Source organism: Lycorma delicatula, chromosome 1 (assembly GCF_047948215.1).
Source record: "Lycorma delicatula isolate Av1 chromosome 1, ASM4794821v1, whole genome shotgun sequence".
Taxonomy (NCBI): Eukaryota; Metazoa; Arthropoda; class Insecta; order Hemiptera; family Fulgoridae; genus Lycorma; species Lycorma delicatula.
Window position 1 is genome coordinate 283,517,741 of NC_134455.1, and position 843,118 is coordinate 284,360,858.

Below are 843,118 nucleotides of genomic sequence, written 5' to 3' on the forward strand. Positions count from 1 at the left end.
CACTAAATGAATATTTTTAGGTTTTAGAATCAACAGGCTGGTGCAAAAACCAACTAGCTTACAAAGATATACAATTTTAAATGCTATCAAAGAGTTGATAAAGGATTATGAAGATATAGATTATTCTGAGTAACATGTCAAGTCTATACTTAAAGGTATAATTTAATCTAATTAGATTAGAATATTAATAAATTTATTAAAGTGAATTTTAAGATTATGTGAAGGTTGATATAAGAATGTAATTTTACAGGTTAAGTGGAATGAGTGCCATTAGTGACAATCACTGAAATTATTAAAACAATGGACAACCGTATCTCATGATTTTTACATTTTTCAAAGGTGATAGGTAAATAAACTATTGAATCTCTTAAAAAATTAACTCTACTGTATCATTCGTTATAGATAGTGGAAATCATTTGATACTAATCAAAAAATTTAAGATATTTTCTTAAGGTTATAATCTGTTACCATCACTACCACGCAAACAAGCCAAATTACATATTAAACATATTCTAGCAGTTATTTATAAAAATGGGTTTTGAAATGTTGATAAGAATGTTTTAATATGCAAGTAACCTGGATGTAAAGTCATATTATAGATTATATAACATTTAGAATCTAATTACCATATTAGTAAAAAAATGTGTCCCTTTTAGGATGTCCAATGTTAAAAAAAAAAAATGTATTTAAGGGTTAAGTGCTACAAATTTTGAATTAATATTTTAAATTATGTATGCAAATGTTTTAATGTGGATTATAAACTTTTTTCTGGAAAGGAAAAGTTTAAAACATGTTTCTGAAAAATTGGTGATGAAACTTAATAAATTTTATCTACACTTTGACAATGTCTTATATACCGCCTGTTGGTTACACCAGTATTGATTTGGAAAGGCCCTTTAATGTACATAACGCGTTTGAACATATGATGTACATAACTTGTTAGAACACAGAGAAGTAACAAGAAATAAAATTAAGCAGACATCATATCAACGAAACTTTTTAAATTTTACGTTAAATGATTTCACCCTTCCTTAGTTTCGTCAAATCGAAGTCATGCATGTCGTAGTCGCTACTGCTTCCTGGCTTTTTCCACATTTTCATTTCGATAGACTCTATTTTTGTTTCTAAGTGAGCTCTTCATTCATCGTACAGTTTATGCGTTTAACTCCTATCTTTGCGCTGTTTTCACGAACCGTCTGTTTTTCCTGTGGTGCCCCTGATGGGAGTGAACCAGTGACGGCTCCGGCAACGATTGAATAAACTATGAGATGCAGGCGTACGATCACTTAGGCAGCAATAGATTGAGGCGTCACCAATGTTAGATGACGGCATACAACAGAAATGATCAGACGACTTGCCCGACTCAATGTACGATGACATCGGCATCTTGACGAAACACTGTGACTGTGGCAAAGTCCTTCACTGGCAGAACTATTGTGTCGGGATTGTTTTAATAACGCATCTAATTGTTTGACCGGTCTCTTCGGTCCAGTCTGAACAACTGATATAATGGTTATAATTATAGAATGTTCTGCTTTTTGTCTGTCCTGATAGTATTAAGCGGGTCGCCTTGCTGTAAATCAAATCCCATTGATAAGATTTGCTTGTCGGTTTTAAGTCGGGTGTTCTACAAAGTCGGGTGATAATCTACAAACATGTAGATCATCAGTAATGTGCCCGGTGTGAGATGAAAACTTTCATCGTCGATGTAATCACAATATTTGTTAAAAGTGATCGGTTTTTCTTCGATGTTCATGATCCTTAATTTTTTGTATTATAGGATCTAGCGTTTATTTTAAGGAGAACAACACATGCTAACTGACGTTTATTACCCTCCAATTAAAGTGTTTTTTACCCGCTTGTTTACCTTCAGCACAGGTATCATATTGCGTAGCCCTTTCAATGTCGCCATCCGCCTCTTCAATATCGTCGTCATTTGAATCATTCGACAATTTAATTTTATACAAGATCAGTAGAAGACCTTTTCCGTTCGATCCTTTTAGTTTTTAACGACTTTTTCATTCCTTTCAGCGTTCAAGAGCCTAAACTCATCAGCCTTGGTCATGTTGTTCATATGCCGTAATGGTCATATTGTTCATATGTATAATGGTTAGTACTCTGGACTCTGTTTATATGCCGCATGTTGGATTTTCATCCAATCTTACAGCTTACCCATTTATAAGTTTAACTTCTCGTCCTTCATCATGATCGACATTATCTTATATGAAAAAAGAAATACAATTAACCTGATTTTTATCTGATCAGCGGTCGGACACCGTCAATGTCAAATGGATGACTGGAGTTAACGTCAGATGGGTCAACGGATGAATGGTCGGGCACCGTAATCATTACTATTATTTTCTTTAATGCTTTTTATGATGTCATTACTAGCGATAAATCTATCGAAAGCGATCCTTCCTCAGGACTCTCTATTAAACAAGTTTTCTTTGTCTAAGACGATAAGACGAATGCATCCTTATTCTGCGCCAAGGAGCATATACCTTTGAAGTCATCCGGTGACATGTCCGGAGTCATTCAATTTTATATGAGCTACAGTCAAGGTCATCCTGTTTGAATACGATAAGAAAGTTGCAGTTGTCTAGAATCAGGTTTTTGGGTGAATTGTCTTAAGACTGCATTAGGTAAGTCGATCTGTTTGATCTTGTCGGCCTCTGGGAAATTACTCGCTTATGTTCTGCTTATATTCCTCTACGACGTCGTTAAATATCATGACAGAGTGATATTGGATTCCTTCGAAAATATTACCATATCGTTTCAGAGTACGTCAAGAAGCCGATAGTGTTTTTTACTGACCAGCAGCGGTATAAACGATTAAGCATAACGATTTTAAATACAAGCAATTTTTTTTTGTATTTAAAGTTGATTTTTAAATATTCTGCATTTTTATAATTTTAATTTTTGGATAGTCAATCGCTAAAAAAATAATCTTAATGTTGCTATATCAGAATTATTTATACACCCTATAAAATGAAATTATCATAATTTTTTAAAATACAGATTATTCAATTTATTATTTCTAATCCATTGGGGAGATACTTTTGCAGTTTGATGAAATGGATAGTTTAACAAATTTATTATATTTTTTTAAAATATTTCATGAATTAAGGGGAACAACACAAAAATATACTGTATATATAATGAAATAAATTTATAGGATTTTAGACTAGTAGAAATAATGCAGACTTTATGATCTCACCGCCTCGCTATCATTCAACCTGAGTCTAACCAGTTTCTTTATTTTTCTCTTAAATGTCTACTCATTCTCTAAATTAATTTTTATTGTGTAAATTAATTAAATAAATACAAAAGTCGTTTAATAATTGAATTCGTGGATAGTTCAAATTCAATACTGCTTTTAAGATTTAAACAAAAAGAAAAAATTAAAGCAAAGTAGAATTTATCATGCAACAGGAAAAAGAAAACAATAGTTTATCTTAAAGAATAATAGAACAACCTACTGTTAAAATATTTAAATATTAATGACTAATTAAATTAGTTAATTAATACCGTTACCAAGTAAAATAAGAACTAAATATTATAGTATAAAATTACTCAAGCATTGTAAAAATATTGTTTGTAGATGGAGAAAAACGATGTTATTTGGAATGGAATGGAATGCAAAGTTGGCGGGAGTTTGTAAATTCTTCCTACGGATTGCAGAGCCTGGACAGTGTCCCTTGCTGCTGGATGATTCTATCGGGCGTGTTTTTAAAGGTTTATTTTATATATATAACTGGTCTAATTTTTCAATTTTTGTCTTATTTTATATTTTGATTTTAAGGACGGATTTAATTGCATTCCAATCCATTGTTAAACCAGCGTTATCGAACACATTTCATGGGCCGACCGCGGAAGGCTAGGCTTTTGAAACCTGTCCTCCCGACGTAATTCCCCTTCAGACCGTCCACTGAAGTCCTTTCGGTGCTAACGCTTCATAGGCTAGCAGGAATACGCCACAATGGGGCACTAACTGTATGGAGGGAGCAATGCGCCCCCTCCTCCGGAGGAGTCGCAATTGCTGATTTAAGTTAATTTAAATGTAAGTTTTAAAAGGAGAGGTTGAGTAGAAGCTCTTCATCCACTTCTGTGATGGCTGCCTTTCAGGACGCATCTCTGCTGGGCTCTTTTCCGGACTCCTGTCCGTGATGTTGGGTCGAATAGAGGGTCTTCCTTCTTCTTCATCTTCTTCCTCTTATTCTTCCGATGACCTCTTCATTCTTCTTTGGCCTGCACTTTCCGAGAATTGGCAGTAACCGAAGTTACATACCATTAACCTTAGTATTCCCGTGGCCCCGAAGGGCTGAACGGGGGAAAGTGCAGGTTTCTTCTTTCTTCCATGCTGTCAGTGGCTGTTGGGCAGGTGACTGCTGGGCTGATAGCTGCTGGGCTCGTTCCCTCATTCTTCTTTCTTGAAAGGAAAGGGAATAGGGAACTTACAAATTTAGCAATACCTATTCGCGATCGCGGTTTTGGGGCGGCGATCGCTTTTTCAGAAGAAGTAAATAGAAGTTCTTTGCGCTACATAATATTAATCTCCAGACATACGTGTGTTCGGGAAGGGTTTGGGAAGACCGCGTGGCCGCAGTGAAGAAACCATGTTTGTTTGTTGTGGTGGCTGCTGTGAGTATCTGCAACAAAAGAAACAGAACACACACACACGAAAAAAAATAAAAAATTGTTAAATTAAAAAAATAAAGAATTTTAAATTAAAGTTTTATTTCGTGTACTCGTATTGTAACTAAGAGATAGTAAGAAACGTAACTTATGCACATTTAATACCTACATTGTTAAATAAAGTAATTTTTATTTTATTATTTTAAGAGAATTATTTAAAGGTTGATAAAAATAATGATGTAAATTTTGGTTAAAATTGATCATAACAGTTTACAAAATGAGATGAGAAAGGACTACATGATAAAATTAATAAGAACCCTCTTTTGATTTCTTTTCAGATGTTAGTATCGTTACAAGCAATTAGGATAATTTTTTGAATTCCGAAGAGAAACGCAAGATAATTATTTCTGATCAGGTCATGCCGAAATTAGACTGTCAAAAAAAAAAAAAAATTGGAAATAAATAAAAAAAATCATGTGATCAATCGTTTACGGTATCAATGCTCTAACTTACATTTGGAAAAATAGTTATTATTAAAAGAATTTAGCACATTACAAGAATCACCATCCTCTTGTTTTAAAATTAATTTAGATGTAGTTAATTTTAAAGAAGTTTTTGCAGATTCGGGAAGTTTTTTACGTCTTTTACATTTATAAAGTAGATATAATTGTTACATCTTCAGATGTTACTCTTTATATCCTATCCTTTTTATCAAGGAAAAGTGTAATCTTGAAGGATTTTTTGTTCTCCCAACCTACCGATTTTTGTAAAATAGAGTTTAGTCCGCAATAACGTTAACATTTTTGAATAATATAAAATGATAAAATGATTCAATTTAATAACGATTTTTATTATAGAATTAAATTGGAAAGAATTTGGTAATCCCTCCCTGTTTGGATTCTTATTTAACATTTTCATGGGTAATATTCATGGATAATAAAGAGAACTTCAATATTTACCTGTAGCTTGGCTAAAACACCGGATAATGTTTTTCTGTTTTAAATACCGAATATATAGTAAAATGTTGTTAACTGTATGAACTAAACCATTAAATTTACCAAAGAATATTTAATGGTAAATTAAAATATTATATTATTTAAAATTAATACGTAAAGGTAATATTCGTAGAACAACTTGATACATGTCGATAAAGTACGCACTTTGATGCGTGTATCACCAACTATTATTTTCTTTCTATGCAACATAAGATGTACTTCTAATACTACGGTTTACAGAAGAAACCGGGTACCGCTTGATCTGGAGGCTTATCGTAAATAAATGATTTATATTAAAAATACAATTAAGTTCAGTGGTTTTACAAGAAATAACACTCACAGAATGAAGAAAACAATCTACAAAAAATTTAGCAAATGTTGCAAAACAACTGTAGTTGAGAACAACAGAGAAGGAGGAGGATCGGAGAAAGCACGGACAAAATTGCATACTACCCTCCGTACGGCAACAAGGTAAAAAATATTTTAAAAAGTCATATCTTATGTTACCCTGGTTACGACTAATAAACTGACCTTTGTTTTCAGGAATGCTAAAAACAAAAATAAGCCGATCTAAAGAGCAGACATTTCTAAAGCCAATAAGTGGGATTTAGGATACGTAGGGCGATCTGAAGATATGTAATAAATACCATTTTTATCATTATAAATGTAGAAAACCAAAAGAACAGACCGTAGACCAGCCATCATTGCCTAGAAACTATTCACAAAATTATTATGTTACAAAAAACTATTTTAGAAAATGTTCGTAATAAACACGAATTAGATTGTTAAAAACTTATGATATCAATAGTAATGCATAAACTACAGGAGACCATTAAGTAATAGCTTTTTTAATTTAATAAAATCCTTTGGTGAAAGTTTTCAATTATAACGTTAAATGTTTACTCCCTACCTTAAATTTTCTTTCATCGTTGTGGATAAAACTCTTTGATTGGTTTGAAGGTCATGTTGTCTTATAATTTTTCAGCTAGGTTTCGTATATATACTCTATACACGAGGATTGAAGTCGTAGTGGGCAGCCTACCTGGAGGTTTTAGAGGTTCTTGTTTTCATGTTTTCAAGCTTGATTACACTTTGTATTGGAATTGTCTAAAATTAATTAGTTGTTTTATATTGTTTCGTGACTACTGATTATTTGGAAATTATTATTATTATTTTCTCATATTTTAATTGATTTATTATACTTTTCGTAAGTATCCAGTGATGGTGGGTTTACAGTCAATATAATCGTCTAATTTTGGATTTTAAGTAAATTTTTTGTAAACGATTTTTGATTGTAACTTTGTTTTCAAACCTACATTTCTAATAAAATGCATAAACAATGTTTAAATTTTCTTCAATAACTAAAGCTGTAATTTAATTATAAGGCTAAAATTAAATTATAAGAATAAAATTACGTTATAGTAAAAAAAAAAAGAAAAAAAGTTGCTCAAACTACTTCTAATCAGGTTTTTTACTTTTAAGTTAGAAAATAAAAAAAATGAATGTAGTAGTCAAATAAATTCTAAAATTAGTGACTTTGACTGTTATAATCTGTAAATTAACATTATCAGTCTCTAAGTTGTTACTGGTAAATAAATACGAAATAGTTTAATAAAGGATTTTGTTCCTTTTATGAAAAGAAGTTAAATTGAAAAAAATAATTATTGAACTAAAAAAAAAATTTAATTCGTAAATGCGCTTACAAAAATGTGATAAAAATTTACCATTACAAACGAAATTTAGGAAATGACTGTTGTAAACGAAATAAAAATCCTTTGGCAAATAAATTTACAGTTATATTAGAAACTATTCTTCATTAATTTGGATACGTGCAGCACCGCTAAAAATTATTCAACATAATTATTTTTCAGAACGGTAATATTCAGCTAACATTAAACTACGTCATTGTATCTGTTTAGGTTTAAAAGTTGCAAGATAATTAAATCTATTTTCGAAATGTTTATTTCTCACGCGTAGGAAATTCAAAAATACTCTTAGAAGAAATAAAATAACGAATTGTTGGCAGGTCTACATAACCTTTCAGGTATAGTAAGATGCTATTTATGACAAAGTTTATTTATGCAGTTTATTTGTATATCTGCTAGAACTAAGGCGCATGAACTCATTGTTCTGATGAGATTCAACGTGACAAATTACGTAATTCAAATTATAAGTGATTTCTAGTCGATTTTTACCAAATGGAAACCTTACAAATGAAATTAATTAATATAATTTGGTATACATTTAATTATATGCCAAATAATCATAAACTTAAAAATAATTATAATAAACATGACTATGTAGGAAAAAAGAGTTAAAATTTAATTCTTAGCATTGAGGTGACGATGACTTATCATCTGTAAGAGTCGGTAAATTTGTATTTAGCGATCTTCTAATTAAATAATCATAGATAATAAAATAAAAAAAGTAATAATTTTAAAGTTACGTTCTTTATAACAATTTTCTAAAATAAATAAATTTAATAGAATATGCACGCGCGCGGACACACACACACACAGGGATGATTCAGTAGGAAAAGGAAATAATTGCGGAACTGATTCTAGAGCTTTAAATAAGGAAAATGTTCGTACAAACATTTGTCCAAAAACACTTTGTTATCGAGTTACGGCTTGCGAAACATTTCCCTTGGATTTCAGTTCCCCCAGTGAAATGAGGTCATAGTGAAATTTTTAAGGCGTTATATAAAGAGTAAACTTGGTTTCTGTAGTTATTTCATCTGAAAAATCAAATAAAACAAATCCCAGACGTGCATATCCCGTAGTTTTTATGATACCCAACGTAAAACAGAAAAATTTGGTGAAAGAAAACAGGATTTTTTTAGCTGCGAAGTACAATAACTTTGTTAAATGATAAGTTTGTAAATTTTATAATAAAACCTTGTAGAAAATTTATGTATAAAGTCTACGAAAAACAAAAAAAAAATCAAATTTTATTAAAAACAAAAAACAAGTTATCGGAAAAATGTTATGATTTATAAAAATTAATTCCTGAAGTAGGAATCTTGAATTATTAAGCATTCCGCCAGGATTATTTTATATTACCGTTAATGAGGAAACGCTCTTGTCTTTGAATAATAAATAGATGTACTCTAGTACGCATTAAGAAATGACTCCTGGAAAGGGGCAGCTGTCCTTTCAGTTGTTGGGAGATCGGTTAAATAATAGTTACAATGGCTTGAACACCAAAAACCTGGGTTAGACTTTGAATACTGCACGCTGAAAGCAATAAATAATTACGACGATAGTTTTCTTGAAAATGGTTTTCTTCTTTCTAGAAACAGTAAAATGGATATTTTCATAAATGAATTGGATAAAAATTGAATTGATTAAATTGGAAATGAATTGGATTAAATATCCAGGAGATAGGAGGCCCAAATCAAATATCTGAATGTAAAACACTCAAGATGAGGCCATGTATTAGATTGTTGACATGTTTTGAGTTGAAATATTAGAATACTATAGCTTTAAACAAGGTTGGTAGATTAGTTACTTATAAAAGGTTACTCATCTAAAGAGGTTTAGAAATTGTGGGAATTAGCAAGATAACATAGAAATGGATCAGAATATTATTATTTTTTTTTTTTTTTTTTTTTTTAGTGATATACAGGATCCCTAAAAAATTTCAAAATTATTACTTATAATTTTTTATATATTATTTTGTATCGTATAAACGTTTTTATCATATATAACGATGGAAAAAGAAAGGATGAAGATAAGAAACAGAGTGCTTTATTAAAAACGACAACCATAGAATTACTCTAGTTTGGATGTATTCAGTAACCAAGCCAGCTATTCTACAGATTTTCATTTAGTACAAGATGCAGAAATAGAAAATATACATGAAGAAGTAGATGACTTAACCAATGTGTAGGAGTGAGGGGTGAAATGTAATAATAGTGGAACTGTGAAATACTACATTAAGCAAACGAAAATTTTCTAGGCATTTGGTTCGGATATAGAAATTGAAGAATACTTCAGAATTACAGTACACCATCTTTCAGAATTACACTAACGGCGAATACCCTTAATTATTGAAAGAATACAAAACTGTGTGTACATACCAAAAGCAACACATAGGTCATTTACAGAAATGTCGAAGTTTTGAGCTGTAGCAAGTTGATAAAAGTCAGAAAAATAGGGGTCGTTATTTAAGAGGCACAATAGGTGTTTGTTTACATTGCTTCGAGTTCCAAAAATCCTATTTCAGAAAGACTGCCACACCTTCAAGAATGCGAAAAACGTGAAATCGTATAAATTGATAACCTTTTTGTGAAGGTATAGGTCAGGTTCAAATATTTTTTACATAAACAGGATAAAGTTCATTGCCTCTTAAAGTTCTCCGACAAAATCGTTCTAAGTTCCTACAAAGTTCTTCTAAGACAGTCGGGATCGTAAATCACGAATATTCTGCTCGATCATTTTTTTTCATTAATCAGATAATATATAAAACTGATTTTCTTTTTGGTATTATCATCTAAAAATGATTAGATAAGGTATTCCTGTAGAATCTTCCAAAGGCATGTCTATACTAGTCAGGAGGATTTTTCCAGGATTCCGCCAACGGGAAGGTTGGTTGGATAATTTTTTATTTTCGTTCGTCTTCATCGAAAATTCTACATGTATACAGAAAATCTTACGTTACGTTTCGACAAGTCTTCCTACCATCAAAACGTAAATCTTTGTTATAGTACGAGGACTCAAGACAATCACTCCATTCATTCGATATGGCGAAAGATAAGATCGTTCTGAAATCTCCTTTGTTTGGCATTCTTTCCTTTCTTATTAATATTTTTCCCATACGATGTCGATGTACGATATCCACCTTAATCTTAATTTTTAATACAAAGACTGTTCTTCAATGGATTAAGATTGACTACCTGAGTGTCCGTTCACTGCCCTAGACTGATAGTAGTAAAACCCAGACGCTGATTTCAGTGACAAGGATTTAAGTGATTAACATAAGGTCTTAGGAAAAAAATATCGTTTTTATCTACCATCTAGTAGTTAAAGTTGAGCATTTATAATTTCTATGAAGTGTTCTCACCAAATTAGGAAGGAGCATCTGGACGTCCTATCTGAGATTTTATTTGTCAAAGTCTAAAGCAGATTATCGCAACCTTTCCAGGATGGAGTGGTGGAAGGAGATGAAGTAAAAAAAATAAGTATAATCATTGATGTTTGATGAGCATAAGTCTTTAGTAACTCTGGATTTAATACCTATTCCAAACTTGTAATCAGTAATCTCAATATAATGCGTAACCTTTCGTAACAGGAGAAATGATATTTAAAATACCAACATTCGAAAGCAATCACCAAAGTTATAATGCGATGAAGAAATTAATCAAATTAATTAAAACGATATTTCAATAACTTATTAAAAAAAACGAAGAAATAATTCAATATATATAATTTTTGAAAAAAATATTATTTTTAAATTAGAACCGATAAAGTAGGTCACGTAGGAAACAACATAATCATTATTATACATTTCAGTTAAAGTGATTATAACCATAAGACTGTTTACCTAAGAAAACAAGTAGAAACATGTATGGCTGATTTACGAGGGTTTTCTTTGTAATAATACTTTATATTGTAATTAAATTTTTTACATTGTTCAACATTCAGATGTAAATTAGAATTGGCATGTATAATGACACGATACGGACTTTCTAAAAAATTGTAGAATATATTTTTTTGCAGTTGCTTGAAGAATTTTATTTAGTGATTTGATACGTCTTCTCAAACAATGTTTTGTCTATTTTTCAGCCTAAAAATGTAGGTTTTCATTTATATCTGTGTTTTGGTGTAAGGTTTAACTTTATTTTCTTGCCCGAATATTTTCTGTTTTTGCTGAATATTAATTGTATATCTTCAAATGCTGGTGATGATCAGGTAATACTTAGTAATTACATTTTATGTAATTTTTTTTGTCACTATTAAGATGGTATGAATAATTCTGTAGTCAGTACTTAACTCCTTATAACTTCTTTAATTATTAAATTAAGGAGAAGCTTTATTGATTTTTGAGTGGGTATAATTGAATTTGCTCGTTTATTTCATTATTTGAAAGTTCCATTTTTTAAAGTATGTTCGTGAAATAAATTGTGGGTTGTTCATTCAGGAAACAGAAGGATTTTGGGAGTCGGCTCTCTGAACTTGCCACAGTGATTTTGTATATCTTTCATATCAGTGGTGGCGTTGGATGGACTAGATTAAATGGTGTTATGACCGTGGCACTCATTTACGTAACGGTGACATGATTCACGCTTGAAGGTAGAATGATATTCATTTGTCTGTAGGCTAATTATACGGCATTTTAGAATGAATGATGGCGTAAAGTCAGTTTATCTAAAATTGACATTAGTTTAAAAAAATTGCCTTAATTATTTATTTTTAAAGGGCGAATGCAGTATTTTAATTGATTTATTTTCAATAAAAGGCATTTATGTAAATAAACATTCGTACTACAGAGTTTTTTCAGAAAATAAATGTGGTGTTTTTCTTATTTAATCTAATTTGTCCTAAAGAGAAGCTTACTTCTGCAGAGGCCTATTTATTTTAGTCCTTTTTCTGGTTAGTTCATTAGCTTTTGCTACATTAATGATTACGAGTATTATTTTACGTTAATGTCTAGTTTTTAATTTGTACAAATAAAACTTCATCTCTATAAAAATGCCGGAAAAATTTGAACAATATTTATTGCGACTGAAAAAAATTTACGTGAATATTTTTTTATTCTTATATACGTATACATAAAATACTGTTTGTTTTCATTGTTAGCATATTTATTTATTTACTGTTCTGCTATAATGCTATTCAACACATATTTTTGTTTGCCTCAGGTTCTGTATTATTGATTAGATTAGAACAGTAATGTATGCCATTAGGAAAGCAGGGGTCTGCGGAACAAACGACTAGGTCGGCGGGGGCCTACCGCATGGAATACGGCAGAGACACCATGGTTGGGCGTGAGGCAGTTTTGTGATCACGTGATGAGGTTTATGTTTGTAAACAAGTTGAAGTCGGTTCAAACAAAAAGTAACCTACATAATGCGCATCTCTTACAGCGCAACGCGATCGCGACGCTCGTTTCAGTAGTGCGTCGTACTCGTTGGCGTGTGGATGTCGTTTCCGTTCGGGATTTGTTAATTGTTGTGATGAAGTGATTCAGTGTTACCACCGGCATGCCAGTTCGCAGGGGGCATGTTGCCCCTCGCACGACTATCATCGAAACTATTATTCGCAAGTTTGACACACACAGTCAGTATTTATTGTAATTTTACTTTGCTGTATGTAGATCGAATAAAGCTTCATCCTTTTTCTGTACTACTATGCATTACCATTTACGTAATGATTAAAAAAATTTAAACAATCTTTTTCTTTACAGTTATTATTTATCAAATTTCTAGAAAGTGTTACGCCTGCAGTGATCATAATGAAAAAATATGATCAAATATGGTGAAATAATTGTGAAAATGGTGAAATCGTAATAGTGACAATTGGCTTTACTTCTGGGTCGAAAAAACTGAAGAATTGCTTTATTTTGAAAGCTGTGAAATTGATAAAAGAAATCGTATAGAAGTAAGTAATGATCTCCGCCGGATATATTTGCCTCAGTGGGAGTTCTAATTGATGCACTTCTTGACAAATTAAAGGCTCATCTTTCAATTGGCTTACAGTGTTTGAGGCACTCGAACCTACTTAGTGTAAAAAAATTTTTTTTAAAAATAAATGTCTCCGAACAGATCCTAATCTGTTACCACTGACTTTATAGTAATTATAAAGAAAAAAAATCGCAGTAACTATGTTATGTTAAAAAACTTTTAAACAGCGTAATCGTATATATTATTATGTCTCCAGAGTATTTATTACAGTTCCTAGATCCACAATTGATACCTATAACTAATCTTTCCTTGTATTTTATTTATGTTCAATTAAAACAGTTCAAAATGTTAGGTGATATACCGGGAAAATTCATAACTTTAAAACGTAAAACTGTTTTATTTTCCGTTTTGGGGCATGATCTCTGTCAACTGGTAAGAGGAACCTTGTTATCTTGGGTATCCTGAAAATTGAACAATGTTGAGAATTTTGGGTATGTACGGAGAGTTCGTATATTTTGCCGTGTGTGTTAAGTGCAGTTATTTTAGACGGAATGTAATAATGATTTTTGAATCAAATCTTTTAGTAAAAGTATTATAAGCATAATTACAAACATATCATAAATATACCGTATCTTTTACTTGTTTCTAAAATAACATTTTGAAAGACGCAATTTTTTTCAATAATTTTGAAAAATATGTCGGCTCTTGTAAAAAATTGGTGTAAAAATATATTATTCAGAACAAAAATAAGCGTGTTATATTTTTACCTAGTACGAACAGGTTTTTTTAGAATTTTCATTATGAAACTACATTTCTGATAAATATAAATAAATATTTTTCAACAATTTTTTGAATGTTAATTGCAGATACAGAAATTTGCAAAAATGTATTATTTGAAATAATTAGGATTTAAATGTTGTTTATGCAACATTTTTCTATGAATTCATATTTAGTGGTTCGATTTTTTATTCATTAAAATGTGTTCATAAATAACAATCTATCATTTGCTGGGAAAAATTAATGAATTTTATTATTTTTTTTTATATAACTGCATTATTTCAGTTTGCATGCTAATCAATAAATATTTTAATTCAAGACAAGAACACTTAACTTAAACAAAAATTTCCTTTGTTTCAAATATGCCGACTGCTGAACGGTTCAGTACATTTTTTGGTAAGAATACTGCGAAAAAATGATTAGAAGAAAACTGTGACTTTATTTTAATAAATAAAACTATAGTAGAAAGATACACCTTTAATAATTGGACCAGTCATTTAATAAAATTAAATATCTCTATTTCAGTTATTATTGATAAACTGAAAATACATTGTTTTATTAAAAATTGAGTTAATAAAGTTTCCAAAACTGATTTTTTAAATTTTGTTTGAAACGTTTTTCAGTTTATTATTTTTTAAGGTCCCATTTTTTTAGTATTTTACTTTTTATATTAAACACATTAACAAATACTGAACAAAAGAAAGAATAAGGATCTTATTTTCTTTACTTTTATGGTAAATTTAATATCATAGCTTTATTAAAATAAAGCACTATCAAAATAATACAGGTATTTTCATAGAATAGCTTCGTTCCGATTAGTCTGTTGTACAACCTAGGCTTTTCTGATAAGAGCGTGGTTTAGTTTTAAATAAATAGCTTGCTTTTAAAAATTTTTTATTTTAATTGTTTCAGTTTTAAATTTGCATCTCTGAAGTGCAGATATTTTTATTATTAAAATTTAGAAATTCAATTTGTAAAATAGGTTTTTCATAAAAAATGTCATTTATTTACTTTTAAATTTAATTAGCTGTCATTATATTCCTGTTTTTAGACCGAGGTGAAGTAACCTAATATCAGGGCATTATCACAGGAGTGTCTTAAACTATTTTTCTTCTTTATGAACTATTAAAGTAACGTTTTTTGGTGTTATGTATATTAATTTTACGAGTAACGTTTATTCTTCTCCGACTAATAAATTATAAATATTATAAAAGCTTTTTTTCAATTCCAGTACATCATCGCAAACAATACGATTAATTGTATTTCAAAACTTTTTATATATCGTTAATAATTATAATTAGTGTTTATTACAGAGTTTATAAGAAATTTTATTAATTGAATAGTAAACAAGGCGTTATTAATAGATGAACTACGATTTGGTGGTTATTTAAATAAAAAAAAATAGAAGTTAAATAATTACGAGTAAACATTACTGATGGTAAGATATAATTTACATATTGTAAAAAAATGCACCGTGAAATTAAAACCATTATACATAAATCTTCATCAAGAATGGAAGGTGATCATTAATCACTACTGCTGTGATTCTTGGGAGGGGAGTGAAAGAACGCAAAAAAAAACTAAGTTTACTATGTAAGTAATCTGAAGGGTAAAACTAAATAAAAATTTTAAAACCTTTTAATCATTAAAATACGTAATAAATTATTGGTTAACGTGCCGCAAATTATAGGAAGAGATGATTTTGAAAATTTTTCTTTGAACGTCCTTGTTAATAGAGGTAACGATAAAATCTAAAATTTTGAATACTACAAATAATCATAAATAAACAGCATTTTCAGAAATAATGATTTGACGTTATTTATTAATCAGCAGTCGATTTTACTGTTGAAAACAGAATAGAATAATATTAAACAAATTTGGAATGGTAAATGTTAAATTCAAGTTTTAAATCGAAAAAAAAAACAGTTTTTGTTATTATTAAAAAAAAAAATACATTAAAATATTATAAAAATTAAGCTCATATCGTTGAAATGTAAAACAGTCAAAATGTATAAGAAGTTAAAAAAAAAGCTACAGTAAAAAATTAAAAGAGATTACATGAAAACTTTATCAAACGATTGAGGAAATGTAAGTTTGGCTCTGAAATGAATTTACATTCTAAGAAAGTTAGAACAAGAGATTGTTTTCAATAATAAAGTCGCTCTGCTTTACTTGAAAGATATTTAAGGTAACGCTTACAATCAGAAAAGTATGACAAATATATTACAAAAGTCATATTACTAGGAAAGAAAACTAAATGTTTTTGGAATTTGGAAGATTTTGTTGTACATGTCGTAAAATTAAATTACGTTAAATTATTTTCTTAACAGGGACAAAGTTTATTTTATTTCAGAAGTATCTTTGCGAACGGTAATTTTAAGCGATACTTTGAAAGGTAATAGGCTTACACAAAAGTACTCATTCGGTAAAATTATACAACACTTAAATAATTATTCGGTTTACACTAAAATTGGTTTATATGTGTAATACTAATTTTACGTATGTTTGTATAAGTAAGTAATGTTAGTTTCATCAAAGTTTTTTTTAGTTTTATTTAAGTTTAAATTAGTTTTCTTAAATTCTTAATCAATTATAACCGCGAGGTCACTACTTTATCTCATTCTTCGTCACTTTATGTTGATATGTTTTATAAGATGACTGTAGAAATATTACTTGATAATATTTGCAGTAATATTTTTTCAGTGAAACAGCCGGTTCCTTTACCAAGTGAATTTCATCAGCTACAGCCAGCCCTAAGTTGACTGTCCGATCCAACTGATGTTTTGAGTTCGTACTTCAATCCCACTTGAATTAGGACAATTCCACGTAGAGAAGAAAATTTTTTCCTTTAGGAGAATTATTTCTTTCTTTTTGTTTTTATATATACTTATAAGACAAATTAGTCTTGAGAGTGTAGATTAGTTTGAGAGTGTAATTAGTGCATCCGAACGCCGGTTTTTCGTATTTACTATACGAATCTTACTATAGGAACTTTTGCTTCACAGTTGTCAGTTTGTGGTAGTTGTTATTTTTAACTGAACAGAAATCAACCATTTCTAATCTGATTTAGAGAATAATTATTTTTGAATAAGTTTATACATACTCTTGGAACTGAGTTACGTCTTACGTGATAAAGTGCTGCATTGCTGCGGTACTTCTCCCTAAAGAAAAGGTATATAATTTAAAAAAAAAATCCTTGTGTCCAGTTGCTTTCTGCCATAAAATTCGTATTTAAATAGTTCACTTATGATTTTTCTCTACTAATTTCCGTAGGTACAAACTGTCACTTACACACACATACACATACACACACACACACACACACACACACACACACACACACACACACACACACACACACACACACACACACACACACACACACACACACACACACACACACACACACACACACCACATTTATTTATATTTTTCTGTCAATTTCTTGTATCATGAATTTACCCCGTTAACTGCACTTATTTCTATTGGCAATAAGGATTTTTCTTTTGTCTTCCATAATTTTTGTTTGTACTATTCATATTTACTGAATTTTCTTTCTGCTAAGGATTATGGATTTATTTTAAAAAGCAACAATTTTTGGTTTTGCCTGAAAAGTGTAACAGTATCATTTCTTTTCACTCATTAAGATTACCGAAATCACTAGTAACACTATACAAAATTATTCAATAAATAATGTTTGTTTTATTTAATAATAAAAAATGTTTTAGGTAGGTAACACTGAAACTCGACCTTGTGGCACGAAAATTTATTGTAACTCGGACAGTGCCGTATCTGTAATTTTTTTAATTCAACGTATTATTGTGTATATAATTAAGCAGAGAAAAATTAATTAAAAATTTATTTAGATGAAAGTATTTCTACGGCTGTCCTGGACTAACGTTACATAATATAAATTACTTTCGATTTGCAACTTTATGCTCAATCGTAAGATGAACGAAAATAGGCGAAGGAGCTTTTGATCTTTTTAATGCCCATGTTCTGGCTCAAAATTGGTAATATTTTCTTAGTTTTAATAAAATTACAATTTTCCATGAGAGTTGTTATTGTTGTTTTCTTAATGAGGTGCATAAACCTATAAAATCCCTTTTTTTAACTTTTAAATAATTTACATTAACATGAATCGACGTGATTGACAATATGTATTCAACAACGTCTCTGAGAATGTTTGAGACTGTTGAAAATCCAGTAAAATATACTGCGTGGTGCAACGTTATCCGAACTTTGAATTACTATTACTTGCTAGTCTGCCTCCTAGCTAGTGATGTTTATATCACCCCAGCCTTTCAGAAGACGATTCTGTAAATGGTTAATCAGCCAAAAAAATTATTTACATAAATAAAATAAACAATTAAATTAATTTTTTACTAGAGCCAGTGTGCAAGTGAGTAGATTGATCAAACTTTAATCTGTGTGTAACAGAAGAGTCACATTTTACGAACTACATTTGGGGATAATCGTGCGCCGTTTACGTTCATTGAACGATTATCCAACTGCAACCTTTTTTCTTCGATCCAACAGGGGAAAATATAATATAAATTTAAATTTATCTTATTGTAAATTATTTTAGAACATTATTAATAGGCTTTTTATTCTTTTAAGGAAGCACGAATTATTGCAATGGTTGTATATTTTTGAACGGATTCAGAAAGACCCAACAGTAGAAGTGAAAATTTCATGTTGGAGGTAAGGGCTGCTGGTTACAAAATTTGATTTTCAACTTTGAAACTGGTATATTTGCAGTTCTCAATTCTATCAGATTACCATTTAATGAATTTCATTTTTCTTAACATTCTGTCCCAGCAACGCTAAAATTGCAATAGTGTGAATTTTAATCAATCATTAAACCGATGTAAGAAGCATAATGTGGAACTGGTTGGCTCAAAATATGGAAGAGGTTGTTACATTTGTACAGAAAATAAAAAATTAGTAACGGTATTTTTACTTTTATACTAAAATAATCAAAAAATACTTTCCTTTCTTTATCTTGTTTAGCCTCCGGGAATTACCGTTCAGGTATTACTTTAAAGGATGAAATGTAAGAGTGTAAATGAAGTGTAGTCTTAGTTCGACCATTCCTGAGATGTGTGGTTAATTGAATCCCAACCACTAAAGAATACCGATATCTACGATCTAGTATTCAAATCCGAATAAAAGTAACTGCCTTTACTAGAACTTGAACGCTGCAACTCTCGACTTCCAAATCAGCTGATTTGGGAAGACGCGTTCACTACTAGACCAACCCGGTGGGTAAAAAACTAAAAATACTAAAACATAATAAATACACTATACAATAATAATATTTTATTTTTATATTTTAAAATATTCATTAAAAATAAACATTCTCATTACAGACTGCAACAACGATTAAAGTTAGAAAACATAATACTTTAACAAAAAAAAAAAATGTTGATTTTATGTAACAGTATAAAAACCACTTATTTATAAGAAACTAACAAATGGAAAGAAAAAGAAGCTTTGATTTTATAGATTACAAAGAAGTGTAATTTAAATGTAAATTTTTTAAATTTTTTGTTTTTGATTGTTGAATTAATTCATCACATAAACTAACAGGGAAGCTTGTACGTGGAATATAGAAAAAGAATTTTTTAGCACATAAAGTTGCCATGCCTGCCCGGGATTCGAACCCAGTATTCTCAGATGAAAGATCGAGACACTACCACTCAGCTATGAAGATCAGTAAAGAGGTGGGATAGAGATATGCAATATCGGAAGTTCAATTGATCCATTTTTTAATGTAAGTTTTGCGTTTTGAAGTAAAATAAAACATAAAATTGTATTAACTTTTCGTTTCGTTATTTAAAAGATTATTCACTTTCAAAGGAAATTTAAGTTAGTTTTGACATATTAGGTAAACCAAAAAGTTTTTTTAATGGTTGCAGTTTTAAAGGCGAAACGCTGAACCCTTTTTTTACTTAGTCGGCCATTTTAAAAATGATTTTAACTTGCGAAACAAAAGGGAATGTTTTTATTTTCTGTTTTCGTTTCCTTTTATAGGATAAACTATGCGTTTAAATCGAGAAACAATGTTGAATAGTGTCATTTTACTAACAAAATTACGAAAAACAGTCAGTGGTATTTTGTTAGTGGTCAGTGGTGCTTCCAGCATTTTTCGCTATCGCTATATACGATGATTTTTTTATCTTAGCCCAACATTGCTTTACCCAGAGACTGAAATAATGATTTTTTCTTGCAGTTTTACGTTCTTTTTTGGATTAGGGTTGAAGTAAATTTTATTTACGAGTATTACGACCTAGGACGAATAAATATATATTTTTAACGAGGAATATAACGTGGATAATACTACGGGTGTAAAAATCCGAAATACCTGCAGTGAATAAAACCAGAGACCGGCTAACTACAGGCCGTTATCATTTTCTTTACCATCTTACCGGCTAAATGTTAATAGCCTACGGATTCTTCTAGAAAAAAGTCCGGAATATACATCTGAAACCTGAAAATATATTCTTTTTAGAATTGCTTTTCTGCTTTGTCAGACAAAATTCTTAGTATTATGAATTTAGCTAATGGAGATTAAAGGAAAGCCTACTTTTTATTAATAATGTTAATTGTGGACGCTCATTAATTTTATCCAAGAGAAAATTAAATTATGTGATATCTACGTGTAGTTTTGAATACAAATATATTCTCCCTTTGCATTTCTCAATCAGCTCTAGCATAACATCTGATGGGAATTTATCTTTTTCGTTTCACATAAAACCGAAAAAGGATTAAAAAAAAAAGACGGATTGATTACCACTCAGTACAACCACTTTAACAGTTTATTTACGCTTTAATAACATATTATCATTTATTTTTGTGCTTGAATAATTGTTACTTGTTCGGCTTATGATATATTCGTATGCAACTTTATGCTACACGCTAAAATATTGTAAAATATTTGAATATGGTAACAAATTTTCACCCACTATTTCTTGTTAGAAGCCCAAGTGTAGATAAGTTATTGTTATTATTCGGCGCTACGTTAGTAATTTATAAATTCTAACTGTTAGACATATATACTATCAACAGATTTTTTACAACGCTTAATTATTGTATTATTTCTCCCAATGCAGCCTTTGATTGTGTCCAGTATGAATTTTATCGGGTTAAAATTGCTGTTATGGAGGAAGACGCAACACAACACAATTTTTTTTTTAATTTTGCTATTTCATCTACTTTAAAATGAATATATATTTTTTAACTGATTTTACTAATCTTATAATTCTAGTTTTAATATGTCTTCGGAGTATGCGATTTTCTTTGATTTTAATCATTCGGTAATTAACGATTTTCGGGTCGAAGCGTTTAGAAGTTTTTCAGTTTTTAGACAATGGTACGGCGCATTATCCATTACTATGACTGAACCTTCAGGGAAAAATTTAGATAATTTTTTTAAACCACTCATAAAATTGTCACCATCCATTTCATCGTGATTCTCTTGGGAAGATTTGAATTTAAATACCAATGAACCACCAATCAATCAAAAACCTGTTTTCACTTCCTACGTGATTTAATATTAATCGTTTACATTTTCCAGCCGGGGTTTTCACCCCAGTTGACAAACCTTTCATAAAACCGTCTTTTGCGTTTTTTATTTCCTTATCCACCCATATCTATTCTCGTACGTGTTCCGCATTAACCCAAGTTTCAGTAGGATAATTTGTCTTACCCTCTTCACGAAGTCGCTTAATTTCTCTTAAATAATCCCTGCACCATAAAATAATATGTTAACGTTCAATCAAAAAATAATTATTTTTTCTGGACATGAAACGAAAATTCATTCACTGATTTTAAAACAGTATACAATGTATTTCTAAAAAAATCGGCAGTTCAGAGTCGGTATTCACGGCATTTAATATATTGTTCAAGTTAGGAAGCTCGTTATTGAAATAAAACAAATCATTTTTTTTCTGGTAGAGGTTTTAGTAAAATCGTCTAACTTTTCAGTCGTTTTTACACGCTTTCGAGTCTTTTTAGGACTAACATGTTTACCATCAATTTTATGTTTTTTATTATATTAAAGATTGTTCTTTCACTAACGCCTGTTACATACTACTTGTTTTCTGAGCAATGTCTTCGATTGCAGTTTCAGGGTCATCTTGTTTTAAGGTTATACATACGTTGTTGATTATTTTTTTTCGGAGGTACTTAAGGATTTTCCCGGTTTATGTTTCCCGACAGAATTACTCATCGTTGAAACCCGACTGGCAAAAAACAGAGTAAATTAAAATTAATGAAAATAAAACCGTTATAAAAATGAAATATAAAACTGTATCGTACTGAACCACAGACTGAAATACTTTCTTTCATTGTTCTGATAATGATGTGAAGCGTTACATATGATGTTATTGTTATTAAACATCAATAACAAAAACTCCAAAAAAATTTTTAATTGCTTATCATCGGCATGTCATGGCGCCAGACAATTGATAGCTTACAGTACAATATTAATTGTACTTGCACGTGGGAGTGACAGAATGATTCAGCCAAAACTACTGAGATGTAACATGCAGAATTCATACTTATATCTGCTGCTTTGTTTAGTGTCACAAGGGTTAGTACTTTATTATAAAATAATTCAAAAAGAAGCCAGTATTTGGATTATAATGTTATCGATTAGATAACATTATGTGACTTGGTAGATGGACTTTATTGACAAATTTTGTGACATCAGTTAAAGAAGAAAGAAAATTAAAAGAGATAATTAAAGAGATTTTTTTCTTTTTCGAATGATAAGATTTATTGTCATGTATAACCTAGCAATTTTACGAAATTATATCACAAATACTTACTTATTTTGGCTATTGTAAAACAATAAATGTAAAATTAAAATTATTATTTTTTTAATTTATTTCAAACTACCGAAAAAATTTTTATTGCAGTGTTTAGGCATTTCAATTTGAATCTTTATATTTTTTTAAAATTTTATTTGTAATGTAAAATATTATTATGTAACAATTCAGGCACCTTATTTTTTTCAGTTTGGAAAACATGAACTTATTCAAATGCAGTACACGAATTTCAATTATCGATCAGTTGTTAATAATGCTAAATTACAAACCAAAAATTTCTCAATTAATTATTTCAAAACTATTTTTAAATATTCTAAATATTTTTAACACAACGTAATAGAACTTAAATAATGCTGTTAAACTGTGATTTTAACATTCAAATGATTCTTGTTTTGTTTTAAAATTATAATACAGTACAATATTTTACCTTGTTTTGGTCAGTTTTTTTAAACAATCAAATTTCTTAAACTCTTGTTCATGTTCAGTTGACATTACTTACACAGACATTCTCAGAATTAAATACTACTATTCTGTTTTTTGTAATTTAATTTCTTAGGTTGGCTTATTCATCAATTTGCTAGTAATTTACAAATACTTGTTTTTGTTATACAGTGTATTTACGTTTACATTATAATACGTAAACAAAAATTACGTATAATTTAATATCACATAATATCAGTGATTTGTAGGAACTGTTAAATGAAAAAGTTTCCTAAATTACTGCAGAAAGTCAGAGGAAACAGAGCAAAAACACATTGTAAAACTGAAAAAAAGAATGCAAGAAACTGCATAACTTACGGATGATCTTGATGATTAATTTGTAATTGATAAAGTAATTCTGGTAATAAAACCCAACCACCAAAGAACATCGATATCCACGATCTAGTATTCAAATCCGCGTAAAAATAACTGATTTTACTAGGACTTGAAAGCTGGAACTCTGGACTTCCAAATCAGCTGATTTGGGAAGTCGGGTTCACCACTAGACCAACCCGGGGGTTAGGAAAAACAACTGTACTTTAACAACAGTACAACCAGAAACCCCTTGCTTGTCACTTTACATTAGGGTACCAGTGGACATCTCAATCAAAATAAAGAACATAATGCACATTATTTTTTGTTCTACAAACAGAGTGTAATTATATTAGTGTTACATTTTTAAAAAAAATTGAAAACATAAAAATATACTTCAAGTTTATTTAGAAGTAAAAAAGGAAAAAAAATAACTGTTTTAAGAAGTCCTCAAGACAGATGATTTTTTTTTGTCAGATTAGTCTGTGAGATTTTTTCTCATTACAATACCCCCTCCCCTGAGTCGGACCCACAGTTAAGTATAACGCAGCCAAAGGGAATGTCCTTTAAAGTCTGTGAGATTTAATTTTGTACAACCTAAAAAATAATTATATTTACTAATAAATAAATTAAAAAATAACAAAATTAATAATATGAAAATGCTACTACAATCAATAAACAATCTTAGAAGCTACTGTTTCCAATTTAATTTATTAATCTTGGATACTTCTGGAAAGTTCATAGTTGAACATTTACGCTTGGTCATCTTAAAATTAAATCTTGGTTGTGCTTACAGAAACGCCAAGAATAACTAAGGAGGAATACAATGTTGAGCTTTAACCATATAATGTTATATAATTTTTCTTACGTCTACATGCACTAGATTTGTATGTATGTTAAATTTTTACTTTTATAGCAAGGACCTTTGGATAATTCTAGTGAGTCTATTGTGTGTTGAGCATTTTAATCAGCAGTTTTCTGCAGAATTTCTCTCAAACATACTTCTGCCTGAGTAATAATTAGAATTAATTAATTAATAATTAGAATTATATTCTGCCTGAGCATTAATTTCATCAGTTATCACATTTCAAAATTAGTTCTTCATGTTAGAAAACTAAGTAAGAAATTCAAATTCCAAATATCTGAACTGCAGCATTCGACTCGACTAGTGTTGTTTTATTTGGGTATCAGCCAAATGGAAATCTCTCTGGCAGCTATCTCTCCTCAGCTAGACACTATATATACCGGTAATTTGTTTTATGGTGGTTTGTTTCATTTTGAAATGCGCATTAATTCATTTTTTTATATAGTTAATATTACAAAATTTTATCCGTCAAAAAACGATAAAAAACATATCTTTAACAAAATTTTAAACGATTTTCAGAAACCGCTTCCTAAAGTTCACTTCTCTAAAATTTCTTCGTATATAATTGGATAAAAGAATGTAAGAAATAAAAATATGTTGAATTCGTATTTAAAGTTTTACAAAACGGTTTAGATCAACAAATATTTTTTTTAGTAAACTGCTCTTACTATCAGGAGCACACCGAATAAACAGAAATAAGTATTCAGAAAACAAAAATAATAATAAAACCAGCTATATCGGCTGTAAGCTCCTACCACTGAATCCCGTTTCGCGGATCTGGGATTATATTTTACAGAAATGAAATATAAAAGAAAAAATTACCGATTACTTCTATATTCGATAAAAATAATTCCTCAAAATAAGCGATTTTACCAAAAATTGTTCTAGTTTCAGGTAACATTTTTGTTTATGTTAGTCTATTATTAGTCAGCTCTATTAATTTCACAAACATTAATAAAGGATTAAACGTGTAACAATAGAAACATTTTTTTCTCTATAAGAAAGGCTTAATTTTCCGCAGTGTGTAAAAGCAAAGTAATAATTGTTTTTAAAGACTTTCTGAAGCAAATTTATAATGTGACGGAAGGATTTTACTCGAATTAAAACGTTTAACTAGGCGAGGGATTACAGCTGTTTTTTTTTTTGCTCCGTTTCAGATTCGGCTGATGCCTTATTATAGATTTTTGAATTGTGATGATTTGTATTTACTAACGTGAAAAATGTTATAATTTTAAAACGTGTAAGTCATACGATATTAAAATACTTAGCAACTAATATAACGCAATCTAAATTTAAAATCTGAAATCTACACACTACATTCAAAAATGTGTTCCTATCGAATAAAGTTATAATACTTGGTACTTTTAGATATATGTCTGGTAGTTTAGATACTATGGTATTTTAGATTCAAATACCTGAATAATCGTTATTTAGGTAAGAGAAATTGTGGCTAGTACAAGCTTTTTTATTATTGGGCATTAGAAACAATTAGTAATTAATAAACATAAACATGTTAATTAATGTAAATATAAAATATCTACTAATTAAATCGTATTCACTCTTCGCTAAATTGAACGAGAACCCGTTCGGGGACGCGTATCGTATAGTCATAGGCAGGTTTGGGACGGCCCTGCCTAGACGGACCGGGGCTCAATTGGGGAAATCCTTCAGGAATTGTTTTCCCAGGATGGCAATAGGAGGCTCCGGAAGATAGTAGCTGAGGAGATTCCTCGGTTTACGGCGAAAGAGCTAGAATATGCTGTCACTATGCGCAGCCCGCATAAAAGTCCGGATCCTGATAAGGTCACAGCCGAAGCCCTGAAAGTGATTGTGGAGGCGTCACCCATGTCACTATTGGAACCATTTAATCAGGCCATATGTAGGGAGAATATCCTGATGATATGGAAGGCGGCCAGACTGGTTCTGATCTGATGATGGGAGGTTTCGAACCAATTTCCCTAATTAATACGTTGGGGAAGTTGTTTGAGGTTTTCCTTGCCAGGAGATTGGATGTGGAGTTGGAATTGGATGTGGGGTGGGCTGTACTGAAGATAGTATGGCCTCAGGAAGGGATAGTCCACCATTGACGCATTAAGAGTGTTATGGAATTAGTCAATAGCGCTACAAAGAGGGGACGAGGCACATTAGGAAGATATGTTTAGTAGTCTTAGTCGACACTAGAAATGCATTCAATAACATTAAGTGGAATGCTATTTTAGATAGTCTCACCAACCGAATCTAGATATCGATGAATTGAAATAGAGAGTAGAAGAGCTCATTGAAGTCGTCCTGGGCAGCGAGTATCCATGCATACTCGGCAGCGAGTAACCGACTTCGACGTCCAATGTCAAGAATGGGGTTGCAGTACCACTCACCGTAGAGGTGCCATCCTATTAGAAGCCTAACTTGCGGTCTAACATGCCATCCTATTTGCCATCCTATTTGGCGGTCTAACATGTGCCAACGAAGAAGCGGTGGCCACTTTTCAGTAGAGGGGATACGTTGAATATCCTTAATTATATCTTTCTCCAGGAGGGGGGGGACAACAGACTTCGAGGGTGGAGAGTATTGCAGGAGAGGACTCTGAGTAACGACCTTTACATTGACTTCGGGATAACACTGGCCAGGTGTGGAATGGAAACCCGCCGGGTTGGTCTAGTGGTGACCAAATCGTCATCGCAAATCAGCTGATTTCGAAGTCAAGAGTTCTAAGGTTGAAAGCCTAGTAAAGGCAGTTACGTTTATATGGATTTGAATTCTAGCTCATAGATACTGGTGTTCTTTGGTGGCTGGGTTTCAATTAACCACACATCTCAGGAATGGTCGACTGAGACTGTACAAGGATACATTTCATTTACATTCATACATATCATTCTCATTCATCCTTTGAAAAAATACCTTACAGTGGTTCCAGAGGCTGAACAGAAAAAGAGAGAGAGGTGTGGAGTGGAGGCGTTTCCCAGGGCTTGGAGACTGAAACCCAAGGACATAATACCATACAAGGGAATATTAAATGAAAAGCCTATGGAGGTTCCGTAGATGCAGACTGACTCGCAGAGGTCGTAAAAGAGACGCTTATTGGTGGAATGCAGAAATCGCTAGTCTCCGGTAGGAATTTACAAAGGCCAGGAGGGCCCTCCAGAGGAAGAAAAGTGCTGGCATCGACACCTCTCAGTTAGATGCTGGCTCTCCAAATACACAGCTGATATGAGATTGACGATTGAACAGTCCAAAAAGAAGTGGTGGAACTATGCGAGAAGGTCAATGAGATTTATTCCAGGTGAGTGGAAGTGTGCCAGCTTAGTCTTGGAAGAAACCTGATAGAGTTGACATGGACCCAGCAGGTTATAGACCACTGTGTCTATTAAACACATTGGGGAAACGTTTCGAGGCGCTCCTATTGAATAGACTTAAGAAGGAAGTTGAGGCGGCTGGTGGTTTCTCAGATCACCAGTTTATCTGTCGGGAGGGGAGATGAACAATTAATGCACTTAAAAGACTCAACTCCATTGTTAACACGACTTCGCACGTTTTCAGGCATACCAGGAAGTTACCACTATTAGTCTTCTTTGAAGTCCGTAACGCGTTAAATGGAAGGCCATAACAGAAGAACTAGATAGAAGAAACATCTTCCCTTATTTGAAGAGGCTGATACATGACTATCTGTCGAACAGGAAGATCCTTGGTTCTTCCTCCGAAGGAAGATTGTAGATAAAACCATAATTGTAGAGGTAGATCACACCAATGTGCGGAGTATGTAATAAAGCATTTACGGGTAAGCATCTAATGGAAGAGTGTACCATATATGAGGACCTGAGAAAGATGTTCGGTCTAAGAAATAGTATTGCTACTCGCCTGCATGCAAGACCGCATCCGTTAATGACATAGGTGATCCTTGTGGGTGGACGGAGGGCGCGGGGCAAAGAGTATGCGCAAGGCATGCCTGGAGCCAGGTAGCTCAGGAGCGGGAAGGATAGTCTCCTCGCCGAGGGGTTCTTTGGCCGTCCTGAACAGATGATCGAATTGCTCCTATGACGTGGGGGGGGATGGGTTAAGTTCCACGGGTCAACTTATAGGAGGCTAGTCAACTGCTATGGCATCCTGGGGCAACTAGTGTAATGCTTAACGGCGGTTCATTTGCCCGGAGGTGGGGGGGGTGCTTAAAAATAGAAAAGGGAAAAAGAGAATATTGATATTGCGACGATATTGTTTTTTTTAAAAAAAAAGGGCCCTTTACACCTTTAAATATGACGAACCTGATGATGATTTAAATCCCTTTTAAAGAATGTGACGAGGGCTAATGACCTTAGAAGTCAATGACCGTATAACACACAATAATGACGAAGTCATTATAATGAAGTCGCGTGCCGTAGCAGAGTTTTGGCTGATTAATATCCGCAACAGGATAATTGTCATTTTTTGATCGAACCGTTGCTAGAATCAATCTAATGAGGAATGTTTTCCCAGCTCCTCCTGGCGCATCCAAGAAGAAGGTCCCCCCAACTCCGGCATTTATCATTTGCATTATCCGATCATAAATGCCTTTCTGTTCACGCGTTAATTTTGGAATGTTTGATTGGACATATGACTGAAGATCACCAATGTTGTAACTCTGTTCACGGTGTAAATCCACATCAAATGAAGCAATGGGTGCTGGCATTCCCAATTGACTAAGAACTTTATTTGCAATAGCTAAGCACTTGTCTTCAATATTTATCAATGCTTCGTTGTAAATGCCTTCTGTAAATTCCATGGTCTTATTGGTATTTTCTAGGCGTACTCTATGCAAAATATCCTCAGCCATATGCGATCGATATCTTTCCCATAACTCTGTGGGAGATGAAGGGAAGCAAACGGTCAATATAATTGCGAATAATGCGCGAATTTGGTTTGGATGTGCAGTGTTGCACGCGTCATTAATACATATATCCCACTGTTGGTCGTTTACTAATAAATTCAGAGCTTGGTGAAAGGCGCAGCTCAATCATGACATGATCACACAAAAGTACTTCGATTAAAGTGAATATTTAATTCAGATTGTATAATAATCTGAATCAGATGCAAGTGGAGATACGTTTTTTTTTTTGTTAATAAACAATGTAATTGGGAACAGGTATTGTTCCACATGTGACTGCGGTTGTCGTTAGCTAGTATGCTTCCAGTGACCGCGCGATCTGCTTCCGGCAGATGGCGCGGTCACTGGTACACAGCTGACCGTTAAAAAAACTGTTTTCTCGCGGTCGCGGGTATGTGACTGATGCGAAAAATAGATAAAAACAATCTTTGATGCAGGTTATATATCGTGCTAAAATTTGAGCCCAATCGGTGCAGAACATTTTGAGTTTTTGAAGCGTACACAAACGAACTTAACATTTTTATTTATATAGATTACTTAAAAAATGAACAACTTAACAATGTAAAGCCGTGTATGACGTTCCAGCAACGATGGTAAAGTTGTTATTTTTAATGGTTATTTTTTGTGGCTTAGTTCAAAAGGAATAATTTTTGAAGAGGTTTAAGTTAATGTTCAACCATTGCAAAGGGCTTCGTGTATTAAAAGTAATTATAGTCCGTATAAAATTGGTTTGACACACAACGCCATATTGGTAAGTCGTGTTTTTATTCGGCTCCTAACGAATATGTTTGCCGGCCTCCGTGGCGCGTGTGGTAACGTCTCGGACTTTAATCCGGTGGTTCCGAGTTGGAATCCCGGTCAGGCATGGTATTTTCATACGCTATAAATCATTCATATCATCATCTGAAGCAATGCATAACGGTGGTTTCGGAGGTTAGAAAAAACCAAAAAAAAACCGAATACTTAGTTGTGTGGTTTCAGTGTTACTATTTGTGAATTTTGTTCTTTGCTTTTACATAGCAAAGAACGTTAAATGACCAAAAAACGATTGTTTGGTCATATATATGTAAAACGTTAACCTAACAAAGGATTTTTTGGTCATTATGTAAGGATATTATTTTCTGTATATTTGGTTATTTCGACTTTTTTTGTTTGCATAGTCTTAAGTCTATCTGGGCTATAAGAAAGTTGGATGTTTTAATTTATTTACTCTAAGTCATCCTTGTTGGTGGTTTTCCTTTTTGTTTTGGTGTTTTTTTTTTTAATAAAATACAGATGTTTTAGCTTTTAAATATAATTCAAAGAAATTTGTTACTTAATCAGTTGTGATTTTGTTTACATTGGCAACGGCCATACGGGCTCTTTGTGATTGGTCATTCTGTTTGACAGCGGCCATCTTGCATTGATCTGATTGGTTTTCCTTTGTTTACATTTCCATCTGATTTATTAGCCTCTTATTTATTAAAAAACTGTACAAATTAAAAATAGATAGATAGATTTATTAAAAATAGATGAAAACAATCTTTGATGTAGGTATATATCGTGCTAAAATTTGAGCTCAATCGGTGCAGAACATTTTGAGTTTTTGAAGCCGTACACAAACGTACTTAACATTTTTATTTATATAGATTACTTAAAAAATGAACAACTTAACAATGTAAAGCCGAGTATAACGTTCCAGCAACGATGGTAAAGTTGTTATTTTTAACATGATTTTTTATAATAGATAAGTAAAGAAGTAGGCAATAAATTATCCACTATTATTTTTATCCTTGTGCAGTACAAATGAAAATATAGTTTCTATTATTTTCTTTTTCTTGAGGGGTGATAGGGAAATATCCTGTTGCTTTCTAAAAGAACTGAGTAGTTTTTTCCTTAGTTTCGATTGTCTATTGTCAGATCCTATCGGAGCTCAGTCTCTTAGAATCTGAAATTTCCCAATTTCAGCTCTTTCGGTCCCGAAAAATGACGAATCGTGAACGTGATAATAAAATAGGTTGAATCTGCTGTTTGATCCAAGTGCAACTTTCAGGGTTTTATTGCGACATAATGTTTTAAAGTATACTTTTTTCTGTTTTTGCTCCGGGAATATCGTCAAGTATTACTTTAGAGGATGAATGAGGATTTAAAGTACACCTGCAGATTAAGATCTGCTCCTTATACGATTAACCCTTAGTGATGTAATAATAGGTATTAAAAACGATGATAAGTTTTGTATTCATTTTCAAAAATTTATAAAATAATTTTCATTTATCTCATTTATTTCGTGGGGAGAGGCGGTCAGATAATCTAGGCAAGGGCTGATCCCGGCAAGTATAAATGTAAAAATATTTTTCAAGATTAGAAAATAGAGTGCAATTTATCTGAATGTCTTCGGAAAGTAAACAATAACGTACATTAAACTATGTATGATTTGTTATATGTTATCTTCTTATTTATATTTCAAATTAATTACGTCTCCATCATAAAAATACAAAGTTCCAAGATTTTATTGTTGTTGCAGTAGTGAATATAGCGATCGTTGATAATTCAAGACGCTTGTATTTTCCTTGGGTATTTGTTCATCTTGCTGCGCTCATGCGATTCTTTCTCATTTAAAATGGAGAAAGTGGGCAGCGAATTGACATTTCCTAACAAAACTATCTTAAAACATTTAACAATATTAATAGTTTAATAAAGTTATTATTAGATAATAACTATTAAGTAATAATTGATTTTATTTTGTGTGAAACTGTTCTACTGTTTAATTTAATTTATTTCTTTTAAATATAAATACTAATCTTTGAATGCTTGCTTGCTACATAACAAAAATGCTAAAAACTTAAAAGAGAGGAATACTGAATGGAAATCAAGGAATTTAATATGCGTTGTTTTGAGTATTGGTTTCAAACATAAAAAGAAGTTTACAAATCTAGGTATACTTTGTTTCCCGATAGATCTATAATTTTTGACTCTGCACTCACAAATCGTTCTTTACTAAATGTTTGCTTATTTTTTTTGTTTGCTTTACAGAAATCGATACCCTTCGAGCATCAGTTTTACGGTGAAGATGTGTAAATTTGTTTATTTGCTTGTAAAATATTTAATTTCTATTTAATATACCTTTTCCTTGGGGTAATGTTATAGTACACATTTATAAAGAAAATAATTCATTTTTGCTTGAAAAGTTCTTACTTTAAGAATCATTAGACGCTTTTGTATAGTCCAAAGGCCTTTCTGCCATTACTGTATATATATGTGCGTGTGTGTGTGTGCATGCGCCCCCCTCGCGCGCATAATTATTTTCAAAAGAACCGTATAATAATCTTCATTAATTTTTTTATCAATTGCATCAACAAAGAAGTTTTGGTAGTATTCAATTTAATAAATACCGTTTTGCTTACTACCTTGAATGTGGTCTCTTCTTAAAATGAGATCTCTGCTGTAATCAATTTTAAAGATTTCTGCAGACGACCTATCTGTTTCTATCCATTTTATAGTTAAGTATTTTTTTTCTTGTTTTTGAACAACTGATAAAACAGTTTTTTGTTTATTATTCTAAATTATTCAGGCACATTTTCTGATATTAATCTTATTGTCTTCTTTTATTTTATTTCCATTTTTCTTTATCGGATATTTCTAATTTTTGTGTTTAATCGAAAAATGAATAAATTTTGATCGCCAAAAGCAGAGAGAGGAAACTGCTGTAAACGATCTTATTTTAATTAGTTTTGAATTTATGAACAATATTGATGCAATAAGAATTCATATTTCATAAACTAAATTAAAAAAAAAATGTATGTACTAAATTATACAGTAGAAATGAAATATCCGTATAACATTATGAATAGATTTTAAAACTTTTGTACATTAAGGTATAAAAGGTTCCTGATATTGTTTGTCATTCATAGAGTCAATTCTAAATTTGAAAAATTAGCAGTTGAGGGAGCTAATCTAGTCATTAATAAGAGCTTTCAAATATGGAGAGAAGGGTTGTTATTCATTGTAAAAATTTGGTTCTATGATATATGCGATTGAAATATAAATAATTTTGATATAGGATACATGTAATGTAGGATTTTAATCACTGCACAAATAGTTATCTAAAGCAGATCTTTCTCGTTAAAACGTTGTTAAACATGTGGTAAATAAATAATGTAACATTTTATTGAGCAGTGTGTTTTTGTGGTTTTTTTTCTTTCTTTTTTTTAATATATACCGGTACATACCATCTATAAAATACATTTCCATTTTGGTTAACAGATATTATTATTTCATTAAAATTTAATTATTTTTTAATTACTAATTATTTTTTTATTTGGATTGTATTATTGTTTATTCACTGGTGAACTATGTTTCACAGATATGCTCGCTTTAGCATTTTTGTATTGTGTCCGTGACAGGCCCAAATTAACCTCACATTTATCTCTAATGGACGTTTGAATTTATACATCTGCATTGTACTATTCTGAGTAAAAGAATCAATTCCTTCCCTCCTTTATTGCGGAAATAATAGTAACGGAACTAATAAATTTTATTCAGTAAATCTGACCAAGAAGCCATTTGTATCGATTCTTATTATAAACAGAAAACTAGCTCGCTGATTTAGTTCATTTTATTCCTTTATAAAACGATTTGGTGCATTTTATGTATTTATTCGTCACAGTATATCAGTTTCTAACGTGAAAAGGTAATATATAATAACAGTAATAGTTTAATATACATTTCTATTGTATGATCAGTTGACTGTTGGTTGAAATATTTGTTAGTAAAACTCTATAAGGTAAAAAACTTCTCATTAAATACATTACCATTAATTCTATGAACTTAATGATTGTTTTTCTATGAACTCAAGTATAATCATCTGACACATGTGATAATTTTGAATTTCAAATGAGCGGTATGTAAAAAAAAAAACTTTCATATTAATACAGCCGAAAAGGGTAGAAACGACTTCGTCCGTAATCTGTTCACTGAGGAGCTGAAACATAAATCGTTTGCCTGATTTTTCAATGCAATAGTGAGATAAAAATCCTTTTTATAAGGCTATAGAGTGAAATATATTATGCTGTTGTGCAGAATTATTTGTTTGAAATGTTCGACATCGTTTGGAGTTGAAAATTTAAATGTTTTATTCAATTTGCTGATTAGATTCTAGTGTATTCATATTTTATTCTTGTTAGGCCGTTGTAAGAAAGTAAATTCGCTGAAGATGTGAGCATTTCAGCAATTCCTAAGAAAATATTAATGCCCTTGTCACTGTATAAAAACGGTTGATTTTAACAAAGTGTGTTTATATCCTATAAAGAAATTAGGAATAAAATATGTTTATAATTATGAGAATATTTATAGACTATTGTATATTGAAACAAACATTAATATATAATGAAATCCAATCAATCTCTGTAACTAATGCATTCTTATCAATTGGTAGACCAACCGATATTCAGGGCTTTCAGCTTCTGAGAATATGGATCGAAGCGATCCGTGGGATATGGATTAGCTGCAGTCATCCTTCAACTGGTTGCAGCTGTATCCACATCGCATACAATAATTACAAATCATACACATATTTAAGCCTAAAAGTACCTTAAACTAAATATCTTTTCTTTTTCTTATTAACATTTCGTCTGGGGTTTTTATCTTGAGAGTTCGTACGCCCTCTATAGATATAAATATAGAAAGCGACGCCAAGAACTGGAATTGGTGCTCATGCTATTAGAGAAGTATTTTTTTATTGGTTAAGACCAATTTTTAAGCCAACTTTCCGCTTTCAGCTTCAGTTGTAAGAGAAAATTAAGTCAGTTTCTATTAATTTTTCCCTAGGTATGAATTTGACTTTGTTTTTGCAAGGTGGGTTAAATACCTAATGAGGAATTTATTTTTCATACCGTTTTCAATTTCTTTCTTTACATTTTCCATCCTTCTTTTGTATGACTGTAATCCATAAAATAACTTTGTACAAGCGGTATTACTATAATTACTTTCTGTGAGAGTTTTTTGTTCTCTAAGAATGTAATCTTCAGTTTATAGCCATTCTCAATGCTGACACAATCGATTAAGGCACTAACGCAGGATCTGTTAAGGCATTACATTTTGGTATCCAGTACATTTTTATCGAAACGTAATACAGAAGATACTTCCATTTAAGCATCCTAATGTTCCCGATTGACTTAAATCTAAATTAAAAAAAAAATCCTTCTACAAAGTAGGAAGAAAGAGAAAATACCAATTTTATAAACATAAGTTTTATGTTCTTTATTTTTAAGATGCCTGTGTCCTTTTTGGGATTCTTATAACTTAAGCAGGTCATCCAAAGTTGTCTGATTATGGAATCGGTCAGAAACACAGTTTCCAAGTTACGAACATCCTTGTGTGTGGTAATGGAGTATTCGTTTTTTGAGAATTTTTGGTAGGACACGTCGCTGAAGTAATTTTCTTTACAAAGTAATTTTTTTCATACGTCTTTTTTTAATTTATACTCGTTTTCACTAAATTATTCGATGTATGATGTTTGATAATGTATGATAGTATATTTTATTTTCATTAAAAAAAAAATTAAAGTTTATTGCCGGACTAAAAGGTTTCTACTTTGTGTTTGGTTCCACTACGCCCGTTATGATTTAATATAATACATAATGTTGCCCTTTTTATGTGACTATCTTTATTGATTTACCTCCTCTTTTAATTTTTTTTTCAATCATCAAATAATTTATTGGCGTAATAAGTGTTGTAGACGAAAAATTAACTTAAAAGAAAATTTATAACTTATAAATCAGTTTGTCGCACTGCGTACAGTTGAAGTTCAGCAGACTGCCTCGTTTACTAGCGAGTCACACAATCAAGGTTTGCACTGCTGAAGCTTTGATTTATTCATATTCTCAGTGGCTCCTTATTCTTTTCCCGGTGGATTTGAGAGAATTTTATTTCAAAGGTTGATGAAATTGTTCTTGTATTCCCGTGGCCGTTTCGAGTCCCATTTTATTGAAAAAGTAGAATAATACAATTCAGATGTAGTTTCCGAGATGCTTGAAGTTTATGTAACAGATTAAAGATATCTTCATCATCTGTCTAATATAATTAAAAACATAAACTATTCTTGATAGCGGTTTATATTACTACATAGTAAGTATAAGAACGACTGAATTAACGTAGTGGATGCCATTTCTGGTACTTAGCTTCGAAGTAAATTTTCATGTTCATTCTACCAAAATCAGCATTTACTATAAATTTATCTATAAAAATATAGAAAAGGCAGGAATAATAATAATTGAGTATGATTTATTCATTCTTCAAATCAATCCTTAGTGAATTTTTATAAGATATATTTAGAATTCTGATTAATTTTCTCATATGTGTAATGTCTGAGGCTTGTTACCACTGAAAAAGGAATATGAAACCTCTAATACTGATAATTATATCGGTTAACCTTGTCCATTCAATATAGATCGAAGCTTTTAAGTTCAAAGTGGGACTTCTAGGTAGACTATTTTTGAGAAATTCAATCATTTCCTCTCCATCAATCCTCTGAATTTTCAAGATATTTCAAAAGACACGCATTCGATGCAGCGTTATTATTTGTTATTAAAAAAATAAATTTATGTAATTGGAATTACATAGCATTATTAACAAGATAGAAGAGTTAAGAATCATACAAATTATCAACTTATATAAGTAAAATACAAAAGCATAATATAAATGTAAATGAACAGCCTGCCATTGAGACAGTTATAAGTGAAGTGAAATGAAAGATGAATGGTTGTGCCTCTGCTTTGTTAATTTATTTTATTATTTAAACTTAAAATTTCATTCGGCTTTAGTTTGTAATTGAAGAAAAATCTTTTGCTTATCATTTTTATGTGCCAGTATAATTAAACATTTATACTGAGAATGCATTTCATTAATACATTTAAACTGATTCCGATTTTCTACTTTTATAAGAAGACATGTTGTTAGCTATAATTTTGTAAAAACATTTACCATGTGTAAGTTTCCTCAGACCCTTATTCTTAAAATTTAAATGTGCATGCATATTTATTATTAAGTGTAGACTGTGTTATTTATCGGTTCCAATGTAGCTTGGAGGCAGGCTAAAAACAGGTAAAAAGTTTACTCGTTCACTCAGGCAAAATAAATTTGATTAGAATAAATAAAACACATAATTTCAGTAATAGAAGTTATAGGCTATAGCAAATTTCCTACGATCAGGTTAAAAAATTACAACAGGCACAAAGATTAAAAAGAAAGATTATAATTTTTAAAAGTACAGATTGGTTTCAATCATAATACAGAATCATCGAAAAAGGTTGCAGCAAAAAATAAGTTTTGTAATATTTTCAATTTTTTTAATTCTCTTTCTATTTATTATATAGAGTCATCGTAAGAGGTTGCAGCAATCTCATAGATTGCTAGAGATAATCAAACGAGTACTTTATTTTAATTCACAAACTCAAAAAGTTTTTTTATATACCTTAGATTGTTTCAATATCAGCTCGGTTGGTCGCTCTCCAAACATCCAGTCGATAATGGACTTCTGCCCAGGTCCGCTGGATCATCGCAAGCATAACTATGGCAATAACAGCGGTGATCCGTTGTCTTAAATGTTTTGGCGTAATTTTAGGATATGGGGTTCTCAGCAACCCAATGAATTTATCGAGTATGTAAGAGATTCCCCAAAAATAAACGTGTAGTGCAGTTTGATGTCCGATGGTGTGATCGGCCCATTCTTTTTTCATGAGCCTACAATCACAGGGAATGTTTGTATAGACATGCTACAACTGTACGTTTTCCTGGAATTTTACAAAATTGAACAAGAAAGTAACTTTGCTGTAATGTTTCAACAAGACGGTGTGCCACCACACTTTAGCCTAGGCGTTCGACGCGCTCTCAGTGAAAGAATTGCAATCGTTGGATTTGAGGGTCTTTCCTGTGCTTTGGCTTGAGAGAAGCCCAGATTTGACGCTCCTAGACATCTTTCTATGGGGGTATGTTAAAAATATTGTCTACAGTGAAAAAAATCGTGGTTGTACAATATTTAAGACAACGGATTACCGCTGCTATTGCCACAGTTATGCCTGCGATGATCCACCGGACCTGAGCAAAAGTCGATTATCGGTGGAAGTTTAGAGAGAAACCAACGAAGTTCATATTGAAACATACTAAGAATGCAATAAACCTTTTGAGTTAGTGGATTTTTTAAAAGAATTCTAGGAATAAAAGGTGTTTGATTATCTTTAGTAGTTTCTGAGATACGATTTTTTGAAATTGCTGCAACCTCCTACGATGACTGTATAATAGAAAGAGAATTAAAAAATTAGAAAATGTTACAAAACTTATTTTTTACGTCATTTATACTTACAGATTAGCTACAGTTCTGGAAGAAAGAAACAGTGTGATATATTGTATTCTAGATGGTATTTAAAAGTTATCAAGATGTGCATGAAATTTCATCTGTAAGGTTTAAGGCAAATTTACAGTCGACAAACGAAAAATATTTTACATTGAAAACATGAAGAGTTTTACTCTAGATAATTTGTCATAATACCAGAAGTTTTCCCTTAGTTAAATTGTATGATATTGGTGATAAAAGTTAAATTGGTAATTTTTTGGACAGATCAGGACGTACATGAAATGTGGGTGTGTTTAGTTTTAAGTTGCGTACACAATCTTTATAGGTTTATCTTTAATACAAACATGTTTTAAAACAGCTGGTGATTTCGTTGCTCACTGCTGAAAATATTCCATTTGACTTGTGACTTGCGTAGAGAATGGATTGATTATCGCAGTGGATTCCAGTTGACTAAACGTTAGATTTCAATTAGTAAATGCAGTAAAAATAAATAATATTTTTTCACAGAAAAGCATCGTGGAGATGATCACACGATCACCTTATGCAACCTGATTGTACTATTTTTATTACTGAAGGCCGAGTTCTGGATGGCGTGGGTAATTTTTGAACAGAATCTGTTTTATTTTTACTGTTTTGAATGACTTGACCGATTTATGAGCTATAAATTATTACGAAAAATAACTTGCACTCTAAGGACAATTTTAAAAACTGAAATATTAGAAAATATGTTCTGTTTTTGAATTAGTTTTCCATGTGATTTAATTTTGATAACAGCTCCTCATGTGAACTTTGCATCCTGCCAGTCTCAGCTCTGTTCCTCGCTATTAAGTATTCTTCCGCGCACGCCCATAAACAAATTAAAAAGTAACAACATTTTTTCCGGTGTGGTTATTTAAATTTTCTTGTATGCTCTCTTTCAATGTACTCAATATATTTGAGGGATTTAGATTGTTTTATTATCTCATTGTGTATACTTTAATAGTCGAGACAGATTAAAGTTGTTTATATGAACAGTAAAATAAAAATGTATATTCATTGGTGCATTCAATTTATATAGCAGTAAAATAAAACATATAAAGATAATAAGTTAAAATGTAACTTACCTCTAATACACCTCTGATACATTCTCTATTTAAAATCAGGATCAATATTTAACAGATATGGTAACATGCAAGTTACATAATACGGTTATTACAATATGTGATTTTACACGTAGAGTTTTTTGTTAATATTTATAATATTACGCAGAAACATAAAAATTAAAAGCTTTTAAGAATATAAAGACTCTTTGTCTATTACTGACGCTTTTTACTTTTACGAATAGTTGTATTTCCTGTTAGGTTTTATCAATAATTGTATTATACTCCAAATAGAATGTTTCTTTAACTAGGTGAAAAGATGCTATAATTAAACACTCCAATAAATAACCGTAAAAGTACAATTATACCATTTTTTTATGTTCTCAGATTACACAAGTCAATTGTTCTCATTTCAAAACACAAATAAATCAATGATATAACTGTTGAATGAAATTCGTTTGCAATTGTAAATTGGATTTTTAATTAAAAAAATAAAAAAAACTGTAAAAAAATAATAATAGTAGTAAGAACTAACTTGAATGTGGTCTTTATTTGAAAAGCGTTACTATAAATTAATTATAAGCTTTTTTTGACAGAAATTCCGATTGTTGTTGATAAATAACTTATTATCACCCAAATATAAAAATATGGCTAACTAGTTGATTTCCTTTGAAGAATTTTATTATTTTTCAGTGTTTTATTTAGTACTAATTATTTTCTTTAAGTTTATTAACGAAAGTATTAGAACGTTTAAAAAAATTTGCTCAAATGTCCAAATATTTTTCTTTAGAGTATATTGTTAAAGCAGTATTATTGTATTCAAGTCATGTGAAATTTATTAATGTTTTGTGTCGAGTAATATGAGTCAGGTGTGGAGTCACGCAACCAACCAACAGTGCATTATGCATACTGTTCTGTTGTTACTGTCAGCGTCACCTAGGCGACCAAATTGTCAATTGATCCATAATAAATAAGTAGATAAATAATAAATTTATTTTTTCCATCTCTACATACACTAACAATGAAATAATTTTTTCATCGGGTAATGTCAATCGGCAGGGCTGAAATTTCTGCAGACACTTTTATTTGCAGTCCTCGCAGTTTCTCGAGAAGTTACGATTTGTCTCGAACATTTTGGAACGTCTACGCGACCTTCTGCGCAAAAGTGTATAGATGCTGCACCTCGTTCAATTCCAGCCAGTCTCAGTCGAGTCGATCCTTCTATCGCTATCGAATATATCGTGAATTTGTATGCTGTAATTTGCGTGTTAATTGCATTTCACGGTATTAATTATTCACTGCAGAAGATTTATACAGAATCATGGATAAATTTTTAAGTGGGCGTAAGCGAGCAGTAGACGATAGTGAAACATCAAGTGCGGTTGCGAAATAAAATCAAGGAAATGTTCTCAAGAATAATTAAATTTTGGATTTACCAGTATTAAAATAAATGAAGAAGAAATGCCCCTGTGTGTCATTTGCTCAAAAATTTTGGTAGCAATCCGTTGAGGCCAACCGCTCTTCTAAATTCTTGAATGCCCCGGCCTCAGCCTTCTTTGCCTTAAGGAGTTGTAAAACTTGTTTTCCTTGATTTATAGGACCAAAACTTTTCTCAGCTAGTCTCACATCAGAGTCTGAGTCAACTGATGTGTTTGTGTCATTGATGTAGTACATTCAGCATTACTATTTTCTTGCGAGGCAAGAGGAAATTTTTGCAACGTGTTTATGAATTAAGAGATGAAATCGCCATTTTTCTGGAGGAGGAAAATCGACCGGAAGCTGAGAAGTTTCGTAATGGTTTATTTGTCATGGAATTGAGCTACTTGGTAGACACATTCGAGAACTTAAATACCTTGAATCTTCAAGTCCATTGACCAAATACACATGTGTTGGATACGAGTGATAAAATTATTGCTTTTTGTAGAAAATTGGAATTGTAGAACAGAAATTTAAAGCAAAAAACCTAAAAATCTTTTCAAATGTGGATGAATGTGTTAAAACTTACAAGGCTAAAGAAGAACATGTGATAGTTGTTTTTGCAACCATTGAAAATCATTTATCCATGCTGGCAAAGAATTTTAAAAAGTATTTTCTTGTTGACGACAGCTTGGTAGCAAGTTACAAGTGTGTTAGGAATCCATTTAAAAATACTCCCGAAGGGCTCTGAACTGCCAAAGAAGAAATCTTCATAGACTTCACGGCAAGTGGCGAAATCAAATGACAATTTAATAATAAATCACTCTTTGAATTTTTGGCAGGGGTGGATGAGTTTTCTGCACTGAAAACAAGAAAATTTCGTATACTGTTGCCATTTTCAACCTCCTACCTTTGCGAAACCGATTTTCTGTGGTGGCTGCTCTGAAGACAAAATATAGATCTTAGCTAAATATAGAAAAAGAGCGTCTATTTATAATATTAAACCTTCCTTATTTTCGATATGCTCGCGCTTCCTATTTAGTGTTATCAAGCCCCCCCCTAGGGGGTGCGCCCCATAGGTTGAGAAACACAGCTGTAGGCTAATTTTCTATTCTCTCCTTCCGTATTTTACAAGTATTTATACGGTAATGAACACAAGTTTGTGTTAATCTCCTTCGAAAAAAATTATTCCAGGTCGTTACATTACGAAAAAAGGTTATTGTAGACAGCATGGAGGTATTAAACGAGACTTATTTCCCACAATCATAGTATCGTTCTCAAACTAATTATGTAAAAATAGAAATTACATTTTTCGGTTTACCCATGTAATACTCGTCTTCAGTGGTAAATCTGTCCTATTTCGTCAGGGAATCTCGGCGTACAACCGTTCTACCATGGAACGATAACTGCAAAAAGACCGCTTTCTGAAGAGATTTACGGAATTTCAATAGAAGATCTACCTCTGTGTATAATAGAAAATAACTTTATGCCGAAGCAGTTTGTCATAAAATTTTCGAAGAATTACGTTGTTTATTGTTTAGTCAGACATTAAATCGATTGAAAATTTAATTTAATTTTTAGGAATCACAGATTTTACTGAAGTGCTCTGATGAAACTGCACCTAAAATTGATATTATTTTTCAAACATGTAGTTCCATCTTTCAGATATTTCGTTAACAATTTATTAAGTTCTATGGAGAATTTATTTTACCTAAATTACGGCGCAAGATATTTTTAGTCCCTGTGTAAACCCAATAAGAACAAGTGTTTCGTCTGGTTTTACCGTCTCAAATCTCGAACTAGAATTTAGTGTTAACTGATGGAGAGAACAGTGTCCGCAATCTAGTGGGGAATCATGAAAAAAATATTTTTGCACACTGCAGCGATTAGAGTTCAACGAGAAAGATTTCCCACATTCATAATGTCATTCTCGAACTAATTAAACAGGATGCTTTTATTTTTCGTCAACGCCTTGTTGCTGCTGATTTATTTACTTTGAAGGATGCGTACGACCTGATGTGCAGAAGAGGCATAGACTTAAAGAGCGGGGTGCTGTGCGTAATCAAACATAACTCAGCAATCGAAATTTTGTTGTGCTATTTAGGACTGTTGTTTCCAGGTATTTTTCCTAAGAAAACAGTGCAACTTAAAAAAAATTATTTAAAACTTGCAGTATATACAGTCGAAAAAAATTAAAGTAAATGAATAAACTGTCATGGGTTCAGTGTGTTGATTTTACAATTTAAATTGTCACTTCGGTCTATAGTAATTGCTGGGCGTTTGTCCCAAAATGTATTATTTTCGTTGGAAGTTTTGGCATAAAATACTTAGTTAAGATTTTTAACTTAGTAAAATAAGTGTATAAATTTCCCGTTTTTACAACTATTAAAAAAATAATGCACTTGAAAATTTTTAAATTAACAATAAATCTTTGTAACAACCATGTAATTTGTTAAAAATCTATATTCTGAAGAATACATGACGAGGATTAAACATCTGAGGCAAGTCATTATTCAATTTTTAAAAAGTTGATATGATTACGTGATCGGAATGGTGTTCTTGCATGAATTTTTAAATTCTGTTTAGCTTTGATGAAAATTCGGCTAGATTGTAGTTCGGTTTTACATTCCCATGAGACTAACGGTCCTGAGAATGTTGAATGCAGTCCGTATCAGCTTTCTCGTGCTTGCCACAGATGCATTTCAATGTAGTCCTACGGTAAACTCTTTGTTGGAAAGAGGCGAGTCTGCCGTATGGCGAGTACGAGACAAATTAAAAACGACTATATACGACACATTTAAGAAAACAGCCTATGGGTTTTCGAGCTCACCGTCTATCATCTACCCTTGGGATATTATTTACGGTTAATACATGTGATTTAATCGGAAATGTATTTTATCTCCCACTAATTCTTGAAAATTTCTACCAAAGGACCGCTATCTAAAGTATCTTTTTAAAAAAATAAGAAATACCAAGCGTATGGTAGGTATATCAATTAAATGGCTATTTCTATTTATACTAATGTATGTAGTCCACCAGACTATGTTTCCTTTTGTTCTTGATTCAGCAGCGTTTGTTTTTTTGTGCTCGGTCATAGTATTTTATTGTTAATCTACCTTGACTATCAAGCACCTTGAGATTGAGCTTGACTGTCAAAAAACTATTTACTAGAAAACCGTTTGCCATAACAAAATAAGTAATCGTAAGTTAAGCTGCATCTCATTGAGATCGTCCTTTGTTGTTTACATCTGACCACACCAATTATGGATACTTCAGTCAAGTCTTCTGATGATGCTGACGTATGTCTTTTCTTTGACTCTCGCGTATCACTTATAAGCATGGTATATGTATACGTATTTAAAAAATATTACTTTTTTGTTTTAATTACTTTTTCATAGTTTATCTCATTTTCTGGCATTCTGTTGTTTAGTTGATTTTTCAGTGTTATACAGATTTATTACCCAAATTGATTTTGTTACTTCTGTTCGACTCATCTATTTATAACTGTTAATTTTTTCGTTTGCCCTAAGCCGTCCTTCCAAAAATTTGTCTCCTTTTATAAGCATTATATTTACTATTTTTTTTCATAACTTACATAAATTTTGTTGATTATTACATTTTTATGAACATTCGTTGATTTCGAGAACTAATAACTTAATTAGTTTTCCTCCTTGATTAAAAACAGAATGAGTTTCTGTTGAATCCCAAGCGACGAAGGAAATCAGTTTAACTCCAGTCAATTAAATCGAGAAATCAGTTTGCATCAAGTCGATGCAGCTGCAAACGAGCTTGTATTCAGCCGGCCTTTATGAAGCGCGATGTCCATTTCGATTATATATACGAGTGAAATGTCAGTTGAGGGCATTGCAATAGGTCTTTATAAAAAAAAGCTTTGTCACATTAAAAATAGTTTTCTTCAGTGGAAATTGTTAATGCAAGGTGCCTTGAAGAAGTCATATTTTACCGTCTGCGTTTGAATCATATCAGATTGAGGTGTAAATTCTTTTTGTCATCCAGAGTGATATTGCTTCGGAAAAACTGCAATCGGAGTTAGACCTCGTTAGTGAATGGCCAACTAAATGGAAGGTACATGTGAATACTGTAAAGCTGAGTCATGTGACCTTTACGACGAGGAGAGCAGTTTGCTCACGTGTCTGCCTAGATAGAATTCACATTCCTCATTCGGACAACGTACAATACCTAGGACTTCATTTGGACCGCCAACTAGCATAGAAAAATCACGTGAGAGAAAAGAGAAAGCAATTAAATATCAAACTTTTGCGGTTTAACTGGTTACTAGGAAGGAGGTCCGTGTTGTCGTTAGATAACAAACTGTTATTATGTAAGGCGTGTTTTGAGCCAATATGGGCCTAAGGGATGAAATTTTGGGATACGTAAAGCAACAGCAATGTAGACTTCATTCAAAGGTTCCAGAACAAAATACTGAGGATTATATCGGAGGCGCCATGATTTGCGAAGAATAAGGAGATCCATGATTACCGAGGGATGCCATTTATTCGTGCAGAAATTCACCGGCTAAGTTTAAAATATGTATTTAAGCCTAAGTGCACGAAAACCATCTGGCTGTTAACATTCTGTATAATGGTGAAGGAGTGACACGACTGGAAAGGCTGCATGTGTCTAGACGCTGTTGTTGAATATTATCCTTTTCTTACTGAAATTTTGCTGATATTAATTATGAATTTTAGCTTAATAATATGGATTCTTTTGTCTCGTTGTTTATAAATTATGAATTGTTTAAATTTACTGAATTATTTTGTTTCGTGGTTTTAACTTTGTTTCTTATATATGACCAGTATTAATTTGTTTTGTCTTTCTTTGTTTCTCATTTATGACTAGTGACAGTTTGTTACATCCAATTACTTGCTCTGTCTTGCTAACCATTTAAATTTATTGTTTACCATAGCTGTGTTACGTTATGTTACCTTTAAACTTGCGTTTTTTATAGTTAATTGTTGAATTGTGTTTGCTTCGTTACGCTCAGTTATATTTTTTACCTTATAGTTCTTATTGTATTTTAATTTGTTAAAAACCTTTCACGTCAAACCTGTTAAAACCTCCCTTTCACGTCATTGTCGTGAAAATGTAAAATGTTTCATTATTCACGAAACAGATTATAAATAAGTTGTATACAAAAAACATATAAATTAGGGAAGAATAACAATTCTAATAGTTCAAATGCGTGGGTGAAAATGCATAGAGTAATGTACGTACCAAATTTCACCTAATAACTAATGGCTACTTTAGTTGAACTAAACTTAACTCAAAAATTAAACCCTAAAAGGTCATAAATTAAATAAAAAACTCAATTTTTTAAATTTAAAAATAACGACAAACATTTATATTTACATATAAATCTTATTCGGCCAAAAATATGAGCAACAATATTATTATAACGTTAGTCAGTTTTCTCTAGCTGATTGGGTAAAACGATTTTAATTTAAATAATTTCAATAACTTTTCTTTCCAATCTTTTTGGTGGCCCTTTTTAAGTAATTCGGTCTTGGAAATATCTATTAGAAATTTAAAATGCGAGTTACATAACTTTCGTTGAACTTTGCAAACCGTAGCTTGTACCTTATTTTATGTTTAATAACGAAACTTTGAGAAGTGTATTGGATTTTTCCGGTACTCATAAAATGTAAAAATGTTTTTATGTATGCGTAAAAGTTTTGGAAAAAAATACACTAGTCTTCTTAGTCACATGTAGTTCCTCCTGCAAAACTTGTTGCTTCGAGCAACAACATAACATGTTATTTATCCAATTAAAAAAAAAAAAAAATACTAAATTTCATTTTATACTAAAACAATTTCAAAGACGGTTTTGATTTTGTTTATTAATGTCTTCAAAGCAATTTTACGATCTTATTAGCCTTTCTTGTATATTCCATAAATAATTTTAAAACATTTTTTAATTTTTCGTGTAGGGAGAAATTTGACTACATAAGACTTTTCATACGAAACATTGACTGTTATGAAGTAAGTAGTAAAGCATAGTTTGAAGTAACAGTTGTAATCTTCTAATAGTTGTTGCTTTGTTTTATCCACCAGTGTTTTAGATACATGTTAGGTAATTAAAATATCAAATCAGGTGTAATGAATAATAATGAGGTAATATAAACAGAAGGAATAATAACAATTTCAGCTAAAACGTAAAGTGGTATGATAAACTTTTTATTCATAAAAGGTGGCTAGGATTATTTAATGAATAATGAGCGTGGTTTGTCAATCTGAAAGAGAATACAAATGAGTTGAAATGTTCTTTTAGAGAGTTACAAAGCCATCTTACTAAGAAGTACGTGAATAGCGTTCTTTAAAAGGAAATTTTCATTGAGCATGAAAAGTGTGAAGACTAATATTTTAGCGAAATTTAATTCTCATTGTGGTCTTTTTGTAAGCCCTTGATTGCTAGAAGAATTCAAGGTTACTGACGTTACATTTATTGTAATTTTTTGTTTGTTTTTGCTCTGTGATTTAAAGGCTGTAATTGCCGATCAGTGCTTAGCGTATGTTCTGTTATTTTTATTTGTATCATATAAAATACTACAAAATTCATTTTGATAAATTTTAATAGAAAATGGTTGGAACGAACTTGTTGCTTAAATGCAGGATAAAAGTAAATCCGAATAAGTCGTCAAATTAACTTTGCATTGAGAAGGGGTGACTGCCTTGAAGTCCATCTGGAGGGGGGGGGTCATCATCCCGCCCTCTGACCGGGTTCGGTACTTTGGGCTCCACCTTAAAATTGATTGTCGTTTAACATGGAAGTATCACATGAAAGACAAAAGGAAGTAACTTAAAACCCAAGCGTAAGAAGCGGTTGTTAGGTAGGAACTCGCATCTGTCGTCCAATAAACTTTTTATATATAAGATGATTCTAAAACCGGTTTGGACACATTCGCATGACGTACAACTATGGGATACGAAGTGCAAAAATAACGTTGAGATTAAACAGTGTTTTCAAAATAAGTTGGGGAGAACCACAGAGACACCTTGGTTCGCTCTGAACGAGGAAATTCACGACTATCTTGGAATGCCTTATGTTCGTGACGAGATCAAACAGTTTGGTTTAAGTTACAGAGAGCGATTAGACAATCATGTGAACTTTCTAGCAGTAAATTTCCTAGACAACAGTGAAGATATCTGGAGACTGAAACGCCAACAGCGTTGGGCTTTTTTTTCTCTGGTGAGGGGAGGAATCCCATTTACGGATGAAGTGTTGGGCTCGCTAACAGGTTCCGCAAGATGTTAAAGTGCGTATGTATACCTGCACCTTACCAATTAAACCTCTACCTCACCGCTTCCTTCCTGTGGTCGGATCCGCAATTAAGCATAACAGCTCCGGGAGGTGCCTTCGAGCTCGGAGAATCTAGAATCCCCATGTATCATCACCGTCGCCTAACCACGCAAGCGCCGACGAACGACGGCTCTACAGGAGGCTGTTCGGTCACCCCGCTGTTCACCAGCCTTTGTTTTCACCTCTGCCCTTGGAACGTTGAACTTGGGATATCTGAATGACACTTGAACTGGTTCGGTATCAGACATGCTTTACTAAGCCTTAGTGTGAAGTCTAGTTTCTTCTGTTTCTTTTCGTAAATTTTCTTATGCTACTATTTTGTTTATCTCTTTTTTAATAATGTTGTGGATTATTTTTTGGTTTGTGTTTTCCCTAAAATATTGTGATCTATTGAATCTTTGTGACTCTAATTAATGTAAAGTATTTGTTTTTATAGAATTTACGTATGTGTAGTTTATTTATATATTTAAAATATTTGTATAATGTTTACGTATGTATGCTTTATTGAGGGTGTTCGCTGGAAACTACTCTTCACATGCTTTTATTTAATGCAATTTACTTGTGGTTCCTTAATCGGGGCCGACTGTAAATATACGATTTGTGAGACAAAAAAAAATTGCTACTTTCCATTGGCTGTTGAATATAGAGAACATTAAATGTAATTAAGATTATTAAAAGACATCATAGTGTGTTTTTGAGTAATCATTGTGAAGCAGAAAATGATTTAAACTGATAATTTCAAAAATTAGAATTTGTTTTAAGAAGTTTCTAGGTATACTATACTACAGTATGACGATCAGCATATTTCATCAGTGCAAATTCATTAAAATCAAGTAGAAGTAGCTAGTATTTTCTGAATAAAAAGTAGTAGTAGAATACAAAGCTAGCTTACAAAATACATTCCGTAAAGGCAACTTATTTCTTTCTCTGCACTCGGTTACTGATGGTTCTAATAACTGTCCCTAAGTGCACCTTTAATTGTTCAGAACTTATGCCGCTGGATCATGAATATCTTTAAATAAAGTCCTAGTTAGTCTGATCAATATGTATTTTGTTTATATTTAATTTATAACACATTTAGATACATTTTCACTATATTTTTATAATTATTTATAATATTTAAATATTATATCATTAGTAAATTATCTCATATTGTTAAGTTTAAAATGTGCATGTACAATATTAATGTTTAAAGAGTGGCCGGACTTCATGGCGCGAGTGGTAGCGTCTCAGCCTTTCATCCGGAGGTCCCGGGTTCGAATCCCGGTCAGGCATGGAATTTTCATACACGCTACACGTCATTGATCTTCATTCTCAGAAGATTGCCTAACGGTGGATCCGGAGGTTAAAAAAATGTTTAAAGAGAATAATTATTAATGTATTTATATTTAGTTTCACATTTTAAGTTACAACTTTTAGTCATTGATTTAAACTTAAAATACAATTAGAAAGAAAAAAATATATATAGTATAAAAAACAGCTGTTGAACTCAACTAAGATAACAAATTTATATGCTTTATATAAGTAAGAAGAAGAGCGTTACATAGTTTATTTACCATTAATAAGGAGGACATGAAAATGAACAACTGAAACAATTTCAGAATAAATAATGAACAAATCTTCATATAATGTTTTTCTCTCATAATAATACAGAGTTTAGTACTTGAATTATTTTGCTGATTGAATTGTGAACAAAAATAACAATCTTTGAAAAGCTGATTATGAATTGCTTGCCCAGGAATGTTAAGTCTTTGCTGACGTTCTAAAAATACTGTCATCAAAAGGTTAATTTTTTGTATGGGAGACTACATGTGCTGTATGTCATCTCAAAGACAACTAAGTGAAAAATAAACTAACAATCGCATATACTATTTTTTTACTAACAGCTGTAAGGTAACGTTCTCTTACTTTTCATGTATATTATACACAACCGGATTCAGGAACAAGCATCCTTCAAAATGTACTACATCCTATGCTTTAACTTTCACGATTTTAGATTCCTACTAAATTTTTCAGAACTTTCACGAATAATATACAAAGTTCTAAGCTAAGCTGGTTACAATTTAATGACTTTTTTAATAAATAATTGAGATAAAAATGAACCGTTTACGGAGTGATTTTAAATTTAAACGAAAAAATGTAAATACGGAAAAATCTGTAAAAACCTTGCACTCAATTAAAAATTTAGTAGGAATCTTTAACTATAAGGAAAATACATATTGAAAGTTAAATAAGTTAAATAAGCACAAAGAACAGTCGATGTATTGGCCATTGATGTGGTAGAAATTGGAAAAAGATTCAAATCCTTGATGTTAGATGTTTAATATTAAATTTTGATATATTTTCTATTAATTTTTATTTTTCTCCTTTACTTTCCATTCTTGATTAGTTCCGTATTTTTGTGTAATCTATTCTGAATAATTTTATTTATTTTTTCTATTTTGTTATTCATTTTGTTTTTACTTACTTAACTTTACTTTTTTGTAATTTATTTATTTTAATAGTGGACTCTGTATACATTTTGTTTTCAAAACCTATTTAGTCAGTGGGGTTTCTTTACAACTCCTACCTGAATTAGCTGCACAACTACGAGTTTTTACACCAGGTTTTACACCAAAGGACTTGTATTAATTTATGCATACATTGCTTATAAATTGTAAGAAATTATGATTTTGCTATTTTTAAAATTATTTTCTAAGTACTGTATTTTAAAAATTGGTTTCACAGCTTCCCAAAAATTTAATCATAATTTGAAGCAATATGGCGTACCGTTACTCAGAATACCGCGATGGTAATCTATCTGATTGTTCGCCTTTAAAAATGAATGTAGGTTAAACAAATAAAGAAAAGATTCTACTTTTTCATGTATTCTGTAAAAGGAAAATGTAATTCAGCTATATAAGCAGCTAGAAAAAAAAGAAGGAATAGGCTACGAATACTGTTAAATTTCATCTTGCTAACTAAAAAATTTTTTGATATGCTTAACAATGATAATAATCCACTATAAGAGAATTGATCAGGACCAGCTGAGATTATCAAAATCATCATACTCTGAGCACTACCACAGAGTGGCAATAACTATCCTCATTGATAAATATTCCTTCTTCATTATTGCTTTTAAAATGAACAGAAGAATTTTCCGTCCTTAATATTCAAGATAAAATGGAGGCCTTCAATATTTTATAGCAACATTTTTTTATTTTTGTCAGATTAGAAGGCATAATATTCTGTATCCTATGAGTACTTTAACATTAGGCACTCTGTGAATCCACTAGATAGAAAAGAGGGGTGACAGGAGGCTATCTACAATATCACCTCAGGAATGCACAGGGTCCATAGATCTCGGCATTCTTAGCACGGAATCTTTCAGAGAAAAGCTCAATGCCTCTTCTACATGCCAACTCGTCCACTATCCCCAGGGTGGGTAGGGGATTTTTATTCTTATTGAGGGGAAAAATTACTGATAAGCGATTTTACTTTGATCAGTTTAAGTATACATTATTACAAAATATTGCTTTTACTCTACAAATTAAAGATCGGAGAACAAGTTTCTAAAGAAAAAAATGAACTTTTCCTTCTCAAGAGTGAGTAGCAAGTGAAGTATGTAACTGAATTTTGAATTCGTTAGCCCGATCCGCTGGAAAAGTTTTGTTGATTTAACTATGAAGTCTTTACAATTATAATTTCTACCGATTCTCGTATCAAATTTTTAGGAATTTCATATGCTTAAAGAGAACTTTTTATTTAAATATGTGACCAAAACGAAGATTTAGAGTTGTTAATTTCAGATTGCTGAAGAAACATGTCTAGAAAAGTAGTTTTAATAATTTTTCAGGCCATGGCAAACATTTATGAACGCATTAATTTTCCTTGTTGGTCAGAAATTGTTGAAGTTTTCATATAGAAAATGTTCTGTACGTAGAGTATATTATTGTCATTAATTGACTACTATTATGCTTTTGTTGAGGTCTTTGGATGAGGCTCAAGTTTGTTATTATTCTAAATTGATTTATTTTATAGTGCTTTGGAGCTTTATAGTGTTTTGGAAATACTGCCGCTTTTCTATATTGTTTATTTATTTTAAATGCAATATGTTTCTATTTTTAGTTTAAAACATCACAGTTAACAAACAAAATCCTAATATTCCTTAATATTATTGGGTTAGAACATTTAATCTGATACTTTTGTTAATCTACAAAAAATTTGAAAAAAAGCTGTTTAATAAATAAATATAGGTGCACTGCTGCGTTATTAAGTTTAAATTGTATTGTGTTGTTAATTGTGAATTAAAATTGCATGAAATCTGTTTGTACTTTGTTCTTCGCTTGACGAAAGAGAAGAAGAATGTAGTGATTGGTGTGAGTTTGATTTATTGCTTCCACTAGGAAAATCGTTAGGGGTAGTCGTTTAATCATTTCTCTGGTTCACAGAATGAAAAAAGCAATAACGTTGATGGAGATTACTGCTAGATACAAATCAATAATGGATGAACAAGAATGTTAAAAGTACCACTCTTAGTAACAAATAATTTTATATTACTTGATTAATATTTTTCATGCTATTTGTTCAACCTCTACCTACACTGTAATATGAGTGATTAACTTACGTAATGCGTACTGTGTTTTTTAATATATTTTAAAGTAAAAGTTGAAATATGATTTTTAAAATAAAGCCAAATATAAATTTAAATTGCAAATTATAAGTTAGTCTGCAACGACCTTCCTTTTCTGCTATTGTTTTTGTTTAGAGATAAAATCAGAATCTTTAAAATTTATTTGAACCATGTTACATTCTTGGACTTGCCATAAATAAAACGTTTTCTAGTGATGAATTAAAAAAGAAAAGATAATTTCAATCCAGAATTTTCCTAGGGAACTCTACAGAGTTAGTTTGTGTGAGTGATTCCGCTCCTGTGGAATTTAAAAAAAAAAATTAAAAACAATTTGTCCTTAAAAAATTTTAATAACTCGGTCTTAAAATTTCTTTAAGAACAAGTTTATATTTTTCCTTGAAATTTGACAGTGCATTGATATAAACTAATGGTCTTTATTAATAATAATAAGTTATTATTAGCTGAGATATTAAGTAGTCAATCCCGAATTTAGTCATTATTCATTGATTGTGAATTGGCTGTCGTTGTTGGTCCTTTGACTATGGTTTTCAATAAGTTGCTTTTCGCTGGGCACTTCCAAGCGCAATGGAAACGTGGTGTGTTGAAACTGCTAGGGCGGCGACAAGGATCCCACTGTAAGTTTCTCTTACCGTCCTTTGACGCTCTTGCCTGTAGTAGGTAAGGTTTTCGAGAAGGTCTTGTACCTCCGCATTAACAGTAGGTTAACCATATGCTGATGGACAACCAGTATGGTTTCCGCCCCAGTAAGAGCACAGAGGACGCACTTCTTAGAGTGATGGATTTGGCTTCAGCCAGCGAGTGCAAGTATATACTCGGTGTCTTTTTGGACATATCCGGGGCGTTCAACAACTTGTGGTGGCTATCTGCTTTGTTAAAATTGCAGCAGAGTGGTTGCATGCTAAATGAGATTAGAATCTTCTCGAGCTACTTCAGCGACAGAACTGTTATACTTCGTGACGGCAGTTCGGGGGTAAGAAAGAACCTATCTAAAGGTTGTCCACAGGGAAGTGTACTAGGTCCTTTCGTTTGGTTTAAAATCGGCATATTACTTAATTTCTTTTGGAACATGTTGCTTTTAGATTGGCTAGGTTTAGGTTGGTTGACTCCGGCTTGTGTCCGGACTGTAGGGTCGATTACATGGTGGACCATGTCCTGCATGTCTATCCACGGTACGAAGCTGAGCGTGCCAGAGTTATTAGGGAACTTGAGAGAGTAAACTTCTTCTTTGATCTGCGAGTCAACTGGAGGACTCACAGAGACTGGACAATTTGGCCTGCTTCCTGCGATTCCTCGTCCAACGTAGAGCGGCCGAAGGGATTTAATACAGTAGGAACCCGGGCGGCTAGGGTCCACCTGGACAGTCTGATTGACTGAAGGTAGGCGCTTTGGCAGCGAGCCACGGTTAGTTAGAAAGAGGCGACTTTGATTTTTGAAGCTGTCAGCGAAACGGCGACTGCACTGCCAGTGGGCATATGATGCTATGCAGTTGTGAGGTGTAGCGGCATCTCGACGATTGTTTATGAGGTGAATGTCATGTGGGACTCTGCGAAGGAGCCGAATGGGAGAGGGGGTTCTGTCCGGCTCTCTCTAGTAGACCAGACCGACGTGCATAATTTAACCTAAGTCTGAGGTTTATTAAATTTAGCTGAATTTCACTAAGGGAACTAGGACTAAATTTCGTTTTTGCGATCAACATGTTTGGTGGTTTGTTGTGTTTATTTTGCCTCGAATTCCGAGACATTTACGAAATTGGCTCATAAAAAGTAGAAATAGAAGCGGGGTTCGCGTTTCCGCGAGCTCGGTTAGCTAGCTTAGAGGGAAACGAAGTAGGACATTCAGGATGTCCGGACGAGGCCTTCAGCGAAGGCAAAAGCTGAGTCCATAAATCACCGATGTAAATACCTACCAAGGCATTTACATCGGTGGCATCCCAATGAGGCCAGGCTTATTACTATGAGATGTTAAAAGTCAGAGGGTGATAGACGACTCCCGTTAAAGCCCATCATGGCAATTTCCCGGCGGGTGGGGGTTCGACCGGAAGTGTCACAAGGCGGGTGTCTTCCCCTACAGGTTGGGATGTTTAATTCGGATTAAAGATTAAGCAAATAATGAAAAATTTGAGATCAAATGAGAATTCGTTTACATCCATGAGCTGTACCATTAGAATTTAAATTTATACTCTCAGATTTTAGGAGCCGGTTGATTTAGAGAAGTGAATTTCAGATAGGAGGACAATAAGTACTCTTAATAAACATTATATTCTTTCTTTATCATATTTTATGATATTTTTATCATATTTTTCTTTTTTTATCATATTTCCAAAATACCTTTCAATTAAATAAAAGGTGTTTCAAATGTTTGTACATTAAATGCCATATTGATTTTTAAGTTAGGTGTTAAATAATGTGATGACAGGGAATATGAGCTTTTTGCGTTTCTGCGATAAAACTGTTTAGTCAAGTTGAAAGCATGTGAATATTTTGAGGGTTTTGGTAGTAAGTATAATCATTTAATTTTTGATTGCAATTAATATAATCTGAACGATATTGTGGTCTACTTCCGTGATTATGAAACAATTTAAATTATAAATAGATCCACGGTTAGGCATTCTTCAGAGCATGAGATGAATGATTTGTGTAAAAATGCCATCCCGGTCAGGCAAGGCATTTTCATACACGCTACAAATCATTCATCTCATCCTCTGAAGAATAATGCCTAATGCTGGATCCGGAGGTTAAAAAAAAAGTAATAAATAAATAGATGGAAGATTAATTATTACAGCGCCCTGAACTATTATTATTATTGTTATCTGGCTGTGTATTTTACAAGGTATGTGTCAGATTAGTTGTAGCGTTGAAAACTTATCTTTTTTTTTAGATCTCACAGCAGAAGAATAAGAAAAATATTTTCTACACTTTCTGGCCAGAGAGATGTTATTTGATGTAAATTGAATTTTTTTAAATAGTCAAGACTTTATTTGTTGGTTTGGAGATGTACCTCTGGTTATGTTAAGCTAATGTTGAGGGTGAAATTGAAGATCTCTGTAAACAGCACAATGGTTTTAGTTGGCTGGGCGATTTCCTTGACACAGTAAGTACACGTGGTCTTGAAGTGCCTTTAGCACACTCTAATATTAAATGTACAGAAATACATTTGACACACCTCGATATCTGGTGAGAGTAGGTCTTGACTATTTAAAATTCGACATCTAGTAAATACATCATGAGTCATGACTGTCTGACTCAGTAGCGAACATGATATTTAATATAATTTTTATAATCTGGTGTAATTATAGTTTTTATATAGTAAAATTTTAATCTCAGTATGATTATTTTAGTATGATGAAAAATAGAAGGAATTTCAGTTATTTAGTTTTTTCTTTCAAAGCTTTCCTTAAGTAAATTTTGCTGGTTCAATCTTTAAGATAACAAAAGTTTAAATTTACAACTTTATGGTATTGTTACCGATTTTTTCTGAAAAATCATCATTTATTAGCTCTTTTGAATTGTTTTCGCAAATCAGCTGTGAATGGTTGAAATATGTGGTCGTAATTAATAAATTACGAGATCGAATTCTTCGCCATTCTATCTGTACTTAAAACTTTTTAATTAACTTAATTGTCTAACAAAAATTGAATATTAAGAAATAAATTACTGTTTATTACCAAACACTCGTTGGTAACAGCGTTATTGTTTTAGCGGACCTTTAAGAAATACTTAACGAAAGTTGTACTATCTACTTATTTATCTAAATTGATATAAAACTTTTTATTTGCATATTTTTATAGCTTATAATCTTCAATAGATCCCAGGAAAGCTATTAGTTCGTGCACCATGTAAATAATTGAATATATAATGTAAATAATCTCAATATTTAGTGAAAATAAATATTAACCATACTACACTTAATTAATCAATAAACCCATTACAATAATACAACAATCACAAACTGATAATATCATACTAATAGTCATTTTAATGAAATTTAGAACACATTCCTGCTAATATTAATTTAATTAAGTTACTTATATTTATGTGTGTGCATTTATTATAGAATAATGCCGCGTCAGGACAACGTCTGTCGGGTCCGCTAGTATATATATATATAATTTTATCCAATGATGATTGGAAACTGTTATTAAAAATATGCTCGTTATTATGGTTCTATCTGTATTCGGATTAGGTTTATTGGGCTATGTTAGAATTCACGTGTTTTTGCCTATTATCTTAATAATGGTATTGTAAAAATAAATCTTCTTAATTAAAGTACATACGCATATATATTTTAAATAATATTAATGATATATACATACAATTATTATTTTTTATTTTATAAAATCGTATTGAAAAGTACAATTATAACTTAAAACTAATCACACAGCAAAAAAAAATGGTTGATTTTGAAAAACCCTGACAGCTTTTATGAAACCAAGAATAAAAAGATTGGTGGAGTTATTTTTGAATAAATAATCTTTTCATTGTGGTAGAAAATATTATACAATGTAGTATTTCCTATTGAAAACAACAAATTAACAAAAAATTATCGTTCGATGTATTTGTAAAATAAGAACTGAAAGATATGTCAAAGCTGTGTTGCTCAAAACCATAAGGAGTTATGTAATCTACAGGAAATAAGAGTTAAAAAATTAACTTGAAAGCAAGGTATACGGACTCTAATCATTGGTTTCTTTTAAATTGTTGTCATCTCTGACTGACTGAACCTTACAAAATCCCTTAGCGCGCTTTATTCTCTTCAAATAGAGATAAGTAGAAATAAAGTAATTTCATGTATTATCTGAAAACGTGAAAAAACTGTGTAGTTTGTTATGTAATCCACAGCTTTAACAACGGGAGTTGCAAATAATTAATAATATCTGATTAAAAATTTATGAAACTACAATTTCGTTGTAGGAAATTAATTATGTTAAATTTAGCGTTTGTGTAAAAGTATTTACACAATAATGAAATTTTACAAAATAACTAAGTTACGATATAGATTAATTTATTAGAAACCTAACGTACTTTGTCTCAGTTATATTTTGGATCGTGATGCAGTTATTTAATCCGTTCAAAATTCGGAATTTCATGAAAAGCAGTTTTATGAACTCCTAGCAGTGTAAAGAGTTAACTGATATTACTGAATTTATTATGTTAAGGGGAAATACATTTTTTACTGGAACGGAAGAGTTAGATTTTAAGATCTTTGAATTGAAATGTAATGCGAGATCAATGCAGAAATAAAATGCGTGTTGTTAATAATCAATACGACTCGCTGTTTGTGCAGTGGTTCCCATCCTTTTCAAATTGTGAAACTTCTGATTGTTGTAATACTACACTTAAGATAGTATAATTAAATATACGAGTATAATTTCCGTATGAATATTAATTATTTCGAAAGAAAATATTCATTAAAATTAAATCAGTCTTCAACTTAGAAAAACCTATTAGAAAAATTTTAACGGTTGTGTTAACATAAGTATCAGTGAACTTAGTTTTTAACGATTGGCGATTAAAGATTTTAGGTAAAAAATTAGTTTACAAAAATTAAATTAAATTTTTCGAGGAAGTTCTTATTAATAGTAACATATACTATTTAATGGCCTAATCCATTGTTTTTATTACGACTCTTAAGTATTTTTACTCTTCCTAGCATGTAAATTATAACTGCTTTGATGATCTGTCAGCATGCGTAAAGAGAGCTGATTTCTGCACTGGCAATTTATGTGTGAAAGGTAAAACGTCGTAAATTGGACATACTGCAATCTGACCGAGCAAATCGCGATCTATCAGTTTTGTCAAATCTCAATGTACTTTTGTATTGCGAATTGTGTTCAGAAAGATCGATATAATTTTCGGTCAAAAAATCATCTTCGGTCAACTCGTGATTCAACCTAACCTTAATTACCGAAAGCAACTTTTATCCTACTTGAATTAAATAATTATTAGCCACGGTGACCGTATTTCCTCAGTCTAAATGAATGTTTCATTTACCTTTTATTAATAACTAACGGCGTTATTTAGTAAAATAAAGGTAAAACACTGGGGGAAAATATTTGAAAATAAACATTAATAAACTTAAAGGAGATAAATGAAGGACATAAAAAATTTAGAAACCGTTGAATTAATTCCTTTGGTAAGAAAGAGTTCAACTAATAAATAAAAATAATTTGTAGTTAACTGATAACATTAACATGATAAACTTAAGAGTAGTATAAACGCCAACAGATGTAGTATTTACCAACAGATGTTTGTAAATATAATAAAGAAGAAAAAACTATATGTATTAAAAATATGTAAGGATTCGCAGTTTGTTGAAACACGGAAGAAATATAAGACATTTTACTTTATTTGCATAAGTAACCTATATATTGTAAAATGAAGAAAGTTGAATAATAAGATTAAAAAATCTCATATCTTTGAGATTTTTGTTTCTTTAAAAATAATATTACTCATTACATAACGTGAAGATACCGTTAAAAAATTATTTACCAACATTATATTTACCTGCAACAATGTCTGTTTTATAGTATATGGAATATATGTATACATAGTTTAGTGACGTCAGTTGACTTAAGCGCTTTGTAAATTTAAATATTCAATTTAGAAATTTTCTCTTTGTAAAAAAACGTTGTGAAATTGTATGTAGGGAGATAAGACGACGGATAACTGCTGATAAGTGGCGAGGGAGTAAAAAAGGAAGATGAGAAAGATATAATGTAACAGTTTTGTATGTTTGTGCGCATGTGTTTATACGTGTAGAAGAAAGAAAAAAATATCAGCATAATTTTAGTTAGTTTTTGAACAATCATTTCCGAAAATAAATCCGTATATTAAAAAAAAATTAAATACTTGAAGTTTTAATACCGCATTAAAATAATATTTTCTTCTGTTTTATGGTATTCAAAAATACTTTGGTTTTGTTAATTTGAGTTCGTTGTATAGTCATATTTTAACTCTGTATAATATTATATATATTACAGGATGTATTTTTGTAGTTTATCATTCCTCTACACAGAATACAAGGATTCTTTGAAACTGCTGTAGAAATATCTTCACATTGTTAGATACACTAATTGAACATTTGTTGACGATGTGAATGAGGAACACAAATTTCTCTTCCAATGTCAGTACATAACGGGAATCTTCTACGACGCAGAGACAATTTGTGAAACTTACAAATCGAAAACTGAGAGAGTATTTTTATTTCTTGCTTTGCATGTAACTTCTCCTTCTCTGTAAATTAATAAAAGAAGCTTTGTAAATGTAAAATTTTTAAGAAAAAATACATTAATAATTAATGAGGAATTAAATCTTGCAGGTTGTGATTTTCGTCTTATGGAAAATTAATTATTGCTCATTTAAATGAATGGATATCAAATGTATAGAGACGACCGAAATGAAATTTTTCAAATCGGCAAAACCGATCCCTGTCTTCTCTTGAAACACAACGGAAGACAGATTCAGAACTGTACGATAAATAATCGGCGTCGATCTATGTCACAGATATAGGTGATAAGAAAGAATAGTTTCACAAAAAATTAGCTCAAATAAAGAAAGGTGATTCCAGTGATTTCTCACTGAAGAAAATTATTATCAACAAGTGAGTGACGTGGAATACTACAGAAAAATAAAACGATGTTTAAACAGTAAATGAGACAAAGAAATTAATTGTTCCAACCACAAAAACTAAAGGAAATAATTTATTGTGTCCACGAGACCACGAATTTTGATTGTTCATTTAAAAATACGCCACGGTGGTCGAAATTAAATATTACAACGAATCTGATTCCAGTGCAAAACGAGCAAAAATCTTGTAGGATATGAGTTGTGCCGTGAAATTACTATCGAGTGTGACAGAATTTTTAAATCGGTTCACGAGGCGTGCGCAGTAAGAAAAGATAGAAATTGTATTGTGTGGAATGTTACATTAACAATAGACATTTGAAAACAAAGACCGAAGCTTTTGAAAGCTGGCAAAACAGAAGAAGAAAATGAGATTTTCAAGTGAAAAAGCGTTTCTAAAACTGGCAGTCGGATCAACAGCAAAAACTTCAGCTTTTAGCTTTCGAAATGATTCTACGTCATAACAATTACGGCTTTTTATATACAGCTTACAGGGTTTAATATGTTTGTTGCAGATTCTAGTTACAAGTAGATGTATCAGTCGATACATAGATAGCTTTGATTTTTCTCATGATATACTTCTAAAAATCAGACATCATTACATGTAATTATTTTTCAGGAATTGGCACTAGATGTGTCCGACTCTACCAGTCTTTTAGTTTTTCTTCTTATCACTGTGCTAGTTAATATTAGAGGAGTCAAATACTGATTACTTGATATTCCTGGTCATTTTAATTTACTTAAATCTTTTTATCCATCCCTCCCGCGCTTTCTTTAAATAAAATGTAGTACTGAACAAGTAAAGAAAGGGGTAAATTATAACCCATATTTATAATGAAATTAATGTATTGGCACGTTCGTAGCAATGCTTGACTGCAGAAAATAACAAGATATGCTCTTCATTATGCGCTGAGATATGTTTTAATAATAATCCCTTTACGTCATAACTTGCAAAACCATCTATGTTCACATATCGCAATTTAATATAGGCTTATTTTGCCACTCGCCGGCCTCCGTGACGCGTGTGGTAGCGTCTCGGCCTTTCATCCGGAGGTCCCGGGTTCGAATCCCGGTTAGGCATGGAATTTTCACACACGCTACAAATCATTCATTTCATCCTCTGAAGCAGTACCTAACGGTGGTCCCGAAGGTTAAAAAAAAAAAAAATATAGGCCTATTTGAAAATTTACCGTGGATTATGAGTAATACACATCTAATGTGGTTACGTATGGATGTTTATATATGATAAGCTATCGTTTTATTAACGCTGTTAATAGCTTCATGATTTATTTGATGAAACGTTCAATTTTCATGTTTAGGTAGATTTTAACTTTCATTATCAGATGTTTCCAAAATTTTATTACATTGACGAATTTCTTTCATCACAGAATTTTGACAAAGCTTAATGTAACACAATTAAAAAACGAAAATTTTGTTATTTAATATTACATGATTTTCTTTACTGAAAACCCTATAATATTAAATAAGATTAAATTTACGAAAAAATTTAATTAAAATTTCAACTATCAAATAACAATCAAACAGAATCATAATACTTTAAGCCACAGAAATAAAATTTATAGAATTTTTCATCAACTGATATTTGTAATACCATTTAAAATATTTTGTATAACGTATCAATTTATCTCACTTTTTCTGACGGAAGGAATTTGTCATAAATCTAGGATCAACATTAGTGTTACTATTTTTTATCAACGTTTTCTCGTATTACTCAGCCGAATGAGAAAAGTAAATCTTTTATTAACATTAAGAGTATTCTTAACTAGTCTCTCTTTTGTGGTTTAGGTGTTAACAATTGTTAAATAAGCTTCCAAACCCTTTTATAACATTTGTCTGTCGCACAATTTAATTATCGCATATACAAAATTGTAAAAAAATATCCTATGTTTTTAGTGGCTTTTATATTTTAAGGAATTCTAATTATATAAAACATTGTTTATATACAAAATCTTTTTTCCCTGGTAGAGATTGAAGTAATTTTGAGTGAAAAACCGCTTAAACAGCAATTTCAGAAAACTGATGCACGGCTATACTGAAAACATTAACACTTAAAAATTGATCCTGCATCTGTGATGTAATCTACTGATTTCTGAACTGTAAAAAGCCTATAGCTGTTATGACACAGATTCTTTTCGAACGGTTACAGAAACAAAAGGCAGAAAACAAACTGAGGACAGTTTTTCATCCCAATTTATTCGACTGAAAACTTATCTACTGGTACAATACAAGGATAAATATATCTCTTTAACTGGTATTATTTATTTAGTGAATAAACTACTGTTGAATGATTAACCTATTTTAGAGTTTGCTGTTTTCCGTTCAGTCTAATCAACAGTTTAAAATGATTTGAAGAAAAAAAATAAGTTAAAAATTTAAATTATAAATATTTGTAAAAATTCAACTTTTTTGTAATTTATTCTATTCACTTGCATGTTAAAATATGTTTAAAGATTAAAATTAAGTAATTAATTCAACAAGCAACAAATTTTTTGTGAAAGTTTATTGGCACAGTTTTTGTAAAAACTGAATGCTAGTCAAAAACGTTTATTGTACATGCACATAATATGGAATTATGCAAACAGCAATTCACTTAAACAGCATGAGGTATGCAGAAATGCTTTGAACATTTAAATTAATATGAACAGATAATACTGAAAAGTTACAGTTAATTGACGCTTACATTTTTTTTGATCAAATAAAGGTTCTTTAATTTACTTATATTAGTTTTAACGACCATGTAGTGTGACAAGGTTAATTTTCGGTAGCGAGTCAAGTTTCATTGTGCTATTTATTACGAGTTTGATAATTGATTTTTTTTTTGTATATAACGTATTATCTCCATCGATCTACTCCTTTGACTTTTTATTATAGTCTGCTTAATAATATTGAGTCATAGTTTTACTGGTATTTATAAATAAGAAATAAAAAAATTACACACGTAAATACTAATCCAAATTCAGGTTTAACCGATTGAATTAATTGCAGTTATTATTAGTAGATGGAGTCATTTTTGTAATCCATTTTATTTTTTACACTGTGTTTGTTTGATGTTATTTAATTTTCATTTGAAGGGATGTGTTTATAGCTTAAAAATTTGACAAAATATTTTATTACAGATTTAATCTTCTGACACAGTATTTAAAGGAAAATAAATTATTTTCGATTTGTAACATTCCGAATAACGTGAGTAAATATAAAATAATTTTCATAATTTAGGGCGGTGTAGATTTTTACTATAAAATTCCGTTCGTTTAACGCAAACAGTTAATTAATTTTCTTTTAATTACTCAGTGAAATGCACTGCACAAATTTACTTGTAAAGTATTATTTTCTGTACAATTTCAAATGATAGTACTGATTTCATTATTTTTTCCTCGTTGTTATTTCTATTTGTGTATAGTAGTTTTGAGTTGGAAACTGTTGTAAAATTTTTTTTCGAGCCCGTTGTTAGAATTTATTGTTACCCTTAAATAATAGTTAGAAGGTAATTTTTAATAAAAATGAAAGTTTTATTTTTTGTATATTTACCTAATAGGTTGAACATTTTTATATTAATCCATTTTATGCGATTAAAGTAGTAAAATTAGTCTATAGGTTAGTTTGTCGTTTTTATATGAAAAAAAAATGGAAGAAATTAAACTAAAATATTATCATTTTTAAAGATGGAAAAATTTAGCAAGAAAAAATACAGTATTTAAGGAAGTCCGAAATAAAAATAAATTTACTTATTAATAAAGTGTCATAGCTCAGAATATATTTTCTACTCTTGAAACTCAAACTACCTTACATAATTGCTTTTCAACGTGCTATCATACACCTTAGGAACTTCCACTTGCTCATTATCACTTTCAGGCAAGTAGATCTGAAAAAAGTACTTTTATATGGATTTGAATACTAGTTTTTTTTTTTTTTATAACCCCTTAACTCCGAAGGCTGTCCTCACCATCAGGCACTTTTTAGTCTTGGGAGGGTGCCTTGTAACCTCTAACATCACAAGTGCGCAAACTGGCCCCGGCTATGCTGTTCCAAGCAGTAACACCCGATCCGCCGGTCCTTTAATTGCCATGCCTCAAATGGGCTGCCCCAAAGGCTTCCCACTGGGACTCCGGTCTTAACAAATCCCTATCATCCCCAGGAGTCCCCGTTCACTCGTCAGAAATGAGACGCCGGAGCATTTCACCTCTCCTGAATGGTCTGTCCATCCAACCATTAACCACCTCCATTAACTCCTGTCATTAACCACCTTCCAATTATTTTCGCTGTGAAGCATTGCCTCTACTATACTACCTGGGGTAACCATACCACTTTGCGATAAACTTTCTGCCTCTCTTCATTCCATCTCGGGCAATAAAAAAATTGTATGCTTTACTGTATCATCTTCATTACAGTAGAGCCATACATCAGCCCTCCTCCTCTTGCTTTTAAATAAGTAACTATTAAAACAGCCGTGGCCCATCAAAAATTGGGTGAGCTGAAATGACAGCTCCCCATGTCTCCTTCTATACTACGGATTAATGGACGGGATCAACCTCCGCATCCACTTCCCGACCTCCGCTCCCTCCCTCGATTTTGTTTCTTCTCTAATAATTCTTCTCTTGGAGTTTTCTTACTCTTCCCTTCAACCTCTCCATTCTCTTCATCTCAAGAGGAGGCAACGGTGCCACAACCAAAAGGGCCTCTGTAGAGACCGTCTGATATGCACAAGCTACCCCCGGATACCCAGCCGCCTCTGCAGCACATCCAACTTCCTGTCTGACTTCTTCTTTCCTAAGGCTCTACTCCATACAGAGACCGCATACAGGCTGACGGACCATACCATCACGGCTAACATCCTACGCTTGGATGTACTTGATCCGCCAACCCTACTCGTAAGTCTGGAGACAACTGAAAAAGTCCTGCTGGCCTTAGCAACTGCCTCCATCACATTCGGCTGAAAGGTACGTTTGGAGTCAATCCAAACTCCCAAAATTTAGCCTTCTTTAATGGCACTTTAGCCACTCCTCCAACCGCCAATGTAATTTCTTTCAGACTCCTCCTCCTCCTTGCCATTACCACTAACTTTGTCTTCCTGCCACAAGACTGAGATTTCTTTCTCTCAACCAATTATCCACCATACTGTTTGCCAAGTTCCTCTTCACATCACCTCCTCCTCTCACTTTCCAATGATCACAGGAACGGTCGACCTGAGACTGTACAAGATTACACTTCATTTATATCATCCTCATTCATCCTCTGAAGTAATACCTTACGGTGGTTCCGAAGGCTAAACAAAAAAAAAGAAAAAAAGATCTGAGAAAAGAAATATTAATCACTAGGGTTTTGAAAACTTCTCTTCCACATGACCCTGGATGAAGTGATTTGCAATGATTTGTCTAAGCATGGTAATTGCGTTTCATTTTTTTGTGAACTGTCAAAGAATTTTCGGTCTACCACATCAACAGAGTTGTACTGTATGTTTTTCAATGTATTGAGAATATATTCTCTCATATTATGTTTTGCTGTTATTCAGTAATTGCTATTTATGTAACATGTGACATCCACTATACATGAAATTATACAGAAATTCCTGCTTCTACATATATTCTCATTAACCCCAAAAACAAGTGTAGTTTCTGCTTGTAGGAATAGCAGGGATCAAACATATGGAATAGTAGGGATCAAACATATGCTGAGGAAGTTTGCATCTAGAAAAAATTCTTGAAGCATATTATCTATCCTGGTTGTGTAGTGTCTATACTAAATGGCAGTAATGCTCGGCGGATTGAGTGGTTAAACATTTTGTCAATAACCTGTGTATCATTAATATGTTGTATTGCCATGAAAGTAGTATGATTGAGAAAGTGGCTTTTCTATGTTATTTGTGTTTTGGGTGATAGTTTGTTTGAAATATGATATTCCTCATTTAGCAAATGATAGGTTACCAACACGCCTCTTGAAGAGCTGGCAGTATTTTAGTGATTACTACATTTTTGAAATCTGCTAAGCTTTTGACTGAATTTTATTATATTTTTCAATGAATTTTCATTTTTTGTTTGAGTGTATGTCAGTAAGTATATGTATTAATTATGTGTGTACATTTATGTTAGTATTCTCTTTCTTAAGTATGTTCCTGTTTTTATTTTTACAGGTTTCTCATAATTTCTTTGGATAGTTAAGTTTTATTAATTATCTTTATATACATATATTTTTTTTTTTTTAATTTTATGAGTTCGTTTTGGAAACCTTTTAAGTTATATGCCGAACTTGAAAAAATAAACACTAAAATGTACACACACACACACACACACACACACACACATACAAATACACACATATAAAAACTTTTATTTTTATACATGTCTTACCTTTGGTGGTATTTTTATAAATGTTTTAAAGATGTTTAAAAATAATTTTTTCAGTGGTAATTAATTTTGTTATAAAATTTTTGGATTTTTGAAAGTTATATTTGGGAGATGAGATGATATTATATTAGGATTCAAAACTTTGTTTCCTGACTGAATCAATCACATGTCAGTACAGGATTTTTTTTAATATTGAGGTTTTTTCTGTTGTTTTCCTATTTATAATCATGATTTTACTAGATATTGTTTGATGATATTTATTAAAGTTTAAACTTTCACTTTATGGAAAACAAAAGTTTCTGGAAACCAAATCTAAAACTAAAATATCTAAAAGATTTACTATTGACTGTGGCAGTAGGTCTGCAGTTTCATATTCTGTAATTTACAAAAGAGATCAGTTGTCTAATTTATTGCGGCTTTATTTTTTTTTATTTATATTTTACGTCTTTTTGCCATGTTGTTGCCTGGTACTTAAATTGCCAAGCCAGCACTGCATTACAATCAATATAGTCCTACTTCTCATTTTTACTGGCAAAATACCATAACACTTCAATGAGAACTGATACTACTTCTATATCCACATAATCTATTTTTTGCAATTTTATGTATTTTCATTAAAAAAAATTTTAATATTTTACTTAATTAACAATAAAATTTACTAAAATAATACACTTCTGATTAGTAATAAGACTTTTGTAACTGTGGACACATTTTTTTTGCAGTGTCTTTTTTTACAGATTAAAAATTTATACATTTTCTTTGATTGGTTATTTTTTTCTATTACTGCAGCTGTGGTTTGACTAAATTGCGTGCTCTTGATATACGTAAAAGATTGCAGTTCAAGGTTGATTACAAAATAGGAATACAAGCTAAGAAAACATTCTACAATAGAAGAAAAATGAAGCCTGTCACTGTCCAATTTAATGTGATATGATTTTTTTTACTTTCTCTATTTAAGTTTTGTAGAATATATCTTTATGATTCAAAACTATAAAGCTTTTAAAAGTACAGTTTATAATATTAAAAATATTGAATACTAAAAATTTGTATGGAACCGTCAATTATATCACATGTCAATTCTTTTGTATTGCCGTAAATTAGTCTTAGAAACTCTCTATATGCTTGAATTTTTGTTTTGTATCTGTTCTTTAAGAGGTACATCTGGCATTTATTTCTTATCATAATGAACTCGGTAAAATAATGTTTTCTATTGGTATTTTGGCTGTTATGAAACAGCCGTCATAAAAAAGTGATTGCATGATTAGGAAAACAATTACTCAACTCACCCCCTTTTCCCTCAGTTTATAGAACACAGATTATAGAATCAATTAATTGTCAAATTCCGATGTTTTAATAAAGAGTGGTGTTTTAACTTAATTGATTTTTCAAAATCGCTGGTAATAGCTACTTCAGTTTCGTTTTTTTGAGTATAAGAGATATGTCACTGTTGATTTTTATGTTGTGTGTGGCTGATATCTCAGTTGTTTACTAGCAAACACTGTAAGAGCAAAATAATTTGAACAAACTAATAATTTTCTCCCCGATTTAGGATCTATGAGAATGGTTCTTACTACATTAAGTTTAAATCAGGTTTTGTAATTTCTATTAATGTTGTATATAGTAGTCATTTTACTAAGAATTAAATGGTCCAGTACAGATTAAATTTTCAAACTTTTTTAAGAAGTTACGACCCCATTGTACTATTTTAAGTTTGAAAATGCTACATTTCAGGTGACAGAGATTAATTTTTGTTTTAGCTGTAAATAACTACATTGTTCTAAAGAAGTGCCAAATATTTTGTTTACAGGATGTCACTTAACCTGCGAGCAGTATCGTTCACTGACATTATGTGATCAGTATCGTGTTAGTAACGTTTTCTAACACACGTTTTTGTCATTTACTTTAAAATATTTATCAGAACATAAATTCTTTTCATCTTCTTTTATATTTTTTACTTAAAATAATACAATAAAGATAATATTTTGTCATAGCTTTTTATTAATTACAAGTGATAATTAAAAAGCTGTTTGAAAAATGTATATTACTTGTATAATAAATAACTGTGCACAGTAATAATTCTCTACAGTATTAATGGTAAGTAAGTATTAATGGTATTACATAAGTAATAAGTAAATATGGTAAGTATTTCAATACTATTAATATAAAATTATATATTTGTTGTTATTATCCAAGTTTTAAAATAAAGTGTGATATGCACCATACATTCAGAAATGTTCATTTAAATGATATGTACACATAGAAGAGGAATATATTGATTTAATTTTAGAACGCAGGTATTCTTTCATTCACACAACCACAGAAAATAGTTGTCATGTTTCCGATGTATTCTTTATATGTTGGGTGCAGATGTGAAACTATATTTTTGGAAGGACAAAAAATACCAGTTTTTTAAACTTTTGATGCTTTTTATAAACTTCAACAACTTTTGAATACGCATGAAGATAATCTTCTTAAATATTTTTGACTTTCCGCTTCGGAGAAAGCCACAAAGTTGGAATGGAAGTTTGTTTGACGATTTGCAGTGTTGCTTGAGTATTCGATAGTTTAGTAAGAAACTGTCATGATGTAAATTTTCCACGGTTTGTTTTAAAGATTATTTGCAAATTTATTGCGGCAATACTCTGTAAGCCATGGAATATAGCAGCTGGCTACCTATTACTGATTCTGAACATGGAGTATTCTGGTTTTAGTTTGTTAACAATGTTTACCATCTTCACGAGATAGTAAAATTTTATCTGATTATTAGTGTCTCCAGATTGTTCATCAGTACTTCCACTGGTTTTCATCATCAATATTAAATACATTTTTGTTGTTTTCTTTTTGACACATATAATATTAACAAACATTTGTTTAACTTCTTACTAATAAACTTGTGACTTGGTTTTCTTAACACGTAGGAATTTGAAAGGAATTTCAATCTGGCAAAGTTGTTAACTACCGACTCCTGATATCCTGGTTGAGACACTGTGAGGCTTTTAACATTATTCTAAGGTTAATCGAAGTTAAGATAAAAAACACTATTTGTTAGTTTTTTTTAATAGTGATACTGGTGATGGGTTAATTCTCTTAACAGTTATAATATGTTGAAGAAATAATTTTTCCTATGATTAAGAACAAAATATATATATATATATATATATAATATTAATAATAATATGTGTAACATTAAATACTGTAATGTATGAATAAAATAATATTCGTTTTGTAAAAACATTCTTAGGAGTAAGTGTAATTACTAAAGTGTTGCTAAACTATTTAACACTATTAAGAGGAAGCTGTAAACGAAGTCAATTAGTAGATTGTATATAATTGCTGGCCTACGTGTTGCTAGATATAGTCTCTGCATTTCATCTGGAGGTCCCAAGTTCGAATCCGGTCAGGCTTGGCATTTTCACATGCTAAAAAATTGTCATTTCCTCTCATCTTCTGAAGCAATACTTAACGGTGATCCCGGAGACTTAAAAAAGAAAATAATAAAAATAATAAATTGTATATAATTTAAGAATTTTGTATGTGGTAAGTGTGTTGATGTTTATAAATTAGCTCATAAAATAAAATAATGAGAATTTCTTGTTTTATGTTACTGAGAACTATGAAATATATATTAATAGATATTTTAGTAAAAACTGATTTTATATAAATATATCTGGAGACCATCAGAATATCATATAAATCAATAAATTAAAGTACATTCTAATGCTTGGATGAAAATGTTTATTTGTTATGTTTAAGAAAACCCCATAACCCTATTCAATATAACCTTCTTCTCCTTTAAGTGAGTGTAAAAATTTGAAAATGGTGATACGCAGAATGCCTGTTATAGGCGTTTAATAGTAGGAATATATGTTTAGTAGTAAAGATTATAGTACAGTGTTTTCATCATTATTTAAGTACAGTCAGTACAAAGGTAAGTGAACAAAATAATTAAGAAAAATAAATACCAACATGTAGTTAGAAATAGTTACTTAGTTGTTGTGAATACGTAAATAAACACGTTCATCTTTAAAATTAAAAAAAAAAACAAAAAAAAAATGTGTAATTAGTTATTTAAAACTAGTGTTTTTTTAATGAATATAGCCACATGCACATGATCTGAGTGAACTAAATATTTTATAAGAAGTACAAGGAATTTTTACTGAACTGTTCTTGCGATTTAATTTTCTGTTTTTTCCTTTTTATAAAAGTACTAAAATTCATTACTATAATTTTATTTTATTTTTTTCTTTGTTTACTGATTCTTATTATTTCCTTTTAGCAAACAAAACTGAAAGAAGTGACTATTCATGTATTAAGTTGGTACGAGTATTAAAAACGTTTTCTTAGTCCAAGTTCTTGTTGGGTATTGAGATTAAAAGAAATAACTCCTTTACTGGCAGAAACAAAACAAAGTAAAAGAATTTGTAATTTCTTAAGTATTTTGCAATGAACCACTGAACAGCAAAAAATTCCAAGGTATTGTTAGCAATCAGAAAATTTTATTTTTAATTATTGAGGAACAATAATGAAGAGAAAAGTAATCACAAAACTTGTGTGACTTATATCAGTATTACAAATTATGTCTGCCGCAATTTTCATGAAAAGTCAAACTATCAGACATGAATGAAAATCCTTAAATAGAAAATTTTCTAATTTCTCCTCATGACACCAGAATTTTAGAAATCTTTAAAAGAAAAATCAGTTATGTTAATGAACACAGATTTTTCTTCACTGATTTGGTTATCTCTTACAAGTAAAAAAATGATTTGATAAATTATGTATTATGTAAATAGATAATGCAAAATAATTCTGTGTATGCAGGCATATATTTGTGGATGCAGATTTGCGAGATATATTAATCAAAATATTCATTTTATTTGAAAAATTCATTTATAGACAAATAATAATGTAAATAAATTAAAAAATGAGTAAGTCTTATCTTTAAGATAAACCTTTTAAGATCTATGATTCTATGAAGAATATAAATGACATTTAGTTATGTTTAAAAATCTTAATTAGGACCGTCACAAGAGGAATGGCTTAAAATTTGTGATTACCAAAATTTTAAACTTTTTCAAAATTATTAAATAATACTTGAATATAGAATATTTAATTTTTTTATTTTTGCATTTGTACCAGGTGAAGACCAGACCCGGTTTTTAAGTTTAACTCAGTCCCCACCCTGCAAGAGGTCACCATCTCTACAACATAACAGCCAACCCTAAAAATTTTCGTCCACACAATGGCAAATACTGGTTCAGTACAATTTTCATATACTGAACAATGTTATGTTCCATTTTTCCCCCCTTTCATGGAATAGTGAAGAACGAGAAGCAGGAAGTTTAATCAAATGACAACACCTTAAGTTGATTCCATCAGTTTATATAGAGGAGCCCCTTAGGTCCACAAGCAAACATGCAGGGGGATGAACAAGGATCAGAGAACCTCTACTCACCCTCGTTCACGCCTTTCTACCACGAACAATAGTTTCCACCATGACAGCTACGGCTTTCACTGACAGTCACAGCCACAGTTATAAGACTGCTTCTGGCGATCTACCCCTGTACATGTAGAGGCAAGGTGACCATTTTCGCTACACCGCAAGCAGCGCTCCTCAGATGATCTTTTCGAGACCCTACAGAGTATCTACCCTATCTTTATGTGGCCTTACTCCACCAGAATGTTGTCGATCGTTTTTCCTAAAAGAACGGAGGCCATCTTAGTGCTCCCAAACGATTTCCACAAAGAGGAGACCTTGACTGCCCCACTGTCGACACCTACAACGGTGGCAATACCAGCTCTCACCTCCTCTTCCGTAGCAAGCTCATTGAGATCCTTCACTAGAAGGATTACGTGGTGCTCCCTCTTTCCACCTTCCACCACCTTCACGTCGGGGATTTCTTTGTTATGACCTTCCTTAGATTGGTAGCTGCTTTCTTCTACCCTTTAACCTTAATACGTAGCTGTTCATTTATGCCTTTTCTAACAGATAGCCCCTCCTCTGTCTCCTCGTTAGCGATACTGCTCTTTACATCACGCAGCAGATCCGCGTAAGTCCGTCCCTCCGCACCAACCACTAATGTCTGAGTCTCTGTAGTAGTCGCTTGCTCCTTTTTAGCAGAATTCATCACATCCCTAGCACTAGCATTTCTCGTCCTCACTACCAACACCTTTATCGAGGAGATTTTTTACCTCCTCAAGTCCCTTGTTGGACGTAGTCTGTGTGGCCGCATCGATGGCCATCACATGCTCACCTGTTTGTCTGGCAAGTTCAGTTCAGCAAGATCGAAATTTAATTCTTTCTTGATACTGCGATCAACATGCTGTAGCATGCTGATCTCCTTACGGGTTACCTTATCCACTGTATCAACGGACGGATCAGCTTCTACATCGTCCTCCCCATCCATCCCCTTCCGGTCAAGGGAACCCATACTCTTAGGCAACTTAACCAACAATCTTGTTGCCCTCAGCTTATTTATGAGTGAGTTTTCTTCCTTATCTATTGCCACCGACTCCGTAATTTTCGCAAAAAACCGTGAAATATTTTCCGGACTCTAAAAAACCAACCTGACTGTTTTAAGGCGCTTCATTATTTCCCCACTTTTTCTGGTGGTAGGAACCTCGAAATACTCTTACAAGACTTAAAAACTGCCTCTTCTCTAATTCCTGTTCAGTTGCAAACTGAAAATTTTCTCGTAAACAAAATTGCCGAACACTCTGTAATTGTGTCGTGCAAAGAACCCAGAAGCATAAAACTGTCCCGGGAAACATTTTTCCACCTGAATGGACAAATAGAAAAAAGTTTGTCACAGGAGCGACAAAATCCCACTACTTGTTAATTTAGGATTAACCGTCAACAGAAAAGCTAGCGCCAACAATAAAGGACAAAAATAATGAGGTAGAAGCTCTTTAAAACACTTAAAAATACATAAAATCTAGAACTACCACCCACGCAGTGCGTACCAGACCAATACCCAACCTACTGAATTATTCGTCTCGCTCTAGGCAGACGCTAACCTGTATTCCGTATGTGAACGTAAACGACAGATACAGCAACCTCGTGATAAGTACTTATTTTCTCTCGAAAATCGTCCCTGGGGGGGGGGGGGTTAGGCCCCAAAATCGGGAAGTATTACTCAGTCTAATACGACAAAAAGATTGTTTAAATTTATCCGTACGTAATCGCAATTGCAAAATTTCTTTATTCTGTTTATTTGTTTAATTACAGTAAAAAAACGCGTTATTTTTCTCTACTAAATTCTTTATCAGTAAACCTAAAAATTCATCGATAATGCAAAAATTGATGAAAATAGGCATTAAAAACTGGTTATATTTCAAGAATATTGCCGAAGATGTAGAAGTATGTGCAAAACTTTTAGTATTCTTATTTTTTTTAAATCGTGTGGAGCGTACTTGAGAAATTTGCATTTGAAATACAGATCTTAATATTTAAAAAAATGTAAATAAATAATTACTTTTACCTTACTTAATGAAAATGACAGGAACGTGCAAAATTTATGACAAACTTTTATTGTTTATTTATTCGTACTTTAAATATCTTTTATTATATATGAGGATATTGACCACCAATGTATTAAGTTTCTTCTGATTTATGGAACCGATTTTAAAATATTCCAAACTTATCTTGCTTGTACAGAAGTAGTTACTGTTTCATACGGCTTAGGCTGGCTTTCTAATGATAATAACTATTCTTAATAAAGAAAAACTTGATCAGAAGCATAACTTTCTTTATAAAATTTTCAAAGTGGAATATTTTTGACAGATAAGCGATAACCGAAAGGAAACGATTAATAACGAAAACGCTAAAATTCAAATTAAGGGGAAGTTTGATAATAATTACCCAGAGTTACGAAGCCATACATAACTCAACAAAGAAGAAAGAACTTCTTCCTATGGGAGGGTCAAGCAAGTGGTTTACCGATCAAATATTTCTCTAGGTCAACCAAATGTATATGAGGATGTTCTTTAAGAAGCCTTAGACTCCGTTGTGTGAACCTCCATTGAACTTCCTTCGGATGATCTAAGTCTTTCGCAATTAAATTCGATCGATATATACTGAGGTAAATTAAAAAAAAAATAACTTTTCTTTTAGAGTTTAACTTAATATCAACAATACCATGTATTTAATTCAGCTAACCTATTTAAGATCTTATTATTTAGTATTTAATTAATTTTTAAAGTAATTTTGTTTTTTATTTTACTGACCTTAGATTATTTTGATAATTATTAAGATTTTGAAAGTAATATGTATGTTTTATTTTATAAGGTTTATTTCTAATTTTTATTTTAAGCTACAATTACAGATTAATAAAAATAAGATTTCGATCTGTATTTGTGCGTTTGCATTGTAATTTTTATTGATTTCGCATTACGGACCACGTTAAAATTTTTTTCACCATACTCTGTTTCTATTTTTCCAATATTCCTTCATCATTTCGTTGTTTCTTTCTTTCTTTTCTTCTTCCTTTCTTTCGACCACTTGATCTTAATTCCATGTTTTGGTTTTACTTGGAAACAAATTAATTTTGACTTTTAAATCTTATCTTGTTTCGAGGATGATTAGTATACGGCTCAATTCAACACGGTATTTAACTTTATTTATTTATTTATCATTGTATTTCTATTTATTTCTCTGTTCTAAACATATTTTTGGTTAACATATAACCTAGAGAGAAAGCAGTTCCAAGTAAAACAATCAATCCAAGAAAAACAATCCGGCCACAAACTTGTTAGAGACCATTTTGTGCTTGATGTGATAGATATTTCTGACAGCGAAAGTGATACTCTTACCTAAGACTTGCTGGTAGCTTCTGTACCATGACAAACGATACTAGGTTTGCATCCCAAAAGGTTTCATATTCTCATTCTTCCGTTGCTTCCATCGATTTGCCATTTTCAGATCGTTTTCAGGACCTTCCGATGAGGACATTGACGTTACCATCGGTGTCTGTTAAAAAAAAGTCATTAAGCCCCAGCCGATTATCCTATATGGCATCATCGATGTTATCCGGCTTTATGATTTAATTGAAACCGTGGTTTAAAAGTGTAATTACAGCGTAAGAATATTCAACCCTAAACAATTACGTAATTGTTTAGATCTGGTAAAGATCGCTTGTAAAGTCCTGGACGTCTACAAGCGGATTATTGACTTGGTACTAAGGAACTTTCATTATTCCGTTTTGACTGGTGTTTTTAAAGAAGAGCTTGGGAGACATGGTCACGCAGTCCAGTGTAGTGGGCGGCGACTGGAACGCTAAATATTTACTCTAGGGCTCTAGGCTTGTAAGTAGCGCTTTAAAGGGATACATGTTAACATGTACCTGAACGTAATCTCTGGATTGGAACCGACCTACTGGTCATTAGATCCAGTTAAGATGCCTAATTTATTGGACTTTTACATCACTTCAGGTGTTTTCTCATTGTATACCAAGGTTAAAAATAGCTACGACTCGAAGTCTGACGACCACTTCGCTGTTCTTCTGATAGTCAGAACGATGGCGATAAGAAGGGAAACATCGCCTATCCTCCACCGCATCAACATTGACTAGCATTCATATCGCAGCTGGGTTGAAGAAAAACTGATAGTGCCTGTTCCACTGAAACAATGACGCGACGCGAATGTTGACCTCAGGAAACTGTCTACTGCTCATCACCCGAAATTAGACGTGAGGATAACGATGAAATTGGCAACCCAACAGAGCTGATGAATTTTTTTGCTGCAAAGAGGAGGCCTAGGAAAGAATGGCAAAGCTACAGGAGGCCTGAAGATAGAACATTCTTGATCAGGACAGAATGAAATGACTACTTAAATCTTTTTAAAACGAGTCATTTAGAAATTATTTTGAGAGTTTACCCCCTTCATGTAGAGTTTCTCATTCACTTAGCTACGATGAGCTTTCGACGACCTCAACCCTGGTTTCCACCTTTGAAGAATTTAAATGGGTCGTGGGTTCGAAGTGACGAAGAAAAGATAAAACTATCTGCTGCTTACTTGAGAGAAGTTTTCAACCGCTTAATATGCGGGGTTTTTTGAAGAAGAATCTTAGATTTCTTGAGCATCCCGATTCCTTTGAGTCTACCTATTAAACCATTTTCTATAGCAGAGGTTCTAAAAGTCATCAGGAAGGGACAAAGCTCATAGAATGCCCATGGCTTTGGCTTGATTACTAATAAAATTATATTTATGCTTCCTACCAAACCCATCCAGTAAATAATGGACCTTTTTAATGGTATTCTCTGGATGACTTACTCACCTACTGAGTGGAAATTTTCACAAAGGATTATGGTCTCGAAACAGGGAAACCCTCTTCATGATGTTTTCTCGTACAGGCCAATAAGCCTATTGTCTACTTTGTCGAAAGTATTTGAGAGGTAATTTATTCGAAGGATGTGGCTTACTTTGGAGCAGAGTCATGTTATTCCAGATCACCAGGATTATTCCAGGATTTTGATGTGAGCACTCCACTATTGAACAAACGCACAGATTTGTTAACATCATCAGCAAGTGCTTAGAGGAGAAAAAGAGATACAGTTCGGCCGCGTTCTTAGATGTCCATCAGACCTGTGACAAGCCTGGGCTTTTATAAAAGTTGAAAAAAAAACCTTCCTAATCTTATTACTTTGTTCTTCGTAGCTATCTGGATGGGCGTTTCTCCCAGGTAAAATATAACAAGCAACATCTGCATTCTTGCACACTAAGTTGAGGGTTCTGCAAGGGTCAGTTTTGGAATCTGTTTTATACTCTAACTTCACCACCGTCCTTCCGGTTTAGAATAGAATCACTGTCGCTTTTTTTGCCTATGACACGACTATTCAATCTGTTGATGAGAACCCAAGTTTGGTTTCAACTAAGCTACAATCCGAAATCAATCTAATCAGCAGGTGGTTGGGTACATGAACGATATGGATTAATCAAGCTAAGTCGAGCCATATAACATTTACAATGACAAGAGGAGACTGCGCACGGGTCCGCCTTGAAGGCATTTTAATCCCGCATACTGAGAATGTAAGATACCTGAGTGTTTACCTGAATCGTCGTTTGACGTAGTTCACGTGAGGGAGAAGAGAAAGCTATTTAACACGAAGCTCAAAGAAATGTAGAATTGCTGGGCAGGAGGTCAGCGTTATCTTTGTTTAATAAGCTACTTTTATACTGAAACTAATATGGAAGTGTATGGCTCTCAACTGTAGGGTACGGCAAGACAAATGTTGAAATCATATAGCGGTTTCAGAAAAATCTAGCGAGATGTATAGTTGAGCGCCTAGGTTTGCTTAAAATACTGAAATCCACGAATATTTGAGTATTCTTCCGAAAGTCACATTTTATTCTGAATTATTTTCCAAACCCTTATACCTAAGCGGCCTTCCATCGTCGCGCTCATACATAGCAGATAATAAGAAAAGATATATCTTTGATAGTTTTCCTATGTACTTTATAAGAAGATTACCTATCTATAACGAATAGAGTTCTCTTGACAACTTGAAGTAGTGTTCATAAAGCTCTGTCTTACTAGAGAAAAGGTGGGAAGCAATTTATTGCCTTACATAATCTCTTCCAGTTTTTCTTATTGCTATGATGCATGTAAAGCACCTGCCAAGAGATTTTTTTCTGAGATCAATGATATTTTCTATACGTCTAATCCCTGTGGTAAAGCTGTTATTTAGAATTGAATATCACCAGCTTGTAGGTGGGTTTTCCGTACTAGTATGCAACCGGATAATTGGTTCAATGAAAACGACAATAGAAAAACGTTTCATACATTAGTAAGCCGAGCAACAGAAGCTTGTCATACTTAAAATTACTTTAGGTTATGTAATTTTTAGAAATGTCAGTCGGTGATGGTCACGTAAGTAGTTACGGTTGTGGCAGTTAATATGCACACCGAGTACTTTTCGATTTCAATGAAATTCAAAATTTAGGGTATAAACGTTTTTGGTATTTTATTTAATAATGGTCTTCCTAGATATTTATTTTTCGTTGAACCTTTTAAATAATAAATTAATGAATTACAAAAATAATATTTTCCTTTTTTATGCCGATAAATACTGAACACAATATACAGAATGTATATTGTGTTCAGTAATGTCGTGCTAAACGACATTACTGAGATCGATTTGAATTATCATGAGCATTTCACAACATAGCAGACCATACACTCATTTCATGATGCAATTTATGCTCTTTTACACGAAAGTAAAATAAATTTCATTTTAAATAACCAACCTGTAGAAATAAATTTATTTTGGTAGTGTATTTATTATTTCGTCAAGAAATTGATCGTCCAAAATAAGGGATGATAAATATCAAGTAAATCAGACATGCTTCAGAATTACGCCGATCTAAATAATAATGTAATTTAAAAAAATTAAAAGAAAAAAATTGATAAATCTATTCTTGAAGAACTTGTTTTAATTTTTTTTTTTTAAATTTCAGGTGAATGGCAAAAATTTATAATTATTTTTTGTAAAAACAACTTTTTCAAATAATTTTCTACAGTTTAACTTTTATTTCATCAAACCTGTCAAAACGATTTGGTAGAAATGCTTTATCATTAAAATAAAATTGATCCTAATTAGTTCATAAAATGTTTAAATGTACATGCAATTTGTGGACTATAGATTGCAACATAATGAAATATGTTGAATTAGTTTATTTTGACATATTATTTTAAGTTTTCATTAATAAATATAATGTTGCGATCGTTACTACCTTCGGTAACGCTCACCTCAAGTTTGTAAGTCTAATATAAAGAATGTTATTGAATAAAACATTATTCAGAATTATTGTAAATAGTTTTAAACAGCTAATTGTCGTACATTCTTGGAAAAAAGAACTTTCCTTTCTTGATGCAATTTTTGTTCTTTAGTATATATACATTTAGAACTCTATGCGTAATATGGCGTTGGTGAGGGGGCTTGAGTGCTCAGGGATACAGAGTAGCTGGACCGAAGGTGCAACCATATCGGAGAGGTATCTGTTGAGAGCCAGACTAAGGAATGATTCCTGAAAGAGGGCAGCAGCTCTTTCAGTAGTTGTTAGGGGCGTAAGTCAGGACGACTTAAACGGCCGTATCAACATCACTCAGTCCTCTGAGTACTGCGCAGCTGAAAGCAATGGAAAACTACAGCTGCTTTTTTTCCAAGAAAATGTGGCTCTGCATTTTCACATATACAATAATGGAGGCGCCTTCCTTGGTAAAATATTCCGGAGGTAAAATAGTCCCCCGTTCGGATCTCCGGGTGGGGACTACTAAGGAAGGGGTCACCAGAAAATTAAAAAATAACATTCTACGAGTCGGAGCGTGGAATGTTAGAAGCTTAAAAAAGGTTGGTAGGCTAGAGAATTTAAAAAGGGAAATGGATAGGGTAAACGTTGATATAGTAGGAATTAGTGAGGTTCGGTGGGAAGAGGAAGGCGACTTTTGGTCGGGTGACTTTAGAGTAATTAACTCAACGTCAAATAATGGGCAGGCAGGAGTAGGTTTCGTGATGAACAAGAAAATAGGGAGGAGAGTGGAGTATTTCAAGACGCGTAGCGATAGAGTCATTGTAATAAGGATAAATTCAAAACCTAAACCGACAACGATTGTTAACGTCTATATGCCTACAAGCGCCCATGATGATGATGAGGTAGAATGTGTATACGAAGAGATTGATGAAGCAATTAAACACGTAAAAGGAGATGAAAATTTAATAATAGTTGGAGATTGGAATGCAAGCATTGGAAAAGGCAAGGAAGGAAATATAGTGGGTGAATACGGGCTGGGCAAAAGGAATGAAAGAGGGGACCGACTTATAGAGTTTTGCACGAAGTATAATTTAGTAATTGCCAACACCCAATTTAAAAATCATAATAGAAGAATATACACTTGGAAAAAGCCAGGCGATACTGGAAGGTATCAGATAGATTATATCATGGTTAAGCAAAGATTTAGAAATCAACTCGTTGACTGCAAAACTTACCCTGGAGCAGACATTGATAGCGACCATAATTTGGTGATAATGAAATGTAGATTGGGGTTTAAAAACCTGAAGAAAAGGTGTCAGATGAATCGGTGGAATTTAGAGAAGCTTGAGGAAGAGGAGGTAAAGAAGATTTTTGAGGAGGACATCGCTAGAGGTCTGAGTAAAAAAGATAAGATAGAAAATGTAGAAGAAGAATGGGAGAATGTTAAAAAGGAAATTCTTAAATCAGCAGAAGCGAACTTAGGCGGAATAAAGAGAACTGGTAGAAAACCTGGGTTTCAGACGATATATTGCAGCTGATGGATGAACGTAGAAAATATAAGAATGCTAGTGATGAAGAAAGTAAAAGGAACTATCGGCAATTAAGAAATGCTATAAACAGGAAGTGCAAACTGGCGAAAGAAGAGTGGATTAAAGAAAAGTGTTCAGAAGTGGAAAGAGAAATGAACATTGGTAAAATAGACGGAGCATACAGGAAAGTTAAAGAAAATTTTGGGGTACATAAATTAAAATCTAATAATGTGTTAAACAAAGATGGTACACCTATATATAATACGAAAGGTAAAGTCGATAGATGGGTGGAATATATTGAAGAGTTATACGGAGGAAATGAATTAGAAAATGGTTTTATAGAGGAAGAAGAGGAAGTTGAGGAGGATGAAATGGGAGAAACAATACTGAGATCTGAATTTAAGAGAGCATTAAAAGATTTAAATGGCAGAAAGGCTCCTGGAATAGACGGAATACCTGTAGAATTACTGCGCAGTGCAGGGGAGGAGGCGATTGATAGATTATACAAACTGGTGTGTAATATTTATGAAAAAGGGGAATTTCCATCAGACTTCAAAAAAAGTGTTATAGTAATGATACCAAAGAAATCAGGGGCAGATAAATGTGAAGAATACAGAACAATTAGTTTAACTAGTCATGCATCAAAAATCTTAACTAGAATTCTATACAGAAGAATTGAGAGGAGAGTGGAGGAAGTGTTAGGAGAAGACCAATTTGGTTTCAGGAAAAGTATAGGGACACGGGAAGCAATTTTAGGCCTCAGATTAATAGTAGAAGGAAGATTAAAGAAAAACAAACCAACATACTTGGCGTTTATAGACCTAGAAAAGGCATTCGATAACGTAGACTGGAATAAAATGTTCAGCATTTTAAAAAAATTAGGGTTCAAATACAGAGATAGAAGAACAATTGCTAACATGTACAGGAACCAAACAGCAACAGTAGCAATTGAAGAACATAAGAAAGAAGCCATAATAAGAAAGGGAGTCCGACAAGGATGTTCTCTATCTCCGTTACTTTTTAATCTTTACATGGAACTAGCAGTTAATGATGTTAAAGAACAATTTAGATTCGGAGTAACAGTACAAGGTGAAAAGATAAAGATGCTACGATTTGCTGATGATATAGTAATTCTAGCCGAGAATAAAAAGGATTTAGAAGAAACAATGAACGGCATAGATGAAGTCCTACGCAAGAACTATCGCATGAAAATAAACAAGAACAAAACAAAAGTAATGAAATGTAGTAGAAATAACAAAGATGGACCACTGAATGTGAAAATAGGAGGAGAAAAGATTATGGAGGTAGAAGAATTTTGTTATTTGGGAAGTAGAATTACTAAAGATGGACGAAGCAGGAGCGATATAAAATGCCGAATAGCACAAGCTAAACGAGCCTTCAGTAAGAAATATAAGTTGTTTACATCAAAAATTAATTTAAATGTCAGGAAAAGATTTTTGAAAGTGTATGTTTGGAGTGTCGCTTTATATGGAAGTGAAACTTGGACAATCGGAGTATCTGAGAAGAAAAGGTTAGAAGCTTTTGAAATGTGGTGCTATAGGAGAATGTTAAAAATCAGATGGGTGGATAAAGTTACAAATGAGGAGGTATTGCGGCAAATAGATGAAGAAAGAAGCATTTGGAAAAATATAGTTAAAAGAAGAGACAGACTTATAGGCCACATACTAAGGCATCCTGGAATAGTCGCTTTAATTTTGGAAGGGCAGGTAGAAGGGAAAAATTGTGTAGGCAGGCCACGTTTGGAATATGTAAAACAAATTGTTGGGGATGTAGGATGTAGAGGGTATACTGAAATTAAACGACTAGCACTAGATAGGGAATCTTGGAGAGCTGCATCAAACCAGTCAAGTGACTGAAGACAAAAAAAAAAAAAAAAATGCGTAATATAAAGCAAGATAAAAGAACACAACAGCAACTAACTCAGAAGGGTTAACTCATACTTTACGGGTCTGAGTAATCCTGATTATGGGACGCGGACTCAGAAAGAAAGAAGAAATATTGCCTGAAATTAAGTATTAAGGTTTAGCCCTTTCAGAATTCATCCTTTTATATTTTATGTTCTTTGAAAAATATATAAATAATAATGGAAGTACAAAATCAGTTGTTAGTAAAGGATTGTCTTGAAAAATCTCAGATACTACTAAGTTGAAAGAACATTCAAAGAAATTTCTTTAAATAATATTAAAGAAATGTATATAATTTTAAAATATATTTTTTCCTTTTTTATTAACGAAGCCAAAATCGTATTATAAATTTTATCTTTTAACATCGCTGCCTTTCAGAAATTCTTGCATGTCACACGCTATATTATAATATTTCTAATGCAGTACAAATTAAAAACTTATAGTAAATATGAATAAATTGTAATGATAATATAACTTTTTTACATAATTTACATTTCGTATAAGTTTTGTTCGTTTTTTAGAAAATTGTTAAACTCATTTTTAAGTGTCAAAGATAATTCTGGAAAGAAATAGAAATTGGATGATGATTTACGCTAGTTTTCGGCTTTATTTTATAGGGTTATTTTCAAACTGTACTTCAGTTTCTTATTTAATAAATATTTCAAACGGTGTTACTATTCTAGTAACTTTTAAAAACGATTGAACGACTTGATAATTGAAATAATTTTTTATATGATTGTATAAATAAACGTCTTTAATATAATTGATTTTTAAAAATAATTATCTACAGATTTCATGGTATCATTTGTTGATTCTGAACTATTCATGAAATGTTTTAGTATAAAAATAATTTTTAAAATATTGCTCGCCGTATTATTTAATAACTTTTATTTAATTTTTAAAGAATATTGTGCATTATTATTGTTTTTTTTTTCTTTACAACAAATGTTGCTATCAGTTAATTTAAACTTTTATTTATTTTATTTTTAAACTTAATTTTTTTAAGAGGAAAAATTGTTGTTAAAAAAATATATTTAAGATTCAGAATATCGAAAAAGCATGAGATATTGCTGAAGTATATTATTACTTTTTTTGGTTATTTCATAATTTCTTAGTTTCTTAGACAATGAACTGAATATATACTTTCACCTTTGCATAACTGCTCTTTCAGTATCAACTCAAAGAGCAGTACTGAGTGTACTGTTCTCACTAGCAGTACACTCAAATAAACTTTTGTATTCAATGCAATGTGTACTGCTCTCAGTAGCAGTACACTCAAATATACATATTTGTATTTAATGCTGATTTTCCTAAAAATCAAGAGACATTACTTGGTAAAAATATAAAAGTGAATATAGAAAAGAGTGACAAGGATGTGGTCTGTTTCCATTACCTTAAAACTGGGAAGTAGATGAAGCAAAAAAGGAATTAAACCTAAGAATCGAATATAAATACAGAAATTAGGAATAAAAAGTACTGTAAAACATTTGTTAAGGACACAAAACCTAGAGATTAACTATAAACAAAGGAATTTTTTTCAATCTCCCATTCTTTGAAATAGGGTTTTCTAATGAATAAAGGATAGTCTACTATAATAATAAAACAGTTTTTGCTATTGTCTCATTTAAAGTTTTTCCTTAAATCTTTTTAAGCTGTTAAAAAAGTGAATTAAAGAAACTGTCATTACTGAGAATAAATGGCTGATTTTATCAGTAATCTAAGTGACAGAAAAAATGAAAAAGAAGTATAACAATCATAGAAAAAAATAACAGTAATTCCTTTAACTGTTTCCACTATATTGCAATCGTTTCAGATTTAGAAATAAAGAACTGATGAACAATATCATTTTAATAAAAAACTTGGTACAAGCACAACCAACGTTATTTTTTTATACGTTAACGGCATTTGTTTTTATTAATTTAAATACTCGCCTCTTTTGTGAAGGCTATTGCATACAGGAATATAAAGCGAACAATTGTCAAATTTTATATGTCCTGCAGTTAGGCCAAATTACAGTGAACTTGATGTCCCACTTAGAAAGACTCTCCACTCGTAAAATAAGATTTTGTTATCAGTACGTTTTAATAACAATTTACTTACCTCTATTTACGTTTTACCTATAAAATTATCCCACAACTTTTTGGTAAAATAATTACAATTTTAGAGCTCTATTTAAATTATTACCACTCTTTTAGATAAAGAAAAAAACATTTTTTTATCTTAAAAAAAATGTAAATGTTAAAAGATATTTAAGTTTTTTTCGCCAGCAAGAAGTAAGCATTTTTGGTACGCGATTCTTTATTTTACGATAAGTTACCGAAATAAAATAATGAAACAGCCGAGAACTAAGATATTATAAACACCAGAACCTAGATTTTCTTCTTTTTTTTTACTTTCTACGCTCTATTTCTACTCTCTTTCCTTATCTATCGCATTCTTTTTCATTTTCTCTTTTCATATCTCACAGAAAGTTATCAGAGTACTCAGTAAATATGAATAGAGTTTCAGACGTCGAGTAGAAGATTATCTCTCCCGGGTTAAACCGTTTTCCTTACACTCTTTCTAAGAAAGAGATAAATTTAAATAAAAATAATGGTAAAATTGTATGTCCTCTTTACGCTGTTTGAATTTTGACACTTGTCAATGTTTTTGGTCTACTACTTTATGACTTTTGCTTTAGATTAATGTTTTATTTTATCATTAAAACATCGCCTCATCTGAATATATAAGAAAAGTAATAAACATTTAAAAAGTAATAAGAAAAATAATTCTTCATAAAAACTTATTTTTAATGAAAAGTAAACTATAGATCTTAGTTTATAAAAATTGTAATCATATTTATTACACAAATATGGAAAATGAGGTACGGTTGTGGAAACCGTGTGCAAAGCGTTATCCTCATCTAAAAATGTAAACATGTAAAGTAAAATATTTTAACTGGTTGTAGCGGTAACTATATTATTAATCGACATAGTAACGGCTAAAAATGCCATTGTCCGTGTACAGGTAGCAAAACGTTTACTCAAGTACAATAATATTTTAATCATACTGAATTCTCAATAATTTTAACCTATCTCTAAGAAAAAAGTTGTCAAGTATTTTATGATTTTCCTGGCGGTTCATAATAAACATTAAGAGTTAGAGCAGAAAAAACAGAATATGTATTTTTAGAGGTGTGGAATAAATTTTAAGAAAACGTTTTCTAGAATTATTCGTATACAGGTTAAGCTTAACAAAATTTTTTTTAATAAAGTTTTTTTCTAAATTTAACACCCCTTCAATAAAGGCTAAAGTAAGAAAAATAAAATTTTTAGGTCCGGGTCTATAATTTAAAAAAAAATTGTAGACATTTCTTGGGAGCTCTATATATGATACATAAATTAAAAAAAAAGATTTGAAAAATATTTTTACCGAAGGGAAATAGAGCAAAAGAACAGAAAATACATGTTCAATTTTAAGAAGTAGGGATAATTTTTTTAATAATTTTGTTTTTGGATTCTTTAAATTGGATTTTGGAGTAACAGATATTGTAATACAAAAAATAAGTTACTAGGCTTACAAGAATGTTGTTAACAGTTAAATTTAAATCTTTGTTACTAATCTAAAATGTGTTACTACATAAAACAGTATAAAAAAATATTCCTGAAGAAACATTTTATTACAGAGTAATATAACAGATTTATATTGTATTGCTGAGTATTGCGAGTCTTTGTTAAATATAATCGAATGATGTTATATTATGTGTAAAATTCATGTCGGGGTCGAAGAACACAAGTAAATTGTCATGGCTAGAGCGTACAATAGCAGTGTTGTTTGAATGTACTGAACACAAAAATTATATTATAATCGTACTTGAAACGCATAAATATTATTTTACTAATATTTATTTTGTTATGCAAGTTTTATCATTTTTTGTTATTTATAAAATTTTGTTCATTACTATATTTGAACAGACATTTTAAAATTAATTTCTTGTATTTGTGCAAATGTACAATAAAAAATGACCCGTTCAGTTAAAGTTGTCTAACATGAATTTTTTTTTCTTTACCTTCATTCGACGATAATTTTATCGACAAAGAGATGTGTGATATCATCGTGCACGTTGGGATCATTATGCTTTACGAATTTGGTACCAGATGAAGAAATTCATTAATTTCGGTTGATAAAGCTAGCGAAGGAAGTAGAAACCTACCAAAAATTACAAACTAGGCAAAAAAAATTGAAAAATGCATCGCTATGTTTATAATTTTTATCTACCTACTAACTACTTATTTGCCTATTAATTAGTATTGGCCTTTTTACCTAGTTATACCTACTTATCTACATGGATTAAATCTTTTATATTGTGCTGTATTATTAGTAAAATTGAGTTTTATTTTGTTGTCAGTGAAGGAATTAGAGAGTGGTTAAATTGCGAAGCATGAATTATACGAGCTACAACCATTGTGCAGTTAGTCCATTTGCGTTTCGATACGTAACCTGTCAATTGTGAACCGCAAAGTAATAAATATTTTATGATCGTCAGAGTAAGATGATTAACTACCTGTTTGAAAAATGTGGGTTAATGTTTTGCAGGCAAACTGGTACTGTTTCACAAAATTAATATTGTTTACTAAGCGTAAGTGTAAATAACATTTACGAGATACATACACACACATATATATGTAATTTACTATCTATTCTTCATATCAACCAGCAACTTCTCAAGTACATAAATGACAAATAAATGTGTAATATGAATTGGAATAATTTTTAAAAGCAAAGGTATCTTTACAGATATCCTAAAGATATCTTCAAGTAAATATTTTGTAGCATAATATTACTCATATGTAGTGTGAAATACAATTTTCTTCAGGGCTCAGATTTTTACCCTCTTTGTACAACATTTAAACTGCTGATATGTCCGTAAAAATGTAAAGCCTTATACTCGTAGGTTGATCACACATGTGTCTAAATCTTCTGAAAATGCAGTTAACTTTTCGGTATGAAGGAAATTTTTATGTGACTGCAGTTTGGAAATCTATGTAACCTCTTTAAAATTACCAAACATAAGCTTCTCTCTGGATCATGTCCTTCAGATTTTAATAACGCCGCTACTTCACACTGTAAATAGTAAAATATGTAAATATAATTTGCACGTAACCTAGACTACACCCGTATACAACTCAGATTTAACTTCCCAAAAGTTTAGGTGGGACGTATAGGACTCGTACAGACCCATATTAGCATTATTAACTTTGAAAAGTTAGGCATATTATTCTAGCTGCTGCACAAGATATTTACAAAGCGGCCTCTTTTTTTAATGTTTTCCTTACACATTCCTCTGAATTTTAACAAATTATTTTTCAGTTTTACAGAAAGAAATACAAATTTTTATTTTCTAATTTCTTCGCTGCAGTTAATTTCTTCGGAGAAGAACTTTTTAAAAATATATTTTTCTATATTTTACCGTAATCCTATGTTAAAATATAATGATTATGTTCAGAAACATGTAAATAAATAAATATATGTGTATATATGTAATTGAAATACCCCTTTGGGATACTGAGAAAAATCTATTTAAAGCTACGAAAACCTAATACAGAAAAGTCCCGTAATACTGAGATTTCTGTTTCACACTGAGCTTCCAGATTCTTTCTGGCTTATGCTTTTTTCCTAAATTTCCTCTTTATTTCAGTTATGACTTTGCCTACCTCTACTATTCGATTTTGGTATATTTTCTTTAATACTCATACTAATTATGGTTTGATTGCAATCAAATGTTTGCATTTTATCACAGTTACAACACTGAGGCAATTATTTGGATCATTAATTTCAGATTCCAAGGTTTGTTACGAACTCATGCATCGGTTTCGAGACCACTACGAGTAATAGTATTCAAGAATTTGTTTGCATTTGGAAACCTCCTTGTAAGCACTTTTTAGAAATACTGGGTTTTATGTCTCTAAATGCAGGTTTGATGCTTGCATCTTTTTTTTAAAGATGTATATAAATGGGAAACAGTATTTAACAACATTTTTTTAGGTCTCTAAACACATAAATGAATGATTTTATGTCTAAATACGGATTTGGCTGCTTGCATTTTTTTTAAAGATGTGTGTACTGAGTTTAACATGGGAAACAGTGTCTTCTATAAGAAAATTATTTTTTGGTCTTTTTAGTAAACGCTCTTTTTTACCGTACTTCTAAAAAGTTTAGAATATCAAAGATTTCTAATAGAAGAGAAACTTGTCTCCGAATGTAAACAAGTCTCTGAATATTATTACTTGTAGTGGTCTCGAAACCGAAGCATGAGTTTGTAACAAGCCTTGGAATTTGAAACGTATAGTTTGGCAAAGCTTTGTCACAATGATTCTCTGCAGGAGACCCAGTCCATGGTGTAGTTGGTTTTCAGTTTACCACAGAATATACGTAGTAAATTAACATGATGTGTTCTGTTCGTGAGGAATGCAAACAAACAATATCCGAACTTTGTATCATAAAATAGAGTGATACAAAAACAATATCGTCAGAATTTAAATTCGCAGCTTGTATCAGACAACTTTTGTAGACGTTAAAGGAAGAGTAGAACTGAGAACATTTGCAGGAGTAACAGCAAAAAGAAACTTATAATAATTAATCCATTATTTAGTAGTTTTAGAATTATGCTCATAATCTATTTAACTTCACTAAGATATAATTTAGCACTAGTATAAAATTTTGTAAGTATTTGAAGAACTTGTTTATGGGCGTTTTCCTTCCTACTGTCCTACTCTTGCCACTCACTTCATTGGTCATTTAGTTAGAAAATTTTCAGTTGTATATAGTGAGCAGGAAAAAATAAATAGTGAGTTAAAAATAATATAGAATTGTGGTTGTGTATCTAACTCTATTAAAAATACAGCGTAGAAAAAGTTATGTTATAAATAATTTAATTAATTGATTATTGAAATTATTTCTTGGTTGGAAAATTGATTTTTCAAGACTTAGAATTTACCTTTATTGATTAATTTAACAAATAAATTATTCATTAATTAAATTTTTAGCCTACAATTTATAAAAATTTCTTCTTTGCATTTAGCCTAATGTTATACAGCTGCATTAAGTAAAGTGTTAACACTGCATTTCATCTTTTTGCTTTGTAGGAATGTGCTACAGGTCCTTGAATTGTTAACTATTTTATTTATTTATTTTTTTTGTCTTCAGTAATTTGACTGGTTTGATGCAGCTCTCCAAGATTCCCTATGTAGTGCTAGTCGTTTCGTTTCGGTATACCCCTACATCCTACATCCCTAACAATTAGTTTTACATGTTCCAAATGTTGTCTGACTGCACAATATTTTCCTTCTACATGTCCCTCCAATATTAAAGCGACTATTCCAGGATGCTTAATATGTGCCCTATAAGTCTGTCTCTTCTTTTACCTATATTTTTCCAAATGCTTCTTTCTTCATCGACTTGCCGCAACACCGATACATTTGTCACTTTATCCACCCATCTGATTTTTAACATTCTCCTATAACACCACGTTTCAAAAGCTTCTAATATTTTCTTCTCAGGTACTCCAATCGTCCAAGTTTCACTTCCATAAAAAGTTATACTTTCAAAAATCTATTCCTGATGTTTAAATTAATTTTTGATGTAAACAAATTATATTTCTGACTGAAGGTTTGATTCGCCTGTGCTAGTCGGCATTTTACATCGCCCCAGCTTCGTCCGGCTTTAGTAATTCTACTTCCCAAATAACAAAATTCTTCTACCTCCATTATCTTTTCTCCTCCTATTTTTACATTTAGTGGTTCATCTATATTATTTCTACTACATTTCATTATTTTCGTTTTGTTCCTCTTTATTTTCATGCGGTAGTTCTTGCGTAGGACTTTCTCCATGCATTGTTCCTTCTAAATCTTTTTTACTCTCAGCCAGAATTACTATATCATTAGCAAATCGTAGCATCTTTACTTTTTCACCTTGCACTGTCACTCCGGATCTAAATTGTTCTTTAACATCATTAACTGCTGGTTTTATGTAAAGATTAAAAAGTAACGGAGATAGGGAACATCCTTGTCGGACTCGCTTTTTTATTACAGCTTCTTTCTTATGTTCTTCATTTATTACTGATGCTGTTTGGTTCGTGTAAGTGTTAGCAATCGTACTTCTATCTGTGTATATTTGAAACCTAATTTTTTTTAAATGCTGGACATTTTACTCCAGTCTACGTTATTATTTTATTTAGTGGTTTGTATAAAGTAGGCAATGTTTACATCACTACAAGGTTAGATTCTGTAACCTTGTATGTACAGTCTGTATATTACTCGCGAAAATAAAGCTTCCCTAGTAACTAAAACCGCCGCTAATGACGCGATTATGTGCATGGCCATTATGTTGAGCTTATTTCCATCAAAGTTTTTACTTTAGTGGTTGCTTACGGACATATGCTGTGAGATAACGACATCAATTTTCAACCTCTTTTGTAAAAATAAGAAGAATCCTTCTTTTCATAGTAAATAAAAATTAAATTTTTGTAAAAATTTGTTAAATGCTGTTAGATTCATTAACGTACTAAAGTTTTTCCTCGTTGTTAAACGTTTTTTAATCAAATCCCTAAGCGCACGAAGTACAATATTAAACTTGATTACAGTAATACACTTAAACAAACCAATTCTTGGGAGCGCGCCCTCACAAATTATATACACCTTTTTAAGTTCCACGCTATATGAAACGTACAAAAATAATTGTTATTAAATAAAAATTACGTTCTGCATGAAGAAATTATATTGATTCAGTTCTCAGTTTCTCAATCGGGTTTTAATGAATTTTCCCAGTTTATTCTAAATAAAAGTTTTTTTCTAACTTATTCCATTTAGAGTAATGGACTTCAACAAATAATTACTTAATAATAATAATTACTTAATGATTATTTCTTCTACGTTTTAGCAACAAAATAAAACAAAATCAAAATGTAATAGAAATTTTATCAAAACTTTGAAAAATTATTTTTCATTTTTTACTTTATACGACACATGTTCCTGACGATATCTGGATTAAAAAATTTAATTGCAAAATTAAGTTATAGGTATTTGAATGCTAGTGTTTCTAAATGTCATATTTTATTTGTGAAAATTATCTTAGAGATGTTAATAATTTCACAGACATCTTTTTATCGCCCAAACAATAGATTATTTCATCAATAATAATTGAAAACGTTTTTTATTAACTTCTTAAAGAGTTAGTTTATTACATTTGTAAAGCCAGAAGCTTTATTTTAAGATAAAAAAATAAATTTCTTACCTTCAGTCTTGTTCTAATCTAAATTTGCTAACCAACATTGTTTTATCGAATAAATTCATTACAACAAAAAAAAAAAAGAATTATGCTTGTATAAGAAAACTTTATGGCAGTGATAGTTATTTAAATCAATATTTTTAATATAATTTTTCTCTACATTTAATTTTACATCACTAATTAAACATTTCCTTAAAAGTAATCCCCATTGAGTTTTTACAAAATAACATTTTTTTACAAAAAAAAAGTAATACACTTGCGTGAATTTTGGATTTGTAACTAGAATAAGTTTTAAAAAAACATAACAATTTTGTTAAAATTCTACCATAATTTAAATGTTGATATTTCAATGAGCATATTGTTAAATTAGCCTATTTACTTTGGTGAGGAATTTGGTCTTGTCAAATTGTTTCTAGTGATTGGCTTTATACTCGGGTAGTTTAGGTTGCAGGACTTCGTTGGTCAGCGATTTTTAGTGTTTGCAGATGATTTATTCCGTTAGACGTTTAGAAAACGCTACAAAAAATATATTTGAGCATTCAATCACAAATTCACTTCACTCTAAACTTAAGAAATATATGTCAAAAGTAAAAATATAAAACAGAATTAAAGTTATTTCGGTAAGACGCCCAGGGCCATATAAAATAACAAAATTTAACTCTTCTAAAAAGAAAATGTATGTAAATAAATATATATATATATAATGTGTGTGTGTGTGTGTGTGTGTGTGTGTGTGTGTGTGTGTGTGTGTATATACAATGTGTGCGCCCGCGCGTATATATAAATGGCCTGAGCATAAAGTTCTATTGAAAGATTAACATAAAAGAGTTATTACAAAAAAAAAAATGAAAATTGAAGTTCGGCCATCAGGTTGGTCACCGGTATTTTTTCTTTAACTTAATTTCCGATGATTTGTCACATAATGTTCAAAGTTAATTGAAATATGGCATATTAGGAATATTATACAAGAAATTATTCACTTTGGTAGACTTTTAAGGGTGTGCGGTGTACAGGCAGTACCAGGCAGCAGTAATAATTGATCAAGTGAATACGGAAGTGTACCGTGAGCACATTTTTGTTTTTTGAGTGAGTAGACTGGCTGCCCGTGAATGAGTGTAATATTAATATTTCAGTTTCAAATATCAACGATTTATAAAACGTTATCTTTTGAGATGTACAAAAAAAAGTGATGTCATTCCATTGGCGAACTGACATCTTACAGAAATCCCTTGCTTAGGTTCTTCTGTGTGTTATCAAATCATTCATATAAGCCTTCAATAATAGTCTTCAAACTCCTTATGAAATTCTGGAATACCAGAAATCATCAAATTGCAATTTTCTATTCACTAATGAGTTACAAGACTTAAAATAAAGTGCAATGCGGGAATTTTCACGTATTTAAAAAAAAGATCTATAAAGTGGGGAATGAGCTGGTATTTTGTTACTTTATTTAGAGAACCGGATATACCTACTAAAAATCGTATCAAACCCTCATAACTTCAGTCGATTACAACTTTAAGACGGTTCACTACGGTAAAATCTGTACAGTCAGGACTTAGTGTACTGCCTATTCTGTGTACAGTCTGTAGTGTAGTGTAGTGTAGCGTAGTCTGTAGTGTAGTGATGATTATATGTTTCTTGAACAGACAAATAAGGTTTATTCTTTATTGAAAATAATGTTTAAATTAGTTTTTTAAATTATTATTATTTATTTGTTTATTATTAATTATTTATTTTTAAACTAATTTAGAGTATGCTTTGTTATGTCTGCAAAAAAAATATGCTACTGTTAATTTATGTCCATTTGTTTATTTCTGATAAATTTTGAAGATATATCTTATTATCTCGTATATCTGGTAAATTTGTTTAGTATGCCTTTTATTCAGAAACATTTTATTCTTCAATATGTTAACTTGTATTTATTGTGTTTAAAGAGATGATACTACTGATTAAAAATATATGTTTATAAAGTGGGAACTCATTGACATACTTGTTTCTTGATAAAAACTATTGTGTATCGCTTATAAACTGAATTAGTAGTTGAACTGAGCTCAAATATCCCATTTTCATATTTCACTGTGAGAATATTAATACATATTTATTAATGAATGAAAAAGGTTCAGTATCAGGTATTCTCAAAAATAAACTTTTTTATATATGTATTCAGAATTGATTTGGGACTCAAAAATCTTTATTTAATTTTATAATTCCAAAACTGAAGACTTTCCTATATCAATTTGTTATGATTTTTATTTATATAACAGATTGTTTTTTGCGAATCAATCCGCGCGATTCTTAATTTGTGATACTATTCCAACTTATATTGAAATAAATGGATTTTCGGTCAAATAATACATTAACTGGAAAGTGTGTAGATATATACTCACTAAAAATAAACCGATGTATTCTGTTACCTAAGTTTGGTTTATGTATCTGCTATCTATAGTTTTTTTCCTAACTGAAATTAATCTTTTTAAATAATCTACGGAGTTTTGCCGCTCTGTAACGGAGTTATAGCGTTTATCTTACATCCGAAAGGTATTGAGATTGAATTACACTATCTTGGTATTTTCCTGTGCTAAACAACTTTTTTATTATCTAATAATGGTGGGTGTAATTGAACATTAACCTGTTCTTGCCGATACGAAAAAAGTAAACACTTTGTTAGTTACTCAATGGGAATATATTTTTGAGAAGGCTTTATAGGTATAGTTTTATTCTACTGATATTTTTATAATAATAAAGATACACATTCAATACAGATATCCATATTGACTAATTCAATTTACATACAGTATTTATTGTAAGTAAGCTGAAAATTCCTTTATATTTTCAATTTTAACTCCTCTGTGTTTGTCTATATGTAGGTTATAATAAAGTCAAGATTTGCATACGGAAAACATGCAAACAAACCAGCACGAATATGAAAATTCTCTTTGCATAAAAAAAAATCGATAATTTTTGTTTCTGGTACACTTAGATTATTTATTTTAATCAATTCAAGCACACCGAAAACTCGTAATGAAATTTCAGAGTAGTATCAAATTTAAAGTCCTTCAAACCATATTATTAAATCGTATAAACTAAATTATTTTGTTTTAAAAAGATTATTTTTTTTTTTTTTTAAGAAAAGTACGATTTTACTTTCGTTCGAATGGTGGGAATGGGGGGTGAAAATAAATTTTCTTTACGTTTTGATGTATGAGGAGTACAAAAATCCGATTACTTAAATTTGGGTTTTCTTATATATTTATAAGCCTGTATATTAATTTTATGGATCAAAAGTCTTCAGAACTACTGGATCAATTTTATTGAAATTAGATATTCTGTAGTAATGTATCTGAAATTGTGATGTCAAAAGTTGATGAAAATTGGTTGAGTCGTTCTTGAATAACGCTCAATTTTATGTCTAAAAAATTTGAGCGGGGCAAGTTAGAAGCGTGATTCGTTACGTACTGCAAGTTGAAACAATTGCAAGTTTGACATCGCAAGTTAACATTTCTTTTCTGCAGTGTTTATTGTTAGCAAAATAAAACGAAATTAAATTAACGAATAGTCGATATTCTTTCGCAGATCTACATTAGAGTTTTTTAATTTCCAAACAGTTAATAATGATAATCACTTTCGATATTCTGTAAGTGGAACATCTAGAAATTACAATTCTGGTGTAATGAAATAGGACTTCATAGTGAACAAAAAAAAAGTTAACTTTTTTCTTTGTAAAGGCTTTATATTTTGGTTATTTATGTCAGCATATTTGTTTTGTAGCGTAATCTTAGAAGTGCATTTTAATAATCACTACTATGTTTATCAGTTTTTAATTTAATAACGGTGTATTATTTTATGTGATTATTTGAAGTCGCACCAGGATAAAGCGTACAGTTGTGTCAGTCGCCATAGCGACGAGACGGTTATATTGTGGGTGCATTACAGACGCCGTCGAGTCTTCATGGCCCGTCTTTGGTCAATATCAGTGGCCGTTTTCTGAACCGACCTACTTCACGCAGATCCTCATTAATTCTACAAAAAAAAATTTCATCACTTTTATTCTTGAAAGTTGAATTGCATTAATTTAAATTAGCCAATGAATAACTCATACCAGGTAGCATTAATGATTTACAAAGTTAATTTATAAAATTATCGTTCTAATTTTAAGAGAGTAAAATATTGTAAATCATAAACATTTTAATCGTGTTTTCTGTGATTTATTTTAGAGCAAATTTTGCGTTTTTAGCAGCTTAGAATCATTTTCAATCACAAATAAAAAATTACCGGATAGCTTTATCTTCTGGGGAACAACGAAAACTCGTTATCAACTCCCGAACACAATATTATTGTAGGAAACAATAACTTGACAAAAACAAACTTAGAAATCAATAACAGTAATATAGGATTAAAACAAAATTAATAATTAAAACGCGTAATATCATTCCGAAAAGTACTGAAAATCTAATTTAATACAACAAAATTACCATCTGGCATACGCCAAATGATATGAATAGATGAAACACATTAGAGTAATAATGAAATATTAGAATAGAGATGCACGGCCTTAAGAAGTAGTACGAAATTAGATAACACTGTGATATTGTTACCTAAAATATTTCGGATGTTAGCCCCTAATTTAAATTTCCGACGCAATGCTGCATAACAGACAGAAGATGTGGTGTGTCGTTAGTTGGCACTCACAGCAAACACGAATGGGTGCATCGGTCTGACTCATGAGTAAGTTTAGTGTGCCCGATTCGCAAACGGCAAATAATACCTTCCTCTCGACGGTTATTCCTACATGAACATCTCGATGGACACAGTGTTTTTAACTATATGAAATTTATTATTGATGGTAGCGTTCAATTCGCTTAGGCACTAATCACGAATCACCCTCTCAGAAAACAGGCAAGTTCATTCGAAACAACACGATTAATGAAAGGAGGTTAAAAACAAGCCTCTTTTACCGCACGATCAGCGCACGCATTGCCTGAAATTCCAATACGGCTGGGAATCTAGCAGTTGAGTCATTTAAGAAATAATAGACTGTTTGTCACAGACAACAGGGTGTTGGGATACATGTCACTAATCAACTGCATTGAATCTAAACGTACAAGTTCGTGTAAAAATGTTGGACTAATTATATTTAAGGCTTTATTAATAGAATACTGCTCCACCACGAAAACACTGACGATGCTGGCAAGGCCAAACATGTATGTTCTATTGTCAAACGCTAAAGTACAACAGAATTATCGTGTTTAGAGCTGTCTGTATAAACTATAGCATCAGGATTTTCGCTATTTACAGCATTATAAAATTTTCCTCTGAAGATAACTGGACTCGTATGCTTTTTTTGATATCAAAAAAGAAAGATTAAGTAATAATTTACGAGATAAGACCGTCAAGAAGGTAATAACATTTACTTCCGTACGAACTGGAGGTAATTCTACATTTAGACATAAGAAAAGGCAACGAGCTTTGATGCCGGCGAGACAGTAGATCTCGGTTGCTCCTGATATCGATTAACATGCTGATTGGAAAACACCATGGCAGAGGTTGGATGATCTTGTCTCAAATATTATGATGACGAATATTTCTTGTCTCATACGTTATCTTATAATGTATTTTTTTTTTTATTTCTCCATATTGAAATTATTGTTTTCCCTTTTTTTTAGATTATGAATTTATTTTATTTGATTTTAATGTAAAATTAAAGAATTTTACATTCTGGCTCTATGTATTTTTTTAAAATTAATTTTTCAATTTAAATTTTGATGTTTTTTTATTTTTATGAGTATCAAACTACAAAAATCATGTATTTTTATTTAATTATATTTTATTTGTAATTAGTTATTATTTTAAATTAGTTCTTTTACTAATCATCCTGTTATAATGATATGAACTCGCGGGTAGCCCTCAAGGTTGCTTTTGCTACCTACGTCAAGCATAAAATGTTGAAAAAATTGTATATGTAATTTTCAATTGACAATAAATAAATTATTATTATATTTGGATGCGCTTTAATCCGAGCTACAAAAGGAGCAGACTATTGGTTTCGTCCAAACCAAAGAGATGTTGTTCATCACAGACCACTAGAAGACTTACTAGTTGACCAACGAATATTAGATAGAACTATCAGCATGTATAGCAATTTTAGACATTTTATTTTTTAAGACTCAGGTCTCATTTCCTCCTTTTTTATTAGTAAAAATAATAATTTTCACTTTTTTTTTACTCTTATTAAATGAATTTTCTAATGCTTTATTGGTAATCAGTCTTGTTCCATTCTTCAAAGACTCAACATGTGTTTATTACGAATGTATAATTAATTAATACAATAATGTTTTATATATAAGAATTACAAGTTCAAAGATTATAATAAAAATAATTTATTATAAACGAAATTAAGACTTTTATTTATTTGAATGAACCAGCGAGTAATAAAATATTTACATGAACCTTTCTTTTTCCTGTTTAGCCTCCGGTAAATACCGTTTTTAGATAATACTTCAGAGGATGATTGAGGATGATATGTATGAGTGTAAATGAAGTATGGTCTTGTACATTCTCAGTTCGACCAATCCTGAGATGTGTGGTTAATTGAAACCCAACCACCAAAGAACACCGGTATCCACGATCTAGCATTCAAATCCATGTAAAAATATCTGGCTTTACTAGGACTTGAACGCTGGAACTCTCGGCTTCCAAATCAGCTGATTTGGGAAGACGGGTTCACCACACGTTTTTATTTAGTTTCAGTTAGTGGCAAAAAAAGTATGTAAAAATATTATGGTCTTTTCTTCTTTTCTTCTACTCACGTTAAGAAGTGAGATTTCTACAGCCAAACGTTTATATATTTTTAATTCTTAACCTTAATCTTGTTGTTTCACTCCTGTTTCTACTTTTTTAATAACGAAAAATATAAAAATACATATACTTATAAATATCGAATTTAAACGAATTAGTAATTAAAAAAAAAAAAAAAATTCTGTCATTTTTGTTATGAGATTTCTTAATGCGTTTATAATAATAATATTAATGAATAATAATATTTTTTAATTCTTCAATTGTTTTAAACATTTATTTAGAAAAACTAATAATATTTTTCTTATTTTAAGCATTAAAATTTACTGAACTCTTATGATACAGCTCTTAGTAATCAGAAATCTATGATTATTCCTAATAATTAAGTTTTTTTTGGATTTGATTTTACATTTAGGTTTATCATTTCCATTTTTTCTGTAAAGAAAGATCTTAATATTAAAAGTGACATGTATTTCAATCTAATCTCATTCAATTAGCTTGGTTAGAAAATCATTATTTTGTAGATTAAGAGACTATTAATTATTATTAAAAGGGCACTCTGCAAACAATAGGTTATAAAAGCTAAACTTTTTAAAGTAAATCTAAAAACTCACACATTGAAATTTACTTCAGTTTACTTAGGTAATGCAGTTAGAATTGTTTGACTTACATAGACAATTATTAGTATGCTATTTTATAATAGTCAACATAAAAAATAATATTATTTTGAAAAAGACTTCAATTAATGGTGGCATTGATTGGCGTATACTAAAAACATACGCCAATATTTTTAGTGCATAAAAATATTGGCGTACGCCAATATTTTGGAGACTATTGGCGTATTTTTAGTATTTGTGAGGCTTTATATTCGGTGAGCCTTTACTGGTATATCAGTTTTCGAGTCAATGTGCTGGATAGCAGAATAATCCGTTTTTGGTGGCTAAGTATCGAGTTATAAATCATGAAGTTGCTTCTTATTCCAGTAAGGTTGGTTATTAATTATTTAAAGATCTTATCTCATGGTCGGGGCTGGGATTTTGTAATTTATGTTTATCAGCAGATTAAATATGGAATTTACAAAACACTTAGACTAAGTAAATACATATACGCTGAATGTAAATGATTTATAGAGCGTGATGACACTTACTGACAATGTGCCTTGTAAACAGTATATATTTTACCAATCATTTCTACGAATGAAATGGAATATGTTCTAAGAAACGCAGAACATCAGTCGCCCATTTTACTGAAAAGTTATAAAGTTATTACTAAATATAAAATATAGTTCTATATTAATAATAATAATTTATATTTAAAATTATTTGTCAGTAGAAGTAACGATTTTTTTGTGACGAATCTATTTAAGTAAAATGTAAGAAAGCCTGAAAATTTTTTTTAAATTGTAATTTCAATTGCTTACTCTCGTTCGTGAAGTAAAAAACATTGTTGTTTCGATCATACGGTTATAAAATATCACTTTCCTTCATGATAATAATAAAACTTGTTATAGATTTAATGAAGAATTTTGAAACTAGAATAATAAGTTATAATTTCTTGAGAAAGAATATAATCTGTTTTATTAAGTTAGCTGGATAAAGACACTATTTCATAAGATTTTTTCTAAAAGCAATGATCCTTCCAGGGTGTTGCTTTGCTAAATTTAATCTTTGCTAGATAGGTAGGTGAAAATTCCAATTTCGAATTTCTGTTACTAGTACAAAAGTTTTGTTATATAAAACACAAAAAAATTGTTCAAGAGAATTTAAAACCTTAATGTCCTTTGTACGACCATCACTATTATTTTTTTCAAAATAAAATGCAGTTGACGTGGATATCAAAGAGAAATCACCATTCCGGATAAAATTGGTATATTAGCAGTTTTGCAGAACAGTTGAAAGATAAGATGGAAACGCGATTTTCCATCCCTTTTTTGTTGTCTATATTAGACCCAATACATGTTGGTAATAAATTAAAAAGTAAAAAGGTGTATAAAGAAAATAATTCAGATTTACAAAATAAAAGTCATTATATCTTATTTTACAAAATAAAATAAAATAAACAGATTTTTTTGGTAGAGTCTATTTAACTGAAATATAAGAAAGGGTAAACATATTTTTAAAAATGTTCAGGCTTTTTCTGTACCGGTATATAATTTTTCATTCGTAATCGATTTTATATAGCTGCAGACGTGTTTTATGTGGATTAAGTTTCACACAGTTAATGACTGGAGAAAATTTAATTATTCCTTTTATTCGGACATGATAATTTTATAAATAGAAAAATAATAATTTATAATTTTTTTTGCATAAATTTGTGAGTAAAAAGTAAATATCTGAAGTTAATTGCTTTTAGAATATCTAATTAATATTTACTTACGTTTTTCTCTTATTAAGAAAAAAAACATTGCAAAATAACTATTAATCTTATATAAGTTATTTGTGTGTTTGTATACACACACACACACACACACATATATATATATATATATATATATATATATATATATATATATAACTGTATTAAAAACCGTTAAAAAAAATATATATATATTTTTAAAGGTGTTTTTAACGACTAGTGAGCTTGCTAATGCATTTTCTTCATTAGAATTATTGTTCTCGCAGGAAATAATCTGATAATTAATGTTTAGTACAACCTTTGAAAACTGTATGTTTGTATGTTCGTGAAGATAAAAATGTTAATTGGATTTCTGTAGTCTATTTTTAGATTTTTAAAGAGAAAATATCTAAAATAGGCTATAAAAAAATCTAATTTGTAGATTTACGTTACCTAGTTTTCTGTCTGATTATAGAAGTGATTAATCGTCTATTAATTTTTGTTTGAATATATGTGTCCTTTTATAAAAAAATTATCCGGGAGTTTTAAAGTAGATATTCACTTCAAAAATAAACCCTATAGCAGGTTACCTATCTACCCTGATAATTGTTTATCACCTGACGAATAGCTAGTAAAAATTATGGATTTAAATCGTAATCGTAATATTGTTTTTCGATCTCAGGCTCTAGTAAGCATTTAATAGTTATTCTATTATAATCCATAATCAAATTAATGTCTCAATAGACATATTTTTACATGGGTTGAGTTTCACACAATTATCATTTCAGAAATATACTTAACATTTTTTTTTTTACGAGAAGAATAAATTATTTATAAATCAAAGCATTCTAAGTTTTCCTCTTTTTTTGTTGTCTCAATTCTGTTTGTTGTTTAAGTGACGATGATGCAATCAGATTAAGATCATCATTTATCTTTTGAAAGAAAGGACGCCTCTATATTGGCTTTTATAGAAATATGATTTTTTAGTTTTAAATATTAATAGAGTAGTAGCTTTGTCTTAAACAGATAGTAAATAGCCTCGTTGAAATCATTGATACTAATCCGGTTTGCAAGCGTTTTGTAAAATGGGAAACAGTTTCGGACTACGTACATAACATTATCATTTATCTATCATTTTATTCGTGTTAATATTTTAGCGTGGGGTCTTTCTGATGTCTTTAAATGTTTTTATGTTTATTTGAGTATTTCTTTGAAGTGGAATGGTAGGATTATAGTAATTAAACAATTTTATAGATCGTTTGTAATAAAAGGATTTCTTTTGCCACAGCGATTAAATTGTACCTTGACAGTTTCTGTTAAAATAAGTTAAGAGTTTCTAGTCGTTGTGATTACAGCAGTGCCATGACTGTATAACGTGACCTGACCTAGCACGTTGCGTTGACGTGACTGCCTTTTTATCAAACGTTGTGTACCTTACCGTATTAGCTGCTTCTTATCTTAAACAGGAAAATTTTGTATTGCGTGACTGGCAAGGGAGTCAAACCCTTCAGTTGCAAATATCTTACTTCTGAATTTTCTAGAATTTTTTTATTTATGTAATGTGTTTTCCCCCTGTTTAATAACTATTCATAAATTATTGAGCTATATTTGTTTTTCGAATATTAACGTAGTCTTATTATTTCATTCCATCGTTATTAATTATGAAAATTCATGTAATTTCATTATATATAATAATAATATTCTTGCAGTTTACAATTATTTTTTGCGCGTAATATATTTACAAAAAAAATTATTTTTGCACGTGTAGATATGCAAAAGAATATTTGAAACAGTTAATTAAAGAAATCAACGGCGAGTTGATTTTTTGTTGTATTATAAAATATAATTTTTTTATTTTTATAAGTAATATATCTATTTGAGGATGTTGGGAATGAAGTGATAAGTAGTTGTCCTACATCCTACCTGTATCCTTTACGAGGATCTATTGCAAAACAGTTGGAATCTACGGGCAATCATATACTCTAATATATTATTTCAGTTAGGTATTTTATACTACTGGGCTAAAAAGAAACGTAAATCCACATCGTAAAAAAATTTGTTTTTGGTGGTCTAATATTAGCACTGAATGACGTGAGATAGGTATGATAATCAAGCAGTACTAACCAGGAAAAGGCTGCTACTATAAAATATTGATCCAGAATTAGAGAGCAGCTCTGTAAAATATTTCTATGAAATTTACTGGTTTTTGAAATCGAAATTCGAACGTCAGATACCCTCAAACGAAAGTAATTAATAAAATAAATAAATTAAAATTTAGGATTTTGTGATGTCACGATAGAACATTGAAGAAGTGGATGGACAAAGTAACAGATGAAGTCCTTTATCTAGAAATGGAAGAGAGAGAGAGTGCGAGAGAGAGAGAGAGAGAGAGAGACTGATAGAGTGAGAGTGCGAGAGAGAGGTTTGAAGCAACCACACAGAAAAAAACATCGTCAGTTAATTGGTAAAAAAAGGAGAGTAACTGTTACGATGTTTAAGTGAAAATTACGATTAGAATACATATATCAGGCCGCTGAGGACGTAAGGCTTTGTGAATATATGAGATTAGCAAAACAAAACATAAGTTTAACAGAGAATAGCCAATTAAATAACCGATACCCAAATGTAAATATGCATAAATATAGCATCTATATTTCTACAGTAGTCATATAATTCTCAAATAATAATTATTTTGTTTAATATATGTGTTCAGATTTGTTTATGATTAAGCTTTGTCTCATATTTTAAATGAAGTTATATTGAATTTTATAATTTTCCTTTACCGAAATAAATGTAAATATCAGAGAAGTAATTGATATATTGCTGTTTATTTAATAATTATTATTCTGATTTCAGTACATCACCCTTATGCAGCTTTATAACTCGTATCAGAAGGAACTACTTTTCTTATTAGTTTGGTATATAAGTTCTACTTTTTCATAGACAATGCCCTTTTAAAAACACGACAAACATAGCTTTATTGTTATCAAAATATGTGATTAACAATATAAAAACAGTCCTCTGTGACATATTGATGTAGAATTTTATATTTATAAAGATGGATTTAAACTGATTGTTATATTTATTCCTTTCGTTATTTTAAAATTTCACATAACATAATTTTCAACGAAGGAAACTATTCTACGTTCCTTGACGCATTTCAGAAACACCTTTCTGAAGGCAGGATTCACACATTCTACAACTGAAGCGGTAGGCCGTGCCACGCGTTGCGTTTGTTGGATCGAGGCCAGAATCCATCGCGCTCCCAATAATTATTGTACCTAGCGGCACAATAGGCATTGACCTTTGCCTGTCGGATCGATTTATAGCTGACATTTTTGTAGCCTGCTCAAGTAAGTACGGCTTGGCCTCGTGCATAAGTTTTTCCTCAGTGTTTTTTATTTATTATTTATCTGACGAGTCTTTTCTTAAATCTTGGACTAAGTTTTTATTATTTATTAAGACCGTATATATGTGTAGTATTTAATTTTATAAAAATATTTTTTAAAAATAAAATTATTTACCTGGTGAGATTTAAAATTTTATTTTTATTGAATTTAGTGTACATAACTTTTTATGTCTTTTTGAACTAAATTGATTTTTTTTCTAATTTCTCTTCAATAGTATTATTTACATTCATTTTTTTTAATAAAAAGGGTAATACTAATTCTTTACTATTAATATCAACCGTTTTATTGCATAAAGTATGCTCCTTTTTAATTTTACAAAATCTCAGATTTTGTGTGACAAAATTCATCTCCTCTGGTAATTTTCATTACGGGAATGTTTTATGGACTGATCAGTATTCCTTATACTTTTTTATGATGATTTAGTCGCATAATAAAATCCCTTCTCTTGCATAATAAAATGTGTTTCATCTGAATAAAGCACTTTTGCCCGATCATCCGCAGTCCAGATTTTATAACGTTTAGCCCTGTAAATGTTTCTTCAAAATTTCTGTTAGTAGCTGCTTCTTTGCGAACACATTACTTTTGGCCCAGCCTCCAAAAATGTTGGGCGAACAGTTGAATGATGAATATTAAGACTGGAATAATTTAGTTACTTGTCATTTCTCCCGCCATCACCCCATTCGGTCGCCCTAAAGCATAAGACCGAATGACTGTGCCACAAACGGCTTCAGCCACGAAACAGTTCAGCAGCCAGTGTCCTAACTAGCTCCTAGAGCTAACCTAAAAGTATGAGCGGAGTAAGCGTGGTACCATACACCACTCGCTTGCGTGTCCCACCGCCCACTTGTCATATATCACTAAAGTGAGTAGGCGCACCCCAACTACTTAAACATATATGACTATTTATCCCGTCAAAAACAGCAATTCGCTTCCACGCCTAGGCCGCTGAATGCCAGCAAGTACCTGTCCACCATTAAAGCGCTTGCAGCCTTAATCTGGCAGGCCATATCTCTCGGTTAGCTTCCTACAACTGCGCGGTAGTAGTCTTTTCCCATAGGTAAACTTATGATGTCGGTTGAACAAGACAACCGCATCAAGGAACCCACACGGTCCGACAATGTGGCTCTCGCAACATTGACTCGCCGCTTGTGAGTGGCAAATTTTCCCTTTGACCTCTAAGTTCCAGGGGACCTGAGTTCTGGTCCCCCCCCCCAAGAACTATGCATCATGTGTTCGTTCGACTGGACCACCCCGCAGACGCACAGCTCATCAGCTGCCAGGCGGAACTGGAACCAAAACAAATATTGGTTTAAATTTACATGGTTGGAGAGCACTCACTTCCGTTGCCCTTACAAACGAAGAAAAGGCATACCATCCCTCCCAGATCCTGAATAAATTTATAGAAGAACCTTCCCTTAGTGGTGCTGTGCCATTCTTGTTGCCATGCTTTCATTGTCTGGCTGTAAATCCTCCTCCGCAGGGGAGATGAGCAACTGTTTGATATTTAGGTGATCGCCGTTCCTCTCTGGTACTGGCCCGGCTCGAAACCGCATCCCAAATACCTCGGCCTCCTGGCCTCTTCGCAATTTCCACATGGCCGCCCGAACTTTCACCACTAAATCGATTGGGAGAGCCTTTCCCAATACAGTAGTAGCCTCGCAGGAGGTTGTTCTAAAAACACCAGTGCATACAATTAAGGGTCTGCACTGGGTACTCTTTAAATTTTGAATAAGTGCTCGATTTCTTTCCTACCTACGCGCCCAAACGGACTCCGTGTAACAGGTAATACTTTCGAAGACACCTTGTACAAATGACCCCGTAATCCTTTCGAACAATTCTCCTAAGTTGTGCATCACAGAGACGGCGCCCGCCGCTACTTGCCTAATGTGTTTGCTAAACAGCAACTTCTCATCAAACAAAACACCTAGATACTTATGAACACTTCACTCGGCTGTTTACACAGCCTTTATACTTAATACGGGGTTTAAGACTGTATGATAATTTGTATGCACCCTTTAGAAGCATAAACTTCATCTTGTGTACAGAAATCTTTAAATTTTGAATGCCCATCCAGCCTTCTGCGGTTGACAAAGCCGCCTGCGCTCGGTCCTCTAGCTGTGGTGTCGTGAGTTACCACAAACTTACAGGAGAGTCATCTGTAAAAGCCTAAGCGGTGACCCCTTACGGGAATGCCAGTCCCGGAACGGATCCCTGCGGGCTTCCCCTGCTAACGGACTTTTCTACAACTAGGTTCGCATCTTTAAACAGAACCGTGCGGTCAGACAAGTAGTCACGTACTACGGCCTGCAGGGTTATGGGAACATTGCGGCGTTCGAACTCACAGAGGACAGAACTACAACACAAGGAAGGAAATGCTGCCTCTATGTCAATAAAAATTGCCAAAACATATTCACAGTACCCTAACAAAAGCCACTTTCCAACTTGTCGGAAAGCAACCCCAGCTTAGGCACCCCGAGAACAGCCTACCAAGCGACTCTATTATGGCAGGCAGCGGATAGAAAATATCCGGGTCAATTTGGTCAATTCCCGGTGCCTTTCCCAGTGTCCTTTGAGAAACCACTCGGTCATAACTACGGGTCCAGAGCCCAGACTGGAATATTAACAGATTAGGCTAATTCATTATGTAGGTTAAAACTAACGCAGTTTTGATTTTTTTGTTTTTTAAAATAGAATCATTTCTGGCAGTGGTTTTTATTTTTCTTTCACAATCCCCACCACAGAAATTTAGGAGAAATGCAATCAGTTTCTTCATAAACTATGATTACATGAGATGATTTATTTAGCAGATAATGAACTTATTTATTGATCTTTTGGATCTTCGTAAAGGTAAACGTTCTGAAAAATCAGAATACTGAATTTTTCAATTAGAGAACTTTTCAGAATTATGTATGAGTCATTATGTCTCAGCTTAGTTTAATTTTTAAAGTATAATATTTAAATTAAAGTTGGTAGTTTAATTTTTAAATTTAGACCACTCAGAAAGATTATTCGATATGATTCTGATTCGATATCAGGAAAAAAATTATACTGTACATAAAAAAATATGATAAAACATTCTACGCTATTGCTCAAAAATTGAAGTGAATATTTCCCTTGAAACGGGTTTTCTCAACCAGTGATATGATTAAAATTATAGAATATAAATATTTTAAGAAACCTTTTTTTATTATCGAATTTTTTTTGTTGGACCCATCATTTCTACGCGTTTCAAAAAAATCCTGTCAAAATGTGTAATATTAGACCGCTTTTTAAAATGGTGGCGAGATCTTACGAAATTTAAACTTTTATGAGTAAATAGTAAAACTGTTTTATTTTGTTTACGGAAAAACGCTAAATGATTAGTAAGTTTTAAAACTAGGCTGTAGATAAAAAATTAAGAAATATGCCTAGCAAACACAAAACATATAATTGACAATAACTAATTCGAATACAATACAGATTGCATTAATATAGTCTTGGTCCACCCTGTTAACACGGTGAAGGACGTTCAGATTAATCAACGTGGGTAAATGGGATCTAATGCGGTGCCATTAGCGCTCATGTAGTTTTGTTTTATTGTGCTTTGTTAACAAAATGTAAGCGCAAAGATGTTAGCTATCTCGTAGTTTACGCTCCTTCTTGAAAGCTAAGATTTCTCAACGTTGGTATAACCAGCAAAGATTAGCCTTCAATTTATTTTTCTCATTAGCTTAAAGGGTTCTTTTAACGTTCGCTCATTTAACTAAGGACAAACAATCTTTTGTCTTTAAAAATATATGAAATAATTATTAAAATTAATAATTTTTGCGTGACTGGGATTAGGTAGCTGTTTTGTGGAGCCTATGCGGAAAGAACAAATTGTATTATTAGATTTTGGTAAGTTTATAAAACATGTCAAGCATGACTTTTTTCTGTTTGGTACAAGGTTCTCGGTCGTATGTTGAAGAAAGCATGTGCTTTGCTCTATAAAAAACAAACATTTTGTAAATATTTGATATTCTTACATTTTTTAATATGGTATTATATTTTATGCTGTTACAGACACGGCATTTGATCAGTGAATAATTGCTGAAATTAATAATTTTTGACGTAACTGGGGTCGGCTAGTTGTTTTGTGGAACGTAGACGGAAAGGACGACTGCTGTTGTTGGATTGTGGCAAGGTTGAAAGTTCCCTCTCCACTGCAGCGTCTCTTGTGATTGATGTTTTATGATCAAATGTGGGTCGAGATATTTTTATATATATTACAACAGATTCGACTATTTTTACTCTGACAGGCTGCCTATAAAATATTTTTAAATCTGTTCCAGACTAATCTTTTGTTAGTGAGATATCATTAATAATATAATACTTTTTCTAATTTAACAGACGTTGGAAAACTGCAATTTATGTAAATATCAAAACACAGAATAAAAATTCTCCGCTGATGTCTTGCACAAAATAATAAGTAATAACATGAAGGTAAGAAATGTAGGTTTTTAGAAAATTATTTATTGTCAGGGAGGTTGCGTTTCTTTATTTATTAATTCTGGACTTAGTAAGTAATATCACATAAGTGCACTATAAAATATTTTCATCTGTCCTTTTCTTGAATCTAGGGAAGGAAAGCAGAATTTTTTGTGCGCATGGTACAAAGCTAATATGTCATGTTCCGATAAAGTGTTAGGAAAATGAGTGAAGACTTACTGTAACTTACAGACTTAACAAAGCCTTACGGTGATTCATTATCAAATTCTTGTTTTACATACTAACATCGTTCCTGCTAAATGAATTAAGTAACCAGCCAGGTACTTTGTTTTTAGGATGCTGACTTTTAGAATAGCTGGTCCTGGCAATAGTCTAATGTTTTTCGTTATCATTTAATTTATTATCTCAGTTTTTTTATTATAGTAAATTCAACCGATGCCTGAAGACATAGTCACGAAAAAAACATTAATGATAAAATTAAATAAGTGATTGCTTCTATTACGGTATTACTATTTCGTATTCACAAAGCAAATTCACCTACGGAATTATCTACTACTTAAAATCAAACAGATCTAACAGATAAATCTTATACTTAAGAATTTGTATGCTTTCGTATTGCTACAGAATATCTTTCAAAATACTTAACTTTTTACTTTCACTTCTAATTACTTTCAAAAAGCTTAAAATTTTATACTTAAAGGATCTTATTTACGTCAGATAACCCTCAAAAATTGCATTTAATCCTTTGATATTACATTTGTCTAAATACAATACACGTAATAGGCTACACTTTACTCACTATTAGCTTTCTTTTTTATCATACGAATTTCTAACAATAACGATATTTTAAAATTTTTGATTAACAATCCATACATCAACAATATGATGATCTACCTCCAATGGATTAAATTAAAAAGTGATGCCGGCACTGAAAGAGCTGGAAAATTTAAACGTGGCAGGGATATTACCCGCTTTCAGCAAGTCTCCACAAGAAGGGTGGTATCCTCGCTCACCTATGATTAATACCAACAAATTTAAAATAAAAGAGTTTCCTTCTCCTACTGAGATGTAACCTGAAGTACGTATATCAGGAATGTTTACTCTAACGATACTCGGAGTACAATATTTTTAGGAAATTTTTGAATGTGTCTTAAAAAAGCCCTGAGTTAGTTAAACAGAATTAAAATCATATTTCCTCATCTCGTACCTCAATATATCAGTTATGTTGGAAGCTATAGATACAGTTCAGATGATAACTTCAATGTTCTCTCTAAACGAATGTCGGTTTTTCCTTTAAAACATCACTGGTGATTTAAAAATTAAGTATAAGTTAAATATGAAAGTCACCGGTAGTGGCAGAAATCGTAATAAAAAGAAAAAAGAAATGTTAATTGCTAAGGCTACGTAGAAATGAAGAAAAAGGCAAAGAATAGAAAGGATAGAATAAAAACTGATTGACTTAATTGGCAGACCAGTCCACAGATTGAACACCTAAAAAGAAGAATAAATTAGAAGTTGGCTCTGAAACAAACTCTAACAATACCAAAAATTAGAGATTTATTTTTAACCTGCTCAAAAGGAATTATAATGATAATCATTTTTATTGGAAAAATAAAATTAGATATATAAGAAAAATATAATTAGATATGTTGTCTGTGATTAGATATATTATATGATGTATTAGATTATTATAATAAGTTTATCCTTTGATAATCTATTCCGAGTTTTTCCCTTTAAATATGGTAGATGATGAAAAGTTTGTCTTTAAAGAACAGGTATTTCTAGTACAATTTCTGAGCTTACTTGTAAGAAAGGTTCGTGGAAAGAAAACTTTAACATCAGAAAAGGCACAAAGAAATAAAGAAGAGATCCGAAAAATTCAATATTTGTGTTTGTTAATTCAGCTAAGTTTAAAGTCATTAAAAATATAACATTTAAAAATTAGGGCGTAATATATTTATTTAATGTAATTCTTTACAATAATTTTTTCTGAATGTTGTAATATAATTAAGTATCTATTTGCTATTAATATTTCTTAAAAAAATTAGTGAGCATACGCTTCGCATGTTGTTAATTTTATTATTACTTAAAAAAAAATAATAATAAAAATATTACTGTACGCATAAATTTGATCCTCGTGTCATTCATTCTGTGTGAGAATAGTTACTGCTACTAAATATTTAAATGATTTATCACTAACAGAATTATGTCAATTTGATTTGCAGATTTTTTAACTAATTTTCAAAAGATTCTATTAACCAAATAGAATCTATTGGTTACCAAATAGAATCAAGGAAACAATTTACATATGATTTAAAATTGGATTTGCTACTGAAATTCTTCTTCAGTTTCTATACAAAGTACGTTAATGTAATTTATTTAAGATCCGTCATTATCTTCTTTCTCTTCAGATATCTGAAAATCATTTTTGAAGATTAACGATTATTATGAAAAGTGCAATATTCAAAGTTTCAAGGATGTTCTGACACATGCTTTCCCCTGCAGTAATAACTGTCTCTTTGCTTGGTTGGAAATTGCAACCTGGTTTCGGATTACGCTTTTGCGAGGAGAAGCAGCAGGGAAGAGGAAATCCCCGAAAAAAGAATTTCCATTTTTACCGAGAGTCGGAAGAATTTATTTATTTAACTTATTGCCGTATTGAAGCCATTATCGGAACAGTTACAAAATAAGGAAACAACAGATAAATTATATATTCTTTAAAATAATTAAACACTGTGAGTTTAAATGTAATTTGTATTCAAAATCGTGAAACGTTCCTTTAGTATTTTAATGCGTTCTTTACAGCTTTTTTCAACAAACTACTTCGGTTTGAAGCATCGTTTCCTGCACGTTATCTTCTAGTAAATTTAAACTTTCAAAAATAACACTGACGAATAACCATTAATAAATTATAAAACTTCATTTCTTCAATCCGAAGGTTTTTGAGGTGTAGCTTTTCAATATAAGCGTATAAGCGTTTTATTTTTTGACGAATATTAGAAATATTAATACATTCCCCGTACCCCTTTTCAAGTAACAGCTCAGTGAATAATAGAAAGTTTTTCCTAATTTTTTGTAGATTCTTTTACATTTGCGCAGCACGCACAAATGCACACACGTTTCTATCATGTTAATGATAACGGATAAGGTTTGCCCTAGCTCGACCCTCCAAATACGTAGAAAAGTTTCAAAAATATTAGTTTATAGATATAAAGTAATATAGATATATTATTATAACAAAGGTATAAGAAAATAAAATAGACGTATTCCAAATAAAATGCTAGATAGTGCTTGACATAATTTTCTTAGAATGTACACACCTAAACACCGCGATTAAGTATACTATCGCGGGTTAAGTTTTTTTGAACATAACCGACAAACCGGACTACTTTAGATTTCTTTGTGAACAAAATTGAGTCACATATTATATTATTATTCATTTATTTATTTAGATAATATTACGTATAGATATCAGTATGGGAAACGTATAATACATTTTTCGAAGTTTACAAAATGTTTTAAGAAATTAATAAAAATGTTTTAAAAATAATTCTTAAAATTTTCTAAGACTTTTATTTCATAAAATACAGTACCTAAAATAATACTTAAAAAAAAGTGGAACCGACATCAAAATGCGCTAAAAAGTAAGAAATAATTTCATCCAAATAATTAATTAGTTCCTTAGACACTTTTTGAATCTGCGCCTGCTTCTAAAAAATTAATTTCTGAATATAATATAAATTTGTTCTATAATATTATAGATCAATCGATTTTACATCAATGGAATTCATATATATGTGCTTTTATTGATTATCCGTTTGCGATTATTACGTCTTTTTATATACCCATGAGTTGAAAAGTTTAGAATTAGCGAGGATGTTGGTACATCAACACCATTCTCTCTTCTCATAATCCTCTGCATTGCCGTAACTGACTGCGGTTACAACTCATCTGTTTTTCAGATAAATCCATGTCAGCCGAGTCACAGTGTTTGCTGAAATTCGGCGTCTTATGGGGCTCCATTACCATTCTGTCTTTCCCTATATACGAGGGTAAGTCAAAAAGTAAAGGGAAATTTTGATTTCCCTTCCAATCACCTGTATGGCAGCAATGGTTGTTCTGCTATAACTCATAACCTCTATCAGCTGTTCATTGAAAGTATTGTTTCATTGTTTGTTATTTGTGATTGTGTTTAAAAGTCTGTTTAAAATGATTGCTCCTTTGTCTGATTGCACCAAGGAAAAAATGCGAGCAGTGATACGTTTCCTCAGTTCAGAAGTGATGAAACAGCAGAGATTATTCATCGAATGAAGCAGCAATATGGAGAGAGTTGTTTGAATGGAAGCAAGATGTACGAATGGATTGATCGCTTTAAAAATGGTAGGATTTCTCTCTGTGATGAACAGCGGCAAGGTCTTCCACTTAAAAGACTTAAAGACAATATTGAAGTGGTTAAACAAATGATTCTCGGTAATCGTCGAATTACAGTTGATAACTTTGCAAGTGAGTTGAATATAAGCTTTGGCTCAGCATTTTCAATCATCCATGATTTTTTAAACTTTTGAAAATTTACTGATCGTTGGATTCCACGTCAATTGACCAGCATCCACAAATAGAATCGATTGTAAATTTCCTAGAAGCTTTGGAATCGTTACGAAGATGAATAAGACTCATTTATTAAGCGAATAATAACCGCTGATGAAACATGGGTCCATCACTTTGAACCCGAGAGTAAGGGACCGAGTTTATTGTGGAAACATCCTTCATCTCCCATAGCAAAAGAGTTCAAAACTCTGATGTTTGCAGGAAAGGTGATGATGACGATATTCTGGGATATGGACGGTTCATCTTTGGTTTACTTCACATCTGAAGGTCAATCAATAAACAGTGAAAACTACTGTGAGCTACTACGTTTACTGGAGCGAAAAATCAAATCCAAAAGACGTGTTTAACTTTCAAAAAACGCGATTTTGCTTCAGGATAACGCTCGACCTCATACTTCCAAAGAAACAGTCCTTTGCCATCATGTTCTCGGTTTTGAGCTGCTGGACTCCCATACATTCCGGACCTGGCTCCAAGCGTTTTTCATCTTTTTGGCTTATTAAAAGAAGAGTTACGAGTGAATCATTATCGATCTGGTGAAGAGGCCATGGAAGCGGTGAAAAGTTTTCTACACACCAGACCGAAAACTGTCTTCCAGGAAGGAATTCAAAATCTCGCCAAACGAGGGACTAAGTGCATAGAAGTAGGACGGGATTATATTGAAAAATAATGCATGTATCATTTATGTAAGAACAAATAAATATTTTGATTTTTTGAATTTCACTTTACTTTTTGATTTACCCTCGTATTTAAGGGCTAGCAGTTTTCGACGTTGTTCCTCATTATTTTCTTCAATAAGAAGGACGCCACTCGTCAGCTTTTGGACGGATTTTGGAGATCTGCAAGGAAGGATGAAACTTTACCAAACAATATACTCTACTGCAAGAAACCTTACACAGGAAAATTTCATCCCGTTTGTAACGTTTCTTGTCTCCTCATTACTGTCTAAATACTCGGCCGACAACGTCGGTCGAAGTCTTCCAAAATTCACGTTTGCTGGTTTTTTCAAGTGGATCAACAACCACAGAAAGATTTTTAATTGGGATAGACAAGAAGTTCTTACGAATACAGGCGATATAACGGATCACACAGTAGAGCGTACAAGTACTGGAGGAGCTAAACACAACTGTATTCGCCCAGGTCCCCAAAGGACATCGTTCGAGACTCTCTACGTAGAACCATGCACAAGTTGGCACGATAGTTTCCACCTTGGGTTACAGCTGCGTTTCGTAAGGTGTCGGAGTACCACCGAGTGTGGCTTTCTAAGTGTTAGAAAAAAATAGTGTAGGATGTTTTTGTGTGGCTATATAAGGGTATATATTGTAATTTATGTTGTGTTTGTAGTGTATGTGTATGGAGTAAAAGGTTTAGCAGCTCTATATGTACTGGGAATAAAAGTACCCCAAAGGCTTTTCTTCAATTAGCAGAGGGTTCAAGAGTTACGTTAAACGTAATATATGGATATCTGATGGTTTAGTTAATGGCTATGGGAAATATAAAGAAATTCTATTGGCCTGATCTACACAGCGACTAACTGAAACGGACTGAGTTAACAAATACTGCGTTAATAAAATTTGTTGACGAAACAATAGGTAGAAAAATGAAAGATAAATATGTTGTGTATCTATTACACTAGTAAGTACAACGTTTCAAGCTACTAAAGAATATAGAGAAGTAGAAAGACGTTTTCTGCCTTTAATTTTAAGTTGGGCTTTAACAATGCACAAACTGCAATGTACAATATAAAATAGAGCTGTAGTAGATTTGAGGGAAAATTATTTACAAACATAAAATATTACGTTGCTCTAAGACGGGTCTAAGTTTAGATAGTTTAACAGTGAGTGATTTAGACCCACGTAAGTACCGTATAGCCCACACGATAAAAAAGCACTTGCTGAGGCGGAACGATTGATAAACCATGCACTTTATTGGATAATGTGCTAACTTTGAAACGTTGATTACTAATGATATATCAACAGTGAAACGAATATTATGAAGAAATTTAGTTCAGATCATTTAGTTTAGATTATGTAATGTGATGCATCTATATAGACTTCCCACTGTCCCTATGGATGCTGTGTATTATATATAATGTATATTGGGATTGTAAGGTTTAAGACGAGATACCTCGATTTTTGTATATTTCATTAACGGTGCTAGATATCTCGCGGAGAAACTCACATTACCTGCCCTACAGAAGACTATATAACATCATCTACGTGATTTATATATAGAGAATATCATAATTCCTCCTACTGTCCCTACCTACCGACGGACGGCATAAAAAGTTTTTTTTCAATATTCAGATCGATTTTTTTTTAGCTAAAAACGTTTTTCAGCATTATGGTATAACCGCGAAAAAAAGCTGCATCGATTGCAATACGATTTACTTCAATCAGATTAAAAGGGAAAATGTTGTGCGCGAACAAATATAAAAAAATGTAAGGTTGAATACATATTCTCCATTTTTGAAGTCGGTTAATTATGATTAATTCAAATTTCTCCAATATGAAATAAAAACCCGTCAACTAGATTCAGAGTAAAAATAAAGAGCTTCACTAACATTAAAGTTATAAAATGCTCTAAAAACTTTGCAAAATAAGTATACGAGTATACTAGAGATAAATAAGAAAACTAGATACGTATTTCAGTTTTTCAGAAATAATTAGTAAAAAAAAGCAAAAAAAAAACCGATATAAGAGAAACTAACAGTGATATAAAAAATAAATATTAATAACTAATCAAACAATATTTACAATACCCTTTTTTTCTTTTCTTTTTTTTTTATGAGTCGGAGGAACCCCATTTACAGGCAGTGTCGGACTCGCAACAGGTTCCGCAAGATCTTGTTTAAGTATCTATGTATACCGTTTGTTTTCTTTTTTCTGTTTAGCCTCCAGAAGCACCGTCAGGTATTACTTCAGAGGATGATATGTATTAGTGTATGAAGTGTAGTCATGTACAGTCTCAGGTCGACCATTTCTGAGGTGTGTGGTTAATTGAAACCCAACCACCAAAGAACACCGGTAACCACGATCTAGTATTCAAAACCGTATAAAAGTAACTGCCTTACTAGCATTTGAACCATAGAACTCTCGACTCCGAAATTATCTGATTTGTGAAGAGGCATTCATCACTAGACCAACCCGGCGGGTTGTGCATGTGCACTTATGCCTTACTGACCTGATCACGTTAATTATACATTGTGTCATAATTAGCACACAGATGATTTTTATGATTTGGTATCATCATTATTACAACAAAAATACTATTTATGGAGGATATATTAGTTTATTATAATAAAGAAAGTAAAAATAAAAAAGAAATAAAACCCCTTAGAAGTTCACAAAAGCTTTTGCAAGACTTTTCTCAATCTACTACTACTATGACATACACACACACACACACACACAAACATATATATATATATATATATATATATTGAAGAGCACTGTTAGGAATTTAATTAATCTTGTTAACGTAAAATTTGGAACAGAAAAGGGTATTCTATATAGTACTTTAAATGCTGAATCTGAATATGTATTCTGAAACAGCACATCATGTAATGTTCTTAAGTTAAATCCCCTTGAGTTTATTTGTTCCATCATTCATTGAACAAACAATACAAATAAGTTAGTACGTCTGTATGTTTGCTTATTCACATCTGATTTATATTTTGATGCATACTGTAGGCCTATATTTGATATATAACAGTTGAATTATGTAATTTTATGTCAAGTCAGACATGTATAGACATGTCAGTGAGTCAAGTAATAAGAAATTCAACGTGATAAAATTTACTTCAGTATGAGTTTAGCTCTTGGTGTGATTTACTATGTTCTTTAGTTGTGGTAGTGGTTTTATCATACACATATAGAACATATAATAAAGATTGTTTCATAAGTAATGCCATAAATGTCATTAGTGATACCATAAATTTAGTGAAAGATTTTTATGACAGAACAACTTTTGGTATTATTTTATTGAACATCAAGATTTGTTAAGTTGTGTGAGTGTGTGTGTGCACTCATGCGTGTGTGTATATGTGTGTGTTTTGTGCTGTGTTTTATTGCATTCCATGGTGAAACAGTTTTATGAAGTAGTTTAAGTAATTAAGTATTTATAAATTAAAATTAATTATTTTTATAATTAAGTAAGTATTTCTGTAATATCACAATTTTCATTATTAACATTTTGAATTTTACAATGAATAAAAATCAGGCTCATAAAAATTTTTCAAATATCTTTTGTTACATTTGCAGAGAATTCAGCATGAAAAGTCAATGAAAATCTGCTAATAGCTGCTTACAAACATTATTTTGACTGTCCCTTAGGAGACCAAGATAAATCCTGGGTTCCACATTTACATGGATCCAAGTGCTATGTTCAACTAACCCAGTGGTTAAAAAAAAAAAAGCATTTGCCTTTTGGCATACCTACGGTTTGGCGAGAACCACTAATTGTTATGATGACTGCTATTTTTGCTTAACAAATGTTACTGGTTCCAATTCAAACAATAAAAGCAGTATTGCATACCCAAATGTTCATTCAGCTATGAGACCAGTACTTCATGGTGTTTATTTATAGATTGCTCCAACTTCTTGGAAAGAAATTTCTGATTACTCAGAAGGCTCAATCAATGAATCCTCAACTTCAATGGATATTAATTACATTCCAGAAGAATCAAATAATGAACCTCTCCTCATCACACAAACAGAACTGAATGACCTAATTCTTCACTTGTATTTGTTGAAACAACATGCAGTACACCTAGATTCATGTCTTAAAGAATGGAATTTATTAAACAAGGATACTAAAATTTTAGTATATAGAAATCAAAACAAAAGTTTACTGAAATACTTCAGAAGAGATGGTTTAATTTGTTCCTGGTATGATGTTAGGGGGCTGATGTCTGAACTAGATGTTGTATATGTTATTTATAATTGGTACTTCACTACTTTATGATGAAATATTACACCAAGTATGATGAACACTCATGGCAAATCATTGGGAACCTGAAAGTGAAAGGGCTTCTTCTTGGTCTCCAGAGTGGCTTTAAAAAATAGATTTTTTCTTGTGTTTTTGGGATAGTTGGGCTACAGATAAACACTGCACACCTAAAGACTGGCCAAAAAGAAATCAGATTACCCCAGGAAAGGAAAATGTTATCAATATTACCCTTGTCAAAGGAGATTGCATTATTTTATCATCTCTATACATAAAATTAGGAATGATGAAGAATTTCATAAAAGTATTAGATAAAGATGGAAACAACATTAAAAATTTAGCTGAGAATTTTTAACCGTTAAGTGAAGCCAAATTAAAAGAAGGATTATTCACTGGGCCACAAAAAATAAAAAAATAAATTCATGAAAACTTATTTGACAGCCAACTGAATCCTAAAGAACTAGCAGCATGGAAGTCATTCAAAGATGTCATTACTGGTTTTCTTGGAAACAAAAAAGCTGAAAACCATGGTCAAATTAGCTCTTAGTGAACTACAAAAATCTAGCCTGCAGAATGTCATTGAAAATTCATTTTTTATGTTCTGATTTGGACTTTTTCCCTTTAAACTTGGGGCACTTGCCTTTAAACATCAGCAATGAACAAGAAGAAAGTTCCACCAAGATATATTGTAGATGGAACAAGGTTATCAAGGCAGATGGGATGAATGTATTATGAATGACTACTGTTGGATGATAAAAAGAGAAGAGTTTTTTGAACACAAAAGACAATTAAGATCAATCTAAATGTCTGAAAAATAAAGGTAGGAATTTTAATTGTAATTATTATTATTATATTTTATTATTTAAGAAGTTTCTTAATATTTTAAAGTGTCATAACTAAAAAACTGAGGGTGATGATGAAAAACTGATTTCATTTTAAGATTCAGTATAACAAATACATTGTAAATCTCCTACACTTACACAGTTCCAAATTATTATTTTTTTGTTGACCTGTGTTATTAGACATTTCCTGACAATGATCCATCATGCATGTAGTAAAAAAGTGACAAAAAATTTTATCTTTTTCCTTGTTTTTATTAGTACCTTATAGCAAAATGAAAAAAGAAGGTTAACATAGAATATTAATTATTACCTGATCAACATGAAATATCAATCTATAGAAAAAACTACACATTATATTTTCTTATCAGTATTTTATTGTATCACGCACAGGGGTTATGATATAATATTTTACTTTTATCCTTGGATTTCTTCTCATTTATTTTGATTTTGTTAAGAACTCTTATCTTACTTTTATTTTTTAATAAGTTTAATTTTCTGGAGTGAGTATATTATATTCATGTTATAACTAAACATTTGGCAAAATTTTTTTAAAACTATATTTATATTTTATTTTTGGTCCTGAAAATGAAAGTTCTTATTTTTCTATAATTTCAACCAAAATCCTTGTCACCTAGTATGTTATATATGCATTACCTGACAGTGTAGTTAGTTTCAAATATTTATGATACATTTTTTAATAATTATGCTATGCTATTTATAATTTACTGCCAAGAAAAATAATTTAAGTTTTAATGTAAATTTAAGCTATAGTTTTTACAAAAATGTATTCTGTTACATTTGCAGATTTGAAACACAAAAAAAGATCAATTGAGAAAGTCAGCAACTGATAAAAAAAATTTGAATTAAATATATCTTTATTTATATTTATTTTTAATTTTATGACTTCATTTTAGGATGCAAAGTTAAGAAACAACTGATTCTGTTTAAAATTTGTATGAATAAATGTATAATTCATTAAATAAACCTATTTTCTCTCTCTCTCTCTCTCTCTCACTATATATATATATAATATATATATATTTGTATACGTTAAGATATAAGCTTAAATGCTAGGATCCGAATACAAGAGTTAGTTGCATTAACATTGTTACTGCATAAATGCCAAACGCAATATCTAACACTCGTTAAACTTGACTAGAAAGCGAAGCAAGTATAGGTTAAGTTTGGTTAGATTATATTTATAATATTATTTGTTTATTTTCTTATTTAAATATAGTGTTTCAGAGGCCATCTAAGAACTAACTAATGAACTACAGAAGCATTGTGGGCATGTAACAGATTTTGACCATATTAAATGAAGAGATCATGGTGCTCTATACATATTTATTAATGAAACGAGACCCTGTTAGATCAACTGGTTAAGATCATCTTCTTCTATAATATGAACTGCTGGTGATGTAATAATAAATGAGCAATTAATAATTCAATATTCTGTTAAAACCTTTTAATCTTCATCATGAATTGATGAATTTACTACTAATGTTCTTATAATCTTATGTTAATATTTAATGATTCAAATTATGATTTACATTCTTAAAATATAAATGTTGAATAATTGTTTTGTTTGAAATTTTCTCTAATATAAAATGATGTTTACGTTTTATTTTGAATTTGAATTTTTTTTTTCTTTTTTTTTGTCTTTAGTCATTTGACTGGTTTGATGCAGCTCTCCAAGATTCCCTATCTAGTGCCAGTAGTTTCATTTCTATATACCTCCTACAGCCTAGATCTCTAACAATTTGTTTTACATATTCCAAACTTTGCCGGCCTGCACAATTTTTTCCATCTACCTGTCCCTCCAATACCAAAGTGACTATTCCATGTTACGTTAATATATGGTCCATAAGTTTGTCTCTTCTTTTAACTATAATTTTACAAATGCTTCTTTCTTCATCAATTTGCCACCGCAACACCTCTTCATTTGTCACTTTACCCACCCATCTGATTTTTAAAATTCTCCTGTAGCACCACGTTTCAAAAGCTTCTAATCTTTTCTTCTCAGGTACTCCAATTGTAAAAGTTTCACTTCCATACAAAGTTATGCTCCAAACATATACTTTCAGAAATTTTTTCCTGATGTTTAAATTATTTTTTGATGTAAGCAAATTCATTTTACATAAAATAAAGACTTGCAGTCTCTGATTAGTTCTCACCAAATACATTTTTCATTTGTAGAAAATAAATTTCATAATAAAAATCTGCAACAAAACAATAGTAAAGTGTATATTATTGCATAATGTAATCAATATAGTATATTTATACATACACAAAAAAACTACAGATCTATTCAAAGAATGATTGCTATTATATTAAAATTCACATAAAACAATAATTGGAATGATTGGTTGTTTTTTGTTTCTTCAAAGAACATTGAGCCCAATTTTGTGTAAAAATAACTTTAGGTATAAAAATTATATAATTTTATTTTGTGCAACCATAAAACGTACTTGCTGTGAATTTTAATGAAACCATTTAAACTATAATAAGCATTATTTCTTAGTGTCCTTATATGTGATTGATTTTGAACGTACCAACTGTTGACTTATCTTATGTAATACACGTTGTGTATTTGAGCAGGTAAAAAGATGAGTCTTATTTTCATAGTTCATCATGCAGTGTTGATTTAATTAATAATATGAAAACACTATTATTAAAACAAAAATATTTCTTCTAAATGTCAATTTAATAAAAAAAGAAGATTTTTGGTCTATAGGTTTTTGATTACATTAATTTATATATACCTGTATGAATTTCTTTCTTTTAAAAACCCTACTTCATAAAAACATTGTAAGATAAAGACCAGGATCAGGATCAGTAACAATAAAAATACCAGTACCAATTAAATTTCAATTCAATTATATTATTAAAATTGAATTAGTTGATACTAATACTAGGAAGTATTCGATTAGACCGCCAAATCCAAGATTGAAGTGAATGACGTCAATGATGGCGGACATCGTATACGCGGTAGTTGGTTAGAGCGCCAATGAGCTTTTGTTGCCACGACACTAGCGCTGCGGTGGATTACAGGGGTGCTGATATCACTGAAATATAGAAATACTGGAATGGGCACTAGCGTTAGAAATCCGTGCCAACAAAGATAGCTGATTTAGAGGTATACCTCTCTTTGTCTACAGTCCGTTCAAAAAGTTTGTGACGATCTCTCTCATCACAAATCAGAAGTTATCTTTCATAATTCAAGTTATTGTAGAACGTTTTTATAAAAACATTTATATGATACAATGATTAACTCAACATTTATTTAATATTCATAAGCATTGAAATTTTTCTATTAATTAAATAGAATTATGAAATTTTATCACTTAATATTAACTACAATTAAGTTTTATGGAATCACTTTCTGAAGGGACAGTACGTTAGGTACAATGCACATGCGCTGCACTGTGCGACAATGAAAACTATACCTCTAAATCTATCTGTCTCACGTTCGTTTTCTGCTCACGTTGGACATAGGCAGTGCCCATTCCAGTATTTCTATATTTCAGTGGCTGATATAGGCAATAGCGCTGGTGGATCATATATAATCTAGATGAAGGCATTAGCGCTGTGGTGGGTGAGAATTGAACTAGATGGTAGGCATGGTATATAATATTTCATAAACAAAACCCGACACAGATTATCAAAACTTTACGAAATAAGGAGTGGTATGCAGTACTGCAAAGCCTCTAACGTATGCTAAAGCAAAATGAAAACAGAAATAAAATTCACTGTCCACGGTCTATACAGCATTAAAAAAGTAACCTAAAAAAATAAAATATACCATCCGGCATACGCCAAACGGTATAAATAATTGATAAGAACCGTATAAATAATTAAGTTCTTAAATCAAGATGCAAGGTCTTTATAAATTGCAAGACAGTCGATAACATCATTGCATTGTTCTCCAACATATTTCGCATGTCAACCCCTAGTTTAAACCTGCAACGCAATGCCGCATAACAGATACAATCCACAAGGATGTGGTGCACTGTTTTTTGGCAGTTGCAACGTCACAAATGGGTATATCTATTTGAGTCTTCAGATATCATGAGTGTGCCTAGTGTGCCCTATTCGCAAACGGCAGATAATAACTTCCTCTCGACGGTTACTTCTGCATAAAGAGCTCCACGTTGACACAGTGTTCTTGATTGGATGAAGTTCATTGTTAATATTAACATCCGATTCAGTTCAGAAAGGTTAGTCAGAAAGGAGGAAAATATTAAAATTTGCCTCTTTGGCCGCACTATCTGCACGCTCATTGTCTGACATTTTAATAAGGCTGGGGATCTAGCAGAATCTCACTGTTATATTACATGTAGTCATTTGCGAAATAACACACCGAATTTCAGAAACAACAGGATGTCTGGAGTTCACGTCACTAATCGCCTGTAAGGCCGCCGTAGAATCCGAGCTAACAGTACATGTTAAAGATGTTGGGGTAATTTTACTTAACGACTTAGCAAACAGTCCGCAACGAAAATACTGGTGATGCTGTGGAGGTCAAACTTATGTGTTGTGTTGCCAATCATAAAAGCACATCCAACAGAATTAACGGTTTTAGAGCCAACCATATAAATTTTAACATAAGGATTCATGCTATTTATAATTATTAAAAAATTTGTTTCGCAAAATAACCGGATTTGTATTCCTTTTATTATACTGAAAAGATGAAAACATTAATTAACAAGAGAAGGCCACCAACTAAGGTAATAAGATGGAGTAAAAGTAAGAACTGGAGGTAGTTGCATATTTATAGCGGAGTAAAGGTGATGAGATATGTTGCTTAGTGGAGCAGTAAATCTCGGTTCTTCCTGGTATCGATTAACGGACTGGTTGGAGAACACCGTATCAAAGGTTAAATGAGCTAGTTGCGCTTTAATTCAAGCCACATAATAGCATATTCCGCCTATAATTCAAGTCACATAGTAGCATTTTCTTCCACCTGTTCCAAAGAGATGGTTCACCACTGTCCACCAGCAGACTTACTATGGGGTTTGAGCGAAAAGCAATCGTGGCAAGACAGATGAATTAATGATGGACTGTAATGTGGCGACGAGTAATCTCCGCAGCTGTATTAGAAGCGAAAACGAACTAGAGTTTGGTAGAACTCTGATCAGATAGCGCTACATAAAAATTCTGGTGCGTAGCGCAACGTGCTTTTGCGATTGGCTCCCCAACGGGTATTAGGTAGAATCCTCAGCATGTCTAACAGTTTTAGACACTTTATCTTCAGCTCCTTCAAATGTATTACTCATTTTTGTGTACCCACATTGCATACAACCGCTCAAACTTATATTAATAGAAAGCGTTGGTGTATACGCGAGTTGAGATGTAGCGAATAACTACGACTAATAAAAACGGACGCGGAATCGCATCATCATTTGGCAATCTTTTCAGTACTGCCGTGAATAAGGCTGTAGGTTATCTACCGGTAGACGTCCACTTACCCAGATATCAGTACTACGGTCCTGGCAGGAAGTTGGAGAATAAATTGAAAAGAGGATATCCCGGTATAAATAAATTGGACCAGACATGCGAATTGCACGACATCGCTTATGATAAGTACAAAGATAACGCGTCCGGAGCGAGAGCTGATAAAGAGTCGGCTGAAAGGGCTTGGTAGCGGGTGACGGCGCCCGATTCGAGTTTAACAAAAAAAGCAGCCGCACTGGAGGTTACAAATGAGATGAAACTGATATCGAAAATCGGCAGTAGGGTGGAGAATACGATAAAGAAAAGTAGTAGTAGTTTAAATCTTAAAAATAAATTGGGTGGAAGACTGAATCTGAAACAAAAATCAGGTAATTGATCAAACCTAAAGCTGTGGTGGTAATATATATATATATAAAAAACTTACACACAGATAATATATCAATCCGTCCATTGCACGACAAGGAATTGTCAAATACACTAGAAAATTAAACATACCTTAGTTTAGAGGTGTGTTTATGCAATATAATTTACCGAATCAGTCGTGGAAGGAAGAAGCGGCTATAGTCAATCTGGATACAACTAAGGGACCTGGTACCCATTGCGTCTGCTACAGGAAGGAAGACCAAGCAGTAGGTTATTTCTATAGTATTGGAAAAATGCCCTCTTTCGTTAGAGCTGATGCGCTACTTCGGCGAGAACAACGCTATTTCCTATAACTATATCAGCTATCAAGCTAGGATGATAGTGTATGCGGCCATTTAAGCTTAAGTTTCTCGTGTTGAATGGTATCGAAGGATAGTATGTAAATACCTTATTTATTTTATGATGCATTTTTCACTACTACAGAATGATGTCATTCTCCTTATCATTCGTCAGTGAAGGATCTTCAATCACAGACACGTTCTTTCTGGAATTGGACCTGCCTCCAAGCCAATGGGAAACGACAGTATATTTACTGATAACAGCATAGCGTTGAAGAGGATGTCAATAATATATTTACGTTCGCGCTTCCGGAAAACACAAACAAAGATGAAAACTTTATAAAGCAGAAAAGCATCGTCGCTATTCGTGAGTTGTGGACGATGTCGTAGAGTATATTGAAAATCAGATGAAAGATTTATGACAGGTCGTACACATCAGAGCCAACAACAATATATTGCAGACGGGAATAAATAGCACCGTATTTTTAGATTTCACTAGAAACACAGCTTAGCTCGTTTGTTGGATTTTAAACCAAAACTGCAGTCGCCTAATGTTATGTACACATCTGAAAACCCTGTAAACATAGCGTCTATCACTGTTATCCGAGTAAAGTGTAACATTGTCAAAGGCAATTACGTCAACAAGATTATGCCAACAAGATCGAGTACTTTCGTTCATGAAAAGATTATACATAAAATAATTAAATGATAGAAGATTATACATAAAACACCTGGAAAATAAAAGCAATCAGATTAGCGATGACAGTTTCCTTCAAAAAACAGTTGCACTCGAGTATTATCATTAAATTTTAATAAAATAAAAATATTTTGAGTATCTAAAATATATTTTAATCAATGCAAATATTAATTATTTTAATCAATACTTAATATTTTAATCATTACTAGTTATGAAATCTGTTTTAATTTTCAGAATCTTATAATATGATACAGCCCTGCTAAGTAAATCAAACATAAAGTTATGATAGAATTGGCAGAATTATGTAGAAAGTGCGTAGTTATTATACAATCTATTTTACTGCATTTTTTCCGATCTTTATACAAAAAAAGAAAAATATTGCATGCTAATGTAATGTTTGCATGTTAAATAATTGTAGTTTTCCAACCATTTAATTAATTTAGATCGAAAATATAATTGTTCTTTGCGTTCCAACGAAAGGGTCTGAAAAAAGGTTTCAGTATTATTCACTAGCCATTGTAAATTAGAATTCCTTAAACGAATACAACAAATTAGATTTAATTGCAAGTTTCATTTTTGTAAAAATTTATTAATTTAGTTGTAAATGAGAATTGTTTATCATTTTTTGAAGCTGCTGTATCTTTATGTTATCAAATATTACAATTCACAATAGGGGGTTTTGTTTAGTTATTTTGTTCAATAATCCAGATTGGGATAACATGTACAACCTGCAAGTAGCTTTGCAATTGAATTACAAAATCTCTCTTTTGATTAATTTACATAAAAATAAAATTTATGGTATTTGGGACCAACAGTAGTAGGTAAAATATTGGTTTTTAAGTATGAAGATTTGATAAAATATATTTTATTTTTAGTGGTTATTAAAAATGCAGAAATTTTAAAATATTTTCAGACATTTTGACATATCCAATCAATACCGTTATATCTTTTGAAAATTTAAGTTTGTGGTTGATATTCTGTAATATTCAACAGAATATTCTATAATATGAATACTATATAATATTTGTAGTGTCAAGAATGCACATAAAATATTAACAAAAATTTATTGAAATCAGATAAATTACTAAAATATGTACACATTTCAAAATTACGTATAAAATGTCAAAAGCATCGCTTTATGAGAACAAAAATAAGCATTGAGGTTTTTTAAAAAATATGGCGTTAAAACAAAATATTGAAATTATGCGGGGGTAATGAAGAGTTTAAAAACGGAGCAAATAGGTATGTGTCAGTGTCATGCAGCAATAAAACAAAAAAAAAATTATCAAGCTCCTAAAAACTATATGAACATTAAAATATAGAAACTACGTTATTAAGAATGAAGGATATTGAAAATATTAAAAATAATAAGGTAAGCCACATCAATAAGAATAGAAAGTATCATCAAATTAATCAAATGTTTTGGGCAAAAACACAACATAGAGTCATTCTAGTCAGATTAGCTTTCTCTGAAAGCCATTACGTTTATTAAACAGCCAGTTTCTGTGTATAGATTTAAGGTGTCACACGTAGTAATTATTATCTCTAGTATTTCTTTGAGTAACGGTAGTTGGGTTACTGAAGAAAGAAAGAAAACACACTTACATACACCACACTTTTCCTACAGTGCCTAAAAATATTGCTTAATATATTTTAGAATTATCTATGTAGATTTTGGGAGCAACTGGAGCCTTCGTCTGCAATCGTTACAGTTATGGCGCTTAACAGGCTATATACAATAAAAGGATTGTCTAAACCTAGTTACTAAAACTAAACTTTTGTGATGTAACAATCGGTTTTGTGTCATACTAAAATAACTGGGCATAATTCTATCGTGTTGAGCAAATGCAAGTGAGTTAAAATTCTTTAATATTTAAAACATCTTTAACAATTACTAGTGACGAAATCAGATGAAGTGTGAAGTGACTTATTCAAAACCCCTTATTAATACTGGCCTTTTTCATTGATGCATAAAGAGATACTTAATCAATATTACAGAAAAAATGTTTGTATTAATCTTGTATTTTGTGTTCCTGATCCGAGGCATGATTTCAAAAACTCAAATTTTTATGAAAAATTAAACCTTTTTGGTAACTTGTTTTTGGAGTTTAAAAGGTTCCTGATGTTGCAAGAGGACCAGTATAACGGAACAGAATATCTTCCATATAAGACGAAATAAAGAGAAAATAATAATAATAATAATAATTAAAAGAAGCATCTAAGAGGAACTAAAAGGGATTCTTTTCTTAGAATAACGGATCCATTTAATGATATTTTCTTTGTAATACGAAGAATGGTATCTCCAAAAGCTCTTAATCGACCAAAAGGGTTACCAGATCGGAATAAGAATTTACAGATAAATGTAAAGACGAAAATGAAAATTAATACGCTCCAACAATTAAAGAAACGAGTCGGATACTGGTTCTGTAGACCAAGGGATATACTCGTAAATACTGCCACGGACAAACGGAGAGAGTCAGTAGTTCTGCGAGAACGTGTTCTGCGCAGTCGTTATAACAGCGATATCAGTAAGCGTGTGGTAACAGAGAAGGAATAGAACATCGCAAGTATTCCAATGTGGACAATGGGTGAAAACAAGAAGTTGTTCGGTGAGTTAATGGTAAACAGTAAAGAAAGTGACCGTTCATAAAGTGTAAGGTACTTCCTTAATAAATAGTAAAAGTAATTGATTTAAAAAAGAAAGTGAATTGATTTCTATTGTTATTTTGTGTTATTGCAATATTAGTTTCCAGGTTATTATAATTAGTTCATTATAACGCTTTTTACTAAAGTGATCCGTATTTTTGTATTTGTTAATTTAACTGTCATTAGATCAATATTATTACTTCCTTGTTCGAAGTAAAGGAAGTATTGTGATCGCGAAAAATTTCGGTTTTCAGATTTCAACGGAAGTATCCGTTTAGACCATACCTGAATCCATGTTGACTAATTTCGGCATGACGTCTGTACGTATATATCTGGCATAACTCAAAAACGATTAACCGTAGGATGTTGAAATTTTGGATTTAGGACTGCTGTAACATCTTATTGTTCACCTTCCCTTTTGATTGCAATCGACTGAACCAAAAGTGTCAAAAGTAGACCAAAATCCCCCAAAAAATTGGATTTTTTCAACTGCAGTTAGAAGCCCTCATTGAGAGATTTTCACCGAAATATCAAAAGTGGTAATTATTTTCCTTGGTTCCACAGTTATAGCCAAATAAAATATTATTTTTTTTTGTCTTCAGTCATTTTACTGGTTTGATGCAGCTCTCCAAGATTCCCTATCTAGTGCTAGTCGTTTCATTTCAATATACCCTCTACATCCTACATCCCTAACAATTTGTTTTACATATTCCAAACGTGGCTTGCCTACACAATTTTTTCCTTCTACCTGTCCTTCCAATATTAAGCGACTATTCCAGGATGCCTTAGTATGTAGCCTATAAGTCTGTCTCTTCTTTTAACTTTATTTTTCCAAATGCTTCTTTCTTCATCTATTTGTCGCAATACCTCTTCATTTGTCACTTTATCCACCCATCTGATTTTTAACATTCTCCTATAGCACCACATTTCAAAAGCTTCTAATCTTTTCTTCTCAGATACTCCGATTGTCCAAGTTTCACTTCCATATAAAGCGACACTCCAATCATACACTTTCAAAAATCTTTTCCTGACATTTAAATTAATTTTTGATGTAAACAAATTATATTTCTTACTGAAGGCTCGTTTCGCTTGGGCTATTCGGCATTTTATATCGCTCCTGCTTCGTCCATCTTTAGTAATTCTACTTCCCAAATAACAAAATTCATCTACCTCCATAATCTTTTCTCCTCCTATTTTCACATTCAGTGGTCCATCTTTGTTATTTCTACTACATTTCATTACTTTTGTTTTGTTCTTTTTTATTTTCATGCGTTAGTTCTTGCGTAGGACTTCATCTATGCCGTTCATTGTTTCTTCTAAATCCTTTTTATTCTCGGCTAGAATTACTATATCATCAGCAAATCGTAGCATCTTCATCTTTTCACCTTGTACTGTTACTCTGAATCTAAATTGTTCTGTAACATCATTAACTGGTAGATCCATATAAAGATTAAAAAGTAACGGAGATAGGGAACATCCTTGTCGGACTCCCTTTCTTATTACGACTTCTTTCTTATGTTCTTCAATTATTACTGTTGCTGTTTGGTTCTTGTACATGTTAGCAATTGTTCTTCTATCTCTGTATTTGAACCCTAACTTTTTTAAAATGCTGAACATTTTATTCCAGTCTACGTTATCGAATGCCTTTTCTAGGTCTATAATCGCCAAGTATGTGGGTTTGTTTTTCTTTAATCTTCCTTCTACTATTAATCTGAGGCCTAAAATTGCTTCCCTTGTCCCTATACTTTTCCTGAAACCAAATTGGTCTTCTCCTAACACTTCTTCCACTCTCCTCTCAATTCTTCTCTATGGAATTCTAGTTAAGATTTTTGATGCATGACTAGTTAAACTAATTGTTCTGTATTCTTCACATTTATCTGCCCCTGCTTTCTTTGGTATCATGACTATAACACTTTTTTTTAAGTCTGACGGAAATTTCCCTTTTTCATAAATATTACACACCAGTTTGTATAATCTATCAATCGCTTCCTCACCTGCACTGCGCAGTAATTCTACAGGTATTCCGTCTATTCCAGGAGCCTTTCTGCCATTTAAATCTTTTAATGCTCTCTTAAATTCAGATCTCAGTATTGTTTCTCCCATTTCATCCTCCTCAACTTCCTCTTCTTCCTCTATAACACCATTTTCTAATTCATTTCCTCTGTATAACTCTTCAATATATTCCACCCATCTATCGACTTTACCTTTCGTATTATATAATAAAATATTAATTAATGAAATATTTTGATCTTATAACGCACATCGGTCGAATCAGACTTCATCTCCTTTTTTATAAAATTTTATGTACTTTTCATTTAAAAAAATTTATATATGTAATTTAATAGGAGTACAAGGAAGTCATATGGTGTCCACATCAGATTTTATTTTTATTTGAATTACTATTTTGTATGTTATATATATATATATATATTTATTGTTATTATAATTTATTTTATTTTACATACTTTTAGAATAATAAATTACATTTACAAGACATTTTTAAATTTGTTAGCCTCTGTATATCCTTGTCAAAGCGCAAACACGCGACATTATAAACATCAATTTTTTTTTTCTAAAGTTACAAAATTTTCTTAAATATTTATTTACAATCGTTTGATTCCTCTGAAACGGATTGTTTGATCAGTTGTCAGCTCTAGTATTGGTAAAATCTCTCACCATTTGCAACTAAGGTGAGAAAAATAAACACGTAAAAGTAAATTCTGTCACTTTTATTATCGACAGTAAAATTGTAGGTGGGTTGGTAAAATTATATAGTGTAGTTATTTGAAAGTCTATTGATTGATAAAAGATCTTCCTTTCATTGATTTTGTTTTGAAGATTTGTTTTAGGGAAAGTAACTACTTAGATTATTCTTATTTTAGGAAAAAAATTAAATTCGAATGGAGAAACACACCAAACTTATCAGGTGACCGATGAAAACAATTAAGAGCATCGTTCTAAAATATAGGGGGTTATTTTCTTACGGCCATATCTTCTGAGCTTAAAAACTATCCAATATATCTCAGATATTACGTGAATTATTTATTATTAACAATATTTTATCAGTTATAGTTTTATCTCATTGTATCCATTGGATACATCGTCGTCATATTCAACACATTTATCAAATAAAAGAACTTGTTATAAATAGAGGTGAATTCATGAATTGTTCATAAAATACCGTTATTATAAACGATATGTCGTAATAATGTGGCTTTTTCTCTAAATCCGCTCAAAAACAAAGAAAACTTCTTCTATTTACCATATGTGAAGTTTTATTCTAGATTAGTTTTAAACCGTGCCATATTTTGTATATTATAGTATGTACTCAACGTCCTATTTTAAACTATAATACCTTAATTATTATCATTACTGAAAACATGTAATAATGACAAATTATGAATTATATATTTTACAAAATTCTATTGTCATTTTTTTAGTCCCTCAAAAACTTGCTCATTATTACTTTGTCATGAATTTTATTTAGTCTTTTTTATTCATAATCTATTTAAATTAATTAATTTTTTTTTTTAGCCTGTGAAGGGAAAAAATTATGTTCTGCTAAACCTTTATTACAATTTACTTATATCTACTCCCTTTTATAGCGTCAGCGACTTGTTTTATACCATTAAGCGGTATAGGTATTGAAGAAGAAGAATTATTTCTTCATGAAATATACTCTTTTCTGATTTTTTTCTTATAGGCTATTTTAGTTTCAAATTCATTATTTTCGTTTTATATTATCCTATTTTTAACCGATTATGTTTTATAAACGTATAGTATTCTATAGTTCATAAAAGAATGCAATGAGAATGGATTAGACTATTAGTACGGTACAGAATTACTACTATCTCTTGCTTTGATATTACAAAGAAAAAATAAACAGCATTTGTAAATTCTGGGTCAGAGATACTCCAATACATTCTTTTGATTACTTCCCCTATACTAACACATATGTGATACAAATTATGCTAACGGTAAACCGGTTTTATCAATTAAATTGATTATTAAATTAATACAAAGGTAGAGAGCAAATCAGATGGCCACCTTTACTTCATTTATTGTGATTACTCATTTCATTATCTGCGATGTTATGAAAATGAAATGAAAAACATTCCCGTGATCTTTGTGATATCTTAGTGTTTATTGAAACTTTTGGATGCGTAAGTGGTTTGCTATTTCTCAATTGATTGTTAATCGAGACTACTGTAAAAGTCTTCTTATTAAACGATAATAGGCAATTTTTAGCAGATTTTTAACAAAGAATTTGGAAATTACTATTGCGCTTGATCATGTTTATATAGGTACATATGTATGTATATGATTTTTTCGTCCGCTCTACGGAAAATCTACAGCGACTTTGACAAAACTTGGGGTGTAAAACGTTTGGTAATAGAGTCTTTTTGACTTTCAAGCGAAACGGTTCACAGGAACCGGAGTTAGAGCCAAAAAACCGACTTTTTGTTATTTTATTTGGATCTTCTCTGTTATCTGTCACCATTGAATTAAATCATCTACTTATACAACTGATTTCATGAAAACTACACATCCGTTTAAATATATACTAAATATTAGGTTAATTATTCAATGCATTGTATAATAAACATTATCTTTAAAATTATAACAATAATATGACAGAAAACGAAAATAAAAAAATTTTGCAAAAAGCTTTGGTAAAATGTACTTTCAATAAAATTGTATGTGCTGCGTTCTACAGTATTTGATTTATGCTTAAATGTAACTGTATTTTCATGAAAACATTAGTTTAAGTGCATGATTTTACTCAGTGGCGACAGATAACGGAGAAAATCCCAAAGGCCTATATACGCGTGTCTTCTTCTTCTTCCTTGCTTTATTAATATACATAATGACTAATATTACATATATAATTCCTGTTGTGAGACAAAAGTCTCCAGGGTAAGCAGTAAAACAGTAAAATTTCAATTCAATTTGGTCTCATTGAACGAGCCTATATACTCGTGTATATATATATATATATAAAGAAAGCCCAATTTAAGGTAATGGAATTTTCGTACTCTCCATATCTCAAAACGTAAAGAAAATTCATTTTCCCCCTTTCCACTTCCAACATGCAACCGAAAGTAATTCCGTACTTTTTTCCGAAAAGTCGGTAAATAAAAGCAATTACGTTAAAAAAATAAACTAGTTTAGCTGCAGTACTTGAGTTAGGTAATAATGCAAAATGTGATATGGTATGGAGAAAAGGGGTTGGTTCCAAAAAATCAGTTTTAACCGTTATAATCACATTATAATAACATAACATAAAATACAAAAAAATAAAAAAAAAACACCAAAAAATACCGAATGCAATATTACTTTCAAAAATAATTTCAGCAGTGGAACATTATTTCTTTCTAACTAAACCGGAAATCTGCCCTTCAGACTCACTTACTGCGACAGAGTTTTTTTAACACTGCGATACCATAATGCTTTTTTTTTACGTTACATTAAAAAATTTTTAATGTTTACTCATATGAAGATAGATAACCAGTAACAGATAAATTAAAAGCCGACTGTAGCTACGATGACATCAAATAAAGTAGCAATACTGGTTCAAACTACAAGAGATTTAGTATTAATGTAACCTAAAACCATCACGTAAAAACCTAAAACGTATATATAATAGTGTAGACCAACAGTCTTATACAGTCGGTATGTAGGATTTTTTCTCTTTGATGTTTTAAGTTTTAGGTTCTCTTAAATGAATTTGAAGGTGGAATTTTGTACAGTTTTCTTAGCCCTAGTTTGAAATCATAAAATAATTTTATTTTCGGTAATTATATAAAATTATTGAAAATATATGTATGTCCAAACGATGATTTTGTATAACCTCGTAAAGTCTATTGATATTTTACAGCTTACTGAAAATTTGATCTGGACCAAGAAACGTACGCATATCTCCGTAAGTCAATTCGGTTGGATTTTTACGAATGTTCTTTAACAGTGTTAGACAGAATTAAGTTTTACTATAAAATCTATGAATGTTCATAACAGATTAACTTTCAGAGAAATTTGTTTAATACATGAGTAAAATATAAACTCGGAGTGATTAAAATGAAAAAAAAAAAAAAAAAAAAAAACAATTGGTTGATATTCTTTATTTGCGATAAAATGGACTTTAAAAATTAAAAGAAAAAGTGAATATTATTATGACCTATTATTAAATAAAAATGTAATACATTACATTTTTCCGGATATTCTGAACCATAGAATAATAATTATCATCCCGTTTAATAAAACTTTATATATTTATAATGAAACATTATCATATTTATATTTAATTTACGAAAGAAAATTTAACAAAGGGAAAATAATTTAACAGGTTAGAATTTAATAAGACGGAAAATGAAACACTGAATTTTCTTCTGCTTTATCAAATCAATGAATTTAAAATATTCATATCTAGAATGCTATTGTGTAGCGTTATACCGGTTGGGCTACATTATTTCAATGTCGTAATACTTAGTTTTGTACTAACTCAGATATTACGAGTAGCAGAGACTTTTAAAAATTGAATTGTGTTGTTTATTAAATGAATACGGTTAAACAAAAAGAATACCGTTAAAAAAATAACGATTTATGTTAGAAAAAAATTCACTGCAAATTTTTTATAATTAAAAATTTTCTTGGAAGTGTTTACTGTTGCCGTAATCCAAACGACAATTGAATTGGAACTCCGCAAGCCCGTCTTTAAATTTCTCCCAAACAGAATTAAGAGTAAAATCTTTGAATTTTATGTATTTATGAGTTTTTATCGTCTGAAATCCTTCTGAATTGATTTCTTGGAGGTATATCAATAATTTTTACTTCCTTGTACGAAGTAAAGGATCGCGAAAAATTTCGGTTTTCAGATTTCAACAGAAATATCCATTTTGACCATCCCTGAATCCATTTTGACTAGTTTCGGCGTGACGTCTGTACGTACATATGTATCTCGTATAACTCAAAAACGATTAGCCGTAGGATGTTGAAATTTTGGATTCAGAACTGTTGTAACATCTAGTCGTGTACCTCCATTTTTGAATACAATCGATTGAAACAAAAATGCCCCAAAAAGCCCAAAATCCAAACAAATTAAAATTTTTAACTTTTTCTTAACTGCAGCAATAAGTCCACATTGAGAGCTTTTCAACGAGTATCAAGTGGTACTTATTTTCATTGATTCCAGAGTTGTAGCTATATGAAATTTTAATTAATGAAATATTTCGATCTTATAAGAAGAAAGCACATAGATTCGAATCAGACTTCATCTCATTTTTTTAAACTTTTTTTTAATTGAAATATATTGATTTATTAATAATTATTAACCTCTGATTGTAAAAACGTTTAAGGTAAAAAAATAAATAATTCTGTAATAACAATAAAAAATAGTATCAGATGTTATTAATGAAATAAATTTTTACGGACTTTTCATTAAAAAAAAAAAAATATATATATATATATTATGTAATTTAATAGGTATACAAGGAAGTTAAATGTGCCCACATCATATTTAATATTAATTGTCAATCTTAATATTAATTAATGTCACATAACATGCTATTGACGTTTTGGCAAACCGTTTACTTCATAATTTTAATTTATTGGATTTTATTTTTTTAATTTTATTTCCTTTTTCATTCTATTATTTTCATAATTTAGTGAATTTATACTTTCATCTAAATATTTATTTATTAAATATGTTTTTTGTCATTATTTAAAAATATTCAGTACTCAGTTTAGGAAAATTTCGATTACTTTCATAAAACTAACAAAATTCGAAGGAAATTTTTAATGATATTTCCACGAATAACGTAACAAAGCTCTATATTTATAGTAAAGAAAATCATACCTGAGTAGATTAATTTATTTTTTGTTATTTTATTTTCTGAATGTTATTTGTTGTTTATAACTTGATAACAAATTATTACGTTCAAATTATTTTCAACAAAAATCCTAGTTATAAAATATATGAACCTGTTAAAATTAGCTCAAAAAAATTTTCTTAAGTTATATTTTGGCTCAAACTTCAACATCAGAGCAATTGTTATTTCATTAAACAATGACTGCAGCATTTAACTTCTTCAGGTGCTTTTTCCGTTTCTTGAAATGATATATTCTCTGTGCATTTCTGCAGTTAATATTGGCTTCGGCTTATCCTGTGAGTTGTATTTATACGATTTGTATTTTGTAAGAAACTTAACAATGATAGAGAAATCGTCGTCGAAGTTTCTAAAATCTCTCTCCTGACGAAGTCTAAAAACGTCGTTGATATTATTAAAAAAAATTCCACTAATTATATACAATTAATATTAACATATAATTATATATTTTCTGTACTACTGTATATTTATTACTTGGCAGTAAATTACCGTAATCATTTTAAATTATCGGAGCAATAATATAGTTATTTTTGTTAAATTTTAATGATATTAACTGATATTTTTTTCTATTGCTGTTAAGTAGACATTTAATTCTTGGAATAAATGTTTATTTTTTTAGATTCAGAATTCCGATTTTTCTTCATTAATCACTTCAATGTTGCAAGTACTGATTGGAGATATGCTTCTGTACAGACTCTTATTAGCATATTAAGAACTCTTTATTCTAGTGTCATTCTTATGTCGTTGTACTGGAGAAATTGTCATCTCTGACATTTATGGAAATATTCCCCCTTATTTTAAAGGACCATTCACATACCGTTCATTTTTTTTAGAATTTACCCTTTTCACAACATAATTTTAAGTGATTTTACCCGTAATCCATGAGCCACTTTAGACGTTAATTCAGAGGTTGTTTTTGTTTAAGTTTTTTTTTTGTCTTATTATCTGTATGGGTGTTAGGCAGAGAATATGTTCGTTAATTTTAATTTTTTTATTACTAAAATTTAAAAAAGCTGACAGCAAGGTTGTTGTAATACTTTCCTGTCATTGGTAATTTATTCTTATATGTGGAAAACTAACGACACATGAAAATATACAAAAAATAGTTTTTTTTTGTATATTACACACACGTACATAAATACAAACATTACCCCAACCTTTTTTGTTTTTTGGGGTCTGGGTCAAGAAACGAGACATGCAAAAAATCCATACTCCACTATTTGACTGATTACCATAATTTTCTTCTTGCTGCGTAGCTCTAGAGCTACTATGCCAGGAAAGTAAAAATATTTTATTTTAAATACGAGTGTATGTATGTTTATGTTTTCATTCTTATTCTCAATCTGAATGTAATATTTTTTAATTTATTATTTATTTATTAGTTTTAATTCATTTTATTGGAAAAACTAAGTGGTTTCAGGGTAAATATTTTGTTCTATCAATTTATTTATTTTTATTATATCCAAATTTCATCTTCAAGAAGGGTTTTTCATGCCCTCGTTCACATTTTTACTTAGTTTTTTATTTATTTACTTTTTTATACTTTATTATACATTCTTAAATTTTTCAAATTTATCCTATTTATTTTTATCTCGTAATTAATGTATTGTTATAATTACTTAGTGTATCTTATCTCAATAAACCTCATAAATATAACAAATTTTTCAAGCAATTGTTACCTCGAAAAATATGTCACCAATCGATATTTAACGATAACCTAAAGGTTAAACACTTGAAAATAGTAGCTTACCGTTTTATCTTTACATATATGAAAACGGTTATTTTATAGTATCCATTTTAATCCACTGATTAAAAACATATCTGCTGGCTATTATAATAAAATACTTTAAAATATGACCCAGTGAATATAATTCTTAGTAAGAGAATTTTTATAATTTCATTTTGAGAATACAAATTTTGCATATTTTTGCTGAGATATTTTACTGAGAATGTGTTTTATTCTCTAATGATTTGTTTATTTTTCATATAGGTTCTAATTGATCTAAATTATTTATATGTTTTTATAATTACTGATTTATATTTTGTATTGTTTATTCATCTGATCTCACTTCTAACACTTTTAAATTAGTGTAAATCTATTGATAACTTTGTACCCTTATAAATTAATCATAACTTAATAGATGAGTTAGCATAAAAGTATTTTGTTTACATAGTAAAAATGTTCACTACAAAATTAATTATAATATTAAAGAAATTAATCGGTGTGCAATTAATAAGACATCAAAATAAAGAAACAAAAAACCTATAAATTATCATAGTTAACATTTAACCTGATGCAGACTTATAGCAACTTATACAAATTATCCAGCCTATAGCATTTAACCTGGTGCAGATTGTAATACCTTGATCACCTTATTTATTGAGGGAGGGTACGAATGAAAATATAGGATTCTTTTACCCGAGTACAAATTGCTCCTTCCTTCCGTTTCATGTTACCCTGTGCTTATTTATTGATTGTACGACTAATAAGCGGTACAAATGGGTACATTGAATCAACGGTAATGTAAGAAAATTGTTACAAATTCCTGGAATATTTTAAATGTAATACAAATTATTTCATGAATAAAAATATATTTGTCAGTAACCATTTATTAAAATTAATAACATTTGGTTTGTCCAGAATGTAGTGTTTGTAAAAGTAATTTTTCCTTCTAAAATAATATATTTTACATTTTTATTTCGTGTTTAGTTACCAATTTAAATAGATCGTTTAAAAATGTATTACATTTAAATACTAAATGAGAAGGAAATTTTTTTTTTCTAATGAATAATATTTTGAAATAATTTTAAGAAGAGATTGTATTAGACGTAATTCTTCTGTAGTATAAATCACTGATTATTAAGTCGATCATTTATTGTTATTTGATTTCGTACATTATTATGTTGATTTCGAATATTTATTGGGCATTGAGATTACGGAGCTAAAAGAAAAGTTAATCCATTCAAAATTGAGTTTTAAGCAAGTTTATATTGCTGAAAGCGTGATTTTTTTCCGTAAATTAAAAAAAATTAGTTGCTTTTCATGTAGAATGCATTAAAATACTTCTAATGATGGCCATTTTTAAAACAGAAAAGACACTGTGTAAAAAGTTTGACAAAATACGAATGAAGGTAATGGAATTCTACTTTGCTAACAAAACAGTGCACTATATTAGACATGATAAATATAATAAAGTGTAAAATTATAATAATTATAAATTATTTTTGGAAAATCAAACTAATTTACAAAAATTTGCTTGTGTTTCAGTTTGCGAAGCAATTTAATTAATTTTTTTTCATAAATCATATTAATGTACCCATAATTGCATTATAGAACAAGGGAACTGGACTCCTAACTCCTTGCAATTTCATAACTGTTCGCTACACTTTATTTTGAACACGGTTTTAGAGGTAATAATAGAATTGATAAGGTACATATCTCGGACAGTTAACTGATTTCGCTTTTTACTGTTGTTACCTGCTGAGACCGGCAACTCATTTATTTTTGTTTCATAAAATATACAGTATATGAGTATTAGCATATGTTGAATAAATAATTATGTTTATTTTACTTTAGACGATTACTAGCGAGTGGGATTGTTCATTCGATTAATAAACCCTAATTTTCATTTTCTATATTTCATATTTTATCGAAAAATATCTGCATATATTAATAGATTAATGTATTTAATAACACTATTTTTTGATGTAATAAACTTCTATGAATAAATCATGCTTTAGAAAAAAACCAAATTTTCATTATTAGAATTTTATTATTGTCAAGGTATATAGTACGCTACATTAGTCCGAAAAGTGAAATGATTGTTCACCAGTTCAAATGATTCTTTCTTTATTAGATTATAGGTTTTTGCTTAAATCCTTTTTTTTTTGTTTGCTCATGATTGAAAAAAATTAATTGTTGCCCTTCAATTTTACACTGATGTAACAAGAAACTAAATATAGGCTTAGCGTTACACTAGCGATTTCTAGTACAAAGATCTATTCCGTTTAACTTGTTTGGCTTCATTGGATTAATGTACTGAACCCATACTCTTTCGGTGAAGTAGGGTTTCGCAAAGTTTAATTGAGTGCACTTTATCGCATTCATATTTGTAAGACGAATAGGTTACCTGAAATCTGGAACCACCTCATTATAAACTGCGGTGAGAAAATAATTATTTTTCTCGTGAGTAAGCTTATTTCTAGCGATATAGAAATCTTGTTTTAGTCTGATTAAGCTTCTCAGTCTGGTGATGGAGAGAAAGAAAAATAGATGCATAGATGAAGAGAGAGAGAGAGAGAGAAAGAAAATGAATGATAAATTAATTTTTCTTTATTTAACGTTAGAAGTACTACAACATAATTAAATATACATACCACAAACAAAAACTGTGAACTTATTGAATGTTGGGAATAAAAAATTTAAAAAAGGCAAGTGATGTATGATTTAAAATTACATTTTAAATTAAACGTAAAAATAAATAAAAAGATAATTTAAACGAAGAGAATAATATAAAACAAAAGAATAATGTACCAAAGTAACCAACCATGTGAAACTTTTAATATTTTGAATAAATAGATGATTGATAAATAAAGGAATTGATTATAAAATAAATTGTGGATATTGCCATTTTAAAAGCAGTAACTGTCGAACTGAAAAATATACATTCTGGAATTGAATTTTAGGAACTTGTAGATAAAAGAAGCTGAGTCCTAAAACGAAAGTTCGGAGCATGGAGGAAATTTTCATGTGATGCTCTAATATAAATTAATCAGTTTAGCGTGAATTTTAGACGTAGTAACTTTTGAAGTCCAAAACTTTAACCTCAAACTATAAAACACCTTTTCTGACCCCTAAAATTCAAATATCGTAGTTGATCAAAAGTGATTTGACGCTTTTAACGTGATTACCAGGTCGAAAAGATAAAGTACAAAGAACCCAATGCTTAATGTTCTTTTCAGTAGCTCTTTCATTTCCTCCTTTGAATTGTATCCTGCACAGTGACAGTCAATGATACACTTATCCTCTCTTAAATGAGATCGAACGAAAGTTCACAGCTTTATTATGCTTATGGATTCTATAAAATACTACATAATGTAACGTTTGTGACCAGAGGAAAGATTTATCAATTTTGACTTCAAACATATACACCCTGTTTTTATAACGTAGTTCATAGCCTTCTTGCTCAATACTTAAAAGATTCAGTCTATCACAATTAATGAGAGTTCGTATTGGTATAAAAAATTGTTTTTGTTGCTTTTTTTTGCAAATTATATAAGTTTTATCGGCATTAATAATTCGGAAATAGAACCATTTAAGTTTCATAAAGTATACTTAATTCAGCTACAATTTTTAATAAAAAAAAACGATACATTTTGAAATGATAGGCGCAGAAACAGTGAAAAGAAGAGCATAGAACCATTCAAATATAATTGAAGAATTTTAAGAATTTGTTAAAAATCATTTGTTAAAATTCAATTTGTTTAAAGTTATTTGTTAATTAAAACAGAGAAAAATTGGATTAGAACATAAAAAGTTAATAGAATAATAGATTTAATTACAGCTCTCTTGTGGAAGTATTCAAACATTTCTCCTGAAGTCTCCGATCAACCTGATGTAGATTCTACAGGTAAGAAGGAAAGTCAAATAAAGCAGACGAGGTGCCAAGAATTAGTAAATTATTTTGAAGAAGATGTGATCCAGTATTAAATTTATTACTAACACATATAAATATCACTAAACTTAAATAATATAACCACCAAATTATCAATCGATGCTAGTAATAACAAACAAGCATAACTTTATGAATAAAATAAGTTATTTTAATAATGCTAGGTAGTGCTGTAATCATGTTAATAGCTGAGCTAAAATTAATAAATACATTTTTAATGTCAATATATATGCCAATGAAAAATTCTTCATTCTTAATAGATCTACATTAACATGAAGCGGCTGAATTTGACCTTTTATAAATAGTATAACTAGGTAATATTTTATCTATTCCAATTTTTAATATTTATTAGCATTAAAACACTAAATAAATATAGTTTTGTGTAAAGAATGGTTATGTAAGTAGGAATCGATATATCATCGACTCTTCAAAGAGATTTCCTCACTAACAGAATAACACGGTAATACGAGTCTTAAGTAACGTAAGATAAATAGAATTATCCATTTGGACCATTTTAATGAAATCGGTTAATGATTGCTGAGAGTAATCAGCAGAAAAAAGGGTTAGTGATTTTTATTCTTAAGCCAAGAATTATTTATGTTCATTCAGCTGTATTGTAAGGTCTGTATGTACACCCAACAATTGTGAAACTATAAGGGCTACTGTAATTCTGCAACATATTGCCATTCTTTAGATTTAATTAAATCTAAGTTCGCAATATTTCCACCACCTCTAAATTTGCATATTTGACGAAATGATTTTACGAATTATTATGATCGTCACATCCTTGGAGTGTTATTGTTTTAACTAAATACTTATTAAAAATAAATAGTTTAGTTTTAATAGTGAAAGGGAGAGGGAAAAAAATGAGAGCTAAAATATTTCATGTAATTCAGTAATCTACCTACAATATATTGTTCTGATATTAAAATTATAAAAAACTTATATTTAAAATAATTTAATTCAAATGCAGAACGTTAAGATTCATTAAAAAATTCATAAAATGAAATATATAAAAGAGTGTATATGTTGTATGCAAAAGTAGAGGCGACGCCGCATCTGCAAGTCACTGCAATTTTTTAACAATATTTTTACTATTTTACCTGATATTTATTAATTTTTACATTACAGGAACGGAAAAGAATGCTAGGGTGTAATGATTTCCCTATGTACTATGAAACATATATATTTACAAAAGGTATGGCTGGATTATTCTCTTTCAACCGAATCTTTCTAAAAACTGTTTGGAATGTATAAAACGTTGGATAATCATAACAAATGAGTGGATAGAAGGAAGGTGTTTCCGTCTGAAGTAGACCGTAGAAATCTTTCTATGTGTGGATGTCACTTGTTAGTTTAGCCCGTCTACAAGAAATTTCTTTTCAGACTATTCGTTGAAAGCCATATAGCTTTTAATACCAAATGAAGATTAGCCAAATTGCACTCTACTCCCTAGTTCTAGTTCTAGTAATAAAAAAAGTTACGATTAAAAAATTAAACTGAAAAAGGAACATTCTTTTCATAGTAAGAGGTGTGTAATGGTTGTAGATAGCGGGAGGCCTGCTAGTCTTTATTGAAGGTAGGTGAAAAGAATGATTGATAACAAGAATGATGTGATAACAGTCACTGAACTCAGACCCAAATATTAATTGCAAAGTATTATCATATTGAAATATTCACTTTGAAATAAAAGAAAAAACTTTTGAATTACGTTTAAGATTTAATAACAATATGCTTGTAAGTAATTGTTTTAATTCCAGTAGACATTTAATTTATTTTTACTATGTAGTTTCTTAATTTTAAATACGTTATTTTTTGTTATTCTCACGTGTTACGAAATCATCTAGGCCTTTCTTTAAAATCTTCTTTAAACAGCTTTTTTGGCTTATAAGGCTTACTGAATATCCAGATTCCTCCAAATTTATTTGATTATCTGGAGAGTACTTATAAAGCTAAATATAAGTATCTATAAGATACTTATAGGTAAAGACTAAAGCTTAACAGTGGATAAAAGAGAAAATTTCTACAAGTCGTTTATAGAAAATTTAAACAATTTTTTATTATTTATCATTTATATATATTTATTAGTTTATTATTAAAAAGTATTGAGTTAATTCTGAGTTTCACGGAAGAAGGTTTACATTCGTGCTGTTACACCATGTGATATCGATCAGAAAAAAAATATGCCAAGGCTTAACTTGAATGTTTAAATATTAATGATAGTGGTATTTGGTATTTTTTACAGTATCTAATATAAAAGGTAAAAAATGGAAAGTATTGAATTTTATGGTACCTTTTTTTACAACACCAATTTTATGTTAATGACGAGGTAACGAATGCAAATGTACGTTAGTCACGTAAAGCATTTGTTATAGAAATTATTACGATTTGACTGGAGCATAGAAAGTCTTAAATCTTTAAGTAAGTTTAAAACATCTTTAATAGAAACATTTTTAAAGTGTCTGTTAAATACCATATATGAAATTTTGTAAAACTGCGAATACATTACTTGTAATTATTTTATTATTATTGCGCCGACCTCAGTGATAAAATGAAGCCTCTCTGTCTTTTATCCAAAAGGAACTGATTTTAAATCCCGATCAGACTTGGCATTTTCATACGTTAGAAAAGTCATCATCATAAAGTAATTGTAATTGAGCCTAAGCGTATTAGTACTTTGAGAATAAATATATAAATGATAACCGTACCAGAAAGTCAAAACGAGAATATGTAGTATTAAAAGAATATTGAACTAAATATTAAAATTAGAAATTCGTGTACTAACAACTAAAATTCTGATAATAGAATTAGTGATAAATCTTGCCCGTGGTAAGTTTGTGCTTTTGGACCGGTGTTGATTTATTTGGAAACCTATATACGATACTACAATGCTTTTGAGTACGCTATTATGGATAATTTCAATAAATTAAAAAAAAAAAAAGTAAACAATTCTTGATTTTTTTCTAAGATTATGTATTTAATATGATTATTTATTCTTTTTGCTGCGGTTGCAAATGCTATATAATGTTGATGACATTATACAGAATGTCTCTTATAAAACGCAACCCAACCTTATATTGGTAGGTATTGAAATAATAAAAAGGCATGTGTAAATGTAAATGTAATTTTTATTATTACCATCCACTACCTTACATTTAGAGTAAATGTTAGAAGTTGCCGCCATCTTCTTGAATACAAGCTTCAATTCTTTTTACAGCGTTTCTTGCAACATTTTTCAAAGTTTGTGGCTGGATATTTAATACAGCTTGTTCAAATTGACTTTCAATTGTTCAAGTGTTCGTGGTTTGTTGCTGTAGGCTTTTTCTTTGAGGTAACACCGTAGAAAAAAATCCGCCGCAATCAAATCTGGAGATCTTGGTGGCTACAAGCCTCGACCGATAACACGATTACCAAAGAATTCCTCAACGAAATCAGAAGTTGAACCTGCGTAGTGCGATGTCGCACCGTCATGTTGTAGCCAGCAGTATCTGTCTTCCTCTTCCAAGAGTGCGATGAACTGAAAGAAAATATCCTGATATCGTTCTGCATTAATGGTGTACTCGAAAAAAATAGGACCGATTATTTTCTTCCGCGATATCGCGCACCACACGCCCAACTTCTGCGGGTGTAATTGTTTTTCGTGATAAACGTGGGGATTTTCAGCACTCCAAATTTTACTGTTTTGGCTGTTTACGTAGCCATCCAAATTAAACCGTGCTTCATCTGTGAAAAATAACGAATCCATAACATTAATTCCCTCACGCAGAAATCGACGGAACCATTGACAATATTGTAGCCGTTTTTCTTTGTCGGGCTCAAGAAGTTGATGAACCGTTTGAATGCGATAAGGTCGTAATTGTAATTGTTTGGTCGCCCGATTACAGTTGATTTAGACAAATTAAGTTCAGCAGACAAACGTCTGATCGATTTATTTGGCGAGGCGAGTAATCGGTCTTTGGTTTCAGTGACTGTATCTGTATTCAACACTGACGCAGATCTTTTGTGTTCCTTGTTATTAACAGAACCGGTCTCTCAAAATTTTGCAACTAACCTTAATACTGATGTTTTGTTAGGAGCTGGTTTATCTGGGTACTGGCGAAACAAATCTTGCACTGCAACCACTGATTTCGTACTGAAGTACGACTCAACAATGAAAACACGTTCATCTAGTGAAAACACCATCTTGTCTCTAGCAATACACTGAACGTTATGATTGCATTGTTGTTACTATCGGTAGTGTTCTACCGCGTCGCCGCGATGTTCAGATGTTGGAGGAGTCCATTTCAGTAACGAGTAGGGGAGTAAGTTTGACTTTTGAAATTTCATAGATGAGTGATTGATGGGTTGCGTTTTATATGGGAGACCCTTATGAATTTCAAATGCAAAACCTTCGAACTTAAAGAATTTTACTTCAGAAAACTACTTTTAGTTATGCTTGACTAAACATAAAGCTCGTAAATTTGTTTAATGATTTTTACAATTACGTATTTTGCTTCTCAGGAATACTGTTGACGTACGGTTAGTCTTACTCGAAACAGTACGTTTACAGTATAAAGCGCTGATTATCCGTTCTAGGAGAATCTGATTAATACTCATATCAGTTACTCTTGAAAATAAATATTTCCTGTTCTTAAAATAAGTGTTAATTCTGTTTTTGTGTGTGTTTTGATTAAAAAAAGATAATCATTGTTTGAACAGGTATTTATTTAGTGAGTATTTTTCGTAAATATTAGTAAACTATGTATAACTTGTTTGATGTGCATGCCTAGAAAGTTACATACAACGATAACAAACTTGTAACATGAATTTTCTGTTTTGTATTAAAACCATCACTAATTGGCAAACTAAGTGAATACTGTATACAATTCGTTTTTATTTACTTTTGTAATTGACTTTTTTAGCTTCTTGGAAATTTAAAGAATTAATATTTTTTTTTTACCATAACTAAATCAAATAATTGGGACAGTACTATATGGTTCTCTTATTTACAAAACTTACCCCTAAAGTGAATAAATTTGTTATTCACTTTAGCAGTATAGTTGTTATTTAACTAACGCAGTTGACACTGTACTCTACAATTTAGTAATTAAACACAATCTGGTTGTAAATCTTATGTAACTGAACAACATGGTACAAGTTTCGAGTAAGTTAAACTAGTTACTATATTTAAATTAACCGAACTACAGCGTAATATTTTCAGATATCTCACTGATTAAGTAGAACTTTAAAGAAAAATATATAAATAAAATTTATGAACTAAAAAACAAGGGGAAAAAATTCGTAAGTGTTTTTTTACTTCTTTGTACGAAGTAAAGTATTGCTATGGCGAAAAATATTGGTTTTCAGATTTCAATAGAAATATTCATTTTGAACATCGTTGAATCCATTTTTACTAGTCTCGGCGTGACGTCTATACGTACGTATGTATCTTGCTTAACTCAAAATCGAAGAGCTGTAGGATATTGAAATTGTGGATTTAGAACTGTTGTAACATCTAGTTGTGCACCTCCTATTTTATTCCAATCAACTTAACCAAAAGTGTACAAAAGAAGCCCAAAATTAAAACAAAATTGGATTTTTGACTTTTTCTTAACTGCAGTAATAAGCCCTTATTGAGGGCTTTTCAACAGTATATGATAAGTGGTACTTATTTTAATTGGTTCTAGAGGTATAGCCAAATGAAATTTTAATTAATTAAATATTTGGGTCTATTAAGGGGAAGGCACATCGGTTCGAATCAGACTTTATCTCCCTTCTTTTTTTTAATGTAAATATTTATTTTTTTATTTATTAATATTAACCTGTGATTGTAAAAAAAATTACGAAAATAATAATTCAATAACAATAAAAAAAAATTATGAAAAAATATCAGAAGTTATTAATGAAATATAATTTTATATACTTTTCACTTTAAAAAAAAATGTGTATATGTAATTTAATTGGCGTACAAAGAAGTCATATGCTGTCCATATCTGATTTTTTATACTATGAATTTGGTCTCTTGCGTGTTTTTACTTTATACCTCAATTACACTAGTGAAAAGATTTCTGCAGATCCAAATTCTCCTTTTACCCTTTACTTAACAATATAGTTTGCGTTTCAAATTCCATATTAACAACAAAATTCATAAAACACTATTCTCTAAACAAGGAAACCAGGCAGAAACCCAAAATTAATTGCATAGGAAGCTGTTCGATCATGACCAACTTAGTTTCGATGCAACCCTCATAATTAGGTCGACTGATTGTTCTGGTATTACTCTTATAAATTTGTAGAACTATTTTGGTTGAAACGCTATCGAGAACTTCTTTTTAATTGTATTTTTTAATCATTCACTTTTACTACACTTAATACTTGTATGTTGGACCGATTAATTTTCTGTCTTTTATTTCTAACTATTTGTAGAATAGCTGATGGATTTCTACGATTGTAGCTACGAGTATTATTTTATTTCAATATAATAAAGTACATTTTATATAATCTAATACAACCATATTTTAATTTATTACAAAAAGAATTTCATACTATTTCAATCACTGCAATCAAATCATAAAATCATTCTTTGCTTAACTTTTTTTTCCTGTTTGGGCGAAAAACATTATTTTGTTATCATCGTCCGGAAAACAAAAATATGAAATGTAAAAATAAAATCTAATAAAACAATAACAGAAATCAAAACAAAATAACAAAGTAGAAATTTAAAAACCAAATTTAAACTTAAACTAAAATATTAAAAACAAAGACGAAAAATAAAAAGCTTAAACTAAAATATTAAACACAAAAACATACAATTACTGTAAACAAATTGAACAAAACTATTAAAAGATATGTACTCCGGAGAAATTAAAACACCTGGCTCAAAAATTCTTTATTATTGCCCAGAATTTAACTAAAATTGCTGGGAAATTTTAATTTACGACCCAAGGCCAAATAACATATGCAATCCACGGGGATGTGATACACAGTCAAGCGGCACTTGCATCGTACGCATATTGATGCAGTTTTTTCTGATATCAGGTACCCGTGAGTAGCTCTCGTAGGTTCTATCCGCAATCGGCAGAGGATCACTTCCTCTCGGCAAATTTTCCTGTGAGAGGAATCCCATCGCAAGACACTATCGTTGACAGGTCGAAGTTTGTTATCTACTGTGGCAATCCAGTCATCTTGCCACATCGCGCGAAGTGTGAGTTTTACACAGTTAATAAAGTCGGATGTAGTAACACGAATTTGGTTTGCTTGGCGTTCCTCCCGCCACCACCCCATTCGGTCGTCCTAAAGCATAAGACCTAATGTCTGTGACACAAACGGCAACTGAGCCTCGAACTGATTAACGACCAGTATCCTTACATAGCTCCTACAGCTTACCTAACAGCGTGAACGGACTAAGCATGGTGCCATAAACCATCGGCTTATGTGTCTCAACCTCTCATTTGTCATATATTTGCTAAAATGGGTAGGCGCACCGCGTCAACTACTTAAGATATATATGACATCCGTAATAAAATTTATTTTGTTTAGGCAGCAATTCGCTGCCACGCCTAGATCGCTGAATTCCAGCAAGTACCTGTCGACCATTTTATAGTGCTTGGAGCCATAATAATTACCTGGTGATCAGATACTCAGAGTTAGCTTCCCAAGGCAATGCGGTAACAGTCTTTTCCTTAAGCAAACTACGGATTCCGGTTGAACAAAGCAACCGAATCTAGGAACTCCCACACGGTCCAACAATGTGCCTCCCTCCGCATCGACTCGCTGCTTGTAAATGGCCAATTATCCCCTTGACCTCTAAGTTCCAGAGTGGCCCGGTATCTGGCCTCCCCAAGAGCAGGGCAGTACAACGTCAGGTGTTCATTTGACTGTACCTTCCCGCAGACGCACAGCTCATCAACTGCCAGGCGGAACCGAAACAGATATTGGTTCAAATTAACGTGGTTGGAGAGCATCCGGGCATCCGTTGCCCTTAAAAACAAGCTCGAGGCATACCATCCCCGCAAATCCTGTATAAACATATACAAGGGTCTTCCCTTAATCATGGTGTCCCATTCCAGCTGCCACGCTTCAATCGCGAGGCTCTGCTGCCTCTTTCGCAGGCGGGAGATGGGCAACTGGAAGAAATTTAGATCCGATGTATTGTGATCGCCGTTCCTCTCCGGTACTGGCCCGGGTCGAAACCGCATCCCAAATACCTCGGCCTCCTGGCCTCTTCGCAATCACCACATGGCTGCCCGAACTTTCTACACTAAATCGATTGGGAGGGCTTTTGCCAATACTTTTGCCAGGGGTTGCGCTGCAATTCAGCATGGAATCTTGTCATAAATTCAGTCTCGCTTCCTTTATGGCATCAACATACAGCGCACGGTAGATCCGCAGACCCTCAGCGCGCACGTCATCAACGATAATCCTCGTTAGGGAGCGACGATGGTATCTTCTCCTAGCGGACCTAACTCTTGGGTGCAGCCCGGAAAGGTCAGAGGACCACCACTTTTTCCCGAGTTTCCGCCTGCGTTTAACAGGCGGCTCCCCGGAAGCAGTGATCATGACAGCTTCAGACATTCTCGGATCAGCGGACTGGCCACTACTTAAGGGTCCGTCCATTGGCCGAGGCCGCCATAGAACTCCATCGCAGCCGGTCTTGATGGCCCAGCCGTTCAGCCATCAACCCACCTCCTCCCTATGCTATTACAATCCCAGCAAGGCAGCTGCGAACTCGCGCCGCAGCCTGTCCTGATTCAGGCCCCTTAGGTTACAGCAACCCTAATCTGGATCTCTTAGACCGCCTCCGTAAACGATCTCATAGGTTATAAGCCTATGATCGCTTACACTTGCCTCGGGCCAGACAGTCAAACTAATTGTACTTCGTAGCAAGATGCCCGTCATCAAAGTGACGTCGTAACTTTTCCCCAGTTTAGTAGAAAACGTTGGCGGTTGTTCTGCGTCGTTAATCAAGTAGAGGTTCCTGGATTCAACGAACTGTTCGAGAACAGCGCCTCTGGGGTCAGTGAGTGGTGAATACCAGGTGGGGGACTTGGCGTTAGGGCCTAGAGCAACCAGCACTCTGATGTCCGGGAGACCGTCCAGAATGCTGCCCAACTTCGCCAGCAAGTCATCAATACTTCATCCAAGCTGGAAGTATCCCAACACCACTATGACATCGAGCATACCCCTCGTGATTCGCACAACGGTGAATTGCTCATCATACAAATGGGGCATCCAGAAGATACCCAACGAATCTGTACCAACCACAATCGAGGAAAGCGGTCGTCCCCCACGAGAATGAATTACATCCACCCCGCGGAAACCGACCACTCTATCCCCAACCGCGCACGGCTCCTGGACCAAGAGGACCTCGAGTTACTCCTGAAGGAGCCTTATGTATTCACTGGCAGCCGCACGGGCATGATGCAGATTCAACAAATCCAAGCGCAAGCGTTCAACAGGTGGAGTCTGTCCTCAAAGATTTCCCCCAATTCAGCCGTCGCCATAAATTGTGTTTTTTACAGCTCTCGCACGTGGTAAATCATACGCCCTGCACTGCCTATCCCCTACCCGGTAACCAGCATCGCTGCCTTTCACCAAGGTACAGGCGGCGCACTTGGCAGGCGCAAACTTGGCAGGGCAAATGGCTGCCCTCTTTCCCGGAAGAGCATAGTGATCACACATTTCTGACTGCGCTCTGCCGCGGAAAGAGATGTGACCAAAGCCCTGACACTTGTAGCATCGGGCGACCTCTGTATGGACGACGACCTTACATGAGGTCCACCCGAAAAACAGACGTACACCTTCCACCAAGATCTGCCGGATCTTTGGCGAGGTCTCCAACACCCAGTGACTCTATCAGGCTTCCTTCCTACCCCAGTTGCCTGACCACCTTGCTGTCCCGAAGGAAATCCTCGACGTACATATCCAATGTAGGATTTTGCTCGTGGGCCTTCAGGGCGGTTATCAAAACACAACCATAGAAATCTGACATCAGGAGTGATCGCAATTAACTGTCACGGTGAAAGACTTGCAGAATAAAGAGTTTCCACAGGCGAGAAAAGACTACACATATTGTTTCCTCAGGTGAAAACTTGAAGCCGATAACCCTTGCCCAAGCTTCAAGGTAAGATGTAGCGTTCTGTTGTGTTCTTTCTGCTGTGGGTGTTGAACGGAACGCAATGTTAAGTAGCAATCGTCAACAAATAAAGAATATGATACAGGAGGCTGCACACATTTAGTAATACTGTTGACGACTATAGAAAATATGGTGGCACTTAATACACTTCCTTCAGGTACTCCATTTTCCAAGGTGAGTTACCCGAGAGAGAATCTTCAACACGAACACGGAAAGTTCAGTCATTTAAGAAACCCCTAAAAAAAGCAAGAATATTCCCTTTTATTCCCCGTTCTTTGATGGTGTTTAGAATACCATGTCGCCAGGCTGTGTAGAACGCCTTGCTCATATCCAAGAAGATAGCGACGAGGCGCTGGCGTAGTAGGAAATCGAATTGAGTAGATGTCTCCAATAACACTAAATGGTTAATAGAGGATCATCCTTGTCGGAAACTACACTGTTCTTGAGATAAAAGCCTATGTCTCTCTAAGTACCACGTAAGTCTGCGGTTCACCATTCCTTCCATTACTTTGCATAAGACGCTTGTCAAGGAGATAAGGCGGTATCTTGAAGAGCTTGCTTTGTCTTTACCAGGTTTAAGCACTGGTACAATGGCTTCTAACCAAATGGGTGGGAAGACTTGTGCAGAGAATAAATAATTATAAACGTGCAATAGTGTTGTAACGCCGAATGAGGAAAGTGCAGCAGCATACTGAGACGAATGTTGCCAGGTCCAGGGGAGGCGTCACGTGAGTTTCTAAGTGCGTGTGACAACTCGTTCAATGCAAACGGAACATTTAATTCACCGATCGAATCACCAATATTCAACAATAACACCTCCCTCAGTATCTTGTACCTCTGAAATTCGTTAATATATAATGAAGTGAGAGACACCGAGCGGAAAGAATTTGTTAAGGCACTTTCCACTGCAGAAGATGATGAAAGGAGTTCTCCTTCATAAATAAGTCCGAGAATAGATTGTGTTGGTGAACCGCAAATTGCGCGGATATTTTTCCACTTAACATCCAAGAATTTCCGACGACATACCGCTCTAGCCTTACGGTACAAATCTAGATGTTCATTTATTGACCTGCTGTTAAATTTACGCAGTGCCTGCCGTCGTTTGCTAATAGCGTTTTGGCAACCATCATTTTACCAAGGGACGGAGGGAGGTCCAGGGTTTCCCGATGTTTATGGTATATATCTTCTAGCATTCACAAGTATCATGGACTTAAAAGAGGAAAGTTGATCAAGGACTCCTGTGCCACCATCATACTGTAATGGGAAGGCTTTATGGTAACCGTCCTAATCCGCCTTTTAAACAGTCCATCTCCGTAGTCGTTTGTTCACCTCACGGTCGACATCAAAAGCAATAATAATTGTCCTGTGATGACTGTCGTGAAAGTTATCACCGAGACCAATCAAGTCGAGGGAGCAAACTCGGCGAGCATAGGGAGTGGTCGATGTTGGAAAATGTACCAGATGATAAGGACATGAATGTGTGTGACTCATCATTCAGTAGACAAAGGTCAAAGTCTCATCTCACCCTGATTATCAAATTTCCTCGTGAGGAGCAGAAATATGAACCCCAGGAAATATGGTAAGCATTGAATAAGCTGTATGGCATATGCTGTATAGCATCCTACTATTAACGACGGCGATGGCATTTACTGAGGAGATTTGACAGGTCTAGAGCATTGGACGCAGAGTCAGGCGAGAGATTCAAATTGCAGATATGCATTTTAAAGGGGTTAGAGTCCATCACAGCAACAGAAGAAATATGGGTAGCTAGTGGTATCCTTGTAGCTGACAACTCATTTCGCATGAAAATACCAATCCACCATCTCTCTAATCCATTAGACAGTCACATCTCTCACAGAAATAGCCTCTGAGTGTTATTTCAACTTTTTGATGAAGATACGTTTCTTGGAAGCACATGATCAATAGTTCATATGCGCGCGCCAATACCCTAATATTTTAAATGCGGGACCGAAGACATCTAACCTTTCACTGAGTCATGTTCATAAGTAAAGGTAGTATAGATACAGAATTTTTGGAAAATATATAAAAAAATTTTTGTATGTGATCCGGTTTCTCTTTTTTGTAGTTTTGATGGTAAGGAACTCCGATGCCCTGGCGTCGGGCGGTTCCACAACCATATTCTCCAGTGGGAAAGCGTAGATGACATCCCAGAGGGAGTAGTTGTGGGGGAAGTTAATTACATAAGTGTCAGCTTACATCTAAAATTATCGCTTTCATTTTTCGGATTTATAATACATTTGAAAACATTACAGTATTACATATAAGAAAACCTTATTTTAATCATAATAAAATCTTCACTTTTTTCTGTTGTAAATGTCTTGTGATTTTTCTTTTAAATTAATTGTATAACATAGCTTGTTTCTTTCTCTACTGCATTCTAGATCAAAATCAGTAGTTTCGTAGTAAAAATAAAGCTATTAGGCCTTAATTTTGGTAAATGTTTTGAAGGCCTTATACCTTAAGAATCATAAGGGTTAGTTTTTAGCCCTCTGCTTTTTAAATATTTTATAAAAGAAGATAAAAAAAAAAAACTTGTACAATTTTGAAATGGACCATGATGTTTTTTACTTTCGTAAATGGTTTTTACCTTAGGGTTAATTACATAAATTTAAACTAGGGTAGTAATACTTTTGAGAAATTTAATATTCTTCCAATAGCACCGTTAAAATATGCTACTGTACAAATAATAAGTTATCTTGTAAATCAAACGTGAGGTTTGATTTCCATTATCCACTTTTGTCGCAAAAAATTATATTCTCACAATCGACTCCAATGTAAATATCGTTATCAGAAAAGTTATAGTTTCTTTTTTGTTGAGAGGATTGTAAATTAATAATTATTATTCAAGCATTTTAATCTGTTAGCTAACAAATTTAATTAATAAATGATAATATAAAAACATGCTTATCTTCACACATATCCAAATTTACTTTTGTAATACCGGTATTGGAAATGGATATAATACTGCAATTAAAGTTCTTTAAATTCAAACTAATTTACGTTTAAATATACTAATCTAAATACATTTAAATTTTAGTTTTTAAATGACTTTACATTTTATTAATTTCTGGGTCAACTAGACAAGGAATACCAACCGTTTGCTAATAATAATACAGATGAAAACACACATTACACACACACACACACACACACACACACACACACACACACACACACACACACAACACGATCTGTTTTAAAAGTAAGACTTTTTAAATTGTTTTTGTGAGTACATAGTTATTTATTTTTACAGTAAATTATTTTAGGCGATTTATTAGTAATTGATGATATTTATTACATTTTTATTTTGTTTAGTAGTAATCAGTTCATATTTTTGGTAGTAGTTATTGTTAAATTCATAGTTACCAGTATTGATGAAAAACAAAGTAAATTGTCTTTTAAGTTAAAACCTTAACAATTTTTTTTGACTATGTTTTTATTTAACATCGCGTAATTAATAATTGAAGCAATACATTTAATAGTTGGTGGAGAATATATTTTAACCGAAAGAAATTATTGAATGCTTTAAGAATAAGCTAAAATTACGTGCAGCTGAACTCTTGGAGAGAATGAAAAAGTCGTTAAGAAGTACAATTTCATATTTCTTAAGGAGATTGATTTAGCTTAATAGACGAAATAATAACTAAATGGACGTTTTCAGAAAAAAATTATATTTTAAAGAAATTCAACTGAATCAGCTTTATTCTATAATTTTCTTATTAAAAAAAAAATTGTACGTTACAAATTACACTCTTATATAAATGTTAAAAAAAAATTGTACAGGTTTAAAGCATATATATATATATATATATGTTCAAGTATATAACTTACATTGTTGTGGTGTTTTTTTCATTGGAAAATATAGTAATAGTTTGTATGTAATAAACGTAGTAATTGTTTGATCTAAATGATCAACAACTGAAGAGAATTTTCAAGTTTATTAACTTAAATTATTGTGAAATTTTCTGAATGATGAGACTGATGTAGAAAGTATTAATTTAGTGTATTCTTAATTATTTTTCGTTGTATTCTTTTTATGTCTGGATGCCACTTCCTTTCAAATCCAGTGGTAATTCGATAGTTGGTCTTTTAATCTCAGTTCGACGATTAATTTGATATTGCCATAATTACATCCAAGGAACACATGTACACAGTTACATAAGCATAACAATTAAATTAAAATAGATCTGACTATATCACAACTGAATTTAAATGAAGTAGGGGAATAAATACAATAAGTATGAAATAAATCAATGATTTATGCTCGTTTAAATATTTTATTAATGTTTAAATGTTGGATTATTTTTTTAGCTATTAGTAAATTCTTACTTATTCATGTATTTATTACAATTACTCTTTGTTTTTTAAAAAAAAAGAATTCTGTAGAAATTTTCTTCAATAACTTACCGGTTAATTTAAGTAAATTTTTAAAACAGCTTAGAATTTCTTATTTTTCAATAAAACATCTTAGAATTTATTGTTATTAATAACCATTCTTTTGATAATGACATGTAGAAGTGTGGAAGTTAAGAAATATGATGCTTCTCATTTTATGTGCTCTTGTCTTATTTCACAATCAGTATAAATATTGTAACTACATAAGTATTTTATGGTTTTGTTCGAACTTGTGCAAAATAAAATAGTAGAAAAAATAAAACTTTTACATTTTTAAAGGGATTTGTTTACGGAAATTAACAATTTTATGATTATTAATTTTATGAAGGTGGTTAAATAACCGATAAATTAAAACTGGATACTTGTTTAAGGAAAGTAACTTAGACTTTAAAACTGGACACTACAATCAACCATTTTGTACAGCCACCGGTAGTCCTTAATAGGCTACGTAGAGTAAGTTGTAATATTAGTACTAAATGAGAGGGAGGTAGAGGTTCAAGAAAGTCAATAATATAGCGTGCAACTTGGTGATCAACACACAAATCACGCTAACCTCTGCAGGAAGGTACATGACCACCGCAGCAGTTCCCCCATTTAAACCACCGGTACTCACTCATCATACTTTAACCTCTTTACCCCTCTATGGTTTCAAAACGTAGCATTTCATTCAATTTAATATCACTTTTAACAGACAAGTTACTCTCGTCCATAATCTAATAAAATAGATTTTATACTTAATTGTCTACTATAATGAAAATTAAGGTTAGATGCCAAATTAATTTTATTTTCATGGTAAGACTTCAGCCTAAATACCAAACTTTTCAGCTTGTATTCTTACACCTGATTACAATCGAAATCAATTTCTATTCATATCTACTTTAAAGGTACATTTTCTGGTGAATAATAGTTTTCCAATGTATAATGAAAACTTGTTTTAAGCAAATTCGAGATATATGAAAAGGTCAGTTCATGACCTGATAGCTGTACTCGTAGTTTAATTTATGTAAAAAATCTAACATTCCTTTAGCAAACAAAATATTGTGTATATTGTACGATTGTCAATTTAAAGTTCTTATTTGTAAGATTGTTTTGCTTTCATATTCAAGAGTTATTTTACTACCATTTAATATGTAAAATTGCTGCTGTTCTTATAAGACATTTAAATTGGAAAATATTAAAAACATTTTTATTTTTTGGTAGATAAATAAGTGTTTATTTTGAGTTTTTAAAATATAAAAGAAGTTTCTATGTTGAGTTTGTCGTATAATTTTTTACTGATCACACTCATCTCAACTTCAAATTTAAAATTCAAAGTTTTTAAAAACATTTTCAGACTTGATTACACTTTATGAATGCTTATTTAATAATTTATGATACAATTTTGTTTTATTAATTTCTAATTCAAGTTATTCTTTATTATTCATTCTATTTTGTTCCGTTTCATAATAATTTTTTTTTTGAAAGTTTTACATGTTTTATTTAAAAGTTTTAAAATTTTAAGCCTTTTTTTAGAAACCATGTTATTTATTCCAAAAGTAATTGGTATTTGAACTGTAGGTTATTGACAATAGTGTAACATGTAACTAACAGGTAATAACAAGTGTTGAGTTGGAGTTTATAACAAGCGGACGTGTCTGTCGTACTGCCGCTTCTTTGTAGTTTATTATTGGATTTTGATGTTCTTTTTTGGTATGACCGTGGACAAAGTTTAAGGGAATATTTTGGGAAGTGTTTTTTCACTGTTTGTATGAATTGGATAGCTTAACTTAAAAATTGGATAACTTAAAAATTTTTGAGGTGTTTTTATCACTTTAAACTTATTTGCTAGTAGACGATAAGAATTAATATTGCTTGTCTTAACATTTAGTAGTAAACTGTAAACTTTTAACTTCTAAACTTGTACATTTCTAACTTTTAAACTATAAGTTTATTACTGTGTGTAGTGTGCATTATTTTATTGTTATCGACGGTTTTCTAGAGAATAGTCTATTGTAATCTTATCTGAACAATAGCTAGGGTGGTAGAGATAAGCAGATGGTTTTGTCATTGCTTGGTAGCATTGGTAGGGCTATCTTTGTTTATATTAGTCGATATTAATTATTATTCCATTGTGTATGTTTCGCGATTAAACTTTAATTTAATTAGAAAAATAGAAAGGTCCAACAATTCCTCTGTACCTCCTGGTTTTGCGACAGTAGTCGGTATGGGAGGTATCTGCGTCAGTAGTGGTTGCAAGTACTCCAGCTTCCAACCGTGGTCAAAAGAAGCAGGAGTCAGCAACAATAAGCGTTTCAATACGCCTTATTGACTCCACAGATCGTGTGGTGGCTGGTGACAAGAGCAAAGATAGTAGGAAAAGAAGCCGATCTCGTAAGCCGAACTTCAAAGAGGCTGAGAAGGGTGTAATGGCGAAGAGGATCGGCACCCTACAAGAGAAGCTCATAAGCGTAAGCACTACTCTATTCAAGCACGCAGAGAAGAGTCACATGGCCTGCGAGCTGAAGGAGCTCGCGGCCAACATGAAGAGAATGGTTACCGCTTTCAGAAAGTTTGCCGAATCTAACCAGTTCGCGAAGAAGGCGGAAGGAATTGAAGTGGCATGCCAAACAAGATACACAGCTAAGAAAATTGAAGAGAGAGTTAAGAACGAAGGCTTAGATGTCCTGTTAGCGGAGAAATGGGAAAGAGAATGGTTCCAACGGACGATAGGTTTGGCAGACCCGGTATTTGACGAAAGAGAAAGGTACACAGCTGTAGCATTCTACCTAGCCAAACCTAAAGGTAGGTTTTTGGAAGCGTTATATAGGTGGCTCCGAGAATAATGGACTTGCACACGAAGGGACTGCTCAAGGTAGGACAGCAGCTCGCATGTGCAGAAATGGCAACTTTATGAAGATGTAGTTGATTTTGATCATGATATATTCACCATAATTATTAACTACAATGTGAAATGTGTGGAAGAAGGCACGCGGCTTGTATGACAAGAAAATTACAAGAATATGCGGGCCACCGGACTGATCGTTCGACTTTACATAGGGAGAACTAAGTATAACAAACAAAGAGAAATAGGTCAGTAAGTAGGACACCGGCAGATATACCCAATACTTTAGTTGTGAAAGCAGTTGTCAAACAAGAGAAGTCTTTTGCGAACTTCCTAAAGGAGGAAAAAGATGGAATCCAGGAGGGAGACCCTGAGATCCTCTCTGTCCGTAAAGGACTGTGGAAGGATCTCCTGATCAGAGTAAGGGACGAAGCAGAAGGGCTCAAAATCCCACAAAAAACTCCAGGAGGATGTTAAAGAGTTCGGTTGCTTACAAGAGAAAAGGTGAATTCCATAAAAGTAAACATACAAGATATCGATGCACCTATCACTAGGGAGGAGGTAATCAATGTGGTCAAGAATATGGCCAGATTAGAGGAAGAACAAGAATTGGCTGTTAAGGTAAGACATGCTCATTCAGGATCGCAGGTGGTTTCCCTGTTGATGAATGACGATCAGGCCGAGAAGCTTTTGAAGTGGGGCGCCTGCGGGTCGGGATGGTTTCATGTCGAGTGACTCCAGAGGCAGAGCAAGAATGATGTTTTAGATTTTGTGACCTTGGTCACAAGACTTCAAAATGCCAGGGTTCCGACATATCCCGCAGTTGCATCAATTGTGGAAAGGACGACCATTTCAAGTCCGGTTGACAGGAGCCAGCAATATGCAGAAAATGTGGTGCGGAGGGCCACAAACATGGCAGACCACTATCCAGAGCTCAATAAATATACTGCAGTTGAACGCCAACCGGTCAAGGCGATCGCATAACTTGCGATGAGCCTTGGAAAGGAATTAAGCGGACTTGTTGTGGGTTGCAGAACCGAATCTGAGGCTCTGCAAAGCCTGTGTGATGGTATGCGGATAAGGATTGCTCGTGTGCCATCGCCACGGTCCCAAGATATGACACCGTTTGCAGTAGCAGCGGTGGAATAGGGTTCTCAAGGGTTGAAGTCGCTGGCAGGACGATCTATAGTTGTTACGCCTCACCCAACATACCATTAACAGAATTCATAAGCAGAATGGATGAACTCGCGGGTGAGACGAAGAGGACTGGAGCTGGTGGACGGGGACTTCTTCACGAAGTCCCGCGAGCTGGCTTGTAAAGAAACCAACAGGTGAGGGAGAATTATGGCTTAAGCTATCACCCTCCTTCATAGGGTGTGTGAACGATTTTGTAGATCACACATACCATAGAGGTGACAGAAGTTTTACGTTTAACCTCTAATTTGTCAAGAATATCTGGATGACAGTTGTGAGTTGGCGCATTCTGGACAAGGAGACTCCTAGCAACCATCTGTGCGTAGGGATGGTCGTTGGGAGGTAAAGAAATAATGAAGTTCGTGCACAGTGACCTTGAAGAATAAGATGGTCTCAGATTCCAAAGTTAAGAACCATATTTGTAGAGAAGGTGGCGACCCAGAGTCCTGAGGATATTGAATTGAAGGACCTTCATGGCCTGATGATCCAATCCTGTAGAGAGACCCTTGGTGAGAGAAGTGTTAGAGAGAGCTGTAAACAGGTCTACCAATGGTGCCTGGAAGTGGCAATCGCACGGAGGAATTGTATCCAATTTAGGCGGCGGCACAAGAGAGAGGAAGGGTGTTGACATATCAGCTAATGAGATTATAAAACAAAGGAATATAAAGCAAGCTATGAGATTATAAAAAAAGCTCGTAATGAACTGAAAAAGCTGATCCTCAGATCGAAAAATGCCAAATGGAAGGAAATATGTGACAAATTAGAAGAGAACACCTTCGAGGATGCATACAAAGTGGTGATGGGCAGGTTTGGAAAATCAAGGCCGAGGCTATCTGCCGCCCAATTGAGATAGGTTGTGGAAGAAATATTTTCCAAAAACCATAAATGGAGGAGGAGAGAAATAATAGCAAGGGATATTTCTCGGTTCACGGCGAATGAACCATGCTTTGCAATGGATAAACTAAATCCAGTACGTGGTTAAAGGTGATCTGCCAAGTTTTTCAGGTTGGAATAAGTTTTCGTTCAGCAAATCCGCTGTTTTGTGCAGGAAGTCTATAGATAGTGTCTTCGTACGGCAGGAATCTGACACGCATCACATCGTTTTTAAGCTTGCCGTGAATGGTTTGGATCTGGTTATAATTAGCTTTCAGTACAGTGATCCCACTGAACAACACTTGGAAAGATGGGATAGAATTGTTAGGTTGATAGCGGGTCGTCCTATTCTAGTAGGAGTTGAGGTGAATGCCAAATCGCTTCTTTGGCACAGTGAATCTCGGATGATGGCGGCGAATTGACTACCTTCGCTAGTAAAGTCGGTTTGCGGAGGGTCTTCCATGGTACCAACATTGATGTTACCATAGGTATGGATATCCTCGGTAGGATTCACAACTGGTCAGTGGTCGATGTTTGCAAGAGCGATCACCAGCTAATATATTTTGACTGGTAGGTGGGCTGCCCGATGTCATCAGCGCGATAGAAGTCTTTTCCCTTAGGTAAATTACTGATTTCAGTTGAACAAAGCACCCCAGAAGCGGCTAAGAGGTACAAATAGTGACAGGGGAATAACGAAGGTCTCCAGCTATCCGTGGCTCGCTGCGGGCAGTCGTCACATCCGTGGGTTCGCCCAGTGTTTTAGTAGAAGGAATACAGCGAGTATGTCTCGTCCAGAAAGTAGGCAGGCTAGGGTATCTCTGGCCAGTCTTGATGACCAGTAGACCATTACCTGGTAGGCTGGTAAGTTCGGCCTGGGCTCAAGAGGAGAGCGGAGGTTTCACCGTTTCCCTCTTGCTCGGAGAGTGAGCTCTTTGAGGTAGAGATGGTAAGGGCTCCCACCCGGGAATATAAAAATGATCCTTTAGTGGAGGATTTCTTGGCTGCCCGGGTTTAACCTGGCAACTCTGGAGCTATGCTGGCAGCGGCTCAACAGAGCCTAGACTATCTCTTCGATTTTATCGAAGGCCCCAAGAGCGTTAGCGCTAGTGCGAGGGGCAGAATGTTGCCGCGATTGCGGCAAGTTAAGGGTGTGCTGTCTGCCTTGGCAGATGGTTACGAGAAGTTGGCCTCTAAGCCCGCAGAGGTCAAAGTAGTTACTGTCCCGACGCCTGATCCGAGGCAGCAAAGGCGTTTCGCCAATGTTGTCAAGGGGAAGCGTCAGGCTAGTCAGGCTTCCAAGCAGCCCGAGATACTATTTGTAAATCAGCCTGAGGGGTTTACTAAAACAAGTAGCAACAAGGAGGACTTTCAGGTCGGTCTTCGTAGGGACCGAAAGAACCTCAAGATTAGGGAAATTAAAGAGACCAGCAAGGTTCTGGTAGTGGTTGCAAACGATAAAGAGACAGTCCGAGTCATCCAGGAGTCTCAAGAGGTGAAAAAGCTCGAGATTCAGGTCGACCCGAAGCGCAAGCGTAGGCCCCGGGTCACTGTCTACGACATTGACCGGCGGCTATCCGATAAGGAAGTTCTGTCTCTCGTGAGGGAGCAGAACACCGAGTTGGATGAGGCTGCATTTGCAAAAGAGTGTAGGCTAATCTTCAAGACCGGACGCCTTGAAGCTCAGCGGTATCACGGTGTTTTTGAACTCGGTGCTGGTCTCTTTCAGAAGTTTGTGTCTGGGGGTAGGTATGTATGTATGTTGACTTTACTTCCTGTAGGAAGTAAGAGAGGAAGTAAAGAGTACGTTGATGTGCAAAGGTGCTTCAAGTGTTGTCGCTTTGGTCACAGGGCAAAATTCTGTAAATATGCGTTGGTCTGCGTGCATTGTGGTCACAAGCACGACGACTGTCCACAGAAACCCGAGGCTCCATCGTGCGTTAACTGTAAAAGGTTGGGCAAAGAGTGCAACAATTCGGTCAACAGCTGTTACTTACGTGCGGTAGAATTGTATTTCAATTCACTGGATAGTTAGTATCCTTCCTTGAGGCATAGTATTTGCACACAGAGTAATGAGAGTTGTTGTTGGAGTCTCGGTGTTGATTTTCAACACCGCTCATCGTTAGTTGGGCGATCTGCCAGGTCGTTTACTTGTTCTTTTAACAATGATCCACCTCATATCTAATGCGGAAGGCTGTATGTTTTTGTTACTGCGAAGCCAAATCGCTTCTCGGGTGGCTAGGGCACCGCCCAGGCCGTTTAACTGGCCAGAGATAGGCGCTTTGGCACCGGCCTCGGTTAGATTAGTCTCAATGGAAGTTGTATCCGGGGAGTTCGCTCCCCGAGCATGATTTACTAACTTTGGCATGGCGATTTGTCGGATCGGAGTGCACACTTATGAAGGGGGTAATGAGTGAAATTGGTTGCAATCGACCAGGGTGTTTTCCTAGCGGCCCTCTAAAATGGAGCTGTAGTGGGAGATTAGAGGTTATACTCAGCTCCCGAATTACCAGACTTGAGGACCTCTGGGACTAGGTTTATTGTTTTCTCTGTGCTCCAATCGTTTAAATTCTTACGATCCGTTTGCGGTGACCGAATTTGCTGATAGATATGCTGTCGTGGCATGCTTGATGCATTTATGCACTAGGGGTGTAGTGTAGTTTAGAGCTGATTGTGGTTTCTTCTCCGCGAGTAGGCTTTTGCTTAGTTCCTGAGGGCAACGTGGTAGCGTTAGGTGTCAGCTGTCTTCTTCGGAAGGCAGAACTCATTACTATCTCTCGTGGCGGATTAACGCTGTAGATGTCCCTCGGGGCATCTGCATCGGTGGCATCTCACCGTGGCCAGGATGAACACTGTTGGAATGTGATCAGTTTGAGGGCAAGAAGATGTCGTCCGTTAAAGCCATTACTGGCAAGGAACGGAGGGGGTGGTGTAGCGACCTGACACGCTACGAGGCGGGATCTTCTCCCCTCGGGGGGAATTGATATGAACAAAGCAACCGTATCAAGGAACTCCCACACGGTCCGACAATGCGGCTCTCACCTCATTGACTCACCGCTTGTGAGTGGTCAATTTTCCCCTTGACCTCTAAGTTCCAGGGTGGCCTGAGTTCTGGTACCTTCAAGATCTGGGCAGTGGAACATCATTTGCTCGTTCGACTGGACCTCCCCGCAGACGCACAGCTCATCAGCTGCCATCTGGAACTGAAACAAATATTGGTTTAAATTTACATGGTTGGAGAGCACTCGGGCTTCCTTTGCCCTTAAAAACGACGGAGAGGCATACCATCCCCTCAGATCCTGTATAAATCTATACAAGGCACACCACAACTTCCCTTAGTTGTGGTGTGCCATTTTTGCTGCCATGCTTCCATTTTGAGGCTGTAAACCCTCCTCTACAGGTGGGAGATGGGCAACTGTTCGAAATTTAAAACCGGTGCATTGAGATCACCGTTCCTCTCCAGTACAGGACTGGTTTGAAACCACATCCCAAATACCTCGACCTTCCTGACTCTTCGCAATTTCCACATGGCTGCCCAAACTTTCACCACTAAATCTATTGGGAGAGCCTTTCCCAATACAGTGGTAGTCTCGTAGGAAGTTGTTTTAAAAACACCAGTGCATACAATTAAAGCTTAAGTTAACAAATAGGAGAAGTAATTAAACACTGAGAGAAAAAAATGAAAATAAGAATAAAATTATTAACAAAAAAATAATAAATAAATTGAATGAAATGAATTAATGAATTGATTGGTAACATTCAGTTGGTGCAGCTTAAATTCAAATCAAATAAATACACTAAGGCTAAAACAACTCCACATATTGAATATGTGGAGTCATTTTAATCTTCTAATGTTTTTACTGATGTGTGGAAGATTAATTGATAAGTAATTCACGTGTTTGTTTAGTTGTAGTTTATACTTTGCATCGAATTTCTATTTTCCTCTCAAACTACGGTAAACCCAGATATTTGTGTATCACACTGTGTCTTTTGAATCAAGGTACTTCTGTTATGCTCCTCAGTAACTTGCTTTGGAATCACATTATACCTCAACATTGCTGCTGCATTCAGTACCCAAAAACTAGATCCTATAAGTTCAAGAATAGCTGTGTACAACAACTACTTGTTAGATAGTAAACACTGTGATGTTCAGCAACCAGTATATTTCCTTAAACTTAATATTCAGTTGTTTTCATTTTTCCCTTACATGGACCATCCACATCATACAGTGATCAAAGTGAAATCAAGGTACCACATGCTTTGGGCATGTGGTATGAAAACACCATCAAGATCGACTCATAGGCAGTCTCCTTTCCTCAATACAAATGTGTATAACGACTTCACTTGATTAACCTTAATCTTCCATCTAGATAGTCATTCGTTGATTTGGTTAATCAGATTGTAGTTTACTTTAAACTAGAGTTTGGTCACATTAACAGCCAAATTAGCTGAGTCATCGACAAATAAAGTGACTGTGACACAGATCGGTGTTGGAAGGTCTGCTGTGAAAATGGAATAGAAGACAGGTCCTGAAACTGAGCCTTGAGGAACTTCCAACTTCAAAGAACACAGATAACTCTTTATTATGCTTTACCTGTGAAAATAATCTGTCCAGCTAACTACTCAGAGCCAAATAATATGGTTGAGGTAGGCTCTTTTATAATTTATATAACAGACCAGGCAGCTAGACCTTGCCAAAGGCCCTTGATGATAACCTTAAAATGTCTATGCTTCTGCTAATATTAATGACCACTATTAGCAAACTTGTATTCATAACTTCTGGTAAAATAACTACTTTTAATTTCGATCTATGTAACAGATGGTTTCTTATTTTTTTCAAAAGCTGTAATTTTCAGGAAAAATTGTCTAAAATCTAATTAAAGAAAATCAAATTTTGATTCTCCATTGTGTATTCATGCAATTGACAGTAATGATGCAAATTCAAAGGTTTGAGAGTATATAATTCAGTTTCTTTATTAATTAATTTTTTTTTTTTAATTTATAACATTGCTCACTTGAAGTAAATTGAAAAAGAAGCATATTCCAAATCATAATTGTTTATTGTGTGTTCAATAATATATTTACTGTTTCCATAAGAAATAGGTTGTAGGTGAATCAAAATATAAAAATCTAAGAATCTCCTAAAAATAAATTCTGAAAAATCATGCATAATAATATCGTTAAGGAATTATCTTAAAGATCACCAGTTGTAAAGATCAAGATTTTTTTATAGTATCAGTCTGTGCATTTCATCATGATTTGAAACATTTCACCTTACACACAAAAGCTTAGCAGAATTATATTTCAAAAGTAAAGCCTATTATAACAATTTCTAATTAATTTAATTATTGTTAAGATAAGACAAATGGATATAATCTCAGAATATTTGAAATTGTTTGAAGTATTTTGCTTAGGAGTGCAGCCACTGATTTTCAAAAAAAAAATATCTCCATAAATAACTCTAACAATTTTTTGAGTTTTCTCAATAGATGAATGGCCCTTTCTAAAGCCAAATTGATGATCTGGGATAATATTATTATTGTCCATAGTCTTTGAAGGAAGAACCTCTCAAAGGCCTTAGAAAGTATAGCAAGTTAACTGTCTCAAGTGACACATGATATATTGAAAAAAGGAGTAGCAACTATTTTTTATATCATAAATTAAAAAAATAAAAATCTAATAATTACAAAGAAATAAATGTTGTAGAATTCCTCCTTCATGCTGATTTTAAAAAGTTAAAAATATTTGCAGTTTCATTCACTATGTATCAAACACTCGGTCTTTATCAATTGTCCACCATGCATTTTTAAACAAGTAGATTAGAGATTACGAGCTAACTGAAGTAGAGAAATCTTTTTTATAATGTCTTACATTATTTTCAAATATCTAGTTTATAAAATCAGTATCAAAAAATTGATTTTAAGTACCTGACTCATCATACCTTTCGTTCAATCAAACTGAATTTTCTACTTTTCTATGACAAAGTCCACTTCAGTTCTATGTTCATAGACAAGTAAAATGACTGGACACAGGGCACACTGTTTCTTTGAAAAAGTTTAATATCCTGAAACTCATCCATTGGTTTTACAGTATTTGTATAGCTGTAGATTTAAATTTCTTTTTTTTTGTTTTTTATTTACAATCTGTTTCTTAAATACTTTGAAGCCATAAGTGAATTATGTTATAGTTGTAACATTATGTTCTAAAACTATGATATAATTTTCACAAATTATATTAAGATGAAGACTATCAAATGATATTCCTTAGCAGATAAAAATATTAATGATATATGTTACTACTCAAGAATAATAAAAATGAGAGTGTACCAACACAATGACAGAAAACAGAACAAATAAAAATAATATATTACTAAAATTAAAAAAGTAATTAAGAGATTTCAACATGAATTGCAAGTAACATAAAAAGTAACAGCAGTAAGTAAGATAATAAAATCAAACTTCTGGCACCAAAATGATCAATGTTAGTACGATTGAACACAACACAAATAATATTTCTTAATGTACACATTCAAGTCGAATAATTTCAAATGACAGTTGAATTCTTCACCATACTCATCACCATATAAATATTATTTAACCGTTAACATAAAAACCTGCAACGATAGATGTAATATAGAAACCAATTTGCCAAGAATAATTGACACCATAGTTGCCATCACAGTCTATGGATTTAATATCCTGTCATCATATATCACGGACATCAAGGTTTAACATATGGAGCCTTTTTCATCATCTAACATCCCCACTATTATGCAACACATTCACTGCTAGATGGTTCACATGTGTATTCAGTGTAGATATGTATTATAGTTTGTGCATACCCTATGGATTTCCTTATGAATATATGGGATCCTTAGATAGGATCCTTATATGGGATAGTCATAGACCTCATTGTTCCTTGAATCACTGGATAACTTCAATGTTGCTGTTAGAAGTTGTTCCCATAATTGTTACCATAATTTCATATTGGTTTCAGGAATACCTTAAATACTAATAATTTATTTGGCAGAGATTAATGAGATTTCCTACCCTGATAAACCATCCCTGATTTCCATCCACATAAACCTAGCTTTAATTGCTTCCTCTTTTATTTTTTATGATCCTTCAGATCATATGATGATCTAGATGTAAACCCATGTACCATGCAGTGTAACATAGTCTGGACTGGGAAGGTCTGCAGTGAAGATCAAGTGTAAAATCTGACCCAAAACTGAACCTTGTGGAACCCTGACTAAGTGTCAGTGTAGTTACATAATTCCTGGTTATATCTTACATGTAAAAAAGTCCATCTAGGTGGCTGTGTAGTACAAAATAAAATAGTTGTGATAGGCTTGACTTTAACTTGTAAAGAAGAGACCAGGTAGTCAAACTCTATCAAGGCTTGCTGCACACCTAATAAAGCTGCCAAACAGTATTCCTTCCATTCCAGACATCTGTAAATAACTCGTTTTTTCAATGGAAGAATGGCCCTTTCTAAAACCAGATTGATGATCTGGGATAATGTTATTATTTATTATAATTGTCCTTAGTCTGCTGTGGAAGAGCCTCTCAAATAGCTTATAAAAGAATAGGAAAGAAACTTATATGAGTAGTTATATAAAGACACATCATTTACGGATTTATCTGGCTTGAAGACCACAAATATTTGTGATACATTTCACTTTCTTGGGTAACACACTGTCTGAAGGATTACATTAAAAAGGTGAGTTATGTAAAGTAAAACTATTTAAAGAAATTAAGGCAATTATAAACTAATTAACATAAATTTGTAAAAATAAAATTCATTAATCCATAGTCCACTTAGGTTTAAATCATTTCTGATATAATTTAATCAAGTTCAGCCATTCAAAATTTGACTTATTTTTTGATTTCCTAAAACCTTTCTCACAAACCAAAATTCTGATGTGGACATCACACGACTTCCTTGTACACCTATTAAATTACATATTTTTTTTAAAATGATAGTACATAAAATTTTATTCTATTAATAACTTCTGATATTTTTTCATATATATTTTTTTGTTATTATTGAATTATTATTCATCGCAATTTTTTTTTACAATGAAAGGCTAATAATAATTAATAAATCAATATATTTAAATTAAGAAGAAAGTTAAAAAAAAAAAGAGATGAAGTCTGATTCAAACCGATGTGCCTTCCCCTTATAAGACCGAAATATTTCGGTCTTATATGATTTAAATCAAAAAGATTTAAATTAAAATTAAAGATTTTGATTTAAATCGGGTACGTCTTTCCTTCCATTCATCTTAACATATTTTCATTTTTGTAAATTAATGTGTCACTGCGCTTATCAGCTTTCTTTACCATAAATGTGGAACAACACCTGGGTTATTTATTTTTCAAGGTCCGATCGGTCGCGAAATAAAAACCCGCGTAAAAATCGGATGAACCTTTGCGCATATGTGTTGTACAGCGTCTCTAGTATGGCCTTCAATCACGCCGCGTCACTCCGTTTAGTTTTGAACACGCAGCTAGCACGTAAACATGTCTACAACAATAGAATCTCCCGCCAGGTGTGAAGTGCGTGCGGTAATTCGATTTCTTCAGGCTGAGGGGTGTAATGCAGCTGAAATTCATCGACGAATAAGTAATGTGTACGGTGAAACTTCAATGAGTTACAGCAAAGTGCGACAATGGTGCAGGAACTTTAAAGCAGGACGTGCAGATGTTCATGATGCAGCCGGTCAGGGAAGGAAGCGAGTGTCAACCGATGATCTTGTTGAGCGAGTGGATGAGGCAATTCGAGAAAATCGTCGGTTCACAATTTCTGTATTGAGTGATTCGTTTCCTGAAATTTCAAGGTCAGCTCTCTACACCATTGTGAGTGAGAGACTTCAGTACCGCAAACTGTGTGCGAGATGGGTTCCCAAGATGCTGTCCGACCACCATAAAACATTCTCGTAAATGGGAATAGACGCCTCCCTAACGTTTCTCCAGCGCTACCATAATGAAGGAGAAGATTTTTTGAACAAAATTGTCACAGGGGACGAGACATGGGTCCATTTTGAAACTGAAGAAACAAAACAACAATCCAGACAGTGGATGAATTCTCATTCTCCCAGAAAACCAAAGAAGTTCAAGCGAACCTTCTCCAACAGAAAGTGTATGGCTACTGTATTCTGGGAGCGGATTGGAGTTCTCTTGGTGGAATTCATGGAACGTGGCACGACCATCACAGCAGCCTCATACTGCGTGACTCTTCAACCTCTACGAAGGGAAATTCAGAATAAGCGGAGAGGAATGTTGTCATCACGCATTGTCTTTGTCCATGACAATGCTCGGCCGCACACTGCAGCTGTAACAAAGAAGCTCCTGCAGCGATTTCGTTCGGAAGTGTTTGATCACCCACCATACAGCCCGGACTTGGCTCCATCCGATTTTCACCTCTTTGCTCACTTGAAACGTTGGCCCAGACATCGAGCTGCAGACCAGGGTAGAAACATGGTTGAAAATACAGGCGGCTCCGTTCTATGACGAGGGTACTGGAAAGTTGGTACCACGCTACGACAAATGTCTAAATTGGAGTGGCGACTATGTAGAGAATAGAAATATTACTATCTAAGTACTTGTTACAAATAAAAAACTTTTTATTTTCACTGCGGTTTTAATTTTGTGACCGATCGGACCTTGAAAAAAAATAACCCTCGTATATATAGTTCTAAATTTCATCTCAGCATTTTTTGAAAAATCCAATATTCCTATTTACAGTAATTTCTGGTAAATATTTAGGCAACCAGTTGTAAACACAAATTGATTTAGTTTTTAAATACAAAATAATTTTTTTTTTTTTTTTGGGAGCCTAAATATCATTTGAAGAAAAAGATTTTAAAAACGATCTACAAATTCCCTATGCTTGTTTCCCCAAATCTGAACTCCTTATTGAACAATAAACTTATTTGCAGCTTCAAACTCTTTTTTTGTTTGAAATTGGTACTTTATCTTTTATTTGAAATTTATACCATTAACTAATTTCGGAGGATTTTGTTGCTGCATTCTTACTTAAATTACCTGAAATTGATGAACAAGTATAAAGTTGGGACCAAAGAGCCTTTATGGATTCACATAAATTCCATTTCATTTCACTTTTAGTAGTTGTAGCCGCTTTCCAACCTAAACAACGTAACTTTGGACAAGAAATTCAGATTATCCTAAGATCCACCTTCTTATTCCAACAATGATGGTTAAATATCTCAACCTCACTGAGAAAGTTTCAAAAAGGTCTGACTATGCAGCTTTTGTTACAAAGCCTAGTTTAGGAGGATCCCCGGACTTGAAATACAAGGCCATTCAGTAGCAGTGCAGTCCATATTCAAGTTATATTATTTTTTCTTAACTTGACTCCCCTGAGACTGGCAGGTCTGCTGCGACGTGTCCTCCACGGGGCGATGGACACATCGTATAATTCGGCTGGTCGAGCCTTGTGTCAACCGCAGCTTTGGTGAAGTCACCTACTGGTTGACCTAATTTTTATCTGGCCACGGCGTGTTTCGGGAGTACTTACATGCCAACCACTATGATGTTTTTGAAGGGCCGGCTAGCCGCAACTCGTCATCCGCGGGTTGTGATGGGCAGCCTTCCAATTAGGTATGTCACTGTTCAGAAATATCTGGGTGTTATCCTTGATGAGAGGCTTCTCTTCAAGGAGCGCTTTCAGCACATAGCGAAGAAGGCTGTTGATGCGTTCTTCGGCGTCCGTAGAGTTATCCATCCCGATTGGAGGTTGAACTTTCGTACTATGCGTACTCTTTACAAAGGTGTCTGCGAGGCCATCATGCTGTATGTTGCGCCCATCTGGGCTCATCGTATGCAATACCAAGGCTATAGGGATTGTTTAACTGACATTTCTCCCGCCACCACCCGATTCGGTCGCCCTAGAGCATAGACCAAATGTCAGTGCCAAGATACGGCTACTGTGCCTCTAAAACAGTTTAGCGACCTCGTTACCTAAAAGCTCCTAGTGAGCTATTTATCAGCGTGAGCGGATTAAGCAGGGTGCTATTCACCACCCGCTTATGTGTCCCAACCGCTCACTTGTAAAACTAATCTAGATTGGGGAGGTGCACCCCTTGTTTCTAATTAATAAAAAGTCAAAAATAAAATAATAAAAGTTAATAAATAAATAAAGGAGAACAATTTAAGCTGTCACGCCTCGGTCGCTATATGCCAGCTAGTGCCTGTCCACCATTTAAAGCGCTTGGAGCTTGAATTTGGCTGGTGGTTAGCCATTATCTCAGGAAAAACTTTCCACAGCGGCGCTATAGGAATCAGTAATAACCCAGATTAATTAAAAAAACTCTAGCGATGACGGTTGAACATCGCAACCTGACGGAGGAACGACAACCGGACGGAGGAACTCCCACACCGTCCGACAATGCGGCTCTTGCCACACTGACTCGCTGTTTATGAGCGGCCAGTTTTCCCCCTGACCACTAGACCACTAAGTTCCAGGGTGGCCCGGTCTCTGGCCCCCCCAAGAGCAGGGCAGTCGAATATCATATGCTCGTTCGACTGGACCTCCCCGCAGACACAAAACTCATCAGCCGCTAGGCGAAACCGAAACAGATATTGCTTCAAATCCACACGGTTGGTGAGGACTTGGGCACCCGCCGCCCTGGGGGCACCATCCCCCCAGATCCTGTATAAACCTATACAAGGATCTTCCCTTATTCGTGGTGTGCCATTCAAGCTGCTATGCCTATAGAGAGAGAGCCATCCCAAGGCTATAGGGATATTTTATTAAGAGCCTAGCGTCTTCTTCTGTTAGCTGCTGTCGGCGGTTACAGGACCGTCTCGCGACAGGCAGTAACTGAGATCGCAGGCACCAAACCCTTGGATATTTCGGCTACGGAACGTAGCCAGCGGTATACTGCAAAGAAGGGAGGCCTTCTTACATCAGTGCGTATGCGTGAGATTGAAGACCAAGGTTTTGACTCTTGGCAAGCTAGGTGGAACGATTTTTCTACTGGTCGTTACACGCATGGTATATTTCCTAATGTAAGAGAGTTGTGAGCAATTAGCTGGGTATTCCCAATCGGCATACAACGCAGTTTCTTTCCGGACATAGTACCTTGGAAATGTTTGGCTAGGTTTAGGTTGGTTGACTCCGGCTTATGCCCGGACTGTAAGGTGGATGACACTGTGAACCATGTCCTACACATTTCTCCCAGGTACGAAGCTGAGCATACCAGAGTCAGTAGGGAACTCGAAAGAGTAAACTCTTTCTTGGATCTGCGAGTCAACTGGAAGACTCGCGGTGAATGGGTAATTGTTGCTGGCTTCCTTCGCTTCCTCGCCCTGCTCAGGACTGCCGAAGGCATTTAGTAGGTAGCAGGAACCTGGGTGACTAGGGTCCGCCTTGGTAGTTGACTGGCCGAAGGTAGGCGCTTTGGCGGCGAGCCACGGTTAGATTAATAAGAGGTGTCAATTTAAGTTGAATTAAGCTGTCGGCGGAGTTGTGGCCGCTGCAAACGGGCATGATTCCATGTTCTGGGGGGTGCGGTCTGTGCTTTGACGAGGGCGTTTATTGAGCACGTGACAGTCGTCGAGGCGTGGCTGCATGCCACTTAGGTGGCATGTGGCGGCGTTTCGACTGCGCTTAATGAATAATGAACGAAGGTGAATGTCACGCGGGACTCCGCGGTGGACCTGAGCGGGAGTAGGCGTTTATTCTCCTCTCCCCAGTAGACGAGACCGGAGTCTGCATTTAATTTGCACTCATGATGAGTTTTGTAGCTGGGTTTGTCAAGGGAACTAGGTCTAAATTTCGCTGTTGCGATCAACACTTTTAGTGGGAAGTTGTTGTGGTTATATTGCCTCGATTCTCGAGACATTCACGTAATTGGCTCATTAAATTGGTAGAACTAGGAGCGGGGTTCGCGCTTCCGCGAAGTAGGCTCTTAGCTTAGTTCTAGAGGGCTACAATGTAGCGTTAGGTATCCGAGTCTTTTTCGGAAGGCGATTGTATTGCCGCGAAATTACTGATTTAGATGTCCCTCGGGGCATCTGCATAAGTGGCATCTCCCCGAGGCCGGACTGAACATTGTGGAATGTGATCAGTACGAGGGCAAGAAGATGACCTCCGTTAAAGCCACTACTGGCTCGGAACGGGGGGAATGGTGTAGCGACCGGACACGCTACGATGGCGGGATCTTCTCCCCTCCGGAGGGAATCGAGATGTACTTACATGCCAGAAGGAGAGCTGCCAACACCTTTTGCCTTTCTTACGGAAAGCTCGATACACCGGAACACGGTCGTGTTCGACTGTCGGACGTGAGCTACTGAACGTCGCTCCTGTAAGTTGGTGACTGGGCCCCTTACAGTTGATACAATCATAGACTGTATGTTATCAGGGGCAGAGAGGTTTCGTGCGGTAACTGACTGTGTGACACGGATACTTCAGCACAAAGCCAGTGTGAAGGGGGGGCGAGGGGTTGAGGGACAGCTCCCTGCGGAGCTGCCGTTCGTCTTTGCTTGCACGGATGAGGCACTGGGATCCCTTCGCGAAAAAGACCGAGACCCGATGTGAGTGCCCTGCACAGGGTGCTCTCACTAGAGGCATTGGCATCAAGACAGAGTCCTTGAACGAGTTCAGGGAACGACATAATCGGGCTTGGATACCCCGCCCTAGGGGTTAGAGGCAGGCAATGAAAAGATCTAACCGGCTGTCTGACCTGACGAACTAGACTTATGACCGGCCCGTTTGAGTAGACAACCTGAGGTTGTGCTTTGCTTTGTTGTGGATCCGGTCCGGGGGTAGGGTGAAAAAATCAAAAAAAAATCTTGACTGCCCCTTTGGAAATACAGATTAGCCAAATCAAAGTTAAACTTCATAGCGTATTTAAGGCAGAAGCTACAGGTTGACAAAATCACAACAGCAACTAGAAATCTTAAATGAAAAGCTTTTAGGTGCTATAAACTGTTATTTGTCCAGTTAATTTTTATATATTTCATATTTGTCTGAAAAAATTAAATTAAAAATAAGTTATTCTCTTTCATAGCAGCTATAGGTGGTACATTAGAAAACATACGGTTGCATCTCTGTACGAATACACACACCATTCTGTGGATGAAGTAGTCTACTTCTAATGTGGTTCTGATTCCAGGGCTCTATAAGGGTAGTACAATTTATCGCTATGCAAATTTAAACGACTACTGCATCAGTTACAGCAACTGTAGTAGTAATTATTACATTTGGTAATTCAACAATTTTCAGTCAGTCAGAGTATACCACCACCTCCTGTCTTCATAAAATAACTAAATAAAGTAACTTAAAACATAGAGCAAAGCGCTTTAGCAAAAGGTGGAAATACTTACTAGATTAAATAATTAGACATGATTTTGTTTTCTACAAAAATGTGTAACCAGATATGCAAGAAATAAGTAAAATTAGAACGATACTTAGTCTTTCTTTCCTTTATTGATTTATTTATTTTTATTCTTTTAATATCTTATATTTTCTATTATTATTCTTATTTATTAGTTTATACATAAACAATTGAATTCAATATTGACGATGCTGAATAGTAAGCAAATAGATTATGCTGTCATCACCTCCTGTAACCATACTGGTGTTTTTTTTTTGTTTTTTTTTTTAATGGTAACCCCTGCTGTGTATTTTATGTGAGGGTTGTCACCAATTTTATTTTTTCCTTAACTTCCAGCATAATATACTTGTAAATTGTCTTAACATAAGCATATTAAAATTCTGGATTAAGTAACGCTTCTTCAAATGGATAAGTATTGCATTTTTAATGTTCTTTTTTGAATTTCTACGTATATTCAACTTTACGTTTTTTTTTTAGTTATTTGATTTTTTTTTGAGGGACAAATTTATGTGGTCCGAAGAAAATTGATTATTGTAACTGGGTACTTTTAAAATTATCTTCATAGCTGAATATAATTTTAAGGATGTTTTATCCTTTTTTGTAATATATTATTACAGTGTAGCTAACTGAAATTTATTTACGTTTATTACAATATATGAAATTACGAAGAAGAATTTCGGACTTATATTTACCGATTAAATAAGTTTATACTCTTTTGGATTATTTTAGGTAGAAAAATAAAAACGTTTCTCTTAAAATGTGGGTTAAAACCTTTATCCGCAAATCGGGTCACAACATAGAATAAAAAGAAAGGAAATGGACATATTTAACATTAGAGCCTTGATATATAAACATTAAAATAGAATGAATAGAGTGATTAAATGTTTTAAGCGTTTTAAAATAAAATAGAAATAACGAATTATTTCTATTCTTAATAACACATAGATTACACGTAAACTGCGATTGGTATCTCGTGTAATTGCAGATAAATATGCGATGTTACAGTTATAACAACTCGGTAATTAACCATCAGTTAATAAAATTATCCTTAAACCTACACAATAAATTAGTTAAATTTATAACTGATATATACTTTTAAGATTTCACGTCTTGAAAACTAATATTAAAATATACCTCTAGTCTAATATATGTAGGTTAATATTGCCATTGAAGAATTAGTTATCAATAAGAAGTGATTCATATTGAAATTAAATGGTACTATGTAGAGATGATTCCAGTCCTCAATGATTTATAAATTATATTTCGATTTACAGTACGTGTTTCTAGTCGTAGCGCATGTGAAAAGATCCCTGGTAATCGGAAAATATTATTGAAATAAACATCCAAATATATTTATTGGTTGATAAATGGCCTGCAATATCTTCTTGCAGGCCTTCTTGCGCAGCGTTATCTTATTACGTTAGATATTAACGTAATATCTAATTACGTTAATGTAGTGAAAAAACCTCTAAAAGATTCTTATCTAGTTTTTACAGTTGTATAAAACAAAATTATTTACAGTGAATAATCGCCTTATCAAAATTTCTGGCATAAGGAGATCTGAGGAAAATATTTCATTTTATTTTAAACTCTTTATAGTTAAACGATGCGTTTTATTTTGTTTATTGACTATTACTATTTTTATTAATTGCATAACAAATAATGAAAAATTCCTTTATACCATAGCAGTTAACGACATTACAGTTATTTTTATGGGTTAGCCGTTGCAGTTTATGTACTTTATTAACTAATAAATTCAACTAAAATTAAACACTCCTACGATGAATAAGAACGTAAGTGTTTTTACTAATGCATTCTTAGATTCATTGTTATAGATTTTATTAAAGGGTAATATTTTTATTTTATTTTAACTGAAAAAACAGTTCGGTTAATAAGAGAAACCAAAGAGTATAGAGAAACTGCATTAAAGAAATTATGAGCTGAATAAGAAAATGATATGTGGCTACTAAACAACTGTATCCAACCTTATTGAGTAGATCAGTCACTTGCATGTTGTGAAAGCTCTTATATATATTTTATTGAAACAATCTAAGAAAGTAATTTTTTTACTGGTACAGGTGCTGCATAAATATAAGAGGACCGTGGGAAGGATTGAGTTATATGATACAAAGTGAGGGAGATATCATAAAATAATGAGGCAGGCTTACAGCAATGGAAATGGATATTTTGGGGCGAAGTAGTTGTGTGATAAAGTACTACAGAGCTACAAATAAATTAACTACAGAGCGAATGGGTTTATCAGTGGACGTAGTTGATACAATACAAGCTAAAAGATTGAAATCGTATGGATATACGAAGTACATGAGGGAAAATAGAGGGCCAAACAAGGTGTGGAGCTGGTTTCACGCTCAAAAAAGGAAGAAAGAGTGCCCAAGACTCAAAAAATCGAAAAATCCACTACTTAAGTCAAGAAAAAAAATTATTCAAGTTCATGTTCACAGGTGTTATTGGACTGGATTAAATGTTTGCGTTATAAGTTTCTTCGCAGTGAAATCCCTGTAAATGATTAAGAGTATTTCATTTTCATATCTTCAAAATTTTACTTCACTCAGGTTCTAATTAGAAACCGATAAATTAACTCTGCTATGGTATTTATTATTTAAAGAGGAATTAGAAAGTTGATTTTATTAAAAATTCAGTATCCTTTTTAGCATCTTGTATGATTTGAAAATGATTGCGGCCATTTATTCGTTCTTTTAATTGTATTCAGTTATATTTTAACTTTGTAACTGTATAACATGTAAAAAAAATTATGATTGTATTTTTCTCTTAACTTAAAGCTAATAATTTTTTTTTCAGATCGGAGTTTTTTGGTGGCAAACGCTCAAAGCAATTCGTGCCACATTATATATTGCTCAGATGGATTCTGCCGGCTGTCAGGGTTTTCGCGAGCAGAGGTAATGCAACGACCTGCCTCTTGTGATTTCTTGCACGGTCCGCTTACATCGCAACAAGCAGTTACCGTAGTAAAAGAAGCGCTCGCTGCTGGTGTGGAAAAACACTTTGAGATACTTTACTACCGTAAAGATGGTATGTTAATATATATATTTTAAAGCATTATTCTTTTAGATAAATTTTGAGTTAGTGATATCCATTTATTTGGAGAATTATTTTGTAAAATAAAAGAATATTTATCTTTCTTACTAAGCCTTGGATAATAAAAGTAAAACATTAAAACTAATGCATTTATTTCTCACAAGGTCGTTTCTTGAAAATGGTCTCTATTGGCCATTTCTTTTGTTTCTAATTTGAGGTTTTAAAATGTCGATAGAGATAAGAAGAAAGGAGGGTAGAAAAGCTTTTAATCAAAAATGATTTAACTAATACAAAAAGTATACCCACAAAAAAATATTACACTTGTTCATTACTATAATAAGTAACGATATTTCTTTACAATTTCTTTTACATTACTACGTAAAAAAAAGTCGCGTCAGTTGTGGACATTGTATAAGTTTGAGTAGATTTTATATGTTCAGTATATAAGGGGGTTAAACAAGCCAAAATTATAAAATAAATCCAAATATCATAATAAAACAAATTAAAATCTATTAAAATAATAACTTTATTTTAAAATTCTCCTTTGAATTTTTTCTAAAATTAATACTACTGAATATCACGAAAACTGTTTCTCTCAAACGGTGAGTAGAGGTTTTGCAGAATTATTTATACCAATGATACTAAAAATGTGATGCACTACTGAAAACGTTTTACTTGCTATTTTGTAGTTAAAAAACTTTGTTAAAGAATCTTATTTGATTAAATTCCGAAAAAAGTTATTAGTGGCAGTTTTGACCCCCTCACACATATTTATATTAAAAAATTAATTACAATCAGGTGTTTTTAACGTCTGCGTGCCTGTATGTCGAGTCGATGGTCTTGCATTATGCCGCCACACGCCTGAATATATTTATTCTTTTAAATGAAGTTCAAGGACTTATTTATAATCCATCTTTTAATATCACACACACACTCATATATTTCGTTTCTCAACAACTGTAACTCGCACTTCAGCATTTTTCCTTTTAGATTATTTCGATACGCATTTAAAAATGGAGTTTATCATCACTCGGAAAACAAAGGAAAGTTAGAATAACTGAAAGTAAGTAAAATTCCGAAAGTTCGAGTTGTGCGTCTGACACGTACGGACGTACGTCAGACGCACAACTTGTATCATATGACTTGTATCACAACTCTACACATGACTTGTATCAGTTTTACTGTTTATTCATTTGGTTTGTTCTTGTTCCTGTTCTTGTGTTATTTTGTTTTCCGTTTTGTTGTGTTCTTCACGTTTTCTTGAGTTTTCTAGTTTAAATTACAATTTTTAATCTGAGTTCTCCGGTGCTATGGTCATAGACTGTGGAACATTTTTCGTTATATAGCATTATGTAATGGATTTTTTTTACATTTTTGGGTCTGTTGACGTTTACCTAGATTGGGTTCGGCTTCGTTTTTTTATGCGTTCCGGTGTTTGAAAATTGTTTTTGTTTCCTTTTGGAAGTTTTTTACGTGGACTGTTATGATGTCTGATTTCGAGGACAGTGAATCTGATAAGGGTTGTCATTTGGCCCTTGTGAGTGGAGAGGGCCCGGTGGGAGATGAATTGTCCCATGATTTTCTACTCAGCGTCGATGAATCTGGGCAGCCTGTGCGAGGCATTGGTTTACCCAAATCGAAGAACTGTAGTTCGTATCTCGCTGCGGCCGTTGATGTGGAATCCGGTCGAGTCGTTGATCCGTCGCCGCTAGTGAGTGGACATAAGTGTGCTCGGAGCAAGATATCTGAAAATAACCCGCAGGTGCCATCTGCAGTTGCATCCCCGAGGTCATGCAATTCTTCCAAGAGTGAGAGCATGCAATTGGGCTGCGAAGTGGATATGGGGGAAGGCGGTACCGTATCGACACCTAGGCACAAACTTAAGAGGCCGAAGCCTTTATCACCACAAAAGCTGGAGTCTAAGAAGAGGTCCTGCGCGAGTGGCGTGCATCCCCGAATTTTAAGAAAGGGTTCAGACACAAGATGTCCACCGACATCTGGTGGAGGGACTCTCCATATGTCAATGATGGTAACGGCACCGTGTGCCGAAATGACGGTATCGGACGAGCGATTGATTTGGACTTTGGATCGGTTGTCCAGCTTATTGTTTCACAGATTTCGACGATACTGTCGCTAGTGGCGAGGAGTCGAAACATCAAACGAGAGATTAGGCAGAGTGCCGATATCTTGACTAAGTTAGCAGGACGGGTGGTTGGAGTCGTGTCGCCCTGCACTACTTGTACAACCAAGTCGTTGGAGCAGGAAGAGGTGTCCACGCAGACTTGGAGAAGAGGTAGCGACTTAAAAGCGATACTGACCCAAACTTTGACAGAGGATGAGCTGGTTGAGGCGGCGACTGTGAACTGGCCGACCGAGGTTATGAACAAAGTACGCCACATAACGGATCTGTCAAATTTTTCGTCTGATATATGCCGTTTTACTGACTTGTCGGGTATACGGTCCTCCGAGAATCTGTCGTTGCTACAGAAAGGGATCCGACCTGGTGATGTTGTCGAGGATATTTTTCGAAGATTCTATAGCGAGATAATGAGTCACTATCAAGGCGGGCACTTCCCCTATACTTTGATTCGGCTGCTGAAATGCAGGCCTCGCTAAGGATTATTCTGCGGTTCCCGCGGAATATTCGGAGGGCGTCGTCGGCTCCCGTGTTTTTACTACCGGTAGGCAAAGTTGGACACTGCATTGAACGGTTAGTCTTTTACGTCTTCGGGAGAGTAGGGAACCCGGTCAGCATTGTTCTCCCTCTCAAGAGAGTGTTGCTGCTTCAGATGTTAAGGTGCGGGAGATCAAGATGTCGATCCCGGTAGTGACTGAGAGCCGCACGATCGTAGTAGGCAGCCGGTAAGATGTACGCTGAATTGCTGAAAACAATGAAGGACACAGTATCGAAGGAGGAGGCCGGTGATGTCCTCTCAATCCGGAAGGGGACTATGGAAGAGCTCTGTATCCGGATTAAAGGTATGCAGAAGGCTGAGGAGTTGAAAGAGACTCTTTGTAGTAAGGTGACTGATCTTCATGTTACTTACAAATCGAGGGGTGGTAAAAGGTTGGTCGTCCGCATTCAGGACATAGAACCTGAATCCTCTGTACAGCAGATACGGTATGTGGTGAAGCAAGTAATTGGAGCCTCATAGGAGTTTAAGATAACTTCAAGCATACGTGTGGTCGGCATACGGATACACAAAAACGCCACGGTCACTAGCCAGCATCGGCTAAGAAGCTGAAGAATGAAAGCATCAAGATCGGCTGGGTCCACTGTCGTGCTTACATAAGGAAGGTGCAGGACAGATATTTGGTCCTGGGGGATGGGAGATGTCGCGTCGAGTTGCTCGAGCCCGGATAGAACTGATTTATGCTTCACCCGTGGGAAACCGGGTCACTGGTAGGAGCGATGCACGGAAGCGACGTGTTGTGCGATGTATGGTATAGAGCCAGAGGATGACCGACTAAGAAATGAGGTTCCTCCAATACGTTGGAAACAGATGTAGACAGACCATGGACCTGTGCAGGATAGTAGCTCAACGGGAGGCGGTAGATGTGATCTGACCCCGAACAAGGCGGTGGTGGGGGGTCCTCGCTGAATGGTGGATCGGACTTCTGGGACGGCCATTCAGCTCCCATCGGCTAGTGTGCCAGTGATCAGCCGAGGATCAGAGGGAGGCTTTTTATGTGCTGATCTCGGTGGCTTGGTCGTGTACAGCTGCTACCACTCGCCCAAAACCGACATAGAGGATTTCCTTACCTTCTTGGACGATATGAGTGAAGAAGTCACCAGGAATAGGAACAAAACTGTTCTGGTGGTGGGGGACTCACCCCACCACCAAAGGTCTCAGATATGCCATTAAACAGGCGAAGAGTAGGTGTTGGAGAGAACTGTATGTCAGTGTTGACGTTGACCCGGAGAGCGGGGATACCGGGATGTGACTAGGAGATTTGGATAATCGCTGGCGGGTTTGACGGAGGAGCAGGTGTGGGGCAGTGTAAGAGCGTCTATGGGGTCTTTCGTTCATACCTGTGTGGACGAAAAAGAGCTGAAAACTCATTCTGCCTCTACTGTCGGGAGTTAGACACACCGGAACACGTGATATTCCAGTGCCCGCGGTGGAACGAGGAGCGCCGCGACTGTACTGCCGTAACTGGACATCTCGAGATGGGGACCATCGTTAGAACTATGTTACGCAGTCCGGTAGACTTCGATACTGTGTCGGGGTTCGTGTCGGAAATACTGGAAATGAAATACCGGAAGCGAGGGGGTGAGGGACAGCTCTGTACACAGCTGCTGTTCGCCCGTGTTTACACAGCTACGCGGTGGTGATAAAGTACGGGGACTCTCGAGCCCCTGACCTAAAAGACTGAGTCCCGGCGGAGCCGTCTCTCCAGGGGTGTCCCCAATAGAGGCGATGCACAAAGGACCGTGTCCCGGTTGCTGGGTGATGGAGGCCGGGAACGGCATAGCCAAGCCTAGCGTTTCCCTCGTCTGGCGACTAGAGGCAAAGGCATCTCCCGGAACCGTGTTCATACTTGATTGGAGGTCTGGTTCCGGAAGGCAGGGGAAAAAAAAAGAAAAAAAAGTAAAATTTTGAACGACACCATTGACGTAAGTAGCTATGAAGTACATAAAAACTGCTGAGTAATTAGCAGTTAGGGTTTGATATCACAAGCAAAAGACGAAACGAATTAACTAGATAAATTAACTCTCTGGTACCCGTATAATCCCTTTTCACTACGCCAACCTTGAAAAATATTAGTTTAAATATTTATTCAAAAATTTTTAATAAAGAACTAGTTAGCAGATTATTAAAATATTTGTTATATCAATAAAATGTGATTACGCGATTGTGGTGCAAAGGAGTGGTAAATCATTTTTACCCATTAAACATTTTCTTTGCCTGAAGTACGTATAAAATGCGTTTGAAAAGTATCGATACATGAAGATTATAAAACAAAACAAAAATAAAGGATATTCGTTAATTAAAAGGGATCAGGGTGCGTAGGATGTCTGCGAGAAAACAAAATAGTAAAAACTCTTCAACACAATAAAACTGAATTGTTTGTTGGCTCCTTGAAGCAAAACACTTTTTTAAAAAGAACATGTTAGATATTATGATATTTCAATTTCTTCTATTGAGTCATAGGATTTCATATTGATAAAAGCTCCTGGCTTCTTAAAAACCATTCAGTTTTTGTTTGTGACGGTGGAACACGTTTTAAAGAGGAATGGTTAAAATATCGCAACGTTAATATTTTTCTCTATTTCTCTATTTTAATCTGGCAGGAATATTTTTCTCTAATGGAAAATGTCATGAATATTGTGGCGGAAGACGCGTTTTTACAAAACTTGGTGTTAATTATATTCTTGCGTTCAAGGAATCAGATTGTAGAATTTGTTAATTTTATGATAAATAATTTTCTTGCAAACAGATTTTATTATAATTCATTATGTATCCTGCTATAATGAATATATGTCAAACAGGAAGAATTAAATAAGGAAGATAATTAGACACATTAATAACACACAGTAAAGAAAGCTTTTAAAAACTGAAGGAATTAAAAAAATCTTTTTTCCTGTGATTTTCCCGAAATTGATGTATTGTGCGAAAAAACAAACAAACCAACTCCGTTTATTATATAATCTTATACAATTTTAAACGATGAATAATTACATAAATCGATAAACGTTTGTTCTAGTCCTGAGTTAGCTTAAATGACAGATTTCGTAACCGTAAACAAATACTGTACAATTATGTCTAATGTGCTCGTGATAACAAAATTGTAATTCAGTGGAAGAAATTAAAGTAATATTATTTTAATAATCTCAAGCATTTTCATTCGGTCTATTTCTATGTAACTTTGGATACTATAAACAGGAGAAATATGCAAACTAGGGGAAAAGAAATTAGAAAATGTAATATTGTGTTAAGACTGGTTTTAAAATTTAATTTAATTTAACGGTTCTGTTTATATTTATGAAAAAATTGACTTTGAAGTTATAAAGATGTGTAAATATAAACCTTTGCGATCTGTAAAAAAATATATTAATACTTTTTAAATGGATTGGTATTAGAATATCATGCAGGGAGTTAGCCTATTTAGTGACTTTGTACATAAAGTAAAATATGAATCATGATATTTAAAATTTTCCTCACAAAACAACTGCTAAATTATTGACCTTTATAAAGGTCAATATTGATCTGTAGTATTAATCACTCATAAAATACTAACGTCGGCGGTTTGTTTTCTTTTGTTATTCACTTGGATTTTTTCTTTTCTAATGAATTTTTATTTTGGAAATTAATTTCTCGAGTTTTTAATTTCACATTTTAACTTCGACTTTTAACTTTTTACCTCAATTTGATATGTTAACTCTTGATGATGGCTTTCAAGTAACCTGAAAAGTCTAGAGGATATTTCAATGTGCTGGTAAGGTGAATTTTAATAATTGTTTATATTATTTAATTTTAAGGAAATATTTGGAAATAATTTTCATTTCATCCAGATTATCATATTTTACCTTCTAGTTGGAGGTTTGATTAAACGGCTACATTAACGTGGGTATTTCAAACCAGACGATGGGATCTATGTGGGAGGAAAACTTTCTATAAGTTATTTCTATAGGTTCTCGAATGTCAAATAAAACTTGTATGTTATCGGATCAAAAGTCTAGTAATCTGTAGATACAGGTTGCGTTCCATTGAATATTTCACGGAAAATGTCGTGGACATTGATTAGCTTCAACACGGAGTAACAGGAATTTGATTCTCATATTATGAAAATAAAGTAAATTATTTATAAGCTTGAGTAAAAAACTTAAAAAGCAAACTGAAAACAGTTTGGTTTTCTGCCTAAGTATAACCTCTATTAGAATTTACTGATTCGACTGTTTCAGATTTTTGTGTTTTACTGATTCTAGGCCCTCCGGGCGGGTTTCCCTTTGGCGGGCGACATTTCAGAATGGTATTATTAGGTGTTCAAAATTGATTTCCTCTTGTGTAAAAATGTTTTTTTTTTAATAATGAATATTGATCAAGGAAAAGCGAAAAAAGGGTTTGTCATCCTTCAGTTAAGCACCCTTCCTCATTAGGAAATAAGTTTTAGGGTGAGTTACCATCATCGCGCTTTCTAAAACCGAAATAAATTCAAAACAAAATATCCACTTGCACTTTTAAACTCTTCTCCAATAAAAAAAATCACTATTCCACTTATCTATCTAAACCATCCAAAATTACTCTAAAAACATAATTTTTCACTCGTTTATCTCTATGCTCTGGATGCAATTTCATATTTACTCCACCCCATGCTTTTACTCTTGATAACGCAACATACAACTGTCCATCCGCAAAAACTTCTCAAATTACCAACATAATGGTAAAACAGCAAGCTCGCAATGCGCTGAAACTGGAACAAAAACTGGCGTCAACACAATCTCAAAATTAACTAAATCTCCAAAAATATACCTTCAAATCAGAAAGCAATTATCTTCAGTCATCTAGGGAGAAATCACAAGCACTTTTATTCCACTTAATGCGCTCGCAAAACTTCAAAAACTGTAAAGCAGCACGTCATTCATATATCAGCTGAAGCTGTTTAACTGATTGATGTCTTCCATCTGCAAAAGAGTCACTTCCAGCACATATCTAACAATATAAGAAATGCACACTCTCAATATTTTCATCATGATCCATAATATTCATATGCAAATTCACTCACGAGTGCTGGAAGCTTAAATACAAATTAAATTAATTAATTTATTATTTATATCTTATATTTAATTTGTGAAACAAATTATCGTAATATGAAACTAATTTTCCTTGACACAATAACAAAAGAGAAATTGGCTTCAAAATCAATAAATCGCTAATGTGGATTATTAAAAATTCTTCTAATTTTTATTGATGTTTACCATTTGATTTGACCCACGTGTTTTACCTACTTTTTGGTTACAGTTCATTATCTTATGAAGAAAAACAATGACATAAATAAAACAATATGTTATTAATTTATATTTCGCATATATATCAATATATAATAATATAAAAAGTATACATCTGATCACCATGAGACATGTACTAACGAATCGGGATTTTCCGCTAGTGATCGGGCATTCGGTGCTAAGCTAAGGGAGACGGACACACACATAGACAGACACTCATACAAATGCCCTTTAGTAGGGTGGGATAAGAGACCATCCTAAATTTTAGCCTTTATTTAAAAACTTGTTTCCTCTAATTCGGGTTAATTTTTATCCCTTTCTACTACGTACAGAAATTATAGAAGAAAACGAATAATTTATAGTGAAAATAATAGGATATTGTCCGTAATTTTTTATATCAATAACTAAATAATTCTGTTGTAGTTATGAACTTAGACGTGCAACTCATTTGTTTTATCGAAAAATATGAAATTTATGATAATAAGTGCTAGTGAAAATTCCAGTCCCTTAACTGGAATCGATTCTGCACCAGCTGATTTAAACAATTGCATTTTAATCATTGGTCCATTGGTGTAGCAGTTACACCAAATTACGATATTTTGTCTAAAAATATGTAAAAAATATTTATTTGTAAACTAATAAAAATTAATAACAAACATTGATTCGGTTTTATTTTTGTAATGTGATTTGTAATATTTAGGATGAATTATTTTTTTAATTAATCCAGTAGAGTGGAAACATAAACACTGTATAAGAAAATCAGATCAAAATTTGATCATTTTGTGCAGATTAAATGTCATGGGTTTGGCGGTGGGTCATAGTGCGCTATCCTGTTCTACTCCTCTCTCTTCTAGTTCTACCCATCCTTATAATAATAATTTTCTTAAATTTATCTAATCACCTTTCCTTGGTTTTCCTCTTCTTCTCTGCTCATTTACCTTACGATTCAACATGTTTAATACTATCCTTTGTTTATTATTTATTTAAAAATTCTTTTGCTACTGATAATACTCTTTTAAACCTTTTAAACTGTAAAACTCAACGCAAAAAATATTCACGTTTATAATAATTTAAATAAACAAATAAGAATAAAAAAAAATCTAATACGTATTAATTATTACTTTTACTTATAAATATTATTCATATAAGCTGCGTTGTTTCAAACATATAACATTTTTTTTTAAAAAGATAATATAAAAATTCAAATAAAATATTCGTCTTTCATTAAAGACTGCAGTGTAGCTATACATTCAATCACTACGTACAACATAGGTACACATACTATAAAGAAAATTAAAAAAAAGATTAATATTTAATTAGTTCATTAATTTCAATAACTATTTTTTTAAACGCTATTGTTTGCCCAGCTGTAAAGCTATTCTGTACAATTTACTATTGTATAATCTAATTGGGTTTAAAATTTAGCACGTTGTGGGGCAGAGAGATACGGAAAAAATTCACTTCATAAATGGGTGAAGCAAAAATCCTTTTCTCTTTTTCTGGATTCAAAGCCAAATTTTTAAAATAGTTAGATGTTACATTATATTAGTATGTCACTTGGGTTACATATGTGGGCAATTTCATTTAGGGTTGGGGTAAATAGCCTGATTTATTAAAAGTTTTTCTCGGTTATCGATTTGCTTGATACCTTCAGACAGGTTAATCGATTTTTATAATTTTTTTTACGATGACCCTAAATGTGAGTTGTTGATACTATTTAATTTTGGGAACACTTAATTAAGGGAGTGGGAAGGTTCAGCCACCCAGAATTTCGTATCCCAAATCTTTACTTAGTAATAATTTTTGTACAAAAATTATTTACTTGCATACCTAAAAGGTTTAATGTTCCACTTAATTTTCCTTCTAATAAACAGTCTGTCGAGAGCTGCATACTGAGCTGACTAACTGAAGCAGCATATTTTATTACTTAGGCATTAGGACAGTCAATACTAAATTTATAATTTCCAAAAATAGACAGTATATGATAATTTAAATTGACTACGTTTACTGTATGAAAATAAGATTGTTTTAGTAAAGTTACTTAACTTTCGTGTGCATTGTGAGTACCTGTTAGATATGTTTGGCCAGATATATCACATCGGCTATAGATTTTAAGATATTTATTTAAGGACGATACGGAGTCTTGATCAAGTTACTGGAATACTTAGTACAAACACAGAGTCGAGAATTGAATGAGGCATTTCATTTTAGTAAGGCCGATGCATAGATTCTTTTTAGAAAATTCAGAGCACTTCTGAGAGACCAGCGTACTTCGACTTATATTTTTATGTTATTCATCAAATATATTTTTCATTTCTTCTGATGTTTTTTTGAACGCTGACAATCTGAAAATTTTTATGATGATTGCAAAGCAGCTCTGGAGAAGAATATCGAAAAATTTGATAACAGACTATGACTTTATATCTTCTAAAATGTTATAAAATGAAAAATTCATTTTATTCTTCTACACTGAAAAATGTTACAGATAAATTCAAGGAAATCATTAGAGAAAAATAAAACTATTTTATTCAAGTAAAATTAATAGGTTTATTTTAGAATTTATGATAGATTAAGGTTTAAAAATTAATAAACACTAAATTAATAGAAACTTCCAGTATTCTTACGGTATAATCAGACTGTAACAGATATGTGTCAGATGAACTGGATTAAAAATCTATAATCAGGAGTACTAACATAAGTGTCGACTAATGATAAGACTGATATTGCGCAAAGAAATATCTTGAGACATTAGTGTTTTGAGGGATCATCATTGAAGAACCTTTGAGGATCAGTGCAACCAAAATAACCAACAACCTACTTTCCTTGAAGCGGAACAAAACCACTGTTGATCTAGGCTTTGTAGGAATATATTTCTGAGAAAATCTCAATTACGGGAGCTAAAGTAAATCACAATCAATCAGGAATACAAGGTTCTAACGGAATGGTGGCTGAGACTCTGTTGAGAACGTGTTCTAGTAAATCTCCCAAATAATTGTTATTGTTTGGTAATTGTAACTATAAAGAAGACCACTACCTCTATATCATAGTAAACTGTTGATTACATTTAGCGATCATTTTATATAATGAAAATTATAAATTTATTCGATTGGTTTTAAATTTATGAAGATGACAATAGATAAAAAGGATTTATTACAATTACTGAAAAACTTTATGAATGATATTAAAACTAATGGTAAAATATAATTATAAATAAAATTTGTAAATTAAATAGTGAATCGTTATTTGAAGAAAAATTGAAAAAAAATTTCGGGTTCATTAATCCCAAATTTTTTTCTTAAAGGTAGAACAATTTTTTCATTAACCTTTACTTGCATGCCAATATATATTAATATTCTAGTTAAATTTACTGATAATTTGTAGTCGGTCGTGGGCGATGTTCTCAGTAGCCAGAGTTGCTGCTTAACTGCTAATTGGATAACTTTCCTGGCTAAGACGGGTCAAATAAAAATACTACTATGTCCAAAATAAGCAAACAACAGATACTCATGATGTGACTTGAGGAAGATGGCCTTCTAACGGGATGTAATTAAATCTTTTGTAAGATTACATATTTTAAGAATCATTATTTATTATTAAAATCGTTTTCTATTGTCAGTAATTATCACTAAGGTCTGATTTGTACTTATTACTGGTTTACACGTATTATTTATAAAACTACCATTATTATAATTATAATACCATAATTTATTAAAAAAGTTGTAATAATAACGACTTATCATCCTGAAGACATAGGGTAAAATGGTTGTACTTATGCACAATTAGTTACATTATTTTTACAGGTTTTATATTTTGCACATTTGTGTTACTAAAAACAAAATGAAAGCTGTTAGCCCCGTTATTTCAAACAAAGTAAAAAAAGTAATAAACCCATTAAATGTAACAGAATGTGTGAATTTGAAATAAAATATATATGTGTTCCTTTATATTAGTAATAACAATATAGAGTTTGCTCATTTGGGTATTCCCTATTTCCGTTTCGGCCTCACTCTGGATATAATGGTTAATTTGATCTATGAGCAGAATTAACTAGTGTTCCCAATGCTTGCATGAAATAGGCCAGCTGGATGCCGTCCTAAGGGACGGTGTTCAAGCGTAGTGTATCTATATGAAACTAAATCCAGTCTGGAAATAATTCAGCTGTTTTCATTAGAATTACCTGAAACAATTAAACTACTGTTAACGGCAAGTTTCATGAAGTTGGAATTGAGTTTATTCTGCGAGTGATTTATAGATGGAGTTTGTAATACTAGATTTTTTTACGAAGAATTCTATAATTAATCATATAGAAAACGATGCAAAAATTTTTTAGAATCAAAAATCTAACTTTACACTTCTTTTCTTGATTTTAAAATCTATTTATTCTATTTTTATGAAGCGGATGTATTTTTTGTCATTCATTTCTTTACCACTTACAGTTACATTCTTCCTAAGTTTGTCCGTAAGTAACTATATTTATTTTTGTATAAATTAAAGTTCTATTTATCAACAATTTTAAGAAATACATATCCGAGTACTCTCGGAGCCGTTACTCCGTCATCAGGGATTTCCCGTAACATGCTAATTCAAATTCAAATATATAATCATATTTAAATTAAAAATTGTTACGTTCAAATTAGTCGGTCGTCAAGAAATAAAAATTAATTTGTACGTCATAGTCGTAAACATCTTACTGACATGAGGTTACAGTCTTATTGACGTAAAAATTAATTTTATTCCTGATGACCGACTATTTTGAACGTAACGATTTTAAATTTAAATATGATTATACATTTGAATTTGAATTAACATCTTATGGGGAAAATCCGTGATGATGAAGTAGCAGCTCCGAAAGTATTCGTATATATATTATTTTTAAAATCGTTGGTAAGTGTAACTTTAATTTATACAACTGTATTAATACTAACGGTGCCAAATGTTTAATAAATTATATTTATTTTGTTGTTTAAGTTTCCTAGCAAATACTTTATTTCTTTCTGAGGCCTCTCTTTTCCACACTAATAATTTCAGTTTTTAAAACTGATGCGCTTTCAATAACTGCTTTTGTATCGAACCCTGTTATTATAATTTGCACGTACTTTATTATTTGTATTTAATTGTACGTATTTTTTGCCTGTTCTTGTTTCAGTTCAAAACTGTACACCAATAATCAGTTAAACCCAAATATCTTTTAAAAATTACTGCTGCCCCTCGTCAGTACCATTCCCTCGTCTGGTTTCTTCAAATACCTTTCTTTGAAATAGTACCAACAATAAGGCAACCTGTTTTCAGATACAAGCAATAAAAGAGTTTTCATTACCAATAAAAAGCTCCAGGGGAGAGCACATTATGTGAAAAAACTTTTGTTTTTAAGTTAATGTTATAAGTAAAACACTTTTCGATTACTTGGTTTTTTGTATTATTTGACTTTTATACTTTGACTCTTATATTGTCAAAATACTTCCTCATTTGGATTCTATTTAAAATAAGAGCCACGACAAAAAATAATTTATATTGAAGAGAAAAAAGATAAATAAATTTCAGTATTAAACTAATAAAAACCTTTGGAAATAACTAAGTCGGGTGTTCATAAAGAGGTAGCCTAAACACTTAAACCGATATCTGAAACTTTGCAACCTAATGTCAGTAACACTATTAATACATAATGCGGTTTGCTTGTGTAAACTTCAGCTGTGAAATGTATTTAGATGGAGTTGTAAATTACGCCAGCAGAAACGAAAAGAAAAATGTTTTTTTTCTGTACCACTTCTTATATCTTACGTTTCTTAAAATTACACCGTTAGTATATTATTTTCACAATTAGTTTATTGCAGTTAGCTGAAACTATTTTTTTATTTCTATTAATTTTTAAGGAGAATACTCTGTATAAACATATTGTACTGTATATGTCTGTTGTATCCTGAAAGCGCAGAAGGAACTAAAACTACGTTTGACAGTTTCCACTTTAACATTACTAACTAAATTTTTTGAATCGCATAAATAAAATCAAATTGATTATATCGGTATCCGATAGTAATGTATAGATGTATACAATGTAATTTATCAAAAATTAAATAAAGCTGCAGTCTACGTACGTATCAGTATATATATTTATATTGTGTACACTAATATGTATAGAATGTGTATACCACTCTATGATCACTAATAAAAAAAATTATTTTAGATCTACTATATTCACAAATAAGTTGCAAAGTGTGGAAGTAATTTAATCACTTCTTGTAATTCTTTTCTTTTTCTTTGAAAAAATCCATTTTTTTTGTTTCTTAGTGTTGTTATTTTGCTTGATTAAGCTATGTGTTGATATTGATATATCGTGTATTGTCAGAAAATGACAGTCTTAATCACAATTTCTTAATTAAGTATGCAGAAAATCTAGTGGCAAACTTATTCCTTTAATGTCAGTTTCTTATTATAAATGCTAACCGACTTTTTTTAAGTTCTTTGAGTGTTGATTTTATTTAAATATATTTTACTTAATTTATATAAAAGATTATATTATAAGGAAAGAAGGTATAAAAAGAAAATGTTTGCAGTAACAGTGAACAACTTTGGTTTTCACGGAATATTTTGATAAAATCGTTTCAAAAAACAGAAAAGCGTTCAGATTAATCTTATCATGAGAATGTGCTCTCGTGTTGATATATCTAAAGGTGAGGAAAGGATTCTTTACTGTAAATTTTCTTGCAAGTGGCAAATTCATTGCAGACAATTCTATAAGTCACAGAACACAAATCAAGCTCGACATAACGTGTAAAATATACCATGAATTTTGAATCGGGGTTAAATTACGCGACTAAGAATAAAGTAAATACGTGAGAACACCCATGCCTTAACAAATTTTCATACGTAAATTTCTACACATTCATCTATATAGCCAAATATAACAAATCATACAACATACGTACAGATCATTAGCCCGAATACTGCTGGAAATAGCTAGTGCTGGTGTCAATAGCTACATAAACCCTGGGCCGAATTATACGATGTTTCATTTCAAACAAACCAACTCAATTAGATTGGTTTTGAAAAACTTTTAAGATAAGATAATAGTATTAATCTTCTAAATTTTATTTATCACTTACTAATTACCCTAAACTCTGGCAAATAAAAATGTTATTACGAACTAATTCTTAAATATTATTGCTATCATATTTTAATAATTAAGCATTATTCAGATATCCTAATAATCGGAGATGTGTAAACTGACGCAAAACTGTGTTTACACCTTGCATATTATTCCTTGGAGATAGTAATTTATTCATAAACCATGATAATTTTAGTATTTTAAAAATTGTATAACAAGATTGTACATAATTAAAAAGTGCCCGTGGAACATGGTGCTGGTTGTAGAAATGTTTTACCAGATCGTGGTGGATGTATATTTTGTTGAATACACTTTTGTTCTTCCGATCATCAATAATTACTATCCAGTATTCTACGTTTTCGATCTTAAATGCCTGCACTACCGCTAAATTTCTTGTACTCTTTACCTGAGTATTTTAAACTTACAGTAGACAATTAAGTACATAATATCGTCTTATAACAATAAATGCATTTATTTCATTATAATCGCAATAAAAATTTATGCAGCTGTTAACACATGAGAGCACTTAATTTTTTTCCGAGTATAATTTTTGCGAACTTATTTATCTGTTTAAGGCACAAATTATTACAAGTATTTTTCAATATTTCTATCACAAAGCTAATTTTGGTACGTTATCTTTTTTCTGGATTTTAACGAATTATTTCGTAACAATTGCAGTGTTACGGACGATATAAAATAGAGCTGTAATATAACTAGTATATATCAATAAATGTCAATCAGTAAATGTAAATTTTCAGTTACTTTTAATGTTTGAATAGTTAAAAGTTTCGATTGACTTCACAAATACATCGACTGCTTATTCAGGCGTAGTCGATTTGAGTCCAAAAAAGACTAATGACTGACCTGTGATTGAGCAAGTAGCACATTCTGTCCATGGAAATGTAATAATTATAAAAAACCAAACGTTTCATGTAATTGTTTTATATGAAAAAAAACAACTTATTATCTGTGCAATTTGTTTAATAGTAATACTGCAAGGCCGTAATAATAATTTTATCTGTTTTTATTAATTAAACTAATTGATTTAATTAGTTTATGTAGATTCCTGACTTTCTTGATTTTGAATGGCTATAAACCTCTATATATCCATTTCATTATTCTTTCAAAAAGAAATTCATTTTTGAATGTTATGAACAATAAACAACGTTGAGATTTGTACAATAAACATATAAAATGTATTTTTCTTCCTGACCCATCGTATATATTTTATTAAGCTTACCTAAAATTCTACTGTTGTATTCACAGGTATTAAGTTCATTTAAGTAATTAGTCCTTACAACATTTTAGAATACTAAAAATACAAAATAATATATGAATCTAAAAGTATGTTATTTTTTTATTCAATTTTGCTGATTTATTTATATATATATATATATATATATATATATATATATATATATATATATTAAAATATATATTATATATTATATTATATATATTATATTAAAATTCTTTGATTTACTAACAGGTTGTTACTTTAGAATATTCAATTTTGTTTTTAATGTAGTTTTTTCTAATACAAAGGTAAAGATAAATTTTGCAACAACATTTATGTAGTAACGTTTCTTCCAATTTCCATTTTTTTGTGGATTTAGAATGCTTAAGGATTGAAATAGCGGTCTATGATATATTATATTCTTTATTAATTAAAAAATATATTTTTTATTTATTAAAATATATATATCAATAATGATGCTGTATGAAACTCTTCCTAAATTTAAAGTATCACTATACTTGATCGATTCAGTTTGATACTATTCTTGTCTAATCTGAATATGAAGCAGTAATTTTTTTCTGTTTATTTACATTTGCTTATTACAGACTGCTACAGTAATTACAGTTTAGTAGTGATATTTTCCAGCCTCATGCCTTCTTTTCCTGAGGATATATCATTAATTTAAGCTCAGTAACCAAAGTTCTTAGGAAACTTAGGGAACTGAATTCAGAAAAAATTGGAAATTTTAAATTGAAAGAATATACTTCTGTTTTGTGGAAAGAGACCTCTGTTTTTATTAAAACACTGTAACGACTATTTAAAGGTTTTATATCTTACTTCTTAATACATTGTTATCAAATAATGTAACTTTCTAATCAGACTTGAAATCTTACAGTTTGAATTCAATGGTTATTAAGAAGATTCATGTTATTTTTAGTTTATTGCAGCTTTTAAAATGATACTGCAGTATTTTATTTGTTTAATATCTTTATTCAGAAATAATGGGGGATAAGATGTTTCAATTATCCTCATTTACAGTATTCTGAAAGAGTTCAGAAAGTTATAAATCATTTTTTGACTTGCTCATCAAAATTTACTTAATTTCTAATGAGTTCTGTTTAAAAATTTTCATTCATCATAGCAGTATTACTAGAGAAAACACTCATAATAGAATAATAATGACTAAACTCAGTATCATTTTTGAAGTTAACATCTGAATTTTAACAAATGAAGTGTTTGGTATGACCAGAAGTGAGTAGAGGGCATGCTGTGGTTATATTTACACAGCCAAGATTAGCTGACAGTTTGAAGAGATGCTTTGCTGATCAGACCGATTGTTGATGTTCTGCTAGATTAGTGTTTCTAAAAATACCTTAACGATTTATGGTAGTTTAAGTTGCAATAAGTTACTGTATTTCACAAATGGCTCATTTATCTATATAACGTTACACAGATACAACTATTTATATGCCCTGTTGCTTTATAAATAAAGTAATATTAAAATGACTACATTTCATTATTTAAAAGAAAAGAAGGTACTATGGGAAAGTACTTTACAGACATTTTCATACAGAGTACAAAAATTAAAATTATGAATGATTTTGAACGACAGAAACGATCAGCTAAAAGCATTCAATAATGTATCCCATATAAAAAACACCTAATATGCTTCTCACATGAATAGAAAATATACGAATAGCATTAAAAACATAACTGGTATTATTTGTATTTGTTGTGATGTCGATGGGAAGCCCTTGATCAACAACGTAGCGGTAGATTTTAGACAGAGGGTGGACTGTATGTGTTCATAGGTGATGAATGAAGAAGACAACACCTTGTTGATTACTGAAGGATTGTTTAATTGTACGCCATCTTGGTGGTTTAAAATTATTTTATAACATAACACTTGTATCTTATAACTTAACTTTAAAAATAGCAAACATAAGCTAAATAAAACTTAAAGTAGTTCATCCGAACAAGAATGAGAGATTCCATGCGAATGCGACCGCCTTGGGTCAGGTATGAGTGCAGACTGGTATAAGACGATACATACAGTGCTCGAGGGAGCAGCTAGTGATATAGGTGGTGTGATGGTCTGGTGTCCATAGTTTGCTGTTGTACCCTAGCCGCCACTAGGTTTCAGCACCCGACAACAAGAGGGGTTGTTAACGTAACAGTATTAATTCAAAAATATTCCAGTTAGATTCAAAATAATCATTACAATTAATTATTTAATACATGATAAGATAATAAGTTTTCAATATAGTATTGCTTATTGTGGGATTGATATTTGAATTATAATAAATGAGTATGTGCATGTATCAGATTTTTGCTTGTAATTGTCCATTTGACACTGATTTCGGCTATAAAATCAAATAATTTTTAATTAAATTATATTTTATTTTGTGAAAAATTAAGTTTTTAATGTAAATATTTAAAGCGATGTAGTTAAAAGTGTTTTTTTAATTTTTGTTAATCATAATTCAAGTTTGCTGCTCACTAAAAGTACTACCTACTGAAAAGGAATTTCACGTAACTCTGCTTTATACCGCTCAATGGTCCGCCTCTCCTTACATTATGGATTTAATATTGCCAACACAAAAAGCAAAACTCGCTAGTAAAAGTTGATAGTATGCATATTAAATATTTTATTTCAAGTTTTAGTGCTTTATTCTTAGTTATCTAACGTTGCAGTCAGTCAATATATTGTTGTACCTCTTCACAAAAATATTCCTTTAGCTTTTATTATGCTGTTAATATAATCCTTTTTAAATTATTTGGATCGTATTGTGAATTTTTCTATGAAATTCTTTTTTTAAAAATATTATTCATCATAATTCTACAAATAAATGAAGACCGTAATTAAATAAAATTGTAACAAAAAAATTCTAGAATTTTTCTATAATAATTTTCTTATAGACATATGTTGAACTCCTGAATATATTTCAAAATATCATTTTAAAGATTTTTATACAGAAAAAAATGTATTTATTTGAAATGGAAAACTTTATTAAAAACATAATAATATTTTATAAATTATATTATTATAATTAACTATTAATTATACACAATATTTGAAATAGACCCTCAAACAATTATATAAATGTTATATAATATAACAGCTGCTGTTAATTAGAGATCTTAAAACAAAGATGATGACTCTTTTTAAACCACTTCTCATTGCTCGATGATGTACCTTCTAGAATAACACCAAAAAATCTTTTTCATAGCAACTTCTACAGAATCTTTAATTTCTAATGTCTATCAGCAGTCATCTGTTTATTTACTTCATATTTATTAATATATTTCTATTTTCTGGGTTAACAACATGAAATGATGTTTGTCACTTGAAAAACAAAACTCCGTACTATATGTAAATTACAAAACAAACCTAATTTTAAAGAAGAGCTGGATTTATAGTAGCAATAAAGTTACATAAAAGATGTTTTGCCAGTAGTGGTATATAGAGAAATTGTAACTGAAGTTGTAAAAAGACTCCACAGACTCAAAAAAAAATTATGAAAGAAGAAAGTATTTAAAACAAGTAACTATTACATAAATCTTTACTGACAGAAATTGAGTTGGATGTTAGGTAGGGCTTCCACCAACAATGAAAGGAATCATAAATAAATAAAAATTGAGTAAATGTTGGACTGATTCAAGTATTCTAAAGAGTTTTTAAATTCATCTACATTATCACCTAGAGTACTATCAATTCTATATGGTGATATGAATATTTGCCCTATTAAGTACATAATAAAAGAAAATGACGATTGACATACAGTAGTTATCTATGGGATATATTAAATTATCATCAGACGACATGTAGAATTCAAATGTTAATCTGGTGAGTTCAAAAGCAAATGACAAAGGACAACTTCCTCACCATAATTGACTTTGTTTTGAAGGCTATACAGTCTCTTTAATGTTACACAGATTTATTTTTATTTTCAAGCATTCATTTTGCAAAGCTGTCTTTTATTGGACAAAAACTATTTTAAGGGGAAATACTGGATTTTAAGGGATCAACCATTACTGTAATACACTTCAGCTCACTTAATACACTTTCAGTTCACTTAAGTGAACTTAAATTTTGTTAATAAAACAAATAGGATGAAAGTGGTAGAGTAAACCAATTTTCACTGCAGTATAGTTAGGAGGAAGTTTCGCATTAACTATAATATTTCTTATTGTTTAAGGGGTATTTTAACTGATGTATTTCATTATTGATCGCTATTTGAAAGAAAATATAAGAACCAGGTTTAATTTAACTGTTAAATTCTTTGATTAAAGTAAGATACAAATATTGCATAAAGAAATGTAAAACAAGAGTATAAGAGTATGCAGTTATAATTTCAAATCTTAAAATTTGAATAATATATTTTTTGTTTGGTTTCACAATACTGTAAGGTACCAGTATTGTAAATACTGGTACTTACTGGTATTTGAAAATAATTTCAAATATAATTTTATTACTAAAAGCTGAATCAAATTTTTGATTAAGGTTCTAATTACCCTGCCGTGTCTAACAAATCATCTACCGCAAAATTTTCTACGAAGGTCTGAGTGAAAGGTTTTGATAGCAAAACCTGTTTTGAAAAATATATTAATGAGGTTTTATTTGGTAATGGTTTTTATTCTACAAGTAAATTCTTTTTTTTTCTTTATAAACTTAATTTTTATGTTTAGATCATTACTTAAAATGTAATTTTTTTGTAAGTATTTATTTGGCCATTACAAGGTTTGATATTTTACTTTGACTAATGCTATTGTTCACATAAATTCAATTTAGCTGGAAATGAGTGTTGTAAAAACGGACCTTCCTAAAACAGGAGTAAATTTCTTAAAGTTGTTCCAGTTTCCCGACTTGGCAACATCTATTTTCACAAAAAGCTATCTTAGTAAGCTTGGCTGCCACTTTATCTCACTACCATTTTGTATAATACCACACCCTTACTGTCCTACTTTTCACATTATCTGGAAAAAATCCAGATATATTACATAAATTTTCCAAAATATAATTTTCATAGAATATATGAATATATTTTATAGTAGTAGAGTACTTCTAAAAAATTGTCATCAGATGCAATCATCCATAATCACTATCTGAGTTCTCATAAAAACTTATATTTCCTCATGTTCAATATATCTCTTTAGTTTTTTAATGGAATTTTTTAATATAAAGTTAAATGAAATTTTTATAGAAAGTTTACCTAACAGAAGAGATTTCCGAAAAAATCATGTTGATTTTTACCACTGTACCGTAGATTTACTATAACTTATCAAAACTTAAACAACAAATTTATTATCTTACTTAAGTTTTTTTATAACATCAGTACCCTAATTATAAAGATATTTCCTGATTCCTCGTTTAATTTATGATTACATTTATTGTGGGTAATCCGAAGAAGCCTGTAAAATTTTGGTTGTGGAATTTTTTTAACTTTTGATTATTGATTCCTATATATTTTTAGCGCTGAATTCGAAAAAAAATTTCATTTTTTCCATCACGTCAGAATTTTCCGTAAATCGAAAATTAAAAAAATTGTAAAAAGTTGAAAAATTGAGACAAATGTGAAATTCATGTCTGACATGAAACGTGTTTTTTAATATATATTAATGTAATACATCCACTATTTTGACTTACAGTATGCATTGTTATAGCTAAACAGTTGAGTGGTCATGTGGTTGTTCGGGGGGGGGGGGGGGGGGTTGAAGATGACAAGCCAGTGGGAGGGCTTGGCCGACAGGTTGTGACAAGATTTAACAAGATAACAAGATGTAAATTGTTTATTGTAAATTATCCGCGCCACTTATGCACTACTACCAGTATTGTTTAAACCATCAGCCGGCGTAAATCGAATTTTTTCCGTCTTCCGTGATCAAACGCATTTTGTCGGTGGAAAATATATTTTCAGGCCATAAAGCAAACTTTCCTTTTTCAAAATGGCATCAAGAGGCTATAGAAATTTTTCAGATTTTTTTTGTTACTTTTGTGGTGAATTAATGGTGGAAAGGCAAAAAAATAAATATAACAAGTTTCATTCAGCAAATTTACCTCATGTATTTGGGCGTGAAAATCGGAGATCAAGACAAAACTTGGGTAATCAATACGTTTGGTACACATGTGTTGAAGGACTTAGACGATTGTCAAAGAGTGAACAAGAAGCGTGCAGAATTGAAGTTCCAGTGGTGTGGCGACAGCCACGAAATCACAACAATGATTGTTCAACTGGTGTTCACGGTTTAAATTTGAAGAATAAAAAAAGAATCGTCTATCCAAATATGCCATCCGATTTATCTCAGTACCTTATGGTCCATATGTACCAGTGGCATTTCCACTAGAAAATTTACCTGAAATAGACGGTTCCACAAGTGATTTAATTGAAAATAACATCGAGGAGTACGAACCCGGAGATAGCTGTGCACCAGAGCTTTATTCACAGTCTAAACGATTTGGTTCGAGACTTACATCTGACAAAAGAAAATTCAGAATTTCTTGGTTCGAGGCTTAAAGAGAATAACCTGCTAGCAGCTGGCACCTCATTTTTCTGGTTCAGGTACAGAGATGTCAATTTGAAAGAGGGTTACAGTAATTTGGAGATCGTTCTCGATAAAATTAAATACGTTAATCATAAGTGGATTACGTGCGGCGATCTCAAAATATTATTGATGCTGCTCCTAGAACAGCAAGGAGGATACGCAGTTTCCTTTTTTTGTGTGAATCGGAGAGCAGAGACAGAAAAAATTATTGGATAAGGAAAGATTAGCCAAAAAAACCTGTGATTAGAACCTGGAAGCAAAAATGTGCTCCGAAAAGCTCTTGGAGCACATATGGAAGGAGAAATTAAATTTCTCCTTCCACCTCTGCATATCATGTTAGGCTTGTTGAAGCAATTTGCCTTGCCAAAAGAAGGTAAATGATTTTAATTCATCTGTGACAAATTTCCAGTCTCATCAATAGCCAAACTAAAAGAGTGTGTCTTTATTGATCCTGACATTAGAAAACTTTTCAAAGATGGTAATTTCGAGAAACAAATGGATGTTGCAGAAAAAAAGCCTGGGGAGCCTTGAAAGACATAGTAACAAAGTTTCTGGGCAGCAAGAAGGATCCGAACTACAAATCAATCGTTGAGAACATGCTGCACAAGTACAAAAATTTAAGCTGTTCAATGAGTTGAAGGTCCACTTCCTCAATTCCCATGTGAAATATTTTCCGGAAAATCTGCTTGCCGTTAGGGAAGAGATCGGTGAGAGATTTCATCAGGACATGAAAGAAGTGGAAAGGAGGTATCAAGGAGAATTGATTACTACGATGATAGCAAACTGTTTCTGGTTGTTACACCTAGATGAATCCTATAATGAACATGAAAGGAAAAGCTCGAAGCAATGTATATGTAAGCTGTCCAAAGAAACTTCGACACATGGAATAAAATTTTAAGTATTTTACATATTTCATCATTACGATTTGCTTAAGAGGGAGAGTGGTTTCCAAAGGCGCACCTCATAAAAATTAATTAAATAAATTAAAAAAAAAATACAAATGCACTATAATAGAAATTAGGCTTAGTTTGTAGCAATTTTAATTAGAAATTAAGGGGTCAATGACACCCCCGCCCACCACTTCAGACCCGTTTAATTTTTAGCTATAAGACTGCAAAGTATAAGCCAAAAAAATGAAAGCCAATATTTTTCAACTCTTTACAAATTTTTGAAATTTTCGATTTGCGAAAAATCCTGATGTAATGGAAAAAAAGGAAAGTTATTTTCGGATTCAGCGCTAAAAAATACATACGAATCAATTATCAAAAACTAAAACCCACAACATACGAGTAGTCGCATGCTTGTGATTATTATATAAATTTCATTATAGTAGCTTTGATCTTGTTTTATTCTGTGCTGAGAAAAAAAAATTAAAAGTAGGAATAACTTCAGAATTCCTGCTAGAACTTAAATTATAGTTGTTTTGCAACTCTGTTCTTCATTCAATTGGCTATTTTTTTTCTTAAAAGTAATAAAGAGTCACTTTTGTCACGCAGTTAATGATTTTCATAATGAAAGTTTGTTTGTAATAAGCATTCTAAATCTTTCGGCTTACTTGGAAGCCATCATTAGGAAATAAGCCGAAAGATACAGAGTACATATGAACGTGCTGGTAAGGTGGATTATATTAATTGTTAATTTATTCATTTAACACATAAGCGATACCATGTTTGAGAAATTAAGTATATATGAATTATTATTACCAGTGGTCGTTTTACAGTTGTTGAACTCATGTTTGTTGAAATATATCTGATTTCTACGCGATAATTGTTTAATAATATTTTCGCCTAACGTAGTATTGAAATGTTTGAAATAATTAGGAATTAATTTTTTCATTGATTAAGATTATTTGAACTCTTGTAACAATTATAATTATTTGAAATTATAATAAATTATTTGAATCTCATGCTTCAGTATTTTAAGTGTGTAATCATTACTTAAGGCTGATTCCTTTATTTCACTGATGGAATCATCAGAGAAATAAAAAAAAAACAAGTTTGCCTTTTACAGTTTACACTAAGCCAAATAGATGTAAAAAAGACTATTTTTGTTTACACATTTTTTCTTGAAGTTATTCATAATTAATATTTATTTTTACTTCTTATCAATTCAGATTTACTTAATTCTACAACTGATTAAAGTAGAGTGGAGGATCAGATTTAATTTTTCATTAAGCTCGATAAGTCTTGAAGAATGACGTACTTGATGCCGGAGTGTTTTTCTAAGAGATGGTGTAATCTGAGCTATATCAAACGTTGTCAACACATTAATGCCGAGTAATTCACGTCTAAAATGAGAAGATAAAAAAACAATAGTAACAAATCAGTAAATGAATTTGAAAGAAAAAGGCCAAATTTAATTTCGTTATAGAAAAACTAATCAGTATGTAAAAATGGCTAATAATTCTTATATTCTACATGCAGTCAGTTAATAATATTTATTACTTACAATTAAAAAATTACTAAGACTAATGATAATTACTTAAGAATTCCTTTTAAGATTTTTTGTTCATGTATATATATACATGAATTTACCTTGATAAATTAAGTCATTATATTATATAATGTATTTTTTCTTCAAAGCAGAAGGGGCTTTATTAATTTGTTCCTTTATATTGCCGTCCTAGTCTTTCTTATAGTTATATAAAGCATATGATACAAAAGGTGCAGTTAGGAACCTATTGTATCGTTTCTGTGGGAAAAAAATGGTGTTCAATATGTAACTAGCGTCAGTACTGAACAATGAAAGTATCTTTTGTAGGATTGAATATCACTTACACTGCTTGGCTTAGTATACCGATATGCAACCAAACATTTTGCTCAATGAAAAATGCATTTGGAACTTCTAATACACTTCTTACTTTCCTTAGTTTCGGGATGTATATATATTCATGAATTATAATATATTTAATCATTTTCTATATGATGTTCATAACAACGATTGTGTGAAGGTCAAAGTGCTTAACACTCAAATAGCAAATTTTACAGGAGACAACAGATTGTTTTATTTTTCCGTTTTATTTTTACTATTTGATGGTATTCGTAGGAATAACATACACTCTTGATTTTTTAGTGTGATGACATACATTACTTTCTTCAAAACATGTTATTAATCTAGAAATTTTAAATATTAGACTATATTTTGTTTGTTACGCTCTTTCGACTGCTCCACCTAATTAACAGGAAAATAATGGAGTAGTAAAACAAAACAAAAAATAATAACATAAATAACAATAAATAATAATTTAATATTTTGTTTCTGATGGTTTGTGTGGGTTTTTAAATTTAGGTTTTGTTTTTGATAAGTTTACTTTAACTGTTTTACAATTGTATTAATTAGAAATGGCAACTTCTTTATCAGTTAATGATGAAAAAATAAGACATTCCTTTTTGTTACCTGAATGTGGCTATAACATAGCTACAAACATAACTAAATACATTAATATAACTTAATTGTTCAAAAGTAATGTAATATTACTTTTTATTATTAATTATTTGAACAGAAATTTCATTGCCTTCTTCATCAGACTAGATAACTAATCTGTTATGAAATTTCTTACGGAACACTCAAAAATTCATCAAAGTATCTAGTTAGGATTAAATTGTGTTTCCCTAAGTTATGGGAAGTTTATTGCTATACAATCTCGGTGAAGTCGATGGTTGACTCGGTGAAGGAGTAACATAATATTGCGTTTTTTTCTGTTCCGTCTTTGCGTTCTTTTTTCTAAGTTTCTTGGTTTTCTTGTTCCGTTTATTTGCTTGCGTTGTTGGTTTGTTAGTTTTGGTATTATTTTGTTGTGTTCTTTTGAAGTTTTTATTTGCTTTTTGGTTTTTTTTTTTAATTATTTGGCTGAAACTTTGGTGGTAACCTAGCGTTTTTAACAGTTGCTAGGGTCTGTTTAAGTACGTAAATAAGCCGTTCGTTAATGTTTATTTTTTCGTAACTTTCTTGTTAATTGTGGTTTATTTTCTTAGCCAGGGGAAGATCTGCGTTGTAGGGGAGTGAATTACTCGTGTCTATGAGTGAGTCTATGTCTTTTTCTATTGCCGGGAAGACAAGGGCTGGCAAGGGACGGCGCTCGAGGCAAGGAAAACGAGCGTATGGTCAATCACGTATTGAGGAGGCTAGCCTACCTCGGGTTCCTCCGAAGTCTATTTACGCATCGAACGGCGATTTTTCTGGAGCACCTCCGGGCCCTAATGTAGTGGATATTGGGGCGGACTTGGAGGGAGAGTTGCGTAGTAAGCGACCGAAGTCTGAATACCCGCCGTTGTCTGGCCCGAAAAGGAAGTTCCGGATGGATGATGGTACCACTGTAGGATTGAACGGGAAGTCAGAAACTTCATTGGCTGTGGCAGAGGAGATGGACCTCCAACTGTCACATGAAGAGAAACCCAGATTGCACCGGGTCCTGGTGTTGTGACGGCTCTTCGGGAACTCTTTCAGACGTAGAAAAGGTGTATGGTCTTGTACAAGAATGCCCAACCACGAGACGGGATATCAAGAGTGCTCTGGAGCAGATGTCGGTGGTGGAAAGAAGGCTATCAGTTGTGACATGAACGCCCCTGTTGGAGGCTCGGGCGGTGAAGGAGGGTGCTTCTGCCTCTCGGCGATTTGATTTTGGGACTCAACCCCCCCCCCCCCCTCCGAGAGGCCATAAATTAAAGGACATTTTGTCTCGATCGCTTTCTGACGAGGAATTGGTGGAGACGGTAGCAAGCCCTAGCCGAATAGCGTGATGACTCGTATAACCCGTATGGCTCATAAGTCTTCGACTACGGTGGATACGTGTCGTTTCTTAGATCTATCGAAGTCTATGCTTGACGAAGGTCATGAAATACGTTCTGGACCAGCCTCTGGGGACATCATGGAAAGCAGTTCCCGACTTCTAGGCCGAGAGGCGACTAAACCACCTTCACAGAATTTCACCATCTTTTTTCATGCCGGGGCTGAAGAGAAAGTGACTGTCGTGACGATCCTGAGCGCCCTCCGAGACATTGGTTGTGAGGCGGTCGACCCCGTTTCCTTTCTTCCACCTGATCGGTTTGGAAAATGTGTTGAGCGGCTGATCCTGTAGTTGTTTCACAATGAGGGCTCTGCAATCAAAGTGGAAGATCGACAGACTTCTACTGGAAGAGGTGATGTGATCAACCTTCGCGCATGACGTTCGATGCCAGCCTAGACGGAGCGGGGCACTGTCGTATGCTGACTTAGTAAGGCAGGTCAAGCAGTCGGCCGCAAATCGGGAGGTAGGAGATATTTTGTCCTTACGGCAAGGCAGTGGGGGTGAGCTGTGCATACAAGTGAAAGGAGCCGAGAAGGCGGAATTACTGAAATCAGTTATTCTTGGCAACACACCAGGATTGCAGGTTGACCTACGCTCACGAGAGAGCCAGCGCACTGTAGTGCATATTCACAATCTTGATGACTCTGTGACTGAAGCTGAGGTGGTGGACGCAGCGGGGGGCACCATGGGGTCCAATGTACCAGCCCACGGAGATGTGGCTTTTGTGGTTTGGAGGGCCACATGATGGATGATTGTGCCACCCGATCATGAGGTTCTTGCAACACAACACTGGCAGGAGTCGACGTTTCCTTGACGTGTGCTAGGAAGTGGGGCTTCGATGATCTGTCATTCTTTCTGAGCCGTCCGCCTCAGTCTCTCCTAGTGCAATTTTGTTACTGGACAATATGTCATCGCCAGCGATCGGGTTCTTACGGACAGAAGTGCCTGTGATATCAAGTGGAGCCGGTCGGTGGTTCGTTTGGGCAAATCATGGAGTCCTGAAGGTATTCTCTTGTTATTGCTCCCCAAATTCCTTCCGGTTTTGATGTTTACATTGAATTCCTTGACAGTTTATTTTTGGAAATTAGGCGTCATCGGAATAAAGGTTTGGTGGTGGCTGGTGATTTTAATGCAAAATCGACCGAATTGCTGGGGATGTTACGGACACCAGGGGCCTTTACCTCCAAGATAAGGTAGCAGCTAGGGCAACGAGGGGATGAGGAGCAGCTCCCTGCTGAGGTGCTATTCGTCTGTGCATGCACAGATGGGTAGTAGTGATGAGGCACGAGGACTCTTTCGTCCTCTTGTAGAAAAGACCGTAGTCCCGGCGAGAATGCTCTTTTGGGTGTTCTCGTCTGTGGCAAGCAGGACATAAAGACGGAATCCCGGCTTCTAGGGTGGGAGAATAGGAACGACGTAGTTGGATCTGGTATCCCTTACTCTGGGAGTTAGAGGCAGGCAATAATAGTTAAGAGCCGGCTTATTAGAGTAAAAGAATACTCTCCCGGATGGTGTTGTGCTTAACTGTGGAATCCGATTCGGGGAAAAGGAAACAAAAATCTCGGGGAAGTCGATGTACTGCTCGTATGTATTCTTACTAATCATTTCGTAATCTTCCGTATCATTCTTACTAATGGATGAGAAATAAATATTTCTTAATTTTCTGGACCAATGAAGACATAGCTTTAATATCAGATAATGTTTTATTGAAAACAATTTCTTTAAGTTAAGATATATTTGTAGAGAGGGCGGCGTGTAGCTGTGCACATTGCGTGAGAAAGAGATAGAATGATAGGACGGGTGGAACAGTTAGATAGTCATTCCTTTACGAAAACTTTATTGCTCCTTATACTTATGTAGTATGCAGTACATTGTCAAGAGTTGTCAGGATAGTTAATAGTGCGGTAAACCAGCCGTCAGGCTATGTGTACAGCAATACTTCGCCCGCTATATCACCATCGTCATCATTTTTATCTTAATATTCAAGTCACCAACCTCGCACTTTACTAGGTTTATAGAGGAATTTACAACTGTAGGCCAATCGGATGGTGATAAAATAATTTTATTTTTTATGTTTCTGTCAATCAGAATGAATAGAATTTGCAAACATGTAGGTGAACGTAGGTTTAAGATAAGTAAAACAAGTTGTTTTTAAATTGAATAAATTGCAAAGAAACAATTATGTGACAGCCAAAATTGATGGTTTTCTTTTGACCTGAATAGGAATCAGTAGTAGAAGAACTAAATATATGATGATTGGCAAGGATAAGAATAAAATGTTATTTACTCTAGAATGAGAAGAAATTGAACAGGTGGAATCCTTTAAATATCTCAAAAGCATTATCTGTGGTGATATGAGATGCGTATAGGAAATAAATTTAGAATTGCGATGGCAAAAGAAGCTTTCAGTAGAAAGAGAAGCTTGTTATCTAGCAAGCTTAATAAACATATGAGGAAAAGACTCGCCAAATGTTTTCTATGAAGTGTATATGGGGTGGAGAAGTGAACTTATGAAAATGAGAAAAGATTAGAAGCTTTTGAAATGTGGATCTGGAAGAGGATGGAAAAGATAATGTCGACAGACGGAATTAGTAATAATGAGATATTAAAGTGAGTGGAAATGGGTAGATTACTACTAGTTTAAGGATAGAAAAACAAACTGGATTGGATATGTGTTAATGGAAGGGCCGTTTTTTAAAGGTTGTCTTAGAGGGTACAGTGAATGTTGTTGAAGCCACTTTCAATTTTGCCAGTTTTATTTAAATTTAAAATTATATTTATTTTGAGAAAATAATTAATTACTTTTACTGATTTACTAATTTAATTTCTTTAATGTATTCTTAAGTGATGGTAACAATCAATTCTTCTAAAATCGGCATAAAATGTAAGATTGGTTTCAGTAAATGTATTATTCAATTTACCTCTGTTTAATTTAAAAACCTCTGTAGCAACCTCTGTTTAGTTTACCTCTGTTTATATCATGTTTGTGGGTTACGATTTTATTCTTATTTAATCTCTTTCGGCTTCTTTAGATTCAACTATTTTTATACATGAACATATGACGTAATATTATTTTGTATAACAGATTTTTTTTTTGTGAAGTACCAAAACTTATTTATTGAAGTTATATTATATTCTAATTGGGATACTATCAGTATTATAATCTAATTATCTGATTTGCAATCACTAGTTTCATAGGCCATTCTTATCTGTGAAATTTTACTTTTGTTGACCATCATCATTCTAGATACGTGTTGCAGGTACTGGAAGGAATTATTTCTTTTTTGTTATGATAACTTATTTTGTGTTCTGATATTAATATTATTATAACTTATTTTATGGTTCATATTATTCTACGATTTTACGACCGTACGTTAGATTTATCTTCGAAAGTAAGATGGTACAGAATGTAACAATGAAAATAGCATGCGTAAAAATGCCTTACCGGTAGCTCAGCTGCAAGAATTTCTTAACTTGGATGAGGCAAAAATGTATTACATTATTATTTAGCAATAGATACTGCTAAAATCCTGATTCTTTTAGCTGCATTAAACTGAACATTTTGCTTTTTTTTGTCACTCTCTTCAAATACATACGGTAAGATAAAATTTTAATCACGAATCAAGTTTTTGATACTATTTGCCAACAGTAAAAGAAAATACGTAGCTGACGTGGAAAACCTGCAGAAAACACGACTGATTCTTAAATCAATCTTTCATTAACTCCTACAATAGCCACTATTGGTCGTTTTGTACTATATTAACAATTCTTTATAAAGTAAAATTTAATTCACTGTAGAAAGAATTTTTTTTTTTTTGATTTCTTTTTATCCAAGAGTAAATAAATATTTTTTATATGAATAAATGTAATGCTTTTTAACCATTCGCATCATCAAGTCATTATAATATTATTAAATATTTTAATAAGAAAGAAAGATTACGGATAGGCTAATAGGAATAGTATTATTCTGGTATAATAACTACGTTTGTTACAATAGTTTTCTGAGGTGTTAAAAAAACGTACGAAACTTTAATAGAACAGCTTAAAAATAACTCCAGCTATGAACTTGGTAACTTCAGTAGCTATAAGCATATCAAAAAATATTTTAAAACTGTTATTAATTTATTAAAGAATAGAACCCTCAAAACTTCATTTTTGTGTTGTATGATATCCATTTTAACTACTACCTTTTTTTGTTATGTTACAATCATGTGCAATAAAACAAATTGCGAAATATAAAATAACGGCTACTAGATAATGGATCTTTAAACAAGTCCATTATTTTAGAACTTGGAGTGATAAATCTGTAACATCCATTAACAAACAAACAGATTTATTTCATAATAATACATATCAGAAACTTCTTTATGCATTATAAATAATCGTTATAATTTAAGTAAATGTAATCTTATTCGTTTTAGCAATGTATTGTATTGTAAACTAGTATGATCATGGTTTCCATCGCCTAGACATATGGCCTCGTATAAATGTTCAAACTGGCTGTAAAGGAGGAAACTAATAATCAGTAATTTAAATTGCTTTTGACAACTTATTATAATTATAGGTATTACAAGGGAAAAATTAATTTAAGTATAGCCTATAGTTATAACTTAACCTACGGTATTATATTTTTGTAACACTTGAAAGGTTTTATATGCATATATATTAATTATGCATTACAAAATAACTTTTAGAATGATAATCATTATAATGATTATCATCAGTTCAATTAGTATAATTAAAATCAGATTATTTTAAGTAAAATGATTTAATATTTATTTATATACTTTGTATTCATACAACGCACACATATATCCACTCCATATTTGCATTTTTTTCTGTTTTCCTAGCACAAATTATTAATGAAGTTAATCATTGTTTTTATTATATCGCGATTTTTCTGTCTGCAAATGAGTTATGAAGTAGAATAATTCAACATCTGTTTAAGTTATCGGTAAATTTATTTTACGCTCAAGTTTTATTTAGCAAATCCTTGAGTTAGGAGAATATTTATAGACAATTTTTGTTACCGTTTAGTAAATTTTTAAAAATAGAAGTAGAATGCTGAGATTTTTTTATACAGAAATTATCGTGTGTCGAATGAAACTAACTTTTTGACACCTGGTAACTACTTTCGCATTCACAAGACCACTGATTTCAGGTGACGTAGTGAGTATGAAAATAGAAAGTAAATACAAACATTTTAGTTAATATTTTCACTTTTCAACTGGAATTCGCGGGTTTATCTACAAATATTTGTGTTCAATATGTAAAGTGTAATATGATATTTATTAGTGGTATATTCTACCTCAATTAATAATTCTCAGATTTACAAGTAAAATTTTGTGTTAATTTTTGATGAGTGCGTAACAACATACTTGAGGTCGACACGAATACAAAAGTACACAGAAAAAATATCTACTTAGTGGCCATATTTAAGAGGCAGAAATTATTTTCTCACATTTCCAATTACCATAATTCTTTTAGAGTTCTCATTTAAATTAAGTTTCAATTGATGATTACATTTTTGTCATTTTCTCTTTCGCATACTGATATACTAAATCACATAAAATTAAAAATTGCCAGAGAATAGCATCATATCCACACGGAAAGCTTTTAGACGCTAAATTTTATAAACATATGACGTGAAAAAAGTATTTATAGAACTTCAACACTCAACACTCAATATTTACTTACATTTTTTTTTTCCTTTTTCCTGTTTAGCCTCCGGTAACTACCGTTTAGATAATTCTTCAGAGGATGAATGAGGATGATATGTATGAGTGTAAATGAAGTGTTAGTCTTGTACATTCTCAGTTCGACCATTCCTGAGATGTGTGGTTAATTGAAACCCAACCACCAAAGAACACCGGTATCCACGATCTAGTATTCAAATCCATGTAAAAATATCTGGCTTTACTAGGACTTGAACGCTGTAACTCTCGACTTCCAAATCAGCTGATTTGGGAAGACGCGTTAACCACTAGACCAACCCGGTGGGTCAATATTTACTTACCTATATTTGTTATTCGTAGCAGCCGTGGTGCAGATCTTATCTTTTTGATACAGTTCTATCGAGTTCTAGTGTGATTACGATTGGGTTAGAGTACGGTTGTATAGATTTTTAGATCGTCTCACGATGTGTTAAGTACTGTTAACAATAAATCCATTCTTATCATTATAAGTGCACATCTTCTAGTCCCTTCGCAATCGTCTTTCTTGGGATTGGTGACAGCAAGATCAATGTTGTCGTATAGTAATCAAGATGTGTCACAATCGCATCTTTCTCCTCGTAATATTCTAAAGCTAGTATGGTCATGGAAACCATGACCATACTAACGCATGGCCTAGACAAACGGCTTCTTCGTATGTTCAAACTCGCCATTCTTACCTCACTTTTTCTTGAATTACCATCTTTTAGATGGCAATAATATCTACACATAAAAGCACATTGCAGATATCAACAGTTAAATTTTATTTTGTGTTATCAAAATAAGTAGAATTTATACCGATCTTCTACAGCTTTGGTATGTGGACCACATTTACGTTAGGAGGCTTCCGGTATGAGGAATGATTTCCGTTACAAATTTGGCTTTCACTTAACATGGCCATTTATTTTACGTTCCTTCAGAAATGACGGTTAAAAACGGACCGGCAATGAAAGATTGCGATTGGAGGCTGTTAGTTCCATCAAATTAAAGATACCGTATTGTCACTGAAAATCTCTGTGAAACTTAAATTACTCTTTAATTGCTCTTACTCTTTAAATTAATTACTCTTTAAATTGCTCTTTATCGAACATTTTCATTTAAAAAGGAACCTAACTATGTGTTTTTGAGGGCAATACACTTGTCGCTGATTAAGTTTATCATTTTAAGCGAGTTGCTTACGTACTGGTTTGTTTGCTTATTGTTCTGATTTTGTTTTTTTTTCTAAAGCCAGATGTTAATAATTAAAAAACGAAAGAACGTTACTTTTAAGATCGGTTTTTAAATTTCATTCATCTTTTATTTTATTCTACAATTTATTTTATTTTATTTTAAATTTACCAACTGATAAGGGTACAAAAATGCTGCTTTCATAGAAAAAACAAAACGTTCGTATGAAAAAAATCGAAACACTGCTTTCTGATAAAAAAACGAACACAGAGCAACAACATAAAGAGATGTTAGAAAGGATAAGCAATTCAAGAACATATTTAAAACTATTTCAATAATTTTTTTCCCTTGAAAGAATACCTCATTGCTTCCACATAAAAAATAAAGTAAATTGATAGTTTGATTTTTATATCTCAAGACCTACTAATTTTTTTGCCTTACTTGTCGGTCAGAGATACTAGGATATAAATAGATTTTGTGGAATGACTGTAAGTATGCAAATTATGTATATTCAAACTATTATTAGCACTATATAATTTTTTTTCTCGATAAGTAGGTATTTTTATTATATGATTAAAATACTGTTTTCCGATTTTCATTAACAGTTTTTCCCCTGGATTATTTTTCTTTATTGATAAGAATTAAAAACTATGATAAAATCTGACTTTATTTGCAAAACGTTGCTTTCCTCGTGCTGTAGAGTATTGATTAAACTGTTTTCTGTTAACTAATTATGCCATAAAATTCTGCAGTTTTTTTTATCTAAATATTCTTCTGTTATCGTTTATCCATTGTTTGCACACCTGCCATCACCACATCATCTCAACTTTTTAATGCAGTTTATATTTAATTTACTATCTATAAAAAGATATAGGTCGCTTCGAAAGAAAACTGCCTTTATTATGTAATTTACTCTTATCTCACCCAACACATGTAGCTTTTATGTAACCATTAAATAAAAAATAATGCAGGCACAAAAAAAAATATTAAGCTTTAGGTTTATATAAAATAAACTTGCAATTAATTAATAAATAGAATAAATTTAAAGAATAAATAAAGCTGATTTAAAACTGCACTAAAATGTAAAAAATTACACTTTCAAATCTTGAGATTTTGGCTTTTAAAAGTTGTCGCCAAATTAAAAAAAGGCTAACTACTTATTGATCCTTAATGTGAAGTCAATTTCTAGGGGTAAAAATTTCAAGAAATGGAAATTATTATTATTTTTTTTTATTTCAGTGCACAGTTTGTTTTTAAGTCGATTCAGTTATTTTATATAAAACTTTATCTAACAATTTTTTGTTTATTTAAAATATGAATAGTCCTTCAAAAAAATCGCTATCCGTTTACAAGAAACGCAAAATATAAGAAAAAGAGATTGCTACCGACGTTAAACTAAAGGTATCTGAAATGTTTGAATATGAATTTTATTAACTGTTTTAATGAATTTTTTGGAATTCTCACGCCAAAATAATTTTAATGCAAAAATTAAATAATTGTATTTATATAATTACACGTAACAAACTGACAATGTAAAATGATGATCAATGTGTGAAAAATATATTGAAAAAGTAGATGATTTAGGTACTTTTTTTTTGAAAAAAAACACCTACTTAAGTTATCTGAAAAAAGTTTTGATCAGAACATCACAGGAAATTCCTCCACACATTAAGAAAAAGATATGACTAGGTTGGATAATTTCGTGAAGAGTAAACCTTGAACCTGCTTAAAAAAATACTACCGTACTGATCAAATTGAAACGTTTCTTCTTTTAAGCCGGTAAAAACAATTTTAGTTTCTTTAAATAATTGGCCTGAAAAAGTAACTTAAAACATCATGTAAAAATTGAACAATTAATATATTGTTATAAACTGCTAAAAATATTAAACTATCTTTTTATAAAGATATTTTCTGCAAAAATATTTATTGGCTTTCAATATTAACATTACATTTTATTTTTGGGAATAAGTCATTTCTTTTAATTAAAAGAAAAATAATTACGAATGCTCATGAAATGTTCATGCTATGAATCACCTGTCAGGTGATTCAATTAAAAACAACTATACTTTGATAAATTCGGGTATAAGTGTTCAGAAAAACAGAAAAAGAGGACCTTTGATATGTTCAGATAGGGATCCTAGAAAATCTTTGCGGCGTAAGCTTATAAGAGACAACATAGTAGACAATAACCGTGACTTCATCGATGGCATGAGTAACACCTCTGGAAACGGTGAGGATATCAAAGACTCGTGAGTGAATCTTTCCCGTGGCAGATTCTCCTAATTTAATGCAAACCTAAAAGTATCCCATCCTTCAGCTAGGTATAAATTGCCTCTATAGAATCAGTTTGAGCACTTTCCAATGAAGGAGAGTATCCAACAAACCAAAAATACGAAATTTGTCAAACCCCCGCTAAATCTTTATGGAGTAATGGACGTATTAAAACTGTATGATTAATTTGGGACGGTTGTAGACAAATCTGACTACATTGTACGATTAATAACCAGTAAAGAGCTTCAGGTAATTTCAAAAGGTGAAGGTGTATATAAACAAATTTTTGACTTGGATCGAGGAGAAGGCCTAATAGGGTGCATCTTCACAAGGAAGTTTGAACGGGCGTTCATAGTGGTACGCAAACCTAAATTATCCAATCCCAATTGATAATATAAGGAAGAACATTGAAAACCATGGGCACAAGGTCCAGAATATTTTTAACGCCCGACATCGAGTGACTAAAGAGACTCTGCCAACCTTTCTCGTCAACCTTTAACCGTAGGGTAACAACAGAGAGATGTTCGTCCTAAAGTATGTTGGGAACTGTACTGCCCGCTTTTAAACACCATGGAGATCAGAATACCTAAGCAAGATTCTTTAGCCGAATGAGATGGAGGGAAAAGGTGATGGAGAGATTTATGACTTCTTCGATAGGCCGATTCCTCTATGTCTACCTATACGGCGTTTAACATGTGTAGAAGTGTAGCAAGCGATTAGAGAAGTAGAGGCTAGAGGCTTAAACAGGGGTCCTGGGTTTGACTTAATAACTCTAAGGTGCTGTTTACGTTACCATTTAGGTCCATCGAGTATATAACACGCCTCTTAAATGGCATCCTTCAGATAACGCATTTCCTATTAGAATGGAAGGTGTCAGAAATAACGTTGGTCCCAAAACCGGGCAAACCTATAGAAGATGTATCTTCGTATAGACCTACCAGCCTTTTACCTAATATCTCTAAGATATTTATATGTAATCTCTTCCTCGGAGGATTAAGACTTACTTTGGTAGAAGGAGTTGTCATTCGTGACCACCAATTTGGTTTCCGGAGTGCGCACTCCAGCATTCAACAAATTCATAGAGTTGTTGATGTCATTACCAGTTGTTTGGAAAGGAAGCAATAATTCTTGGCTCTATTTTTGCATATCCAACCGGCTTTTGACAAGATTAGATTGTCTGGTCTGCTTTACACGCTTAAAATGGGCCTGCTATAACTACATTATTTGATATTGGTTTGTCTGGCATTTCTCCCACCACCAACCCATTCGGTCGCCCAAAAGCATAAGACCGAATGTTCGTACCACAAACGGCTAATGTTCCTCAAAACGGTTTAGCCACCAATATTCTAATTACTTCCGACAGCTTACCTAACTGCGTGAGCGAAATAAGCGTAGTGCTCTACACTACTCGCTGGCGTGTCCCACCGCTCACTTGTCATATATTACTAAAATGGGTAGGCTCACCCCGTCTACATACGAAAATGTATGACTTGTCAATTAATTAAAATTTATTCTTTCAAGGACAGAAATTTGCTGCTACTCCTAGGTCGCTGAATGCCAGCAAGTACCAGTTCACCATATTATAGTGTTTGGAGCTATATTTCACTGATAGCCAGCCATTTATCGAGGTAGCTTCCTACGGCAAGCGGTAGGAGATTATTTGGTATTAATTAACTACGCTGATGGACGGTTCTGACAGGTTAAATATAGCCAAGCGTTATCAGGCTTTTTTGATACGAAATCGGAGGTTCCGCAAGTTCATTCTTAGGTCCGATTTTGCATTCAATCTACTTTGCTGATCTTCCAAGCACGAAAAATATCACTCTTAACGTTCTTTGCTGATGATTATTGCAATTAACGTTAATCCAACACTAGCGTCAGAGAAACTGCAATCAGAGTTCAACCTTCTCAGTGAATGGCTAATTAAATGGAACGTACATATTAATGCTGCAAAGTCGAATCATGTGACGTTTACGATGAGGAGGGGAGTTTGCCCGTGATTGTGCCTAGATGGAGTTCTCATTCCTCATTCGCACAACGTGTAGAGGGCGGCGTATAGTTATGCACATTGCGTGCGAGAGAGATAGATTGGTAGGATGGGTGGAACAGCTAGACAGTCATTCCTTTACAAAACCTCTCGTATAACTCCGTAAACTTACATAGTATGCAGTACATTTTCAGAGTTGTTACAACTTATTTCTTTTATTTATTTAAAAATACTATTTATAAATACTAATAATAAATAGTTTATTTTTACGAACGAAACAATAAAATTATATCATCTTTCGCATGAAAAATTTTACTATTATTTGATAAATAATAGTATTATTTGATAAAAGTATGAATCAGTTATTAATTTAATTATAGGGCTATTAGTCATGACAGATTTTATATGCGAAATGGTAAATATTCATGGCATGATGTCATGAATTTGAAGTTTATAGCATTACACTTTATACAGTTCAGTCTTGAGAGAGGATTCAGCACACACTTGCGCAATCATTTCATATTCCTGTTTTGTTTAAACCATATAGTGAATGTATATGAATTTTGAATGTGTTAAATTTGGTGCTGTCGCGAGTGTTTAGTGTAAACCTGTATATTCTTTAAAATTAAATAACGGTATTTGTTATCATCCAATAATGATGGAGGACGTTCATTTTGTATCAAAACTAGGAGGTAAAGTGCTTCATAGTCAGAGTAGGAAAATTGTTTGGTGAGTATATAACTTTATGAAAAAATAGGGGGTCAACAAATGACCCAACGACCTCGCTGACAAAAGCTCGAGATCGGGCTGCTGAATCCACTGGCGTTTGGACCCGATTGATTACGAAAATTAAAAAAAAATTGAAAAAAATGGGTGTTTCCAGTTTCGCTTCTACGAGATCGGACAATCAAGTGTTTTGTAATACCTTTTCACAGTCGTTCGTAACCCCTAACAAGCGCCGGGAAAAATCAAGGTCAATAACTGAACGGGATGATTTAGATAAATGTGTTGTTCAGAGATTGGTGTATAACTTTCACACAACAGAAAATCATCTTCCGATAGCCGAGTTATTGCGCACAGCACTAAAAGACAAGATTGAATTTAACGGTAGGGAAAAGAGTGTTTGAATTATATTAAAAAATCTCGGTTTTAAGTGGCGAAAGAACCAAGATAATCGTTCTGTATTGGTGGAAAGGAGTGATATACGGGACAAAAGAATAAATATTTGCAGATTATAAAATATTACAGGTTATCCGGTCATATTGCACGGACGAAACTTACGTCCTTAGTAATAATGTTTCTGGTAAGTCCTAGGGAGACTGCTCAGGAAAAGTTCATCGATAACCGATCTCTAAGGGAGAGCTTTGATTGTTAACCTTGCCAGAGAAGAAAGAGGATTTCTTCCCAATATTCTCACTATGTGGTAGGCTAGTCACAGTTCAGGAAATTACCACGACCAAATGAACATGAGTAATTAAAATTCTTTAATTAGAGATAGTAATAGTGGCATTTATACGTCTAGTATAATCTGTATACTCTAAAATAATAGTTAATAACAGTTTATGTTAGTAATTATAATTAGTAATAATAATTACACTAATAAAATGGAAAAACAGCAGTTGCGTTGTTGTTAAAAAGTAAATCCAACTATTTAACATTAATAATAATAATTTGGGCCTATGGCCAAACCTACAACACTTAAAGCACCACTGTACGTTAAGGTATTCCTTGAAGCGACAGAATGAAAATTCCACGAAGATTCGTCTCTTCGACGTCTGGTAGAGACCAGCCCCTAACTCGAAAACTCCGTGATCCCGTGGTGCATCACGCTTGGGTCTTGAATACTAACCTACACTGGTCCTTGAAGGAGGCCTTGTTCAAATCGGTGTTTTGCTCTCGAATGAGCAACAATACTTCCTATCGGAGAGGCTCCGTTCAATGACATAAACTTTGGGGTCAACCTTGAGCTCAAGCTTTTTGACAGCAGGAGATTCTGTCATGACTCGGCCAGTCTCCTTGTTTTCCGCAACAACTATCAGCCCTTTGCTGGACTCCTTGATGTCCCTGATCTTGAGCACCTGAAGGGCAACCTGGAAGTCGGGTTGCCCTTCATGGCAACCCGACTTCCCACCAGCAGTTGAGCTGCTGGTGGGGAACCACGGAGCCTTTGGTTTCCCGAAGTTTTCAAAGGACGCTTCCCGCCATCCATGACGTCGTGCGACCGGACCGGAAAAGATGGAAAGTCCTTCTTGACATTCCTTCTCGTCGACACAATCAGACCGACAGCCCTGTGCTGCCTCTGAGGCATCTTATTACCCGTATTCTTTCCTTTACGCTTCGTCAACAACCGACCCGCGTGCCAAAGTCCATCACCGCTTCCGCCAAGCTATCATTGCCACTACTGTCCGATAAGACTTCTCTCACCTGAACCCTAGAAGACTCCTTTCTAGTGGATTGTCACCCCACCACAGGAGAGAAACCTTCTTCGTCAGGTGGAGGCACATCCTCTGACTGATGAGGGCCAGCCAGAAGGATAACGACAATATTGAAACGAAATTACTTAATCCAAAAAAATTAATTAAGTGAACGAAAAATAAATTTAAAAAAAATTAATTTAAACAAATCAAAAGTGTACCTTCAACTCAGGAACTCCTTTAACTGGAATGTAAATAGTCTACAACAGCTGTGAATCACAATTATCATACACAATCACATAACAGCTGTGAATCACAATTAATCAGTCATCAAAAAGATTTGAACATATGGCATCCGACTAACGAAAGAGAGAGGATCGCTAGCAAATCAAATCATTCAGCATTTCCAGTGGAATGACCTTCCAACCTGTACAGCAACACTAAATTACATATTACTAAATACATTTCAGATAAATGGTAATTAACTGAAGTAGGCGGTGACCACTAACGGTTACTGCTACACACAGAGGTAAGTTTGCTTTCTTAAGAAAAAGTGCAAAGCAGGTTATTTGTGTTACATTTTGATAAAATATATCTTTTATTATCATGGAATAAGTTTCACAAATACAGATGTATTTATGAAACTTTTTATGATGTAAATATTTCCCCAGCACGCATTAAACGTTACCGTTAGCTACGCAAATTTTATATTCTGCTGAAATGTTTAAATTATTCTTACACATAAGTTATGTTATTCTAGATTAGAGTAATGTTAAAATTAGCTAAACAAACATTTGTATTTGCTTAATATTTGGTCCTGTAAGTAGCATTGATCTGTCTTTTTACTAAGGTCAGCGCAATGTACACTAAAAAAATTATTTATATTACAAAAACAAAATAATAAGAAAGTAAATTTGTTTACTCTAAACGATCTGTTTTTGTAGATGATTATTTCACCCTAAAATTTATGGTTAAGGTGGAAGTGCTAATAAAAGTTCTAACCGTGGATTGTTCGGATCAATCTGTTTGGTGTGTGTATATATATATATATATATATTTTTTTTTTTTTTACCTAACCAAATGTATATATATTATATATATATAAAATTCATCATAATATTTTAATTTAAAACAATCTAAATCTAACGTAAATTGAATATAGACAAAGTTTAATCTCAACTAAATTTAATCGTTATCACAATTTAAATTTAAATTATTGTCAACATAAAAAGATTTATCTGTAGTATCTCGTATAATGGTATAATGTTTATCTATATTTTAAAGTTGAGCTCAGATAAAATTTGCAACGTAATTTATAATTTCTTAGCTGTCCTGACTGATGGTGATTATTGTGTTCATTGGTGAAGAGAAAGTAGGATTTTTCATTGTGGAATACTTATTGCATCAGCTTTTTGTCTGTCAATGGCAACGGTTCGTAACCAGTACTTATATACTTCTGTAAAAGAAAGAACAGAGTTTACGCCCGAAAAACCTTCGGGATTATAAATTCACGAATTCGAACAAGTAAAGTTACGAGATATGAGAAATTGAGCGCTTAAGTTGTTGATAACTTTCCTACTAACATAACTATCTTCGTAATTTGAGCATTCTTAGTAAAAATACCAAATAATATATATAGGCCAAATTTTGAAGTAAAAATGGTTGAATAAAAATGTTATGCGTAGTATTTTTTTTTAATTTACGATTATTTTTGAACCCGGATAGATGAAAATAAAGCCAAAAATATTGTTTGTGCCTTAAATTGATCCTGTAGTCGTTGCTTACATACAAAACATAAATATTTCGATTCTAACCGCAAAATAATATTACAGTAGTAAAATAAATTTTTTTATGTAGTGAAAATAATTTTGTAGATTTCGGTTACAAAGTCCATAAAATATAAGAAACAAATTTTTTGCTTTGAACAGTAAAATTAATTACTCTGACGTACAGTATCATCACCGTCTCCAAATTTTCAAACCAGTTTAAACATTACCTTCTGATTAGGGCTTTTGTATAAATTGTTTACGAAATGATTACAAAAAATGAGATTTATAAACGTCAAGTTGATGCTAAGGCATTTTTATTGAAAATAAAAGATTATTACGATTAAAAAATCAGCCTGCCTATATTACTTGGTAAAACTTCCGTAAATTATACCATTTTCATGTGCAACTGTTTTCTGTACGTTGCCTCGAAGCAAAACTTGATATACTACGAATAAATATTCATGGGTATGTAATCTTTTACTAGTAATATTGAAATTTTTTTGTTTAAAATCAGACGTGTTATGTAAGTACTTACGTTTTCATATTTTCTGATGACTGTCGAAATCTTAAGCCAAAAAATAAAATAAATCCTTCGTCAAACGGTATGAGACGAGTGAAAGTCGTGAAACTGTTTACACTCGACTTCAAACGATTCGAGATTTATTACAGAAAATCGTTATTTTCTCAATAGATTTTACCAAGATTACTTTATCTTGAATTATTATTAATTTTTATTTTATTTACTTTTTATTTTTATACTAAACTAGCTCTACCCGCCACGCTTCGCTGTGGCATATTGTGGCATACTCTATTCACGGCGTAAATCCACATCAAATGCGGCAATCGTAGCTTGGGTGGGTGCTGGCATTCCCAATTGACTAAGAACTTTATTTGCAATAGCTAAGCACTGGTCTTCAATATTTATCAATGCTTCGTTGTAAATGCCTTCTGTAAATTCCATGGTCATATTGGTATTTTCTAGGCGTACTCTATGCAAAATATCCTCAGCCATATGCGATCGATATCTTTCCCCTAACTCTGTGGGAGATGAAGGGAAGCAAGCGGTCAATATAATTGCGAATAATGAGCGAATTTGGTTTGGATATGCAGTGTTGCACGCGTCTTTAATACATACATCCCATTGTTGGTCGTTTGCTAATAAATTCAGAGCTTGGTGAAAGGCGCAGCTCAATCACGACACTATCACACAAAAGTACCTCGATTAAAGTGAATATTTAATTCAGATTGTATAATAATCTGAATCAGATGGAAGTGGATAAGTTTTTTTTTTTTTGTTTATAAACAATGTAATTTGGAACAGGTATTGTTTCACGATGTGACTGCGGTTGTCGTTAGCTAGTATGGCGAGTGTTCCCCTCGCTTCCGGGAGATAGCGCGGTCACTGGTACACGGCTGACCGTTAAAAAACTGTTTTCTCGCGATCGCGGGTATATGACTGATGCGAAAAATAGATAAAAACAATCTTTGATGCGGGTTATATATCGTGGTAAAATTTGAGCTCAATCGGTGCAGAACATTTTGAGTTTTTGAAGCGTACACAAACGAACTTAACATTTTTATATATAAAGATTTGTGGGCTGCGAAAAAAAGCCCTTAAGTAGTGCAAAAAAATACATCATTTTAAATGCTTACAAAAGCAGAGTAATGCTTACAAATTACAGAATAATCAAACGGCGTTGATTTCAGATGTTAATAAACTACTAACGTAAGTAGAAGTTGTGCTGCTTCAGTGTACAACGTGATTCTCGAGTATGAATCTACTAATGAATTACGGTCTCCAAAGAAAACAAAGCTCTGCAGGTCAACTGAGAAAAAGGTGAGATTTTGATAGAAACGTGATTCGTAAAAAAATTACACGAATTTGAATTATTTAGAAATATTTTAGCGGTGTATTATGTCCTTTGGAAGAGAATTCGGTTATTGTCTTAGACAACGCTTCTTATCATTAAACGAAAAGAATTCCAGCCGTGTTATAGAAAAATAATGATATCAAAATGTGGCTTAGTTCAAAAGGAATAATTTTTGAAGAGGTTAAGTTAACGTTCAATCATTGCAAAGGGTTTCGCATATTAAAAGTAATTATAGTCCGTATAAAATTGGTTTGACACACAACGCCATATTGGTAAGTCGTGTTTTTATTCGGCTCCTAACGAATATATTTGCCGGCCTCCGTGGCGCGAGTGGTAATGTTTCGGACTTTAATCCGGTGGTTCCGAGTTGGAATCCCGGTCAGGCATGGCATTTTCATACGCTATAAATCATTCATATCATCATCTGAAGCAATGCATAACGGTGGTTTCCGAGGTTAGAAAAAACCAAAAAAAACCGAATACTTAGTTATGTGGTTTCAGTGTTACTATTTGTGAATTTTGTTCTTTGCTTTTACATAGCAAAGAACGCTAAATGACCAAAAAACGATTGTTTGGTCATATATATATAAAAAAAATAACCTAACCAAGGATTTTTTGGTCATTATGTAGGGATATTATTTTCTGTGTATTTGGTTATTTCGACTTTTTTTGTTTGCATAGTCTTAAGTCTATCTGGGCTGTAAGAATGTTGGGTGTTTTAATTTATTTACTGTAAGTCATCCTTCTTGGGGGCTTTTCCTTTTGTTTTGGTGTTTTTTTAAAATAAAATACAGATGTTTTAGCTGTTAAATATAATTCAAAGAAATTTGGTTGTTGTGTTTGACAGCGGCCATCTCGCATTGATCTGATTGGTTTTCCTTTGTTTACATTTCCAAATTAAAAATGTACAAATTAAAAATAGATTTATTAAAAATAGATGAAAACAATCTTTGATGCGGGTTATATATCGTGCTAAAATTTGAGCTCAATCGGTGCAGAACATTTTGAGTTTTTGAAGCACAAACAAACTTAACATTTTTATATATATAGATAATAATTTAATATTGTCGAATCTTTGTGGCTTATTTGATGTAATTTTTTCTGATTAATTTTGTTATCCAATTACATAATGGACAAATGTATGCTATTACTTTTTAGTTGAATGATAAATATTCCATTTTTTGAAGGTGGTATACTTTTAACTTTAAATGTAAATTAGTTACCCCAAAATCTATTTCTTACCGTTTACTGTTCCTTCATGATTCAGTTACTAAGTTTCTATTTTATAGGGTATTTTTATGCAAACCTCTCGAAAAATAACTTTGTAATTAATTTCGAGTTAATTAAAGAATCTTCTAATTTTTTGTAAAACAGACTTAACTTCTTACTCATTTTTTAAAGAAATTTAGTCACTAATATCCTGACTTGGGTTTCATATTTTCTTATTTTCTTTCCTGGAATATCTTGTGAATCTTGTGCATCAATCGTGTAGAAGGGGCTGTTTCCTATTTAAATTGTTTTCTTCATGAAAAGAGGCTTTAGCTCAAGTTCTAGCTTCCTCCGCTAAAATATCATCAATCTTTAGCGGTCATATAGAATCTGGAATCCGGAAACACATAAGATCAATATTCCTAATTTTTTTTTTTGTTTATGGCCGAGAAACGCCTGGGCCTTATCATCGTCCGGTAGCTAATAGTAAAAGGGTAAAATAACTCCGAAAAAATAAACTATACAAGGCGTAAACTTAATACCAATCATACCTAATTTTTCTGCTCAACGAAATTCCCAGGCCTAGTTTGATAGTTTTGCTTAAAAGAGAGTTTTACTTTAGTATTTGGTTTTTCTGAGAACCCTACAAAACGTGTGATAAATTCCACTTAATGATAAAATACTACCTATCCTTTGATGAAAAAATTCAATGAGGAATGTATAAAAAAAATTGTATGGATAATACTGGTTTTAGACAACGTGGTCATATAAAAAGAAAACTTTAACACAGCCAGCGAGAAGAAATGAACAGTTAGTTGTTGCACGGACTTTTTTAACTCAAGGAAACTAACTGATTATGTAATTTTTATGTGGAGTATTTAATGATGAATAATTCAAAGACATAAAACAAAATCGATTGAAGTAGAAATTATTTCTATAAGATTTTATCTTGACATCAGAGACCAAAAATATAAATATTTAAAAATTAAAAATGGGAAAAAGTGAAAACGAGTAGAAATGAGTTAAAATGTTTCTGGTTAGTTTCACAAATACAGATCATAAAATGTTAAATGATAAATACATCATAAAAATTTTCATAAATACATCTGTATTTATGAAACTTATTTCATGATAATAAAAATATATTTTATCAAAATGAGTAACTGCCAAATATTAATATTTTAACAAGTCTGAAGTATTATAAAAATTAATTGTTTTTAGTTCCAAGTAAGTAATTGCAACAGATTAAAACTGCCTGATATGTCATTCTTAGGTTATATTTATCTCTTGCTCATATTAATTAATTTATCAAATAATTAATTAATAGTGTAAAACAATGACTTGTGAAATATTGATTTCATAAAGTAACTCGGTAGGTGTATTGTCATCTCATGTGTATCATGACAGGTCAGTTACTATGAGTGAAGTTAAGGGTTGATTTCAATTTTTTCAAATTCTTGGACGTTAAAAAATATTGTTTGAAACAAATATATAAAATGAAAATAAAGTTATGAAATTTATGATTAAATATTTTCATTATTCTTAATATTTAAATCTTACTGCAACGAAAAATGTTTTTGCAAAAGGTACCTACCAGTTATTATTTAGCGATTTTATTTTAATAGAATAAAAAGTAATTAAAAATTTTATATCCACCTTATCGCCAAAAAAGGTGTGTTATCTCGAGATCTTTCGCTTAATTTCAAACCATCATCAGGAGATAAAAATAATATAATAAGTAAAAATTAAAATAATTATAATTTTTAACAGTCATGACTGTTTGAATGTCTAAAATTACACATATTGATTTTATATAATCTTCTTCTAATTGTATGTATCACATTAATTTTATAATAATATAATTTTTGACTTATAGTTTTTTGATCTCCTAATAATGGTTTGAAATAAACCGAAAGATCTCGGAAAAACTCGTCTTTTTTGCTTTAAGGTGGATATAGAATTTTTAATTATTTTTTATTATATTAAAAAAATTATGAGTAGAAACCATGTTGAAGAGATTTATTAGATATTTAACTAATACCATATTAGTTAATTGTGAATCAATAATAAAATACGAGTACATAAAAGAGAAAAAACATTATATCAGATACATCAATAACGATTATCAGTATAAAGTACGATCTAACAATTCCTGAGGATGGAGGATTTAACTATAATTCCAAAGATGTAATAATAATCATTAATAATAAGGAAAAAATAGCAGATTTATTTCCTTTCAAAATAACATAGTTATATTATTGCAGAATAAAAAAATAACAATTATTTTTCTCCAATAGTTAAATTGTTTGCATGTACACCTATTTTTGTTTTGACCTAAAGGAACCGCTGTGATTTTCATGAAGATTATATCAAATTTGTAATTTTAAATATCATGTTTGTCATTAATTAATACCACCAGAAAATAAATTAAGTAAACACAAATCATTGTAAATTTGTTACTACATTGATTTTTAAAATTGTTTTTAAATCATGTTATTGTAGACGCTGTTTTGTTAGAATTAGTTGAATTAGGATGAAATACATGCTTAGAAAATCCTTTATTGTGTTCTACGAGGGGTAAATACTTTACGTTTATGCTGTATGTAAGTAGTGAAGATCAGGACCACCTTGAACAGACAGAAATAACAGCAAACACTAAGCAAGTTATGTTGAACGTCATGAATGACGTCATCTCTTACATCATTCTAAATTCTCTCCGGACAACGCTGTAAGTTTACGTAATTATTTTTACACCATCAAGTCTAGTTAAGAAGCTCAAGCCATTTGCTCTGTAAAATTAATTTTAAACCATGTAGCCAACTGTTATTTTCTTTGGGTTATGACATCTTTTAAGAAATATGGCTTCTTTCTTTTATACTTTACTTAACACTTACGATGTTTAATAACATAAAAATTACGTTACATACTACAAAGCATAGTTTTTTTTATATAAATTAATTTTCAACTTTTCCAAAATCAAATTAATTTTGTCTTTTATTCAAATGTTACATTTATCGAAAAATAATAAAACGAAACAAATTATAAATACTAAAATATCCATTGGTTTTGTAATTGTAAGATCGATTCTCTTAATTGTATTAATTCATGAAATATCTGTTTCATTTTCTTATACTGAACTTATGAATGTTATAGACAGCTCCCAGTAGAGTTCTTTCTAAAGAATAATAAACTACGAAGTTGATAGATTGTTTCTAGAAATCAAAATTTTAATTCGATAAAACCTAAAAAGAAAGAGTTATTATTAACATCAAATTAGTTGGAGTTAGATTTTTTGTAGTTCATCGTTTTAATCTTTTGCCTTTTCTTTATCGAAAAGATTTGTTGTCAAAAAATTTGATAATGAAAGTCTTTATCTTAGAAAAATTTTGAAAATTCTTCTTTGATTGTGATAAAATAGAAGTTGATCTCTGTGCATCCTCTGTTATTTAGTATGTAATTCACTGTTGCTGTACGGGTTGTAGGTCATTCCACTGGAAACGCTGTATGATTTGAGTTGTTAGCGATCCTCTCTCTCGTGGTTTTTAGTATTGCTTTCGAAAGTGTTTATATTCTTTAGACACAATTATATAACAATTTTCTTATTAAACCCTAATAGAAAAGTTTACTTATTATTATGGGATAAGAATAGAAGTAGAAGTTATTGAATTATCAACTGTCAAAAACAATTATTATTTTCTCATATTAAATATTCATTAATACGTAATTAAGTACTAATTATATTAACACTGAATTTGTCATATTGATAATATTAGATACTCATATTAAATATTATTATTATTATTATTATTATTATTATTATTATTATTATTATTATGTTATTCATATTATTTTTCAATTAATTATGTTGTAAAAATTCTTGTGTTTATATTTACAATTTGTGCTTGTATTAAATTATTACCTCCTTATTCTGTTAAAATACAGCGATCTGTTTGTTGTCTAAATGAATTTATCGTAATTTATTTGTAATCACCTTGTAAACAAAAAAAAATCTTTATATTTCAATTAAAATCCATATAGATCTGATTTAGTTTGATTCATAAAAATAGTGAAATAAACGAAATTTTATTAAGTAAACTAAATGTTAGGTTGAAATTTTTTTAAATATAAAACTCTTCCGTACTTCTCAGTCACTCTGTATTTTCCTCTGTAGGATTAATTTTTTAATTCTCAATAGATTTTCACAATTTTATTAAAGTATTGTGCATTTAAAATTTCTTCCTTATAGTTAGGAACGAATAGAACCTAATTCTGCGTTTATCTTACAGAGTGAGATATAGCGTAATGCAGCTGTTCTCAAACATTGTTTTACGTACCATTCATGTGAATTACAGATCAGAAGCGTACTACTGAACTACGTATTAAATATGTAATACGAGTATGTCGTTATGATAGCGATACAGTTATATCTCAGAATGACAAAACAGTAGAAAATTACAATTTTTTTAAAGTATCTATTTAATTTACAAAAATACACATATATTAAACTTACTTCATTTACTAGGGAAAAAGGGAGACTACGAAAATGTTACATAGTCTATGTTTCTTTACACGTCATTTTGTTAAATAATTTTGCCAATTTGAATTTACCGTACGAACAACGACAAAAACGTTTAAAACAAAAAGCTTTAAAATCCTAAAACGTTTTAGCTGTTTCTCGATAAATAAATTAGTAGATAAAAAGTTATATAAAGAAGTATAAATTGTTCGAATGTATGAATTGTTATAGAAATATAAATCGTTCGTGCGCTGGACGCAGCCGCCCGGCTCACCACCATTGGTCCGCTCTGCGCCAATAGCAGCTTATATAAAAACGTGAGCACATATAATAAATAAACCAAGAAACCCCACACACCAACCTTTTTTATGGGAGAAGAAGATTACAGATTTTTTAATCAGTTTGCACTAAAACGTGTATATATATAATTATATTTGTAGTCGTATCAACAATTAAAGTCATTATTGAATTATCAGGGTAATAGTGTACTGCTAAATGGGTAGTCTTGAACAAATTCAAGCCGACCATTCCTGAGACGCGTGATTATTTCATACCCAACCACCAGACAATACGGTATCTTCGATCTAGTATTCAAATCCAAATAAAAGCTTATTGCTTTATAAGGATAATTTATTATTATTTATTTTATTTATTTATTCATATTTACTTTATCATTTAATTTATTATTATTTATTAAAAGTAATTCAAAATCCAATATTTTGAATTACCTTTATTAGGATTTGAACCAAAGAACTCTCGGCTTTGAAATTAGCTGATTTACGTACCACCTGGTGGGTTTAAACATATGCTTTACAAAAAAAAAAAAAAAAAAAAAAAATACATTATTCATTTATTTAGATTATTATTACAATATTCTTGAAGACTAAACACTCATTGAGAAGAATGGTGATGCATGCTTGCACACAATTTTGCGTTAAGGTTCAGTTTATTACGAAATTTATTTCTTAATATCACCGTGGCGGATAGTCCAGTTTCACAATGTAATGTGGTAGAAAGTGGAATTAAACATAACAGTACTTTTCTGGACAACGATGAATTTTCATTTTTAACCTTAAGCTAAAATTCACGTAACTCTAATTTGTAAATTTCATTTTCAAACCTCCAGAAATTTCTATCAGAAAATTCTGTTCAATTTTTGATATACAGTATGAAAGGATTTCGCATCCACAGGAATTCAAAATAATCTTCTTTAAAATATTCTTCAAAAGTTTCAGCATGCACTTGGTAAAGGTGTATTATATCACTGGTGAGATTATCTTTCATTTAAGTTTTGTGTACTGTTAAAAAATTTACAAATTTTAAAAAAAATTGCAATTTGAAACATTAGTGTTCATCATTTTATATTTTTTGATGAATTTGTTTATTTTGTTGTCGAGTAAAAGTCGATTGTTTCACCTTGCAAGCGTAAACTTTAGTCATTAAGGCTGAAAATATCTGACAAGTAGGCTAGTGTTGTGATCTACATCTCGTCTGTCAATCAATCAGGCATTTAAATTCAGTATCTATTAGGAACACCCGATTCTCTGAATGTGGCACAAATAACCTGCTTAACACTTTTTCTTAAGAAAGCCAACTTACCTCTGTGTGTAACAGTAACTGAAATTGGTCACCGCCAAATCGCCTATTTCAGTTAAATACCATTTATCTGAAATTGGCATTTTATTTGAAAATAAATAAGAGTTTAAAGTTTGCGATTTAATAATAAATTTGACTACCTTGCTGGCTTCCTGGAGGACATTTTTTATTGTTCAGGCAGGCGGTTTACTATTAAAGTTTCTTCTAGCTGTGGATACTGCAATGAGTGAGGGTCCAATTTTCTGTTACCGACTTTACTTTGATGGCCACATCTCCATATATTTCTGTCATAGTTTCAGCTATGTTTTCTAACGTTGAAAATTTAATATTAAGGTGCTGTTTCAATAATAAGGGATTCATGCTTTGATTTGAAAGAATTTCAAAGCAGATTACACATTGAAGTCGTGGCTTATTGTTTACATCCGTGACAGTAAATATAATATTAATGTACTCAGGATCATATTTTCTCACAACTTGATTTATTTTAGTCTAAAAAGATCTTGTATTTTAGTGGATAAAGATATTTGTGATTCACCACAAATTCTGTCTGAAGTAGAGCTCGATGGTACAGGGTTTTTAACTGAACCTTCTAACAAACACAATTTCCATACATCTAACAATTATTTATATTGATTTATATTGCATATCAACTAAACTAAATTAATTCAAGTAAAATGCATAAATAAGTGCATACATAAGAAAAACGTCCCTTTCGAGATGTGTGTGCCAACACTAACACACTTCAATTTTATCAAATGAAAACGTAACAATAACATTATCTGCAAATCAGATTATCACAGAGTATGTAAAACAGCGGAAGCAACTGTGTCCATCTGTCGGTAGGATAACCAAAATGACTCGCCTAGCTGCTTGAGAAAAGTGCGGCAATCCTTTTTTAGTGGGAATTAAGAAACTCGTTTATATAAGTTTCTCACTTTAAGACGCGATGCTTGTGAAGGACAAACAATTCGCTACACGTGCGCTATGACATGTAAGAACCCTTCGGCGTTGCATTTTCAATCTTGGTAGCCGAATAACTGGTATTCATATTGTTGTTGTACAAGTCTGAGAACCAATGATCCACTGTAATAATAATAATAATAATAATAATAATAATAATAATAAAAAACAAATACTAATAATAATAAATATTTGTTATGTTAATAATTTTGTATTATAATAATTGTAATTCAAAAGTTTTGTATTTTAACTTCCTTGTACGAAGTAAAAGAAGTACTGTGATCGCAAAAAAATCTCGGATCCAGATTTTAACGGAAATATCCATTTTAACCATCCCTAAAACCATTTTCATTAGTTTCGGCGTGACGTCTATACGTACGTATGCATGTATGTATGTATGAATAATAACTCAAAAATTATTAGCCGTGAATGTTGAAATTTTGGATTTAGGATAGTAGTAACATCTAATTTTGAACCCTTCCTTTTGATTGTAATCGATTAAACGAAAAGTGTCCAAAAAACCCCAAAATTTGTTTTTAACTGCAGTAATAATTCTTCATTGAAAGCTTTTCAACGATATAATATAAGTGGTACTTATTTTCATTCAGATCTCATCTCCTTTATTTTAACTTTTTTTAAATTTAAATATATTGATTTATTATTAATTATTAATCTCTCATTGTAGAAAAACTTTTAAGATGAATAATAATTCAATAATAACAAAAAAAAGGAATATGAAAAAAAATCAGAAGTTTTTAATGAAATAAAATTTTATATTCTTTTCATTTTAAAAAATTGTGTAAATATAATTTAATAGGCGTACAAGGAAGTCTGTGTTGTCCACATCAGATCTTTTTTTATATTATAATAAGGTTTTTACTGGTACGGTACCAGTGTTTGAGAATCGCTGGCATAATAGAATATTTTCCCTTTTCAGCAAATAAAAATATTCTATATTTCTATTTTTGCTTGCATAATCATTTAAATTACAGATCTAAATCAGAATATCTAGCTTAAATTACTTTTCTGAATAGAAAATAAAGTTTGAACGTGTTTGGGACCAATCTATTCGACTAAGATAGTAAACTTGTAAAATAGTTATTTTTCTCCTTATCCTAGGCTAGTTATCAGCTACCGTAACCGGCGCTTGGAATGAATTAAAATTTAAATTAATTTTATGAAAACAGTAGCATTTCAAATGTCATTTGATATAGATTCAAAACTTATCGAAGATTAAAATAAATCTGGTATAATATTTTTTTTTTTTTTTAATCAGACTCCTTGCTATTATTATGTAATTAGTGTTGAATACACGAGAATGAAATCGAATTAATTATTCAAAGATTTAGATCAAAATAAACAAGTACGCCCATACAAAAATACATGATATATGATATATTCAATTTAATGTTTTCATTTTATTAAGTTTTAAAATGCTGTAATCTCTATCAACCCGATATTTTTTTTTCAAATCTAACTAATCTCTGTAAAGTAAACGAATCATCTTTTTACTTCTGACATATTCTTCACTATTTATGAAACTGTTTTTCCTCTGCAGTAAAAAATATTTTTAATTCTATTTCTCTACTTTAATATTACTTTATTTGTTTTAATTTTGAGATGCTTTCTTACTGCCTCAATACTCTTTATCTTTATTTCGGGTACAGTACTATTAATCGAACCCTAACTACAAACTCAGTAAACGTAAAGGAACTCAAAATCCTGTTAGAAGTAATTATACGTATCATGAAAAGTGCATTTTAAACAGTTTCTTATATTGTTAGATTACACATAAGTCGTAAAACAATAAACATGTAAACAAATCTTGGAGTAAAATAAATTTAAACCGAATTAATTAGTAAGAATAAGAAATTCAGAATCTCTATTGCATTCTTTAAGTTAGACCTTTCATAGAAGATTTTTACAATAAATATGGAAGGTGAAAAGACAACGATATTAACTTTTATTTCCACGTCGATTAATCTCTGGTGAAAAAAAATCTGTAATGGTTCTAAGTTGTTATTTATTTATTATTTTGCAGTAAAGGTACAGTTACTTAAAATCAAAAGAAGTTTGAATAGATTTGTCTTGTCTTTTTCGTTTTTCTTTTCAAATTCATTGAAATTTAGATATGCTATATTAGTCTGAAGTTGTGCATGTGAAAATTTGATAAAGATCAGTTGAGTCGTTTTTGAGTTATGTTCAATATAAGATCAGCAACGGACAACGTAACCTCAATTTGAAGTTATGTGGATTGTGTAATGTATTTTTCATACGCGCTTATGCAGTGAGTCACAGTGGTGAGCGATTGAAACTTGATGCTTATGTGTTGGATCTACTTATTAATCGAACGAATGTAGTGCGATGTACTGAAAATCAGTGTGTGTCTGACAGCAAAATAGAGCAGGCGTCGGAAATGGAAAGTCGGTTTTCTTGCGCAGAACTGCGCAAGAGAATTTTTATCTTATTTTTCATAAGATGAACGTGAGTTTAAAAAATTACTATCTTTTTTTTTGAAGATGTTACAATTTTTAATACTTTATATTAAAAAAGGTTTTTATTAAAAAAATTAAACATGCTTTTCTACAAAAACAAAAACAAAAAAAAAAAATTAATACAGTAAATTAAAAAAAATAATTTTCTTTTCAAGAAAATTACATCAAAAAAATTACTTTCAAGAAAATTAGTTTAAAAAAATTCTATTTATGCATGACTAAAAAGAAAAGGGTGAAGTGCAATCTCATACACAACGGTGTGCACCACGCTTTTCTTTTTAATTATGTATAAATATAAAACTTTATTAAAGGTAGTTTTCTTGAAAAAAAAATTATTCTTTAATTTTTAGTTATTTATTTATTTTTTTATGAAAATAAATTATGTTTTATTTTTTTTTTATTTTCTACTTTTCTAAATTAAAGTTAATTTAGATTAAATATTAATTTAATCTAAATTAAATTATTAATGCATTGTCAGAAATGGTGACGTCAGGGCTTCTTGCCCTGACGTCAGGCAATGGAGCCGGTAACTCTTCTGACCCGCGTCCATCCAACAATTTGGAAAAATTGCATTGAGATATCTGCGGACATTCAAAAAAAGAAAATGCGCTGAAGCACCATCTTACTGAAACGTAATGATGTCAATGATCCCTTTTGCCGTTAACTTTGGAAGCACCTACTCGTCTATAATTCTCAGATAAGTGTGTTAATTAACTGCGCCGACGAAAAAAATAAGGACCAAAGAGATGTTCAGCTGTCATTCCAGCCCAAATCATAAAATGAGGCGGATTGTGTTTGATTTCCTCAATAAAGTGAGGTTTGCTTTTCTCTCAGAATACAACATCTCGGTTACGAAAGCATGATTTTTTTGTCGTTTGTTTTCAGAAAGTGTTTAACCAATAACTAACAGACATGAATAAATACGTCGATCAAGGTCATTTTCACTCATCTCGAACTGTGTGTGAACGAAAACATTTAACTTTCAAGTCATTCTACATCCTTGCATTGTCGATCTTGGAACGCCTTACTCTTCAGAACGTTTGCGTTCAGAATGTTTGATTTCATCGGTGGTAGTTAAATTGATTCCTCCTCAACAGCACACGTCTCAGCTCGAGTGTTCGACTTCCCTCTGTGTGAGGCATTAAGAACACTTGCTGATGTAAAAACCTTCTTCTCCCAAGCCAGTAACGTTTGTCGTGATGGTGATGATTTCCCAAAACTCTCAAAGTTGTTATTCATAATGTTCTCCAATACTTTACCAGTATGTGAATGTTCGTGAACCCACACAGCAGCTTGCAAAAGGTCTTCGACAGTAAACGCAAAATTATCCGCCATCGTTCCTCACTCGATTAGGAATAAGAAATCCAACCACAAATGAACACACCGGACGATTCTCACCACTGTATACATTCCATCTTTCACAGCAACAATGGACGATGTCAGCGGTTAGAATTGGCAGCAGTAGAGCCCGATTTCCCGTCCACTCCGTAGATGTAATTACGTACATGCATATATTATGTTTTATTTTTTTTTGTGTTTTACTTTCTATAGTGCCCTACATTCTAAACAGCGCTGGCGTTGACTTTCCAAGCGAGCTTTGCGGTCTGCTGCATGATATTGCGGCGTCGAAGTGTCGATCGATCTACACTCTGTTCTGGTGTATTAGTAGCTCTCAATTGCGTGTTGTATTGGTTATGAATATACAATTTTGCCCGCTTGGCTTCTTTGTCTTCATTTGCTTTTTTCTTGGCATTTTTGACGCGCTTTCTCTGATCGCCTCTTTCACTGTCTCTTTTTTCATCGTTGTAAAATTTTGTTTGTTTTCTTTCCTACATGCTAGCCGAGATTTGGTGTCTTTCGACACGTATTTTAAAATAACTTCCGAGTAATTATGTAATTCCTTTTTTTATTTCTTTCGCAGAACAGAGTTCTTTGAATTCATTTTTGAACAAACTAAAATCTTTTATAAAATCTCTTTGTAAGGTGTTAATTTTACCATTATTATTATTTTTTTCTTATTATATTAACTTACATGTAAGTTTTTAATGCATTCATTTGATCTACTCATACTGAATTGACAGTCAAATTCAATCGGATGGATACGGTTCAGCTCCCTTTCACAAGATATTTCTCCTTTGTATGTCCGACAATGTATGTATAAATGTTCTATATATAAAATATAGAGATATATGAAATTAACAGTGGAATATTATATTGTCACCCACTTATGTCTTCGTATAACATTGGTGATGTCGGGAAATGAGTTTAATTGAGGTTGCAAGATTTTAGAATACGGCTGAACCGTTGTAAGGTAAAGAAAGAAAGATCTTTTTCTTCCTTTCTACATCTTTTTTCTTTTACAAACCTATGTTTGCCTTGTGTAACTGAAATAATTACGACATAATTAAATTTTTCCTTTTTCTTCCTCTAAACCATTTGTAGACTAACCCATTCTAGAAATCTACAGAATTTCAATAGGTGAGTAATTAAACATGTCAAACAAAATAGTCACTAATCCTAATGACTTTCTTATTCATCGAATATTGTCTTTTCCAAAAATTATTCGGTAAATTTCAAGAACAACTGAAGAAAATTTATAAGGGCATTAACGTGAATTAAAAGTTATTTAAACATTTTTATGAAAAGACCCAGACCGCCAGTGGGCCAGTAATGGTATCCACTGTTTGAATGGGCAATAAAACAACAAAAGATCCAACCGGCGACCCGACCCGTCATGCCGAACGTAGTTAGGGGGGAAGGACCGTTTGAATTTAAAGGACACATCCCTGAGTTGAGCCATGCTTAATTGCTGATCCAATGCAGGTGTATAGGGGAAAAAATTAATGTATTTTTATAGATTTAAACGTTTTAATGGCTAAAACTTTGGAGTAATTATTAGTTTGTTTTAAAAATATATAATCTATATAATATTACATCAATGTTTGTAAATATTGCTGTAAAGTAAAATTATTTTTATTTTGTCGATGCTAAAAAACATGAAATAATGTTCACCACAGGGATCAAATGCACAGTCTTTTAGTTTTTAAATCGAGTCTGAGAAAAAAATTCTGAAAAGGTGCTGCCGACATATTTTGAGTTCAAACTAATTCGCTTTATTGTTGCCTGCTCGTGGTGTAAGAAGCAAATATGTGAGTATACAAAATGTTACTAATTCAAAATATTATGGAAAATTATGATAAAAAATACCTAGGAGCTTCTAAAGAATAATCCGATTTGTACCGACTTATCTAAGCATCTTTTATTAAATATTATTTAACCCATTAAATCAAATTCTGCAGAACAATTATAAATAAATAAATAAATAAAAAATACATTATTAATATATTTGTATTGATATTTTTGCCGGCCTCCGTTTAGCGAGAGGTAGCGTCTCAGCTTTACATGCGGAGGTCCCGAGTTGGAATCCTGGTCAGACATGGCATTTTTCATACGCTACAAATTTCCATTCGGGCTAAATGATCATAGCAGTCGATGCCCGTAGATCTCATTAAAAAATAACAAAAAATATATTTCGCATATATATCGATTTATATGCGATATATCGATATATAAAATAACAAACATACACCTGACTATCACGAGACATTTACTAACGAATCGGGATTTTTCGCTAGTGATCGGTACATTCCGGTGCTAAGCTAAGGGAAGCACGCGCGCGTACACACATATATGCCCTTTAGTAGGGTAGAATTTATTTATTTAAAATATTTCTACATATATAGAAATATTAAAAAGTTTTATTTCGTTCTAATATATTAGTGTTATTTATAAAACCTGTTAATGAAGTTATGAACATTGAAATTACACTACTACAAAAACAAGCGTAAAACGAGGTAATTGTATGTATTACTTTAACTCACAAAGGTTTTTTTCAAAGAATTGAAACTTTGAAAGTAAACCAGGAAGAAAAAAAAGATTAATGTGATATAAAAATAAATTTCCATGGCGAAGTGATAGCGTCTCGGCCTTTCATCCGGAGCTTCTGGGTCCAAATCCCAATCAGGCATAGCATCTTTCCTACTCTATAAAATTTCCATTTCATATTGTATGGTGAACTAATCATCTTAAAAAAAAGATTTTTGTGTTTTTCGATTAGTTGGGTAGCACTCTTCAAAGATACTTATTTTGTTTTGTGGAAAATACTATAGTGAGAGTTGCTTTTAAAAAGAATCAATGAGTCACTGTACTACTGATATCCTCGGATGCTAATATGATCATAGCTTGTGATGTAATCGGGATGTTATTGTGTAGATAGGAATTAGCATTCTGATACATAGCAGAATATTCAGCTGGGTGCAAAGGAAAGAGGGAAATCATTTCACTTGGTATGTTTGTTTTCTCTGAGTGGTCATGCGTGGTCTTGCAGGAGAATCCATTTTCTGTAAAAAGGAGTGTCTAGTCTGGTTGTTAACTATAACTTTTGTTATGGAATGTAACAAGCATGCATTTTTTTAATCTTGATACAGTTTAATAGAATTTTATTCGCTCTACATTTTTAAAAGGGATACGTTGCTTATATTAGATCTATCAGTTTTTTGGAAGGAAAGGTTTTTATCAATAGTTCAGTGTAGCCTGATCCAGTATTATAAATTGTGTACTAAGCTGAATATCATACTTTAGCTTGAATTTTTCTAAAACAAGATGTGATTATAGTAAATCATAAATTTTATTCGAATAATTCAGCTAATAAAACGGTAAGTAAATATTTTTTTCTACTGTAATAAGTAAAATTCATTTTTTAACATTGCGTACAATAATTATAAAATTATTTGCACCAAAATCTGCTAAAAATAAACAGCAGTATTAAAAATCAATACAGAGCGAAGGTTAAATACGCTAAACAATATAAGCATCAGCTTAAATAATAATTAAATATACATTTCAAAATCTATTATCATTACTAGGTATAACCACTCCTCCTTAGAAATAAACTACTTTCATTTATACTTTCATTCATATAACTTATTTGAAATCTTTCCACTCTCTTATTCTACAAAATTTTAATAGTATAATTCACTACATAACTTGGCAGCGTATTCTGTTTATGATGTTTACTTAAATAAACCAAATTTAAATTCGATTGTAATGTAACCTGTTAACATTTAAAGTTATATAAATCTCTTATTTTAGTACTATCGCTTTTCAGTGAAATAATTTTTGATTTCCTCTTATTCATTATAATTACAGCAATATCGGCCAACTCAGCAATTCAATAGACTGGCTAAATAAATAGAAAATGCAGCTAACAAAAACATTATCAGCAGTCACATTATCTAAAAATTCTAGCTCTACTGAGAAGTATAATTACTACATATACTTAGGGTACGTTACTGTCGGAGTTTAACATATCGTTAAGAAGATCCGCAGATAGCCTCGGATAAGTAATACCCATCATGTTCCTGTTGCAAGTAAAATAAAATTTGATCTTGCTTGCCATTTAGGTATTGATCTTTCCGGCGATCCAAAAAATTGATTTCCATCTGTTTTGGAATTCAATTACGGTTTTAGGGAATGGAGCCGGCAATTGAATATGATTATCAGCCGGCGATAATAAATTTTGCTACGTATCTGTCTTAACGTTGAGTGTACAGCTAGAGACCAAGTTATCTGTTAACTAATCTGTCAATTCTCTTGAAGAATAGATATTTGTTATTGATATACAAATTATTTATACTATTTATTAATGAACTCCGTCAAAGTTAATAATTTTTAATTCTTCCAAGTGTTAACTGAAATGTGACCATTAAGTCGCCGTTTGATATTAAAGCTGATTTGTTTGTTGTATATATGTTTTGGAATAACTAGAGAAAGTATTGTACGAAGCGATTTATTGATTTATAATTCCTGTTTATTAGCTGACTACTATTTGAATGACGTCGGCCGTCGTTCACGCCCACAATTATTTCATAAAATAAGCCGTTATTCTATATAAAACATCATAATTACAAAAATATAATTCTTCTTTTAAACTTTTTGAGTACTTTTTTATTAATTCTACTACTAAATATTAATTAACCAACCGGGTTGATGTAGTGGTGAACTTGTCATCGCAAATCAGCTGATTTCGAAGTCGGGAGTGTTAAGGTTCAAATACTAGTACAGGCAGTTACTTTTATACGAATTTGAATGCTAGATCGTGGATACCGGTGTTCTTCGGTGGTTGGGTTTCAATTAACCACACATCTCAAGAATGGTCGACCTGAGACTGTACAAGACTAGTCACTTGATTATATGCATAGATATCATCCTCATTCAACCTCGGAAGTAATGACTTACGGTGATTCCGGGAGCTACACAGAAAAAGAGAGACTGCTAAACAATAATTAACGATGATTTTTTATAGGTTTAGATCAGTGGTTTCCAAAGTCCCTTTTTATAGCAAAAATCCGACCAAGAACGCTCAAATGAAATAACTCTACATATCTGCGTAACAGAAATATTAAAATTTAATTTTCATCTCTTGAATGGTAAATGATGGGGTAAATATAAAATATAAATAAAGCATTATGATATTTAAAGTAGAATTTATTAAAATTATTACTTTTTTTTTAACTTCAAAAGCATATTTTTTTCAATGAGATGGATGAACCTTATAGTATGATATGAGATCGCTAATGTTCGGTTACGTTTGTGAGTAATAGTCGTAAGTTTCTACGAGCACTAACTTCCAGTTGATTTCTTTTTTTAATGATGAGACTCATAACTACACTAAATCCACGTTCTACTAAGTAGGAAGACAGAAAAGCACTCAACAGCTTCTGTGCAGTGACCCATAATGCAGGATATAAAATTGGTATCTATTTTGTAACTAGAATTTGTGGTATCCTTTTCAAACATTGATTTCAGCACCTCATTTGTGGATAATTCAATAAATTGCTCCTGTATTAGTAGCAGTTCATCTGAGTTTATGGGTCTACTTGCAGAAGGGTCCAACACCCAATCTGGGATAACCAAGTAAAGAATGTCTTCAAATCTTTGGTTGAGATCAGAATGAAGAGCCGTTAAGTGTTAACAATAAGTAAGCAAATCTTCATCTCGTTTTTACAATTTTGAATGATTTGAAAAATGAGAGTATTCCCCTTTTCACAAGTTTTGTTTGTATCGAAAAAGTTTTGCAACATACGCAGATATTATAACTTTAGTTTTGATTAAATTTAATTGATCACCTTTTTGCTGCAAATTGATTTCATTAAATTTAGCAAGTCAGTCAGTCATATAATCTATGTCATTTTTTGAATTAATTAAATTGAGCCACAAGTCATTGTCTTTACTTACTATGAATTTCAAAAACCTCCAAACACGCACTTTCACATAACCAACGAACTTCCGTGTTAAGTAGTAAACGATTATAATCTTCATCATTTTTCAGTGTTGAGTAAATAATCTCTCATTTATGGCATTCCTTTTGATTTTTATTAATTGCTCTAATGAAAAATCTAAAATGCATGTACGGATCGATTTTGTGCACTTTTTGACTCTGTGTTGGAATTCCTGAAAAATAAGGATAATGACTTGCGGCTAAATATAATTAATGAGCCACGCAAGCGTTCACTAAGATTTTTGGCGAGTAAATGTTGTTGATGAATGACAAAATGTACAGATAATACATTCGGTATAATTTTTTTTTTTTAAGTATGCTAGAAAGCATCGGTGTCGTTCTACCATTGCCGGAGTACCGTTAGTTGCAGCGGAGAGGATTACTGAAGAGGATAGCTTGAGTAATGTGCTATATGAAAAATCTTAAGAAATAGAAACATTTTTTGAATTCATTAAATATTGTTTCACCTTTCGTATCAGTTTCTAAACATTTGGCAAATAAACAATTCTTGGAAAATGTTATTGTTTTTTTCACACCTCACATAAGATAAAAGTAAAGCTTCATTACCTGGCAAAGTTGACTCGTCAAGCTGTATAGAGAATTCAAATGTTTTTAAGTACTCGCATAAAGAATTTTTTACACACTGAGCCATATCCTTCTTTGTACTGTATTTAGTAGTAAAGTATAGTAAGTTCTTCTTTTATACCTTAATATTTATTTAATTCCTTACTTTCCTTTTTCTGTCGAATTTGATTTTATCTCTTTTTTCTTAACTCTTGTTTACTTTAAAACTCAATTTCTGCCATAGTAATGAAACCATTCATTATTTCTGATTCTCTTTTAGATCTTGCCAACATTACATCATCAGCTAATCTGTAAATTTTTGGTTTTAGTCCTTAGTAATTTACGCCATAATATTTATTCATTTAGTTTCTTTTAATCGATTACTTTTATCTACTGCAGATAGTATTCATTGTTTTTTCGTTTTAACTTGTTTCAATTTGGTAACTGATCGTATTGATTTTGTTGAATACCGCAGTAAGTATTTGCTTCCCTTTGCAAGCAACAACCGCTCGTATCATAAGGCGCACATGAGTGATCCATTTACAAACATTAATTCTGAAACTATTTTTAATAGTAAATTTAATTAATAATAGTAAATTTAATTAATAACATTATACCAATATTTATCCTCTTTGTTGTAAACACAACACAAATAATTACAAATCTATTCAGTCTTACGGTCACTTGTTATCTCAGTAATATATTTAAGTGTATATATGTTTACTTACGAGACAAACGTCAATTATAATTATAATCGCCATAACTTTGAGAAATATATTATGATTCACTCAAAAAAAAATATTATGTAAGCCCATGGTGTGCTTGAGAAATAATGTTTCAACAGAATTTGTACTATTAACTTGCAACTTGAGTAACGGTTAATGCAAATAAAATTAATTATACTCAGATGGATAACTCTCATCAAATAAGCGAGTGAGAACTGAATATTTTCATTTTTTCAAATTACTACTGTTATTACCACATTTTTTCCTGTTTATCCTCCGGGAATTATCGTTCAGATATTACTTCAGATGATATGTATGAATGTAAATGAAGTGTAATCTTCTACTCTCAGTTAGACCATCCCTGAGATGTGTGGTTAATTGAAACCCAACCACCAAAGAACACCGGTATCCACGATCTAGTATTTCAAGTCTGTATATAAATAACTGACTTTACTAGGAATTGAACGCTGGAATTCTTGACTTCCAAATCAGCTGATTTGGGAAAACGCGTTCACCACTAGACCAACCCGGTGGGTTACTGTTATTACTAGCAGTGCTCTTAAAAATTACTACTGTTATTACTACTTCTATTCTTATAATGAGACTTTTAAAAATTAACCGGTCATTTGAAACTATGTAAAAATCTTTTTTATACTTCACTAGTAATTCTGAATGGTTTTCTCTCAGGGGATACGTTTTTCAGAGGGGCGGATGATGCTAATTACTGTTTTTTGATGTAATTTATTTTTTATAAAAATAGTTTTTCTTTTTATAATGTAACTTGTACTACAAAAAAATTTAATTATTAATCTAAGGCTAACAAGTAGTTTGTTTACTAGTTTATACGATGTAAACTTTGTCCACTCGATACAAATAACGTTTGTTTATTACTAAATTATTGGTTAACGTAACTAAGTGGCTTAGTAAGTTAACAGTGTCAATTAAGATAATGTAAACGCATTAACCTGATTTTGCAATTTAGTGGTCGTTGTATTAAACGTAGAGGGGCATGAATTGATCAGGGAAATAATTATGCACGTGGACCATCATTAATTTAGACGTTTCATCTGACTGATGTAAAGCAATTACTTAATTACGAATAGTTATATGATACGAGTCTGTTCAATGATTATATAAAATTATTTGTGGTCGGCTATAAAATTTAGGTAATAGACGATATGATTAATATTTTTATTAAAATCATTTGTAATATGAATATTCATCAACGTGCACTACTGTGTGTCATAATAGTTTAATTGATAGGTAAAATGTTATTAACACTTAATTATATAGAGCTGGATAAAGCAACAAACATTTAAAATAAATGGACCTTTGTTTTACTGGTCGCGTTTATCTTTACCGGTAGGTTAAAAGCCTAATTACTTGCCTTATATTTTCTATTTAATTTCCAACCTTTAATTTTATAGAAATTATTGTTTTTTAATACACTTTCAATTTAAAATCAACTGTTATTATTATTACTTCTTAAATTAGATACTAGTTCAATGTATGGTTTCAATTATTGCTATTATTATATCATGTTATTTAATATAAATTAATTATAAATTTGTTATATTAAGTGAGCTGAAGATTTGCCTCTGTCATTGTTAACCGTATTGTCGGCTGGCATTTGAGGGATCGGCGAGCGGGGTTTGTTGTACTAACTAGATGACATTATCAGATTACTAATAACAAAATAAATTTGTATATATAATGCAAACATTAAGAATCTTGATACAGTTTAATTGTATGGTAGTACGTGCCGCGTAAAATTAATTTGTTTATACTTTTCTGTATTTTGGTTTTTCATGTGTTGAGTACATTATCTGCTTATAATATTATTGTAGTTGTATTTTAATATTGGTAAATATTTATCTTCTTGCATATTTTTAGTGTTCTCCAAACAACTATGAATGGACTATGGAAGGTTTTACGTCAAAAGTTAAGAGAGGGAAAACTCTCCATAGTCAAGCTCGGGAAATTATATGGAACGTTAATCAGTTTATGGAAAGAGAGATTAAGTAGAACAGGCGGTTTCAAGCGTAACATTTATTATTCATGAGAAAAGGTGTTTAAAGAGATCTGCTGCTGCATTTGGGGTTTCAGCCAAGACTGTTAAAACTATTAGAAAATAAAATTATGGGATGTCGGAAAGTGAATACTCGTTTCAAACCCCCCGAAAAATATAAATGGAAAAACAGCATTATTAATTTAGACGGTTTCGATAAATTTTTATTCAGGTGAATTGTTTATGATTTCTGTTTTCAAGAAAGAGTGCTTCCTACAGCTAAACTTATTTGTAATTAACTGAAAGAGTCTATTAGTTTTCAGGATGGTGTATGGAACGTCAAGAAGATTTTTAAATCCTCAGGATTTCGATGGAGAAAAACAAAAAGACAATAGAAATATTCTCATAAAAAATTATGAAATACCAGTGCAAAAAATACGTTATTTAAGATGCATTAACCGTTACAGAGATGAAAAACGTCCCATTGTTTATGTTGATGAAACATACATTTTATCTTATATCTCAAACAAAACGTAGTCGGATAATTCTGATCAGGGCATATATCGTTCTATATCAACAGAAGACAGAGCGATAATCGTGCACAGTGGCCGTGAGATGAGATTCATAAACAGTGCTTTGCTGATGTGGAAGAGTAGAAAGTCAAGAAGGATTATCACGACAGCATGAAAATGGGTGGAAAAAACTGTCCAAAAAACTGTCGCAATTGGTTATAGTGCTGGATAATGCTGCATTCCATAATAATCAATACGATAAGGCACTGCCACAAAATCTAAGGAATCCGAAATGGTATCTTGGTTAAAGGAGAAGTAAATATCGTTTCCTCCTAATATTCTTAGACAGTGAAACTTTACAACTAATTAAGCTGCACAAACCAAAAGACGTATATTTATTTTCCAAAGACGTATATTTTGGAACACCTTTTGAAAGCTTACGGTCACATACCATCCGGATCTAATGTCTAATGAAAGAACATTTAATTGATGATGTTGAAGAGGAATTTGTTATCAATTTACGGGAAAGTAGTGATGAAGACAGTGATTATTCATCTGTAATTGAAGAGGATTTCGGCAACACAAAAAGTAAGATAAGTGAAATAAAAATATAATACTTATATATTAATGCATTGAGTTAATACATTTGTATTGTGTATAATAACATATAAAACATTGAAAAGTAACAGAAATGCATATGAGCAGGCAACACATGTTTTTTTGAATGACTAGTACACTAGACACAGCAGTTGCCGAGCAACTGCTCGGTGAGCAAGCAGTGAGGAGCAAACTTTCAGCTCTCGTATTGTACAAATAAAATATTGGTGGCGTGGTGTTACGTTATTTATGTGTAAAATTTCTATGAATGAAATTTCATCTTATCATTTAAATTTGTTGTATATTTGAGTTAAAGTCCGGTTAGATTAAAAGTTATGAAAAAAATATATTTCTTTGGTTGTTAGAGAAATTTGAATAATAAAATCAGGTTTCATTATGCGTTTTAAGAGAAAAAACGTATAACTGATGATTTACAATTTTTCGTGTAGTCAGGATAGAATACTTTTGTAACCACTCTAGCAGGCTGAAATTATGCTTACTAAATATATTAAATTTGTTTTTTTTTTAATTAAAAAAGGTTATGTTTTTTCATTGTTACAGAAGTTTAGAATTATTGTTTATTAATTTAATCTTTATGATATTGTACAATGATTTGTTCTAAATTCATCTATAATGATTTTCTATTATGATATTTACGAGTATTACAGATTCTGCTTTTTTTATATTTGTTCTAATTGATTTTTCGTAATCGGTATTGAACATAAAATAATTGTTCTAAACTTTAATTGTACCAAAAAAAAAGTTAAAGATATTCAACAATCTATCTTTATCATTTTGTTTTTAATTTCAGTAAGGTGATTTTTTGAGAGTTAGTTTATAAATAATAATTAAAGACTTTTAATGGTGTGTTGCTACGATCTCCAACTGTGAATATATTTTATTTCGTAAAACAAATTCAAAGTTTTACATCAGTTTCTTTTATGACTTTAGTTTACTCACATAATATGTAGACTAATCAAAATAATAAAAAGTAGCAGATCTATTTAGGATGGTATTAGTACAAAAAAATCTTTCTTGTTGTTGATTATAAACTGAAATTCGATGTCTGAAAGAAAACATCATGAATACCAGACACGTTTTACATACGTATTCCATTAGATGTACTCAATGACTGCTGACTTTAAAACTACTAATATTTGGATAAAACGTCTGCATTATATGAGAATATAAATGAAAAAGAAATATTAAAAATTGTTTATCTTCATCTGTTTTTCTTTTTGCTGATGTTTAAATTTGGTTCTAAAAAAAAATTAAAATATGAGTAAATGTTTGTGACTGATTATTGTCACGCTAGTAATAACTTGAATTAGGGCGTTAAAAAGTAGAGTATGTTTATGTACAAAAATAGTTAAAGATTGATGATGTTTTCTTTTAGTTAGATGATTTTATTAAGAAAATATTTTATCAAAGACTTCTTTAATGATATATAATAAATCTAATTAGTTCATAAAACTGTACAAATTACATTCTTGTGTGTAGTTGATACTGAGATTAGTTAGGAAAATACAAAAAAAAATATAATTCATCTTTGTTCCGTTTTCCAGTTAGTCATCTTTTTACCGATTTTTCGAAGAAAAGTATTTCTGCCGCATAATGTGATTCGGGGGTGAAATTTCTCTAATGTGAACACCTAATAACCGGTTATGTAATTTTTTAAGAACATCTACTTTACTTAATTCTTGAAACGCTAATAGTAAAAAACGGAAGGAATTGTGAAAAATAATTGCAAATATGAAACATTAGAAATTTTAAAATTGGTAGAAATTTTTAAGACTTTTTAAACAGAAATCAATAAAAAAAAGTAATAACAACATCGAAACTTAGACTTAAAATATAGTTTTACTCGATCACGACCGATTGTAATGCTCTGGTGTGCTAAGAAATTTTAAATGGACTGGGTATTTCTTTTGTTTGATAAAAAACTAAGAAGACGTTTACTATAAATCTGTACTTAAAGTTGTCAAGGGAACGACATTTAATCAAGATCTGGCGGCAGAGCTAATGACATTGCGGAAAAAAGTTGTAGCCTACTTGGCGAAATTTGCTGAAATATAAATCGTTGTGATAAATGATCGTTTAATTATACATGTTCTTGAATGTGTTTGGCACTGAACAATTGACAATATTATAATTTGTTTTAATTTAAAATTTAGCACTAACTATAAACATATTAATAAAAATTATTCTACAATCTCATTTTATATTAGTCACCAAATACCTCATTATTTATGAAATAAATAATACTAAAAAATATTTATCAAGCAATTATGCAGATTGTAAATTATCTGTCCCAATTATTAAACCACTGTTTCAAAAATCAATTCAGTGACAGATTTAAATTCTGTTTATTAAATTATTATCAGTACTTATTTAAAAAATCACTGTACCATTTTGTATAACTAATAACAATTTTTTTTAGATGTAGTGAAAAGGTAGACTTTTACATAAATATAATATATAATAATAATAATATTTTTCTACTGTCAGCCTAGGTTGTAGGAAATTTTTTACTGTTGGTCGAATATACCTTCAAGTTATACATACATTCACATTACGTAGGTTTAATAATATACTTAGGTGTACAAAAAAATGAAGAATAAACTAGAACAAATGAAATGATTTTTTTTTGGTATTTGTTCCTTAAGTTATTGATAATTTCCTAACGATATTCATACTGTGAGTTGCAGTATGAAATATTATTCATGTTTCTCCACACTTCAGAGTTATTTTATGGGTTCTGGAATATATTAAACTAAAACGGCTAATGAAGATATCTTAATAGATCTCTTTTAAACTGTATAAGCTGATAAATTTTGTAACACAAAATTTACGAAACAGAAACGAACACAGGTTCGTTTCTAACACAATTCCTGATAAATTCCTACCAATGGTATGTCTAAAAATCTTTTGTAAACTTTTTGCCCTTTTAGATAAGACCCATTACTTGAGACAGCTCAAACACTAAAGCAACGTATCTGTAATAAATAGACAGTAGGAGTGCGAAAAAGCGTTTGATAATGAGGTGAAGACGGTTAGACCCACTTCTGAACACCAAAACTTAAGGTATACTGGGAAGTGAATTAGGGAATGTTTCTTTATATTCCCAAGAAAAATGACTTCATTAAATTGTAAACACGTACCCTACTTTCTTCTAAAGTGGGAGTTAGTGTAATTCTTAATGGTTTGTCCAGTTGCGCAGAATACGTGCAAAAGAAGGTTAAGAAATAAGAAAAAAGAAAATAATTGGTTTTCTTTATAAGTTTAATTTTTTCCATCAAAAATTGGTTTCTAGATAGTCCTTTGAGAATGCCTTTGGTGTCCAAAGGCCAAAGGATAGTCCTTTGATGTATTCACTACATCAAAAAAAGAAGAGAAGAGAAAAGAGGAGAAGGCATTGTATGATGTAAAAATCATTCAAAGGGAAACAACTATTCCTGTTGATTGATTAGACAAAATATTAAAATTGCGGTTGTGAACATATTTTTCTAATTTGAAAAATTTTCAGCCAATATTTCCAAGTTTTTGCATTCAATTTTGAAGGAATAAATATGAAATTTTATGACTAATTATTTGTTCAAACAATGATTTTTGGAAAAATTAAAATTGAAGAATTGAATAAACCAGAATAGATCATTAAAAAATATCTGTATTTTTTAATAAGTTTCTAAGTGCAGTATTAACAATAATTTAATTGGCAATGTTAGTCTGAAATAATCAGTCTGAAGTTAGTAATGTCAGTCCTTATTTTCAAATTTATGATAAAGTTGTAAGTTGTCTGCTATGATGGATGTATTTGTTTATTACCAATGAAATTTTAATTTCAGTCTCAAATTGAGGGTAGTTATTTATTATCAGGTACTATTTAATACCTCTCAAAAGTACTGAACAATCTAAGTGACTAAATGTCAATTAGGTCTTAGATTTGTTGATGGAAAAATCGTCAAATTCACCTTTCTGCAGTATAGAGGGGATAATGACTATATATATATATATATATAACTATATATATTAAAACTGGTTGGTATATACAAATGGCTAATGAATGAAGGGACCAAACAGTTCCCAGGATAAGGAACTTCACACTTACAAGTGCCAATAGCCTTTTTGGGGGGTGGATGAGCAGTATGGGTTTGGAGCACTCTATTACCCCAGAGATGAGAAATAGTATCCAATGGTGGAAGAAACTTCTGTAGGAAGTCAAGGGCATTAGGATATAGAAGGCAATGGAATATCACTATATTACTTTTTCATAGTCAGACACCGTGGTGGTATCTTCTTTTGTTAAATGTTCCAAAGGAAAAAGGACTTACCAATCAGATCTCCAGGGGAAGCAACAGAAGGAGTATCGTAGAAAACACAAAGCAGTTAGAATACGTACGTGGTATGTGAGAACAGTATTACTGTCAGGTAAGATGAAAAAAATGAAGAGAGAAATTCAAATAAATAAAATTGGTATAGTAGTGATAAGTGAGCTTAACTGGGAAGGAAGAGGAGAGTTGAGAAATAGTGAAGATACCTTATATTATTCAGAGATTAAAACAGGAAGAACAGAATAGTAGTAGCTGTAAAAAATAATGTAGCAAGAAGACTACCAAAAGTAATTTATCTGGTTGATAGAGTAATGGCTTTAAGGACTGGAATGCTGTCAGAAAATCTAGTAATAGTTCAGGTGTACTGGCCAACATTAATGTATAAGGGTGAAAATATTGAAAAAATGTACAATAACATTGAGGAGTTATTAGAAAATGGACAGGATTGATGTAAAATAATTATAGGGGACTGGAATGTAGTGGTGGGAGAAGGCAAAAATGGAAAGACAGCGGGCAAGTTTGGACTGGAAACACAAAATGAAAGAGGGAACAGGCTGATTGAATGTTGCCAAAAGAAGATCCTGTTCATTATGAATATGATTTCTAAATATCATAAATGAAAAAGATAGAACCAATAGACAAGACCAATAGACAGATATCATTGTCAGATAGATCATTTTTTGGTTGAAAATAGGTACAGGAATGTTAAGAATGCAAATGGGCTTCCAGGAACTGACATAGGAAGTGCTAATATTCGGTTAATGATGGAAATGAAAATAAGATTAAAAAGAAATCAAACTACAATGAAAATTAAGAAATGGAAATATAGAGGAGTTAGAGGGCATAGGAAGAGTAAAAGAAAGTAAAATGATGATGAAGACAAGCACTCAATGTAAAAGGGAAAATGAACCAGAAGAGGAAATGTGGTCAAGAATAAAATCATTTAGATGAAGATTTTGTTACAAAAATAATGATAATGATACCTAAAATGTTTGATACCAACAATGTGAAGAACATAGAACTCACAGCTAAATATAACTTGCTGCAAAAATAATGCTGACAGTTATGAGTAGAAGATAGATTACAAAGATGGAGGAGAATGCAGGGAAAGAACAATTAGAATTCAAAAAAGGCAAAGGAATAAGAGAAGCTGTAGGACTGATCAGAATGTTCTTAGACAGCTGTTTTCAAAGTGGAAGAAGATTGAGCATATATTTTATAGATATGGAAAAGCCATTCGACAGAGTACAGTGGGAATAGTTGTTTGAGTTTCTGCAAAAAAAAAGAGCTGACTGGAAGGAAGGAGTACAAATTCTCCTGTACAATTTTTTCCTGTATAATTCCAGAAAATTGTACAGGAAAAAATAAGCAGCTGTAAAAATAAATGAGAATCTCACAAAATGGTTTTAATTAGGCAGAGGAGTGAGGCAAGACTGCTGTTTATCACCAACACTGTTCATCATTTATATCAAGGAAATATTGAAAGAAATATTGGATGGTTAAAAAAGATTAAGCATAGGTGAAAGAAATATAAATTTTGTCAGATTTGCTGAGGATCTGCTGATTGTAGGTAAAGACACTCAGACATTACAAGGAATTATTAAAGCGTTGGAAGTGGGGATGAAAGAATATGAGATGAAAATAAATATGAGAAAAGAAAACGTTTTGAAAGTGAATGAGATGGAAGAACGTCTTCTACTGCTACATCTCTCATATGGAAGGATATGAAAGATGTAACAGCAGAAGGAAAAATTGAACAAGTAAAAATATATTTCTCAGGACAATGCTAACTGAAGACTGGAGAAGTAAAAAAGATATTAAGACAAGAATTATAATGACAAGGAAGGCTTTTTTAGAAAGAAAAACCTGCTCTGCAGCAACATGGATGTGAACCTGAGGAAGAGATTAGTAAAATACAGTGTGTTACGCTTTCACCTCCTCTTGACGTAGGGTGCTGAAACCTAGCGATGGGTAGGGTACCCACTGCAAACTATGATCGCCAGACCATCACGCCACTCTACGTTACAAGCTGCTCCTTCGAGCACTGTACGTAGCGTCTTCTAACCAGTATGCACTCATACCTGACACAAGGCGGTCGGGTCCAGATGGTCTCTCTCAATTCTTGTCCGGATGAACATTACCTTAAGTTTTATTTAGTTTATGTATGCTATCTTTAACGTTAAGTTATAAATTACAAGTGTTATGTTACAAAATTGTTTTAAACCCCCAAGACGGCGTACAATTAAACAATCCTTCAATAATCAATAAAGTGTTGTCTTCATTCATCACCTATGAACACGTATAGTCCGCCCTCGCTCTAAAATCTACCGCAAAGCTGTAAACCAAGGGCGTCCTGTCGACGTTGCAACACTGTGTTTGGCTTATACTTTTGTACTGTAATGACAAATGGATATTGGGAAAAAAGAAAAAAGATATGATCGAGGCTTTTGAAATATGGGTCTGGTGGAAAATGGAAAAGAAATAATGCGTGGACAGAGTAAGTAACGTAGAAGTATTAAGAAATGTAAATAAAATAGAACAATATTAGCGACTATCAAAAAGAGGAAAGGAAACTGGATCGGGTATATAATTAGGCGAAACGGATTAATAAATGTAATGATATGAAGGCTCGGTGTAGATGAAAAAAGAAGAGGAAGGAAGAGGCTTATGTTAATTAATGACACAGAGAATAGTGAAGGTTATGATAAGATGAAAAGAAAATCATGAAACAGAAAGAGATAGAGACAGCAGTGGTGCCAGGGACCTGTCAACAAACAGAATATAGTATGATGATGATGAATGTTTTAAAATTTCTTTCTGCAATAATTTTTTATGATATTATTTTAATTTTTTTTTTAATAAGATATGAATTTGTCCTATACACACACACACACACACACATATATATATATATATATATATATATATATAGTCCCCTAGTCCCCCGTTCGGATCTCCGGGTGGGGACTACTAAGGAAGGGGTCACCAGAAAATTTAAAAATAACATTCTACGAGGCAGAGGGTAGAATGTTAGTCTAAAAGTGGTTGGTAGGTTAGAAAATATTGGTAGGTTGGTTGGTTAGGTTAGAAAAGAGGTTCGGTGGGAAGAAGAAAACAACTTTTGATCAGGTGATTTTAGAATAATTTACTCAGCTTTAAATAATGGGCAGCAAGAGTAGGTTTTGTAATGAACAAGAAGATAGGGAAGAGAGTAGAGTATTTCAGAATGCATAGCAATAGAATCATTGTAATAAGGATAAAATCAAAACCTAAACCGACAACGATTGTTAACGTCTATATGCCTACAAGCGCCCATGATGATGATGAGGTAGAGTGTGTATACGAAGAGATTGATGAAGCAATTAAACACGTAAAAGGAGATGAAAATTTAATAATAGTTGGAGATTGGAATGCAAGCATGGAAAAGGCAAGGAAGGAAATATAGTGGGTGAATACGGGCTGAGCAAAAGGAATGAAAGAGGGGACCGACTTATAGAGTTTTGCACGAAGTATAATTTATTAATTGCCAACACCCAATTTAAAAATCATAATAGAAGAATATACACTTGGAAAAAGTCAGGCGATACTGCAAGGTATCAGATAGATTATATCATGGTTAAGCAAAGATTTAGAAATCAACTCGTCGACTGCAAAGCTTACCCTGGAGCAAACATTGATAGCGACCATAATTTTGTGATAATGAAATGTAGATTGGGGTTTAAAAACTGAAGAAAAGGTGTAAGATGAATCGGTGGAATTTAGATAAGCTTGACGCAGAGGAGGTGAAAAATTTTTGAGGAGGACATCGCAAGAGGTCTGAGTAAAAAAGATAAGGAACAAAATTTAGAAGAAGAATGTTAAAAAGGAAATTCTTAAATCAGCAGAATCAAACTTAGGCGGAACAAAGAGAATTGATAGAAAACCTTGGATTTCAGACGATATGTTGCAGCTTATGGATGAACGTAGAAAATATGAATGAATGATATGATGAGGAAAGTAAAAGGAACTATAGAAAATTAAGAAATACCATAAACAGAAAGTGCAAACTAGCGAAAGAAGAGTGGGTAAAAAAGTTCCATGCAGAAAAGTTAAGGAAAATTTTGGCGTACATAAATTAAAGTCTAATAATGTGTTAAACAAAGATGGTACACCGATTTATAATCCGAAAAGCAAAGTCGATAGGTGGGTGGAATATATTGAAGAGTTATACGGAGGAAATTAATTAGAAAATTGTGTTGTAGAGGAAGAAAAGGAAGAGGATAGAAGGGTTGAAACAATACTGAGATCTGAATTTAAGAGAGCATTAAAAGATTTGAATTTCAGAAAGGCTCCTGTAATAGACGGAATACCTGTAGAATTACTGCACAGTGCAGGTGAGGAAGCGATTGATAGATTATACGAACTGGTGTGTAATATTTACGAAAAAGGGGAAGTTTCGTCAGACTTCTAAAGGAGTGTTATAGTCATGATACCAAAGAAAGCAGGAGCAGATAAATGTGAAGAATACAGAACAATTAGCTTAACTAGCGATGCATCAAAAATCTTAACTCGAATTTTGTTAGAAGAATTGAGAGGAGAGTGGAAGAAGTGTTAGGAGAAGACCCGTTTGGTTTCAGGAAAAGTACAGGGCCAAGGGAAGCAATTTTAGGGCTAGATTAACAGTAGAAGGAAGATTAAAGGAAAACAAACCAACATAATTGATATTTATAGACCTAGAGAAGGGATTCGATAACGTAGACTGGAATTAAATGTTCATCATTTTAAAAAAATTAGGGTAAAAAAGATTTAGAAGACAAGATGAACGGCATGGGTGAAGTCCTATGCAAGAACTACCGCATGAAAATAAAAAAGAACAAAACGAAATCTAGTAGAAATAGAGAAGATGGACCACTGAATATAAAAATAGGAAGAGAAAAATTTATGGAGGTAGAAGAATCTTGTTATTTGGTAAGTAGAATTACTAAAGATGGACAAAGCAGGAGCGATGTAAAATGCCGAATAGCACAGCCGAAACGAGCCTTCAGTCAGAAGTATAATTTGTTTTCATCAAATTAATTTAAACGTCAGGAAAAGATTTTTGAAACTATATCTTTGGAGCGTAGCTTTACATGGAAGTGAAACATGGACGATCGGAGTACCAGAGAAGAAAAGATTAGAATCTTTTGAAACGTGGTGCTATAGGAGACTGTTAAAAATCAGTTGAGTGGATACGGTGAAGTGTTGCGGCAAGTCGATGAAGAAAGAAGCATTTGGAAAAATATAGTTAAAAGAAGAGACAGACTTATAGGTCACATGTTAAGACATCCTCGAATAATCGCTTTTTGGAGGGACAAGTAGAAGGAAAAAATTGTGCAGGAAGGCAATGTTTGGAATATGTAAAACAAATTGTTAGGGATGTAGTATGTAGGAGGTATACCGAAATGAAACGACTAGCACTAGATAGGGAATCTTTGAGAGCTGCATCAAACCAATCAAATGACTGAAGACAACAAACAATTATTAATTTTATATTTTTTAATTCGATATTAATAAATAGAAAAATAATTAATTTTGTATTCCGGGAATATGCGTTTTATTTCCTATAATTCCTTACAAATAGATAAATCCTTTATAAATAAAAATATTCTTATAATATTTTTATATAAGTTATCTATATTTTTCGGTATATCAAATTTATTACGTAATTCAGAAAATGGTAATTAAGAGTATTTAGGAAAATTAAAATTAAATACATGATAGCTTCTTCTAGGAGGCAAACAAATATTAAAACCACCGCAAACTTTTGTAACTGTAATTTTGTAACAGTACACACCTAAATTTTTTTTATCGTCTAATAACACTTAATTTGGTAATATACACCCCTGTTGAGACTGAATGTATTTATTTTTTATTTTAATTAAAATATTTACACCCCCAGTATATGAAGATACATTGCATGCAACTTAAGAATAGGGTAAATACAATCTAAAGTAATCAAAGTAATTAATCTTTTTGAAATGAATTATAATGAGGTACCTAGAATAAATGTAGAATGAAAAAGATTTATGAATAATAACGTCGTTAAAATAACTGCAATTAATGGAGCGTATTGGGTGTATTGCAGAGGATGTTAATTTGCAGACTGAGAACACTTAACCGATTTGGGAGGAGCTGCACTGCATTATAATTTGTAACAATATATTGCACACCTGTTGAATGATACCAGATAGGATGGGCATCAAAGCTTCTACTTACCAAAACAAAATTTCCAGCCATGAGGGGAAACAGTCCTTTTGTAATGACAAGTTTTCAGTGATATATAGCTACAGTGATATGATACTGAAAGTTTATATGTATTTGGAAGCAGTTAATGTATTTTCTGATTTAATTACGATGAAGTCAGAAATCTAAGGCATTCTGTCGAAGTCTTACCGCCGTCAACCGTTATGATAAAATTGAATGCTAACATTGAGACATAGTCTAATAATAATTAAGTGTTTCATGATAATAACAATTGTACAACATTTTTAATACTGCAGGATTAAAACGAGAAAGGATTCACCTAAGTTTAATCCTTCAGAACTGAAATATTTATTAACAATTTAGTTTTTTTCCTGTTTTTTTAATGATCATCTCTTAAATTATTTAAAAGTAACACCAAATGTCTAAAAGTGGTAGCTCAATAAAGAGGATATCATTTAAAACTATTAAATATTAAACGACTTATATTCCAAATAACTAGACAATTTTCTTTCCCAGGATCTTCTAAAGTTTATTAACAGCATCTTCTTTATGAAATCAGCGCTTTTTCATTTTCCTGGAAAAAGGATCGCATAATCTAGTGCATTGAATGTAGATTGTTTAATATTTAATAACTTTTTTACGTGTTTTCACGTTTTATTATGTTTTTTAACTAATGTTATTTTAACATTGAAATCACCTCTTTTTACTTCCTTGTACGAAGTAAAGTAAGCATTAAAATCGCGAGAAATTTTTGTTTACAGATTTCAACGGAAATATCCATTTTGACTATCCCTGAATCCATTTTGCCTAGTTTCAGTGTAATGCATCTCGCATAACCCAAAAACCATTGCCGTAGGATATTGAAATTTTGGATTTAGGACTGTTGTAACATCTAGTTGTACACCTCCCCTTTGACTGTAATCCACTGAATCAAAAGTGTCCAAAAAAGCCCAAAATCCAAAAAAAAAATTGGATTTTGGACTTTTCTTAACTGCATTAATAAGCCCTTATTGAAAGCTTTTAATAAGTGGTAATTATTTTCATTGGTTCCAGAGTTATAGTCAAAATTTTTATTAATGAATTATTTGTATCTTAGGGGAAGGCACATCGGTTCGAATCAGACTTCATCTGCTTCTTTTTAATTTTCTTCTTTTTTTATTTAAATATACTGATTTATTAATAATTATTAACCTCACATTGTAAAAAATTTCTATGATGAATAATAATGACAAAAAAAAATCAACAAAAAAATCAGTTGTTTTTAATGAAATAAAATTTTATGTACTTTTCATTTAAAAAAATAAAAGTGTAAATGTAATTTTATAGGCGTACAAGAAAGTCGTGTGTTGTCCACATTAGATTTTTTCTTCAACAGAAGTCTATAAAAATTATTATCTGACAATTGTTTTATCAAATTCCCTCTATTACAGTTATTTTCTCTTTCTTTCTTTGTATTCACCCTAATTCTCTCTCTATTCTCTTATTAAAAATGACTAACTTATAATAAAGGCAAAGAAAGGTTATTATTAGGACAGATAAATAATACTGTTTTATAGTTTCGATAAAATTTATACATAAATATTAAGTATAGTATATTAAGTTTATAACAATTGTACAAAATTTTTAATACTGCAGGATTAAAACGAGAAAGGATTCACCTCAGTTAAACCGTTCAGCATTGAAATATTTATTTATTTTTCGTGTTTGTTTAATGATCATCTTTTAAATTATTTAAAAGTAACACCAAATGTCTAAAAGTGGTAGCTTAAAGTGATAAGGAAGACAGAACGCGATAAAATTGAAGGAAACTTTACCTCAACTATTGTTAGTGCTAAGTTTTGTTGTTTAACGTTTAAATGTGTAGTCTTTAACACTCGTTTAATGAGTGTGTAGTCTTTTGGTGTTATATATGTATAATTTTTAGTTAGAATTTTTCTCTAAGTGTAAAATTCACTACACTTTAATTTAATTTTCTGCTAAAATTCATCTGATTAAACTAACTAAGAGTACTATTTTCTTTCTAAAAAGTAAAACTGCAAAAGTAAAAGTACATTGGGGTCATTTAAATGTGATCAATTTTACATTGTACGAATGGTGTTTATTCAGTAACCATTAATCTAACTGAAATAGTTCTATATATCTGAATATATGGTATATAGGTTTATTGTGCTTATCCATTACATCCTATTATTTTTAGGTGATCAGGATTATTCATTAATTTACTGTTTAATTAATTTTACTGTTTCATACAAGATGAAGTAAACAAAAACTGAAATTGTGAACTGAACTACAGCAGAGATTAACTTTAAATATGATATTTATTTTCCGTTGATTTGTGCTTGCGGAAATTTATTTAAATAGTTGCTTGTGTAAAATAAATAATGGCAATTTAATGCTTTTACTTTGCATTTCATTTTTCGTGAAAAAATTTCAGAAATTTTTGTGACACGAATACACCTTTTTTTTAAATCTACCCTTTTCAAAAATAAATAAACAAATTAACTTGAAACTGAAGTAACTAAGTACATATAAAACCAAAACTATACAAAAACGCGAATGAGGGATAATTACAAAAACCCATTACACTATAGTTTACACGTACAAAAAATTGTCTGAAACTGCCGTAAAAACAGAAAATTTTAGTGAAATATATAAAATTAATTTTCCACGTCAATTTCATAAAATTATTTAACTTCTAAATCAATTTTTTAACGAACTACATCAAGAAGACTGGTTTTACATTTGACTCTGTACTTGTATGTATTTGACTCCTGTTATATATTACCCTGTAAAGGGGAAAAAACTGATACTATTAGCACTTAATAGACGGATTCGTTATCCTTATAATTTTTCAACTGCAATTTTACGTAAGAGATTAAAGAGGTTTAGAATAGATGGAAAACTTTCGACAACAGAGTTATTCGTTTTTGTCGTAAATCAATAACGTCACGTAATCTGTTGATGTTTATTTTCATTTACTTGAATTAGTTATAACAAGGTAAAAATGCCCATAAATTTTAGTTTTCTTCTTAAGTCGTTACAACATTTGCACACAGATTATAGTGTGATGCCCGCCTCCATCGCGCGGTGGTAGCGGCTCGGCTTTTCATCCGGAGGTCCCGGGTTTGAATCCCGGTCAGGCAAGGCATTTTTCACTCACGCTACATAATTCATCACATCCTCTGAAGCAATTCCTATCGGTGGTCCCGGAGGTTAAACAAGAAAATAAAGTTGTAGCGTGTACAAGTTTGAAAAAAGTGAGCTAATTTTCAAAATATAATCAGTAATATGTATTATACTAAACATTATAATTATTATTGTTAGTTAACAAAAAAAAAATATTTTGTCGGTCTGTAATTCAATTGAAAAAAAATTGAATAATTTATACATTCTAGTAAGAGAACACGTTTATAGGCAGGTAATTATATCACTATCTACCTACGCCAATTGAACATATAGCAGCAGTAACATTTCAAAGAAAGGTTGTCAGTAAAATCTGCTGTAGTCAAGTAGCAACACAAAACAAAATTATTTCTGAACGAGGGAGTGGGTGAACTCTGCAATCCATTTATCAAGCTGCTGTTTTCTCGTAACTTGACATTTTGGCAAAATGTGATGTGTACTCATCTTATTAATAGTTTCAAGTAAATAATTACTAATGCACTTAAAAAAAGATCTATATATATATAGATTATATTAAACAAATGAAAATAATGATAAGTTAATAATTCTGATAAATTTATAATGGAATCCAATTACCATTTTAAATAAAGGTTTAGTAGTAGTATACTCATTTCACTCGCTTAGTCAAATATAACAAAGTTTGAAAAACGTCCAAAATCATAATTACACTTTTTTAAATTTTTCTGTGTAATAGACTAGATGTAAAATCGTTATGTATTAATTCGTTAGATATTTTATAAAATTACAAGATTCTATAAAAAACAGGTCGACTTTTTTATGAACACATAATAATGTTATAAAACTTACGAATGTGATTTTTGTATTATAGACGAAAATTTGAAATATGTTTTTAATAAGATTTATTTCAGTTATACATTTAAATTTTCTAAAGAAAGTTGTTTTCTTAATAAAATTATCCAAGCCTTGATAGAAAATTATTTAATCATTTAATATTTTCTATACTAACATTGAGAAAAGTTCATTTGTTCTAAATCGGTGATATTCTCATGTTATTTGAAGAAGATTTTAATCAGGGACTGTATTTTTACATACATTATTTCCTATTAAAAGAAAAGACTAATTCTGTTTTAATAACGTTTAATTTCAGAAAAAATGTTTAATACTTTAAAAATAAATTGTACATTTTTAAAATGTAATTATAAATCTTAATTATAATCGCTGAATTCAAATAGAAAAAGTATTATACACATATATTTTATGAATATACCATATACATATAATATATACGTAAATACTAGCATCCCTATTGCCGCTTCGCTCGCGTGTCGGCTCGTTTCGCTCATCTTTCCCGTCTACCCAGAACACAGAGAACTCTGTCCCTTGGAACCGTTGTGTTCATTAAACTCATAATTGTAAATATAATAATAATAAATAAAAATTAATGCAGTTTATAAGAAATATCAGTGTACTGAAATTTCTTCAGAACAAAAGTTTGGTCAATACAGGAGGACCCGAAACATTGAATTTATCTAAGAAGGTGAATCTAAACCAATCTTCCTACATCTTAAAAATATTAGTTATAACTGGTTACTTGTACATATGTTACGTTACCCAGCAAATTAGCGTTACCGGAAAAACATCACTAGGATGTGATCGTACTTGGTTTCTCAATTAAAAAAAAAAATTTAATATACTTTCATTTTATGTTTTTTAATCAAGAAACCGGAGGTAGATGCAGCCAGTCGCTTCGCACATACAGTAACAGTATGATTGGCTTAGTGGCAGTGTTGGTTGAGCCGCCGCGCCGTTCACCGTCGCACCCTTTAAAATATCGAGATTCAAGAAACCAGAAAATAGATTTAAATATTTACCTGAAGAGTATTTGCAAGCTCCATTCTAGAGAATATCTCATTTAATATAGTCGGGGAAAATTTTCAGTATGTTTTAAAGTTTTTTAACTTTCTTCACCCTTTCAGGGTCCAATTTCAAAAAATCTAGAAATTGATTTTTAGATATTTACATGGTTAAAAACACACATTAAAAATCAAGATGGTATCTTTATATGTTACGGAGAAATGAAAAAAAGCCAAGTTTTAATAAAAACTCAAAATCCATTTTATTCCTTTAAACTAGGAATTTCAAAAATCCTTCTTATTGTGCACTTACACCGTAGGAGGAACAAGTATATCAATTTTAATCAATTTATCATCAGTAATTATTGCTTCGTTTTTGATGATTATTCAGTCAGGACAAGCTACTTTATGGTACAGATGTATGTATATATGTATGTGTTTAACACTTCTACATATTAACTATATAATACAAAACAAAGAGAAATACGTATCTACTCTGATATATACTCATAGTTTATATTTTGATCAAGCAGTAAAAATTAACAGTTTCATCTCAATACAAATGGAACATAATTTTTTCAATAAAAGCAGCTTTTGTTGTTTGTACACCGCTGATACTGTTGCATATACCGTATGTTTAGAACTATACATCTTAGCTAATAAAAACTTTCTTTTTCCACTTAGCTAATATCAAAATGTATACAGTTAAAATAAGTAAGTATTATTTCTAACAATAGTTTAGCCTAACAATAGTCTAATAAAACGTATAACAGTAAGATAATAAAAAAGAAGAACACAAACAGATATCTCAAGGTCTTTGACGGTGTCACGCTACTGCAGATATCGACCATAAGTGCGTGTAATGCAGTGTCTCGGTTATTAAGGTTATTCTTTTTTCCTCTTTAGCCTCCGGTAATTACCGTTCAGATAATACTTAAGAGGATGAATAAGGATGGTATTTATGAGTGTAAATGAAGTGTAATCTTGTACAGCCTCAGTTCGACCATGAACGCTGGAACTCTCGACTTCCAAATCAGCTGATTTGAGAAGATGCGTTCACCATTAGACCAACCCGATGGGTCGGTTATTAAGGCTGGTTTTAACTAATGTCACTTAAAAGTAAACTATTTCAATGTAAGATTTCACTAGTAAAAATATCAGTTATTAATATTGAATCGTCTTAAAAAAGTAAATTTATCAGTACTACCCTTCTAATTAACCAATCGATCACTCTAGATGTTTAGTTTCTAAATGAAATTTTAACAGTGAACTTAAAATTCTTGGTGTAATGAATTTCAATTTTCCCTAAATTTGTTAATAAAATAAAACGTAAACGAACTTACCCTAGTAAAACACGAACTAAGCTGATAGAAAAAGGTAATTTAGTATGGAAATAAGTATAATCTGTTGACTAAAAAAATCAAGTAAAAAATTTCTTCTTGCTAGTTTTGTTTGAACAATTAAGCTACATTTTAACGTCCTAATAAAAACTTTTTGATTATTATTATTATCAGTGAATATTATCATAACACTGTATTAAATAATCGATAATTTTATACAATTATAGAAAAATATATTTAGAATTCTATCATTTTATAGTATTTTTACAGGTCTACCTTTTTCCCCCTACGAAAGAGGTCACCGTATCTCTTAATATCGAATTAATTACCGTACTTTAATAACCAACTAGAGTAGAAGAAAGATGATTTACATAACATGAAGAAATTCAGATATATTGTTAAAAAATAGAGATGCTAAATATGTCTGTGCCATAAAGTAAAATCACAGCTTTACATGAGATATCTGTTAAGTAAGCATTGAAAGCTTTGTAAAATTTTCCCTGTTTGTTGCGTAAAATTTGTTTTCTAAATTTTTGTTTTTTCTCTACCACATCACGCACTTAGTTATTATAATACCATAATTTCTGCATAATAAAGATTATATAAAAAGATGTCAACTTATTGAAATACTCAATAACATTGCTGCTCACGTAGTTGATGTGAATGTTTTATGTGAATGAATTTATTTTATTTTCGTATCGAAAAATAGTTAGTTTTCTTTTATATTTTTTTATTATGTGATTGACAGAGAGGCAAAGAAAAACTAAAAACAAATGTTGTGCGATGAAGTGTTAAAATGAAAAGAAAGAAAAAGTAAAGAGTATGGGCGCGCCTGTTTACAAAGAGTTAGATGGATTGATTGGAAGAGAGAGAGAGAGAGGAGGGAGAAAAAAGTATGATGAGGAAAGTAAAGGAGAAATACAACCTCATTTTTGTACAAGTGCCGTGCATAAAGGTCTCAGATTACTTTGAAAATTTTGTATTATCCATAAAGAACAATACTTTTAAGCAAGACAGATTAATTTTCTGAGGTTATATAGTGTAATTAAATAATTATAATCTCTACACTACTAAATTAAAACACTACTAAAATAATCTATTATATCTCGTTGTTAATTTCGATGGAATAAACCAGTACTATAAGCCAGTAAAACCTATTTTGTAAGAAGAAAGGAAAAAATCTTAAAAAGCGAAGAGAGAAGAAAATTTAATGATCAGAGAAAATAATTGCTGCGGGAGAACAAGACCTAATAGGAAATATGAATGTAAGCTAAAGAGGGACTAGGAAGAAATTTCTCATTCGATATTCATATTTTTTTACTCCAGAATCATTCACACTATTACGAAAAGATGAAGAATTTTTTTTTTTTTTTTATCGGCTGGCAATCTTTTATTTGTTACCATATTTTAACATAAAATCAAACAGAATATAGTTATTGACAAAATTCCGATTTTAACATCATTAAAACATGATTGGAATTTGTCATATTTAGAAACGGAGAATCCGATTTTGATGAAACAAATACCGAAAAGATCTTTCTCCTAAGTTTTATCTTCTTACAGAAGAAGAAGGATCGAAATTTCTTTACATAAAATATTTGGATTTATAATTTTAAAGAATTTAAAACAAATGTATAAACATCCATGTAAACCAACTTTGTTGAGTACAAATATTTTTTTTTTTTGCTCAATAACAATTATAATTACAATCGGCTCTCCTGCGGAGCCAAAAGTAAGTTTCCTGACAAAAGTACGTGATAAGGAGGTCCTTAAGGAACCCCCAAAATAAATAATACGCAATAAAAAATTGCAAGTAAACTTAAAGTTCAATATGAAATTTCAAGCACAGTTATAAATCACAAACCTTTTCAGCACCATATATTTCACAAAACAAATATTAATAACAAATAAAAAAGAAAAAGAAAGAGAAGTAACAAGAAATTAGTTACGGCACCACTAAACTTGACGGTGTTAGATTCCAAACTGTTACGCAGACCCTAAGTCAAGTACATGGACACGTTTCAACCGTTGGTTGTCTTTGCTGTTATCGAGTAGATTAATTGCAAAGTGGTTTACATGATTCTCAAGCCTCTGCAGGTATTTGACATTGCGCTGTTGTGCAATCTCACGAAACGACGGGAGCTCCAGATAATCGTGAATCTCATCATTCTGCGTGAACCACGGCGCTTCGGCAATTACCCTCGTTACTTTGTTCCGAAATCATTGTATAATTTCCACATAACTAGTACTAACCGTTCCCCACGATTCCAGATCGTACGTCCAGATTGGGCGGAGGATAGTCTTATAAATTAAGATCTTGTTGGATAACGTGAGGCCTGAGTTCCTCCGTAGCAGCCAATGAAGTTCCCTGTACCTTGCGTTTAGCTGTTTCCTCTTCATCATCACATGACACTTCCAGGTCAAACGCCGATCCAGGTAAAGTCCCAGATACCACACAGTCTCCGTTTGCGTGATCAAAACACCATCGAAGTACACACCGGGACAGTCACCCCTCTGCATGGCAAATGTGACGTGCCTCGATACCGATGACGTACCTTGATTAACCGTAAGGGTTGAGGAAGTTGTAGCTTTAACTTGTAGAGCAAGTCAGGTATCCATATCTTGTCAAAGGCCTGTTGGATGTCTAAGAACGCCGCCGAGCAGAATTTCTACTCCTCCAGACATCCACTGGTGACTTTATGGGATTGTTCGATTGTGGAATGGCCACACCTGAAACCAAACTGATGGGCCGGAATTATCCCCTTACTCTCCAAAACTGGCCTAAGTCTGTGCAGTAGTAGCTTCTCAAACAATTTAGATAAGACCGGTAATAGGCTAATTGGTCTGTAAGAAGAAACTTCCTGTGCAGGATTCCCTGGTTTCAAACTTATCGTCACCTGCGTCACCTTCCATTCCGCTGGGAAGTAAGACGTCCGCAGAACAGTGATTCCTGATGTACTCGATGCCTTTAAAGAGTAGCATGACAAGCATTTTGTGCGTCACTAAGTCAAAGCTTGGGGCCTTCCTTAATTGTCTTCCTTCTTTGACTAATTTCACTATCTCCCTTGCAGAGATTAGTTTAATCGGGAAACTGATTGGCATCGGACTCTCAAGGAAGTCGTTAACATCCACTTCACCGGGGCCCTCTGCATCGTCGGGTCATAACGTTACCTCTAGGTGTGAAGCAAACAAATCGGCCTTTTCTTTGTCAGTCCTCCCCCACGATCCAGTACGCCTCTGTAGGGCAGGGAGCGTTCCTGATGATCGTTGCAGTTCCTTTGTAGCCTTTCATAAGGAGCAACCGTCCCCATTCAGGCCAGAAAGATTTCCTATGTACTCCTTGAATGTCTCGTCCCTTATAGTTCTCAACAATCTCCTTAGCCTCCGCGCCGTCCTGTTAAGAAGAATCCTATCTTCTGGCCTTCCGAAACGCTGCCAATTCTGCCGAAGACACCGCTTTGAGACAATTAGTTCTGTCACTTCCGTCGGATAGGTATTGTCTCTGGCTGAGTGCAAATAATCAGACAGTAAACGCAAACAGTTACAGTATGCCGCGAAGGGCAGTACACAGCAGACAGCCTAATAGGCCCCAACCAGTCTGTAATTTCAGCCGTGGTTACCTGAATCTGGTCAGTGCAAAAGCCCGGAAGTTGATGATGCCGCAAAGAACTCCGAATCAGAATGGCGGTTCCTCCATGAGCCCTCCAATCTGGGTGATTCGTCACATACACAGAATAACCTTGACGCCTGAGGTAGTTCCCATCAGTAAGGTGCGTTTCCGATATCAAAATGACGTCCAGGGAATTGCAAACTCCCATAACCACTAACTCCTCACGCCTAGAAAGTAGGCTGTTAATGTTCCATGCAGCGAATCGAAGAAATCTGGAAATCTCTCTAAAATCTGTTGATTTTAGAGAGCATCTGGGTGAGCAAGGCTGTCAGACTTTCAATCTGTTGAACCAGGAAGTCTATATTTGATGAAAGCCTGTCCAGCTTGTCCACACTGCCATCACTAGCACGCCCAGCTGCCGAGCATAAGTTTTATGGAAAGACTAAGGCTCCGCGTTGACTATCCTCGGCACCCTACGACCCAATGAAGGGAAGTTCTTATCATCAAGCGCGGGGCCGGCCACGTTGCGGCTAGAGGGTTCGATTCTCGGAGCAAGTTGTGAGTTCCAATTCGCCTTCCGCCTACGCTTCCTCTCCAATATCTCTTGATATACTCCGCAGCCTCGGTAATTTGCCGGATGGTCGGACTGACACAAAGCGCAGGTTGCAGGAGTGCTCCTGTCTTTTCTGAGACAGTCAGCTGTCCGATGGCCCTCCCCACATTTCACACAGCGGAAAGGCCTCATACAATTCTTCTTAGTGTGCCTATATTGCTGACATCTTATGCATTGCAATAGGCCTGTAGGCTTCCGTGGCGTCTCGAATGACACTCTGCAAATAGCAATGTACTCCAATTCAAAAATGGTCTTATTGTTCTCCTGTGGCTCCAGGCTCACAAAGAAAGTCGATGCGTGCTCCTTAGTTATCCTGTGGCGTGCATTTATCAAATCCTTCACCCATGTCCGTGGCCTTCGATTTCGTCCTTTATCATCTCCAGTGGAATAGAGTGGTGCAGGTTTCTGATTACAACACGAAAGGCTCGTTGATACTTCCTTGTGAAAGTATGACCTATCAGACCGTGTTTTCGAACAACATGTATAATCTTCTTTTACGCCTTGATGTCCCTAGAAATTATTCTCAGCTGCTTACCTCCACCCAGTTGAATGCTGTAATCAATCTTGCACATGGCCGCTTCCAACAGCTCGTACAACTTCAGCACATCGTTTATTCCGTAAAGCGCAATCGGAGGATGGTTGACTGGCTCCGGTTGATTCACAACTTCCGTATCATCTAGTGGAAGGCCACTAAACCTATTCGATGGTGTCGAATTAAGTCGCGATTGCTTGGACTACGATTCACTGCTTTCCTCCTTGGCACAGGTACCGTCCTCCACTGACTAGTAGTAGGCTGGGACTCCATGGTTACACTTTCGTTATCACTTGACGTACTGACAGATTGTTCGCAAAGTCGTCTCTAGTAAGCTTGCTGCGCGCAGCCTTCCTCGGGTCTTTATCCAACGACGGTAGCGGACCACGTTTCCTGTACGGTAAATGACAACCTACAATATCAGATGACCCCTCGTCTACCATATCTATCGAAGGCAGTTGATCCATATCGTGCAAGAATTAAGCGTACATAAACATAAATGAAACTAGAAACCTTAAAAAGTAAACAAACAATGAACACTACTTAGCAACGGAGCGGTGGAATGAAATTATCCTCCAACATTATAATTGGAAAGAAAAAAATAATAATAATAAAACTTATACCAAATGATAATTAACTTCCAAAACACAACTGCATTTATAAAACAGAACGGAACATAACTCAATGTAACACAAAAACAAATTTTGGGTAGAATACACAAACATACGACTATCTCAAAGAACAGCTGAGTCGCACAATTTCACTACGACAATATTGAATGTGCGGTTACGTTTCATATACGCTTCATACTTGACTGACATTACGCAGACAAAAGTACAAAAAATTTAAAGTAAAAAATCATCTTTCGTGTTCTATCACAAATGACAATATTACGAGCCAAATTTTTGGAAGTCAAGCCCAAAAATCAGTGATTATGGCGGTATCACTTCTTCATTTATTTCTTGATCTGCTTCTTATCCGATCAGAGAAATTATATCAGCAAAATGTTAAAAAAAAAAAAAACAAAAAAAAAACAAATTAAAAACAGGTTACTTAATTTTGAAACGAACCAAACGAAACTGAAACGGACAAATAATGAGAGGTTTAAAAGGCACATGGAGGCCAAATTAATAATTAAAGCATCAAGATGGAAATAAACGGGAAGCAGTTTTTGAACGCTAGAAATATTTTTTAGGAATATTATTATTATTTAGTAAACCGCAACTTAGGAGACGTTTTCATTTTTCCCCAGCCTGTAACCATAAGTTCAATAAAATGAACAGTTAATCATACAACACGTCCCTCTTCTAGTTTCATTAAGTTACTAAAATCCTTTCAGAATTACACGTAAAGATTAATACAACATGTAGACACTATTCCTATAAAATTTATGTAATAAGAAACAGCATTTCTGAATAAGTGCTTTTATGAATGCAAATGTAATGACTGAAGCCGTATTCGTTGATATAGTTTGAATGAAGTTCATAAAAGATGTATATCCTGGAAACACGCCAATTAAATGCGGCCAACACAATAAACTACGCTATATATTTTAATAATGAACTAATGAAAGGACACTTATTATAGAAACAGAAAGATCTATCTGTAACAACTTTTTTTAAAAAAATATTCTATCCTCTTTTATACAAAAGCTTTTCTCTACTTGTTACTGTATACTGAAAATGCGTTATAATATGTATTGAAAAGTAACCGGGTAATTTCACATGGAATTTTAATTAAAATTCATTTAGTTCGAATACGAATATTTATCACAGCATAATAATAAACCGTATTTTATAGATATACTGTACATTTTATAGAATTATAGCTTTTTTTATTTAAAACTAATTTGTCTGAATGGAATCCGTATTGAACATACGTTTAATTTAAATATTAGCTTTATAAAGATGCATTTTAATTTTGTTGATTGCATTTATCTTTATTTAGTATTGTAGGAATTAGGAGGCCCTTTGTAAAAAAATGTTTTGTTTAGGAACCTTCGAGCTGGAAGCAAAGGTCTCGGACACTTCCCACCTGATCACACCACCGGCTGTACCAACTTTGTATCTTTATGAAATTAGAATGTTAAATTTTCAAACTGAATAGAAAATATGAAGATTAAGTGAAAACCGTGAGGGGTAAAAAAGACGATCTACTTACTTAGAGAATCTGTGTAGTACAAAAGAATTAACCAATTTATAGGAAGGCTCAAGATTCCCTCTAGGCAGCAGACGTCCTACATGCCCACAACCCTACCGGTGATCGAAAGATTTTTACTAAGATCAAGCAACCTATCGAAAGTTTTGAGGTGGTCCACTAGAAAAAATTATTTTCCCCTGAAACTGAAGAAACACACTACGATGGGTTACATTCCTGAAGAAAGTGTTTCTCCTATTCAGGCAAGGAAGGCATCTAACATTTAACTATTCAGTCATCAATAGTGTAGGTGAACTTTACTGATATTTATTGAATAAAATTTTACGATCAGCAGGTGTAGGGGTATTAAAGCTGTACCGTTAGGAAACATTAACTCGGGCTACATTTATTAAACATTACTAGAAGAAATAATTGTATTAATATTTTTACACAGAAACTAAATAAGTGATTGCAGGTAATAAACTATATTTCAATTAAAGTTCATATTTTAGTGCAATATGAAAATATTAAAAAAAAAAAACAAAACATAAAAAACAAATGGAAAACAAAAGCAATGAAATAATTTCACAAAATTGTTAAATTTACACTTTCTTTAATCTACTGACTATACTCAAAAATGTAATTTTTGATCTTGAATGCACTTTTAGGTCTTTTTGATCGTGAAACTTTCTTTTTTCATTTCTCGTGTCTTTTTATCATGAATTATGCTTTCCTTTAATCTTTTGTCTTGTAAATGAATCGTAGTTTTTGAAGAATTATTTGAAATTGATACGCATAGGAAATATCACAAATACGAATATACGTCAATGAAATTTAGAAAATCTTTTTTAGAAAATTTTTAGAAAATTTCGATTTAGAAAATAATAAAGCTAAAGAGGCCGTCTTACAAGTGCTCTTATATAAAACACCTTTAAACATTATCCTTTAAGTAAAATGAATTTATCCTAAGAATTTACATTATCATTTTATATATTTACAAATTTTCAAACTTATTTCAAATAAATACTGAAATCCTATGTAGTATAACACTATGTACAACAAATACTAATGCAAACATAAAAACATGCAATATTATATTGATCCCGCGCTATAGTTTGATGATTGCAAACTACCTCGCAAGACAGCGTATACTACCCAACATTCTGACATCTATTCCTTATACATTAGAGTGTACGCCGTAACACCTATAAAGTTTTATAATGCAAAATAAAATTCAGCACAAATATTTATAATTGGTTTTTACATGATGAATTTCAAGTAATTTGTTAATAATATTATTAGTTATACGAATGAAAAAAATAACCTAATTTAATTAATGAAAAAAACTAAATTTCTTGAAGTTAATTCTAATTTAAAATTTAATAAATTTGAAAATGAAATTTATTTACATTAGTATTTCATTAAAATTTAAATTAAATAAATTAAAAAGTAATAAAAATGAGATTTTTCTAACAAGAGTCTCGTTAAACAAAAATTATGTTACTAAGGAATATTAACATAAAAAAAAATATTTCTTTAATTTGTTTAATAAATTATTTTTAATTTATTTTCAAAATTATACCTTAATTTTAATTTTGTTATATCTTTTAGGACTTTTTTTTAATTTATACTCGCATCAACAATTAAAGTTATTAGCGACTTATTAGTGAAATGTAACTGTACCGGTAAAAGTTTAGTTCTGAACAAACTTAGGCTAACCATTCCTTAGATGTGTGGTTAATTGAAACCCAACCACCGGAACAGATATCCACGATCTAGTATTCAAATCCGAATAAAGGCAACTAAACTACCTTTATTAGGATTTGAACATGAGAACGATTTCGAAGTCGATCTCGACTTCGAAATCATTTCATTTATGACAAGTTTACCACTAAACCAACCCGGTGGGTTAATTTTAAATTAAATTTTTTTCAATTTTAATCTTTTTATTATCATATCTTTTGTTTTTTGTTTTTATTATTATTGTTATTAATTTAATTTTTTTAAATATGGTGTTTTTGTAATGCAAATTGGCAGCACAGAATTTTGTAAATACCAATGATTATAGAAATTCGATAATGATCGTAAGTTTAAAGCAATTTTCAATTGATCCAAAACTTAATTCCTCATATTAGCCAGTTATTAATGAAAACGAAAATATATATGTACATATTTTTGGTTTAAACCCTTTTCTTGTACCCGAAAATGTTACTTCAGATTAACTCTGATTATGAATATGTTATTCATGTTTATTCAACTCACTTCATTTGGTTTGAATTCTAAAGAAAAGTTTGTTTTTTTACTTAAAGTTTTCGACCTGTTACCAAGTGACATTCTGTATTAGGTGTATTTTATAAATGAATGTTATAGAAAATTTTTGATTTTCGTTTGGTTTTTGTTTCATTATAATTTGACAACTGGATTAGGAAATTATATTGAATACTGTAATTGTCCGGCGCCAGATTTTGTTTTTGTTTCAAAGCACTTTTTGCAAATTTCCCGCCACGACCCACACAGGAGGTTTGGGAAATTTTCGGTTTGTTTAGGTAACTTGTATCAACATGTTTGGTGCAAAATGTGAAGTTTCCAGGAACCTAGAATTTTTCGTACACTTTTCATGTCGTTTTTGTAGTATATTTCGTTGTTTTTTCCTGTCTTTTTTTAACTAATATACCTTCTGCAATAACCTTTTCTATGTTAAAACTATCCTCTAATAAAACTTTAAATTATTAAATTTTTGGATGATCTTAAAATTTATTTTACAAATTTTTGTAATATTTTCATGATTTTACCTAAGTGATACGTAGTTTTGTTTACGATTTAGTAATGGCAAGGTTTACAAAGCGTTGTTCCTCATAAAAAATTGCTCTTCCTCATAAATCTTGATATTCAACAGCAGATTGATCTTAGTGAAGGAAAGAGTCATAGGTGGTGAAGGAGTTGGGAGAGTACTTCAAATAAATACTCTCTCAACGCCTTCACTTTTCCTTTTCACTAGTAAAAGTTGAATGAGATGATGTTTTTTTGGTGATTCTTAAGAATCACTATACTATAAACGGAAGTAAGCTTATGCCTAGTTATATTTAACCGACTGCTTTTAGAACCAACAACAAAGTATTTTAAAAATGTTCTGCTAGCATGGAATATTTAGAGAATATAATACATATTTACAAATTTCATATGTCGCACATTTGATGAAACTTAGTTCATATTAAACAAAGACCATAGTGACTATTAACAGAAAAAATTATTTAAAATAATTGGAAATGCTGTTTGGATGTGAATCTTTGCGAGGATAGGTAGAGAATTAAACCCACCGGGTGGGTCTAGTGGTGAACGCGTCTTCCCAAATCAGATTTCGAAATCAAGAGTTCCAGCGTTACATGTCTAGTAGTCAGTTATTTTTACACGGATTTGAATACTAGATCGTGGATACCGGTGTTCTTTGGTGGTTGGGTTAAACTAACCATACATCTCAGGAATGGTCGAACTGAGACTGCACAAGATTACACTTCATTTACACTAATACATCTCATCCTCATTCATCCTCTGAAGTAGGATCTGAACGGTAATTACCGGAGGTTAAACAGGAAAAAGAAAGAAAGGTACAAAAATTAATTGGCGAAAAGAATACTGACCACTGAAGACTCTACGGTATCTCTCTTCAGTCGTGTTCAAATCGGTTAGTATGTCAATTGAGGATGTACTTTTCATGACTAAATAATAATGTATTTTCATTATCTCCTAACTACGTACACATGTATGTAATTCCAGAACATCTGGCCCGACTTCCAAAACAGAAATTCGTAACTTGCTTAAACCTATCCTACCCTACTAAAGGGCATTTATGCGCGCGCTTGCGCGTGTGTGTGGTTGTGTGTCCGTCTCCTTACCTTAGATAACAGGCACCGGAATGTACCGATCACTAGCTGAAAATCCCGATTATTTAGTACATGTCTCGTTGTGGTCAGGTGTGTACTTGTTATATTATTATATATTTATTACTTGTAATATATATTTATTAAAATATCTGCTGTTCGATAAGAATTTCCATTGTTATAACTTGTTTTCTTTATTTTAAAGTGTCGAGTCTGCTTAAAACGTGTGATATAATTCTTACTTGTAGATCTGAAAATCAAAGTAATAAATCTGAGTGATGATACGAAGACGTATCATCACTCAGATGAGATTATTTAAAGTGAGTAAAATGAGATTTTTAGAGAAATAAATTAAATCGTTACACTCCAAAAAGGTAGCATATAGATTCAATGTAGTTTCAAGTAGAATTTTTAAAAATCATGGTATTAAATAGATTTTAAAATTCCATTTGTAAGATTTCATACTCTTAATCAATTTCAAGAATGTTGCTAAATTCATTTTGGTTAGTAAAAACACGGAGAAATCTGTAAGAAATTTGTACTGTTCAAATTTGTACAGTGAATAGTTTGTCGGTTTGGAAAGATTGAATGACTATGATGAGTACATTAAAAGCCACTTCACTGAAGAATATTTAAATAAACTACCCGAAGTAATCGATGATATAATAAGTGTAATGTTACCACTTGAACTTAGAATAAAAAATTTGGAAAAGAAAAATGAAAATTTAATAGATCATGTCAACTTACTCATATCACAATTGATTAGAGAACATGAAATCAATATGAAAAAAAGTTGAGGGAATTCGAGAAAATTTAAATAAAAATTTAATTTATTCCATTAGCCGGAATTCCGGCCGTTGATCATAGTTTATTAAACATTTTTAACAATAAAATATTAAGTTTACATTAATAACTTTTACATACAAATATCTAAAAATGTCTGAAATTGTTAAAGTTAAAAAATTGAATAATTTTGATGATATATCCCAAATATCCAACCAAACAAAGCGCGGGTTTAGATTTAATTTCAGCGATCGATGCAGTTGTAAAAGTCTGTGAAGAAAAAGTTACCCCAACCGGTATTGCTATTTCGTTACTGAAAACATTCGAAGCGCAAATAAGACGCAGATCAGGTTTGGCGGCTAAAGACGGCATTACAGTTGCCAGTTCGCCGGGCACAATTGATGCCGATTATTGCGGTGAAATTAAAGCTATTCTTATTAACCCTCCATCGGACGTATTGTATCTGACAGATAACGTTGCACCGGATTGTTTTGTAGATTCTAATTGTGAGAACCCGACAGCTTCTCCTCCCAGTACCTTACTAACATCTCTTCCTATACATGTTAGCCCAGTCTTGAGTTCAATGACAAGCTTCAATGACAAGTTAGTGCAAGCCTCTTTCAATAAAGGTTTTGTATCTACCATACACCTTGCGCCCGTGATATTTAAAGTGCTATTTATAGCACTTTAAAAATCGTGTTTTTTAAATATATAGTAAATAAAACATTTTTTTATGTTGTAAATTGTAAATATATATTATATAAGTAAGAAATTTTAATTTTTTTGTTGTCTAAAACATTTGTTTTTGTTTAATGTGTGTTAAAAAGGCAATTACTATTTTAGTGTTACTTTTTTGTATCTATAATGAATTTAGACTGTTTGAGTGCGACTTATGCCCACGATGCAAAGATTATTCAATGTTTACTGCAGGAAGATGATAGAATCTCTGATAAAAGTTTGGTTGAATCTTCAGATAGTGAAAATGAAGATCTCATTGAAGAGCGGGAAAGTGATTCGGACACGTGCCAAGATGATACTGATGACGAGATTGAAAATAACAATGATCCTTATTACCTGGAAAAAGATAAGATTATGAAATGAAAAAAAATTGAGGCCCACTCAGAACGTGCGAACCAGAGCTCAAAATCTAATTAGGCACTTAACTGTCATCGTCGGGAAGCTAAAAATGCAGAGCCACCTTTTGAGTCTTGGAATTTTCTAATAAATAAAAAAAATATTAAAAGAGATTTTGCAATGGACAAAACAGTATATGTTATAAGAAAACCTTCGCTCATAAAAGAATGCAAAAAATGTTACTTTAGTTGAACTAAAAGCATTTATTGGACTTCTTTATTGGGCAGGTACACTAAGGAGTAATCGACAAAGTCTAGGAGAACTACGGAGTAGTGATGGAGAAGGTGTTGAAATTTTTATTTACAATTAATTTGAAACGTTTCAAATTATCATTAGATACATAAGGTTTGATAATAAATTCATGTGAAATACCAGTTCAGTGCGATCGATTGGCACCGATTAGAAAAATATTCTACTAATTTGTTACAAACTGACAGAAATGCTACTCATTTGCTGAAAATGTGACCGTAGATGAAACACTTGACAGCTTTCAGGGAAAATTTGCTAGTAAGCATTACATTCCATCAAAACCAGCAAAATATGGAGTTAAAATATATGTCTATGAAATATATTCGTATAACATGGAAATACATCCCGAGAGGCAGCCAGATGAATTTTATTTGTCAGTAAATAAACCAGCTGACGTTGTAAGAAGGTTATTAAAACCAATACACAAAAGTGGCCGAAATATAACATCAGATATCTGGTTTTCGTGCATAAAACTTGTAGAAAAACTGAAGAAAGAAAATCTTTCTTTTGTTGGGACTTAAAAAAAAATAAAAACAAATTCCTATTGAATTCAAAAATGTTTATACTAGACCACTAAACTCTGGTATGTATGGTTTTCGTAAGAATTCAGCTATTGTGTTTTATGTTTCTAAAAAAGGAAAAAAATATGTTAATTATTATAAGCCTACACTTTGACGATTCTATTGATCAAAATACTGGCAAGCAGTATAAGCTTCACGTGGTAACATTTTACAATGATACTAATTCAAGTGTAGATGTAGTTGACAAAAGGTGTTCCACAAATAATGTTGCAAGAAACACTCGTCGTTGGCCAACGACAGTTTTTTATTCCATGCTGAATGTAGCTAGTGTAAATACTCAATTAATGGTGGAAATCAAATAGAGGTGAATACACGAAGAATATTTTTTTTTTAAATTTCATAAGGATTGATTTCTGAACAACTGAAAATCAGAATCCTAAACCTCTTCAGCGAAGTTGCAGAAGATCCGTCTACCCACAACATCCGTAGATTACGAAGAACCAGCTGGGCCACCTACACCAAACAAAAGGAAACGCTGTACACTATGTTCAGTTCACTACAAAAAAACTCGTCTGACTAAATATACCTTGTCGCCGAATGGCTTCGACGGCACGTGGCACTTGCTAACCTTATTGTGGCCCTGAATAAGGCCGTTTTTGTCGTCGATTGGCTTCGACAGTTCGTTGTAATTGCTAACTTTATGGTAGCCCTGAGAAGCTGTTGTCGTCGAATAGTTTCAACAGTTCGTGTTTCATAACCTTGTGGTGGCCCTGAAAAGGTGGACCTGCAGCGCCGTTATGTGGGAAAACTTCGTGGTCATCTGTCGCTGATAGAAGTGATGCTTCTATCAGTGCTTACTAGCACTGTGTGCTAGTTAATATACTGTGGTCGGCCGCCGATATTAAACTAGGCATATGTGTGGTAACAACTCCCACCAGTCTAGGCGGGCGCATACGGATCCAAATCTGACAGATCTTGCTGTAGCCCAGTTGTCAGGCCGTGATGTGCAGGCTTCAGCCTGGAGACGTGTACTTTTAGCCGGGTGCCTTTCCGGTCAATATCATAAACTGCCCTGTTCGTTGGAAGGACAATGTGTGGGCCTTAAATTTGCACTAATTTGCACTAATAAGGCCCAGCGAGCATATTTTGTGTTCTGCCCGGTGGCCTGTCTTAGTCATGTCAAAGCCTTGTTTTCTGTTCTGAGGATGAAAGTTCGGTCTTCGAAGTACGGTCGATAGCATTTAATTGCCCAAACCAGGGAAATACATTCAAGCTCATTGGAGTGGTATTTTTCCTCTGCCTGTAAAAGCTTCGTGCTGGCGTACGAAATGACTTTTCGCCTCTCGTTCTCGGTTTGCTGGTAAAGCACGGCTCCCAGCCCTTGCTGGCTGGCGTAGGTTTGCAAGACTGTAGGAAGCTCTGGATCCAGACGAGATAACTTCAACCGTCTGCTGAAGGCCTGCCAAATAGCTGAAGGCTTCTGTGTCTGCCTATTTCCAGTGTTTCCCCCGTAGGAGGTCAGTCAGCGGCGCGGAAATCTCTGAGAATCTTGCGATATATTCTCCCAGCCAGTTAGAGGTGCCGAGGAGGAACTTCTGCAGCTTCTTTCTTGACCCAGGAGTCTTGTGTTCGATGATGGCACGTCGTATATACTGCTGCGGAATATTGCCCATGGGTGACACCAAAAATGACACCTCATCTCGGTCGAATTGACATTTCTCCAAAGAGCACGTCAGGTGGTATTGTTGTAGGCTTTCAAGAACCAAGTCTAGGTGGCGTAAGTGTTCTTCCCAGCTACTGCTGTAAACAATAATATCGTCCAGGTAGACCAGGCAGCACTAACGGAGGAGGACAGTGAGAACGTCCTGCATTAGATGCTGGAATCTGCTAGGTGTATTTTTCAAGCCGAACGGCACGACTCGGATCTGGTATCGGCCGCCATCTGAAACTGAAAGGATGTAAACTGTTTGGCTGATTTCTCCAGAGGTATCTGCCAATAACCACTTTTAAGATCGATTATCGAGAAGACACCGCCGCTTCGCAAATCTTCAATAGTCTCAGAGATCAGTGGCAGTAGCGAGTCTACATCTTCTGTGATGTCGTTCAGGCGCCGAAAGTCTACACAAAAACGTGATAAAGAGTCCTTCTTCTTAACAATAACTATTGGAGAGTTGTAGGTCGATGTCGACGACTCTATTACCTCTTGTCTCAGCATTTCTTCAATTTGTTCTCTTATAGTGCGTTACTTTTCTTCTCTGTACTGGTACATCGTTAAGCGAAGCGGCCGACTTCCTTCCCGATGTTGGATCCCATGTATTCTTGACCGAGTTGTTTGCAAGGGAGTGCTGGAAAATACTCCCTGGTGGCGCATAAACACGGTCTCCAATCTTGTCTTTACCTCAGGGAGAGTGCTTTTCACTGCCGACCAGTTCAGTTTCAAAAATGCAGGGGATAGAGGTACAAGAAACAAAAAATAGATTAAGGACGAGGTGGCAAAATAGATCGAGAATGTAGGAGACCGCCAAACGAACAAAGGATCTAATCCCAGATTTATTTAGATGGTTGGATAGAAGATTCGGAGAGGTCGACTTCTATCTTACTCAGTTCTTTACAGGTCACGGAAATCTTAATGAGTACCTGCGTAGAATTGGAAGAAGGCCGGAACCGGGCTGCATGTATTGTGGGATAGAAGACAGTGCGGAACACACCTTTTTTGAGTGTGGTAAATGGAGAACACTCAGGGCCACCTCAGGAATTGATGGTAAAAGCTCCATAGCAGTGTGTTTAGATATGTCAACGAGATGTGTTTAGATGGTCAACGAGAGTAATTGGAGGAAGGTGGCGGACTTCGCGAGGGGGTTATATCACAGAAGGATGTGGATGAGAGGACACTAGGTTTTTAGGGATAGTGATAGGGAAGGGCGGACAGCCCCAGTGGTGAGGGTCGGCATGCTGAGGTGTGCCGGCTTCAAGGATCTACTGGGGACTACATGGGAAATTAGGTTAGAGGAATAATTGCAAAATTAAATTAAATAAAAGAGAAAAGACCCGACACCACGTCAAAACAAACCATGGTATGGCGTGGTGTCAGAAAAGAGGGCAAAAATAAGTACTCAAAATAAGTACTTTTTTTTGACCGGCGAGCCGACCTGCCATGCCGGACATACAGCCGGTAGGCGGGAAGGCTCGTTAGAGTATAGCTGACACTCCCCTGGGAGGCGTAATACCAACCAGTCGGACCAGCCCAGGGGAGTAGAGTGTCAAAAAAAAAAAAAAAGGTTCGTGCCAAAAAATGGTTTTGCGGGTTTCCCTACCCAGATGGAGGCAGCTAGACTGTTCTCCAACACGGCCTGTTGCTCCTTCAGCCAGTCGTGCCCCAAGATGATTTCTTCCCGAAGCCCTAGAACTTGGAACTAGCAGAAGGGTTCTGGGAATTTTCGTGTCGCCGCAGAGAAACTTTATTTGCACCATTTCCGTGGTACGGCAGGAAGCAGAAGTCAATGTCAGATCTATTTTGATGTCTGTGTTGGAATTGTCTTGCCACTGTAACAGCTCAGCTTTTCAAAAGCTGAAGTTGGCTTTAGAATCTAAAATTCTATGCCCGCTTTCGAGAGTCGTCCTGCTATTTCGACGGTGATTATAGGGATGTCTGAGCCTAGTTGGTTGAGGGTCCCGGTTGGTTCAACAGCCGGGACCCTTACTTGTTTCCTTGCTGTGACTTCCTTATTGGCCAATCCCTTCGGAAATGGCGCTCCAGGCAGTAATGACACCACGGAGCCAAGCTACTTCTACGTCAAGTTACCTTGTCATTTGTTGTAGCCACGGAAGTATCCGGTTGAAGCTCATCTACACTGTTCCGCGAACTTCTGCCCAGAACTAACGCGGATTTCGTGAGTACTATTTAACATTGTAGCTTGTATCTCCTGTTCGTCTGCTTCAATGATGATGGCCCGATGCAGCGGGTCGTCAATATCATGGATGGTTGCCGCTCGCAGCGAAAGTCGAGTATGAGGTCTGAGCTGCTCCAATAATATTGGTGGGAAAGCAACTTCACTGCCGAGAGCTAGTCGGTGAATGAGTTTCCTGTTTTGCAACAGAAAAGTTCCACCGATTCGTTAGCTCCTTGCCTTTGCCCGTAAAGTTGAGACCAGAGCTTGGCAGTAATCTGCGGGCGGTTATATTGATACTGAAATCGGTCAATGAACTCGGACCAATCGAGTTGTAAGTTTTTGTATCGTCTGGCCCAGGCTACAGACTCTCCTTTCAGCTGCCCTTCGGCGTGCTCGACCCACTGCTGAAAAGGCACTCTCTGTTCTTGTAACTGAATTCATAGACGAGAGAGGAACAGTTCTGGGTCCTCGTGTGGTGGACAGCTGAAGTTGCCGTTATCACCGGCGGAAATGCTGCACGGATGCTCGCAACCAGGCTGTCAATGTTGTTGGGTGCCTTGTGTGTTGGTCAGTCGGCTAAGCTGTGGTCGGCAGAGGCGTGGTTATGTCCAATCTTCTTGCCCAGACGATCTTCGTCCCACGTTGGGCGCCAACTTGCATAAACTGTAACGACTATTTTTGTTTATAACATGTAGTAATGATATGTGAAAAGTGCAGCTCAAAACAAAACTGTCTCAATCAATTAATGATTCAAAGGATGATTAAAACAATTGTTCTTGGTTTTATGAAGCTGAATAATTGAGAATTAGTACATCTAAAATTTATTATTTTGTATTCTGTACTCAGTATTCAGTACGTTTGGAAATAAAGAGCAACAAAAAAGTTATATATATTTTTTTAATTATGTGTAATAATAATAATATAATATTATATATATATATATATATATATATATATATATATATATGTACAAATATCATATTTAGGCAATAAAGGAATTAAATATCTCTCAGATACAATGCGCCCGTTCGTGTTAATTTACATATTGCGCCTGATGGAGGGTTTATTTAGGCATCAATGATTTTATGGTACAAAAGAGCATGAGAATCGCGCAAGTAGTAATGTTAAAATACAAACGCTTACCGTGGATTGAAAGTGAAAAACTCGATGAAACTAAATGTAGTTGTCATGGTTTTAGTTCAACCGGTTAAGCATAATTTACTGCAACAATAATCTGGTTCATTGATAAATTTATTGTATTTTTTTGCTTTATACGTAATATTTTGTGAGTGATATCTTCATCCCAAAAAAATGAAAATGCTGTTTTTAAAGATTTCTGTTTATTGTAAAAATCTGATGTGTATAAGACATGACTTCCTTGTACGCCTATTAAATTACGTATACACATTTTTTTGCTGCACTTCATTTAAATTTATTTCATTTGAAAGTGAGATGCAATCCTCCAATTTTTTAATAAAGTGGACTAGTTATACAATTGCTGAAATATTAGTTTTATTAACTTCAAATATTTATACAATTATTAATTCAACAATCTTGCATGAAATATTAGGATACAGTAAACGTCCCTTTATAACTCATATTACTAGATCAGTATTATTCGTATCTTCGTCAATTGCTGTTAGCAAACGTTTTAGATTTCTGGTGTGTCGTTTAAACAAAAGATCATAATAACTAAACTATTTCCTTGAGTGAACTCCTGTATACTGTTTAAAAATGTTAATTTTCACCACACGATTAAAATATTCAGTTTTTATTTATGTATTACTTGGTGAATAATCAAAAATTAAAAAGAAGCAATCATACAGGAAAAAGAAAGATAACATGAAGAAATATGTCTCAAAAGCCGACAAGATGAATATAAAGAGGAAGAAAACGTTAAGACCAGGAAAGAATAAAAAGAATAAGAGAAGATGATGAATATAAGGAGATAGAAAATTTGAAAACTAGAGAACAAATTAAGATCAGAAGAATTATATCAAACTAAAGAGCGATTAAATTGGCAACAAAAAACAAATAAACGAAATGATGATCAACTTTGACTTAGGGAGAATATTGTCCGACAATATCAGAGGAGTAATGAACTAAAAGATAAACATTTTTTGCAATTTATTAATGATAGGGCATGTATGGCTCAGTGTATATGTTGTTATTGTGATGGTCTATTGTTTAGTCACTCTGTAGTTAACATTAATGTGGATAAAATTAAACAGAAATTCCAGAATAATTTAAAAAAGATAAAATAAAAAATCCAAAAATAGTACGATTCTGAATTATAATTTTCAATTAATATTAAATAATCACATGTTTCACCAAATCTATTATATATACACATACGTAATGCCTATTAAATTTACACATTTTTAGAAGTACATAAAATTTTATTTCACTAATAATTTTTTTTTGTATTTCATTGAATTATTATTTATTGTAAATATTTTTTTTACACTCACGAGTTAATTGGTCCCGGGTTCCAATCCCGGTCAGGCATGGCATTTTTCACACATGCTACAAATCATTCATCTCATCCTCTGCAGTAATGCTTAACTGCGGACTCGGAAGTTAAAAAAAAATTTATATATATTTAAATTTAAAAAAACGAAAAGTTAAAAAAAATACAAAATTTGATGAATTGTGATTCGAACCGATGTGATTTCCCTTTTAAGATCAAAATATTTCATTAATTAAAATTTTAATTTCGATTGAAATCAAAAACGGAGGTGCAGAACTAAGTATTACGAAAGTGCTAAATCCAAAATTTCAACATCCTGCGGCTAATTGTTTTTGAGTTATGACTCAAATTATTTTGAGTCATACGCAAATACATGCATACGTAGGTACAGACGCCATGCCGAAACTAGTGAAAATGGATTCTGGGTTAGTCAAAATGGATATTTCCGTTGAAATATGAAAACCGGAAATATCAATAACATCAGATTTCTATTTGCTGAGATTAAGTATAATATAAACGGAAAAGAAGTAGCCAAACTAGAAAGAAATGTGGGTGTAAAAACGATTATGAAAAATGCAATTTCAATGGCAAATACTTTATTTTCATCGGTTGAAAGAGCCAGATGGATGAATGGTGAAAATAATAAAATTTATACGGACAATGATCGTAATTTTGGTTTGTATATACCATTATCAATGTTGATAGGTTTTGCTGAAGATTATAAAAAAATTATCATAAACAATAGACAAGAATTAGTGTTGAAATGTTGTAATAACGAAGTAAACGCGATATTCGCTGCAGTTTCAGATCATAAATCTAAACTGGAAATAACAAAAATCGTATAGACTGTACCGTATTTAAAAGTGGCGCCTGGATATAAAGTGGAATTGCTTAAATTGAGAGATAAAAATAAAGAAGTGCATATGGAATTTAGAGACTGGGAACTTCACGATTGTCCAACAGTTCCTCAATGAAATTATATAACGTGGAATGTAAAAACATCATCCCAGTTAGAAAAACCGCATTATGTTATTTTAGGGTTTCAAAACGATAGAAAAGATAACGCTGTTAAAGATATGTGGAAATTTGTCCTTGTAACGTGAAAAATATTAAAGTGATGATAAATTCAACCCCATATCCATATGAATATTTACGGTGGAGACAGGTATTGATGTCTAAAGTTTGTTTACAGAATTTAATAAGTCATATAAAAATATCGAGTCGTCGTACACATTTTCAGATTAAAAAACAATTATCCGTTTTACGTGACTGATTTTTTGTTCGCGACAAGATGAATCTATAAAAATAGGTGTTGTTGATTTGAGAATTAAAATTGAAACTGAAGAAAATAACAAGCCCATAATAGTTACAATTAATTAATTAATAATTACAATAAGTAGAATATTGCTTATTAATATACAACGCAGTCGCGTATTCACCATTAATCGGTAAAGTGATAAAATAAGAATAGATTTTTTTGCCGATTTACGTTTTTTGGATTTTTTTGCAGTTTAGGTTACGTATAAGAAACTCGATACATCTAAGAATGAATGATTGAAAGCTGCTGTGGGGAATTTGCTGACGTCATTGAGAGGCTATAGGCTGTTACTGATGCATTAAAGAATCATTAACAGCAACGTCATAGACATCTGCACTGGATACAAAAGGGGATACATTAAAGAAGAGCCCATGCGAAGCGCGGGTAGTTTTCTAACTTTTTAAAATTTGGCCTATATGATTTCTATCCGTGTTGGGATACTATTGTGTAGGGCATTATTTTTCAATCAAAAGTGCCCTAGGACGCGACGTTTTCGAGATATTTTCGGACACCGAAGGAAATAAATTAAAGAATCATTAACTTGAAAATGATGCTAATGAAAGAGTGCGAATTATATGTATTTTACCTGTAAAAGGCTGCATAATGTGTGACGTTTCACATAAAGTGAAAAGTACACATACGATCACTTTATTGTTTTCTACAATAAAGTGGGTGTGACCTAAGTCACGTGTTGCTCTCTGATTGACTGTTTTTGATGTAGAGTCAAAGTGCTGCTCTCTGATTGGCTGTCGTACTATAACCGTTCATTTTTAACCACTTTTGTTAATAAATCCCTGCTGTCATATAAATGAATGCTGGTAGAATTAATAGCAGTAATAAAGTAACAGCAGTAAAATAGTAGTTGTATAATAACACTAATATATAGTAATTAATAGCATTAATAGCACAGTTAAAATTAAAAAATTGAAAAACGTGAACTAGTTCTAATAGTTATTTATTCCTTTGTTTTAATTTAAATTAAATCAATTCGTTAGTTAGGATTATAAACGATGCTGAAAAGGTAAATTTATGATTGTAAATCAACCGCATCAGTTTTTCTTGACTGCTTTTCTGAAGTGTTTTATTACGAGTGTTCGACATTTTTTACGTGATCCTCCCTATGCATATTTTTACATGAGCAATGTTTTCACTAATTTCTGTTCTTTGCATTTTTCTCCATTATTAAATTCTTACAATTTATTCAGATCGTGTGTAATCTATTTTCTTTGACATCCTCTTTTTTACTGATCTTCTGTATTATTTTTACTCAACCTTCTCTTCATGAAATTAATATGCCCTATCCAATAACTTTTCACTGCAGAATTGTCAAGTAGTCTCTTTAATCATTCTACCTAGAAAAATTGCTTTATTCCTTACTGTTAGCTTCTTAATTTTCCCACTAACCCTTACACCATTAAACTCCTCTAATATTTGCTTTACTCGTTTACATAAAGTCCATGTTTCACAGTTCTAATGCAGCATCTCTTAATATAGCACTTCACGAGACGTGTTTGAAGTTAATTCCATTTTACTTGTCAATAATATTTCTTTCGTATTTAAGAATATATTTATCTGTCGTAGCTACCGGAAGAGAAATATTTATTTATTGATTACTTTTTGTTGATTTAAGATCAAAATTTTTTTAAATTTTGGTGTATGTGTTGTAAATTAACATCAGAGATTAACCCAGTTAATTTTTTTTTTATTAAATCCAAATATGGATTGTAGTATTGTCCAGCACTCCTACAAAATTAAATAATGAAATTGAATGAAACATTTCTTATTTATATATTTATGTAAAAATAAATTATATCTTCAAATAATAAAATTTGGTAGCGAAATTAAAATTAATTAAAAATAAGTTACAATTTGTGGTTAGAAATGTGCTGAAATTACTTATCTTTGAGTAAAATGATTACCAAGTAGTTAACAAACAATTCGCCGGTTACACTGAAACATCAAAATGATGCTGCGCGATGTAACCTTTGATTAATTCGCCGTCATCGTCCGTGATCCCACTGTTCCAAAGAGCAATTTGGCATTCCCATCAACTTCTATAAGAATAGGACGAGCCGCTACTAACATAACAATTCTATCCCACCTTTTTAAGTGCTGTTCAATGGGATCCCTGTACTGAAAAGTACGATCTAACTAGAATCAGGTCCAAACCATTCACGGCAAGCTTAACAAAGTCGTGATGTGTGTCAGAGGTCTGCCGTACAAAGACACTATCTATAGACTTTTTGCACAAAACGGCGGATTTATTGTCACCAACGAAAAACTTATTCCAACCTGAAAAACATGGCAAATCACCCTTGACCACATACGGGTGTTGCAGAAGAAGAACATCGAGGCTCCGTTTCTCAACAACCTCACCTAACTCAATTTGGACTACAGAGGCTCCGTGGGCATTAAGTTGACCGAACCGAACTATCGAGAGAGATGAACTAAATCTCAAATGCTCTCACGTAGCAACCAGTGTGGTTGCTACCACACAGTAAGGAGTGTCCTTACTATTGACTGAATGCCTATGACTTTTGCGCAACGTTTTACAGTTAACGCAAGATACAGCCTCTTTCTTTTGCGAACAGTCGTCACGCTTAAGGCCTTCCTCGCTAATATGCGCGCAGACCAACGCATACTTACAGACCTTGACCCTGTAGTCAAATCTACAACACATAAAGCATCGCTGCACGTCAACATATTCCTTGACGCGACAAAATGCGAAATCAAAGATGATGCGTCCCTCCGACACGAATTTCTAATAGAGATCAGCACCTAACTCAAATACTCCGTGACACTGTGGGGCTTCACGCTTACCAGTCTTGAAAACAAGCCGACACTGATCCTTCGTCCAAGCCAGTGTTCTGTTATCAGATGAGAGAAAGAACCTCGTCGTCGGAGAGGCTCCTTTCGATGTCATACACATGAAACGAGGCCTTCTTAGACACTTAGGGTCTACCTTCACCTCAAGCTTCTGGACAGCAGGAGACTCCTTGTTGACAGGGACCATCTCCTTGTTTTTCAGGAACAACTACCAGCCCTTTGCTTTCTCTTAATATCCCTGATCTTTAGCTAATTCAGGTCACCTCGAAGTGGGGCCCGGATATCACGCTTGAGTTCTTGGCTGGTGGTCTTCGAGCCCTCGACCTTGTTTACAAAGATTACCTCCTCCGGCTTCTTCGCCGCCTTGCTGGTTTCGCGCTTGGTCTTCAGCACGTCAGTGTAGCGTCTGGGCTGCGCTGGTTCCTGGACCTCCTTGGACACGGCTTTGTCCACTTGGTGTTTAGAGGCCAAAGCCTTCTGCTACGGCAGAAACCGCCTCTTTGATCTTGACCTGACGGGGAAGAATAGTCTTCCTCGTCTCCACACTTACGCCGCCGCGAAGCAAAAGAAACTCAAACAAGTAGTCCAGGTCCTCCTGGACTACTTTAGCCAGCGGGGCAGAACTGCAGGTCTGCCCTTCACACTGCGAAATGCCTCAACTGCCGGGGTCACCATAATCCGGGTGGGTGTGCCCGTGTCCATCGCGCTGGACTTGTCCTCGGAGGAGCTTGACGACACGAGTTCTGGCTTTTTCTTCCGTCCAGACTTCCTAACCTCCTGGAAACTTTCCATGGCCGAAGATTCCCTAATCCTGCCTGACTAAACGAGATTCTTGGTGTCTTCCTCCTATCTACTAGGTTTGGAAAGCTCACAAACGTGAAAATTGCCCGCAGCGAGCATAGGCAGCCGGAGACCTTAAATATTCTCCTGTCCCATTATGCACCTCTTCGCCGCTACTGGATCGATTAAGTTCATTGCGTACAGTTCGTACGGCAAGAAATCGTTGATTACTGCCCTCGTTCTGAAAAGAACGCCAGTAGAACTAAAAGCGCTACACTTTACTCGTTACAGGGACTTACGATCCTCCTTATCGCCACGCTGAGGCGAGTGCCCGAACAAATATTCGCCTAGCATTGCGTACACAAGTAGAGATTGACGGGTCTAAATTTATACGATATTACCGTTGCTAAAGCAACAAATCGAATTCACTCAGAACTGTCGAAGGTATACACACGACGACAGATCAAACACACAGAAAAGGAGTCTCAGACGCAACGTCACTTTGTCCGCATCAAAGGGTCAAACTATAAAATGGAATACAATGAGAAAATAATGGATAGGGGATTTATTCACATGAATCTTTTTGTTTATTTTATTTTTCAGTATCAGTCTCATAAGTTTTGTCAGCTCTCCTGGGACATTCTGCACAACTATTGCAGGGGAAAAAGCAAATCTCAATAACGTGCCCAGTAGTTGTTTTTAAGGTGTTATTGTTGTATAACATGCCCCACAAAACAATGCCCAAAACATACATACGTTTTTCTTCAAAGTCCATATTTTGAAAATTGCGAAAATATTTCAATTGAAAAGGATATTTCAATTGAGAAGGACAAATGCGTTCAAAGTGCTTTGAATTAAATTTGTCATAATCTCCGAGATAAAGTAGAGAATACTTTGTTAAAGTCTGCCCAACAAGTATAAGAAAAAACGAATTAATAAATCAAAAATAAACTCAAATTACGAATTATTCAGAATTATATTTTATTGTGAAATGTTATTTCAAATGATCTAATATAATAATTTTAATATTTGGCGATTTTAACTTTCCTATAGTAGACTAGCTTTTTCTTTCTCTCTGGTAATGATAAGTCTGTATTTCATTTTCTTAATTTTATATTAAAACAACAATATTGACCAGCGCATTTTCAATTGAGATTCAGAATGAATAAAACCCAGCACTCTAAACCTATTTTATCCAATGAGCGTGAATGAATTAATATTATCGATTCTTATTGCTGTTAGGAACAAGATCATACATGTTTTCTTGTAACTACACAGATGTTATTTTCGGTTGCTGGGTGCAGTTCTCAGTGTAATTTCAACGTTGAAGATCATGAAAGTTTTCCTTTTTGTTTAACTCTTTAAATATCGAATTTGCCTCATCATCCTTGTATAATTCAAGGGGAAATGAATTCACTTATATTGAACAAAACGGGTGAATGTATATTTACTCCCAAATCAACAATTTAAACTCTTTAGATGACTGTTAATTTTTTTAACCTATCGAAAAGAAAAAAAGACCTTTGAGTTGTAAATAGAGAAAGTGCACTAATAACTCAAACCGTTATAATAAGACTGTTAATATTTTTACTCTTCAGATTCGTCAAGCAAAGGCTTATTTTGTTAACAATATCATGGTTGTTAATGATAAAGGCATCTATAAATTTATAAACAAAAGAATTACTACAAAATTTTGCAACCCATTTATTGAACTTGGGATGTCTGCTCTACCGATGATGAATATATTAAACTTCTTGTCGATATGCTTGTTAAGGCCATTACTACTTAACCTAACAAAACTTTGCAGGCTATCGTAAACTAGACGTTTTTAAATAATGTTGCGACACAATTCTTTACAATAGATTTTACTTAAAATCAAAATCTAAATGGCAATTTTATTTTTAAACAATCATCTTCATTAGTTAACACTGCAAGAAAAAAATATGAAAAAAATGAAATGAAAAACTAAGAAATTATAACAAAATTAATCGAAAAATGAATAATATGAAAAACGCTGTATAACAAATACTCTTAGCTGAGATGTGAGAATAAGAACAAAAATACTTGTAAAAAAATTATGTTTATGTTTTTTATATAAATAAAATATTTTTTTTAATTAAATGATTTTTGGAGAGTAATCTAAAAGTTGCTGTTAAAAAAATGTAAAAAAAAAATGGAAATTTTACAATGGTAAAATAAAAATTAAAAAATTACTTAGATAATATTTTTTTATTTATTATTAATGACAAAAATACAATAAATTATTTAAAAAATTATTGTTTCAAAAATGGCAATAAAATAACAACTGGTGATCAAATATGCGCAATACTGTATTAGTGTTTAAATAATTTTGTAAGGTATATTAAGTATATCGATTCCAGCACGATGGCGCGCCTCCTTACTTCTCTGGTGCCGTTCCTACTTTTTAAATCTTTTCCCTGAGAAATCGGTTGGTCGTGGAGATCCATATTCCTGGCCACCAGGATCGCCTGATCTAAAACGTTTAGATTTTTGCGTCTAGGGATGGATGAGAAATATTGTATACAAAAGAAAAATACAGTCTCCTGAGGAATTAATTGTCCGCATTATGGATATAAGTTGCTCAGCCATATCCATAATGCGAATAAACATTAAGTTACTCAGCCAATGTTTATTGAACACTAAAGAGAGCAAAAAAGCAGTACAGAAGCATGCCAAGAGATGTTGAAAATGGCAGGCTCATTTTTGAACATTTATTATCAACTGGTACGAATAATGAATGCATTTTTGTCTAGTGTACTGTTTCTAAATAAAATTCGGATTTTTCTAACTTCTCTTAGTTTTATTCAACTTATACTGTTTTGTTCGGAAGTAAATTCTCTACAATTTTTTTTTAGAATTTTTATCAGTTTGTTATCCATTTAACAAAGTTATTGTACTTCAGAGTTTTTTTACCCCAATTTATTGGTTTTCACCCCGAATTTTTCAAAAACTACTGCCGATACGGTTCTGAGACCTAATTTATTCGAATAGATCAGGTCAGAATCCATATGTTCTAAACTTTTAGTACCACCTCATTTCACCAGGGTAGCTGAAATCAAAGCGAATTCTTTCAGTAGCCATAACTCGCAAACCAAGCGTTTTAGGACATATGTTTATATGAATTTTTTCCATTATTTTCCAAAAAGAATAGGTTATGAATGTTCCGGAAGAACTTAAAAATTCTAAAACAAAAAAAAAAAAAATGGAAATTATACAATGGTAAAATAAAAATAAATAAAAATTACTTAGATAATATTTTTTTTATTATTAATGACAAAAATTCAATAAATTATTTGAAAAATTATTATTTCAAAAATGGCAATAAAATAACAACTGGTGATCAAATATGCGCAATACTGTATTGCGCATATTATACGCAATATTTACTGATGATACACGGAGTGTATATATTGCTTTTTTTTTAAAGAAAATACGCTGACCTAACATTTCCATTATCTACCTTTCATTTATTACGTCTGAAATTTCTTCAGAAACTTTGCAGATCTTTAACAATCAACTTTAACAACAGATCTTTAACACTACAATCTGATGAGTGATACGTAACGAAATATATTTCCTGGTTTAATGGGTTGAATAATTACACAAACAAATTTATTTGTTTAAAGTAAATATACTTTACAAAATTTATTTTATGCGCTAAGTTAAACATTATTCCTCACAGTTGCTTTCTTAAAAAAAAAAATTAGGCTTAATTACTTTGGATACAAATTGTTAATATGGCGGACATATTATCTTTTTATATGGTTATATGTTTATATTATAAAATAATTATATAGTATATATTATACACTAATATAATCGTAGTAAGAAATGTTTCTAGGGATGCCAGGTCTCTGATTAATAACTATTAAGGAGATACTTCTACTGGATCCCGATGATTTTCTGGATAAGATAGGTTGTTCAAATATTTTGTAGGTATGATTTCGTGTGGACAGATGTCTAAAACAATAAAAAGTAAGATTATCGTGGACCAACGTAATCTGACTTATTGAATAGTTTACTGAGAAAGGAACGATGTTTTACGGTAATAAGCAAATTGTCTTATTTAAAAACTTCAGCAAATCGTAAGAATAAAATAAAGTATGTGAAAAATATTTGATCATTAGCTTCTGAGAAACAGACTAGATGAATTGCGACATCTGTAATGGAGATAACGACTTTGATGTTTTTGTAAGTATAAAGCAGCGGTGGCTTTAGAAACTTAGTTTTCACCAATCATCTCCTTTAACAGTTTCTAAGTAAGGTAATAGTCTCATTTTAAAATGAGAAATTTTAAGAAAAGTTGTTACATACGTCTTTCTGGCTAATATAAACATTTTTTTCCATTTTCTCAAACATCTGATAACTAGTTCTGCTTAACTGCGTGACACATATAGTATAAAAATCTAGCAAATTGTATGTTTCTGAACTTTAGATATGGCTAAAGATAGAGTTATTAAAAAAAATAATTTTATTTTTATAAAATGCATAAAAATATGGGTGTATAATTCAGGCTATATTCTTAACAATATGTTTTTTAAAGAATAGATCGAATTCAATATAATTTTTAAAAGCTTTTGACCTGAAAATATTAGAATTTAACTAAGAAACATCTTTAAACTGTAATTGTTTTTTTCTTTGATTACCCTCTCACGATGAAAGATAATTTTTATTATTCGTTTACACCCACTTTCTATTGAAACTCTGTATACCTTTTAGAGTTTTACAATGTACATTACAATTGTTATTTAAAAATTTTATTTATTTTATTATAAATAAAGCTTATTATACTAACAATTATAAACATATATGATGCGGGTAAATGTTAGGAGTTTACATTACACAAATTTTTTGTTTATTGAATGTGGGCATATATAAAATGAAATCATTTCTAGATTCAACCATTAATCTAGAGATAGATTAATCTGTTGGATACACTATACTCATCAATCTTCCTATGGCTGTGGTCTATTTAATCATCAGACTCACAAGAGGATAACTTCTTTCACTTAGAATCGAGTTGATCTCTATGTAGCCTGCCACTGTAACTGTAATGAACAGAGTGAAAGTATTACTTTTATGCTGAATTTCATCAATATTTCTATGAAAATGGCATGTTTATACAACGAAGCTTGCCAGTTAAATGAAGAAAAATCCATCGAGAATCGCTTTACTCCTCATATTTTGTAGCATCTATTTTTGTCATTATTTAACATAAGCGACTGATATCTTTTAACTTTCCTTCGTCCTTTGCACAGGTTTATGAACACAGGACGACTTTACCATATTATTAGCAACTTCATACTTGGTGATATTGATGAAATATGCGACAAAAAATCAATAATGAGAACTTCTTTTTTTAAGCTCTATAAATGGTATAGTTTTTTTTTAGTTTGTAATATTACGTTATCATCCTTTGTAAAACGATAATGTGAGGAATATTTATCTTTTTTACTTTTCTCAAAGATTTATTCAGGAAAATTATAGTAGATTATCAGTGAATCCAGGAGTTAAAAACATAGGTAAACCGCTTACTTTTTTATTAATATATTTAAAAAAAAATATTTTTATAAGTTTACGTTAGATCATATTAGATAACTGAGCGATTCACAACAGAAAAAACCATACGACATTATTAAATATTATTTAAAAGATTGAATTTTGTAAAAAATAGTAATTTTGGAACCTGGTGGTGGGAAATTGCTTTAAATTTAGTTCTGTGATGGTAAGATAAAATAACATTCTTTCTTATTTGCGTTGATATGAATGTTTAAACTACAGAATGGTCTTTTTGCTTTGAGGGATAATACAAAATTTTCATTAAATGGCAGCCGTTGTTTGTTCGGTTATATAAGGTTTGGTAGCAGAATTTTAACTACAGCTGTTCTGGATACTACATCACTTTATATGTAGCCAGTATATTGCTTGACGGTAAATTAGGTCAAGGGCGATCTTTATTTTTCTTGTCTGTACACGCGTAAACAGTTGAATGAATCACTTTCACCATATTTTTCAGTACATTTAAAAGTCCATCGGGGATTTAAATCTGCTATTTAACCAATTCAAAAAATTGTTATAATTCACCATACATTGTATTCTACCAATGGGGAAGGTCTTACCATGGCTGCTCTCACTTGTTTCTGTCTTGTGCAAGTGTTTGTTTCCGTATATTTTCCTCTTTCCACAATCCCATCAATCAACTGAAATCTTCTTCTTCCCCTTCCTCTCTTTGTAAAGTTTAGTTTAATTTTGTTTTAATATTCTAGTATTTTTTAAATGAACGTTTGGCAACATTTTTCTAAATTTCATTCCAAATGTAAATTTTTATTTCGTGGTTTAGTATTTTAGTAGCATACTTATATTTAAAATAATCTATTCATTACAATTTTTAGGTGGATCCTTAATAATTATGTTGCTTCTGCTAGTTGTCGGTTGTTGAATATTTTCAAAGGATAATTGAAAATGATGGTTTCAACAGTAAGTGATTTTATTCTAATTTGCTTTTCGTATTTCCTATTGGTAATTGAATTATTTTTATAAAGGAATATTCATTTTTGTAAGATTTCTAGGAAAAGCTTACACAAATGAATATGTTGTAATATTAACTGTTTTTCAAACAGAGATTTCTTTGCTAAATTTAACTTGTTTAACAGAAACTTAACTAGTAAATCTCTTTTCAATTGAGCAAAACAAGAATGGGTGCACTGTAGGGTCAACGGGTAGTTGTAACATTAAAATATAAATAATAATAATAATAGTTAATAATAATCTGTTCTATTTTTTTTTCACAATGTTCAGACCATTAGAATTACAGCACCCGTTTTTTCTAATAAAAATATTTGCTATTGAAATCCTTGAAAAATTTCAGTAAGAAAAGATTAATTTTGCAAACTTAAACTCTACCTCAAATTTGATATTGCACCAATAATAAATTAAACATTAAGGACTGAACTGTGTACCTTACTTCCACTTTTCCCCAGAAATATTTTACTAGGCTTTTCACTCAGACATTGTTTTACCAGAAATCCATTTAGCTTTTCCTGAGCTGTTTGCAGTTAATTACTTAATTTAGTATTCTTATTAAATAGTTTAATTCACTTATTTATCGAGTACTATTTTAAATATGTTATTGGAGCTTACTTTTTCTACGTTTATAAATGCGTACAAACGTGATCGTATTGTGTAAAGTTTTTAAAATTTAAAGTTGCAAACATATTTTACTAAGAATTATACTAAAATAGGCGATTAGCTTTCATTTACCAGGTTTTTTAAATAAATTTCAAGATTAAAATTTGTAACCAAATTAGATCCTTATTGGTCACCGAGATTATTTAATATTATGCGAAAGAGTATGGTTTTCTTATTATGGAGATGGTTGTTTTATTGTGTTGTATATATCCTTCCGAATGGTTAATAAACAATAAAGTAAGGTTTTGGACATTGCTGGATTAATATATACCATCGTATCTGTATCGTATTAGAAATAGGAATCGTATAGCAATCCCCAGGTATTTCAATGCACGTGTACATGAAGGTATCCATTGAGAAGAGACGGGTCAATGTTCTCAGCAATGACGTCACAAGTGTGACGTCATACGCCTGGGAACTCCGCCAAAGCACGCTGTTGCCAGTTTTCCATATTTTAAGCGTATTATACGTCCTACAATTCATTTCGTTATCACATAACTGATAATAAAATAACTAATAAAAAATTTTCAAAAGATTTTCATCAAATGAAACCGCCTATCTAGTATTGTGTTATGTATGCAATTACAAGTATAGAAATATTTTTCTATTAATATATACTCTATATGCATGTATAATACCTTTTATATTTCTGTATGCAAATGCTTTATTTTCCTAATACTTTCCTAATACAGTTAAATTTAAAAGTTCCTATAATGTTATTATTATAAAATAATACTTTAAATTGAAAATAGATATATGAATGAAAAAACGCAATTAAACTTCTTACCTCTTTAAAAAAAAAGGAAATAAGTTCTTTGTTTTATGCATTTGGCTTTAGTGTCACGGTGAACAAAACTGTATTCAATATGATATGTTCATATCATATTGAACACAGTTAGATTAGTTTCAAACAACCATATTACCAAGAATGTACTATGCTATAAGAATACCAACTGCTATTACCAATTTACTATGCTGAAGATTGCTCAAACAATAAGTGTGTGTAACCATAGTTTTAACGTTAATAGGTAAATGAATAAAATTTTTGTTGGTTTTTGGTTAGGTTTATAATTATACAACTTTATTAATATTTTTGTGTATTTTTTAAAAGTATTAATTGAATTTCTTACATTCGAATTCAGAAATGTTTCCCTACATTATTTATTACTATGCCACACAACAAATTTTTCAGAAATGACTGAAAACACATTTCTTCAGTCTACTTCTTAAAAGTTTTTTTTGTTCAAGTGGAATACCATTAATACAGAGTGATTTTTTAGTCCTGTTACCCAATTTTAAATGTAATTTAAGAAAGGGAAATTTAGGTGGAATAAAAAAATGTATTTTTTTACTTACAAAAGAGATTTAATAAAAACCTATTACTTACATAACTGTTAAAGAATATGCTGAAAATGCTCACCCCTTGCGGTTATTCACGCACAGATTCTTTTCAGCATACTAGCAGAAACCTTTTTAAGAGGTGCATTGGAAATATTCGTGATTAAGTCTGTAATATTGTCTTTATGTTCATCAATAGTGTGAGGATTGTTTTTGAAGGCCTCGGACTTAATATAGCCCCACAAAAAGTAGTCAGGAGATGTGAGGTCTGGGGACCTTGGAGGCCATAAGCCCTTGCTTATTGTTCGATCATCAGAGAACTCTTGCAGAAAATCCATGGTTTTTCGAGACATGTGGCATGTAGCGCCGTCTTGCTGAAACCAGCAGTACCGTTCTTGAGGTTCCAGGAGGGACACAAATTGGCGCACAATATTCCTGTGTACTTCACCATTTACTGTCTGTTTGAAGAATATAGGTCCGACTATACGATGACGAGATATCGCACACACACACACACACACACACACACACACACACACACACACACACACACACACACATATACCAATTTTTCAGGATGCAAAGATTTGTCTTGAAAAACGTTAGAATTTTCAACCGGTCAAATTCGACAGTTTTGACTGTTCACATAACCATCGAGATGGATCCAAGCTTCATTACTAAAGAACAATGTGTTTAAAAATTCGATTCCGTTATCATTTACGAGAGACCTAAACCAACGGCAATATTGCAATCACTTGTTTAAATCTGGAGGCTGAAGCTCTTGGACTAATCGTACGCGATACGGATACAATTTCAATTTTTTAGCAGCTTTCTGAACACTCGAATATGACAAACCAACTTGAGTGGACAATTTTCGTAAATTTTTCCGTGGAGAATTGAGCAATCTTGTTTTCACATTCTCTAAAACGTCATCTGTCAAGCGAGTTGATCGACCAGTACGTTTTCTGTCGCAAACACTACCTGTCTCTCGAAATCGGTTTGCTAGCCTAGAAATTGACATTTTTTCTGGCGGAGGAACACCAACAAATTTAATGTTAAATGATTCTTTTACACTCGCGTACGATTTCGTAGCAAAATATTGTTCAAGAATGAAAACACGTTGTTCTATGGTAAAAAAACATTCTTTTCGTAACACGACCGGAAACGGCACAAACGTTTACACAGCTCAAGGAGAATCAACTCACACTGCCGTATCTATAGCGGTTGAGTAGCGCTACCAACTTCGTGTCACAAAACAAAATTTCCCTTTCTTTGAAAAAAATTACCAGACATTAACAATTGGGTAACAGGACTAAAAAATCACTCTGTATAATCTCATAATTTGTGTCCCCAAGAGTTTTATTATAGAATCTTCTTTATTATGAGGCAGAAATCTGTAAAAAAAGTTTCGTTAACCATTTACCAAAAACGAAGTGTGTTCAGACTTATGCTAACTTTATGACTTTTTATCATATATTCGTATTTAAGTTTGGAATCAGTTCTCAAAGTACTTATCTTCACAACTTATAAGTAAATAATTATTATACTATATTTTTATTTTTTCTCTTCCAGTTTCCAGGTGATTTCTCTCGGGTTTTGCGAAACTGGTTTGCTCCTCAAGTATACATCTACAGCAGCTAATAAATACACATGTGTAAATTTTACTGTAATTGTGACTTTAATCCTTCAATTTTTTTGTTTGATTCTAAGAAAGGGATTATAAAATAATTATTTTATAATTTCAATGTTATACCCACAAGTCTCAATGTGGAATATAAATTTATAGACTAAAACATTAATAAATTCGACAGTTAACTTGTACATAAATCAAGTAAGATTATTTCAGTAGCGTAGTGTAATAATGTTAATTGAAAACAACCTTGTATAGTATTACCAACTAACAGGATATACGTTGGTTTCATGCCATTCTTCTTCCGAGTTTTATTTAACATCAAGTATCTTCTGTTCTGATTTATGGATCCAGTATAGTTTTCACTTATTTTTTTCTGGTCTCTTCCATATTTTGAACGGTTTTTCTTTTACATCTGTCGTTGCTGCAATGTGTTTCATACCATCCTAAAACTTTGGAAAAGATCATTTGAAATTAATTTTTATTAATGCTTTCGGTGATTTTAAGATATAATTGTTTGGTTTTACTATCATTGTGGCTATTAAAGTACGATCAGTACAATATTTTTTGATGTTATTAATATTTGTCGCTCTGTCTTTCACATTGTTTCCATTTAATAGATATGCTTATTTAACTTCGTACAAATCTCCTTAGATATAATTTTTTAGTGTGTAATATTATTCTTGATAAAGATAGTATTTTCTACGGAAGAGCCTTTATGCTTGAGATGATGTGCCTTGTATGAAATTCCTGTTTCCATCATCCTTTTAAATAAGCTTTTACATATCATCATTTGTCAACATCTGTTGCTATATGTCTCCTAAATTTATTTTCTTTAGTTTAATTTTGTGAAGTTGGTTTTCTTTTTCTTGCCAGAAGGATATATTTAGTTGTATTTCTATGTAAGCGTGTTTTGTATGTGTCGCTGAGTGTGCTCGCACCTCGCACACGTGTGTTAAGGTGTGTAAGGATTTTCTTATTTTCATTAGCTAAAAAGAGTTAAACGTTTTAACAGTTATTTTCAAAACAATGACAAAAATATTTAAACCTTACTTAAACCTTAAAATACCTTCCACTAAAAATTATCATTTACATTTTATACATAATTTCTAAAAAATAAGTTATGAATGAGAACGAGCAAAATTAAAATTGGCTTTAACGTTACTTTATGCTGTTAAATCTTCTGTTTTTTGTTGTTTTTGTTTTTAAGTGTTATAACGGTTGAGATAATTGTCACAAAGTAATTCTTTATGGGTTTCATTATTTATTTCCGTTTTGTTATCCTTAAAGGAATTATTTTCAAGTAAAGTGCTTTCTACATTGACAAGCTACAACAAAGGCAAACTTTTTTTTAAGTAATTAATTCTAAAAGGATAAATCCAAGTCTACGACACAATTTGTAAGAACTAAGTCAAGTGCAGAATGATTATCTAAAAATTCATAACTTTCGTTGCATAAAATATTGAAACTGTCCAAATCAACAAACTCAAAATAGATCTAGCTTTCAGTTTAGAATAATAATTTACGTATGAGCAAAAGGATCTGTCTCTCCAAGAAACACCTGCAGAATTGAAATCAATCATTATAATAACATCATTATTTAGTATGTCAAGAATATCCAACAACGATTTAAAATAATTCTCAATTATGCATTCCGACAAAATCAGAGGAAAATACAATAAAAAGATAAGAAGACTCTTTACACCAGGACCTGGCTCCTCAATCTATACCACCTCATTCAAAAGTTCCAAGTCATATCTACGAAGGAAATCGATTCTATTGTCAACAGCGATGACAGAACCACCACCACAAGCCGTCGAGCCAACATAGTTTCTCTCTCACATTTTGATAGTATATCTAAAGGTTCATTTCAGAGTAGCCTTAGTAGAGCCATCCTCCATTGGCATTCGAAGATACTTCTCCACAATACCACAGTCCTCTTAAAGTCTCCCATAAGCAGGCGCAAGTAGTACACCACTAGGCCAAACAGCCGGATTCATGACCTTTTCAAAATCAACTTCAAATACTTCGACATGGAATGAATTAAATGTGTCATATTTCGTTTTCAGCCGTTGACACTTTACGAATGGAAAAGCCAGTGATGTTAGTATACCCTGCACATTCCATGAAGAGACTGTAGAAGCAAACGTAGATACAAAAAGCCTTTTCTTCCTCGAACAAGCGAGATCTATTACCGTACCATAAGAACCAAAGCCGACATTCAGCTTTCTAGGCTGGGAGGATTGACTACCACTCTTATGTTCATGGCCAGACACCTGTGATCTTCTTCTTCCAGTTACCCTAGCCCAACTATTCATGTCAGAATCAGGTATCATACTCACACTTGCAGGAGATTTCTCGTCAACTGAAACCAACACCGTTTTGTCACTTCGGGCTACGTCGCCGTCAACCGAAACATTGATATTGTTAACATTGTCATTTATATCGTCAGTCTTACTAACTTATTATTGACTCTTCCATTCCTCAAAACAGACGAGAAAGATAAACTCGCACTCGTGTCAGATCCGACCTTACCAACAAAGCCATCTGCTTGCACTGCAGGCTTATGAGACGGAGAACTCTTACTTTTATTTCCTATTGCATAAGTAAATATATTCGCCCAATTAGGCTTGTGAACAGCAGGCATTGCGGCACGTGAAAGTTGCTCAAAAACATAAATTTACAAGAAAGCTGACTACTGAGCACAGAGAAAGAGCTCCTAAGGTCAGTATTCCCTGCCCTAAGCTCCACCAGCTCCTTCGTTATTGTGGCAAATTCAGATAAAACGACAGACACGACCAATTTGAACCCTTCCTCAATGAGAGCCCGGAGACATTACTCGAGAGAAACTCATCCCCACCAGCACTCTCATTATTCTGAATAATCTGTCCAATAACAGGCCCATCAACATCAGAAGCTTTAGAAACACTACTCAAAAGAGCCAAAGACCTAACAGGATTAACATCACTCCTCTTCCCTTCCATTACTAGACATTTAGGACATTGGAAGCACTTTTATTTTACAATACATAATTCATCGAAGATTACCCAAAACAACTAAGACGAGACAACAACGTCTGTCGTACGCACAACAACTAAGATACTTTTGCCATCCATAAAACATTTGTCCGCATCCAACACACTTGTCGATACTGCCAGGCACGATGGTCACCGACTAATATCTAATAATAATAATAATAATAATAATAATAATAATAATAATAATAATAATAATAATAATAATAATAATAATAATAATAATAATAATAATAATAATAATAATAATAATAATAATAATAATAATAATAATAATAATAATAATAATAATAATAATAATAATAATAATAATAATAATAATAATAATAATAATAATAATAATAATAATAATAATAATAATAATAATAATAATAATAATAATAATAATAATAATAATAATAATAATAATAATAATAATAATAATAATAATAATAATAATAATAATAATAATAATAATAATAATAATAATAATAATAATAATAATAATAATAATAATAATAATAATAATAATAATAATAATAATAATAATAATAATAATAATAATAATAATAATAATAATAATAATAATAATAATAATAATAATAATAATAATAATAATAATAATAATAATAATAATAATAATAATAATAATAATAATAATAATAATAATAATAATAATAATAATAATAATAATAATAATAATAATAATAATAATAATAATAATAATAATAATAATAATAATAATAATCCAGCCGGAATTAGGTACCACGAATTAAGAAGAAAATACGAAATTGCTATTCCAGAGACACTAGCAATTTCCACGATAGAAATACCGCCATGGCTTTTGCCAGCGGTAAATACAAGATTGGCTCTCTCAGGGAGAAATAAAAAAGAAGCCAGGAGTTATCATCCAACAGGAATTTTTGGCAACTGTCAGTAGTTACGAAGAACATATTAGAATTTATACTGACGGTTCTAAAACCGAACATGGTGTTGGATGCTCCATATATGTAAATGTATAAGCCCATTCTTGGAAACTGCCAGATATGGCCAGTGTTTATACGGCAGAACTTACTGCCATTCAGCAAGCTCTTCGCTACACAGAACATTATTGCGAAGAGAGAGTGCTAATATGTTCCGATTCTCTAAGTGCACTTGTTGCAATTCGGAACAAAAACATTAAGAATGTCCTAATCTCAAACATCCTGTCCATTTTATACGTTTTAAATCAACGAGGACAGCGATGCGTATTTGTATGGACCCCAGGGCATGCTGGTATTACAGGTAATGAAAGCGCAGACGAAGCTGCCAGAAAGGCAACAGTCTGCGATGATTTGGATGCATTTCCTGTAAGAGTGGCAGATGTTAAAAACTGTCTAACATAGTAAGAAACAAATGGAGTACTGATTGGAGGAGTTTAAATACAAAATTAAACTCTGTAAAAACTTCTCCATATAAATGGAAAAGCGAATTTAAGTTGACTAGTCGTGAACAAGTAGCTGTGACCAGACTTAGAATCGGTCACACGCGATTAACAAATTCATATTTGTTAACCGGGGAAGAGAGACCAATGTGCGGTGTTTGTAATAAAACACTTACAATTAAGCATCTAGTAGAAGAGTGTACAATATATGAGGACCTCAGAAAGAGGTTCTGGCTAAGAAATGACATCGCTGCTGATCTGGATAATGGAAATGAAGAAAAGATAGTTGCTTATTTACACGCCAGTGGTTGTCTTAGAAGTCTGTAAAAGTTGAAAATTTTTAAAGCTGTGGTAAAAGATACTCTAAGCGGTAGTTTTATATATACGTATAAGGGAGTCTCGAAGCGTGGCACGTATAGTGATGGGAGGTAGCCCTCTTTCCTAGGCCATCCTGGCTCGTCTGCATTCAAGAGCAGTGAGTCGGGGTGTGTCCAATGATGGCATGGGGGACCCTCAAGGGTAAACTGAGGACGCGAGGCTATGGGTAAGCGCAATGGATGCCTGTAGCCTGTTTATAAGGAGTCTACTGCCACAGCATCCTGGCACGACTAATATACTGCTTCACGGCGGTTCTGGTCGCCCCGAGGGTACTTAAACAAATTAATAAACGAGACAGGTAGAATAAGGAAATGGTATTGTATAGACATACATTTTTAATTTCATGTTCATTAAGATTTTTAACTCAATTTTTAATATCGGGGCCCTTTACACCCCGTAAGTGTTGTGTTTGTCTTTGTTGTTTTTATTGTCTTAATATATTTCGTGTAGTTTGTGCTTTTAAATAAAATGTAAGAGCCCTTTACACCCTTACATATGACGATCCTGATGGTGATACTAATTTCTTTTAAAGAATGTGACGAGGGCTAATGACCCTAGCAGTCGATGCCCGTAAAAAAAAAAAAATACATTTTATAGTTCAAGTGTAACAAAAATAAATTATTACTGTCAGTACTTTTAAGAAAAATTCGGTCAAGAACCTGTTTTCAATGCACAAATATACAAGTTAATACAAATATAGAATGAAACACAAATATATTTTATATATATATATAAATATATATACATAAAGTATATATATTTATATATATATATATATACTAAAATACAGTTTAGTTTCCTACAGTATAAAATGTAAAATACCTCATTTGTTTAATTTGTAATTGGTATTAGTATTTTCTTAGATTAATGAAATATTAAGCTATTCCTTCTTAAAACCAAAATATTTTCTTTTTCAGATGAAAGTTTTTATTCTTCATACTTTATGTTTTTAAAAGTAGACTGCAGTTGACAAAAAGGATGTATGGTACTACTTGATTTCCTCCCTTATACGAACAAACTTCGGAAATTTTTTAAAGTACCTTTTCAATTCTCTTGGTAAATATTATTCTAATTTAACAGACAACTAAAATTTTGAATTTATGTAACTTAACCTTGTGCTGTAAATAATAAATCGTCTCTATACAGTTACTGGGGAACGACATACAATTTTTCTTAAAGACCCGCTTTCACTGAATTAGTAATTAATAGTTGATGAATGTCAAGATAAAAATCCATTTTTTAACTCATAATAACCAAATATTTTATAAACGTTTTCCCTATGTTATATAGTTCAAACATTTGAATATCAATCGTAATGAAATGCGGTTTAAAGTGTAAACAATGGTTTTCTTATTGATTAATGGATTTTTTGATAAAATAGCATAAATTAGAACAGGTTTTTAATTTAATGTTATATTTTAATAATTCTTAGCATAACAACTATTACAGCACAAAATGAGGTTTATTTATCACTTATAAGACTACTACTACATAGTTAGGTATATGGATTTTTATCGTATATTAATTTTTTTTTTTGTAAGATTCTAGATATTTTTAATTTGAAAAATAGTAACTGATTGACAAGTATTTCTCCAACCATCTTATATTCTGGTTAGTTATTTCTTTGCACGCCATGATCTGTAGATTAAAATTCATTACTTTAGTTAATCGATCAACGAAATTACTTTTTTTTTTTAAATTTATTATAATTACACTCAGTTTGCTTTGGGAGTTCATTGTCAATCACATTCTCATGCTAAATGAGAGCGAGCACTTCATTTCTTGTTAATAAATAAATATATATATATATATATATATTTTTTTTTTTTTCACTCTACTCCCCTGGGCCGGTCCGACTGGTTGGTATTGCGCCACCCAGGGGAGTGTCTGGTAAACTCTAACGAGCCTCTCCGCCTACCGGCTGAACATCCGGCATGGCAGGTCGGCTCGCCGGTGTCAGCTCTTTTGAGTGGTTTTCTGTTTGCCCATTTGGAAACCACGACATACCTCAAATAGCCGTAACGTGGCACCGGGTCTTTTCTTACTCTTCTTCTTCTCGGCCTCTTGGCTAAGATCAAAGTGTAGTATCTGTTCTTATCAGCTTAATAAATATATATGATAATGCATAAATGTGTCTTCGTTAAGTATAGTAATGTATAGGAGAAGCTTTCTAAACCTCATTTTTATTTGTGAAATGAATGATTCGTTTTATTCACTGTGCTGTTATTGAATTATTGTAACTTTATACTACTAGCTTAAAAACGATTCTTCGGAAAAAATAAAAATGGAAATTTTGAATTTGGTAATGCAGTTGAGCCTTCCTTTAGATTTAATATCGATCTAAATCAACCAGAGTAACTTTTTCGCCGAATTCTCACACAATCCTATGGCATGGCTAGTATCACAAACTTTGCAATTAATTTAAGTTTAATTTTCTCTGTTCCCATCAACTTTGCCTGCCGTAGTCTAGTCCTCTCAAGAGAGGGGCAGGCAAAATTAACCTTACGATTTAAATTTGAGATTTTATTTGATTTTTCCCTTCTCAGTCAAATGATTTTGTCGGCTGAATCGGATGTTAGGTACTGAATTTTTCAATAATTATCTAACAAGTTTAATGAGACGTAGATACACATTATTTATTCGATTAGGCTGATTCAATTTGAAATAACATGTGTTCTTTTAATATTAAGAAATTTCGTGATTTTAACCCAAATAAAAATTTATAATTTCTCTCATAATGAAGATAAGATTGGAGTACACGACACCCACTGTACGTATATTAGTATTTTTTGAATTGAAATAAAATCTATTTAAGTTTTCAGGCTAGCTGTTTTAAGAAAATAGTTTAAGGAAAAAACAAAACTTTTAATCAGAAGTAATTTTAATACATCATTATTAAAAATAAAAGCTGAAAATAAAAATAAATATTTTATCGACTTTTTACCGGATACTAAGAGCAATATAATATTTTTAATAGTATATTGCTTTTTTATATTATATCTATCTTTTATATTAAATCTTTAATAGGGCAATAAATTTAAGTACCACTTTAAATTAGCTTCTCTATTTCGTAAAATTCTATTTAATTTTGGCCTCTGGATTGCTTATATATCCAAAATCAGAAGTAGATCTAATATAAAAAAACAATACTGTTAAAAACATTATCATCCTTTAATGACGAGTTCTCGTACAGGCCTGTAAGCCTACTACCAATTTAGACTAAGGTATTCAAAAGGCTATTACTTCAGGGAAACATTATTTCCTACCACCATTTCGGTTTCCGCGTTGGTCACTCCAACATTGAATACATACACAAGATTATTTGTGTTGTTACTAACTACTTGGAGGAGAAAAGGTTCTGTTCACCTGCCTATCTAGATATCCAGCAAGCATTCAATAAGATCTGACTGTCTGGCCTGCTATACAAACTAAAACCAAATCTACCGCAACCTTTTAATTTAATAATGCACAGTTACTCGGATAAACACTTTTCCCAGATTAAATACAAGTAAGAGATATCTAAATCCTTTGACACTTCTTCGGGTGTTCTTCAGTGCTCAGTTTTGGGGAATATCTTCTACTTCATCTTCACTGCGGATCTTCCAATCACAGACAATACCGTTGTTGCATATTTTTCTGACGATATGACAATCGTGATTGTCGATGATGATCCGACGTAAGCTTGGACTAATTTGTAATTTGGTTAGACATTCCAGCCAAATGGTTGAAGAAACTAAAAATAAAAATCAATCAAGGAAAATCGACTCGCATGAAATTCGCGGTGAGAAGAGATGACTGCCAGGAATCAATTTAGATGGAAGTTACATCCCGCTAGAAAATGTATGTTAAATAGGTATTCACCTAGATTGTCTTCTAACATGGAAGGTTTACTACAAAGAAAAACGTAAATAGCTAGGTATTAAATTTAAGAAACTATCCTTTTTATTAGGCAGAAAATCGCAGCTATCCCTATCTCACAAGCTATTTTTGTACAAAATGATTTTAAAATCGGTTTGGACATACGGAATCAAACTCTGAGGTATGAAAAGTATCAGCAATATAGAGGTGATTCAGCGTTTTTAGAATAAATTTGCGAGATGCACACAGAGGTGACATGGTTCGTAAGCAACAACGAAATTCACGAGTACTTAGAGTTAATGTGTGTTTGAGAGGAAGTCAGTCGACTTGCAACTAAGTATAGAATAAGTGTTAACGATCACGTAAACTATCTTAAAAATGAACTGTAAAAATGAAGATGAAAGAGGATTAAAGGCCGAACATGTGTTGGATCTAGGAACCTAATAGTGATACTCAGGACGAAGCCTCTCTTCCTAAGTTATGCATCATCAAAATATTTATGTTTATGATCATTTATATTAGTATTGTTATAAGTTCCTATGTAAGTATTTTTCTTTTTACATTGTGGTTTTATTCGCAGTAATGGACATTATTATTTCCATTAAGCCGTTCCTGGCTGGAGTTTTTCAATGCTGATGCTACATTTGATTTTTCTATGGATATCTAAAATGTAACTAATTAAGGTGTTTTCAGGGAAAATCCTTTACAAATTGATTATGATGGTGAAATTTACTTGTGGTTTCTAATTTACGTAACCGATTTTCAATATAATTTGAGATACAAAAAAAATTCAATAGTGACCACTTTGTTTGTGACCAATGTGATTTGAAAAAAAACATCCGCTGTGACCAGTTTTGAAGTATATTTAGTTTATTATTAAGTTTAAAAAATACTAAACATGAAAACTCAGTTGCAGTGTATACTGACTTAATCTTATGCGTTATAAATCACTGTCTCAGTAAATTAATTAGTCATTAATCTTAACCACTATATAAAACAAATCTTTTTTTTTTCAGAAGCTTATTGCATGTCCCTGCTTCAAAACAAATAAAATTTGCGCCTATTCGCAAGCCTTGAACATTAAATGTTAAATAGACTTATTTTATAATATACGAGTAATTAACATTAGTATGGGTATATCGATTAAGTTGTATATTATGTAACATAATACTGAAGAAATAATTTTCTGCAGTTTTTTGAAACTACTATTTTTACAGTATTTCATTCAGCCATGCTCTTAGATCAACACTCTTAAGAGATTATACAAAGCTTTTGGAATTTCTCTTAGTACTCAAAATGTTTTCGGCATCGCCACAACTCCTCCACCCTGACCTACATCTGCCTAACTCCCTGCACGAATGTCTGATATTAATGTCGTTCTGCGTAGTCTTTTCAATTTAATCTTCTCAATATTTCTGCCAATCTGATCATTAGCGTCTATCACATTAGTTAGGCTCATCGGCTTAACACGAATAGAGTTTGACTTCTTACGAATTATTTTTCGATTTGTCACCGATTCTACAAGTTCTGTATTTTACATTTATATATTTTACCAAAGTCCTGAATACATATAGCCCACCGGGTTGGTCTAGTGGTGAACTCATCATCAAAAATCAGCCGATTACGAGGTCGAGAGTTCTAAGCTGTAAATCCTAGTAAAGTCAGTTATTTTTATGCGGATTTGAATACTAAATCATGGATACCGGTGTTTTTTGGTAGTTGGGTTTTAATTAACCACTTACCTCAGAAATGGTTGACCTGAGACTATACAAGACTACACATTTACATTCATACATATCATCCTCATTCATCTTCTGAAGTAATACCTTACGGTGGTTGTGGAGACTAAACAGAAAAAGAAAAGACCTGAATACATAGTAAAGCTTATGCTGATGTACAACAAATTCTAGGATACACTTGACGTACAAAGTTTGAAGAAGTTATGTTATTCCTTCTCGTGCATTAAGTACCGCTAATATCCACATTTTCATTAATATAATGTTCACTAAAACAATTTATACGCTTTTATGATTGGTTTTACGAAAAGTAAATGTAATTTATTAGTTTGTTTAGGTAGAATAAACTGGCTAAAATATTATAATTGTAGGTATATTTTAGCGAGGATTATCTGTAGTAGCCTTTAAAAGAATCCCAATGATTTTCAAATAAGAATTTTAATTGTATCTAAATATTAACAACAGGGTTCATCTCCGCGTGGTTGGCCATTTCATTTAATTAATTCCTTATTTAACAAAATTCTGTTGCATACCACGTAATACTACAGACAAAATTTTAGGCAAAAAAAAAAAAAAATGAATTGGACTAACGCGATAAATTGAACAATAAATTTTTTTACGGAATACTTTTATAAATGTGAGCATCTAATATATATTATCATTAAATTTATGAAAACATTGATACTAAATCTCTATATAGAAATTTTTAACCATCAAAATGAGTTTGGACAGTTTTCTAGATGGAAGAAGTAAATAAAAATATTGAAGGTTTTTATCTTCAATTTGGTACTTTCTCCGTGATTTTGTAGCATATTTTGCCTCCATCATTGAAGAAAGTTCAAGTAAATTCCTCGATAATCCAGTCAGAACCTACGTTCGTAATAAATATAATGTTGTTTTATGGGTACCGGTTTGCAATATCACAGTTATTCTGTGTTGCTTAAAAGTGCTTTAGAAGTAAATATACATGCAGAGAAAAGAAAAAAAATTCAGAAATAATTTTGCAAGCAGCAAAATACAAATTTGTAAATAGAACAGTAATGCTTATTTCATATCTGACGCCGCATTTTATTGCATTTGTTCAGAACCAAATGGACGAATGTTCTCTTTATGAATAATCATTTGAAGTAAAAACTTCATGTTATTGGACTTTCAGTCACTTATTATTTTTTTTCCAGGTGCATTAATTATTTTCAAAAACTTTCGTATAATACACATTAAATAAAAATATATAATTTTAAAATAATACTTAATATTTTCCTTACTTTTCTTAAAAAAAATAGTTTTTTTCCAATTATAAAAACAAAAGAAAAATATAAATTTAAAAACTTGATCAGTACAAAAAAATTCAACTCTCAGGATAAAATAAGTTCAGTACTATTAAAATTATTCAATCTTCTTTAAATTAATATATATTAAAATACATATGAAGGCCTCTTGGATTTTTGAATTCATTGTATCGTAATAAGCTGTAATGAATAAACTCTATACATGTTTATACATATTTTGAGAATCATACAGCTCCGCTATACAAACTTTCCGCAGTGGCGACATCGTAACTAGTGAAGTTATATCTGAGGTGCGATTATTTCTAACTGAAACTTAGCTCTGCTATACAATACTAAAACAATTTGCTCCCCAACTATTCTCCAGATTAACCATTCTTGGTTTCCGTTCTAAATTATTTCTTTAATATAGGTAGGCGTTAAAAAAATTTACGAACTAAGAGATGTTAGTTGTTTTGTAGTAAATTGAAATTAAAATTTTAAATTATCAGTATATTACACCTACATTAAAAATAAATAAACTGTACTAAAAAAGACAATAAATCGAACTAAAAAAGAAACAATGTATGGAAATAAAGAACTAAATATCGCTGTCCAGTATTTAATTAAAGAAAATAATGAGTGACCAATCAGCTTACAGATAGTTCTAATTTTTTTAAGTATATTTTTCATGTCGCAGAAATAGCAGGAATTTAAGGTTGCCTAATGATTAGGTTATCACCAGGTCTTAGATCGATAAGAAAATTTTGCCCTTCAACGAAAATATTTAAATTCAATCAGGGGCTCTGAATAGAAATTGTCCTGTATTAAAGAGATCTGAGTAGTAATTACCCTATATGAAAGGGCCCCCGGAATGCATTTCAAAATTTTCGTTGAAGAAAATTAAACATTTAAAAATTTCCTTATCGACGTAAAACCCGGTGAGAACTTAATCATTAGACGACCTTAAATGCTCTTAAATGCCTACCACTTCTACAACATGAAAAATATAGTTAAACAAATTAAAACTATCTGAAAGTTGATTTGTCATCCATTATTTTATTTAACCTTTTCGTGACTGGCGTCGCGCTTACACAACTGCAGTAAACTGTCCGCATAGACTGCGGTCGCGTTAACTCGTTTTAGAACTTTATCATTTGAGTACTACCATCGTGTTAACGTGACTAATTTAATTATTTCACCATGTGCTGCACTTTATTGGCTTTAAAATGAACTATATGCACTATCGTTAGATTGCACCCGGATTTATTTCTTATCGATAAACCTCTAGTAACGCCGAAAATTATTGAACATATAATGAATGAAACAGACACATATTATAAATCCAAGCCTCTGAAAAAACCGATCTTGCTCATTAAAATTTACAACAGTAACAACCAATCGACATCGATGAACTGTATAGTTTTTTGAGTTGTACCACGCTTAGGCCAAGAAAAAAGAAAATTCTATAAGGGTATTTAATCAAACGACAGGCAAGTACACACAGGTGAAATGAAACTAGAATAATGAATTTTTTTCTAATGATAGCTTTTATGGGATTTACAGATCAGTAGATCTAAAAGGGTAATAACTACGGTGACAGACGAATATCGTCTGTCACCGTAGTTTATATATTTTTAGATGCAGTGGGTTACCACATTCAGTTTTTTTCGTAATATATTGCAGATACTATTTAAAAGAACTGTTCAATTTTTACTTCTAACAAAAACGTTTATTAAAACTACTCATTCACTCAGTATACAGGTATTCTTTTATATAGCAGAAGTTCTGAAGTCAATGCAGTATAAAATTACTATATAGTCTTATTATAATTTCAAATTTGTATTATAATTTTATACACTACTAGCCGGACAGGGCTCGTGTAGCTCGGCCTTCCCATCTGGCCAGCCTGGATCCCCTCTGTGTTCGTTACCCTCATGATTGTAACATTGATAAATAGCAATTACAACCTGAAAATCTCTTTCCTTTAACGTTTTACTCGTTCTTGACATAGAAACTCTGATACGCTTCTGCTATAGGCGCCATAGTCGGTTCCCTTTTGATTCCCCTTTCCATTACCCTAGAATACCTTGTATCTCTAGAAGGGGTCAGTAGAGAGCTAAATACTGGATGTGTTATAAAACGCATAGTCTATTAATTTTAGGTCATAAAACGAAACATAAAACGGTACTAAGTCGTTTCCAAAGGGAAAATTTAAAAAAAATCCCAAATGAAAAAATTCACAACAAAGTAAACGAAAAATTCACAACTTTATTCTCAACGGAGCTAGGACCTCGTCTATGACTTATAATATTCCCTAGAATAACACAGATGTATCGTGAAAATTTGAAAGCAATTGTTGTGTTGGCTCTTGCTTGATGTTATTGCAAACGGACAGAACCTCAAAAATCTCGCATTTATATATTAGATTATGTAAAATTAAATTAAAATAATTTTATTTCATTTTAAAATTGTTAAACTACAATCCGTTTTTTTATTGGTTTTTTCGATTTGTTTAGGATTATTTTCTAATGAAAATTTCTTTTGTCTAATTTCTTTGTTATCAAAATTAAGAAAATGCCATGTATATAATTTAAAAAAATAAAATAAGAATATACTAATTTAAACAATAATTCCTAGTTTCATATATGTTTTCTTATTTTATTAATGATGGCCATGTAATTTTTTTTTAAAACTGTTCTATAATATCATTAATACCTTAAAATACAAAAAAGAACATGGCAAATATTATGGTTATTTACATTTCGCTGATAAGAAACATAAAACTGGGTGTGTAAAAATCTCTCAAATCGATCTGTGAATAGTTTAAGTTACAGGTACTCATAGATAAAATATTTACATACTGGGATAATGATAACAACTTGTGCTAAAGACCTTAAATATACTCGTACGATAAAATTTTAAAGTGGAATTTAAAATAATTAAGTTCTTTTCAAGGTATATAATTAATGAAATATGGACTAATTTACTAACTAACCAGCAAACGAATAGCATGGTAAAATAAAATTGAATGACTTTTATTACCAGTTATCTTTTAATGAGCATTATTATGGTAATCTAGTATTAATCTCTTTTTACGTTATTCTGAAAACGAAGTTGAACCTTTAATATATCTTAACATTTGAAATTCATTCTAGATAAACAAAAGTAAATAAAATTACGTACCATCAGCAAAATTTATTCGGCAGATCAACAAAATTAATTCAGCAGATCAACAAACAACAAAATATCTATTCGGAAAAAATCGAGCTCTCAAGCTTATAGATTGAGTCCCTAGAGTCCCTAAAAGCCCCTTTGTTTTTTTTAACATATCAACTTTAAGTATATTAAAATACATAATAGTTAATTTTTCTTTAAAGACAACCTTGTCAATTGAACTTCTCAAAATCTCTTACTTTGTAGTATTTACATATAATTAATACTTCTCTATAAAACATAGAAATTACTAATAACAGCATTCTGTGTTGAAATGTTATTTCATATAAAAAAAAAAAAAAATGTTTACTCGGAGGGATAAAAATAAACTTTATATTTTTTTTTATTTGAATATAAGAAGTAAGCTCAAATAATGAATTTTGAGTGTTGTTTGCTGAATAAAATCAACAAAATCCAATCTGAAAGTAGAACATAAAAATTGTTAATAATTTTTTGTCTAGTCCTGTATTACGTTCATATTTGCTACTTTATTTTTATTGTAAAATCACAGTTACTAAAACCTTTTTTTTAATAATTTCATCATCTACCTCTATTTTTTTAATTCTAACATTTTCTAAAATATCTAGTAATATTCTGTTCTTATTAAATATTTCAAACTTAAAGCAGTGACTAAATACATTAGAGTGAAAATATATCTCAGTTTACAGTTAATAGGAATAAAATAACCACCAATTGTTATAGTATATTGTGGTTTGTACTTATGACTAGAAAAATCATTTTGTAGTCTGGAAGATTTTTTGTCTAGATAAATTATTGTTCAACTAGTATTTTATGTAACAATACATGGTCGGTGAAATCGAAATTTAAATTCATAAGAATTTGTTTTAGTTGCTTTGAACAGGTTAAATTTCGTTATTTTCTGCTGATGATTTATTATTAATAAAACTAATCATTAATGCCTAGATAAAATAGTTCATATTCTGGTAATGCAGGATAATATTACACGAAGGGTCATAAAAGATATTATCTTTTTTATATTTATACTGCCCTATTTTCCATTCTATTATGTTTATATACATTAAATAAAACCAAAATTGTCTGTAATGAACTTGCAAATGTATACCTTTAGAGATATTATGATATAGATATGTAAATTTATCGGAGTGATTTTTTTTACACTAGGCTAAGACACTAAAATAAAATTGCAGTAAATCCTGTGGGAAAATTCTTTATTTTATCATATTCTTAATTACATTAGTCATTTGTAAAATTATTGTTTCTTTCGGTTTTTTACATCCTTTCACTTTGAGATAATTATTTAATAGACTTTTCCCTTTTTAAACATGTTTCGCTTTGAAATATATGCACCAACCCACATTCATTGAAGATAAAATTAGAACTTGTTTTTTTTTTTTAGAAATACTGACTAGACTGTTTTACTTTTTACATTACTAATGAAAGAAGAAAAGACTTCTTATTAAGCTGCTCACCAAAGATCACAACTACTAATATGCTGCAAAGCATTATCTTTACGAATAGATTTCTTAACATAAATTAAAATAGCCTTTTTTTAATTTTAGATAGGTACTTAGAGATTTACAATGTCCTATTCTTGTATTTTCTAATAAATTGCATAATGATTTTTAAAAAAACGCGAAAACCTTTAATTATTCTACGCTACAGAGAGGCGATCTATTAAAGTTGCAAGTGTTAAATTTTAGAAATAATAGGCTGCGTAACTTACTAAAACTGCGTAGTAACGAACTGTTCTGTGACAATAGGATTCTAAAGGTACAACAGCAAATAGTTAATTTCAATATTATTTTTTTATTATTTCGCTTATCTGAGTCGTACTTCTTGATTGTATTGTCTTATTAATCTCACCCCTGACTATTCTTGCTCAAAATGGTCATGCAACTTCAGGTTCTTTTTAGTCTTTTGTTACAGGTGCTTGTAACTGAACCATTATTTTATGCATATTATTCAACAGTGGGTGGTGTACAATAACAAATACAGGACTTGGTAGATTTACAACAATTCTCACTACATAATTGATATTTTAACGACTTTATAGTATTATCTTTTCATTTGTCTGTTTTTTCCTTCCAACTTTCTTGACAACTATTTAACTGACTTAATCAAAATTAAAGAATAAAATTACGTTAGCTTATTTTAAATACAAAGTTGTATTATTTCTAAAAATTGCTCCGGACGCCCTACCACTTCTTGGAGAAAGCTATGTTTATGAAACTATGTTTATTGTTTATAAACTATGTTTATAAAAGTTTGATTTAATTTGGATTTTAGAATGATACTTCCGGAAAAAAAATCACACGAAATTTTCGCAATTTTTTTTTCACACTTAGTTTTGTATTTGTAGGGAGGACTGCTTCCTTGTATCGATGAAAATTCAATATTTAGCATTTGTTACAAGTAAGCGCTGATGGGAATTTAGGGATAAGGATTTTAATTAGGATCATAAAAAAGCGGAAAATATCTAGTTGTCACACAGTATGTTTTAGTTATCTCTAACAATAAATCATTAAAATTGGTGAATACAGCAAAACTAACATACTCTAACATTCTATTACAGTGTAAACACTGCACAGAATCTTTTAAAGAACTGTAGGATTATAATTTTATTTATTTATGTTAATAATTTTGAATGAAATCCATCAGCTATCATGACGTTTTTTGCAGTTTAGTAGGGGGGTCCTGGATCCACCAGTTTATAACAGTTGTTTTTCTACATCTTTGTCAGTATATTGGATATAATAGTTGCCGTTAAAGAATTTTTTTTTCAGAGAGAATTATGTCACGCTCGAATCGTATTGGTGTAGACCACATTCTCCTCATATTAATATCTAAAAAAATCGAACGTTGTAATATTTTGACATCAGATAATTTACTTATTCGACCTCCCCCGTAACGTAGGGCGTTTCGAAAGTGAATGTCTAAAAATGCAAACACTAATTTACCTAATAAGCCTAAGCTAAATCTCATTGGGTAAAACATTCTGTCTTTGCTTAATATTGCCTACCTGGAACGAAAAATAACCGCAGTAGTATAGACATAGAGTCAAATATTGACAAGTTGTGAAAAACACAGAAATAACGTGTCACTTTGTATCATTAATGTTTTATCATACAAAACTTTTACTCAAGGTGATATGGAAATTGAATTGTTATGAAATTACGTAAATTTCAAGTGAATTTCAATTAAAGAGAATTTAAAAAGAACAAGATATATTGATGTTACATGTTGTTACAACATAACCATAAAACCAGTATATCGTGCAATGTTTAGCAAGTTTAATATATCTTATTTTCTTTATGTCTTGCATTATTTCAAAATTGATCTCAAAGTAGGCGACAAACCGAATTAAAAATGTATTTTTTCTTATATATTTTGTGCATTTTCTCCAAATGAATTAGAACAACCAAAATTAACTGATAATGACAGCGTTCAAAGACCTCATAGAAATATACTTTAACTATATATCAGTAGTAATTAACTGTTTATCTAAAAAATAATAATTTCTTCACTTACTACAAATTTAAAAATAATCTCTTCCACGTCTGTTGTTACGAGTATTAAATTTCGCCAGTTTCATTCTAATTTTTTAGAAGTTGTAAGGTGATAAAATTTAGTGAAATACAACTGCTTAAACAGTGCATATTGGAACTTGTATTGATTTCAAAATAAGAGTTACCTAAAAATTTAAAACAAATGCAAAAATGATGGTCACTAAATTAAACTTTTGTTTTTATATTATTGCAGTATATTTTGAGGGTATTTATATAATTACTCGATATCTTGCACGTTAAAACTATTTATTACTTAAAATAACTGCGTTTTCTATTTAATAATGAATCTCCTGCTAAATATACTATTTTATTTTTCAGGGACCAAGTTTTTGTGCAGTGAAGTAATAGCTCCTGTTAAGAGTGAAGTTGATGATATATGCTTGTATATAATAAATTTTGAAGATTTGACTGCTCCTCCGGCTACTTTGTCTGATCAAGATGCCAATCATCGCCTTAGCAAATGTAAGTACTTTATATATTCTACTATCTTTAACCAGTACATGCTGTTCTAGCTTCGATGTAAGTTTAATTTAATAAAGTTTAAATTAAATTTTAAATTGAATTTTATGAAATCGTGTGAAAAGCCTTTTGAATAAATTATATACGTTTTATTTAGCACAAACTTCAACATTTCTTTCATCAATGTGTGTAGAGTTAGCTCAAAGAAGCTTAAAATTACACCACGAAGATATATTAGTTGCATGCTCTTTCATAAATTCCCACTTCTAAAAAAGCATTGAATTCAATTTTGTTTACTATGAATAAGGAAAATTATGTTTAGGATAATTTTTATACAAGAAAAATTATTTAATTACTTCTTGAATTTGTTCAATATAGAGGTTTATTTCACATGAAAGTTCTGCTCTTTTTTTAAATAATTAATTTATTATGGTTCCTTTCCGAATTCCTCAAATATGATTCTCAATTTTTTCCTGTAATCCGCTTCTTTTCTTTCAATAGCAATCAGCAATACAGCTGAGTATCGTACTAATTAGTACGTACTAATTTAATAAAAATTACTTTAAACAACACTCTTATAAAATATTATAGATATGTGTTTTCATGAAAAGGAAATAATGATTGCAATTGTTTTATGTTTCTGTTAGATTATTTATCCTAATCATTTTGTCTCTGAGGTATGAATCTTCATTTTTTGGAATATGATGTTTTTTATTGTTGCTATTTTCAATGATCAATCATTATGCTTTTTGGTTTTTTAAAAATTTATTTTGAAATGTACGAGTATTATCTTTTTATTACTATTTTGCTCTCATGTTACGGTTTATTCTGCTTTTTCTTTATCTACACTATATCTATATGTCAACTCAAAAATATGATAATGGCAAGAGAAGATCGTTCATTGTGAGCATAATTAATTTTAAGAGTTACAGCTTTTATATATGTAGATTTTTATGAATCATCATCATTTATATATATATATAAAGATTTCCCATAAAAAGGTTAAGTGGTTCCGGTTAGGATTAAAAGTACAATATTTGGTAAATGGCGTAGACTCTGGATGTAACTATATTTTTGAAATATTACATTACGTCCCAAGTCAGAATTACGGAACAATAATTTTACAGGTAATCTAACAGTTAATTAACCCAATTATTAATTAGAGAAGATCTTAAAATTATTAATAATCATTTTTTCACAGAATATTTATGAAATATTAGTAATGGTGACTGTACACTAACCTTCCTAATCAGTCTGGTTCTACTTGAATGTTTCGTAGTGTATTACGAAACATTCGTAGTACACTACGTGAAAAAATGAAAAATTTATTATTCAGTATATATAAGAAAATTTAATTTTTATTTTCAATAATGTATTGCTTAGCGGCGAGTAGATTTTAATTTTCCATTTACGATTTCATGTTCTAGAGATTTTAACTTTTAATGCTTTATTCACTTATTTGTAAAGTTGTTTTTAAAAGAACAGTATCATCATCACTATCGAATAAAAGAGGTATATTGTATCTATCAATTAAAAATAAAAATTCAATTATAACAATTTACTTTACACAGGTTGAATTACAAACAACATCCTGACTTGTTCGCCGCACAAATTTTATAAATTGTCGTTTTGATTGGTATCTCTAAATTGCTAACTTCTTTCACACCAACAGGTACAAATACAATATTCAATCATATTCAATCACCGGGGTCGGCGATTAACGGAAACATAAAAAAAATTGTCTTGATTACCATCTTTGAAACTATCCGTAATAATATTACATTTTACACGTAATAAATTTACAGGGACGATATTTATTGGTCGATCCGATATGTGTGTTAGAGTTGATTTGAGTAGTCTCGATCCATAACCCATTAGACTACCGATACTGCAATCTTTATCTGCAAAATCTCACCGTACTGTGCTTTTAATTTCAGTCTGTAATGTATTGTTGTTTGCGGTTTGTTTAAAATTTTTCATTTCGGCTTATATATACATATTCACCGATATCTTCGATCTCATAACTCTCTTTTTTATAAACATTTTTTAGTTAGCACATAATTATTGGTGTTTTAATTTTTTTTACGTCCTCATCAAACGCGAAACAATTTATTGCTGTTATTTTCCGCTACTTTCGGAATACTGTTTCCAGTCATCAACCATTGTAAACCCGTTTTATATTGTTCTTTCGAAAGATCGATTGGCGGGAAATATGTATTTTTAATCACCGAACTAGTACCATTAATTGTTAATATCTCTATTATCTATCTTTTATGAAAAAATAAAACAGGTATTTATATATTATTCCCAATAATCCACATAAAACTCAAAACATAATCGATCACAAATTACATTGCCATCGGCTTGATAGCTAGCAATATTTTATGTTATATTAGATTCTGTGAAATAATTAATCAATTCTGTAGGGGGCTGTAGACCGTCGATCCTTCCAAAATACTCTACATGTTTAATGATTGTTCTTTAAAACAAATCCAATGTGTATCGAATTCGTTTGAAGTATCTAAATTTACCATAGCGCATTCATTTTTTCTAATCTTTTTCGGTAAAGTGTCTCGCATTAAAACGCCTCTAAAATGTGGAATTTTCAACTGTTTTGCATATATAACCAATTCGTAATCATATAAAGCTCGTTTCGGTATTGAATCCGATTGCACTTGTTATTTATTTTTACTATTAACTTTTTTCTTAATAGCACCGTCTTTCTTTTTAATTTACAACTTTTTTTTAGTTTCAATCTACCGCAAAAATTAGATTTAATTTTCATCGAGTAAGTTAGTTACAGCGTAAGCCGCCTCTCTTTCAGTAAAACTGCTCTCTGGTGCAATTTTAAGTCCCTAAGCTCTTTCAGTTGGTGGTTTATGGGCTTCAGATCTGGTTTTATTATCTGAATATTTCGAATAAGCTATATTGTGCAGTTTACAAGATTCATCCAATTTATTGATATCTCTGTCGCCGCGCCTCATTCTCTTATTTAAATTTGTACCCGGGCCGCAATAATTATATCCTGGAATATGCGCTTCAAAAGGTAATAAATCTACAGCTTCTTAACTACAGAACCGATAATACCACGTCCTTTTTAATATTCTTTTTCTTCATATCTATAAATAAAAAACACGGTTACATTACGCGGTTTTTTTACCGCGTAATGTAAGCGTGGCATTTGTCTATACAAAAAATAAAAACAAATACTCTAACCAAATTCAATATTTTTCAAATCTTTAATTATGGATATAATTTCATTTGAAACAGCCGTGTTTCCGGCATCGTATTCACCCACAAGTGTATGCAATTTGTCCACCAAAGGATCTGGATCTGGATCGTTCCAATACAGATAGACTGGATTATAATTTAATTGGGCATGCAGTAGTCCGCTATCGCTAAACTATGTTGATGGTTTTTTATATGAGGAAATTGATCTAACTGGTCTTTTTGGCTGAAACTTTTTCTAATCATTCGCTGTATTTAAATGATTTGTTTGATTTTACTGCACCGGCTACTGTTAGGTGTGGGCCAGTTTTTAAAAACATTTCACCATAAGGTACTAGATCTGTGATATGAACTTTTTTTAGATTAAAAATTAACAGCTCTAAGTGACCAGGCGTGCTACTATTCACTATTTCCCAAATTAATTAAATCATTTTTAAATTCAATTTTAGTGCAACCAAAAGTGTTAGTATCTTTATCATATTTCACACCATATGCATTATCCAATGAAGATTTTGGGTCTCCCTTTAACATTTATAAATATATTTTACAGTTGATGTTTCTTGAGTTTCAGAAAACTACATAAATGGACTGACTATCTACCAAAATACCTGTACAAAGATATCTTGTAAATTTAAGGAGTTATTCACCTTCATCTGCAGTTTGAGTTCGTTCAATTAAATTTTTTTTTTTAAATGGTGATATCATAGTTGGCTTTTTTATATGGCTCATATAAAAAAAGAAATTAGTTAATTTAATATTCCTTAGGTAGCTTTAGAAAACAAGGTTTTAGTAATGTTTATGATTATTTAAACTTTCTTTCCGGGTAGATCATGTAGAAATTGTTCATTTTTTCGTTTATATTTTAGGCTTTCCTTACGTGCTAATTAACTTAGCTAATCGTATTACATAATTCGTCTTTAAATCAACTGGTTAGTTATTAGAAATATGTACTCATTTGTGAATCGGCTGACAGGAGTTAATATGAATGATCGAGCTGAGTATCTAATGACTGTATTAATCGAGCTGAGGCTAATGACTGTATTAATGATTAATACAATGAAGGGAGTCTTCAAAACAGTAACTTATGTAATAATGAGTTCATACTCTATATACTCGTACACAAGCTCTACGCAGTTGTTTATAAATATATGTTCGAAAATATAAGTTTTTATCATAAAATCTAAATATATGTATGATATAATCACGCTTAAAAATCTTGAAGTTCTGGGAAAATCTTCTTTAATAACACAAATGTTGAAAACGTATCATGACATAAATTAAAGTAAACTAATGCATCCAATAATGTTGGGAACACTTTTCTAAGTACATATGAAGAGATGTTTGCCTAATTGTGCTGAATATGCGCCGTAATTACACCTGAGTTCCCGGGTGTGCCAAAAATGAGGAGATATCAGAAAGAGATTAGAAAGACTGACTTTCTAAGAAAAAATTGTGATTACAGTCTGTCACATCACACGACAAAATAAACTAACTTTCGATGAAACATCATTTCAAAATACAAGGCGCATTTAGAAAGAAATAGGGAGAATTTATCAAATAAACGTATTCCTACAGAACTGCACAAAATTAGACACAAACAAGAAATGCAAAAGAAAATGAAAAAAAAATGTGTATAAAAACACAGTTCTACCAGAGTGGACCTTTTAGAGAAATATAACAGAAGACAATCAGGTTATCAGTAAACCAGGTCGATAAACAGTCTAATGAGTAAAACAATATTATTGAATAGGTTCATCAACAAAAGATACAAAATTGAAATTACAAACCTTTTACATAATTGAACAATAAGAAATTGCTGTAAAATTTGTTTTAACTATTACAAATCAGTTGAAATGGTATTTATCAAAGTACACTAAATAAATACAAAGCATCTTACATCTCTATTTTTTTTTTTTATTTTTACGAAGACAAAATATTATCACAGTTACAGATCATTGTCATAGTAGAGGTACTGTGTTTATTTCTTTTCGAATTACATGTAAATTTAACGTTACGATTAGCAAGAATGTTTGTAACAAATATTCTGTTTGTTACAACAAACATTGTCTGTTTGTAGTCATAGTTTTATCCATTATTACATGGCACAGGAGGAGGCTCAACCTTTTCAGATTCTTTTTAAATATAAAAGTTAAGAAATTACTGCTGATCTACAAAGTTATTTGAAAATTTAAACTTTTAAATTTTCAAATAATTTGTTTGACCTGATAGGTTTGACTTCATAAATCAATCCTTTTCTGAGAATTCATTTTCCGATTTTTGGTTTACCCAGCAACTGACTTATTTAATCCGTCCTATTTCGAATACATAGCGGCATTATTTTTTTTTAAAAAACACTGTTAAAGAAGCTCAGGATATGAAAAATCACGTTGCCTAATGAAAGTTTCAATCAGTAAAAACGTTGAAACCGCGGCCTTCATGATCCACTACATATTTTACTACTTATTATATAACAATTTAAAAATACCACTGTATTTCGAACCCAACATACTTTAACCCACGTTAAAAGTTTTTACCTCTTTTACTCGTAATTGATATCAAATATTATCGTCTCCCAAGCACTTTTCAGAATGTGAATTTATATCGGTTATTCTATTATCGTCAGGTTTCACTTCTCGTAAATTGGCTATGTGGTTAGATAAGGTTCGTCAATTAATTTTAGAGTACTAATAGTTCTTTAGTTAATGAAATAATGCAGTATTTAAAGTATATTTTTTTCATTATTATAAGATCAAAGTTCCTCTCTGTTATGTTTAGTAGATTCATCCTTACTTCAAGTTCTATGATAACCTTTCCAAGAAATGTTTATTAATTTTTACCAGGTTCATTTAAACTTGTAAAATAATTTCCTACATAAAAAACAAGTGAAAGTTCATGAACTGAACAAAGATGAACAAATAAATTTATATCTACAGAATTAATTTGGAAAGAATGTTCAGCATTCTCGTATTCGTTCATAGATAAAATATAGACTCCGATCACATTTGAAATATCCGTTAACAACTATCATTGTCAATATTTATGAATTCTCCATCCCATTCTCTCATCTCTTTCTAGAAAAAATGTTTTTGTAAATGGATTGCTGACTTACCAGTCAACTTGAAAATTTAGTAGATTTGAATATTTTAGAAGTCGTGATATTAAAATTAAGAAATAAGATACGTACTCCTTAATTATTGAATCATATTAATGATAAATATATTTTGAGTGTAATTTGTTTGTGTTGGAAGACAGTTTTATAATTTTCATGTTTTTGAAAATTATTCGGCATAAGGTTGATAATACTTCTAATTTACCCGATTGAGTAGCGTGTAGTTAACGTAAATTATTTTCCAATAATATCATAAATAACTTATGTTGCAGTTTTTCTTTGCTACTAATATTATAATTTTTTTATATCGTTTTATATTTAGGCTGAAAAAGTATTTTATTGATGAATTTTTAAAATGAAATATCTCTTACTTTTTCCTTTATCTCTGTATTGACTAGAAAGAACTTTATAGGAATAACTAAGACTCGTTATTCTTAAACATTTCAATCAAAATAATTATCCATAACGCATCGTAAAAATACAGTACAGTTTAGACCAGCGATAGAAAAGCGCGTGATTGACACCAAATAACACACGTACTTGAAAATATCATTATTATAGTGTTTCTAACATTAAATTTGTTACTGAAAAATATGTTTAAAAATACATATAGTTGTATTCAAAATAGTTTTATTTAAAAAAAAAAAAATTATTACTGTTGCAGTTGACAGAGCGCGCCAGTCATTCCGTCAGTCGCTACGAATGCCTCTGCGCGGTCGAGGTCTTCGTTTTACAGGTTACCTTACGCCACCTACAGCGGAAGAAGGTGATGAGGAAGATCAGAAGAAGTTACGGGACGCGACAACCCAAAGGTAATTTAATTTCCATACGTTGTACAGAAATAAGCTTCTTTATATAAGTTTTAATTATGTGATCAATGGTGAATGTAATTTTTTTTTAAATACTACAAGTGTGAAATTCTAATTTATTAATAATAGTTTATAAATAGTTCCTGTAAAAACGATTTCACTGCAGTTGACTATTACAATTAATCCTTGCATTAAAATATTCCTCTTTTAGAACATACGGTAATTACCTTATTAACTGCAATGTGGATGTAATAAACTTTAAATATTAATGGACGTTTAGTTGGTAAATGTCATCCGACGTCATGAATGGTTGAACAAAAATAATCGTCAATTTTCATTCACCATCGGTTTAATTTTGGTCTCTCCCTAAATGGATTCGTATTATCATACTACCAGCTCACATTAATTTTAATGTGAATGTTACGTGGACCCGATAATAGTAACTAGAGATTTTATCGACTGTTCCGGATGGCGTTATCAGTATTCAACGACAGCTGTACAGTTTGTTGTAACGTGGAGTGTAGAAAGGTTTGCTGTTCTGAATGTCATTTTATTTAACGTTATGATTTTGTGGCATACTTAATTACGTATATTGCAATAGTAACTATCAGTATGACATTCTTCAATAAATAGAGGAATTTTTTAAACCGATAACACTTGTTATCAGATTTTTCTTCTATTGTTTCGTAGGTAACATAACGGATTTCTTTATTTTAATATTGATTTTTGTTATTTAGCAACTCTTTTATAAATTTTCAATAAAAATTACATATTTACATGCTTTTATTAATAAATTTCTTTCATGCTAACTAATCTAAATATTTTAGAAAGTTTAAGAACATTTTCAGTTAAATTTATTTTTTATATTAGTAATAGTCATGTATACAAGAATAACTGAGAAGTTTAATGTAAAAAATTAATACTTTTTAGAAAAAGTAATCAGTTATATTTGTTTATTCAATCGAAAAAGGTATAATATATATATAACTCGAACAAGTGAAATTAATTAACAGTAAGTTCTGTGTGGTGTATATGTAATGCTAGTTGACAAGTAATGTCATGTACTTTCTCGGCGTTATTTTACGTTAAATGTCGAATCGATAAATATATCAGTATTTTCGGTTATTTCCAATGAAGTAATTAAGAAAATAATTGATTGTTAACTCTATCAGTGTGTTGTTTTATTACACTGGATTCATCTATTTATGTTTATTTCCGTTACTGTTTTATTACTATACAGCTTATTCATACATAAATACGTCTACTTCTTTCTAATTTGACAATGAAGAAATTCTTACAAACTATTTATTTTTTAAAGATTTCCATTTAACAATTACACAAACAACATGGAAGTATTTCTTTGGAGATGTTTATTAGAATAAATACTATTTTAACTATAAATAATACAAAAAATTTCAGGAATTCGTGTAAATTTATCAATCACTTTGAGATATTTATAAAAGATTATTTTCGCAAGGTTCCTTAATTGGAAATATTTTTTTGATGTTGCCTATCAAATAATGTTCCTTTAATACCTGAAATTTTAAAATTAATTGAAAATTTACAAAAATAAATTCATTTAGGGCTTACCTATTTGTTGCTAATGTTAAATTAAACAATTGGCAAAAATGGCTTGTCTCAGTACAACAAAGAAAAAGTGTAGAAAATTTATCCATATTTAGTAAGACTTATTAAGTTCAGTAAATCTTAAGGCTCAAGTCTCACGATACCTTATCTGTACCTCCGTGTATTATAATAATGGTGATAATAGTTACATAAAATAATAACTTAGCTTACTTTATTCGAATGTGAAATAAACAGCACATAATCACTTCAATACCTTCATTATCAATATTGCAGTCAAAATTAAAAATGAGAAGAAAGAAAAGAGTATTTATTTATAATAATAGTAGAAAAATTAATATCTGTTTTTTTATTTTTGAGATTTTAACAAAAGCTAGTTTGCGAAGAAAAATAAAGTACATGATTTTTTTAATCTTTAATAAATATGTAGCATATACGCATAGTACGCAAGTAGCAACATGTACGAATAGATTTTAAGTTTAAATAGACTCGTATTTATTTACAATTCGACTATAAAGAATTCCCAGAACGCTTGACGTTTTTCCAAAAGAATAAAATAGATTAAAGATAATTAAAGATAATATTCTGTTCTAGCATATGTTTTTTAGCAGCTAACAGAAATATATTCAGTAATAATAAAAGCTACTTTACAAAAACCTTTTCTACGACATTATTTTCTATACTAGCTAATGAGATAGATAAAATTCATCTTTGTTAAAAAATTTAAAACTCGTTGGAATATTCGTTTAGTTATTACCCATTATTTATTATAATATCCGTTATTTTATTGTGTTGTAGTATTTAGTAATTGCTTTGTTTTTACGACATTTTATATTTAAAATGTTATTAAAAACAGTGATCATTAGAAACGATCTTATTTTTTGAAAACAAGTTTCCAGTTCTGTTCTTCCAAACGTTTTAGATAAAAGCTGATGATTCGCTCTCTGCGAATAACGTTTTTATAAATTAAGAATCTATAAATTACCTTCCAAAAACCTTATAACACTGCTACATTTTAAAAATATATTGCAAATATACATTTTCGCAACGGCTAATACATCTACGGAATGTATTAGTTCTTTAAATGAAATTAAAAAAACATATTTTGAGGTTAATTATTATTTATTTCCACAACATATAAGTACAACACAACATATAAGTAGGATGGTTAGAAGGGCCTGTGCCCTTGATTTTCATTATGAATTAATTAAATACACAAATTTTAATTATAGAATAGACTATACTATACATAAATATATACTATATACATACTAATATTTATGTATATATACTGTACATAAATATTATATCCTACTTGAATTGAAAAGAGGATACACAATACACGTCACTACAATCTGTGTTGTGAGAAATAAGAAAATTACATGGTCACAGGACTTTTACTAGAATAAAGAAAATATAAATTAGATTTCTTTCTTAACAAGTAATAATATATACAAAATAACTTAATTTTCCCATTAGACTGGTTATCAGCCTGGTTTATTGAAAACAGATTGTCTTCTATTATATTTCTCTAGCAGCCCAATCCTGGTGGAACTGCCTTTTTATAAACAATTCTCTCATTGTCTGTCGCGTTTTCTGTTTATTTCTAATTTTATACAATTATCTAGGAATACGTTTCGTTTGGTAATTTCCACCTATATTTTTCTAAATGTGTCTTGTATTTGTAAGTGATGTTTCAACATAAGATTTTCTCATGTGGTCTGAAGTCAATTATAAATAATTGATAATTAATTAAGCCTGGATTAAAAATTGACTGAGTACATAACTAAATAAACTGAATTGAGGAAAGTATCATATTAAGATGTCTGTATTAAAAAAAAAATATTTAGTTTAAATACTTTAATAAAAGAAATAATACGGAAAAAAGAAATAATATTTTAATTATCAGTGAATTTTCAAAATTAAGTGAATAACAAAAACACATAAGAATTCTTATAATTTAGTTATATGATAATTCTACTCTAAAATTATCATAAACGATTTTATTTTTATGCAAAATAATTAAGTATGAGATATTTGTTTTACACTTAATTATTTCATAAACAGATTAATACCTTTGTAAAATACGGACAGATATTAAAGAATGTCAAAAATACTAAAATCCTTAAGCAGTTAATGTCATTATCATTAAAAAAAATATTAAGAAATAGGGGTCAGACAGATTGAAATTAAACAACCCATTTACTCATTAGTGAGAATGACCGATCCAAAATTTGAATAATCTTAAAGAATTATACATGTAGGCTGTATAAATTACTGGAACAGTCTTATTTAGTAACCGATGAATAACTTATGTAAAACTTATTTTTAAATCATTTTTTTAGATAAATTAAATCAAATTTATTTTTATATTATATGACAATCGTCCAATATTTTACTATTTCTATGGGTTTATTTATAAGAAGCTAATGAATGAATTTATTAATACAAAAAACTCTTACAGTCAAATATTTACAAGTAATAATAAAACTTACAATAAATACAAATCAAAATAAATAAAAAATACTTATTTTAGACCAGTAAATCTAAATATTTTACACTATGTTTGATAAATTTCTTTTCAATTTTTAGTTCGATTTCTTTCTTTAAATCAGTTGTCAAATTTAAATTATTGAACAAGTTAAAAATTTTAATTCGGTACAAAATAGGCTTAAATACTAGCTATTTTCAGTCCATTATAGGAACAGAAAATATATTTATTTATATCTAAGAAATTCTAAACTTTGCCGAGATATTTTAAGCCCCTTTATACTTTTAATTATAAAAAAATTGCAAAATGTTGAATAACTTTCCCGAAAGTAATATAATGAACTATTTAATAGACGATTTTCAGTTGAATATTAATATGTATAGTATACAAAATATATATTATATAAATATAGTAGCATGTAATGTGCTAATAGATAAATTTTTATATTTTACATAAATAGGTAATATTTTATAAATACGAAGCTACTAGAAAATATCTGAGAGGAATTCTTAAATATATATATATAAAATTGATTAGTGTTAAAAGTGCGCTAAAAGAAGATTTTTTTTGCAAATTATACGAACCACCATACACAACACTTATGTCCTCATGTCACCTCACCCTCAACATAACATTACTAAAACATTTTTTTTATTGTTTCAAAGCTTACAATTGATTACATTAGCATAAACCTTTAGTAAACTGGATCACATTCCATATCAGATGATTAGGAGTCCTCAGCGAAACTCCTCAAAACTACACACTAATATAGTAAAAACGTTTATGCCAAGACTATACAATTAGTAATTATGAATGACACTGAATAGCATTAGAACAACAGAAAGTGAAATAAGATGTCATACTAAGTAGAAGTAAAAAAAAAAAAAAAACTATGAACCAGCGTGAAGAAAAAAGAAAATTATATGTACCAAATTTGAGTTTAAGAGTCAAATAGATAATGCAAAATACTTATATCCAAGGTTACTATAGGTATACTTAGGTCTAGAACGTGCAGTTGGTTCATCCTTCTAATATCAGCCCCATTTTTTAGTTGGTTCACTGCCAAGCAATTTTTGTAGTAGTTATGAAGCTCCTATTTTGAATTGAGACGTTGTATTTCCTCCCACATGGACCGTAATCTTAAATAATTCTGGATCTCATTGTTCTTTGTAAACCTGTAAACCAAGGTGCCTCTGTTGTACACCTCGCAAGGTTATTCTGAAACAGATGTAAGAGGTTGGCATTGCTTCTGTACGGGGTGGCCGAGTTGATTCCATAGGTCCAGATAGGTTTTAGAACTGTTAAGTATATCAGCAACGTATTAGACAAGAAAGAACAAACGAGAACATTTGCTCTTCAACCAGAACATTTCCTTCAATTTTATCTCAAGTTGCAGTCTCTTCTATCTTATATGATCTTTCCACATTAGTCGACGACCGAGGTGTAGATCTATCTACATTCTTAGTTTGCAGAATTACTACGCCATCAATGTTAACCCGTGGGCAATGTGGAACTCTCCTAATTATGAATTTCAAATGGTTCGGTTTTGCTTGGTTAACGCGTATTCTTCATTTACTTACCATCTCTTGCTTAAATCAACTCAGATTGTAAGTTATATGATGCTATAGTTGGTGAGAAGGGAAGATGCTATAGCTATGAGAAGAGCCGTATCATCCGCAAAGGAAGTGACAGTAACCTCGTGTGCAGTCTGAAGTAAAGATGGGGTATAATACGGGCTCCATGACAGAGCCCCTGAGGAACTCCTGACCTGATTTCGAAGAAATTGGACAAGTTCTGGTTATAATTCACCTGAGAGAAATGTCCATCTAGGTAGCCGGTAGAATTAGGAAGTATGGTTGAGAAAGGCTTATCTTTAATTTGTACAAAAGGCTAGGGTGCCAAACCTCGTTAAAGTTCTGTTGGATGTCTAAGAAGATTGCCGAACAGTATCTTTTCTCTTCAAGGTATGGGAAAAATCCCACACAAAAGTTAAAATAAGTAATATATGTTCCAGTGAGGAAAATATTAACAGAATGCCTCAGAATACGTACAATTAATTTATATTTTCCTGCTTATATTTAAATATTTTTATTAAAAACATGTTTTTATTAAATACAGTTTCAGCAAACTTAATCTATTTACCGATGATACGTTAATTTACATGCAAGCAGACAGCAACTAAAGCAATCAGTAAGATTTATAAATACATAAAACACGAGCAAATGGTTAAAAATAATAAACTTTAATTAAATATAAGTAAAACGAAAATTAATGCAAAAAATAAATAAAAAGATTATGATGTAACATTAGTGGTAAGCAGTTTTATTATTGAATAAGTTTATATATAGAATACTTAAGCGTGATTATAGATAATAAATTTTATGAAGGTTATGTTTGAAAAAAGATGTTAAAATAGATTGTACGTAGAGTTAAATTTTGTAACCCTACTTAATTTTTTTTACAGAATTAGAAATGGATTGAATTTATCCACAGTAGATCATATTCTGGAATAGGTTCTCTCCGGTTGCTATTCATATCGTAATAATAATTTTGAATTTATTTTTGGATCTGTATTTTTCATCGTTAACTGAGGGAACTGATACTAATGAGGGAAGTAATCTTATTTCTGGTTATTTTCACATTCTAAACCTTTTAATCTCATACAAATCGTATAGAACAAGATGCCCAGTTCTTTCTGCAACGGAATATTTTAACCTACAGGCGAACAACACGCAATTTTAGTAACTGTCCTAAAACGTATTATTATACTTTTCTGTATTTTGTGCATTTCGTGGTAATATAATAAAAATTCAAACATGTCCATATTATAAGCAGTATTTTAGACTCCGATGAAACTAAATAAACATTTTTAACCCTGTCAGATTGAATTGTTTGTGTTTTCTTATTACAGGATTTTATCCGTTATTCGTTTGGAGCCGTGACAATCCTACCTGGATGGTTATTTTAAATGTATAATCGTTATATATATGCTATTTAAATCAACTTTGTGACGTTAGTAAAATTTTTGTTCTATTGTGGATAAATTTTGGGTTGTTAATTAATTATATATTTGTAAAATGTTTTGTTGTATTGTTAAACTTTTGATTTTTAGCAAAATCTATTTAGACACAATTACGGTGATCATCGGTGATGGTATGAGAAAGAGTGTTAGACCCTGCTATCTTAGCATACTTGGGTAAATAAAATAAATGGAAAGCTAATTATTCTGATCACATTAGAGATAATAAACATAAATTTTCTAGTACTGATATAACCCAGTTATTAGAAATAACTAATAAAAAATTTTAATTCCTTACTTTTGGTGATAAGGAAGCCGGAACTCGGAACCCTGTCAGGTTAGTGTAATGGTTAAACTCATCGCAAAATCTGTTGATTTTCGAAGCCGAGAGTTCTAAGGTACGAGTCCTTGTAAAGGCAGTTGCGTTTGTATGGATTTGAATACCATATTGTGGATACCGATGTTCTTTGGTGCCTGGGTTTCAATTAATCATACGTCTCAAATTATGATACCAAATAAAAGTTTTATTATCTCTCATATATTGTAATAATAGTAGGATACTATATTTTATATCAGTGTCTAAGATGGTTAACAAACTTCTGTATATTTTTAATGAATTTTCATTTACAAGTTCATACTTTCTGACAAACAAATCTATTTGAAATCACAAAACCTAGAGAAAATGAATTAATAATAAATGAAATTTTTCATGACTCTATATATATATGTATATATATATATACACGTTAATTTAAATAAAATTTAAAGAAAAAGCAGGTAAGTTATTTATTGTGTCTAAACGGAAGATGAAGTAACTGGATTACTGGATTCGTTTCAACTTGGACAAATCTTCAGTGCTACCTATTATATCTAGTAGAACAAGCACAAACAGATTTGGATGGTTTTAAAATTTTTTTTTTTTTTTTGGGTATTTTGCTGGAAAGTTGAATTCCAGTTTTATTAGTAATATACACTGGAAAGTTAGTGATCATACTCAAAAGTTTTTACTGATATGGGTTTCGTGCAAATAATATAACCAAACCTCCGGATATATAACCAAAAATTGATCGGCTGTCTTCTGCCTTTCGTTGAACATTTAAATTTCATAATTCTTTCTTGTTCTGACAGTTTCGCTTTATTGTATTTATCAAATTTAAACTTACGTAGAAGATAATTATAGATATTTGACTATATATATTGTTTTTTCCTTAACCTGTTTTGTATAAATACCGTTTCATATTTTGCAAAATTAGATATATCAGTTTATATAATAAAATACTCCTACGTCTCATTTTTTTTAAACAGAATAAAAATGTGAAATTATTAGTTGGGTAACATATAAGTTAGAGTTATAAAATTTATCTTTTCATTCAATAAACATGATAAACAATAAAGTTATTTTCAGTAGAATCAAACATTACTCTTTCTATATGTGAAGACTGACTACAAGAAAAATATACGTGAATCTCTTTCCAAATGTATGAACAATATTTTTAATCGATATCATGGACTCAAGTAATGTAATTTTATTTTTATGAAACTCCTAATGCTGGATTTGCAGTTATTTATATGTATTATTTCACATGTTATTTTACACCATCTAAGTTAAGATTGACCTTTTATTTTAAAATTTTCTTAATACGTACTTTTCAAAAAAGTGGTTAAAAAATGAAATATGTTTATGGTGAAAAATATTTTCGTAAAAGCTCTTTTGTTAAAAGATAGTAATTAATTTTTGAAGTCTGTGATTTAAACCATCTTATAAGCTTATAAGTGAGTAAAACAATTGAATAACAGAATATGGCATTCTTCGTATGCAAGAAAAATTGTAAAAGTGCTATTTTTAGGGAATTTAATTTTAAAAATAAGTAGCAAATATATTTATTTATAAAAAAACAAGGAATAATTTCGAGTGATAATTTTTTCCTAATTTTTTAATACAAAAACTTACAGTTTGAAGGTAAATATCTTTTAAATTACCAACTGCAAGCAAAACAAATTTGATTAATTTTTTTTCAGTTTTTATCTCCCTTTGAAAACATTTTTACGACCGAAAACTAATCTTCCCTTATCTACTAAATATCTTAATTTGTTTAAAGACCGAACAATGCACGTTAGAAGAACCGTATTCATACAATATCGAAAGCCCCCCATTTCCCCCCAAAAGCAGTTGTTTTCAAGAAAAGATAATTAAGTTACTGTTTAATTAAAATTAATGTTTGCTTCCAGTACATATATAAGCATCTGTCCTTTCTTCCCGATGGGATACAATTCGATTCTTTATACCCGATCACTTGTTAACAAGCGTTACGACCGAGTTTGTTAAAATAATCAGGAAAGTTGTTTCGATGTTACAGCTTTCAATATATAGCAACAGAAACTCGTGTTTTCTTATTTTTCTGGAAAATCCTACAAAAACTGGTTTTCATCTTCTTTTAAGTAATAAAGTAAGGTATATAAGAATATAGGAATATTATTAAATTATTTATAGATATTGATTTTAGCTTCCGTTTTTTGAATTCATTAACTAGAAATTTTTATCTTTTCATTTGTAATGTATTTTCTGCGAATATTGAATTAATATTTTTAGATTTTAATTAGGAAACCATGAATGGGTAAGAATAGCCTTGTTGACAAAATTAGCATTTTATTAAAATAATAGGAAAAGTAGATAAGTTACTAACAATTAATAAATGAAACATTTCCTAATTATACATTAATTTATGTAAGTATGGTCTTATTTATTTTGCCTGAAGGCCCAGTATTAGACTTATTATTAATTCGATTAAGTTTATGAAATTTTCATGCACGGTGGAAATTTAGGTTAGTTTATTTGCTCGCCAATAAAGTTATACTATTTCGTAAGTACTCATTGTTTTTAATCAGACTGTGTGAAAAGCCAATAGATTTTTGTTAAAATATCTAATTTTCTTAATCATTACCAAAAAACTCTTTAGCATTCATTATAATTTGTGACTTAAATTATGTATTGCTTGAAAAAAGATAAATATTACAGTCAATACAATATTGACTAATGCCCCATATTGTGTAATAGAATGTTTTGTGGAATTAATAATATTTCAGGCTTGCTATAAGCGTGGTATTGACTCGAACGTTTCACTTCACTTTTACCCACACTGCATTAATACTCGTACCTTTTTAGCTCCAGTTCACAGTCAGGGATGTAGAGGTAAGTAGTCAAAGACAACATACATGTAGATTTTCCGTGACATTATTTTAAAAATTTTGTATTTTTAATTTTTCATTGTTATTTTTTCTTTTTGAAATTTTATTTCCTCCCATCAGGTTGTAATCTGAAATTCCGATAGTTGATTTTATCTAGTGTCAATAGATGATATATAACACATTTTTACACAGGCTTTCAAATCAATTAAAAGTAATTAAACATTTAGCTTTATTTGAACAGAATTACGGAATATTACATAAAAGTTCTAGAAATTAGAACTAGTTCTAGATCTAGAAAGTTCTAGAATAGGAATTATCATTTTCCTAATCTGTGAGTAGGGTGAATAAATCCGAAGTTCTTATAATAGATCAGTTGTAAAATATATCTTTCCAGAGATACTTATAAATTCATTAAAACTGATCTGGGTTTTAAATATTCTATTTAATTAAAAACCAATATTACTCTTCTTTCTTACGTGAGAAAATTAGAATTGTTAGTAATTTAACTCTACATGTATTACATAAAACTATATAAATTAAAAATTAAGATTTGTCTGTGGTAAATTTTATTTTCTGTAGTAATAATAAACATGTCTAATAGTAAGTAATATATCCATGTTACGTTGGAGATAAATTCTTTATAATTCAAACAGGAAAAATTTGACTGTCTTTTTCTTGATGTTTTTAGTTTTTCTATGTAACAGTAATCGTTATCTACAAATTATTTTTTCTAATTACTCTTTTCATTCCTAATGGTATTTATTTTCTCATACTGACTTCCCGTTTTGTTATTTATTCTCTCTTTATAATTTTGAATGTGAAGTATCTTATTTGTAAGTTTAATATTTCGTGCTCCACCGGAAACTATTAAAGTGAGATTTATTTACGTTATTCATTTTTTCAAGTGCTTCATTTTACCTAATTTTTTGAATTCCATTTTGTGTTTCCTGCCTCTTATTCAGTGATATGATTTAATTTTTGTTGTGAAATTCGTCTGTTCTCTAGTAATCCTATACTTATCTATCAAGTATTTAGCTGCTTCTTCTTCTTTCTCAGAAAGAAGAAGAAGAAGCTTATGTGTATGTTTATTTTGCTGTTCCTTTCAGTTAAATATCATAAATAATTCCTATATGAATATCAATCCTTTAACACAATAATTTGATGTTTATACAAGCTAAAAATACATGCTTAAAAAATAAGTATAATGTAGTTTTTGTAACTGAGAATAATTTTATGAAAAATTTTCACGATAGTAACATAAAATTAATTTTTATTGCAACAATTATTAGTATTTTTTTTTAGTCAGTATTCTGCTTATGATCTTTAATTTACAAGCTCGGGAACGTTAGTAACTTTTTTAACGAAATTTTTATTATTTAAAAAACGCAGACTTTCTTTAATTAATCGATAAATATAAATCTATTTAATAATAACACAAATATTTTGAATTTAACACAAATTATCTTTAATTATAATAGCAAACTGAGACTCAACATATTTGTGAGTTATTGTTTGGAAAGCATTTGCGGTAACTATAATTAAAAACATAGTTTTAATTATTCCATATAAATATTTTTAATAATATTCATTTAAAAAGGAAAAAATCATTTCAGTCTCTGATAGTGATTATTATTAGTGAGAGATATTATTTACAATAATATGTAGTACTATCTACTATGACTAGCGTTTTTTCAAGTATGTTTTGGAAAGAAAGATTTTACACTGAATGTGTCTTCTGCGATTGGTTCCTGCTGTTGAAATTGAAGATTATTTGGTTGATTGTAAGAAAACCACTTAATTAGTGCAGTATATGAAGTAGTGCCAGTTAAGGGTTTGTTAATATGTCAACGATTAATGTTATAAAACTTTTTTTTAGACGCCTTTTAACTTCTAATAATAATATTGCTTTATAAATAAAGTAATAATGTCATTATTAGTAATGCAGTTAATTTAGTTTAATGATTCAATTCGTTGGGATTTCTCTGAAATTAGAGCGTCTAAATGTTTTCACTATTATTTCGATTTAACTTGCCTAATTTACAGGCAATGTGATTTTTACTCAATGTGAAGAGATACATTTGTATAAGTGATCCACGGACATTACAATCAAATGACTCATCTTGCTAGAATCAGCTTGCATGATCCAGACTCCCTTCTTAATGAAAGTTACCTCTTACAAAAGCCTGAGAATTTCTGCTTATCTACCGTGTCTTTTATGTATAATAATATTTCAAATATAATAAATCAACCTTTGCATATTATGACATATTTTCAACTAATATACATTTAAATCATTAATTAATACCGTCCACGTCTAAGTCCAGCAATATCGATTGTAAAAGTATTTAAATAATTAATTATATTTAATTGGTAATCCATAACTACACAGCATTTTTCAATAGGCATAGCTTTTAGAATTACCCTTTCATAAATATAATTGTCTAACAGTCAGTACAAAACAGCGCTTACGATTAAAAAAAACGTAAATGAAATGTTATAAAATCCGCCTCCTAACTAAATAACCAAAAGAAAATAAATACCTCTTTCTTCTTTTTTACTCCAGGGCGGCTTCGCCGTCCTGGAGTAGTTTTATCGTGGAGAAAATGATTTTCATATTGAAGGAAAAATTTAAACCACAATTTCTGTAAAATTTGTTTATTGATGTTCTATCCATTCGCCATAAATATTAATTAATTAAAAGTTATTTTGACTTATATACATGTTACTAGTGATATCGCATGGATATTGGATAAAGTCGCCGAACAATAAAAATAAAATAAAATAAAATACATAGTAAAATCAAATAAAATATTTTACAATACATTAAAGTAGAAAAAATACAAAGATTATTATCCCACATAGTTAATTAAGTAGTTTGAACACTATGTATTTTTCTGGTGATTTTCAGTTTGAATGAATAAATGTCTACATGAATCAACTCTTTAGCACGCCACATATAGCTGACCGTGACCAAAACAACTATTTTCAAACAGTAATTCAGCAGTGTTTAGGGATTGTCCTTGTGATTTGTTGATGGTCATTGCGTATGATTTCTTAAAGGGAATTGCAAACGTTTAAATTAAAATGGAAGATTAGTTGAAATTATGGGAATCCTTGGTATGAAAAAATTTTTTCCAGTGAGAAAAGTTGCTTCTCCGATGTTGCTTGGTAAATTTTTGATGTACAGTCGATTGCAAAGTTTTATCATTGCAAAGTTTCGGTGACTACAGATTCCGCAAGAGCATAACCGTAGTTACTATCTTTAGCTCCTGGTGTTGGCGGCATTTCAGTGGTAATGCATGAATTCAAAATCCCTGTTGGATACAGAACTAACTCATCTTGCTGAATATTTTTTTTCCTGACCCCTGAATCGGCCCTTCAGCTAAGCTTCGCACGATATAGGGGGTTTCCTTTTAACTCACACGACCCTTTCTACCTACCGACTGTAAGTCCGGTATGGCAGGTCGGGTCGCCGGTAGGATCTTTTTGTTTCCTTGCCAAATCTAATGAGGGTACACCGTTTCCGGCGTTCCCCACCGGTTCCGGGTATTTTCATATCTTGCCCACTCTAATGGGGTACACCATTTCTGGCTTCCCCCGTTGATTTCGAGTCTTTTCACATCTTCCTTGTTATTTTCTACATTTAAAAATGCCCACACAGCTTAGGGGATTCAGAGTCCTACTACTTCATTGTCACCGTCCATCCAGGCAAGCCTGAACGAACGGCAACTCCATAGGGAGCTGTCTTCTACCCCGTCGCCGACTGTATTACCCCAGTTGTATTCCCCAGTAATAAACTTGGAGACGGCTTCAAAATGCTCAAATCCCGACAGCATATATGTAATAATATTCTCCACGTTATAACTCCTGTTACATCTTCACACTTTTTCTTGTCCACTAACCATTTTGGACATGAAAATATGACATGCTTCGGGGTATCTAGGTGTCCACAATAAGGACAGTTCTCCTCGTCAACCTTTCTTCTCGCATGGAGATACGTCTTAAAACCGCCATGATCGGTCAGGAATTAGGTGAACCAGTAATTAAGCTCACTGAATATCCTCTCGATCTACTGTCCGACATCCCTTATCAAACGATAGGTCCATCGTCCCTCCGTTGATTTGTTCCACCTGTTCTGCCAGTTGGTCATCATATCATTAAACGCTCATCCTTGTTTACACCTCTACTGACTTTCATTCTCATTTCGGCCAGCTGTTGTACTGGTGAAACATCCACAATGACAAAAAGCGCCTCAGATATAACTGAAGAATGCGCAGTCGCGACCCTTAGAGCCATCCGTCTTTGGACATCTTGAAGGGCACGTCTGTTTCTGTCAATAGCCATGGCTCTCCCCCAGATAGGTACAGCTTATAGCAAAATTTGCTAGATGAACATACAAATGACTCTAAGACGCTCGAGAACCAGACGCATTCGCCAAAAGTTGACTGAGGTTTTTTACCATCAGCTCTGCCTTCGAACATGTCTCCCTCTCATGCACCGAGAAATTTCTTCTTTGGTCTAGCCAAATTCCTAAGTACTTAATCTGAGATTCACCTCAAATAGGATAACCCTGAACCTGTATGGTTATCTCCCAGATTCTCTTTCTTCCTGTCATGGGAATAAATCTAGTTTTTTCATGCAATAAGGTCAGCCCCTTATCATTCACCAATTAGCTATATCAATGGCGAAATTCGCTCTTGTAGCTACATCCTCCTCACGCCTCGCCGAGACCACAAGAGCGAATTCGTCGGCGAAGGCGATAGGTACAATTACATTAGGGTATTCTAACCTTAAGACTCCATCGTAGACCGAACATCAAAGAAGAGGGCCCAGGACAGAGTCCTGGACACCCCACAAGTGGCTTGGAATCTAATCTGCGTTCCCTCCACGCTATGTATTAGTTCCATGTCCTGAAAATATTTTTGCACCAACCGCCTTAGGTAATTTTGTATTGGTCTCTCTCGTAATGCTCGAAAAATTTCCTCCCACTGTAGGCAATTAAAAGCATTTTAGACGCCCAATAATACGACGGCAAGTATCTCCCTGGTGCGCCAAGTACCTGCTACGCCTTCATCTACTATTTTCATCACCTGGCTTGCTGCATCCGTAGTGGATCTACCTTTACGGAAGCCGTATATTTTATCACTCCTCTACTTTCTATGTTTAGTTTAAGCCTAACCTCCAGGATTCGCTCAAGAAGCTTGCATGCATTATTAATAAGACTAATCGGTCAGTATCCTCCTGAATAAATCTCAGCACCTGGTTTCTTAATAAAAACGACTCTTGCTTCTTTCCACGTAGGAGGTATATACTCGTCGAGCCGCATCCCTTCCGGTACCTTTTACACTAGTATTCTTATAATCTCGGCCGGCATGCCATCGGGTCCTGGGCTTTTCCTAATTTTCATCTTTCTATATGCCTCAATCAAGTCCTGCATTGTAAACAGCTCCATATCATACGCCCTTATCTCCTCTCTAGGGGAATCATCACACCCCGAAAATAGCGAAATCATCACCTCCCTCAGATCCCTGAGTATCCCGATACTCAGTCACTGCATTTTTAATTAACGCTTTATATATAATTCTAACCGTTACATAATTGCTTAGATCCATGTCCGTTTCAGGAGCATTCCTCCTTAACAAGCGTTGGTACACCCTTCGCATCTTCCATGCCTGCTTCCTGAGAGCCGATATCTCCAGTCCACCAATATGCATGCTTATTTTTCCTCAAAATACCAGATTTTTTACATTCCTGTTGAATTATTATAACCAACTCAGTTGGAGAAGTGATCCCGATCAGTCTAGCTTGTATGTGTTCCCCAAAAGGGAGATATGCTTTTCTGGAGACCATCATTCTAGGAGGAGTAATACTAACCACACCTGTCCTTGTTTTATACACTATATACAAATGATCAGAAAGACTCCAGGTTTCTAAGAATGACTAATTCACACAATCGTTAACTCTCTCCATTTCAACGAATTCCAGATCAATTACTGAATGAGAGGAGCCTCTTTGGAAGGTCTCCCCAGCTCCGTTAATGCATATTACACCCAACGCACTTATCCTGTCACTGAGGTGCCGGCTCCGAATACTGCTTGCTTCTCCAGAAAATTTGGGACTTTTGGAATTAGAATACCCAGCAATTAATATATTCTTTCATCTATGTTGAGCAGTTACCTCAGTGAGATCATCAAGGAAGACAATAAACTCAGCAATATCCGCATTAGGGAGTGATAGCATAAAAAAATGATAACATTGTCCAAATCAGCCCATACAAAGCCACATCTCGCTCCACTCATAACAATCGAACACCAGGCCCCGGAAGCCTATCACCGCCACCACGAAATGATCAACCAGCCACGCAGGTTTCGAGACCATTAATACATTCGGTTCTGACAATATTATAATGCCCAAATGTTCACATGCTGGGATCTCTGCTGAGAGATCCCAGCAGAGATCGCGTACTAGTCTACTTCTCCCTGTGTTGATCTGGAGAAATTTTATTTGGATGCCACACATCTCTCCGTCTTTTAGTCCTACTTACCACAAATCGCAAAACTATCAGATCCATCGCACTGCGCATGCTGGTGATCCGGCCTGCCGCAATTAAAAGATAAATTTGACCGGTCCACCCCTTTACACTCGGCTGAAACGTGTCCGATGGCCCAACATCGGAAAAATCTCGGTTCCCACTCTTTTAACTGGACACAGCAATTTACCCAACCAACACCCAATCTTTTTTCTGTTAGTTTTTTTGCTACTCGCATGTTAGTAATGATACTAGCATTTTTTGTCTGTCCAAACGCCGGACAAAAGGTTGTAATTGTGAACTCAGCTGTCGTTCCAACGACCTGCATGATGGCGTGATGTACCTCCTGTTCTGACGCATCTGCCTCGATGTCCTTTATATGCACGACAGCTTTACGACCGGCTTTCAAATGAAGATCTGCCGTTTTTGCTCTCAGCACACACTGAAATTCCTCCGGTTTATGTGCATCTTTAATCCTAATGCGCAGTTCCTCCTTAGGACCTTTTCTTACGGAAAAAAGTTCCTCTACTTCTTCTTCTGAGACAGTCTGTTTCATTAATTTCACCAAATCGGCGTAGGAGTTTTCATCAGACTTAACAATTACTGTCCTGCTGTCCTTCACAGCAGGCGTCATTTTCCTTTTGTCTTGCTTAAGAAGACGTTAAGCCTCTCTTCCCAGTTGGACGTAAAGTTTAATTTTACCTTCATTTCCTTTATGTAAGTAATACAATAACTTTATAATCGCTACCCCTAGTCTATCTCCAGTAATAGCCAATGTAACTGCTGTGGTTCTACTTTATCTTTCTAAGAGCAACCAGTGTATTACTTAAAGTCAACTCTTCACCATCTGAAGAAGAGTAAAAGTTCATGAAATTCCTTCTATTAACCTTGGGATTATCAATCCCCATAACCCTAGTCTCTTCTGTTGTTACCAAACCTGGTTTTTTAGACATTCCTTAACATAGATTCCGCTACAGTGACTTCCTCACACTATAGACTATTACATCATTCAAGAAAACAATACCATCCTCGGTCTTAGATAAATCATATATTGTCTAAATGCTCACCGTTAATTTAACCGGCCATCTCTTCATCGCTAGGTTAACCACTTCCTTGCCATTAAGGTGTCCATCCAACAAATTCTTAATCTCAATTTCCCTCAGTTTGAGTCACCTGAGTTATCGTTAAAAAGGATGCGGACACTTTTTACAATTCCTTAAGTCCATTATAAGTACCGACCAACTCTTTCTCATACTGGAATATATACTTAGATAGACCAGCACCCAAGTTCTGTTTTTTCCCCCTACATCCCTGGGCCGGACATCCACTCAAGTATACACGGCCCAGGGATGTGTCCTAGTGACTCTAGTGACACGGTGGGTGGGGGCCTCCCCACCCACCGGCTGTACGTCCGGCACGGCAGATCAGCCCCCTCGGTTCCGGATCTTTTCTTATTGCTGCCCGCCTCTAATCCTCCGCACGTAAGGGAAGGTCGGCTATGCCGTCCCCCCCCCCTCCCACACGCAGAGAACCGGGTCTCGGTCTTTACTCTTTTATGCCTGCCTTAAACCGGCGTGCCAGCTCCAGCAAGCACCGAAGCGCCCCCAGGAACCGACACCGCCGGCCGGGACTCGGTCTTTTCTTTATCCCTTTCAAGCAACCCCAGAAGTTCCCACCCCATCACCGGAACCCGCATACCTAAGCATACGGGCCCTCCGGGGTGGGACTGTCCTCCCTGCCCTATCTTCGCGCCTATCGTCTATGATGCCTCTCCTTTTCCTCTTTAGATTTGAGGACGGTGCTCGCAAAATTGGAAAACCAATCCCAGTTGTAATTGGATTGCATTAGCCAGCTAACCAGGTTGTCAGGTGTCAGGTTATTATGCCTTATTTCATGTCTGAGACCCTCCCATCTATAGCAGTTGAATACGGTGTGTTCCGCGTCGTCTTCTTCCTGCCATTCGGACACCTAGACGTCTGTCTTTTCCCGATTCTATAAAGGTATTTCCCGAACGACCCATATCCTGTCATCAACTGAGTGCTGTGGAAATTTAGTCCGCCTTTCTCCCTACCCAACCACTCTTTCAGATTAGGAATAAGTCTCCTTGTCCACTCTCCTGTTTGAGCGGATGACCATGCGGTTTGCCAGTTGCTAATGACTGTGTCTTCTACCTCGGCGCTTGGCACACCTGCCGCCCTCATGCTTCGGCCTTTTATCTGTAATTCAATGGGAGGCGTTTCAGCTAAGACACATAACGCATCGTAAGAAATTGTTCTATATCCTGAGACAACTCGTATTAGTGCTACTCTGTGCACGCTTCTAAGTTTGCGTTTATTGCGTTGTACATTCATTGCAGTGCCCCAGACTGGTGCCGCGTGTAAGATAGATGACATCATTGCCGTTGTGATCAACCCAAGTTCTGGTTTAGCTTAACTAAACATGCCCCTAGTTGATTCGTCAACTCTTCCATGCTTCCTGGCAATGGTTCCTCTTCTTCTGAAAAGTTAGACCTAGGCTTTTTTCTTCTTAGGACCCGCTTTCTTAGATTCGTCCGTCGGGGGCGCCGCCGAAGTAGATGGCGTCGTAATCTCTATGATGGGAAGAGATCTTCTTCTCTCATCCTTTCAAAAAATTGCCCTCACAATGTAAACGTTAAAAGCTTACAGAAGGTCAAGTTCCAAGCTTTTTGATACCCCACACAGCACTTTTTGAAAGGTGGGTAGGTCGGAGGGCGAGGGGAATACTAAAATTTATCCACTCAAATCCAAGGTCGGAATTTGGGTGGGGGAGGGGTCATCGGGGTGTTCGGGATCGATGAAGATCCAGGGGGATATGGATAGGAATATAAGGGTTCAGGAGATATGATGAATAAGGAATTTCTCCTCATACCTAACCTAGCAGTTGGAATATTTTCTAAGACAAATGTAGTTCAGGTTAACTCAAACAGTCTATAAAAAACTGACGGCTATTTAGCCGGCAACAGTGTCTTTCCTGAACTGGTGGACCGTATTAACCTAAATCAAATTCCGGTCCACGTGCTTCCAAACACACAAAAAAAAAACACTATAACTTTCTTATTGTACTAAAGAAAATTATACGAACGTCTTCATTGTAAGGTGCCAAAATTGCCCTTTCTGGAAACCAGTGATGATTTTTGTAGTTTTTAGCGAAATTTGAAAAGGCTCTTTCAATTAATTTATTTAATGATTGTACAAAAATATAAAAATTATCGGGAAAGGTGATAGGATTATTATCAAACGGATGAATTCCATTTACAATTCTTAGTAGTTGATCGGCAAATTGTTCAGGCTCGCAGTCGTTTGAAGATGAACTCGCATGTTAGTTGTAAGCGATAGTACCATAACATCTCTCCAAAGACTTGAACTCTATAGACACGCGTCAATTTCTTTGGTCCCTGTTGATTTTGGTTTAACAGGAAGGGTTTGTTCGAAAACTCCCGCAAGTAATAATACTTTCTCCAAAAAGAATGTGTTATTTTGAAAATCCTATAATGTTAAGTTAAATGCTTCTAAACCTTTCCGATGAGACATTGTGCATTCATCACAAACAATGAGACTGCTTTTTTCAATAATTTTCCTCTTCCTTATAATTTAGAAATATTGCATGTAACTTTTTCTATGTGGTCAAGTAGCAACTTTAAACATGAATGTGCTGTCCGACCTTCCTTCAACAGTGTAGCAGCAATTCCTTTCTTGTAATTCATCATAATGAGAAAAGCTGGTATCCAAAAAGTTTGATAAAAAAGATTGTTTTGATAGGATCGACAAATTTAATTTTTAACTATTTAATATAAGGCGTTATAGAAGACCACGGAGATAAATTTTCTGAACTTGGTTGATCAATTTTATACAATTTATATATATATTTAGTTGCGCCGGGTGGCTTCAGGCAGCTCTACCCGCTGTACTCGGCTCCCGCTAAATGCAGTTTGTTGCCAGTTAATTTACAGATTATTTAATTTAATTTCTAAGCATTGATAATTTTAATTTATTTTTTTTTTTTTTTAGCCATGAATATAATCAAATTAATTAAAAGTTATTTCGACTTATATACATCTCGTAACCCTGAATACTGACCCTTTAAAATTTCAATTTTAGATGTTAAGTAATGCGACCGCTAGGCGATGGCAAATAAATAGGAGGTAATTAAAAATATCTATAAATATACATATATCGATGTCGCCACATACATCGTTGTTACCACATATATCGATGTTGCCAAATTGTGAAAAAATGGGCATTTTGACCTTTGTTATAGTTATAACTTTTGAATGAATTTTTGTGTTAAAACTATCTTAAAGGTGTGTATGTGGGCCGTGTAAGGTTTAGTTAATGTTTGTTTAGCACTGAGGTCTCAAAACGGTTACAGACAGAATTGGTATATATATATATATATATATATATATATATATAGGTAAAATTACTGTGTGATCTAAATCTTATGAAAATTATTTACAATAAATAATCACATGATGTCGTTAAATATTTTGTTTTGTCTTTTTTTTTTCTTTATATATTAATAGCTAGGTTCCTTGTACGAAGTAAAGGAAGTATTGTGATCGTGGAATATTTCGGTTTTCAGATTTCAACGATAATATCCATTTTGACCATCTCTAAATTCATTTTGACTAGTTTCGCCGTGACGTCTGTACGTACGTACGTACGCACGTATCTCGCATAACACAAAAATGATTAGCGGTAGGTTGTTGAAATTTTGAATTTAGGACTGTTGCATTATCTAGTAGTGCCCTTCCTTTTTGATTGCCATCGACTGAACCAAAAGTGTCAAAAAAAGCCCAAAATCCAAATAAATTTTGATTTTGGACTTCTCTTAACTGCAGTAATAAACCTTCACTGAGAGATTTTCAACGATATATCATAAGTGGTACTTATTTTCATTGGTTCTAGAGATATGGCTATAACTCTTAATTAAAATTTCATTTAGCTAAATGAAATTTTAATTAATGAAATATTTGGATGATAGAAGAGGAAGGAACATCGGTTCGAATCAGACGTCATCTCCTTTTTTTTTAATTTAAATATATTGATTTATTAATAATTATTAATCTGATTGTAAAAAAAAAAAATACGAAATAAAAAAAATAATAATAATGATAATAATAATAAATCTGAAAAAAAAAACAGAAATTATTAATGAAATAAAATTTTATGTACTTTTCATTAAAAAAAAAAATGTGTGTACGTAATTTAACAGGCGTAAAGAAGTCATGTGGAAGTCATGTGGTGCCCACATCAGATTTTTTTTATATTTGAGATGATATTATTACGTAATACTATTACATTAGAAATAATCAAATTGTCATTCCCGATAAAAAAATAAAATTTAACAAAAAAAATGTATTTGGCAAATAAATTAACGTATATAAACATAACTGTGCATAATTACGTAAACGTATAGTTATTGTGAACGGATATATGTAGTAAATAAACGTACAGTGTATAAATGATAAGCTTGTATCTGTTGAAAAGACATGAACGTAGTAATCATTTGTTTCTCGAAAGTTCATAACAAAAACTACAAAATTAATTAAAAATTTGGATGTGATTGATAGTAATAGTTTAAATTAATATCACATCAAATAACCTACTCAAAAATTAGATTGCATAAGGAAATTAGCAACCATATAAAATTAAATTTATTTTTCTCCAAGAATGAAAAATTAGTTTTTAAGTAAACAAAATGTTTTTTAATCTAATTTTTCCTTCAAGTCAACTGAAATATTTTTACTGAACGTTATTTTCAATATTCATGACATTATGATAATCTGTGTCAATCAGTACCTAAAAAACTTTCTGAAGGGTTGAAATAATGATTTTTAGTGCATTTTTTAAAAATAATTTAATCGACCCATTTTCATATACTAAAAAATAACAGAAAATCTTAAGACGCTGATGGAATAACAGAAGGAAATTGAGATTCATACAAAGTAACTTTTATTCCATATTAATAACCTTTTTTAATTTTAAGCTTAACCTTATTTAATTGGATTATTTAGATTGTAAAGATATACTCAATATAATTATCAACATGTAAATTTAACAACAATCTATCTGTTTTAATCATATAGATTTTATTAATTTATGAACATTTTATGTTTAGGAGATGTAATTGAAAAAAATAATTTACTTAAATATTAATTTTGAACAGGCATAATAAACTTTAATTACCATTTTAGCGGGATCAATTAATTCTCTTGGTAAAATATTTGTTAATTTATGAGTAAAGTGAAATTGTCTTGTAATTAAGAACAGTTTATGTTCCGGTATTTTATAAAAGGCAAATGCGGATTTCCGTAGAGGAAATCCGCATACTTTTGCGTACTTTTGAACCAAATTAAATAATTGTTTATATATACATAATTAAGTTTTTGCCAGTCATAAACTGAGTTTCCTCAGAAATCATTTTTTTTTTTTAATATTAGTTAGGTTTCTTCGTAGCAGTTATGTTTTTGAATCATAAATAACTACTCCGATTTAGAATCCCGTGCTCATTCCAAAACAAGGACACCATTTGTCAATAATTATTATCCAAATGTATAATATTATATATGTAGTTTTAATTACCTGGATATCATTTATCTTATTTTTAAAACCAGAATCAATATATTTAACTGTTACACACTTTTTATTTCTGTGTGCTCAGTCTTCACTAATCCATATTTCTGCCAATGTTAATCTTAGTAAGCGGTTACCAAACATTTACGATTCTCGGCATCCTTACTGAATCCATATTTTCCCAAGGCGCCCTATGTCAAATTCTAACTAGTATCCTTTGCGAAATTGCGAATAATTTTTTTACACGGGTTAGATTAAAACAAATTAAACACATTTTAGTTTAAATTTGTTTGTAAAAATCTAAAACTGGGAAAAAATTAAAGGTGAACAAATTCACCGAATTAATGTTATAGATTAGCTTGTTAATCGTCGAACATTTACTCAAATCATGGAACTAAACTGGATATAGCCACCTCATATCCTTTTTAACATCAATTTTTGCACGATAGTTAGATCTAACCACAGCAGTTGCCAAAAATCCAGCTTAGAACAAATAAGAAATCGCAAATGTAATTAAATTTTTCTGAGCTTTTTTATTTAAGATTGGATAGTCACCTTTTACTGACATCCAAAATTCAATTTATTCCATACTCCGAAATTTTATTTTCTACGTATTATCACAACATAACTCAATAAGATTCTCTTTTTCTGCGCAATAAATTCAGATTTAACAGTGGAATTAAATGCATTTAGAATTCATTTCAAATTCTTCAATATTATTGTGAAAACATTTTTTCAAACCCGTGATAAGATGTGATAAGTTTTCTTTCAAAAATGGATTTCAATGAAATCAACCTACTTTGCAGGGGAAACATTTTTACGGCAAAGGGAAACATATCTTTTCCGTCGTCTTTATTTTTTTCCATACATTTAATTTTTATAGAAACTAACATTTTCTCACTCAACATTAAACGATGCACGTAATTTCATGCAAGGAGAGCTTCTCAACTTTTCAATATCATAAATTTGCTGGTTTTATCAAAAAGCCTTCATTCATGAAATTTCGTTATACTTAGGTTTGAACTCTTTAATAAAAATAGAAATTTCTTGTCGCTAGTCGAACGTGCAAGACAATACATTACGACGAGAAAAACATTGCGATATGCTGTAATACAAAAAAGACATGTGTTCGGATCTCATATCCTCATTTAGATTTTTGAGTTTTTATAATGTTTGCTATATTCACTACACATTTTAAGAGACTAGTTCAACGTAGTACTCAGATATTTTGACGCGAGTGCTTTCCTGTGAAGAACGTTACTACGTTATTCACAGGAAAGCTTGGCATTATTTATTCACACCGTTATTCACAGGTAGCTTTGGGGTTAACAATGCTCTAGGGAGTTTGCTTCGAATATAAGCCTGCATACTCCATAACAGCCGGATATGGAATGAGTACCAATAATAAAGACATTAACACACTTAGACCAAATTGTCTTCGAATATAAATGTATCAAGGATCTCGAAGAAGTTTTGAGTCTTTGCACTAGCAGTGATGCTTTTACAGAAGAGGAAGTCTTCAGCAATGTTATTACCATTTATAAAGAGTATATAAAAAATTGAGCATCATTGTTATTATATGTGGTCTTAACTAGCTGCAAGTTTAGTTACTTCTGTTTTTATTTTTCAATTAATTAAACACTGAGATCCTTTGCTATGAGTTAGTTGTCTTCTGCGCCTAATGATATTATTTGACAAAGGCACTTTTGAAAGTAGCTTCTTAAAAGACTCATCGATCGTAACGTTCACCATACCTACAGAAGCCGATAGAATGAGCTCTTTTATGATTAAAGGGAACTTCTTACATTGTTCTATACTACGTGCTATCTTGATGATGCTGTCAAAGCGTTGCTTGGTATTGATGCCTGCTTATATAAACTACCCTTTTGTTGATTTAACTCTTTCAGCTTCCTACTAAAGTAGTTAAGAGGCTGGAATGAATGGTATCTAAATGGTATATAAACTTACTCTCTAGGATGCATTCTGGTGCCAAAAATGTTATATATAGAAAACATTAGCCCCCTTTTCGTCTCTGACTTTCTTACGATGCTTTCTTTGTCGTTCATAGGGTCAACCATCCAGATTGGGAATTGAATTTCCGTACCATGCTTATTCTTTATAAAGGTGTTTGTGAGGTCATTATGTAATACGCGGCGTCCATTTGGAGTCATCGTACGCAGCTTAAAGAATACAGTGACATATCTTTACGACTCTTGCGTCTTGTTTAGTTACCGGTTATCACGGTTTACTGAACTGTCTGACGAGAGGCAGTTTCTGTTATTGCCGTTATAAAACCTACTTATATTCTTGCCACAGAAGCAACGGTTTCGCTACATTTCCAAAAATATCAAGTTACCTTACCCCAAGGCTCGTGCGTGAGATTGAAGACCAGGATATTGAATCTAGGCAGGTTAGGTGGAATGAATCTTCTGCTGCTCTTTATAGACATGGTATTTTCCCAGTTGTTACAGGTTTGTGAGCTATTAATTGGTTTTCCCCTAATCGTTATAGTACTCAATTTCTACCTTGAAAAATTGACATGGAGAAATTGGCTAGGTTTGTTTTGGTAGACTCGGGCCTTTGCCCAGACTGTAAGGTTAGTGATACTGTGAACAATGTCCTGAACTTTTCCCGAGGTAAGAAACTGAACCTACTAGAGTTGTTAGGGTGCTTGAGAGAGTTAATTCCTTTCTGAATCTGCAGGTTACTGGAAAACTCGCAGAGATTGGTTAATAGTGGCTGGCTTTCAAAGGTTTTTTACCCTGCCAAAAGCAGCTAAAGAGGTTTGATGCTTATTTTACTTAAGGAACTGCTCAGGCGTTTACTGACCGAAGGTAGGCCTGTTTAGCATTTGAGTCCCGGTTGGATTTGATATTTTCGTTTTATTTTTAGTCAGTGATGGAGCTGCGTGGGGAAGTGCAAACAACCATTGGACTTGGCTTCTGAGAGCAGACCAGACTTGAAGTTTATTTATCTCAGTTAATGCATGGTTCCACTGTTTATTCTTTGTATTTAATTATAAATTTTCGGTGGATCACGAAACAGTTGTAAGTCAAAATTGCCGTTGCTGCATAAAAACCTTTTTTTGTGAGGTATGAGATTAGAGGCCTTAGTAATTTAGATTCAAAATTAATAGTTCATGTTGGGCGATGCAGTCCAGCTGATAGAGTTTGTTTTATAGTATGTTTAATAGATTAATTAGTTTCTACTCTTGCTACTGTGTTCTTTTCATTTTATTCTCACAACGCTTATTGCGGTTTAGTATACGCAATTCATTTTTAGAAATGCATACGAGAAAAATACCTCAAAATCATTACAGAACTTGGGTTTTGGGAATTGGACTGATCCCTGGTTGTCATGACAACAATATTTAGTTGATGCAATCTCAGAGAACTAGTTCAACAATAAAACCGGGTGAAACCGATATTTGTTTATATAGGAATAAAAAAAGTACCAGAAACGTTTTGCCTTTCGGCTAATATTTCTTTAAAAATTACATACGTGGGTAATTTTCCCAGTCAAAAAGTTTTCTCAGCATCACCGAGAATCATTCTACTTTTGGCAACCGACATTTCGTATCTAAACACTCATTGCACCTACACTTTTGATTGCTGTTGATGCTATTTTGAAAGTCACCTCTTCTGTTCCGCATTCCAAATTTGATCTAAAGAATAATTGTCCTTTTTTCGTAAATTTATGACGCCTTTGAAACTCTCTCAGTTTATCTTCGTACACTTCTGGTAGCCCCTGTACTGTTATCGTCATTTTTCAAATGGAAAACTATGTAGGCAAAGAAATCGGCGTATCCAATTAAGATTAAAGTTAAATTCATCTCTACCGATATTTAATTCATCGGCGATTTCCAGGGTTTTCATCAGAAATATTTCTATAGAAATTGCACTTCCAAATTGACATACATTCCATGCAAAGTTTTTTCTATTTCCGAATATTTTGCGTTTTTCCACCAAAATGCTTTTGTTAGCTACTAGAAATCTTTCTTTCGACACTCATGAATACAGGACTATATATAAAATTTTCTGTCTTTAGTACGATTTCATTGCTCCTTGTGTAAGCAATAACAGGTAATTCTTTAGCAACAGTGAATGATCGCAATTTTTTTTTTCACTCATTCTCTAGTTCTACTGTACACGAGAGTTTTAGGTACTGAACGATCGTTGTCATGATGAGAACTAATAATGAAATGGCTAAAATGATTTGGTATGACTATAAAATGAGGATAGCGATTTCGTTTGAAATAATAATACCCAATGTATAAGAAACATGCAAAGGAGAGCTTCCAATAAGTCTGTCTCCAAATCGTAGATAAAAAGTTTAATTTTCTGATACTGATAATTATTCAAATCAAAGGTTTTTTGTTTTATTTAAATCATTTTACGTTACTGGATGTAGGTTAGAGTCTAAACAAAATATTCCATTTTACAATTCTATATGGATTGATTTATACATATATGTTAAGTGATTACGTCATCATCATCATCATCATCAATATGTATGTACCTTAAATCCATGTAAGATGTGCAGGCTATTTTTGCAACTATCATCCGGGAAAAAAGATTTGCGCGTGGTAGTTTGGCGTGTACGGTATTTCTTTCCTGCAGAAATATAATCTTTTATAATCTCAGAATCCGAGCAACACAAGACTGTTTCATTTCTATAAATACATACATTTATTTTTGAGCAGCAATACAGAGGTATAATTTCATCAAACCTTTTTCCGATCATTACGTTATCAATAAATTCATTTTATTTTTAAATTAAATAGGTTCCATTTATATCTGCATAAATTTTTAAAATATAGACTATTCCATTAATCTAATTATCAGTTATGCTGCAATGCCCTTCTGCTTTTCTGTTCTTTTCAGTTTTATTTAAGAAAAATTTATTACAGTAATCTTTTTAAAAAATTTTTGTTGAAATTTTATTTTAAATTTACAGTACTTTTATGCCATTGGCTAATTCTTATATATTTCTTAATTGGCTGCCTCAAGGTATCTAAAGCTGGCTATTATCAACGAAGTATTATTTGTATCATAAATAATTTTAAGAATAATTAACCAGCAGAATTAACGATATTCAATAAGTTTTTAAATGCAAAGGTAAAAGGACAATAAAGACTGCTTTGTATTTTAAACAATAGTAAGAATGAATATTTTAAAGGATATTAAAAAAATATCCAAATTATAAATCCAGGTAAAAACAGTAGTAAAATACTTATTAAAGATAATGAAGATTATTGAATTACGTTACAGTTATTGAATGGCAGCAATAGGTGTGAAAGATCCTACCAAAAAATTACAACAGTTAAATATAAAATTAGAAAAGAGATGATGTAATAGTTTTTATAACACTAAATAAGAATAAAAGGTGCTTGTATTAGTTACTTAATACCACCTACATATAATAATACTGAATAACGATATTCTTCCGATGAGGCCCGTAATAAGTTGTACAGAAAGTCCCATGATAAATTATCACAATCTTTGGTGGGAATAGCAGTAATTTTACAGAGAAAAAGTGAATTAACATTAAAAATTTAAGGGGTTTTCATTCAGAGATTATAGTAAGATGAGTCAAATCAACGTTCAAATCGTATGTTATTTTCTTTTGATGTTTCTTAATATATTATAATAAAATGATGTTTCTTAGGTAATTTAATCTAGCAATAATGAATAAACTGGAAGAGACTAACAAAGTTTAAAAAATAATAATTTCTTGGAATTTGAATTTATATTCATGCAGCTAGCCCGCCTGCTAGCTGCATGTTGCCGTTATGCGTTTAGTTGATTTGCATCGCCGCTAATGTTCGAATTCCGATTTAAGTAGCATAACCTTTCTAATAAATATAAAACCTTATACCAGCATCGTATTTAAATGATTAGTATATTGAATGGCAAAGTTATAAAACAAAAAAAAAGTTAAATAAAGTAATTATTAAAAAAAAACAAAAAAAAAAACGACTACTAACTGTACACATTTATCTAGAATAATTATGAAAAACGAACAAAAAGTACTTAAACAGGTTTTTCTTTCTTTTCTTACAGGAATTTTTTTAAGGTACAGTAAATTAGCAAAGTAAAATTTAATGTTTCTTCTACATTTCATGTTGTAGTTTGATGCCATGGCCTCCTCTTTATTGGCAATTATTGGCCATTAAAGTGACTTTAATGGCCTCCTCTTAAGATTAACTAGTATCCAAATGCAGAACAAAATGTGGAAGTAATATTAAATTTCATATCGCTGACTAATTTATCCTGTATCCTGAAAAAATGCCTGTATGAAAAGAAAGAAAAACTTGTTTAAGAATTTTTTGTTTGCTTTTTATAATTATTCTAGATGGATGTGTACAAGTAGTAGTAGAAGAGTTTTGTATTTTAATAATTATTTTATAAGAATTTTATAACTTACGAATGTTATATTTTATTATATGGCTTATGCGTAAATATGATATTTAAATCCCTGTTTGATAATATTCATAAAATATGTTTAAACCCTTAATAAATAACATTTGAGAAGCTGAAAAATAATAAAATTAAGTGTTTTATTTGGTTTTCCTACAGCCGTGTACTGGGTGATGCTGCAGTGGCCACCACCGTGATTGAACGTGGGACTCGAGGACAAGAAAGTCCTGCACGCATCCACCAAGGAGCAAACCATGTGCCTCGAACTCCTTCTACAGTAGCTCCAATTGCTTCCCCTGAGCAGGTAATAGATATAAATTAATTATTAAATTATTTGTAATAAAATTAAACAAGCGTGTTTTCTTACTGTGGCATACTGTATATTAGAGATGCTTAAATATTTAGGTTAAATTTAGTTATTTGTCTATATATATATATATATATAGATATATATTTATTCATACTTTCATTCTCAATTATGAAAGCAAATCAGTATGTTAAGACGCATAATACTTGTTTAAGAATATAATAAATTTCCAAATAACATGTAACACTAACAATTTATATATTAAGAATCAGAATTTCAAATGTGTATGTTCTGTTTTATAAGTCTAGAAAACACTAAATTGTTAATTGTTGTTACCGAATTATGCACCTCGAAAAATTACAATAAAAATAAATAATTAATGAAAAATATCTGTATAACCTATAAAGATAAAGAATCTGCTAGGGTTGCGGTAGATTGATTTATTATTAAATAGAAAATTCGCAGTTGTAATAACAAATATAGAATTTTCTGAAGTGTTCACATCGGTGTGAATATATTATCTGGGAAAAATAGAGATTTTTAAATGGAGGTAAAAAAAGGTTCTTTATAGATAAACCTGTAGAATCCTAATGGATTATTAAAACAGGTGTATTAAAATTAGCAAGTGAATTCTGCAAATAAAGAATGAATAATGTTTGCATTAATTTATATGGATTATGAGAAGGTATGGACTATTATGAAAATCATCCCAGGAGCACCCTGAAGCGTTATTATTAGAGACTATATTGAAGAAGAAATCGAGGAGAAGGCTATAATGAGGAAAGTTGGTTTGTAGAGGAAAAGTGAAGCTAAGAAGTAATTTTGATGAGACATTGTAACCGAAGAAAGAATGCACGCACCTTTCTATTAACATGCAATTCATATCTAGGGAATCTCAGAAAAATTTTACTAAGTTTGGGACAGATATTGAGTTCGATACTGATGGAAAATAGCAAACGGGGTACAAAATTTTATGTCCTATAAGGCATAAAATAAAGAAAATTCAGATATATAAGGCACCTTTTATATCCTAAAGGGATATTCATTAAAACTTTTATATCCCTTTAACCATTATGTGTTAATTACTAAATTTGTATCTTAAAAGGATATAACATCCCTGTTTGATGATATTCATAAAATATGCTCAAACCTTCAGATAAGTAACACTTGAGAAGCTGACTTACAAAAGATCGCCTTTAAAAGGATAATGTTACCTTTTATACCGTAAAAAATACTTTTTGTGTGACCTTTTAGGAGTGAACATTTTGAAAAAATCATTCCAATTTTCATCATTAATCATTCTGATATTCTTATAGGTAAGGAAATGTATCTAAATTTTGTACAAGAAATCCATTTTTTCTTGGAATTGATACATAATTTTTTAAACATAATATTTTTTTTAAAAACATGAATAACACTTCAGTAAACTCCTAGAGTACTACTTGGTGGTACAAAGTTGTTCAAAGTACTATTTAGAAACACGAACTCTTATTTGTACTTTAAACGAACGTTTTATTTGTTTAGAAGCAAATATATTATTTCGTCTTATAGCATTTATTCCACCTTAATTCATTACGATCACTTATTCTTTAAGATTCGTAAAAAATTTAAAAAATTCTAAAACTACTTAAAGATTAAAACATTTTAAAACAATCTGAATTGTGATTCCACAAAATTTTTTCAAAGTTTATAATTTTAATTGAAGTTCTGTTTATGCTACCCAGAATGATGACTTTAAATGCTTATGAAATTTATTTAGTGTTTAATTTAATCATAAAAATCTGACTGTTGCATAAATAAGTACCACCCGTTACTCCACCATGAATTAGCCAAAGAATTAACTTCAACAACTTTTTTTGGAATAATTTCATGTTTTTTGATAGTGAGGAGTAGATGATATTTTTAGTAGTTTTTTGACACGCTGTGTAATAAATAAGAAAATCATTAATTTTCATTCGATAAAATATGATGTAACATTTTCGTAAAATTTGTTACTTGGATAACTTGAGTAACAATGATGAAGACTAACAGGAGAGACATTTCTCTTCTAATTACTTATTTTTAATATTAATTCTAACAAAGAAATCTCACAAGTTTCGGTCGTATTTTAGTTTAATGCCATATGGTAAATCTTATTATGCAGTGAAAAATTATTTACAAATATCATGTTTTTCATTCTAATTCCTCCCCCCAGGCAATCTTCTCGTAAACTAAACACAGTACAAAAAAGTGACATAAACGAATTGAAGGGAGATATCTCATGGTGACGTTGGACTTGACCTTGAACTTGAGATTGACCGTTATTTCAAGGTTAACACGATATTTTCAAATAAAATGAACTATTTTCGACTCCACCAATGAAAAGAGCGGAAAATTATACGTCGGATTATGTGTGAATGTGGTCATACATATTCCGTTACACCTTGGATCTTTTTTGAAGGTCATACGGATAACTATCAGAGATAGTGTTTTACGAGTGCTGGATTATTTATGCAGATATTTGCAATCACTGGTTTCTAAGCTATGAGAAGAGGATTGCTATTTGGTACTGTCTTCGAAATTTAACAAATCATGTTAGTCGGATAACATATGTGATTAATTCCTAAACCATGACTTCAAGGAACTGTTAAAATAAAACATAATCATAAAGCGTCATACTAAATTCAAATATGTCAACGTGACTTTTATTGCTCATTCTATTGGCGCTGATCAATTAAGATAATTTCATTTGAAAAACCTCGATGACTTTGGAACGACCTTCAAAGAGGACATCAAGGTCATGTTCAAGGTCACCGTAAATGTAAATTTAATATTGTGACAAGGAATCCTAATTTTACAGTTACTTTCTTAACGTGCATTCTTTCTTTTTATTACAAGTGATCGGATTGTAGCTTTAAATTTTTGGGTCACAATAATTCTAATGAAGAAGAAATTTTTTTTTGTCTTCATTCATTTGACTGGTTTGTTGTAGCTCTCCAAGATTATCTATCTAGTGACATTTTTTTCATTTTGGTATGCTCCCTACATCCTCCATCCCTAACAATTTGTTCTACATAAACCAAACGTTCCCTGTCCCTGCACAATTTTTCCCATCTACCTGTCCCACCAATATTAAAGCGACTATTCCAGGATGACTTAAGATGTGGCCTATAAGTCTGTCTCTTCTTTCACTTATATTTTTTCAAATGCTTCTTTCTTCATCAATTTGCCGCAGCAGCACTTAATTTGACACTTTATCCACTCATCCGGTTTTTATCATTCTCCTATAGCACCACATTTTAAAAGCTTCTAATCTTTGCTTCTCAGGTACTTCGATTGTCCAGGTTTTTCATTTCCATATAAAGCTACGCTCCAAACATATACTTTCAAAAATTAATTTATGTTTAAAATAATTTTTTATGTAAGCAAATTATAATATTGATCGAAAGCTCGTTTTGCCTGTGCTGTTCGGCGTTTTATATCGCTCCTGCATCGTCCATCTTTAGTAATTCTACTTCCCAAATATCAAAATTCTTCTACCTCCATAGTCTTTTCTCGTCCTACTTTTATATTCATGGTCCATCTACTTTATTTCTACTACATTTCATTACTTTTGTTTTGTTCGTGTTTATTTTCATGCGATAGTTCTTGCGTCGGACTTCATCCATACTATTCATTGTTTCTTCTAAGTCTTTTTATACTCTTAGCTAGAATTACTATATCATCAGCAAATCGTAGCATCTTTATCTTTTTACCTTGCACTGTTACTTCAGATTTAAACTGTTCTTTAACATCATTAACTGCTAGTTCTATGTAAAGATTAAATAGTAACAAAAAAATTTTAATTAATAAAAGTAAAGATTAAAGTAGAGGATAGAGAACATACTTGTCTGACTCCCTTTTTTATTACTGCTGCTTCCTTACGATCTTGTATTATTACTGTTGCAGTTTGGTTCCTATAAATGTTAGCAATTGTTATTCTATCTCTATACTTGAACCCTAATTTTTTTTTTAAATACTTAACATCTTATTCCAGTCTAAGTTATCAAATGCCTTTTCAAAGTCTATGTATTTTTTTTGCTCTTCCTTCTACTATTATTATCTGTGCGCTGAAATTGCTTCTCTAGTCCCTATACCTATCCTGAACCAAATTGAGAAAAACAGATATCGACAAAAATACTGAGCGATTCGATGGTATGTTTGCCATGATTAAGAAAACTTTTAAAATATTTAAGGAAAGTACTAAACAATTCAAATAATTTTTTGTACCGCTTATTTAATTCTTTTTTGCCAAACCGATCATCTTTTTTAGAACAGCTAGTTGTCTTTAAAGACCGCTTGTTCCTAAAATTTAAACTATTCACTGATGAGTTCAAAACACAGTATGTAGTAAACAGTACAAAAAAATTAAAGAGAAAATAAAATTGGTATCTTTAAGACTGGCTGTGAATTTGGTTTGGTTTAAGCAGATAATATAACTCACGATTTACACTACTTAAATCATATACTTTTATGTTCATGATTTAAAATTCATGTACTAAGTAATTGTTAGCCTGATTACGTTGCTTAGGTCTACAATCGTTATAAAAATAGTCTTACTTTTGTGTAAAACTGGTTAAAATGTAACCAGATCAGTGGTAAGATTTATTTTACTGATACATTATCCGAATGAATACAACGAAATAAGGAATATAGATTTCTATGATGACAAAATTTTTACCATACTGCAAAATATTGTGTTCGATAGATCGTTTGAAGACGCCTTTATTTAAAAATATTTGCCTTATAGGTAAGCTAATGATAATCTTTTTATGTTTTGTAGCCGCAGTATTGAATCGTACTCAAGTTTATGTTTATTCTTTTTTCTCTATTAAATATTTAACACTATATTCAATATCACTTATACCACGGAAACTAACGACATAATATTTACTCATGTTCTAAAATAAGATATGCAACCTTGCGGTATGGAGCAATATTTATAATCTATTGCCAACTGACATATTTCCTTATTTGACAGTACGTAACAGATTTTTGATTATTTGACTCTCAAACAGGTTAAACGTTTTCATTGTTTTAGAAAAAATATATAAATCTACTAACTATTGAATTATTCAATAATTTGTAAGCTTCTTTTATTAGTATTTATTGGTTTTAACATTAGTCTTTTTTATTCCCTTTAAGCTTGTTTTATGTACGAGTATATTTAAAATGAACGTATTATTTTCTTGCGTTCATTGTTTGCGTAGTCTCATTCTTTGTGATAAAAATATTTTGCGCCCAGTTCACGAATAACTGAAAACTCTAAATTTTGAATTGTATTCTGTAACGAAGGAAGTCTTTTATTATTGTATCAACGTTTCCGTCAGCTAGAGATTCAATTTTCACGGTTGAAGTTGTAAACAGAAACAAATCATCTTTCAATATGTTTCAATAGCTTTACTTTAAAGCGAATTTGCTATTCTTGCATATATTGAGTTATTTTATGTTATAAAACCTTCTTATTTTTTACGTCGGAATATTGATATTTAAATGTAACCAGAAAATAAATATATCCTTATTACGTAAAAGTCAATGGAAATATATTTTCTACCAAATCACAAACTGCCATAACTCAATTTTAGATTTCTGTATGTTGCTGACAATTAAGGAAATCGGTATAAATTTACCGTAAATTATCAAAAGAACGCAATTTTTGAGTTGTATTCTTTAGTGGCTTAAGATTGAAATGAAAAGAAATAATTTAATCATTTAATCATTTTCTAGAGGGAAAGTCGTCCAAATTATTACGGCTTTAAGATTTTTACTTTCTTAATTATTAATTGAAAAAAAAAACATCTCCAATAAAGTTTGCTCAGTAGACGTTATAATTGCATAAACTATAATGTTACATTTTAAAATTGGCATTTTATACTTCTATTATAATTACTTTCTGCTTTGTTTATTTATTTTACAAACAAAAACCTTTTCTTATAGTATTTTTATATTAAAAAGCCAACGTATTTTAGACACCGCTAGCTCTGTTAATACTTACTGAATATCAATCTCCAACAAAAAAAATTTTGTTGGAGATTAATGTTTTTTCTCCCTTCATGAGTCAAATCTTAATAATTTTGGGTAGAGAAGAATTAATATGGCAAAAAAAATTTTGCTCTAGTTTCTGTGATATACTATAGGTGGAAATATTTTATTTAAAAATATAAAGATAAAACGGTAGGTTTTAATTACATATACTAACAACATCGAAAGTCCATTTGACATTTTTTTAATGAGAGTACATTTTAAGAGTTCTTAATTAATGGGAGAACACTTGGCAGTTAATTGGATCTGAAGAGAATCATGTGATGGCTTCATGAGATCGGTGTATTTTGACTTTTCTCTTGTATGTGAGATCCGGAGCATCCCTACACACAGACCAACATTAATCCGCAAGCATTGTTTCATTCCAACGGCCCTGATATCTTTTTTCATTACATCCTGATGGAATCTTTCTTCATGTTTATCACTGACAACTTCACAACTAGGAGGGAAAATGTCCAGGTGTGAGTGAAGAAAACGAATTTTAAGGGACATGTTGTATACGATTTGATAGAAGTTTTGCAGGAATACTGTCACCAATTGACTGTAGTTTTCATCTCTTTTGTTGCCTAAAAATCAATGAATCACTTCCTTTAAGGCTTCCCAAGATTCCTTTTCTTCCCCCTCTAAAATTCGGTCAAATGCAGAATCCTTTGCAAGTTGTCGAATTTGAAGCCCAACAAAAATACCTTCCTTAAGTTTTCCATCAATAAGTGTAGGAAATCTGTCTCTTAAGTAGTTAAAGGCCTGTCCTTCTCGGTTCATACTTTTGACAAAATTTTCTATCAAACCCATCTTTATATGAAGGGGTGAAAGAAGAACATCTTTTGGGTTAACGAGATGGTCGAAACGACATTTTCCTCGCTAGAATTAAGATTTCTTGCTGGCCAATCTGTTTGAAAACAATGTGAGTACCCATCCCTACTGTCCCACGTACATAAAAAGAAGTCGTATTAAGTGTACCCCAGTTGCATCCCTAAGAGTACAGCTATGACTTTTAGATCGCCACAGATTTTCCACTTGTGTTCAAGTGGAAACCATATTTGATTGAGTCTGGGAAGATTACCATGTTGGCATAAATCTCCTTCATGTGAACTCTCTTTTATTGTTTAGCCTCTGGAACCACCGTAAGGTATTACTCAGAAGACGAATGATGATGATTTTTATGAATGTACAGTCTTGTACAGTCACAAATCGACCATTCCTGAAATGTATCGTTAATTGAAATAATTGAAACCCAACCATCAAAGACACTGGTATTCACATGTACTATTCAAATCCGTATAAAAGTAATTGTCTTTTCTAAGTTTTGAACCTTAGAACTCTTGACTTCGAAATCAACTGATTTGGGATGACGAGTTCACCACTTGACCAACACCCTGGGTTTCCTTCACGTGAACTGCATGATCAACAGGAATAGAAGGAAAACGGTTGCTGATGGGAAGTAATACATCTTTCAAACAAAGCTTTGAGGAGTCTACGAAAAGCCTGCAATCAGTTGGATCATGATTCGAATTCAAACATTTCATCAAGCTATTAACGTGCAGCAAACAACAACAATGTTTTTTTTTCTCAAAAAAAGAGAATAGATCTCTATGACGATGTCTGCACTGTGAGACCCTGACATCACGCTGGAGAAGATTTCATTGCCGTAGTATTGACTCTAGAAGTTCTGCTTTGTCCTTAAAAAAAACAAGGTCTCGAATGAGATCATTGAATTCCGCTTGACTCAATCTTTGCGGTTTTACATCTTTTTGTCAAAATCAGAGTCATGGTATGTATAAGCCTTGTTGAGTTCTTCAACACATTCTTCATTTTCTACTTCAAGCTAAAAATTTTGTGGTGGAGAAGGAACTCGTAAACTGCCTGAATGTGGGATGGGTTGAGTAGCAGATGGAAGATTGGAGTATTAAACTGTTCCTCTTTTTTCTATTGACAATTCTACCTTTATAGGTGGAGTCAAGCAAAAATAGTAATTATCTATATGGTTTGTAGGGTCCCGCCAAACCAAAGGCACAGCAAAAGCGATAGATGGTTATCTGTTTTTCAATCATTTTCGTAGTATAACTGGACAAGGGTTGCAACAAATATGTGGAGCCCATAATTTATCCTGGCCCCCTACCTTAATACCAAAATAATTCTGATAGGCAGTCTTCACAAGAGGCGTAAGATTGCGTTTCTGTGACGAAACTGTTATTTAACCACAAATGTAACGAAAAATAATCACTGAATTTACACATTTTCGTGGCATTTTGATTTAACAAATTTCTCACATCAAAAGCACTAGAAAACCAGAAATTATTCACTAATCACAACACAAACAATATGAAGCTCATAGTTACAACAAGAGTAATAATGTTTATAACCTACAAACAACTGGAGAATGTTGTGTTTTGTGATTTAACAGGTGTGGCAACTCCAAAAACAAAATTATCCCCAAACAAAATATGTAGATCGGGTAAATAATGATATGTCATTGTATCTCCAAAGCAAGAGTTAATCGGTCATTTTATGGTGATTTTTGAATTCAGCAGATGGAAATACATAAGAATATGTAAATTTTGAGCCTGAAACATTTTAATTGTTGGGCAGTGTTATCTATCGAGATATATATATATATATATATATATACATGCAAATATAAATTATATGAATAATCTACTATATAACTCGAGACTTGTGCATGGGAACTGAAATAATGTTTTCTTTTATTTAAAAAGTGTTGTAGGTATAAATTATACTTTAAAAGTAAAAGAATAATGTTTACTTGCCTACTATTATTATTTCCTCGCAAGTGATAGAATGACAGTTATACTAAGAACATTTAGTGTTATCCGTATAACTAAGTACTGTAATTTATTTACAAAAAAATATTAACAAAGAATAAAACCAGTAAAAATCTTGACTTCAATTATTTTACTAGTTTTTTAATTTTCTGAATATTATTTAGCTGATGGCTAAAAACTTTCTTTGGCCTTATCGTTTTGAAAACAGCAGTATATAAACAATTTTAATGGAATCCCGAAACATTTGTCTGTACACTCATTACATACTGTCAAGCAATCATTATATACAGATTATAGTGGCCGGTTCCCAAAACAAACATACAAAACCTTGTTTACAACGTCAATCTGCGTTTTATCCCTTTTCTATCTTCATGGGAGGTAATCAATCACTAAATCTTTCTTGAATTATCTTAAGTATTTGGTATGTAGATTAAGGTAAAGAATTATGTCAAATTTATTTACGACTTCGTAAAGTAAATCCGTGTTTTAGCTCTCACTGGATATTGCTCTTTTCTAAATAAAATTAAAATTATGTTTTATTATTTGAATTCATTATTTTATTAAATATGGAAGAAATCAGAAAAGTTAGTTACCAGCTAACTGAGTTAGCTTAGAGTTGACTGCCATAAAATAAGTAAATAATTCATTACGACTTAATTTCCTATGTGTTCTCTTAACGTTATACAACCTGTAATTTGTGCTGATGATTATATTGTACCTGACAATAATCAGGTTTTATTTTGCTGAAACAAAAGTATATTTTGTTTCAAATGAAATAGTCCATCTCAGCGAGTCGTCTGAGAATTCAATATATTCCAAAATTTTACTACTTCACTTGCACTATGTTTACATATGAAAAGCTTTCCACCATAAGTAAAGTTGTCTGGATATTTCTGAACTTAAACCGGTACCTTGAGAGCGAGTCCTCCTATTGGAAACCATTGGCCTTTTTATGTAATTAAACTATTAATTTGTAATTAATCGTATGTACCGAACTTCAAATCAATTTATTAAATTAATCGGTCTATTTATTTCCTTCCACGCACTTTAACTGCGTCTTAAATGATTTTAAGGTTTATTTCTATTTTTTTCTTAATTATGGGTAAAATTTCGTCATCAGCTCTTGTGATATTTATACCTATTTTAAAAACTTAAGTAATTCACATTACCTTAATATGTTTAATTTTAAATAAAATTAAATTCTATTTCGTAGTCGATATTTGCATGCTCATTTTAAAAATAGGATAGAAAATTTATTTTTGCTTGCTGTAAAAATTAATGGTTATTTTACCCTAAAACTATTTTAGATATTTATGGAATCAGTTTCGGCTTTTTTTAAATTGGCCTTGTAAATGATCCGAGTTCGATAATGTTATACACTGAAAATAGTTATTTTCAATCCATTTTATCACTTGATCGTGTTACACGTTACAATACATTATAAGGATAAAATAGAGAATTAATTATTTAAATGATTGAATATTTACATTTTAATAATGTATTCTTTATGTTAATATATGGAAATGAATCTTATGCTTTTTAAATTCTATTTTAAATCTGGACTCGTTAATAATAACACAATAATCGAAACATTTCGTCCATGTAGATTTCGAGACAAATTTATGTGGAACTGTTGATGAGTTGTTGAAATATTGAACGAATATAATTCTGACTGGACGGCCATAATTGATTTAACAGATAAATAAGAATTGTCATCAACATCTGTACTTCAGTTTCAACTTTTCCGCACAAGTGACAATTTTATCACTTACGATAAGTACGTATCCTTAAATTTTCTTTTACCTGTCTTTGTAAGATTGAAAGTCTTTGTAAGTTAGGCAGCCTTATTCCTGTTCTTTATTTTATCTCGTACTAAGTTTGTTTATTTTTTTAACTACTGCTTCATTTCCTTTTTTTCTATGAATGTAATTTTCATATTTTTTCTTACGCTGTGGAAAGCTAACAAAATTATAACGTTAACACTCCAGTTTCAATGATTTCAAGAGATTTGCTATGAAAGGAAAATCTACTGCGTGATTCTCTCATTTTATTATTTGTTTATTAGATGCTTATTTTTGCATGTGTTCACATTTAAATAACTTTTACATCCATCAAACTGTGGATCCTATCACCAAAAAAATTTCATCCCTTAAATGAAATGAGGATGAAAATGTGTGATACAAATACTATTTAACGAGATCGTTATTAATATTAATTTGAAACTATTTTATTTGAAACAAGTAAATTTGCTAAAATTTAGATTGAAACTTTCTAATGTAATAATCTATCTTTTAAATTACCTCATTATTTAACGGATGTGTTCTTTATTTTGGAAAGGATGCTGAAGAAATAGAATCTCATAAAAGCTTCATTTTCTGGATTTAACTTTGGCCAAAGGAAACTGTTGGAAAAATTGGAGCATGATTTTTTCCGGAAAAAGATATCCCCTCTTAAAAGATTATAGTAACTTCTGTTAGTACTGGTTTTTGTTATAATAGTCTTTTGTAATTTTTCAGTTTGCTTATGAAATGTATCGACTAGTTAAAAATGTAAAATTTCAACTTATATAAATATTAAAACATCTTTCATCAATCTATATGACGTAACAATTGTAGCGAGCTCCTTCTATCACGGCTCACCTTTCTAGCTATTACATTTGTAATTATCAAAAATTTTATGTATGTGTTTTCTGAAAAATTAACCTGTTCTTCACACTTGACTTTATTTTGAACAATAATTTTTAATGCTTCATATTATAATTTAAAATTCTATCCGTGAATCAATATAGTTATTTAATCTATCAGATAGAAAATTCAGAAGTATGTACGTATGTCAAAATAAAAATAACCATTATAAATTTTTAATAATGTCAAGTTTATATTAAGTGAAGTGTTTTTCCAGTTGTCTATTCTTTTAAAAAATTTTGAAAAGCAATTAATGTTGTAAATTGATGTAAGAATCTATTAGCTGTCTGGTTTAACCAAAATTAAGTTAAAATCACTTTTATGGTATTATTGTTTATATTCGCACGTAGTACGTTTTCAATTATGCATTATACAAATTATGCATTAATGAGATTATACATTAATTTAAAAAATAAACTGGAAACTTCACTGATTATACAGCTTTGACTGTTTCTAAAATTTTTAATTTTTTCATTACCAAAACTTTAAGGATTATTGACATAAATTCCATAAACAATCATTCGATGTTTCAAGTAACTGAAATTGAAACATGTGCTTCGTATTTGAATTTCCGGCTGATATAGAATAAAACAGGCTAAAATATTTATTTTCAAAAAAAAAATGGTATCTCCCAGATTTTTTCATTTGTCTACGTACCGAAGTAGCTTTATTACTTTAAAAATAAGAAAATTTTGTTACACAATTCCGTATAAACTAGTGAGCATGTGTGCTCCTGCGTGAACGCTCGTGTTTATGTATATTTTGGTCTGTATAATGACTATACACCTAAAGTTTGGTTTAATCAATAAGTCAATCATTAAAATTCATGGAGTAGTTCGTTTACTGAGGAAATTCTACGTATTAAATTAGTTTAAGATACCTGATGCATTGAAGAAATATTTAGATGGATGTTTGCTAATTGGCCTAGTGAGTTATATATGTTAATCAAATTATATTCGAGATTGTATTAGAATACCAAAACTTAGTATTGTATCATATATCAATCACAACATTAAGGCTGAACAATTTATGCTAAAGTGTCATAAATTCTCTTTCTAAAAATACACTTTAAAGAAATGATCCGAACTTTGTAATGCTAAAGTTGGTTGACATGAAATTATATTCCCTTACATACTAGCATCCGCATCTCGGTTTCACCCGCCCCATATAGTTTCTTGCGTTTACTGTCGCGGACAGGGAATATGTAGCCGGTCATGGCTCGATATACTTGCCCTTTCCGTGGTGGGGGCCAAGGAGCAAATCCAGAATACTCTGTCTTTTGGATCTCGCTGTGTATAGAATAGAATAATAATAATGATAAATAAAAATTAAAGTATGTTCAATTTATAAAAAAATTCAGTGTATTGTAATTTCTTCAAAGCAATAGGACCGAAAACATTGTACTGTGTCAGTACAGGATCTGAAACTTAAAGTGATCTAAGAATGTGGGTTTCAAAACAATCGGCCTCCATCTTAAAAATATTAGTTTTAACTAGTTAATCGTACTTTGTACGGGTAAAAATGTATTTTACCCGGTTTTAGCGTTTACCCCACTAACACCGCTGACAGTACACCACGGTGACCGTACAACGTTTCTTATCATTATTTTTTTAATTTATTTTTATTCTATAGTTTTTAGTTAAGTAACCGTAGGCAGGCGCAGCCAGTTGCGTTGCGTATACAGTAACAGTGGCTGTGTTGGTTGAGCAGTCGCGCTGTACACTGTCACATCCCTTAAAAGGTCAAAATTAAAAAAAAACCGAAAATGGTTTTTAAATATCTGAAGTTTGCAAGCCCCAATCATGCGAATATCTTGTTTAGTAATGGAGAAAATTTGCAATAATTATTCAATTTTTTTTTACCCTTCTTTACCTCTTTAAATGTTGAATTTCGAAAAATCTAGAAATTTTTATTTTATATATTTGCATGAAAACTAAACGCATCAAAAATTAAGTTAATATCTTCATTTGTTAAAGCTGTATGCATATTTTTTCCATATTGATTTATTTTTCTGTAATAAATTTGAAACTGTAAGCAAATTACTGCGTGAATATATCATTGAGTTGGAATGTTACAGGTTTCACAACGAAGTATGTCTCTGCCTTGGGAAGATGAAGGGTCAAATGGAGTTCCCCATACCAGTTCCTTGGACGCAATTTCTCGCCCCAAGAGAACTAGCCACGAGTCTCAACCTCCTAAAGTTCCAAGCCGAAGTGCCACTGTTGGAGTGTGTCAGTAAATTTATTTTATCTCAATCTTTTATTTTCCATTGAAATATGAGAAATTGTACAAAATTAAGTCACAATGAAATAAATGAATTATTGTATGCAATAATATTTTCTTGTAAGTAGGGGATTTAAGTCTATATCAATAGAAGATGTGTATGACAAATGTCAATTAACTTCATTCATTTAGTACTGTGTAATAGGAAAATAATAAAATATCTTCGACGTAATGAATTTATTTATTATGTTATTTTTATTTGATTTTCGTGTTCTTCATAAGAGAATAAATTATAAGCAGAATCATATTTTATCTAACCATCAAAATATTTCAGTGAACCAGTTTGTTGCCATTTTCTATGTACCTGTGTTAACTTCCGGATTTAATAGTTTATACGAGTAAACAGTAGGCGTTTTAGTCAAAAACTGGTGAAATAGGATTTTAGTAAGCGACTGACATGATAGTTAATATTACTAAATTTAAATAAAGGCACAAATATGCACAGCTTTAAATATTATGTAATTTAAGTTTTATTGGAATATACCACGTTTGATAGGTATTTTGACACAAATTGGTTATTATACCTTATCCAGAAATTTTACTCAGATGCACATAAAAGTTTCTTAGAAATGTTATAATTTACAATTTTAAAAACGCCTAAATTTTGTTAAATGAAGTGAAACGTTATTCTTTCAATTAACAAATGGTGCCTTTAATCAAGATAGACTTTCAATATAATTAAATTTAATACATTATATTTTTAATTAATTTAAGATAAGAATAAATATTGTATATAATTATTGAAGGATTTGTACATTGTATTGAAAGAATTTAAATGAAGAAAAGATTTGTAAATATTATTCCTAGCTGTTATCAGTGTTAACGTATTTGTTTCATCATCGAGATGAAAGTTTTGGAATATATTAAATCAGTTTTTGCTGTTTAATTAGTTTTGTATTCAAATTTCTTTTTATGTGTTTATTATATTTTAATTTTTAGCTTTATTGCGCTTCATAATAAGTGGCACGTGACCATTTTTTCTCAAAATTATGGTTTTATAAGCTCTCAAAAAAGATAAATAAATATGTTGCCGTAGAAGTTTTGAAGTTATATTCTATAGCGTAATATTTGTAATGTAGTGAGTTGCCTAATGGTTATAAAACTGAAGAAGACTGATGTAATTAAGCGACTTACCTGCTTTAGTTTTCATTGACTAATTATAAAAAGGTATTCATTTAGTGACAATCAATTGAAATGAGATGTACATAATTTTCATGTTTTTATAAAATGAAAGATACCATGTTAACGGAACTACTGATTTTAACTTTTACCGCATTTAAACAGAATGAATTACACGTTTAAGTTTACTGAATTAAATGTATATTATATTATATTGTTATGGTACGGCTCACCAGAACATTTCTGAATATCATACAATCACTTACCAACAGAGTCCGTAACCTACTCCAGATGCGAGACGCCTTTAGAAAATTAAGATTGTTATCAAATTATATAATCATCCGATAGGTAGCGACATCCTTTAAAACAGCAAAGGGCGTAGTTAGAGTTACATTCCAATTTTTCTGGCCATTTACAATTTCCAAAGAATAAGTACCGCTGTTACAAAAAGCCTAAATTAACATTTGAAATATTGGTTAAATATTTCTTGAGAAGAAAAAAATTCTCTTTTAAATCAACGGTATTACTCTCAGACTCATCTTGTACAAATGAAATTACGTTTATGTCAATAATTATTCACCGCTAAACTATTATTATTTATATTTGGTAATCCACATTATTTCTGGTAAAAAAATAATTTATAAGATGCTGTCTTCAGTAGCAGGTGTGTTTCCGGTGAAAATTTTTGCAAGCTCCCTTTATCAGTGCAATTTTGCAGTTTTCATAACCCTTTATAATTTTTAGAAATCCACTATTTGCTTTTTTCAGCTTCTCAATAGTCTAATTTCGATTAATAAATGTGGCTCCAGTGCCTAGTGAATTGGTTTATATTCGTTACAGTCAAAGAATCGATGATCCTCAGTTCTATTTGTTGTGTTATATGTAGTATGATAATTTGGATAAAAAGTTTTTCTACAGTTTTTAATTCAAATATCAGCCAATACTAGTTAGGTTATAATTTCTAACATAATATTTATACATAAACTTCATACTTTAAAAGTAACTTGGGAGAATTTATAATTTTTTATTGTTTATTTTTGTTACATGTCAGAAAAATTATGTATACTGATGTCTGTTTTTATTGTGCGTTACCAGAACATAATAGTGATGAAAACATTGAAAAAAATATTGTAACAATAATAAAGTAACATAAATATTCACTCGACCCAGTAAAATTATCTGTTAGCTAAAATGTGAAAGACAAAATTGTTACGCTTAACTTTCATCAGGTGCAGAAAACTTGTGATTTATTTATTTACCCATATTAGTTTTTTAATATGAAAACAGTTCTTAAGATCTACTCAAGATAACATTTTTCTGTTGCATTCATCAACCTAGTGCGTAAGATCACGTCTTAATTTTTAAAGATTAAGTTACAGAATTTAGATTACGTCACCGCTTTAATTGTAACTAAATTTCTGTCGATCTCTTATGTTCTATATTGTGTCGTAACAACAGTATTCGGACTGAATAAAATTCAAAATATTTAACTGTCAGTTCAATATAAATTACTAGGACATTATGGAGAATAAAATTTTAAATAAATATTGGTAATAATGTTATGAAAACAATTTAACACTTTATATGACTGTGTTTCTGAATAATGTTATGAGCCTATACTAGGTTTTATATCCGTAAATAAATTTAAATGTGAAGCTTGTAATCCTGGTAATTTAACTGGAAAGTAATTCGGTCAGTTAATATGAACTACCATAACTTTTTTGAAGCCGATTGCAAAATACATAAATAACCGCAGTTGTGGAAAACAGCTGTTATCCCCGATTTTAAATCAATAATCGGGTTTGTCTTTCCTTCTTACCTTTGCAAAGATTATAATTACAAGCTAAACCTAATTATATTATTTTATGATTACTAGATAATAAATTTTATTTTTCAAATTTAATGTGTTATTGCGATTAGTGTGCCTTCTAAACTACTAACATCAATTAAGCTCGCGCTTTATTTGTAATAAAAACCCTTATTTAAATTTCGTAGTATTCCTTAGAATTTACTAGACTTTAATAAAATTCTCTTGACCGATTTGTTTTTCATTTACAGAGCAATACTTTTTGCTCTGATTGAAAACTCTCTTAAGTTTCAATGTCGTTTAATAATTGTTTTAGAATTTTTGCTTTTTCCCGGTGCTCTTTCTGATGTACGCTGTTTTTTATTTCAAAAGTGTGGTTGTTATTTGTGTGATTACTTGCTTTCATAAGATAAGGTATTTGCATTTGTAACTGCTAATATTATTCAGTCGTGTTGCAATATGAGAAATATTGTTGCGACTTTAATAATCATTTCGTCAGAACATTTATTGAAGAATTCTAGTATCTAATTTTAAGTTATGACTTTTCACAGTGAACTTCGACAGATCATCAACTGAGGATATTCCACCAAGATTGAGGCCTCATACGCTAGATAATTTTTCTCAAGGTAAAAAAAAAACAGTGCTACCATTGCAAAATGCCTCGCCTCGTAGCCTGCCTTGTTACTAACCCAACCTTACGAGTAGTTGGCCTCGCCTCATACACGCCACTCATTCGTCTCGCAATTGAATAATTTGTATAATATTTAAATACGTGAGAATGTTTAATAAATACAATACATAAATATATAATGCACATTGATCAGTTTTATAAAAAAATTATATATTTATTGTTATTATTATGAACTGATATCACATTTTATTAATATCACTCTCACATCACTGCCTGTTATTAGCCTATATTTATTATAATTCAGATCGTATAATTTCCATCACTTTTGTATATATTATATATTTATTAATTTATTATTATTACTTTTTTTTTATTTTACTTTATTGGTATGAAATCTGATCTTACTTTTTAAAAAATTGCATAATCTATTGTAATATTTTTATAATATTTTATTTAAGCATTTCATATTTTTTGGCTTCGCATTCAGAATGCATTCCGAATGAGTGTAATGAGTACATCAGTGAATGTATGCATAAAAATGAGTGTATTCAAATGCTCACTCTTCAGCGGTTTGGATGTGCAGTATCTGAAAACTGTTTATTTATGCTTGTAAATATGCTCATGATTTCTTGTTAGCAGAATGTTTGGTAAAACTTAACTTATTTTACGTGTTTAGTTGTTGTCAATCTTCAAGGCTTTATAAATTAAATATGGGATTAATGTGATAAGTTTTATCACATTTCATTTGTTGATGTATTTTTTTCAATTTTCCTAGTCCAGAATATTTTGTATATATCATGAATTTTGAAGGATATTTGACATAGTAACATTATTAAAGAAATATTGACTTTGAGCTGTGAGTATATAGTAATTAGTTATTTTTTAAGTTCTTCAAAAAGTCTAATTATTATCTATAATTCAAAATTGAATCCAATTCTAATCGAACTATTAGTTGCAAGGATTGTGTACAGTTGATAGATTAAACAAACCGATCAATAAAATAAGATCTGCTTCAAAACTTTCTAACTGTAATACCTAGTCTCGAATATTATTAAACAAAACTTTATATTTTCTTAGTATTTAACTTAAAAAGCCAACATACATATACTATCCTTACAAATTCTGTGATTAGAAACATTTTTGCTTAATATTTCAGGTTACAAATATTAGTATTTCCCCTGATTATTTTAGTAACGGTGATTGTTTTGCTGTATAATACATTATAAGTAAATAAACTGGAGTTTTATTCTGAAAAGTGGCTTTTAGTTTTTTTCCAATAACAATGATTATCGTTTGTGGTGACATGTTTTGATCCCTATGTTTTAATCGAATTGAATATGTTTTAATCGAATACTTAGAATCAATCAAATAAGTAAACATCCTTGAGTGAAATTTTGTAAATTACATTCATTGATTTTGATCGTCAAATATTACAAACTCACGAATCGTTACTCTATCCCTGGCAATGTTTTCATATTATAGCTATTTCCAAACAAAAAATTGTTTTTAATTACTATGAACTGAGACTTTTTTTTTGACTTAAGTCAAATTGCTTTAGAAGTTTAATATATCCCCACAGAAATTAAAAATTACAGGGAACCTAGGAAAACTGTTTCTTTTAATTTAAATCATTTTTTAACTTAAACGAATTGCGAGAAGATTGTCTGGCAGAATTTTTTCATTATCAAATAGTAAAGTGATGACCTTTACTAACGGATTTAAAACATTCGTATTATTTAATGAAAACTTATAAAAATATTATTGAACAAGAAATCTTATAACTAATGAGGCATTCACTTCCCCATCAAATTTGTATTTCAATTTTCTGACATGATTTATCTTTCTTTTTGTACAGCACTAAAACCTTCTTTTTTTTTCTTTAAGAAAGTAAAATTATACTAAATTACTTCTCTGTTTAAGTATTATCTCTAATTATGATACGTTTTACAGTTGGTTTTCTATTTGTAGTTCAGATTTGCTTAATGTAATTGCTTGAACAATGCAAAGAACCTTTTAATGCTGTCACTGTATTATTTATTTAAAAAATTAAGGATAAATTAAGCTTTATATTGTCCCTTTTTTAATGCCATTTTATTCCTGGTTGCAAATAATATATTTTTGATGATTTTTTTACTTCCTTCTACGAAGTAAAGGAAGCATTGTGATCGCGAAAAATGTTTGTGTTCAGATTTCAACAGAAATATCAATTTTTACCATCCCTGAATCCTTTTTGACTAGTTTCGGACTGACGTCTGTACGTACGTAGGTATGCATACGTAACCCACCGGGTTGGTCTAGTGGTTAATGCGTCTTCCCAAATCAACTGATTTGGAAGTCGAGAGTTATAGCGTTCAAGTCCTAGTAAAGCCAGTTATTTTTACACGGATTTGAATACTAGATCGTGGATACCGGTGTTCTTTGGTGGTTGGGTTTCAATTAACCACACATTTCAGGAATGGTCGAACTGAGAATGTACAAGACTACAACTTCATTTACACTCATACATATCATCCTCATTCATCCTCTGAAGAATTATCTAAACGGTAGTTACCGGAGGCTAAACAGGAAAAAGAAAGGTATGCATACGTACTCATCTCGCATAACTCAAAAACGATTAGCCGTAGGATGTAAAAAATGTTGGATTTATGACTGTTGTAACATCTAGTTGTGCACTTCCTGTTTTGATTACAATCGACTGACCCAAAAGTATGTAAAAAAGCCCAAAATTTCCAAAAATTTTGATTTTGGACTTTTTCTTAACTGCAGTAATAAGCCCTCATTTACAGCTATTGAACGTATACAAAAGAAATTCCAGTTAAAAAAAGTTAAAAAATAAGTAGTTAAAGTTAAAAATATTAAAGTTTAATTTTCATTGTTTCTAGTGCTATAGTCAAATAAAATTTTAATTAATGAAATATTTGGATCTTACAAAAAAAGACACATCGGTTCGAATCAGACTTCATCTCCATTATTTTAACTTTTTTAAATTTATTTTTTAACATTTAAAAAAGTAAATATATTGATTTATTAATAATTCAATAATAAAAATAAAAAAATATGAAAACGTGAGGAATTATTAATGAAATAAAATTTTATGTACATATAAATATGGGTACATGCAATTTAATAGGCATTATTACATATGTGTATATATAATAGATGATTCATCCTGGACCCCTGTTAGGTATTTTTTAGATGACAAGATGAATGGAATGTTTTGTAGCATGTGAAAATGCTGTACCTGACCGGGATTCAAACTCGGGACTTCTGGGTGAAAGGCCGAGGCGCTACCACTCGCGCCACAGAGGCCGGTTGGTAGAACATTTGATTATTTAATATTAATTGAAAATTATAATTTAATATCGTGTTATTTTTGGATTTTCTAGTACAATTTCTGTTTAGTTTTATCTAAATTGATGTTAATTACAGAGTAACTGAAAGATAGACCCTCACAAAAACAACATATACATTAAGGCGTACATGCCCGATCTTTGATAAATTGCAGAATATTCTTATTTTTTAGTTTATTACTTCTCTGCTATTTTCGGACAATATTCTTCCTAAGTCGGAGATGATCATCATCATTTCGTTTGTTTGTTTTTGTTGCTAATCATTTAATCGCTCTTTGGTTTAATAATTCTTCTGACCTTAATTTGTGTACATGTTCTCTAGTTTTCAAATGTTCTCTTTCTTTATATTCATCATCTTTTAATTTTTTTATTCTTTCCTTGGTCTTAACGTTTTCTTCCTCTTTATATTTATCATCTTGTCTTGATATTTTTATTCTTTCTTTTGTTTTAACATTTTCCTCTTCTTCATATTCATCTTCTTGTCGTTTTCTGAGATATATTTCCTCATGTTATCTTTCTCTTTCCTTTATGATTGCTTCTTTTTCGTTTTTGATTATTCACCAAATAATCCAATAATAAAAACTCAATATTTTCCACTGTAAGGACGAAATTAAAATTTTTAACCAGTATACAGGAGTTCACTAAACGGAATAGTTAAATTATTATTAACTTTTATTTATGCACACACAAGAAATCTGAAACGTTTGTTAATCAGCAACTCACAAAGATACGAATAATGCTGATCTATTAATATGAGTAATAAAGGGACTTTTACTCTATCTTAATATTTCATGTAAGATTGTAGGATTAATAATTGCATAAATATTTGATCTTGATAAAAAATAATATTGCAGCAATTGTGTAACTGTTCACTTTATTAAAGAATTGGAGGATCGTATCTCACTTTCAAATGAAATAAGTTTAAATCAACTTTTTTTTTGTTTTATGTTGGAGAAGGGAAAATCTGCAATCAGACGCCTAGCAGCCCGTACTACAGAGTGTGTAGGGTTTCCTTTTTAATACGGAGGTGACTGTAGAGCCACGTACCAAGGTTTCTGGCACTACTAGAGGAGACAATTTCTGCTCTATCTAGCACGTAAATCTAGGGATGCGTCTCCTCCTCGCCATCAAGATCATCTCCGTTTTGTGGGATAAATCACCATACCTCTAGACGCAAACCAATTCACCAGAGAGCTAAGAGTTTCCTCAGCAACACGCTTCACCTCGTGAACAGTACGAGCCCTAACCACAACCGCAAGATCATTGCCAAAGGCCGTCAATTCCACACCCGGTGGTACTTTTATTATTAACAGATCATCGTAGGTCACATTCTATAGCAGGCGGCCCAGTATTGATCTATGGGGTACCCCCTGCTCCATGGCCACGACGACCTCATTACCCTTTTTCGACACTGCCAGCATCACCTTACCCGTGAGGTACTCTTGCACCATTCTGACAAGGTAGGGAGGAACTAAGTATAAATGAACTGCAGCAAAAAATGTGTCTCTGTAATTTAATAGGCGTACAAGGAAGTGTTTTGTCTACATCAGATTTGTTTTTTTTTTTAATATCAGCGTTTACAGTAAGTAGGCTAAATTATAACATTATTGTACTTTTAGTTACTCTTTCTTGATAAAAAAATAATAATAAAGTTTAACAATTTTTTTTTTCTTATTTTTAATTATTTAATTTGTATTTATTTCTCCGCACAGTTTTTCAAAATTCTATCCAAATAAATGCGGATATTCAAAAATTATGAATGTGATTCTAGTGTTTTTTTTGTACAATTTCGATAATTTAATTTTTAAATATTCTTCCTTTTCCCTGTTTAGCCTCCGGGAATCACCGTCAGGTAAATTACATCAGAGAATTAATGAGGATGATAAGTATGAGTGAAAGTGAAGTGTAGTCTTGTACAGTCTCAGGTCGACCATTTCTGAGTTGTGTAGTTAATTGAAACGCAACCAGCAAAGAACACCAAAATCCACGATCTAGTATTCAAATCCATGTAATAGTAAAGGCAGTTAGGTACTTTTATACGGATTTGAATTCTAGATCGTGGATGCTGGTGTTCTTTGGTGGTTGCGTTTCAATTAAACACACAACTCAGAGTGGTCGACATGAGACTGTACAAGACTACACTTTACTTACATATAGTACCTCTATAATTACTCAACCTCTGAAATAATACCTGACAGTGATTCCCGGAGGCTAAACAGGAAAAAAGAAGGATATTCAAAAATTAATGTATTGAGATTCTACAAAAAAAACCTAGAATCAGATTCATAATTTAAAAATCGTTAACGTAAGCAGTAATATCTTAAATTTTTTGGCTGTTATTCTTTTTATTTGAAGCATATTATTGATTTCAAAAGGATGAAATTTTTCACTGTACGCTGTTGATGTTGATTCTATTACACTCATTTAAAACAAAACTTTATTGATTTATTTCATACTTAACCTGATATTGTATAAATGATAGTACTAAAATAATAATCTTCTTGATGATTACAATAAATGAAATTTAGCTGTAAATGGTGAAACCCGAACAAATTAGGGAGATAAATTGAATACCGTGGCTAAAATACATGATCTATCAGGTGTTTGAATTACATCTATAAGAATGTAGTTTATCTTATTTGTGGAATAATTTTTGGTTCTCGGTGACACATTTTTAGAAGTTTTACTATATATATTTTTGTATCTCAATCAAACTAGTATGTGAAGGAATCAATTTTCGCTTATTAACTGTAATCATTAAAATTATTATGAAATTATAAGTAGTTAACAATTTGTAAATTTTATGAAATAAATTTGTGTGCTACTATATAACTGTGTAACTTATATTGGCCAATTCGTTGTTCAGTTTTGTAGCACACTTTCTATTAAAATTTAGTTGAGTTCCTACACTTGGTTTAATCCAATTTTGGGTGGATTCTGTTACGTTATAAATATGATAGAGACGGTAAAAGTTTACGATATTAAACTCGGCTCCCTCTGTAAAATCGAATAAATAAATAAGTAAATAAGTGGGTTTTGTGAAACAGTTTCTACACCTGAATTCTTTTGTTGGGCACGGAATATATTAGGAATACGTAAAAAGATAAAATATTACATAAAAGTCTTCGCCTTCCTCGCAAAATTTTCGCTAACTATATTCATTATCACTTTGTATTTTAATAATAACGTAATTTTCATTAAAAAAGTCTGTTATAAATTAACAGTGATTTAATTTCATAATTTAATTTTTTATTTATTTTTTAACTGTTTATGAATATCATAATGTTTGCTAATCGGCCTTATTTGTCATTTTTAATTGTAGTTTCTTGTATTATTCATAAAAATTATTTCAGATTACTCAATTTTTCAAATCATTTTGATACCTGATGTAAATCTAATTAACATTTTTATATATTTTACTAATTATTTTTTGTTATCATACGAGTGAAACTAAATCAGTAATCGTTAAAATATAGAAACTCTACAGGTTGATAATTCTACAGAATTATTGATGTGAATCAATTTTAACTGATACAATTACATCCTATTACACTAACCCAGAACGGATATTTTACTGCGTAAGATCTTATTTATTATTGCTATTTTGTATCCCATTGTTTTGAAAAAAAAAGGTTAATTGTTCAACACAGAAGTTTTAAGATATTTTTCAGTTTTCTTTTGTCTTATCAACAACATAATTACATTACTACATAATAATACTAAAGAATGCAGGTAGAAGAGGAAGATCCTAGAAGAGGTAGATGGATTATTTGTTGTCTTTGTCATGAAAAAAAATAAATTGCTCCAGGAGGAGATTGTTCCACAACCAATAGCCTCGCCTCCTGTAAATAGCTTTACCCCGCTGTAAATAGATTTCCTAAATGAATACCATTAAGTCATTTTAAGACAATAATTACAACTGCTTTACGTTAATTAATAAATATTTATTTTTATATTTATTGGTAATGAAGGTTGCTGCTTACGAGGTAAAATAGAATAATACAACGCGCAGGGTTTTGCTTGCCTTATGCAACGACATTTTGGTTAGAATACGAAGTGACTGTGATGGTAAGGCTAACGGATCCTATCCCTTTTGTACAACCTGAGTCAGAGAATCATGTTAAGAATTTTTTCTTCTGTGGACCAGGTTGTCATTATCGGTATTAAGAATGCCATCGATAGGCTGCCGGCGCAATTCGTTGATGTTGTGGCAAAGATAAGGACATTGGGCCATGCAAAGAAAATGGGTTTTATATTTATACACATACACACAAACATCCTTTGCAAAGTCAACAGTTCGCTCTTTGAAGATAAATGAACGGTCGCTTACGGAGGCATACTGATACGATGATTTTTAACAATAAAAATTAGTCCGTAAAAAATAAAACTAAAGTAAATTCTAATTATATTACTGCACAGTCTGAAGTCAAAATCATTCTTATCTTAAAATATCACACTCTTATCCTCCTCTACAAAAAATAGTAATTATACTAACAGTAAAATTTTCCATGCAAATATTGATTCTTAAGAAGTAAAGGCTAAGAAGTTGAAATGTTTCCTTCCAATTACTAACTTGATTTTGTTTGTCTTGCAAAATATTTTCTTACCGTTACAGAAGTCTTTTTGAAGCTAGGTAATTTAATGCTTGGTGAAGGATCTTATAGAAAAAGATATAAAATAATGGAGTCTCAGTTTGTGTTAAAAACTATCTTTTAGATAAAGTTAAAAGTTAACGAGTAATTTACGGAAGAAGCTACTTTTAAGTGTTGCTTAAAAATCAGTGATATAATCTCGAGTTGACAATAATTCCAGATCTCTTTCTGGTTCTTTGAAATTTTGCTAGAAAATTATCGGAAACGTTTTAAATTTAATAGTAAATTCAAAGTAATGGTATGTAGTTTAATGTTAACATTCTAGACAGTTTTTTGTTTTGGGACGAATGAACTATTAATTTGGTTTGAATTAAAAGAACTAAGTATTTTTACCTCCTGACTGACTAGAATTGCAAGTGCCTCTGCCACTTATATGGACAATATTTTACAAATTCAAGTAAAAATAACATTTTAACATTTTTTTTAGATCATGATCTTTGGATTTACAACTTCAAATTGTAGTATCATCATTTATTAGTGAAAACATGAAGAGCATTAATTATTTCTAACTACTAATTAGAATATTAAAATCCACACTGTTAGGATGAAATTGGTAAAATAATAAAAAAATTAACTTCAATGAACACCTTTACAATTTTCTTGATGTCTTTTCAGAAATCCTTCTCTCTATCAATAACAATAAAAATTAAAAACAAAAACACAGGAGTTATTAAAGGAATAGTAAATTGTAACGTTCATCCAACACGAATGAATATCGATAAAATATCAAAATATAATATGTTAACTTCCAAAGATATTTCCAAAACAAAGGAATTCATGCAAAACTTATTTTCAAATCTAAGAAAACATAAAATAATGATTTTATATATTATTCAAACACTAAAAACTAAAACTAAGTGAGAAGTTATCAGAAGTAACGCGGATGTAGAAATAAGAGAGGACAGAAAACGCTGCCAAAATATAAAAGGACAACTTCTATTATCATATCTTCTGTTTATTTTTGGCAAAACAATTTGATGAATACATATTTTATTCTAGTTAGCACTTATATTGCCTGAAAGTATTTAATTATTCATTTCCTCTACATTTTCCTCTCTCCAAATTACACATATGTATCTGTATTCGAAGATGTTTATTTTAAAGAATTAGAACATTTTAAGTTAGGTAATAAAATATAATATTTATAATATTAATTGAATGAATTTTACCTATTTCAACTTAGTTATGAATAACAAAATTACATTATGTTTTTGAAATATACTGAATACTGATAATTGAATAGACATAATTCCAAAGTGGTAACGATAATGTGAGTCCTAGAGGATTTTTTTTTCGGGGTGTACAACGAAGAGTCTTTCTTAGCGTCCGGACACAATGCTATTATAATTAACAATCTAATTAAACAACACCGACGCTAAATATCACGGACATAAATTAAATAACAGTAATAAAAATAATAAAAATTAAGAATAAAAAAGCGCACTATCACAGGCAAAAACATTCGTTTCGTAACATAACATAGATGTAAAGTGCCTATGCCGTACGCTAAAGACGAAATAAATTGACAATTAAATAATAATAGTAAAAATCTAAATTAAAATAAGATTACCATTTGACATACGCCAAACGATATAAATAAATAAATTACAAAACTTATTAGATATTTGAAAACAGATGCACAGTCTTAAGAAATAACAAGGCATTCGATAACATCATCATATTGTTTCCTAAAATATTTCGGATGTTCACCCCTAAGTTAAACTCCCGACGCAAAGCTGCATAAAGGACAGAGCCCAAAAGTATGTGGTGTACAATATAGTTAGAAGTTGCCAGTTTTTGCCTTCGCTGTAGGCCTCATCCGGATATCTTGAATTCCCTACAACGTATTCCTCTTAACTAATTAACCGAGCTCTGAACTAAGTAAGCACGAACCCCGCGCTTAGGTCTACTTAATGTGAGCAAATTCCGGGAATCTCTCCCATTATTCGAGGCAATAAACAAAACATACCACCAAAAATGTTGATTGCAACAACAAACTTTAGTCCTAGTTTCCTTCGAGAACTCTACTTAGTTCAAACCCTAGACTTAGGTTAAATTATGTACTGGATTGGTCCAGCAAGGAGAGGCGGACAGACATCCTACTCCCACTCGGCTCCATCGCAGAGTCCCGCGCGACATTCACCTCAATAAATCATCGTCGAAATGCCGCTACAACGCATGGCTGATTGCTATCCCATGCCCATCGGCACTGCAGTCGCCATCCCGCCGACAGTGTCGTTTGCTCATTCTTATCTGCCCTCTTCAAAACGCCGCTACACCTCACGGCTGCATGGTATCCCATAACCATCGTCGTTTTGTCTATTCGTCATAGTCATTGTACTGTTTGTATATGTGGATGGTTATGTGCATTTTATCTGTTTAGTTTATTTTGTAAAGTTTAATACGGTGATTTATTTTAATTACAGCATTAAAATGAGTACAAAAGGACAGCGTCTACGTACTTTTACAGTAAATGAAAAACTGCGCGTTATAGAAGAGGCTGAAAAAATTGGAAATCGGGCGGCAGGAAGAAAATTTGATGTAGACGAAAGCTGCATTCAAGACTGGCGTAAGAAGAAACAACTTCTGGTGAAAGGCACTGGTAATAAAAGGGCTTTTCTTAGCTTAAAATCAAAATACACAGACATAGAAAAAAAATCGTTTGACTTTGTTATGGTAAAAAGGAAATGCAGTTACGCTGTCAAGATAGAAATATGTCAATCATATGTTCGTAAAATCGCTAAATTATTGAATAAAGTTAATTTTAAATCAATCCGTGGATGGATAACACGATTTTTTGCACGAAGTGATTTGTCAATAAGACGAAAGACAACGACTTCCATTTCTCAACGACATCCGGACACTTATGAACAAAAAATATTACATTTTCACAAATACATAATTAGTCTTAGAAAAGATTAAGGCTATTTGCCTTCTCAAATAGGAAACGCTGATCAAACCCCCGTATATTTTGAAATGAGATTTGACAAAACCGTAAACAAAAAAGGTGAAAATAGTGTTACGATTCGCACTGGTGTAATGAATAACAAAGCTGTAGTGTTATGCTTTGCATTACTTCTGATGGATCAAAATTACTTCCGTACATTGTTTTTAAAAGAAAAACTCTTCCTACCGTACAGGTAAATGGAGTTATTATCAGAGTACAGGAATCAGGTTGGATGAACGAAACCTTAATTTTAGATTGGATCAGGTGTGTATGACAAAAGCAATCAGATTTACTTAATAAAAAAAATACTGATATGCTAGTAATGGATAGTTATTTGGGGTATACGACTGATAAAGTGAAAGACATTTTAAAAAAGGGTATGACAGATCAAGTAGTAATTCTAGGCGGATTGACATCTCTATTGCAACCACTAGATGTCTGCAATAATAAACCGTTCAAATCTGCATTAAAAAAACTGTACAGTAAATGGATGGCTAATGAAAATGTCTTTCTCACGCCTTCAGGAAGAATCAAACGCCCAGATTTTAACCAGATTTGTGTTTGGATAAAAGATGCTTGGGAAGGTATTTCCACAGAATTAGTAAGGAAAAGTTTTAAAAAATGCGGAATATCTAATGAACTTAATGGAAGTGAAGACGATCACCTCTGGCAGAGCGACGTGGAGACTACCGGTAACTCTTCTACAGACATTGACAGTGACAGTGATTAATTATAAATAAAATCCCATATTAAAAAGTGTATTGAAATAATCCTTTTCAACATGTTACTTTCTTTTCGTTTTACTGGCTTACTGATTCTGAACTAAACTAGTACTTACGGTAATTAATTGTTAATGTGATATTAATATTGTAATTTAAATGAATGAATTATTGCTTTACTTTCTGAATATTTTCGTATTTACGTGTTTTTTTAACATATCTGTTGCACTTTAAATTACAGGTATAAACTCGATTTTTTTTTAGATTTTCGGTCCGGAAAATCTATGTGCAGAGCTTATTCGGTGACGGGGGGTACTCGAATAAATACGGGAGTTTATTTACTAAAGGATCTTTTTCCTTTAGTAGTAGGATTTTTACATCCTAACGCCGTTTAAATGGTGGACAGGTGCTAGCTGGCATTCAGGGACCGAGGCGTGACAGCCAAATTTGCTGTCTTTTTATTTTATTATCTAATCTTTTGTTTTATTAGGAACAAGGGGTGCGCCTCCCCGATTTAGTTATAATATTGACAAGTGGGCGGCTGGGACACGTAAGCGGGTGATGTATAGCACCCTGCATAAGCCGCCACTCTGATAGGTAGCTCACTAGGAGATTTTAGGAATTAGGTCGCTAAACTGTTTCTGAGGCACAGTAGCCGTTCTTGGCACTTACATTTGGTCTCATGCTCTAAGGCGACCGAATGCGGTGGTGGCTGGAGAAATGTCAGTTAACCAACAATCCTCACAGCGATAACGGGACCGTAAACATTCCAATGAATAATATTTGGACTCGTAAATTTTTTTCTTATTATTTACAAAACTGTGCGTTTAAATTGTTTATCAGATAGTTTCGGTTCTTCTTGGCATTTATAAATTTTAGTAGTGCTTTGCATTTTCGGGCACTTCATTTGCCACCATATCATCGTAGAAACTTCGAAATGGTGATGTGGACTTAGAAGCCTGGGTGAACGTAGATGCTGTACTAGCTGATGATGTTTTAATAGATCCCTTCACAGGGATCTTGGTAATTTTCTGCGTAGTTGGTGAAGCAGGAATTTAATGTGGTGGTGTACTGACTGTTATGGTTTTCGGTAAACCGGTATCAGTCTTTCTAGCAGAAATACCTTCTTCTTGCCTTTACTTGATTCTGCATTAGCAGATGTAAGAGACTTTACTTTGACAAAGACTCTACACTTTTGGTCAGTTCTTTGCAAGATGCGCATTCGTTTTCTTTTTAACATTGTTAGAACGACAAAACTAACACCGGGTTGCACAGGATTGGTCATTCTGAGGGATTTTCTGTATTCCCGAAGTGTTTCAGAAAAGAACATTTTCTGCTCAGTAGAGATCTTTAATGTAGCCTTTTCTTCCTTATAAATGATGTATCCTTGAGAAGTTGCGGAGTGGTAACCTTTACAATTAATATATAATTCTATTTGAACGCATATGCTATCGTAATATCCCATGTGACCGCACAAATTTGTTTCTTCTTGCAACTAAATTTATTTTGAGTAAAACCCTGACACTGAAAGCAGCCTCAGAAATTTGGTATATATGATCGCACACAGGCAGAGTGGTTCGTGTACTTTTATTCGATCAGGAACGGTTGGAGTAGAAAAGGTTACAACAAGCGAGGATGTTGGCACATCAATACCATTCTCTTTTTCATAATCCTCTGCACTTTCTCATAGTTCTCTTTGACTGACTTAGCTGACAGCTCTTCTGTAATTTCAGGTATCTCTTTGTCAGCAAAATTGCGGCAAAAGATCACTCCCTTACTGAAATTTGACGTCTTATGGGGTTCCAATCACTTTTTCTTTCCCTACCTACTCAAGAGCTAGGAGTTTCCGACAGAGTTTTGTAAGTTTTTTAACAGATTCCAATGACCCACAAGCTGTTTTGACGCACTTAATCAGGAAGGGAGAAACTTTAGCAAAGGATTTAGCTTTCTCGTTGTATCTCACCACAAGAAACCAAACAAGAAAATTTAACACTCTCCGTAACGTTTCTTGTTTCCCTGTCTACTGGATAAAATGGATTTCTCGTTTCTCTACCACTGAAAAGGTTGGTCGAAGTCTCTTCAAATTCCCGGATTTTTTCTGTTTTTTCAAGTGGACCAAGAGCCACCAAACAATTTTCAAATGAAACTGAAAGTTTTAGACTACTAAATATCATATATAGACCATTAGTGTAGTCCACGTTTATTCATCAGTATAGTAAAACCCATCAAATGCTTTAAAAACAGGCAATGTTAATCTGTATTAAAGCGATCTTTCTTTCCTTAACCACCTGGTGCAGATGCACCAGGGGGTTAAGGATGGATGGACTCGCTTAGTTCTCCTTTAAATCGGTATTGTTTCTATTTCCACTGTGCAAAATTTCAGGATGTTCTGCTAGACGATAAATTTTCATGAGTCAATCAAATTAATTTCGTTTCGAACAAAATTAAACTGTATATTATTGATTCAAATTGTCTTAATTAAAGCCAAACTTTCATCATTATTAAACACTTGTTATGCCTAAAATATAAAATATAATATTATCTCTTGTAGTTCCCTAAAATATTAGAACGAGGTTTCAAAATTCAGAAGTTGGTTTTAGATCATTGTTTGGTGCCATTAAATGTTAACTACGTAGACCGATGTTTTAAGTAAATTAAACATTTTAATTTATCCATGTGTTAATATTTTAACTACGCGTTGTAGCTACTTTCCTCTGAAAAATTATAATATTTCCGTATATCACACCAAACAACAGAACTGTTTTTTAGTCAGTGTAATATTTTGCTTATGAAAAATTGTCTTTTATACTTATGCTGGCGGTTTTATTAAATTACCAAGATCTTACCGATTCATTTAAAATAAAATTAAGATTTCTTTTCAAATAATTCTGATAGTTTTTGAACAATATAATTAAAAAGAAAATGTTAAAACCTGATATTTTTGCATCTTTAACGTGTACATAAATATAATCTCAAATAATTTTCAATATCACGATCTAAATTGCCATTTTATTGTTTAGTATCTTCATATAATTTTATATAATTTTTGTTATTTGTATTTTAATTATTAAATACTTTTTAATTATTAGTTAAATATAGAAGAATATATTATTTTTTAGGGTAAGTGGGTGCAGAAAATTTTTGTAGTTCTAATTTACATTAATTATTGTGTATTTTATGACGATTCTGTGATTAGTTTTTACCAAGACTAGCTTTGATCCACTCTGACAAGTGCTGGGACATATCCATTTTTTGTTCGTTGACTGTTATTTCTATCCATCCTTGAATGCTTAGTAACTAGAATGCGTAATTTTTTTATTATGTACCGAACAGAATAATATGTTATTTACCTTTTTCTTTTCGTAAAAAGTCTGTTTAGTAGTTTCTTTCGTTTATATTTACGTAGCGGCTAAAGATTCAAAACGACTTCGGCTTTTCCATTTTCATTTGAAGCTGGGAAGTACATTAGAGGATGTTTAATTTAAAGCTTTATTTTAGCTCTGGAATGTTTCTCTTTGAAAATATGCTCGCCTAAATGCCTCACACTCATACTTATAAAATTACATACAGCTATCTAATTTATAAAGATCTATTATTCTATATTATAAGAACACACCTTGTGAAATAAAAAAATTATAAACTTCCAAACAAACGTTTTCCCAGTTTAAATGATTTTGTTACAGCCCTAGTATTAATTGGTATGTAGGGAAAGAAATGACTGTTACTTTTAATTCCTAAATGGAAAACCATTTTTATTATTATTTTTTTTATTTATTTTAAATTGATAAATTCCATATTGTGCATACGGAATTTAACCGTATTCTGATAACTGATTTAGTAGTAATCATACTAAAACTGAAAAATATCTTTTAAAAAAAAAAAATCGAATTTTTCGTAAATGTCCAAATAACTTTACAATAATTAGATTTTAGTAAAACTTCTACAGAGTTAAAAATCAAAATCTTCAGTAATGTTTTCTGTAGGAATTGTAAATAGTAAAATTATTTTAAGATACCTTAAAAGTAAAGCACATTATTTAAAAAAGTAATGGAGCCTTGATTTAGTACCTATCACTCTCTTTAATACACTCTCTTTCTTCTTTCTTTAGTATAATAATATTATCTTTAACTAGAGTGTGCCGTTCTATTTGGATTCACGGCCCTCCGTATAAGTATTTGTGCCTGAAGTTTTTTTCTCTGTGGGTTTTTCAAACCTTTTTACTTCAGAATTCTAATACTTGCTCAATGCAGTTTTTAATAAACATGTTTTATTAAATTTATCTTGTACGGTTAGCATGTTGTAAGGTTAATTTTTTTTTAATATAGTGAGAACAAGCATCTGTTTCCTGTAACTTGTCTATAGCATCATAAATAAATATATATAGTCAAGACATAGATTCTAATATTGTCTCATTAGTTCTTCCTGTTTTGGACTCGTAATATCTAGGGCATTGTAACTTATATTTAACTTATAAACAAAGTCTACAATCAAACGAATTATTCCTCATTAGTAAAACTTTTCACCTAGTACATATCTTACTATTCTTTAGCTAAAAGAAAACTAAGAATTTAACATTTATATGCCGCAAGTTCAACTTTACAATCTCCGTAAATTTGGAGTTAGTTCATCACTGGAAGGTGGTTGGTTATACCGACCACCGCTGAGTTCCGTTTCATTGTATTGAGAAGTACTTGCAGCGTTGAAGCTTCTTCAGGAGCGCTTTAGGGTACCATTTATAGCTGAATTCAAATGAGAAAAATCTACTGGCTCCCTCCCACACTGATTGCACTTCTAGCCATTCTGAATGAAAATTGCGTTGTGGAACTACTTCTATAGCCTGAAAACATTTAATTATTAATGTAACTTAACGTACAGAAACCTTAAAACTCATGATTTATTTGTACTGAAAATTAATAAAAAATAAGTTTTAACAATGAAAATAAATATTTAATCCAAATTTCCATGCCATCGTTTTCTTAAATATAAAAATAAAGTACGTTATTATTACAAAATGTTTACGCATAAGTTAAACATTAATCGCTCGCTCATTTCCATTTTAATTAACGCATTATCTGATTTTACTTACACTTCTCCCAACTAAAACGTATCTTGCAACGCATGCGGATTGTTTCGAATAGTATTCATTAATATATAACTATATTCGATATATAATTCAGTAATACAAATACGGGGTCTAAAACTGTTAGTCTAAATATTACGAATGATTTCTCTCTCCTGTAACTTTATGATTACCACACTCTTACTACAACTAATAAGTGGGTCATTTAGCTCTTATACTACGTTAAAAAATGTATAACGTCATTATAAATATAACAAGTGGTTTCCTGAAATCAGATAGATATATAATAAATACATAGATCTAATTACAGATAAATATAATTATTTACTACTTCATACATTCAACCTAGAGTAAAACTTATGAACTACACAGAACTCATTTATTCATAGTGCCGCAAGCAGGAATATCATTGGAATTTTACAGGAATTACAAAATCTTATTATACAGCTGTTCTAATTATTTATAAAATACTTATCTACCTTTTAAATACACTCTTCCGCAAGTTTGTAAATATATAACCAGGTATTAGAATTGTCTTGCACGTTCAAGGTTATGTTTGTTTTCTCTCACTTAATTTCAAAATGTAATTAAATGTATAACTGTATTTATATATTTTACAGTTAATAATTACACACCTAATAGTGTATCTATATATACAGTATTAGTTGTGATGAAAATTAGAGCAGACAATCCTAGATTTCCTTTAACCAAGACTAAGTTACTGATGACTCGAGTGGATTTTCTTACCACAAAGTAGTTTTACCTAAATGTAAATAAATACGTAACCTTTCACAATCCCTTAAATAGGCTGTGTGATATGACTTTGAATAAGTTTTTACTAGTTATTTTTATACGATTAGATTTGCGTCGGGAAAAACGGTTTTATTATTTTTTTACCAAATTATAAAACTATTTTACAATCTATTTTTTTTTTACCAAGAGGTTTCTTCTTTGACCAAATTTTAACTTCATAACTTCCGATTCTTTTTTCTAAATTAGTTGAAAAGTAAGAAATGAAAGAAACCTAAGTTTATCGTAAAGTATAATACGATATGCCTGCTATAAAGAGGATAATTGTGGAGTAGTATATTTTTATCGTTGCTTTAAAAACTTACTGTTAATATATTCTCGCATAAATTAATTAAACAGTATTAAAGATAAAGAGACTTATTTGTTTTTGTTTAAATTTGCCTACATTCCGAAATTTTACCCAGATTTATCATTTAATTATAGAATTAATTCTTCGAAACATTTAAAAATTTCGATTCCCAGTTAAGGAATAGGTACTGTATTTTTCCGTACCTCAGGATAGTTTATTGAATATAAAGTAACGTTTAAACGTACAACAAAGATTTAACTACACAAAGCTTATGGCTTACATACTCCTATAAAGGAATTACAGGCAGAAATTCTAATACGCTTGTCTATAGTTCGTAATGAAATCTCAGAATCTCCAGAATTCGACTGATATCAAATAGCTTTACTTTTATGAAAAACTCTGCAGCTGCTAAAATACGATTAGAATTATGAGAATAAATTATTATAACCTCTTTTCTAAATTTCATGAAATTTATAACGACAGTAGATAATGAATGCGTTTAGTTACCCTTTTTCCTGTGGAATAGTTCGCTACATTACATGTGTTCGCAGGCAGAATTTCTTGTTACTGGAATTACATGTTAACAGGCAGAATCTTTTTAATTTTTTTTTATTTATTTTCACCAGAAACACGTGTAACATATTAATAAATAAGTTCATAAAAAATTTTCAATAAAAATATATATGAAAGTATTGACATCCTTCGAGATTGGCAGAAAAATAATTTTTAATGAAAATTGAGATAATTATTGATAAATAAATATATTATACTGGACCTCCTCCAATAAATCATTCCATTAGTGTAATCCAATAACTCCTTTCACGCTAGTTTTATTCTTCTCAGAGAAGTTTTTCGTTAGTCTCAAAAAAATCTTCCGATTTCAAAGGCACTGGAATCGGAAGGTTTTTCATTCTAGATAAAAACTAACTTGAAGATACCAGATAAAAACAAAACTTCTTACAAAATTTGGACTTCACTACTTGATCAATTTCTCAATCCACAATCTACTTTTCTCATAAAATAAAATGTGATCATTTACATGAGCTTTTATTATTATTAGTAGTGAGGAAAATAGAAAAAATCATCATCAGCTACTTTAATTTACTGACTCATCATGAAGGAAATTCTAACTGCCTAAATTAGAACCTAGCAAATTTGAACCCATTGCCAAAATTTATTTCAATAGTGTATATATTATTTTTAATACAAAAATACATTGTGTGTTATAAATATATAATATGTTGTAATGTATAACCCTTATTCATTTTATGATTCAAATTCGTACTGACGATTAGCAGACTTTTGGTTCACACGGTGAAGTCCACTTACGCTGAGGTCCAATGTTCAGTGTTTTGTTTGTCCAGTTTATGTAACGTCCACTGGTATTTTTGTCCACCATTAGTTTTGGTCCACTTTCTTTTAGTCCACACAGATTTATTACACTAAAATTTAGGTCTGTTTCAATCCACTATGAGCTATATAATATCAAGGCAGACATTATTACCTTTACTGGAAATTAAAACATTGCTTGCCCACGTTGCTAGGCGATATCATTTAGGAAATATTTTATGAAATTACGGCAGATTTGATTCATGCAATATCATCTTGAAATAATTCATCGAAAATTATGGCAGAAGTGATTTATTCTAAAAAAAATAACTAATGCTAAATTTCAAAAACTACACATACCATCTCATTTCATTTAGTAAAGACGGTTAACGACGGTATTGGAGATCTGAACAACGAAGAACAATGTTAGATGTCTGCTGGGAGTGACCTTGAGGAAATACAAGTACAGAAAAAAAAAAAAGTACAGAAGGATGGTACGAGAGATCATGAGCATGGAGCAGGTGTTCAAGGGGAAGTAAGGAAGGTCAGGGACAACATAAAGCGCCGCGCAGAAAGAAATCCACATGAACCCCCGCACAGACCATGAAGTTTTTTTTTTTTTTTTGTACTTCTGTACTCCTCTGGGCCTTGAAAATATATATACTCCCACAATTAGCGCCATAGACGTCTCTACCGCCACTATGCGCTTGCTTCTGTAACTTAGTCTCCATGCAATTCTGTGGCTGATATCCTTAAAAGCTACGTCTCCCTCCGTGTCTGTCTGCCATCCGGATTTTGCAGCCTCATAGACATTCGGCTCGGTGATAACCAAAAAGTCAGAATTTTTTCCCGCAACTATTCTGGAGACTAGATTGTGAGACAGCGTACTCTTGTTGACGTTAGCCTGCAGTATTCTAAGCATTCTGGTTTTTAATACACCGCCAAGCCCCTGTTCTGTGCTCTTGACTACTACATGTAAGACATTTCTTAGGTTCCTGGCAGTTAGCTATCAGGTGCCCTTTTCCACCACAATTAAAGCAGAGATTAGTTCTATCCGGGCCTCTACAATCCTGACGTTGATGGCCAGTGCCCCAGCATCTAAAACATTTCTCCCCTTCTTCACGTATAAAAGCTCTACAATTTGCCCAGCCTATTCGTAACCGTTGTTCTATCATTTTACAGGCTGCCTTGTAAGATGTAATCACCGTCACGTTTTTGGTTTCAATAAAACCTGGTCTTATAGAAGAGATCTTAACCTCGTCAGTATCGCCGATCCTTGCCGTAATTGAGGCAAAAATCTCCTCCTCAGTGGTGTCGCTCTCGACATCCCTAATATGAACCGCCGACCATACGCCGACCAGCTCTAGTCTTCAGATCCACTTTTAGATCCGCCACCTTATCTTTCAGTATACTCGAAAACTCTGCAGCACGTTTTGAGCCCTGTATTCTGACCAGAACCTCTTCGTTTTTTCCCTTTTTAGTGAGATTACAACTTTAACGTCGTCTCTAGCTACAGCCGTCTGCATTGCTCCCAGGAGCTCTGCATATGTTTTGCCCTCAGACTTAACTACTATTGTCCTACTATCCTCCGCAGGTGGACTAGCCTTCTTGATACGTATTTGTCCAGGCCTAACCTGCTTGGCAGCCCCATCAGTATGTAGGGTCAAAACTTTTATCGTGTCCTCTTTTTCCCTATTCAAGTACGATACAATCTTCTTCATATAATTGCCGATGTTATTGTTCGGCACTATATAGGACAAATTAGTAGTATTACTCGAGATTCTCCTCAGAGCTTTTAATATAATATATATTGTATTTTTTCCGTCCATGTTAGAATCATAAAATATTCTATACTTGCTTCGGCAAAAAGAAAAAAAAAATTTGGGGGTCAAAGGGTCGGGAAGGTTGTGAAACGAATTTATGTCCAGGAATAAATTAAATAGGATAAGTGGTTCAGGAGCTATTGTTAGTAAGGATTTATAATATAGTAGGGATTTATCCCCCTATAAAAACTCTACCCGTAGGACGTAGAAAAATTCTCCTGTCTATGAAGAACAAGAGAAAAATTTCCCAAGTCCTTGTTTACGTCTTTTAACACACTTGTAGTAGCTTATCTTAACACTTAGAATAATTCGCTTGAAAAGTGTATATTCTAACCTCGAATACACCTTAAAAACTAGTAAAAAAGCGTTTCTCCTCACTTTGTTGTTATTCAGATGACACTACAAGTTTACTAAAACACGGTAACTTAATATTACCTATTATAAAAAGTAATATAACAGGTAAAAAACACCAAACAAGTAAGTTATTGTTTAAACTCAAAAAACACAAAAACTGGGTAAGTCCGTATCCGTAAACTCTTAAAATGTGGTAGTCCAAGTCCAGAAATCAATTCTCTTATGTATCCAATAGCCAAATCCAAAAAATTAACTGTAAAACCAAACTAATAATAATAACTCGCGGAGCAGTATACAAACACGTCTATTCACTGTGAAGTCTCCCACTCGACTTGACCATGAAGTTGACTTTACGAGACGTGCATGAGAAAGAACTGCTTTTGATGTTACCTGAAAGGAAAACGTTCCAATGACAGATTAATCAAAATCAAAATAGAGGCCGTCCCACTTTTCATAAATCCAACTAATAAAATCTATTAATTAATTAATTTGGAATTTATTTTTTGGGCATTTGCAAATGAAAAAAATCCAATTACTGTATAAATGAGTGTAATAATATTAGAATTCCAATTTATAAAATTGAACATATTTATGATTATTCTCTTCGCAGGAATTTCGTCTGGATGAATGAAGTCACTGATGAATAACAGGAGTTAAAAGTTTTCCATTGTAGAAATTTCTTTACATTTCATTAAAATGTTAAATAATTCAATATATCTTATTCATAAATATGTAATATTCATAAACAACTAATTGCGTCTAAAAAACACATTAAAACAAAGTAAAAAAAATGAAACTTTCATCTGTAATAAAATATAATATACGACTGCATTTCTGTTTTACAGTCCAACTTTTAAACAAAAATAATTGTCAAATTTATGTTGATTATATTGAGTTACTTTGCTTGGATGATTCCCAATATACTTCTAATGTAGTATGTGCGTACGTGCGCGCGCGCGCGCGTGTGATATGAGATTTATATGAGATTCCGTTAGTGCGCATAATGTATGTGTATTGAAAACAGATTGCCAATCTAAACATACACTTGTAAATAATTATGTACTATAACATCAATAATTACTCATGGAAAACGCGCACTTACGTGTTTTACGTGAAGCTTTTTGCAGTTATTGTTTATATTTGTACTGTGATGTATATAAAAATTTGGAAATGTTTTTAATTTACGAACACACCGTAATACTGAACTTATGGTGCAAAATATATATAAAAGGTTCACCTAATTGCTAAATCCGTTTGGTCTTTAAGCATGTTTATTCTTTAAATATATACTTTTTATTTATGTATGTTTTGCTTTTATAGATTTAGAGATGCTGTAATGAAATTAAATGATTGATTCTTATCTGTATAAATTAATCCTACTTCCTGCCTTATTCGTATAGATACATTCAAATTTTAGTAGAAGGTTTTATGCTAAATATTTATAGTCCAGACGGTATCTGTTTTACAATGGGCGTATTAGAACTTTTTCTATATGATCGCTAATTTTTGCGTTAATGCCTCCGGAATATCATCAGAAATGATTATTTCGTTATGCGCCAGTTGAAAAAGATTTGCTTAAATTTTCAGTAAACGAAATGTAAAAAAAAAAAAATTGCAAATTGTCCATTTTTTCCTCCTATTTTCATAGATAACTTCATTTTAAAGAAAAGATGGAGAAAAATGTTTTATTATTAAATTTTACACATCATATCATTGGTATTTCCTAATTCTAGGGAATTTTTTGAACTTGCAATTTTTTTTTTCTTTTAAACAAAAATTGAATATCTTTACGAATTCTTATAAATTAATTTAGAAAAAACACAGATTTAGAGTATTCGGAAAGACGCTTTTTTTAAAAGAAGCTTTGATTCGTTATTATCTCCAGAGATATAATTTATCAAAGTTGACTGCCATTGTGTAACCTTTCACAATAAATTATTATGGATAAATTAATAGACCGATATTTAGCAATAATTCGAGTTTGCTAGAATGATATTTGAACGTTTTAGCTGACAAGACATCGATTTCAAATTATTATTGTTAAAATTGCAAGTATATTTTGAAACTTCCCTAAGCTCTCCTAACTATTTTACAAAATTTAATTTTACAAAACTAAATTTTTCAAAATGCATTTGAAAATTTGAGTGCTCTTTTATAAGAGATTAAATTTTCAAGTATCTAGCGACTTTATTTCAAGCTGTACACAATTTAGATAATCGCATTTATTTTTTTTAAATCTGGATTGTAAAATTAATGTGTAAAAATTGTCGGATCGATTTTGTTCAAATTTGGCGTGTTGCTTTATCATATCAAAAAGTTCTTTGAGGCAATATCTGAAGGTCCTAAGTATAATATAAGAGCTCAAAAAAAAATTCTCAAAATAACTTGTTTTTTATGTTTTTGACATTTGCTGCATTTTTGCATCAATTATAACATATTTTTCGATTTGCCACCGGTGATATTACGTGTAAAATTTTAATAACACAACTGTTTTTCTCTCGATTTTTATCTCTAAAATGAACATTTATCGATTTATCTAGGGAAATAGGAGAAAAATGGATGTTTTTGCGATTGTTTTACTTCTTTTTTTTAAATAAAATTTAAGCGCACACCTTTTTCAACTGGCGCATAACGAAATAATAATTTCTAATGATTTGCAGACTTAGTAAAGGAAAATTAGTGATCATGTAGAAAACGTCCAGCCCAAAACAGATACCACCTGGACTACTATGGTAAATTAAATATTCTGTTAGATAATGCAGTTAAGAACTCTAATGGCTTTTTTTTTAAGTAGAATAGTTTCTACTCATAAATTAACCTTAAATATTGCAGAAAAATTATACTAAAGAAGGCTGCAATTCAGTAGCTATTATTTTAGAAGAAGAAGAAGAAAAAGTAGCATGTTATGTATTTGAAGTTTTAATTTCCTGTTTAAATATTGTGCTTTTTAATACCTGTATTATAAAATTTAAATAAGTTAGACCAATATTTGGTATTTTATGTTGAACTTGAAATTAAAGGGTTCTTTATAAATAAAGACTCGTAGTTACCATATGAACGTTTCAGTATTTTTACTATTAAGACATGTGCTTTTAATTATGAGGCAGTTTTGAGCGCATGCCTCTAATATATTTAATTTGGCTACGTAATTATTCTATAGAATAAATAAAATCTAATTGCCTATAAAATCCCAGGTAACATTTATAATTTTGAATTTATTATTAGAATACGCATAAATACTAAAATTAAGTGACACCTGTATGAATAGGATATTTTTGCAGAAGTTGAAATTGTCTGATGTATTTTCAGCGACCAGGAATCACGTGGCTAAGTGCTTCCCCAACACTTCCTCTGAAAGCGACCTTCAGAGGTTTCGTACCTCAGCTCTGTGGGACCATGCACCCTCTCTTAGCAATATAGCCGCCGAGGGTCTTAAACATAAGGTAAGCAGACTTAAAACATTATCAATTCTCACATAATATTTTTATTTAATCAAAATTAGATACCCTTTAAAATAAATAGAAGGTGGGTATGGAAAAATTTTGAAAATGGAAGTTTACCTTGATCGGTTGCTACTAAGATTTTGCTGTACCATGTTATACTGTGTGAGTGTATAATTATGAAAGAATCCTTGTTACAAGTTCCTAATATACAAAGAAACACCAATAAGATTTAATATTTTTTCACTGAGTACATCCTAACAAACAAAACGCTATTTTAATTTTTCTAGCATTGTAGTGCAGAGAAACAGGGCAGATGTAAATAAAATCGTTGAACAAATTTAAATATAAAAAAAATAGTACCATAATATAAATATAGCACTATATCGGCAACCTTCAGATATCCAAGGCATAGTAGTAGCGTCCTTTCCTTTCATCAGAAGGTTCTAGATTCTATTGCAGGTCAGGCATTGCATTTTTCACACGCTACGAAATTCATCATACCTCCTGTATGCTATCAGGCTGTAGCTGTTATCAGGCATCAGCCCGTTGTATTACTATAAGGATAAATAACTATAAGGATTATTTATATATATATATATATATATATATATACACACACTTTATTTTATAATATGCAAACGGTATGCAGTACAATCTATTCAAAATACACACAATAATAATAAAAATTCTTTAATAAGTAAATAAGGTTAATGACTAGTGTAGTCTGTCTTATCTGATGACAAGTTAATATTAATTAAAAGTTTCAGCCTTTAAACAAAATAACATTTTTAAGAATTATTAAGAAAAAAGACTAGTAGTAAATGAAAAACGAGAAAAAGCAAAGAGGAATAATAATAATAATAATTCCATTATTAAGAAATTCCATTATTTATTTCCATTAATAAGAATACAATGCTAAGAAATGGTAATAATAGTTCAAAATAGTTAATAATATAATCATTAAATAATTATTGAATAACATTAAATAGACTTTCAGTTCTTGAATATAATAAGTGGATAAATAGTAACAACAAAATCTCTCTTCAACACAGAAATTACATGACAAAACGTCGTCTTCCAGACTCCCTCCACATAGTCACCTGGACCTGTTCCTTATAATTTTTAAATATTACTAATGAAATGAAATGATCATTATCTTTAAAATAATCTATTAATTATATTACATCACAGCGAATGTGTTCTTTACAAGTATCACGATGCGTTTTCATACTTAACTCTCCCCGTACCTCAATAATGTTATACAGCCAACCGGTCTGCTTTTTGCTTTTTTCAAAGATATAAAAGTAAAATGGAAGCAAGAGAGGAAGTCAAAGTGGTTTTAATTTCATGGTTGCCTTTCATGGTTGCCTATTTATTTTCAAACTAACTCCAACTCTACACTAAATTACCATTCATATACTCTCCCATAGACAGAATCTACACACTCTTAAACCAATTCAGTCAAACCCCCAAATATAACGACTGGTTCTTAGATAAATGCCAGCACACACACACATACATACACACACACACACACAACGAGTATATTTTCAGGTATTTCCTACATACGAAAATTTAGAATTTACCTTCAGCATATATTTAGATTAAAATTCTCGCATAAATAAAAATTATTCAAATAATACGATTTTCTTCTAATTTAATATAACACTGGGCAAACACCTATAAAATGTTTTATACCCTCTATCCCTCCAAAGTTACATAACACACACTGACGTCTTTTTCCTTTCCTATTAGGTCTATTATTTAGACTACGTAGCACACCGTATTCTAAATATTGTACTCATCATTACCTTATCATCCTCATCTGATATATAAGTCTCGTCGCCAAAATTAAATATCAGCTGTGTGTACACACTTGCTCACTGTGCTCTATTCAACCACAAAGCCCACGAATGTTCTTCCATTTTTTCCCCATTATTTAATTTAGTTTTTCATTCCAAAATTCCCAGTTAACAGACACTAGGCAACGAAATTTATTTATTGACTTGCATGCGTCTTATAAGACGCATGCAAGCCAATAACGGCGTTAATGTAATTCCTAGGTATTTGTAACTACTTGCAATATCAATTCGTTCCCCCCACATAATTTTCTCCCTTTTCTACAAACTATTATCTTTGACATTTAGATTAATTATCAATCCCCACAAGTAATAATAATTTTTAAAGTTATCGATCATTCTTTGCAAACCTTTAGGGGCAGACGACAGAAACACAATGTCATCTACATACAACAACAATTTTACATTCAATCGGCCAACAAACACACCTTTACCTAGCTCATCATGTAGGTCATTTAAAAGCAGATAAAAAAGAATAGGTGAAAGAAACAACCCTGTTTTAGGTAATTAAAATTTTCAAATTCAGACTTTATACTCTCACTGCACGATACCTGCGATTTCGTATGTTTATAAAATTCTTTCAAAACTGTAATAAATTTGTAATAAAATCCCAAATTACGTAATATGTATATAAAAATGCCTTTCAGTTAGTTTTATCAAAAGCCGCCTGCAAATCAACAAATATAGTATACAGCTTAGCCCCCTACTTTTCACTTTTAAATTTATAATGCTAATCAAATTGAAAATATTACCTTTTGTAGAATACACCTTCGGAATCCTGCTTGGAACTCACTAAATAATCGATTGCTGTGTACCCAATTATCTAATCGATTTAATAAAATCCCTCTAAACAATTTTGTTAATGTAGTCATAACGCTTATTGTCCTATAATTTACCACAACCAAATCCCCTTTTTTTATAAAGAGTAAAAATAATTATTGACTTTTTAAAAGAGTATGGTATTGATATAGATCAAATAGATGATTAAAATACTTTGTAATTAATTCAAAATATACTATTGGGGCTTGAATAAAATTTTACAGGAGATTCTATCATCCCCCGGTGCCTTATTAATTTTTGCTTTATTTAATACTTCTTTTATCTAGTTTAAAGTCGTTGCGGTGGACCGTGGCGTTTGTTTCTGCGGGCCCACTGGCAAGTCGGTCGGTATTTACATCGCTTAGTAGAATACACTTCCAGGAGGTGTGCTGGGAAGCTACTAGTTTACCTCAGTGACGGAACATCGGCAGATCAACTAAGAATGGGTGCACCGGAGAAGAGGCCAATGCCACGGTCGTGGTAAAGGCAGCGGGAAGGTCCTATGCGGACCTCCTCCGGCAGATCAAGAGCAGTGTGTCGCCACCGGGAGAGACTGGGGTTCTCTCGGCGTGGCGGGCCCAGGGGGAGGACCTCCATATCCGGGTTCCGGTGGAAGGGGACACCGCTGAAAAACTCAGTCGAGAAACATCGGAGACGGATGAGTGCGCCCCAAGCGTTGGCAGGGAGGATTGATCGGCGAGTCCAAATCCTGGTAAATGATGTGGATGCACTTACTTGTCAAGATAAATTTGTAACAGATCTTCGTCGGGTGACGGGGGATGAGATGACGCTCGACGTATTGTCTATGCGGCCTATGGAGCAACAAAAGTGGTGACGGTGGCTGTGCCACCCATTCTCGCCGAAAAGCTGTTGGCAGATGGTGGGGTGCGTGTAAGATGGGTGGCCTACAAAGTAATGCGGCGATCACTGAAGGACCGCTGCTTCCGCTGTTGTGGCGTCCGGGGCACAGGACAAAAGCGTGTAGTGGCCCGGACCGTACCGGCCGTCCCTGGAGGTCGGAGTGCATGCCCATGAAGCATGAGGATCGGCTGCTGCTACACCTGGATACCATGCGGTTCCAGTCTAGGACAGCCCCGTCCGGGAGGGGTAGAATTCTCCATCGTTTCACTTTCGGTGATTGGGCGGGGACTCCTTCCGGATCCACCGGGGAAAAATTAAGACCATAGTCCCGGTGAGGGATTCCTTTGGGGGTTCCCCATTTGAGGCGAGACAACGTAACCGGAGCTTCGGTGAGGGCCCCCCCCGGGTACTCCTTATTTAAGGCATGGCTAGAACAGACCCCCCCCTAGACTCCACCCCCAAGTAGATAGGTAGGGGGTAGGGTAGGGGGTAGGCGGGAGTCTACCCCCAGGTAGACTCCCGCCTACCTGGGTGGGGCCTTTGGAATGGCATAACTGGGCCTAGGGTTATTGCCCAGGTGGTTTGAGACAATGGCATCCCCCAGAGCTGAGTTTCTGTCTGTGGTGGCGGGGCAAAAAAACGAAAGAACATCGGTATCCACGATCTAGTATTCAAATTCACATAAAAGTAACTATCTTTACTAGAATTAGAACCGTAGAACTCTCGACTTCGAAATCAGGTGGATTGCGATGACGAGTTCACCACTAAACTAACCCTGTGGTTGTTCTTTTTATTTTTTTTTGGTTTTGTCTTTTCTGTACTCTTATAACCTGCCAAATTTCAGACTAAATTCTGTAACAAAGAAACAGCTTCGATAATTTCCTGAAGGAGTTCCACCACAAGTAATGATCTATTACGTAACTCTGCCTGGTAACTAGATTTCTTGTCTTTATCCCATCTTAATTTTGAGGGAAGCGTAATGTTTGTAAAGTTTCACCCACTTCATTACTCAGTACTAACCTTAATTCCAGTTCCAACGGCATATGTTCCGAAAAAATTGTAATCCGACTATAAGGTCTTAAATAATTTTAAAGCATCAAACGGTACACAAAAAACTATTACAGATGAGCCCTGGGCAATACATAATAGTGTTCTCCTTTTTCATCTCCAGCTACACGTCCATTAATTATAAGTAGATTATTGTCATAAAAAAATTACAGTAAACATTTCCCCCTACAATTAAGTACCCTATCCTTCGACAACTCAGACACGTAACTATCCAACGTTTGACCAGCTGGATGTTGTTCATTAGCCGTTCTCCCATTCAGGTCTTACCAAAATAATTTTTTTATTATGACCATATTCGTCAAAAAACTAACACATACTTGAAAAGTCAGATTCCCACTCATCATCATTTCCCCATATAAATAGACATACAGAATAAATTAAAAATAAACAAAAAAAGTAAATACCTACATACAAATAATTTTATTACATTCCTTTCCCCAATTTTAACAAGTTCCAAAAACGATTTCAGCGCGGTTCTGTACCTTATTACAATTCCTCCCTTTTCACTACCAAAAACAGAATGGCTTACTGCAGGCACCCAGCATAATGCATATTCTTTAAAATAATATCCTTAATTTATTTCACCTGTCCTCTCTTCGTTAAAAGTTCCATTAGACAAAAAAATATTAAATTGTTTTACATTATAAAACGCCTATTAAATTACATACACACTTTTTTTTAAAAAATGAAAAGTACATAAAATTTTAATTCATTAATAACTGATATTTTTTTCTTTTTTTTATTATTATTATTGAATTATTATTTATTGTAAACATTTTTTTTTACAATCACAGGTTAATAATTATTAATAAATGAATATATTAAATTAAAAAAAAATGAGATGAAGTCGGATTTCAATCAATGTGCCTTCCCGTTGTAAGAACCAAATATTTCATTAATTAAATTTTATTTGGCTATAACTATGGAACCAATGAAAATAAGTACCACTTATGATAATTATATCGTTGAAAAGCTCTCAATGAGGGATTATTACTGCAGTTAAGAAAAAGCCCGAAATCCTACTTTTTTATTATTTTGGGCTTTTTAGGACACTTTTGGTCCAGTCGATGGCAATCAAAAGGGGAGGTGCACAACTAGATGTTCAACAGTCTTAAATCCAAAATTTCAACATCCTACGGGTAATCGTTTTTGAGTTTTGCGTGATACGTACGTACGTACAGATATCACGCCGAAACTAGTCAAAATGGATTCAGGGATGATCTAAATGGATATTTCCGTTGAAATCAGATAACCGAATTTTTTTCGCGATCGAGGTACTTCCTGTACCCCGTACAAGGAAGTAAAAAATTAATTTTTGTACTTAAAAACTTCTAATTTAGTTTTTTTTTCTACAAATATTACTAAACCAAAAAATTAATTAATTTTAGAATGATAATATCAAAAATAATCTTAGATACGTACAATCTTTGCTTTGACCGGAGAAAGATAACGTGTTTGAGTGATATATTTGTTTTAGTCACCATAACTCTAGAAAGTAAACTAATTTCAATTTGAAATAAATGTATTTCACAATTTTTATTTGTGAAAATGAAAAATATATGTGAGTAATTTTATAATCATTTGAGAAGTACTCCTTTTACCCAAAGTTATTAGATCATGGAATGGTAATAATGACATTTGAACGTTTGAATCTGAAACCATTTAACCAGCTCTTTCTTTTTCTGATTAACAAAACAGTTTACACATTTATGAATATGAATTTATTGGGTAGATTGTAATCAGAATCATTAATATTAAAATAATAGGTCTTCGAAGAAAATTTCTAAACATTTGTCTGGATTAATCTAAAGTTGATTTTTGTTTTAATTAACAATTAATAGAAAATAGATTGAGAGATTTACTAACATACCACAGTTTTCCAAACTTAAATTGTTTAACCAGGTCCATCTTCAAACTAGAACATGCATTGAAGACTTCTTTTGTAAAACCAACCCCTTACCTTCCGTTTCTAACCTCTAAATTTGAAATATTTTATGAAATCTATTAGAGGATTTTAATTTATAAGTCAAGGTTTTCGCACAAATTCAATTTTACATATTTTTTATGTGTAAAAGAAGAATTAAAACAATAGATTTTTGCATATTTTGGCTATCAATCGATGTGAATTTAAAAGAAGTAGTAATAGAAAAACTTGCCAAAAAGCAGCACTAAAATTTGTAAGGTGTAATTAATTAAAAATACGTTTTTAATTCTTCAAATTTCCACCTTAGAAACTGTAGGTAAATTAACAAATTATTTAAAGTTAGATCTCGATGGATCTTTTTTGCATATTTTTTACTTTGAGTTTCCTCTTCATATCATTCTAATTTCCTTTTTTTATGTAACAAATCAGTGAATATATTTTAACTCCTGCTTTTCTTTTTCAATCGATCTTCTCTCTATTATTAATATATTTTTTAAACAGTCTCCTATATGTATTTGCCACACAATTGGCTATCTGTTCAGTATTATTTCTATGCTTCTTTATGTTCTGCCAATTATTACTCAATCAATTTTATTTGTTCTCCATTTATTAAAACGAAAATCTTTAACAGCTCTTTATCATCCCTAATTTTTTATCATCAAATACTTAATCATCTACACAAAAATACTCTTCAGTTCTGTTTTTTATTATGTTCATTGCGTATTTTAGTATGATAAATATAATGATAATAAATAATGCGTGTGTGATTAACACCCATATTACGGTTTAGATTAATTTAATAACTACTAATTGTTCCCTTTTAGGACGATTTAAAAAATGTTTAACTGATGTACGAACAAGTCTAAAAAAAACACCCTTTCCATTCGAGAAAAGCAGTCCACAAGAAACGTAAAGACAAGAAATTTGATTGCAATAAGAAAAGGAATGCAGAGAAATGACGCAGAAAAGGCTGTTAATAACCGTGAGCTAAACTCGTTTAAAATAAGAGAATATGTGTTTTTCAATAACTTTTTGGAATAGCTTAATAATTCGGATGAGAATACACTAAATATTAAAGCGTTAACATGTGTACTATTTCGTAGTAATAATTTAATAGCAACGAATGATGACAAAAAAATGAAAAAAAATCTCAGATTTTCTGCTTAAAGGATAGAAATTTTTGCTTAAAATTCTTCCACTTAACCTTATGTAAAGAAAAAATATTAAGCAAGACCAATGAAGTAACTTCCTTCACAAATAAAAATAAAAGAATTATCGAAAGCGGTCTACTTGGAGAAAATTAAGGTTTAAAAGTATATTTCAAAAAATATTTACTATTCGTACGAAATTTTTTAAGATTTTGAAAACAGTATTCCTACTTGATCCGTCAACTGATAATGAATATACTATTTAAACGTGAATTTTTATTACGTAGTGTTTTGTTGTAGGAGCTAGGCAGAAAATCTTTTTTTTATTATATTTGTGATTTGTTTTGCACATTTGTCATACTTGATACAGATAAGTTGCAAAATTTCGGTTTTGTTGGGTTTATAGTTTTGGATTAATAGGGTATATAAAATACAAAGATATGTTAATTTTTTTTAAAATTCACTACATTCCACTTAATAATAATTGTGAAGTGCTTATCTCATTTTCGAACTAGAAAATTTCTCATTAGAGACTATAGGATTTTCTTCTTTTTCTTCCTCTTTTGATGGAAATAATTTATTTACACTTCGGAGTGAAGTATATGCTAAAATATTTAATAAAGTTCATCATCATCTTTAATGAATGACAATTCATAATCCTTGTAATATTAGTTAGTATAATCTTTTTAACTAAGGCGAGGTTAGTAAAATAATTTAAAAAATCCAGATGACATGAATTAAACGATCGTTTTATTGCATTTTGCTACGTTAAAAATATTCATTCTCATGCGTGTGTGATTAAATAACATACCAATTAGAATTTGTACAGATAAGGTTTTGTTTTTGGCACTACTGCACAAAAACATATTTAGTGCAACTATCAAATGAATTAAAAAACTCTTGAAGATCTGCGTACATAACGTGAAATGCTTGAGCAGGAAGAAACATATAAAAATATTTGCATGTGAAATGAAATTTTAATAAACGATGTGGAATGTGGTAAACTTACACAAGACGTTTGTTGTTAATTGTATTTCAATTGCTTTTATAGCAGATTATTTGCATTTAATTTCAATATCGATTATTTATATGTAATAACCAATTAAATACAATATCAGCTTTTTAAATATTAACACTATTGTTTACAACACCGTTACTTTTTAATTAAAATAATGACGAATATTTATTTATTTATTCAAATAAAACTTGATTATCCATCAATCATTTCAAGAGAAATGAATTTAGTAGCGTATGATAAATTAATATTCAGTCCGACGCTTCTAATTATAACGTAATATTGGAAGTTGGTTATGAACAAAATGTGATACTAATTTCAAACATAAATCTATCTTCTGAAATATTCTGAAAATTTTATATTTCCGATTAGTTATTTATCTTAATGTAACACATCAAGTAGCGTGATGTTTGTAAACAAAAAAAAATCATAACTGAATTAAACTTTTTAAGTCTGTTTTCTTTTAGGAAATAAAATAGCGTTAAAATATTTTAGTCTAATTAAATTGAAATACGTGAAATTAAAGTATAAAATATACAGAGAGTGTATCACGAAGTTCTCCAGGGACTATCATAACCTATTCTACTCGTTAAAATAATGGAAAAAGTTCACATAAACAAATATCTTAAAATAAATGCTTCGTTTGCGAGTTACAGCTAGTGAAAAATTTCGTTCGGATTTCAGCTACTCCGGTTAAATGAGGTCGTACTGAAATTTTTAGAATGTTAATTAAGGGATAGAAATAGTAATTTCTTATGATTTTTGACTTGAAAATAGAATAAATTAGGGGAGAAAACCATAAATCGGGGTAAAAATCCTGTTTTTTATGTTTGACGTACAATAACTTATTTAAAAAAAATAAAAAATAAAAATAAATAAAGACAAAAATTTTAAATAAAAATTGTAGAAAATTTAATTCTAAACAAAAAGAAGATAAATTAATAAAACAAAGAAAAGTTGGAAAATTTTGAATTTTATTTAGAAACTGTACGTTACTGCGTGTATCAGAAAGAAGTTATTTAATGTAAACAAAAAAGAAATTCTTTTTTGGTGAAGTGAAAAATTTGTAAAAACAAAATTTACTATTAAAACTTGTTAGAAAATTTAAAAAGCTGGAAATTATACAAAAATTGTAAAAAAAGAATAAATAAATAAAAATAACTTAGATAATAATTTTTTTTATTAATGATAGAAAGACAATAAATTATATGAAAAATTATTCTTTCAAAGTTGGCAATAAAATAAAAACAATCTAATCAACAATGTGCAGTATTGTATTAGTGTTAAATCATTCTGTAAGGTACATTAAATTTATCGGATACTGTGAACTGTGCTGTCGTTAGTGAAGGTTTTCAGTGAATTTTAGTTAACGATCTGTCCAACACGACGCTATAGTTGATAAAATTACTATCGATGCAGTTCAGCGCAGTCCATGCGTCAGTATAGGATGCCGTTCAAAGCGAACCGGCGTTTGGCATTCTATGGATTGGAGGACACTTATAATAAGTTTTATCCTTATCATAAACAGTGAGTTCAAGATCTACACCCAGGAGACTCCGCTTTTTTTGAGTTTTGCAACTGGTGTAATACAAATCGACAACTCTACAAGCATGTTTTTTTTTGTTTTTACCGACAAGGCAAATTTCACTCCAGATGGTGTCAACAGCTTACGCAATGAGTATACATGGGCAGAAGTAAATATTTGTGAAAGGGTGGAAGGCAATTTTCAACACCGATTTAGCTTAAATGTATGGTGCGTCCTTCTTTATAATCAGCTATTTGGTATTTTCATAACAACTGGCCGGTTAAATGATGATGCCTACTTGAACGTTCTTCAAGAATTGCCGCAGGTGCTTGCAGATGTTCCTCTAGCGCTGAAACGTAAAGTATATTCCAGCAAGATGGCGCACCTCCCCACTTCTCTTGCGTCTTTTCCAATCACTTAAATCATAATTTCCCTGAGAAATGGACTGGTCGTGGAAGCCCACATTGCTGGCCGCCACGAACGCCTGATCTAACACGTTTATATTTTTGTGACTGGGAATGGTTTGCTTGGAATTTCTCCCGCTACCACCCCATTTGATCGCCCTAATGCATAAGACCGAATGTCTGTGCCACAAACGGCAATTGAGCCATGAAACAGTTTAGCGACCAGTGTCCTAAATAGCTCCTAGAACGTACCTAACAGCGTGAGCGGATTAAGCGTGGTGCCATACACCACCGGCTTACGTGTCCCAACCGCTCATTTGTCATATATTCACTAAAATGGGTAGGCGCACCCTGTCAACTACTAAAAATATATATGACATCCATAAATTAAAATTTACTTTATCTAGACAGCAATTCACTGCCAAGCCTAGGTCGCTGAATACCAGCAAGTAGCTGTCCACCATATTAAAGCGCTTAGAGCCTTAATTGGCTGGTGGTCAGCCATATATCTCTAGGTTAGCTTCCGACAGCAGTGCGGTAGGAGTCGTTCCCTTAAGTAAACTACTGATGTCGGTTGAACACAGCAACCGCATCAAGGAAGTCTCATACGGTCCGAAAATGGGGCTCTCGCCACATTGACTCGCCGCTTGTGAGTGCCGATTTTCTCCTACCTCTAAGTTCCAGGGTGGCCCGGTCTTTGGCACCTCCAAGAGTAGGGCAGTCAAACTTCAGGTGTTCATTTGACTGGACCTCCCCGCAGACGCACAGCTCATCAGCTGCCAGGCGGAACCAAAACAGATATTGGTTCAAATTACCGTGGATGTTGAGCACCTTGCCACCCTTTTTCCTTAAAAATGAAATCAAGGCATACCATTTCCCCAGATCCCATAAAAATTTGTACAGGGATCTTCCCTTAGTCATGGTGTCCCATTTCAGCCGCCATGCTTCCATCGTGAGGCTCTGCAGACTCTTTCGCAGGCGGGAGATGGACAACTGAACTGATTTCGGGCCGGTACTGGCCCGGCCTGAAATCGCATCCCAAATACCTCGGCCTCCCGACCTCATTGCAATCTCCACTTGGCTGTCCGAACTTTCAACACTAAATCGATCGGGATAACCTTTCCCAATACGTTGGTAGCCTCATAGGAGGTTGTTTTGAAAACGCCAATGCATACAATTAAGGCTAAGTGCTGGGCACTACTTAAATTTTGAACAAGTGCTGATACCTAACCTATGCGCCCAAACGACCTCCGTGTAAGAGGTCATGATTTCGAAGACCTCGGTACACCTTGACGACTAGGGATGGATGAAAAATATTGTATATAAAACAAAAATACATTCTCGTGAGGAATTAATTGTCCGCATAATGCTCAGGCACATTATGCGGTCCGCAAAATGCGGCTAATAAGGATGTCTTTAAAGAAATGAAACGAGCAACAAAAGAAGTATAGAACCGTGCTAAGAGATGTATTGAAAATGGCAGGCTTATCATTGATCATTTATTAGAAAATGATACGTATAAAGCACTTTGGTCTACTGTAGTTTATAAATAAAATTCGAATTTTTCTAACTTTTCTTTATTTTTTTCAACATACTTTACTTCATTTTATTAACAAATAAATTCTCTATATTGTTTTTTAAATATCTTTATACGTTTATTACAAAAGTTATGTATTTATGTGTTTTAACAAAGTTGTTGTACGTGAAATATAAAACACAGGTGTTTAAACCCCCAATTTATTGGGTTTTACCCCAGATTTATCAAAAACTGCGGCAAATACGGTTCTGGAACCTATTTTATTCTATTTTTTCAGGTCAAAACTATAAGAAGCTTTTTACCTTCTTAATTAATGTCCTAAAAATTTCAGAACAACCTCATTTTACCGGGGTAGCTAAAATCCGTGAGAAATTCTTTACTAGCCATAACGATGCGTTTTAGGACATATGTTTAAATTAACTTTTTACGTGTAGAATAGGTTATGACAGTCCCGGGAAAACTTCATGATACAGTCCTTTATAAGGTTTTATATAATGTACAGAAAAAAAATATTTAGTTGATCAATACTTTATGTTTCAGTAAAAATTATTATGGTATTTTAAAAAGTAGTTTAGTTACAAGTTAATAGTTTAGTTAAGAAAAAATAACTTAAATTAAACATTCATTTAGTTTGCTATTTAATCGTTGCATTTTGCTATGTTAAATAATATTCCTAATCACGAGTGTGTGATTAAGTAATAAAACAATTAAAATTTGTAAAGTTTAAGCTTTTTTTTTGTATTAGCCATCATTGTACAAAAACGTATTAAATAATATCGTACAACTTTGATATCACATGAAAATTTGAAGATTCAAACAAACGCAATTTATTATTTTAATAAGCATATCAGCTATAATTGGTTTGCAGTCTGTCGTTTATGTAAATAAATAAGTAAGAAGAAAGAAACTGTCTAGTGTTGTAAACGAAATCTCTTTTAAGCCTAGTTCATTAATGTATCGGGAAATTATCCGCGTAAAACGTTTGATGGTTTATGCTATAATAAATTTCTTATTAAATCTACTAAGAAATGAACAAATGAAAGAAACCAATTAATTTTAATTAAATGATTGTTTTCTACATTTTTCCATTAACAAATTAGTTGCAAATTTTTATTTAAAAATCTAGTGATTCGGTTACAATTATTACAAGAGTTTGAAAAAGATCATTTCTATCTTTTCTTTCCTGATATTTCTATTTTATTTTCAAAACAAGCTTTATATTTAATGGCTGTATTTAACATTCCTTCTGATTCCTTACTTTGCGCTTAATAATAGAAAGTATCTTTTTAACAGAAAACCTCTGGCGTTAATCTGTTTTTATGTCCTCACTCACTAGTACCTCCACCGTAATATTCTAAAGAATTTACTAAGAAATTTACTTTGAAGAGAAAATCTTTAAACCACTAGCATCTTGGTACCTTCTAATCTTAATGTTTATAACTTCATTATCTCTATCCTATCAAATTCCATTTCTTTTTCTTTTTTTGACATCATTTTACATGACAATTAAGTGATTGAAATATTGCTTGTATTTTATAATCTAGACTGAAATTAGTAATTTTTTTAGAATATTTTGTATTTCGAAATATTAACTGATATTTACAAATATATTAAATCTATTAATCGATTGAGGAGATATAGGAATGGAAATAAAATTGAAAGTTAATGATTTTAATCGGGGTTTATTTGTGTAAAGAAATGTTTTTAGGCGAGGCCGATTCTTTTTTGAACAAAATTTTTATATCTAATTTAGTAATAAAACATCAATGCATACATATATACCTATTATATATCCTACATAAGGTAAATTGTTAGTGAAGGATATTTGTAGTTTTAAAGAGATTGTGTTGATGACTTGACCTCTAAAGCTATCTTTCAGAAACCCTTGGAGATGAAAAATGCGATAGCAATCCTTCAAAATTTGTTGTAAGATAAGCCTAATGCAGAGTAATGTTGTTATGTTTACATCCGTAATTATGTATTTGTGTATAAGTGAACCCATGCTAGATACATCTATGTTGTTCTTTATTTAATTTATTTGCGTGATAATTAATGTTTAAGACAGTATTTTTTAAATTCAGTTCCTTTTAACAGTTTTATTTTTACGTTTCTTTACTAACTGTTGAAAGACTCGAAACATTTATAGTCAAAGTAAAAAGCAGTGTAATGTCTGCTACTAGAGATATGTAACTATTCTGACAATATTTTGATGAGTACTTACCTGAAAGTTAAAAAACTGAATAGAACACCATGTCTAAATCTATTACATAGATTAACTATTATACACATTTAAGTGAAAAATTTTATGTTCGCCTACATACAGTTCCACGGCAGGTCTGGTTTGTCTTTCATTTGTTACTTAGATGGATTCTGACACAAACATATATAAAATTTGTCGCCAGGATACACATCTTTTTATAGTCTTCTTATCTTGACAGCATGTGAATTGTAAGAAGGGCAGTTTATGGATATTAATAAAAAAAATTAGAGTGTTAGCTTGGTATGATAAGCTATATAATTTTTATAATTTATTTGTATGAAAGAAATTTTTTTATTTATTGGAGGAAGGGCGTAAGCTAAATTTTCTTCATATTAGGGGTTGTTAATTCACGCGTTTGAATTACGTATTACGTTGTAACTAAATATTAATAAATTATAACTAAGTTTTAGATTAATATAAGTCACAATTGAACCTATCTGTTTAATAACTTTCAGTTTTAAAAGCGTCTTCCTTTCGATTAAAACTTTTAATCAAAGTTTGTTGCAACATATTTGCTATATATCTTTTCTACCATACCCTGTTGTACTTTTATAAACGAATTTCTTAAAGATATTTACTGATTTCCATCCTCTTTATTTTAGTTTAACATCTTTTAGAGAGATGTTGCAGCTCTAATAGCTAGTAATACTTGTATCTGTTTAACGTTATTATTTTATTTAATTTCGCCTTTCCGTAGATTCTCTTACTTATACAGTTGTTTCTGTTAATTGTTCGTTCGCTCAGCGTAATACAAATTTAGTTAAACATTTCATCCATAAACACATAGGACGAATTTTTCTCATTTTTCACAACTAACTTTTTTCTACACTCCTACATTTGGTACAAGCTGTTGTATGAGTAGATTAATTTATTTGTTCAGAACATAATTGTACGTTGTATTGAAAACGTCAGAGATGAAAAAATAAAAATGGGTATACATGATTTTCCTTTAGTGAAATTAAAATTAAATTTACATATTAATTTAACTACATTTTGCGCCAATTATTTTAGGTAATGGATGTTTTGAATGCAAATCTTGATTCATAGGAATAAATATTTTAAAAATTAATTTTTTACCTAAACATAAAAATAAAAATAAATCTGTTATTGAAATGCGCATAGCAAATTCTATTTATATGTTAAAATATTTCTTTCAGTATTTTTTAACATCACAGCTAATGTACTGTTTTTTAATGTTCTCTGAAATTACAATTGACCAGTTTTTATTGTAGGCTAATAATTTTGCAGGGTTTGAAGGTGAAATACTAGTATTCCAGAAAAACTTTCAATTTAAACCATAAAACTTCAATGCAAGTTCTTATCTTTAAATAATTATCTATTAAAAAAAAAAATCATTTTACAAAATTAAACTCCAATTAATTCAGATTACCGTTAAGCAATAAAAAAGTTGACAACAATTAGATTATTTACGCGTACTTCTTCCTCCGATACCGAAACGCTTTGCCAATGTAAGATATAGCATTCTCCGTTCCTTTTTCTCGTTTTTATCCGCAATGTATTTTAATAAGTCTATTTCCCATTTGTGTTCTTCTATTAATTATAATGAAAAATAGTTTACTTTCATCGAACCAAAGATAGAGATATTTACTCGTACGATTTAGGTAAATTAAAATTCTTTCCTTCCCATTACGTAAAATCTTTATCAACCCACATTTTAAACATATTGTGAGTACTCCGTCAGCTGTTGTTGAATAACTCTACAATGGTTTCCTTCACTGTTGGATATATACTGACTAGCAATTCCATTGTGTCTCCGTTGTAACCCATAAATAAGTTTACAACGCATGGGTTTACTACCATAAAACAACAGCTCAATACCTCAATCTTTCTCAATAACATCTGAATTCTGCTCCAAATCACTGCACGCTTTGCAGAGGTATTCCTCCTCTATACCTTGGCTGCTAGCAAGTAATGTAATATAATGTATCGAAAAAACTCTCTTATTTTATTTAATTAATCGTAACAGAAATGTTTGTCCCGGATAAGTGCTCTATAAAATTATCTTACTGAAGACAAAAGTATTAAATTTTTTTTCTTGTGCTTCTCTCTTGAACACAACACAAGAGTCCTCATCACCTTAGTCGGCTAAAAACATCCTTCAACACATCTCCTTTCACATTTACGTACATATTGATAAGCCTTTGGTATATTCTGTTCTACAGTTCCTAAAGAACAAGTGTCAGTTTGAATTAAAAACAGTTAAACGGAGGAGTGCCCAAATAATCTGCAACTCTTTCGAGGTACGCAAAACAAGAACTAAGCTTTCAAATATTTTATAACATTATCATGAAAAACAGTTTTTTATTGGGTACAAAATGTAAGAGAACGAGATAATTTAAAAAAAAAATTATGAACGTTTTTCAAGCAAAATTTCTCAATTGAAAGTTATAGAGGAAGAAATTCTAAAATGGAAAAAGTTACTAACTCGTAAAAAAATAATCCGTGATAAATTGGTATTAATTTTTAACCTGTACTGGAAAATTTTATGTCTTCTCAAAAATCCTTGTTATACTTCTTTAACTATAATTACACTAAACGAATTCAATTGACAAAACTATAATTGAAATTTAAATAAATTTGTATCATTAACAGGAGTTTATCAACTGTTATCTGCGTTAACATTATCTGCTAATCACTGTCTGAACGGATATATGCTTTGTTCCTTAGGGTTCTTCTTCGTAAACCTTTCTGTGTTAATCGTCAGCTATCCACAATGCGTAGCCAGTAATACATGATAATTTGATAAATTATTTATTTATTTTGCTATAAATATTCATGTAAGACACAGAGGAGACACTTTTGCAGAAGAGAACACATTACTCCTACACTAATTGATCCGCCTGCTTGAATGCACTCTTGTAATACTGTCTTTTTTTGGTAAATAATATAAGTGAGCAAATCTGTAATACTTAATAAAAAAATTTAAATCTCGGTAATTTGCTTAGTTTCATGAATTCCAGATGAGTTGTTGAAGTTTAATTGCAGCAGATAATTATTTGAATGTATTTAACATTTATATTATTTATATTTTTTTCGATAAAATATGTGATTAATCTGTTAAGATTAGTTTTATAACTATGTTGAATCGTGACCCAAAAATATTCGAACAATATTGTGGAAATGTTAACGTTAAATTTATTTTTTCCAGTATTCAATTCAAGACAATGGTTCGGCGAAATTCTTCCAAGGAGCAATGCACACGCCAAATATGGGTGAAAAAGTAGCTCAAGTAAGTGTCTTCATTTGCATGTTGCTGCAATTTATAGAATAAATGTTAGACATTAAGTTGATAAAATTTTTCTTTTTCTTTTATGATTTTAACAATTAAATTATAATAAATTCAATTTTACATTTTTATAGTAGATTCACTTTTTATGTTGACACCATTAGTTGCGCAACCATTATTATCTTTACACATCTTTAGTACATGGATTATGATATTATCTCCTCAATCCATGGACTAAAATCAATCGAGTTCTAGAACAAAAATCAGAATCTTTTTGCAACAAATGATTTCTGGTCTAGGCATATCACATACTTTCAAGTACATGATTCTTCATCAGTTCATGTTAAAGAAAGAAGTAAAATACTGCCAATCACAAAAAAAATTGCACTTTTTTTTAATTTTTTAGTGTGATATATTTTGTCTCTTCTTTTTCTTTTCAATGCTCTTTCAGGCCGATAAATTTTATTCTGGTATAAATTATATAAATCGTGATTTATGTGTAAATGCAACACTTAAGACTTTGTACATTTATTGTTATGAAAAATATTACAGTTCTGTTAAAATCAAATGTAGAAATATAATTTGAATTATTCAGCCGAATATTTAACTTTAAGGAAACTTATAAACTTATTTTACTAGTACTCTAGTTTTCTAAATTCCACATTGAATAATCTCCTAGTATTTTCATTGTTTTTTTCGGGAATTTCCTTTCCTATAAGAACAATATTTAAGAAGCTGTCATTTGCATTGAAACAAAAAATATTACCCGCAAAATATAGACGCATACTCGTATAAGTACCGATACGTATGTAATGTATGTAACCAAAGGTTTCTATTAAGCGATAAAAAAATTTATGAGAAGAGATAAAATGGAATAAAAATCTTAAGAGACTTTATTGCTGTTTAAATTGATTTTAGTTTTTTATTGAAGAATCATTCAATTTAGAAATAACATTTCAATTTCATGGGATTAATGGTATAAGACACCAATTTGATTTTATTTAATATAAAAATAGAAGCTACTTGTTACGCTTATTAGCGTAAAATTATTAAGTAAAATGTGGGCATTCTTTGTTAAAATAAATAATATTTATTTTATTTATAATTATGTAAGGGTATTAAATATTAAGTACTTTTTAATCATTTCTGTGAAAAACAGTTACCAAAATCTAAATGTATTTAATGACTATAACTTAAATTTTCAACAGTTTTGGAGAAACAAGTTATTTATAAGTTGGGGAAAATCATTTTTGTAACTGTCCTTTCTGTTCATTTCTTCTCGCATAGTAATAAAAATGAAATGAACTGAAATAAAATTGTGTTTTGGGTTAAAATTAATATGTTTATTGTTTTCTCATTTAATATAGTGTTTTATTTTCAAATTAAAGTTCCAAACAAGTGAATTTCCATTCGGAAAGAAGCTTGAAACTTATGAAATTTCATTAAAATTTATTTGACGTAATTTCAATTCCTTTTTGCATCGTAGTGAAACTTTTTACTTAGGAACTTTATTCAATATTTCCTAAAGGTTTATTTTGAAATACAAAGTAATTTTTTTTTTAATGTTACATAAATATACAATTTTCATGCAACGTAGAAAAAATATAAAAGATATTCCCTTCATTACTGCGCTTTTTAAAAATGTTATATATTTTTATTGTAACGATAAAAATAAATAGGATTTAAATGTTATAAATTATTTCATGGAAACAATTTTAATACTTTGATTTTTTCTTTATCAATTAAACGAATTCAGTAATCGAAATAATCGCTGTTAAGTTCGTATAAATATCTATGTTTTACTTCTTAATCAGATTTTTCACTGGAAAAATCTTAGTTTAATCTGATTACAATCTGGAAAATCTTTAAAAAAATATCTAAAACTATTATTAATGAAAAAGTCTAAATATTTTTATCTTACTAACACCGTAGATCTAATTTTTGTTATTCATGAGACGATGTGAGCATACAAATTTTTATTTAGTCAGGATGTTAAAATTTGTCTTTAAGAAAGTTTTTTTAATAAATGTAATTCTTTTAATCAGTTTATCGGGTTTTTTTGTGGCACATTTATTTATATTCTTCATTTTTATTTTATAGGATTGAGTCAATTTCAGAAAATTATGGGAAAGCATTTTATACTTCTGAGTTTAATATTATTTCAGATTGTATGGGACTATTGAGTAACCCAGGAAAGAGATGAACTCAGCATATACGAATATTCTAATATTCTTATCAAATATAAGGATGCTTACAAAACATTTGTGAATTTACTGCAATTTAAATAAACAGAATTAAAACAATGATGATAATAGTAGTAATGGTAGCTTAAATAAGAGATTTGTTACATTAGTATAATTAAATGAATATGCATGAGTAAATGCTTAGATTTAAAAGTGAAAAGTACAGTGCTACTTTTAGGGTAAATAGCAAGATAAAACTATTCCGCATATAAAATACTCACGAAACAACCTCAGTGTCCAAGAAATATCTGAACTAAAATTTACTTGCCAATAGTTCTATATTTGCCAACCAGAACATTAATACATTAATATTAGCAATTAACAACCTTGATGTTATAATCGTATATATAAAAGACCTCTCCTTAATGCTCTTTAACGTAAGAAATTTTCAAACAAAAAAAAAAAAATAAATAAAGTGAGTGATAAGTAAATGGATCAATTTTTTTTAATTTTAAAAACATTCTTCAAAAATCAGTTAAAAAATTCGACCTACCACAGTAATAATTAATCCACGTTTACTTTTAAATTTTTGATTTTTTGTCGGTAAATGTTTTAACACATAATATTAGTTTACTAAATTGAAGAGCACCGTTTAAATCTAAATTTTTTGCCCTATTTAGAATATGTTTTCATAAAACAATAAAACTACTTACAATAAATTTAATTCAATAAATTTAGTAGTAATAAACATCATCGTTAGTTTAACTGAAGAAAGTGACAAGACGTAACGAAAAATTATAATTAAAAGAAAATATAATGCAATCTGTCAATAATTGTTAAAAATACTGTTGAATACAAAAAAAACCTTACCATTTTTTTTTTTCATAAATCATCGTATCATGAAAAACCATTTATTTAATTGTGCCTTAATTATTTAAATCTGGTTAATTTAACAGACTGAGTAAACATTTTTATTTGACTATTTAATCTAAAACAGCTTATTTGTTAGATAAGAGTGAAAAAGAAAATCTCAAAGTAGTTCAAGTAATATCAAACATTATAAATTGTATTTGTTCAAATTATAAACAAGTAATTCAAATATTTTTGTTCTCTTGTATTTTACGTTTTTGTTGATTGGAATATACTAAACATTTGATCATTCATCCATTAACATTATTGTTTGGAATAATTATTCTTAGCTTATTTACGTTTTAAACTGAAAACATAAACTTATTTCAATTAAATACAGCTCGTATTTGAATTTACGTCTCTCAAAAGTTTTTATCCATTCATGTTCTAGCTAATTTCTTAAGCTCAATAACGTGGATGCTTGTTATGCGTTATGTTTATATTTTAAATTTGTCAGTGATTTATAATTATATAGCATCATCTTTAAATGAGGTAGGTATCAAAGATTTTATACAGAATCGAATGTACGAGTAGAATGACATAACCTTTAGCAAATGTTGCAACAATCTACCTTTGCAATAATAATGATCTTGACTTACTTTATTTTCTCCAAACTAGAAGCATTTAACGTTGTGAATTGGATAAATTTCTAATTTTGGTAATAAAGAAAAATAATAGAGGTACTAAATATTGAAATAGAATACTACGTTTAGAAAAAAGAAATTAAGTAGAAGTTCTACATAAAAAATAAATAAATTAGGAGGAGTATTTTAACTATGTTGGTTTTCTTTGTCGATTCGCAAGCAGCCATCCGGAAATTGTCATGTAACACTATAACTGACTGCACAAGAACTTTGGAGTGCAGGAAGACTTTAAACGAACTAGGATGTCAGTGCTGGCAGTTGAAATTTCAATTGGTTTCCAACCATGTTAACATATATGGTAATGAAATGGCTGACATATTGGCAAAGCTCGGCACCTCTCTGCCTAAGGCATCCAGCACTCCTTCTCTTGACTCAGCCAAAGCGCAAATAAACTCTGCAGTCAATAAATGGATTGGCAAAAATCGCAAAGAATCAACGGTAGGCAAAAAGTCGGAGAGCGTTGTCACACACTGCCTTATAAGCTGTAGCCTCTTTTGAACTGTCAGCGTTGCTGCATTTAGGTTAAAAACCGGACATGACTATCTGGCCTCGCACCTACATCGAATAAGGTTCTGACCTTTTCAGCATGCCAACTCTACGGCCACGAAACTATGGATACAGACTATCTGTGGACCTGCAGAGCTCTGGACCACTAGCAGAGGGGTGATGAAGGCTTCATTTACACGGAAGCCCGTTTATACTAGTCAGCGCGTCACAAAATGGCTCAACAGCCAAGAGTGCGCGTTGCCTAGTAAGTAAGTATTTTAAATATGAGAATAAATGAGAATGTGCATTTATACATTAATTAAACTTTTTAGTTTCAGAAATCATGCTTAATTCTGCACTCATATAACGTTGTTTTTTTGTTAGTGAAAATAAGCTAGATCCCAAGTATTACCTGGTCTTAAGCTGTTTTATAATTATGAAAAAGTCATTGTCGTGAAAGATTGTCCGAATCATAACATATTTAACACTTCTTTTTAAAGAGCTACAGAATAAGTTTTAAATTTTGGTTTTTTAAACTGTAATCATATTCGTATTAAAGTTTTTAACTTATATTACAAGTTCGCGACGGAATTGTTTACGAAATCTAATGAAAAAGCTGTGTATTAATATTTCTACCCTTTCTAATAAAATTTGTTCCGTTGCTTATAATAATGTATGAGTTTTAATTGTAAAGGCAAACCATTTTCTGACGATGAGAGCACTGATATTAATTTTATTCTTGTGAAACAACGACTTGCCAATGCACTATTTTTTAACTATCTCTCCACTTCAAAATGTTAATGTCCATTACTAAAATTATAGTGATAATATGAAAAAAATTGAAAATGTTATCTTATCTTAATTTTGTTTCTGCATCTCTATTGAAAAAAAAACCTATTAATAGATTTTATTTTGATGTACGTTTAGAAAAGCATTTTCAGAACAGAAGTTAAAACCATACAATTTGTAAAACAGATCAAACTTCAGTTCCGGGTATAAATAGAATACTCTTCGAGAATACTCTTCACATAAATGTAGTATGAAAACAAATCATTTATACTAACATAAACATAATATTATGGGTTAAGTAACCTTTACGTGATTCATAAATGTGATACATTTACGTATAAATGTCAACTCCTCAAAATTTCATTAATGTACTTGTTTATGCCTGGGTTATCAAATTTACTTCTTCTAACAGATTCTGTTATCGTTGATGATGCAATATTCCATCCTTTAAAACAAATTTTACAATGAAAATGGAAAGGCAATTAATAGAAATGAATGTCTCTTAATGGTAAATGGTTGTTGTTACTGAGTTTCGTTTAGTTAAAAATACGATTATAATTATTGTTATTACTGTCATAATAATTATTATTGATTTGTTCTGAAACAAATCGATAATATAATAATTGTCGATAATCGACAATAATAATAATAAACAATGACTACATACAAGAACTTTAAGTAAGATCAGGATTTATTTAAGAGTAGTTAATCATGAAAACTAGAATTCAGTCCCACTGACGAAAGATATTATAATGACCACTAAATTAACACTTTTAATAACTAGTCTGGTATGAACTACAATAATACAATAGATAAAACAGGTATAATGTTCTTTTACTGCAAATACCTTTATTATTTAACAAATAAAGCTATCCTAACAATTTATGAATGAATCGAATACTTTATCCAATTCATTATCTCTGTGAAACTCAACGAACAACTTCCTGCATTCACCAACTGACCACACTTGAATACTTGTGACACCATTTCAGACGTTGTACAATCTGCAGTACTACACGCACAATCTTTCTTCGTACTCTACTCGCTTTATACTGATCTTAAATTGTCTTTCCTGGAGTATTTTCACTCTTATCCTCTTGATCTGCAGAACTAGACCTTGAAGTCTATCCTCTTGACCTGCAGAAGTTGAAGCGTGAGATTATCGTCACAGTCCTTACATTTTTCCATGAATTCCTACTCTGGTCCGCTAATTCTTCTCATGAACAACATATCTATTGCAGGTGTGTCGTTGGCAGTATTACAAAGAACGATTGTTAAACGGGCCTGTTTAACAACTTTAGAGAAAGGATTACTTTTAGTCCCCTTGTGGATTCCTTCCATTATTGTATTTTCTACTTTTTTCTTCTTAATTTGCAGGAATTCGTTACTCAGGTCCGTTATACGGGTCTTGTTACAATGTACATAAAGAGTGCACATACTTCAGTAGAACAGTTTATTGCGGCAGTTTATTGTGGTAATTCAGAAATCTGTATGTTAATTTCATACAAATTTATTTGGTTCTTGTAATATGGGAAAATGTTTTTACATTTCTCTAAAGAATATGGTATGTAACAAGTAATATAGTGTAAATTTTTTATTATAAGCCGCGTTATTTTGTCCTTTAATGTTTCCTATGAAAGATAATCTGACATCGGAGATATCTGTGCCAAATTACCAAATATTTTTTAATTAATAACTTCTTTAACACAAATCATTCATTACTATTTTTAATTTCATAGAAATAATATAATAATATGGCGGTTATGTATTAATTTAACATAAAATGTTGCAACATTATATTTTGCTATGTATAAAATTTTATCGACTGTTGAGATGTACATATTGCGTGACTGGTTCAAGGACTCCAGTTAATTTAGTAGACTTCGTAAACGGTAAAACTGGATATCATTCGATCGTTATGTATATAGTAAAAAATAAGTGATTTCTTGTTACAGTTAGATTACAACTGAGGTAGCTCAGTTTTATTATTTGATAACGCTAACTTAAAAAAAAAAAACTAGATTTGTTTTATATATCTAAGGATAGCACAATATCTATTGTAAAATAAAGAACTGTAGAAGATTTTTTAAACGGCATATTAAGTTGTTTTTTTTTATGAAAATGTATGGTTTTCTTAATTTTTTCAAACACTAAATTTTTCCTTATTTAATATTTAATTTTCTGCTATTAATTTTTTGTTAATTATCAGTAAATAATATTTCTTATTATGTTAAGTAATAATCACGTAATTATAATCCATCTAATACTCATAACAATATACTAATATTAGTGATCTGGAAAAGTAAAATAATACTTGTACTGCAACTTTTAATGAGGAAAGAGCAATTAAATATGTAAAGTTGTAAGGGTCTGAAAGTATGGATTTAAACATTTTATTTAATCGTTCATTTGTGTGATTTGAAACTATACTCTCCATTCGTTTTTGATCAGTTCTGTTTAATCTCTGAATATTTGCTATACACTACATTCTCAGTTGGTTTATGCATTCAAATAATTGTCTTCCATTTCATTTTACCCATTGTACAATATTCAGTTACCAAATTAAGTAGACCTGAACGTCTTGATAATAAGCCTCATCACTTATTCTTTCCTAAGAACTGTCTCACAAGATTCCTCTCTCCCCAATTTGTCTTAAAAACTTTTCATTTCGTAAATTATTATCAATCTTCATCACTCTTCTAATGTATTGCTTCAAATGCCTCTATATTTTTTTTTAAATTTATGATTGTCTTATAACCACATTTCCACACATAAAGGATTAGAACATACAAATATTGTGGAAAAAAGTATTTCAAAATTCCAATTCCAGTCTGTTCTCTAAATTTAAATCTCAAGTCATGGTTCTCATAAACAACTTTGTAACTCTAATTGAGATTATATTAGCTACCAATCTTAATTGAGTGTTGAGGAAAAGAGAAATTGTTGAACTTATTCTCCAGTAAAACCACTAAAAGGTTTTCTTTCTTCCTCCAGCAATCCCTCAGATAATCATCTTTTCGGTACAGAACCTTTATTTATTACTTATCACTTAAATATAATTTTATAAAAGAAATCCTCTTGGTTGTGCAATACGGTTTCAATCTGTGTATTTCAATATCATTCACTCAGTGCTCTTCTGTCTTTCAAGAAAACGCAATTTACTCTTTTAATGCGGTTGAATCATAATGTAGTTCAACAACATTTTGGACGAGTAGTTTAAATAGTGAAAAAAATACGAGTAGTTTTAAAACTGACGTTCTCTCTTATAAGCGGTGCATAATTTTGCAACAATAAAAATAATTTTTTCCGTTGAATATCTTTGCCTAATCATCTACGTAATCGGTTATATTTAACTGTAACATATCTTTCTCAGGTAGTGTTCGTGATTCATCAACCGTCTTTAGTCCGTGATGCTGATAAATGAATTTTGGAGCATATTATTATTTCGTTGACCGACTAACGCAATTTATCATGAACCGGTAATATATACTTGTAAGTGCTAAAAGAATTGCACGTTGCATCAGTCACTTCCCAAAAATACAGTTGAATATTTATTACCGTTATTTTCAGTGTGGCTTCTTTTAAAACCTTTTTATGTTCTTATTCTTTATTTTTGCGTTCACGAAATATTTTGTTGTTTAACCTTGGCTGTTAATGATTTTGAGTTCTGAAGTTAAAACATGTTTAGATACAGAACGTTAACGTATTCTATCAATTTTATTTTCAGGAGCCAATGTGAGTTACAATTTACAAATGTCTATAACAACATCAATTCTACTACTTTGGTGTGGTATTTGTTTAACACTGATGGAAAAGTACGAACTTCAGTCGTTCAGATGATCTAATTCTTTGTTTACCTCATAATAAAATAAATCCAAATAAATCATTTGTTTTTACCTTAAAAACAAATATATTTAAAAAAATATAAAAATTAGAAACATCACAAAATCAATGATTAGTAAGATCGAGAAGAAATTTGAAACTCTTTATTTCAATATCAACTGAAACTATTACAATAGGCACGCTATACCTTTATCTACCAATTTAAATGTTTATAACTTGGTTCAAAATGATGGTCAAACACTGAGAGTTATCTTATTTTACTTCCCGATAACTTTTCTTTTAACAAATGACATTTCACTTCATTTTTAAAGTGGGTCTTCAAGGTTGAAAACAAAAGTTTAGTATTTTACTATTATTTAACCTTACTTAACTTATGTCCAAATAAAGGAGACATTAAAAAATTTTATGTGCCATTACTTATCTAATAACTGGTTTGTATTTCTTGCTTGACTTGGAGGATATTTTTTTTAGCAAGGGTTTCTGGTCATTATCCATAAACTATTTCGGCTTTGAATAGTTAATTTTTTTTTTAATTAGATGTGCGGGCATCGACTGCTGTGATCATTTAGCCCGAATGGAAATTTGTAGCGTATGAAAAATGCTATGCCTGACCGGGATTCGAACCCAGGACATATTTAAGACCAAGATAGAATACTGATATTTTTTATTTTAAGAGTTTAATAAAGTAAAATTAGCAAAAAAAAATTGTGTAGATCTTTATATTCTTGTAAGAGTAGGTAAGTGTATTAGTCCACGAATTAAAAAAAAGGAGGATTTTCTTGCGTTTACCTTGAAAAGTTAAGAGAAACCGCTGTAAACCTTGATCAACGCAGCGCAACAACATATAAAATTAATAAATAAAAGAATAAACACAATAAAAAGTTGTTGTCTATAGTTATATAAAATGTAATGATATGTGTTTGAGAATAAATAAATAATATTATTGATTGACAAATGTTTGAGTCCATTGTTTGTTCACGTTAACGAGGATGTAGACATTCAGTTTCTCAAATTGGTATTAAACTAAAAGAGAGAAATAATGATTTCGGAAAAGAAAACCTTTTAATATAATTTTTGATAAATTTTTCAATGAATTGTTTTTTATAAGTTAAATAATCTTTAAGTATAGGGATAACAAAAAAATATAAGCTGAGGTATTTCATTAAGATAAGGAATAAAAATGAATCGTTTGATAAAAATAAGTAATTAATCTGTTTGATTGAGAAGTACATATTAAGAAAAAAATTAATTAGATTAAACAAACAATAATGAGAAACTTATCTGTTATTAGAGTTTTTTCTTATTTCATGTTAAATTTTATGAAAGTTACAAATACCGTAAAATTAAACGTGGCGCCATAATAACCTAAATCAATATTTTACAAGCCGGTGGAATTGGAAGTGAAAATTGTGGTATTACCGTTACACGTTAGACTGCAGCACTTTCTGTGACATGAAGAGTTTTGGATGTAATTTATTTATTTGTTATAACGGGAAAAATTTGTAAAATCTTTGCACATCTACTGCTACTATCTTAAAAATAAGTTAACATTTAAATTATTTAATTTATAAAAAGTAAATGGTTCTAAGGAAAAATATTCTTTTAGAAGTAAATTCGAATATGATGTATCTATTTCTCGACAGATAGCGTTGCTAGTAACTAAATGTGTAAACTATGCAGACAAATTTACTAATGTCATACAATAACACCGTTCATAATCCGTCTGCATAACATTTTTAATAAAGCTTATTTTTTTCGATTATTTCAGTTGTTCCGTCATAATTACTTGAAGTGGATATAGTAGTTTAATTTGTATTATTCATTAAAAATAGTGCTATTTGGATCTAATAAATATTGAAATGTTGCTGATGCTCTCTAATAATTACTTTTGAGAATAAATGCATACAATTTATCTTTTAATAAAACTATTTTTTTGAAAATTAACAATCCTCTTAAAACATCAAATGAATGTATGTATGTAAAATTTTATACTGTGTATTCTAAATTTCATACGAATTACTAGTCGACTGTTTCATAATACGAGCTATTTAGTTCTTGTTTGATTAGTAAATAAAAGCTATACTTTTCTTTGTGACTTCTACCGATTTATTATAACCAATAGTTCACTAGTTCGAATTCGATGTGTTAACGGAGTTCTAAGCTCTTAATCGTAAAAATCCATTCACAAATACTCATGCGCTAGCGCAAAACAGATATACTCTCATTCACCCAGACGTTAATGTATGTTTTATCACATCTGTCTCAGAATACATTACGAGCGTATTATTATGGGTACGGCTACACTTTTTTGTCCTCTTGCTATTGAAAGTTTTAAGCTCATACATTTTTAGAATAAAAAGCAAGTCAAGATTACTGGATTCGGAATTAAAATTATCTTACCATTATTATTATTATTATTTTATTTCCTTCGGTTGCTTAAAAACGTTAAATTATCCTTGAAAAAATATAGACCAATAATAATGTAATTTAACACAATATTAAGGAAGAAAATAACGATCCATTAATAAATCAAAAGTACTGTATTAAGAAAAAAGTTCAAAGTTTCGTCCATACTAATTTTTCAGTCGATTTATGCGTCCTTTCTCTGCAATACTTCTCCATCTACAATTTAATATCGACTTCATAATGTAATGTTGCAAATATTTAGCATCTTTTCCTTTGGTCTATTTCACTCAGATAATTTCGCTGCTAAAAAATCAAGGAAATCAATTTCGCTGTTGTGAAGGAAAATCAAGGAATTTTGTTCTTAACAAGAACAAAATTCCTTGATTATCCTTCACAAAAAAATACATGCTAGCAAATGAACTGGTACAATATGTGTATAGAACTTAAGATTCCATAACAGGGCTGATATAAGTTACTCGTATATTTATGTTAATCCACATCAACCACCTACGACCAAATATTCTTAACATTGATTGAAAACAAAGAAATCTAATTGACGATTTTCTTTTTTATTTGACTGCAGGTCCACAAATTTACCAAGTGGCCGGAATTTCTTAGGAGTGATTGAAAAATACTATTATTTAGAAAAAGAGATACGATAATCGAAATATCTATCAGAATATGACTGACAGTTGAAATGTGAACACCATGATCTAGTTCAGGTAGCACTTAAACCCTGTTTCCACCATAATATTATTGAACTAAAATCAGGTTTTTAAATCGGATAAATGAATTACTAATAGGTATAAATCACTATTTTAATCAATAAATTTAACATTTTCCTTACGTGTCTAACATGCCCGGTATCCAGATGACAATTTAGTTGAAAAGATTTTCATAGAGATGATTATGAGAAAAATGTTTTGTAATGTTAATTTTACCATTTCAGAAATATATAATAATTTTCCAATTCTTAAAGTAGTTCTGATTAAAGAAGTTCTGACTAAAGAAGTTCTGATCCTACTGCGTAATTTCGCAAAAGTCTTACTATTGTTGTGATGTAAATGCGTAGCTTCGATCTATAGCAAAATCATAGATTATATACACAATATTGTAAACGTTTTCTGCAAAGTAATATTACCATCTTTAATTCTGGTGAAGAATCATTAATAACTATGCGATGGATTAGGTCTCAAAGGGCTTTAGATAGTGAAAATTCACAAAATTTACATGTCAGCAGAATTTTTTGTTTGTAAAATAATTTCCTATAGATCTAAAGATCCATCCTTTTCTTTCAATAAAATATTTCAGCATTCTGCAATTTTATAACTTTTGTAATAAAAGGCGAAAATGTTTGGGAAAAAGATTTTTAGAAAATTACTTCCCTTGTTTATTTCGTTATAAAAATTGTCAAAAGTCTAGAATACTCCCAAAATTGAATTTCTTTTAATTAAAAGAAATCTACTTTTAAATATTTTTCCGAATTAAAATTATTTTTAAAACATATCTGACATTGCCAGTCACAGGATACAAAAAATAAAGATTGTTATAGTAAAAATATATTCATTTTGAAAAAAACTGTCATTAGAAGTGAGTATTTAATGCTGAAAAATTTGCTCTGATTGTTGTTTAGATATGACAAGTATGATATTCGTTTACTCGTCTAAAAATACAATCCTGCTGTCATCGGAAAATTTCTTTAAAGCAACAATAAAATCTTGAATAGAATAGATTCTCCATTTTTCATCAATCTGCTTTCGTGTATTCAAACTATGGATTCAATAGGGAAATCGTTTTATTTTTTCAACATATAATTTTAAAAGACTATGATATCACATTCTGTATAAAAAGATATGTTTGGAGCTTTACCTTGAGTAAATTTTATGCTTCAAGTCCAGCATTGTCTAGCGATGTAAACTATTCTTATGATTTATCGTGAATACTAACAGAGAATAATTATTAAAAAATATTTCAAAATTATCACAAGAATTGCCATCAGATTTAATTAACGCATGGTTATTGGTAAAATTACTTTACTACTTGATTTGAACTCTGACTGATTTTTCCTGTTAAATACTATTTTTAACCATAATTACCTCGTTGGCAGTGAAAAAACACATTTCTAGGAACATATTTTTTACATTTGCATTTGTTTACATTTTTAAAATATACATATTACATAAAACATACACAATTAAATGAAATTTTTTTTCAGAAAATGGTAGTGGATCAAGAAAATATTACCGTATTTCAGTATCTGACGATATTTAAACAGAATAGTTCGAAGGGAATTTTTCTTCTAGGTTTAAATTTTGTTGAAAATGGAGTAAAAAACCTTTTTCAGTCAAACTCGGTTTATTGTACCAGGAAGTTACTACAATTCATATGGAATATTTGAATTACATTAATATGACTTAATTAGTAGATCCATATCTAAGTCACTGTTCTATGCGGACTACGTTTTGGTAGGTTTCTCTTTCATGCATGGAATGTATGATTTACATTTGTATGATCTATGTCTACATCTAGATCATTAATATATGATCTAAACTTAATTTGTATATCTACCTCTAAGTCCACTGTTCCCGGTGAACTACATTTTGGAAAATTTCTCTTAAAATATAGATAGGCCATTAAAAATAATTAGATAGATACTGGTCATTTTATTTTTAATTATTAAGTAGAAATACCAAATATATGAAGTTTATTTATACGAAATACACAAATAGTTTGAGTTTCATACAATTGCGAATCTGAGTAGATCTGTGTAACGCTCGGATTGGTTTTTACATAATAAACTCTTCTTGACTTCATAATTCAACTAAAGTAGAAGAGAGAAAACGATTATATTAAAGGTTTTTCTGAATAAAAATCGTTAATTTGATTTTTAGATATTATAATTTCCTTGTAATATTTGTTTTATTATGGTTTTTAAATTCAATTCAAAATAAAAATAAAGTATAATTAATTTTGTAGTCATAACTACCTTTTTAATATTTAATAATAAAATTTCACATGATTATTTGGAACCGGATTATTTTATAGTTTACGTTTCTAAATAAACTTTTATGATTTTTTTTTGGTTTAGATGTTTATTTTGTATCAGATTACAAATTAATTCCACACCCTAGATGGAATGAATCTAGAGAAAGAAACGTTTTTCAATATCTTTTGTAAAATAATAATTTATGGTAAAATTTGTTTTTTTTTTTATTGTTGTATCTACTCTAAATCAAGTCCGTAAATTTCAATAACGCTAGAATAAGAAACGAGCTAGCGGGTTCTCTGCATTCATTATGTATAAGATTTCTTCATTTCAGAAACACTTTTATAATCCGACTTGAGATATGTCTGCATTCATAACAGTTGGCCTATGTTTACTGCTCTTAGGCCTACAGCTATTCTAAAATATGTAGAGCTTTAAAATTCAAACTCTACTGTTTAGACCTCAATAATTTTTAAAGTATATGCTGGAGGTGAAAAATTTGACATAGAATTTATGTAATCATTATTATAAATTTCTTACAATACTTTAAACTATTAATTTTTTTTCCACAACAATTCGTTCTATTCTAATTTTAGAAGGTATTGTTTTATTAAACACAAAAATTGGACAGTGTTTATTTAATTAAAAGGTTATTACGTTTTTTGTCTGTTTTTTTACTAAATTACTGAGTCACTTTAATTTGAATAATAATGAAAACTACTTTCAATGTTTTTATTGAAAAAATTTTGGATTTTTAAAGGATTAGAAGCTAAATCACCCAATTCCAAATATCTTTTTGAACATGATTTTGATAGCGGTATTGTAACTCATGCAATCTTTATTAAATTCATTAATTTTGATCCAAAAAAACAAACATGTGTTTGTTCTTGTTGATTATTGATCTCAGACGCAACCTCAATTGTCTTTTGTTCATGTTAAGACACTTTTGAATGAAAAAACTGAAAACTCCATTTTTGCTAACCACAAGCCATCGCTTGGCAGCCATCTTGCCGACAAAGATAAAGTTTGTTTAATTGAGTTTGGTTCTTGAGTCGAGTGCTTACACTACGGTTTCATTAATAAAAGGTGTTGGATTTTAATTTTACTAGGTGCTACTTGAGAAAATGGAATCGGAGGTTTCTCCTCTACAGGTATCTAAATCTTGTAAAAGGAGAATCCGAATTGATGTATGAAATAGAAATTTTAACAAGAAGTTGATAGATTGTAGAAAATTACTTAATCATGTAATAATATTAGAGTTAAAAAGATGAATCTTAATTATTTTTCCTGGCACAAAAGTAATAATTGGTTAAAATGTTTATGCTACTTCTCTGGATTAAAAATTTAAAAAGCAGAAAATTGGATTATATTTAATCCAGTTTTCTCAAATTTTGCTTTTATGGTGCGCAGGTATGGGGGTCTAAGAAATTATCTGATTTTCTAGATTACTTCATAAAAAAAGAATTTTGGTCAGTGTCTAGATTTTCATATACTGTTTTAGTAAAATAGGATAGGCAGTTAAAATAATTTCTTTATTAAGTCCTTCACTAGTAATGAAGCAAGGGAATAAAGGGATATTGTTGGCACTAGAAGCCCTAAGCAACTGTAACCTAAATATTTTGTAAGACTTGATAAAAGTGACTTGCACAACAAAATTTGTCGTACTAAACAAAATTTCTTTGGCATACTAAAATTTAGTCGAACTAGAGGCAATAATGAAATGAAGTCTGTTGTTCAAGAAACACATTGCTGTTGAAACCATTGAAGGATTACATCTCCCACAAGTACTCTGAGAAAACGTCTGTGGTTATTCTCAAAATCTCTCAAACGTAGTGAGATTCATTGGTGCCCGTCGAAAACTGCAAGGCGGTAGAAGTAGCAGGTCTTATCACTGACGAATGACAATGTGTGCACAATGAAAAGGTTATGAAAGAAAACATAGACTTAGAAAGCCACTTCTACGATGTCTTTTCCAGACATTTGGCAGTTATTTTACAGTCCTTGTGTCGATATTTTCTTCTACATTGAACCACTAGACTAAATATTTGATTCCGTAGTTCTTCATAGTATCCTTATAATGTACAAGAACTAATATCTTAATTAAAAAAAGAATAGCACTAGAAAAATGTTATACTTTAATAGGATAAAACAGATTTTTGCTTAACAGTTATTTTTATTTCTGTTTCCATAAACATTCTGAACTGCTTCTTAAGCGTTGCTAATTTGTTAATTAATTCTTATTTTTTCAACAGAGATTAATTATTACAGAAAAAAAAATTACTCACTCTCCTTTCTCAATATCTATCGATTATGATTGATTATTCTTAATATTTGAAAAAGCTGTCTGGTTTAGATTTTAAGTAATTTTGATTTTGTTACGTGTGTAAACGAGTATTAAACACTTTAAACGGATAACACTTTGAAAATTTGTTTTCAAAAACCGTTCATACTAAATGATTATTTATAATCGTTATAGTTTTGTAACTAACCTGAAGTAAAACAGTTATAATGACATGTGGTGTCGTTACTGGGATGAAGGCAGATCTGGATATGGTGGCCTACTTCGTTTGGAATGATCTGGTCCATGCCCGTGACTGATGATTTTTATAGATTTTCGACTGTGGTGAGATCTGTTGTTTGCCTGCTTGCTGAATACTTACCTCCACCTACCTCTGAATTCAACTTATTAAATTTTTTAAATCAAACAATTGTAATTATGGTAGATAACATTTTGATACTCTAGTCCTTCATAATATCTTTAAAATACACGAGGATATTACATTACATTTTAATTTATTAAACAATAATCTTTTCAGTAAACGTATAAAGTCTGTCTACTTAAGTTACACAAACTATGCGTACTTGTTACAAAATCATACAATACTTCTTTTAACTTTCTTCAGTTCTTTTCAACATGCACAAACCTTTTATATTAAACATTCCTTAAAATCATAATTGGTTGATGTTGCTTCACTTGAAACAATTTTTGCACTGTTTTTTAACATAAATGTTTACTGGACTCTAAATAAATGAATTTTTATTACGCCCTTATTGTTATGGCCTGGCTGGTCCCACACACGTTTTAATACATAGAATGTAAACAAACAAAATGTAAATAGTAAATAAATAAGAGCACTACATGATCTCATCCATGCCCCCCACCTTGAAGAGGCTGCTTCAAAACACCACACAAATGTACATAAAAAATAATAAATACTCATAAACAATAATGATGACATTAACGTGTTAATGTCTTCTTAGAGGGAAACTGGCAGTAAACATAATTTGTTGATTGGTCTTTTCCATAAACCATTTGAAGTCCCATCAGTGACAACTTGAACCCTGCCATCTCCCGCTGGATGAAGCTCTACAATAAGGACCATTGTCCATTGTAAAGGGAGAAGAGAATCTGCCTTGATGATAACCATGTCACCAATGCTTAAATTAGGTGAAGAAGTGGTCCACTTCTTTCTCTGCTGTAGTCCATTCAAATAGTCTCGCGACCACCGGGACCAAAAGTGTTACAACAACTGTTGAATTTGTTGCTAATGAGATAGCTTATTTGCTGGAAGATTAGATATGAAAGGTTCAGGATTAGTTGTGAGTACATCAGGGATTTAGAAGTGATAAGGAGTTAAAGGAGAAAGATCGGTTGGGTTATCTGACAAAGGAACTAATGGGCGTGAATTTATGCAAGCCTCTACCTATGTTAATAATGTTACAAACTGAACATAAGTTAAAACTAATGTCTTCATGATACGTTTTAGGTATGTTTTGACAAGTCTGACTGACGACTCCATAAACCTCCAAAATGTGGAGCCTTGGGTGGTATGATATGCCTCGTTATCCTTCTTGGGATAGAGAGATAAAGATAGAACTCTTGAATTCCTCGTTCTTCTGTAACTCAGCTAGTTTTAGCGGTTCTCGCTGAGCACCAACAAAATTAGTACCGTTATCCGAGTAAATATCTTTGGGTTTCCACCGTCTTGAGATAAATCTTCGAAGTGCTGCCAAGAAAGACTCTGTGGTAAGATCTTCTACTAGTTCTAAATGTAAAGCCTTTGTATTACATCAAATGAAAAGTTCAATATAACATTTTATTGGTGTAGCTCTTAGTCGTTTAGTTAATTTAACATGAAATGGACCTGTGGTAAAGAAAGGAGGTGGTATTTGATCTTGGTAAATCACCTATGACTTGTGTCTGAAGTTTTGGATTTACTTTGAAGCATGTGATGCATTGACAGAAGGTTTTACTAGCTAAACACCTGCCATTGATCGGCCAATATTTTTGACGAATAATGTTTAACAATATCTGTGGCCCTGCATGAAGCGTTTTGATGTGAAAATGTCTGGCAGTCAAGTCAGCAAATGAATGACTCTTTGGTAAGACGATGGGGTGAATTTAATCTGGAGTTAAATCTGAGTGCTGTAATCTTCCACCAACTTGTATTACATTGTTTTTGTCTAAGAATAGACTTAGAGAAATGAGTTTTCTGGTTTTGGTTAGTGGTTTTCCTAGCTGCAAATGGTTAAGCTCACTTGGAAACGATTCCCTTTGCAAAATTTTCACCAAAGCACGCTCTGCTAATCGAAGTTCAAAAGCTGATAATGGAACACGAAGGTGCAAATTTTGTGCTTGAGAGTTATTAATGAATCATATATGGTAACTCATTACACATTGAGCCTTGTAAAACTAGAAAAATTATTTAAATTGATCATTTGGTTTTCAGCTGTAACACATGATAACACTGTGTGACGACGTTCTGGAATTTGATCGCCAGTTGGTAGAGTAACTGGCTCTTCTGGAGATCCCTATGACCTATACAAAAATGAAGGCCCCTTTCAATACAAGTCCACCTTTGTAATCTTATCTGACATTAATCTTCTCGACAGATAGTCAGCAGGATTGTTTTGACTCTTCAAATGTTTCCACGAACTGATGTCGGTGTTGGTTTGTATCTTAGATAGCCTGTTAACAACAAATGTTGTCCAATGAGAAGATGTCCAATGATCTTAATCCTTGCTAATGTTATAGTTGAATTAGTGTTATATGAAATTGAATAAATTTGAAGATGTAATGCATTAACGGTTGGTTTGAATAGTTCAGGTAACAACAAAGCGCCACACAACTCTAGTCTTGGTAACGATATTTTCTTTAATGGTGCGACACGAGATTTTGACATGACTAAATTAAGAGTGATGATTCCATCAAGGTAAATACACTTGAGATATATACAGGCACCATAAGCAGATTTTGAAGCACCTGCGAATCTATGTATCTCTAACTTCAGAAGACCTTTCTGTTTACGGTCTATGTCCCTTTGGTCTTGAATGTTTGATAGCATATGCAATGACTCTTGAAACTGAGGCCACTCTTTAATCAGGTACCCTTTCATCCCATCCTATTGAATAAGACCACAATTTTTGCATGATTAATTTCGCGGTTAAAATTACTGGACCTATGATTCCAAGGGGATCGAAAATCCTTCCGATTGCCAACAAAATAATGCGTTTAGTTGTTTTTACAGCTGTGTTTTGTCACGAAAAGAAAATTGAAATACATTTTTTCTTGGATTCCACATAAGACCCAGTATCTTAATCGTACTGTCTTGATCAACCTCAAAGCAACCCTTAGCCACATCAGGACAGATAGATGGCCACAATGGAACGTCAGATAGAATGTCTGGATTGTTAGCACTTCACTTTCTAAGATGAAAACCGCCTCGATGAAACAGATCACTTAAATCACGCCGTAGTTGTTTTGCTTCTTTTATTGTCTTGGCTCCAGTCATAACATCGTCCACATAAAAATCCTCTACGACTTCCTTGGATGCGACTGGAAAGGAGGATTCTTCATCCAATTCTAACTGCTTTAGAATTCTCGTTGCTAGGTCGGTAGATAGGAGCACTAGCGGTGCCATAAGCGATTGTCAGCAATTTAAATGTTTTAATAGGATCTTCTGGCTGGTTTCTCCAAAGGATTAGTTGTAGATTTTATTGAGCTGATTGGACGTTAATCTGACGATATATTTTTTCAATATCTGCTGTTACAACATATGGATGCGTTCTGAATCTTGATACAATACTGACAAGATCTGTTAGACCGATGATTGAGATGTCACTCAATGAAACATCGCAGTTTGTTTTTTTAGGATGCATCGATAACTACCGGTAATTTGGTGATTATGGAATCTTCGCATAACACTGCGTGATGCGGAATGTAATAAGCCTTTGATGAATTAGCTTTAGCCGTTGTAATTTTCTTCATATGTCCTAGCTCTTCATATTCTTTCATGAATTGGATGTATTGTGAACGCATCTCTGAGTTAATGGATAAGCACCTCTCTAATAATAAAAATCTTCTGAATACAGAATCCTTTGTTTCACCGAATTCACAAATATCACCTTTTAAGGGGATTTGCTCACAGTACCTTCCAAGGTCATCCCTGAAGGTTATATTCATATATAGGTCTTCGCACAGTTTGTAGTTACCGGTATGCTGCCTTTCAGAGCAACCAACTTCTATGTCCCAAAACTTCTGTATGGTTTTGTTTATCTCGTCCTGCGTATTGGTCGTTACTTTGCAGGAAATGATCGAACCAAGCACTGTATTTTGAAGAGTTGGAGATGAATCATGAAGTTTTAGTCTTCCATCACATAGCAAGTCGAAAACTAACTCTGCTCCAATGAACAAGTCAATGTCATTCGGCTAAAAAATGAGAAATTTGGATCTACATGTAATTTTCATGTCCGATTTCTCATTTGGCACAGTGGATAAATGTTTGGTAATAGATGTTAGGACTACACAGTCAATTGTGAAGGAAAATATATTAAATCTTGAGTTTATGACACATTGAACAACTTTAGAAGTTTTTGTAGTGGATGTTCCAATACCATTCACTTCTGCAGACGCATTTTCAAATGGCAAGCCTAGTTTTCTGACTGCCCTTTCAGTCACAAAATTTGATTGTAACCCTGAATCTAATAGTGCGTGACAAATATGAAACGACCCACGATGATCGAGAACAGACACTAGGGCAATAGACTACAACACTGAAGAAGGAACACCTTGGCACGATACATGTGATGGGGACGCAATTGATTGATTCTGACTACTGGATTCAGCCTTTGCAAATTGATGTATTTGATTCAGGATGCAAAGATTTATTTTTCCTTTCTGAATAATGCAATAACGTATTATGACGTTTATTACAAATTTTCCATGAGCCTGCAGCACAATTTTTTATTTTATGATTACCAAAAGACAAGCAATTGAATCACAGTCCTAACTTCCGCACCGCCCTTTCTCTATCTTTAATGTATAATGATTTGAACTTATCACAGAAATACAATGGGTGGAAATTGTGACATAATGAACATTTCTTTATAGAAGATAAGTAATTAAACGTGGATGGGTATATTGTTTTTTTAAATTTGTTTGAGTTTTGATTGAAAATTTCCGGTTTGAGATTGTTTTAATAGCTTCTATGATTCGATATTTTTTCTGTAGAAATTTTATTGATTCAGATAAAACTGGCACATTTTTAGAATCTATTTCTGATTCCCACTGACGATGAGTAGTTTTATTCAACTTACTGATAATTAAATGAATTATTATTGTCCCAGTGTTCATTGGGTCAATAATAATGTATGATTGTATAATTATATGTATGATTATGATTATATATATGATTATATATGTATGAATGTATAATTGGATTGTCATGAATTAATGATTTAAAACTGTCATGGAATGATGATCATTCATCATAATCTCTCGAAATGTGGGCAGCTTGATAGATGGTAAGTAAAAGCGGGTATAAATCCAACTTGACTCTTTATTTTCGTCGGTTGTTTCATGGTTTACACCGATATTGTGAGCCTTAGTGAGCTGCTGTGGAATTTTACTTTGGGTTCGTGTGGTTAATCGATAGAATGTATCTTCAAATTGAGCCCAATCATCATTATGGCTTTCAGAATCGTCCAAAATGTCGTTTTCGGTTTGATTTTTTCGAAATCCGACAACAGTTCTTGAAATTTAACTAACCTAAATTTAAACTGACTAACATCGTCTGATTTATTTAAGTAACTATTGAATCTCATAATTTGTCCCTTAACTACACCTGTTTTTTTAATTCAGTCTTAACTGTTCTGAATCCTCCATATTTGAATTAATAACAGTGAAGAGATAATTTACAAATGATCATTTATACGACAAGAATGATATTTATCACGACACAAATTTTATGTCTGGGTAGAGACATGCACATGAAAATTAATGATTAAGAATATGAAAATGCGAATTGAAAAGTGAATGATGAAAAATAAGCTAAGATTTATCTGACTTCTGGTCACGGGGCGTTGCTGAGTAATGTCAGCGTGGATGATGGATCGTGGTAGCCGACGCACGTGATTCAAATAATCAAATTACAAACACATTAAATTATGATTCATTTTCCGGGTCGGTCGGGCAAATTACGGTTGATGTTGCTTTACTTGAACCAATTTTTGCACTGTTTTTTAACACAAATTTTTAGTGAACTGTAAATAAATGTGTTCTTATTATACCCTTATTGTTGTGGCCTAGCTGATCCCACACAAGTTTTAACGCGTAGAATGTAAACAAACATAATAAGTAAACATATAAGAGCTCTTCAAAATCTCATCCAATAATTGAAAATGTTCTTTTATTGCAAAATTAACTATTTCTGGATGAAATATCTACGTATTTCTATAAAAGTTGCTGATGACTTGAATATTGTCAAAAATTCTTGAAGAAAATAAGATCAGTGAGAAGCGATCTGTTACTAAGCAGATATTTCTAGAACGCATTTTAAATGTTTTTTTCATTTCCCTTAAATGCTTGAAAGATATTTAGTGGTTAATAACTGATACTTATTTTAGTTTTGTGAAGACCAATTTCAGTTTAAAATGAAATTTCAAAGATTAGGAAATTCAAACAAAAATTTAAATAGTGAATAAAATTAGACCCCCCTCATTAACTTACGGTTATTATGAACAGAGTAGTTAAATTTCATTCAAAAAATGTAGTTGGACTCAAGTTGTTTAAAATAATATTATTTTATAATAATATTTATACTTAAAAAAAATAAATAAATAATTTTTTTCTTTGCATTATTTAGCATGACTAAAATAATTATTTAAAAAATATTCATTTATATTATATGGGATCCTAAAATCTATACAAAACAATCACACTTTCACACTTTGATTAGTAGCTTTTAAATTCGATTAATTCTACTGATAAGATAATATCGTTAGAATCTTTCACAGGCAGAATGTAATATTTTAATTCTATTACAAGAAAATCATAAGTCTACAATAAAATTAATTATATGTAAAATAATTGCTATCTTAAACAACCAGGTCGCATTTTTGCTTGTCCAGAAGCAGGATGCTTACTGTGAATATAAATTCATCAAAACTGTTATCCCCGTAACAAGTCTGCTATTACTGCATCCACGTTCAAATTCATAACGTGATGCACTTATGAGCCATTGACTTTTGTTAATAATGTCTTTTAAGCTGAGAATCATTTTAAGTAATATAATCCGTAGGAGAAGATTTTAAGAGAAATTTGTAAAACAAGTAACCTAAAAGTGATGTTCGATAAAAGGGGGAACAGTTCACGGAATAAACAAATTTCATGTCAAAAATGGATAATAACCAACTTAAAGGTAAATTAAAAAAAAAAATTATCTAATGTTAAATAGGGCAGTTAGCGGAAAAGATTCTTATATTTTCCCTTTTAAATATCTTCACAATCTTTTAGAGTTTTAAATTAAAATATACTTAACAAGATCAGTATAACGAACCTGAATAACGGATCCCTGCCAATTAAGAAGAAAGTAGTAGAAAATAATAATGGACGGAAACCAGAAGGAGACTAAAAGGAATCCTTTTTCTGAGGCTAACAGGTCAGTTTAACAAACGTTCTTTGTAATATTGCCCTAACATACTTCAACAGATGTTGTTCAATAAGAAGAATTACCGGACCAGGGTAGGAACTTATGGGAAAATTTAAGGACTCTGACGATCATTCTCACGCTTCGACTTGGACCGGTTCTGCAGGTCAAGAGGATAGGAATGTAAATACTTCAGGAAAGACGAGTTAAGTTTAGTTTTAAGCAAGAGTATTCTGCAAGGAGTATTCAGCGAGGAGTGAAGAAGCGAGATTGTGCGTGTAATACTCAGTTTTTACAACTTTGAAGTGTTGTCACAATCATTCAAATGTGGACAATTGCAACTGACAGTTTTTAGTCTCCTCCAGATTTGTGCGTCTTCAGTGAAATTGTCGTAGCAATTATTTTCTCATTCAAGCACCCCATGTGTGCTTTCAACTAAAATATCAATATCTCCAAATGGACAATTTAGTTTATTGTTTTTTTAAGAAAGCGTGTTCAGTTACATGTTATTGTTCAAGGCAATTTGAGAAAGAGATAAAATATCAAAACTCATTCATAAATTGTTAGGGTATTTTTATTTGTAAAAAGAAAAGGTGTTTGCAGTTAAGGAACTTTAGACTAGTCTTATCTTCTTATTAATACAATACTAGTTGTAGTTCTAATACAAACGGTCATTAGTGTCCTTTATAAGTGGGACTGAATTCTGATTTTATGATTTAACTTTCTGTAAATAAATCTTGTCCTTACTTGAAACTCTGTTTTGTATATAATCGTTGTTTATTATTATTATTGTTGACATTTATTATTAAATAATTGTTGTGGTTGTGAGAAAAATTATTATTATTTTTATTCAGTTTATTATTATTGATTTGTCTTATTTTATTTTACTTATGTTCTTTAACTAATAAATTGTAATTATATAAACATTTTCAGTTCTTAATCTCTCAATATCCTGATTCAGCCGCGAACAGGTGACAATACTATAAAATATTTGTAATTAAACCCTTAACAATAATTAGTTTTATGAAAATTTTAATTTTATTTATTATTCATTTTAATGATTTTTTCACCAAAAACGTGAGGCATCTATAATTTTGCAACTGACAGTCTGATAGTCTCCTCCAGACTTGTTCGTCTTCAGTGAAATTGTCATAGTAATTATTTTCTCATTCAAGCACCCCCCGTGTCTACTTTCAATTAAAATATCAATAACTCCTGATGGACAATTTATTTTATTGTTTTTTTAAGAAAGCGCGTTCAGTTACATGTTATTGTTCAAGTAAATTGGTAAAATTTAATTTCGATATTTAACATTCTAGTACGAACAGAGTCTTAATGAAATGTAAAGTCAAGATTCTTTAATTAATTTGTTGCTCTTCAGATGCTCAATGTTCCAAACTAAACTTTTAGGTTTGAAATTTATTACTGATGAAAAAATTATCACAGTCTATAAGTTATTGTTATAACTTTTTGGGAATAACCTTATATATTTACTTGTTACAAGGAGGTAAATATGTTTACGTTAAACTTTTATTTTATATATAAAATCGGCGGCTATTAATTAATTAGGGCTATTGGATTAACCTAGTTTATAAAAAAAAAAAATTGACTTTCATACACTGACGATCAAAGCTATGTTTATAGGCTAAATTCTTGTAATAGTACGCGTGTATGAATTTGATTCGAGTTGTAGCATTATTTAAACTCTATAAATAAACCGTGACTAAATAATTTTTAATGCAGTTTGAAATATTTTACTTACATGATAGAGTATTTGTTCAACGATGCTTTAAAATATTTTAAGTATATTTGCAAAAGTCCTACCAACACTTGATGTAATTAAAAAATATTATGTAATAAAATAATTTGATCTGACTCGTTTTATTTTTATTTTGTTTAGTTTATCGTCTACGTCTTTTGAACTAGAACGACAGAAAAACTTCAGAACCGCCAGACCTTTTTTCTTTTGAGGGTCACATATATGATTAAATTATGTTTATATGAATGAAATAAAGAACATAATAACAATTGAGTGTGCGAAAAAATCCTTTATATTAAAGTCGTTAGTGTGTTTCTTGGCAGGAAATTATTATTTATGCCAAATAAAATACTTTTACGCGCGTGAACTTGGCATTCTATTCTAACAGTGTAAAAGTTTCCTAAATTGCATACTGCTTAATTTAAAAACCTAGTGTCAACAATATTAGTTTGGTGTTTATTATTTTATATATATAAACTAATAAATATACATATATTTACGAATATATCTTAATTCTTTGATGCTGTTTGATTATGAATTAAGTCATTTTTTAACATACGAATAAATTTTGCTTGAATTATTACCTGTAAATATTATTCATATGGAATTAAAAGTTAGTAAGTAATTTTTATAGATTCAATTCAATCCATTATAATTTTTCAGTCTATTTGGACGTACATTGTTTATTTATATGTTCACTTGTAATATTTTTTCTTGTTTTATAAGTAAGTATAACAATTATTTAAGAAAGATAGTAAGTTTATTTTATACTTATCTATAATCGGGAGAAAACATACAGTAAAATTAGTAGCCAAGGAGCTAGCTATTTTCATTCGGTATATATTCAGTGATATCTAATTAGCATCTTTGATTTCGAAAACGAGGTAGAAATTGTAGGCTACTTTTTTACCAAAGTACAGTAATCGTATATTAATTGCAGTCACATTTGAATATTATTTAAATTTCAAATCAGAAATTAATTCTCATAGAATTAACGAAAATTACTTTCCTCAAATTCGCAAAATAAAAAAAAATTCCTTTCGGCACGCTGAAAGGCGGAGGTAAATTTCACCGGGGCAAACTAGGGGTAGGCGAACTACCCATAGTTCTGACGATGGTTTTGGGGTCTGGGGATGTGAATCGTGAAGATATGTCGAAATTTTCCCGAAGTCGAAACATGGTACCCATTACAATAGGTAGCTTTCTTATGAAATCTACCTAAAAATCTCCTAGCCACCAATTTAAAAAGTTTCCTTATACTAATTTACAGTTGTAATTTTCCCCTACCCATAATTGAAGAAAAAAGTTAGTCTATAAATAACAAAATACATAATAATATATATATGCAAAACAAACGTGTTGAATCTATGTTGAATTTTTTAAGTAATATATATATATATATATATATATATATATATATATATATATATATATATACTGTATAAAAACTGTATGGCTATTACTCTATACTACACCAGGCCTATTGTATATTTATAGTTTTTGAAAATTCTACTACAAAAATGAGTGTAATATTTCAAACAAGGAATCCAATTCTGCTCTTGATTTTTTCTTTTAAAGATTTGTTATTTTTTTCTTCCTTTAAAACCCATTGACAAAAATTAAAAGCTTTCTGATTCTTCTCATAAAGTTCCCTACTATACACCTTATCTCATTTTGGAGTGTGGTGAGTTTGAAGCGTGTCACTCCTGGCTCTGGAATTTTTTTTCTGAGTCGTACTAAAATATCCAAGATTCATCCCTAGTAATAATATTTTTTTATGAAATCAGGATCAGTTTCAATTCACCCTAGAATATCGCGGCACACTTCTTCTATTCAACAGTGAGGTTTTTTTGGGACTAATTTTGCAAAACTTTTTCATATGTCCAATTCATTTGTCAAATTTTGATTGACTGTGGTATTGTCCAAATTAAATTGTTCTACAACCATTCTGCCAGTTAGTCGCCGGTCGTACCGTATCAAGTCTCTGATTCGCTCAACATTGTCGTCACTTTTTGACGATAACGGTCTTCCAGAGCGTGGATCGTCCGTAACTGATTCCCGGCCATCTGAAAATGTTTTAAACCACCTAAAAACTTGGGCTCGTGACATAGCGTCATCTCCATATGCCCTTTTCAATTTTGAAAAAGTTTCAGTAGCATTCTCACAAAGTTTAACACAAAACTCGATTGCACAACGTTGCTCATAATTAGTATCACTCATTTTTGTAACGCACAACAAAAAATTGTTTCACGAAAAGTTTTTTTACGTCTCACATTGCAACAATAGATTAAAAATATTAGTAGGTAATATAAATTAGCTCTTCATGTAACCATACGTTTACTAGTAACTTTACAGTGTTGCAACTTTGGCTGCCAAAAAAAACTAGCCTCATTACTTTATTACAATCCTCGTACGCGTAATTGTAAAATACCAGTTACTAGTTCATATGGTGATTCAATAATCCAGATGCTTCTACGTACTTTAAAATATTACTCGCCAGCGCGCGCGCGCTCACACACACACACACACCCACATATATAATATAATATATATATATATATATATATATATATATATATTAATGAATAATAAACTAATTAATAATAATATTACAATTTGTATTAATCTTGTACTTAAAAAGAACTTAATGAAAACCTTTCAATGAACTGTGAATTTAATTTTACTTTTACGTGTAAGGTATAAGAATTTATTACTTACTAAGAGTATATAAATGTAAATTAATATAATTGTACTATAAATGTACAGAGAAGAAACGAAAAAAATTCGAGATGAATTCTTCGTATCTCACAAAGAATTCGTGAGATTCACGTAGAATTTATGTTGAACATGTGAAATTAAAGAAAATAGATAATATAATAAACAAATGGAAAACTATTGTACTGCCTACAAAGCATTTGTAGACATATTTAAGTAAATTTGTGTAAGTAACGTCCAAATGAATATGAAGGATAGTTTAAAAGATTTGAATTTAAAAACAAAAAGAGAACGAAAAGTGCTAAAAAAATACTGAATCATAATTTTTACCAAAAAAGAATCCAGAAAAGGATATTTTCCAATTCTGGAAAATATCCAGAAACAAAATCAAGTATTAAAAATAATTTCGAATATTTTACATTCATGTAATTCCTGCCTGCCGGCTCGTCGTCTCAAATCAGTTAACAGATTTGATTTTCTAAGTCGAACGTTCTGAGGTTCAAATCCTAGTAAACGTCAGTGGCTTTTATACGGATTTGAATGCTAGAGAGTTGATACCGGTGTAATTTGGTGGTTGGAATTTAATTAACCACACATCTCTGGAGTGGTTGGCCTAAATCTGTACAAGATAATACCTCATTTACACGTCATACATATCTTCATCTTTTTGGGCCGTGGGGGTGGGTTGGTTATTGTAAACTAGGTGAACAAATTGCAAGTACACATTTGGAAAATAAAGTAAATATAATTCCTAACTTCTTAACGAAAATGAGGAGCAGTTCTGTAATGCTGAAAAATCGTTTCTTGTCTAGTTAATAGTGGCATTTTATGATATTACTCGAAACATTTACATTAACTTGCGTTGGAAATAAATGTTACTGTTATGTGGATTTTTTAGACTCCAGTGATGATTATTATTGAATTGTAACTTCATCGCTTGAAAAAATTGTGCATGTTTCTATTATCACGTAAAAAAATTATCATTATATTCTTCTTTTAAAAACTGAGAGGGTATCTTCAGAAAGATATAAAATTGACTTTAAATGCCTTCAATTTTCAGCATTCAGAACTGTTCAAACGTAACAAATTAAATTTAGTTGATTTGTTGTTAATATTACCATCTTAGAAAATAAAAGAAATGTTTATCTTACATTTCAAACTGCTTTTAAAAAAATAACATTCCATTCGTAATATGTTTAATATAACACGATAAAATTTAAATACTATTAAACAATTGCCTAATTCAATTTTTCTTTTTATTTATTTATTTTTAACTATTGATTTTGTTTCTAGATGTTATCGCGTGTTTGCGGTTTGATAAGGATATGAAAAAACGAAGAAAATTAAAAACTTATTATAGATAGCTATAAATTACTCTAAAGACATAAAAGAAAAATTAATAATAATAATGCCCTGAGGTAGATAATTCCCACGTCCGGAACATAACATCTACGTTCCACGTCCAGAGCGGAAACAGCTGTACATAAGTACTATTCATAATGCTGGCTAACAGGCCTCCGAGTGTTTTCCCTCGGAGATGGAATTATCTTTGTCCTGATTCCACCTACAGCCGCACTAAAAGGACTGGATTTTTCGGCCACCTGCAGATATGAAAACTTAAACGATTAAAGAAACGGATTCATACCATCTTTAGAGCTGGCGATGTGACGGCTAGGATCGAAGTGATTGCAGGTGTAACGGAGGCCCTTCCGCTGTCCGCATACTTCCCGCGATGGCAAGCATATAGCTAAGGTGCCCATGTATATCTGTGCATGGGACTCTTAAAAACTTCGGTGTGAGGAGCCTGGAGTCAGTGCAGAGATTGGACATCTCCGCTCTCTGCCAGGACATATATCGGTTCCACTGGAATACCGGAACGAACCCTCCAGGGTTGGCAGGGTTGGTAGGGTTGGCGGGGTGTACCCCGCCGGCTAACCTTGGTAAAGAAAGGAACGAAAAGCATGAAAATTGAACAATCATCAAACGTAACAGCTGGTTCACACAAACACCTACATTTGGAACCAGCCATTTCGTCTGAGGCGAAAAGAAAGCTGGAAGGATGAAAAAGGTAAAGAGCATACAAAGAGCTCTATTCAAGAATAATTTTTGTAAACCAAAATATCTGGTCGTTAGTAAAGAGGTTGGCAATTTTTCGAGGTACTTTCATTATTGCTCATTCCTCATATATTTACTAAAATGTGTAGGCACACCCCATCAACTACTAAAAATATATATGACATCCATAAATTGAAATTTACTTCGTTTAGATAGCAATTACCTGCCACGCCTAGGTCGCTGAATGTCAGCAATTATCTGTCCACCATATTAAAGTGCATGGAGCCTTAATTGGCTGGTGATCAGCTATATATCTCTAGGTTAGCTTCCCACAGCAATACGATAGGAGTCTTTCCTTTAAGCAAACTATTGATGTCGGTTGAACAAAGCAACCGCATCACGAAACTCCCTCACGATCCGACAATGGGGCTCTCGCCACATTGACTCGCCGCTTGTGAGTAACCAATTTTGCCGTTGACCACTAAGTTCCAGGGTAGCCCCGTCTCTGGTCTCCTCAAGAGCAGGGTAGTCAAACATCAGGTGTTCATTTGACTGCACCTCCCTGCAGACACAAAGCTCATCAGCTGACAAGCGGACTGAAATAAATATATTGGTTCAAATTAACATGGTTGGTGAGCACCTCTGCAACCGTTTCCGTTATAAACAAACTTGTGGTATACCATCTCCACCCCAGAGCCCTTATAAACTTAAACTTCTTCCGTTAGTCGTGATATCCAATTTTTGCTTCCATCGCGAAGCTCTTCAACTCATTCCGCAGGTGAGAGATGGGCAACCAAACGAAATTTAGATCCGGAGCATTGTATTACCGTTCCGTTCCGGTACTAGCCCGGCCAAAAACCGCATCCCAAATACCTCGGCCTCCCTACCTCTTTGCGATCTTCACATGGCTTCCCGCACTTTTACCACTAAATCTATTGGGAGAGCCTTTCCCAATATGGTAGTACCCTCGTAGGAGGTTATTTTGAAAACACCAGGGCATACAATTAAGGCTCTGCGCTGTGCACGCCTTAAATTTTGAAAAAGTGCTATACTCATATCCAATCTATCCCCACAAACGGGCGCCGTGTAAAAGGTCATGCTTATGAAGACACCTTGGTACACCATGTATATTTGACAGCCAGACAATCCATAGTCCTTCCGAGCAATCCTCCTAAGTTTGTGCATCACTGAGACGGCGTCCACTGCTACTTGCCTAATCTGGTTGCTGAACAGCAACTTCTTATCCAACAAAACACCTAGGTACTTATGAATTCTCACTCGGCTTATTACACAGCCTTTATATTTAATATGGGGGTTTCAACTGTACTATAACTTGTTGGTACTCTTGAGAAGAATATACTTCGTCTTGGGCACATAAATCTTAAATTTTGAATGTCCATCCAGCCCTCCGCGGTTGACAAGGCCGCTTGCGCTCGACCACGAACTAAAAGAAGATAGTCATCGTTGACTATTAAGTCTTTAAGCAAATTCAAGCTGTGTTAAAGAATCTCTAAATGAGTGTTTAACTATATGTATAAAAGGGTAGTCTTGAAGCGTGGCACGTATAGGGTCTGGAGGTAGCCCTCTTGCCTAGGACCCCCGGGATCGCCTGCATGCAAGAATTGGGGAGTCGGGGCGTATCCGAAGATGGTATGGGGGACCCTCGAGGGGTGGATGGTGGGAGCGAGGCAAAATATGTGCAAGGCGGGCTGGAGCAAGGTGAGTCAGCACCGGGAAGGGCCAGCCCCCCCCCCCCCCGCTGAGGGGGTTCTTTGGCCGTCCTGAAAATGTTAGTCGAATTGCTCCTATGACGCGGGGGGACTCCGAAGGGTTATATTCTACAGAAAAATTTTTAGGAGAGTAGTCAACTGCCACAGTATACTAGGGCGATTGATATAATGCTTTACGGCGATTAAGTTGCCTCGGGGGTGTTTGGAAAAGAAATAGGGAAAAATGAATATTGTACTGCGAAGACACCCTTTAACAATTTTAGTTTTTGTTTTATTTATTTTTTTCATTTTAATATCGGGGCCCTTTACACCTTGTAAGTGTTTACAGTGTCGTTAATATATGTGAGTGTCTAAATGTTTTGTGTTCTTTTTTGGTGTTTTTAAATAAAATGTAAGGGCCCTTTACATCTTTACATATGACGAACCTGATGGTGGTTTAAAGGTTTAAACCTTTTTAAAAAATGTGACGAGTGCTAATGACTTTAGGAGTAGATGCCCGTATACACACAAAAAAAAATTATTATTAATATTATAAAAATACGTATGAATAAATGAATAACATTCAAAATATTAGTTCAAATAAAACAAGGTTTGGTTAATAACAGTTAAATTAATCAATATCACAATTCAGTAAAATTTACTAAACACTTTATAATGACCAATAACAAGATAACAGTAGAAAAGTCCATACAATTCAATTTTTGCAAACATTTTTACTTTTACTGTCTACAACAGAACAACCCTATACTTTATGAATGAATATAATACGTCACTTTCACTACTATTTACCAGCAGTAACTCACCGAATAACTTCTATTCGCCCACTGTCCACGCGGGGATACTCATGACGTATTCTTCACTGGTACCAAATGCTTAACTGCAACCGCAACCGCATCGATTGGCGTCATCCCTTTAATTGTTGAAGCGTTATAATTTTCACTCTCCACGCCCTTACTTTTTTCTATAAACTCTCTGGTAACCCTTCTGGTCGAACAAGAATATTTTGGAGGTGTCATTGTCTGTATTACAAAGAACAGATTGTTAAGCGTATCCGTTACTCTAAGAAAAGAATCCCTTTTAGATCCTTCTGAATTCTTTTTTAATTATTTTTTCTTTCTTCTTAATTGGAAGAAATCTGTTACCCTGGTCCGTTACAATACTGGTTCTGTTACAGTATTTTTAAAAACTTCTTATCTCGGTTTTAAATTATAATATAGTATTTTTCTTCATGTTTAGTTGACGTTACTCCAGTTATGAAATTTTCTCAAAATTAACTCTCTACAAATTACTTTGGACAATTTTATTTGACTACTGGCAATTCAACTAAATTTATTGTACGTCAGATCTAAAAATCTGTGTTTTGCAACGCCAGCATTTTAGGTTTTATAATAAGTTTCTCAAAAATTACTAAGGATGCAGTTCTGGAAACTTTTTTCAATTTTTCTAATCAAAAATTATATGAAAACAAAAAAATTACAACTTAATTTAAGATCCAAGAATTCCAGTACGGCTTCATTTTACTATTGAAGTAGAAACAAGAACGAAATTTTTCGCAAGCGGTATTTCGAAAACGAAAAGTTTTCAAACACATACTTATATAAAGGTTTTTCTTTATTTTCATTTGGAGAACTATAAACGGAACTTGTAGAACAAGTTCCGTTTATAGTTCTCCATTTCTTCCTGACGTTTCCGTTTCTTCTTGACATTCTGTAACATTAAATATTCTTACATATAAAGCACTTTTACTTCAAAATAAAACTACGTAATGTTTGGTACCTTCGAGGTATTAGCGTTGTTTTTTGTTAAAAAATGATATTCCTTTATATTCAATTCCTGTAGGAGGTTGCAGGACTGAATATCTCAGTGTGGTTTACCTCCTATTGACCAACAGTATTTTTGTGCAGTATATTAAAGACAAAAAGATATTTCTTTGAAAACATATCCTTTTCCAGTCATAAGGCTTATTTGAACTGAATAAGCATGGCATGAGATATTTGTTATTCATTATATCGACCATTTTCGGGACACATATACTATTCGGTTATGATATCTAATAGACAGCAGATTAAATACACACTAAATATTGTTAAACAGGAAAATTGAATAACACCATTGATGAATGTTATAAAATGCATGTGGTTACTAATATATGTTTAAAAAAACACAGTTAAAGAAATACTTCTTTTAGTGCCTTCTTCTTCTTAAAAGAAATAATCTTTTAGATTTTACATTTATAAATATGAAAAAAAAATATTTCTATAATACTTCAGCAATTACCGGATTGGAGAATATTATACAAACTCTGTGTACCTACAATAGCTCACAAAAATATAATGAGCTCAGAAGTTGAAATGACTTTCTTAGGTAATCGTAAGCACCTACATTCATACAGAGCAGCTGTAATACGTAACAGCTGGTTTGTAAAGATACCAATCATTCATTTCAGTAGTGGGTTGGCATATATTTGACGGGTTCTAGAAAAATAATACTTCCTGATCCAATAATTCCAAAGGCACACAGCTCCAACTCCAGATGCTTTTACATTATAATATTATTATTCGCTCGGTTTGTTTACGTTTGATATATTATATTTCAATATTTATCTTTACGATATTGTTTTATCATAGGTTATGTTATAACCTGTCTTGAACAAAAATATAAAAGAAAAATTATAAAAATAAACCAAAAACTAAACATAATTCATAAGAGTATTTACTTTTTAAGTAATAAATTTGAATGGAATTTTATGATGTTTATAATTTTATGATGAACATAATAGGGTTATAATACTTCTTTTATGTTCGTCATAAGTTTATCGGTCATTATATTTAATTGAAAGTAAGAATTTTTGAAAGAATAGCAAATTTTATAAAACTGAAATCTACTATTTCATTCTAGATTTTTTATAAGAATGTTGTCCTAATAAATTGCATTATCTTTCAATTGAATCTTTCACTTTTTACTTAAATATCCTTGTAGGCCAACTAAATTGACATTTTTGTGAATCGTTGTTTACTCGTAACAGAAAATAAATCAAAATTAACCACACTCTTCTTAGTCGACTTTAGTTTATTGAATTATATGGCGTGTAGTAAATAACTTTAATTTTTATTTTATTTCTTGGTTTTATGAAAATGATACTAATTAGAATAAAATATTTAGAAAGGTATGCAAAAATGAAACTCTGAAAACCAAATTTATATTATTTGTTTCTTTTTGTTTAGAATATATCGAGAGATATTAAATTTAAGTTTTTTCTAAATGCTATTGAAATGTATTATCGATTTTGTCTTTCCTAAAAATTATTATCGGACAAAATAATAGTAACATACAATATTCACTTATTATGACTTGGAGAGAAAAAATTGAGTTAAAAATTTACAATTGTGGTACATTTGCATTCTCAATTATTTTTTTTTAATTGTACATTCTATAAATCATCTCATTTGGAACTCATCCCAAATGAATCAGAGACTATTCAGTCCAGACAAAAGCTGGCGCCAGAAGACACACTGCAGACCATTTATTATTTGGTTTATTTTCGTTGTAAATATGTTCCAAATACGTCCTATCCAGTAAATGAATAAGAAAAACTTAAAATTTGTACGTTTTTAGCTTTTTTGTTTGATTAGAAAAAATAACCTCATAGAAAACGGCAAATTCAGAAAAAAATAATAAATGAAAGAAATGCGATAATTTTAATTCTCTCGTGTTTCTATTATTTTACTCACGAAGTTATATTATTATTTAACAAAGAGTTATTATTTAACCTCAAAAAATCAAGTAAGATAATAAAAAAGTTGTGCATAAATAAACCCTGAATTGTTCGACCGACTGAAGATCAAGTTTTGTACTACGTAACATAAAAGATATAAGTATTAAAATAAACTACTAACGAATTTAATTCTGATCTATTAAACGCACATATTGAATATTTCGTTTTAAAATAATAGAGTAAAAATGTAAATACAGTAATACAGTAATTTTATCAATTAAAACTAACTCTTCTTTTTACAGGTTTAATGAACTTTGTATAAACTCATTCATATCAAGTCTTTATTATTTTATTAAAATTGATAAATTAACCTGATAAATATTTATAAATATTATATTCATAAAAATTCGATTGAAAGTATTTAATTTATTTATATTTCTTTGTTAACAATATTTCCAAAATTAAATCACACAAACAAATTAAAAATCTTCTTAGGTTCCCAGTTTATCTATCTATTTAACAATGAGTAATTAATACGAGCAAATCCTTGGAATACGAAAAATATGATGACATCTCTTCGCTTTCAGATCTCTTCCTAAATCACAGTTTCAGAGGTAATGTTTGATTCAGAGCTTGGTCTGGAGGATACCTCTTCATCACAACCTGACAGTAGAACTGGTTCTTAGGTTTTACCCTGAATCTTGAAGCTTTCATAGCTTCTATCGTCAACGAGTACCTTCAAGAGCCTGACCCTAAAGATAAATTCTTGTTAAAGTTGAGCCACCCATTTAGAAGCTCTTAACCCGCTGTTTTGTTTACCCAGGATATCGAAAATTTTCACAATTTGTTCTAGCATAAAGTTCGAGTATCTTGAGAAAAGCTTATTGTTAGCACGAACAATAGTTCTTTACTTCACTGTCTATAGGCTAGTACCCTGCCATGACTGGAGTTTTTGAAGACTCCAGTTTTGGAGATTTTTCCAATCTCTGACCATCTGTTTCACTGTTCTTTCAGGCAAATAAGCACACTACTAATATAAATATTGATTAAATTCGAGAGCTGTTCTCTTTCGAACCCAGTAATCGGCTTGACAAGAGTCTGTTGGAAGAACTCCCATTACCTTATCAAAACGTAATTCTGGATACTTTCCAGGGATTACTACTGATTAAAGTTATGCTCTATAGCCACCTCCATCCGGAACCGAGCAATCTGGCCTAGAAACAGTTAGGGTTACTTTCTCAAGTAGGGGAAAAGATATTTTCTATTCGCTTAGGTAATTACTGTCATCAGACGGATTGCGTTTTTGGGATTGTCTCTAGTAGTCCATTCCCTGGTAAGCTGGAGCTCCAAAAAATACAATATTTTTCCCCCAAAGGAACAGTCCCAATTTCCTCTTTCGACCTCAAATTTTGCAAAGTTTTTATCGTTTAAGGGCTTAAAGATCTCTTCTCTTTCAAAGTTTTTAGTGAAGAAATTTCTCCGGTTTCCTTCACTGATCTAGTCTGAAGATCAAAACGAAATAGATCATACTTGCTGCTGGAACCTTTTTGTTCAGAAAAAACTAATTATGTACTTCTTCCTTACCCGAAAGTTTTATTGGTAGAGTAATGTAATTTACTTAACTAAAAACCTTTAAAAAAAAATTTAAACCCCAGTCCAGTTCCATATACGTTCCGTATATATTATTTAGTATATATATATATATATATATATAATATATCTACCCGCCACGCTTCGCTGTGGCACATTGTGGTTGCATGGATGAGAAATGAGAAACAAAACAAAGCATACGTTTCATAGTTTAGTTTTGCAATACTTGTGGATATACAATATTTTTTTTGTTTTTCCACTGTCTGCGTAGATATAAAAGCTATCTGATTTTCCGACTCGGGAACAAGCAATATATAATTGCCCATGTGAGATGCAATCCGCCTCTTAATCTAAACCACACAATTCTAAAGATTGATCTTGAGCTTTATTGATTGTGAATGAAAATGCCAATCGAATTGGGAATTGCAATCTTTTAAATTAAAATGGTGTATCGGTCGGGATTATGGGTGTTCGAGGAATGAGGACATCTTCACCTTTGAAAGGCCCCGTTAAAATCGTTGCTTCCACTACGTTATTCATCAATTTCTTAACTGCAAGTCGCGTGCCGTTGCAGAGTTTTGGCTGATTAATATTCCGCAACAGGATAATTGTCATTTTTTGATCGAACCGTTGCTAGAATTAATCTAATGAGGAATGTTTTCCCAGTCCTCCTGGCGCATCCAAGAAGAAAGTCCTACCAACTCCGTCATTTATCATTTGCATTATGGGTTCATAAATGCCTTTCTGTTCACGCGTTAATTTGGGAATGTTTGATTAGACATATGACTGAAGATCACCAGTGTTGTAACTCTATTCATGGCGTAAATCCACATCAAATGAAGCAATCGCAGCTCGGGTGGGTGCTGGCATTCCCAATTGACTAAGAACTTTATTTGCAATAGCTAAGTACTTGTCTTCAATATTTATCAATGCTTCGTTGTAAATGCTTTCTGTAGATTCCATGGTCATATTGGTATTTTTTAAGCGTACTCTATGCAAAATATCCTCAGCCATATGCGATCGATATCTTTCCCAAAACTCTGTGGGAGATGAAGGGAAGCAAGCGGTCAATATAATTGCGAATAATGCGCAATTTGGTTTGGATGTGCAGTGTTGCACGCGTCATTAATACATATATCCCACTGTTGGTCGTTTACTAATAAATTCAGAGCTTGGTGAAAGGCGCAGCTCAATCACAACACGATCACACAAAAGTACTTCGATTAAAGTGAATATTTTATTCAGATTGTATAATAATCTGAATCAGATGCAAGTGGATACGTTTTATTTTTATTTTTTTTGTTAATAAACAATGTAATTGGGAACAGGTATTGTTTCACATGTGACTGCGGTTGTCGTTAGCTAGTATGGCGAGTGTTCTCCTCGCTTCCCGCAGATGGCGCGGTCACTGGTACACAGCTGACCGTTAAAAAAACTGTTTTATCGCGGTCGCGGGTATGAGACTGATGCGAAAAATATATAAAAACAATCTTTGATACGGGTTATATATCGTGCTAAAATTTGAGCTCAAGCGGTGCAAAACATTTTGAGTTTTTGAAGCGTACAAAAACAAACTTAACATTTTTATATATAAAGATTTGTGGGCTGCGAAAAAAAGCCCTTAAGTCGTGCGAAAAAACACATCGTTTTAAATGCTTACAAAAGCAGAGTAATGCTTACAAATTACAGAATAATCAAACGGCGTTGATTTCAGATGTTAATAAACTGCTAACGTAAGTAAAAGTTGTGCTACTTCAGTGTACAACGTGATTCTCGAGTATGAATCTACTAATGAATTACGGTCTCCAAAGAAAACAAAGCCCCGTAGGTCAATTGAGAAAAAGGTGAGATTTTGATAAAAACGCGATTCGTAAAAAAATTACACGAATTTGAATTATTTAGAAATAGTTTAGCAGTGAATTATATCCTTTGGAAGAGAATTCGGTTATTGTCTTCGACAACGCTTCTTATCATCAAACTAAAAGAATTCCAGCCCTATTATAGAAAAACAATGATATCAAAATGTGGCTTAGTTCAAAAGGAATAATTTTTGAAGAGGTTTAAGTTAATGTTCAATCATTGCAAAGGGTTTCGCGTATTAAAAGTAATTATAGTCCGTATAAAATTGGTTTGACATAACTCCATATTGGTAAGTCGTGTTTTTATTCGGCTCCTAACGAATATGTTTGCCGGCCTCCGTGACGCGAGTGGTAACGTCTCGGACTTTAATCCGGTGGTTCCGAGTTGGAATCCCGGTCAGGCATGGCATTTTCATACGCTATAAATCATTCATATCATCATCTGAAGCAATGCATAACGGTGGTTTCGGAGGTTAGAAAAAACAAAAAAAAAGAATACTTAGTTGTGTGGTTTCAGTGTTACTATTTGTGAATTTTGTTCTTTGTTTTTACATAGCAAACAACGCTAAATGACAAAAAAAACGATTGTTTGGTCATATATATATATGTAAAAAAATAACCTAACAAAGGATCTTTTGGTCATTATGTAGGGATATTATCTTCTGTGTATTTGGTTATTTCGACTTTTGTTGTTTGCATAGTCTTAAGTCTATCTAGGCTATAAGAAAGTTGGGTGTTTTAATTTATTTACTGTAAGTCATGCTTCTTGGTGGCTTTTCCTTTTGTTTTGGTGTTTTTTTTTTTTAATAAAATACAGATGTTTTAGCTGTTAAGTATAATTCAAAGAAATTGTTACTTAATCAGTTGTGATTTTGTTTACATTGACAACGGCCATACGGGCTCTTTGTGATTGGTCTTTGTGTTTGACAGCGGCCATCTTGCATTGATCTGATTGGTTTTCCTTTGTTTACATTTCCATCTGGTTTATTAGCCTCTTATTTATTACAAAACTGTACAAAGTAAAAATAGATTTATTAAAAATAGATGAAAACAATCTTTGATGCAGGTTATATATCGTGCTTAAATCTTTTTTTATCGTGTTTTTTTTTTTTTAATAAAATACAAATGTTTTAGCTGTTAAATATAATTCAAAGAAATTTGGTCGTTGTGTTTGACAGCGGCCATCTTGCATTGATATGATTGGTTTACCTTTGTTTACATTACCAAATTAAAAATAGATAGATAGATAGATAGATTTATTAAAAATAGATGAAAACTATCTTTATTGCGGGTTATCGTGCTAAAATTTGAGCTCAATAGGGCAGAACATTGAGTTTTTGAAGACGTACCCAAACAAACTTAACATTTTTATATATATATATATATATATACGGAATGTCCCAAGAAGAAACGGAGAAACTTTCAAGATATGTTCTGATTGTGAAAATAATGAAAAAAGTTCATTTTTCTGATGTTTTCTAGTTGTGGCTAGCGAAGAATTTCTACCCGATTTCAGTTCTTCTAATAAAAAGAAACCCTGCTGTAATTTTCTGACCCATATTAAGGAATATCGCTGGTGGTTTCTTATGTAATTTGAGCTGGGAAATAGGATAAAACAGGTCGCAGAACTGTAACTCCAGGAATTTTTAAGATATCCGACGTAAAACACAAAATTCCTTATTGAAAAACAAGTTTTAGGTTTGTAGTACAAAAGATTTGTTAGTAACTAACAAATGAATAAGATTTAACAAAACTAATAGAAAATTTAATTTTGTGTAAATTATTGTAAATAAGCCAATAAAAAGTAAATAAAAACTTTAAAAAATCTTCTTTTTTTTAAAGTAAAACAGAAGAAATATAGACAGAAAATCTTATTTTTGTATCTAATAAACATTATTCTTATATAGCAAAACAAAAAATAAAATACATGAATGATAAATGGTAACAAAATAACAACCTCAGTTGCAGTAATTTTTCGAAATCCCCTCGTTCACAATGAACACAGCACTTTGCCCGAAGTAAAATATTTCAGGCGACTACCCGTATAATCTCAGGATTGTGTCGTATAAATTCAGTAGCATTTTATATTTTAATGAGTAACACTTTTTATTTGGTATCATCTTTTTCATATGGCTCCCAATGAAGTGATCGTGGTGCCCAATCGATTGGTCCACCGCATTCAATCCAGTTTATGAAATTAGGATTGAAGTGGTTTCTAGCTACTAAAACAAAATGTGGCGTTGCACCTTCGTACTGGAAAATCATATGCAATTTAGTTTGTACAGGTAACCTCCATAAGAGGTAACCTCCATATCCTCCAAAAGAGCCGGCAAATTATTTTTCAAAAAATGAACGTATGTATCTCCCGTAAAGGTTTGTGCTGAAAACAAATGGTTCCAGACTTTTGCAATAAATACTGCCACGCCAAACATTAATGTGAAGTCTATGTTGGAAACTAGTTTCCACAGTTCCATGTGGATCGTGTTCGCATCATAAATTACTATTTTTAGAAATGAAAACTCCGTTTCTCGTAAAAGTGGCTTTATCAGTAAATAAAATTCAGTTTATCTTATCTGCATTGTTTAGAAGCCAATGATAGAAGTTTAACCGCTGGGGGTAATCTGTAGGCCGCAAATTTTGAACCTTCTGCAGGCGGGTAAGATAAAGTCTTCTTTCCGAAGGATGCATCACACTTTGTTTTCTGACAAACCAGTGCGACATGAAATTTTCCTTGTTGTGCCTGGAAATGACTCTTTCGTTGGTAAATGCTGATACACAGAAGAAAAAGTTTTCGTATTTGGAATCCACCATCCAGGTAATCTTTCCTGATATTCACGTCAAGCAGCTTCAGAATTTCCTTTACAAAATCGATAAACAAAAATTATACTGGCATATTCCTTGTTAGAAAATTGAAACGGAATTTTTACACTACGATAAGATACACTGCACTTCCTTCGACAATTTTTTATAACAGAATCAAACGAAGTACACAATTTTCTTGTTGACCAACTGATAGTATTGTCATCCTAAAGAATAAAACTTTTTAAAATATATCTAGTAACATACATTTCAATTTATTTTTTTGCGTAATTATTTAGTTTTACCTGTGTAAATTATTCAATATACACTGCTAAAATATTGTTTTATAAATTTTGTATTTCTTTTAAAATTATTTTATTTAATGTTTATGAGGTACAGAAAGAATAATAATACAATTTTCTGTCTATTTTTCATATGTTTTGCTTAAAACAAAGAAGATTTTTAAAAGTTTTTATTTACTTTTTATTGTCTGTATTTACATTAATTTACACAGAATTTAGTTCTCTACAAGTTTTGTTAAATTTCCCCATTTATTAGTAATTTAACAAAGAAAGCTATTGTACTACAAACGTAACACAAACCTGTTTTTCGATAAATTATACAATTACAGTTTTGTATTTTACTTCGGATGTCTTTAAAATTACTAGTTAATTTTAAATTACTAGTTAATTACAGTTTTGGGACATATTTTATCCTATTTTCCAGCTCAAATTAGATAAGCTCAACAACTTTACTCCTTAATTTGGTTTCCAAAAATGACACTAGGGATTTTTTTATTAGAAGAACTGAAATCCGGGCGAAATATTTTTTTTGTAACTCGAAAACAAAACGTTTCCAAACCTATGTTTATATGAACTTTTTTCATTATTTTCACCAGTAGAACATGTCCTGAGAGTTTCTCAGTTTCTTCATGGGATACTCAGTTATATATGTAAATTATTTGATACTACTTCAGCAAACCTTGATAAATTAACTTTTTTTAACTGGACATAGAATTTTATACTATTGATACGTTCTTAAGTTGACTTACAATCAACTAAGGTTATTTACAGAGCCGGCCTCCGTGGCGCGAGTGGTAGCGTCTCGGCCTTTCACCCGGAGGTCCTGGGTTCGAATCCAGGCATGGCATTTTTCACACACGCTACAAATGATTCATCTCATCCTCTGCGGAATGAAATGCTTGAGTGCGGACCCGGAAGTAAAACAAACAAAAAAAACAAAAAAAAAACAAAAAAAAAAAAAAGTTATTTACAGAAATATTTACTTCTGGGCCGTCTCAGATGTGTAACGTAATTGGAAAAAATTGAAGTTAACTAAACGATTGACGCAATAGACCTTTTATTTTAATTTTGTAAGGAACGTAAAGATAACGTGAAAATAAAATGCATTTCAACAATTATTTACAGAAGTAGAAACTTTAGTAGAAACGAAAATGAAATTTTATAGGTAAATATTTGTCTCTGGTTATTTGCCATAACTTAATGATTATTTTATTATTTTATTTTATCATTTAAGTCCATAACCATCAATTGTTTGTATTTAAATGAATATTATATTAAAAATAAACCTTGCTTTAGCTGCTAAATTATGACTTATTAATTAGAAAGGGTGAGTTCCAAATAAGAGATACTAATAAGATAGCTCGTCCCAATGTATGCAGTCCATGATATTTACATATTTAATCAATACTTCAACTTGGTGTAGGTAACCTGGCAGAATTCAGTTCACCTTTCAATACACCTAATATGTAGAAAGGTGATTTCATTAAATATATGCTTATTTTTATAATATACGATAAAAAGGTCCGGTATGAAATTTAATGTTTTGTAAATATAAATAGAGCCACAGCTTGCATTTATTAGATAGTATATTGTCGCGTGTTCGTGGCTCGATCAGGATATTGAGAGATTAACTACTAAAAATGTTTATATTATACGATTTATTAATTTAACAATATAAAAATTGAGACAAAAAAGGTAATATTAATAATAATAATAATAATAATAAATATAATAATAATAATAATAGTAGTAACAACGCCAACAATAATAATAATAAATTGCTACAAAATAAATGTCAAATAAGGATATTTATTTAAACATAGTTAAAATTTTAAAAACCAAACAGAATTCAGACCGCTAAAATTACACTTTTAACAACTAATATTGTATTAATAACAAGATAAGACAAGTCTAAGGTTCATACAATTCCATTCCCTACAAATACCTATCCGGCTAACAGTATACTACCCTAAGAATTTATGATTGATTTAATACTGTCACTTTTCATTATTGTTTACCAATAAATCATCAAACGGCTTCCTGTATTCACCCACTGACTATACTGGAATGCTTGTGACGTCAAATTGAATACACCCTGCAGCACAACACGCTTAGTCTCACTTCATACTAATTCGCTTTATCCCTTGTCTGAGAAGCCTTATACATCCTTACCTTCAGAACCGTCCATATTCCTTAACTTTGAAGCGTGAGAATTATCGTCCGCAACCTTACATTTTCCCATAAATTCCTGCTCTGGTTCGGTAACTCTTCTCATCGAACAACAGCTGTTGGAGGTGTGCCATTGACGGTATTACAAATAAAGTTTGTTAAACGGACCTGTTTGCCTGAAAAAAGGATTCCTTCTAGATTCCTTTCATTGTAATTTTCTCATACTCTATTCTTAATTGGAAGGAATCCGTTACCCAGATACGTTGTACTGGTCTTGTTAGAATACAATTAACATTTACTGTTATCATCTAGCACATTTAAATTTTTTTTTTCTACTTACCTGCTGTGCTGATTTAAAAAAAAAAATAAATGATATATTACAGTAGCATATATATAACTACTTTTTTTTTACTTTACGATTATTGGAACCTTGATAATATGCGATGACGCCATATGTGCGTCATCAGCAAGCGGAATATAAATGACTTCTACAGTTATATGCAACCCACCCATTACATTGCTTCTTGGCATATATTTTTTCATTTGTTCTTGGGCATTATTCAATTCTTCCAAAAATTTATGATTTAATATTCTGTCAGAGCATTGTTGGGCAGTCTTTTTAGGTTATAATTTACTGAAATTATAGAATAATTTCCCAAATAAAAATAAAGTTTCTATATATTTACATTGAAATTCTTTAATTTTCTGAGTATTAGTTTTTTGATACCAAATAAAAATTACGAAAATGTTAAAACATAAATGGTAATTAATTTTCATCTTTTACAATACACATAGTTCTATCATTATGAAAAGATAGCTTTTATTAGAACACGTAACAATATTTTTAAAGATTACAATTCATGAAAATTAGAGCAATTTACAGAAAATTTACAATATAATAAAGACAATCTTTCTGAGACTGACTTTACCGTAATTTTGTCAGTCCAAAAGGAAGAAAATGAAATTTACAAAAGCAATCATGATACGCCTTGATTTATCTCCAGCTGTAAAAATATTGGTACGATAGTTTTAAAAATATATATACGTTCTTATCTTCAAATTTTCCACCATTTGTTTACATTTTGTGTTTTTTTGTCATTTTAACAAATTAGAAGACTTCTCGTCTTAAAAGAGTTGAGTAGAGATAGATAGAGAATAGTAGTATACTTTTAGGAAGTGAGGGAAAATTATTTATAAAAACCATACCTTTAGAATATTTATTTCTATACGATTTAAAAATCCTGTTTCATGAGGAAATGCTTTTGATAGTAAACAGTTTTCAGTTTTTCGTAAAGATCTAAAATTAAATACTCGTATCTAAATAGTTGTTTTTCATTAAAATTATGTACGACACGTTTATTTCTGCTCTTTATTTTTAATTGAAGAAGCAGAAGAAAAAATTTATCGGTTTGAGCGACGTATTTGAAATGATTTGTTAGATTCTGAAACTTATTATCACATATTTTTCCTGAACTTTATTCTATTCATCCAATCTTTATATTATTTATTTTCTTTTAAATTTTCCGATTATTTTTAACTATACATTTACTTACGATATTATCTTATGCTATTTTCGTCCTTTCGTTAAATTCACATGGAATCGAAATCAAATTTTTTTCAATGATACTGCTTATAAAATTACTTATAAATGATTGACAACAACATATTATGGATATCAAAGCTTTCAAATTTATTTTTTTTACTTGCCAGTTTTCTTTGTGTCCTAGCTCAAATATTCGAGAAAGTAAAATTTCACGTCCACAAAATTGCTATGTATAATTTTCTAACAATGTATAATCTATCTTTAAAATGTTATGTAAAACCAATATTTAACAAGTTTATAATCTCTTTCGTAAAAAGCAGTCTGTGTTGATCAATCGCTTTTTTTCATGTTGTAATGTTCATTCGTTCATTAAACATGTCCATTAAGTTAATATGCTTACAACTTCATTTTTCTTAAAGTTTATTTTAATTTTAAAACTTTTTGACCATCTAGTTCAACATTATTTTGGGTACATGTGCATAGATCTGTAATTAAAGTATAATGTATTTAATACAATACCATTGCAACCTACTGTAATCAGTTCTTGGAATAATATTATAAGCGGCCCGGACAATTGTGAAATGCTGTCACAAGTCACGAAGTTTGAAAAATAACAACAGAATCGAAATTGGTACCCAAATTTCTTATTTCTTGAAAGTAAATTCAGATTCGGAAAAAATAATGACTTGCATTTTGTTAAAAATAACTGATTAAGCTCTTAGTAGGTTTCAAAAGCCTGGCGTTTCTTCTCTTCTGCTTCTGCATATAATATGCTCTACACATATTTTTTATTTTATTATTTTCTATATTTAATTATTACTATTTATTTATTTTATATAAAAGTATTAGTTATTAATTTATCGTTTGTTTTGTAGTCCTCTATATTCTGAAATAAATTATCAAATTTATCACAATTAGTAAAATATTTGGTAATCGATTTATGATGATGTACCGTATCGTAAAGGTTTGCCGAAATTAGGTTTCAACAAATAATGTTGTAAAAATGTTTGCTTACGGGTCCACCAATATCCCACAAAGACTGTTACGGTGATTTTGGAGGGGAGAGGGCCACCGGGCGCCGCTATGGTGTCCTGGCGCAGTCTCCGCGCGACGTCGGCCTAGGACGGGCGCCGTACACTCTCGATCGATGTGTGCGTGTGTGAGTGTGCATGTGTGACTGAGACTAGTGCTGTGCATCATCATTGGATTCAATCTTCAGGATGTGATAGACTGTTTAATTGCCGGTTTGATTTAACTTTTAGATTGTTTCAACAATGTATCAGGTTTAATGGAATTTAAAAAAAAAAATTCCAGTGCTATTTTAAACTTATTGAATGACCTTTACATTATCTAACCTCATATTATTAGTCATGGAATAAGTTTTTTACTGTAAAGTTTACGTCAAAGGGATTTTACTTCTGTTTTAATATTGTTACCGAATTCGCTGTTACAACTTTGTTTTTTGCTTTGTTATTTTGTTTTTGTTTTCTACACAAAAATTAGTGAATTGTGAGTTACACAACAACTTGTTTTTAGATGTTTACTTGCTTTTCATATTTACGACCTTATAATCGTAAATTGTGAATACAGTAATGCATAAATAACCATTTCACAGCGTTTGAAAAAATACCTAAAATTATGTATTCGGGTGTAAGTTTATGAGAGCTAGTTACGTAGTTTAGTTGGATTATAATTCCAATTATTAACGAATTTATAACCTTTTTTTTTCAATTATTTCAGAACTTACATGTTATAGAAAAAGTGGTTTTCGGGAATTTTTAAATGTTTTTAGCATAGATTTAAAGTGTTCGTAACAATAAAATAATCTGTAACAGGATTGTTTATCTATTAAAATTAACTTTCTGAAGAGTAGCTCATAATTACACATTCTCATTACATTAAAAAACTACGCAAAAATCACCCTTTTTCTGTCAGTTTATAAAAATAATTATAAATGTATTAGATTTGGCAGTTAAAACGGTAATATTTCAAGATTAAAAAAAGTATTTTTCGTTTATAAATTAAAAATAAGTTGTTAAAAAATTTAAATTATTAAGTGGAAATAATATTACGTTTATTTATTAAGCTGAATAAAATAATTAGAAATTTTGTTTAATCTGTTGTAAGATCCAAACGAATACTTTGCATTTTCGTATTTATTTAAATATTTATTGATGCAGTTTAGAAAAGAGCGCCACTATAAAACATTTTAAAATCCCGACATCTCTACATTCGCATATATAAGATATCCCTTTAATAATAACTGATACCAATTAATTTTACCTGAAATACCAAACAAATTACACAACTAAGTTAATAAATTCTCAGCTACTTTTCATGTGTTCCTTTGTTGCATAGGCATTTTTCTCTCTATCCGACAATCAAAGCTGAAAATTTCCTCTCGTTGCATCCAAACATTTCTAACACATAGTAATCCAAATTACCTACAACCTGCGTTTCCATTGTATTGTGTAGAATATATAATTGCTATAGAATAAAATGGGACTCTGTGTAAGATACTCTTTACCTTTAATTGCAGGAATGAGCTAACCGATCAATGAGACGGTAATTATTTAATTCTTTTACGTAAAATTAAGGAATTTATTACACTTATTAAACCAAATAATCTATGCAAATGTTTAGTGGTAGAGCTAGTTTTCTAAATAGTATTCTTCAGGCTCCAAATATTGAAATGTGAATAACGAAAGTACAATTGTTTCGTGTACTCTATTGGTGGTACAATGTAACACTTCTTTGCACATTATGAATAACTATGGACAATAATTGAAAATTTGAATTGTATCTCTAATCATTAAGTTAATGAGTAGTTAATACTGATTTTCTTTTGTTTTATCAGTCTGCATCACTTATTTGTTTATTTTTTGTAGTTGTAAAATAGAGAAATTATTAAAGAAACATAATTTGATTTATATGTTCTTTTGATGAAGTTTCTTCGAAATTAATGGCTAAAATTGATTGTACATTAAATCTATTAAAAATTATTTGCCTTTCACTCTAAAATTACATGAAACTTTTCATTTGGAAAAAATTATCGAAGCTCATTATTCAGCTCCTTCTTCAGTAGGGTTACTGGCAGTAGTATTATTAAAGGCATTCATCTTAAAAAGTATAGGAAACTACTAAAGCACTAATCGAATAACATATTCTACGTTTATTTTTTATTTTTTTGTTTTTTTTCCTGTTTAACCTCCGGGACTACCGTTAGGTATGCTTCAGAGGATGAGATGAACGATTTGTAGCGTGTGTGAAAATGCTATGCCTGACCGGGTGCGAACTCGAGACCTCTGGATGAAAGGCCGTGAAGATACCACTCGCGCCACTGAGGCCGATATTCTGTCTATGTTAGTTTATTCTTTTAACACGTTTTTTTTTGTCACATTTAGTGCGGTTCTAAGTTTCAGCACAATTACATTGAAAATCAAGATATAATAACTGATACGGTTTTAACGACTTCCTGACCACAGTTCTATACAACAGGCTATATAAGATTAACACAAGATCAAAAATATACCTAGTGAACGAAAATATTTAACGCTAACATTTATCATTTTAAAAGTCGCAAAATTTTTAAATAAAGAAGGATATTGCACGGTTTAAGAACTGTAAATCAAATATACTAGATTACGCAGCTAAATAAAAAAAAACACACGCTTACACATACAACACTCGGTAATAAACTAAATTGTAATGATTGCACAAGGTAATCATTGGACAAACTATATTGGCATATCCATTCACAGATACTTAGGATACATACAGCATTATTGAAAATACTGAATCAAAATTTGCAAATCCACTCATAGGTTTACATCAAAAACCTGAACATAGACATTTTAGACATTACACGTTACATCTAGAATGCATTTAAAACGTACACTTATCACTTACTAACAAATAAATTTGAAAAAAAAATTAAATGAGAAAAAATTCTTTGATCGAATTTATTATTTATTAGACGAGTTTGCTAACCTTTTTGATGATAACTGCTATCAACAACAGTACCAGTGGCAATTCCATTGAAAAGGAGAAGTTGCGTGATTATTTCCATAAGTCGTAAAGGTAAATCTGTTTGTGAGTAATTACCGGTTCAGTTAAATTTTATATTTTTAAATTTACACAAATTCATGGTAGTATTTTAAGAAATTTTATACAGCATATAATTGTGCAACAGCTGTGTCAGTAATGTTAGACAAACATTAACAAAAACTGTTGCAAATAGCACTGTGTTTATTAAATTATTTTCTGATTGTTTTATAAGTGGATTTATTTAGAAGAATATTATAGCATCTGAATAATGGCCAAGAATTTATTCATTTTTTTCTTCTTTGCGTGACGGAAAAGTTTATTAAATTTAAAATTCATGTTATTCATTCAAATACGTTAACTTATTTACCAAAAAAACTGGAATAATATAATTGGCTAAGAATAATAAACATTTTTACGAAACACACAAAAAATAATTTCCTATTAGAAAATAATAAATATACTAGTTTTTGTATTTTTTTTTGTCTTTGTCCAATTACAATCTGTTTTAAAAATAATAGATTCACGGAAGTTTTTGGTTTTTTGTATCTAATCATATCTAATGGAGTATCACCTCCTTTGATATTCCAAATGAATATAATCTCTTGACAATTTTAAAATGACACCTTATGATACTCTTATAAAAAAAAATAGATATTTGTTCCTTAATTGATTTTGAATGTCTTATTATAATCTTAACTGAATTAAATTCCTCAAAATGTACGGAGTATATGAATTACCTAACTCTTGATGTACATTTTTGCAGTCTGCATAACGTTTGCAAACATGACTTCTTCAGTGCTCTATCAAGTATATTGGAAACAAACTGCTTCACATACTCGTATTCGTCACATAGAGCCCAGTAGAGAGTTAACAAACTCTATTTTGAAGACGTTCCCGACACTGATTCTCACCGGTAATAGTTACAATAACCTTAAGTTTTACTAAGTATTAGAAAAAAAGTAACATTTAAGTAAATAAGATTTATATTTTTCATAGCCACATTTCTAAACTTTCCAGATGTAGAGTTTCTCTTTTTTTTATTGTCTATGTTTCTGCCCCATGTAATACCAAATTCCAAATAAGACATCTTGCAAATTTCTTTCTCCGATTAATAGATATACTTTTTATTGCAAGCAGTTTGTAACCTTAGAGAAGTCAATTTACCATTCGCAATTCTGTTTCTTATTTCCTCAGTGCAACTTCCACCAAATTTTATTGTGCTTCCAAGGCATTTAAAACTACCAAACTATTCCAATTGTTTCTCTGATAATTTCTGTTGCACCGTATTCCCTCGATATTCTTCTTACTTTGGATTTATCAGCGTTTATTATCACTCCGTATTTTTCTCCTATCTTGCTTATTCTATCTATTATTTTTTATAGCTTCTCTTCAGTTGTAACTATTACTAATTAGTCATCTGCGCACTTATTTTTTTTTTCTCTTCCTACCGTAACATAATCACCATCCTCAAATTTTTCCAAAGCTTCCTCAATTAGTTGGTCTCCATAAATTTTAAAAAGGATTGGTGACATGAAGCAGTCCTGTCTAACTCTACTTTCAAAAATAATTTGATTACAACCTAAGTGTTTTACTACAAATACACAAATACAAGACCCTATCCATTTCATTGATCACTTCCATTTCAATCCCTCTCCTCGAGGCTTCTAATGCCACAAAGGAGTCATTCGTGACTACTTCATTGCATTAGAAAAGGTTTTCCAATTCTAGTTTCAGTACCTTCAATCATATCGCCTATAACCAATTTGGTTCCGGCAGTTAGGAGCCGTTAAAGTACAGAATGAAAACCAATTTTTGACATATCATTCTCATTTATGTAAATCTCTGCTGCAGTCTGGTTTACATAACATACTATAACAAACCCGTTACCGCCAAAAAGCACATTTTATTTAAAAATGAATTTTTTTAATGTAAATTTTGTTAAAATAAATAAATAAATCGTACCCATAGAGAGAGTGTTCTGGATGTTACCTAAGAGGTACGTGTACAATCGGCGTTGAATGGAAAAAGACTTGCACTACTCCAGCCACATTCTTGGGAATATTTTATGTCGTTTATCATAAAATGTAAAGCAGTATGTAATTGATTAATAATCATTTTATCCGAGCTGGTTGGAGCCCCGTTCCGAGAGTTTACAAAATATTTATAAAAAATCTTACTTTAATTGTTTTTTTAATTTATTTTCGTAGAAAGTTTTCAATGAAAAAAAGTAATCGAGAAAATTGCAAGATAATAGTAAGAGGAAAAACAGTAAATTTCATACGAAATTTTAGATAAATGTTCTGATGAATTATCTGCGCTTTAACTTTTTTATGAAGTCGTATTCAAAATGCAAAATAACTAAGAAAACGTGAAAAATGATTGTGAAGGTGCGTCATCTGAAAAATGTATTTCAAATGTACTTAATACCGTCATATGATCAAACTTTTAAAAATGGAAGTTTCCCTAAATCTAATAAGTTATACTGTGACAGAGCGAAAGATAGAAGTTGAGGAAAAATTCTAGAAATGAACTTTAAGGAAAAAATGTTGAAAAAATAGTTTAAAAATTTTATTGGGTGGATAGATAATTATTATATTAGTATAAAAGAAAATGTTTATAAATAAAAATACAATTAATCTAAAAAAAATAATTAGGTGATGACCTAATTTCCAGTTATGCAATTCTTCCATTTACGTATGCCCAACGAGTAATGTCGTAAATATGTGCAAATAATGATTTATTTTTTAGGCTTGTGCTCCATAAACCTGTTATACATTTAGGCCTCAGCTAGTTGGCGGTGTACCAGACACTTCTAGTATTTTGTCATGTCCATAATACGTCAGCCTGGTAATCGTCCAAGTAATTCCAATAGCGCTTATTGGTATCCATTAGAAGGACTTTTTAAACGCCTCCGCGATATTAAATTATTTGTGCAAATATTTTCGGATGACATTTGTAAATTTATTCCTAACAATTTTAGTTCAAAAAAAATTGTTTTTCTAATTGAATTATTAAAATTAGTGCGACCATTTCGTAATTTATTTAATAAACCTCTAACTTTCTTATGTTAACCCGGATCCCATAAAGTTTGATCTTTGTTAGCAAAATACTTGTAATCTATTTTACCGGTATAATTTTAAGATATAAGTATTATATCGATTTTTCTTCAGGTAAAAAGTAATACCAGTTTTAATTATTGTTGTCAACCGTATTTATCCATTCTTCTTGTGTATTCACATTTATTTTTAAAACGTTTATTTATATTAATCATTTTAAAAAAACAAGATAAATTTTGTTATTTAACGTTAATGATACATAGGAATAAATATTTTGATGTATTGTGTGCTCAAAAAATTGACTTCTTATTTTTAAGGAAGATGGAAAATTTTATTTTGCAGCATTTACTAGGCCGAAATAGCTCTTTTTTTGCCCAATAAGTAACCTCCCTGGTTTTTGATGGTCTGCTTTTCGATGGGGGAATTCAAAAATTTAAATGAAAGGGCATTAGTTAATATGATAATGTTAAAAATCGGATGGGTGGATAAAGTGACAAACGAAGAGGTGTTGCGGCAAATTGATGAAGAAAGAAGCATTTGGAAAAATATTGTTAAAAGAAGAGACAGACTTATAGACCACATATTAAGGCGACCAAGTGTTAAAACGACTGAAATAGTCGTTTTAATACTTGAAGGACATGAAGACGGGAAAAATTGCGCAGGCAAGCAACGTTTGGAATACGTAAAACAAATTGTTAGGGATGTAGGATGTAGGGGGTACACTGAAATGAAACGACTAGCACTAGATAGGGAATCTTGGAGAACTGCATCAAACCAATCAAATGACAGAAGACACAAAAAAAAAACCACAGAAATAGATCTCTACACAACCAGATTAAAAAATACTACTTACATTCTATGTTTGTATTCAATATTCATTCTATGATTGCACTTTCATGTTATTTATATTATATTTATAATTTCAGTTTCATAAATATGCTATTCAAAATATGTCAAGTTTTTCCTTAGCTAGAATAATCGTTAAGGAATAATCTATGCGGTTCTTTATAAACAATGTAATATTAAAAAATAAATTTGAATGAAATGCCCCATCATAAAAAAATGATTTAGGTCTGTAAAAATAGTAACGATTTTACACATATATATATATATATATATATATATATATATATATATGTGTGTGTGTGTGGGGGGGGTGTGTGTGTGTAAAATATATATATATATACAACTTTCATTACTTTTTAATATATTATTTTGTGAAATGTGCATGAGCAAGTGGTATTTTTATATTGAGTTCTACTGGACAGATTTACTGTTATTAGTCTTAATAATTGGCCTAGATGTAATTATTACTTAAAATTATAAATATTGATTAAAATTTTGAAGTTATGTAATTAATATAAAATTGAAGTTAGTAACGATTTAAATTATTGAATTCCTGTCCAATGAAGGCTGTTCTATATTCACATAGGAATGTTTCACATCCGCTCAGCATCTACTTTTTTCTGTAACCGATGGTACCGGTAGTTGTACTGTTCAGTAGTGACCAGTTCTGTAGTTGTTCTACTGATCAACTATATTTGATTCCTTAATATAGTCACAATATATGATTCCTTAATTATTTTAAGGAATGAACATTTATTAAGTTTGGATTAATCTGAGAAACTTAGTGCTTCATTTTTGTTGTACGGGTACTTATTTATTTTAGTCTATAGTACCATTTGTACTTTTCAGTTAAACTCTTTTAAAAAGTGTTGTCTTTATTGTACCTTTAGATAATAATGATTTTGTTTGTAATAATTATGTTAGTATTCAGTCAAATTATTGTATGCAACATGTACAATAATGTAACATGTTCTTGATTTTAGAGCTTATTTATAAAATCCTATGCTTAAACAATGTTTTTAAACAGATTGGTTGTCGATCAATAACTCAACCAACTGTAAATGATAACATACGCGAAACGACTTAATGTGTGGCGATTTCAAATTAGCCTTCTAATGATATTACTGTTCTCAGATATTTGTTACTAACGTTATTATGAGTGCTTTTTACATAGCTTAATCTATGCTTTAGCTTCACTTTATCTGCACACTCTAACTTATTACTAGTTCTTGTTGTTCAATTATTGTCTGTTATTGTTTATACGGGTGAGACTTTAGTATAGCTAAGATTTCAGAATAAAAAGAAATACAAATTTTGTTTATAATTATTAACTTCAAGGTTGCAACACAAAAATATTTTTAAAGAGAGATGAGATCATAGAAGAAAAATTGCAGATCCTTTTCAGAAATCGAACCCGATACCAGCAAATTTAAAAATCAACACGCTATCCAACTAGCCGGCTAGTTGGCTATATCCTGACGAAATGTTAGGTATGTTTTATGAAAACAGTACTACCTCTAATTAGTAATTTGCATACGATCATTTGATTGTAGATTATTATTATTTTTTTAATAAGATACGCTTTTTTGCTACTTTTATTTAATGTCTCCAGCTGTTTTTACACCTGCTGTGACATATAAACAGTATATCTACTGTCACTGAAAATCAATCCTGTGTGTGATATAAATTAATGCGATAGAGACTTGTTTATTTTTTCGAATTAGAACATTATGGTGATAGTCTAAATACGAAAGAGACATTCTAATTTTGTCTCAAATTTCCTTTTGCTCGATGTTGTAATTATTTGACAAATTTTAGTAATCACCTGGCATCTTCTCGAACTCGTCATTCGGCATTACAAAAACTCAAGAAATCATAATTTACAGATTCTTTTCCAGAATTAGGTTTTATTTAAGACACAAAAAAAAACTTATTCTCAAGAAGTAAAGGTGACTGGGTTACTGATTTGCCGAATTGAAACCACCCAGTGCTTTCATTTAACGGGTCAAATAATTATCATGTATATATCCTAAATCAAAATATATTGCAAAATCTTTTCATAAAACTTTCAACTACTTTTTACGAGAATCCTACTTAAAAATGCTTGTAAAATTAATTAGAAGCAGGAGTTTTGATCTCTACAAAAAAATCCGCCAGTTTATACACTTAAATTGGTGAACCAGTCTCCCCAATGTTTTTGCGCTAACAGTAAATTTATTTTATTTTACTCCTCATGACTGCAAGTAGAGATTTTGATAAACTGTGTCAGTAAAAGAAATTTTTCTATAGATAAAAAAATTATAGAATCTTTGATAGAACTTTCAGAATATTTTTCAACTAATCATGAGAACTATAACTGAAAAATAATAAATAGAATAACTTATTAACCAAAAAATTGATGAAGTATTCTGTATTTTATATTATTTGAGAATCTATTTCTAAATAAAATTAAAACTGTGAGCTGATTACTAGGTTTTAATTTTAACTTCGATATTCAAAATTCTTTAGCGGAAATATTTATTTAACGTAATTATTTGTCGATAAAAAATGTGTAAACCGGAATATTACTTTAAACAACTATGTTTTTACTTTCATGTTTATTTTTCAGAATAATAAAGTTAAATAGTCAAAAAAATCGAAAACCTAAATTGCTAAGTTACCTTTTTATTTCAAAATTATTCACATATTTTCCAGCTAACAAAATCCGTTATTATTATTATTATTGCGCAATTTCATGAAATATTCGCTTGTGTAAGTAGTTTTTGTTTTTTCTTTACTAACGTACTCGTTTATTCTCAAATTTTGTTTAACCAGTAGAAAAAGTAAAAAACTAAACAGGGTTGACGACAGAATTCTGACAATTGATTACCACTCTAAAAAATGATTATGTCAATTTTCGAACCTGTAGTTCTTTTCACACTACACTTTAGTGAAATGTATTGTATTGGTTTTGAGTGTGACTTTTTTAAAATTTTTTAATAAGTATCATTGTTATTATTATTTAATTATTACTTTTATTATTTCTCTAGTCCACTATGTGAAATACTGAAGCAACGTTCTCGATTTATAGAAAAGTGCAGATGATTGCTGTACCCTCTCTTTCATTTGTCATGTTTTAATATTACAGCAGTATCCTCATTCTGTACTACTTTTCATTTCTTATCTGTAATAAACATTTCATTGTTTCAAACTGTCTGTAGTACTTTTTGTATTCTTCCTGTTTGGATGAAAATATTCGTTCCAAATAATATATTTTTTTTAATAATTTACTGTTTTTCTACTGCTCTTATTTTTTAATATCCCTTTTTGTTTTTTCAAATATTATGTTTTAAATCCCCATAAATTTTTAAGCTGAAATTTTTGTGCAAAATAGAAAGCCTTGCATAAATATACTGTTTAACCAATAAAAAGTCGCGTTTATAATGAAAAAAGTTTTTTGTTTTTTGTTAAATTACATATCTGCGATATTATTACACCTTTCTAATCAATTATCGTTAACCTTCAGGAGTGGTAGCATCTCCGCATTTCATCCTAATGGTTTCAGGTTCGAATCCCAGTCAGGCACGCTATTTTTGATACGTTACAAAATTTCCATAATATCTGATGCAGAAGTTTATGTGTTAAATCAATAAAAAAATATAATTCATTTTACTAATCATATTTAATAGTATTTATAAAAATAAATTATCGCACATACAAACAGTATCTTGATCTAAAGATGTCAGAGAAGGGTGGAAGAGTATGTGAGACTAGTCAAAACATTCCACATAGCAAAGAAATTATATATATTATGGTCACTTTTCAAACAATGATACTTTCATATTTTCAGCATAATATAAAATACATACCGCTGGACACTCATTTTACCATGTTCAGCTGCTCTGCATCGATATATAACTTTTAATTTACCCAAGCTGTTATATGATGTTTACCTTTTCCCACTATTATAGGGCTTGGATTTGATCTTTAGCTTCTTCTGTAGTTTAAAATTATAGTTATTTAACCATATCACTCGCGATTTTTTTATTTTTATGAAGCGTACTGTTTGAAACTCAGTGTAATATTTGGTAACAAATTCCACCACATTATTCAGTGTAATAAATTCGACAGACAGTAGCTACAGAATATGTTCTTTTTGACTGATTAATAATAGGGTATACATTACTGTTAATAAATAAATTTATTAACTTCATAATAAATTCTTCCATTAGATATACAATTTTATTTCTATTTGGATTACTTTCATCTAATATTGGTAATAAATCGTGAAGTTTAAACTACTCAATTTTGATAGAATATTTTATTTTGATCGATCCAACTGCTTTTCAATAATAAGTGCATTTACCACAACTGTTCAACATTAATTTACAATCTACCATTATCATTTTATTTAAATCTTCTATTTAAAATTTGCATTCATGTAGTTGAACTAAATAGGGATTTTATTTTCCATTCGGGTTAATATTTTAGGAATTTTTTTTAATGACTGGATGTTTGTAATTGAAGACATGTATTTTATAAGAAGCTGAAGTAAAATCAGGAAGAACAAGCAAGTATAATCCTGTTTTAGGAAAAAGCAGTGTTTTGAGCGTTACTTAGAAGACCGAGTACAGGGAGTACTCGGTCTTCTAAGTAACAAAGGTAGTAACAAAGTAACAAGGATATAAAGGGATTATATCCTTGTTTCTACACTGTCGCATTTGCCACATTAATCTACAATACTTTACAAAAATCCACTTGTCACATTAAAAAATTATGTTTGCTGTCACAGTACTTCCAGTTTATTCTCGTTCTGAAAGGCACGTTTTCGAATTTTAAATATTTATCTCGGCATTCGACTTTACGCTGCTTAACTGCAGTATTCTTAGAACACGTTATTAAGCAATTTAATTGAACACTTATATCTTGGAATTCAAACGGCTACATGCATAAGTTCGTGTTAAACAAATATGTAACATAGGTTAAAAAAACAGTTGCAAACTGATTTTAAAAATAGTAGACTGAACTGTGTTCAGTCAAAAACTGAAGTGCTAACAAAACTTTATTCAAATATCTGGTGAAGTTTTGTACCATAAGTAACACAATTACAGTACTCCTACATAAGTTGAAAAGCCTTCCTGATCTGAAAATGGTGACCACTGTCAACTTACAATACTGTGGTATTATAAATTATATTGATGCTATAGTTAAAATATAAAAATTGTTTCTAAAAAAATAACGCATACAATCCTGAACTAATAAATTACTCAAATAAAATTGTGGGTGTGCCATTTAATCGAACAATTTTTAACCTTTCCGCAATTATTATAAATTTTAATTGTTGTAGAAAGTTTTTTTTTATTTTTGTATAAAATTAAGTAATTGAGAAATGATAAAAGTTGGCCGAATAACTAGTAACCAAAAGAAACTCGTATGCTAGGTGGGCGGTCAACGGTTCTCCCGGTGCAAATTTGACTCAACTGTGCTTGAGGTGGTCAGTATCAGTTGCACGGTAAGGCTTTTTGATTGCAGCCTGGTACTTCTTTAATACATCGGTTTTATCAGTGCTTATTTACCACTCTTTTATAAAAGTGAACTAACGTCTAAAAAGTATCCAGGATATCAATCTCATTAAAATGACACATCTTTTAGTTTTCATACATCAAAACTGATCTGCGCTTGTAAATTATATTACAACTTTCTCTAATAATTTTATGTAGTTAGTCGTACCAATGTAAAAAAATTCCCTGTAATCTGATTTCATTCCCAACTCAACAAATCTTGTTCGCTTTTGAATTAGTGGTAGAATTTTATCAAAGTAATATAATTTCAATTATAAATTTACACTTCTTCAGAATTACCTTCCCACACACTTGTATTTGCTAACCAAATATTCTCGTTTTAGTTTTATTTTTATCATTTTTCAACGTCTTCCTTTAATTTTGAAATAATTACTGAGCGTTAACTTATATTCTTATTTCAGTATTATACTGGAAAGTAATCATCGACAAAGGTAAAAATTCTCCTCTTCAGTCCGTATTAATATAACTATTCAAATATCCTAAATTGTAGTGGTTGAAAAATATATAGGCATTGTATTTTTAATAACAAAATTTCTAGACAGTTACAGTGCACAATGAAAGTTCATCAGTTTTTATAAAATTATTTGCTTTTCTTTCTTTCAACTTAATTAACCTATAAAATATTCAAGTGAATGATAAATCTTGTTGGTATATTTTATTTAATAATGGTATAATGAATTTTTTTTTAATTTCAGAATTCCATTTCTAAGAACCATAATTTAAATAAAACAGTACCTTGAAAGTTAAGTAACATTTCGATAACATTCCAATCAATTAGAGATGTTCAGAAAGTCTAGGCGTTATTATGTTTCCACTTCGATTATTCCAAGCATTTTGCCACCACTCATCCTCCCAAAGTAACATATATCAACAAAATGCAATATGTTTTTACAAGTCCAATATACTCTACGAAAAAAATTCGTCATTCATTATAAAAGTTTCAAGAAAAAAATCATGTTCCTGGAGTATAAGATTAAATTCAAAATGATTTTTTTAAACTCTGAAGCATTTTACCGTTTTTCCCACTTTTAGAATGATTATTACTTTGACCTTTTCAGAGATTTCTACCAACAATTATCACCTCCTTTTCCTATTTATATAGTTCACTGAGTTACTTTTCCACTGAAACTTGCCATTAATTATAAGCTAGTCTCAAGGCATGTGTGAACTTTAAAGCGACTTAGGTAACATTTTTATGTATCCAATAGAAAATTTACAACGTTCGTTTTTTAGTCATAAAACTGAAATACTAAAATTTGGCTTCCCTTCAGTTTGTGACTTGTATATACACTTATGTTTAATCCTTTAACATCTTTTAACTATAGATTTCTTTTCGTTGAATTATGAAAATGAAAAAGTAAAAAAAATTAACTACAACTATTTATCAATGTTATTATAAAAACAACTTTCCTTTAGACTATTATTTTAATGATACCACAGATCAACAAGAAAAAATAATAATAATCTGGAACTGTGATAAAAGTAGGTGAATTAGAATGTATTTTTTATGCTGAATTTTAAAATGAAATAAGTTTTTCATCATCACCCTGAGATTTTTAATCATGACTTTAAAATATTGAGAAACTTTTTAAATAATATAATACAATAATAATAATAATAATAATAATAATAATAATAATAATAATAATAATAATAATTACAATTAAAATTCCTATCTTTATTTTGAAAACATTTACGGTTATTTTTGTTTCGATTTTCTTATTTTCCTTTTGTGTTTAGTGAAGTATTCTCTTTTTATAATCAAACATAAAGCCACTCTGGAGACCGAGAATCCTTTTTTAACTAATTCTATTCTTTAAGTCGTGAACCAAGGACTTCTGCATGTTTTTTCGACAAATACAAGTCACGAACTAGGCCGATCACTTCTGCTTGTGTGATGAGGTGAGGCTCAGTATTTGATTCTTCTGGAATGTAATTAATATCTATTGAAGTTAAGGATTCATAGGTTGAACCTTCTGCGGAATCAGAAATTTATTTCAAAAAGTTGGAGCAATCGGAATCGGTAAATCAACACCGGGAAGTTAACATTTGTTAAGCAAAAATATAATTTTTGTTCATTTTAAAATTCGAAATGGTTTAATGAATGAAAGTAAACTAAAATATTACAGAAATACTTAAATAATCAAAAAAAGTAATTAAGTTTTAATTTATAAATACTTAATTACATAAAATACTTCATAAAATTATTTCACCAAAGAGTGCAATAAAACACAGCGCAAAGGACACTCGCGCCCACACCCACTCACATACACGCACACGCACAGAAACACACACACACACACACACACGCGCGCGCGCAACTTAGAAAATCTTAATGTTCAATAAAGTAAAACAAAAAGTGTTCTGTCGTAAAAATCTTTCACTAAATTTATAGCATAATTTATGAAACAATCTTTATAATATGCGTTTTATAAAACCACTACCACAAGTAAAGAATACAGCAAGTCATACCAAGAGCTAAACTCATACTGAAGAAAATTTCATCACGTTGAACTACTCATTAGTTGACTCACTTATACGTCTATACGTGTCTGGCTTGATATGAAATGACATCATTCGACTATTACATATCAGATATAGGACTACAGCATGCATCACAATATAATTCAAAAGTGGATAAGCAAATATACAGACGTATTAACTTCTCTGCATTGTTTGTTCACGAATGATGGAACAAATAAATTTAGGGGGTTGTAATTTAAGAACGTTACGTGATGGGTTGTTTTGGAATTCATATTCAGATTCAGCATATAAAATACTGAGTAGAATATTTACTCCCAATTCAGTTTCAAATTTTATGTAGACCAGTGATACATTTTCAAAATAAATTAAGTTAAATCTTAACTAGATTTAATTCAGCAATATCAGTAAAAAGAATAAATAAATTACCGTATAATTTCTTACAAATACTGTTGTTTAACGACCAACATTTAAAATTAAAAGTCGTTTTATGCTCAGTTTCGTAAAAATATTTATGAATATTAAACCATTATTATTATCTTAACACATGTTTCCAGACACTAATGTATACTACATTAATTTTTTTTCTGTCTTACAATTTGTTTATTTACAATCGGTTCCAAGTAAGAAATCGTGTTACAAAATGCACATGATGAGGGGGTTTCCAACGAACACCCTCAATAAAACGTACGTACATACATTATGAACTTTATAAATAAAGTTCATAAATACTTAAATAAAGCTGATATATATTATCACATTACGTACTGAATAAGACCACATTGGTACGTAAATTCACAGAAGCCTACTGAAAAAAAAAAAACAAATAAAATAGATTTATAATATCATTTAACATAGATAAAGACCAAAAAATAGTAATACAGCAAACTCATGGAGAAAAATGTGAATGTGACGTCAGACTGAGGAAAGATGTCAGACTGTGGCAGAAAAACCTTCGTGGCTTTCCAAAAAGGTGAATCCATCTCTACCCAAGGGGGAAAGATTCTCAAGTCTCATTCCTAATGGTCTTCAGCAGCTTTTAATCTGCGTAAAGTCGTGTTGAGAGATGTTCTGTCTTCAGGTCTCCTGTAGCATTGCCACTTCTTCCTTCTGAGTCAAATTTTTGCATTAATTAGCTCCATTACCTATCTCGGATAGTCCATACCTCCTCTTCCCTCATATTTCTCTTCAGTTGTCAATCGTCATGATCCCTATTGCATAATTGAAGTCAAATAGTACGTTGCTTAATTAATGTCATCAGAACATTTCAATATCTCACCGTTCAATCAGCTCTTCTTCAACTCATTCTCGATGTGTGTCCTGGTCCGTCCTGTTGTTATGATTTTTTTGTTTTTTTTTTAAAGAGGTGGAGGAACTCCATTTACGGGCGCCTAAGAAGTGTCGGGCGCTAACAGGTTCCGCCAGTTATAACCAAGGGCGTATGTATACCTGCGCACTACCGACTAAACCTGTTGTTATAAAGATTAGGCGACTTCTGCTTTCTTACCATCATCGTACTTAAGGTGAATAGAAAGGCGAGTGGTTTGATTTTGAGTCGTAACTATTTTTAACCGAGACATATAGAGACGACATACCTGAAGTGACGTAGAAATCTAGTAAGTCCGTTATTTTAGTTGGATCTGTAGGGCAGTATGCAGTCTGTAACCGTGTGACCAATTGAAATGTAGATTGAGAATACAACTTATCGTTCTTCCTCTAGTTGTTGTAAGAGGAAAGCTCCGTAGAGAATTTTCCAGTGCCCTCCTGTAACAGAGTATGAAATAATCGTGAACTTAGATAAAATCATCAGTGGCCGAGTAGCTCTCACACCAGCGGGTACTCTATAAATGAAAAGTTTCTTAGTAACAAATATTTTTTTTAAGTGTAAAACGGAAATAAATAATCTTCGAGTATATAATATATTTTGATGTACTTTTCTTAGACAAGAATAAATTAATTTTTATTAAATAATATTTATTTTAAAACAAATCCGTAAAAAATGTTTTATTTTCTTACTCGGTTTGTACCTTCCAAGATTATAATCTTATATATACCACACACCATCATTATTATTGTTGTTTAGTGGAAGGATGAAAGCAGGTACAACCCTTTTCCTGTGTAGATAGGAACATAAGCGATTTGCTAGGTACTCTATTTGTCAGAAGTTTAAGTCGACCTAGATTCCGCAGATTTATAAGGGCATATTCACGCAAGCTTCAGATCGATGTTGCTTGTCCACTCACCCTCTAATGATTTCAACTGAAATTACAATTCCAAGCCTAATAAATTCTTTCTCAAAAATTAAAAAATATTTCTCTTAATTTAAATTTCTTTGATCATAAATAGTTTTCCAAAAAAATTTCTAATATGTGATTATTGTCTAAAGGTAATTTTCACCTAAATGGGATTATTAAGTTTTTATGTAAATTTCTGTTTAATGAAACGTTTGTAAGTATACGTATATAGTTTAATAATTAATAAAAAATCCGTTTTCATAGCTTTAGTTAAATTAGTTCATTTACTTCTTACAACCAAAGAAAATAATAACAGAATCTGTCATGTAATTTTTGTTTTAAAACAAACGATTTAATTAGTTTTTTAAATTAAAAAAATGTATGGTCTTTTTATCAACTTTCTTTATTTCCTTCTCAAAAAATAACTCTTTATTTTTTTAAATTTAGCGGTTTATTACGGCCATCATGAGATATTTTCCTTCTTCATTCTTTAAGTTTCACTATTATCACGCAGTCAGCTCTTACTCGTACTTATGCTGCACATTTACTCCTCATACATTCTATACACGGTTTAGCCTTCGTGACGGCACAAACTTATGTCAAATTCAAGTTAAAACTTTTAGAAAGTTAAATAAAAAAGTATATTCCATGGGATCACTGGATTCGTATGAATCCACTCATCCTCTTTCCTCTTTCGGTAAAAGCTGAAAAAAAATATTAAAAATTATTTTTGTCATTTTAGCCTAATCTAAAAATAATATCCTGTACGCGTTAAAATAAAATACATTAATATTCTTACCCGTTATTTTATTTCAAAGGTTCATAAAGAATTCTAATAAAGACAAATAATATTTAACTTGAAATTTTATAAAATAATCCTACATTGTTCATAAAAACGTAATTGACTTATTATATTATTGTCAATAAAATAAATCATTATAGATGTTTTTCGACATCTGTAATGTTAATGCACGTAAATAAAATTCGTTTATAATCTGATTTTAATTACGTCAAATATTGAAGTAAATATTAAAAATAAAATATAAAGCTTACTTTTTATTTTAACTTATACGTCATCAAAATTCACAAACTGTATAAAATCTGCATACTACCCATAACTCCAAACGTTATTTTATAATGAAAAAAAGTGCAAGTCTCAAATGCAAAAAAAAAACAATAACTGTAAATTAAATAACAACCACTTAGAAAAGGATTCGACTAGACTTAATAAGAAAAAAATAAATATACAAATAATTAAATGAGATTTATAATAATAAATTTTTTTTAAAAATTAAATAATAAATGAGCATGTTATTTATATAATTATCTTCCTCCAAAAGAGATAAAAAAGACTCTTTGGAAAAATCACAATCTCAAAAGTAAAAAAGTGTACAAAAGTGCAAAAGTAAAAAATTAAAAAGTGTTTGTTAAACAAAAAACCTAATAAACATATTGTGTATTGGTTTTTGTGATCGAGAAGTAGTGTAAATTAATTTTTTTTAAGTTGCATGGATTTCCAAGTGAATTTTATCACGTGACCAGTGTCCGTGACATGCAGTTAAATAATCACTTGAATCTGCGTGACCGTGCATTTTACTAGAGAACAAAGTGCGAAAAACTCTTTCTCAGTATTGATCTTAGCTAAGTCAGTGTTACGTTCTTAATATATTCCAATACATTTGCGTGACTAGAAAGTCTTAAGATATTCATTTTAAATAAACAATTACCTTTTGGTAATTGTCTGGAATCTTATTTTGATGTTAATATTGTTTAGCCGATCGCCGATATTGATAATATAGACAAATATATAAAAATCTTTTATGAACTAGTAAAATTTAATTGATTTTGGTTTTCGCTAATTTTCAATAGAATTTTAACTTAACCGACCTTCAATTACAATCTCAGTTTGTATCATAATGCCAATATGAAAATTTTTAATGACTTTAAGTAAGCTACTTTACCAACTTTTGTTGTACTATATCCTGCAAAAATTTTTAAGTTTAAGTCTTAAATATTTTTAATAAAAAATAAAACTTGAAAATTGTAAACAATTCGGCATACATAATTAAAAGATTTTAACGATAAAAGTAGTAAGAACTGTATGAATTAAGTCAATTTTTCTTTCGTTACACTCCGATTTGTAAATACAATGTTAGCAGATGAAAAGTTTAAACCTTGAATTTCAATTTTCATAAAATTTTATGAACCGAGGGAAAATTATTTTAACAGAAAATTGTCAAATAGCATACTTTGAAATATTAAACAAATACAACATTTTATGTCCATACATGAACAATTACATTATTTTCATAATTTAAACCGAGATAGATTAGTATTAATAAATAATTTATTGAAATTACTTCAAAAATGTTTTTTTCATTCGTATTTTCCCAGCATTATTCTATTAAAACTTTAATCCAGTGGTGGGATGAAGTTGTGATGCCAGAGAAGTATAGTTAGAAATATGACGTCATGTTAACAAGAATGACATCAGAGTCACACCTGTTTTGACAAGTTTTATTTACTCTTGACTGCTTGAATTGTTGGCAACAGATCTCAGTGTAGTAGTATTTATATATATTTGCTGAAACCTTAATATGAAAACGTGCAAGAGGTCAGGTATTGTATGAACAAACCATTCATTATAAATCCATTGTCTACAACCGACTATGTTTTCCTATTGTTTTTTTACCCTATTGTCATTATTAATTCACTGCATACTAACTGTTAAACATAAATATTAGGAAATAACGTTAGTAGGTTCTGTTTGTAATTCTCGTACTATGTTGGGCCATGTGAAAGACTATTTTTTTGAGTAGAAGATAATCTCACTATGTTCTCCATTAAACTGATTATTATTTACGTTATAAGCCCTTTAAATTACGACCATCCTTGCAGAATGATCAACAGTAACTGCACTTTAGCCTCTAGCGAATTCAAAGTTAATATTAGACCACATAAAACATTAAATTATATTTTTTAAACAAATTTATATATAATTTATTTTTTCATAAAAAAAAATTCTTACTGGAGTACAAAAGCAATACTTATTAGCATAAAAATTACTTTCACATTTGTCATAGAATAGGACGCTTTTTTCTTTACTTAATATTACTCGTGTGGGCGTGGGTGAGAGTATTTTTGTATCTCCTTTCCTTTAATATGCCTGCCTATATCTATCCAACGTTAGTTTATTTTACATCTTCCTTTTAATAGTCTCCTGCTACGCTTCTTAATATATTACAAACCAAATTTCATTCATATTTTTTAACTTTAAAAGCTAATTAAACCAACCAAAGTTTTGTTATTTTCTTGTATTCTTCATAGGCATATTACCGTACCTACTAGTACTAAACTGCTCAAATATAAGTACATAAGATCATTTATTTATTCAGACATTTTTTTAAATATATTGACTTTATAAGTCCTGTACAAAGGTAGACTTTTACCTAACCAATGGGTTGATGACACATATAAAATATCTATTTATAAATAAATCAGTATTTTGAGCATTTATTTAGAAATAAAATTATATAAGAATGTAAATCAATTATATATATTTCATTTTTCATTATTACAATGTTTGATTAAGAGACCTTAACACTCCCTCCCAAAGTCAAGTTACTTGGATTTCCTTAAGCATGTATACATACACAAAAGAAAACGTGTGTAAAGAATACAAGTTTATAACCATAAATTTATACTCGTTAATTTATTTGATAGATTTCATATTTAAAATTTATTATTATTCTTAAACATTTTTTGTTGAAATTCACTTTTTCGTTTTCGGTTTACTAATAATAATAATTTTTTACATCCACTCCATTATTTTGTGGATCCTGTAACTTCGTTTTGTTTCTTTTCAAATTTTTCCAAAACAATTCAAAAGTGAGAATTTTGGCACTTATTTTTTTTTTTTTAAAGGAGGAGGTTTCTTTGTAAACCCAGTGCTTTCGTGAAGTAGGTGTAAAACTATCTATGTGCTTTTAAATCTCTAATTTTTGTCTCAGAATTTCAAAAGTAGTTCGCATCTCAGTAACATTATGATAACATATTTGGGTTTTTTGTTAGACTAGTAACATTCATAGCTTACATCCTTGTAAAAATGTTTAGTCTCGATGTTCTTTTGCTTCCTTTCTACCGAGGATAAGCAAAATATGATTGCTCAAGATATTTTAAATAATTTTTTATTTTGAGATTAATATATTTTAATATCTCAAATAAATAATACTGAATAAACATTCATTATTTTACGTTATATTCAGCTTGGTTTAAGTTTATTAAATTTGTCTGAAAATTTTATTACTTTTTTGTAGTGTTAAGCTGTGTGGTGAATTTAAATAAACGAAGGAGATCTATATAAATGTTTCATTTTAGGTTACTTCTAGCTGTACAAGCTAATGAATTATGTATCATTAATAATAACAAAGGTTTTGTAAATACAATTTTGCTTTATGGTAATAATGATGATAATAATAATCTTATATTTTTTTAGTATTTCGATAATAATAGTAATATATGATAAATGATAATATATTATATAATGTAATATTAATATTACATTACATAATATTAATATTTGTAGTTAAAATATCAACATACGAGAATAATCATGATAAATTATGATATGTGAAATACTATAACTATAATGTGTAATTCCATTGCTACACCTAATTATTTGTCGTAAAAGAAATTTCTTTTAGAATCTATCTCTTTCATCGAAATTGTCTTCCATAAATGTGGGGAAAAATTACATTTGCTGCCAAGGTAACAGGTTAAGACTTCAGGTTTATATCTTTATTTTAATTTCTTTATCACAAACTATCTTTCTCCTCAAGAGGGAATTAACCCACCGAGTTAGTGTAGTGGTAAAATCGTCGTCGTAAATCACCTGATTTCGAAGTTGAAGTTCTCGAGTTTAAATCCTAATAAAGGTTAAAGGAAGGTTCATTTTATTAGGATTTGAATACTAGATCGTAAATACCGGTGTTCTTTGGTGGTTGGGTTTCAATTAATCACACGTCTCAGAAGTAGTTGACCTAAGGTTGTTCAAGACTACAAATTTATCGATACAGTTACATTACACCGATATGTCGCTAATGACTTTAATGTTGATGCGGCTATAAATAAAAGTATTAAAAAAAGGGAATTAAAGATCTGTAATCAAATCTAAAAAATAATAACAATTTTAAGTTTTTTTTAAAAATATTATCCATCTAAAAAAGAAACACTTTTTCACACCTCTCACTGTTATTATCAGCACTTAAGAAAAACTATTTTTATAAAATATATTACTTTGTACACTCCCATGTACTTCTAAAACATTTCTGCAGCAAGAAAATTAAAAAAAATAGGACATATTTTGTTACACAATGTTTTGCTAAACTACGAGATTTTTCTAGATATTTATTAAAAAAATATATTTATACTAAAATAGGAAAATGATTGTTCTTTTTTCAGTGTCTGTTGAAAAATAAAAATATTTCTTTAAAGTATAATAAAAATTTAAAGAATTATATTTCGAATTTATAATTCTCAATATTCACTTAAGAGATTACGATGGAATAAAGAATAACTTTATAAAAAGATAAATTTTATTTTTTTATCTACGTTTATAAAAATGATATTTATAATTAATTCCTAACGTAACTGATATCTGAATAACGTTACCTAATGGATAACTTCTAGTCATGTAGCTAGAAATAAAAATTATATTTTCCCAAACCCAATTTTTTATTCAACCGATATTTATTTATCAGTAACTGAGTAAAAAATAGTTATTGTGTGAATATTAAAATAATAGTATTATTTACGAGTAGCAAACAAATCAGATTATAATATACATAATTTAGTTTGTCAATGTACGTTTGCATCTAGTTTTTATGATTTAAATTAGGGAAAATAACTGTCTGAGCGGTCGACGTTTTTTAAATAGGGAAAAATTGATTCTAAATTTTGATTATTTCTATGTAAATTGCCTTTAATGATGTACATAAAATAAAACTTTCAACTTGAATTCATAATTTTAAAAATTGTTTAAACTCCAAACGTTCGTGTTTTTAATTAATTAATTTATTTTTTTTTTCGTCAAAAGGTTTATTATTTTGCTGAGGCCAAGTGTTTTTATTTACGTTTGTGGAAAGTCTGTTGACTTTTCATAAGCAATATATCTGATAATTATTATTAACCAACCTAAAATTTTTTTTTCATAAGAATCAAGTTTTTTATGGGAAAAAATTTTCCATTTTTAGTCCTTTTTTTTATAAGTTTTTCTTACCGTATGTTATTAAACTTACATAAAAAATGTTAATTCTTATGTTTTGTTTTAAAGCCAAATTTCTAAAAAGGTTTTTTTTTTGTAACGTAATTTCAATGATTTAAGAAAGTAGGTATTTATGTCACGTATATTATTGTATTAGTTCAGTTCATGAAATTAGTTCCTCCTATTAACACATTCTCACAAATTGTTAAAAACTGCCTAAACGTCTTTAATTCGATTCGTCTTAATTAGATTTCTATAAAATTAAAAATATTTATTGTTTTAAAATTTAATTCCTTTTCATGGTTTTACCATCTTCAAGTAACTTTGAGAAAATAGTTTAACTTTTTCAGTTTAAAGAAGCTAAACTGAGACTATCATTTCAGAAATACAGAAAGGTGGAATTTTATATTACCACAACGGTTTTGCTACAAAATTCGTTTGGTAAAAGGTACATAAAATTATATTGAAAGAATAGACGAGTGTCCATACAATCAAAAATGGATTCGTTAACTATTGCTTGATAACCCGACAGACAGTTTCTGGTCACCTGAAGCTAGTTTTTTTTTTTTCAATTTTGAAAATCATTTTTAATGATCTAATGACTATTCTTCGATTTGAGTAACTATCGTGCCTAATAATTTATGGTGATCAATACTTACGTGGTCAAAGAGTACGCAAAGCCATTTTCGTTTTAAAATACTTTTTGTAACGATAACTTTTGGGATTCCTTGCCTTCTTATACGGCCTTAATAAGTATCTAAACTGGTTATACAGTTTTTAATTAATTTTAGATTTATAACTAATTTTATAAATAATATTTTATAACCGATTATAAGTTTTAAGTAGAGGAACTGAGATTTTTACACAGAAGAATCTTTCCTGTATTTCAATACCCAAAAGATTTTATTGTTGGTGAATTTCAATTTTATTTAATAGTAAATCTTGAAGTTCTGTATACGACTATAGCAAATTTCATAGATTACTTTTCTAATCTTTGCCATTAATTCTACGAATTTTTTTAATCGATTTTGAAAACTCACAAACAGGCGATATAAAGACTATCATAAAATCAAATTTTATATTTTATGTTAAGAATTCTTGGAAAAAAGATCCATTTGTTATACACTGATAATAAAGTAAATTTTTTGTTGCAACTACACGAGTGTTTCGTTCCTTTTTTAGCTTTGGACAATTTAACAGTATTAAATATTTGGTTTTTGTCTTTTTCTTGACCACTTATATATCCCTGTAACATTACTCAGCACAAAAAAAAAGAACAATTTACATAGTTTTTAGCTATAAAGCTTCAATAATTATTTTGAATTGATCCGATATACTTTTTTGTAACAATTTGTTTTGTACGTCATGAGTTATCTTAAAGTTAATGATACAATTAATATTTATTCTAGAATATGAATAATTTCTCAAACATTTTCTAGCTTATTGTATTATTCACTTATTTTTCCGTGGTTTTTATAGTGGTGATCACGTACAATGAATATTGATTCGTATTAGCAGAATATCCTAAAAAGTGTAGGCAAAGAATACTAAATAAACGAATAAATGTTTTGAAAATGTTTCACTCTATTTTTTCAGATCAATATAGATTACTACACACGCGCGCGAGCACACACACAAATTATATATATATATATATATATATATATATATATATATATATATGTGGTGATTCATAAGTATACATATTGTAGTTTTTCTTATTATTATTCTTTCTACAGATAAGCATACAGATTGTTCCGGTTCATATTCTGCCCTCATAATATTGAACCTAACAGAAATATTAAATCTTTTAAGGCCTGGCTACTTTCCTTCTCCCTTCTGGTTTATATTTCATGATCTCTAAAGGGATCCTTTCTCGTTGTATTGTCGTGCATGTTTTCATCACTTTGTAACTTTTTATTAAATTAAAGTCGGTATTCCTAATTCTAGACGAATATTTTCATTTTGGAGCCTATTCAACCAAATAATCCTTTAACAACTAGAAGGAATTTCATTTAACTGGTTACAACCTAGTATTCACCTTAATTACCTAGGCCTAACTTAATTAAAAAATGATTGTCTTGAAAAGTGCTAGCTCTGTATTTATAGATACTTTATCTTAAAACTACTACATACAGTTTCATACATTGTCTGAAACTTGGGATTTTATCGTATGCAGCTGTATTTTTCCTAAAAGCCACAGTACATCTCAGATAGTTGGACGTATGCGCTAGATCCAAAATACTATTTCTCAAATTAATTTTTGATCTTATCGGCCCCTTTTATCTTATGTTGATTACTTTTGTTTTAGCTATCGGTATACTGAGACTATTTTCACTGAATCTTTTTCAGCTGAAAAATAAAAAACAAGTTTGTCTTTTTAAATTTTCGAAGTTGCATTTCTAAAAAATGGCAATCATGAGTTTTATTCAAACTTAAATTTTAAAGAAAATTCTGCATTGAATAATATTTAAGCATCATATTTAGTGATTCTGTAATAATTGAAATGTCTTATTTTTTTAATAAACTGTACAAATACTTATAATTGTTATTTTATGATCCTCTTTTACTGATTATAGATGATTATGGTATTTAAATTTCTCTAACTTTATATCGTATTTGCAAGTTGATGGTACTCTAATGTAGTAGTTTTATGTTGAATAAATGAAACATAAGAATAATATTATAATTGTTGTGAAGAAGACAAATCGATTTTATATTTATTTAACATAACTGCCATGAGTTAATTGTAATAAAGAAGGAAATTTATTAAGTAAAGATTTTAAGTGGGATTGATGACAAAATATCAGTTTTATATGAAAAAATTTCTTTCGATTTATGATTTTTTTCTGACTTTTGTCTGATAATATTTAAAGCTACTTTCAATAGTTTTTGGTAGATAAAATAACTAAACGTACTTTATATTAATCTCTACAGATTGTTTTGAATATTTATAAATTAATTTTAACTTTTATTAATTTCCTAATATTATATTTTTTAAGCGGTATATTATACATCCGACTTTGTTCATACTATTTCGTTTATGGATTTTGTACTATAACAACCTCCGATATAATATGTAACGGTATACAATTAAAAATTACAGTAAAATTTGATAAATTTATCAAATTTTATATTTGTCACAGTATTATAAATTAAAAAGTCAATTAATTTTTTTTAGCTTTAAAGGTATGAACTGTAATTCTACAGCGAATTATAGTAGCTATGAAGCTTTAAATGATGTGTTAATTGCTTAAAGGTAGGGGTTAATTGTTACAGTTAATTCATATTATGTATTTAAAAGGTGTAGATATTGAAAATATATCCGTGCCAGATTCAAAATAGACGGGTTTAAAACCGTAAGAGACTTTGATGGACTGGCAGCTGGTCTACTGAACAGTTGAGTACGGAGAATGCCGTATTCTGCTTTCACAGAATCCTGCATCCCCCGCCTATTCCAATTTCTATTCAGAGCACACAAGGACCGACCTCACGCTCACCATTGCTTCGTTTTCATTATTCACCAGTTACCTTCCCTTCTGTCGTTGCTATATCCTCTTTAAATTGCTTGGTATATATCACTACATCTGTTTTGACTGATCGCATTTTCATCCAGATTGAGAGATTTGAAATCTAGTTACAGCCTTCAGGATGGAAATTTATTAATAGTTACGTATTAATAAAATTACTGATAAATAAAATTAAATATTTAAAATTTTTAATATGAGTTTACCGATTTTTCTCGAGTTGGTTTTCCTATTCGTTCTTTTCGTTCCATATGATCTGTTTTATCTCGTTTCATATAATTTAGATTCATTTAAAAAAAGAAATCGTATTTGGAAACATATGGATAATAAAAAATTGTCTTCTTTATTGTGAAATTTCTACCTACTGTTTAAAAATACATAGCCTTTTTCCAATTAAAAAAAAATAATGAGCTTCATTCACTGAAGCAACGAAAGTAAAGCATTGTTTTATTAGGTTAAAAATATTTACCAAGAAATTCAGTGGTTTTGTGTCTTGTTGAATATTAAGAATTGAATTTAATTAATTACTGTATTACTGAATCAGAGTTATAAATAATTAAGAAATAAAATTTAACTTTTTTTTCCTACTCTTGTAAGTCACATTTTAAGGGAAACGAGGGTCATTCTGGCCTTGGTTAATTTTAACAAGCTATTTTTTAGTTTTAAAAAGATGGATTCAAAAAATTGAATCCATACTTCTTACTTAAAAGCAATTCATTAAATCGAAATAATAAAGGTAAATCTTTATTATTCAGGGAAAAAATAAATCTAAAATAATTTATCAACTCTGATACAAAAGGTACTAAAAAAATTATTATCTTATACAAAATTTAATTATACATTACAGTATAATTAACTAAATTTTAAAAAATCAAATAAAAAAAGAAAAGATAAAAAGCTTTAACTAAAAAAAAGACTTAAGCTTTTTCTAACAGGGCACTATTGGTAAAATACAATTATTGTATATAATAAAAACTGCACCAATTGTTATTAGTTTCCCTTAAGCGATTTCGTTTATATTATATACAGTTTATATTATATACAATACAAAAACTTTATCTAAAAGAAAAGAAAATTTCGGTTTCCTAAATTAACGATGAATTAATTTTAATAATATAACTACGTGTAAAACAATTAAAACGATATATATTTATAAAGCGAATTTTATTAGTTGTCATATAATTTTATATTTATTTGAATTTGTTTTTAAGGTAACGGACGAAGCAGTAAGTAATTCAGAATGTTGGATGTATAAATAAAGTTCTGTATTTACTGATAATCAGAAAAATAGTATTTTTATACATTTTATATTGAAGGTACAGCCGATTAAATTATTTGTTTAAATAAATTTTACAAAATTTATTTGTAATAATATTGACTACAGGGTCATTAAGTTTTTTCGCTACTCCTGTCAATATTTACAAAAATTTTAGTCAATCATTTTTTATCTGTTTTATTAACAATCGATTTCTGTGCAAAGAATTAATTTCTTTTTATAAATAATTTTTTTCTGATTTCTTAAAATTTGATTTAATCAACCGTTTATATTAGACATCTAGAAATAACCAATTACCAAATCTCAATTTGGGTGCATTCTAATTTAAATGAGCTTATTGATATGATGAATAAGAAAATCCTCTGAACTTTTCATAGCAAACACTGATAGGATAAACTGCAGATAAAACAGCATCATATTATTACAGCACTATTATAGCTTCATCCTTTATTAAAGAATTAACAACAAAAAGCAATTAGCTGAAAATATGTATATGCAGTGTTATTTTGACTTCAGTTTTATTTAAAAATCATAACTATCTGCACACCACTCTAATTTTATTTGTTATTTTGTAAAATTACTCTCTCTCTCTCTCTCTCTCTCTCTCTCTCTCTGTTTATTTTAAACTGTAACTCTCATGAAATAGACTTAAAAATTTATAAAAATAATTCATTAAATATGTAGTAGATTTTAAAATATACCTTCGTTTACATATAATCTTCAAAGAAAGGCTAAAAAGTTATAAGACTGCTGGTGGAAAATAACAGTTTATAAATTACGCCAAGTTTTAAATAGTTTTTTTATGTGAGCTATGAAAGTTTTTTTATCCCTAGTCTTCAGGAATGTTCACTTTTGCAGGTTCCGCGTAAAGTGATAGTACGAAAGTTGAACGGGTAAAAACTTACGCGTAAATCTAGCCTGGTATGATGTCAAGTGTCGGTTGATCTACCCGGATTGAAACATCGCAATCATAAGCCTATCTTAGAGCACATTACTCGCACATTCTAGCAGTACCCAAAGTAACATACTGTCTGGCAGTATATCTGGTGTTTTCTTGTAGGTCGCTGGCTTTTTTTTTTTGCTAAACGCATTTAAAAGCTCAGGTCAACAAACGGTCGTAATGGAGCACTGTGCTCTCCGAATATAGTCCCTGCGGGTCAGGGCACCGGAGAGATTTGTCTTCATTAATCGAATAATGCCATGGCTTATTTAACATACGCGAATTTAACTTTCATTACCTTATTAGAGCAAAGTTTTGAAAATGTTTCATTTTAACGCTGTTTAATTTTAAACATCTATTCTTAATTAATATTGTTACGTTATTTTTTTTTGTTTTCAAGTTTATATTTGAATCAAGTGGTATATGAGTGTCTGCGCGATCGAATGCTGACATTCCTCATTGTATAGCTTAACTGTGAATTAATGTCTACTTGAATATATATATATATGTAAAGAAATAGATATATATGTAAGCTGTTTTGAATTTTGAATATTGATTTTGGAAAAGTTTGAAAGACCTGGCATTTATATGAATAAGTTTTATCAAACACTTTGTGTTTTTATTTTATTACAATATAATTTACTGTTACTTAAATATACACTAAAATTGGCTGTGTGTGTGTGTGTGTGTGTATATATATATATATATACTTGTACAGTAAATATTTATTTCATTTCATTTATGTAATTTGTTTATACGCCTGCAAATGTTTATTAATATTACAGTGATTTTATTTATGCTAATTACAGAAATTAAATTGATTTCTAGATTCACTTATCGTAATTAAATCAATTATTCTGGTTCTACCAACAAAGTTTTAATATGGTAATTTGTTTATGTTAGTGCTAATAGTATTACTTCGTGCTGAATTTGAGCACTATTATGACTGATTAATTATTTAGCCAGTCGTGTAATTCCATTACATTACTGAACTACCATTAAGAAAAAATAATGACCTTTATAGATAAATTCTGCTGCATTTTAAAACTTAAAAGTAATTTTTTATTCAAAATATAAAAAAAATAAAATGACTGCATTAATTAGAATTGAAATTGCGTAAATTTTCTGCAAAATTTTTAAATCTACAAAACCTAATTTTTTTTTAATACTTTTATTTATAGCCGCATCAACAATTACAGTCATTAGCGACTACAGTAGCACTGTCAAGTAGTATTATACAAAACAACAAAAATCATAAAGAACAAAAGTAAACAATAAAGAAATAGGAACAATAAATAACAAACATGGACAAGTGACAACAATAAATACAAAATATAACACATAAATCAGACAAATATCACTAAATCATATTCTTCATTCCACAGTAGGATAAGAACCGCAACAGACTTTTTATACCTTCGTTCTGGTTTAATAGAAATTTCATATCCGGACCCAGGTCTAAGTTTTGTCGGATGGCTTCAAAGATTAGGCAATCAACGAGCAGGTGATACACGGACAATTAGACCTTGCAAGCCCCACAGATCTTCTGAGAAGAGCCAAGTAGGTGAGCGTGGGTAACCCTGGTGTTTCTAATCCTTAAGACCAACCCAAAGCCGAGTTAAGATGACTTGGTCTCTTCTGTTGTTCGGGGATGGAGGTTTCTCGAGCATATTCTTCCGGGTGTTGTATAATGCCGTGGGAGGACTCAGCAGCCAGAATCAATTCCACTGAGCCCGCAGTTTTACACGGACTGATCTCATGAAGTCTTTCTTACATGTCGATTGTACTCGGATGCCATTTATTGAAGCTCTCTTGGCAGTCTCATCGAACCGTTCGTTCCCGAAGATGCCGCAATGGTCAGGGACTAATACTAGTACCACAATCTTATTTATACTTGAAAGGATATCATGAATAATCTGGAACAGATAATTCATTTTTTTATGTAACAGAACAATGAGTAATTACTAAGTTGCTTATAGTAACTATAAGCAGCTAAGGTGTATTATTATATATTTTTTCATTTTGTTTATTATATATAATTTTTTTAAAACCGCACTGACTCAACTTGATTATTTTTTAAAGATAAAACATAAACCAACTTTTTTTTCTCATTTAATATTTTAGAAATATTTGAATCGCGAAATTCGTTTTGATTGCCTTATTTCTTGACATAAGTTGACCTTAATATTTACTTCAGGAATAATTTTGGATAAGTGATTTTTTTTCAAAACATCGATTAAGAATAAATTTGCTGATTCTGTTATGAAAGAGGTTAGTTATTTTAAAAAATATTATTGATATAATTATTGGTTTGTAAAAAAATCTCAGCGGTATTTTTCTTGAGCCTTGACCCGAGTAAGATTTTGTTCGCGTAGATTTGTGGTTATTTATGCATCACGATTAAATTTGTTTATTTATCGTAATTCTATCAAATTTAATCCATTTTTTTTATACAGGACACTGTACATAAAAGACAATGTATAATACAAGTTAGTAATAGCAAAAAAATAATAACTTGAGTGTATTTTAAGTTATAAGTTAAATTTTTTATCGTATCGCAGTAATTTAGGAAATTATCAATGAAAAGGAATCTTTCTTTGATTTCTGAGTAAATACGAATGCGGTAGTGAACGTGTAAATCAGCCATGAGTCACAGAAAACAAGATGAAGTTCGTTGATTTTGAGTTATTTTATTACTCAAATTTATTTGTTACGTTATACGATGGTGAGTTAGTTAGATAGTGACCTGAAGCAATGCGGTAGTGAGTTTAATGTCCGGCCGGGCCCGGAACGAGTGTCAGGAGCAACAGTTGCCTCCGGGCAGCCCACCGGCTTCCTCAGTTGGCAGCCCTGATTTACGAGTCCTTAACAATTTACTTGATGAGTTGGCTATGGGCGGTGAAGTAACACAGTCGTTCAAAAACACAGAAGCATCTTTTCATGTTTCCTCAGAGCCGGAAGGAGATGGACTTCTCAAAGAATCTTCTGCTGCTAATGCCGCTAAGGTAAGTATGAATAATAGTAGACAAGACGGTAAGCTCAACTTGTATAATTAATTTGAAGAAAATAATTTAAATATAACTTCGGTAAATCATGTACCTATCTATTAATTAATTTTTGTTGTTGTTGAATTAACAGACCAGTCAGTTAGTTTAGTCACAAAATTTATTCCTTATTCCTTAGGCTCCAAAGTTGAAAACACCTTTAACCGACTTTTATTTTGTTTAAATACTTTTTTTTTCATTACGAGATTTAATGATATTCTACTATGAAAGAGGTGCTGCAAACAAAAATTTCACTTAGCGTGATCTTAATCAAATAACTATATTTTAATTAGTAGATTAAGGGGTGGACCCCCTCACGTTGTCCACATATTGTTAAGCCGATATGAGTTTTCTTTTTATGGGAGTACTTTTTCTATGAAAGAAACTGATTTTTTTGAATTATGTATAATTAGTTTGGAAGTGCAACCTGAATATCAAAATTTCGACTTACATATTGCCATTCATGAATAACAAACAAAGTTCAAGTTAAAAATTTAGTAGGGCGCAGGCACACATACATACATTTTAATAATATCTTGCGGAACCTGTTAGCGAGTCCAATACTCAGTACGTAGATGATATTCCTCCAACTCACAGAAAAAAATAAAATAAAATAAAAAAATAATAAAATAAGTTAAACATTTGTCTGAAATTTCTATCGAAACCAGCTGAGATTTTATAGATTTTAACTCATCCTTGAAGATTTTTGTTATTAAAATAATCCTAAAAGTGAATATTTTTTATCTTTGATGGATGCCTACTCACCCGAAACAGTAAGCAACGCCTTCTTCAGTATTTTAAAAATTATTTTTTTGCTAGTCAAACAAGCTAGAATTATTGATCAGTAATAACAAAAAAATGGAGATGTAAGATGAATACAAACCATAGATCTGTTTTTGCAATTTAATTTTTTTAAATATTCATACATTATTTTCAGAAATAAATAGCAGTTGTTTATTTGAAAGCGGTAATCAGCTACAACATGCAAATTTATTCACTAATAAATAAAATTTATTTCCTCGCTGATGGGAATTCGGGCTCTAAACGCCAGTGACCGTAACTGTATGTCCACAATTACGGCTCCATTAGTTGAATTTAAATTTAAGCCTTGTTAATTACTTCTATTACAATTATGAAATGAAGCTATATGCCCCAAATTGCTTTTCTCGGTAATTGTTACCGAACGACATTCGTATGTATCACTTTATAATACTTTCATTAGTAGAAAAGTTTTAATAAAACACGAGTTCTAAAAAGAGTTATTTAAAAATAATAATAGTAATAATAACCTACTGTACATTTTATTTCGTCAAGTATAACGTAATAAATGCTTTTCTAATGATTTTTTTTTTTAAAGGTGGAGGAACCCCATTTACGTGCGCCTAAGCAGTGTCGGGCTCGCTAACAGGTTCCGCAAGATGTTATTAAATGCGTATGTGTTCCTGCGCACTACCGACTTAAACCTCCATCTCTGGCTACCCTTCCTGGAACAGCTGGTGTACATTACTTCAGGAAGGGGGGACACACAACTTCAGATAGCACAGTCAATAGACACGGACGTCGCACCCACAAAATACCAGACTAAATCTCATCACACATTCCACAACTAATCATAACTCAGGAAACATACCTCACGCCGCACACTCCATACACCAAATCAAAGCCAGAGAACGGAGGCACCGGATTCCTCCACGCCTAGGGAAGCAAGACCAGGCGCTGCCGTCTCAACCTCTGAGGGTGGGGACACCCCCTTATCAAAACAATTATTATATACCTTCACAAAGACATCAGGGTTCGCTCCAACAGCCACCTTAACTGCCAAATTTGGCAAAAGGTCTGATCCTGGCGTCTTATCTAAAGTCATCCGTTTCACTGCTGTTGAAATCTCCTCTCTGGTGAAAAGTGAAGGGTATTCACATCGTCCTCAACTTCCGCAACGACCCCCATCCCTATGAGGGAACATTTCCTCAATTATTTTCTGAACCTCTTTGATATCCAATGATGAGGGGCGTCTAGGTCTTAGTGCCCTTTTAACGACAATTTTAAATGGATTCCCCCATGGATCTGTATCAATTTCTGAGATGAATTGCTTCTAAGATGTCCCTTTTAGAGTCTCTAATAAGCTTATTGAGCTCGCTCCTGCAACTCCTATATCGGGCCATGTATTACTGTCCTAGTGAGTAGAGACGCGTACGCTGCGCCAGCCTCCTAGCCCCAAGGCACTTACTGCGTTTCCGAGCGATATCTTCTGTCCAGCAATAAACTGGGGAACGATTCTTCCAACAACATCTGCGAGGGAGAAAAGCAGCACATGCTGTTTCCAAGCAGTCAACCAGACATGCGGCCACGTCCTCCGCTGCAGTAACCTCGCGTACCGCACTAAGAACCAGTGTCTCCGCAAAATATTTCGGGTCCATACACCTCGTACTCCATCCACGGGGAACCGGCCTCCCAGCCCCCGGTTCTTCGGGGGCTGATGATGATGATGATCATCATCATCATCTATAATAATATAACCATTATTGAGCTAAATAGTACATTAGACATAGTAATCACACATTTAATTTCTTAACATAATCTATACATACAATTTCTTTTAGAATACAAGATATTCCAAATAAATGGAAAGAATTTTAAAGAAGGTTTGAGATCAAAATAAAAAAAATTCATAAAAGCATGAGACCAGAAACGCTTTGTTTTCAAGTTACAGCTTGTAAAAAATTTCACTAATTTTTTGGTTCAAGGAAAAAATGAAGCCATAATAAACTTTTTGATTCGTTTCGTTTTTATCTAAAAAGTTTTAACAAAAGAGGTCTCACAACTAAACACAAAAACACTATAATTTATCCTAATAATTACAATCATACATTGCTCTTTGCGGATTGACCAGCCTTGCTCGACGTTGAAGACGAATCTTGGTATTTTCTGCTATGCTAGTAAGGATCGAATTGAAGATTAATAAATAAAAGAAGGTTAATAATTAATATATTTTCTGTAATGATCTTGTTTTATTTAGTTGGAGAATAATATTACTATCTGGTTTCTTTTCTGAGATGATGTAGTTCTTGCTGTTGATGACGAATACTACTGACAAGTGCATGGTACTTAATGCAAAATTGCAAAATTGTGAAGTTTTAGTAGTCATGTTAACGACAGTGAAGCAATGTGACAATCTAAATTCAACTGCGCTAACACTAACTTTTTGAGAAATGTACTTGAATTTTATTTATTTATTTTGTTTTTCTTTTGATAAATCACATAAAAGTATAATTAGACTGTTAATTCGGATTCATTTGGGCCTAACTATAGGGATTCCAAGTGATTAACTACATTTCTACAAATAAAGCACGACAATACAACCAAATGTCGTTTCTGGTTCCATAATCGCATAATCCGGAATAATGCTTACATTTTGTCAGATTAACAATAAATCCATCTACAGTAAAGCCAATCGGAATATTTTTAATTGTTATCCTTTACTATACACATTTTTTTTTTTATTTCAATAGTGCATACGTATATTCTTCCACATTTGAATTTATGATTGCTTCATAAAGCCATCGAATTTACACTTTTCGTATAATTGCCATTTTACATTGGTACGTATTGTTTTTTTTTTTAAGTCTTTTAACTTTTTAAAGTCTTTATTTCACACAGTAGCGTAAACTTTTTATATTGATTGTAGTCAGACGGTACTAATCTGTTATCGTTGATTTTACGTAAATTTATTTTTGAACAGCAAAACAATGGATATATTCAAAACCTTAGCTCATTTTTCAAGATATTATACAACACTAAACGTATTTTATAATTATTCTATCAGTAAAGGGATTTTGCAAGCACTCAGTTTACTTATTACTAAAAAATACAATACAATAGGCATTATTTTATACTTGCCTCCACCTTGTTAAAATAAAAACTTCTTAAATAATATTATTACCCGTTTCAGTAAAACACCCTTCTGTTTATTTTTCATTTCGGATAGATATATTCAAGAAACGTATATTACAGAGAGTTGTGAAATAATTTTTAATTTTTCAGAATCAATTTAAACTAACGAAATGTTTTTACGATCGATTAGCTTCTACAACCTATATTTTAATTTAAAATAAGTTATTTTACCTTAAGCGCTTAGACTAGAACACTGGTGAGGGATTACTATCTATGTTGACGCTAAGCATTTGGGAATGAGTAGAAACGAAAATATTAAACAAGTGAAACGACTAATGGCAACAAAGTTAAGTACCAGGAAAAGAGTTTTGCTACCGGCAACAAAATGATTCCCTCTTAGATTTTTAAATTTTTAACATTTTGAAATCCCATGAGGCCAAAAATCTTTATTATAGAGATTATTTTTCAATTAAAATGTGCGTCGTTTCACTATTTCCCGTAACCTATATTTAGATTTAATCACGGGAACGTTTGCATTACGTTCATACAATTTGGCACAGTAGCTTTTATATTAAGAGAATTGATACGATTACTATTATTTTATTTTTTTAGATGAAGTGACCACCCTTCTCACTTTATGATTACTGGAATAATTGTGAAAATTCTCTATCTTTAAAGAACTGAGCTCAATAAAAGGCTTGCTTTTTTTTGGAAAATGTCAACCCTGAAAATAATATTACAAAATTGTTGAAAAATTTATACAATGCATAAAAAAAAGATCTTTATGAAGTATTTTATGTTTTTGTAATTTTACTTTTGACATAGTATTTTTTTACAGAATTCCCAAAGACTGAATTACAATATGGAAAATTATTTTAACCCTCATTAGATAGATGGGTTAAGAGAATCTCTACATTAAACAAAATTATATTTTAACTTTTTATTGTTAATTAATCCTTTTTTTTTGAATTAGCAAAAATAATTAGAATTTTTTTAACAACCATATGAAAGATAATTTAATAGTGACCTCACTTAAGGTGTTTTTGGTACTTCATGGTATGATAGTATAGGATTAAATTATGTTAATTTTTACAACGACCTTCTGATTCAATGGATCATTAAAGAAAACGTTTCTATTATTTTCCTTTCTTATAAAAAAATACTTAAATAAACAAGAAAGTGAATAGTCGCAGGATAGTGATAATTTTAAAACTTTTTCGCTGGGAAAAGGTGAACTCATTAGCTCTTTATAAAAAAAGTTACTATCATTGGTGACAGAAATTCGTAGTGATTATACTCCTAATTATAAAATAAAAAAGCTGAAAAATAAATTTTAGGGAAGCCCAATTTAAAATTGAGTATTATTATTTTTTATAACACTAGGATTTAACAGAGTTTGTAGTTAAGTAACTAGTTCAATTTTATTCAGTAAAATAGAGATAGAAAAAATTCTATCGAAAACTGTGCAGTACGCACTATTCAAGAATGGTGAACCACATTTGAGTAGTGGAATGGAAGACTGTCATATCACCAACTAAGCTAATAATCAACGAAAAAATCTTATAAAGAAAGTATGTAGTTAATTTCGACTGTCAGTGAATGTTCATCATCATAAATATAACCCTGTAGCTTCCAAAAAACGCAATAATACAGGAGTTGATAATTTAACTAAATTGCCGTTTGGGTAACGGGTGATCAGGTCTTCTAATATCAATTCCAAGTTAATAGTTATTTTTATTTAATTTGATCCTTGCGGATTATTTAATCTCGTTTGGGTTGTTTGAGTTTAGTTCCTTTGCTGACTCAGGATCCGAGTTTTGATAAGAATTTTTTAAAATGACAGTGAATTACAGTTAAAATTTATCTGAAAAACATAAATTAAAAAAATCCCTCATTTCGTGCATTTATGTGAGGTACTGAATAAGTTTCTTTTAAATATCGTGTTAGTAAAACACATAATTTTAACATTTGCTCTTGCTTTTACACATTCGTAAAAAATTATAATATTAGGAGTCACTATTATAACCCTATGTGTTCAATGATTAGGTTTCACTGTTTGAGGTAGGTTCGGTAACTTTTATATTGATTGGTTTCGTTTAAAAATTGATGATTATTAATAAATAAGTTGTGATCTTACATGAACTTCACAAATGCTTCCGAGCCCACAAAATTGTAAAAGATATTAGGTTTTATTTTAGGGACTTGAAGTTTGGTCGTGGGTGAGCTATTTCATTATATGTTTACATATGCCATATACTGGGTTAACTCCCATCATTTGTTTATAATATGTGCATATGCTCATAATGATGTGATTCTTTCCAAAATTCAGAAATTTTTTTGTATTGAAGTCAATGACATGACTTTCGTTTATCTTTAACCGACATAAAATCATCATTAATTTATGAATTATAAATGAAAGAATAACATTATCGTAATTATTTTACAAAAGGTACTGCCTACCTCCTTTATTAATAGCTATTTTAGTCATTTCGAAATTTCGTTAGGTTAATTTTTTATAACAAATAGTAAAGCTAAAATGTTTATTTAAAAAATTGCAGTGGTAAGTGGGATTTTTATGTGAGCTTCCTGGTTGTTTGTTCCTTTCTCAAGTAAATAATAAACTCGTGTTGTCATGAACCAAACCAGACAGTATGGTGTGAGAAAATACTTTTTTTTAGTACCTAAGGGATGCAGCATTAACTCACAACTACTTGAAATCAACTTCTAATGAATGAATCACGATACAGGAAGTAGCACTTCGCCAAAAAAAAGAACTGAATCAAATAATTTTCTAAAACTTTTTCAGTTATGCAATTAAGTTTAACTATCAATTAGTGTCGATTCTAGTTATTTCAGCTACATCTAATATATATATATATATATATATATATATATATATATATAAAAGAAACATAATTTTTTTTATCATTTCATTTATGAAGTTTCGTATACGTATTTGATTATCATATACGTGTTTAATTTGTTTTCATATACTTGTTTCGCGTATTTGAAAACGGTAAAAAATCTTCCTCAAACATACAGATTTATTGATTAAATATCTCATAATTTTATAAAAATAATTCGCTTCTTTTCAATAAAAAGAAATCAAAATTGGGTAAATGTATTACTGAAACACATCAGGGGGAAGTGAACGTTTTGCTGGATTTTTTTGTATCTTAACGTCCTTTTTCTATTCCCTAAGATCTTTTAAGTGTCGGCCTTCGTTGCGCGAGTGGCAGCTTCTCGGCCACTCGCCGAAAAGCTTCGGCCACTCGGGTACGAATCCCGATCAGTCATGGCATTTTTTTGCACGCTACAAAATTATCATTTCATCTCATCCTCTGAAGCAATACCTAACGGTGGTCCCGGAGTCTAAAATAAGAATCTTTTGATTAAACATCTAATAGGTTCACAAGTAAAAGAAAATGAAATTTTTTGATCTCTAGCATTTTAAACATTTATTAAAGTTAAATGAAAGTTATTTATTTTTTAAATACTGGCAAAAATATATAATAAACTATAAAATACAAAAAAGTAATACGTCTCAAAGCCAAAGCTTTTGGCTATGGGTATGCTAATTTTTTTAAGTATTTATTTTAAATTCCAAGACAAAAAAAAAATTACTAATGTGCATAACAGATTTTTCTTTTGTACGATTCTGAACTTAAAAAATTCCTGCAGGGCTGCAAGACAGAGTTTATAAATCCTACTGGACTTATACACTCCTACAGGAACGAAAAATACTTTATTTATGCATTATTTTGTATACCTTAATATTAATCGAAAGAATAGAAAAGTTAAATAGTTAAAAGTTAATAGAATAGAAGTTAAACATAAATAATTTCAGATTCTTCACATCATTAAATTAATAAAATCAAACTCAGTAAAAAGTAAAAAGGAATCGGTAAAAGGAATTTATATTAAAAAAATACCAAAATGTTTTATAAATGTAAGAAGCCAATGTAAACTTTAATATATTTTTTATCATAATAAAAGAAAATATATTCGCTTTTAATTTATCTAGAACGAAAAAAATTATATTATATTATAATCTCATTTTCTAAGTAACACATCGCCCATTTGTCCAAAACTCTATGTCCAAAGTCCAAAGAGTTCAAATGTGATTTATCTGATTATAATATGAATAATAATTATAATATATATAAGATAAATAATAAACGTATATTTGATTACATATAATTTGTTAAGTATATTTTAATTAATTAGTAAAGTACATATTATATATGAAATTGTTAATATTTAATTAAAGTACTTATAATATTAGATAATTGTAAGATCAATTAATTGGTTATTAGAGAATTAACCCAAATATATTTATTATTCTACTTGGTTTATTCATCCACCATTTTATATAACTTTTTGTTTAAATGGCTATAGATGATTTCATTTTTTTCCCCTTTATCCAATGCAGTATTGCCTCTATCACATTATCCGGTATTATGGCACCAACAGTAGCCAGCACTTCCCTCCTAATCTCCTCCCATCCAAAACAGTTAAACACCGTGTGTTCAACCGTATCGCATTACCCACAATACCTATACTCCGGCGACCCCTCCTCTTCCTAACACAGAGTAACTTATTAAAGCAGTGATGGCAAGTCATGAATTGCATCAATTCATAGTTGACTTCACCATGTTTCCAGACCAGCCATGGCTTAATCTGCGGCATTAGCCTCCTCGTCCAGTTATTCGCCTGACTCCTGGACCAGCTCTGCTGCCATTTATTCAACATTTCCCCTTTTGCCTGACTCTTCGATTGACCTTCTGCTCTTTCTAGCATTTCGTCCGCTAAAAGATCCCACGGCGGCATCCCAGCTATCACCAACGCCGCCTCGGTCGATTCTGTACGATATGCCCTAACTGCTCCAATAGCCAAGGGCCTCTGAATGCTTAATAACTGGTTCCGGGCCTACTTCTTCTTCAACGCTCGTTTCCATGCCGGAACCGCATACATGACGACCGACCGAGCAACCGATCCGCCAATCCTGCTCATTAGGCTGCACACCGCAGCCACTGTTCGTTTACTTTTCTGTACAGCCTCAAACACGTGAGGCTAAAAAGTTCTCTTATTATCAAGCCAGGCTCCAAGGTACTTTTTCCTGGCTACCGGCACAATCTCCACACCTCCTACTACTAAACTTATTGTAGCCAACCACCTCCTTCCTACCATAACCACAACTTGAGTTTTCTCTAAGGCCAAATGAAGACCTCTCTCCTCCAACCAGCCATGTACCATCCGTATGGCTTCATTGCCCTTCCTCACTAACTCATCCTCCGAACCGATATAACCAGGGACAAATCATCAGCAAAACCGGTCGGCTAGACACCCTTTGGATAATCCAGACGGAGCACCCATCATAGGCTACATTACACAACGTTGGTCCCAACACGAACCCTGGGGTAATCCGGCCTGCATCTCATTCTGAATCTGGGCCCTCTCAGCACAGTCTACCACCACTTGTCCACTTAAGTAACCTTGAAAAAGGCGCCGCTAGTATGGATTGACCCCTCTTCTCTTAAGTTCACTCAGGATCCACCCGAATGGGAGTGAGTTAAATGAATTACGCACGTCCAAAAATACCACCACCGGGATGGACCTGGTTCTCCACGTCCCAGACGCAGCTTCATCAACGATCTTCATGATTCTATTTATCACCATCGTAGTTGTATATCCCTTTCTAAATCCAAATTAATTCGACCTAAAACCCTCCCCTCGCTCAATCTCTTCTAAAAGCCTCATGACAATCATCCGCTCAGCAAGCTTCCCCATACAGCTCAGGAGGCACAGTGGTCTATAACCACTCGGGTCATCCAATTTCCTTCCTGCCTTCTTCAGCAATCCAACTTTCGCAGTCTTCAAATCTCGCGGAAAAACACCATACAATAAAATCTAATTTAACGCCGACAATATTTGTATTGGGAACTTCGTTTCCGTCACCGCCACAATCTCATCCGGAATATCATTCAAGCCCGGACTTTTCCTCTTGCTCGTTTTCATTACGGTACAAAACAATTCTTCTTGTGTAAAAAGAGAAATTTACACAGCCGCAATTTCCTCTACCTCTTCCTGTTGCCTCCTCCGAAACAATTTCATCAAACACCTCTGCATCATATCACTTGAGAGTACCGGCAGTTTCCGACCAAACTTTCCATTAACAATGCGAAAGGCATATCCCCATACATCTCTATCTAACTGATCGCATAGAACTCTCCACTTTTCTCTCTTGCTATTCATTATCTCACCTTTACACACCTTCTCATTAACTTAAGTATCTCTGTGCTTCCTCGCTCTCCTCAGCCCTTCCTCTTTGGTTGGCACGCTGCAATTTCCTACGAGCCCGGATGCACTCCAGCCTTGCCAGAGCTACCTAGACACCACCAATAGACACCTTTTCTACGAGCCTCTTCCTCTGCAAAGTGTCCTCACAGGCCTTTGCCATTACCTCCGTAAGAAATTCCGGAGTAATCTTTTCCATATGTCCAATTCTTTCATTTATAAAACCTATTATTTACAGCAGTCCCCGCTCACTTATAGCTCTCCTAGCGGACTTCACCTCACCCAACAATCACGAGGCACGAACTTCAAAATATATAGCCTCGTGGTCACTAAGTGTCTCTTCTTCCTTCAGGATCGACCAACAACTAGCCGTCCTCGCAAGTCCCGGTGAAACAAACGACACGTTTATAAAGAACCCAGATGATTTCATTTGGGAATAAATTATTTATCTTTCTGCAAATGTTTGTTAATTGATTTCTGTAAACCGTTAAGTCTGCTTGGATTCTTCGTAGGCAATTTAAATATAACGTAAATTATATAAATTACATTTCGTTATTATTTTTCGTAGTAATATAAAACGGACGAAAATTATAGGTAGTTTCACGGAGAAAGGAAATATTTTTATTATTTTTGGTACATATTAAATACATTTTTTTTTTGCATATATATTAGTCTCAGAGTTATGTTTAATTTACGAAAACTTCATTACTATGATAAAGCCTGGACCTGATTGAAACAGCTCCTATTATATGATACTAAATAAGGGAAAAGTGCCATTAAAATATGTATCCAGAACACACCTCGAAGATCTTATTCCATGCCGTAGAAAAGACTGAGCATATATAACAGCAATAAACCAGAATAACAGTAATAATGTGTTTTAGTTAACTAATTTTATAAACTTAATAAATTAATACCTAAATCTTCTACATAAATTAAATGAAGATTAAAGACACGTAAATATGTTACTTTCCCTTAACTTTCTACTGAAGGTCACAGTCAAGGATTTATTTTATGTTCCACTAGAACTTACTAACCGACATTTTAAATTATTAAGGTTGTTTGGCTGACCGACCTTTATTGTTCGGTATAAAGTTAAAAACACGATTTTTTTGTAATTTAATGTAAGAATGTACTCAAAATTACTGATATTATTTATTATTATTGATTTATTTCCCTGGTGAGTACACATGTCATTGATTGTGTTTGGAATTCGTTTTAGAAATTAAACTCTTTGTTAGAAGCAAGTTACAATACAATAGAAAATAATTCTATAAAAAAAATGGACAACATTGTAATATTTATTTTACACGTTTACTTCACAATAGAATTTTTTCACATTTAGAACTAAGATTAAAGAATAAAAAGTGTTTTTGTACAGTATTAAGTAAATTTTGTTACACTTTCACTTTTAGAGAAAATTTAACCCTAGTTCGGAGAATAATTTAATTTATAAATACAATTTACTTTAGAAAAAGCAGTTGCTTGTAGAATAAATTCTTAGATCTAGATATTCAAAGTTACATGCTTGATTTTAATTCTTATGTCAGTGGAAATTCAATCGGTTTACAGTCAGTACAGATATCGATGTATTCTGTAAAAGTAACTAATAAATAAAAGTAATTAGCGAATAAATAATTAAGCTTAATCAACCTTGAAATTATAAAAATAATAATAGGAAATTAATAAATAAGTGCTAAATTAAAAATATATTAGATATAAAGAACTATAAATCGAATGGGGATTTAAACATATTTTTTTTACCTGTTTAAGAACGAGAGAATAAAATGGAAGGGCAGATAAAAAAGAATATTATTAAAATTTTAGTGCTTTAAAAAATATTCATTTCTTTAAAGAAATTAAAAATAAAATTGAACGGAATAACTTTTAATGATCCGTTGGGTAAAAATGTTAATGTGTGTAGTCTTTATTAAAATCGACCTAATTTTTGCAGTGCAAGCATTTAACGTGCTCGCTACAAGGAGATCCTCTGCAAAACTGGACTGCTGCCGAGTGAATAACTTGAGGATTGCCAGAAAATTTAAGAGGTGTTCTATGTAAGGACTTGGGCGAGGTCGCTGACTAAGATCAATACATAAAGAAAGAATGACGCCTTGTCATGTTTTACACTGTGATCAATAGCTAACTGGCTGTGATTAATCTAAATTACTACTATAATGTATTGACTTTAGTCTAAAGAAATAAACACATTACACGAATAGAGGTAAACAACCAGTATGAAGCAAATTGGTTTAGGTAAAGGTCACGATATAATGTGGATTTCTATTAATTGAAGAATATTTGAGAACAATTACAATAATTATAAAGTTCTCGTATATATTACTTAATTGGTAATAATTTATTCTAATTATATAGAATATTTATTTTTGCTAGATTTTGTTAAAATATTTTTATTTATGAATTCTTTATTAGTACTGGTGCTACTGTACTGCAAGTAATTTGTCGATTGGCACATTGATGTATCTTTTCGTTCAAATTTTTTATTGTTTTTACGAGTTATGTAAGACTAATAAATTTCTTATTAAAGATTTATTTAAGAATTCAAGAAAACATTCAAGAATTTTCAACATTTATATATATAATCTTAAATACCCTCGATAATTATATCCTAGTATTTTTTTTTTAATAGGGGTTATTGCTCAAAGAGAGGCTCCAGTAATCAATAAGCAAAAACAACAAGTTTCATAATAATCAACTCATGAGCATTGGAAAACTTTTAAAGTTGGGTGTTTATTTACGAATAATAAAACGGAGATGAATTTTTTTTATACACATACGAGTTCTTTGAAAATTGTAGTCATTTTTTAAATACTGTGTTATGCAATTTTTGTACATATATATATATGTTGTTACAAAAGATTGTTAATGTTGTACTGGATGAATTTTCAAATTTAATATCGTGAATTTATCTTGCGTTAATATGAATTCATACATATAGATACCTAAACCTGTGCTTGCCTGCATTTTCTCAATTTCAAACAGAACTATGCAGGAATTTGCAGAAATATTTGAATTGGGGGTAAGATAGAAAGAGTGCATATTCTCTAAAAGTACTTGTATCGTGTACATGAAAAGATATATTTTTTACACCAATTTAATTTTCTCATAGTTTTATCAATAAACTCATGAGATAGTAAAGAATATGCTGGTTTAATAATAATAAAAAAATAAAACTTAAGTACTTTCAGCCTAATGATTTTTTTCGTTTTTTTGCACATAATATATACTTTCAGATTTTACCTGTAAACCACAGATATTATAAAATAAAAAACTACAGATTTACTGATATTTAAAATTAAGAGGCACATAATGGACTTATAAAGAAGCTGTATTTATTTTTTGTTATTTAAATATATTTCTGAATTTAATTGTTTAAATTTCCCGCTTTGGTAAATTAGTGTTTTATTAACTTCCATTATATCTCGCTAGATCGCAGACTGTGTCGATAAATAAGAATTCATCTTCAGCTAAGATAAAACTGCAACAGTGTTTTAACAATCTATTTATGTCTTTATCATGTGTACAGCTTTTTAAAAATTACTTTGCTTTTAAAACAAAAAAAAATCGGGTAAAGTTTTCCTCATAAAACTTTATATTTTCTTTTGAATTTTATTGTTTAACGAAATATATGCGTTGTTTAAAATAATAAAAGTAATTTTAAATAAATGTTAATTATATTTTACATTTCTAAGAACATTTAAAATATCCCATCCTTGCGCGTATCAGCTAATCATTTTATGGCGTCATATCTCGAATGTAAAAAAACAATAAAAATTTTTAATTTCATAATAAAAAGATATATTTATAATATTTCATCAATTTCTAATCAAAATTTTATGTATGTTATTCGTCAAGGAATTTTAAACGCTATTCAATATTAAAAATAGTATAATTTTAATCAGTGGTAGCAGATTGATTTATACTGTTTCATTGTCTTCTTGTATAATTATTTTTAATAATTTAAACCGAATAATTTAATCTAAGTTGTATTGGAAATGTGACTGTTTTATTGCTTTCTGTAAGCCACTACAGAAATGTACATAAATAACACTGGTCAAAATGATTTTTGTCTCACGAGTACCAACGCAGTTTTTTATCCTGTTTTCAAATATGTATTCCCTATGATTTGGAAGGAACACAAATATCACTCTTCTGACTGTTATTTCTGCCTAACAAACATTAAAGGGATTACGTCAAAATCAAAACATACAGTGGTGTACCTTACCTTGCAATCTGCAATGAGACCAGTTCAACACAACGAAGAATTGACCATATCAAAGCCTCCAAAAATGTGATATTAGATGTCCAGAATCTAATGGAATTAAGGAATAAAAAAAAAACAGATTCTAGTGATAGAACATTTGAACAAAGCAGTTCATCTGAGCCTCATTTACTGACTCAAGAAATCTTAACGACTTCTTATGAGATTTAAAGTTATTCATAAAAACAGTCTGAAATACTTGCTTCTTGTCTAAAAGAATGGAATTTTCTTCAAAAGAATACAAATATATATACTTATCGTAATCGTTATTCTAAATTTAAAGTCTATTTTTCAGAAGAGAATGGCTTAGTGTTTTGTTTTGACATTTCTTCTCTTATGGAGACACTTTGTAATGAACATAACCCAACAGAATGGTGCTTGTTTATTGATTTTTCTAAACTTAGTTTAAAAGCTGTGCTTCTGCGTAATGGCAATAAATTACCATCAGTACCTGTGGCTCACTCTGTTACTATGTAAGAAACATATTAAAACGTTAAATCTATGTAGGAAAAGCTTCAATATGCTGGAATGAATGGAATATTTGTGGTGATTTGAAGGTAATTGCACTTATTTTTGGTCTGCAGCTTGGTTACACAAAGTACTATTGTTTTCTAAGTGAATAGGATGCTAGAAATAGCAAAAACCATGTTATTAATGAAAAGGATGGTCTAAATGAGAATCACTCTTTCCTGTACAGAAAAATTTGAAACATGACGATTGTGTAATCCTAAGAACGCGTATGTACCTCCGTTACATATGAACTAGGATTAATTAAGAATTTGCAGAGAAGAAAAAGCCATGGACAATACTCCTGGTTTCATGTACTTAAAACAGAAGTTTCCTAAAATTAGTGATGCAAAGATTAAAGAAGGAATATTTATGGGTCCACAAATACGATCACTAATGCATGTTGAAAAGTTTGAGGAACTATTGAATTCACTGGGGAAAGCAGCTTGACAAGAATTCAGAAATATTACTCAGAGATTTTTGGGAAATCGAAAGGTGGAAAATTACCGCGTTATTTTCAACTATCTTATCCTGCACTCGCACCTAGATTTCTTTCCGGAAAATCTTGGCGCAGTAAGCGATGAGCATGGTGAGCACTTTCATCAGGAGATTTCAGCTATGGAAAAGAAGTATCAAGGCAAATGGAATCCTAATATGCTGGCCGATTATTGTTGAACCATCAAGAGGGATGCTCCACAGGCGAAATATAGCAGAAATCGTCATTTCTTGTTTTCTAGGTGTCATATGTCTGAATATTGTATAGTTAAGAATTTAGAAAGTATTAAGATGTTTGAAATTATAAATGCCTTCTCGGTAACTTTCCGTGATGGGGAAAAACCGATATCATATTTGAATTCAGAAGAAAAAATACTGTCAAAATCACTTTATTCCTGAGACAAAAAAAAACTATTTTTTGTTCCCCAAGGTAATTAGACAAAGAGATAGTTTATTTTCTGGTAATGCGCTTTCCATTTATTAAAGCTTACAAATAACAATTGTTACCTTATTATTAGGCTGTGAAATAAATGGATTGAAGATTTTGTTTTATCATAAATTGTATTAATTTATGGAAAAATTACGTTTATCTCATTATCACACAAATGATTTAGCTTTTTTCTTACTTACCTTTATTTATTATTTTATGGTCCTGCAGATCTATAATTTAAATAGAAGTAAGTGCAAAAATTAGTTCATTAGTTCAATTTAACGTCTCCGCTTTATCTCTGAGATACTTAATGCGAATATAAAAAGTTTTTCAAACTCGTCAGGTAATCAAGTTTATCACGTTTGGCATATTTTCTGAAAACTACGAGCTGTTAGTTCGTTTTATGGTTTGACGTACAATTTAATTAAAATTCTATTACCAATAACAGTGAATTACTGGCTTAGTGAGAGTTCTTTTCTTCTTGGTAAAAAATAATACGCCTTTGAAATTACTAAATTTTTATCTTACTTTTTATCTTAAGCTGTAAATATAATAGGAAGAGAGAAAAGAAGTTAAAGGAGAGTTTTGTTAAAGAGGAGAACTACCTATATACCTATAACAAAAAAACAACAAGAAAATGAATAACATAGTAGAATTTAAAATTATTCATCTCTATCCGACCATTTTTCCTTTACTACTACTTAAAAATAATTATTTATAATACTCAACAGTTGAGTAGAAAAAATATGCTTGGAGAAAAAAGTTTTTAACGAGTAGCTTTTTAAATACATTGAAATCTACTTGTAATTATTACTGTGCTATCATTACTTTTGAAACAGCAGCTTAATAACTCTGAAAAATCTTTCTGAGAGTTTATTTTCTAGCCACTGTGTCTGAAAATTAAAACTGTTTTAAATATATTGATTTAAAAATTATTTCATTAAGTATTCTTGTCTGTAAAACTGAGTTCGTAGTTTTATTATAGTGAATGTTCATTCTATAAAAAATGTAATTTTTTAATGTATTCGGTAGTTATAAACATCACAAGCAGTAACTTTAGATAGTTCAGATATAGATCTGCTGTAATATCTGATCAGTTGTGAGGAAAACTTAAAATTAAAGGTTCAATGACCACATAACCAGTTAGAAACCAATACAACTGAAGCAGCAACAACTTCTGACAATAATTGAGGATTTCAAGCTGTTGCTAAAAATTTCAGATGAATGTTCTTTCCTTCTTTTTTAGAAGATGTATATTTATTTCATTGTATAATATTTATAAAGGCATTAATTGTATAATATTTATAAAGTTTACGTGTGTAATTTTTCTTCCGAAGCGATCTCCTAATGAACTTTAATAAGAAACTTAAAAGTCACGACGGTTTTATTAAGTGTGTAATATTTTTAATCCAAATTCTTTACGGACTTGTTCTCATGGCTGAAGCATTTTTTAACATTGCAATAAAATTCATGAGAAATAAACAACACTATTAAACCCAAACATATTAACGGAAATAAATGTGCGACAATTGTTTCTAAAACGATCGACGCACGCATAGTTAATGAATGAATTAACTATTAATTTAATTAATGAATTATGCATGATAATCTTTCTTAGTAAGAAAAGCTGCTACGTTATACATAAACTAAACTGCTCTGACCCGTAATGTATTACAATGCTTAAACAGGAGGATTTTATAATAATATATCATGAATATACACGGGTAAAATATACTAAAACAACAAAAAGTTGGCGTTCACATCTACAATAACATTAACAAAAATTTAGATTGTAAAAATACAGTTTATCCACACCAAACATCGTACCATACATCTTAACATTCTTGAACAATATCAATCTTAAAAACCAAATACGTCAACTTGAGAAGGCTGTCGATAATAATTTGTATATGATACATTGTACAAAGACTGTTGCAGTCTTTGTACTAAGTATTCATTTTGGGTACGTTACTGTTTAGAGTAAGGAAAAACATTACTTCCATTTTATTGAATTTTTATTTACAAATCACTTATTTATTAAACAATATTCGTGTACGTACGATTACGTCTCAATTCAGGTAATATATGTATATATTTGTTACAGAAGAGTTTCTAGTAGAGCTGCTTCCTACATCTACAAATGCAGTTTTTATAAAAAAGATTTTGTAGAAATTTTTTTATTTTATTTAGTATTTTTTAATTTAAATTTTAATTTTAAAGAGAACGTAAACCCAGAGTAAAATAAACCAATCTATTTTTACTCGTTCATTTATTAATCTTTTTTTTATTTTTATTTTACTACTAATGGTGATGAAGAGTTACTTTCGAAAACTGATAAAAGAATAAGCTAAATAATAAAAGCAATCTAAAAAAAACAAAAGTAAATATGAGCAAAAATAAATTTTTAATATATAAATCATCAAATTTACTTTTAATTTATATTTAACTAAGAGTGATAATTTTTTTATATAAATTAAAAATAAAAGAGATAAAAATATTCTGTTATCACTAGAGCTGCTTGTATTTACCAATGTCATATCACAAAATTTCAGGAATTATTCATTCCTGTCATTTGCTTTCTATTAATTACATCTCACACTCTTCCATTTTTTAGCGCTCTATTTAATTAAGTTTTCTTATTAGGTAGTTCTATAAACATATCCTTAATTAAGATCATGAAAGTAAAATGAAAATATAAAATAATTACAACTGTCCTCTTTTCAACGATATAAAAATCATTAATGCAGTTCCAACAGTTTCGTGCATTCCACGTTTTGTACTTTTTGGGTCATTTAAAACTCTTTAGGTACTCCTCTCACCCAAACTGGAAGAAATAGAATTCAAAAAGCAATACAAGAAACCGCAAGACAAATGACTATACCGCAAAGACTATCAGAAATGAAAAATTCATCCGCAACAATCAATCATGATTCTGTTCTCCTAAAATCAACGTCTTCACTTAACAGATCACTTTTCTTGGGTATATATTTATTGATTTTTTTTTTCAAAAGAGCGACTGATTTGATGCTAGATGCCCTTTCTAGATGCTCTAGAGAAATGGGTATTTCCATAATTAAACTGACATTCTGACGACTAAATTTTCTGACTAGATTGAGCGACATCTCAATGGCATGAGTTAACAACAGTCTGTTGAGTTAGCATCTCGTTGTGAGCTTGATTGTAGCGGGACACAAACTTGGAGTTCTTCAGTTTTACTATTAGGTCACTTTATCTTATACCGTGTAAATTTTTCTGGGGAACATTAATGATGGTTTGTATATCTCAATACTTCATATGAACTAAAAAATGTCCATTACTTAATTTAATATACTAGTGCTAACTTTATTCACATATCTTTGATGGTGTTCCTCTACTTAAAAAAAAAAATCACCTGAAAATGAGATTATATATTTTTTAACCATAAAAATAATTTATATGATCCTATTTATTTTTGATCACATTAGAATTTCAAAGATTTTTTTTTGATTTGATTACTTTTCTTCCTTTATCGTGATTTATTCAATTAAATTATCTACGAAAATAATGAAAAATCACTAAAAGTACCTCACAATATTGGTAGTCGATTCTTTAATAAAAGACTATAATAAAAAATAAAAGCAATTTATTGATATGAATCTATTTCAAGTAATTAATGTAGATCCTTCTTAATGTATATGATGGATGAGTGTGTAATATATTTTCAAGTTTCCAAAACAGTCGTCTATTTTTAAAATATAATTGTAAAAAATTATTGTAATTTACACACATATTCTTTGTAATAAAACAATTCTTTAGAAGTGGTTAGAACTTAACTTCTCATATTTACACATTAATATATAATTACATATATAAGTAATTATGTCACATTAATGTACCGCATTAATATATTTTACTGGAATAAATATTAATAAGCTTAAATTAATAAATTTCAAACTTTTTAAGTTACTCTTTAAGTTACCAGTGTGAAATCTTTATATATATTTGGTGTCATAAGATTTAAATTAAAAATAAATCCAAATGATATTTTATTTAATAAAAGATAAAATATTAATTTATTAAAATCCACTACAAAAAATACCGTAAATAACATGAAATAATTAAATAACTGTAATTTTACCTTATAATACTCTTGAGACATTGTGATATCGTTTTTAAGACTATAAAATTTAAGATTTTGATTGACCGTCGTGTGTGACCTATAAACTACATAGGTAAGTATTTTTTTTTAACCTTCGGGACCACCGTTAGGTATTGCTTCAGAGATTGTAATGAATGTCAAGTAGCGTATAAATATGCCATACATGAACGGGATTCAAACCCGGGACCGAAGGATGAAAGGTCGTGACGCTACCACTCGTGCCACAGAAGCCGGCACATAGATAAGCATTAAATGCCATAAGCAAACGAGGTGGATTAGAGCTGTGCGATTCGAAATTAAACACACACGTAGCAAGAACATCTCAAAAATGTAACATAAAAGTACACTTGTATAAAAACCTCATTACCGACAAACAAAATATTGTTGCCTTTCTTGATGATGTAATGGATGATATCAAACGTCTGCTGATGAAATCAATTAAAAGGACAGGATCAATTAGGTTTAGTCTCTTTTTAGAGCGTACAGGTTTTATACGGGAAACAAATGTCATATGGAATCAAGAAGATATAGAACATGATAGCGAAAACTTGAAGAGATAAACGAAACGATTTTAGATGAATCGCCTATAAGTGCATTCCGCTTAATTCGTGAAGGCTTTAAATCGGCAGAACCTTCACCTGACTAGTGTAGGTAGCTTACTCCTCCGAATAAATGTAAACTGTAAAAGGCTACGTTTATCCGACGAAGGTAAACTGGGAACGGGTTTTTACGGTAGCGATAACGTGCAAAAATCGAAAATAATCAGACTGTAAGTATGTGAAACTGCACTATTTATTTTATTTGAAAACGCCTTTAAGAACTAGACTATTATAGGTATGATTTCAAAATCATATCTATCATAGATGTAATAGATTTGATGTCAGATATCGGATAGATGTGATTCCAAAAACGATGGAAAAGTATATAACATTCAGTAAAGGCGTTTATAAAGTTCCTGGACACTTTTTAGTTCATGGCGTCTAGTCTGGAAAAGTTGGTCTCGAACTTGCCGAAAGAAGCGTTTGCACATACAAGACGAATCTTCCATGAAGCAGATATTCCGTTGGACACTAGGAAATGAGTATATTCCTACGAATACACTGACTCATGCTCTAGGTTGAAGGAATTCTCGTTACCACCAGAAGAAAAGTTCTACAGTTCCTTGACTAATTCACACACAAACGATGATGAATACAACCACGCTAAAACTGTATGAGATCAGTATAACGGTCGCAAATTGGACAAGAGTACAGCGACTTATATCTGAAATGAGACGTCCTGTTACAGGCCGACGTCTTTGAAAACTTGCGTTCGCTATACATAATAACTTATCTGAACGCGGCACATTACTTATCAGCCCCTTGGTTGGCGTTTGACGCTATGCTGTACAAAACGTAAGTCCAGTTAGAGCTGTTTATAATTCCGATATTTACATGTTCATCGAATCAGGCATAAGAGACAGAATAACAATTTGTGTTAAGAAATATGCTTTAGCAAAAAATCCGTACCGTAAAAACAGCTACGATCCGAGCAAACCGCTTAAATATATCACATACGTTGACGCCAAAAACCTCTTAGGCTGGAGTATATCTATCTCGGGAAGGATTCGAGTGGATTAAATATAATAATGATAAAAAATAATATTAGACGGTCTACTGTCACAACCGGATCTCTGGTCTCTTTTCTCGAACAGAGATTTGCGTTGTATAAAGTCTTTTTCAGTGCTATTTTTAAGCTGGTGGTAGAATGTGTACTTTCCTCGGTTTCACAATCTTGCTGTCTGAGAACTGTTGCAACGATTTTGCGCCCTTATTGTTAAGACGATTCATACCCTTTTCATGGGGATTCAGAGAATTTAGCAGACGATTTGTTCGAGCACCCATCCTCATCGCAGCGAAAAGAGTGGCAACGACTCCTGGTCGCAAGTCCCTCTTACGAGCAAAGGGGTCTTTACCGTTAGTCCTGCTAGCACTCTTTTAGAGCGGGGGTCGTAATCTGTAACTGTGTGTTGATCTTTGATTTCACGCATTTGATCCAGTAGCGGGGAAGAGGTGCAAACAGTGACAGAAGAATACAGAAGGTAACGAAAATATACTGTTTTCAAGCAGTACATAACAGTTCTTTGAAAAGATAATACCCGGGGAAAATGGTAACACTAAAAGTGTGATTGAAATAATTTGTAGGTACGAGTATATAGTGAAAAATATTAAATCTATTAACAGTTAACAAATGGTATGAATAGTTCTTTCAATTCTTTCTGATGAAGATATTAAACTATATTCCCTTTTAAACCAGGGGGTTATTCTTCTCATAAAATGTCACCGGGTGTGATATCCTACAAATTGAAGAGCGTAAATAAAGATAAATTACTAACAGCCAAAACCGTATTTTATTGCCCAGTTCACCTACATCCCCGAAGTTAAAAAGCATTGCTAGTAGGTTTATTAGTTGGTTAGTTTATCTGGTTTAACTGCTATCAAATAATTACTTTTTGGTAGTATGAACATTATTAAACTGTATTAAAATTAACTAATCACTATAATGTTAAGTGATTAATATTATAACTAATATTTTACTCTTAGTACTTAAAATAAGTACTAAGATGCATAGCTTTAATTTAACGATTGACGACAAAAAGATATTGTCAACGGTAGAATATCCCTTCTGGAAGTCAGACTGAAACTCATTTAAAATACTGTTATATACTGTAAAATACTGTAAGTGGATTCAAGAATCCACTTAATCTTTTTTAACAACCCAGTAAAAAGTTTAAAAATTCGTTCAATAAAGGATGTACCTGTAATTTTGAATTGTATCAACCTCCCTTTCTTATGAAGTGGAAAATTATTAGAAAATTTAAAACTTTCGGGAACTCTCCCTTATCTTTATATTATTACAAATTTTTTTAATTATTAAAATTCTAAAATTTGTGATCTACCCCAGAGGCCTTATTATTTTTTACCTGCTTTAATACAAAATTTAATTCCTCCGACAGAAAATCTTGATCCAACTAATCACTCTCTTTAAACGGCACAGCACACTGAATTGGAGATGCAAGAAATGGGGGATTAAGGAGACAATTTTTAAAATTAACCCATTCTCAAGCACCGATTAAATTACTTACCGGTTTACTTTTATTTTTAAATTTGTTCAGAGCTTCCCAAAAAGTTTTAGTACCACGCAAGTTGGCTAAGTTATCAAAAGATTTCAACCGATAATTCTTTTGTTTAAACTTATGTAATTGCTTAGATTGATTTTTCTTTTAGGTACATTTTGCTGACATAATTCGAATTGTTTTCTCTGTACAGATTAAGAAACGATAACAGTTTACCTCTTAAGTCCCAACAGCAAATCAAGGTTTTTTTAAATGTTATATTTATTTGGCCTTGGCCTGCTGGACAGCTACGTAACATTCATTATCATTTTAACATTATTGTAATATGTGTAACAGTTCTATATTTTAATTTATAGTTTTACTGCAAACCCAAAAAATTGCTGCCTATATTTGGTTGTTGTTTCTCCTCAAATTAAAGAAAGTTAATTTAATAAATAAAATCCTACCTACCTCACAGTTAACTTTAAAGATAATCTGATTTAAACGGATTTTTTTTTCAGAAAAATGTTTCTATTTTCCTGAACAAACTGTTTATTCTAGAAAAAAGAATAACAATAATGTCTCATAAATCGTAATTTTGCAATCAATCAATCGGCGGTTAAAGGTTACTCCTCTTCGACACACCACCTACCCAACCAATCCTGTAGTCCTCCTCAGGTCGCATTATGAATAGATATTGCTAATGGATTACTTGTATTAGCAAGTCTTATAAGCAGGATCTGTATTATGATCTATTGTTGATTTATTTTCTACCCTGCGAATGTTTGATCGCTTTCTACAAATAAATGATTTTTAACTTGAACTAGTAATAATTTATGAAGAGACTGATACAAAGTCCATATTTTTAAGTCATGCACTTCAAGAAAAAAGAAAATTTTAGGATATGAGTTATTTTTATCTTAATAATCATCCACAAACTAATTTGGTTACTTTATTACCTTTGTTATAAGTAAATTACAATATAATGTTATTGCTTTTACTCAGGATATTTTATTGAACTGTAAGACATTACTTTCACTGTTGCGAACTGTAACAACAGTACTGAATTGCTCTACTACGATACTTTAAATGGCCTATTTATCATTTGAAAGACCTTTACTATTCGATTAAATTATGTTTTATTATTTATTATTACACCAGTATGACATCAGTACTTGAATACAGTACGTGAATTATGTTCAAAAAGTTATACTAAGTCGTAATTTACTTTTATATCAACCTTTCCGTGTGCTTTACTTAAGTTTTGAAGTTTTGAGAAAAATATCTAAATATTCCGCATGTTCAGCGTTTGTCGCAGAAGTTACGTATTTTGAATGTATATAATTAAAAGAATTTGTGCAGAATAAACTTAACGCTATCTTTAAAGATTCTATTAAATTCAATTCTATTTAATTTTATGTTTACATTTTTCCTGCTAAAACAAATATCTTCCATTTTTAATTATACTTCGTCTATTTTATTTTACGTATAAAACGATAGAACTTTGTATGAATACTAATAACATATATTAGTAAAAAGTTTTTTTCTTGTATTGTGAACAATTCGTTTAAAAAATTCATATGGTATCTAAGTTCCACATTTCCTTTTCACCTCTTCAAGATGATGAGCGAGCAGAGGAGACGATCCCAGTAGCCACCAGCCGAAAGAATGAAGAATGAAAAGGCCTGCACTTTCCCCCGTGCTGCTCTTTCCAGGACCACGGAACAATATGAGGTTAGCGGTTTATAATCCAATTACGGCCGGTTCACAGAAAGGCAGCCCAAAGAAGAAAGAAGAACACAGAAGAAGAAGAATGATGAACCACAACACGACTCACCGCCACGGACTGGAATCCGTCCGACCGAGCTCAGCACGAAGGGCAGCCAGAATGAAGAAGTTCCCTAACTTCTCCTTACCAATTACCCACTTTCGTATCCTAACTTACAATTTTACATCAGCCAGCACATGTGACTTCCTCCGGAGAAGGGAGCGCATTGCTTCCCCAAAACGTAGGGCCCTTTCGTTCCATCCCATATGGTATATATATCGTAGTCACGATTTTAATAGTCTTAAAACAGAAGCCATAAAGTTAATATTAAATCGGATAATAATAACACTATTTTTTCCATTGTTTAAGATTTGATATATAAATTGTGCAGTTTTTGTGTTGTATAAAAAAATCTTCACTATTATAAAAAAAAAATACTTACTGTAATCCATTGCGATAAAAGCAGTTGAGAAGAATATCAGTAGGCCAGGAATATACCAGTCACCTTTAACACCAGAATACCCCTTCCTAACTTTTTCTATTCAAATAGACTATTGTTGTTTTCACTAATTCATATGATTTTCCTTAATAGACGAAAAAGATTAATAAATGTTTGTTCAGCAAAATTAAATAAAAATATCCTCTAAATAATAAAAACACATACTTTCAGAGCAAAATAAATAATATTTTCTCTATTTTATTATCCCTCATTCATCACTCCACAGTTGTTTTCTCTTTTTCTCTCAATGTTTGGCTGTAAAAGTATATATATATATATATATATATATGTATATATGTGTGTATGTGTGTGTTTTGCAATTCGTTGAACAACCAGATATCGCTGATCGTTAATGATGATTTTACACGCGATACAATTCCACATATTTCTTATTTGGTGATTGAATGCAGACTTAACAGAAATTATTGGTGTCAACCAATGTCGTTATTTAGGTTCACTTGGTAATACTCTGTAACATATTCTGCTTAATACTATTATCTTTAGTAATTTTAATGTTAGATTTATGGGTTTTTATTTTTAATAAAGAATACTGATGTGTCGTGTAATGTTTGATTGTAGTGATCTCTGTTTTGCTATCACTGATTATACTGATGAATATGAAAGTGTCTTCCATTGTCGTAGTGCTTGCTTCAATAAACGCAGCTCTCCATCTTTCTTTACCAGTTCCGTTCCGGCTCCTTTTATTCTCTGGTAATCAATCCTGTTGGTGGTCTGATTTTCTTATATTCATAAAAGTTCCTGAGTAACCGAAAAAGAAGTTGTATTTTTTCAGTTAAAAAAATAAAGAATACATTAATATTATAGTTTGTTTACTGCAAAATAATAATTTTTCTACGACGATTATTTAATAAATAATAGACCAACACAAATATCAGAAATTATGACCTTTTAACGATAAGAGAGCGACTTATGTTTTAACCTCTGAATTAGGATTCTCATATATATATATATACTTGAGATAAAATTATTTAAAAGTATAATGAAATAAAATAAAATACCCTTATGTCACTAATACGAATGAACAAAAGAAACTGATATTATGAAAAATAAAAATAATGGGCTGTAATGACCAAAGATGCAAAATAAACATTTTCGCACTACAGTAAATAATAAAAAATAACTAAGTAAATCAAAAATAAAAAAAAATGTTTTTACGCATTTCTAGGCAAAAAGAGCCACTTTCGTTTCTGGCGTCCTCATTATTTTGCAGTCAGAAAGGCGCCAATTTTCAGAGAACAACTACAAACCTTCAATTAACAATTAGACCCTACCCACAAACCTAAAGTTTCAGCTCAATCACCACTGTGACTCACTGCATAAGCGCGCATAAAAAATACACTCCTATAACATAAATTTAGTATAACATAAACTTGAATTGAAGTTATATTGTCTTTTGTCGACCTTAAATTGAACATGACTCAACCTATCTTTCTCAAATTTTCAGATGCACAACTTTAGATACACTATTATCTAAAATTCATATCTAAAATTATCTGAAATAAAATATTTTATCTAAAATTCAGTGAAGTTTATTTAGTAGTTTTGGAAATATTTGAACCGCAAAATTTTATACTTAGTCCTTTTCCTTGAAAAGTTGGTAAAAATCGTTTAAAAGATTACTCTGGTAAAGAACATATTTACTAGTACCTGATCGTATTATTTTTTAATTTATATTTATAATATAATTTTTTTTTAATTAAATGTTTCAATTTTAAAATTATTAAATTTTTATTAATTTCATGAATTTTTAATTAAAATACTATTTAAAAAACAAAAAAAAAACAATGGATATTTATAAAATTTTGTAAGATTAATTGTTGCATCTATTCTATTTTAAATTTTTCTATTCTATCCTATTTTTCCCAAAATTCGCCCTATCTATTCTTAGTTATTGTAATTCTTATTACAAAAGGAAAATAGATTAAGTAAGAATAAACTATGTAAATAAAATCCGCTTTACATAATATAGGTTAATGATTAATCATTTTGATATCCACCGATGGTCTCGCACTCAAATGTCCATTATAGTAATCCTCCTTTTTTTATGTCTTCTTTATCTGAAAGTGAAGCCACATTGACTTTAGTCTAAAATTCTGTTTGTCATGTTTATTCTAGTGTATGTTAAAATATAAAAGCTACGGCAATTTTTTTTAAATTTATTTATTTACCACCTACCTGTTTTCTAAGCGCGTTCTATTTTGGATGAAATTGAGATACTAAAACGGAGCATCTTACTTTTACACAGATTTATCAAACTTTTGACAGATACACTCATTTTTCAAGTATATTTTTCGTTCATTTTAACTATTTTTAATTTATTTATGTTTTAACTGCATTACAAATTTTATTATGCTTATTTTCTTCTATCGCTGTATTGTGTTTACTTTTCGCTTTCAATTAACCAATTAATTTTTTTATATGAATAAAATTTAATCGTTTAGAAAATTGCGATAATTATACAATTGTTTATATCCTAGATTCATGCGGTAGGTGTAAATTTATTCGGACCAAGTAAATATGAATCTTCCAATATGATCTGCTTAGTTGGCACTATTTTACATTAAGTAAAGATACGAATAAAACTTTTCCTTGAAGTTTGCATATTTTGGGCTGTCTGTATTAAAAATAATAATGTTACTTCAACCACCTAAAGTAAGATTCAATCAATATTTTGGTGTTTATTTGTTTAATACGTAGCCTACAATAGTTTGCAATGATATTTGTAATACTTTATTTATATCCTTATTTATTTTTCTCTAATGTTTCGTTGCTTTTAGTTATTTTGAATTAATTTTTTTAATAACTATTTAAAACAGCACTGACAAGAGCTACGTGCTCTTTTAAAAGAATGGGCTTTCTTGCAAATAAACAGTTAAGATTAAACTGTTTTTCTGTCTGTTAGTGAAATAGGTAATCCTTATATAAGACACAAAGTCGCTTTTGAAACACTTACAGGGGTTTTAAAATACCAGACACAAGTTACTTATTCTTGATCAAGAAAAAAAATAAGAATCCTATGCGGCGCACATAAAAGAACATGAGGAATACGTCTTTAAAAGTTCATATTTTTATTTGTCATACCCCCCCCCACCCCTAGTAAGGGATTAAAAGATGGCTTATTTTTTCGTAACTTCTTTTATCTAGCGAAAATAAAAAATATTATTTATGTAAACAAGAATTTAAATTCCTATCAATAAAAAAGGATGTTGCTTGGGTCGTTATATGTGCTTATATTTTTATTTTAGCTACTATTGGCGCAGAGCGAACTAATAGTGGTGCGCCTAGCGGCTGCGCGCAGCGCACAAACGATTCATTCGTTCAAACTTATAAAATATACTTATCTAAAATTATATTGTGTTTTGGGGATAAAAAAGGAAACTATTGGAGTTAGAGCTGCGTTAAAAAATCAGAACCCAAGAAACAGTTAAAAATGTTCAGGACGCGGCGGGCCGTAGGCCTGCCTTTTTCCTAGTTATTATTAGTTTTGAAATTAATTCGTTACCGTTAAATTTTTAAAAATTTTCAGATTTAACCAAAAGAACGTTTCCTCTCAACGGTAATCCTTCATATTAGTATTTTTTGATTTATTTTTATTTTACAGAATTCAAAAACCGTGTTTTAATAAGAACGCAAATTAAAAGTAGAACGGTGATTTAATTTGATATTTGGAGATTGTGAAACTGAAATTTAATTAACCGAATTAAGGAGTTCTTAATATTTCATTCCAAATAAACACAAAACGAATATATTAAAGATTATGATATGTTTAACATTTAATATTAGGTTGTTATTAGAATGTCGATAGGCTAAATGCTAAAGATGCGAGCAGAAAAGTATCTTGTTCCTTTCAAAAGTACAACTACCTAATGAGGTATGAATAATTCATAAGCTATGTAACTTAATCTTAACTACATACATAACGCTGGCTTCAATTGCACTGCCCTCAATTCCTTACTAACTAGCATAATATTTTATAAAGTTTAATTAACTAGAATATTAACCATTCCTATTTGCCTAATTATTATTAATGTATTTATTTTATTTATTAGTATTTCTTTTTGCTATAAGAAATGATGATATTGAACTAAAATATTTTAGTGATGACTATAGTTTTTTATTTTATTTTACTTTACTTATTTTATATAAAAAAGCTTTTTTTCATCAAACTGATTTTTACGTGACTTGTTTTAACCGTTCAGAAAAGACGATGTTGATAGTTGAGTATTGACGGTTTCATGTACGAACGGCTGAAGCTTTCTAATGAGTAAGGTCATCTCTGGCGGGTCGATTATACGTAGGTTCTCCTTTTTAATTACCGAGACTCAGCAGCACACACGCATAAAGGACGTCCGGTAAGAGCTTATCTAACAGAACACTTGTCTATCCTCTTTCTTTCATTACTCTTATTGCTCTGAATATACCAGATTCTTTTCTGTTTAACTTTCGCATCCATTACATTTATCACAAACTGTCTTATTTTTTAAATCCCACCTTTTGCATTTGTGCATAAATACATTCATATTCAATGAATAGCTTGATTGCCAAGCCTACTTTTTTTTTGTTAAATTCTTGATTAACTTCCGCACCATAACTTGATTGCCTTTATGATACTGATACTGTACAATGTAGATAAGAATAATATCTCTCAATTTTGCATCTAAAAATAATTATGCCATTTGGAAAGACGTTGCTTATAATACACATTTTTAATCTGTGGGTAGATGATCACGCAGAAAGTATTTTTGAACTGTACCGCAAGTATGCTTCTTTGATAAGAATGATCTAAGAGGTGTACAACTACCATAAAACGTGCTTTCTAATGTATTATTATTATTCTTTATTAATAATTTGTTATTATTGTTATCATAACAATAATACATTATGAAAAATAGTGTTCATAAAGCAAAATGGAATTTAAAATGTTAAATTCCATTCTAAAATCTAACGACTAACGTAACAACATGCTAAACAATCAGCTATTTCCAAACTGATATTGTAGAGCTGATTAAAATTAGCTGGCAAATACGATCCGGATAAAAACACATTTCAGAGATAGCCGTGTAAGTCAGATACGACTGATTTCAGCCCTTAAATTAGTATTTCTCCTATTACGAGAATCATAATGATATTAAAAATCATGTGCTCTATAAAGATATGTTAATTTATATACCTTGGCCTGAGATGTGACAATTGAGTCATATCTCAGGTCTGCATCAGACGGAATCACAGATGGCATCAATTGAGTCACACAGGCTTGTTCAAGATGCGTTGTCAGACGTATACAACTGACACGACGGCTAAAACGCTAATATGCTCAATATGAATAAAAATACTGTTTATTTTCTTCTTTCTTTCATTACCGCATAAAAATTGTTTATGCGGCTTGTTATAGTTATCATTATTATTACTAAACTATAACTATAATTATTACTATTATTACTAAATGAAATATATATATATGTTTTATTTGTCCGCTCTACTTTATCTTTAAATTTTTCTAACTAAATTTCACGTGTAAAAATCCATCGATCTTCAATGTGATGGCATCACAACATTGAAGATTAATGATCCACAATCATGGATCGATGAATTATCAATACATTTTTTACACTAATCTATACCGTCATGCTTTCTAACAATCTTGCAAACTTATTACTATTATTCATTACACTAAAAATTCATAAGCTGAGCAAGGTTTGTTTTTATACATGTCTGCTTCTTGATTTTGAAGAAATAGTCGTGTGTATTATTCTTAAAATCGTAAATATTATGTCTTTTTTGTTCTGACTTGCATATAATTCATCAGGTAAACAACACATTATTTTACTTTTTTTGAAAAAAAAGTAAAAAAACATGTTTGAAATAACATATAATTTAAATAATAATGACTTGTTTATTTTTTTCATTTTCAACTTAATTTTTGCAATGTGACAACAATAGTTTATAGTAGTGTTGATCATACGTTTTACTAGACATCGATAAAAAATTGAATGTATAAAATAAGCCTTATTTTGATGATTGCCGTACTTTTTAATCTTAGTACATATTTATATGTAAAGCAAAAAAACATTTAACAGTAAAGTAATTTTAAATAAGATGAGGTATATGACAAATGAATAATAAAAAATAAATTGCAGCAACGGTTTACAAAGTAACACGCTAATTATAGCTACAATCTCCCTCAGATATATGTATCATATATAATAGTAGTCTTGCGACTCGAACTTGCTGTCGCTACCGCCGCCACAACACTATTGCGAGTGATAATTATATCTATCAGCATATTCGGCAGAGTATTTTAAACACGATCAAATGTAACGATTCTAGTCCAGTATTTACAATGCTGTTTTATTTGTTGGTAAATATGAAGATATCAATAATAAATTTAAAATCATTTTAAAACGCATCCGACTTGCACTTTAGTGAAATCAGAAGTATAAAATTTATTAACATGAACAACCTAGTTAAGTTTAGATTAAAACATACTCGGATCAATTTCAGTAAAATGGAAGTAACTCAGTTTTCATTTTAAAAAAAATTTCGAACGTGTTATTACGATGTTGGTAAGGTTGGGGACCTACTGTACTCTGCCGCGTAGGTTAATATTGATTGACTGCTCCAAACACTACTCACTAAGCACGTTTTACTCTGATGAGGACTTTAAGAATGAAAACTTTACCTTCCAGCAGGAGATTAATTTATTTACAGAATTGATGTACACGGAGATTTTTAATGGAAAACTTCAGTTATACACCTACTATACATTTGTATACTTGAATGCAAATGAATAAAAATATTTGAAGGCTACCTTCAAATATTTTTCATATTAGAATAGCGATAATAAATATGAAATTTTAAAAATTACTTATGAATAACTGAATACATTTTCTAAAAGCAAAGCGCAACCTAAACTCTTCTTTTTCTTGAATAACTTAGTACAGTATTGCAAGATTTCATGAAAAAAAAAAATGTGATACCACAACGGATATAAGTAATATATTTATCTAGACTATTTACATTCAAAAAGATTATATGACTTTTAGGCTGATCCATTGAAAAGAATTACTTTTGATTCTTGGTTATTATAATTCCTCGTTATTACGATTGAAAACCACTGTTTTCTAAACAGAAAACTTGAACGGGGAATGGAAATTATAAATGTGAAAGGAGGGATAATTATAAATATTGATAAACGATTAAAATACTTATAACCATACAAACTTCTTATACAAATCTTTTATGATATAAATGTTATCTGGATAACACGATCGAAGTAAAAAAATGATTAGATTTACTGTTTAATAATCTAACTCAAATAATCTAACTCAAATATAACTCTAAAATAATGCATTCATGAATAATTATTTGTAGACATACAAAATAGCCATCAATGAATCCAGATAAGCTACTTGTGCATAGATATGTAAAGAATTATTTTTTTTTGCATACGTCTCGTCCCCGGTTGCTAGAAGGTCTTTTCAGTTTTTGTTCAATTTTTTGCACATCTCACACGACCGTAAAATTGAGTTATGTTGAAACCTCTCAAAATAGAAATTTTTTTTTGGTTTTCTTTCAGATTTTTTTTAAAGATAGTAAATTGAAATTCCGTGAGAAAACATAACGCAATCGGGAAATAAAATAAGACGATATTAATTTTTTTTTGTGGTGACTCGAAACAATTTATTAAGTTTCAAACTGATAGGCAAAACTATAACTGATATAGTTTGAAGTAGTGTTAATATTGCACCTCAAGATAAATCTTCTGTAGTATACTGTTCCCCATCACCTAAAGATTATCAGTCAAGAATATACCGTATTGTATTTACAGTATAGTACTCGCACATTAAATTTGTGTTAATATATGGTTTGTTTTGACGATTTTAATATAAAACACTGTGCTCTTTTATTATTTATTATTGTTTTTTTTATTTGAGCAGCATTTACGCAACTTAAAATAGTGGCACTGAGGCTTTGGTTAGCTGCGCGAAAGCTATGCACTGAAGTGGGTGAACAGATCGATTTACCGGCTCACACTCATCCCTACTCCTTACATTCGTCTAGGGAAAATGTTCTTTAATAAATATTACTCTTCACTACAAAATATTACTTTTATCTGTATTGTTTTACTTTTCATTTTTCGTACGTCTCATAAATAAAAGAATATTTATTATAGTCTTACCGTTTTATTTATTAAAAGTCTCAAAATTAAAGTCGTCTTTACGATATTAGTTCTATAAAATCTCTTACTTCAAAATAGATTGCCTTTTGGATGATAGAATGTGTTATTTTCCTCTTTAACGATGTTTATTATGGTAGCATATTTTATATGAATATCAATAACATGTAAATTAGCGCAAGTTTGATTTTTTTTAATGCTACGGATTTAATTTTGAGATATTTTATCTTAATTTAATCAGCACACTTAAAGTGGGAGATAAAATTTTATAATTAGTCGTAGTTAGTATATAATCAGTAATTAATGAAATTAACGCAGTTGGTAAAATCAGTATTGCCTTTAGCTATAATTTCTGTAACGAAGTTATTTTTCATGTTTACGAAATTCTCCCGAAGAATTTTTAATAGTTTTTAATGCTGTTAGGTATCATAAGCAAATCATCAATACACAATAAGATACAGGTACAATATTCCTAAAAATGGTATAACCATTCTCAGAAATAACCATTATGAAGCCAGACTTAATAGGGAAAGAGAGGAGTGAAGAGGTTTACATCACTTCCTTTTTTGTCATAAATATATTATTGCACATCAGCAGGCTTCGCCCAATGAAATACAGATGATTTTTAACCTGTAAAAAATGAATCGTGCACAATGTACACCGTAGACACCGGTGAACGGTGAAACGACACACCGTTTCACTAATCGATTTTATATGTTACTCATGTACAGTTACACATGTACAGATTTTATATGTTCCTCTTGCCAGTTAGTGTTTTAACATTTACTGGTTATTAAAATATTTCGACTGAATTTAGTTGTATTCCTTACATATATATGTATATGATTTTTTTGAAGGGATAGATTTTAAGCAGTTATGTAATAATTAGTTTGTGTTTCATTTTCCTCATTCTCTTGACAACAGAATCGTTAAATATGTAACATGTTATTCGCTGTATATATAATAAATTTTTACCATCAGTTTCAATATTATGGATGCTAAACAGGTTTACTAATTTAATTTTATAGTGAATTCAATCTTATTATTCTATTATCCATATATGTTATTGAAGCAATACAATGCAATCTCGTTATTAAATTTAAAATTCATAATTATTTATCAGTAAAATTAAAAAAAATTATTCAAAAATAGTCATCAGTTCTTTCGTTACATCGTCTTTGATTTATGTATTTGCTTTATTTTAATTACATTATACTGCACTTTGTATATTACTTATAGATCCAACTTCTCGAAAGATTTATGAGTGTGATCGGCAACGTCTGGTCATATCTCTACGGGTAGGATTCGTTTGTTTGCAACATTACATCATTAGCACAGCGGAGGGAATTCTGCAGCAGCTGAGAGGTTGTTCACTAATTTAGAACACTAGTTAGGGGTGTTTGTAGTAGATAAGGTACACCATTGTGGATCCTGCTTGAAAAATTCTCTTTTCTTCCTTAAGAGCTTTATTCTAGGAAAATTCTGATCACACAAACATTTATTTAAAAGAAAATCTACCAAAAAATCCAAATTTTATTGAAAGCAAGATTTTAGTCTGTTCAGTCATATGCTTCTGTAATATTCTTTGAACAAAACTCTAGTTCAACGGGGCATTTAACACCTTAAGAACAAGAAACCTATAACAAAGAAACAAATTAAAATTATTAACAAGAAAAAAATAATAAAAATAAAATTTTTGAGTAAATAAAAAAAAAAAATCTAAAAAAACATTCTCGCACATCTATAGCTGATGGTTTTTTTAATAAAAAAGTCAATTATATATTTTATAAATGACTCACTTTTATTTCAAAACGGAATTCTGTTTTTGTTTTTCCAAACTTAGATTAATAATAAATTTAAACAACTATCCAATCTAACATGCTCGTTTAAATGAAAATAATTGTATAAAATTATGTAGTAATCATTTGAATAAAACGTAAAAATTATATAGGTGCTAATTATTTAGGTGTTAAATTAGTATAACCAAACTGGACTTCCATTTTTAGCAATTAAGCTTATCAATAGATGGAATCTACCTAAGTTAACGTCTCTTTACATTAGTAATTAACCGTACTGGATTACATACGTTGATTTTCAAAAGTTTCGTTTTCACAAAAACTTAGCAGTTTCATTTCATTTCTTAAAAGTTATTTAACTCCAAGGTTTGTTTAAAAAGAGTGTGAAAAAATCTACAAACAGAATGTCTTATCCCAGATTTTTTTACAAAAAATAAATTTTTTTTTTTCTTTTATTAAGACGTATAATTTCGCTTGTAAAATAATAAAACAAACATTAAAGTAAACTAGTTTCTTCACCTAAATTTTATTAAAGACTCATGAATTAATGTTACTTAAAAACAGAATCAACCAAATAGTTTTAATTAAAGTAACAGAAATTATAGAATGTAAACAAAGTAATTTTATCACACTAATTCAGATTGGAAACTTTCTTCTTTTCTTTTTTTTTTATACGAGACAAAAAAAAATTATGTGACATATTTATCGTAAACAGAAACGAAAGATTATTAAAACTGAAATTTACTAAATGTCCGTATCAGTCTGTAGTGAGAAATAAATAAGATAATTTTTGTCATTAATTCACATTAGTTCTAGTTAAATTAATTAAACTGATAAATTATTAGTCAAAACTTCTGATTACCTTTACAATAATAAAACTATAAAATAATAGTACATATTTATTTATCTCAGTTTATCCTCATGTTTATTTACTTATTTATCCTCACACTTTATATGAGTTTATGTTCGGAGAAATTTAAAATAAGACCAGATAGGCTCACTACACATTACTTTATTTTTATTATTATTACTTAAATAACTTTTTAAAAAATACGAGTATACTTTTCCAACAGAGCTGCAAGAGCTGCAATTGAAATTTTTTAGAATTATTTTACTTTTAAAGTTGTTATTTTTTGCTTTCTTTCTGATAGGATACAGTGTGGTGTAATCACTTAAATATTTACAAATTCAGTTGAAATAAAATAGAAATAATAACCTGTCAGTGATTCTTTGCTATCTTAGTAAAACCTGAAGGGAACAGGAAACATTTAAATAAACATTAAGGATTTATGTCCATGCGGACAGAATGACGAGGAATGAACTACACAATTTAATTTTTAAGCTACTTTTATGGGTATTCATTTCTAGAGATAATCCAGCATTTTCCGACGGTAATTTCTAATTGATTCATTCTTTTAAACAATCGGCGGATAAGAGGTTATTTTATTAATTTAGATATAATACCAAATTACATGTTATTTGTGTTTCTACGTTTATAGAGTTAGGTACAGTGTTTATAAAAACCGTTTCAAGATTCAGGGGATAGTCCCACATTAAAATAAAGACGAAACTTAATATCAACATATGTCCAGAAACGCTTATTTTATCGGCTATCCGTCATTCTGCATTTTTAATAAAAATATTATTTCTCATGTGTGGTTAATCGTATCGAGATGAAATACGTAATTTATTTAATAATGAACCTGATCTCTCAATCCATTTAAAATTGGCGGCCATTTAAACTTTTTAATTGTCAATACAACCTCTGGTTTGTTTAAATGTTATGTTTATAAAAACATTTTAAGAGTTTCATTAGAAGAAAATGACACCTTAGTCACTGTAGATTAAAAACCAGTTTTCATTTCCTTCCGAATAAAATTAAATAACTCGACAATCTAAATTGGAGTAACTACTTTGTTGTACGAAGTGCAAGAAAGTATTGTAATCGCGAAAAATTTCGGTTTTCCGATTTCAACGGTAATATTCATTTTTAATCATCTTGGCGTAACGTCTGTACGTATGTATATCGCATAACTCAAAACCGATTAGCTGTTGAATGTTGAAATTTTGGAATTAGGACTGCTGTAACATCTAGTTGTGTACCTTTCCTTTTGATTGCAATTTGTACTTGACAAAAAATATCCAAAAAGCCCAAAATCCAAAAAAATTGTGTTCTTAACTTTTTCTTAACTGCAGTTCTCATTGAGACTTTTCAACTTTATATCATAACTGGAACTTATTTTCTTTGGTTCCAGAGTTATAGCCAAATAAAATTTTAATTAATGAAATATTTGGATCTTACAATGGAAAGGTACATAGATTCGAATCCGACGTAATTTGCTTTTTTTAACTTTTTTTTATAATTTAGATATATTGATTTATTAATAATTATTAACCTCTGATTGTAAAAACATTTTAACAAGAAATAATTCAATAATAACATAAAAAAATGAAAAAATTCAGAAGTTATTAGTGAAATAAGGTTTCATGTGCTTTTCATTAAAAAAAGAAAAAAATATTTATATGTAATTTAATAGGCGTATAACAAACTCATGTGGTGTCCACATCAAAACTTTTAATTAATGTTATCATGCAATAAATTATAATATTGAAAATATTACAATAATACATATTAATATTTTAGTTTTAATGTAAGTTTTTTATTAATTAAAATCTTTTAATCTAGATTGATTAAGAAATAAATTTTTACGTTAAAAATACAAAATGGCAGGAAGCCGGTAAACTAAGCGTTATTAAAAGTAATAATAAGTGATATATCCGCCTTACCAGCAAATAAGTGTCAAGTCCTCGAGATCTTTTGGTTATTTCAAACCATCATCAGGAGTTAAAATATTATAATTAAGTCAAAAGTTAAACTACGTATACAGTCATGACTGTTTACATGTTAACAGCATACTCAAACATGCAACTGTATACTGTTAACATTCAAACATTCATCACTGTATAACATTCATCACTGTATTTTAACTTTTAACTTAATTATTTTAACTTTTGACGTAAATTGAAAAGTTAAAATAAAGTTTGGGGTTTTTTAAAGTTTAATTTTTAACCCCTGATGATTGGTTGAAAAAACCGAAAGATCTCGAGTACGTAACACTTATTTCCTGGTAAGGTACATATATCACTTATTATTACTTTTAATTATTCTTTCTTTATCTCAATGAAGGGAACCATCCCCTAATTTTTGTAACGGTTTTTTAAACACTCTATTTATGTTCTTGCATAACCTTTTGGTATTATTTATTAAATAATATTGGTGACGATTAATCCGGGTGCGTGAAAATGTTTAATAGAATCGTAAAAATTAATTCTAGAAATGTAAAAAAAAATTTGATTACGAAACTGAATAGAATAATAGTAATTATACGAATACAGTAATAATACAAATTTATTGCTCAGTTTTTAGTAAACTTAACACCTCAGTAAAATTATTTAGTACGATATGATACTGTCTTAGTGTGGTAATACTGTACATTCTGAAGAAAAACAAAGATTAGTCCAATTGTTTATAAGAAACTCGTAATTTATTGGCGTATTTGTATTACGGTTACAGTATTTAAATAATAAAAAACGTATTTAATTTTGCACATTTTGATTAATTATTTAAGTATTTAACATGTTTAATTTTGATTATTCTTAACTTACAAATTAATTAAATTTCTTTTAATTAATGAAAACATTTTATACACATTTTTAATCTTACACTTTTAAAATGTAAATAAATTAAATTTAAATTAATTTATTCCACTGAGATATTCAGTTGATATACGTATTGGGCTTACAATCACTTTTCTACATTTATGTCTGCTACATACTTTAGTAAATGTATAAAATAAGATATTTTATTGTACCATAAATATTTTCTGTTACTTTATTAGTTTTAAAAAAACCCAAATAATTAATGAAATAGAAATACCCAATCACGTAATTGTAAAGTAACCAGAAAATTGATTGACTACTAAAAAACAAAAGACTAATTGAAATCATTCAGATTATTTATACAATAATAATTTGTGTCTGACGAATAAGCTTCGATTTATTCGACAATGTACATTTTAATCTACTTCTGAAAGTTACACTTCAGTTAGCTTCTGCTTTTTCATCCACTCATGATGCAAGACTCTTAGTCGCTAAATCCAAATTATTTCCGGTAAGATGCACAAAATCCCTTCAACTTTTCATTTCTTTCAAGCATTTCTAGTTTGTTCATTTCAATCTTTATTCCTGAAAGAACTGCAGCAAAACCTTTATGATATAGGAATTACAATAATGCTCATTCTCTAAGTTGCGTTTTCGGATTCAATAATCTATTTTATTTTTTTCCTGGAAAAGTCTAAACGATAAATTTATTTGTTCAAGAGTTTTGCATAATGTAGACTTTCTGAAATAAATAATCTATATAAATAAAAATGTAAATGTTCGTTTGTTCAAAATTTTAAATCTCCGAATGTTCTACACCGATTGCTTTGAAATTTTGACATAACTTGCATTCGAATACGCGCGTGTTTTTAAAAGCCTACTATTTATATACCTAATATTTCACACCTGTGACAGGTAAAACCGTGATTTTTTTGTAAAGCAGCGCTATTTGTTGGTCGTGACATAAAAGCGACACACGCTATACTAAAGATTTTACGATTCCATTTCAATATTTCCGATTTATGTGTCCGCTATAGACCAAAAACTACTGGACGGATTTACGAGCGGAGAAAAAGGGAAAAGTCGGAAAAGGGAAAGGGAAAAATCAGAAAAGGGAAAAATTGAAAAAGGTAACAGTGAAGAAGGTAAAAAGAGAAGAAGGGGAAAATGGAAATGGAAGGATGAAAGGAGAAAAAATAAAGGGGAAGAGAAAGGGTGAAAGGGAATTGGGGAAGGAAGGGGGAAAGGGGACATGGGGAAAGAGAAAGGGGAATATCTTAAAAATGAAAAGGAGGGAAAAAGGAATAGGGAAAGTTTAAATTTTGTGAAGTTCCGTAATGTTCTCTTTGTTAATGTTTTATCAAACTTCCAATTGTGTTCATTTAATCTATATATAAATACTCTAATAGCGAAGCACTGCCGGAACTGCTAGTATATAATAATATTTAAAATTGTTTAACCGAATAAAACTATTTATTAAGATTTATGTTATCCCAAATTATTTGTTCTATTTGAATAATAAAATTATTGTCGTTCTTAAATATTCTACGTAATTATTTTAATTTTGGAAAGTCTAATGAAAAAAAATCATGGATATTCGTTAAGTAAACCGCAACAACCTTTTCTTATTTTATTTTATTTTTCTATTATGAACGTTGCAATTTTTTTTCAAATAGATAAAAAAGAGAAATAAGAAAGTAAAGAAACTAAAGTAACAAACTAATTTTCTTCTTTGGTAAAAATCCATCTGTTTCGGTTAATATCACGGTAAGTTATTTGTTCAGAAACTGGATTACCAGATAAGTTGTAAATTCTAATCTCAAGCATTTATAATTTATTTTTTCAAATTTTAATCGTTTTAGCCTTAAGTATCGGAAGTGTTTTAACTCAGGCTTGTTCTTAAATATACTAAGTAATTATCTTAATTTTGGAAAGTCTAATGAAAAGAATTTTAGATATTCGTTAAGTAAACCACAACCGCCTTTTCTTATTTTATTTTCCTACAAAATAAATGTAACTTTTCCTTGACCAAAAACCAGAAAAAAAATATTTTTTTAAATTTTAAATACAAATAACATTCAGAAAATATTTATTTTTAAAATTGTTTCAGTAAATTTTTTAATGCAGGTAAGATAATACGTTTTTCTTTAAGGTAATCTCATATTATTCAATATATTTCGGACTTGCTCTAAGTCAGAAGACCGAGTAAAAAAATACAAATCTTTTAATAGAATTTCATGAAATTTAATAATATTGAAAATTCATTCGCATTCACTTCTTGTCCAAAATATACATCCTTCCAATATTAGTTTATATGTTAGATTGTGGAATATCCCACGTGGAAATTTTAAGTCGTAATTGTCACACTTACTGATCGTAGCACTACTATATAAAAAGTCGATTAATATTTTTGTTGTATTATTAAAGCCTAGAATAAATGAATTAAGTGGGAGCTGAAAATATTTGAGCAAAATTTATCAATATTTTATGAACTTTAAAATAAAGATGTTAATTTACTACTTCAAAGACTTATTTTAAAATTATTATTTGAAATTATACAGAAAGTTTTTAACATTTAATGTTAACATTTTTTTTTTTATGGAGGTACATTGTCAATAGAAAACATTATAAATATATGAACTAATATACTTTTCCAATAAGATACAATTTCTACGTATGAAATGTTTAATGAGAGATAGTAACAGATAGGGCTTAGATTTGTACCCACAACTCTAGTTTTGCGTACATAGAACATGAAACTTAAGCATGTCAAAAAAAAAACGTGAAAAAGTATGGATTAACCAGTGTCTGGATACAGTAAAACAAGGGTGCACACTTTTTATCATTAACAAAACTGCCAAATATCTTCCGTTGCAAAAGCTTAGACGATGATGAGTATGATTTTATTTTAAAGATAAAGAAGTTATTTCATACAATGCGTGTTTTGAAACCAAGCAGTGGGGAGAGAAGAATTTATTAGAGGAAACATTTTTTTTCGTAAAATTTTTTAAAAGTGACTTCCATAATATAGCTTTTGATAATGTCAAATTATATTTTTTTCTTTATGAGAAAAAAATTAAAATATTTAAAATATTTTTTGGTTACTGATTTTGTCTCATGAATATACAAATAAGCCTCCATATACAAAAAACAAAAATATTTATTATTTAAATAAGACTTTGATAGGAAAGGGACTGCAAATTTACTACTCTTTTCTAAAAAAAATATACTAAAAAGCCAAATGATTAGTTCTAAGATTTAGAAATCCTTTCTTTGTTTTTAAAATTTATCTTGGCAAAATTTGAATATTTTCTATCAGGAAGTGATACAAACTTGGAAGTGTATTGATGCCCATTTAAAAATATAATAATTTTTTGAGCGTTTGTCTAAGATTTTAAGACTGTCTAATTTTAATAGTTTATAAATATTCGCTTTTATTTTTGAAGGAGTAACCAGTGGAGCAAATAATTGAATTAATTTTACACAGAATATAAATCCAACTGATTTAGGTTATAAAAAAGCATAAAGCCGTAAAAACACATGAGATAAAAGTATATAAAAAAATAAAAAAAAATAAAAATAGTAAACAAATGAAAACGTACAACAATTACATCTTAAATAGGATGATTACATCTTAGGAATACGGAATAGGGAAACGGAATATTTTCTGAAAATTAAGTATTGGATTATTTAGGCGAGTAGAACTTTTACGAATAAAAGAAGTTTGTATTTCAGAGCTGTTCTATTAATCGTAAAAGATAATGTATTATCAACGTATTAACTTCGAGGTGTTGCATATAATTGACGTTTTGGTACATCTTAATCGAGTATACTTATAATATTCTAATTTTCAGTCGAATGGGTATTTTTAAAGTTTTTAGAAAATGCAATATCTTTGCCTATTTTTTGAAGAACGATGGATATGACCTTATTTGCTAACTTACTGATTTCCAAACTTTCATTTTAACTGTTTCCACCTTTCAGAGTAAATATCTTAGTAGTTCCAATTTTGAAGATGAAAACAAAGCAATAATTATTCACAAAAAGGTTATTTTTTATTAAAATGAAAGATTTAAAAAAAAAATAGTTAAAAATGTACGGCTTAAAACACATTACAATATTTTTTATTTTTTTTTTAAATCTGAAATAGTTAAATCGTACGGTATTAAAAATTTAGGGGATTTTGGTGAAAGTGTTCTTTTTTTCATTACATGATTCTTGAAAACTTTAAACATGATTTTGGGATTTAGGTTTGAATCACGGTCATTTGTCGTATCTCTCTTTGAGTGAATTCTATTTCTCAGCTAACTTCTTAACAACGAATAGACTATAATAATAATTAGGTAATTCCTATAACTCAAACAAGTTACAAAAACATTGTACGATACCTGTAAAACTCGCCTCAGCCGAAAATTTACCCTCAACGTATAAAATCCCCCCACACAACATAAAAATGCAGATATTTTTCACTTTTTATACCCCACATTATTCACGAATAAATCAACATAATAAAATATTTATCAAACGTTTGTAGCTACACGTTATAAAAATAAAAAATTAAAATCACTCCTAGGAAATAAAAATAAATAACGCTAAAACACATCCCCTACTTTCTACATGAAAATGCGATCAGTTTCAGAAAAGGTCGTAGTATCGCCTTCAGTAATACAAAAATAATTAACAGAATCGACAAACTAAAGTAGATGTGAAACAAAGTAATATACATATACCACATACTGACAAACATGATTCGCGAGTATAACTTTATATTGTATATTATCTTGATTACTACTTTTGCCAGACCGAATTCACATTCACCGACAGATGTAAGAAAAGTGTACAAATAAAAGTAATTAGTATTGCAAACTTGAAGAAAGGCGGTGCTCATTCGCTTATATTGATAATAATATTAACATTTAACATACGTTATAATACGAAAAAGCAACTTTTCTTGTTAAATGGAACAAGAAAATTATGATATTTAGAAAATTAAAAACAAGTACATAAAATAAAGAAGTTTGAAAAGATCAGAAGACTAGACGAGCAGATGCAACGGATCAAATATCGTACTATTTGACAACATACTAAAGAATTTCATAACAACTTTAAAGGTTAACTACATACCTACAATCCAACAATATCCAAAATATCATTAGTGAGGAAAAAGAAAATAATTACTAAAAATTCATATGAAATCATAATTTCATATATTTTTAAAACGATTTATATCTTAAATCTTTTTTTAAAAATATCATAAACGTTCACTACTTCTGGCTCGTAACCTTTTCCATAACCTGTCCACAAATTTCTGTTACATAATATTCAACAACATTTAAGTCCATTTCTGAAAGTAAATAAAATATTTTAAAAATCCAGTAATATTAAAAGTCGAGTATATTGTAAAAAAATCTTAAAATGTATCTAACTTTAATGTAATAAATTAATCTAAAAACGATAAAAATTCTTAACGTATTTTACAATTGGAACAATTAAATAATTAATGAGAATATATCACAAAAATCATTATTTATCACTAACAGTAGACCTATCATCACCTTCAAACTATATTAGAAAAAAATCTTTTAATATTTCGTTGTGTCTAAAATTGTTCTACGTTTACTTAAATGTTATACCAGTCTATACTACACGGCCTGTTTATGTGATATATTACTGGTTACTCTGGCAATTTTTTTTTTATTAACATTACTTTTAAAATGGTTAGAGAAAGATTGTGAAGTTTTGTGTTCTAACATATGTAAAGAAGAAAGCTAACATATTAAATAAAGAAGTATATTTATATTATTTTCTCTACATTAAATTTATATGTGTAGTAAGTTAATTTTTGTTTAATATAAACACAAGCACACGCAAAAAACATACAAACACACTCACAAATCCTTATTTCTTTTTTTAAAGATTTTCAATTTCTAATAGGTCAAATTTGGATGTCAAAATATTTAATATATGTTTTTAAAGAAAGGATTTTTATTTTCTCTTTAAATTTTTTAATTATTAATATTTATCGTTTTATGATGAAAATATGTAACAAGTGTCCTCGTTTGAAAAATATTTTTTACTGTCATTGTTCCATGAATGGGGTGAAACGACAATGTAGATGTTTAGGTCCTGTGGGTGGGTGGGGCGATTCCAAGCATGCGCGTTTACGGATAGCCCGAGCTACAGTAAGCCAGCCCATGTCACGACATCAAGTTGCTGCTTTTTACCGTGCCTGACTCAGCCGAGTGTACTAGTGATCAAATGCGTTGTGCGTGTCCCGGGTAGTGCGAATGGAGGTGCCGATATTAAAGGCGGAGCGCGTAGGGAATGGAAGCGGATCGGGTTCAGACCAAGGCAGTAAAAAGCGAAGTACTCGTGGTTCTGGCAGTAAATATGAGTTCAAAGGAAGCCAAAGCCATCGATGCTCTCTTGTCGCTGTCGATCCAGAAACGGGCCGTACCACAGTCAAGTGGTCAAGTGTTAAGGATGCGAGACGTCCATCCAGTACAAAATCTCATAGTTTTAAAGACAGAAGACCTTCTTCTTCAAAAACCAATGGTGGTCTCTCTCTTAAATCACCTAACAAAGAGGTCAAAGAGGTATTCTCTACAAACCTAAACACAAAAATGAATCCCTGCATGTACAAATTATGAAAAAATAATTGTGAGGGTCTTCAAAAGTAATAATTTTCCTGAATTTCATCGTTTATTTTTATTTTTTTGTAAAATCTTTATGTAGCAAAAAAAAAATAAATCGTATTTGAAATTGATTTATATACTTAGTAAGTAAATAAAATGTTTTTAATGAAAATTGAGATCATACAAATTCTTTCTTTTCTGGTGTTAATCGGTGTTTCTATTCCAATAAAAATTTATGTATGTACGCAACAAATCATGCCACTTATTTTACTTAACACTTCTTATTAACTCAACAACTATGATACTGTTGTACATAGTACTATGTACTATGTACATAATACTTAGAAGAGTTTTGTCTAACCTTAAAAACCATCCTTAATTACAAATTTATTTCAGTTTAACAAAAATTATGTGACTTCTGTTCAACTGAATTGCATTTGTTTTAAAATTAAACCGTTTATATAAAGTAGTACAAAGCCTAACTTGTAATATGTTTTACTTTCTGGCATTTCTTTTTTAAAAATAAATCCGTGCCTTGAGCACAGTAATTAACGCGCGCGCACATGCACGTACACATATGCGTACGCGCGCGAATACATCCATATATATATATATATACACACACAAATACAAAGTTAATTGTGAAGTAAATAAATTTTGCAAATTGCATAATTACTTTAAATGGTTCCTGCAAAGTTTAATAATTTAAGCTGACATATTAAAACAAGAAAAAATTATTTAATTTTCTTTAAAAGTAGCATAAGGTTTCACTTGTAATGGAGTATTATGTTATCATTAGAGGTGCGTTGTTTCGTTTGCACTAGATTGAACAAGCCTTGACCCGTGTGTGATTGTGTTACGTTATGTAAACCTTACCACATTTTCTTCAGTGAGAAAAACAATAAAATATTTTGAAATATTTTACTAAATTTTCTGGTCATAAATGTGATTGAATGAAACATATTAATTCAAAAGTAATCTAAGCTATAGTTTTCATACAAATCATGGAACGCAGAGATAAAAATGTCTGTATGTTATACCCAAGTACTAGTTAATAAGTTTTTTTAAATATCGAATGTGTGGCATAAGCATATTCATTACATTTACTTTTTGGGTGAAAATCATTTGAACAGTTAAAATTCTGGGATATAGAATTTTTTTGTTTGTTTTTTTTTTTTTATAATACTAAACATTTATAGACATTTAATCTTTTTGCATTCAAACCTAAAATAAATAAATTGATCTACACCACCACTAAGGCCTTTTAATTATTACACCTCGCGGATAATATTGTAGGTGTTTTATTGGAAACCTAAACTAAATTAAATTAATTAGTATATTATATATTTTAGAGACTTAGAAAAACCTGGAGAAATTTTTGCCACTTTAATTTCATTTATGTATTATTTTTTTTAAATGAACTGTTACATTTATCAGCGTAAATTTTTAACATATCCTTATAAACACGTATTTCATAATGATTTTACTAATGAGGTACAGTAAGAAATTTCTGTTTTTTAATAGAAAATAGATTATAAACTTTTATGCTTTTACACAATTTATTACTAAAGAAATTCTATTTTTTGAGAAATTAATAAATCGAATAAGTTGTACATGAAAGGCTAAAAAGAGTCAGAGTAAAGTTTGTGAGTTTTTTAATTTGCTTGTGACAAAACTGATTTTACATTATTTGTAAGCAACCGTATTCTGCAATCTGTGATGATGAAGCCAGTGTTACATTTTTGTTTTAAAATAATAAATAAAATAATTTTTTGTTTGTAAATATATATGTTTTTTTTCTTTTCTAGTAGCTACTGAAGAGTACATTACTTTCTTCAAGGCACTATTTTTCCTTATTTTACAATAAGTTGTTCTGCATTTTGCAAAATTATTATTTTTTGTACATGAATGAAATGATTATGATTAACGTATATTGTATTGTATTTTAAATGTACTCTCATTCAAATAGATCTAATAAGAGATTTTTTAATGAAGGCTCTACTTAAAATCATTAGAGTTTCGGTAAGGCATATTTTGTATATTTTTTTAAGAATTAAGAAATCAAACTTTCTATGGCTTTAATTCACGTTTGTACATTCTAATTTGCATACCATATTTATAATGTTTTCTTCCCATTTTATGCCAAGCGTTTAATAATAATACATTATTATATTTGTAAAATTCAACAAGTTTACAATACAAATCAATAAACCACACTTACAAATCATATAAATAAAACAGAACATAGAATAAAATGAATATAGAGTAAAATCGTTTAAAATCTTTAGCGTTCACGGCCTTTCAATGCACCGAGTACAGAAATAATGTTTAAAGTTATACTTAATATAAAAGTTATATATGTGTATAAATACATACGATTAAAGCTAGTTAGATTTTAAAGTACTTTTTTTATTTTATTAAAAATAATTGTTATTTTTAATCTTTAATAAATACAATTTTTTATCATACCACTTGAGTTCAAATATGTAAAGCCTCTTATATTATTTACATTACTTGTGCCACGACCATCCACATTCGAGTTCTTAAAAATATAAAGTCAGAATTATGTTTTTTTCGGTATAAGTTATCTCGTCAAGATTCAGGTTTGTGTAATTTAAACACATTACGAATGTCCTTTTTAAAAATTGAAAACCCGATCGTCCTTTACATTCGCCAACTGAATTCAAAACTTTAGGGCTGTAAGATAATTTTGGAATAATAACCGAATTTTATATCTTTAGCATGATTGTAATGGAGAAAATCCTGTAATATTCTAAAACTTTCACGGTGTTTTTTTTTTGTTTTCTTATACTCGTATAATCGCTCCCATCCACTTGAAGTAAATCGGTTTATTCACAAAAATAACCATTCATATATACATAATCATTCATTACAAAATTACTTCTACAGCAATTAAAAATGCCAATTTCGTTATCGTTATTTATACAATTAAACATATAAAATAAGTTTCAATACATTATGAAACATATTCAAAATTAGATAATTACATTAAACTACTACAACTGCACTCGAAGACGATAAAAATGGTAAACCATCGTCGATTATTTCTTAAACGTTTGAGAAGTGTATAAAATACAGTAGACGGCAAAATATAGAATTGAGGAATTTCCATCTTACTGTGTATCTATATTATTTTCAGACCGGAGAGTTTTTAGTTCATTTTTCTAAGTCAGCCGACCGATCCCTTCTTTCTCAAAATAATTTTTCTAAACTTAAAGAATAATGCGGATATCATATTTTTTTTAAACAAAAATAACAAACGAAACAGAAATAAAATATTACCATTGCTCCGAATTGACTAACGATGCTGAAACTAAACTGATTAGCAGGGAAATATTCTCCTAATCTTAAAAAACACCTACATACAGTTTTCTTGAAACTGGAGTGATGTGTAAAAATCACAGCAATGTTCTATTTCTTTGCGCCTTCTTAACCGAAACTGTTCATAGTCTTTAAACTGGATTCAGTGGGACAATTATTCTGTTACGTTTTCATTAAATCTAAAAGATGATTGAATTGGATTAAATTAACAAATGTATTTCCCTATTTTATTTTTCTCACAGCTTTCTTTATGTCTTCAGTTTTCAATATCTTTTTAGTAATAAATATATTTTCGGCTTCTTCAGTTTGGTACGATGATTAAGCTCAAGGATTTAAAAATATGTTTCTAAATTTCCAGAAATCATTTAGTAAAATAAACAAAGCTTTTTTTTAATTCATCTAGATAAGCTCATCATCATATGGTTTTCCAGCTTTTCTGACTTTGAGGACTTCTTTTGCGGAGCGACTGATACATTGAAAGTGTAAATAAAAATTATTCTATATTTTTTCCACATGATGCATGGTCAAATCATAACGTAGAACATAGAATAAAACGAACGTTCTTTAAAGTCTTCAAAGCCAGAAAAATTGGACATCCATATGATGATGAGCTTATCCAGATGAATTTACAAAAAAAGCTTTTTATGTTTAGCAAGAGTAAAATCACTATTCTACTTAAAATAATAAAATGTATGAATTATAATATTAAACGCCTCTAAATTCGAAAGAAGAAAAAATATTTCTAACTTCTTGAATCTTCTTTCATTGTTCCATTACAACATTCTTGTAAATCACCTCTAATGATAATGTTTCGATGAAAATGATATGCAGGATTTTTATAAAAATTTCGCAAAGCCTCTGTTAGTGGTCTGTATAAATTGTATATAATAAGCTGTATTTTTAAACTATTTTCAACTTCTAAAAACTATTTTGAATACATATTTTGAAAATATCTTGAACAGAATCCTGTACGTCTCATTAAAAAGACGTATACGAAAATGAGAACGGACAGCTATCATTGCAGTTCTGACGCAAACCGCAACGCCCCCTTATATGTAAAATTTTCTTGAATAGAAGCCAATTAGATAATAATTATTTATTTTTAAAATACTATTTGTTTCTTAGTTTTGATTCAAGGAAAATAATACTTCAAAATATCTACGTTTTAATGGGTAAAATGGTTATTTTCTTCTCATTTATTGGGGAAATACTGGAAAATACAGGATGATATTTTTTTGATATATTCAATTTTTAATATGAATTTAAAAACAATTCCTTAATTTAATTGTTTTTTGTTATATGATAAAATGTGATGTTTTTTTTTAAATTTTGACCTCAGCCCGTACAGTACGGCAAGAAAATTTTCACGGTGCATTATACCTCATCTGCTGAAATAGGCTGTGTCTCATGTTTATATAAAATTATTAACTTAAGGAATAATGATGTACGATTGTTTTTACAATTATGTATGCAAGAGACAATATTAATATTGGTAAAAAAATAACCCTTCATTAAAGGAATTTAAGGTGTTATTACAAAATTCAGCATGTGCAAGGATGCATTTGTGTTTTTATTATAAAAATATCTTATTTTAAATAGCAATGAGATTATTTTTAAAAAGAATTTACTCGTAAAACTGTAATTATATACATTTTTTTCTGGCTTTTTCATCTGCCGAATAGGAATTTTTGGTATTGCCTCAAAAATGAGATTTTATTAAGACGGGAACATTTCTCTACCTTTAGAAAGTTAGGAAGGATATAACGCCCAAAAATTAGAAATTGTGCAGTTACTCATTCTAGTTAATTTTTTTATTATTTCTTATGCATCGTCAAATTAGAAATAGCTCTCAACATCTATCAGGTTGGTAAGGAATAAATTTTAGAATATTTAAAAAAATGATATTTTTATTCAAACACCCCTAAATATTTTTACGTAGCGATTAGCGATTGAATACACTTCATACTTTACCACAGGATATCTCAATATGAGATTGAATTTGAGTTAACTATTATTGCTTTTTACTGGTTAATACTCCTTTAAGACCGTTTTTGTTATTATTTTAAGTAAATAAGAAAATACGTAAGTTTTTAAGAGTAAAGGAGTTTTATCACATTCATAAAATGGTAAAAGTGTAAGCTGTTTGTAATGGTCGGAAAGTTTATCTAAAATGTTGCCAGCTACTTTTCTTACAACGATTTAGAGTTTGAAAAAATAAAAATAAAATTTATCAAAATTTAATAAAATTTGTATTATTTTTTTATATTTAATCTACTTGTCTTTTTTTCACCTATGCAATCTTTCAAAAGTGTAAAGTAGTTACCATAGAATAGTAAAGTAGTCTTATGTGTGGCAAATGAATGTTAAAATCTTTAACGATTGAATTTTACAAAGTAAAAAATTTTCTTTATACCACAATCAGTTCCAAGTTGCTTGAGTATTCTCTATTTTAAACAGATCACTAATAACAAAAATTGTGTCCTTATATGAAATTTCATGTCTGAATTTTTCTTCAATAATTTTCTATTTTAAAAAACTTGGCTTCTACAGTTTTTCGTTTTCTTTTACTAATCTTAATTGGAGTTGGTTTGCTAGGCATTTCTTCTGCCACCATCCCATTCGGTCGCCTTAAAGCATAAGAACGAATGTCTGTATCACAGTCGGTAACTGAGCCTCGAACAGTTTAGCGACCAGTATCCTAACATAGCTCCTAGAACTTATCTAACAGCGTGAGCGGAATAAGCGTGGTAACATACATCATCGGCTTATTTGTCCCAACCATTATCTTGTCATATATTTCCTAAAATTGGTAGGAGCAACCGTCAACTACTAAAGATATATATGACATCCATAAAATTTATTTCGTCTAGGCAGCAATTTGCTCCCATGCCTAGGTCAATAAATGCCAACAAGTACCTGTCTACCATTTTATAGCGTTTGGAACCATAATAATTGTGTGGTGGTCAGCCATACTCAGGGTTAGCTTCCCACGGCAATGCGGTAAGAGTCTTTCCCTTAAGCAAACTACGGATGCCGGTTGAACAAAGCAACCACATCTAGGAACTCCCACACGGGTCGACAATAAGGCTCTCACTGCATTGACTTGTCGCTTGTGAGTGGCCAATTTTCCCCTTGACCTATAAGTTCCAGGGTGGCCTGGTGTCTGGTTCCCCCAACAGCAGGGCAGTCAAACATCAGGTGTTCATTGACTGGACCTATCCGCAGACCTACAGCTCATTAACTGTCAGTTGAAACCGAAACAGATATTGGTTCAAGTTAATGTAGTTGGTGAGCACCCGGGAACCCGTTGCCGTTAAGAACGAGTTCGAGGCATACCATCCCCCCAAATCCAGTATAAACTTATATAAGCATCTTCCCTTAGTCGGGGTGTCCCATTCCAGCTGCCATGCTTCAATCGCGAGGGTCTACAGCTTCTTTCGCAGGCGGGAGATGGGCAACTGAACGAAATTTAGAGCCAGTGCACTGTGATCACCGTTTCCCTCCGGTACTGGCCCCGTTCGAATCCGCATCCCAAAAACCTTCGGGCCTCTTCGCAATTTCCACATGGCTGCCTGAACTTTCTGAACTAAATCGATTAGTAGAGCCTTTCCCAATACAGTGATAGCCTCATAGAAAGTTTTTTTTAAAAACACCAGAGCATAAAATTAAGGCTCTGCGCTGGGCATTCCTTAAATTTTATAGAAGTGTTCAATTCATATCCATCATATGTGCTCAAACGGGCGCCACGTAAGAGACCTCGATACACCATGTACATTTGACGGCCCGCAACCCATTATATTTCCGAGCAATTCTCCTAAGTTTGTGCATCACTGCGACGGCGTCCGCCGCTGCTTGCCTAATGTGGTTGCTAAACAGCAAATTTTCATCAAATAAAACACCTAGGTAACTCTAACTTAAATTTTAAATGTCCACCCAGCCCTCTGCGGTTGAAAAATCAGCCTGCGGTCGGTCTTCTAGCTGCGGTCGTGAGTTACAACGAAGTAACAGGGGATAGTCATCGGCAAAAGCCTGGGCCGTGATCCCTTCCGGGAATGTCAGTCCCAAAAATCCGTCGAATACCAGGTTCCACAGCAAGGGACCGAGAACGGAGCCCTGCGGGCTACCCCTGCTGATAGACTTTTCTACAACTAGGTGCCCTTAAATTGAGCCGTGCCATCAAACTAGTAGTCACTTACTACGGCCTGCAGGGCTACGGGAACATTGCGGCGTTCCAATTCATAGAGGAAAAAACTCCAACACAAGGAAAGAAATGCTGCCTCTATGTAATAAAAATTGCCAAAATATATTTACATTCGGCGCTTTCCACCTCAGGAGCAGCAATTAAGATGTAAACCTCGATGCCAACCCGTTTCATGAAGCCATACTGGCCTCAATTTAGAAATGAGTTCATATCGGTTTTTTCTCAGAGCCATTCCACAATCCGCCTTTCAAGCAACTTGCCAATTACCGGCAAGAGGCTGGCTGATAGGTCAATAACTGCTGATCTTAGTTGGTTCCTTTCCTAATTTTAAGAGCACCCTCACTAAAGCAACCTTCCAACAAGTCGGAAAGCAACCCCAGCTTAGGTATCCCGATAACAGCCAGCCAAGCGGCTCTCTTGGCAGACAGCAGAAGACAGAAAACATCCGGGTCAAGTTGATCAATCCCCGGTGCGTTTGTCAGTACCATTCGAGAAACCACTCGGTCTACATCATCCTTCCAAGCATCTAGAAACAGAGTATCCAGGAACGCCTGGTAAGTCGCCACAGATGTTAAAGTGGGGTCACGACCACCAAACCCGCAACGAATACTGGACAGCACGTGCAATGACTTTGGCCGGTAACATGACTTCGCGAGGTGTCAGGGGTTGCGCTGCAACTCGCGCATGGATCTTACCAAACCTTGAGTTTGGCTACCTTGATGGCATGAACGTACTCATTACGAGCGCGCCGGTAGATCCGCAGACCCGAGCGCGCACGTCATCTACGATAATTCCTATTTGGGAATTTGTCGTTAGCAGACCTAACTGTTGCACCCTAAGATGAGAGGACCACCACTTTTCCCGGGTTTCCACATGCGTTTAACAGACGGCTCCCCGAAGCAGCGATCATGACGGTTCTAGGCACTCTCCGATCAACAGACTGGCTACTACCTAAGGGTCCGTCAATTGGCCGAGGCCACCGTAGGACCCTATTGCAGCCGGTCTTGATGGCCCAGCCGAATTGTTCAGTCATCAAGTTTGCCTCCCTGTGCTCCACTCGTCATTCCAATCTCTGTAAGGCAGCCGTACACTCGCGCCGCAGCCTGTCCTGATGGGACTCCAGATTCGGGTCGCTTTAACCTAAGGGTTATAGCGACCCGAATCTGGAGCTTTTGGACCTTCACCGTAAGCGATCACATAGGTTATAATCCTATGATCACTCACACTGGCCTCGGGCCAGATAGTCCATTATTTGTACACCTAAGCAGATCGCCCGTCACCAAAGTGACGTCGATGTAACCTTCTCCCAGTTTGGAAGAGAAAGTCAGTGGTTGTTCTGCCCCGGTAAGCAAGTAGAGATTCCTGGCTTCAACAAACTGTGCGAGACCAGCGCCTCTGGGGTCAGTGAGTGGTTCCCCGAAGCATGGCTGGGATCTCCATCTACCAACAAAATCCCTGTGTTATCTGAAAAAGAGGCAGTTATTCACATCTTCTGTACAAGGAAGGTCTGCCGTGTACGTAAAATATATGATCGGACCTAGGACAGAAACCCTGTCCTAGATTTTGTGAAAAATCCTGAAAGTCCTAAGAAACGCTTGATGGACTGTCTCTGCAGACTAACAGAGGTTGTCTCTGGTTGCATATGACTTGATAAAACCGCCTATCTACAGTAGGTAACTTCATAACACAAGGTGGACTGGTTGAGATTGCTTTGACTTCAGTTTGAAAAGGAGGCCGGGAAGCTTAAGTTTGTCGAATGTTTATTGAACGTCTAGGAAGGTTGCTGAACAGTATTTCTTTCTTTCTAGGTACCCACTAATCACAGTAATAATTTTGTAGGCCTGCTCGATGGATGAATGGCCACTCTGAAACCAAACTGGTGATTAGGGATAATGTTACTGTGCTCTAAGCCTTGCCATAATCCTTGAAGAAACAGACTTTCTCCAAGACCTTTAAAAGGATTGGAGACAAGATTGTAGGCCTAAACAAAAATACCTCATTTAGAGTTGATTCGGCTTCAAAACCATAATGACCAGTGATATCTTACATTCAGAGGGAAACCATGAGGTATGAAGAATCGTATTGGACAGATGTTATACAAAATAATCCCAAAGACGGTAATATGCACATTTTACCAGTCACTAAATCAAATCCTGGGGCCTTCCTCGAATACTCAATTACTAATATTCGTGATACGTCTACCCCGTGACGGGTCTCAACGAGAAGTATTGAGAAATAGGCCAATCTAGGAGCTAAAAAATCTCTTCGTCAACACGTTCTGAATAACGTGCTTTGAACACATTACATAGGTGTAGCAAATAATTCTGCCTTTTGGCTGTCACTGCAAGCCCACCCATTAGGCAACGTTATAGGTATGGATGGCACCGGCGGCCTTTTGAAACTCCTCGTAGCCATCTACAACAAATGTTCACCTTCATTCAGGGAGGATAACTCTTCGATATAGACACTAAATGTTTGATTTCTGACTGTTCTCTAAAATCTCTTATGTTTACGGGCAGACCTTTTAAGAACAATTCTATCCTCAGGATTTCTGTAGTACTGCCAACTCCTATAAATTCTCCTTTTTCCGCAATGGGTTCAATCACCTCCATGGGATAATTCCTTCCTTCTCTGCCTTCGTCCATCTCCACCGGTGTTGAGTGCAGCTGCCTGCGCCTGATAAATGTCAAACAAAGCATTGTGTTGTGGATTTTATCTGCCACTTCAAAGGGACACCCACCGATAGTCTGTCCTCAATCCATATCCGGTAAGAAACCCAGACAGTCCCAGTCCTACAGTTGTGGATGAGAGGGTCATATTACATATGACCCTGGTGCTAAGAGTCAGTATCACTGCAGAATGAACGGAAGAAGAGTCAAGGCTATTTCTGACTACCACGGGTAGTTATTAGTCTAGAGTCCCAGTAAAAGTGGTTTGCATTCCAGTCACTGCTGAAAGAAGCGGTGACCCAAGGAACGGAAATCCTCAGAAAAACATCTCATCTGTGACCACACGGTGATGGGAAGGTGACGCAGAGAGCGTAAGTGTTCCAAGCCAATCCGTTAACTCAACTGAAGTTGTTTGAATCTGGTTGGTCCCAAATAGCGGGAGTGGAATGTGCTTGATCCCATTTCTAATTATCATTGCAGTTCCTCCCTGCACCCTGCCGATCGGGTGGTTGGACAAGTATATGGAAAAGCCACAAATATTGAAATAGTTATCGTCAGTGAGATGCGTCTCAGAGATAAGAATAACATCGAGTCACTCAGTCAGAACATACGCCTCTAATTCTTCCTTTCTGTTCAAAATGCCATCTATGATCCACATTGCAATCTGTAGACTCCTCACCAGTCAGCAGATGTTGGTGATCATCTGCGTTAGCAAACCTATGAGGTTCCGAATTTTCTGCATCAAAAATTCAATGTTCGTTTTCAACTTAACAGGTTTATCTAACGTGGATGAATTTTGAATTTTGTCTCTGACCATCACTTCAGCGAGTGATCGAGGGCGGCATTGCGAACTGTGATCATTAGCTGGGTATCACGTGAGCGACCATTCACATGCCCAACTGATCTATGCCTCAATCGAAGGAAGTTATCATGTATTTCTTGGGAGCCACCTTGCGTGTCCATAGAGATCACAGGAAGCTTAGAAACCAGGATAAAGTGTCCCCTTCTCTTCGGCTTTCTCTTTGAGATTTCCTTTTAAATTATGTAACTTTGTAATTCGCCGGGTGATCTGAATAGCACCTTTCTTGGACCTATCACCTATCTCCTATCACCTTTCTTGCAGTCGGTGGTCCTAAGCCCGCCTGCACATTTAACACAGCGTTACAGCCTCATTCAGTTATTTTTACTGTGTCCATGTTGTTGGCTGCATGCATTGGACAATCCCAGGTCTCCTTCTAGCTTCATCAAACCTAACGCTGCTGTTAGCTAAATATTTCAATTTAAATATCCTCTTTTTACTGTCCGCTGACTTCAAATTAATAAAGGTAGTCGGTATCGGCTGTTTAGTTATTCGGTGACGGGCATTAACAATGCGCCGTACTCTATGGTCTTGATTTTCAATCTTTTCTTTGATAATATCGAGAGGAACACAGTAACACAGTAGTGGATGTTCCATGAGACTACTCTAAATCCTTCCTTGTAAAGGTATGTCCTGTAATATTCTATTCTTAAACTAGTTGTAGTATTCTATTCGTTTACAGGAGTCAGTGTCCTCGGGGTTAATTCTGAGCTGTTTACCACTATTCACATGTACCTCAAAATTTTCCCTGGTTTCAATTGTCTCCATTAGCTCATACAGTTGCATTATACCCATGACACCGAATAAGATTATGGGATAGGGGTTCACATCCTCTCTCTGTTGAGCTGGTTCAGCTATCTTATCCGTGGGGAAACGTTCAGACTGGTTGGAAGTAGCAACGCGTTATCATGAGACTCAAAAACAGTATATAACAACGCCCTAGGCGTACGCAACATCCGCACAGTTTACTATGTTTATTGTACGGTTGGGAATTTATCACTTTGCATTCCCCTTCGCTGCCCGAGATATCACTAACATCTTCAACAAGTACGTTTCTGATTAAATTGCAGTATGTAGCCTTCCTTTATTCCCTGTTCGAAGTACTCATCGGGTCTCGCTTTCTGTTGTTGCTTTGAAAGAGTCTGTTTACAAGCGCGTTATCATCATCGTTAAGAATAGCAACCAGCTATTCCATAACAGCTCTAGTAAATGACTAATCTAGATAATTGACTACCCTGTTTCCTATTTACAAAAACCACACTATAATTACAAAGAAATATAAAGAAAAATTAATTCGTATCACGACAATTGTTGACAGCTTCAAACTTTCACCTTTATTTTACGTAACAATTCAGATTATTCTTTAAAATACAAGATATTGCACTAGTAAACAAACTGTATCTTTTCCTCTCACAAACAGCTGTTTTTTTAAAGATATTAACAATTAAAAAGTTTAAATGGAATAAATGAGAGATCAGGTTCATTATTTTTATACAAGTAAAGCGCTAGGTAATGTAAAAGTATACTAAATTTCATCTCGGTATGATTAACGAATCCTGAAAAATAAATTTTTATGCTTTAAATACAGAAAAGCGACATCCAATAAACTAAGCGTTTGGTTACATTTGTTGATAAGTAGAGGTTTTTATTTATTTCGATGTGGGGGACATCGAAGTTATTCATGATTTGTTGAGTTTTCAGTTATTTTCTGCATTATTATTATTATTCATGACATCAAACATCGTATTTCTACAACGTAACAGTTTTTAGGCAAATGCAAATATAGAAACGGAACACAATTTTTAAATAACTATAAACAGAAATTTTATTCTGACCAGTAAAAAGTATAGTAAAAAGTACTTAAGTTAAGATGAAATCCCAATGATAATTTTTTTTTTTTAAATGGAAAATTAGTTTTGTGAATCGTTAATATTGTTATCATAAATATCATCATATTGTATGAATAAATCACTCAAACAGATTAAGAATAAATCTAATTAATAACAGTTGATGTTCAGTAAGTACAGATATCAGTTTACCAAAGGAAGTATAAATAACAACCGATATCCCGATATGTAGTAAGCTTTATTTGTAAAAAAGGAAAAATCAATTTTCCCTCCTCTCCAAGAAATTTATTATTTAAGATAGTTGTTAAATTTTAATTTTTTTTTATAGTCAACACCTTCCATAGTTTTTCTCCGAATTTCGTTTCTACCTATTCTGTATTATTTATGACTTTTTTTTCTTAAGATAAATATTAAAAATAAATTTCTTAAATTCTTCTTTGATTGGACCAATACAAATATTTAGGTCTGGAATACTAACTTATTCCAAAGAATTTATGTTCGCAATTTGTACTATGGGCTTGATTATACTTAATACGACATATTGAGGAATGTAATCAATCATGCGCGCGCGCTCACACACACACACACACACATACAACTGCAAACAGAGAAATTTTCGTAGAAAAATTATCAAACATAGATTCAAAAGATGTTCGATTTTCTGGTTTTGTATTTCATCCATATACGCGATAACAGCCAAACGTTTGTTGTATTACGATAAAATTGTTGTTATTAAGGTAACAATTATTATTATTTTTTCTGCTAAGAATACTATGATTTGTATATTGAGTACTGTTTACATTTCTTAGCTTCAATCTTTTATTATATGTTGACGCGTTTCGGAATAACTCATTTGTCAAAACTTATTTTAATTATTTATTTTAAAATAAAATTAAAAGATAAATAACCATTAATAACGAATAAACAAGAAGAAGACCAAATAAAGCATGACGTCAAATAAAGGGAGGGCGTTGACTTATAAAAAACGCTATAAAAACGTTATAAAAAAAAAAACAAAAAAAAAAAAACAGAAATCCAAAAGTACTAATACAATAAGTTTTGGCAATGGAGTTTTTCCGAAACGCGTCAACATATAATAAAAAATGAAGCTAAGAAAGGTAAACAGTACTCAACAGAGAAATATATTACGATCCTGAGAGTTTGAATTTTTAACAATCCATGTTAACATCCCAGTTTCATGTGTTTATTATATAGGGAGCGGCAGAAATAACTCCCCAGTTTGAAGGGCTAATAAAAAAATACGTAATAGATTTTAGTCAAACTTTTATTATACCATAATAAGAATTATCATTGCCATTTATTGTATATCTAAATGATTAAAGTTTCAGTTACTTAAAAATAATATCATTTAAATGGCGACTGTCATTGTCTATACACGACTGAAGCCTCACTCGGAAATTGTGCATTACTCTCGTTGTGATCTCTTGTGGAATTTCCGCGATTTCGTGTCGGATAGCAGCTTTGAGTTCGTCGGTTGTCCTCTGTTTGTTTTTGTAGACTTTACTCTTTAAGTAGCCCCATAGAAAGAAGTCACAAGCAGCAAGATCGGGTGAACGAGCTGGCCACGGCATGTTACCTCGCAGTGAGATTAAACGCCCTAGAAACATTTGTCTAAGGACTTCCATAAATTGTCTTGCTGTGTGAGCGGTTGCACCATCCTGTTGATACCATACAACACGATTTCCAATTTCATTCAGTTTAGGCTTCAGGAAGTTGTTTAGCATGTGTAAATAACGTTGAGACGTAACTGTAACTGTTCGTCCTTCCTCCTCAAAAATGTTGTTTCCTATGTTATTGTAAATATATTACTCTTAAAATATTTTGACAGAAGTATTTTGGTTTTACATTATTTACTTTATTTTTCAGAAATAAAAATTATTTATGAAGCTAATTTGAAATTTTTTAAACGACATTTAAAAAAAGTAAAAATTGACCTATCACTAATATTCAAACACTACCCTTAAAAACATTTGCTGAAACTTGCATAACAAGTGTAAGTAATTTTTCTCTAATTTGTTTCCATGCTTATTTTCATGTTTTTACTTCCTTGTACGAAGTAAAGGAAGTATTGGGATCGCGAAAAATTTCGGTTTGCAGATTTCAACGGAAATATCCATTTTGACCAATCCTGAATCCATTTTGACTAGCTTCGGAGTGACGTCAGTACGTACGTATGTATCTCGCTTAACTCAAAAACGATTAGCCGTAGGATGTTGAAATTTTGGATTTAGGGCTACTGTAACATCTAGTTGTGCACCTCCCTCTTTTGATTGCAATCGAATGAACCAAAAGTGTCCAAAAAAGCCCAATGATCAAATAAATTTGGATTTCGATTTTTTCTTAACTGCAGTAATAAGCCCTCATTGAGAGCTTTTCAACGAAATACATAAGTGGTACCTATTTTAACTGGTTCCAGAGTTTGTGACCAAATAAAATTTTAATTAATGAAATATTTGAATCTTTCAAGGAAGGCACATTGGTTGAAATCCGACTTCATCTCCTTTTTTTTAACTTTTTTTTTAATTTAAATGTATTGATTTATTAATAATTATTAACCTCTGATTGTAAAAAAAAAATGTACGATAAATAATAATTAAAAAAAAAAGAAAAATATCAGAAGTTATTAATGAAATAAAATTTTATGTACGTTTCATTTTTTAAAAATGTGTATATGTAATTTAATAGGCGTACAAGGAAGACATACGGTGCCCACATCAGATTTTTATATAATAAGTAGTAAATATAAATAATTAGTTAAAATAAATAGTTTTTTTTTACTAAGTGGTTTGTATTTAGGAACATAGCTACTTAGTTATGTTCTGAATCTTTGAATTAGCTTCTTTTATAGCAAAAAAAACTAATTAAAGCTTTAATAATTTTTTTTGTAAACTTCATTATATTTTTTTTTAATTCTAACTTTGATTTGCTTTTTTAATTCAGAAAAGTGCAGGGTATTTTATTATTCTTGTATTTATACTGTACATTTTTTTTCAACTTTCAAGTAAAATTAAAAATGTCCTTAGGTTTTTTCTTCATCATGAAGAATAAGAGTATTGTGTGGATTGTAATAGCGGTATATAATAAACAATTTATCCAAACTCTCAAAAATGCCACAGCATAGCGTATATGGTGGATTAGATATAAAAAATAATATAGAAGACAAATTATTTAAATTATGACTATTCTGGTTACAAAATTCAATGACTATAAAACTAGGATGTTCTATTATGTAGTTTGTGTAATGTGAACAATATGTCATGTTAACCTTCCCAATACTACTTTATCCTATTTTTCATACTGCTTAAACTTCGACCTACAAACGATAATTTATAGTGTACACAGGTGTATTTGATGTAAATCATTCAACATAACAAGATGTACTTACTGTATCATATGTGAATCTCAAAATTCTTGTATTTATTTCTCACAATGCTGCAATTAATAAAAACTTTTTTCATATCCAAAATGTTTTCCTACTTTCTTAGCGAAAATAAAAGTCTCCGTTTATTGACAATTTTACTTTTAAAAACATTACTTTTTGCTGTTCTTTGTTTAATTTTATTTTAAATTAAATTAAAACTGTGCCGCATGAAGGTATTTTTCTTTATTTTTTGTTTCTACTAGACTTCAAACTACATTTATAATACTGGACTAATCCAAATTCCTCTATCCCATTCTATTCTCTGCTACTCAAATCTAGTCTTTCCTCCATTACTTATAATATCATACCAATCTCTTTACTCAAATCTATCACACTCTTCATATGCATGCCAAATATAATTAAATGGTTCAATAATCTAAAATTTAGAGTTATGAATCATAAAATAATAATTTTAACTCATGGTGGTAAAACCTTGTGATCTCCATTTTAAAATATGAAATATATGTGGATGTAAATACTCATTAGGTCACAACCTAGTTTTGCCAAGTCAAGACATAGTGTTAATAAGAATGGAAAAATAAAGGCAGAGAAAAATCAATTATAACGTTTAATGAAAAAATAAGTAATGCTTTATTACTTATTCTTTATTAGAAGATGATCTTTCATGAATATATTCTGTAATATAATAAGTTATTTTCTCTGAAGTAGATTTAACAATAATTGTTAATTACACTGCCAAACAATGAAAATGTTTTGGGCTCAAAAATAGCTTATTCTTATGTATTTCCATCTGCTGAATTTAAAGATCACAATAAAAATTACCGATTAGCTCTTGCTTTGGAGATACAATGACATGTCATTTTTTACCCAATCTACATTTTTAGTTTGGGGGTAATTTTGTTTCTGGAGTTGTTAAACCTGTTAAATGACAAAACACAATGTTCTCCAGCTGTTTGTAGGTTATAAACATGATTACTGTTGCTGTGACTGTGAGTTTTATATTTTTTGTATTGTAATTTGTGCAGAATTTCTGGTTTTAGAGTGCTTCTGGAGTGAAAAATTTGTTAAATCCAAATCCCACGAAAATGTGTGAATTCAGTGAATAATTTTGTTGCATTTGTGGTGAAATAATATTTTCATCACAGAAATGCAATCTGATGCCTCTTGTGAAGACTGCCTATCAGCATTATTTTGGTATGAATGTAGGGGACTAGCATAAATCATGGCCTCCACATATATGTTGTAATTCTTGTTCAGTTATACTATGAGAATGGTTGAAAAATAAAAAAAAACAATCTATGGCTCAGCTGTGCCTATGCTTTGGTGGGAGCCTAAAAACCATAAAGACTTGACTCCACCTATAAAGGCAGAATTGTTAATGAAGAAAAGAGGAACAGTTCAATACCCTAATTTTCCATCTACTATTCAACCTATTCCACATTCAGATAGTTTACCAGTTCTTACTTCACCCCAAAATTATGAGCTTGAAATAGAAAATGAAGAGAGTATGGAAGAAGAAGAACCCAATTAGCTTTTCATATCCCATGACACTGGTTTTGATAAAAATGTTGATAAACCGCACAGACTGAGTCAAGCAGAATTGAGTGATCTTATTCGAGACCTTGATTTGTCAAGGTAGAACTTCTAGAAATGGAAATCCTCTAGAAATAGAATCTTCTCCGCTGTGATGTCAGGGTCTCAAAGTTCAGACATCGTCATAGGGATCTGCTTTCTTTTTTTGAAAAGAAAAACAATGATGTTTATGGCTTGATGAAATATTTGAATTTGAATGATGATCTGATTGGAGGCTATTCATAGACTCCTCCAAGCTTAGTTTGAAAGCTGCATTACTTCACAAAGACAACCACCTTCCTTCTATTTTTGTTGATCATTCAGTTCACACGAAGGAAACTTATGCAAACATGGCAATCTTCCTAGACTCAATCAAATATGGTCAACACAAGTGGAAAATCTGTGGCAATCTGTACGTCATCGGTGTGCTCTTAGGAATGCAACTGGGGTACACTTAATAGTGGCTTTTTATGTGTGTGGGACAGTAGGGATAGGAAATCACATTAAATCAAGCAGATTGGCCTGCATGAAATCTTAACTCTAGCGAGAAAACTGTCATTGTCAACCCTCTTGTGGGCTCAAAAGATTTTCTTTTTTCACCCCTTCATATAAAGCTGGGTTTGATGATAAATTTTGTCAAAGTATGAACTGAGACAGGCCTTTAAATATAAAAGAGACAAATTTCCTACATTAAGTGATACAAAAGTTAAGGAAGGTATTTTTGTTGGGCCACAAATTCGACAACTTGTAAAGGATCCTGTATTTGACCGAATTTTGGAGGGGAAAGAAAAGGAAGCTTGGGAAGCCTTAAAGGAAGTCATTCATGGATATTTAGGCAACAAAAGAGATGAAAAATAGTCAGTTGGTGACAGTAGTTCTGCAAAAATATCATCAATTCGGATGCAACATGTGACTTAAAATACATTTTCTCCACTCAAACCTGGACTTTTTCTCTCCTAGTTGTAGAGCTCTCAGTGATGAACATGGAGAAAGATTCCATCAGGATATCTCTGTAATGGAACAAAGACATCAGGGCCGTTGGAATAAAGCAATGCTTGCAAAGTATGCTTGCTGGTCTGTGTGTAGGGATGACCCAGAACTCACTTTCAAGAGGAAAGCCAAAAAATAACAATCTCATGAAGCCACCACATGATTCTCTTCAGACCCAACCAACTGCCTGGTATTCTTCCATCAGTTAAGAACTCTTAGAATATAACTTTCATTAAAAAAATGTCAAATGGACTTTTTATGTTGGTATATGTAGTTAAAATGTATTGTTTTCTCTTAATCCATAAAAATAAAATATTTCCACCTATTGTATATCACAAAAATTAGAGCTAATAAGAAATGTTTCATTGTCATATTCGTTTTTCTCAACCCAAAATTAGTAACATTTAAATCATGAAGCGCAGGAAACAGTCAAAAAATTATTTTTTTGATGGCAGTGTTAATAATAATTATTGTTATTATATAAATTATTGATAACTTAAGTAATTAACTTCATCATATATATCCTAACTGTCAATTGTAGCACTGAGTAACATGCAAAATAAGTGGCTGAATGTAGCATATATGTTAATTTTTTATATTACACACATAAAAAAAATACTATTTAGTTATTTATGGTAGATGGAACTGAAGCAAAAAAAGGAAACTGATGAAATTATCTGGAATTTAAGGGAGTCCATTACAACAGTTTCTGTGCCAGCGTGTTTTGGTAGTGAGCCAGAATCTGATCAACATTATTAAAAAGTGCATGGGATTTCATCAGATACCTGCTATTTGATGAAATTAGTGTTTTATTCACCTATTGTTCAAAGTTTCCAAATCATTTCATGCTACTATGTGAATTGATTGTAGATATCTACAATGCTACTTTTTTGTTTGGCTAATTTTCTAGCTTGATTTATATTTTTTCCTTGTCTTTTACATGTAGCTGAAGACGGTTCTCCCAATGTAATATCTTCATTTTCTTTCCATATTTATCAACATTAAATAAAACAACCCACTTCTCTACTCCATCCATCTCATTGTATTTCAGAAGTCGTAACACAGAGTGATTTATGTAAAAATTTTAATTTAGGATTTCAGTGGTAATGAATAGGTTAAATTTTTAATATTTGATTAAAATAATTGTATAAACCGCCTCAAGAATAAGAATACTCATGTAATCAAAATTAACATAAAAAAATTTTTATAAAGTATTAATTTTTTTGTCTTTTTTAAAAGAAAAATTAAAAAATAAAATAAAGAACCTGATCCTTCTAAGGAGTGACAGTGTTTTAGAGAATCTTTTGTAAAAACAATGTTTTTCATGCTGCACACAAAAGTTCTTGTTTTCTTCAAAAACAAACATTTTCTTCTTTTTCGGAAAAAGTGTTCTAATATTATTATTGTATTTCTCCAATTGAAAATAATTATCCCAGGAAATCATGTGATTTAGTAGTACAAGAAACCTGATAATAAAATAAATTTTAAAAACATATTAAAATAAAGTTTAAAAGTAAATAAAACCCTAACTGTTGGTCAAAAAGTGAATGTAGATTACTTGAAATTAACTTCTATTGATTTCCCTTTATGTCCTTTACAAAAGATTAATTAAAATTTGATTACGTAAATCAGCGGTTTATATCTTTGCAAAGATTGTACAGATTTACAACCAGATATAAGTTCAATTTTACATCTTACAAGTCACACACTGAACTTTAGTTAATTTAATAATAATCAAAAGAGACTAATAACATAAATGTTTAGTAATAAATGTAACAACACTATTAAACATCTGTTCAGTATTAGAAAAGCTATTTTTTTATAACCAACACAGTAAAATCTTATATATGACTCAGTCTAAATATATTAAATTTGTTTGCATTTAGTTGATGGGCATAGATTTATTTGTACGGTCCATATAATGGAATTGAGCTGTACAATTGTGTTAGCATTATACTATTTTGTTAGAAATATTATTCTGGATTATTACATGTACAGAAACATCCAGCTTTTATTATTCTTAATTTATTGTAAATCGATGTAACAATAAATAATTCTTGTTATTCTTACTGCAATGACAGGAACTGACTTAGACTGTTGTGTGTTTTATTACTTATTATTACTGAAAGTACCTTTCTGGCATCTCATTTTAAAATGCTTAAATTTAAAATAATATGATTGATGGTAAAGGGGGTAAAATCAGTCAATTTTTTTTTTAAATACTGTCAAAGAATGTTTTTTTTTCATTTCTACCTTTTATCTTCATCAAATTATTAAATATTTCTTCAAATTAACAGTTGAAAAATACATTTTTTTAGAAATTTAAACTTTAGTTATATAAATAAAGAGTTTTTCTTTACTTTATAATTTAGACTTATTTTCCTAAAATTGTTTAACATTTTTCCACTCAAAAGCATTGATTTCAAAGATTATATTTGTAATGATTATGTAATATTTTATAAATTCTCATGGTATGTTAAAACAAATGCGTATAATAATAATTTTATAATAACAACTATTAATAAAAAATACGTATTAAAATTCATCGCAAAATTACATAAACTTATGTATATTCAAATATCCACAGAAAACTACAAACAAGAGATTAACTAAACACTCATATTTAATTGCTTAAACTAAAAATTGAAGTATATAAATACCATTATCACATTCCATCCAAAATAATCCTGAACCCAAAACTCTTGGTGTGTCTTGTTTAAGATCACAGTATTTAATACATAGAATCCTTCATAACTCTAGATGTAGTGTGCTGTCAGTATGAAACTTGCATAAGGTAATTAAAATAAAATTTAGATTACAGTATATATTTGTCTTTTCCGCAACAGCCAACCTTTTTTTAATCATTAATTCTTTAGTGCGTTCCTGACTCTTCATGTAGGGGGTTAAAAAAATCTCATTAAAAAGACAAATAAATTTTTTATGCTTGGTTGAAAATATTGGTGTTACTCAAATGGGTACTATCTTTATTATCTATGGGTATTATTATCTTTTGTAATTATCTAAAGTGTTTTTTCTTTTAATTGTTGATTTTTATCAGGAAATTCAGTGAAAGCTGACTCTTTTTAGGACAATTATTATAAGATTTAAATGAATCTTCTTTCAATTCAAAATATAATCTATACTTGATAAACTGAAGTTACAAAAACCATTAAGAGAACCTTGAGATTCATTAGTCAGAAGTAATGTGAGTAATTGTCTAACATTCAAATTCATGATGTCAATCTATAATAAATTTTTGTAGAATATGCAAATATAAGCGGAAAAATTGACGTGTACAAGTATGTTACTTTTTCCAAGAGCATGATTTAGATGAAATGATTTACTAATGTAAGTAAGTGCTGATTTATTTTGCTGTAAATGGTAGATTAATCACTATTTCCTCTTGTAGTGTAGACTTTGGCCAGTATAAATTCTACAAACAAGTGTGTCAAAATGTAAAACTATTTCGCTTAAGATTTTAAATATTTATCCCTGGGTATTACAGTGATAAAAATCTACTTTGTGTTTTTTTTTTAAGAAGTACATTATGGAAGAGAACAATTCATTAGTTTTCAGTATTGATTTTATTACCATATATGAAAAATTCTATCTTTTAAAAATAAATTAAATTGAAATTTGAGTAAAAAATACTCTAAAGTATACAGCTCAAGATAAGAGCTCGTACGTCCAGCAATTAATTATTAAAATAGTACTATGTTTTAGTTCACCTATTAGTATTATCATTAGTTGTATTTTACTTGTAACATTGGAAAAGATTGTCCGTATTTCATTACCGCACTCAAGTTGTTTTTTTTTTTGGTAAGTTTTTATCCAAAGCGAGAAACCAAATTCACTCAAAATTTAGCAAGAAAGAGCTTGAACTGAAACTTTAAAGTATAATATACTGCAGGGTTCAAAATTTAGTATAAACAAATAGTTATACAAGTTTAAAATGTATTATATTTAATGAAAATAAACCAAAACATTAAAAAAAATGTTTTTTTTAAATTATTTTTATTTTTCAATTATATTTTAGATTAATCACATGGTAATTTTCAATTTACTGAAGATCAAAATGTAGAGTGTTGTTTTTCTGTAGTCGGAACTTTTGTTAATGTTTTATCTTCTTAATTGCTTAAAACATTTTTTACAATTAAAAAATTTTAATTAGATTTAAATAGTCTTTTTCTGATGAAGTTAATCCACTTCCTTCCTATTACTAAAATAAAAACTTCAAGTACAGTGGAATTTCTCCAGTAACTTTAATAAAACTTTTGCATCTTTTTCCAACTCTACTAAAATTTCCATAAATTGATTGCATGTAACCAAAATACAACTGTCTTTTCCAAATTTCTACAAAAAGTTTTGCAACAGACCCTTATATAAATATTAAGTTTCAAGAAAAAAAATAAATTTATATACATGAGTATATAAATTTTTCTTTTTTTTAATAGTTCATGCATTATGTTGAATCTTACTTGAATAATAAGTTAATTATTCAATATTATTATTATTAAAAATTAGTAAGAAACAATAATTATTTAATAATTAAATGATTAGATTTTTATATGTTGAAATAAAAGTCGAAACTACAACTGAAACTGCATAAATATTTTTATTAGTGTTCAAGAACAGACAAAAACGTTTCGATTAGTTATTAAATTTGATAAATTAATATAATTTGGAAATAATCAGTTAATTTCATAAATTTAATTTCTTGAAGAATAATTTTATCATTTGTAATTTTTAACATTACCTACAGTTACGGATAAATATAATGAATTAGAATGAAAAAGCGCATAACAACAACAAAATTAATAATAATAATAAAATAAAATAAAATTTATTTATAATAACTGGCGAGTACACCAGACACAAGACCATAAGTGTGCGCACACACACACAAAACACACGCTTACATTTACAAGCATTTTCACAATTCAATTTTTTTGTTTTCTTATCGTTAAATGGCCATTAGGCCACAACCTAAATTATTGTAACGACTGTTTGTATAATCTGATGTACTGATTTTTCCAATCAGTATTACCAAGAGTGAAATTAATAACACAGTAAGAATTTAACGGTTGCATGAAATGTAAAAATGTTGCTTACTGATAAATATATGAAATAGAAATTTCATAGCATACAAACAGCATAGAAAAAGAAAAATACAAAAATAAGGCAATTTAAATTATTGTTAACTATGTAATGCTTTCTTAACTGTTGAATGATAGTAAAGTCCACAATATTAAAGTCATAATATAGAGGAAAGAATCTGAAAAAATGGAGACAAAAATTTTATGGCTAAAAAGAAAACTGACTAAATAAAATTTACGGGCTCGATATTTGTTACAGTCAGCTACGAAACTCGTGAGAAAACTTTTTATTACTTACAGATAAATTTAGTTACACTAATATTTTTAATTCAGTAAAATATTATATAAATTTAGTATGAACATCTAAAATAAATTTTAATTGTAATTTTTTGTCATCAAAAAAAAAGAAGATATATGGGCTTGCTTTGGGATTAATGCGCTACATATTTATGGAGAATAAAACGTTTTCACGTAATCTGTAAACAAACTTGAAGAGTTATTATTATTATTATCTTTTTTTTTTTGCTGCAATTTTTTTATTACGGCAGTTTTCTTAAACTGTTTACTTGATTCCAACCTTTATTAAAGTCGGTTAAAAATGTAGAAAATGGATTTATATATTACAATAATTTTTTGTTTTGTATTATCAGAATTTTAGTAATTTTAACAGATATATATATTGAAAATAAATATTATTGTATCCGTTTAGAATATTTTCAGTTAGTATTACTCGATATTCATTTGGTGTTTTATTGATAATACAATGCTTTTGCGTTAATCAATCTATATACCTTGTTTGACGGTGCATTCAACTATAAGGAAGAATTATTGACTAGTATTGGATAATGTGTCAGTTATATGGATCTCGTTGCCAACAGCCCTCTTTGTTTACAACCATTCGTGCATGCCATTTACTCTGACCCCCTACATCTGCTACCACAATTCTATTAAACACGTGTTTCTTCAGAAGTTCGTTCCATACGATTGCCATCATGTTAATTTTAAATGCATTTTAACTTTCTTTTTAATTTTTTTTAATTTCAGTTTCCTACAAACCAGCTTACAATAGTTGATGTAAGTTATAAAACTTAAATATAAGTTTAAAATAAAAATAATAATAGTAATTGGAATTTAGTAGTTGCACAGTCATTTATTTGTCCCTAGTTTACATACACACAAATATTACACATTTATATGTATATTTATATTAGCCCTTTTCCGACTGTTCTGCTTCTTTCTATTTTTTAACTGTCATCTAACTAATCAAGAGAGTTTTTGGGCATGCCTGTTATGAGTATAAATTTTATACAGTTGAAAACCGTTTTAAAAAATTGTTATGAAGTTCATTAATTCTAGAAGATTTTTTTTTTTGTTCTACATCAAGTATATTTACAATCGGCTGCATAAGTGGAACCACAAGTAAATAGTTTGATAAGTAGCACATGATAAGAAGTTCTTAAGGAACTCTCGTAATACGTAATTCATAACAATAGTTAACAGTAAGCAGTAATCTTAAAGTTCATTAGAAAAATATTTCTACCAACACTTTATAGTCCATAAAAACAAATATTAGTAAATAAATTAAAAAAAAAAAAAAAAAAAACAACAAACAAATAAATAGTCAAACCAAAAAAATAAAAAAATAAAGTAAACAAGAATAATATCAGTAGATTTAGCGTTGTCATTTATCAAACTGTCATTCAGTAGTCCCTAAGTCAAGCACATGGAGACGTTTCAACTTCGGACTTCCTTGCTGTTATCCATCAGATTGATTGCTAAGTGGTTGAAGTGATATTCAAGTTGTTGCTGGTATTTTTCACAACCTCACAAACCATCAGAAGCTCCAGATATTCAGAATTTCATCATTCCGTGTGAACTATGGTACCTGTGCAATTGCTCTCGGTACTTTGTTTTGGAGGCGTTGTATGATATCTATGTTACTATTGGTTGCTTTTCCCCACAACTCCATGCCGTAAGTTCAGATTGGTTATAGGATAACTTTGTAAATCAAAACTTTATTGGACAACGAGAGGCGTGAGTTTCTCCGTAGCAGCCAAAGCAGTTCCTTATACTTCGGTTTCAGTTGTTTCCTTTTCATCCTGAAGTGACACTTCCAAGTCAAACACCGATCTAGGTAAAGTTCTAGTACCGCACACTCTGTTTGTGGGATCAAGACACCATTCATGTATATACTGGGACAATCCTCCTTTCACATGGCGAATGTGACATGATTTGATTTATTCTGAATATCGTTAATCTTCCATTTTTACTACCATGTGCAGACAAGGTCTAATGCTATTTGCAGCTTCCACGAGGCTAGCTCAGGGTCTTCGTTAACGCTAAGGATAGCAGTGTCATCGGCAAATGTGGCGACGATGCAATCTTCAGGGTCAGAAGGTCCGTTGTGAATATGGAATATAACGCAGGACCTAGTACAGAGCCTGAGGGACACCGACCTAATGTTAAAGAATTTTGATAACATCATTACATCTTACCTGAGGGAAACGTCTCTCAGTATAATTCCGTAAGATAAGGTAGTAGGTTTGAGGAAGTTTTAATTTTAATTAATAGAGCAAGCAAGGCAGCCATACCTTATCAAAGGCCTATTGGATTTAAAAAAAAATAAATGCAACATTTAAAATTTTAGACATACCAAAAAATATTCAGAAATTTAACAAAAAAAAATCTGAATGCTTAAGCAGTAAGTAAATGGTCTTATGAATGCTTAATCCGTAAGTAAATGGACTTCACTTCGGTTTATTTCGAATTTCCTAAATCCGTGAATCTTAGAATGAAAAAGCGCATAACAACAACAAAATTAATAATAATAATAAAATAAAATAAAATTTATTTATAATAACTGGCGAGTACACCAGACACAAGACCATAAGTGACCTGGATGAATTTTGTTATGAGCAATAACAAAAAGTAAAAGCTGTTTTTCATAAATGTGTTATAACATTGGGTGCATTGGGGTATTAAATGATCACGTCTAGTCAGTGCCAACAACTTGAGTCTTGTTTTTCCCAGAAAGCAAAAAAAAGAATATATTTTAAAATGAAGGGACTGATGAATACCTTTTTTCTGGTTTTATTGCGATCAGTATTCGTTAAAGATATTGGAGAGGAAACATATGAGGTTCGTTTATTTCAAAACTTGAAAATTGTACAATATGTTTTTAGCGATCTTTCATAAAACTTAGAAGGATTTTAACTAAAAAATTTGTCATTTTTTATAAAATCCTCTACTCCAAAACCTGAATTTTCTAAAATCAAAAACACTTATACCGAGAGTTTTATTTTTCAAACTTTTAATTTGGTCATAATTTATATCCGATTTTAACTAGAAAATAAATCATGAACTTGGAAATTTACCATGAGGTAAATTATAAAAAAACCTTGAAATAACATTTTAGTACGATATTGCAAAGAACGGCAATAATCTAAGCTCTTCCATATTGTAAAAATAAAGGTTTTTGAAGGTGTCTAAGTGGTAAGACTCTGAAGGATTCTTGAAGTTAAGCTGTGCGAAACTGTCCTGAAGTCTAGCCATTCATACGTTAGCAATTTTTAGTAATTTTGTTACGTTTATTATTTTTACGTTTACGTTGTTGCATATTATTTTTACGTTTTTTTGTTACGTTAACAATTGTTATCTTGAATATTAGAGCCAAACTTTACAATACGTTGGCTACTGAATAGCCTAAAATGAATATATCATTCAGTTTTGAGTAAATAATAAAGCATTGCACGTAATTAAAAGCCAATTATTACTTTTAAGAAATGATTAATAATACGTATCATTAAAAACTGTGAGAAACTTTATTGACAATACTAAGATAAACTTTAGACGTAAAATTAAAAATTTTCTATGTTATTAATATTATTTTACTTTTCATTAAACCTAACAAAAACCAAATTAATGTACAAGGTTTATTTCGATCAAACATTGAAACATTTCATGAAGTCGTATGTTAATCTCAATACTTCCTCTCGCTACGAATTTCTATTAAAGAAACAAAACAATGTAATAACAGTGAAATTAATGTTCTTTCTTGATTGTTCATTTTGACGCTACTGTTGTTATTTACTTTGTTAACTATAGTCGTTTAGGTCCGGCGACAGAAGATTTCATTTCTTAAATTGGATTTTATTCTATCTTGTGTTTGAGCATATACCTTTTGATACACGTCTACCAAAATATAATTTTTCATGCCGTTATTTTGTACTAGAAAAGAAAATTTGATAATTATCGTAATGTTTTAAGTTATTACATTAATTTTGGCTTGTATGAAATGATTATAAATAATACGGTATTAAATATAACTTTACGTGCTTGTATAATAATAGGATGTAAGTGAACTGTCATTTGTCCTATTTGTTTCCTGATGATACTTAACTTCGCTGACCATAAGGGAGCCAGTGTATTAGAATGGCAATCACTGTTCATGATATTTACGTTTCTAATTTTCTATGAAATTTTGGTTACCTAACATTTGTTTTCTTTCATCACAGGATTATATTTTGAAGATTAAAATTGTGCAATAGAAAGTTCTGAGTTAAAACAGTAGAAACAGTTAAAACATGCACTTTTCATTTCATTGACTTCTCCGATCAAAGTTTATTTGGTAAACCTAAACGAAATTATACAAAAATTTACTTTCTTTTTCTTGATAATATGGAGTATTTCACATGGTAAGATGATTACGTCATATGATGTCACTATATCACATGATGTATAACAACTATAAATTGATAAATTATTACGTGTTATTACAAGCTATTTTATTACTACAAGAAATTAATATAATCAAAAATATTATATATACGGCACCAGTTGTGAAAATATCCAATTTGAATAAAATAAAAAAATTGAGTTTCTGTTGAGCGTTTATCAGAATCAGTAAATCCATCTGGCAAAGTTAAAATACGTTTTCTTGCCCAAGGTTGTAACATTAAAATAAAGAAAAGTCCATGCACCTCTGAAATGGGTTTCCCTAAATGAAATTTCTTTATAAAATAAAGATGTTATTGACCAAAATGAACTCCAAATCTGTTCTCTAAATTTAGTAAATTTTTCTTATATTTTGTTCATTTAAAATCATGTACCATGTCCACCTTTTTATATTGACAGTAGAAATTGGTAATAATTGCAACAGCAGCTGTTAAATTTTTTTTTTTTGATGTCGGCTTACTTTCACAGAATTCTTCTTACACTTTCAAAACAATACAAAATTTAGTACGTGTTTGGTAAATTTAGATTGTACTACAGCAGGTTGTTGTAAGAAGAGAAAAATAAAATAAAAAAAAAATAGTAAAAATTTTGTTATGAGCAATAACAAAAAGTAAAAGCTGTTTTTCATAAATGTGTTATAACATTGGGTGCATTGGGGTATTAAATGATCACGTCTAGTCAGTGCCAACAACTTGAGTCTTGTTTTTCCCAGAAAGCAAAAAAAAGAATATATTTTAAAATGAAGGGACTGATGAATACCTTTTTTCTGGTTTTATTGCGATCAGTATTCGTTAAAGATATTGGAGAGGAAACATATGAGGTTCGTTTATTTCAAACGAAGTGAAATAATTGTAATTTAATTTACGAAACGTAATAAAATTGTGTCTAATCATTTTAGAACGTTGTGTAATTTGAGAACTCACATGTTTATTTTGTCTTCCCTTAAAATAGATAGAATTCCGCATCACTTTTTTAAAATTTATTTTTTTATTGTAGCAAGTATAGTAGTAGCATAAAAATAAGAAATAACAGTTATTGTACGATTATTATAAGATTTTTTAACTAATTCGTTACAAAAATTAAGTTCATCAGTAGAACTGATTGCAGTTGAACAAACTTTTAATCAGAAAATACCAACAGCAGTGATATAAAATGAAAAACGTTAAGATAAAATGTATTGTGTATTGTGGTATTTTTTTTCTGAAAACTCTGGTTGTCTTATCACATGAATATAAATGCCTTTTCTTAATATTATTATAAAAAAATAACTACCATCAATCAATATTTGCGTATGAGTAGATCGATTTTAATGTAATAAAAACAGACGAACTGCAGCTTTGGAAATGAATCTAAATCACATTTTTCAGAATGACTGTCATATGCACAGATTGGTCCGTCTGCAAGTGTGATATTTTTCTAACATATGATTAAACTAGATTAGTTGCATGGGAAAATCAATTTTTAACAATCTTAAAAACATTTATTATGATTTTTAACAGTGAAGCCAACTTTCTTCGAGATAAATATTTCTATGAAAAATAAGTTTTTAAGTTAGTAAAATTTATATCAGCTTACAAAAAAAATTCTATATAGTTTTAAAAAAAAAAATATTGCGAAGCACAGCTATTAAGAACCAGATAATCTGAAAATAAGTTCATAAGGATGTTTTCCTATTTCTAAAAATTAAGAAGCTTAAATAGATTAAACATATTGTTTCACTAGCGAACGTTTTTATCTCTTACGTTTAGATAGATTATTTCATGAAATATTGCTGAAATTTTTCATTTGAGAAAAAAAATTAATGAGAATTTTCCGGAGCTGAGTAAAAACAGGCCATACATTTGTTTTTTTTTTTTTTGACGGAAAGAGTGAATTAATTTGATCGCTTTGTATTGTGTGTTCTCAGTCTTTCTTGTAGCCATGACGCGAGTAAAAAGCACCTATGAGAAAATGTTTGATAAAAAAGGGTTGCTTTCTCTGATATTATTGATATTAATTATATAGCCAGTCACTGTAATGAAAATAGTAAAGATGTATGTCATAAAGCAGGCATACTTATATGCAACTATATATTTTTCTTCTTTTTACTACATATTCGGTTCAGTGGAGTAGGCATCAGAAAACCACTTTACTCCGATCCTCTCTTAGTAAGACTAAGATCTTATGCCATCCTCAGGAGTGAATTATGGTTTATATCACTCGCCTACATCTTTTACCTTCAAGGCACCACGCAGATAGACAAATACATTTTTCGCTACCTATTCTTTTTTCTGTCACAATTCATCAAAATATTGAAAAGGAACCAAACACAGTTGTTTGTAAATAATATAATAACAATAATAATACTTTAGTAATAACTGTATTGGAGGTTACCATCCATTATTTTTCAAATATAAAATAAGTTTAGTCTAAACCTTCCTATTCTCTCCGCTGAAACTTATAAACAAGAATATTTTTAAAATAAACGTAACTATAAGAATGAGATAGCTAGTTGTAAAAAAAAATTGCGATTGATAATAATTTTTTAAAAAAATTGTATATTAATATTTCTTTATTGCAATTTTTTTCTCACGTTTTCCTTTCATTGTTTGTTTTATGAACGTTATTATTTTAATTTTCATCTTTTAATGAGATTATTATTAATATTCACAATGTTGCATGCTATTTTGGACAGTATCATTTTCAAAGGGTATTGTCTCTGATGATATCCAAACAGAATAATATTGGTGCTATTTCCGATGACTAAATTACCCTAGTCATATACTTTAAGCATTGAACAAATTAAAAGTTGGCCGCATTATTAATCGTTTTAATGCGTGTAAAAATAAGTACTATTTTTCTTGTTATAATATTTTCTTATTCTTTCGATGTTATGAGCTGATTTTTATTTCTTCTTCGGCTATTTTATTTCTCTCGTTCTGTTTAAGTGAAATGACGTAAGGTGGTCGTAGCCACTCAAAATATAAAACTGTCTGATTAAATATAGCAAAATGCAGTATGTTTTTAAAATCCAGCAAGTCAATGTTTAGAACTTCTTTGCAGGTGGTAATTATTAATCATTAGTTGTTATCATATTTCAAGCTTATTACATTGATTATGTTGTTTTTTATTTATTTATTGTTAATATAGTATTAATTTTATTGTTTACATTAACTTCAATTAACTACGTTAATCCCTGACAATTTAATGCAGTTTATTATAAGTTTTAAATTTACTGTGTTTCTTATTTTTATATGTATTCTTTTTTTATTTCAATATTTAATATACCACCTGTGTGATCTTGAAAAAAATCATTAATTTTCAAGTAATTACTGTAAACGCTTTCTTTATTTGCAAAAGTTATATTAATAATTGTTTGGCAATTGTTTTTTAATTACTTAACTAAAATTTGTATGAATACAAAAAAGAAATACAAAGTTTTTATTTCTTTTACTTTTAGAGTTTTTAGTTTACTATTTTTTTCTGTATTTTCCGTCTACTATCAAACTTTGAACTATTCCTAAAAATCTGAATACAGGCAGTGTGTAATGGGTTGTTTCCCATAGATACATTAATTAATTGTTTTACACTGTCTATTACAATTTTCTTATGATTTTTATTCATCAAAGCATCTGAGGTCAAATAGTAATGATCAAAGTTGATTTCTATGAGAGTAATGATATTTGCTATACATCCAATTCTTGTGGCGAAGAGGTAAAATTTTTCATACAGCTGAATATCATCTGCTGCTTTTCAGGGTGCTTGATATGCTGATTTGCAACAGTACGTTTAGAGCGGTAAAGAAGGCGCGGGAAACCACTTTATTCACTCATTCCTAGTGTAGAATACCTGTTATTCTAGTAAATGATTATACTATCTTCTGAACGACTTTGTCTCGACTCGATATTATATAATAAATTCAACTAAAAATAAAGTGTTTTAAATATTTTTACAAAAAGTTTGAATAATTTTTAAATAATAGTTTAAAGAAATGCCTGTTATTACTTCTGAACTAAAATTATGTAGAGTATACAGTATGCTCTATATGGTATGTATAACTATGTGTGTTTATACAGCAACACAATTAATTTAGTCTTAGGTATTTTATGTAATAAAATTTAAGCTGTATAAAAACTCATACAGTATAAATTCCTTCATAATCGTAAAGAAGTAAAAATAAAAGTTTATTTCACAAAATTTTCGAAACGGTTCGTTTTTTATTTTGTAAACCATCATTATTAGGGTTGTTCAATCGATGATCGTAAATCTCTAAGGAAATAGTCCGCTATAAAAACTGCTATTTAGCTACTCTATTGAATAGAGTGTTCATCAACCCAAATAAAGAGAATTAATTACTTCCAGACAATTGGTTATTTATTTTCTTAATTTTAACTGTTACTTGAAAACTGCATATTCTTTTCTTTTTCTGACCTAATTCTTGTGTTTATGTATTATTTTTATTATTATTGTTTTATAGATTAGTTCACGGTAAAGGTTATGCTTTAAATTCAGATAGTAAGTTAAGTATTATTAGGAAGAGATAGTGTAAAACCAATATTCATAGTCACAGCAGAGAATAATGTTCTAAATTTTCTGTATTGGAATTCGGTAATTTTCAACTCTATAAGACAAGTATTAAGGTAATATCCGATTATTGAGCTGATTTCTTATAATTAAATGTAACTTTGTCGAAACAATGTAGTTCCTTATAATAAAATGAATATCTTTTAAAAGAAAAGAATAAAAATTTCAGTAATAGCGTTAAAAAGAAAACAATAATATATTAATAATTTCGTTAATACCCAGGTATTTTAAGATGATCTCAAAATATAAAAATTACCATATACACATAAAATAGATGCAATTAATTCTTTTAATTTCTACTTTTTGAAATCAGCTGTGTGTGTTTATGTATGTGTGAGTGTGTAGTTGTGTATATATAAATCTATATATACACACACACACATACAAACTCCAGGGCCGTTCAATAATTAAAGAGACAAATTGCTGCAGAAAAATTATTAATTATTCAATGACACAATTTTTTTGAACGGTACTGTTCATTATACCAATTCCACCCCCCCCCCCATCACGAAGGAAGAAGAAAACCCGCCTTGTGACATTGCCGGTAGCCAAACCAACCCCTCCGTTCCTAGCCATGATTGTCTTAATCGGAGGACATTTTCTAGCCCTAGAACTGATTAATATTCCACAGAAATCAGCCAGCCTCGGTGAGATGCCACTGATGCGAATGCCTCGAAAGACATCCCCGTCAGAGTAATTCCGCTCTGTCCTAGCCTTCTTCAAAGGCATCGGACACCTAATAGACACGACCACGTAGCCCTCTGGAACTACTCTGATCTACCAAACTCGTGGAAGCACGAAGATCTTGCGCCTAACTTTGCTAATACCTAAACGTTCTGCCATCTAAACATGCAACTACAGTCAGTCATCAGTAAACCGCCGATTGCTACGATAGCAATAAATAATGATTGTGTGATTGGAGTGCAAACAAACCAAACACAAAACCCAGAGAACCTCAGGTTTGGTTCGTCCGGTAGCTGAGAATAATCTACAGTCCCCCACTTCAGCTCCAATTTTGAGGCCCGCTTGGATAAACCAAAATGTTGATCGCAAATACGGTTCGTTAATTGCCCCTTAATAGTTCACTCCATTTCAACCAAAAACTGCCATGCTATGTCAGTAAAACCGTACCCAGAAGACTGAAGAACACACTCCCGAGCACGACCCCCATTGATATCTGAATTATCTAACTAGGTCACGGTGCCAAGCACGCCTTACTCCGACCAATAAACTGCCCGGACGGAACCCTAGCCATTCTGGATAGTAAGACTAACATGAACCCTCAGTCGCCAGTGTAGGGTATAAGGCGAAGTAAGCTAGCTAAATAATCAGTTGCTTCTTAGTGCGATGCCTTAGTTCTTCTTGTACGCCAATAAATAAACCAAGGATTTCATCCAACCGCAAAGGATATTATCAGACATGAGTTTGGGACATAGTGTTGGTCACTTTATAGTCTGTTCAGACTTGCCTAACATTAATCTCGTATTTAATTTAAATAATCTTTAACGATAGAAGGAAAAAGATGGTATATCATAACCATCATCCGTACAAAACATCTCCAGACTACCTTTCTTTTTCGGAAAAAAAGCTGTTTAGCTTCCGGAACCACTATGGGGTATTACTTCAGAGGATGAATGATAACGATATGTATGAATTCAAATGAAGTGTATTCTTGTATAGTCTCAGGTCGACCATTCTTTAGAGGTGTGGTTAATTGAATCCCAGCCACCAAATAACACCGGTATCCAGTTTTAATATTCAGAACCGTATAAAAGTTTCCTTTACAAGAATCCTTTACTAGGATTTGAACCTTATAATTCTCCAGACTACCTTCTATTCTTTTATCATCCAAAAGCTCAATCTGATTCGTTTGCAAGTAATGTAAGAAACCAATACAAATAAAGTTCACAGGAAAACACAAAAGATTAAAAAACCAGCATCTCCTGATTTTTAGATCACATGTTTCAATTAATTTATTTCAAGATTTGGGTAAAAATATTACGAGCATCAGAATTAAAATAACTTCTTGAATATGAATTATTACCCAACAACGGTGCTGGTAAGTAACCTTCACTTAATGCTAGCTATAACTATTAAATGATTGTTACGACAGAAAAATAGACATCTTTGTTTCGTATGGCCATACAATTTTTCATTTAGATACTTTCCACAGATATTATCTGGAACAAATTTACAAAATGACAACCAAAAGAAACTTCTATAGAATAAAACGTTTTATCAAAATCGAAGATTTAATCGTTAAGACTTGAAATTACAGTAGAAAAAATTCATTTTCAATTAATTTGAATGACTTGAAAATTCATTTTTAAGTCGGTTGAAGATTTTTCGTTTCCTTTGTAAGTCGGTAAAAAAGTACTCTCATTTAAAATTGTTTTCTTTATAGGGAATCGTATATATTACTCGTATTTATTTCCTTGTTCAGAAATTTTTATTAACTTGCTGTGAAAATATTACGACTTTTTTTCTCAGTTTTATAAATCTAAGATCTATTCCAATCTATCCTGGCAATGGTATAAATAGTCCCGCGAGAAAGCAACAAAATACCAAACGAAGCGAAACGGTACTGGCTCTATAAATCTCGAGAACTAACAGCTACCTCATACGTAATGTATGTATATACTCGTATATTTCTTAAAATATTTTAAAATACAAACTTATGTGCAGATTTTTTTCGTTTTTATTATATTTATTATTATTGAAATTAATTATTTTTAATTTCATACTTTTACGATCTCATACAATGCAAATTTCCTCTCGTCAAACAAAGTGTTTCTAAGTGTGTCATATTTCATGAATACTTCGATATCAGAAACATTCGTCATCAGGAAATTTCTGACAGGTCGTATTTTAACTTTAAGCTGTTTTAATGAGTAATTCGAATAAAAATATTTAATTAAGTTTTTCTTTTTTTCAATTATTAGAAAGTATTATAAAATTAGAACATTAAGTAAACTTTTAAATGTTGTTTATGAAACTGTATTATAAATAATAGGAAAGGTTAATTTTATTTTGAAAGAATATGTTTGCATAATATTGTAGTGTTTATGCAGTATAATCTCTCTTACTTGTTATAAAACATCCATAAATAGTAAACTGATTGATACAGCTCTATTAAAGATAATCAGTAATAATTAATTTATTGTAGTCTAGATATCAATATAAATCGGTTTGATTTAAGCAGAAGGTTATAGACAATGATTTTATAGACAATTCTTGTGTACAATAATGTAATTAGTTTTTTTTTTGTATTATCTTACACAAAACTTCTTATAATTGATTTAAACACCTTATAAAGTGATTTTTTTTTTTTTTTTTACTGATTATTATCGCAAGTAAATACATTTTGAGCAAGTAAAAATTTCTGTAAAGGAAACAAAATTTATATGAACAGTTACAGGTTAAAGAGATTTGATCCTTTCATCCTCTGTATTCTAAAAATCAAATTTATGATATTGAACACCGGAATGAGCTTCTACGTAGATTTTGGAAGTACTTTACTTAGCATCGAATATTTTTCGGTGTTTACATCAGAAAAAAATTGAATAATCACGTGGTAGAAGTAATTAATTGTTTTAATTTTTAGTTTTGATTGTTATATATTTATATTTTACATAATATACCTGTATTCTTTCTTAACAGGCAGCTAACATACTGAAACCACCATCAGAAAAATTGTTTTACCTAAACGACAGAAAAACTGTTTTTAAATACACTTAAGTACTAATTTGTTTTCTTTTTTGTAATCTTTTAAAAATGTTGTGCAACTTTGAAAAGGCACTATAAAAAAATTTATCAGGGAAAAAACCGGACTATTTTATGTGTATTTCTCCATAATTCGGATTGGAGCTTTCAGGTAAATTGATCACAAAAATAATGCATAATAGTACAAGATGTAATATAGTATAAAACTCATTCGGTACATCAAATGATTCAAAACACATTATTCTTTAAAGGTAAGTATATTTTTTTTTTTTTTTTTAGTAACGGAGATTATAGTAAACATTTTTATTATTTAACCTTAACGAATTAGCACTGTAATTAAAGTGATTTCATTATGCTGGCGCTGAGCCAACTTTGTTCGTTTTACAGTTCACATACGTACTATAGGAAGCGTTTGCAAAATTAATTGAATAAACTCTTAAACTAACAGTTTACCAGTAAAATAATTAAAAATAACTTTTTAATTACATAGCTCTAACTGTACATTTACTACAGCTACAACGTATGAGACACTCGGTGGGGGGAATATTGGTGTACGAGACACTGATGTTACTAAAAATAAATTCCATAGGGCTTCTCTATGTTAGTGTCTGATTGAAACATATTTACTTCTTATACTAACGACATCCCGAATACAACAGTGTCCCACAACCAATTGTCTCGTTGGCTATTGCTTTGTGTTGTAATCTATAACATATTTACGTTAAAGATGTTTTTTTTCCAACGTCTGTCTATTTCAAAGGCAATATAGTTAAATATATTAACTTTTTAAATCGGTATTAAGTATAAAGTGATTTTTAAGCTTTAAACGCTTCGGCATACTCGATAATAATTAATATTGTAAAGTTTTATAAATAATACGTATCTTATTTTTTACAACTTATATTTCTTCAAATTTGTACGTACTTATTGTTAATCATAGAACATAGATAACTTAAATTTCGTGATCCATGATACTTCGATATAATTTTTGTTTAATATTATAAAATCAATATTCAGAACAATTTTTTTTTATTTATTCCATAATTTAACAGTATTCATTTGTTATTTATTCAGCATTAAAATGCATATATATATATATATATATATATATATATATATATATATATATATATATATACACATACAGGTATATATGTATTTACATCCGATTTTCATTCACTTTCATTTGATAGCCCCACTCAATGCAGTTCAAACAATTTTAGATTTTGTAGTACAGAAAATATTATTTTAGATTTTTAATCACTTTATATATCTTTTGTCTAGTTGAAACGAATAATTTTGAAATATCGTTTATTAAAATCAGTGTAGCAGCCCTTTGGGATTCCAAGACGCAATCACAAGCAAACAAACAAAGTCAGTGTAGACGTATAACGCTTCCCCTTTTCCAATGTAAAAACCAAGATGCTACACTTAAATTTGAATCCAAAACTGTGTTTAGCTGACAATAAGTTTACCCACTACGCCGTTAGTCATTCTGATAAGCTCCGTTAAGTGAACATTGTTCGCGCTGAGGGATCTACCGGCGCGCCCGTAATGAGTACTTTCATGCCATCAAGGAAGCCAAATTCAAGTTATGGCAAGACTCCACGCGTGAGTTACAGCGCAATCCCTGGCAGCTCGCGAAGTCATGTTACCGGCCAAAACCATTGCACGTGCTGTCCAGTAATCGATGCGGGTTTGGTGGTCATGACCACGCTTTAACATCTGTGGGGACTTACCAGGCGTTCCTGGATACCCATTTTCCAGATGCCCAAATCCGGGCATCCCCACATTTTGCTTCACGCTACGGACTCCCTTCCGGTGGTGGGGGGGGGGGTCCAGAGGATGAAGCATTAAGTCGACGTTAGGGCGGGTGAGACACCGTTCCCTGGCGTACGGGATGTGGAACCCGTAGATATAGACCGAGTGGTTTCTGGAATGGCGCTGACAAAGACACCGGGGACTGACCAACTTGACCCGGATATTTTCTATCATCTACTGCCTGTCATAAGAGAGCCGCTTAGCAGACTGTTCTCGGGGTGCCTAAACTGGGGTTGCTTTCCAACTTGTTGAAAGGTAGCTTTGGTGAGGGTGCTCTTAAAATTAGGAAAGGATCCGAGTGAGGTCAGCAGTTATCGGCCCACCAGCCTCTTGTCGGTAATCAGCAAGTTGCTTGAAAGGCTGGGAAATGGCTCGGGGAAACCAAAACGGATTAACCAAAACGGATTTCTTATATGAACTCATTTCTAAATCGGGGCCAGTATGGTTTCATGAAACGGGTTGACACCAAAGATTGCATATTAAATGCTCTTGCCGAGGTGGAAAGCGCCGACTGTAAATATGTTTTGTCAATTTTTATTGACACAGAGGTAGCATTTCCTTCCTTGTGTTGGAGTTCTGTCCTCTATTAGTTAAAACGCCGCAATGTTCCGTAGCCCTGCAGACCGTAGGACGTGACTATTTGTCGGATCACACGGCTGTTTAAGGATGCGCAACTAGTTGTAGAAAAATCCGTCACTAGGGGAAGCCCGCAGGGCTCCGTTCTCGATCCCTTGCTGTGGACCCTGGTATTCGACGGATTTTTGGGACTGACATTCCCGGAAGAGGTCACGGCCCAGGTTTTCGCCGATGACCGTCTCCTGTTAGTTCGTTGTAATTCATGACCACAATTAAAAGACCGAGCCCAGGCGGCTCTGTCAACCGCAGGGGGCTGGATGGGCATTCAAAATTTAAGGATTTCTGTGCCCAAGACAAAGTTAATGTTTCTCAAGGGTGCAGACAAATTATCATACAGTCGTAATCCCCGTATTAAGTTTAAAGGCTGTGTAATCAGTCTGGTTGAAATTCATAAGTACCCAGGTGTTTTGTTCGATGAGAAGTTGCAGTTTGGCAACCACATTAGGCAAGTAGCGGCGGACGCCGTTTCTGTGATGCACAAGCTTAGGAGGATTGCTCGAAAGGATTACGGATTTCGGCCCGTCATTTGTACATGGTGTACCGAGGTGTCTCTGAAAGTATGACCTCTTACGCGGCGTCCGTTTGGGTGCATAAGTTGAAAAGAAATCAAGCACTTATTTAAAATTTAAGGGGTGCCCAGTGCAGACCCTTAATTGTATGGAGTAGTGTTTTTAAAACAACCTTCTACGAGGCTACCACTGTATTGGGGAAGGCTCTCCCAATCAATTTAGTGGTAAAAGTTCGGGCGGACATTTGAAATTTTGAAGAGGCAGGGAGGCCGAGGTATTTGAGATATGGTTTCGAGCCGGATCTGTAGCGGAGATCTCCGGAGATCTGTACGGTGATCTCAATACACCGGTTCTAAATTTCGAACAGTTGCCCATCTCCCGCCTTTCAGCTTTACAGCCTCGCGATGGAAGCACGGCAGCAAGAATGGCTCGTCACGACTATGGGAAGGTTATTGTATAGATTTATACAGGCAGGATCTGGGGTGATGGTATGCCTCTCCATCGGTTTTAAGGACAACAGAGCCCGAGTGCTCTCCAACCATGTAAATTTAAACCAATATTTGTTTCGGTTCCTCCTGGCAGCTGATGAGCTGTGCGTCTGCAGGGAGGTCCAGTCGAACGAACACATGGTGTTCGATTGCTCAGCTCTTGGGGGGGGGGGCAGAACTCAGGCCACCCTGGACCTTAGAGGTCAAGGGGAAAATTGGCCGCTCACAAGCAGCGAGTCAATGTGGCGAGAGCCATACTGTCGGACCGTGTAGAAGTTCCTTGATGTGGTTGCTTTGTTCAACCGGCATCAGTAGTTTACTTAAGCGAAAAGGCTCCTACCGCGCGCTGCTGTAGGAAGCTAACCGAGAGATACTGCTGGCTACCAGCCAGATTAAGGCTCCACGCGCTTTAATGGTGGACAGGTACTTGTTGGAATTCAGAGGCCTAGGCGTGGCTGCGAATTGCTGTCTTTGACGAGGTAAATTAATTATTGATAGTCATATATGTTTTAGTAGTAGACGGGGTGCGCCTACCCATTTTAGTGATATATGACAAGTGGGCGGTGGGACACGCAAGCGAGTGGTGTATGCTACCACGCTTTTAGGTTTTCTCTAGGAGCTAGATAGGACAGTAGTCGCTATAATGTTTCGTGGCTCAGTAGCTGCTGTGGCACAGACATTCGGTCTTATGCTCTAGAGTGACCGAATGGGGTGGTTGCGGGAGAAATGCCAAGCAATCCAAAAAAAAAGAAAAAGAAAGTGAACATTGAATCAGTTTGGTTGTCAGATGTTTCAACCTATATACTTATTATATATAGACCACTTATTATTACTTCTTATACATTTGTTTCCGACCAAAGTATACAACGAGAAATTTTTTTTCAGCAATAAAGAGTAAAATTTATTAGAAAATCGCGTAACAACTTCAGTAATTTTGCTATATAAAAGAATAACAATATTTCAAAAACCTAAGAAACTTCTTTTATGAAGAGAAGTAGGTCCATAGACTTTTAAGTATATTCTTTTAAGTAAAATCATTTTGATGAAAAGGAAAATTACCTAAGAAACACCCAACCCAAAAATCTACAAGCTAGTCTACTACAGCCATGATTTCAAGCTAGCTGGTATAACCAAACAAAATAACTCATAATAATCTTCTAATCAGGAAAGATACATGCCGCTGTATTTAATATCTCCAACCCTACATATAAACAGGGATGGAGATCCTCTTCAGAGAACCGTGATAATACTTTCTATGGTTACAGCAGTTCAAAGCACGTTAAAAATTAAAAATATCTTTATTTCAGGATAATCACTTATAGCACATAAAATTGTGATTCTAAAATGTTTAATTTGTTTCTGATATTTTCATTAACTACTGAAAAAGTTTTACGAGATGATTTCATAGAATACACAACACATTGACCTGCCAAGTAAATGAATGTTGAAGTACTTTTTGTTAGGTAACTCAACAAGTATTGTCACTACATCACTGATGACTTTTGTAAGTCAAATATATGTATAAAACAAACTTTATGACGTTACAAATTTTTGAGTGGATATGCACGCCTATAATCCCTAAATGAAATGTGTATCTTTTATTCAAATGAAATGTTAAGTATTTGTAAAGGAACAGTCGTTAAGCTGTAAATTTTAATTTCAAGTTAAATATTCATTAGTATCAAAACCTTTGTTTAGTTTTTATCGCAACTCACACAGTTGACCTTTTCATTCAGTTGATTTTGAGATTTTCAATTTTTTTCATTACATTTTCTATTTTGTCATCCGAGTTGAAAAATAATTATTAATAAACTAGCATCCCCGATGTGGCTTTGTCTACTCTATATGGTTACTTGTGTTTCCCGTTGCGTATTTTGTTTTTTAGTTAACCCGAAGCAGGTACAGCCAGTCACGTCGCACATACAGTAACAATGGTAGAAGGTGTTGGTTGAGCCGCCGGGATGCACTCCATCGCACCCTTAAATAAAGGAAATTCAAAAATATCCCAAAAATGGTTTTTAGATATTTATCTGAAGAGTATTTGCAAGCTCAAATCTACAGAATATTTTGTTTGGTGTAGTCGAAAATGGGGAAAACTTTCAATCATTCTAAAACATTTTTTTAATTTTTCTTCACCCCTTCAAGGTCGATTTTGAAAAATTTAGAAATTGTCTTTAGATATTCACATGAAGATTACACATACCAAAAATCAAGTTGATGTCTTAATTTGTTACAGAGAAATTTTAAAAAATAGCCGAGTTTAAAAACAATTCAAAATCCATTTTAATCCTTTAATTCTTTTTTTTTTGTCTTCAGTCATTTGACTGGTTTGATGCAGCTCTCCAAGATTCCCTATCTAGAGCTAGTCGTTTCATTTCAGTATACCCTCTACATCCTACATCCCTAACAATTGGTTTTACATATTCCAAACACGTTTGGAATATGTGAAATCAATTGTTGGCAGGCCACGGCCTGCCTACACAATTTTTTCCTTCTACCTGTCCTTCCAATATTAAAGCGACTATTCCAGGATGCCTTAGTATGTGGCTTATAAGTCTGTCTCTTCTTTTAACTATATTTTTCCAAATGCTTCTTTCTTCATCTATTTGCCGCAATACCTCTTCATTTGTCACTTTATCCACCCATCTGATTTTTAACATTCTCCTATAGCACCACATTTCAAAAGCTTCTAATCTTTTCTTCTCAGATACTCCGATCGTCCAAGTTTCACTTCCATATAAAGCGACACTCCAAACGTATACTTTCAAAAATCTTTTCCTGATATTTAAATTAATTTTTTATGTAAACAAATTATATTTCTTACTGAAGGCTCGTTTCGCTTGTGCTATTCGGCATTTTATATCGCTCCTATAATTCGTAATTTCAAAAAAAATTAGAAATTAGTTTTTAGATATTCGCATAAAGATTACACACGAAAGATCAAGATATCTTCATTTGTTACCGAGAAATTAAAATAAAAGGAAATTTCATTGTTACTCCATTATAACCTTTTAAACTTGGAATTTCAAAAAATCCTTTGTTGCACTTACTCCGTAAGAACATGTATGCAAATTTTCATAAATTTATATTTAGTAATTTGCTGGGTGTTGATGAATCAGTCAGTCAGTCAGGACAAGTCGATTTATAGGTGCAGATAATCCTCTATTACTGTCGGTGAGGTTAATAATAATTTTATTATTAATATTATTATATTTTATTCTCATTTTCACTTTAACAACCGAAACCATTACGTAAACAAAAGAATTTAACTCCAATCCGGGGCATAATCTGTTCATTTGGTTTCTTACTATTCAACCATTTTAAAATTTTGCTATGTTAATTATATATCATGGTATCATATAGAAGTTATTTTTATTTTTATAAAGAAACTTTGTTATTAGATTTTATTATTATTTCTCTATAGCTACTCTGATTATTAATGTTGTTATAATATGTATCGTTTTATCTACGTCTTATCATTCTTTAAAACTCAATATTTCATTCCAGTTCTTCTCTAACATCATGTGTTATTCAAGAAGATTATATACAGAAGTGAAATTCTACATTAATATGTGATAATTCTTTTATTTTTGTTTTTTATCTATGAATCTGTTTACTTACATTAATCTGATTTAAATCTATCTGATTTATCTAGCTTATTTCTTACAAATCTAAATAGGTATAGTTTAAATATTCTATCCAAGTCTAATTCTTAGGAGAACGGTTGTTTCGATGGTGTAATATTTATGATGATTTAACCATGATAGTCGGCGATGAGAATTACCCAAAATTGTAATTTCTAATGGCAGACCGTGCTAAATTTAGTAAATTAGGTTCGGTTTATCATTAAAACTTAATTTTTTGAAAAAAAAAATTTACAATATATTCGAAAATGTAGTTACACAAGTGTGATAAAGATATTAATAAGTTTTGAACACTCTGAAATAATGAGTCAAAATAGCATTTGATCCTAAATTTTGTGACAAAGCTTTTGACGTGATATTGCTTTAATCTGATTTAGTTAAAGAATGTGAAAATAAAATGTGAGCTTCCTAGTTAACCAAATTTTTTTACAGTAATACCGCTTGGATAAGATGAACTTCCTTTTTAAAATGAAGTGATATCGATGGATGATTCTAAAATTATATATTCAAAAATTTGCGTTATTATTTTATTGATTGATATAAGTAAAAACTTTAGCTTTTGTGCATAGTAGGGTGATTGTTACTATTCATTTGCTTTTATGAAAAATAGTTCAGTAATTACTTTATTCTCATAATTTTTATTATCTCTTTATTGAACATCATATCCTCTTTGTTAGCATTTACGTCTACCTGGATTAAATATGATAATAACTTAGCGGGATTGAGTTATTAGCTGTAACAAAAAAACAAAAAAAAATCGCCTGGTTTATGTTTTAAAATAATACCTCTAATATATATCCTAAAGGGTTCGATTAATAGTGCTGTTTTAGAAATTTCGAAAAGACTAGTAGAAAAATTTCCAGATGTAACCGTGCATAAAGCCGCAGGCTCTTAATTATTTATTTTTTAATCGTTTCAAAATGGAAGCTTATTATTTTTAAGATTTCAGAATTTTTACAATTGTTTTCCAATTATGGCAGTTTGTATTTTTTTAAAAAACTATAGTTAGTATATTTATACTTTTTTCAACTATTTTCTAGATATTTTGTGGTGGTAAGATAACATATTTTTGTAGAATTATGTCTATTTTGTGAAGATTTTTAAATAATATAATTTTAATTGCAGAATAATATATATATATATATATATATATATATATATATATATATATATATATTTAAACAATTTATCTCAATTGAAATGTTTTTATTTGTTTATAAACATTTCTGATACAAAGACAAAAATATGATTTATTATATTTATTTTTTTTAAAATTAATGTGAATTTCACAGTGGATAGTGATTATTCCTTATACATTGCTGCATTAATGTAGAGATAACTTAGATAATTTTCTGTAGGATTTCATAGATGAAGGATTTATTTTTTTACATTAGTGTTTCTTTGGACTTTCTATCAGTAAGCAATATTAATAGATTTGATTCTACCTTCTACGGTTTGCAATGATATTCTTTTTTCATTCATTTTATTTCATAAGTTACTCTTTTCATATTTAACTGATATAACGTACATTTTTTCTTTTTTTTAAGGAAAGTGTTATTTTTTAAAGATATTTTATTATTTATTGTTACAGAAACAACTTAAAAAAATTGTGTAAAAGTAGTAATATATTTTTATTAAATTTTTTTTTGAATATTTATTTGTTAATACTCGTTAGAGAAAACTTTTAATTATAATAGTTTTATTTTGTTTGGTTTAAAAAGTAAATAAAATATCATATCATATATATATATATATATATAAACGTGTGTGTGTGCGCGCGCGCGCGCTCGCGTAAGCGTGTGTATAAAAGGTTACAGAATTTTGTTTCTTAGTATATTTTTGCAGATAAAAGTTGTTAAAAGATTGTTTTCATGAACTGTACCTAAAAATTTTATTAACAATCACGCTGCTTGTATTTCATTTGAAATAGTAACATTATTCCAATATTAAGTGTAGAATTGAACCACAAAGTGAGGAGTTTAGATAGCATCGTTACTTCTTTTTGGCGCGCAGTCGGAGGGATACGGGTTATTATTTCGTGTGAAGTCATTATCGGTCACAACCTGATGCAGCGGTTCGCGGCAGTCTGGTACTCGGGTACCTAGCTGCAGCCGACCCAGCTGAGATTATCGATTTGGTTGCGTTGTCATGGTAACTGGCGCTTTCCAACATGTATTTCTGACCCATTCAAGATATTATAATAGTAATATTGCAAACATACTGTCTACGCAAAATTGAATTACAGTAGTTGAAAAGTAATACTATAACTATTTTGAAAGGATATTTTAATACAGACGTAAGATTTTTACGGAATAGTGTGCAAGATAGTAAGATAAAAAGTCTTTTGTTCACGCTATTTCTTTTTTTTCAAAACACAGATTAAATGCATTTAAATAATAGTTTAAACAAAATTTTAGTTAAGAAATATATTTATAAATATGTTTTTATTATTTCATTTAATGATAAAGCAACAATAGATTTATTTATTGTGGGATGATTATATAAATAACATAATAATCAATCAACATCCACTTGATGAAATATTCGGCTCCCGTTTACAAACAACTTGTTGATAGTTCTCAGTAGACGTTATCTGGAACCCACAGGGTTGGTGTAGTGGTGAAAGCGTCAAATCAGCTAATTTGGAAGTCGAGAATTCTAGCGTTCATTCCTAGTAAAGGCAGTTACTTTTATACGGATATGAATACTAGATCGTGGATACCGGTGTTCTTTGGTTGTTTTGTTTTCAATTAACCACACATCTCAGGAGTAGTCGAACTGAGACTGTACAAGACTACACCATTTACACTCATACATATCATCCTCATTCCTTCCTCTGAAGCAATACCTGAACGGTAATTTCCGGTTATCTGAACAGACGTTATCTGGACATCATAAAATTATAATGTAAATATTTAATATTTTTACATCTCTTTAATACAGAATCACTACAATATTCAAACTATTAGGTGTAATGTTGCAGTTTTTTAGAACTATATTTACATTTCAAGAATTTTTATTTATTTTATTACTAAAGTAGATAATTTTTTTTGTGTGTATGTAAATATACACAGCGTTTTTTTGTTTGTTTCTGTTTGTATGTGTATGTGAACGCGCGCGCGCTTTAGTACATGGTTTATCATGCACTCCCACAAACATTATCTTGCAGTTCTGGTCAGCTCTTTATTTCTTATGAGTTCCAGAACCTTTCCAGCTGGGCAATAAATTGCCATTCACCCGAAAGGTAGACTCCAAATACATGGAAGTGCTTACATTAAAGTGTTTTACATTAAAAAAAAATTATGTATTTCACAGCCTCCGGAAGTTGATAACAGATTACACAGAAATTAGCTTTTATAGCCCAGCAGTACTCAGACTGGTTCTGAACATTTTCATTATCAGTAACGGTAAATAGGACCCTCCTGAAGCAGCCCCTACCGAACCTGATAAAGGAATCTGGAGTTCTGGATTATGGATTTAACTTTTTCTTAGATTTTGTCAGGATACATATTCAAATTACTCATTGAAGATCCTGCTAGCAGCTTGTGTTTCTGATGCAGGTGAATTTACCACAAACAGGACTTCTTGTAAAATTTCATGTTAATATAGGCTGAGGGAGTAAATGAAGCTTGGTAATAAATTATTATAGAATTTCCATTTTACTTTAGAACTACTATTAGTTTTTTTATTTTAAAAACAGATTGATTTTAAAATTCGGATATATAGTTGTACAATATAAATTTTAGAGACAGTTAATAAAGATTACTTAAAACAATCAACCCATTGGGTTGGACTGGTAGTGAACACGTCATCGCAAATCAGCTGATTTCGAAGTGAAAGTTTTAAGGGTCAAATCCTAGTAAAAGCAGTTTTTATACGAATTTGAATACTAGATTGTGGATACCGGTGTTCTTTGGTGGTAGGGTTTAAATTAACCACACATCTCAGAAATGGTTGACCTGAGACTGTACAAGACTACACTTCATTTACATTCATATATATCATCCTCATTCATTCTCCGAAGTAACACCTTACGGTGGTTCCGGAGGCTAAACAGAAAAAGAGTGAGAGAGGTTAGAAAAAAATTAAATGTATTTATAGCTAAAGTAGTCAGACCTCAAGTTACTGACCTCTGTAACTGGTACAAACTATCTGAGTTCCTGTATATTGTACAAACCATTTTCGTTCCAGTCAGCATCTTCAGAACAGACCCATCAGTAGCAGTGGATTACTTAATTCCCATGGTCTTAGTAATTGAAACTAAACACGTTAATTTACAGCAATAGGATTAGTAATATACATCTAGATAATCTTGATTTAATTAGAAAATGTATAATAAAAATGGATAAAATAGAAATACGACCTATGATACAGAAATTCGTAAAATATCTGCAGGTCAGTACACTTCCAAAATATTGTATTTCACTTCCTACTTCTGTGAATGAAAGTTGGGTTTAATCAGAAGTTGTTAGCCAAAATATAAATTTAATACTTTTAAAAATAAATAATATTATAAAATAATCTCATTTTCATTTTCTTGGAAAATGGAAAAAAATGACGTATAAAGGCAGAATCAAAAGTTGTAATAAGTTACACGTTTTCAAAAGAGCTCAGTTAAGCTTGAGTTTCTGAATATCAAATTCCTGTCATTAGGTCGTCCCGATTTCGATAGAGCTATGATGGTGTGTTCTTATTTTTCTGATAAGAATGATAAGACTACGGGAAACCATGATACAGTGGATAATGATAATAAAAACTGCACAGTTCTATTTACACCTTAGGAACTTTCTTTTAATATAATGTTTCACAAAATATAATCCCAGTACACAAAATATTACTATTCTGAGAAATCAAAGGGTCATTCTTAATATAAGCTATATTGTCAAAATGAAGATCTAAGTTATTTTCAGACTCATTTTATAAGGTATCTGCCCAATCAATTTCCAGTGTCAATGGGACTAGATGAACATCTCAAATGGCCTTCTCAAATTCCCAAACTGATGACGTACAACAGCTGGTTGTGGTCTATGTAAAGGAAACGCTTAGTAGATTTAGGATGAGCTCTATGGAAGAACTAAAATAAAACTTTAGATAAATACCACATTGTTTTGGAGTAAATATTTTTAATCTTCAAAATTCATTCGAGTTTTTGTTTCAAGACAAGTCCATAGCTACTTTGAAGCAAAACAGTAAACTATATATTGCGCTTTGAAATGGAACGTAACTTATTTGCTTTCCAAAAACACACACTCGTTTTTTTCCTCAAATAAACCTCCACTGTGTGGGATTTAGCTTTGAATTATCAATTTATATTTTCAAGTTAGTAGCAAGAGGCAAAGAGTCCTTACAAAATGTTCTATTCGCCTTGGAAGCAGGAGAGATTCTTCAGGCGCAATGCACATCCCACTACATTCGTTTAATTAGTAACTTAAATAATAATATAATTAATTTTTATGTCATTTATATTTTAATGAATGTTTTACAATTGTTTAACAAACGATTTTTTTGTTTTTTAATAGAGTTCTCTGGTGAAGAGACTTAGTGAAACGATGGTATGTGTTTTTCTTGAATTAAAAAGTATCCAGTCTATTCGTTGGTTTACTTGGTATCATTGTAATAATAATATAATAATAATGTAATAGAAGTTATTGTTTATTACAGATTCGATAACTTAGATGCTTATCTGAATTAGATGCGTAAATTTTAGAAACTAGCATTTTAAGACAACGTTTTAAAGCAAAACGTTGAAGTATAAATTCCAGCACTTGTGAAAAGTATAATGCACCACGTAAGAAAACTCAATTTCTCACTGTAAGCATATTCTTTTAACGTAATGGCACCATATCGTAATTAAGCTATCAATAGGATAGAGCAATGATTAAAAAAATGCAACAAGAAATTTATTTTGTTAAAAATTCACATGTTATTCATTTGACTTGATATGTAATCTAGTTAACTAAATATTAGGTTTACCAGTGAATGAGCCATCGAGTTTTCTTCCTGTTTTTATTACAAGTTAATGTTTTCGAAAATCATTCAAAATATTCAGAAGTGTAAGATGATTTCTACTTTATAAGAAATAAATATATACCTGAAAGCATAGCTTCTGTAACAATAGTGGTCTAAAAAAAGTACTCGGTCAGTATAAATTGTTTTTAAATTCTAAGTGTACTAGTGCTTTAAGTTTGTACTGATCTCTATCAATTAACCCTAATTCTTTCATAATTATTTACTACGGTTTCAAGATAAGTGGTTCGTAATCATTAATAACGGGTTGTTTTACTGAATTTAACGTTTAATCTTAATAGTTAACGTAAGCTAAACTGTACTGATACAATAAAAATCTTCCTCGAAAATTTTTAAATAAATGAATTAGTTCTTTAAAATTTGTTAAAATAAATAAAAGAAATAAAAATAAAATAAAATAAATCTCTTTAGTAAAATAAAATATTCTATTAAATGACGTTTTGTAATGAAAATTCAAATATTAGACCAATTCACATAAAAAGCAAACCCTCTAAGGGAAGCATGATACCATTTACTTAATATCCATATGGCTTTCAAATTAAGAAACTTCTTATCTGTAACCTTTGTCTACTAGATAGTTTTGAAATCAAAAGACCTTAACTACCACAAAGCGTAAGTTAATTCCAGCCTAAGTTTTAATATTAATTAATTTAATATCCTAAATTTTCAAGCTAATTACTTCATTTTTCGCCCTAAAATACTTTGAGTATTAGAATGTTATCACTCATTATAACATTACGCTGAAATAGCAATGTTATTGTTTCATTTATATTTCATTTTTGTTACTTATTTTTATATTTCAGTAACTGAGCTATGAAAATTAAAACAATGAAAAATATACTCTCAAATCTTGTATAACGATAACGTAATTTTTCGTTAAAAAAATCTGTACTTAGTTTACTTAAAACGAGTTCACCACAGGAATTTCATTTGGAATATAAGAAAGAATTAGTGAAATTAGTACGTTATTGTGAAGAATTAGTTAAATGTACTTGAAGGAAAAATATATTAGTCGAATTGAGAAGCTACTTTTTTAAATCAACTAAAATTTTGTCCTTACCCTTCATACGGTTAACTTTATGAATACGTATTAAGAAATTTACGGACTTTAAATCAAAGCGAAATTACATCGGATTAAAAAACCAGGCAGAAGAATTAACATACCTTGAATATGAGCATCAACAATAAAACTCTTGACAAAACTTTTAGTAGCGGATTTCTTGGAATTACAATGTGAAAATGTGCGAGTATTTCATGATAAATATGATAATAACTTCTATGGTTAAACAATGTATTATGTCAATTATTAATACTTGTTTCATATAGTTGTAATTTACTGTGTTTCAGAATTTACATCATTACTGTCAGATCTACACTAAGTAGGAAACAATGATTCTGTCAAGTAGATCGACTTACGGTAAAAACTATTTTACAGTTCTTTTTTTGTTGGTGGTACATTTTTGTCAATAATAAAAGCTGTGTATTAAAGAAGCGAGAAAATATCCGTACTTAAAAAAAAAAAAACAAATAATGTAGCTATTTTCACATCAAAAATGACACTATCATTTTGTTTCTTTTACATTAATTTTCCCAGGTTTCTAGGCCAAAGATGAGGGATTTGAAGGGCATACTTTCGTATGCCCTTTTTAAAGTACTTGTTCTTCTAAAGTTATATTTTCATTAGGTGGAGGAGTTTGTTATTTTTTGTGTTATTTCTATTTCATTTTTAAATAAGTTTATCTTTACATCTTTGAAATCTAGGATTGTCATTAAAAAAACAAAAATGTTATGGGTAATTCATGTTTAAGAATAGGGTTAAATTGCAATAAGCGATCTGTGTTAATAATATAAGTTGAATAATATTTATTACAAGCGATAATAAATTCTTTACTAAATATTATCTATAATTAATGATAACTGTTAGCAAGTCTACTTAGTAACAATTAAACGTAAAGTATTTATTTCTTTTTTTTAATTATGTTGAGGTTTTACAGGTGTGAGACTAAATGAGAACCACGTCTAAGAACGGGAAAAATCAAATTTTCTCACTGGAAATTAATTATTTATACATACGAGTAGTCAATTTTATCGCACATTTTTGAAAACTTTTTTGAACCAGAGGTTTATCAGTAAAACACTACTCATAGCACTTTTGTTTTTCCACTGGCTTGTTATAACAGTTCTAAAATAACGATAAAATTAAGTATTAGCAGCAGTGTAAAGAAATTTTGTAATTATAGGTTTCTTCATTTAACTATATGATTCGGACAATATTGTACGATACAAATATTTACTGATAGATATGATATTAACTTAATGATAGGTTATACGAGTACATCTCGGAGTATCTACTGTCCGGTTCCTTTAGAACTTAGTTGTCTATTTTTTTAATCCGCCAGTTTAATCGTTTTGTATATAAAACTCAGCCTCTTACAATATAGATCTTTGTCTATGGAATATCCTTTGATTATTTTAATTTACGCAAAAGAAAGTACAATGAAGATTAAATTGTACGTAACCATTTTAGCTTAATATTGTGAATGCTTATTATGTCCGTGAACGGAAGACATTCGGAGATTCTTTAATCAAATTTCTTTACACAGAATTTCTTGGTTTTGCCGCTACGCTTTCAACAAAGAAACTGTGAAATTAAATCTTTTAAGTTTTATCCAGTCTACCTAGCTGATTTTTCTTCATTCTCTTAATGAAATATGCACATATTAATCGTTTACTGTTATGTTCCCCTTTGTAAAATATTTAATCAAATACTTACTATACGTTGTAATTTATAGCACTTTATTTTTATCGATGGTATTAAACTCCATACCTTTTTAAAAAATACCGAAAACAAAAATGTTCAAGAAAGTTTTCATAACATCTAAAATAATAAAGTTTTATATGTTTTCCTTTTTAATAGATTTGTTTTTAGCTAGGAAAGTTTCATCGGCAATTAGATTAAACGATTTTAAATTACTGTTTACACATTATCATTGCTGATCTCTATTTAGATAGTTGACGATCTTTTAATTTAAATCATAAAATACCCAGATATCTCATCTGAAGAATTAAAGTAGAATAAATCCCATAAATAAAATAGCGTTTACCACCCTGCTTGTCTGTTACGGTTTAGATGAGAAGTCCAGCAACAGGTTTTATCTGTTGAATATACGATAAGTGAATATGTACTTAACAACACTATACATTGCCCTGAAGTAACAAACCATAAGCATACAGAACAATATCATTACTATTCATAGTACTTACTACTTTTACTTACATTTGTCAGTAATTTTTGATGGTGATTATTATTATTGTTTTAGAAATTTTAATTTATTAATTTTAGATAAATTATTTTATTTAGTCATCTTTTGCTATTCTTTTACGATAATTGACATCTACTGAAAATTTTAACCATGCAAATGAAATAAAGAACAGACTTTATTAGAAAATAAATAAAAGAGTGGTTACATTTCGTTAATAATGATGATTAATTTAAACGGAATAATATGCTAATATAAGTGGGTTTGATTTATTCACAAACGTATTACTAAACTAACATACCCCATAACTCTATATATATAAAACGAATAAATGAAACAGATAATTGTGCTTGTAAATATTTTGATAAGTAGTCTGTATTTATATATCTGTATTGTTTTTTTGTATTTGCACGCGTACAGGTGATAATAATTTGTGACAGCATTTCACATTCACTGAAGTATTAAAGTGATCGTCGTAATTAAATTATTTCACGAAATACTAGTAGATTTACAATCTAACATCTTAATTCTGCACTTCACTGAAACCGCCGAATGCAAAATTTATTTTATTTCTTTGCATTACTTCTTTATGAATTACTTTATATCTTTATTCAGATTCATGCGTTTTCAATGGATCATACAACAAAATTCTTCTGTAAATTTATTTGCTCGTCTTTTTTTTCTGTCATGATACGTTTTTTCAAAAGTAATCAGCTTACTTCAACTAAGTTTGTTGTTTATGTTATCAAAAATACAGGTTTTTGTATCCTCAATTCAATAAATATTTAATTAAACCAGGCGTTTCTTCATTTATAGTGCATCTGCAGTATTTAACAGCAAAACTACTCTTTTCCGGAATATAATCACTTTCCTTGGGAGTTTTCTGAAAATAATGCGTTTACGTGTTTTTCTTTATAATTAACATTTTGTTATTCATATTGTTCCAGATATCAGATGATTTGGAACAAAGTACGAAACTTGTAAGTTGTTTTCACATGTCTGTTTTATTTTCTTCCGCTGGTATACAAAGCTTAGTTTGGTTTTATTATTCTTTTTACACATACTTATATGATATCACATACACTAGCACGTTCGCACATTATATTTATTTAATTAATAATTAATGGGAAATAATATAATTTTATCATAAAGTAGTTAGTTATTATTGTAGATAGAAATTGGGCTATTTTCCGTTTCCAGTTTTATTTTATTACTTACTGATTTTCACAAACACAGATGAGTAGGAGATACACGAATAAGACCGTAACCGTATAAACTATTTTATTCTGCCTATAGTAATATTTTATGTACTAGCATTCAGTAAATGATAATTATATAATTTTTATAATATATATACATTTATATAAACCATAAAATTATAAAGCGTACAATGTGAATGATCATATCAGAATTCTATCAAGAAATAGATTAAAATTAAAATTAAATTTTGTTGCTTAAATATTTTAAATTCAGAACGGTAATTTCTACCCTAACATAGGGTTGTTGCTTCATCCATTACAAAACACTTATATAATTCGGAAGTACTTATTATTCGGAAATACTTCATTCTATGATTTTTTTTTATGAAAAATTTTATCGAATTTAGCAAAAATCGTTTTTTTATTTGTCTGGTTTTTGTTTTGACCTTTTTATAGGAAAATTAATTCTTTTATGATAAATTTGTTTTCAATTAATTTTTATACAGAAATATTTTTTAGAGAATCTTGATTAAATATTGCATTTAAAACTAAATTTTCTACGCACTCATTTGGCTGTGAGGTTAAAAAAAACACTTCATTCAGTTTTCAAGTAGATTTGCTAAAATAGTAAAGTCGATGGAAAAAATAATTTAATTCTCCTGACTAAAAAAGATTAATTTTTTTTATAAGGATTGTTAACCACTTGAATAGAATGAAATCTTTTTATCATTTGTCTCAAATAACAGCTAAGAATAGCCTATCTATCGATAATTAAATGTAATTCTTTAATTTATTGGAAACTGACCGCTTTAAGTAAATTATATAAAACTTTTACTCGATTTACAAAATTTATTACTGGTGAAAATAAAACAGAAATAATTGCATTGTCATAAAAAAGAAGTTTATAAGCAGCGGTCACTTTTGTTTATAATTGTCTCGAGTAAGTGGCCCAAACTTAACGTTAAGTTTTTTTACATATTATATAAAATATTACAAATAATATAATGATCAAAAGTAAATGAGCAAGAAAATAAACTTAAAAATAATCTATGATCACATTTTATCATAGAACACTTTAATCGTAGGAAATAACGTTGCAATTCGTTAAATTGTCAATTCATTACTTTTTTACAATTTCATCACAACTACACATAACATATAGATAGATACAACTCATACAGTGTAGTAGAGAAAATTTTGTGTTTTTACTTTTTACATTTTTTCATTCGCTTTGTTTTTCATCAAATCTATCATTGGTATTTTCATAGAATATTATTAAGGCTTTTTGATTTCTTGTATTTATGATTTTGTAATTAATAATACGTAATTATAGTTGTAGCTGAAATTATATTGAATATTTTGTATTTATCAATTTATTAGGTTTGTATTTTTAATTACATAAAGCGTATGATGTTCATATGGTTTTTCTTAGTTTTTGTTTTGTAAAAATCTCTATTAAATTGTGGATCTTAAGCCTATTTGAATGTACCTTTTATAATAAATTCCTAATCTATTTTACTTTAATCCTTAACGTCTTATCATTTATCTGACCTTTACGAGAATCTTTTTATGTAGAATCGAGTAAAGCTCGTAAATTACAAGAAATTCAATTTTTCCATAGTTTTTGTGTTGCGATAAAATAAAATAAGAATTTAGTTTCCTATGTTTATCAGAATTTTAATTTTTCTGAAAACATTGCAAAAGTTTCATAGCCCTAAAAGATGCTCAAACTGAAATAAATTTTTTCTTCTCTTATAATTGAGTGATATCATATATTTTCTTTCATTTTCCGACTACTTCGTAATCCATCAAGCATGTGACATTCACAGAAGGTACCAATGTCGTATAAGTTTCCGTATTTTTTTATTAAAATAAAGTTCTACATTTCTACAAAAAAAGTTCTTAAATTTATTTATGAAAACAGTTTTTAGAAACCGATTCTAATTTTGTTTCTTAATTCACTTCCTTTTATAGGAGGTTTTTATTTTTATCTTTTAGCAGCATAATCTTTGATGTTTAAAGATTAGACTTCTACACTTCCATATAATAAACTCTTCTATTATAAAACGGTTTCCGTAATTTTTTATTGTTCCAATTATAATTCATATGAATTTTATCCTGCCTTATTTTATATTTTTTATACACCTTGATGTAGCTCTATCTTTTTATGGGCAGTTTTTATTATGTAGCTATTAATATTTTTTCTCCTCTTTTGTTATGTTTGTTTATTTAAATTAAAAATCATTTTTATTTATGATTTATCTCAGAAGTTCATGGATATCTTATCATAAATTTGGCTTGTACATAGCTTTCTTGTTACTATAGTGTAGATACGTTTTCTAGATAAAATAACTTTTAAGATTAATTTCTTATATAAATTCTGATTTTTTTCATTATCTTAGTTCATCTCTTAAAAAATACCAAAATAGTAGCTTAAATTAAAATCATACTTCTAATGACTTAAAGCAGGACTTTCCTTAATACAATAACAAATATTATATTATAATCTTTGAATAAAAATTCACTGCGTGAATACAGTATTACTTAATGTCAGATTTTTGAGATTAATAAAAATTTGGTCACAATTTCTGAACAAAAAAATCAAAGATAATGCAAGATAATATGACTACTGATGCAAGAATTTACTGCAATAATGATTTTTATCCTCTAACATAAAAGTAATGAAAGATAGAGTTCATGTTAATCTTTCTGTACAGGACAGTTAGCAGTTGAAAAGTATATTTAAGTCAATGAATGGTATTTATATAAAATAAGTAATATCTTGATTGCCAGGATTTTAAACAAATGAGTAAATTAATAAATTCAGGATAAAAAAAGGAAGCTAATTTTAAATTACATGATTTTACGTAATTATCTCTAACTTATGTAATAGTTTTGTTACCAATCAAGTAGTTTAAGTTCTCTCTCTTTCGGTCGTTCGGAAAGTTCTCGGCCTGACATAGAGATGGCCCGTGTACGACCGAATAACTCTGATATTTGTCAAATATGATTCTTTAGACGAGGTGCTGCATAGTCTACCCCCGCATTTAGTTGGTTGTTTGTAGCGAATAGATAAAGCAAACAAGTATAAACATTTTCCGAAAAATGGATAAAATGAACGTTCGAGCTGTTATAAAGTAATTTTGTTTTATAAGGTTTAACCCCGTGGACATACAAAAAGATTATATTCCTCTTTAAAGGGTAAAGAAGTAAGGGAAAAGAGGTAAAACAGAAGGCGTAGAGGCCCTAAAACCTCTCCGTCGGGCGAAATCGTCACAAAAATTCCGTATTAAATGATCTCCAACTGAAGGTTAGCGAGCTTTCTTATAAGCATCTCGGTAAACCGTCCCCACTAGATTATATACGAAGTTTTGCATATGAAAAAGTTTTTCGCTCGATTAGTGCCGAGTTTGTTAATAGTCGATCAAAAACACATTCGACTCTGCACTTCTCAAGGTGTTTAGACATACTTAAACGCGATTCAGCTGAGTTTCGTTAAGTTTAATAACTGTAGATGAAACATGGATTAAATATTATACGCCAGAGATCAAACAGTGGTTAGAAGCAAGTGAATATGCTCCAAAGAAAGCAAAAACGGTTCCATCAGTAGGAAAATCATATCTACGGTTTTGGGGGATTCTCATAGTGCGATGGTCATAGACTACCTGGAAAAAAGCAGGAACCTCACCGGGAAGTATTATGATTTGTTACTGGACTGATGAAGGATGTTATTCAGGTTAAATATCCATATTTGGCCAAAACGAAAGTGCTTTTTCACATTTGGCGCATTTTTGATGCGCCTGCACAGACGTCTGCGGTTGTCGCTCCAAAACTGTAGGATCTACGCTTCGAAATGTTTCCACAATTGCAGTATTTGCCGGATTTGTGTCCTAGGTAATAATTTTTTTTCTTAAACCTGAAGAGATGGCTTCCTGCAGACTCATTTCAAAAGATAAGGCCTAAACGCAGGCAACAATGCTTAACTGAACAAATCACATTGTATTGTGGATATTAAAAAGTTGGAAAGCAATTAGTCTAAATGTATTGAACTGCAAGGTGACTACATTAAAAAATAAAAATTCGGAAAAATCGTGAGTTTACTTTGTCAGATCGAGAATTTCCAAATCCTAATATTACTATATGTATATATAAAACGATCTAATAGTTCTGCGATATGTATGTTGCATTGTTTCTCGATAGAAAAGGAGTTTATTAATCCCAGTCTTTCTTATATTTACATGTAAAGCACTGGAGCTACGATAGCTAGCAATGAGAGGTTCTTTCTTTGAGATTAATGATGTTCACTATAAAGCCAATCCCTGTGATGAATGAAGTGAAAGTGTCACTTGAATATCATGAATTTAGGTAGACTTGACATATTAATTTATTAAAGTATATATGGCTCAGTGAATAAGGCAAGGAGAAACTAATTCACTCCCTAATTTCCTTATTAATCTGCAAGGCATACTTGTTATCCCTGAGGATGGCTAGGTCATTTTTGGGAGCAACTTGTGACTCATGTCATATCACTTACAACCTTTACGATTACTCCACTTAACATGATTATGAAGCCGGCCTCCATGGCGCGAGTGGTAGCGTCTCGGCCTTTCATCCGGAGGTCCCGGGTCCGAATCCCGGTCAGGCATGGCATTTTCACACACGCAACAAATCATTCATCTCATCCTCTGAAACAATACCTAACGGTGGTCCCGGAGGTTAAACAAAAAAAAAACTGAAGTTTTTTTGTTACTCCCACTTTCATTAGTTTTCAAAATTAAACGCAAAATTAAAGTTTGCTTAGTATTTACGATGAATTAGGGTTTTTAAAAACAGGAAAAAGTTAATTTAGGAAACAAGTTATTAATATTTTTGATTGGTAAATAACTTAAAAAAAAGAAACAGAAAGAAAAACAATCTTAAAACTGCTCAATATCTGATCTTTTATTTGAAAACATAATTTTTCTTTCGAGAAAACAAGTTCTAAAATATCAATTTCCTCTTTTTCTACAAAATTGCAATTAAAAGTTGTGTGTATTTACTGCTAATAAATTACATTTAGTTATTCAATTTCTTTTCTGCATAAGCCAAGTACTGGGAAGCAGTCTGAAATTCACCGTTGTGTAAAAACAATAAACAAAAAATAAATCAAGATCCTTTAAAGATTTTTTAATTTCTAAAAATTTATTCCACCAAATCTTTTCCACTTAAATGAGAAAAGCAACAAAAAGTCTCTTGTAAAAATCTGGATAATTCAGATTCGTTATTATAATATATTATAAAATTGCTTGTGATATTATGAATAAAAGAAAATCAGGATGAGTGTCATAATTTCCAGTTGCAGTTGCTGGGAGCAGTAACGTTTTGTGATAAGAAAAGGCGTTTTGCCTACTGGCATTTTGCCCATTCACAGCTCTTGGCACCGAAATTTCTACCATCACTTATTATTTTACTAATAGCAGCAACAATATCACTTTACGTACACAAAAATAAAATGTAATACGTTTACTCCAACTATAAGCTCGGATTCAGAGAGACACCTACACCAGTTTTACGATCAGTTTCAGAAATTTTACCCATGTTTGAATTGCAATTTTTTTTTAAATTCTGTTTTCATTTTAATTTATCTAAAAAAGCCTAGCAAAACTGTTTAATATACTTTTTTTTTTCATTTTCCTGAAATTACTAGAGATTATCTCAAACCTATTTTTTTATATTTATTGTAATATTTTATCTTTACAGATACATGTTTACATTTAAAAAAATTCACAATGAAATTTAATTCTTATATTATTTTTAAAAACTGTGTATATATGGTCACATTATTATTAATTTAAACTAATTAATTAATAAGTTTGCTATATTTTTGTTTTATTATCCTCAAAATGTTAGAAAATAATTTTCCTAATTTAATCTTGAGTCCAGTACCCTAAGATTATCACTGGTTGTAAATTTTACTGAATTATTATTTAAAATGAATTTGCAACTACAGAACATTCAATCTCTCATAGCTAGAATGGTGATAACTTGCCAAGAAAAACTCTAATAATAAACTACATTTTGTCAGTTTACACTAGTTAACTGACATTCAGGTTGTCTATTTTCTTGGATTCTTCAGAAACTGAGTGTATATTTATTTTTAATTTGGGAACAAATTGTTCAGAATTGTGTTAGTATAATTAACTAAAGGTAAATCTATAGAAATATGTGATATTAAACAAATAAACAGGATGATAGGATTATGATAAAAGATCACTGTAACGATTAAAAAATGTGCAAATGATTGCAATAAATAGGTTAGTAACATAACCAAAAACAGTATGAAGAATATCTGAATAGAAGATATCTAAATTACACTTACAACTGCAAAACTAAATTTTTAAGAATGATCCTTAAAAAAATCCACAATTTTATAGGTTAAAAAAATCATCTTTCCTTTTACTTACCTGAAATTCTCAAGAAATGCATCCAGAAATCAACCACTAGAAATTATGACCTTAAAAATAACATTTATAATCATCTTCTAAGTTGCAGTCATATATTTTCTTTAATAAATGAACAGAAGTGTCGATAATTAACTCACTGGACAAGTTAAAATTCTGTACTTTAAAGTTAAACGGAAATTTAATGCGTTTAGAATTTTCAGATCAATGTTCTCCTCATAATGTAGTATTTCAGAAAGTATTACGTCATTCTTTACCAGTAAGTTTCAACATGTAGCTCATATTTTATATGAAAGAATCATCTATTTCAGAAATTTTATTTTGGTTAAAATTTTTATTTACTATTGGTTATATCTTTGTAGGAACCTTAAGTAAATTATATTACATACATACATGTTAAAATTCTCAAAAATTATATACTACTATTATATACAACTTCTGAGGTTAGAACCTAGTAAATACACAATGTAGTTTTAAAGAACTGTTCTATGAGTAATATAGTAGAAAACAATAACAAATATCATAAAATAGCAGATTGATGAAACATTTAGAAAATAAAAAAAATAAACCAAAAGAGAAAATTTTTAGAATGAAAGTGAAAACAGAACAGAGAGGAAGGGAATGAAGAATTGATAAATTTACAACACTCAGCATGTGTAATAACACTATGCATAGGGACTTACTAAGGTTCAGGACGTTTAGCTGCTTAAGTCTTCTAACATTCTCACCATTATCTAGGAGGGTTTACTGCCAGTGGTTAACATGGTCATTTAGCCAAAGTTCATATTTCATATTTATTATTTACTTATTATTATAATTTCATATTTATTATTATTTCTGGAATTTATGCCTCAAATTAAATGCTAACATAAATTTAGAACTTTTGTAATACCAAAGCTAGAGCTTTATATGCAAACATTTTATAAATATTTCTAAGTTAATAAGTAAACTGAATGAATGGTCTAAAAATGCTTGGGTTTACAATTTGTTACACACTAATCATTGCTTAAATTCTACGTTAATATTTGTTGAAAGATATGTTGAGATTGATACTCTTCATTTAGTAGGGCTTGTAAATTTTTACTAGAATGCTGGAGATAATTTAGGGTAAATTTTTTTTTAAATGGTGTTTACAGCATACTCCTAGGAAATGCTTTAAAGATGTAAAAGTCATAGACAATATTTTTTAAAATCAAATTCCATTAATTGACAATAAAACAACAGAGTTCAAATTTGAAAATTTTATGATCAGTATATTATATGAGAATATCTGTCCAGACTCATAAAAATGTCTAATTAAACTATTATTTATGATTATTTAATAAGTGTAAACAATATAATGTAAGTACTACAAATGCGCATCACAATACTCTAACAGAAAAAATAATTTCAGTCTTTTATTTATATTTAATCATTTATGTTAAGATCTCTGTGGTGAAATAGTAGTGCACTTTGGCCTTTCATTTGAGGATCCTGGGTTTGAATCCCGGTCAGGCATGGCATTTTTCAGACACTACAAAATGCCTTTTCCATATTCCCACGTATAAGCTTCAAAATATCGTGGTGAGTTGTTTCATCAAGATAAAAACAAAAAAAATTGTGGATTACAAATGTCTAATTATAATCATGGTCAGATTATTACGTACACCAGATCTTAATTCCTTATTTATATCAAGTAACTTAAAAAAACAAAAATCTGTGTATTTAGTCTCTTTCATATGTATTTCAATTATTGATCTCTGCACTAATACTATCATCATAAATAAGTATTTTCTTTTAAATGATTTCTAACCTGAACATCTCCTTGAACATGTCGACAAGTAAAACCAAAAGCGCCCATCAAGTATTAATTTAACAAGTCTTGCAACTGACAGCTACTCTCAAAATAGAGGAATTATAGGCCTAAATGGTTCAGGTAGTAGAAAACTAATTCAAAATTGTAATTATATTTATACCATCATTGAAATGAAGGAGAATAGTCTTAAAAATGACACCTTACCTTTTTTATCTTAAGGAACGGCATAGTGAATATTATTATTACTATCAAAGAAAACAAAAATGACAATTCTGAAAGCGAAGCTTCTTTTATCTGAGATATTTTTATGTGTGTCACAATACTTGAGACAATGTAAAGCAACAAGTTAAATGTCATAAAATAGTACTCAATATACCTAGTAATGTTTGTACTCAGTAGGTAGCATTAACTCTGTCTGCTTATTTATGTGATGAGATGATGAAAAGTTAAACTTCATTCTGATTAATTTATACTAGTCACATTTGATGAGATTTTATTTTCTACAAGAAAACAGTTTTATTATAATTTTTGCATTTCTCTCTTTTAATTTATTTCCCAAGTGATGATAAGGGTGTATCTATTCAATAATTTTACCTTTCTCAAGATGAGGCAAATTTTCAGGATTCAACATAATACTTGTTTCAGTTATTTAAATATTTTAATTTACCTCTGTATTTTGGTTTCAGTCTCAGTAGAATTCTTAAAGAAATATTTTGGAATAATAAAAGAATGAATTTTATTCTGTGGAACATTTTATGTTTTCCAAGAAATTTCTGAGTGAGTCATTGTTTAAGTTTAGAAAAAATTAGTCCTGTCACCTGATGGACACAGGACTAATTTTTAATTTTTTTTAGGACACAAGTCCTAACTCGAATAGAACTTCAGAAACCAGGTCTTAAGAATCTGTAATAGTTTTCACTCCTACCCTCCTCATATAGCGAAGTTTTCCTGTTTACGTTTCATAGTACAATATTTTTAGCTTTTGAGTTGCAGTTTCTTCATTGCAAGAATTTTAACTGTCTTCAAAAGATTTTAATTTAAAAAATCTATCTGATATTATTCTTGAAAAATTATACATGACTTTAAATGCCAAACTATTATTTAGCCAAACACTCTTTATCTTTTGCAATCACTATAGTTACTTTAAGAAGGCTATAGAACCTTAGCTAACTTTTCTTTAAAATTTACATAGGTTCTAAACGAATAGAATATTTGAAACTAGTTTGCCTTTTTACTTCTGTTAGTTGTAGAAAGTATTACAATATTTCCTTTATAATATGGCCTCAGTTGAACATTTTATTAACCTTGTCTTTTTACTGTCTAGAATCTGTGCTTGACCAAATTTTATATATGAATCACAAGAAGCCGATAGTAAAAAGAATAATGGTAATTTTAGTCCCATTATAGAACTTCCATTTTTTTATTGATTAAACCTTTTTTTAGTTAGTAAATTTTAAAATTTATTCATGAGCAAAATGATTAAATGGCAGTAAATTTGCAACTGTGGTACCAAGGCAGATTAGAAACCAATATGAACAAAATTTGTAAGTTTTTATTTTTACGAAGAAAAAAATTCTATTTTTATTTTGCATAGAGTTGTTTGAAAGTATTAGCAGTGAATAAAATTTAATTAATGATTATCATTTTCTAATTTTTAAGGAACCCAGTCCAATTTTTTTAAAAAAAGTGTAAATTTACTACTTGGATCCTTGCATAGAGTTTTGGTACAGGAAACAAAGCTGTTATTTTAGGAACTGTCACTTCCAGTCGACAGATTTTAAAGGTACTTCTGCACATTAAAGAAAGAGTATGTGTAACTTTGTTTCAGCACAGAAAGGTAAATAAATCTGTTTCATTACACAGTGGTAACAGCCACTTAATGATGTATACATTTCTAGGGTGTAGTAGAGCTCCTGATCTGCAAATGAGACCAATCAGAAGTACTTTGAATTGCTTTCTCTAAGAGTAATAAGGTTCACATACAGTATAGCTTGTCAGCCTTCCTGCTTTTAAAAGAATAGAAGTTGCTGACCTGTAACAGTAGGTTGTATTTCAACTCAATGAAAAAGACAAGAGGAATCCATTTTACTTCCCACTTTTCCAGGGAAGCATGGCATGGAATGCTTTGATTTTTATCGGAGTAACTATACTACTTTTGAGAGAGTTTAATATTTCAATGTAACTGTGCAACTTTTCAGTTACAGAACTAAGGTAGAAATATTCATAAAAGACCTTGAAATCTTAGTTTAATGGATTGTAGCTGCAAATCACAGTCAAACTTTACATTATTTTAATTCCTTAAGAATAATTATTTAGAATTGTTGACTAAATCAAATAATTGAAAACAAACCGTCTGTGAGTTGTCAACAAATATACCTCACCTGAGTGACTGCTCATCCACATCTTTGTAAATACTGTTTATGTTCGTAGTTAAGAAACTCAAATATTAGTTTGACCAAATTCTGCATTTTACTAAAGCTGAATAATATATTTTGCAACTGTATGCATTTATATTTTACTAATACAAATAAGAGATTTAACGATTTTTTAAATTTATTCATTAGTGTGAGCGAGCTTTTGTGTGTTTTAAAACTTCATATATTACAATACTGATATTTAATAAAAACTTCATCCATTGTAATAGCTAGCAGTTTAATGAAATATGTCACACTGAATAAAAAAATATCTCACATCCTGCAATTTAAAAATAATTTATTATAACATGTTTTTCAAAAACGTTTAGGTAATGATTTTTTGTAAATATCCAAACTAAGTACTTTTATAATATTAGCTATAAAATAAATTTTATTTTTATAGACTTCTTTAAAATTTAGAATACTTACTGTACCTTTCCAGAACACATGATTACAAAAAATTTACAAAAACATGATTAAAATTAATAATATATTAAATGAATATATTTATAGATTAGAAGATGAGAAAGAAATGGAAAATTTATTAATCCCAGTGGAACTAAGGGGTCATCTAACATAGTTGTTTCCATCTCTACCAAGTTGGATTCTCTTGGGAGAGAGGTGTAAAGAACATACTGTAGGTCCATGAATTATTGAACTGAGACAAAATACATATTTAATGTTAAATTTTAGTAGTAACCTGATTTAAATGAAATTCAATTTCAAGTACTTGGTTGACATAAACAAATTTCACATCTTTTTTTTTAACATTACATAACAATGATAAGAATTTAGATCAGTTATCTGATGAGCTTTTAATACTTCATAACATATATTTATGAATTCAATTTTTTTTCAACAATATTAAATGAAGTGAACTATTACAAAATTAAATGGAGATAGTTTTTCTGTTTGAAGATACTTGTAGTTTATATGTTACACAAAAAGCTACTACTTTTTATGACACACATGATAACTTACATTATTAAACGTTGACATTAAAATTTATCTGTCATACTAATTTTTATTAAACTTAACCAGCTCTGATAAAGTCATGTGAAAGACAATTCCATTTTTAATAATTTTCTGAAATATTTTGTGTTTTCTGTTTTTAGCGTTCTCTTATGTCCCTCCGATTTGGTCTTCATAGTTGAATTTCGAATGATGAATGTAAAGTTATTTATTTTTTTTATTATCCTCCTTTCGCCAATAAGAGTTTGATCTATAACTGCAATCCGTATGGAAAAGTTTCCTAAAATATACATAGAATTTTTTTCTAAAGTTCTATCAAAGTCATTTCTGAGTACATAATTTCCATATCATATGGAATCAATTGGTGACTAGTTTTTTACAGCAGTTGTCTATAAATCTAGTAGGTCCCTATTAATGAGTTCTGCTCACCGTTTCATCACAATGTAAAATTAATGCCAATTGATTCCTATTTTTGCAGGAGACAGCTGTATTATTTTCTGTGTTGCAGTTATGTCTTAGTATTTCTACTACTTAAATGAATGACAAAAATATCGACTAAATATCATACAATTTTCATAATTTTATTTCCATTTTCATTTCAATTTCATAGGAGATGACATCTAGAGTTGGTGCAAACCACTTAGTTACTGTTGGTGGAAGCCTTTGTAAATGGTTACTAGATGATGCAATACTCTTTTCTCAATTGTTTTAGTCGTTTCTCATTTATTCTGGTATTTTGTGATCATATGTAAATAAATGTGGTTTTGCATGATTTAGGGTTAATTAGTTTTCAGAGAATCTATCAACTAAATATTGTTGTGATCAATCCAAGTGAAGTTTTGGAAGTATTTTTTATTGTATTTTTTAAAAAAAGTTGATGTTAAACATTGTACTACATAAATAGCAATATTTAATTAATTAATTTTAATCAATATTTATTTAATTGTGAGTGAAAATAAAGAAAACGGTTTGTAAATTGAAATATGATGGCAGCTATTTGAACTTTGGTTTTATGTTGACAGAAGTCAATGATAAAGAGAGGTCAGAATTGTTCTGTGTTTGAAAGTTTTGGTATCAGAGTGCATGTTACCAAGTTAGTAGAAGTTCCAAATTGCCATATAGAAACCAGTCAATGTAGCATAGTTTTAGCATGTAGCTAAAAGAATTAAATCAACAAAAGAATAGTTTTTATAAGCAACTACCAATTCCAGGCAATGCTTTGCTAGGATCTAACAAGGTAGCACGTAGAAGAGAAAAATCTAAGTAGCCCCGCAATCGCAAAAGAACTCATTTTACTAGCTTCTGTAGATATGGTGGACATTATGATTGATGAGTCTGGTGGGAAGCTACTTTCAAAAGTACCAAATAACACCATCAGGCGCAGAAGACAGCTCATAGTGAAGGATCTCAATGATCAATTAACTAAAAAATTAAAAGAGAAGGAATTTAGCTTGAAGTTGATTGAATCCACAGATAATAATGATACTCACTTAATTTGTTGTCATATAGATGGCAATAGCATTGTTGAAGACCTTCTCTACTGTAAAAATACCACTACTCATGTAAGGGCTCAAGACTTGTACGAGATCCTTGATACTTTTATATTCGAAAATGGTTTGGAATGGACTAAGTGTGCTGGTGTCTCTACTAATGCTACTCATTCCACATCCAGCTGTTATGAAGGATGCAGGCTTATACTCGAAGCAAAGTCCTTGAAGTTCTGAGGACCAACTGTGTTTTTCACTAGGCAGCACTTGTATATAAATATCTGAGTTCTACATTGAACCAGGTCTTAGAATATGTAGTAAATTACAAAAACTTAGCCTTTGAAGGAATAATCTTTTCAAAAAACTATGTTAGGCTATGGGATCCAAACACATATCTTTTACTGTACTACAGCACTTTACGATGTCTTTCTAGTAGTAATGTACTGTCTCATATGATTGAACTGCGACAAGAAATTTGTATTTTTCATAAAGAGTAGGCACACAAGCAAACCAAACATTTAGTGAATAATTTTTTTTGGTAAAACTACCATATTTGTTTGACAATTTTAAAAAGATAAATGATTGACTGTCTCCCATAAGGGGAGCAACATGAACCTCTTTAAGTCAATTGAGAAAAATTTAGCTTTTTCTAAAAAAATAAAGCTATGGAAAAAAAATGAATAAAGATGAAGGCAAAGAATGTTTCCTCTTGTTTTTTTTTCTTTCTTATTTAACCTCCGGGACCACCATTAGGTATTGCTTCAGAGGATGAGATGAACGATTTGTAACGTGTGTGAAAATGCCATGCCTGACCGTGATTCGAACCCAGGACTACCGAATGAAAAAATGTTTCTCCTTGTTGCAAAAATATTTGACTTCCAGTGGAGTTTGATTTCTCTAGGAGAAATGAAATCCATTTTTTCAACTTATCACCAGCTTTGAAAAATATTTTCAAAATGACAATATCAAAAAATTTTCATGGACTAAAGATCCATTTAATGACATAACTCCATCTGAATTTACTGCTGCAGAAATAAAGATTCTGATAGAGTTGTTTTGTGACAATACATTGAAAGCAAAATTTAGCAGCATGGAATTAATTGAATTTTGGTTATCAAAGAAAGATAAATATCCACCTTGAGAAAAGCTCAGAGAATTTTAACTCCATTTGTGATTTCTTGTTTATGTGAAGCTGGATTTACAGCAGTTACTAGCGGTTACTATTTAAAATTACATAAGTAATACGTTACATATAACTAACAATTTGGATTTGGATAACTTTTTCAAGATATTTTTACTTAATTGAAGAATTGTTCTTCTATAATTATAACAGACTAACTAAATAAATAAGACTAAATAAATAAAGATTTATTTCCATTTCTTTATACACAATCATTTTAAAGCTATAATAAAATTGACATCTTTAAATATTCTCTACATCATTAATTTTTTAATTATATTAGCAGTAAATGAATTTTATAAGGGTTTTTATTGTAATGACACAATAATGGGATTGTTGATAAGCCAATACAGAAATAAAGAAGACAGTTTTTCAGGAAAAAAATATTTTTTTTTTACTTCTCATTATCTCTTAATATTTCTTCTCAATTCAAAAGCATTTAACTGTTTAATACTTCAGTATTTAACTGACTCTCCTTTCGAGGTTTAACTGATATCTTATTATATCATAAATTAAAATAATAATGAATGGAAATCCATTTATCTCTTCTGGACTTCATCAAATAAATAAAACCTTGCTTTTTTTCTTATTCATATTTTATTAATTATGGTACGATGAATAAAAATTGTAAAAAAAAACCCTTTTCAATTACTTTAATTTTCCGTATCCCATTCTTTTATGCAGTAATTTAGTTTGCAAAGCTTATTAAGTCAACGATAGTGAAAATTATGTCTTGCTTCAGTCAACAAAAATGCTTAAAGATGTGGATAATTATTCCAGATATTCTTTGATTATTGATCTTTAGTAATGTTTCATCATGTTACATTATAATGTGTTAAGTTATAAAAAGGAAAATTTTTCTTATGTATCTTTTTACTTCAGTGTTGTAAAAATTTTGCACTATATATCTTAATTTTTAATGTGTTTTCTCTTCATATATAGATGAACTAATGAATAAAGTAAATTTATTCATATAAATTAAAGTGTTTTTATTACAGCAATAATTAATTAATAATTAAGTATTTTTTTAGTAGATTAACGTCAGAAAGGTCAAGTGGTGTAGCACTTCAATCCTTAAACAAAAACAATGCCCTAAAACTTTAAAAGATATAATAAATCTATTTGAAGAACTTACAGTTGTTCTAATTGTGCTACAATAAATTATTAGCTACTATAAAATAAAATTTAATCATTGCGATATATACTAGTATATTCTTTGCACCCCAATAAAATATAAGTACAAGTATTTTTTAAATATAAATATAAGTATTTTTTTATTTACCTTACAAACTAAAGAAAGTATTTTGATCGCGAAAAATTTCGAATTTCAGACTTCAACGGAAATATCCATTTTGACCACCCATCCATTTCCATTTTGACTAGTTTCGGCGTGACGTCTTTACGTACGTATGTACATATCTTAGATAACTCAAAACACGATGTTGAAATTTTGGATTTAGTATTGTTGTAACATCTAGTTGTGCACCTCCCGTTTTGATTGCAATCGACAGTACCAAAAGTGTCCAAAAAAGCCCCAACGCCCAAAATCCTCAAACATTTGCATTTTGGACTTTTTCTTAACTGCAATAATAAGCCCTCATTGAGAGATTTTCAACGATATATCATAAGTGATACTTATTTTATGGTTCCAGAGTTATAGCCAAAAAAAAAAAATTAATTAATTAAATATTTGGAATTGCAACGGAAGGCACATCGGTTCGAATCAGACTTCATCTCCTTTTTTTTAACTTTTTTTTTAATTTAGTTTTTTTTACCTTTTTTAACAAATTAAAAATATTGATTTATTAATAATTATTAACCCGTTACTGTAAAAAAATGTTTACAATAAATAATAATTATTCAATACTAAAAAAAAAAAAATATGAAAAAATCAGAAGTTATTAGTGAAATAAAATTTTATGTACTTTTAAAAATGTGTATAGGTAACTTAATAGGCATTATTACATATGTGTATTTGCAATAGATTTTGTAGAACATCTGATTATTTAATATTAATTGAAAATTATAATTTAGAATCGTATTATTTCTGTATTTCTAATTTAATTTCTGTTTAATTTTATTTAATTATTCTGATATTTCCGTTTAATTTTATCTATATTAAGTTAACTACAGAGTGATTGAAAAATAAACCCTTACAAGAACAACTTATACATTGAGGCATATATGTGCCCGATATTTAATAAATTGCAAAAAATTATTTTCTTTTAGTTCATTACTCCTCCTCTGATATTGTTGGACAATAGTCTCCCTAAGTTTAGTCGAAGTTGAACATCATTTAGTTTATTTGTTTTTTGCCAATCATTTAATCGCTCTTTGGTTTGATATAATTCTTCTTATCTTAATTTGTGTACACGTTCTCTAGTTTTCAAGTTTTCTCTCTCTTTATATTCTTCATCCTCTCTTAATATTTTTATTATTTTTTTGGTCTTAACATTTTCTTCAACTTTATATTTATAATTTTCTCTTAATATTTTATTATTATTTTTTGGTTTATACATTTTCTTCCTCTTTATTTTTATCATCTTATCTTATTTTTTTTATTTTTCCCTTGTTCTTAACATTTTCTTCCACTTCATATTCTTGTCATTTTTTTAGATATATTTCTTCATGTTATCTTTCTTTTTATTGTATGATTATTTATTTTTAATTTTTGATTATTCACCAAATAATCCAATAATAAAAACTAAATATTTTACACTGTAAGGTCGAAATTAACATGTGTGACTAGTATACAGACATTCACTAAACGGAATAGTTTAATTATTTTTAACTTTTATTTATACGACACACCAGAAATCTGAAACTTTTGTTAACCATCAACTCACGAACATACAAATAATACTGATTTAGATATACGAGTAATAAAGCAACTTTTACTCTATCCTTACACTTTCATGTAAGATTATTTAATTAATAATTGTATAAATATTTGATGTTAATAAAAACTAATATTTCAGCAGTTTTATAATTGTCCAGTTTATTAAAGAATTGGAGGACCGTATCTCACGTTCAAATGAAATAAGTTTAATTGAACTCCAGCAAAAAATGTTTATATGTAATTTAATAGGCGTACAAGGAAGTCATGTGGTGTTCAATCAAAGTTTTTCCTTTTGTCTTTAATCCAGTGCAAACTTGTCTTTATATTTGTTCAAACGCGAATCCTTATTTTTAGCAGCCGACTGGAACGCTGTACAATTTTAATTGTTTAGAATTTTAATCAATTAATAACAAAAGAGTTCATTGTAGAAACTTAGGTTATCCTCTTACCAAGTTTTTAAAAATAAAACCACATTAAAATCACTTCATTCCGGACAAAATTTCTGTTGTCAAATTATTTAAGTACGAGCTTCTCAGAAGATGAAATTTTTGTAAGCAAACAGAAGAAAATTAAATCATACGCAGCGTGATTATAACGAAGTACACACACCGTCAGTACATGTAGATATAGAAGCTTAATACAACAGAACCTAGGTTCGAATCTCGGTCAAGCATGGCATTTTCATACGCTACAAATCATTCATCTTATCCTCTGAAGCAATACCTAACGGTGGTCCCGGTGGTTAAAAAAAGCGCAGCTGAAACAAATTACAAACCTTTCGGCTTTAAAATTACTCCGACACTCTATATGTTACATTCACCATGCCGGAAAAATCAAGTCGCTTCGTAATTTTACCTAACAAAAATAAAACCAAAATTTAGAAGAAAAGATAAATCAGTTTTCAATTATACCCATCACACCCAAATAATGTCTGCATCACAGAAACACTACCTTGATTATTTAAATATTTGCTTCATAAAACCTCAAGAGGATAAACGACTGTAATATCAGAATCAATAAAGTAAAATACTTGCACATGTATAACTTTATCTACAGTTGAAACCTATACTTTCAGCTATAACCGTGTGAGTTTTGTCTTGCAGTGTAAAAAATTAAGATTTCACGTGTTCGGATGAATATCACCTGCATTTCGATAGACTTGGCACGTTGATACACATCCGTATATTTGACAGAGTAAAGAAGATAATGAAAAGTCTTTGAGATAATGTAATTTTTGGGGGTAACTTGTGATTCGTCTCAGGTTTGCTTACGACTGTTATAATTATGATACGAAACATTTACTAACACTTTTTTTTTATTGTTTTAAGTTTTCTTATCCATTCCTTCATATCTTTAATAAATATTTAAAATCATTATTGAAGTGAAAACTTCTTAAGGCGCGTTGTGTCAGAATTTTTTGTACATACGAATTACATGGGAACATGGGAAAAAAATCATTGACTCGTAATCAAAATCTGTAACGTAACGCAAGACGCTAAGCAATATATATATATATATATATATATATATATATATATATATGAAAGAGAAAAAGGCATAGAACGAGAATATATATATGATTGTATAGTATAATATGTGGTAGCAGTGGATGGGAGGTGGGAGAAAAAACTGCAGGTGATTCACAATAATTCTCCCTCTCTATCGCTCTCTTCTCTATGCCCATACAAGTGTATACGTATAGATTAGTATACGGTAAAGATAGACTGTGAATTATAGTTAGCCTTAGCCGCACCATGTTGCTTCTAGGTTGTGCTTGAATATATAAACATTGAAATGTTTGTTTATTATATGTCAAAGTGCTTATATGAAATATTTCAATACGTACTAATAATAAAATTAAAAAAAAATAATTGTTTAAATTCACTCTAAGTGTAACATATTATAATATTTGTGAAGAATACTAGATAAAAAAGTGAATACATCAAAAATGTATTTCATGATTATATTTTATATTTTTTATTATAACATGTGCACGTGACACTTACATTCAAAGAGCATATACGGCATAATATTATGTATTATGAATTCTATATATATATATATAACAATGTCAAACGATAAAAATATAAGTACTACAAGATATGGCACAACAATAGATGCAGTATTTACAAGATATTTGGATAAATTTCATTTGAGAGTTTATTTCATACTTCAATTACCACAAACCAATTGTTTAACTTTTAAAACATGATGGTAAAGAAAAATAATGTAAACATTTCAGAAATATAATAAAATGTATCATTGTTAACTATAATACACATCATTATTAACATCTAAATATTTCGTTATTGTTACCAATAATTAATAAATAAAATTAATTTAAATTTTGTTGTTAATATTTTTCAATTCATTATACAATCATTTAGATACATATTTTAATAAAATTAGCACAAGTTAGAAATAGTAATATAGTCAAATATAATTATAAACCACTAATCGGTATTCATTATTTGAAGTTTTCGCTTCTGTCGGCCAGTCCCCGCGACTGCCTTTTTTTACAGTACATAAAAACTTAGTAGTAAAAATTTCAAAATAACACCTCTTCTCTTCAGCCGGCAAAATAACACAGCTGCTGCTGAATTCCTTTGGTATAGCTTTAAAAAATGTTTAGCTTTGGTAAAGATGTATGTAAACCAATTTAAAAATGCATATTTTCTATACTATAGAAGAGTCTGTTCCTTTATTTAGCATTATGGAAATCGTATTATATAATTTATAATTTCAAGTAACTTACATTTTCAAACTCTAATAAAAGTTAGGCGATGTAAAAGCAGAATAAAATTAAACTTTGAATGCTAAATAAAATTATCTATACTAAAGAAGAAACTATATTTTTTCTTTTGGTTTTTAAATAACGAATCAGTCATTGACTTTCTCTTTTTTCTGTTTAGCGTCCGGAACCATCATAAGATAATACTTCAGAGTATAAATTAGGATGATATGCATGAATATAAATGAAGTGTAGTCTTGTACATCTCAGATCGACCATTCCTGAGATGTGGGGTTAATTGAAATCCAACCACTAAAGAACACCAGTATCCACATCTAGTATTCAAATCCATATAAAATTAATTGCCTTAATTAGGATTTGAACCTTAGAACTCTCGAAACAAATCAGTCAGGACACATAACTTATCATGTGACGAAGGTCCGATCTTTCTCACCTCATCTTTACCCTTGTTTGCACATCTTCGGATTAACCTCAGCCGCATGTGTGGGAATTCTGAAATTACTCTTTAGAAAAGATGATATTGTACTGAAAGTAATATAATAATACACTAATTCAGAATCTTCAAAATTAATACTTAATTATATATTAATTATTATTTAATTACAATATCCTGATCTACTCAGTATAAACAAAACGATTTTTCTTTGTACCAGATGTTATTATTGTAATTTAATATTTGGAAATTAAAATAATAGTACCTTAATTTATAATATATATGTATTTTTTATTTGATATGCTGGAATTCTTGAGTTAATTTAAGGCAAGATATTTTCTATAGTTCTGGTGTCGCCAGTTTTTCTATGATTTTGTTTATTTGAGGAATCAAAATAAGGCTACCGAGTACTTAAACAATTTGAAATGCTTATAGATCCCGTTTCGTATACAATGAAATATTTTGATTAGCTAAATGTAAATCTGTTTTAATTTTTTTTACTGATATGAAAATGTATGAGTTTTCATTTTCAAATTTAAAGAGATATAAAGATTAGATTTTAAGTTTAATTTCTGTTCATATAAATTTGTTTAAACAAACAACTTTTATTCTATTGTCATTTTTGTTAAATAGAAGTTCAGGTATAGTTGTTGGGAAGATCTAAAAGCAAAATATAACGTATAAGAGATTACCCCGGAAACTACAACAAAGTATATGCTGAAAGGTAAAGAGGAATGACCGACAATGGAGAGATTCGTGGCTGAGGTTATACGAGCAAAGGAAGTGGATTAAAAGAAGTAGGAGGAGTTCCTTTTAAAAAAAAAAACATAACGACCGAGTCCCGGCTGCTGGGGCAGGGCCCGGGAACGGTATAGTCGGGTCGGTGTCCCTGGCCTTAGCGGTTAGAGGCAGAGGCAGGATAGAAATAAGGAAAAAATCCGGAACCGGTGAGCCGACCTGCCATGCCGGACGTACTGCCGGTAGACGGGGAGGCTCATTAGAGTCGCAAGGACCCTCCCCCTGGACTGAGTAATACTTGATTGTTAAGCCGGCCCAGGAAAGCAGGAGAAAAAACAAACACAATAAAAAAGGTATAGTTGTTGATTTTTAGTTTTTTTTTACTTCTATACAATCTCAATCATCCAGACGGGCTCTTTTCAGTAGAAATTTCCAACAATTTTTAATCACAGGTAAAAGTATAACATAATCTCTAATGTATTACAGTAAATCGCTTTGCAAGCGTTATAGGTATTTTCAAAATATGTAGTAACGCATTTAATTAAAGTGCCTATTATTGTTTTTCCTTATTAGTCATTCTCATTAAAATATCACGCAACACATCAAGTACTGAAATTGAAATTAGTCCAGCTGCTGGAGGAAATACAACGGATTAGTTCCGCTTTTTATAAGTTAGATGTACCGAAATAAAACGACTAGCACTGGAGACTGCATCAAGCCAGTCAAATGATGGAAGACAAAATAAAAAAAAGATGATTATATCCAGCTAGGATATTGCTTAAATCTTAGATGTTTCTTTTATGTAAATCCATTCGGGATCACAGTAGGTTTGAATCAGAATAGACTAATCGTTTTACTTAAAATGTTCGCTCTTTCTGCTTTTATTACAGAATGTGAAAATATTGACTGCACATACTTATAGAACAAATCGTTTCTTATTGTGTGCATTACCGAGGATTTCACTCCAGTAATTATAATACTTCAAAAAATGTAAAAATAAAGTATATTTTTTTACTTTTTGTAAATAATTTTCTTTTGATAAATATCTATTCTTAATCCTTCCTTTTATTTGTTTACTTTCGTCACCTCTTGGTTGATTATTAAGTAAATTTAATACATGTTTTAAAAGATTTTCACCAAATCAAAACTCTTTTTATTATTTTAAGCAAAATAAATGAAATCTTAGTCCGTAGCAAGCATAGAAAAATTTAAAATGTTATTCAGAGACTCTTCTCTAACAAAAATATTTAATACTACAGTCCAGGAACATAAATGTATAAAGATCGTTCTAAAATATTTTGCTTGACGCGTATACTTGCTGTAAAGTATTTTAAATTAATGATCATAATCATTTTTTATGTGCTCGTTTTACTTAAACTATTATGATTGCATCGGTACATTCTTCTGCCAGGCTGTTTTCCAAATATAGCAGTAAGTTACTCGGAAGTAAAAAACACTTGTTACAGAAAAAAAATGTATAACGATAAAAATTACTATCTGCTGATTCTTTGTTGTGCGGTTTCTACTCGACTGGAAACTCAATTTTTTTCCTACATTATATGTTATATAACGCTTCAGTGAATCAAAGTAATTTTATTATCCAAATCTGATTAGGTTCTTGTAGTACAGAGGATAAATACTTTCCCACATAATGTTAGACTAGTAATAAATTACAAAAGGCACACGTGGTAACATTTGTACTGTACAGTATAAAAATCAATATTGCCTATTAATTATTCATAATTTTAGTCCTTCGTACGGATAAATGAACCAACGTACAAATTTATTGACATGCGCACACAAGCGCTTAACTATCGTTTTTCTTCCTACCTACTTTATTCCGCTAATATGTAATATATAATAAATTCAGAAACATAAAACCTTTTGTTTACATCAAAATGATAGAATGATGAAGTTCTTCGACATACATATTATTATTTATTTATTTATATTTTTTGATTAGTATTTACTTCATTTTTTTTTTTTTTTGCTCGAATGATATAATATGCTGTAAGCTACAATGCTGTATTATAATGTATATATATATATATAAACACGTATTCCCGATTTACCAGCGTCATGAGGTATCGAAAAGCAGTTTACACGAAAATATGTAAATGTAAAATTATTTATAAGTACTTTTCACTGGAAAACGTTAACTAATTCTCTCAATACTTAATTTCGTTTTTAATAAAAGTAGATAAATGTGACATCACATCTGTAAATAGTGAATATGGAAGTAGAATTTAATCTACTAAATTACTTCTGTAAATTATGCCATTAAGAAAGAGCAAAGACAAAATTACTAAATAGATAAATCTATATATTTAAACCAAAACTGATTAAAAGAAATTCTGGCCTTCACCTTTTTCTTCATTCATTTTTTTGACAGTTTTTTTGTACGTAAAAATCTGAAGCTGGAAGTTGACATGTAGTTTTAGGTGTGTTAGGTAGAGTAAAGAGTTTGTAGACAAACGAAAAGAATCACTTGCAAAAATATAAAAGATTCCTGAAAAAACATACAATTTCCAGGTATAACAAATTCATGTCAGGCTTATTAAGAACTTGAGGAGTGACGTGGTTTTCGGTTGTTTCCTTTATGGGCCGGATATACTACTAGATATCAGCATCCCAATTCTTCAGAAAAGCAGGCAAAAACATAGTTCTCTATAATTTTAATAGTTCTGGAAATGATAACTTTATTCCGTTCCCCACATGGACTGGTAGTGCAGTTATCACTTTACTACAGGATAATATTATTACTTCAGAAAAATATACTTTGATTAGTATATTTCTTATCTCGAGTGCATCATAGCCATAATAAATACTGGGACATGTAATATAAAACAACAAATTTATTTACCCTTTCTATTGCTTCAACTCATTGGGAATATTTGTTATCTGGCTGAAGAAAACATGAGTTGATGCTTAGTTTCATTCACATCTCTTATTGTTATACATAATCTAAATGTTATATCCCCTAATCTTCAGGATTTAAGTCATTTTCATTTAAAGTTTTTGAAATTTCATTTATAATTCCAAAGATTTCTGAAGTGTCTTACCATCAGTTACTTTTTTCTTACTTACCACTGTGTTCTTATTTTCCGGTTGGTTTTTCATGTTACTATAATTTTGATATTGAGGTATGTTTAATCTTCAACTAAAAATGTGTTTTTTTTATTCCCAATGAAAAAAATTCACAAGCTGAAAAATAGCTATCAACTTTTACACGGAAATTACTCATATCTGAAACTATTAAACATGTGTTTTTATATCATATGAGCATGGGAACATGAGTGTATTATATATTTTTAAAAATTATATACTAGATAGTGTATTTAGTCTGTTAAAAAATAAAATTCTTTATTCATTTGTTCTCCCGTCTGGAATTTTTAAAGAAGAATAAAAAAATATTATCTTAAAGATTAAATCCTTCGAAAAAGATATATTATCAAGCTAAGTAAAGATTAATCTGTGCACGTTAACCTGAAGTAAAGCTAATCAAAGAAACTTGATTCAAAGATTTAGTTCCAAAGATTTCTGAAGTGTAAGTTTAACTACTTTATTTTAAACTGTTGAAATCAAACTTTTTAACTGACTTCAAAAGAGAAGGTTATGTATTTTTCCCATATATATTTTTTACATCTGTTTGCACATAATCTTTTTTACTATTAATCCGATTGAAATAAATCTTGTTGCAATTGATGCAGCTACTTTTCATGGTGGTATCTTGACATTGAAAAAATTTCTAGACAAAAAATTTTTTCGCCAACTGTGGGTAGGTATGGGGAACAGTGGAAATCCTGATATTCTAAATGTATGCGTGACATTAGATGATGTTATATGGTGTTTTTTAGGGCAGGTGGTAGTGTGATTTTCTGAAAAATAAATGTAACACCATTAATAAAATCATCAAAAATTGAGATTTCGTCTTAAACCTTTCAGATGCAATATACATTATAAATAATACATAGCAACAGTAGGGATAGTGGGAATCGTGTAATTCTATATACATGCTTCACATTAGATGGTCTTAATGTTGGTTCCAATTTTTTTAAATAATTATATTTATCGAAGTAACTACTTGTCAAAAATATATTAAATTTACTTCATACTTAATAAACATAGGATTCTATATACACACACATAACACATGCAAAGGAAATAAAATAATTCCTTTAACTATTAGTTACCACATCTTTTATGTTTTTTAAGCCATAGAGGAAATTATCTTTAAAAAATGTAAATAGAGCCACATTAGATATAAAATTTATCTCTAAATACAATACAAATAGATATAAATATGAAATTATAAAAATGAAATAAAATCATACAACACTGCTTTAAAAAGAAAAAAATACTGTTTTACGTAGATTACAGGTTTAGAAGACACATAAGCTAATTTATAGGGATTAATGAGGTATTATATTAAATTGTAAGTTTATTATGAACCTTCTTCCTTTCCTGTTTAGCCTCCGGTAACTACCGTTTAGATAATTCTTCAGAGGATGATATGTATGAGTGTAAATGAAGTGGAGTCTTGTACATTCTCAGTTCGACCATTCCTGAGATGTGTGGTTAATTGAAACCCAACCACCAAAGAACACCGGTATCCACGATCTAGTATTCAAATCCGTGTAAAAATAACTGGCTTTACTAGGACTTGAACGCTGGAACTCTCGACTTCCAAGCTAGGTTCTTATTATGAACCTAGCTTACATAAACGTAATCATAACTACACGTAATGTTTTCAAAAAAATAACCACCAGTCGCTTTAATAATAATTGTAAACCAGTTATATTTTTACCCATTTTATACAATTAGTTCCCTTAACATTTATTTATCATAAAGCCAAAAATGAAAGTGCCTAATGGTTTGAGTTAGTTCTTTCCTTACACCAATTATTATTTCAAATTAATTAATAATTAATTATTATTTCAAATTTATAAATAGGCAGATCACATTATTGAGATGAGAAGCAGCTTCCTTTATTAATTAATAGATCTATTAATCATAGTTTCTCTTTTCAATTCCACTCACTCTTTTTAAAATATTTTTAATACTTTAATTCATAATTTAAGTTTATTGTGTGTATGTTTTATACATTATGATGCAACATAATGCTAGTAAAATATATTTTAGTGCATTAAAAATATAAAAAGAAAGAGATCAATGGATGATAGTTATTAAAGTTAATTCTATAAGAAATTAGAGTGTTTCAGTTGATTCTTCAGTCAAATTCCCCTTTGAGAATGCTTTGTTATTTAAACATAGAGAGAAGGAAATACATTTTATTTCAAGTTATAGGTGATGGTAATTAGGTACGTGATTGTGATCATAGATATAAAAACAAAATTTATCCTGGAGCAGTTTACCAGTTATTACTGTTTAATATTCTTATAAAAACTTCATTGCAGGTGTGTAGGTATATGTACGAGTATATATATAAATAGATCTATTGAGCGTACACAAGTGCATGTAGTCTATCTAATTTTGATACCAACACACATATATTTTAAATTATGTAACCTACAAATGCTAAGAAAGACTTCTTATTTAAAAATAGAAAGTTTTTTATTTTATTTTAAGGAATTGATTTTTTTGGGCTAAAAGTAAATATCTGTATTTGCTTGCCTTTATAATAACTAAAATGAATTGTTTACTTAAATTATGTTAATTATCTTAATGCTTTCTGAATCTATTTACTTAAATGCAGTAGTTTAAAGTGTGTTAGGTGGTGTAATTCAGTTAGCAGCATACAAAAACGGTCCTACGTTGTTTGGTTGATTTACAGCCTCTACAAATGACATTAAAATTTACATATTATTGGCGTACCTAACAGTAAGACATACTGAATTGTTTCCTTCTACTTTTTTTACTGTTTTATAAAAAGTAGAGCTTTTAAAAGCATCAATTTTTGAAACTTACAGAATAACACTTTGTTAAAAAAACGAATATTATATTAAGTAACAATTATTTTTATATTATGTAAGAAAATGAGATCATAAATTCAAAATGTTTAAGGCAGGAAACTTATTTTATAGAAATATTATTACAATATTTATTATACAAGGAGGGACATTACCATACTAGCAAATTTTTTTTACATAGTATACATTATTATTAAGTATGCAATAAGTTTTAATAATTATAAAGAAAATAAAGTCACATAAAAAAATGAAAAAAAGATACCTTTTTTTCATTTTCTTGGAATTATCGTCATATTTTTTAAAAAAATTTCTTTGAAATATTAATTAGTAATTGTTATTATTTGTTTAATTATTGTTTTTATTATTTGAAAATGTCAAATATTTGAAAAAAAGGAGTATGTTTAATTTTTATTGTCTAAATTAAAACCAATTAATAAATTAATGATCTGTCAATTAATTAATGAATAATTATACTGCCTTCAGTTAATCTGTTCAATTACTCTTGGACTAGTGTTTAATTTTTTCTTCTTCCGACAACTGTTGCGCAACATCATTATTTAAATAATTGTAATAACACTGCTTAATTTCCAACCCATCATGTTTTAACCTCCATTTATTCCCACACATTTTCACATCAATATTTAAGTAAAAATCTGTATAATTTGCATATGATATCCAGTAAACTAATGGAATGAATTCAACCAATCCGTCTGATAAACATGTAATAAAATTAGGAGCTAATTTTCTATAGATCAAATTCTAGAAATTAATTCTCAAGAAAAATTTAGATTTCCGTTTTTCTGTCGATAAAATTTATATTTTAGCTTGCATTCACTAAACGGGTGGCCTGAAAAATTCATAGTTTGCTTAGATTTCATAGTTCACTAATAAAAATATAGTAATAGTTTTACACATTAGCACTGAAAAGTAAAATGAAAGTAACCCCTACTTAGGATAATGAGTAAAATAAATTTTGATCATGCTTGAACCAAATAATTGTTCCAAAAAACGAAGTAAATATTTCCAGTGTTCCTTTACAAAGGGATTAAAATGTTTGAAAAATTTACTTACAGATTTATAAGAATTTTACACTATATCAATTAATTGTCATAACGTAGTATTTATCATATGATAACTGTCACTAGATTATGCAGTTTATTTATATGCTTTTTATTTGATAGATCGACTTAACTGTCAAAAAAACATTTCATAACATAAGCTTACATTCAAATGTATTGTATATATCACATGTTAATATTTGTGTAAATTGTAGCAATACAAACTTTTATTCTGATAACGTAATTTATTTTCTATTCTTCCTAATATTAAAACCCTTACACATATGACAAATATATCGTACAAATTAAAATCAAGCTAAAAAATAAATAAACCATAATCAAGAACTGTAACAAATGATGTTGGCTATAGCCAACATCATTTGTTACATTTGTATACATTTTACATCATTTGTGTACATTTTATAAAATGTATTCTTTATATACAGAGTGAGCAACATAAAACCGAACCCAAATTTAAACCACTACACAACACTATTTATGAAAGACTCACACAACTAGCGCAACTAGTGGTGTATGTGTTACTACTGATTGTTGCTGCCGTTTATCACATGATTACGTGTCAGTGCAGTATATGTTTTGTTGCAGTGCAGTACTGTGAGTGCAGTTATGTTTGTGTAAAATGCCTTATTCAATCCAGGAGAGAATAGCTATAGCTGAGGCCTACATAGATTCTGGATCGTTTGAAGAATCCCGTGAAGTATTCATAGAAAAATTTCCGAAGCCTGTAACCCAACAACGAGTAATATAAACGATTTAGTTAAAAAATGTTGTACAACAAGTTCAGTTTCAAATGCAAAACAAAATAGGCAACCTTCCGTTAGGACTCCACAGGCCACTGCCAATATTGAAAGGAGAATTACTTCCAGTCCAAAAAATCATGACACAAGTTATCCCAGAGAAAATGGTATTAATTGCACATCTTGTAAAATTCTTTGTGAATTAAAACTGAAACCACATACCACGTTACAACTGTGCAACAACTGATGGAGACAGACAATGAGCTGTGTAAATATATATATATATATATATATATATACAATATATGCAATAGGTATTTAGCTACATGTATAGATGTCATTGATTCTATTGCTACTTTATATTTTGTTTTTGCTAACGTATTAAAACATTTAAAAATTTTTTGGCACTAACTGTATATTTGCCTTTTTCTGAAACTTTATCGTCAACTGTCAATCAGAAATTTGATCTGCCATTAAGAAATCAGGGATGTTTTCCCCCTTTTCATTTCTGAAAAGTGAAAACACTTTTTTTTAATTATTAGGTTAACCCGTCATGCAAGGAATATGAATAAATTACAAGTTTACCAGCCAGTTTTAATCAATTTTTAAAAACAGTCCATATTTTACAAGTGTATTTAGTAACATAAATTTAATAAAAGAAAGAACTTGGTTTTTTTTCCATTATTATTTAAAACTATTAAAATTCATTATTAAATATATTCATAATTACTTATCAATCATCAAAATGTCTTCTCATTTTAAGACTATTTATTAGTAATTATTATTACTAACAGAACCTTAACCTACTTAAAATTACTATTAATTATTCAGGATTATTGTTAAAAGTTTAAAATTATTCTCTGTTATTACTTATTGAAAATTTTTATTTATTTATTTTTTGTTAATTATTATTGTTATTCATTTAAAATAATTTGAAAGCTATATATCAGTGATGTTATATCAAGTTAACTTTTTTTTACAAAACCTGAATTATTATTGTATTTATCCTGAATAAGTATTGATCCTGAAGGATCAATACTAGTTATTTTAATTGTTTTTTATTAATAGGAATAATTTATTTTTTATATAATTTTATGTTTTTCTATTTTATAAAGTATAAAAATAAAAGGGAAGTCACATTCTGTATAATGGAAGCAGTTATGTACTTTTAATATCAAAAGTGTATTTTTTAACAATCAATACTCATTACCAGCAATATTAATTTCTTATTATTTTGAAACCATAAAAAATAGAAATTCAAAATATGAGATTTTTTAATGAAGTGAACTAGGGATTTTTTTGTTTTTTCAAGTTACATATCGCATTTTTGAATTTCTTACACACAAGATTATATGATTATCTTCATATGGATTGTCTAATGGCTGCACTACAAATCTTAACAAAAGAAGTTCCTATCAAGTAAAAGTTGATCTAATATTTTTGAAGTACTAATAATCCACTTAATATTGGCATATTTTAAGATAATGGTCTTTGTGATACATACATTAAAAATAGAAATGTTTTCATTTCTAAGTTACGAGTTGTTATTCAATGCAAAAGATTTCTGGAGTTTCAATATTATCTATCTATATGCCCAATAGTTTAATAATACATTATCTAGTGGAATAGTAGTTTTTTGCTTAATTATATCTTTGTTTAATTAATCTTAACCAAAGATTTAATTAATCTTTGGCTAAACTTTAGTCACAAGTCCTTATAAAACATGAAAGAGTGAATAATTTATCATCCTACTGTTACTGAATTATTATCCTTTTTGGGTAGCCTCTTAATAGAATTTAAAATATACATTATTCTTACAGATAAGTTCTTCCTAGAAAAGAGACATGGCTACTGAAACAAGTGAGTGCTGAAAAATTCATATGAGTGCTGAATATTAAGTTTAAACTTATGTATTTCAGTTATTTTGCTAGACAGTATAGTATTTAATCAGGTTCTAAATAATATAATTACTACCTCCATCTTTACCACTGATATTTTAAATATTTGTCAGCAATTATCTGGTTGTGTCTCAAAAGATATACACTATTTTGTGTTTTTACGAGAAATGATCAGAGAAATGAACTCAAATCTTAAATCCAGATCCTTGGAGCTTTGTTAATCCATCACAGAAGCTATCTAATTTCTTTCTATAACTTTGAAAATAAAAATGAAAAAAAAAGAGCATTTCCTTATTTCATTCATGAACATACTTATTTTTAACATTTTTGTTTCAGGTACTATCATTGGGTGCAGATGTGTTGCCTGAGTACAAACTGCAATCTCCTAGAATACACAAGTGGACAGTACTTCATTATAGTCCATTTAAAGCAGTTTGGGATTGGATTATTCTTATTCTTGTCATTTACACGGCAATATTTACTCCATATGTTGCTGCCTTTCTTCTTAGTGAGCCTGATTTTGATACAAGAAAAAACAAGAAGTACAGTGATGATCCTATTGTGGTCATTGATCTTATAGGTGAGTTCATTAATATTATGAATGTATTTTTTTCTGTTAAATATATATAATATCCAAAGAAGCATATCTAAAAGAGTAATTATTCTGGTAAAATAATATTTACTAGTACTCAAAAGATAAGGATGTTATGTATCAAATTACTTCTGTTAACTTATGTGCTTTATCAGTAGTAATTTGTATACATTAAGTTAATTAAGTACTTTGCTACACAACATAATATTACTGATAAAATGATTAATTTTGTAATTAAAGACTAGGGTAAATTGCTTGCTTGGATTTAAAGCACAGAAAATGAATAAATTAAAAACTGAGATTGCAAAGAAAAATATTATTTGAATAACACACAATGATAAAAAGAAAATTATGAAAAAATATATTGAAAATATTTTTATTACCTAATTAAATTAAACTTAAATTTTAAATTAGAATAAATTTTGATTTTGATTACTTAATTAAGAAAAACATTTTACTTTTTAATTATAAATCATACAGTATAATTATTTTGATTATAACTAAATGTTTTATTTTATTTAAATGTCCATACAGAAATACACACTTGAGTGTGTAGAGATGTTATTTAGTAAAAAGTAACTTTATTTTGAAGAAAATTATACCTGTAAAATTTTTTAATACCTTGTAATCAATATGTCCTTCTTTATTCTTAATCCCTCCATGTACGTGATTTGGCATCAATTCAACAGTACTACACATATTTTTTATTTCTTTATCATGAAACCATACTGATATTATTGCTTCAATGAAATCAATTTTTGTAATATAATTAATTTTTGAGAATCAATTTTTTAACTATTGCCCAAAGATTTTCAATTGGGTTTAAGTCTGGGGACTTGCCTGGCCAAGAGAGCACTTAATGTTTCATTCTTTAAAAATTTGTTACACTTTTTTTGGTGGTATGGCATTATGCCAAATCTTATTGGAACACTCTGTTGCCTTGTGGGAAATTTTTTTGAAGTTGTGTCACAACCCTTTCCTTCAAAATCTTCATATATCCATCACTTTCAACATTCAATCTACTGGAAGTAATGAACAAGTGCCTTCAAATGTGAAACAACCCTAAAACCTTTTTCTATGGATGTTTAATTGTTGGATATTGTAATGTATTTTTTTCATTTGATGCTTTTCTAACGTGTGGAATCCTTTGCCTCTGAACATAAAAATGTGACTGATTGAAAAACACAACATTTTCCAGTTTTCTTTGGTCCAGTTAGCATGTACTTTGGCCTACAAGAGCGTTTTTCGCACATTATTGATGTCAAAGCTGCTTTTTAGCAGGCTGGCAAGCTTTCCATCCTCCTGCAAGAAGTCGGCATCTAACAGTTGTCACTTGTAAATCTGTTCTACTGGCTCCTAATTCTCGATCTAAGTCCACAGCAGATAATTTTGGATCAACTTAACATATTCTCACTAACAGCCATCTCTGTGTTGGAGTAGTTTTTCTTTTATAGCCACATTTGCATTTCCTTTGAGGTGAAAAGGAAAATTTCTTTAAATAGCATCCACTATCCCTAGTCCAACACCACACTTAGAAGCTACTTGTCATTGTGACATACTGGTATGCTCAGAAAGAAAATCTATTTTTGAATGCTTTCTTGGAGTTATGTACATTATTATACATTCAAGAACCATAGACAAAAATATGATTTTGTAAAAAAAACTGAAATAAATTTTCACAAAATACTATTTATAACATGAAAATCACTAAATAACCAAAGAACAAGCTCACATTACACAGACAAGTTAAAGAATGGGTGTGATCAAACAGTGTAGCCATACATAAAAATAAACAAAAAATCCCCTGTGTTAGGATTAAATTTTCTGCTACTATACATGTATCAATTTTCATATTTCTGTAAAATACAAAACCGTTTTACAAAAACATGTTATTTTTCCTAGTAAAATACACAAATACACATTGAACTTCAGTTCAATGAAGCTAAAGTGGTCTAAGAGAACAGGCCTTTTAAATTGGGCTTTGATATTTCTTTCTGTCTCGAAACCAGGATATTTCTCTTTGAGATGCATAGTACACTAAAACCCATTATTATAATAGAAAAAAATACCCATATATCGAAAAAAATAGATTTATCAATTTTTAGGCATTTTACTGGTATCAATTTTATTCATCAACTACTCTGAATTTGGGGAATAATTATCTAATTCAAAATTCAATTTTTAGTTAATGTATATGCAGAATTTTAAATTTTCAACTTTTCTTTCAACATTAAGGATTTCAAGACTGAAATTACTGAAAATTTGATTTTGAATATGATTATCTTATATGCCTTGATTGCAAAGAGATTTTTTCTTTTCCATTAATAAAATTAAAAAGGGTTGAAACTAATGTGTATTTTCAACAGGAATGGATGGCATCACTAAATTAAAAAAATAACTTTAAGCAACAGTTATGTTAACAATCTCTAAGTGGTTAAATTTAAATTGGGTAGAAATGAAATGCTAAGATAGAAAGAGCTAGAAACTTGAAGCCTGGCATTGAAGATGCCCTTAGACACCATTGCTTACATTAGATACTACTAATAAATAGGGATTTTTTTCTTTACTTACCAAAGTGATGCATACTAATTTATGGAAATTTAGAACGATAGAAGCTTGAAATTTAGAATGTGATAGTTCCAAAACTCTGTGAACCACTTTTCCGGTTTTTCAATCCCCGAAAAGGAATAAGTTTGATTCAGAGTAGATTTTTACATTAATCTAATTATACATTCCATTCACAGATGAAACTAAAAACTGACTTGACTACTTAATTGCATGTTGATTTGTAGATATACAATGTTATCTTGAACTTGAAGGGGCAAAGAAATACAAATTCCTTATCATCTTATACAATGAGTTAATTTTTCTAGAATGAGTTTGTTTCTGTTGAAAAGAATTAGTTTATAAACTCAATAGTTTGAAAGAATGGTAAAAATTACAACAGTATGTTATAGTTCTATAACAAACAAGTTTTGAGATGACAGGATGTCAAAGGTAGCAAGCAGCCAGTCAATTGTTTACATGTACTTGTGTTGATAATCGCATACCTCCCTATCAGTTCATATGCAGATGTGTATGTATAATTACAAACATACACAGAGAGAGAAAAAATGAGAGGGTAATTTAATTAGTCACCGTTTATTTAAATTAATTTTTGGCTCCTCACCAACATTATTCTGTATAATTTAATTTCCTGTTTTATTTTTTTTTAGTCTTATATTGCTTAATGAGACAAGAAATTATTATTTAAGTGGGTTTATTTATATTAGTATTTTACATTTTAAATAAACTTCTTAATGCTACCATAAACATACTTAAAAAAAAAATTACATATGAATATGATAATCTTTTCTTTTCAAATCACTACATTCATAAACCTGATTCTTACCATTGCTGAGGTACAGTTACTTCATAGATATGGATGTTAATCTATTGGTACAACAAATAACTAAGAAAATCCCTTTATTATTCATATTACTAGATCAGTATTAGTTGTATGTTCGTGAGTTGCTGATTAACAAAAGTTACAGATTTATGGTGTGTTGTATAAATAAAAGTTAATAATAATTAAACTATTCCATTTAGTGAATTCCTGTATACCGGTTATAAATATTAATTTCGACCTTGCAGTGTAGAATATGCAATTTTTATTATTGGATTATTTGGTGAATAATCAAAAATGAAAAAGAAACAATTATACAAAAAAAAGAAAGGTAACATGAAGAAATACATCCCAAAAAAAAAAATCATGAAGATGAATATGAAGAGGAAGAAAATATTAAGAACAAGGAAAGAATGAAAAAAATAATAGAAGTTGATAAATATAAAGAGGAAGAAAATGTTAAGACCAAGAAAGGAATAAAAAGATTAAGAGAGAGGATAATGAATATAAAGAGAGGGAAAATTTTAAAACTAGAGAATGTGTACACAAATTAAGATCAGAAGAATTACATCAAACCAAAGAGTAATTAAATGACTGACAACAAAAAAAAAAAATAAATGAAATGATGATCAACTCCAATGATGATCAACTAAGGGAGAATATTGACCGACAATATCAGAGGAGTAATTAACTAAAAGACAAGAATTTTCTGCAATTTATTAAAGATCAGGCATGTATGCCTCAATGTATATGTTGTTCTTGAGAGGGTTTATTTTTTAGTCACTCTGTAGTTAACTTTAATGTAGATAAAATTAAATGCAAATTCCAGAATAATTAAATAAAATTAAACTAGAAACGCAAAAATAATACGATTTTAAATTATAATTTTCAATTAATATTAAATAATCAGATGTTTCACCAATCTGTTACATATACATATGTGTAATTATGTGTTACATTAAATTACATATACACATTTTTAAAAATACATAAAAATTTATTTCCCAAATAATATCTGATTTTTTTTATTATTATTATTGAATAATTATTATTTATTGTAAACATCTTTTTAAAATCGTGGTAATTATTAGTAAATCGATATATTTAAATTTAAAAAAAAAGTTTTAAAAAAGGAGATGAAGTCTGATTTGTATCAATATTTCAAATATTTCATTAATTAAAACGTTTTTTGGCTATAACTCTGCAACCAATGAAAATAAGTACCACTAATGATATATCGTAGAAAAGCTCTCAATGAGGGTTTATTACTGCAGTCAAGAAAAAGTCCGAAATCCAAATTTTGTGGATTTTAATTTTTGGTCTTTTTTGGACACTTTTGGTTCAGTCTGTTTTAATCAAAATGGGAGGTGCACAACTAGATGTTACAGCAGTCCTAAATCCAAAATTTCAACATGTTACGCCCAATCATTTTTTTGAGTTATGCGTGATACGGACATACATACATACAGATGTTACACCGAAACTAGTGAAAATTTATTCAGGAATGGTCAAAATGGATATTTCCGTTGAAATCTGAAAACCAAAATTTCTCGTGAGCACAATACTTTCTTTAATTCATAAATGGAAGTAAAAAAGAAAGAAATAAAGTGAACATAATTATTGATATTGTTAAAATTAGATTTCTTTGTGATTAATTATTGATTTAAATTCAACAGCAACAAACCATTCAAGTGATTGACTGGTTTACATCAGTCAGTATAAGTTAGTGTGTATTACTTAACTGACCATATAGTGATCATAAATTTTTGACAGACTATAACAGATCTTACACTGCATTTTCTAGTAATTCTAGGAAAAACAAGCTTCAAAAAGCTTCAAAACAAGCTTCAATAAATGACCACATTTATTGTAGCCCATCATTTAGCATATTAAAAGTATAAAAATTATTTTTTTAAATACGTAGATACCCATTTAAGTCAAATAATTAATATGCAAAAAAATACAGCCTTAAACTTTCAGAAAATGAATACAATGAAACAATTTTATTTTGTATCATTTTCTAAATGTAAAGTAGTAATATCCAATGTAATTAAAAGAATTAAACCAAAAAAATGTTCATTATTCCTTACTTCTACAAAAAAAGATTCATACAGAAGAATTAACGTGCATTAATTATTCAATACATCAGACAATTAACTCAGAAGTCAAATTATACTAATAATGTGTACCATAAATTTAATAATCCAGTCATTAAATCTATTAAAAATATGTACTACAATTTCAGGATTCTTCTTTTATGTGTTAGTGAACTACTTTGTTCTTGCCTTTTACACTGTAAGATGTTAGTAATCTCCCCTTTTTTGTTTAACCTTCGTGACCACCATTAGGTATTGCTTCAGAGGATGAGATTAATGATTTGCAGCATGAGTGAAAATGCCATGCCTGACCGGGATTCAAGCCCAGGACCTCTGCATGAAAGGCTGAGATGCTACCACTCGTACCACGGAGGTTGACGAAAGTTACTAATCTCTCCTGATAGCATTTTATTTCTCTAGTTTTGAAATTCATTAATGACTTTAGGCATTATTTACTTTAGGCAAGGTTCCTACACATTTTTCCGCATCCTGCATCTCAGTCTCCATATCTTCCTGTTCATCCAGTCACCCTCCATTATCACTCCCTCTTCACCCTTTTCCCTACATATTTTTCCTCTGCATTCCTTCTCTACATATTTTTCTGGGTCTACCTCTTTCCTTCTTGCTCCAGGACAAAAACATACCCTGTTTGGTCCCCTCTCCTCACTTATCCATTGAATATGTCTATACTAAACTATGTTTTTCTTAGATTCTTTTAATTATGGACGTTGTCCTTTTTACCTTATCTCTAATTACCTCATTCCTTATTCGGTCCATATTGAAAGTCATCACACTACAGAAAAAATCCATTTCCAAAGCTTCCGAACACTCCCTATTCTTTTTGTTCACCTGTCAGCACACTGAGCCATAAGTACAATAGGTTCAACTGTCACTTTATACAACATCTATTTAATTCTGATTGTAATGAGTATCTTTGACGACATTTAATTTCCAAATCACTGCTCTTTCCTGACCAGTCCTAACTCTGTTATCAACCTTACACCCTCCATCCTCAGAAATAAGTGTTTCCAGGTACTTAATCTTGTCACAATTTTGTACCCCCTCTGCCTCTAAATCCTGTCCTCTCTCATCTAGAACAACAAACCCTATTTTCCTTAAATTAATTTTCATGCCCTATTTATGGTATTCCTCTCTTAATTTCCTTAGCAAATATGAGATATCCTCATCATCTGCGAAGAACAGTGTATACAGGCAATTGTTTCCTGTGTGTATTCCCCGCTCCTCTGTATTTTCTACCCCATACCTTTAACGCTTCTTCTACGTATATTTTACATAGTGTAGGTGACAAACAGCAACCTTGCTTCAAACCCTTGATCATCTTAAAACTTCTTGAAATATCTCCCATCTTCACTGAACATTCGTAATTTTAAAACAAGTTATATACTGCTCTGACATTTACCTCATTTAAGACTACGTTTTCAAGAATGTCAAATAATTTATACAGCAGGATATTATTATACACCTTTCTCTAAATCAATGAAAAGCATGTGTATTGCCAAATTCCTCTCTCTTCTTTTCTTAATCACCTGTCTTGAAGCAAAGATATTATCCAGAGATAAATGTCCTGCCCTTAAACCATTCTACTCCTTCAGATCAACAATATAGCTTTCAATTCTCTCTTTTAATATTTGGCCAAAAACCTTACAAAAGAATTACTGATAATAAAGCCTCTATAATTATCACAAACCTTCTCGTTACCTTTCTTGTATACTGAACTAATGTAACCAATATTCCATTCTTTTGGTAAGTCATCCTCTTCCATTATTATTATTATTATTATTCAGTTTTTCTAACTAAATATTCTGTATTTTATAAATCACAAGTGAGCAACTATTTCAGCTAAATAAAACAAACACATATTAAACAAATTTACAAAAAAAAATACAGTTAAAAAGGATGTTTCCTACTGGTCTTTCCCTGGAGGATATTTATTTCAAAATAGTCTTAATTTACAAAATCATGTATAATTTAAAAATAAATTCATTTAAATATTTTTAGTCTAAATTTTTAAATGTCTCGTTTAACAATTCATTCCTTTTTGTCACTTTGTTTTCTCTAACTCCTTCTTACCAGCTGTTATGTCATTAAGGTCCAAAACTTGCCAGTTTCTTTAGCTTCATTACTTACAAATAAACTGTAAGGTTTTAATTTTACCTTAAGATAATTTTTACTTAATTTGTGTGGGTTTGATTTAGTTACTTCTTTTCAGTATTCTTTATCAGTATATCCACTTTTAGAAATATTTCATTGCAAAATTTGGTAATAAATAGTGATTACCTGAATATGAATAAACTTACATTAGAATTCTTGAAGTGAGTAGGAATAGCCTGATACTACAAACAGCAAGAAAGTTAATTAATTTTTATTGAATTTTGTGAATCCTTTCTTTTATATCTGGTGTATTATATTTTCCATTATTCTCTAACTTAACTCTTAATATCTGACAAATTTCACTGATAGAGATTTTTTCTCTGATTTTAAACATTTCTCATTATTTTTCTTAACTATTCTCAAACTTTTTGGATCCCTGTTTATGTCTTCTTCTCTGTTGTGATCACTTTTCTTTTCCCAATTTTATTTTCCTCCTTTTTAATATCTAATTTTAAAATAAATATTGAAACAATGAGAAATCATGTAATTATATTTATTCATAAATGTACCACATTAAACAATATTTTTATTTTTACATATTATAGCAGAAAGAAAAAACTCATAATATTCTTTATCAAATGCTAGTAATTGAAAAGAAAACTAATGTTGCCATTTTCTTAAATGAATCATTCCTAAAAATGGTATCGCCTGTTTCTCAGATATGATTTGTGAAGATATTTATACAATTAAAAAGTATAAGAAATGTAACATTTTGTTACCATTCTAACATCTTGTCAGTATTTTTTTCTTTATTTGCATCTTATACAAAAAATTCCACATTCTATATTAATGCTGATATAATTAATATTGTTGAACAATAATGTTAAAAAGCAACTGCTCAAATGTTTCTAGTAGTTGACAGACCAACATGTTTCTGCATCAACTGACACAAGTATAAAAAAAAAATTATTATACTGCTAAAGTAGTGTAAATGTAGCATAACACAATTTTTCAATATATAAAAAAAAATAATAATAAAAATAAATATAAAGTAATAAATTTCTTTTTTATTGTTATTCTAGTTTGATAAATGAATAAAAATATATCAATAATATGCAGATAAAAAATTTTAACAAAAAAAGATACTCTCTCATAAGAGAGGAAATATAACAAATTTTATTGGTATGCTATTTTACTTTCCCTTCAACTACCTAGTACAGGTTAGAATCTGTTTAATGTAAGATATACAAAAAAAAAAATATATATATATATATTTATACACATATGTATGTGTATATATATACACATACATATGGTCCCAGGGACCAACCTAATTTAAAATTATATAAACATTACAGAATAATTTTTTTTGAATAAATATTACATTTTATTACACATGTGGATCCTCTTGAAAAAATAACAAAATTACATATTTAAAAACAAAAGTATATTTACTAGTAATTATTAAAAATTGCATTGATTATCATAAAAAACAAATTAAAAACTGTAATTTAAAAGAAAAAAGTATTCACAACTGAAATTTTTTTCTGTCTATGCAATTAAAAGACACTTTCCTAGCATATTCTGAGCATATGCACTTCTTGCACATGTAACACAAATAAGACCTTCTCATTTTTTTTCGGTGGACCGATGTAACATAGTTTCCTTTTGCCTCTTGGAAGCTTATCCACTTCTAATAAATCTGAATTGTCCACCTGGATAACCCAGGAAATATGGATCTACACACTCTGGTTTTCAAAAGCGACTCAACAAGTTGGTGACCCAGTGTCTTCATAAACACTTCTTTCTCTAATTGAAACATTCTTACTTGACTGGTTGAAGATAAAGACATTGATGGAACTCATGTCAAGGATTCTAAAAAAAAAAAAACATTGCCATTATCCATCTTCTTTTTCTTCTTTTTTCTGTTTAGCCTCCGGTAACAACCGTTTAGATAATTCTTCAGAGGATGAATGAGGATGATATGTATGAGTAAATGAAGTGTACTCTTGTACATTCTCAGTTCGACCATTCCTGAGATGTGTGGTTAATTGAAACCCAACCACCAAAGAACACCGGTATCCACGATCTAGTATTCAAATCCATGTAAAAATATCTGGCTTTACTAGGACTTGAACGCTGTAACTCTCGACTTCCAAATCAGCTGATTTGGGAAGACGCGTTAACCACTAGACCAACCCGGTGGGTTGCCATTATCCATCCATGACTGCGGTGACTTGATGAATATGATGAACATTCCTTATTCAACGTATCAACTCCACTTTTAGTGTTATTCTAATAGATAATGATTTCTAATTTCCCGATTTCTTCATCATTTTCCTCAGTATAGTGCATTGTACACCAAAGAAATACTGCCCTTCCTTTTTTAGGCACAAATGAAAGTATTGTAATATCTTTCATGAAACCGTACACTGATGAGCCCACAGTTCTCTTCCTAGGTGGTAAGAATTCTTGAGGGATTTATTTTTTATTTTTTTTTAGTGCCTACTATTGTGAGCCCATTTTTTTAGTTAGAAAGAGGCCAACTCAATTGATGTGCACCAATTATATCAGTAACATCTCTATTGCTCCCAAAAATTGGCTTGCAAATTTTCATAACTTCTTGGATTGGATGCTAAATTCTTTTCCCACCATTGTTAGCCCAATTGAATTGTTTCCTTTACCGCAGTACAAGTATGCATTGTAAATATAATTTATTCATGCATCAACTAAACATTGCACTTTCAACTCATATTTTGCAGGTTTATTCAGAACAAATATTTTAAATATACATCGTCCATGAAATGCAGTTAGTATCTCATCCACTGTAACGTTTTCTCCAAAACAATACTCTCTTTGTGAATTAGATATAAAATTCTCCAATTAATCCCCAATGGTAGCAGAGGGTTTGGTTTTTCCTTTAACAATAATCATGCTCTTTTTCCAAATTTCCTTCTTATTTTCAGTATTCCTCGGCTAAGACTCTGCATCATAGTCACTGTTGTTATAATTGGTGTCTTCGCGATCTGATTCAAAGACATCTGCTTCTTCTACCTCTAGCTCATCTAACATACAGCAAATTTTTTCTTCAAACAGTGGGTCATTACATACGTCAATTTGAAATGCAAAAAAAGAAAATTAATATATAATATAATAATTATAAAAATTAATTTGTAAATAGTTAAAAACCCAAGCAAAGCTTTTACTTTAAAATATTTATTTATCTGTTTTAAAGTAATATGATTTCATTTTAATTATAAATATAATATATGAATTAAATCAAATGCTGAATTCAAAAGTTACTTTGAAAAAACTTCAGAAATTACACAAACACACTGATGATTGGTCCCCAGGACCAATGAACTATAAAATCTTTTAAGAATATAAGAATAAACAACCACTTTGTACTACCTTCAAAATGTTACTGCAAGGGAGAAATCTACTGAGTATGTCTCAGTATCAATCCATTATTGATGGTGGAGTAAATACCCAGGTACCCAGGTAATGGTACTGTGAGATCTAATAACAAAAAATAAATAATCTAAATATAAAAAATAATCTAAAAATAAAAATAAGTAATAAATAAATCTAATAATAATAAAAAAATAAACTAATATAATGAATGATAGTATTTTGAATACTAATATTATAAAATTAATATATGAATACTAGTATTTTGCAAATTTAGGGAATAAAATAGAGAATTATTGATAAATAAAAGACAAGTTTATTGACAACATAAAAATAAATTATTGGTAAGTTAATTTTAAATGTTTATTTTAGTTTTATTATAGTAATTTTACTGTATTAGTAAGGAATCTTATCACATTTATTACCTCGCAGAACTGTGCATTACTGGTGTTCCAGTATTATGTATGTGGGTTACAGGTAACAATTCCTTTAAAAACAGACCGACAGCCTGTATGCATCAAAACTGGACTTTTCAAAAAAATATTAAAAATAGAACAAAACTCCAAAAAAATTAATAAAACATAACTACTAAACACATTTTCTCTTAATTACATAGGAAAATGTTTTTTTGGGTTGTGAGTGTGGTCCATGATTTTTTAAGTAGAACTTAACCTGTTAAATAAAATAATAGAACTCTATTTCCAAATATTATTCATGTGAACCCAATACCTTTCAGAACATAATTTTTTAATCACCAATTCAAAATGAAAACAATACTGTAAAATATGAACAGTTTGTTTTTAAGCCTTGTCATTCACTCAATAATGTAGTTATCAGGATAAACTTACACAAAGAAGCATCCAGATTTTAATGAGAGAACGTTTTGTCTTCTCAACGAAGCACTGAGATTAATAAATGCATTATACAGAAAGAAACAGTGGATAGAAATAAAACCAAAATCAACATATTGTAATTTATGCTTGGAAAGTATCGTCAAGTAACAGTATAGAAAGAGATGAATTAGGAAATCAAGGAGAGTGAAAGATTCTTTTGAAAATGCAACCTCAATCAGAACTGACCTGGTTGTAGGCTTTTTTTTTTTTGCCTTCAGTCATTTGACTGGTTTTATGCAGCTCTCCAAGATTCCCTATCTAGTGCTAGTCGTTTCATTTCAGTATACCCTCTACATCCTACATCCCTAACAATTTGTTTTACATATTCCAAACGTGGCCTGCCTACACAATTTTTCCCTTCTACCTGTCCTTCCAATATTAAAGCTACTATTCCAGGATGCCTTAGTATGTGGCCTATAAGTCTGTCTCTTCTTTTAACTATATTTTCCAAATGCTTCTTTCTTCATCTATTTGCCGCAATACCTCTTCATTTGTCACTTTATCCACCCATCTGATTTTTAACATTCTCCTATAGCACCACATTTCAAAAGCTTTCCTGACATTTAAATTAATTTTTGATGTAAACAAATTATATTTCTTACTGAAGGCTCGTTTAGCTTGTGCTATTCGGCATTTTATATCGCTCCTGCTTCGTCCATCTTTAGTAATTCTACTTCCCAAATAACAAAATTCTTCTACCTCCATAATCTTTTCTCCTCCTATTTTCACATTCAGTGGTCCATCTTTGTTATTTCTACTACATTTCATTACTTTTGTTTTGTTCTTGTTTATTTTCATGCGATAGTTCTTGCGTAGGACTTCATCTATGCCGTTCATTGTTTGTTCTAAATCCTTTTTACTCTCGGCTAGAATTACTATATCATCAGCAAATCATAGCATCTTTATCTTTTCACCTTGTACTGTTACTCCGAATCTGTAGGCTTAGACCTAGTTATTGGTAATCATCAACATAGCAGATATGAAAAATATATGCTGTTTGAATCTAAAAGAACAATACTTGATAATTCCAGGTATATATTAAGTTGAATTGCTGTCATAATTAAAATTTTAAAAAACCTGGAAATAAATAAATTTAAATGAAATCAGATCAAAAATACCGTGCAATTTTATACCAGAATTAGACATTATTGGATGAATAACCAAAACAAAAATTTTAAATAAAAGTTCCTCCTTTAAAATAAATCTATAAAGAAAAAATCAGGGCCATTTAAAAGAAAACTTAACTTTCTTTCAACAAAAAGGGTAATGATCACCTCAGTTTGAACAACTAATACTGTTCTCAGTTGAAAAGATAGGTTGACAGTAAGTTAATAAATAATGCTTATCATAACACATCGCTAAAGTTTTCAGGATATTGCCAAAGACTATACAATGGGACGGCTATATAACTGTTAGTCTTTTATATTTTTCTTAATTGTTTACTTTAACAACTATAAATAATACACTTGAATACCAATAACACTAGAATATTCTATATTTATTAGTCTGGCAAACAAAATCTAATATAAGAAGCATTTGGATTAATCAGGTTATACTATATTATATCTTGCAGCAGTTAAAAAAGGTATTTGTCCAGTAAAAGCCAAAGGTTTGTTGCAATAAACTTTTACTCGCATCATTTGCTTTGTTGATGATGCGTTGTTTGTGAATGATGAATTAAAAACTTGTATCTTTCTGTACAAAAACTAAATGATCACACTTATCTTTTACAGTATAGTAGGGTAGTATATCTTATCTAAATGTGCAAACACATTTGTTCTGTGTTTTTCACAGAACAAATTATCTGATTTTTTTAAACTCACAGTTCATGGAGTAATTGAATAAATAGATATTTTATTCAGATTGACATCATTCACCTGTATCCATAGGTAGAGATATCAATATCATGGAGACAAATTAAATTAAATGTAATTAGCAGTTAAATAGTAGAGCAGTTAAATCGTCTAAAAAAATAACAACGAATAAAGTTTTTAAAACTTTATTTACATTTAAAGAGATATAGACAAAAATGTAAAGCAAATGCTTTACATCTTTATTTCTTTATTCAGTCATGTTGAATTAAGAAACGTAATAGTTACTATTAGATTTAGACCATTGTATGTTATTTTAACAGTTTCATACAAAGAAATACATACAAGAAATAAAAATGTTAACTCTCTAATTAGAACAGAAATTTTTCAATAGTTCCATCCTTTTCCATTTCTTTTGGCATGATTTTCCATGTAATGTAAAATTACATGGAAAATGTAATTTCCATGTATCTCCCCCTAAGTAATTTCTTGATTTTAATTTTGAACCATTATATATTTGTGACTTGTTCAAATAATAATTAATTTATTTGAATATTTGGTGATATTCAATGAACATAGAAACAATGTTTTGTGTTTTTAATTACAAAAATTCTGCAGTACAAAAGTGATAATAGTATAGCAAAGTGAATGATGATTGTGAAGAAAGTAAAATAATTATTATTCTGACAATACTTTGCTGTCTGTGAATGACTGAAAAAATTATACTGTGGAAAACATTTTTATCTTGTAATAAATAACATAGTTGAAATATAAACAATATGATTATTTAAAAATTAAATCCAGGGTTGCTGCTTGGATTGATTTAACAATAAATTGAAATAGCATGAATCATTAAAGAAGGCTTAATTACCCAAAGGCACCTGTAGCATGTGACATGGAAAAATTCCCTTAAAGAAAATTTGTCTTTATTTATTAGTGTTTTTACTTTATTTATAATTATTTATTCATTTGTTTTAAAATATACTGCACATTTCACTGTCAGAAATTCAGTATTCAAACTAAAATTATTTTTATTCAGAATCGGTAAAGTAGGTCAACTTACTGGTAGTCATTGATGTAAAACAATGTATGTAAGGGTAAATAGATTTGCAAACACTGTACCACGAGGTTTGACACATTTATAACTAATAATTATTTCTGAAGCAATTTTTCAACTCTTTTCCTGATTACCCCAAGTAAGCCTGCAGTACAATCAATCACAAATCACCAGCCAAGGAGTTATCCATTGATGTTAATTTGAGAGTTACTTTAAGCCGTAAACATCTATTTTTTTAGAATATCTTTCTTACTGTGCTTAATTATTGTAATTTTACTGTTTTTAGTATTTTTATTAAGAAAAATATCTGAATTAACAATGATTTCATAAATCTATACATTGCTTGTAATTAGTTATAACTTGTAAAATTAGGTGTAAGTCTGATTAATCTTTCAATTCTTTCAAAGTTCTACAAGTATTATAAGTGGAAATTTCTGTGTTAGAAGGCAATAGCAGTGAGAAAATGAAAAGAAGAAAGAGCTTTATAGTAAAAACTTTAGGTTTAAAGTAAAAACGACAATTTTAAAATGTATTTTAAAAAATTGGAAGATGAAAATCTTAGTCTTATTTCATCTGTTTAGAATAGGTGTGTGATATCTGAGGATTATAACACACTGCCCACAGAGAGAAATGTAAGTAAACCAAACATAAATGATAGTTGAAATGTGATGTATTTTATGCTTCACACTTAGCTAAAAAGAATTGATGTTATGATATCGAAGAGGAAACATGAAAGAATGGGTATTAACAGAATACAATTCATAGCTGACGTACTGAAAAAGTTGTTGTACTTCATACAACAGCAAAAATCTGGATGTAGAAAAGTATATTGCATATACAGAGTGTCCCATGAAGAAACAGAGAAATTTTCAGGACATGTTCTGCTGGTGAAAATAATGAAAAAAGTTCATATAAATATAGTTCTGAAAATGGTTAGTTTTCAAAGCTAGTGAAAAGTTTTTCGCGGATTTCACTCTTTTAATAAAAAGAAGCCCTATTCTAATTTTTGGGACCAAAATTAAGAAGTAGTTGGTGGTTTCTTATGTAATTTAGGCTGGGAAATAGGATAAAATGGGTCTGAGAACTGTAACACAAGTAGTTTTTAAGATATCCGACGTAAAACATAAAATTTGGTGATGAAAACGTTTTTTTAGGTTTATGGTACAATAGCTTTCTTAAATGGCTAATAAATGTGGAAAATTTAATAATGAAACTTGTAGAGAATTTAATTCTAAAAAAAATAATGTAAATACAGCCAATAAAAATTAATTAAAAGCTTTTAAAAATTGTTATTTTATTGAAACAAAACAGACAAAAATTTTGTTATTCTTTCTGTACCTAATAAACATTTTTGGTGTATCAGCATTTATGAATGAAAGCGTCATTTTCAACATGTTCGTTTTTGTTGAACGCCAAGTAAATCATCATGTGATTCAGCATATTCAGTGTACTAGGTGAATGTTACTAGTCCAAGTTGAATTTCATGTCCCACTGGTTTGTCAAAAACAGAGTGTGGAGCATCTTATGGAAAGGAAAACTTTATCCTTTCCACCTGTTGAAGTTTTAAAATTTGCGGCTAACAGATTACCCCCAGAGGTTAAACTTCTGTCATTGGCTTATAGACGACACGGTAGATTCAATTTTATTTACTGATGAAGCCACTTGAAACAAAGCCTTCAATTCTAAAAATAATCATTTATGGAGAAACGAAAATCCACAAGTTACTGTTGAAACTTGTTTCTAACATAGATTTTAACATTAATATTAGGTGTGGCATTATTTATGAAAATGAATTTATATATTATTGTTTATATAATAACTGTTTTTCAATCTGCAACATCCAAAATGCAGATATCCGTTCATTCATTTAGGATTGTTAATAATATTAACTTGTTTGCAAGTTAGCTTTTTTTTTAATATATAGCATATTATTAAAGGCCAATTTGATTATGTTGCAAAACAATTTGTTTACACGGGGGAGAAACCCCAGTTGAAAAAAGAGGTGGGGATCATAAATTCTTGATGTATTAAGCTAAAGAAGAAGTTATTAAAAAGTTCATTTGCTCATTAAGTTGTGTAGAGTCCCATTATTGTCAGGGAAAGTCCTAACGTAAATATTTGTCATATTTTATGATATGTCATATTTTTCACATATCTTTAACACATCTTTTAATCTTCAGTTTAAGAGTTTTCGGATTGATAGTTGCTCAATATGTCATGCCAGTTACATTTGCATAATTTTACTCTCGTCCAGGGTTCTTCTAAACTCTCTACACCCTGTAAATTGTTTTAGCTGTTGCTGGACTGAAGATCATTTTCAGAAAAGATCTAATCGGATAGCCTCTGCCATTTTTCATAGACTCAATAATAAAGACTTGACTCCTTACAAACTTGTCGCCGATTGATGTTGAGGGCAAAATAAAATTCAAAATCTTTTGTTAATGGCTTTTAAGTAGTTTTCAACTGCTTCTGATCATCTTGATACCATTGAGCTTGTTTTCCCCATCAGGAGGCACTACTTTATACTACCTGATCGAGTATTTGGGAATATTGAAAAGTTCATTAACAAATTAAATGTTATTGAAAATCCCGATCAATACTTAAAAATCATTGAGAGTCATTCGACTCTCATAAAAATCGGAGAAGAATGCAGTGTTTTTGATTGGAAAAGTAAGGCTAAGAAAGCTTTTAAAAATTTTAATTCTTGGCATTTTCAAATATCATTATTCAAATGTTTGTTTTTGAAGATACAGAAACAAAAATGTAATACTGGAGTATTAATTCATTCAGAGACTTCATATCAAACAGACTCAGGAGTGTACTGATCAATTTTTAAGAAAAATGTTAATGTTTGTAAGGTTAATCCATCCCTAATTATTCCATTTAACTTGTAGAATACTAAAAATGTCAAAATTAATGATGCAAAAAACTTCTAACAACACATTATGGAGAAACAAATGAAAGTCTATGGGAAGACTGAAAATCTTTTGTATTATTCACAACTATCCATTCAGTACAATTCTTACTTAAAAACTACTAATATTGACAACAATATGAATTTAATGAAGTTCCGATTTATGAACAGTACCAGATGATTTTAACATAGACACAGTTTAGTTTAGTAATATTAATATTTTCTGTAATTTTGTAAAATAAAACATCTTTTATTATTATTACAATTATTATTTATTGACTTTTTATGTCCCTTCAAATCTTACTTATAATAATAATAATAACACCAATTGGGCAGTAAATTATGGTATATAATTTTTTAATTTGTGATGCCTTAAATACAAAAAGTAATCAAACCCAACTATCTCCATGTATTTATATCAAACATGACTATCTGTAACTTTATTTTTTAAATATCTCAATAATTAGGAATAGTAGATTCTTGTAAGCTCATCAACAGACTCTAGTGATACAAAAACAAGAGTTTAAAATAAAATAATTTCAGTAATTGTCTACAACTGAGAAGAAAGAATAATATTTTGGCTCTCCTGAAAAATTTAGAAAACTGGAGGAGTTAGCCATGTTTGATACTAGTAGCCACATTTTTTTTCAATGAAAACCATATGGGAGATGCATACAAACCATTTCTTGAAAAATAATTTGCTGGCTCTTTTGGAGAATGTACTTTTACAAACTAGATTGTAAATGATTTTCCAGCATGATGGTTTAACACCACATTTTTCTTTAGTAGCTAGAAATCACTTGGATGCTAATTTCTTAAACTTGATGTGGTGGACCAATAAATTGGCCATCACAATCACCTAACATAACCACTAAATTACTTCATTTGGGGCAATATGAAGTCCAACAAAATGTAATAGTATACCAACAAAAAGGTAATACTAAAGAAGAGTTACTTACTCATTTAAATAAGAAACGCTATTGAATTTATATGAAGCAATCCTGAGATGACACAGAAAGCCATTGGAGATATTTTACATCGAGCAGAGTGCTGTATTTGTTGTGAAGGAGGAAATTTTAAACTACTGTAACTGTAATTGAATTTTGTTATTCTGCTGTCATTTGTTATTTCTAGTCATTTATTTTTTGTTTTGCTATATTAAGAATAGTTCTTATTAGGTGCAGAAAGGATAATATAATTTTCTGTCTATTTTTCGTTTGTTTTGCTTCAATAAAATACCAATTTTTAAAAGTTTTTATTTACTTTTTATTTCTGTATTTACATTAATTTTCTCAGAATTAAATTCTCTACAAGTTTTGTTATTAAATCTTCCATATTCATAAGTCATTTTATAAAGCTATTGTATCACAAACCTAAAAAAAAATGTTTTTGACGCCAAATATTATGTTTTATGTTTATCAAATATCTTAAAAACTACTTAAGTTACAGTTCTCAGACCTGTTTTATCCTATTTCCCAGCCTAAATTACATAAGAAACCACCAACTTTACTTCTTGATTTTGATCCTAAAAATTAGAGTAAGACTTCTTTTTATTAGAAGAGCTGAAATCTGGGTGAAATCGTTTGCTAACTGTAACTCGAAAACAAAGCATTTCCAGACCTATGTTTGTCTGAACTATTTTCATTATTTCACCATTAGAACATGTCCTGAAAATGTCTCCATTTCTTTGTGGAACATCCTCCATGTGTGTGTGTGATATTTATATATATGTATAATTTTTTTTTTTTGAGTCTAATCATCAAATTGGTCAGATTTATCATCTGACATAGAACAACTTTCACTTACGTTATTGCTATCAGAATGGTTTATATATTTTTAATAGAAAATTTTTTTTTCTATGTTATTGTCTGTTACCATTGTGTGGTTATTTCAAATAAAATATTGTACTATTACAGTAAACTACTCTAACCTTTAAACTGTGTGCTTCACAAGACTGAATTATATCATTCATTGAATCACTAACTGGTGATAGTATGAAATGCAGAATTCACAGTGGTGAAACCTAAAATTTACCTTTTTAAAAAGATGTGTAAAATTTGTGATTGATTACATTTTAAAACCAAAGTAGTTGCATAGTTTTAAACCAATGTATTTAATTTTAAACCAATATTTAAACTTTACTAATACAATTATTTAAAACCAAATAATATTTACCAAGATTTAAATTTAAAAAAAAAATACTAACATGGATACTGTTGTACCCAAAATGACCAAAATAAATGTTTTTAAGATTATTTAAAAATAGTAACTGTAATTTGTAATACTGTGTATTTATATTACATAGAGTTAGATTATACATGTGAAAACAGTTTTTGTTATTACCATGAAAAAAATTCTTCAAATGGATGCAAAATGTAACTAGTTGGTACTCCAAGAATTAACATGGCATAGTACGTTAGTAAAAATTCTAGCTCTTAAGTAATTTAGTGTATACTTGTCAGCAAATTACCACTCAAAATACTAATTCATTCATCTTCTCGTGGTCTCCATTACTCTTAGAGTTCAGAAATTAAAGATTTAGGGGATTGTACTTAGTCTTAGACAGACATTAAAAAGTTATTTTTAAAGATTTAGTTCTCAGTAATTAAAAGTTGGGTTGTGCTAATTGACCAAACAATACTATTCTCCCACTTTCTAAAAAGGCAAAAAGGAGAAGTTTTATTCTTTTATCACCAAAATTGCTATTTACTGACAGTTTACATTTTAATTGTGTAAATATACCATGTTATATATCATAAAAATATTAAATTTAATTAATGAATTTATGTTTTACTGCATGTATTCAGAAATTTTGTTATTCAGTAACTGTTTAATTGAAAATAATACTCTTACCACAAATACTATAAATTACGAATTTACAATAAAATTTAATCAACAACCATCAATTTTTCTGATGCTTAACAAGTTCATATACGGTATGAGTACACTTTGTACTCATCGTATGAAATAACTGTTAAAGCAAAGGTCCAGAATAAAAAAAAATGTATGTAATAGTTTACTCTGAATTATGAATAAATGAATTAAATTCTCTGTTTCTCTGATTGCAGTGGATGTGACATTCATCGTAGACATCCTTATCAATTTCCGAACTACATATGTTAACGCTAATGACGAAGTTGTGTCACACCCAGGCAAGATTGCAGTCCATTATCTTCGAGGTTGGTTCCTCATTGATTTGGTTGCAGCAATACCTTTTGATCTCTTAATTTTTGGGTCTGACACTGACGAGGTAACAGAGGAGGTAACCTCCTTTTACATACTACTAATACCATAACATCATCTTCTATTTAACTGTTCACTAGCTATTACTTCAGTTCCTTAGTAATTTTAAATAGATTTTTCAGTTTCTCATGGACTGGTTTGTGTGTATCTCGCATATACATCTTTCACACTTTGTAATAATTATTAAAGTACACTTGTCCACTTCCCTTCAAAAATACCACTTATTTAAATTGCTTTAAATTCAAATGGCATAAATGTGAGATATGCATGACTATTTAAATAAGTCATAAAAGTAATTTTGTAAATATATTTATCATTACAAGTTACTCAAACTCTTCAAGGAATTAAAAAATTATAATAAATAAAAAAATGAAAACCAGTTGTTTAACGTATATTGAATAACAGGATTAATTTTTTTTATATTTTAAAAAATATAGTTTTAATTTTATGAAGATAAACTTTATTTTTTAAGTACAAATAACTGTTTTTCATTTTTGTTTAAATCTTCGTTGATTTTCATGAAACTAAACTTTGTCTTAAGATAACTGAAATAATTGCCTTTTCTTAGTACAAAATACTCAGTGATTGTTGGCACATATTTTATCAAAATTATTTAAAAAATTGGGTTTCAGAGCATCAGCAATATGATTCTTTTCAAACAGCTATGTATTTTTTAATTTTGATATTGAGTTAAACACAATGTCATATTTACAATTTACAAAACTTAATTAAAAATCACAAACATGTTAAAAACAATGTTCTTGATTTTTTGAAAAAGTTTAAATCATCTTTGTATAAAACATATATTTAAGTATTCTCTAAAATAAAAACTAGTTGACTTTGTAAGAGATTAGTTTGTAATTTTGTAAATCTATTATACAAGCTACAGAACTTAGATGCCAAGCCACAACAAAGAAAATCTAGTATATTTTATCACATAAGTAAATAAAATGTTGATACATAGAGGTGATTTTTTACTATTAAAAGAAAAAATTTTATAAATAAATAACTTTTATTAAAAGTATGTACAAGCTATCATTTTACGGTTACATTAATAAGATAAAAATTCAGTAACTTCAGAAAGCAATGTAAAGTTCATTAGTTAGTTAAGTATCATCTCTTTATTTTGTAAGAAGTTATAAAACAAAAATTTACTAATTTTAATTCAATTTTGAGAATAAAACTGATTGCTACATAAGAAAAACAAATATTCTCTTCTTGAAAAAAAGAACAGTTACAAAATGCACCTGTTGGTAATGTGTACACCCTTAGTAAAATATTTTTATCATAAAACTTTGCTCTCTGCAACATTTTTTGTTAAATTACTATTAGGTGTATGAAATGGAATGATGGGAATGTCTTTTTTAACAATAATTTGGTTGTGTGATTGAAATCTAAAATTTTATGTTGCGACAATCCTTGTTTATTGTTTTTAGAGAATTTATTGTTTATTGTTTATTGTTTTATCATTTACGTTTTTCCTATATTGCAGTTGTGTATAGTATTTTTATTTTTTTTTTGTTACATTCATTTATACATTAATTATGGGAAATTATCTGTACATTTTTCATACTTCATTTTATTTAATCAGTCACTGATAAAATTAAAAATTAAGGCAGTGCATAGTTTTACCATAAAAATCACATTAAAGTTTAAACTTTTTATTAAAATATTTTTATTAACAATATTATTTCTCTCAATTTGTAGTACACAGTAGTACTTGCAGGTACAGTTTCTGCTCAAGTTGTCTAACCTCACAGATAAGTTACTTTTAATTAAAAGGTTATAGATATGAGTATAATACTGTTTCTTAGTAATTAAAAATAAAATTGATGAATGAAGTGTATGTATTATTCTTTTTTTTTATAAAACATTGCTTCTTTTAAGCAATAAGGTAATTGCAGTTGCTGATTTTAGGATATAAGAAGCTGTGTTTGTGTATGAATGTATGCATGTGTGAATGTAAGCAGTAAATGTATATATACATATTTATATTTGTTATATAAATTGTTATATAATTGTTATATAAATGTTATATAAACATTAACAGTTGTTAATGTTTACATTCAGTTTTTTCATTTGTTTTAGAGGTACAACTTGTAGCCTAAAACTAGATCGGAATTCTCTATTTACATGATATAGGTTACAAATTTTTTTAATTTCTGCTGTTGTTATTGATGTATTTTAAATCATTTTCATTCACATTTGGTATTTTATGAGTAAGATTTAGTATTCAGAGAATTTTTTGTAACATCTTTTATTCTACTATATGAAAATATATATACAAGTAATGTCATTAAATTTTTTTTTTGTCTTCAGTCATTTGACTGGTTTGATGCAGCTCTCCAAGATTCCCTATCTAGTGCTAGTCGTTTCATTTCAGTATACCCTCTACATCCTACATCCCTAACAATTTGTTTTACATATTCCAAACGTGGCCTGCCTACACAATTTTTCCCTTCTACCTGTCCTTCCAATATTAAAGCTACTATTCCAGGATGCCTTAGTATGTGGCCTATAAGTCTGTCTCTTCTTTTAACTATATTTTTCCAAATGCTTCTTTCTTCATCTATTTGCCACAATACCTCTTCATTTGTCACTTTATCCACCCATCTGATTTTTAACATTCTCCTATAGCACCACATTTCAAAAGCTTCTAATCTTTTCTTCTCAGATTCTCCGATTGTCCAAGTTTCACTTCCATATACAGCGACACTCCAAACATACACTTTCAAAAATCTTTTCCTGACATTTAAATTAATTTTTGATGTAAACAAATTATATTTCTTACTGAAGGCTCGTTTAGCTTGTGCTATTCGGCATTTTATATCGCTCCTGCTTCGTCCATCTTTAGTAATTCTACTTCCCAAATAACAAAATTCTTCTACCTCCATAATCTTATCATACATAACAGGAAAATCCCCCACAAACTAAAAAAGGTTGATATAATCTGGTCTTCAGAAAAAAACTATCAACCATTACCCTTCACAACACAATCGCCAGACATGATGGCCCTGGTGTATAAAAACTTCTTAGGCTGTATAATCTTCACAGTGGTCAAATGGGATGCAGCTTGAAACTAAGATAAAATTAATGTTTTAAAGCCCTTTTTAGCAATTTAGTCACATTTACTAACCATTTTATAGAAAGTTTAGAAGGTTTATAGAAGATTTTATAGAAAAAAAATCATAAATCCAACAGTAACAATAGTCTTGACATTGTGTGTGGGTGTGTGTATGTGCACGCATAACTAAATTCATACACACACACACACACACAGTATTACATATTAACTTTCTCAAAGTGGTAAGATAAGAGTTCTGTAAACTTTCTACTAATAGATTTATTCAATTATCCTTATTTATCCTTTCATTTAAAATAATTATCACTTTATTTGAATGAATTCAACAACTTGTTTGTGTGAGCTATTAAGCCCAAGGAAATAAAATTGCAAATTTATCTAAAAATGAAACAAATAAAAACCATTATATCACAAGATAGAGTTAACAACAATTTTTTTTTAATTGTCCATTTTCTTTTTCCACTCAAAAGAAATGGCTGCCATATAACTGTATTAATACAAAAGTATTTAAATGAGTGATTATTTCCTCAAGACTCAAAACGAGCTCTCTAAAGCACACAGAAAAAATATTGAATAAAAATACAACAGTATTCATAATTAACATAACCTCCCAACATGATTAAAAATTGTTTAAATGTTTTAAAGAGATTGTGTAAGAAAATTTCAGAGAGGCTATGCTTTCAAAATATATTTCCAGAGCTAAATCACATGACTCCATCTGTAGAGTTACCATTGGCATTATTATTATTTTCTTTTTAAAAGTGGTTAGTGTATGATTAAATAATGTACTTGATGTGAAACGCATTTGTGCATTTAATGTCTAGGTTTTTATCAAATTTTAAATAACAATCTATTTGTAAACTTTGTACTGTTTTGAGATCTTAACATATATATTATGTGTAAAATTTACATGTAGTTATTGTCTTTGTTTATGTATCTTTTTTTAAATTAGGTAATTTGTGGAAGTTGATTCTTTTTTATATAATGCTTGTATTTATTTATTATATTTATACAAACATGAATGTATGTGTGAAAAGTAGCATGTGTGGTCTGTGTGGAGTTATTGTATATGTAGTGGATATCTCAGTTACAGTGGATTTTAATTTAAGTTCATTGTCTATTTTGGATACAGTGTGGTCAGTAATATTAAGTATATGTTGAATTCATGTTCTGTAGTGAATTGGAATTAGGATAAATTTGTTGATGAATCAAAGATATGGGATAATCTTGTAATGTGTTTCAATGTTAGAAGAACAACAGTTACAAGATAACCTTTTGTTTGCTTTTTGTGTAATATTTTTGGAGTCTTTTAAAAATATTTTAACTTACCACCAGTTAGTCACAGGTTAGGCCTGTTTTAGTAGAGTATATATTGTTGTTTGTTAACTGTGAAATGTTATGACTCTCGTTAAAGTTAGGATAATTGTTTGTGTTCTGGTTGAATGTTTTTATTACTTCTGTTTTATTTGTTATTTCTTCTTTAGGTTTATTATAATGATTGGTTATATCAAAGAATAAAAGTGTAGAGTTTGTGGAATGTGTATATCCTAAATTTTACTGGTATGTTGTTTTGTAATTATGTATGCATGAGGTCTTTATTTTAATTATGACGTTATTCTTTCATTAGTGTGTATTGGGCTGAAGAGTAGTTAATGATATATTAATGGATGTATCTTGTTTTTGTTTCAGTAATGTTTCTGATTTAGATGATAGAGAATAAATTTATTTAAGGTAGCATTCATTTGTATTCCAGATTATTTTGTGTTATTAATATTATTTCTGTGTTGAGCAGCATGACAAAATAAGAATTCCACTTTATAAAATGATATAATGATTTATAATTTACTTTCTAAAATGTTTAGAAAGTTATTATAGTAACTGAGTTTTAAATATTTTATTTTATTAAAGTTGATTTATATAAAGTTCAAAATTCTATATTTTCTCAACAATTCGGCTGAACAGACTATTTTGAATTACATTTAAAACAATACATATACTTACATTCTTTATATCTGTAGACCATTATTAGTAAGTACCTTACAAATATTGGGATGTGCTTATGAAGATTACTTATTTCAATGTAGCTCTTCATTACTATAGATCATGTGTAATTTTTATTTTTCACTTTACTTATAATATTAAAATCTGCTAAAGCATTTATTATAGCTGGTAAGATATTTACTAAAAATCTATATCTGGAGGTTATCAAGTACATGAGTAGAAAACATTCAACAGACTGAAATATTAGATTAATTTAAATTATTATTCACATACAAGATATTGCACCTCATTGAGTAATTAATACTATTCTCTAAGATCTCTTGTCAATATAATTATCTTTTTTGTCGTTACTGGAAAACATTAGTTTTATTTAAATATTTACACTATTGAAAATCAATAAATCCTTATGTAGTAGCTAAATTTTACTAAGTGATGTTTGCTAATATAGTATATTTATTTAATTAAAATATTATTGTAATGAGAATCATTTAACAAATCACTGCTAAGTAAATTATTTAGTTTTGTACATACTTTTAAATTATATAAAAGTAAGTGAAAAAATATTCAATAGTTGTTGCTGCAATTGTCACTGAGCTCAGTTTTTCCATTAAAAAAATATCCTTTTACCAATAATGTTTTTATACACACAGGCACGCAGGGCAATTTTGCTGTATTGTCATCACTACTATGATTTCAGTGAACTAAACCTTTTTTGATGGTCAGGTTTCTAGAATTGCATTTGATACTTAACATTTTTTTGATAATTGTGGCCTAAATTTATTTTATTATTATTTTTGTATGCAATTCTTACCTACCTATTTACCTTACTACAACTCTATCATCATCATAAATTTATTAATATACTTCATTGTAATCGTGAGCAATATTTAAATTTGGCAAAATAAAGGAATAATGGTAAGAAAATCAGTGACTATAATTTATTTTATAAAGATATTTTACTGACATACTCATATGTGTCAACAGTTATAATTCCACAAATGCAGTATTGAAGTATTTGAATAAGTTTATATAAATAGCAGAAAAAGCAAATTTTTTTAGTATATGTGACCACCTATAAGTAAAAAGGAATACTCAGATACTCAACTGCAATCACTCTAACAATTCTCATCAAAATGCCTCTCTCTAGCAGCAAATTTTCACCTACGTGCCTGTAAAATTATATTGAGGTTGTTTATTGTGAGTAATTTAAGAAAATCTGATACATTAAAATAAATAAAAGATTTTATTTTTGTTTAGTGAACATTTTGTTTAAATTTAATAAATTTTCACCCTCATGTCTGTAAAAGGATATTCAGGTTGTTTGTTGTGAGTAAATTAAGAAAATCTACTACAGTGAAGTAATAAAAAGATTTCATATTTATTTATGAAAATTTTTCTTGAATAATACAGTTTACAACTAAAATTGCTTGTTACAATTTTTATGCCAAGTAAATTTTATAAATATATTTTTATTTGTTTATTATAAAATATTGATCTCTTCTGTTTATAAATGGAATAAAACAAACAATGTGAATAACTGTTTTGGCTTAAAATCTGAGACTATAGAGCTTTTCCAGTATTTTTCATTACACTTATTTATATTTTTGTTTGTTGTGTAATTATATTAATTTCATGTCAAACATTAATTTACTGAGCCATCATTCAATTCACTTAAGTTATTTTTTTGTTTTTGTTTAACTGTAATATATTCTAATTATCACTGTATACAAATACCATATTAACTTCTTACAATTTTCTGTCCATTATGTTAGAGTTAGAGGGCTGTTGTCGGTTGAAAAATATGTACACCCATTGCATGATGGAGCTATGTTATTTACAACTAACTGTAGATAAATCAGTTAAAAAAATATGAATACTATTATTTATTGAATGTTATTGTTGTGTTATATGTACATATAGATGTTTTGCCTTGATCATGTAGTGTTGTCAGTTGAAATAGCGTAGCTTCATTAACGCCATGGATAAATGTCATTCAATTAGCTCAGGTTTGACTTACATATTTCAGTTGGGCTTGGATGCCGATGAGGTCAGTGTGCTATATCAAATTTAGTTGCTTTCTAATACACCGCTGACCACTGAATGCTGAGTGGGACACATTCACTGCAGAAACTAATATTTTGCTGCAGCTTTATCTAAAATATTTTTTTTTTTGCTTTTTTTCATTTTCAAGTACCAAACAAAACACTAAATTAATACTAAGTAAGCTTAAGAGCATTCTGTTCAGTTAACATAGAATTTTTCATCATGCATAATACAATTTTCTTAACTGTTAATTTTGTTTTGTCATATTTGCAGAGTAAACTGGTTTTTTTTAGTAGTACTTTATTGATTCCTGATAATATAATTTCAGACTATTTCAATCTTCACCCTAAACCATTTAATTAATACTTTCAGTTATAAAATATTAAAATTTATGTGCATGAGAATTATGCTGTGTATAATATACTGTAGCTCAAAAAAGAAATAGTAATAAAAAAACAATATTTTGCTAAGTATATTTGCAATTCTTTGTTTTTTAATTATATGATTATTGAGATGGCTACGATTAAATAATATTTTCTTCTCAATGTATCTTCTTAGATAACATTGACTTATTCATAGACAATACCAGAAACTATTATTTTGCAATATTTATTAAAGAAAGAATTATTTCATAGCAATAAAATACTATACATTGTTCAACAAACCTTTTTTTTATTAAACTGCTACAGGACTAGTAACAAATGTAATTTGTGTACAATGAAATGACATAATAATATTGAGATGATTATTAAGTTATATCAAACAGTTATATCAAAGTATTATTAGTCATCAGCAATTAATTGTACAAATATCACAATATATTTAAATAAATTATTTATGTAACCAATTATAAATTTCACTTTCACAGTTGTATGAACAGTTTTATTGAATATTCAAAATTTTATATATTAAAAGAATATTCAATAGCTTAAACCAGATTTAAGAAATCTTGCAGTTCACAGTGTATTTTCATAAAAGTTTGATGTATGACTTGTTGAATCCATATTTTAAATTTGAATAAAAGTTTATGAAATTCAACAAACTTTGTCATTCAATTAGTTCTTGTAGTAACAACTGAAATTAAAAGTCTAATGACAAAAAGTGAAGGTCCCAGTCTTTTAATTCAAGTAATTGTTGTTTTCATTCCGGTTTAGAGAGTTATTGAGATGTATACCCAGAAACTTTTAGTTTTGATAACTTCCATACCATCTACTCAGAAATTCAGTATTGCTATTTCAACAGCAAAATTAATCGCTTGTAATAAGATACTTGTATATTTATTTTGAACTATTTGTATTACTTATAGATAACTATTTTTTTATTTTTTGAAGCAAGTTGCTTATTAATATTGCCCTAAATGAGGCACTGATATCATCTGAAAATAAAGTCAAACTATGTACAGAAATACTTGGTATCAGATCATTAGTACTCGAATAAATCTAAATGTAGAATAATACTAGAGATAGTTGAACCCTGTGTTAGTCTATGATACATGGTACATCATTAAAAATGGCATATCCAATCAGAAGTCAGAGTAGGTTCCATTAAGTTGTCTTACTCTTACTCTGTACTTCTTGTACTTTAAAAAGGTTTCCTAGTCAAATATCTGCTGTTCCTTTAACATCATATAACTTTTATTTCAGCAGTAAGATATGGCTTGTATATTCGAAAGCTTTGGTCAGATCACAGTATATATAAAGTTATTTAATTCTGAGTTGTTGCATACTTTTGTTATTTCCAAATACTTTTTATTAACTTCCAAACCATCATTGAAAAAAAACTGCATAAAACTACCTTGATTCTTGTTTAATCTCCATTTTTCTAACAATTAGGCATTTAGTTGATTTAAAAATTATATTACAAATGTCTGAAAATACTGATAAATTTACTGATCCAAAAATACTTACTTTCTACAGTTCTACCATCTTTTGAACTAGAATTAATGAAAAATATTCTAACTTTACAGAAAGTGTGTTAGTAAATTATAACTACTTATAACACGAGAAAGAGGGGCGCTAATCAGTTCTCATCTATTAATTTCTTTTAGTGATTTTCCCATCCTTTTGTCAAAATGTTCTCATTTGATGTAGTCACTTTTTCAAGTTCTAATTACTTGTTTATTACTTTGCTAGAGGGTAAATGTAAAATTATATTCATGCTGTGCAACCAGTACAGTAGCATTTGCAGATGCTGTGGTTGTCTATTCATTTTCTGTTCTTACAAAATAAGAATTAAATAATTCAGCAGTTCTTTGGAATGGCTTTCTTATACATTATTATCGATTATGTCATTAACTGGATCAAGGTACACTTGATCTGTAAAATGCACTCTACAATAAGCACTGTTTGTCATTTTAAAATCAGTCTCCATCAAAGTAAGTAATATAGAAGAACATTAAATTTTGAATCAAAAACTCTAACTCATTCAATTTAGTAATAGATACACAACCCTGAATGTTTAAATTAAATACAGGAAACAGTTTAGGATAATTAGGTATCCTATGTAGACTGCAACCCATTACTAAAAAAAAAAAAAAATTTAATGTCATTTTTAATTAACTGAATTCCATCATAAGTCTGTACACTCTCTTTAAGAGGCTATCTAATAGAGGGTTTTGAACTAAAATCACTTACAAAGTTGTCTTTTATTTTGCTCTTCTGAAGCTTCATTTAAAAGAGAATTTCATGTTGACAACTCTAAAACTTTATCAATATTAAAACTATCCATTAAGTGTTCCACTGAATCTCTGTCACATTACTACACTTATCAATCATTACAAGGTTCTCAAAAGGTAATTAATAACAATAATAATTATTGTCATCAGGACTGTCTGTAGGATCTTCTATCAGATTTTGTTTTGAACTATCATGCTTATCCATGTTACAGATTTACCAAAAGAATAGAATTAAATTTGTGAAAGATAATTTTGGAAGTTTCTGATGATAGAGCTTCATAAAATATTAATTTTTAGAAGAGATGGCCGGGCACATCACCTATCAGCAGGTTGATATACGTTCAAGTTAGAAAAATACCTGCTCACTAAGTAAAACGTTTACTTCTTTTTTTTTTTCTAATAATCCAGTGCAACTATTATTTAATTTCAATTCTGTTTAATTGTCGACATTTATTCAGGTCATTTTAATTTGTATTCTTGTACTGATCACATTTTTACAGAAAGATAATCAAAACAGTTACTTTTATTTTTCAATAATGAATAAGAAAAGAATAAAAAATTAAGTAATAAATCTGTAATAGCTGGTCATGTTTGGGGTGACTGATTGAACTGTACTGCCAGTGATCAAAACTTACTTCTTTTTTTCTCTGAATAAAAGGACACTTTTTTCTCTTTCATCAATTACAAAAATTCTCTACAAATGTACCAAAAGTTTATCTAAATTTTTGCTTCCTTATTAGGATGAAAACTAAATTAACAATTATTATAATCCACCTTACCAGCATGATGATATGTTCTCTAGATCTTTTGACTTACTTGGAAGCCATCATCAGGAGTTAAAATTAATACATCAAAGTAAAAAAAAAAAAAAATATTAAAATAAAAAAAAATTTAAAAACAGTCATGACTGTCCAGTCCTACTGGTATATTCTGTGTTAAATATTCTTATCAGTATACTAGTAGGACTGGACAGTCATGACTTTTTTTTAAATTTTAACTATGATTTTTTTAATTTTTGACTTTGGTGTTATTATTATAATTTTACTCCTGATGATGGCTTCTAAGTAAGCCGAACGATCTAGAGAACATATCAACATGCTGGTAAGGTGAATTATTTTAATTGTTATTTTATTTATATAATATATCAGCGGTACCATATCTGAGAAATTAAGGATGGTAACATTTGTAATATTTTTTAAGTGTCTCAAGAACAGAACTAAATTTTTTATTATTTGAACTGCTTCAAGTTCTGAATCTCTTGTACTAATGCTGAAATTTTGTTGAATAACCAAAGTATATGCAAGAATTTTTATTTTGGAAACAGAATGAGTTTTTGGTATCAAAGACAACTACTCAAAAAAAAAAAGAAAAAACAAAGACTAAAATCAAGACTGAAAATTTTTAGGTATAGATCATTTAAAATCATTTATATTAATGTACTGTTACAGATACAATCAGAATTATAAAACCACTTCTTTCAAATGCCATTAGTAATAAAAAAAAATTTTCTGATAATATATTTACCATAAATGTATACAAATCAAAATTATTCATCTCTTAAAAGCAATGTATACAAAATTATGGCTTAGGTATGCAACTTTCTCTTACCAGGGTATCATCTTAAATTTATATTAAATGTGTTAAAATCATTATTGTTAAACATGACATAATTTTATATAAATTTAATTACTTTAGTTGTTATTTAAATATTTAGTAAACATAGAATCCAGTAAGATTAACGTCAAGGATATCAAGGTTGTAAAATAAAATAATTGTTGATGAACATTGCAAAATGAAGTAAAAATTATAAATTATAGAATATTTCAGACTTACTTTTTAAATATCTGGAGATATGTTTCTAAATATTTTGGTCTTTCTAGAACTATAATATAGTTCTTTCCACAGATCAGCTAATGCTTGCAATACCACTGATCTGAAGTAAGTAGTTTTGGTACTTACGTATTAATGCCACCGCAGCTATAGCTTTATTTAAAATTGAGTATTTATTTTGAGTATTTATTTTATTAATTTTAAGAAATGGTTATTTATATTTATTTATTTTATAAATATAATTTAACCAAACTTAACCTACGCTCGTTTCGCTCGCTAACCTTGACTAATTAACACCATAATTTTTTGAGTATTTATTTAATAAATTCAGTAATTATTGTTATTTAAATAATAAATAATTGCAATAATTACTGAATTAGTCAAGGTTAGCGAGCGTAGGTTAAGTTTGGTTAAATTATATTTATAAAATAAATAAAAATAAAATTTGTTAAAGTCTATATTGGCCCATTTTCCACCAAAATCCGATTGACTACTTTATTTTTAAATAAAGCTGTAGCTGCGGTGGCGTTAATACGTAAGTACCGTAGTTTTTAATGCCACCAAGGAAGGGCCAGGTTATAATCCTAAAGATATTTTCAGAGAACATATTCCAGGAATTTAGAAAGCCAGTCAATAAACATTTTTATTTTATAAAAGTTCTCAACAATAGGAGGAAGTTTTCAATTTTATGTGTTTATGTCTTTTTTATGTATGTGTATCATTTTCATCAAACATCCAATGTTGATGATCTTTTTTTTTATTGTTTGAAGGAAGTGATGATCCTGTTGAAAGTATTTTCTATGTAACTTATGGGGCAATTTAAAAAAAATACTTTGTGTATGTTGATGATTTGAAGATTCTTTTATTTTTTACTGAGGTTATTGCTTATTATTTTATTACAATATTACGACACATATAGTCTGATGTCATTTTGATACTAAACTTTTCAAATTTTAACACAAAAATATGAGAAAAATAGTTGGAAAACTTAGGTAAAAAAAATATGAATTTTTGTAATCTAGAGAACCTTGGCTCATGCTTGTTAGCAGTCACTTAAGCCATTTTTCTGCATTGCCTTTTCTTTTTTTATCCAGACTCACATTTCTCACCACTGATCTTCTTCCAAGTGGCTTTTTTCAGATGAGAAGAGCTTTTGTGACCCTACCTGATTTTTTCATAAAAATACATATGAGTTACTTAAATTAACTTTGAAAAAACTCCACTAAATTTTTTAAATAATCCTTCTTTTTTATTCTTGTTTAAATTTTTATTTTATTCTATATAAATCAGCAAAAAATTAAGGGTTAATAAATTTTTGGTACCATAATTTTACCCCTGTTTTCCCCTCAGAACTTTATTTTTCCTGTTTAGTCTCCGGGAATTACCATTCAGGTATTACTTCAGAGGATGATTGAGGATGATATGTATGAGTGTAAATAAAGTGTAGTCTTGTACAGTCAACCATTCCTGAGATGTGTGGTTAATTGAAACACAACCACCATTGAACACCGGTATCCACTATTTACTATTCAAATCCATATAAAAGTAAAACTGCCTTTACTAGGACTTGAACAGTGGAACTCTTGACTTCCAAATCAGCTAATTTGGGAAGACACGTTCACCATTAGACCAACCCAGTGGTCCCCCCTCAAAACTATGTGTAGATATTCTGTCTGATATTCTCCAGAAGTTTAATAAGTTAGTACCTTTATGTTAATCAAAATAATCATTGTCAAATGAAATTAACAAACAAAATTGTCATAATTATATCTTATATATAATCTTAACTTATTATATCTTATATATAATTGTATCTTCTTTTAGCTTATTTTTTGCTGTATTAATAAAATGTAGAAATTTGTTGGATTTTAATTATGACATATAACATTTTTGTTTTTTTTTATAATTACTTGTAGAAGTAATCTTTGAGGCATTTGTTTTAACTGGCATAACACAGTTGACATTCTAGCATCCTGTTATTGGATAAAACTTGCTGAATGACACATTCTCAAAAATAATTTTGAACAAAGATTTATAAGAATATGAAATGATTTGACATTGAAAATGTAGAGGATAATCTGAGATCATTTTACACAATTTTTTTCTGTTTTATGCTAATGCTATTGAATCAGTCTGATTCTATAACGAAAATAGTTGAAAAATTTAGGGTGAAAAAAAATAAATTTCTGTACTCTAGAGAACCTTGGTTCATGCTTGTTAGCAGTCTCTATATTATTTCTCCGCATTACTTTTCTTTTTTCCAATTGAAGAGTGATACATAATGTTTTGAAAAAATTTATAATTGCTAGCATCCCCCATTGCAGCTTAGCCCACGCTACATGGTTACTTGCATTTCCCGCTGCAATCAGGGGATGTTTAGCAGGTCAGGGCTTGCTTCGCTCGCCTTTACTGTCTAGCCAAGGGCTCTGTCCTTCGATCTCTCTGTGTTCATTAACTTATGCTTGTGAGAATAATGTTAAATAAAAATTACATCCTTTTCAATCAATAAAAGCTATCAATATTTTATTTCATCAGAGCAATAGTTTGGTTAATAGAAGACCCGTTAATTGGTTTTAAGATTTCTGGTCACGGCTTTGCTGGCGAAACAAATCAGAATTACAAATAAATTACCAACACAATCTTGCCAAATCTCATAAAGATTGATTTCAGCCATGGTCTTTTATATAACATTTGAAAGAACCTGACTATATATTATATAGAAATTCTACAGTTAAATTTTTTTTGTTAAAGTAAACATAACATGATAATGTCTAAAGAACAACATTTAAGAAAAAAAAAATACTACTACCTTCTATTCTTGTTAATGAAGTGTCATTCTGCTTTTCATGAACAAAATGTACAAACACAAGATGAATCCTGTTATTAACAGTCCAAAAAGTTACTCCACCTAATTAAAGAGCAGATAATTAGTTCTAAAAGCTTTTGGAAATTAAGGAGTATCATATAATAGTTGGGGCATTTTTAGAATTTCACACCCAGAATTATATGAGTGTATACAACTTATTGTTTATAATTTTTATTTTTAACTCCAATTAGATGAATTAGCGAGTATAGATTATGTTTGGGTAGATTATGTTGATTCCATGTACTGACCAATCATATGTACATCAACATTACTTACCCGTACCAACTTCATTTAATTAACATTAATTATGCAAACTATTTACAATTTATTAATAACAAATCGATATTTAAACTAAATACAATAATGTTAATTATTGTTAATTTACATTGATTAAAAAGAAAGTTTTGATTTTTTTTGGGTGTGAATTATGAAAAAGTACCAATAATTTTAAAGTTTAATATATTTCAAATCATCTTCAGTTACATTATTTAGAAAAGAATAACATTATTACAATAAAATCATAATTTAATATGTAATCTATTATTTTCTGATTGAAGATATCAAAAGTTATTTAAAGCTTTTCTGCATTTCATACAAGCATTACTGCTTTTATAATTATTATACCATACAACTAATTTACTAAGCATATTTCCTTTTGATACTATTTTCTCCCAACTTGTAAAAGAAATCTGATGCTTGCTTTAACTTGTAATAAATAACTCTTAGTCTAAGAGTTAATGGATTTTGGCATAATCTACAAGTTGACTGGATTGATGTTGTTCTTCATGTTATATGCTGTTTTAACTTCTAACATTTATTCCATCCTATTTTCACAAATACTGCTTTTGTATATTCCAATCTCCCCTACTTAATTGTATGATAGTACCTTAAATATGCGGGTATTGGTACTAATTAATGTTTCTTTTTAATTTGATGTAATATGAGCTTGTACTTGGGATGTGGGAATTAAGATTGTGTAAAAGATGTGATGCCTTATCTTGAATCAAACATGGATATTAGTTGCATAATGATTATTATTATTATTATTAATGCAAATTTTTTAAAAAGAAATCTTTGAAAGACATAAACCACTGTAGATTATAATTTAATTACTTCATGATGCCTTATTCCTTAACTCTTATAAGAAAAATATTACCATCTGTTATTGTTGATGTTGGTTCCATGAGTTCTATTCATTAAATATCATTAAAAGGGGTAGTTATTACATGCTACAGTAATATACATAAAAAGGTTATTTTATTATTATATTCTTTTAAATAAATTTATCTTTAAAGAATTACAGTAAATTATTGTGTTTCTATGCTGAAATGAGTGTAACAGAAAATTATCATTAATATAAAGTTATTAAATAATACAAAAATGGACATAAATTCTAGATGGTTTCTGAGTTTTGATCATATTCTATTTAAAGGAAGAATAATATTATCATTGCAATAAAAAAAAAATCACTGCAATTAATTACTTTTTTGTTTTATTTTCTCTTAACTTTTAAACAACCATTTTTAGGACTCTTTTAATAAAATATTTTAATTTTTACGTCCTAATTATAAAATTGACTTCTAGTTTAAAGTTCCTCATGGTACATTTTTTGTTCAACAACATTCAAACTGTTCTTTTTTGCTCAACTGGAAATAAAGAACGTTTTTATCCAATTACTTTTCTGCTTCTCACCATTTCATATAAATCATATTAACGTTTTTTTAAAATTTTATTTTCATTGTACAATAAATATGATGTAAATATTAGACATTATTTATTATTTTTACCTTCCTCAGTTGAATGGTTAAGAATTTAAAAAAAACAGCCAGTTTAATCTAAAAAATTCTACCAAATATATATGAGTCTCTTGAGGTATCAGTAAACATCAAGTGATGGATTAAAAATTTGTCTATTCAAGTTGCTTTTAAAGTTTTATATACCATTATTTTGAATGTGAAAGTATTCCTCATAGTATATATGATCCACCCACCTTGCTAAGGAACTAAAAAAAATTCTTTTCCACCATTTAATAAACAACTGTTTTTAGATGTATCAAAATTTTCTATACAAATGATACTAATTTTAAGAATATTTTTTTTTGCAGAATGAAGTTTTTCGTACAAACATTAGCATAGATATCTCTTTTAATGCATGCACCCATTTGCTCTGGAAATAAAACAATAGCTTGTCTAATGCATGTAAAAAAGTTTATTTAAAAAAAAAATAATTGTTTTGCTTTATACTTGATGTTTTAGTATAGTAGCCTTTATATTTAATTCTTTTATGCTTGTGTAGTCCGATCATATGATTAAATTTTTTTTCTTTATTTCATAACTATTTTTAATATGCTGTTGTTGAATGGGCGGTAAATTACTAATAAATTAAATAATTTTCATTTATACCAAAATTTAAAGTTATTAATTTTTATTATTATTTTCATATGTTCCTTAAATTCTGATATTAGTAAATTTTAACAATTTTCAAAGATTTATTTTATAATGTATTAGGTAAGCATTTTTTCTTTTAAACTGTATCAAACTTCTTACACAATTAAAGATACAGTGATAGTGATTGGTCTGAAAGATGATTTTATTCAAGTGGAAGCTGGGGCAGGCTGTTCTGTTAAAAGTGTAAGGCAGTCAATCAACGTAAAGCAGACTATTGTTATAAATATGCTGTAAATTGACATACATCACAATTTATTGCTTGACTGCAACAAGGATTTTGCTTTCAATCTGAAGCACATAATAAATATAAATGTTTCTTACTGATTTAAAAGTACTACGGTTATTTCCCAGTTGCAAATGAAAAAAGATATATATATATACAGCTGTAGAGCTGTATATATGTATATGTATATACGAGCTGGATTTACATGTTTTGTGCCCATTGGCCCAGGCAAAATTTGGATCCAATTTTTAACACTTTCCAACTATCCTACTAAATCACCTTCATAAATCATAAAAGTTTGTAATCATTATTCTACTGTATACTCATACTTACTACATTAACTTTTTATACTTTACTACTGTAATTATAAAGGTGAAAATCGACCTTTCAAAACACGGTGTAAACGATATTAAGAGATAACAAATCTTTTCAAGTATAATATAGAGGTTATATTACCTAAAAAGCTAACTTACATATGTGAAATTTCTAAAACAAATGAAACTGTATCACATTAAAACTGCTTACCTTGATATGAGCAAAATCATTAATATCATGAAAATCAAGTTTCATAGACAAGTCTTTTTCGACTGCTAAGACAGCTTGATAACCAATCTCTTCAGAGAAACAGTAGATCTCAGATAATTTTCATTTCTTGATAGTGTGGAAAATGTTCTTTAAACTGCACAGTTTGTAGCTGGTGTACATAAATAGCTTTAAGGCAAAAGGAACTTTTGTTAGGTCCTGAAGATGTCCTGAAGATTTTTCGATATTAGATATCTAAGTTGCAATAGTGACATTTCTTAAGAATTGGCATTGTCTAATTTGTCTTTAGTTAAAAGTCCTTTTAATTGAAGATACTCAACAACAAATAAAGATTCTTCAATGTCAGTTGCATAGATTTTCTGCAAAGAAGATGCGGCTGTGGTGATTTTCTCAGAATTCAAGCAGTATAGATTTGTTTAGGACAAGAATCTGATGAGAAACTCAATATAGAAAGTGAAAGTGAAAGTTCAACTCTGAAAGAAGCTTATTAAGGTTCATATCAAAGCTTTCTTAAAAAATACAATCTATGTATTCTTCTTCTTCTTCCTCCTCTCCTAGTTCAGATGAGCCAGATTCATCAAAGACCTTTTACATTTAGGCCTATCTTCTACACATTCACCATCAAATTAAGTCTCAAAACAGTTTGGACAGTCTTTAGTTTCTTTCGCTAGCCATCTTACAGAAGTTTAACAGACCTTTTCATCCACAAATGCAAATGAGATTTATACAGCTTCACCACTGTATCTACATTCATATGGCCTGATTGTATCTTTTCATTAACAGAGTTCAATTTATTGAGAATGTCACCCCATACAAGTGCCATAAACAAAGTTTCAATGCAAACAAGTTTTCTAAAAAGTACGTTGTCTTTGTTCTTCGTTTTTTCATTTTCATCTGGGCTGTTAAATCATACTTTTGAGAGCCTTTGCAATTGTTTCAAAATCTCTGTTGAGCTTTTTGTTTGTCTCTTCCTTGGCCGACCATCTTGTTATGCTCAGTGATTTTATGAAGAGGTTCTTATTATCAGGCTTAAAACGTGATTGTAGTACATTCCATCGATGTATCAATGAAAAAAAAAAATTTTCATTTTTGTAACAAGTCATTTTCATTTTCATTTTCCTTGTAACAAGTCAAAGAGTGATGTAGAAAGATTACAGCATTCTGCTGTTCTAGATCCCACCAAATTAAGGGAATGAGCAGAACATGGCACAAAAAAGTCAATGGATTTGCTTCTTTTAGTCTAGTTTGTAACCCAGAGTAGATACGAGACATATTTGAAGCATTATTGAATGATTGTTCATAGTAATTGTGAATGTGTGAAAGCCATGAGCCTTAAGAAATTAAAAAAACTGAATCGAGTTCTTTTCCTGAATGGCCTTAGCTTTTAAAAAACTTACAAAGCATTCTTCAGGATATCTAGACTCATTCACATACCTTAGGATGGAAGGTTATTATGTGTAACATCAGGAGTTGAATCAACAATTATTAAAAATATTTTGAGGTTTTCACTTCTTTTAATGTACTCTCTATCTACTCATTTTCTTAATCAACTTGCTACAGATTGTTGGTGGAAGGTAAAATGATTTATCTTGACAGGGTTTTTGTGCTTATCAAAAAAAGAGTCCAACTGTGCGATTAATTCTAGGCACATCATGTAGTTTCCAATATTAGTGGAACCAAATAGTTCATTTTCTCCTTTAAAAGCAGAGCCATGTGATGCCAGCTTCTTGATTACAGCAACTCTTTGAACCACAGCCCTCCAGTATATACTTCTTCAATTTGAGTTTGTAACTAGTTATCAATTTTCCCATTTCGGCAGCTCTTTGTAGGTTAACACAGTATCAAGGTGAGCATGTGAGTTGTCATGTGTATCTGGTGGTAACCATGTTTCCAATCACTAAATTCATTGTCACTGAATTACTTTGAAGTTAGACAAAACAGTTTACAGGGGCCACAGAACGAAGACCCCTGTCTAGGGCAGTAAACTAGGTAATCCCTATTCACTAATCTCCATTAGCAAGTTTTCTGTCAAACATCACTTTGTTCAAGAATCGGTTTTATTAAGGTATACTCTTTTGGATTGTTCAAAATCACCATATTTATTTGGATTAAACCTTTTTAACAAAGTAGTCTCTCATAGTGTCCTTAATCTTCCACAATACTGGATCATTACTTGGCTTCAAGTTACCGATAATACTAGAAGTTGAAATATCAGACTTTAAAAGTATGTCATCATATTCTTCAGTAGGATGCAACATTATTTGGATCTTCACTTGGCTCGGTTAATGATGATACAGGACTAGGTTGATCATTAACTCAGGCTTCTTGTTCGGCAGTAGGCACAACAGGATCAACAAGTCATTTCAACTCCATACGCTTCTTCATAGACTTGAACATTTTAAAGGTATTAAATCCTTTGTAAAGGTGGATTAATTGAAAAAAATCTAATTTTACAGTTTCACTTGTTATTTCATTCACTTTAATTTTCCTCTCGCCTGCTACTCTTTGGAATTTTTGCATTTCTAAGTCTTTTGCATCCATCCATTTTTTTGGTTAGAATAACATAACCAAACTTAACTTTAAACCAAACTGATACTAAATGAATGAGTACTTACAAAAAATAAATACACTAGAATATACTAGGAATACAATTTGAATTGAAGCAAGTTACGTTTTTTTTTTTTAAATATTGTAAATGTTTTACATAAAACAGAAACTTTCACTGAAACAGGAGAATAGTAGAAAAATTGTAATGATGCAATAATGACAAGACATCAGACACCTGACTGTCAGCTTCAACAGACAATAGACTTAAGCGCTTGTGACAGCTGGCAGTAAACATTTTGGTTGGTCGAAACTGCTTGTCGAATGTAAGTGAAGAGGCTTGAAGTGGTGGCCCAAACAAGTACAAACACACACACACACATGTATGTATGCGTTATACTCTGTACGCCGCCATGCTGCCCACACAGTACATCACCTGTTGCCACTCTCCAACAGCATATACAGCCAATCGTACACTTACTAACTTCATATGCTTGCTGGCAAAAGACAACGTTGTGCTACAACTGGATCTGCCCCAATTATCTTACTTTAGACTACTTTGAAAAGCACATGTTTTCCATATGTTTTAATTTGTCATTAATAAATATGTGTAACATTTATTTTTGAAAAAAGTTCACATTTACCCAAATTTCCCACCCTGGGCTTGGGTCCATATGGTCCATGGCAAATCTGGCTCTGTATATTGTCTAAAACATGAAGACATCTTGTATTTATTTAAAATATTAATTAAAAGAAAAACAATTTTTTCATTCCAAGATCGTTTGTTTTCTTGTTTGTTATTTGTTTTTTTCCAATTGTTATGTCCTTTCTTGATATCACTTGCATCTCTTTATTGGTTATTTGAGTAACGTTTTTATATATCCTTCCACTTACTACTAAAATGTTTTATTTATGTTTGGATCAGTATATATTAGTAGTATTTCATTTGTGCATTATAATAAAGTATATCTTACTATTACCTACTATCCCTGATATCTTTAAAGCTAAGAGTCTTTTCTTTGAGAAAATCAGTAAGCTCCTTTGGGCAGACAAAAATGTTTATAAATGGCTTGCTTAAAAGCTTTCAGTTTTATGAATTTCTCAGTTTATGAATTATTTCATGCATAGAATTGAAGCATTTTACAAAACTTTTTTGGAAATTTTGTCACAATAAATTAAGAAAAAATTACCTTTTAGTCATATTTTTTATGACTAAATTTTTTATGAGTTTTTAGTCATATTTTTAATTCTTTTGCCATTGAGACCATATAGCACAAGCTATTTCCAAGATAAAAAAATTGGTTTTCAGAAGAGATATTTTCAGGTATTTGCTTATGCAAGCAGATATTTGTCTTCTAGTGCAAGGGTTGGACTTTTAGCAGTATTAAATAAAAAGCCATTTCCAATTCTGAGATATATCCAAAATAATTAAAAAGAAGGTTCTTCAAATTAAAAAAAGATCACTTATGATGTATATAAGATTATGATGATCATTAAGATCCATATAATGTGGGTTTTCCATAAAAATGTGTAGAACATTGAAAAGTGATTGATTTTAATAGGAAATATGAAAAAATCTCCCACCTAATAGATGTATATTATGTAGACCTACTCGTACCAAACATTTTAACAATTATATCTTCTTTCAGTTTTTCATAATGTTATTTATTATTTAATTAAAATTACATTACACATATTGGTTACTACATAACCAATATGTGTTACTATACAATTAATAAGCAATATTCTTTGCAATTTGAAGACAATGTAACTAGACCGTGACTTTGGTAAGTTATATAATAAGTTACCAAAGTAATTATATTTATTATAAGTTATATAGTAAGTTAAAAATGTTAAAAAATGAATACTTTTAAATACCCAAATTATATAAAATTTATGAATAACATTTTAACACTTATTATATTATTCATGATTTCACTGAAAGTCAGAATAGTATTGAGTTTTAATATTTGAAGTAAAAATAAAGAAAACTCCAACTCCAAAAGTTATAATCTTTATTGCATAATGCTATACCTCTGTGTTATGTGTGAGCTGTTTGAGATTAATTGTACTCAGTAAATGTATCCTCAAACCAGTGAGAAAAACCAATTCCACATTTTCTGTTCCTCTCACAGATATAGATAAATCTTCAGATGTACCGAAATTTATTCTTTTTTTTTTACCCCTACGCTGAGGTATAATTTAGCTTCTATGTAGGAGGAAGGAAATCTTTCATAAGACATCCAGCAGCCCATACTGCTGGACATGCAGAGATTCTTACCCACTAAACCACTCCCTTTGTCCACACCCCCTGGAACTACCATTAGGCATTACTTCAGGGGGATGCAATACATTCTTCACCTCCTAACTTAACAATAAAGTTCATCCATACAGCAACCCACATACACACAACAATATACTTCCTTTTTTTCCCAAACAAATAGCACTCATTCAGTCATTCACCTTCTCATCCACACTTATCTACTTACCTCCATTTCCAGACAGTGAAACTATATATTTCTTCTTGGAGTCCTGTATGCCTTATCAATCATGAACGACTCACCACTGACCTTCCATCATATCTCAGCATGCAGGCAATCCTTGCTCCCTATTGACGATCGCGCTTTCTTTGCTCCTCAGCCTCTTCCAGCTGATCCATTATGGTCTTTGTTAATCCTGTGAAAAGCCTTCACTGCCTGCAATGCTAGGATACACTAGCCCACACTTTCGAGGATGAGCCACCTATCACTGAGCTGACTCGTAAGCGTGGCCCTTTCCTCCTAAAATCTGGGACAAAAGAAGAAAATGCAATGTATCCTCCTCTAAATCTGGGACTCCATGGGGAATAATTGATTTGATTTATAAATACACTCTAAATCCTCCATGCCCCGTCAAAAACTACATAAAATATAGTTCACCTCATCCCTCATCATGCGTGCGACAAATCCATGGCTCCACTTTTGGAATGATTCTATACATCCACCTTCTAACTGAAGCCACATCCCAACATTCCTTGTATACAGCAATACTAAAACTTCTTGTTTCCCCCTTCTGGGAATATCTACCTGTGGGATTCTGCCTGAGATCATATCTTTTGCTTAGCTCCCTCGCCAGATCAATTGAAAGGAGCCCTGCCACAACCAATGCCACCAAACATGGCACTGTCCTGTAAGGGCAAGCAACATGAATGGCTCATCTCCTGACCATTGCCATCATTCGAATCTTCCTAAACTTGACACTAAGGGACAGTCCAAACTGGTGCTCCATACAACAGGACAGATTGAACAACTCTTGCATAAAGCGTTCTTATTACTACTGTAGAGCCACTTACATTTGGCATAAGCCCAATTCGTCACCCACAACAATGAAATTTATTCTGATTTTTTTTTATTCACCTTACTTCCTAAACCATTTGTATAAGAAGGCTGAAATCTTTTCTGATATTTGTGTATGTATACATGTTAACTGCCATTATTATTAAGATTGCAGACAACTTTATATGACATAAAAGAGCACATATCATTGCAATATAACAAAAATCCCAGGCCAGGCTTACTAAGAAAAGTGTGATGTGGTTTTCGATTGACCCAAAATTAAATTAAGTAAATAAATAAAATGCTTCATCATTGATCCAAAAATAGTGTTGCACATCATCATGCCAAGCCAACTGAAATTAAGGAGTAGTATTCAAGTGAGATTTTTGTTCTGTTCACCATAATGATTGAGTGTATAATGCCCATCATTACTCTCCAGAAGAAGAAAACTATAAATGAAAATAATTTCATGTACCAGAAGTATTTTATATATGTTACAGCTATAAGAAAGATTGGAAAGTATTTGTATAGCACCAGATTAATTACTCTTTCTAGCAAGAAACAATGCATTACAAAAAATTAACTACTTAAAAACTGAATTTGCTGGCATTCTCAAGAAAAGAAAAGAAATTATGTGTGAATATTTCCTCTATCTTCTCCTAATGAAAGTTTTTACTGTGTAAAAACTCTATGTTATAGTTAAAAGTAAATTATGTAAAAACCTTCATTATATGCAACCTATTGATGCATATGGAACATATTCCATATGCAACTTATGGTTGCATGTTGTGCCTAGTTTCAAAAGCAATATTTTTGAAATGTGTACTGGAATTTAGTTACTTTTTTCTTTATTAACAGCTGTAAAATATAAAGTAAATTTTATAATATATTTTCAAGTATTAAATTCCGAAAAAAAGCATGCTTTCCATTGATTACTAAATTAGCAATTAAGGAAAGTACTATGTCAAATAAAAATACAGAATTCTGAAAAGTATAAACATTATTATAAATTAAAATATTGCTTTCCACATAGGTGGTGATGAATTAGGTCACTAAATAATTCTGAATTCCTGAAGCTACCATTTATGTATGTCTGTATTAATTGCAATACTTAAAAAAAAATACATGAATACAAGGATACAAGGATAAATCAAATATAAACAGGAGTTTTGTTCCTGAGCGCCCACGGTTGGTAGGACTGGGCCCACGTTTCTATTATGCTTGGGTGGGGTCATTGGGAGTGGGGAGAGCTGGCAATTCATACTCCGAACCAATTTGTCAGTAATGCTCACATTGTTGGAGCAACAGGTGCGTTCCTCCACTGCACAACACGTAAGTATAAGATTTCTTGCTCATGAAAGAGTTCAAGCGACGCAGATTGACTGCACAGTTCGTGGACCAAAGATTCGGGGACAGTTTGTGGTTGTCAAGGACTCATTTATTTTCCTGGCATAGTGAGTTCAAGGAAGGATGAGAATGAGTGAAAAATCAGAAACATAATTGCCATCCTCAGACCAGCATTACAGACAAAAACATTCTTGTGGTTTGAGTCATTCTTGAAGATGTTCGATGGGTGAGAGTATCTGAAATTGCAGAACAGGTCGGGATAAATTATGGGAGCTGTCAAGCGATCATCATAAACAATCTACAGTTCTGTAAAGTGTGTGTCAGATGGGTCCCTCATCTTTTGACCGCAGAACAGAAGTTGAGACGTTTGGAGGCCTGTCAGAGGCTTACAATAAGATTTGCGAAAAAAGGTGATACATTTTTGAGTCAGATCATCTCCTGCAACGAAACATGGGTCCACCACTATACCCCCCAATTGAAACAAGCCAGTATGGAGTAGCAGAGGAAAGGGCAGCCCCAGTGAAACCAAAGACTTGACTGTCAGGAGGCAACATTCTTTCAACAGTTTTTTTCAACTGGCGAGGCATTTTGCTCATTGATTTTTTGCATGAGTGATGCACAATCAATGCTGCCTAGTACTGTGAGCTGTTGAACAAGGTGAAGGCTGCATATTGCCACAAAAAGATGAGACCTACTGATTCGAGAGGCCATCCTCCTCTACAATAACCCCAGGCCCCGTACTGCAGCTCTTACGGTCTCAAACTAGAAGAAATGCACTGGACTCAAGTTTATCATCCTCCCTACAGCCTGGATCTATTGCCCTGCAATTTTCATTTGTTTGGGCTGCTTAAAGAAGCTCTAGGAGGGCAACTATTTGAAGATGATGAGGGCACAGAGGGATTCGTGCGCAACTGGCCTCTGCTGCAACCAGCTTCATTCTGCTGTGATAAAGAACCTTCCTTCTTGCTGGGAAAAATGTATTTCTAAAGCAGGAAACTATGTAGAAAAATAAATTATATTTGCAGTTTATTTTTCAATAAATAATTTAAAAATAAAAAAAATCCCTTTATATTTACCCTTGTAGAATTACACTTTCATGGTGTAATTCTATTTCTAGATTAAGAAACTACAAAAGCATTAATTACAAAATTAAACAAACAGTTAATTTAAGTTAAAAATATTTGAAAGAACTGAAATTTTGTTGGTATTAAATTCAGTAGTACTTCTTTCTCAAATATTTGACTTTCCAAGTGTAAATATACTATAAACATTTGACATAACCATCTTTTCTGAGTTTAGAAGGTATTGCACATCTTCAATAATTTCAAAATTATGATTACAAAGTTCACCTTATTAATTTTTCTAATGTTTATTTTAATGTGTACTGACCAAGCTTTTTTAATGTTTTTTATAGTTAAAATGTTTCTTAAAAAATTAAATGTTTGATTGAAGATTATTAATTCACTGAGGTTATAAATGTATTTCGTGGAAATACTGTAATAATGTTATAATAATGTGTTATGTTTCAACCAAATGGTAACATTAATTTGTGGGTTTACATTACCTGTTTCTGTCTATTTTATAGCTGAGAAGCATCTAAAATATCTGAGGTACAATAGCACTGTTCAGAGTTGACTTCTCTGAGAGTAATGAAGTTCATTCATTTTAAAGCCAGTCCTGTGGTGAACAGAGTGCAGTGTCACTTGTAGACCTAAACATTTGTTTTGGTGGACTTGGCTTGCCAGTGCGTAATACCATATTTAACTCAATGAAAATGAGTCACTTCACTCCTCACTTTCCATAATAACTCTGCAAGGAATGGTTATTATCTTGAACTTGCTATGCCAGATCTTGGAGTGGTTTGTATCTCATGTCAAGTTGCTTACAACATTTATAGTTGTGGTGGTGCCTAACATACACAAAATACATACAAAAAGTACAGTAAAGTTTGAGAAATGGATTTTATGAAAATGGAACTTTTTAATTTTCCTAAGAAGTTTAAAATTTATATTATTAAACTAACCAGTGAAGTTAGATAAAAATTTAAAGAAGTTTATTTTTTTAGAATATATCTAAATTCAATTCACATTTTTACTTATTCCTAAATTTTTATTTGTTTAAAAAATGTATACACAGGTATAAGCATTATAAAATAAATGTACTTAGTTTTAACATAATTTGTTTACACATTACGTATATTTGTTCTTGTCTACACACGTGTGTAATATCTTTTATATTTATCCAAAGTCTTTTATAAAATAAAAGTTCTAGTATTGTTGTATTTTCTTTTAGCTATCTATGTAAATATATTTATTCATCATGTGTTTTGGTTCAGTGGTTGTCTTTATCGCCTTATTACTTTATTTTCCTTCAAGACATTTATTATTTTCTTTCCTCTTTTTTCCATATCAGCATAAAAAGCATTTCTCTCAGAAATATGAATGATAAATCATTCTGTTTAAAATAACTGGATTCCCTAACATCAATACCTGATAATTTAAGCCCAATAAAACATATAAGATAAGTAATTTTCTTTTGAACAATACTCATAAACTTTAATTATTCATTAACAGCAAGCTAAGTAAATTTACATATTCCCTCAAATTTCATCCAGAAATTACCTAATACTAATCTGTCTTCTAAATTTGTAAGCATGTCTATTTTTATTCCCTGTGAGAGAGTAATAGAGAAATCCAGTTACAAACTGCTGAATAGAAAAAGTGTTAATTCTGATGAACACTATCAGTTGAAAAATAATCTATATAATAATAATCCAATAGAGAATATCTGTTCAATCCTGTTGAACTGTGTGACTGAATTTTTAATCATGTGATGTTTAATTATGTCATTTTCATGAGAGAATATTGGTATGAGTTATTGTTTCACCATAAACAGTTAAAGTGTTAATCAGTATTACTTTTTAAAAAATATAGTTTTGGACTTGCTTGTCTTCACTGGATGCCAGTTATATCTGAGGTTATCAACAAAATTATTGATAAAAACTTAAAATAAATTTTTATGTTAATTTTAATATAATAGATTAAAATAAGTTATTATTTATTGAAAATGCTGTTATTATTTTTAATAACCAACTTAATTTTCACTTTGTTCACTACAACTATTTGTTATTACCAATTCAACATTATCAGTGTACAAGATACGTGTTTTACCACCAATCATGATATGTCATAATCAATTTATGGTGATATTGTTTCACCATCAGTAACAATATTTCATTGCTTGAATCATCATCTTATTTTTCATACTTCATTTCACTTTATACTTTAAATATTTACATTCACTCTATGTTATTTTTTTTTTTGTAACAAGGTGTATAATTTATATTCACCTGAGAAAGACATATTTTACACTCACCAATGATTTTATTATTGCTACCTTAATAATATATTGGATTTTATAGTGAACACTATGGAAAAAAAAATGCATAAAAAGAAAATGCATCAAAATGGAATGCATTAGAAGTACAATGCATATTTTGATTACATATTGAAATAAACTTTAATAAATGTATAGCACTGAAAATTGCTACAAAAGCATATACATTTTTCTGTTATAGAAATCATCTCTATTTTTCAAAACTATTATCAAAAATCCACTAAAAAGTAATTTTATTAAGGAAGTTACTGAACTGCTCTAAGATAATGAAAATTAACTTTAATTGTAATTTTAAAGTTCTACTAAGTTAACACATTATTGTATTAAAATTAATATTGAACAGTATTGTAGAACAGTTAAATAATATTCTGAACTATTTAACTTATGGTTATTGAAAAAAATTAAGAATCAGATTCAAGAAATCTTTTCACTGGTTCATATTACATATCAAACATGTAACATATATTTTTAATAAGCTAAGAAATTTTCAAATAATTATGATTTGAGAGATCTTATATCTGATAGCTAAATGTCATTTTATAAATGACATTTGAAAAAGAGTATTTGCATTGCCAAATCAATGATTTAATTTTATTAGGTAGTAATTTATAAAGATTTGGTAGCATTTAAAAAGTATAATAATTTTTGAATAGTTATTGATCTTTTTCTCTTCACCTTCTAAACATTTTTTGTTGTTTTTTTTTTTTTTCTATTTGCAAGACAACAACTTTAATTGGATTATTGAAAACTGCAAGACTGTTGAGGTTAGTAAGGGTAGCAAGAAAGATTGACAGGTATTCAGAATACGGAGCTGCAGTTCTACTACTTCTAATGGCATCATTTGCTCTTATTGCACATTGGCTTGCTTGTATCTGGTAAGCAATATATAATATTTTACATACAATTAGAATTAAATAGCTTGAACTTAGTTATAAAATTAAACAACAGAGAAGTTACAAAAATTAACACAATTTTTTTGACCAACAACTTACTTAAATAAAAACATCAAAATTTATGGTAATTTATCGTAAAAAAACTTATTTTTTTCCTTGTTTAATAACAATGCACTGTTTAATAACAAACTGAATCTAATCTGTATTAATGGTTGTTTTCTAGTTTACTTTTTTAAGTTAAGTTTTTTTTATGAAAAAAGCTGTTTGTTATTTTTTCTGTATGGATGGTTGTTTTATATTGTTTACAATTTGATGTTTTTAATTTATATTTTTGTTCTATTGCAATATGTTGTCTTGTATGCAATTATTATGGTGTGCAAGGTATTTTCTGTTACGGATTTTGTCAGTGTAGTTATCAGCTGACATAGTAGAGTGAGCAACAAGCAATGTGAAAGAGCTGTGTATTTATTCTGTATAGATGTGTCTACTGCAGTGAATTTTTAGTAGTTTGAAGAGTTGTTTGCTGTTTGAATTGAATTGATCGCATAATTGTATTGTAATACTCATAATTATCCATTTTGACTTCTCACCTTACAATAAACATATTTTTTTTAAGAAAGATTTCATTATGTTCATTCAAAAGAAATTTTAATACTTATTTTAATGCTATTGAACTTCATCTCACTTTTCGTTATTTAAAATAAGGTTAGAAGTTGTAATGAAAACATCTTGAAAATCTTTGACACAAAAAATGAAATTCTATCATCATCATGAATTTGTACAAATTAAGTTGTTGGCTTTATTTATTAATTATATTTAATTTCAAAACAGATATTATGAATTGTATTATTTTTCTGAAATTTTCTGCAGGTATGCCATTGGAAATGCCGAACGACCACATTTATCAAGTAAAGTAGGTTGGCTAGATATTTTAGCCAATGATACCCATCAGTTTTATCATCCAAATGATACTGGTGGTCCATCAATAAAGGTAATTTCAATAATTATTTTCCATTAAGTTTATATTATTTAGTTTCTCTTTTAAAAAAACTGTCTTATTGTGTGTGTGTGTGTGTGTGTGTGTGTGTGTGTGTGTGTGTGTGCTTGCATGCATGTGCGCACACACATTTTTTCTTTGGTTGCTAGCTTTAGAAAGTTTCTAGCTGTCATTTTGGATTGCATCATTGAAATTTAGCTTTAATTTTATAAATCTGTAGATACTACTCAATGAGATATTCCAGTCGAAGAACAAAGAATACAGCCAGCTTTAGGGAATGCAGTTTATCATCTTATGTAGGATGTAATAATTAATTATTTTATTAAAGTATGAATCTCATTTACATATTTTCAAAACACATTAATGCAACATCTTTGTGATATACTCATATATTACTATGATTATAGTAGATGTATTTAAATGCATGTAACTAATTATAATGCAGTAAACTTCAAGTTTCACTTCATATTATCATGTCAAATTTGATTTAAAAACTATTGTATTATATATTAATGTTATTTATAATATATTTGAATTGTTTATATTCAGAATGTCATAAAAGTATGAAAATCACTTGCCGATGGATGGGTTAAGGACTAGATAAATTCTGAATAGTCTTCTTTTTTACACAATCAGTAACTTTATTTAGATATCAATTAAATTATCTCAATCAAATATTCTAATAAAAAAATTCCTGTTGATTGTTAGTTTGTCAATTCTGCTGATAAATTTAATCCTAATTTAAAAGATATAAATAAAAACCATGACTGCCAAGCTAAAGGAAAGGTCTTTTAATCTGTTATAACCAGATAAAAAATGAGTTTTAGTGGACCACAGCCCTCATGCCCATGTTTTATATGACCTAGTTCATAATTTTAAACAAGTCAAAAATGGTAGTTATACCACTTTTATAAAGTTAAATTACTATTAAAATTATAAATGTTACCATCATAGAATCTTATTATAGCCAGCAAAAAATGTTAAATAGTTGATTTTTTTTGTGTAAAGCATACATAACATGATAGAATAGTAATAATATTGTATGTACTTTTTATATTTATATGATGAAAATGTAATTTATATTTTATATTTTTATTATCACATTAGATCAAGAATAAACTATATTACTTTAATAAAACAAAGGGAATTTGCTCTGGTGTTAAACTGATGGGCTAATTAAACTTCCTCAGAAATTTCCACATTTAATAGAAATAGATAATTCTAATAATCTGTTTACTATATATTAAATGAGGTACAAATAAAACAATGAGATTTGGTTATATTTAAAATAAATTTATAAATAAATAACAAATGTATTATCTTAAAACAATACAAAGTATAATTTGTAATTTAAATTAAGACCAAGTTCACTGAGACTTGTGAAACATACTTTACAAGTCTTCACAAGATATGGGAAGAATATTGTAATTTGACCAAATAGATTCTTAAATTTTATTATGTTTACTTACAATGTTTTCGTAACTAAAGCATCTTTTATTAGTAAATTGATCCAAAATCATATTTCAATTACTAATAGTGAATATTTTGTAAGCCAGACCATCTTGTATCAATCAATACAGATTTAAACACTTCTCTGTTAGTGATTATTTAAGATTCTGTTGAAGAAAATGTAAGTTCTTCTTAACTAATTTTGCTGATATTAATTGTTTAAAGAGATGTTTTACAAGTATAGGGTAGATAAATTTGGGAATGTTTATACATTTTTGTACATGAAAAAAAGTTATTTTTTGTGTCAGGTGATGTCTCTCATCACTATAGTGCTAATACATGTAAAACACTCTAAAAAATTTCCTTACCTTTTTTTTTAACTTCCTTGTAGTAAAGGAGAGTACTATACTACTTGATTATTAAGTAATTTAATAATGTAATATTTTTGGGCTTAATCCTTCGTTTATGATGTGTGATTTTTTCTATAAAAGAAATTTCATCAGTGTTTCAATTTTAATATTAATAATTTTTAGTTTTAGCTTGCAAAAAAACTACTAAATAAATTACTAAAAATTTTTATCATAATTAATTTATAAAATTTTGTATCTTTATTTTAATAGTAATGTATATTTTAAAATTATAAAATGTTACAAATAATTTTTTTTTTCAGTCACGATATGTTACAGCTTTATATTTTACATTTAGCTCACTAACATCTGTTGGTTTTGGAAATGTTGCTCCAAACACTGACATGGAGAAAATTTTCACTATTTGTGTTATGTTAGTAGGATGTAAGTATAATAATAATAATATTTTTATTTAATTTTAATATTATCATTAGTCCATTTTAAATGATTGTAATAAGTGTATCTTACCCCTAAACAAGAAATCATAATCTAAAATTTTGGTCAAAATTTTAACTGGTATAATGATTATGATATATGTCATTACTAACATATTTTTTCATAGTTACTAAAATAGTAATTAATTGAAATAAAATAATGTTTGTATAAATCAAATATGAAGTATATATTTGGTTCAATGTCTTAGAAATTTGAATTTTATAGGAACAACATTGAAATGAATTTCTTGCAGAAACCTACTAATGCATCGTTAGTATATGCTTGTTATTTTCTTTAAACTTAATTTTCATTCATAATTTGTTTCATCTTATTTATTTTTTTTTATTTATAATGCATTTACTGTTGTAGTATTTATTTTTTTTTTAATTTTTGGTCTCCTAGATTTGATTTTTCTTGTAAAAAATAAATAAAATGATTAAGTGATCTTTTTTTTAAACCATTAATTACTAGTAAGATCTTAAAAAATATATGTAATCTTAACATCAACATCTTTGATCTATCTTAATACAAATCTGTAAAAAATGTGTTTTTAATATTTAAGTGGAAAATAACGGAGATCAACAAAATTAAGGAATTTGAATATTTGTAATCTGTTAACTGATTTATTTGCTATTTTGTGCGCTGATCTCAAATATGACTACCTTTTCTTCTGTCATATAAGGATTTTTCATAATACTAAAAAATCTGATGTGGACACCATGTGACTTCCTTGTATGCCTATTAAATTACCTTTACACATTTTTTGCTGCACTTTATTTAAATTTATTTCATTTGAAAGTGAGGTACAATCCTCCAATTCTTTAATAAAGTGTACACTTACACAATTGCTAAAATATTAGTTTTTAACATCAAATATTTACACAATTATTAATTCAACAATCTTACCTGAAATATTAGGATAGAGAAAAAGTCCCTTTATCTCTTTAAATAAATTTAAATCTTATATCTACCTAATACTAGGTTTTTTAAAATTATTATGATGTAACCATCAACGAAATGAAAACAAAAATGAATAATCAGATGTTTCACCAAATCTGATGTGGACATCACAGGACTTACTTGTACACCTATTAAATTACATACACACATTTTTTTTTAAAATGAAAAGTTCATAAAATTTTATTTCAATCTGATATTTTTTCATATTTTTTTTTTTATAGCTAAGATTGAATATTATTTATTGTAAAACGTTTTTTACAATCGGAGATTAATAATTATTAATAAATCAATATATTTAAATTAAAAAAAGGAGATGAAGTCTGATTTAAACTGATGATGTGCCTTCCCTTATAAGATTCAAATATTTCATTAATTAAAATTTCATTTGGTTATAACTCTGGAATCAATGAAAATAAGTACCACTTATGATTTATCATTGAAAAGCTCTCAATGAGGGCTTATTACTGCAGTTAAGAAAAAGTCCAAAATTCAATTTTTTGGAATTTTGGGCTTTTTTGGACACTTTTGGTTCAGTTGATTGCAATCAAAAGGAGAGGTGCACGATTAGTTGTTACAACAGTCCTAAATCCAAAATTTCAATATCCTATGGCTAATCGTTTTTGAGTTATGCGAGATACATACATATAGACATCATGCTGAAACTAGTCAAAATGGATATTTCTGTTGAAATCTGAAAACCGAAATTTTTCGTGATCACAATACTTCCTTTACTTCATACAAAAAATTAAAAAATAAAATGGAAAAAAGGCGTATTATATATGTATTCCTTGTGGAAAACGTTTATTAATAAAAAAGTAATAGAATCTAAAAAAAGAATTTATGTATATTTTCTTACCTCTACAAAGACTTCTAGTGTCTTTTTTACTTTCAATGCTAATCAGACCACATGTTCTGTTGCAGTCAGCTTGCGGATCATCTCTATGGATGCACAAACAGTAGTCTGCAATCATTTTCATATTCCACATTCTCTTATACCTGCATTCCATTTCTTTTACATGTTGGCAAAATCTTTCACCCTGTTCTTTACTTACAGCACCAAGATTTTTGGGGAAGTAATTAATATGAAAATGCAGCAAATATACCTTCAAGCTCATTGAATAACCCAAGTTTTGGAATATCATTAGCATATTTTCCACTATACATTTAAAATTTGGGTCCTTATTGTTTCCATGAAATTTCTTTACAACCTCCTTAAATGCTTTCCATGCTTCTTTTTCAATGTTCTCCATTTTGTTTGAAAGACTTCATCTAACATTTATGAATATCTGGACTAGTGAAAACGCCTTCTTTCACTTTGGCTTCTGACAGTTGTGGAAACTTATGGCATATGTATTTAAAATACTCTCCTTCTTTAGATAGAACCTTTACAAATTGTTTCATCAATCCCAGTTTAATGTAAACTGGAGGTAGAAGGATTTTGTGGATCAACCAAACTTTTCTGTATTACATTTTTGCTTCCAAATTCTAATAATACCCTACGTCCAACAAGTCCAATAATTCTTTTCTGGTCCAATGTTCTTTCTTGTCCCAGCTATCCCATTCACACAAAAGCAGGGCTATTTGGTGTGTCTTCCCTGCTGCCCAAGAAGCATAGAAATTACTTTTAGGTCACCACATATCATCCATTCATGATCGCAGTATTTCAGTTTAGACAAAACTAATTCTAAATTCTCATAGCATTCTTTCAGATACACAAATTGCCCTACCAGCACTGAAGCACATTTATTGTCATTATGAAGAATAACAGCTTTGAGGCTTCTTTTGGACGAGTCAATAAACAGCCTCCATTCATTCACATCATACTTTATGTTCAACTACTCCATTACACTAGGAACATTGTTACAATAAATTAATCTTTCACCTTCAGAAAGTAAACAGCAAATACTTTTTCTCTGTTTTTGTACCATGAGAAAGAAGTGCCAGGGGCCAGTAAGTTTTTTCTTTTAATCTAGATCCTAAAAGTTTTACTGAATTTCTAGGAAGACTTAAATCATTGACCAAGTCATTCAGTTAATGCTGTGAAACAAGTTGTAGTTTGAAACTACCAGGAAAAATCAACATCAACATTATCATTACCATCATCATCCTGTGACTCTGTTTTGGAGTTGTTCAGAATATCTTCTAGTTTTTCTAGAATTGAAGGTACAGGTGCACCACGGTCGTGAGGTACAGAGCGTATTGCTGAACAACAATTTGGGTGCACAATTTCTTTCTTATTTTTTAGATTGAAGCTTTGTACATTACAAGAAAAAAAGTAGCAATCATCACTGTGATTTTGTGGTTCTTTCCAGATCATTGGTACTTCAAACCAAAAAGACTTTTTCTTACCTTTTGCCCATTTGTGTAGCTCGTCTATACAAGTTGAAAACACTGTATGAGGGACCCATGTTTTATTTTTGTCACCAAGTTTTACCTCAAAATAGGTGTAGTACACTTTTTTTTAACAAAGTCTGTAGTATTTGTTTGCTGTTTCTTCATCACAAACTTTCCATAAATGTATCATAAGTTATTAGGTGAATTAACACAACCCCTTGAAGCCATTTTGAAATATAAAAACACAAGGATAGCACAAATAAAATGGCTTCAAAAAATTAAAGAAAATTAAAACTCTATAGAAGATTTAGAAATTTATTTAACACTAGCAAAAACTTTCAACACACTGTTCTAATTGCAACTGATCTATTTTTATGACCTTATTTTATTTTATTATCTTATTAGATAAGGTAATCATATTACATGATCTTATTGATCATACATCTTACTGTATCAAACCAAAATTATGAACACTTCTTGTATATATTCCATTTAACCAAACTAACAATAAAGTATCAAAAAAAAATCTACACAGGCCTAACTTTTTATTCAACGCTTTATTAATAAATTTTTTTTATTATAAATTTTGAGAATGTTAAAAAAATTGGTTTAGTGAAAAAATGGTACGTGATGGACTTTTTGACTATTTTTCCTGAAACTAGCACACAAAAATTTATAAGAATCAGTTATTAGTTTTCAAACAACCTTTCCATTGTTCACCTGTGTAATCATTACATTTTATTTCCATATTTGTGAACAGATTGTTTTACTATTTTTATGATAGTATCACAAACTAAGATTCAGGGCGTGTTTGTTAGATTTGGAAAAGTGCACGTAAATTGTGTGTGCTTAACTTCTCTTTTTTACATGTATTTATTTTTTCCAACTTTAGAGTTGCTTCTAATTTATTTAGATTATTTATCTAAATAATTATACAGTGTTTCATTTTAATCGCCCAAGCGATTTTTTCATAAACTATGCACAATACAAAAAAAGTTAATCAGATTGAAGAGGGAACCTCATGGTGTCTTGGATTTGATTGAACTTGACCTTGACCTTATTTCAAGGTGAACACAATTTTTTTATGTACTGACCTATTTTTGACCCTACCAATGAAAAGAGCAGAAAATTTTACATTGAAATATGTGATCTTGAACCTTTTTTGAAGGTCATACGGCTAACCATCAGAGATAATGTTATATGGATGATAGAGATATACGCAGGTAGTGTTATATGAATTAAACATGTTTGAAGGTCATACAATATTCTTGAGATATTTATATTCCAGGTCATTTATCTTACAAACTATGGGAAAGAGCATAAAAATTACTTCACACTATCTTATAACACTAGTTTTGATGATTAGCTGTATGACCATCAAAAAAAGGTCCAAGCTCATATGTGTGACCACATATTTCAATGTAAAATTTTCTGCTCTTTTCATTGGTGGGGTCAAAAATAAGTTATTCCATTCAAAAAAATTGTGTTAACCTTAAAATTTGTCAAGTTCAAGATCAAATCCAATTTGAGTAACTTTTTTTTAGGTAATTTTTTTGTATTGTGCTTACTTTATGAAAAAGTCGCCTGGGATGATTAAAATGAAACAATGTATATATATATATAAATGTAATATCATATATTTCACTTTATAACATAATTCTTCTTATTTTTTGTAGCTTTAATGTATGCTAGTATATTTGGTAATGTTTCGGCAATAATACAAAGACTATACTCAGGGACTGCAAGGTATCACACGCAGATGTTACGTGTACGTGAATTTATTCGTTTTCATCAAATACCCAATCCTCTCAGACAAAGACTTGAGGAATACTTTCAGGTATGTTGATAAAAACAATTATGTTATTTCAATAATATTTGTTTAATACACATACATTTCTCTATTTAAATAATTGACAAAATTCAATAAACATCCTGTGAGCTTGCAGAGAATAAAAAATAACAGCATAAAAAATTACATCCTGACAGAAACATACAATAATTTTGTTAAAATCAACTATTAACACCAACTGTTTTTTTGTCATCTCCATTAAGGACTTTTTTTTAGAGAATTTCACTTATTAAAAATAGTTTTTATACTGAAAAAAATAATTTAAAATGCTAAAAACTGTATAGATACATGGTAACTACTGCAGTCATTGAGATTTTTTTTCAGAGAGATACTTATAAAGAGAAATAATAAAAAGAAAGTAATAAGTATTAATAGTTCATTTTAACAAACTATTTTTCATATTACATATATACTCGTGTTTATTTAGATAATTTATATAATACTAAAATTATTCTATCAAAATTTGTAAATTGAAAAAATAATGACGTAACAAAACAACTCATTCATGATCAAAGTATCAAAATATGAAAATATACACAAAAAATAAGGTGTCATACAATATTACTTTCATGATATACCAGTAGAGCAGCTGTCATGGTTGTTTAGAAGAAATTCATATTTCTGAATGTGGTTTCTATTGTTCATTATTTATTTAACAACTAGCAGACCCGGCAATGCTTTGGTATTGTTAAATTTCTGTATGTATATGTATATATATATATATATTAAATGAAAAAAATTGAAAGTTTGATAAAACATTAACAAAATGAACATTACGGAACTTCACAAAATTTAAACTTTCCCTTTTTCCCTTCTATCATTTTCTCAGTTTACCCATTTCCTTTCTCACTTTCCTTTCCCCCCTTTTACTTTTTCCTCTTTACAGATTTTCCTTTTCACATTTTCATTTTACCATATTCTCTTCCCTTTCCCCATTATCCCCTTTCCCACATTTCCCTCTTTCCCTTTTCCTTATCTTTCCCAATTTCTGTTTCCCATATTTTCCTTTCCTCTTACCTTTTTCCCTTTTATTTTTTCTCCTTACCCCTTTCCATTTCCTTTTCCTTGTTTTCCCCTTTTTTCTTTTCTCCATTTTTCCCTTCCTCCCTTTCTACCTTCTTCTCTATTACCATTTTTGATTATACTCTTTCTTCCTTTTTCCCCATACGTAAATCAGTCCAGTAGTTTATAATAATCAATATAATCATTAGATAATAATCATATTGCAAGATTGCTATGCATAAGTTACTGTTAATTTCTTTATTATTAATGAAAATGTCATGTTTAATGTTTCAGCATGCATGGACTTATACAAATGGAATTGATATGAATAGTGTGCTAAAAGGATTTCCTGAGTGCCTACAGGCAGATATCTGTCTTCATCTCAATCGCAATTTGCTCACTAATTGTTCTGCATTTGATGGTGCTTCGCCAGGCTGCCTTAGGTGAACAAATTAACAAATTATTCATGATAATTCTTAAATTTATCTGAACAAGATGAGCACTGTGGCATTCAGTAATAAAAATTTATTGAAATTTTCAGTTTCTTGTTCTGTTCTCATATTTTTTTTGTTATTACAGTTTGTGCTAATAAATAAAATAAATTCAGTGGGTTTTTGTTGGATTAAAAGAATGACATTTAGGATTAATTTTCTTTATCATAAACATTATAAATGACCAAATAGCCATTACAAATTGTGACCAGAAATGGTGTTCATAGTTGGTTGTCAGTAACAATATTTTAGTCAGTAATATTGCCCAGAATCATAATATTCTTACAGGATATGGGTTTCAACTCTTTTTTTTTTCATTCTGACTTGTCTCCAGTGTTATATCCAGATAAATTAAAGTAAGTTTTTTTTTTTTGAATTCACATAAATGTCAGCATTATCTATATATCTCTTTGCTAATAATTTTAAGCTCTAAGTGCTATTTGATAATACAGACTTTTTAGGTTCTTGAAATTTGATATTGCTGAGGAAGTTTTTTCTTCATTAATTTTTTTTTTAGTTGCAAAGTAATAAAAAGTAATTCTACATAGACCTTGTAACTTGAAATCACAATTTTTGATTTGGTACTTCTCTTTTTCGTCAATTCTTTATGTCCTCTCTTTTTTAACATTCCTCTTTCTAATTACCTTAGTTGTTTTGTAAGATCTGCATAACTAATTGTATTTGAAATGCCACTTTGCCTTGCTGTTTATATTGGTCAAAAATAGGGATTCTAATCTGTATTTTTTTTGTTTCGAGTAGCCCAAATTTTAAATGATATCATCCTATCAGTTTTCTTATTCAAATAAGAAACCTATTAAAAAAAAATACATTACTTTATATTATCACTATTCTGTACTACACAAACTACTGTAAAATAACAGTTAGGTTGAACAGACCTATTGGATGACAATTACATTATTGTGATCATGAGCAACTTCCATTAAAGGTTTTTATGATACTCTTTATAAATTAAAAATATGCTCTGATTCCATCTAGTCACCTCATTTTTGAGATTACCTGAGAATATTTGTTTAAATTCATTCCAACATTAAATAAATACTAATTTACTTTATTAAACAAATATAGACTATTTAAAAAAGTAAAATTAAAAAAAACAACTTTAATTTTGTATATTATTAATAATAATATGCAAAACAATGAAAATATGTATGAAGATTTTTTTTTTATTCTTACTGCCATCTGAATCATATCTTAACTAAAATAAGAAAATAGACAGATTTTCATGAATATTTTGTTTACTTTTCTTATCGTATTGTCATTAGTTAGTTAGTGTTTCCAGATACAATATATTCAGATTTCGAACTGGCTCTTGTGATGAGTATAAATGTTTGTGCATGTGTGCTTGTAAAATGTGATTTTATATTTCTGCATTAATTTTTGTATTAGAAACCATATTTCTGTAATTTTACTATGATAGTAAGAATAATAATTTTGCTAAAGGATAAAAGATTATCCTTTTTTTAAACCATTCCTCAAGTAAAAATTTTATTGTTTCAGGGCACTCTCACTCAAGTTTAAAACAACACATGCTCCTCCAGGAGACACATTAGTTCACAGAGGTGACGTTCTTACTTCTCTTTATTTCATCTCCAGAGGATCTATTGAGATTCTTAAAGATGATCTTGTGATGGCAATACTTAGTACGTGTTTTTTTTTTCTTAATGTGGAGTTATTTTTAGAATGCTATTATATTATTGTTATATTTAATCATGAAATAATCTAATTCAGTTCCTCTTCTTACCTCCATGATTGGGTGGTATTATCTGTGCCTTTCATCTGGAAAGTTCTGAGTTTAAATTCTAGTCAGCCTTCAGTTTTTACATGCAGAAAAATTCAATTCCCATAAAAAACAGTACTATAATTGTAATTCTGTTTGTCAGACTATGGTTACATCTTTAATATATAATAAATAAATTAATAAATTTATTATATCAATTAATAAATTGATATAAGTAATGTGCATGGTAAAAAAAAAATTGAAAGAAAGAAAGCAAGCACATATATGAGGGTTGTCTGAAACGTTTAGAGCCTAACATAGAAAAACATATTTTTTCTGTCAAATTTAGTTTTATTTTTCAACAAAGTCTCCCTCGATACACTTTTTTCAGCAATGCTCTAACCTCTTTAACGATTCCAAATAGTAGCTGGCGTCTTTCTCTGCAAAATAGGTGTTTATGTATGTGATAACCTCCTCATACAATGGAAATTTCTTTCCTCCATGCAAAACTTTAAGGTTAGGAAACAAGAAAAAGTTACTTAGGGCCAGATCTATTGAATACAGTGAGTCAACCAATTCAAAGTGCAATACATGAATTTTAGCCATGGCAACCGTCAAAGTGTGAGCAGGCGCATTGTCTTTCTTTTTCTTCAAATTTGGTCATGTTTTTGCAATTTCTGCCTTCAGCTTGTCAAGTAATGTTGCGTAATACTGTCCTGTTATTATTTTATCCTTCTGAAGATAATCGATAAACAAAATTCCGTCACTATCCCAAAAAGCAGTTGCCATCACCTTCCTGGCCGATGGAACCGTCTTCACCTTTTTCTGAGTAGGTTCACCCTTTGCAGTCCACTGTTTTGACTGTTGTTTTGTCTCAGAAGTGCAGTGGTGGATCCATGTTCCATCTACAGTTATAAATTGATGCAAAAAATCTGACTTGTTTTGCTTAAGCTGCTCCAGCAGGGACTTGGAAATATTTACTCAAATGTGTTTTTAGTCCAAAGTGAGCAAACGTGGCAACCAACACGCAGATAGCTTACGCATATACAGTTCTTCAGTTAGTATATGACAAACACGTTCTTTCGATATGCCCATAGCGTCTGCTATTTCTCTAACCTTAATTCATCGGTCGTCCAGTACCATTTGGAGAACTATTTCAATGATATTGGTGGTGGTTGCAGTTTTTGGCCCTGTCCCAAATGTTCACTATCAACCAAGCTGGTATGACCATGTTTAAATTCAACTGCCCATCTTTTCATTGTGGCAATGATGGGACAGATTCCCTGTAAACAGCATCCAACTCGGTTTTAATTTGTGTAGGCCTTTCAAAATGCAAGTATTTTGTCACGGCATGTTATTCAATTTTTTCCATTTTCACAAAAACAATCATAATGACTTACTCAAATGATTATCAAACAATAACTGAGCATCCAAAATGACTGAAATTTTAGTGGGTATCTTTCAGTGCATGCGCAAATACATTTCCTAACTTTTGTTGACGAGTGGTGCCATCTTCATGTTGAGGCTCAAAACTTTTCAGAGAACTCTCGTATTTAAAATGAGAAAATATTAGGAAGATAGGAAAAAAAACAGCATCAAATAAAAAAAATCATAATTGCAAACTTATGCATATTCCTATGAGACTAGAACGAATATAAAAAAAAAATAATATTAGTTGATAGATAATAAATATAGTACAGGTAAAACAATCAAATATTATTTATTAAAAGAAATCTGTTAAACTGTAGAAGCTGTTAGGAAATAAATTACACCTTTAATTTAAATATTTTTTAAAGTGTAATTTATGCTTTTAAAATCAGTTGACAAACTAAAAAAAATGTTTTTGTGTGTAAGAGACTTCAGAAAACATTTTAGGTTGACTTTTTCATTAAATTAACTTTACTTTTAATTAAGCATATACTTTTCCCACAAGATGTGTTATGTTTGTTTGTGCCTGCTTTTTCCTATACCCATTAATTTTTAAAGATATAATTTTTCCAGCTCCAACATATATTTGCAAATAATATGAAATTTTGTTATTTGTAACTGCAGGATTAAAAAGAAATTGCTTATTGAACATATTGGACAATTTTTAAATAAAAATATTTAATGCAGAGGATGCTCGGCTGTAATGCAGCCACAGATTTTTCTGCTGAATAATATACAATTTACAATTCTACACTTAAGTTCATAATAAAGCCATATTTAATGAGAAATCTAGGTAGCTTCATTAGTCTAAAATAAACAGTATTTTGTCTCTCTTGTTTAGTGTCATATGGAAAATCTTTTTTATGCACTCACTTGATATTTATAATTACTTTATTTACTTAATATTTATAAGTATATAATCTTACACAGTAAAACATCTTAAATCTAAATTATGTTCCTCTGTTAGAGGTCTCTGCCTTCATAAAAGCTAAAGCTAGTCTTTTGTATTGCGATTTCTTTTTTGAAAGCAGGACAATTTCCAGATCTTGTTAAATGTTGTCACCCATAATTCACATATAAAGGGATTTTCTTACAGGGTTCACCTTCATGGATTTCTTGGCACATGCACAAATCTTCTCACGATTGCATCTGTCAGAGATATAACCAAAATGTTGGCATTTGAAACATCTCATCGGCGGTGGGATATAAGCGCGGACATCCAATCGATCGATTCCGGCTCTGATTTTTTCAAATGATGGCTTATTAAAAGTAAGGACATGAGAAGAAGAGGATAACAGTTATACATCCCTCCTCATGTTCAATTGCCTACATGCGATGACATCTTACAATGCCATTTTACTAACAATCTTCTCTTCACTACAATTAAGAAAGTTACGACAAACTACTACTACTTTGGAATATTTGAGTGTGCCATGAGCTTCGACAGTAACATCAATATTTGCCAATTATTTTATCTGTAATAATTTCGCTGGTTGTACGCCGTTCAGTGGTTCAATGAATAATCCAGTTTGTGTCTTTTTAGCTTCCTTAACTGGTCCACCAGCTTTCAAAGGAGGAGAGATTTCACAAGAGCGTTTGCCCTCAAGGTTGTCCGAGATTACCAAACAAGGATTTGAGATTTTAGGATCCATAACATGTTTTAGAAAATTTTGTCTCCCTAGCTCCCCATCCACCACAGAGCCACACATTTGGGGTGCCCATGCAGAAGTCAGGGCTACCAAAGAGATATAGATCCCAATCCACCCCAAACAGGAAACTAGTCCTGTCAAGGTATCTCAGGCTCTCACCTGTTTACCTGTCCCCTCCGCAAGTGGAAGGTTCAGTCGTAAACAAGCCGACTGACCGGCAGTGGTTAGCAAACCAGCCTCCTGTATAGCCAAAGCAGGGGCCAAAGTGCTGTGTTGCTACATCCAACCGTGGTTTTCCACATCAACAGAGAGGTTTCACTCAAGCGCCAGGATCCCCATTTCCAGCAATACAGGCCACTGCACACAACAAACACGCAGGGTTCAGTCTAGAGATGAAAAACGACCATGATCCATACTCCCATGACCACATCAACCAGAAAGGAACTTGACCATAACTCCGTTAGACGGTTTGGAGTTTTGTACAAGTCTTGAACAAGTACAAACTCGTTGTCCCCACCCCGGACGTGGATCAAATGTTACTGATCCAGACGTGGAGATGGATTTACCTCAGGAGATTATTATTATTATTATTATTATTATTTATTTATTATTCATTATTAACCAAAAAAATATACTTTCTATTTAAAAGTGTTGTTCTGCTTGCATCACTATTAGAAGAGTCGTATTAAAACTGACTGTCACTACTAACTGTCAGACTGTCTGAAGTTCAGTCTGTCTATTAAACCAGCTTTCTTAAGTCAGTAAGCAAGATGTAATTAGTATCTAATTTTAGTAACTTTGTAAGGGTTTATTTTTGTTTTTCTTCTTATTTTATTTGATTATTCTGAAAACGTTGACATAATAAAAAAAAAAAAAAGTCTGTAAATCTAATGATTTCTGAAAGATCATTTATTAACATTAGAAACCGAAATGCCCTAAGTAAAACAAGCAACTTTTCTAACATCCTTTTAATTTTATAAGATGAATGTTAACATAGTACTGTTTTGTTATTACTGATATTAAGGTAAACTACAGTATAACAATAACTTCAATAGTATTATATTATTTAAGTCATCATATTGACTTCAAAAAAATTGTTTCAAGCACTACTACTTTGTGTAGTCTAAATTATGAAATTAAAACTTAAATACCTCTTTCTTCTAGTATTTTCTCTTTGGGACATTGTTTTTGTAATTTTAAGTAATTTTGCAGTAATAATTTGGATTCTTATAGGAGGGTAATTTAATTTAAATAAGTTTTGATTTTTAAACAAACAATATTGTGTTCATGTTATGGTTGTTTTTTACATGAAACTTTTGTGCTAAAACTCGTGTGAGGTTGTTAAACTTGTGATTATTTTGTTAATTTGTGATGAGGTAACACATATTGATTTGGATTAAATCTAATTATGATGATAATTTATGAAACGTTCCTTATTCTTTTGGAAATTTGAAAATAAAACATCATAGACTTTATAATCCTCACAGATTCATTGTCGTAATGTATCTACATTATTTAATTTTCCAAAAAGTTATAATCTTGCACAAAAATGAATAATTACATATTTCAAGTTAGAAAAATTAATTATTTCCAGTCCTAGTAGAACTACAATTTTATAATTGTTAGAGCCCCCTGGACCCTGAATCATTTGTTATCCTTATGGTTGTGAGAATATTAAATACTTTACAGAAATCCATTAGAAAAAAAAAAGTGTTTTACTTCATTATATTTTTTTACCATAGTGAAAAATGTAAGAATGAAGAAAGAGGATTAATTTTTTTTTCTTAATATCTTTAATATCTTTATTGTATTAATCCACAAGGGGGCTAGGGCCTCAATCTACAGCTTAAAACCTTTCCTGGGATAAGATGAATGTATCCTGAAAAATTTTAAAAATCATTTGGTTGGTTCTCGTATGGTACTGTTGCAAACAAACCAACAAACAGACAAACTTTTACATTTATATATAAGTAGATAGTTTTATAATATTTTTAAAAATCTTTTATATTCTTATAGTTTATAATGAAAAATTATAGAATTTCATTCATTGTAAAAATTAAGCTTCAGGGATGTGATTTCTTCTTAGAATAGGATAATCAATAAAGATTCACTTAAAAAACTGAGATATTTTGCCGATACATCTAGGGGAAAAACAGTTACATAATCAGCTTTGATGAAATATTTTTCAATTTTTTTTGTTACTATCTCTTTTTGATTTCTGCTTTACATTTAGTAAAAAATAGTGTAAATACAAAGAGAACAATTTTTAATTATTTTGACAAAATAAATGTTAAAAAACCTAGAATTAACCCTAAAACGTTTTTATGTAATATTGAAAAATATTACATAATGTCAAATAATGGGCAGGCAGGAGTAGGTTTCGTGATGAACAAGAAGATAGGGAGGAGAGTGGAGTATTTCAAGACACATAGCGATAGAATCATTGTAATAAGGATAAAATCAAAACCTAAACCGACAACGATTGTTAACGTCTATATGCCTACAAGCGCCCATGATGATGATGTGGTAGAGTGTGTATACGAAGAGATTGATGAAGCAATTAAACACGTAAAAGGAGATGAAAATTTAATAATAGTTGGAGATTGGAATGCAAGCATTGGAAAAGGCAAGGAAGGAAATATAGTGGGTGAATACGGGCTGGGCAAAAGAAATGAAAGAGGGGACCGACTTATAGAGTTTTGCACGAAGTATAATTTAGTAATTGCTAACACCCAATTTAAAAATCATAATAGAAGAATATACACTTGGAAAAAGCCAGGCGATACTGCAAGGTATCAGATAGATTATATCATGGTTAAGCAAAGATTTAGAAATCAACTCGTTGACTGCAAAACATACCCTGGAGCAGACATTGATAGCGACCATAATTTGGTGATAATGAAATGTAGATTAGGGTTTAAAAACCTGAAGAAAAGGTGTCAGATGAATCGGTGGAATTTAGAGAAGCTTGAGGAAGAGGAGGTAAAGGAGATTTTTGAGGAGGACATCACAAGAGGTCTGAGTAAAAAAGATAAGGTAGAAAATGTAGAAGAAGAATGGGAGAATGTTAAAAACAAAATTCTTAAATCAGCAGAAGCAAACTTAGGCGGAATAAAAAGAACTGGTAGAAAACCTTGGGTTTCAGACGATATATTGCAGCTGATGGATGAACGTAGAAAATATAAGAATGCTAGTGATGAAGAAAGTAAAAGGAATTATCGGCAGTTAAGAAATGCTATAAACAGGAAGTGCAAACTGGCGAAAGAAGAGTGGATTAAAGAAAAGTGTTCAGAAGTGGAAAGAGAAATGAACATTGGTAAAATAGACGGAGCATACAGGAAAGTTAAGGAAAATTTTGGGGTACATAAATTAAAACCTAATAATGTGTTAAACAAAGATGGTACACTGATTTATAATATGAAAGGCAAAGTTGATAGGTGGGTGGAATATATTGAAGAGTTATACGAAGAAAATGAATTAGAAATTGGTATTATAGAGGAAGAAGAGGAAGTCGAAGAGGATGAAAGGGGAGAAACAATACTGAGATCTGAATTTAAGAGAGCATTAAAAGATTTAAATGGCAGAAAGGCTCCTGGAATAGACGGAATACCTGTAGAATTACTGCGCAGTGCAGGTGAGGAAGCGATTGATAGATTATACAAACTGTTGTGTAATATTTATGAAAAAGGGGAATTTCCGTCAGACTTCAAAAAAAGTGTTATAGCAATGATACCAAAGAAAGCAGGGGCAGATAAATGTGAAGAATACAGAACAATTAGTTTAACTAGTCATGCATCAAAAATCTTAACTAGAATTCTATACAGAAGAATTGAGAGGAGAGTGGAAGAAGTGTTAGGAGAAGACCAATTTGGTTTCAGGAAAAGTTAGTGACAAGGGAAGCAATTTTAGGCCTCAGATTAATAGTTGAAGGAAGATTAAAGAAAAACAAACCAACATACTTGGCGTTTATAGACCTAGAAAGGCATTCGATAACGTAGACTGGAATAAAATGTTCAGCATTTTAAAAAAATTAGGGTTCAAATACAGAGATAGAAGAACAATTGCTAACATGTACAGGAACCAAACAGCAACAGTAACAATTGAAGAACATAAGAAAGAAGCCGTAATAAGAAAGGGAGTCCGACAAGGATGTTACTCCGTTACTTTTTAATCTTTACATGGAACTAGCAGTTAATGATGTTAAAGAACAAGTTAGATCTGGAGTAACAGTACAAGGTGAAAAGATAAAGATGCTACGATTTGCTGATAATATGGTTATTCTAGCTGAGTGTAAAAAGGATTTTGAAGGAACAATGAACAGCATGGATGAAGTCCTACGCAAGAACTACCGCATGAAAATAAACAAGAACAAAACTAAAGTAATGAAATGTAGTAGAAATAATGAAGATGGACCAGTTAATGTGAAAATAGGAAGAGAAAAGATTATAGAGGTAGAAGATGTTTGTTATTTGGGAAGTAGAATTACTAAAGATGGACGAAGCAGGAGCGATATAAAATGCCGAATAGCACAAGCTAAACGAGCCTTCAGTAAGAAATATAATTTGTTTACATCAAAAATTAATTTAAATGTCAGGAAAAGATTTTTGAAAGTGTATGTTTGGAGTGTCGCTTTATATGGAAGTGAAACTTGGACAATCGGAGTATCTGAGAAGAAAAGATTAGAAGCTTTTGAAATGTGTTGCTATAGGAGAATGTTAAAAATCAGATGGGTGGATAAAGTGACAAATGAAGCGGCAGATCGATGAAGAAAGAAGCATTTGGAAAAATATAGTTAAAAGAAGAGACAGACTTATAGGCCACATACTAAGGCATCCTGGAATAGTCGCTTTAATATTGGAAGGACAGGTAGAAGGGGAAAATTGTATAGGCAGGCCATGTTTGGAATATGTAAAACAAATTGTTAGGGATGTAGGATGTAGAGGGTATACTGAAATGAAACGACTAGCACTAGATAGGGAATCTTGGAGAGCTGCATCAAACCAGTCAAATGACTGAAGACAAAAAAAAAATTGAAAAATAACTCTTTTATTAAATTACAAAATTATTTGCATAAAATAAATATTAAAAAATAATAAAATACTTTAAAAAATACACTTTTCCAATTCTTCTTTAAAGTCTGACCTTTAAAAGTCAGCGTTAAATTAAAAACAACTGTAACACGTTACTAATCCATAAGTCTGGCTCTGACTTCAAAATGTCAAAATTTATAAAATTAGAAAAATATTTTTTTTTTTCAGGTGATTATGTAATTTACATTTCCTTGTTATTGATTTTATTTATAATGTAGACAGGTTTACAAAAAAATTCTGTCTGAAACGAAAACCGGTGTTTGCAAGAAACACAAATGCAACAAGGAATTCAGATAAATGATGTAAAAAATTACTACAAAACATAAGTTAAGACTTTCTGGACTCTTATGGAAATAAAATTTCTTAAACAATTTCAGTTACATATCCTATGCATATAACTAAGGAATTCAATAATTTTTTTATTAGGATTTCCAAGCATTATAATACTGACCTTTTTCAATTTCTTAATGATTTTGTTGATAAATCTTCTTTTTTTTTCAGTTTTCATATATATGAAATACTGAAATAATACTTGTACTATGGAAATATAAACATTCTGTATAGGAATTTTGAAATTTTTGCCTTAAATTTTTAGATTCTGAGATTCAAATCCTAGTAAAGGTTAGTTGCTTTTATATGGATTTGAATAATAGACAGTGGATACCAGTGTACTATGGTGGTTGGGGTTCAATTAATGCATATCTCAGGAGTGGTCAGCCTGACTGTACAAGACTACACCTCATTTATATGTCATACACATAATCCTCATCTCATTCGGCCTTGTTGCGGAGGGAGGGGGGGTGTTGCTTATAGTTCACTAGCTTAACAGACTGCAGTGTACACATAGGAATGAAAGAAAGAAATTTGCAGATAACATTATTAATTTTCTTCTAAATTAAATTGATTAATTTTTCACCAAAGAACATTAACAGATTCCCGTAAGCTTTCAATTGTTTTCCCTTTAGGGAGAAAAACAGTTCTGCATTTAATTTACAAAATTATATACCAATTTCATTATCTGCATTTAATAAATTATTTTAAACAATTTCTTAAAACATAAGTTATTAACAAACCTTTGTTGGTTTTAGGAAAACAATGTATTTACTGACAGCTGCTTCCCAGTCTTTAAAATATATTTTAATATAATTAAAATATTTGTGATTTCCATAAAATACTCTTATTCAATTTACACTTCTACTACTGAGGTATTCTGCACTTCTTACTAATGAGGTAAATTTCTACTATATTAGAACAGTTTCTCCCCTTGGTTAGATTAATTACTATTATCTTACTATTATTTTTTACTTATCTTCAAAATCATGCGCTATTTATCTTCTTTACTGATGACGCCATTTCATCAATCCCCAAACAAAATTACGGTTATATCATGTCAAACATTTTTTATATGGTTTCACATACATTAAAAATTTTGGTTTACCAATAGTTATAATGAATACAAATTTTCAGGTGCTATGACTTCAGGGCTGATAGGGTGAGCTGTTCTTAATTCATATGCAATTTCATCTCGAAGAGATAATAATCATCGAGTGAAATTATTTTATAACAAAATTCTCTATCGAAATGTAAAAAATTTTAGATATTTTTGTATCCCTTATGTCATGGTTTATTAAGATTCAGCAAAACTGAAAGTTTCAAGATAAGTTGAAAACTAAAATTTCTGGTATTTTTTTTTTTGGTTTGAGGTGTTTACGTAAACAAAACTTTCCAGGGTTCCTGCACCCGCAAGAGAAGTTGGTCATATCCTGAATTTTTAATGTACCAGTGGGTTTCAAGTAGTGGAGAACAAAAAGGTCATTACTGTTTTATTTTTTTATTTTTTTTTTTTGCAGGAATGTCACTTATTTATTGCATAAAACTGTATAAGAAGTCACTCCTCCCCCAAAGATACGGTCATTAGAAGTATAAAACTTTATTATTACTATGCACTTAAAGATCACAAACAAAAAAATTATGCTATAATTTTAGCTGTGCCTCTTTAATGAAACAAAAGTTTTTTTTTTATTTTTGTTCCTGAATAAGTCCAGTCAAATTTACCATGTAGCACTAAAACTTTCATAATAAGTCTAAAAGAATTTTTATAATCTCTGTTTTACTAGGGCATGTCCTCTAAGATCTATAAGTGTGATTTTATCTCTTGTATTCATCAGAAGACTCTAAAATTCTGTGGTATCATATTTTCTCAGGATTGTGATAAATTAGATTTGATTTTGGTGGACTTCCTTTGGTGGAACACAGCATGATTTATTTATATAACTCCTTTATGGGGAGAGTTTCAAGATTGTCAAGATAGGTATATAACTCTTGCATTTTTTCACAATCAGGCCTTCTACATTCCAAAAAAGAATCTATGAAGGATACAGTCAAGAGAACATACCCTGAAATAAGCATTTTCCTCTTCAGTTTCGGCTGATGTTGACTAAAACAGAATCTTCTTACTTTTTCTTTTCATAGCCTCCTTTCTTAGCTTTTCTTTTCATAGTTTTATCATTTTTTAGTGAAAAATTTGTCTACTGGGGCTAAGCAAATCAGGAAAGACTGCAGTCTAATGTGATATTTGGTTGACTGCGTAAATCCAAAAATGTCTTACAATACTCATTTCAAGCCCTTCTGCATACCAAAAAAAATATATGTTGGGGTAATATCCCATGAATTAGTAAAATCTTAAATTTTGGAATTTTCTCTCATTTTGGGAAATGGAGTATTAAAAAGGATTGTTGCGACATCGACGGGGCGCCATTGGTCAACACTGTTGCAATAGATTTTAGAACAAGGGTAGGCTGTATGTGTTCATAGGTGATGAATGAAGACAATACCTTATTGATTACTGAAGTATTGTTTAATTGTATGCCGTCTTGGCGGTTTAGAATAATTTTGTAACATAACACTTGTAACTTATAACTTAAAAGACAGCAAACATAACCTAAATAAAACTTAAAATAATGTTCATCCAAACAAGACCACCTTGGGTCAGGTATGAGTGTAGACTGGTATAAGATGCTATGTACTGTGCTCAAGGGAGCAGCTAGTGACGTAGAGTGGCATGATATCTGACGACCATACTTTGCTGTAGGCACCTTAGCCACTGCTAGGTTTCAGAACCCAACAGCAAGAGGGAGTGAAAATGTAACAAGGATCTTACCACAGTAAGTGAGTATTATGTCAGTCAGAGAGTTAGTGAGGCAAATGTCTTTATATTATGCATTTTAAAGTATCAGATATTATATTGAGATTTCCAATCATCAAACTACCTATGATCAGCTCAGGCAATTTAATTATCATGTAGAAAAATAAATTAAATTTTTATTGTCAGGAACTGTACAAGTCTGGTAAAGTAACAACCTCTTTTTATTGATGAAGAAACTAGAGATATACAGCTTTATTTAGCATTTATAACGGTTTTTTTTTTATTTCTCCTAGATCCATTGAATTTTAATAATTTGTTTTTCCTACTTCCAGTTACTAACAGTTAAATCTCCCTACATTTAAGTACATTCAACACTAAGCAAAATTTCCAATTTTCAACTCTTGTAATGGGGTTCTAATTTTTTCAATTGTAATCACAATTATTTTTCCTTCTTGTTGACTTTTATAGCTAGTTTTTCATATGAACAAAGTCTACTGAGAGTAGTGACAGATGTAATACATAAAACTAAAAAAAACTTACTGTTAAATGCACTTTTAAACAGAAGGAACCTTCACACTCAATTTCTTTCCAGGTAAAAGAAAATTTATGTACGAACATCAAAAGTGGGGGATTTGACTGTAATTCTTTAGCATGTAGTATGGAATTTCTGGATATCTTGTTAGATGATAAAATCTTGGGGAATAATCAAACAATTTTGTCTGCAACATGATTAAACCATATAGTTTTGTGTTAAGTCATCTTTTTAATTGTAGCTTGTGATCATTATCAAATATTTATTATGATTTTATATATTGCCATTTGAAATTAATATTAAATCTTAAGGCTTCTTCAAAACAGCAGGATGAGTTTTCAAGACAAAAAAAATATGGATAATTGCAAGTTGAGCAGAAAAGTTGAAAGAATTCAAAGTTTACTATTAGTTAGTTTTGGAAGGTTACCATTAAATGCTTTCACTAATTATGAAAGTGTGACTATTTTCAAGAGTTCATTTAAATTGTATTACCTGATATAGGGCCAGAGTTTATAAAAAAAATTATCATATGACATCTAAAATAAAAGCATTTTTTAAATCTTCTTTTTATTTTGTATTTTTTTAAAGAGATCTAAAAATTCTGTTGTATCATCTCTATGTATTTTGGTTTACAAAAACAGAAGTCATATATTCTTAATAAATAACAATGTCAACCTCTGTCAAACTAGACAATAAAACTATTTTCTTATAACACAGCATGTCAATCTATGATATGTTGTGTTACAGGCATACGTCTAATAACACAGGAATGGTCTTCCTAATTATGTTTTCATAGCCAGATTTAATAAATTACTGACGCATTTAAAAATTCTTCTGTAGAGTTTATTAAATTAAAACAATTTCTTTGACAAATCCAGAAATACTTGATTGTTCAAGGTAACTTAAAATAGACAAAATTAAAGCTTAATGTAAATCCAATAGTATATCTAAACCATAAAAGTATGATGTGTGAGACTGCTTACATCTCTCTAAAAATATTTGGAAAAAGAGCAATAGTGATTTATCTAGTAAAGATAAATTCTATGGACTCTGGAGAAAAACTATATTTATCTTTTTAGTTCTGATTAAAGCTTTGTTTATTTGAATTTTCAATTTCTTTAAAAATTAGACAAAATAGATATTGCAGGAGTAGCCAACAACTGGTTGAGGTTTTATTGTATAATTAAAAATAATTACATAGATAAACAAGAGACAGGAGAAATTATAGATCTCTATTTGTTGTGTTATAAAATATAGCACCACAAAGTTCAACACTAGGTTCAGGTTTTACTTTTAATACATGAATGAACTACCACTATATTTATTGTAAAGAATCAATAACCTATGCAGATATACAAAAATTATATTGTCTGCTATTAATGTAGTCATTTTAGGTAGATACTATTATAGAAGTATATTCAACAATTCAACATCACATTCTGTCCATTTTAGTACTAAATAAAAAGAAATCCGACTTTATAAGCTTTAAATGTGATTATAGTAAATAATAAAATGTAATAACATCATGATGGGTAATAATAGTGTTACTGAACAGTCATCACTAGCAAAGTTCATAAGTGTAATTATTATTGTAAACTTCTTTTGGAGTGACTATGTTGATTAAATATGCAAAAAAATGAGTTCAAATATAGCAAGTATAGTATAGCAATGAACAATTATGAAGCCTATAAACGATGTTTTAAAGTCTACAGTGAATGAATATTCCTTCAATATCTATTCATGAGGTAATATTCAATGTTGGCAGACAGATTATTAAAGAAGATTTAGATACTCTTTACTAAGGTACAAGAATTAGAACTAATAAATTTTTGAAATAAATCATCTTATGTAAGGCCAAAGTTTATGGAAAAATTATCACATGACATTTGTATCTGAGACAATTGAAAAAAAAAATTATAAAAAGACTATAGCAATTTTTAACTAAAAATATTTTAGTGCCCTTCAAAAATCCCCTTTTAAAGTTTAGGTTTAGACTTAAAAATAAGGTAAATTTCTGATTAAAACTGCACTTGTACCGAGTCATTGGAAGAAAGCATTAAGAAGTAAGAATATATCACTTCTAAGTCCACAAGCAGTATTATCAGAAGTGATAAAGTAGTATGTGCTGTTTTTAGCAATAATTTTTTTGGCTACTTGTTTAATTGTAAATAAATCAGGTGATTTCACATTCAACAAAACCAAACCAGTCTCTTTAAAGTAAAGTGAAGTTATATTATGATTATGTTATATTATGATTTATTTCGCTTCTCTTGGATTTTCCTCTGATGACATAATTTTTCTAACTGAGCTGTTTGTTTTAAACTTTAGATAGAGAAATATCTTTACAAGAATCTTTACGATCAGTTATTGTGAGTAGTAGTAACACTGAATTCAAAAGTTCTGATGATGTGATCAAATTAATTCCAGTAAAATAAATAACCAACTAGACATTATATAATTCTGAGCAAGGGGAAATAAGTAAAGATTTTTTATCTCATTCTACATCTAGTTTAGTTAATTCTGTTTTAAATGGATTTAATGGTTTATACAGTGAAACTCTTGTATCTGAATCTACAGAAAATTGTTTATGCAATGAATTCAAACAAACTTGTAGATAATGAAACCATGCTAGAGGAGAAAGAGTGAGAGAGGGAGACTCTCATAAATTTCCTGAAGTACATTCTACAAAACAATATTTAATCTCAAAAGGAGCCATCTGAAGAAAGATACTTGCAGTTTATGTAATCACCTAAATATAGAAATACAGAATGCCACTTGTAAAGAAAAAGAACTGGATTTAAGAAATGAGAAAAATGAACACTTGAGAAAGCAGAAAATGCACAATAAAAAGAAAAAAAACATTATCTTACTGAAGCTTAGGAAAACCCTGATATGGAAACACTGTGCTTTGATTTACAGAAAACTTTGTCATTGCCAAGAAAACCTACCAATATAATATACAACAAGTGGCAGATATGGTGTTCAAATAACTAATCTCTTTGGTGTAATACCTCAGTTAGGTGTAATTACTCTATATATTAACTTTGCTGGTTTATATTTTGTAATAATTAATAGACATTGTCCATTTGATGATTAAGTATTATTTTTAATAAGTTATAATGATCATTACATTTTTAACATTTTAGTTATATTAAAAGAAGATTACATTGTTAATAAAAGTGATGAAAGTGTACATGATAGAATGTGATCTAAATTTAGACTGAATAGTACATTAAAAATAATGAATTACTAATATAAAATATCAGCTGATAAAATAGGCTAGCTGAATATACAAATTTATTTACTTTTACAAAATAGTAAGAAGAATGAGATAGTTTATGTATTTATAAGAAAAAGAGAGTGAGTCTTAACATTGATTCATGAAAAGAAGGATGGACCAGTAGTTCTACAAGATTTTTTTTCCATCATACTTAGATTTAGAATCCATGATTACATCCTTACTTCAGACATAGCTAAAATGTATTGACTGGTATTAGTTAAACCTAGCGATTGCAATTTACAATGTATTTTTTAGCATGATTCCCCAGATCAAGAAATAGAACACTTCGCAATACAAACTGTAACGTTTGGGACTGCTTATGCTTCATACATAGTCACAAGATGTTTAATTCAGATAGCAAATGAAAATGAAAATGATTTTCCATTAGCTTGTAAGACCACTCAAAATTATTTTTATGTTGATGATCTCGTAACAGGTTCAGATAACTTAAATGAAGTTATTCAGCTAAAAATAAATATTTCTAAATTATTACAACATTATGATTTTCCACTCCATAAATGGTTTTCAAATAATGTTTTACTTATAAAACATATATTATATTATATTAATAATATAACTCAATGCCGTAGTGGATTTCTTTAAGTCCTTTAAACTTGCATAAACTTTATCATTGCTTCTTTGATGCATTAAAGTAATTTATTAAAACTGATATAAAATTTAATTGATCAAATGTAATAAAATTTTGGAAACATTAAAGATCATATATAAATATAAATTGCCTCAATTAGTCTTGAACCAGCGAATTAATCTTAGAATAATGGAACAAGGACAGTTTGTTATTTGATGAACAAAAGCCCACAAGCTTGATGTACAAGTGGAAAAATTAATAAGGACCATGTTCTGAACCAAGCTAGACGAGGGGAATGAAAATTTGGAAGTTGCCTGAAGAAATATCTCAAGAAAATGTAACTTCTGCTAAAGAAGTTATTGTATGGTTTGGTTCCTGTGATGGGTGAAACTAATATTAAAATTGTATTGATTCTTAAAACAATATTGGAGGAACAATCAACAGTAAAAAAAAAGATTAACAATGAAATTTCTTAATTCTAGATGTAGTTTTTTCGAAAATGAAACACTTGGGATATTGAGAGTCTTCAACAACATATTTACAGTATCGAAGATTATATGCAAATAATGGCAACTTGTCATAAAAAAAAAAAAAAAAACTTGTATGTAGAATGAAAAGTAACAATTTTTTTGGTACTTCACAGCTGGAAGCTTCGATTGTGAATCAGAAAAAAGGTGTTGATTCAAATAAAATCAACTGGTTAAAAATAAGAGAAATTACTTTGCTGAAAGAAAAACCATGCAGTTTTTTCTAAAAACTGAATTTGAAGGAGAAAAGAGGATGTGCTAGAATAATGATGGAAGCAGTTAATTTTAATCAGCCGCTTCTTCCACTATGCCTAATTGCAAAGCAATGTCAGTTCCTAAAGTAAATGATATGAAGTTTCTCATACACTACATTTCAAATGATATAAGAATGTAACAGAAAATGTTTTAGTGATGAGAATGTAGAATGTAGAAGGTAATATTGAAGGGTTTAATGAAGACCCTGATTTTCAGTTTGAATATGAAAATTATAATCATTTTTTTCTTGGTTGTATTGTATTATTTTGATAATTTTTTGAGCTGCTTGTCAATTTTTGTCACGTTTAGTGTTATTAGTAGTTTATTTTCTGTTTTATTTTTGTACAGTCTTTTTCATAAACTGTACTATATTATTTCATTGGGTTATGAGTCAAAAATTTTAATTTCAGGGTAAGCCTAAATAGTTATTTATTTTTTGTTTTAACTTTTTTCATTCCTTGTTCTAAATTGTTGTAATAATGTTTTACTTAATAAAATTGATAAAAAAACTTTTATGTTATAATGTTCATTATCTAAAAATATAACTTAGAGAAGCCAACAATAATATGTGTTAAGTTAATAAAAAAACTAACTTCTTTCATGAGTATTTAAAAAATTTTTTAACTTGTGAGTAGCATAATAATTCTTACTGACATACTATTTATTACTTTAATTTTATTAAAGTAGTTTGAATATTAAAAAAAGTTATATTTTTATTAAGAAAGTAAGGCATATCTAAGAAAGAGTTTATTAATTTTTTTTAATTACTTGTTACTTGTCTATTGATGAAAAATACTAAGTCTTTAATATCCATAAAATCCAGGATAGACCAAGAGACATTTTAGAAACTTTCTTATTTTCTGCTTAAAACAATGGTGAAAAATGCATGCAGACCAGTTTATATTGAATTTTTGCACAACAAGAAAAAAACTTTTCTATTTAGCATCAGTGATTTTTAAATTGAATAAAAATTAAAAGCATTTTTCTCATATTTCTTTTTTGGTTGTTGGTCTATTGATGCATAACACCATCCAATTTATCAACAACATTTTAACTAAGTATATACCAAATGTAAGCAGGACTTCAGGAATTTTTGGGACATCACTACTAGATGATTCTATTGATTATGATGCTGTCTTAACACTCAGTTTCCAAGAATTGATTTTATTTAATTGTAAAGTGAACCACTATACTACATATGTAAGGAAAGTGGTACCTTCAAAACCTTACAACAGGTTTACAGAATAAAAAATGGGGCTGTTAGATCACTAAATTTTCCATACATTTTTTTTTTATAATTGCTGTTAAAAAAATATATGTATATTTTTTTGTCTTCAGTCATTTTGACTGGTTTGATGCAGCTCTCCAAGATTCCCTATCTAGTGCTAGTCGTTACAGTTTGTTTTACATATTCCAAACGTTGCCTGCCAACACAATTTTTTCCTTCTACCTGACCCTCTAATATTAAAGCGACTATTCCAGGATGCTTAATATGAGGCCTATAAGTCTGTCTCTTCTTTTAACTATATTTTTCCAAATACTTCTTTCTTCATCGATCTGCCGCTTCATTTGTCACTTTATCCACCCATCTGATTTTTAACATTCTCCTATAGCAACACATTTCAAAAGCTTCTAATCTTTTCTTCTCAGGGACTCTAATCATCCAAGTTTCACTTCCATATAAAGTGACACTCTAAACATATACTTTCAAAAATCTTTTCCTAACATTTAAATTAATTTTTGAAGTAAAAAAATTATATTTCTTACTGAAGGCTCGTTTCACCTGTGCTATTCGGCATTTTATATTGCTCCTGCTTTGTCCATCTTTAGTAATTCCACTTCCTAAATAACAAACATCTTCTACCTCTATAATCTTTTCTCTTCCTATTTTCACATTAACTGGTCCATCTTCATTATTTCTACTACATTTCATTACTTTAGTTTTGTTCTTGTTTATTTTCATGCGGTAGTTCTTGCGTAAGACTTCATTCATGCTGTTCATTGTTCCTTCAAAATCCTTTTTACTCTCAGCTAGAATTACCATATTATCAGCAAATCGTAGCATCTTTATCTTTTCACCTTGTACTGTTACTCCAGATCTAAATTGTTCTTTAACATCATTAACTGCTAGTTCTATGTAAAGATTAAAAAGTAATGGAGATAGGGAACATCCTTGTCGGATTCCCTTTCTTATTACGGCTTCTTTCTTATGTTCTTCAATTATTACTGCTGCTGTTTGGTTCCTGTAAATGTTCTTCTATCTCTGTATTTGAATCTTAATTTTTTTTAAAATGCTGAACATTTTATCCCAGTCTATGTTATCGAATGCCTTTCCTAGGTCTATAAATGCCAAGTATGTTGGTTTGTTTTTCTTTAATCTTCCTTCTAATATTAATCTGAGGCCTAAAATTGCTTTCCTTGTCCCTATAATTTTTCTGAAACCAAATTGCTCTTCTCCTAACACTTCTTCCACTCTTCTCAATTCTCAGTATTGTTTCTCCCCTTTCATCCTCTTCGACTTCCTCTTCTTCCTCTATAACACCAATTTCTAATTCATTTTCTCCGTATAACTCTTCAATATATTCCACCCACCTATCAACTGTGCCTTTCATATTATAAATCAGTGTACCATCTTTGTTTAACACATTATTAGGTTTTTATTTATGTACCCAAAAGTTTCCTTAACTTTCCTGTGTGTTTCGTCTATTTTACCAATGTTGATTTCTCTTTCCACTTCTGAACACTTTTCTTTAATCTACTCTTCTTTCACTAGTTTGCACTTCCTGTTTATATTATTTCTTAATTATCGATAGTTCCTTTACTTTCTTCATCACTAGCATTCTTATATTTTCTACATTCATCCATCAGCTGCAATATATTGTCTGAAATCCAAGGTTTTCTACCAGTTCTCTTTGTTCCACCTAAGTTCGCTTCTGCTGATTTAAGAATTCCCTTTTTAACATTCTCCCATTCTTCTTCTACATTTTCTACCTTATCTTCTTTGCTCAGACCTATTCCGATGTCCTCCTCAAAAATCTCCTTTACCTCCTCTTCCTCAAGCTTCTCTAAATGCCACCGATTCATCTAACACATTTTCTTCAAGTTTTCAAACCCCAATCTACATTTCATTATCACTAAATTATGGTCACTATCAATGTCTGCTCCAGGATAAGTTTTGCAGTCGATGAGTTGATTTCTAAATCTTTGCTTAACCATGATATAATCTATCTGATACCTTGCAGTATCGCCTGGCTTTTTCCATGTGTGTATTCTATGTATGTATGAATGTAATCATTTATCCCTAAAAAGTAACATTATCTACTTAAACAAAAATATTTTTTTGTAGTGTACTTAGCCTAGTAGAGTGTAATATTTCTGCCAATGAGAAAGATCTGTATTATTCTTCTAGTCCATTTCCAATAAATTATCTATAACTTAAAGATCATCCTGCTATTTTATTAGAAATTTAATTAAAAGATTTTCATTTACAAAAAAAAAATTATTGTGTTAATAAGTTTTTAGATTTATTTATTAAATAGCATTTTCTTATACTCCTTGTTTAAAGCATCAAATAATTTTTCTCTAATTCTTTTCATGTAATGTTTTCAAATTTATTATTTCATGTAGCAGCATCTCCATCATTTTAAATAATTATCATTATGACATTATTATATTATTTCTTATTGCTATTAGTTTTGTACTTTTCCCTCAGAAATGGGTATATTAATTTGTTGTTATAAATTCTCCATCCCTGTTTTTCTTACAGCTGTGATATGTGTTAAACACCGAGATACACTTGAAAAATTGTTTTCTCTGAGAATAAATATGTTTACTAATATGAGAGTGAACATATTACTTCTAGGTCTGAATATCACCTGCATTGCAGTGGGCTTAACATTCTGATTTTTTAGAGAATTTTTGGCTCAGTGAAGAAGATAATAAATAGACAACCACTTCAATCCTCACTTCCCTAGAAAGTCTGGCAAGAGATGCAGTTACCTTCAAAATAATTGTCCGTTTTAAGATGTGACTTTAGTCTCAAGTCAGGTTACCTATAATGCTAATGGTATTATCACAATGGATATTGGTGTAGTATCATAGGTATTGGTACCTATCATAATGCAATTATTTTTATATATTAATTTAGACTCATTTACAGTATATAATATTATGTATTTATATGAGCATTGTTTATAATACTTATTTTTGTATTTATTATTTTTTTATTTTATGATGCTGTTCTAATTAAGATTTTACTTCATCTCCCCGACTAATTGCTATGGTAGTAATTTATGATCATGCATGTATGATCTGGATAAATTTTTTATATGTGATTATATACTGATTTTATTTTAAATAATATTTTATTCCTTGTTTTAGAAATTAATGTTTATGGTATAATTTCCTCCAACATATAGGCTTTATTTATATTTTTAGTTAAATATGATTCTTAATTTTTTTTCACTTTTAGGCAAGGATGACATATTTGGGGAGAATCCTTGTGCTCATGCTACTATTGGAAAATCTTCATGCAATGTTAGAGCACTTACTTATTGTGACCTTCATAAAATTCATAGGGATGATCTCTTAGATGTTTTGGAACTATACCCAGAATTCTATCAGTCCTTCTCCAACAATTTAGAAATTACATTCTACATGCGAGATGTAAGTAAGAATAAATTTGATACTTTACTATCAAAATTTAAAAAGTTTAATCATGGATTGATTTTTGTAATTTATTTAATTTATGTAATAATTTAGTTGTCATAATTCTGACATTTGGTATTTATTGTCTGATTTTTTTCTTAAGTTCTTTTAACGTATAATAATAAAAAACAATCTTCTGTGTTCCTGTGTATTAGATTGCCAGATGAGCAGACCAGGCTACACGAGGGCATTGTTACAAAGCGCTTAAATTTTTGAGTTTTTTTACTCCTTTATCTATTTTTCTGTCCATGTGTGAGGTAATGGAAGCACCTAGTCAGTTGCTTCCATTTCATATTGGTGTATGTTTGTTTTATAGCGTTTTGTTTTTTACTATTTATACCAGCTTACACATTGTGTGAGTTATTAAAATAAATTTTTTAGGTCTCTTTTACATTTATTTTGCACTCAATTGCAGATATAGTTAATTACAGTATGTAACGAAAAACATGTTCAAGTTATATATCAGATACTATAACATTATTAAAAAAATCATAAAAATAAATTGGCATGAAAAACTTATTTTTAAAGATGTCTTCAGTGTTCTTAGTAATATACAGTAATACTAAAAGTGATGGGATTACTCATAAATGCGGAGTGGTTAATAAACAAGAAATTGACCTGGCAACTAAGCCAGTTCATGGAGCACACTTCATTACTGGGTGACTGTAACATAAAAGTTTTTATGTGCAGAGCTCAATAATAAAAACGAAAAGCATATTTCTTGTTTCAGTGGTATCTTTGAATTATGGAAATGCAGTTTCCTAGATTAGAAGACACAGCTACATTAGCTGCTTTAAAAAAAAGTTTGGCTGCATTTTCATCAGCTAAAAGTACCTACTTCTAACACTGTACATGAATAATTATACTAATTATTTTGTTCTTACAAAAATAGTTTATTTTCTTTTGAATTTTTGTTCCTGTCTGTTATCTAGTATATATATGTCAACCAACATTTATTTTATATTATGTCAGAAGAAAACATTTTATCATTTTGCTCAGTGAATTATGAAAAAAACCTGATATGAGACTAAGTATGGATGAAAGAATTTCAACACATTACATTCATAGCATGGTTGAAGTATAAATATGAATTGTTAAAGAGTGCAATAGAATTTTCTTACCCAAAATTATTGAATGCCTCCACAGTTGATTGGAACTTTTTTGCCCATGTCTATTCCAACTTCTGTTTCTGTTCATTACACAAAATCCACTACTTCTTGGTTAGTGAACTCATATCCTTCATTGTTTAAACTACCATTGGAGTATTTCTTCATTTTCAAAGTTGTTGCATTTAGAAACTTTTCATACTAATTCATAACATTAGTACTTTCCTCTGAAACATTGGGATCTTCCATCAAACAAATTGTACCATGATTTTTCAAGAGTCACAGTAGTTATTTTCTTACAAGATTAAGCATACTTGTTAATAATTATTTTCATTTCTATCAATTTTAAAAATTTTAGGATATTTTTTCTTTTGATATTCATATAAAATATAGCATAATAACAACCATGATAATATCGTTTAGAGGAAAGGCATTTTGAGCCATTGGTTGCAATAATATAATCTGCTAACATTGTGGGAAGGGGAAGAATTTCATATAAATATCACAATTTGATCAATTTTGTAGAGGTATGGATTCATTATAATAAAAATTACTCTTTAAGAAAATTTTTAGCAGTCAAGAACTTTTCAAAACCAAGTACAAATTTTTCATAGTCATGTTTCAAATAAATTAAATGACAAAGACACATTTGCTTGATTTGTCTAATATTTTCTTATTTTATTTTTTCAATGCTATAAAATTCTTGCATTTAAAGATGCACATTAATGACAGAAAAATGTACTCTATCCAAAACATTTTATCCTAATACTCCTGTTTTCTCTACTTATTTTACAAATCAGAACAGATCATTTTTCACTATAAAATTTTTTATATTCAATTTTTAAATTTAGTCTAATTTCACCTACATTAAAAACTTACATGTAATCCTTAATCTTTTTTTTTTTAATTCAGTTTAAAAATGTTAAATACCAACACCAAAATCCATTGCATTGTGAGGAAAATCTTACCATTTTTAACTTACAGCCTCCAAATTTTTCTATGTTGGTAAAACATCATGTTTACATTTGCACAACATATTCCTAAATACAGTATCACACTATTTCAGGTAGAACTCTGCCGAAGTCAGGTGTGAATTGGTTTAAATACAAAATAGTAATTGATTTATATATATATTAATATATAAATATATATTTTTTCAAACATTTTTCCCCCACTGTATCAAATAATATAATTTAATTAATTATAAAATCAAAACTTCCAGATACAGTACATAAAGTGTCTCTTACTTTTAATGTACTGTATCTGATGTTTTGATTCTTTATTTAATTAAATTAAAGTAAATGCTTGTATACATTAAAAGGTTAAATTGTAGGCTTCCATTTCTAATTGTTTGGAGACTATTTATATCAATCTGTTATATATCTACTTATAGGAAAATGGAAACAGAACCATTTTATATTATAATTACAAAGGAAATTTGTAGTGGAATGAGAAGGCATATGAAACAATAAAGAAATAGTCCATTCAGTTAGTAGCAAAAAGAAATGTAAACAGCCTGGGTTATACTGTATAACCTGCAATATACTGCATTAAAATACATTCCAATTTAGGCCTAAGCAGATATATTTGGTAAGCAATAGATTTATTATAATTTGTTTCATCCTCTTTTCGTGAATTACTAACTTAAACCTCTCTTCAACATTGAAAATTCTTAAAATATTTGTTCAGTTGCTTCAATGGCCCATGTTTCACATAGGTTAGCTTGAGATAATGAGAAGTTTAGTGAATCTTACTTAGACAATAGTAAATAATCATTCTGTTGACAAAGCAAGTAACAGTTTTTCAATTCATTACCAAGATTTTAACTTTTCAGGAAGAACAGGCAGGTGTAGATCCAAGAATAGGTAGAGTAACGCGTCAGTATCACTCTCGTTCCAACTCTCAAGATGGAGGTCAAGGAGGTGGTGGGACAGTAGGTATTAGTGTAGGGGGTGATGGGGGGCTAGATGTTGATAGAAGGCTGACATTCCGTCCAACACATCATTCATACCGTCAAATAGGTTCTGAAACACATGGACGTCCTCATCTCAGGTGTTCTAGTGAAGATGGCTCGGAACATAATTAGTAAGTAAAATAAATCTTAATCATTCCTTTTACTGCCTGTTCATTTGTCAAAACTAAAATTTACTTTACAACTTACATCTACATGGTGAATGTCTTGATGATAGAATCATTTTTAAATGGTTTGAATCTTTAATAATATATCTAGCAATAAAGAGCAATCATTTAAAACCTAATTGTGCTAAAGAGCACATTTAAAACCTAAATGTGTTTATAGAAAACATTTGTATTGTGTGTAATGAGAAATGTTTAAATTTTTATTAATAAGTTTACACATGCTTGACTTTGTAATTAAAACTTATTTGCAAAGAAAAATTCCATTTTCAGTTGAACAAGGAAACTGACCATTGCTTTGTTTCAACTGACACATGATGAAATAAGAAACAGTAAGATTTTTTCTCAATTCTTCTTTAATTTTTTTACTTTTAGAAGTCGACATTAAAATAAAAATAACTATGCGTTATTTTATTTTGAATAAACCTAGAACAAATTTTGAACAAAACAAACTAAATTGAGCAAATTTAGTTCAATTTAATTCAACTTAATATAATAATATAATAAGCAAAAATGTAAAGAATTGAAAAAATATTTTTTTGTGTAGTTCAAGTTGATTTTATTTTAAAAAAAGAAGATAATTACATTATATTTTATATTTTTATTTTATTTAAGATAAAGATAGATCTATAAAAACCCTAGCACTTAAAGAGAAAGAATGTAAGGAAACAGTGTTTACTAAATACTATTGAGAATTAGCTAAAGTTCTCTTAATTTTCTTGAATTTTTCTGTGAAGTACTTTGAATATGAGAATGATGTTAGGCTATATATCATTATGCTACAAAATTCTCATACAAGTAATGAAGTTGAAAAAAAAAGAAAAATATCTGCTGGTAGTCTTTTTCTCTTTCCTGTTTAGCCTCTGGGAATTTCCATTCAGATATTACTTCAGAGGATGAATGTATGAGTGTAAATGAGGTGTTGAACAGTCTCAATTTGACCATTCCTGAGATGTACAATTAATTGAAACCCAACCACCAAAGAACACTGGTATCCACCATCTAGTATTCAAATCTGTATTAAAATAACTGCCTTTACTAGGACTTTAACTCTAGAACTCTCGACTAAAATCGAGAGATCTCCAAATCAGCTGATTTGGGAAGACATGTTCACCACCAGACTAACCCGTTGGGTCATCTTCTGGTAGTCTATGTTGACAATATAAGTTTTATTTAAGAAGTTATTTAGGAAAAAAAATAATAGAAACATCAAAGGAGCTTTTCCTAAAAAAAATTATTGAATTCTGTCAGTTCATTCTGTAAAGAGTAAGGTATGAAAGTGCATAGAAAAAATTATCCATGAAGGTTGAATTGAGACCTCTTTTTTTAAAGTTGGTTAAAAAAAAATCACTTCATAAGTAGGATGTCTTCACTAACACACAATTTTTATATTGGCTTCTGTACACATGCCGCAACAGGGTACACAGTACATTCATAATTTGGGAAAAAGACTTTCACACATACTTCCATAGAAAAAATCACAATAGAACTGTTTTTTATTATGATGTTGGCAGATATCTATGAAAAAACATCATGTTCTACGTAGAATAGGCTTGTAATAAATTAAAAATGTTTATTTCTCATAAAGACCCACCACGCTATTACTATTTATTAGTAGTTTTTCATTTTACATTTTTTTTATTATTGTTTTGCAATACTTAATAAGTAGAGTAATGTGCTTAGCGTTTTAAAATTTAATTTTGTAATACTTATATGTTCTATCATAAATATATGATGGAACATATATTTATTTTTTTATGATTTCAATTCTTTTTGTTCAATCTAAAGATGAAGGATCAGGAATAACAAACCCACAATGTTTTTCATGTTCATAATTAAGTATAGGACAACTTAGATACTAATTTTGTCAAAGTTATGGAATTCTTGTCATCAGTATGATTATTTCTTTTACCAATAAAATTTTTTTATGGAGACTGAATTGAAAATCTAATCCAAAAAACAGCAGTCTTTTCTTCTTGTGATTACAAAAGTTGTAGAAAAAAAATTAAACCTAATAACAATGCATGTTGCACACTCATTAACTCTAAAGAGTTAGAGTTGATAACTGGCTTGCAAGCGCAGAAAGTTAATTTTCAAAAATTTCTTAATTGTCTTTTGATACAATTATAAAGAAAGTAGCAATGCATTCTGAGCTTCTAAAATTTTGTCAACTTCCTACTGGAGTAAGAAAAAGTATTATTTTTGTTCTCTTCTATTATTTTTATTATTTACAGTGACTCTTTGTTTTCACAGTAACTTTTTAATGTTTGTCTATGAAGCCTATACCCTGCTCAAAGTATTTTTTCCTCTTGTCCATGTTACGACTACATAAGTTATGGAGATGAAATTCCTTATTCTATTATGAAATTTTTTAACTCAAATTTGGCTTTTGATAGAAGGTAAAACTTACTTTCTGCATTCAGAAACACTTATTCATTATACACGTTCTCAATTTCCAATCTATTTGAGAACATTTCATTAGTAACTTTTTTATTTCTAGCTTTTTCCAAACTTGATGTCAACATGAACTACAACTTTTTTAATAGTTTTACTTTAGTGTGTTTTGGACCGTGGTAAATAGCTGATTTATTTCTATTATTATCTAACACTCAGTTTTTATTTTTTTCTACTCATTCTGTTACTTTGACTGTTAAAAGAATAATGCTGTTGGGAAAATGAGTAAAAGGAAATGGAAAGGGAAAAGAGAAGTAAGGGAAAGAAAAATGGGGGGAAGGAAAGGGAAACTGGAGAAAATAAGAAGAGAGAGCGAAGCGAGCCATGACCCTCTGATTGTGACGGGAAGCACAAGTAACCATAGAGCACGGGCCAAGCCGCGATGGTGATGCTAGATTTGGGATTGTAATAAATTTTTTGTTTATGTTTATAGGACTTTTGTATTGAACTACTTTAATTCATTCATAAAATGGATTGGTCTAACAAATATTGTTCAATTTTCTTATCTTTTTTTTTTGTTTTCCTGTATTTAAGTTTTGGGCAAAAATTCATTGTTTATCGTATATTCCTTCAGTATTTTTCACAAAATTTTTATTTACCATTTTTTCAGGATTTAATGAAAATCTAAATATAATATTGTTGATTAAATATTTTTTATTTATAAAAAAATAAATTTGCTATTAAAAAAGCATTGCGAGTGAAGCTACATCTATATTGTGGGCGAAGTTGTGACTTGGTATGCTAATAGATAATATAATAATAAAATTTACATAACACATAAATTATATGATTAAAGAAGTTAATAAATTTATTTATATATTTGTAATGTTGCAACAAACTTGTTTATTTCTCTATTAAAGAAATCATGAATACTTGAATGAGATCAGTTTAACATGCACCTGATCTGATACCAGTGACAATAATTTACATAACTTATGTAGTTATTTTCTGTTAATTTAAGATTTAAAAATAATAGTATCTTAATTATTGAAATTGCTATTTATCTGATGAAAAACGTAATCACAACACAGTACTTGTGAAAGAAAAAAGAAAAAAGTGCTTTGAAAATGAGTAAATATTTACAATAAACCTGCTCCTTAATAAACTGCATTTTAATTAATACTTACAAATTATACATGTATCACCAACAATTAGAAAGAAATACCATATAGAGCTTTAATTTACTGTGATGTACCACATGTTTAATTATGAATTAATTTATCACCTATTTCCTGATGGTTGTAATTAGATAATAAAATTTTAATGAGATCAAAACTAATTAGCCCGTATATTATATAGATTTTATTAGAAATAGTTAGATCTGCTCCATAAATAACAAGAATTAAATCCCCAGCATTGGTTTGGCAGGTTCAAAGAAAACAAATAGATAAATATTAATCAGAGACTACATTGCAAAAAACAGAATTAACGGAAAAAAGTATGGTGTTCAACCACATCAGAGCATAAAACTAACCAGTTTTAAAAAATAATTTTGATACAGATATCTAAAGATAATAAATAAATGAGATAAATTAAGAAAAAAATAGTAATCTTGAAGATTTGAAATGAAATATATTTGAGTTAAAATGAGTATGCTAAAATACTAATTTATTTCATTAACATTATTCAAAAAAAGCAAATATTCAGGAATAGCAAACATCAACAAATATTCTTTAAGATATTAGAGTAAATTAATTCCTTTTATTCCTGAAAATTAAATTTTTATTATTGATTTATATAAACATTAATCTATTAAAAATAATAAAATTAGTTGTATAAAAGTAAGATATCTTTCTAAGGTATGATTAATTTGTGACAAAAACCAAATCAAATTACACCTAACTGACACAATTTCACTTTAATCAGAACATTTCTAACTATGTTTGTACTCATCATCAACACTTATGCTTATTTTTTATATTGGATTTCCAAATAAAGTTACAATTGGCCATGTCTGATAGTGACATATTTAGTTGTGTTCAAAAAGTGTATTAGATTTGAATCATGCCGATCATTAACTTAAATTTGTATTATTATACTAACATCAATGTTTCATGTTTTAGTTTGGTGTTATTGTACACTTAAAAGTTTTAATACAGCTATTTATCATTTAGTGAAAGATGCAGTGGCCATGGTATTTTAGAGTTCTCTACAGAAAAAGCTGGGCAAGATATAACACCATTAAATCTGCAGTTTGGAGAAAACCATCGATCATCAACACTTAACTCTATTACAGGTATTTTCTTATTAGTATACATAGTGACAATTTTTTTTAATTTTAGCATTCATTTGTAACAGCTACATATTTTTTTTACCACTTTTAATCTGAAGTGAACATTTTATTAATTTTGAAAATATACCATACAGTAGTAAAATATATTTTTTAAACCTTTTAACTTTCATTGATTTCTTTTTTTATTTAAAAATCAAGTTATTAGAATAGTTTATTTATAATCTGATTTTTGTCATATTTTGAGGTGTTGCACAACATTATTCAGATGTAGAAAGAGAATGTAAACAAACTAATGTAAACATTAGTTTACAATCTAACAAACTAATGTAAACATTAGTTTGTTAGATTTTTTAAAATTTTGACTTCTATATTAATAGATCAGAATGTTGCACTTTCTTAATGGTTAAACAAAAATATTAAAAAAATTTTGCCTATTTAGAAAACATTTTTTTTTAAGCTTAGACATATGAGGAAGAATTAATTTTAGCGATGCATTTTTATAAATAACAGCATTTTTTAAATTATAAAATCAGATGTATTTTGTTTCAAAAAATTGAATGAAAATTTTTTGTTTCATTTTTTTTTTATGGCTAAGCTTTAAAACTTTGGAGGCTTAATTATTATTAGCAACACTGATCATTGCAACAAAAGTCTGAAAAATTATTATTAAATGATTTAAATTTTGGTTTCAGACATTTAAGATCAATATCTTCAGTCCTTTAATTATTTAAATCGTAGTTGAATATTTTCTTACTTTCTTTCTCAGACAGAGAAGAACTGTAATGGTGAATATATTTGATATCCACTTCTTAAATAATATTTCTCCATCTATGCATCATTGAATCCATTCCAAGTAATTTCACAAAACTTTATTTTATTACAAAATTTGTGTTCATATTAGAAGCACTCACAAATTAAACAAATTTTATCCCATGCATTCTTATTTTGTTAGATTTTGAGTACAATTTTGGTTAAACCTTTATGTTATCTACTGAGTGTCTCTTAAATAACTGCATTACATTTTTGAAGGTCATCCAGACATCCAAGAATTCAGGTAAAAAGTATTGTATCCCAATGTCAAAAGCATTCTTTGACAGGAAAAAATATTCAGTTTTAATACACTGATAAAGAAACTGGTAGTAATTATTATCTAAAGAAGAAATAAATTCACTGCACTGAAAAGAAGATATGAAGTCTGATCAAATGATATAAAAGTTTTTTTAAAATTTAAATTCTATCGCAGTGACATTAAATTACTTGTTGTCTATCATTAACATTGTTTGTAGTTTTTGAAATACTATCATTCCATTTGGTGTTTTTACCATTATTATTGTTCTGATATACAGTTAGATATAGGTCTGCCTATTTTCAAACTTTCTTCACTAAACCATCATTTTTGTATTCTGAAATTTTACAAGACCACATATTCTCACATGAAAGATGTAATATACTTACCAATTTTCAAGATACCACAAGCCAAATATTAAAATAAACTATCTGTGTCAATGTATATAATTAGGGTTTTACTGACTACGTTGATTAAAGTTAACACTGCTATTTTACTGTCTTAAAAGTGGCATAATCAATATTTATTTATTAATTTGAAATGACAAACTGAACTGGATTTTATAAATATATTTATAAAATGATTAATTAGCTTCAAGACCAACTGAAAACATTTTAAAACAAGTTATTAAAAATGTTATTTATAAAATTTGGCTTGATTCATGGATTTAGTAGTTTATGTTTTGTATTGCCCACCAATACACATAAAAATGTAATTATATTTATTGGTATGATATAAGCAATCCTTTGTTCAAAGAAAGTAGAAATATTATTCTATCTGGAATTTTTAGAAAAACTCACACTTAAACACTTTTTTGAAAGTTCAGTTTCTAAATCAAAATTCAACACATAAAATTTCAACGTATCTGATAATCTCATCATTAATTTGGAATATGAACTTGTTACCAAAGCCTTAAAAAAACTTACAACAAACTTATAAAATAGTTTGCTGGCATTGATTATTTATTTAGTGGAAAAATATGGTACATGAAAAAGTTACCTAAGATTTTATTTATTTTTTTTTTTTGGGGGGGGTCATTTATGAGTAAGTTTTGTTGTAAAATTATCATTATAGTTAAATCAAAAATTAATTTTTTTCTGCTCCCCACCTCCAAAATCATACCCCAAGGAATTTTTTTTTATTTTTCTATGTTTACTATGTTTTGGAAGAAACTAAAAAAAATTCACTGAAAAGAGTATAACCAATAAATAGCTACCAAAGATTTTTTTTTTTTTGAGATTAGGTGAATTACAATGAAATTTTATTGTATTATTATTGTTAAAAGTTTAAATAAACCAAAAAAATTTTAAAAATTGAAATTATTGATATTTTTAAACTTTGATCAGCTTCCCCCACCTACAGTATTGCTCCCAAAGTTCTTTTTGGGCCATTTGCACTGCTAATATGCCTAGGAAGATATGAAAAAAAAAACATTTAAAAAATATGCAGTAAATAAAAAGATAGCTTTTATATTTTTAGGGAGGGGGAAATTTCAGGGAAAAATTAAAAAAAAACGTTAAGACAAGCATGCATGCATATACTGAGGAGCTTAATATATATAGTAGGGTTATTTTTGCAAAATTTTGAAAAAGTTGACCCCAATATTTTACCAACATATTGCTCCATATACATGAGTCTTTACCATATACATGAGTTGTTTATATATGTATACACATCACCCCCAACTTTGTTTTTTTTTTTTTGGGGGGGGGTCTCTGGGTCATGAAATGTTGAGAAATATAAAAAAATACCATACCAAATTTTTTGACTGATTACCATACTTCCTTCTTGTAGTATCTTTAGAGCTGTGATGCCAGGAAAATAAAATTATTTAGTCAAGAAAGTAAGACTTATTTTTATGGAAAAATATTCTTTTTATGTTACCATCTTAATCAATTTTATTTTAAACAGTTTAAACAATAACAAATATCTTAAAGAAATAGATTTTTTCATTGCTAAGTTTGATAATTTTTCTAATGTTATTTAAAAACATCTGTTACTAGGTACACATTATTTGTGTAAATATCTTGGCAATAAAACTCCCAATATTGTTAGTAGTTGTTAACATTCCTAATTTCATAGATAAAAAATCTCAACAAAAAAAATATAGATATAATTTGAAATTTAGTTTATATATTAATGGACTAACATAAAAAGCTCAATTCATGTTACACCCACAATTTATACACAAAGAATAACATTATTATAATAGATTTAGCACATTTTTTTTCATGAAGCTACCTATAAAAAAGTTATAAAAAATAGTTATACAGAAAGTACAGTATTGAAGTTAAAGAACACAGCATAAAATCAGCATATGATTGGTAAATATTATCCACTGATATCAGTAATGATATGGAAATTATATTACTACAGAGTTCATACATGCTAAAAAATAGCAGTTACACAGACACTTGGGAGAATGTGAAATATAATGTTATGTTTTGTCCTTGACGACTGGCAATTAAAACTTTTTAAAAATATTGACTTTTTTAACACCAAACTGAACCCATTAAAGCCTTTTCAAAGCTAAAGCTAAAAAAATCACAAAAATATCCATTTTTTTTCACTTATTTCCCTAGATAACTCAATAACTGTTCATTTTAGAGAAAATATCAACAGAGAAAAAGTTTTGTTATTAAATTTTAGACAATATCATTGGATAGCAACAAGAGTCAAAAAAATGAAAAAAAAAAAAATTTAGGGAATTTTTTTAGACATTTATACAGAGGACCTTCAGATTTTGCCACAAAGAAAGTTTTGATATGATAAAGCAACAAGCCAAATTTCAGCAAAATTGTTTTAACAGTTTTTGCAATAATTTATATATAATAACAATAACAATAATTTTGAAACACAGGTTTAAAAAAAAGAAATGCAATATTTCCAAATTGTGTAGAGCCTGAAATAGTCTCTAGATACTTGAAAATTTTATCACATATAAAAGAGCACTCAAACTTTCAAATACATTTTGAAAAATTTTAACTGGTTTATTAGGAGAGCCCTCAAATACTTGCAATTTTTTAGCACATTTGGAAAACAATTTTTTAGCACATATTTTATCATACTGGAAAACATGAATTATTACTAAATATTGATCTATTAATTTATTGATAATAATTTATTACAAAAGCTGCTCAACGGCGGTCAACTTTGATTGGTTATATCGCTGGAGATAATTAATGAATCATCTTTTTGAGTACTTTTAAGTTGTAATTTTTAAAATTAATTTAGATAAAAATTCATGAAGATATTCAATTTGTTTTCAAACAAAAAAACAGTTGCAAGTATATTTGAAAAATTCCTTAGGCTCTTCTAATTAGCAAATTTAAATTTTCTAGAATGTTTGAAAGCTTGAGTGGTCTTTTATATATGATTAAATTTTCAAGTATCTAGCGACTTTATTTCTGGCTTTGCACGATTTGGAAAAATCACTTGTTTTTAAATCTAGATTGCAAAATTATGTGCAAAAACTGTCAGACTGATTTTGTTAAAATTTGGTGAATTGCTTTATCATATCAAATGTTTTTTAAAGCAAAAATTGAAATTCCTTTGTTTAATAAGTACTCAAAAAGATTCCCAAAAATTCTTTTTTTTTTTTATGGTTATTGCTATTTTTACATCAATAATAACGTATTTTTAGATTTGTAACCAATAACATTGTGTGTAAAATTTAATAATAGAATTCTTATCTCGATCTTTTCTCTATAGTGTACAGTTATCTAGGGAAATAGGAGAAAAAAATCACACCTTTTTCAACTGGCGCATAACGAAATAATTTACAATGATATTCTGGAGGCATTAAAGCAAAAATTAGCAATCATATAGAAAGAGTCCAACCCAAAATAGATACCACCTGGACTACTAATAAATTATTTTATTGCAATGTATGGAGTGTGTTATTTGATTAATTTTTCATGTTACTTTTAAAACTAATTACCTATTAAAGACCTTTTAATGACTTAGGATATTTAGCATGTCATGAAGCAGTTTAAGGATGCACAAATCCTGAAGTTAGTCATTAAAATGACTAAGATAAAGACACTGAAGACAAATAGTATACTTCTAGAAAGTGAAATTTATTACTGATTCAGTTACTGACAGGTATTTCTATACTCTCACGATTGTATATTCTGTGTTTGTCCATTCTCACTTCAGACTACCTCAAATAAATGTTAGCTTATTCTAACTAAAAATGGTAATTATCCCATGAAAAATATCTCTTTTTGATCTTATGAGTGAACCAGTAAGATATGTTTAAAAATGATCCATAGTATTTAAAGTATAAAATGGTAAAAATAGGTTAATAATTTGCTTTTTTTTGGATTTGTTGCAAGACATAAAATAATTTGTTAGTTTAATTTTAGAATAATCAAATACTATTAACATATACAGACAGATAATCTAGTTTTAAATAATGGAACTAGAAAAAAAAAACAATAATGTTTAAAAATTTCATGTGTAACACCTCTGATTATTGTTGTTATTTATAAAACGTTTATCATATTTATTAATATTTTTTTATTAGCAAATATACACAGTTTTGCATGCTGCTTGTGTTCAGAGTACTAACAACATTAGGAGTGTTTTATGCAATAACACAAATTAATATAGAATCATTGAATTCTGTTAAGATTTTTTTTTTTATTCAATCTGACAAACATAATGAAATATTTGGTTAAACACAAGTATGACAATGTATTATAAAGTAGTGAAATATTTGACATTTGTCTATTTTTCTTTTATAAGGTGTATTCATAATACATTGTGTAAAAATAATTAAGAATTGAGAATAAACTTCTATTGATAATTTTCATAACTTCAATGTATTACATTGTTTAAAAATGAGTATATATTGACGTTAAGTGAATTTTTGAAAATATATAATCTAATTCTATTTCTTATTAAAAATCATTGTTTACCATTTTTTTTTGTACTTTTAAAACAATGCCTAAATTTTATTTTACAACATACTGACTTTTCACTTTTTTTAGTGCACAAAAAACTTTTACATGGTAAATAAAAAACAAAGTAAATAATTTTAACTAAATGACTATGTTTATAAACTACCCCTTTAGTTGTAAATGACAGTAAATTATTTTCTTTTATTAAGCATTTGAAACAAAAAAAAAGACTTTGGTAGTTTTTCAGTCTGTAGATGTATTACTTTCTTATATATTTTTGATATTATGTACTTGTTTCTTTATTCTTTTGTCACAAATAATTATATTACTAGCATTTATAAGTGTATCAGGATTTTTATCGTATCATGTTGTGCATTATAATCATTCAAGTTAATGTAACCTAACTAATCTTAAATAAAAATTGGTTAAAAAAAAAAATGGTTAAATATCAGTACTACTCAAAGATTTTTCATCTGTATTACATGCCCTATATAGTACATTAAAAAATTCTAATCTACACATGATGTGATCAGATATTCAACATTACTGAAAATCTATTCATAAAGTTTGTCAGCAGTGTTATATATTTTAGACAATATTTGAATTTATTTATCAATAAGAAAATATTATAATATGTAAAATTAAAGATTAAAAGTTGTTTTAAAAAACAAACACATTTTATAATTTTCAATTAATTTTTCAGTAAAAATATTTATTATTTTACCATTCTAAAGAATTATTAAATACATAATGAAATAAAACTTTCTAATTAAAAAAAAATTTTTTTTCATAATTATTATTATTTATATACTGAAGTATTATTATATATAGATAGATCCTGCATAATAACAATCAATAAATAAACATCTTATTTTATTTTGTCCCGTTTAATTGATATGTCAGAGTAGTAATTACTTGAGCTGTTAAATGTAGCTGTGATTCTGATTTTTAAAAAATATTTGTATCTTAATAATAGTTCATATTCTTGATATACAGAGACTGTTTAAAAAGTAATGATAAAAACACTCTACAGAAAAAAATATTTATTCTGTCTTCCAAATCTACATACTATTTTTTAAAGTAAACCTCCTCAGTTCTAATACACTTTTGCCACTGTTCTTGCCACTTTTTAAACACAAATGCCAGACCATCTGTCTTGAGTTTCTTGCTGCACACCTACACAGTTTTGATGACCTCGTGATTGGTCTTGAATTTCCATCCCCTGAGCGGAAACTTGACTTTGGGGAACAGCCACAAGTTGCAAGGGACCAAATCTGGACTGTATGATAGGTAGGGTACAGTTGTGACCAGTATACTCGTTAATAATTCATAAGGTTCTTCCAATTTGTGAGATTAATAGAAAAGTTCATATGAATATATATACTAAATCTTTGTTTGTGAGTTACAGCTAGTGAATACTTTTGCTCACATTTTAACTACCCTGGGAAATGAGGTCATAGAGAAATTTTTAGGATATTTATTAAGAAACGGAATTAGTGTTTTTTTTTTAATTGTTTTTGATCTGAAAAATGAAAGAAAATAGGTCTGACAACCGTATTTGCAGTAGTTTTGAGAAATCTGAGGTAAAAGCCAATCAATTGGAGTAAAAAACCCTGTTTTTATGTTTGACAAACAATATTTTAATTAAATGGGTAATAAACACATAAAACTAATAGTACATAATTAATATTTGGGTATATAATGGGTAATAAACACATGAATTCTAGTAGAGAATTTAATTCTAAACAAAATGGTGTAAGACAAGTTAGAAAAATTCAAATTTTGTTTAGAAACTGTACACTAGATCAAAGTGCTTTATATATACAAGTCTATAATAAACGTTAAAAAATGTGCCTGTCATTTTCAACACATTTCTTGGCACATTTTTGTTACTCGGTTTAATTCTTCAGGGCTGTCCTTATGTTGTTCAGCCACATCCAGAATGTGGGACATTTAATTCCTCATGAGAATGTATTTTTGTTTTTTATACTTTTCATCCACCACTTGATACAAAAATTTAAAGGTGTTAGATCAGGCGATTGTGGAGGCCAAGAACGTGAACCTCCATGACCAGTCCATTTCTCAGGGAAATAATGATAAGTGAGTGGAAACAGCGCAAGAGAAATAGGAAACACACCAGCATGCTGGAAGTATACTTGGTGTCTCAGTTCCAGAGGAATATCTTCAAGAAGTGCAAGTAGACCTCAGAATTTAAGTTGAACGGACATTTTTTTTTTTTTTTTAATGCAAATGTGCATTAAATTTTTTCATCGATAGGTAATATGAATGATCTAAACAGCTGATTGTGAAGAAGACCGCATTATACATTGATGCAAAATCTATATTGAAAATTGCATTCCACAGTTTCATGAGGATTTACTTCTGCCCATATGCTCATGAGCAAATTTTCCTCGTCGATAAACAAAACATACTTGTAGAATTGTTGATTTGTATTCCACTAGCTACTGAACTCCAAATAAATTAGACATTTTCCTGTAAGTACATGTTGAACTGGCTGTTTATGATAACGATAAAACTTGTTTTGTTTGTGTTCTTCAAACTGTCGAATGTCAAACGCCGATCCACATAGAAAGACATTGTTTACTGATGCCTGGACAGTTCTGAACTGCATCGATAATAATTTCATCAGTAACAGCATCGTGTTGGACATATTGTTCGTAGCTAGTTCGAATACTATGTAGTGAAACTGTTTCACGAAGATTGTGAAAAGTCGCGCTGATTGTTTTGGGATCTCGAATCCTGTGATTCAAAAAACCTATTTCATATTCTATTGCAGTAGCTGTGACATTACCATTATACTCACCCAAAATGAATACGGTATAAATGTATTTCTCTGTTGTAAATAATTACGGCGCACTACTTCAATTGCAAACCGATCGCATTCAGATTAAAATTTACAGAAAACCTTCGCTAACAACAGCACAGTTCACAGTACCCGATTTACTTAATGTACCTTATAGAATGATTTAAACATTATTACAGTTTTGCCCATTATTGATCAACTATTGTTATTTTTTTACCACTTTGAAATAATTTTTTTTAAATTTCTATCATTAATAAAAAATTACTATCTAATTAATTTTTATTTTACAGTCGTGTAATTTTTAGTTTCTTTTTAATTTTTTAGTAGTAAATTTTGTTTTTTACAAAACTTTCACATCACCAAAAAAATACTTGTTTTTTTTACATTAAATATGTACTTTTCTGACAAATGTAGTAATGTACGTTTCTAAATAAAATTAAATTTTTTAAACTTTTCTTTGTTTTATAAAACTTGTGTTTATTAGCCATTTAACAATGTTATTGTTCATCAACCATAAAAAACAGGGGTTTTAACCCTAATTTATTGGCTTTCACCCTAGATTTCTCAAAAGCTACTCCAGATACAGTTCTGAGACTTATTTATTGAATTTTTCAGGTAACTGTAAGCAATCACTAATTTGCTCCTTAATTAACATCCTAAAAATTAAGTAGAACTGCTTAATGAAATACTGCCTACCCTAAGAACTGAGGCTTACCCTCATTTCACCAGGATAGCTGAAAGCCAAGCAAAATCTTTCACTAGCTGTAACTTAAAAGTGATGCATTTTAGGACATATGTTTATATGAACTTTATCTATAATTTTTACAAGTAGGTTATGAAAATCCCGCGAGAATTTGTAATGCACTCCGTAAATATTAATTTCAGTTATTCTTTCAATCATATGATTATTTTATACATATGTAAATATATTGTATTTATCTTATCAACCTAAAAACAGAATTAATAAATCAAACAGTGTAGGATGACACTTACATTATTCCGTTACGTATACAAGCGCGCTTTCACGAATTACTAACATCGTCAATTGCTCCACATAATTTTTTATAAATATTCGTATCAAATTACATCCAAACTCCCAAAACAATAAAATTGTTAAGGTTTCGGCGAGAGTTTGCCGTCAATTGAAAACATCAAAAATAAAAAATAAAAATTCAACAATTTATTTATTTATAGTTCTTCAAAAACACATTGTCCGGATAAAAAAGTACAGATATGTATGAAAGGCAAGATAATACACCGTTAAATATTTTATTCCTATACTATTATTGTAACTAAATGACATAGAACATGTACAATATCAACTTTCTTAATACAAAACAAATATGAAATCATCGAGAAATAGGTGGAGATAAACAATTTGTTTGTACACTTGTATATATACTCAATAACACAAATCATTTATAGAAAATTCGTCAAATTTTCTCAAATATGTTGTGGTTAATTCAACTGGTTTGGTATTTGACTTATTTTCATCTAAAATTTAACAGTATTTCGATCTAATGAATATTTCAATTATATATAAGAAATTTTACATACACTGAAATTTATGCATTCCATTCAACGTACATATAAATATATGCTCAGTTGATTTTTATTTATGACTTTTGTATTGATTATTTATGAAGATTTAACTCTGTATTATCTCATGTGTATAATGTTTAAAAAAAAAAAAAGAAGAAGAACAAAACGTAAACATATTACATTCACTCGGCTCCTGATGATTCATTCGGCTCCTTTCGGATGCACTCGGCTCTTGACGATCTAGCGCCTCTTCACAGTTCACACAGCTCCTTTCGGATGCACTTGGTTCTTTACAGTTCACTCGGCTCCACCTACACTATATAAGCCGGCTCCCCACTATAGATATGATATGAGAGGTCATTCTTTGGCAGCCTCTCGTTGTGTGTTTTTCTCTCTCGCAGTGTCATCTGGCAGTCTCTTGTCATTGTCTCTCTCTGATCACAGTCTCTGACCATCATTCGAAGAATCATTAGTGCGTCTTGCAATTCTAATATTGTTTAGTCAAATTTTACACTTCATGCAGTTAACAAGTAAATTACACATATTCTTCAACAATGAATCTTTTTATTGTATGTTAAAGATCCTTTAAACATTATGTTTGTGCTCTTTCTTCTTTATAATTGTACCATAAAATATTAACTTAAAGGAACTTATGTAGACATATATAAAATCCACGATTGTAAGATTATATTCTGTGCCAGTGAGTATCAAGATATTGTTTTTCATTAACAAAAAACAGTAATCGTCTACTAAATATCAAGGTAATCCTCTGTTAAACAATAAGATACTACTATTATTATACTCTGTATTGTTTTTATACACTGTGTTTATGTAAAAGAAATATTTAAGGTTATAAGTTTACCTATACTTTACTTAAGGATTGTTGTATATAAATATCGCACAAGGAGATTTTGTGCAAAGCATTTGTCTTAACAAAACAATATTTAACAATGCGTTTTTTGTTTTTATGAACATGGTTATATAATTCTGATTTTCATTCTGTTAAAAATAAAGTCCAATTTTCTTTTGGCAAAAACGAGCTATTTGTAATTTTATTTTTGTAACTTTCCCCAACATGTTGATTGAAAATGCAAAAACTTTTGCCGGCCTGATTTCGTACTTCAAACAACTTCATAAATCCTAATAATTCATGATCCACAACCGAGTGTTCTACTTCTTTACTTGCTTTTGAAAGACAGTAATTCCCAATGCAAATCATATGAATGATCATTCTCTAATTCTAAATTCTAATTAATCACTTACAAGAACTTCTATGGTATAAAATAATTTGATGTAATTCGGAAGTACCATGGAAAATAATGTGCATCTTAATTTATACAATTATTTTTGAATTTTTCTTCAAAATATACTTAACTTTTTATCTTTGAATTTTTGACAATGTTTAAAGTTAATAAAAAAAAATTTTGATCTATTATTTTTAATTCATCACAGTATCAAATGATTCAATGATTGAAAATAATTAATTAGCTGAAAAAATATTAACGGTTCGTAATTTCTTTGTTTCAAAGATTAATTCTATTTTAGAAAAAAAATGTTCAATTTCAAAATAACAAAACAAAACGTAAATTCACAAAATTGAAATATGTTTTAATAATTTTTTTATTCACAAAGTTTATTTTCCAAGGTAATTAATGCACAATTAGAGGCAGTGACATTAGAAATGATTTCGTCACTTTGAATTTTCAAAATATCAAGAAAACATTTTATTAAAGGTAAAATTGCATATGATTATTTAACTATTGTGTGATTGTTTAACCATTAGGAACATATGATAAATTTATCAATAGAAACCTACGAATGACAATTAGTTCACATAATATGGTGTGCAACATTCACTTTAAATTGTCACAACGACCCATACTGTCCCTACTGTTGATCTTTGATCAACACTTGATCTATTAATTAAGTGAACATTTTTTATTGAAATCAGAAATTGATTATAGTTCTTTATAGAATTTTTTCGACGGAACCGACAAAATTGAACGTATGAAATGACAAAGTATGAAATTGGGCCAGCAAGTGTTTTTACATTTTCAATCAACATAGAAAATTTGATGAATTTTTTATTATATGATTTGTGTTATTAAATATACAAGTATATAAAAAATTGTTTATCTCCAATTATTTCTCGATGATTTCATATTTGATTTGTATTAAAAAAGTTGTATCATTTGGTTACAATATTAGTAGAGGAATAATACATTTAATAGGCAATATGTAGGAAAAAATATTTAACGGTGTATATTGTTGTATTTGAGAAAATGAAGTAGGAAAAATGTATAACAATTATCTCGCCTTTCATACATATCTGTACTTTTATTTATTCAAACAATGTCTTTTTGAAGATCTATAAATAAATAAATTGTTGAATTTTGATTTTAGATTTTTGATGTTTTCAATTGACGGCAAACTCTCGCCGAAACCTTAATTTTATTTTTTGGGAGTTCGGATATCATCAACAGATTATATCCAAAAAAAATATTATATATATATAAAATATATAAAAAAATATTATATTTAATATTTTTTAATATATTTTATTATATTTTAAATATATTATATTTTTTTTATATTTATAAAATTCTGGTATCTGTCATGTGTTTCCTAATAACTTTTCGTCCGTTGTATTCACGTATCTAATAAAAATAACATTTGTTCTAAAACTAAAACATAACGTTTTTGTAATTTCGTGGTCAACTTTCTTTTACAATTAATAAATCATTAGCTTCAATCCAATTTTTCCCAATTTTGATCATGGTACTATAGTACCATGATCAAAATTGGGAAAAATTGGAAAAAATAAAAGGAGGAACATTATAATGTTCCTCCTTTTATTGACTACCCGTGATTAAATTTTGCATATAACTTCTTTTTTTTCTGGAATGGTTTGCAAGCATCATTAGACATTTTATTCCGTTAGTTTATCATTATCATTTTTATTCCTTTAGTTTGTTATTTTGCGTAAACATATTGCGTCGTCTTCGAATAATTTTATTTGAATGATCAACAGTTTTCCTGAAGAATAAATTTCCATTCTATGTATCTGAAAACTGTTCATTTTTCTTTAAACTTTCAGTTTTAATATCTGTGTGTAAAATTAAATTGTTTTCTTTGTGCGCTGAAGCAGACTTATATTTATGATTTACAAAAATAATTTATATTAAAATAATTGTGTACAGATAGTGTCCTATAATGTTCTTGAAAGGTTCAACTATTTGTATAATTTTTAGGTGACGTATTAATACATGATTTTTCGGTAATTTCAGGATCTCATTCTTTAATAATGCACAATTAAACAAGCATTGAATAACTGAATTGGCATAACAAGAAACTGAATCACAATTAGAAAAACCGTGCAATTCTCTATCTTGGTTTATATCACTTCCATCATTCGATTCTTGGCACTCCTTGATATGTTTAGGCATAACCCAAATATCAATCTTTACTTTTTTAAATTCATTTTTCCCTCTTCAAGAACTATAATATCAGGCCTATATTTACTTTTTAACCCATTGTATTCATGTACTGCTTCAGAACTGGCCTTGTTCGAGGATGGATCAAAATTGATCAAATGCAATCCCTTAATAGGCGTTGTTGAAAAAGCAACGCATGCTTGACAAACTATAAAAAATATTATTACCAGCATCTACGAAGGAATTTTTTATACTCATTCCTTGTGATTTATGTATGGTGATAGCATAGCTTAAATATTTAGGAAATTTTTTCTACATGACGAAAACTTTGTCCATCAATTCAAATTTAACACTTATTCTTTCAACCGTACGTTCTTCCTCAGAAAATAAAGTAATCGTTACTTGTTGAACATAATTTTTATCATCAATTATTCTTTTATACTTTTTACAATACCTACAATACCATTAACAAATCCTTGAGTTACATCGATATTTCTGGTCAACATGACGTTAGCACAAATGTTTTTAGTAATGATCTTAGGAAGACCTCCAGTCATAAAACAATTTTCATCATCTGATTTTAAAGCTTTATTGATTTTTACCTCAAATAGGTTGCACAATCTAATAAATCATAATCACCTAATTCAATTTCTTCATAAGAGATGCGGTCTTAACATTTATTTCAGTATCTAATGTTTCACACATGTAACGGGTTGCTATAAGACATAACCTCTCTATTGGTACTTAATCGATGTAATTGCACAATTCGAGCAAATTATTATTGTAGTCAGTATTTGTAAAAACAAATTTTCTTGAATTAAGTTGTTTTAAATCGTCGTTGTTCAAGTGACAGATTCTAATTCGAGATAGCACTTTTCAATATTCTAAATCGTTTTTTTATAGCACACTGATAATGAATTCATCGTAATTGAAAAGAATCTTCCATAAATCAAAGGAACCAAATGATCCGAAGTATTAGTTGGTTTCATCTGAAGTAATTTTTATGTAAGTTGGATTGTCACGCAATGGTTAAAGTTGCAACAAATCTCCAAATAATAAACTGTGTCGTTTTCCAAACCAACCATCTTGTTCATCAGAAGTGTCGAATATTTCACATCTAAGATTTATATACATAAAAGATATGTTAAACATAAAAATTTCATCAGTAATGATTAAAGGCAGGTTTTTCAAGTTTTCTCGTATTGATTTCAATCCCATGTCTGACAATGGTTTATATTTTGAAGTAGCATCATGTTCTACAAGCAGTTGAAAAAGACTGGATTGTTAGTCCTAATGTTGTGCGCAGCGATACAGTTGGAGCAGTTACAGAAACACTTTTATTCAATTGTTGTTTAACCGAGTTTTAGTCAATTGTTTAACTCAACACCTTATTGCGCGGATAAGAAAACTTTTACCGGTCCCTCCTTCAACAGTGACGAAAAATCTTAAGATTTGATCATTATTGTTTTCTACGCATTTTATATACGTTTCTAATCTTCATTTAATTGCGCAAGAATATTGTCCATCTCAAAATTTTCCAAGTTGTACAATGTCTCTGTAATCTTTTCATTGCTTCATTGGCCTCAATAGGGCAATATTCTAATGATTCATCGATTATTTCCGAGTCTTTTTCGTTCTCTTCAATTTAATTTTAATAATTTCCTCAATATATTCAAAACCCTTTTGAATTTCCACTAGTCTTTCGTGGTATGCCATTGCTTTTGGTAAACTATGTTGTAGACTCAATAACTCTGAATGTGTGCTGTATCCAAAGTTTCTGACTTTCTGCAGGGTTTGAAAACAATGAACTGTAATAGTATTTTTTTCAGATTGAACATCTACATTGTATCTATAATGATTTACAAGAGATGAATTTAAATGTTTCTTGATAAATTGTCCGAAATACTTGACGCGAAAATAATACTGCGAGCTGAAAAAAAATAAAAATGTGTATTGAAATCAAAATATAATTTTCAAGATGATAAAGTAACGCTTTTCTAATTCGAAATTACACACAAAAGTATTTTTATTCATTAAAATATTAGAAATATCAAAAGCTTATTGTATTTATTTGACTAACAAATGCTTAAGTTATACCAGAAAAAGTCAATTCATCTTCAATGAAGTTTTGAGGAAGATTAAATTTTTAGACTGTCTCTTTTAAGCAATATATCATGAAAGTGTTCCGAAATTGTTATGAAAGTTATCAAACTTTATTTATTCAAAATAAAACCATTAAAATTGTAAAATTTACAATCATATTCAGACATTTTTTTAACCACGATAAATAATATCATTGATGACTAAACCAATGTTAAAATTATGTTATTTTCTAGAATGTATTTCATTTTATAATTATGTTATTTAAAGAATGTGGTTTACTATAGCCTTATATCACTAAATTGATTTTTAAAAGTATAATCAAGTTTTTACTTGAAAAAATATGAATTGGACATATAGAACATGTACAATATCAACCTAATAAAAATACATTAAATATTACTTATTGTTAATAAGTACTTATTTATTGAAAGGTAAAATCTTCAAATGATAGGATGTTGTACAGAGCCATTATTAAAAAGTATTTTTTGTTTTGTGTTAATATTGTTAAGAATAAGAGCATCAGAATTATAATTCAAATTATCTATGAAACTAATACTATGTAGCTGATGATCAAGTTGAAAAGACTTTACCAAATGCTCCGAAAAAATTTTAACCTAAGTTAAATAGAAATATTCCACTCAAGTACAACAGCAAGAATATGCAAAATTCTGAAACCATGCGATTGGTTGATTGGACGATACATCAAGTCTAGTCAGTATTCACCTGTTAATAATAAGATTCTTCTTATTTTTATGAAAAATAAATATAATTTTTATTTAATACATAAATACAATTTTTCGAAATATGACCCAAGCGCCACCAAATAGTTCTAATTGAAGAATAAAAATTTTACCAATTTATTTCTGTTTTATTTATTCCTTTTTTAATAAAACTAGTATAATCTCTTTAAAATTTTCTTTTAAATTTATTATTTCAAGTATATTTTACCTAGTACTATCAAGTACTGCTATCTAGCGACGTGATTCATAAATTGGTTAGGAAAAAACTGAGGGTTAGAAGAACAAAAATTTCACACTTTCAAATTAAAAAACGTGAAATTACAAAATTATTACATATTTATAAAAAAAAAACACTATATTCATTAACATCATCTATTTCTGCGATGATATGTAGCTTTATTTCATCAAAATTATTTATTTTTTTATATTTTAAAAATTTTGAAATGTCGATTTGCGAGTTGGTCAGAGTAAATAAATCTTCGATGTTTCCGCCGTTAGATAACTCTCGCCGTCGTCATTCTACCGTACGACTAGATATTAAAATTGAAATTAAAAATCATTTTATATTATAATGAAGATTTAGGATTTCAAGATAATTTTAATTTCTTCTTCCAAACTTAAATTAAAATCAAAATAAAATAAAAATTTTAAATTGAAATTAAAATTAAAAATTGCATATGTAGAAATATGAAGCCATTTACTTATATTAAATTAAAAAATAAAAATAAAATAAATAATTTAACAAAATAGAAATCCATGTGGACTATCTAGCCAAAATTATGTCATCAAAATTTACTTCCTGCTGGCCAATGAAAGAAAATTAGAGAAAAATTTTATTACATGCATAGGTTACTTACATTTCTACACTACTTCTTTACACAGACACTGCTTATATTCAAGCACTTATAGTGTAATACTAGCTTTCACAGACCCACATTCAAAAATTTTGCTGCCAGTGTACCCAGCCAGTTTTAATTTAAAATTGCTGGATAGCTTGGAAGCAAGTAGATGAAGAAATGGTAGTCACTCAGTACTAGTCTGAGCTGTTGTGAATGGTTAAAAAAATGTCTCTTGAACTGCCCAAGTAAAACCTGTGTGCAACTTGCAGTGTCAAATCACACAGTCAAGCAGAACATACCCTTCATAATTATTTTTGCTCTCAACAACAATCTGCTGACTTAATTGTGATCCCTTTTTCTATCTGCGAATTTTTTTCAGCAAAATTTCCTTGTAGTTCAAAACAGTAAACCGTATTTTTTTTGCGTTTGTTTGATTGTGCCTTTTTGAATTTTTAACAAGAGAAATGAGAAGAAAAAAGATAGTGAAAAAGGATTGCTAATACCCAAACAAGCAGCAACTGAAACCAGGCACAGAGTCGTAATGTTTAATAATTTTTTTAAATAATCATTCCTATCTAAAACAGCATTTACTTAGAAAATAGTTTGTAATCCTGTAAAATAATTTAAATTTAGGAGGGTTATTGAGAAAGAAATATTGCCTTACATTATATAACAATAATATTAATTAGTATTAAAAATAATATAACAGTGTTTTCTAAAAATGTATGAAATATTTGGCAGATGTAGTCAAGTCTTAAGTAGTAAGAAGTAGAATTTTCAACAGATTTCTTTTAGTTTTTATAATGAATTTTAATAATGTAATGAATTTACACAAATTGATAGAAATATAACTCCAAAATATAGTAAAACCATTCACGATTTTAATTTTAATTACAAAGTAATTTATTATTATTAAAGAAAAATAAAATATATTATCCCAATTTTAGTTTTAATATTGTATCTGAGATTCATGTTTAATTCCCAGCAGAAACTACAATCACTGTCTTTTTTCATCTAGAAATGTCATTGTAATTTAGATAAAACTGAAATGATGATTATTCTGCATTTTTAAATACAGAAAATCTTCATCTCTTCTAATTTAAGAGGTTGAGGTATAATTTTTTCAACAATAAGGGAAAATTTTATTTATTTATGATGGTATGGTAATTAGGGGAAGTGATTTTCAGTAACCACTTGAAAATAAACTTATACAGAAAGATTAAAAAACAAAAGATATATATAATAAACTACAAGTTAATAGAAACATCTTACATTAATTGAGAGTATTTTTAACAATGTAATGTTTTACTGAAAAAATAAAACTTCATATCAAAAGTGTGAATTTTTAAAAAGTTGTGCATTTCTTAATTAGAAAAGTCATTTTATATTTCTTTTTGTACTAAAAATTCACAATATAAACAGTATGTATCTGCTCATCCATCTCTCTGGTTTGTTATATTCTCATAAATAAATTATTCATCCAATCATCATTTATAGTTTCCTTATCTCTTATCTCAATTGAATTTAAGAATTAGCTTAATTCTCCCAGTACTATCTGAGTTAATGTAAAATGTAGTGAATCATAAAAAAAGAAGATGGTATCTGTAATATGATCCCAAACTGTAGTTGTCAATGTGAACAAATAAATAAATTATTAAATATTTTTCCCTCTCCTGCTTAATCTGCAGTTTACATTAGAGTATTTTCTGTTTAAAAATGCTGTTGCCTTTGTAGCCAAAAATACTGTTGCTTCTCTGACAATTTAAGACTTTTTTAACACACAGATATTTCTTTCCATGGAATTTATGAAATTGTATTTAATTAGAAATTAATTTTTTTACATTTATTTCTTGTTTAAAAAATGGTTGTCAATTTAATTTTTTCAAGTACACGTAACACTCTGTTTTAAGTCACAGATTTCCAAACTATTTTTAGTGTAGAGGATCAAATGCATGTACAAGAAAAAATTTAATTTTCAGTTGTTTATTAATATTTATTGTACTTTTTTTAGTTGTTGCAAACATGTTTTTAGATATATGACATGGGATACTTAATTTGTTTTCCTTTTTCAATAATAAACTGTGTATGTATGTGTGTGTTGTGAATATTTGTATTCATATCATTTCTTTCCCACTGAATGAAACCCATTGTCATACAAATTTACTTACATTTCATTGTATGAATGAATATAGTATTGCATATTTATTTTAGAAGATTTATTTTGCCAAACAATACAATAAAAAAATTTTTTAATATTTTGCTGCTTGATTTTTGAGCCTGTAAGCATGAGTTATTATATTTAGTATGTGATGTTGACTTCATGAAGTAGTGTGAATGTGTGTTGATTCACTCAGGCATGTTCAGTCAACTGAAACGTAGCCTGACAGACCTGCGGTTGCATGGACTTTCTTCCAAACCTGGTATTAAGGACGACTCTTCTAATCATACTGGTATGTAGATTTGCTTGCTCGCTTACCTTTGCTTGTTCTAGAAAATATCTAGTATTTAATTATATATTTAGTGTGTGTATTTTAAATAGATTTGCTTGCAATAAGTACCTCTAAGAATTTTTTTATATTTTTGAGATATTTATAATAAATTATTTGATTTTATTAGTTTCATTGATTATAATTGAAATAAAGAAATATTATTAATGATACACATATGCGCATTTATCTTGAAATGTGTGAAAAAATGATCAATATCTCTTTTTTAACTTTTTTAAATCTTAAGATTTTTTACTATTTGAATCTTGTTATGTTGAAATATTAATTTTCAACAAAAATTGATAACAAAGAAGTTAGTTTTGTAACTGACCATGAAGAGTGAATACATTGTTCATTTGTTACTTACTTCATCTTTATTAGTTGAAGGCAAAATAATAAAATTCTTCTAAGACTGGTTTATTACTAAATATAAATGTTTATTAAATGTATGTATATTTTTACTGTTTTAAGAACTGACTTCAAATATTTGAAAATTAAAAGATCATGTGTAATAAATTGAATAAAATATTCAGCTGCTTTGTTTTATATTTAATAGGTGATTAAAGGTAGAAGCTATTCACTTTGTTAATTTACGAACTTATTTATAATTTTCCGAGTCAGATGGAATACACAAAAGAGTGTGATGGAAAGTTCTCACCCCAACCAAGAACAGAATGTACCAGAGCCATGAATGTTATGTTCTGTTCTACATATTCCTTCCAATGCTGTACACTTTTATAGTGTTTAATTTCCAAAGTACCTTTGATCATTCAAAAAGAAGTCTGGTAACTGACTACAAAAATAAAATTGAAAAGTGGTATTCATCCAGATATTTTCTTTTAGGATTTTGAGAGAGGAAATATTTTGGTAGTGCAGGATCTACTAAGGTAGACTATTGTGCTCTCTAACCCAAATGATCCATAATGAAAAACCTTTTGCTGTATTCCTTACATTTTTCTTTCAGTATTTCCTGTAATTAACAAATTAGTTATAGTAGAATTCTTAAGTTTCTACCTGGTCTTTCTGAAGGTTTTCAGTAACCAAAGTACCTTACTTATCCCAAAAAACTATTTCTTTAATTTCTTCAGTCATGAAAACTCAAGTGCCATCACTGTAAGTTCTGTTTCTAGGTTTCTTAATTATATAGTGTAATCATTTTTTAACCAGTGATTGACTCCAAAAATTATAAAAAATGAAGTACTTCCTCAGAGTATTGCAAACTCAACTTGTAGATGTCCTCAGTATTTTATTTCTCATATCATTTCGTTTTCTAATATCTTTACTTTCTGTATAATTATTTAAGAAAAGATTCTCTCATCTGCAAGAAATCACAATATTTTTGGAGCTTATATTTGAATGTGTCTATTTTTGTAAGTTACCTTTGGTCTTAAATCATTTTGAAGAATTTGTACAATACTTCTTAGTTAAATATATTGGGCATTTTCCAATCAATTCTTGCATCATGTGAAGTTTCTCGCATCTTCGGAAGTTTTTTTCTGGAGGAACAAGAACTTCATGGTAGTATAGATTATAGCTCTTGACAATTTTATTTTTGTCAACATGGTATCTTAAAAAATGTAAAACAGTTAAAAATGAGCACTATAATACTGCAATAAATTGCCTCTTTAAAATAAAAAAAAGATTACATTTTTTCTAGCTGTAATGACAAACTTGGGAAGTGGATCAGGCTGAGAACATTTCAATATCTGGTTGTATATCTTAATTCTAACTTTTACTTTGCATCTTCACTACATGAAATTAATTCATGTTGCAACTTTTTGAAAAGTTTCTTATATGTTAATACTTTAGTATTATTTATTATTATTATTATTATTTGTTACACTTTTTATTTTATTTTTCACTTAACAGTATAAGATACTACTGATAAAAATTTCCATATTTTTACCAGACTTTTAAAAAGAGATCATTATTTAAAGAATAAAAGAGATAAAACTGCATTAAATATTCTAAATATTCTGCATTTTCTCTCTCCTTTCTAATATATATATATATAAATGTATGAAGAAAACTATATTTTTGCTGAATGTTTTGTAAACGTAGATTAGATGTGCTGTAGATCAATGTATTGGCTTTGTAGGACGTGCCTCTGCTTTGGACTCTCGAATGAGACGCTCAAGCAGTTCTCACAACATGAAGCATTCCAGACAAGAAATAAGGGTCTCTCCCCCATCCTCATCTGTAGACTGCACGAGAGAAACACAACCCCTGTTGGAACACCAGGATCCAAGTATGCAGTTTGTAGTTGTAACAGCACTTATCACACTTCAGTAGATCGAGTAGAATAAGAGCTTGGTGTCATAATACAATGGAAGCTCTTTGAGTAAAAATAAAAAAAAAAGCTTATTTATTAGTCAGTATATTATTAAGATATGTAATCATGTATCCGATCTGATTTTATTACACCTATGTAGAATAAATCTGTTTTAAACAAAACCCAGTTAACATTGTATTTTTCTACTATCCCTTTATAAGTTGCTCTGTGAGTGCAAGTTTTTTGTTCAACCTCTTAGAATGTAGCAAATAAGGTTTTACATTAAATTTATTACTAATAATGTATCTATTTAATATTTTCAAAGAATGTTTTTAAATTAACCAGTTGACTGACAAAATAGCCAACTATGAGCACCAAAATAATTAAATCCTACATTGTAATGGTTTGTATACCTGTTATATGATTTCTTGAACCTGAGGAGTGTATTTCTTCTTTTGCACAAAAATATTATGGAACTAATTTGCATCACTTCATATACAATAATTATTTTCACACTGTTAACAAATATTAATCTAATAATATAATCAATAAATTAAGTAAAGTGAAAAATATTTTCTACTTTGACCTTCAAAGAAGCATGCTTATAGTACACAGAGGGATGAACTGGTGTAGGACTCTACTTATGGGCAATGTTTTATCTTACATGGAAATAATAATATGGTATAATGATGATAATTAATATAATAAAAACAAAAATCCTAAACTGAGCTTAAAATAAAAAATCACCTTTTATTAAGATTACACTGATAAACAATAAAAATTTTTTAAATGTGTCTCAAAGTATGAACTGTTCTTTTGCATACATTACAGATCTGTAAATACAATTTTTCTATCACCCTTAGTTTTAAATAAATTATGTTTCAAAAAAAGTAAGGGAAAATATAGTTTAAATTTGTAAAATTTATAATTTTGCATGGCCATACCTGTGTTACAATGATTTCGCTGATGCTTTTCTTTTTATAAATATTCTCAGACACATCCCAAATTAATGTCCAACAGTAATTGGCTAGCATGTTAGAATTCCATTTCCCTTTACAGCAGCTTTCCTTCACTGAAATGTCTTGGAAATTTTCACCGTGTTACATCCCATAGCTCTGTATGAAATAAGAAGTTGATTAACAATATCATGGTAATTGTCGGATTTTTGTTAAACATCTTTAAATTAAGCCCAACCTGCATCTTCTACATTATTTAACATTAAGTTAAATACATCATCTTTGACCAACTCTCTTATTTGAGGACAACAAATATTCCTTCTTTAATTTTTCCTTCACTAACATTCGGAAATTTCTGCCTGATGTACAAAAATCAAAAAAATCTTCTTCATTACTTTTACAGAGTTTTTCATTAGTCCTAGCTTGATACAGAGAGGGGGTAAAAATATTTGTTTTGGATTCAACTAATGAATAATATTTTTCCCATTTGGAGTTAAGTTGTCTCATTTCTTCCACTTTTTGATAACATAATGTTTATCCCTAGCTCAGCTGTCCCATTTGCAAAGAAAACACATGTACTTACTATAGCCTAACTGCATGCTTAACAAAATACCTATTACTTTCAAATCATCACATATGTTCTAGCTATGTTTTTTATAATTTATTTTTTCAAGAATGTCTTTCATCACGTTATTGTCTCTTTCAAATTAATATCATAAGCAACTGGTATCAAAGGATATTTGTTACCATTGTGTAGTAGAACCACTTTTAAACTATATTTGGACGAATCGATGAAAAGGTGCCAGTCTTCAGGTTTATGAACTTATCCTAAGTGCAACATAAGCTCATCAATATTTAAGCAATAAACCAAATTATTTTCATCAATAAAGTACTGACAAAGTCTTTCTTGTTGGATTTGAAAGCCCAACATTTTTGTATTTTTTTAAAGTAAATTCCAGCCTTGCAGTCTTGATCCTAACAGTTCAGATTAATTTTTTGATAAATTTAAATCTCTAACAAACTCATTTAATTCACCTTGGGATATAAGAAGTGGCTTATTGGAAGATAATTCAAAATCAAAATCATTGTTGTCAGCTTCAGTACAGCCTGATTCTTCATAGCTACTTTTGAAACATACATTCACTGATTGCTCAGGAATTGAATAATTTCACTGAGGTACAGGCCTGATTGCAGATTGCAATGAAGGATATTTTAAGTATGTTTAGATTTTTTAGAAATTCCAGACACACTTGTTAAACAAAAGTAACAATCAGTTACATGATCCTTTGGTTCACGCCAAACCATAGATACATGTCGTAATATGTGACTATGATATGAATGAATTCTTTGTCTAGCATTGTTTATTTATAGCTTACAAATTATGTTAACAAAGTTAAACATTTAAAAAGGAGCTAACAAAATACAATATAGGAGCTTAAAATGCTAACTATACAAAGAAAAATGAAAAAAATCCTTTAATTAAAATTTAAAAATTTTTCAAAAATGGTGGGTGATAAAAAGATCTGAGTTCATATTTGTTTTCAGCATCAAAAAACAGATTAAAATCATCTATCCCATGTTAGGAAACAAAAATTATGTTTATCAGTGTTATTGTCAATTATTCATCTACTGGATAAGCAGTTAATATATTCCTTGTTTGTTGGACTTGTTCTGTATTGCTGGTGGACCTCAGGTTCAAATGTGGGAAAATGCTCAATTAATTTTTATTGAATGTAAATGTCCATGTTACCAGCGTAGTTCAGCAGTCCAATGTATGTTCATGTTAATGTAACAGTTTCTCAAGAATGGTTGGTCTAAGATGAGACAAGAATAAGTTCAAACTATATTGAGCTTACAATAGATTCTGAAAAGAATAATATGATTTTTTTTGTTAATTTATTTTTTTAATTTGTAAATAACTTTAAAATATATTTTTAAAAACAACCTATCAATCATCACTGGTCTTCTACAGTTCAACTGATCCATCTTATGCAAGTTTCTCCCCATTGAACTTTGCGTATAGTATGTCTTTCTCTCATAATAATGTTTTTATAAATCAATTATCTTCACCCCGTTTTTTCTGTTCTCTTTTCACCTTCCATTTTTCTCTCTGACATTTCTCAAGAAATATATTATTCTTAAAAATTATTTGATGCAAGTTTTCCTTCTTTCATTGTTTTAAGGTAGATTCTTAGTTTTCCTAACAAAGAAAAAAAATTAATGATGATTACTGCATACAAAGAATTGTAATTTTTTCTGCTTGGCCAAGTTTCACTCGGCTAATAAAGTTTAATACATACAGAAAATATACCCTAAATAAATATGTATTTATATTAATTAATATATTATATAATTTTCATAAAATAAAATAACTGTAGTAAAGATTTCAGTGCTTCAATGCATATTCATTATCACATATAAAAGCAGAAATGAATTTTGTAACAGAACTGAAAACTGCAGCAATATGTGCAATCTTACTGAAATATATGATAAAGTATTTGTTTATAAATTACTTGTTTTCATATTTCTCCTAGAAATTCATTAAAATTCTTTTCATTACAATTTGAATAGCTGATGACGTAAAACAGAATCCTTTTTTTCAAACAGTTATAAATTGTCATACAGAAACAAAAATGGATGAAAGTTAGAAAACTATGAAATATGATTAGATAATGAAATTAAATACTTTTACAATCAATTTGCAATGGGTAAAATTCTAATTTTATCCTTAAAAGAAAATTTTCAAGATAATTGACAATGGCAGTCAACCTGTTTATTAAAATAGTAGTGCAAGAGAATAATGTGAAAAATGAACTAAGAAATAAAGAAAATCAAAATATCTTGTCCTGAACAATTGCAAAAGCTGAAAACTTGATTGAACTAACTTGCAAGCAAAGTTAATAAATTACAAGCAGTTAAGGAAGGTAACCGATCAGAAAGGTAAAGAGATAATAAAATAGTTGAAAACATTAAAAACAACAGTGATTAAGATTAACTACTACTCTGTTTTGTCAAAGTTTTTGGAGTGTATGAGTGATGATCAATGACTGAGATGCAATAGTCAATATATCTCTGCAAGTACATGATTTGTAATTTCATACAAATTTTTCTCTTCTAAAGAAGCAAAGGTCTCTGTGAAAATGATATGAAGTAATGAAGGAAAACTAGTCCTGATTAATTACTTATAACAAAATACTTTATCTTTTATCATATTCTTTAGTGTATTTTAAAAGAGTAGAAAAATTATAGCATTATGTAGTTAACAGTATCACAATTTCTCAATTAAATAGTATCAAATTACAGGATTGTATTGCAGCGGTGGATTCTCATTTATATATATAAGGGAATTAAGAGCTATACATGAATTCTGTATAAAATCGATTAAAATTAAAAAAAATTAAACAGCAGAAATTTCAGTTTAATATAATGAATTACTTGGGTAAATAATCTGAATAAAAAAAAGAAGTATTTATTTATGATTCACATCTCCTTGTTTGCATGCAATAAACATCTGTGCTTGCTGTATACCTACCTTTCATAAAATGCATATGTTCATGAAGTTTAATCCCTTTTCTATATTGACAAACAGTGATTATTGAATAACTGTTTCAAACTAAATAATTTATGATCAAACAGTTATTGAATTGTTATTTGATTTGAAGAAAAGTGATAATCAGTGACTAGACTGCTTATAACTAGTTACTATTTTGTAACTAGTCATATTCATTTGCTGTAACTAGAATATTTCCGTACTGTGGTGCAAAAACTTTCATAAGAAAATTTAATTTAAAAAAATATATAAGTAAGAAAGAAGAGTCTCTATATTTTTATAAAGGTGAGTGACTACTGCTTGATTTTTTTTTTGTAATGTAAGAATGTGATTGTATCCTGCAAGTGGAATTCTGCTCTATGTGATGTTATATGCAGAGTCTATTGGTTTAAGAAGGTCCTGTCTGAGTGGAGTGCAAATGCTTATAATACATGTTGCCTTTGATGTTGCACATTACAAAAAATATATATATTGGGCATTGATGTCAGCGTGATGTGGCTTGCTTGCCTTAATTTACTAAAAAAAAAAAAACACCACAAGACCAGTACTGTATTCAGATGTTTGAAATCTATTTAATATTAATTGAAAATTATATTAACAAACAAGTAGTAAACTTCAGAAAAAGCAATTCCTAAAAATATTATATTACACCATATTATCCTCTATGTGTTATATATTAATATTAAAATGTAAAGAGAAAAGTGAAAAATTTATCTTTAAAACAAATGGTACTTGGTTTGGAACTTTAATAAAAATGACATACTTACAAGTTTGATCATTAATTAAGATGTGGTAAAGATTATTATATCTAATTGCTTTTTTTCTTGCACTCTGCAAGTTATTCATCCTTCACTAATTAACATAAAACTGAAAAACTTTAATGTTAAATACCAATTTAGTTTCAGAATCTGGTCTTCCAACACCTCAGCATGTTCTCTACCAGAACTTGCAGCAGCAACCAGCTACCCCTGGGGATGTATCAATCACAACCACTTCAGCAACAGCTACAGCCAATCTATTAGATGATGTACCTCTATCTGTTCCTCCTGCTACAGTTGGTGGTAGTGCTACTAATATAACGGGGGGTTCATCTCATTCGCACTACACCACTCCAGGTTCCCTTAGTCCTTCACATTCCAGAACACACCAAACAGGTATGCCAAACATATTTGTAGATTTATTAACAAGGCCATAATGTTTTTTTTTTAATTACCTGTATTTCATGGCTTTTAGTCTGATAAATGGTTTAAACTTCAACAATGCTTTTACTGTTTGTTACAAAGGTCTATGAGCCAATTAAGAGGTGGGTGGAATCATTTCTGCTTTGAATTATGGGACACCCAAATTTTGATCAGTCGTATTGTACAATTTTGTAACTCATCTAAGTACAATTATTATTAATCAGCCAGGATTGCTGTTACATGAATAATATTACTTGAACCAGCAGCAATATTACCTCTTAATTTATACCTCTTTCTGAAATGGTCATACATTACACATTCTTCAAGTAGATGCTTAATAGTGAGCGGTATATCACATTTACTACACGATTACATTTTATAACAATTAAATTGACATAAAATTGTTTTTTATTGATTTACTGTTGCCAATTTTCAGTACCAGAAAACCTCATTTTAATTTTTAAAAGAAATTCAAAAACCACGAAAGTACTTCATTGTCATGAATAATTTATTCAAGTATTGAACTTAGTTTAATTAGTTTACATGAGATTAATTTTATGATAAAAGATCAGATTACACAGAAACATCCCAAAAGTTACTTTCTTTTTATATCACTAAGTTAACTAAGCTGTATTTCACAATTGTTAGTTTCTTTAGTTTTTGATGAATTACTTACAATTTTTATGAATTTTTATTTATTTTCTAACATTACAGGTTCTTATAATTAAAATATTTACATGATATTATAATAAAACTGTTGTTTTATCTATTGATTATTATAGTTTTAACACCTGTGTGTGTGTATGTGTGTGTGTGTGTGTGTGTGTGTGTGTGTGTGTGTGTGTGTGTGCATGTGTGTGTGTATGCTTGTATGCGCCCCTCCACTGTGCACCACATAATTATAATTTCTTGCTAGTGAAGGAGTTCATGCAACCGAAATTTTCTGGAGATTGACTGCACAGTTCAGGGACCAAACATTGTCAAGGACTTGTGTGTTTGCCTGACATAAAGAGTTCAAGGAAGGACAAGAACGAGTGGAAAGTTAGGTACATGTTTGCCGTCCCCGGACCAGTATTGCAAATGAAAACATTTGAGCGGTTCCAGATATTCTTGAAGACAATTGGTGAGTGAGAGTATTCTAAATTGCAGAAAACGTCGAAATAAATTATGAGATCTGTCAAGCAATCATCACAAATGACCTACTGTTTCGTAAAGTGTGTGCCGGATAGGCCCCTCGCCTTTTGACCACAGATCAGAAGTTGAGACATTTGGAGGTAGTCAGAGGCTTACATCAAGGTTTGTGAAAGAAGGTGATGGATTTTTGAGTCAGATAGTCACCTGCAATGAAACGTGGGTCCTCCACTACACGCCCCAGTCAAAACAAGCCAGTATGGTGTGTCAGAGGAAAGGGGAAGCAGCCCCATTGAAAGCCAAGACTCAACTTTTAGCTGGCAAGGTTCTTTCAACCGTTTTTTGACCAGCAAGACATTTTGCTGATTGATTTTTTGCATGAGCGATGCACAGTCAATGCTGCTTACTACTGTAAGCTGTTGAATGAGGTGAAGGTTGCATATTACTACAAAAGACAAGACCAACGATTTGAGAGCCATCCTCCTCCATGACTACACCAGGCCTCATACTGAAGCTCTAATGGTCTCAAAACTAGAAGAAATGCACTGGACTCAACTTGATCATCCTCCCTACAGTCTAGACCTATCGCCCTGCAATTTCCATTTGTTTGGGCCACTTAAAGAAGCTCTAGGAGGGCAACGATTTGAAGATGACAAGGGCATGGAGGAATTTGTGCGCAATTGGCTCTTGATGGAACCAGCTTCATTCAACAATGCTTCGATAATAAACGTTCCTGTTTGCTGGGAAAAATGTGTTTCTAAAGCAGGAAACTATTTTTCTAGCTGTAGAAAAATAAATTATATTTGCCTTTTATTTTTTAATAAATACATTTAAAAAAAAAAAAAATCCCGCTTTTATTTGATTTACCCTCGTGCATGTAAGGATAATATCATAGCGATAAGTAAATCATAAAGAGACCTCTATGTGCATAACTTTTTTCATTGTTTTTTTTAATAATGAGCAGCTTCAATTTGTTGAAATTTCATATTAAAAAACCACCTTGTTTCACACCATTCTGTCTTTATTAATGTGTTCTCCTCTTGGTTCTACTCAAGTTGACTTTTTTAATTTTTGTGTAATATATGAGTACTATTCTTTTCCTTTACTACCTTATTATTATTTATTTAATTATTATTGTTTTATTTTTGAGTATGTATGAACACCAAGGTCATTAACCCTTATCACATAGTTTGCAAGAAAGATCACCCACAGGATCATCAGATGAAAGGGGATGTGTAGGCCTCTGAAATTTTAATAAAATATAAAATTAATCTTAAAATTAGAAAAATTTAGGTAAAATGCACAAATGGCTAAAGAATACAATAAAGAAACTATATGTTGAGGTATAAAGGACCTTCATACATGGGATCAGGAAATGACATATCCTTATTTCGCTGAATGCTTACTACAAACACTTTAGCAATCTGCTGACATGAAGGTATGCAAGTATTGTTTATTTTCTTTCCATCGTTTCTCAAATCAGCACCAATATCCTTCTTTATTTATCCTCTTTCTGAGGTTGTCATGCATTGTATTTTCTTCAAGTAGTTGTTTAAAAGTGAGCAGTTTACCAGATTCATTACACATTGGTCTTTCTTGCCAGTAAACTTATTTAAATTTGTGATTCGTGTATGACTGATTCTGAGTTGTTTCAATGCATTTGTTCCTAATGAGTTAGTTTTGACTTCTATTTATAAGGAATAGTTTTCATTGCATTTTAATTAGTTTTTAATTTACCCCATTCTTTGATCCCAGTATTTCTTATAATGTTGACTAGATGAACATCTGCTACTCAAATAGGGATTGTATCCATATTATTACTATTCGTTGCCATTCTGGTGACTTCATCCATGCTTTCATTTTTTGAATTATCAATATGCTCTGAAATCATATAAATACACATAGCTGTCTCAATCGATATATATATATATATGTATATACAGAATTAACAAGTGCATCTTCAGTATTTTTGTTCCAACTAGCAGTTAATGTTCTTAAGGATTTGGAACAAATAAACACTCTCTCTTCACAGAAATGTTTTTTGAAGCAAAGACCTTGCTGCATAGAAATGGGCTCTGCCTGTAAACAACAGTTGTATCTGACAGTCTCCAAGAATGAGCTTCACCATTAACGTATATATCGCATCCAACATAGAAGTTATTTATCCTTTGTAGCTACTGAGGATTGTGAAAACTTCTGTTTGATGAGTTTATTTTTTTATTTTTCTAAAAGAGATCTTGTTGCAGAATTTGGCAAAAGCCATGTGTGTGTATAAATTTTTAATGCTTCCAGCAAAGCAATTTCATGTTTATTTGCTAACTTGAAGTACCATATTCCTGCTGGTCTGGAATAGTCTAAATTTATCATTTGATAGAAGTTGAGTGCTATTGTCAAACTCCTGCTTGACAAGAGGATCAAAAAGTTCTCTCTGTAAATCCAAACAAGTCATTATTTGTCATTTCATCAAAGATTTTTTTCAGTAGCACACAATAAAGAAAGAGGAGGACGGTAACTACCGAGATCTGTCAGATTATCTTCTTTTTTTTTGAAACTGGAGCAATATATGTTTTTTTCCACAGCCATGAGTACGATCCATCCTGACATATCTGATTTTACACTCTTGAAATTAGAGTTTTGCAGCAGTATTTAGGTGTCTGATTCACGATGTAATGTATTTCATGAGGACCGGGTGTTCTAATAGCTGTTTTCTCCAACGCTTTCTCAAGTTGCTCTATTTCAAAAGGTACATTGTTCAAAAGAATCATTTCTGTTCCAAAATTTTAATAACCATAAGATTCAATTTTTCAATTATTGAAACCATCATAATTAACACTATCGACGACTACTCCATATTGACTGGGAATAACCTTGAACAACAAAATTTTATTTTTGTTAGTGTTAATACCTAAATCTTATAGTATTTTTGACCCTGATTTCAAATATGCAAGTGGTTTCTTTCTATCAAGCATTTTTTTGTAACTACCATTTTTGTTGTAAGAAAAAATATTGTGATGGTAATCATTATTACACATGCAATTTCTACATGCCTAAAATCTGCTATTTTTGGATTTTCTGCTGTAGTTTGCTGTTGGTACATCAGTCTTGAGATAGCAGTACTCAGCTAGCATTCTTGGATTCCATTTTCAATGTTAGCATGTTTCCATGGTGGCTATTTCCTAGTGAAAGTGTTCTCCATGATCATCACTCAAAGCTTCAAGATTGGTAGGGAAAAAATCCGGATGAGAATCTAAGAAGTGAATCTTTAGTGACATAATATACAAGTGCTTTATAGTTTTTAAGAAGCTCAGTTATATGGTTTTTGTACTTATCTACCATATGATTTCTAAGGAATTTGTTTACAATCTTTTTAAAAGATTTCTACGCAGCAACCTCAGTCATTTCAACTATTTTCGAATTCAGTATCATTCATTAGGTTTTTTATTTGCAGTCCGGCAAATATAAAGCATGTCAGTTAACCTCATGTAGTTACTGCACAGCAGGTGGTGGAGGTGTTCCTCACAATGCGGTGGAAGCAGCTTTGTGTTGAAAAAGCCTGGCTAATACTAAGTAACCTTGACTGACGTGAACAAACACATTTGCAATATAAGTAGCCATTGCCAATGAATGGCAACTTGTTTAAAATTACATTTATATGTCTGTTTATTTTAAATAGTTACCTTTTTTTTTGGAGAGTTATGTCATAAGTTTATATTCATTTTTATAATTTACATTATTCACCATTTAACGAAACATTTATTTGCAATTGTAAGAATTAAAAAATTACAATTATTTTAACAGTTTAGTTCCATCCATGTTATCATCTGCATCTTCAGCAATGTTGCACTCTCATTGCACAATTCTAAATCCTTGTCTTATTTGCCAATATCATCATCCATTGTTATTATTCTCTCTACCTGCTTATCCGCTACTCTGTCAACCTCAAAATAATTGTTTTTCAATTGTAGTGACTGATCACAGCATTTCTTCCAGTATACTGCCAACAGCTAATTAAATTTCTGTTGAACCATTTCTTAGACAACATTGATTTTATTACAGATATTAACGGCTGCTACATCATTCTTTTCTTTTACCCAAATTAAGTTTATTGATTTTAACTTTGGATGATGGGGTGGCAATTTCAACACACTATGTTTGGTATTTTCCAATTATATTATCCAGAGTAAACTCTTGGTATTGTGGCTTGATCAGTTTTACGAGTGGTTATAATTCAGAATTGAACAAAGTCGCATTACCAGGAATGTTTTGTTTTTGTGACCAGTCCAACAACTCCCTTTCTATTATTAGAATCTGGAGTTGGGTACAACTTTCATAATTATTAGATGCATTATCAATTACTAAAACTGAACTGGAAGAAAAATTAAAACTCGTTCTAGAAGATGTGGTATCAGTTGATAAACCTCCTTTGTAAACCTCTGTTTAACAATGATATGATCTATCTGATAACTTGCAGTATCACCGATACTGCAAGTATCTTTTTCCATCCATAATTTGTACTTGACCATAATTGTGTTGTTAATGGCATATTTGACTGCCAGATCATCAGCGTAAATACTTTTACTGACTTCTGGAATGGCTAATAATTTTATTAATGGTGATCATGAACAAGGTACTGCTCAATGGTATGCAATTTTCAACACTTTTTTCTGACGAGTACTCATTATAAACCTGTACTTGAAAAGTATGCTTGTTCATGTAGTTGCCAAATAATACTGGTAGATTACCATGAATGCCCAATCCATGTAGTTGGAAGCATTATTCCATGACACCAACTCATATCGTGAACTCGTATATTGAAGTCCTTCAACAGATAAAAAGAAGACTCCGACATGAGCTTATTAGTATTGAAACTGTTATTTATAGTATTTTAAAAATTAATCATTTAGTCAGTAGTTGAATGGTACTGTCGAAATCATGCTTGATGTGTGGATAAAAAACCTCTTCTAAAATCCAAACAATTCTTATCGTTTGATTATCCAAGTTGATTATTTATAATTTTTTGGAATTGGAATAATATATGCTTTCTTCCACTGTCGCAGTTACATTCCGTTCCACCACTTGTGACTATACAGTTCTAGTAATCTGATTTTTGCCGTAGTGCCTAACTGATTATGACATATTGTATTCCATCTGGACCAAGTACTGTATTGCTGTTTTTTTCAACACTTTTACTAGTTTGTCTATTTTGAAAGGTACATTATATGAAAGGTTCATTTTGGTTCCAGAATTTAGCTGACCCTCAAGTTCTGTTTTTTGTTTTGGTTTTTTTTTTTGAAACATTCATCATAATTAGCCAGGAACTATAATTTCAAGGAGCGTTTTACTGGCTCCTTAAAATTATTGCTCAATTATTCAGCAATTTCGTTTGGAGAATCTATTAAATGATTACTGCCCTCATATTGAAGGCACATTATGGGAGTAAAGTTTATACTCTCGCAGATGGCCATCACTTTCTTCCAAACGCCTGCCACGGTCATATTTATGCTAATGGATGACAAATATTGTTGCCAGGATCATTTTTTTGAACCTGTCATAATTTTTTTTGCATATGCCCTGCGTTCTTTGAATTAGGTTTTCTGATGATGGATTTTTCTTGAAACACATTATATGCATTTTGCTTCCTTTTTATCACTTAACATTTTTCATTATTGGAGATGCGATTTTATTGAAGCACCAGCTACAATTTGTATCTGAAAATGGTTGCTTCCATGAAGGTCTTGTAAAACTTTGAAAGAGTATTTCAATGCAGTTGATGCATTTGTAGAAGTTAGTTATACAGGACGTTGATCCATATCTGGCATTAAAATAGGTTCCTGAGCCACCATTTAAAATAACAAAGTCAGAATTTAAAAGGAACTTTTCTAACTCTTTCCATGGGATTTATTTGTTCCGATCCCCAATAAGAGTTTTGTGTATTGAAGTCACTCATTAATATTATGGGTGGGGGTAGCTCAGCAATTAATTTTGCATTATATCATCCTCCTTCCAATAAATTTTCAGCAAGTATATGCTGTAGGTAGTGATCTGCAATGGACACTTCATTCAGATTGCAACTGTTTGCAGATCTGTGTTTATTTCAACCGCTTTGGTGTGACTCTAGACGAAACATCAAATACTGAGCATTGGAGCTCAAGAATGTTTGATAAACATCTATTACTGTTTCACTGAAGAATCAATTCATTATATTAGGCAGTTAATTTCAGAGTTTGCCCTAACACCAACCCTTTATTCTCTTCTTTTCCATCCTCTGAACGGTTACATGCTCTAAAATTATGTCATCGCCTGTGTAGCTCCTAGCCTCTTAGTCGGAGATCAAGGAATCAGCAGGTGAGAACAAGCAAGGCTCAGCACTATGTGTAGGTGCTGACTCAGAGGCAGGAACTGGAGAGACACTCATGAAGGGTATTAGTGCAATACCCTTCAGCAGCAGCAGCAGTTAGTGCCACTGCTGCCTCGGAAAGGGGTGAAACAGTCACCCTTTGTGTGGTTTTAGGAGGTAGTCTCCTTAGGTTTAGGTTGTGAGACCACCTGAGAAGAGCATGGCTTCAAAGCCTCCACAGAGGGTTCCAAAGCCTTCTTAATTACTTCAACTGTCAGACTATGTAGTTACCTTAACTTCAAGTTTGTCTACCTTTTTATTCTATTCTGATGCGCTTTTATTTTTATTCAAAGACTTCCTGGTAGTTGTGACTTAGGTGGTCTCACAGTTTCCTTTTGAGAGAGAAAGAGATTTCATTTTATTATCTATTATTTCTCTCTACAACTGTAGCTAACATTGGAGCAACGTTACTGAGGAGCTGATCTGCATCGTCAACACTTGCAGTAAAAACAGTAGCTGCTGCCTGACCATACATTGTTGCTCTAGGTTTATGATTGTTTATAACATTTTTGGCTTCAAAATAGCTGACCTTGTGTAAGGTTTTAATTACCTAAACAGCTACTTCATTTTTATAAACAGGATAATTTCTTGATTGGCATGAGTGCTGTTCTTTGCAGTTGACACAGATGGGAGCATCCTTGCATGCTTTCCCGTCATGTGTTTCTCCGCCACACACACATATCTGAGGTCTCTCACATCATACCGCAGTGTGGGCAAATTGCTGGCACTTGAAGCATCATATGAGTTGTGGTACAAAAACTTGCATATCCAGATGGTCTATATCTCCATGAATTTTTTCGGCATTGAAGGCTTATTAAAGATGAAGAAATGAGAAGCTAGAAGGTAGTACTTCGCCATTCCTTCTCATGTTCAACTCCTCTAAAATTTCCTGCCCGGAACAAAAATTTAGTTGATCTCGTCACACCACAACACCCTTTGAGACATTGAGAGTGCTGTGTGGTTCAACATACAGATAACTCACCTATATTGTTTAATACAAAAATCTCCTGTGACTGGATGTAGTTAGTTTCTCAGTATAAAAATTGTTTAAAATCTTGCATATTTCTTTTACTTTACCACCAGCACAACTAGTAATCTCTCAAGCAATAAGAAAAGGGCTACCCATATGAAATTACCATCTTCTTTTAAGATCACAAGTATTTAGGTCTGGATGAACTGATCTTAAAGATAGTTCTCTATAGACTCTTCACCTCAAATTTTTCCTGATTCATGACTTCTTCCATTCTGCTTCCAGTGACATGGTTGGTTCTAAATAGGGGTGTTTATGTTAACCCTCTGCCGTGATAGATTGTTCAAACTGCATGATGAATTAATCCCTTCTGTAGCAAGGCTTGCTGCCAAGGTACACCCCCACTCCAGTTTTACCAACCTTGAAGGTCCGATCCAGTACTCCAGTGAAACTGGCATATATCCTAGAAGAAAGCAGATTCCCAGTCTCTGCACTGAATCCACTTTCCTACCCAGCGAAGCTTTCAGGGCTCCCATGCACTGACTTACATAGGCACCTTACTATCAAGCTTACCGTCACAGGGATCATGTGGATAACGAATGGTCTCCATTGCACCTGCTATCACATCTACCCTGGCCGCCACATCACCAGCTCTAAAAATGGTGTAAATGCATTTCCAAAATTTTCAGTTGTGGATGATCTGCAGGTGGCCAAAAAGTTTAGTCCTTATACGTGGAAATCAGGTCAAAAGCAAGTTAACATTTCCTTGAAAATACTTGGAGCACTGTTAGCCAGTTATGTTTATCGTACTTATGAACAGTTGTTACCACTCTGGACACGGAATGTAAATATAGATGGTAAGTTCTAGACATGGGGATTATCTAACTTAGGGCAATATGATATATTATTTATCTTAATGTTTACTTATAATAATATTATTATTTACTCCTTTTTTTGTATTACTACTTTGAAATTATTTAATAATTTAATATCATTACATTCAACAGCTTCTACAGGTGCACAAGATAAATTGATTCTAATATTTGAGCAGAATTTGGAAATCTGGCTTTAACTGATAGAATGCAAGGTTACGAAGAAAGGTAATGGGAATAAGTAAAGTAAATTCTACCAGGAAGTATCCCTCTAACAACCAAACAATATAAACCAGAAGGAGGAAGGGAAGTAAGCAGGTATTGGAAGAGGTGTTCAGTTTCAACATTATAAGAGTGAAATGTGCACTAGAACAGATATGAATATCATCTTGGAAAGAAGATGATTGATAATATCCAACAGATTCAGTTAATTAGCTGACAGGCAATTGCCTGTAAATTGTATAATCAGTCATTTATCAGAGAAAATGTTATCAATCACTTTTCAAAAAAAAAAATTAAAAAATATAATACTATGTATACTGTAATATTTTTTACCAAATAATTCCTGAATTATCTTTTTAGCACGATATACTTCAGTTTGCGATGGGATACATACTAAGTTTATTTAGCTTATTTTCTTTCTTTATTTATTTTTTAAACTTAATAATTTATTTTACATGTATTATAATATTTTTTTTTAACTTTTACTGAATTTTGAAGAAAAAAGTATTTTTTTATATAGCTTTTGTTAAAAAACTTTTCTCGATATAAAAACTATAAAATAAATGATTCTTAAATTCAATAGTTTTTCTTGGCTCTTAAATTATGAAATCAATTCCAAGCTTAATGAATTTCTTTCTGTTGAAATATCAGAAAATTAACACCTTCAGTTGACCTCCATTTGGGTAAAACTCACTCCCCGTCATAAAAACTTACTTTTCTTCATCTCTCATAAAGAAATATCACTGGATATGCCAAATTATTTGCTTTGAAAGTTTACAAATTTTTTCCCAAAAATTGCCTGCCTCCTTGTCCAGAATTCTGTTAGTCTTAAAGCAAACCAAGACTGATATCAGATTTTTTTTAAATCTTTCCATAAGAGTGTAAGAAATTGTAACTGATTTAATTTGTTTTCTTTTTAATAATTTTAATAAAATCTATTAGAAATAAAAATTAATGTCAGAAAATATTTTTCCCAATAAAGGTAATCCTTTAAATGAATTATTGGCAGAGAGATTTTTCTAAGAATTGGATTACCAATTTTTTAAAGTTCTTAGTTTACAGTCACTCATGATATTTCAGAAACACATAAATTAACATTACTGGTAATAAAAAAAGCATCATTTGATTTCTTCATGTTTAAAGAAACAAATTACAGAATTATGAAATTTTCATAGTTAAATGAATTGAATTTTCTTTTCAAAAAAAACTTAAAATTGAGAAAATAATTAATTGCCTGGTTTCTTAACAAGAAAGCATGTATTTAATAATGCATTTAATGCATCTTTTATGTATTTAGTGCATAAATATGTGTTAAAATACATGAAAGATGGTGGTTATAAAACTGAAAAATACTGACTTGAAGAAATCCCCGTTCAGAAATTTTTACTTTGGCATATTTATTATAAACACAATACAATGTAGGACAACAAGCTTTGTTTATCATGCTAAAAGAGAAGTTACACTATGTTCCTTGTTTGGTAGTGAATTGTGTGCCTCCATATATGATACTGCTAACCAGTACGTATATATATATATTGTGTGTGCATGCATGTGTGTGACTAAGCTAATATGTTTAATGCAGATAATTACAAAATTCTAATTGCTATTCTTTTATATCTACAAGGAACTTCATCTGTGATACCTACAGGGGAGCGAGAACAGCGTTGTCAAACTTGTGGGTCCCTCCGGGCAAGGACCGAAGCCAGTTTTTGCACCCGGATAGACCAACTTAGTAGGTGGGTGAAGAAAATAAATTAATTTTAATCTAAAATTTATAATCCAGAATTACTTCTGGTTATGTATGGAAAAAGTTAGATTCACATAACCTATTGTGTCTATTTTTGAAGGAAGAGAAGAAACTGCTTTTAAATTTCAACAGTTTCTTTCCAAAAACCTTCAGATTTATTCAATTAGTGTCATAATAATTTAAATATATATAGAAAAATTGTGTTTAATTAGACAAGTTAATGGACAGTTAATGGAATCAATTTTTCTGAACAAAATTATTTTTAATAATAATCTTAAGTTTTAAAGAAAGTTTAATTTTTCAGTAAATGATGATACCTCTGATAAGGAACATGATAAATTTAAAATTATTTGATTTCAGATATTGTTACTATCATACTAATCAGAGCATATGATTAATTATAGTTGGGTTCAACAACACTATCTGGATTGATCAAGTTGTACCTAAACTCAACTATACATTGCACAGATGACTTTACAAAAGTTAATTTTATATCATCCTCTACACAAAATGGGAATTTGGTTCACAATTTATAGTTTAAGTGGATACTTTTACATACTGCAGAATTCTGATAAAGGTTTTTCTTAGGGAAGCTTGAACCTGTTCTTGGGTAGATTTTAAGTACTTAAAGAATTGGATTGATTGTAGGTGGGATAGGCACAAACTACTAGAAGGAGCCTTAAAGAAGTCTTTAGGAAGCTTTGTTTTCTTCACTGTCTTCTTATGATTAGAAACATCTTTTTCTCACTACCCACCCTCTTTCACATGCTTTGAATTCCTTCTTCCGTAGAGTGGTGTGTGGGTTTTGGCAAGATACTTACTTAATCACTGAACTCATACCCTCTCTCTCTCTCTCTCTCTCTCTATATATATATATATATATATATATATATGGTTAACTTTAAAATTATTATATACTAGTGTTTGTGTGTAATGAGATCAGCTTTTCCTTATGAACATGTTTGCAGATTCTTGTGAAATCTGAATGATAAATCTAATCTTATTTCTTTTAATACATACAGTTACATACTGACCTTATTTCATAGGGTAGGTAAATACATTTCATATCTTATTTCTGAAATAAATAAATAAAAATAAAGTATCAACATCTATTTCACATTTTTATTAAGAGCACTGACATCTAGATCATACTAGACATGTTCTGAGAGGATCTGATGGTCTGGATTGGTTAGTGATTACGGAAGAGAAAAAATAATAATAAAGTACATCAACACTATTTAAAGTTAGTTAAATTTATAATTATACGAGAAGAAAATAATATGGTAAATAATATTTATGCTACAAGAACCGAAGACTAAACTGAGAATAATACAGTCTGGTTGAATAAACATAACGTTCTCAAATAAAAAAATACAGGAATTCAAATACATAATTAACGTACAGCATGAAAACATCATGATCAGTCTTACCGAGCACAACATTTTACTTATAAATAATATAATTTTAGTTTTTATATATAATATCCGACAATCCAGAAACAGCCACGAGCAGTAAGTAAAAATTAAAAAAAGTGTTTAGATAATTTAAATCTTGTAAAAAGCTTAACCCGATGATTTATTGATAACAAAAAAAATATACACAGCACAACCGAAGCTATCACACCCACCTCACAAAGAGAACTGCTTGACTGACAGCTGACATCGTCATTCCCAAACTCTGAACAGAATTGTAATAATAAATAACCTTTCACCTGTGAAAGTTTCTGAATTAGTTTAGACCCACTAGGTCAAGCTGGGGTTGAGATATTTTGAAAAATTGTATTCATGGTGTGATTTGGCTCATATTCACAATGTATATTAGTTACGTGAAAAGAAATATTTTTGCTTAAAATGGACCTACTAATTGGGACTGGGGAGTCAAGATATTTCAAAAATTGTATTTATGGTCAGATTTGGTTCATATTCAGAATATGTGTTACTTACATGAAAAGAAATACTTCTGCAAGAAATGGATCCACTAGATGGTGCTGGGGTTGAGATATTTGGAAAAATTACACTTATGGTCTGATTTGGCTTATATTCAGAATATAGTTACGTGAAAAGAAATATTTCTGCAAAAAATGGACTCACTAGGTGACACTGGGGTTTAGATATTAAGAAAAATTGTATTTATGGACCAATTTGGCTCATATTCAGAATATACATTAGTTATGTGAAAAGAAAGAGTTTTGCAAAAACTATACCTGCTAGGTAGCACTGATGTCGGAATGTTTACAAATCAAACAAGCAAATATACAAACAGACTTTCTTCTTCTTAGAAGAAATATATATAAATATAAAATATATATAAATATAAATATATTGTTTTTTTACACACAGGAGAAAGGGAGTAAAGGAAAAAGGAAAAAGGGAGAAATAGAAAAGGGAAAAGGAAAAATGAAATAGGGAAAAAAGAGGAGAAAGGAAAAAGAGGAAGGGGAAATAGGAAATGGAGAAAGAGGGAAAAAAGAAAATAGGGGGATAAAGTGAAAAATTAATTTTGTGAATTCCGTAATGTTCAGTTTCTGTAATGTTTTAATGTTTTCAGTTGTGTTCATTTAATCTGCAAGACATTTAATCTATATATATACTCAAATCTAACAATACTGAAGCATTGCTGGGTCAGCAAGTATATATATATATATATAAAAATGAATGTTTGTTTGTCCCGTATATGTTCCTATACTATTCATCCGATTGCAATGAAACTGGTGAGTTGTGCGCATGCCCCATAAAGGTTTCTGAATTAGTTTGTACCCGCTAGGTGGTGCTGGGGTCAAGATATTTCAAAAAATTGTATTTATGGTCCAATTTGGCACATATTTAGAATATATATTAGTTACGTGAAAAGAAATATTTTTTTTGCAAAAAATGGACCCCCTAGTTGGTGCTGGGGTCAAGATATTTTGAAAAATTGTATTGATGATCTAATTTAGTTCATATTCAGAATATATATTAGTGCATGAAAAGAAAGATTTTTGTGAAAAATGGAAAAAGGGATATAAGAAGAAATGGGAAAAGGGAAGAAAAGAAGAAGGGAAAAAGGAAAAGGATAAATTTTGTGAAGTTCTGTAATGTTCAGTTTTTTAATGTTTTATCAAACTTTCATTTAATCTATGTATATATACTAAAATCTAGCAATGGTGGAGCATTGCCGGGTCAGCTAGTTGTACTATAAATGGTTTTTTATTTGTAAATATTAAGTTTTATGATAAATTCAATATTTTGTTACTATTTTTTACTGTCCCATATTACATTTAATTTTCTAAGCATTTGCAGTGTTGGTATTAATCCACTTACCAACAATTTTCAAATATATTTCAAGTACTTTTGGAGTCGTTACTCCAGCATCAGAGATTTCTTATATGATGTTAATTCAAAATTTATATGTCATATGTGTAATTATATTTAAATTAAAATTGTAATATTTATTTTTAATTTTTGACAGCCAACTATTATGAATGTAACAATTTTAATTTAAATATAATTATACATATGACATATGAATTTTGAATTAACATCTTATAAGAAATCCCTGATGATGGAGTAGCAACTCTGTATGTACTTGGAAATATATTTGAAAATTGTTAGAAAGTGGAACTTTAATTTATACAATTATATCCCATATTAGCTTTTCAACTCTATTTTTCGGTACTCTATTTGGCAATAATTAACCAAATCTATTTTTACTAATTTACAGGGATTTTAATTTAAAGTAGATTAATGATAAATAATTGTTTTTCATAAAAAAATTTCATTAGCTTTTTTTTCTTATTTTCTGCAATATTAGATAGGCCTGAAAATATAAAAACATGGGACAGCACAAATTTTGTGTTGTTTAAAAAGTCTGCAACATCACTGGATAATTTTTCAATAAGTTTCCGGCAGTTACAGAAAATATCAGCTAATAGATAAATGTGTTCAATTATTAAAGAAGTTAATTTTTATTATATGTTTTATTTTATGGAGAGGCATATTTTCTTATGAATTTTATTATCAATTTTTAAGCAAAATGAAACTGATTTATTACAGGCAGCTGGAATCACTCGAAAACTCTGTATCTAGTGACATAAGACTGATTCTTAACTTGTTGAGGCAACAAGGAATTAAGGCTTCTGATTCATTGCCAGAGACTAGAGATGTAAGTTTCTTATTTTAGGTAAAATAAATATGTAGCACCAATTTAATATTTGTCATTTAGTTATGTCTTAAATGATTGAAGTTATTATTTCTCTTTAATCATTTCCCCTTCAAATTTAAATTTCCATTTCTATAAATAAAAGATTATGTTTTTATTTTTTTCATTACATCTAATTACATAACTCTAAGTTATTAAATTAAGAGTTAAAAGTAATAAAATATAGCAGTAAAAAATATCTAAATCAAAACACTGCTTATAAAAATAATATATCAAATAACTGATAATTCATCAGTATAGATAAAGTATTTAAAAAATGAACATTTATTAAATGACCATCCTGAAGACTGGAAAAGAATTTTAAATTTAATGTTATGATGCACTTTGTTCTCAAACCATGTAGAAATGAAATGGAACAAATCTGGAATTTTATATAAATTTTTAAGTTCTGTATAAATACGATAGAAGAGAAAGAAAAATAACATAGTTGCATTGGAGAAATTCTATATTTTAATAAAAGTAAAATAAAAGAAGAGATGTTAAATGAACAGTTTTATTTTTTATTAAGTTTATGTATATTACTGCTGTCACTTGTAATGAAATAAATTTTAATTTTTTACAGTTATAATTAAACAATATAACACTGTATTATGTAAAAGTACTAAACTAAACTTGAATGTAAAACTACATCCAAGTTCTATGTAGTTTTAAAGGAGCTCACTCATAAATTTTCTATTATTATCCACTTTATGGTTTTCCAAGAAGTTATTTGCCACATTTTGAAGTGATTTTTCCATATAACATTCTTAATTTAATTCAAATCTTCTTCATATGCCAAATCATTCATTAGTTTACTTATTTGTGGCTTAACAAATATGCCTTCCTTTAACTTAGCATCATTTATTTATTCTATTAGTTAGCATCATTTTATTTATTATATTTATTTGAAAACTTGGCTACCAGAAACTGGAATCTTGTATCTTTATGATTCAATGCTTTAATAAAATTCTTCATCAAACCTAGCCCCATGTGTAATGAAAAAATAAACATTTTTCAGGATCATTACACACTTTTCTCTTACAATCTGTGACTTTCTCTTTGGCTGATACTCTTTTTACGCAATACGTTTTCCTTCCCTTCTGTTCATAAATTTTATTGCTTGCTTCAAACAAACAATAAAATTTGGTGAATACAAGTTGTAATCCAAATAAAAGCACAATCACATTCTGATCACCACAGATATGTTATGAATGCCATTCTCATTCTGAATCATATTCAATACTAGTTTCATATTTTTGAATACTCCATGATAGTGGCATAAGTCAAATATTAGTATTTATATCCATTGTGAAGCAGGATTGATTTCAAACTAAGCTTTGAAGAGTTTATAAAAAGAAACAATTTTTCACAGAATGATCCATATCTTTATCACAAAGCTTGCAGTAATGAGTATCTGTCATTGTATTAGACTAGGTTCTTGTACTGTTAAAAGAAAAACTCAAATTCAAACTACCTACCTATCATGAAAGACACTTAATTATTTAAAAATAATTATGTTAAAATCATGTTAATCATATTTTATCAATTAGAAATCTGTTACCATGTTTGTGCCTATTCACTTGAAGTTTTAACAGGATTTAAACTATTACGTTAAAATTCTTTTATGAAGCATTTTTAATTAAAATTTGGAATTTATGAATCATGTAGTTACAGTCAAGAAGTAGATTTCATAAATTAAATTTATAATTAATTAATAATTTGTAAAATTAATAATTAAATTTATTAACAGCAAATACTAAATTTCTAGTAGATTCTCAGCAACCTGTGTGTAAAAATCTTTTTTTTTAAAGCTGTTACCATCAGAAACTTATTAAAATTATAAACAAGTATAAATGTTTTAAAGACTTTTTTTTATTTAGCATTCTTCATGGCCTGAATCAAGCTCAAGATTAAGACCATCACCTGTAAGACGGAGCTCAAGCGTTCCTCAGAATGGTGTTGGGCTGCAATCTTCTATTTCTCCAATGCCACTCAGGTAATAAAAGTTCATATTTTCTAGCCACAATATTTGTTTCTTCTAATATCTTGTTATATTTTAATGAAAAGAATTACCAGCTGTGGAAACTGTTGATAATGAATTGATAAATGTTATATGTACATATGTCTGTAGGCATTTATTAAAAATACTATAAAGTATCCCAATGTTTAATTCTTACATGAATTGGCATAGACATATTTATGGTGTGGATTAAGTTCACATTCTTATATAGTTTTAATATAATTTTATGTTTAATTATCATAACCTTGAAAACAAAAAACGCATTGTCCTTGGTATCCTGTATTACACAGTATTTATTTAATTTTTCATTAGTGCAGTAGGGACTTGTATTATGGCATCAGTCAATTTTGTCATTGCAGCTGGCTGTCTGAAGAAGATGAGAATGACCTTATTAATTTGTGGTAAATTGTGTGTACATTAATAATATCATTACACAGCTGCTCATGCCAGCTGTACAGGCATTCTCATGCAAGCAACTATATCATAGTAAAGTAAAAATATATATGTATGTATAATAATATATTTTCATTATATATATATATATATATATATATCAATTTTATATATATGAGAGATGTTTTTTCAACCTCCAATGGGCTACAAAAAAAAAACACATTGCCGTAAGATGATTTTATTACTAAAAGTTGAGTAGTATATCTTTAACTTATTTTTCTACATAACTGTCAAAACAATGAGGCATTTGTCATATCTTGACACCAGCTTTCCAATGCCTACTTCAAAGAAGTTTGCCGCCAGTGAGGAAAGAGTCTCACTGGCGGCTGTGAGATTCAGGCTCTTGATAGCCTGCTGAAGTTCTTTGTTGGTGGCGAAGTATTGTCCATCCAATAATGCCTTCAATTCTCAAAAGAGGTGAAAGTTGCTAGCTCCTAGGTCTGGACTATACGGCAGATGGTCAAAAACTTCCCACTTGAATTGTTTGAGAAAGTCTTGCATCACGTTGGCACAGTGTGTGCATTGTCATGTATCAAAACCACGCCGGACAAGAGCATGCCTCTTCATTTGTTCTAGATTCCTCTGCAGAGGTGACAAAGATTCACAATAAACTTCCTTTGTTATTGTTGTCTTCCACCCCATAAAGTCCACTGAGAAGATACCTTTATGGTCCCAAAAAACTGTAGACATTGTTTTCCTGTTGCTCAGTGTCTGTTAAAACTTTTTCGGCTTGCTTGGAGAAGAAGTGTGCATAAACTGCTTAGACTGTTCTTTGGTTTCTAGATTGTCATAATGTATCCAAGACTTATTGCCAGTAACGATAGACTTTAAAATCTTTTCCCTCTCATTATCATAACACGTGAGAAATGTTAACTCGCTGCCATTCGATGTGTTTTGTGATAATCACTTGACATTTTCAGGAACCAATGTGCACACAGTTTCTCTGGTATTCTAGGTCTTTAGTCACCATTGTGTGCAGAGAAGACCTTGAAATTTCTGCAGAAGTTCACTTACCGTAAACGTTGTTTGTTACAGACAATATCATCAATACACTCGACCAGGCATACAGTAGCGACAAACTTGCATCCTTGCCCACCTTTGTCATGGATGTCCATTCGCCCTTCTTTAAATTTCCTACACCATTCCCGTACACTATCATCACTCTTAAAGATTTTCAACATAACTAGGCTCATTCTGTGATGGATTTCAGCACCACACATCCTTCTGCATGCAGAAAATGTATCACACTTCCTGGCAGGAGTATTGATTGTAGCGGCCATGTTCAGTTACCTGTAGCTCAAATTAAATTGATGCAATGTAATCAGAAATGGCAGAGGTTGTGGTGTGGGGTGGTGCAATCACACGACATGCAAACCTGGCTTCCGCTTATCTCTATAGATGCACGACTGGAGGTTGAAAAAAAGCCCTCAATTAATAAAAATGAATTAATTAATTTTATTTAATGTATTCAATTACAAAATTAATATTTAACTTATATAAAGCTCTTGTAAAGAAGCTTAAAAATGATTATTACTATTCAAACATTACTTGTTCACAAATTACTCTCAGGAATTACGTAGGGATGCCAATAAGTTTACTGTTCTCTGTTTTAATTAAAAATTAAAACTGTTCTCTGTTTTAAAAATGCGATTCTAGTAACTGTAAAGAATTTACTAATTTGTATAATTTGTATGGTTAAGCATAGTAACGCTCTCTATACGAGTATTAGATAGCCGTGAGTAATAAAAAAGTATTTTATTACTCACAGTAATAAAAATCATGACAGTACTGAAGCTGAATCATGCGTACAAGGCCCATGAGTTTTGCATTGCACTTCAAAAATATCCAGTATAGGATCATAGGAAGTTACACTACTTGTGACAAATCTAAGCAAAAGACTATAGCAGACAGTGTAGTAATATTTACTTCTGTGAAAAGAAATTACTGGTTTAATAATAAAATAGTATGTTATTTGGCATTCTATGTGGTCGTAAATTCAATTTTATTAAGGGATTAAATTCAGTTGTAGTAACAGTAAATTGTATTGTAACAAATTTTCAAAACTCTTTTATTTATTGATGTATTATTCTGCTTTTTATTCATTCTCTTGTGTGGTGACAATTGAGTTTCTGCCAAAGTATTTATCAAATGATTGATTTACTAATATGATGTCTTTGTGTAAAAATTATAGTAGTTCTTGAGTAGGTTAGCTTCATGATTAAAGCTTTTTGCACAATCTGGTTGGCCACTTAATGCTAAAAAATATTCACAAAAGCCAGACATAATTAGGCTGACAGTTGACATTTTGCTCTCTTAGTGGTTGTACTCATTACCTAGACTGCAGGAATATAGATAAATAAATAGATTGTTTTCATACAGAATTTAAACTAAGTACAATAGACATAAAAGAAGAATTTTTATAAATTTCACTTTTATAATATTTAGAGTTAAAAAAAGTTTAATATTTGCTACAGTAAATAGTACTTTATGCTGATCTCATGTCATCCATTGAGTGTATAGAAAAGTCATCTTGCCTAACAAAATATGAATATGAGGTGTGGGTATTAAATAATAAGACTAACGCTGTAAAATATTTTATTTTAAATTTGTACGTACTTAAGTTATTATCCCATTCAATATACACCCCTCTATTCCTGTCTTCTTTGTTGAGGTCTTTCATGATGCATGCTGCTTTTCTCTCTTAGCTTCAACGGTCTGAAATCTTCTTTTAATGCAGATTTGACCTTGGGAACTGATAAAAGTCATATGGTACCAGGTCAGGCAAATAAATTGGATGGTCTAACACTGAGATGTTATACTTGCCAAGAAACATCTTGATAGCCATTGCAGTGTGAGCTGGTGTGTTGTCCTGATGAAGAACCCATGACTTGTTCTTCCATGATTCGGGTCGTTTTTTTCTTATTTTTTCATGAAGTTGAGCAAGGATCTAGTAATGTTGATTGATACTTTGACCTTCAGAAACCCAGTGAAGGTACATAATCCAATGAATATAAAAAAAAAAAAACAAATATCGTTGCTTTGAATTTTGATTTGCTTATTCAAGCTATTTTAGCTATCAGTGAAGTTGGGTCCTTTCAATGCGTGGATTGACATAGTTTCTGGATCATAACTGAAAAACCAATTTACATCACATGTTATCACTCTTATCAGAAAATATGGGTTATTTCCAATGGCATTCAAAGTGTCAGAACATTTTCATGAGCTTCTTTTTGTTCGATTGTGAGAATTTTATGCACCATTTTCACGTACACTTTTGCATTTTAAAATTGTTATGTAAAATTTACCTTATTCATTCTTTGTCAATTCTTACAGTTTCATCAATCACACGATTAGTTAACAACGGTCAGATCGGATCAGATTACCAATTTTTTCAATATTTTTATCCTATTTTGACGTGGAAAGGTGACCCGAGCAAACGTTATCTTCAACGTCTTCTCAACCATCTTGGAAATACTTTAACCACTCAAAAACCCACGTACAATATAAACTTTCATTACCATATACTTTTTTTAATAAAAGATAAGTTTCAGTAGCGGCTTTTCCAAGTTACATATGATATTTCACGACAATTCTTTGCTCTAATAAAACACTTATCATTTTTTCGGCAAAACAAAAAAAATCAGATATTATCCAAATGAAGGCCACGGCCAGACTAATATGTCTACAAACTTGAGTGGCAACAATCAAAAGAGAAGGCTTTTCACGCTACACAGTTGTCGGACGTTCGAATTTGGCGCATGTGCAGTTCTTCTGTGGCAGCATTAGTCTTGTTATTTAATAGCTACACCTCGTATTAATAACATAGTAATAGTAAATAAATAAATTAATAACTATAATAAATAATTAATTATTATAATTAATTAAAATTATGTATATTTCTCATTCTGCTCCACTAAAGAAGAAGAAGATACCTATTTATCCCAATTTTATTAATTTTATCTTTTTTATACCAAATTCTTAGGTGAATGAATTTATTCGTTCACTGTAAATAATGTCTGTGAATCATCGCAACTCATATCGTGCTCAGTCAAAGAAAGTAAGCACTTCTTTTTATTTATAATATGTTCTTGTTATACATATTTTTAATTTCATTTAAAAGCTATTAAAAATTTTTGCTCTTAAGAAAAATAAAAACAAGGGACGTTCAATAATTAACGAGATAAATTGATGTAGAGAAAAAACAATTTATTCAGTGACTATGAAACTTACACTACTTTTCAACTTAGACTCCAGCAACATTTAGGCAGTCGTCCCACCATTCTGTGAGCTTTCTGATTCCTGCAGTGTAGAAGTCTTTACCTTGCTGTTTGAAACATTTGTCGTTGAACTCATCATTTATTATCGTTGAACTTCTTGCCGCATAAAAAGTCTTTGAGCTGGCCATAAAAATGAAAATCAGATGAGGCGAGGTCTGGGCTGTAAGGAGGATGTGACAACACCTCCCAACCCAACTCCTCGAGCCTTTCTCCCATTCTCTGACCAATGTCTGGGCGTGCAAGAAAATCACACCTTTTGAGAAAGCGTCCTGATGGTGTTTCGCCTTATCGTGAGTTTCATTTTCTGTTAAGACATGTTAGGATAGTACTCGGTACAATATTCTTATAAATAGTTACTAAAAATTGGGTCTTGCGAGGCCCTTTCTTTTTCCTGTTTAGCCTCCGGTAACTACCGTTTAGATAATTCTTCAGAGGATGAATGAGGATGATACGTATGAGTGTAAATGAAGTGTAGTCTTGTACATTCTCAGTTCGACCATTCCTGAGATGTGTGGTTAATTGAAACCCAACCACCAAAGAACACTGGTATCCACGATCTAGTATTCAAATCCGTGTAAAAATAACTGGCTTTACTAGGACTTGAACGCTGGAATTCTCAACTTCCAAATCAGCTGATTTGGGAAGACGCGTTAACCACTAGACCAACCCGGTGGGTTGGGTCTTACGAGTCCCAGAAGACCATCAACATCACTTTACAGGCTGACGTATGAATTTAGATTTTTTTTTGTGGACGAATCCGGATGTTTGTATCTAAGACTTTGCCGTTTGGATTTGAGCTAAAATGGTCTATCTACATTTTTTCACAAGTTCATTATCTTTCATTTCAAACTGTTCTTTGAGCTCAAAACAAATGCAAATCCGGTATCTTTATTGGTTGAGTCAACTGTCTTGGAACCCATCTCGAACATGTTTATTTGATAATTCAGCACATCAGGAATGATTGAATGCGCAGTTCCAACACTAATATTACACAAACTAGCAATTTGGGAAATTTTGACTCACCTGTCTTCACAAATATGATAATTTATGTGATTTTGCTGCATGGTAGTCGAAACTTCAACTGGTCTTCCAGGGTGATTGAGATCAGTCACACTTGTTCTGCCAGAATTAAACTGTTCCACTCACTTATACACTTTATTGTGGTTTAATCACTTTTTGCTATACTGTTGCAACATTTCTGAGTAAATTTCCATCAAACCTTCTGATAGCAAAAATCTTATTACTGAATGTAGCTCTTCAGCGTATGTGTGACAGTCTGAAATCAACAAAAGCGTTTATGTTTGGATTAATTATGATCAAACAGCTAAGTAGATGTGAGACATTTACTCAGCTGTTTGTTTGTTTGCAACCTTGGCTTCCCAAGCTGTCATTGAATGAACCTAGTTCTCTATATAAATTTGCCTTGTTATTATTTAATTTCCCTTGTATCTTCTAAAACAAACAATTATTATTTGGATTTCGCTATTAAATGAACAGTAATAATGACAGAATTACCACATAAAACATGTTAATTATGACAAAATATGGAAGGACAGAGAAAATGAACACAATTTTGTTTACCATAGTTTATAACAAAATTTTAAGCCTTCTGCAAAATATCTATGTTATATGAAATTTTTTTTTCTGTTTGTGGTCGAAAAACGCCTGGGCGTTATCATCGCCCGGAATTTTATTAATAAAAGGGTAAAATAGCTCCAAAATAATAAAACTAATAAGGTGTAAAATTAATATTAATCATATAAAAAAATTTATTAAAACAAGAATCAAGAAGATAAAATAAAACTCAAAACTAATACTGCAGACGAAGTCTTTAAAATATAAAAATTAAAATAATCGAATATTGAAAAAAATATATATATCAACTTATCATAACGATAACGAGGAAAAGAACCACGAACCCATACAAAAAAATAAATAAGAAACACAACCTTAATAAAAAAAAAAAAATTTATACAATCACCCCCTAAAAACACTAAACAAGTAAAAAATCTCATAAATATTATATTTCTATATTCAGACAAAAAAAATAAAGAAAATCTAAATGATCTATATTCAACATTAAATCCAGAAACTAATTCTGACTCACCCTCAGAAAAATCAAAAGGAGAACGATTAGTTTCAGCTAAAATACAAGAAAGAAAAATTATAAATAAAGGAAAAGAAAAAAAAATAAATCAAACATCAAACTGAAAATAACAAAAATAATTTAAATTAAAAGACTCACAATATAAAATAAAACAAAAAATAACTAAAAAAAAAACAACTTCATAAGAAATTCTTTGAGAAATTCTACGTATACAACCCAATAAAGAATAAACAGAATTAGATGATCAACCAGCAATTATAATAAAATAAACCCCTAAACCAGAACAACAAAAAAAAAAAAAAAGACAATAAGAAAATCCTACAAAATTAAAACTAAAAGGAAATATTAATCAAAAAATTAAAGAAACGGAAAGACCCAAAATAGGTACAAAAAAATAAATTAAATAATTTCCAAAAACAAGAAAATAAAACTCCCTTCTAAATAACCTTAAAGCATCTCTAAAAGGCTGTAATAAACCAAACAAACCAACCCTATTAGGACCCCTACGAAATTGAATATAACCCAAAACCCTACGTTCAAATAAAGTAAAAAAAGCAACACCCAAAAGAACAAAAATAAATAAAAAAAAAAGAACTAAGAATAAACATTTACTAACTGTAAAAATACATTATTAAATTCTAAATTTAAAGCACTTAAATCTGCCAAATTAGTAAATAAATTATTATATTACCAAAAATCCTTTCGTACCAATCAGAATAAATTTAAAGAAGATAGAAACCAACCTGGCTCACGCCGGCTTGAACTCAGATCATGTAAAATTTTAAAGGTCGAACAGACCTAAAACTGTAAAACCTACCCCACAGAAACTTTTAATCCAACATCGAGGTCGCAAACAAATCTATCAATAAGAACTCTCCAGATTTATAACGCTGTTATCCCTAAGGTATCTTAATCTTTTAATCAAAATAAAGGATCAAACAGACATAAAAAAATGTAAAAAAAAAATAAAGATTAAAATTTTATTTGTCACCCCAACAAAATTTAATTCATAAAAATTTTAAAAATAAACTAAAAAAAAAAATCAAAAATAAAATAAAGATCTATAGGGTCTTATCGTCCCTCTTTAAAATTCAAGCTTTTTAACTTAAAAATAAAATTCAAATTAAATTACAAAAATAAAGTATAATTTTCGTCAAACCATTCATTCCAGACCTCAATTAAAAGACTAATTATTATGCTACCTTAGCACAGTCAAAATACTGCGGCTATTTAAATCATTGAGCAGGTCAAACCTTAAATAAATTACAAAAGGACATGTTTTTGATAAACAGGCGAAATTATTTCTTGCCTAATTCATAAATGAAATTTTTAAATCTACTAATTTAATCATAATTAAAAATAAAAAAATTAATTTAAATCCAGTAAAAAAATAAATATAAAAAAAAAATAATTTAATCTACAACGAACTTTAAATGATGAAAGATTCTAATCCAACAAGAAAAAGAAAAAAAATAAATTATATATTTAAAAAAGAGCTTATCCACCTTAATATAAAATTTCAAAATGAAAAAAAAAAATAAAATTAACAAAAAGAAATTCTCGATTGAATCAATTTACCAGATAACCAGATATAAAAAGAAATGAATTTCATATCAAAACAATCCCAAACTTATAAATAATTATTCCACAATAAAATACAGATTAAGATAGATCTTCACTATTCGGGAAAAAAAAATAAATTTAAAAAATTAATTAACCCTGATACAAAAGGTACTAAAAAAAATTATTATTCTAAAATAAAATTTAATTATCCAACACTGTACAATTAACTAAATTAAAAAAAATCAAATAAAAAAAAAGAAAGACACAAAAAAAATTTAAAAAAAAAAAAAAAAAAAAAAAAAAAAAAAAAAAAAACCTATCAGACTCAACTGAATTGAACAGTAATAAATCTTATTGTAAATAAGAATAAACCAAAGTCCGATTCTAGATACACTTTCCAGTACATCTACTTTGTTACGACTTATCTCAATTTATGAGAGTGACGGGCGATATGTACATAATTAAGAGCAAAATTCAAAAATTTTATTAAAAAAAATTACTATTAAATCCAAATTCAGATTTAATCAAATTAAAAAATCAAAAAACAAAAATTAATGTAACCCATAATAACCTTCTTATAACTGCATCTTGACCTAACATAAATCTTAAAAAAGAAAAAGAAAATAAACTTTCGTTACACTCAACGACAGAGATATACAAGAAAAAAAAGGTACAAAAAATCGTGGAATATCATTTAAATTACAGGTTCCTCTAAAAAGATTTAAAAACCGCCAGATCTATTAAATTTCAATTATAAAAAATATACTACCTTAGAAAAAAATTACTAATTAAGAATAACAGGGTATCTAATCCTGGTTTAAACTCAAACTTACATAGAAAAAAAAAAATTTATTATATAAATTTCACCTAAATACAAAATATTAAAACTAAATAAGACTAAATTCTAAAAAAATTAACCTGAACCTGAGGAATAACCGCAAATGCTGGCACAACATTTTTTGGTTCTAAAAAATATAACTTAAATTAAAAAATTAAATTAAAAAACCTTAACACTGAAAATAAAAATAAACCATTAAGGATATTTAACCTAACAAAAATTTACATGCGTTATAAATTTAAAGCCAAATTTTAAAACAAAAATCAAATTTTTTTTAAAATAATATTTTAAAGGAACCTTAAATGAAATTTTACAAACAAAAAACCAAATAAATTACATTTAAAAAAGGATCTTCTCCCCTGTGCAAACATAACTTCAAGCTACCCCTAACTGAAGTTAAATTAATTATAGCTTAAAACAGTAAATAAAATCATAAGCTAATAATTTAAATGAAAATATTAGATAAAGCTACCCCTAACATTACCTAATTGAAATAAGAAACAGTAATTAAATTAATAAAAAGTGAACTTAAAAGTTGATATTCAAAAGCCACAAAAATATTAGATAAAGCTACCCCTAACATTACCTAATTGAAATAAGAAACAGTAATTAAATTAATAAAAAGTGAACTTAAAAGTTGATATTCAAAAGCCACAAAAATATTAGATAAAGCTACCCCTAACATTACCTAATTGAAATAAGAAACAGTAATTAAATTAATAAAAAGTGAACTTAAAAGTTGATATTCAAAAGCCACAAAAATATTAGATAAAGCTACCCCTAACATTACCTAATTGAAATAAGAAACAGTAATTAAATTAATAAAAAGTGAACTTAAAAGTTGATATTCAAAAGCCACAAAAATATTAGATAAAGCTACCCCTAACATTATCACAATTTTCTACAAAAATGGTTTAAATATAAAAGTGAATGTAAAAATTTTCATTCAAAAGTCACACAAACATAAATAATTAAACTAAATGTCATAATTTTTTTACAAAAAAAAAAATAACGGTTCTAAGTACATAAAAATGAACTTAAACAAAAAATGATCTTGATATTACTAACAAAAAATATTATAATAATAAATTTGTTCTTAAGAGACCAAAATAAATATTTAAATAAAACATATGTAATTATCTTATTAAACTAAACCTCAAATTTAAAATTAGACCATGAGGTTTTTTTTTTTTTTTTTTTTTTTAATAATTATATGTTTTTATATATACTTATTATAATGTAATTATATTCCTTAGGTTTTTTTAACCTTAAAATTTATTAAAATGAATAAAATTATTTTTAATAAAATCCTATTTAATTTAATTAAAAGTTGTTTTTAATTAGATCCTTATAAACTAATTATTTAATTAAAAATAAGAATTATTTTTATTAAATATCTAATTGATGCATTTAATTAAATAATTTATTTTAGATGATTATCTTTACAAAAACTATTTTACATTTAATTAAAAATCTATATTATATTAAAATTCTTAATTAAATATAAGAGGTTATTTATTATATAATAATTTTTTTAATTTATATAACTCTTATATATTAAAATATTATATTTTATAAGATTAAATATTAAAGGGAGAAATAGATATATTTAAATAAATATATTACTATATATAATATATATATTATAATATAATTATCTTTTTTCTTTTTTGTAATATAATAATTAATCAATTGAATGATATAATATAAATATCTTATTATAACAAAAAAATTTTTGTTGAAAAATTAAACTTAAAAATCAAAAATTGCAAAAAATTGCAAAAAATTGCAAAAAAATTGCAAAAAAATTGCAAAAAATTGCAAAAAAATTGCAAAAAAATTGCAAAAAATTGCAAAAAAATTGCAAAAAATTGCAAAAAAATTGCAAAAAAATTGCAAAAAATTGCAAAAAAATTGCAAAAAATTGCAAAAAAATTGCAAAAAATTGCAAAAAATTGCAAAAAAATTGCAAAAAATTGCAAAAAAATTGCAAAAAATTGCAAAAAAAATTAAAGAAACCCAAATAAACAAATAATGTACCGTAAAAAAAAAAATGACAGATAAAAAAAAAAAAGGAAAAAAAACAATGGATTTTCATACTTAAGCAAGATGCCTGATTAAAGGATTACTTTGATGAAGTAAATTAAGTGAAACCTCACTCATGCTAAATTGTAAAATCCAGAATTAAACTGAAACTAAAGAAATCAAAATTCTTAATGCATCACACATCCTTTTACAAAAAGATAAGCTAAATTAAGCTTATGGGTTCATACCCCATCGATGAATAAATTCTCTTTTTAATTAAAATAAATTTATCAAAAATAATATTTATCATAACGATAACCATAAGAATTATCATAACAATATCCTCCAACAGAATAATATTCTCATGAATATCTATAGAAATTAATTTAATTTCTTTTCTACCCCTTTTAAAAAAAAGAAATAAAATAAATGAACAATCTATAAAATATTTAATTATTCAAAGAATATCCTCATCAATTATAATAACCTCAATAATTATTAACGCTATCATTAATTGCCCCATTAATGAAAGAATTTTAATAATAATGAGAATTTTAATAAAAATAGGTATAATCCCATTTCACCTATGAGTACCAAGAATCATACAAATAATAAGATGAGAAATGTGTATAATAATAATAACTATACAAAAAATAATCCCCACAATTATTGCAACCCAAATAACCAGAATTAAACTAATAATAATATCAATAATTATATCAATAATTATGGCACCAATCTCAGGAATAAAACAAACATCACTTAAAAAATTAATAGCATACTCATCAATCTCAAATTCACCAGTAATAATTTTTTCATTAATGATTTCAAAACAACAATTTATTTTTCTATTAATTATATACACTACAATCAACTTAACTATAATAAACACATTTAAAAAAAATAACATCAATTTTTTAAACCAAATCAATAATCAAACAAATTTAACAAAAATATCCCTAATAATCTCATCATTATCAATAAGAGGTATACCTCCAACTATAGGATTTTTAATAAAATGAATAATTATAAAATCAACAATTTGTATAACACCAATAATCCCACTCATTATATTAATTTCATCAATTTTATCAACATTCATATACCTAAATATAATAATCCCTACAATAACCAAATCAAATAAATTAAAAATAAAAAAATTAATAAAAAAAGAATCAATTATCCCAATTATCTTAAATTTTATAGGAATTCCAATAATAATAATCTTTAAATTAAACTAAAGAAGGATTTAAGTTAAAAAAACTATTAACCTTCAAAGTTAAAATTATTATTGTAAATAAGCCTTAGCAAATAATGCACCTCTATATTTGCAATATAGAATCATAATTGAATATAAGACATAATGAGAGGTTTAAACCTTAAATAAATTTACAATTTATCGCCTAAATCAGCCATCCCATTCTTAATGAATAAATGAATATTTTCAACAAATCATAAAGATATCGGAACCCTCTATTTTATTTTTGGGCTATGAGCTAGACTACTCGGAACAATAAGAAGAATAATTATTCGATTAGAATTAATACAACCAGGATCAATAATTAAAAATGACCAAATCTATAATACCATCGTAACATCTCATGCATTCATTATAATTTTCTTTATAGTTATACCTATTATAATTGGAGGATTTGGAAACTGATTAGTTCCTATAATAATCGGTGCACCAGACATGGCATTCCCACGAATAAATAATATAAGATTTTGATTACTACCACCATCAATTTCACTTTTAATTGCAAGATCAATCGTAGGGTCAGGATCAGGAACAGGATGAACTGTTTACCCCCCTCTCTCAGCCCAAATTGCACATTCAGGACCTTCAGTAGACCTAACTATTTTTTCACTTCACATCGCAGGTTTAAGATCAATTATAGGAGCAATCAATTTCATTTCAACAACAATAAATATACGGCCAAAAGGAATAACTATAGAAAAAATACCCCTTTTCTGTTGATCAGTCCTAATTACAGCAGTTTTACTACTAGTATCATTACCAGTATTAGCTGGAGCAATTACAATACTACTAACAGATCGAAACTTTAATACCTCATTTTTTGACCCCACGGGTGGAGGAGACCCAATTTTATATCAGCACTTATTCTGATTCTTTGGACATCCAGAAGTATATATTTTAATTTTACCAGGATTCGGATTAATCTCACATATTATTACAAATGAAAGAGGAAAAATAATAACATTTGGACATCTGGGAATAATCTATGCAATACTAGCAATCGGTATTTTAGGATTTATTGTATGAGCACACCACATATTTACTGTAGGTATAGATATTGACACACGAGCATATTTTACCTCTGCAACTATAATTATTGCAGTACCAACAGGAATTAAAATCTTTAGATGAATAGCCACTATACAAGGAATAACAAAAAAAAAATCACCCCAAATAATTTGATCTATAGGATTTGTTTTTCTATTCACTATTGGAGGATTAACAGGAGTAATCCTAGCCAACTCTTCAATTGACGTAATTTTACATGATACATACTATGTTGTAGCTCACTTTCACTACGTATTATCAATAGGAGCAGTATTTGCCATTATAGCAAGAATTATTCACTGATTCCCACTAATAACAGGTATAAGAATAAATAAAAAATGATTAAAAATTCAATTCTCAACCATATTTCTAGGAGTAAATTTAACATTCTTTCCACAACACTTTTTAGGACTAGCCGGAATACCACGACGATACTCAGATTACCCTGACAACTATATAACATGAAACGCAATTTCATCAATGGGATCATTAATTTCAATAATCAGAATTATAATATTTATATTCATTATGTGAGAAGCAATAGCATTTAAACGTATTACAATCTTTAAAAATAATAAATCATCCTCAATTGAATGATTTTCAATTACACCACCCCCAGAACACTCTTTTAATGAATTACCACTAGTAACTAAGCCATTCTAAAAGTGGCAGAAAATTGCCATGAACTTAAAATTCATTAATAAATTTAAAAAAATTTCCTTAGAAATATCATCATTAATAAAATTTAACATAATTAATAGAGCCAGACCAATTATAGAACAACTATTAAATTTCCATGATCATACCATAATAATTCTATTATCCATTACAGTCACAGTAACAATCATAATAGCAACAATAACAAAAAATAAATTATCAAATAATATATTAACAGAAAATCAATTAATAGAAACAATTTGAACAACAATACCAGCAATTATCTTAATCTTTATCGCCATCCCATCAATTAAAACCTTGTACCTAATAGAAGAAGTAATTAAACCATCAATTACTATTAAAACAATTGGACATCAATGATATTGATCATATGAATATTCAGACTCTAAAAAAATAGAATTTGAATCATACATAAAACCACAAACAGAATTACCTTCATTTCGATTAATTGAAGTAGACAACCGAATAGTTATCCCATTCTCAACACAAATTCGAATAATTGTTTCATCTTCTGACGTAATCCACTCTTGAACAATCCCATCAATAGGAGTAAAAATAGATGCAATCCCAGGACGACTTAATCAAATCAGACTAATAACTAAAAATCCAGGAGTATTCTTTGGACAATGCTCAGAAATCTGCGGAATAAATCACAGATTTATACCAATCACCATAGAAAGAATTAACATAAAATCATTCATTAAATGAATAAAAACATAAAATTAATAAACATTAAGTGACTGAAAGAAAGTAATGGTCTCTTAAACCAAAATATAGTAAACATCGAATACTCTTAATGAAAGAAGCTAGTTTAAAAAAAACATTTAACTGTCAAATAAAAAATACATTCTATGTGCATCTTGATTCCTCAAATATCACCAATTATATGAAACATCATATTAATAATAACAACAGCCACAATCATAATAAATATAACAAAATTATTCTTTATAACTAACCTAAATACAAATAAAAAAAATAACAAAAAAAAAAGAAAATTAAATATTAACTGAAAATGATAACCAGACTATTTTCAACATTTGATCCAATAACTAAACTTTTACAAAGAAATTGAATTATTATAATAATAACAACAGTAATTTTACCAAAATGATACTGAACAAAAAAATCTCGAATAAATATAATAATAAAAATAATAGAAAAAAAATTAATAAATGAATTTAAATTAATAACTCACCAAAAAGAAATCTTAATCATAGTAATATCAATCTTTATATTTATCATAATCAGAAATATAATAGGATTAATCCCTTATGTATTTACATCAACAAGTCACTTAGTAGTATCTATATCAATTGCATTACCAAGATGAATCATAATTACAATTTACAGATGAAAAAACTTCACAAATGAAATATTTAAACATATACTCCCAAAAGGAACACCCTCAGCTATTTCACCAATAATAATTATAATTGAAACTACAGGAAACCTAATTCGACCAATCTCACTAGCAGTACGATTAACTGCCAATATAATTGCAGGACACCTATTAATAACTCTATTAGGAAATACATCATCTATTAAAATATTAGTATTCATTATACCAATTCAAATAACCTTAACAGCATTTGAAACAGCAATTTCAATAATTCAAGCATATGTATTTGCAACACTTGTAACTCTTTATTCTAGAGAAGTACCTTATGAAAAAAAATCACCCATTTCACATAGTAACAAAAAGACCTTGACCAATCATACTATCCATAAACGTAATAACATTATTAACAGGAACTGTAAAATGAACTCAGACAAAAGAATACAGATTAATAATATTAGGATTAACCTTATCAACAATAACAATAATATTATGATGACGAGACATTACACGAGAAGCAACATTTCAAGGAAACCATACAAACAAAGTAAAATCACTAATAAAAATAGGAATAATTATATTCATTATCTCAGAAATAATATTCTTTGCATCATTCTTCTGAATATTTTTTCACTCAAGACTATCACCATCAATTGAAATCGGAATAAATTGACCACCAAAATCTATTAAACCATTCAACCCTATAGAAGTTCCACTATTAAATACAATTATTTTAATCTCATCAGGAATTACAGTAACATGAGCACATCACAGAATCCTATTAAATAAATTATCAATATCAAATAAATCATTAATACTGACTATCATTTTAGGATTATACTTTACATTTTTACAAAAATGAGAATATCAACAATCAACATTCACAATAGCAGATTCAATTTATGGATCATCATTCTTCCTAACTACAGGATTCCACGGAATCCACGTAATCGTAGGAACAACCTTCATCATAGTATCAATAGTACGATGTATAAAAATACATTTTTCAGCCAGTCATCACCTAGGCCTAGAATCAGCAATCTGATACTGACATTTCGTAGACGTAATCTGATTATTCCTATACCTTTCAATTTACTGATGAGGAAAATAATAATCTTTTTAGTACAAAAAGTATAATTAGCCTCCAACTAATAGATTAAATAAAATTAAAAAGATAATTAAAATTACAATAACAATAATTTCACTAAGACTAATCATTACCATAATAATAATATTTACAATAATAATTTCTAAAAAGAATAAAATAAGACGAGAAAAAAATTCACCATTTGAATGCGGATTCTCAAAAATATCATCCACACGAAAATCATTTTCTACTCACTTCTTTCTAATTGCAACAATCTTCCTAATCTTTGACATTGAAATTTCAATGATTATACCAATATTCTCAACAAAAATAATAATTATAGAAGAATGACTAATTTCATCAACAATTACAATCCTAATTCTAATCTTAGGACTTATACATGAATGGAAAATAGGAATACTAGAATGAAGAAATTAAGGAGAATAGTTAAATATAACATTTACTTTGCAAATAAAAATTATTGAATAATCAATTTCTCTTAACAGAGTAAAGAAGTAAAATTACAATTAATTTCGACTTAAATTTAAGGATAATCCTCATACTCAATTTAACTGAAGCTAAATAGAAGCTATTCACTGTTAATGAAAAAATTGATTATATCCAGTTAAAAGAATAAAAAGAAAAGGAGCCGCTAACTACCTTTCAAGTGACTATAGTAACTATATAAAACTTACCTAATTCCGATGGGCGTTGTGCAAAAGGCTTCCTTGTCGGATAAAAAAATTAGACATTGAACCAAAAAAATCAAAATTGAAAATAAAGGTTAAAAATTATCAATAACTCTTCTAGCATAAAAATATATATGATAATATTAAATTTCTTGCAGTAACCTGGTACTATGCAAAAACAAAAACATCCGGTCCAAAATTTCGTTATTATTGTACAAGAGATCACGAATGTTTCTAGGTAGATTAAACTTACGACACAACGCCGCTGAACATATGCAGTTCACGAGAATGTGGTGCACAGTCATGCGGCAGTTGCATCGTGTGCATAAGGGTGGGACTTCTCCTGATATTAGGTATTCATGTGTGATCCTCGTATGTCCTACCCGTAACCGGCATAGGACCACTTCCTCACGACAAGACTTTCTGCAAGAGGAGCTCCATGGCAACACTGAATCTTTAATCCGTCGGAGTTTATTATCGACGGTAGTCGCCCAGTCACTTTGCCACCTTGCTCTCAGAGATTGTTTTACACGATTGATAAAATCAAAGGTACTAGTCGGTTGGTGAAAGGAGGTTGAATACACGCTTCTTGGGCAGCATAATCTGCTCTTTCGTTACCAAGAATCCCTACGTGGCTAGGGACCATGCAAAAACTTACTTCTGTGTTGCGATTATCTAACTCAGCGATTGCATTGTAAATTTCAATGACGGCAGGATGTTTGGAATAAAAGTTTTATAACGCCTGGAGAGCACTACACGAGTCACTGCAAATAAGAATGTTTCTATATTTAGAGGTTAAGATATGTAGAGCCCTATTTATAGCGAGTAGTTCAGCGGTGAACACACTCGTAATACCGGGTAGGGTAGGCCAAACATACAAGTTTTTTCATTGACAACAAAAGCACAACCAACGGTGCCGTCTTGTTTCGACCCATCAGTGTATATCACCGCGTCTGGGTTCGTATTGGTGAGAATATACTGACACATTTGCCAGAAAACAGTAGGTGGTGTTGATTGTTTATCGTATGTTGTAAGGTCAAATGTAAAATTTACAAGGTTTATTCTCCACGGAAGATATGAGCACGGACATGATGGAAAGAACAAGAGAGTGTCAACATGTATATGCTGCAGCAGACGTCGGGTACGAACACCCACAGGCGCAGTACAGCGTGGACGGTCCTCATACTTCCTTAAATTAGGATTCCTAAGAACTGGATCAAAAGCCGGGTGATTTGGCTGTCCTTTGAGTCGGGCAAAATAAGATAACAAAAGCTGGTCTCGTCTATCCCAAAGTGATGGCTCGCCACAGTCTACAAGTAAGCTTGCGATAGGGCTTGATCTAAACACACCTGTGGCAAGCCGAAGAAAAGCATAATGTACACCGTCCAGCATTTTAAGCACGGTTTGACGAGCTGAAGAGTAGGCAACACAACCATAATCTAAACGGGAACGAACAAGGGAATAGTAAAAACGTAACATACATGACCGATCGGCTCCCCAATTGGTGTTACTAAGGACCCGCATCATATCTAAAAGTTTGGAACATTTTGTCCTCAATTACTTAATATGTTTGACCCAAGTAAGAAGGCTATCAAAAAGCAAACCTAGAAACTTGACGTAAGGAGAGACAGCAATAAGCTCTCTGTTCAGAAAAACCCGCGGAATAGAAGGGTTCCGTAGCCAAGAAAAGACTACACATTTCGTCTTGTCGGATGAAAATGTGAAACCAGTAGTTCTTCACCAAGCGTTAAGGTGAAATATAGTGTTCTGTAGCAGTCGCTCTGCTGTGGGTTTTCAGCGACTTGCAACGTAAATAACAAAATCGTCAGCGAATAGAGAACATGAGACAGGAGCCTGTACACAATTGGTAATGCTGTTTATGGCTACAGAAAACAAGGTGGCACTTAATACACTACCTTGAGGTATTCCATTATCCGAGACGACACTATCTGAAAGTGAATCGTCTACACGAACACGAAACGTTCGGTGATTTAAGAATCCCCGGGTAAAGCAAGCATACTGCCCTTGATTCCCCATCTCCTAAGGGTGTTTAGAATACCACGTCGCCAGGCTGTGTCGTACGCTTTTTTTTTATCGAAGAAGATAGCAACGAGGTGTTAGCGGTTCAGGAAGGCGTTTTGTATGGCTGTCTCCATTGACACTAAATGGTCAATGGAAGATCTTCCATGTCGGAAACCACACTGTTCCGAAGAAAGAAAGCCATGTTTCTCCAAGTACCATGTAAGCCTGCGGTTTACCATTCTGTCCATTATTTTACACAACACGCTTGTTAAAGAAATATGGCGGTAGCTTGAGAGATCGGTTTTGTCTTTACCAGGCTTTAGTACTGGTATAATAAATGCTTCTGACCAACCGGGCGGAAAGACTTGTTCAGAGAATAAACCATTGTAAATATTAAAAAGATGTTGTAGTGCTGAGTTAGGAAGGTGTGAAAGCATACAAAGGCGAACGTTGTCTGGTCCAGGGGAAGTATCACGTGAGTTCTTAGGTGCGTGCAACAATTCTTTAAATAAGAATGGAGTGTTCAATTCACCAACCGAATTACCAATGTTTAACGCCAATATTTCTATCCATGCTTTGTACCTTGTCGTTACTATATGATGAAGTGAGAGACACCGAGCGGAAAGATTTTGCTAAAGTACTTGCTACAGCCGAAGATGATGAAAGGAGTTCTCCTTCATCAATGAGACCGAGAATAGATTGCCTTGGCGATCTGAAAATTGCATGGATTTTTTTCCACACAGTAGACGCGGGAGTAGTACGTGAGATGGTGTTCACATATTTCGTCCATGAATTCCTCTTAGTGTTCAAGAAGACCCGACGGCACACTGCTCTAGCCTGCGGTACAAATTTATATATTCAGTTGTAGGTCTATTATTAAACTTGCGTAGTGCTCGTCGTCGATTATTAATAGCATATTTGCAATCATCATTCCACCATGGAACGTAAGGACGTTTAGGGTTATCCGATGTTTGTGGGATATACCTGTTCGCAGTTTCAAGTATCATGGACGTAAAAGAGGAACATTGCTCAAGGATGTTCGCACCGTCGTCATACTGTGATTGGAAGGCCCCTTCAACAGTCCACCTCCATGGCCTTCTCTTAATCTCGTTGTCCACACCGAAACCAATAATAATAGGTTTGTGGTCACTGTCGTAAAAGTCATCACAAATAGACCAATCAAGACGAGGGAGTAAGTTTGGTGAGCATATGGAGAGATCGCTGTTAGACATAGTACCAGATGATAAAGACATGAATGTATGAGATCCATTATTCAGCAAACAAAGGTCTTACACTGTGTACTATATTTCCTCGAGTGGAGCAGAAGGTCGAGCCCCAGGAAACATGGTGGGCATTGAAATCTCCTACTATTAACAATGGAGATGGTATTTGTGTGAAGAGATTCGAGATATCTAGAGCACTGAACTCAGTGTTCGGCGAGAGATATAGATTGCAGATATGTAACTTGAAAGGGATAGAGATCTTTACTGCAACAACAGGAACGAGAGTGGTCAGTTGAATCCTTGTAGCCGATATCTCATCCTTTATGAAAATAGCCACTCCTCCACTCTCTCTACCATCTACCACACAGTTGTATCTCTCATAGAAGTGTGAGGTATAGCATTTCAAATGTTATATGAAATGGATAATATCAGGATATAATACAATTTAATTACAATGGAATATTTAATTTAATTTACAATGGAAAAACACATAGTACATATCAAGGAGAACATTATTTGGATTTTCACAAAGATGATACAAGTATGAACCCGCATGCTTGCATGCGTGTGCGCACATACACACACACACACCACCTCAACATATTTATTTATTTTTAAACAGGATGTGCCTTTTCCAAAACATAGGCACCAGAATACTAACCCATATGATGACTCTATTTGTTCAACTATGTTGTGAGCATATATTACTTATTGTAGACTGAGCATATGTCTACTTATTTTAAATAACTTTATTAATCTGAAGTGATTCATTATACCTAAACAGAAAAATTTGAATGTTTAGTTTTATTTATTTTAGAAGTAACCTATTTAGTGAAATTAGACGCTATTTGTATAAATCACATTGGAACTCATGATACTACTGAAGTAATGATATATACAAGTGAAACATTGTTCACAAAAGTACTGAAAGGATTCAAAATGAGGATCGGAAAACCCATGATCCCAAAAACAGCATAAAACCCAACTAATAAGAATCTTCAAGAGAGCTTTTTCCCTTCCTTATCTGAGCAAATGATTGCCTATTAGGTATGACTGAAAATACTAGAAGCATGTCCTCTAATACCTAAATACCTCCTATATAAAGGCAATTTAATATTATATAAAGCATGAAGTCACCAGTTACATATACTGAGATGATCTTATCAATAACACTTAAGATTTCAGTATCTCAAGGATCCCGGATCAGTTATTAAAATAAATATTATAACTTCAGATAATACATTATTATTGCCAAATATAAAACAGAATAATTAAATGTCATGAAATGTAATGAGATATTTTATTAACTTAACATGTTGTAAAGTGTACCAATTTTCATAATCATTTTGCTCAAAATTTATGTGGCTATACATTAATGTATATTTTTGTTTGTATTTCTGTCTATAATATTTTTTCATTTCTAATTTATTATGTCCCTAATATTTTTCTGATGTCTGTAGACTATTTCCAAGTCTATTATTATATTTAATATTAGAACAATAGATATTTTATAACACTGAAAATATTAATATTTTCATTTTTATTAGTTCTAAGATAACTCTTAGAATTTCGTTTTAAAAGACCTATTAGTTTTACCTAATATAATTGTCACATTCATTACAGTTAATGTTGTTTATTACTATTATTAAATATGTAGTTTGCTTATGCTTACCAAAATTTGAAATGTAAACACATACATGTACAGTAGTTGATAGATGTGTTATTAGTGGTGGCACTGCTTATAGTATTTTTGAGAGGATAGGATACAGTGGCAGGACATTGTAGACAAGAATGGCCAGGTGATTGGCCAATGCTGGGAAGCCATTTGCTGGTTCTCTAATACATCCTTACCTTGCATATTAACTGAGCTTTCTAAATTTGGCAAGAATATATTTTAATTACAATTTAAATGTTATAACAATTCATTTATAGATTTATAAGAAACGTTGTTATATACATCAACACAACTTTGTTTGCGGTTATGTTAAACTGTGAGAATTGATTGTTGATAATGCTGTTAATAGAGTTTTCCAAAGGAACTTATGTTGTATTTGATTCATTTTTATATTTTTATTAAAAAATGTAAAAACAACTAAGTTATGCTTACATAAATACAACAAAAATGAAAATAAAGACATATAGTATAAAGCGACTATAATTATGATTTGATTCTTAATAAAGTATATATATTTTTATTTATATTTAATAGATCAATCCCAAGTACAGAATAATTGAAATAGGTTAACTTCCCTTGTTTCATTACATATGCAGGTGCGCTTTCGTGAACTTGATTTGCGTCGTCAGCTGCATTATATTTTTATATATATATATATATTTCAAAAAACACCATCAACTCGCAATCCGTGATTTCATATAACTTATTCACTTATAATTTTAAGTTAATAATATTTTTAAACTAATTAAATTTTATTAAACATTTCTTAATTAAATTTAAATTTTCATACTTTTAAAGTATGATAAAATTAAATTTCAAAATTTAAGTTAAAAAATTGAATATTGTGACGTATTTAAATACTTGCATTTGAAAGGCAACACGCCCATGCAAATTAAAACCAAGTTGGACGCTGTTTATGGGGACTCTGTCCTATTATTTGCCACTGTGAAAAGATGGGCAGCTGAATTTAAATATGGTCGTAGCAGCTTGGTTGATGATAAGCGTTCACATTTTTTTAAAAATATGTAGGCCTGGTTGTAAATAATTTATATTCTGTATGTAAAATGTACCTTTTTTTTATTCATTAAGTTCATGATAAGTTTTAAAATTACATTTCACATTAAGCACAGAAGATAGAAAAGTTTAGTATGCACAATCACATTTGCACTCCTAACATGAGAAGAATATAAATTGATGTGTTATTAGTAAAGTGTACATTATTACAAGATGAACCTATGTATCAATATATTATACAATGATTAAGAGGTAACATGAATGTGGTTACAAAATGCTTCTAAAAGCTGCAGAGATGATATAAACCCATGAAACCAACCCCTTAAAAAAGTTCATCATTTATGACGTGTTTTACAGGAGAGAAGATTCCAGTGGTGATTCAGCTGTTCCCTGGCCACCATGTCCCTCTCCTCTTAGGCAAGGAAATGAGCGTCGACCTCCTGTATCCATTCCACGAAGATGTCTCTCACAGCCTGTAGATTTATTTCAGGTCAGAAAACAGCATAATTTTTCAACTACAATAATCACCAACAGTTTACTGATTTATTTTTTGTAATCAACTGATAAGGTCATTACCCAATAAATGCCAGCAATGAACACGTTACCCAACCAAATTAGTTGTAACCAGCCGTTTATAACTTATCAAAGAAACTAATTTGTTTTGGCAAATCTATTTTACAATATGATTTATTAGTTCATTATTGCAACAACAGATTTGCAATTATAAATATTATTTTTTATGGTGAAGGCAAAAATTAAATTTTATATATCAGGTGAAAGAACCTCTGTGAAGAAAGGCAAAGATGCTTCAAAAGACTATAAGATGAGTCAATATGTGTATTATATATAGAAACAGGTAATAAAAACTAAAAATTATTTTTTAAATTACAAACACAAAATTTCACTCTTAAATGTTTTCTAAATTTTCAAGGGTTGAAAACTTATTTTTATTAAATGAGACATTGTGGCTTGCGACACCTCATTGGAAGGCCTTTTGAATGACACATAATTTGGTACAAATAAAATAAAATTTGGTTCACTGGTATTGAAGTAATGATTAAAACTGTGTTTTTTTAGGTTATGTTGGGATACAGTGTTACTGACCCAAATCAATAGGTCTGAAATTGTACATGCTTCTTAAAAACATGGGTTTTAGATTTCCCCACCATTGAAAAAACATACTAGTAAACATAGCATTATAACATCAGTTAAACAAACATATGAAAAACCAATAATAAGGTACCTCCTTCTTTGCTGATAACATGTTGAAAAATTGATAAAAATTGTTAATAAAAAAATAAAGCTTAAATCATTTAACATTTAAGGGTGAAATTTTGTGTTGGTAATTTAAAAAAAAAAATGTTACAGTTTTAATCCACACATTATGATTATTTGATGATCAAATTATTTGATTATTTGATTTGGTGATTTTAATTTTATTTACACCAAAATTCAGTACTTTTTGGGGGGTTGTCAATTGATGTAATTAAATGTTACCATTACCATTTAAGATTTCTGAATTGGAGCAGGTGTAGCGGAGAGGGTGGGTTCCACTTTTTTGAAAATAATTTTAAAAAGGTTCCTCCTAAGAATGATATACATTCCTGCAAACAGAAATGCAATGGAACCGATAGCTATTGTATAATAAATATGGTAACTTATCAAATGATCACCCGGTATATACAGCATGTAGCTGATAATGTGTGTAGATTAAATTTTAAACGGAGAAATAGTTATATTTAAATAAATAAATTATTATATATATATACTTATTTTTATCACCCCAGGCGATTTTCTCATCAACCACACACAATACAATAAAAGACCTAAAAGACATTATTCAGATTGGAGGGGGACAACTCATGGTGGCCTTGGTTTTGAATTTGACCTTGACCTTATTTCATGGTTAATATGTTTTTTTCAAATGGATTGAGTTATTTTTGAACCTGCCAATCTGAAGAGCAGAAAATTTTACATTGGAATATGTATCACATATCACACATATGACCTGGGAACATTTTTCCTGAAATAAAATTTATGGCCATAAATTTTATTTAGGACTTAACACAGTAATCCAATTAATGCAGTTTGCTGATGCAAGACAGTATCAGACAGCAATCTTCTCACAGCTTCGAAAACAGTGACTATCAGTATCTGCGAAAAGAATCCATCCCATGTTTAAACTCAATCTCTGATGGTTAGCCATATGACCTTCAAAACATTCCCAAGATTGTATGTGTGACCACATATCCCAATGTAAAATTTTTTCCTCTTTCATTGGTGGGTTCAAAAATAGGTCAATTCATTTTAAAAATTGTGTTAACCTTGAAACAAGGCCAGGTTCAAGGTCAAATCCAAGTACACCATGAGATGTCTTCCTCCAATCTGAGTAATTTTTGTTTAGGCCATTTTTTTTTTGTATTGTTCATAGTTTATGATAAAATTGTCTGGGGCGATTAAAATTATACACTCATTAATATAACTCAATTATATATATATGATCTTTGTTCTCTTTCAAAACAAAAAGGCTTTTTATAATTATGAATTACTGGCAAACCAGTTACTTATCTTTAATTGAGAAAGTGAGTGTTTTAATTTTTAATAGAACTTTTATTTTTACACATAACAGATACTTTGAAAAATAAATAAAAGAATTTCCTTTGGTATCTTTCGATTGGACAGGGTGTGTATATATATATGTATTAGATTCTATTAATATAAATTCCTAGAACGGAATATTGAGATAAGACATAGCTTACCTTAATTTTACCGTGAAAGTAGTTTCACCAGATCCTGCATCCTTAGTCATGATTGAAATATTTAAATAAATTACACATTAAAAATTAAAATAATATTATTATTATTTTTTTTTTTTAATTATAAAAGTATTATAAAATTAAAAATAATATTTTATATTTTAATTTTTAATGTGTAATTTAATTAAATATTTCAATTGTGATTGAGGATGTAGGATCCTGCAAAAGTACTTACATGGTAAAATTAAGGTAAGATATATCTTATTTCAGTATTCTGTACTCAGTAGTTTATATTAATATAATTTAACAGTACAGAGGAATAATATGAATCTTAAAAGGATTAATATCAGTAAAATAATATATATATATATTCCATGGTATAATCATATTTGTATTTTAAAATTAATTTTTTATTACATTTTAAGGTTTTATAGGTAATTAAAAAATATATTTTATAACTTTCAGCCTCAACCTCAGCGGACACATGAGGAGAATGCTACATGGAGTGACCAATTAATAAATCCTTCACATACTCTAGAGAGTAGAAGGTAAATTTATTTTTTTCTGTATCTGTTCTTAAAAGCTGTCTGATACAGATCATACTTAATATTTAAACCTATTTTAAGCTTAATACCTAAGTTAGAATTGAGAAATTCTTCTGCTATTTCTCAGGAAAAATCCCAAAAATAAATTTTTGGCATCAAGAAGTCCTTCGGAGCTCAATTTCCAAACACTCTTTATTCCTAAAAGATTAAACTACAGTCATGAAAACAGCCTATTTGTCAATGTATGTAGATGGTCTTCTGTTTTCTTGAAAAGCACACATATTATAAACAAATCTGATAATAATGGTAATAATTGTATAATATTAAATAACAGATAAAAATATAGATAATAATACTGTGACGTGTCTAATAGACTGTTCACAATTTTGTTCTGTTAATATTTCTGAAAAAGCAAAAAATATCACAGAAGCTTAAAATTCTTATAAACACACACACACACACACACACATATATATATATATATATATATATATATACCTGTGACTGCTTATGATTATTAAAAGAAATAAAATTTAAAGTTTGAGATTGTATGAAAAAAAGCATTTTTATGAAAATATTTAAGGGGATTTCAGTGTAGAAAATTAATTATAGAGGAAATGATTTATCATCAAAATCAATAGAGAAGAAAAAGGAAGGTAAGTAGAGTAGATGTTGTAACTTTAATTGGATATACATTAAATGTCAAACTCAGAAGAAATATAGTAAGTTATGATTAGGAATGTCAAGAGCTGCGTAAGTTATATAAGCAGAATTTTTTGTGATTTTTATTCAATATCATGTAAGAATGAAAGTTTTGTTATGTTATGAATTCCCACTATTTTATTATACTATTGAAGTCTGGAAATTAACACATATGCAAATAGAAGAGATAATTAGTCTTTTGAGGTATATGTCTTGATTTTTGAATATACTCCTGCTCATCAAGAATTCATTGGTATCGGCATATCAGCAACTGGGTGATTTGTGAGTAAATTGGGAAAGGAAAAGAGTTTAGAAATTTGTAGTCATAAAAGAAACCTGTTACATTTTAGATATATAGTGTGAAGTATATAATGTTTATTATAGATAACCTTATAAAGGATGGTTGATCGTGGTAGGGACCTTGATGTAAACACTCCAAAGTTGTGAAATTTGAGGAAGTGAGTGAATTAAACCAATTTTATTGAATTAACTGGAATTTTACTTTTTAGAGATAAAATGAAGAATTATGTTCTTTGGACATACATTTACGCCAAAGTTCATTGAGCAAAATGAATAGTAATGTATTTGTGTTAAGCAATGATGTGGAAGCCTACAGTAGATTTAACAGTAAGATTAGATTTAGCAGTAGGGAAGGCAGAAGAATGTAAAGTTGGAAAACTAATACTGTGTAATAGAAGAAACTTTCAATTCCTGTGGCAACAGATGTTTACTTTAACCAGTAAAGTTTAATAAAATTATTTTAGTTGGGGACATCTGTGTTTAAAGAATTTAGAAAACATTTTTGACCAACAATTGAACAATCAGATATTCTGTTCTTAAAGAGAGAAAATCCATAATCTATGTATAATCTATATATAACATGAATAGGTTTTAATTTTTGTTACATAGTCTTTATCTTAGAATTCTATTTTGCATTCCTTTATTCCAGCCCCAAAAAGCGGAAAGGCCAAAATTGGTCAACAGCATTAGGATGCAGAAGGCAATGGGAAACCACTGCTTTAAAGATCCTGAAGGATATCCCTTTGAGTTCTCATGGCAAGGATCTGTTCAATGTAAGGTTATGTTTTCAGAGTGGCTACATGGACCGCCAACCTTCTCTAAGGAGAAGGTGCTTAAAAGAAGAACAAAGAGTAGCTAGTAAATTTATAACATTTTTTTTAATCTGTTGTTCCATCCCATTACGTACATGAAGGATGGATCTTATACAAAAATTATTGCTTGTAAAAATCCTGCAGCTTAATGACAGGGATGTTATAAATGAGAGATTCTATGACAGTGTAGAAATTCACCTCTAAATTTATTAGCATGACGAGTAAATGGACTTTAATAATAACATTTATTTCTTTTCAGTTTATTACTTAAAGAGTATACCATAAGCATTTATAAAAGCCGTCACTGATCAGCTATTATCTATGTAGAATTGCATATTGTAATGTTCCTTCAAATATAAGCTTGTCATCTTATATTGGGTCAAACTTGAAGAATTCTTAAAAAACAATAATAACTATACTTGTGTAGGAAATACTTAACAATAAAGTTAATCATTCCCAGATTTTATGACATGATTACTGACGTCACTCTGAGAATGTAAGATAGACATGCAATCTGGAAGTGGCGGATGAAAAAAAATTTTAATTAATAAGTAATCAAAAGGAACAGCATTGTACATTTATAAAAGTATGCTTTTACATGGTAAACATCAGTATATACCTGCATAGAATACATTAAAACTATATGGAAAGGAAAATTTTGTGCTGCTTTTCTTAACTACTGATTTTTTATATAATTATTTTAATGTTACAGTGGGGAAAATGATTCATGGCGAGCAGAAGCCAGTAATCGCAGACGACAGTTTTTTGCTGCCCGTTGTGCTGCAAGTGATGAATCAGATATGTTAGAATTCCCTCCTGCACCTATCCCTCGCCTTGACTCTCTTCAAGAGATGGTACACAATCAATTTTTTATTTATTTTTAGTAATTTATAGTTTTTAAAAATTAACTACATTAAAAATGTAACATTCTTTGTATACTTTTTTATTTAAATAAGTGTTCAACTAAACTTAGATATCATCAGTGATATGTGATTTTCTTAAATAATAAGTTAACGTTTTTAATAATATGATCATTTTAAGGACTGTAGAACTGAGGTTCTACAAGTAAAAAGAGGAATAAATGAAATATATGCTAAAATGTACAGTAAAGTATTTCTTGCAATCAGATAACTGATTTATTGCTAGAAATCCTTTACTGCACATTTTATTTCTCTGTTTATAAATTATTTTATATTAATAGAAATCTGGATAGACAAATTAATTTATTATTTAGTACAATAATGAAAGAATATTCCACTGTTTATTACATTAGTTTTTAAAAAAGGATAATTGTAGTACAAATTACATTTGGAATCGGCAAAAAGAAAGAACAAGCTAGGTACTGAATTTCCTTCACAGAAGTTATATTTCCATTTATCTTTTACAAAAGTTTCAAATTGCCCAAATTGGTAGTGGACAATAAGAAAACAGCTATTAAATATTTTAAAGACCGTATTTTTAAAATATTTTTTGTGCATTTCAGAAGTGTGTGAAGTCAGTTTAAGTTTTCTATGTAGTTAAAAAGGGGTTTTATTTATTTTTTAACTTTTTTGAATGTCAATAGAAATGTAAAAATAAAATTTCAAATATTAGCCGAAAAGTAAGGAAGAAAATAAAACTGTCATCAATTTTTTTTTCTTAATAATAAAACAAATAATTAAGCTTCAAATTATTACTGAAGTTACACAGCTAACAAGGGACAAGTATTGTTTCAGTATACAAAAGCAGTAATTAGTTTCACAAAGTGAAAGAGAGTATGTGTACTTGTGTCACACAATAATAAATATTTTAACAGATGTATTTTATATTTTTTACTTATGCATTGGTTAAATAAAGAAAATTTCCAAGTTTACCTGCTAGAACAATAAAAGACAAAAGGCATCATTATTATTAATTAGTAGACAGAGACCTTCTCAGATATGTAGTAGGCGTTTTGATATCCTTTTTTGTAGCCTTGTAACCAAATAAATTCTCAAAATAAAATGATTATTAAATTCACATTAAGATTTTTTCAAAATAAATTAAAGAAATATTAAATTTATTATTTGTACACTTTACAGCTATATATATATTTTGTTAAATATAATTATAATTACAATAAAATAAGAATAAATTATTTTTTTTTTGCTTTGATTCTTTTGATTGTTGTTTTGTTCATTAAATAATGTAAAAATAATTATAGTTTGTTTAAAAGTTGTTTCATGCATGCTTTTTCACAGTATTATTTTTTGTTTTGTTTTACGCAATATTTCACTTATATTATTATTATTATTATTATTAGAAAATATTGTCACTTTTTTTATTTTTTGGAAAAATTTCATGATTTGTTTTGAAAAATACTTCAAAACTGGAATAACTTCATTCTATTAATGTACTAAATGAACAGATTTTTGTCCTAAGTTCTTTAATGTAATTTTTTTATTAGGTCATTAACATGTTCACTAAAGATAATGATAAATACATTGTGATGACTCAGTTGTGAGTCATTGACTTGAAAAATGATGCACATTTTTCTAGGCAGATTACATTATTCCAAATTAGTCTTCTTAATGAATTCATAGTGCGCTTGTCTTGTCTTTATTTAACATATTAGTGATATGGATGACTTATCTTATTGCAAGCCGAGTACTTCAGATGATTATCGTTATTTGTCGGTAAGTGAAATGGATTAATTAATTCTGATTTGTCTTTTGAAGCTTTCACTAGTGATAATGAATATCTTCCCAGCAGAAGTGCTTCAAGTAATAGTGAGTAGGAAAGAGATGCTGTAAGACTTTGTTCCTTTTCAGACATGAGTGTTGATGCTCCAAATTCTGAATCATATATTGTGCAATTGACACTTAAAAAAACTTTTCAATTTTCTTATCCCACCAGAATATAAGTTCGAATACCAGTCTATAATAATGGACGAAGTGGTTTTAGTATCCATTGTCAAGGAAACCAACCGCTATGCCGTAGAACCTTTTTTGTCTGAGAATGTGACAGAAAATTCCAGGATAACTCAGTAGAGAGATCTAAGTTTTCTGAACTGAAAATATTTATGGGTCTACTTTTTCATATGGGTAATATAAGAATGCCAAGGATGTAAGATTACTGGTGCAAAAGCAAATTATCAATACTTGTTTTGGAGAGTATATATCATATGACAGATTTCTATTAATTCTTCGTTGCATTCATTGTGTAAAAAATAATCCAACAAGCAATGACCAGTTATTGAAAGTAGACTATTTTAATAAAAAAAATGTTATGTGAATACAACCCAAATAAAAAACTCGACGAAGCTATGGTGCTTTGGAGAGAATGGCTTGTTTTTAGACAATATTTTAAAAACAAGTGCTATAAGTATGGTATAAAACTTTGTTATGTAACCAGATAGCCTAATATTGAGAATTGCAGTGTATGCTGCAATCTCTAGCAGGTTAAGGACATACAGAAAAGATAGTCTTGCATTTTTGGAAGAAATGACCACTTGGAAGTGGTCATGCTGTTTACATGGATAACATTTTCAGTTGCATAAAATTAACTAAAAAACTTCTTCATCATAAAACTTATGCAAATTGTACCCTCCGTATAGACAGGAAAGATAATCCCAAAGAAGTGACAGAGAAAAAAAACTACAGAAGAGAGGAATTTTTGTGAAGTGTAATGAAGATGTAATGGTAGAAAAGTGGAGACAAACAAAATGTTTTGTATCTTTTAAGCCAATATGAAAATGTAATGGATACAGCTATAAACAAGAGAGGCAAAGAAAAGGAAAAGTCCTTGCCTATAATAAAATTAATGAATATGTGTTGGGCATTGACAAACAAAATCAACTGCTGAGTTATTAGCCTTGTGAAAGAAAAACATAAAGGTGAAATAAAAAGATTTTCATTCATATCCTTCAAATGTGTGTCCTGAATTTGTTTCTCCAGTACAACAAATATTAAGTTGATGGGAAAATGACATTTTTTGACTTCAGACTCTCAATCATAAAAAGTCTTCTGGTTCCATCGGATCAAAGGAGAGCCTCATTGCCAAAACATCCACAATGTGTTCTTCACTTGCTGACACAGTTATTGACTGGTCATAAGAGTAAAACGCTTAGGAAATGATGTGTCATATATTACTAAAATTGAAGGCACAGAGACATATTTATCAATGTGAGGATTGTCCTGATAAACCTGCATTATGTCTTAATGTTGTAAATTATATCATTAATAATTAATAAAAAAAACCAACAGAAAAGAAGCTGTGTAAATAACTGATTTCTCATGTGAATATAAAAGAATTATATGTTATAATTGTACAGTGATTCATTGAATAAAGAAGAAACATTTACTGTAAAATATAGGTAACTATAATTTTTTACTATCTTAATACCTAAATTTAGTCACAGATATGTTTATTAATAAATTAAAATGTATACACGCATGTTTGTCACCGCATATCAAACAAAATATAGATGCCATTTGCTGACGACGCACAAATATCTAGCGCGTTTTTTATCATGGTAAGAGAGATTTAAAAATTTTAAGAAATTTTTCCTATTTCCATTACAGTAAAAGTTAAAAAGATGTTTAATGATCGTTTTGCCCCCCCCCTCATCTAACGTAACCTAGTTAAATTTATTTAACTATGTTGATAGTGATAGGTATAAACATGAATGTATGAAGTGTACAAACATGAGCAATTTACAAGTTCCAACTTGATGTATGTGCTCCTTGTAATTTGGTCTGCTTGCACAATATTCACTGTGATAGCATCATGTTGAAACATGCATACGATACATTTAAACATGTCGTGCTCTCAACAGTATGAAAGAGATGTAAGGGATTGCACAATCTCAGTTTAGTTTCAAATGCTTTCCATTTGAGCAAACTAGTAGAATTTTTTAAAAGAAAATTACGTTCATTAAAATATCAACCAGCTTTTATTTATAAATCAAGCCATACTGATAAAAGTACACTTAAAGCATCTTATCTCACAACATTAAGAGTAGCTAATGCATGTTTGAACATATGGTACTATCACTTGAAAACAGTTGGCTTTTGTGTGCGTTTCTAACATAGATCCACATATGGAGAAAATTTTAAATGAAAAACAAATGCAACCATCTCATAATTTATTTTCTTTACATGTGTACTTATAAATGTAAGTAAAATGTTTATAATAAATGATTTTTTTTTCTTCATAAAATGATTTCATTATTGTTTGCGTGTAAAGTTATAGGCTAATTTCACAACCCCCCTTTCATATCACAGACTTCCATGGGGGTTACGACCCCCAAGTTGAGGAATGCTGTTCTAAACAAAAAAGAAAAAAAATTAAAAAGCACTGTAGTAATAATCAAGAATGATCCACAACAGAAAACATGTTAATTAAAAAAAAAAATTTTCAACCATTTAGTTGCCATAATTGGCAGCATTGATTGGTTATTAACCAGTTTCAGAATAATTGCCCATAGTAAAACAATACATTCAAAACAATATGAAAATTCATCTACAGTAGTACTCTGATGTTAGTTCTATAAACTAAGCTATTCTAGCACACTGATGGCAGTATTTTGAATTAATATGCTCTTCAAAACCCCACAGTTGAAGTCTCACCTGAAATATAACTCAAAAAGAAATCTACTATATTTGGTTCAAACAGTGACATTATCGATGAGGAAGATAAAATTTGTATTTCTGGACTTCTCAATTTGAAATTAAAAGAAATATGCAATAGACTACTAAAGAAATAAACAGTAATGTTACATATATATTTGTATGAATGTTGTGAATATAAAAAACATTGAAGTAAAATTTTAAATCTTGTGAAGATCAGATAGATTTTCACTCTCATATCCAAGCAGTTCCAGAAATGCCTTTTGGGGGCCTCCTCCTTCTTGACTAATAAATTGCTTTTCAATATTTTCTCATTCAGTTTGAATGTTATAGAGAAAAAAATAAAATTAAAATCCATGGAAATTTTACATGAAATATTTTTATACATTTTTAAAGAAGCTTCAAATCCCTTCTGTGAAACAGTTCTTGTTATCTTCTCATTCAGAACAAATTTTAGCAAAAACTTTCAAGTAAAAAAAATTTAATCAAGTAGAATTTCAAGTATCTTTCATATCACTTATTTTAATATTTTAGTTGGTAAAATTTTTTTTTTCTTTTAGCCTCTTGAAGAAAATATAATTTATTAAGATGATCAATATACATGTTAGCAAAAATGTTTAAGAAACAATGTATTTTCAGAAAGAAAATTTATATAAATAAGATACCCAATCTTAAAATTAACAAGAGTGTGTTTTTTTTTTCGTCTTATTTTTTCATCAAACCAGTCATTTGACTGGTTTGATGCAGCTCTCCAAGATTCCCTATAAGAGTGTAAAATTTATAACAGTCAAATTTTGGTGAACTATTTTAAATAATATATTTTTTTAAAACTATTTTGCAAAAGTAATTATTTCTGAAAATACAGTTTTATATTTATATATACAAATTTATATATACTAGGTTCTCCTGAAACTTTCATTCATGAAAATAATGCAAAAATTCATAAACATGTGTCCTAAAATGCTTCGTTAGCGAGTAACAGCTAGTGAAAGATTTCACTCGGATTTCAGCTACCTCACAGTGAAATGAAGTCGTACTGAAATTTTTAGGACATTAAGTGGCAGAATTAGTCATTTCTTATGGTTTTTGACCAAGAAAATTGTATAAAATATGTCACAACCATATCTTAGTTTTTTCTGGGCAGTAGGTTTAGAAAAATAGTAGTGATTGAAACTAATAAATTGGGGTAAAAAGCCCTATTTTTTATGTTTGACATACAATAACTTTATTAAATGGGTAATAAACACTTAAACTTTTAAACAAAATATGTAGAGAATCTAATTATGAACAAAATGATGTAAGATAAGTTGAACAAAACAAAGAAAAGTTAGAAAAATCAAATGATTTTGTTCAGAAAAGTAGCTATTTAATATAAACAAAAACCAAATTCTTTTTTGGTGATGTGAAAAATTTGTAAAAACAAAATCTATTGTTAAAAATTTCTGTTAAAAAATTTTAAAAAACTGGAAATTACACAAAAATTGTAAAATCAGAATAAATAAATAAAAATTACTCGGATAATTATTTTTGTATTAATGACAAACACAAATAAATTATTTGAAAAATTACTATTTAAAGTTGTCAATAAAAAAATTACAGCTGATAATGCACAATATTTAATTAGCATTTAAATCATTCTGTAAGGTACAGTTATCAGTTACTGTGAGTTGTGCTGTCAGTAGCAAAGGTAATCTGTGAATTTTAGTTTAAACGTGATCGGTTTGTCATTGGCAAGTAATGCCATACTTATTTACAACAGAGGAATACTGCTGATATGGAATTCATTTGGGTGTGTGTAATGGTAATGCTGCAGTAGAATATGAAATAGGTTTACTGAATAACAGGATTCCAGATCCCAGAACAATTAGCAAACTTTTTTCAATCTTTGGGAAGCAGGTTCACTACCTAGTTAGTAATCATATGAACAATCTGTCCAACATGATGCTATTATTGATGAAATTATTATCTATGCAGTTCATTCCAGGTGTCAGTACACGATGTCTTTCTAAGCGGACCAGAGTTTTATATTCGATGGTTTACAGAACATTTAAACAAAACAGTTTTTATCCTTATCATAAATAGCCAGTTCAACACCTACTCAGTAGACAGTCAAACAAGGAAAGTTTCACTTGAAACAAATGGTGTAACAACTTATGCAGTGAGCATATATGGGCAGAAGTAAATCCTTGTGAAACGGTGAAAGGCAGTTTTCAACACCGATTTAACATCAATGTATAGTGCAACCTTGTTCACAATCAGTTGTTTGGACTATTCATATTGCCTGGCCATTTAATTACTGAGGTCTACTTGCATTTTCTTTAAGAAGAATTGCTGCAGCAGCGTGAAGATGTTCCTCTAGCACTGAGACGCAAAGTATACTTCCAGCACATGAGCACACCTCCCCACTTCTTTTGTGCCATTTCCACTCACTTAAATAATAATCTCCCTGAGAAATGGATCGGTCATGGAGGTCCACATTCCTTGCCACCACGATTGCCTGATCTAACACCTTTAGAGTTTTGCGTCTGGAGATGAATGAAAAATATTGTATTCAAAACAGAAATAAATTCTCATGAGGAATTAAATGTCCACATTATGAATGTGGTTGAGCAACTTAAGTACAGTTCTGAAGAACTAAAAAGAACAACAAAAGCAGTACAGTAGCGTGCTAGGAAATGTGTTGAAAATGGTAGTCTCATTTTTTAATATTTATTATAAACTGGTATGTATAATGCACTTTGCTCTAGTGTACTGTTTCTAAATAAAATTTGAAATTTCTTATTTTATTTTTTCTTTGTTTCAGTTGTTTATTCTTTTTTGTTTATAATATTTCTTTGTTTTTTCAACTTATATCAATTTTTTCAGAATTAGATTCTGTACAACTTTTGTTGAAGTTTTATTTGTTTATTATCCATTTAACAAAGTTATTAAATGTCAAACATAAAAAAACAGGTTTTTTATCCCAGATTTCTCAAAACTACTGCAGATATATATGATTCTGGGAACTAATTTATTCAATTTTCCAGATCAATAACCATAAGAAATCACTAATTCAGCTCTTTAATTACATCCTACAAATTTCAATACGTTTTCATTTCATCTGAGTAGTTGAATCTGAATGAAATCTTTCACTAACCGTAACTCACAAAGCATTTTAGAACATATGATTTTGAACTTTTTCCATTATTTTCACCAATAGAAAAGGTTATGAAAGTCCTAGGAGAACTTTGTGATTTACCTTTAATATATATACACATGCTAGTTGGCCCATCTAGCCAGCAACTGGACCCTCGGTGCTCAGGTCAACCCAGGCAAACCCAGACCCAACTCTTTAATTCACAACTTCACCCTCCTTGAAAGCGAAGAAATAATGTATATTTTTAATATCTAACCATGAAGGGAGCTAGTGCCTCAGTCAATGGTTTAATACCTTCCCTGGGATAACACGAATGTTATATCCTGCAAATTTGAAAGTAATTGGTCAGTTGGTTCTTGCATGTTGCGATAACAAACAGACAGACAAACTTTATATATATTTGTGTATATTTTATATTTTTTTGATCAACCTAAGTACAGTAATAAGTAGGATGGCACTAAACCTTATTCCATTATGCATGCAAATTTTTTTGCATCAGTTGCATTAAATTATTTTCAAAAATTATTCAGATCAAATTACATTTTAAAACAAAAAGTTTTTTTTACATTATATTTTATATTTAAAAATTAAAAAATTTTTTTAAATTAAAATTGAAAATCTTAACGTTAAAAATTCCATACATAGAAATATGATGTAAATTAAATTAAAAATTAAAATAAATAAGTAGTTTAAATAAAACAAAAATCCATGTTGTCTAGTCAGCCAATGATACATAACTGTACAGAGTTGAAATATTATAAATGAACAGTGTCTGAAGCTGCTACCTGCAGCAGCTTTTATAATTGTGTCATCCACAAATTCTGAAGGTTGATCAAATTAAATTTACTTTTATATATATATATATATATATATATATATTCTTTCTAAAATGTCTAAACCGCTATTATTTGCATTAATATTGTATTTTTTAATTTCCAGTATTTCTAAATTTGTGTGAATATCTGATACTGAATATGTATTATTAATATGATCAGAAACATAATAAAAAGTCGTCTATTGCTCTCTGACTTTTTACATCTCATAGTAATAAGCCTGGCCTCGCTGGGATGCCACCAGTGCATCCCGCCGGTGTCGGTAGACATTTGCATCGATGATTTAATAACTCAGCTTAGTGCCTTTGCTGTTAGCCTTGTCCGGCATATTGAATGTCCTATCTTGTCTCCCTCTGAACTACCTAACCTAGCTCGTGGAAGCGCCAACCCCGCGCCTAGTTCTACGTATTATGAGCCAATTTTGTTAATGTCTCGGGATTTGAGGCAAAAATAACACAACATACCACCAAACATGTTGATCACAACAACAAAATTTAGTCCTAGTTCCCTTAGTAAACTCAACATGTACTAATAAACCCCTGACTTGTTGATTGCAACAACAATTTCAATTTACTCTTAAGTTCTCTTGATTTACCTAAAAATCAAGAAATAGATTCCAAATTTAATAAGTCTTACAGATTTAATGAAAATATACCCTATCTGTTTCTGCTCTGGTCCACTTATTAATCAAAATAAAATTAAAGAGAAACTTATATTTTTTCCTACAAGTGTTCAATTTGAGCACCTTTTGTCAGACAGCACACATCTAACCATTAGTAGAGTTCGTCCTATAAAACCTATAAAGAGTCCTATAAAACCTGTAAGTCCTATAAAGAGAAAATACCAAAGGAAAAAATCACATAGGTCAGATCACGGAAACCACCATCCATCCTGACCCCAATAAGGGAAGACATCCGCCTTGTGACAGTACCAGTTGCCACACCCCCTCCAGTTCTAGCCCTGATGGGCTTTACTGGAGATCACCTTTTAGACCCTCTAAACCTGATAACACATCGTAATCATCAGAATGGCCTCTGTCAGGCAAAGTTATGGCAAATTTACCGTTGAGATGTTGCACAAAGAAAACTTTAATTTTGATGAGTCTTTTTGTACTGAAAGAGTTATGGAGATTTTATGACTTATTATTTTGCCTTATTTTTTGATGGGTGTTAACTTTTGTAGTTAGATTTTATGTTGACCCATCACTAAGCACAATAAGATCAAAAAATCCATCATCTTCATATGGCAACATTTTGATTGGGAAGTCAGCATGCACAGTTTAGTTGGTAGGCTTCAAAGTCGTAATAACTGTAAATGGTATGTATGCATACATAAGTGTTCTCTTAAAACATTGCACTCTGTCATCACTGACAACGGTAGTTTACAGTTGCTTTCCTAATAGATTTTTTTAGAATTACAGAGGAAAGATTTCCCTGACATGATCAACATTCTCTTCAGACATTCTTGGTCATCCCTTTACACTTTCTTCCCTTTACACAGACAATTGGTTGTTTCTAACCAATATGCCATCGGCAGTTGTTATTGTCACTTGGAGGATCACAACTAGAGTTTCTACAGAATGCATATTGAAATGTAACTACAGATTTACATTTAGTAAAATGTAAAACTCAGATGACTTTCTGTTCAGGAGTTGCTATCTTTGCTAGTGGTAATGTCAAGTAAAAAGATAGAAAATCAATCTACAGCTATGCATTCATCTAAAACTGTTCTTTTGCTGTTTGATTTTAGCTTAAAATCAACACTGCACACTTCATCCAATAGATATAATAAATTAAAACATTGATTTTTTTTTACACCTAGTATATTTTATTTTGTACGCTATTCTAAAATATGCAAGTGTTTTAATAAAAACCCTTACATTTTCAATTTTAAAAGAAGAAAACTAGACTATTTCAATCTGCTGTTCTGAAAACACATTTACATAAAGAAAAAGTACACTTCATCAAAACTGAAGAATTATAATTTTAGTATTGACTAACTAATAAAACAAAATAAAGTAAAAATAATTTAATACTTAACAATTAATAATTTGATTCAATTGTTTTAGGAAATCACCAGAAGTCCAAGGACAGCATCATCCTCATCAGAAAATCAGTTAGATTCAAAATCATCTCAAGTCTAGTCTTAAATTTATGTTATAAAAAATAAATATATAAAATTTATAAAAATGTACATTATAATTTAGTGTGTTAATATATGTTACTATTATTACCAACAAAATGGACGCTTACGGAAAAAGGATAAATTATTCCCTTGCACGTTCATGAAAACGATAGATGGATGGAAAATTATGGATAACTTAACATTAAATTACAGTTACTCATTTTGCTAATGACGCCTGACTTCAGAAATATACAGTTATCAATTTAGTACAGTTTTAGTGTATTTTAACATGTCTTTAATTTTAAAAAAGGAATTTTAAATAAGATAAATTAAAAAGAGTTTTATTTTGAACTATCAACCATCTTAGACAATTACAGTTTAAAGCTGTTTATTTTAATATATAAAAACTTTTTTTGATCAGCCTTATGAAACATGGTATTAAGTTTTAAAAGATTAGGCATTATTATAGTTATTTTAAGCTAAAAATGTATTTTAACCATTATTTTAAAGTTAAGCATTTTTATATTGTGAGTCACTTAAAAACATTTAATACTTTTAAATTAGGATTATTACTGTTCAGTAGTTCTACTTAAAAGGCTAACCATATTCATTGGAATTCTAATTTTCTGACCTGCATTTATGCAAAAATCAATCTCGTCTAACATTTTGAACAACTCTTATTTTATTTAACTCCTCCTTTTCATGTATCTCAGAAGAATATGATTGTTGTTGCTGATTGATTGTTAGCCTAAAACTTTTTTTTTTGTTTAATAGATTTCAAAATATCTAGTCCAGATTTTTTTAATCAGTGCTTATAGGCAATAATATCCATTATTTTTGTGGAGTACTGATAGTTTGGTGTGACGGCCTGACAATCAGTGAATTGCCTGGCTAGGATGAGTTATTTTGAGAATGTATTTACACCCTACTGGTGCAGTTGATAGAAAAACTGACTTAACTACTCCCTCCTCCCCACTCAAAAAATGCTTTTATTCACTGGAATATAATATCATATAAGTAAACTGGTATACCAATGATGATAGATCCATAGAGTTTGGTTTAAAGCAAGGGAAATTTGAAACTAGTCACAGGTAGCAGGCATTCTTGAAGTGGCATTAGTTTATTCTGTACCCTATTTAACTCAGAGTCAGCTGCTACTACACATGTTACGTACACGCAGTTCTGTTACATTGCTATAAAAAGGAAACAGACATCAAAAAAGATGTATATCAAGAATGCAATTAAGAAATATTATGAATTTTGGCTTAAGTATATTTTAATAAAATTTAATTCTTTGTACAAAGGCATTTACCTTGCATTTTCATACAAAGGTATTATTTCTTAAAATAGTTTTCTAAAATGCTTAATTTTTAATTAAAGTTAAAAAAATGTTATAGGTTTTAATATTTTACATTTATTCTGTCATTTTCTCTATTTGTCACCACTCTGTTTTACTTCCATTCCATCTGACTTTATGGTTATTCAACTAGATCCTATTTGTGTTGGGTGACTGTAATTCTACGTTATTAATGTTATTCAAAATAAATAGGCAAAATAATGTGAACCAATTTTTTTTTTTAATTTTCTGAATGCGGATTTACTAATCTACTAAGTGGAGAGCTGACTGTCTTTAGTGATTAGTTGAAAATTTAATTCATACTGAATTAAGTTTTGAATTTTCTCAAAGTTGTTTTGGACTGCAAATTCACTGCCCTTTTTTCTTTGTTTTTTAATTCTTCACTGCAGGAGATTATGATTGCCTAAAGATTGTTTTTGAGCTTAAAATATTGTGATTGACTGTTGGTACTTTAGCAAGTATCTCATTGTTTTAACCCAGAAAATGAGTTTATGAAATAGGATAGAAGATATTCTCTTTAATATTTTGAATAACAAAATGCTTCATGAGTAAATTATAAATCTCTGAAGGCATTATATCACTGTTTCATTCAAAATAAACAAGCAATCAGAGTTTCATATGGTGAGAGTTAATTTATACAATACTGTCCAGTTTGTTTTCAGATATGGGGTGATATGTTTTTTTAATTATTGTATTCTTATGTATCAAATTTTTATTGAAATATCTTTTGATAACGGTTTGAGGTCTATACTATTATCAATTACCTTTCTACTGGTAGTTCAAAGTATTAATAATAACCAAATAAAAGTTAACAAGTACCTTGTTAAGACTCTTTTTCATTCAGTTTTCTTATTTTGTAAATAGAAATATTTGCCCCTATAATTCAATTAGACAGTAGAGAGATTAAAACTGTTTATTAAAATCTGCATAGTATTTAATTAAAGTTATTGAGCTTAAACAATTTTTGACAAATTTATTTTCTAAAATCGTATATTAAACAAAAATTTTATTTAAATGGTCACTGGCATGTTTAACTGTGTACATAAGCAAAATGAACACAATAATTATAAAAATAATTATTTTTATTGTATCAATACAACTATAGGCCATGTAGGCTTAATTATCTAGTCTACCAGCTATTCAGCTTGTAGGCCGTTGAATACACATCATGTTTCTCAAGTTGAACAACATTTACATAAAGTATATACACATAAATGATTTTTCCATTTTGATTTTATAAAAAATAAACATAATATTGAAACTGCGATAATTTACAAAAACACTTTTTGCCATAATTACGAGCACTTTTATTAATTCTGTAATGAAACCAAACTATTACATAAAAACTATTTTTGAATTCATTTCCTTTAATATGTATTACTTTTTATTACAAGGATTCTTGATGACTTAAAGTCATCAGATAACGTTTTTGAATATTTACGAGTATTTGTATACTGATTAGCAAAATATTTTATGAATCAAGTTTACCATAAAACTTGATTCAGAGTAGGGTAATTTTAAACAAATTTCTTCAATATATTGCTATAAAAATATAAATATATTGTTATAAATAAATTATTCACCTTTTCCATAAGCGCTCATTAAAATGAAAGCCAGCAGCAGTAGAATATTTATTCTGTGGGCACATGAAATGTTGCTACTCCATCAAAAGGTCTGCATCTCTGTGTGTGTGTGTGTGTGTGTGTGTGTGTGTGTGTGTGTGTGTGTGTGTGAGTGTTTTTGCATTTTTGATTGCGTTTGTTCATATATCTGCATGTGTATGCATGTGTTGAGTAGTTGTTTAAAATTTAACTTGTTTAAAATGCTTCAATTAATCATGAAGTATAAATTATTATATCATTAAAGCAAATTATCAGGATTAAAAAATGTGCATCACATTATGTATATCGTCAAAATGTATGTCGCATACATTTTTTTAAATTAATGAAAAGAATTATAAATGACATTTAATTAATTCAACATTGTTTAATGTACCTGATTTAGTAATTGCTAAGTGAAATTTCTTGTTTCTGTGTTTTTATAAATTTGTTATTGGCTTAATGTTTATAATATGGATTAAATGCTTAAATATTTCTTTGTGTCAATATGTTTGCTGTGAAAAATTGGAAAAAGTGTGTACGTATTGTTGACTGATAATATCAGTATTTTTTTGTGAATGTAATTTTCATGTTTTTTATTCTTTATTTTTATTACATTGGTAATGTTTGAATTGAAATATGCACAGATTTTTGTGACAAAGAGATTATCTTTTAATAATGCTATTTCATAGTGCCTCAGTATTCAAATGGCCTTATATGTTTCAAACCATTTATACATTAATAAAATATTCATAAATAATTGCATAAATCTGTGTTTTTCATTATCATTTATGGTTTCAACATATTTCATTAAGTAAACGATGCATTTAAACAATTAATAAATTAAATATATAATAAAATTTTAGGTTTAATAGAGTTTTATTTAAATGCACTTGTTCTTTGTTACAAGTAAGATTTTAATTATCACAAAACTTTATATAAAGAAACATTAAAAAAATTCTTTCACAAATAATTAATAATTTGATATTAGTTACGTTAATTAGTTTTAATTTTAAATAATAATTGTATGTAGACAAAATTATTATGTTTTAATGCTTCATTTGTTAAAAATCATCAAAAGTGTTTAATAATTCAATGTATATCAAACTCATATCAATCCCATTAATAATTCACACCTCTAGTGTATAGCATTTGATCATGAATATTAGCACAGCAATATATAATATTGCAATTTTGTTTTATTTGTTTATTATTTATATTCACTAAAGTTACCAGTTTTATTACATGTAATGTAAATATTAAAATAAAATATATTAATTTAAAAAAATAAGATTAATAATATTAAATAATAATCAAAATTCAGTATGTTACTTGTTTTACATATTTATTTATTTTATTACTTACCAATACTTTAAATTATACATATTTCTTATTTTAGATTATTGTTAAAATATTGATTCTTAAAATTTGAGTTCCTTTACTGTTAAATAAGTAAGAAACTCTGTCAACTAAACATTTTTACTTATAATTCAATTAGCATTAAATTATTGTTTATTAATTAAACATTTTTACTTATACTTCAATTAGCATTAAATTATTGTTGTTTATTTAATGTTACATTCAGTACTGCATATTTGTACTACTAAATGGACACCAAATCATATTGTGTTTTCTACAGTTTCAGGTGTAATCTCAAATTAATGAAATTTGACAGAGGCAATGTTCTAGACCATAAATGCTGGAATTTGTAACATGATTTTTTTTTAATTTAATAATTATACTAAATACCAAGGAATGCCTATGGTGAAAAAATGCATTAAAATTTAACAGCAATTATAATTGCTAGTGCTACAATAAACTTCGTAAAAACATTTCATATCACTTAACATTACCATAATATGAAATCTTTTTTATAATTGACATGCTTTAAAAGCCAATGAATGTTGAAATGTTTAGTTATATTCTTAATCACCTGTAGTGAATATTTTGTTTTTACTATTTTTAGGTCCTCACTTAGGAATCTAGCAGCATTATACAACCAGCACATCTTGAAAACTGTATTGTGGCTTTCTAGATAGCTTCAACTTGATATATTGTGCATTACAGTAGATATTAATAATTACAAAAAAGATAATTATAATATCTATGGTACACTGATGATATCTTATGCGTTGCAGTAGTTATAAAATTTAATTGTAATATCTACAGTATAATTAAAGCACTATTATTTATTATATAAATAAATAATTATATATAGTACGTTTAAGTAAGGGAACCTTATTTTTTAATAATGATCACTTTGATATCCTGGCAAATATTTATATGTTTATAATAGATTAACATTATCACAATTATGAATTTAAATATTTCTGAAAATATTACTTAAATTTATACAAGAATAATAAAATGAAAAAAAATATTGCCTCATATATGTAATTATTTAATAAGAATCTTTCATTTCTTAAAGTATGATATGCATAGAAGTCTTTGGTGCTTTACCTTTTTACATTTAATATTGTGTCTTATTAAAAAAGAAAGACTTAGGATAGATTCATAATTCATTATTATTGTACTTGTTTGTGTCTTTGTATAATTTATCTCAGAGTTGGGTAAAATAATTAATTTAACTTCATACATAATAATTGTTTATTATTATTGTTTTTCTTCTTACTTTTGTAATCATGTACTAGAGCACAATCAGTCATGAAACATGCAATATAATTTACAACATAGATTAAAAAAATCTATTATGTTTGCTACACATTATTTAAGCATATCAAATTAATTTTTATCTGAATTTCAAATAATTATATTTTTTCCATTCATTTCTATTGTACTTACTTATGTGCATAAGCTCGTGTACACACACACATACATATAATGGATAAAATTAAAAAGAGTATAAAATAAATACTTCTTAATTTTATACACCAAATTTTAAAAAGTAAATAATTCAGTTTAAATATTTATTCTGAATTTTTATTAACTTACTGAGCACAATGGAATGTCTTGTTTGAAGTAGATAAAATGTGCTTCTAATTTGTCGGTTTTAACATTCTTCAGGTTTTGGAATTGCTGCAGTTATATTTTGTAAAGATGTTTTTGCATTTAAAACCACATATATACATTTCAATTTATGCATCACACAACACCTTTAGTGGTATATTGTCATGTACATTACTTTTTTGCAATTTAAAGTAATTTATTTCAGAATATGTATAACAGTGAATAGCAAACCATTATTAAGAATTTAATCCATTTCTTATCTTGTTCCTTAACATTATTTAATATAAGGTTAATTTATTACTAGAAGGAAAATTAAAATTGAACTGTGAAAACCAAAATGGGAAGACAAAGAAATCAAATTCCAATTGGTTGATGTGGAAAAGAAAAATAAGTATATAAAATGTTTAAGATTTAAAGAAGATAAAGTTTGTTCACGAAGCAAACAATTGAGAATGTAGGATGTAGTAAATATTTTTAGATTAATAAATTACATTGGATCAATAAAATCACCGAGATCAACGAAAGATTTGTTAATTGATTTGTAAAAATAAAGTGCAAATTAAAGTAAAGGTGTTTTTTCAGTTGACTGCTCACTTTTTGATAGGTTGGAACACAGTAATTTTTATTGTTTTAAAAAGTATTAAAATGTAAGTACATCTTTCCTTCAAGATCTTAACTCTGAAATACCATCATAAATATTTTACTCATACCTGTCTGTAAGATCATGTATATTTCTTGATAAGGGAAGACATATTATTTTTGTAAGTTATATTCTAAAAACATAGCTTTTGATTTCAATTGTTACTTGTTCTTCAATTGTTGATTATAAACGTCTTTTATTCCTGTCCTTTTTTTAATGATAATTATTGTAATGCAATGTCATAATCACTACAACCACTTTCAGAGCCCTCAAGTAAATTTTCTGGACTTTGATGTGCAATTTAGAAAGAGCAGTGGATATACAGCCCTTATACAATGTATATGTCATTAGCAGGAGGGCAACAAATTGAATAACAGTGACAGGTGACAGGCAAATATTTTGCTTGATATTCATTTGATGTGGGTGATCGCATTCAGTGGTATACAAGTGATCACAAATCAGGCTTTATTAGGATTTGAACTCTCAACTAACAAATTGCAAATCAGCTGATCTCAAAGTTCAGAGTTCTAAGGTTCAAAACCTAGTAGGCAGTTACTTTTATATGGATTTGAATACTAGATTCTTGATACTACTGTTCTTTAGTGGTTTGCTAGAATTGAGGTGATTAAATAATAAAGTTGTCGGCAGAACGGCGACTGCACTACCGATAGGCATGTACACCATGCAACTGTGAGGTGTAGTGGCATCTCGATGATGGTTTATGATGTGAATGTCAAGCGGGACTCGGTGATGGAGCTGAGTGGGAGTAGGAGGTCTGTCCACCTCTCCCTAGTGGACCAGACGAGTCCTTAACTTTATCATAAATTTATCCTAAGTCTGGGGTTTGAACTAAAGTTGAGTTCACTAAGGGAACTAGCACTAAATTTCGTTGTGATCAACATGTTTGGTGGTATGTTGTGTTTATTTTCCCTCGAATTACGAGGCATTCACGAAATTGGCTCATAATTAGTAGAACTAGGCGCGGTGTTCGCACTTCCGTTAGCTAGTTCAGAGGGATATGATGTAGGACATTCAAGATGTCTGGACGAAGCCTACAGCGAAGACAATAAGCTGAGTTATTAAATCACCGATGCAAATGTCTACCGAGGCATTTGCATCGATGGCATCCCAACGAGGCCAGGCTTATTACTATGAGATGTAAAAAGTCAGAGAGCGATAGACAACTCCTGTTAAAGCCCAACAGGGCAAGGAACGGGGGGCGTTTGTGGCGACCGGAACGTCACTAGGCAGGTGTCTTCCCCTGTGGGGTTGGGATGTTCTTTAATGGTTGGGTTTCAATTATCTACACATGTCAGGGATGTGACCTTAGACTATACAAGGCTACACTTCATACATGTTTTCCTCATTTATCTTCTGAAGTAATACCTTACTGTGGTTCCAGAGGCGAAATAGAAAAAGAAAAGATGAAGGCTTTAGTGAATGACACATGAGTAAATAGAGCCAGTAGGAATAGGTTTATGCTACTTGCACTTTGTATGCCATTCTGTCATTGCACTTCAGAAACCAGCTCATAAGAGTATGTCACCAATACTACTTTTAAACTGCCGCATATCTAGATTTTTAAAACTTTGTACAAAGCTAAATTTCAATTTATATGGAAATAACAAATGCTTGTTATTATATTTTGAATTTTCTTTCAAGCCACTGAAACCAATTTTCAAAAGAGATTATTAACTGGTATCAGTAACTATATGGCTGACACTTATAACAAAATATTATACAAACAAAATGGAATTTCACAGTAGATCACATAATTAGTATCAATAACGAAATCTAAAAAAAAAAACAATATGAGAAACACATTTGGATGTTTTGTTGTCCTGACCAAAAACTAGGCAGTACTAATTTACTACATGCACATGTATGTGTATGTAGTGTGGAAATGCAGATAAAAACTATATAGAAAATATCATTAAATTACTTTTGTTTTTAATAAATAAATATATTGGAAGTCAAAATTTTCTCATCATTCACTTATGAAGTACTGGATTTTTTTTATAGTTGTTTATTTTCATAATTTAGTAATAAATTTCAAATTTAAGTATAAGTTTTTGAACCGGTATGAAATATAACATCAGATCATAAAATTTTACTCAATTTTATCTACCCACCTCTGAAGTAAAATATTCATTTGAACTAAAATAAAGTATCATTTCTCATTTATTTCTAACTAGTGCATTTACATTGTTCTGCTTCAGCAATGTTTTACTTGTCACAGTGCTATTTTCACAATTTGTTTTAATGACAATGTGTTTTATTTAAAGTACTAAAAAAAATATATATATAAGATTACTATATTTTAACAGTTCATTTTCATCTCTAAAAAGGAATTGTAAATTTAACAGCATTTTATTTAAAAAAAAACCATAATAATAAAATAGTTTTTTCAATTGTAATTTACATTAAGAGGATGTAAGAGAGAATCGATTTTATCGTGGCTTAGTTGTAAGTAAACAAACTGTATTAAAAATGTTGCAAATAAGAACTAAATAAAAGAAACACTTGTACATATTTCTTGTATTATTCTGATACGGAACTATTTTTGTACAAGTTATTTTTACATTTGGCTGTGACAAGAAGTAATAATGCTACTTTTGTTTTTACAATGTTATAGGATAGAAGGAAAAAAATAAATTTTTATAATTTTGTAGTAGAGAATGATTCAAATTCACTTTTGGCAATAGTTTAAATTTAAAAGTTGTAAAACAATTATAAATTAATTAAAGAGCTTTGGTTAAGTTTGAGAATTTTAGAATAATTCTCAGATTCAACAAAATGTTAGTGCTTGTAAAATTTTAAAAATAAAAACCTTATTAAATTTGACTTTCTCAGAAAAATGTTAAGATTACTATCCGGTTTTGTACCTTTATATCTTGAAACTAAAATTACATTTATAAACAATTCACCAAACATTTTCAATTAACTAATCATAGGAAACTGTTTTTCAATTACATAAACATTTAACTAATAAATTATTTAAGGTTTTGGTATCTGTTTATTGTTTAAACACAAAAATCTATTACTGCTTTTGTAATTGTTAGGCTAGTCAGTTATAGGGTTGGTATTAGATTAATACTGACTTCCAGATCAACTGATATTACATTCAATTTCTGACAAGAGTCTGGTTTTTGATCTATTATTCACTCATATTTCATCTATCATATTTTCCTTAAAATTTAATTTGTAATTTACCAGTAAATGACTATTTTTACAAATCCACTAAATATACAATCCACAAAGTCGTAATAAATAAAAATTTAAAGAACATGTAAAAGTATTCAATAACATTGTCTGTAATAGTCAGGATCGAAGATGGTGCAGAATTAATGATTGTTTTATGATAAATCAAACCAAATTTATTTTAAATTGTTATTTTTTTACATGATGCTTTCATCTAATCAAAATAAATAAATCTCTAAACATAAATGATCGAATTTTTTAAAATTTATTTTGCATAATTTTGTTTATTTAATTTACATAATATTGTTTAAATTTATAAAAATAAAGTTTACTTACTCCCTTTTATTTTTTGTTTTTTTATGGTATTGGCTGACTACTTTCACAGATTTTCTGCTTTTTCAAAATAACATTTTTTTAAACAAATTAAATTAATATTAAAACTGTAAAGGTGTCTACCTCTATGTGTTTTTCTACCTATTTCAGTCACTGAAAAAAAAAAAACACAATTTTTAAACAGAAAAGATTAGCTGATTATTAGGCATGATTCCCAGAAATAGTCTGGCCATCTGTAAGAAGACCAGACCATTTTCCCTTACCGTTTTCATCTTCCTTGTTAAAATACGTACCAAGGTATGCATGTGACCATAAGAATAAATAAGCATACTAATGCATTTTTATTATTTTTTGTTTCAGTTAGATGGGTTATTATTTTATGCTTTAATCTTGTACCTTACTATCCATACAAACCTGTCTTCATGTCAACAAATTTTTTTTAATGTTTAGATAAAACACATATTATTATACAGTGATTTAAATATATATCTAGCACAACGGTAAGAAATACAAAGTAACAATTACAGAACATCTATTTTTACCATTATTAATACTATCTGTAAACTTACTCAGGCCTAATTACCCTGAAACAGCCAGTTGATGAAAAATTTCATATCTCTGCAAGCAATTTGATGCAGAAGTCAACATGCTATAATCATTTAACTAAATTTATTTTTTGGATTCTATTTATCTATAATATCATTTTAAAATAATCAGTATCCTTTCGAAAATAACAGATCCTTGTAAGTAATATGTCATTTAATATAATAATAAAAAAGAACAAAAACTTAAACTGAATTTTGGAAAAGGAAGATGGGTCCTCTTGTCTGAATGTTGATAATGGAATCCATAAGCCTGGTATAATAACAATTCACCCTAATTAGGTATCCCATTCAGCCTGGTTTTCCTGACAGTCATGAAATTTTAGGGTTTTCTTCACTTCCAGCACCCTTAAGAAATTAGGGGAGTAAAAGTAATTAGAAAGGTAAAAAAGTAGGATTAAAATGTTGTAGTCTTTTTCCTTTAGAACTAAAACAAAGTTTATTTTTTTACTTTTACATTTTTTTTATACCCTATGAACCAATGTTAAACCAAAGAAAATTTTTTTAATCCTTTTATTTATGTTTGTTACTTTATTATTTGCTTTTGTTAAATGTTATTATAGAACCCAACGCACAGATGCAAATAAAAATTCAGTTAAATTCCATTTATTTTAAACATGTATCTACTTCATTTAATAAATATACCCCATTTTTAATTCTATAAATCTATGAATAATCATAAACTAATTATGTTTTTATTTATTATCTATGAGAGAAATTATCAAATGCTATGATGCTACAAGATCAATAAAATTAACTCAAGATTACAAAATAGAACTGAAAAAATTTTTTTTAAATTTTAAGTATTTTGTAAAATGTAATTTTTTTTTATAAATCAGTAATAATGATGATATAAAGATCTAACTTCATTTCGATTTCTTAAATCAGTTAAATTGGTGAGGTATAATTTTAATTAACCAAAAGTGAATTTGATAAGAAGATTAACAAAAATAAAATTTACGTATTTATTAGTTATCTGCAAAATGTTTTGTATGTTATATTATCTAAAAAAAGTTTAATGTTTAAAATAATTTAATTATGAGTATGTTATGATGTGTATTACTAAGCAGGGTGGTATGTACATATAAAAACTGTATTAAAGACCTTTTCTTGTTAATTTTATTATTACCAAATTATCAAAATTTTGTTAAAACTATTAAAAAAAAAATGAAAAATGCATTGTTTAGATGCTTGTATATATTGTTTATTTTTCCTTTTTTGTAATGTATTTCATTTACTTTGATTAAACATATTCATCTAATTAATTTATTGTTTCTCTCCTTCTCCATTGTAATTATAACTATTTTCATGACTTTAAATAAAAATCTGCAACCTGCATATTTCAAATTCTCATGCTTATCTATATATAGTTTTTTTTTATAGATTTAACTAAATCACTTAGAGAAGGTAAAAATAGCTCAAGATTCGATTTTTTCCTACAAAATCCTTTCTGTAACTTTAATAATGCTATATAATGATTTAAGTATATATATATATATATATATAATATATATATATATATATATATATATATATTATATATATATATATATATATATTATATATATATATATATATATATAATATATACATATATATATATATATGTATAATATAATTATACATATATCTAGTATAACCTTAATATAAAGTAAAAATCCCAGAACATTTTTTTTCAATGAAATGGTAAAAAAAATGTTCTGAAATTTTTACTTTATATTAAGGTTACACTAGATATATGTATAATTATATTATACATATATATATATATATATATATATATAATAAACCATTTCAATGAAATGGTAAAAAAAATGTTCTGGAATTTTTACTTTATATTAAGGTTATACTAGATATATGTATAATTATATTATACATATATCTAGTATAACCTATACATATCTAGTAATATATACATATATAGTATAGTATATATATATATATATATATATATATAATATATACATATATTATATAATTATACATATATCTAGTATAACCTTAATATAAAGTAAAAATTCCAGAACATTTTTTTTACCATTTCATTGAAATGGTTTATTATATATATATATATATATTTTTTTTTTTGAAAAACTCACCCAAGAGTCCAGGCTAACTGGATTAATTGACACTTTTTACATTCTTTGATTATTATTTTAATAAATTCTTACATTTTTTCATTAACTCGTATTTTGCTAAATTAATTTTTATACCGCCTTTACTTACTCCGCTTTATTTAGTTTTATTTTCCTGGAATCACAACTCTAGAGCTACGGTGTAAGAAGGAAAGTTTGCTAATAAGTTATAAATTGGTATATGGTGTTATTGCAGTTCTCGATGTTTCATGACCATAACAACAAATAAAAGCGGGAATAATGTTTATACGTAAGTGTGTTTGCGTGTCTGAAGCTTAATTATCTGAATAAACCGATTCTGATGAAACTTTGTACAGTAACTCGTATATCGGGTGAAATTTGATGGTAAAATTTTGGAGTCAATATCTTCAGGAGGTGGGGGTAGGTACTTTTTTGGGATCAATTTTCTCAGATTTTTGCCAACCCCTATTTAAATTAAGCCAGTACATGCGTGCATGCTTATATTACCATTTAAAAAACATTTTGCCCCAAAAGTTTCTCCTTTCCCAAATATCTAAAAATTTTTTGTTTATTTTTAATTTTTCAAACAAATTATTTTTATGTCTTTCTAGGCATACTATTAGTGCTAGTGATTCCAAAAATTCTCTGGGGCCGATTATTATTATTCGGAGAGGGGGAGCCAAAAAATATAAAGATATCGATTATTTAAATTTTTTAAAACTTTATTTTTGGAATATTTTTATGCACAATTACTCTTATTTTTCCACTATATAAGAATAATTAACCAATGCTAGGAAAGTATTACGACTTTATCTTTTATCTTTAAAATTCATTTTATTATTTTTTAACGTTTTTAAATAGTATTTTAAAAATTAATATTAATATTAATTTAAAAATATTTTAAATATTATATTTTTATTTAAAATACGAATGATAGAAAAAAATTACTGACCGTATCAAAAATTCGTTCGCAAGAAAAATAAAATGCAAGATCTCCGACGGGAGTTTCTTAAAGAGTCGACTCTTTAAGACTTTGGGAGTTGGCATCCCCACACGGCCCTTGCCTCTGCAGGTTTTTTCTTTCCTCTACACCCAGAGTTACAGAACACTTGCACACACACACACACACACACACACACACACACACACACACACACACACACACACACACACACACACACACACACACACACACACACACACACACTCACTCACACAGAGAGATAGATAGAGTGAATGAGAGAGAGAGACGCATGTACACACGCACGCGCACGCGCACGCACACACACACTACATAAATTACAACCATACCCTTACACAACAATATCCTATTCTATTTCCTTTTACATTACACTCGGTGGTGTTGCGATTTATTAATAATTATTAATTTCTGATTGTAGAAACAATTTTACAATAATAATAATTCAGTAATAACAATAAAAAAAAAATGAAGAAATATGAGAAGCTATTAGTGAAATAAAATTTTATGAAACTTTTAAAAATGTTTAATTAAATAGGCGTACAAGGAAATATGTGGTGTCCACATCAGATTTTTATTGATTAATTACTGTATACATTTTATTGTTATAATTTTCAATACGAATTGGATTACACCAGCGCAAGTCATTGACTTTTGATGTAGTGTACTACTAAGTGCAGTTTAATAATAAATAAATTTCAGATTATAGAGCACAAAAAAATCTCAATTTTTATAATTGTATCGGATTATTGATCTAAAAATCCAGATATGACATTTTTTATTGTATTTACACAATATCTAATTCTCTGTCCTAAACTAATAATCTAATTCCAAATTCTAAGTTCGTAATATTATGACTTACATAATGAAATAATTCATCCCTTATGCAAGAAAGATAAGGTGAATAAAATGATAGGTCAAAAAATATCACCAAAAATTAAAACTAATACCGGCTGATTTTGAAGCCAGCATGCTAACCATTACACCGATCATTCAACGTATTTTATATACTTTTATGAACTCAGGCTTTTCCTAAAATGGTAAAGATTTTAAAATAAATTAATCACTTTTATTGTGCTTCATTTATTTCTTGTCTACTTTTGGAAAAAATAAATCCAATCTGCATCACTCTAAATATAATTCAGTAACTTTAAAAATTTTAGTTTTATTAGAAATTAATATAAATGAGTTTAATCTACTTTCATAAAAAAAAGAAAAAAGTAAATAGTATATTCATTAATTTTATATCCAAAGATATACAAGTGAATGTGTTTAAAATAGTGATTAGATATTTTCTCTGATGTTCTTTATCAAGAAAAATGAATTACCAAAGCTTTTTTTTTTGGTTTGTTTTACCTCCGGGTCCGCACTCAAGCAATTCATTCCGCAGAGGATGAGATGAATGTTTTGTAGCGTGTGTGAAAATTGCCATGCCTGACCGGAATTCGAACCCAGGACCTCCGGGTGAAAGGCCGAGACGCTACCACTCGCGCCACGGAGGCCGGCGAATTACCAAAGCTGCAATCATGAAGGGCAACTTCTTAAGTACTTAATGTGAACACTAGTACAAAACTGTTCACTGTAAGTTAAAATAATAATAAAAAAAATAAAAAAATTAAGAATACAAGATTCAAAATTAAAGTAACAATAACGTTATTATAAATTCTGTTTCATAGCAATCATTTAAAAATTATTAAAAAAGTAAATTTTCAACATTTTATTCCCTGCAGACTGGATTAAAATAAGGTAAATTGAAAATGTAATTTAATATTTATGTATTTAATTTTTCTGTAATTTATTTTATATTTATTTAGTAATTTAATATTACTTTTTTATCATTTTTTATTGCATGGTATATATATACTATGTTACTTTTAAAAAACAAACAATTTTAATTACAATTTTACCATACATTTGTCATAAAAAAAAGGCTATATAATATGGATGCGTAGGAAGGTTTACAAATATATAGAAATAAAAAAATCGCTCAGTTCATAACTCATTAATGAACAAATAAACTTTCAAGATTAATAGAATTTAATTAGTTTAGGCATAGACTTAGATGGGGCAATTATGTTAGATAATTAAAATTATGTTTGTTTTAGTAATATATATATATATATATTGTGTTAAATACAAAAATTTTAATTATGATATATGAATTATATAGTTTCAAAAGCAGGTACATCGAGAAATGTAAATTTTTCAGGAGAGCTAAAAAACTGTTCTTTCAAAATTATGAAATGATACAACATTGTGACTTATTTGTGAAATAGTATTAGGGTAGAGTATTTTTCATACTGCAATTTAACTTCTTAATGATTTTAGTTTAAGACATTTTCAAACTTTATGTGGATATATGTTTTTGAAACCCAATCTGGATCTATCCGGATTTGAAATAAACATAAAGCCGTAATAATTATATAAAACACATGATTATTTCTTCTAGTTATAATCAAAAGTGAAGACAAATTTTGATTCTTATGTATTTATGTAATAGATTTTATTTAAAACCTCAAATAAAATAAAGATTTTGGGAAATTCTATGCAAGTATATTTGGAACTTCCTCTGTTCTTCACATGGTTTACAAATTGATGCCTCATTTTCTATTGCCGTTTTTAACGCACCATCAAATAATTCCTTAAAAAATGTAAAATTTTTCCATGTTAACCGATGTGGTTTGATAGTCATTTTTTAACATCATTATTTTTGTTTTAAAAATTAGCATCTTCCCTTTTCGATCATATTCAGCTGAGGAACATGTTTAATGACTTTCCCAGGTTCTTATATACATTTAAATTTTCTAATGTCATTACGGCAATTGACCTCACCGCGTATTAGTATATTCTGAATTTTAATCTTTTTGGAGGGTGAAATCTAAAATGCCACTTCCCGGGAGGTTTAATTACTGTTTGGACAATACTTTTTCAATCAATGTTATCTTTTAATGAGACTACAATTCCAAAATCTGAAAATATATCGTACTACGCAGGGTTCACGATATAACATTCTTAGCTTTAATTCATTTTTTAATGCGACCGAAAATCGTTTTTAGGCAGAAACGAGTGGGCAACTACAGGGAAAACTAGTAGCAATTGTTTCACGTTTTTGGGAGCAAAATTCAGAAACAACACAAACAACATTCCAACCGCGATTGTGTTCTTGCTTTGCCACACCAACACAGGCAAAGGGAATTTCTCTAATACATTCTGGAATTTGAAGTTTTGTTAAGCAGTGGCACAATGTTGATAATTAGTTAGATCCTTTATTAAAATCGGCTTCATTCTATTCATAGATGAAGACGTTTCTTTAGTTTGTTTGTTTTTAGAGCTGACAAATATTATTGTGAAATTGAATTTGTGTAATGGTCTCAAATAATAAGCAATCTGATCAGAGATGAGTGGCAGAACCTGATTTTTTTGACAACCAAAAGAAATAGTTAAAAGATTCTCCCTTTCTTCTTTCAATAGATAGTAAAAGGTTTTGTATTTCAGCCGATGAATATCTTTTCCTATAAGGAATCGCTTTAATATGATATATTTTTCACACGTTTTACTTTTTCCTACAAAGTAATACAGGTTGAAAATTCATTAACCTTAACCGTGGCCTAATAAAACCAATGTTGAACCGCGTTTTAAAAATATGACGAAAAAACTATCTTTGACCGTCATTCTTTAATTATTATGAAACATTATTATATGTTTCATTCTTATGAAGCTTTATTATAATGTAAATAACATTAATAACACAATTTTTTGATAACAATAGTGTATCAAGAAAGGCCTTCTGGCATATTTAAACCTTAAATAAAACATTTTGTGGACAAGGAACAAGCTCATTTTCTGTTAATAACAGTATGGTTTTTTTTTGTTTGGAATACTGGCTTCTGCATATTTTACAATAAAATTCTTGTCTCAGTTTCATGTAATTTTGTTGCACTCGTAAGTCTGTTCTTTATGATGGTAAGTTATTCTTCTGGGCATTCCGGGAGCTCCCTATTTGTGAAAAACCTTGGGCTTTAGTCATTTGCAAAACCTTTAGAAAAATATAAAATATGCAGCCATATTTTATAAACTGGAAATTTAATGTTAAATCTAACATTTCTCAATACGAATAATAAAGGAATATTAAATTGTACAGCACTAGAAGCCTTATAGAGAATAACCAAACATAAAAAGTAATAGCATAGGCCTACACAAGCAAATTGCTAAAATTAGGCTACGCATCTAACAGTAAAATGCCTGCGTTAAGATTGCTTCGGCTATAAAAATTAATGTTGTAAAACTGCTTTCTTAACTGTAGGTCTACACCTATTTAAAAAGAAAAAATCCTAATATAACAAACAGCGTTGTCTTTTTTCCATATTTCGCATATTTTCCATATTTTCTTTCATTTTTAAGCTTTTTCATTTAAATAACAACTTCAGAATAGTACTCCAGTCGAATTATTAACTATTATTGTTAAAATAACCACAAATTCTAATTTTAAGCGTTATAGTGTTTTTAACATTTTTAGTTGTGTTTTATTTAACATTTTATAATTTTTCGGCTAAATAGACTATTTAAGCAGATTGTACTTAAAAACAGTACACCTATCACATTATTGAATGCGATAAAAATGTAGAATTAGATTATTATCCTGCTTCCAGTTATTTAAACTGGTTATTATCAATTTCATTGATAATAGATTACTTAAAACGGTATGAATGAAAAGAATATATATATATATATATATATATATATAAAAGTAATCCCGATTTTTTAACCGACTAGGCTCGCCTGAGAACTGGTAATGTTGTTAACTTATATTTGTTCCCATAAATCCAATCATAATTACATGTGATTTCCGGAATTTTTTTTATATATTTGTTATTAAATCTAATACATAAGCTGTATGAAATGTTAAAATACCATCAAAAGTACTGAAATGTTTATTTAAAAATTAAGATTAACTTTCTATACAAAATGATAACGGAATACTGTCCTTTTACGTTTTATTTTCAGAGGGTTTTGGCGAGGATCCAACCCACAGGAATAGACACACCGGAAGAGACACACCGGAAGAGACACACTGGACTAGACACACTGGACTAGACACACCGAATCAAAAAAAAAAAAAAAAAACCCGACTAGATACACTGGACTAGACACACCGGAATAGACACACTGGACTAGACACACCGAATCAAAAAAAAAAAAACCGACTAGATACACTGGACTAGACACACCGGAATAGACACACTGGACTAGACACACCGAATCAAAAAAAAAAAAAACCGACTAGATACACTGGACTAGACACACTGGACTAGACACACCGAATCAAAAAAAAAAAACCGACTAGATACACTGGACTAGACACACCGAATCAAAAAAAAAAAAAAAAAAAACCGACTAGATACACCGGAAAAGACACACCTGAATAGACACACCGGAGTAGACACACTGGACTAGACACACCGAATCAAAAAAAAAAAAAAAAAAACCGACTAGATACACCGGAAAAGACACACCTGAATAGACACACCGGAGTAGACACACTGGACTAGACACACCGAATCAAAAAAAAAAAAAAAACCGACTAGATACACTGGACTAGACACACCGGAATAGACACACTGGACTAGACACACCGAATCAAAAAAAAAAAACCGACTAGATACACTGGACTAGACACACCGGAATAGACACACTGGACTAGACACACCGAATCAAAAAAAAAAAAAAAACCGACTAGATACACCGGAAAAGACACACCTGAATAGACACACCGGAGTAGACACACTGGACTAGACACACCGAATCAAAAAAAAAAAAAAAAAAAACCGACTAGATACACCGGAAAAGACACACCGGAATAGACACACCGGAGTAGATACACTGGACTAGACACACTGGACTAGACACACCGGACTAAACACACTGGACTAGACCTAAGGGGGAGGTTTTTTAGTCGGTGAGAGCCCGACACTACCGTCTGTTGCGGACCCAGACGGTGGCTGGAAGAGCTTTTTCCTCCTCCTACGCAAAACAAAAAAAAAAAAAAAAAAAATTACTAGTTCATATTAACTGCATTACTAATCTCTTTGCCAAGTGATGTTGAGTTGTAGGTGCTGTACCGGGAGTACGTTTAAATTCATGAAAGCTGTGACAAAAAAAATGGTTACAGATTCTCAAATGTAATATTGAAAGCGGAAAATGATTATGGAAGATAAAGAAAATCTTAGTTAAAGTGACTATCAACTGTAGTTTCAAATCTGGATTGAATAAAAAGTAAGTACTATAAATGTCTAATAGAATTTTTAAAACGCAGCAAAATATAAAAAAACGCATCTAGAATTGGGCATGATGATTTTAACAAATATTGGGTGCTGAATTCAAAACTTATAAAATTTTGTGTAATACATTGCATTTTTAGATACATACCATTTATTTACCAATAAATGCATAATCAGTGTCATACCAATATTTCAAAAAAGTTATTATTTTTGTGTATTCATTTATAATTTGTTTAAATCAGCTACGTTTTTGTTATTCAAATACAGATGAATTGAAATATATTCAATAGAGTTTTTAAACTATTAAATCATTGGAACTAAATTTGTAAAATAAGTTTACAAATGTTTTCTCGCTTATAGGATGTTTTATCAGTTTCTGTAAATAAAAACCAACAACAGTCATCAATCATTCTAGCATCCCATCTTCCTTGGTAGTTATGCTGACTGAAACGGTCTCCCTGCTCATCACTGACAGAGCACAAATTTTCAGGAAAAAAGTCTAGGTGAGACTGTAGGAAATGAATATTTAATGACATCCTACGTACTAAATATTTGTAGTTTTTTAACAGCTTATTAACTATAAACATAGTTTTCATCTTTTCTGTTGCCTAAAAAACACCAACAATGTCTCTGTAGGACTTCTATGCAGCTAATGCATGATAAATGCATTAGCATTTATCATGGCTTGTAGTTTCCTGTTGAACCGTTCAGTTACTGAGCACGATATAAAAATAACATGAGGCACCCAGATTTTATCTTGATCTGAGTGCGCAATCAAAATTAACAGGCAGTTTTTATTGATTCAGAAATAAGTTATTCTTTGAGATTTATGCGTACATTTACCTCTAATGTAACAGTAATTGTCTGGATGATTTGAGCATCCACCAACTTTTTAGAGTGTAGCAAATAAAAATGAGAAAAAAAATCTCTTCATTATTATAAAGAATTTATGAAAATATAGCAAAACACTAATAACTGTGTGAAGACAACACACAGTATAGACAATTGAAGTTAGACTGAATAAAATTTTAAGCTCTGTAGTAGGCAAAAACAGATGTCTGTATGATATACATGTCTACTTCCATGATACAATGTACACATACTTTATTTTTTCTTTATTAAACATGTATGCGTACTGTTTAAAAGTAAAAATACAGAAACTATTCTTAGTTGTAACAAGTAGTTGATCATAATGAATTTATTATTAAAAAAACATTACAAATTTATGATTTATGTAAAACCTTTACATAGTAACACAATTTCAATGGCATATTGGAGATCAGCACCCAAATTACAGTGAGGAAAGTTGTGTAACATGTTAGATACAGATTTTGCATCGACAGTGTTATTTCAACGTTTGACAATATGTTTAAATTTAAACAATGTTTTATTTAAATTTAATTATTTAAAACAAATAATTTTTATTAACTATTTTCCATCTGCAATGATATTAGATTATAAGAATTAATTACATTTTTAGTAAGTAGAAGCAAAGTATATAATGCGCTAACACCAGATAAGCTATGCGTAATCTAATTACATGTTCATTCTTTTAATGCTGGTAAAAGAGTAGTCGATGAAACACATGATGTTACTGTTCCCAACTGTGAGGCACATTTCGCGAATAATTTTCTTTGACCTAGCAGAAGTTTTATCTTCAGTTATTGAATTACATAATCTGTCCCAATCACAATGTAGTGATGCATATAAAGCACAAAAGAGGTAAGAGGTACAATTGCTTTCTATTTCATTAAGAATAATGATTTTCATACACGACCAGTCCCAGTGGTGAACGTAGTGAAGGTGTTGCTTGTAGAGCTGAAAGATTTTCTGCGTTTTAGTGGGCTTGGCCTACTCTGTGTAGAAGATGATGGGCAATTGTTTCAGTCCTCACTTTCCTTACTAAGACCGGCATGAAATGCTTTTTTCTTGAGAATGCCAATGCTATTTTGTGGGACATGCATCTTGTATCTTGTCGCATTTCATCTTTTGTTTACGGCAAATGACATATATAAATGATTATAATTATTTTATTGATTTATTTTTTCAAAGTACAATTTCTTCCTAAGTAACTAGAAAAAAAAAATTCTGTTCTATCTTTCTTGTATAAGTATTTATAATTATTTCGTTGTTATCTTGCATTCACTCGTTCTTTTTCACTTTCTTGTATGAAGTAAAAGAAGTATTGTGATCGCGAAAAATTTCGGTTTCCAGATTTCAATGGAAACATCCGTTTTGACCATCCCTGAATCCATTTTGAATAGAATCTCGCATAACTCAAAAACAATTAGCCTTAGGATGTTGAAATTTTGGATTTAGTATTGTTGTAACATCTAGTTGTGCACCCCCTTTTGATTGCAATCGACTTGATTAAAAAAGCTCAAAATTCAAAACAAAATAGATTTTGGACTTTTTCTTTTTCTGCAGTAATAAGTCCTCATTGAGAGCTTTTCAACGATGTATCATAAGTGGTTCTTATTTTCATCGGTTCCAGAGTTGTAGCCAAATAAAATTTTAATTAATGAAATATTTGGATCTTACAAAGGGAAGGGACACAGGTTCGAATCAGACTACATTTCTTTTTTTTTAATATTTTTTTTTTTTAATTTGAATATATTTGAATATGTTGATTTATTAATAGCTACTAATCTCTGAAAAAAAAAATATGAAAAAATATCGAAAGTTATTAGTGAAATAAAATTTTATGTACTTTTCATTATAATTCAAAAATCTTTACAAAGGTTAATAATTATTAATAAATCAACAGATTTAAAAAAAAAAAAAAATGTATGTGTATATGAAGTCGGATTCGAACCGACGTTTGCATGGTCACGGATCCGACACGTTCTCACTTACACCACATAACTACTTGAGCGACGTGAAACAAAATTAATATAAAATGCTGATACGGACCCCGAAAAATAATGTGATGCAATGTGGTGTCCACTACAATGCAGCTGTGTGCTGCGCACTTTATTAAAAAATTGGAGGATCGTATCTCTCATCAAATGAAATAAATTTAAATGAAGTGCAACAAAAACTGTCTATATATAATTTAATAGGCGTACAAGGAAGTCATGTGATGTGTACATAAGATTTTTTTACAAAAAAAATTATGAAAAAGCAACTACGACTTAATCTTTCGCATTACTTTATGGATTAAACTTTCATTCGATAATTTTCCCAATACAATGAAGTATCTTTTACATTTTAATGCATGAAACTTTTTTCTACACGCAACTCTACGACTATGGTTTGCTTGGCATTTCTGCCGCCGCCACCACATTTAATCGCCCTAAACCATAAGACCGAATGTCTGTGCCACAAACGGTTACTGAGACACGAAACAGTTTAGCGACCAGTGTCCTAAATAGCTCCTAGAGCTTACCTAACAGCGTGAGCGGACTAAGCGCGGTGGTTCCATACACCACCGGCTTACGTGCCCCAACCGCTCGTTATATATTTACTAAAATGGGTAAGCACCCCGTCAACTACTAAAAATATATATGACATCCATAAATTAACATTTACTTCGTCTAGACAGCAATTCGCTGCTACGCCTAGATCGCTGAATGCCTACAAGAACCTGTCCACCAGATTAAAGCGCTTGGAGCCTGAACTGGCTGGTGATCAGCCATATATCTCTAGGTTAGCTTCCGACAGCAGTGCGGTAAGAGTCTTTCCCTTAAGTTTACTACCGATGTCGTTTGAACAAATCAACCGCATTAAGGAACTCCCACACGGTCCGATAATGCGGCTCTTGCCACATTGAATCGCCGCTTGTGAGCTGCTAATTTTCCCCTTGACCTCTTAAGTTCCAGGGTGGCCTGAGTTCTGCCTCCCCCCCCCCCAGCCAAGAACTGGGCAGTCGAACATCATGTGTTCGTTCGACTGGACCTCCCCGCAGACGCACAGCTCATCAGCTGCCAGGTGGAATCGATATCGGTTCAAATTAACATGATTGGTGAGCACCTGGGCACCCGTTGCCCTTAAAAACTAACTCGAGGCATACCATCCCCCCCCCCACAAGATTCCGTATAAACTTGTACAGGGATCTTCCCTTAGTCATGGTGTCCCATTACAGCTGCCGCGCCTCTATCGCGAGGCTTTGCAGACTCTTACACAGGCGGGAGATGGGCAACCGAACGAAATTTAGATCCGGTGCATTGTGTTCCGTTCCGATACTGACCCGGCCCGAAACCGAATCCGAAATATTTCGGCTTCTCAGCCTCTTCGCAATCTCCACGTAGCTGCCCAAACTTTCACTATTAAATCGATCGGCAGAGCCTTTACCGATACGCTGGTAGCCTCGTAGGAGGTTGTTTTAAAAACACTAGTGCATTTAATTTGCGTGTATATGGAAGGATTATATCGGAGTATAACGAATGTGACGATTTCCACGATTCTGTTTTTAGTTTATAGAAAAAGTTCCTCTGGTAGTCCCGCGGTTAAGTTTTTCAGATTTGTTAAATCAAACGTTTTATTTTTAATAAATAAAATATAAATTTTTTCGACATTATTAAATACTGTACAGGTTTATTAAAGAGTAACAATGTATGTCTTTCTGGAAGAAAATTCTATAAAATCGACAGAAGAAACAAGTTAATATATTGAGAATATACGCTTTCTAATAAGCCTTGCTCCACACTCTGTGATAGTTATGTAGTTAAATAAGAAATATTCATAAAACGTATAGATTTTTCTTTTATCTTAGATCCAGGTTTCTTGTAAACTACTTATTTTTACAGAGAATTTTTTACAACGTTTGGAATTATTAAAGAAAATGAGAGGAAGGTCGATCGCCCTCCCAACGCTTCGAGTTGGGTCCGGTCTAGCAGGTAAAAAAGATGAGTTTAAATACTCTGGGGAAAACCAGTTAAAAGTCAGTTCCGCGAGGAGAGTCTGCGGTGTGAGACTACGAGATGAAGTCTGCGAATCAGTCCGCGAGAGTATTCTGCGAAGAGGTCAGTGAAGGAGCTGATTTCGAGTGCAGTTTCGATGCAACTAAGGTAACTTCACGAGGAACGGTTCGGTGAATTACTGTAAGACTATAAGTGAAAGAGATAATGTACTAAATTTCATTCGTAAACTGTAAGGGTAGTTTTATTTGCGAATAGCAAAGGTATATGATATTTGCACTAAAGTACTATTATTAAACTGTACTAAACTGTATATTAAAGTACTATTATTGTACTGTACTATTATTGTTAGTACAAGACCGGTGGTGAAAAGTGATAAGACTAGCGGTCAAGCTAGTTGCTTTTGTCAACGGGACTGAATTCTGTTTTTCCATTTTATTTATCTACCTGTGAATAAGTAATGATGATTACTTTAAATTCTCTTTTGTATGTAATCTTTGTTTATTATTATTGACATTTATGATTATTTTTTTGTTATTGACATTTAATATCATTATTTTACTATGGAAATTATTGTCATTATTCTAATTATTATTGTGAGTTTTTTATACTCTGTTATTATTACTATTATTCTGATTATTATTGTGGTTGTGATTACTATAATTTTTTTATTACTTGCTTTTTTAATGTCGTTTACTATTATTGTTATTATTAATGATTTGTCTTGTTTTACTTACGTTTTAAAACCAATAAATTGTAATTCTATAAATATTTTTATTTGTCAGTCTCTCAGTATCCTGCTCGGGCCACGAAAACGCGAGATACAAACAATGGAATCCGATGTGCTATATTCCTTCATGCTGTTTCTAACAATGATATTACGTCCAGTTGGACACACCTAGTAATTTTGTTTTCGTTTATTGTTATTGCTTCTTTCTCTCTATTTCTCTCTCTCATAGAATGTTATTAGTTTTAAAAACTGAAAAATTTTCTTTAGTGCACTAATTTAATTTTTAATTAGAGCTACAAAATTTCAATACGGTTTAGAAAACTAATTAAAATTTTTTATCGCAAATGACATACTGTATAATTTTATTTTTAAAACTATTAATTCACCGCATAAAATTTTATGTTTTATAATCTACACTTGCAAAGATAAAATTAAACAAAAATAAACAATTATACTACAGCAGACCGTTTGACATTAGTGATGTTAAACTAATTACTTTATTAAAATGAGTATTAATAAATGTTAAGTAACATTTGGGTTAGCGACTACGAAAGTTTTTCGTAGTCAGGTCGATAGTGTTTTTTAATGTAAAGTAATGGTAACGTAGCATTTAGACGCGCGGTCGCTTACCGTGGTCATTAAACTTTGCTTAAACTTACAACAAATGAAACACCTGTGAACGTTGCACTAGTAATCGGTCTCTGATGCATTCCGGTAGCCAGTTTCTACAGAAACATCAGTTTCTCAGACGTAACAGCCATTTTCTATTTAACCTCAGTGTTTTATTCTCAATTTTTTTCGCAGTTCCTTTCTTGAATTTGTCAATCTATCTCTTTCTTTCTGTAAGGTTTGTATTTTTATCGATTATAAAATTATTTTTGATTTGAATTTTTGTGTATTTACTAAACTTTTTCTTATCTGACTGAAGTGTTTTGGAACAGTAAAAATTTATTTTAAACGTGAGAAATTTTTTCTCTAGACGTTATCATAAATGAACATATAAAGAGAAAAAAAATAGAAGAATTAGGCAAAAAAGGGTACATCCATTTACTAATTGTACGCTCCAGAAAGGAGCGTTTTATTTATAGTTTATAACTCGAAATTCTATCAGATAAAAATACAACTTTTAATTACTTTATTATTCGATTATGAATCATTTCGATAAAGTCTCATTTTGTGCTATTTTTTATGAATATTATTGTTTTTTCGTTTGATTTAAAATAATATGGACAATATTATAAATAAAATACTGAATAAAACTGATGCTATATAAATTTATCGTTTATTATAAATATTTATTTCTATATTGTAAGTAATTATTATTACTTTCAATTTATTATTATTATTTTAAAATAATAAAATAAAGGTTATTGCATTAACAAATTCAACAAAATTATGCTGAACATTTTGATTTCACTGGTTTTATAAACTTTTTTTAGGCGAAAAACGCGTTCGCGTTATCATCGACCGAGTCAAAATAATAACAAAAGGCTCCTTCTTGGATATTAAAATATTAGTAAAATAGGGGTAAAACTATGATGAAAACTAAGATAACAATAGGAATAAAACTGAAATAGTAAAATAAACGCGACAATTAGGATAATACATATAACGCGAATAACAAAATAATTTCAAAATATATAACGGGGTTAAATCTTAAATCTTACAAAAATTTAAAGAATTAAATCTTAAACTAATAAAAAATTGTATTAAATCTTAAGATTAATCCTTCTTAGAAGTAACAATACCCGGTCTATTACAGATTCTCACAGTACCCAGGGTTCCCACCACGACTAGGGATCCAGCAGAAATTCACCTGTAGTGTGACGATTTAATTCAGCGATTGTAATATGCATTTCGGTGACAATAGGATATCCCGAATACAAATCCTCTATACCTTATAGAGCACTATACGAATCGCTACAGATGAGGATGTAACGATATTTTGATCTAATGATGTTCAAGGCCATTTTGATGGCGTAAAGTTCGGCATTGTAGACACTTGTAATACCAGGTAGACCGAACACGTAAGTTCTACCATTTACAACAAAATCGCATCCCCAACCGTATCATTCTGCTTCGACTTATCTACGTATACTACAGCATCTGGATTTGTTTCTGATAGTAAGTGGTAAAATGTTTGCTGAAAGATGAGAGAAGTTGTTAATTTTTTATTATACGCGTTATGTTCAAAATCTAACGAGAATTTTTGTTTCTTGGAAAAAATGTAATTTATTCGTTTACATTAATGTTATCCCCTTCAAAATAGTTACCGTTAGATACTACTTATGCCATCGATTTTTCCAAATCTCGAAACACTTCTGGATCTCGATCTTTGGAATGGTGTTTAGATCTTTCAGCTATTAGCTTTTAATCTCATCTATGCTTGTAAAATGACGGCCCTTTAAGGTTCTATTTATTTTTGGGAATAGAAAAAAGTCACACGGAGCCATGTCTGGCGAATATGGCGGCTGGAATATCATTACACTCTTGTTTTTGGCTAAAAATTGATGAACTAGCAACGAAGTGTGAGCAGGCGCATTATCGTGGTGTAAAAGCCATGAATTGTTTCGCCAAAATTCCGGGCTTTTTTTCGGATTGTTTCACGCAAACGGCGTTGAAGTTGTAGGTAATACTTCTTATTGATCATTTGACCTTGTGGCAAGAACTCGTGGTGCGCTATGCCGTTAAAATCGAAGAACACGGTAAGCATAACCTTCACATTCACAGCATAACCTTCGACCGTACTTGTCGAGCTTTTTTCGGTCTTGGTGATCCAAAATGCCTCCACTGGAACGATTGAAGCCTTAGATTCGACATCGTATCCGTAAATTCGTGTTTAATCACCTGATATGACACGTTTCAGTAGTTTTTCATCGTTGTTGACTTCATTTACCGACTCCTGAGCAACTTCCTTCCATTCGCCGCTGTTTTTGTTCGAAATTCGAAAATTTTGGAACAAATTTTTCATAAGCAAAACATCCGAAAAAATTTCATAGCATGAGCCAGTCGATATCCCAACATCATCAGCGACTTCTCTGATTGTGATTCGGCGATCACTTATAATCATTTCTTTCACGTTTTCCACGTTTTCATCGGTTGTTGATGTGTTGGTGCGTCCGGGGTGCTCGTCGTCTTCACGACCTTCTGGGAAACGCTTATACCACTCGTAAACTCTTGCTTTACTCATACTAGACTCATTAAAAGCAATATTTAACATTTTTAAAATATTGTTACACTTTATTCCATTTTTATAGCAAAATTTAATACAAATTCTCCGATCCATTATTTATACAAATAAAAATCGCCGATCGTACCAAAATAAGTGTTATCCTTTTGACAGCTGACAACAGACTAAACATCCAATACGGCTAAAAATATACAGATACTTTCCAGACATGTTTACCAATACAACAACGAAGAAATCCCGAGTATCGGACTTATAAAACTCGCGAAATTACAAAATTCTCGTTAATTTTTGAAAACACCTCGTATATGGTGTGGTCGTAATTAAAATAATTGGGGTCGAGTCTCCACGGAGGATAGTTGGGATAGGTTGGGAAAATATAAGCTGGGTTGATATATAAAAGGTACATTAAACGCCGGGTACGGACATCCATCGGTGTTGTATTACGTGGATGATTTTCATACCGTTTTGAAATTAGATTTTGGCGAGGACTGTACGAAAAAATCCGTATTTAATCATTAGTTAAGTGTACACTTCTTGAAACACGTATGATGGAACAAAACACACAATCTGTGAAGCTATTAACAATATATTAGGATAAAATTCAAAGAATAATTGAAAATCACCTTTAGAAGTTTCAGTAATGTTATAAAATATCATAAAGTATTACAAAATTATACGCCAATCTATAAAAGAAAAAAGTACAAAAAAACAAAAAGTTATCTTCTAAAAAAATGAGATAAGTTTAAAAAATAACTCAAAGGAATAAAGAATCAAATTAAAAAAGAGAAATGAAAAACAAATGAAAACAAAAATTATTACTACAGATTGAAAAAATTGTTGAGTTATTAACTTAAAGAAATCAGTTTTAGATTGGTTTTAATATTTACTTAGTATTTTGGATAAATATATTTTAGTATATATTTTTTACATTATAAATTAATACTATTTATAGCAAAAAACAGAATATATAAAGCAATCCCCAATATTAAAAAGAATTATTAATGTACGAATTAGTGTTTACTTCTTAAAATAAATAGGTTGGAGGGAAGCATTTTATTATTTTTTAAATATTTTTTTTTTAACTGAGGAATAAAAAGAGAGATTTTTATCATTGGTACAAAAATCAAAACGGTCCCATACTGTATTTTTAACTAATTATTACGATTTTTTTTTATATAGGAATTTTTATGTATAAACCAAAAAAGGATGAAAGTATGTATACTGAAAACCATTTCCTCGACAACGAAAATGTGGCAGAACCATACACCGCACAAGTCTAGTTAAAAGATCCTGTGTGAGGAGCGGTAGAAAAGGGGATACTCATATTGCACGATACCAAAATCTGGTTTGAGATAATATTTTCTAATTATTAATTTTAAAAATTAATAATCTTTTTTTATGAATTTAAAAATCGGATGTGGGAACCACATGACTTCTTTGTACGCCGATTAAATTACATTCACACATTTAAAAAAAATGAAAAGTGCATAAAATGTTATTTCATTAATAAGTTCTGATATTTTTTCATATTTTTACGTTCTTGTACGAAATAAACAAAGTAATTGTGGTCGTGAAAAATTTCGGTTTTCAGATTTCAGCGGAAGTATCTATTTTAACCATCCGTGAACACATTTTCACTAGTTTCGGCGTTTGTTTTTTTTAATATTATTGAATTATGATTTATCATAATTTTTTTTACAATCAGAGGTTAATAATTAAAAATAAATCAATATATTTAAATTAAAAAAAAAATTAAAAAAAAGGAGTTGAAGTCATATTTGAACCGATGTGGTTTCCCCTTGTAACATACAAATATTTCATTAATTAAAATTTATTTGGCTACAATTCTGGAACCGATGAAAATAAGTACCACTTATGATATATCGTTGAAAAGTCTCAATGAGAGCTTATTACTGCAGATAAGAAAAAATCCAAAATCCTTATTTTTTGGATTTCGGGCTTTTTTGGACAATTTTGGTCAAGTCGATGCAATCAAAAGGGGATATACACAACTAGATGTTACAACAGTTCTAAATCCAAAATTTCAACATCCTACGGCTAATGGTTTTTGAGTAATGCGAGATACATACATACGTATAGACGTCACGCCGAAATTAATCAAAATGGATTCAGAGATGGTGAAAGTGGATATTTCCGTTGAAATCTAATAACCGAAATTTTTCACCATCACAATACTTACATTACTTCGTATAGCGAAGTAAAAAGTTACTTTTATTATTCAGTTTATTCAATTACTTAACTGTAGGTAGGCATTCAAAGTTCAGAATGTAGTTTTGAAAGTGTCATCGTTTTTATTCATTGATTTAAGTCAAGTTTTCATGTTTATCGTTTTCCTCGCGTGAGATTATAATTATCTGTGTGTGCGTACGTGTGTGAATCACTAAATACCTAACTGTTTAAATACTTCCTTTTCTAGACTTAAAAAAATGCATGCTACGAGCTTCAGTGTACTCGCTCGAGAGAAAACTCCATTCTGGTGATAATGCGGTCTGGAAACAATCGTTTAACTACGTTCATCGGTCTTCCAGCCAAGTGATCGGTTACAACATCTTGTTAAAAGCAGGTGTCCTGATTTACTTCAAATTTCTCCGGTATTTGAGGAGACAAAAATTCTTTTAATGAACCAACATATCGCTTTGATGTGACAATAATATTATTTCCATTTAAACAAATAAAAAGCAACTAAATATTTCAATCTATGCTAACGCATACTGTACGGATGACGTTACAGTACCGCGGCCAAAAAACTTATACGATTAACTCTATCGGCGTAAATATATTTTTTCTACAGAAGATCATTTACGGATGGATTAATGGATAAATTAATGCATCCATATGCATTCATATATCCTTATGAAGAATCTTTTAAACATTTATGTTCAACATGCCGTGTGAAACCGAATGGGCAGACTGTTTGGGGCTTCGTCCCATCACAACTTTTACGCAGTCTACGTTTTTCGGTGCAATTGCTTTGTTTACTAGGAGATTTATAGTTAAATACTGAACCAGAATTTTCAAAATACTTCTACCATATCGGATTTTAACGTAGGGCCGTTTGATTTTGATGGATGTTGAAGTGGATATTGTGTAGCGGTAAATCTATAGCGATTTTTGTAGGATGCTATAAGAGAAAAGACGGACGCAGTTCACCCGTTCGATTCTATATCGTTACTAAATGCTATAGAAAGAAAAATTTATTATTACTTCAAAAAGAAAACCGATGTTTACAATCATTAGTTTCATATATACCATCTGCGTAAGGAAAAGCTTCTATTACGGTTTCAAAAAACATAGGTCGATACAAAAGGACTATACTATATACGAAACTTCAATCACTGTAGTAATATTTTTATCACGATAATTTATAATGGTAGTAGGTTTAAATATTTGTAGCTTTCCGTTTTTCATTTTATTTTATAAAAAAAATTGTTGTAAGTAGACGCGAATTTTCTTTAATTTTTTTAGTATTGTAATATCAATAGAAGTATTTTGAATATTGTCGGTGTTCTTTCGATAAAGATTTAAGAGCACGGTACCTAAAAAACACGCAAAAATAAATCTTACATTTTTAATTCACTAATCAAACTGAAAATATTTTAAGGTTGTAAAGATTGAACCTTAAAATTTTTTAATTGATATGTCGGTTCTGTTATCTGTTTTGAAAAGTAGTATTTTATAAATTCGCTACTTTAAGTCAGAATATTTTCGAAAGATAGTTTCAAACCGTTTTTTTTAAGCTAAGAAAAAATTCCTTACAAAGTATTTTATTCTCGGCAAGGTCCTATTATTAATAAAATATTTATTCCGTTTAATTAGATTAATATTTTATTTCATTATATTTTCTAATACTGTACGGTTTGTCTAAGGCAGCGTTTGAAGGACTACTATGAATAATTTACATATTACTTAACAGTTGTACCCGATTACGTTTACATCTATAAAATAATAAGTTTTCGTTAATATCATCATCTGTTCGCATGCAATATTTTATCGTGGTCATGAAGCAAACAAGATAGTTTTTTACAGAACAGTAATATACGAGAAAAAAACACTAAGGCGAACGGTATATCTTTTAGAAATAGTCTATGTAAAGTGTACGTTTGTGCGTACACACGCGACTGGAAACATTTACTTGGTTACGTTGTGAAGGGGCAGCCTCTATAATATAACCTAACGATATAGAATATAAATGTAGCCCGTAAGTATACGTCTGTTTTTAGTTTCATACGGGGTTACGGTATGAAATCGAATAGGGTCACAGATGTGTTACAGATATTTTCAAATTTTCTTTACTCTTACGTATTTCATCCTCTTCTATTCTATTTCACCTCTAATTTAAAAATAGTTCTATTTTGTAAAACGTTTCTTTACGCTAGTTTTGCATTCCTTCATTCTGCCCTAAATTCACCTCACTAAACGTTGTTTCACTATGTTACAAAAATATATATATTTGTTTTCGTGCGTTTACGGATTGTTTTCGTACAGTATACCCGTTCCAATATTCGTCTCGCTACTGTCAACAATTTATAACATTCAAATGGAATGCTACAATAAAAATTGAATTAATATTTTTTTTATGTTTTGCATTTTTTAAGTTTCGCATATTATTTGCAGATTCTACCCCAAATATCTTGTTTTATAAAAAAAAATGATGATAATAATAAAGAAAATCTTTATTCTGAATCGGTAAATAATATACAAATCATATAAGAAATAAAAAAAAATTATAAAATAAGAAATAAATGTGATTAAAGTCAAGTTAAAATTATTTTCTTTGCTTAATTAATTAATTCGTTGAGTCACCAACCACTGTGAAGCTTGTATGTGGGAATATGGAAATGGATTTTATAGTATATGAAAAATGTTGTTAAAATAAATCCAGCCTGACCACAGGTCGAACTCCAGGCCCCAGGATGAAAGGCCGAAACCCTACCACACCTCTACGGAGATAGGCTAAATTATTTAAGCACATAAATAATATTAAGGTATATAAATTAAATCTATGAATATACTCGTATTAAAAATAACTACAAAATAGTTCACAATTAAGAAATTGTTGAAGGGGTGCAAGAAATTTACGATTTTAAAACAATTTTTTTTAATTAGATTATTTAAAATTTATCGACGCAGTAATTTGTTTTATAAGAAACATTTTTTAAATGTATTTTAAATTAATTAACGGAAAAATTTTTTAAAATATTTATATAAAAAAAAATATTGCAATATATTTAAAAAAGATAACAGGAAAAGTATAGCGTCGGAGGCATATTAACACTAAGTAATCCAACAGAATCAGGACCGGTCAAAAGAATGATGAGAAAAATACATATATCTGTCCTGCCGTGATTTTAATTTCAATAAATGAAGAAAGCGAAAACGGGTACAAAATTATTAGATCGCATACCCCAGCTGTTTGTCGACCGATTTTAATAAATATTGTATCATTTTGTTTAAAATAAAATGCTTAACAAATAAAACATAATTCAAGGAAACCAATATTAACAAAGGTTTTAATAATTAAAAAAGGTGGCCGTTCTAACATTTTTAAGTAAAATTTTCAAACGTATTTATATTTTTTGAAAATGTCATCGAGTGAATTACAGCATTATCCATTAAAGTATCTCAAACTGTTTCTAAGATACACGTTAACATAAAAAAAAAAAAAATGAAATAAACGAATTAATCAAAATCGCAAAAATCAACGATCGTTCTATAATCTAAAATTTATATTAACAAAAACTGAAATGTATTCTATTTAAATACAGATTGCATTATTCAAAAGACATTAGCGCAAACGTGAAGTAATTACTCGGTGTATAGTCGGTTTGTATCTCAGGTTGTGCATACCGTCAATGATAATTACAACAGATTCTATACAGTAGACAACAATAAACAGGTGTATGATAGAAGAAGGGGAAGCTCAGCCGAATTTGGGACCGATTCCTTTTCCTCTTCATTATATGCTAATTAGAAATTGTGTAACAATTAATTTCATTATACAGAAACAAACAGCTTTCCTACAATAGAATTAATTTCCTTAAATCCAGTATCCGTCGCGTACAATAGAATTATTAATAAAAATTATTTCTTCAAATTCTAAGATTATCGCTACTTTTCATAAATAACTCGTTCACGATTCGGTTGTCGTTAAAATATTAGAGTTTCCGTAAACAATTTTCAGTAACCTAAACGTTCTCTTTTGGAAAAAATATTAACAACAATTTTTCGTACCTGTAAATGATTGGAATGTAAAATAAATATTTTAAACTATCTAATAAAGATACCACATGACTTCCTTGTACGCCTATTAAATTATATATACACATTTTTAGAAGTACATAAAATTTTATTTCATTAATAACTTCTCATATTTTTTTCATGCTTTATTATTTTTATTATTGAATTAGTATTTATTGTAAAACGGTATTACAATGAAAGGTTAATAATTATTAATAAATAAATACACTAGTCATGCATCAAAAATCTTAACTGGAATTCTATACAGAAGAATTGAGAGGAGAATGGAAGAAGTGTTAGGAGAAAACCAATTTGGTTTCAAGAAAAGTATAGGGACAAGGGAAGCAATTTTAGGCCTCAGATTAATAGTAGAAGAAAGATTAAAGAAAAACAAACCAACATACTTGGCGTTTATAGACCTAGAAAAGGCATTCGATAACGTAGACTGGAATAAAATGTTCAGCATTTTAAAAAAATTAGGGTTCAAATACAGAGATAGAAGAACAATCGCTAACATGTACAGGAACCAAACAACAACAGTAACAATTGAAAAACATAAGAAAGAAGCCGTAATAAGAAAGGGAGTCCGACAAGGATGTTCCCTATCTCCGTTACTTTTTAATCTTTACATGGAACTAGCAGTTAATGATGTTAAAGAACAATTTAGATTCGGAGTAACAGTACAAGGTGAAAAGATAAAGATGCTACGATTTGCTGATGATATACTAATTCTAGCCGAGAGTAAAAAGGATTTAGAAGAAACAATGAACGGCATAGATGAAGTCTTACGCAAGAACTATCGCGTGAAAATAAACAAGAACAAAACAAAAGTAATGAAATGTAGTAGAAATAACAAAGATGGACCGCTGAATGTGAAAATAGGCGGAGATATGATTATCGAGGTAGAAGAATTTTGTTATTTGGGAAGTAGAATTACTAAAGATGGACGAAGCAGGGGCGATATAAAATGTCGAATACCACAAGCTAAACGAGCCTTCAGTAAGAAATATAATTTGTTTACATCAAAAATTAATTTAAATCTCAGGAACAGATTTTTGAAAGTGTATGTTTGGAGTGTCGCTTTATATGGAAGTGAAACTTGGACGATCGGATTATCTGAGAAGAAAAGATTAGAAGCTTTTGAAATGCGGTGCTATAGGAGAATGTTAACAATCAGACGGGTGGATAAAGTGACAAATGAAGAGGTATTGCGGCAAATAGATGAAGAAAGAAGCGTTTAGAAAAATATAGTTAAAAGAAGAGACAGACTTACAGGCCACATACTAAGGCATCCTGGAATAGTCGCTTTAATATTGGAAGGACAGGTAGAAGGAAAAAATTGTGTAGGCAGGCCACGTTTGGAATATGTAAAACAAATTCTTAGGGATGTCGGATGTAGAGGGTATACTGAAATGAAACGACCTGCACTAGATAGGGAATCTTGGAGAGCTGCATCAAACCAGTCAAATGACTGAAGACAAAAAAAAAAAGTGATAATTACAAGGTCCGCAGATTTATGATGAAGCGTCTCATTTTGAACAAGGCTTGTAAAATCTGAATAGTTCATTAATTAAGATTTTATTTGGCTATAACTCTAGAACCAATGTAAGTAAGTACCATTTATGATAAATCGTAGAAAAGCTCTCAGTGGGGGCTTTTACTGCAGTTAAGAAAAAACCCAAAATTGTTGGATTTTGGGCTCTTTTGGTCAAGTCAACTGCAATTAAAACGGGACGTGCACAACTAGATGATACAACAGTCCTAAATCCAAAATTTCAACATCATACGGCTAATCGTTTTTGAGTTATGCGAGATACATTCTATTTTATTCCCTACATCCCCGAGCCGGACATCCAATTAAGTATACTCGACTCAGGGACGTGTCCTTTCCGGATATTTTAATTGCCTGCCTCTAATCTCCAGCGGAAGAACCAGGCCCGGCTATGCCGTTCTCAGCCCCCCTCCGGAGAACGGGTCTCGGTCTTTCCTTTTGCCAGCCTCAAACAGACAGTGCAGGAGCTGAAAGCGTATCCGGGAACCCACACCGCCGGCCAGTTCTCGGTCTTTTCATTCGTTTACACCTAACGGACCCCAGGCGTCCCCGCTCCATCACGGGAACCCATACACCAGGGCATGTGAGCCCCCAGGAACGGGTCTGTCCGCCCAGCCCTGCTATAAACTACACCCCTCAGTAACCCAGTCGTCTTGCCTCATCTTCTTTTATTCTGAGGACTGCTCTTGCAAATATTGCAAAATTATGCCGGTTTCCGGACATAGCAAAGAGTCACTCCGAGAGCTGCTCCGGTCGGATACGCATCAGTCCTGCATTTATACGATGTTCCTCCCATCTTTTGCACACAAATATAGTGTGTTCGGTATCGTCAACCGCATCGTAGTAACAACAGATGGGTGACTCTCCTGCTAAACCTATGCAGGTATTGTTCAAACGCACCATGTCCCGACATGAGTTACGTTGTGTGGTAATCTAATTAGCCATGAGAGCGATCTAGCCAAGCATCCAGGTCCGGGATAATTCTTCTGGTCCATGCGGCCACTGCTTTGGCTACATATCTTCTATAGCGATCCATGGCGGCTTATAACCGTAAAATTAATCTAAGAACCTGCTCTGAGGTGAAACCTATGAAATGTAAAAAAACCGTATCAAAATCGGCCCAGCCGTTTTAGAGAAACACATTTATTGCAGTGCTTCCTGATGGCATATAACCGTAAAAAATATCTAAGAACCTGCTGTGAAGTAATACCTGTGTAGTGAAAAAACCGCATTGAAGAAATTTTTCCAGCAGTTTTTGAGGAAAATGGCAATCCGACACACACACACACACACACACACACGCATATTTTACTACAAACGCATACACAGTCTCTGTTTCGTCGTGGGAAAAAGAAAAGTGTGAGGCGCGCTCTTATATTCAAGCACTTTATAATTAAAGCGCGCCACAAGGTTTTTTGTCATACATAGAGAAAATCCTTTTAAAATTAATTTTCTTGAAAACAAATTTACTTTTACTTCCTTGTACGAGGAAAAGGAAGTACTGTGATCGCGAAAAATTTCGGTTTTCAGATTTTAACGGAAATATCCATTTTGACCATCCTGGTGAGACAAGCCTTTTCAACAAACGCCTTTACATTTTTACAATCCACTTTGTTCTTTTATACCAACGGTTTCCTTTATCTTTTAAATTAAGTAATTTTTTCCATTTAAAAAAACGGCTTCTTGGGCAACTTGATAATAAAATCGATTCTTTAAAACTATTATATAAAACGGAGATAAAAAAATTATCAAGATAAATATCATCGGAATTACTTGCTTAACTTTTAACATTCAGATCAATAGATTTCTTAACTAGTTATTTATAATAATTAACGTTGTCATTATTTATGCAATCTCTAGTAAAAGTTGGAACGAAAACAGAAACGGAGTTAATTGGATGACAAACAAAATGAGCGGTCAAATATTCCACTATTATTTTTTTAATATTCTAATAGGTTAAATGGTAACCCAAAAAAATTACAAAAACCTCAGTGCGTTGAGATTAATAACAACCTAAGGGAAAAAATGTATTAAACACTCTCCTCACCATTTGTAATATAATCTGACAGTGGAGTAATCCTATATCATTAACCTTGGAACCATTTCATCTAATAATGCAACTATTATTTTAAATAAAACAATAGTCGTACATTACTGTATAGGGTTTAATATTTTGTTTTGTGTATTTGTATGTAAGATTGTGTTGTATGTGTTAAAGAATCGTAGTTCTAAAAAGAACTGTTTATTATAAATTATTAATGAAATATTCTTTTCGATGAAATTGCCATACTTGATATTGTAACATTCTTGTACATTATGAAATAAATTGATGCTAACGGACGTCCCCTTTCATATTGATCACTTTCACTATAATTTATTTCGGAGTCTTCTTCCGTATCATATGCAACAAGTAGTCGTAACTTTATTGTGTATTATTACGAGTAAGGTAATCTGTCTCATCACATTCTCTCCATCCATCGGTTGCAATACGAGAGGTAGTGGTGGTGAATCTCCTTTCCTTTGCGGTATATAAGTTAACAGCGACAACACTATTTTTTAGACTAGACGCAGTCTGCTTAACGTAATCGTATCTAACTGCATGTTCAATGAATCGTTTTAACTTAAAGGCCTTTATTCATTTATCGTTCACATCTTGAAAACCAGAAAATACTATTTCTTTATTGCCAATAAGACCAATCAATTTGTTCCCGCATTCAAAGTCACAATAAAACTTATCATTATTGATCGGATCGAAGATCATCTATATAATTACATTTTCACTGTCTTTATCAAATACATGATCGCTAAGATCAACAGTGTATACATAACTATAATTTAATTTTAAACACTTTGGTGATAAATTTCGTTTACCAACCGCAACATCTATTTGCTTAATTAGCTCCATATCATGTGACGATGATGTTAACACTTCAAAGTCCTCACTCGTAACGAAATAATTTACAACTTTCCTTAACTAACTGTTATCAGTTATAAAAGACCTTGAACATGTCCGAACAAGTTAATCATGTCTAAGAAATGTTCACACACAAATCCTTATCAACCGCAAACGACACATCCTGTTGCAAATTACATGAAAAAAACGTTTTTTTACAAACTTAATTTTAAATTTTCAGTGTTACCATTGTCTTTCATACCGTAATAAGTTAGCTTCATGGGATGATGTCTTACAACGTTCGGAAAATCTTTTTATATCGTTTTGGTAAATGTAACTAAAAGCAATATGATTCTTTGTCCGACGAATCAGAGTCGTGTAAGGTGACACAAATGCAAACCTTACCGTATTGTATCCAACAATACGGCGAGGTTCTCATATCCAACAATACGTAGTCTATATCTATATGAAGATCGATCAACTTCTTGTACGGTAGTTTCTTGAGAGAACAATCTTCATCGTTGAAAACGTTAATAAATGATATGGTGTCCATCATCATCACACTCGCAGAGCTCACACTGGAATGATTGACCAAAGGTTCAGTGTAAATATTTATGTCATCTACCTTTCCTCCACTTCTCTCGACAATTTTACAAAATAACTGGTATAATTCGTTTTCATTAATAACTCTAAAAGCGAACAGAGTACTATCCCATAGTAATCCGATTTTTTTTTCGCGCAACACGCTTTAAGTTTCTTCACGTTTCTAATAATAAATTCGTACGAGCACAGAAATTAAATTGCATGAATATTCAATAAAACGCTTTTTGGATACTGCATACGGACGTGCGTCCGTATGTACCATCCAATGTTGAAGGAAA

At 30.7% G+C, this 843,118-nt stretch overlaps 1 protein-coding gene and 4 pseudogenes across 2 annotated transcripts; all 5 read left to right on the forward strand.

Annotated features, from left to right (window-relative positions):
* Positions 1-12,723: 12,723 nt before the first annotated feature.
* LOC142332349 (voltage-gated inwardly rectifying potassium channel KCNH6-like) lies at positions 12,724-805,382 on the forward strand. 2 transcript variants are annotated; one of them, XM_075378757.1, is made up of 29 exons: positions 12,724-12,910; positions 179,646-179,876; positions 317,776-317,919; positions 324,918-325,065; positions 355,046-355,190; positions 368,798-368,951; positions 397,223-397,356; positions 414,946-415,026; positions 626,008-626,251; positions 647,011-647,192; positions 676,216-676,370; positions 677,259-677,379; positions 679,505-679,625; positions 684,647-684,807; positions 686,116-686,264; positions 687,831-687,973; positions 709,017-709,210; positions 712,193-712,443; positions 717,063-717,184; positions 736,988-737,083; positions 739,218-739,367; positions 744,797-745,051; positions 756,295-756,406; positions 760,449-760,557; positions 762,474-762,589; positions 786,266-786,398; positions 789,130-789,212; positions 791,736-791,877; positions 802,649-805,382. In XM_075378757.1, exons 1-29 carry the CDS (start codon positions 12,835-12,837, stop codon positions 802,721-802,723), a joined length of 4,227 nt encoding a protein of 1,408 aa, XP_075234872.1. In that variant the 5' UTR covers positions 12,724-12,834; the 3' UTR covers positions 802,724-805,382. The 2 variants fall into 2 exon arrangements, with proteins under 2 accessions (XP_075234872.1, XP_075234878.1); XM_075378763.1 differs by lacking the exons at positions 12,724-12,910; positions 179,646-179,876; positions 317,776-317,919; ... (3 more) ...; positions 397,223-397,356; positions 414,946-415,026 and adding exons at positions 539,956-540,346; positions 654,295-654,315 and having other exon boundaries at positions 647,011-647,204.
* On the forward strand, positions 305,883-306,015 carry LOC142318569 (U2 spliceosomal RNA; annotated as a pseudogene).
* Positions 310,962-311,127, forward strand: LOC142318592 (U4 spliceosomal RNA; annotated as a pseudogene).
* Positions 776,863-777,589, forward strand: LOC142332362 (cytochrome c oxidase subunit 2-like; annotated as a pseudogene).
* On the forward strand, positions 778,134-779,312 carry LOC142318532 (cytochrome c oxidase subunit 3-like; annotated as a pseudogene).
* Positions 805,383-843,118: the final 37,736 nt, after the last annotated feature.

What these genes read in the sequence shown, in the direction of transcription:
- LOC142332349 (XM_075378757.1), top strand. Translation starts at nt 12,835, where the DNA reads ATGCCAGTTCGCAGGGGGCATGTTGCCCCTCGCACGACTATCATCGAA. An exon ending in TTGTGTTATGTTAGTAGGAT is followed by an intron (nt 679,626 to 684,646) that starts GTAAGTATAATA and finishes TATTTTTTGTAG; the next exon opens with CTTTAATGTATGCTAGTATA. An exon ending in CGGATAGACCAACTTAGTAG is followed by an intron (nt 756,407 to 760,448) that starts GTGGGTGAAGAA and finishes GATTTATTACAG; the next exon opens with GCAGCTGGAATCACTCGAAA.